This window comes from Chrysemys picta, chromosome 3 (genome assembly GCF_011386835.1).
Source record: "Chrysemys picta bellii isolate R12L10 chromosome 3, ASM1138683v2, whole genome shotgun sequence".
NCBI lineage: Eukaryota > Metazoa > Chordata > Testudines > Emydidae > Chrysemys > Chrysemys picta.
In genome coordinates this window covers 51977000-52970891 of record NC_088793.1, presented here as the reverse complement: position 1 = coordinate 52970891, position 993892 = coordinate 51977000, and the positions used below count along the sequence as shown (strand labels likewise).

General features: G+C 41.4%; 8 protein-coding genes across 17 annotated transcripts; 3 read left to right on the top strand and 5 right to left on the bottom strand.

The window, feature by feature from the left end:
- The first annotated feature begins 41793 nt into the window (after nucleotides 1-41793).
- On the top strand, nucleotides 41794-658517 carry LOC101938928 (protein eyes shut homolog). Its single transcript, XM_065587927.1, has 19 exons — nucleotides 41794-41928; nucleotides 142536-142726; nucleotides 144904-144995; nucleotides 178501-178651; nucleotides 179390-179479; nucleotides 197277-197389; nucleotides 244565-244794; nucleotides 340782-340946; nucleotides 371646-371799; nucleotides 438440-438548; nucleotides 443421-443641; nucleotides 539453-539625; nucleotides 558768-558950; nucleotides 569330-569496; nucleotides 569763-569907; nucleotides 590457-590631; nucleotides 608803-608975; nucleotides 631676-631837; nucleotides 650848-658517. Exons 2-19 carry the CDS (start codon nucleotides 142679-142681, stop codon nucleotides 652038-652040), a joined length of 3744 nt encoding a protein of 1247 aa, XP_065443999.1. The 5' UTR covers nucleotides 41794-41928; nucleotides 142536-142678; the 3' UTR covers nucleotides 652041-658517.
- On the bottom strand, nucleotides 381608-384150 carry LOC135982233 (uncharacterized). Its single transcript, XM_065587923.1, has 2 exons — nucleotides 383172-384150; nucleotides 381608-382177 (listed from the first exon to the last, which is right to left on the bottom strand). Exons 1-2 carry the CDS (start codon nucleotides 383746-383748, stop codon nucleotides 381702-381704), a joined length of 1053 nt encoding a protein of 350 aa, XP_065443995.1. The 5' UTR covers nucleotides 383749-384150; the 3' UTR covers nucleotides 381608-381701.
- Nucleotides 586193-589777, top strand: LOC135982083 (uncharacterized). Its single transcript, XM_065587269.1, has 2 exons — nucleotides 586193-586635; nucleotides 588274-589777. Exon 2 carries the CDS (start codon nucleotides 588449-588451, stop codon nucleotides 589775-589777), a length of 1329 nt encoding a protein of 442 aa, XP_065443341.1. The 5' UTR covers nucleotides 586193-586635; nucleotides 588274-588448.
- PHF3 (PHD finger protein 3) lies at nucleotides 655472-727259 on the bottom strand. Of its 6 annotated transcripts, none has more exons than XM_005300171.5 (16): nucleotides 726995-727259; nucleotides 707789-707944; nucleotides 707038-707199; nucleotides 703906-705733; nucleotides 689172-689499; nucleotides 686527-686710; nucleotides 682540-682693; nucleotides 682303-682459; nucleotides 680889-681005; nucleotides 672298-672429; nucleotides 671620-671755; nucleotides 670510-670705; nucleotides 666775-666922; nucleotides 664146-664235; nucleotides 663077-663272; nucleotides 655472-658519 (listed from the first exon to the last, which is right to left on the bottom strand). In XM_005300171.5, the coding sequence occupies exons 3-16, from the start codon at nucleotides 707177-707179 to the stop codon at nucleotides 656319-656321; spliced, it is 6009 nt and encodes a 2002-aa protein (XP_005300228.1). In that variant the 5' UTR covers nucleotides 707180-707199; nucleotides 707789-707944; nucleotides 726995-727259; the 3' UTR covers nucleotides 655472-656318. The 6 variants fall into 6 exon arrangements, with proteins under 6 accessions (XP_005300228.1, XP_005300226.1, XP_005300229.1 ...); XM_005300169.5 differs by lacking the exon at nucleotides 707789-707944 and adding an exon at nucleotides 715899-716167 and having other exon boundaries at nucleotides 726995-727246; XM_005300172.4 differs by lacking the exon at nucleotides 707789-707944.
- Nucleotides 727260-747643: 20384 nt separating this feature from the next.
- Nucleotides 747644-750185, bottom strand: LOC135982235 (uncharacterized). The gene is made up of 2 exons (XM_065587928.1): nucleotides 749208-750185; nucleotides 747644-748213 (listed from the first exon to the last, which is right to left on the bottom strand). Exons 1-2 carry the CDS (start codon nucleotides 749782-749784, stop codon nucleotides 747738-747740), a joined length of 1053 nt encoding a protein of 350 aa, XP_065444000.1. The 5' UTR covers nucleotides 749785-750185; the 3' UTR covers nucleotides 747644-747737.
- Nucleotides 750186-752901: 2716 nt separating this feature from the next.
- Nucleotides 752902-763106, bottom strand: PTP4A1 (protein tyrosine phosphatase 4A1). Of its 4 annotated transcripts, XR_010599481.1 has the most exons (6): nucleotides 762966-763105; nucleotides 760356-760448; nucleotides 758156-758286; nucleotides 757326-757459; nucleotides 755867-755941; nucleotides 752902-754312 (listed from the first exon to the last, which is right to left on the bottom strand). XR_010599481.1 is itself a non-coding variant. In XM_024101549.3 (5 exons), the coding sequence occupies exons 1-5, from the start codon at nucleotides 763068-763070 to the stop codon at nucleotides 754195-754197; spliced, it is 522 nt and encodes a 173-aa protein (XP_023957317.1). In that variant the 5' UTR covers nucleotides 763071-763105; the 3' UTR covers nucleotides 752902-754194. The 4 variants fall into 4 exon arrangements, 3 of the variants coding, with proteins under 3 accessions (XP_023957317.1, XP_042704778.1, XP_005300232.1); XM_024101549.3 differs by lacking the exon at nucleotides 757326-757459; XM_042848844.2 differs by lacking the exon at nucleotides 757326-757459 and having other exon boundaries at nucleotides 752902-754308.
- A 266-nt stretch (nucleotides 763107-763372) lies between these two features.
- LOC135982232 (uncharacterized) lies at nucleotides 763373-775832 on the bottom strand. Of its 2 annotated transcripts, none has more exons than XM_065587922.1 (2): nucleotides 775554-775764; nucleotides 763373-763512 (listed from the first exon to the last, which is right to left on the bottom strand). In XM_065587922.1, exons 1-2 carry the CDS (start codon nucleotides 775590-775592, stop codon nucleotides 763420-763422), a joined length of 132 nt encoding a protein of 43 aa, XP_065443994.1. In that variant the 5' UTR covers nucleotides 775593-775764; the 3' UTR covers nucleotides 763373-763419. The 2 variants fall into 2 exon arrangements, with proteins under 2 accessions (XP_065443994.1, XP_065443993.1); XM_065587921.1 differs by having other exon boundaries at nucleotides 763375-763515; nucleotides 775554-775832.
- Nucleotides 775833-914527: 138695 nt separating this feature from the next.
- LGSN (lengsin, lens protein with glutamine synthetase domain) lies at nucleotides 914528-931365 on the top strand. Its single transcript, XM_065589960.1, has 3 exons — nucleotides 914528-915570; nucleotides 926220-926464; nucleotides 929189-931365. The coding sequence occupies exons 1-3, from the start codon at nucleotides 914679-914681 to the stop codon at nucleotides 930386-930388; spliced, it is 2337 nt and encodes a 778-aa protein (XP_065446032.1). The 5' UTR covers nucleotides 914528-914678; the 3' UTR covers nucleotides 930389-931365.
- The last annotated feature ends 62527 nt before the right edge of the window (nucleotides 931366-993892 follow it).

Here is a 993892-nt window from a genome sequence, read left to right as displayed (position 1 = left end):
TCATTCTTCTTGGAGTGATTATCCATATGTACTTTACTCTTGATACACATGGGCTTCATGTATGTACAATTGGACTCTACTGGCCAGCAGCTTCTGTTGGGGCTGCACCTGTGCCCTAGATATTCACCCACCCCTCCCAAATGAAGACATAAAAGGGTGTGTGTTGTGGAGGGGAGGGAAAGGGAGAGGGGTAGGTTCAGCTATCCCTCAGTTCCTTCTTACTGCCCGCCGCAGTCAGATGGAATCTTTCAGTGCTCACCTGCTTTTTTGTCAATGTTGCAGTTAGTGCTAGTTAGTACTGTCATAGGTAGTTATTTAAGTTTTAGTTTGCCTCTTGGCTTAAAAAAATACTTGTTTTTAATATTCTTTACTAATTTTTCATAGATATTCAGTAGGCTCAGTGCCCCTTTCCATGTCCCTCCTGACCTATTTGCTCCAGATAACAATAAGAAATACCAAGTGTTCTGCTCCAGAATGGGCTCCACACTGGGCACCCTGTCAGATGCCTTTCTCATCCCCTTGACATTGGGACTACATATGCCTCCCCCCGATCTGCATGATAGCAAAAGTCTTGAAGAAGTACGATGCTGGATGGATTATGATGATAGCCCCATCATAGGTCAGGCAATTCTGGTGTTCAGATCTGGTGAATCTTTCAATGCAGCCCTACTCACTTTGCTTGATCTGCCCAACATAGTCTCACAGAAGAATAGTCTGATCCTATACTCACCAGAAAAAAAGCTATTCGGCTGAAATTCATAACATTCTACTCAAAGCAGGAAAGTTTCAACTATACTGACATATAAAGCTAAGTGGGAAAGATTTTCTATTTGGCCATTCTCCTTTGAGAATATCCGTTTCAGTGATACTGGATTATTTACTAACCCTTGAATTATTTGGACTTTCTATTAGTTTCATAAGGGTCCAGCAAGCAGCAATATCTGCACATCATCCTCCAATCCAGGGCCATACTGTATTTTCTCACCCTTCAGTGGCTAGATTCTTTAAGGGTTGTTCACATGTTTTTCCCCCATTTTTGGGAACACCTTTCCTCTGGGACTTCGGTATAGGATGGGTTCTCCCATTTCAGCCGTTAGCAACCAGTTCCCTATCCCACTTATCAATTAAGTCTAACTTTTTAGTAGCCATTACATCAACTTGATGGGTAGGGGAGTTACAGGCCCTTATGGAGGGCCTCCCTTATATAGGGTTTCATAAAGGACAGGGTTAGTCTCAGGCCTCATCCCAGGCTTCTACCCAAAACTGTTTAAGTGCCATGTGAGCCATTTTATTCATCTACCAGTTTTCTTCCCCAAGCCTCCTTCAGCCCTGGGGAAAGCTAAACATCATATACTTGATGATGTAAGGATATTGTCATATTACTTGAATAAGAAAAAGTCATTCAGGAACGTTCCTAGACCTTTGCTGTGGCCTTTGGTGACAAGGATACATACAGGTCTGGCAATAGCCTCACAGAGGTTATCAAAATGAGTCTCCAGCTGCTAAGAACATGTTACAAGCTAGCCAAGTAGGATCCACCTAACCACATTAGAGCTTATTTCACTAGATCTCAGGCAACCTGTTTCCTCTATGAAGACTGTCCCTATTTCTGAATTCTGTAGGGCAGCTTCATGAAGTTCAGTCCACATGTTTACAAGACATACTGTTCTTTGGTAAAAGTGTCGAGATTGTCTGCCTATTTTGGTAGTTCTGTTGTGCAGTCACTGTTCGAGCCATTGTTAGGCTGCTAGTGTGTAGAGCCCACTGCTTTCTGTGCTGACCAATATTGTCTTATTGTTTACTTGTACATCTACCTCTACCTATCTGCCCTTGTCTTATATTCAGATTGTAAGCCTCTTGGGTCAGGGACCGTCTTTTGGTTCTGTGTATGTACAGCACCTAGCTTAATGGGGTCCTGGTCTATGGCCCCTACGCTCTATGGGAATACAAATAAATAATGAAATAATAATAACAATGGGACTCCTAATACCCATCTCTAATCACACCAACAATTCCTTGTTAGTCACAAATAGTGGAATCCATGTGGACAATAACTCCAAGAAGAAAAAAAGGTTATTTACCCTATTGTGGTTCTTCAAGATATGTTGTACAAATGGATTCCATAACCCCAACCTACTTCCTCACTACTACAAAGTCCTACTCCTCTGGGATTCTGTATAGGCAAGGAACTGAGGAATGGTTGGGCCTGTTATATTTTTTGTGACCTCAGGTTTGGGGCATAAGGACATCTAAGGCCCAGAGTTGTCCCAACGGACATTGCTGGCCAAAAGAATCTGATCCCAGGTGCATGGGGCCCATTCACATCAAGAGTGGAATCCATGTACAAAACACATCTCAAAGACCTACAGTTTCTATAAGGCAAGTAACTGGTCTTAATTCATAGTGTTTGTGGTGAATAAAGGTCATAAAGTTACTGTATTTATTAATATGGCCTCTCATCCAATATATCAAAGGACTCCAATCATGGGGAATGCCCCATGGGGGGCGCCAAGGAATGTTTGGAGGTGTGTGGCTGGGGCCCGGGACAGCCCCTATGGAGGGGGGCAGGGAGGGAGTACCAACCTGCTTCGCTCCCAGCCCAGCTTTGGCCCCAGCCTCAGGTCCCTTACCCCTGTCCAAGTCCCCCCCTCCCGGAGCTGCAGCCCTTCTCGGGAGGAGGTGCGGACAGGGATAAGGGGGCACGAGATAAAAAGTTTGGGGACCACTGCCCTATATTAAACCACCTTTCCTTTCTGCTTAGGTTGTAAGCCCTTTAGGACAAGGAGTATGTATTCTTGCCTGTCTGTTAAGTGCCTTAGACATTGGGTAATCATATTGACATGTACAAGTATCTTATGTTTTGCACCATTTTGTTTAATACTCAATTACATTACTCAGCCAACGTTTTACTTTCTGTTCTCCCTTTGTTGCTAATATTTAACACCCCGTTAAATAGAGCAGTTAGTAGAAAGGAAAATCTTGAACCTTGCTTTGTTTTTACAAGTTGTGCCTAATAACAGTGGAATCGCTTCCAACCTCTCCTTTTTCAGATCATATAAATTTACATTAAATATTCTATTTGGTGGTTTATGAGAGATTTTGAGCTTATGATGCCTTTGCCTTCTAATGCTGTTTTATCACATGGACTTGTGTCAGCTATGTTCACTAGATCTTCTATCACACTCATTATTACTTTAAGCTTTGTCTTTATCAATGATTCCAGATATGTCATTATTCATCTCCTGGTATTTAGTCTCACTGCTCCCGGGAGCTGCAGTCATGTACTGATTTAAAATGAACCTTGCTATCTATGCAACATTAAGAGAGTGAACATTTTCAGCATTTAAAAATGTTAGCAGTATAGGTCAGCACACTGTTAAGCATCAGAACCCTGGCCAGGAGTTTGAATGTCAGCTCTGTAAGTTAGGTAAATGACCTGAACTCGATAAGTTTACAGTCCTCACTTTTAGCAGACATCCTCCCCAGTGATATGGTGAATGACTGCCACACAGAAGTGTAAAGTGTAAGCCTCGTCTGCTTATACTTTGATTTAGGTGCAAGCTGCTGCTTCTGAAAAGGCTTTTTGATAGGATGTATCTTTGAAGCGCCTACTAGAAAGATCCTCTGTCTTTCTAGGCAAGAGACAAACATGGGAAAACGTCTGTGAGTTATTATCCATGGTCATAATGAGAAAAGGGAAACTAATAGATATTTTTTAAAACTTCGTTTGTTACATTCATGCCTAATTTGTCAATGTCCTAATTTGCTAAATCAGAATATATTTAACTGTATATATGTATGTATACTCTTTCAGGTTATGTATGTATACATACACAAACATTTATGTGAACTGTACATATGCACATACAGTTACATATTTTCCAAATTAGGAAGTATAGATATTTTTCATTTCAGTGAACATGAGGTCTATTCTGTCCCTCTGTCCTTTTAGATAAATAATGATTTTAGCTTTATTCATTGAGTATTTACCTCCTAAGTCAATAAATCTTAGTATTCATCTCACTAGAACTCAGTAGCAGTATCTGCATATTAAGCAACTTTTTTCAGTTCTGTTTAAATGATGTGGGGATATATAAAGAATGTCACCCATCAGCATTTCTTAACATCAGACTTTCAAATCTTTAATCTATTATACCATGATTTCATGCACAGTGATCAGGAAATTTGGGCAGATACATGTTTATATAAGGTTGACTGTTTCAATTGCAAAATCAATTTTTAGTACAAGTCCCCATATAGTCTAAGGAAACTGCTGAGAGTGAGGGACAACAGATAATTCTAATATGTTATGTTAAGAAAACATTGAAAGAAAATTGTCAACAAGCTCAGAACTAAAATCTCCAAATCATTTCTAAAAAGCCTGCAACTTGTAATGTGAACAGGCCATGAGAATTAGAATAGTGAGGCTGCTTTAGAAGAACATGAAATAGCAGGATAAGAAATTAACAAAAGGGTCTTTGGGGTTTATTCTCCTTTTACTGTGCAGGAGTAACTTCTAATAAGCACTTTCTTTATATTGTAGAAATAGTGAAATATTTTAAAATGTTGACTGAGGAATTGAAGGGTATAATAAATGTGATAATTAGCTAATATGACATCGTAAGCTTGTATACAAAATGAGGGTAGGGAAGAAGCATAACAATTAAATAGTTTAATGTTCTTTATTTGGTAGAAATTCTTCATTTTTATTAATTTTATTATTTACTCTTAATCACATGAAACTAAGATAAGTTAGATCATTCTTTAAAATTAGGTCTCCTGATTTCACTTCAGAAATATTATACTTAATCTTTTCTCTTTCTATTTTATACTTCATAATACAGGTACAACATGCAAAGTTCATCTAAATATCTAATGATCATACAAGAATTCACCTACCATTTTTCCAAGTATCTATTTGAAAATATCTTCAAGTACTAATTTGTATTGCTTTATTGCATCCGGCATTAATGTATACTGAATACCTCTTTAAAGTTAACAAGCAGAATATTCAAGGTTGTTGCATACATACAACACATCTGATGATGCAACTATAAAGGATAGTAATTTTATTGATGAGGATCTCAGTGAGAAAATAAATGATATTAAGGATAAATGAAGCTCTTTAGCAACAATAGTCTATATCGGGGTCGGCAACGTTTGGCACGCAGCTCGCCAGGGTAAGCACCCTAGCAGGCCGGGACAGTTTATTTATCTGCTGACGCGGCAGGTTTGGCCGATCGCGGCCCCCACTCACCACAGTTCACCGTCCTGGGCCAATGGGGGCTGCAGGAAGCGGCGCGGGCCGAGGGTTGTGCTGGCCGCGGCTTCCCACCGCCCCCATTGGCCCGGGACGGCGAACCGCGGTCAGTGGGGGCCGCTATCGGCCGAACCTGCCACGTCAGCAGGTAAATAAAGTGGCCCGGCCTGCTAGGGTGCTTACCCTGGCGAGCCGTGTGCTGAATGTTGCCGACCCCTGGTCTATATCTTTTTGGAATTCTAATTAAGTTTAGCCTTTAAGAAAAAAAAATACTGGTACTGTATATAGTAAATTGCTGTGCTGGCAGAGAAAGATGATAGGGGGAGATTTAAATACCAGACTGTTAGAGGTGATGGGGGGAAATTTCCCCATGTACAAGGCATAAGAAATATGCACTGCTGAAATCCCCCTTAAGTCATCAAAATAGGCTTAACCTGGTACTTGAGCAGTGCCTGGATCTTCTGCTGTCCCTCTGCACAGAGGTTAATTTTACCTGATATTCTTGTGACGGTGTGTGAGCTCGCAACGAAGAGAGGTGAGGGACTTGGAAATATATTCAGTTGTTTACCCATTAACAAGAAAGCATTTTCTCCTTTTATGAAAAAGTGGATACATTCTATAGTAATGTTCCCACATGTTGCATTATCTTTGTGATGTAAAATACAGAGGTGTGGACCATTAGAACTGTGTGGCATTTTTAATAAAGTTCAGAACCACAGCCAAGGAGGGAGGCAAGCCTACTGTTCTGGAGTCTTCCAATGTCACCTGTCCTGCAGGATGTGTGTCTTTTTAAAAAGGATTTAACATATCATTTAAAATATCAATCAGTAGAATTCCCTTTGCAGGTTAGTGGGCTATAGTCCACGAAAGCTTATGCTCTAATAAATTTGTTAGTCTCTAAGGTGCCACAAGTCCTCCTGTTCTTCTTGTAGTGGGATTTAAGGAAGTCTAAGGCCTTGGGACTGCTTTTACTCATACTTTGCTCTTGAAAATATTTACTGAGGCAGAGTGTGACTCTGTAGCCTGGTGGTTAGGGCACTCATCTGGGAGAGAGAGACACCCAGCAGAACAGCTTCAACAGAACCAACTGAAAGACACACATTGCACTAGGCTCTTTGACTGAAATCGTTCACTAGAATTGACACAAATTCACAAAATGTTTTGGTCAACCAAAATCAGCATTTTTTTTGGTAAAAAAAAAAAAAAAAAAAAAATTCAGACAAAAATTTCCCCCCCTCCTCCCCCGCTCTACTCAGCAGTAGCTTCTTCTAGGATAGGGATCAGCAACCTTTGGCATGCGGCTCGCTAGGGTAAAGCACTCTGGTGGGCTGGGCCGGTTTGTTTACCTGCCGCATCCGCAGGTTCAGCCGATCACGGCTCCCACTGGCCGCGGTTCGTCACTCCAGGCCAATGGGGGCTGCAGGAAGAGGCAGCAGCATATCTCTTGGCCCGCACCACTGCCCGCAGCCCCCATTGGCCTGGAGCGGCGAACCACGGCCAGTGGGAGCCGCGATTGGCCAAACCTGCGGACGCGGCAGGTAAAGAAACCGGCCTATCCCACCAGGGTGCTTACCCTGGTGAGCCACGTGCCAAAGGTTGCCAATCCCTCTTCTAGGACATATTTGTTTAAAATATCTGACACTTCATATAATATGTTGTGTATCCTGAAACACCCAAAATATTGTTTTTTTCAGAGAGATTTTATGAGCCCTAAGGGTAACTGATCTTTAGCAGGGGTGATTTAACATTATCCAGCACAGGATAAACTCTATCGCCCCAAATGTCCCTTCAGTTTGATGACAGACAAGAGGTTCCCGCAGGATTTTCTCCAAAACTATAACCTCTCACAAGCAGCAATAGGGAGTTCTAATGACAGGCATTAAAGATGCGTATGTACGGGAAGAGTGCAAAAGGAGATTGTTGCACTGTTGGTTCCTAGTAGTAGCCAGACTAGACTGCTGGCTTATAAATTTAAAGTTCAAGCAGATATGGTTCCTTTTTAATCCTATATAATGCAATGTACATAAAGAAAAGAAAAGATTAACAGTTTCCTCCAGTCGTAGAAGGTTGGAATAAAAGTACTATAACATAGGTTGTGATTCTCCTTGGAAATAATAATAATTACTAATAATATTTTTGCAACTTTTATCAGTTGAGTGTCAAGTCTAAATAGTTTAAATTCTCATATTGGGTCTTTCTAATGATGAGTAACTGATACTTAGGAGGTAATAATCCTTTTTGGAATTCATGCATCTTGGAAATCTTGTTTCCTTGAATTGTTTCAGTGTAAAAAAGTCATTAAATAGCAATTACAACATGACAAATGTACTTTAGTTTAAAAGAAATGGACCTGCTAGCTGAATGTTCTCCGTGGGTCCCATCACTGTTCTCTAATTCCCCAAATCTGTTGAGCTTTTAAGATGTTCGTGTCTTACAATTAAAATTCAATATTAAGATTAAAATCAATAGTGTTTGTTTGGCAGGACTAGAGAAGTGGAAGAATAAATGAGGGGAGGAGAGTTGGGGATAATGGAGGAGGGAAGACTGTGATGTTTGTGGGAAGGGAGAAAAGGGGGCATATGAGGACAGTGGCAGCAAAGGTGAGGTGTATGGTGAGGAGGTGTGTCATGGGGGGGGCACCCACATGGGGCACCCTTCAATACTAGACCAGGATATGACTGGTGCACCTGCCTCAGTTTCCCCTTCGGTGTTTCCCAGAAATAGTCCAAATTGTCTTTGGCTACAAGGAGCCTATGTAGGATTAATTTATTATGAATGAATGTCACATAGTTACATAACATAGCAGACCCCAACACTCTATCAGTGTACAGCCCTGACATCTCTCACCATGTACAGGCTCTCTGCATCTCCAACATTTCTCACCATGCTCACTTCTGAGGTATCTCCCTGGCATCTCTCACTATGCCTCATCCCAGCCTTCAGTCCTATCTGGCTTAAGCTTCAGAGAGCAAGTAGGCATTTCCCTATACTCCTATCAGCCTTCATCCCTGTCCAGTCTCTCTGGCTCAGAAAGGTCAACAGGTATTTCCCTCTGCTAGTTTCCAAGAAAGGCCTGTGGAGATTTCTGCAGGTTTTCCCTTAGGCAACTCTCTGCTGCTCCTTCTGTCTCTCCCCTGTACTCAGACAGCCCGCACCTGCCTCTTCCTTCAGGGATCTCTCAGGAAGCTCTCACCCGCCCTTTTCCTGACTGACTCCAGGCCAAAACACCCCCTGAATGACATACGTTTTGCCGGCATAAGTGTTCATGTGCACAGCACTATGTCGGTAGGACACGTTCTCCCACTGACATAAAACCAGCTCAATGAGCGGTGGTAGCTATTATGTCAATGGGACAGCTCTCTCCCGTCGGCATAATGTGGCTACATGAGCGCTCTTACAGTGGCACAGCTGTGCTGTTGTAAGCTTGCAAGTGTAGATATGGTATAAGGCAGCTCTGACTCAAAAGGCCCTTTAAAGCCCAATTGAGAGTCAGCTTACCAGTCACAGGTATACTAGCCTGTTCCCTCTGAAAGGGAAATGAGTGGTGGCAGTCACGTGAAAAGTTCAATGATGAAGGACCAAATCATATCCCAGTAATGGGCTCTGAACAATGTGCATGGGAGATAGGACTAGAGTGCCGGGTGTTTTCCCATGTTCCCACTTAAACTGCTACTGTGGTATAAATCCTAAGTAATTTTCAGTGAAGTCCAATTTACAGCAGTGTAACCAAAAGCACAATTGGGATTTAAATGACATATTAAATTTTATCATTTTAATTTGATGAGGCATAAATATTACCATATAAAAAAGAAAGCATAACAAGACTCATGCCGTACCATAGATTTTAATGTAAACATTATTTTTAGTGAGCATTGCATTTCTACACATAGAAAATAACTTGGATCAAGAATGTACCTTGTGTCTTTGTGTACTAAGTCCTCAATATGTTTTCTGCCCCATCCTTTTCCTTTTGAGTGCTTTTCTCAAAATTACCTGCAGTCCTTTTTTAGTTCTTGTCTCAGTACCATAAGATGAAGTCCATCTATACCAAAAGAAAGTTGTTCTGAAAGACTGAATTGAAAGTTCAGCCAGCAATACAGTGCCAAGTACTTAACTGAAATCTTTTTCAAAAATACAATATTTCTTTCTTAATATAATTTATTTTTACAGCAGCATCTATCTCTTATCATCTAGCTCTTATTTAGCACTGGTACAAACCAAATTGGTACAGACACTAGCCAACTATTTTGGCAAATGAATAAATATAAGGTAAATGTGGCAGTTTAGGGAATGAGAATTAAATCATTTTATTAGTGAGAGGGTTAGAAGTTACAGACAATGGAGAAGAGATGGAGTTTGGGATGACATTTTAAAAATGAGTCAGTTAAGTGCAGTCAGATAGGCTATTCTAGATTGTATGGTCAGTATAAGAGAAAAATCCTGTAGAGAGGCAGAGAGAGTAGACTGATTAAGTTTTATTTGAGGAGAAAAGGAAACAAGTTAAAGAACAGGATGAAAGTTAGGGTTTATTTGATCATTAGAAAAAGGAATTAAAGTAGCAAGTTGAGAGGAGATGAAGTCATTCACACACATTTAGGAAGAGGAATCATTGAGATACTGTCTTATGTGTATTTGCACTACATTTTAAAAGGGATCATAAACAGGTATGTAGAGATATGTGAAGCAAGAGATTTTGTGGTTAAAGAGAACACAGAACCACAATTTCAGAAATAATCTCTAATTTTTCATCTGCAAAATTTGTGGAAAATGAAAACCATGAGAGCAACTCTGGCCTGTTAAATGTGCCTGTATATAGCTATCTAACTACTGCCATACAATTTTCATGTCCATATACTATTCCTTTACATTTCTAGGAGTCTTATTTGCAGGCAGAACTGATGTTTTCTGAAGCATCAATGATGCATAGTGTTACAGAGGAGCCATAGACAGTATTTTTTTTTTTGAGATCTTCCTTTTTTGAATTCTTGTTTTCTTGTTTTTTCTTGAATTAATAGAAAACATATAAATGGTCAAGGGAATAGAATGGCTTCCATTTGAGGGGACATTAAAAACATTAGGATTGTTCATCTTAGAAAAGAGATGACTAAGAGGACATGGAAAAAGTGAATAGAGAAGAGCTATGTACCCTTCCCATAATTCACAACCAAATGAAATCTTGCAATTAATAGGAGTTAGGCTCCTACGTGCTTTGGAAAATCCCACTAGGTGCCTATCTGCATTTATATTCTGGCCCCTAGTTAATTTATACCTCACAATATTGTATCCAAGCTATTCATCCTTGTATGCTTAAACTGATATTATCTAGACCAAATATAGACCTATGTTAAACCTGAATAAGCTATAAACAGTTGTGCAATACCATACAGTTAAGTTATCTGAAGTGGAGAGAGCTGTTAATGTAATTACCTGCTTTGTTTCATATACCACATTTGAGCCTACAGTAACTTAGGTTTGTATATATTCATCAGCTTAATTTGGAACATAATGATCCTATATCATTATTTTGATCCTCTAGGTATTTTCCCCCATATAGGAAAAGAACTAAATACTATTCAGTGAAAGCTATTACTAGTGTCCCACAGGCATTTTTCAGACTGGACTTTTGAGTTCCAAGTAATGTTTTTCTTAACAATACAACACTTCAATTATGTGTAAATAAATGGAAACAGATGTGCATCTTTTTTGCTCATGTAAGAATATAATCATTGTACTAAGGGAAATTGTCAAAGAAAAAGGTAGCAATGGACCATCCCTAATCTTTAATATTTCAAGAATACATGATCATTTACAATAAAGTCCCAAATAAAATAAATTATGAAAAGAACAACTTGACTTTATGCCATTAATATTAATACATACTTATACAGAAGTAAGCAAACAAGATTTCAAAGCAAATGTTTTTTATTTTTTTCCATTCTGAGAACAGACCCAATTGTGAGATAGGGAAGGCTGACTATATTAAACCGTTTTTTTACCTTGTTTTTGTTAATGCCAAATTGTAATTCAGAAGTAGAAATTGCTTCCTTAGCTGATTTTTTGAATAAAGTGTGACGTTAATATTCTAAGTGATAGAGATGCAAGAAGTTATGTTACTTCCTAGATCCTATGGGGCTGAAATAAATAAAATCTGCTTTGATTTGTTTTCAAAAGCAAATGATGTCCATTTCATTATGCAGAGTGCCAAAGTATGGCAGAAAGTTTCATGCTATGTGTGGAATATTATATGATATTACATTTAAGGTATTGACTACTAGTTTATGAATAATCATACTGAGCCCAGCTGGAAATATGTGCAGTTGTCTGGAGCTGAAGTAACTGCTGCCCACCCCCAACCACCATCACCCAGAAGATAGGAGATAGGTCCCACCTGAGAAAAGTGATATTCTTAAATGTAATAAAATACCTCTCTCACAGCTTCCCTTGAGTGAAGTAGTCAGGAGGGGCTCTTTTCCTTGTCAGTAATGGGATACTCTTCATTTGCACGATTGTTGTGGAAGGGGAGGCAAGAGGAATATTTTGGACAGCATGAGGCTTCCTTAACATTTCTTCCCCGGCTGACTGGCATTAGTGGGTTACTGAATGATTTGCATTTCCCACCTTAGGTTGTCAAGGGGAGCACAGGCATATTTCCATGAGATCATTCCTATGAACCAGGCTGTCACAGCTCAATTGGTCTAGGTGAACTAGTGGCTCAGGGAATAGAGTTTTAGCTAGCAGTCATAAGGCTGTGTGATAGGTGTATGTCCCATGTCCCCAGGAAAGGGATGAAAACCATTACAAGCTCCTTGGAAATGGGGAGAAGAGGAATCTTGTCACCCCTCAAAGGCTGTGTGCAGGCTGTCTATATTGGAAGGCAGGATCAAGAGCGCCTCTGCATTAAGAGTTAGGCTGTAGAAGGAGGATGGAGGGTGGAAGAGGCCTTTCATCACAAAGAAACATGCAAGCTAGACACTCAGCTGAGAAGGTCTTGCTTGGAGGGCTATGTGGGCTGCAGCAAGGGATGATGAGAGATTACCACTTGTGTTTGTTTGGTCTTATAAAATGGAGGTCATAGTGTTCCTTAAAGAACCAGGGGACAATTGCTGGAGATAACCCTTCTAAAGAGATTGATTATTCACCACTGGTGGTATGCACCTCACATGCAAACTTGGAAGTAAATTCAGCCCTAGCGATCCTATAAGGTGTTTACAGGCTGATGTCAGTGTAATGCCATTGCAGCAGAGGGTTCCGTAAGCACTCTCATAGGGAACTGAACCTTTAGATTAAAGAGCAGTCTTCCTTGCTGCACAGCATAATACTTGCAGATCCCTGGCAGTTCAGCAGGCATAGGTTGGGGCTGACTAGAACTTGTTTACTTATTGTTAGTATGTCAGATATTTAGGTAAAAAAGTAGCCACTCACTATGTAAGTGTTTTGTTTGTTTGGTTGGTTTTTTTTACATACAACAATTAAATTTGACTGCTGGCTGCATCAAGACATATAAAATATTTCTACATAATATTTATGGTCAATTAGGAGATCAAACTGTTCCTTAGCTTTTGGCAGCTATCAATAGAATAAAATCCACGTGTTAATGTTTCATGTTGCTCTCAGGAATAGAAAGAAATATGAGCAGGCTGATGAAAAGCAGGATTCCATAATTAAATGCAGTAGAAAATTAGTATTGGGGAAAAATACTTCTAGAGTAACACAACAGGGAGATTGTCCATTGTTTTTACTAGGGAAAGAAATGTTATAATTAATAGTTTGTGGGCTCCTAAGAGATTCCTGGAGTAGAAGATAAGATTATTTTCCTTAATCATACAAAACTATGAAAAAAGAAGAGGGAAGACAAAGATCTAAAAAGCACCAAGATTTCAATTACAGAAATAGACCCCTTGGATTGATTAACTCCCTGGTTTCAGCACAAACTGGCAGAATCCAGGCTGCAGTCTTCCATCAGTCAATTCAAGTTGCTTGCCAGTAGTCCCACAGGTGACTTAGGAAAGGGTGTGATCATGGCTAAGGGGGCATGCTGAATTGCCACCTCTTCCAGGCAGTGATTTCCCCAGGAATTTAAATTAGAGGAGGTGTTTGAATTTACAGGGATTGGGGGACAAGCACTCAGAACTAAGCACCCAGAATTGTTATCACTGTAACTAGTTTATGACTGCAGAAGGGATGGGGGAGGGGGAGGTTTCAGAAAGGAGGTAGGGAAATCACTGCTTCCAGGCAACCTTTGATGGCACTCATGTGGACCCAATGTCAGACTTGAATCTTCCCTCTGTTGCATGTTCCCCTGTGATTAGAGTGAATCTAGTCTCTCAGGTTTAAAGCTAGAGACAAATACTGACCTTTGTTACACATATTCAACTCCATTGACTTCAGTAGGGTTACAGTGCTGTGACTGAGGACAGAATCTGGCCCAAAAGTCCAAAGTGGCTAGTGACCAGCTTGGTAAAGTTCATCAAGTTGCAAATCACTAATAAATCATTCTATCCATCTTTGAGTAATACAAAATGATTTCATAAACAAACACTATTTTCCTAATCTCACCAGGGTCACTTTCTGATGAGGGCTGTTTTGATTACTCAGAAATCTCAAAAGCTTGTCTCTTTTACCAACAGAAATTGGTCCACCTTATCTTTGTCTTGATTACTCAGTACTTTTGAGATTATTATATCTGATTAACTGTAGTCTGCCTCATGGCTTAGCCAAAGCAGCAATAAATTTTCGATGATTTTAGAAAGATAAATTGATACATTTTGTCCTTGTTCTTAGTAAAACATTAATAATATGCTGTAAGTATTTCCTTCTTAATTAAGCAATTACTCTAATGTATAGTAAACAACAACCAGAACTGACACATTTTATGCAAAACAGTTTGAAAAGTCTGAATTTCTTATTTACATAGCTGTTTGATTTGTGTGTCTGAGCACTTTTTGGTTTCAGCTTGTATGGAGAAATGAAATTCTCATGGTATTTCTGTCCCAGCTGGAACAAAGAAGTGCCAAAAATGTTTTGGAAAAAAAATTACCCAGCTCTTTCAAGATTTCCAGCCTAATTTCATGGTCATGGAATTTTCTTCACCAGTGCTACTATTCCTCTAAAGCCTATTTTACAGTACTTTGGCTTGCCTTCTTCTGCTGCGATACTACTTATGGCTCTATCTTTGAGGATAAGAGAAGACACTTAGGGACACTTGAAAAAAGGTAATTAATTTCTATGAATTGTTTCAAACTAATGGAGTCTCCTCTGAGTCTCCGTTTTATACTGAAAGATAGTCAATATAGGGGATATCTTTATGACCCTGATTCAGCAAGATACTTAAATCAGATGAATAAAGCTATGTGAGTGCTTAAGTACCTTGATGAATCACAGCTTATATTTGTCTTGTACAGTATCATTCAAAATACTGCACTTTTTTATTATCATAGAAAATAAGCAAAACAAAACATTTAAATTCAATACAAAAGAATTCATTTTCAACACAAAACAACACTTTTCCACTGGGAAATAGTGGGGGGAGGGAGAGAGAGAGGAGGGAACCAAGAATACCAGAACTTGAAAAATTTTCAGTTTGGATTACATCTAAATAAATAAACAAAATTTGTTTCATTTCAATGAAAAACGGAAACATTTCAAATAACTCAATTTTCCCGTGAAAATGTCTTGAGTTGTTCAAAAAGCCATTATTTTTTGCAAGCAAACTTTAGAGAAAGAAAATTGACCAACTCTACTAAAAACCCCTGTGATCTGTCTACTGTCCCATCTTACTGGCAATAGTAATGAGAAATTTGTAGCAGCGCAATGGCTGGAGAATCCCTGAAAAAGACTGACATAGATACTGCGTATGGCTGTAAAACTTGGAAGTTTCATATAGGTTCTTGAACTATTCAGTTTTAGACTAGACTTGTCTTGCTTGTTTATGGTTGTTTGTTATGTTTGTTTATGATGCTCTTTGGTTCTTCAGTATATCCAGATGACTGTCTCATATCTATGAACATATCCCATGATTCTTCTTGGCCTCTAACGTCAAATTATATAATTGCTAAACTCAAAAAATCTGTGTTTAAAAAACCCTCAAAGGCTGCACAGCTGAGCACTCAAAAAGATAGAAAATACCAGAAATAAGGTTGTCTATGCAACTTTATTTTGACCACCTTGTTGGGTATGCACTATGACAATGTCTTTAATTACATGATCACATACTATTTTTTAACTTGGGAACCCGGCTTGTTTAGTACACAGGATACATAGTGCTCAGTTATGAACAGCTATTTGATATTTTGTTTTATTCTCATTGTTTAATGTATGTTTTTTGGCCCTACTTACCATACACTATTGAAACCCTGCTCTGAAGACAGAGTTATCAATTTGCTCATGGGCTTTTCTGTAACGCTTATCACTATAGTATGTGAATTAATCAATTTATCTTCACAACACCCCCTGCGAGATTTTACAGATGGCGAGGTGGGGCACAGCAAGATTAAGATCAACTTTCCACTAATTTTGGGTGACCAGTTTGAGACATCCATGACCTGATTTTACAGAGTATTAGAATTTATTTAGCACTTTTTATGTTCAAAGCAAAGCTCCCATTGATTTAGCTGCAGCTGTGAGTGCTCAGCCCTTCTGCAAATCAGGCCCCATGGTCTCAAGTTGGGCATCCAGAAAAAGAACAGAATTAGTGACCACTGGTGAAAAGTTTGGTTTAAATGACTGCCCAGCAGCATATAGGAATACTATGGCAGAGGCAGGAAAAGAATTCAGTTCTCCAGGACAACATTCAACTGTTTTAACCATGAGACCATCCTTCCTTTTCCTGCAATCCTTGGCCTCATTCGTTGCACACCTTCCAACATCTGCAACAAATGTGGCAGGTGTCCTACATACAACACCCTTCTTCTTACACAATCTTGATTCATCCCCAGGACAGTTCCAGCCTCTGCACTAAATGAGGCACGGTTCCTGTAGTCATAATATATATGAACAATGGGGTTGACTTAAGGTTGCAAACAGCACCTTAATTCTGGTGTTGTCTAACTTTTGAGTGCTTGATGTTTAAACTGTAATGTTCATTTTATGATTAAAAACAAAGCAAAAACGAACAAACAAACAACCTCGCACACACTGAAAAAAACAGAAATTCCATCATGTGGCATCATATTTACACCCACACAAGTCATCAGCAAGTTGGGACCTTTACATCCAACATATAGACCTATGTGACTTGAACTAATGGAATAACTGATAGCAATAGTAGGTTGCCAACCTCTTTGGTTGAAACTAGAAAGGAGGAAATATTTTGCCAGCAGTTTGACAGATATTTGCTGACAGCAGAGGAATGGTGAGGTTCAACTATCTTAAGTTGCATTCCAGACTTTGGAAGCAAGTGTGTTCTACTGCTCACAGACTCTTCCACGTGTTTCCTTCAAGCATCATCCCTTCTACCCCTTTCCTCTCCAACTTGTACCTATCCAAGTCCTGTCTTTTCTCACCCCTGTCTTGTCATCTCATTTCCATTTTCTTCATCTAATCATTTCCAGTTTTCACTCCTCAGACCTGTCCTCTCAGTCCCAGTCCACTTGCCTAATCAGTGCAAAGCTCTGCATTGGGGGCTCCCCATTTGAGTCCAGTCTCCCAGATACCAGTCTCTCCTCCCCACCAATCCCAGTCTCCTAGTCCAGCCAGTCCCAGTTCTCCCTTCCCACACTGGCTCCTCGTCTAATCTGTGTCTCCTATCCTCCCAACACTTCTACCCCCAACTTGTTCCCTGCCTCCCTCCCCAAACTTGTCTTTACCCAACACCCCTTTATCCAGTTCCTTGTCCTAATCTTCCACCTCACCTTGTCCCAGTTCCTTTGCCCAGGCAGTCCCAGTTCTCCCCAAACACCTTGGTTCATTGTTAGATCTACCTCCATGTGTCCCATTCCCCCTACTAGGTCCCAGCACCAATCTTGTTGTCCAGCCAGTCCCTCTCTGCCTCCAGCTCCTCAACCAATCCAGCCCAGTGCTGGAACATGCTTAATTGCTTTGTGGGGATGCCTTATGGACTAGGAGCTATGAAGGGATAGTTCAGTCACAGTTGCTCTGTGTGCATGGCAACATGTATAGTCTGATCAACACTAGGAGCTCTGAGGGGCTGAAGCATGCTCAATGAGGATAGACTCCTCAGAGATTTTAGCTATTAAGCACTAGAAACCTCTGTTTAGCGTGTTCAAACTGAGATTTTTCAAAGATTTATAATTTGGTCAAATTTGGATTCATTTTTACAGAAACAGCAAAAAACACATCCTTGACATAAAGTCCCCACTCACACACACAAGTTTTCAAGTCCTTGTTCTAATGGAAGAGTGTGTTAGAGCGTCTCAAAGAAGAGGTTGTCAGAATAAATTTTTAGATGGCAAAACAATGCATTTTTCACTAGCCTCATTGTCAGAAATGGCTTAACTGTTCTGGCTTAAACTTAAAGATCAGCCTGAGGCAGACACCCAGCATGGAAAATATCAATCCAAACAATGAAAGTTTGGCAAAGTTATAAGCAACTGAAAACAGCATCTTATAATGGGAAGTTTCAGGTGACCTGTATAATAGTGGTGCTACCAGCCCCATGTATAATAGTAAAACAATACTTTGAGGTAATTCATAGACCATTGGAGTCTTGCTAATTTAACTTTGCAAAGCTTTACAGTCTAAGTCAATCACTATCTAGTTAAAAGTCATAATATGGAATGAACATGAAATATATCACTATAAATCAGGTTTTCTAATCCCTTAATCCTTCTCAAGTCTCTTCTCTGACCTCCTCCAAGTTACAAGTTATCAATATCCTTCTTTTATTGTGGACACCAGAAATGGACACAGTATTCCAGCAGTGATTGCCCCAGAGCCAATTAGAGAGGTAAAATAACTTTTCTATTGCTACTCAAGATTCTCCTGTTTATGCATCCAAGGATCACATTAACCCTTTTGGACACAGTGCTGCACTGGGATCTATGTTCAGCTGAGAAGCCTCTACATCCCCAGGATACAGTCCCCATCCTGTAAATATGGCCTACATTCATTGTTTCCAGATGTATACATGTATGAGTACAAATTAAAAAGTAAAACCAATAAACTTATGGCCACCACCATACAGATGCAGTGGTCTTGCTATGCTGCCGCTCCATCTACAAATTTCTCCCACTGGCCATAATCTATCCTTCCACTGGACTAGCACCCCTCCTTTTGCTTCCGGTGGCCCGAGTCTCGCCTTTCCTCTTGCAATGTCTTCCTCCTGTCACCTTTCCTGCACCTGAAGAGAATCTCCCATCCTCTCCCTTTCATCTCCTGGCTCTCACTTCATAGTGATTAACAATAGCCAGACTCAGACTTAGAATTTTCCAGATAATAATAGAAGGGTTTTTGTGTGTGTCTGTTTGTGTGTTTTAGGGAACTTTGTGTGAAGTTCCCTAAAATGTATGGGCAGAATGAGTGATTACAACTGCACGCCAATTACCTGCTGCATATGCCTAAAAACTTGTGGTAAACTGCTACCAAGAAATGGTGCTCATATTCATTTGACATATAAGAAGAGCCATAAACAGTTCTCTCTACCAATAGCCAATCTGGTAAAGTCTGCTAGGAGGAATTTAATGGAAGGCAAAATAGCTGCTGTTTGCAGTGTGCGTAAGTATAGTACATTGTGAAAAAGACATGCAGTTTCATGGTTAATGCTGTTTATTCCAGCAAAACAAATGAAGTAGAAGAATAAAATTATGTTAAAGGACAATATAATGTACTGGCCATATAAAATTTGGATAAAATACATTTCCTTATTTTTATGCTCTCAATGTGTAATTTATAAACAATTGTATACCGTACATTGTATTATTAGTTGTTTCCCATTGTTTTCCTTCATATATACAGATTCCACTATTAACTCCCATACTTTCTTCTCCTGTCTCCTTAGAAATTGTTTCTATGGCAACCTTAGTATCTTCTTCAGACAGTCTCTATCTAAATATTACCACATGTGAGGATGTGGGAATATTGAAAAAGTGTTCAAATGTCACTGTATATCCTAATTTGAAAAATAGGGATGTGAAATATGCACTATTCGGGGCTTGCCTCAGAAATCCTCTCAACAAAGGGCTATAATGAAGATGAAGCAGGATTTGTATTTCTCTTGTTAATCATAATTTTTCTCAATAACTTGAATGCCATGAGCAAAAGAATCAACACCTACAAGAAAGGATAACTGGATGATATGTGAAAAATATTCTATGTGCTCCATTTTAAGCTTAAATGTGTGTTGTCTGTCATCTATTTATGGTGCTTAAATAGTGCCAGTCATCTAATTTCTAGCTGTCAGAGAATCATAGAATTGTAGGACTCTAAGGAACCTCGAGAAGTCATCTAGTCCAGTCCCCTTCACTCATGGCAGGAATAAGTATTATCTAGACCATGCCTGACAGGTGTTTGTCTAACCTGCTCTTAAAAAATCTCCAGTGATGGAGATTCCATATCTAGAATAAAGTCACCACACACTTTTTATTAGAGAACTGGATAATTTCCTTCTCAAACCCACATGTGAAAGAGTGTGCCTCCCTCACACCATGCTCTTTGCATCAGATCCTGAAAAGGGCTCTCTACATGTCCACAGCGTAAACAGGAAAAGGGGCGGAGACTTTGAAGCCTGGAAGGTATAATCCACCTCCAATTCCATTGAAATTCCCTGGAAAAGATAATGTAGCTTGGGCTGTATTTATCTTTACCATGGAGACCTTCCAGAGACACATTGCAGCTGGGAGGCTGCCTTCCAGCATGGCTCTAATAGAGTGGAATGCAGTGGATTATTTTGCAAAGGGATACCTTCCTCCTAAAATACCAGAATTTTAGGGGAGGAACTCAGGAGGGGATTTTCTCACACTAGGGGCCATTCCATGGGGTTTACCATGAGGAAAAGTTTGAAAAATTATCTTGGCCAGCAAAAATAATATAGAATTTTCCAATAGATTTTAGTTTTTCTCCATGAGCTTAAAATACGGGGTGTCATTGAAGTTCATTTAGTAGTAAACTGAAAACAGTGTGCTCAAAAGCCTTTGGAGGTAAGAAACCAAGAGTGTCCTGATTCTTAAATCTGTTAAATCTTCTTTGTGCCAGTCCTATCTCCTCAACCCATCTCTTTCCCACCACTGGATCCTCATTACATTACAGTTTCATTCTACTCACTGAGCCAGTCCCAGTCTCCACTTCTCAGGCTTTTCATCCCAGTCTCCTTATCAAGTCAGTCTCCATTCCCTCCAAGCATCTCATCTGGTCTCTCCTTGTCACCTCCCAGCCTCCAGTCACCTCCATGCCCATGTTCCCCATATCCACTGGGTCAAAGTCCCATCTCCTTCTCTGGGTTCCTTGTTTAATCTTGGTGTTCTCCTCCACCTGGCTCCTTGTCCCATTCTCTTTGTCTTTTAAGTTCCAGCCATCCCCCTGCTCCTCATCCGATGTGTCTCTCCTCCCCTGACCACCTCCTTTCCCCCTTCCACTAGCTCCCAGTCTCAGTCTCCCCTGACTCCTTGTCCAGTCTCAGTATCCTCCCACACTGGCTCCCAGTACCCCCATTTCCATCCCTGACATCCAATCCTAGTGTCTTTGCCCCCCAACAGTCCCACTCGCCTCTGCCCCCCTGCTTGTCTCCCAGTGTCCTTGCCCAGACAATCCCAATCTCCCACTTGAAATCCTCATCTCAATTTCCCACTCCCTCTATCCCTGTCATTTCAGTCCTAGTCTTCCGCAGCCCCAGAGTTCTTGTCTCAATCTACTCCCTCCCCCTCCTGCTCCACCGCCAGGCCTGGCTTTTGTCTCTCTGCATTTGAATCAGGCAGCTTCCTCCTCCACACTGCCTGGATATCATAAAGGGGACAGTGAGAGCACAGGAGAGACTGACCCTCCTTCCGTTCTGTTGCCTCTGAATAGCCAGGAACTGTAATTGCTGGGTAAGCCCTATCCAGCCCTGGCTGGAGCATGCTCATTGTGGATGAAATATTTGGGGAATTAAGCTGCAAAATGCTAGTCTGTACTCAGCATATAAAAACTGCAACTTTCAACAACTTTTAACGTGGTCAAATTTGGACACATTTCCACAGAGATGGCACATCCCTGGCAGAAAGGCCACCATTTCAAGGCCTGCCAAATTTCAAGTCCCTGTACCAAAGGCTTGAACTCTAGAGCATTTCAAAGAGGAGGTCTCAATAAATTAACATGGACAAGATAATATTTCCCCCCTAGCCTTGTTCTCAGAAACAACCAACTATTTTGGCTAAAATTTTCCCAGAAAAATTCAGTTGAAGATAAATAACCAGTTTGGAAAAAAAAAATTACAGTTCAAATAGTTATTTTGTTAGAGTTATAAGCAATGGAAAATAGTGTCTCATAACGGGAAATGTCAAACAACCATAATAATACAATGTGTAATGGGGTGGCCTGTCCCTTCGAAGCCTGGAGGCCTGGAGCAGGCCAGCCCCATACAATTATCCTGCCTGCCACACCTGTGATGGGGTATGGAGTTTAATCAGCTGGGTACGGAAAAGCTGGTTTTCCTATAAAGAGCAACAGGAACCTGCAGAGAGAGAGAGAGAGGACATTTAGAGAGAGAAACAGCATCAGTAAAGCTGGAGTGAGAGATGTCAGTTGGCAAAGGCTGCTGTGAGTGAGTAGGGTCCAGCAAGGAATCCTGAAATATCATGTGGGAATTGAGAGAATACAGAGCCTTCTGGGAAGAACTTCAGAGATTGCTGTAAGTGAGCAGGCTCCAGTAGGTGACCATGAGTCTTTAGGAAAAGATTCCACGCAGAGAAGGCCTGTGAGACCCCAATGGGGAAAATGGGGAGTGTGGACTTGTGGAAGGTTTGAGAATTTTCTTTGGGGATTGATTTTGTTATTTTAATAAATCCAGCCCAATGGAAGGGTGTGGCTAAGCCAGTGAAGTGTTGTTTGATCATTTGATTTAAGGGACCCTGAGCTGAAGAACAGAGAAACTGAGGTAGGATGCCTGTAGAAGGGGTACTTGGGAGGTGGCTGGCTCCGTTACAGTGCTAAGAGCCCCTTCTATAATATAATATTACCATCCTAATATATCAATAATATTCCAAAGAACACTTTTGTTGTCTTATCTTCATTGAGAATCATCTGTGGAAAGGGACCTGGGGGTCATAGTGGATCACAAGCTAAATATGAGTCAACAGTGTAACACTGTTGCAAAAAAAGTGAACATCATTTTGGGATGTATTAGCAGGAGTGTTGTAATCACGACTTGAGAAGTAATTCTTCTGCTCTACTTCGCACTGATTAGGCCTCAACTGGAGTATTGTGTCCAGTTCTGGGCACTACATTTCAGGAAGATGTGGACAAATTGGAGAAAGTCCAGAAAGTCCAACAAAAATGATTAATGGTCTAGAAAACATGACCTATGAGGGAAGATTGAAAAAACTGGGTTTGTTTAGTCTGAAGAAGAGAAGACTGAGAGGGGACATAACAGTTTTCAAGTACATAAAGGTTGTTACAAGGAGAAGGGAGAAAAAAAATTCTCCTTAACCTCTGAGGATGGGACAAGAAGCAATGGGTTTAAATTGCAGCAAGGGCAGTTTAGGTTAGACATTAGGAAAAACCACTGTCAGAGTGATTAAGCACTGGAATAAATTGCCTATGGGCCTAGGGAGGTGGTAGAATCTCCATCATTGGTGATTTTTAAGAGCAGGTTGGATAAATACCGATCAGGGATGGTCTAGATCAGTGGTCCCCAACCTTTTCGGTGTGGAGGGCGCCGGACGACAAGTCACCGAGGACCGTGGCCGGCGGAGAAGCATCTGCTGAAATGCCGCCGAGAAGCAGCGTCATTAAGAGGTGTCACCACCGAAAAGCCGCCGAAGCTCAGCGGCATTTTGGCAGCGACGCCTCTTGATGATGATGCTTCTTGGCGGTATTTCGACGGCGATGCCTCTTGACTTTGTCAGTTCTTGGTGGCATTTCGGCGGATGCTTCTCCGCCAGCCAGTATGTGGGCGCACATAGATGCCCCGGTGGGTGCCATGGCGTTCGCGAGCACCACGTTGGGGACCACTGGTCTAGATAATACTTTGTCCTGCCTTGAGTGCAGGGGACTGTATTAGATGACCTCTCGAGGTCCCTTCCAGTTTTATGATTCTATGATCTTGGCACCATATTATTTTGATATTAGCTTTATTTGAAGTGCTTCACCCTGAGTGTGGTGCTGCCAAAAATGAAGAAATGTCAGTCAAATAGTACTTTCTGAAGCTCTACAGATTTTTTTTTTAAATTATAGGCTCTTGTATGGCGATTTTCACAGTAATATCTGAGCACCTCCTATATCCCAGAATTAATCTTCAGAACAGTAATGGAAAAGTGTTTTCTGAGGAAGAACCGATATCAAACTAGCTGACCAAACTCTTACCTCTATCCCTCCTGTCCATTAGGTATTATACAGCAACTGCACTCTACTAAATAAGTTCGGCTCATTTCTATACAATATCATTAGTTCTGTGAACTTGACTGGATCAGAGGTGCTTAATTTAATTTAAAAAAAAAATGAGAAGAGAAATACATCTTTTGTAGCCAAACTTGGCTGGGAATTTAAAATGATGAAGAAATGAGGGACTTCATCAACAGCAGGATTAAGACAGGGCTCAATATTAATGCTGGTCTGCCAGGCCAAAGACTGCAAATTTTGCCTTAGTTTATTAAAAACTGAAATCCCCTGATCCAGTTATCTGGCACAAAGTATTAGCAGTGAGAAACATTTCTTGTGTTGCACCTGAAAGCATTAACTTAGATTTTCATCCAAACTATGTTCATAAGCCCTTTAATTTAAAAAAGAAAGAACCCCCATGATTCATGTCTGACTGTATAAATCTCAGTTGCATGAGGGAAGTATAGTGCATCCCTGAGATGATGGGGTTCTAAATTTTAATCCTAATCTTACCTAAAGGGGCATACCAGTAATTCAGATAACTGTCTCCCTTTCCCTCAGCACTCTTATCCAGCTAGGCTAGTGGAAGGCAGTGGTGCTGAAAGGCTAATCCTTTGCTCTCTGGAAGAATATGAAATAGGGCCAAATCCTGTGATCCTTACTCAGACAAAACTCTCCATTACTTTCAAAGAGAGGTTTGCTTGAATAATTGGACCTTACCCCACACAGCTGATTTTTACTAATAGTTTAATTTAAGAATCTGTAAAGCAGTTTGGACTGAAGGAAAGAAAAAAACTGTATTAGTGTTTTAGTCTCTATAAAAGAAAATGGTCTCTGATGCATATTTGAAGATGAAACATAAGCTATGATGCCATTTGTCAGTCAGGTCTTGCCAGCAAACACAGGCTGATAAGAATCAACTGGTTAGAACTTAGTGCTCACCTGAGTAAGCTAAGTAAAGATTTGGCCATGGTTTGGGAATAAAAATGATCCTTAAAACATAAATGAAAATGAATTTGGTAGCACCATCCTTGTTGTTAGCACATTAAAGAAATACAATGTGTTTTATCACCATTGGCAATCTTTGTTCAGGGCTAAAATGTCTGAAGTGTTGCAGGTCAGAACTAAGATGAATTGGCAGACCTGTGTAGTCAAGTGCCTGTTTTGTGAATAAAATACAGGACTTTGGTATCAAAGGCTGTCATTTTGTCACCTCTCACAGATACTAAATTCGCCTATAAAAATATATCCTCAAGGAACAGAACAGAAGATTAGAAGTCATGTTTTGGCCACTGGTCTTCCTCAGGCAACGGAAAATATAGACAAACAGTACATTCAGATGAAGCAGCTTGTTTACTATAAGAACTGTTCAGAGCTTAGCGTTTTGATGGAATATGATTCTATGTACAGCTATTATGCTCATCTATGTTATTTCATTATGTAAATCTGTTTGTCAGTGTTCTCTAATTTAAATAGCTTCAGTATGTTCAGTTATTTAACTTCGTTTCAAGGTAATGTACAAAGTTTTCAGAACAAAACAGAGCATTCTTATTCTCCAAACAAATTCTTAAAAAAAAAAAAAGTCCCCCACACCATAATATTATACATAAGACTAAAAGTGTGCTATGGAATTATTAAAACTGGAGAATTTAATTTAGATCACAAAAATGGTTTAAATGCTCCTTTGGTTTGTTAGCGTTTTAATAGCTCCTGTGCACATTGTTAACATGTGTAAGTAAACCATGGCTAAGTAACAATGTATGGTAAATCTAAATTTCATTAATAAAGAATCTTTAATTATTTTTAAAGCAGTTTTCAAAGTCCTTTTCTCCCTCTTCTGAAAGTGTCATAGGAATGCACGGTCTCCAAGGTTGTTTTTTGTTGTTGGTTTTTTTGCATTTTGTTTGTTTGTGTTTTTGCTAATAGAGATGGGAAAATAATTGACCTGAACCACATACATCGGCACAGGCTGGGGACCAACTGGCTAAGCAGCAGTTCTGCAGAAAAGGACTTGGGGATTACAGTGGACGAGAAGCTGGATATGGGTCAGCAGTGTGCCTTTGTTGCCAAGAAGGCAAACGGCAGATTGGGCTGTATTAGTAGGAGCATTGCCAGCAGATTGAGGGAAGTGATTATTCCCCTCTATTCAGCGCTGGTGAGGCCACATGTAGAGTATTGTGTCCAGTTTTGGTTCCCCCGCAACAGAAGGGATGTGGACAAATTGGAGAGAGTCCAGCAGAGGGCAACAAAAATGATTAGGGGGCTGGGGCACATGACTTACGAGGAGAGGCTGCAGGAACTGGGGTTATTTAGTCTGCAGAAGAGAAGAGTTAGGGGGATTTGATAGCAGCCTTCAACTACCTGAAGGGGGGTTCCAAAGAGGATGGAGGTAGGCTGTTCTCAGTGGTGGCAGATGACAGAACAAGAAGCAATGGTCTCAAGTTGCAGTGGGGGAGGTGTAGGTTGGATATTAGGAAACACTATTTCACTAGGAGGGTGGTGAAGCACTGGAATGGGTTAACTACGGAGGTGGTGGAATCTCCATCCTTAGATGTTTTTAAGGCCCGGCTTGACAAAGCCCTGGCTGGGATGATTTAGTTGGTGTTGGTCCTACTTCGAGCAGGGGATTGGACTAGATGACCTCCTGAGGTCACTTCCAAACCTAATCTTCTATGATTCTATGATCACCTAAAACCCAGCTGCATCTGAATAGACCCTTTTTTCAAGTCCAAAAATATTTGAATACATTGTATTTATTTACTTTTAATTTTTGAACATATCTTGCTTTCTTTGTTCTGGCAGACTCCATATGAGAAGCACTCGAATATCACATAAAGGGACATGAACACTCTATTTCCAGCTCTCTTGGAAGGAAAGAAGGAAATATTAAAAACGTAATGTTTTGTTTTGTTTTAAAAGCAGTCTCCATGAGAATTCTGCCCAGTTTTGTAGATTGATGAAGTTGGAATAGTTTGGATTAACACTTGAGGTGTTTATTCAAATCAAATGAACACTGTGACCATTTTCAGGTGCCTCCAAGACGAGGTTCTGTACAGCGAATCACATATGTCAGCACATGCCTCCTACTAGCCAGTAACATGTGAGAATAAAATTAGTTTTTTAGGTCTTTGGGGCAGGGACTGTTAATTTTTTTTCTATTCTGCAGTGCTTATCGCAAGTGGTCTAAGGCTTTTAGGTTCTACCATAATGCAAAATATAATAATAATAAAAATTATTATTATTATAATTAATAATAAATATTTAAAATTGGTGTGGAAAAAGTATTTTTGACTGTTTGATTAATTATATGTGCAATCGTAAACCCAAAACACACCCTGAGTAACTTCTGTGCTCTCGGGAAATGTCCTTGGGCCGAGAGAGAAGGAATGGTTGATGTTCTAGTCTCTTTCCTAATCTTCCTTCAGCCCCCTCTTCTCCACAGCATGCTGCAGCATCTGGACACCTTAGTATAGTACAGGTCTACAGTCCACAGGTTGTGTAGACTCCTTGAGAGGATTCTGACATACTAAGTCAACCTATCCCATCAACTTAGCATAATGTCACTACTTCCACTGCTTTCAGGGACCTCTGTAGTTGGTGGTATATCTCCATATCGGCAGCTTCATAAAATTACCTCCTTGAAGTGAAACTATATCATTTTCCCCTAAGTGAAGCAGGAATTACAAACCTAATGTTTTATCAGATATTAGAGTAAGGCCATCCTTACTGTCTTCTTTTTTTTCCAGTTCCCAGTATTCATTTTCCAATTAATGAAAAAATAGTAGTTTTTTCCCAAAATTCTGATAGTCCTATGTGCTGCTATTAACAATATCGTCCTTAAATTCTAGATATTTATTTCCCATTTTTGAATTAAAATGCCAGTTGGTACTGCATATGATAATGAACTTTCGGTAGTTGAAGTTTACTAAATGACAGCTGATCAGTTTATATGGATACCCTAGCTATTTCAAAGTGTTAGTAAAGTTCATCTTTTGTAGCCTACTGTTCTTTTAGCTTTGCAGAAAAAGATGCAAGTTTTTTGTTTTTGCTAAAGGATATTTTAATCTGTGTTTTCAAAAAGCAAAGTTAACAACTATTGAAGTTAAGAGAGCTTGTGTGCTAATTATATTGTTAAAAGCACCATGCAATTTCTGTGTCCTTACAGGATTTGTATGACCTACATAGAGTGCTCCCCACTGCAAATAATTAAACGGCTAAGTTACTAAAACTGATTTTTTTTTCATTCGCATTACTTTTTGTTTTTATTTGATTTATTAACATATCCTTTCTTTTATAACAAAAATCTTAGAAAACTTATTCTACAGCTTAAAGATATACTTTGTATAGATACAAAGATACAATTATAAATTGACCTATGGAAGTTCCTAAATCTTTATTGACGAGACCTGGTATGAGTCACTTTCTTCAGCTTTGTAGTCTTGATCACATATTGTGTTTGATGCTTCTCTACTCTTCATCTTCCTCTTGTGTCTTGCCAGTTGATCATATCAGTTAAAGTCTTTCATTATCTCATGTGTAGAGCCACACTTCTGTTTTTCTTACATTTAGATGTGTAACCAGTTTATTGAGTGCCCTATCAAAACTACACAATATTAAGCTTTTCTCCTTTTTCCTCCAATCTGTTTTTCTTATTTTAATATTGAGTTTAATTTTGATTATTGCATCAGGAGTTTCTCCTTTTTTAAACTATTCAAGAAAAGTTCTCAAACTATCAGGTTTGGTGGTGGGAAATGCCCCAGGATTTAAAAGAAACAAAGTTAAGTTAGAACTATCAGATGTAGGTATGGACTCTGATCTACAGAAAGATACAAAAGATAAATATATTACTTTTTAATGATAACTATAGTTAGGCATATACAAATCAAATTTATTTATATAATTGTATCATTCAGCTTTGTTTTCAGGAAAATATATGAATGATCAGAATGGATTACATCCACTAGATGACTGAATTATTATTAATTTTTCACTTATTTACAGCACTCTCTCAATCTTGCCATTTGCTTGATTACTAAATAATAGCATCATACTATTTGCAGTACTCTAGAGCTATTCCCTACTTTAGACTACAATAAGGATAGTAATTTTAAAATATTGGTGTAACTTTAATATTTATCACTTTAAATATTTTAAATCAATTGTACATGACTTAAATCTAAGTATATGGGCTCATCTTCACTACCGTGCTAAATCAGCCGCCTCTATATAAATGCAGCGGCATTGATTTAGCATGTCTGATGAAGATGCGCTAAGTGAATGGGCGAGTGCTCTCCCATCAATGTAATTACTCCATCTCAATGAGAGGCAGAAGCTACGTCAATGGGAGAGCATCTCCCATCGACGTAGCATGGTGTAGACATCGCTTTCAGTCAATGTAAGTTATGTTGCTCAGAGGGGTGGTTTTTTCATACCCCTGAGCAATGTAACTTACATCGACTTAAGTGGTAATGTAGACAAGGCCCAGCACCCATACCTAAAACATTTCCTTTGATCACTTGACTGTATAAATCATTCTTGTGGAAAAGCCTTAGTGTTTAGGTTCATTTTGAGCCTGTCCTGTTCCTGAAAATATCTGTATCATTAGTCATGAGGAAACTTCATATGTCCAAAAAGGGCTAGCACTGGGCCTCTTGCAGCACTGAATGTTCCATTTTGGGGTGGCAGGGCTCTGTTTGGCTAAGTGACTGCTTGGCATTATGTGTGTGTTGACTCTGCATAGAACAGCATAGAGGGCCACTTTGAGGGCAGACTAAGGGAAGCAATCCATGGTTACACACATCCAGTGTTCCCAGAATCTCATGTAACATATGTTTAGCTGCACAGAATCCCTGCACCATGGATGTGGGTTTGGAGAATGGATACCTGCAATATTTCATGCCCTACCAGCATCAGCTTTAAATGTCTGTCTTACAAGCCTATGTGTGAGTACACGTGTGTGTGTGTGTGTGTGTATTTCACGGAAGGAGGAGGGGATGAAGTGCCCAATCCTACAAATGAATACTCATGGTAGTAAGTGTTTGCAAAATGAAGCCCTTAGTTAATTGTGTGTGTATAGAATGCCAATGTATTAAGATTATAAAATGCATAGCAGAGTTTCAGTTCCCTTTGCATGGAGAACTGAATGCTCTCCAGCATATATCATTTCAGTCCCAGCTATTTTTTTCTGAAACACAATGAGTAATTGCAGAGCTGTCGTTTTCCTTACAAGAATTTCATATTAGAGAACCAAAAAGCTATTGACGCTTCAATTGAGATACAGTTAACCGAGAATACTTGAAATGATTTCAGCAAAGGCACCTTTTTGCTATTTAAAAGTAATTACTAGGTTGTTGCTATAGTGATTGCTAAAAGTATTATGCACCATTTGCAGTGTAACTGACTGTGGACCATACAAATGGTACAGATGTTCTTCAGCTTAATTTTAAAAAGCTATTAAGCCACCCATTTCACTGAATTTCAGGATATAAACAATGTACTGTATATTAGGGAGGTATTAAAGCTTAATCCATTATTTTTGTAATGGATGGTTAATCATTGTTCTCTCTCTCTTGCCTAAATTCAAATGGAAACATTTAAATAAAAGTAATAAGATGCAGTAAGATCATAAGATAGTATTAGATATATCAATAAAGTAATAACATAATCAGAGAGCAAAAGTATGTACTTCACCCATAATCAACAGGATCATTAGCTCTTTCTTTGACTATTTTTTATTTGTAATTATAAAACATTAATAAATACCCTGTAATAATTTAATCCAGTACACAACAGCAATAGTCCCTGGTGCTCTAATGCTTCCACTTATAAGGCTGTTTCACAGGGTGACTGATCCCTTTTAAGGAACAGGGTCTCCATCCTCTTGTGACTCAACAGCTATACCCTGGCTAGGCCTGATTAAGAGCCGGGTAACACGTGGTGTCAGGAGATATACCTACTTCCATCTATCTCAATCGATGGAAGCCAAGGACTTGCAGAGTGGATGTTTCCTGTCAATTTCTGTGAGTGCTGGGATAAATGAAGGTTCAGTGTAGTAGCCTTGTGGCAACTGTTCTGTAAAAGAGTCAGGGAGCTGAGACAGATCCCGGGAGGGATGTGAGGTTTATAGTAAATCCAGCATGGGTGAACTTTTTAAAATCATTGCTTTGTTTGAGCCTTTGAGCTCTATTAGGAGTGATGGGGATAATTCAAGAAGCCCTCCAACTGAAAGAAGATTTGGGAATTAAGCAGAATCAATGGTGACAGACACAGCAGAGCCAGAGGTGTTTTGAGTTATGATTTGGGAATTTAGTTGGTGTCTTTGAGACGTGTGTGATAATAAATTACCCTGAGACACAGGTGTTTTCAGCCCAAGTGTTGGAGGAGTATTTGTAGGGACTTTTTGGGGGGAGGGAAACTGAAGATGGATACCTGTCGAGTACCTTCCTGCCATGAGGGGGCTGTCTGAGACAGTGAGTTCTAGTACAGACTACTATTAAAATAGGTTTTTTCCCCTTTTCATTTTTAAATGAAGTTGTTAAGAATTGGTGATTATGATATTTCTTTTTCCTTCTCATTCAAGTCTATTTTAGTGCAGAGTACATAACATTGGTGGAGACAGTCCACAACAGTTATGTTTTAGTCTCAAAGAGTTTGTTGACTAATACCAAACCTGGTCTCCTTAAACACAATGAAAGCTCTACATGCTGCAGCTGCAAGGTGGCCTGAGAAACAAGTTACACAAGTAATGACTGCTTTCATGGGCCCTGTACTTCCATGGAAACACATCAAAATTTTATATCCCAGAAGCTTGGAGTGCTGCAAAACATAAGCTAGAAGTATAGAGAGATCAGATGGGTAAGACACAACTTCTGTTGGTGAAAGAGACAAGCTTTCTATAAAAGATACTACCTCACCCACCTTGTCTCTCTAGTACAGTATGTGTTGCACTTCACAGTGAATCAGTCAACTGCAACTGGGAGAAGTGATTCCGCCATGTTCATTTGCACTTAAAGATGCAGTCTGAACACCTCAGAAGTATGAGTGTGCATGCAGTTTTGAGTTAAAACTGCAGCTTCTTATCCAATCTTCAAATGGTGACTCTTAATGTCCAAACAGAACACAAAGATTAAATTGTTAGGGTCCAATGCTGATTTCTGCCTACTCCATCATCACATTCACAATTTTCAGTCTTTTTGGAGATGTTCAATCTGAGCAAGCATTTGTTTTGTGGGATTTTATTTTTGTGTTTATATTTTGTGTTGAGTCCACATTCATAGTTTCTGGCTTACTTTCTGGTAACTTCGGCCATCAATTTTGCTCCCAGCCCCACAGAAATTCATAATAAATTCTAGAGGCTAAATTCATCCATTAAAATCAGTAAAACTACATCAGGTTTTACTTTGGACCTCAGTGCATAATAATCTGCTCAATGCAAAATACTTTCCTTAAAAGAAATACCATATTGAGAGAGGAAGACTGAAATACAATTTGAGTTGCTACATAAAAGTGGCACCCTGCCAATCAACAGATCTGCACCCTTTATAATTTCAGAGGCAACAATATTTTTGACTAGCCTTTACTTCTTGTACTCCTGTAAAAGTAAGAAAGCTTGGGAAAGGGAAATAGGTTACATTGCTACTCATGCATCATCTGTTAAGTAAAGGTCACTTTCAAGGTCAGATTCTGCCCTGAATTACACATAGGAATTGTAGTATTGCAAATAGAGAATTCATCAAGTTCTGTTCTCATCTTTAAATAGTGGGATGAACTCTACCCATATATACATCAGTACAACCACAGTGTCTCCAAAGGGATAGGGGAAGTGTAACTAAAGGCAGAATTTGGCCAGTGGAATATTTATTGAGAGACAATTTTGCATGAGAAAGAAAGCATCAGCATGATTTTCAGATCCCAGGTTGTGTTTGAAGGGCTAGTAAATAAACAAAGCAAAAAAAAAAACCCCCAACAACATAATTTTAATTTATAAATTCAACAAATTTAATCTGGAAACTAATGGGAAGGAACTAGTGTTTACAGTGATTTTTATTTTTCTTACGTGAGTAGCACTTTTAAACTCTGATCAAAAACTCAATGAAACCTTTCTGGTTGTCCCTAGACTTATACCCTATTCTTCCAGACTACAATTCCTATTCTTGTGATTTCAATGTCTACATAGCTTATGCAGGTGGGCTGTTGACAGTTACATATGCCATAGTATACTACCATTAGTAAACTTTCTCCTACACACAATTTTCTAGCTGTTCTTCTGCCTATCTGCTCCCCTCTATACTGAAGAACGAGGGTAATAATCTAGCCTGTTTTATTTTATTTCATTTTACATTCGTTTTTATGGCAACATTGTTGATGTTATAAACCTTAACAGCCATAATGATCTGTTGCTTTAAATAATATACCACATTGTCTATAGGTACTCATGAATGAAGCTGGGGAGGAAGTTAGCACAGGGAACAGTGCAAAAACTTGAGAGCTGCAGGATGACCTGGCATTTTTGCCATGATTCATTGGTCACTGTAAGATTTCTAGGCCACATCCTTTCCCACTTTAGAAAGCTCTGGTCCCCATCCTTTTGAGGGAGAATGTGCTAAAAATCAAACTTTAAATTCTCAATGTTTTTCAAGGACCATATCTGCTACCATGGGAAAGAGACTATACTCCAAATATGACATTACATGGTAGCAGTTGTTACGGTATTTCTGTTCATATTGCACATTTTGAACCTCTTCTGTGCTTTCATTAAATAAAACTATAGGTTCCAATGTTTAATCACAGTGGAGTGGCATAAGTATAGAGTAGAGTATCTGTTTCATCACTGCATCTTCTGTCATATCAATTTCATATTATTCTTAACCTAGCTATTTGTGCCTTATTGTAAACTACACATAAGATTATATGTTGGCTATTTTTAGTGGTATAGGGCTGTGGGTATGAAAGATAAAAGTGTTGAGCACCAAGGAAGAGATTCACAAGGGGGACTTTGACATCTAAAGTAGCAGTTAGGCACCTAAGTCCAATATTTAGGCACCAGTGGCATTTATAAAACCCCAGTTCCACTGCTGCCCAAACCTGCAGGTGCCTAAGTTTCTGCCATTAAAGTCCCCAAAGCACCAAGTTGCAGTGGCTGGGCATGATCACAGCCACCTAAATCCTGACACTGCCCAGCAGCTTGGTGCCTAACAGGCATTCTCCTCTCTATCTTGCCTTCTGGAACTGATCCAGTAGAAATGCCCAGGGCACGTCTGAATCCACACAAAATGGCTGGAGAAATAGGCAGTGGTCCTGCCTCCCTTAACAATTAGCCTTGTGGGTAAAGCATTCACCCAAGAAGTCAGAGAACAAGGTTGAATTTCCCTCTCTGCCTATTGTGAGTGCCCTAAGTGGGCTCTAGAGTCATTCTAACTCTGTCTCTCTTTGGCCCAATGACTACTTAATTATTTATACACAATGGAACAGCTTCAACAGGGAGACTGTGAGTCCTGCCCCAGATTACCCCATAGCCCAGTGGACAGGACACTGTCCTGGGAGGATGGAGACTCAAATTCAGTGTTTTTTCCATCAGGCAGAGGAAATGAACCCAGGTCTCTCACATCCTGGGCAACTGCTGTAACTACTGGTCTAAAATTTATAAGGTGGCTACCTCCTCCTGTACCACGTCAGTTTTTTCTTGACAGAGGACTGACCTCGCTTTAGGCGACTGCTTCCGACCCAGACTTACAAACACCTAACTCCCTTTGAGGGGAGGGGCATGATTTAGGTTACACACTCTCCTTGACATTTCCTATTGGCTCGCTAGGTTGGTTCTTCATTCATCATGCTGGCTTTTGTGAATCCCATTCTTAGCTATCTACTTCTTCTTAAGGACTCTACAGGGAGACTGGGTACCTAACTCAGGAGTGTGAATTCCACTAGGTGGCAGGTTGCCTAATAGTTAGGTATTATGCGGAGATGAAATCCCCTTGTGAATCCCACCCCAAGTAACTTGGATCCAAAATTGTTTCTCATTTAAAAAAATAAAGCTGCCCTTATCTATCTCCAACTTATGGTTTTATAGCACCCTTCACGGCAAATCTAAGCACTTGGACAGAAAACCTTGCATAAACACTGCCAAACTAAAGCTTAATGGCAGCATTCTCTTTCAGAGCGTGCTGGGAGTCAAGGATTTTTCCTCATTATTCTTAGGTGTGATGTGTGTTTCTTTGAATCTAATGAGAGGAAGAAAGAAGATAAAAAACTTTGTTCTAAATTCTTTCTCATAGAGTTCATTGAAAATGAGGAACACACCTCTTACAGTTGTCAGCATGAAACATTTCCTCCAAGAATTATCCCAGTAAGCCTTCACCAATGGGAGCAATGATGGGAAATTTTATGAATATAATAATGTAGAAAGGTCTAAGAGGAATGATTGTATTCAGATATCAATGCTTATAACTTCTCCAGTATTTTCAAACATAATCTTTTTAAAGTCAGTATTCTACTATTGTAGTTTCCATTAAACAACCTTTCAAGATTCTTCTTGTGTCTTTCTAAATTTGATGAGCTAGTTGCAAAAGCACACCACTTGATAAATATAGTGTGTGTGTGTGTGTATATATATAAGCAGCTTTTTAGTTAATATGGATCATTAGCAACATAGAATATCAGACAATGCTATTTGCCAATTATGTGTATCATTTCCATATTTCATTAATATCAGAGAATTACAATAAGGAATGCACACATTTGGTACTTCTCTGCATTTGGTTAACAAATGTGTGCATTCCTTATTGTAATTTTCTGAAGCACAAGTTCCTATATATGTTCTATATCTAAAATTGTGTATAGTTCTAAGGATGCAGGGACAAGACGAACAAGTTAGCCTTTAAATAAAGACGAGTTGACAAATTTTCTAACAAACTTTTTACAAATGTGTCTTAATATTCTGCTCAAGAAGATTGCTATTTACAAAGCTTGGTATACATGTAAAAATAAATATATAATGAATATTTCTAGAATTTGTTCTAAATGAGAAACTTCAGTGTGAGTTTAAAAATATGAATTTTCACTAGAAGTGAGATGGATAAGAACCCATTTTAAAGACTTTTCAAGATGAGAACTGTGGCCAGCAATGGCACTCTTTGTGTTAATCATAGAATCATAGAATCATAGAATATCAGAGTTGGAAGGGACCTCAAGAGGTCATCTAGTCCAACCCCCTGCTCAAAGCAGGACCAATTCCCAGCTAAATCATCCCAGCCAGGGCTTTGTCAAGCCGGGCCTTAAAAACCTCCAAGGAAGGAGACTCCACCACCTCCCTAGGTAACGCATTCCAGTGTTTCACCACCCTCCTAGTGAAATAGTTTTTCCTGATATCCAACCTGGACCTCCCCCACTGCAACTTGAGACCATTGCTCCTTGTTCTGTCATCTGCCACCACTGAGAACAGCCGAGCTCCATCCTCTTTGGAACCCCCCTTCAGGTAGTTGAAGGCTGCTATCAAATCCCCCCTCATTCTTCTCTTCTGGAGACTAAACAATCCCAGTTCTCTCAGCCTCTCCTCATAAGTCATGTGCTCCAGACCCCTAATCATTTTTGTTGCCCTCCGCTGGACTCTTTCCAATTTTTCCACATCCTTCTTGTAGTGTGGGGCCCAAAACTGGACACAGTATTCCAGATGAGGCCTCACCAATGTCGAATAAAGGGGAACGATCACGTTCCTCGATCTGCTGGCAATGCCCCTACTTATACAGCCCAAAATGCCGTTAGCCTTCTTGGCAACAAGAGCACACTGTTGACTCATATCCAGCTTCTCGTCCACTGTGACCCCTAGGTCCTTTTCAGCAGAACTGCTACCTAGCCATTCGGTCCCTAGTCTGTAGCAGTGCATGGGATTCTTCCGTCCTAAGTGCAGGACTCTGCACTTGTCCTTGTTGAACCTCATCAGGTTTTTTTCTGCCCAATCCTCTAATTTGTCTAGGTCCCTCTGTATCCGATCCCTACCCTCTAGTGTATCTACCACGCCTCCTAGTTTAGTGTCATCTGCAAACTTGCTGAGAGTGCAGTCCACACCATCCTCCAGATCATTAATAAAGATATTAAACAAAACCGGCCCCAGGACCGACCCTTGGGGCACTCCACTTGAAACCGGCTGCCAACTAGACATGGAGCCATTGATCACTACCCGTTGAGCCCGACGATCTAGCCAGCTTTCTATCCACCTTACAGTCCATTCATCCAGCCCATACTTCTTTAACTTGGTGGCAAGAATACTGTGGGAGACAGTATCAAAAGCTTTGCTAAAGTCAAGAAATAACACATCCACTGCTTTCCCCTCATCCACAGAGCCAGTTATCTCATCATAGAAGGCAATTAGGTTAGTCAGGCACGACTTCCCCTTCGTGAATCCATGCTGACTGTTCCTGATCACTTTCCTTTCCTCTAAATGTTTCATAATTGATTCCTTGAGGACCTGCTCCATAATTTTTCCAGGGACTGAGGTGAGGCTGACTGGCCTGTAGTTCCCCGGATCCTCCTTCTTCCCTTTTTTAAAGATGGGCACTACATTAACGCACCCTTCTTTCTCAAGAAGAGATAGGCTTTACTTTATGTTGCCATTAGCAACTACTGGGTATCACCAGTGATCAAATCTGAATTTGATCTCCTAAAGAACACAGAGAAAACACTAAATATATTCCTTTATAATAAAACATAAGATATTAAAAATATAAAACATTTATAAAGGAAGATATGATCTTTACTTATCGGCTGTGGCTCTGTGTAAAAACATGAAGACATACAACTTCATAACTAGTGTTAAGGGAGCATTCCAAAAGGATTTTCTTTCTGCCTTATTATTTTATTTTATGAAGTAAAATAAACAACAATAAGAGACTATGAACTAACATAACTCATAAGCATAACATGTAAGGACATATGACTGTGTCCATTTACTAAAACTCAGTAATGATATTTAACAATATGTAACAGTAGCCTGAGTAATACAAATTGTGATTGATTGATTGATGATAATCTTTTATTTCTGAATAAATTTTGAGGACTTCAACTTCACAGGGTCTAATCTTGGGAAAGACTTAACATGTGAGTCTCTTGACTCATGAATAAACCCACTGAAGTCAATGGAACTACTCATGTACTGAAGCATTTGAGGCTCTAGTCCTATAGCCGTACTTCGTAATACTTACAATGATCTAAAAATCTTCTTCTGTTTTGAAAGTTGGAACACTAGCAGAACCATTAATGCTCCTCATGCTTTGTCCTCACTGCCAAGAACAGTGTGGTTTTTACTGTAGTATAACTAAATGTGTATTAGCTGCCCTGCAGTGAAAACCTACTGGAGACAAGGCACTGTATTTTTTACTGCAATGTAGCTAGGTGAGTTCAACACTATACCCCAGCATTCCCCATCAGTACCCGGCCTGGTCATGCGCTACTTGAAGCACGTTGTGCATACACTAAGAAGACTCCTATGGTTGACCTCACCTAACTACCCTGTGGTAAAACTACCACTGGGATTTTACAGCAGGATAGCTAACATGTTATTTGTGTTAAAAACACAGCTTTTTGGTACTGAAGACATACTCTCGGATAGGCAAAGGCTATTTTTAAAGTATACCCACTAGAGACGCGGTACTCAGGCAATACTGCCATCCCCAAGAGTTCAGAAATCTTGAGTTCATTCTGAAAATATAAAGCTTAAAAAATGGTCGTGTCTTATTTTTGAAATTCTTAGGAGAAAGGCTCCTGACATTTATTTGTGCTGGGGCATATTTCAGGGTGAAAATTCAACCTGAAATGAACACAAAAAGCCAGATCATCAGTCTTGCTATGACTCTTTTATGCCGTTGCAACAACGCAAAGGGGCAATAAAATCAGCTTACCTGGCCTCCTGAAGATTCCCCAGCCTAGGTCTGTGCTATTTCCTTTCTGGATGTTCCCAGGGGAAGGTTATATGACTGGTTGTCTCTACACCCAGTGCTTCCTGTTTGATTAACAGCCCTTTCGAACTATAGCTGCCATCAGGCTGCAATAATCTACCAATTTTGACTACCTATCCTGGTCCCGTGGTGAGTACAATTTGGCAGGACTAGAATGCCTGGGCTGCTTGCAAGATTGATCAATCTACAATAATGGCCCCAAATCAAGACACATGCCATAGTATTCATGGTGGCAATCTTACTTTTGTGTCCGTCTGACTGCAGTATATTCCTCTCTGCAGGAAGTGCTGTAATGGGGTGTTTTCAGTAGGATGAAAGAAGTTAATTACTAAATTAAGCAAACTTCTGGTGTATGGCTAACAAAGCAATTTTACCATGTGGATTTTTTTTTTAAATGTCATTTCTTTTGCCAATGAAATAAAGCCACTAAATCAAATATGGTAATTAGGATCAGCATTGAGCATTTTTATAAGGAATGACTTTAATTGTCAGTACCAGATTGGAAAATTACAGCAACTGTACTGGTTTAGTGATTTGTTCTGAAATTGTAGTTGACAGTTGAGGTGGTTTAACTCTGTTATACAGATCATTATGAAGTTTTTCAGTCTCCCTTAGGTGGTTAAGAGAATTGTAGATGAAAATAGCTTATTCACTCACAAACATACATCCTCTCCCTGAGATTTTGGGATTTCTCCTCAACTATTTTGAAAAGATGAGGCACTATATGTGTTAAAAATACATTTCTATGAGTTTCTTCATTCTAGCATTCTATTTTTCTTCCTTTCACTTAACCTTAAAATCAGACCGAAATTGTGCATAACCAAAATGCTCCCTCTTAGAAGTGCCTGAATTTAGATGCCTAAATACATATTTAGGGACCTGTACACATTGAATGGGTCAGCGGAATGGCTGGAGAGTGTGCTGAAGCAGAGCTGCGGGGTGGGTGGAGTTGAGGGGAATGGTGGCTGTCTCAATATGTTAATTGCTTGACATGATATGTACAACTGCCTAAATGCTTACTAACTCCCGCCAACAACATATATGCTCCCTGTCAAAACATCAAAGTAATCCACACATGTCCTCATATTGCAAACACCTTTACCAAGCAGATCCAATTGCAGCCTCCACCATTCTATCCCAGCACATTGACTGTACCTGAAATATATGCAGGTAATTCTCACAGGTTACTACGAGCTCCAGGAGAACCAAGGGAAGGTGGCATGGGCATCCTATACTTTTTTTCCTTCTTGATCTTTTATAGTGTTAGATGAAATCATGTGGATGAGAGTGAATGGGCTGTAAAATGAGGTGAAGCTCTTGCATATTTTAGCAATTGTGGGACTGGTAGAGTAAAGGTATGTGTATTAGGGCATATTGGGGCATTGCTAAAAGAGGGCAGAGTTAAGGTTATATTGGCAACCTTAACTGTGCATTTCCTGGTTTTTAGAAGTTTGAGTTTCTCAACTCAACATTCTACAAGGAGATGACATCTCACCAGACTACCTTAAATCTGTGTTAATATATTTTTTGCCATTGAATATATATTTCAATTCCATCTACATAGACGCTCAAGTTGGAAGTGTTAATCTCCATGGCATAACCAAATCCCCCCTCATTCTTCTCTTCTGCAGACTAAATAAGCCCAGTTTCCTCAGTCTCTCCTCATAAAGCATGTGCTCCAGCGCCCTAATCATTTTTTTTGCCCTCCACTGGACTCTTTCCAATATTTCCACATCCTTCTTGTAGTGTGGGGCCCAAAACTGGACACAGTACTCCAGATGAGGCTTCACCAATGCTGAATAGAGGGGAATGATCACATCCCTCAATCTGCTGGTAATGCTCCTACTTATACAGCCCAAAATGCCATTAGCCTTCTTGGCAACAAGGGCACACTGTTGACTCATATCGAGCTTCTCATCCACTGTAACCCCTAGGTCCTTTTCTGAAGAACTGCTGCCTAGCCATTCGGTCCCTAGTCTGTAGCAGTGCATGGGATTCTTCCGTCCTAAGTGCAGGTTTGGTTTGTTCCTGCAACCTCAATAAGGATTCTTTAAAATACAGCCAGTTCTCCTGGACTCCTTTCCCCCTCATGTTATTCTCCCAGGGGATCTGCCCATCAGTTCCCTTATGGAGTCAAAGTCTGCTTTTCTGAAGTCCAGGGTCCATATTCTGCTGCTCTCCTTTCTTCCTTGTGTCAGGATCCTGCACTCAACATCTCATGGTCACTGCCTCCCAGGCTCCCATCCACTTTTGCTTCCCCTACTAATTCTTCCCTATTTGTGAACATCAGGTCAAGAAGAACTCTGCCCCTAGTCGGTTCCTCCAGCACTTGCACCAGGAAATTGTTCCCTACAGTTTCCAAAAACTTCCTGGATTGTCTATGCACTGCTGAATTGCTCTCCCAGCAGATATCGGGGTGATTGAAGTCTCCCATGAGAACCAGGGCCTGTGATCTAGTAATTTCTGTTAGTTGCCCAAGGAAAGCCTTATCCATCTCATCCCCCTGCTCTGGTGGTCTATTGCAAACTCCCACCATGACAGCACCCTTGTTGCTCACACTTCTAAACTTAATCCAGAGGCTCTCAGGTTTTTCTGCAGTTTCATATTGGAGCTCTGAGCAGTCATACTGCTCTCTTATAGACAATGCAACTCCCCCACTTTTTCTGCCCTGCCTGTCCTTCCTGAACAGTTTATATCCATCCATGACAGTACTCCAGTCATGTGAGTTATCCCACCAAGTCTCTGTTATTCCAATTACATCATAATTCCTTGACTGTGCCAGGACTTCCAGTTCTCCCTGCTTGTTTCCCAGGGTTCTTGTATTTGTGCAGTCTGAATTCAGGACAAAAATGGAAGGTGTCAGGATGTAAGGACATTTTTAATGTGTAAAGGGATACTATTATTCAGCATAGAACAAATATTTTAAAAGTGTGTGGGTGTAGTGGGGTGAGCACCCACTCCAGCCCTGAAGGGGTTGGAAAAGCCCTGCAGAAGGCTGTGGCTGGGGAAGGGAGCAAAACCCCGGGTGATTGGGGGAAGTGGCTGCAGCTGGGGCCACGCCCCAACCAGACAGACCGGGCCTTATAAGAAGGCCAAGGCAGCTAGAGATACTACTCTCTCTCTGCCTTTAGAGGGAGAAGGGCCTGGCTGAGAGGGTACCTAACGTAGAGCAGGGCTTGGGGAAGGCTAGAGGAGCTGGGGAGCTCTGGCCTGGAAACCCCCGAGGCAGCAGGCCTTGTTAAAGGCCAGAAAAAGGTACTGTGGAGCAGGGCTGGGGAAAGACCAAAGGAGCTGGGGAGTTCCGGCCTAGGAAAGCCCCAGGCTGCAGGCCTGGTAAGGCCTATTAAGCATGAGGTTGCAGGGGTCAGCCCACTTGTAGGCAGAGGCAGCAGGTCCGAAGCCCTTTGTATGTGATGAGTGGCTGATACTGCAATCTGCCCCAGTGAATGGTCTAGATGGAGACTGGGCATTAGCCAGGACTGAGGCAAAGTGGGAGTAGTGGGTGGGGGTTCCCCTGGGAGGGGGAGACCCAGAACGGTGGGGGTACTACCAGGGGGCAGCAGGGGTGACTGTGCTGTGTTACAGTGGGGCTTTCCTTTAAGCATTTGAAAACCTAGCCATGTATATTATGTCTGAGAAAGAGAGACTTTCTGGGGAGAGCTGGCTGACATTTTTTATTTAACAAATATTGATAAAAAATGGCTTTTTTTTTTGACAAAATGATAATTAGCAGCAAATTACCAGTTTTGACAAAAACCCAAAAAACTTTAAAGAGATACTTAGAAGAAAAGGAATGCTTATATTTTTTGCAATGAATTTTCACAGGAACAAAAAGACTCTTCCAGACTTGCTCTATGTTTTGATATGGGTAAATCACCTATAGCTTTACAATAAAAAACTGGGACACTCTTGTGGCATCATTTTTAGGGTTGCCAAAAAAAAAAAAACCCACACACAATATAAAAGACAAAATTACACCATTTTGGCTGAGCAAAGTAAGTTTTAATCAGACCATTGGAAAAGCCTGAGGCAGAGGGAAATCAAGACCCCACATTGCTGGAGCTGCAGGAAATGCAATCTCTCTTTTGTCCCATACTTCTACCTATGATTATCACAAGCCACAGCTTAGCTTGCTGCATTGTGGAAATTCTCTGTAGCCTAGACTTTAACAGAAAGGATAGGAAAGGTTTGTAGGGGTGGCGAGCAGAGTATGGGGGATGGGGACATAGGACAAGAGTAGGGGGGAAGAGAAAAGTTGCAGGGACCAGAAGGATGGGGCACCCAGAGCAGGGGAAGGGGAGATGGAATGGAGAGGAAGAAGAGCCCCGAAGAGGACAGGGGCTGGTGAGGGTGGTAGGAGGGGGGAAAGCAGGAACCCAGACATGGTGAGCAGAGGACTTGGTGATCGGAGGAGGGGTGGAAGCAGAGACCCAAAGAATGGGAAGTGTATGTGTGTGAGGAGTCAGAATAGGGGCCCAAAAGGGAATGAGGGGACAGGGAATGGTGATGATGTGGTAAACAGTGACCCAGAGTGTGAAGAGGGTAAACTGGTGACAGGTGGGTGGGGGGGAGAAGGGAGGAGGGAACACAGAGATCCTACCATGTAGGTATGGAAGGCAGAAATGGGATAGGACCATAGAGACCCTGGGATGAGGGGGAAATGAAATGGTGTACAATGGGGGGGAAGGGAGGAATGGGGGCCTACACAGAGCCCTTGATGGGGGAACAGGGGTTACATAGAGCCTCTGCCATGGTGTGGCAAATGGGGGATAATGGTATGGGAGTGGGAGAGGAGCAGGGGGGACACATAGAGCCCGTAGCATGAGACGGGTGGGGGGATTTTCAGAGAGTCCCTTAAATGGAGTGGGTGGCAGGGTGCTTGTGGGGAAGATGGAGGGATGAATGTAGTCTTGGGTGCATGCAATGCATTCTGCCTACTATAACTACAAGGGACTCAACCCCCAATTAATATGTACTGATACTGCCAGCTTTTGATTCAACAAGTGATATCTGCATATTATGTAGTGAAGTATTTTTTCCTTTAACATTTTGCTTTGTGTGTGTTTATCATGAACACTGAACAGGTGCTGTAGCATTCATTTTGAGCAAAGGAACAGCTTTGATTGTGCCTACAGTCACATTTCTCAGCTTCTGATTCCACAATCCTCAGGCTGGCCCGAGGCAAGTTCAAGCCCTGGACTAATTTTACAGCTTTTTCTCTTCACTCCAATACTGTTCATGACAATGAACACTCAAACCACAGGAATGTTTGTTCCTGATTGACTCAGAGCAAATTCTATTCAGGAGAGCAGTTTGTCTTTGACAAACATTTAACAACCACCCTCAAATGTCTTGACTTCGAAATTAAAAACAAAAAATTTCAGGTGTCTCTACTCCCACCCGCAAAAAGAGTTCCCACAGTGCTGAAACAACACATTGGGTACCTGGTTTCCATATACTCACTAATTAGTATTTTAAACATGGAGCCTATTTTATGGTCAGACGCATAATTGCATGTAGGCAGGCCCCTTCCAATCATTCAGCGGCAGTGGGGGTGAGAGTCTCTAACTGGTCCTTTTAAAAAATATGTAATAGAGAACCAATGATACAAAGGAAAATATTTGCTACAGAGTGACCAGGGTAAGGTTAAATCATCACTTGCTGTTCATATTCAAAGATTGACTCAAGGGACATTAAGTAGAGACTACAGACAAAACATAGAGTACGCAAGAGCACTGAAGATACCTCTAAAAAGGTTACATGGAGGTTACAAGTCTGTCTTGTTCTGTGAAGTGCCAAACATGTTTATGATGCTGTATAAATAATAACTTAGAAGCAATCAAAATGGTGCTAAAAATCCTAACTCATGATTAGAAAGCAACTGCAGGCCATCTGGACTGTCTTAGCTTTAACTGCAAATCTTCTTTACTTTGCTACATAGAACATGGTGTGGTGCTGTGCAAACACTCCAACAATCAGAAGAGCAACAGAAGGGAAGGATGATATTGAATGATTGCATGGACAGAACTGTGCTGTTAATAACTGATTTGTGTAATTACATCTGCCTATCCGCCATAGTGACTGGGACACCAGAAATATGTAGAGAGCCTCATTCACTGCTCTCATCCATGGTTCAGCCAGACTTCCTCAGACTTTCAGAAAGTACATCTATAAATACAGATCCTTGCTTTATTAAAGATTTCAGGAGATGGCTACATACACAATTCTTTTTCCTCCCAGCCTTACTAGATTTAACTTAATTTTGGTAGCATAAAAGAACAAATATTGTTACATCCAGAAAAAAAGGAAACAAATCTGGAAAGTAAAGCTTAGTTAGATAATGGTTGATTTTGAAATAGACAGTCTGCCTGGAACTGAGAGTCAAACCCCAGCAACGTTGGGAGGTGGGGTTAGGAAGGAAGGGATGGGTCCGAGAGCTCAGGCTCCAGCACCAGCCTGAACATCTAGGCTGCAGCTGAACATCCCTTTAGCCTGAGCCCCACGAGCCCAAGTCAGCTGGCATGAATCATAGAAGATCAGGGTTGGAAGAGACCTCAGGAGGTCATGTAGTCCAACCACCTTCTCCAAGCAGGACCAACCCTAACTAAATCATTCCAGCCAGGGCTTTGTCAAGCTGCACCTTTAAAACCTCTAAGGATGGAGATTCCACCACCTCCCTAGGTAACCTATTCCAGTGCTTCACCACCCTCTTAGTGAAATAGTTTTTCCTAATATCCAACCTAGACCTGCCCCACTGCAACTTGAGACCGTTGATCCTTGTTCTGTCATCTGCCACCAATGAGAACAGCCTACCTCCATCCTCTTTGGAATCCAACTTCAGATAGTTGAAGGCTGCTATCACTCCCCCTCACTCTTCTCTTCTGCATACTAAATAAGCCCACTTCCCTCAGCCTCTCCTCATAAGTTTTGTGCCCCAGCCCCCTAATAATTTCTGTTGCCCTCCACTGGACTATCTCCAATTTGTCCACATCCTTTCTGTAGTGGGGGGAACAAAACTGGATGCAATACTCCAGATGTGGTCTCACCAGTGCCAAATAGAGGAGAATAATCACTTCCCTCGATCTGCTGGCAATGCTCCTACTAATGCAGCCCAATATTCCGTTAGCCTTCTTGGCAACAAGGGCACACTGCTGACTCATATCAAGCGTCTCATCCACTGTAATCCCCAGGTCAATTTCTGCAGCAGTTCCCCAGCTGTGGATTTTAATCGCAATGTAGACCTACCCTATGTGTATTGGACTGAACCCTACATTCTTTTTGTCAGTCTTCAGTCAGACACTACTCAAGGAAAATGATCACTTACTTCAGTGCAGGTTTTTCCTGAGTAAGTGATCACAGAGAAAATACTTCAGGATATAACCTGTAGTTTGTAAAGAACTCGGGAACCTTTTAGGATGAAAATTGCTATAGAAATGAAAACTTGTGTATTGTTATAAATCATAATTCTATCCAACTTTAACCAGCTTGCTTTCTCCCAGGAGAATATCTTCCATCACATTTATTCCTTAAATCAGGTGGGAAGTGACAACACCTTTGTCAATCCATGGACTCACTAACGAGCTGAAGAATAGGGGGGAGGGGAAGGCTTTTTAAATTTAACCTTCTCATTGATCCACCACAAGCAATGTTTCTTCAATTTTCTTTTCTTAGTTGGGAAAGATAGATTTAATCATTTAGGTTTCAGTTACAATTCTACTTGATCAAAAGTTAATCAATTTTTCACAGTATGCGATGCCGTTAACTCCCATCATTGTTGATGTTTGCCAAAACAATGCTCCTGTTGCAGAAGAACAAATGCTTCTCCTTCAGAGAGCCTGACAGTCGAATTGGCTTTTGCTTTGAAATGCATTTTAGCATCAGAACCTGAGTGAATGCCATGCTTATTCTCTGTGCAATAGTTCTTTGAAATGTAACTAGGTTTGTAAAATGCCAAAACAACTAAACTATTCCCCCTTCCACCCTCTGCAACACTTGCACACACAGAATGACAAATGCTTGTCTACAACTATTACAGGAACCCATCCACATACTCGGATTGTTGTGAAATGGACTACAGTTTGAATAACAACCTCAAAAAATGTGAAATATTGATAACTATAGTTTTTAACCTTTAGATGTAGGAGAAAATGTGTGTTCCTACACAACTACACAGTGGTTTATATAAAGTGCTTCATAGTAGTAGCATGGGGAGACAACGCCCATATTCATAGCTGAACACTCGTGCTTTGCTTGCAGGGTAGCTGGATGCAGAATGGCCATTCTCAAAACATCCCTGCAAACAAAAACCTGTTCACATACATTTTAGGGGAAAAGCAAATCAAAGGAACTTTAATATAGTTGTAGCAAACAGGTGATCAGATGCAAACAAATGTACAAGTACTATTTTTTTTCAGTATATTCCCAGTTGTGTTCCTTGAGGAAAAACAGCCACTGAGTTGCGTTGATGTTGGCTGTTATATATGTATTTTAAATTGTTCTTGATCTAAAAGGCACTAACTGTGTTCCCACTAATAAGATGAAGTTTATACAAAACTGTGTTTATAGGCAGTAAAAAATCCTGTGAAAGAAAATTTAGAGTTGTTAAAAAAAGCACAAATTTTCTGAACTCAATATAATTTGCAGGCAGCATCTGCACTTTAATAGAAACATAAGAACATAAAAAGGACTAGAAGACCCCCCCCCCCAAAGCCTGTGATATGTACTATCTTGTTTTCCACTCTCGTTTTTCATTGTTTTTCTCCTCTGTGTAAAATTTAAAATAGTGATAGACTCAATTCCCCCTATATTTTGCATCTCACATTTCCTGTTCTGAAAGCTATATTATGTACTGATAGTTTAAAACAGAAACAGCATTGTCTAGTGTTTCTCTTACAATTGCTTAATCTCTGATTTATTCTGGTAATCCTTTTTTTAATTTAGTCCCAATTAACAATTTTCATCTATTTGAAGCTATATCAGAAAAGCAGTTAGAGACTTTAGCATGGATTCTCCGCTCATTTACGCTGTTATAAGTTAGGAATATCTTCATTAAAGTAAATGGTGTTTCACTTGTGTGAGAGGAGAATCAGATGCACCCACTACTGAATATTCTTGCAGACTTTGGGTATGTTCATCTATCCAAAAATTGTATTAAACTCGGCACTACCTGTAACATTTTACAATAGTGATTTAGGTATGAAAATGCTTTTTAGGTTCAAAGCTCTAGAAATATGTTGAGATGATTTAGATGTTACAATTCCAAATCAATTCAGAACCCTTGCTGTATTTCACGTATACTGGTCCCTAACAGGGATAAATCTACCACACTTTGTGTTCATATCCAACAGAAACAATATTTAATACGAGTTCCTAAACTCAGTTTAAAGGCCACCATAGGGACAGCCCTAATGTAGTAGAGAAAGGATAACAAGAACCAGTGTCTAGAAGCTGAAGACAGACCAATTCAAAATAGAAATCAGGCACAATTTTTTTTTAAAATGGTTTGGGTGATTTTGACCATTGGCGCAAAATACCAAGAGAAGTGGTGGCTTCTCCATCTGTTGGTATAATCAGATCAAGACTGGATGGCTTTCTGGAAGCTATGCTTTAGCTGTAGGCAAATTATGCTGTAGTCAAACGCACAAGTTATTGAGCTCAGTACAGAGGTAACTGGGTGAAATTTAATGGCCTGTTCATGTATCAAAAGTCAAACTAGATGATATGGTCCTTTCTGACATTAAACTCTATGAAACTACAGTAGAACTTCAGAATTATGAACACCAGGCTTATGAACTGACCAGTCAACTACACACCTCATTTGGAACCGGAAGTACACAATCAGGCAGCAACAGAGAAACACACACACACAAAACCACAAATACAGTACAGTTCTGTTTTAAACAAAGTACTAAAAAGCTAAAGGGAAGGCAGCATTTTTCTGCTGCATAATACAGTTTTGAAACTTTACTAAGTCAATGTTCAATTGTAAACTTTTGAAGGTGACCGGTGATGTGCTCGATGTAGATGTCCCTGGACCATCCGATGGTGTCTGAGACCAAATGTTTCTACGCTCCCCCTATGATCTCCATGTTTTGTCTGTCATGGGCTCCCGGGTATGTGTGTTCTTCCTCGGGAAATGTGCGCGGTGCTAACTGTCGTCCTCCACTGCTTCCTACGAGAAAGGGACCAAGAGACTTTCTCTGTTGGATCATATGAACTGGAACCATAAACTCCTTGAACATTAAATCTCACCAAATGAGGATCAATCCATCCTCATCATCATAGCCACTCATACTCCACACCCGAACATAGCCACTTTATGAACTTCATACCCTCATATCTCATCAACCTTTTACCCCCAATCGGGGATATTGCAGATTATGTATTCCTTATGCCACCCGATCTTAAACCAAACTTTGCACCCTTGATAATCTGTATGTTATTTCCTGATAAACAGAAACTTCTATCCTTGAACTCTGTACAGTTCACTTTTAACATCTTAATAAACTTTAAAAAGATACATTTTAGAGAACAAAGGGAAGACTATTTCCCACTGAATCAAGTGATTCACATTACATAGCACATGTCCTTTTGCTACAAGGTTGCATTTTGCCTCTTATATTGAGTGCCTGCCGGTTTGGTGTGAGACATCACACACACTTGACTGGGCAACAGAATTTGGCTTGCAGGCAGCCATGGTAAGGCAAAGGGTTTTGGCTTCTTCAACCTTCATAACATGTGGGAACAGTTTCAAACAGCAGCACCCTCCTTTCCCATACCAAGCAAAGCCCGTTGGGTTGGCCATTAAAAGGAGGGGCTGCGGTTTTAGGGTGAATGTGCAGCACAATCCAACCCTCCCCACCCAATTCTCTGAGATGATCGCTTTGCCACCCCCCGCCGCATGGCTAGTATCAGGGAAGATCGCGGTCAGCCATGAATGGGCCTCCCCCCACTGCGTGGCTAACAGGGGATGATTTATTTTCAGCCAAAGGCAAACAGCCAATGCCCGGGCCCATTCGCTGCAAGGTTTTGTTCTGCAATGATTCCAGACTACTTGCTACTGGCTTGGCATGGTAAATAAATCATTAAACACGCGTGCTTTTAAACCCTGTATTATATTTACAAAGGTACACTCACCAGACGTTCGTTCTCCAGCTTCATGGTCCGGGAGCCCACCTTGGGAGGGTATTGGCTCCAGGGTGATGAACAGTTCCTGGCTGCCAGGGAGAAGGGATTCTCCGCTTGCCGGCTGTGCGCTATCATCTTCCTCATCTTCAAACTCCTCATCCCTGTTGCGTGAGACTCCCCCCTTGCAGGTGTCCATGGACAGTGGTGGGGTAGTGGTAGGGACCACCCCCAAAATTGCATGCAGCTCATCGTAAAACCTGCATGTATGGGGCTCTGACCCAGAAGCGACCGTTTGCATCCTTTGTTTTTTGGTATGCTTGCCTCAGTTCCTTAACTTTCACATGGCACTGCTGTGTGTCCTTGTGGTAGGCTCTGTCCATCATGCCCTTGGAGATTTTGACATACATATTGGCATTTCATCTTTTGAACTGAGTTCTGCCTGCACGGATTCTTCTCCTCATATAGCGATCAGATCCAGTACCTTGGTCCATACTGGAGCTCTTTTGCGATTCTGGGACTCCATGGTCACCTGTGCTGAAGAGCTCTGCATGGTCACTTGTGATGATCAGCTCGCTATGCTGGCCAAACAGGAAATGAAATTCAAAAGTTCCCGGGGCTCTTCTTGTCTACCTGGCCTGTGCATCTGAGTTGAGAGTGCTGTCCAGAGTGGTCACAATGGAGCACTCTGGGATAGCTCCCGGAGAGCAATACCGTCGAATTGCATCCACACTACCCCACATTCAACCTAGCGAGGTCAATTTTAACGCTAAACCCCTCACCGGGGAGGAGTACAGAAATCGATTTTAAGAGCCCTTTACGTCAACAAAACAGGCTTGATCGTGTGGATGGGTGCAGGGTTAAATAGACCTAATGCTGCTAAATTCAACCTAAACTCGTAGTATAGACCAGGGCTTAGAATGTGATCCACAATACCCAGCATACTGGGCAGGGAGTTACCTAGGCCAGCCAATTGGAAATGCCAATAAAAGCAGATTGTGCTAGGTCCCACCTTTCTCTCCCAGTTAGGACTAAGTCTTGGCAGCAGTGCAGGAGGCACATATCTTTGCTTAACAATCCATGAGCAAGTATCTGCCATTTGGAGTCAGGAAGCTTAGGGATCTAAAGCATTTCTTGAAGGAATGAATTGGGCACCTGCCTTGCACAATACAAAACAGATGAAGAAGTAGGTGGTGCTTGTGCTGCCTAGCTCATAACTTTTAGCCCAGTGGTTAGGGCACTTGCCTGGGATGTTGAAGACTCAAGTTCAATTCTTCTACTCCAGCAGAGTGTTCCATTGTTGATAAATAGTTAGATCTAAACGAGATCTCTGTGTAGCTGAAAATCATATCCCTTCCGCTAACAGAAGTTGGTCCAATAAAATATTATTTTACCTACCTTGTCTCTCTCAAAAACTTAAATAGGCAGACAGAGGGAGAGAGTGAATGACTCTATAATCTGGTTGTTAGGGTATCCACTTCTGAAGCCAGAGACCCAGGGTCCAGTCCCCCTGTTCCAATTGGCTTTTATTATTTAGCCACAGTGGAACCGCTGCAGCAGGAGACTGAGGGAGGCCCACATCAAACTACCCCAATAACTCAGTTCAAATCCTTCCCCCCTCCCCTCTGGCTGAGGAGAGAATTTTACTTGGTCTCCCACATCACAGGGGTGGGCTAATCACTGGCCTAAAATTATAAAGTGTCACCATCACCTCCTTTTCCAATGGCACCATCAGCTAGGTTTTGAATGGTACCCATTCTGGTAGGTGTACTGTGACAAAGTTCTGTGCTTGACTCCATGGGTCCTGCATTTCCTGATGGATTTTGCTAGCCTCAGAGGCTCACATCGCTCTTCTCTCTCTAGAGGCAAGGATCACAGTCTACGGAGCCATTTTCATTATAAGCCAGCAAGGCAGGTGAGGAGAAGCAACCCTTCCTCACACAGTCTCTGTTGTCTCCCAGTATCAGTGATTAATCAAGGAGGGGCTGGGGGAGCCCAGGTCCACTCTCTACTCTGGGCTCCTGCCAAGGGACCCTAAAATTAGCAGCTATGGAAGCTGACTTTTTGGAAATAGGATGTGTACAATTCCCTGGGCCACTTCCCCACAGCAGCCCCCACTCAATATCTTCTTCACAATTACCTTGGGCTTCCTTCCTTGCACCTGATATAGATTTGTACTACTTCATTCCTCCAACAACACAGCTCCCTCCTATAGCTGCTGACACCCACACCTCACTGACTAACTGGGAGGCTTTTAACTAGTTCCAGCCAGTCCTTGATTGGCTTCAGGTGTCCCAATCAATCTAGCTATCTCCACTGCCTTCTAGAAGGATCTTAATTGGCCCCAGGTGTCTTGATTAACCTGGAGCAACTGCCATTTGGTTACCATGGTACCAAGGATTTGTTTAGCCTCACTACTTTACTGTAGCCATCTGGCCTTGCCCCATCACAGTACTCAGAGGCTATCTACTAGATTGGGACATGCATGCCACTTAAACAACCAAATATTTTTCCTCCCCCATTTTCTGAATTGATCTGGGACTTCAGCAGGGAACAGGTGTCTGGATCCCTAGAGTGAGGCAGGGGTGCCCAGGTTTAGAGACAGAAACATAGGAACCAAGGGAACTTTTCTCTTGAAAATTAGGTGAGTCACCTATAGGGTTCAGCAGGATTTAAGAACATAAGAATGGCCATACTGGGTCAGACCAAAGGGCCATCCAGCCTACTATCCTGTCTTTAACAGTGGCAATGCCAGGTGCTTCAGAGGAAATGAACAGAACAGATAATCATCAGTTGATCCAGTTTTGTGACTTGCAGTGGAACCAAAACTAGGATTTAGGAGTTTAAACCTGAGATTTAGGTGCCTAAGTACTTTTGTGGATCTGCCAATTTCTCCAGGTGAAATTACATGATGAATTTTAAATGGAGATGTGTTGAAAATCAAGAGTTTCAGTTTGCAGAGGTTTAACTAACTTTTTTTTCCCCACAGTTTTGTTTTTTTGAGTTTACATCCCACTTGAATTTCTCTTTGAATGTAAGGTTTAAATAACACACAAATTCAGTATGAAACTCAACCAAACCTGTCAAGTTATGTCTGGTTTTCTGTTAATTCCCCTGCAAGCCCCCTCTCCCCCCATCCAATCAAATTCCTAACTTTGATAGAATTTCCACTTGGAATTATAAATTTGCTCCAGCTTCCTCAAAATTCATCCCTGGTTTGCTCAAAACTTGGACTAGGTTTACTAAATAGTTTGGCATATCTTTAAACAAAGCTGGTCTGTTTCAAGACTGAAAGGAAATCCCAAACCTGGTGACTTCCACCTACTTTGGGGTTTCATTATGAAAGCTTTGGACAGATCTAATTTTACACATCCAGAAAACCATGTCCCCATTGGAATTTGGTCAGGACACTGGACTTAACAACCTTAATCTTACAAAAACTGTGATATAGGATTTTTAGTGACAGTTGGGAATCACTAGAACCACTTCTTGCAGCATCTATTCATTGGTGGTCTTGCCTCCAAGAATTGATATGGGCTGACCCTACTTAGTTTGAAATCTAATGAGATAATGCCCAGAGGATTGTATGGTTGCAGATTACCATGGTTTATATATAAGTATTATGTTAGGATTTTAGAGGATTCAGCAAAACATGCTTTCAGTGTTTTTGCCTCTTTTGTTTCTTATTTTCAATAGTGCCAATATCATACATGAAGAATTAGGAATGTCCAGTATTTTGCACAGTTTTATTTATCTGTCAACAGGATGGAAAAAAACCTAGCAAACTGTCTGTAGGCACCTCAAATAAGGTACTATAAAAGGTTTAGATTTTTATTTTAAGTAGTAGAGCACCTTGCCTGTGATTTAGTATACTTTGGAAAAGCAGAAAACCACATATTAGACAATACCACTCAGAACTGAGCACAGTCCCAGGAGATACTGTCGATTGCAGCCTCTATTGATGTGTTTTGTGCCAGATTTCACTTGTGCCAGAGCCACAAAGGTGACCTAGGCCAGGTCTACACTACAAACTTATATCAGTATAACTACATTGCTCAGGGGTGTGAAAAATTCACTCCCTGAGTTTTAGAGTAGCAGCCGTGTTAGTCTGTATCCACAAAAAAGAACAGGAGTACTTGTGGCATCTTAGAGACTAACACATTTATTAGAGCATAAGCTTTCGTGGACTACAGCCCACTTCTTCTAAACTCTAAACTCTATCACCATCTGAAATATAACACTGCAACTCATTTGTGTCTGTTTGAACATTGTAAATAATTCTCTTACTTCTTTTTCTTAGTTAATAAATCCTTAGTTAGTTTATCATAGGTCTGGCTACAAGGGTTGTCTTTGGCATGGGATCTAAGTTACAAATTGACCTGGGGTAAGTGACTGGTTCTTTGGGACTGGGAGTAACCTGAATATTTTGTGATCTTTGGTGTAAAATGACCCTCTCTCAGAGAATCAAGCTTGCCTGGGTGGCAAGATAGATCAGAATGCTCAAGGGAACTATCTGTGACTCCATATTAAGGCTGTTTTAGTGTCTGAGGAGTTTATACTTGTTACTGGGTTGATGAAATCTATGTATAGAATAGGTATCGGCAACCTTTGGCACGCTGCTCGCCAGGGTAAGCACCCTGGCGGGCTGGGCCGGTTTGTTTACCTGCCGCGTCCGCAGGTTTGGCCGATCTGGCCGCGGTTTGTCGTCCCAGGCCAATGGGGGCTGCAGGAAGCGGCACGGACCAAGGGATGTCCTGGCCGCTGCTTCCTGCCACCCCCATTGGCCTGGAGCTTCGAACCGTGCCCAGTGGGAGCTGCAATCGGCCGAACCTGCAGACGCGGCAGGTAAACAAACCGGCCCGGCCCGCAAGGGTGCTTACCTGGCGAGCCGCGTGCCAAAGGTTGCCGATCCCTGGTACAGAATGAACAACCAGTTTGGGGTTTTGTGCCCTGCTTCTTAACAGTTTGTCCTGAAGTTGGTATGAGGTTGTGAGCCACACAAGACAGCATGACATCCTTGTGACCCAACCCTTGTCCTCACCCCATATTAGGGTCACATTTGGCCTCATGCATATGGGGGCAGGGTTAAAAATCAGTGTGTGAACAAAAGGTCAGGTGGCAGGGGTTAGAGAGACACATGGGGGTAGAGAGTGAGGTTAGAGAGCAGCATGGGGTCAGGGGAGGAGGTTAGAGCACCAAGGATAAGGAAAAGTTATTTACTTATTTCCATAATACAAGAACTAGGGGTCATCAAATGAAATTAATAGGCAGCAGGTTTAAAACAAATAAAAGGAAGTTCTTCTTCACGCAGCGCACAGTCAACTTGTGGAACTCCTTACCTGAGGAGATAGTGAAGGCTAGGACTATAACAGAGTTTAAAAGAGAACTGGATAAATTCATGGTGGTTAAGTCCATTAATGGCTATTAGCCAGGATGGGTAAGGAATGGTGTCCCTAGCCTCTGTCTGTCAGAGTGTGGAGATGGATGGCAGGAGAGAGATCACTTGATTATTGCCTGTTAGGTTCACTCCCTCTGGGGCATCTGGCATTGGCCACTGTTGGTAGACAGGATACTGGGCTAGATGGACCTTTGGTCTGACCCGGTATGGCCATTCTTATGTTCTTATGTTAAGCCAGTGGGGATTTCTGCTGTTCCAGCACCTTCTAGCTTTAGGACTGCACCACAGTGCCTAAGTCTGGGAAACCTCTGCTGGAGTTAGGCCCTAAGCTCTTTCTTCCAAAAAACTGAGAGAGAGAGGAACACCTCTTACAACTTTTAGCTGGGTAGTTAGAGCACTCACCCAGGATGTGGGCAACCCAGGTTCAACTCCCTCCACCCCACCCCACCTGATGTGGAGAAGGCACTTGAACTTTGTCTTATCTTCCCTGGAGAGTGCCCTAACAACTGGCTATGTGATATTCTGGGGCAGAGCTCATTCAGTGTCTCCTGTTGAAACTATTCCATTGCCTATGAATAATCAAATATGCTTTTGAGTGGGAGGACTTGTACTTGGATCTCCCACATCCCAGATGAATGCACTAACCATTGGGCTACAGAGTCATTCTCTCTCTTTGGTCCCCTTCCCAGAGTGTTTTGTGGGGTCCCAGTCTGGTAGGCAGTTTCTGGACATACCTAGTGGATGAGGCCCTGAAGGCAAGATGGGTGAGGGAATGCCTTGTTTGAAGATCTGTCTCAAGCTTAGTAAGTATGAGTTAGGCACCCAGGTGCTTAGACCGATGCAGCTGTGTGCATGACCATTGGCACATTCTTAGGTGCCATGGGACTTTACCCATAGTAATGTAGGTGTCCCTATCTACAGAGTTAGCTAGTAGCTGAGTGAGGGTTTTGAGGATCTAAATTAGGCACCTAAGGAGGCAGTTAAACACCTAACACAGTGTAAAGGAAGAAGCACAGCATGTGATTGGAGAGTAGAGCACAAATACGAGCAAGTATCTGTTGTTTGTCTCCTTGAAATGAGGGTTTACCCAAAAAATCCACAGAGGTAAAAGGACAAAATGTGATCAAACAGACTGCACAAGCTGAGGAAGAACTCAATGCCTTAGGGAGGCCAAGGAAAACCATCTGTTGGCAAACGAGCAATAAAACAAAGAGTTTTACCTATGTGAGATGTGCAAGTAGCATAGCTGAGGATAGCAATAAATTTAAGACACTGCAAAAGGGGAATTGGGGAGGAAATTTGCACTGGGGACTTATGCATTTGCACTGGCAGAACCTAGTCTGAATCTTAGAAAGAAAGCTCTGGACAGAGAAATTACATGGAGATTGGGGAGAACAGAATCTTCTCCCAAAGTAATGGGCAGGACAAGAACTATCTTCAGCCCAGCTAAGGTCATTACTCTAGTGCCTGAGCTGCAAACTCTATATGAGGTTAAGTGGATTCACTTAATTGCAGCCCCACTGTCTATTCCTTCTCCTCTTCCATTATCTGCTGCACTACGCTGGCTGGTGCAGAGCCTAGATTTTGCCTTATAGGTGCTTAACAACTTAGTCTTGCCCTACTTATCAACTAATAGATTATTGAGTTGTTGAGCCTCATCTCCACTCTGTCCCCCATGCCAGTGTTCATTGCATATCAGTCCAATTTTCCATACTGCCCTTTATGCATAGGAGAAGTTCTTCATAAAAACCTGTAAAGTTACGATATTATCCTCTTCCAAATCCCTTTTTAAGATTCAGCTCTTTCATGATTTTCTCAAAACACTTTACAATGACTAAAAAGTTGGTGTACCAAGACTGCTCCTTAAACTAAACATGATGCTATTACTTTGTCTTCCTTCCATTTGTTTGCATTTCTCATCATGTTAAGATTGTAAATTCTTTGGAGAAAGGACTGTCATTTTTATTGTGTGTGAATAGCAATTAGCACAGTGGAGCCTTGATCTCAGAATCGAGAAGCTAACACAATTTTAATACTCTTCTCACCCATACTATGGTTGCTCTGTTGTAGTAAGGACCTTCAGATAGCATCTGTTCTGATTGCACAGGACGCAAAATGGTCATTCAAGAAAATTCCTGGAAAATGTGTCTAATACCATTTATATTACAAGGAATGACAAATGACTACAATTTTTAATCATATAAATGAACCTAAATTTGTAGTCTTTTTATAAAATGCCTTCTGAACAACACAGAACTCAAAGTTCATTGTGTAACATTCTTCAAGATTATATTTTGTACTTTACATATACACGAGTAACTTTGGTTTGTTTTGAGCCCCAAGCAATTAATTAAGCATTTAAAATAGCATTTAAGTCATTTTAACTTTATATTTGATGTTCCTCAGCTCAAAGGCACTTATAAGTACTTACAATAACAAACTCCAAGAGAACGGAGCAGTAGGTTGGCTTACAAAATTGGTTATTCTGGAAATTATCAAGACTTTGTTCTGTTAACAAGTTGAAACCATAATAGTGAATACTTTAAACATACTAGTATTGCAGATGGCATGCCTAGATTTTTATTTTAACTATTTGGATTGTCATAATCAATTGATTATGGATAAAGACAACATGATTTGCTCTATAATTCATAGAAATATAAAGAATTATAATTTTGGAACAGACTAATGACTTTAAATAGTGCAGATAGAATACCAACAAATCTTTTAAAGAAAGGCAAGCAGTCAGGAGAAAACTTAAAATGGAGTGACGGGAGACCCATAAACAAGAGGAACACAGTAAGTCACTTATGTATTGTTTGCTTTATGCCACCATGTTACACATAAATGTTTGTTGAGGAAAGGAGGATGCTTTGGAAACTTGATTGTGATTAATAGATGAGTAGTACTCTTTGACCTTAGGAATGCATCATATGGCTTATATTTAAAAATAAAACACACACACACCCCCCTTGTGGAACAAACCCTGTACAAAGTTTTTTTATCCTTAACAACAAATTACTTAATACATTGTGGGTTACTTAAAATATATTGTCTAGCTAACTGTACCTGCCAGTTCAAACCATCAGCTCTAAATTCTTATAGTAAAATTTTGACTTGTACTGACTCGATAATAGGCACACAGTCCAGATTGTGGAATGAGAACTTCTCCAGCTCTCACAGATTAAGGCCTTAGCATCCATGCCTCTGCATTCTACAGTAGCTGTAACATCATTCCAACGGTAACCATAAATAGAGTGTTGCTGCAGTAATCCAGCCTTTACATTTGCTTACCTTAAAATTCATCAGCCATTTCATAGACCATTCCTGATTAGCAGTTACATTGGCCATACTCCTTGGAAAAAAAATGACAGTAAGCTAGATTCTCCATACCAATCACATATAAAGTTGCAACATAAACTCAAACTGATGTTTTAAATCTGTATTGAGTGTATTCTCAGTAGTTCTATAACATTAAAGAAAATGCTTCTATTATACCAAGTATTTGATGGCATGAATAAAATTGCTATAGAACGCTGGTTTAGTGCTGGTGTGTGTTTGGGGCTATGGCCAGCAAACTGGGATTTCTTCCCATATCCTGTACTAATAAGGGCCCCTTCAACAAACCACATGCAGTGTCTTTTGAAGTTTCTAGCCACTTTCATGTGCTGACAAGGCCCTGTAAATTCACTGTTATTTTCCCTATATGGTCCAAAGCAGTAGTAAGTAGGGAGCAAGCAAATCATTTCTCACAACCTACTGAGGTCAGTTACAGTTCAGAGGATTCAGAACTCGTTCTAGAAAGGTTTATTATGAATTGATATACAGAATCCTGCTACCAAGGAATATTTGCCTTTAAGGATTAAAATACTGATGTTTTGGTTCATTTAACTAATAAAAAATAAATCTAAGTTAAGACTAATAACATTTATTTTAAAGGAAGAATTTACAGGGGTCAACCTCTGACCATTTGTTTCTGTAGAGGCTAATAATATAAAATCTCTTTCCAGTATGAAGTAGAACATTACACCAGTCAATAAAGCAGCAGGTGTTCCCCTAGTCCCTGGTTGGTAAATTAGTTCTAAATCAAACCCAAGGATATTGCTTCATGACTTAAAGAAAACATAAGACATGAAATGATTCTGTACTGATGTTCCTCTATGGAGAATTTTATTCAGCTGGTTGATGTGGGACATTCATAAATTGTTAAACTCCATCACACCCACAATGAGGCTTGTTATTAACATTTTAAAAGTCAACAAACATTGCAGTAAAGACAGTGAGAATGTGGGTTCTGCAATTACACTATACTGACATATAAAAAGGCAGAAATTGTGATTTTACCTGTAGGAATACAGATGATTTCAAAGCCAAGGTCCCAGATGAAATTAATTTTTTTTAAGCTTTTGTTACTAGAAAGCAGTATTAGTAAATTCTGCATAGGAATAAGGCATGGAAGATGGTTCATATTTGTATATACTAATGTTTAAATAAAGAGAGGAAGTCAAGAGAACACTGCCAAGAACAATACACATGGAGGCCCTGGGATATGTGAGATTTGCCCAGTTTCTTGAGCTCCAGATTCAAGGGGACTTCTTGCCTTGTGTAACCCATGCAAGCTCGGTGTGGCACTCTGTCCCCCTGATGTGGTGGGTAGGCCAGCCAGAGAGTGATGAGCCTGCTACAGCCTTGCCTGAGCAAGCTTTGTATTTTAGCTCAGGCAGTAGAGGCTTATGCATTAAGCTCAAGAGGTCCTAGGTTTGATTCCAGCTGCCAATAGCTAACAAAACTTGCATGTTCTGTGTATTCTAAAACCCTTTCCTAAATAGGAACCAATGGGATCTATATTCTCTGATGTTGCCTCAGTGTTTTCAGCAGATTCTCACCTCCCATGGGATGGGAAGATTTTATTTTCCCCCCAAGTGATCAGTGTAAAGAACATAAGTTTTCTGATTTTAACTGAGGGATCGGCAACCTTTGGCATGTGGCTCACCAGGGTAAGCTCCCTGGCGGGCTGGGATGGTTTGTTTACCTGCCACGTCCGCAGGTTCAGCTGATCTCGGCTCCCACTGGCTTCAGGCCAATGGGGGTGGTGGAAAGCAGTGGCCAGAATATCCCTCAGCCTGCGCCACTTCTCACAGCCCCCATTGGCCTGGGACGGCAATTGCCTGAACCAGTGGATGCGGCAGGTAAACAAACCGGCCCGGCCCGCCAGGGTGCTTACCCTGGTGAGCCGCGTGACAAAGGTTGTTGATCCCTGTTTTAACCCATAGTTAGGACTTGGAGTGATGTTAAGAAAGTGTTATTTTAGGTTCCCTTTAATAAACAAACGGTATAAGTGCATGGAGGTGTTTCTCATTTGCAAAAAAATATATAGCCACAATTCCAAGGATAACTAATTAGATAATAAAAAAAACTAATTGTAGGCACACACTATTGAATATAGTGAATGAATGACAGAAATTCTGAGGGTTTTTTTTCTTTCTTTCTTCATCTTCCCTCCCTCCTTTTCCCCCTCCCCAGTATGTGTCTAGCCTTCTGTTAGGAACCAAGTCAGATGCCAGTTTATTGGGTTTTTACAGATCATGTAAGTCTTTACATAGTTGAAGTCATCTAATGGTTAACAGTACAAGGAAATAGTATGTAGAGAGCACACACTGTATACCATATTATCATTTTAAGACCACTTGTAAATACTTCTGGGGCAAAAAAGGTTAAAGGGTGACTTGATTACAGCCTGTAAGTATCTACCTGTGGGACAATATTTAATAATGAGTCCTTCAATCTAGCAGAGAAGGGTTACAATCCAATGTCTGGAAGTTGAAGCTAGACAAATGCAGGCTGGAAAGAAGGTGCAAATCTGTAACAATGAGAGCAATTAACTATTGGAACACTTACTCAGGGTTGTGGTGGATTCTCCATTAAGATTTTTTTTTTTTTAAAGATAGGCTCTGGGAATTATTTGGGGAAAATTCTATAAAGGAGATCAGATTAGATGATCACCGTGGTCCCTTCTGATCTTGGAATTTAGGAAATAATGTGTCACAAGATGGGCTCTTCCAGGACCAAATGCTGGTCTTCCTAGCTTCTCTTTGGAAAAAAAACACAGCTCCAAAATAAGCAGAGACATTCTCATTCTGAGCCTCTGTCCCAGAGTTGCCACTGTGATGAGGACAGCTTGCTCCCCACTACTCTGGCTCTAAGATGTTGTGTTGTTGTTGTTGTTGCCTGCTAAAGAAAGAAGTTAGGCTTGGTTGCACAATGACCTCCAGCTGTCTTGATCTTCTTGGCCATTAACTAGGGTTACCATTCGTCCGGATTCCCCCGGACATGTCCGGCTTTTTGAGCTAAAAATAGCATCTGGGGGGAATTTGTAAATGTCCGGATTTCCCCCCCCCCCACACACACACACACATGCAGAGCGTGCATGGCTAACAGGGCAGCCGGCCGGATGGTGCCACTTACATGGGGCTCCGACAGCCAGAGAGAGCCCCTCCTCCGCTTCCTCCCGCAGCAGAGATCACTCCCTCCCTCCCTCCCTGCATTCGCAGATTGCCTCCGGCAGTCTGGAGTTCCTCCCTCGCTCCTCCACCACTGCTTCCCAGCATGCCGGGATGAACGGCTCAGGCCGTTCCTGAGCAAGTTCACAGAGACGTTAGGCGAAGGCCAACAACAAGGAGGTCAGGGGGTCGGAGAAGGGGCAGGGAGGGGGCAGTCAAGAGACGGGGGTCGGGAGTTTGGAGGAGGGCTTTCTGGGGGGGTGGATAAGGTTTTGGGCAGTCAGGGTACAGGTAGGGGATAGGGTCCTGGGGGGCAGTTAGGGTGGGGGGGGTCTTAGGAGGGGGCAGTTAGGGGACAAGGAGCGGGGGGGGGTTGGGAGTTCTGGGGTGGGGCTGTCAGGGGGCAGGAGTGGGGTAAGGAATCGGAGCAGTCAGGGGCCAGGGAGCAGAGGGGTTTAGATGGGTCGGGAGTTCTGGGGGGGCTGTCAGGGGGTGGGGAGTGGTTGGATGGGGCGTGGGATTCCCAGGGGTCTGTCTGGGGTTGGGGGTGTGGATAAGGGTTGGGGCAGTCAGGGTACAGGTAGGGGGTAGGGTCCTAGGGGGCCAGTTAGGATGGGGGGAGGGTCTTAGGAGGGGGCAGTCAGGGGACAAGAGGCAGGAAGGCTTAGGTAGGGGGTGGTGTTCTGGGGGGCAGTTAGGGGCAGGGGTCCCAGGAGGGGGCAGTCAGGGGACAAGGAGCAGGGGGAGGGTTGGGGGTTCTGAGGGGGGCGGGAAATGGGAGGGGCAGGGGCTGGGCAGGACGGGGGCGGGGCTAGGACGGGGCTCCTCCCGTCCTCTTTTTTGCTTGCTGAAATATGGTAACCCTACATTAACTCTTTCCTACCTGGTCCATGAATAATACAAGCATGCATAGCAGAGGGAAGGTTAATCAGAGTGGACTCTTCTTGGTTGCTTACTAATTCCTCCTATTTGTATGTGTCAAGCTATTTCAACCAGAAGGAAAAAAGCACATTCCCAGGGAAACAGAACAACTAATTGTGATTGTGAGCAGTATTATGACCTATACAAATAGTGTGCCATTGCTGGCCATCATTAATTCCACATGTGGAAGAGCCCCATCTGATCTTCAGCCATCATATATGTTGGAGATAGCATTGGGAGCCCATCTGCCTGCCACTAATATCACCCACCCATGTTTATATGAAGAAACTCATTGCTACCTGCCTCCCCAAAAATTCTGTTCCTTCAGGACCCTGAACTCAGTGAAGCTGACCTTGATACAGCTTTACCAGAAGCCGTGTCCTCAGTGCTTCCGTTAGGAAAAAACAAAACAAAAACACCCTGATGGAAGCATTGAGGACACTGTGTATAATCTGAGCTCATTGCACCTTTAGTAATTAATGAAGAACTGATGGGCAGTTGAGGCCACCCTCACTTTTGTAACCGCAAAATCCTCCATAGGGAATGGACCCCACTGAACACTTCAGTCTAGAAGACTCCACAGCTTTGCAGGAGGCAGTTTCAGCCCAACATTTTAGTGTGTGCTGAAGTTCACACACCTCTAGTCCACACTTTGGGGGCACGAAAACAAGCCCCGAGTCTCATGCTGGGAACATGGTATTTTTAATCCCATGTCACACATTAAGTCTCAGGTAAGCACTACCCAGAGATGATGTCTGCTGATGGTTTACTCTGAGGGCCTTTTGGGATAGTTGACTAAGGCTCAGCTATTCCTTTTGTGAGAGTCTCAGTCTGACATAATCTGCTATGCTAGGGGAGTAAATCATCACTAGGTCTCTTTATTACCAAAGAGAACACCCATTGGCTCCATCAGGGTCAAGCAAGAACCAATTTGTATCATTTACAGATTCCCGTTTCTTGGACTGGAACCATAATTTACTCTACACATTCCCTTCAATTATGTTGGTTCAGGAAATCTATTTGTAGGTCATGTGAGGAGGATGAGGAAATAATTATTGCAATTGTGCAGTATCTATTGGCAATTGTTGATTTTTTTTATGGTAATCGTAGCACAAAGTAAAGATCAAATACTGCACGTACATTTAAACTATATAAAACATAATTGCATGGATAATATCAAAGAACATCCTTTCAAAATTGATGTTTAAAACATTAATTAATTCTTTGACTTTTTAATGGCAATTTATTTTGGAATTACGTGTCTCCAGTGTGTTGGATAGTCTAAAAGCTACTTGTAAGTTTCTCTTTCTCTCTCTCTTTTTTTTTTTTTTTTTTTTTTAAGACCCATAATTTAATTTGAACTGTTATCTTCTGATTTCTTTAGAAGAGTTTGAAGGGAAAGTGCTGACTATTGCAGAATTCATCATCTTTATATCTTAAGAGACTTTATATTCTTTATGACACTATTCCATGAATAAGAGAGAAATCAAATAATGACCAATGGAATATGAGAATAAAGTATGTACATTTTATATCCGAAAAATCTAATGCTCTGGCTCATAAAAATACAACTTTTAAAGTGTCTTATTATTAATGTATCAAGTAGTAATTGTGCCAGTATGCTGATTAGTTAATTTTCTATACTCTAGGCACACTTGTATTTCCATTTGAATTACCTCTATTCCAGCCCATCCAGGATTTCTCAGTGCTGTTTTCTGAAGCTCTGCTAGATTGCTGAAAGCTTTACCTCCAGTGGTTCTCATAGAAATCCTGATTGGCTGGAGAGGAGTTGAGTTTTCTTTATTATTGGGGGGGATAGCAAAGATATATTACAAGTACATATTTCATGTTAGAAAGAACAACCTTGCTGGCACTCCAAGTAGGCTGCCAAATTCTGAAATAGGCACAACTTTGACCTTCCCAGCACTGGAATCATTGACTATGCTCAATTGCTGACAATCAGACTCATAGGAATGATATAGTGTCCGCCAGCATTTTAATGGCAGGTTTGAGAAAGAGCAGTTTCAAGCTTCATTGACAATATCAGTCAGCTAAGGAAGTATTTTAAAAATATTTAAATGTTAGTCTATGGCCATTTTTTTTGTATGTGGCAAACAGTACTCATGCAGCTTGTATTATAAAAGGTGATTACACACTGCAAGTCAGAGTAAATCAGACAAAAACTGCAATAAAGTAAATATTCTGTTATAGGTATGAACCCTATATGGAAAGACCCATAAATAGCTTGAGTCTGTCTTGGTCTTTCAAGCTCTTTTCTCTTCCAGAGAATTACATCACACTGATTTCTGTTAAAGCAGCTTTGTTTGAGGTCTAAGCCTCTAGAAGAATCTTGTTTTAGAAATAGCCTATCCTCCATTTTTAATTGTTCTTCCAATTAGACACAGCCTCTGTTGTGGAGGATTCCACTGATTACTAAGTGAAACCCATATTTATTGATGTTTAACAATCTCTGGCATATCTATTTCCTCTATTTCTTAAGCCTTAAAAGCATATTTTAATAATAAATTCTATTTAATTAACATTGGTCTCAAACTTATTCTGAATCACTGTATAAAGTGGGATTTAAAAATCTTTGATAATCAGAATTTGATTAACGCAGGAACAGAGCTATTCATGGAATCGTAGAAATGTAGGACTGGAAGGGATCTCAGTAGATCATGTAGTGATCTGCACTGCACTGAGGCAGGACTAAGTATTATCTAGACCAGGGATCAGCAACCTTTGGCACATGGCCTGCCAGGGTAAGCACACTGGTGGGCTGGGCTGGTTTGTTTACCTGCCACGTCCGCAGGTTTGGCCAATCGCGGCTCCCACTGGCTGCGGTTCGCCGCTCCAGGCCAATGGGGGCTGTGGGAAGCGGCGCAGGCCGAGGGATGTTGTCAAGGTTCCTTCCTCACTCTGAACTTTAGGGTACAGATGTGGGGGACCTGCATGAGAAACTCTAAGCTCAATTAACAGCTTAGATCTGGTCTGGCTGCCACCACTCCCAAGCACTAATTCCCTTTCCTGGGTAGCCTTGAGAGACTCTTCACCAATTCCCTGGTGAACACAGATCCAAACCCCTTGGATCTTAAAACAAGGAGAAATTAACCATCCCCCCTCCTTTCTCCCACCAACTCCTGGTTGATCCAGATCCAACCCCCTTGGATCTAAAAACAAGGAAAAATCAACCAGGTTATTAAAAAAGGCTTTTAATTAAAGAAAAGAAAGGTAAAAAAACCCTCTGGGAGAGATTAGCATACCAGCTACTCTCACAGACAACAGATTCCAAACACAGAGGATGTTCCCCTGGGCAAAACTTAGCTACACAAAAAATACCCAAATACCCAATTTGATGATTCCTTTAATTGCACAAGACAGGTTACAAAGAAATAAACATAAACCTATTTATTTCCTTCACTAATACTCACTACTTGATAAGAGGCTGAATTCTGGAGCTTTTCCCTCCGGTCAAAAGTGAAACTGACCCAGACAAAGGGAACTTCCCTCCTTCCCTTTGAACCAGCTTGTCCTCCCATTGGTTCCTCTGGTCAGGTGTCAGCTAGGCTAGGTGAACTTCTTAACCCTTTACAGGTAAAAGAGGCATTAACCCTTAACTATCTGTTTATGACAGATGTGCTGGCCACCATTTCCCGCAGCCCCCATTGGCCTGGAGCGGTGAACCATGGCCAGTGGGAGCCGCGATCAGCCGAACCTGTGGACACGGCAGGTAAACAAACTGGCCCGGCCTGGCAGGGGACTTACCTTGGCAGGCTGCGGGCCAAAGGTTGCCGATCCATGATCTAGACCATCCCTGACATGTATTTATCTAACCTGCTCTTAAAACCTCCAGTGATGGAGATTCCACAACCTGCCTAGGTAACTTGTTCCAGTGGTTAAATGCCTTTATAGTTAGGAAGCTTTTTCTTATGTTTAACCTAAATCTCCCTTGCTGCAATTTAAACCCATTACTTCTTGTCCTGTCCTCAGTGGTAATAACCATTTGCATACTTGAAGATTACCACCATGACCCCATCAGTCTTTTCTTCTCCAGGCTAAACAAATCCAATTTTTTCGGTCTTTCCTCATAGGCCATATTTTCTAGACCTTTCATCTTTCTGAACTTTTTCTAATTTGTCCACATCTTTCCCAAAGAGTGGCACCCAGAACTGGACACAGTACTCCAGCTAAGTAGAGTGGAAGAATTAGTTCTTGTGTCTTGCTTACAAAATTCCTGCTAATATACCCCAGAATGATTGTTTAAGTTTATGTGTGGGTTTTGTGTTATTTTTTGGGGGGGGGGGGTGGTAGAGGGGATTCTTTGTTTTGTTTTTTGTTTGGTTGGTTTTTATTTTTTTGCAACAGTATTACATTGTAGACTCATATTTCATTTGTGATCCATTATATCCCCCCAGTTCCTTTTCTGCAATACTCCTTGCTAGGTAGCATTTCCCTATTTTGTATTTCCTAATCGTTGTATTTTGCATTTGTCCTTACTGAATTTCATCCTATTTAATTCAGACTGTTTCTCCAGTTTATCAAGATCGTTGTGAATTCTAGTACTGTCCTCCAAAGCACTTGCATCTCCTCCCAGCTTGGTTTCATCTGCAAACTAGTGTACTCTCCATGCTGTTATCCAAATAATTTATGAAGATGTTGAATAGAATCAGACCCAGGACAGATCCCGGTGGGACCCACTCAATATCCCTTCCAGTTTGAACGTTAGCCATTGATTACCAGTTGTGCACCCACCTTATATTATGTTTGTCTAGGTTATAATTCTCCAGGTTGTTTATAAGAACATCATGTTAGACAGTATTAAAAGCTTTACTAAGGTCAAAATATATCGCATCTGCTGGGTCCCTCATATCAGCAAGGCTTGTCATCCTTCAAAGAAGGATATTAGGTTAATTTGACATGATTTGTTCTTGACAAATCCATGTTGACTTTTACATATCACCTTATTTTTTTCTAGGTGCTTACAAATTGATTGTTTGGTTATTTGCACCATTATCTTTCTGGATACCAAAGTTAAGCTGATTGGTCTATAATTCTCTGAGTTGTCCTTATTCCCCTTTTTATAGATAGGTACTATATTTACCCTTTTTCTAGACCGCTGGGATCTCTCCTGTGCTCCTTTTCCCCCTAATGAGTTCTCAGAGATCTCTTCAGAAAGTTCTTTCAGTATTCCAGGATGTATTTCATCAGGCCCCACCAATTTGAAGACATTTAACTTGTCTACATAATTCTTAATGTGTTCTTTCCCTATTTTAGCCTCAGATCCTATCCCATTTACACTGATGTTCACTAGGTTGGTTGTCCAATCACTGGTAACCTTTTTGGTGAAAACTGAAACAAAAAAGGCATTTAACATGTTGTCCACTGCTGTATTTTCTGTTATTGTCTTTCTCTCCTCATTAAGTAATGGGTCTACCCTGTCCTGGCTTTTTCTCTTGCTTCTAATGTATTTGTATAATGTTTTCCTTTACCCTTATGTCCTTTTTCATCTTGTTTTTTGTCCTGGTCTTTCTAATCTTGTTCCTACATGCTTGTGTTGTTTTTTATATATTCATCCTTTATTATTTGACCTACTTTCCACTTTTAATTTATGAAAATTCACAAGCACAAATATTTGTTCACCTAAAATTTTCTATATTATGGACATTTTGTTTTACCTTCACATGATGTAAAATTGTCCTGTTTCTTGGAACTGATATTATCGTGTTATATTTACAGTAATTTAGCACATTCATATACTGTTCCAGTGTGTGTGTGTCTGTATAGTGGGATATTGAGTAGTACGATCTCTCAATCTACAGTTAAACATAAAAAAAATGAAATTTAATTTTGTCTACTTTAATTCTATTATTATATAACGCATAAGGTATTGATAGCAGCCTGAAGTCATTTAGTTTTATTAAGTTCATTGGACTTGTCATTGAACTGTGAAGAGTTTAAAAATGGCTGCTTGGCAATAATATAATCTAAAAACAGACATAGCTAATTTTTTTCCAGTTTGCATATTTACTAACACATTTATGTTAGCATTATGTTGTTATACCTGCTATAAATTTTATGTTTTCTTAATTAGTTTTAGGGCTCATTGAAGAAACTTGTGAACAGAGACCACCAAAACATATGTAATAAGTTAAACATATATAGTTTTTTTTTTTATCTTTAAACTATATCCTCTGGCACTGTTTATGTATAACAGTAACACTTTTCTAAGCACTTTTAGCACCTTACATCAGATGATCCCTAAATGCTTAACAAACACTAATGAATTATGCCTTTTCCCAGTGACATATACATTGCAGCATTATTAGTCCTGTTTCACACAAGGGGAATCTGAATCATACAGAGGTTAGTGACTTCTCCAACATCACATCACACAGTGAATCAGTGGCACAGGATTAAATTTCAGGTCTCAAAGACTCCAGTGCTGTATTTTTGCTGCTAAACCATGTTTCCTTCTACTTTATATCTGAAAGAATATTCTGTCTTACAAGACCCCAAATAAATAGAAATGAAATGTGATCACTCTCCCCCGTGTGATTAGCAAGTGGGTAGAGCTGACCTAGGAGAGAACGCCTTAAAAGCTAGAGGCTAGCGAACAGGGGAGTTTGAGAGGGGATTTGTAAGAGGGAATCATAATATAATCGCTATGGTTAAGAAGGGCCAAATCGCCAGTGCCAACACTGCTCCTGTCTCCTCCTCCTGCACCTGTATCCAGACAGAGAACCTAACCATGGATGTCTCTATCCAGATCCTGGTGTGGACTTACAGAGACTGTGACCTGCATTTCCCACTCACAGAAATCCAGGCTGTGGGGACCATCCAGTGTGATGAAAAACTGGATGAGCACAAGTCCATGGGGCCGGATGCGTTGCATCCGAGGGTGCTAAAGGAGTTGGTGGATGTGATTGCGGAGCCATTGGCCATTATCTTTGAAAACTCATGGCAATTGAGGGAGGTCCCGGATGACTGGAAAAAATCTAATGTAGAGCCCATCTTTAAAAAAGGGAAGAAGGAGGATCCGAGGAACTACAGGCCAGTCAGCCTCACCTCAGTCCCTGGAAAAATCATGGAGCAGGTCCTCAAGGAATCGATTCTGAAGGACTTAGAGGAGAGGAAAGTGATCAGGAACAGTCAGCATGGATTCACCAAGGGCAAGTCATGCCTGACTAACCTAATTGCCTTCTATGAGGAGATAACTGGGTCTCTGGATGAGGGGAAAGCAGTGGACGTGTTATTCCTTGACTTTAGCAAAGCTTTTGATACGGTCTCCCACAGTATTCTTGCCAGCAAGTTAAAGAAGTATGGGATGGATGAATGGACTATAAGGTGGATAGAAAGCTGGCTAGATCATCAGGCTCAACAGGTAGTAATCAATGGCTCCATGTCTAGTTGGCAGCCGGTATCAAGTGGAGTGCCCCAAGGGTCGGTCCTGGGGTCAGTTTTGTTCAATATCTTCATTAATGATCTGGAGGATGGCGTGGACTGCACTCTCAGCAAGTTTTCAGATGACACTAAACTGGGAGGAGTGGTAGATACACTGGAGGGTAGGCATAAGTTACAGAGGGACCTAGACAAATTAGAGGACTGGGCCAAAAGAAATGTGATGAAGTTCAACAAGGACAAGTGCAGAGTCCTGCACGTAGGACGGAAGAATCCCATACACTGTTACAGACTAGAGACTGAATGCTAGGCAGCAATTCTGCAGAAAAGGACCTAGGGGTTACAGTGGACGAGAAGTTGAATATGAGTCAACTGTGTGCCCTTGTTGCCAAGAAGGCTAATGACATTTTGGGCTGTATAAGTAGGGGCATTGCCAGCAGATCGAGGGATGTGATCATTCCCCTCTATTTGACATTGGTGAGGCCTCATCTGGAGTACTGTGTCCAGTTTTGGGCCCCACACTACAAGAAGGATGTGGAAAAATTGGAAAGAGTCCAACGGAGGGCAACAAAAATGATTAGGGGGCTGGAGCACATGACATACAAGAAGAGGCTGAGGGAACTGGGATTGTTTAGTCTGCAGAAGAGAAGAATGAGGGGGGATTTGTTAGCTGCTTTCAACTACCTGAAAGGGGGTTCCAAAGAGGATGGATCTGGACTGTTCTCAGTGGTAGCAGATGACAGAACAAGGAATAATGGTCTCAAGTTGCAGTGGGGGAAGTTTAGGCTGGATATTAGGAAAAACATTTTCACTAGGAGGGTGTGAAGCACTGGAATGGGTTACCTAGGGAGGTGGTGGAGTCTCCTTTCTTAGAGGTCATTAATGTCAGGCTTGACAAAGCCCTGGCTGGGATGATTTAGTTTTTATTGGTCCTGCTTTGAGAAGTGGGTTGGACTAGATGACCTCCTGAGGTCCTTTCCAACCCTGATATTCTCTGATTCTGTGAAACATAGGGTAGTGTTGTTTGTTGCCCCTCTTCTGAGGGGGATGGAGGCACCCATCTGTCACCCTGATATGGCGTCCTGGGAGGGATTATCAAGGATCATCCGGCCCTTTGATTACTATCCCATGCTACTCATCCATATGGGCACTAATGATACTGCGACGTATGACCCTCAGCAGATCAGAAGTTATTACAGGGCTCTGGGAGTAAGGGAGAAGGAGCTGGGTGCCCAGGTGGTGTTCTTTTCAATCCTTCCAGTCAAGGAAAGGGGCCCAGGCAGAGACAGTTGCATACTAGAGGTGAATGCCTGGCTGTGAAGATGGTGTCACCAAGAAGGCTTTGGCTTCCTTGACCACGGGATGCTGTTCCAGGAAGAAGGACTGCTAAGCAGAGATGGGATCCACCTACCAAGGAAGGGGACTAGCATATTTAGCTACAGACTGGCTAACCTAGTGAGGAGGACTTAAAACTAGGTTCAAAGGGGGCAGCTGACCAAAGCCCACAGGCATGGCAAAAACATGGAGACCTGGGAGAAGGGTCGGAATTTGCGGGGAGCCCCAGGGGGTGTTATAGCAGGGATAAAGGAGAGACAAGACAGAAATTGGGGGAGGATCAAATCAGTATAATAGATTTCTGTATACTAATATGAGAAGTATAGGGAGGCATAAAGGGTAACAAGAAAACATTCTACAAATATAGTAGAAGCAAGAGGAAGACCAAGGACAGGATAGGCCTGTTACTCAATGGGTGTGGGGAGGAACAACAACAGAAAATGTGGAAATGGCAGAGGTACTTAATGACTTCATTGTTTTGGTTTTCACCAAGAAGGTTGGTGGTGATTGGACATCCAACATAGTGAATACCAGTGAAAATGAGGTAGGATCAGAGGCTAAAAGAGGAAAAGAACAAGTTAAAAATTACTTAGACAAGATGTCTTCAAGTCACCAGGACCTGATGAAATGCATCCTGGAATACTCAAGGAGCTGACTGAGGAGATATCTGAGCCATTAGCGATTATCTTTGAAAAGTCATGAAAGACGGGAGAGATTCCAGATGACTGGAAAAGGGCAAAGTGCCTTTCTATACCCTTGGTAAGTTGTTCCAATGGCTCCATAGTTAACTACCCTCACTGTTCCATAGATTCATTGATTTCAAGGCCTGGAGGGACCACCGTGATCCCTGAGATCTTCCTGTCCCCATTCTTTCCATTCCACTGAGGGGTCGGGTCTGTATGATGGTGGCCATTGCAGTCTATTGGGAAAGGATTCCTTCTGTCCCAGCCTTCCCATCCTACTTGTGCTGGGTCGTGGGCTGAGGAGTTGGGCCTTCATCCAGGAGAAAAGCTTAAGTGCACAGCAACTTAACCTTTTGCATCTGCTCGGTCACTGGAAGATTCTCAATTAAATGCATCTTTTGCATCTTAATGAGCAGTGATTACCTTGTCTCTTAACCTTTACCTTTTTCTTCAAGTTCTCTTTCTTTTTGATAAGACACACTCTTTTATTCCTAATGATAGTTTATGGGCTTCTAAGGAATTTCACTTGAATATTACTTGCCGTTTGGTTTAAAGGTTTGCACTTTAATATCCCCTTCTTATGACTGCTGCAATTTTTTTTATGTGTTTGCTGCTGACCTTTAGTTACAGATTTACTTCTACAGAAATAAAATATTTGGGCTGGATTGTCTCTGGCCCAAGTGTAGAAGTACATGGTGTGAGAGAAAGGCAAAAGTGCCACCCTGGCCCACACAAAGACCAGAGACAATCACAAAAGTGTTTCAGAAGAAGCAGAGAGGGGGAGGGAAGGAGTGGGTATTGGTCCTCATCTGTTGTACAATCTGTGATGCTCCCTGGATCTAGTGAAGCCTATGTGGCAACCTTGCATGCCTACTTCAAACCTCTTCTAAGGTGGGGGCAACTCTTCACTTCCACCAAGAGGCATCAGCGTGCCTCAGAGCAGCAGCATAGTCTTGTGTGTATAGGGAACTGGACTGGATTCAGATCTGTGTCCTATTCCCAGCTCTTCTCTCACCTGGTGTGTGATCTTGGTCAAGACGTGTCTCTTCTCTGCGCTTGTTTCCCTTCCCATCTTTTGTCTGTCTGACATGTAAATTTAGCTTCTAAGATTTTCAGAGCAGAGACTTACTCTTACTGTATGTGTGTACAGCAGAAGCTAGTGTAATGAGGCCCTAGGTCTGTTACTAATACAAATAATAAATAGCAAGAGTAAGTAGACATTTGAAAGTAAAGTAAAGAGAAACTAAATTAAAAAACCCCATGGAAATATTAAGAATTAACTTAACTGTAAATGTCTTGAATGTTGTAGGGTTAAACCTTCTCTTTCTTGTGCTGTCATATCTAGGCATTTCTTGAAGAAATCATGCATATCACATGTGCTTTGTATCAGAGGGGTAGCCGTGTTAGTGTGAATCTGTAAAAAGTCACAGAGGGTCCTGTGGCACCTTTCAGACTAACAGAAGTATTGGGAGCATAAGCTTTCGTGGGTAAGAACCTCACATCTTCAGATGCAAGTAATGGAAATCTCCAGAGGCAGGTATAAATCAGTATAGAGATAACGAGGTTAGTTCAATCAGGGAGGGTGAGGTGCTCTGCTAGCAGTTGAGGTGTGAACATCAAGGGAGGAGAAACTGCTTCTGTAGTTGGATAGCCATTCACAGTCTTTGTTTAATCCTGATCTGATGGTCTCAAATTTGCAAATGAATTGGAGCTCAGCAGTTTCTCTTTGGAGTCTGGTCCTGAAGTTTTTTTTGCTGTAAGATGGCTACCTTTACATCTGCTATTGTGTGGCCAGGGAGGTTGAAGTGTTCTCCTACAGGTTTTTGTATATTGCCATTCCTGATATCTGACTTGTGTCCATTTATCCTCTTGCGTAGTGACTGTCCAGTTTGGCCAATGTACATAGCAGAGGGGCATTGCTGGCATATGATGGCATATATAACATTGGTGGACGTGCAGGTGAATGAACCGGTGATGTTGTAGCTGATATGGTTAGGTCCTGTGATGGTGTTGCTGGTGTAGATATGTGGGCAGAGTTGGCATCGAGGTTTGTTGCATGGGTTGGTTCCTGAGTTAGAGTTGTTATGGTGCGGTGCGTGGTTGCTGGTGAGAATATGCTTAAGGTTGGCAGGTTGTCTGTGGGCGAGGACTGGCCTGCCTCCCAAGGTCTGTGAAAGTGAGGGATCATTGCCCAGGATGGGTTGTAGATCACTGATGATGCGTTGGAGAGGTTTAAGCTGAGGACTGTAGGTGATGGCCAGTGGAGTTCTGTTGGTTTCTTTTTTGGGCCCGTCTTGTAGCAGGAGGCTTCTGGGTACACGTCTGGCTCTGTTGATTTGTTTCTTTATTTTCTTGTGTGGGTATTGTAGTTTTGAGAATGCTTGGTGAAGATCTTGTAGGTGTTGGTCTCTGTCTGAGGAGTTGGAGCAGATGCAATTGTACCTCAGTGCTTGGCTGTAGACAATGGATCGTGTGGTGTGACCGGGGTGGAAGCTGGAGGCATGAAGATAGGCGTAGCGGTCGGTGGGTTTTCGGTATAGGGTGGTGTTAATGTGGCCATCGCTTATTTGTACGGTGGTGTCTAGGAAGTGGACCTCCCGTGTAGATTGGTCCAGGCTGAGGTTGATGGTGGGGTGGAAGCTGTTGAAATCATGGTGGAATTCTTCCAGGGTCTCCTTCCCATGGGTCCATATGATGAAGATGTCATCAATATAGCGTAGGTAGAGAAGGGGCATGAGTGGACGAGAGCTGAGGAAGTGTTGTTCCAGGTCAGCCATAAAAATGTTGGCATATTGTGGGGCCATGCGGGTGCCCATAGCAGTGCCACTGGTCTGGAGGTATATATTGTCACCAAATTTGAAATAATTGTGCATGAGGATAAAGTCACAGAGCTCAGCAATAAGTTGTGCTGTGTCATCATCAGGGATACTGTTCCTGACAGCTTGTATTCCATCTGTGTGTGGGATGTTTGTGTAGAGAGCCTCTACATCCATGGTGGCTAGGATGGTGTTTTCTGGGAGGTCACCAATGCATTGTAGTTTTCTCAGGAAATCTGTGGTGTCACGGAAATAGCTGGGAGTGCTGGTGGCGTAGGGTCTGAGTAGGGAGTCCACATATCCAGACAGTCCTTCAGTGAGAGTGCCAATGCCCGAGATGATGGGGCGTCCAGGATTTCCAGGTTTGTGGATCTCAGGTAGTAGATAGAATAACCCTGGTCGGGGCTCTAAGGGTATGTTGATTTGTTCCTGTGTTAGTGTAGGGAGTGTCCTGAGTAGATGGTGCAGTTTCTTAGTGTATTCCTCAGTGGGATCTGAGGAAAGTGGCCTGTAGAATTTGGTGTTGGAGAGTTGTCTGGCAGCCTCCTTCTGGTACTCAGACCTGTTCATGATGACAACAGCACCTCCTTTATCAGCCTCTTTGATGATAATGTCAGGGTGGTTTCTGAGGCTGTGGATGGCATTGCGTTCTGCACGACTTAGGTTATGAGGCAAGCGATGTTGTTTTTCCACAATTTCTGCCTGTGCACATCGGCGGAAGCATTCTATGTATAGGTCCAGACTGTCATTTCGACCCTCAGGAGGAGTCCATGTGGAGTTCTTCTTCCTGTGTTGTTGGTGGGAGGGTATCTGTGTATCAGTGTGCTGTTCAGTGTTATCTTGAAAGTATTCTTTGAGTCGGAGGCGGCGAAAGTAGGCTTCCAGATCACCGCAGAACTGTATCATGTTCGTGGGGGTGCTGGGGCAAAAAGAGAGTCCCCAAGATAGGACAGACTCTTCTGCTGGGTTGAGTGTGTAGCTGGATAAATTGACGATATTGCTGGGTGAGTTAGGGGTACAGCTGTTGTGGCCCCAAGTGGCAGGTAGGATTTTAGACAGCTTATGGACCAGACTCCAAAGAGAAACTGCTGAGCTCCAGTTCATTTGCAAATTTGACACCATCAGATCAGGATTAAACAAAGACTGTGAATGGCTATCCAACTACAGAAGCAGTTTCTCCTCCCTTGGTGTTCACACCTCAACTGCTAGCAGAGCACCTCACCCTCCCTGATTGAACTAACCTCATTATCTCCATACTGATTTATACCTGCCTCTGGAGATTTCCATTACTTGCATCTGAAGAAGTGAGGTTCTTACCCATGAAAGCTTATGCTCCCAATACTTCTGTTAGTCTTAAAGGTGCCACAGGACCCTCTGTGAATTTTTACATGTGCTTTGGTGTCTGGTATAATAATGTAGGATCAGATCAAGAAAAGCCTTAACTGTACATTTTTGGGCCTGTTTCTAATCTCACTTACACCAGTGAAAAACAAATGCAAATGAGATCAAAATCAGATGGTTGGCTTTACTCGATTTAATTCACCCTTTAGAGTTGTTTTAATTTAACTTAAAATGTCCCCCTAATTTGTAGCAGTTGTCTCAAGGGATTTATACATGTTCACATCAGAAATCAATGGTATTTTATCATTCATGTGCATGGAATGAGTATCAACATACATTTGCTGTACACAGCTGTGTCCAGGCAGTTCTTTAAATTCCCACTGTGATGAGAAATAGCCATCTACTTGGAATCTCATGATATGACCACATAACTACAAGTAATTATAATCTCAGTTTGGAAGAGTGTTCCATCTACAATAGTTATGGAATTATAGTACTGTAACATTCTTTATTTGTAATACAGATGTGTCCTGTGACATCAGGTCTGGAACAATTTAAATACAACATCTTTCATTACATTGTGTCTAATGTAGTATGTTCCTGTCTATAATATTCCAGCAGTCTGGTAGCTGCACAGAGTTTAATTCTTTAACTTTCACTGATCTGGGGCAAGACTCAAATTCCTAGCAAGTGGTTGTATATCATTTAGTCATCTCTCTATGAAAAGTAGTCGTTTGGGTTAGATTTAAAATTAAAGAAGTCATGGATTCCAGCACTTAGAGAGTGTCCTCTTTGTCCATAATGGAGAAGAATAATGACTTTCAGTTCAAATTGTAAGCACTAAAAATATTGCTTTGTGCAATGAAAATTGTGCAGTTATATATCACCCCCTTCTTCCCTTGACACTTTCAATCAGCTTGTCAGTTTTCACTAGCAGATAATTCACTGATGAGAGCTTTACACTCACTCAGGCTTTTTGCTCAGATGCGTACTGCAAAAATTACTATTAGTGTCAGGACCAATTAATACATCTGAGTGCATTTTCATATGTGTGGACATGTATTATTGAAAGTCTCCTTCAATAGATTACTACAGTTTTACTGACTTTTTCCTTAATTGCTCTGGTAATCAAATACTTGTAACTTGGTGGCTAGTTTAGGGATGCATTGATTGCTAGAATGTAAACTTCACAGTTGGCAGATTCCTTTGTGATAAAGGGAGCAATAGAAGTTAGACAATCTTTAATCAGAATTGTTTACAATACTCAAATGCTGCTAAACTTATATATTAGGCTCAATCCATTTTCCTTTTGCTATTTGACAATCTCTGTCTCTCTCCCATCTTAAAGGGGAAAAACACATTCTGAACTATGATATTTAAGGGCTTTATCAAAGTTCCTTCCTTCCAAGCTCTTAGGGGCCATGATTGACATTCCATGGAGCGTGCACTACCAAAAAGGAACAGAAAATCTCACATGCTCAGGGGAAGTGACTACACGGTGTAATGTCCTCACAATGACAGGCTACTAATGACAGTGATGCACCCCAGCAGCAAAACATGCACAGATGATTTCTGGTTTAGGTATGAGCAGGTAGCAGGATTTAACTGAAAAGTAAATTATGCCCGTCAGATCTCTCACACTGTAATCAAAATCAAGTCACAGGTTAAGTCTTCATTTAGCTTTGTGATGTTCACAACTGTAGATCCAGATTGTGGGTAGCCATGTTATAACAATAATATATATAACAAATAGGAGAAAGGGGATGTTGATAGTAATGAATATAAATCAGAAGTTAGGAATTGTAGAATATTAATAAGGGAAGCTAAGAGAAACAAGGAAAAAGCTATGGCCAGCAGAGTTAAGGATAATAAGAATTAGTATTTTAAATGTATTAGGAACTAAAACAATCCTGGAAATGGTGCATTACTAGATGGAAATGGTAGAATTATCAATAATGCAGAAGAGGTAGAAGTGTTCAATAAATATTTCTGTTCAGGATTTTGGGGGGTGGGGAGGGAAACAGATCACATAATCTTGTCAGATGGTGATAATGCACTTTCCGTTCCACTAATATCTCTGGAGGATGTTAAACAGAAGTTAATAAAGTTAGACATTTTTTAAATTATCAGGTCCAGATAACTTGCATCCAAGAGTTTTTAAAAAGCTGGCTGAGGAGGTCACTGAACCATTAATGTAGATTTTCAATAAATCTTGGAGCACTGAAGTCAAGAACACTGGAAGAAAGCTAATGTTGTGCCTATTGTTTTAAAATGGGTAAACGGATGAGCCAGGCAACTATAAGCCTCTCAGCCTAACATCGATCCCAGCCAAGATAATGGAGCAGCTGATATGGGACTAAAGGAGGGTAATATAATTAATGAAAATCAATATGGATTTATGAATAAGAGATTTTAAACCAATTTGATTTTTTTTATGAGATAAGTTTAGTTGATAAAAGTAATAGTACTGATGTAATAGACTTCCATAAGGTATTTGACTGGTACCACACAACATTTTGATTAAAAAACTAGAACGATATAAAATTAACATGGCACACATTAAATGCATTAAATATTGGCTAACTGATAGATCTCAAAATGTAAGTGTAAACAGGAAATTGTCATTAAGCTGGTCAGTTTCCAGTGGAGTCCCACAGGGATCAGTTCTTGGCATTAAGCTATTTCATATTTTTATCAATGACTTGGAACAAAATGTAAAATCATCACTGATAAAGTTTGCAGATGACAACAATTGGGGGGAGTGGTAAATAATGTGAAGAGTTCAGTGGTTCAGAGTGATCTGGATCTCTTGGTAAAGTGGGCACAAGCAAACAATATGTGTTTTAAGCAACAGAGAGTCCTGTGGCACCTTTAAGACTAACAGATGTATTGGAGTATAAGCTTTCGTGGGTGAATGCCCACTTCGTCGGATTCATGACATATGGCTAAATGTATATATGGGGGAACAAAGAATGTAGGCCATACTTAAAGGATGGGGGACTATACCACTAAGAGTAAGGAATCATTTGACAATTTACCAACGGTCGTGGTGCATTTTCCATCACTGACAATTTTTAAATTCAGATTATATGCTTTTCTAAAGATCTGCTCTAGGAATTATTCTGGGGATGTTCTATATCCTATGCTACACAGGCGGTCAGACTTCTTTCCAGAAAGGGCCATTGTGATCCTTAGAATTTATGAATTATCTATCGTAACACGTATGGTCCCCCCACAATAGTATCTCAGTTTCCCACAATCATTTTAAAAATTGCTTCAGTCCCCCACCCTCCTATTTCACAGGGGTGCTGTGAGGATAAGAGAGGCTGAAAGTTACCTAATACCATCCAGGAGGTCCTGGCAGAGCTGGACATTAATTTGAAGTGCTCTTGAGTTCCAGTCCAGAGCTTTAGCCACATCTTTCCTCCACATGATTACTGCTAGTACTGTCTGGGGGCTGACAACCCACCAGATTCTGAGGATGTCTGCTCAATAACTCTTGTCTGCTTGAGGTGATGTGGGGAGGAGGAAAAGAAATGAGGATTCTGCAGCTACTGTACCATATATAGAGAGGGAGCTGAGTGCCATTGTCCAGCTGAAGCTGAATTGCTCTACTGATGTCTTGTATATTTGTATGCATAATTAAACACCTTGGGTTTCTTTTTCCACAAGAATATATCATGCAGTCCTTAGGCCTTGGCTACACTTGCGAGTTACAGCGCAATAAAGCAGCCCCGGCCACCCTAGCTTACTCCCCGTCCACACTGGCAAGGCATGTAGAGCGCTCTGACTCTGCAGCTACAGCGCTGCTGGTACTCCAGCTCGGTGAGTGGAATAACATTTGCTGCGCCCCCACTGGAGCACCGCAGCGCCAGTGTGTATGAGGTATTGCGTTACTGCGCTGTGATCAGCCTCCAGAAATGTCCCATAATCCCTTTAAGTCAAGTGGCCATTCTTGTAATTGTTGTGAAATCAGCTGCAGGAATGCGGAAATAATAAATTTCAAAGCTCCGTTTCGGAGAAGCCGGCTGCTTATCAGCTCTGAGAAAAGCAAACATTTACTGTTTGCTTTGAGTGAATGAGAGAGAGGTAGGGGAAGAGGAGGGTCTGAATTTACAAGACAGCATGCTGACACACTCTCAGCACCCCAAAAACCCACTCTCTCCACCCACATACACACAACACACTCCCTGTCACACTCCACCCCACCCTCCCTCTCCATTTGAAAAGCACGTTGCAGTCACTTGCATGCTGGGATAGCTGCCCATAACGCACTGCTCTCAATGCCGCTGCAAATGCCGCAAATGTGGCCACACCAGTGCACTTTAAGCTGTCAGTGTGGACAGACTGCAGCACTTTCCCTACTGCACTGTACGATGGCGGATTTAACTCAAAGCGCTCTACATCTGCAAGTGTAGCCATGCCCTTAGTCTCAACCTCACAGAAGAATGAGATCACAATACAGTCAGCACATTTTTTTATTATTTTAAGATTTCAGCAACTCTCTTTTCATTTCCTGGTGGCTTTGCATCTCAGTGGTGCAATTTTTCTTCTCTCCTCACCACCACCTTAACAGGAAAATGATGATGAAAAGGCTTCTTTATGAAAGTTCATATATCGGTCAACAACTGTTTTCAGGTGTACTCCCCCTGGTGCTCAGATACGATGATGATAGAACTCATTTCTCTTGCTCCTAGATTTGAATCAACAGCTTCAATAATAAAAATTACTGATACAATCTCATCCCATTCTTACTTCCCTTTACTAATTTCTGATAAGTATTTATTCCTTTTAATACAATCTCTATTGATAGGATTGCTTTTTTCTGTCCTGTTTAGGATGTTGCTATTATATCTTTGTGCTTGGAAAGTAATATGACCTATTTCATCAGTTTTGAAAAATTTGCAAAATTCATTCCTAATACCTATATTTCTGCTTCTGATTTTCATGAATATTGAATGCTGAAGTCATATGGAAAATGACACTAGTGTTATTATGCAATAAAAAATTCATCTCATACTACAGAACTAAAAAGGTGAAAAGCTTTTAAGATAGAGACCATAAGATTGAACAATGCGTAATTTTCCCTCCTACAGAAGTCTTTGACAAATTGAATAACTAGCAGATAAATTAGCTGCATCTCCATAAAGATGTTGAAATTAAATTCCAAAGTAAAACTGTAGACTCCAGTCTATCCCACAAGTTCCAAACAAGTAGTTAGCTTTAAAAAGGAAATTGTGCAAATTCAGGTTGGTTGACAATGCATTTTAATTTGATTTTATACTGTTCATTTCCTAGTGAACATAAGAATGGCCATACTGGGTCAGACCAAAGGTTCATCTAACCCAGTTTCCTGTCTTCTGGCAATGGCCAATGCCCAGGTGCCCAGAGGAAATGAACAGAACAAGCAATCATCGAGTGATCCATCCTCTGTCACCCATTCCCAACTTCTGGCAAACAAAGTCTAGCCATCCTGGCTAATAAACTCATGGAGGATTGGTCCATCAATGCTATCTCATTCTGTTTTGAACCCTGTTATAGTCTTGGCATTCACAACATCCTCTGGAAAGGAGTTTTCCATAGGTTAACTGTGCATTGTGTGAAAAAATACTTCCTTTTGTTTGTTTTAAACCTGCTGCCTATTAATTTCATTTGGTGACCCCTAGTTCTTGTGTTATGAGAAGAAGTAAATAACACTTCCTTATTTACTTTCTCCACACCAGTCATCTCTTTTCTAAGCTGAAAAGTCCCAGTCTTATCAATCTGTCCTCATAAGGCAGCCGTACCATATCCCTAATATTTTTTGTTGCCCTTTTCTGAACATTTCTAATTCCAATATATCTTTTTTGAGATGTGACTTATATTTGTGTTTTGTCAGTGGCATCATGATTTTGTTTTAATTTGGTGGGGTTGTTTTGAAAAACGTTTAAAAAACAACAACAAATTAATGGGTGACTGAATGTGATATGCCAGTTGAACCATTTTCACGAAGAATCTTGTTTACCATCAAGTTAAAGCCTGAACTGTATGGCAGTAGAAAGTAGTGCTTAGCTACAGTATTGAAGTCTCAGAAAAAAAAATCAATGAACTTTCAATGACAGCTTCAATTCCTGTCTTGGTGGTTAAGTTCCCCCTGCTTCCTCCTGCAAGTACAAAAGACATTCACTTACTGTGTTACGTTGTGATACAAAATGTGGTGATTTGAGGAATCTATGTAGAGCTTATGGATTATTTTTGATATTGTGGTATTGTGACAACCTTCTCTGTTGTCCTTTTTATCTCCATGTTGGACTGAAATTGAAAGGGGTAGTGACACACAGCTAACAACAGAAGGTTATTAAACTTTGATGGTACTCTATTCAAAGAAAAGCTCCTTTGGATAGAGCTGGCTACCACCCAGAAGGACCAGTCTTGCTAGGTGGGCTGGTTTAAAAAAATGTAATTACTTACCTGATGAGGCTGATCAGTGAGTCATCTTACAAAGGGAATGGGCGGTTATAAAATAAATGTCCTACTAGCCATTTTGGGAGAAAGCTTGGGCAGGAGAATGGAAGGGCAGAGTGTCTCTGTGATCCTGAAGAGAAGCCATGTGCAGGAGCGGGATCTTTGACTCCTCAAAAGACTCTACCCTAAGTCCAAAGAGCTCACCAGAGGGTTGAGCAAACCAAGCCAGGGAAATGTGAACATACACCTCTACCCCGATATAAGGCTGTCCTCAGGAGCCAAAAAATCTTACCATGTTATAGGTGAAACCGTGTTATATCGAACTTGCCTTGATCCACTGAAGTGCGCAGCCCCACCCCCCTGGAGCGCTGCTTTACCGCGTTATATCCGAATTCATGTTATATCGGGTCGTGTTATATCGGGGTAGAGGTATATTTTGTCTAGTCTTTACATTTCTCGTGCTACATGAGTAAAGAGTAATTTGTTTTAGAATTCTATGCAGATTCTGTGTATCATCTGTTTGCTGTCACATGCCTATGAAGAGTTAAACTGTGAACCCAGAGCACCCACATGGCTGGACTTCTAGGAGAGGTGAATTACTGATGAATTTGGGAGAGCCGAGGCTACTCACAGGCCTAGGCAATTGGACCATGGGGTCCGAGCATTCAGAAGGGGGTGCTAGACAGAGTATCTAACCCTGAGAGTGTGCCTATAGACCCCAGCCAAGGGCAGTCGCTGGACTTTGTTCAGACTCAGGAAACTTAAAGAGCATATAGGGCGAAGTGAGGTAGATCCCTAACACAACAGCCTGGTGAGTATCCAGCCAGGGCAGGCTCTACCAGGGTTATATGTATGACACAATTAGGCTCTGGTAAAATAATTACTGCAATCAAATGCATTTATGACTTCACACCACAATGACAGTTCTAGAGCCAGATTTACAAAGGTATTTTTGGCCCATATTTATAAAGATATGTAGGCATTGCTACATTTAGTGTTGCAACTCCTAAGTGATTTAGAAGACTAAATCTCACTTTCAAAAGTGATCTAGGCACTCAGGAGCATAAAGCCAATTGTACATCATGGGGATTTTGACTCCTCAGTGCCTAAATCCCTTTTGAAAATGAGATCTAGGCTTTGAAATCAGTTAGGCATTGCAACCTCTGAGTGCAGTAAGTACTACATAGATTTTTATCTACCTAAAGATTTAGGTAGGTGGCTAGTGTGATTTACAAAAGTATGTAAAGAGATTAGGTGCCTAACTCCTGAGTGAGTAGGATGCAGTGTGGTGTAGTGGATAGATCACTGAAATGGGACTCAGGAGACTGGGATTCTATTCCTGGCTTTTCCACTGGCCTGCTGAGTGACTTTGGGCAAGTTACTTCACCTCTCTACTCCTCAATTTCCCTATCTGTGAAATATATTGATCCTAATCTCCTTTGTAACTCATTTTCAAATCTACTGAGGAAAAGTGCTATATAAGTATTTATTTATTTAATCCTTTTTCAATCTGGCCCCTAATCATTTGTACAGAGGAAGAAAAAGACTACTGAGAACAAAAATGCCCATGACAAATGACATTTACCTTCTTCATCACAATGATCAACCAGTGATCATTCTCAAAAATACTGAAGAAATAGTATTAGGTCATCATTTTCTCCCCTGCTATGCACTCTTCAGTCTGCTGTGGAAATGTAAAGGGTCTTTAAAGATCCCTTGTGGAATAGCCCTTGCTTAAAAGGGATACTGTAGTGGCACAGGGTTGACAGAGCAGTTCTACTCAGGGAGAGCTGGAGCAAGCTGTCTTCCTGGTATTCTAGATTGCAGAGTCATCCATAGGTAGCCATATCAGGCACCATAATGCATCGTAGCCCCTGGGAGAAGACAGTAACTTGGACAGGCTCAAAACTTGGAGGGAACAAAGGTTGTGTAAAGCCTGTCAAGTGCAGCGCAGAAGTTGGCCCATAATTATGATATGGAAACAATTGTGGTTTTTAAATGATCACCCTTGTTATGAAAAATCCTCATGAATAATCAGAATGGTTGCTTTCCAAAGAGGATAATATTAAGGCGTTTACTGGTAAATGTACAAGGCACAGGTTGTACAGGATTGCAGGAAGTCTCTTTATAGTGTTACATTCATGGGAATGTGAAAATACTTTATTACAATCCTTTCCTCTCACCCAAATGTCCCAAATACATCTGGATGGCTCTGGTTATAATCAGTTTTGTTAAGAGGTGACAGCATACATCTGTTACAGGTCTTAGTCCTTCAAGATACTTGTAATAAAAATATAATTCTTCTTCAAGGGTCCTGTGCATATTCCCACTCTTGGGATATGTGTTGACTAGTGCTGATGAACAGTGCAGTCTCCTACTAATAATGCCTGTTAGAGTGCTCATTCATAGCCCCTCTTGCCCCACCCCTCAGCACTCGAGCACATTCTGAGGGTGGGGCTATAAAAGGGGGCACTACAGTGATTGCTTCCTCAATTCCATCCAACCACTGACCAGGATGAAGAAGTGAGGTTTTTACCCACGAAAGCTTATGCCCAAATAAATCTGCTAGTCTTTAAGGTGCCACCAGACTCCATGTTGATTTGGAGATACAGACTAACACTGCTACCCCCTGATACTTGACCAGGATGGATATGAGCCTCTTCAGATTAAGATCCTTAGCAATTTAGATAAGTGCTTTGTTGTTAGTTTTCAGAGTAGCAGCCGTGTTAGTCTGTATCCGCAAAAAGAACAGGAGTACTTGTTAGTCTCTAAGGTGCCACAAGTATTCCTGTTCTTGTTGTTAGTTTGTAAGTTAACTAGTTTAGTCTATTGGTGTTAAGTGTTTGTAATTATATATAGTTAGTGACATCAAAGTTGGTGGCAGATCTGAAGATGAAGCGTGGATTCAAGAAATGTGCTTTGTAGTCTTCCTGACACTGGACAATCTCCCCCAATGTTTGAAGTGCTTAGGAGAAGGCCATTTCTCTTGTCACTGCACTATCTACAGAACGTTCACACCATGAGCTAGGAAGGAGAGACAAAAAAAGAATTCAGGCCCACTTATTACAGGAATCCCTATCAATTAAATTTTCTGGATCAGAGATTTCTAAGTTTTGTGAGAAGAAAGAAAAGGAGGTGTGAATTGGATCCAGGACTCTCTGTTCCAGGAAGCCTTCTACTTCTAAACTATCAGCCTTGACACTGAGCTTTGGCTCTAAAAAGACCAAGCACTCAGTAGTTAAGATCTTCAGATCTGATTCCAACAAAGATTCAGTCCATGGTTGAAATAAGTTTGGACAATTGGCAAAGTAAGCTGACACTTTGGAACTGGGACCTTCAATTCCCTCAAAAAGGCCCAAACTGGTTGATGCCTGGGACAACTCTCCATTCTGGAGATTCAGCAGATCACTTGAACCATGAGCATACACATCCAAAGCACTCCAGGTGCCAAATTCATAAAAATATGAGGTGGTCTGACTGTCCTCTTAAGTCAGTTCCTAAAAAGTTGTCAGAGCCAAACATTACATCTTCACTGATATTGCAGGTTTACTGATCCTACTGAATCTTCACCAAGACCAGAGTGGAGATGCATGGATAACAAAGCCTCCAGAGTCTGCTGGCAAGAAACAAAATGGATAGTTCACCACTGGGTCATCACTTATGCTGCCCCCACCATCCAGAGCTCCTACTGGCTTTCCTATCACTTCCTTTGCTTTTGTGGATCCCCACACCAGTGGTATCTCCAGTTATCCCCTTGTCAGATCCAGGATTGCAACCACACTTGGAAGAGCTGGATTTAAATACTTTATCCAGAGTGTCTATCCTTCAAGAGACATTTTTCTGATATAGACTATCAAATTCCTATGTGACCCTGACTATGATATAGTACTGGATTGGATGAATTGTCTTGAATGTCATATGCCCCCATGGATGTCTTAGCCATGCTGGTCAGCTGCAGGATTCCATTTCAACCTTCAAAAACCTCAACTTCAGTTCCACACCAAAGTGGGGATGCTTCTGCAGATGTGAGACACTTGGATCCTATTGCACTAGATCTGATACAAGATAAATCCCCCACATTGGTTCCTAACACCTTATATGCAGAGGATTCACCTCCCTGAGGGGATATACAGCCTCATGATCAAGTACCTACAGGTGAATCCTCTCCAGATGAAAATTTGGGGGCATCCTCAGCTTTTTCATCTCCTAAGGATGCTATTCAATTACAAGAACTAGTTAGTAAAATGGTTTCCACTTTAAATTTACCACTTGTTTCAGCTGAGAAAGTTTGCCACCCTGACTTTGACTTAGTTGGCAATATTTCTGCAAATAAATTTTCTCTACCCATTTTGGAGGAGCTCTGGCAACTGGCAATATAAAGTTAGCAAAATCTTCCAGCCAAATATTTGCTAAAAAGCAGATAAATCCCTAATGACTGATTTTCTTGCTTTGACATACATCTTCTTATTTCATTGGTGATGGTTGCAATGATGTAGAGACCTTGATCTGTTTATCTTCATTCTGTTCCTGGGGACATGGAAGAGAAGAAGTTGGATTCTTTCAGAAGAGAGCTTTTTTTCCTCATCAAATCCTTGACTATGAGGATTGCTAACTATCAGGCAATTATGGTGAGATACCAACTTCACATGTGACAAGATTTATCTTTTTACTAAAAATATTCTGAGGGACATCATAGATTTACTAATGCTCTTATCAAAGAGGGCCAAAATGTGGCTAAGCATCTTTCTATATCTCTAGTGTGTCTTCACAATCAGAAGCATCAGCTATAATGCGTCAAAAAAAGACCTCCCGTTTGAGGGGGTTGGACTTTTCAGTTCCAAAACTGATGAAATGATGGGAAAAAATGAAAGATAAAGTTCACAGTCAAATCCTTACATCTCTTGCAACCAATTTAAGAAGAGAGCTTCCACACCTGCTTTCAGGTACCAAAGAAAATATTATCCACCCTATTAATTGCTTTTGTATTGTAACAGAGGAAAACAGTATCATCAGCAACATCACATCTACTGTTCCACATGAGAATTAAAAACCCAAGATGAGACAACAAATTCATCGTCCACTTCTATGCCTAATCTCAGATCGTGGGTTTGACATCAACCTCCAGCACCAAACCAACCTCGAATTCTTTCCCTATACAGTTTGGAGACTTTGTCCAATTTCTACAGCAAATGGCAAAACATTACTACAGACAGTTGGCTTTTGAATACTATAAAGAAGAGTTATATCACCCAGTCTGAAACCCTCCCTCCAAACTCTTCTCCCACTGCCTCCCTCCCAAATCAGGAACTTCTCACATAGGAGGGTGTTATAGTCAGAAATCAATTCTCTTCTTCTGAAGGGAGCAATAGAAATCAATTCTCTTCTTCTGGAGGGAGCAACACCGGTAAATCTCAGAAATCAACTAATCCCATTATTTTCTAATTCAAACAAAGACAGATTTTGCCCAATCCTAGATTTCAGGAACCTAAACAAATCCATTTTACAGTTTCCCCTCAGAATATTAATTCTAATATCCATAATCTCCTATCTAGACTGGTATGATGCACTTGATCTAAAAGATGCATACTTCCATATTTTGGTAAGACCTTCGCCTTAGTGCAGGGCCATTTCCAATACAAGTTCCTCCCCTTTGGCCTTTCCACTGCACCCCAGTCTTTACAAAAATGCCTGTTAGTTTTGACAGCTTTTCTGAGAGGGCAAGACATTTTCATTTTCCCATATTTAGACAATTGGTTTCTGAAAGCCCACTCCAAAGACAAACTAAAGTCAGTCATTCACGGGACATGCTATCTGTTCCAGAGACTGGGATTGTTGATTAAACACAAAGATATTTAGTGTTGGGAACACCAAAGATATCTCTTTCATAAGAGCACTTCTCAACTCCAAAATAGCTACCTCCCAGAGGAGAAATTTCTGAAATTTATATCCACTATCCAGTGTCTTCTCAGAGAGTAATGTTATTTCTCTTCCTACTGGGTTTTATGGCATTCACAACATACTTCACACTTTATGCAAGACTCAGGTTGAGACCCCTTCAATATTGGCTATCAAGAAACTTTAGACCTGCACTATATGACATGAGTATTACACTTACCGTACCAAAAAGATCCCAAATTCTCTTACAAGGTGGTTAGACAGAGAAAATGTAATTTGAGGCATAATTTTCAACCCTCGCTCTCCGTCTGCAAAAACTAGAACAGATGCCTCAGAGTATAGCTGGGTGCACACCTCCACAAATGTATAACAGGAGATCTTTGGGAAAAGTAAGTGTCCCCTTCTTATCAGTGTCCTCAAAAAGCAGTTCATCTGGCACTTAAGTTCAAGGATCTGTGGTTCAAGTGGCTACAGACAACGTGACAGCAATGTACTATGAGAACAAGCAGGGGGGAGCTCATTCCTCACAGCTCAGCAAGGAAGCAATGAGATTTTGGGATTGGTGTATACGTGATGAGATTTATTCAATAGCTTTGCATGTGGCAGGATCACTCAACAAGGTAACAGACCAACTAAGTAGAGAATCCTCACAGATACACAAATGGTTCCCCAGAAGGAATCTATGGTGCAATACATCTTTTCTCTTCAGGGTACTCCAGCTATAGACATATTTGCCACAAGATTCAACTCCAAATGCCTGCAATGCTGTTTGGGAACAGGAGCAGACACTCACTCATTCATGGATGCATTCCTCCTCAGTTAGGGGATAGGTATGATGTATGCTTTTTCCACCATTCCCTCTAATGCTGAAGGTTATAATAAAAAACTCAGAGGATTCAGCCAGAATGATTCTGGTTGCCCCAGCACAGCTGAAGCATCAGTGATATATGGAGATACTCCTTCTGTCTCAAGGAAATTACAGACACTTCCCTGTATCACTGAACTTTCTGTCACAGCAACAGGGAAAAGTGTACCATCCAGATACACTTTGGTTGCATTTGACAGCATGGGCAATAGGACTTTGACAGATTTAGAAAAATCTCTTTCTTCAGATGTTCCACATGTTTTTATTAACTGTAGAAGAAAATCCACTAGAAAATGATCTAAAATGGAAAATATTTTTATTAGGTCTCTAATAAAGGTGTTGATCTTCTGCCAACTCCTATTCAGTGTATATTAGAGTATTTGTTATTTCTAAAAAAAATAAGAGGTTGTCAATTGCATCTCTTAAGGTTCATTTAGCTGCAATTGCAGCTTTTCATGCACCGATAAATGGTAAATCAATTTTACCCGGACACTGTAAGGAGGCTTTTGAAGGGTTTGCAAAACCTTTAGCTCCTGGTGAGAGAGCCTATTCCTACACGGGATTTAAATCTGGTGTTATCGCAGCTCATGTTTCCACCTTTTAAACCTTTATTGTCTTGCTCACTATTTCATCTTTCAATTAAAGCAGCTTTTATTGTAGCAATAACTTTTGCCAGAAGGATTAGTGAACTACATGCCCTAACAGCTGACCTTCCATTTTACTGTTTTTTATAAGGACAAAGTAGTTCTTTGTCCTCATTCTAAACTGATACCAAAAGTAATTTCTGATTTTCAAGTCAACCAAGCTATTAATCTTCCAGTGTTCCTTCACAAACCACATATCCAAAAGGTACGCTAAGAATGTCTTATCTATCTCATTTTCTATCTAGATAGGACTTAGGTCTTTAGAACTTCATGTAAACTGTTTGTTTTACATGAGGGTAACTGTAAGGGCAAACACATTTCTGCCCAAACATTATCAGACTATACATAGTAGATATTTTATAAAATGGCCTTGCAGTAACCTCCTTCTCATCAGGCGTGTTTATTAGGGCAGTGGCAACTTCTGTCATGTTTAAAGCATGTCCCACTAATTGAATTTTGTAAAGCTGCCACATGAGATTCAGTACATATTTTTACTAATCATTATGCAATAGATACACAAACCAGATCCAATGCCCAGTCTGACAGATCAGTCTTTTAGTCCTTACTACCCTTACCCTACTCTGAATATGTCTCACTTAACCCTAGAGTGGGATTATGCAGAGGCCACTCAAAGAAGAAATGAAAGTTACTTACTTGTAACCGAGATTCTTCAACATAAATTCTGCATATTCACACTCCCCACTCTCTTTCCTCTCTTCTGCAGAGTCTTAATAAGTCATGACTCTGCATTAGCAGTGAAAGAAACTGAGGTGGCAACTGTTTGAGGGGAGGGGCAAGAGGGGGATGCACAAGTGCTCTAACAGGCATTTCTAGCAGAAGTTTGCACCATTCACTGGCACTGGTCAGCACATATCCCAAGAGAATAAAAATGCAGAGTCCATGTTGAAGAACCTCAGTTTTTAATTAAGTAAGTAATTTTAATTTCTCTTTTCAAAGAAAGGAAGGTTGAAGTGAAAAGACTTGGAATCACTTGAAAACATACACGTCTGTCAGGATGGATACCTTCTGTAGAGATTTTGAGCCTTGAATTTAATATGCAGATTCAGGAAAGGTTTGAGACTGCATAGAAGATGGGGGTGGGGGGAGTAGAGAAGCCTTCTGCTCCTTTCCATACTAAATTAACGGCATTCACTTTCCCAAGTTCCTAACATTGCATACCTAGTTGCTTTTTTAATAGTTTTTTTCCTTTTGCTTTAAAATACTTCTAAAGGTGTGTAAGGGGTTTTTTTGTTCATTTCTTTCTGCATTTTTTTGTTCAGATCATATTTAAATAGTAACTATAATAAACACTAACAATTAATGAAACTTATTCTGAATTAAATTACTGTTGACACTTATGGCATCATTGGAAGATTGCCTCCCTGAAATCTCCCAATGTGTGCCAGACTACTTGTCGTCATGTTATTCATTAGCTAGGTTTTTTTTCATGATCCATGTGTACTCCACAGATTAATCCTGCATATGCTGCTCATCTCAACAGGCTATTAAATATATGTAATCACTATGTTTTAAAATTCCAAATTTAAAATGAATGCCATTAGTATGCAAACCAGCTAAGCAACATATTTTGAAGATGCAAACTGTTTTAGGTAGGAATGTGAAATAGGAATAATGTACTGGAATATTTAATTTGCATATATCAACATACCTACAGATAAAATGAATTTGGTAAAAGATTCATAGATTCATAGATTCTAGGACTGGAAGAGACCTTGAGAGGTCATCGAGTCCAGTCCCCTGCCCGCATGGCAGGACCAAATACTGTCTAGACCATCCCTGATAGACATTTATCTAACCTACTCTTAAATATCTCCAGAGATGGAGATTCCACAACCTCCCTAGGCAATTTATTCCAGTGTTTAACCACCCTGACAGTTAGGAACTATTTCCTAATGTCCAACCTAGACCTCCCTTGCTGCAGTTTAAACCCATTGCTTCTTGTTCTATCCTTAGAGGCTAAGGTGAACAAGTTTTCTGCCTCCTCCTTATGACACCCTTTTAAATACCAGAAAACTGCTATCATGTCCCCTCTCAGTCTTCTCTTTTCCAAACTAAACAAACCCAATTCTTTCAGCCTTCCTTCATAGGTCATGTTCTCAAGACCTTTAATCATTCTTGTTGCTCTTCTCTGGACCCTTTTCAATTTCTCCACATCTTTTTTAAAATGCGGTGCCCAGAACTGAACACAATACTCCAGCTGAGGCCTAACCAGAGCAGAGTAGAGCGGAAGAATGACTTCTCGTGTCCTGCTCACAACACACCTGTTAATACATCCCAGAATCATGTTTGCTTTTTTTGCAACAGCATCACACTGTTGACTCATATTTAGCTTGTGGTCCACTATAACCCCTAGATCCCTTTCTGCCGTACTCCTTCCTAGACAGTCTCTTCCCATTCTGTATGTGTGAAACTGATTTTTTCTTCCTAAGTGGAGAACTTTGCATTTGTCTTTGTTAAACTTCATCCTGTTTAACTCAGACCATTTCTCCAATTTGTCCAGATCATTTTGAATTATGACCCTGTCCTCCAAAGCAGTTGCAATCCCTCCCAGTTGGGTATCATCCGCAAACTTGATAAGCGTACTTTCTATGCCAATATCTAAGTCGTTGATGAAGATATTGAACAGAGCTGGTCCCAAAACAGACCCCTGCGGTACCCCACTCGTTATGCCTTTCCAGCAGGATTGGGAACCATTAATGACAACTCTCTGAGTACGGTTATCCAGCCAGTTATGCACCCACCTTATAGTAGCCCCATCTAAATGGTATTTGCCTAGTTTAATCTAAAATAACAGCTTATAGGAAACATCCATATTAAGAATTAATATATATGCTCATAGCAAACATGACAATTCCTCAATGATCTTTTACTTGTGTTTATATGTGTAGCAAAGCAAAAACTCACCGGTATGGTGCGTCCTGCTGGTCCTCCTGGGAATTAGCTCTTTTGCAGCCTTAGAGCGCCCTCTGTTGGCCGGTGGCTCACTTGTCTCAGGCCCCCCATGTCCCTCCCGGACCCCGGTGCCCTTTATCTCAGGGTTCTGCCCCAGCAGTACTCCCACACTCTGGGTTTCCCTTCCCAGGGGAACCCCCAACCCTCTACACCCACCTTGCCTCAGTGGCTACTGCTAGTCATCATCTAGCCCCCAGTCACTGGGGCAAACTGCAATCTGTCATGGCCACTCATCATTGGCAAGGAGGTTGGACCAGCTGACTCTGCCTAACCCCTGGGCTGCACCTCCCAGTCCCAGTACCCACATAGGCCTTTATCAAAGTCTCAGCCTGGGTAGTTGCTAGGCTGGAGCTCCCCAGCTCCTCTTGCCCTTTCCCGGCACTGTTCTACATTCAGTACCCTGAGCTCCCAAGCAGCTAGGTCCTTCTCTCTCCAATGCTAGAGGGAGAGACTTCTTGCCTTCTGGCCCTGCAGCCATTTTATAGGGCCCAGCCTGGCCCTGATTGGCTGCCTCTCAGCCTTTTCTAATTGGCTTTCAGCCCAGCCCTCTCCAAGGGCTGGCATTTAACCCTTGCTGAGCTGGAGCGGGGTGACTGCCCCACTACACACACACACACCTTCAAGATTCCCACCCCTGTGGTTAAGAGGGGTCTCCTCACCTGGTCCAGTTGCACATGCGCCTCCAGAGCCGCTTGTTTCTTTTCCGATTCTTCCAGCTGCTTACACAGACAGGTCTCCTCGTCTACGATGGCCGCATACTCTTTAGCAAGGTCCATGGCATTTGCTTTGGCCTCGCAGCGGGCCTGCTCTGCAGCCTCCAGCCAGGCCAGAGTCCCGCGGGCCCGCTTCCTTCAGGATCTGAGTTCCTACTGCGACCTGCTCCACAACAGCCTGGGTCCCGGCCTCTTGCTGGACACACTCTGTCCCAGTCTCTTTTTCTGCCATCCCCCATGGGTGGCTCTCAGGCAGGTTTACTGCCATTATTACAGCACCCAACCAGACAGTCCTTGACCCGTTTGGGTCCTCAGGCCCCTCCACCTGAGTTCATCCTCCTCCAAGGGGGCAGTTCCTCTTTGTGTGGCCCCATTCGTGGTAGGCAAAGCAGGCTCCCCATCCCTTTGCTGCTCTGGGCCCCGGCTTCTTCTGTTGGTCCTTCTCAGAGACAGCCCTCCCTGGGCTGCCTTGGTTCGGGCTCCTTGAGGCAGGGCATTCCCTCCAAAGATGCCCCCGCTGCCCACAGGCCCAACACCTTTGTTGCCTCCTGACTTCCCTCTCCAGGTGGCCTCTCTTATGGGCATGTCCCTTCCCAAGTTCTGGGTGAGGCTCCCTAACCCCATCGCAGTAGGAACAAATCCATCCTTATATGTCCACGCCATGCATAGGCGTAACAAGTCCTACACTTCCCCAAAGGCCTCCTGACCCAGGTGCTGGGCTTCTCCCACCAGTCTCTCTGGAACTCCCGCCGCAGGAGTTTCACCAGGGCCTGTTGCTCCTCTGCCAGCTGCCCCAACTGTGCCTGCAAGGCCCACTGTACCTTCCACTGTCTCTCCTGGTTTTCCCGGACCACACAGTGCAAGCTCTCATGCCTCCCCTGTGTTCCGTCAATCCCATTCTGTTGGGGCCCTGGCATCGGAGACCAGCCAGGGACAGCACAAGACCCTTCAGTAAAGAAAACCTCAGTATGTGCTGGGTCCATTGTCCCCTCCTCTTCCAGGCAATAGTCCAAGTCCTGTCCCTGCCCCTTGTATCAGGGGTGACTGTCTATGCCTACATTTTCCACCATGTATAGCAAAGCAAAGACTCACTGGCGTGGCACCTCCTGCTGATCGTCCTGGGAATTAGCTCTTTTCCAGCCTTGGAGCGCCCTCCGTTGTCCAGTGGCTCACCTGCCTACGGCCCCCATGTCCCTCCCGGACCCCAGTGCACTTTACCTCAGGGTTCTGCACCAGCAGTACTCCCACACTCTGGATTTCCCCTTCCAGGGGAATCCCCAACCCTCTACACTCACCTTGCCTCAGTGGCTACTGCCAGTCATCATCTAGCCCCCACTCACTGGGGCAAACTGCAGTGTGTCTTGGCCACTCATCACTGGCAAGGAGGTTGGATCGGCTGCCTCTGCCTAACCCCTGGGCTGCACATCCCAGCCCCGGTACCTGCATAGGCCTTTATCAAGGCCTCAGCCTTGTTTTGTTCTGTAATTTCTGAGGTAGTTCAGTTGTAGAACTAAATAAGGACTTTAAAATTGATTTTAACAGTATGATGACTTAGAGGTTTTTAAGGTCAGGCTTGACAAAGCCCTGGCTGGGATGATTTAGTTGGGGATTGGTCCTGCTTTGAGCAGGGGGTTGGACTAGATGACCTCCTGAGGTCCCTTCCAACCCTGATAATCTACGATTCTATGATGACTGGTATTTTTGTCATGTATCCCATATCCTTACTGTCACTGAGATCAGAGACTGAAACCTTCCCACTTTAAATCTCAGATTGAATTTAGATGCCCTAGAAATTAAATGTCTCTGCTTTATTTTCTATACTACCTAGCCCTGAGTAGTCTTGTGGCGTTACTGCAGGATTCACAATTTCGTCTGACAAGTCCTAAGCAACCAGAGATGATTCACTACCCTGTGCAACTATATAGCATCAATGACTTGTATCAGAATTGGAAATAGTGAACTAGCTACCATAGTCATAATGATACAGTTTGCAGCACTTTTTAAAGAGTCTAATTCATTTGTGCAATTGTAGAGCTTTCCTATTGGATTCTAGTTTTCAATGTTATTTTCATTTTAGTGTAAAAAGAAAAGATATATTACCCCTGATTGGTCAGGGAGGACCTGTAGACGTCAATATCTCTCTAAACTGATTTTTTTGCATTTTCTACCTCCACTGGGCAGGAATACATGTTACTTTCATTTCTAAATTATAACACATCCCTTTATAGGGTCCCCTTTGCACTTTTAAACATCATATAGCTGACAATTTTCACTGCTAACATTTAAATGATAAACATTCCAAATGTAGCATACATCTTCTGTGTTGATGGTTTTCAAATCTGTGTATAATTGACTTAAGAGGGTTAAATTAAAGCAAGCATGTTAGCCTATTGCATACTTATGCAAGGTAGAAAGTAATAGGATTCCCTCCCATCTCCCAGTGTTCCTGGGTGAGAGGTCATAACAATACTGAGCTCTGGGAATGCCGAGGACAAGGGAGAATGAGGATGGTCAACATGACCTAGAGTGCCATGTGTCTGGATAGACAAGAGCATGTCAATAGTCACACTTTCACCACTTAGCTCTGTTAGCTCTTGGTAGAATACTATCCCAGGGGATCACTGCCTATACCTTTTCCAGTGATGCTGTGTAGTCTGTAGTTGTGCATGCGCCCTGTGCCTCCTTTGCTCCCATGCCTGTAGCAACAAGATGGAACATAGCAAGTGTCTGACCCACTACTCTTCTTAGAGACTTTTACAATGGTTTGTTCACCAAATATGTGAAGAAATATTCATCTTTACACTGCCTTAATTTGGATGTTCTCCTTCCCCTTTCCCTCTTCCCCTGCGCATGTGCACACATGCAAAAAAAAGAGGTGGAAAAAATTTACTGGAGACCTCCCTGTACAGCAGGACAAGGCATTTGCACCACACTTCATGGCAGACTCCAAACCTTCAGGTTCAAACTTTGATGGACTGATCCCAATTAAGGATGGACACAGTCACTCAACCCAACATATAGCCCTAAGTGTAAGGGAAGTCCCAGAAGGAGGACAGGAAACATCACTCCTCAAAGGACAGTGTCCCTGAAATCTTCTATCAGTGTGGGAATGACATAGGGAATGAGAAACTGGACACCAACCTCAGTACCAGTATCCATGACAGAGCCCAGCCAGGGCTCAAGATATAGTTTAGAGCAATTTGGATCACCTCCAGAGACATTTTCCTGTACTGCACAGGTGACCAGTGTGGGTCTGGCACCACATTGCCCTATGACACCACTGTTCAAAGAGAAACTATGATCCTTCACTATTAGTGGTGTACTCCTACACTGTAGATTCAACCAGAGATCTCTTTCCTCTGCAATCCTGAGATGGATACAAAGGATTATCATTCTTAGGTTCTTCCAGATGAGGTACAAGTAGCACTGGGCTGACCAGTCCCAGCAGGCCAGTACCATTTGGCATGCCTCCTTAGCTATATTGGCCTTATTGAGGACCATCATCTCTGAGCCGATGCACCTCTCACATTTCCAGGAAAAAGAGGAAATCCCATTCCCCAGTGACAGGCTACCCACCCTGGAACTGGATGTGGGCCCCCAGGTGCAAGAAGCAATGGAGGGATTAAAATATGGCCCCATCTCCACCCAAGATGTTATCCTCATCACTAAAGGAGGCAGTAACAACCGGCGCCAACATGTGTTATCAACAATTTCAAAGTTTTTCAGGATGTCCTGTCCTTCATGGTGAACACCCTGATTTTTGAGACCGTGTTCATATAAGAGACATCTTACGAACTCATTGACATTTTAAGCATCACAATACTGACCAGAATTACATACCCAATTAACCAAAGAATCATGAAACAGGCCAAAGTCTTGTGACAAACCCTATCCCCTCTTCCTCCCACTTTTAAATGCATAGAAAAGAGATTTCAGGCGCCCCCCACCCCCAAGGGCTTTGAACACTTTTACACTCATCCAAACCCAAGGTCCGTGGTTGTTTTGACAGTACAGGAAAAACTGAAATCCACCAAAGGCACCACCTAAGAACAAAGATCCAAAAAAGTTAGATCTTTTTTGGGCACTAGTCATATTCATCAGTCTCACTTATATTCTGGGTGGCAAATTATCATGCCATCTCTGCCAAGTACAGTTTCATCACTTAGAGAGGGTCACTCCCTTCCCATCAAAAATCCCACAAAAGAATAGGTATAAGTTAAAGAAAATAATCAAGGAGGGCTAGATGGTCATGAGAACATCACTACTGGCAGCCATTTGATACAGTCACCAGGCAGATGGCTACAGCTGTGACTGAGGCCTGGTCCACACTAACCCCCCACTTCGGACTAAGGTACGCAAATTCAGCTACGTTAATAACGTTAATAATCAAAGTACCTTAGTCCGAACTTACCGCGGGTCCAGACGTGGCAGGCAGGCTCCCCCGTCAATGCCGCGTACGCCTCTCGCTGAGCTGAAGTACCGGCGTCGACGGCAAGCACTTCCGGGATCGATCCGGGATTGATTTATCGCGTCTAGCCAAGACACAATAAATCGATCCCAGAAGATCGATCGCTTACATCCGGACCAGGAAGTAAGTATAGACGTACCCTGAGAGAGGCCTCAAGTCTCCAGACATCTAGCAAACCACATGAGGGACAGCCTACTATATAGCACCTCCATACAAGGGACTGATGCTCTTCAGACAGAAAAAAAAGATGAAGCCCTACCACTCCCTCAAAGATTCAATGACGATGCTACAGATTTGCATCCCACCGTCCTATAGGAAACCATGTAAGTAGGAACTCTGGAAGAGGACACTGTCCTAGTCCTGAGATTGACAACCAGAGTACCCACAAAGAAAGAAGCCCAAGTACTGTAGGGAGCACCCATCTTCTGTCTCCTCAGCTCCCTCTGAGGTAGCAGATTTGACTCCAGTGAGACTTGATGCTTCTGTCAATCTGAAGCCTGCATCCACCTTTGGGAACTATCTTACCCCTTTCCACTGGGCCCTGGTGGTGATTACAGTCGACAAATGGAAAATAGACACCGGTCACCCACAGCAATACTATCCTTTTGTATACATGACCCCATATCCCTCCCTCTTCATGGATGCTTGTGTTAAGAGCCTGTTACAAACAGAAGTGGCCTTGTTCATTTTGACTAGGAGCTGTAGAAGAGGTATTTTACAGAGAACAGGGGAAGAGGGTCTGCTTCTGATATTTCCTTAACTTGAAGTGGGGGAAGAGTATCTTCATTCTAACCTAGACCTGGGGCGAGTGAACATATGCTGCCTCAGATTCAGGCTGGTAACACTTGCCTCCACCATCCCATCTTTCCATGCATATGACTGGTTCTTAACTTACAGGACTCAAATTTCCAGATAGTCATCTATCTAGCCTTCAGGAAATACCTAAGATTCATAGTGGGGCCCAATCATTATTAGTACAAGGTACTGTCATTCAGACTTTCCACAACCCCAAGGATCCTCAGCAGTGGTAGTAGAGCATCTCAGCAGGAAAGTCATTCACATCTACCCTTTTCTGGATGATTGACTGGCTGCTCAACATCAGATTCCAGCAGGATATGGCTGAAAGGCTAGAATACAGCCTCTTCCTATTCTCTCAGCTAACTCTCCTGGTGAGCTATGAAAAATTATCTCTTATCCATTGATTGACTCTAGGTTGGCAAGACCTTCCTGCAGATGGGTTCTGGGGCTGCAGTCACAATTGCTCTGGTTAGAAACAAACTTGATTATGATAATTTGGATTTGTTTGAGACAGGGGCTGTGTCTTATGTCTGCATTCACATATGTGACACTGCTTTTCAGACTTCACCTGTGACTGCTTCGACTCTGTTTCTGATTAATCTATTTCCCAGCAAAATACCAAATGAACAAGAACTTCATGTTTCTGTCTCATGTCATCACAGAACTGATATAGTAGAAAGAACCCCAAAACATATGTGGAACGGTGCAGTTCTCTGCCTCCTCCTCAATAAGAACTATATTCACAGATGCATCGAGGACGGTTTGGAGAACCCACCTGGACCATCTACAGATGCAGGGGATCTGGTCTTCAGTAGACGTGGAATTCCACATCAACGTCCTGGAGTTTAGAGCCATCATCCTATATTGTCTTCCTACCTGTTCATCAAAACTCCAGATTGCAGAGCAATACTCCCACAATGCACTACATAAACAATAATCAAGTTGATACACACTCATATTCCCTCTGTCAGGAAGCTGTCCTACTCTGGACATGGTGCCACCAACACAGGATAACCACATTGGCTCTTCGTCTCCTGGGAGTCAATAACAATTTGACAGACTTCTTGAACAGGCAATCTGTTATCACTCACAAATGGTCCCTATTGATATCCATAATCAAACCAACATTCCATAGCTGGAGGGTTCCTGTAATAGGCCTATTTGCTAACAAAGATCATGCCAAGTAGCAGATTTTTTTGCTCCGGGGGGTGTATGATCCTGAGATCATTGCTGGAGCCCTTCCTTCTGCAGTGGAATCTAGGCCTCCTCTGTGCCTTCCCACTGATTCCCCTGATCCCTGGATGATTTTAAAAATCAAAAGAGGAAAAGCCACAATCATTCTCCATACTGACTGAAGCAATTTTGGCTGACAGACCTGCTTCAGTTGTCTGTTCAGCCATGATCCAGGTCCCAGACCTGATCTGACCGTAGTGACATCCTTCATCCAGACCTGGAGTCCTGGCACAAAACTTCCTAGATGTTGGCTGTTTAAGTACCACAGACAGGGGCTGCTCTAGACAAGGCCAGGAGCTCCTGATACAGATCAGGAAGACAGACAAATGAATAAATACTGGTGAATAAGTGGAAAAAGGTTCTCTATTTGGTTGACCCAACAGGGCCTGTATCTTAAATAAATAAATGGAGATATCCCATCTCCTAGAACTGGAAGAGACCTTGAAAGGCCATTGAGTCCAGCCCCCTGCCTTCACTAGCAGGACCAAGTACTGATTTTGCCCCAGATCCCTAAGTGGCCCCCTTAAGGATTGAACTCACAACTCTGGGCTTAGCAGGCCAATGCTCAAACCACTGAGCTATCCCTCCCCCTCTTAGACAGGCTTCAGTACCTTGGATCATCAACTACTTGCTGCATCCAAAACATTCTAGCCTTTTGTCCACACTGGACAAAGTCCACACTGAAGCAATCTTGTCTTGCTGTTCTCTTCTCTCCATCTTCTCTCATCCAGTGATGTTGTGAGTGTTCAAAAGTCTATTGCATACTTATGCACTGCCTAGAGAACCTGCTCCTGCCTGGGACCTCAACATTATCCTGTCAAGACTCCATGGGACCTACTTTTCATAGATTAAAATAAATGTAGGGCTGTAAGGGACCTTGTGAGGTCATCTAGTCCATTCCCCCATAGTGAGGCAGGACCAAGTGTTCCTCGACTATCTCTGTACAACCTGTTCTTAAAAAACCTGCAATAACAGGGATTGCACAACCTTCCTTGATAACCTATTCCAGGATCAGAGGGGTAGCCGTGTTAGTCTGAATCTGTAAAAAGCAACAGAGGGTCCTGTGGCACCTTTGAGACTAACAGAAGTATTGGGAGCATAAGCTTTCGTGGGTAAGAACCTCACTTCTTCAGATGCAAGGGAAGAAGTGAGGTTCTTACCCACGAAAGCTTATGCTCCCAATACTTCTGTTAGTCTCAAAGGTGCCACAGGACCCTCTGTTGCTATTCCAGGATGTAGCTATCCTTATAACTAGAAACATTTTCCTAATATCTCACCTAAATCTCCCTCGCTGACGATTAAACCCATTTCTTCTTGTCCTACCTTCATTGCACATGGAGAAAAATCAATCATCCTCCTCTTTATAGCAGCCTTTAACACATTTGAAGACTATCAGGTTCCCCCCCACCTTAGTCTTCTTTTTTCTAGACTAAATATGTCCAGTTTTTTAAAACTTTCTTTATAGGCGAGGTTTTCTAAACCTATTATCAATTTTATTACTCTCCTCTGGACTCTCTCCAATTTGTCCACATCTTTCCTAAGGTGTGGCACCCATAACTGAATACTATATTCCAGCTGAGCCCTAGCAAATGCTGAGTTGAAAAAGAACAATTACCTCCTGTTTGTTGCATGCAACTCCTGTTAATACACCCTAGAATGATATTTGCCTTTTGCACAATGGCATCACATGGTTGACTCATTTAGATTGTGATCCACTGTAACCTCCAGATCCTTTTCGGAAGTACTACTGGCTAGTCAACTATTCCACATGTTGTATTTGTGCCTTTGATTTTTCTTTTCAAAGTGTAGTATTTTGTACTTAATTCAATTTCATCTTGTTGATTTAAGACCAATTCTCTATCTAAATCATATTGTATTCTAATCCTGTCCTTCAGAATACTTGTAACTCCTTCCAGCTTCGTATTCTCTGAAGATTTTACTCTCTAATCCATCATCCAAGTAATTAATGAAAATATGGAATAGTACTGGACCTAGGACAAACCCCTGTGGGGCACAAGTAGATGTTCCTCATGGTTTGACAATGAACCATTGTTAACTATTTTTGGGTAGGGTCTTTCAACCAGTTGTATGCCCTCCTAATAGTAATTTAAACTGTACTAGATTTCCCTAGTTTGTTTATGAGAATGTGATATTGGACTGAGTCAAAAGCCCTACTAAAATCAAGATACATCAAGTCTGCTGTGTCTCTACTATTTACTAGGCTAGTAACCTTGTCAAAGGAGGAAATTAGATTGGGTTGATTGGCTTGGTTTGTTCTTGACAAATCCATGTTAGCTATTCCTTATCATCTAGTGATCCTAGGTGCTTCCTAGTTGATTGATTAACAATTTGTCCCAGTATCTTTCCAGATATCAGAGTTAATTCCCTAGGTCCTCTGTTCCCCTTTTAAAAGTTAGGTACTATATTTGCCCCTCTCCAGTCCTCTAACCTCATCCATCCTTCGTTAGTTCTTGAAGATAATTGCTAATGATTCAGAGATTGCTTCAGCTAAGCACCATAGGATGAATTTCATCAAACACTGATGACCTGAACACATTTAACTTATCTAAATATCCTTTAACCTGTTCTTGCCCTATTTTGGCTTGTGTTCCTTCCCCCTTGTTGTTAATATTAATTGTAGAAAGCGTCTAGTCACAACTAATTTTTTTAGTGAAGACTGAAGCTAAATAGATATTAAATACCTCAGCCTTCTTGTTGTCTTTTATTAGCTATTTTATTAATGGACCTATACTTTCCTTAGTCTTTCTCTTGCACCTAATGTGTTTATAGAACATCTTTTTATTGCCTTGTATATCCGTTGCTAGATGTAACTCATGTTCTGACTTAGCCTTTCTGATTTCATCTCTACATGCTTGTGGTATTCTTTAGTATTCATTCTTAGCAATATTTCCATGTTTCTACTTTTTGCAGGATTCCTTTTTGATTTTCAAATCATTGAAGTGCTCCTGATGGAGCCATATTGGAGCCTTCCTATTCTTCCTATCATTCCTTCACATTGGGATATTTTGCTGTTGTGCTTTTAATATTGTCTCTTTGAGAATCTACCAGCACGCCAGAATTCCTTTCTCTCTTTTCTTCCAATGGGATCTGACCTACCAGTTCTCTGAGTTTTTTAAAACCTGTTTTATTAAAGTCCATTGTTCTTACCCTGCTTCTCTTATTTCTTCTGTCTGCCTGCCCATTTCCCAGAACCCAATAGGTTCTCTTATTTCTTCCTTAGGATGATAGGGTGGGATCCATGAAGGGAATTAGGCATTGCAATGCTGAGCATCACAGCACCTAACTTTCAGGTGCCTGGAAAATCACAGAAACAACACAGTGATCCACAAAGCTGAATTAAGCACCTAGGCTTCTTGTACAATGAATGGGAAGAGAAAGGCACCTTTGAATGCAATCCAGAAAAGAACAGCAAGCAAGGCATAGAGTCACCTAAGCAAGCCAATGCCAACAAGAGGGGGTTGCTAAGCCTTACCTCTCACAGATATAGGAACTTAAGACCAGGTTGAAGGGAGGCACCTATCTCTGCTTGCGATCCATGAATGGATACCTGTCACCTGGAGTCAGGCAGCTTGGGCACCCTAAGCTGCTTCTTGCAAACATGAGTTAGTCACTTGCCTCACTCCACACAAAATGGCAGTTGCAGCAGGAGGAGGTGGGGGGCACCCACCTTGTAACTTTTACCCCAGTTGTTAGAGCACTTGCCTGGGATGTGGGAGACACTGGTTCATTTCCCCCCTCTCTGTCAAAGGGGAGAAAGGATTTGAACTGAGTTTCTCCCATCTCTCAGGAGAGTGCCCAACCACTGAGCTATGGGATATTCTCATGTGGGGCTCCCTCAGTCCCTCCTGCTAAAGCTGTTCTACTATGGATCAATAATCAAAAAGTGATTGGAGCAGGGGGGCTGATCCTGGGGTCTCCCACTTCCCAGGTGGGTGCCCTAACCAACTCTTTCTTCCTCTCCCACAAAGCCTGTTTAAGTATTTATCCACCAGCACTATCACCTCCTGATGCACCAATATTTTGAATGGAACTGGGACCCAACTGGTAGGCATGCTTACATGTTACCATGGCCCTGCATGAGATGTAGGTGGCCAAACACTGATCTTTCCCAGCTGAAGAATTGCCATGGGGTTTAGGTGGGAGATACCTAGAGCAGGGCACCACTGTGCATGGTCCAGGTTCTACAACTTTGGTGCCTGGGGAACTTTTACAGAGGAAAGATAGGCACATACAGTGATAGGTGGAAACCAAGCATGAGTTTCATGGATCACAGTGGTGCTATTTCTGGTGACTAAAGCAACTAAATCTGAAGTGAAAGTACTTAAATTGCTTTGTGGATCACATCCATAAGCTCTATCATTTCATTATCACTTTCACCCTAGTTGCCTTCCACATTCAGATTCACAATTCTTTCCTATAAATTGGAATCAAATCTAAAATACCTGCCCTCCATAGTTTCTTCTTTCACCTGAAACAATCATTTGTCCCTAAAACGTTCCAAGAAGTTATTGGATATTATATGTTTTGTCGCAATACATTTTCAACAGATATCTGCGTAAAGTCCCACATTAGTACCAGGTTTTCTGTTTTGGAAATTTCTGTTGCCTTTTCCACCTCCTCGTCTTGATTTGGTGGCCTATAGTAGACCACTAGATGTTTTGTTCCCTCATTTTTCCCTCCCTTTATCTTTGCCAGGAGACTTTCAACTGGTCTGTGTCCCACTTCCTCCTGGACATCAAAACAACTATATATATTCTTGATGTACAATGCAACACCTCCTTCTTTTTTCTTTCCTGAAAGAAAAACCTATATCCCTCTATACCAATATTTTAGTCAGGACATTCATCCCACCAAGTATCTGTGATGCCAATTAAGTCATAATTTTGTTTGTGTACTTAGACTTCCTCTTCTTCCCGTTTATTCCCCATACTCCTTGCATTTGTGTATTGACATATACAACTTTGAATTATGAGGGAACTGAGGGAAGGTCACAGCCTCTCTACCCTTTATGCCCTCAAAGAGGAGCACAAGGAGATACAGGGTGCATGTGTGTCCCTGACAGACACTGCTGTACAAAAGAATCCTGGATTATGCACATGACCATCTACATTAAATCCACATTGACAGTATGATTTCTAAAAGTTTGTATAGGATGAGTTTGCTGTTTTTAATAAGAACAGATCTAAAAATTTTATTAAAGCTAATGTTAAAAAATTATATCATACATAGGTTGGGAAAAGAGTGTCTGTACATCTGGATATCGTGCTTAGATTATCCCCAAATACAAAGTTAGTTTTAAAAGTCATATGATACATAGAGTACATAAAGTTGTAAGGAGAGTTGGTTGTGGAAAACAAAATATATCAATGAGAGGAGATTGTCCCTCAGTAATTGAGAATTAGGTTGGTTGTCCATTTAGAAAATACAATCCATAAGGAAACTATTTATACTACAGTAAGTAACTATTCTTTACAGAAGCATAATGCCTCCCTCCACAGCACTCACCACGGAAGGCATCCTCTCCCACATTCCTATGAAACTTAGCCTATAATGTGTATAGAATATTTTATTTACAGTCTGAATATTTGCACTATTTAGATTGTAAGTTCCTGGAGCAGGGATCATGACTTCCTCTATGTTTGTACAATATCAAGTAATCTGATGGCAGTCAATAATAAATCTATCTATTCTATGTATATGGGCTTTCTCAAGTATTTCTATGGCACCAGATGCATGGTAGCTAAGAGATTAATAAATAGCATTCCACTGTTTAAAATATATACAAGAAAAAATCAAACTATACATGAATAAGTCCTTATTCTAGTTCTTGGGAATTCACATGAAATATTCACAGTATATTTTTTTAGTATTCAACATATAAATGCGGCAACAGTTCACACTCAGTGTTTGGTGCCTGATGTGAATGAATACTTCCATTCATGTCTGTGGATCAAAAGAATTCCACTGAATTCTGTGTTACCAATAACAAAAGATTAAGGGGGAAGGAGGGAATGGTTACCCAGATACCATTTATAACATTTACGTTGTTATAAATGTAAGAGCCACCACCACATACATGGTGTTAAGAATTTTGGTATATAATTGTTACTCTCATCTTTAAAACTTGAAGGTGAACTAAGGGTACGTCTATACTTACCCGCTGGTTCGGCGGCCAGCAATCGATCTTCTGGGATCAATTTATCGCATCTTGTCTAGATGCGATAAATCGATCTCGGAAGTGCTCGCTGTCGACGCCGGTAATTCTGCTCTGCGAGAGGAGTAGGCGGAGTCGACGGGGGAGCTTGCCTGCCGCGTGTGGACCCGCGGTAAGTACCTTTAAGTTCGAACTAAGATACTTTGACTTCAGCTATGTTATTCACATAGCTGAAGTTGCATATCTTAGTTCGAACTGGGGGCTTAGTGTGGACCAGGCCTCAAATGCTTTCAAAAACAGTATTAAAAAAACCTGTTTCAGATACAAATTACTGAAAATACTTGTGTAGCCTTAACTATTACAAATATATTTATTTTAAAGGTAAAGCAAGAGGTTTTTGTTGTGTTTTTGTGGGATTTCTTTCTTTCTTTCTTTGATAGTTGATGACATTACTAACACCTATAGAGGCCAGGAAACTGACCCTTTTGTCAGTAGTGTTACCAAAGCCCAAATCCTGCAGCCTTTACTCAAATGATTAAGGGCTGCAGGATTGGGCTCTTGATCTTGTATGGGAAATATTAAATTCTGGATCCAGTTCTTCATAGGTAAGTAAAGATAATTACTTTTTAACTATTTTGCTTTAAAATGTATATATTTGTCATGTTGTAAGTCTGTGTTTTTAAGACTTTGGACTTCTAATTCTTATTATTACCATTAGATGCTTTATAAATACATATGAAGACACAGCACTTCCGAATCCAATTCCTGATCCTGAAAAGACTTAAACACATGCTTAGCTTGTACATATTACAGTTCCTCTTTAATAATTACCTAGTTCTAGCTTATAAATTTCAAATTATGAACAATTTCTTCATGTACAAACTTGACAAACTTCACTATAAAGATGGGAAGCCTCAGATCAGCATATGCAGTTTGCCTTTATAGCTCATTCACTAAAAGAGAAATAACAGATTAAACATAAATGAGCTCTCTTACTTCTCAAGTTTTTTTAATTTCCCTCATACATTTTATTTCGCATCCATCTCCATTCAGACCTGACTTATGTCTTTGTTTCTTTCTTACTGCTTATCTATTTCTCATTTCTTTTTAACCTTTTTTCATCTTCTTAAGCCTCTCAACTGTTTCTCCATACTTCCTATGCACATCTTTATGATAGTACGAGGGGCCAAATAAATCCTTAGGTCATTTGGGTGTTGCATCTATATAACACCTTCTGTAAAATGCACTCTCTGGCAGTGGAAAGTTTTGATACATCCTTAACTATACTATAGGAGTTCTATATCCATTATATTTATTGCTTTATTTCCTAAAAAAAGTATCACATTTTTCAATCTCATTTTGCTAATTTTACTGACTAAAGAAACCAGTGAGAAATATAGGAATCATTAAATTAGATACCCACAAAGCAATAAACAAGATATCTTGTATTTTTCCCTTACAAATAGTTAAGACAGATAAAGAGAAAAATTACTTTTTGAGTAACTTTAGCTCCTTTCTTGTTAAGGTTTGAAATCATGCCATCTCTGTATTGGACAATAGAGAATTAAAATGCAGTATTTTCAATGTATAAAATACACTGTAAAACTAGAATAGAATATGTACTTCTGTAAAGAAAAAAAGGATTGGTATTTTATATATTAAGTGTGGGATTTTCAAAGGAGACTCTGGAGGTCAGGTGCTCAAGTCCTACTGCTTATGCCTATCTTCCTTATGCTCTTTAAAAAATCCCATCCTAAATCCAGTTTAAATCTAATTCTTCAAACTTTATCTTGAATTACTATCCTGGTTTTATTCTAATTGCCCTGTTTGTAAATATGGCTAAATGATGCTCAATTAGTTCTTCTGGTTCATAGATTCATAGATTCTAGGACTGGAAGGAACCTCGAGAGGTCATCGAGTCCAGTCCCCTGCCCGCATGGCAGGACCAAATACCGTCTAGACCATCCCTGATAGACATTTATCTAACCTACTCTTAAATATCTCCAGAGATGGAGATTCCACAACCTCCCTAGGCAATTTATTCCAGTGTTTAACCACCCTGACAGTTAGGAACTTTTTCCTAATGTCCAACCTAGACCTCCCTTGCTGCAGTTTAAACCCATTGCTTCTTGTTCTATCCTTAGAGGCTAAGGTGAACAAGTTTTCTCCCTCCTCCTTATGACACCCTTTTAGATACCTGAAAACTGCTATCCTGTCCTCTCTCAGTCTTCTCTTTTCCAAACTAAACAAACCCAATTCTTTCAGCCTTCCTTCATAGGTCATGTTCTCAAGACCTTTAATCATTCTTGTTGCTCTTCTCTGGACCCTTTCCAATTTCTCCACATCTTTTTTAAAACGCGGTGCCCAGAACTGGACACAATACTCCAACTGAGGCCTAACCAGAGCAGAGTAGAGCGGAAGAATGACTTCTCGTGTCTTGCTCACAACACACCTGTTAATACACCCCAGAATCATGTTTGCTTTTTTTGCAACAGCATCACACTGTTGACTCATATTTAGCTTGTGGTCCACTATAACCCATAGATCCCTTTCTGCCGTACTCCTTCCTAGACAGTCTCTTCCCATTCTGTATGTGTGAAACTGATTTTTTTTCCTAAGTGGAGCACTTTGCATTTGTCTTTGTTAAACTTCATCCCGTTTAACTCAGACTATTTCTCCAATTTGTCCAGATCATTTTGAATTATGACCCTGTCCTCCAAAGCAGTTGCAATCCCTCCCAGTTTGGTATCATCCGCAAACTTAATAAGCGTACTTTCTATGACAATATCTAAGTTGTTAATGAAGATATTGAACACAGCCAGTCCCAAAACAGACCCCTGCGGAACCCCACTCGTTACGCCTTTCCAGCAGGATTGGGAACCATTAATAACAACTCTCTGAGTACGGTTATCCAGCCAGTTATGCACCCACTTTATAGTAGCCCCATCTAAATTGTATTTGCCTAGTTTATCGATGAGAATATCATGCGATACCATATCAAATGCCTTACTAAAGTCTAGGTATACCACATCCACAGCTTCTCCCTTATCCACAAGACTCGTTATCCTATCGAAGAAAGCTATCAGATTGGTTTGACATGATTTGTTCTTTACAAATCCATGCTGGCTGTTCCCTATCACCTTACCACCTTCCAAGTGTTTGCAGATGATTTCCTTAATTACTTGCTCCATTATCTTCCCTGGCACAGAAGTTAAACTAACTGGTCTGTAGTTTCCTGGGCTGTTTTTATTTCCCTTTTTATAGATGGGCACTATATTTGCCCTTTTCCAGTTTTCTGGAATCTCTCCAGTCTCCCATGATTTTCCAAAGATAATAGCTAGAGGCTCAGATACCTCCTCTATTAGCTCCTTGAGTATTCTAGGATGCATTTCATCAGGCCCTGGTGACTTGCAGGCATCTAACTTTTCTAAGTGATTTTTAACTTGTTCTTTTTTTATTTTATCTGCTAAACCTACCCCTTTCCCATTAGCATTCACTATGTTAGGCATTCCTTCAGACTTCTTGGTGAAGACCGAAACAAAGAAGTCATTAAGTATCAGTGCCATTTCCAAGTTTCCTGTTACTGTTTCTCCCTCTTCACTAAGCAGTGGGCCTACCCTGTCTTTGGTCTTCCTCTTGCTTCTAAGGTATTGATAAAAAGTCTTCTTGTTTCCCTTTATTCCCGTAGCTAGTTTGAGCTCATTTTGTGCCTTTGCCTTTCTAATCTTGCCCCTGCATTCCTGTGTTGTTTGCCTAGATTCATCCTTTGTAATCTGTCCTAGTTTCCATTTTTTATATGACTCCTTTTTATTTTTTAGATCATGCAAGATCTCGTAGTTAAGCCAAGGTGGTCTTTTGCCACATTTTCTATCTTTCCTAACCAGCAGAATAGCTTGCTTTTGGGCCCTTAATAGTGTCCCTTTGAAAAACTGCCAACTCTCCTCAGTTGTTTTTCCCCTCAGTCTTGATTCCCATGGGACCTTACCTATCAGCTCTCTGAGCTTACCAAACTCTGCCTTCCTGAAATCTATTGTCTCTATTTTGCTGTTCTCCCTTCTACCCTTCCTTAGAATTGCAACTCTATGATTTCATGATCACTTTCACCCAAGCTGCCTTCTACTTTCAAATTCTCAACGAGTTCCTTCCTATTTGTTAATATCAGGTCTAGAACAACTTCCCCCCAGTAGCTTTTTCAACCTTCTGAAATAAAAAGTTGTCTGCAATGCAGTCCAAGAATTTGTTGGATAGTCTGTGCCCTGCTGTGTTATTTTCCCAACATATATCCGGATAGTTGAAGTCCCCCATCACCACCAAATCTTGGGCTTTGGATGATTTTATTATTTGTTTAAAAAAAGCCTCATCCACCTCTTCCACCTGGTTAGGTGGCCTGTAGTAGACTCTTAGCATGACATCACGCTTGTTTTTTACCCCTTTTTAGCCTGGTGTTCTTTTCAAGATTATTTCCCCTCAACTCTCCATCAGCATAAAAACCCCACCTCCACCAATGACATAGGCTAAGTCGGCAGGAGAAGCTCTCCCACCAACATTTCACCGTGCACACAAATGCTTATGTTGGGGTAACTTATGTTGCTCAAGGGGGTGGAAGAGTCACACCCCTGAGAAACATAAGTTTTGCCAACATACGCTAAGTCAATAAAGAGATATATGTTTGTTTCTGGTTACACTAGTACAAGATTTTTGAATGTTAAAAAAGCTAATTCCTTTATTATATTTGGTGAAATATGGGAAAAGACAAGGCTGATTGACAATTGGGTAGTTTTAGCTAGTGAGGCACACCAGGAGAAATTTAAATCACATAAAAACTTACAAGAATATTTTAACTTGGTAAATCAAACTGGATTTTTAACACTGTTAGTGACTGTGTGCCTTGTTGCTTTAATCGAAACAAAGCTCTTAACAAAATCAATCTTGTGAAAAGCTTTATAGCCATAAGCAACATAAACAATCAGAACATCCCTGATTGGATGTATGTCCTTTACTAAACCTGATTGCTAGCAACTTAAAATATACGTCCAAGGTTGTAGATTGAGAATTATGGCATAGTAGTGGAATAAGTGCCAATTGAATTAACAGACTGACAGCGTAAGCACAAGGCAACATTTTAGCATTCTGGGCAATGGAGGTTTACTGCCTTCAGTAGTCAAAGTAGAAAACCTCAATATCTAAACTATTTTGACTTGTATATTACAATGTTTTCTTATAAAAAGAGCATAATTTGGGAAATATATATAACACTTTAAAAATGAAAATACATATTTATTTCAATTTACCAAGTATAATACCATCTTTATCAACATTTATTGAAAACTACATTGTAACAAAACTATTGACTAAATCTAGTTACCTTTTTAAGCACTTGTATTACTATGGACTTAATATTTAAAAAAAAATTCTGAACAGTGATTCACATCATTAAACTCCCCTCAAATTGCCATAAAAGGTTTGCCTGCTCATGTTCTTTTGAAGCAGAAAGTGTCCATTGGCTTAATAGATTTTCTATGATCAGTAATGACAGGTTTATAGGTAGTAAGCATGAAAAGGCACTTACTAGTGCACTCTGCATTGCTGGCATGATCACTTTAAGTTCACTGAAAACAGTTACATTCCTGAAGCTTTCAAGTATGAAGCATCTGAAGTAATAAGTCTCAATAGTGTGTTAAATGAGTGACTGGTGGAATCAAATGAACGTTGAGGAGGATGAATAAAAAATATTATATGGAGTTATGCAGGCAAACTGAATTTGAACTTCTCTTAACAATCCCATCAAAGTTGGACTCTTGAATGCTAAAGTAAAGAATTTCCATGATGTACAGTATGTATGTGAATATAAATGCAAATGTTTCATTTAAAATATTGTGAGGGTGGAGGCTGGCATATTTAAGACCTAATGAATGTGCTGTGTTCATGTCACATCAGCTGAAATGGTGCTCAGACTCTACAGAGAGGTGGGACGGCCATATATGTGTCAAGATAAATAGTAGTGGTTGCTATGTGTACTCAACTTGTTTAGATCTTTATTTTATTTAACACTGTATGTGCCAGTCACAATTGAATCAAATGAGACTGCCTTGATTTGCTCATCCCTTAAAGTCAGGTAATGATGGTTCCTAAGCAGCAATAATTTCTCACTTGCTGCATGCCTGTGTCATTCATGGGAGTCCTGCAAGCTGTCCCAGGATCCTTGCAAACCACCATAATTTTTGTCTTGTCCACATTCAACTGTAGACCATATTCTTTGCCATAGTCGTATATGATCTCCACCAACTTCATCAGATCATCTTCTGAATGAGATAACAGAACTATCATCTTCATTGTGAAATTTTTCATATATTTTTCATTCATCTTAATATCTGCTTTTTCTTTGATTAATTTAATCAAACACTATAAATGTTGCCTAAAGTCCAGTGAAATTATGCAACCTTATGTCACGCTTCTCTTGATCTCTATTAGATTTTCATTTTCATCTCCCATTATAATTGCCTTCTGATTCTAGTATAATTGTTTTATTACTTTTTTTTTTTTTTAGTTTGGGAATTTGTGGATTTAGGATATTGGTGGGCATAATGTTGATTTAGATGAAGGCAATGCACATGAAAGTTGTTGAGCCTCTTTGTGATGAGAGTCTCACTCTCATACAAAAGTGGGCTCATAACACATGCATGATACAAACAGATCTTTGTGTGTTCTGTCAGTTTGTTGTTTTGCCATATCCTCTTGCTCAGTCTAGATATTGTTGTGGTGGCTTTCCAATGCAGATATTGAGTTCCGTTTCAAGTGAGAGGTTGACTGTGATAGTAGACCTCGGGTATGTGAACTCGTTCACCACTTCAAGTTCATAGTGGTTGATCTTGATGGAGGGTGCTTCTTCAACTCCGTGGCACATTCTATTAATCTTTTTTAGGTTTCTGGTAAGCCTAAAGTGTTGGCAGGCTTTGGAAAAACTGTCCATAAGATTTTGGAGATGGGCTTCTGTGTGGGTTGTCACTGCTGCATCATCAGGATGTTGGAAAAGGGCCTCCTGAGTCTCGGTTTTAGATCTGAGTCTTGCAAGATTGAACACCTTTCCATCAGATCTTGTTTGTAAGTAGATTCCCTCAGCTGAGGAATCAAAAGCTTGTTTCAGTAGCAAGGAGAAGAAGATCCCAAACAGAGTTGCGGCAAATACTCAGCCTTGTTTAACTCTGCTATGAATCTGGAAAGACTTAGAGACTGAGCCGTTGGATCATGCTTAAGAGGTTGTGTGGACATCCAATCTTTTTTAGAAGCACAAATAGTCCGCTTCTACTGACAAGGTCAAAAGCCTTTGTGACATCAATGAAGGTTATGTAAAGGGGCTTTTTTTGTTCTCTGCATTTCTCTTGCCATTGTCTCAGTGAGAAGATCATGTTGATAGTTTCAGCTGCATTTATTTAAGTGGTTACACAATCAACTAAAGTCCCAGTGCCCAGGTACAGAGTTCAAAAATTGATGAAACTAACTAAGTCTAACTAGTCAAGGTTGCATCTGAGACACATGAGATGTTCATACCAAAGTTCATGAAAAAATAATACCCTCAAATATCTTTTTTTACTATGGAGAATAAAATAAGGATTATAAACCTGAAGATTTTATATTTGTATAAAAACTTAAAGCCAGAGACATTTACGAATATTTCATGAGTTGATTTTGTGAAGTTTTGAATCTTAGTTTGCTTTACATTCCACATTAATGTAGCTATTTATTTATTTAATAATTTCATATATTATTTTTTTCTATTCAGAGATTTTTGGATTGATCCTCCAGATGCTCTGAAACCTCTGTTTTCACTGAATTATGGATGGTCCTTTTTCTCATTCATCCTGTGTTTTCCTAGATTTCCTGGAATATCACAGCCAGGCAGAGCTTCATTTGGAAACATTTAGAAGAACTGTGTTCAGCTAGCTCACAATTTATATATCTTAACTTATTCATACTGACTACAACTCTCTGATCCTCAGAGAATGATGGAAGTATAATCCCTTTACAAGTCAAATAAAGAAGACTGCACAGAAAATCAATATGCTGAATGGAATCAACAACAATTATAATCAGTAGTTACAATACTTCACTAATGCTGGAAAGATCACTGTAAGTAATACAGACATTGCACATTGCCATGATGTATATCATACTCCAAATCTATATATAAATTGAGCCAAACCAATTACCTGCAGAAAACCTTCAATACGCTCTGGCGCTATGATTATAGTTCCTCTCCATAAAGATGGTACAGCACACTTGTGCCTGTAACTATTAACTATGTAGTCACTATTTTGAGATATTCTACAACATAACCACAAAGTAATTTAAGAAAAATCCTAATTCCTATAATATTCATGCATAATCAAAGATTTTTTTAAAATATGTTTCCAGACAGTTGCAGGCATATCACAGTAAATATCCACAAGACATGACTATGACTTATTCTACCCACTGTTAAATAAAATGTGCAGATATTTCACACCTTATAAAAACTTCTAATCTACCAGACTTAGGTGAGGGAAGTATTATTCAACATGGGGTAATTAAACATTCATGAAGATTTTATCTGGTATGATTGACTAGCCTTATGATTTTTGTTGTTATATCTAGGACAATCCCTCTATATTGTGCTAAGGCAACATGACAAAGATATTGTAATCTTTCCCCCAAAATAGTAATTTGTTACTGCAGGTTTTCTCTCTTTGACTGCTGCTCTGTCGGTAACTGACTGTCAAGAAATCTCGGTGATCCCTTCTACACAGTATTTCAGAGCAAGTCGGGATTTACATGGAGACCAGGCCAGTCATTTGCAACTTGTTCAGTGCAGAGGGTAATGGGTTAGTTGTCCAGAAGCCTGTGGACTGCATTTAATAGGCACATATAGTTACAATGTTAAATTACTGGTAAATGGACAGATTATTTTACCTTTAACAGACCTCTGTACAAAACCAAAAGAAAGGTAATTGGGCTAAAAATGTCATGTATACAACTTTTAGCAGTTATATCTCATAATCCCATGGCCACATTTATATAATGCTAATAGCCTGATTATTCAGAGGTGCTTAGCAACCCCATTGTAGTGAAAGGTCTTCAACAACTTTGCAAATCAGGCCATTAGTGTTTGTGCTAGAATCTCTGGGTCTGATTTTGATCTCTGTGATGTTGGCTCTTGCACCAGGGTAAATCCATTAATGTCAACAGAGCTATTCTTGCTTTACATCCATGCATTTGTGAGATCAAAATCAGTCCATATATCTTTATATCTGAGTATGAGCCATGAAGATTCTACTTTTTTTGATGTAGGAGAATAGCTGTTCCTTACATGGATGAGTTCAAGCTATGAAAATGTCTGCAATAACAACAACAACAAAAAAGTAGTAGTATTTGGTGAAACATTTAAAAAAAAAAAGTTTATTGGTTTGGTCTATTCCATCTGTATACGTGCTAATACTGCCCTGTCACAGCGATGGGCTGTTTGACAACTGTCCCCTTTAAGTCTCTGCAAGTGCGCCCCCTGAGGTGTTAAGGCTTGTGCTGTTACCTGTCTTTGAGTGGAATTTTGCAATTCTCCCACACTTAAACTGGGATTTGGGTATACCCCATCAATGCCATCTTCTTATTACTGTGCAGGTCCAATGGACACCTGCATTTTTTCTCTCTGGGAATCTGTAGCCAACAGCCTTCTTAAAACAAGTAGTTAGGAAATGGAATAAAACAGAAAAAAATATTTGCAAAATAATAAACAGTTTGCACCTATACCTAAATATCTAATCTTATACTTTGCTACAAGCTAAGTTAGATGGGTAAGGAAAAGAAACAGGAAAAGTACAGACCCAACTTACATTATTTTAGGAAGCCAAGGAGCTCTTGTGACCAGGCAGGTCTCGGTTTCCTTCCAGAGAGTGTCTCCCAGACTGCTCCTGCCTCTGAGACACTGACTCTTTTCAAAGCTCCATCCCTCCCTGTGTGTGCCTGAGTACAATTTACGTATTGCTCAATGGTCTTTGCTACAGGGCCTAGGTCTAAAGTCTTCCTTTTACCTCAGGACTTCTCTGTATGGGGAAATTGACCACCATAGCTGTAGCAAAACAGGCTATGCCGGAATAACTGCCCTTGTGGACACACCTATGCCAGAATGAAAGTGACTTTAAAAAGAAAAAGTGAATTATTCAGGAATAACTGCACCATGCAAGCAAATGGTTGAGTATGGGCTTGATTGTCCCATGTCTCACACCTTGAATTGTCACTTGCAAAACAAATGTAAAACACTACCAAATTATAATTCTCCACTAGTGATAACATTTCACAACCACTTTGAACAGCTACAAGTGACTGCACAAGGAGCCAAGCAGTAAGGAAGAAAACCCAAAGTCTCTTCAACTGAAGATTTTGGTTTACAGAATCATGTCTGTGTTATGTGCCATAAGTACTATGCATCATATTTCTTGAGAGTTTTATGGTTCATTGTGTGACTTCAAAAAACTCAGTGGGGTGTTATTGTCCCACACCATTTAAAAGAAAAAAATATGATGCAGAATAATGAATGAATCAGTAATGAATCTTCATATTTAGTATTTGTTATTATAGTGCTTTTAGCTTATCAGATATCAAGCCAGCATCTACAGACTGGCTATTAAAATATAGCCCTTATCTCCTCATTTATACCTGTTTCAATCAGGAGTAATTCATTTGAAGTTAATGCCATTAAGCCAGTGTAATACTAGTTTGAAATCAGACTCAAATCCACAGTCACATGAAATAGCCTAGTATGAATGTTACAAGAGCTTGTTGTAACATTTGACTGAGCAGCACTTGTTAACGTTTTGTAACCTTCCATGCTCTTTCTTGAACTCATGATCATAAGTGGGGATAGAATTCATGTTCATCTGCAGCATGCATTCAACTATTCTGCAGGCCCCTATTGCTTGCACCTAAGGGGACTTATGAAATATTATTAAGGCTTATTACCCACACACAAGTAATTCTAACATTCTATCCATTAAAAGGCAGTAGCACATTCACACTAAATAGTATATTACATATTACGCTACCAGTAAGGGTGGGGAAATGTGCAACCCCCACCCCGCCTCCAAAAAATCCCACCTGCATCGTTAGAACTACATAAAAGCCCTTACAAAAGATGATTGCTCCCTCCATTCACCTGTTCCCTACAGTGCTTCTTGATACCTTCTGACACCATATGAGAACACCAACTTCCTTGAGGGTAGCTCAGCTCTACTTCCATTGGGAGCAAAGGGAGACAGGGCTTTCTTTATTAAGGCAGCTTCTGATGTCCATCACAGCCAGGACAAATGCTGAACTTAGTTTAGTAACAGATGTGTGATTGATATAGCTGGAAAATAAACTCTTCTGAAAAAAAAATTCTGACCAAATACACCAGTAGTGCAAACTTTCCAGCACCATCCAGGCAGTATTTCAACCATAACCTTCAGAGACAGTCTGGGAGTCAGAGGGTAGTTCAGTCTCTTCCAGAATCCTCCAACAAGAGCATCCAAGGGCAGCTGGGCATTGTGGGCTAATGGGGCTAAGTCCCACCGGTAATAAAGCAATCACATATTTTCCCTAACACCATTCCTGTGCCAAACAAAGCTCAGGCTGACTTGATAATTGGCGCCAGCCCCTGGATTTGGGCATTTCCAGTGTCAGGGTCATTAAGCACTGGAACAAATTGCCTAGGGTGGTTGTGTAATCTCAGTCTCTGGAGGTTTTTAAGAACAGGCCAAACAAACACCTGTGAGGAATGAACCAGTTATTACTTACTCCTGCCGTGATTGCAGGAGACTGGACTGAATGACCTACTGAGGTCCCTCCCAGTCCTACACATCTATGATTCTATGAAATTTACAAGCAGAGGTGAAAGTAAGCCGGTATGCCCCAGTACGGCATACCGGCAAGAGCCATGGCGCTGTACCGGGACGGATCGGCTTCCCCTGGAGGCGATTTAAAGGGCCTGGGGTTCTAGCAGCGGCTGGAGCCCCGGGCCCTTTAAATTGCCGCCAGAGCCCTGCTGCTGGAGCTCTGGGGAAGCGGCAGCAGGGCTCAGGTGGCGATTTAAAGGGCCAGGGGCTCCTGGCTGCCGCAACTGCAGCGGAGCCCCGGGCCCTTTAAAGCTCTGCCATAGGCCGGGGCCCCTGGGTTGCGGTGGCAGCTGGGAGCCCCCTCCAATCATGATTTAAAGTGCCTGGGCCCTTTAAATCACCTCCGGGGCTCCCAGCCGCCTCTGCAGCTAGTAGCTCCAGGGGTGATTTAAAGGGCCCAGGGCTCCCAGCTGCTGCTACCACAGCTCCAGCCCCAGCCCCAGGCCCTTTAAAGCCTGGGGATTTAAAGGCCTCGCCTCTTCTGGTAGAGGCCCTGCCGATTCCGGTTGAGGCCCCACCCCCTCCTAAGGACTCCGGAGTACCTGTAAGTCCTTTAAGTTACTTTCACCCCTGTTTACAAGAGAAAGTCTGCTGTATCGCATTGACAATCCCATGTTCTTTCCTATTCCATGAAGTCTGATACTATACATGCATTCTCACTACAATAAATATATAGAATATTAGCTCAACAACAAAATTCTACTCTTAAGAGACACTGATAGTCCTGCAGTCCATATTTTTTCTGTTAGCATATAAATAAATAACAGTTTGCACCTACAGCAATGGCTGCTTTGGCATACTTTCAGATTTTTTATTTGCTCAGGATTTTTCAACAAACCTCATCATTTGAGTCAGAAGTGTTTTTGCTTGAGGTGATTTGTCTGATACTGTAAGAGGAAGAAGAGCAGGAGAAGAATTGACCTAATCAGTTTTGTACATAGAAACTGTTCATAGTGAGCAAGCCTCAGAACTCAGTGTAAGATTTTGATCATTGTACCCATTTATATCTTTAAATAGTTTCCAGTTCCTTTTGATGGATATGTAGGTGATTGCTTTTGGAGGGTATCTAGAATACTGTGTCTGACTTCAAAAAATTCTTACTACAAACATTTTATGTTGGGATAATGACATCTGGAGTAGCGAAAAAATAATAGTTTTCAAGGTGTGAATGTTAGTCTAGATCTGCTGTGCCCAGCTGGTTCAAAGTCTGTAGTTGTAAGAGACTCATGATCATTAAGATAGTTTCAGTAAACTAGGGTTGGTTTTTTTGCATGCCAATTATATTTTTTCTAGCACTGGCAGAGTGAAGTTGCTACTTTGAAATAGATACTTGATAATAATTTTTGTATGCGTAATTAGCAACTAATTTATTGACTTTTTATTGTACTGATAGCACAAACGTAGTAAATTTCAGAAGAAGAGCTGGATTCTCCCCTTCAATATTCAGACACATAACATAACATCTGCTGCACTTGGTTCATGCATGAATTGAGCCATAATAATAAACAACTGTGCCAGAAATAATTGGGGTGCTGGGCTAGGGAGTGCTGTTTTTGTTTTTAGCGACAAAGGGGAAAATAAAATTGAAGCGAGTAGGTGTGGCCTCCCTCAGAGGTGGAAGCGGAGGGAACGCCGCAAGCCGACAAGTGGGCGGAGCCAGGAGGACCACACTCCACACGCCGGAAACAGAAGGGTGGGACAGGAAGTGAAAGTATAAAAGACCGGCCCAGGAGCGCAGTTGGGAGGGAGCTGCCGAAGTAGACAGACACTTCTTCCCCATTCCTGGAGTGGGATGCATCCCCCTATGCCACTCCACCCTTGGCATGGCAGTATTCCCCCTCCTTAGGCCAGGAAGCCTGTGCTCCTCGGGTTCCCCTACCTGAGCTCCATAGACTGTGCTTGGTGCTCACCTCTACCTGAGTCCTGCTTAAATGTAGGGTGAATAAACTGCTGCAGCTCTGCCTGACTGCATGTCAGAGTCTTGACTGTTTGCTGTCCCGCCCTGCTTGAAGGCCAGGGCCCCTTGAGAACCATTAATTCCCCCCTTTTTTTCTTTTCTTGGAAAAGACTCTAGCAAGCCAAACTGCCAGGAGGTGGAAGCAGAGGGACGGCCACGCCAGCTTACAAGAATGTTTGAAGTAAAATGTTTCAGGTATTCCGTATGTGGATTCATTATTCACTAACCTCCTAGAATGTTCTGGATCATTGTAGAATATGTGCTTCAGTTCGTGAGGGCAAAGGCAAGAAAAGCCACCTTTTGAACTAAAGTATTAGGGTTAACATTCTAAGTCTGTCACCTACTTGTTCAGATAAAGGAATTCTATTTAAGAATAAGAGGCCTTTGGTTTTGGTGCTGAAAGCTTTCTAATCTTTTTGAGAACCATAGTACATGTATGTGGCCATGGAATCATTTGTGAACTTGTGATAGAGGGTATGGACCCCAAACATCATGATGGCAGAGAGATCTATAAATATAGAACCGAGAAGAAGAATGAAGTAGAATAAGTGGGTTCAATTTTAGATACTGCTTAAAGGCCTTGGTTTTCAGGGGTTGGGAAGAGGCTGATTATCATTGATATTGAGCATCCACAGATCACATTGACTCCAGTGGGAAATGCAGTTTTTCAGCATCTCTGAAAACAGCCATTATCTCAGTAACTAGCGGTTTAGGTGCATCACTTTAGGCTTCTAAGTTTGAAACATTAAATCAAATAATGGGTATCTCCCCACTCCCTTTGCAGCTGAACTTTGAAGGAGTCCATGCTCCCAGTGTGCTCTACTTGTAACATGACCTTTTCCTGCTACTGTAACTTGGTTCTGAGCAATACTTTGTCAATTTTGCCTATACTTTTAGATGTCATATAACTTCTCTGCCTCCTTAGCCCCTGTACATCCATCAGGGTCCACTTTACTATCTTCTCCTAGACTTTGTAAATTCTTGCTGAGGCCCTGTGCCAAAGCTTCTTCTGGTGTCTTGTGCTGATCAGGGCCAGCTCCAGGCACCAGCCAAGCAAGCTGGTGCTTGGGGCGGCAGCTTGTAGGAGGCGGCATTCCGCCTAATCCTAGGGGGGCACGGCCGCTTTTTTGTTGTTGTTGTTGTTCCGCACCGCTGCCCCCTACAGGGCAGCCCACGTCCTTCCCTCCCAGCTGACTGGAGTGGTGCGGAGCCCTCCCGGCAGGGGGCATGGCGGGAGGGGCCGCGTGGCAGCGCCCCGCTGAAGGCCTGGCCGCCCCTCTTCTCTCTGGCTACCGCAGTTTTTTCTTTTTTTTTTTTTTGCTTGGGCGGCCAGAAAGCCACAGCCGGCTCTGGTGCTGATGGTTAAATTAGAGTGACAGAAATGTCTTCCCTAAAAGCAATGAAAGACTACTGGAGATTGCTACATAAAAGCAGGTCAACTGACCTGATACATTTAAAAACCTTTATGATTTTCTTGTCTCTACATTACCACTGAGAAGAGCATATTAAATGCTTCTCTCACTAGCATCACTATAATAAATGAATTCCACCAATCAGATCAACTAGAAAATGCAACTGCACCATGTAGTAGAAAAGTTGCTGACATTAAGAAAGTTTACTGGGGCATCCTTAAAGACAATACAGGGCTGGCCATAGACCAAATGACACCCCAGGCAAGCGGTGTCTTCACTCTTCCACCCCCTCATTTGTTAAACTTTTGAATACCTTATTTTTTATTGCATTTGTAGCACATTTCATGACTTTGATGCACAATTTGCATGCATGATTTATCCCTGTCATATAAGACGATATATTAGCATGCTAGGGTCTGTAAATCTGTTTTTATTCATGCCATATATAAACAAATAAAATCGTTTCCTCTAAGCTTATAGAAACTTTTTAATTTTAAGAATAACTGAAATGTACTAACATCAAGAAATTGAACTGTGCATCAACACTGGGTGGACCAGTATTAAATAGTGTTACATAAGTAGCAAGTTCTTATAACTACTGGAGGCAGCCATTAGATGGAGACATGAGTACATGCTCTAAGTCGTATTCCCACATTCTTCCTTTGTTAGACAAGCTTGTCATGAGTATTTGGAGTCCTCGTGAGTTTTAGTTCCATCTAGTATATAATAATGTAATGAGTTGAAGTTTCTGAATAAAACTTTTTTTTTCATTTCAAAATGTTGATTTAAAATAAAAACTAGCAAATAATTTCATTTAAATAAAAAATGTAGATACTTTTCATTTTTGAGGTTTCCAAATTCAAAAATTTCAATTTTTATTCCAATTCAGCATGGAAACTAATTTCTAAATGTTTACATTTAATCTTGAAAAAACCACACCCCAACTGACGTAGCTTATGATGACAAAACATCCCGGGTAGATGCAGCTATGCTGGCAAGAATCCTTTTGCCAGTGTAGCTTATGTCATCCAGGGAGATGATTTTAAAGTGCATCCCCATCAGGGATTTTCTGGTACAGCTATACCAGTCTAGCTGTTTTGGCAAAGCCTTTGTAATGTAGACTAGCGCTCAGTTTTCCAAACAACTCTGATTTTGACAAGTGAGGAGCAGACTTTTCAATGCTGGCAACAGTCAGGGACTTAGCAAGCTCCTCAGACTGTTTTCTCTTCCTACTAGCATCCCTTCTGTCTTGCCTTGCTTGAGTTTAAGCCAGCTGTTTTTCATCCAGATGTTTCTCTCATACTGGTATGTGACATCTGTGTAACAATGTTGAACACATTATTTGAGAATGAGATGTAACCATGGTTGTCGTCAGTGTACAGGTGGCATTGAAGCCCCAGGTGTCTAATGATTTATCCCAAGATTCTCATCTATTTGTTACAACTATAGTCATTTGTTAGATGAAAACTGTGGGAGAAATCATTAGACACCAAAGGCTCCAGTGCCACCTGTACACTGACAACACCCAGGGTAACAATTCATTCTCACATAATGTGATCTGCATTGTTACACAGATGTCATAAACCAGCATGAGAAAGGCATCTGGATGAAAAGGAAGGGGAACAAGATTGATACCTGTACAACTTCATGTGGACTGTGAGGGCTTGTCTACAGTGCAGCTGGGAGTGAGCTTCCCAGCCTATGATGACAGAGTAATGCTAGCAGGAATCACGCTAATGCACTAAAAAAATCTGTAGATACTGAAGCTTGGCCTGAAATTTCAGAGGCACTGTAGACATACCATGAGATCCCTTACAGCTGTTAAGTTGCTCTCTCTATAGGTGTCATGATTACAGGGCGAGCTGAAATTTAGAATCATTTAGTTCTTCTTGAGTGCACCCTTTGGTTGACAGGTTTTGCTACCTTCACCCCCTGTCTGGAAGGAACCATGTGGTCCTACCAATCTTAGACTGGGTTTCTGGGCAGCAGCCCTCCTGTTACCAACTGTGATAACCAGTTCTTAAAGTGAAGCAGGTCACAAATGTGGCAAATAAAATGCGTCCAACTCGAGCTGGGTTCCAAAGAGTTCATATATCAGCCTTGCCTGGGAGGAAACCCCTCTGATTTGCTGCTTTCTCCCACTTCCCTTCCTGATGGGTATAAGCATTTATTCAGGAATGCTGCAGGAAGCAGGCAGAGCTCTCTGCCCCTCTCCCAGGAACCAAAGCCATTCTTATAGAAAGGAAGGGAACAAAAAGAGTCTAGCAACTCAGGGTAGCTCCACTCCTACCATTCCCCTTTCCTCCCTTCTTCTCCTGTGAGGAACAGGACAGCTCTTTCCTGCTCCTTCCCACTCCCCTCTCAGTCCCTGCACCATGTGGCCTGGGAACAGGGAGAGGGGACCCACTGCAGACCTGCTCCCAGACCTGGGAGAGTGGGGGAAGAGTTGCAGGAGGTGCAGAAAGAGCAGAGATGATGCTGAATAGGCAGAAGTGATGGGAGGCTGAACTGATGGGAGACTGGGAGACAGAACAGATGTGGGGCAGAACTGATAGGAAACAAAGAGTAGGAATAAATAGTCAGTTTTCACAATGGAGAGAGGTATATAACAGGGACCCACAAGGCTCTGTATTGGGACCTGTGCTGGTCAACATATTCATAAATGGTCTGGAAATGGGGGTGAACAATGAGGTGGCAAAATCTGAAGGCAGTATAACATTATTTAAGATAGTTAAGTCCAAAGCTAATTGCAAAAAGTTATAAAGGGAACTCACTACAAAATGGCAGATGACATTCAATGTTAATAAGCACAAAGTAATGCACACTGGAAAAAATAATACCAACTATGCATACAAAATGATGGGATCTAAATTAGCTATTACCATTCAAGAAAGAGATTTTGGAGTTATTGGAGTATTGTGTGATTTTGGAGTTATCTCTCTGAAAACATCTGCAGCAATGATCAATGTTAGGAAACACTAGAAAAGGGATAGATAATAAAACAGAAAATATCATAATGCCACTATATAAATCCATGGTATGCCTACACCTTGAGTACTGGATGCAGTTCTGGTTGCCCTATCTCAAAAAAGATATTAGAATTGGAAAAGGTGCAGAGAAGGGCAACTAAAATGATTAGGGGTATACCATTTTCCATATAAAGAGAGATTAAAAAGACTGGAACTGTTCAACTTAGAAAAATGATGACTAATTGGGAATATGTTAGAGGTCTATAAATTCATGAATGGCATGGAAAAACTTCAACATAAAAGACCGAGAAAAATCTACACCAGATTATCCTACATCCCAGTGACCAGGCCACTCTCATACAATGTGGGAGATACAAGTTAAAATCCCTTCTGAACCTCAAACAGAGGGGGCAATTGATTCTGGGTCTCCCAGGTCAGGGCCCTAGTCAATAGGCTAAAGTTGTAAGGAGAACCCCTGCTATTCCTCTTCCAGCTGTTTGTGAATCCAGCCTGATACATTGTAATGATTTGGTAACGTCAAAATGAAACAGTTAGTTTCAACATTCCCAAGCAATTTAGATTTTTCAGTTCTATCAAAATAATTCAGCAAACTAAATTGCAAGTTGTTTTGGGTCAACTCATGCTGCAATTTTCATCCAAATAAAGTCTTTGCTTTAAAAAAAATCATCCAACTCTACCTGTGACCATTAGTTGATTAACGTGCCTCAAAGACAGCTTTTTCAAAAGGAAGTATTTATTCACCCAAAGGTACTTATATGCATGGGTCTTACTTAAGTGTGTTCTTTCATTGCACATTTTGGTAAGCTCTACTTAGCCCAGGCACATCCATTTCTGGGATGAAGAAGCAGACTGCACTGCTACCTACTCTTAGTCTCACCTCTAGAAGCTGCTGCTTGCTCACCCTTACTTTTCCCCTTGAGGGAGACATTCCTAACTATTTATGGTCCTTTTTAATATCTAGGCACTGGCCTTGACACAACAGGTTAATGCAAGCCTAGGATGCATCAGGCAAGGTATTTCTAGTAGAGACAGGGAAGTGTTAATACCATTATACAAGGCACTGGTAAGACCTCATCTGCAACATTGTGTACAATTGTGGTCTCCCATGTTTAAGAAAGATGAATTCAAACTGGAGCAGGTGTTGCCCTGGATTTGAGGGGTGTGTATACCCCAGAATATGATTAAGCTAATTGCAACCATATTATGTGCATTTCACCACCCTGAATTAATGAATAGAACACCACATAGTTAAGGGTTAATTTGGAGACAGTCCTTTAGGAGCAAGGTCAAAAAACAGCTACAGTTTCTGCCAATTAGAATGGGAAGAGGGAACAGAAAAATAAACTGAGACTGAAAACCTTGGTGGTTTAATAAACCTTGAGTCTAGACACTTTAATATTAAAAGTTTTAAAAGTATTAATATAGATGGGGTCTTTATAACCTATGTGTTTTATAAAAGTTAGTTATAAAAAAATTAGCTAATAAGGTGTACTTTGGAGTAGTCCTCTGAAGCCATCTTAAGAGACGTTTTTCCTGACACCCTTTTCTCCTTGGTGGGTGAGCAACTGGCCACTGTGAACCTTCTATTACTTACTCAGTACAGTTCCAGATGTTAGGTAAATATCTGGAATGTTCTGAACCTATTGCTTATGTTTGTATGTGCTTAAATCTAATAAATTGCAGTTTTAGATACAGCACGGTTAGTTGCATGAATCTTAGACAGAATTGCTGTGTTCCTGTTGATTTATTCCTTACACCGCCTGAAGTGAAATAGTTAAGTTGCTCCTGTTGGGGGTTATGAAAATCCCAGGTAACACAGGTGCAGAGACTGATCTGAGGAATGGAAAACCTACATTACGAGAGGAGACTCAAATCGCTTGGCTTGTTTAGCCTAACCAAAAGAAGGCTGAGGGGAGCTATGATTGCTTTCTATAAATACATCAGAGGGATAAATACTGGGGGTGGGGAGAAGTTATTTAAGTTACGTGCCAATGTGAACATAGGAACAAATGGTTATAAACTGGCCATCAATAGGTTTAGACTTGAAATTAGACAGAGGTTTCTAACTATCAGAGGAGTGAAGTTCTAGAACAGCCTTCCAAGGGAAGCAGTGAGGACAAAAAACCTAACTGGCTTCAAGACTGAACTTGATAAGTTTATGGAGGGGATGGTATGATGGGACTGCCTACATGGCATGTGGCCCATTGGCAACTACCAGTAGCAAAAATCCTCAACTGCTGGAGATGAGACATTAGATGAAGAGGGCTCTGAGTTACTACAGAGAATTCTTTGCCAGGTATCTGCCTGTGGGTCTTTCCCACATGCTCAGTGTCTAACTGATCACCATATTTGGGGTCAGGAAGGAATTTTCCCCCATGTCAGATTGACTGAGACCCTGGGGGTTTTTTGTCTTCCTCTACAGCATGGGGCATGAGTCACTTGCAGATTTAAATTCATGTAAATGGTGAATTCTCTGTAACTTGAAGCCTTTATTTAAACCATGATTTGAGGACTTGAATAACTCAGTCAGAGGGGTTAATTTCAGGAGATTGTAAGATTCTGTGGCCTGCAATGTGCAGGAGAGGTTAGACTAGATGATCAGGATGGTCCCGTCTGACCTTAAAGTCTATGACTTTATGAGTTGGTAGCAGCATTTTTCCAAATAATAGTCTTGCAACTGTTCTAGGTATCTCTACTTTTGTTTTGTTTCCTATTTGTTTTCCCCTAATAGCCTCCTTTCATTTAGCTCCATGCAGGCAGATACGATAATACCAAGCTGGTACACTGAGGTGCATATGATATTCCTAAAAAATAATATAGAAACTCCCTCATTTTCCACATAAGTATACTCAAGTATACCATAATTTTAATGAAGAATATTTAAATGTGAATTTGATTGCATATATGAGCATGAACTAATTTATGTAGTGTTAAATTGTGAAGTATAGCAAATTGAACTAGCTACATTCTTACTTAACCTGGAAGAATTATGCAGTCTATCAAAGTCCATGGCCCCCTGTAGTGGTGACAAAGGGAACACTAAAGAGAGTTTATTCATAACTGTTGTTTTTCTTTGCTTCAGAGCTCCTTATGGGCTACACTGGAAACAGTTCTGGATGTTAACCACACTTTATTGTTGTATAGTATGCCATATTAGAGGACATTTCAACTTTGGGAGAAAAACATGACTATAATTCTCAGCTAGTCATGCAGCACAAACCTCACTGACAGAATAAAACATAGATTCTCTTTAACTGTGGATTCATTGTGTGGAACCAAAGGTGAGGATTATTACAGCATAATAGCACTGCATCTGGAAATAGAAATAATGGCTAAAAATCAGTGCTGTGTTCTCTTTAAGGCAATTTAGTTGGAAAGGCTATAGGTAAAACTCAAGGAAGAACATGAAATTAGTTTGAAAACAACCTAAGCCTTAAAATAGCAATTACTAATAGAAGAAAAATAACTGGAATTAAATGAGGGGTTTATTAAGAATAGAACATTAAAAGCCTTTTGCCATGATGGTCTTCTGTGGCTCTGTGAAATGTCCTCTTTCCCCTCGGAGGTGTTAGTATGTCCAAATGAGGCAGAGAGGTATGCCCATGCTCCTATCCCCCCCCCCCGCCATATTTCTAGACCACCAACAAAGCTCGCCAGCCACAGAGAGCAATGAATGCTGCATACCCGTTACGGATGGCACCACAGGAATTTGTCCCCTGCAGTAGACTGTCTTTAGATTAGTTCTGTTATTCCACTTCACAGAAGCACTGAAAAGAAAAAAAAAAGTCTTCACACACAATCACTACTTTTGTGTGATTAGGGATGCTGACAAGGAATGGAGTGACTGAGCTAAGCAGAGAGTGGTTATCATTCTGCTTCTGACATTTCAGTAACACTAATCCTATCTCTGAGTGCAAAGTATTTATTATTAATTATCTAAGTCGTATCTGGATATTAAATACAATTCCAGCAGTACTAATTCCATCTCTAAGTATCATAAGAACATAAGAACATAAGAAAGGCCGTACCAGGTCAGACCAAAGGTCCATCTAGCCCAGTATCCTGTCTACCAACAGTGGCCAATGCCAGGTTCCCCAGAGGGAGTGAACCTAACAGGTGATCTCTCTCCTGCCATCCATCTCCACCCTCTGATAGACAGAGGCTAGGGACACCATTCCTTACCCGTCCTGGCTAATAGCCATTAATGGACTTAACCACCATGAATTTATCCAGTTCTCTTTTAAACTCTGTTATCGTCCTAGCCTTCACAACCTCCTCAGGTAAGGAGTTCCACAAGTTGACTGTGCGCTGCATGAAGAAGAACTCCCTTTTATTTGTTTTAAACCTGCTGCCTATTAATTTAATTTGATGAGCCCTAGTTCTTGTATTATGGGAATAAGTAAATAACTTTTCCTTATCCACTTTCTCCACATCACTCATGATTTTATATACCTCTATCATATCCCCCCTTAGTCTCCTCTTTTCCAAGCTGAAGAGTCCTAGCCTCTTTAATCTCTCCTCATATGGGACCCGTTCCAAACCCTTAATCATTTTAGTTGCCCTTTTCTGAACCTTTTCTAGTGCCAGTATATCTTTTTTGAGATGAGGAGACCACATCTGTATGCAGTATTCGAGATGAGGGCATACCATTGATTTATATAAGGGCAATAATATATTCTCAGTCTTATTCTCGATCCCCTTTTTAATGATTTCTACCATCCTGTTTGCTTTTTTGACCGCCTCCACACTGCGTGGACATTTTCAGAGAACTATCCACGATGACTCCAAAATCTTTTTCCTGACTTGTTGTAGCTAAATTAGCCCCCATCATATTGTATGTATAGTTGGGGTTATTTTTTCCAATGTGCATTACTTTACATTTATCCACATTAAATTTCATTTGCCATTTTGTTGCCCAATCACTTAGTTTTGTGAGATCTTTTTGAAGTACTTCACAGTCTGCTTTGGATTTAACTATCTTTAGCAGTTTAGTATCATCTGCAATCTTTGCCACCTCACTGTTTACCCCTTTCTCCAGATCATTTATGAATAAGTTGAATAGGATCGGTCTGAGGACTGACCCTTGGGGAACACCACTAGTTACCCATCTCCATTCTGAGAATTTTCCATTAATTCCTACCCTTTGTTCCCCGTCTTTTAACCAATGCTCAATCCATGAAAGGACCTTCCCTTTTATCCCATGGCAGCTTAATTTACATAAGAGCCTTTGGTGAGGGACCTTGCCCCAAAGGCTTTTCTGGAAATCTAAGTACTCTATGTCCACTGGATCCTCCTTGTCCACATGTTTGTTGTCCCCTTCAAAGAATTCTAATAGATTAGTAAGACACGATTTCCCTTTACAGAAACCATGTTGACTATTGCTCAACAGTTTTTCTATGTGTCTGACAATTTTATTCTTAACTATTGTTTCGACTAATTTGCCCGGTACAGACGTTAGACTTACCGGTCTGTAATTGCCGGGATCCCCTCTAGAGCCCTTTTTAAATATTGGCATTACATTAGCTAACTTCCAGTCATTGGGTACAGAAGCTGATTTAAAGGACAGGTTACAAACCTTAGTTAACAGTTCCGCAACTTCACATTTGAGTTCTTTCAGAACTCTTGGGTGAATGCCATCTGGTCCCGGTGACTTGTTAATGTTAAGTTTATCAATTAATTCCAAAACCTCCTCTCGTGACACTTCAATCCATGACAGTTCCTCAGATTTGTCACCTACAAAAGCCAGCTCAGGTTTGGGAATCTCCCTAACATCCTCAGCCGTGAAGACTGAATTAAAGATCCATTTAGTTTCTCCGCAATGACTTTATCGTCTTTAAGTGCTCCTTTTGTATCTTGATCATCAAGGGGCCCCACTGGTTGTTTAGCAGGCTTCCTGCTTCTGATGTACTTAAAAAACATTTTGTTATTTCCTTTGGAGTTTTTGGCTAGCCGTTCTTCAAGCTCCTCTTTGGCTTTTCTTATTACATTCTTGCACTTAATTTGGCAGCGTTTATGCTCCTTTCTATTTGCCTCACTAGGATTTGACTTCCACTTTTTAAAGGAAGTCTTTTTATCTCTCACTGCTTCTTTTACATGGTAGTTAAGCCACGGTGGCTCTTTTTTAGTTCTTCTACTGTGTTTCTTAATTTGGGGTATACATTGAAGTTGGGCCTCTATTATGGTGTCTTTAAAAAGCGCCCATGCAGCTTGCAGGGATTTCACTTTAATCACTGTACCTTTTAACTTCTGTTTAACTAACCCCCTCATTTTTGCATAGTTCCCCCTTTTGAAATTAAATGCCACAGTGTTGGGCTGTTGAGATGGTCTTCCCACCACAGGGATGTTGAATGCTATTGTATTATGGTCACTATTTCCAAGCGGTCCTGCTATAGTTCCTCTTGGACCAGCTCCTGCGCTCCACTCAGGACTAAATCTAGAGTTGCCTCTCCCCTTGTGGGTTCCCGTACCAGCTGCTCCATGAAGCAGTCATTTAAAGTATCGAGAAATTTTATCTCTGCATTTTGTCCTGAAGTGAAATGTTCCCAGTCAATATGGGGATAATTGAAATCCCCCACTATTATTGAGTTCTTAATTTTGATAGCCTCTCTAATTTCCCTTAGCATTTCATCATCACTATCACCGTCCTGGTCCGGTGGTCGATAATAGATCCCTAATGTTATATTCTTATTAGAGCATGAAATTTCTATCCATAGAGATTCTATGGAACATGCGGATTTGCTTAAGATTTTTACTTCATATGATTGTACATTTTCTTTCACATATAGTGCCACTCCTTCGCCCCCACCCCGCCCGCACGACCTGTTCTGTCCTTCCGATATATTTTGTACCCTGGAATGATTGTGTCTCATTGGTTGCTCTCAGTCCACCAGGTTTCTGTGATGGCTATTATATCAATATCCTCCTTTATCACAAGGCACTCTAGTTCACCCATCTTATTATTTAGACTTCTAGCATTTGTGTACAAGCACTTTAAAAACTTGTCACTGTTTATTTGTCTGCCCTTTTCTGAAGCATCAGATTCTTTTTTATGTGAATGTTTATCATCTGATCTGGCCCCTACTTTATCCTCTTCCATCCTCTGCTCCTGACTATAACCTGGAGATTCTCTATCATTAGACTCTCCCCTAAGAGAAGTCTCTGTCCGATCCACATGCTCCTCTGCAGCATTCGGCTTTCCCCCATCTCCTAGTTTAAAAACTGCTCTACAACCTTTTTAATGTTTAGTGCCAGCAGACTGGTTCCACTTTGGTTTAGGTGGAGCCCATCCTTCCTGTATAGGCTCCCCCCATTCCAGAAGTTTCCCCAGTTCCTAATGAATGTAAACCCCTCCTCTCTACACCATCGTCTCATCCACGCATTGAGACTCTGAAGCTCTGCCTGCCTACCTGGCCCTGCACGTGGAACTGGGAGCATTTCTGAGAATGCCACCACAGAGGTCCTGGATTTCAGTCTCTTCCCTAGCAGCCTAAATTTGGCCTCCAGGACATCTCTCCTACCCTTCCTTATGTCATTGGTACCTACATGTACCACGACCACCGGCTCCTCCCCAGCACTACACAAAAGTCTGTCTAGATGCCTCGAGAGATCTGCAACCTTCACACCAGGCAGGCAAGTCACCATATGGGAGGGATAGCTCAGTGGTTTGAGCATTGGCCTGCTAAACCCAGGGTTATGAGTTCAATCTTTGAAGGGGCCACTTAGAGATGTGGGGCAAAATCAGTACTTGGTCCTGCTAGTGAAGGCAGGGGGCTGGACTTGATGACCTTTCAAGGTCCCTTCCAGTTCTAGGGGATAGGATATCTCCATTAATTTTTTTTTTTTACGGTTCTCCCGGTCATCACAAACCCAGCTATCTATGTTTCTAATGATTGAATCTCCCAATACTAATACCTGCCTTTTCCTAGCAACAGGAGTTCCCTCCCCCGGAGAGGTAACCTCAGTGTGAGAGGCAACCCCAGCACCATGTGGAAGGAGGGTCCCAACTATGGGAAGGTTTCCCTCTGCTCCTGTTGACTGCTCTGCTTCCCTGGGCTTTTCATTCTCCTCAACAGCGCAGGGGCTGTCTGACCGGAGGTGGGACAATTCTACAGTGTCCCGGGAAGCCTCATCAACATACCTCTCTGCCTCCCTTAGCTCCTCCAGTTCCGCCACCCTTGCCTCCAGAGTCCGTACGTGGTCTCTGAGGGCCAGGAGCTCCTTGCACCGAATGCACACATATGCCACCCGCCCACGGGGCAGGTAATCATACATGCAATAAACTGGATAGCCCCCATTCTGCAGCTGGGTTTCTGCCTGCATTGTCTCCTAGTTAATGAAGGGGTTGTTTAAAGCAAGAAGTTTTGAATGTAGTTTGGACTATAGGTTTTAAGGGGAATAAAGGGTATAAGATAGAACCGGCAAGGGACACGCGCTCCCATCCCGCTCCCCTTCCCAACTCCCTTGCGAAACTCCCTGTTAGCAGCCCCTGTTCGCAAAAGCCAAAGTATTTGATTGTTATGAAGAATCTAAATCTTACCTAGATATTCAAAATATTGTTCATAACAAATTTGTCATTAAAATACAGGAACAGCAGCAGTAGCAGAGAAGCCACTAAAATCACAAAATCTCCACCTGATTCCATTGCTTTCCATCATGTGCTGTCATTTATACCTGTGTTTTCCACACTTTTCAGATATAAATGACTACACAAACTTCAAGGCATCTGAGAATCCAGCCTGTGATGTAATCTTCAGAACAAGGCAGTGTTTTATTTCCAAGGGGATGTACTCAGGAAAGGCAGCATAACTTCCACAGCATTGTCTACATCTCAAGTAGACAATTCTACTAGCAAATATCAGCGAGCTGCTGCATTTAAAAAATTAATCTGGACCCAAATCTCTGACAGGGAAATAGTGGATGTATGATGATAACTTGATCAAAAGAGATGATCCTTATGCCTGCTTCTGGTGATGGTGTTGTGTCACCTAATGGCAGGGCCGGCGCTAGGCACAAACAAAACAAGCTGGTGCTTGGGGCGGAAAATTTTTAGGGGCAGCATGGCCGGCGCCAGAATGCCGCCCCTAAAAATGTGCCCTGGCCGCCCTAGCTCACCTCTGCTGCTGCCACTCATGCTCCACGGCGTGTGAAACAGCTGATTCACACACCGCTGCTCCCCCTCCCTCCCAGGCTCTCAAACCTGGGAGGGAGGGGGAGACTCCGAGTGGCCGCGGTGCGCGTGCCGCTTCTCCCCCTCCCTCCTAGGCTTGAGAGCCTGGGGGGAGGAGGCAGGGCTGGATATATGGGGAAGGGGCGGAGCTGAGGCGGGGCCTGGGGTGGGGTAAGAAAAAAATGGGGGGGAGCCAAATTGTTTCTGCTTGGAGCAGCAAAAATCCCTGCCTAATGGTGACTCTTGAAATTAGTGAATGGCCAAACATGTAGAATGTGTGATAGGGATAATGAGAGAGAGCAGGAGGACATATTAGAAGCCAACAAGGAGCGGTTTCAAAATAGTATTGCTCAAGAAGAACAGTTGGACCTTGTCTTGTGTTGGCAGTCAACCTTATTTGTTTAGAACCCTTCTGCCACCAAGTGGGGAAAGAGCCTCTTTGGCAGGAGTTGAGGTGCATTCAGGTCAAATAGCAAAAAACTCTAAGTAGATATTGGCAGCATGAGGGGTTGGCATTTGCTAGGAAGTACTGAATTTCCAGTGGCAAAGAAGACCAAGGTGAAAGCATGTGTCTAAACAAAAGAAGAGTTACAACTGAATGAGGCTTGTACTAATGTCAGCATTTAAGAGTCTGACTGAACTTATTTTAAGAGATGTACATAAAGTCTGATATGCTGGAGGACATTTACTGCAGTTAGCAATAGATAGATTGTTTAATAAAACATTAATGTTCGACACTCTAGAGGAGATTTTCAAAGGCACAAATTACAACAAGGCACCTAACTCCCATTAAAATTCTCTGGAGTTGGGACCTTAACTGCCTCTGGTGCTTCTGATAAATCTCTGCGTTCCTTTCTTAGATATTTAAGCAGATGGGTGTTAGGAATTTTCTGCTTATCCTATCACACTCTACTTTATAATTAAATTGAGAATGTTCATTCAACATTTTTTTTCCTGCAGGGTCTGGGACATTAACTTCATCCAAAAAGTAGGAAACTAGGTTTGATTTGGGAATTGATAGGGAGGCATTATGGTTGAGGTTTTCAGTGCCAGCTGGAAGATCTAGACATAAAAATAATGACTATTGCTGCACCAGGGGAATTCTCTCCTGACTTGATCTGGGGCTTCTAGAGTCCTTTTACACTACTCTCACCCCTTTACGTGGAATAGGGACTGGATCAGGGCTGTGAATCTCACTATATGAATTCAGTCCTTTTTTTGTTTGCCAATATGTTAAAAGATTGGGATTTTTACAAATGTGTTACTGTGGTTGTGAACCTATTTCAGCTAAGGATTGCTCATTGGCATTTATTTGTTATATGTGCTATTCATTATTTGTGCCATGTGGTATTTTCTCCTGGTTAAATGACTGAAACATTTATAAATAGGAACAAAATCAAAGAAATTTAACGATGGCTACATACATAAGAGCATAAGAATGGCCACACAGAGTCAGACCAATGGTCCATCTAACCAAATATCCTGTCTTCTGACAGAGGCTAATGCCAGATGCTTCAAAAGGAATGAACAGAACAGATAAATCAAGTATAGGAACGTTCATAGAAAATAAGTGCTGTGAATCCTATTAAAGCATATTAGAGGTTTATTTGATTGACTGACTGCTGGTTGTTACTGTTTTGTAGCACTTGTACATCTCTGTCACTGTTGAAATGCCTTTTCTCCATAGAGAGATTTAGTGGTCAAACGATGAGCATCTTTTCCCAAACCAACGTATGCCATTAGGGGTAAAATCAACATTAATTTACAATTTGTGCAATCCCTTTGTTTTCAGTGGGATTGCATGAGGTACAAGTCATCACACTTCTGGGCCTGATTGTGCACCCAGGTATGTAGCTGTAACTCCCATTGAAATAAACAGTAATTACACCATATAATTGAGAGCAGATTTGCCTCAGTTACTCTAAATCAGGACCCCAATCATTATTTTATTTAGTTATTTATTTATTCATTTATTTATTTATTTATTTATTTATTATTGTAGCACCTAGGAGCCCTAGTCATGACCTGGACGCCATTGTGCTAGGCATTGTACAATTGTGGAATAAAAAAAAATTCCCTGTTCTAAAGAGCTCTACAACTTTTTGCATGCAAAATTTGTTTAGGGGCTTCTTTTCCTTCTAATTTATACCAGTCTAACTCCATTCACTTCAGTACAGTTACTATACATTGATTTACAGTGGGATAAGTGGAGAGAATCCAGTCCAATAAGTGATCTCAGTGGCAATTAAGCACATAAAAGATCAAATGCTGAACTCCATTCATTTAAAAACAAATAGTATGTTTCAATTTAAAGCCAGGAAGATAAAACAATTAAAATCAAAAGTGATTTATTAAATATTTTATCTCATCCTTCTTGTGAGATTATTCAGTTTTTAACCAATAACAATATGGGTAGATGTTTAAAAATTCATAGATTATAAAACCAGAATAAAACATTGTGATCATCTAGTCTAACGTCTTTTATAACACAGACCACAGTCCTTCCTTGAATTAATTCCTGTTCGAACTAGAGCATGTCATTTAGAAAAAAAAATCCAATCTTTATTTTAAAATGTCCAGTAATGAAGAATTCTCCACAACCCGTAGTAGGTTGTTCCAGTGGTTAATTACCCTCATTGTTGTTTTTTTTTTAAGTGTCTCATTTTGCATCTTAATTTGTCTAGCTTCATCTACCAACCATTGGATCTTGTTATACCTTTTTTGGCTTGATAAAAGATTCCTCTATCAAATTATGTTCCACATCTAAGTAATTTTATTCTATAAGCAAGTCATCCCTTAACCCTCTCTTTGATAAGATAAATTGATAAAACTCCATGAATCTTTCACTATAAGGCATGTTTTCCATTTCTTTTATCCTTCTTGTGGCTCTTTTCTGAACCCGCTCCAATTTTCCAATATCCTTCTTAAAGTATGACTGGAACTAGACACTGTGTGCCAGAAGCCTTGTATCAGTGCCAGAGACAAAGGTATTACACCCTCTCAGCTACTTGATGGTCCCCTGTTTATATATTCAAGGATCACATTAGCCTTTGGGGCACAGTGTTGCACTGGTAGCTCATGTTCAGCTGATTATTTTCCCAACCTCCAAATCTATTCTGGACTTGGTGCTTTCCAGAATAGTCTCCAAAATAGCCTGAATTTTTTGTTCCTAGATGTATGACCTTACATTTTGTCATACCAAAACGCATAAGCTTGTGCCCAGCTTATCAAGCGGTCCAGATCACTCTGTATCAGTCACCTGCCCTCTTCATTATTTTCCACTCCCCCAGTCTTTGTGTCATCTGCAAATTTTATCAATCACAATATCCACTTCATTTCTCTTTTTCTTTGTTTAAACAACAGCAACAAAAGGAAGGTTTCCATGGTACTGAGTATCAGGGGGTAGCCGTGTTAGTCTGTATCTACAAAAACAACAAGGAGTCTGGTGGCACCTTAAAGACTAACAGATTTATTTGGGCATAAACTTTCGTGGGTAAAAACCTCACTTCTTCGGATGCATAGAGTGAAAGTTACAGATGCAGGCATTATATACTGACACATGGAGAGCACGGAATTACTTCGCAAGTGGAGAACCAGTGTTGACAGGGCCAATTCAATCAGGGTGGATGTAATCCACTCCCAATAATAGATGAGGAGGTGTCAATTCCAGGAGAGGAAAAGCTGCTTCTGTAATGAGCCAGCCACTCCCACTTGAGAGTAATTTTATTTAAACCACATCTTCCTAATTCATATATAAGAATGGCCTATATTACTCTGTCACTAAAATAAAAAGATATCATGTCTACTGCTTTGCCCTTCTTCACTAGTCCAGTAATCCTATCAAAGAAGAAAATCAGGTTGGCTTGGCTTGGTTTGTTCTTGACAGCTCTATACTGGCTATTACTTATCACTCTGATATCCTTTAGATGCTTACAAATTGATTAATCAATTTGTTCCAGTATCTTTCCAGGTACCAAAGTTAGGCTGAATGGTTCACAATTTCCGTGGATCCTTTTTGTTCATCCTTTTAAGTTAGGCATCCATCCTTCATTTGTTCTTGAAGATAATCACTAATGGTTCAGAGATTGCTTCATCTAGTTCCTTAAATATCGTAGGGTGGATTTCATTAGGCCTTGATGACTTGAATACCTCTAATTTATCTAAATATTCTTTTAACTGTTCTTTCCCTATCCTGGCTTGTGTCCCTTCCCCCCTAGTTGTTAATATTAATTGTGTTAAAGCATATGGTCACAATTAACCATTTTAGTGAAGATTTAAGCAAAATAGATATTAAACTGCTCGGCTTTCCTGGATTCATCTATTATTAACTCTCCTTCCCCACTAAGTAGTGGATCTGCATTTTCCTTAATCCTTTTCTTGCTCCCAATGTATTTATAGAACCTCTTCTTCTTGCCTTTTATGTCCCTTGTTAATGTAACTCATGTTGTGGCTTAGCCTGCCTGATTTTGTCTCCACATGCTTTTGCAATTCATTTGTACTCATCCATAGCAATTTGTCCATGTTTCCACTTTTATGTCTGATTTTTTTTAATTAAGGTAATTAAAGAGCTCGTGATGGAGCTACATTGGTCTCTTAATACTGCCAGTTCCCTACGTTTGTTAAATCTGCTTTTTTGAAGTCCTTATTCCGCTGCTCTCATGTCTTCCTTTCCTTAAAATCATGAACTCTATCATGTCATGATCACTTTCACCCATTGTAACTTTACATTTGCAACCAATTCCTCCCCGTTAAAATCAAATCTATAAATGGCTCCCCACCACCACCCAGTTACTTACACCTTCTGAAACAAGAGGCTATCCCCAACACGTTTGACAAATCTATTGGACATTTTGTGTTTTGCCATATTTCCTTTCAACTGCTATCTGAGAAGTTAAAGTTCCCTATTACTAGCAGGTCTTGTGCTTTGGGTATTTCTGTTATTTGTTGTAGAATGAATCATTCAGATTCTCTTCCTTATTTGTCAGTCTATAGTAGACCTCTACCATGACATCACCCCTTCTTTTTCCCCTTTTTTCATCATCCAGAGACTTTCTACTAGCCAGTCTCTCACCTCCTTCTGGACTTCAGAACAAGTATGTAAATTCTTGATGTACAATGCACACCTCCTCATACATATGAAAGCTGTGTCCATTGTACACAGTCAAGTATCTAACTTAGTCTGCAATTCCATATTTCAAAAAGGGGAAAAAAAGATAGCTCTGAAAAGGAATGCTTTTCTGCATTCCTGCAGAAATACTGTGTATACTGCTGTATACTGCAGCAGAGGATTTTTAGTAATAAAAGGAGTGCAGAAGTAGGGTAGACAAAGTGATGTATTGGAAGCTTGTGTGTGGCCACAGAGCAGGGGTTAGAACTACGAGTGCCCAAAGAAGGACTCTCCCCTCACTCAGAATATAGCATGGCAGTAGGTAATGAGCATATTTGGTTATGTTTTGGAAGGCAGTGTGGGAATCATCACTACAGGCCAATCTACATGTTTCAGTGTACCCTCAGTCCAGAACATCAGCCAGTCAAAGCTCAAATTGGGATTCAGAAACCTGTGCCCACCAACACTCATCTCTAGCCTGCTGGGAGTGAGCTCCAGCCTATTTGCACTGTCCTCCAACAACCCCCACTGCTGCTGTGTTCCTATATAGGGAGAAGAAAAGGTGTTGGTCAAAATGAAGTATCTAGAGAGTGTGGGTGGCATAGCTGAGCAGGGGAGGCAGTGTTCTGAGAGGAGGAGCTAAGCACTAGACAGTGTGCTCGGGAAGAAGCTGAGCAGGGCAAATATCTGGGGAAGGGTAGGGGATCAGTCAGGAGGTAGTGCCCTTTGGAGAAAGGACATCCAGGGAATTGAACAAGGGATAAGTATTGGGAGAGGGATAAGGGGATATTCCAGGGGAAGGATGAGATTATGTTGTTGGGGAAGTGGCCTATCTACCAATCTGAAGTAAAAAGGAGGAGGTTCCCCAATTTGTGTGTGAATTTTTTGTAAATTTTAGGTTCAGTTTCCTGAAATTCACACACATGAAAAGACTTGCATCTGAAGAAGTGAGGTTCTTACCCACGAAAGCTTATGCTCCCAGTACTTCTGTTAGTCTCAAAGGTGCCAAGGACCCTCTGTTGCTTTTTACACATGAAAAGAGTGATTCCTCTGAAGATCAAAGTTCAGAAAATGAAACCAAAAAGAAATGTGAATTTAAAACCATAAATGCTTCATGATTTTCAAGCCACTCATGATTTATTTTTCTTTTTATGGTCTGATAATTTTTTGAATTCATGGGATTGGTGAAGTTTACACTTTAAGGCTGCTTAAAAATGTTTAGTTTCTTGTATTAAAAGTAAATATGTGTATACACTAATTTACTATGTGGTGTTTTCTTTTTGAATGTTCTTGGGGTATATTAATAAGATCTACATTCAGAATTTGAACACAGTGACTGAATCTGACAATGTGAAGTGCTTTCTGAAAAGTCCTGAAAAGGCAGAATTGTGGTCTGTACTTAAATAAAGGAGTTACGCTGCAGGAAGGTCAATAGTAACTGTACATAACTTGCCCCAATATACTTTTTACATTAGCTCCCAGAAATCAAACATCTATGGGTAAAACTCTGCCATGGAATTTGATATTAGAAACAAAGTGGGCTGAATCTTTTGGCTTAAAAAAAAATGAAATAGGACCTGTGACCTTCAAAAGCCATTCAAATGTCAGCATCATACCCTCAATGACTAAGTTAAAATCAGCCAAACAAAATATGATCTTTTATGTATTCTTTTTTATATGTACCAAACTGAGAGGTGAAATTTAGGTTTGAGCTACTGCATTGATTTTTTTTTTAACAACAAAACAGGCGAGTTGTCATTATCCTTTCTTTAAATGACCTCTCAACTTTTTATTTGATAAGGCATAAATTTTTGTCACTCTATGTTGTTTTTCAAGTAAGGGGAGAATGTATTTCTGCTTGAGCAAACCATAAAATACTGTAATTGTGCTAAGGGGAAAAAAATCACTGTGCAAGAAAAGGAGCAGAGAAAGCAAAATTGGACTTGTTTATAAGCAATTCTATGTACTGGTCACAGGCTGTCCTATTTTTAGTCCTGTAGAATTTTAAATTAACATTATCATGGAATAAACATTGGGAAATCAAGGACCATATTTTCAAAAAGTATGCTTGTGTTTTTGTGTGCCCTGCTCTGACTTTCATGCAGATAAACTCCTTGGTATATGTGCATGAAAAATAACTAGAGGCATGTTAAAACCAGTGTTTGCAAATATATAAATCAGAGGGAGAGGAATCAAAGTCCCTCACTCAGTTTAGTGCACATATTTTAAACAATTCACACACACACCTTTTGTTTTTTATAGTGTAAACACTGTAAAGGTCCAGGCTGTAGTGACACTATTGAAGATAATAGGTGTTTGTCCCCATTAATCAGTTAATTAGACATGTGAAATCTAATCATGAAACAGAAAGTTCATGGTCAGCCCCTCCTCCTTTTGCTCTTCTCCCATTGAGTTCCCAAGTTATTTCCTTCGCCTTGGACACGAATTTGCTGATACCTTAGGTTGGTGCACCATGTCCCATACTAAGGAGTTGATAGTCTCACTCACTCTTTGTTCTTTATGAAGGTCCCTATAAATACTTCTAGATGTGTTCTTTTCTGATGTATTCTGTTCTGTGTCCAAACTTTTTGTTTATCAAATAGTCTTTCATGCTTTGTCTAACTTTAGGATCACCAGGGGCGGCTCTATGGTTTTTGCTGCCCCAAGCACGGCAGTCAGGCGGTTTTCAGCGGCATGCCTGTGGGAGGTCTGCTGGTGCCGCGCCTTCAGCATCCCCGCTGCCGAATTGCCGCCGACGCCGTGGAACTGGCGGACTTCCCGCAGGCATGCTGCCAAAGGTAGCCTGACTGCCACCCTCACAGCGACCGGCAGGCTGCCCCGCATGGCTTGCCGCCCCAGGCACATGCTTGCTGCGTTGGTGCCTGTACCCGCCCCTGAGGATCACACCACTAGAACAGTAACGGCTTCTTTATAGAACAGCAATCTGGCAATCCATCCATACTGTCACCAAACACTACTGCCTGAATCTAACCAGCTCAGCTGATGTGGCATTTGGATGACAAGTTTTGAGGACGGTCCTCAGGGCTGCCCTTAGGGAAAGATTCCTCAACCCAGGGTATGCTTCATATTTTTTCTTCACAGTCCTACCTTCCTTCATTTCTGCCTTTTCATCATCTAGAGTTAATGGTACATGTTTTCATTCCTGGCAGCCATACCATAAGGAAACAATAAGTGAAATCTTGGCCCCATTTAAGTCAATGGCAAAATTGCCATTAACTTAATTGGAGCCAGGATTTCACAAAATATATTTTTCTTTCTTCATAGTTGTTTTCCAAGGTCTGGTAACACTATGGAAGTCACCTTCCCATATCACTCTTCTCCTGGTGTAGGACTTAGTTGCGGCAATTTAATACAAAAAAGCTTAAATATTTATTTACAGCTTTAGAAGTTCTATGCTAGGAAGTCTTTTGGGAGTAGAGAAAAGGACAAATATTTCGGTATTAAATCTGTCTCCCAAATAGAAGCTGTCTGGTAATAGATGAAGAGGAATGTCCCTCATCTGTAGTGGTGTTAGCACAGAAAACAATGAGCAGGTGAGGGAAAAAATCTTTTTACATTTGATTTTCTGTGTGTCTGCATTTATAGATTTCAACTATGCTCAATACCATGGAGATTCTTATCTGGAATTTCAAGGTTTGCAGTTGAAACCACAAAACAACATCCATCTAGAATTTCAGACCTATAGCTGCCAAGGACTCCTTCTGTACATTGAACAGAGCCCAGCAACAATGGGACATTTCTTTATTCAACTCTTCATCAAACATGGTACCTTACAGGTAGAGTATCATTTTTTTTATTTAGAAAAAATAAAACATTTTGGGATTTTGTAATAACTAATGGTTTATTCAGCTTCCAGCTGTATGTTTAGCATCTTGGGGTTTCCCAGTATTTCAAGTGAAATAGTTGCTTTCATTGTGATTTTTCAGAATTCTGCTGCCTGTGATCATCATGACCGATGAGACTAATATTAATGTTGATAGAAAACGAAAATGATATGGAAATCATAGTAAAATTCTCCCTCACAAAATGCACACATTAATAGGTAAAATAGGCAGAATAATTTGAATCTACTTCAGAACTGGTGGAGTTCAAGGTGTTTGTCTTTCACCTAAAAAGCCGTGGAATTATTTTTATATAGAGACAAGGAGAAAAAATAGATGTATCCTCTTGGACCTATTGAAATGAAGGCACTAACCTTACCTTTTGTATATGGGACCACATTTTGCACCTTGTGCAACCTCATTCAAGTGATTAGTATTGCATGGGGAATGAATAATTAAAGTTCTTTTATTGACTTTAGAGAAGAACTTGCAAATAGAGAATACAACTCATTCACTTGTAGTCCTGATCAGGACCTGTTCACTTAAGCTTGAGATACTCATGCAAAATTCCACTGTATCATATCAAACTAGTTAATGTTTGGCATATCAGGACAAAATAAATATGATTACATTTATGTATAAATTTGAAATACTGAAGTACAATTTACAAGTCCTGTGTACTTACAGGCACCATGTTGGGGGGAGTGGGTGGGTGGGTCGGGGCATGGGGGAGGTAGGAAAGAAACTGTCCTAGCAGTGCAATCTCTGCCTTGAGGTGTGGATGGAATTGTCTCCCAAGGGAAGCCTGGAACAATCTGCTGTTGTAGTATGTGTTTAGTCCATGTGCTCTGGGTGGGCCATGTGCTGAAGGTTACCGATTCCTGGGATAGGGAAAATGGGGGCCCAGCAGCAGCTGGGGCTCCTCTGTTAAGCAGGCCCATCAAACCCTCACCCTGACAAGCCAGTACACTGCAGTACAATTTATTCTTTTCAAAATATTCAGTAATGTTTAGTCAAGATTGTTTTAGAAAAGAGTCTGGTAAGCACAATTATAAGTTATTTTGGAATATTTAGTGCCCTAGAATATTTTAGAATTCTAGTGTCCTTTAACCTCCTGGACATCTCTCATTACTATAAAAAATGTCTATGCAGAAGTTACCCTAATTGTACTGCTCTGAGGGGACTCTTGAATATTAGGAATAGATGTAAAAACAAAGCTGTCCTTGAATATGGAGGCTAGTTTGAATTAAATACACAGCCACATACAAGAGAAGATTTTAACATTATGGTTTTGTATTGGAAGGTGGAAAGCTTAGGTGTAAAATAGTGACGTTTCAATGACTGACTACTTATCCAATAGGTTGACATGGGGCAAGAAGTTACACAAGGTTTAGCAAACATTGATAACATTAAGACAAGATTAGTTTTTCTTACTGTAAATTACCGATGCAGAAAAAAAATAGACATTTGTGTATTTTTAGACCAATATTAGTTTCAAAAAAACTTAATTGACAAAAATGTATTCAAAAGCTTTGATATTAATAACTTTCACAGTGTGGTTATCAAATGTCCCAATGTGCCATGTTAAAACTAATTCAATTCACTTTTAGTCATTGACAAACCTTTTCAATTAAATGTAGATTTAAAACCCAATGTACAATGGTTCCATGTATACAATACAGCAATGATTACAAGTACACAAACCATGAAATCAAGTGCTGGTTCACATTAGCTTAGGAAAGTGCATGGTGCTCCTAAATGTTCCAGCTCACATGCTACTGTGCAAGTCTGAAAGTAAGAAGGGGCTACAGACTTTCAAGAAAAGATCATCTGCAGCCAATATTAACTTCAGCTGGAATTGTGGGCGGTTAGTTCCTCTGAAAATCAGGACCATAAACTATGTGTGAAAATACAATATACAGAGATGAAAACATGCACATAGACTTGGAAGAACTATATAATAGTTTTTAATGCAGCAGTTAGATTTCTTGATCTAGGCCTCTAAATATAATGTGAATTTTTCTGGATGCACAGAGTCTTCTTTTAGTTTTTATTTAAACATTTACCACTTTCAATTCCAAGTTTCCAAATATGTAATTATGATAAATTGTGTAACATGTTTTCCTTTGTAGTACCAATTTGTATGTGATGGGGAAGCAGAAGTTAGAAGCATCAATACTACTATTAGAGTGGATGATGGACACAAGTATAGAGTTCACATTAGGTAAGTTTTATTTTCAAACCTCAGTGTTCATAACTGACTGACTGAAAGGTCAACTGAATTGTCCAGCATATCAGTTTCAATGTATTGTGCATCTTGTTACTTATTAATTATATCTACGTATGTACTGGTAAATCAACATGTTATTGTATTTAGATGGTAAGGTTTTTGGGACAGAGACTGTCTTTTTTTGTTCTGTGTTTGTAAAGTGCCTAGCACAATCAGGTCCTGATCCATGACCTGGGGTACCAGGTGCTATGATTTAATAATAATAAATAAATTATTAATTATTTGCAAAAAAGAATTAAAATATAGTATCATTAAGCAGCCCCTCTCTGAAATTCCAAGGATGTACTCACAGGAAATAATTTTCTTTTTTCTCTAAGTCCTTTTATCAACAACTTATTTGGTCAAACATAAACATTCTAAAAAGAAAATACTACTACTCCAGGCTCAATGTCCAGCAAAAACAGGTTGCATCATACTCCAGACACACAGGTGTGAGATTTCCATATGTGTCAGGGTATTAGCAGGCAGAAGAAATAACATGACTCCTGTCCTTTTTCCTGTGCTTTACTAACTTGATAATCACAGCAGCATACTATAGGTGTGGAGGAGATGCATAATTGCATCTGAAGGAGGATAGGAGTAGAAAGAGAATGAGATGGAATGGTTGTTTTTCCATGCCCTCTGACCCCAAATGATGCTTAATTTCCTTGTATAGTATTGTAATGGCAATAGCAGTAATGAAATGCATATTTAATTATTGATGTAAATAATCAGTATAAAACTGACCTTGGAAAAGGTTAAGCCCAGGAACCCCAGGATGGCTGCCTAAAGCAATCTTACGTGAACATTCATTTGGGAAACTGTGCAAGTAAAACAGTCTTTGGGAACCACCACCAAGTTTGATTATATTTAATGTCCACAAGTTGGCAGAGAGCAAGGGTAAGAGAGGAACTGTTTCTTGTCACCAGGGGGACTTACCTAAGGTGGCTGCAAACAGAATTGTCTGTGTATAGCTTTGGCCACTTTTGTTCAAGATAAACAGGACTTGCACTTTTTGAATATAAATAAATTATATTAGAAGGCCCCCAGAATCTGTGTCATCAGTGGAGAACTGACCCTCTGCAAATCCTCCAATCTGCTACCACTCAGCAAAGGGGCAACAATAACATTTACTTGGTTTTACTATAGAGCGCTACAAAAATACATAATGCTAAATAAAGCATCAGTTCTATTACAGTCACTAACAAAAATTCCCAGCAACTCAATATACACAAGATAAAAACATTAACCCCAGTATTTTAAATTTCAGAGCAGGCTTTAGCTATGTCAGTGGGGCAGTGTAAACATCAGGAAGTCCCATTAAAGAATATTCTCTCTGCTGCTGAATTTTGTTACTGCTGTGGAAATGCAGCAAAAGAGCCATTTATGCTTAATTTTCAAGTACATTCCAGCTGTGAATATATTTGTTTCTCTTTCACACAAGGCACATGCCTACATTTTCCACGCTTCAGGATGCATCCACCCTATTTTATGTGCATTGTAGTCATGGAGGTTTTTATTTATAAGAATGGCAATATATATATTGATTGATACGCCCCAAATTTAATTTATAATTAAAGATTAGGAGATTAGGCTGAAAACAAGTAATTGGAGATTCCAGGATTGAAGCAATCTGAAGCAGTCACTGCATGGAGTTTAAGGGTTCACCCCCATCCCCAGTCTGTGGGCAGTCACGGAAGCTGGAACGTGGAATAGTCAGGATGTAGGAAGCCTTTCCCATGACTCCTCTATGTCTGTTGACAACTACCTCTACACTGGGGACAGTCACTGGAGAAGACATAATTTCTTCTGTCACAACAAGGTGACACTGCATCCACACCCTCATTTTTACCTAAAGTTTCTTCAGAATTCTACATTAATCAAGATATTCATCTACAGGTGTTTTACCCCAGCCTCACTCTTCAAGAGAAGAAATGAGTTTCCAAGAAGAGCTCTTGTCTTTTACCTTGACAGGACTAAGTCCTTTAGCACTTCTCCTAGGATTTTTATCTCAATCGTAGAACAAATGAAAGGCCATTTGATCTCCACCTGAAGACTGTCTAATTGTTTCAGGATACATTTTAACCTGTTATCAAGCTTCAGATACTCATCCCCCTCCTAAGGTGATTGCCTACTTCACCAGGGCTCAGCCTACCTCTGTGGCCCTGCTGAAAAACATACCTATCTCAGACATCTGTAGAGTAGCCACCTGGTGTTTACGCATTTTCCCAGCACTACACTATTGTGCCAGCCAGGGCCGGTGCAAGGATATTTTGCGCCCTAAGCGAAACTTCCACCTCGCCCCCTTCTCCCCCCCGCAAAAAATAAATCACATGCATTATACACCATACACGGTCACAGAGTAACATGTTATAATTTAGAATTTATGTTTCTGTGCTTTAAGTTTAGCAAATTTAGAAACAAGTTCCTCCAAGTCAATGCTGTGAGTAATGTCATGTTCTATTGACAAGATAGATAGCCCAACAAGTCTTTGTTGCAACATTGATGTTCACATGTATGTTTTTATCAATTTGAGCTTCGAGAAGCTTCGCTCACCACTGGCCACAGAAACTGGGAGAGTCAAGAGGATGCGAAGAGCAATAACTGTGTTAGGGACACTATCTGTCAGCTTATTTTCCCATATGAAGTTCAATACATCTTGCGGTGATGAACTCCTTTGGACTCGTCTTGCAATAGCTTGCAATTCACTGAACAAGTCAAAGGCATCAATATCTTTGGATTCACCATGTTGCAAAGCTTTCTCCAGATTCAAGCAATGTTTCATAATTCGTTTTGATGTTTTATTTTGCAAACTGTAAACATCATATATGAAGCCAAATACTGAACTAATTTGCTGCATCAATGTGAATCTTTCTTCAACCGAATGTATTGCTGTGTCAATGACTGCAAAGTAAAAGTTCACTTTGAATTTTTCTTTCAGATTATAACTGCTTCCTCTTCTTTCTAATAACGATTGGATCTGGTTCAAAAAGTGCCAGTACATCCAACTCCTCCGCAAGTTCACCTGCATCTACCAAGGTTTTCTCAAAGGCCGCGTCACTTCTGTGGCCCACAAGAAACTTCTTGGTTTCTCCAAGTTGATTAATGGCATCACATATGTCGAATTCTTTTGCCTGAAGTTGTTTGCTAGTCATGTTGATCTCAAACAATATGGCTTACCACAAAACAAGAGAAACAAGAAACTTGAAACTAGAAATGGCTTTTGTAAGAGCCTTTGCATCAACTTGTGACTATTGCCAGATGATCCTGTTAGAGTAGTGTCTTCATAGATGTCTACCAGAGCATCATAGATGTCACCAAGCTGATAGCGAAGAGGTTTCAAGGCATCGATTCGACTTTCCCATCTTGTTTCTCTCAATGGTTTAACTGTGAGATTAGATATGTAGCGTGTTAGAACTTCCCAGCAATGTGTAGAAGCTGAGAAATACACATACACACGTTGAACTAAATCAAAGAAGGTAGTTGCCTCCAAGCAACACTTTGCAGCATCATTAACAACCAAATTCAATGAATGTGCACTGCAAGGAACGAAAAAGGCTCGTGGATTAATATCCAAAATTCTTCGCTGGACACCATTTTCTTCCCCTTTCATATTGCTCCCATTGTCGTAGCCTCGACCGCGCAAGTTTTCTGTAGGCAGTGACATCTCTTCTAACTGGTGAAGAATAGTTTCTGTCATACCAGCTCCAGTTGTCTCCGTAAGTGACACAAATCCCAATTAGTGTTCCTTTATACATACTGATTGTCTCATTCTCGGTCTCTGAAGAAGGCCTATCCACAAACCAAATGATCATGGTCATTTGTTCAATGTGGCCTGCATCTGGTGTACAATCTAGAATGATCGAAAAGTATTTTGCAGCACGAGCAGATGCTAGGATTTTTTGTTTGATGGCATTGGATAGAAGCTGAATAAGCTCATTCTGTATGTCTTTCCCTAGGTAATGTACATGCATCTCCTGGTCCTTAATCCTGCGAAGATGCTCATCCATAAGCGGGTCAAACAAAGCTAGATATTCGACAAATTTGAGGAAGTTCCCATTACCAGAAGTGTGCAGTTTTTCATGTGTTCCCCGAAAGGCCAGGTTTTGCACACCAAGAACTCTGACCAAAGCAATCAGACGTTTTAGTATTTGCTGCCAATACTTTTCTTCTTGCTTAATCAAGCGCAAATGTTCTTCATCAATTGTTCTCTTGTATTTCAATCGCAATTCAAGTTACTTCCATGTTTGAACATTTGTCAAATGTTCACTGCTTTTCTTGTGCTGTGAAAGAATTGCAGACATGTTTTTCCAATTCCTTGAGTCTTTTTCAGAAAGAGATGATATGCCAATAGTACTACTGCCAAACAACTTTCAGCAGAAGCAAAAGACAGAATCACTTGATGTGGAATACTGCAGCCACTGACGGTGCATTTCTTCTCCATTAACAAGTCTACGTTTGTAATGAATTGTCGAGAATTTTCTTTGCTTACTATCTTTGGGAAAATCGAACTGCTGAACTTGTTCCGGCCCATGTTCCACCAGAATTTGTTGGACTTGATCATCGCATTTGGCCCAAGTAGCAGGATCACTAAAGCTCAAATTCAAACGAGCGACATTTTCGCTTTCACGGTCTTCCAAGTTTTGATCCTCGCGTGTCTCATTTGATTCGTCTTCAATATTCAGATTATGTTCTTCAAACTCTTCTTCAACTTGTGAAACTCCCATCCCCACCTCCATCTCTGCTTGATCCTTTGGCATTGAACTACCTTCATCTCTGGCCAGTGGATGGAGATATTTCAGAAACGAACCTTCTTGCTTTCTTTCTTCTTTTTGCTTATCAGGCTTCCGCTTACGAAATTGTGCCCCAGACCCTTTTTTTTATCTGCCATGAGGCTGCATCAACTGAAAACGAAAAAAAAAAATGAAATTTTATTCCTATCAGTTCTTTTTCTTGTTCACTATTAAAAGTAAAGGATAGAGAATACATGTCACTTACTATAATTCACTATTTGAATTTCATCAACTGTTTGACATAAATATTGATTAAGAGATCAAGATGACTTTCCCTTAAAATTAAGCGATGTTGATTGTAATCAGAAATACACCCTTTTTAGTCATGTATACTTCCTTCCTTCATATCAAAATCTGACTGGAAGTGCTGCAGAACCCATTCTGTCCAACAAGCCATACACCTCCAAATGATTAAAAACATCAAATGGTACAAACTCAATTTGAATGAAAAGTTCCATTTTCTAACTAAATAGGTCACACACTCAAATGGTTGCCAAGGGCTCTCTGTGGTGGTATGCGCATGTGCTCTAAATGCCTACTAACTTCCCTGTGAGAATAATCTTTGACTTTGATCCAATGAAAGCAGGATGGAAAAGCCACCCTACCCTCCCCCCCCCCAGAAGACCTAAGACATGATGGCTGGATGACATAAACAGACACCTGTCCCTCACAGGCACTACCTCATAACATGCCAATTTTGCTCAGGACAGAACATCATAGAGGAATATTATGCATTCAGTGGTCTCTACACTGGCCAAGCAACAGCATGATAACTAACCTAACCAGTCCATCCAACTTTTTTGACTGCTTCTTGGGCACTGGTGAGGGGTAGCGGTGCCAGACGGAATCCGGTGACAGGGGTGCACTACAAGTCTACAAACCGAGGCAAGGTGCTGGGCCTAGAGTCCTGCTGAGACTGCTGTCCTGCGCCAAGTGGAGCGCAGCCTCCATGAGGAGAGAACTCAAACAAATATCACGCTCCTTCTGCGTGATTCCCCCAAGAACTTCTTCAGGCAGCTGCTATGGGGGTCACTCACAGGCTTAGCCCTGCCTGTTGCAGGCATAACACAGCAGCAGGGCTTAAAACTCAGACAAGGCCACCCAGAGGATTCAGGGGACCTGGGGCAAAGCAATTTCGGGGGCCCCTTCCATTAAAAAAAAGTTGCAATACTATAGTAACATGTATTTGGAAATGTAAAAAATAACTAGTGAAATACATTCCAAAATTAATTTGTAATAATTTGAAAATACACTAAATACATTATTTAAAAACATTAAAAGCTGTAATGGTATGTATACATTTGCAATTACATAATGGGCTGTTGCTGGGTGATGGTGATGGTTGGTACCAATGGGCTGTCGCTGCCTGGGGGTGGTGCTGCTGTTGCCCAGGGCTGGGTGTGGAGCTGGGCTCTGGGTTTGGGGGTGCCCGGCTCACAGGGGCTGGGCTCAGGGATGTGGGGAGATGGGGTCAGGGGGGTATCCGGCTCAGAGGGGTTGGGCTCGGAGCTGGGGGTCAGGGCTGTGGGGAGGATGGGGTCGGGGGGTTTCTGTCTCAGAGGGGCTGGGCTGGGAGCTGGGGGTCAGGTCTGTGGGTGGGATGGAGTCGGGGGGGTTCCAGCTCAGAGGGACTGGGCTCGGAGCTGGGGGTCAGGGCTGTGTGGGGGATGGGGCTGGGGGGGTGCCCAGCCCCGGCCCCTTACCATGCCCCTTACCCCCTCTCCCAGGAGCCTCCAACATACTCATGGGGGCCCCTGCGGGGCATGGGGCAAATTGCCCCACTTGCCCCCCCCCCCCCCCCCCCTCCGGGCAGCCCTGAACTCAGATACCGGGCATGACAGAGGCTGGAGCAGGAAGAGGGGGGCACTGGGGCAGCTCAGCTCTGCAGGCTGCCATCCTTTCCAGCCACCCACGCACAAGGGGAGTAGGAGCAGGGACCAGTCAAGGACCAAAGGGGCAGGAGCACAGGCGCCTGAGGCCGAGCTGTGTGGGGAAGCGCTTACCTTGCCCAACGCAGGGGTGTCGGGGTCCTCTTTCTTCCACTCCACCAGACTGCTGCCTGAGGATCTTTTCTTCTCCGGGCCCCCCGCTGGGGCTGACCGTGGAGGCTGAGCCAGGAGGCAGCCAGCTGCCCCTTTCCTCCAGAAGCTCTGCTGAGTCGTGCCCGTCGCCATTTCCGGGCTCGTGCCACGTGCCCTACGCGGAGCTGCGGAGTTCTGCCCAGCTGCCGGCGCCCCCGCCGGCCATGAGAAGAATGGCATGGGATGGAGCAGCTGCTGCGCTGGGAGGGAGAGGGAGTCTGAGCCGCTGGCGAGCAGCCCAGGGGTTCCCCTGGGTCAGCATGCCGCCCGCAGCCCAGGAGTTCCCCTGGGTCAGCGCGCCGCCAGCAGCCAAGGGGTTCCCCTTTTGTTTGGGGGGCGGGGGTAAGTGTTTTTTAATATATACTTGCTGCTATGTGTCAGAAGTCAAGGTTGTGTACCTTAGACTTGCAGCAGAAGTAGCGACATTTGTGATGGTCCTTAATTCCTGCGGGAATTTGTTCCACAATATGGGACCAGCCCCTGAGAAAGCTCTGTCTTCTGCATGGATGAGATTTAGAATTGTGGTATAATGTGCCATTGTGCTGGAGCAGTGCAGCTGTACTGTAGCCCTCGGGCTGGAGCTGCAGGCAATCTTTTAAGGATGCTGAACCCAGGTCATAGAATGCCTTAAAGGAATGGAATGAGACCTTGAACTTGATTTAATATTCTATGGGAAGCTAATGTAGAGGTCAGGTTTGATGCGGTCACAGTAGCACATGTTACTGAGGAAGCTAGTTGGAGTTACGTAAAGGCTGATGGCTTCCTGTCCAGGTATATTGCATTGCTATAGTCCGATTCATAAAAGGATTTTCCCTCTTATCCCATGACTGTCTACTTTGCTTAAGAGCCTTTGATGAGGGATCTTGTCAAAGGCTTTCTGAAAATCCAGGTACACTATATCCACTGGATCACTCTTGTCCACGTGCTTCTTGACTCCCTCAAAGAATTCTAATGGATTGGCAAGGCATTATTTCTCTTTACAAAAGCCATGTTGACTGTTCCCCAACATATTGTGTTTATCCGTGAGTCTGATAACTTTGTTCTTTACTATAGTTTTGACCAGTTTGCCTGGTATTGAAATTAGGCTTCATATCTGAAGACTTTTTGAAAAAATCAGTGTTAAACATTAGCTATCCGCCAGTCATTTAAGCGCTAGGTTACATACCACAATGAGTAGTTCTTCAATTTCATATTTGAGTTCTTTCAGAACATTTGGATGACAACTATCTCATCCTGGTGACTTATTACTGTTTAATTTATTTTTTTGTCCTAAAACCTTTATAGACACCTCAACTTGGGACGGTTCTTCAGATTTGTCACATAAAAGAATGGCTCAGGTGTGGTAATCTCCCTCATGTCCTCTGCAGTGAAAACTGATGTAAAGAATTTATTTAGATTTTCCACAAGCAAGGCAGGCACAGCCGCACAAAGGCTCTGCATCCTCCACTCATTCCCTGTCAGCATGGTTCCAGTACACCACATTGACAGGGCTCCCGCAGGGCCTTCCTTTATAATCAAGGATTGATGTTTTATCTTTCTATGGAGAATTCCAGGGGACTATTCATGGGTATCATACACATCTTCCTCAGCCTACCTACTCTCCATCCTCTCCCTTTTGAGATCCCTGGACCAACAGATTACCCCCCCCCCCCAGAGAAGTCCAAAGGACTGGAAGGAGGAAATGATACTTCAAAGATAGTTGAATCCCCTTTCCACATTAGAGAGGGAGATCAATATTTGGAAGGTCTTTCTTCCGCACACAGAACGGCAAACCATGGCCACTGGGAGGGGCTGTCCTGTGGACAGTCATCATCAGCAAAATGTCTCATGGGCCACAATCAGATTACCCTGATGGGGGGGCCATAGGTTTCCCACCACTGGTCTACTAACTTATAGCCCTTTTCCCTGAGGGGGCTAAGACACTGGAATGTGCACCTCCACAGTTTAAAATAGCCTGTATATGTTAGTTTTCAGGGCATGCTACTGAGATGTCTTTTCCCCCTGGCTTTCTGGGAGGGAAGGGAAGTTGATTGCTGGAGTGGGAGTCTTTCTCCCTTTTGGTTTGGGGAAACTGCTGTGCTTGCTTTCATTGTTTATGTTCATTTGCATTTTTTATGTAAGTCAAAGGAGTTCTGAGCCTTTGAATGGGTGATTTCTAATACAACAGGCTGGCAGGGAAAATACTCAACTATCGCTTGTTTCAAGCTTGATGTGGACACAGTACCCTCCACCTACTGGATGTGCTTAATGGGTCCATCTCCTAGAGAACCAATTAAAGCCTTATGATACTTAATGGCAGTGGCTGCTGCTGCTGAATTAGAACAGTAATTCCAATTAGTTGGAAAACTTCAGGAAATTAAGTAATGCATAACATTTATATAATGGTGTACATATTAAAAGCGCCATCCTCTTGCTGTTTGCTCTTCTAACATTTTCAGCTCCTCTTTAGATGGTATGCTCACAGTGAGAAGTATGTAGAGTACTTGTCTAGCTATGCCAAAAGAATGACAGGAGACATTAGGTATGGGTTTAAGCAAGCCACAACTTTATTATTAGACAGATGTCTGCGACTAACCCGATGGATAAAATATGGGCAGTACAGGTGCAAAATTTATGTCCCTCCAGCAGATTCACTGCCGGGACCTTACCAATTCCAGCCAATTATTGGGGGGGCTTCCACAGCTCCCCCCCTATTTATCCAGGTCCCTCCAGCAATTCCCTTGCTGGGACTTTACCGCCCATGCTCAGTTAAGATGGAGACTCCTATAATTGGTACAGCAGGGACCCAACCCCCCCAACTCTCCCCGGCTTGCTCAATTACCAAGCACCTCTCCTTAATTCCTTTTTCAAGCCATTTTTTCATTCTTTTGTGGCTTAATTTATGGAGTACCTGCACTGAACATCCGCCAAAAGGTGGTGCCAGCCATTAGCTTGGCTGCCTCCTCCCCACACCCAGCCGGGTTCCCAGACATCTCCAAAAGGTCTTTTGCCTAGCCGCCCTACTGGGGATAAAGGACCCATTGCCCATGTGTAGTCGTTGAGGGGCACCAGCAGCTGCATTGTCCTTGACCCGGTACTGCAACAACCGCTCTCCAAGGAGGGCCACCTAGGGAACCCCTTCCCTGGATCCTTGAGTTGAAAAGACTCCTTAAAAGAAAACTAAATAAACAACTTGTAAGATGGACCAAAAATCTCCATTCCGCCAACCACATCACATTCCGAGGTTTCAGATAGCTCGCGGCGTGTGCTGCAGCTCCTCTCTGGGTAGGCCTGTACTATAACCCTGCATAGATGAGGAAGGCAGCCTCCCAATTTTCTCATGTTCTAGGCACCCTCTGTCTCTTGAGGAGTTTGCTATTTTGCTTGCCTTGCCCATGTTTACTGTGTGTCACACCTCCCTGTGCACTAGGGACAATATATCCACGTATTCGCCCCTCAGGATTTTATCTTTAGTTGTACTGAGTGGGTGAACTCCCATCGGCGCAGCCACCCCGGCATAACCGTACTCAGGACTGCATGGAGGGAGTTCCACAGAGCTCTGCTCCCCCAGACACCTCCCAGGAATCTCTATCTGTCCCATGAGGTTACACGCCCTGGTGGCCGATGAGTCCCCATGTGCCCAGGGGCTTCGTTTCCAACACGGGTTCACTACCTTTGCCAGGAGCCTGCCCCTGTCCTGCTGCCCAAACTTAAGCCAAGGCTGGGCCTGCCCTGTGACCCCATGCAGACCCCGCACACCTAGCTGCCTGAAGCTGCTGTAGTAAATACAAATTAGCTTGCAGCAGCTGTGTAATACCATCAGTGCCCACACTGAAGGTGCGGCTTCTGACCTCCCACTCCTGGGCCCAGAGTATTTCAGAGTGTTTACTACCCCAATAGGCTGACTCCTGTCCCCCTTAGGTGAAGTCACTAAGTGCCTGGTTGAGCATGATCCTTGCACCTGGCAGTGGCCCCTGCAACTGCCACCCTTTGCCAGGCTGGAAGGCCAGGTGCCACCCATGCCCCCCCACCTCTGTGGTTCAGGTAACACTCACCCCCAGGGATCAGCATTACCGCCGTCCCTTGGGTTCAGTGGAAGAGAACAGCCTGGTTACGGGTGACCTTGTGCCCTTTGGAAGCGCTGTAATGCTGTGGAGAAAACCTCAGAAACAACTTCACTGACCATTTGCTGCACAGCTCTGCTGACTACCCCATTAATGCACACAGCCTGCCCACCTGCATGCATGGACACTTCCTTTCATTCATTTCCCTTCCTCATTCCATGAGGCTGCCCTGGGTTATGCCTTGGGTTATTAAACACACCACCCTGGGCATTAGCAGCCCCCGTACTTGTGAGCTCCTCTTGCCCCTGCTGCAATAGTGTCTGCCTTGGGTCCCTTCCAGCCCTTGGTTTCCATTGGGACTGCCCTGTGCTGCAGCTGCTGCCTCTGCTTATCCCCTTTTAAGCAAAGGTACAGGCACCTGAGCAGCAACCTGAGCCCTAAAGAATTGCAGTCTGATACATCTACTTGCCGCACAGCTGGTACATGAAACAGTTAAATTTCCTTGCCCCCCTCCCGAACCAAAACAGGTTAATTGTTTCAGACACTGACTAGCTTCCCTTGCAAATTCACCCTCCCCAATTGCAGCTTCCAGCCTGCCTGTGAGTGGAAGTACCTGTGGCAGGGGGATACTAGTTCCCCTTCTTTCCATTGTCCCCTTTCTATGTAATTTGCCTCTGCCTGCCCTTCCCTGTCTCTGGGGACATGGGCGTAACAGCCCCCCTGTTTTCCCAAGCTCACCCTTCTCTGTGCCCCTAGAGCCATGCTGCTTCCCAGTGCTGTTTGTTGCTTTTCTGGAGCCATGCTGCTTCCACTTGGTCCTGCAGCAAGCCATGCATGGGTGCCTCCCTGCCTGCTGCCCGGCCTATTCTGAGTAAAGAAAGGAGGGGCCAGGCCCAACTGACCATTCCTAGGTGGTGAGTCATCCACTACACTGACTGCTCTTCCAGGAGCTTTATGTCTTCCCTCCTCCCCCAAGCCAGAAAGCATTGCCTTCTTCTCCCGGCCAGCCAGCCAAACTCCTCCCTGCTTAAGTGCAGGGTGGTGATTCATCTCTCTGTGCTTCTAACTGTGAGCTTCTGCTTTCCATGTCAAGTACCATGTTAGGCACCTTACAGCTTCCCCTACTGCTGACTCTGGGCATGCATCAAGTTCATTTCCTCTTTCAGTGTAGCTTGAAACCCCTCCCAGCTCAGTGGTCTTGTTTGGGAAGTTTTCAAGATCACTACAGCTCAGCGCCTGGAACAGCAGCATTGGTAATTTAATGGAATCTTCTTCATAGGAAAATCTGCTTAAAAAAAGAAAATACCCATCCCTTAGTGCATCCCGATTCTCAAATAAATTGGCTTCGCTGTATTTTGTATTATCTACTTTGGAAATACTGAGGAAGTCAGCACAAAAGTCTGACTAAGTTCAATTACTGTCTTTCGTTGTGTAGCTTAGCTTTGGAAGGCAACATAAGGATTGAAGCTTTTGAAAAGTGATGCTGTTGTCAAATGCTTCTTAAGTCATGGAAATACAGAAAAGAGCAATAAGTAGATCACAAAGCATTCAAAAGATTAGTATTTGTTGTTGTGGAAGATAAAGAAATGAAAGCTGAGATATTTTTGATGTGTATCAAAATCAAGCAAAGGTGAGACAGTACTAGCAGTAGGACAGAGAAGGCTGCAGGTTTAATCAGAGCCAGTTAACCTGTTTCTAGTCAGGTTTCAGAGTAGCAGCCATGTTAGTCTGGATCCGGAAAAAGAACAGGATTACTTGTGGCATCTTAGAGACTAACAAATTAATTTGAGCATAAGTTTTCTTGGGCTACAGCCCACTTCATTGGATGCATAGAATGCAGCATATAGTAAGGAGATATATATATACACATACAGAGAACATGAAAAGGTGGGAGTTGCCCTACCAACTCTAAAAGGCTAATTCATTAAGATGAGCAATTATCAGCAGGAGAAAAAAAACTTTTGTAGTGATAATCAAGATGACCCATTTCAGACAGTTTGACAAGAAGGTGTGAGGATACTTAACATGGGGAAATAGATTCAATGGCTCAGCCATTCCCAGTTTCTATTCAAGCCTAAATTGATGGTATCTAGTTTGCATATTAATTCAAGTTGAGCAGTTTCTCATTGGAGTCTGTTTTTGAAGCTTTTCTATTGCAAAATTGCCACCTTTAAGTCTGTTACTGAGTGACAAGAGAGGTTGAAGTGTTCTCCTACTGGTTTTTGAATGTTATGATTCCTGATGTCAGATTTGTGTCCATTTATTCTTTTGCGTAGAGACTGTCCAGTTTGGCCAAGGTACATGGCAGAGGGGTATTGCTGGCACATGATGGCATATATCACATTGGTAGATGTGCAGGTGAATGAGCCCCTGATGGCATGGCTGATGTGATTAGGTCCTATGATGATGTCACTTGAATAGATATGTGGACAGAGTTGGCATTGGGCTTTGTTGCAAGGATAGGCTCCTGGGTTAGTGTTTTTGTTCTGTGGTGTGTGGTTGCTAGTGAGTATTTGTCTCAGGTTGGGGGGCTGTCTATAAGCGAGGACAGGTCTATCTCCCAAGATCTGTGAGAATGAGGGATCATCTTTCAGCATAGGTTGTAGATCTTTGATGTGCTGGAGAGGTTTTAGTTGGGGGCTGAAGGTGACAGCTAGTGGCGTTCTGTTATTTTCTTTGTTGGGCCTGTCCTGTAGTAGGTGACTTCTGGGTACTCTTCTGGCTCTGTCAATCTGTTTTTTTCCCTTCAGCAGGTGGGTATTGTAGTTTTAAGAATGCTTGATAGAGATCTTGTAGGTGCTTGTCTCTGTTTGAGGGATTGGAGCAAATGTGGTTGTATCTTAGAGCTTGGCTGTAGACAATGGATCGTGTGGTGTGTCCTGGGTGGAAGCTGGAGGTATGTAGGTAAGTATAGCAGTCAGTAGGTTTCCAATATAGGGTGGTATTTAGGTGACCATCGCTTATTAGCACAGTAGTGTCCAGGAAATGGACCGCTTGTGTGGATTGGTCTAGGCTGAGGTTGATAGTAGGATGGAAATTGTTGAAATCATGGTGGAATTCCTCAAGGGCTTCTTTTCCATGGGTCCAGATGATGAAGATGTCATCAATGTAGCACAAGTAGAGTAGGGGAGTTAGGGGACGAGAGCTAAGGAAGCGTTGTTCTAAGTCAACCATAAAAATGTTGGCATACTGTGGGGCCATGTGGGTACCCATAGCAGTGCCGCTGACTAGAAGGTATATATTGTCCCCAAATGTGAAATAGTTGTCGGTGAGGACAAAGTCACAAAATTCAGCCACCAGGCTTGCCGTGACATTATCAGGGATACTGTTCCTGATAGCTTGTAGTCTATCTTTGTGTGGAATGTTGGTGTAGAGGGCTTCTACATCCATAGTAGCCAAGATGGTGTTTTCTGGAAGATCACCAATGGATTGTAGTTTCCTCAGGAAGTCAGTGGTGTCTCGAAGATAGCTGGGAGTGCTGGTAGTGTAGGGCCTGAGGAGAGAGTCCACATAGCCAGACAATCCTGCTGTCAGGGTGCCAATGCCTGAGATGATGCGGGGTCCAGGATTTCCAGGTTTATGGATCTTGGGTAGCAGATAGAATACCCCTGGTTGGGGTTCTAGGGATGTGTCTGTACAGATCTGTTCCTGTGCTCTTTCAGGGAGTTTCTTGAGCAGATGGTCTAGTTTCTTTTGGTAATCCTCAGTGGGATCAGAGGATAATGGCCTGTAGAATGTAGGGTTAGAGAGCTGCCTAGCAGCCTCTCGTTCATATTGCAACTTATTCATCATGATGACAGTACTTCCTTTGTCAGCTTTTCTGATTATGATGTCAGAGTTGTTCCTGAGGCTGTTGATGGCATTGTTTTCCGCACGGCTGAGGTTATGGGGCAAGTGATGCTGCTTTTCCACAATTTCAGCCCAGGCACGTCGACGGAAGCAATCTATGTAGAAGTCCAGTCTGTTGTTTCGACCGTCAGGAGTCCACACAGAATCCTGCTGGTAGGGAGGATTCTGTGGGTTAGTATGTTGTTCAGAGGTGTGTTGGAAATATTCTTTTAGTCGGAGATGTCAAAAGTAGGATTCTAGGTCACCGCAGAACTGTATCATGTTCGTGGGCCTGGATATATATATACTGGTACATGGGAGAAGCAGGAAAAAACCCGCTGGTCTAGAGGAGGATTGGGATTAGGATTATTATGATTTTCATTTTCTGACCCCAAATGAAGTGACTCTGGAAACTGGAGAAGAGTCTATTAGAGAGGGATAATGGATACAAAGGGGGTGGGGGAGTAGAAACAGATGATGATGATATCAGCAAAAAAGCAAAGAGAGGAATAACCAAAATGTTATAGTTGCAAGATCCCTAGCCAACAAAAAAATAAAATCAGGTGGTGATAACCCTGTGAAAGTAGCTGACTGGATTAAAAAAAATAGAGGATATAGTAAGAGCAGGTGGCTGCAGATGGAGGTCTTCTATATTCATGCAGTTTTGAATTAGATTAATGGTGAAATATGATTAGTATGGTGATCACAATCTTTTATTGACAGGTTTCAGAGTAGCAGCCGTGTTAGTCTGTATCCGCAAAAAGAAGAACAGGAGTACTTGTGGCACCTTAGAGACTAACAAATTTATTAGAGCATAAGCTTTCGTGGACTACAGCCCACTTCTTCGGATGCATATAGAATGGAACATATACTGAGGAGATATATATACACACATACAGAGAGCATAAACAGGTGGGAGTTGTCTTACCAACTCTGAGAGGCCAATTTTTTTTTCTCTTAATTAATTGGCCTCTCAGAGTTGGTAAGACAACTCCCACCTGTTTATGCTCTCTGTATGTGTGTATATATATCTCCTCAGTATATGTTCCATTCTATATGCATCCGAAGAAGTGGGCTGTAGTCCACGAAAGCTTATGCTCTAATAAATTTGTTAGTCTCTAAGGTGCCACAAGTACTCCTGTTAATCTTTTATTGGAATGTGCACAGTCTGATAGCACATAGTCAAGAACTAAAAAAATATATCCTGGAAATGAAAACTAAACAAGACATCATATGTATCCAGGAAATAATCTCAGTTAAAAACCTTGCTTTTAAAACTCCAGGGTATATTGCCTTTAGGCAAAACTGAAAACTAGGAAGAGGAGAAAGCTTTTGTACTTTCATAAGGGCAAGATTAAACTACATAGCAGTAGAGAATGAAGAAGTAAGCCTTTAAAATAATGCTGTTGAGATCCCAATGCAGAAGAGAAATATTTCTTTAAGGATTTATAATTATCTGTAACCAATGTGTGAAATTAGAAAAGCTCAGAGATACAAGAAACAGTGAAGAATGCTAAAACACTGCTGATGGTATACACAGCTTTAATCAGACCTGTTATTGACTTTGACTGCCACACTTTTGGGGCAGTATAACAATCAGAACTTAAAAATTAGATTTTAATACAAGCCCAGGCACTACAAATTGTGTATGGTGCATTTATTACAACACATGCATGCGTACTAATGGTACCTTTTAGTGAAATACCTATTATACTACTGGACCTAACTTTCTGGGCCACAGTAAATGGGAACTGCAATGATGAAAGTACCAAACAAAGAGATGAGGGTTGTTGAGAAATTCAGTAGGTGACCTATACCACACAATTTTAGAACTCAACATGCTGTTTGAGTTAAAGTGTGAATGCAGGAGTTGAAAGACAAGGAAAAGCTGAACAAAGTCAAAACTTTTTGTCATGGAACAATTAATTAGGGATGGAGAGTCACATGTCCAAACGTGAATTTAGATTTATTTTATAAACTTAAGGGTAAAAAACAGACAGTAGGTATAAAAAATGAAGTATACCAATATATTGATGAAAAGTGGAGTTGTTTGTCTAATATATATAGATGGAAAAAGAAAGAAACAAAAAAGAAAAAAAAACAAAAGCAGGAAGAGTAGGGGATGCATATTGTATATCAAAATTGGGAATAAGGACTTCTAAAAGAATAGCCAGTTATGTAGCTGTCATGACAACCAAGCTAGTAGCAATAATGATAGTATTAAATTGGATCTGGGATGTATGCCCAGCAGCCATGGTCATTTTTTTTTATTCAATCTCAAGCCTGATGGCGATAAATAAGGGTATCTCAGTAGGTAGAAGTGATTTAATCAGTGAAATTATATTTCTAATAACAGGGTTAGTACAGATGGGGATTCATGTAGCATTAACTTGGATCCCAGCATATTGGAGTAACAGGGAATGAAATGACACAAAGCAGCCAACAAATCTGTTAGGGGAAAAAATGGAGGAAGGATTGACATACAAATACCCTTGAGTAAAGAGGAATTCAAAAGCTTAGTACAGAAAATTTTGAAAGAAAAATGGCAAGAAATTTTGATTAATGAAAAAAGAGGAAGAAGATTTTTTCGAATTGTACCCAGAGTTGAGAATAATGGCAAACTTCAGGGCCTGGATAGGACTAATGAAGTGCTTTTGTTGAGAATACTATCTGGCCATTGTGGCATAAACAAAAATCTTTTTCAAATCAATAGACACAAAGATGGACTGTGTGCACGCTGTAAGGTAGAAGAAACAATTCATCATCTTTTAGGGGTACATAAGGGCTTTCATAAAGAAAGGGGAAAGTTTTCTGAGAAATTCAAATTTCTTAACAAAAATATCAGGGAAATGGGATATTATTAAAAAAGCATTGTTACATTCCCTGATTGACATAGGACAGAGATCTTGCTCTTTAGATGGCAGGTGTGCAGTGATCTTGATCATTTTGTTGGTTTCTTGCCTTAAGTAATCACCTAGACAGCTCCCTCCTATTTGCTACCCATGTAGGGTAGCCAGGTTACATCACTAGAAGATTTTATGGGAAATTGGGCTTGTTACATGGTCAAGTTCCTGCTCCTACTTAAGGTACCATAGGGTTGGCCCTACCAATGTTTCATTCTCCAGCAGAATCTCCTAGCAGGAAATCCACTCACACTTTGCAATCCGAAAATGTGATCCATTAAATTACAGCAAAGATGAATACTTCTGCTGTACAGTGACACTATTATGGCACAGCAGCAAAGCATGACATTTAATCCAACTGAGATGTCTGTATTGGGTGGGATCAAGCAAATCAAGTAAAAACTGGGTTTGTAAACTATGGAGTAAGAAAAAAATTGAAATATAAGATTTTTAAAATAGAAAACATTTGCGGTATATTATTCAAAATATCTGTTTATATGTTATCAGTTCACTCTACTAACCTGCACACTATATTTAGAGAGTGTAATTTTGATCTTAATCTTTCCACAGATAAATAGAGAAGCAGTTAGACTATGGTAATAAGGTTCCCTCCTGGGGGTAATGTCCCATATTAGTACATGTCAAAATTTGATACTCTAAATGTAATCTTTTTATTTGGGGGGGGTCAAGTGTTCAAAATAAAGGAATGGGGCTTCAAAGCAATACAATTTCAAGCAAAACAATGTTTTCAGATGACACTAATTTTCTACAAGTACCTAATCCTCCCTTTTCAAGGCTTGGCAGCACTGCAGCACTAATGAGTTTACTGATGCTAGAAGTGAATCACTATATGGATAAATTTCTGAACATCTGAATCTAAGTGCTCAACCCTGACCACTATAATTGTCACAGGGTACATACATTGGAGGTATATGGGCCAGATGCTAAAAATTAATTTTACTTTAACAGTATTTGCTACCAATAGGATCACAGACTCAAGCTAGTAAGCGCCGTGATTTTACACCTTCCGAGTTTCTTATTTAAGGAAAACTAATTTCTACCACCCAAACAAAGTTATCTGTGTGCACAAAATACCAGAAATGTGTCTCTTATGCTCTCTTGCATTTATCTTAGGTATGTACAATGAACCTATCAGTTTAGTACTAAGATGCTTTCTATAAGGAGAACAACAACTTCTAGCTTGTTCTTTTCCTCTATAAAATATTAGCTTATAGTCCCTAAAAAGACAACCTTATTACTCTGCCCACTTTATTTTGTATTGAAAAAACTAACATTGATCCGGACTATCCTAACCACAGTTTTAGAAAATTAATTATTTGGAAAACTGATTTAATAATTCCTTGTAGATCACTTGGATATGGCACTACTTCTTTACACTAAAGAACCACTTAACGATGTATCCTGAGGAAAAGCCTCAGCGAAATACATATGTTGTTGACAATATCTTTAGAAGATATGGAGTTTATGGATATGTAGTAGTCAGAGGGTTTTTTTTATTTCACCAGATGGGTGGGGGGTGGAGGTTAAAAAAAGGAAACCAAAATAATCTAATTTGCTTGGGAAGTAAAAAAAACTTGTATTTTGTTTAGTTTTATTCCTGTAATGATGGAAGTTTAAACTATAATGGAGAGGCTACTCTTGGCAAAGCAGTTCTACCACTAGAAAATAATAGTATCCTGTTTCTGAAACTCTTTGTTACATAAAACATGGGGAACTTACATAATACACATAATTTAATAACCTCTCTTAATCCTCCATTAAACTGGAAATAAATTTCAGTGTGCTGAGCCTTTCAACTACTAATTTACTGGAGAGATTTCTTATTTCTCACAAAGCATTCTTTTGACCCTAATATTTTTTGCACAATAATATATATTATGACAGAGCAAGAGGAGCAGGCACCATAAAAGAAGCTTCGGGGAAGCAAGTTTTTCATTTATTTAATAATAGCATTTCTCTCCCCCAGTGGGTGTTGTGGGGATAAATACATTAAATTAGAGTGTTCAGATGTTACAACAATGGGGGTCATATAAGTATATAAGGTAGATGGAATTAAATTTGTGGACCAACATACAATGGTTCAGTTCATGTATCGTAAAGTATAGGTGTTTATTTCAACCTATGGAGCATTCCTAGATTATCTTTCTGCATATGGCCCCCTCTTCCAATAGGACCCATGACCTTCCCTCTCCTCCTTTTTCAGCTTGACTGGGCTCCGTTCCATCTCATATTTCCTTTTTGTGTGGGAGGCTCAGAGGCTCCTCTCTAGGCACCAGATCATGAGTTTATGATCCATCCTGAATGCTGGGTATTGCATTGTTGTGCACCTTTGTTGTGCATATGTTCCTGTTTGGGAGTTCCCCAACATATGTACACCATGGGTGCAGGACAGGGATGCAAAACCAAGGATCAGACCACTTCCTGAACACTTCCACCCACCTGCATGGGGCATGGACATCACAGCACTGTGGAGCCTGTTTCCACACCTCTGCTGCTACTCATGATGTGGGTAGCTGGCACAGGGGGAGAAGGGCATGGCTTGCATGACTGTCTGATTAACTGGACACAGTTTTTACCTCTATCTTCTGGCTGTGGCCAAGAGCCCTTTTGAAAAATCTTCTGAGGGCTTCCAGTAGGATTTCCTCCATCCCTTCCCTGTCTTTTTTTTTTTTTTTTTTTTTTTTTTTTTTTTAATAAAAGCAGTCTGAGTCACCAGTCCCAATATTGCAGGGGATAGTGGGGGAGCAAAGATCCTGGTATAACAGCTTCTTCCCACTGGGTTCCATTGTTTATATGGTCTGTTTAAAACAAAGACCACTCCATATCTAGAAAATCCCAAAATACCTCTGCTGTTTGTAAACCCTGAAGATGCTACATTCAGGGCTAAATCTAAATTAGAGTGGATAGGGAGTGAGGGAATGGGAGGACAAAATAATGTTGGTGCACCTTCTTGTTTTCCTCTACAAGAGAAAGAGATCTGAAGATTAAACATTTCATTTAATTTAATTTGTTTCTAGAAATGGAGAAAGGTTGTGGGAGTGCTCTCATATTTTTCAGGATCAGTTTGTCCATCTCTATGTATGGCTTTTATGGAAAAATCCTAATGAAAGCAATTGAAAATATCATCCTTACTATAGGTTTATTAAACCATCCTGTAAAAATTCATAGACCATTGTAGCCCTGTTACTCAATTCTATAGGATGGTTCAAAAAACCTATAGATAGGATATCAGGATATCACTCTGTCAAATATTTAGCTATTTGTTAAGTAATTTCTATAGAATCCTGTTGGTTTCATCCTTATTCAACTGTGTAGAATTTTTTTCTTAAGGGTGAACAGCAGAAATTAAAATACTGAGATTTTTTTTTTTTAAATCTTAAGGTGTGTGAACAAAGAGAACCAAACACCATGTTCATTTGCACACATTAAACTAGGTCCCCATGCAGCAGAGCATTTAAGCATGTGCTTAAATACATTCCTAATCAGCAAAAATCTTAAGAACATGCTTAAGGTACATTAAAGTCAATGTCAATTGAGCATGTGTCAAAAGTTAAGCATGTGCTAAAGTACTTTAATGAAGAGGGATGAACTGCTGAACTGGAGTCCTAGCGAGCAGGATATCCTGTATTTTTTAGCTTTTGAAATGAAAGAGAAAAATGAAATTTAAATGGACTGGATGCCAGCCAGAATTAATACATTATGCTGTGTATATTGTGCCAACCTTTGCTGCTGTTTCTTCTGTATTTGTTCTGTAAATAAATGGAGAAGTACATTCTCCAAGGCTGCCAATCTGGTACCTTTCATAAGTACTAAATTCATCTAATGCATTTTCTATTAAATGAAATAAAAATGCTTGTTACTATTTTGCAAGGACCTGAACTAACAAACCCTGAAAACTCCTATTAATTCCAATAAAAGCTCTTGCAAGGTCGAGCCTTAAGTTTGAAAAACAAGGTTTAGGGGTTTTTAATGTTAAATGTTGTTTTGCATCTGTGACACATGGCTAGAAAGGGTTAAACATCTTGCAAAATAAATAACCCTCAAAAGACATGTGGAGAGAGAATGTTTGTATTTTGTGTATTTGCATATGTATGAGTAGGGTCCCTGTCTATGCTGTATTCTGAAGTTCAGAGATCAAAAGAACATTCTAGCATTTAAATGAATTGTAAACACAGGATAGCTAGGCATTCATCTCTCTTTGAAATGTACTGTGAATGGTGGAGGAACAAGCAAATGGCCTTATGTTAATTCCTATAGCTAAGTACCCATGATGGACCTCCTTCAAAGTCATGCTAATTACCTTTTGAACTCCCAACTTGTCAAAAGACATTAAATTGTATAAAAGATCCTGGGGTCCTGATTTTGTCATCTCAGATTTGCTTAGGGAAGTTTGAGTCGCAAGACTGAGGTTCCAGTTATGCTGGTATGCCCTGAATATGATATTTGGACATCGAACTATAACCTATGAACTATTTGTAACTACAGAGCTCACCATCTCTGCTATGAATCTGCACCTCAATGAATTGAACTCATGTCTATATGTATATTGATCTTTTAACCATACTCTCTCTCTTTTGTTTTTTAATAAATTTTAGTTTAGTTAATAAGAATTGGCTGTAGCATGTATTTGGGTAAGATCTGAAACATTCATTAACCTGGGAGATAATGTGTCCGATCCTTTGGGATTGGTAGAACCTTTTCTTTTATATAATGAAATTTACAGAATTTTTCATTGTATTTGACGTGGGTACCTGAATGGAGGCCTGAGGCTGGATTACTTTAAGGGAACTGTGTTGTTTGGACTTCTGAGTAATCAGTAAATAATAAAGAAGCGGTTTTATGCTGGCTTGGTGAATCTAAGTATTGGAATATCCACCAGCTTTATGGGGATTGTCTGCCCCATTCTTTGCAGTTCACCCTAATTAACTGACCACAGGTGGCTCCCCAGTAGGGAGCATCTAATTGTTTTTTCACAGCATCTAACAGTTTTTTCTTTATTTTACATCAGTATAATTTTTTTAAATATCTTTATTAGAATTATAACCAGTCATTAAATCAAAGCTCAATAAGTGGCATATGTTTTTATTTCCCATGAATAATGATTGTGTTTTTTTTTTTTCAAAAACTTCATATTAGTTGAGGGAGAATAAGCTAGTGTTTTTTTCTAAAATTTTAATTGAGCAAGATGGATTTAATTATACTTAATTGATCATAATAGCAGTTATTAACAACTTAATAATACCAATTAGTTTGATACTAATTGTTGTTTTATAGCCTCTTTAAGATAATAGCTTAATTAGATTATTATGCCAGATTTTCGACACAAATCACATAATAAATCTTTTCAAATTTGGAGCATCAAAGGAGAAGTTTAGAATGGAAAATGTAGGAGCACACAAGAACAAATCCTCAGTGTATAATTCTGATCCTGTTCAGAATCTTCAACTATAAGAACTGAATCATTCTGAATAATTTTCCATCATTGTTACAAAACTTTACCTTGAGTCTGTGAAAGGATTCTTTCTTCCATTCCGTCGTTTGAGAATGACTGAACATTCTATATTTTTGTTCTTATAAAAGTCTGTCACAAGAAGAAGAGCATAAAGTAAAAAGTCACACATTAATAAAATGGGATTGCTCACGCATGCCTAACCTCAGGCTTTTGTTCAAAAATGTCACCTTTTGGAGGAGATGTCAGGATATTTGATTGTACTACGGACAGTGGACTCAAGGTTTATAGCTGGTGTGGCTACAGAAGTCACAAGCATGAAAGTAAAAAGAAGGAGGAGTACTTGTGGCACCTTAGAGACTAACAAATTTATTTAAGCATGCTCAAGTAACATTGACTTTAATGTACCTTAAGCATGTTCTTAAGATTTTTGCTGATTAGGAATGTATTTAAGGTGCCACAAGTACTCCTTCTTTTTGCTGATACAGACTAACATGGCTACCACTCTGAAACCTGTAAGCATGAAAGTGATATTGAAGAGAACATGGAAGGGATAGAGAATACAGAAAAGAGTTAGGCTTGAGCTGCAGTGTTGTTACAGATTGCAACATCCCCAAAGTTTTAGTAGCTTCAGGTCAATCTTCCTTCTTCAAGTAGTGTCCCTATGGGTGCTCCACTTCAGATGCACCTGTTCCCTGCACTTTTGATCAGAGATTTTTGGTAATAGTGCCAATTCATCCCATGCATACACCCCACACATCCTCATGCAGTGCGGCGAGGCTAGATGGAGCTGCACAGGTGAACTGCCATCAGTCCTTCTCAACTGGCTTTGGCCTGAGACGGAGTCTGCAACGTGTGCCAGTTCTCTATTTAGCATTAAGTTAGAGAGTTAGTTTATAGTTACTTACCTTTTAGTTTTGTTTTTTTCTTTCTTTCTTTCTTTTCTGTCCCCTCAATGCCTCCCCCCCCCCCGAAAAAAAATTAAAAAATATCCATTGATTCTTAGATATAATTAATTAGTTTAGAACTTCCCCTTCTTGGGGTTGTCTCTTTTGTTATTTTTCCTTGGGAATGCCAGATACCCCAAGATTGAAGAGGTGCCTCTTCTGCCATGAGGGTATTCTGATCAGTGACAGGCATTCCTAGAGCCTCTGCTGTTTGTGTGATACCCATATTTCTAGTAAGTGCAAGATCTGCACATTCTTCAAGGGCAGATCCTGAAAAAAAAAAAAAGGGAGATCAACATTAAACTTCTAATGATGGAGCAAGCTTCGGATCCAGGGGCAGAGGACCTCCCCCCCGCCATAGATAGACCTACCAGTACTATTAATGCCCCATCCACATCAAGATCTCAGTCACTGGAGACCTCTACGGAGATAAGCAGTACCATGGCACCAAGTGCTTCTGAGTCACCGAAGTTTGTATCTCAGTGGTGGGCTAATTGGAGTTGCGGGGACGAGCTGGCCGCTGCTTCCCGCAGCTCCCATTAGCTAGGAACAGTGAACCGTGGCCAGTGTGAGCAGCAGGCAGCCATGTCTGGGGACGGTCAATGTAAACAAACTGTCTCACGGCCCGCCAGCAGATTACTGCAGTCCACAGGCTGCAGGTTGCTTACCACTGTTTTATCTGCATGTGCCTCTAAACAGAAGGAGGTAGGGAGGAGTAAATCTCCAAAAGGATCTTGGTCATTGACTCACAAGTGGGCTACGGAGACCTCAGGTTGCAAGGGGAGCTCCATGCAGGCTCCAAGTGATGCCAGTATTGCAAAAGCAAAGCAGAAAGTCAGTCTAAGACACACTTGGTATTGAGTTTGGGTACCCGACCCTGACTGGCTGAGATATGGGTGAAAAGAGTTATAAACCCATCCAGGAACAATGCTCAGTACCAATATCTAAGAAGTAAACTGTACCAAAGACCAATAGACTTATGTGATACCGAGGGAGTCAGAGCCGATGCACTCACAGGCCAAGCGTCAGTAACAAAGCCAGCTTCCACAGGCTCTATCCAAGGCCAGTTTTGTTGCTGTACGTACCACAAGAGTTCAGGTAACCTAAGGTCTTGATAGTCTTTTAGAGCCAGAGTGTCCCATATTGAGTGCTGAGAAGGGGAACAGAGAAGGCCCCATTCTCTTCAACCTTCTTTACTACCACCCATGCCAGAGGAAGAGATCTTTGAGGGGCAAGAAACAAGGACAGAAAAGGAGGTAAGACCTCTTAAGAATATTTCCTCCTCTTCATCTGATGAAACTGTCATGCCTCCACCATCTTCTATGGCAGATGACTTCAGACAGTTTCAGGAACTGATTCAATGAATTGCTGACATGCTTCAGGATCCCTTAGAGAAGATTCAGGAGTTCCACCACAAACTCCTAGATGTCTTACAGACCTCATCATTGATGACAGTTGCCATTCCAGTGAATGAAGTTCTTATGGAGCCTACTAAGACTGTTTGGCAAACCCCAGTTATGACACTGCCTACCTGTAAGAGAGTGGTTAAAAAGTATTATGTTCCTGGTGGGGAATTAGAATAGAAACTCCATTACCCATCTCCAAACTCCCTAGTAATAGAGGCTATTAAAGAAAGAGGCAGACAACTTAGCTCTAAGTCCACCTCATACAGCAAGGACTACAAAAGGTTTGATCTTTTAGACCACGAATCCTATGACACCTCTTCAAGTAGTGTCCCTATAGGTGTTCTGCTCTAGGTGCACTTGTGCCTCCTGCATCTTTGATCAGAGATTTCTCTTAGCAGTGTCCATTTGACCTGTGCATGCATGTTACTCAGTCTTGTGCTCCATGCTGTTATATAGCACTGCATGGACGAATGTTTAGCATATTTGGCACGTAAATACCTTGCAACACTGGCTACAAAAGGGCCATGCAAATTCCTGTTCTCACTTTCAGGTGACATTGTAAATAAGAAGCGGGCAGCAGTATCTCCCATAAATGTAAACAAGTTTGTTTGTTTTAGTGATTGGCTGAATAAGAAGTAGGATTGAGTGAACTTGTAGGCTCTAAAGTTTTACACTGATTTGTTTTTGAGAGAAGTTATGTAACAAAAAAAATCTACTTTTGTAAGTTGCAGTTTCATGATAAAGAAATTGCACTACAGTACTTGTATGAAGTGAATTGAAAAATACCGTTTCTCTTATAAATTTTTTTTACAGTGCAAATATTTGTAATAAAAAATAATAATAGAAAGTGATCATTCAACATTTTGTATTCTGTGTTGTGATTGAAATCAATACATTTGAAAATGTAGAAAAACATCCAACAATATTTATAATAAATTTCAGTTGGTATTCTATTATTGTTTACCCGTGCAACTAAAACTGCGATTAATCACGATTAATTTTGTTGAGTTTATCGTGTGAGTTAACTGCAATTAATTGACAGCCCCAAATTTTATATATACTTTTTTTATATATAGCTTTTAGATATATAGTTTCTCCCCTCCTGGGAGTTTTGATTTTTGATTTTAGATATATAGTTTCTCCCCTCCTGGGAGGGCATGCAAGGTTTTCCCTGGTTTCAAGTGTTGCCTGTCATGGCGGGAGGAAATCCTTGTGAGTGACAGACACCAGTGCATCCATTGCCTCGAGGAACCGCATATTTCCCCAAAATACAGCTTTTGTCTGGTATTAATGTCTAAAGCCAGAAAAAACAGGAAGCTCAAAACTTCGACTCCTCATGATGGAGAGCTTACTGCACCCTGTTGGAATTCCAGATGTGGAAACGAGGCCATTTTTTTCCAAATCACTCTCCTCTTTCTAGCATATTGGATTACCTGTTGGAATTCAAGACATTGGGTCTTTCTATGAATTCTGTTAGAGTTCACTTAGCAGCAGTAACAGACTTTCCCACACCCATAGGTCAGAGGCCAGGTACAGCGAGTTCTCCATCTCGAGGAGTTGAAGTTTTGAGCTCCCTGTTTTCTTTTCTTTTTTTTTCAGGCAGTCAAATACACCCATTTTTTTCCCTCTTTGCTCACCCAACTAAGGCAAGATTCCTGCAAGCTTTGTCAAATATTTTCCCACAAATCAGATACCCTACTCCTAGGTGAATCTTGTCCTTAATTGCTTTATGAAACATCCATTTGAGCCACTAGCTCCATGTTCATTATTAGATTTATCTATGACATTACACCCTGGTGTCTTTGGCAAGATCAGATGCATCTGTGGGCAACACAATTCTCTCTGCTGTATTGAACTCTGCTACAAACCTCCCACTTTAGGGGAATACTGCTTGGAAGTCACCTGAAATGGAGCACCCACAGGGACTCTACTTGAAGAAGAAAGAGAGGTTATTTGCCTTGTGCAGTCACTGAAGTTCTTCAAGATGTGTGACACTGTGGGTGCTCCACCGCCTGCACTCCTTTTTCTCTGCTTTGGAGTCACCTTTATGGGGCTTTGTGGTCGAGAAGGAACAGAGCACAGTTCACCCACACAACCCCATATAGCCCAGGTGTGAGGCATGAGGATGTGTGGAGCCTATGCCGGGGCTGAATGGGCACCCCTATGAAAAATCTCTGATCACAGGTGCAGGGCACAGGCACACTCAGAATGGAGCACCCACAGGGACACACATCTTGAAGAACTCCAGTTACTGTACAAGGTGAGTAATCTATCCTTACTTCCACCTTTTACAGAAAAGGTGCCAGCTTTGAAGTTCAAATCTGGATCTGAACTTTGCCAATGCTCAGGCGTGTTTGAATCCAGGGTCCAACTCTACTGCAAATAAGACTATTTTCTTAAATTTCTGAGGCCAGACATTGTCTGAATTCATTGAAATTTAGGATCTTTTCCTTGGTTTTATTTATTTATTTTTCAAATGCCATAAATATTCAGTGTAGTAGGACATCAACCATTAGAAAATTCATAACTTTTAGATTACTGTTTAAGGTAGGTATGCAATAATTTCAAGACACAAAATGGTCTTTCTTGGGACAAACACAAGAATATTAACATATGTATTCATTCTTGGGAATAAATAAACAAAAGCAATCTCCTTCCTGTCCCCTTCTGTAATGATTTTTGTGTGTGACAACTTATGGTTAACCCTCCATGGGATAGTTTACAGTGCCTCAAAAAAAAAAAAAAAAAAAAAAAAGCTAGGGAAAAAATCAGCCCCCAACCCTGCACGTACAAGACTACTGCATGAAGCAGTAAGAAACAGTATGTTTTTGACTCATTAGTTCCTCAGCAACATTAGCGTGTGTGCTTTCTGTTAGACCCAATGGGGGGAATCAGGACCAGCAGCTATAATAAGTCTAAGATGATGAAGCTTCATAGCAAATACGTCATGACTAGGAGACAGAGGTAGATGTTTCTCACCTACATAAACTTACTGATAAATTATGTGAGATTTTGCCTTATTCTCTAATTTTTACTGTCTTGTTTCTTGATTCTGCAACTCTGTGTGGAGCCAGAATCAAGGGGGTAATTAAAGGGTCGAAGTCCTATCAGAAACCCAAAGCTTTGTACAAGCATACTGTTGGATCACATTTGTGTTTCCATTATGTAAATATTTTCATGGGATTTTTTAAAATGAAAAATATTGCCCCGCAATGGTTGCAACAAGATGCTACTGTATGAAAACAGATAGTGAAAGTGACTTGATATTGACTATGACTGAGGCTATGTCTACACTATCGTGGTAAGTCAACCTAGTTATGCTACTTCAGCTACGTGAAGTTCGAACTTACCGCCGTCCAGACCCGGCAGGCAGGCTCCCCCGTCGACTCCGCGTACTCCTCGCGGCGAGCAGGATTACCGGAGTCGACGGGGAGCACTTCTGAGTTCGATTTATCGCGTCCAGACTAGACGCGATAAATCGAACCCAGAAGTTCGATTGCCTGCCGCCGAACCAGCGCGGTAAGTATAGACAAGCCCATAGTTAAGGTAAAACAAAGTACCTCCCCCACAGTCAACTTCAATAATCTAAGGTGCTGCTTTTAACATAGTTAAGGAAGTTGTTGTTTAAAAATATGGATGGATTTTAACATGACTGTCCCTTTATTGTTGTAATTTACACTCTGATATATAATCGTAGTTGGATATAGCGTTGCAACTCTTATTGTTATTCTTTCTCTATAGAAGGATTCTTAACTTTCCAACATAAAATGTCATGCTTACAGTAAATATTCAACAAGGAGATTGTTTATAATGATCAAATCAAAAGTGAAATTGTTGGAGACAAGTTAAGTTTCAGTCTTCTTTTTGGATCAGTGGTTTCCTTTCATTCAGGAAGACCAGATACTTGAGAGAATCCTGATTCCCAGCCTTACTGACATTTGATAAATCTAGAAAAATGAAATATGTTTACTGTATTACTTTTTACCATATTGCCACAATTTAATGGACATTATTTAATCATCGCTAATAAATGTCAAGAAGTATGGGGACACAACATGCAAGGATTTGGAATTCATGCAAATGTTATTGTAATGTTAAGGAACCCTTATCCCTGTAGTATATCAAATAGTTGTCTGACCTTTTCATCCTTCCAACCTGAATGGCTTTGGGCAATGGATTTAATTCTACTTAGACATAACTCATCTTCAAGGTTGTAATTAATAGGTCAGTATTTAATGATTACATTTATGCAAGCACAAATTATGAATCTGAACAATTACTGCTAGGTTGGGCTGAGGCACAATTACCAGTAGTTTAACCACCAGAAGTTCTTTTCTGTATGCATTTCTACATTTATAATTATGCAAAAATCCTCATCTTCTCCCTTGACCTTTAAAGCACCCAATGTGCTGATTGTAGAAAAAGTATTTTAAATGCTTGCTGGAAAATTTGTACAGTGCATATATATTCAGGCAATTGTATCATCTGCAAATGCTAAACAATAATGTTTTAAGGTTGTTATTTTAATTTGGTCAGTCCATATTAGATTCAATCAAGCACAATCAAAAGATACATGGCTGACACACTAAGAAGCATAAGGTGAAACAAGCGCACAATGTTGAATTGCAAGAGCTTGGTCTCTTAATATAAAGTACTAGGCAAGTTTTAAAATATGATATTTGCATATGCAAAAACAATATCCCTCCTTATATAAAGGTGATTTACATTGGTGATTGGCACACAAGTGCATGTATAGACTATTATGAAAATTATCAGCTGTGCATGTCATTTACAATTTTAATACAAGTACACATATGCACGTTATTAATTCTAGAGTTTGCTGCTCAAGAATATGTGAAGAAATGAATATAATTTAGTAACTTTCATAAACAAGTTATGTGGGCAGCTTCCATTCCTTCAGCGCAGCTGTAGATGAATAAAAAACCCAAATAAATTAGCTTTCATATATTACAGGAAAAGTGCTTCCCATTTTCAAAGAAAAGCGGGGTGAAAGTAAGCCAGTACAGGCTGATATGGCGTGCCAGTAAAAAGTGGCCGCCGCAGTGCTTTAACATTGTTGCCCCTTTTGCCCCCCCCGGCTGCCGATGGGGAGGGGCAAAAGGAGCAGCTGCCCCGTGGCCGCGATTTAAAAGGTCCCGGGGCTCTGGCCGCTGCTACCGCGGCTGCGGCCAGAGCCCCGGGCCCTTTAAATCGCCGCTGGAGCCCAAGCTGGCGCAGGCCAGGCAGTGCAGATGGGCTGGCTGGGGTCACTGACCCCTAGCCCCTCCCCTTATGCCCGAGGACCCGGCTCTTATGTCCAAGGCCATGCCCCTTCTGGGGGCCGGAGCCGGCCCCCATACCGGTAAGTGCTTAATGTTACTTTCACCCCTGAAGAAAGGGAAAAACTTTAGACATCTAAGTATCAGATTCTCTTAAAAAAGTATTTCTACAGATCCCTGCTCTGGGACACACACATCCAAAATGCCACACTGGGATCAAACCTAATAGAAATACTTGAATGTTGACAAGAGAGACAAGGTGGGTAGGTAATACCTTTTATTGGACCAACTTCTGTTGGTGAGAGAGACAACTTTCAAGCTACACAGAGCAACACGGTCACTTGGAACCGTTAGCAAAACTATCATGGTGCATAAGCAAGAAACGCTGCCAGCAGACTTTCTAGTATGCAAGTGACTAGTATGGTGTGCACGTGTATCCTTGTGCAGGTGTGTGTGCAAAATCCCTACAGAATCTCTGCAAAAATCTTCTTTCACTTAATAGCTTTGACTACAATTTTCTCCTGCCTCTTCTCTCTAACTTTGGCTATTAGAATGCTTCTAATATTTGATTAGAAAAGTCTGAAGGCAAAGACCTATAAGGTCAAATTGAAACAAAAAACTATTGCAGCATTGTTTTCCTTTGAACCTCTAAAGAAGTGAGTTCAGATTAGACTAAAACACCATCCTGGGTTCTATTTGAATATTTTAATGGGGATAATTACATAATGTGTAATCTTGTTAGCACTAGGCTTGTCCAACACAATTAATACAGATATGATCTTCTACAAAGAATGTGCTGCAGTATTCATTTCCCCATTGATATACAGAAGCAAGTACAAGCCACATGATTCATATAATTTATTGTTTCTAAATGCAAAATAATTATTGTATAATGAAAATAAAATTTTCATAATGAATAGGTGTATGCCTTCTGCACCTTTACAATGCTAAAGAAGACATTCAGAGATTCAATCTAATAAGTGTTCTACCAGTTTTTTCAGGGAACTATAGTTTGAACCCATATATTCAGGTAAATGGCACAAATCCTGCTGGAATAATTAAACCATTTCATTCTTTAAAAATGAAAATATGAGAGGATTTAAAATGTCAGACTTTGACTATGCAGTACAAGCTTCAATTGTATTTCACCAGAATAACAGAAAAAAGCTAAATTTCATGGAAATGTCTTAAATAATAATTTAATGAGGGTGGCATCATTTCCACCATTTTTAAATACTATTTCAGAGAACGTAACAGAGAATGATATCTCTCCTATCTAATTCTAGTCAACAAGTTGCCTTTATGGACAGAACAAACAAACTAGGAAGGATATCATTCTCTGTTAAACCTGAGACCTTATTGTTTTCTTCCTGCTACATTCTAAAGGATGTTTATATAGTGTGGAAAAAGTATTTGCTTGTGAAAGTGTTTAGAATGTAGTCCCTTCTGTTTAAATGCAATAAGTGTGTTGGCATGATTAAAGATTTCATGAAAGGGGTACAAACAAAATTATGCAGAACATAAACATACACCACGGACTACAAATGTTGCTAATGTGGGTCTGCTTTTGCTCCCACTGAAATAACTGGCAAAGTAAGACCCTTCTTGGAGAATTCAATTGTGTGTGTCTGTGGTTGGGAGAAGGAAGAAAATAAAAAAGACTGGCTTTCATGATCTATGTGTCACCAACCAAGGCTTCTGCAGCTAGCTCTGTGTTACCTAAAATTAACTGAATTCACGTATTTATCCATAGTATCCTAGTTAAATTACATAGGTAGCCTCTGCTTTTGATTTTGTTCATTTGCTGCATACCTTACTGTCACAGCTGCAGCATGAAGATCCTTGAATCATATTAATCAGCCAGCTGGCCAAAGTTTAGTGCTTTGGTCTGGCTCTTAAACAGAACTCTACGTTCCTGCTGTGCAGAGAAAAGGATGGGCAGAATGAAATTCCAGACTGAGAAGACTGTTGCCTGAATTTAATATTTCTGCATTGTGCTTCCTTTCATGAAGGCAGAATGTTTGCTGCTGGTTGGTTAAAGGAACATAAATTAAGGTTCAATTATTAAAAGAAAGAAGAAAAACTAAGTATTGTAAGTATTTATAGTTAACAATTTGTTCCTGACTCTGCCTCTTATCTAAATTGAAGTCAGCACCAAATGCTGCACTGATATACATCTTGTGCAATCACATTAAACCTATATATAGCAATTACAGGGCCCAATCTTTCAGCTTTAATACATGAGAAAGGTGTTCTTATAAGTAAATATGACAGGATTGGGCACAAAGTCTTTAAAAGAAACCTATTCCTCCCTCCTGCCCCTCACATATCCCAGGAAATTTATTGTTTAAAACATAGTAGGTCAAGAGAATCACTTTTTCCCCCCACACTGAAATCTTACTTGTTACTGTTGTTAAAAAAATCTGATTTGTTATTCATTAATTTCAATTGGTTTCTTCTGCCCCTTCTCTCCACCCTGACCAATTATACAATTGAGTTTTACAATACAATTTCATTTTTATGAAGCTCAGACCCTAAAGACATGCCAGTTGTATAGCTTGTTGATCAAAAGTCTTCTATTATGTTTATTGGCTTTAATATAAGATGTGCTATCTCTTTGATTTAGTAAGAGCCTGAGTAATTTGTCAGACAGGCAGTAATGTGAAGTATGGTATGGTTGTAAAATGTTGCTATTTCTAAATTTATGCAGGCAAGACATGATACCATGTGATGCTGAAGTGACTGTCTTGGGTGTTTCTGCGAAGATAAGCATGCCTACCAATCTCTGGTCCAGTTCAGTTTGGCTTGAGACAGGTCCTATATTTATAGGTGGTTTGCCTCATCGCTATGCAAAAAAACAGGTATTCTCTCTCTCATTTCCCTTTTCTTTTTTAAGGGAGACTGTAATGTACTGTCTTGTGAGGAGTAATTCTAAGCACATACATAGTATGGGTTCAACACTATTTTTGGAGTGGAACTCCAGGAGACTGAATTGTTCCCTGGAACAGCTTGTTTGCTACTGACTCATTCCTCATTCCTGTCAAAAAGGTGACTATATTTTTAAAATCTAAAAACAAATACTGTTGTGTAAACACACTTTTAGGGTTTTAAATTATTAATAAAAGTACACTTTAAAAATGTTGGTGTCACTATTGCCAGGTTCTGACTCAAGAGAAATGTGCACTTATTTCTTGAAGTGGAGGGTTTTTTCACTAGTCATTTTGTTTTCTGAGTGAATTTCTCAGGAAATACTGGACAAGTTCATTAATTTTAATTATGAGCAAATGAACAGTTTTGGTAGTGTTTACACTAATTTTACTTTTTTGTTCAACGTAAACACCATTCATCACACCCAGCGTTCATTCTACTGGAGTGTTTCATCTGATAACTACAGATCAAATTGCATTTGATATAGAAATATGTCTTTAACCAATACTTTTTAGTAATAAGAATAATATTTTGACTGTTGTAATAAAAACAAGGATATTTCAGATGTCCCAAAATAAATAAAAGAGAGACTAAAGAAGCTCAGTCTATTTGGGTTTATCCCCCCCCCAAAAAAGGTTAAGAAATGACTTATTCATGGTCTATAACTTAAGTACCCACAGGAGGAGAAGATTTCTGATAACAGAGGACTAGCAGACATAGGCATAACAAGATCCAGTGACTGGAAGCTGAAGCCTGATAAAGTAAGACTAGAAATAAGGCACACATTTCTAACTGTGAGAGTAATTAAACATTGAATAAATTTACCTATGGATGTGATGGATTCTCCATCACTTGAAGTCTTAAATCAAGACTTGATATCTTTCTAAAAGAAATGCTCTAGTTCAATAAATTATTATGGACTAGATGAAGGAATTACAGGGTAAAATTGTATAACCTGTGTTATGAAGGAGATCAGACTAGATGGATCACAGTGGACCCTTCTGACCATAAATTCTATTAAGTTATTAACTTCGCAGAATACTGAGATATCATATGAAAAACCATTACTTTACTGGTAAAGCCAGGACTTGCACTCTCTATCTACCAGTAAAATAGATTCTCAGATTATAGGGGTTGTAAAGATATTATTTTCTAAAGTAAGATATTTGATTCTACTACCCAGAATGTAAATGGAACTGTTTGCAAAAAGTCATCAGTGATGCTTTAATCTTTTATTTGAATAATGCTCTCTAAAAATCTTATACCATGTGGACACTTCTGTGTGTCTTTTTTATGAGACAAGATCTAACAAAACCCTTTGTTTATTGGGATTTTAATACAAATTAACTACTGCATCATTAGTATTTGAAAGGTTAGAAATAAATGGTTTCATACTAATTTAAAAATACAGGCAGGACTCTATCCTACTCAAGGGCACAACACAAATTGGTTTACAGTACTTTAAATTGGGTGCTGGTATTAAAATATCCACTTTTCAAGAATTAAAATGTGTTACTCTTAATCTTGAAAGTTCATTACAACTTTTGTTTACCCTCCTAGTAAAGGTATTAATCTAACCAATTACTCAGACATAACAAGTATCACTTGTTGACGATTATCCAGAAAAAAAGTTGTGTCAATGTTAGTACATGGCTCCTCCTTGAAACACAGCTGCAATTTGTCATCAATGTAGAGTGAATCAGACTCGCATTTCTTTAATTGACTCTTCTTTTTTGGTTATGCCAAATGAGGGTTAAGATAACGTGAGGTGTGGAAGGGAGACAGTTCATGTGCAAAGGGGAACTGATGGCAGGGTTTGAATGATTTAAATGCTTAGCTCCTTGCTTTTTATAGGTAGCTCTGGTGGGATATGTGACTAACAATCTTAAACTAACAAATTGGAAGATGAGCAGCTGAGAGAGAGAGAGACAGAAAGAAAGAAATAATTGTAGTGAATACCCTTTGGTGATATGGAGAGGTGGATGGAAAGCTTGACAGCAGAAGTAGGTGTTGGAACCCTGTGCTTTAGTAAGACTGTAGTCCTACATTTGGGGATTATTTCTCACAAATTGGCAAATTTTATATTGTTATGGCTCCCTCTCATGCTGCCCCTACTAACCTTGTACTGGTGATTGAGGTGCCAGAGAAAAGACAAAGCAGAAAGCTTATATATAGCTGTCTCTAAGGGCCTCATCCTGCTGTCCTTACTCAGACAAAACTCCCATTCATTTCAGTGGATTTTTTTTTTCCCCTGAGCTAGGATTATAGGACCTGGTCCTTGGTTTAGATTTGTCATGCCTTCAAAAAGATAAGCAATATATGGTTTAAATACCTTTATCTCTATGTTAGATTTTTCAGATGGTCATGAAGGCTGTTTTATGACAGTTACAAAAATCAGTTTGGGAATACAAACAAAACTGCACAGAGAAAAATGATATTTTAAATCATGAATTGAAATTAATAACATATTATTTCTGAAATCTGAAGACATGTGTTGGTGTAATTACTTCCATGCTATCTTAAGTATCTTTAATAGTTTACTGTACTGTGTTCAATTGCAGAGAATGCAAGATCAGTACATTTGAAGGAGATTAAATGTTGTTGTCAAATACTCACACTAAGAGTTGATTGCATTAATCGTGTTATTTGTGCTGCTATAATTGCTGCAGTGATTTATGTTTCTGGGCTTACTATTATAGCACTGAAGATCTTAACTGTCATTACTTCAGATTCCTTCTCTGCATAAAAGCTCAGTGTTGTTACTTCATGAGCACCAAATACATAAAGCTTTCATAAGAAAGGAATATTTAGGTGCCAGAGGAGCAACTTTCCAAACAAAATGAGGAGAAAATATAAAATATGGGGAAACTGAGACAGAATATAAATGGCTTTTCCAAGACTAGAGAGAGTGTTGGTGTCACAGCTAAGATTAGAACTCAGACATTTTTGGTTCTTAATCCATTGGTCAGACCACTAGATCAGACTGTGGGGTATAGGTGTCTGTATCTGCATATGGCTTACAATATATTGATGGATATATTTTTAACAGTGAAGAAAATATACTGTAATATCACAAATATATGTTGCTGTAAAACTACCCATGTAGTTTCAGAGAATTCTAATAAATTTCTCTATGGCCATTTAAAAATATGCTTTAAGCATACTCCCTTATGCCAAATTGTTAAAATATATAGGGCCGCCGCCTTCTTCCTTCTACACTGGTTTTACTCTGCTTTAACTCTACTGAATTCAATGGTGTTAAGACAAAATAAAACTAGGGGAATGGAGTGTGAAATCCAGCCCTTAATTCAGAAACATCTTGGGCCACATTTGTTGTACATTGTGTCTGTTTGTGATGCTTCAGTGACACACAGCCGTTGTAATCCCACTTTAATTGACTGGTTAAATTTAGCGTACATCCTAGCCCCTTTTCCTTGCTGGAGTGGCACAAGCAACTGGACAGTGCTGCTGAATCTAGCACATTTTGTGCATACCATTCACATTTCGTCATATGGCATTCCCCTTCACTGATGGACTTCCATGGTGGAGCTATGACAGTTTATGCGTGCTGAGGGTTTTCCCCATAGTTCTTTGTAACATTAATTTGTCTTTACATAGTGCCTTTCATTTGAGGCTCTCACACCACTTTACCAACATAGCTTTTATCATCGTTGTGAGATCATTGTGAATTATACAGAGGAAGAAAATGAGAGGCAGGGAGGTAAAGTGATTTTTCCAAGATCATGTGCTTTATTAGTGGCAGAGCTGGAATATAATACAAAATTTCTAATGCTCTGACACCTGTGCTACATGCACTCAATCTATTCTAAGAAGCAATTTTACTGAAATGTTAGTTACATATATGTGTTCTCTTTATTTCTTTACTAAAATACCAACTTCTAAAGGTTTCTTTGTAAATAAATGTCTATAATCCCATATAAATGGGATTAGTGTTTCTTTCACAAATGACATTAAGATTAATTTGTTTATTAATAAAGACTAGTGTATATAAATCAAGATAACTACATCTTATACACTTTTTCCTCTGGCCTTTTAAGTGGTAAAACTTCAGCTGTTTATCTCATTATAACCATATGGGAGAAGGATAAATTTGTTATACTTTCAATTTCAAAATATCATCTCCTAATTCTCCACTGAGTTTGTGCTACATCAAGCAACATGAAAGGGCAGAGGAGGAAATAGAAAGAAATATGAAGGATTTGATCTGTTTCTGAAAGTTTGCATTTGTTTAAAAAAAAATTGAGAAAGTGAATCTTATTTGCATAGTTACATTTAAAATATATTACCATATATAAATGGTATATTTCCTAAAAATAAGATGAAGTACAGCATCCAAACATAATGAAAGATAAAGTTTTTTGTGCACTTTTCTAAAAAGGTGTCCAAGCTTGCAAGCCAAGAGCAGAGGCGGATTAAGATTTATTGGTGCTTTGGATACAAACATGATGTTATCGGACACTGCATTGTTTGACATATCATCTTTTGGATGAGCCTTAAAAGTGAGGTCCAGACTACCTGTGGTCATTAAAGACCCCAAGGCATTTTTTGCAGAGTAGGGGTATTAAATCTCTGTTTTAGCTGTATTCTCAATTGACTAATTATATTCCAAATACCTAAAATTACTTCTGCAGTTTTATTGAAGAATTTGTTATTCATTTCTTTACTTGAAACAGATGTGAATTATTGCCAGAACAGAATAGCAATCATGTTCCATCTCAGAAGCCAGGAGAATAAACCACATCTATACAGTCTGCAAAGGGCTTTGAGATGCTACTGATTATTATTATTATTAAATATAAATATGGAACCTTTTAATCAATATGTGCACAAAAAATCTTTCTAGCATGTCTAGTAAATTCTTTTGTTTCCACTGAGAAAACAAATATGTCAAATGCAAAATGGCAGACATTTAAAAAAAAAATCAGACCCAACATTTCTTAAGATCCAATTCTTTGAACTATTTTCCTTGTAGCTCACTTCATATACAGGGATGGTTAATTTTTTCCCCCTCAGAAATGTAGTTGGAAGAAGTGTTCTTGACATTTACAATACCAGGCTTTTTATATTTTTTTTTTCTGAATTTGAAGAGACTTTTTATATTTTTTTCCTTTTTTTAAGCCTTTCTAGCTATGTAATGTCTAGTAATTTTAGCCAACCAACTAATCTGTGAGAATCAATAGAGTGCAGCCAAAGAAACCAAATGCCATAGGCCTTGAAAAAAACAATTTCACACTTAAAATCTGTTTCTTCTATCTTTTTGCAGTATTTTCACAAAAGATTAAACTAATCCACTGATAATAACAAATGCCTACACTAATACATCTTTACTGGTTAAATAAATACAAGTAAAATCCAGAGAGTTCTGGGCTGTGTCCAGTGCTGTGTAACTTTATTTCTTGCAGCCAATTTTGTTTTATTTAATTATTTAATCTGATGTGATTTTCTGAAATTAAATAGACAAGTTATAGAATAATTTTCAACTGGATATACCCTCTTAATTTCCAAAAGCTGTGTGAAGTCTAGGACTATAATAGTGTTTAAAAGAGAACTGGATAAATTCTTGGTGGTGAAGTCCATTAATAGCTATTAGCCAGGACGGGTAAGGAATGGTGTCCCTAGCCTCTGTTTGTCAGAGGATGGAGATGGATGGCAGGAGAGAGATCACTTGATCATTGCCTGTTGGTCCACTCCCTCTGGGGCACCTGGCATTGGCCACTGTCGGTAGACAGGATACTGGGCTAGATGGACCTTTGGTCTGACCCGGAACAGCCATTCTTATGTTATGTTCTTATGAGGCACAATGGATTACTGATAACCCCCATTGAACAGGATCCTTGAGAGTCCTCTCCATTTCTCAATATTGGCCATGATCCTGCTCCCATCAGTCTTTGTTATGCACTGACTTGCACCCCAGATAATCACCTATACCTGTGCAAAATGTCTGCAAAATGCTACCATTCTGACTTGGTTATCTTTTGCACCCACTTTGCATGTAGAGTAAATGACTAAACAAAGTTCAAGGCACTGGAGAATCAGACCTCTGAAGCTATTGGTAAAACTCAAATTGATTTTAGTGGTGCAGGATCAGCCTCATAAGAGAACTCTGGGGCAGATCATGGGGTTAGATTCCCTCCTGTGTCTTTGAAGTGCAGCACAGAACTTGCAGCCCAGTGGAAAGGAGGGCTAAGATGGCTTTTGTCCTTCAGTGTCAACCCTGGGAGCCTAAGTTATAGCATCTTTTCAATGCTGCCCTGAGGGCTGCAGCATTCCACAGTGCTGCATGCTGCAGACTCCCTTCTGACATACCTCTGTCATCCCAGCACACCTCATTTGCCAGGGCTTGTCAGCGGGTCCTCAGAGGGCAGATTTGCAGCTTTCTTCCACAATACCTGCACATGGGGAACCCTCCCCTTCCAGAACCAGAGCTTTTAGACCACGCTGGCCCTCTTGTCCCTCATAAAGGGATTGGTGTGTTGATGAGAATCTCACATAGCCTCTGCTTTTATATATACACCTCTACCCCGATATAACGCGACCAGATATAACGCGGTAAAGCAGCGCTCCGGGGGGGCCGGGCTTGCGCTTCGGCAGATCAAAGCAAGTTCAATATAATGCGGTTTCACCTATAATGCGGTAAGATTTTTTTTGGCTCCCAAGGACAGCGTTATATCGGGGTAGAGGTGTATATAAAAGGCTATCTTTTGCATGTGGATCTTCTTCTCCCCCTACAGAAAAGATGGGGCAGTGGCACATCACTGTTTCCTTAAACCCCTCGTTTCAGAGGCCTGTGAATCCATACTTGGTGGTATTGTAAGTAGAGGGTAGGCCAGTGGGCTCAGATCATCCACCCTCACCCCCACGGGCCCAAATGACATTCTTTGGTTCATGCCAGAATCTGTGTCACATTGCTATTGCACACCCTCCACAGTGAAGGAATCTCCCTTTAAGATGACACTGAGGACCGCTGTAGAGAAACAGGGTCTCCACATGGATCATCTTGTGCTCCTACCTTTATAGATTTCAGGGTATTGGAAGGGAGGGGGGTTGTTTGCAAGACTGTTGCTTTTTCCTGCATAAAGGGAAATCCCCATCCCAATGGAAAAATGCAAAGGCTATTCTGCAAGGGAAAACTGTGGAATTTGTTTCCTTCTGTATGGTTTGGTATTACCCATATGGATGGAGTTTAGCTCTGTATTCAAATTGAACATCATTTGAAAGGATTTTTCTCAGGTATAGGTAGCACATGTATAAAAAATATGTCTGCTTTTTTTTTCTGCCTCTCTCTCCTTCTTTGGTCTATGATATTCTCATCTTTTTTCCACTCTTAGTAAAGTTATTAATAAACTGGGAATCTTAGCTATGATCTTATTGAGTTTACTGACTGTGAACCAAAACAGGAGTGGTACTAAAGACCATATCTTTTTTCTAAGGTCTGGTTTTGTAATTACACTTATGTTACTGGCCAAATTAGGATGCCTTGCTTCAGTAGAAATGCATGTTTGATTTTTATTTTACAGCCATAGCAATTTAATAGGAATTTCAACTTATTTTTCTTGATCCAATTTGCAGTGATGCCTTGGTGTAGGCACTCACCATTATACACATATCACCTCTCTACCTTGCTGTGAAGACTGCTGGGTTTAGTGCTGCTGTGGCACAAATATATGGGGCACAAAAAGCTGCTATCACTGCAGAATCAAAATCCTTCCTGGGTCCATCTTTCTTTAAGGCAAAATTGACTGAAGCACTCAGGAAAACTGATACATACTTGCAAGCTAATGGTACATTTTCGTAATGGCTGTGATGCACAGAGAAAACGACACAAATTCCATTAATATTATTGTGTCAAAATATGGCAGCGTTCCACAGAGTTAATTAATTACTGTGAGTGAGATTAAAAATGTAAATAATATAATCCGATTAGACAGTGCTGGATGCCAACCTCATGGTATTTATTCTAAAGCTACAGGCAGCATGGTACACTGTGAGATGGTATGCTGTCATGCTCAGCTCTTGGAGAAAGGAACCCTATAGGAGCTTCAAGGAGAACAAAGCCTCCAGCAAACTATACAGCAAGACTTGGCTAGAAGCAGCCATATTCAATCAGAAAGTTAAAAACAGTGACTTGGATTTCAAAACCCTGGGAAGGCAGCAAAATGGAGGGATTGGCCAGTCAATCACTTTTTTCCTATTTGTGTAATGGGATTGGAGTCTTGTGCCATCCTATTACACAAATATTTGTTGTGAGAGGTCTAGCTGATATCCCTAGAAGACTTTTAACTGGTTTTAAAAAATCCCAACCCTTCTGTTTGTGAGGGGGAAATCAAGCTATTGAAACTTTGAAACCCTGAGCTCAAGGCAAAAAAAAAAAAGAAAAGCTGCAGAATCCCCTGCTGTGCACAAATGATGATGATTTCCCCTGTCCAAATGTAATCTCTTCAGCCCTGGTTTTATTGCCGTATTTTCCTCAACAGGATTTTAATTGCTTCATACTTTACAGTGCATGAACTCATGGCTGTATGATATAGATGCTTAAAGCCAACTGAACCTTGCCCTCAGTAAATGTGTAGTATAAGACAAAGACAGCACTGAAACTTACTCTTTGTCTTATTCACTCGGGATGAAACTTAAAAAAAGGAAAGGAAAAGTCATGGGGGGGGGCGGTAAATAAATAGTCCACTCAGTGAATTTAACAAGAAAATTAAATTCAGATTTCATTTTGTTACTATGGAAGGAATGGGTTTTTCTTAAGACTCTGGTGCCTACAGGAGGTAAGGGAAGGCTGCATAGTAAAAAAGAAAGACATACTAGATTGATATAAAGTCCTAATGGCACCTAAGGAGCAGACTCAGGAATAATTTCTATATATCTGTAAGAAATGTTCATTCAAGAAAAAAAAATTACTCACCCATCTAACTTAATACAAACTCATATGTTCCACCTATGTGAAAATATACAAAAGGGAAGAATACTGCCAAATCCACACAGTATCAGAGAGGAGGCTAGCTCTTTTGCATAATTTCCATGGGAATATTTAACCAGTGCTAGTGCAATTAGGCAGGAGGCACAATTTGAAATCTATGTTTGGATATGAGAGAAGCATGAAAGTATACCAGAAATCCAATGGATCTGTGACTATATGTGGCCATCCATTCTACCTCTGTGGCTTCCCACATAAGGTTATGTCTACACTGGCAAAATTGGGATCTGTGATTTATTTACCCTGTTATAAAATATCAGGGTTGGAAGGGACCTCAGGAGGTCATCTAGTCCAACCCCCTGCTCAAAGCAGGACCAATCCGTTCAAGGATTGAGCTCACAACCCTCTGTTTAGCAGACCAATGCTTAAACCACTGAGCTATCCCTCCCCCCTTCACTGGTGGTGCAGATTATAGTATAGACAGGACTGAGACATTTTTATTGTTGTGTCAGCTCTTGTTGCAGAAAGCTCCAGAGAACAACCATGGTTTCTTTCTGGATATGTCGTCAGTGTATATTACACCAGGAACCTCAGAATAACTAATATGGATGATTGAATGAGCAAAAAATATATAACATGTTAATAAGTCAGTTGCTCAAGTTAAAAGCTGCCTCCTGTAAGCAAAGAAACTCAGAAATAATATTTTTCACAAGGATAACAAGCTTTCAACAATGCTTTCAGTGCACCAAGCACAAATCTGTTCTTCAGCGTCAAACGTTCATGTCTTTCTGTTCCTCCCTTTTTTCCCTAGAACAAATATATTTAATAGGGTAATACAGTACAATCAACTGTTGCATTTTTATGTTTCTCTTTAAATGTGTCAGTGCATTTTGATGCAGCAATAATACTTAGCTTGTATAAAGCACTCTCAAACCCTTTATGACCTCTGCTACTGGCTAGTTTAGGCAGCTGCTCCCTGTTTAACATGCTGCTTTTGTTGATCCTATTTTCAGGTGCTTATCTCTCCCCATGCACTGTATAGTTAGTCTAGGTGCCTAACTCATGTTTTGTGACTTCCACCGGGTGGCCAGGCACTTAAAAATTAGGCATTGCAATGCTGAGCATTACAATGACTACGTCAGTTGTGGCTCCAGGCCCATATGATTATTTAGATATCTTTGTAAGTGTATGAAAGATAATGTATTGCATTATTTCCAGTATAGTAACTCATCATCCAGATTATACTTATAACTCAATTTTAATATAGTTAATGCCATTGGGTACTTCTACACTGCAGCTTGGAGAGTGCTTTCCAGTGCAGGTAAACAGACACACACTTTAGTGTGCTAAAAATAGCAGTGTATCTGGGGTAGCATGGGCAGCTGCCTCCTTCCAGGCATACAGATGCCTATCTCCAGTCTCAAGTCCCAGAGCAATTCACAAACCAGGGAAGATAGGAGTTTGGCTGCCTAAGTCGCATGCAGGCCCTGAAGAAAGCACACACAGTAAAACTTTGAGGTCTAACGATTGCGGCTTCTCCTCTCATTTCCTGCCTCTATGATGCACACTAAGGCATACACAATATGACCATGATGCCTCACTCTTAATACTATTTATTTTTTATTTCAGCATCTTAGTTGGCTCTTACCCTTGGAGCATTGTGAATTTCCTGCTGGCTTGGCAGTGTGTTCTTTGGCTATTTTTCAGGCTGATTCTTCACTGTACACATAATAGGTAAATTCAGGCTCTCAGTTTGGAATGAGGCTGATGAGCAAACAGTACTGAAGGGCTTGTTTGCCACAGATCACGAATGGCCTAAATTCAGCTTTAGCTTTGCACAAAAGCTTCTTCTCCCGCATCATCTGCTGTAGGGCTATGAGACAAAAAACACAATGGAGAATCCTCAACTGCCAAGACGCATAAAGTCAATTCACTGTTACTAAAAAGATGGAAACACTGGTGCTGAAGATCACTAAGAAGGGCTAATTGATCTTTGGTACTGGAATGCCAAATAGGAATTAAAGAATTTGAATCGAAGAATTTGGGAGATATTGAAATAGGTTTAAGCCACACCCCTCTCATCGAATTAGGCATCAAAATCCAGGCTGGAGGGTGGGGCCTATCTCTGCCTGGGCTCCACAGCTGGGAACCCTTCTCCTGGAGTCAGACACCTTAGGCTCCTAAGTTGTTTCCTGCAAGAACAGCAGTGGCACATGCCTAACTCCACACACAACAACTGGGGGAGAGAGGAGGACGATGAGTGCCCTAATGACTGGACTATCAAGTGACTGTCACACTGGGTATGTCTACACAGAAAAAAACAAAAATCTGCGACAGTGAGCCTCAGAGCTTGGGTCAACTGACTTGGGCTCACACTATGGGGCTAAAAATAGCAGAACAGATGTTCCCACTCAGGCTGGAGCCTGTACTGTGAAACCAGGTGAGGCAGGAGGGTTTTAGAGCCTAGGCGGGAATGTCTTTGAGGCTATTTTTAGCCCTGTAGTGCTCAGGTTCTGGTGAGGTTTTTTTATATTATGTATTTATTTTTCCAGTGTAGATATACCCTGTCTCTAATCCAGGGTACATTTAATGATTTGTAAAAGGTGGAACTGCTTCAACAGAAGAAACTAAGAAAGCCCCACTTCAGAATATCCCATATCCTAATGGTTTTGGGCATTCACCTGAGAGGTGGGAAGCCCTTGTTCAAATCCCTTTGCCACATCAAGCAGAGGGGAGAATTGAACTGGAGGCGTCTCACATCCTGCATGAGTACCTTACCCAGGCTAAACATTATAAAGGGAATGGCTGCCTTGAGCATGCCTCTTGGATTGGGACCTATCAATCTTAACTAGGTTTGAGAATTGCTCTGGTGCTTAGGTATGACATAGGTGTCTGGATGCCTGCTTCCAGCAGCAGTGCACACGCCCACAGGCAGGAAGCTAGGCACTTTGGCATCCATTACAGCAAATATTTAAGAGCTATGTAAACTAAGGTGCCTACAGTGTTAGATGGCAGCTGATCAGGAGTTTTTGTGGACCACCATGTTGCCTCAATCTGGGCTTTAGGCTCCAAAAACCCTCTGGATCTAAGCCATAATGCCCTTCAAAGATCTAAAAGAAGTTTTTAAAAATTGTTAGGCCTGATCCTGAGTTCCCTACTCAGGCAAATTCCCATTTGACCTCAATGGGAAATTTCACAGCGCAAATGTCTCAGGATCTCCTCAGGGTTAGCTCTTAACTGAGTCTCACACCAACCCATGAGATAGGTAACTAATGTCATACTTAGCACATTTAGTAAGAGCTTATCAACGACTTTATCAAAGCTGCCCATTTAAACCATGCATAACCATAGTGTGTTGATGTGTTGAAATGTTCCCACAATATTTGCTGCTGTTTATGGAGTCCTTGGTTTGGAACCCTGAGAAGTGGGTGGGCCTGGGTTCCCTTATCGGCCACAACTAAAGTGGTATAAACCCCAAGAAGGGGACAGAGACTATTTGGGAGCCTGAAAAAAGGGCTGCATTTAAAGTCCGTGATGAGGGCAAATAAACTCTTGCATACCTCAGAATGGGTTCATTTGGATTTTCTGACTTGGCGGGAGGGGGCAGGTATGAGAGGAGGATTGTGATATTGCACCCTGTGCCTCAGAGGCACTCAAGTACACATAATCTGTTGGCTTTTGCCTTCCATATAATTATCCATATTTACAGTTTTGGGTTTTTTTGTCACGGTAAGTGGTTGCTTATACTTCATTTCTGCATTGTAAATGTCCAGTTGCTGTCCAGTTAATTATGTTGAATTATTAACACCCTGGGATCTATCACAGTTCTGCCATTTGCAGGTAGTAAATTCTACAGTGTTGGTATATATGTATTCCAAAACTCAAATGAAATACAAATAGTTATGAAGTGTGAAGTCTAATAATCCCTTCTGCTAACTGATACAGAAAACCAGTATCTTCTCTCTAATATAAGAGAGAGTCAGAGCCATCCATTTTTTTACTCCTGATTAACTGCTCTTATTCATGAACATCTCTGGAAATACACCAGCAGTTCATTCGGCTTAGCACTAAACACGTGGGTGTTATTTGACAGAAATGTTTGTGATGTAGTTGTGCTTAGGGCAAAGAAGAAGAGGTTCATAACTATTTTATTTGTAACAAGAAGAAAGCATTACATTAAAATGGATGATCAGAAATCTAAGGGAAGTAACGAAGAACCCTCTCAGTAGATTTCTGTTTTCTGGCAATCATGATATAAAACATAAAATATTCACAAAAAATACAGTTTTGGAAAAAATGCAGATTTTTTTTATTCCCAAACTGAGTTGTTAATTTGCTCTTCAGTGTGCACTATAGATTGTAGGTTGCTATGGTGATGATTTTGCCTGCACTAACTTGACATTATCCATGCTGAAAGAGCTTAACTAGAGACAGTAGCTGATGTAAATGTTATAACTATATTGTATTTGACCTTTGACTGTTTTATCAGTGTCTCTTGTTTTCTCTTTTACAGTCCGAATAATGAGAATATCATTTGAAATACCACCACTGAGTTTGTTAGAACAATGGTAGTCAAAAGAGTCAATGAAACAATATAGAAGGTTAAGAAAGGGGAAAAAATACATATAAAAATTATGCAGCCAGTCCTACCAGCATTGATAAAGCTTTCAAATTCATTAACAACCTCACCAGTCACAGAAATAATTTTATGAGGGTCCATGTCACTACCAGACTTCAAGTTATATTAGCATATAACTCTCTATTTCAGTCCATCTTAAACTTACACTATAATATATGCTTTATCCTATTAAATTTAAAATGCTATGTTTGTTAAATATCTAGAAAAAAATACATATACAAAAACAAGCATCTGTGAGCCAAGGTAAAGGGTGAAACCTGAAAAGCCAATCAGCTCAGGATCTACATCAGCATTAGCCTGCGCAGACACTGGCAACAGAAGCAGATTTTCCAGATGTCACACATCCGGCAGCCCTGTCATGCCTTTCTGCATATCCAGGAGGTTGGTGGAAGAGGGAGAGAGAAATTCCATTGGGCCGGGAAACAGGAGATAACGGGAATTTTGGCTTCATTTCTTCAACCTACTGGTGTTAATATTTCTACACACTACACAACCCTTATAAGCGACCAATGCCTCATACCTCTACCCTAACAGGTAGTCAACTATCATTCCTTCTATTTTACATAACTGAGAGGTTGCCCTCAGGCAGTGATGGGAGTACAGCCAAGCTCTCTCATATGACAGAACTAAGCCTCATCCACTTTACTAGAGTATCTTTCAGAATGAACGTTCCAAATCTGTGCATTGACTATGCTGTCTGTAACCACTAACGTAAGTGCTTGACCATACTGTGCTCCCAGAACTAGGAACAGAACTCAGAAATCCTTATAGCCAATATTCCACTGCTGTCTCTGAGTTCCAATTGAAGTCAATAGGACACGCAGATGATCTGCACTTCTGTATATAAGGCACAAACCCAAAGGGGAGCAGTGACAGTACCATTGTCTGTGCTAATGTGGGGTGAATACCACCAGCAATACCTCAGTTGATGAGCTCCAGATAACACTGCTCTACAGCCAAAATGCTTCTGAAATATATGTAGTCAAACTTTACTAATTCTGGGTCACTGAGAATGAAAATGATGCTTAAAATTGTTGAATGGCTCTAGTTTTCAAGATATGCTATTGGGTCAGTATATACGACCCTTGACTTGGGAATGGTGGAGGATAAGTGAGTTACAAAGGGAAGGGATCTCAATTTAAACCAGAAATGACTAAAATACATCTTTGACTGGAGCTATGAATAAATCTATGACTGGGTTTGGACAGTACTTGCTTTTTAGGCAAAACAATGAATGATGCAATCTGAAGCTGGTATTGTGTCATACATGATATGAATTGCATCATGTTATTCCTAGAAGTCATGGATGATGCAATCATAACGAAGCTTACATCACTCTGCTGAACAAATTGCCCTATATCAGCCCTAGAAATCATACAGTGTCGTGCTCTCTTATTTGTCAGTGTTTGATTTTGCAAAAGGACACATTTCTGTTTAGCCAAAGTGAGCAGAGATGCCTCATACTTGTGTGAACAGTGCAGATAACTTCTGCTATGTTTGTGGTGAAGTGACTTTTACATCACAAAAGTGCAGTATAACCACTATGGTTAAGAAAGCCTATCCCCTTTATTTTGGCTGCAAAATTGGAGATCAGGACAAGAGGTGGGCCCCACACATATGCTGCAACACTTGTGCAACAAATCTTCGGCAGTGGTTGAACAGGAAAAGGAAATCTATGCCTTTTGCAGTGCCAATGATTTGGAGAGAGCCAACAGATCATACCAGCAATGGTTACTTCTGCCTGGTGCCTCCAGTTGGGAAAGGTGTGTCAAAGAAGAAAAAGTGGACTGTGCATTATCCAAACATTCCATCAGCTATATGCCCAGTACCCCACGGAGAAGGACTGCCGGTTCCTGATGCACCAGAATCATTCTCACTTGAGTCAGACGAGGAAGAGGATGAAACTTCTGGTCCTGAACCATCAATGTCACAGGACCCACATTTTCTCCCATCCTCCTCCTCTGAACCACACCTCATAACACAAGGTGAACTGAATGACCTTGCCAGGGATTTGGAACTACCCAAGAGTAAGGCAGAGCTGTTGGGCTCCAGACTATAGCAGTGGAATCTCCTGGCAGGTCATGTTAGGGTTTCCATGTTCCATGACCGTCAAAAGGATCTTGTCCCATTCTTCTTCATGGAAGGTGATCTTGTAGCCTGCAACAACGTTGATGGTGTGATGGCAGCCCTCAACATCATTCACGATCCAGATGAGTGGAGACTGTTCATTGATTCATCGAAGACGAGTCTTAAAGCTGTTTTACTGCATAATGGCAATGTTTTGCCATCAATTCCAGTTGGTCATGCAGTCCATATGAAGGAAACCTATGACAACATGAAACAACTGTTGAGGTGCATAAACTATGACCAACATCAGTGGCAGCTTTGTGGCGATTTGAAGGTTGTTGCTCTCCTGCTTGGTCTGCAGACTGGATATACAAAGTACTGCTGTTTTCTCTGCGAATGGGATAGTCGTGCAAGAGACTCCCACTACATCAAGAAAGATTGGCCACTCCGACAGTCATTGGAGCATGGGAGGAAAAGTGTTCAGCATCCACCACTTGTTGAATCAAGGAAGATTTTGTTACCACCCTTACACATCAAGCTGGGTCTGATGAAGGACTTTGTCAAGGCCATTGACAAAACACAAGCAGCTTTCAAGTACCTCCATGGAAAATTTCCAAGGTTAAGTGAAGCTAAGATAAAGGAAGGTGTCTTTGTTGGTCCTCAGATTCGTGAACTTCTTCGAGATGATGCATTTGACCATGCACTGCGTGGCAAGGAAAAGACGGCATGGAAAGCCTTCCAGTTAGTGGCAATCAATTTTCTCGGAAACAACAAGACAGACAACTACAGGTTGTTGGTGGAAAACCTCCTCAAGGCATACAAAAGCCTTGGTTGCAACATGTCACTTTTTGCACTCTCATCTAGATTCTTTTCCACCGAACTGCGGAGCAGTGAGCAACGAGCACGGCGAGAGATTTCACCAGGACATTGCAACAATGGAGAAACGCTATCAGGACAAATGGAGCCCATCAATGCTTGCAGACTATTGCTGGACAGTGACAAGAGATGCTCCATTTAATGAATACAAGAGACAAGCCAAGAAGCGTCGAGTAGACACTGAATAGGACTAAACTATGTACATAATAGTTTTTTGCCTTTTGTTTCATAATAAATTTTATTTATATAACCCTTTTGCTGATTTTTAAAGTGTTACATAAACAGGACAGGTGAAATATTATCATGTAAAGCAACCATAAACACATGAAAAGACCTAGGTTTACAATTTATGATTAAAACTCTACTATCTACACAATATACATAGATATAAAATGTAAAAACTTAAATATCTTAGAAACAGTAGCCAATCAGTTGTTTTAATTGTCATATTTGAATTCAGCACATCAAAATACATAATAAATAGCATATTTTATCTCTGAAGCAGGCGACTTCTCAAAAATTGTAGACCAGTGTAATCTGTTCCTCTATAGTTAGTAAATGATGATGCAAACCACAGAAATAAATAAGGGGAAAAAATGCCCTGGTAGTTATTTACCATCTCTTCCCCACAGCACACACCTCTCGCCTTCCCCCCCCCCCCCCCCACACACACCTAGAATTGAGCAGGGAGATCTGCACACAGGCACTCTGGGGGCACAAGGATCCAAGTGGTGCCTCTTCCCCTTCGCTCCCCACCATGTGGCCTTGGGGAAAAAAACTGCAGAGCGGAACCAGAGAGAGACTCCTATCAGTAGGATCAGCTGCATAGGTAGCCAAAGCAGAGCGCGTAGCACAGGGAAGAGGGTAAAATGAAACCCTGCAAGGGTCACCACTCAGCACACAGTACTGTTTAGGGGAGACCCCCGACTCTGGGGGCACCAGCACCTAGGGTGTTGCCTCCCCTCATCCCCATCATGTGGCTTTGGGGAAAAACTGCAGAGAAGCCAGCCAGGGGGTGCAGAGGCAGCCAAGGCAGGGACCTTTAGGCATTCAGAGACATTTCTATAATTTTGACTGGACTTTTCTGCCTTGTGCTGATTGGCTGTTTGCTCCAACCCTACTCCTACCCCTCCTTTTCCTACTTCCTCCCTTTCCCCACCCTCTCCCCTAGCACTCTCCCACCCCAGCTTCACTGCACACCTGCCTCTCTTACCCTCTTCTGCCAGGCCCTGTCCCCCTCCCCTTCCAGTCTCTTCTCCCTTCACTTTTCTTTCTTTAGCTTACTCCTACTGACTAAACCCACCCCAAAAAACCCCTCACGTGATGTTTGCCACCGTCATATTGGTTACTCTGCTTGTATTATATCCCTTTTCCCACCCTGCATCTGTCTTGCCCATTAGATTGATTGTGAATGCCATGGGTAGGGAACATCTACTACTCTGTGTGTGTGTGTGTGTGGTGCCTATCACACCATGGCCCCATTCTCAGTTTGTCCCTAGGTCCTTCTGTACTAAACATGATTAATGGTATTGGACATCTTAAAACTGGGGAGCAGATCATTTAAAAGGTGGCATTTCCATACCTCTGCAGCCACCATCCTCCTACTCCCACCACCACTTACCACCAATAAATATCTGATCAAAGTTGGAGAAACTCACTTAACCTATGTGAGGATCACCGTATTTGTGAGCCTGCCTGTATCTGTAAACGACACTATAAGAAACTGACTACAGCTAAAGTACCTCTTTTGGGGGGTTTTTATGTGATTTTTAAAAAACTAATTATTTCTGCCATATTAATTATGGACTGAATTAGAATACTATCCCCTTAGGCTACAGTATGAGTCCTATCTTGAAATCCTCACATGGGCCAAATACCCATTGACTGCACTGGGAGCTTGGTGTGAGTAAGGCTTTCAGGACTGGGCCCAACATGGATAACAAATCCTAAGCAGAAACATGATTCTTTTTTAAATTGAACTACAAAGACCGCAAATGTGAAAAATGTGTGTTTTGTTTTCTTTTTTCCCCTCTAGGTGCCTGAACCTTTCTACAATTTCACTGGCTGTATACAAGTCCTAGAAATCAATAATCTGGGACCTTTCACCTTCTCTAATGCTGTGGGCAGAAACAATATTGACAGCTGCAGGTAAACTACCCTCCGTGCCTTTTCAAATCAAAAGAAACTGATCCTGTTGATTTCCCCCCCCCTGAAATAATATGTTTCCATTTTAGATTATTTCCACACTGCTTGCATGAAAAAAAAATTAAATATATTCTGTTTTCTGTCATACTCCACAAACCTTTTGTTTTTAAATTTATGGAAGCTATTTTTTGCAGAATAGTCCAATTAAGTTTGACAGCTTATTTACATTGTGTTCTGCCTAGTGGCAGCTCGGACATATTATATTAAACTAGACAACATAAGATAGAATACAGGTGCAGTCAGAGTAAAATGTTGGTATGTATTTCTTCTCACTATGTTAGCATTTTCATTAATCTTGTAACTGAAACACTGGAGTGGTGGTGATATATACAAAGCACATGAGATTGTGAAAAATAATGGAGGCACCTCTGGACACTAAAATTACTTTGACTTCACTTTTACATATTCATATTGCTTACTGATGGCTATACATTGATTCGGATAGTGGGCCAAATTCAGAGGTGCTACTGTAAATTTGGTTCCTTTATTCTAATTATGACTTCCTTTGCACTCAGACTTTGTCAGAACTATTTATATCTACATTTCTGATGCATAAGGGAGTCTGAGCTTTTCAGTGGAGGAGAAGAAAGTGTAAGGTGGTGAACAGTTTTTAGGTGGTCAGGGAGTCTGAGTTAATGTAAGGAGATCTTATTTATACAATTTTATGCCTGACCTCTAAACTTGGAGAATTTGCAATGAGTGGTTAGAAACTCAGTCCTAGATTTACAAGATAGCTTTGTTAGGACTTCAGCGTGCTTCTGTGTTGAACTAAACAGTGTATTCAGAAGACAGTGTTGTTTATTGAATGGAGAACCGGGCTGGGATTCCGGAGACTGTTCTATTCCAAATTCTGCCACTAGCCTAATGGGTGACCTTGTGCACTTACCTCTCTATGCCACCTCCGTTTCCCCATCTGGGAATGATGCTTTGAGATCTGTGGATGAAACATAATATATAACAGCTTTTATTATTTATGATTTTGAGCAGTAGATTACTATCACCAGAGATCTAATACATGTCTTCAGACCATATAATATCATTGTATCCTGTTGCCTAATTTAATGTAAAAATTCCAGGTTGATGCTATGGTAAGCAAACCTCTGTTCTCATATAGAATCCCATTTACTTCACTGACATAGTTTCTAATATGTGAAAATGTTTAATAAGAAAAGTTTATATAATCATTCATTTAGGAACCACCAGGCCATAAGGCCAATGAGGTTCATAAAGTCTACTTTGTGTAGCTCTTGTACAGTTTTATGAATGGGAAGGAGAAGGCTTCTATGTAAAACTGCTCTGTTTTACTTTTAAACTTCATTATTTTCATTACAGGTATCTCATAGAAATTCCCAAAGCAACAAAATTATAGGTCGAAGTTTGCAAAAAATAGCTGTCTTTGCCCTCTGGAACTGATACTTTGATGGCTATTTATTCCTTTAAAACAGCAATAATCTTTATGCTCTACAGCTTCCAAAACAGAGATGGTTCCTGCCTCAACGTGATTACAATTTAAGGGACTGATTCTTGCAAACACTTGCTGTAAATATCACTAGTTATGTGAGTAAAGTTGCCCACATGCATAAGTGTTTGCAGGATTAGGTCCTAAAGATAGTCACACATGTAACAGGACATTGGGAAACAGGGAGATGGAAAGAAATAGAGTTTAAAAAAAAAAAAAAAAACAGAGCTAATATACAAAGTTTTTCAATGTTCTTTGAGTTTAAAAAAAAAAAACTTAGTAACATTGTACAGTAATGTTATGTATCCATGTATTATAAAATCACTAAATTATATATATATTTTCAATTACTTAAAAGCATGTAATCTGTAAATCTCTGTTAAGAAGGCGTCGTGCCATATTTAAAAAAATGTTTTGCATTCAGAAGATAAAAATATTTTTCTTTTCTTTTTATCTTCTGAATTTGGTAAATCCCTTTTTCTCATCAGAAAGCGGGGAAATTGAACTGGGACCTCCTACATCTCACATGATGTTCCCTAACCACTCAGCTAAAGTTTATAATGGAGGTTTCTTACTTTTCTTCCTCTCAAGATGTGTTTGTACAGCAACACAATGGCACTCCAAACCTGCTTTGATCATGTGGTACTACAATATACACTTGGCATAACAGATTTCATTTAAAATATCTAACATTGCATATAAAAATGAGTTAGGTTACATCTAAATAATAGGGCTATCAAGCGATTAAAAAACATTACTCACGATTAATCGCGCAATTAAAACAATTAATCTAGATTAACCACATAATTAATCGCACTGTTAAACAATAATAGAACACCATTTATTTAAATATTTGAGGATATTTTCTACATTTTAAAATATATTGATTTCAATTACAACGCAGAATACAAAGTGTACAGTGCTCACTTTATATTTATTTTTTGATTACAAGTATTTGCACTGTGAAAAAAACAAAAGAAATAGTATTTTTCAATTCAGCTATTACAAGTACTGTAGTGCAATCTGTTTATCATGAAAGTTGATCTTGCAAATGAAGAATTATGTACAAAAAAACTGCATTCAAACATAAAACAAGGTAAACTTTTAGAGCCTGGAAGTCCACTCAGTCCTACTTCTTGTTCAGCCAATTGCTCAGACAAACAAGTTTGTATACATTTGCAGGAGATAATGCTGCCCACATCTCGTTTACAGTGAAAATGAGAACTGGCATCCTTATGGCACTGTTGTAGTCAGCATTGCAAGATATTTATGTGCAAGATGCGTTAAAGATTCATATGTCCCTTTATGCTTCAACCACCATTCCAGGGGACATGATGATGAGTTCTCCTTGATAACAGTCCAAAGCAGTGTGGACCAAAGCATGTTCATGTTCATTATCTGAGTCAGATGCCACCAGCAGAAGGTTGATTTTCTTTTTTGGTGGTTCGGATTCTGTAGTTTCTGCATCGGAGTGTTACTCTTTTAAGAGTTCTGAAAGCATGCTCCACATCTTGGAAGGAACTTCAGATTCTTAAACCTTGGGTTGAGTGCTGTAGCTATCTTTAGAAGTCTCACACTGGTACCTTCTTTGCGTTTTGTGAAATCTGCAGTTACAGTGTTCTTAATATGAACAACATGTGTTGAGTCTATATCTGAGACTGATATCACATGACACATGGCAGAATGTGGGCAAAACAGAGGAGGAGGCATATAATTTGTGGTGTCAAATCACTGAAGTAACATTATTGTTTGCTGTTCTTGCCAGTGTTATAGAATATTTTTTTTCAAAGAAAAGCCCTTTTTCTCCTCCAGACTATCACCATATCTATTCCAGTCACATTCAGTATATTTCTTCTCTACGCCATCATTTTCCTCCCAGACCTTGTACCTATTTCCTATTTCCAGATCTTTTCCCTTTTCTACCCACCCCTGCTTTCAGACTTATCCATATTTAAATTCCTGTGCTGGCATCTCTTGCATAATGAGCTGGTGCTTCCTGGTTTTTAACAGCCCCAGTAGTATGAATTTACTTCCTAATCATGGTGCATGAGTGCAGCCAAAAAGAGCCATGATCAAAAGCCTTTTTAAAAGGAACAGGTTTGTGTATGAATTTTAAACTCATGAATATTTAATAGCTTTGGAATTTACTCAAATGTGTTCTGCCATGTCTATAACTAGGATCTATTTGAATTTTAAAAAACCAAAAGGACGAACTAATATGTGCAAAGAATTTAGTGAGCCTTCAAAAACAAACTTCAAATACAGTTCATTAACCTTTCCAAGACTATTGGCATCACCTCTTCAAGACATTCAGTACCTTTTAAAGGACATCATCTACTTTTGCACTGTTTATATCAGAGAGCAATACAATTTAATTCATGGTTTAAAAGATTTGAGAATTTAATATGATTAAATCTGGGTTCAGATACTGTGAAGGTCAGAAGTTCTGTAATACCGTATATGTGAAAGGAAATAAGAGTGGTTTTTTTTTAAATAGTACATAAATTGGATCTATAGCTATTATTTTTCTGTCTGCTATCTAAAGTCCCTGAAAGTTATTGAGCAAAATTATGAGGATTGTTTTAGTGGGGTAGAATGAGGAGTGAGTGATTGGATTTAACTGAGAAACATAAAAAGTAGAGGAACTAATTTCCTCATATTATTATATATTAGACTGCAATAGTCTTCCAAGGGAGAAAACTCAACTATTTGAGGGGTTTAAAAACAAACAGACAAATAATTAGAAACCATAGGGAACAATCCTGCACACTGACTGAGCTAATTAAATGATATAAGAGAGTGATCAGCATCAAGGGGTCTGCATTTATCAAGTTACCACATTGTGCAATCTGATATACCACAGTATTTCTGTGTAATTATAAGTGTTTATCGTCAAGGCACTCAGTGGCCTGAGCCTATGATATCTAAAAGATTCCTTGATATTCCAAGGAAAGACTGTGGTTGGCATCTCTGTTCCTCTGGCACAATGAAACTTTCTACCACAAGGGTAAAAAGAGTCTGTGCAGTGGACTCAGGTTTCTTGAGGACTGGTCCCAGAGTGTGGAACAACCCTCCCCTAGGAACTAAGAACTACCACAAAGCTGACCACCTTCTCAAGTACAAGAAGCACTGTTTTAGCCTTGTCTTCTCTAACATAAACACATAGCAGTTATGTACTTATTTATATTAAACAAAATAAAAACCACTACATTGTGCATACTTTTTTCCTCTTACTGTATTTGATACAAGTATGTAAAAGGATGTTTGTTGCATATGACGTTTTTACTCTGGATAAGCAAAGTTGCATGTTTTGAACATGTTAAAAACTTGTATCCATCTTTATTACAATTATAATGGTAGAGTCATAATACTTATTTTGTGGCTAGGCGGTGGCTGTATATTTTCCTCACATTGCCGCACCAATGTATCACAGCCCTTGGAGAAGAACTATTCTGCAAGATGATAGGAGAGTTCATGATGATTCAGATCCTTAGCTTTTCTGCTGATAATGCCAACAAGGGTTACCTGTTAGTGCTGAATGTGATGGGCATGCTTGACCACTCGAAATTGGCACTCCTCCCTTTAGTTGATACATACCAGGGTAAGATTTCAGCTAGAAGCCTAGAAGGGAGAAGGTCTCTATCCCGTTAGAAGTCCACTTGAATATCCAGTGCAGATTCCAGTTAGGATTTGATAGCTATATATCAATTTGTAATTTTCAACCTGCCAATGAATAGTTTCCAACAATTATTTTAGAACATATAAATATTTGTTTAACTCAAATCAAATGCCTATTTTGGGGTCCAGTTTAAACCATTATCAACTCAGAGTTGAGAATATAATAGGCAGAAATGTAATAAGGACAAATGCAGAGTACTTCATTTGAGTTCCAGAGTTCCTTAGGAAGGAACAATCAGTTGCACACATACAAAATGGGAAATGACTGCCTAGGAAGGAGTACTGCAGAAAGTGGATCACAAGCTAACTATGGGTCAACAGTGTAACAGTGTTGCAAAAAAAGCAAACTTCATTCTGGGATTTATTAGAAGGAGTGTTGTAAGCAAGACATGAGAACTATTTCTTCCGCTCTACTCCACACTAATTAGTCCTCAACTGGAGTATTGTGTCCACATTTCAGGAAAGATGCGGACAAACTGGAGAAAATCCAAAGAGCAACAAAAATGATTAAAGGTCTAGAAAACATAACCTCTGAGAGACGATTGAAAAAATTGGGTTTGTTTAGCCTGAAGAAGAGAAGAATGGGGGCAGGGGATGGGGGGCATGATAACAGTTTTCAAGTACATAAAAGGTTGTTACAAGGAGGAAGGAGAAAAATTACTCTCCTTAACCTCTGAGGTTAGGACAAGAAACAGTGGGCTTAAATTGCAGCAAGGGCAGTTTAGGTTGGATATTAGGAAAAACGTCCTGTGAGGGCGGTTAAATACTGGAATAAATTGCCTAGGGAGGTTGTGGAATCTCTATCGTGGGACATTTTTAAGAGCAGGTTAGATGAACAGCTGTCAGGGATGGTCTAGATCAGGGGTCGGCAACGTTTGGCACGTGGCTCGCCAGGGTAAGCACCCTGGCGGGCCGAGCCAGTTTTATTTACCTGCTGACGCAGCAGGTTCGGCCGATCGCGGCCCCCACTGGCCGTGGTTCGCCGTCCCAGGCCTGTGGGGGCCGCGATCGGCCGAACCTGCCATGTCAGCGGGTAAATAAAACTGGCCCGGCCCGCCAGGGTGCTTACCCTGGTGAGCCACGGGCCAAATGTTGCCGACCCCTGGTCTAGATAATACTTAGTCCGGCCATGACTGCATGGCACTAAACTAGATGACCTCTTATGATTCTGTGAATGTTATATGGATAATTTGAATAGATATTCTTCAGTGGTCCACTGGTACTATAAATACATTCAGAAATGAGTTGAGGATAAAAAAGTAAAAATAATTTTTAGTTCCTCTATTCTGCCACAAGTCAGATACTTGTGCTACATTAATATGATGTAAAGATGCTGTAGTGTTTCAGAAAGTGTTACTGTAATAGATTTGCTGGAAAAATGATTACCATTTACAGGTGGAGTTTAGATGACAGATGTGAGATGAAGCTTTAAACCCTAGTATTAAAGGCTGGTATTTTCTATAGCACACTTTCAGTCAGTGTTCTGAAGCAAGGACAGTTTTATTCTCTAGGCTGGATTTATCACATATAGTTGGCATTCTCTGGTTATATATAACCACACACACACACACACACACACAGTATATGAAACTTATAAAGCGGCTTTTTCTTTAACAAAAATACTGAACTGCTTTTCAAGTTGATTGGGAGCCAACAAAAATTATTGGTAGTGAAGTTACTTCCATTAGAAATGGACTTATGTGTGTAATGATGGATGCCAATGTGAACGGCTGATTTCATGGAAACAAAGAACTAGTAAGCTGCATCTTTAGCTTCTGCTTACAGAAAAGAATAATTTCTTTTAAAGATTTTATTCAGGGTCAAATGTAACATAAACTTTCTCATGCCTAACTTGAACTTTATCTCAGCAAAGTCTGTGGTTTCCATTTGCATTCTGAATGCATGCCATGAGTTTCTTTGCTGGTAAAGGACTGATTGTTTTTTTAAATACTTAGCAATTTACTCAGGAATTTCTGTCATCTAAAAGACAACCTTATTGGAGTTATCTATACAGCTGGTGAATCTCTACAAGTCCTCAATAAGCTCTAAGTTTCTCTTCTTTCCCCACAACTATCTAGTAGACCTCAAGTTCCCAGTCCCTCCCCATGTCCACCACTAGCCCCTTCCCTTCCCATGGTCTTCCAATACATGTAACATCAGTTCCTCCTCAAGACACTTCAGTAGCTCTCTAGCAAAGCTAGTAAGTCCTAGGTCCCTCACAACCCCTTCTCTGAAATCCTTCCTACCACTGAACAACACAAAACACAGAACTCCAAACTCTCATCTAATGCTGTCTTTGACTATATGCCCCAGAATACATTGGGCCAGTTTGGAAGAGAAAAGCTTGGGGCAGCTGGGTAAATAGGTACAGTTTGTTCAACATCTGGATGATGCAAAGTTCTGTAACACATTTAAGTATTATTATTTATTATTTTGGCCATATTAGGAGTCAATGAGAGGCATAAGTTGGATGAGAAACCATCCTTATGAGAATCAGTCCAAGCCTGGGGGGGCGGGGGGGGGGGGGAAAGGTTAAAGAATCTAAAGGATCAGTCTAATCCTTTGTCTGATCCTGAAGTGGACATGCCTGACCTGACCCCAAATCTAAGACTAGTTTTCCACGTAAATCTGTAGTTGGAGGTATAAAGTTATAACTACATTAAATTCAAGAGTCCATGAGAAAAGAAATCCAGAATATGTAAAAGGGATAATAATCACATTTTGGGATGTATTCTCATTTCTGTGCCTGGGGATTTACACATGTATTTACCATTGTAGATAAATGTTTAAATCCTCAAACAGCAGAAAAAAAATATAGGACTCTCTGCAGTAGAAAATGCTTAAATGAATAACACTGTTTCCACTTAGTTTTATTCATTTAACCATTGTTCAGCATTTTCTGTGATTTACAAACAGATTGGATTAGAATGTTCCTGAAGTCCAACATTGTAACGTAAGTTGTGGAGATACAGTTCATGTATACCTTTCACAGATGGCCATAATGCCTGATGACATGTTAACTGCAGTTCTGTGTAATTACAGTATAAATCCTAGTAACAAGTATTTGTTCATTCTTATGCAATTTTGCTTCAGGTTTTACCTCTTTTATCTTAAGCCTTTTGTTTTTGCTCCCTTGTTAAGCTTTTCTGTGTATTCTTAGTTGCCCTCTGTTCCTTTTCCACAGCCTGTTATTCCTTTTATACTTTTATCCTCTATGTTTGATTTGTCCTCTTTTGATTTCTCTCACCTTTTATTATACTTGTTTTCAATGTATTCCTTTCTATTGTGGCTCCAGTTTCGTGTGTGTACGTACACATGCACACTATTGGCTGTCTTATTACCCTTTTTCCCTTTGACATTCCTGTTCAAGTGATGGATTTACAGTCATATAGACTTCAGTGTTAAAAACGGTGGCAGGGTTAATCATCCCTACTGTTTTAAATCTGCAGAATCATTCTACATTGTTGTTTAAATCCTTTAATACAATCTTCATAAAATGTTTTGAGGAAATTGTTTGTGATTAATCAAATCCCCAGGCTAAAAATGTATAGGTAAGATAATATGTGTTTGTAAATAATACAAATGTCTGCTTATTTACAAACAGCTTTCGTGGGTTAAAAAAAAACCACTTCAGATGCATGGAGTGAAAATTACAGATGCAGGCATTATTATACTGACACATACAGAGAAGGGAGTTACCTCACAAGTGGAGAACCAGTGTTGACAGGGCCAATATAATCAGGGTGAATGTAGTTCACTCCCAATAATTGATGAGGAGCTGTCAATTCCAGGAGAGGCAAAGTTGCTTTTGTAGTGAGCCCCCAGCCACTGTTCAAGCCCAAATTAATGGTGTTAAATTTGCAAATGAATTTTAGTTCTGCAGTTTCTCTTTGAAGTCTGTTTCTGAAGTTTTTTTTGTTCAAGGATGGCTACTTTTAAATCTGTTTATAGAATGTCCAGGAATTTTGAAGTGTTCTCCTACTGGCTTTTGTATGTTACCATTCCTGATGTCCAATTTGTGTCCATTTCTTCTTTTACTATAATACAGTTATACTCAAAGAGAAGGGGAGAGAAAAAAATGACCTCCAATCAGGAATAAAAGACCAGAAGAGAGAATGCATTTATTAAGCTAACCTTTGGTCATTTACGTAGCTTTATTGGTATTTTATAGTTATTTGCTTCAGATGCTGCAGAAAAGATTCAACAGGTTGGAAATGTGGGGCTAGAATCACAAGAAATGTATGCATGGTGATACTGAGCGTTGCTACACCTAACTTTTAGGAGCCTAGAAAATCACTGGGATTCATGAAGCTTGAGTAAGGTGACCAGGCTCTCTCTACAGTGAATGGGGAGATAGAGATACCTCAGAATGGGATTCACAAAAGTCAACATGCTACATGGCTCCTCCCTTAAGCTAGCCCATTGGAGATGCCAAGCTAAGGGTTGTATGCCAAGCCCCACCTCTTTCTTTGAGATAGGTGCCTAAAACTGGGCTGCAGGGAGGCACCTCCCTCTGCTTGGGATTTTCAGCTGTAACCCCTCTCTTGGTATTACACACTTATACTGTTTTGTGGGGAGGAGGAAGAAGAAGGAGCTCTCTTAAAACTTTTAGCCCAGTGGTTAGTGTACTCAACTGAGACACGGGAGACTTCTGATTCAAGTCCCCACTCTGCTTAATGGGGAGAAACAAATGTGAAGTGGGATTTGCCACCTCTCAGGTGAGTGTCCTAGCTGTGGGATAGTCCCTCAATCTCTCCTGTTGAAGCTCGTCCACTATGGATAAATAATTTTTAAAAGTCATTTAGCCAGAGAACAAGAGAGAGAGAGTAAGCAAACATGAGAAGGACTCAGCAAAGAAGTGGGAAACCCAGGATCTAGTCACCCTGCTCCAGTGACTTTCTTTCCTAGGAGTTCTCCCATCCAAGCAATGATCATGCTTAATCCTGTTTAGTATTTGAGATCTGACCCTGTTATGTCATATCCCAATGTTCTGGCAATGACAAAATAAGATATATATATTTTTTTCAAATGAGCATTTTATATTAAATAGTCTTTTTTGGTGGCAGAAGGACTATGCAAAACAGCAAAAAAATCATATTCCAATGCAAAAACTTATCTTTGCCAAAGAAAATAAGAATTTAAAATTGAAGGGTTTTGCTTCAACAGCAAAAAGTCAGTGTCTTAACTTTTACACAAAATTGGATCAATTTCACAAAATCAAAAGGAAATATAAAACCTCATTGTTGAGGCTTTCAAATGTCAATTTGTAAATACTTCTCACAGCCCTAGTAATGCAGTAGGTGGATGCCATTGCAATACTCTGGAAACGTTAACTGTAATGCTTAAGAAAAATTGTCTTGATAGCCCAAGAAATCAAGTGATATGATTTGGTGCAGTAATTTCCTGATATAATCACTTGGCTTCTAACCAGGGATATAGGAAAAAGAATAAAACCTTTCACCGATTTTTTTTTTTCTTTTTCTGCTCTTCTAAAACTTCCTGATCATTCCACGGTTTGTTTTTGCATCATTCCGTTGTAAGGAAAAGTACACATAAGCTTGAGCCTTGAAATTCCCAATGAAATATATTATGAGCAATGAGTCCAAGAAGCCAAAGATAAGAAAAGAGGGACTGACTTAAAACAATTGAATAGTAAGAAAAATTATTTTGTATACGTTCCTTATTGAACTAGTGTTACACCGTTGAGAATTGATACTAGCAGTTGACGCTCTTCCAATTACAAAAGTATGGAAACAGAGGGAAAAAATTGTTATGTACTCATAAATAATTAAAAACTTCACAGCAGGCTTTCAAGATTTCCAAGTTATCTGCTGGGATTGTCTCATAATGGAGATGTAGTTGCTATTGTTATTGTACCAGACTGTTATTGTTAAAAGCACAGCACATTAGAGAAAATGGGTAAGAGTGGCAAACATACTGAAAGGAGAAATTTGCCCACTGAGAGTTTGGTTTACAGTAAGATTTTCACTTCATCTGTGATCTTCACTATTATTTACACACAAAGCTGACACAGAAATAATGGCAAGAGTTGTCTTAAACTGATAAAAGCCACAATGTTCAGAGAAAAGACTGAAAGTTCACCTTTATGCTCAGCTTGTTACTTGTATATATTAGCATTCATCCCATGTCCATCATTGGCAGTGGATGGCAAGAAGACCTAAAGAGATATATTTTTATCTCTGCATAGTTTACCATTTAAAAAACAAACTTTCCAATATCTATGGGAAATAAGGTGGGCTACAAACAGTATTTTAGCCTTAAATATGAACATATTATATTTCAGTTTAAGATAGTCATTTAGGCCAGTTTTCCAAAGTAGGAGCTCTCATTTCAGGGTGCTCAGAACTTTTGAAACAGGCCACTTGTAAAGGAGCCTAAAAATGGGTACAGTAATGTAATTTTAGGGTCCTATTTTTGAAAATCTTATCCTTAAGGTTATTTTTAACAAAAAGATCTCTGCTATAGTGATATTAATGGTGCCCCTGTATATCAAAGGTCATGTTAATTCAGGTTTTGCTGAGTAAAAACTATAAATTGTTTGGGATAAAATAACAGATCTGAACCACTGACCAAAACAAAATGTGAGGTTTATTTGTTTATCTTTTAGAGAGTGTGGTATTTAGGAGATTATATAGTCCAGTTTTGCAAAAATCAAGAGGTTTATGTAAGCATCAAAGTATTTGGTGCACTTCTCCAAACTTATTTGAATCATTCAAACTTCGGAAGCAAGGCATTTTTGGCAATTTGTAATGTATTTTGTGGGGAAGAAAGGGATATCCTTCTATCACTATAGAAGTTCTGAGATTTCTTCTGTTTCCCTCAACTCTTCCCTTTGTTTTCACACATTTGACCTCAATGCACTGAGCCTGATTCTCCACTGACTTCAACTACAATCATTGTAAAGTGCGTGTAAAAGTCTACTAGATGAGAACTGTAGAATTTTGGGAGCACTTCGCACAGATGTAAATGTGTACACAAGGCTCGCTTCCACTGTGTTGTGGCTACCAAGAGGGACTTGATGATACTAGCTGATACTGCTAAGTGATCTCAAGGACTCCCTTTTACCTTTATGCTAAGCACTCAGTCTTCCTCACACTCTTTGCACACATTCAACTGGAGCAAAATACTCAGGAAGCAGTAATGATGAATCAAGACCTAAGTATGATGAAAGACAGTAGCTTAGAGAGGAGTTTGCAATATGAATATTTATGCAGAAGAGGCCAATGTGAGTTGGGGTTGTATATATAAAAGTCCTCAGATCATAGAGCAGAGAGGTAATAATCCCTCTCTGTTTAGTTCTGGTGCTCCTGCAGTTGGATTATTGTGTTAGTGTTTGGGCATAACATCACCAAGTAGATGTTTACAGATTGGAGGGAGTTCAGAAGAAGAGAAACCAAAATAGTCAGGTGTGGGGTGGGGATTGATTTTTCAGGAAAGATTAAAATAATTAAATATGTATATGGTGTTTCAGCCTCAACTAAAGGTGAAACACAAGTTTGCAATTATTTGAAGGGTATGAACATCAAGGAGGGAAAGGAATTATTAAGCAAGATGCATGGGGTATACTTAAGATAAATGAGATGAAACAAAGGGGGAATTTAGACTGAATGAGGAAAACTTCCTGTTTTCCTTTACATATTAAGTCTGCAAATTACTCTCCTTGGGTAAACCATGGGAAAAAAAACACCTGCTCTGAACTTTTAAAACTATACTGAACAAAAATGGTAGAAAATGTACTTATAGGAAACAATCATGCATTGAAAGGCGAGTGGTCTAGTTGATCCAGTAAGTGTTTTCCATCCATCCCTAGCTTCTCTGATTCTAGGAGCAGTGGAAAGCACCTTAATTGCCTGCCACACTGAAAACAGATTTTTAACCTCTCAGTGCAGCGGCTCTGGTTCGTGGTAATATCTATGGTAGTGTTACGCTTTGTAAATACAGGCTTTTCAGAGCTCACTTCATAATGCATCTTAGAATAAGTGAATCAGAATTGTCACATGTACTTAGGTTGTACTCGAAATACTTCCAAAATTAATGATTGGCAAATAGGCATGTGGCTATCTGACTGACTAGCAGAAGTGTGAAATGCTAGTCTAATGTCTATTAATTAAAAAATTCCATCAGAATCAAATGTAATAATGTAGGTATTATGCTGTTTCTTTAATACTTTAACTGGAAATTAATGTGGTGCATATTTTTCAATTAGAAATGGAATTTAACAATGACACACACAACAGGCATGCATTAGTGCAGGGGTGGGCAAACTATGGCCTGCAGGCCACTTTCGGTCCATCAGCCATTTGTATCCAACGGGGAGCGGGGTCGGGGGCTTGCCACACTCCGGCGCTCTCCAACCCCCGACTGACAATTCCCTTGATGAGCACCATCTTCCAGCACACAGAGCCACACTGTGCAGGCGCAACTTCACTGCGCTGTTTCTGGGACGGGCATACATGGCAGCCCTTCCCCCCCATGCAGCAGCATGCCCAATCCCCTCGCAGTCTCCTACAGCCCCACCCTTGAGAGCTTTGAAACCACCCAGGTGCTGCACCCGTCCCTGCTAGGGTGCCTCCTCCCATGGCGGTGCCTGGTACGGCCGCCTTGGTGTCACTGCTGCCTGGGCCCCTAAGAGTCCCTGGTACCGCCCCTGCAGAGTCCTCCCTCATGCCCCCTCGGTAACAACCCTTATAGAGCCCCCCATGCTACACCCCAAAGACTCCCCCTCCCGTACCGGGCATTCATGGCCCGCCATACAATGTCCATACCCAGATGTGGCCCTCAGGCCAAAAAGTTTGCCCAGCCCTGCATTAGTGGGCAATTGATGTATAACTTGGGTAAAGGCTGAGTGCCACTTTCGAAGTCCATTGGAGCATTGTGAGCCTGATCATCTTTTTTTTTTTAAACAGTTGGTTTAAATTAAAGCTCTGCATTTTAAAGAACTATGTACCTCTACTTTAATAAAGGAAGTCCATAAAGCAGTAAATAGGATAGAGAGAAACTGACTATTGTTGGTATTTCTTATTTTAGTACAGGAATTCTTGAAAAAAACAATTCACCCAAGGCATGCTTTGCATACTAGAAATCACAGATTTGGCTTGAAATGGGATTTTCTAACACAATATTTCAGGGCAAAATTCTCCCTTGAGCCACTCTGCATTTCTCGTGACTTTAGTGAGAATTATATGTGCAGATTATGCTGTAGAGAGCTGAATTGCAGATAAGAGGTTGAATGTGATTTTTTTTTTGTCCCAAGGCAGTGATATGTACTGTTATGTTTTGGAATACTTGAGGGAAATAAAAGGAAAATTACAACACTCTTCGTGAGTAAGGGCCATGCTTTGCCATGGGACATGTATATATTTATGCAATTCTTACAGAAGTCACTGGAACTCATGTGCACATATGAAAAACTTGTATATGGTCTTAACTCTACTATTATTTATGCAAACCACAGATAGAAGGAAATGCAGCATTATATGAACACAATCCAAGAGCACAGCAGTAAAGATATCGTATGTAACAGCTGTAATGAGCATAGACTAACTCTTATTATTTACTATTTTGAGATAAACTGATATAGATTTCCTTTATCAGATATTGTCTTTAGCTCAAGTATCATTACTTTCTGTGTGGTCAGTTGTCTCACTTTAGTGCTTAAAATGGTGTGTGCAAAGTAATGTAGTGGAATTTTTTTTTAAATATATATTTTAATTTTTCTATTCTTTGTGTAGGATATCAGATATGTTTAAAAAAAATAAGGCTCTTAAGCAGTTAATACCTGCGTTGTCTGAGAATTGAAGTAATACTACGCATCACCAATAGCCAATAAATGGATTCATGGGAATTCACTACCAAAGTAATATTTTCTGCCAGGAAAGGGGGTGAGGGAGGAGATGGTTTGTTTGATTTAAGACTTGTAGTATTAAGGAATGCAATTCTAGAAAGATATGTTGTCCTTCAAGAGACCTTGGTTGCAAAAGTTAAGAAAACAATCCCACCCTAAAAGTAGTCAGTTGCAGCAGAAAGATATATTTACCAACAAAAGAAACATCATTTCCAAAAACTCCATATAAATATTTTACACAGTTACCTAATTTCTCAAAGTTTAAATTGATTATAAATAGTTTATGTGCTTTTTCTGTATCTGTAACCTGCAGAACTATTTAATCAAATCATGTCTGACTCTTGCTCTACAATCATCCAGATACACAGTGCCGCAGTGCCCCCTGCAGCCTTAAAACACTAGCTTAATATTTTAGAAAATTAATGTTCTTGATATTTATTTCAGTAGCTCTCCAAAGAAACATCTGTAGCATCTTTAAACCTTAAGTGTTTGTTTTTAACTAAAATTATAGTTTTAATGATAATCTTGATCATGGTTAAATTAATGCCCTATTTCTAGAAGAAAAAATTATGTTGATAATATGTAGTTTTGTATGGATTTTATTTTTTTAATGTAAAAGTCAGGTTTTCCTTCTGAATCTTATTTTTTTAAAATCTATGTCAGTGTTTATCAACACATGAGTTGGCTTCAGAAAACAATATATTTCCCTTTAGTAATGAAAGATAAGTATGAAGAAACATGAGTCATTCTCTCACAGGTCTGAGCTAGAGCAAATCAGAAACACAGAAACCAGGGCAATTCAGAAAATGCAAATACAAATTTCACAATATCTGTTAATAAAAAAACTCTAACCCTCACAAAATCAAATGCCTTAATACATGCATGTATAGAAAATCATATTTTACATATGCAAAACTGGCCCACATACTAATGAAACAGTTTGCTTCATTCACATAGAAAAAAACAGACTGATGCAGAAAATAACTGCTGTCTGTGACCTCTCTCACCACATACTCACTTCTTTCTCAAATATAAATCCTTTGACATGTTTCCATAAAAAGGTATAAACTGTTTTTTTTCCCTTTAAAGTGAAAAAGGAATAATTTTTCACAGTAGCACCAGAAAACGGAAACTCTTTACCATGTCTGAGAGTATAAAAATATTTTAGTCTATGGAACCCAGAGCTGCTAGAAGTGTTAAAAGCAATATCAAAATCAGGACATGTTCTTAAATGACTCAGATACCCCCCTCCCTACCCCCACAAAAAAAGCTTGTCTTTCATGCTGTGCAAGACCTCACCAGAGCATAAATGCCCCCCCTCCAAACAATGTGGCACAGAAACCAGATGGTATTTTATTTCATAAAGGTAGGAGAAGGGCGGTATGTAATAGCGCCCATGAAAAGGCAGACTTGAGGACATAATAACTTAGTTGATTTAAAAGGTGCACATTTCCAGATCTCCAAAATTGTGCCTTTCTTAAGACATGACAGGCTGCATATTTTGAGGCAAGTATAGCTTACCTTGGTCAGTGTTATAAGAAACTAGCTTGAAGGCCAACTGACATTAACCAGTTGAGAAGTGCAATAATTTCCCCCCAAAAATTGGCTGTTTCATTTCTATTATGAAATTGAATTGAAACAATTAGACCTGTTCAGATTCTGGTCATTATAAATACAGGTCTGACATCATTAACTGCCTTTCAGGATTCAATATTTAAATCCATTGTTCTAAATCCATTTCATAATCCAGAAAGTATGAAATGTTCCCAGTTGAATTAAATCTATTGCAAGAAACTCACCAGAGCTCAAGTCTCTGAGTGAGGGACATGTTGCTAAGAGAGACTCATTTGATTTACAGCTAAACATTTTCTTTTTATTTGAATTGTTCCATTCAGAATTAGGGTGGGGTTTTTTTTGTTTGTTTTTTGTTTTTGTTTTTAAGTATGAACAGGTTGGGTAATTTCTGCCATTTAATTTGGTCATGTGACCATTTAATTAAACAGTTACAGATTTCTCTGTACATCAGATTGGCTATTTTTCAGCATTTTCTGAAGGCACATAAATATTAATACTAAAAATAATATAATTGCCTAGTCTCTTAAACACTGCCAGGCTCTCAGGAAACTCTATCCTTGTCAATATGATGATTTAAAAACCATCAAGGAAATCAAAAGAATAAAGGTGTTCAGCCCTGAATTCCAAATGAATTGGTTAACTGATTTTTTCCCCCCTGGGAAGCATTTTGCAACTAAGAAGGGAAACACAAGAGAGACCCTGAGGTCTTTTCTACCCTGTGGTTTAGGACCAGAGACTCAGCTGATATAAATAGACTGACTTCAGTGGAGTTATGCTGATCTATACCAGCTGAGGATCTGGCCCTTTATGTTTTGTAACTATTCAGTGACTCATGATAAAGAGAATATACATTTTAACACTTCAGATTTTATCATGCAAGTTGCCTTAAATGACAGGTGCCCTTCTTTACAAAGAGGTGGCACTAGAGAAAACATAATAGAGCAAATCAAATACTATTTAGTATTATTACTCTGTAGAACGTTCACCCACTCCTGCCACCTCGAAACTTCCTCCCAACACGGCTTGGGATCCTTTGTGCCACATGTTTTGAACCATCTTCCATAAGCAAATGAAGATGTGGCCTGGTAGTTCAGTTATTTGGTCACAAAAGCAGAATGAATACTTGAAAAAGAACAGGCTAGTATTCAGGGTCGGATGATATTTTCATCAGGGATTCATAACATTTAGATACTATTTGTTTCAGTGGATCAGAATATCATCTAGTATGAATGTCACCCTGGGACCTGCTCCCTCCATCACTTACTCTGAGCCATCCTTTAGAGATGGCAGGCTGACCTCCCTGTTAATATGTAGTCTTCAGGAGTTAGCAAGGTGACTTGCTGCCTGCAATCTAGAAAAATTTCAGTTAAATATGCTCCCTGCTATCCTTTTTCACCAGGGGGTGGAACGTGATGGTGGGGAAGATGGGAGGGGAGCAGTCCATCTGCAGCATTGTTCCTTACAGCTATCTATGTGGGGGGAAAGTTGTTGGGGACCACTATTACTTCTTGATGTTGTATCAGTTGGATTATGGACCAAAAGCAGCCCTCTTCCCTGGAGTTCTGAGCTGCAGCAGAGCCCAGTGGCAGATGGCTCCTCAGTTGTATCTTGATTCTGATTCCTTTGCACTGAGTTTTGATTTTTGTTCTACCAATTTCAATTTTAATAGAAACTTTTAGCTAATGAAAGGCTAAAACCCAGTGGCAAGCCATCTGTAGTTTTCTCTCCCTAGCCTCTTATTCGTGTACTACACGCTCTCCTTCTGGTACTTCCCATTAGTAATGAAACTTTTAAACTGTAATCTTGACATTGCAGTCCATTATAGTGTCTCCAGGTACCAAGGTTTTGTTAAAAGAATGATTGAAGCCAGGCTGAATCTCTCATGTTAATGTTACGGTGGTGTCAGTGTTTCTAATTTAAGCTCCATTTTTCAAAGGTTTAGAAAAGTTCACTTTGGGCTGAAACATGGTAATGTAAGTTTAATTCTTTGGTAACACCTACAAAATGTACATGGCTCTTAGAAAACACATAATTAAAAAAAAAATAAAAAACCCCAAACAGTTTGACCATTTTTAGTTATGCAACCAAAATATGAATGTGTTTAAATGCAGGATGTACCTATCAGATATACTGGCAAATAGTGAAAATTAATCCAAATGCTTAAGAGGGAGAAGTCTAATTGGAGAGAGGTGGGACCTGGGACCATGCAGCCTTTATAAATTATTTTAAGTACCTTCCTGTTTTCGATTTTTGTTTTGTGTTTTTTAATCTGAACAAGTATGAATACCAACATGCAAGTAGCCACCACAAATTGGAGATTTGTCACACCCCAAATTGTTACATAAATACAGGAATATTGTATGGGCCTGCATTTTCTTCCCCAGTATTTTAACAGTTCCTTTCAGGAGAATCCCACCACTGGGAGAATGCATTTATTTAGGCTGTCCTTACAGATAGCTCTTTTATATTAGTACTTGCAAGGAGGAAGGGAAACATACTTATTGCTCTTTCTGAGACACCACGAAAGTGCTATAAGGAATGGTGTCCCTAGCCTCTCTTTGCCAGAAGCTGGGATTGGGTGACAGGGCATGGATCACTTGATGATAACCTGTCTGTTCATTCCCTTTGGGGCACCTGCCATTGGCCACTGTCAGAGGACAGGATACTGGGCTTGATGGACCTTTGGTCTGACCCAGTGTGGCCGTTCTTATGTTCTTATTATTGAATGCAAAATTAATTCTTCTAACTGAAAAGTTCCACAATAAGGAGTATAATTTTGGTTTCATATCTGCTCATTTGTGAAACATAATCTAAAGTTTCCAGTAGCTTAGCATTCTTTTTTGTTTCTCTTTGCATCATGGGCATTTTACTGGTCTGTCACCCAAATTTAAATCCCTCGTGCTTACATGCTACATATGGGCAAGCAGTGAAAAATAATGCACTAATATTTTAATTAAAATGCCAGATCACTGATGAATTAACAGTGTTTATTATGTTTATGCATGCCAGGCATTCACAAGTATTAAGATATAATTAGAAATTAAGTCTTGAAAGAAAGAAAAGATAATATAGTTATACACAGCATTTCATTAACTCTTTGTATCTTAGCAATTCCACATGATTCAGACTTTTCTTGAACACTTAAGGAATTTTAATGCAATGTGGCATATTCAAATTGACATACAGTATCTTATTTTATTCATAACTCTAGCAATCCACACTCCACTTTGAATGGCCTGTAATAATAAACAGCTTCCTTCTAATCTGAGTTATCTACCCATACATCGTGTCTGAAAAAAATTCTACTATATTTTCCAATACTAATAACAAATTTGCACTTACATAGCATCTTCCATCCTATCATCTTAGATTGCTTTGTTAGTTAAATTTCACATACTCCCGTTACAAAGCTAAGTACTGTTATCAGATGGGAAAACTGATGCATAGATAGATCAAAAAGAACAGGAGTACTTGTGCACCTTAGAGACTAAAAAATTTATTAGAGCATAAGCTTTCGTGGACTACAGCCCACTTCTTCGGATGCATACAGAATGGAACATATATTGAGGAGATATATATACACATACAGAGAGCATGAACAGGTGGGAGTTGTCTTACCAACTCTGAGAGGCCAATTAAGTAAGAGAAAAAAAACTTTTGAAGTGATAATCAAGCTAGCCCAGTACAGACAGGTTGATAAGAAGTGTGAGAATACTTACAAGGGGAGATAGATTCAATGTTTGTAATGGCTCAGCCATTCCCAGTCCTTATTCAATCCTTTGTTGATTGTGTCTAGTTTGTATATCAATTCCAGCTCAGCAGTCTCTCGTTGGAGTCTGTTTTTGAAGTTTTTCTGTTGTAATATAGCCACCCGCAGGTCTGTCACTGAATGACCAGACAGGTTAGAGTGTTCCCCCACTGGTTTTTGAGTATTATGATTCCTGATGTCAGATTTCTGTCCATTAATTCTTTTGCGTAGAGACTGTCCGGTTTGGCCAATGTACATGGCAGAGGGGCATTGCTGGCACATGATGGCATATATCACATTGGTAGATGTGCAGGTGAACGAGCCCCTGATGGTATGGCTGACGTGATTAGGTCCTATGATGATGTCACTTGAATAGATATGTGGACAGAGTTGGCATCGGGGTTTGTTACAAGGATAGGTTCCTGGGTTAGTGGTTTTGTTCAGTGATGTGTGGTTGCTGGTGAGTATTTGCTTTAGGTTGGGGGGTTGTCTGTAAGCAAGGACAGGTCTGTCTCCCAAGATCTGTGAGAGTAAAGGATCATCTTTCAGGATAGGTTGTAGATCTCTGATGATGCGCTGGAGAGGTTTTAGTTGGGGGCTGAAGGTGACAGCTAGTGGTGTTCTGTTATTTTCTTTGTTGGGCCTGTCTTGTAGGAGGTGACTTCTGGGTACTCGTCTGGCTCTGTCAATCTGTTTTTTCACTTCAGCAGGTGGGTATTGTAGTTTTAAGAATGCTTGATAGAGATCTTGTAGGTGCTTGTCTCTATCTGAGGGATTGGAGCAAATGTGGTTATATCTTAGAGCTTGGCTGTAGACAATGGATCGTGTGGTGTGTCCTGGATGGAAGCTGGAGGCATGTAGGTAAGTGTAGCGGTCAGTAGGTTTCCGGTATAGGGTGGTATTTATGTGACCATCACTTATTAGCACAGTAGTGTCCAGGAAATGGACCGCTTGTGTGGATTGATCTAGGCTGAGGTTGATGGTGGGATGGAAATTATTGAAATCATGGTGAAATTCCTCAAGGGCTTCTTTTCCATGGGTCCAGATGATGAACATGTCATCAATGTAGCGCAAGTAGAGTAGGGGCGTTAGGGGACGAGAGCTAAGGAAGCGTTGTTCTAAGTCAGCCATAAAAATGTTGGCATATTGTGGGGCCATGCGGGTACCCATAGCAGTGCCGCTGACTTGAAGGTATATATTGTCCCCAAATGTGAAATAGTTGTGGGTGAGGACAAAATCACAAAGTTCAGCCACCAGGTTAGCTGTGACATTATCAGGGATACTGTTCCTGATAGCTTGTAGTCCATCTTTGTGTGGAATATTGATGTAGAGGGCTTCTACGTCCATAGTGGCCAGGATGGTGTTTTCTGGAAGATCACCGATGGATTGTAGTTTCCTCAGGAAGTCAGTGGTGTCTCGAAGATAGCTGGGAGTGCTGGTAGCGTAGGGTCTGAGGAGAGAGTCTACATAACCAGACAAGCCTGATGTTAGAGTGCCAATGCCTGAGATGATGGGGCATCCAGGATATCCAGGTTTATGGATCTTGGGTAGCAAATAGAATACCCCTGGTCGGGGTTCTAGGCATGTGTCTATACAGATTTGTTCCTGTGCTTTGTCAGGGAGTTTTTTTAGCAGATGGTGTAGTTTCTTTAGGTAATCCTCAGTGGGATCAGAGGGTAATGGCCTGTAGAATGTGGTGTTAGAGAGCTGTCTAGCAGCTTCTTGGTCATATTCCAATTTATTCATGATGACGACAGCACCTCCTTTGTCAGCCTTTTTGATTATGATGTCAGGGTTGTTTCTGAGGCTGTAGATGGCGTTGTGTTCAGCATTGCTGAGGTTATGTGGCAAGTGATGTTGCTTTTCCACAATTTCAGCCTTTGCACGTTGACGGAAGCAAGTGATTTACCCAAGGTTGCAAAGGAAATTTGTGGCAGAGCCAGAAACTAGAACCCAGATGTCCAGGTTCCAACATCCTGTTCTTTAATCATGACTGTCCTTTCTCCTCACACACACATCCTGCAAATGCTAATGTGAAAGTTGCAGTCCTTCTATTTCAGAGACTAGAGTTTATGAGACTTTAGTGGTGATGGGACAGCGGGAGATTAGGTATTGCTCGTATAATACCTCCCTCACAGGAGCTGCACCTACTTGGTAAAGGTAGTATGTTCTGGAAAACAGCACTCAGGGTTAAAGTAAAAGATGTGAACCTATTGGAACCTTGCAGGGAATCTTTAGAAGGATAAATACAGTACCATGTTAAAGAACGTATCATTTCTTGACCTAGGGAAACAATCTCCATGAATACAGGCTTTAGTCCTTTCAAGAAGCTTTGAAGGGGAAACTAGAGGAACTCACTTGAACTAATGGGAGCAATGCTTGTAATCTAAAGCAGGGGTTCTCAACCAGAGGTACATGTACTCCTGGGGTACATAGAGGTCTTCCGGGGGTACATCAGCTCATCTCGGTATTTGTCTAATTTTACAACCGGCTACATAGAAAATACTAGCAATGTCAGTACAAATTAAAATTTCATACAGATAATGACTTGTTTATGCTGTTCTATACTCTATACACTGAAATGTAAGTACAGTATTTATATTCCAATTGATTTATTTTATAATTATATGGTAAAAATGGAAAGTAATCAACTTTCCAGTAATAATGTGCAGTGACACTTTTGTCTGATTTTTCTAAGCAAGTAGTTTTTAATTGAGGTGAAACTTGGGGGTACACAAGACAAATCAGACTCCTGAAAGGGTATAGTAGTCTGGAAAGGTTGAGAGAAACTGATCTAAAGAATTAAAAGAACATGTATAGTAGGACAGTAAAAACAGTGAAGGCAGGCAGCTACCCTGAAGGGATTTATTTTAACTAATATGGGGTAAGAGACTGAAGGCTGGGGGTGAGGGAGAAGGGAGCTGACAGCAGACTAATTGTGCCAAACTCCATAATCCAGTCTTTCATCAATGCTAGTGAATACATAACCTCTGTCTTCCTGGCTAGCAGCAGTGACCCAGTGACTTCTGAATAGGTAAGCATCAGACCATCCCTCTGTCCTCACTCAAAGTGTAATCCAGACCCTTCTTTGAAGTCCTTACATGCAGGGTACTGGTCTTCTGTTTCAGCAGCAGGGTTGACACTTCCAGAGGATAACCTGAGAGCTATGATGTGGACACAACGGCAAAATGGGGACAGACACGTGCATGGAATTAAGTGACAGGTTGCAACTTTTATTAAACTTTAACACAAGGGAGGGGTGCTATCTGGCCATCACCCATAGTCTCGTATATCAGGCATTTAATTTGTTCCAGTGTGAGGGTTACAGGGCTCCTTACCATATAACCCATAACACGGGGTGGCTCTCCCCTGCCTGTCTCCGAGGACTCAGCTCTCTCTGAGTCCTAGGACCCTTCTCCCCCCGCCCCCCGGAGGATGACAGAGGATGCAGCAGGGTGGGGACTTCAGCCCACGTGGGCTACAAGGTCTGACCTCGCCCCAGTAAGGTCACAAAGTCTCACCCTATCACATGAGCCAAAGGCCCATCACCAAAATTCCTGGTCTTTTACCTGTGGGTACAGTCATTTTATTCTCTTAACTGCACGGGAAACTGGCCCCAAGTTGTAATGAATAAACAACTCGATCCAAGTACCTCATTTAGGTACTAAGTGTATTCCTACATAATACATTGTGGCTTGCAGGTGCTGCAAGGAAGGCAGAAAACTCCCTGGTCCTCTGCCAATTAGTCCATGGGAGAAAAAAATCCTTCCTGCCCCACCTAAACAGGCGATTGACTAGACCCACAGCATCTGTCAGGTTGGGTTCCCATTTTTAGTTCGGGTGGGTAAGGTGGGCAGCTGGAATGAAGCAGAAAGAGGCTTCATTTAGCCCCTGTACTGGACTAAATCCTGGGAGCTGGGGAATGTAGCCAATCAGCACCTCTCTCATGCAGCTGTCAAATAGGTGCCAGAGGATCCCAGGGGAGGAGCTGCCTATTGTCCATTGTCAAATTTCTCTTTCCTTGCTGCAGGGACTGTTCCCCTTTCACCTCTGGCCCCATCAATTCCCTTCACCTGTTGATGTGAGTGGCTAGCATTTGGCTAGGTCTCATTAACTAGGATACCTGGAGACCTCTTAGTTAATATGGATAATCAAAAATGACTAAACTAGGGGATTTCTCTCCACAACCACCCCCTATTCCCTCTCATTAGGTTTAATTAGACCTGTGCAGAAACTTCCACTATGAAACAAGAAACCATATAAAACCTGCCTTACAAAGATGAAATTCAGCCAGGTTAGTCTAAAGGTTTAAGATTTGCAAACTTAGTTCCACTTTCTAGTGAACCTGGGCCAATTTGAAAACCAAAGAGAGCTCAGCAATTTTGACTGATCTTTAATTTGAATATAAAACTCAAAATGTAATCAGAGTGGGCAGCCTCTGAAACCTTACAAATCCATACCAAAGAAAAGGTATAGGTGAACAACCCAGAACTGAAACCAGTGCTTCACATGTAAACTCTTGGTTTAATGTTCCCAGTACAAGGGGAACTGATTCTCATATAAAAATTGAACCAGCAAAAATTGTCTCTGTCAGGTACAAAACTTTATGAAATATGTCAATTGGTTTTCAAAAATTCATACAAAGCAAAAACTCCCTGTCTAAAGGTGCTGAGAAATCTCACTGAATCCATCTTGTTCAACAAAGCATTTGGTGTTACAACCCTAAGGTAGAAGAAGTGTGACTTATGATGCTGTAAATTCTGAACGAAGTATGTTAAGTTATATGTTTACCTGCTTCAGTGTACATGGAATCTACATACTTTGGATAAATTGAATAGGAATGAGTCTTATGCTGTAAGTATTTGTATTTATTTATTTATTTTGCTATAACTGAAATTGCTGCACATACTGTAACTCCTAGACTTCATGAATGTTTCTCTGGTTCCGAAAGCTAAGCTTTCATGTATTACATTATATCCGCTAATGGAATTTTCACCTTTTCAGACGCACTGTAACTGCATAGTAGAAATATGATTGTATTAATGGAAGCTAAGATTCCCTAAAGGTTAGCACATTTAAAATCAGGCATTGCTTGTGCAGTAGCAGTTCAAATGGTGTTTATGCTCACTGAGAATTTTCAAATGAAGGGTGCACAAGTGCATCATTGAGCTGTGTCTCCCAAATGTTGTGCCTCGTAGGAGGGATATGTTGGGTTGCCTGACATGTTGGGATATGTTGGAAAATGCACTGATAATTACGTTTTAAAAGGATGTACCATAGCATGATTCATACTTTCATATCTCTTCATTTGAAAAAAAACAGGAAGTTGATTTTCTGTATCACATCAGAGGAGTGAGATGGGTAGGAAGACAAAATTCTGATGTTAGGGCACTGATTCAGTTAATCAAAACAAACCAACAAAAAATTGTAAGCATTTTCCCCTTTGTATTTCCCTCCCAAAAAAATCTTGTCTCATTTTAATCTCTGTAGTGATTTAGAACATACAGCTCTTTTGATTGGAAGGGACACAGGTCAGGACATGAACGTGTTGTCACTCTGTTATAGTTACATTGAAATCAATAAATGTTCATTTAAAACACACAGAGATGAGACATTGGTTGCAAAGAGTTAAATAAATAGTTTGTCTGGAAACCAGAGTGTTTGCTCAGTTAATACATTATTCTTGCAATATTTTTGTTGGATCTATTTTCTCCCAAAACTGACATTTCTCTGAAATATGATTCTTAATATAATAGGGTTATGAAAATATGTTCTACTCTGTTGTCTAAGACACTTGTAAAATCTTCATTTGCCACCAAGAGCTGGAACATTTATATACATGAAAAGAATCCTGTCATTCTACAACAAAAATATTGCAAGTAAAACCAATTGCTTTTCCTGCACATGCTACTTGTGGGCAAGTTAAAAATACAAACTTCCTCATAATGCTAATATCAGATAAGGCTAAATCCATTACTTCAGTAATAAAATGTTGAGTGCTTCAGTTACAGTAGATTTAAGCAGTGAGTATGCTATCATACTCTAGAGGGTCCCATGCCATTTTGTGTTCTAATCAACCTACTTCATGGAAAAATGTCACATTATCTCTGTGGGCATGGCTTGTAACCTAAAGTATTCAGGCTGATGGAAGTTGCTTTGGGGGGACATGTCTGTCTTCGCTTGCAGGTTTTCATTTTATACAATTAGCTTTTGTGTCTTGAGACATCTACCTTCTACAGCTGCATATATTAGCCTTTTGACAGGTTTCAGAGTAGCAGCCGTGTTAGTCTGTATCCGCAAAAAGAACAGGAGTACTTGTGGCACCTTAGAGACTAACAAATTTATTAGAGCATAAGCTTTCGTGGGCTACAGCCCACTTCTTCGGATGCATATAGAATGGAACATATATTGAGAATATATATTTACACACATACAGAGAGCATGAACAGGTGGGAGTTGTCTTACCAACTCTGAGAGGCCAATTAAGTAAGAGAAAAAAAAATTTTTTGAAGTGATAATCAAGATAGCCCAGTACAGACAGTTTGATAAGAAGTGTGAGAATACTTACAAGGGGAGCTAGTTTCAATGTTTGTAATGGCTCAGCCATTCCCAGTCCATATTCATCCTATGTTGATTGTATCTAGTTTGCATATCAATTCCAGCTCAGCAGTCTCTCTTTGGAGTCTGTTTTTGAAGCTTTTCTGTTGTAAGATAGCCACCCGCAGGTCTGTCATTGAATGACCAGACAGGTTAAAGTGTTCTCCCACTGGTTTTTGAGTATTATGATTCCTGATGTCAGATTTGTGTCCATTAATTCTTTTGCGTAGAGACTGTCCGGTTTGGCCAATGTACATGGCAGAGGGGCATTGCTGGCACATGATGGCATATATCACATTGGTAGATGTGCAGGTGAACAAGCCCTTGATGGTATGGCTGATGTGATTAGGTCCTATGATGATGTCATTTGAATAGATATGTGGACAGAGTTGACATCGGGGTTTGTTACAAGGATAGGTTCCTGGGTCAGTGTTTTTGTTCAGTGATGTGTGGTTGCTGGTGAGTATTTGCTTTAGGTTGGGGGGTTGTCTGTAAGCGAGGACAGGTCTGTCTCCCAAGATCTGTGAGAGTGAAGGATCATCTTTCAGGATTGGTTGTAGATCTTTGATGATGCGCTGGAGAAGTTTTAGTTGGGGGCTGAATGTGACAGCTAATGGTGTTCTGTTATTTTCTTTGTTGGGCCTGTCTTGTAGGAGGTGACTTCTGGGTACTCGTCTGGCACTGTCAATGTGTTTATTAGCCTTGTCACTGTCGAGTTTACAAAACTATTAAAATGCTTGTAACGTGTACTTTATAATTGTTACATAACATGTTGCTGAAGGAGAACCCTTTGGATATCAAATGATTTGAAGAGAATATAGACATATTCATTTTATGTAAAAACTTAGCAGTTTGGTATTGATTTTAACATATTTGTGCTGATTTGATTTTTGTGTTTCTTTCCAAAAGGCCAGAACCAAAGCTAGCAATTAACTGCCTGAGGTGGTTGCAGGCAGGGCCGGCTCCAGGTACCAGCCCAGCAAGCAGGTGCTTGGGGCGGCCAAGGGGAAGGGGCGGCATGTCGGGCTCTTCGGGGGCAGGTCCCTCACTCTTTCTCGGAGGGAAGGACCTGCCGCCGAAGAAGAAAGTGGCGCAGTGGAGCTGCCGCCGATCGCGATTGCGGCTTTTTTTTTTTTTTTTTCGCCGCTTGGGGCGGCAAAAACCCTGGAGCCGGCCCTGGTTGTAGGAGTAGAATGTAACTTCACTTTACTTCCCACCTTGAAAACATTTTGGCTTTCTGTAGTTGAGACCTCTTTCAGCATAGTTTTTGTTCACTGAAGAAATTGCACCAGCTTAAAGCTGAAAGTGTAAGTTCCTCTTTTTTTGTACCCTCACCTTCTCCTATAGGAACTGCCTCAAAACTCAGATCTAACATGCGACTCACCACCCATTCCTCTTAACAAACTAAAGCACAAATATGGCACCACCATTCTGATGCTGAACATAATTTTTGTGCAGTATGAAAATAGTGGTATAGAAATCATGTGTGTAGATCCTATCGGCCCCCCCACTTTTTACTCTGTTGCCACTTGAGGCCCCTCTTAGTTCCCTCTGATTTATACACTTAAAAATAACTTTCCTCTGTGATCCCTATCCTCCCAACCCTAGGTCATCCCTGTGGTCTAGAGAGGATGTTATTCCAAGTTTTTCAGGTCATTGTGTCAGGATTTATTATCTCTATCTGGGATAACTGTTCTGATGCCCAAAGCATTTCCTGCTTGTCTGGTCAGTCCCGTCTCATCAAAGTGTAATAGCATTGGTGATGGCTGGGCCATTCTGTTTAAAAGGCTCTTTTCAGAATTCTGGGATTGTAGCTGTACTGGGAAGATGGGGTTATGGGTGGGTGGGTGGCTAGTAGGGATGTAGGTGCTGGGGCTAAGGGGTACTGGGAGACAGGAAGCTCCTGGGGACAGAGGGTGCTGAAGTTTCTGGAGGGTGGAGGCCTAGGGGGAAGGGAGTAGACTCCCAAGGGGGAAGAGGGCTGATGGGGTGACTGGGGGAGTCTAGTTGAGCTGGCTATGGGGGCTAGGATGTCTGGGGCTGGTATGGGACACCTTGCCTTGTTCTGCCCTCAGCATCTTTCCAGCAGCCTCTGCCACCTCCCGACTGCTCCTTCTGATCCAGTAGGGGGAGGAGGGAGAGGCTGCACTAAGGTGTATACTCAGTAGGTTACACTAGTGTCCAGAAGGAGGAACTGTAGACGAATGCCTACAATATTTCCACAGCTCAGCCACATGTGCAAGAATCCAGCAGAGGTTCAGGAATGCATGAAAGAGCTGCCAAATATGTAACTGTCATGTTAGATGCTTAACATCTGGCATCCCTCTTCTGTGGAAGTCAATGGGAGACGTGAGTATTCAGCAACCTGAAATCAGATGCTAGAGCCCTGTGCAGAGTTTTTGTTTTTTCTTCTGTTGACCTGACCATGATTTACTTTAAAATGTTAGTAATACCAGAAGTTGACCGGATTTGATTGTTGGGTTTGTTGTGGTCTAGCTACCTGAGCAAAATTTCCTTAATGTGCAATAATTTTCTTGCTGTAGTCCTAAATATTAACTTTCTGACATAGATTTTTACACTAGTTACAATACCCAAGTTTCCATCAACTACAAACTAAGGCCAGGTTCTGACATAGGTACCTAACTAATAGGTCTCAAAGTGTAATTGGAGAATCGTCATTGAACAGGTGTGTTTCTAGTGGGGCCCCACAGGGATTGGTTCTCAACACTATTCTATTTCACTTTTTTGTTAATGACTTGGAAGAAAACTTAAAATCATCAATGAAAAAATTTGCAGATAGAACAAAAGATGTGGAAGAGATAAATAATGGAGAGGACAGGTCACTAATACAGAGCAATCTGGATCAGCTGTTAAACTGGGTGCACACAAACAATATGTATTTTAATATAGCTAAATGTAGATGTATACATCTAGGAACAAAGAATGTAGGCCATAATTACCTGATGAGGGACTCTGTCATGGAAAGCAGAGACTCTGAAAAAGATTTGGTGATCATGGTGGATAATCAGATGAACATGAGCTCCCAGTGTGATGCTGTGACCCAAAGGGGTAATATAGACTCATAGACTCATAGACTTTAAGGTCAGAAGGGACCATTATGATCATCTGGTCTGACCCCCTGCATGCTGCAGGCCACAAAACCCTTCCCTGGACTCTGCCGCTGAAGTCCCCAATCCTGTGTTTCAGTGACTTCATCGGCAGAGACCCTCCTGCTAGTGATCCCTGCCCCATGCTGCGGAGGAAGGCGAAAAACCTCCAGAGGCTCAGCCAATCTACCCTGGAGGAAATTTCCTTCCCGACCCCAAATATGGCGATCAGTAAGACCCCGAGCATGTAGGCAAGAGTCTCTTGGATGAATAAGAAGTGGAATCTGAAATAGAAAAAGAGAAGTTATTTTATCTCTATATTTGGCACTGGGGAAACTGCTGCTGGAATATTGTGTCCAGTTCCGATATCCACAATTTAAGAAGGGTGTTGATAAATTGGAGAGGGTTCAAGAAGAGCCATGAGAATGATTAAAGTATTAGAACATCTGCCAGATAATGATAGACTCCAGGAGCTCAATCTATTTAGCTTAACAAAGAGAAGGTTAAGGGGTGACTTGATTAGAGTCTGTAAGTAGCTTTCATGTGGAACAAATATTTGATGATGGGCTCTTCAGTCTAGCAGAGAATGGTGTAACATGATCCAGTGGCTGAAAGTTGAAGCTAGGCAAATTCAGACTGGAAATAAGGAGTTAATTTTGGCAGCGAAAGGAACAGCTGACCATGGTTTATGGTGGATGCTCAACCACAGAGCTGTAAACAGGGGAGTTTGAGTGGGAGTTTGCAAGGGGAGTTTGGAGGAAGACTAAGAGAGGCAGGCAGAGGATCAGACAGGCTAGTGAAGGGAGTGTGTGGTGTTTTGGCAGTGTTTTGGTGCTCGTTGGGAGTTTGTTTTGCTGTGGGTGGTGGTGTTTTGGTTTGGTTTGTGTTTCCCGGGCTTACAGGATTTAGGTGGGAAGGCTATGACAGATGCAGAGGTGGTAGTGACCCAAGCGGTGGAAGACACAATGAAGATGACTGGATGTGGAAGCTGTGGCATGTACATGATCCTGGAGGGGGTACCTGATAAGAGTTTCGTTTGCATGAAGTGCCGCCTGATAGAGCTGATGGAAGAAAAGATCCGAGGATTGAAGATGCAGGTGGAAACTCTGGTTGAGTTTAGAAGGGGGTTTGAGAGGATGATGGAGCAAAGACATGAGGAGTCTGAATGGAAAAGCTCAGTCTTGCAGATGGAAGCAGGACCAAAGAACTCTGAGGGGAGACTGCTAGGTGAGGAAAATGGACAGTGGAAGCATGTCACTAAGAGAACCGGGCAGAGGAAAAGACGGGCTAGTGAAGGAGAAATAGAGCTCAGGAACAGGTTTGTGGAGTTGGAAAATGAAGAAGGGGCACAGCAGGTGGTCGCTGAAGGTGAGAGGACGAGGAAGAAGAGAAGAGCAGCTAGTCCTATAAGAAGAGGGGAAGAGTCAATGGAGATAACAACACCAAACATGAGTCTTAGGAGGATACGGGATGGATTGTGAAGGATTGCAAGGGTGAATAGGAATCGAGAGGACTTGCAGTCAGAGGGAACAGGGGATAGACCGGAGAATCGCACCGTCACCAGGAAAAGGCAGGTCTACCTGATTGGAGACTCCTTACTGAGAAGAATAGACAGGCCTGTAACCAGAGCTGATCCAGAGAACAGAAGGGTGTGCTGTCTGCCAGGTGCTAAGATACGAGATGTGGACCTGAGGCTGAAGAGGATCCTAACGGGAGCGGGAAAGAATCCGCTGATTGTCCTTCACTTGGGAACGAATGATATGGCTAGATTCTCGCTGGAAAGTATCAAGGGAGACTATGCCAGGCTGGGGAAGACGCTTAAGGAAATCGAGGCTCAGGTGATCTTCAGTGGGATTCTGCCTGTTCCTAGAGAAGGGCAACAAAGATGTGACAAGATTATGATGATCAACAGATGGCTCAGGCAGTGGTGCTATAAGGAGGGCTTTGGGATGTATGTCCACTGGGAGGCATTCATGGACAGAGGACTGTTCTCTCGGGATGGACTTCACCTGAGTAAGGAGGGAAATAAACTTCTAGGATGGAGGCTGGCACAACTGATTAAGAGAGCTTTAAACTAGGAATTGGGGGGAGATGGTTGGGAGATGTCCAGGTAATCTCCAGGCCGGATTTTAACATTGAGAGGGAAGAAAACGAAGTAAGAAAGGATACAGCCGTGGGTAGGAGAATGGACATACGGAGGAAGGGTAGTGTAGATACCATTGTAATAGGTGATACTGGTGGTAGAATGTCTGAGCCTAATCGGGTAAAGAATGTGAGCGAAGCCAAACAGCAAGAATTAAGATGTTTGTACACCAATGCGAGAAGCCTAGGTAACAAAATGGAGGAACTAAAGTTACTGGTGCAGGAAGTGAAACCAGCTATTATAGGGATAACAGAAACATGGTGGAATAGTAGTCATGACTGGAGTACAGGTATTGAAGGGTATGTGCTGTTTAGAAAAGACAGAAATAAAGGCAAAGGTGGTGGAGTAGCATTGTATATCAATGATGAGGTAGACTGTAAAGAAATAAGGAAGGGATGGAATGGATAAGACAGAGTCTGTCTGGGCAAAAATCACATTGGGGAAGAAAGCTACTAGAGCCTCCCCTGAGATAGTGCTTGGGATGTGCTATAGACCACCGGGATCTGATTTGGATATGGATAGAGACCTTTTTAATGTTTTTAATGAAGTAAATACTAATAGAAATTGTGTGATCATGGGAGACTTTAACTTGCCAGATATAGACTGGAGGACAAGTGCTAGTAATAATAATAGGGCTCAGATTTTCCTAGATGCGATAGCTGATGGATTTCTTCACCAAGTAGTTGAAGAACCAACAAGAGGGGATGCCATTTTAGATTTGGCTTTGAGTAGTGAGGTCCTCATAGAAGAAATGGTTGTAGGGGACAACCTTGGTTTGAGCGATCATGAGCTAATTCCATTCAAACTAAATGGAAGGATAAACAAAAATGGATCTGTGACTAGGGTTTTTTATTTCAAAAGGGCTAATTTTAAAAAATTAAGGAAATTAGTTAGGGAAGTGGATTGGAATGAAGAACTTGGGGATCTAAAGGCGGAGGAGGCCTGGAATTATGTCAAGTTGCAGAAACTATCAGAAGCCTGCATCCCAAGAAAGGGGAAAAAAATTCATAGGCAGGAGTTGTAGACCAAGCTGGATGAGCAAGCATCTCAGAGAGGTGATTAAGAAAAAGCAGAAAGCCTTCAAGGAATGGAAGATGGGAGTGATCAGCAAGGAAAGCTACCTTATTGAGGTCAGAACATGTAGGGATAAAGTGAGAAAGGCCAAAAGCCATGTAGAGTTGGACCTTGCAAAGGGAATTAAAATCAATAGTAAAAGGTTCTATAGCCATATAAATAAGAAGAAAACAAAGAAAGAAGAAGTGGGACCGCTAAACACTGAGGATGGAGTGGAGGTTAAGGATAATCTAGACATGGCCCAATATCTAAACAAATACTTTGCCTCAGTCTTTAATGAGGCTAATGAGGAGCTTAGGGATAATGGTAGGATGACAAATGGGTATGAGGATATGGAGCTAGATATTACCACATCAAGGTAGAAGCCAAACTCAAACAGCTTAATGGGACTAAATCGAGGGGCCCAGATAATCTTCAAGAATATTAAAGGAACTGGCACATGAAATTGCAAGCCCATTAGCAAGAATGTTTAATGAATCTGTAAACTCAGGGGTTTTACTGTATGACTGGAGAATTGCTAACATAGTTCCTATCTTTAAGAAAGAGGGAAAAAGTGATCCGGGCTACAGGCCTGTTAGTTTGACATCTGTAGTATGCAAGGTCTTGGAAAAATTTTTGAAGGAGAAAGTAGTTAAGGACATTGGGGTCAACAGTAATTGGGGCAAATTACAACATGGTTTTACAAAAGATAGATAGAATCATAGAATATCAGGGTTGGAAGGGACCTCAGGAGGTCATCTAGTCCAACCCTCTGTTCAAAGCAGGACCAATCCCCAGACAGATTTTTCCCCCAGATCTGTAAATGGCCCCCCCAAGGATTGAACTCATAACCCTGGGTTTAGCAGGCCAATGCTCAAACCACTGAGCTATCCCTCCCCCACAAACCAACCTGATCTCCTTCTTTGAGAAGGTAACAGATTATTTAGACAAAGGAAACGCAGTGGATCTAATTTACCTCGATTTCAGTAAGGCATTTGATACGGTTCCACATGGGGAATTATTAGTTAAATTGGAAAAGGCGGGGATCAATATGAAAATTGAAAGGTGGATAAGGAACTGGTTAAAGGGGAGACTACAATGAGTCGTACTGAAAGATGAACTGTCAGGGGGGAGGTTACTAGTGGAGTTCCTCAGGGATCGGTTTTGGGACCAATCTTATTTAATCTTTTTATTACTGACCTTAGCACAAAAAGTGTGAATGTGCTAATAAAGTTTGTGGATGACACAAAGCTGGGAGGTATTGCCAATACAGAGAAGGACCGGGATATCATACAGGAAGATCTGGATGACCTCGTAAACTGGAGTAATAGTAATAGGATGAAATTTACTAGTGAAAAGTGCACAGTCATGCATTTAGGGATTAATAACAAGAATTATTGTTATAAACTGGGGACGCATGAGTTGGAACTAACAGAGGAGGAGAAGGACCTCAGAGTATTGGTTGATCACAGTATGACTATGAGCCGTCAATGTGATATGGCCGTGAAGAAAGCTAATGCGGTCCTGGGATGCATCAGGCGAGGTATTTCCAGTAGAGATAAGGAAGTGTTAGTACCATTATACAAGGCACTGGTGAGACCTCATCTGGAACACTGTGTACAGTTCTGGTCTCCCATGTTTAAGAAGGATGAATTCAAACTGGAACAGATACAGAGAAGGGCTACTAGGATGATTCAAGGAATGGAAAACCTGTCTTATGAAAGGAGACTCAAAGAGCTTGGCTTGTTTAGCCTAACCAAAAGAAGGCTGAGGGGAGATATGATTTCTCTCGACAAATATATCAGACGAATAAATACCAGGGAGGGAGAGGAATTATTTAAGCTCAGTATCAATGTGGACACAAGAACAAATGGATATAAACTGGCCATCAGGAAGTTTAGACTTGAAATTAGATGAAGGTTTCTAACCATCAGAGGAGTGAAATTCTGGAACAGCCTTCCAAGGAGAGTAGTGGGGGCAAAAGACATATCTGGCTTCAAGACTAAGCTTGATAAGTTTATGGAGGGGATGGTATAATGAGATTGGTCTTTGACTATTAGCGGTAAATATGCCCAATGGCTTGTGATGGGATGTTAGATGGGGTAGGATCTGAGTTACTACAGAGAATTCTTTCTTGGGTGTCTGGCTGGTGAGTCTTGCCCACATGCTCAGAGTTTAGCTGATCGCCATATTTGGGGTCAGGAAGGAATTTTCCTCCAGGGCAGATTGGCAGAGGCCCTGGGGGTTTTTCACCTTCCTCTGCAGCGTGGGGCACGGGTCACTTGCTGGAAGATTCTCTGCACCTTGAAGTCTTTAAACCATGATTTGAGGATTTCAATGGCTCAGACACAGGTTTGATACAGGAGTGGGTGGGTGAGATTCTGTAGCCTGTGTTGTGCAGGAGGTCAGACTAGATGATCATAATGGTCCCTTCTGACCTTAAAGTCTATGATTCTATGATTTTTAAATCAAGATTGGATGTTTTTTTTCCCTAAAAGATATGCTCTAGGAGTTATTTTGAGGTAGTTTGGTGGCTTGTGTTATACAGGAGGTCAGACTAGGTGAACACAATGGTCCCATCTGGCCTTGAAATATATGAATATAGGTGATTAACTCCCATTGAAATCAGGAGTTATGTGTCTAAATGCCCTTAAAAATCTGGCCCTAAATCTATAAGCATCTGGTTTTATGGCAAATTTCAAAGACTCATGTGCTTTACTTTTTCTAGGAATAATTGGCAGAAATAGAAGTTTTCAAAATATACAGATCCCTGAGGCCTGGTTTTCTGCATCTCACAAAGTCCAAACACTCTCAGAATGAATCTCTGGGTTGCAGTCCCTGTGATTCCCAGCAGTGTTAATGGCACAGGCCCAACGTAGTTTTAGCAAATGTGAAAGTTTCTTTAGGGAATCTGTGACGCCATGCATTTGCAGCATCTTTGAAGCAAAGCATTATTTATTCATTCATTTCTTCAAATCATTGAAGAAAATAGGCTAACACACTGGAAGGCCTAGACACAGACTTCTTTATGTAAGTTGAACCTTTCTATCAATGACTTAGGGAGGTTCAGCTTATTACTGTCTCTGAGTTGAGAGGGAGAACCTGTCCTGCTTGTGGCATGCTCCCTCTGTTTCTGTGTCTCTGTTAGTCTCGGGTCAGCAAGCACCCATCTTCCCTTTCCTCATTCCCAAGGCCAGTATTTTTTAAGTTTAGGATTCCCTTTGATCCTAGGCTCAGCCATGGCTCATTCTAGCCTGGATGGAGCCAGACAGAAATTATTCCCCAATAAACTGATATTCCATATTCTGTTTTGTGTCGTTTTTTTTTCCTGTTGGTTTCTTCTTTAATAGCTTCCTTTGATTTAATTACTGGTCATCATGCAGGTTAATATCAAACAGATAATCTGAAGGGTATATGATATCTATAAACAAATATTGCACATAAAACCCTCATTCTCCACGTCTCGTTTTTGAGGCAAATATTACTAATTTTCCTATTGTTAGCTATTAACAAAAATCACTTTTTTATTGTTAAGAACAGATCAATCTATCGATATTTGCAATAAGACACAAGATCCTCTTTTGCATCACTGATTCAGTGATAAGGTGGGAGAGAAATAAATAAATAAAAAAGGGATAGCCAGCATCGTGCATTAGATCAGGAATCGGCAACCTTTGTCACATAGCCTGGGCCGGTTTGTTTACCTGCTGCGTCCACAGGTTCGGCTGATCGCAGCTCCCACTGGCCACGGTTTGCTCACTGGCCCCTATTGGCCTGGAGCAACAAACCACGGCCAGTGGGAGCCGCGATCAGCTGAACCTGCAGACGCGGCAGACATGGCAAGTAAACAAACCGGCCTAGCCTGCCAGGGTGCTTACCTTGGTGAGCCGCGTGCCAAAGGTTGCTGATCCCTGCATTAGATTTTCTAATGTCACTGAAACTCAAGTCAGGCTTTGCCTGATTATCACACATTGTCAAAACTCCTAACACCTCAATTACTAAGTGACTTTTAAACATTTCCTGGTATTTTATTCAAATAAATGTTTTAGTTAAACTGTTTTGAGTCAGGGTTATTACTTATTCATGGCAGCTTGAATGGCTTGTAAGTGCAGCTGCAGATGTTTGCCCCATTAATGAACCCAGACAAACTCTTCTCTCCCTTTGCAATAAGAGTGATCTATAGGAAGCCTGGAAGCAAAGTTGGCACATCAGCAATCAGGCACAATCTAGAAGCAAAACATCCAGAACAATATTGCCTGGGCTGACAACCTAAAGTAGCAAATGAATCAGTATGAACTCAAACTACCAAGAACCTCTTTATTTCTTCTCCTCAATTGCATAGACTAGACTGTTGATAGGTTGCATTGCATGTGTTCATGCAGTTTCAGCCACAGCATTCTCCTCCATCTGTGTCCACAGTAGAGAAATATAATTCTCTGTAAGGAATGGAAGTGAAAGTATTATCATGGGCTGAAAATCATTAGTTCCAGTGGACATAAAAACATAGGACTTGCCATATTGGATCAGAGAGATGATGCATCTAGTCTCTGATAGTGGCCAATACCAGATGGTTCAGAGGACTAAACCTTGCAGAAGGAAATTATAAAATAACTTGTTCCTATGGAAAGCTTCATCATAACCCCCAATAGCTAGAGGTTGGCTTATGCCCCAAAACATCAGGGTTTTTTCCCTGCCAAAGTTATTTTTCTATCTTTTATAAAATATTTCCTATTACAACTCTAAATATTCTTGTTATCCGGTAAATGTGTAGTCCTTTCTAATGCCTGCTGTGTGCTGCAGCTGTCAGTCATCCAGTTCCCAAAATTCTGGCTCGATATTGAGAGAGGATGAGGACAACGATTTTCTGTTGGTTTTTAATCACTTCTGGTAATCTCAAGCAGTAGGTGATTTAGTATGTTGTTAATTTATAATTCTTAAATTCTGCTGGTAGGAGGTAGATCCTATAATGTAGCAATTCCATGTTGCCTCGATACACTTGCTACAATATGACTGCCACCTGCTCACTTTTGGCCTGAGTGATTGGCTAATATTTAGGGTCTTGTAGGTTGATTCTTTAGGAGGAGAAACTGATGATGGAGTCAGGTATTTCTTTTATGCAACCCTGTGTATTTACAAAGAATTTATTCAAAGTCCTGTTTCTGAGAATACAGTATGAATCAAACTACAGGAGGTATTTTTTTTTGTTCACAGTTCCCAGTCTCTTTCTAGCCAACACTCTGCCTACAAACCTCTCATCTCTTCACTTTCTCTCAGGGCCTTGTTTCTAGGGCTTCTCTAGATTTCTGATTGGCTTGTTGGGTGCTTCTATCTGCATGTTCTCTGGATGCTTATGCTGATAGATATAAACACCTCCATCAAACTATAACCATCAAAAGCCCTCTGCACATATCTCAGTTTCTGAAGAGCATTGTATGTGGCCTGTATTTCGGGTGGTAGCTCCTATTGTTTCAGCTCTCTTTCTCCAAAAAAAGGAGCTTAATTCCTTCTTACACTTATCCTAAATGAAGGATGGCTCTCAAGCCCATCAGCTTCAATGAGGTTTCACCCAGCCTCCATCATAACTTTACTGTCATTATTTATTTGTATTGTTGTAGCACTCAGAGGCTCCAGTCAGGGATTAGGATCCCATTGTGCTAGATGCTTTACAAACATATAAAGTGAAGATGGTCCCTGCTCCAAAGAACTTAGTACCAGAGTGCAACAGGTGGATACAATATTGATGGAGGAAGCGCAAGGTAACAGGCAGTTGATTCTGATTGGTATAATAGGTAACAGTCCCAGCACAACTGCAGCCAAACCATCATCAAATGCCATCAACCAAGCCATTATTATCATCATCATCCCAGCATATAAGAGTTCTAAGGAGTGCTTTTGGCATAACCCATCCCTCAGTTGATCAAGCATTGACTATGTTGAGGCACCTCCCATTTCTCCACCAATGATTGAAACTGATCTGGCATTGTGATCTTAATACTTTCTCCTTCCTTACAACCGCCTCCGTTGTTTTCAGTTAAGTTCCAGCAAGGCGCTTGAGCAATCCTGTAAGATAGTGTCTTGACTCCCACTGACTTCAGTCGGAGTAGAAGGGTTTGAACACCCCACAAGAGTGATCAGCACATTACAAGACAGGGCCTTCACAAGACGTTTTTAATAAAAGGAGAGCCATCTCACTAGGTAGATATTCCAAAACAGCTTCAGCTCTGATGGATCATAAAGTCAGAACAAATTCCATGGATCAAAATGAGGCATCAGTTGTTGGTTTCTCAGTTTTACATCCCTCCAGAATGTGATGAAGTGGGAACAGTTCTCAAGGACAGATAGTAATGAAACCACAAAAATAGAGCACAAACATATAAAATCGGTACAGAGAGAATAAAGTGTGTACATGTATATGTCTGTGTATATGTGTATATATACTCACAGATTTTTTTACACTGAATATATTCTCTCTCTGAAAATAAGGTTCATATTGAGATACATTTTAGTTCTGAATATTTATGTGCTTTCTCTTTATTTATGTATTGAACAGAAAATTCTTTGAGTGCCATGTTTTCTTAGTATTTCCTATGCAATATATATTATTTTTATAGGTAAAAGATCTCTGAAGTACACAGATTAGAACTAGAGGGTTGCACACTTCATTGCTTCTGTAGGTTGAACTATACTTCCAGTGCGAGAGATCAGTTTATTGAGCTGCTACCTGTGATATGCGTAGGCAGCAGCAAGGGGCACCAGAGAGACTGCATTGCCTATAAGCACCAGGCAGTCTGTGGGCCTGATTTTCCTCTAAATCAGGCTTATCCAGTTGTCTATTTTCACCACAATTAGTAGGCTTTTGCTCAATGATACCGAGAACATTCCCTAAAAAGTTGGAATTAATCAGATGTGGTGTTCAAAAGTTACAACATTATATCCAGACAAAAAGATGGACAGAGAAATGCCATCAAAGCTGGGTAGAGAGAAATGGCAGCAAGTTAAAGGTAACACCCTCACTTTGCTTGGCCTAAAATAGTGCTGACAATTTTGATCAATCTAATTTACCTCTTTCCATTGTGAGCCACTGCAGTTTATGAAGTTTGAGGCAACAGTGAAATATTTTAAAAAGTTCAAAACTCGTCAGAAAATCAGAACAACAGGCTATTGAGTGATAAGATCAATATACATTAGATTCTCAGTACCATTTTTAGTAAAGTATCAGAGGGGTAGCCGTGTTAGTCTGAATCTGTAAAAAGCAACAGAGGGTCCTGTGGCACCTTTAAGACTAACAGAAGTATTGGGAGCATAAGCTTTCGTGGGTAAGAACCTCACTTTATTGGGAGCATAAGCTTTCGTGGGTAAGAACCTCACTTCTTCAGATGCAAGTCTTGCATCTGATGAAGTGAGGTTCTTACCCACGAAAGCTTATGCTCCCAATACTTCTGTTAGTCTTAAAGGTGCCACAGGACCCTCTGTTTCGTTTTTAGTAAGCAGATGTTGCCTGCAAGGGACAAAATGAAACCACACAAAATGGAAAAATATTCCATTTTATAAAATAAAATTTTCGGGAACTCCCGTTTAAGTTGTATAAGTTTATGAAAGTACCATAATGTCTGGCTTTATGTACGCATTCCATGTGCTTTGCCTTGATAAAGATAATTGTTTGCTTATTAGCTATACTGTCTGGTCCCTCTTTTTCCATAAAGTCCTTATGATCTTAGTGAGCCAGAAGCTTGGTGATCTGTACAAAAAGCAGTTATGAGTGTCACCTGGCAATTAGAACAAAGTTAAATTTGATAGTATTTGTTTTTCATAAAACCATGTTGATTTACATTAATTATATTATTCTCCTTTAATTCTTTATTAACTGAGTCCTGTATTAGCTGCTTCATTATCTGGCCTGGGATGAATGTAAGACTGAAAGTCCTCTAATTACTTGGGTCATCTCCATTTATCCTTTTAAAATATTGGCACAACATAAGCTTTCTTCCAATCTTCTGGAACTTTTCCAGTGTTCCAAGATTTATAGACAAACAACATCTATGGTCCAGCGAGCTCCGTAGACAGCTCTTTTATAACTCTTGGATGCAAGTTATATGGAACTGTTGATTTAAAAATATCTAGCTTTAATAGCTATTGTTAACATCCTCCTGAGAAGCTAGGGGAATAGGAAGAGTGTAACCATGTGATGTAATTACATTATCTGTTTTTTTTTTGCCAAATATAGAATAGAAATATTTATCAAATACCTCTACATTTTCTTCATTATTATTGTTAATTTCACCATTTCCATATAGTAATGGACCAATATTGTTGTTAAGATTTTTGTTCCCAGTATACTTATTATCCTTAACTCTACTAGTCATAGATGTCTCTTTGTATCCATTGACTTCCCTTATCAATTTTCTACAATTCTTAGTTTCTGAGTTATATTCATTATTATCAACTTCCCCTTAGTTACCGTAACTTCCCTTCTAAACCAGGTTGTTTTTTTTAACCAGTACAGTCGTCTTCTTTGATTGTGGGATTGTGGTTTCTTGGGGGATGTGAAGTAAAGTGTTCTTAAACAATTCCCAATTATAATTCACATTTTTCTGATTAAATGCTTCTTCTCAGCTGATCTGGCTCGTAATTGTTTTCAGCTTTGTGAAACTGACCCTTTTGAAGCACCAAGTATGCATTTTAATGATCTAGACTTTATTCTGTTTGCACATTATAAATGTGATTGAATCATAATCGCTTGTACCTAAGCTCCCATTACCTTTCAGTTCTGTAATCTGTTCCTTTTTAACAGTGAAGATGAGATTTAATAAAGAATTCCCCTGTGCTGAATGCAACACTTTTTGAATTAGAAAATTGTCATTATAATATTTAGAAAATCCAAATGTTTTAGTACTGGCAGCATGAGACCGCCAGCATATGTCAGTCAGATTGAAGTCCCCCATGATCATGCACCTTTTTATCTTACACATTATAGATTGGTGTGTAAGGAGATGGTCATTCTGTTCCCTATGATTTGGTGTACTGTATCACACACGAGTGCCCCATCTTGTGATTTACTTGTTAGGACATTGATCCATAAGCAATCAAGATAATTTTCTTCTGATCTATCAGTAACTCAGAAACAGATAATGTCATTGTGGACATAGAATGCTACTCCTCCCTTTGCACACTTGATTCTTCCTACTTAAGTTATAACTATTGATTTTAACATTCCAATCATGCAAATCACCCTAGTACATTACCGTAATACCAAATTGATTGAATTTGTGTCTTGGCTTCTGAAGTCAATGGGCAAGAATACCTTGGTGATTGTTCACATCGACACTAATGGCATTGTGTCACAGGATATCTCCCAGATAATAGATGATTTCAGGGAAATTAAAAGTGTGCTGAGTAAGAACGATGTCCAAGCAATCGTCTCTGAGATCCTTCCTGTCCCACTAATGAGGGAAGACAGAAGATTCTGAAAGTGAACTACTGGATAAGTCAGAGCTGTATGGTTTTGTTTTTCTGGAACATTGGTTCATTTTCTATGGGGAGAAGAGGATGTATAGATTGGATATCCTTCACTGAAATAGAACGGGAACCAAATTCCTCAGAAACAGGCTGGCTAGAGTAGTCAGGAGGGTATTAAACATATAACAAAAGGGAAAGGTAAAAAGAGGGGAAGATATGAGCATTCATTTAGCACAGAATCGAGATGTTGAAAACAATTAATCAAGGAACCAAAGGAAAAGAAGAAATTCTTTAATTGTCTGGACACCCGTCAGAAGAGCCTGGGTAACAAACAAGAGGAATTGGGCTAAGCTACCATCCACAGGTGTTTCCTGTACATCACTACTTTCCGTTGGACCAGCTGGATCTTGAGAGGTGTCTTTCACATTTTTCACATTTATGATATGCTATTATTTGGAAACTTCTAGCTGTATGGAATTTCTTTTGGTCCTTTTCTGTCTGTTGCCCACAGACTGTCCATCCCACATGTCTCAAGACATGTAGAATGCTGTTGTGACCTCTTGCCTCTGCTGATTATGAATTGCCAGCTCTCCTTTCTGATTTGTCTCTCACCAATTCCTTGGTGGCCAGCTCCTTCTTTTCTTGAACCTGGGGTATTTATGTTAACCGGACCTGGATGTCTAGGAACTCTTCACCTTCTCTGATTCTCAGTAGTGTCTTTGCTTGCCCCTGGAATCCAAAAAATCTTCCTCCAGCATAGCCACCAAATTCCACTTCATGTACTGGAAGGCCTTCTGGCCTCAGGCAGGAAAGAAAATATGGCACATCCACTGCAAGACACCCTCATTGCTCAGTTAATGGCCATCTAGAAGTTGCATATAGAAAAGTTCCAGGTTTTGCTTCAAAATGACTTTTCTTTTTGAAATGTAAGTTAATTTATCATTTAAAATGGGGGGGGGAGGGAAATGTCAACACTTGAAAAGAAACATTTCAGAATTATTGAAAAAAAAATGTTTCAATTGACCTGAATTCTTTTTTTATGCAAATTTTTGAGATTTCCCTCTTTTGTCCCAATGCAGAACAGGATTTTGTTTTCAAAATCTCAAAAATTTTCAAAGAAAGAAAAATATTTCCTTCCCATCTCTAGTATTTACCAGTGTACAGATATATGCTGCACTAGGGGAGGATTGATCATGGGATAATTTTAGAGTGTTAGTATCAAAACTTTAGTACAAGTAAAGTGACCATATCTGACATACTGCTGGTAGAACATTTCCACCTCTTTTAGACAGGCACTGTATTCCTGTGATATGATTATAACTTATTAGTCAGATTTATACTGTTTGGGGGGGGATATAGTTATTATGTGCTGTCCTTATAGGGTAGGGAATTTCATGCAATAAATAAATATATTTTATATAATTAGCACAACCCACCCTAAAATGTAGAAATTTGATATATACCGTATTTTCCGGCGTATAAGACGACTGGGCGTATAAGACGACCCCCAACTTTTCCAGTTAAAATATAGAGTTTGGGATATACTCGCCGTATAAGACTACCCCTCTTCCAACGCACACCAAAAAAAATTAAAAAAACATCAGATTTGATTTCAATATGGTAATTTTAATTCAAATGCTTATGACATGCAGGTACTTAGCAGGAAAACTGTCACTTATAAACATAAGGCTGTTTGTCATCAAACATGTAAACATAAAACAGTGCAAGTGGATTAAACTTTTCCTAATTCACTCTAAAGCTGAAAGGAAGGATAAGACAATAAACCCATAGGAGCTGCCATGCTGTTTGTTTTCTAAGCTGTCAACCAAACTGGAACTGATGATGATAGGAGGAAGATAACAAACAAGAGAGAGAGAGCAAGTGCCGGGCAAGTCCCTGGCGAGTTAGCAACGCCCATCATAACTGCAAGCTACGGTATTTTTACAGGTTTTGCTGGCGTGACAGTTTCCCTTTAAAAGCCTTCAAAATCCTCCTGTTCGTCATCTGATATCATAAGTACATCAATGACATCTTGTGATACATTTGTAAGGCAGTCATCGTATGGATCGAATTCCGTATCAGATGGTGTGGTCTCAGCTTCGGCTTCCTCTTCATCTTGCCACAAGTAGTCGTCCTCCATACCATCTAATGAATTTGATATGCCACACTTCTTGAAAGACTTGATTACTGTTTCTGCATCAATATCATTCCAGGCTTTTATGACAAACTTGCACAAAACATCCAACTGTGGAGCATGCATGTTTCCTCCTTTTGTGAATGACTTTTCGCCGCTAACCATCCATTCATTCCACTGTTCTTGAATGCGATCTTTAAATGGCTTGTTTAGGCACACATCCAGTGGCTGTACCAACGATGTCAATCCTGCAGGAATAACTGCCGCATCTGTGTTTAGTCTTGCAAGCATTTGCTTGGTGCTGGGAGTTAAATGAGCCCTGAACATATCCCACACCAGTAGACTACATTTTTGAATAAGTCCACCTGGTCGCCTGCTCCATACATTATCAAGCCATAGCTTTACCCCTTCTTCATCCATCCAGCCCTTTTCATTCACATGTACAAAACAACCAACAGGGAACTTGAATTTCGGCATTGTTTTTCTTTTAAAAATAATCATTGGTCTCAGTTTGGCGCCATCAGCTGTGCATCCTAGTACCACTGTAAAACTGGACTTCTCATGTCCTGTTGTTTTAATTAAAATTGTTTTTTCACCTTTTTGATGGACAGTTTTATTTCCAACCATATCAAAATTCATTGGAGTTTCATCCATATTTCCAATACTACTTAACGCATAGCCATGTTTAGTGCGCTGTTGTATTACGTATCGATGGAAACTATTTACTTTGCTATCAAGATCTGCAGGTAATTTTGGGGCAATTTTCATCTTTTGCCTCAGTACCATATTATGCCTTCCCATGAATCTAGTACACCAGGATACAGTGGCCTTAAATCTGTTGCTGTGATCTGGGTTAGATTTGGCCCACTGAAGTGCAATCAAATGTATTTTATTTCGTGTCACTACATAACCGTTTTGGCGATGCTCATTCACCATGTCTGCTACATGTTTTTCGAGTTCTGGCCAATGTGGAGTGCCTCTTCTTAATGCACACTTACCCCTTGGCATACTCTTTAATGCTTTTTCATTTGCTTTCCAGTCCCGACCCATCTTTTCTGTTACTCCATATTGTCTTGCAGCAGCGCAGTTATTATGTTCCATGGCAAAGTTTACAACTTTAAGTTTGAAACTGGCTTCATATTTCTTTCTTCTTGCTGGTGGAGCCATGATGGGGTTTTGACTGTTGGACATTTGTATACTGTACTGTATGTACTGGTGCTATACTGTATGAACAGGTACAGATACTGGTGCTGTACTGTATGTGGTACCCAGTATACAACAACCAGCCAATCACGGCAAGCGATGTACCTTACCGGCGATTGGCTGGTTGTTGTATACAAAGCCTGCTTGGATTGGTCAGCTCTCCCTGCCTGCCCAGCCTTCCCTGTCTCCAAGACTATCAGAGCGGTAGTGCAAACACGCCTCTTTCACCCGTCTGGCCCGCCCTTGTATCCTATTACCTCCTTCTCTGCCTCTCAGATCTCGCACATGCGCGCCTGCGCCGCTTCACTGCAGTCCTCAGGAGCGAGATCTGAGAGGCAGAGAAGGAGGTACGGTAATAGGATACAAGGGCGGGCCAGACGGGTGAAAGAGGCGTGTTTTTCTGGGCACAGCGCCGCTCTATCTCTTTTTTCCATACCCCGGGCGTCCCGGACGCCTGCAGCTTGCTCCGCCCTTCACTTACACCTTCCCGGTGAGGCGCCCCCTCACCTCATCATCGGGCGGGGATGCGGCCGCGGCCGTTTTTGAGCTCCCCCCACCATATGCGGCGACCGCAGATTCTCCAGTCCGGCTCGGAAGTTTCAGCACCCGCCCTATAAGACGACACCCGGCGTATAAGACGACCCCCGACTTTTGAGAAGATTTTCCTGGGTTAAAAAGTAGTCTTATACGCCAGAAAATATAGTAGTTCTCTGTTCATTCATCACTCCCTTGCTATAACCTCAGATTTAGAGTTAATGACTGGTGTAAATTGTACTGCATGCAAGGAGAGCGAGAATCTCCCCCTGCCTGGTAAGAACTCATGAATTCTTCCGCTAGGAGCCCCCAGTGAACGCATAGGCAGTTGCCTTTTTCTTTTTTTTCTTTTTTTTTTAATTTCAATGCTTGCAGGATGGGAAGTTGGCTTGGGAATTACTAATGCACATACGATTTTTATTTAAATAAAATACTCAGCCACAAGATTTAAAAAAAAATCATTTTTTTTTTTAACTTCATGCATGGACTTTTAGTATTGCTTGAAATTAGATTTCATTGTGATTTCTTAATTCTTTGCTTTTAATCATTTGTTTGTATCCTTCCAGGCTTCCTCTTTCTACACAGATGTCAACAGATGTCCTTGCTGCTACTTCTGATATATCTGAACTTCTCAAGCCTGTTGTGCCTTCCTTGAGTTCTCCTGCGTTGCCATCAGTGTGTCAGGAGAGTTTGTGCCATAATGGAGGGACTTGTCATCACATCCATCTTTCTAGTGGGGCCACATCATTTCAATGTGACTGCCCTTTACATTTCACTGGGCGTTTCTGTGAAAAAGGTAATTTTGCTTCATTCTTTCTATATTCATTCAGTGTTCTGTTTCTTCAGAGCAGAAAAAAAAGGCAAAGAGAGAGATTTGCAAACATTTTTTTTTCCCCGCTTCTGATTTCATTCACTCTCAGTAAATCAGGAGTAAGATCACTGGAATAAATTGAATTACATTCATGTGAAGCTCAGAAGCAGGCACATTAACAACAATTGCAGAATAGAATAAATAAAGACCACTGTGGAATGCCAACAGTCAGTGAACATTACACCACCATTGGAAGAGAAAAAGTATTAGTCATGCAAAGTAAGAGAAATGTTTATATCTCCTTAAAGACAGCAAGCTTTTCATTTCAACAGAATGCATTTGTTGCTCCCATTTTTTCTTAGGCTGGACAGTTTGACTAATCCTAAATTTCTGCCTGACTTCCATTTAGCTGTATGGAACTGCTGTTGATTTTTAAAAGACTTTTTCCCCTGCATTTTGTTTATACCCTTATTGAATTACTGCTGTACGTGGATGCTGATATTTCACAGACAGCTCAAAGAAGCACATTTTAGTTAGCTTTGATGTTAGATAAAATGACTTCTGTGGATAACTTTGGTTTTCTTGTAAAAATTCTGAATGATATAAGACAAACTGGTCAGTAGCTGTTACCTTTTATGTTTGCAATCATAATACGTTTATGCTATTACTTTTCAGAAACTTACCTTTCCTAATAAGTAGTATAGCAAGTTTAAAATATTGTTTTAACGTGTAAGGTATAATCACCTCTCAGTGGTGGTAGATAGTTCCCATTAGCACTAATGGGAATTACTTGTGCGTAGCTAAAGGAGAATATGCCCCCATTACAATTAAAGCTCTAATATCCTTCTAATAGACTTTCCATTGTATGAAATAGTACAATGCAACTAGAGCCAAAAATGCACTTTCCAGATTGTCAATATATCTGAAGATAATGGAACTAACCTGCATCACCTTGTATAACTGGCTGAAAGTAGGTCATTGTACTGTATGGGAAACCAATCAATGACTCGAAGTTAGAAAAAATGACTGCAGTGTGTGATGCCTTGGATTTCATAGAATATTTTGTTACTTCTCATCTCTTTCCCAAGTTTGTAGTAAACTAAATCATACTCATATTTTTTTTTCAAATGGTTAGTGTTAAAACTTAATTGTGGGAATATATCCCACACATCTATTATATAGAATTATCTTGTATAATTGTTTCTGAATTCATTAGCGTTATACAAGCTGTGCCGTAAACTACCTGACTAAAAAACGTTTGTTTCTCTAAGGAAGTTCTTCTGACAGAACATGTTTGATGGCAATACAGAATCTTTTTGGGTGTTATTTCTTATGGTTATTTGAATTTTAGGGAGAGATTTATCCTCAATATTGCAGGGATTGCAAATAGAAACCCTTGTACCAGCAGGCGCTCCTAAACCTCAGTGGGGCTCAGATAGTGTTTGGCCTTTCTGGGGATCCTGATAGGAGCAGGCATCTTTAAATTACAGCTGAAGTGCCATCAGCATTCTTTTAGCAGGGCATACACATGGCATATGCTGAATGAATGCATCCACCTTGGCTAATGCCGCCTGCTTCTGGGGCTGCATTGTCCAGTGCAGAGTGGAGTGGAAGTTGCTAATGCCTTGTCCTGAGGCCATTTCACCCATTAACTGGTCTTTCTGCCTCCAGGAGCCCTTTACTCTGGGTTACTTGGTGTAATCCCAGGGTTGAATCAAACTCTCCAGGCCCAGTGTTGCTCTCATCAAAGTCAATGAGAGCTTTGCCCAAGGACTTCACTGGAAATAAGGCTGTAATCAGGTGTGGACTTACCCCTGCGGTGCCTCCTGCTGGTCTTCTCGGGAATTAGCTCACCCAGCATCCGGAGCGCCCTCTACAGGCCAGGTGTCCCGCCTGTCGTTGGCCCCCCCTGTGTCCCTCCCGGACCCCAGAACCCTTCGCTTGGGTGCTGCCCCCATGGCAGTACCCCACTCTCTCTCTGTGTCTCCCCACCCAGGGGAATCCCCACCCCCTATCCCAATGTCACCTCAGTTGTGGCTACTGCCAGTCACCATCTAGCCCCGCGCCCTGGGGCAGACTGCAGTCTATCAGCCAATCATCACAGGCAACAAGGAGTTTGGACTGGCTGCCTTTACCCACCCTCAGGCTGCCCCTCTGCAACCCCAATACCTATATGGGCCTAGGACCAGGCCCTGCAGCCTGCGGAGTTGCTGGCCTATGGCTTCCCAGCCCCCAAGGCCTTTCCCCAGCCCTGCCTCACTCTAGGTCCCCGGTGAGCTCCCTGCAGCCAGGCCTGTCTCTCTCTCCAGTCAGAGGGAGACTCCTCTGCTCTGGCTATCCTGGCCTTCTTATCAGGGCTGGCTCCAGGGTTTTGGCCACCCCAAGCAGCCAAACAAACAAACAAACAAAAAAAGCCGTGATCACGATCTGCGGCGGCAATTCGGCGGGAGGTCCTTCGTTCCGAGCAGGAGTGAGGGACCGTCTGCCGAATTGCCGCCAAACAGCTGGACGTGCCGCCCCTCTCCGAAGTGGCCGCCCCAAGCACCTGCTTGGTAAGCTGGTGCCTAGAGCCGGCCCTGCTTCTTATAAGGCTGAGTGGCTCAGTTTGGGGCGTGGCCCCAGCTGCAGCCACTTCCCCAATCAGCCGGAGTTTTGCCCCTTTACACAGCCCCAGCCCTCTGCAGGGCTTTTCCAACCCCTTCATGGCTGAAGCGGGCGTTCACCCTGCTACAAAGGCCAATTGACTGTAGAAACTCTTTTTAAAAAATCATTCACAATTAAGATTTTGAAGTAAACCCTCAGAACAAATTCTGCCCTCATTTGCATCCTTGCACCTCCATTGGTGCAACACCATTGACTTCAGTGTATGTACAGAATGAATCAGTCTTTTTTATGTATAGATGTCTCAAGGGAATCTCACATTTTTTGTGTGTGTTAAAGTACATGACTCAGTTCTCCTCTATTCCATGTTTTGAAACTCAGTGCACAAGCATTCACATTGTTGTGAATAACAAATTAAAAGTATACGAACTGTTACAATGAGTGATAGGATTTTACCATTTCTTTGGCAAAGTTACAGGACATTCAATGCTTTGCACAAACTGTGTATTCTTCCTCCCAGAAGTGGCTGAACTATTAGATGTCATGTTTCATTATGGTTTTGAATGAGGGGTAGGGAGATGGAGAGATGAGTTCTGTTTCTTCACAAATAATCATACATTTACACCATTGTCACGTCTTCAGCATATCGAACAGAACATATTCGTCAGTCCTCATCTTACTGTACCTGTTGCTTATAGACTGGTCAGGTTTTCAGAAAAGTTAACTCTAAGAGGCATTTTTTGCTAAAAGTTGGTAACAAAACTTTTGAATATAATTAGGGTGTGCTGAATCCAAATATAGTTTTTCCCAAAATGTAGGTTGTGTATAAAGGGCTCTACAAAGAAAACGATATGACACATGGAAATTGCTGAAGTGTCACTCTTAATTTCCTTTTTGTTTAGGATTAACATACTTCATTGGAAGCTTAATGAGCTGTAGGATATAATACAAGTGATTAAATAATATGCACAGCCTTTTATAAAGCTTTTGAATTTCAGTTTCTTATTTGCAAGGGGTACTAGAAATATTTTAATATGTTACACAACCATGAAAGTGCATGTTTACCTAGCTCTTATAACTTGAGCATTAGCACTTTGAAACAAAAGTATACAAGCTGACTTAACAATCAGAAATAACACATAACCTGAAAACACCTATTCTTAAAAACAGGTGAAAATATATTTTGACTAAACATTAAGTAAACCAGGGATCGTCAACCTTTGGCACGCGGCTCGCCAGGGTAAGCACCCTGGCGGGCTGGGCTGGTTTGTTTACTTGCCGCGTCTGCAGGTTCGGCCGATCGCGGCTCCCACTGACCGCGGTTCCCGCTCCAGGCCAATGGGGGCTGCAGGAAGGGCAGCCAGCACATCCCTCAGCCCATGCCACTTTCCGCAGCCCCCATTGTCCTGGAGCGGCGAACTGTGGCCAGTGGGAGCCGCGATCAGCCGAACCTGTGGACACGGCAGGGAAACAAACCAGCCTGGCCCGCCAGGGTAAGCACCCTGCGGGCCAAAGGTTGCAGATCCCTGAAGTAACCTTTTAATTCACACAAGTTAAGCATACATGTTAATGTTGTTCTGTTTCAAGTAACTTTGGTATTCAGTGGCAGATTGAAAAAAAATCTTTATTAGGTTACTTATGACACATCTACTGATAGTACTATCCTTAAGAACTAAATATCAGGTACATTGATACAACCTTGTTCCAATTCTCTACATGTCTATGCTTTTGTACAAACAAGTTGCGATGTCCTGCAACTGCATCGCTGACTTTTACACCCTGTTGTGCAGCCACAGAATATTGTGTCCATATATGCTGCTGGTATTGGTGACAATGACATGAGCTGTGCACCAGGCCTGTTTCCAATGCATTGTATTTGAAGGAGGAAGGATTGGATTTGGGCAGTTGCCCTGCCTCCCAACTAGTACCTGCTAATTTGCTCTTTGCATGTGGATGAAAAGAACATCACTTGTTGAGGGAAGAGCTTTTAATGACCACAAGCATGTGAACAAAATGGCACATGTTTTGTCAGTGCTGTGGACCTCTGGCAAATGGTACATCTTACAAATAAACTCTTCGGCACTTTTCATGTTCTCTGAGTCAAGGTCCCCCTGTCCAAGGTGTGTTAGAAGCTGATAGTGTCATTGAAAAACTATCCATATGGTATTCTTGCTGTGTACAACAATAAAAGAGAGAGCCTCACAAGTTAGGGTACGAAATCATAGCAGATTTTCCAGTGCAGTGGGTCTATATCAGGGATCATCAACCTTTGGCACGCGGCTCGCCAGGGGAAGCAGCGCGGGCCGAGGGATGTGCTGGCCTCGGCTTCCCACAGCCCCATTGGCCTGGAGCGGCAAACCGTGGCCAGTAGGAGCCACGATCGGCCAAACCTGCGGACGTGGCAGGTAAACAAACCAGCCCAACCCGCCAGGGTGCTTAGCCTGGCAAGCCGCATACCACAAGTTGACGATCCCTGGTCTACAATACAGTTTCTCACAAATGTAATGAATTAGAAAGAACTTCCATTCTTTTGATGTGCCAGCTTTCATCCAAAGCTGCAAGCAGAAAGAATAAGACTATCAGGGTCCCTGGCAACAACCACACTGTCTGCATCACAGTGTAAAATCATCTCGCGTCTGCTTCTTCCTGATGAGTGCACAGCTTATTGGTGCTTTGTCACTCAACTACAAGCCAGCCAGCACTACTGTGTGAGTGACAAGGCCCATTCAGATGACTGGCACCCATCCACATGCCAGTTTCATTGTATGTTGGCACAATTCAGGTTCAGATTTGATTACACTGATATTAGTCTGTATACAGTGGCTGCAGTTGTGTTGATGGTATGTGGTGATGATGGTAGTAGTAATATTGTTTAATGCTAGTCTTGAGAGGGATTTATACTTTGCTATGATATCACCAAAAATTGAAGTGATCAATTACTACATTGCTTTGGACAGTCAGGGTCTGATTCTCTAGTAGGCACAGCACAGAGGGATGGGTGCAGTCCAGAATCCCCATGTCACTATGCACTGCAGCCCCACTTCTAGTTCATCCAATACTAGGGTTTGCAAGGGAGGCAATGTAAGGTCACTTACAGCAGCCCCGCACTGAACATGCATAAGGGAAATTCTCCTCTGGCTACTTGTGTGTCCCCCTGCAATCAGCCTCTATATAATGTTGGAGGTTGAGAGTCATGTTCCTATAAAATTACTAAATAGTTTCAAGAATAGATTCTCTTCCTATCCATCCTAACATCCATCAACTTTCCATCACTAGCCAAGTCACTGTATTAGCAAGAAAATATCTAGTGTACTTAACTGGTATACTGCAGACTGAACATGCTAAAGAGCCTTATTATTTATCTGCTGGTCTTTTGATTCTGTTAGTATGAGAATTTCTTACATCTAGCTCAGCTTACATATACATCAATTGGTTTTCCAGTGACGGTCACATATTTCTGACATCATATCGGCCCTTCCTCCTCTAGAGTGGAAGCCTGAGAATGTCATTATCTCAGTTACATGATTTAGCTCAGCAGTATTAAATTATCTGCAATTGCTTCTTTTTATTAGTATGTCCCTCTTTCTGTGACAAACTAGAACAGCTTGTTCATCCCCTAAGAGAAAAAAAATCAAGTCTAAAATGTTAATACTGAGATATTAAGGACAACCGGATGGGTATAGCAGATGTTCTGGTTTGAACTGAGCATGAACAGTAGTGGGTAGATCCCATACATATTTCTACCAAACAATTGGACAGAAATAGGAAAAGTGTCTGTAAAATTCTGACTCTATCTCTCTGTATAGCTAAAGAAACACTACATAATGTGTCAAATCCTCAGCTGGTGTAAATCAATGTAGCTATACTGAAGTCTAGGTCAATCTGAATTCAACTTCACATTAATCTCAATAGAGTTATCCCAGTTTACACCATCTGAGGATGTGGCCCAACGTATATAAATGAAACCATTTTGGGCGTTATTTTCCTTTAAAACACTACCTCCGATTTTTTACTTGTATTGTGAAAGTACACTACACTTATAGCGTACTTATCTGTTAGTGACTGGCTGCTAGAGGCTTTGTTTTAACAACTTTGACTTGAAATGTAGCACAGGTTTCACAGAAGACTTGCTGCCAGTGTAAATTAAATATTTAGTGTTGAACAAACTAATGCTAGGTCATGTAATATAAAGAAAAGATCTTTAGGTATAGGGAATATAGTGAAGCATAACTCATAAAGCTAATGACTGACCAGTGTACACTGTGCCTTACTTTCTAATGTTTCTGTTCACCTTTATCCAGTCCCTCAATGTTCTTTGCATGTAAAATAAATTTTGATTGCAATGTGAAATTCATTTATATTTATCTTCATGAAGTTATGCCTTAATTTATATTAGCTAAACTGTTCTATCTGCTTCATCATGATGGCCCTATGCTTCAGTGGAGAAAACATTAGGATACACATACTTGCTTTGTTTTAGATGACTGCATGTAAGCAGATGGCTGTCTACTACTCTAAAGTTCATAGTGACAGATTTAGAATATCAGTGCCTTGTGCCGGGGAAAAGTGTATGTCTACGACTATTAATTATAGAATTAACATTTTTAAACAGTCTCCAATATTTTTTAGTATTCTATAAAAGGTTTTACAAATAGTGCAATAAAAGACTATATAAATGCCATACATTAAAACTAGGAAATCTTTTGTTTAATTTGATATCTTGCCTGTGTATATTCTGTACATATTTAAATGTCAACTCCATTCACAAAACTAGGAATAAAATGGGAGGCAGTTGAATCCGATATGTATCTTGATACAGACATGTCTGGAGATTTTGTTATATTTACACCATAGCTGAGATGTATTTAACTTGGACATTGTTAAAATCCTGATTTATTAATTAATAGTTGATAGTATCAGACTGAACATTAAATCACTCTTTGACTAGCAGCTTTTGTAGAAACTAATTCCAGCTTATGATTTTCTATTTGAATCTTTGACTAACATCATTATCTTGACATTTCTTCCTTGCCTTTATTCATCTTTCCAAGATTAAAACATGGAGATAAATATACTAGGGTCTGATCCTGTGAAGTACTGATTTCAATCAGAATTGTAAGCACACAGCATTAGGTCCATAATAAGGCATATAAGGTCTGAACTAAGCAACATCTCTCTATTAGTTTTGTGTTACAAAATACATGTTCTTTAAAGAATACTGTAATTATACTCAATATTTTCCCTAAGCTAAAGATAGTGTCAAGAGAAGCAAAGGAAGAGAGAGAAACTTGGGAGCATGGTACTTTCCTGCAGATTTATTCATTCATTGATTTTATAAAATGAATGAATAAATGAAGTCCCTTGATTTGAGTCTGGTCTTTGGAAAAGCAATAAGACCGGTTGATAGAATGGCACCCTGCCTCCCCTACTTCCCTCTTCCCCCCCCTCCCCCCACCCCATACTCTTGAACCACTGTTTGCTCTTTAGAGGCTGTTTAAGGCTGTTCCCCTTGTAAAGGACAAATGAGGATATATTTATAAATTATGTATCTGGTTGTTCATATACTGGCTATTATGATGCCAGTTGCTATCCTAACAGTTTTAGGAATGTTACATAGAGAGCACTTAGTCCAGTACAGTTTATTTGATGCAATAATATTCAACAGAAATGCTATTATGAGTAAAGGGTGTGTGTGTGTGTATGTATGCGTGTGTATGTATAAAGGTATGCAAATAGCTTTAACTTTCTCCATTGCCCTTTCATTCATCGATGTAATCTTGCATTTTGATGTAAGTCTAGACAAACATTGCAAAGCCTAATGTGTTAACACTTCTTAAAATCTTATCACACTGTGGCAGAAAGTAATGACATGGTGATATACAGAGATAGTAGAGGACAAATATTTTTGTCACCTTCTTGATATGGACTTTGTGGTTACAGATTTTCATCAGCATTTGAAGTGCAGTGAAATAACACCACTAGATGTACTAAATAAAATCTGTCTGTTGATTATACCTTCACTGTTTACACACAATTGGCCAAATTCTGCCTATGGCTATGCAACTGCAGCTACTATTGATGTCAATGGTAATAGTGTCTGTATAACAAAGAGTAAAAGTAGACTCAGTCTGATTAGCCAGGACACCACTGGTTTAATATTATTATCCATTTAATTGTTCAATGGTTCTCATGCTTAGAGCAGCCCCCAGAGGTTCATTTGTCTTAACATTTTAACATGACTCTGTAGCAACCATTTAGATTGTTTCTGACCTTTTTCAGTCTGTCCCTCCTTGCCCACTTATTGAACCTTCCCTTTCCTTTCCTGCATATCAATTTAGCTCCTTCCCCTCCGGTTTTATAAAATTATCTTGACTGGTGCTTCTCATCTGCTGCCTCCCTACCTTACTTATCAGTTTCCTTCTTAGAAGTGAGAATTCAGGAAATTATGGCAGGGAATATATATTTAAATGCAGGAGTAACTAGGAAGAGACTGATGCCAGAGCAAGTAAATTGATATTCAGTGGATATCAGGCATGTACACAGATTAGATTTAAAAAATAGTACCCAGATTGAAGTGCTACATTTTTTTTTAGGCCTGGACCAGGTGTCAAGCCTGCTTAAGGGGTTCAAATAGTTGTATGTGGTGTTCTTGTAGTTGTGTTGGTCCCAGACAAGGTGGGTGAGGTAATATCTCTTATTGAACCAACTTCTATTGGTGAGAGGGACAAGCTTTTTAGCCACACAGAGCTCTTCTTCAGGTCTGCGAAAGGTATTCAGAGTGTGAAAGCTAAATACAAGGTGGAACAGATTGTTTAGCAAAAGTAATTTTGAACAATAACTTATGCTCAGGGCCGGCTCCAGGCACTAGCTAAGGAAGCAGGTGCTTGGGGCGGCCAATGCAAAGGAATGGCACTCCGTCCGCTATTGGGGCGGCACGTCCAGGTCTTCGGTGGCAATTTGGCGGCAGGTTCCTCATTCCCTCTCTTCCTCTTTGAGCTGCCGCCGAAGAGGAGAGAGGGAGAACACTCATCTTTTTTTTGTTTTTTGTTTTTTCTGTTTGCCACTTGGGGTGGCAGAAAAGCTGGAGCCAGCCCTGCTTATGCTAAACAATCTATTCTACCTTGTATTTAGCTGTCACACTCTGAGTACATCTGAGACACTCTGTGACACTCTGAATACATTCTGAGGGTCTTAGATTCTGGGCAGCCTGAGCCCAAACATCTACACCACAGTTAAACAGCCCCATAGACTGAGCTCTGCAAGCCTGAGTCAGCTGACATGGCCAGCTGTAGGTGTTTAATTGCAGTGTAGACATATCCTAAGGGTTTCAAAGTGAATTACAGTAATTGTTGGAATCTTTGCCACAGGCCAAAAAGAAAGCAGCAAAGGAGCTCTGCTTTTATCCTGCCACTTTCTGCCTACATCTCTCCCTACACAAAGCAAAAACCTGCAAAAACCTACAGAACTCTCCTTAGTATTTGTGATTTGGGAAATTGCAGAGCTAAACTTATTTCAGCTTGTTCCTATGGCAACCTGACTGCAAATCACATGGCTCTCTTGTTCAAAGCAATTAGGTTCAGCCAATCAGAAATCCAGAAGGTAATTCATGTGACTTCCTCCAGATGCTTCTGGCACAAAGCTTCATAACAAATCCAAGAAATTCAAGGTCTCAGCTGCTTTCATTTTTAACAAAAGGCTTGTGGGCCCAATAGATATTTTGCATAAAACCCAGCGACTTTCATTTCCATGTGTGAATCTCCAAATGAGATAAATTTCACTGTAGAATTTCTATCTTAGGAACGTATATGGCCCTATTACTGTAGTAGCCAAGCACCTCACAATATGTAACGCATTTATCCTCACAATACCCCTATGAAATAGGGAAATACTTATTACCCATTTCACAGATGGAAAATTGAGATACAGATACAGTAAGTCACACAAGAAATCTGTGGTAGAGCAGGACATTGAATCTCAGATCTCTGAGGTCCCAGACTGGCACCTTTACTACTGAACTAGCCCTACACTTTATATGACGTTCACACAGATGTCTTGTTACCATTGAAAATGCAGCTGGTTACAGTGTTGAACATTCCAAGATTTGTGGGGACAGATTCAACCCTAGTCTGTAAACCATAGAAGTTAATGGAGATAAGTTGTGTATGATTCTGAAAGGGTTAACATGGGCCTGAGAGGCCAATTAACCTACCTGGCTGAATATTGAGTCTGTGCCAGCCCTAATTAAAGATGATTCTCAGTTGGAGGTGAAGCTGGGTGGTCAGTGTAAAGAGACGAAATCTGGAGCAGAAGGAGGCTGCACAGAGAGAGTGAAGAATTCTGTAGTCCCTCTCTGGGACTAGAGGAGAGAGATTGGGTTGATCAAGGAAGAAGCCCAGGGGAAAGATTGGTCCTGGGATCCTCTCCTAAATACAGAAGTCTGGCAAAAGTTAGCAGAGACAAGGAGCAGCCACTAGCTCCTGTGGTGAAGAACAATGACAAAAGAGCAGGATCTGGACTTCCAGGGAGAGAGCTCCAGGAGGCCTTCCAGGAGGAACCGATTCCAGGGGCACCCTGCAAGTCCTGGTCCTGAAAGTAGGGTGAATGTAAAGAGGCTGTGGGAGAGGCCTGCTTGGTAGGAAGAAGTCTAGAGAGGTGGCAGCAAGGAGTCTGACAGAATGAATCTTGACTGTCTGTCCTAGGATCCTTGGTTCCCCTCCCACCCCTGGTAAGGTGGCTTGAAGTCCTTGAGAAGGGGATATGGACTACTGGAAAGCCTAAGAAAAGGGTGTATGGACCACTGGGCCCAGCATCAAAGGTGGCAGATTGGACAGTGAGATTGGCATTTGTTTTTGACTTTCTATTACCTCAGAAGGGGTGGGACTAAACACCACCTCACTGGAGGGCTGAGTCTCAAGAGGAGGCAGTGCCAGAGCATCCATTGGAAAGGGAGTGCTAGAGGAGGAGAGTGTGTACACCATACACAGCTGTAAGAGGGCACTTCAGCAGAGAGTGAACTATTCTACACATGAGATTATTGTGACTCAGTCTGTATATATCTTTCTTGCACTATGTACAATTTGCTATGGTTTTTGTTAGGTAAATATACTGTATTGGTATTTTCCTCACTAATAAATGCAGAAATGCCGGAGGGAAGATAGTAGGGCATAATGTCTATGAAGTGACAGAGGAAAAAGTAAAATTACACAGAGCAGGTCATCACCTTTCAGGAGCACAATCAACATGATGTACACATTGTGTCTGTGCACACAGTGAAAATAATATTTTCATGCTTATTTAAAATGTACTTCTTAGGCTTGGTCTACACTACCCCCCCTAATTCGAACTAAGGTACGCAACTTCAGCTACGTGAATAACGTAGCTGAAGTTCGAAGTACCTTATTTCGAATTAGTTCAAACTTACCTTGGTCCACACTCGGCAGGCAGGCTCCCCCGTCGACTCCGCGGTACTCCTCTCGGCGAGCTGGAGTACCGCAGTCGACGGCGAGCACTTCCGGGTTCGACTTATCGCGTCCAGACTAGACGCGATAAGTCGAACCCAGAAGTTCGATTTCCAGCCGTCGAACTTGCCGGTAAGTGTAGCCAAGGCCTTAGAAATAAGCATGGAAATATTATTTTCAGTGTGTGTGTGTGTGTGTGTGTGTGTGTGTGTGTGTGTATACATTTCAAATGATATAGATATCTAAACACCTTGAGCAGTAACTGAAGAAGGCCTTTAACACATTTCTTTATGTGCTGCATCTGAAGAAGTGAGGTTCTTACCCACGAAAGCTTATGCTCCCAGTACTTCTGTTAGTCTCAAAGGTGCCACAGGACCCTCTGTTGCTTCTTTATTTAAATAATTTGCGTACTCTGCTGTCCAGAGCGGCTATCTGTCCTGCCCAATTTTCCAATTCCTGCCATTCAAGTTTCTTTTTTCCTCAAAAAAACTATAAAAGGGCTTTTGAAGGAGAACTGTCAGAATGGTACGATACACATTATATGAGCCCCAGGACTTGTGTCGGTAAAATCATAGTCATAGTACTTTTTACATAATAACATTTGATGGTTTTTGTTTGTTTTGTTTTGTTTTTAATTGGTCTAATCTGTTTTTAATTATTTTAGACTGGAGTTCAGAGACTAACCTAAATATCATTCAGAAAATTAGGCTGCACACATCTTCAGCTTCCAACATATTATAATTCATAGCACTGTGAGAAATAGTTTACACTTCTAGACAAGCATGTGGGAGGTGGCTGCAGAGGTTAGAGCTTGTTTTCCAGTTTGATGCACAGACTCACCCACCCTTTTCCATAGTGATAAGAGGCTGCAACTCACCAGAAAGTTCTGGCTTCTCTTTATATAATGTATTTGGGGGAAAAAAGGGTTGTTAAATATTATGAGCATGAATTTGATCTAGTTGGTATTACTGAAACCTTCTGAGATTATTATCATAATTGGAATGTTAAAAGCAATGGTTATAATCCATTTAGGAAGAATCAAGTCGTCAAAGGGAGAAGAAATTGCATTCTATATCAAAAATGACATTGCCTGTTTCTGAGTTACTGATAACTCAGAAGAAAATGATCTTGAATGATTATGGATCAATGTCCTAACAGGTAAAGTACAAGATGGGGTATTAGTTGGTGTCTGCTATAGAGCATGAAATTACTGGGGAACAGGATGACCACCTCTTTACACACCTATCTATAATGTGTAAGATAAAAAGCTGCGTGATCATGTCAATTTGAATGCCATTTGCTGGAGGTCTCATGCTCCCAGTACAAACACATCACTGGAATTTCTAAACATTCTAGATGATGATTTCCTGACTCAAAAAGTGTTTCAGCCAACAGTAGGGAATTCTTTGTTAGACCTTCTTCTAACAGATTAAGAGAAACTGATCAAAGTAATAAAAATTAATTATAGCGTAGGTACAAATGATCGTAAGTTGATCACATTTATAATGTGCAACCAGAGTAAAATTCAGATCAGTAGTATATATACTTGGTGCTTTCAGAGAGTCAATTTCAAAAAGCTGAAAACAATTATGAGCCAAATCAGCAGGGAGGAAGTGTTCATCAGAAAAATGTGAATGATAATTGGGAATAATTTAAGAATAACTTATTAGATGCCCAAGAAGCCACAATCGAGGAAGAAGCCATAGTGATTTAAAAAATGACTGGTTTAGAGGGGAAGTGAGAGCAGCTGTAAAAAAGAAAAATATATTTTATAACAAATGGTAGAAAGAGGAAATTGATAATTTTGGATTTATATTCATTACTAAGAATTATAGAAAATTGATAAGGGAAGCCCAGGGGGAAATCTATGGCCAGCAGAGTCAAGAAAAACAAGAAGGAATTTTAAAAATATATTAGGAACCAAAATAATCTTAACAGTGTATTGGTCCATTACTGGATGGAAATGGTAGAATTATCAATAATAATGAAGAAAATGCAGAAGTGTTCAATAAATATTTCTGATCTGTATTTGGGGAAAAACAGATGATATAGTCTCATCATGTGATGATGATAATACTCTTTGTATTCCATCAAGTATCAGAGGGGTAGCCGTGTTAGTCTGAATCTGTAAAAAGCAACAGAGGGTCCTGTGGCACCTTTGAGACTAACAGAAGTATTGGGAGCATAAGCTTCAGATGCATCTGAAGAAGTGAGGTTCTTACCCATGAAAGCTTATGCTCCCAATACTTCTGTTAGTCTCAAAGGTGCCACAGGACCCTCTGTTGCTGTATTCCATCATTATCTCTGGAGGAGGTAAAACAGAAGCTACTAAAGCTAGACATTAAGTCATCAGGTCCGGATCTTGCATCCAAGAGTTTTAAAAGAAAAAAGCTGCCTGAAAAACTCAGTGGACCATTGATGTTTATTTTCAATAAGTCTGGGAGCACTGCTGAAGAAGAAGGCTAATTTTGTCCCAATATTTTAAACTGGTAAACAGTATTACCCTAGTAATTATAGGCCTCTCAGCCTGACATTGATCCCAGGCCAGATATTGGAGAATCTGATACGGTGCTCAGTTAATAAGGAATTAAAGAAGGTTAATGCAAATCAACATGGGCTTAATGAAAATAGAACCCGTCAGACAAACTTTATATCTTTTTTTATGAGATTACATGTTTAGCTGATAAAGGCAGTAGCATTGATGTAATATTCCTAGACTTCTGTGAGGCATTCGTCTTGGTACCAGATCCATTTTGATTAAAAAACTAGAACAATACAAAATTAACATGACACACGTTAAATGGATTAAGAATTGGCTAACTGATTGGTCTCAAAATGTAATTGTAAACTGGAAATCAATCAGCAGATGTGTTTCTAGTGGTGTCTTGCAGGGATCAGTTCTTGGTCCTGTGCTTTTTCAAATTTTTATTAATGACCTGGAAGAAAACATAAAATTATCTCTGATAAAGTTTTCAAATATAACAAAAATTGGGGGAAATGGTAAATAATGAAGAGGGCAGGCCACTGATTCAGAGCAATCTTGATTGCTTAATAAACCTGATGAAAGCAATCAATATGTGTTTAAATATGGCTAAATGTAAATGTATACAAGAAACAAAAAAGGTAGGCCATATTTAGAGAATTGGAGACTTTATCCTGGGAAGCAGTGACTGAAAATATATGGGAGTTGTGGTGGCTAACCTGAATCTCCGTTCCCACAGGCATAAACAGGGGAATCCAGAGTAGAAGTAAAAAGATGTATTTTACCTCTATATTTGGCACTCATGTGACCATTGTTGTAATACTGTGTCCAGTTCTGGTGCCCACAATTCAAGAAGAATGTTGAAAAATTGGAGAGGGCTCAGAGAAGAGCCTTGAGAGTGATTAAAAGATTAGAAAACCAACTTTAGCATGGTAGACTCAAGGACTCAATCCATTTAGTTTAACAAAGAGAAGGTTAAGGGGTGACTTGATTACCATCTATAAATACCTACTGGGGGAACACATATTTAATAGTGGGCTCTTCTGTCTAGTAGAGAAAAGGTATAGCATGATCCAGTGTCTTGTAGTTGAAGATATCCAAATTGAGACTGGAAATAAGATATACATTTTTAACCAGTGAGTGTAATTAATCATTGGAACAGCTTACCATGGGTTGTGGTTGATTCCCCATCACTGATAATATTTAAATCAAGAGTGGATGCTTTTCTAAATGATATGCTCTAAGAATTATTTTGGAGAATTTCTATGGCCTGTGTATATAAGAAGTCAGACTAGATGATCACAATGGTCCCTTCTGGCCTCGGAATCCATGAAACGAAATTATGGATGTATATGGTAAAAGGAAGCTCTTTCACTGTTATGGGTGATTCTGGGTAATTTCAGGCTCTGGATATCTGTGCAGCCAGACTACCCATTTTATGTGACTACTGATAAGAAGGTGTTGAGTGGGGTGAGCCTTTTGGGGGAGGTCAGATTTTAGCTGATGGGGGATTTCTATGAGAGTTGGTATCAAAAATACATCCTTGGCCCTGTTATGGGAAAGCCATGGATAGGTTTGTTAGAACCTCTAACATTGAATCTCTCTTCAGACCTTTTGTAATCTTGGACTATTATTTCGATTGAATCTTTGAGAAGTCCCCTTTGGCCATTAACCTGAAACCAGGTACTTTTCAGAACTTTTTGGTGTGTACTTTTTCCACTTGTCTAATAACAGAAGACACTGACACGGTCTTTCACTTAGTTTCTATTAGTGTGGCCACAAATATTACAGATGATACTATGTATATGCAAAATTCTTAATTATATCAGTTACTTATTGAGCAGTTAAATAATTATTTAATTTGCACATGCAGATGTAAGAGTTTGTTCACATAAACAAACACCTACAAACACACTGAAATATTAGTGCTGTCATCTGTCTGTGTGCATCTTCCTTCACAACAAGTTCATGATCTGTTTATTCAGTGGCAGTTCCATTCAAAAGAATAAAAACAATGTATGTAATCGTATTACTATTCAAAGTTAGAAGTCCCCGAAAAAGTAAGGATGGTGTGGAGAAATGGTTGAACTGGAATAATTTAGGCATAGAGGTCTGCATGTGGTACCATAAGAAACATTGTGCTGTAATGAAGACACAACACGGTTCTTATCAGTGTGTTAAAATCTCGAAACCCACCAAAAGAGGGTTTCTGAAACTTGGGCAAAAAGCAAAATTTTAAAGATTTCATTAATGATAAACATCTAGAGTTGGGGATTTAAACACACCTGCTGCTGAATGGAATTTGCAGGTAAACAGCTATTTTGAAAATTAAAGATTAGTCCTTTTTCTTTTGCTTTCTATCAATATTTTAAAGTTATTAGTAACATCTAATTTTTAAAAAAATCTCTTTATTGAACAAGTCTAGAAATCTTGAAAGCCTATCTTTTTAGTAATACTTATCTTTCCTCCAAGAGACACTAAAGTTCTCCATCCAAATCTCTTTTGATTACATTCAGTATAGGATTTAAACTGACTTACATCAAATACTGTACTGTAACTGGGAAAGTATGTCTCACATATTTCAACCCCCGAGGGACCCATATGCAGTTCCAGCCAGACAAATGTGATCTCAATCAATGTTTGAAGACAGGAGGATTTTACATTTCACTCAGTTCATTCTGTATCATGATTTTATGCCAAACAAGTCAATAATATTTATGATATTGGGCATCGTAATTAAAGTATACATTTGTGTCTTTGATTGTATGCAAATTAAGTGATAATTGCACAAAAGATATATTCTTTATTCTGCATTTGACATTCATTGATACTAGTTAGCAGTTGCCCCTAGCTGATAGATAACTGAAGGCAAATTGTAAAGAGAATATTGGTTACTCCCTTACCAAGTGCCTTTCCCAGAGGAAACTTAGGAAATTTTAATACATGTCAGATCAATTTGTGACTATGGGGGACAATGCTGCTCAAAGCAACGCTGATGGCAATAGGTATGCTATAAATTTACTTCTCAGTGATCTAGCCCATGGTTGAGCCAGTTCCTTGCTGTGCCTCCATTGTGGCTTATGATGATAATGGAGGGTTAGCCTGTTGATACAAGAGGAAATGGTTTCTAAGGAGGAGTGATAATAATAGTTCTCATGGAGATAGTCTTATTTGCACAATTATTCCATGTAATCTTTTTCAAAAATGTTTGCAACTATACACAGACCCTATTACAAGCAGCCAAGAGCCAGTTCTGCAGTAGGAGGCTTGTAAAAATAAGTCAGTTAATATACCCACAACTTAATTGACTTACTTTACATATAAAAATATCTGAGGGGAATCTTTAGGCATTTCAAAGAATCATCTCACTAACTCTCCCCAAAATCCTCAGACCAGCCCTGTCTATAGTAATACCAATATGGTGGACCAGAGTCAATTATGTTAAGAGGAAGGAGGTAAATGTTTTTTTCACTGTTAAAACCAGGTCTGGCAGCCCCTTTGAAAGGTTTTCTACTTCATACTGTAGACCTTTGGTGACTGATTTTTAATGTGTTTTTACTAGCAGCTTTCATCCATTATTACTACAGTTATTTCACTTTCTATTTTTCTTAATGTTCTCACTTAATTTAGTGCTCCAGAATGTAAGTGACCAAGAGAAGTAATGTGGCCAGGCACCGTGGAGTTTCTCCAGTACAGCTCTGGCAACGAACCTCAGTTCTGATCTCTAATTCCCTTTATTGGTTGGTCTTGGAACTCTTGAGAAGGGAGTGCACATTGTATCGCACTGTACGCTGTTAGTCTTGTGATAGGAAGAACTGACGGACCAAGGGAAGAACAAATCTAGTTTCACATTATGTGAGCACTTATTGTACTCAGGACTCCCAGAGAGGCTAGTTCATTGACCCATTTTAATACATAGGCCCCTCCGCTCTTTTGACATCACATGATTATGGAGAGTTTTACATAGTCTTTGAATCATTACTATTTTATTAGATATTTCAATTTTTGAAGATTTTGGTTTGGTCTTTGAATCATAGCCTTTTACTAAATGTCTTCTATAAAGAAGCTATGCTAAAAATGTCTCGCATTGGTCCCTGTGTTGCCAATATTATTGTGTCAGTTAAAATATATACCAAATTCTACTTTTCTTCTGTGCCATTTATTAATATAGAGTTTAGGACAGTGCTTGAAGGAAAGGCTATATTGGTTTTTAATCCACCTACTTAAATTTCTTTTTGATCAGTAATAAATGATGTGACATCTTATATAAACCTGCAGGTCCTCATACACTTCTACACTTCAGATTACCTTTAAATAATCTTTCTAACATGTTGTGGTTGAACTTACTATAGTGCTCTTGAAACTGAAGGACAAGCAGGTACTGGTGTCTCTTTGCCAGTGTATCCCCTGGAGGTGGGGGGGGGGAAACATGTAGCATGTCTTGCATATTTTTTATATATGTTCTCTATACTCTATATGTTCTCTAAAGTGTGCACTTTAATATACACCTCTACCCCAATATAACACGACCCGATATAACACAAATTCGGATACAACGCGGTAAAGCAGTTCTCCGGGGAGGGGGGGGGCTGCGCACTCCGGCGTATCAAAGCAAGTTCGATATAACGCGGTTTCACCTATAACACGGTAAGATTTTTTGGCTCCCGAGGACAGCGTTATATCGAGGTAGAAGTGTATCATTATTATTTTGTTAGGTTGCTTCAATATATTCTCATACACTCAGTAACACCATGACTGTAAGTACAGGCCTAAAAAGATAAACACATCTACCTCAACTTTCAGCCAAGGAGGACAAATGTGAGGGTTTAGGGGAAGTTGGGCAATCCAAAATTGCTTCATCTTCTGCTGTCTGTTTGCCCGTCTCCCTCTGAGCTTTTTCCCCCCCCCAAAACTCCCCCTCTTCAAAATCTGGGCTTCTCTAAAGTATTAATATAATTTAAAAACTGAATCCCAGTGAACGGTTTCAGAGTAACAGCCGTGTTAGTCTGTATCCGCAAAAAGAAGAACAGGAGTACTTGTGGCACCTTAGAGACTAACAAATTTATTAGAGCATAAGCTTTCATGGACTACAGCCCACTTCTTCGGATGCATATAGAATGGAACATATATTGAGGAGATATATATACACACATACAGAGAGCATAAACAGGTGGGAGTTGTCTTACCAACTCTGAGAGGCCAATTAATTAAGAGAAAAAAAACTTTTGAAGTGATAATCAAGCTAGCCGAGTACAGACAGTTTGATAATAAGTGTGAGAGTACTTACAAGGGGAGATAGTCAATGTCTGTAATGGCTCAGCCATTCCCAGTCCTTATTCAAACCGGAGTTGATTGTGTCTAGTTTGCATATCAATTCTAGCTCACCAGTCTCTCTTTGGAGTCTGTTTTTGAAGTTTTTCTGTTGTAATATAGCCACCCGCAGGTCTGTCACTGAATGACCAGACAGGTTAAAGTGTTCTCCCACTGGTTTTTGAGTATTTTGATTCCTGATGTCAGATTTGTGTCCATTAATTCTTTTGCGTAGAGACTGTCCGGTTTGGCCAATGTACATGGCAGAGGGGCATTGCTGGCACATGATGGCATATATCACATTGGTAGATGTGCAGGTGAACGAGCCCCTGATGGTATGGCTGATGTGATTAGGTCCTATGATGATGTCACTTGAATAGATATGTGGACAGAGTTGGCATCGGGGTTTGTTACAAGGATAGGTTCCTGGGTTAGTGGTTTTGTTCAGTGATGTGTGGTTGCTGGTGAGTATTTGCTTTAGGTTGGGGGGTTGTCTGTAAGCGAGGACAGGTCTGTCTCCCAAGATCTGTGAGAGTAAAGGATCATCTTTCAGGATAGGTTGTAGATCTCTGATGATGCGCTGGAGAGGTTTTAGTTGGGGGCTGAAGGTGACAGCTAGTGGTGTTCTGTTATTTTCTTTGTTGGGCCTGTCTTGTAGGAGGTGACTTCTGGGTACTCGTCTGGCTCTGTCAATCTGTTTTTTCACTTCAGCAGGTGGGTATTGTAGTTTTAAGAATGCTTGATAGAGATCTTGTATGTGCTTGTCTCTATCCGAGGGATTGGAGCAAATGCGGTTATATCTTAGAGCTTGGCTGTAGACAATGGATCGTGTGGTGTGTCCTGGATGGAAGCTGGAGGCATGTAGGTAAGTGTAGCGGTCAGTAGGTTTCCGGTATAGGGTGGTATTGATGTGACCATCGCTTATTAGCACAGTAGTGTCCAGGAAATGGACGTGTGGATTGATCTAGGCTGAGGTTGATGGTGGGATGGAAATTATTGAAATCATGGTGAAATTCCTCAAGGGCTTCTTTTCCATGGGTCCAGATGATGAAGATGTCATCAATGTAGCGCAAGTAGAGTAGGGGCGTTAGGGGACGAGAGCTAAGGAAGCATTGTTCTAAGTCAGCCATAAAAATGTTGGCATATTGTGGGGCCATGCGGGTACCCATAGCAGTGCCGCTGACTTGAAGGTATATATTGTCCCCAAATGTGAAATAGTTGTGGGTGAGGACAAAATCACAAAGTTCAGCCACCAGGTTAGCTGTGACATTATCAGGGATACTGTTCCTGATAGCTTGTAGTCCATCTTTGTGTGGAATATTGGTGTAGAGGGCTTCTACGTCCATAGTGGCCAGGATGGTGTTTTCTGGAAGATCACCGATGGATTGTAGTTTCCTCAGGAAGTCAGTGGTATCTCGAAGATAGCTGGGAGTGCTGGTAGCGTAGGGTCTGAGGACAGAGTCTACATAACCAGACAAGCCTGATGTTAGGGTGCCAATGCCTGAGATGATGGGGCGTCCAGGATATCCAGGTTTATGGATCTTGGGTAGCAAATAGAATACCCCTGGTCGGGGTTCTAGGCATGTATCTGTACGGATTTGTTCCTGTGCTTTGTCAGGGAGTTTTTTTAGCAGATGGTGTAGTTTCTTTAGGTAATCCTCAGTGGGATCAGAGGATAATGGCCTGTAGAATGTGGTGTTAGAGAGCTGTCTAGCAGCCTCCTGGTCATATTCCAATTTATTCATGATGACGACAGCACCTCCTTTGTCAGCCTTTTTGATTATGATGTCAGGGTTGTTTCTGAGGCTGTAGATGGCGTTGTGTTCAGCATGGCTGAGGTTATGTGGCAAGTGATGTTGCTTTTCCACAATTTCAGCCTTTGCACGTCGACGGAAGCAAGTGGGCTGTAGTCCATGAAAGCTTATGCTCTAATAAATTTGTTAGTCTCTAAGGTGCCACAAGTACTCCTGTTCTTCTTAATCCCAGTGAAGTTACTTATGTGCTTAAAATTACGCATGCTTTAAATGCTCTGCTAAATCAGATGCTAAACTGGGAACTGTAAAAGTTGTTACAAGGAGGAGGGAGAAGAATGTTCTCCTTAATCTCTGAGGATAGGACAAGAAGCAATAGGTTTAAATTGCAACAAGGGTGGTTCAGGTTGGACATTAGGAAAAACTTCCTAACTGTCAAGGTGGTTAAGCACTGGAATGAATTACCTATGGAAGTCATGGAATCTCCATCATTGGAGATTTTTAAGAACACGTTAGACAAACACCTGTTAGGGATGGTCTAGATAATACTTAGTGTTGCCATCAGTGCTGGGTGTGACATTGCACCCAATAATGCTTTATGGAAATATTCTTATGAATGTAAATATGACATAACTGGAATATGTTTTATGCTACATATGCCATGTAACATATCTCTCTAAAGGTATGATCTACTGAATTTATTCATCCTATTTGTATGCATGTGTCATTTTTGTATTCAAAGTTATGAATATTGTCTGTGTACTTGTTTAATTTTAAGTAGCCTCAGTGAAGCTGGTCAGCTTCCTGAGAAAAGACTTCTCAGTAAGTGCCCAATCAAGAAACACTTAAGCTAACAAGGAACGTGGAGATGCCAATCCACATCTGAGCTTTCCCAGGAATGTGGCTTGGCCTGTAAAGTTCTGAGTCATGCATGGACATGTGACCTGCCCATGTGACTCCAATACTCCATTTTGTAGCTGTAATTCTGCACAGGTGAAGGGAGTGGTTTAGACCCACAAGGAGAAACTATATAAAGCCTTGGGGGACCCTGTTACCCGGGGTTCTTTCAACCCAAAGCTCTTGGTAACTTTACTCTGTGCGAGGAGGTGTCAGAAAATAAATCAGGGGAGACACGGCCGTCCGACCGATAGATGGCTGGCACAAACAGGACAACACAAGAGTGCTTTCACTTAAAGCTAAACTTTACTAGTCTCAAACACTTACACACGTCCGCAACAAGATTAGTAAAACACCTCCAACCCTTGATAATTACCAAAGCTGAGTGTGGCTTTTGAGTGACATAGTGGCAGGCTTCCGGTGGCCAAATCTTCCGTCTGCCAGTGGGGACCTCAAGTTGTGTCCAGAGAGAGAGTCCAAAAGAGTCCCCAAAGGAGTCCAACTATCTCAAGCTTTTTCCCCTTATTTATACACTAGTAATAGAATGACATGTCCCTTAAAGAAACCCTTGTTAAGTAAGCAGTTTCAAGCAAGAGGTTCTTTCTGATTATTGATTAACCAGGTGTGGGTATTTCCAGAGTCTGCAGCCCTGAGACCCCAGTAGACATTCCTGCTCTTTTAAAATGCATGCATCAGCAACTTCAACACAATTCTTATCAGGAAGGACGTGGGGTCAAGCTGCCCCTTCCATGGCACCCCCAAAACCCCTTCCCCTCCTGCCTTGGTCAAGCTGAGTTTGCTGAATGGCCAATTTACAGCTTGCTGACTAGGTTGCTTTTTAACAATAAGCCCATCGTGGTTTTAGGCAATATACTGGTTTGCCAAAGTCTCCCCATATAACCCCTCCATTTTGGTCTTCAGCTGGCTCAAAAGAGAGCCTCTCTGCCCCCAAAGGATACCTGAAAGCAACTGGAACAAAGGACAGTAACCACAGGGGTGTGAGTGATTGCTGAAACCCAGACTAGAAGGAGGCTAGTCTGTAAAAGAAGCTTACTGGAACATCTCTGAGGGTGAGGTTTCATCTGTAATCACTTTCTTACTGTATTAGGCATAGGCTTGCATGTTTTATTTTATTTTGCTTGGTAATTCACTTTGTTCTGTCTGTTATTACTTGGAACCACTTAGACTCTACTTTTTGTATGTAATAAAATCACTTTTAACTTATCAATTAACCCAGAGTATGTATTAATACCTCGGGAGGGGGAGGCAAACAGCTGTTCATCTCTATCAATGTTATAGAGGGCGAACAATTTTATAGATTCATAGATTCTAAGACTGGAAGGAACCTCGAGAGGTCATCGAATCCAGTCCCCTGCCCGGATGGCAGGACCAAATACTGTCTAGACCATCCCTGATAGACATTTATCTAACCTACTCTTAAATATCTCCAGAGATGGAGATTCCACTACCTCCCTAGGCAATTTATTCCAGTGTTTAACCACCCTGACAGTTAAGTTAGGAACATTTTCCTAATGTCCAACCTAGACCTCCCTTGCTGCAGTTTAAGCCCATTGCTTCTTGTTCTATCCTTAGAGGCTAAGGTGAACAAGTTTTCTCCCTCCTCCTTCTGACACACTTTTAGATACCTGAAAACTGCTATCCTGTCCTCTCTGTCTTCTCTTTTCCAAACTAAACAAACCCAATTCTTTCAGCCTTCCTTCATAGGTCATGTTCTCAAGACCTTTAATCATTCTTGTTGCTCTTCTCTGGACCCTCTCCAATTTCTCCACATCATTCTTGAAATGCGGTGCCCAGAACTGGACACAATACTCCAGCTAAGGCCTAACCAGAGCAGAGTAGAGCGGAAGAATGACTTCTCGTGTCTTGCTCACAACACACCTGTTAATACATCCCAGAATCATGTTTGCTTTTTTTGCAACAGCATCACACTCTTGACTCATATTTAGCTTGTGGTCCACTATAACCCCTAGATCCCTTTCTGCCGTACTCCTTCCTAGACAGTCTCTTCCCATTCTGTATGTGTGAAACTGATTGTTCCTTCCTAAGTGGAGCACTTTGCATTTGTCTTTGTTAAACTTCATCCTGTTTAACTCAGACCATTTCTCCAATTTGTCCAGATCATTTTGAATTATGACCCTGTCCTCCAAACCAGTTGCAATCCCTCCCAGTTTGGTATCATCCGCAAACTTAATAAGCCTACTTTCTATGCCAATATCTAAGTCGTTAATGAAGATATTGAACAGAGATGGTCCCAAAACAGACCCCTGCGGAACCCCACTTGTTATGCCTTTCCAGCAGGATTGGAAACCATTAATAACAACTCTCTGAGTATGGTTATCCAGCCAGTTATGCACCCACCTTATAGTAGCCCCATCTAAATTGTATTTGCCTAGTTTATCGATAAGAATATCATGCGAGACCGTATCAAATGCCTTTCTAAAGTCTAGGTATACCACATCCACAGCTTCTCCCTTATCCACAAGACTCGTTATCCTATTGAAGAAAGCTATCAGATTTGGTTTGACACGATTTGTTCTTTACAAATCCATGCAGGCTATTCCCTATCACCTTACCACCTTCCAAGTGTCTGTAGATGATTTCCTTAAGTACTCGCTCCATTATCTTCCCTGGCACAGAAGTTAAACTAACTGGTCTGTAGTTTCCTGGGTCATTTTTATTTCCCTTTTTATAGATGGGCACTATATTTGCCCTTTTTCAGTCTTCTGGAATCTCTCCAGTCTCCCATGATTTTCCAAAGATAATAGCTAGAGGCTCAGATACCTTCTCTATTAGCTCCTTGGGTATTCTAGGATGCATTTCATCAGGCCCTGGTGACTTGCAGGCATCTAACTTAACTTTTCTAAGTGATTTTTAACTTGTTCTTTTTTTTTATTTTATCTGCTAAACCTACCCCCTTCCCATTTGCATTCACTATGTTAGACATTCCTTCAGACTTCTCGTTGAAGACCGAAACAAAGAAGTCATTAAGCATCTCTGCCATTTCCAAGTTTCCTGTTACTGTTTCTCCCTCTTCACTGAGCAGTGGGCCTACCCTGTCTTTGGTCTTCCTCTTGCTTCTAATGTATTGATAAAAAGTCTTCTTGTTTCCCTTTATTCCTGTAGCTAGTTTGAGCTCATTTTGTGTCTTTGCCTTTCTAATCTTGCCCCTGCATTCCTGTGTTGTTTGCCTATATTCATCCTTTGTAATCTGTCCTAGTTTCCATTTTTTATATGACTCCTTTTTATTTTTGAGATCATGCAAGATCTCGTGGTTAAGCCAACGTGGTCTTTTGCCACATTTTATATCTTTCCTAACCAGCGGAATAGCTTGCTTTTGGGCCCTTAATAGTGTCCCTTTGAAAAAACTGCCAGCTCTCCTCAGTTGTTTTTCCCCTCAGTCTTGATTCCCATGGGACCTTACCTATCAGCTCTCTGAGCTTACCAAAATCCGCCTTCCTGAAATCCATTGTCTCTATTTTGCTGTTCTCCCTTCTACCCTTTCTTATAATTGCAAACTCTATGATTTCATGATCACTTTCACCCAAGCTGCCTTCTACTTTCAAATTCTCCACGAGTTCCTCCCTATTTGTTAAAATCAAGTCTAGAACAGCTTCCCCCCAGTAGCTTTTTCAACCTTCTGAAATAAAAAGTTGTCTGCAATGCAGTCCAAGAATTTGTTGGATAGTCTGTGCCCTGCTGTGTTATTTTCCCAACATATATTTGGATAGTTGAAGTTCCCCATCACCACCAAATCTTGGGCTTTGGATGATTTTGTTAGTTGTTTAAAAAAAGCCTCATCCACCTCTTCCACCTGGTTAGGTGGCCTGTAATAGACTCCTAGCATGACATCACCCTTGTTTTTTACCCCTTTTAGCCTAACCCAGAGACTCTCAACACTTCTGTCTCCTATTTCCATCTCCACCTCAGTCCAAGTGTGTACATTTTTAATATATAAGGCAACACCTCCTCCCTTTTTCCCCTGTCTATCCTTCCTGAGCAAGCTGTTCCCATCCACACCAACATTCCAGTCATGTGTATTATCCCACCAAGTTTGAGTGATGCCAACAATGTCATAGTTGTATTTATTTATTAGCACTTCTAGTTCTTCCTGCTTATTACCCATACTTCTCGCATTTGTATATAGGCATCTAAGATACTGGTTTGATCTTGCCCCCCAGTTTTGTCCTGACCCTCCTTTCTCTCTGCCAATATAGCCCACACTCCCTCTCGTTTCCGACCCATCTCCCAGGTCTCCATGTTCCCCACTTACCTGTGGGCTTTGCTCACCTGTCCCCGTCGAACCTAGTTTAAAGCCCTCCGCACTAGGTTAGCCAGTCTGTGTCCAAATAGGGTCTTTCCCCTCCTTGAAAGGTGAACGCCATCTCTGCTTAGCAGTCCTTCCTGGAATAGCACCCCGTGGTCGAGGAAGCCAAAGCCGTCCCGGTGACACCATCTTCGCAGCCAGGCATTCACCTCCATGATGCATCTGTCTCTGCCCGGGCCCCTACCTTTGACAGGAAGAATCGAAGAGAATACCACCTGTGCTCCAAACTCCTTCACCCATACTCCCAGAGGCCTGTAGTCACTCTTGATCCGCTCAGTGTCACACCGCGCAGTATCATTTGTGCCCACATGGATGAGTAGCATAGGGTAGTAGTCAGAAGCCTGGATAATCCTCGACAACGTCTCCGTTACATTTTGGATACGGGCTCCCGGCAAGCAGCATACCTCCCGAGATGAAATGTCAGGGCGACAGATGGGCACCTCCATCCCCCTCAGCAGAGAGTCTCCGACCACCACTACCCTCCGTTTCCTCTTCGCAGTGGTGGCAGCAGACCTCCCAGCCTTAGGGGTATGAGGCTTCTCCTTCTTTACTGTAGGGGGTGATTCCTTCTTTCCTGTATCAAGAAGAGCATAACGGTTACCTATTACCATGGCGGGAGGGTTTGGAGCAGGGGTGGAGCACTGCCTGCTGCTAGAAGTAACTAGCTGCCAGTGTCCACCCTGAGCCATCTCCTCCTCCACCAGTGGTGTATCAGCAGTCCTGTGTACTGGGACAGCTACCTCAGCTGTCTCCACATGGACACTATCCAGGAATTGCTCATGGATTCAGATGCTACTTAACCTAGCCACCTCCTCCTGTAGCTCTCCCACCTGCTGCCTGAGAGATTCCACCAGCAGGCACCTTTCACATTGGATGGTCCCCCCAGCCTGGATATCAGTAAGTGGAAATTGCAAGTTACAGTCTCTGCAAAACCACACCAGGATCTGGGTAGAAGCATCCATGCTCAGGTGCTCTGTCTGGCTACAGGCGCAGGTGGAGGAGACAGAAGCAGTGCTGGCACAGGTGTTGCGGGTCTTCCTAACCATCGTAAACCTCCCTCTGTCAAACTCCCTCTCAAACTCCCGTCTGCAGCCCCCTGTCCGCTGAAAGGGCTGTTTAAGCAAGAAGTTTTGAATGTAGTTGGTTTATAGGTTTTAAGGGGAATAAAGGGAAAACAGATAGAACCGGCAAGGGACCCTCACCCCCTTCCCAACTCCCTTGCAAAACTCCCTGTTAGCAGCCCCTGGTCGCAGAAGCTCCCTGGTCGCTTGTGCGCTGTTTTATAAAGCCCTGGCCTGTATGAATGCCCTGCCCACTGATTAAGGCTCAGACACTTACCAGCTTTATACAGGTTTATTTGGGGTTTGGATCCCATTGGGAGCTGGACATCTGAGTGTTAGAGACAGGAACACTTGTTAAGCCACTTTCAGTTAAGCCTGCAGCTGTTAGGGGACGTGGTTCAGACCTGGGTCTGGGTTTGCAGCTGGTAAGTGTGTCTGGCTCAAACCAGGCAGAGCACTGAAGTCCTAAGCTTCCAGGGGAAACAGTCTCAGGGTTAGTCTCAGCACACCAGTTGGCAGTTCCCAAGGGGTTTTCTGTGATACAACCCATCACACAGGACTGTACTAGATTAGGGTTACCATATCTCATAAATAAAAAAAGAGGACCCTCCACGGGCCATGGCCCCGCCCATTTCCCCACCCCTAGCCCCGCCCCAACTCCGCCCCTTCCCCCACCCTAACTCCGCCCCCTCCTCCCTCCCACTCCCAGCCAGGGGGAAAGGGCTGCCCCAGTGCTACCAGCTTCACAGTTTGCCGGGCAGCCCCCAGACTCTGCGCCCCCAGCCAGCGCTTCCCCAGCGCAGCTGGAGCCTGGGAGGGGAAGCGCCCAGCCGGGGGCGCAGGGTCTGGAGGCTGCCCAGCAAACCGTGAAGCCAGTAGCGCTCGGGCTTTGGGCAGCCCCTATGCCTCCGGACCCTGTGCCCCCAGCCGGGCACTTCCCCTCCGGGGCTCCGGCGGCTCTGCGTAACTTACACTGTATAAATTACACAGAGCCGAAGAGGAGCAGAGCCCCCGCAGCTGGAGGCTCTGCTCCTCTTAGGCTCTAAGAGCTGGGCTGCCCCAGCGCTACCGGCTTTGGGCAGCCCCCGTGCCTCCGGACCCTGCGCCGCCGGAGCCCGGGAGGGGAAGTGCCCCGCTGGGGGCGCAGGGTCCGGAGGCAAGGGGGCTGCCCGAAGCCGGTAGCTCTCGGGCTGCCCGGTTCTTAAACAGAGCCTCCAGCGGCTGCGGCTCTGTGTAACTGACACTGTGTCAGTTACACACAGCCCAGGGGGCTGGAGGCTTTGCTCCTCTTTGGCTCTGTGTAACTGACACTGGGTCAGTTACACAGAGCCCCGGGGGCTGGAGACTCCAGCCGCCCCCGCTCTGTTTAAGAGCCGGGCTGCCCAAGCGCTACCGGCTTCGGGCAGCCCCCATGCCTCCAGATCCTGCGCCCCCAGCCGGGCACTTCCCGTCCCGGGCTCCGGCGGCGCAGGGTCTCCAGGCACGGGGCTGCCCGAAGCCGGTAGCTCTGGGGCAGCCCGGCTCTTAAACAGAGCCTCCAGCGGCTGGGGCTCTGTGTAACTGACACTGTGTTTAAGAGCCGGGCTGCCCGAGCGCTACCGGCTTCGGGCAGCCCCGTGCCTCCAGACCCTGCGCCGCCGGAGCCCGGGAGGGGAAGTGCCCGGCTGGGGGCGCAGGGTCTGGAGGCAGGGGGCTGCCCGAAGCCGGTAGCGCTCGGGCAGCCCGGCTCTTAAATAGAGCGGGGGCGGCTGGAGCCTCCAGCCGCCGGGGCTGTGTGTAACTGACACAGTGTCAGTTACACAGAGCCGCAGCCGCTGGAGGCTCTGTTTAAGAACTGGGCTGCCCGAGCGCTACCGGCTTCGGGCAGCCCCCTGCCTCCAGACCCTGCGCCCCCAGCCGGGCACTTCCCCTCCCGGGCTCCGGCGGCGCAGGGTCTGGAGGCACGGGGCTGCCCGAAGCCGGTAGCATTCAGGCAGCCGGGCTCTTAAACAGAGCCGCCATTTTCCCGGACATGTTCGGCTTTTTGGCAATTCCCCCCGGATGGGGGTTTGACTGCCGAAAAGCCGGACATGTCCGGGAAAAAGAGGACGTATGGTAACCCTATACTAGATGACCTCTCGAGGTCCCATGATTCTGTGATTGATTGTTCATGGAGCAATGTCTCAACAGATGAAACACAGAATGAGTTATTGCTTGGTATCTACCAAGGGGACAGGCTGAGCATCTCCCTACACACCTATCTATAATGTGTAGAATAAAAACTCACATAGTCAAGGGGGGTTTCAGTTTTAATGACACTTGAGGTCTCATGCTGCCAGTACTAAAACATTCTTGAAATTTCTAAATATTATAGGTGACAACTTCCTAATTTAAAAAGTGTTGCATCCACCATGGGGGAATTCTTTATTAGACATTATCTTGACTGATAAAAAGGAGCTGAAAAGAAACCTAAATTACTATTAATTTTTAGATGAGTGATCATGACTTGATCAGATTTATAAATGTGTAAATAGAATAAATTCCAGACCAGCAATACATGCCAGTAATATATATACTTAAAGCTGAAAACAATTAAGAGCCAAATCAGCTGGGAGGAAGAATTTAATCAGAAAAATTTAAATATTTGGAAAAAAATTTAAGAATGCTTTACCAGATGCCCCAAAAGCCATAATTGAGTAAAAAGCCCATATTGGTTAAAAAACAACCACCTGGTTTAGAGGGCATGTGAAGGTGAGTGTGTATATCTAGTGTGTGTGTGTGTGTGTGTGTGTGTGTGTGTGTGTGTGTGTGTGTAACAAATGGAAGAAAGGGGAAGTTGATAGTACTGAGCATAAATTAGAAGCTAAGAATCTTGGTAAATTGATAAGGGAAGCAAAGGGACATAAAGAGAAATCTGTAGCCACCAGAAACTAACAATGAGGGTAATTAACCACTGGATGCATAAACAGGGGAATCTCAAGTAGGAATAAAAATATTATTTTACCTCTATATTTGACATTGTGCATCCACTGTTGGAATTTTGTGTACAGTTCTAGTGTCTACAATTTAGGATGTGGATAAATTTGACAAGGTTCAGAGAAGAGCCACAAGAATGATTGAAAAATTAGAAACCTGCCTAATAGTGATAGACTCAAAGAGCTATATCTATTTAGCCCATGGATCCGCAACCTTTGGCACTCGGCCTGCCAGGGTAAGCACCCTGGTGGGCCGGGCCGGTTTGTTTACCTGCCGCATCCGCAGGTTCGGCCGATCGCAGCTCCCATTGGCCGTGGTTCACCGCTCCAGGCCAATGAGGGAGGCTGGAAGCAGCAGCCAGCACATCCCTCGGCCCGCGCCACTTCCCACAGCCCCCATTAGCCAGGAGCGGTGAACCGCGGCCAGTGGGAGCAGTGATCGGCCGAACTTGTGGATGCGGCAGATAAACAAACCGGCCTGGCCCGCCAGGGTGCTGACCCTGGCGGGCCGCGGGCCAAAGGTTGCTGATCCCTGATTTAGCTTAACAAAGAGAAGGTTAAAGGGTGACTTGATAACAACTTATAAATACCTACATAGGGGACAAATATTTAATAATGTGCTCTTCCCTCTAGAGAGAAAGTATAACATGATCCAATGGCTGGAAGGTGAAACTAGACAAATTCAGATTGGAAATAAGACAAATTATTTACAGTGAGGGTAATTAACCATTGGAATAATTTACCAAGGTTTCTGATTGATTTCCTATGACTAACCATTTTTAAATCAAGATTAGATGCTTTTCTAAAAGATATGCTCTAGGAATTATTTTGGAGACATTCTGTGGCCTTTGTTATGAAAGAGGTAAGAATGGATGATGGTGGATGAGGAATTGAAGATCAATCATCTTAACTTCAGTACCCAGAAAGATAATGGATCAAATAATCAAGCAGTCAATTTGCAACACCTAGAAAATAATTAAGTTATAAGTAACAGAGGGTTCTGTGGCACTTAAAGACTAACAGAAGTATTGGAGCATAAGCTTTCGAGGGTGAATGCCCACTTCATCAGACGCAAGACTTGTGTTGCTTTTTAAAGATTCAGACTAACACGGCTATCCATCTGATACTTAAGTTATAAGTGACAGCCTACATGTATTTCTCAAGAACAAATCATGTCAAACCAACCTTATAGATTTCTTTGACAGGATAACAAGCTTTGTGGATAAGGGGAAGCAGTAGATGTGGTATTTCTTGACTTTAGTAAGGCTTTGATAATGTCCCTCATAACCACCTCATAAACAAACTAGGGAAATATAGCCTAGATGGAGTTACTATAAGGTGAATGCATAACTGGTTGAAACACCATTCCAAGAGAGTACTTATCAGTAGTTCACAGTCAAGCTGGAAGGGTATATTGAGTTGGGTCCCTCAGGGATTGATCCTAGGTTCAATTCTATTTAATATCTTCATCAATGATTTAGATAATGGCATAGAGAGTACACTTATAAAGTTTGCAGATGATTCCAAGCTGGGGACGGTGCTTTTGAGGATAGGTTTAAAATTCAAAATGATCTGGACAAATTATAGAAATGGTCTGTAGAAAATAGGATGAAATTCAATAAGAACAAATGCAAAGTACTCCACTTAGGAAAGAACAATCAATTGCACACATACAAAAAGGGAAATGACTGCCTAGGAAGGAGTAATGCGGAAAGGGATCTGGGGGGACGAAGTGGATCACAAGCTAAATATGAGGTCAACAGTGTAACTCTGCTGGGAAAAAAAGCAAACATCTTTATGGGCTGTATCAGCAGGAGTGTTGTAAGCAAGACACGAGATGTAATTCTTCTCCCTGCGATGATAATGTCTCAGCTGGAAAATTATGTCCAGTTCTGGGTGCCATGTTTTAGGAAAGAGGTGCACAAATTGGAGAAAGTCCAGAGAAGAGAGCAAAAATAATTAACATTCTAGAAAATACCAGAGGGGTAGCCGTGTTAGTCTGGATCTTTAAAAAGCAACAGAGAGTCCTATGGCACCTTTAAGACTCACATGCATCCGACGAAGTGGGCATTCACCCACGAAAGCTTATTTTCCAATACATCTGTTAGTCTTAAAGGTGCCACAGGACTCTCTGTTGCTTAGTCTAGAAAATGTGATCTATGAGGAAATATTGAAATAATTGCATTTGTTTAGTTTGAAAAAAAGAAGACTGAGGGAGGACATAACAGTTTTCAAGTACATAAATGGTTGTTAAAAAGAGGAGGAGGAAAATTTGTTCTCCTTAACCTCTGAGGATAGGACAAGAAGCAATGGGCTTAAATTGCACCAAGGAGGTTGAGGTTGTAGATTAGGAAAAACTTCCTAACTGAGAGGGTAGTTAAGCACTGGAATAAATTGCCTAGGGAGGTTGAGGAATATCCATCATTGGAGGTTTAAAAACAGGTTAGACAAACAATTGTCAGGAAGTTAGTTAGTTCAGGAGTTATTACTTAGTCCTGGTTTGAGGATGGGGACTGGACTGGATAACCTATTGAGGTCCCTTCCAGTCCTACACTTCTGTGATCACAATGGTTCCTTCTGGCCTTGGAATCTGTGAATCAGACTACACTTTTGAACAAGAGTGTTCAAAGCCGCTGTGTTATTTTGATATTTCTGGCAATACTGGGACTAGTAAACCAGGATTACAGATTTAGGGTGACTGTATGCTACCTGTTGACCTATAGCACAAATCATGAGCATATTATATATTTATATTACTTGTGGTATAAAACAGGAGCCACTTCCATATGGGATTATATATGAATGATCAAATACACAGAACATATCACTTGTATGACATTTACATGTGTGACTGGTTTTGCACACAAACAGTTCCAATTAGTATTTCCTGCTGCTCAATAGTAATATTTACAAATGTTCTGGACATGCAAATTATTGATAAAAGGAATAGTCACTTTCCTAGAGTGAGACATGCATGAATTATAAATTGCTGGCATGTTTGCTCTGTCTTTGGTTTAGCTGTTTTAATATTTGTTTTATCTCCTTTCTACTAAATGTCTGATTTTTACTTTCTTCAGCTTGATGGATTGTTTTTATCCACTTAATGGGCTATTTAAGATTATCACATTCCAGGTCATTAATTGTAATGGTTTAAATATTGTTATGACACTCCCAATAGGGTGAAACTCAAGTTGTTAGCCCACTTCTGTGCATGGGAAAATCTCTATTCTGGCATAAACCAACATTTATTTGTTTCATTTACTTTCTAAGTTTCTGCCACCAATATATTTAAAGTCCCATTATCTTCAGAAATAGTTAATAGTGAATAACATCATTTGTCTTGAATTATGACCTAAGAAATATGTAAATACACCGTTTTAAAAATGTAACTCCTCTTGTTTTTCAAATGATTGCACATATCTATTCCACTGTAGGTGGGGGGAGGGAAGGGGAGGGTCTGTGCACAGTTGAGAGAGATTTTTTTTCCCTTAGGAGTACCCATCAGGGAAGCATGAGAGCCCTATGGTGCCTCATGCCACTGCATGCAGAAAAAAAGGGCAGCACTGCCCGTGACATCCCCCCCATCCGTTCCTTCCTACTGCCAATGACGGTTGTTTTTGGAACCACAATCTTTGATTCTTCATATCTTCCCTCCCTTAGTGCAGATAGCATTCTAAACTTATTCCTAAAACTACCTATTTACAGATATGCTATACAAATCTAATAACTAATGCTACTATCATTTTCATATATGTTTACCAGTGCTGGGTTGGTTACTGAGCTCATGTCACAGGTCTATGCCAGTGAGCAACCCATACCCCAGCTGCCTTAAGTGTCTGGGAGAGGTGCATGTAAGTGACAAATGTTACATTTGTAGAGGGTTCAAACCCTGTTGGAAAAAGGACAGGGCTTCCAGACTTGCTCTGGGAGTCTACACTTCATCCACTGGCAGAACCCTCCTGCTCTGAACTGGTACTGAGCACATCTCAGTCTGCAAGGAGTCCTCTTTTGACAGACTCCTCAGGCAGGTCTGTATCATTGGTGCCTAAAAAGAGACTGTGTAGGTGTCCTAATGACTCAGTACTGGAACTCTCCAAGGGGAAGGCACCATGTGTTCACAAGGATTCAGAGGGGTGCTCAGAAAGTCACACCCCAGGGAGCAATCTGTGACCCAGGAGCGACTGCTGACTCCAGAACTCAGGAAGGATCTGTTGAGATCAATCCCTGAAGGATCAACGCACTTTGCAATACCACAGTCTTAGGATCCCTTTCCAGTGCTGTCAATACGTGAGGCTTTCAAGTCAGCCAGAGCGTTGTTTAATTTGTCAGTACTTCCACGATTCAAGAGCCTTGATTTGGGAACCTTGTGCTCCTGTGGTCCTGGCTCCAGCCCCAGAGAATCATTCGGTACTGGCCACTTCTCCTCTTGCAGCACCTATACATAAGATTGCATCTAGAGGCATCGGGAAAATAACACTTCTTTAGTCACACCATTTATGATTTTATAGACCTCTATCATATCCCCATAGCAACTTAAATTTGGCCTCCAAGACCTGTATCCTACCTTTCCCTATGTCCTTGATAATTACATGTACCATGACCACCAGCTCCTCCCCAACACTGCACATGTGACTGTCTAGATGCCTCGACAGATCTGCAACTGTCACACCTGTCAGACAATTTACCATGCAGTTCTCCCAGCCATCACAAACCCAAGTATCTGTATTTCTAATAATCTAAGTCCCTCTTATTATTGCCTGTTTCTTCCTAATAACTGGGGTCCCCTCCACCAGAGGGATATTCTCAGGGAGAGAGGATACCATGAAGTCATCTGGAAGGAGGGTCCCAACTATGGGATCATTTCCCTCCGATCCAGTTTGATGATCTCCTCCCCTGAGACTTTCATCTTTCTCAACAGCACAGAGCTGTTAGACTGGAGGGTGCAACCACTCTACTCTGTCCTGGAAAGTTTTGTCTGCGTACCTATCTGTCTCCCTTAGCTCCTCCAATTCAGCCACTCTGGCCACAAGTGCCCGTATGCAGTCTCTGAGGGCCATGAGCTGCTTGCACCGAATGCACACATATGCCACCTGCTTACGAGGCATATAATTATCCATGTTGTATTCAGTACAATAAACTAGATAGCCCTCACACTGCTGTTGGACTTCTGCCTGAATTATTTTCATTCCTGCAGTTTTGTTTTATTTTCTTTTTGTTTGGTGGGGGCTGTTTATTGACCTAAGTTTAGAGAATGTTAAATGAGCCTGGCTCTCAGGCTCCCTCTCTAAACTCCCCCAGAAAACTCTCCTGTTTGCTACTAAAACTCCCTTGCAAAATTCCTTTGCTCCTGTTTGCAAGCTCTAGAGCTCTTTTCAGCAGCTTTCTGCCTTTTGAACCTTTGGGGTTCACTTTTCAAAATTATATCTGCAACCATGAGGGCTAGAAACATATTAAAATATATATATTTTAAAGTGAAAGCTGAGATTTTGAGGTATTCACATGACTTCCGAAGCTGCGGCTTTAAGGAAAACTTCTAATATCACAAGACTTTTGAGCACATTGCAAAGTTTGGCAACCCTGTGATAATCTTGACTAGTATTGATAAAAATTTCCAGACATTTCTTAATTGCCCTCCAACAAATGGAGTGGGGAGAGAGTGTAAGTATTACAAGCAGCTACCTCATTTTTGGGTACAGGTCTGTCTCAACTTACGCTGGGGTTACGTTCTGCAGTCAGCGCCTAAAGCGAAAATCACGTATAGTCAAAATTATATTGAGTGTAATGGCGGGCGGAATCGCCCGCACTACAGAAACAGTATTTAAATTGTTATTTTTTTTCTTTTTTTTTTTTGGTTTTTGTTTGTTTTTGCCGACTGCGTAAAGCTGAAATCGCACATGTTAAATGCGCCTAAGATGCGACAGACCTGTAGTTGTTGAACAACTGCTGGTGGTAGACAACACTTCTACCACCAGCAGCAGCCAGAAAATCCTTCCTCTCCTCAGGTCTGGAACTCCTCCCTCTCTCCATCCTTTAGCCACTAGCACCACCTGCCATTAACTACTAGCTCTACCACCAGCATTACCTACAGCAGGTCCTATCACTTTCCCACACACCAACTGCAGAGCAAGTATCAGGTAGTGCCGCTTCCCCTGTTGAGACACCCAGACTCCCCTTCTTACTTGCTCCTCCTCTTCCCATAGTTGCCCATCTCACCCAGTACTCCTTTCCAATCAACTACTGTTTCCCTCCAGTAACCATTACCACAATGTCCCCTCCTGCATTCCTCTTCCCCTCACTGCTCATTCTCCTCATGCTGGTGCCTCATCACCTTAGTCACTCTCCTCCCCTACGGAGAGAAGGCAGGAGCCTGGTGCCACAGCAATATCCTCTATCCTGGCTAGTAGGGGGCTCTTAGCAAAAGCTCAACCCAAACCAAAACTAAGTTTTTGAAGTTTATTCCAGACTAGAATTTCACTTTTTTGGCTCATTAAAAAAAAAAAAACCTTCTGGGCAAAACTTCACACTTGCCCCAACTGATGAGCTCTTCCAAACAAGGAAAAATTTCAGGATAACAGTTTATAATTTTGTGTTGCTTCAGTGGTGCTGTCTAACACCCCTGTGTCTAGAGCTGAATCATCTGATGCATAAGATTTCTGCTCATTGCACAGTGAGGAGAGAAGTGACTTCCTACTACCTTTGTGATCCCTGGATCCTGGTGCTGAGCATGTGCCAGTTTAGCTCCTGGAACAACTTAGGGTACGTCTATACTTACCTCCGGGTTCAGCGGTAAGCAATCGATCTTCTGAGATCGATTTATCGTGTCTTGTCTAGACGCGATAAATCGATCCCGGAAGTGCTCGCCATCGACACCGGTACTCCTGCTCCGCGAGAGGAGTATGCGGAGTCGACGGGGGAGCCTGCTTGCCGCTTGTGGACCCGCGGTAAGTACCTTGTAGTTCGAACTAAGATACTTCAACTTCAGCTACGTTATTCACATAGCTGAAGTTGCGTATCTTAGTTCGAACTGGGGGGTTAGTGTGGACCAGCCCTTAGAAAAGCTTTAGTGTGCTCTGGCCAGGCCCTCTCCTACTTCAGGCATGCCCCATATAGTGGCCAGCTCTACATCAACCAAGGATTCTACTAGACTAGGGGATTCCCTATATGCCACCAGAGAATTTCAAAGAGGACTTAACATTGGGAAGAATCTGGCCCATACGATTTAATTATGCCTATGCTCACAGAACTGTCACCAATATCCGTGACAATTGTGGGAGCATCAGGATGGATTAGGCCCTTCGGGTTGATTAAGAGGCATGTGCTTACAAGAGCCAAATTTTGATCTTGGTTACTCCAGTGAAAATCTGAAATGAATTGATTTACCCCAGTATAAATTAGATCAGAATTTGGCCTCCTGTGTCTTCAGCTACCCAACTGTGATTATTATTATTCTTGCGGTGCACCAAAGAGCCCCAGTTATGGATACTTCAGGCCTAGCCAACTACTGCCCAGTTTCAGATCTCTCATTCCTGAGCAAGCTCATAGAGAAGCTAGCAAAAGACCAACTACAAACTTTCAGCACGTGGAAAACTCCAACTAATACAAAACACTGCAGCAAGTTTCCTCTGCAACATAGGCTGCTGTGAGCACATCAAACTTGTTCTCCACTCGCCCCGGGGAATTTTGAATCAAGTTCAAGGTCTGGGTCTTTATCTTCATCACGGCCCATGGTCTGGATCCCAAGATACCTAGAAGATCATGTAAAGCTGCAGGGCCAAGACCTGGTTGACAGCTATGCTACTGTGGCACAGTGGAACTCTCAGCAATAAGAGTAAAGCTCATCAGTGTGGGAAAGAACTTCTCCAGGGGCAGTCTGAAATTGTGGAGTGAACTCTCCCAAGGACTAAGACTCATCACAACTTCAGCACTTTCCACTCCAAATGCAAGGTACATTTATTTTACCTTTCCTTCTCTTACATAAACCCATAGCAACAGGCATAATTATTAAAAAAAAATGTTACCAACACAAGACACTCCATTGCTCATGCTTCTCCCTCTGGGGAGAGGAAGAGAGAGAACAAACAACAGATATGCCATCACATTACTTAATGCATTACTGGACGTAGCTCAGATATTAAAATAAACATAGTATAAAAACCTGTGTAGAATAGAATAGACCAGGATCCCATTGTGCTAAGTGCGCTACAAATAGAGCAAAAAGACTGTCCCCCTCCCAAAAAGCACGTTTCCCAATGTCATTTTCACAAGATTTAATCTCAGCATCCTGGTCAAATTCCTGAATATACATTCTCCTTAAATTCTCCAGGCAGATTTATAAGGTTTGATATTTGTCACTTCTTATCCTAGCTGTGCAATGCTGCTATGTTTTCACCCTAGAGGTGGCTGGATTTTAGTTTTGGGTGGCATTTCGGTATTTGTTTTAATTTTGTAAAACACAGATTCTTCAGGAAGAAAGCTGCTACATAGAGTGAACACAAGTTGTTATTAGAAACACAACAGAAAAATCATAGGAATTAATTAAGTAGGTAGCTTAGAGGAAACAAGTATGAGAAGTTTTAATAATACATCAAAATGGCACTCACTGTAGTTGCTTTGGTGATTGTGTCTAGAAAGAGAAGTCAGAATAAGAATATTTAACTTCTTTTACTTCTTTGTAATATAAAATACATACATACACTTGAATACTTCATAAAGCATGCTCAGAAGGGAAGGAAAATTGTTCAATGTCCTTGTCAGGAACACAGTATGGCAGTAGCCCACAAAATAGCTATCACTGAGTTTAATACAAAGAAGTGTACTAATATATAAAAATAAACAGCTGTAAAATCTGGAGTTCTGCATGAGTGTAAATTGTGATTTAAAGTGGATTTTTACCTCTTTAAAAGCAGGATGGATCCGATGATGATGATGATGATATCTTCTCTCTCATCTAGTGTTTTTCACTGAATAAGTAATAACCAGATTCAGCATGTGGCTGGCTTTATGGGTTAGAAGTAAAAAAATGTTCAGCAAATTAAACAATTTTTAATGTGCTTGTGAACAATGATATCTAAATAAATGTTAGAGTCACAAGACATTTACAGATTATCCTGAGTATGAATATAAATTCATTGGGAATTTTTTTAAAAATATATAAACTAATTATAGAACAAAGAGAAATTAGAATTTTTATTCAGTGGAATAGGATGTGATTTTCTTAATATGGACATTGCTGGACTAGAAACATAGGGCATATTATTATATTGAGATGTGTTAAATGTACAATACCATGCCTAAGGACTTGGGTATAAGTTTTTTTAGTGCTTTCAAGGGTCAGGCTTCGAGTAGATAAAAAGGATAACATGTGAAAGTAGGTAGAAAGCTGTTTTACATAATGGTCCTTTAAACTCTGCATTTCAGTACATGGATTTGTGGCTGTGTTCTTCAGATTTTCATCCGTGTTGATTCTGTAAGAAGTTGTAATAAGAGGAGTAATCTGCATTGTCGTGTTCTTGCCTAGCATAATGTGGGTTATAATTCTACTCACATTGTCATGCACCTGCCTATAGTAAATAAAGGCCATCTTTTTCATTGGGGAAAAAAGATACATCCAGAATTTTAATTCCTGAAATGTCTGTAGAATGTTAATTTTCTATCTTCCAGGAAGATAACATGTCATCACAGTGAGGGACTGAGATTACCTACCATGGTCCAAATATTGTTTTTATAAAATAAGAGTTTCATTATTACAAGGCATCATTATGCCTAATTCCTTAAATATGTAATCTACAAATCCTTGGGGATCTGGGTTTGTAAATATTTATGTTCTGTAGTTATTTCCAAATCAACAATATGAATACACCTGGAACCACTGAATTTAATTTTATCCTTACCAGAAAGGACCCTCTGTCATGCTGGAATTTTAGGTAAAAGTATAAACCAAGGTGTTAGAATTCATAAGGCAGTGTTTCCCAAACTTGGGACGCCGCTTGTGTAGGGAAAGCCCCTGGCGGGCCGGGCCGGTTTGTTTACCTGCCCCGTCCGCAGGTCCAGCCGATCACGGCTCCCACTGGCTGCGGTTCGCCGCTCCAGGCCAATGGGAGCTGCTGGAAGCGGCGGCCAGTCCCATTGGCCTGGAGCGGCGAACCGCGGCCAGTGGGAGCCGTGATCGGCTGGACCTGCGGACGGGGCAGGTAAACAAACCGGCCCGGCCCGCCAGGGGCTTTCCCTACACAAGCGGCGTCCCAAGTTTGGGAAACACTGGCATAAGGAATGGGAAGAAGAATAAAATGGAAAATGTTATAATGCCATTATATAAAACAATGGTGCAGCCTCATCTAGAATACTTAGTATTGTATTGGTCACCCCAATCAAAATGATATTGCAGAAGAGGTTCAGAGAAGGGTCACAAGATTGATTAAGGGCCTGGAAAAAAACTCAGATGAAAAGAGATTGAAAAGGTTAGCATTGTTTGCCTTAAAAAGAAGATGAACAAGAGGAGATAGAAATAAAAGTATATAAAATGAATGGTCTAGAGAAGGTACCAGGAGCTTATGTTCACTCAGTCTTATAACACAAAAAGAAGGAAACAGTCAATAAAATTAAAAGGTGGCAAATTGAAAACGGATAAAAGAAAATACTTTTTCACACAACACACAGACAGTGGAACTCACTGCCACAGGAAATCACTGATGGAAACAATTTAGCAAGATACAAAATGGGATGGGACATCTATATGGCTAACAAGAATATGCTATTATAAAAATTAATGCTAACAAAAATTTTGTAAGAGATTTTAAACATCATACTTTAGCCAATCTAACTACACCTCTACCCCGATATAACACGACCCAATAACATGAATTCGGATATAACGCGGTAAAGCAGTGCTCCGGGGGGGAGGGGCTGTGCACTCCAGCGGATCAGAGCAAGTTCGATATAACGCGGTTTCATCTATAACACGGTAAGATTTTTTGGCTCCCGAGGACAGCGTTATATTGGTGTAGAGGTGTATTAGACATCAGGATGTGACCTATGGTTGATGGACCACATTTTTCCAGGAGTTGGAATACTAGTTTAATCCAGAATGGTAATTACTATGTGTGATGCTCCTAAAACAAAACAAAAAGCAATTTAAGAGTGCATCCAAATATTAGTATGTACTATAAGCTGCTACCTAAAAAGGATTTACCAAGAAGCGTGTTAGGAGGTCAGTTGGAAAGGGTGGAATGAAACTTGCATGAGCTGGAAGGTGTCTTGTTAACTATACAACATCCCTAAAATGTCCTTAAATATCCTTAAAAATTATTGGATTCAATTTTGAGAACGAAATGGAAATTTGAGTTCGTCTTCATGTTTAACCCTCTAACTTTTGGGTTAACCCCCCCATCCCTCAAATTACTCATGGGAACATGAAAAATGCTATTGAAATTTTCTCACTGAAATAAGTATCTGACTGAATTTTAGCCATACCAAAATGGCACTTTGATATTTACATGCAGAGGCATAAAACTGAGTTTTATGAAAAAAGGAAATAAAAATGTAGGAACGCATCTGAGTCATAAGATAACACATAAAGTTATTAAAAAATTCTTTGAAGACAAGCAATATACTGTTGAAGCGGGCATCAAAATGTATAGATTTTTTTCTCCTCTGGGATTCACTTTAGGGATCAGTTGGAATTAGAACTGCAGCAGAGAGTATAATGCCAAAGTTCCCTGATAAATACAATGTTTAGCAGGACTGGGTAAATTATAACAAATACTACCTTAAGTAGGAATGAATAGCTAAAAATGAAATGTTGACAGTTTAGAATTAATTCTATACAAGCCTTTCTTGCTTTCATTCTATACTTGAGTGTGTTGGTTATAAAAATGGATTGTTTGCAAAAACTGTGACCTATTCAGCTGCTAATTTCCTAACCCTTTGAGCAATCTGTCTTTTAAACTAAGTCGACTACTGCAACCTTTGCAGCACAAGTGACAAATAATAGCCTTTTTATTATTTTTTTAATCCATCTATGGTATTTTCTGGAAAAAGTCTCTTTCAGAAAGGCCTGAAATGCTGCAGTTTGTTCTATTGGTGCTTATTTGCTGATAATTAAGTTATTTACAGAAATGTTATGTGTCTCCCCAGGCACGGTCTTATTTTCTAAGCTTGACTCATTTGCATTCTTCTACAGAAAATATCACATAATAAAGCACATGTGGTATTAAATAATCCTGATGAGCTTTATTACATAGCCTGAAAGAAAATGACATGGAAGGCTCAGTTCTCTTTTACTGCATAGAATAAATTGTAGTTGGTTGTGTTTTTCGCACGTGAAATCACCTTTGTTGTTGACTCAGAATGCCTGTATATTGTACCTTTGCATCTTGATTTTCAAAATGCTGTTGACAAAAAAGCCAAAGGGCCATGTTCATTCCTATTGGTACAGGGGAGTGAAAATGGCACCACCCTACTAAGCCACCCTCAGAAGTTCCACTGTTGGAGGAGCAACTTTAAGTGAAGGTCGGGGCTCTTCAGAGCTGCACTGGAGCAGGCTGCTTATGTACTAATCAGTGCATCCACTTGGGGCCATAGCCCATGAGCAGTGCTCTCTTTTAGAGTACAGTGGCTACCCGTGTGCCCCCAGTGGAATGGAATTTGTTGGAGGCTGGGTCATGCTACAATAGCTGCCTTCTGATGGACTTTTTGCCCTAGGTATCAGTGGCTGAAATAAGCTCAAGGTACTCATATAAAATCACCTATTTGTAATTATGGAGAACTAGGATATTCTTTTTTGTTCAGGTTTCCAAAATGAGACATAAGTGTTACAGACAGTGTTTACATAAAATCTTAAGCTACTTTGTTTTGAGGATGTATTTCAAAAAAAAAAGACAACATAGAAACAATTTTTCTGTATTTGAAGCCAGTGATTCTGCTGTTGAGATGAATGAATAGGTTTTGCTCTTGAACATAAGTATAAGACAATACTAGTTTCCCACACCTCACAATTTAATACTGTTTATTTCAGTAATTTGTGATGATGACATGTATGAAGCATTGTCTAACAAAATGATTTTAGCTATTCATAAGTCAGGAAACATCAAAAATGCTATTCTCAAATGTCACTGAAATCACTATGACACTAAGAAGCATATTCCATATGTATGTATAATGACTCAGTGTAGAATTTGTTTGGGTGGGAGGTTCAGGAACTCAAGGGGTATAATTTATAGTTCACAGTGTAGAAGAGGTGTCAGGGGAAAGGTCAAATGCACCATCAAACACAGCAACTCATTAGGGTGAGCCATCACCCACATAGAAATCAGAACTCTTGACAGTATTTTAGTATCTTTGTTAGATCCACATTTAATAGGGGAATTCTATAAAGAAAAACATCTTTACAGAGTGAGACAGTTCCCTAAACCAAAGGATCACTTTAATAGTATAAACCTATAACAGGAGAGAGAAAAGCCTTGGAAGGGAAAACAAATAAGGAGAGTGAACTTGCACTTTGAGTGCAATAGTAAGAAAACATTCAGCTGTGGGAAATAGAAAACTAATTAGAGGCAAGAAAGAAATGACCATGCAGGGTAGGGCAGGAGGAACTGCCCCAGAAAGTGAAAACTATTGCTCTCCCATATAGACAAAAACAACATAGGAAGAGCCCTTTGGGGGTGGGGGGCATGAAGGAAGAGAAGAGAGGAGTGAAGAAGGAATCCAGCCTGGAGGAAAGAAGTAGGAAAATGGGAGAGAGGGAGGGGAAAACCAAAGAAATTGAGGAACCCATTGTTCTCATGGGGTGGGGAGAACAAAAGAGGTCCTGTATCTCTTGTAGCTCATATGGTGCCCTGTAGCAGGACTCCCTTTGTTCCTGCCCCTGCTCTGTTCCAAAAATCACTCAAAGATCTTCTGGCTCAACAATCACTGGTGTAGTTTATTTACAGGGTGCAATCCCACCACCTTCTCACCATTTGAAGCTTGGGGATTTCAGCCTTGAGGACTCCTTATTCTCTGCACCCAGGAGGGAAGAATTACCACACTCCTTCCACTCTCTACCTTCCCCCTTTTTGCCTGCCTCCATGGTTTCCCACCCCTGAGGCTTTTATGCAGCCTCGGGCTAATTAGGCTGGCAGCTGTTTCCCCTTTGCCAATCAAGCGCAGGTTTTTCTAGGCAGCTACAATCTACTTCCCTTAATTGGAGCTGGTATGACAGAGGGCTGGCTCAGGTGTCCCTGCCCAGCACTCTGTCACATGCCCCCACCACTAGCCTCTCCAAATGCTCGGAGCATCACACTGTGCCTTAATACGGGGACTCCTCTTTCCCAGTTCATGTGTACACTGAACCTTTTTTTCTTTTTTTTCCTTTCTTAAATTCATTATCACTTAGTATCTGATGACATTCATGAGATCCTGAGCATGATTAACCAAACTCAACAGTCCAAGTGCTTTCAGTGAACACTCCAACAAACCAAGTGTAGAATTTCAAAGGCGAGAAGTAGTCACATTTCATGACATGAAAGTTTATGAAAAGAAGTTGGAAATCCTCCAGGAAGAGTTGGACATTGGAATGCTAAAGAATTTCCCTTTAGTGAGGAAGGATCTGGAAAATGTAACTACTTTTGTGGACAAGTATGTCTTGGTCAGAATAGGTTATAATTGGAGAGTTGTCAGAAATCTTTTAGGACAGTTAAATTCCAACAGCTGAAAAATATTATAATTCTCAGACAGTAATTTACACAATTATGTGTAAATACTGAGTGTGGTCAGAGTGAAGGAAAATATTCAGTATTCTCCTGAAAACAAAATCTTGTGAACTTGGAATCCTTGGCCCAATTCTTAGAGTTTTCTTATAGAAACAATAGTCATAGTTATGGTGACAATCTCTTTTTCATTGTGCTCATGTAAAAACTGTTTTCAGCAATGAATTTCATCAAGCCAGATATCACGTATCAACTAAAGGATTGGATGAGTGTAGCATTTGTGATGATCAAATCTACAAAATGTGAGCATAGAAACAAAAAGCTGTCTTCTGGAATTCAACAGCAGAAGCCCCACTGACTAGTGAACCGCTGCCTCTGCACCTCCAGCTTGCCATAGGATGGTGAGTACTTTTGTGTTCTCTTGGAACATGGCACAAAAAAGGTTTATCATTACTGGCTTGGATGAGATTTATGTTGTGTAGCTATTTTTTCAAGTACCAATAAAGCCAGACCCCACAATGCAGGGGAATGGGGACATTTGGACTCCATACAGTACTTGATCGTGTGTATTTTGTAGGGAGCACAGTGGAAACACCACCTCTTAGTGGACTCCTGTTATGTTTATTCTGGTCAACATAACTTACAGTAGTCATAATAAAAATATAGGTTGCCTCCATAGGAAAATAAACAATCATCAATTATGTCCATATAAATCCAAAGAAAAAGCATCTTCACTCCTCACTCTTTGACCCAGCAGAATGCATAGGATGATTCAAAGACCACAACCTCTACAGAGACTAATCAAGAGGTAGTCCAGTCAGGATCTGAATACAACAATCTAGAATTTTTGACATCAGCAGAGGCCAGGCTGGATGCAATTGAGAATAAACTGGAGAATGTGAGGCCAAATTTAAAATCTGAACATCCCAGTGAGTAGGCCCGAGATCAGAGTTAATGGAACTGACATTTAAATGCACGCCCGAAAGAAGATAAAGTTTAATGTGTCTAAAAAAATAAAAGAAAATTGTAACAAGAAAGTTTACCATGGTGTAAAAATTCCTAGATCAATTAGATAACCAGATGAGATCATGCAATATCCATGTGACTGCACTGATTGTAAATAAAGGAGTGTGTGATCTGATTGCTTTTATCAGAAAACAATGAAATATTAAGATTAGATCTGGGTTAGAGTTCCTGTACATGTTGAAAAATGACACAAATTAAACAAAGTTTTATGAAGAAAGCTATTCAAGTGAAAATGCTATACCTGATCAAGATGGAATTGTTATATGGGAAGGTAAAGAAAATCTCTTCTAGGACCACAAATGTGTCAGTAACTAATTTACCTGTGTTCTGGATGAGTTTCTTTGCTCTTTGATTAGCACTGAGAATGTGCCATAATGTTTTACTATCATTACTGGAGTGGTTCTATCTTGCCTCCTCCTCCATTAGTACTAAATTTAAGCCTTACAGTTTTATTATTATAGTTTCAAGTGTAGCAGAATTATACAATACTACTTTATTTCTGCCTCATTCTGATTTCCTCCTTAAACAATTAAGGACCTGATCATGCAAACATTTATGGATGTGCTTAACTTTACACACTATGAGTAATCCCATTTGATGCCTACTCACACTACATGTGTGTAAATCTTTTGCAGGATTTTTGCTTAATTGTGACATCGTTTTTGCTTCTCATATTTTGTCCAAGTTATCAGGGTACAGGTTATTTTCCCTCTGTCATTCCCAAATTCTTCTTACCAGCTAATTGCTGCATAAATACGAAGATAATAAATGTGTGGGAAAAGATTTCAAAATCTGTGTAGATTTTATACCTAGCATTAAGAATAGTTTCTTCATTGATTATGGAACCACTTCTTCCTGATCCTTACCAACTTACAACCTCATTTCCTCCTTCAAATTCAGCTTTAAAACCTTCCAACTTTGACTCCAAGTCTTGACTTCTTCCCTAGTTTTGTGCCCTCAAATACTAATAAAAATGAATATAGCATACAGATTATTTGAAAAAATTGTTTTAAAAGCAAAAATGCATATGTAACAAAAACATATTTCAGTCTCTTACAGTTGAAGTCTTGGTCTTTCCCTTAGCTTTCCCCATCTGTTTATCAACTCTTCCTTTATTATATCCCAGTTTATTTATGCACTACCTTCCATACACTTAACAGATTTTTTTGGTAGATTATTAAAAGAATACAATTAATTTTTGAAAGGAGAGGATGAATTAGTTGCTAAAATCTGAAATAAGGTGGACTTCATACAACTACTATGGGTTTGATTCTGCAGATAGCCATAGTTATTCTGACCCAGCTTCTGGAGATGACTGCACAGGACCAGGCTTTATGTTTGCCACCTTCTGACAGCCTTGTGTGTGGAGGTGTGAAGCCCCACTGTGGTGTGGTGTTGTGCGTCTTCACTCCAGAAAATGCCAGCAGAGCTGTGAAAGCTGGCCCTACCCCTGAAGCCCTGATTGAACGGGGGATGAGCAAACGATCTGGGAAGCAAAATGGTACGAAGTTCTGAATCAAATTCCTGGAACCTGGTTTAAAGGGAAAAAGGTGTGACTAGGTGGCTGTGTCACAGGAATAGCAGCTTCTGCTGCAAGGACCCAACAGGCTGAGAGCAGCCCGAACCTTTGGCTGAGGGAGCCTGCACCCTGCTGCGCATGAGACTCTATCATCGTACCAAAGCGAAGGAAAGGTCCCTGATCAGTGACTGAGGGACTGAGTAGGGCAGATGCACAGCACCTTTTATGTCCAGTGAGGGTGGGTAGCATGGGACTCTGTATTGCTGTGGTTGTTAGAGAGAGAGAAGTACTGGGGGGACACATGGCTGCACGATCACATGAGGGGGCAGCCAAGATCCAGCAGAGAACTCCCTGTCCGCACTGGAAACATGGTGGTGGATGCCAAATGCAACAGAGACCCTAACTCGACACTGTGAGCCTGCCCTGTAGAGAGGCAGGGGTTAGGGCAGTTTGGATCGGTGATCAAGGTGACTGTTACTCATGTAATTGAGTGTTTGTACAGATAATGGCATTAGGGTGAGTCCTACGTAAATTCCTGCTGCCTCACCAAAGGCAGTTGGAGGGGTCTTCTCAACACAAGGGATGGGAGTCTGAAGCTCAGTACTAGCAAGGGAAGCCTCCATGTCACACATAAGAAGTTTTGTATGCTGAATGAACACAGTGAATTGTAGATTTTTCTCTCTCTTGCAAATATGATCAGACAGGTCCCTGTTGGCTGCTTTTGCTTATTTATTTAGTTTGCTACAATGCAACTGAATGTATTTTCCTTGCCAGCAGAAAATGGAAAGCTTTGTGATATGTCAAAATGACAGCAAAATAACAACTGTATAAAACTTCCCACAGAAGGTGACATATGCAAACTATGACAAACCATTTAATTACAAATACCAAGCTCATAATATTTACAAATTAACAATTTCTTTTACGGCAAATATTTTTGACAACAAAACCAAATATGCAAAATGAAAATCACAATATGTTCAGCTTTGTGCTCTGCTACATCCTGGGTAGGTGAGGCCCTCTCAGATCTTCCCTTGTATTTGAGGTTTCTCCAGATTGAGCACACTCCAAATGAGCAACAAACCCTTTTAATCAGGGAGGTCATGCTTCTTTTGAATGGCAAACTCAAGCCTACAGGGGGCATGTGCCTCAATTGAAGTTGTTATCCCTGATGATCTTGAACAGTAGTAAAATGCTGTGAAGGGTGGAAGGCAAATTGAGGTATTTTGGGGCTCAGTCTAGCTGACAGACTGGCCAATTCTAGAGATAGTGACATAAAATGATTGAAGAACCCCAATAATACAAGAGCAGTAGCAAAGCTAATATAATCACCGCTAGCAGTAAAAGGTTATTTGGGGAAGAGAACCTTGATAGTCCTACAACAGCATACAGTTAATAATTGCCATGCTTTACTTGTCCTGCCATTATTGATCACACAGCCTATAGCCTACACTTTTTGTTCTTTTCATGGTTCTATGTGAGCTCCTTTTAGGCAAAAACCTGCTGCATCTCGCAGCTTCCTGCCATCACTTCCATGACCATCACGTACACGATGCACCAGAGAGTAGAATCTATCACCCAGGCCTGACTTATCCCTCTGCACATGTCACATCAGAGCTACAACAGGAACAAAGGAGGAAGTAAAGAAAATGATTTGGGGAGGAAGAATAATAAATATAGAAGAAAGAAAGCATGAGCTAGTCAAGGACTGTAGAAGAGGGACAATAATAGAAGGCTCTCATAACTGAGAATGGTTGACTGTGGAATACAGTAGGTTTTAAAAATGAACCTGAGTGGAATTTAGAGAGGTAAATAGCATGCATCATTCACATATAAATAACATGAAATCATTATGATTAATGGAGTGTATTTTTAATGATGGTTAGACTATGATAGAAAGTAGCCCTTTCACTTCACTGGTAAAGTTGACAAACTTTATAGCGGTTGTAGGAATAGGAAGAGAAAGCAAGTTAAAAGGAAAAGGGATTAGTGTCTAGAATGTCTGACATTTGAAATAGATCAGATTCAGAGAAAGATCCTGTCAAGTAGTTTTGTGGAATCAGTTTTGCGGTGGGAGTTCACTGTTGAGCTGCTTTGGGATAACGGTATAAGATGTACTCCACACATAACATTCAATTTTAAGGGGGGAAAATAGCAAAGCCAAAAAGCATTGGGAGAAGGTAAGACCTACAGACAAATCGAAGAATGTCACTCATTCTTACTGAGCTAAAGGTGTATTTGAGAGGACAAAAGAGCAGTCAGATTTCAAAGAGATGAGATGACTCTTTTGTTAAGAAAAAGTACAATAATTAGTGGAGAAAAAGCAATACAGTAGATTAGGAAGAGTGCCTGAGGGCATAGCAGGCACTCTACCTGCACACCACTAATTTTCCATGATGTTTCTTTGACGTATTTTTCTTTTCCCCCTTGTCTATTTAGGAATGCTCTCTGACAAGTTCAGTGTGTGATACAGAAAATGTGACTTTGCCTAGTGGTTAGTACAGGGGACTAGTATTCAAGCATTCTGATATTCCTGAGTTAGCCACAGATTTGTTGTATCCACAGATTTGTTGTATAACTTTAGAAAAGTCACTTAACCTCCTCCACACCTTGCTTTGGTCAACTTTGAAATGGGTATAAGAATACTTCCTTGCCTCACAGGGATATTGAAGAACTAGTGTTCACAAAAGGCCTCATCAGGGCCGACGAGAGGGGGGAGGAAGCTGGTACAAATTACCGGGGCCTGGCGGTCCAGAAGGGGGCACGGGGCCCAGCTTTCTCCCCCCACCCCCGGCCCTGTTTAGCCAGTCTGCCTTTCCTGGGGGGGCCTGAAAAAATTCCGGGCCCAGCTTCCCCGGCTTCCCCCGCTTCTCGTCGGGCCTCTTTAGCTGGTCCGCCATTGCTGGGGGGCCGAAAAAATTTTTTTCACTGGGGCCTGAACCCATTCTCAGCAGCCCTGGGTCTCATCCAAAGCCTAACGAAATCATTGGACTAACGTCTAGCTCGCAGCTGCAAGGTGTCATTCCCAGCACAGGTAGACAGACTCATGCTAGCTCTGATCGAACTAGCTTACTAAAAATAGCAGTGTGGCCAGGATGGCAGCTCAGATTAGTCATCAAAGTTCAAGCCCGCCTACTTCCCTGGGACCAAGCTTGGGCAGCTAGCTTGAGCCACCTTCAGTTCCGCAGTGTCCACACTGCTATCTTTAGCATGCTAACTCAGCTGAGCTAGTATGAGTCTATCTGAACTGGGAATCAGACCTCCCAGCTGTCATGTAGACTTGCCCTTTCTATTAACCTCACTCAGCTTTGGATCATGGCATTGCGCTTTGGCATTCTTTGATGGAAGGTGCTATAGAAATACAAAGTATGATTATTGCACGGTTATGTCTCTTGACATTTTTCAAAGGGTTCATACCACTATAGCTATAGCTTTATGCATTCTTGCAAAGTTTAGAAGATTAACATTAGAAGGGTTATATAAGATTTGAACAAGTTATTGCCTTGCTTCATATATAACAATCCCACAGCTTTGTATCATGGTGTCAGCGTTACAAGAAATAAAAGGTTAGACTTCTTGTGTTAGTAGCAAATTCCAGTTTGAGTCATTACCTAAATTTCACTTGCATTAAATATGTTTTACTTCCTTGCCTGAGCTTGTTGTATCATGCTGCATTTCATGCCCAGATTCAATGGTGCATTTACAATTCCTATAGGTATATATATATTTCTCCTTCTGCAGATTTATGAGTAACTCCATAAGAACAAGACCCAAATATATTTATATATTTTGGGAATCCTTGGAATTAAAGATCCTAGATAAATGCACTATACAGTAGCACTTTGTATACTTTATTATTATAATATATTTTATCATTATTGTTATTATTATGATTTAAACTTGATGTTCCAAACATAATTCAGATGTGTGTTTTAAAGAATTATTCAAAAAGTCAATGTAACAAGTTTAATTTTTTTTTTTTGGTCAATTTCTAGCATCAGCAGTACTGTACTGCATATCTTCATGGAGTCTGTAGTTAATTGGATTTAAAGTACTCATTTTATAAAGATATCTAAAAAGGACACACACAACATGGCAAAGAAGAGACAAAGACAAATACCCATTGTAATGATGTATCTGTTCTACTGAGCATTCTTTCCTGTCACATATATAAAAAAGAGAATTGTTATATACACATTATAGCATCCAAATGCTTTGGTCAAAAGGAATATAACTGCATTTAATTAGATGATGGTTAGGGCAGTAGTTTAGGACTCAGGAGACTTGGGTTCAATTCCCTGATCTGCCACAGACTTTGGGCAAGTCACTTAGCATCCCTGTGCCTCAATTCTTCATCTGTAAAATGGGGATAATAGTACTTACCTATCTCATAGAGGTGCTGTGAAGATAACTACGTTAAAGGTTGTAAGGTGCTCAAATGCTGTGATAATGGAGGCTGGTAACAGGGCAGCATGCCACACCATGACTTCTTCCATGAACACAGACTGCTCTGAGTCCTCCTTGCTTGTAAACACTCCGGTGTAGTTTATTTACAGTGTTTTAATCCCTCCACCAATACATAACAGAGTCTCAACACCTTGACACACTATCTCCACTTTCTAACCCATCAACAAAAAAAGGTGGTGGGGGGAAGGGAGGTGAACGGTGTCTCTACTCAGAGTTCCTTCTTGGTCGGGTCAGGTCAAGTCAGTTCCCCCTCCAGCTATCATTCAGCCTTCCTGTTAATGGGCTAATTGGCTCATTGACTCACTAGCCCCAATTTGTCCTGGTAATCAGGTACATCTCTGGCCAATTAGCCTTCTCCGGGGAATCTAATTTGTACTAACAGTGACCAGTGTGCTGGTTCAGGAACTAGCCCTCAGCATTCTGTTGCAAGGATATATAAATACCTAGATCAAAGTTAAATTCTCATCTTAATTATCTCTACTACTATTGCATTCCCTCCCTGCCTCCCCAGCTCAGGATTTTTCCTAAGGAAAAGTTCACTTAATCATTAGCTAAAAGATGTATGAGATTTTACAGTATTGCATTAACATCAATGGAATCATAGAATCATAGAATATCAGGGTTGGAAGGGACCTCAGGAGGTCATCTAGTCCAACCCCCTACTCAAAGCAGGACCAATTCCCAACTAAATCATCCCAGCCAGGGCTTTGTCAAGCTGGGCCTTAAAAACCTCTAAGGAAGGAGATTCCACCACCTTCCTAGGTAACACATTCCAGTGCTTCACCGCCCTCCTAGTGAAATAGTTTTTCCTAATATCCTAGACCTCCCCCACTACAACTTGAGACCATTGCTCCTTGGTCTGTCATCTGCCACCACTGAGAACAGCCGAGCTCCATACTCTTTGGAACCCCCCCACCCTCAGGTAGTTGAAAGCAGCTATCAAATCCCCCCTCATTCTTCTCTTCTGGAGATTAAACAATCCCAGTTCCCTCAGCCTCTCCTCATAAGTCATGTGCTCCAGCCCCCTAATCATTTTTGTTGCCCTCTGCTGGACTCTTTCCAATTTTTCCACATCCTTCTTGTAGTGTGGGGCCCAAAACTAGACACAGTACTCCAGATGAGGCCTCACCAATGTCCAATAAAGGGGAATGATCACGTTCCTCGATCTGCTGGCAATGCCCCTACTTATACAGCCTAAAATGCCGTTAGCCTTCTTGGCAACAAGAGCACACTGTTGACTCATATCCAGCTTTTCGTCCACTGTGACCCCTAGGTCCTTTTCTGCAGAACTGCTACCTAGCCATTCGGTCCCTACTCTGTAGCTGTGCATGGGATTCTTCTGTCCTAAGTGCAGGACTCTGCACTTGTCCTTGTTGAACCTCATCAGGTTTTTTTTGGTCCAATCCTCTAATTTGTCTACGTCCCTCTGTATCCGATCCCTACCCTCTAGTGTATCTACCACACCTCCCAGTTTAGTGTCATCTGCAAACTTGCTGAGAGTGCAGTCCACACCATCCTCCAGATCATTAATAAAGACATTAAACAAAACCGGCCCCAGGACCGACCCCTGGGGCACTCCGCTCGAAACTGGCTGCCAACTAAACATGGAGCCATTGGTCACTACCCGTTGAGCCCGACGATCTAGCCAGCTTTCTATCCACCTTGCAGTCCATTCATCCAGTCCATACTTCTTTAACTTGGTGGCAAGAATACTGTGGGAGACCGTATCAAAAGCTTTGGTAAGTTTCATAGTTCCGCTAACTACTAAGGCAATCTGAAGAAATTGCATTGTATCTTTTGTTTTCCGTAATATATTTCATAAATTGTGAAGCAAGCTATTCATTTGTACATAATACATCATCTAAATTGATCATTAAAATGATGCAAGTATTTTAGCTTTTTAGAATTTTTATATAAACTTTTTCCCTAACTTTTGCCATAAACTTTCAGATTAAGTTTGTACCAATGATAGTTTCTCCGTTACATGAGGCAGTAATTGTTTGCCTACACTACGTAGTAAAATAACATACTATGCATACAAATCAAAGTAGATGAAGAATTTGCTACATTAAATAGGCAAATTGAAGTTAAGGGAGACATGTAACTGAATTAGTTCTGAGAAGGCCTTGAAATTCCCTGATTTACTTTTGAGAGAGCATCAGACAAATTTAAAGCAAAGGCATGGAAACTTTTGTCTATGAGAACAAGACTGTAACCAAACTTCAGTGAAAAAGGTATTAGTTATTGTCCCTAAACGAGGGTAAAATGGAATAGGAAATTTGCTCTGCTTTGGTATTATCGATCATGACCTCCAAAAATGCTTCATTAGCAGCCAACGATGCATTGGTCATAAACGCATTAGAGTTCTGGGGTAGATCACTCATTGTTAAAATTGGCAGGTTAATCCCTATAGGCAGACAGGTTGCAGAGCCTATATCTGTGTGGTCCCCCTGCTACATCCGTCCTGTACTTCTACTGCTTTCCAGATAATTTTGTTGCAGACTGTAAAATATCCTATTGATTGAGCTCTGAAAGTCCTAAATGTGATTTATGAGCTGTATTTGATTAAAAGTGTGGCTGCTCCAGGGGACACAGCCATTTCTTCCCGTTAGTGTAAAACAGTGTAAATCACTTAAACCTGCTGCCTGGGAGAATACATCCTTACAAAAGGTTAGTGAAAATGGAAGGTCAGGTGGGGGCGGGTGGGGGAATGCACACAGAGCTCTGTTTTAACAGGATCACTAGGACAAAAAAAAAAAGATTCATGGCCATTTGAGAACTGGGGACCTTGCACCCATTATTTGCTGCTAGATACAATAACGTAATGTAGTTTCGCCAATGACTTTGTTACTATCACAATTTGAGAATAGTAGAGTGTAACTTTGTGGATGGAACAAGTACCTAAACTGTCACTGCTGGCATTCTATTTTTTTTAATTAAGTCTCTAGTTGATATACAGTGCTTTGTCTCCAGTCTGGCTCGATGGGAGGTTGCCTTTTTAAAAGAAGCATCATTCCAACATTCTATACTATAGCCTTTGTTTCTAGGCAGACACATGACGTTTTCTGTTCTTTCCAGAAACAAGAGTTGTCTATCAATGTACTGAAACATCCTAATAAGTAAGCATATAAAATAAGAGGTGTTTAATGATTTAGCACTTAAGTCACTTTTGCTGTTAAGTTAGAACAAACAGAAAATTATTGAGTGAAGGCTTATGATGTTTGTTTGGAGTCTTTTTTTTAATTATTTGAGCAGTGCCATTTTGTGAGTAGCAGCCCCACTTCCACTGAGGGTCTGTTGTGTAAGTTAATTTTAAAAGAAAAATGTCTGTCTTATTATTGCTACCCAATATAATTATCAGGGAGACTGTGCTGGCTATGCTAGTTGATCAAACTGACTTTGTAATGTGATTCAGCTTTTTTCTATATTAATCATATTCCAAATGAGGCTCATTTAGGGAGAAAAATATTCTCAAGCCTTTGTATTGCACTGTGCAAAAGAAGTAGGAAATGAAAATTTAATAAACAATTTAAAATCCTGTGTTTAAAATTGATCAGTTCTTTACTGGAGTATGACTCTAACCTTTCATTTTTTAATTTTCAGAAGTAACAATGACGCTTCATTGCATTTTTCATGGACACCTGAATATAAGCAATCAAATTACTGAATTTTGTACCAACCATGCAGTATTGATAGCCATGTGATGAAGTGCAGAAGCATGTGATCAATGATATTTATTATGCACCTTTAACTCTCATCTGTATTCTGCCCAGTAATCCTGTTTCACCAGACTGCTGCTAACATTCCATCCCTCTGACTTCAGATAGGCTGACAGAAAAACTTTTCCTTCTTTCCCATTAAATGTGCAATTTATCACCAAAAAGAAGGTCTGCAGTGCGGGATGGGTTTACAGTTGACCCCTTTGGATTACAGTAGAACCTCAGAGTTAAGAACTGACCAGTTAACCACACGCCTTATTTGGACCCGGAAGTACATTGTGTAGTCAATTGCTTGATCACACTTTGGTTCATTTTGAAATATACTCAAGAGACCAAATAACCAATATCCATCAGCTTAATTGCTAAGAGTCAATAATAGTATAGTACAGGGGAAAAGGTTCAGTATAATACCAATTTCTGGGAAGTTGTCTCATACAGTGTTGTTGAATTCACCTTACAAAGAAGGCTTCCATCCAAAGTGACACATTTCAGAGGGTAGTATTTATAGGATGATTTTATAGTTTTATAGTTTATAGACTACAAATTTCTTTATAGTCACTGAAATCCAACCCACCAGTTCCTTAACTTTTTGTTCTGTACCTTCCTTATCTTTCTTTTGGATACTAGCATTCAAGGTACTGGTCTGTGAAGATACCTCTGCAGCTTGTACTAGGGCAGAACATTAATTTATTTTGCCTTTGACAAGTTTCTTATTTTTTAACGCCAAAGCTGACTTCAGCTTTGCAAAGTGTTAACAGACATGAATAGGATTATAGAAAGACAATGGTCCATTCAGGCCATAACACTGCCAGAAATGTATATTCAATATAGTGTAATATTGATATTCTGTGCTTAATGCATATTCATGTATGTGGTGTGACTCCTACATAGTGATAATGTGATAGATGTATTAGCCCTGCATATATTGGTCAACACTTCTTACATTTACAGGTGCAGAAGAAAAAATATGGAAATTTCCAACATGAAAGTGAGTGATTGTCCATTTAATACGACTGTTCTATGTGTCAAGAAAGTGAGTTGTAGACCTAGTGGTTGGAGTCTGAGTGCCAAATCCAGGGGTCAAGACAGGGCCAGAAACAGGAAGCAGTACCAAACGGCCCCCGTGCCCCACCCAGAGGGGCCACATCCCAACCCTGAGAAAGCAGGACCAAAGGTTATAACCAGAGTCAGAGTCCAAATGCCAGACCCAGGGGTTGAGACAGGACCAGAACCAGGAAGCAGGACGAAAGGTCAGAACCAGAGTCAAAATGCTAGAGCCAAGGGTCAAGACAGAGTTGGGAATGAGAGATGAGGGTTGGAACCAGATTACTAGGAGTCAGGAAAGGCAGGAGCAAGACTAGGACAGGATGGGAACAAGACTGGGTGCAGGACAGGATCTGGGCTGGAGCTGTGGAGGAGCACAGCAGTAGCAGGACCAGGGGAGACAAGAACAGGGAGGGAGAGAGTCCATGGACATGTTCATTGAGCAGCCATTGAGCTACTGCTGCCACTGTAGGACCAATTGTGCAGGATGGTCCATCAGGCAGCTTAGCTGGCTTGATAGGGTGTCAGAAGTACGGAGCAGGCGCAGCTGCAGGGCCTAGTCTTGACACTGTGTTTGATGGTGGCCTGTGTTGTAGTGCCTCAGAGGAAGTTGAAAAGAAACTCCAATGCATCTGGCCTATTGTGTAATATTGTAACTGAACAAAGTTCTTCCTGGTACAAGGTTAGAGGCTGGACTGAGCGGTCATAAGTATATGGTAAGCCAGCATCTTTTGGTCTGCTGCTAGTTTCATTTCATTACTATTGGCCAATTGCAGAACAACCAAGCTTAAATAAAAAAGAAAACAGATGAGGATAAGAGCTCTACAAACTACAGCCAGCTACCTACCTAACCTTGGGAACAGGAAAAAGCCAGTAGAAAGCCATGAATACAATCACTGACTGAGGTCGCTCTGCCAACAGCTTCATTCTGGGGTACGTGAAGTTTGCCACCCTCCTAGGTGTCCTAGCTCCTGCTCCAACCTGAATCCAGTAGAGGAGGTGGGTTGCTGGAAATCTACGTAGGCCCACCAAAAAAAACCCCATCTCCTCTGCTATGTCTGCCTAAGAGGAAGCAAGTATCAGAACAGTTCCTCCAAGTGACCATAGGAATCAACACAGAAGCCAGATCAGCACAGGGAGAGCTCAGGGTGGAGCCAGCCTACACTAATGCAGCAAGATTCGAGACTCCTGAGAGAGCTGACCTAGCCAGTCCAACCTATGGTGGAGCTTGGGGAAGCAGGTCTTATACATTTTCCAATCTGGTTCTTACTCTAAGGTGATCATTTTATTCTCTAAAGCATGAGAATTTAGAAAGCTATGGTGAGAGGGATGTATATAAACCTAGATAAATATGTTTCTGTTTCATCTTAGTGGCTGGTGCTCAGGGACTTTACGTAGACCAGTGTGCAACTGGCTTCTTTTAATTCAGATGAGTTTCATAAACATAAAACTGGGAGCTGTTCACAGCCCGTCCCTCTACCCTGCAGTTTTGCTTGAAATCTCATACCTGAAACCCCAAGCCACCTATGAACCTCTGACCTCTTGCCTCCTCAGCTATTCCTCCCATTTCTTCAGCAGGCCCATGAAACTTCACCTTTTACTGTTCTGGGCTGCTAACCAATGTGCTGTGAACCCCTTCCTGCTCATTCTGATCTCTTTGAGGCCACCGTGACTCTTCGGGGGTTCCCCCTATATACAGTTTTTTGGATTTCTTCCTGATTTCACCTCTGGACCCTATTCTCTGCAAAGGTTTCTGGTAGCAGAAAGCCTGTGACACCATCTCCCCTACACCCCTCTAGGATGGTGCTGCTTCTGTCTGTCACTAACGCAGCCCTGTGCCAGACTGGTACTATCTAATCCTGTGTAACTTCTCACCATATTTTAAGAAAATAGATGGTTCCATGTCCCTGTTTTTCAGGAGTATTCCTCAGACCTGACATTGGGAGCACCCAGAGCTCCCTTTGAATCCCTTGCAGGATCTGGTCCATGGCACCAAGATGAAAAGAAAGTTTACAAAAAGATAAATTTGTGTAGATTTATAAATCTTATCAGAGCCTGCCACCCTTGGGAAAGATAATGACATCACTTGCTGCTGTAGCTTAGCTTTCAACTCATCGTTTTGCTTGACAGCTAATGGGCTTGATTCTGATCTCATGCTGGTTAGAAGCCAGGAGTAAATCCATTGAAATCAAAAGAATTATAACAGTGTAAAACTCGTAATAAGAATCTGAGCTAGGAATCAGAACCACTATTTTTACTTTTCAGTCCTAGACAACATTGGCTGTTTCTGAAACTTCCTGGTTAATTACTAATGCATGTTGTGTTAGCTTTTAGTTTCAGAATCTGGATCCTGGGCTAAAGAGAAAAGTAAAGATGAATTGTGGATTTGTGTTCTTTTCTGCCTTACATGTGTGAAAAGAAAGATTTTGTCCTTTTGTTGACAGCATCCAGTTTGTTAGAATGTAGAACCTGAGAATCAACATTTCACTATCCATTGTGCTATTAAGTATGGCTTTTCAGCAGTGACATATAAAACACAAAATGCAACCTGAAAAATAGCAGGGCATTGCATTTATGAATTATACACACCTCCTTATCAGTTGAAAATGAAAGACACAGAAACATACAAGGTGGAAAAGGGAAATTTAATTTGGGCACTTTGCTTTTAAATTAATGGGATCTCACCTAATGTGATGGGCACACTTGCAATGTGAGATTGGATTCAGCTTGAGTCAGCAATCTAGAAGTTCAGGGGAGGGTTACAATAACTTGATCTTTGTTTTCATGACATTGAAAGCTCTCTGGTAAATGCTTATGCACATATTGTACCAGTATTGTTACACAGTGTTGGGAATGCGTTGGTACATTCTCTATTCCCATGCAGATCTACAGCCTGTAAGAAATGATCCACAGCCAAACATCTGCTTATTGTACCTGATGGCCATAACAATTAAGAATAAACTGTCTAACATAAATAATTATTGCTAATACCTATCTTAACCATTGGTGGAAAATATAGGCTTAACTTGGGGAGGGGGGAGAGGGGAATTCCTAAATGAGGTGTATTAATCACATGAAGAGTGTCCCAGCAGTGGACTCCCCATCAGTTTAGTCAGAACTGGGTAGCATAAAACACAGGTGAACATTCAGCAGAGAAGATCTGGCATGGGTTGATAGGATGAGCTAAATAAACTAATACAACTTTCCGCTCTCCCATTTCTGTGGGACAAAGTTTGCCCTTTGATATTCCTGCACAACTTCAGTTGGGAGTTGTGCGCATGTAAATTTGATTTTTTTCCTATAATTTTATGATTGTCTGACTCTTTTCTGCCTGAGCAACCCTCTACCCAATCTTGTCATTGAAGTAAATTGTTTGTGGGGAGGGGCACATCTGATTCTTTCACCGTTGTGGTAAATTAATTTGACATTGCTCAGATTTAACAGCAAGGGTGCTCCCTAGATACTACAGAATCATTGCTAAAACCTGGCTCCAAAGGGTCTTAACTTTCTTAAGTGGACAAAATATAGAAACTATTATCACTTCTCCAGGAATTTAGGGGGTTTTGGTACACAGTTTCTACAACAGCACACGATCTTTTGTCTTCCTAGACCTTCTTCACCCTGCTATCTCAAGTTACAGGGCTGAGAGGAAGAAATTAGGGTGTATCTTTTAAATTTGGAAATTCCTTACCATGGTAAGCACTTAAGAACTTGTATTTTTTTTCTCCAAAGTAATTTGGTGAGATGATACCAGTGAAAATGAATAGCACAAAAGAATATCAGAAGTGCCATGATCTTCAATCTCTGTAGCAGGAGTCTTTCTGATAATAAGCTCAATATCTGTATAACTAGAGATTCTGTTAAGTTGGGATTTTTTTGTAGGATCAAGTGATTGATTTTTCTCATGCAACCACATAGAGACTAACATGCTGTGATCGTGTGGCCACTTCCTATGCGCCCTCTCATGGCCTCAGGGCAGCTCTGCAAGTGTTCCCCGCCTCTGTTTACCCTTTCAATGAGCTTCTTGAGTAAATCACGGACTCTTTTATCCCTTCACTGCCCTTCTCAGGTTCTGGTTTATTAAATTGAGAAAACATTCAAAATAAAGTTCTCAGGTCCCTCATCAAGTCCGTATCAGATGACTCCCAAGCCTTTCCTGCCTATGTGTCACTTCCCAAGTTCACAGATTCATAAATTCCAAGGCCAGAAAGGATCATTGTGATTACCTGGTAGACTTCCTATATAACATAGGCCATAGAACATCCCCAAAACAATGTCTAGACCATATTGTTTAGATTTAGAAGAAACATCCCATTTGATTTAAAAATTGTGAGTGATGGACAATCCACCACAACCGTCAATAAATTGTTACAACCCCAATTACTCTCACCATTAAAAATTAATGCTTTATTTCCAGTCTGAAATTTTCTAGCTTCAATTTAGTGCCATTGGATTGTGTTACACCTTTCTCTGCTGATCCCTGCTCAGGTGTGCCTCCTTAGTAACTAGGGTTGGCTGACCCTAGGACTCCAGCTCTTAACTGGAAAGCCACCCTGTAACACTTGCTAATTGCAGAGGATCTGTCTTTCAGGAATGCAATAATTCAGATATAAATTTAAATTAAATTTAAATTTAAAAAAAATCTTATTCTAGAGTCAGAAGAGAATACATTGCTTTGTCCCAAGTGCATTTTGTTATCTGACCAGTACTGATAGATTCTCAAGTAGTATTTTTGTACCCTCTCCAGTGTGATGCCATGCTTGAAAGTATTACTTTAAGTAAATAGATAATGGCATTCTAGCACTAATTGCAAATGTTAATCCTCACAGTAGGATTTGTGATCATTTATTGCTATCCTCATGTACAGTTCCAGCATTTTCAGACTTGTGTGTCCAAAGCTAGACACCTAATACCAAGTTTGAAAAGATTGGCCTAAGTCACCTTGCAAGGACACACAGGAAGTTTGTCAGTGTCAGAAATAGAACCCTCATCCCCTGACTCCCACTCCATTGGATATCCATGACATTTCAAATAGAAATACTTTAAAGCCAACAAAGAATATTGGATAACATTTATTATATTTTTTGCTTTTCTCTCTCTCCTCCTTTGCTGAACCCTGTGAGCACACTTCTCTCTTTGTCAGTCAGTCTCTCAGACCTATAGCATTGGAATTGGCATATATTTTAATTAACTAAGAATTACAGCATCTGTTTTAATTACTTAAGTATTACCACAGCTATATTATTTTTTGCTTGAGATTAACTTGGTTTCTTACCTCCATGTTAGCAGCAACTTGCTAGTCAGTGACAAGTATTTATTCACTCCTGTTCTGTTTTATAAATTCCTTTTTTGCCACAATCAAGGGGGAGATTCTTGATTAGATATAGTTATCACATTTACAGGGATAGTATTTATATATTCTCGCAGGTGGCCTGTTGTACTGCACTGAACTATGCAAATGTCCCATGTAATAACATGCAGCCTCCACATATCTTTTTAATGAAAATTATTTTTAATGGGTATGCTGTGTGTGTGTTCATCAACATTTTGGTTTAGTTTTAATAGGATATTTGAATATATGCATTTTGGGCTTAGTTATGGCAAATTGTTTTACAGCATCGAAGCAGTTTTTAATGAAGTTTAAGTCAATCTAATTAAAGGTATTCTACTGTTTATGGGCAATAGTGCATTATTCTTTCATTACCCGCATTATACCTGCTCTTTGGGATATAAATCAGCACTTGTTCATCCCAGATCTAGCATAATGATAATGGTATCATTATTGGCGTATTTGTTCTATTACCAGGGCATTCTATTAACAAAACATCATAATGTATCACAGGGGAGAAATGTATGACCAAGATTCTCGTCATTCACCATTATTCAGTCTGAACATTTGGCAAATACACACACTCCGCATCCTTTCTAAGGCTCTATATTGCAAGCCTGTACAGAGCCTTACATGCACATCCCTAAGCACTTTTGAAAAAAAAAAAACCACATAGAGCAAGAAGTGTTCAATCAATACGAATATCTGAATTAAAAGATAAGATTTGAGGTTAGATTTGAAAGAGTTCATTGGGCTTGGATTTGCCAACCCCAGTTATCTCCCGGCTGAGTTTAAAGTTGCTCAGTGGTTTAAAAGCATACTATATACTACCTGGTATATTTGTATCTATTTGGAATAGACAAAAAGGACCAGCTTCAGATTATCCTTAATAATGATGAGGCTCATACATGGGAAAATAATTGTTAAAATCTGCAGTTCCGAAGTTAAGCCAGCTATATAACTTGTGAAATACATTTTTAAGTCCTTTCTTTCACTCAGATTTCAATACAGTTCCCATGTATTCAGTTAAGATGCCGAACCAAGTGACTTTGCTTTGTGGAAATTCATAGTCTAAACAGTCATACTTCATCTATGCTGTGGCTTATGGAAGAATTTTTCAGGAAGACCATCCTGCATGTCACGTGATGGAGACTTAGCTGGTCTCTTTTTTTTACCATGATAACATTCAACACATTTTGGCAATATTCCAAATATGATAGAGGGAAATATTAACTACAGATATGAAATGTTCAAAAAAACACAGAAGAGAATCCAAGGCTATCCCAGAATCAAGGCCAAAGCTCTGACAAAGTTGAAGCTGGTATATAAAGTAAAAGGCTCTCCTGTTCATAAGATCCTCCACTATGCTCAAAGAGCCATGTCTTCAAAATATGTCCACTCACACATGAGGCTAGCCAAAAGATTGATCATATTCAGACCTAATTACAGTCATACACGCATTTGTGAACACCAGCTGCAACCACTGCAACTCATCTAGGAGTGAAATCACACGCTCTCCTGCTGGTAAAGAATTCACCTGTCTGTGAAACAACACAGCACTCTGTAAAACCATCACCATGTTATCCCATCAGCATTGGCTTCCTATTGAATATGGTGTCCAATTCAGTCTCTCCTTCTGTGACCATATCATATCGCAACATCTGTGTTCATGGGAACCTCAAAATTCTCAACAACTAGTAGGGAGTTAATGAGCACCAAGAGACAAACCTAGATTGTTGAACACACTCCTGCAAGAGGCAAGAATGAGTGCTAATCTAGCATATCGTACATAAATGAAAAATTAATCTCTTTAGTTTAGCTTCCCATAATAAGTCCTTTAGAGACACAAAAATAACCAATCTGAGAACAATTTGAAAATTCTGCTATTTAATTTCCTGATACTGCTAGAGAAGGAAGAGTGAGATTATTTGGTTACTCTTGAATGTTTGAAGGATGATCAGATACTAGAATTGGAGGTGATGGAAGTAAACCACACTTACTAGCTTTCATCACAGTGTTATCAAGTTCTCCACACCATTAAAGAACTTGCAGGCTTTTTTTAAACCAACATTCTCCTCCCAGTGCAGAAAATAGCTCTCCTCGTGCCATCAGTACATCCGGCACCAACTCTTTTTGGTCAACATTTGTTACCTCATCGCTCTTCAACTTACAAATCAGCGTACCACCGATACCATCAGGAAGAAGCCAGCAATGAGGGCATCTCTGCAGCAGTCAGGATATTGGCACTGGTCTTGAGCACTGACAGGGTTGGCCCCTCCGTAGTTGACAGGAGAACCCCTTCTTCGCACTCTGAAGTGGGATCATATATCGCCCAGCCTCAGAGCAAGATTTGCTGTCCCTCCCCTAGACCCTACTACCCAGGGCATCCTCAGGATCCTGCCTCAGGGCTTGCTGCAGGAATGTGAACAGGAGGCCCTTGGAGTCCAGGCCCTTATCAGTAGCCTTCTTGGAACCACTAGGGTTTTCCCCTAGCCTACAAGTCATCCCTATACTCTGCCTACTTGGTGTCCTCAGCCACATGAGGTGAATCATCACACCAAATTGAACCTGCTCCTGTATCTGGTACCTGGTGTGAGGCAAACCTGCATCCAAACCGGGATGCTCACACAGATGCCCCTCCAACAGAGCTGAGATGAGTCATGATTCAGGCATGCAGCCATAGCCCAGCCACACTGACTTACCCTTCCAACAGAGACTGCAGTGACTTGGCCCTCAGACATGTGGCAGCAAACTATCCCTGAGCTAAACCTTGGTCAGATGAGCCCCAGCCTCAGGTATTTCCCCAACTCCATCAGAGCTACAGCTCAGAAACAACACTACCTGGCTAGGAACTATCTTATCTTGCAGTGTATCAGACTCTCAAGATTCCCAGTCTGCTCTTGATCCTGTTCCTATTCCTGCCCCAGGCCTGCCCAATTCCTGTTCCAGTCTTGTCTTTGCCCTACTCTGACCTTGATCCAGCCTTGCCTCCACTTCCTGCCCCACTCTGAACCCTCGGACTCTCACAACCTGGCAGAGTCCAAGATGTTGGCACTTGTTTTGATGTGGTGTGGCAGTTGTGGTGTTGGCAGTTGTGGCTGCCTTCTCAGAAGATCAGGAATGCAAATTTATTTCTACTGGTGAAAAGCCGATCCAGGGTTCAGGTGTTGCCCAGTGTCTATCTAATGCAGTCAACATTCAGTGCACTGGCTCTGCTAGTCAAAACAGAGAAATATCTCCTGTCTTTGGTCCAGAGAAGAGAGTTTCTACTCTCAAGCCAGAGCTTTCCTTCCAGACTCTATATTTCAGACAATTTGGGCCATTGTTATAGATCTCAAGTCTCACCGAGTCACGACAGCACAAAACTTTTTGAGGCTCCTGGGGCTTATGGCCTCATGCATATATGTGGTCCAATAAGTCAGACTATGCCTCAGAATTCTTCAGAGTTGGCTGGCCTCAGTTTACTCACCAAGTTATCATCTAAACTCGGTAGTGAGGGTGACCTCTCAGGTCTTTGCCTTCCTAGATTGGTGGACAAGTCCAGGCACCATATGCAGGGGTGCCACCTTTGCCTACCTTGAACTGACACGCTGTGACAGATGCATCTGCTCTCAGCTGGGGGAACCCATTTTAATGCTCTTCATATTCAGGTGCTATAGTCTTCAGAAGAACTATCTTTACATATAAATGTCAGAGAACTGAAATTTGTCAGGCTGGTGTGTCAGGTTTTTCTTCTACATATCAAGGGGAAGAGCCTATTAGTTCTCACAGACAACACAGTGGCAATGTTTTACCTCAGCAGGCAGGAAGGAGCCCAATCTTCCCAACTCTGCCAAGAGGCAACTAGATTTTGGGAGTTATGCATTGCCACCTTGTCTTACCATCTGAGGATAATGCTAGAGTTGGACAGGTTTTCCTCCGTTTCTTATTAAGATAAACTCTGATTCCACTTCTTCTTTCGTGTCTTGTGAGTCACCATAAATGGAATGCACAGAGAAGAAAAACAGTTGTGAAACTGTTCTGTAACTGTTGTTCTTCAAGATATGTTGCACATGTTCATTCCAGAACCCACCTTTCTGCCCCTCTGCATTAGAGTTCCAGCAAGAAGAAACTGAGTGAGCAAGGGGGCAGCTCTGCCCTTTATACTTGCATGCAGCACTGTGAGACAATAGAGAGTATTTGCGCAGTCTGGACAGGTACTGCTGAGGGAAAAGGTTTCTGACGGCCATTCGTTGACGTGCACAGACACCAAGAGTGGAATGAACACATGCAATACATCTCGAAGAACAACACTTATGCAATAGATTAGTAACTGTTTTGGGTTTATTTGGTTTTTGCAACACCACAAACAAATTCTCCTAAACTCAGTGTGGTCTATGGGGTTTGAGTTCAAAAGTTGTAGCCAAGATCTGAGTTCTAATTCAAGACCTGAGTTCTGTCATAATTTTCTGGGCATGAGCCTGCTATGCCATTATAGACAATGGCAAGACTTGCACTGACTTCAGTAGAAGAATGATTAATTTCTCTATGTGGTCATAAGCAAGTCACTTAAATTCCCACTTGTTTTCCTCTCTGTATAGTGGGATAATTCTGACTTTAGAGAGTTGTTGTGAAGATAATTAATTAGTTAATCTTTCTATGGCACTTTGACAAAGTGAAGTGCTACTGCTAGCTGTATATAAGTGCTAATTGTTTTCTATCATCTGAATCATCTGTAGCTAGCTAGAATCGCCAGAGAATTCATTACTCACATACATTATTTGTAATTTTTATTTTTAAGCAATGTAACAATAAATAATAAAAAAGGGAATTTAATAATGAGGCCTCATTTAACTGAGGCTGCAGCATCCCCCGAAGGCAACAACAACAGTAATCTTTATCACTATTACTTTCATCTGACACTCTGAATTATGAACAGAAGCTGAGATACAAAACGAAAGGTTTTATTTCCCCCTCAGATTCTCTCTAAAGACACCAGATGTACGGAAACATTAGAGCGGAAGAAAGTTTCTGAACATGTCTGAGAGTCATCTAAGGTTATCTCTGTTAAAATTCTACTTGTTTGCTTAAACATTGAAGTTATCCACTTTGGGCAAATATTACAGAAGCACCACTAATACCATCTCTAAAACCAGACCCTTCTGCCTTTTAAGATGCGCTTAATCAACAAAATCTCTTCTCAGCTGCTCTGTCCTTCCTTTCTGTTGGCTCTTCAATCCAGACTACAAAGTGTAGCTATCACATATTTCTTACTTCATCTCATAGTGCTGCTGCTGCCTCAGTTTCCTTTCTGGGTAAAGATAGATAAGCCCTCTGGTTAACCTGAGCTCCACTCTTCCCAAGTTTTAAAAATTAAAGTTAATGTTTAATAAAATCATATAATACATAGGTTGGGAAAAGAGTGTCTGTACATCTGGGTATAGTGCTTAGATTATCCACAAATATAAAGTTAGTTTTAAAAGTCATATCATACACAGAGTACATAATCAGCAATAACCCAAATTTAGATGAATAGATTTAACAAAACAGTTTAGATATTAGAAGCTGAATACTCAGGTAAATCACTCATGAAAAGTTGTAAATAAAGCCCAAACTAAGCAGAGATGCGGTTCTCTTCCCAGGGTTTCTTCCACTTTCCCTCTTGGTTGTAGCAGCCCACCCATCTTGATGCATGGATATCAGCATACCACGTCACAGTTGCACTGCTGAGGTATTGTGCAACCCATGTCCTCTCTCTACCATGGGCTCCAGTTCGAAGGCCCTAAACAAGGACCCAAACCTAGTCTAGTATCAAATTTTCCCACTTTATACTTCTCTCAGGACTGCTTTGTGTGCTTGTTTCTATGCCGCTCAGGGTGTATCTACACAGCTACTGGGAAAGTGCTGAAAGTGCTTCCCAGTTTGTGTGGATGGATATGCACTCACTCTGCTAAAGCTATCATGCTAAAAATATCAGTCAGGCAATGTGGCCTGGGTGAAGGCTTGGCTAGCCACCCAAATACATACCCAAGGGCTTGGGTGAGATTGCACTTGTGCTGCCTATTTTTTTTTTCAGTTGTTGCATGTCTGTTATTAAGCACTAATATAATACATTTTGGACAAAAGTAGGACTTTTCTAGTGATAGAAATCTGAATTGTCTCATGTTACTCATTGGCTGCTATACACTCACTGTAGTATATGGAGACCCAAAATAGATCTGAACTGAAAAAGGAGATCTTTTATTCTGGTATAGGTTCACACAGAACACTAATGGACCTCCATCTTGGAAACACTTCCTCAGACACACCCCTGACACCCTGGAGCATGCTCAGTACAGCCTTAGGGTTTCTAAGAGTAAATCATTATTCTCACGTTGGCCATCAGGTGGCAATAAGCATAACAAAATATCTACATCACACTCACCCTATAGAATTATAAAATGATGTGTCACTGACACCAACACGTAGAGTAATCCTTCCTGGCATATGTAATAAACAAAAGAAACAGAAATATCGTAGCACTGACTTTCCTCTATACTCAGAATGTTTAGTGGTCTCTTTACATTATTAATTAATGACTGTACAGTGAGCTGTATTGTATTTTATTATTACCTGTGCACCCTGCTATGTGGTGTTGACCTAGGCAGATCTATATGATGACTGAGGTGGAAGGTGTGGACCAGTGTAAGATCAAATTCTGAGAGCTGCTGAGCTACTCTAATAAGTGCTGAATTCTGTGCCCAGTACTTCTCAGTGCTTGTCTCACACATGTGAAAGGGTTACAAAAATGAGAAATAACCATGGATATGACAAAACATCATTTTTCCCTATAGAAGGATCAATCATACCAGGTGACCATGTTGCTGCAATTCCCCTATGAAAAATAAAAGGTTAGAAAAAAATACAATTGCCTTATCTTGCTGCTTTTATGTTATACATCCACAGGTATCATACTAGAGCTTCAAAAAGTAACTCCTCTGGGGCTGGTGTTTTTTAAAGTTATGTATTTGTTTAAAGTAGTGAGGCAGAGTGAGGGAGTACTACACTCCCCTTGCCAGAAGTACCAGAAGTATCAGGGTACTGGGGTGGGGCAGGAAGTATAAAAGGAAGGCTCTGCAGGAGCGGAACATGCACTCTGCCACACCCTGCCCCCAGAGGAGACGAACGCAGACAATGAGTTGACAGGACTACCGTCGGCTATATACTCCGAGGAGCCTGAGGGCCAGTGGAGGCCAGAGGTACCAAACCTCGGTGAGGTAGGAAGTAGCCCAGGAGCAGCCTACAACTGGCCGGCTACAGGGCTGACCATGTCTCAGTTGGCGTGTTGCGGCTGGATCCCTGCCGACCCAGTGGCAGACCACTCTGCCTAGGTAGGGCCTTGGGCTGGGATGTGGTGGAGTAGGGCGGGCCCATGTCCCTCTGCCACCAAGTGTATTCTGTGGCACCTGTGAAGTAGTGGAGAAGGAGGTCCAGACCATGCTGGAGCTAGGTGTAATCAAAAAGTCACAAAGTGACTGGCGGAGTCCCATTGTCCTGGTCCCAAAGCCGGATGGGACCGTTAGGTTCTGCACTGATTTTTGGAGAGTCAACAATATCTTGAAATTCAGTGCATACCCAATGCCCCAGACCGATGAGCTACTAGATCATCTCAGTGATGCCCAGTACATCAGTACTCTGGATCTCACAAAGGGGTACTGGCAAATTCCCCTGGAACTGAGTTCCCGGGAGAAGACCGCCTTTGCCACCCTGACTGAATTGTACCAATTTACCTGGATGTCTTTTTGTCTCCACGGAGCCCCAGCCACCTTTCAGTGGCTGATGGACCAGGTCCTACAGCCCCATGGTGCTACGCCGCAGACTACCTCAATTGTGTGGTGATTTACAGCAGCCACTGGGAGGACCACCTTAACTAGGTGGCTGCTATCTTCAGAGCCTTACATGATGCCGGCCTCATGGCCAACCCCAAGAAATGTAAAATTGGCTGGTAGGAAACCACCTGTTTGGGGTACACCCTAGGGCGAGGACAAGTACACCCTTTGGTGGGGAAGGTCCAGGAGTTACGGGCCTACTCAGCCCCTACTAGAAAGAGACAGGTGCAGCAATTTCTTGGGCTAGTGGGCAACTGCCGCTGCTTTGTCCCCAGTTTTTCCTCGATTGCAGCACCCCTGACAGAGCTCCAGAAGGACAGCCCCCAGCACGTGTGTTGGACCAACCGGTGCTGACGGGCCTTCCAAACCCTCAAAGACCAACTGTGCCGAGAGCTGTGCTCTTCAGCCCGGACTTTACCCGGGAGTTTCTGTTACAGGTGGACGCATCGGAGGTGGTCCTGGGAGTTGTCCTCTCCCAGGAGGTGAACAGGAGATAAACACCAATATTGTACATCAGCCATAAGTTGTTTCCCCGAGAACGGAAATTACTTGGTGGTCGAGAAGGAAGCCCTGGAGGTCAAGTGCGCCATGGACACCATGAGATATTACCTCCTAGGGGCTCCATTTGTGCTGGTGACCAACCATGCCCCCCTTAAGTGGCTAAAGACTGTTAGGGAAACAAATCCCCGGCTGATGCGCTAGCATCTGGCCCTGCAGCCCTATGCCTTCACCATACGGCATCGAGCAGGTAAAGACCATATCAGTACGGACTTCTTCTCTCAGTTGGGGGAAGGGGACTTTGCCATCTCTGGTTCCCTGGAGACGGACTTGGGGGGGGGGGGGGTAGTGAGGCAGAGTGGCCTCCCTCCAGACTGGAGAGGAGGGAACACTATGCTCCCTTTGGTGGGCGGAGCCAAACCCACTCCACTCCCCTTGCCAGAAATACGAAGGTGGGGCAAGAAGTGTAAAAGGAAGGCTCTGCAGCTCAGTTGGGCTGGAGCCAGCTGAGGAGATGGACGCCTCTGCCTTTCTATGGCACCCAGAAGCAGAATCTGCATTCTGCCATGCCCTGCCGCCAGAGGAAACTAACGCAGATGAGGAGTTGCCAGCACTACCATCGGCTGTGTACCCCAAGGAGCCCGAGGACCTGTGGAGGCCAGAGGTACCAAACCCCAGGGAGGTAGGAAGTAGCCCGGGGCAGCCAACAATTGGCCGGCTACAGAGCTGATCGCGTCTCAGTCGGTGTGTTGTCGCTGGATCTCCACCGACCCAGTGGCAGACCACTCTGCCACTGTTAGGGCCAGGGCTGGCTTCAGGGTTTTTGCTGCCCCAAGCAGCGGGGAAAAAAAAAGAAGCCGCGATCGGCGGCAGCTCCACCTTGCCGCTTTTTTCTTTGGTGGCAATTCGGCGGCAGGTCCTTCCCTCCGAGAGGGACCCGCCCCCAAAGAGCCCGACGTACTGCCCCTTCCCCTTGGCCGCCCCAAGCACCTGCTTTCTGGGCTGGTGCCTGGAGCTGGCCCTGGTTAGGGCCCTGGTCTGGGACCTGGTGGAGTACGGTGGACCCGCCTCCCCCAACCCAGGGGTGGCTGACTCCCCACCTTAGGCCAGGAGGCCTGTGCTCCGTGAACCCCCCTGCTAGCACCCTAGACTGCCTGTCGGGTGTGTAAACCCCTTTGAGAGCCCCTAGACCATGTGGGCACTCCCCCTTACCTGAACCCCAAAACTGTGTGTGTTTGTTGGTTGCCTGAGCCCACAAACCCAGGCTAAAGCCTGCCCCCTGCTCTGCCTTGCCCAAAGGGCTACAGCTTATTGACTCAGTGTATTTGCTGGCTGCCTGGGCCGGGAGGCTTAGGCTCCAGCCTGCTACCAGCCCAGCTGCACCCGAGGGCTAGGGCCCTAGACGGTTAAGTGGTGTCAGTCCCATTGAGGGGCTATGAGCTAGAGAGTGCGCCAAGTGCTGCCCCACCCAGTAGCAAGAGCCCCAGACTATTGTTGTCTGCTTGCCTCTGTCAGACGGGCCCAGAGCTCTAGACTGCTTAAGGCTCGGCCCCACTGATGCGGCCTGAGGACTGAACCCGAACACAACAAGGCAGAGTGACCTCCCTCCTCACTGGAGAACTAGGGAGCACTACATTTAAAAAACCACTTAAATAAAAAATAAATAAACCTGCAGTAAACAGAAGTTTATTACAGACAACAGTATCATACCAAAATACCATAAATATGATCAATGTATAATACCCTAAAATTGAAGAAAATGCTGACAATCCCTTAACTATACCATTAAAAACTATAATCTAATCTTGATGCATGTAAACCTGTAAAACTTGAGCGCCCTTATATTTCTGCTGCCTGAGGATTGCCTAAGGACCATAGAATCGGCATGCCCTTGTTTCTGTTGAATATGAATGTTTTGTGATTTAGAACTAAACAAACTATGTATGGTATGATGGTCCCTTTATAGAGTTGTGCCCTCCACATGCATGCACATGAGGGACATGCATTTCAAGGCTCGGGTGAGAACTAACAAATCAAACAAGCTTTGTTTGTTAAGTGTTTTATACACACAAGACTAGATTTGGAAAGTATGCATTTTAAATGTTCATGTAGTACACTGACGCACAAAGCAGTAAGATTATTTTTAGAAATATGATCAATGGACTTGCAGTTGAATGCATTGTCCCATTGCACACCTAATTTAGGGCACAGTCCTGCTCCTACTGAAACCAGTGGGAATAAGATTTATCCCTTAATGTTCCCAGTTGCATTTACAGTATCATCAGCTTTTCAGCTAATTCAGAGAGTGTTTTTCATGCCTTCACTTTCACACTGATCAGCACCCCTTGATCATTAGCATACTCCCTCCTGTGTGTCCTCTGTCCTGTACAATATTGAAGTAGCTTTGGACAGCTCCTTTCTCCTTATTTCAAGTTAACAGCGTCTTTTGTAACTAAGAAGAGAATTTAGGAGTGGGTGATGCTGAGATACTGTTTAACTTTAAATAATCCCCTTTACTCCTCCACAGATATTAATAACGATAGTTTGCCATAGGTTTTCTTTACCTCTGAAATGCTGCTTCTTCCAAAACCTCATGTTCTGCTTATATGACCAATTAGTAGGATAAAAATGCCCCCTTGTTATTATTGTTCAATGTGTATGCTGAAAACAGGCGATTTATTGTCTTGTATTCTTGGGCTCTGAAACAAAAAATTAAATTTGCAACTCTTCAAAAATAAATTGCCTTGGGCTTAGTTAGTTTTTAGTGTTTTAAGCATTGCATTTTGTGGGGGCAGGGCAAAGCTATACTACCCCAGTGGAAGTTCCAAGCAATTGTGCTTCAAGAGGCACACAATGATTCCCGTTGCTTCCAAGAGGGTAGAAGGATAGTGCTGGTAGTGATTTCTCTAAGTTGCTGTAGTGTGCATTCCCCTTCACAGCCAGCCAGCTAGCTCAGTAGGGAAGTCACCTACTTACTTCTATGGCTTTCTTTTAAAGCACTGTATGTTCTGTATTCTTAAGTGTCACCGGTTGAAAACGATCAGTGTGCTTGAGTTCCAGGACATGAAATCGTCACCCCATTTAAATCAATAAGAGTTTTCCCACTGACTTCACTAGGACCAGAATTTCACCCCAGGCATTTAATAGCCCAATTTGTGAGCCTGATGCATTCAGGTGTACCCCTTTTTTAATTTTAGCTTAGCCCTCAGGAGTGTGTTCTCCCCAACATTTAAGCCCTCATGAAAATCCTAGTAAAGTGTAAATCTCACTACATTCACTGTTGGTGTAAAGGGTGCAAATCCCTCTCTATCTACATCAATGCCACTTCCTCTTTACCACAATTCCACTTATGCCAACAGATGATTTTTTTAATTCAGTAAGATTTTATTGGCATGACAGTATATACATGTGTCGCTAATCGGGGGAGGAAAGAATGAGAACCCATTAATTATATAAGTGTAAAAGAATGCAAAAGTTGTCCCATAGGTTAATGGTGCAAATATTTCCAGTTGAAAAGGTTACAAGAAAGAGGTGGGTGTACATTTTATATTTCTCCCTTGAATATTCCCCTTGGTTTTTACATTTCAAAAATATTTTCTACAAATGGATCTATGGATGATCCTGAAGACCTTGGTATCATACTACCATTGTTACTGGCATTTACATCTATGGATGTAATATGGAAAATGTGCTGCCACTGAAATAATGGCTATCTGTTCCAGTTTTCCCGTAAATTAATATGAAGCATCTTTGAAAACTGTTGCTGCTCATGAACTAAATAATACACTCTATATAATGAGGATTTTAGCACCAGTTGTTTATCTATATGATAGTTTTAAAAGAGAAATCATTAAAGTTTTGATACAGTAAGTCCAAGATGAAAAATATATTAAGTATGTATTTTAAACTAATATTTGCATTGCTAATACCAGCTGTCCACGCTTGTGTTCTAGCATTTATTATCATATTTATCTTTATGTTTTGCTAAACAAATGCATGGCTCTGGCACTATAGTACTGTATCTGACATCAATAAGCAATGTAGAAAACCAAATGGCTGACTTCCGTTTTTATAAACATGCATTAAAATAAATGTGAATTTAAATCAACTTAAACAACACTGCTAAGTTGCTTCTGGCTCTGTTAGACATTAGATATGTAGAGGTAAAAAGCACTTTTCAAGAAGACAGATGTTTGTTAGTTTGTGTCTTGTCTTCCAAATTATAGGGGATGGATCACTTGATGATTACCTGTTCTGTTCATTCCCTCTGGGGCACCTGGCATTGGCCACTGTTGGAAGACAGGATACTTGGCTAGATGGACCTTTAGTCTGACCCAGTATGGCCATTCTTATGTTCTTATTATAACGGAAAGTGCTGTAGTAACAATGTCCTTTACTGTATTGTAAGATTTCTTCTTATGTTACAGTATCAGTTAATATTTAAAAGTTGGGGGGGTTGTTTTTGTTGTTGTTTTTAGTGGGGGGGTTTAATTTGTTTTGTTTTGTTGTCGTTGTTGCTGTTTTTTAAATATGGAAGCAACAGATGACAGTCCAATAACTAATTAAAGTGATTTAGTAGATAAACTAGCTTACATATAACTGTATTGGTTCATTTACCTGAATTTCATCCGTTATGATCTTTTATTGGTAGGTATGTTGGCAAAGGAATGTAATAAAAATGCAGAAATGCAATTATACTTCCTAATCTGAAATCCTATCAGTACTGAGTCTGTTATAGAAAAAATGTTTGAGGTATGATTCAGAGTAAAATATGATGCACAGAAGAGAAACAGACGGTACTGAAATGTAAAAGGAACCTTTGTTAATAAGTAGATCTCAGAAACCAAAAGGGGCAGATGTTCCTTATCCTGGGGCATATTTTACTGAACATATTTTGATGTTATCTCCCTTACAGCATTTTTTGAATCTGTGCTCCCTTCAAAAAGAATATTCAGAATTGCTACTGTCCTAAAACCTTTTGGAGTTGTAGTGAGTGCTAGTTCATTATAGGGTGGTTGGCTTTTTTTATTTTTTTTTTCTCTTTCTTTCTCCTCTGAATATTCTGTGCTCTTTGTATCTGTTTTAAAAATAAATAATTTGGGGGATTATTCTGACTATAGTGCAATAATTTTTAAACAGATTAATGGGGGGAAATGTATTTAAATATACTAGTAAATGTTGTCCCTGTATTGCTTTGTACGCTTTCTTTTTCCTCTCTTTATCAAGTAGAGGATAATAGCATCATGTGTTGGTATTAGCAGAGCTGTGACATTGCTGCAAGGTTACTCTGCAGTGCAATTGCTAGTTTTACTGGGGAAAATGAGTAGCAATTTAGAACTTCAACAGCACAAGTCACTCTCTAGATGAAAATTACCACAATGCTCCTAAGCACTCTTAATCAGACAATTCCACGCCCCTCTTCCCCAAACAACATATTTTGTTGAGGAGTTTCAGTTGCTAACTATGTTGCTGTAGGACAAAATCCTGAGAGAAATTCAGAACCTCATAAAATCAAGTCCATAGTCTCCAAATGAGCACTATGTACAAGGTTATTGCTAGAGCTGAGTCTGTGAACTTAAAAGTGAATATAGTTGGCTCATACAATTAGTTCTTTTTTGAGTAGCCTCTATATGTTCCCTCTCATGGGTTGTGCCAATAGTGCATCTCTGACAGTGGAATCCTTTGATAGTAGTGCCTGTTGGAGTACTCATATGCCCACTTCTGTCCCTCCCCTTGTTCTTGAAGGTTCTGAAGGCGAGACTATAAAAGGGGGCTTGGCACTTTGGCCACATCCGTTTGTTGCAATGTTAAAAATATTCTTGATTTGTCTAATAAATGGACAGTTCAGGGTTCAGCCACCATTTAAAATTTGAATATTTTGTGAACCATCCAGGGGTAGAAATTAAAGATGAACCAATTGGAAAGCTGGAAATTCCTCCTTTAGCTTTCCAATGGTAGAAATAAGCAGTATGTCTAGCCCTGATAGTTTGTGAGATCTCAGACCTTTGAAATCACATAATCCTGATTACTATCTTGCCTCATCTCCTCCCCTCTAGCTCAGAGAAGTTCAGATTTTAGCAATTGCTATCTCAAAAATTGTTAAAGTTACTGGTAGAATCAATATGATATACAGCCTGAAAGCTCTCAAGTGGGGAAAAGTATTAATCTCTAACTCTTGGAGTTGATCAGAATAGTAGCTGCTAAAATCATGAGGAAGTTAAGTGCGGAAAAAGGTGATCAGATTTTAAGAAAGGAAGGGGTTATTTAATTTATTTTTCCATTAGATTTGTTATTATTGAATAGTATCCAAGTAAGTTTTAATAGTTTCACAATGTTTAATGAAAAGTTATTTGTCTATGGAGTGTGATTCCCCCTCACACTGAAGTCCTAGAAGCTGCCTAAGTCCCATGACACCATCAGCACTTCTTGATTCCATATTCAAGAGGCACTATGATGCCCCAATGAAGTAATGAAGAAAATATCAAACTTAGTATAATTTATGTCTGCTGGTTTGTGTCTTACCAGGGAAGAGAAACACTTTGGCAGACAAGTGCACATTTCAGACCCAATACGCTTAAAGAAGTTATTGGTCTGTGAATTTGTGCCCTTGTCTGCCATAGCGTTTATACTTTGTTTTCACAAAATACTGATCATAGAGCAGAAGGAAAAAAGTCCAGTCTCTGAGTCCTAGCATTATCACTTACAACACCTGCAAATACACACCTGCTCCTTTCATCTGCAACCAGCAGTGACCACCCAAGGACCAGGCCTTAAGGTTGATTTTTCATCTAATAGGAAATATTAGAAGGGTCTAATCTCCCAAACTAAGGTGCGGGGACAGGGGGATGTCTGAACTAAAGACAATGCAGGTCCCATCTGGCTTTTACCTGTAACATAGATTCTTAGGCTGTGACCTAACAAGTCCGTCCCACTCAAATATGTTATTAATGTTCTTATTCTAAAGATAAGAAAAAGAGTTTATAGTCTCCTAGTTTCAGACTTCAGAGGCTGATTCCATGTATGTTTTAAGCCAGTGAACAAAAAATATCTCTGACTTTGACAGGAATGGGTTTTTCTCTGTTTCCCATTGCCTACATTAAAAAAAAAAGTCTCTAGACACAAACTCCTTTGCACTGATTATAATGTCATTTTCCTTATTTAAGATTACTGTCTGATTTGATTGCATTCATATATTTTAAATTGAAGATGTCCTCTAAGATTTGAATGCATTGGCTTAATATGGCCCTCTAGAATACCCTCAAGAATTTTTTACTCATAAAGATTTTCCTACTGAAAGAATTAATAAAGTGTGAGCACCTGATGCATTACTAAATTTAGGCATAGTAACTGTATATGTGTAAAACTCTTATGTTTCCTTTCCATCTTTAACTCCAGAATTTGCAAGATGGGTTATGTAGGAAATTACAGGCCAGGAGACCAGAAAGGAAGGCACCATCTTAAAATAAGAGTGAAATAATGCAGAACATCACCAGGTATATAGTGCCTGGTTCTGGAAGGTGTTTATTGGTGCTTTTCTATGTAAAGCATGCCAGAGTGATAAATGTATAATAATAACCATAAAATTTAGCACTCACACAGTGCTTTTCATCTGTAACTCCTAAGACCTTTACAAAGGCAAGTAAACACCATGATTTCAGGTTTATTGGTGGAATGAAGGTGGAGAAGAGTTAAAAAACCTATTTCAAGGTCATAGAGCAAATCTGTGTCACGGCTTTTTGATACAACTCCTGTCACTGTGGTATCCCAGAGCAACGTATGACTAAAGAGCACAGAATTGCAGTGGGGAGAAACCAAAATGTTTTTCTCTGTGTTCTTTAAGGGCAGAGACAAAGTATGGGACTTGGTGTAGGCAGAATGTCTTCAGGGCATCAGTTCTGGGAGGCTTTATCAAAAAAGTGATCTGATCATCACCAGATTTGATTTGATCTCTTATGGTAAGGAGTTCCACAACCAAGTTCCACAACCAGGACAAAGCCTGGGTCTGTCCACCTACAGCATCCAAGTGGAATGTAGTTGTCTTGGGGAGTAGGAGCTTAGTAGAGGATAAAACAATCTCTCTGGTAATTAAATCCCCATCCATTCAGTGTGGATTAGAACCATGACTTTGATTTCTGTTCTAAAGTGAATGGGAGTCAGTGGAGTCCACAAAGCATAAATACAATGTTTGCACTTTATTCTTTGTCAATATCAGAGCACAGGATCTACTGGATGGCTTGTTGTGAAATGAGTCCATTGTTTCTACTTAAATTCCTATGTATAATATGCCTTTAAGAGGGTGGTTTGCCTATGGGCTGGAAAGCCTGGGGCTAAACCAGCCCTGATTCCAAGATAAGCCCCACCTTAGAAGAATCAGATGATCCCAATATAAAAGGTAGTAGAAAGCTGTAGGGAGGGTTTGTCTGGGAGAAGGCTAAGATTGCCAGAGGCAGAAACCTTGGCAGTAAACTGGAGGAAGTCTAGAAACCTGCAGCTAGCTCTGTAGATACACTGCAGAGAGTGAGAAGGGTCCTGCAGGGCCCTGAGTTAGCGAGAGAAAAGTGAAAGAAGCAGGAGAGAGTGAGGAAAGCTCTCTAGGTAGGGTGGCCTGGGAAAGACTGGAAAGGCCTGGGGAAAAGGACAAATTCCAGGTAGGGGCTATAGGGAAGCAGACAGACTCTCAGGGAGGAAGGGGCTCTGCCCAGCTGAAACTGGGGTGAAGACTGTGAGAGTTAGTGAACTATTTTCAGAGGCTTTGTGGTATTTTTGGCTACTGGAAAAGAGACTGAACTAGGTTTGGAGCTGGGTGGCCCAGTATGTACCCAGTGGACTAAATAAAAGGGACTCCTTGTAGGGATTGTCTGAACTATATTTGAAGTGGGAGTTCTTACAGGGGTGCTGTTCTGAAGGGGGTGGACACAGAGAAAGATATCTATAGTGACCTCTAGGAGCAAAGGGGTGCTCAGTAAGTGGCTACTGTGCTACAATGCCCATAAACATATGTAGACATGTCATCACAAAACCCATCATCATAATTAGAAGCTCTGTTGGCAGTCCTAACTTGGCAGTAATTTGAATGGTTATGAACAATAGGCTTGTCATGAGGTGCTGGCCCTTTTTAAGGGGGATTTGGGCTTAGGTGACATGTGACAAGCTAACTTAAGGGTAATGAGCCATCTAGGCTATTAACTGAATGATCAGCAGCTGAGACTACTAAGAGACCACCAGGGCTCGGTGACCGGGAGCAGCTGCCAGTGCAGCACTAGCATTATTACTGCCTCCTGTTAGCCTCTCCAAGTCCACAGGTTTCCTAAGCTCCAAGAAGGAGAGCTGGAGCACCCCTTGAACTTGGGCAATCTTTTTCGGGGGAAGCTGATTGAACTAAATAAACTGGACCTCAGGAGAAGGGGAATATCGTTGAAAGACTCGGGCTGTGAGTGGCTTATTCCTGAACCCTGAAGGTGCTGAGGGCTGCATAAGGCTACAAAGAGCCATGCTTTGGGGCAGCCCTCCTCTGACAGGAAAACTGAGTCAAGGAGTGCCTGCAACAGCACACTTGACCAGCAGGGAGCAGTAGAGGGTAGCATGCCCTATGACTCTCACCTGTAGAAGTAGAGTAGTGTGTGAGAGGTTCTATTGCTCATTCCATACAACTTTTTTGCATAAAGAGAAGACTTCAGTCTCCACAACTCTCAATACAATTGTCAAAACAATCTCTCTTTAAGTAGCTTGAATTTTTGCAGTATTTTTTATTAATTTTGACAAGAAATAAATACAGCAGATGATATGATCAATATAATGTCTACATAGGATTTAATTTATGATTCTACTTATTGAATTCTAAAACAATACTCTATTTTCTATTCTCTGCCTACCAAACTGAAATTGTATTAATGCACCCCTGGATTTTTTTCTCCTGTAATCATAATTAAAGTTGTCTGTGCCATTACTGATGCAGTGGAAGATAATACTGGAAGTTCTGTGGCTGCTATTAGGAAGAAGATCCTGGATTCAGATATTATTATGAATTAGCTGCATTTATTTGAAAGGAGGAAGGACTTGGTGGGATGAGGGAGGCAGTAATAGTTCTAAGGTTTGAGGGAGACGTTATATTGATTTGGAAGGCAGAAACCGTTACCAAGGCTGGGGAGAGGATAGAGGAATTTAAGGTCAATCACTGTAGGTACTGGCTCTCTCATATTAGTTATGTAATTATTAATGACTAAGAAGTTAAAATGCTCCACAAGATTTACTGAGCCATTCAGACTCACTGGTCACTCAAAGTAGGGTTGAAAATAAGCTGAGAACAAACTCTCTCTCTCTCTCTCTCTCTCAAGTGACTGTGGTTTCTTGTACTTATACCTTCAGTGTGGTCAGGAAAACTGTTTTTGTTTTTGTTTTTAAAAAAAGATCTGGAACGAAAAGCTATTAGAGGTACAAACTCTTTTTTTAAGTTGAACTTCAGTAAAAGTTTGGTCTGAGTTAAACGTGACATACGTTCACAAAACAAGTAAAGTATATTTGTGTCCTCAGGTGTGGTTCTTTCCTCTAGCAATGGCTATGGTGTGGGGTTCTTACTTTTTTCCCCACGATGCTTTGCCTTCCCAAATCTCAGAGGGGTGGCCACACTGCCATTCAAAACTCTGAGATTCCTTTCTCAGCATTTCCTAGAGAGCAATAGATAAGGGACTCCAGCTGGAGGTTTCTCACCCCCAAATCTGTGATGGAAGGAATTATCTGCACTAGTGGATATTGCCTCTTCTCTGCTAGGCTACAGAGGGGTAGCTGTGTTAGTCTGTATCAGCAAAAACAGCGAGGAGTCCATTTGGCACCTTACAGACTAGCAAATTTATTTGGGCATAAGCTTTCGTGGGCTATAACCCACTTCATCAGATGCATGAAGTGGAAAATACGGTAGGCAGGTATAAATACGCAGCACATGAAAAGATGGGAGTTGCCTTACCGAGTGTATGGAGGGGGGTGTCAGTATTAACGAGGCCAATTCAATTAGAGTATGCCCTAGAGAATCTATTTTTATCTGCATTAATTTGCATTCCAAATGCCCACTCCTTTTATTTAGACTTTATCTCCAAAATACATTCTTTTCTAAATTATGCAAGTCTGGAAACTTCTCCAAATCATTTACTTAAAGGATGCCATGTCCCATATATATTAACTTAAGGTTTAAAATAGAGCAGGTTAGAATTGCAATCTATGCTATAGTTAAAGGGCTCTCTCATAGCTACCCCATGTGGATTTCCCCCCCTGAAATTGCACTTCTGCTGTTGATCTGATCTTCTAATTGAAAAATGTAGACCACAGGCTCTACTTTCATTTTGTTTCTAAAAACCATGGCAAAAAGCTTTCCCTACCTCTTCTGGACAGGACAAATTTAGAGTTGGTTAAATTAATGTTTTAAGTGCCTCAGTGGGAAAAAAAACAAAACTGTTTGAAAAACTGCCAAGCAGAGGACCTCCACTGTTTCAAGGCAGATTATTAGATTAAAAATAAGATACCATCATCTGTATTCCCTGACTCCATTACTATCATTATATATGTGATACTGCCTTTTTTTAGCATAGTTCCATACCATTAATAGAGGGCATCATCCTTTTACATGTCCTTTATTTTTGAGGTAACATTGAAGGGGAAATCCTAAATTAGGATTATGTCCACAGAAAAAGAACGGTAACGATGACAAATATGGGGAAGGGCTTGTAAATGGTAATAATATTAAAAATGTAACATGTTTTTATAAAGGTATTACTTTCCCATCAGGTCTTGGGGTTCAAATATTTTATGATGAACTCTTTTGCATAAATATGGGCCTGGGACCTTTTGATTAATGCTCTACAGGGCATTACCATGCAAAAGAGCTAGACTCAATTTATGTGACTGATCCTTTCCTCCTTTTCAGCAGAGCCTCATAGGGACCAAACTGCCTTAATATGCTTTGCTTTGCAGTGAGCAATCTGGCCAATCAAAGGTTGGTGTTAATGAGCTCTAAAAAGAGTCCTATTTGGTTCTCTAGCAGTGTTGAATATTAAGGTTAAGCATATAAAAGAGGAGTTATTTATATAGAGATTTCTAAGAGGGGAAATTACCTAGTTTTGTACAGCCTTACTTGAAATGACTTTGTCCGAAATATATTAATTTGTACTTCTGTGTTTTTCTCCAAAAGAGAAGGTTTTATTGTGGCATTTCTTTGTGTTGTACAATCCATTTCTAAGAAGATCCATCTCAGTGGATTGTCACACTTGAGTTGGTGCTCCTAGCATGTGACCATGCTAAAACTGAGCCATTAGACACTTAGAGAGGGTCTCTCATGCATTTCTTCATTCTGTGACTTAGGTGGACCTTAGGCAGTCCAAGTTCAGTTCTTTGTTTGAATCAAATGGATGGGGGAGCTTTCTATAGTGCTTCAGAGGGCAATCATCCCAGTTCATAGAGATGCTCTCTAGCATTTCAGCATCTTCACCCATATCCTCTCTGTCTTTCCACTACTTATGCTATGGCCCTTCCTTCTTCCTTCCTTCAGCCAAGCAAGTCTTCATTAGGCCAGCCTAATGAGGCCTTCATCACCAATGCCTTTAGAACTGTATCCCCTATACTCTTGCTCTCTTTGGAGCATTCAAGATGTGAGTTATCTGAATTGTCAGTGCACTATCCTTATACACATTATTTCTTGAAGCAGTGGGTCTTGAAAACCATTGAGGTGCTAGCACTTTTTTCTTGATTTTTCAATTTGTTTATAATTTGGCTGTACCCTGATCCTATTATAGGGTTGAAAGGAACTAAGATCGGAACACTGCGGGGTTGGGGGAAGCAGGGTTAATAGTATCCACTCCTGTAAGGATACTCTGGCCCTTCCACACATTGTGCATGTGTTTGGATGCAAAGGATTATTCTAGCCCATGACGAATGCCTCTGCATTTGCTATGTGGTATGGGAGAAAAGATTTGTTGCTCCTGGGATTTCCGTGAAGCTAAACAATATTGTGTTGCTTAAAGTTGTCAATAAATACTCTACTGTCATCTTCCAGCATCAGTTTATCATTTCTTTTATCATGATTCAAATATGTATTCAGGTAGCATAGCCTGGCCTCAAGTCAAAACTGGGCATGTTTTAGGCTAATGTGTATGGTTTCTGCAGCAGGACTAATAAGGAGTGGAAAGGCTTGTGAAAACACAGGGTTGTATCGATTTAACTAATCAGTTGATAAACCCAATATAGTTAAATTGGTGCAACCCCCTATGTGGACCTAACTGTACTGGCAAAAAGGTGCTAGTATCAGTATAGTTATTTTGTAAATTTGTAGAAATAGTGAAGGTCCTCAGCTGGTGTGTATTGTCATAGCTCAGTTGAGTTCAGTGGAGCTAAGACAATACACAACAATTTACACGAGCCGAGGATCTGCCCCATAAACTATACTGATATAAGCACCTGTATGCTGGGATGCCCGTGTCCACTACCTGCATCCGCACTACTGGTTTCTAAACCGATATAGTTGAATCTGTGTAGAGGAGCCCAAAGCTGTTCTATTCTAGATCCACATCACCTCACCCTTGAAAACAGTAAGGTGACCAATGTGGGGTGGGGGCGGGGCGATGACTTTATCCTGTAGTATGAAGATAAAATGAAACCGTTTTAAAAGAACAACTGATTGAGTTATTCATTTTCTGCATACGTGATAATGTAAACTATAACAGTGATTTGATCTGTCAGCTGAATAAAACTGAAAGCAAAATCTTGTGTGCAAGAGGTTACATGTTCCACAATTTTCCATTGCATACCAAATAACCCTCCCTAGATTAGACTATGTTTACATGATTATAACTTTTCTTGCAATATGCTGTGACTAAACTGGTTGTGCACTTACAAAGTTGAGCTTACTTAAGCCACTTTGTAGTTATTACTGTTGGGACTGAAAACAACGCACATATATGCAAATACTTTTTTTTCTAATTGTTGCACTCTTTATTGTTTCAAAATAGGAAGGAAGAAATTCAAATCAATCCAGAACCAATATTTCTTCAAAAAATAATTTCGGGGTTTTTTTCACATGTATTTTACATTGAATATAAACTAATATATCAGTGTAAACTGAAACGTATATGTAAGGGAGAAGTATTTCTGGGTTATGTGTCTCCCAAAAAACAGCTAATAATTTGATTGTCTAAAAGGACTAATTATGATTAACCGGTAGCATATATGCAGTACAAACAGGCAAAATTCCCAAAGAGATGTTGCTAACGTATTACTTCATAATCAAAATGAAAAGTTTTTAAAACTTAAACTAAGAGAATGGGGGGGGGGGTTGGCGGGGGAAAGAAAGAAAGCAAATGGATGAGATAGCCATATACATTGCTAATTTGTTGATCTCTCCATTTTAATTATTTTTTTAATTCTACTAGCTCAGAAAATACTGACTAAAATATACATTGTTAAGAAGACAGGAGGAGGAGAAATAATTCTCTTGTCTATCCTGTTCTACAAGTAAAATAGTAAATAAGTTGAACTGCATATAGTTTAAATCTAAAACAGTATTTTTTTCTGTGGTATAATTCATATATAGCATTTTGTGTTATTCCAAAATATTAAGGGAAACAGTGTGCCTACTTGCTAAAGCACAGGTCTGGAAATCAGAAGATATGGGTTCTAATCCCTCCTCAGACACTGACTTGTGTGATGTGGGACAAGTCACTTAACTTTGTTTCCTAGATCCTCTAGTATAAATTGGCAGAGTACTGCAGACTTCAGTATAGATAAGCTAATTTACAGCAACTGAAGATCTGGCCCTTTCTAACTAAGTTCCACTCATCTAAAAAGGTAAAGATAATATAATACCTATCTCATAGAAGTGATGTCAGTCTTAGCAAGATATCTTTTGTGAGCATTCTGAGATTCCTATTTGGAAGGTGCTGTGTAATTGCTGTGTTATTTCTGAATAATGCAAACGGGAAATATATACTATGACAAAGGTCTATGTAAAATGAGGGATCCCGTTGTCAGTCCAAGTCCACAAACTCAATCAGCATCTCATTTTGCTCATAACCACTCCAGCAATTTTTGAAACAATCTAATCATCTAGTCCTGACAGCTTGATTGATTGCATCCATTGTGATGCTTCCTGTGGGGTACCAGTGTTGAGACACCTTGCTACCATCTGCCCTCAGCATAAGGAAGCCATGTCTGTGCCTTCTGAGAGTCAGCACCCCAACTCCACCAGCCACGGGCTACACAAGCACTCTCCTCTTTTCCTCCCAGGCCCCATGGTTACTCTACAGGCTAGCGATTAGCACACACCAGTCCTCGAGCCCTTCCAGTGTCTCTCCGGAGTGTCTAGTCCCTGGTCCACAGAACGCTCACAGTATTTGTAGGTTTGCGATTTCCAAAGAAACAGGAAACCCAGCTTACCGATTCCACCTCATATCACTGCTCCACTTAACACAAAACAGTTAAATAAGCTTATACTTAGTCTCACTATAAATGTATATAACAAAGCACAGAGATTCAAAGTAGTAGCAAGTAGATATACTGGGGGGAAATGGTTGCTTATAAAATTAAAATCATCACACATTCCAGACCTAGAATTAATTAACAAGATAGTCTCACATCTCATTGTAGAATATTGCTCACCCAAAATCCTTACAGTGGTTTACCACCTCACTGGCTGTGATCTTCCTTTCATGCACTGCATTTATTAACCTGTAGAGTAACAGTGGGGCCTGCAAGGTCTAGAGGAGAATGATTGTGTTGCCTGTCGCTCGTGGAGTTGGGGAGCTGACCAAACTTGTCTGTGACGGGCACAAACAAGGCTTCCTCACACTAAGGGCACGTGATAGCAAGGTGCCTCACAACCCTGGGCACCGCAGAAAGTGTCACATCCATACAATTTAGCATCTTGTTCCATCTTCTGTGCCTTGGCTAGTAAGGTGAATGGATTGATGATAGTTGATGTCAGTGCCTAGCTAGAGTTGTCTATACTTTTTGTTCAATTTATTATTAATGTTTAGGTCTGTAACAATGGGTCAAAGGCTGTACAAGAAACAAAATGAAGGACATCCCTCCCCCAAAGAGTGTATAATCTAATGCCCTATTCATGACAGTATTCTTGTTCAGGAAAGCAATTAAGCTTATGCTTAAAGTTAGGCGTGGGCTTCTATGCTCTCCTGAATTAGGACCTAATAAAATTCCAGAAAGATATTGTCTACTACTGTCAATAAACCACATGCAGCTGAAGAACCTTGACTAGAACATTGGTTTTATACCACCAGAATCCCAGGTCTCTTTGTCCCTTCAGCTAAAGGAATCATCTCCCTTTGCTGGGAGCTAGAGAAGGACTCTTGTGTTATCATCTGCAATGCTCAACCTTTTTCCAATTAAAGAAAAAAAATCCTAATGATGTGGACACAGTGGTGAAATGAGGACAGACTCATGTATGAATTTTAAGTGGCAAGCCACAATTTTTATTAAGCTTAAACATGGGGATGGGTGCTACCCATCCATCACCCATACTCTCCAACCCCAGGCATTTAATTGGATCAAGGGCGGAGGTGCCAGGTTCCTACCATATAACCTGTAACTCAGGGTAGGTTTTCCTCAGCCTATGCTCACTCTGAATCCTTCCACCTCTCCTTTCCCTGCCCTGTGAGAGGGGCAGAGGGGTGGGGACCTAAGCTCCTAAGGGCTGCAAGGTCCATCACCAACATCCCAGGTTTTTTACCTCTGGGCACCTTTCATGTTATCCTTTTAACCACATTGGAAACCAGTTGCAAATTGCAATGAAGTAACAAGTCAGCCAAGTACCTCAGTTAGGTGCCAAGTGGATTGCTACTTAACCTACTGTGGCTTGAAGGTGCTGTGAGGAAGGGGAAAACTCCCTGTTCTCTGCCAATTTGCCCAGGATAAAAGAATTTCCTTCCTGATGCCCAAAGAGGTGATTGGCTAGACCTGCAGCCACTGTGAGTTTGGATTCCCATTCCTAGTTCAGGATGGAGCTGCAGGAATAGAGCTGAAACAGGCTCCATGTGGTCTCCCACCCTTGGTTAAATCCTGGGAACTGGGGAATGCTGGCCATTGGGTGCCAGAGCCTTCCTGGGTGCAGGGAGGAGGGGGAGCTACTCGGTGTCCCTCACTTAGTCTCAACAGCAAGGATGGGAGACACTATCTCCTTTCACTGCAGGCCCACTCAAGTTCCCCCACCCACTGAGGTGGATGGGAGGCATTTCTCATCGAAGTTAAGACTTTGGATATCAATCTAACATTCTCTGGCTTTCTCATAATACCCTAGCATATATGATCTAGACCTAATGGCTATGTTTAAGGTCACTGAAACATGGATTATGGTGAATTTGAAAGGAGTTCTGACTTCTAAAATCTCTTGAAGTTCCCTTACTAAAAGATGTTTGTTCAGTAAAGTACTGTGAATGCCAACGTAAATGTTACCTTTCACACTTCTGATCCAAGTCTACCGAACTGTTAATAGGAGGCAAGTACAGTGAGTAAAATAGAGTTCAACATTTTTCTGTCAGCTGTCAAAATGTTCTCAGAGGCTTTGACTTTTCGTAAAATGGGGACCTATTGAAGATAATGTAATACTGACAGTGATGAATCCTGAATGGTTACATAAATGAATTTGACCTCATTTTTTTCATGTTGTACAGTACTTGGCAGCTAGACTTGCACATATTTTATTCATATGCTCGTGATTCTTATATTTATCAAAATGATAAGGCCAGCTTGTTGCTTTAGGACTTACTGGTGTTGGTCACTTTTTTATTTCTACCAACCAATTTCAGAGTTTTCATACTTGCCTACTGTGAAAATTTCATAAACAAGTATTCTCCAGTAAAGAACAAGAGAGCTATACTTGAACAGTAATTAGCTATAAAAGTTTAATTTGACAAGTATATCTTTATTGTCAAAATGCATTGTATTTAGAGGGGTTGAGAGAAGACTTGGATTGGTCAGGGTATTGCTGCAGACTGAACAATATGAATTCTACTAACACATTTAATGTAGAAAATATTGATTTTGCTTTTCTAAATTGGTTCTTGAAATAAAAGTTAATTTGAGTGTGTTTACTAATACTTTGCAAGCACTGTGAAATGCATTTAGAAGAATATATCCTCATTCTGTGTAATATGCTTTCAGTTGTTCCAATATGTAAAAATGTTAGGATTCCTGCACCTTAACAAGAATGACAGGTTTCAGAGTAGCAGCCGTGTTAGTCTGTATCCGCAAAAAGAACAGGAGTACTTGTGGCACCTTAGAGACTAACAAATTTATTAGAAAAATGTTTTTAAACAGGAATAGTAGCTAAAAGTACACACACACTCACACCCTTCCTAAAACCTCACAAGTTTAAGAATGCACACATAATGTTGTTTCCCTGTAGGCTCCCTCTGCATAATAAGCCTGAATGGTCCCATTACACTTATGGTGAAAAGTATGATTAATTAGAGTACACCCATTGCACTGGCTAGGATCTTATTGGCAAGGCAGCCAAAAGAAGATAACATATAGACTGAAACTGCAGATTTATGATCTCACTGTGAATATGACTGTTTGTACTGTACATGGAGAGAGCTTGGTGATTGTCAGGTTAGAGAAGACAAAGTTCGGGAGCATGAAAGGTCTGTAGACTAGCTCTTTTATAGTCCATTGAGGGTTTTCCAGCCTAAAATCTGATTGCCTAAAAGGAATGAGGGCCCCAAAACAAGCACTACAGTAGTAATACCTTTGACATGCTGATCCCACAAAATTGCATTGTCACAAAATTGTCTTGCCACAGTTTTCTGGTAGCAAACATGCTGCTGACTCTATCAATAACATTCTGTCATTTGTAACTTCATTATCATCTGCAATGGAAATTTCTGTAGAATGAATACAGCTACCACTGCCTAAGAAAGAGAAGAAATTGTTCAGCAGGTAAATGCAATCAGTAGGCTGCTTCAAGTGACTAGTGCATCATTGATTTCCCTTTCTAGTAAGTACCTGCTGCACATTCATTTTCTAGAAAGTCTTAATAGCATTGGGGAATTTGGAAACTAACCATAATATTGATGAAATTGGATGACTGATTATTTTATTGTAATGAACTAATATTTTGTTATTACAGTTTGCTTGTTTGGTGCATAGCTCACTCAAAGCCTTCCCTCAACCCCCATCACTGAATATATTGTTTTACCAGCACTCCAACTCCCTAGTAATCTGAAAAGAAAGAGATTAAGCCAGAAATCTGAATTTAGATTCCTTCATGGCAGCACAAAGCATTATCAACAGGGCATCAAGTTGGCCTGGTAAAGCGAAACTTTTGTTCCTTAAGGATTTTTTTTTCTTTATAATGTAGGAGTTCAGTTATAGTGATCAGAAGGCTTTTGTGAGCAAACCCAAATGAATAAAAGCAGCATGAGTGAGATTTATGTTCTATATTCTATTGCCAGGAAGTGCCCCTCATCAGTTGATTGTTGGATTCCAAATAAGAATCCCATAAATTGTTGTTGCTTACAAAACACTATACAGATATGCAGCACTTTACAAAACACATAGGCTTAGATTCTTTGCTGCATCCAGTTTATGCAGGGTACAGATGAAAGCAGGGACCATCAGGGAGGCAGGTACTGCTCTCTGATTCTCTGCCTGTTCTTGGGCAAAAGGACACTTCAATCTATGCCAGCTGTTTTTGATTCCCAAGAGATATTCCATGAGCTGGGAATTGGTGGAGTACTTTGTTTTCTGATCAGTGCCTGGGCCTGCGCTGCCCCAAATCTACATCTACTGGTGTCTCTTTGTTGCTGGGATATAGCCAGCTACAGGTTCAGGACCTGACCCTGCTTCCTTTGCATCAATTGAGTGGTGCAATAGGAGCAGAACAGGGCAGAGAATCGACCCAATAATTTGGACAGGTCTATCTGTCCAAATGTAATTGGACAGATACAGTTCAAATGAAGGATGAGAGAAAAGGGTGGCAGCAAACAGACCATATTGATTAGCAATGGAAAATTAACTGATTTTTCCCATTTTTTTTTTAATTCAGACAAATGCAAATGGTCATGTGAAAATAGCTAGTATACATAAACAGATTTATTACAGTATATTCTTTGGTATTATGATGAAAATACAAGCCAAATTCTCTGCTGGAGTAAATGAGTTCAGCTCAAATGAAAATCCCATTTTCCTCAAAATTGAGACCAATCAAAGAAAGAACAGAAATGAAAGATTGTTGATTGTGGCTGGTAGTTGTCAAGTTTTTGTGTAGTAGTAGTCATTTATTTAACATTTGTTTATATCATAAGTCTATATAATGTTATACAGAGAGGCCAGAATTGTATATATATTTATGTGCCTAAAGATAGAGATAGGTACCTAATGGGGTTTTCAAAAGCCTAAGGTGCTTAAGAAATGCTGAAAATCCCACTATGTGCCTATCTGCATCTCTAGGCACCTAAAAATCTTTATTAATCGGGGCCCAGGGTCTCCGCTCCAAGAATTTTACTATCAATAGCTAAAAGAGCTAGAAACCTTGGAAAAAGTAGTAATGTAATAGATGTGTGTGGTTTGTCACTGTCCTCTGCTGGATGGAATGTCATATTTTTCAAGTCTGAGTGATTTACTATTACTATTTATTATTGGTTCTGCTACAGAGCTCAAACCCAACTTAAATGGTCATCGGGCAATTCCTGTGCTGTGGGGAACATTGCAGAGCTGCTGTACAAGCAGTTTCTATCTACCTCCTTCCCAGATCCTGGGGGGCAAAGCATGTCTGGGGTGTTCCTATGCCCCACTGATTTCCACCTTATGGAACAACCCCTTGTCATTGTGAGCAGCTGATGTAACGTATAGCAACTGCCCCAAATGATTATGTCAGGGGACCAGAATGGTGCACAGTAGCCGCAAGATTAGGGAGGTGTAAAGAGGGCAGAAAATCACAATTTTCTCTGTCAAATCTCCCACTAAGCTGCACTGAGTGGAAAATGACTGGAGCCAAGGATCTGGCATAAAATCTGTAGTGCTGAGGATGAAACACTTATATTCCTATAGTTAACAAATGTTCTATTCTGCCTAATGTGGTAAAGGCTTGTTTTGTAGCGAAAGACACAGGTTCTATCTTCCAATGTCTTTTGTGTGCAGTATTGCTGGCAACTGTAATATCAGTAAGTTCAGCTTATGATCCATGTACAGTATCTGTTATAATACCACATGTGCTTACACATACATCTTACTGAATTGTGGCTTTAATTCCAAGTAGCCCAGACTTTGGAGTTTGATAGGATCAAGGAAATGAAAAATTGGATGCCGTCCATCCTTAGACCATGGTATTTTGTCTATATATCTCAGTACAGACCTTTGAATTTCAGATCCTTGAAATACTTAGCCTAAGTCAAGGAAGAAATTGCAGATTTTTTTTTCCTTTCATTCGTTTTCAGAATCTCCCTGCTATTTTAGTATAGTACTTTCTTTCAAATGTATGTGTTTTACGCGTTATTTCTGCCACAAAGATTGCTTTTTATTCCAAGTTTGCAACAGTGCATGGATAACCATTGTCCTGCTATTCTTTTTTTTTTTTTTTTTAAGAAAAAGCTTATAATTGGTTACATTCTGTGTGTAAATCTAATCATGCACAAACTCAACTAGCCAGATTTTAAATATAGCCTTTCAGACTTTCTTGAGTTTATCCACAGCAACTATCACTATTAACTGATGTAGTTACAATATCAGATACAGTCAGTCATTTTTGGTGGGCAACATACTGCAATTAAGATTGGCTTTTTCCAGACAACATGTAAGAGATTTTACTATTATTGAACATATCCCTAAGGGTTGGATCTATAGACATCAGATTAATAATAGACAGCAGTTCCACAAGATGGTGTTTTCTCTGCTTATAGATGATTTACAATTTTGCTTACAATACCCTACCATCAAAATGTATGCTGATAACATTCTCATTTATCGTTATGACAGATCTCAAGGGTCATTACCAAGTTTGCTTGAAATACATTGTCCCTGCATTAAAACTGATTTGTAGAAGCCTTAAGAAGAATAAATGATGCTTGTGAGGCTGCAGATAGTTTAGTAAAAATCTAGTATTTGTATTTTCTGGACTTTCATTTTGATAACTTTCCTCCATGTTGTTGTTGGGCTGACTTCAAACTCCAGGTACAGAAAGCTGTTTGTGTGTATAAAACCTGTTGCAGATAAAATATGATGTGAATGAGTTTCTGTGCCAGTTACTAATTAAAGATTTAATCACTAAAGTGCTTTTAGTTTGCCTTTGCTACTACTGCCAAACCCAACCCTATCGAAATTGAACTGCTAGCCACTGGAAAGTACAGAAGATAATTCAAACATAATTGTATCACATGCAGTCTAAGGCAAGAATACTTGCACTTGTTTATTAAAGATTATAAATATATAAAATGTATATGAATGAAATGTTAAGATGCACAGTTAAAATCCCAAAGTTAGGAAATGCAAAAGTTAAGGTTCCAACAACATTTCACACCTCCTCCTCCATTTCACACATCCTGAAATATGCAACATTTCACACTTTTGTCATTTCTGCTCTCGTCCTGTTTAAAATACAGGGTTAGAATTTTTTAACAATTTAAAAAATATACTTCTTTCATATTTCAGTATATCCAAAAAGGGCTGACAGGGTTTTACTTAAACTTACCAAAATATTCCTTTTAAAAGAAAGACCAAGTATGGAAAATGTCAACCTGAAAGGTAAATATTTTGGAAAGGTTTTTTTTTTTTAATTATAACTGTTTAATAACATAATAACTACACTTGTATTTCCCCCTCCAACAAGGACACCCACTTTTAGACTTCCGGCTCCCCGACCATCACCTCTCTTTGGCAGAGACCTGCCTCTCTCTCTCTCTGTCCTGAACCAGGGTATTTCCAGGCTGCACAGATCCCTGTCTACATTGAGTTTTCCAGCAAGTGAGATTGCCTAAGTAGGCCTGTTCAGGTTTCTCCTCAGAGGTTATAAACAGCATAATTGCCCACAGTTTTAAGGTACCGCACAACTCCTTCTAAGCAAGCACATTTATTCTTAAGGTAAAAGCTTAACAGAAACAAAATCTTAAAATAATAAAAGAACATGCATGCATGCTAATAAGCTAACCAAAGATCACCACAACTCCAAAAAGGGTTATGGTAGGAGTCAGTCCTTCAAACCCTTTTTATCCTTCATGATATAGTCTACACAGAGCTCCACTATAGAAGACCACCTAGCAGTGTCTTCCTGGAAAAGGTGAGCTCAGCTAGCTAAACATTTTGACTTCTTGACTGTATAGATAGGCGTCCTTTTGTTTTTGTAAAGATCCTTCAGCCCTTTCCCAAAGGGATTTCCTTCTCTCTCATTTTTATGTCTCATACCCAATAGTTCTAATTGGTTTTGGCCCTCATCTTTTAGGAATGTCTCCCTTCCTATCTTCCTTCAGTTACTGTGTGACTCATTCATTTTCATGGTTTTCCATTGAAAAAGATTTATACGGCCATCACTGGCTTTTGTTCTCCTGAGAAGCCTAGTACAAAGTGGCAGAGGATAATGTCTAGGCAGGTTTCATGAGTCCTCCATATGAGCAGTTTACCTAACGACACAAGTGAAATGTATTCATACAAAAAGAACATAAAAGTTCTGAAGAATAACCACACTATTATTAGTCACATGGCTAGATATAGCCATCTGTCACACATACTTTTCTATGGTGTTAGTTAACTACAGTAAATATTTGCTTACAAAAATCCTACCTAACCCAGATGGCTTCTTTGTTCCTCATTTGTAAGGCTGGAGATGAATTTGGACTGTGTTCCAGCAGCATCGCTGGAATGGGCTTTCTAAAGCAGCAAGAAGAAACTCTACCTAACCCAAATTAGTTTTGCTTTGTATAGTCTGGGTGATACTCTTATCCCACTATATATACATACACACACAATAAAGACAATTAATGTCATAAGAAAAAATAGCAAATGATAAGCGCTCATAATCAAAGTTTACTTTTGTGATTTTTTTTATTTAAAAAAGGCTAAGAGAGCATTTCACGTTAGTGTTTTAAGTGGATTTTGTATGTACAAACTTTATTTTTCATCAACATGAAACGGATCTGAGATTTACACAAATTTAAATGTATTCTCTTACAGCAGCAAGACTGAATATCTATTTTTTCTTTCCAAAATGCATCCATTAGTTCAGTCAATCTGTCCCCCATTTCTGGATAATTAAAAGAAAAATTGACAATATGATTAAGAGATGGTTAACCCTTGTGAAGATTGATATTTTGTGAGCTCCATATACTGTTCTTTGGATTTACAAAACCCATGTAAAGGGTGATTAATTTAAAAAAAATTCTTCTAGCTAATGGTAAGTTGTGCTATATTTTAGAGATAGAGGAACACCACCGAAAAGCTGGATGCAACTAGTTGGCCATGTACATACTGCCCAACAATTATCGAGTTTGAGTCATGATTTCAAACCCATGATTTTAAAGTGGCTTTAAAATTAGGAAAATCTAGTTCTCTCATCCCTAGATATAATAAAGCATATATGTAGTCTCTACAGGAACTTTGTTGTAGAGGAGGTCTGAAGTGCAGCTATGTTAAAATTTCTATAAAAATAACATATCTACAAGTAATGAAATTGGCATTATAATTCTATAGAAATTGTGCCTTTTAAGCACTGTCTATAGGTCCCGCTCATAACTCTCTCATATCTGCTTTTTATCGGGGGTCAATGGCAGAGCGTAGTGTTTTCTCCAGGACCTTCAGCTCGAATACTGCAAGTTAAATAACTTGCACAGGATGTATGTCCCATAAATAGTATAGTATTTCATTTTCAAAACACAAGCATGAATCACAAATATTTACCATGTAAATAGTAAATGCTCATATACTATGCTTAGCTGAATGAGTTGCATTTCATTTTTTGTATATTATATCATATTAATATATTTTTCTGTTATTCATTCCAGACACAGCACTGTTTTTTCCATCCTTCAATGGGAACTCTTATTTAGAACTGCCTTCTGTAACATCTGTATCCAAGATCCAGATTGCATTGGGGCAGGAACCAAACAGAATTACAACTATATACTTGACAGTGAAAACAACTGCTTTAAATGGCACTATCCTTTACAGTGAGTACCAGTTATACTTGAACCTGCAGTAGCAGTTTAATCTCCTTCAGCTCTTATTAACTTCAGTGTAGATCCAGCTGGTGTATCCTATTCAATGATAGAATTACTCATTAAAATGCAGTAGAATCCTTTTGGTTTTTTAATACATGATGCATTACCAAATTGGGGCCATAGTTCTTCCTGTTATTCTGAAAAGTTCTTTAATTTATGACTCATTCAGCGGAACATAACTTACAAGTGAAAACACCGCTCATGACAAGGAAGAACACAGCAAACCTATGACTCCCATAATATAGTGTTATAGCTATAAAATACAAATGCTGTGGACATTTCAAATAATTTATTATGGGGTGGCAGCTTCTTCACAGTTGGGTTGAGACTTACTTCCCATAATAAGTCTCATCTTGGTCCCAGTGTCATTAACTCTTGCAAAGTTATAATAAATTCTACAATGTTGTGGTATTTCAGAAGGTTGCTTGTGATTTCATATTATTGCATATCTGCCAGCAGCCCCCCAAAGGCTACTGTTCCAGTCTGTATGGATGGACTTGCTGTCATAGAAGGGCATTGTTCACTACTTCCTTTGGTGTCTTATTTTTTCCTTTGCAGTTTTGTGTGTGTAGTAAGGTGGAGTGAGCTGCTGAGGCAATATTCCTTCCACCAGACAAGAGGAGAGAGGGGCTGCCTCCTCAATTCTTTTTGTGCATTTTGTGTATTTAGGGTGGACCTGTACATACACCCAAAGGTGAGTAGGGATAAAAAAAAATCAGAAGGTCTAAAAACAGCTATGATATTTGTCATCTTACACTCCTTGAATTCTATTCATATCCATGGTTGTTAGGAATTTTCACTTAAAAAAAAAACTTGTTGGGAAAGGATTCCTTAGTCCTTGCTCTTTTGACCAAGAATTTGGAGCAGGGTACCCTGTGGATACTCTCCCTTTGCTACAATTTCTTAGGGGCTGGCCTACATACAGAACTTGTACTGGTTTCACTTAAATCATTTTGGTTAAACTGGTACAACTTTTGTGTAGACTCTTTTATCTGCCTAAAACTAGTTATACTAGTTTAGCTGAATATGTAAATTTACAGGTACAAGCTAAACCAATATAAGTCAGGTTTAAACTTATAAAAGAACCTCCAAATGGCCACAGACAAAAGAGGCTCTGGTTTCATTAAATTGGCATAAAATAACATCTTTATGTTGGTACAACTCTGTGTTTAGACTAAGCCTTAGAACTTGGAGGCTGTTTTTTCCCTCTCTGGGACATTCTATGTGGAAATTTTGAAACAGTGTAAGACTCAAGCGATCTAATTTAAAACAAGATTTATTAAGAATGGAAAGAATCAGATTGAAACAAAAGAAATATTTTGCATAATATACCTATTCATATACTTTCATTAAAGTTACAGACCTGAGGCCTGGCCTATGCACCAACTTAACTAAAGCTGTGATTTTAAAACAATTGTTAATTTTGGTGCAACTTTGGGTGTGGACACTCTTATATCAATTTAAACCTGGCTTAAAGGGCTTTTGTATACAGAGTATTATTTTTGATTAACTATTCTTGACTAACTCCATGTGTGAACATGCTTATTCTGGAATAAAGATGCCTTATTTGTGTTTACCTTAACGTACTTTCCAAGATTTAGCTTGCCCCAGTAAATTTACTGTGGCAATCTCATAGAAATAACCAGTTTTAAACAGATAAGTTTAAACAAGGATTTGTATCACTTTTACTAAATCAATTTAACTAAGCCAGTGCAAATTTAAGCATAGATAATGTCTTATGTTTCTAGTTAGCAATTTGTCCCATTCTGTCCTCTGTCCCAGCCTATCAGAGACCTATCTGTCTGTCTTTTTGTGATGAGACAGTATGTCTGACGCACTGCCTCTGGCTTCAGGACATTTTCGCCTCAACCTTTTCAACTATATAATTCTGTGATCATTCAGATTTTAAAGGTATTAGGTGTTATAAAATCAGGTAATCCCTCCCATGAAGGTATTTACAACGATGTTCTCTCTGAGGATGTTATCACCATTTCATATTACATGTCCATTGTATGTTTTTAAAGGCATTCACTATTACAATCTGTCCCATCAGGTAAACAGGTTTGGGGGGTGCTGTTTTCCCTCTTGTAAACTTTACTTTTCCATTTGTTCCTTTTAAAGATAGATCTACCAAAGTGGGGGCTTCTAGGGTTGTCTATACTGTTCCACCATTTGAAGTATGAAGGTATGAACAAAATGCGCACCAAAGCCATATGTTGTAATTCCCCCATGTGGACACTGCAGGTGCAAATTAAAAGGTTCCTAGTTTTTATTAAAAAGTCCACTTTAAACAAGGCTCAATTAATGTGAACTAGGAACCCTTTAGTTTGCACCTGCATCATCCACATAGGGGAGTTACAGCGGAGCACTTTTATTTGTGCCCCTGTAGTCTGAACAATGGGCAATGTAGACAAACCTTAGCACTCCTTTGCAGTCTCCACACTCTATGTCTGTCAGTTGCTTGAAGAAATCCTTTTTGGATCATAGAAGATTAGGGTTGGAAGAGGCCTCAGGAGATCATCTAGTCCAACCCCCTGCTCAAGACAGGACCAACATCAACTAAATCATCCCAGCCAGGGCTTTGTCAAGCCAGGCCTTAAAAACCTCTAAGGATGGAGATTCCACCACCTCCCTAGGTAACCCATTCCAGTGTTTCACCACCCACCAAGTGAAATAGTGTTTCCTAATATCCTGCCTAGACCTCCTCCACTGCAACTTGAGACCCTTGCTCCTTGTTCTGTCATCTCCCACCACTGAGAACAGCTGAGTTCCATTCTCTTTGGAACCCCCCTTCAGGTAGTTGAAGGCTGTTATCAAATCCCCCCTCACTTTTATCTTCTGCAGACTAAACAAGCCCAGTTCCCTCAGCCTCTTCTTGTAAGTCATGTGTCCCAGCCTCCTAATCATTTTCGTTGTCCTCCATTGGACTCTTTCCAATTTGTCCACATCCTTTCTGTAGTGGGGGGCCCAAAACGCGACTCAATACTCCAGATGTGGCCTCACCGGTGCCAAATACAGGAGAATAATCACTTCCCTTAGTCTGCTGGCAATGCTCCTACTAATGCGGCCCAAGTATTCTGTTAGCCTTCTTGGCAACAAGGGCACACTGCTGATTCATATCCAGCTTCTCATCCACTGTAATCCCCAGGTCCTTTTCTGCAGAACTACTGCTTAGCCAGTCGGTCCCCAGCCTGTAGCAGTGCATGGGATTCTTCCTTCCTGAGTGCAAGACTCTGCACTTGTCCTTGTTGAACCTTGTCAGATTTCTTTTGGCCCAATCCTCCAATTTGTCTAGGTCACTCTGGCCCCTATCCCTCCAGTGTATCTACCTCTCTCCCCAGCTTAGTGTCATCTGTGAACTACAATATGTTAATATTTAAAGGAGGGTTATTAATATTCCTGTGTGAACCTGACAGACAGCTCATTATCTGATTTGTGTCTCAGTTTAAATAGGCGGGGCACAAATAATTCTCAGACTTCAACATAAATTATTTTGTATTTCCAATATGCATTATTGACAGATTTAAACTAATCTGACAGTGTTTAGAAATCTCATGATTCTTCTTCAAGTGCCATAGGATATGAACACTGATCACCTGGATACCTCTCTCACTACATCTAGCTGCGCGTGCTATAGGACTTTAACAAACCTGGCAGAACTACAGTCCAAGCACAGACAGTAAGTCCAGAACTCTGTCTATCCTCTGTCATCTCTATGATTCTGAACACACCAACAGAATGTTTTGAAAAGCGTAGCATTCAAAACCTCAGCTCCAGCACTGACAATCACTTTGCATGCTTTCGAGAGAAAATGGAGACTGCACCTCGACCGTCAGTTAATTTGGGCCCACTGGTGTTATCAAGAAAAGACATTACATACAAATGTACTAAAGTTGAGAGCTATCTGTCTAGTTCTCAAATTGTTTCCACCTCACATCCAGAGCCAAATAGAGCAAGTCATCACAGACAATGTGACAGAAATGTATTATCTGAACAAACAGAGAAGAGCTCACTCATTGTAATTCTGTAAGGAGGCTATCAGCTATGGGACTGGTGAATCCACTGTAACTTCTACCCAATTATCTTTCACTAAGAGGCAAGGATAAGGTCACAGCACATCAGGTCAGTAGAGATCTGGCACAGTGCACAAATCATCTCTAAAGGACTCAGTAATACAGGGCACATTTAACTTTTGGAAACTTCTGGACCTAGATCTGTTTGCCACCAGGCAGAATACAAAATGCCCTCATTTCCACAGAACAGTGGTCAAAGACAAACTGTCCGTATCAACACATTCCTTCTGAACTGGGGGATGGGCCTGTTATATGCTTCCTTGCCTCCTCCCCACCCTTTTGCTCTTGTACAGAGGGTGATACAAAGACATGATGGAACCAGGGTAATTCTAATCCCTCCCTTATTGCCAAAACAACAGTGGACCTTATTAACCTCGCCAACAGAATTTACAAACATTTACCAGTGATGCTGGACATAGGATATGAACACTGATCACCTGGATACCTCTCTCACTACATCTAGCTGCGTGTGCTATAGGACTTTAACAAACCTGGAAAAATCTTGAACTTTAGAGGTGCAGTAAGTTTTGGTTAATTCGAGGAAGCAATCAGCCAGAAAGTGTAACGAGCATAGTGGTATAGGGTTGTGAATTGGATCTCTGCTACATGTGTCATTCTGGAAAATTATGTCAATTTGAAAATTGGTCAATTTATGAATTTTCCAGGGTGCCAATTAGATTTTAAAGCTGAAATCTAACAAATTAGATTTGCCAATGTATAATAGAATTCAATGGGATGACTCCTATGCATTTTGTCCAGGGAGCATTAGCTTACTAATTTAACGCTGGGTTCTTTTCAGGTCAACTTTTAACCTGAATAGTTTTTTCTCAAAACAGGACACTTGCTTATTCTTAAACCAACCAACAATTTATTAATTCACCTAGAACCACATTAATATATAATGACCAGTTAACATTAATATATAAACAATCTTTCAAATCTAGACACAACCAGTTGAGGCACAGCCATTATGTCAAAGAACAATGTAAATTACCAAGATTGCTTATTAACTTGCTGATATACCTTGCGGAAGTCCAGTTATGTCTACCACATTCCCTCTATCCACCACACCAGTTACCCTATCAAAGAAGGAAATCAAGCTGGTTTGCATGATTTGTTCTTAGTAAATCTATGTCGGCTGCTATTAATTACCCCTTCATCCTCCACGTATTTACAAATTGAATGTTTTATATATAGCTCTAGTAGCTTCCCAGGTATCAAAGTCAGGATTATTGGTCTATAGTTCCCCAGCTCCTCCTTTCCCCCCCTTTTTAAAGATGGGCACTACGCTAGCTCTTCTCCAGTCTTCTGGGACGTCTCTTGACATCCATGAGTTTGCAAATATTATTGCCAGTGGCTCCAATATTTCTTCAGCTAATTCCTGCATCCAACCCCGCCGATTTGAATTCATTCAAAAATTGGTCAGAAGATCTCTGACCTGGTCTTTACTTATCCCGATCTGCTTCCCTTTCCCCTTTATTGTCTATGGCAGAGGTTCTCAAACTGGGGTCCACAGACCACCAGTGGAACGCGAACTCCATTCAGGTGCTCCATGGATAGTTCCCTCTAAGGTGCGCACCTGGGCAGCCACACAAGAGAGAATGAAAGGCCACCCACCTAATTAGTGGAGCCACACAGGTGTGGCTCCACCAATTAGGTGCCTGGACCCTGGAGAAGATGCACATGTAAGGTGAGGTGGTGGCCTGGGGGAGAATAGGGGGTAGGTGGAAGGGGGAAATGGGATGAGGAGAGGGGTTGGGGGGAATTTGGAACGTGCAGGGCTGTGGCAGCCAGAGAAAGAGGCAACTTTTCCTAGCTCCAGGGCTGCGGCTGCCAGGGAGAGAGAGCCCTCTTTCCCAGCCTCAGCTCTGTGGCTGCTGTGCCAGGGGAGAGACCCCCTTCCTCCTTCCTAGTCCCAGCTCGGGGGCTGCCATGGCAGGGGAGAGAGGGAGAGACCCCCCTCCTTCCCAGCCCCAGCTCAGGGACTGCTGCGTCGGGGGCGGGGGAGGAGAGGGCACAGCCATTGCATTAGAAAGGTAAGACTACTGATATTAAAATATGAGTTGTATGCTTCTATTTGTAGAACAAAAAAGTTTATTATTATTAAGTTATTTGTATATAGTGCTTTTATCCAAAGCGCTTTACAATAGTTAGCTAATGGTACAAACAACATTTGGAAAGATCATTAAGTGGTCCGCTAAGACCCTCAACAATTTTCAAGTGATCTGCGAAAAAAAGTTTGAGAACCACTGGTCTATGGTAATTTCACTAGTCATCTGGTCATACGTTGTTTTTTGTGAGAAGACTGAAGCAAAGTAGACATTGAGCAGCTCTGCTTTTGTATCATCTTCCCTCCACTCTTTACATTTGGCTTCAGTGGCCTGGCTAGGAGTGCCACCCGAAAAAATTGTCAATACTCTTCTCCTAGTACCTGAGCAAACTCGGCTTCCCACCACTATTCTCTGGAAACATTCTTAATCTAAAAATGACACATGTACAAACCTAGCAAGAAAGGAAGACGGGTGGCTGGTGTAACTATAGGAGAGAGTTTAGAATTTTGAGTTGACATTAATGAATTCCTTGCACTCAAATGTTTGGGAGTTCTGGAATATTAAACTTAATTCATAATTTTGTGTTGTTTTAATGTTTGCGGGGCTTGGGGAGTTGTAGTGTTTATTTTTAAAACAAGTCATATTCATGTAAGATTTATAACATTCTGAGTCAGTGATAGGTGCTGTCAGCAGGATTTCCATTTCTGTTTTAACAACATTCGTTATATGAAATTAAGCAGTTATACAAGAAAAACCCTGGCATTATCAAATATGCTGGCTCGTGAAGAAATTCTCAGTCTGCTTTTCCTTTACATGTTTTTGTTCACTACAATATTATATGTCAGGCAAGAGCCAAGCTGGCTTCAGAATTAATGAGCTCCTTTACAGTATTGTTGTGTATCAGTGATGGGCATTAGCATGAGTTTTCCAACTATGACAGAGGTTCATTTGGACTGTTGGTGGTTTTGCTTCTTTCGTTTATAAGAGGAATGTGTCAGATCATAAATACTTTTGACAAGCCTAGAAAGTGGCATAAGTTTTTATGGTTCTGAGTGGCATGCAAAAGCAGGTTTCAGAGTAGCAGCCGTGTTAGTCTGTATCCGCAAAAAGAAGAACAGGAGTACTTGTGGCACCTTAGAGACTAACAAATTTATTAGAGCATAAGCTTTCGTGGACTACAGCCCACTTCTTCGGATGCATATAGAATGGAACATATATTGAGGAGATATATATACACACATACAGAGAGCATAAACAGGTGGGAGTTGTCTTACCAACTCTGAGAGGCCAATTAAGTAAGAGAAAAAAAACTTTTGAAGTGCTAATCAAGCTAGCCCAGTACAGACAGTTAAGAAGTGTGAGAATACTTACAAGGGGAGATAGATTGAATGTTTGTAATGGCTCAGCCATTCCCAGTCCTTATTCAAACCGGAGTTGATTGTGTCTAGTTTGCATATCAATTCTAGCTCAGCAGTCTCTCTTTGGAGTCTGTTTTTGAAGTTTTTCTGTTGTAATATAGCCACCCGCAGGTCTGTCACTGAATGACCAGACAGGTTAAAGTGTTCTCCCACTGGTTTTTGAGTATTATGATTCCTGATGTCAGATTTGTGTCCATTAATTCTTTTGCGTAGAGACTGTCCGGTTTGGCCAATGTACATGGCAGAGGGGCATTGCTGGCACATGATGGCATATATCACATTGGTAGATGTGCAGGTGAACGAGCCCCTGATGGTATGGCTGATGTGATTAGGTCCTATGATGATGTCACTTGAATAGATATGTGGACAGAGTTGGCATCGGGGTTTGTTACAAGGATAGGTTCCTGGGTTAGTGGTTTTGTTCAGTGATGTGTGGTTGCTGGTGAGTATTTGCTTTAGGTTGGGGGGTTGTCTGTAAGCGAGGACAGGTCTGTCTCCCAAGATCTGTGAGAGTAAAGGATCATCTTTCAGGATAGGTTGTAGATCTCTGATGATGCACTGGAGAGGTTTTAGTTGGGGGCTGAAGGTGACAGCTAGTGGTGTTCTGTTATTTTCTTTGTTGGGCCTGTCTTGTAGGAGGTGACTTCTGGGTACTCGTCTGGCTCTGTCAATCTGTTTTTTCACTTCAGCAGGTGGGTATTGTAGTTTTAAGAATGCTTGATAGAGATCTTGTAGGTGCTTGTCTCTATCCGAGGGATTGGAGCAAATGCGGTTATATCTTAGAGCTTGGCTGTAGACAATGGATCGTGTGGTGCAAAAGCAGGTAATCAAATCAAGAATACTGATCTCACAATTGTCTTGGAGTTTTTTTAGTAGCTAGTTCACATAGATCTACAATTTTCAGACAATAGGTAAAAATGTATGCACACTGTCTTGTGATATTTATATATATGATGGGCCTGGGTCTGATCTCACAGATACTGATTTTACACTAGTGTAGCGCCAATAGGCCTAACTGTGCATTCAGTTACACTGTTTTAAATGCAGAATTACTCCAGAGTCAGTGGAGAGTTAGTCTAGATTTACACCAGTGGAGCTGTGTGAGCAAAATATGACTTATTGAATTTAATGGAGTTATTCTTGATTTACATAGTTCAAAACCAGGTGCAATGTGTTATGTGCAGTGCTGCTTTAAAATAAAATCCATAGTCTTCCTTAGATGATAATGTACTTTTAACAGAAACAAAATGATGTTGAGAAAACTAAAATAGTTTTCAGTTTTAGATATCAGAAGGAAATATTAATGTTCCCAAATTTACATTTCACCCAGCAGTGGGTATTTGTATGGAACACAAGTACCTATGTATAAATGATGACAGCGTCTTTCTGAACCATCTGTAGAAACTAATGTTTTTGTCTGTTACCCAACCATGAAATTTAAAAGCTGGTAGCCCACCGTGAAATTTAGAGGCAACAGTTCAGTACATACAAACTCTAAAGAACACTGACAGAAAGCAAAAACATAATATTTTTAAGCAGCTCACAAAAGTGATTTTATGGTTCTCCAGTTTTCCAGCTACACAGAACTGACAGGTATACATTTGGGACAAAGGTCTTTCTATTTTTCAAATAAATGCAGATAATAAAAATAAAAGTAGTAGGTCTTAGGGAATCCTTTTATCTAATGCCCTAAATTCTTAAATCCAGGCTAGTCCTATAGCTTAATCAGTTTACTATTTCAGGTCAAAACACTCATTATTTTTGATCACATAAGCAATTAGGAGACTGTAAAACTCACACTTTCCGTATATCACATAATTTACAATTTCTTTCCCTGTCTTTCTGGTACTTGGATGGAAAACTCCAAGGAAAACTTAAGTGCTACACTTTTCCATCTGTGCCATTATTGAACCAATACTGCCCTGTGCTGTAAGGGGCCACTGAGCTGTGCCATTTTTCAATTGAGATGTAAAGGCCAGGTTCCGACGTATTGTGTTTTTTAAAGATTCAAGGTACTTTTACTAAAAGTCTTAGGCCAGGTCTACACTGGAAATCTTTGCTGCTATAGTAAGATCAGTTAGAAACGTGATTTTTTTTTTTGAGACATTTCTATACTGGCAAAATCCCTAGTATTGGTGCAGTTATGCCTGTATAGCTTATTTTCCTCTGGCAACCCGTATAAACTACACCAGCGAAAGCACTTTTCTGTGGGTGGATAAGCGGTGTCTACACTAGGAGGGTTTGCAGTATAGCTGTACCAGTATAGATAAAGCAACAAACATTTTCTAATGTAGACCTGACCTAAGTCTTGGTATCCTCACAAAATTTCAAGTAGTGTTAGTTGCACTCCACTTAGAAAGTTATTCTTTTCTGTAGTTTTATTTGAATAAAATATTCTCCACTTCCATCCTGGACTGTTCCATGCTGTTGGTGTTACTAAACAGCCATTGTACTTCAACGTGCAAGTAGTTGCATTTCAGTTGTAGATAGAATGATCTCTCTATATAAGATGTATGTGAAGTAGTAAAATGTGTTGGCATGCTTCCTTATGAAAAGTATTATAACTGTTAAATATGCAGAGGAAGGATGAACCCAGGAAGGTAGCATCAGTTTTAGCATTAGCCTTCTGTAGTTCTTGAGCTCAGGTGGATGAAAGGACTAGATCATGATTTGTCCTTTCTCAAGAGCACAAGGTATGGGAAAAGTTTCTTGTGCCATTTTCTTGTCCCTTGTGCACCAGTGCAGAGTAGGTGTAAACCAGACAAGTGTTGATTTGTATATCTTATACTCTTGTATATGTTTGTATCTAAAGTCATTCCCAATTGGTAACCAAAAATCTACTAGGATTTTGAAATCTTGGGCTATCATTTTCTTATATGGACAATTAAGTCTATTTTTCTTTTTAAAATCCTACATACCTGATGCATGCATAACAATGCATAATTTGATAGATGTGTATATCACTTTGTTAGCCTGCCTGTATTCTGAAGGGTATTGTAGCTCAAGTTGCAAACATAAATGGTTGATAAAGTGTTTTACTGAGTCATTTTATTAAACTTTTATTAGTAAGGAGGTGCTGAAATGTGTCAGTATGTCCTAGATCCAGTTGTTGGGTCAAAGGTTGCAATAAATATATATCGCAGAATATTATATCCACCAAAAAGTCCAAGGGCCACATTTCCAAAACAGGCATGCAATTGTAAAATTTACACTGACAAACCTGACAATTGCATGTGCAAACACATCGAGTTTGTACTTCATTTCCTGATCTGCTAGTGCAAATATTAGCTTTACAGGCACAATTTGGATGACCAGTTTTGTAAATATGATCATATGGGCAATTTGGTAGGACAATTTTCTGTAAAATTCAAATTCTAATAATTACAAAGAATGAGATGAAATTAAAGTATAAGTCTTAATGTTTTTTCTATTGGCCACCACACTATTCACCCTGGTATTTTCTATCGGCCACCAATATTCACCCTGGTATTCACCAAACCCCTTAAACTGCTTAGGGATTAATATCAGGCTGCTAGACTAAATGCTGGTTTCAAATCAGATTCTTATTAAAAAACTACAGTTCCATATTTTCCACTCTGCCTGAACACCTAATTGATCTGGGGAAAGTATAGAAGGCAGATAAGGCTTGGAACCTTGTGCCAGGCACAGCTGATAAAAGAATAATACATCTCCTTAGAAATAATAGCATGAAATAGACCCTTAGTGGGAGCAGAACAGAAGTATGAGCAGCAGCGGAGATGAAAAATAAAGCTTTTCATACCTGTCACTGAACCAGCCTTCTGAATTCTGGAACCCATACAAAGAAGCCTCTAATAAGGCAGAGGGGAACAGGGTGAGATAAAGAACATGTCATGAGGTGCACTTGTTGAAAAAGTGAATGGTATTTCTTGAAGCAAGACCAATCTGGGGGTTTTGTCCTGGGATACAGAAGTGCAGACCAGAATTTTACTTTGTGCTTCCTTTTTGAAAAGAACTAAGACTGTGCCAGAGAAGTACATGATCCTCAAGGATTTAGAGCAGACATATGACCAAATCCCAGGTGGCAAATTATACCAGTTCTTTTAGGAGGATGTAATTCAGAGCCATCTTTTTCAGTGTAGTAAATGCTAGTATTTAAAGTGAGATATGTGTGTCTGGAGGTCATTGGCAAAAAATCAGATACGTTTATTCTCAATAGTAGTTACCTGTTACTGTCACTACTGTCCTCCTGTTTAAGAGAGATTTACGGGAACAACTCAGCTGGAGAAGGGATTTAAATAGAAAGAGTCATGTTTCCTGTTCAATTCTCTTCTGATTTATTCCCATCTAAGTACACAAAGAACTACAACTTTTGGCAGTAGCTTTATCTTTAACAAAAGGTGGAGGAACTCGTTGAGAATTTGAAAGGAGAAGGCAGCTTGGGTGAGAGTGATCATGAAATCATAGAGTTCACAATTCTAAGTCTAAGCAGAGTCAGAATAAGCTCTACCCTGACATCTGGTGGTGAATTATGGTGAGGGTTGAAAAGAACTTCAAGGGCTGATCTTGTTTGCATAGGCACACCCACCCTTCGAGCCTGGGACAACAACAATTGAAAGTGGTTACTTTGGCTGGTGTGGGATCCCCAGTTTCTCTGTTATTGGGGCAGGAAGAATAAAGCGTTGTTACCCTGATTCGGTGAATCAAGGCCAGTGGAACTGTTGTATGACAGAGAGACTCACCAGTAACTAAGTAGCACTTGCTAGACAAGGGGCATGGGCTACAAAACCTGGTGAATTGAGAGAGGATTGGGACAGGAATTTGTGCCTGATGGTATGGGTCCCCTTTGAGGGCTCAAAACTCCAATTGCACCACCTCCTCTCTCCACTGTTGAATATCAGAGCTAACTTTGATTCCATTAGGAGTCTAGTTACAGGCTGCTGAGCTAAATTCACTTTGGGCCAATGGTGCACGAGCACTGGGGCTCCCCTACTACGAGCTGAAATCACTAAGAGCTGAAATTACAAAAGAGCTAAAGTTATTAAGAGCTGAGATCAATGAGTGCTGTGTTAAATAGTGGGGGAGCCTGAAGCTATATGGCTAAGTGGCTGGCGGAGCAATTTGCAGGGACAGCTGGAGGAGCAGCGAGCGGTGTGGAGCCTTGCAGCGACAGTTGGAGTGGCCCCCTTTTGCTGGGGTGGGTCTTTTGCTCCTGGTTTGTGTTATGAATCCTGTTTCTGGTGTTTTTCCAATTTAATGCTGATGTCGTTTACCTCATATTATTAAACATTTTCTGCTACACTCAGACTCCGTGCTTGCGAGAGGGGAAGTATTGCCTCTTAGAGGCACCCAGGGGGTGGTATATAATTGTCCCAGGTCACTGGGTGGGGGCTCGAGCTCGTTTTGCATTGCGTTATTGAAATGGAACCCCTAGATACAGAACACGGCCCTTGTTGCTGCCAACTTAGATGGGCAGAAGGGTTACATAAGGAAGGGTGGAAGGGAGTACAGCAAAATACAGACAATGGATTTCAGGAAGGCGGCTTTTGGTAAGCTCAGAGAGCTGATAGGTAAGGTCCCATGGGAATCAAAACTGAGGGGAAAAACAACTGAGGAGAGTTGGCAGTTTTTCAAAGGGACACTATTAAGGGCCCAAAAGCAAGCTATTCTGCTGAGTAGGAAAGATAGGAACTGTGGCAAAAGACCTCCTTGGCTTAACCATGAGATCTTGCATGATCTAAAAAATAAAAAGGAGTCAAATAAAAAATGGAAACTAGGACAGATTACAAAGGATGAATATAGGCAAACAACACAGGAATGCAGGGGCAAGATTAGAAAGGCAAAGGCACAAAATGAGCTCAAATTGGCTACGGGAATAAAGGGAAACAAGAAGACTTGTAATCAATACATTAGAAGCAAGAGGAAGACCAAGGACAGGGTAGGCCCACTGCTCAGTGAGGAGGGAGATACAGTAACAGGAAACTTGGAAATGGCAGAGATGCTTAATGACTTCTTTGTTTCGGTCTTCACCGAGAAGTCTGAAAGAATGCCTAACATAGTGAATGCTCATGGGAAGGGGGTAGGTTTAGAAGATAAAATAAAAAAAGAACAAGTTAAAAATCACTTAGAAAAATTAGATGCCTGCAAGTCACCAGGGCCTGATGAAATGCATCCTAGAACACTCAAGGAACTAATAGAGGAGGTATCTGAGCCTTTAGCTATTATCTTTGGAAAATCATGGGAGACTGGAGAGATTCCAGAAGACTGGAAAAGGGCAAATATAGTGCCCATCTATAAAAAGGGAAATAAAAACGACCCAGGAAACTACAGACTAGTTAGTTTAACTTCAGTGCCAGGGAAGATAATGGAGCAAGTAATTAAAGAAATCATCTGCAAACACTTGGAAGGTGGTAAAGTGATAGGGAATAGCCAGCATGGATTTGTAAAGAACAAATCATGTCAAACCAATCTGATAGCTTTCTTTGATAGGATAAAGAGCCTTGTGGATAAGGGAGAAGCGGTGGATGTGGTATACCTAGACTTTAGTAAGGCATTTGATACGGTCTCGCATGATATTCTTATCGATAAACTAGGGAAATACAACTTAGATGAGGCTACTATAAGGTGGGTGCATAACTGGCTGGATAACCATACTCAGAGAGTAGTTATTAATGATTCCAAATCCTGCTGGAAAGATATAACAAGTGCGGTTCCGCAGGGGTCTGTTTTGGGACCGGCTCTGTTCAATATCTTCATCGACGACTTAGATATTGGCATAGAAAGTACGCTTATTAAGTTTGCAGATGATACCAAACTGGGAGGGATCGCAACTGCTTTGGAGGATAGGGTCATAATTCAAAATGATCTGGACAAATTGGAGAAATGGTCTGAGGTAAACAGGATGAAGTTTAACAAAGACAAATGCAAAGTGCTCCACTTAGGAAGGAACAATCAGTTTCACACATACAGAATTGGAAGAGACTGTCTAGGAAGGAGTATGGCAGAAAGGGATCTAGGGGTTATAGTGGACCACAAGCTAAATATGAGTCAACAGTGTGATGCTGTTGCAAAAAAAGCAAACATGATTCTGGGATGCATTAACAGGTGTGTTGTGAGCAAAACACGAGAAGTCATTCTTCCGCTCTACTCTGCGCTGGTTAGGCCTCAACTGGAGTATTGTGTCCAGTTCTGGGCACCGCATTTCAAGAAAGATGTGGAGAAATTGGAGAGGGTCCAGAGAAGATCAACAAGAATGATTAAACTGATTAACAATAGGAAGAGCCAACATTTGTAATATTTTTGTTGAGTTCATGTTCAACATATTAGCCTAATGGGAGGAGAATTGTTTCAGTGGGTTGAGAAATAAACTTGTCAATGTGAAATGTGTGTTCAATTCTTCAGTTTTTTAAACTGTACAAAATGATGTTTCAAAGCTTTAAGGTTAACTCACAAAAAAACAACACAAAGTAATTTCTAGTCATAATGGTTTTGAATACACAATTTTAAAATAATACCTATTTAAACTATATTAAACTCTAATCCTCTTTTTTTCCCCTTTATCCTCAGATAATTGGTATTGAAGTGGAAAAATTATCCTCAAACATACAGAATGATTACATTTATTGATTCCCATTGTTACTGGAATTTATCCTAGTCTTTATTATGAATTCTCATAGTCTTTTTCTGTGAAATTCCTCTTCATTCTATGACGAAATGTCTGGCAGATTTTGAGGCTCTCTTTCTCTCATTCCAGAGCATTGCCTCTTGTCCCTGCCAGCAGGTATATGGGATCTTGGGGAGCAATTACCACACAGATGGGGTGCCAATTAATTTCTTTATTAAAGGAAAAAGGAAGTGGTGGGAATTTAACAACGAAATACGATGGGATGGGGTGTATAGGTGTTTACAATAGACAATGATGGGGGGGGGTTCTTATTGAACAGTGTAGGGAGTTCTAACAGTGGGATACAGTAAGTGGGGTTTAGCACAATGGGGTATAGTACAGTCAATAAGCAACTCAACTTTATATAGGATGCAGCGTGGAATGCAAAATGTACCAAACAGAAATGCAAAGTAAAATGGTAGCTTCTATATAAAATAGTTAACAATCTCAGATAGAATGTATTAAGTGGTTAATAGCTCTATACACAATGGAACACAATGGCATCAATGCAAATACAAAATATATCAGAAAAGTGGAGGCAACCAATGGGGTGTTATAACCACAAGTAAAATGTGAATTACAATGCAATGATACAGTATGGGTGATAAGTGAAATTATGCAATGTAACAGTATAAAAGAAAATTAATGACTTGATTTGTGAGGCTGTGATAGCAGATAATCTGCAAGAGTGTACCTAAAGGCTGGGTCAAGAAACAGGAGTGGGGAGGGGAGTGAATGATCAGTGCAACTGATGAGAGGAGAGTGCAGCTGCAAGCAGCGAGAGACTCTGAAGCCCTGTGGGGTGAAGCCCAGAGCAGTCCTCAGGGGCCTGCGGGCTTGACGTACGGGAGACAAGAGCAGCTGGAGCACACTTAAGGGGAGTCTGGGGGCAGCAAGAGGGGAGGGCGCTGAACGTGCAAGCGATGAGAAGGCACGTGGAGAATGGGGGGAGATGGCTGAGGGAAGAAGCAGGTTGCAGCAGCAAAGAGCACTTTAGGGAAGCTGCGGAGCAGCGGGGTAAAGACAAACGGAGCAGTGTGGTGGTGATTTTCAGTACGGGAGGGGCAGCGGAGAAGCAGGAGCACGAACACAGGGGATACAGGGAGCAGGGCGGGCTCCAGGGTTTTGGCCGCCCCAAGCAGCCAAACAAATAAAAAAAAAAGCCGTAATCGCGATCTGTGGTGGCAATTCGGGGGAGGTCCTTCGCTCTGAGCAGGAGTGAGGGACCGTCCGCCGAATTGCCGCTGAACAGCTGGACTTGCCGCCCCTCTCCGGAGTGGCCGCCCCAAGCACCTGCTTGGTAAGCTGGTGCCTGGAGCTGGCCCTGACAGGGAGAGACAGCATAGAAGTGTAAAGAAGGGCTAGAGGGAGGTTTAAGCAACAAGCGGACACCCCCCCCCCAAAAAAAGGAAAGAAGCGATAAAGGGTTTGGGAAGGTACACAGGGGGAGAAGCAGCAAGGGGTTTGGGAAGTTCAGAGGGTGATGCAGACGTGGGGGGAAAAAAGGGGAAGAGTTGGGAAGTTCGGGGAGAGTGCAGATACGGGGGGAAAAAGCAGCAAGGGGTTTGGGAGACATGGAGAAGTACACAGAGGGGGAGATTGGAGCGGGGAGCAACAGGGAGACACGGAGAAGTACACGGGGGGGATTGAAGGGGGGGAAAAAACAGCAAGAGTTGGGAAGTTCAGGGAGAGATTGGGACAGCGGGAAGATGAATTCAAACAGTAAAACCCTTATCTATCGTCTAACTTAATCAAACTTACATAAAATTACAAACAGCTTATACAAAGTAACAAAACAGGTACAGAATACAACCAGGCAATGGCTTTTTTAAATCTATCTTAACCAACGGCTAGGCAAAACAACAAATATCACAATTCTAAGCAGAACTATAACAAGCAACTATACAGAGAGACAAAACAGCAAACTATAGCAAGGCAGGTGAAACATAGCAATCTTAGCAAACTATGACTTATTAAACTAAAAACCAAAACCTATGGTGCACCTTATGCTATGGGGAAGTTACAGAGGGCAGAGTGGTAGGTGCCCAGGATACAGCTCCCAAGGCAGCCCCCAGGGAAGCCAAGGGATGGTGGCTGCAGCAGTGGATACGGCTGAAAGCAATGAGCCCCGGAGCAAAGCCCACAGGAGCAGACCTTAGCGGCGGCACAAACTTTTTTTTTTTTTTTTTTTAGCGGCAAAGCTCCGCGGAGTTTAAGAGAGGTTTTAAGACACAGACCAAGGTTTAGCTTGAGTCTGTGTGCTGGGGAAACAGAGCCAGCAGCTAAAGTAATAAAATAAAAGTATAGAAAGTTTCACAGAGGGATTCTTACCAGTCCCCAAGGCAGCAGCAAAGGCAGAAGCAGCAACAACATCAAAAGAAGCAAGGAGGGCTCGGTACGGTCTTGATAATCAGGAGGTCTCTCAGGCAGCAATTCGTTCCTCGTGGGGAGGGGGAGGTTTAAAAATGGGGGTATGCTCAAAAATAAAACGAGAGCAGAGAAAGGACCCCCCAGAACCCCTGGCTGATCAGACCAGGTAGCAATGCAGGAACCTTTCTGATGTTTGTTTCAAAAATGCCTGTTCTTAAAGGCAAACTCAGGCAGTTTCCCGCCAGTAATCCTGATAGGCTCCTTCTGTCACAGGGGAGGAGATACAGGGAAAAACTGCAAGTGAGCATAGAGACGTGCCTGGGCAGAGTCCTGGACCATAGGCGTGAGTTCACACCTCAGGACTCAAAAGCACATGAGGCCTATGACTCATGCCCAGGATCTCAAAAACACATTAGGTCTTGCAGCTCTGGACATTGCCTACCCTACACCAAGCCCAGGTTTAACTAGGTGATAACAGGACCAACCCTTTGAACAGAGCAGTGGTCCCACTTAGCACGCAGCACAAGTGGCCATCCCTTTGAGAAGGGCAAGGGCTCTTGGTAAACAACTTAAGGGGCCCTCCCTTTGAGAAGGGCAGTGGCCCTGGTAAACAACTTAACAGCCAGGGAGGGGCGGCCACAGGAGGAGAACAAAAACAAAATGGAGTAAGGGGACAGCTGTAAGAAACAAAATGGAATAGGGGGAAAGCTGTAACAGACACCTCTGTTTATCATATGTTCATACATCCTAATTTTTCTTCCTGGGGCATGATCCCTCTTTACGCTGTAATTTTAAAACCTTGTGTAGATGCTTCCCTCTCCTCAGATTCCTGTAGTGGCTGGGCTGAAGTAAAGGCACCTCACCAGTACCCCTGACCAATACCTTACTTCCCAAGCACCAGAGAACTATCCATGAACCATCTGGTTTCAGCTTGCCTCCCTCCTTCATATTAAAGAAAAATTTACTGAGAAAAATGTTTTCTTGCTATTTAAGTCATTTAGTCTCCAGAAAAGAGAAAAAATTAGTTTCTCTGAATGTTTGCTTCTCATAACGGAGGGTATGCTGTGGTCTGGATCGAATACTAGCAGGGCTGGCTCCAGCTTTTTGGCCGCTCCAAACGGCGAAGCGGGAAAAAAAAAAAGATAAAGACGATCAGCAGCACTTCAGCGGCAGCTCAATCACGCCGCTACATTCGGCGGCAATTCGGCGGTGGGTCCTTCGCTCCCTCTCTTCCTCTTTGGCGGCACTTCGGCAGCAGCTCAAAGATGAAGACTGAGGGACCCGCTGCCGAATTGCTGCCGAAGACCCGGACGTGCCACCCCTTTCCATTGGCCGCTCCAAGCACCTGCTTCCTTCGCTGGTGCCTGGAGCCAGCCCTATATACTAGTCAGGTATTAGACCCACTCATTCCATCACTATGGGATGAGCACCTTCATTTGAGTTTACACTCCCTCTGCTGGACTACTCTAGCACTGCAAGCATGACTTCCCATTTATCTGAAGTGGCTGGCTCATTACAGAAGCAGCTTTTCCTCTCCTGGAATTGACACCTCCTCATCCATTATTGGGAGTGGACTACATCCACCCTGATTGAATTGGCCCTGTCAACACTGGTGCTCCACTTGCGAAGTAACTCCCTGCTCTCCATGTGTCAGTATATAATGCCTGCATCTGTAACTTTCACTCTATGCATCCGAAGAAGTGAGGTTTTTACCCACGAAAGTTTATGCCCAGATAAATCTGTTAGTCTTTAAGGTGCCACCAGACTCCTTGTTGTTTTTGTAGATACAGACTAACACGGCTACCCCCTGATACTTGACACCATGCAAGGCACTAAATTTAGCCATATGGAGTGGAAATCCATCAACCTCAATAAAAAACTTGCACAGACATCATCTTCCTCTCCAAATGCAAACAGATGGACATCATACCAAATGGACTGAAGGTAAAAAATCCATTGCAATCAACATACTACACTGACTATGGTGAGAGACTGTGCCACACACTCTCAAAGAAACTGAGGAACCAGCTGATCAGCATCCTGTACAGCAGATAGGAGAAGATCAAGAATGATCTCTCAGAACTGGAGACTTTCATACAATACCAACCTTCCACACAAACTTCCACATGGCTGGACTTTACAAAAATGAGACAAGCCATTTACAATGCACACTTCACTTCTCTACAGAGGAAAAAAGACAGTAAGCTATCTAAACTCCTACCTGCCACAGGGGGCTACAACAGTGGTACCCTCAACTCATCTAACAACATTGTCAATCTTTCCAACCACACACTTAGCCCAGCAGAAGAGTCTGTCCTATCTTGGGGACTCTCTTTCTGTCCCACCATCCCCACGAACACAATACAGTTCTGCGGTGATCTGGAAGCCTAGTTTCGTCGTCTCCGACTCAAGGAATATTTTCAACGCACCACTGAACAGTGCACTGACCCACAGGAACCCTCCAACAACACTACAAGAAGAAGAACTCTGCGTGGATTCCTCCTGATGGTCGAAATGACAGACTGGACCTCTACATAGAGTGCTTCCGCAGACATGCACAGGCTGAAATTGTGGGCAAACAACATCACTTGTCCCATAACCTCAGCCGTACAGAACGCAATACCATCCACAGCCTCAGAAACAACTCTGACATTATCATCAAAGGGGCTGACAAAGGAGGTGCTGTAGTCATAATGAAGAGGTCGGATTCTGAACAGGAGGCTGCCAGGCAACTCTCCAAGACCACATTCTACAGGCCACTATCCTCTGATCCCACTGAGGAATACCAAAAGAAACTACACCATCTGCTCAAGAAATTCCCAGCTACAGTACGGGAACAAATCTACATGGACACACCCCCAGAACCCCGACCAGGGGTATTCTATCTGCTACCATAAGATCCATAAACCCAGAAACCCTGGACGCCCCATCATCTCAGGCATTGGCACTCTTATAGCCAGATAATCCTGCTGTTTGGACTCTCTCCTCAGACCCTACGCTACCAGCACTCCCAGCTATCTTCGAGACACCACCGACTTCCTGAGGAAACTACAATGCATTGGTGTTCTTCCTGAAAACACCATCCTGGCCACCATGGATGTAGAAGCACTTTACACCAATATTCCACATGATGATGGATTACAAGCGGTCAGGAACAGTATCCCTGATGAGGCCACAGCACACCTGGTGGCTGAGCTTTGTGACTTTGTCCTCACCCACAACCACTTCAGATTTGGGGACAACTTATACCTTCAAATCAGTGGCACTGCTATGGGTACCCGCATGGCCCCACAGTATGCCAACATTTTTATGGCTGACTTAGAACAACGCTTCTTCAGCTGTCATCCCCTAGTGCCCCTCCTCTACTTGTGCTACATTGATGACATCTTCATCATATGGACCCACGGAAAGGAGGCCCTTGAAGAATTCCACCTGGACTTCAACAATTTCCACCCCACCATCAACCTCAGTCTGGACCAGTCCACACAAGAGATCCACTTCCTGGACACTACAGTGTTAATAAGCAATGGTCACATAAACATCACCCTATACCGGAAACCTACTGACTGCTATACTTACCTACACGTCTCCAGCTTTCATCCAGACCCCATCACACGATCCATTGTCTACAGCCAAGCCCTAAGATACAACCGAATTTGCTCCAACCCCTCAGACAGAGACAAACACCTACAAGATCTTTATCAAGCATTCGTAAAACTACAATACCCACCTGGGGAAGTGAGGAAACAGATTGACAGAGCAAGATGGGTACCCAGAAATCACCTACTACAGGACAGGCCCAACAAGGACAATAACAGAACACCACTGGCCATCACATACAGCCCCCAGCTAAAACCTCTCCAGCGCATTATCCACGATCTACAGCCTATCCTGGAAAATGATCCTTCACTCTCACAGACCTTGGGAGGTAGGCCAGTCCTCGTTTACAGACAACCCCCCAACCTGAAGCAAATACTCACCAGCAACTACACACCACACCACAGAAACACCAACCCAGGAACCAATCCCTGTAGCAAACCTCGTTGCCTACTCTGTCCCCATATTTACTCTGGTGACACCATCAGAGGACCCAACCACATCAGCCACACCATCAAGGGCTCATTCACCTGCACATCCACTAATGTTATATATGCTATCATGTGCCAGCAATGCCCCTCTGCCATGTACATTGGCCAAACCAGACAGTCCCTCCTCCGCAAAAGAATAAATGGACACAAATCGGACATCAGGAATGGTAACATACATAAGCCAGTAAGTGAACACTTCAATCTCCCTGGTCATTCTATTACAGATTTAAAAGTCACTATCATTGAACAAAAAAACTTCAGAAACAGACTTCAAAGAGAAACAGCAGAACTAAAATTCATTTGCAAATTTAACACCATTAATCTGGGCTTGAATAGGGACTGGGAGTGGCTGGCTCATTACAGAAGCAGCTTTTCCTCTCCTGGAATTGACACCTCCTCATCCATTATTGGGAGTGGACTACATCCACCCTGATTGAATTGGCCCTGTCAACACTGGTTCTCCACTTGCGAAGTAACTCCCTGCTCTCCATGTGTCAGTATATAATGCCTGCATCTGTAACTTTCACTCTATGCATCCGAAGAAGTGAGGTTTTTACCCACGAAAGCTTATGCCCAAATAAATCTGTTAGTCTTTAAGGTGCCACCAGACTCCTTGTTGTCCATTTATCTGAGTTACTTCTGTAGGGACATTACCATAGTATGTGAACATCTCACACTCTTTAATGTATTTATCCTCACACTGCCTTTGTAAAGTAGAGAAGTCATATTATCTACATTTTACAGATGGGGAAATGAGGCACAGAAATACTAAATGACTTGGTTGAGGTGGAGTAAGAAATTGGACTCAGGTTTCCTAAATCTCAAGCTAGCACTCCAACCACTGGTCTATCTTCCTCCCAGAGCTTAAACCATGTTCACTAGCTAGAAAATATTAATAACACCACATAAGATTAATAAAATAAAACATCTAAAAACTTAATTTAAAATTTTAACATGAAAGGACAAACTGTGCAGACCAGAGGACCTCCGCCATTGTGAGAAATAAAAATTACAGGTAAGGAATTGAGAAGTTACCAGAAACTCTCATTCTTTGCAAGTGTCACCTCTGAATATTCACACATGTGGGATCAAGATGCAGAACCTATCCATTCTCACTTACCACTCCCTCCCTCCCGGTGACAAAGGTATATTCAGTTCCTTGGGACTACTGAAGGTGCAGTGAGCTTGGGACTCAGAGTGTTCACTGCTTCCTTGGCATTTTTTGTTTGTTTTGGCTTAATCTGCCCCTTTGGGTCCTATTTTCCCCCTATCTGTCTTACATACTTATATGGCCCCTGTTAGTGTAGTACCTGAATTTTGTGTTTAGTTACATTCTCAGTCAGCTTTCTTAAAATAAAAAAATAGAGAGGAAACAGTGCCCATATACTATGAGCATCATCTACACCTACAAAGAGTTAGGGCTGCCTCAAATCCTCTTTCCCTCTTGATAGGGAGGCTCTTCTGGCCCAGATGAATAAATGAACTTCCAGTATCGACTTCATTTTACAAGTAGTAATGTGCAAAGGTCATTTTTAAAAAGAAATAACTTCCTTTTTTTCTTATACATATGTATCCACTGATCTGGACATTATTCAATGGAAGGAGCAAACAGTAATAGCTAATTCCTAAAGAGGGAAGAAACTTCAAGGCACCATAAATCCCTCTAATAGAAACAAAATGAAAAAATACATTATTTGTGTCCTTTTCTCATTTTAATATTATTTGCTTCCTTAGCATAAATCACAAGCAGCTTCTCAGGACCAAAGGCTGCATTAGCAGTACATAAATTTCTCGTTGATACATTGCAAATTTCATTGTACAAATTTTATACATCTCACTCCATGGCTCTGAGAAGACCTTTATAGAATGTATTGCGATGCGCTTAGGAGGGGTCTCACTCACTGCTTTGTATGTTGGTATAGGTTTGATATGATCCATTAAGAGACTCAGGCACTCAAGCATTTTTGAGACCTCCAGGAAGGAAGCATAAGGTTATCTGACCTTCTGCATTGTGCTGTGGTACAGATAGTTTTAAAATCCCAATAAAGTCTGAATATATATGTTTAATGATGTTTGATTTTGGACAAAAATAGTCCTTCTGGAACTCTGTTGATTTTTGGCTGCATACAACGTGAGGCCCCAATGGTGCATTTAGGGCCTGATTCCCAAAGCCTATTGAAGCCAGTGGGAAGACTGCTACTGACTTCAGTGGATTTTGGATCTGGCCTTTGAAGTCTTAGATCTTCCCACTTTATGAACCTTCTTTAACAAATTGGGTTCATTGTGAAGACTTACCTCTGCTATCTACTCTTCATTATTAATTCTTTTATGAATGTCAAGAAGGTCAACAATGAGCTTTTAAACCCTGTCAGGCACAGAACTTCATCTTGTAATCTCAAATGGACTAGAATTAGCCTCAACAGTAGAAGAATCCCCTTACCTCTGTCTTAGACATATAGAACATAAAATACTGTTCAACCTCCATGGATCTCCAAGCAGAATTTATAAGACTGAGGTATAAGCCACTGATACCACCTGGCACTGTCAGGCCTGAAAGGGACACTGCTATGTATGTTGTGGGAAAGGATGTGTTTCCGGATTTCCCTTGCTCTCCAAGTGATCATCCCATCACACTAAAGCTGTTCATGCTCTGGGAATTTCAAGGTCTGTGGATGTGACCAACTACCACAAACATTAGCTTCTCTGTGCCACTGTCTTAAAAATAGTATTGTAGACAAGGAAAGCATCAGCATCACAATACATAGATGGATTAATGGATTTATGAATTTTGCAATTTGACTGCTGTTGGAAAAGGCATACAAAAGACTTAACAGTCTTGAACAGTAAGAAAACCTACAGGGTGCAAAACTCCCATTTAACTTCAAAGAGCCAGGTAGTCACCCACTTTTTATTCCATGCCAAATGTTCAATGAGATGGTATTATGTACCATAAATTTTTGTCACATTTCCACTTTACATGCTTATCATTCAGCAAACATCCTCTGAGCCTCTCCCTCCTTTTTCATTTCTTCTTTTCTTCTCTCCTCTTTTCCTCCTGTCAGTTTTTTCCTTCCTTCCAGAGAGCTGCAGCCCCTCTTGGGACTTATCTAAAATTCAATAAAAGCTTTTAATCAAAAAAGAAAATGTTTCAATTCCTACATATTTATAAACTGTAAATTGGTAAACAGGTTTTGGTTTTATATATAGCATCCAGAATTTTGTAACTTATAAATCCTGTGTGCAGACATCCAGCTCTATGTAGTTGTATCAGATAAACACACTAGTGTGTGTGTGTGTGTGTGTGTGTGTGTGTGTGTGTGTGTGTGTGTGATGTGTGAGTTCTTATGTTCCCTATGTGCCCACTTCATTCCCCCGCCCTTTCTTTGCCCCTTGCTCCCTGTTTCTTCTCTTTTCCCTTTAAGGGCTTCGGAAGAGAAGCTGCTGTTGCCAGCTGTGTTCTATTTAGTGGTAGTGCAGCTCCTGCTTCCATTTCTTGTTCTTTGAAGTTGTGCTACCATAAAACAGCTGAACAGAAGGGGACTGACAGCAGCAGGTTCTCTTGAGGACCCATTCCGATCAGTTAACTAAGAGAAGAAGTAAAGCAAGGGACAGGGAGGGAAGAGGCAAGAGGAAGGGAGACTGGGGGAAGAAAAAATGAAAGGAGCAAGTTGGTGGGGAGGACGAAGGCAGCCGCAGACTTAATTGGATTTTAAAGTTCAAACCCAATATAAGCACATAGTAGTGGGTTCCTGGATATACTAACTGTAGAGGTATGAATAGGATTTAAATTTGTTTTATTATAATTGCATCAATAGTAACCACATAGTTAAGGTTTCATTGAGTTTTGCACTTAAGACCAAAATCCCTCTTCCTTATACAGTCCGTGTTATTTTAAGAGTATATTAAAAAAAGATTTTGTCAGTTCATATGTCTTTTATTGAAAGATCATTCAGAATTCTCTTTGGCCACTCTGCTCACAACTAAGTAATTTTACAAACATGCCCGATTTTACCAGATTGATACCATAGCTCTTCTTCTCTGCCATAATTAGCAAAACATTTAACTATGCTGGGAAATCTCAGATGAGAGGTTTTTTTAATATACACATGGAGTGGAATCAGAATGCCTAAAAAGGATTTTTAGGTGAAAATCATAAGGGAAAACAATAAAGGACTAACCCTTGTGCACATCATCACCAGTCAGCTGTGATTAACCAGGTAGTCTAGGCCATTTGCACATTCACATCTATCCTTCCCCAACAATAACCTCAATAGAAATAAAAAACATTGGAAAGGGGTAGGTGGTTGTTTTAATACTTTATCATTTCAACTGTTAGTGTGAGAATTAACAGTCATATATACAAGAAAATTAGTTTAACGTCATTTTTATGGACATAAAAAAACATTTTCAACCAAACTTTTGTTACTTAAAGGCTAACACTATTGACTGGTTGGCAGATTATGAGGACTGTTAACTAAATTATGTCACTTTACTCATTAGCACCAAATTGTTGTTCAAAAGCATATTTAAAGAGTTTATTAACAAGGATTTTGTCAATTAGTTAGTTGTGAGTAACAAGTCCTAAGAACTAATTGATTGTTGTTTATAGAGGCTGCCAAAAGAATAGATTGGCCATTATAAATATGGGGAGAGAGATAGGATATACATAATTCATAGAAAATTACTACATAGCCTCAAGGAACAAGAATCTTATTCAGGAAAGATTGGTTTGCCCATCATTTCTAATAGATTAGTGACCCTCTCCTGTTTTAATGCAAGCACAGAAGTACTTGCACGCAGCTACATAATAATGAGATCTTTTCTCTGATGTTTTAAATATATGTTTAAAAGGAATACAACTGATACCAACTAAGGGACTAAGAACATTATAGTAGTTTTCACATCCACCATGAATAAGAGCCTGCGGCGTATATTGCTGGTGGTTCATGAGCAATTTCATATTTAAATATGCCCTGTGAATAAGTTGGTCCACCAAGTGTAAAGATCCAGGGAGTTCTCATTGTGGTAATAATAATTAATCATCATTTATTTTAAGAAGCATTAAGAATGAAATAAGCATTTTGAAAACTTTTATTTCACTCCTATTGATTTCATAGTGTTTGCATAATGAGTACATTGTGTCAAACTGTCAAAACAAATTGGGATGTTTTAACCATAATGCAGCATAAAAATACTATTACAAATGATCCTTTAAAAAAAAATACCTCCTTTGTGCTCCCCATTAAAACAGATACTTTGGAGGTCTTAGCTGTCATTTATGCTAAGACTCATTATTATATTTTAACATGTGCCAAGACATTACATTTAAAGTTGGTCAAATAATGATTCACTGACTATTTTATTTGGCAAATGACACAATATTTTCTAATACATTGACAAATATTTCCTTGAATTATTCTCCCTGCTCTGCAGGCTGAGTGAACAAAGAAAAGAAAATGTGTCTAATTTATTTTAAACATATGTCAAATGTTGAAAAGATTATTCCATAAATATTATTCAATCAGCCCTAATTACAAGTTTAATGTTAACTTTAGTTTTACATAGAAGATGCTTCATAAAACTGAGTAACTTGTGCTAAACAGAAAGATAAAGCATGTAACTATAGCCTTAACATTTTCAAATATTTAGCATCTTGAGATTCAACCATCAAAAGATTTTTAGCAAAAGAGAACATAAAAGGCAAAGGCATAAGATATAAACAATTTGTCAGCTTTCTGAGTTAACTAGATATCACAGAAACATAATATTGAGCTAAGCATATAAGCATCTCAATAAGGATCTGTGATGGACTGTAGAAACGCCACTCTAGGAAAGCACCTACTGCCCTGGAGGCAGAGATTTCATTTGGCTTGACCTGCAACACATGCCAAATAGAGGCCCTCCAGCTGTAAGCTGAGAATCAGAAGGTGGAGGAGACTCCCTGTAAGAGGTGGGCTGATTCTGAATGAAGAATTTTTGTCTTCTAGGTATAAGGGGAGTTGTATTCATGAAGGCTGAGAGGTGGGGAGACCATTTTTCCTTTGGTGAGAGGAAAAGGCTGATCATATTTCCCAGAAGTAGTAATGTGCTGTCACAAATTATACAAGGGGTTACCTCAGCACTCAGCAATTGGACAAAATTCTCTCTCCTCCCCACCACCCCCACAAAGGAAGCTAATGGTTACATGCTCTTTCCACCTCCCTTAAAATGCATTATTAACATATTCCTCCCACTCCAAAATCCATAATGAAGTATTTTCACCCCTATTCAAATCCACCTTTAACCCTTTTGATTTATCATACTTCTCACGCCTTATTTGTCCCATATAGGCTCATGGTGGTGGACCTACAGAGGGTAAAAAGGGCTTCAGGCTCCCTCCAAGTATGGGCTTTTTGAATTCTGGGCTAAGCAGTTACTAAAGGGAGAGAGACTGGCTCCTGCAGGACTCAGCACAGCAGCAGATTGGGCCTACTTCCTTGTACATTGTTAGAGTCCTCTTAGCCGCTGGGAGGGATAGATGCCAGGGCTTGTGTAGTGCATTTGTAAGACTGACAGACCCTGGTGGGCAGAATCAAACCTGGGGCCTCTAGAGCTTAGTGCATGAGCCGCTACTGCATGAGCTGAAAGCCATATGGCTGTTAGCTAAGGCTGTAGAGCTGACTCATTAATCTCTCTCTCTAAGTGGTCTCAGTGCCACTAGAGGGGACAGAGCACCACACCCAGGAGGTGTGTGGGTTACGCATCACTCCAAGTGGTAAAATAAGAAGAATTCCTCCTTCCAACAGTAACTTTGGACCCTGTAATGGCAGTTGCACTGTGGTATTACAGTTGTCAGAGTGTGCAGTAGCTGGCTCCATTCTATCTTTAGGAAGAACTTGACAATTTAAATAGTAAAGCTGGTGTAAGGGTTTTTGATTGGGCCTGCAAATCAATGTTTTGCTTTCCCCTCTCCAACCTAAGTATTACCAATTTCTGTCCACCATTATATTACCACTGTGTGCAAGGCTGACCTATCTATTTTGGAGAGTGTCCGAAAAATAGTTACACCCCTATCTTTTGGGATACTTCACCAACTTGAATGAATCATTTTACATAGAAGCTCTGTGTATGAGAAGTGTGGGATCTTTAGATATTGCTTTCTCTTCCAGAAGTGGAATCCAGGCTGCTTCCCACTTTCGTCCCTAGTGATTGGTTTACATTCTTTTACAAGCAAAAATTTAGATATTTAAAACAACGTTCTTGGGGCTAAGTCCACTTTGCATTTATCTCCTTGGCAGGCCTAATCCTCAGTTAAGGTTGGTGAAAAGATGCCCCTGGGCCTGGGAGAAATCCCTAGGTGGTCTGGTGCTGCACAGTTCCTATGCCACTCTTTGTACAGGAGCATTGTCAGGTGAAAGGGAGCATAGCTAGTGTTTCCTTCTGCCATGACCTGTGGCTACTCTAAACTATGATGGGGAGTCAGGACCAGAGAGTCAAGAGCAGTTCATTTTCTCTCACCTTCCTTCTATGTGCTTATTGGGTACAGATGAGAAATCTCATCCTTATTTTTTTTTTTAATAAAAGTTGAGATTCCTCTTTACAAAAGGACTTCCTTCTGTGAGCCTAGGGCTAGCTTCAGTGCCTTCCAGACCTTTAGTATAGGAAAGCCTGGGAATGAACAATATGTAGATTTTTTCCCCTCACTGAGCCCATAGATTGCTCTGTGAGTGGGCGATACTCCACAGACCTCCCTGAGGGAAGGGAAGGCCTAGTTGTGGACCAGATTGGGAGTAAGGGATGGTTTTCCCACTGGAAATGACCCCAATCCAAATCTCAGCCTGTGGCAATTAAACTACTTTTGATTTGTTTTTAAGTAAAGGGTGTTTTTCCCAAAATTCCCATAGGTTTCTCTTTTGGGGGGGGGGGGGGACAGATATATACTCCTTTTTATTCATGTTCATTGCATATTTTGGTGTGTAAATGTGGACTGAGATAGTATTCATGACTTGCAGACTACTTCCATTTTTAAAAAAAGATATGTATGTTAATCCAAGAGCAAAGTGTAGCCCTAACTGCCATGAATATGTCTGCTGGACATACAAATCATGGCCTCCTGTTTAAAGCTCAGTCATACAGTAATTTCTAAATTCCAAAAAGCTATTTTTGAGAAAGGTTGAAAGATGACCTAAAACTACTATGATTTCTAGCTGCCAGATGGAAAAGAATCAATTTATGATCATATGTTGCTGAATGAAGATGTACGATAAACCTCAGGGACTTGGTTGGCTACTTTATTGAGTTCAGTTAAAGTGTGAAATAATGTAACCATCTTATTAACATTTTACAAGATTACCATTGAGGAAAAAAAAAAACCTCTCATACATGCTCCTGAGGCAAACATGGTTAAATATAAAAACTGCAAATGTGAGGAAATATTTGAAACTCAAAATTGCTCACTCTTGTGTGGGGCAATCTTTGCTTTAACGGACAACAGAAAAGTCTCAACGGTGGCAGCATAATACTTAGAAAAAGCAAATAAAGTTAGAAAACTGTCTTCATCTTCTAGAGCATTTATTTTAAGCCTGGATCACTTCAGTGATACCAGCTTCTCTGCCTTCCTCGTACATCAGTCAAATGGTCTACCAGAGAAGGCTGGGAAGATGATGTGAGGTCATGGTAAAAGTGTTATCTGGGGTTTTATGAACTCAACGTTCATGGTAACTTTTACTCTTGGCAAGGCAGTGACAGGAAATAAATTAATAGGGACCTGGCCGACCGACACAAGCAGTATATCAAAAGAGTGCTTATACTTAAAGCTACACTTTACTTAGTCTGAATCTCTTACACAAATCTGCAACAGGTTAGTAAGAACATCGCAACCCTCAATAATTACCCAAAGAATCAATTTTACATTTTACATTCCAAAGTCTGGAACGGTTTTCGAGTGGTTCCTACAGTATGGATTGTTTTCTAAAGATCTTTTTCTAGCATGATAGTAAGTAATATTTGTAATTTGTGTCTTCAAAGCCAGTGAAAAGAATTTTGGAGAACAGTTTCTTCATCTGTATCTTGAAGGAGGAAGACCAACAGTTCGATTTGGGTGTGGCAACTCGCAAAACATTCTGGCTGCATCCGTCAATCAATCTGTTAGCAAAGATGTACTCTTATCTATCACAATAAGGTAAGAACTTGCCATAACATATTGCACTAAAGAGAGACTCAACACAATTCATCCATTTGTAGTTAAAAGTAGCAACAGATACAGATGCAAGAGAAAGATGCTAAAAATGTATTGAACATAAAGAAAGGTTTCAGAGTAGCAGCCGTGTTAGTCTGTATCCGCAAAAAGAAGAACAGGAGGACTTGTGGTTAGTCTCTAAGGTGCCACAAGTCCTCCTGTTCTTCTTTTTGAACATAAAGGTGAAACATGATTCTCAGCGGAGCACAGTAATGTGTTCTTTTGACACAGTTCTTAAACAGCCTTCAAAGTATATATTTTTTTCAGAATCAGATGCTGGACAAGCAATAAGACATGAAAGGGTTGTGTGTGTTTAACATTTGATAATGATAATCCTATCCCAAGAGCATCATTGGACATAACATATGAGCCATGACTAAATATCTTAAATCCACAGCTGAGCTATTATCTAATGATAACGTTTTCCTCAGGTTACCTTAATGTCAGTAAAAGAGTCATATTTTGGAAAGAAAAAATCTGTATGTGTGTTGGAAGATTGTTTGACAATTTAGTATGATCGGTATCAGCTAAACTGTAGTTCACGCAGATTAATCTACTCCATTGGAATATGTATGCACCAAGCTGAATGCACTGAGAACCAGGCCACAGGGAGCCATGTTCAGCCAAACCTGCAGACACGGCAGGTACGCAAACCAGCCCAGCCCACCAGGGGCTTTCCCTGCACAAGTAGCAGAACAAATTTGGGAACCACTGGTCTAACCTGTACTTAAAATCTCTAGTGACAGGGATTCCACAGGTTCCCCTTGGAAGCCTATTCCAGTGCTTAACTATCCTTATAGTCAGAATTTTTTTTCCTATATCAAACTTAAATCTCCTTTTGTTGAATATTAAGCTGTTTATTTCTTGTCCTTCAATGGACATGGAGAGCAATCGATCACCATCTTTATAATAGCCCTTAACATATATGAAGACTATTATTGGGTGTCCCCTCAATCTTCTTTTCTCAAGACTAAACATTTCAAATTTTTTAACCTTTCCTCATAGGTTCTGCTTTCTAAACCTTTTATCATTCTTGTTGCTCTCCCCATTGGCTGTTCCCAGCCAATGGGAGCTGTGGGAAGTGGTGGGCTTCAGGGATGTGCTGGCCGCCACTTCCTGCAGCTCCAATTGTCTGGGAACAGAGAACCATGGGCCACTGGGAGCTGTGGGGGGCCATGCCTGTGGATAGTCAACTCCAGCAAAATGTTTCATGGCCTGCAATCAGATTATCCTGATGGGCCGCGTGCAGCCTGCGGGCCGCAGGTTGCCCGTCACTGATATAAAGGCATCTCTTAAAGCTTAGGTTGGCCTCATATAGTCTGAGAAAATCAGTCCCAATTAGGACTTTCTGGGAGGCTGCTTCTGCTACCAGGAGTTCACAGGTGAAATGGGGAGTGGTCAGAGTAATAGTTATTTGCCATATTCCTATCATCTTCAGATGAGTTTGGTTTGCAACCTGAACCACCCCATTGAAAGGCCTCAGTGTCCTGTGGTCTCCCTGGGTGGCTCTTTCCCACACTCAAGACTGTGCAATGGAAACTCGTACATGTACCCCAGCATCTACAAGAATTGTATGTAGGTGTCTATTGAGCTCAGCCATGATGTAGTATAGGGGTCAGCAACCTTTCAGAAGTGGTGTGCCGAGTATTCATTTATTCACTCTAATTTAAGGTTTTGCGTGCCAGTAATACATTTTAACATTATTAAAAAGTCTCTTTCTATAAGAGCCTCCCGTGCCGCCTGAGTAGTATTTTGGCACAATCTCACAGGCCACTATAACCTTTTTTGGGGGGCTTGCTAGTCTGTAGACAGGCCATTGGCCCCTGCTCTTGATAGTTTCCCTCCCTCTAAGAGCTACCCTGCTGTGGGCATTCCATTAGCAATGGCCCGTGCCACCACATCTCCAATCTAGTAAAACTTTCCAGACCTTCCTATTGGATGGCTGTTGACTGGGGTTCAGTTCCTTCCCATGTCCCTGTTTTTCTTCATTTGATTAGGCTCCCTTTCTGCTGTGAGCTTGTTCATATCACTCTGCATTGCTTTCATGCTCTCAATCAATTTTTGGAGGTCTGAACTCCGTGTCTTTCCTGTAGAAGCACTGACTGCTAGATAAGCCTGCTGCATTAATGCCCTGGAAGCTGAATTCCCTTCTTCTGCAGCCTCTATGGCTAGTTCCAGTTCTTTAGCAATCCTGATTACCTTTTCCAGACCTTCAAGTTTCTTCTTCTGAAGAGCTATCAGAATCTCTCTTCCAGCTCCTGGGTCACAGATTCTTCACTGGTCAGTAAATCCTGCATTCAGTCTGGGAATAACTTGATGGCCATGTGCTGGAGAATCGCTGACAGATTCTCCTTTTTATTGTCTCCAATTCTTAAAGGCTGCTCATTTCAACTCAGCGTCTGTGATTCAGTCCAGGGACAATTGTAGGACATCTTTGGCAGAGGCATACTCCTCCTGGGTATCACGTGTCAATCCTTCAAACATCTTCTGGGCTGAGGAGCAGCAAGTCAAAGAAAATCCACCTTGGTGGCCTCATCCAGTCATTTATTTGGGCAACTTGTTCAAAATGGTTCATTCAGGTGGCCTAGCCCTAGCCATCCTCAGGATAAGTCCCGGGCACGAAGATGCACTGCATCTCACTGCCTGTGCTGTCTTGTCTATTTCTACTCTCAGGGCTCAAGGTTTTACTTTTGTCATTTGGTTGTTCACTTCTGCCCATATAACCCTCATACCTATGGCGCCCACCCACTAAATGCTGCCATCCAAATTTGCTAATTGAATCCCACAGCTACCTCACCAGTGTAATTATTATAGTTGCTCAGTGCTGAAGAATCCCAAATCTCTATGGTACGAGTTATGCAGAAGGTGTACTGTGACTTGGAGGCAAGTGCTGAAGTTGCTTCAGCTGCAAGGTCCTGTAGGCACCAGCCCTGGTGAGACCCTGTAACCACTCAAACACGTGGCTAAAGTGAAAGAATAATCTACTAGGTCTGGCAAGAAAGGGAAATGTTGCAAACACCCTAGGTCCAGAGGCTTACATAGTTTTAACTCAAAGTGAAACAACAGCAGTTCTTATTTGGACCCAGGGGGGGAAGTCCATTTGAAGATTAGGGCCCTTTAGGCCTAGTACTGGGGTTCCCTCTCCTGTCCATTCTTCTATTAACAGCAAATAAGAGCTTGCGGTTTCCAGGCCAGGCTTAGTTAGTGGTGTGTCTCATTGGGGCCCCTCTGCACTGGGTCCCTGCCCAGTCTCTGCTGCTTCCTCACAAGTTCTGCACAGACCTGAATGTGGGCGCAGTTCCACACATGGTTCCCTGGCTTCTGCTGCAGGCTGCTCCATATACATTTTCCTGGGGGGTTCTCCCTCCATCTGGCTTCCTTGATGCTCCTGGCTTGCCATGCCTCAACCTCTTTCCCAAGTGCCAGGTCACTTCCTGGGTCAGGGTCTTTCCCTGGCAGTAAGTTTTTGCCCTCTCCCCCTCTTGGCCAGGAGATGTACCCGTATGACATTGGAGGGCCATATATCAGTGGCGGACGGGTTGATGGGAGGGATTCCTTGCTTAGCAAATTCATCATGTAACACAGCCCCTCCATGCTCCCTGTCACACATGACATTTAACTTGTCCCAAAGATATAGGGCCAGATTCTCTGATCCGGGTGAGCTGTACTCAGTATGAATTCCAAAGAGAGAGGGTAACTGAAGCTACCTTCTTGTTGCTCTTGTCTCGGAGCCAACTGGCCTCTGGTGTATGTTGCAGAGTGAAGCATGCACTTCATCCTGTGCCAGTTCAGCTCTAACTAAAGCTGCTGATGGCCAGCTGATAACAGTCCCAAGGGGGTATTCCAGCAGACCTGGATCAACAGACCATAGGGATGCCCCAGCCACTTCCTTTTCTTTTTTAATCTGATCTCACTGTGCTCCATAACTGAGTGTGCAACACTAGCAGAAGTTACTAGTTTTCATAAAAGAGCTGTTTCCACTTGATTGTATTTGTTTGTATTTTAATTATCTTCCTCATCCTAACGTTGCAGAAGCCCAGCTAAAGGGCAAATCCTGCTCTGAGCAGGCTCTTCTTCCATCCTTAGCTACTGGAACTTAATGGCCAGAGCATGGCCTTTCCCTGCTGGTAGCAGTAGCACTATGAAGCTGTTCTTTGGTGCTCCTCTTAACAGAAGTACTCTGCCTCTATTTGCTGATATCTAGGACATGCTGCTGGCTGCAGCCTGTGAGCCAGTCACCTGGGGATCTAGACCCCTTCCACAATTTGCAGACCACAACTCCTGAAGACATGGTTTGTCAGCCCACTATCATTCTCTGGAGCTCTGTAGATTTATCCTGATCTGATGCTTTCACAAGTGAAGAAGAATTCCCTTAACTCTTTTTGGTGTACTGCAGAATAGGATTTTTCCCTAATATTTGGGATCCAGTTACTGTCTCCTTTGGAAATATGTGAAGGAGGGAGCTCTGGGATTAGGAAAACTCATTTCATTGGGGGAAAAGGACAAAAAATGTCCATTGTGAAACGGGCATCCTAGAAGCGTGTGGATCTTGAGGGACTTTCCAGAGGAGATGAGGGGCCATCTTCACAGAAGCTCTGCACCTCCACACCATCTCCCACTCAGTATGATTCCATTGATGTTTTCTCAGTTAGTTTCACATCTGGGGTCCCTCTCCATTGGGTTACACTGGCACAGAGTGGGGAGCCATTATCGGAATTAATTTTCCACCTGCTCTTTTACTGGTGGGAGTTAGTAGCAGAGAGGGAAAACTACAGATAGGTCTCCAAATCCTCATAATCTACTGGGCAACTAAATAAATACAGAGGGATGGAAGGATCTGCTATGTTAGAAATTGCATGAGGCTCATCTTCTCTTTGAGGGTACAAGTTAGGTGATTTTTTGGTTGTTACTTTTATTGTAAAACGCTGTCCTGCTGTTAAGTTTACAACATCACACAAACTAAATCTAATTACTCATTGGCTGGGAATGTGTGAATGTCTTTTGTGTTTTAATATAAATTATAAATGCATATGAGATTAAAAAGGGAAAATGCTTCCCTTCTTCTCTCCTTGATCCAGCAGTCCAAGGACCTTTTGTGTGAAAAATATTTGAGAAGACTACAATTCAATAACAAGAAAAACATTCTAAAATTCTATTTTTAAGCTACTCCTCTTGTCTGATATATTGGGCACCTAATTGTCTGCAACATCTTACCTGAGACAGCAATATCTCTGATCCATAAGCCTGAGACATGAAAATGGTATACTGATTTCAAATGCTAATAATAACTTGGCAATAAATGTGGCTACATTGAACTAGGAAGATTTATTCGAGTTATAGAATTCAAATCCCATACTGAAAAATAAATTTATTTCCCAGATTCCTGCCTTAAAATTAACATACATATATATTCATGACTTCACTCTACATATTGTTACATTACTTTTTAGTGTAAGTTCAATTTACACATTACTTTGTTTTACCGGAATTTATATCGCCATCTCTTAAAAAACCGGCATACTAAATAACTTCAAATGTGTGATTGTGGGCTCTGATTTGCAGGGGTTGACATGCATCTGAGTTTATGGGCCTGGCCTCCAAAACAACTGGTGATTATTCCTGTGAGTCCCTCTAAAATGTAAAGGGGAAGTAATATATCTTTCACCAAGCAACAATAAAAGAGCTATCCTTCAGCAATCATCCTTAACCTCTGGACAAGGAAAAAGCAAACCCGATAGTGCAATTGTGGGTTCCCTCAGCATTTTGTACTATGCATACATCAGATGAGTGTTGATTTTTTTTTCTCTTAGAAGATGGGGACAGATAATTCTATTTTTACATTTTTCGCTTTGGAATCTGTGTTTCCTCCTGTAGCCCAAATAGCTAAGGGGAAAACAGAAACTGGAATAAACTACTGTATTTGTTTCAAATTCAGGCCAGTCTAGTCAGGAGAAAATAATTCCTCTTAAACTAATTCCAGGCAAGATACAGAAGCAAATTTAACAGATAGGCAGTTGCTGAGTGCAATCCTGACTACACTGGACTCAGTAGCAAAAACCCCATTGGCTTCAGTGGAATTAGGATTTCTTCCTCTATATCTCTCTCCTCTTACCCATTCCCTTGTCTCTGCCCCTGCTTACACCCTGTTTATTAAAGTGCAGTTTAGGAAACCTGCTACTAATTTCTCCTTAACTTCTGAAATATATCAGAAATAGCCAAATTTCTGCTTTGCTCTCATTAGGCAATGAACTCATCCAAACTTGAGGCATGACTATTCCTAATACTCTCACATCTGAAGGACCTTACTGGCCTTCTCCTTCCAACACTTGATGAAGATGAAATGAGTTTTAAATGTTCACTAACCAGATCAGACATCCATTTCTTTCCCCTTGCTGTCCTTGAGAAATGAGAACTCTACAGAAAGAAGCATCAGAGCTTTTACAAGTGGCTCGAGTTGCTCATTTTGTTTTTAATTTTCCAATTAGTGAATAGTTACAGTAGTTGAAGTTGCACTGAATTTTTCAATTAAAGCAGTGAATAAAATTATTGATTTTTATGTGTAAAAACAAGATAGTAAGGTATTGTTTACAACAGGAGTCGATTAGAGTACTGACTGAATTTACTCAATATGTATATGGCACCATAAACTTGCACAAAACTAGGTTTTGCCTATCCTCAAAGGTAGCCTGTTAAAATAGTTTGGAGCATACTGGCACTCAAACTATGTTCAGAACCAGCTGAGAAGTGGAGTCTGTGTTTAAGCTGTATGCTGAAACTGTTTTCCAATTGTCAACATGGTTTTCTCACTAGTGTAAGCAGAATCTGCCCTAAGTGAGCTCTTGTTCCCCCAGTCCTCCTGAAGAGCCATACACCAAGCAGAAAAGCTAACGTTTGTGCTTACAATAACTTAAGTAAAGGGAAGAGCCTCTTGTTTCAGTCTTATAAGACCTATCTATAAACTGTGTGTATATTTATGTATAGTGTGAAAATACTTGATATTGTGGCATAGAGCAGTGAATGGTGGATAATTTATTTAAGGGGTTTTGACTGTTTTTGTTCATGAATTATACATGATCAGATTTCTTTATGAATTCATTAATTCAAAATTATTCAACAAATGTTTAATGTAAATACATCTTAGCCTACGTGATGTTAGTGAACTGTTTGCCTGTATTTGCTATTTATTATTCATTGTTACCTTAGTTTCAAACCACACTGGGAAACTTTTAGGGCACATCCATAGGGTTCATTCAGACAGTTAGTGTGCAGCATCCTGGAGAGCTGTAGTATTAGACCCCAGTTTGCCACATGGTAAGTGCTTGTGCAGGCATGTCCAGTGTAGTTACAAAGTAATGTTTCAATTTCCTGATTGGGTGAATGTAACTGTAACAAAGAGGAAGGCATGATCAAGTTACTGTGATTTTCATTGTCTCAGGCCTTGTCTACACTACGAGAGTAGTTCGATTTTACTTGCATCGAATTTTTGTAATCGATATTGCAAAGTCGAACGTGTGTGTCCACACTAAGGACAGTAATTCGACTTTGTGCGTCCACACTAACGGTGATAGCGTCGACATTCGAAGCGGTGCACTGTGGTCAGCTATCCCACAGTTCCCGCAGTCCCCTCTGCCCATTGGAATTCTGGGTGTAGCCGGCAATGCCTTCTGGGTAACAAAATGAGTCGAGGGTGCTTTTGGGAAACTGTCGTCATCCGTCCATCACTCCCGCCCTCCCTCCCTGAAAGCGCCGGCGGGAAAACAGTTCGCGCGCTTTTCCAGTCATTGACAGCGCGGACGCCACTGTACTCCGAGCATGGAGCCCGCTGCGACCATCGCTGCAGTTGTGGCCGCTCTCAACGTCTCGCAGCTTATCATAAAGGTTTCCCTGAGGCAGATGCAGAAAAGTCAGGCAAGGAGGCTACGGCACCGCGGTGATGTCCTGAAGTCTGAGAGTAGCACAGACCTGTCAGAAAGCAGGCGACCCAGCGCCGAGGACATCACAGTGGCAATGGGTCATGTTGATGCCGTGGAACGGCGATTCTGGGCACGGGAGACAAGCACTGAGTGGTGGGACCGCATAGTGCTGCAGGTCTGGGATGAATCCCAGTGGCTGCGAAACTTTCGCATGCGGAAGGGAACTTTCCTGGAACTTTGTGAGTTGCTGTCCCCTGCCCTGAAGCGCAGTGACACCCGGTTGCGAGCTGCACTGAGTGTACAGAAGCGAGTGGCCATAGCCCTGTGGAAGCTTGCAACGCCAGACAGCTACCGGTCAGTCGCGAACCAGTTTGGGGTGGGCAAATCTACCGTGGGGGTTGTTGTGATGCAAGTAGCGAAGGCAATCGTTGATGTACTGCTGCCAAAGGTAGTGACCCTGGGAAACGTGGAGGCGATCATAGATGGCTTCGCAGCGATGGGATTCCCAAACTGCGGTGGGGCCATAGATGGAACTCACATCCCTATCCTGGCACCGGACCACCAGGCCACCCAGTACATTAACCGAAAGGGATACTTTTCCATGGTGCTGCAAGCACTGGTGGACCACAGGGGACGTTTTACCAACATCTACGTGGGATGGCCGGGCAAGGTTCATGACGCTCGTGTTTTCAGGAACTCTGGTCTGTTTAGACGGCTGCAACAAGGTATTTACTTCCCGGACCACAAAATAACTGTTGGGGATGTGGAGATGCCTATAGTCATCCTCGGGGACCCAGCCTACCCGCTAATGCCCTGGCTCATGAAGCCCTATACTGGCGCCCTGGACACTGAAAAAGAACTCTTCAACTACCGGCTGAGCAAGTGCAGAATGGTGGTGGAGTGTGCTTTTGGCCGTCTCAAGGGGAGATGGAGAAGCTTACTGACTCGCTGTGATCTCAGCGAAACCAATATCCCCATTGTTATAGCAGCTTGCTGTGTGCTCCACAATCTCTGTGAGAGCAAGGGGGAGACCTTTATGGCGGGGTGGGAGGTTGAGGAAAATAGCCTGGCTGGTGATTACTCACAGCCAGACAGCCGGGCGATTAGAAGAGACCAGCGGGAAGCGCTGTGCATCCGGGAGGCTTTGAAAGCAAAGTTCCTGAGTGAGCAGGGTAACCTGTGATTTTATAGTTTGTGTACTGAGAAGCTAAACCTGCCCCCGTTTCTTTACCCAGGTAATGTTGACTATCCTATCCAGTTACATACCCCCTTCACCCCCCCTCCAACACACGTGTCGAAATAAAAATAGTTCTACTTTGTTAAAGCACACCGTTTTCTTTAATACTGTTTTAGCGGGAATTTTTTAAAACTGGGACGCAGACTGTGGTGCGGGGCGGGTCTAGTGTTGTGATGCGAATGCAGCTTCTAAACTCAAGGATTGACAGGCTCCGCTGCGGTGGGATGCTTGTTTCAACGGAGCCTGTCACCCCTCCTGATCGGGACTGTGTGTATGGGAGGTCTATTTGACTTTGTGGCAGGGGGAGGACGGTTACAGATCCCATGCTGTGTGGCTCTGTGATCCTGTCTAAGGACCGGCGCTTAAGATCTGTAACTGCCCTCCCCCGCCACAAAGTCACAGAGCAACCCACCCCCCCCAACATTACATCAAAACAACCTCCCAGACTAACCGGGGCAACTAGTCACTGCATCACTGCACTGTGTATGTGCCCTGCTGCTGTGCCTGCCCCCGACTATGTACCCTGCCAAAGGAGACTGTCCTGTCCAATTTCCAACCCCCTTTCCCCTCCTCCTCCAAAAGAACATGATTGAAACAGTAGTTAACAGAAACGAATTTTTTATTATCAACTACACATGGCATTGGGAGGTGAAACTTGGACGTGGGCTTGTGTCAGGCGGGAAGGAAAGAACTTTTCAAATTTTGGGAAATGAGAGCCTTCTGCTACTAGAGCTCTCTGCAGGGGTGGAGTGAGAGTTAGCAGGGACTCTGCCGCCTCTCCTTCTTTGCACTTTGGGTGAGGTGGGTATGGGACTTGGTGGCGGGGGAGGGCGGTTAGAGATGGACTGCAGCGGGGCTCTGTCCTCCTGCCTCCGTTCCTGCAGAACATCCACAAGGCGCCGGAGCGTGTCCGTTTGCTCCCTCAGTAGTCCAAGCAGCGTTTGAGTCGCCTGCTGGTCTTCCTGCCGCCACCTCTCCTCCCGATCCATGTTGGCTTGGTGCATTCGGGTCAAGTTCTCCCGCCACTGGGTCTGCTGTGCTGCCTGGGCTTGGGAAGAGGCCATAAGCTCAGAGAACATGTCCTCCCGTGTCCTCTTCTTCCTACGCCTAATCCGCGCTAGCCTCTGGGAGTGTGATTCCAGGCTAGGTTGTGAGACAGTCGCAGACGGGGCTGTGGAAATGGGAAAAAGGGAGTGAATTCCTCTGAAAGATAAATGTAGTTGTGAACAAAGAACATAGTCTTTCTCTGTGAACAAGACCATGCACAGCACCTTTCACATGCGCACTCAGCACAAGGTCGAATTCTCGGCCTTCGCATTCTGTGCCTGGGGTCTTGAACAGCACATTTGAGAAGCGAGGCAGCACAACGGAATTTCTGTTGCAGGCAGACATGGTAAGCCGTACACTTGTGGCAGTTTAAAACTTTTATATTACCACTGGCCTCATTTCACATTTAAATCAATGTCAGTCCCTGCTGCCAGCAATCCGGCAAGCGGGAACTCTGCCCCTGTCCCACCCCCTCGCGGCTGTCCCCGGGAATGATCCCTTTCGGCTGCCCCTCTCCCGCCTCCACCGCGTGGCTGCAAACCAGCGGTGACAGTTCTGTAAAGGAACGGGAAAGCAGTCCCAACACTAACATTCCCCTACCTAATTAAAAGCAGGTCACCATGGCCGACATCACCCTGATGAGGATCTCCGAGAGCGACAAAGAGAGAATGCTCCGGGAAAGCCTCCAAAGACCAGGGCCGTATGCCGCCCTGCTGTGCAGAGCAATGATCCCTGAGTACCTGATAATCTCGTGGCGCGGCAACGTGTCGTACTTCGGAGGACCCAATAAGGCCGCTCTCCCCAAGAACCTCATGCAACGGCTTTCAAGTTACCTCCAGGAGAGCTTCATCGAGATGTCCCAGGAGGATTACTGCTCTATCCCCGCACATATAGACCGCATTTTACTGTAGCTGCAGTAGCAGGGAATACACAGTAGAGCGGCTTGTGCAGGACAATCACTGAAAACCGGACATTGCTAGATTTCTTTTCAAAACTTGCACTGCCCCTTACTAAACCGTTAAGCGCCTAGGGCACACTAATCATGAACAACCCATTCTTTTAATTGTTAATATTCCTGTTTTGTTAAAAATAAATGTTTAGATGTTTACAACACTTACTGGCTGATCCTTCACCAGATTCTGTGTCCGGGGTAATGGCTGGGGACGCTTCGTAGGGGATCTCTGTAAGGGTGATGAAGAGATCCTGGCTGTCGGGGAAATCAGCGTTGTGAGAGCTGCCAACTGCCTCGCCCTCCTCATCTCCTTCCTCATCTTCCCCGTCCCCTAACATGTCTGAGGAACCGGCCGTGGACAGTATCCCATCCTCAGAGTCCACGGTCACTGGTGGGGTAGTGGTGGCGGCAGCACCGAGGATGGAATGCAGTGCCTCGTAGAAACGGGATGTCTGTGGCTGGGATCCGGAGCGTCCGTTTGCCTCTTTGGTCTTCTGGTAGCCTTGTCTCAGCTCCTTGATTTTCACGCGGCACTGCGTTGCATCCCGGCTGTATCCTCTCTCTGCCATGTCTTTAGAGATCTTCTCGTAGATCTTTGCATTCCTTCTTTTGGATCGCAGCTCGGAAAGCACGGACTCATCGCCCCACACAGCGATGAGATCCAAGACTTCACGATCAGTCCATGCTGGGGCTCTCTTTCTATTCCCAGACTGCACGGCCATCACTGCTGGAGAGCTCTGCATCGTTGCCAGTGCTGCTGTGCTCGCCACGATGTCCAGACAGGAAATGAGATTCAAACTGGCCAGACAGGAAAAGGAATTCAAATTCAAATTTTCCCGGGGCTTTTCCTGTGTGGCTGGTCAGAGCATCCGAGCTCGCACTGCTGTCCAGAGCGTCAACAGAGTGGTGCACTGTGGGATAGCTCCCGGAGCTATTAGCGTCGATTTCCATCCACACCTAGCCTAATTCGACATGGCCATGTCGAATTTAGCGCTACTCCCCTCGTCGGGGAGGAGTACAGAAGTCGAATTAAAGAGACCTCTATGTCGAACTAAATAGCATCGCAGTGTGGACGGGTGCAGGGTTAATTCGATTTAACGGCGCTAACTTCGACATAAACGCCTAGTGTAGACCAGGCCTCAGATAAAAAGTTGGAGCAATTTGTGAAGCTGGGGAGGTAAGCCAGTAGAGAGAGGTAATTTCTAGGACATTTTGAAGTTTGTTTTTCTTTTCTGGGCAGGCTGGGCTGATTTTTTAAATTTAATTTCCATTCACAAAGTTGATGGCACATCTATACCGCATCCCAACAGAAAAGGGTGATACCAGATTCTTGTCTGAACTATTGAAAATAAAAGCATCAGGGCTCTACCCAGGCATTTAATGAAAGAATGTAGTATCATATTGATTTCCACTTTATGTAACTGCAGTAATGCCAGGAGACTGGCCTGGGGTTTAATTGACACAACACCTCTCCCCATATTGATTTATTGTTGAGGTCTGTACAGCACTATTTCATATATGAATCAAGTGAAAATACTGAATGTACTTGTTTCTAATTTTTTGCAACCACATCCCACAATTGTCCCCATTAAATTAGTATTTGGGTATGGAAGTAAACAGTCATTCCTGGCTGGGAAGGGGACTGTTTTCATAAAAGAAAAATGTGGTGCATAAATTTTTCAATTAATGTTGTTTGGCCAGCTTTTGCGTGTATCATACAGTTATACAGAAGCTGCAAATGATTATTTTGTCTGTGTTCCTGTTTCTCAAAGGAGGTGGCACCTTTTGAACTATGCAAGATCTAAACACAGTTTGATACCTCTATAAAGAAAGTTTGGCAAGTCTCAGATCATGTTGAGGCCAAACTTCATGATTACATTGTCAGTTTCTATGGTTTCTAGCTACTCATTTACACTTCCTGCTTTTCCACAGAAGACACAATGTTTGGAACTAGACTTCAGTTGTTGATGGTATGCACTTTCAAAGGACTAAACTGATTATAAAGAACACATACAAAACATCAGTTAGATTAAATCCTAATCTTCATCTGCCTCTTTCTGATATTCCAAAAACACATAATTTCTCATTAAATTAAGGTATGTTTTATGTCATCATTTTATTAGAACATAGAGGATGACTACCACTGTGATATTTTGGCACAGTTTATAACAAGCCTTAAATGAAATCATTAATATGTCAAATAAATTGAAAAAAATTGTGCTGTTTCTGCTGTGCTTTCATTCTCACCAGTTAGCTAGGAATCCAGGATTTCATAGTTTAACAAGCTGGAAAGGCCTATGTCTTGCAGTTCTTACTAAAGGTGGCCAGGCTTGTAACTAAGTGTATTTATAAGGCAAGAAATTCCATGAGGTAGCCCTTCAGGTAACCTTTTCTTAATCCATACATCTTTTCTCCTTCCCATTTTTCACAGGTCATCCGTAGACCAACAGGACCTATGACAGCAATTTAAAAGGAAGGATTGTTCAGGAGCCATCGCATGCTTGGTCATGTAGTGGTGCATGATAATATTGAGAATATTTGCCAATGAAATATGTTAGTCATCTAAGGCACTGACTAGTCTAATCAAGCTCCTTCTCACATGACATGAAAAGGAAAACAAATTAGAGTGATTTTATTTTGTATTATGGTGTGGCTGAATTTTGTGGAGTATTGTTTAAGAATGGCCATACTGGGTCAGACCAATTGTCAATGTAGCCCAGTATCCTGTCTTCTGATGGTAGACAATGGCAGGTGCTTCAGAGCAGGGGTTCTCAACCTTTTTCTTTCTGAACCCCTTCCCTCCCTCCCTCCCTCCCTCCCCCCACATAATATAAAAACTCCACGGCCCACCTGTGTCACAACAACTGGTTTTCTGCATATAAAAACCAGGGTCGGCATTTGTGGGTAGAAAGCAGGGCAATTGCCTGGAACCCCATGCCACAGGACCTCCGCAAAGCTAAGTTGCTCAGGCTTCAGCTTCAGCCCCAGGTAGCAGGGCTCAGGGCCCTGGGCTTCAGCCCCATGCAGGGGGGCTTTGGCTTTCTGCCCTGGGCCCCAGTGAGTCTAAAGCTAGTCCTGCTTGGAGGACCCTCAGAAACCTGCTCATGGCCCCCCAGGGGGCCCCAGACCCCTGGCTGAGAATCACTGCTTCAGAGGGAATGAACAGAACAGACAATCATTGAGTGATCCATTCCCTGTTATCCACTCCCAGCTTCTGGCAATCAGAGGCTAGAAACACCCAGAGCATGGTTGCATCCCTGACCATATTGGCTAATAGCCATTGATGGACCTATCCTCCAGGAACATATATAGCTCTTGTTGAACCCCACTATAGTTTTGGCTTTCAAAGAGAATGATCCACAATGACTCCAAGATCTCTTTCTTGACTAGTAACAGCTAATTTAGATCCCATCATTTTGTATATATAATTGGGATTATGTTTTCCAATTTGCATTATGTTGCATTTATAAACATTGATTGTCATCTGCCATTTTGTTGCCCAGTCACCTAGTTTTGTGAGATCCCTTTGTAACTCTTTGCAGTCTGCTTTGGACTTAAATATACCTGAAACGGTGTCAGCACCCACCTCTCATGAGTGCCCCCTCTCTGATACATGCCTGCAATCACTCAATTTTGAAATGGGGCAGCACCTGCCTCTCAGGAGTGCCTCCTTTCTGTTTGAGTGTGAGCCTGCTTTTCTTTCAGTTCTTACAATGGGGTGGCACCCACCTCTTGCAAGCACCTTCCTCCCCCCGGCCAATGGTTCTTTTGTCTGGCCTTCAGCGACTCAGCCCTGTGACTGAGTCACACACACTGTCCCCCTACCCCGGGGTATACAGGGGTATCGCAGCCCTGGTATGGGGCCGTAGCACCAAGGCTTCCTTCCTGGAGACACTGCCTTCTTTAAGAGCCCAACAGGGGCCCAGCTCAGTATCTTAGTGTCCTTTTGGCAGCCCTCTCTGGGCTTAGTCTTCAACCAGACCAGCAGGGCTCATCATGGTACCCACACCTGGTCTGGCTAGGTTCTGGGCTCAGTCCCCTGGGCTCAGCCTGACCACATAGACCTGTCCATGGTCCTGCTGCTCTTCCAGCCAGCCAGTCACCAGGTTTTCCGCAGCCTTCCCTGGGCTCAGTCCTGCCTGCGGTGAACTGTTTATGGTCCTACTGCTCTTCCAGCTAGCCAGGCACCCGGTTCCCCTTCTTCAAGCTCCAGGTAGCAATTGACTGCTCTGCCTCTGCTGCTCCTTTTTATAGGGTCCTTCTGACAACTGACTGGTCACTGCAGCAGCCCCTCTGATTGGCTGTTCCCCTGCAGCCACTCTACGTTGCCTGGAGGACTTCTCCTGTTCTTTTCTGGGGCATGGTGAGGCAGGGATGACAAGCCTCCAGCAGGGGCCCTCCAGGCCTAGTCCACCTTGTCACAATACCCCATTACCATAGTATCTCAGTGTTTTACAATATTTAATGTATTTAATCTCACATCGCTTGAGATAGGGAATTACTATTATCTGCATTTTGTGGATAAGGAACTGAATGACTCATGCAAGGTCACATGGGAGGTCTATGGTAGAGCAGGCAACTGAACCCAAGTCTTCGGCTAGCTCTCTAGTGACTGGACCATCCTTTCTCTCTTCAGCAATCCAGATTGTTACATATAGTGACAGATGAATGTTTCTCACTCTTAGAAATTTTCAAAATGTCTTGTAAATAAGAGAGCTGATTCCCAATCCAACAACTTTTCCTCTGTCATAATAACTATGTCTGATGGAGACAAATACAGACCCTTTACTGTTTGAGTTTGAGTCACTTGCTGAGGTTCTGGAGATGTTGGCGGATGTATGGAATGTTTGCTAAATGAGATCCATTTCCTTTGAATTGGTGAAGGCCAATGGGAAGCTGATAGGGCCATTATCAGAGTTGATAATTGATGTCTCATTGCAGGAGGGAAAAGGTTGAGTTTCTGTTAAAGAAGCAACTGTTGAATGCTTGCTCAAGAAACCACTTCTTGGCACTAGGAGTTTCCCTAATTGTCTCAAATCTTTCTTTTTTAGAGAAGAGTTTTGGGGACGTTGTAATGAGGCAACTCCAGCAATATTGGGAGCCCTTAGGGTTTTTTGATGGGTCAGCTTGTTTTCGCATTCCATTTTAGAGAGGAAGGATAGTATTGTGGTTAAGGCACAGATTCTGTATTTATCTTGAGTGGGTTGCTTACAGTCTGTAATAACGGACAATAGAAATGAATGAATAAAATAAATAAATACATAAATACAAGACATACTGTCTTATCTATTTAGACAGGGACTGTTTATACATAAACTAATATGTTTAGGGCCTCTAGACATTGCTGTAATACAAATAATATATTATAATAATGCACATAGAAAAGAAATTGCACTGCTTGTCTTGTTGGCTGATCTCTTCCTGTTGATGGGTGAAAATTTTGTGTCATCATGATTCTTTTCCTCGGTCAGCTGCCTTGGATGCCATTTATCATAGAATCTTAGAACTGGAAGGGACCTCTAGAGGTCATCTAGTCCAGTCCCCTGCACTCAAGGCAGGACTAAGTATTATTTAGACTATTCCTGACAGGTGTTTGTCCAACCTGTTTTTAAAAATACTCAATGAAGGAGATTCCACCACCTCCGTAGGCAATTTATTCCAGTGTGTAACCACTCTGACAATTAGGAAGTTTTTCCTAATGTCCAACCTAAACCGCCCTTGCTGCAATTTAATCCCATTGCTTCTTGTCCTGTCCTCAGAGGTTAAGAAGAACATTTTTTCTCCCTCCTCCTTGTAACAACCTTTTATGTACTTGAAAACTGTTATCATGTCCCCTCTCAGCCTTTTCTTCTCCAGATTAAACAAACCCAATTTTTTCAATCTTCCCTCATAGGTCATGTTTTCTAGACCTTTCATCATTTTTGTTGCTCTTCTCTGGACTTTCTCCAATTTGTCCACATCTTTCCTGAAATGTGGCGCCCAAAACTGGACACAGTACTCCAGTTGAGGCCTAATAAGCGCGGAGTAGAGCGGAAGAATTACTTCTCGTGTCTTGCTTACAATACTCCTGCTAATACAGCCCAGAATTATGTTTGCTTTTTTTTGCAACAGCGTTACACTGTTAACTCATATTTAACTTGTGATCCACTGTGACCCCCAAATCCTTTCTGCAGTACTCCTTCCTAGGCAATCATTTCCCACTTTGTATGTGTGCAAATGATTGTTCCTTCCTACGTGGAATACTTTGCATTTGTCCTTATTGAATTTCATCCTATTTACTTCAGACCATTTCCCCAGTTTGTCCAGATCATTTTCAATTTTAATCCTATCCTTCAAAGCACTTGCAACCCCTCCCAGCTTGGTATCATCCGCGAACTTTATAAGTGTACTCTCTATTCCATTATCTAAATCATTGATGAAGATATTGGACAGAACTGGACACAGCACCGATCCCTGTGGGACCCCACTCATTATGTCCTTCCAGCATGACTGTGAACCACTGACAACTAATCTCTGGGAATGATTTTCCAACCAGTTATACACCCACCTTATAGTAGCTCCATCTAGATTGTAGTTCCCTAGTTTGTTTATGAGAAGGTCATGCAAAACAGTATCAAAGCCTTACTAAAGTCAAGATATATCACATCTACTGCTTCCCCCCATCCACAAGGTTTGTTACCCTGTCAAAGAAAGCTATCAGGTTGATCTGACATGATTTGTTTTTGACAAATCCATGCTGACAGTTATTTATCACCTTATTATCTTCTAGGTGTTTGCATATTGATTCCTTAATTATTTGCTCCATTATCTTTCTGGATACAGAAGTTAAGCTGACTGGTCTGTAATTCCCCGGGCTGTCCTTATTTCCCTTTTTATAGATGGGCACTATATTTGCCCTTTTCCAGTCTTCTGGAATGTCTCCCATATTCCATGACTTTTCAAAGATAATTGCTAATGGCTCAGATATCTCCTCAGTCAGCTTCTTGGTATTCTAGTATGCATTTCATCAGGCCCTGGTGATTTGAAGACATCTAACTTGTCTAAGTAATTTTTGACTTGTTCTTTCTCTAATTTAGACTCTCATCCTACCTCATTTTAACTGGCATTCAGTATGTTAGATGTCCAATCGCCACCAATCTTCTTGGTGAAAACTGAAACAAAGAAGTCCTTAAGCACCTCTGCCATTTCCACATTTTCTGTTATTGTCTCCCCCCCGACCCCCTGCCATTGAGTAAGGGGCCTACTCTGTCCTTGGTCTTCCTCTTGCTTCTAATGTATTTGTAGAATGTTTTCTTGTTTCCTTTTATGTCCCTAGCTAGTTTGATCTCATTTTGTGCCTTGGCTTTTCTAATTTTGTCCCTACATACTTGTGTTATTTGTTTATATTCCTCCTTTGCAATTTGACTGAGTTTCCACTTTTTGTAGGACTCTTTTTTGAGTTTTAGATCATTGAAGATTTCCAAGGTGGTCTCTTGCCATACTTCCTATCTTTCCTACGCAGTGGGATAGTTTGCTCTTGTGCCCTTAATAATGTCTCTTTGAAAAACTGCCAACTGTCTTCAATTGTTTTTTCCCTTAGACTTGCTTCCCCTACCAATTCCCTGAATTTGCTAAAGTCTGCCTTCTTGAAATCCATTGTCTTTATTGTACTGTTCTCCTTCCTACCATTCCTTAGATTTGTGAACTCTACCATTTCATGTTCACTTTCACCCAAGTTGCCTTCCACTTTCAAATTCTCAACCAGTTCCTCCCTATTTGTCAAAATCAAATCTAGAACAGCCTCCCCCTAGTAGCTTTCTCCACCTTCTGAAATAAAAAATGATCTCCAATACATTCCAAGAACTTGTTGGAAAATCTGTGCCCTGCTGTGTTATTTTCCCAACAGATGTCTGGGTAGTTGAAGTCCCCCATCACCATCAAGTCCTGTGCTTTGGATGATTTTGTTAGTTGTTTAAATAAAGTCTCATCCACCTGTTCTTCCTGGTTTGGTGGTCTGTAGTAGACCCCTACCATGACATCACCCTTGTTTCTTACCCCTGAGATGTTCTTGATATGTCTCTGATCCCTAGCAAGGGTAATAACCTTAGTATTGTTCCACCCCTTTTCTTTTTGGAGAGAGATTCCAAAGGGTATTATTGGGTTGCTACTCCTCTGCCCCAAGGTTTATCTTAAAGAGCATTCCCCCTTTTGTTTAACAAATACATACGTCATTTAAGAAGATTAATGAAGAAATATGGGCTATGCCATCTTCAGTATTCTGCTGACTCCCTGTTTTATATCTCCTTATTATCTGGTGTGGTAGGCATCTTACCCAGTGTTTGATATAGATTTGAGCATTGCAGAAAGATAACTGGTTGAGATACCGCGCAGATAAGTTTGAGATCATGCTTTTTTTGTGAGAGAATACAAGATGAAGAAACAGCAGAGTTATTTTCTATATGGAGTTTATTAAAACTCTGTTCTGTTACCTGCACAGGCTACCGGTTGATTTCTAGGTGAAGTTTAAGTTGTGAGTTTTGTCCTATAAAAGCCCTAAATGCTTTGGATGCTATCTGCTTCAGATATTGTCTCTGACTCTGTGTAGTAATGCAGCAATTTTGATCAGCTGAGGCACTTAAGCTAACAAACTGGTTGAAATGAAAGGATGCTGATGGCAGGGCATTCTCACTTAAGTGGTCCTTGACTTTTACATATACTCCCATCACTTGGTCTGCCAGAATCTGGATTTGGAGACCTTCAGATTGTGCTGCAAGGATTATCCATTTTCAAAGATAAAGAACAGGCTTTTGAACTTCCAGGAGAAGATCTGATAGAGTTTTAAATAATGTTCAATAAACCCCAGGTTTAGGGGCTTCTTGTCATCCACAGCTCAGAAGAGAAGGAAGCCAGAACGTACATAGAAAAGGATTCCCTCTGCCTCCTCCTCTGATTATTTGTGTTATAAGGCAGCCCTACATATATTTAACATAGCTAACACACAGTATATCCCTGTTCCCATTCCCAGAAAGAGGTGTCCATTGAAACAAAATTACTCAACTGTTATAGAGAAAGTGGGAAAATACAAATCCCTGGTGCCTGAGTCAACTACCATTGTAACTATGGGAAAGAGTCCCACTAACTGGAATTGGAGTTACACTTGGCCACATATTTCTGCATGATCTGAGTTCTGGTTGGCCTTGTTCATGGAATCCCTTCACTCAGTTTGTCCAAGTCTTAGTATGCTGATTTAAAACATAAGAACATAAGGATGGCCATACTGAGTCAGACCAAAATTCTATCTAGCCCAGTATCCTGTCTTCTGACAGTGGCTAATGCAAGGTGCTTCAGAGGGAATGGACAGAACAGGTAATCATCAAGTGATCCATCCTCTAGCTCTCATTTCCAGTTTCTGGCCAACAGAGGCTAGGGACACCATCCCTGCCCATCCTCCGTGAATGTATCTAGTTCTTTTTTGAACTCTGTTATAGTCTTGGCCTTCACAACATCCTTTGGCAAAGAGTTCCACAGGTTGACTGTGCGTTGTGTGAAGAAATACTTCCTTTTGTTTGTTTTAAACCTGCTGCCTATTAATTTCATTTGGTGATCCCTAGTTCTTGTGATAGGAGAAGGAGTAAATAACATTTCCTTATTTACTTTCTCCACACCAGTCATGATTTTATAGACCTGTATTATATCCCCCCTTTGTCTAATTTCCAAGCTGAAAAGTCCCAGTCTTATTAATCTTTCCTCATATGGAAGCTGTTCCATACCCTTAATCATTTTTGTTGACCTTCTCTGTACCTTTTCCAATTCCAATACATCTTTTTTTTTGAGATGGGGCGACCACATCTAAACACAGTATTCAAGATGTGGGCGTACCATGGATTTATATAGAGGCAATATGATATTTTCTGTCTTATTATCTATCCCTTTCCTAATGTTTCTGAACATTCTGTTTGCTTTTTTGACTACCACTGCACATTGAGTGGATGTTTTCAGAGAACTATTCACAGTGACTCTAAGATCTCTTTCTTGAGTGGTAACAGCTAATTTAGACCCCATCATTTTATATGTATAGTGAGGATTATGTTTTCCAATGTGCATTAGTTTGCATTTATCAACATTGAATTTCATCTGCCATTTTGTTGCCCAGTCACCCAGTTTTGGCAGATCCCTTTATAACTCTTCACAGTCTGTGCTGGACTTAACTGCCTTGAGTAGTTTTGTATCATCTGCAAAATTTGCCACCTCAATGTTTACCTCTTTTTCCAGATCATTTAGTTTCTCCACAATGGCCTTATTGTCTTTCAGTGCTCCTTTGTGTTCCAGAAGTGAATTTTACTTTCCTGAGTGCCTAACTCAGAAGTTGGTTTGAAAAGGTCAGGCTTCTTAAACATTTTCTTCCTCAAAGGCTTTCCTAATTGAGATGTGCTTTAGTCAAATACAGGTTATTGGGTTCAGTATAGGGGTAACCAGGTGAAATTCTTTGGCCTGTGTTATACAGGAGGTCAGACTAGATGTTCTAATAGTCCCTTCTGACCTTAAAATGCATAAATGAAAGACCTTTTCAGGTGATGGTGAGAGGATTGATTAGTGTTCAGGAGTGGTGGATTGGGAAGCAGTTATTTTAGTGAATGTGAAGTTTTTTAACGTTTATTAAATTATATTTCTTGTAGCATTTGTACAAGGGACAAGTGCTTATGGATTTTTTACCTAAATCCCAATTTAATTCATTTTTACAGTAGTCAATCCAATTAAATTAAAACAGTCCATGTAAGGGTTTGCAGTGTGCTATATGAGTTTTTTAAAAATAGATTGTGCAGATTCAACCCCTAGCTTAATAGATGGGGTTATTTTAAATGTAACTAACCAAAGGTTTAAGTATATTTTTATATTTTATCAAATTTACTGATGTGACTAATCTGTTAATTTTGAAGGTCAGCATAAACAATGAATTCATAAACTGAGGAATAAAACTTATTTAGGCTCTGAAATCGAAGCTGCTAAGTACTGTACATTTTAATTTGAGGCTGGAAAAACTTAACATAGATGTAGTGATATAGCACATCCATGGGTATGTACTATTAAATATGTATAAATCTGTACAGTGCAAAGACCCTGCACATGTGTGTGTCATAAGCTAATATTCAATTTCACTAAATGGAAATTCCATTGAGGAACAAATTAAAGAATAATTATAGAAAAATATTTTGTTTTAGAAATTAATATCTAGATTTTTATTCCATATGATCATTGTTAGGTGTCTTTTTAGAATGGTATGTTAAATTCCCCCTCCTCCTTATTTCATTATAGTTTTCCTACAGTTGATTGCATATTGGTGAAACCTTTGCTGATTTAACAGATTTTAGATAATTGTTTAAATAATCATGGAAGTATATGGATTGTGTTATGGCCCTAAGTTTACTACAGAAGACTAAAGTCTCAGTTCTCAGTTTAAGTTACAGTGAAACAAGATACTGGCTGGCTCAGGATAATGGTGTGGCTGGAACTGTTCCAATCTTGGTCCAGCAGGTTGTAAATTTGCAGTAAGTTTCCAGCAGCTTTTTAGCAGCATTTGTGAAAGCAGTGATGGTTTCAGCCGAGTTTCTAGCAGCAGGTATCTACAACATAAAATCATCTCCATATTTGAATATATGAATGCACTGTAGCTGCCCCAGGATATGTCTGTGTAAGCAGAGTCAGGATGAGCTCTACCCTGACATCTGGTGGTGAATTATGGCGAGTGTGGAAAAGAACTCCAGGGGCCGATCTGGTTTGCATAGGCACACCCACTCGCCTGGCATGAAACAACAGCAACTCAAAGTGGTTACTTTGGCTGGTGTGGGATCCCCAGTTTCTCTGTTATTGGGGCAGGAAGAATAAAGTTTTGTTACCCTGATTCTGTGAATCAAGGCCAGTGGAACTGTTGTATGACAGAAGGACTGAGTGAGTCCTTCACCATTACCTAAGTAGCACTTGCTTGACAAGGGGCATGGGTTACAAAACCCAGTGAATGGAGAGAGGATGTGAACAGGTATTTATATCTGATGGTATGGGCCCTCTTTGAGGGTTTGAAACACCAATTGCACTACTTCCTCTCTCCACTGTTGAATGTCAGAGCTAACTTTGATTCCATTAGGAGTCTATTTACAGGCTGCTGAGCTGAATTCACTTTGGGCCAATGGTGCACTAGCACTGGGGCTCCCCTACTAAGAGCTGAAATCACAAAAGAGCTAAAGTTATTAAGAGCTGAGATCACTGAGACTGTGTTAACTAGTGGGGGAGCCTGAAGCTATATTGCTAAGCGGCTGGCGGAGCTGCTAGCAGAGTGGAGCCTCACGGGACGGTTGGAGCTGAGCGACTCACAGGTCGGTGAGCAGGGTGGAGTGGCTGGAGAAGCAGCGAGCAGAGCGGAGCCTTGTGGGAGCGGCCCAAGGAATGGCTGAAGTGGAGCAGAGCTGAGCGGCTCACAGGTTGGTGAGCAGAGCAGAGCAGCTGCCAGAGCAGTTCGTGGATGGCGGGAGCGGCTCACGGGACAGCTGGTGGAGTGGAGTGGCTCGTGGAGAAGGCTGCGGCGGAACCCCACGGAGAGGCAGCCGGTCGGCCTCAGATCACGTAAGGTGCCCCTTAATACCCTGCGTGCTCCCCCCTCCCCCCGGTTTGAACTCTGGGGCTGCACTGACCAGGGACAGAGACTTTGGGGGGTTGTTGGACTTTTGGGACTTTGGCGATCCTTGTGTTGCTGGACCCAAGAGACTTTGGGGTTGTTGGACTTTTGGGACTTTGGTGATTCTTGGGTTGCTGGTTTCAAGAACCAAAGGGAAAGGACACAGCCCAATTTACTGGGGTGGGTTTCTTGCTCATGAAGCCTGTTTGTGGTGTTTTTCTAATTTAATGCTGATGTTGTTTACCTCATGTTATTAAACATTTTCTGTTACACTCAGACTCCGTGCTTGCGAGAGGGGAAGTATTGCCTCTTAGAGGCACCCAGGGGGTGGCATGTAATTGTCCCAGGTCACTGGGTGGGGGCTCGAGCCGGTTTTGCATTGTGTTATTGAAACGGAACCCCTAGATACAGAACCCGGCCCTTGTTGCTGCCAACTTAGATGGGCAGAAGGGTTACATCTGTTCTGTGGACTGAGTACTTCAGTCTCAATTCTGTCAATCCAGCACTTTTTCCAAGCCTTAAAAAATTAAACTGTATGATATCCAGACTGATACATATAACTTCCAATAGAATCAATTAAAACTGATCCTTATTGATGGAACATTAACTCGAGGCATCTAAAATATCCTCCTGGGTTTGCTAGTGGAGCATAACTCAAGTAGCACTGAGGGATGAATTCCTATTAAAGCACATACAAAGGCTTTGTGCTTTCCGTTCTTTCTCAATTCCATCTGTATTTTCCAGCTTGGAGATAACATGCAATGTACTTGAAAATGTACCCCAAGCCTGTCACCTTTCCAAACAAACTTGCCGCTTTCACACAGCTACAGTCTTCAGCTTCTCAGAGATGATCTATCAAAACCAAGCAAACAACTACTCAAGCTCATTAACCGGCTCCTCGAAGAGCAGATGTTTGAATTATCATACGCTTTCTGCCTGGCATAGGCCTGGTTCGCTCAATCTAGATGACCTTACAGTGCCACCATGAGAATGCCTAATCAGCTCTTTCAATAAATCTGCTTATACCCTTCTCTGACTGTGCCATTACTGTGGTCATGCCCAGCATGAATGCCTGGTACCTTTACGGAATAACTGAAGATCTGATTGATTTTGATGATTTTTCTCTGTGGGATATGTGAACACTAGTAGACTAGTTGTATTAGATTTTCATTATTTTTTTGTTTTATTGCTGACAGACTATTACACTATTTGCTTTGGCTAATAAAATTGAAGATCTGTTCCCCCTAAGGAAAACAGATTCCTAAAGCTTTGAGCATAACGAAGTGAAATAGAGGATCAAAATGTATCTGGAATGTCCTGTAATAGACTTGATTCTTCCGGTCTTAACCTCACTAGTTTTCATTGTATTATCTATTGAGCAGAACTGTTTCATTTCAGATACTTTTTTATAATTTTATTTTGATATTCTGTGTTTTTGTAGCTGGATGCAGAGTCATTCTCATATAAAATAATTAACTATTATTGACTGATCTTAAATGCTTATGGCAAGTTGTATCATCTACCCACTGTGTCTCACTAATATCCTGGGACCAACACAGCTACAACAACAGGACAAACAATTATCTACCTAAGGCAGACATCCAGAATATAAGGCTACCCATTGTAGGGTCATGAAGCTTTCGTCTTCCCTTCATTCCGGAATGTCATTCTGCGTTTTTCTCATCACAAAGGCCTTTCCCTTGAAATGATTTCTGCCATGTTTCCTTTCTTCCAAGCTAGGAGACAGTCGTCAATGCCATTTGACTAACTGACTGAAAGGAAAATCTAGAGTCTAGAGTAATTGACAGAAGCCAGGAGGGTTCATACATTGAAATCACCATTATTACTATTTGTTTCTCAATGTCTTAATTTACTAACAGATACATTCTATCCTTGGATGTACACATGGTTCCACCGAAACGGAAAGGAAATTGGCCTAAATGAATAGGATCTAATTAAGCCTGACACTGAAGTGTTTAACGTAATGAAAGTTACTGTGAGATAACAGGAAACTTTTCAATGATCTACACTGTAAAAATTGCTACCTCTGTGCCTGATCTTGCTCCCATCAAAACTTCCATTGACTTCAGCTGGCAACAGCCTCAGGCCTTCTGTGTGTAGGCAACATATGAGCTATCTAGACCACCAAGTCTTCTCAGATTTTATTGGCTGCAGTGTCTTTTTGTCTTAGGTTAATTACTACTCATAAAGAACTCTCAAATCCACTTTGTTCTTATTGTCCTTTTCAGATTAGATCTATTTGCACCCATATGACTATATAATTCACCATACTGTAATAATTATTCTTGCTTTTATATAACTAAAAATCCTTCTACTTTGACCTTTTAATTATGTTTTGTTGTTTTCCCCAACAGCTCATAGTATTTGAAAATAGGAATAAAATTTATGCTGAACTTTGCAGAATAAAATAGCTCATAAAAATATGTTGTGTTCTTAGGCACTATTTTGGCCCTATTTTACACTTCAGATACTCCAACCACAGATCTGATCTTTCAAATGTAAGGTACTACATTACCTTTAAAACTGGTTTTATTTTTCTTGTGGAAGAAAAAAATCCTTCAATTGCATCTTTTTTTTCTGCTCTTTATTTCCCAGGGGTTTACTCCATTTTTATGGTTATGCAACATGACTGATTTTTCTGGCTATTACTTACTGTATATTTTTAATTTGATTAAGCACAAATTTGTTCTTCACCTGCTCTCAGTTTTGGCCTTCTTTTCTCTTTCTTTCTATCAGGTTTCTTAACAAACACTATAAATCAGCATACTTTTTGATGACTTACATTTATATTGCACCTTTCTTCTAGAGGGATTTTAAAGGTGAAAAGCATCAACAGTTCAATCGTGCAAAACAGCATAACACAGCACTTTTGAGCACCTGCTGAGAGTAGCAGGCATCCTGAACTCCTATTAAAGACAGAAGGATTGAGAGCAGCCTGCATGTCACAGGATTGGGCTATAACAGATCCTATGAAGAATACCTTTCTGTACTTGAAACTCCATAGGCAATGTAAGGCAGACTGGACAAAGATCCTGGGGTTAATATTTCTACTACTGATAAAAGCCCTGTGTGAATATTAATGATTTTTATTAATTAATAACACATCTTTGCACATATAGGAACATCACCTCAAAGCTCTTCACAGATACTAGTGAATTAATCATCAACCATGTCTGTAATATAGGTAAGCTTTTACAGGTCCTCCTCCTCATTTTACAGAAGAAGAAAAAAACTGAGACAGAGTTTGGTTAAGTCCGCGGGAAGTCTGTGGAAAAGGCAAGGATAGAACTCTCTTTTCCTGACTTTCAGTCCTTTGCTGGTGGTCAGGACCTCAGTTCTACTTCTTACCTGATGGTGCCTCCCACAGGAAATGCAACCTAACGCCTTGCTTGGGAGCATTCACTAAGTGCTGACTCAAGGAATAGTGTTACGTCACTTCCTGACACACTTGCCTTGCGGTCTTCCATCCAAAAATTTATCAGGCTTTATATTTACTCTGAGATGTTTTGTTCTCACCTCCCAAGATGATATGGCTGCTGGCAGTTTTCTTCTTTTTCTAAAAGAGAGCTGCCCACAGCTTTTTCCTGTTTTATCCATCACATATAAGAATATTTTCATTGGCATATGTCCAGTCTTCATAAACATACACTGTATCCATCTCAACCTCTGGGCTTTGTTATATAACTTAGTACCTACTGATGCCTGACTGCCTATTGCCTTTCACCAGGTTCCCTATCACCCAGGGAATACTTGACAGCTCACCTCTAGATCACCAGTTTGAACCAAACTCCAGAGAGTTTGGTATTTCAATATATAATGTTCTGAAAAGATAAAGACAAAGGGAGGAACAGAGTTGTGAAACAAGACTTATTCTTCTTCAAGAGATGTCCCTGTGGGTGCTCCACTCCAGGTGTTTGTGCGTCCCTGCGCCTTCGCTCTGGAATTTTACAGCTGTGCCCATATGGGTGGCACATGCGTGATGCCTGCCTCGTGCACCGTTGGTGGTTGAAGTATCGCGTGCGTGACCTGTACTCCTAAGTTCCTTCTCAACCGTCCCTGACCTGAGACAAAGCTCCGCAGTCCCATTGAAAACCTGTAGTTTAATTCAGATAAGTTACCTAGTTAGTGAGTTTTTAATAGTTGTCTAGTAGTTAGATTTCATTTATTAGCTTACTTCCTCATTTTGAAAAAAAAATCCTTATTTTACTCTGCAGTTTAGTTCTATGATAATGCCAGGTTTACTGGGCTTTAAGCGATGCACTATGTGCAGAGAAGTTATGCCAGTGTCAGATGGACACACTCAGTGTGTTAACTGTGTGGGTGAATCCCACGTTCCTCAAAAATGTGCCCATTGCAGCAAACTGAAGACTTGGGCATGAAGGGACAGGGACCTGAGGCTTAAACTCATATTAATGGAGAAATCCTTGAGGCCAGCCTCTGACCGAGGACAAGAACCCCCTTCCTAGCATGGGTCACTGGTTCCCTCAAGGTCCCCAAAATCCAAAGGACCAGCAAAAAACAGCCATTTTCCTCATCCCAAAGAGAGCTGACCAGAAAAAAATGGTAGCCAATGAACTTGCTCTTATTGGTGCCGACAGTACTGCAGCTCAGCACCTATGATGCCTCGGGCACCTCTGGCACCGTCCACAGGGCAGCCGCTGCTGGCACCCACCACTCTGGTGCCAAGGCTAAAGGCTGTAAGTTGCCTGCCTCCACTATGGCACTGTCGGTACTTGCTAAGGAGACATCACCAACAACCACTCCTAGACCTCTTTGACCGCAAAGTATATACATCTTTCACACTTCAATTCAGAATGTCAAACTATGCGGCATGACTAGCCAAATATGATCACAAGAATTACGGAAAATGTATGGACTTTATTAATGTCATTCCTGAGGACAAGAGACAACAATTTAAACCCCTGGTCTCTGAAGGACAAACTATTGCACGTATGGCTCTACAAGCCTCTTTGAACACAGCTGACACTGCATCCAGATCCACTGCCATGGCTGTGGTCATGCAACAGTCCTCATGGTTCAATTAATCAGCAATTCAACATGAGATCTAGAATACAGTTGAGGATCTCCCTTTCAATGGAGAAATCAATGATGTGCTGTACACGATGAAGGATTCCGGAGCCACGCTCTGGTCCTTTGGCATCCATACACCTGCCACAAGAAGGAGACAGTACAGGTATCAACCATATCAATGTCCTAGATACCCCACATATACACAGCAACACCAGAGACCATATGAACAACAAAGGCAGTAACGACAGAGACAAAGACCACAATGACGACAGCCTCCACCACCAGTGGTGTCTCAACCTCCTCCCTCCAATAAGCAAATTTGAAGTCTTGGTCAAGGGTCTGGAAGACCTCTCACCTGTTCCAGCGCGTACACTAACCATCCAGCTTTTTTGAGGCTATTTGCTCCCTTTCTACACCGATTGGGCAGCTATTACCATGGACATATGGGCCCTAGAAGTCATCCAATTGGGCTATACCATCCCTTTCCTGGCTATACTCCCCACCCAGCCCCCCTCCCCATCGCTTTTCAGGGACCCCTCCCACAAACACTTGTTACACCAAGAGGTAGATCATCTCCTCCAGTTGGGGTCAGTGGAGCCTGTGCCTGTACAACACAGAGGGAAGGGGTTTTATTCCCACTATTTTTTAACACAAAAGAAAAGTGGGGGGGGTGACCCATCCTCGACCTCAGGAGACTAAACAAGTTCGTGAGGAAGCAAAGATTCAGGATGGTCACTTTAACAACAATAATACCGTCGCTGTAGCAGGGAGACTTGTTTTCATCCCTCGACCTGCAGGATACTTATTTTCATGTTACAATACATCCCGTCCACAGGTGGTTTCTGAGATTTACTTTGGGCACAGACCACCATCAGTACAAAGTACTATCTTTCGGCCTGTCAACAGCACCCCATGTTTTCTCCAAGATTCTCGCTATTGTAACGGCGCACCTAAGAAAACAAGGCATAATAATTTTTCCTTACCTGGACGACTCTCTCCAGAAGGTGCACTCCCAGTCAGAAGCCATTTGCTCCATGCAAACAGCGATACACTGCTTCCAAAGCCTCAGCTTTAAACATAAACACATCAACATCTTTAAACATAAAGAAATCAACACTAGAACCGAGGCATGTACCTCGACTCCAAGACAGCAAGGGCGTCGCTCCTATGAGACAGGTTCGACACAGTACAGACAATCATATCCACAGTGCAGAACAGTCCACAAATCACAGCCAACAAATGTCTACAACTCTTGGGCCACATGGCAGCATGCACATTTGTGGTCAAATATGCACATCTGCACATGCGCTGCCTAAGGATGGTTAGCAATGGTGTACAGACCAAACAAACCACAAAATGAGCATACGCTTAACAATGTCCCACAAGGTCAAGGACTCGTTATCTTGGTGGACTCACCCATGCAACCTGTGGTCCAGGATCCTATTTACACAAGACTCTCCATCACAGATTATCACGACAGATGCCTCCCTCATTGGGTTGGGAGCACACATGCAATGTCACACAGTACAGGGACTACGGTCCACAACTGAGACAAGCCTACATATAAACCTTCTAGAACTCCATGCCGTCCGCAGTGCCTGCCTCCACTTCCTGTCATTCATTAAAATAACAACGCATCAGGGTAATAACCAGCAACATCACCTGCATGTTCTATATAAACAGGCAAGGGAGAGCCAGATCACACTCGCTTTCAATTGAGGCTATCAAACTCTGGAATCTCTGTATCCAACACAACATCCATATCTCAGCTTCATACCTACCAGAACACCTCTGCAGATGAACTCAGCAGATGGTCTCCCCATGATCACGAATGGGAATTGAGCAATCCGATACTGCAATCTGTATTCCGACAGTGGGGTCAACCACGCATTGACTTATTTGCCATTGCCCGCAACACCAAGTGTCTAAAATTCTGCTCCAGAGCGGGTCTGGGGAAGCAATCCACAAGAGATGTGTTTCTAATCAGCTGGAACACAGACCTTCTATACGCATTTCCATCAATACCATTGCTACCCAGTGAAACAGAAAATAAGGATCGACAAAGCCAGAGTCATCCTAATACCCCCACATGGCCAAGACAACCATGGTATCCCTATATGACACGCATGTAGCACGTGCTCCAATCACACCCCCTCTCCACTCAGATCTACTGACACAACATGAGGGGTAGTTACAGCACCCCAACATACAGATGCTACATCTCAAGACATGGCTTCTCTATGGCTCATGATGAGCTAAACTGTTCAAACCAGGTCCAAAAGGTGCTACTCCACAGTAGGAAACATTCTACCCAAAGCACCTACCTATATAAGTGGAAGAGATTTACAACATGATGCACTACCAGACAAACTGATGAAACATCTACACCTCTCCAATTAGTCCTAGACTACCTCTTAGAACTAAAACAATCGGGCCTTTCCATCAGCTCTAGCAATCGGCTCTTTATAGCACCTGTCCATGAAGGTGTCATTTCTAGTAGCTGTCATGTCAATGAGACGTGTGGGAGAAATAGGGGTGCTTATGGCAGACCCACCATATATGATTTTTTTTTAAGGATAAAGTTACATTACGTACCCATCCTAAATTCCTACCCAAGATACATTCATCTTTCCACATTAATGAACCTATACAGCTTCCAACTTTCTTCCCTAAGCCGCATGCGAACTCGTTCAAAACTACAATGCACACCCTGGACGTTAAAAGAGCACTGGCTTTTTACCGGGACAGAACCAAGCCATTTCGGGCTACTCCAAAACTCTTTGTAGCCATAGCAGAACAATCTGGGGGTATATCCATATCCACACAGAGACTCTCTAAGTGGATATCTGGATACATTTGCCTATGCTACCAATTAAAAGGTACTCAACCCCCGTTAACAACTGGGGTGCACTCGACCAGATCTATATCCACTATATCTATATCTATATATCCACAGTGTTCCTAAACAACTTTCCCTTGATAGACATATGTAAGGCCGCCACCTGGGCCTCCGAACACACCTTAGCCAAACATTATGCAATCACGCAAGGCCCTAAAGCAGATACCTGACTTGGTCAAGTGGTACTCTCCACGATTATCGTACCCACTCTGAAGCCCCAACCATCCTAAAGGGCACTGCTTTACAGTCACCTGGAGTGGAGCACCCACAGGGACATCTCTCTCAAAGAAGGGAAGGTTACTCACCTTGTGCAATAGCTAAGGTTCTTTGAGATGAGTCTCCCTGTGGGTGCTCCACTCCAGGTGTTGGTGCATCCCTATGCCTTTGCTCAGAGAATGTTACAGCAGTGCCTGCCTCACGTGCCATTAGCAGTTGAAGTATCGCATGCGTGACCCAGACTCCTCAGTTTCTTCTCCACCACAGAGCCTGAACCAGCTCCAAAGGAGAGGGGAGGAAGGGAGGTAGTGGAGTACCCATAGGGACACTCGTCAAGGTGAGTAACCTTCTCTTCTCTTTCCCAGTTGTTTTCTCCATATTCGAACCCTTGCCCATTTTACAACTACAGTTGTAAGTTCTAAACTAGTTGAAAGTTCAAGCTTTGGGTTTTGTAAATCTTAATGACAACTAAACAGTTTTATAAACTCACTTAATATCATGAAAAATAACAGTTCAAACATTTATGAAGTTTTCTGAAATGTGACCATTTTTTTTCTTTCACTCCCAATTAGTAGTGCACAGCTTCCAATCTCTTGCTTAACATGAAATTTTCAAAAATTAGATTTTGCTGGTGATTGAATAGCCTCAAATTGTATGTCAACTTTGCCTATAATACTCAAGCTTGACATTCTGTTAGATAAGATCCACACTGGGAATAAATGCAGACTACTAACCCAAAAGCACTCTCTGACTTTGAAACTAAATGAGACATTCTTGTTCTGTTTTTTCAGATATACTGCAACAAGCAGAGATCATTTAACCTCTCTCCCTTAAGGGATAGTCAAATATCTTCTACCTGAAATTAAATTTTCTTTAAGATAATATAAAGAATGCTACAGATGACTTGATTCTCTGTAAAAAGCGTAGAGATGTCTGTTTTTTTTAATCTACATTACCTGTTTTTTTCAGCTAAAAACACTTCAGTTATTACCAGGGTTTGCTGGAGGGGATTTATTTATAAGTATGTTTAACTTAACACGATCAAGAAACAACCTAAAAGGCACAGTAGTAGTTGCAGTAATTCAATTTGTACTACATTTAACTTGTGGGAATAAAGTAGCTCTTTTTTCTCTCTTAAAGTATGTCTGCACTTCGAGAGGGGAGTGTGATTCCCAGCCCGAGAGGCATATTTGCCCTACTTCTCATCAAGCTAGCACACTAAAAATAGATGTCCTGAGTATGTACCCATTTGAGACCCTGTGCGTGTTCTCAGGGTGACACACTTGCTCTGCTGCTGCCATTGCTGCTACATTTTATTTTTAGCGTGCTATCTCTGATCGAGCTAGCACAGGTATGGCTCCTGCAGCTGGGAATCACACACCCCAGCTCAAAGTGTAAAAACACTCTAAGCAGTTTGAAAATCAGCACAAGAAAGAAATTATTCCATTCTGGGGTTTTATTGGCCCAAAAATAACGTTCTGGATACTGATTTGCTTATAACTTACATAGGAATAGCATAGGTGATTAAAAGATTTTGAGTCAGCTCCTTTTTTCTTTCACTGTCTGTCCTCTGACACATGATCTGTGGCTTCAAGGTGGAAGTGAAGTCCCACTTGCTAAACAATCTTACTACCACACATAATAGTGACACCATTTTTTTGCATGCTTATACTTTCTATGAGGATGCTTTGTGTGTTCACTTTCAGGGCAATGTATGTAATGTCCATTTAAAACCATTAGCAAAAATCAAATGTGAGGATTTTGTGACAACTTGGTGATACAGCCAGCTGTGCAGAGTAAGTCATTTCCTCAAGTTAGTGAAAAGAAATGTTGCCTCTAAACCTATCCCAGTGTATTTGGTGTTTATTGAGACATACGTACTTTTATGTATCAGGGAGTAGCCGTGTTAGTCTGTATCTACAAAAACAACAAGGAGTCTGGTGGCACCTTAAAGACTAACAGATTTATTTGGGCATAAGCTTTCTTAGAAGTGAGGTTTTTACTCACGAAAGCTTATGCCCAAATAAATCTGTTAGTCTTTAAGGTGCCACCAGACTCCTTGACGTACTTTTATGATTCTCATTAGAATTATCTCAAGTACATGCTGGCCAGGTTGCCAGGTAGTATTCCCCAATGAAACATTTCCTAATCTTTCACGACTGGTGACACTTTCCAGACTAAGGACTATTTGGTAGCCCCCTTACTATAAGCAGGTGACAATGAGTAATCATGTGAATAGTAGAAATAACTACACTGCTGAGCACATTTAAACTGTTCCACTGGTACCAGAGACACACCCTATCTGTAAAATGGAGAATTTCACCAGAAGATAACAGTGAAGCTGGTCTCTGTGGTTTGCTCATGTTTGCACAATCTTCCACTTTTCATATAATACACTCCCTCCCTGAGACAAAGTAAAGACATACGTAATACCTGACACTCTGTAAAATATATTGAAGCAAATAGCTGATGATGGAGGAAGTGTTGCAAGCTGTTTCAACGGTCATTTTTGTGTGTGTACTTAAACTGTTAAAGTAAAGGGATTAATTAGGGACATGTATAATCCTTGTCATATAAATACACACACATATTAAAACAATAAAGGCAGATGATAAATGCCCCTGATAAATTCTTATATGCCGTGTATACTCGTTCATAAGCCAAATATTTTTGGTCAAAAAGTGACACATCAAAGAGCAGGGGTCGGCTTATAAACGTGTCTACACCAAAATTTGATGATTTTAAACTCTGTGGAATCATTGAATTGAATATCTAATACATTTGTCATTTTGTTTACCTGGAGCGTCTGCAGGCACGGAGACCCTCAGCTCCCTGTAGCCACGGTTTGCCGTTCCCAGCCAATGGGAGCTGCAAACTGCGGACACTGGGTGCTGAGGGGCTCCATGCTTGCAGACACTCCAAGTAAACAAAACATCCCAACGCACCAGCAGCTTACCCTGATGAGCCAGGAGCCAAAGTTTGGCAACCCCTGAAATATAGGGTCGGCTTATGAAAGAGTCATACAGTTTTTGCTATTTTTACCTAACCACTGTGGGGGGTTGGCTTTTAAACGAACGGGCTAATGAACGAGTATATACGGTACTTACAATGTTTTATCATTAAGACTATTATAAGTGTGTTAAGAATTATGCATATGAAGATATTACCAATCTGTCATATGTTCTACACTTCCCAAAGAATTACTAAAGGAGTATCAAACTCAGCCTGCAATTCAGTAAATACATATTTTAGGGCCTTCACCTCTTATCATAAGTAATGTAAATTATACCTCAGAATAATTTGTATAGTAAATAGTAAGCAAAAAAAAAAGTTCATTTTCAGAAGATATTCCTAAGGTTACTAAGCACAATAAACCTTCCATCAGCTGAGAAAGAATGCCGGATTCACAGCTGAGAACTGCTATTGTTATCTGTGACTGTCTAAATGATAGATACAGATAATATCAGTTATCGTGTTATGTCATTTTACTGATGCTGTCAGTATTATGCATTGTTGGATCAGCTAGTGAAGGGTCATGAAGGAGAACTCACTCATCAAAACTAGTATCAAAGGGAGAATGGCATAAATTATCAATAATTAATACATATTTCAAATACTTTTTTCCCTGGATTGGGTGTGTGTAATAATTTTATAATTCCAAGATTGGGAGAATGTATTATATTTGTGTGGCGAAAGATAATCAAGTGAAAGTTAAAATCAGTCCACAGAGCCAATTTAATGGCTTTGGACACCCTTTTTTTTTAAATTGAAAGAAGACCTCCATATATCTCCCATACCTTGTCTGTTCCTCTTCAGCATCTCCATTGAATCTTCTTGTCTCCCACCCTCACTCCCATTCTTGTTCTACCACCAACTCTACTTCCCTGATACACTATGAAGCACATCAGGGAGCTGAGATATGGGGGAGACTGGGCTACTGATGAACAGGAATGTTCAGGGGCAGGAAATAGCAGGGTTTAGGTGAAAATAAGTGGGCCATGAGCTGCAGAGCCTGGGTTGGCAGAAGTAGAGCAGAGACGCTATCCTTCTGTTTGCTGATGATCAATTAGTGTAGGCTCATCAGAGCTCAGCTCCTCTCTGATGTTTCCTGAGTAGTTCATTGGAGCAGTCAGCTCTTTATTCTGTTCCTACCACGCCAAGTGACTACACTGGTACAATTAACACTTGAGCAGCCTTAGCTCTAATAATTGAAGAGGGGATAGGAGAAATATATTGAATAAGCAAAATATTTTACTAAATTAAGAAATAAAAAAAAAATCTCAGTCCTACATTTTCAAAATATTTGTAAAGATATTTAGAACTATTTTTCCCCAAGTCTTCTGGGAGTGGTTCTCTTAAGTGTACATAATAGTCTGAATGTGTGTAGTGGAACAAACAGTATGTACTAAGGTGCTGCTGACATGATTGCTTTCTCATGACAATTACCCTGTGTATTTTTTGTATTTTTGTGGTAGCTTGCAAGTCTCCTTTTTGTCTCCCTACCTGTGGATATTAAATGTTTGAAACTCAAATAAAAAGTTCAAAATACTATCTCCCCTCCCCCACGCACTCCACTACAGGCTGAAGATGCAAGATGCAGGGAAATTAATACTATCCAGCTGATAGTCTTTGCAAGTATTCCTCTTTAGAGAGACCAGATGGTTAAGATGTGACAGAACAGAGTGAGAGCTATATTGAACAGAGACTGGATGTTCTTCATGGAAACTGGGGAACAGGCTACTGGATTGGAGAGAAAACTAGCCAGTGGAAACTAGTATTGAAGAGCAGGAACTGATTATAAACCAGAAGATAAACTTGTTAAAATATAAGCTAGTATGTAGAGTATGTTGCATCAAAGAAATATTTTTTCATTAGTCCTTGGTTGTATGGAACTCTGGGAAATTAGTTAGTTCTTTCTGTTATGAATCATAAAGGTGTTTGATCCAGAACTTTTTTAGAGCTAATGAGCCAGATTTTGTGCTGCATTACTCTAGTAAAGTAAATGGAATTATTCCTGCAGAGAATTTAGCCAGGTAAGGATAGAGTTGTCATATGGCATCGCCTGTTAAATAAGTAAGGTAGTAGTAAATTTGTTTAAACTATTTAGCTCTTCTGTGTTTTGAGAATACGAACAAAAAAATCCATAAAGGCAAAGTAATTTTTAGTCAGTTCTCTACCTCCAGTCTAATTTTGCTTATGTGGAAGAATGAGTATATAAGGACATAAGAACGGCCATACAGGGTCAGACCAGTGGTCCACATAGCTCAGTATCCTGTCTTCCAACAATGGCCAAAGCCAGATGCTTCAGAGGAAATGAACGGATGAAGGCAATTTTCAAATGATCCATCCCCTGTCATCCACTCCCAATTTCTGGCAGTCAGAGGCTTAGGGACCCCCAGAGCACGGGATTGTGTCCCTGATCATAACTTAACCTGTCCTCCATGAACTTATCTAATTATTTTGGGAACCTGGTTATAGTTTTGACCTTCACAATATGCCCTGGCAACAAGTTCCACAGATTGATTGTGTTGTGTGAAGTACTTCCTTATGTTAGTTTTGAACCTGATGCCTGTTAATTTCACTGGGTGACTCCTGGTACTTGTGTTATGTGAAGGGATAAATAATACTTCCCTATTTACTTTCTTCACACCAGTCATTAATTTATAAATCTCTTTCATATCCCCCCTTAGGCATCTATTTTCTAAACTGAACAGTCCCAGTCTTTTTAATCTCTCCTCATATGGAAGCTGTTCCATACTCCTAATCATTTTTGTTGGCCTTCTCTATAACTTTCTCAATTCTAATATATCTTTTCTGAGATGGGGTGACCAGAACTGCACACAGTATTCAAAGTGTGGAGCTACCATGGATGTGTATAGTGGCATTATCATATTTTCTGATATATATGATATATACATTGATTCCACATGGCCCTAGCAGTTCACTTGTCTTCTGCCAGTGTACTTTAGACAAACAAACTTTACTACAAAGTGTCATTTACTCTGTAGATACAAAAACTGTAGAAAGTATAGGACAAGTTGTGGCTGGTCCTTGTGTGGGTCTCCAAGGAAAAGGGAGGATGCAAGAAAAGTAAGTCACCTGTGAGCCAAAGTCTACTCCTTAGAGCACTAGCCACCCATAAAGGGGCAGGAAGCATATAGGGCCATGGAATTGCACCTCAGCTCTTCACATACCAAACAATGGAGCTGGCTGGCCATGCAAGGGAGAAAACTAAAGTAAAATGGCAGTGAGTACACTCCATCTATGTGCCATGGGGCCCTGGACAGTTATACAGTGAGTAGGAGTTCAATTCCTGATTAAGCCACAGACTTCCTGTGTGACCTTGAACAAGTCAATTAATCTACCCTGTTCCTCAGTTCTCCCTACTGTAAAATGAGGATAGTACTTCCCTACTTCACAGGGATATTGAGAGGATAAAATCCATTAGTGATTGTGAGACACTCAGATGCCATGGTGATGAGGATCCTATAAGTACTTAGATAAATGTACCCTCCACCATGTCCTTGCTCGAGGGCTGTGGTACTCTACCACCCTCAATACAGGGCTGTTCCCAAAAGCCAGGTAAGAGCCCTAAGCACCCTTTGCAGATGCTGTTATACACTATAAAACCAAACTTAGAGCTAAAATACATTTTACTGTGCTAATATCCTCTGGTCATGTTGCCAGCTACAATGAGAAGAGGGGGAAGTTGAAGTAAATTAGAGTGAGTTTCCCAAGGCGGTTGTGTCTCTTTTCTTCAATCACCTTCCCACCTCTAGCATCTACAGTACATTGCAATCTGCCCTCACTAGAGTAGTCAGTTATTCATCCAGCTGTAGTACAATCAATCCCACACTCCTTTCACAGTCAAAACTTCCACTGAATCACAGGTGAAGGGAGGGTATGCAGAAGGAGCTGGCTGTGAATCAGGAAATTAGAGGCAAACATTTTTTTGAATAGTATTCAAATTTTATATATTTTTTCATCATTTTTATGACTTAGCTAGGGTGTGTTAATGTTTTCAGATAGAAATTAAGTGTAGGACACAATAAAGAAATATTCTAAAAAAGTGTGTTTTTTTCTCTTTTTTAATCAGTTTCCCTCATTTCACAGTACACAGTATATGCCAATTTGCTCTTTTCATGCAAATTGTTCAAATGATAGTTTATTTTTTAAAAATTGAAAACTGAGAAAAATATAAGAGTACCTCTACACTAAAAACTTAAGTCGAGCTATATGAGATCGACTTACAGCCACCACAATAATTACTGTGATGGTGCATGTTCACACTACGCTCCTTGGGTTGATTGGTGCGCATCCTCACCAGGAGAACTTCCACCAACCTAAGAGGGACAGTTTGGGAGCTGAGAGCCCAATCTCTCAGCTCTGCTGGCAGCTCCCTGCTGGCAAGCTCCTCCCTCGGCTCTCTGTTCCCCCCTGGGCACTATGTCATCCTAACTACACTGACATAGACGCTATGCCTCTTGTAGAAGAGGAGTTATGATGTTGGTGTAGTAGGACACTTACATCGGTGGGACAAGGCCGTAGTGTAAACACTAACATAATTAGGTTGACGTAAGCTGCCTTACGTTGACCAAATTGTGTAATGTAGAGCAGGCCATAGTTTTAACCTTCTCGCCTAGCCTATGACACCCCTCCCACTACACTTCTTAGAATCACATTTGACGTTTTCATAAAGTGAGGGTGCTGATAAATTCATGGAAGCCTGTAAACCCCAGGAACAAGTGGGAACAGCAAATGACTCCACAGAGGACAGAATAAAGGGCATTCAGTGTGTTTATGCAAAGAGTCATCTGCCTACGTCTTTTATTATAAATTGATACACTGAGATTATTTCAGTTATTTGCTATATAACCTTATTTTTGCTAACACCTTGCATTCCCAATCAGCTTGAAGCAGGATATGTAATTGATAACTTGGACACAGGCTCTGTCAGACTAGAAACAAGCCAGGTCATCCGGTGGCTGATTATTTTCACACAGACCAGTTAGACCTGCTCTGATTCTCTTCATCATCAAATATTTCTGTCTGTGCTAACAACAAGTTATTTTATTTAAAACTTGCTAAATCAGCTTTCTTGCAAGGTTAACACAGGCCATTGTAGTGAATGAGCACAGGAAAAGGGAGCAACGGACTGTGTGGGAGTTAGCTTAGATGTAGGACAAGAAAATGCAAAACAAATAAATGGGTAATTACTTGCAGTCTTCTAATGCACACTGGTACTATCCAAAACTGGTATGAAAATTAAATTTCACAACTGGAAAGAACATACTGTGAAACTTAGAATGGAGAGTGGTAATTTTCTTAAATAATCCTATATAGTCAGGATAAAGAGAATCAAATGCAGAATGCAGTCTTCTCAGAATCCAAATGAAAGGTGGTTAAGGAATGCTGCCCAGGAACCATCAAGACTGTTCTCCCTTTGATTAAAATGTGTCACAATTTGTGTGCTGAATGTACCATTTGGAATGCAGTTAACTCATATGGCCAGGTCTGTCTGTGTTCATCCTGTCCCCAACATTGATTTTTTCTCATTATGCTTTGCTTTTCCTCCAAGTCACATACAGACATGGCTTTTTGCCAGACTGAACTGCCGGTGGAACTTCCTTCTCAATTTGGTCACCTTTTCCTGATACTTATTATTTGTCTTCTTCACAGTCATTTCCTTGGCCTTTTCTTTCTGTGATTACTGGTGCTACCATTACCCCATACTGTCATCTGCATCCACAGATATCCAGTCATGATCTTACCACCATCTATAGCTCATCTTTAGTAGGACTAAAAATATAGAATGGAATTAAAAACCCTCCCACAAAGAGATGGAAATATAAGGCATGTGTCACTGTAGCAGAGAAACAAATTCAGAGAAGCAGGAAAAAGACCTCAGCAGAAGCACCTTGGCTCCTACAGAGAGAGGCAATAATCTAATGTCCATGCTTGTCATGTTATAACATCACATAATTTAATACAGTAATTCTTTAAGGTATAATTTGTGCATTATAACTCTGTGGGGCAAATAGCTTTAATTCTTATTCTTGTGTTTAATACAAAGCAAAAATTATCTCAGTCTTGGAATACCTGTTTATTATAACCATAAGCATCTGCATGATGTATGTTAAGTACAGAAAAAATAACAACCATCGTGTGCTGCCCAATGCCAACGTCCCTTAGTACAGATAAAGAAAAACACTGTGGAGTTTCAGAATATGTAAGGATATAATAAGCTTGCTAATACAGGTATTTCCTAAACAGGGTAGACCTAAATTCCATCCTCTGGGGTGTGTTGGGGAAAGGAAACTGTGTATGGGGCCTAATCCATGTCCATGCCCACAGTCCAAGTAAACCATATTAGACAGATTTATTACAGTTGACGAATGGAGCATGTTTGGACAGAATCCTTCCTCAGATCAAGGAGGAAGAGGAAAAGTACTTACTCAAGCCAGGAGAAGAAGCAGGCTCTCTCCTTTTACTTTTAATGGAGGAAGGGGGAGCAGTGTTTTCTTCCATGCTCTTTCTTACTTAATCTCTGTTTTCCCTAGGCCAAAGGCACAATGGCATCCCCTGCCTGCCCAGAGTTCTAACAGTGTACCTTGGAGGTGCATGCTTAGTGCACTTGGTATTTAGAGAACTCTAGGGGGTTAGAGCATCCTCTGTGCAGATGGAATGTTCAGAGATTTTAGCAGCAAACCTCTAACCGGCTGAACTGAGTATGTATAAATGGTGATTTTTCAGAGATTTATAACTGAGCCAAATCTGAGCTAGTTCCATAGGGAACAGCACAAGGCATGTCACTGACTCCAGGACCATCATCCTACCAAATATGAAGTTCCTGTTCTAAACCCTGGAGGTGTTAAAGCTCTTCAAAGAAACAGTTGGAAAAATGTTTTAACAGTAGCAACACTACCTATTTTACCCTAGCCCCCTTCCAAGAAATGACAGAACTATTTTTGCTGAAATAAATTAAATTAAATCAATCCAACCTAGAGCAAGTGCAGAAAATTTCAGCCTCCAAGTTTCAAATTTGCCATAGTTTTATGCAACTAAAAACATAAAGACTTGTAATGGAAAGTGTTAGGAAACCTTAACTACAGATATCACCATCAGCTCTGCCTGTAATAATAAGAAATAGAAAAATCTTTGAATTAAAGAAATGTTACCCCTGTGCCCTCCAAACGCCCACACATACACACCTTCTCTCACAGTCACACAAACCAAGCTCTTTCCTTTCATACCGAAGAAGAAAAGGCTATATTTTATTAGCACATATAATTATAATCTGAAAGGCTTCAAGACAGTTTATGGTTCCAAGTTGTACAGTGTTCTATTGGTAAAGGCACACATGTATGATCCTGTGAATTATTACCCTGAAGGGTGCCTTTGTAGAAGTGGTGGGAGCAAGGCCAAAGTGCCCCCTCCCTCTCTGTGCCTGGCTAGTCTGGTAGTGAGCCAGCTGCCCTCTCCTCTGGTGTCACAACAGCCCCTGATGGGTGAAAGATGTAATTGCAGTACTTCTCTGTAGGATCTATTATTCTGCTGGGGAGGGCGGGTAATCTGCAAGGAACATGAATTCTTCACTTATATTTCTTTTGTTAAAAAGGGGGTATGGCCCTCCCACTTTTAAAAGTGTGGGGGGGCATAGCCCTCTGCCCCATGCCAATTCTGGTGCCAGTGCCCTAATCAGCATCTAACAGCAGTTGAAATTAAGACATATGCTTTTAAAAGGCCTGATTTAATTAATATGGACCTGATCCTCCCCCCTTACTCCATAAGCCTTCTCATTAATGCCAATATGTTTATTTGTGGAGTAACGTACTAAATATGAGTAAGGATGGAAAAATTAGGTCCTAAGAGAGACCTGTCTTGTGAAGTTTCCCTTTTTCATTGGACTGACTCTTACTCTACTATTGATATTATTGCAATGTCCTAAGGACTAAATTTAACCAAATGCTATGTCATCTCATACGGTCAAGATTTAGTTCAGTTCACAACATATTTTACTTTTTTTCTATAGATTTTTCCCTAGTATTGCCATTTTTGAATCTAATGTCCCCTGTTGGGTCTTCAGCAGTTCATTTCTGGCTTTTATCTTCTTGTTCCTTTGGAACTAAATCAACAAAACAGTCTGGCATACTAAATCACTTACTCTTACAGTTGAGGGTTGTTTTTTTTAATATGAAAAAAAAAATACTCAGAAAATCCAGTTAAGGCAGCCAGAGAAAGGACAAGTTGCCTTTTTCTTGTAAAGGAACAGTATGAATGTTAAATATGCTGAAGGTTATGCAGTGAATACAGAAGACCAAAGGGCCAAAACACTTTTACAGCTACATTAAGTAGCAAATGGAGCCGCACAGAAATGTTCAGTTTAAATTCAAGCTGAGCTGCAAAAAGCCAGTATACCTCATCTCACCTTTCACAAGTTCTTGAGCTAAAATGTGAGCTAACATTTTGCCACCTGCAAGTTTCACAGTACAGTGCCATTGCATTCAATATCTTATTATTTTGTCTTATGGCAGAAATGGGCCAAAGTTGTAAAAAATTCATTTAAAAAATAAACTGCCTGTTAACTGGAAAAAGTATAGGTGTATGTCTGGTACTATCCAAATATGGCTGCAAGGGTTTGAACTTGGAGAAGGGCAAAAGTTGAAATCTGGAGATTGGATTCAGGGAACTCCTGAAAAGGGCAGATACTTGCCAGAACTTATCAGCTCATGTCTGACCATTTTGAGGCCTCCTTTTCTGCTTCCCATCTTTCTCCATTAGTCATTGTCTTCTTTAAATAAGGAACCTGCCAATCAGTCCAGCAAAGACTGTTAGACTCTAGAAGACTCTAAGGTGCATTTCAATACAGATATGAGATCTTTTGGGGTCAGGAACTGAGAGAGACAGAACAAGCTAATTCCCTATCATTTAAACCTGCAAAAATCAGAAATAACTTCAATGGAATCAAATGAGTTGCACCCATTTTACATAGAGATATGAGATCAGCATCAGGAATGGAGAGGTAGTAGAATCCAAAACCTTAAAAATGGAGGTGGGTTCTGTTCATGTTTGTCTGAAATGTGGATTGTGGCTCGGGCCATTTAATTCCACCACCTTCCTGTTCAGCCCTCATGATCTTATAATCCAGGGGTTCTCAAACTGGGGGTTGGGACCCCTCAGTGGGTCATGAGCTGTCAACCTCCACCCCAAATCCCGCTTTGCCTCCAGCATTTATAATGGTGTTAAATATATAAAAAAGTGTTTTTAATTTATAAGGGGGGGATCACACTCAGAGGCTTGATATGTGAAAGGGGTCACCAGTAAAAAAGTTTGAGAGCCACTGTTCTATTCAGCGTACAGCAGCTGTTGTGTGGCATGATGTAGAAACTGCACTTCTCCTCCTCCCCTCATGAAATGAGAGAGAGAGATACAATGAAAGCGGTGAGAAGAAAATAGAGTTAATGAATCATGCTGTAGATTTTTCTTTCTTTAAAAGTTTCCCACACAAACCCACTTGCCTTATAATATTTGGCCTGGAGCATATATTACATCAGCAGCATGCGTACAGCTGTTTATATGTTGGACACAGGTGTTTGATATTTTTTTTCTGCCTGACCAGACAGCAGCATTTAAAAAAAAGATAAAATAGAAAAACCCACCTGATAGTTGTTTACTGGAAGACATAGTAACATTTATTGAGCTAATCCTCCTCATGCTCCTTCCCTGCTCACCCTCATCTTCTGAGTTGCAAACGAAAGAGGCAGATATGTAATGGAGAAAATTTCCTGATTCATCTTGAATGCACAACACATATATATAATTAACTAGTTACAGCTTCACCAGCAACACTGAAGATGCACATGGAAAGAATATTGAATTGTGAGTAATTCAGACAAAGAAGATCACCTTTTCCCATAGCTGTCCACACCTGACATCTTAGTTTTGAAGACATCAAAACTGGAAGAATGATGTTGTAATGGTTTGGGACTCAAAAGACCTTGGTTTAATTCCTGACCAGGCTAAAATTTCTGTGTGTGACATTGAGAAGTCAGTTAATCTATCCTCTCTCGGTTTCCCATCTACAAAATAGGGATAGTACTCAGGGTGGGTCTTGTAATGATAAAATTCATTACTGATTGCAAGATGCTGAGATACTACCATAGCTAAAGTAAAAAAGCTAAAAGCCTATTCCCAAACCCACTGATATTTTAACAGAGAAGCATATTTGGAGGCAGATTAGCTTTGCTTGAACCATCCACTTTTCTCTTTGGGGCCACTGAGGAAGCAGTCCAGCTGTGTTGTGTTTAATTGTACTCAGCCATAAGTTTACTGCTTTGTTATACTAATTTTACTCCAGTTTGACTCCATTCAAATCAATAGAATTATACCATTTTAAAACCTGCAGTAATGAAATGGCTAATAGAAAGGCCTCCAAAACATCTGTTTATGAGAACAGCCTCCTAGTGGCCTCTGTTTGTACATGTTGGAAGTATGGTGTTGTGAATGCCCTTGAGATGGTATCTTGCAATACTACCAATAGACAGTCTTTCCTTTCAAATATTTCACTTCTTCCTCCCAGTGTAGTTCTGAAGGGCAATTTGTTGGTCCAAGCCTTACAAGCATACAATTTGTAATGCAGCTGGATCAGAACTTCACTCGCATAGCTAGCCTAGCCTAAATGGTCTCAGGTTGACTGTGATAATCCTACTATATTCCCAGTACTCTAGGAATCATGCAGGAAGTTATTCACAACTACACTTGAACAATGTGACTAGTACAATGGATGTGTATAGTCACCGTCGCTACTGTATTGCCCCGTTTGTCTGTACAATAAAGCTAAAACTTGAAGGCTCTGGGAGAAATTGTGAGAAATGAAGTCCATAGGCGTTTTGTCATTAACATCAGTAGAGCCAGAATTTCACCCTCTGCAATGCAGTAACACTCCACAAAGTCTTGTTGAAATTTTTACTGTACACAGTAGACTGAAATGAGTTAACATTTTTTTAATGAGAGATTTTACTGTTGCTCATTTGGTGTCTGGCTCCCGTGAGAGTGACTTAGAGATAAGGAAAGCCTGGCACAGCTTACACTGTTATTTGCTTTCTTTTTATTCACCTGCTAGAGCAACTACTAGTGATAACGAAGCTCCCAGTGAGTCTTGGCTACAGTGATGTGCAGGTCACTGTCACTGGGTGAAGGTTTCCACCACTGAGCTAAGCTGTGTGTGGTTGGCAAACACAAGTATCTTTCATAGATTTGTATGACTATTCTAATTTTTGCAGAGGCTAATCAGTCTTTTGCAAAATCGTGAATCATATTCACTAATAACACTTGATATGGAGCTGGGAAAGGGGCCAGAAAGACTGGGCTGACTCAAACATGCTGCTATTTAACCCACTATTTGAGCACTAAAATGGCTGCAGTAATGTAAGCATGTTAACATCCATTTTGCTTTAGATCACACAATATTCCTCCACAAATAGTTTCACACAGCTGTAAAATAACCTTTGGAGAAAGAATGTGATAATGGGTCAACTAGAGCCATGAAGAGAGAGAGAGAGAGAGAGAGAGAGAGAGAGAGGCTGAAAATACTATTGAATGGTAACATTACCCTATAGTTCAGATATACAATGGACTTATTTAAAGTTTGTTCAGCAAGAGAATAGGCTATATATTTGCTTTTCATTTTGCCAAGTTTTTCTTCTTCTTTTCTTATCACTAGAGTAAGTCTCTGGGTCATCCAGCTTTTGTTTCATGGCCTTTGCATATTGGGTTATGAGTTGTCTGCAGACAGCCATCAGATCTGATCCTAAATCTGCCACTGACTCACTGCCTGGCCTTGGGCAAGTCATTTAAGTTCTTTGTAAAATGGGGGTACTAATGCTGTACTAATTGTAAGAATTAGTTACTTAATGTTTCTATGATATTTAGAAGATTAAAAATACTAAACATTCCTATACCGACAGCCCACGCTTCCCAACAATGGACCAGTTTTGGAGGGACAGTGTGTCCTCACTGCATTTCCCAAGACTCAGTAGTGACCCTCACTTACAAAGTAAAAATGTTGATTTGCAATGTATTATTTGCTGTCTCTATTCATACACACAATATATTATTAACAAATTCTGCTCATCTCACTCATATAAATAAGACCATGCAGTTGGAATTAATAGAACTATTTGTATATGGAGAGTAGGATTTTTTCCTATATACATCATAGTGTGTGCATGTACTGACTCATGTATGCATGGTGGTAGCCAAAAGACACAATGACTACTAGCTTGGTTACGATTTTATATTTCACAGTGATTAAATATTAACTAGTTCCAACTGGTAAAGTGACAGTATCTGAATCAGCAGTGGTCACAATAACTAGTGCTTGAGTACAGAAAACTCATCTCTCCTTTCTGTCCATTTATGGTATTTATATAATGTCAGTTATTCTAGTATCTAGGCACTGCAACACCCGGCTTCCAAAATACTCTTTGTGTATCAATAAGTTAAAACAGATGTGAAGTTTACAATCTGGTTTGTTATGAAAAAGCACTGTATTCTCTGTATAAACACAAGCCTTTGTTCCTGGGTTTCCCAAAGCTTCATAATAAGAATTTGGATTGTCAAAACTGGACAGCATGGTCTTCTATATCTATTTTTAATTTTACACCAAAAGTGGGATTTATTATATAAATTGATCACATTAGAGATAAATAAGATCAAACCAAATGGGATTCACTTGTGCTGTGACAACAAACCCAAACTAATTCACTCTTGCAAGTGAGGCATCTGTGATTTCACATTATTAAATAGATGTAGAAAAGTTAATTTGACACTTATTTAACTTGGGCATATAGTCTAAACAATTGCAAATCAGAAATAGGCAGCTTAATCTGAAATTAATTTTTGTCAGTTAGAAATGTTTATTCAGATAAATTGAAACTTTATTTGGTGACTGAATTGTACTTAAAATATCTACATGATTAATAGCCCCAAGCGTCCCTTGGAAATGAAATATAACATCTCATCTTTTTTTCTGGTGTGAAATATTGTCCAACATATCCAACTCTAACATGTATGATCACACATTCATAATATTTAAATGAAAATAAAAATAAATTATATGAAAAGGCTATCAAAAAGAAAAAAAAGTAACATCTTGTCAGCAAGGGTGAAATACATGACTTGATGATAAACACAACAACAATTGTCTTGATCTTTGTTTTCATAATGTCATTAATTAATAATATTCATAGAATAATATCTTGTTAAGATTATAACAAAGGGAACGCCCTATACAACATTAAGAAATCTGTCACATTTCTTATAATCTGTGGCTGGCTTTTTCTATATATGATTTATATTTGCAATTTAAAAAAACTGAGAAAAGTAATCTACCTTGTCTAGAAATAGAAAACTCCACAAAAAATGCATTTTATGAATGTACATTTAGTGATCCAATCTAAATGCCTTACATTTGTCTTTTTTCTGTTCAGATTAATGAATCTTGTGTGCTATTTGTTTTCAAGATATTTCCTTCAACTCAGATATACAGTACTAGGGAAAGTGGCTGAATAAAAAAATCAGAAATGCTACATTTGTAACACTGGTCTACAATTTTTGAGAAGTCATCTGCTTCAGAGATAAAATGTGCTATTTATGATGTATTTTGATGTGCTGAATTCAAATATGACAATTAAAAGAACTGATTGGCTACTGTTTCTAAGATATTTAAATTTTTACATTTTATGTCTATGTATATTGTGTAGATAGTAGAGTTTTAATCAGAAATTGTAAATCTAGGTCTTTTCATGTGTTTATGGTTGCTTTACATGATAATATTTCACCTGTCCTGTTTATGTAACAGTTTAAAAATCAGCAAAAGGGTTATATAAATAAAATTTATTATGAAACAAAAGGCAAAAAACTATTCTGTACATAGTTTAGTCCTATTCAGTGTCTATTCGGCGCTTCTTGGCTTGTCTCTTGTATTCATTAAATGGAGAATCTCTTGTCACTGTCCAGCAATAGTCTGCAAGTATTGATGGGCTCCATTTGCCCTGATAGCATTTCTCCCTTGTTGCAATGTCCTGGTGAAATCGCTCGCCGTGCTCGTCGCTCACTGCTCCGCAGTTCGGTGGAAAAAAATCTAGATGAGAGTGCAAAAAATGTATCTTTAGTGACATGTTGCAACCAAGGCTTTTGTATGCCTTGAGGAGGGTTTCCACCAACAACCTGTAGTTGTCTGCCTTGTTGTTTCCGAAAAAATTTATTGCCACTAACTGGAAGGCTTTCCATGCCATCTTTTCCTTGCCACGCAGTGCATGGTCAAATGCATCATCTCGAAGAAGTTCACAAATCTGAGGACCAAAAAAGACACCTTCCTTTATCTTAGCTTCACTTAACCTTGGAAATTTTCCACGGAGGTACTTGAAAGCTGCTTGTGTTTTGTCAATGGCCTTGACAAAGTTCTTCATCAGACCCAGCTTGCTGTGTAAGGGTGGTAACAAAATCTTCCTTGATTCAACAAGTGGTGGATGCTGAACACTTTTCCTCCCAGGCTCCAATGACTGTCAGAGTGGCCAATCTTTCTTGATGTAGTGGGAATCTCTTGCACGACTATCCCATTCACAGAGAAAACAACAGTACTTTGTGTATCCAGTCTGCAGACCAAGCAAGAGAGCAACAACCTTCAAATCGCCACAAAGCTGCCACTGATGTTGGTCATAGTTTATGCACCTCAAAAGTTGTTTCATGTTGTCATAGGTTTCCTTTATATGGACTGCATGACCAACTGGAATTGATGGCAAAACATTGCCATTATGCAGTAAAACAGCTGTAAGACTCGTCTTTGATGAATCAATGAACAATCTCCACTCATCTGGATCGTGAACGACGTTGAGGGCTGCCATCACACCATCAATGTTGTTGCAGGCTACAAGATCACCTTCCATGAAGAAGAATGGGACAAGATCCTTTTGACGGTCACGGAACATGGAAACCCTAACATCTGGTACTGGGTACTGGGCGTATAGCTGATGGAATGTTTGGATAACGCACAGTCCACTTTTTCTTCTTTGACACACCTTTCCCAACTGGAGGCACCATGCAGAAGTAACAATTGCTGGTATGATCTGTTGGCTCTCTCCACATCATTGGCACTGCAAAAGGCATAGATTTCCTTTTCCTGTTCAACCACTGGCAAAGATTTGTTGCACAAGTGTTGCAGCATATGTGTGGGGCCCACCTCTTGTCCTGATCTCCAGTTTTGCAGCCAAAATAAAGGTGATAGGCTTTCTTAACCATAGTGGTTATACTGTGCTTTTGTAATGCAAAAGTCACTTCACCACAAACATAGCAGAAGTTATCTGCACTGTTCACACAAGTACGAGGCATCTCTGCTCACTTTGGCTAAACAGAAATGTGTCCCTTTGCAAAATCAATCACTGACAAATAAGAGAGCACAACACTGTATAATTTCTAGAGCTGATATAGGGCAATTTGTTCAGCAGAGTGATGTAAGCTTCGTTATGATTGCATCATCCATGACTTCTAGGAATAACATAATGCAATTCATATCATGTATGATGCAATACTAGCTTCAGATTGCATCATTCATTGTTTTGCTTAAAAAGCAAGTACTGTCCAAACCCAGTCATAGATTTATTCATAGATCCAGTCAAAGATGTATTTTAGTCATTTCTGGTTTAAATTGAGATCCCTTCCCTTTATAACTCACTTATCCTCCGCCATTCCCAAGTCAAGGGTCGTATATACTGACCCAATAGCATATCTTGAAAACTAGAGCCAATCAACAATTTTAAGCATCATTTTCATTCTCAGTGACCCAGAATTAGTAAAGTTTGACTACATTTATTTCAGAAGCATTTTGGCTGTAGAGCAGTGTAATGTGCTATAAAATGTTGCTGCTTAACTACTGTCTGCCCAAAACCACATCTGAATCACATCATGACATAATAAATTAATTCTGTATTTTAGTGATTTCTTTCTATAGTCTGGTAGGTCTGAAACACAATAGCCCTTCCTCATTATATGTCTAAGAACAGTCTATGTTAAAGAGTCTTCCAATGGGAATTTATATTGACCTATGGTCAGATAACAGCCATTCCATGTTTGAATCAATTGCTTGTTGAGCTATAATTGAGCACCAGGGTTTCAGCTATTTATTAGGATGATGTATTTTTAGAGTGGGTCTTGTTGTATACTGTACATATACACATACTCTGATGATCATGAGATGCCTTTTTTCAGAAGGAATATGTATGAAATTCCAAACAGCCAGATAAATAAGAAGCTAATGGGTTCATGTAAGGCCTGGTAGCCTTTAAATGAGTGTAAGTTGTGACAGAAAGTTTTAGTGTTCTGTGTTTATCTTGTGAATATATATTTGTTCTAATCACACAGAATCTAGGTTTTTCTGTTTCTATACATCTTAAGTTAAAAATATAGCTAAATATGATTTTGGAAATTAATTCCTTTGCCTATGAATTATTCACTCATTGCATGGTCCCAACTGTGGTAAACTTGTGTATGACATTTAGTATTTCTGTCTCGTAATATTGACTTGACCTCTGCAGACCATTTCTGAATGGACATGTGTAATGCACCTACCACTTGTACTAACACTTCTAACTCTCATCTGTCTTATGAAATCATATTAATTCTTCACTTGTGTTGAAGAAGGGGCAGGAGGGTATCAGAAAAGCATCAGGTGGAGCATTTATGAGGACAATGATGACAAGGACTCACCATCTTTCTTACTGATGATATTGACAAGAGAGTCAGTGAGAATACCAGTGAGGGCTGAGAGGACAGAGATGATTCTCTATCTTAGACACCTTGCTAAGAAAGATAAATTGTCCATTCCTAGACTCATCTGGCTTAGCAAGGGTGTATTACACTTTCATAATCTTCTCTGCCAGGCCGCTTGGTTCTTTGTCTATAACAGTATAAGAAGGAATACTTATTACAAATACAAATGCAAGTGCTAATTCCATTTATATATGCAAAATTTCTCTTTAACGCCAATACAAACTAATACCCTCAATGAGATTACAAGCATATTTTGCCAAGTTGAAAGCTTCAATGCAGAATTCAGTGTTTCGTTTTAATAGGATATTCCAGGCTGCATTCCTGAGAATTGTAATCAGTTTTCCTAATAATCAGCTTTTCATACAATGTTGAATTGAATAGAATCTAAACAGTAAAAATTGATAATAGGTAAGCTCTTACAGTACTGTATGTGAAATAAAAAGAGATAAGGAATATCCATTGTATGTGACACCAGGAGACATGTGGGAACCAAATTTTACCTTCATTTATGAGAGTATCAGTTTGGATAGCTCACTTAAAGTTATTGCAGTTACTCTAGATTTTCACATTAGTGTAACTGAGCAAAATATGGCTCATGGTAATCAGTGAGTTGATAAAAGGTAGGAAAACAAATGTTAAAAGGCTTCTAAATATGAAATCTGACTTTTCACAAGTAAGATAACATATTGGATGTTATGATGGCACAGATTCATCTCATGTTTTAGGCTGATATAGAGCCCACTGGAAACTATGGTGATGGGAAGTCTGTCAGGGGAGTTGTGATGGCATAAAGCATCTACAGCTCTTCTCTCCCTGTGGTGGAGCTATAAATGTCCAACACTGACCACAAAGTTTGTGATGCTAGCTGGGGAAGGGTCATGTGTTGGGCATGCTCTGATTCAGCACATCCTGTCAGCAGGCTCTACTTGTGGGATTCCTGCGGAGATTTTAAAGTAGTCCTCCTAGGGTGACCAGATCACCAAAGAAAAATATCGGGACGCGGGGGGGGGGGGGGGGGGGGTGACGTGGGGGGGGGCGCGTCGCGGGGGGGGTGACGTGGGGGGGGGCGTGGCGGGGGGCGGGGCCAAAAAAAAAAAAAAAAAAAAAAAACCTTCCTCGCAAGTGCTGGAGGGAGGCCCGGGAGACTCAGGGGAAGCGCGGGGCCGGGGTGAGTAAGAGTCCGGCCTGGCCCCGAGCAGGCAGGACTCAGTTGGGTGGTTGGGAGAGGAGGGGGGGCGGCCCGCGGGGCCAGGCGGCGGCTGTTCTCCCCCCGGGGCAGCGGGACTCGGGAGCAGCCGCTGCTGCAGCTCCCACTGCCGCGGGGGAGGAAGCGGCCATGGGGCTCCGCGGCTGCAGCTCTGGCGCCTGCGAACCCCCCGAGCCGGGGCCTGCTGCGGGGACCCAGCAGCGCGCACGCTGCGCCCAGCCCCTGGCCAGTGTCTGGGCTGCTGCCCAGCTGGTGCTATCGCGCGGCGGCCCCGGAGTGGGGGCAGCAGGCCCCAGCCCCCCCGTCCCGCAGGGGAACGAACGGGGCTGGGCGGCCGATGCCTCCACCCCGGGGCCACCGCGCGATAGCACCAGCTGGGCAGCCCAGACGCGCCTGGCCAGGGGCTGGGCCCAGCGTACGCGCTGCTGCAGGCCCCGGCTCGGGGGGTTCGGGGGCGCCAGAGCCGCCGAGCGCCATGGCCGCTTCCTCCCCCGTCGCCTGGCCCCGCGGGTCGCCCCCCTCCTCCTCTCCCACCACCCAACTGAGTCCTGCCTGCACTGGGCCAGGCCGGACTGTTACTCACCCCGGCCCCGCGCTGCCTCTGAGTCTCCCGGGCCTCCCTCCAGCGCTTGTGGAGGGAGGGGGAATGGTGAGCCCGGGGAAGAGGCGGGGATTCGGGGAGGGAGCCAATCGGGGGAGGAGGGGGCGGAGTCGGGGCAGGGGGGGGGGGGCGCGAGCACTTCCGGGCTCGAGGCTCGGGGCATTTCCTTGTTTGTCCGGTTGTCCCGACCGCACGTCGGTCGGGACGCGGGACAAACAAGGAAATATCGGGACGGTCCCGATAAAATCGGGACGTCTGGTCACCCTAAGTCCTCCCCACCCTCCAGCAGAAATCCAGTGTGTCTGAGTTTCATGGGAACAGGCTTCATATGTTGTGCAGATTTTTAACATTGGTTTTTTCCTGTGTGTGAAAAAATCTCCACAAGGTCCAATCCTGTTCCTCCTGAAATCAGTGACAAAACTCATTTTGAAGGCAATAGAAAAGGGTCAACTTTAGACTTATTGTTTGAGTCAAATCTTGTGTCATGTATTGACATGAGGTGGTTTTGATTTTTGGTGGTATTTTTTGTTTGGTTGTGATGTTTTACATCAATTTTATACCAATATCATGTTAACAACCATAATGATTTTATCACAATTCTTGTAATATTTGGTGTTTTTCTTAAAGCCCCAGCTCTTGAAGTCATACGATTATGTGAGAATTTCAGATTTCATTTTAAAAAAATGGTTTCTTGCCCTTGTGGTTGCTGAAAATATCTAGAAATCCCGATTCTTACAAGCTCTAAAACCTGAAAGCAAATAAAAAGAATCCCCCTCTTTTTTTTAATATCAAGATTTTTAGGGCTGTCTCATGAGTTTTCAATGCTTAGGATTGGCAATACCGGCTGTCTGTCTGTCTGTCATCTGTATCTCCAAAGATATCAGCCTCAAAGTTTAACAGTAAGGCATGCATTCATTTGCAATAGGTGTCCTCTATGATCCTTCTGCAATTTCAATTATATTTATAATATTTATCCAAAAACTTTTATTCTGAAAATGTTTCCACCTCAAATATTTAAATTTTGTTGTTGTTTTTTAGAATCAGGGCCAAAAACTCAGCTATGGATTAAGTGTCTGAGTTCTAATCCTGATGCTACCACTGACTCACCATAACATTTAGTTTGACACTGACCAAATAACTTAAGCAAGCTATTTCTTAGGCTACGTCTGCACTGCAACTAGGGGTTTAATTTGCAGGTCATGTGCATGTGCCCATGCTAGCTTTAATCTAGCTAGCTCACTAAAAATAGCAGTGAGAATGTGGTGGCATTGATGGGATGGTACAGAAGCCTGAACTGCTACTTCCTCACTGCTATTTTTAATGATCTAGTTAGATTAAAGCTAGTGTGGGTAAGTCTTCACAAGCTGCATATTACACCCCAAGTTGCAGTGTAGAGGTATCCTCAGTTTTCCCGGGATAAAATGAGGATAATAATTCCCATGTGCACATGGTGTACTGTGAAGGCTAATTAGTCAATGATCCCCTATTTAAATGCTAAGAATTATTTATTCAATTGATTATTACTTGGGCATTTTCTTCTATTATGTATAATAAAATTGTAGATTCCTACATCAGAAACACACACAATATTACACTAATATAGTTTTACTTATGTGGCAAATTGTTTCCCAGTCCAGAGTTAGACTGGTCCGTGAATGGATCTTCAACATTGGGGAGAGCTCCTACCCCCACTTTATAGTGCACCATACAATGCCCCCATAACACCGGATGCAATCACTGCACTGCTGGAGGTGATAGATACAAAGGGCTGGCCTTTAGCTAGCTCCCAGTCTAGGGTAGCACAGTGATCACATTTCTCTTCCTTCTAGGAGTCATTGTGTTGATTGTGGCAGCATTGTGTAGTGGGACAATTCAGCTCTTAATATTCACTTTAATTCATTCCCCCCCCCCCTCCAGATTACCTAGCTTGGAATTCCCCCCCCCGTGGATTCTGAGGTTACAATACTTTGGTATATATTTCTTATTCTTGTTTTTTGGCCAATTTTAGTCTTGCATTCTATCTAGTGAGTCACAATTTAATTAATTTGTCTTCCTCTGATTTAGAAGGATGCTGTGAGCCTGTTCAGTACATAAAGGATTGCTTATCATCTAAGGCAAAATTTTATTTTACCTAGATGAAAGATAAACTTTGATTGTTCTCAGACATATCCCCTTCCTCACATATTCCCTTTACATTCCATATCTCAGAGTCATTTCTCAATGAACAACCCTGTAGGCCAGGGTTTTTCCACAGGGTCTATCTAAATTGAAAAGTTTTTAATCTTCATTTATGTGAAGACATTATGCCATATAGTTAGGCGTCATATAACATTAAGTAAGTTCTTTATATGGCCTTCGCCGTATATACTATTTGTGATATTATGCAACGGGTTCAATGCATGTAATATTTTCACAATAGAGTAAATGTCTGCTGCATTATATCATACTAGTGTGCATTGTAGGTCTAGCAGAGTAGCAGTTTTACAGCATTTTGGGCACTTCCTACTCTATTCCTTTGCAGTGAGACCATACAGATTAATTCTGGTAACTTAATTACTCTATAAAAGATTATTAAACAAGACAATCATTTATTTGTAGAAATTCTTAGCCGAAGGTCTGGGAGAGTTTACGCTATACAAAGTTTGGAGAAATACAATTATTTGTACAATTCCCACTTTACCCAGTAATGTTGTTGTTAGACTAATAATCCATTCTTTCTCACCGGTGTGTGAAAATGTATTTTATAAATTGTGTACATTGATACAAAGCCATACATAGTATACTATTTTTCTATTACACACTGATCCTTAAATATTTTATTGTATATCGGGTTCATTTAAAGGGTTGGTATATATTTGTGGGGGATAAAAATCTTAGACTTGCAACAATTTATAAGTAATCCAGATAGTTTTCATAATTTCTAATTTTATCCTGCACTACATTCAGTGTTTTGCCAGGTCTGCAGCACATAACTCTGTGCCATTTGCCTGAAGTAAGATAATACTGATTGAGTGTTTCTTATATTGAGCCAGATGCTGCTTCCACTGAAATTAATGGGAATTTTGCCATTGACTTCAATAGGACCGGGATCCAGCCTGTAGTAATTCCCTGATGAACGTGATCAGAACTATTGTGGCTGCAAGTGGTTCTGTGGCCAAAGTCAATGTTATACTTAATAACAGGCACCTCGGAGATCACACTTTCCAACACTGATTCATTTTTACTCTGAGTTTAGCTGATTCACAACATCAGATGTGGGCCTCAGTTCATCCTCTACAGAATGTTTAGTATAAATCTTGCACTGATGCTCTGAATTCCTATTCTGACTTTTCCCAAATTGACAATGATCTCTGAATCTGTCCCCTGGAAAAAACTAGATTGCTTTTGGCATGCTAGTAAACACATAGTATTAAGTAGCCCATTTGCTATTAACTTGGCTAGAAATTTTACATACAAATTTTTAAGTGACAACCTGTAACATGAGGGCTTTTGTGTTGCACCTTTTTCAGTTTAAGGGATGCAATGATTATAGCTTTGTGGAGCAAATATAGTAGGTTTTCCCCCCTTGCAGCACTTTCACAAACCGGTAATGTCTCGATACGGTATTGGGGAGTAATGGTGCTCTAGTCTGGTCAGAGGGTGAAATACTCCTTCAGTGGAAGTTGCCCAAGATATTTTCTATACTCATCAGCAGCACTTGCTTCCTTGTGTCTATTCAGGCATGTGTGTAAGGGGTTCCCCTTTCTGTATTCCACTATCAATCCATTTACTTCAACGGAATTACACCAGAGTAAAAATAGAATAAAAGAGTAGAGAATGAGAGGATCCAGATGAGATGGACCTGGAGTGAGGTGTGCAAAAGAGAAGGTGCACCAGCCTTGCAGCACGTTCGCCTGCTCTTGGGAACACCACAATAGTTCTGCATCTGTTGTGGAGTCAATGACGAGGTCTTTGGAGATGGGCTGGAGACAAGCATGATAGGAACTGGGGCAGCTGCCTTCACAGGTGGCAAATATTCTCACTGATACAGATACCTAAGATAATGATACTAGAAGTGACAGAAAGTAATAATATTCAGTCATGAAGTTGGACCATTGACTAACAAAACATAGGTCTGAACTCACTACTAAAAGTGAGCAACTCCACTCATTCAGCTAACAGAAAAAATATTACGTGACACATGAAAAGGTCTGTCATATTCCAGCAGAGCAGTGGGAACAAACCCACAAAAGTAACACGTATTCCCTATACTTCTAATTAAGAGATAGTTTATCCTCAAACTCAAAAGCAGAACATCTGGTGTTCACAGGAGTTCAAGCCAACTGTCAGGCTCAAGTTTGTAACAATCCATGCTGTCAGTGGTGTCATGAGCATAAATGCAAAATAATTATAATAATAATGAGCACTATTATAGCACTTCACAGCTTCAAAGCTCTGCACAAACATTAACTAACTAATCCTCACAACATCCCAGAGTTATCCCCATTTTACAGATGGACAGCTGAAACCATTAGCCACATTCTGTTCACAGTTACACCATGCACTCCTTTTGAAGTTAGTGAAATTGTAGAGGTATAACTAAGAGGAGAATTTTGCCTACTATCATTAGGAACCAATGAGCTTCTTTTGGTTCCATGAACTGAAGCCTCTAGACTTTAAGGCCCTGATTCAGAAAAGCATCTCTATTCAGGAAGCACCTAAGTGCATGGATAAGGATATACTTAAAGGTGAGTATACGCTTAAGGGCCTTTGCTGAATCACGGTCTAAGAAAGTAAGTCATAGGAGCATTTCCATTAACTCATTTAGAAGAGGACTATATTTAATACTCCTTTGGGATTTGCAGTTTGTCTGAGTAGGGAGTAAGGAAAGCTGAGTAGAGCCTAGCAGGAACTGTTACACAGTAAATAGAACAGATTAATTGAATATTAATTAACACTTTCAGCCTTTGATGTACTGTGTAAGTGTGAATTCTTTTACTGCATTCTGATAATTTGCATAATATGGGATAGATTGGGCCTATAGCACCTTATATGAGAGTGCAGGAAACCTACTCCTGGGGCAAGAACAAAAGGTAATGGTAGTCCCTGTGCTCTCCTGAGTCTGATAGCACTGCCAAAGTGAGTGGGGAGAGAATGAGGATGAGACAGGGCAAAGGACTCATTTCTTCCCTCCACATTGGTCAGCAGAGGAGTTCAGCCATAAATGACTGCATGCATCACCTTCCTAAAAGACACAAAAAGGTACAATGTCTCTAGAAGCTCCCACTACGTGTAATAGAGAATCTGGTCATATATATAAAAAAGAGACATTGATTACTACATCTCTGTTATTTGGCCATCACAAGAGTTATACAGCTGTTTCTTTACTTTCAGGATTGACTGAATTATGTTAGGAAGTGAAAATGTCATCTCAATTGTAAATCCAGTTTTCCATAAATCTAATGTAGGTTTTGAGTGTGAACATCTTTTCAGTGAACTCATTTTTGATGCTGTTAATACCAATAATAATCCTAGCAGTTTTCAATGTATGTTGTAGAATACATTCTGCTTCTAATTACTTTGGCATATGAAGTACTGCATTCATTGTGTTATTAATAGATTCATTATTATTAGATTATGTGAAAGGATGCAACAACAAACCTAGCAAAGAGTCCTAGAAAAGCTAACTAGAAGAAAGCTAATGATTTACACCTCAGGCCAGTTTTCGGTGATTGTTACCCAATTAATTATCTCAGTTTGTAGCAGACTAAAGAGAAAAAATGTCACGGGAAAGGAAAAGTAGAATAAATGAACTGAGGGAAGTGAAGTAAGGTTTAGAAGAAATAACCTTGAATAAAGCAGGGAGACAGCAGGAGGTGCTGTTCACTGAAATTCCATCACAGGAGTCATCTGTCAAATTGGTACTGATCTCTTCACAATAAAGAAAGCTCAGTATGTCAGCAAACCTACAGTACATAGATTTGGAATGTAAGGAATTTATTTCGACTGGTATTTAAAATATGTTATCACTAGGGCCATACCAAATTCACGGTCCATTTTGGCAATTTCACGGTCATAGGATTTAAAAAATCATAAATTTAATGATTTCAGATATTTAAATATGAAATTTCAGTGTGTTGTAGCTGTAGGGGTCCTGACCCAAAAGGGGGCAGTGGAAGTGTTGCAAAGTTATTGTAGAGGGATCGTGGTATTGACACCCTTACTTCTGCATGGCTGCTCACTGTGGTCCTGCCTTCAGAGCTGGGCAACCAGAGAGTGGCAGCCACTGGCCGGGACCCCAGCTCTGAAGGCAACGCCACCGCCAGCATCAGCACAGAAGGATGGCATGGTATGGTATTGCCACCCTTACCTCTGTGCTGCTGCCTGCAGACCTTGGCCCTCAGTCAGCAGCCACTACTCTCCGGCTGCTCATTGTCACCCTTACTTCTATGCTGCTGCTGGCAGTGCTGCCTGCAGAGCTGGGTGCCTGGCCAGCAGATGCCGCTTTCTGGCCACCCAGCTCTGAAGGCAGTGCAGAAGTGTGGCAATACCATGGTCCCACTACAATAACCTTGCAACCCCCCCGCTACCCCCTTTTGAGTTGGGACCCCCAGTTTGAGAAATGCTGGTTTCCCCTAGTCTCCTCTGAGCTCTGATCTACTGTCCACAGCCACATCTATCTCCTGCTGGCATTATCCAGAGGTAGGCACAGATCATTTACAAATCTCAGGAAATCTGAGATTTGCTTTTGAATGATGGGAGTCGAAGCAGATTTTACACTGGCTGGTCAAGTAAAATGCCAGCCATTTCATTTTTTTTAAACCTTTGTTTTAATGTAATGCTTGAAACTGCCAAGAAATGCTAAAAAGATTTCCCTATTGAAATAGAAAAGGTTAAAGCCAAATGTGAAAATTTCCTGGGCAGCAGCATTTGTAAAGTTACATTCACCTGGAGGAGGGGACGGGGGGTGAGGGGGAGAAGGAATCTTGTCTAATTGCAACATCCATAAAGTTGGCATATTTTCTAGGGCAAAAATATGAAATTACTGTTTTAATAATAATGGCTATAAGGGTTTTGAGAGGAAATACCAAGAGATAGTTAAATCTGTAAACATGCTATAGATTCTCACACTTGTGAATTCACTGTGTGCAGTCAAAAATAAAATCACATTGTTGAAAAATCTCCTGTATTGCTTGACAGCTAGTCAGATGTTCCCTTGACAACTGCTCTGGTTAATCAAGAGTGTAAATGAAGCTACTGTTTCAGTGTTCCACAAAAGTCATTTCAAATCCTCTCTTTAATATCAACACTTTACAGGTAAAGCACCTTGTTGTTTTCAGTGCTGTGTCATTAGGCACGTTTAGAGACTTTGTACGCTATGAGGGGGAAATTAGCAGAAAGATCTAAATGTAATATCCCAATCATCTGATTCAAATTGTAGAGATGCTATAAGGATTGTGTGATCCTTTTCAGAAAGGCCAGACAACATCTTTTCTACATGTTCTAGCTAACTGGCAGTGTGAAATCCCTATTGATAGACTCAGAAGAGGATCAATTTAGTTTGTACGAGGTCAGAGGCTGTTGTTTATATGCATGACCTTTAATATATTCTAATTTGACATTTTAATTTTGCTGGATTTCAGTGAGAAACCTAAAGAAATATGGCTGTGGTGATAACACTGTAAAAAAAAACAACATAATTGATGTAAACAACATTTTCCTAAGTATGTTTGCACAACCACAAATGTACCATTTTTATATGATTACATTAGGTAATTATAATGCATGAATGCAGTTAGGAAAGTCATATGTCTCTGGACCAATCCTCATCCATATTGGCAAATATGTAATCACTTTAAAATACTTTGCTATGTTTCCCTTGATATAAACTGGAAGCTGAAGCAATCATGCTATCAATTAGGGTTTAAGTTAGACTTCCCAATGACTAGAGGAGATGGGAATATGAATTTTGCATTCACATTTTCTGCCATGTACCTTTACTGCCATCTGGTGACTTCTGCCAACAGAAAGGCACCATCAGCTCATCACATTCCTCGGCATGCAGAGCTAACTGTCAAAGTTTAAGCTAAAACATTTGGTTGAACAAGATTATATTAGCTAACATTTGAATTAAAAATGCCTCAATCTTAGCTGGCTTAAAAAGATTCCTTTTAATAACAGTTCCAAGCCCAATTTAATCCAATCCAGTACTTAATATTAACACCTATAGTTAGTACCAGAGGCATACAAGTTTGCTAGATAAATATTGCACTAGTTTATTAGGCATTCAATATTCAGTGCTAAGGTGATTAATCAGGATCTAACCAGTAATGTAATTAGTGTGTATAATTTTTAATTTTGCATCTGTTGAAGAAATCCATAAGTCTTTGGAAAAGAAATAAACCCTTTAGGAAACCCTCTGTTTATTCTTCTTAACAATAACTTACACAAAATCCACAGCAAATAGAACAGCATCATTAGTTGAATAATAGTCAAATTCAGAGATGAGGACTGAACACTTTCCTGTTCTGAATCTGTGAAAGCATATATTGTATATCAGGCATGTAATGAACTGCCTACAGAAGTGGTACCTGCACATGGGTTCAGACCTACTCTAATTATTTAGAAAAATGTATTGTACAGCATGCACCCTTACACTATAATTTTCCACTATTATGTAAAGCTTTTCATTTCATTATAAATGTGGTGGTCATGTGACACACAGAGTATTTTATGTGTTTGACAATTAAATCCTATATATTTTAGCAATCAAATTGCATACTTTTCTGTCACTCTGTCTGGAGGGGAAAATATGCTGGACTTAAATGGAATTGAAATATTCCACAGAAGTATATGAGGCAGATGCACTGAAATGCCTTCAGCAGCAAAACAAGCCATGAAGATTCAAAACTAAACTTGGTTTTATCTTCAGAATTTGAAGATGTAGATGATTAGCCACTTTCATCTTCAAAGTTCTTAACATGAGGCCAGTGAGGTTAATTAGATAAAATAAAGCTAAAACATGTCATGAGAATGCATCGTTATTATAAGATCAATTCTCACCTTTTCTGTTGTCACTTTTTAGGCCACAATCCTCCAATGAAATACACATAAGAATCCACTTGCATGCATGCAGTTGCAGGATTGGGGCCCTAATTTATTCTCTGAGTTGTAAGGAAAATGTTTCAACATCATTTCATGTAGTCTGATGCAAAGGTGTTTGGATGCACATATGTTATGCTGTAATACCTCAGAACAGTTCTGATGTATTTTTCTCTTACATTATAAAAACAATTTCATTATAAATATATGGTTTGTACACTCATATTACAGTGTTTTCCATTGCAATAGTGAAGATTGAGATGCCATTTCAATACTAGTCCCCATTTTTCAGTTATTCATAATTTTCGCATACAGCTTTCTTTTGGGCTGAAGTTTTCCATGCTCTCTATCTTTCCAATGCATAATTGAACAATTTATTGTATCATTGTGTGGTAATGTAAACATGAAAAGCATTCACTCACTCTTCCCATATGTTCTAACTGGAACTCTTGTATTAATATAACTTTAACTAGCTAAAGAAAGAGACATTTTTTATTGTCATTGAGAAAGGAACAAACAAAGTTTGAAGAAAATGGGTTTAGTATTTTTCAAGTAATGTGTGGCCACGTGGATAGGGTACTAGAGTGGCATGCAGGTGGCAGGGGTTCCATTTCCAGCTTCGTCACTGATGTGCTAACTGACCTTGTTTGTGCTGTAGTGACCTTGTTTGTTTGTGTCCTTTCCCTTCTTTAAAAAGCAACAGAGGGTCCTGTGGCACCTTTAAGACTAACAGAAGTATTGGAGCATAAGCTTTCATGGGTGAATGCCCACTTCATCAGATGCGTCTGGTGAAGTGGGCATTTACCCACGAAAGCTTATGCTCCAATACTTCTGTTAGTCTTAAAGGTGCCACAGGACCCTCTGTTGCTTTTTAAAGATTCAGACTAACACGGCTACCCCTCTGATACTTTCCCTTCTTTGTGTCCTAGCTTCCCATCTGTAAAACCATGATAATTATACTTTCCAAATATAAGTTGCTTGAAATTATTTACAGTTAGCATTTTTGCCATTGTGCATTGGAATTGTCTATTCCTTTTTTTCTGGCACCCTTGCTGTAGGGTAGAGTAGAGTAGAACACTAGACAAGCACAGATAAAGATGCCTCTGTGAATAGCTGCCTGAGTTTAGGATATCTTTCATTGTTTACATTTAAGTGCCTCAGTTAATGCTAAGGAAGTTAGGAATTTATTTAGCAATGCAAAGAAATCCATAAAGCATTTTTAATTACATTTCCTTTTTATTCTCCCACCTCTTTTTGAATTAAATAAAGACTCAAAACCAAGGAAATTAAATGCCAAAAATAAGCACCAAGACGAACGCCCAACATTTGTAACTAAAGTTTGCAAGACAGAGTTTTGGTTAGATTCTCAGCTGCTTTTGGGTGATCAAACAGTGTTTTTTTTCATTGTCATCAGCACTGATGGACCTTGTCACTGTAATTCAAGCCTTTGCTGCATCTAGATCTGGACTACTGTAATTTGGACTACACCTTAAATCCATTTAGAAACTACAGCAGGTGTAGAATGTAGCACCCCAACTGATGAGCAAGGTTTCTTTACATGAGCACATCAGGCCAAGATCTGCACTGGCTATTGGCTATCAGGTGAAGTTTATGGCATTAGCTTTTACCTATAAAGCCACAATGAGCTGAGACTCTCCTTCCTGGAAGACTACATCTTTCCCTGTGTAACTATGTAACAAAGGAATTCAGGCAGACAGAGAACATATCAAAGTCTGACATTACCCTGACCCGTAATCAAGAAGCAAGCACTCAAGAGGTTTCACCTGAGGAAAGCACCGGAAAGAAAGAGGTGGCACAGAATCCTGACTGGTGACTCCATAGTGAGGAATATCAAGATACCTGTGATCCAGATAAAGAAAATGAGAGTATACTGCTTCCAGAGTACCAGAACAAAAGAGTTCACAATAAGGAGGCTAGATATTGTAAAGAATGCTGGAGAATTCACAGTGATTGTACTCCAAAGGGGAACGGATAATATCAGTTGAGAAAGATTTAATAATCAGGAACCACTTCAAGGTCCTGGGAAGAACTCCAGGGCAATACAGCTGATTCTTTCGAGATCCTTCTTCAGCCAAACATGAAGGAAGAAGACTGCTGATACCATAAACTAAACAATCGGTTTCCTAGTTGTGTAGTGAGGAGGAGTATTCATGGAAAGACAGAAATGCCTTCTGTGATGAGGCTATTTGAATTAATCTCCATTGCAGCAAAAAGTGGCACCAACCCCTAGATTCAAAACTCAGAGGGAAAGGAGAGTGTTCACTTTTACTTTTAATACACAAAGAGAGAAGGTGTGATTTTTTTTTCCTAACAGAAAGATGGGGGAATTAAATTTTCAAAAGTGCCTACGTGACTTAGGAGCCTTAGTCCCACTTTCAAAAGTGACTTAGGCACTGAGGAGTCTAAGTCAAATTGAAAATCAGTGATAAGTAGAAGATTATACAGCAGTTTTCATTCAAGTATATCAAAGCATTTTACAAAAGTAGTAAAGTATTGTCATTTCTATTTTACAGACAGGAAAACTGATGCACAAATAGAAAAGTAAAGTGACTCATTGATTAGGGGCCTGATCATGTGCTCATTTAAGTCAATACTAAAGCTACTATTAACTTCAGTAGTGAAAGTTCAGACCCTAATGGAAAGTACATGCTAATCTACATGGGAATAGGTGTACTAGTTTGTTTTAAATAACTAACCTAAAACTTCATCCATCCCTTGAACCACACTTGAGGAAAATAGTTATGAAGTTCCAAACAGTTCAGTCAGCTGCAAATGCCTATTGATGTCCTCCACATTTATTTAGCCACCATGGTAGAAGATCTGTCAGTGTAAGTGTTAAAACTGCACAAGAGATGTAGTTTTCATGATTTTCAGAAGTTCTGTTGTGAAATATGTACAGCTATCTCATTTAAGGGTCTGAATCTGCAAACTTTATCGTGTTAAATTGTACTGACACTTGTCCTGTTGACCTCATAGTTGGTAAGTCTTTAATATGCTCTCCAAACTTCATCATTTGAAAGGGATGCATTACACACTCTTTCCATTTAAACTGCATGCAAATTCAAAATGAAACAGGATGCAAGCAGTGGTGATGGGATGGTACTTCTGCTCAATTAACAGAACTCGCTTTTAAACAAGCTATCAGCTAATTTTCTCACATTCTGTCATTATATGTGTTGGAATGAAAATTAATATATTTGAATGTCATCTTACAGGAATGAATCTGTATTATTGATAATGTACACAGAATTTCATCATGTAAAATATACTTGAAAAATTCTCAATAGTTTATTGAATGTTCCTTTGCAAATTCCCTTAGCCTTATATTCTTCTTTATCTCTGAAGCTCAGTACTGGAGTTACATTAACAGCATGCTTCCTGAGTAGCGATAACTATATCACAGTGTAATTTAGCTGCTCAGAGGTATGCATCCTTTCATTTCTTATTCCATTTCTATTTCCCCTGTAGGCCAGGAAAGGGAAATGTACACCTAGGGAGTTCAGCATCATTCAGCATTGATGTTACTTGTCCAACAATCCCCTACACTAGGGAGACCATATGTCAACCACAGTTAGCACTTACAATTTATCAGTACCCACTTAAACATGTAAAGATCTCTTTTTCCTCTGTCTTTTGTATAAGCATTTCAATCACTGGAGTCAAAAACACTCAGAACACAAACGAAAGAAGGACATTAAAAAAGAAACGTACGTCTTTTGTCCCTCTAAGTCTATACAGTCAGAAAACTTCTGGTGGTATTATTGCCCAGAGAGGGTCATCTTTGATGGAGGCAAAGCATCTTTTCCACTCTGCCTTTGCTGAGTGAGGTTCAAACACTGCTGTCAACAGCATAAACAATAACAATATCTTCTGTTTCCTTCCAGCTATATGTTGCCTGTTGGCAGTCCTGGAGGTTATTGTATGATTAAAATGGCTGCAGATGGAAATCCTCCTGTACAACACAGAGTCTCTCTGACAAATCCTGGGTCTCAGGTGAGCCTGCAAAACATAATATACAAAATGTAACAAATTGCTTTAATTATTTCACCAACATATACACTTTAATTATTCTCATAGAAGATTGTCAGTATTAACTATTATTTATTAATCTTGTCTTTTCAGTTACTCAGGCAAAATTGATTGACTTGAAATATCCATTTATGTATTAATTTTAGCCTTTCTTATGGGACAGCATGTAATTCTTCTGCAGAGCCAGCTCTACGTATTGTGTCTATACACCTTTTTACTATAAGCATCCACAATTCTAATTTTCACTGATTTCTTCAAATTCCTTGCACTCTGTTGGAAATACCCATTCCAGCTCTCTATTCCACCTGGTGGAGAGCTCCCAGCAGCCCCCAGCCTATTAACCTGTTCCCACCACTGTTGTGGGAGAACTCCACTGCCTTTCCTTCATAGAAGGGTTGAATGTATGGAAAAAAGTGGTTGTCTCCTCACTGTACAAGACATTAGGAGCCCAGCCCCATTCCCACCTTCTTTAGGAGATGCCTCCTAATCCACTTCCAATTCAGGTTTACCAAGGGGCCATACCCCTCTTGAATGATTACCTGCACTGGGCACCTGCCACCAAGGGACAGCAGTAATTTGCTTGGCTTGCTCCCCCAATCTCTGCCAAATTCCCAGATTGTTAACGGTTCCTTCTCTAATAACAGCCAGAATTATATTCCCTGAATAACTCAGGTTATGCAATATACAATTTGAGGATGGGCAATCACCAAATTTCCCCTCATTTAACCACCTTTCCCCCTGCCACACACACACACAGGTCAGTGATTTCAGCCTCTGGGAAAGTTATGAACTCCCCCCATCTTCTTACTGTCCAGCTCCTAGCTCTCAGGGCAGGAGCCAGAGAATGCAACCACTCTGCCACTCCAAGGCCTATTTGTACAATGCTTGCCCTAGGAGAACCCCATAGGCAGTCCAGTTTCAGGGACTCCCCCACAAGCTAACTGCATAGGGACCCTCTGGCCACCCACAGGTCAGTGACTCCAGCCCCATGGAAAGTTACTGCCTCTCCTCTACTTTTCCTTCCTGCACTTTGGAGGGGATGGGAATGAGCACAGCCAGGGTATCAACCACCCTCCCCACCCAAGGCCCCCTCACCCTCCAGCTAAGGAGAAACCTCTGATGGGAGAAAAACACGTGAACTCACTGTTTTCCTCCGCTGCTTCTGCCTAGGGCAAGCGGGGTTCATGTCACTTCTGTAGGGTGACCACATACCAAGTGTGAAAAATCAGGACAGGGTGGGGGGTAATAGGCATTTATATAAGGCAAAGCCCTGAATATTGGGACTGTCCCTATAAAATTGAGACATCTGGTCACCCCTGCAAGGCAAAAGCTCTAAGTCTTGTTGTGGGTTAAAGGCCCAGTCTCGAGGGGATGATTTTCAGCTTGTCCTTTCTAGGACCCTGTTGTCACCCAAATAGTCATGGGGTCCCCTATACTGTGGGGGGCACATGGCTACATATAACTGGCAGGTTCCTCTGCTGCCTTTCTCCCTCTGTCCCAGAATGTCATCCCCAGGCAGGAGAAAGAGCTTATAAGCCCTCCTCTTGGGTGTGCAGGAAACAGTAGGCTTATGCTGCACCCATCTCTTTAACCAATCAACCACAGAGCCCCCCTCTTCCCCACCTCAAGACCACAAGGAGGCTGAGTGCTCACAAGAAGGAGTACTATCTTTAAAGTGGCCAAGAGTTTTCTTTCGCAGACAGTGTCTCCCCATCACTCAGACTGCAAAGGGATAGGGGCATTTTCAAATTAGTGTTTGGAAAGTCCTTACATTAAGCTTGTTATGTTATTAATGAGACTTATGTGAATTCCTAGCGCACACTGCTTTAAAAATTTACCTCATCTGGGTCAATTTTGCCTCAGAGCTGGACCTTTCTACAGCAGACACAGATATTATGAAACTGGACTAAATTTGAGTGACTACAATATTGTGATTAAATGATTGACCCTAGACACTGAACAGAATGTACTGAGCTCATTTTATTGTGCACTGTGTCTGACCATATGGACTAGTCCTGCAAAATGACCACAATAAAAACATGATCATATAGCCAGCAGGTTACCATTTCTTTTATATATTGTACTTGCCTACTTCCAGGGTCAAATGCCTTACAACAGACTTGCTAGAAGGAAACAATATCTGTCTGCAAATACTATTTTAAAAGGCTTGTCCAAAACTATGCTGAATTATGTCTTTCTTTGTTGAGAGGAGAGCGGCATGTGATATGGAATGAAGCTGACAAGTGGTGGGCTAATGTCTCTGAATTGTTTTCACATGAGAAATCCGATTTAATTTTAACTGTGCTCCAGGAGACTTATCTTTTCCCTTCTCTGAACAAAAGTCACTATAGGCAGAGGAATACCAGCAGGTATTCATGTTTATTGAATATCCAAATTTCACTTGAGATAATCAGTCAGCATAGCCCAAATTGTGATAAAAATCATACAGGAAGAAGTAAAACAAAATTAGATGACTCATGAATAAAGCTAAGATTTAGTCATGGGTATTTTTAGTAAAAGTTGAGTACAGGTCACGGGCAATAAACAAAAATTCACAGCCCGTGTCCTGTCCATGACTTTTACTATATAAATACCCCAGTCTAAAAAACTTAGCGGCTCCTGTGGCCCCGGGCACTGCTGCTCTGGGTGGCCCCGGGACACCACTGCTGTGGAGGTCTGGGGGCCTACTGCTAGCCCCTGCACTGGTCACGGGGTCAACTGCCCCCAACCCCCCTGCTCCAAGGCCTTGGGCCTGCTGCTAGGGTGCCACCTAGGCACTCCCTACAGCCCACCGTCCAGGGATTTGGGCGCTCCCCGGGGCCAGTCGCCCTGGCACTGCCACTTGCGTGCTTCCCCCGTACCAGTTGCCCAAGCAGTGGCCGGTGCAGCTGACCCTGGGGCAGCCCCCAGGACCGCTGATCAGGGGCTCCCTGGGGCTGCCCCAGGACCATTTCTCGGGTGATCCCTGGGACCAGTTGCTCCAGCAGCACACGGGGTGTCTGGCCATGGGGCACCCAAGCTGCTCTGCTCTGCTCTGCTCTGGCGGTCCTGGGATTCGTGACTTTGCGACCTCCGTGACAGAATCGCAGCCTTACTCATGAATTGTGGATCCATCAGTGTGATGCTGCCCTTCTTGTATTCCTAGCTTCTTACAGTTATTAGTACCTAGATGCTATAGTGCTGGGCATCTTAAAAAGCATATAATGATAAATTAATTTTCCCTTTGAAACACATTGTGGTGTATTTATTTTTGTCTTGATTTATGCAAGCACTTTCCATTTGTATTAGTGAGTATTGTACATGCATGTGCTACATAAAATGACAAATAAACTGCACTGATGTAGTTTTATAAATTATTATTTTCTTGCATGAATAAATATGGAAACAGAGTAATCCTATGAATTTTCCATAGAGTGCAAGGTTGTGTAACAGGTACGGTGTCCACTGTATAGTCAGCTAAGGGCAACATGTGTTTGGTATACATCTGAGTAGGGGGCAGGGCCGGCTCCAGGCACCAGCTTGCCAAGCAGGTGCTTGGGGCGGCCACTCTGGAGAGGGGCGGCACGTCCAGCTATTCGGTGGCAATTCGGCAGACGGTCCCTCACTCCCGCTCGGAGCAAAGGACCTCCAGCCGAGTTGCCGCCGCAGATTGCTGCTTTTTTTTTTCTTTTGTGCTGCTTGGGGCGGCAAAAACCCTGGAGCCTGCCCTGGTAGGGGGTCAGAGGGAATAAGAATCAACTGAAAAAATTGATTCAGCCCAATAAGCTTTAAGGGGGTTGTTCTATTTTTAAATTTAAATTGGTTACAAACTGATCTCAAAAGATTGAGAGTCCTCCAAAGCCTCCCAACTTTTGAAAGGCCTCTTCCCAGGAACTCTTCATCAACCCTATTTCTGACTGCGACCCTCACTGTGTGCAGATGCTCTCTGTCTTTTCAGTTTGAGGGATCAGTGAATGTTCACCTCAATTCTTACTTTATCTTAACTAATTTGGTCACACCTAAATAAAATCAATATTCAAACAGGTGCCTGCATTTGTACAAGTGACTAATAATTTGGGGTGCATCCATTTTTGGCTACCCCACTTGAGACTCCATTAAGGAGCCTGATTTTCAGAAAGTGCAGAGCACCTTCCTTCTAAACATCAGGACACTTTTAAAGTGCCTCTACTTGTGCACTGAAAACTCGAGGCAAACAAAATCATTAGTCACAGCTTGTGAAAATGTAGGCCAGGGACCAGAGGCTTTTTTTGAACTAATTTTTTTACTGAAGTTCCCTATTTTGAAAGCTTTTGCCCCTCCTTTTCACTTAATTCCTTTTTTCCCTCCTGCCCAAATCCTGTTCAGAGCACTTGAAGAGACTATTAAAAATTAACATTTTTTTAAAAAGCAACTCTTTTTGAAAAAGGGATTCTTATAGTGACATAAGAATGGCTTGTAGGGATCTCCTTACTGCACCTGAAAACAATCTACCTAGACAATTGCCAGTGCTCAGTAGTAAAGTCGTAAAATCACCACAGTGCATTTAATTGTGCAATATTATTCTATGGGCAGGTGCATTTTTCCTTATTTCAAAAGAGATTTCCAAGAGCCTTCTGGCATTCATCTCAATTCACTATTTCTTTAAGGATCCAGCTCATTGTCTTTGTGCCTTACAGACTTGGGGTTAATGATAATCCAATAGTAATTTATTAATTTGTATCATTAGCTTATAGTGTCATGAGCTACTTGCTATGAGTATCTTATTGTTATTCCTTAATGAGACATAGACACATCACACAGAGTCAGAAAACAGTTGTAATAAGCCTTTTGTTGATGGTTTTTCTTGGGACTCTGCAGAGCACCTTTGGATCAATGTTCCTTGGAAATGTCCCTGCTCAAGCTCAGGTCCACCAGAGTGCAGGGCGGATTCAGGGCTACAGAGGCTGCATTAGGGAGTTTCAAGTGAACAACAAAGAACTATTTATCATTGACGAGGCCCTAGGTGGGAGGAACATTGAGAACTGCAATGTCCCTGTCTGTGATTATCATCCATGTCGCAATGGCGGTACCTGCACCAGGTAGGCATCAATTTTTGTGATCCCTCATTTACACTGTATGGCTGATAATATCATCTCTGACATTAAACCATCAGAATAGTCTGTGTAATAAACAAGCAATGCCTGGATCTGTTATCTGTATGACACTGAATTAAAAATGTGGGTGCTTCTTGTTTACCCAGAGAGATTTATATCTTATTTTCTCAGATGAGATATTCACAGCCAATCTATTAAAAATAAATGTGTGAAATAGCTCTGACCTCAGTCATTTCAAATAGAACTTAATGTTTAGTTAACTAGAAGACCTCTACTTCTAAGAAACAAGGATTTTTTTCTGCATTTTATATACAAAGTGATCAGATTAGAGCTGTGAGATTGGTACTGGACAAAAACCACTCTTTATTAAGTCAATTGCAGCATTTCCATTGACTTTAGTGATGGCAGGACTAGGGCTTCTGTGCATGTGTGTGGCCTCCACACATATCCCACCTACCCTGTCCCCCCCCCCGGAATGAAAAGACAATGGTGATGAAGCTCGTGCATCTAAGCAAAATGTGTTTAAAATGATTTTCAGCTATTTTAAAATATTCTCATTCCATTTTTGCTCTTGGAACCTGACTTTGATTCCTTTTTATGAAATTCCCAGCCTATTTCCATTTCTAAGAAGGTGGCTTTAAGTGGTTCCTGTTCTATTTCTGATGCATAGAAACATCAAAACAGGAGTTGGCAAAAGGGATGTGGTTAGGTATCTTAGGCTCCAAATGTAACCTAAACTGTTCTAAATGGGAATTATGTTGTTGCTGGGGTGTTTTTTTGTTTTTTGTTTTTTTGGTTAAGCACAGATAATGTGCTTAGCCCCATAAAAGCTAGAAACTAGTCTGTCCTGAAGAGCTTACAGTCTAAACCAGAGGTTCTCAAAATGTGGTCTGCAAACCACCAGTGGTCTGCGACCATTCAAGTGGTCCACGGACAGTTCCCTCTAAGGTGAGCGCCCGGGTGGCGGCACACAAGAGAATGAAGGGCCACCCACCACACAGGCGTGGCTCCACTAATTAGGTTCCTGGACCCTGGAGAAGATGCATATGTAAGGTGAGGTGTTGGCCTTGGGGGGGAAGAGGAGGTAGGTGGGAAGGGGCAGTGGGGTGAGAAGAGGGGGTGGGGGGGATTTGGGATGTGCAGGGCTGTGGCAGCCAGAGAAAGAGGCAACTTTTCCTAGCTCCAGGGCTGCGGCTGCCAGGGAGAGATAGCCCTCCTTCCCAGCCTCAGCTCTGTGGCTGCTGTGCCAGGGGAGAGACCCCCTGCTTCGCAGCCCTAGCTCGGGGGCTGCTGTGGTGGGGGAGAGAGGGAAAGACCCCTACTCCTTCCCAGCCCCAGCTCGGGGGCTGCCGTGGCAGGGGAGAGAGGGCACATCCACTGCATTAGAAAGGTAAGACTACGGATATTAAAATATGAGTTGTGTGCTTTTATTTGTAGAACAGAAAAAGTTTATTATTATTAAGGTTTTTTTTTTAATACAGCACTTTTCTCCAAACCACTTTACAATAGTTAGCTAATGGTACAAACAACATTTGGAAAGATCATTAAGTGGTCTTCTGAGACCCTCATCAATTTTCAAGTGGTCTGCGGAAAAAAAAGTTTGAGAACCACTGGTCTAAACAATAGAAACTGAGAAGGCAGTATGAACCAGAAGAATAAATAACTTAGAAGAGGATTTGATTTGGTTTGGTTTGGTTTGGCTCCGTGGGTGGTATCATAGAAGTGACTCCACAGGATTTTAGACCACTGTATTCCAATACTTTTTTATACTAGCCACTATTAATGAGGAATCCAAACAAACAAGATTTACATTCTTTGTTCCTTGTGCTTCCTGTGCATAAGTTAACTAACAAATCTTATTCTGAGAGTTCCGAAATTCAGTGCTTCTGGCGTACAAACAAAATAAACTGTTCTAACTTAAACTGCATTAAAGGCATGATTAGAATAATGAGAGGAAGAGAGACTGTGGGAAAGGAAAAGAGAAGGGAAAGAACTTAGGAGGGAACAAGTAGAGGGAGGCAGAGTAAGACAAGTGGATGAGAAAAAGAGAGGAGGAGGGCAGAAGGAAACAGATGTAGGGAATAAGAAAACAGATATTGCAGGAGAAAGAGGGAGATTAAGAATGGTCCAATGGTAAGGGTGCTAGTTTTGGACTTTGGAAACTTTTATACATTTCCCTACTTCACCACTCTGAGGGTTAGTCACCAGAGCACTCTTGAAAATCACACTGTGCACCTATCTGCGTTTTTAGGCACCTAAATATCTTCAACAATCTGGCCCTTCTCTCTGAGCCTTAGTCCCCCATCTGTAAAATGGAGCTAATGATACTTCTGTACCTCAGAGGGGTATTGTTGAATACATTAAAGATTGTGAGGCACTCACATACTATAGTAATGAGAACCATCTACGTATTATAGAGAATAGATACACTATTTTTCAGTGTATTCCAATTTCTGATATTGGTTACATGGGTCTGAGCAACTTGTAGCTGCAGAAATAAAACAAACATACAAAAAAATGCCAGGCAAGGCATTTGAATTTCCATGGGGCCTGCAGGTTTGACAATGACTTGGACCACAATGATTTTCTAAAACCTTTCAGATCCATGGCAGTAGTCCCGGTGCATTAATCTTAAAGGACTGCCTAAGCTCTGGTGAGAACCAGATATTTGTGATTAATGATGACCAAACTTCTGAAACTTTTGGAGGTTCAGTTCAAAGGAGCATATCTTGAATCTGAAAAAAATAGACTGACAGAAGTACAGGCTTTCCCCCAAGATTTTTAGGACTTCTGGTTTTCTTTTTCTCGGCTACATCCCAGAAGTGCACAGGCATGTAATGAAAATGGACCATAATTGGAACAGTTATCCAAACTTTGAACTTCAACTAAGATTCGGTTCAGGTTCACTTGAGTTTTATGTGATAGCTTATGAGAGGCCATGCTTCTGATGTTATCCAAGCATGTTTATCCATGTCCGTTAGGGTGACTGTCAGGGTTGGCAATATCTTCAGCTCTAGATGAGATTTTAGATTGTCTACAAAGTGGGTAAGTATGACAAATTCACTGACACAGACCATCCAACATGAATGTGAATAGAAAAGCATTACAGTATGATTGTCATGGATACAGAGTGAGCTGTGCTTTAGATCCCTTTTTTGTCCCTCTTGCATGCATCTCTCAGGTGACAGGTTTCACTACTTTCACTCCTCTCTGGGTGGAACCATGTTGTCCAGCCTCTCTGGGATGGGCTGTCTGCATGCTAGGCCCTTTATTTCCCAACCAATGTTACCTCAACAGCCCCAACTGTGTTTGACACCTTTAATTCCCTTTACTCCAGGAGCTGTGACAGCAGCTGATTAAAATGATTCAAAAATAGCTGCTTCAAGGCAAAGCATTATTTATTCACCCAAAGGTACATAGCATGCAACGCAAAGGGTTAAAATAAAAACCATCTATATGTATGGGTCTTGCCACATCATAACCTTTCCTTTCAAGTTTGTGTAAGTTCCTTTCAGCCCAGTTACCTCCATTTCTGGACTGGGAGAAGAAGACTGTGTGGCTGCAGCATTTGTGTCTCTTTCCCTGACGGTGTCTGTCGGAGGCTCCCTCTCTAGGCTACTATTGTCAATTCACACCCACCCCTTTCTGCCTAGCCCCTCATCTTTAAGGTTTTAGTGTTTTCTGTGATCCTGGATTTAAGCCTGGGAAAAGTAAACCTTGTTAACCAGGTTGGAGCCAGGCAGGGCATTCCCTAATCCATAGGTCAAGCCATTGTTCCCTTAAAGACCCTTTGTGTTCTTTGGACCATACCTTATCTTTGCCACTGTTTCATTTTCTGATTGTTTCCCATTAACATCCTCCTTTGAATGACTCTATGCAGTCGGACAGGATAACATGAAACAGATAGAGCTGCATATGGTATTTATAAAAATAATTCACATAATTCCCTTATTCTCCGCAATGATTTTAATCCAAAAAGTGACTGGACTGAATTCGGCAGTCCTTCTTCAGGCAGAAATACTTAGGCAGAATTTATGTTGGCTGCATTGGAAATTCTGCCCATGTAAGGAATACAGGATCAGAATCATGGTAGGAAAACATCATGTTTTTTTCTGTGTATGCTTCCATATCAGATGTACTCAGTTTTCAGTTACAATGTTTACTTTCTAACTGCCAGCCCTGCAACATCATCCTAAAAGCTGAAATTAAGTTGGATTATTTTTTGGATCATACATCACCACCTGTAATAAAGATATTGGGCCAGAGCTTCTGCTGTTGTAAAACAGCATAACTCCATTATACTCTTTAGATCTCTACTTATTTACCCCAGCTGAGGATTTGCCCCTCTACAACTGGAGTTTAGTTAAGAATTCTGGTGACGATGCATAAGCCAGGATAGAAGGTAGCTCATTCCCCTGTATTTACTGTTTCACTAACCACCTAAGGTCTGAATTCAGAGTTCTCTATTTCCCTTGCAACAGTTGGTGACAACTGTTGATTTAGGGTGGTAAGATTCTCATCAACTCTTGAAACAGAAACACAGGATCCTAGCAGGATCCACAGAACTTAACAGATTAAAAACTTTTTAGTTTGAGATCATTGCTCATTCTAAAAAACTGAAATCTATTGAACTTTAAATGGGGATAAATATGGTTTCATTCCTAGAGAAGGAAAACCATGTAAAATACAGGTCTGGTGGAGAGTATGTAAATCAGTAGTGTGAGCATCCCTGAGGTTAAAATTTAGGATGAAACCCTTTATTAAAAGATATATGTTCAGTATACTTTTTTACTGGTTAATTAGAAGGTTAAAGTAACTATCAGGTTAAAGACTGACAGACATGGAGAGCTGACTACCTACTGGGAAAATGTTTTCCCTTCCCTCCTGGGCACACCCAAGTGGCCAAATTTATTCTCAGTGACTTCAGTGAGTTACATCAGTGATGAATTTAGCCCCCAGCTACCTAGAGACCTATTGCTTCTATAGCCTGATTGTGCTCATGAGCCAATCCAAAAAAGTCATGCATGACAGAACTGTTATAAAACTGCTGCCAGAAACCACCTGTTTAGAACGCGGAAGGGAGAGCTAGTCTGGAGGCCAGACTAATCATCCTCAACCCCAGGACTGTAGGAGATCTTTACAGAGGACCTCTATTTTCATATGAAAATTTGAGTATATTTACAAAACTGAAATAGTTCAGTGTTAGCTACAGTTTTGCCAATTATGTAACTTATGTTAGCTAACAGCATAAAAAGAGATTTTTCATTACTTTGTATTGTTTGAATGTCAGAGAACCACACTGGAGCATTCATCTCTGGAAAGCCATAAGGATCAAGCAGTATCAGCTAAGCTTTACTAAGCCATTAAACATTAAACTGCAAACTCAGATCTCTACTCCTTGCTTTATAATGGGACTAGTGAAAGGTTAAATTTATTTTTTAAGTTTCTACTACTTTGCTCCAGTGGGAGCTGAGAGTACCAGGATAAGTGACTAGACACCGGCAGCATTATTTATTTATATTATGGTAGGACCTAAGAACTACAATCAAGGATTAAAGGCCCATTGGAATTTGTCTATACAGCTCTCAACACAAATAATACAATCCCTGCCCCAAAGAGCTGACAATCTAGGTGTCACAAAATAGACAGTGTGTGCAAAGGTGAGAAAAATTAGGTAATAAATTAACAGAGTTGAGTAGAAAAATAGAAGTATCAGACCATCTTATTCTCCCACATAATATAGAATAATAGAAATTTAGGACTGGAAAGGACCTGAGAAAGTCATCTAGTCCAGCCCCAAATTTTGAAGTAGGAATAAGTATACTTAGAGCATCTCTCACAGATGTTTCTCTAACCTGTTCATGAAAACCTCCAATGATGGGTATGTCACAACCTGTTCCAGTGCTTTTAACTATCCTTATAGTTACAAAGAGATTCCTAATATCTAACCTAAATCTCCCTTTCTACAAATGAACCCCATTACTTCTTGTCCTATCCTTGGAGGACAATTGATCACCATCCTCTTTATAACATCCTTTTACGTATTTGGAAAGTGTTATTATGTGCCCTTCAGTCTTCTCTTTTCTAGGCTAAGTTTGCTCAGTTCTTTCAACCTTTCCTTATAGGTCATGTTTCTAAAATTCTTATCATTTTTGTTTCTCACTTCTGGACTCCACAATTTGTCCACATCTTTGTTAAAGTGTAGTGCCCAAAACTGGACACGGTATGTCAGCTGAGGCCTCTCCAGTGCCGAGTGAAACAATTACCTCCCATGTCTTACTGTAATGGGGTCCCATTCACTGCTAGTTTAACACTGACAGATCCCTGTCATCAGCAGGTGGATCGAACCTGGGTCCTCTGGAGCTTAGTGCCTGTGTCTGTACCACATGAACTAAAAGTCAACTGGCTATTAGCTAAGGCTGTAAGCAGACTCAATCTCTTTCTCTCACTCTAAGTGGTCTCAGTGCAACTAGATGGGACAGAACACCACACCCAGGAGCTATGTGGGTCACGCTAGCATGCCTCCTTGCATCATTGTCAAGGAATGCAGCTCTCACTGCATCAGGTCCGTTTAGGGTGACCAGACAGCAAATGTGAAAAATCGGGACAGGGGGTGGGGGGTAATAGGAGCCTATATAAGAAAAAGACCCCAAAATCGGGACTGTCCCTATAAAATCGGGACATCTGGTAACCCTAGGTCCGTTTTCCCACTCCCTCGCCACTGCTTACTCTGCAATAGCCTCTCTTCTAATAACAGGGCCCTTCAGCCACATCAGCATTTAGTCCACCCCTTCCAGAGTTACAGAGTTCAACAGGACAACTAATTGGCCTCTCAGGCTCTCATTAACCCTATCAGGGATGGTGTAGGTGCACACCCCATCAGACTTACATACCACACTCCTGTTAATACACCCAGAATGACATTTTCCTTTTTTGCAACTGCATTACGCTGTTTACTTCTATTCAATTTATGATCCTTGATACCCCTCAGATCTTTTTCTTCGGTATTGCTGCCTAGTCAGTTATTTCCCATTTTGTATTTGTGCATTCAATTTTTCTGTCCTAACTGGAGTACTGTGCACTTGGCTTTATTTAATTTCATCTTAATGATTTCAGACCAATTCTCTAATTTATCAAGCTCATTTTGAATTCTAATCCTGTCTTCCAAAGTGCTTGCAACCCCTTTCAGATTGGTGTCATCCACAAACCTTATAAGTATGCTGCCTACTCCACATTCCAGGTCATTCATTAAAATATTGAGTACTATCAGATCCAGGACAGACTCAAACTAAAATCAGGATGTTACAAGACAAACTTATATTTATTTATTTTATTTTATTTTATTTTAAATCTTTATTTAAAATAAATGTATTTGAATCCCACTGTGTAGGAAAGATAGGAAGTATGGCAAGACCACCCTGACTTAACCAGGAGATCTTCAATGATCTGAAACTCAAGAAAGAGTCCTACAAAAAGTGGAAACTAGGTCAAATTGAAAAGGATGAATACAAACAAATAAAACACTTATATAAGGATAAAATTAGAAAAGCCAAAGCACAAAATGAGATTAAACTAGCTAGAGACACAAAGAGTAACAAGAAAACGTTCTACAAATACATTAGAAGCAAGAGGAAGACGAAGGGTAAGGTGAACCCGTTATTCAATGGGGGGAGGGACAATAACAGAAAGTGTGGAAATGGCAAAGGTGCTAAATTACTTTTTTTGTTTTAGTTTTTACCAAAAAGGTTAGTAGAAATTGGACATCTATCATAGTGAATGCCAGTGAAAATGAGGTAAAATCAGAGGCTAAAGTAGGGGAAAAAACAAACTAAAAATTACTTAGACAAGTTAGATGTCTTCAAGTCACCAGGGCCTGATGAAATACATCCTAGAATACTCAAGGAGCTGACGGAGGTGATATCTGAGCCATTAACAATTATCTTCAAAAAGTCATGGAAGATGGGAGAGATTCCAGAGGACTGGAAAAGGGCAAATGTAATGCCAATCTATAAAAAAGGGAAATAAGGACAACCCGGAGAATTATGGACCCGTCAGCTTAACTTCAGTATCTGGAAAGCTGATGGAGCATATAATTAAGCAATCATTTTGCAAACACCTAGAACAGTGGTTCTCAACCAGGGTGTGATGGGGCAGACTGGCCCCACACTGGGACTGAGAGTTTTAACCCTTCCCTGCTGGCAGAGGAAGCCACGCCCCTGAGGCTTTGCTGGGCATGCTCCAACTGGGAGTCAAGCATAAAAGCCTGCAGAACCACTCAGTCAGGGCTGGCGGCTGGGGAAGGAGGACGCCCAGCAGAAGCTCCAGCCCAGGAGCAGTTGCAACCCTTACAGGAGGGAGCTGAGGAGCCAGGAAGCAGGCCCAGAGACTGGCAGCTGTGGGAACCCTAGGGAGAATCAGGTGCTGAGGAACCTGGAGACTCTGATGCCACAAGGACTGCTACGGTTGGAGGACTGGTAGGAAGTGAGTCAGGGAAGGGAAGGGAGTGGTATCTCCCACCCCTCTGAGGTAGGATTCCCCGCTGACCCGTGGCGGATCATGCCATCACTGACAGGGCCTGGGTCGGAGCCCAGTGAAGGCGGGTGGGCCCGGGCTCCCCTACCCTAACTCCCCCCACACACACTTTTCGGGGACAACATAGTTCACCGACCTCTCTCTCGCTCCAAAGGCGGTAGACGAACTCCGGCTGCTGGGCCACGCTATCCCGCTGGGTGAAGAGAGTGTAGAGGGACTCTGGCCATTGGGTACCACTGCTTTAGGAGCACTATAGGGACTCCGGCCATTGGGCCCTACAGCCGTGCTACCCCACCCAGGGAGGCGGATTTGAGGGACTCTGGCCATTGGGCCCTACAGCCCTGACTACCGGGGAGATAGTAAGACTGATGTAGACGCAGGGAGGCGGGGTTAACCTCACCCCCACCCCTTGAATCAAAGGGATGATGAGGTACAAAACCCTCCACACAGGGGTATGTGTACCCCTGGGGGTACTTAGAGGTCTTCCAGGGGATACATCAACTCATCCAGATATTTGCCTAGTTTTACAACAGGCTACATAAAAAGCACTAATGAAGTCAGTACAAATAAATTTCATACAGACAATAACTTGTTTCTACTGCTCTATATACTATATACTGAATGTAAGTACAATATTTATATTCCAATTGATTTATTTTATAATTATATGACAAAAATAAGAAAGTAAGCAATTTTTCAGTAATAATATGGTTTGACACTTTTGTATTTTTATGTCTGATTTTGTAAGCAAGTAGTTTTTAAGTGAGGTGAAACTTGGGGGTACACAAGACAAATCAGACTCCTGAAAGGGGTACCATAGTCTGGAAAGATTGAGAGCCACTGACCTAGAAGATAAAAAGGTGATAAGTAACAGTCAGCATGGATTTGTCAAGAACAAATCATGTCAAACAAACCTAATTGTTTTTTGTTTTGTTTTTTGACAAGGTAATAAACCTTGTGGATGGGGGGAAGTGGTAGATCTGGTACATCTTGACTTTAGTAAGGCTCTTGATATTGTCTCACAAAAAAAGCCGAATCATCCTGGGATGTATTAGCAGGAGTGTTCTAAGCAAGACTCAAGAAGAAATTCTTCCATTCTGTTCCCTGCTGATTAGGCCTCAGCTGGAGTATTGTGTCCAGTTCTGGGTGCCTCGTTTCAGGAAAGATGTGGACAAATTGGAGAAAGTCTAGAGAAGAGCAACAAAAATGATTAAAGGTCTAGAAAACATGACCTATGTGGGAAGATTGAAAAAACTGGGCTTGTTTAGTGTGGAGAAGGAAGACTGAGAGAGGACATGATAACAGTTTTCAAGTACATAAAAGGTTATTACCAGGAGGATGGAGAAAAATTGTTCTCCTTAACTTCTACAGATATGATAAGAAGCAATGAGCTTAAATTGCAGCTAGGGCAGTTTAGGTTGGACAGTAGGAAAAACATCCTAACTCTCAGGGTAATCAAGCACTGAAACAAATTGCCTAGCGAAGTTGTGGAATCTCCATCATTGGAGATTTTTAAGAGCAGGTTAGACAAACACTGGTCAGAGATGGTCTAGATAATACTTAGTCCTGACATGGACTAGCTGACCTCCTACAGTTCTATAATTCTAAATATAATTCTCATGCAGCATGATAATCTACAAGCCTCACAATGAAATACTCAGAAGATTACTCTGATAGTTGTTTTTAATGATAGAGAAGTATTATGGCAACATAAGACAAAACACAAATACAGGAGTGTAAATATCACTAGGGACTAGATAACATGTAGGGACACTGACTTCAGTGCAGGTATAGTACATTGGTGTAAGTGAGAGCAAAATTATCAAATTCTAAGTGTTTCACAATTTTTAATGTAAGTCTCAGAACAGTTTTAATTTAAGAAGAGGAACCGAAGAATTAATAGGATTTAAGACTTAAATTAGCAAATAAGGTATAAATATGTAACTCCTGGAAAATCTCTGCTTTTCAACTATCTGCCCTTCTAGGCCTATGATGACTTTATTCCCCATGAGTAAGAAAGAAACAAAATAACTGTATGTGGTCCAATGGGTCCTTCCCTTTGTAATGCTGTTTCACAGTATTGTATATGCTGCAAAAATTCTGCATCCAAATCAATTAATATTTTATAATGTATCAAACTGCTTTTGGGTATTTTAACAGATTCTGGGACAGATTCTGTATTTGTTGTGTAAATTCAGAGTAACCTCAACAACTTTATCCCGGCTTCAGATTTACCCCAAGTAAATTTGGTTCTCAGTACAAAGCTAAATACTGCATCACACTACAGTAAATTTCTTGATGCTTTTGTCACTTTCAAATTACACTTGGATAAATATATATATCCTAATGCAAAATAATGGTGTTATGCAAATTCAACACTTTTTTGAGCAAAGGACATGGTTATAAACAGGATAAAACATATCCAGCATTGGATATTTATAAACAAATCTTGTGCTATGACAGCTCAAATCACTCTGATGCAACCCAAAATTCTTGCTTCTTTTCCCTCACATGATGGTTATTCCAGTGGAGACCCCATTCTTTGTAGTGAAAGATATTGAGGTAAAAGAGTGGTTCAGGGTTATTGTTAAATAAACATGCTACTGTTCTTAGTAGCATCACATGATTTTGCATTTTTGGAGAATCACCAGCACTCATTTTGTGCACTGTAAATGTGTATTGTTAGAAAAAAGTAAATTCAATTTAGGCTTGGAAACAGTGTATGTAAACAACCATTCTCAGGATGAAACCTCCTTGAATTTTAAATAGAGAGGTTCATAAAGGGCTTGAAAAGGTTAACAAATCAAGCCTTTACATTGTCTCCCATTCACATGATCCAAAGGCTACAAACTGGATTTGGCAGTAATTAAAAAGTCACATCAGTGCTGGGAAAATATCTCATAAAATTATTATATTAGTAATTTAGGTGATTGTGTCAGCAGCAACAGTAGTAGTGATTGATTAACAAATTTATTTTAGACTGTATAAGATCTCACAAAAATGTAAACATACATGAGCTTAGTTTTCATAGTGCTGAATAATGTTGCAAGTTAATTACTCCCACAACCAAGCAGGTTTCCAATGTCTCAAGCTATTCTCACAGTAATTATTCTTACCGTTGTTGTTCTCCATGTATTGGAGCAGCAGATGGGTCCATTAATATTAATCAATTAATTAAGACTGAAAAATCAAACTCAATTAACAATAAATTTCAAGAGAGAGAAGCTTATCTGAGATTTCAGGCCCCAAGAACACCATAATTATCAAAATCCTCAAGAAACCCAATTTTTCAAAGATGATCTGAAATTTTAAGCAATATGACCTGGATGCACAAAAAGAGTTAGGAGTACTTGTGGTACCTTAGAGACTAACCAATTTATTTTAGCATAAGCTTTTGTGGGCTACAGCCCACTTCATCAGATGCATAGAATGGAACATATAGTAAGAAATATATATACACCTCTACCTCAATATAACGCTGTCCTCGGGAGCCAAAAAATCTGCGTTATAACTGAAACCGTGTTATATTGAACTTGCTTTGATCCACCGGAGTGCGCAGCCCTGTCCCCCCGGAGCACTGCTTTACCGCATTATATCCGAATTCGTGTTATATCGGGTCGGGTTATATTGAGGTAGCAGTGTACAAACAGAGAACATGAAAGAGGTGGAAGTAGCCATACCAACTGTAAGAGGCTAATTAATTAAGATGAGGTATTATCAGCAGGAGAAAAAAAACTTTTGTAGTGATAATCAAGATGGCCCATTTTAGACAGTTGACAAGAAGGCGTGAGGATACTTAACATGGGGAAATAGATTCAATATGTGTAATGACCCAGTCACTCCCAGTCTATATTCAAACCCAAGTTAATGGTATCTAGTTTGCATATTAATTCAAGCTCAGCAGTTTCTTGGTGGAATCTGTTTTTGAAGCTTTTCTGTTGCAAAATTGCCACCTTTAAGTCTGTTACTGAGTGACCAGAGAGGCTGAAGTGTTCTCCTACTGGTTTTTGAATGTTATGATTTCTGATGTCAGATTTGTGTCCATTTATTCTTTTGCGTAGAGACTGTCCGGTTTGGCCAATGTACATGGCAGAGGGGCATTGCTGGCACATGATGGCATATATCACATTGGTAGATATGCAGGTGAACGAGCCCCTGATGGCGTGGCTAATGTGATTAGGACCTATGATGGTGTCATTTGAATAAATATGTGGAAAGAGTTGGCATCGGGCTTTGTTCCAAGGATAGGTTCCTGGGTTAGTGTTTTTGTTGTGTGGTGTTTGGTTGCTGGTGAGTATTTGCTTCAGGTTGGGGGGGCTGTCTGTAAGCAAGGACTGGTCTGTCTCCCAAGATCTGTGAGAGTGAGGGATCATGTTTCAGGATAGGTTATAGATCTTTGATGATGCGCTGGAGAGGTTTTAGTTGGGGGCTGAAGGTGACAGCTAGTGGAGATCTGTTATTTTCTTTATTGGGCCTGACCTGTAGTAGGTGACTTCTGGGTACTCTTCTGGCTCTGTCAATCTGTTTTTTCACTTCAGCAGGTGGGTATTGTAGTTTTAAGAACACTTTGGAATTTTGATTTTCATGCTCTACTCATGGCGTGGTACTATCTACCTCTTTTATACTAATCCAATATTAAATCTGTGGCTCCAAGAACATGTTAATTTTCTGAGGTATTTCTAATACACCCGTCACCATAGTTTCTAAATGTAAAAAAATATTGTTTGTTCCTAAATGACCTTGCCTCTTCATCTCTCTCACATTCAGCTGCTATTACTTGGTTTTGATTTTAAATTCTATTATTTATACATGAGAATTCATTTTTCCGTGAAAACTTCCATGGGAAGGTGAGTTTGAAACTAAATTTGAAAGGAAGGGCTCAGAAAATGGTAAACATACATTCTACTCTCTGTTAAGGAGTTTCACAGTTGCAGTGGCCTAAAATCTGTGTGCTTAATTTTAAAAAAGGACTGGATAATTTAATGAGTAATAATATGTGTAGGTATGTAAGTTAAGAGTAATCAGATCTTATGTTCTAGGGTTTGCATCACACATCAGCATTGCAAAACTGGCTAGAGACATTATGGGCTTTTTTGTCTTATTCTGAAGCATCAGTTATTGGCATTGTCAGACACCGGTTAACAAATTTTATAGAACAAAGGTCTGATTGGGTTTGACAAATCCTTTATCCATGTAACCATCATTTGAGGAACAGAATGATAAAATGTTAAAGAAAATTAAAATGGGAACAAATACCTTTTAGTTGCAAACTGAAACATCTGGTTATGCCACATGAGTCTTGAAATATAAACTTGAGGAAACTTATGCATTAGAGCAATTTGCTATATAAGCTTCTTGGGGAAAAATGGATGTTAAAATTTCACCTCGTTGTCCCCTCATCTGAAGACTGGGCTAGTGGAAATGGAGGTTTTTGTATAAGGAAGGTGTAGAAGGATAGTTTTCAGATGGGATATTAGCCAGAGAGGTCTCCTATTCCCAGAAAGATCAATCAGAGTAAATGAGTTCTCTATGTATTATTACCTAAGGGCAAAGCAAATTGGAGATGAATTTCTTCCCCCTACTTGTTTGACCTTGTCACATAAATATGATGTAATGAATATATGAAGAATATGATCTTGATCTTTTTGATTAGTCCAAACATTTTAACTCATTCACATGCCACAGATTGTTGTATGAAAGATTTTTTTGTGTAATAGTGAGGCATTGTCTTCTATCTAAGAGCCACACCAGTCACTCACTGAAGTAGAAACTTCATCTGTATAAAGTGTCTCCCAGTGGATTCAACATATTTTCATACTGCAAAATAATCTCCCACGTGCATCAATATGTAAGGGTGGCAGCAATAAAACCAGAAAATCAATTTAAATGGTATTTTGTCTTCACCTAAGTGAAAGAAGGAGAGGTTACTTACCTTGTCCAGTAACTGGAGTTCTTCAGAACGTGAGTCTCTATGGTGCACCACTTCAGATGAGCATGCACACGCATGTACCTTAGATCAGAGATTTTTCAGTAACAGTGCCTGTTTGGCCCAGGCATGAACCCCATACATCCACACATCCTGTCCTCAGGATATAGAGCTGTGTGGGTGAACCACCCTTAGGTTCCTTCTCTACTGCAAAGTCCTGCACAGTTATCTTCCTAATTGTTTAGAGAATGTGCAAGCTGAACACAAAATTCATTAAGTGTTTATACATCATCTCATTACTGTCATTTAAACCAGAGTAGCTGCTATGGGCCAATGTAGTTGTGTGTGGCTATTGAAATACCTGCAGGTACCATTTTAATACGAATCAACCTAGAATGATTTGAATCCATTCCCAGAAACGCTATGTAGTATCATTTTCTGAGAATTACAGCACAAGCAAATCAGCATTTCAATGACACTATTAGTTCCCAGAAGGGAGAATCTTCTCACCTGGAATGACATCTAACCACAAGGCAGCATCCAGGGGAATCAAATACTAACCTCAGGTGTGTTTAGTGAGATACCCCTCTAATTTGTTTTCATACAGCTGGAAAGGTAAAGTGTAAATTCCCACACTTCAGGGTTAAAGAAAACCCTTTGCTTTACTTTAGACACAAATCCTGTAAAGCATTGTAGAAACTATTGGCTTTCTTTTCATTTTAGTAAGACTTTTACTGGTATTTATAACGTATGAGTAGTATGTATTATATATTTTATATAAAATGCTAAACATATGTTATTCTTTTTAAGATTGAATAATTATCTGCATAATCTTTTAGAGATATAATTTCTCCCAGTGAAATTTATAAAATTTCTTCAAAGAATTACCATACACTCTAGCTTTCTATCATACATTATCACTACAAAATTCACTGCTTTGTGACAGATAAAATAAATAAAATTTACTATTAGATAAATTCAAGTGAGAATGTTTATTCCAATGCATCTTACCTAGTGCAAATTATATACTGGTCTACTAGTGAGAGATTTACAGACTCCAAACATCCAAAACCACAGAGTGGGAGAAAAACTGATGAAATTTCAGAGCTGACTAACGTGGTTGACCAGATATTTAACAGTGGTGATCATCCTTTCTGAGCTCCTGTCTTCCAGAGCTTTTCACTGAAGGGAAGAGTGAAGTTTATCAGAGGTCAACTCAGAGGACACATTTTTATTAGAGTTTAGAGAGGCCTCTGAAAATATCTCTCTTCACCTTTGGCACCTTGTCGAATAGAGGACTGCAGATCACTTGGGTAACAGTCAAAGTGAATTAGTAAGGCCTGGATGTGAGAAATCAGCTTGACACAAAACGTTAGCCTTTCCCAAAAGTTGTTTTTCCTGCTTTATTCTCATCTCAATAAGAGCTTTTGTTTTTAAGTTCACTTTCCAGAAAGAAAGAAAATTGGACTTGTATTTTTATCCATTAAGCTTCTCCAGAAATCCAGCTGGAGCTGCTTGGATTTTGTACAAATGGGCACTGGAAGTAAAATAGCTGGCTTTAGGATGGATTCAGCATAAACAATTATGTCAGCTGGGCTACTGAGACTCTCCATCATCAAATGTGCAAGGAATTAACAGTTCTTCTTCAAGTGTTTTGTCCATATATATTCCACTGTTGGTGCACATGCAACCCATGCATTTGAATTTGGATTCTTTTGGCCAGCTGTGTCTGTTGGGAGCTGCGCTAGCACCCTGAGTGTCCTCATGCCTCCAACCAAGGGCATAAAGGGTAGGGCAAGTGGGCAACCATAAGTGCCCCTCAGTTCCTTCTCATCATCTGTGGCTATAAGTCAGAAGTTGCAAATGTCTGAGCTAATTCACTCATTGTGTGATATACCCATTTTTTTTCTAAATAGTTGTAAATAGATAGGTACTTAGCAGTTAGTTATTAGTGTTAGCTCTACCATTTTTTTATTTTTTTTAGAACATTTTCTTTCTTGTATGTGTTTCTTTTTTTGTTTTAGCCTGACAGTCTGCCCCAGTATCAGGAACAGTCACTATGACACAAATCTGCAGGATCTAAAAATGGCCTTTCATGTGAGACAGTGATGGACACACCAAGTGCTTATAGTGTCTGGTTGAGAGGCACATAACAGATGTTCTGTTTGTAAATCTTTTTCTAAAAGAACCCAAAGAGTTAGGAAGTGTCGACTGAAGATGTTCCTTCCAGAGTGGTCAGTGCATCCCTCTTCAGAGTCTGAAGTGGCTAGGGCAGAAATTCCTGAGTACTCATCCTCAAAAAGTGCTTCTACTGGCTCCTTTGCTCATGAATCTGAGACAAACACTTCTAAAGATTCAGCCACCTTAAACTAGTAAAATTTCAGGGGACAGAGGAAGAAAAAAACAGGGTTAAGTCACCAAAGGGATCTAAGTCTTCTTCACTGGGTCTTTTCTTGAGAGGCCACAAAACATCTCTAATCACAGCAGAAAATGGTAGCTCAAGGCCCAAGAAGAGTCTCTTACTCATCCATTCAGGCACTGGATGCCGATCTCCGTGGTACCACGGAAAGTGCTGACCCCTTGGCACACAAGACCAGAGTACTAACATCTTTGGTACCAAATGCCCCTAATGCATTTCATATGGTGCTGGCTTACTCAGTACTAACATCCTATATGGGGTCTGTTTGGTACCAGACCTCAGGCTTCCTCTGGTACCAACTGCTGCTTCTACATCAATACTGTGCATATCAGCGATACTGAACAGAGCACAGTATGAGGGAGCTGCCAGCACACCAACTGGAACTTCTCTTCCTCTCCAAGAGGTCTTTCTCATCCTTAGGCTCTGATGACTGTGGGGAGGTGTCACCAATTTCTTCCCTTGGGTCTAAATATTCAAGCCATGTGGATAATGTTAGGTAATGTGTTGAGTAAATGTTGTTTTCTATATGTGGTTGTAGGAAGTAAAACCTGCGGTTGGTCGTGAGACATTGATTTAACATCTGAGGATTCTGTTAAAGCCCAGCTGGGTGCAAGAAGGCACTATGGAATGTTTATTCAAATTCCAGGATTTGTGTGATGATTGTAGGAAGAGAGAATTGAGGTTTGCTGCCTTGAAGTGGGTTTTCCCGGGATCTCAATGAAGGGGAAAGGAAAGGACTGTCAAGACATGAGAGACCTGTGTTGGTCCAGGTTACTGGGAAGGTGGCATTAAGACCAAGTTCAGGACCCAGCAGCTTCTGAAAAGGAAGTCTGAACTGTGATCTGTAATAAGCCATTCCTGTGCTTGAGAGGGCACCTCAAGATGAAAAGTAACTGAGTTCATTCATGAGATCACTTGTGATTTAAATAGTTAGGGTTTGTTAACTAAGTCTGCAGTAGAGCTGTGGTGACTGGGTTTTCTTCCAGTGGCCTTTAAAAAGCACCTACTATACTTATCAGTGAGCACCCCTAGCCAGTGACAGGGCCCTGGAATAAGGGAGCAGAGTGAGGGGTGACACAAGGTAGCATTTCCAATAGTGAAGCTTGGTGACGGCACAGCAGTTACCCAAGCCCAGGATGTAGGAAATGTGGGGTGTTAACAGACCAGTACAAAACCAGAGAAGGAGTCATGATTTTTATTACCCCAGACATAAGAGCTCAAAGAAGAATACTAATCCCTGGTATCCAACACAGTAGCTACCTGCTCCATTTGCCTACCAACACCCTTGGCCTTATTGGGCACTGTGGGCAACATCCTCAGACTAGGAGGCCACTGTCAGCATCCCAATCAAGGGCTAGATCCCCTTCCTCACCACTTACAAAGGGGCATTGCGGCCAACCCAATCTTCACCATTGCCAAGTGAACAGACTAGTCAGGGTTCTAATGACGAGTTGCAGGCAGAGAACCATCTAAAACCAGCAGCCGTTTTCTAATGAGTACCCACATCATCTACATCAACCCCAGACCACTACAAGACTCACAGTCTTTAAGGCCAGAGGGACCATCATGATCATTTAGTCTGACCACCTGCACATCACTGACCACACAACCTCACCCACCCACTCCTGTAATACACCCATAACCTCTGGCTGAGTTACTGAAGTCTTCAAATCATAAATTAAAGACTTCAAGTTACAGAGAATCCAAATTTTACTCTAACTTAAACCAGCAAGTGACCCATGAAGAAGGGGAAAAAAACTCCAAGATCTCTGCCAATCTCACCTGGGGGGAAATTCCTTCCTTACCCCAAATATGGTGATCAGTTAGACTCTGAGCATGTCAGCAAGAGCCATCACTTACCTAGACCACTGGCAAAGAATTCCCCATAATAACTCTAAAGCCCTCCCTGTCTAATGTCCCATCTCCTGCCATTGGGGATATTTGCTACCAGCAGTTGCAGATAGACCACCTTCCATTGTAGGCAATTTCATTATACACTCCCCTCTATAAACTTATCAAGTTCAGTCTTAAAACCAGTTAGGGTTTTTAACCCTGCTATTTCCATTGGAAGGTCATTCTAGAGCCTCACTCTTCTATATAATGTCCCAGGTCTTGAACCCAAACCTGGAAGTTCCTAAACAGCTACCACATCCTGGCCTCCATCTAATGTCTGCCCAAACCTGATGGGCTGAAAAACTAGTAGGAATATAACCTCCGCCAAGGCATCACCCACAGGATCCCTGATTGGAGGATCACCCAGATCCACTGATTGGTCCACTATTTAAGCCAGAAGGAGGCACAGGAAGTTTGTCTGAGTGACCTGGTGATTTCCTGTTGTGGCTGCATTAGAAACTGCTTGTGCTTGCTTCTGACACCCAACCATGTTCTTGACTCCTGCTCTGCTCCAGGCATTTGATCTTGTTCCCCCTGTGCTCCTGCTCTGTGCTTGATCCTTGTCTCTCCTCCAGTTCCTGCCCTTATGCCACATCTCCTGGCTTTGATCCTGGCCTCTAACTTTTGACTCTGGCTCTGGCATTTGATATCTGACATCAGCATCAACCCTCAGCTTCAATTCCTGGTTCTGACTCTGGCTCTGGTAATTGGCAGTTGACTCTGGTGCTGACTGTTGGCTTTGTTCCCTGGATGCTTGCTCCACCCACTAGATCTGACTCCTTTTCTGACTGATAAACCAGACTACCTACATCTCAGTCAATAACACTCTGGTGGTAGAACCCTTTGTCTAATTTCAAGCCTAAACTTGTTGATGGCCAGTTTATATTCATTTATTCTTGTGTCCACATTGGTGCTTAATTTAAGTAATTCCTCTCCCTGGTATTTTTCCCTTTGATGTATTTATAAAGAGCAATCATATCTCCCCTGAGCCGTCATTTCATTAGGCTAAATAAGCCAAGCTCCTTGAGTTTCTTCTCATAAGGTAGGTTTTCCATTCCTCAGATCATCCTAGTAGCCCTTTTCATTTTGAATTCATCTTTCTTAAACATGGGAGACCAGAATTGCACACAGTATTCCAGAGGAGGTCTCACCACAAGCCTGTATTATGGTTATAACACTTCCCTATCTCTACTGGAAATACCTCTCCTGATGGCTCATAGCCTTGTGTTAGCCTTTTTCACAGTCACATCACATCGGTGGCTCATAGTCATCCTGTGACTGACCAGTACATCCAGGTCTTTCTCCTCCTCTGTCGCTTCCAACTGATATATCTCCAGCTTATAGCAAAAAATTCTTGTTGTTAGTCCCTACGTGCATGACATTGCACTTTGTACTATTACATTTCATATCAATTCTATTATTCCAGTTTTCGAAGTCATCCAGATCTTCTTGTATGATATTCCTCCTCCATTGGCAATACCTCCCAACTTTTTATCATCCACAAATGTTATTAGCACACACTCATATTTTGTGCCAATATTAGTAATAAAAATGTTAAGTAAGATTGGACCCAAGACCGATCCCTGAGCACCTCCACTTGTAACCACCCTCCAGCCTGACAGTTCAATTTTCAGAATGACTCATTGTAATCTCCTGTTTAACCAGTTCCTTATCCACCTTTCAATTTCTGTATTAATCCCCATCTTTTCCAATTTAGTTTCCCATGTGGAACTGTATCAAATGCCTTACCAGAATCCAGGTAGATTAGCTCTATCACATTTCCTTTGAAAAGATCATTGATTTTTTTAGACAAAGAGATCAGGTAGGTCTAGCATGATCTAATTTTTTTAAAAAACATATTGTATTTTAGCCCAATTATAGTTTAGCTCTCTGGCCTTAATTACTTTCTCTTTCAAAATTTGTTCCAAGACCTTGCATACAATTGAGGTCAAACTGGGGCCAGTAGTTTCCTGGATCAATTTTCCCCCTTTCTTAAAAATAGGTGTAACACTTCTGCCACCTGGAGCCAGCAGCAACCAGGGCCAGGTTCAATATCTAGGGGTTCCTTTCCATCAATACAACACAGAACTGGCTCAATCCCCCACCAGTAACCTGGGAAAAATTACATATCATCCCTGGGCATCTCTGAGAGTCGATACTTCCCCACTCACAAGCTCAGAGTCTGAGTATAGAGAAGAAGCATTTAATGAAAGGTTAGAAGTTACCCAACATTAATTAGGGAAAATGCCATAAACATAAAACGGTGAGCAGAAAACTCACTCCAGAGTGCATGGGGCAGTACCTTCTGCCTCACCATACCCCATTCACAGTGGTTGTCCTTGATCAGTGAGGACCCAGGGTTCAGAGATGCATCTGTGTGAGTTCACCGCCCACCTGGGGAAGAAGGCACCTTGCTTGCCTCACCCTCTTAGCACTTGCCCTGGCTGGCTGCTTCACCAGCTGCTCGTTCCACTGGCCACCTCGCCAGCTGCTCCTGCCACCCACCTGCTAGCCACTCTTGCCGGCCATCAGACACCTCCTTCTACTACCTACCTCTCTGCCGGTTAGTCTCTTGGTGGTTTTTAGCTCTTAGCAGGCTGGGCAGAAACACAGTCCCACCACAAGTGATTTCAGCTCTGATTGAACATTTAAAATAACAAAGAAATTCCTAATGAAGCCTATTTAGCTCTTTCTTTGAACAGTGGGGAGGAACAGGTTAAACCTAAGGAAAGTGCACACCTCCTGGTTGGGACATCTGTCCACACCCCTCTTGCTTACACAGGGCTCTGGCATTAGAGCCCCTGCCTTACCGAGGTCCCTTCAGCTGAGGGTGACCCCCTCATTTGGGACAGGTTAAGCACAGTTCTGCTCCCCTTCATTCATACAATAATGACAACACACTGATAACAGCATTTCAATACCCCTGCATTCAACACTAAAGTGATTTGTAACCCAAAACCAGCCAAAGTTGATTACTTTGAGCAACACCACTCTATCTGCTGGATATCTAATCAGCATAGGTTGTTCATGTATACATATACAGTTTGCCGCTGATGTCTCTCCCCCATCCAGCTAGCTGTTGAAAGAATTCATTCAGTTCATTTAGACCCTGCTTACATAGGTACTATGTTAGCAATTCTCCAGTCATAGTGTACAATCCCAAGTTTACAGATTCATTATAAATCCTTGCTATTGAACTTGTAATTAAATCCACCAATTATTTTAATATTCTTGGATGTAGATTATCCAGGCCCCCTGATTTGGTCCCATACACTGTTTGAGTATGACTTCTACCTCAAATGTGGTAATTTCTACTTCCATATCCTCATTTCCATTAGCCATCCTACCACTACCCCAAAACTCCTCATTACCCTTATTAAAAATTGAGGCAAAATATTCATTTAGGTGTTGAGTGATGCCTAGATTATCTTTAATTTCCACCCCATCCTCAGTTCTTAGCAATCCCACTTTCTCTTTCCTTGTTTTCTTCTTTTAGAGCCTTTTAATAAGCATTTTAATTTCCTTTGCAAGGTCCAACTCTGCTTGGGTTCTCAGTTTTTCTCTACACCTTCTGACCTCCAAGAGGTAGCTTTGCTTGCTGCTCCATTCCATCTTCCATTCCTTGTAGACTTCCTGCTTTCTCTTAATAACCTTTTTGAGATGTTTGCTGTGCAGGGTGGCTGATATCCTGGAGATTCCAGTGAACGTTGTCCAGGAGACATGATACAAGATCCTGGTCCTCTTTCACTCTTCTGTTCCTAAATGTCTTACAACACTCATCAAGGAGGGGCTCTTAGTGCCAGATAAGTTGCTTTGGCAAGTACCCTCCTTCTTGGGCACCAAATCCAAAAGATCAGATCACTGGTATCCAAGTGCCCCCTCAGGGCGCTGAGCAATTTTATGCGCAAACACACACACACACACTAATATCGCATAGGCTAATGAAAGATCCAAAGTCAGCAAAAAGCAACATCTCAGGACAAGAAGCCCAAAGTCTCCAAATGAGAATCACCAGTCCCCAGCACTTACTGGTACAGTTCAAATATTTAAATGGGGACCACATCTCTACATTTGCTGACAGGCTTCCTTAAGATAGCAAAAAGGAGTTTAGGCTCTGGGTTTCCAAAGCTCAACTTTTGGCATGTACATCTCTCCAAGCAGCACTTGATGATGCAGACATATCATCTGGATCTGTGGCTACCTCAATTGCCATGAGGAGATCCTTTTGGCTCTAATAATCAGCAATGGAATTTTTCTGATAGTCATACATTTACCAGAGTTGCAGAATGTCCTGGCAGATCACCTTAGCAGACAGTTGACAAGCAACCCCAATTGGTCAGTAAAGGATACTATTATCCAAGCCACATTCCTCAGATGGGGTCAGTCACAGTTTCAGGGTAACTGCACCTTTGACCTCCCCTGCCTCTGTGGTATGCTCAAGAATGTCCTCTCAGATACCAAGGATCTGTATTTGTCTCCCACCTGACCAGGGGTTTAGGCTTGCAACTCCACTACAATTCATTGTGTTGATCCTGGCAGGTTAGAGTGATGGTCCAGCTCCTGTGCTTTGCTTTCCCTCCAAGGGTTATGATTGGTGTATATCAGTAGTTGCAAGTAATGACCCACCTCTTTCAAAGCAGTACATTTAATTAAGGACAAAACCATACCAAGGAAACATAAAAAAAAACAATAAAAAAGCTCAAATGTACACTAAACATATCATCCATGTGAAGGAGTTTAGCAGGTCAAAGTTTTTCAAACCCTTGAGAAGAGTTGATTCCCCACTTGGACAAAAGGTCATGTCCATTTGTTGAATCTAAAGGGAGGTCCCTGAGTCCATTTAAACTCAGCATTTATACCCCAAAAATCTTTGTCTTCCACTCTCCTGAAAACAGGTAAAACCAGTCATTGTCCTCTTTCCCCAGGGAGTGAAGCTTCCCAGGGCTGGGTATCTGCATAATGAGTTTTGGATTTTGTATTAATCAGCCCTTAGTGATTCCAGATTCCACAGGAAACTGTTCAGTAAGCCAGGAACACACACATAACAGTTATTGTTACCCAGGTCTGTGACTATTCTATGGGTCTATATTGTTGAACTTTCAAGTTTTCATGTTTTCAAGGTCTGGCTCAAACATACGGATAAATTTCATAATGTTAAAATACAATAGTCTCAAGATAGACCTGGGTTCATCATATCCGTCACAGGGTCATACAACCATAGACCTCTTTGCCACCAAAGAAAACAGGAAATGTCAGAAGTCCTGCTTTAGAAGAGGATAGAGTCAGGAATCTCTGTCTGATGCATTCCTGGGTCAAAAGTATGTTTTCCCTCCAATGTCATTGATCTCAAGAGTTCTCAGAAAATTCAGACAAGATTCAGTAAGGATGATCAAGGCTAAGGCAGTTCTGATTCTCAGACCTGAAGAAACACTCCATTCAACTCTAATACAATGACATATCCAGCCAGATGTGATATATGAAAGACAGAGATCCTCCATCTGGGTTCATATTCCCTGCACCTCATATCATGGATGCTGGCTAGTTAACATTAGTAGAGAGGATGTATTTAGCTGAAGTACAGAAAATTTTGATCCACAGTAAAAAGGATTATAAGAGGATTGCTCTGTCAAATGGAAGAGATTCATTATCTGAGCACAAAAAGACTGATTATCCCCATTTCAAACTCAGATACCAGATATACTGAATTACCTTCCATCATTAAAGAACTCTGGACTATGTATGAGCTCCCCAAAAGGCTCCCTGGAAACTGTCTGAGCTTTCCATATTCCCATTCAGGGATATTGTACGTTTTCACACTCTATGGTAGCTAGGTTCTTGAAAGACCCTGTGAGGATGTATTTTCTCCTATTCAAAGAGCCTCCCCTTCGTTGAGATCTCAACATTGTGCTGAGGGTTTAATGGGTCCACCCTTTGAGCCACTAGCTACATGTTGCCTATACAACTTTTCCATCAAGTCAGCCTTTATAGTAGCAATAAGATACATGGTTTTTCCAAAGTTCCTGCTAAAGGTAGTCTCTGACTTCCATCTCAACCAAGTAACATACCTACCTCTTTTTCCCCCCTCAAAGCAGAATTTCCACAAAGGGGAGGCTAAAATTCACATTCTAGATGTTCTTTAAGGTGTGCTTCTTCTACCTGAATAGAACCAAGACATTTAGAGTATCTACCAGATTAACTGTAGTTTATAGGGATAGAGCTCTCTCCTGGCAACAAAGAGTGGCTACGCTGCACACCTTACAATGGGGCAGCTGCAGCGGCACAACCATGCCATTGTAAGGTGTGCAGTGTAAATATAGCCTTAGAGTACCTGTCGTAGACCTGAAGAAGACCTCTGTGTGGCTTGAATGCTTGTCACTCTCACCAACAGAAGGTGGTCCAGTAAAAGATATTATCTGTCCAACCTTGTCTCTCTCTGTCTAATATCCAGGGACCGACAAGGCTACAACTACACAACATACAACTTTGTCCTTAATGACAGTTTGTTTTAGGTTAGCACATATTTATGGTTTTACTTCCACCTAATTCCTTCCCTTCAAATCCTTCATATCCAGAATTTTTACATTAACCTGACAGATTTGCAGATACATTGTATTAATGTTGCTGGTGATGTGGAAAAAAGAAAAACTCAAAGTAGTAGAAATATAATGTTAGACACAAATAGTATCAACAGCACAGATGTCCAGGTTTTAAAAAAATCTTTCATTAAAATCAAGGAGATGTGAAGTGTGAACCATTATTATTTTTAAATACATATCTCCAAATAAAGCACATACAGAACAATTATATTTATGTAAATCCGTAGAAGAATCTGCAGAAAATATGTTTTGCACAATATGTGTATTGGGATTGTAATCTCCCTAAAGGGCAGTTATCCATCCACTGTACCTCTTACAATTACAAAAACAATGCAATATAGTTTAAAGTTTCCCTGTGGTAGAAACCAGGAATGTGAAAATGGTTCAGTGACTCAGATTTAAGCAGCCAGTCTCCTTGCTACCCACAGGGATTAATTATGAACTTCACACTTTACCAAAATGTTCAACGATTGATTTAAATAGTGAGAGTTCACATCAAGATTGCTGTAGGGGTTTTTTCATCATATCATTTCGTGTGAACCAGACTTGCTTGCATTCATAGGTATCTATATCATTGTTACATGCAACAGAAACGCTCACATCCTAGATAAAAAAGTAATGAAATAGATGATCATCTGTATAATGAAAAATATGCTTAGTAGGCCTAAATAACCATTCAGTTAGAAAAAAATAGATAGAAAATAGACAATTTTCAGGTAGTTAACTATAATCATTAGGAAAGCAAAAGAACATTGTTAAGGTTGGCTAGGGACTATTCCGGCTTTTCATTAATGACTTGGACAATGGAGTGGAGAGTATGCTTATAACATTTGAGGATGACACTAAACTGGGAGGGTGTAGTGTGGCAGACTGCCCCACTCCCTGAGAGTATGGGCTGCGGCAGGCCAGTGTGCCTGCGCAGAAAGGGAGCCAATTGGAGATGGGCTTATTGTGAGCCAATCAGGGCCCAGATTGGAGGCAACCAATCAGGGCCAGTCTCAGCCCTATAAAAGGCTGCTCAGGGAGAGAGCAGTTAGTCTGTCCCAGGCCTTCAACAGGGGAAGGTCTGTCTCCAGAGCAGGGAGACTAGCACCGTAGACAGCGTAGTGCTGGCCAGGCTCGGGGAGCAAAAGGGCGCTCTAGTCCGTACCCTGCCAGGCTGCAGGCCCTGAAGGGAAGGGCCTAGCGGGTGCCAGGGGCTATAGGGGAAGTGGACAGATGGAGGGGAGAGAAAGAGGACAGCAAGTCTGCCGCCAGAGGGTCCCTGGGTTGGGACCCAGAGTAGAGGGCGGGCCTGACATAGAGACTGCTGATTCACACACACACCCCGGAAGGGGGTGTGGATGGACTGAAGGGCACTGCCGGAGGGCAGTGGTCCTGAGGAGGGCGCCGCGAGCTGGTGAGCAATGTGGGCTCAGACGCCAACCGAGGGCAAGACAATGGACAGGACACCACTGAGAGAGGGCGCTCCACTGGACTGAGCTAATTCCCGAGACCTCCAGTAGGAGGTGCTGCGGTGGTGAGTCTCAACCTGTTACAGAGGGGTTGTAAGCACTTTGAAAGACAGTTAAAATTGAAAATAAGCATGACAAATTGGAAATTAAGTAAAGACAAGTGCAAAGGACATTATGTGGGAAGAAAGTCAAATGCACAACTGCAAAATGAGCAATAACTGGATAGGTAGTAGTACTGCTAAAAGGATCTGGGGGTTATAGAGAATCCCAAATTGAATATGAGTCAAAAATGTGATGCAATTGCAAAAAAGGCTAATATTCTGAGGTGAATTTTCCCCTCAGAGAGGAGACAACTATTTGATCTGTCAACATTCAGAAACAGATCTTTGCACCTTCTCTTCACTTTCCTTGCAATGTATTCACATGCATATGCAATCACAGAAAGCTTAGCCTAGCTGCTGAGATTTTAAAGACTGATGCAGCTTTCCTTTTGGAGGTCTTAGAAATTTCTTCACTATTTTTAAGAATGGTGGGTTTGTCAAATTTTAATCATGTCAGCCTTGACAAGTATCCCCTCAATTGTCAAATCCACTAAGTAGACAAACATAAGAAATAACATTGAAATGTAATTTTAGAATATATGCTTAACATGAGGTGAAAAATACAAAGCAATCAGGAATATGTTTTATTTGTTTCACACATTTTGGAAGTCGGTATCCAGGCTTACCATGTGATAGTTATGGCAGCTAAAGACTCAAAGTTAAAGACTGCTTTCAGCTTCAGCAAATGCTCTTTGGGTCCTGCTGTGTTTCACTTAATGCAAGGACAAGTGGATTCCATCTGTAACAGACAATGTTTTGCATATTAACTACTACAAGGCAAGAGACAAAGTTGAGATGGAATGGGATTCAACATACTCTATTTTTACTTAAGGACTGTTGCTTGTTTCTTTTCAAACAAGCCTTTCAGAACTGGGTGACTGTGATTTAGGGCAAGTATTGCTTTATAATATTTAGTACTGAAGTGAGGGAAGGTTTGTCCTTGAACATTCTTTGATCTGTTTTCTATTCATGCACTTGAAAGTAAAACACTGATTTAATATAAACAAGACAGCATCCCCGAAGCATGAACTAATCTTGCTAAGTACAACAGTAACCTTAAAATACAAGATCTGTATCTGAAAGGTTAATTTGAAAGTAACCTTACCACACCATTACTCTAGCAACGTATAACCTAGTACTAACCTAATCTTAACCTTGCCCTCAAGACTATTTCCCCTCTATATGTGTATTTATGTAGGTATTTAGGTATTATTAATAATTATTACATGTGCATAAATGTGTACAAATGACTATAGAAATACATATACATAAATGCATATTTATTTTGGTCGTATGTGTATAGTGTTTGTATATATTATACATAAGTGCTTGGGCAACCTTAATTTTGTCATTCCCTAACTAGAGTGATGGACTTTGCAATCTTCATGTTATTTCAACATTGGTTTTTTTTTCTATGTAATTTTACTAACTTTGTCAGAGCCAATGTATTTTGAGCCCTTGCCACAGCCCTTTTGCACCTCTAGTATTCTTTTAACCACACATGCAAGCAGCACAACTTTCCTTAAACAAGTGCTATACAAGCTTAGCCAAAAACAAATACACAAAAACCATGGAAAATGTTCTGTGTATACAATTTTCAAATGACCTCAACTCAGTCAAATCAAAATCACCAGAATGCCCTGGGGGAAATGATGAGAGCTATTCTGCCAAATTTCATCTTCCAACTCTTCAGATGTTTGGCTATTGAGATGTAGTTAGGAAAAAACCACTGCTTTTAAGGTTCTGATTTATATATAAGATAACTTTTCACCACATAGAATACTAGATGAAGAAAAGGCATTTGGTTTGTACAGTTCATCAAAATTATGCAAAGATCATAGATAGCTTCAGTAAATGAACACTTGGAAAATCAAACTCCATCTTTTTGCCTGAGGCTTAGTTGCTTATTGCTGCCTGTTATTGGTCCAAAGGTGAAACAACACTCAGTGCTTCTAAATTGGGTTTAATCTTCCCTTTGCTGGGTTGTGTAACGAAAACCGCTACTGATAACTGCCGCCTATAGCTGGAAGATCATCCTTTGAAAATATTCATAGTTAGAGAAATGGAGATGGAGCCTGCACTAAAGCCCCAATGGTCAAAGAACAGTAAATCCTGTAGGTGAGCTCAAGAAGCACTTTTTACACTTGTCAGGAATGGGATTTTCCCAGTATTTTGTGAGATTTAAATAAAAATAGGGCTACAAATAAAGTAAATCCTCCAGTAGCATAGTTAAGCAATTTTTTTTTCTCATAAAAACATCTTTCCCCCGGCAGAAGGTTGTCAGAAGTGCTGCAGAGTTTAAATTTCATAGAGGAAAAGAACAGCTTCTGACAATCTTTATGTCAGCTAACATATGAAATATGATGAAGTTTACCGGAAAAGCTCCTGCTGTCTTATGGCCTATTCGGTCACCCTACTCTTATGTATTGTACCGATTTAACAGGGCACAATGTTCTTTGTGTTTCCTCCAGCTTCCTACCCAAAAAAATCTTTACCTCTGCAATTTAAAAATGCTTATTCTAAATTAAAATCTTGTGGGAATCAAAATAATAATGACTAGCACTGAACTACTTACTGTGATTCTGTTCCCCACCCACACTTTTTTGTTCTATGCTTGCTATTGTTATATACTTCATTTACTTGAAAGTTCTTTCTCAGAAAGTAAAATATAGGGTTGTTGATAGGTGATGTTAAAAATTTTTTGGTAAGGCTTTGCCCAGTATTGGCACAAACTGATATTTTTCTTGTATTTAAACATATTTTTATGTTGTCTCCCACCAGTACTTTATCTGAGTTTTTCTATGCTCTTCTCCTATTTCTCTCTACCCCATACTCCTCTATGTGGGCCAATTCAGCCATCTTGTTCCAAAAATGAATCCTTACGTAGGTGGTTCCATTGAGACTTAGTGAAAGTTGTATTTCAGTGGGACTAACGAATCTTTGCATAATAAGGGATGCAGGAACAGACCCTATATAGCAGTACCACTCTAATTTTTATTTTCATCCACCATAGAGGCATTGTGTGTTCTATGCCTGCATTTACTCCTAATACAGGAGTTATACTTGGGTGAAATATTGTACACTTGTGTAAGAAAAAGCACAGGAATATATGATGCTATAGAAGAGATTTAAGCATTATATTCAGACCATCCACCAAAATTTTCCTTTGGGGGGGGAGGGGAGGTCAAGATCATATCCGTAAGCAACATTTCTTTACAATATTTACCTTTCTTATACTGAATTTATGGATTGAGGTCTTAGGTGTAGATGTAGGTGGGTAATCTTAAAAGTAGCTTCTCCAATTATACTTTTTCGCCAACAGAATTCCCCCGCACAATCATTGTAATCACTAATAATCAGTAATTACATAAATGAGTACATGCATGGGAGAGAACTGTCTTCTGAAACATGGTTTTGAGAAAACACTGTCAGCAGAGTACAGGAAGGAACACAGAGCTTGATTCTAATCTCATATCTGAGATTACACTATTTTGTGGGCATGACTTCATTGTCTAATATAGAGTTACTCCTGATTTACACCAGTGTAAGTGAAAATCTAATTGGGCTCATAGCTAGATAGATTCAGCATCTTTTTTGTTTATTCAGGATAGGTCTAGAGTATATTGATCTGCATTATATAACGGAACAGAAAACAACAGGAAGGAAATTTTAGGCAAGCCACACGACCTTGAGTGTTTCATTTAAGACCTAATAAAGGTTCTTAAGGTGCTTGTTTCATAGCTGTACACAGCTGGATCATCTTTAGAAATTAATAGACAACCAGCAGTCAGAAGCATGCAGGAAAATGCCTTGAACTCAGAAAATAGGTTCCATAGACAGAATAAGAAGAAAAAATCATTGGCATGCTGTTGATTGGAAATCTGATCAAATGTAGCTCAATTATTGTTCTTCAGAGATCTGCAACCAGATGGGTGGAGGAGCCTGACTAGAAAGTGAAAGGCAGAAACAGAGCAAGAAAGAATTGTTTGAGTCATCTCAAACTGCTGGCTCTGCAGGAAAGAAACGGCAGTGGTGTCACCATCTTGCTGCTACCAACAGGTGTGTCTGTGGATGTCCGTGTAAAGTAAATTTCCTGGGGAAAAAATCCACTTGTCTCACATTTCTGAGACAAGAAAGGGAGAAAACCTGTTCTTCTGTAGCACAGAGCAGTCAAAGATAAGTGTATGTGTGGAGGAAAGGTTGAGATATCATCTTGGGGGGGGGGGGGAAATGTTGTTTCATCTTGAGATGACTGTGCAACACTTTTAAGCAAGTTGTGACCAGTGAGCCACGCAGTCAAGTCTGATTAATCAGAAAAGGGATAGATTGTAAGCTCTAAACTAATATAAAGGCAATGCTGTCACATTTGTCTTTCAATATATGAGATGATGATAATATGTATTTTATATTAACTTAATAAACTGGCTTGATGCATTCCTTAGAGCTCATTGCTAGTTCAGTGTGTTGGTTAAGAAATATAGTATGTAGTGCTTCAGCTCAATAATGGCTTCTGAACAAATGTACAGCAAACAAAGAGGGTAATTTCAAATAAACACTCTCAGATCTCACTACCTTGGCACAAACAGGCAAAGGAGGCACCTCAGTATAAAACTAGCCTGTTTTCTCAGCACTGATTTAATAGAAAAGGATGATTGAATCAATATTGTGTCCCAGAATCACATCAGTAGGAAGCAGAATCCAACATCTCAAGGATAGGTTACAGCCTGGAGACTTTTACTTGATTAAATTCTTTATACTGATATTCCTGATTATTGCATAAACTATTAATGTCTCCACTGCTGACCTTGCTATTCTTCTGTTTTCTGGAAGGAGATAATTATTACAAAACTATCAGCTAATACAGAGACCTTCAACACTGAAAGAGATGTCATCTGATATCAAATAACACTCTCTGTAGTGTTAGGACTCTGTTCACAGAGCAGTTACACAGCCTTGACACATGTAGGTTTAGCGTGTTCTTCACCACCCCCTTTGCCTTTTTGGGAAAAGGAACAGAGACTAAGAAGCTGACTTTTTATTTTAAGGAGCAGAATTTTTTTCCCCCATATAAACATCAGTTACTGTATCTGTTTTTAAGGCAGTGTAATATTTGCTATGCTGTCTTCAGTGTTTGTGTTAACCTTAGCTGCTTCTTAAGAGTAATGGGCTGATTGTTGTTATCATCATCAATAGCCTGAGAACAGGACGGGAATCCAAGGTAATATCAAATTAACCTTGTTTGAAAAGGCTGAGGTTAATTTAAGTCTCTGCTCGGGCTACATAGCATAATTGTGTACCTATGCAGTTGAGATAGTTTTAGCTGGGTAGGGGCTTACTATAAAGGGAAAGAGGGGATTTCAGTTCCATTCAGCACTCCCATCCCGATATTATATGATGTTGTTGGGATGTCTTTGTTTGAATTTTTGTATCTACATCTGGTGGAGTTAACATGGTTTCTTGGCTGCTTACACTTAGGGCTGGTTTACACTCGGGGGGAGGGGAGGGGAATCGATCCAAGATACGCAACTTCAGCTACGCAAATAGCGTAGCTGAAGTCGAAGTATCTTGGATCAAATTACCTGGGGTCCACACGGCGCGGGATCGATGGCCGTGGATCCCCGGTCGACTGCGCTACCGCCACTCGGTCTGGTGGAGTTCCGGAGTCAACAGTGAGCGCGTTCGGGGATTGATATATCGCGTCTTGTTAAGACGCGATATATCGATCCCGGATAAATTGATTGCTACCCGCCAATATGGCGGGTAGTGAAGACGTACCCTTAGTCTCTTTTGTCTGAATAGTTACTCACATTAGTCACTTTCAGTAGAACAGATATGTCAAGCAATAATTGTTTTAACTAACCTGTGAAACAGTACAATTGCAATCTTATTTCAAGGTGTTCTTCCTCTATAACCTAAATGACATGCTTTTTCAAATGTCTCTTGGCTCTTGATCACACCTTTCGACACTTATGCAACCAAAAGGCATACCTGGAAAGTGAAGGAAAGAAAAAGATAGAGTTCAAAGCTAATTCTTGCTGCTAACAAGAGGTTTGTAATTGCTTATGCCTTGAAGAACCATGAATCTTGGTTACATTCATAAAATGTAAGAGCACAGAAAATAGACCACTTACTAGCCCTTCTGTAGAATTAGATGTAGACATTGTATTGTGACCAGCATGATTTAGAGACCAAATTCATCATAGCCATAAGCAAACATAATACCAGTGAATTCAGTGGAGTCATACTTGCTTTGACTTTGGCTCTGAACTTCTAAATATCTTTGAAAGCAGGCAGTATCAGTTAGTGTGGGAGGCGTTGTAAATTCGGAGGAGGATAGGGATATCCTGCAGGGAGACTTGAATGAGCTTGTGAATTGGAGTATCAGAAATAGGATGAAATTTAATAGTGAAAAGTGTAAAGTGATGCATTTGGGGATGACTAATAACAATTTTAGTTACAAGATGGGGACGCATTGGTTAGAAGTAACGGAAGAGGAGAAGGACCTAGGGGTTCTTGTAGACCGCAGGATGACTATGAGTCGACAATGTGACGTGGCGGTGAAAAAAGCCAATGCTGTCTTGGGATGCATTAGGCGAGGTATATCTAGTAGGGATAAGGAGGTCCTGCTTCCGTTGTACAAGGCGCTGGTGAGACCTCATTTGGAGTACTGTGTGCAGTTCTGGTCTCCCATGTTTAAAAAAGATGAACTCAAACTGGAACGGGTGCAGAGAAGGGCCACTAGAATGATCAGAGGAATGGAAAAGCTGTCTTACGAAAGGAGACTAGAGGAGCTTGGGTTGTTTAGTCTGACAAAGCGAAGGCTGAGAGGGGATATGATTGCTATCTTTAAATATATTAGAGGGATTAATACAAGGGAGGGAGAAGAATTATTCCAGCTTAGTACTAACGTGGATACCAGAACGAATGGATATAAACTGGCCGTGGGGAAGTTCAGACTTGAAATTAGACGAAGGTTTCTGACCGTCAGAGGGGTGAAATATTGGAACGGCCTACCGAGGGAAACGGTGGGGGCGACGGACCTGTCTGGTTTTAAGATTAAGTTAGATAAGTTTATGGAGGGAATGGTTTAATGGTAAAACATAGCAGTCAAGGAAAGCCAAGCAATGGTAGGTAAATAGTATAATGGCTAACGGGGACGGGCTGGAGACTCTTGCCTATATGCTCGGGGTCTTACTGATCGCCACATTTGGGGTCGGGAAGGAATTTTCCTCCAGGGCAGATTGGCTGAGCCTCTGGAGGTTTTTCGCCTTCCTCCGCAGCATGGGGCAGGGATCCCTAGCAGGAGGGTCTCTGCTGATTGAAGTCACTAAAAACAGGATTGGGGACTTCAACAGCAGAGTCCAGGGAAGGGGTAGGGACGGTTTTATGGCCTGCGGCATGCAGGGGGTCAGACCAGATGATCATAATGGTCCCTTCTGACCTTAAAGTCTATGAGTCTATGAGTATTTTTGTTTTCCTTTAAGACTCAAATTGCCTCTTAAAGTTCCCTCATATGTCAACTGAGTCAGTCACTTCATTAATATAAACCATTATCCATGTGATATCTTGGGGCAATGACTAAATTTTGCCTCAGACTGGTCTGGCATTTTGCAAAAATGCTCTACATCTGTTTTTAAGCTGCCACACTATACAGAAAGTTTGGGCTCCTGAATAGAACTCCTTTTCCTGGTATTTAATCAAGCTATGTAGTCTGAACCCAAACAACAACAATCATGTTTGTGTTGACTACGATATTATACGAAAAGTTGGTTTAACCCTACTGTTCTGACAAAGATATAAAGCAATGTCTAGAAATCCATGTATTTGGATTATAATTATGTGTTAAGTAATTGGTATAAAATAGAATTTTGGGATACTATTATCGTATTTATAAGTGTCATTGTGTATCATAATAAAAACCCAATTAATGCTATAGAAAAGCAAGATGTTTTTAGTAGGGCTGTTTAATCGCAGTTCACTCACGCAATTAACTCACGCAATTAACTCAAAAAAATTAATCATGATTTTAAAAATTAATCGGGATTAATCAGTTTTAATTTCACTGTTAAACAACAGAATACCAATTGACATGTATTAAATATTTTGGATGTTTTTTCTACATTCTAATATATATTGTATTCTGTGTTGTAATTGAAATCAAAGTGTATATTTTTATTACAAATATTTGCACTATAAAAATGATAAACAAAATAGTATTTTTCAATTCACCTCATATAAGTACTGTAGGGCAATCTCTTTGTTGTGACTTACAAATGTAGAATTTTTTTTGTTAAATAACTGCACTCAAACAAAACAATGTAAAACTTCAGAGCCTAGAAGTCCACTCAGTCCTACTTCTTGTTCAGCAAATCGCTAAGACAAACAAGTTTGTTTACATTTACAGGAAATAATGCTACCCTCTTTTTATTTACAATGTCTCCAGAAAGTGAGAACAGGCATTTGCATGGCACTTTTGTAGCCAGCATTGCAAGGTATTTATGTGCCTGATATGCTAAACATTCGTATGCCCCTTCATACTTCGGCCACCATTCCAGAGGACATGCTTGTTAAAAAAATAATGTGTTAATTAAATTTGTGACTGAATTCCTTGGAGGAGAATTGTATGTCCCCTGCTCTGTTTTACCCTCATTTTGCCATATATTTCATGTTATAGCAGTCTCAGATGATGTCCCAGCACCTGTGGTTCACTTTAAGAACACTTTCACAGCAGATTTGACAAAACACAAAGAAGGTACCAATGTGAGATTTCTAAAGATAGCTACAGCACTTGACCAAAGGTTTAAGAAACTGAAGTGCCATCCAAAATCTGAGAGGGATGAGGTATGGTGCATGCTTTTAGAAGTCTTAAAAGAGCAACACTCCGATGTGGACACTGCAGAATCTGAACCACCAAAAAAGAAAATCAACCCTCTGCTTTTCTGGCATCTGATTTAGATAATGAAAATGAACATGCATCAGTCTGCACTGCTTTGGATTGTTATCGAGCAGAACCCATCATCAACATGGACATATGTCCAGTGGATGATTGAAGCATGAAGGGACATATCAATCTTTAGCACATCTGACGTGTAAATATCTTGACGCCAGCCACAACAGTTCCATAAGAACGCCTGTTCTCATTTTCAGGTGCCATTGTAAATTAAGAAGCAGGCAGCATTAGCTCCAGCAAATGTAAACAAACTTGATTGGCTGAACAAGAAGTAGGAGTGAGTGGACTTGCAGGCGCTAAAATTGTACATTGTTTTATTTTTGAATGCAGTTTTTTTGTACACAAGTCTACATTTGTAAGTTCAACTTTCATGATAAAGAGATTGCACTACAGTACTTGTATTTGGTGAATGGAAATACTACTTTTTTTACAGTGCAAATACTTGTAATCAAAAATAAATATCAAGTGAGCACTGTACACTTTGTGTTCTGTGTTGTAATTGAAATCAGTATCTTTGAAAATGTAGAAAACATCCAGAAATATTTAAATAAATGGATTTCTATTATTGTTCAACAGTGCGATTAATGATTTTTTTAATTGTGCAATTAATCGTGATTAATTTTTTTAATTGCTTGACAGCCCTAGTTTTTAGCCTTGTCTATATTGTATTTATATAATCTAGATTTAGCCAGAAAGATGTATTCTTAAGAGGTTTCATTTGGTAAAATGTCATGCAGTAGCTAAAATAATAAAACAAAAAAAAGCAACACTTTCCTTAGTGTGTTGATATACATTTTTTATCATGTCAATTTATATTTTAATCACTTTGCCTCTTAAAATCAGTTCTTTGGTACTGATTTTTAAGATGTTATTAATCAGCCCTTGTCTTGTATCATAGGCTTCAGATAACTATTGTCCTCTCAGACTTTCATTCTATTGGCAGATTCAAGCTCATTAGATGCTAGAGTGATGGGCACTGTACAAAACATAAAGGTAGATAGCACCATAAAGTGTGGTTCTACTCTGAAAATTAACTTGATGAAAGTCATTTTCTCATTCAACAGATCTGCTCCTTGTCGTTATTAAGACTGATATTTGTTCTTTACTAAAGAAATAATTTTGCACTATGTTAGCAGTGCAGAGCCAGTGCAGCTCTGGATGAGTGAGACAGATTCTGTAGTTTTCATATAATCAACGGAAGTCTTAAATTAAGGGTATGTCTACACTACGGGATTAATCCGAATTTAGATAATTCGGATTTGAGAAACAGGTTGTATAAAGTCGAAATGAGTGCGGCCACACTAGCACAGTAATTCGGTGGTGTGCATCCAAGTACCGGGGCTAGCGTCGATTTCTGCACCGTTGCACTGTGGGTAGCAATTCCATAGCTATCCCATAGTTCCCGCAGTCTCCCGCGCCCATTGGGATTGTGGGTTAAGATCCCAGTGCCTGATGGGACAAAAAACATCATCGCAGGTGGTTCTGGGTACAGCCTCACTTCCTCCCTCCCTCCCTCCCTGCATGAAAGCAACGGACGGCAGACAACCATTTTCGCGCCTTTTTTCCTGGGTGGGTGAACACTGCAGACTCCATACCACGGCAAGCATGGAGCCCGCTGAGGTCAAGACAGCACTCATGAATATTGTAAACACCTCGCGCGTTCTCGTGGAGTTTATGCTCAGCCAGGACCAGAAAAACGAGGAGAGGAGGCAGCGGCGGCGGCAGCGCAGCGACAAGCATGATGAGGACATGGACACGGACACAGAATTCAGTGAAACCACAGGCCACGGTGCTTTGGAGATCATGTTGTTAATGGGGCAGATTCTATCCATGGAACGCCAATTCTGGGCAAGGGAAACAAGCACAGACTGGTGGGACCGCATAGTGTTGCAGGTCTGGGATGATTCCCAGTGGCTGCGGAACTTTCGCATGCGTAAGGGCACTTTCATGGAACTTTGTGACTTGCTGTCCCCTGCCCTGAAACGCCAGAATACCAAGATGAGAGCAGCCCTCACAGTTGAGAAGCGCGTGGCGATAGCCCTGTGGAAGCTTGCAACGCCAGACAGCTACCGGTCAGTCAGGAATCAATTTGGAGTGGGCAAATCTACTGTGGGGGCTGCTGTGATGCAAGTAGCCAAAGCAATCACTCAGGTGCTGCTACGAAAGTTAGTGACTCTGGGAAATGTGCAGGCTATAGTGGATGGTTTTGCTGCAATGGGATTCCCTAACTGTGGTGGGGCAATAGACGGAACCCATATCCCTATCTTGGCACCGGAGCACCAAGCCACCGAGTACATAAACCGCAAGGGGTACTTTTCAATGGTGCTGCAAGCACTTGTGGATCACAAGGGACGTTTCACCAACATCAACGCGGGCTGGGCGGGAAGGGTTCATGACGCTCGCGTCTTCAGGAACACTACTCTGTTTAAAGGGCTGCAGCAAGGGACTTACTTTCAGGACCAGAAAATAACCGTTGGGGATGTTGAAATGCCCATAGTTATTCTTGGGGACCCAGCCTACCCCTTAATGCCATGGCTTATGAAGCCATACACAGGCAGCCTGGACAGGAGTCAGGAGCTGTTTAACTACAGGCTAAGCAAGTGCAGAATGGTGGTAGAATGTGCATTTGGCCGTTTAAATGGTCGCTGGCGTTCATTATTGACTCGCTCTGACCTCAGCCAAAGAAATCTCCCCATTGTTATTTCTGCTTGCTGTGTGCTCCACAATCTCTGTGAAAGTAAGGGGGAGACCTTTATGGCGGGGTGGGAGGCTGAGGCAAATCGCCTGGCTGCTGATTACGCGCAGCCGGACACCAGGGCGATTAGAAGATCACACCATGAAGCGCTGTGCATCAGAGAAGCTTTGAAAACCAGTTTCATGGCTGGCCAGGCTACCGTGTGAAATATCTGTTTGTTTCTCCTTCATGAAAACCCTCCCCCTTTACTGACTGATTTTCTGTAAGGAACCCACCCTGCCCCTTCCCCCAGCTTTCTTTCAAACCAAATAAAGTCACTATCATTTAAAAATCATTTATTCTTTATTAATAGATTAGAAAAAGAGGGAGGGAACCCGGGTGGTATTTGGGAGGAGGATTGCTGGGAAGGAAAAAGCCACAAAGAAAAGGTTAAAAAAATGACAGCCTTTTGCTTGGGCTGTCTACTGGGGTGGAATGGGAAGGTGTACGGAGCCTCCCCCCCCCCCCCGCGTTCTTACACGTCTGGGTGAGGAGGATACGGAACATGGGGAGGGGGGAGGGGGGAACAGGGGCTGAAGCGGCAGTCTGTTTTCCAGCAGCCGTTCCTGAACCTCCACCAGACGCCGGAGCAGCCCCAGCGTTGCATCCTTCATCCTCTGGTCTTCCTGCCGCCATCTCTCATCTCGATCGTCTCTCCTCTCCTCACATTGGTCCCTCCTCTCCTCACGTTGGTCCCTCCTGTCCTCACGTTCACTGACTTCTTTCCTATACTTTGAAACTGTTTCCTTCCACTCATTCAGATGAGCTCTGTCACTCCTGCTGGATTGCATAATTTCCGAAAACATCTAGTCTCGCGTCTTCTTCTTACGACGCCTTATCTGTGATAACCTTCGGGATGGAGGAGGGAGGCTTGAGGAATTTGCAGCTGCTGTAGGGAGGGGAAAAAAGAGAGAATTGTTTTAAAAGCTACATTTTGCAGAACAATGCTTATACTCTTTCACGGTGACCAACACTGTTCACATTACATAGCACATGTGATTTCTGTGCAAGGTCGCATTTTGCCTCTTAATGCTGAGTGCCTGTGGCTTTGCTGCTAGAGATCACAGGTCTGGGCAACAGAATTCGGCTTGCATGCGGCCATGGTAAGCTTCTGCGCCGTGCTTTCCCACATACCAAGCATAGCTTGTAGAGTGCTGCAGAAGCCTGGCCAATCTCAGCCAGTTGGGGGGGGGGGCAGTGTGGTGGGGCTTGTCTGGGCCCCTTCAGGCAAGTAGAGTGCTGCGGTTTTTCTGTTAACATTCAGCAGCACCAGAAAACAAACTAACCCCCCCCCCCCCGCCATGAATTCTCTGGGATGATCACGGTACCCCTCCCCGCACCGCGTGGCTGGTATCAGGGAAGATCCCTGCAGGCACCAAACTACCCCCCCCCCGCCGCCGCCCCCCCCCGCCCCTCGCCATGAATTCTCTGGGATGATCACGGTACCCTCCCCCCACCGCGTGGCTGGTAACAGGGAAGATCCCTGCTAGCCAAACGCGAAAAACTCAGGGCCAATTTCCCATCTGCGCTTGGCTAACTGCAGGGAAGGATTTATTTTCCGCCACAGGCAAACAGCCCAGTAGGAACGGCCACCTCTGTCCCCTTAATTAAGTTCCCGTATTTCAACCAGGTTACCAGGAGTGATATCACTCTCCTGAGGATTACACAACAAGATAAAGAACGGATGTTGCTTGAATGCCAGCAAACACCGGGACCATACGCTGCCAGGCTTTGTCAGGCAATGATACCAGATTACTTGCTGCAAGCATGGCGTGGTCAAGTGTCCTACCATGGAGGAGGGAATAAAGATGCACTGCCCAGAAACCTTCTGGCAAGGCTTTCGGAGTACCTCCAGGAGAGCTTCATTGAGATGTCCCTGGAGGATTTCCGCTCCATCCCCAGACACGTTAACAGACTTTTCCAGTAGCTACAGACTTTTCCAGTAGCTGAACTGACCGCGAATGCAAAGTCAGGCAAAGTAATCATTAAAAACCGTTTGCTTTTAAAACAAGTTTTATATTTTAAAAGGTAAACTCACCTGAGGTCCCTTCCATGGGGTCAGAGTCTTGGGTACTGGCTTGGGAGGCTTGGGAGGGTACTTCAGTCGGGGTGATAAAAAGATCCTGGCTGTTGGGGAGAAGGGAGTGCTGTGTGCTCTCTGCAAGCTCATCCTCCTCCTCCTCCTCCTCCTCTCCCCCATCGGCAGAATCCTCAGGCGTCGCTGATGAGACTATCCCCGACCCAGAATCCACGAACAAAGGTGGGGTAGTGGTGGCAGCCCCCCCTAGAATTGCATGCAGCTCGGCGTAGTAGCGGCATGTCCGCGGCTCTGACCCGGAGCGACCGTTTGCCTCCTTTGTTTTTTGATAGGCTTGTCTGAGCTCCTTGACCTTCACGCGGCACTGCTCAGAGTCCCTATTGTGGCCTCTCTCCATCATGCCCTTGGAAATTTTTTCAAAAGTTTTTGCATTTCGTCTTTTAGAACGAAGTTCTGCAAGCACTGAATCCTCTCCCCATATAGCGATCAGATCCAGTACCTCCCTCACGGTCCATGCTGGTGCTCTTTTTCGATTATCAGCCTGCATGGTTACCTGTGCTGATGAGGTATCTGTGGTCACCTGTGCTCTCCACGCTGGGCAAACAGGAAATGAAGTTCAAATGTTCGCGGGGCTTTTCCTGTCTACCTGGCCAGTGCATCCGAGTTCAGATTGCTGTCCAGAGCGGTCACAATGATGCACTGTGGGATAGCTCCCGGAGGCCAATACCATCGAATTGCGGCCACACTAACCCTAATTCGAATTGCTAAAATCGATTTTGGCGCTACTCCGCTCGTTGGGGTGGAGTACAGAAATCGATTTAAAGGGCCCTTTACATCGAATTAAATACCGTCGTTGTGTGGACGGTTACAGGGTTAATTCGAATTAAAGCTGATAAATCCGAATTAAAGTCGTAGTGTAGACCAGGCCTAAGTTTCAGCATAATTTTCTTGCTGGTGATGCACTATTCAGAGAAAACCAAGCTTACCTTTCAGATTCTAGGCAGAGATTCAAACTGGTAGCTAACAAAAAAAAACATATATTGTACATATAAGTGTACAGTGCAGGTAACCCCATGTTTATTCCATAGTTACCTGCGGGTTTTTAGCATCTCCCCCTCAGCCTGCTCCATGCAAAAGGGAGGGTTAAGGCACAGGGCTTCCCCCTTTAAACCCCTCATTTCCAGAGGATGAGTCAGTGACCACACAGACCCTTTTTGCAGCAGTTTTCATCTCTTTTTTTTTTTCCCCCGCCCCAGCCATAAAGCACAGTTCCCTTCATTTGGCCAGCCAGACAAATATCACCACCGCCCCTTAAAGGTGCAGGGTGGTCATTGTTTCATTGTTCTAGGAAAGAGTGCAGCATTCTATAGTTTGCCTGTTGGATATCAAACTTTTCTAGATCCTTTGAAAGCATATGATGTGAGGAGACAACGGTGTAAACAATGAGGAATGTTCTTTCACTGCATTCTTGTCTGAAGAGGATTTCTCATTTTCTGCTAAAGACCAAACTTTCTGTCTGATCCACGTTGGGGATCAGCGCTAATATTCAGTGGTACTTATATATACAAATCGACCACTGACATAACTGAAAGTTCCACCTGGATAGGGACAGCAGAATGTTAGAGCTAGGGTTACCAGATGTCCCAATTTTATAGGGACAGTCCCGATTTTTGGGTCTTTTTCTTATATAGGCTCCTATTACCTCCCCCCCTCCTGATTTTTCACATTTGCTGTCTGGTCATCCTAGTTGGAGCTGAGAGATCATTATGTGGATCTGAGAAGAGAATTTTGTCCTAATAACAGAAAAGTTCTTTTTTCTACATCCTTAATTCTATTTTACAACATTTTTAAAAATTGAAGTATGATCTTTCTTCTTTCAAAATGCCAAAAGGCATGAATTTTGGTAACAGATACGAGGTTCAAAATTCCCATATCTTTCTCCTACAACTCTTTAAACATAGCCTTGAAGGAGTAATTTTGGAGGTGGTAAGCTTCAAAGGGCCTTTAAAACCTCTTAGTTCAGAGCTCTGTCCAAAAAAAAGCAGTGTCTGTTCAAATCTCCTCATAGAATGACTTGTCTGGGAAAATATATTCTTTAAAACCTTAAACACTTATTTCTGAAAACCTCTGTTCCAATTCAGAGAATTTATTGTTCTGGGCTTCGAGCTCAATCCCAACAGCTTGAAACTTTTCAAAGCTAGTTTAATTTTTAACAATCTTTTTTTTTCTCCAAAGCTTGAGGGTTTATAGCATAATTTAGGTTTTTTTTTTTTTTTTAAGTGCAGATTCAGATTTTTCTAGTGCAGATTAAGGGTTAAATCCCTTGAGGAAAACTGAGCAATTTAAATGCATTTATGTTCTGGAGAATGACCACATTCTTGTATAAATTCATGTTTCCATTTTCTGTTCAAATGAACAAAAGCCTTGTATCTATTCCAATTTGAGCACTTCTGTTACATGATCCCAACAGTCATCTGTACCTATATTTACATCACATATGTGGTCCCAATACCATCATTCACACTTTTGTATTTCACAAATCCTACAGAAAAGAACTTTTATCTTCTTTGAATGACATTAGAATTCCCCAGTCCAAATTACATTGCTTTCACGGGGCCTGATCCAAAGGCACCAAGTGACTTTCCATTCACTTCAATGGGCTTTGAACAAAGACCAGAGTGCCTGAACCTGCTGTTACTGTAATCAGAGTTTTGTCATTGTCTTCAGCTGGAACACAATAAGCACTGTATAAATTAAAGAGCGAAAAGCAAAGAGTGAATTCAAAGAAGTCCAAAAAGCAAACCCAGTAAGATGTATGTATTGTATACAAAATATATGATGGCATGATGGTGCTACATTGTTTTGATTGCCATGTTCTTGGGAAAATCTGCATTCACTCACTCACTCTGAAGGGGGGGGTGCAAACCCAGGAGGTAAGAAAGAACATGATAAAACAGACTTTTCCATGCTCTTCCTCTCTCTTCCACCTACATTTATAGACTAGAGAGCCTGGCTGAAGAGTTTTGCTTTTATTTCATTTCATCAAATCTGACTTGTTATGCTTTGACCTATAATCACTTAAAATCTATCTTTATAGTTAATAAATCTGTTTGTTTATTCTATCTGAAGCAGTGTGTTTGGTTTGAAGAGTGTCAGACTCGCCTTGGGGTAACAAGCCTGATACAAATCAATTTCTTTGTTAAATTAACGAACTCATATAAGCTTGCAGCATCCAGTGGGCCTAACTGGACACTGCAAGATGGAGGTTCCTAGGGTTGCATCTGGGACTGGAGATATTGGCTAGGGTCATTCGGTTGCACAATCCAAGGAGCAGCTTACATGCCAGAGGCTGTGTGTGAACAGCCCAAGAGTGGGAGTTCTCACAGCGGAACAGGGTCAGGCTGGCTCCCAGAGTCAAGGATTGGAGTGACCTAGCAGATCACCGGTCCAGATAACACCAGAGGGAGACGTCACACTAACAACTTTTAATCCCTGTAGGAGCTAAGTAGGATTCAGACTGGTCACATAGAGAGGGAAGGATATGTAGTTCTTTGTTTGCCGCCAAGACATCGGAGCCCCATATGTATTAATTGTCAAGCTTATAGAAGAAGGGTTTCCCACTTGCTGGTCACAAATCTCCCCCACTTTGCTCCCATTAACTATGCAGAAACAGTAAATTTACAGGTGCGAGCAAAAATGATATAATCGGTGTTTAAACTGATGCAGGAGTGTCCACACACACACACGTACACAGATTTAACTAAATCTATATAAAAGTTAAACTGGTGAAATGTCTGTTTGTAGACAAGCCCTAAATACAATGTTTTGGAATATAAAATAATCCCAACAATTACTCCAAGGTCTCTACACTAACTGTAACAGATATTTGTACATGTTTTTCACCATCACATGGGTCATCAGCAGGGTATGAGTCAACAGTCAGACCCCCAACAAGACCTCTTCCATTTCAACAGTAGAAGTGACTGGTGTGAAGGAAAGCATGATGTTCTCTGTGTGAACTCTCCCATGCAGGGAGACACAACACATTCATGGCCAATGGATTACATAAGTATTTGTGAGGCAGCGGTGGAATGCTGGAAATCAGGATAATTGGTGTCAATTCCTGGCCCTGGAAGCACATTTTGTTCTTGTGGTTATGTATGGTGTGGCAAATGGTACAACTCTCCTGTTTAGGTCATGGGTGGGTGGGAGGGGGAAGGAATGTGTGGATGTAAGAAAAGCATATTTCTATATCACTTGAGCTGAAGAACCTGACCTTCTGAAATAGCAGCAGAGCCTTCACTCTCTATACGTGATCTAGCTGCTAAAGTGGGGCACAGAGACTGTTAGAGTGGATTACAGAAGCATTTAATCTGAGCTGTTCCTCTAAAAGTTAATGTGGCAATATGGAAAAGATTTGGTGTGGCTCTAGTAGAGACTTGAGTTCAATTCTTATCTCTGCTTGAAATGCCTTTGTACATGCTGTCAGCTGTATTATCTGTGAAATGGGTGAATGTTAGTTAGGCTTCAAAGTTTGAAACCTAGACCACGATGCTACAGTTCAATGTACTGAGTTGGTTCCTCTCTCCTGCAGATTATTTTGAGACTGCCTATAGCAGGGGCCAAATTGCATTACTTACGATAAATTCATGAGAACTGGCACCACTGGATAATTTTAATAACTGGTGTTTAGTCTCTATTTAAATTGATGTTATTTTAAATTATCGTTGATATCACTCTTCAGCTCAATTTCCATAGTGCAATCTCTCTCTCTCTCTCTCTCTCTCTCTCTCTCTCTCTCTCTCTCTCTGTGTTTGTGTGTGTATTGGGGAAAGAGGAAACGGTTGTTAGAATATGCAAAGGATAATACCTTCAATGGAGGGTAGTGAGTTGTGTTGTATAACAATGTGTATGGTGACAAATCTTTGTACACCTTCTACTAGCAGGGCTGGGGAACATTCTTTTTGTCTCACCTCATAAAGCTTTTAGAGATTTGCTTTATTTCACAAAGTTCATAGGCAATACCGTGTTATATACACGTCAGTCTGCAGGCAGTGGAGCACATTCATCATCTTCAGTTACCCTTGTGTAATCCCGTTAATTTCAATGAACGATTTGCCTGAATAAGCAAACTTCAGTATTAGATCCACTGAGAAAAGTGCAATTTCTCTTCTGCAATATTGCTACTGAGTTTTGTTTTTAAATTCCAAAAGTTACTGTAAAAAATTCCAAGTGTTGCTCAGATTTCCTCATTTTATATAAAGATAAAAAGGGGTTGTTCACCCCTATTCTTGCACTCCCAATCCTTTTGTTTAATATCCCCAGTTGATCTGTACTTTCCTTACCTCTGTCAATATTCTGCAGTAGTGAGTGCAATGGGAGGTTAGTCTGAGTAAGACACTTGGGTCTATTGTTTTCATTACCTAACCAAACAGCATAACACAATGAAGAAGATAATTGTGCCTAAACTGCACGCACAAAGTATGCACGTTTGCTCATAAAGTAAGGTGTGCAAAGTAGAGGTGAATCTTCAAATAGGTAATTATGAATGCAAATTGATGATTGCCTGTTTGTGTTCTATTCTCCATGATGCATGCACAATAGCCACATTTGTACATGCAGTTATGGCATGACTATGTTTCCCTAACTGGCCGAGCTTTCTCCCAACACCCCTATTGGTTTTATAAATCTGAAATAAAATTCACCCCTTGGCAGGATATTAATACAAAGCATAACTGAAGTCATACATAAGACCTACGCTGAAGACATAAATGCAGCATTGGGATGATTTCCCCCCATGGTGGCTTTTATTCAGCCCTTCATGCTGGCTAGCAGATATTTCATCCAGGGTAACTGATCACAGATGCATCTCAGGAAACACCCTCCACCTGCCTTATCACATTTTGCCACCATGCCCCTGGCCTCCCACACCCAATGACTAGGACCCTACCAAAGTCACAGTCCATTCAGGTCAATTTCACAGCCAGAGGGTTTTAAAATTGGTCAATTTCACAATTTCAGATATTTACATCTGAAATTTCAGTGTTGTAATCGTGGGGGTCCTGACCCAAAATGGGATTGGGGCAGGGTTGCAAAGTTGTGGTGTGTGTGTTGGGGGGGGCGTGTCTCAAGATTGCCACTCTCACTTCTGTGCTGCTTTCAGGGCTGGGCTAGAGGAGGTTTCCAGAGGTGGAGGTGGGTAGGTGCCCAGGACGCCTAGCTGCTAGACCAGGCCAGTGGCAGATTAAAGCAGAGGCCCCTGGCCAATTTGTGGGCTGCAAGAAAAATGGTGCCCCAGCCCAGGAAGAAGCCCAGGGATGGAAGCCTCGACCAGGTCATCCTGAGCCCTGGCAGGAACCGCAGGCAAAGAAGATCCGTGCCTTGGTGCGCTGGGCCTTGCTGCAGCTGTAGGGGCTGAAGCCCCAAGCCCCAGCTGGAGCCCAGGGGGCAGAAACCCTGAACCTGGGCACCCCAAGCTCCTGCTGCAGCCATGGGGCTGAAGCTTTGAGCCTGGGCAGCCCTTAGACCAGGCTCCCCCGAGCCCCAGCTGCAACCTTAGGACAAGTATCAGAGGGGTAGCCGTGTTAGTCTGAATCTGTAAAAAGCAACAGAGGGTCCTGTGGCACCTTTGAGACTAACAGAAGTATTGGGAGCATAAGCTTTCGTGGGTAAGAACCTCACTTCTTCAGATGCAAGTAATGGAAATCTCCAGAAGCAGGTAAGATTTCCATTACTTGCATCTGAAGAAGTGAGGTTCTTACCCACGAAAGCTTATGCTCCCAATACTTCTGTTAACCTTAGGACAAAGGCTCGGAGTCCAGGCTGCCCCAACACCCTGCTGGAGCTGCAGGAGAGGTGGAAGCCTCCAGCCTGGGCTGCCTTAGCACCTAGCTGAAGTGGTGCAGGGGCAGAAGTCCTGAGCCCTGACAGGAGCCCCTAGGGGAGGAAGCCCTAAGCTTCGCACTGGGAACTGCGGCAAGAAGTCCAGAAGCCCAGCTCCTGGGCTGCTGCAGCGCAGAAGTGCAGTGATATTGCCTCTGCAGGTGGGTCTGATCTCCCCACCAAGAGTGGTTGTGCAAGGGAAGGACAACTCCTGTCCCTCCCCAGGCCGGCCAGACTAGCATCTAGAAGCTTCAGGCTCCTAGTAGCATGGAGAGATCAGATTTCATGGGGAAGGGCTGATTTCACGGTCCATGACACATTTTTCATGGCCCTGAAATTGGTAGGGCCTTACCAATGACTAGTACTCGGAGCTGAGAGTTAAAAAAAACGGATGGGCCTACATATTCCAGGTAAAAAATACAATTAATAGATTGAGAATGGGGGAAATAGCAAAGAGGATGTAGAGGGTAAATACTGTTTTTTCCTCCTCTCACACTTTATTGTGATATATCTTTTTTCATTCTGAAAATTACAAGAGTGCCAGATGTCATGTGACAATAACAGAATAACAAGAAGAGTTATTCTTCTATCAGTGAACACTTTATTAATTATCATTATTATCAATAAAGTATTGTCCATAAAGAACCTCTCTGGCTTACTGAGCAGTGTTGCCAGTACTGTTGGTAATCAGAAGACCTCGCCATTGGGACCCTGCCCCACGAGCCTTCACCTCTGCACCACCTGAGATGGCTGCGTTACCTGCAGCCAGTCCGTTTCCTATCCGCGAATAGGGAACAGCTGTACGTGCTCGGGCTCCATACCCTTCACTTCCTCACCTTCGTGTCCCACCCCAAGACCAAGTGGCAGGGTGATGAGTCCTGGTGGGCCAGTCTGTATTCCACCTTGGTCTCATGGCCCACCATGGATATTAGTTGGCAGCTCCTTAATGGAGCCATGAGCACAGGCATGTATCTGGTGTGGTGCACCACCTCCCCTGACACCTGCCCCTTTTGCAGCGAGAGGGACACCCTGGAGCACATTTATATTAGGTGCGCCATGCAGCCCCTTTTCTGGCTCCACCAGAACCTTCTTCTCAAGTTCTGGCTGCACTTTTCCCCGCACCACCAGGTAGATGCACACCCCATACTTGGCCACATGAAGTCGCGAGACCTCCTCGTCAACCTCCTCCTGGCACTGGCCAAAAGGACCATCCACCATACCAGGGGGAGGAAGCTGGTTGGGAAGGTGCTCTGTGACTCAGAGGTCTATTTCCGCTTCTCTCTGAAGTCACGTCTCTGGGAAGACTTCCTCTGGGCTGCGTCCACTGGCTCCCTGGATACCTTCAAGGAGCAGTGGGCACTGTCGAGGGTTCTCTGCTCTGTGTCCCACTCTGAATCTCTGTGTTTGGCTCTGTGATCCTCACTCCCATCCCATTTTTTTCATTTTTTGCCCCCACCCCCCTTATTTACTTGAGACCTGAATCCAGTATCTCCTCCCCTAAGCCTTGGAGGACGGGCCTTAAATGTAGACCGGCTTGCACCTGCCCATCCCCAGACTCTTAAGTGCACTGACTTACACCTCCAACAGAGTCTGCAGTGACTCAGCCCTCCGGCATGCAGCAGCAGCCTATCCCTGAGCAGAGTCTTGGTCAGATGACTCCCAGGCTCAGGTATTTCTCTAACCTTGCCAGAATTGCAAGTTAGTCTGTGCAGTAGAACTACCAGGCCAGGAACCCTCCTGCTGCACCACAGTGTAACAGATGCTAGACTCCCAGCCTGTCATTGACCCAGTTCCTGCCCTAGCCTGAGCCCTATTCCAATCTGCTCCAGCCTTGCTTTTGCCCTTGCCCTTGCCCTGCTGTGACTTTTCTCCAGCCTTGTTACTGCCCTGCTCCAGACCCCTTGGACTCTGACCACCTGGTCTGACCTTGACCTGTACCTGGACTCCAGCTCTGGCACTGAATTGGCTTGTCTAGGGACTCTGATCTTGGTTCTGACCCTGGCCTGTCCCCAGCACTGCTCTCGGTTTCAGCACTGCCCTTGGCCTACTCCTGACCCCATGTCCAAGTTAGATCTGTACTCAAACCATTAGACCTGACTACAAGGAGCTAGCACCTGACATGAAGTACTGTCAACCCCAAGCATTCAAAAACCATGAGTCAAACCCCAAAATATCCTCACATTCCCCTGGCCCATCCTCACAAACCCCCAACTATCCCACATCACTACCTGTCCCACACATTCCCCTGAACTCCTGTCGTCTCCCCGCTTGCAGCTCAAATCCTGCTCAATCTCAACACCCCACAATATCCTGAGCCCTTAGCTACCCTCCTAAACTCCTGTCTCCCCTCCATCTCTTGCCTGCACCCACATATGCCCCTCAGTCTTCCTCCTGCATCCCCCATAGACGTCTTCCTTAGTCTTTTCCTACCCCATACGTTCTCAACTCCCTTATGTCATCCCACATACCCTGTGCCCCTTCGGTCATTTCCTGTTCTCCTGAACCACCCTCAGTCTCCTCCTGCCCCTCTTCTTCTCCTCACTTTCCTTTGTGTCCTTGTAGGTAGTGTCCTGTCCATACCAGAGATGAACAGCCATTGTCCCTGAAATTAGCCTGTTTACATCTCCTAGAAAACAATGGGAGTAAGCAGCCATCTTACCAGAGGCAGCCTCACTTCCACATGTAGCTATTGTAGGGAAATAATGGCCATCTTCTAGGCTTCAGACCCATGTAAAGTAGTGGGAGAGGGAGGCTATTTTGAATAAGGGAAATTTTGCAAGATGGAAGGCTGGAAGAGGGAGATTGTGTAAACGTTTTTTTTTTTTTAATGGGACTTGTGATAAATTAGTGAGAGTTGGAAATGATAAAACTCTCCTGAGCACAGTTCCTCCATGCAGGGTAGATCCATCCCCTGCATGCCTCCATCACCTACACAGTGTTTAAATTTCAAAATCTGATCATGCAGTGGTTTTGCCTATTTGCTCCTGCATACAAATATTTTGTGTTTTAAAAATCCATCTCTAAAACATTATATGTGACTTCCCTGGAAAATAAGCAAACTTTATATAATTTGGAGGAGTCTTATCTATCTATTCATTGTATTTCTAGGATGCCCCTCACTATAGTATATAAGCATAAATTTCATTCTCTTGGATAAATTGGGGGAGGGTTGGATACTCAAGGTAATTTTCATTTCAGTTATTGCTGGTGGATCTTATTAGCTTTTTGTAAAATCAAAGTTTGACTATAATAATTGAATAAATGTTAATAAAGGGGGATGCGTACACATGCATAGTAAAGCATAATTTTTCTTTTGTTTGATTTAGTGTCCAGGAGACATGCACACAAATGCATTGCATCATTATAGTTAATCAGTCTCTGAATCTGAAATTTTAACTGTTTGGTACATAAGTACATGGAAACAGTGATGTTAAATGTCATTAAATATTATTAGAAGTTATAAGTGCATCAGGAATGAGGCTAAAGAGTTGCCACATTTATTATGGAAATGTATCTACAGATATTTTAGCTTCTATATGTGTATAAATCATCAAACATAGCAAATGTGTGTAAATATCTAAGCAAAGGTAAAAGTTAAGCTTATTACACAAACAACAAAAAGAAGTAGTAAATTGGAATGCCAGACTTAACTTCTAGTTTTGACTCACATTGTTGAGTTAGAGTTACCAGGTGTCCACTTTTTGATCAGGAAGCCCAGTTGAAAAGGGACCCTGGCGGCTCCGGTCAGCACTGCTGATCGGACCATTAAAAGTCCAGTTGGTGGCATGGCAGGGCTAAGACAGGCTCCCTGCCTGCCCTGGCTCTGCATGGCTCCTGGAAGCAGCTGGTATGTCCCTGCAGCCCTAGGTGCAGGGGCAGCCAGGGAGGCTCTGTGCACTGCTCCCACCCCCAGCACAGGCTCTGCATCTCCCATTGGCCAGGAACTGTGGCCAATGGGAGCAGCAGGGACGGTGCCTGAATGCAAGGGCAGTGCATGGAGTCCCCTGGCCGTCCTTCAACCTAGGGCTGCAGAGACACACCGGCCGCTTCCTAGGAGCCACCTGAGGTAAGCATCACCTGGAGCTTGGCTGATTCATTGATGGAATAAATAATTTCCTGATTTTCCGTATAAAGTAGGTTTCAATTGTGGGGCTAGAGAGAGAGCCATAGGATACTACACTTTAAGAACATGTGAAGAGGAAGATATTTGGGAAGCAACTGGAAGGACTGTGGAGCACTGTGAATCTTTTGGGGGTACAGGATTGGAGGAAGACCAATAGGCCACAGGCATCATGTTTTTCAAGTGTGGATGAAGGGTAGTAAGACTGAAGGTGCCTTGAAGCCTTTTAGGGGGGTTTTGAAGGGGGATAAGATGGAGGCAGAGAAGACCACAGACTTCCAGGAGCCTGAAGAAGGGGGCTATTAAGGAGAGACAGGAAAGGAATCTTAGATGGTTTGGTTCAGATAAATGTCCAAACATTTTTATGCTTTTTAAACCAAACCTCATAATATACAGCATCCTATTCATTAGTAGTAGGAACTGGAAACAATAAAACAGCCTTAACTACAACACTGTGACTGGTAGCTCTTTAACCTGTGATCTATTTGTTTATTCGTGATGAGTAACACTAGTTGTGTGGCACTATCTGGGGAGGAATTACAGTTGAAGAAAAAAGAACTGAAAATGTATACACTGTATGACAGTTCTAACTAAAGGTGTGATTCCTGCTATTCTACGGGGGAAAGAGATGTCAATTTTTATCAATGGCTGATTTCTCCTGAGGACATAATAGCTCTCTAAGAGTATTGTGGCATGTTGGCAATCATCAAATGTTACAGAAAGTTAGTGCTTGACTTTAGGCCCTGCAGACTGCAGTTCTTTACAGCCTGCTGATCACTGCTTATTTATTTTTCTTTTGATTTCATGGGCTTTATTATCACAGAGTCAGGCTTAGCCTGATGCAGTAAAAATCAGATTGGAAACAGTTCACTTCATCTGCTTCAGTTTTCATTAAAATCCTTTAAATCATATATTAGTACACATTATTTCTGATGTATCCAACAGTATGACACTGGTCCTCTGACCTATCTATACACGTGGTAAGACCAAGCCATGCATCCACTTTAGCTCATCATGAATTGGTCTCTCTCTGTTACAATCATAAATGTTCTTTCATGGGTTTGTATGAAACATACCTACTACTAATGCCTTTCTGAACAGTTTCAGCTATACCATAAGGACCTTTATGAGATTATTATGCAACTGTTCCTAATTGCTGCCTCTCCATTCATTTTATATATTTGCCAAATAAATTTGGCATGCAAATTTATATAATCTGAATTCTGAGGAAGCATCAAAACCCTAGAATAGGGGTCAGCAACCTTTCAGAAGTGGTGTAACGAGTCTTCATTTATTCACTCTAATTTAAGGTTTCGCGTGCCAGTAATACATTTTAACATTTTTAGAAGGTCTCTTTCTATAAGTCTATAATATACAAACAAAAATAGTTTAGTAATAAAGTAAATAAGGTTTTTAAAATGTTTAAGAAGCTTCATTTAAAATTAAATTAAATTAAAATGCAGAACTCCCCCAGACTGGTGGCCAGGACCCAGGCAGTGTGAGTGCCACTGAAAATCAGCTTGCGTGCCGCAGGTTGCCTACCCCTGCCCTAGAAGATGACTTGGCCTACTACCTGAAAACAGCATGGATAAATGGGTTAATCCAAGTATACCCTAAGGTTTGAAATTACTGTGTCAGGAAAGATTTCCAGAATGTACACCTGACCCAAATGGGGAAGCAGGGGAAGAAATAAATAATTGCTTTTCACAGGAAAAGGTCAAGGAACAAAATGAGGAAAGATACTCTTTGTAGCCCTATTATATTGTGTAGTAAAACTGTCAGAACTTGCAACCTAAGCTGAGTCAAGCCAGGTCAATGCTTGGATGGGAAATCTCCAAGGAAAACCCAGGTGCTGAAGGAAGCATTGTTGGTGATTCTCCTCTCCCTGAGTCAGTTCTGATCCAATACCCCAGTATGTGTTAGGGCGCACTGAGATTCTCTCTTTCAGATGAGACATTAAACCAAGGTCTTGATCAACTTTTGGATCATTTACAATTTGTGGTGTTTTTTACAAGAAGAATTATCTGCATAGCAGCTTTTAAGTAGGACCAGCCTCCTGACCTAATTCCAATACTGGCCATTACAAATCTGCTTGTCTGTAATATACCTTTGTCATTTCACAGGGAGGGACAAATTATTTGTCATTTCCTGCCCTCAGTTGTTCAATCTCTATTAAGCAGCTGTTGACTTTCTCTTCAGAGGTGGCTGCATTTCAGTGGTAGTGAGAGCGATCACTTGGGTATAGTTTTCATGTTGGTCTATTAATTTATGAAAGTGCCTTTTGTAGTTGGGATTCAACCACATTGTTACATATGAAGAATACATCATATCCTCCTCAAATTACAGCATTTACTCTGAGTACAGAATGAATTTTCTGAGAACTTACAAATAAATTTATTAAATTGTTTTTAAATTGGTCCCTTAAGAAATTTAGCACCCTCTATCAGGACATATTTTGTCTTAAATTATCTTAATGGTAAAATAACACAATCTTCAACTTTCCAATATAATTACAATTTACTGAAATCTTGAGCCCTGACTGTCTACATTTGAATCTTTTTTTAGAATTAATCCTAATTTTTTTGCTGGTCTTCATAATCACAAGTTTATTTTTCAGCAGAGGCTCAGAATAATATTCTTCTTTAAAATATTCCACAAAGAACTTTCTTTTTTCAAAGCAGCTGCCATCTCCTATTGCTCTCAATGGAACTGAGGCCAACCTGCCCTCAGGGAAGACAGTGGTCCCTGACAGCACAGGAAACCACCATCTTTCCTGAGGGCAGCATAGCTTCACTCCCATTATAGCATTCCCAAAAAGAGATGACAGGCATTTTGAAAGATAATTGTTTATGGAATTCTCCATAGAAATATATTATTTGTCAGCCTCTGTTGAAGAAGAAACTTTCGGGTATGAATTTAAAAAAAAGAATAAATAATATTTTGGTTTCAAAAAGTGAAAAAAGACTATTAATATTAAAAACTTTTTTTCCCAAAACTACCAGATCTACTCTATGTAAAGGGCAGGAGAGTGCTGTAAAGAGGAATTTGGGGGACAGAGAGTTACACTGGGGTATGCATATGCAAGGAAATGTAAGGTGATGGAGTAAGGGGAAAATGTTGTGTGTGTGTGCACGCATGTGTGAACACGCGTGCAGAGGAATGTGGATGTCATAAACTTGTGGAAACTGCCAAATCCACTTCTGGCTGCTTTGTGCTGCTATAGTGTGGGGTACAGCAGTCAGAGCACATTGGTAAATCTGGGCCTAAAAATTAAGCTTGATATTACATATTTTGAGATGATTGGAAGTACCATATAATAGCCAGCTCTTTGGGATTCTTGATTAGTTATCAATGGGTGACATTTGTATTTTTAACAAAATAAGGAAGTTCCTGGGGAACAACTTTTAAAATGGAATTAAAATTGACAGCTTATTGGCAATTTAATAGATGATGTAATTATCTCAAAAGCAAGCATCACAAACCCTGAAAATTCCGAGTTGAACTTAAAAGAAATCCAAACATGTTACATTATGAAAATATATAGTTAAGATGCCCGAATCAATAGTTCACTGTCAAACTGAGGGAATGTTTCTAGTGGAATCCTGCAGGGGTCTGTCCTGTGTTGGATACTATTCAATGTTTTCATTAGTGACTTGGATTACAGAGTGAAGAGTATGCTTATAAAATTTGTGGATGACACCAAACTGGGAGAGATTGCAAGCACTTTGGAGGACAGGCTTAGAATTCAAAATCACCTTGACAAATTAGAGAATTGGTCTGAAATCAACAAGATGAAATTAAATAAAGACAAGTGAAAAGTACTTCATGTAGGAAGGAAAAATCAAATAACTACAAAATGGGGAATAACTGACATGGCAATATTATTACAGAAAAGGATCAGGGGGTTAGAGTGGATCACAAATTGAGTATGTTTCAACAATATGGTGCAGTTGCAAAAAAGGCTAATATTCTGTGGTGTATTAGCAGGAGTGTTGCTTTCCTCCCTCTCCTGCCACAGTACTGGGGTCAGAGGAGTTCTGTGCCCCTGATGATTATTTGGGGGGGCGTGCCCTTGCTTGTCCCCCACCTTGTGCATGCCCCTGGCTGGAGTCCAGTTTCAGGCATCATACTCTAAGAAAGATGTGGACAAATTTGAAAGAGTCCAGAGGAGAGCAACAAAAAAGATAAAAACTGACCTGTGAGGAAAGATTAAAAACTGGGAACATTTAGTCTTGAGAGAGGAAGACTAAGGGGGAACCTGATAACAGTCTTGAAATACATTAAGGACTGTTATAGGGAAGATGATAATCACCTGTTCTCTATGTCCACTGAAGTAGGAAAAGATGTAATTGGTTTAATCTGTAGCAAGGGAGATTTAGGTTAGATATTAGGAAAAAATTTCTATCTATTGCAAGGGAGCTTGTAGAATCCCTGTCATTGGAGATTTTTAAGAACAGGTTAGGCATACGCATGTCAGAGTTAATCTAGCTGTGCTTGGACTTACATCAGCACAGCGGGCTGGACTAGATAATCTCTCCAGGTCCCTGCAAGGCCCACATTACCATGATTCTGTGGTTCTAGATTGTGACAAAATAAATATTAATCCTTAAAAAGAAGGGAGGCAGGTTTTATGAGGAATGTGTGGTAAAGAAACCAGATTGAATTTCAGAAGAAACTTTAAAATGCATTGTAATTTATTTTATTAGTCTGAGTTTAAATAGCTGGATTCCATCTGAGGAGTTTTACTGGAGTTTAAGAGGTAATAAGAAATCTCTGTCCCCTTGAGTAATTTTACAACATTTGGGAAATTTGGGTAAAATGAAACTCTTGTTCTTATGGTTCATTACTGCATTGACACAATTCCTTCAGCTGTCTAACATTCTGATTTTCTATTCAGCACAAATTGTTCATTTGGATATATGTGACATCAACTGACACTTGCAAAACTAGTATACTTCAGACACATATCAGAGTCTAGTAGAAAGCTATAGAAATGTCTTACCGCTTTCTCTCTGCAGGCCTTTCCTCTCTTACTCTAGTTAATAAGGTCAGTTCAACTGTCTTTAATCCATTAGTTCCATTTATGCTTAAAATTAGGACAAGAAAAATCAAGGCATTATTCAGTTCTGTGCCAAATTTTATATTGTATAAGTGCTCTGGCAGCTATTTTGGAGAACTTTTTTTTTTTAACCAACTACAATACCAACCGCAGAATTATTTTGACAACAAAATGCATCTAACTACAATCAAATAATAAAACATTATTAGCCAAACTCTGCCTTTGGATGTGGAAACATAGCTTCCATTCATTTAACTGGAAATTTCAGATACTTGTCCAATGGCAGAGTTTGGCCCTTAATAAGTAACACTTTTTAAAATCAAATTACTGACAAACTTGGGATGAAACACTTCTTTCTCTGATGTTGCTGTCTTTTGATATAATAATCACCAAGATGTACAATCTAATGCAGATTCCTAGCTGATGCTAACTAAGAGAGAAAATTGAGATCTAATCCTGATATTCTTACTTGCACAAAACCCCCATACAACTCAATGAGAATTTTAAGAATGTAAGATCTGTGGGACTAGCCTTGAATTGGTCATTAGCCTTTAATATCTGGGGTTTTGAGCCTGTTTCTGATCTCACCAAAACCCATTCTATACTTGTGCATGTCCATTGATTTCATGGAAGATACTCCTGATTTATGATGGCATGATGGAGATTACAATTACCTGACCAGGCTGGTTAATGCATGTTGAAGTAGTTGAGACTAAATCAGAGACCCTTGTGATCCTTAAGGAATATCCTTTTTAGGCTTTTCCTCATCCCTCCTCTCCTAGTCTGAAAATGAATCTATTCCTTTGGGGCAGGGTGTGTAGAAAAGCAGCACTTAGGATGAGCAATCTAAACAATGAACAATGGTAAGCACTGCAAACTGGCTATGGCATTGGCTAAGGGATAAGAAAGTGAGGAGTAACTAAAGTTTACTTTTTAGAACTGGCAGAAACGTTTTGTTACTTTAGAGCTGATAAGGAATTCTTTGACAATTTTTTAAATCAGAAAATGCTGTTTTATTCAAACTAAAACTTTTTGCAGAAACCTATGGCTGTTGAAAGGCTTTTCCAGAACTTTACTCCTTTGATTGGTTAGAAATCGCCTTCTAATGTTCTTATCCCAACATTGTCCTTTAGCTTAAATAGATCTTCTTCCTCCCTGATGTTTACACCCAGTGTTTTATTTATATACAAGTCCCCTCTCAGCCTTCATTTTGCTAGGCTAAACAAGTCAAGATCTTTTAGTCTCCTCTCAAAAGATAGGGTCTCCATTCCTCTTATCATCCTAGTAGCTCTTCTCTGCACTGTTCCAGTTTGAATTTATTTTATTGAACATGAATGACCAGAATTTTATACAATATTCCTAATGAGGTTTACCGGTGCCTTGCACAATGGCATTAACACTTCCATGTATCTATTGGAAATACCTCGCCTGATAGATCTTCTGATCATATTTGCCCTTTTCATTGCTGCAACATATCAGTGACTCATAGTCATCCTGTGATTGACTGCTGCACAAAGGTAATTCTCTTCCTCTGTCATTTCAACTGACAAACCCTAGTTTATAGCAGAAATTCTTTTTTTTTAAATCCCTTGTACCTTGTACTATTAAATTTCATCTCATTTCTCTTACTCCAGTCCTCAAAGTCATCCAGTTCTTCCTGTATAATATTCCAGTCATCCTCTGTACTGACAACTTTGTCATCGGCAAATTTCATTAGCACTCTCTGACTTTTTGTGCCAACGTCAATAGTGAAAATATTAAAGTAGATTGGTTCTAGGACCAATGGTTGAGGAACTCCATTAGTAACGTCCCACTAGCCCCATAGTTCTCCTCTCAGAACAACACACTGTCCTCTCCCCTTTAACTAATGTTTTACTCACCTTCCAATTCCTGTACGAATCCAATCTTCTCCAGTTTAACTAATAATTTCCCATGTGAAACCACATCAAAAGCTTTACTGAAGTCCAGATTAGATATACCACATTTCCCTTGTCTAAAAAATCTGTTATTTTTATCAAAAAAAGATATCAGGTTAGTATGGCATCATCTACCTTTAGTAAACCATGTTGCATCTTATCCCATTTTCCATTTACCTCCATTCCTTTAATTATTCTTGCCTTCAAAATATGTTCTAAAGCCTTGCATACTACTGAGGTCAGGCTAATGGATTTGTGGTTGCCTAGATCACTTTTTCCCCCCCTTTCTTAAATACAGGTGCTACATTTGGTATTCTCCAGAAATACGGTATTACCCCCATTTGACAGTTATTAAAAATCCTTTCTACTGGACTTGCAATTAATGTTCCCATTCTTTCATTATTCTAAAATGGAAATTATCCAGTTCCCCCCTTCAGTTGAGGTAGAAGATGGTCTGGTGTTAGAGCATTAGCTCAGCATTTGGGAAAGCTCTCTTCAAGCCCCTGCTACGCCACAGGCTTCTCATGTGACCTTGCGCAAGTTATATAGGCTTTCTGAGCCTCAGTTCCCCATCTAAAAGTGGGGATAATCGTACATTCCTACTTCACAGGCTGTTGTGATAGGCTCAGATATTACTGTGATGGGGCCAGCTCTTTAAATTTTGCTTCAATCTCAGATGATGTGATAATTTCCATTTCTAAACACTGAATCACATTAGTCAGCCTGCCTTTGTCCCCATGTTCTATACACCATCCTTACAGAAAACCAAGGCAAAGTTTTGGGACTATACCTAGATTCTCCTTAATCTCTACCCCATCCTTGCTGCATAGCAGCCCTGTTTTTCTTATTCTCTTTTTATTTATCTGACTAAAGAACCTTTTACTACTTGTTTTAATTTCCTGTGTAAGGTCTAACTCAGCTTGACTTTTGGCAATTCTCAGTGTATCCCTTCACTTCTAACATACAAGATGTAGCTTTTTTTGTTGACTAAACCCTTTTTTCCATTTCTTGTAGGCTTTCAGTTTACTCTAAATATACTTTTTGAGGAGGTTATATATCCAGGTAGGCCTGAAGCCCTTCCATACAAGTTTTTTCCCCTTGTTTGGGATGCAAATTCCAGATAGTTTTTATACTTTTGACTTAAAGAAATTCCAAGCCCCTTCCTTTATGTCTCTGAACTCTTCATTCCACTTGGCTTCACTAATTTCTCAGTCTGCCTTCTTGAAATCTAAAGCCCTAACTATTGATCTGTTTTTGATTATCCTTCTATTTAATTTAAACTGAAGCAGCTATGCAAGGTCACTTTCTATGACCAGATCTTCTGTAATGTCCTCACTTCTTACAAAAAATAATCAGAAATAGTGTCACTTCTTGTTGTTTTAGTGACTGTCTGGTGAAGAAATCTGTCATCTATCACATCCAGAAATATGTGAGCCCCATTATCAGCAACACTTGTTCTTCAATCTATATCTGGGAAGTTAAAGTCTCCAATAAGGATATAATTTCTGGTAGAAATCTACTTTCTAATTAATATTAAAGAGCTCTCTATCCATATCCAAATCTCTGACCCTCAGGAGAGAGGAGGAGGTATATAACAGATCTTTAACACTACCACAATAGAACCTCCGTCTTTTACAATCCCTTTCCTTAATGTGATTTTTGACCTAAACAGATTTTGTTTTATTCATGCCATCAGTTCTTATTTCTTATTACTTACTAGCTACTTTAAGAGTTTCTAAATGTTTTTATAGATTTGACTTACCGCTCTCATCTTTACTATACACAGTAGATTCTGGCAGCCATTTTAGAAAACATTAAGTGATACACATAGTATTACATGGCTTCCATTTTATGGAAAGGGCCTACAATTAGTCAAATGATTCTAGGCAAACCATAAACTTCCACATCATTGATGTTTTAACATCCTAATTATGGGAACTAAAATATGTTGAGGAGATCGGTAGCAGCAATACAGTAGTTTGGGAAACAATCATATTGTGTATTGTCTGAATAAATTTAACAGATTTTTCTTTATTCGAGTTTTGTATTTCTTTAGCTCACAAAACTCAACAAAGGAGCTTACAGCTGCAGTAATTTTATTGACGTGCATGTTAGCACCATGAGGCATTACTGCACTTATCCCCACTGATCCAGTTAGTGTGCAGTAATTAAGATAACTGATACTGCAGATGATTCAGTTCTAACCAAAGACTATTGTGGAAATTTCAGCTTGGCAAAGGGCTGCCAGAAATGTACTACATTGAACTACTAGCTTTGGCAATTTATTTTTTAAAAGAAAATACCCAAGTAAAGGAGAAGTAAGATTTAATTCCACAAAACTTCCCTTTCCTGCTGAAGTCCTGGAGATCTGCCTGAGTAAGTCTCCATCTATATAACCTGATGTCATGGTTTTGTTAGCTTACTTTTTGCTGCCACCTAGTGTATTTTATTATATATAGCAAGCACTATGAAAAGCTAATTTGGCAGTTTTAAAAAATGGGCTGGATTCATGAAAGCGGTGAGCTTTGCATTTGTATTATTTATCATATGAGAAACAGAGAAAAATCAAATGCATTTGCCCTGACAGCGCAGGACTGTTCCCTGTGTAGCACACGTCCCCTGTAGCTATGGTATATTCTCCTGGGCTTTGTCCAATTTAGTTTGACCCTACTACTTCCAACCCTAAATAAATTATCTTCCTTCCCTGGAGCCAGTTAACTCCCCTGAAAACTTAGTAGTCATTTAACCAGTGTATAGAGAATTGCTTGCACTCTTTTAATCTTTCCTTCTAAGACATTTCCTCTAAAATGTCAAATATTTTCATTTCTTTAAAATGAAATAATAGAAAAGCAGAATGTGTGTAAATTAAAGCTGCAGTGAGGTGGATGCCACTATTTCAGACTCTGGCAAATATAGGCAAATATACCTCATTTGTCTTTTGGCTTGTAAGGAAGAGTAAGTCTGTAAATTCTGCCAAAATTGTACTAACCAACTGCCAGGAAACTAAGTGTTCTCTAGAATTGGAGTTGCTGTAAATATAACATCCTTCACTGTCCAGTTGGGCTGCTCTAATGTTCATCTCTTTTGTCTATACAGGAAACATTTTTTATAAATGAACAGTGTTATAATTAGCTATACTCAAATGCAGTATCTCAAATCCATCTGCACTTTAATGAGATTGTCAGACTGCCAGTGTCTACTCATTGGATTTCTTGTACTTTCTTAATAGATGCATGCTACACTGAGATGAACAAAATCATGTGTTCCGAAATTACTGTGCTTGGACCATACCACCAGCTAAACCTATGCTGTCCTTGGTTCTGATTTTATCTGGGGGACTGAGAGGGTAGCACCTGAGTTAGAGATGCTGCATTTAAAACTGGCAAGATATTCTTTGCACCTTAATTTTTAGAGACTGTGATAATGACAGTGATGGAGAGGGGTGTGTATTCTATCACAATAGTTGCTGTAAATTGGATTGTTCTGTTTCAGTAACAGTCTAATAAATTCCATTAATAACATTCACTAATGTTTGACACCTCAAAGAATGTTTCTGTATCAGTTTAATACTTTTTCTAGTATTCTATAAGTTACTGGATATAACCACAGTCACAAAATGTTTGTGGATAATTTAGACAAGGAACAAATCTTTTATAGAGAGTAAAAGATAATATGTAGAGAATTGTTTTGAATATTGTTGCCAATGTGAGGGATAGGCAACAGGATTGTTTTAGGATGCCCTGGTGACAGAAATGCAGAGTACACTTTTAGGCATGACTATCTATCCTAAGGAATTGGAAGGACAAGGATATATGGTAAGCCACTAGTTTCTGCAGTATCTTCAAGCTGTCAGAAAAACAGAATATCCAGACTAAGGGTATGCATATACTACAAAATTAAGTTGACTTAAATTGAGTTGACATACAGTCACCACAGTAATTAAGTCAGTTGTGCATGTCCACATTATCTTCCTCCTCCTGTCAGCAGAGCACATCCTCACTAGCAGTGCTTGCATCAATGCAGAGATAGTGAACCATGGGTAGCTATCCCACTGTGCAACTCATCACCATCTAGTGCAGGGTGTTTTTGGCAAGGATTCACAATGCCTCCTAGGAGCAAAACATTCTTGCAGGGGTGACTGGAAATGTGGCATGAATGTCCCATGATGCAATTTTCCCCCTCCCCTAATTTTATCTACATCCCATAGTATTTCATGCCTATTTTCAAAAGCCTATCAAAGCCACGTGTCCTCCATCTCTAGAGAAGCATGGAACCCGCATAACTCTGGACTGTTGTGGTGAGCATTGTGAATGCAATGCACCTGATCCTGCAGTTTTTCTAGAGCTGCACAGAATATGACAATTCCTTTCAAGTAGCTTTGCTGGAAGTCATGGAAAGAAACAATTCCTGACTGCTGTTGGCAGTCGCGGAGCAGCTGAACACAGTGGAGCACTGGTTCTGATCCTGAGAAAGAAGCATTGACTGGTGGGATTGCATTGGTATGTGGGTTGGAATGATAAGCAGTGGTTGCAGAACTTTTGGCTGTGCAACACCAGTTTCCTGTAACTATGTGTGGAACTTGCCCCAGCCCTCCAGCGCAACAATACCAAAATGAAAGCTGCCCGGACAGTGGAGAACCAAGAGGCAATCAATCTGTGGAAGCTTGCAACGCCAGACTGCTACCGATCAATTGGGATTCAATTTGGAGTTGGGAAATCCACTGTGGTGATAGCTGTGACCCAAATATGTAGGGCCATTAATTGCCTTCTGCTAAGAAGGGCTGTGACTCTGGGCAATGTGCAGAAGATACTGGATGGTTTTGCCACAATGGGGTTCCCAAACTGCGATGGGGCACTAGATGGAAAGCATATCCCTATCTTAGTACCAGACCACCTTGCCACAGAGTACATAAACAAAAAGGGCTACTTTTCTATGGTGTTGCAAGCACTGGTAGATCACCGGATATGTTTTATAGACATCAACGCAGGATGGTCAGGGAAGGTGCATGACAGAAGCATCTTTAAGGATACAGGTCTGTTCAGAAAGCTGCAATCAGAGACTTTCTTTCCAGACCACAAAATCAGCATTGGAAATGTTGAAATGCCAATAATGATCCTGGGAGACCAACCTATCCCTTATTCCCGTGGCTCATGAAGCCATACACTGGACACCTGAACAACAGCAAGGAGCACTTTAACAACAGGCTCAGCAGGTGTAGAATGACTGTGGAATGTTCCTTTGGCCATTTGAAAGGGCACTGTCTACTCACTCGGTTAGACCTCAGTGAAAAAAAATCCCCATGGCTATAGCTGCCTGCTGTGCACTTCATAATATCTGTGATGCAAAGGGGGAGAGGTGTATTAGCTGGCTGCTGATTTTGAGCAGTCATATACCAAGGCTATAAGAAGAGCTCAACAGGGAGTTAAATGGCTCATGGAGGCTTTGAAAGCCCATTTTAATAATGAGCCACGGTAATGTGTGTTGCTTTATTATGTTGTGCCTGCCAATGTGTTTTTAGCAACCTGGTCTGAACCATGCTGTGAGTGCTGTGTGTGTAGTTATATAACCTTGCAAATGTACCTATTGCTAGAATGATATCACCCCTTCTTTCCCCCTGTGCTCTGAACTACTAAAGATGATTAAGTTTCCATGAATGGACTTTTATTGCAAACATATATAAATAAATTTAGGTACAACAGAAATAAACTTTACACATTCAGGGGACTGAACATGGGAAGGGGAAAGCACCGACCTTGTCTGTCACAGATCAGTGTATGTGCAGCTGTGATTGTCTGTATTCTCCCCCAGGTGGAGTGGTAGGGATAGGGCACCGGCTCCTGATGCCACATGGAATGTGTGTGGGGGCGGGGAGTAGGGTGGTGCTGGATTGCAGTTTTTGAGGGGAGCTCAAATGTGTTGTACCTGAAGGTCAATCAGACTCCTCAGAATGTCTGTTTGCTCCTTCATACACGCTATCATCTCCTGCTGTGCATCACGCTCCATCTCCTGGGCTTCTCTCCTGTACTCAATTCCCTCTCCATTTTGTCCAAGACAGTGATCCTCCACACCCTGTGCTCAGTGTCCGCTACTCCAGAGGCTTGCATGATCTCTACAAACAGGTCATTCCGCATTCTCTTCCTTCTCCTCCTTATCTTGCTCAGTCTCTCCACAGGTGTGGAGGGAGAGGTGAAGCCCACATTTGCAGCTGAAAAAGATACAATGCACAGAGGTACTATTGTGAGTGCATAGTCAAGGTGTATGGAAAATTTGCTACATTGAAATCACTCCCCTTAATCCACACAAGTTTAAAGCGGTACATTTTCACTTCGTCCAGGTATTCATTGACCTCATTGGCTGTCCCAGCCATGGTGAGTATCGCCTATATGTGTGTGGGGGGGGGGGGAGTGAGCTGACACAAGCGGGGAGGGGGGCACACAAGCACCAGTGTTTGCGGTTTGGGCAATTGAACTGAATACTAGCACCGTTTCCCACAGGCAGCAGTGATTTTAGCTGATAATTCCTGAGGGTAACGGAGGCAGAAAGGGATCAGCTGTTGCAAGCGTCCGGCTGCAGACCAAGTCTGTATGCTGCTAGCCTGTATGCTGCTATGATGCCTACCGATTTAATTGCTGAGTGGCATGGGAAAGTGATCTACCACAGTGCAAGAAATAAGGCAGCCCTCCCCAGATATCTTCAGCAACTGATTGCAGAGTACCTTCAGGAAAGTATCCTTGAGATCTCTATCGAGGATTAGCGGGATATCCTGGTGTGCATAAACAACCTGTTTTGCAGGGCCCTCTCTGCCTGGCTGTCTGGGCAATGAGAAGCAGATAGCCACTCTACCTCCACTGGGGTTATTTCACTACTTCTTGGAACACAAATAAAAAGTAGTAAATGAGAAGATGTGTCCCCGTAATATCAGTACCAGAGGTTCCTTCCCCGGCATTACACTCGCATGTGCTGGAGTGTTGTGACTGGCTGGACTGCTCCGGGGTTACAAAGAGTTCCTCAACAATGGATCCTCGGGTCACCTGTTCCCCATTCTCAGCTGCCTCTTCCTCATCCAACACCTCATCCTCAGGGTTGACTGCAGTGGCCCGTGGCTGTGACTTGTCTGATGTATCCACAGGGACCTGGGGGGTGGGGTCCCCACAGAGGATAGCATGCAGCTCCTTGTAAAAACTGCATGTCTGCGACGCCACACCAGAGCACCTGCTTGCCTCCCTTGCCTTCTGGGAAGCCTGTTGGAGCTCCTTGGCTTTCACACAACACTGCTGCAGGTCCCTCTTGTAGCCCTTCTCCCCCATACCCCAAGCGATTTGCTCATAGATGTCCACATTTCATCTGCTGTATCAGAGCAGTGCCAGCACAGCCTCTTCTCCCCACAGACCCAAGAGAGCAACCACCTTCTGTGCAGTCCATGCAGGGGAGCATTTGTAGCATGTAGCCATGCTCAGCTGGCCAGTTGCTAGATAAGCTCTCCATACTGAGAAAACAGGACACTGAATTTCAAAAATTCCTAGTCCTTTAAAAGAGCAGGGATTTGTTCCTGTGAACCTAGCCACACAGGACCTTTCTTCCTTAACTGCACCTTATTATGAATTAGGTAGGAAGAAAATACATCAGAAATATGCAGAAAAATGATACTTCACTGTGTTTGGTGTGAGGGAGGAGAAAATATTACAATATTAAAAAGATATTGTAAGATAATACAATAAAAAGAAAAACAGATTGGGCAATTTACAGTATAGTAGTGTTATAATTTTAAGACCCTGTGGATTATTAAATAGCCCATGTTTTCTAGGTTACATTACGTCAATGCTATTTTAAAAACCACAAAGAAATATTGTACAGTATGATTTCAGTAAAGCTTTTATGCAACTGTATAAAATTGCAATATATTACTGTAAATGCACAGTTCCTTATTGCAGTGGAGTACATTAAGATAACTCTAAATGAACTGCACTGCAATATGTATGGTAAACTCTACATGGTAGCTTTGAGTTATAGCATTAGTGTAAGAGCATTATTTTATCCTTATGGCTACAGCGTTTACATTACAGACAGTTGCCAGAATCATAAACATTACAAATTGTCATAAAGCAATTCTGAGACCTGATTGATGAAGCCATTTGACTGTGCTGCCTGGAACCTAAGCATGCTACTACTGATAGCAAAGCTTTAAGTAGCCGGCTGCACTTTGATAAAAACTGCACACACACAACATTTGTTACATGCTGTACAAGCGTTAGCCTCCTAAGATGGCTCATGTGTGGACTGTACTTACAGTGAATATAGAAATTTTTGAAATGTTTAACTCTGGAAGCCTGTCGGCCTAATTAAATAACTTGGTAAATCATATAGAATGGTTATACATATCTTGCCCTGGGACTCTGGTGGCCATGGAGGATGCTGAACACAAAACAAGTGATGTTTCATTGTTCAACGGGGACAGGATTTGGGGGGAACATGTAGATGGGGTTTGTACCCCTGGTAAACTGGCATGTTTTAGCAGTGGGGCAGCAGAGTAGTGGTAGATCCACCAACCATTCTGTCTTACAGAAGAGGGAATACAGCAACTGTCAGAACTACTGCAGCCCTGAGGCTGTCTGTTAATACCGGGATCTTTTCCTGCACCTGCAGGAACAGATCAGACACCATTGGACTCAGCTATTTGATTGTAAGTATTGTGCAGGGCTTGTCTCTGTTTGTATAGCATCCAGCACAATGGGCCCAGAATCCTCATGGGAGACTTTGTGTACTACCATCATATAAATGTTTTATTAATAATAATTAAAATCATGAACATTGATGTGATGGGCACCAGTGAAGAACCCAGATGGATGAATGATAGATTTGTTCTGCAGTCACTTCTCAGTCTTGTTGGGAGAAGATTTCACCAATTCCCCAATGCTTTGCCCATTTATTAGGGTCAAGTCCCAGAAGAATAGAAGCTGGCCAGATTTTATTCAAATACGTGACTTACTACTGGTTGGCTTTCTTTTTAAGTAGCTGTTTAGCACTCAGAAAGGGTACCAACAATGGAACCTTCCCCATTCCTTCCACATCAAATATACCTGCTCATTCATTCTTGGGCTTCTCTAAGAAGACTGCCAACAAAGATGTCCAATGCTAATTGTGCTAGTGATTTTTGTGATGTGAATACCCCACTTCTAAATACTGAACTAATTTCACAAAAACCACTGGATAGATACCTAATAACATTTTCTGATCTAGGTTGGACTTCAGCAGTGACCTAGAGTTAAAAGTCTCAGAGTATTATCTTTAAAAAAAAAATTAGATACAAGTAAAAAAAAATTATAGCTTTTTAAAATTCTATAAGGACTTAATCAGTTTCCCCTTCCTCCTTTCCTAACAGACACTAATATGGGTTCCTATTTCAGACACATCATCCTTTAGGACAACTAAATATGAAAATGCACAATGCTTCATGTTGTGATGTTGTCATTTTTCCTTTCTCAAGGCTAAGGTGGTGGTGTTGACTTCAGATTCAGGTAACTTAAAAATTCCAAATATTTCCTTAATGGAGGACAAAATGGGGCATATTGCATACTACAGTTTTCAACTTTTTTCTCTCCAGCTGAAAACCAGTGCAAAGAAGAAAAAGAATGTTTGCCTTTAGCGAAAAGATCAACACCTATGAAACTGAGAACAAGGAGTAATATTGCTAAACACGAAATGGGAATATTAGGGATTGGTTCTCCCTCCCACAGGCGCCGACTTTTCAAAGTACCGGGGGGTGCTCGACCACCAGCTCTGCCCCAGGCACCGCCCACACTCCACCCCTTTTCCCCAAGACCCTACCCACACCCTGCCTCTTCTCTCCCCCGCTCCACCCCCATCCTGCCTCTTCCCATCCATTCTGCCCCCTCCCCCAAGCTCACCGCGTCCTCGTTCCTGCATGCCATGAAACAGCTGTTCGTGTCAGTCAGGAGGCACAGGGAGGGAGGGGGAGACACTAGTCTGTGGGGCCTGCCAGCAGGTGGGAAGTGCTGAGAGGTTGGAGGGGAGCTGATAGGGGAGCTGCCGGTGGGTTCTCAGCACCCACCATTTTTTTTTCTGTGGGTGCTCAAGCCACAGAGCACCCACAGAATCGGTGCCTATGCTCCCTCCTTTACTCATGTTGGAGGGTATCCATCAGCAGACTCAACATGAGTAATGGCAACAGAATCTGACTCTACATGAGTCTATCTGTCTGAGGAAGTTATATGACCCCTATCACTATAGTATTTGAGCACCTCACTGTATTTAATATATTTATATTCACCACATACCTTTGAGGTAGAGAAGTACTATATTCCCCATTTTGGAGATGGGTAACTGAGTTACAAGGACACTGTGCACAGATGGGACTTGAGTTAACACTGCAGTGAACACAGGACAAGCACACAAAGACCTTAACTCAAGTGTGATAGTGCTTTTAACTTGAGTATAGGAAACAGGCTCAAGTTATCACAACTCATCAACTGACAGCACAATCACCCTGTGTAGCTGTTATTTTGTAGTGTGGCTACTCTCATTAAAGCTATGTTAGTTCTGCAGTGAAGAGACATAGCTTAAGTGACTTGCCCAAGGTCATACAGGAAGGAGTTTGAACCTGGGTCACCCAACTCCCAGGCTAGAATCTTAGCCATCTTTCCTTTCCTTATTTGTGAATGAACCAAGGCCCTTCACAAACTGAACAACAATGAGTCTTATATAAATGGAAGTTTGTATTCAGAACAAGGGTTGAATGTAGCCCTGTGTTTGGCAATTATCCTATTTTTTGGTGGCTTGTTTGTTTGTTTTTACCAGCTTTCCTATTTTATAATGTAATTTTAATGAGTATAATAGCAGATGTTTTTCCTGAGGAATAAGAGATACCAGTCTTGAAAGCAGAGACATCTGTACCTCCAGGACATTTATAACACTGAATATGTTGCTACTGACACTTAGAGACTAGACAGCAGGAAGTCTAGTTTAGATTTTTATCCACTTCATCTGCTTTATCGGCTTCATTAGCTGATTTCTGGAAGGACTGACATGATAGACTGGTACATAAATTCATGCAGATGCTGTTTTACTATGGGTTTTCTTATGCCATTTCCAACCTTAATTTTTCATTATAGTATCTTCCTGTATAATGCTAATAATGGGCAGTTGTCCCCATGCAATCAGAATGTTTTTGTGTCCCTCTTATGGTGACTGTGCATGATTTGTTTGATATGAATTCAGGTAATCTGCCTTGAATGGAAACACACCGAGAAATATCCTTACTATTATTTGACTTTAGAGAGTTTCAGTAAATATATAGGTTTCAGAGTGGTAGCGGTGTTAGTCTGTATCAGCAAAAACAATGAGGAGTCCTGTTAGTAAATATATAGTAACTGTTTTGTAAACCAATTATTTAATGGAAACAGGATGCAGCATAACAAGGAAAACACCAATTTTAAGAAAGTGCTACAAGATTTAGGTAAGTGGAATGAATCTTTTTTCCTTTTTTGCTCGGCTTCCTTTTAAATGAATAAATATATTAAGGAATATGGAGTCTCTTTTGAACTTTGCCTGAATGTGCAAGATTTAATTTTTTAATATCCTTAATTTTGATATATGCATCTCTGTGTTATATGCCACCTTAAAACCATTCTCCAGCACAGATGTCCCTCAATACAAAGTTGGGATAAAAGGCAACAGGTGATTTTTAGTGAGAGATGGGGGCTTCCACCTGAGAGCAAACAATCAAATAGGCCTCCTGAATATCTTAAAAATGAAATGGTTAAAGTTCTTTTATTAGTCCTACTATAGAGAAAGGTGGATGAGGTAATATTTTTTTATTAGACCAGCTTTTGTTGGTGAAAGAGACAAGCTTTTTCAAGCTACACAGAGCTCTTCTTTAGGTTTGTTAATTCTGACTGGCATGCTCAAATCAGTTTTGTGCAGTAACAGATCTATAAGCTAAGTAGGCTATGATCTTTTACAGTTCCTTTTTTACTTTGTTAGAAGGGCCACTTTGAATAAACATAGTGGGCCTAATTCTCATGTCCACTCCAGCAACAGTGCGCTATGAAGAACCCAGTAGATCCCACACTCTAATACTCTGATGATAGGAAACTGTATAAAAACCTAGATAGCTCCAGTCCTCTCAGATCTCCTCTTGTATATGGGGAATCCCTGGGTACCATAGAGCTGCCATAGTAACTCTGTGCTCACCTGCCTAGTCCCTGATGCAGGAGGTGTATCTGGGCTAGCCTTATTGATTGAGCCCTCCGGATCTGTAATGGAGTCTGCTAGCAGCCGTGACTAAATTAAGAACAAATTTTAGTTTCTTCTCATTTACACAAGCTGTCTAGCTGGCCTTCGGCCAGCACCAGATCAGGGCAAAAACTTCCCATCATTCTCAAGGCTTTCAAAAAGTGCAACTCACAAGGAATAGAGAATTTAAATCAGTTCCTCTACTCATGTCTGTCACACCCAGTGGACCATCTTTGTCAGACTGAAATGTTTGTAGAGTGTGAGCAGTGTCGTAATATGAATAGTAGTTATTTTTAGAGCTGGTCAACATTTTTTGTTCAAAACATTTTTGAACAAAAATGGCTTTTGTTAAAAAATGAAAAATTAGTTGTTTTTAAAATATTTTTCTAAGTGACAATTTTTGAAATTTTCCCTTTTCTCTCAATTTTTTCCTTTTCCTTTATTTGTTTTTGTCCCTTAATGCAGTGCAATGAATTATGGCTAGGTGTTTTCATTTTTTCTTTTGTCCTTTTGCCACTCTGTAATTTTTCAAAACTTCCTTAATGTTAGAAAAATTACAGAATAGCCAAAGGAAAAATGAAACTAATGGCTACTCTGTAACTTTCACTTTTGGAGAAGTTGGGAAAAGTTACAATGTCAAAAGAAACATGAAAAAGAATACAGATATCATTCATTTTATTGTACTCAGTGACAGAAAGGGAAAAGGGAGGGGGGGGAATTGAAAATTTTTGCAAAAAAAAAATATTGTCCTCCCACCATTAGAAGGGGGAAAAAACCTCCTATTTCTAGCTTACGGAACTTTTTCCGTAAGCTCGGATTTGCCTATGTCGGGTTTACGTAACTCGGGGAGCGTCTGTATTTCAAACCCCTGTGCAATAGAAACAACTTTGTTTTTTGTTTCTTTTTTTGTGATTTTTTTTCCATTTTATACATACGCAGCAAAGTCAAGTCAAGAAATTCAGAGTTTTCAAAATCATTTATGAATTTAGTTATATAACACCCCTGCCATACAAGTATTATTCTTTTTCAGTCATCTGTCCACACAGTTCCCACTGTGGTGTGTGCACCCCATGTGCATGAGTTTTTAGTCAGCAGTGTCCATTGGAGGCTGCTTATTCACACTGTGTGCCCTGGGTTGGGTCGGGGCCCTCCAGAAGGCATAAAGGGTAGTGCAGCCCCAACCGCCACTGATTTCCTTCTCACCCTCCATGGCAGTGAGACTGAGCTACACAATGTCTACTTGCTTTCCCATGGTATCTGAGATAGAGTTTTGATAGTTTTTTCTAGTTAGTTAGTGTTGCTGTTTTTCTAGTAGTTATTATAACTTTTATTTGTGTACACCAGCAAAAAAAAAACCCAAAGCAATCAAACAAAAGGAAAACATTTTTTTGACTGTCCCCCTGGCATAGAGGTGTAAGTCATGGCTGAGTTTCAGTGTCTGGGCTTTAAATCTGCCCACTTGCAGAGAGACCTCATGATTCTCAGAAACATGCTGAGCTTCCCTTCTGTCTTCCTTGGGTCAATCAGAGACAGTTGTTGCCCAGGTAGGAAGTAGGAGAGATCTTCTGATGCAGTCTAGCACCAATCACCATCTTCAGTACCTCCCAAGAATAGAACTAAGTTTCACCATCCTGATGTTTCTCAATCATCTCTTCTAAGTCAGTTGGCACTGGGTCTCATCAGAGGCTGTGAAAGACCACTCTTCAGTACCATGTAAAAAGACCCATGCTTCTGAGTCGACCACTTCAGTACCATTTACATTGTATACCATCTGTGTCAGTACTGATTCTTTTTGCTATGCAGACAGCTTTTACAATTCCTGATGATATAGTGAATACTCTGGAACTGGAGTCCTTGCTCTTAGAAATCAAAAAATGCCTGTTTCTCAGATGATAGAATCTGGATTTCTTAGCTCTGTTGTAATACCTATGAGATATGCACCACCCAGGAAGAAGTTTTTGCTCTTCTGTGTTCTCATCATCTTGTGATGATAGCAGCCCTTCTTGTGGATTTTCTTCTCATTCTCAGAGTCTGATTCCTGAAAAGGACATGAGAAGGAGTCCCTTTTGTCATAGATACCATACTTCTGAGAGGTCTCAGCACCTCGCTTTTCACCCTTGTGATATTACATGCCTTACTGGTTAGAATGGAACCTCTGCAGTTTCCAGGTCCATCTTCATCCAGATCAAGGACCTGGTAAGGAACCATTGAAACCAGTACAACCATCTGACCAGGTAGTTGCTCATAAACTTTAACATCATAAGGGACTATCATGATCATCTAATGTGACCCCCTGCACATTTCAGGCCACAGAACCTCACCCACACACTCCTGAAATAGACCTCTAACCTCTGGCTGAGTTACTGAAGTCCTCAAATCATGGTTTAAAGACCTCAAGTTACAAAGAATTCACCATTTACACTAGTTTAAACCTGCAAGTGACCATGCACCATGATGTAGAGGTAGGTGAAAATCCCTCAGAGTCTCTGCCAATGTATCCCGGGAAAAATTTCTTCCCAACCTCAAATATGGTGATGTTAAACCCTTAGCATGTAGGCAAGACCAACTGTAACACTGACAGATCCCGGTCGTCGGGATCAAACCTGGGATCTCTGCAGTTAAATGCATGAGCTGCTATTGCATGAACTAATAGCCATATGACTGTTAGCTAAGGCTATTGAGCAGACTCCATAATCTCTCTCTAAGTGGTCTCGGTGCCACTAGATGGGACAGAGGACCACACCCAGGAGGTGTATGAGTTACAGAACCAGTCAGATTCCTGCAAAAGAATTCTCTTTAGTAAATCAGAGCACTCCCTATCTAGTGTCCTGTCTCCAGCCATTGGGTATTTTTGCTACTGGCAGTTGCCGATGGCCCACATGCCATCATAGGCAGTCCCATCATACTATCCCTTCCATAAACTTATCAGGCACAGTTTTGAAGCCACTTAGGTTTTTTCCCATCATTGCTTCCCTTGGAAGGCTGTTCCAGAACTTCACTCCTGTGATGGCCTTTGCCTAATTTCAATTCCAAACTTGTTGATGGCCAGTTTATATCCATTTGTTCTTGTGTCCACATTGGTGTTTAACTTAAATAACTCCCCTCTCTCCCTGGTATTTTTCCCTCCGATGTATTTATAGAGCGCAATCATATCTCCCCTCAGCCTTCTTTTGGCTTCTCTTATAAGATAAGTTTTCCATTCCTCTTATAAGGTAGATTTTCCATTCCTCTGATCATCTTAGTAGCCCTTCTCTGCACCTATTCCAGTTTGAAATAATCTTTCTTAAACATGGGAGACCAAAATTGCACACAGTATTCCAGATGCAGTCTCACCAGTGCCTTGTATAATGGTAATAACACTCCCCTGTCTTTACTGGAAATACCTCACCTGATGCACCCTAGGACTGCACTAGTCTTTTTCACTGCCACATCACATTTATAGCTCATAATCATCCTGTGCTCAACCAATACACCCAGCTCTTTCTCCTCCTCTATCATTTCACCAGCTTATAGCAAAAATTATTATTAGTTCCTAAATGCATGACCTTGCACTTTGAACTATTACATTTCATCCCATTTCTATTACTCCAATTTACAAGGTCATCCAGATCTTCTTGTATGATATTCCAGTCCTCCTCCTTATTGGCTTTACCTCATAACTTTGTGTCATCTACAAATTTTATTAGCACACTCTCACTTTTTGTGCCAAGATCAGTAATAAAAACGTTAAGTAAGATTGGACCCAAGATTGATCCCTGAGGAACTCCACTAATAACCTTCCTCCAGCATGACAGTTCACCTTTCAGTATGAGCCATTATAGTCTCCCCTTTAACCAAAAAAACAACAAGGAGTCTGGTGGCACCTTAAAGACTAACAGATTTATTTGGGCATAAGCTTTCGTGAGTAAAAACCTCACTTCTTCGGATGCATAGAGTGAAAGTTACAGATGCAGGCATTATATACTGACACATGGAGAAGAAGTGAGGTTTTTACTCACGAAAGCTTATGCCCAAATAAATCTGTTAGTCTTTAAGGTGCCACCAGACTCCTTGTTGTTTTTGTAGATACAGACTAACATGGCTACCCCCTGATACTTGTCCCCTTTAACCAGTTTCTTATCCATCTTTCAATTCTCATATTTATCCCCATCTTCTCCAGGTTAACTAATAATTTCCCATGTGGAACTGTATCAAATGCCTTACTCGAATCCAGGTAAATTAGATCTACTGCATTTTCTTTGTCTAAAAAAATCAGTTATCTTCCCAAAAAAGGAGATCAGGCTGGTTTGGCACAATCTACCTTTTGTAAAACCATATTGTATTTTATCCCAATTACCATTCACCTCTATGTCCTTAACTACTTCCTCTTTCAAAATTTGTTCAAAGACTTTGCATGCAACTGAGGTCAAACTACAGGTCTGTAGTTTCCTGGATCATGTTTTTTCCCTTTCTTAAAAATAGGAACTATATTAGCAATTCTCTACTCAGATGGTATCACCACCGAGTTTTCAGATTCATGAAAAAACTCCTTACTATTGGGCTTGCAATTTCATGTGCCAGTTCCTTTAATATTCTTTGATGGACATTATCTGACCCCCCAATTTAGTCCCATTAAGCTGTTTGAGTTTGACTTCCACCTGAATGTGATTATTTAATAATTTCACTGTCATTAGCCACCATCAACCTCAGCCTAGATCAATCCACACAAGCGGTCCATTTCCTGGACACTACTGTGCTAATAAGCGATGGTCACATAAATACCACCCTATACCGGAAACCTACTGACCGCTACACTTACCTACATGCCTCCAGCTTCCATCCAGGATACACCACACGATCCATTGTCTACAGCCAAGCTCTAAGATATAACCGCATTTGCTCCAATCCCTCGGATAGAGACAAGCACCTACAAGATCTCTATCAAGCATTCTTAAAACTACAATACCCACCTGCTGAAGTGAAAAAACAGATTGACAGAGCCAGACGAGTACCCAGAAGTCACCTCCTACAAGACAGGCCCAACAAAGAAAATAACAGAACACCACTAGCTGTCACCTTCAGCCCCCAACTAAAACCTCTCCAGCGCATCATCAGAGATCTACAACCTATCCTGAAAGATGATCCTTTACTCTCACAGATCTTGGGAGTCAGACCTGTCCTCGCTTACAGACAACCCCCCAACCTAAAGCAAATACTCACCAGCAACCACACATCACTGAACAAAACCACTAACCCAGGAACCTATCCTTGTAACAAACCCCGATGTCAACTCTGTCCACATATCTATTCCAGTGACATCATCATAGGACCTAATCACATCAGCCATACCATCAGGGGCTCGTTCACCTGCACATCTACCAATGTGATATATGCCATCATGTGCCAGCAATGCCCCTCTGCCATGTACATTGGCCAAACCGGACAGTCTCTACGCAAAAGAATTAATGGACACAAATCTGACATCAGGAATCAAAATACTCAAAAACCAGTGGGAGAACACTTTAACCTGTCTGGTCATTCAGTGACAGACCTGCGGGTGGCTATATTACAACAGAAAAACTTCAAAAACAGACTCCAACGAGAAACTGCTGAGCTAGAATTGATATGCAAACTAGACACAATCAACTCCGGTTTGAATAAGGACTGGGAATGGCTGAGCCATTACAAACATTGAATCTATCTCCCCTTGTAAGTATTCTCACACTTGTTATCTAACTGTCTGTACTGGGCTAGCTTGATTATCACTTCAAAAGTTTTTTTTCTCTTAATTAATTGGCCTCTCAGAGGTGGTAAGACAACTCCCACCTGTTTATGCTCTCTGTATGTGTGTATATATATCTCCTCAATATATGTTCCATTCTATATGCATCCGAAGAAGTGGGCTGTAGTCCACGAAAGCTTATGCTCTAATAAATTTGTTAGTCTCTAAGGTGCCACAAGTCCTCCTGTTCTTCTTTTTGCGGATACAGACTAACACGGCTGCTACTCTGAAACCTTTCATTAGCCACCGTGCCATTACCCCTAAGCTCTTCATTAGTCTTATTAAAAATTGAGGTAAAGTATTTGTTTAGGTGTTGGACCATGCCTAGATAATTTTTAATCTCCTCCCTATCCTCAGCACTTAGAGGTCCCACTTCTTTTTTCCTTGTTTTCGTCTTATTTATATGGCTGTAGAATCTTTTACTACTGGTTTTAATTGCCTTTCCAAGGTCCAACTCTGCTTGGCTTTTGGCAGTTCTCACTCTATCCTTATACTTTCTGATCTCCAAGAGGTAGCTTTCCTTGCTGATCCCTTTCATCTTCCATTCCTTCTAGGCTTTCTGCTTTCTCTTAAGCCCCTTTCTTAGAATATTGTCCAAGGGCTCCTGATGCTTATAGGAAGAGGCTTTGTTTCCAAACTAAGAGAAATGTTTCTTCCTCTGCACGTAGCACGTAGTCAGAAGCTGAAAGTTTGATGCTGCGGTCAGACAACATGATAGTGATGTAGTATACAGATAAGTCAATGCAAGATCTTCTCCCCTATATCAGGAAGGAGTTTGTTGTGGGAATGGTGCAATTTTCATTGACTTAAAATAGTAACCTTTTATCTATCTGGGACACAAAACAGTTCAGCGCATCATCAGAACAGGAAGGGCACCATCAACCACAGTAAGGAGATAAAGGACTTAGATTTAGATGAAATATTCCACGGTTGACGAGTTTCCTTAGTAGATCTTTTAGCCACTAATGTGAACAAGAAGTGTCTCATATTCTGATCCCCAGGAGTCTGGGCTCTCTTGCAGATACATTTCTAATTTTGTGGAATTGAAGGCTGCTAAATGCTTTTCCCTCCATCCTGTTAATTCCCAATGTCCTCAAGAAGATACATCGAGGCAAGGCCCAAGTAATATTGATAGCTCCTTCAGGAGCTCATCAGTTTTGGTTCTCCAGCCTGATACACCTGTTGATCTAGCCACCTTACCCTTTCCCAATTCTTCTGGACATCATCTCATAGAACAAAGGCCTAGTGCTACACCCAGACCTGCAATCTCTTTATCTGAAAGCATGGAAACCAGCTGGTTGAGTTCAGTCAGAAAAATTGTTTGACAGAGGTTCATGAGGGTTTGATCCACAGCAGGCAAATTTATACAAAATGACATATACTTGGAGTTGAAAAGTAAAGTAATTCTGCACAACTTGTTTTATACAGAAATCTTTACATTCTAGACATACCAAAGTGGTTTAGGCAGAAACAAATAGGATAATAGTAGTATATAGATTGTATGGACAAAATTTTTCAGTAGCAGCTACATATATTATAGACCTTTCTTTAAAACACTGATTGATAAATAATAAATTTATCAGACCAAACATTCTCTTTGAAAAGTGTCTTAGAATCTTTAACTTCTATCTAGACAGCCACAAGTGACATTTGTTTAAACAATCCTGCAAAAACTGGCATCTGCAAGGACTTGTCTGCATTAGGCAATTTTGCAAAAATATTTCCACTATGGCTATCACCGTTGGTTCAGCTCCACCAGTGCTAGCAATGTAATTAAGCACTGGTGTCTGCCAGTATTTTAAGTGGATTGTGGAGGGCTACTCTGAGCAGTGCAAGATGCAATCTTGCTTAAAACATCAGCAGCTGCCTCATGACCTTTCTACATAGGTAATCCCATCATTGCTATCACCAGTGGAGTTTAACCATTGTGGCAATGCTATGAAATCCTTTTGCAGAAAAGCTTAGTGTAGATACACTATTAAAATGTATCATCCCTTCTCCCCATACTGCAGTGTCAACTCAAGACTAAATATAAACCCAGTTGTTGGTATGTTGTTGGTTATATTGGTATGTAAATTGCTTATTGAGTAGTCTTATTCACTTCCTCAAGGAGGAACACCCATGAGGAGGAGTTCAGGGAAGCAAGCAGCAGGGGAACCCCAGGCAGCATGACTTCTGCAGGAGTTTTATGATGGAAGGAATGAATGGAGATATCCCATCTCCTAGAACTGGAAGGGACCTTGAAAGGTCATCAAGTCCAGCCCCCTGCCTTCACTAGCAGGACTAGAAGGTGCATGGGAGGAGAACTGGGAGCCCAAACAGAGACATGGGGCCCTCCAGAAGCCCTCTGAAGACTCCCAGGAATCTGCTGGGACCTATCCCTCAGTGAAGTAATAGCAAGGAAACTCTGTGTATTCAAAATTGTAGACCTAGCTTTCCTGTAAGTGTAGGGGATGATAGTTCCCTGTACATTAATTGCCCAGAGGAAAAGGAATGAAGAGCAGCAGTAGATGACAAAAGCTCTGATCCCTTCAGTCTAGCTGCCATTATTTCAAAAATTAACACAGTCAGTGTGGTGGCCTGTGTATAGCTCAGGGAAGAATTTGGCTCATTATGTGTACTGTTGTTAAAGGTAGCCTACCTAGTTGCAGGACCTTTTACCACAGAAGATTTTAATAATTTCAAAATCCAGGAAGATAGAGTCAGCCTCCTTTCAACAGCAACAGAAAATATTAAAATGGACTCCCTATTTTTTCTTTACCATCATACTGCAGGTAAAATCCAGGCCAAGATTTTTTTTTATGGTTCATTGAATCAACAAAGAAACAAGCAAAAGCCAGTGCCAAGCATCCACTTCCCTCAAAAAGATCTTCATGACTTGAATTTCATTACTGTGTGACAAATGAAAAGATTATGTGTAATGCTACATTTAAACATTTAAAACAATTCAACGACTGACCTTTTGGCCGATTAAAAAGAAAAGGCATTGTAAGCAGACAGAGCAAATTGCAAGAGCAGAAAAGGATGAAGGAGCCTGTAATCAGTGAAACTAATTAATTATAATGATGAATTTATCAAAGCATATTCTCCATACTTGTGTGAGCAAATTTGGTAATAAACACTAGTCAACAACCACATTTTCTTTATCTTTGTTGTTTTGAAAGCTTTATGGACGGCATGGTTGCTTATACAGGTTATAGTAATATATAAAACACTGTGTTGTGTGTCACACTTAAGGTTGCACTGTATGTAATTAGTGAAATACAAACCTCATTGAAGTCAACGGGAGTTTTGCCACTGATCTCAACAGAGCCAGGATGTCACTCAAACTTTAAGTTATGACTACCAACAATACATACCCTCTACTCATCCCAGAAACATACCTCATTCCTAGCACTATCACAATACACTACAGAGAACACATAACTCTGTCTCAGTATGGATGCCAACCTTCCAATCTCCCCTTGCCTAAATTCCATCTTCTCACCTCCACCACAAATAGACCAGATTGCCCCCTCTACTGTCTCTTCTGCACAGTTCTGTGACAACTACACACACACACACACACAGGATTGGGGGTGGTTTTTTTATGTGCAGAGCAACCCTACCTGTCACAAAACACAGTATTTATGTATTATTTTCCCAGGTTTTTCAGATAGAACCTTCAGCAAAGCATTGACCCTTTTTTCAAAAAACCAGAATCTAGATGGTTCAGGAACTTCTGACATGGCTGAATGGTTTCATGGAGGTCCTGTTCTTCATCAAAACAACTCTATTGTGTTAAAGATTGTGATCTTCATGAAGCCAGCTGGTTGAGGAGCAGACTGGACAGTTCCACCAAAATTCTAATCTTCAGCAAGTCAACAGCTACTATGCTGGAGATGCTGAACCAGCTAACAGTTTTATAATAACCAGGATATTTAACACAGCTGCTGTTTATTTGTATCAGACCAGGACCTCTGTGAAACTGTTGAACTTTGCTTTTGAACTGGCTGAACAGTTCACAAACAGAATTCAAATTCTCCTTCATTAACCTAATCCAGTCCCCATGCGCCACATTAACTCCCAGGACACAGCTGAGGATGTTTGGAAACGTTATTGAGAGTGTGTCAAAAGTTAGTCCTCTCCTAAACCATTTAAAAAGACTTTGCATGCCAAAACAGAGAATGGAAGTAGGAAATGTAGCAAATGTTCTCCATTGGTTAGCAATGGCATATAAAATTCAGTTATGACATATGACACTTTCATTCTGGTTAATTTAAAACACATAATTACATAATCCTAGAGAGCCAAGCAACCCTCACTATGTACACATTGCTTATTTTGTACAGTTATAGAGACCCCCAAAATCATGAGACTCAGAGTGAAAACTTTATCTGGGTCCAATTTTTTGTGGATTAGAACTCAAACTAATTAATCAATTTTCTTGAAGCTCCTCAGAAAATTTGGAGCAGTTACAGTGTTTTTTATATAAAACTGAGAATGAACTCCCCATACTTTAGTCACAGACAGAATTCAACTTTAACTTTGGTGTCACAACAGTTCCACCATAATGTATTTGCCTTTCAACAAAAGTCATTTTTACCATCCTCATAGCTGACCTTTTCAAACCTGCCTATGCGTACTGTTTGTCTGAGCAATAATTACTCACAACTTTGTCTCTCAACAGTTAAAATGTAAGCTGCTTATTCAGTAGTCTTACTGCCTTTTGAGGATAGTTGCAGCGCATATTTTTTTCAATTCATAATTACATCTGATTACTCATATTGGTCTAGATCTGTAGCTGGTGCATATTGGCATAGCTCCATTAATTTTGATACAGATATACTAACTGAGGATCTGGCCCATCATCCTAATTAGTGTTGGACCAGTGAGTTTGGGAGAAGTTCAAGAACGTCCATATATTATCAAACCATTGCCTGTCTACAAATAGTTTGGATATTTAACTATCCTTTCTAACCTACCTCCACAATGGTACTTGAAGCCACTTTGAATGGAGTCACTACAAGAAGTTCCTTCTCGGGAGCACTACTTATTGCGAGCAATATTTGGCACTTGCTGTGCTGCACATTTTGTGACTACTTAGAACTTTATGGTGAAAGCATGGCTAGAACCTAGATTTTCTTTCTCTGAAAACACAGGCCCCTACAAGCACATTAGGATAACCTCTGTTCTGTTAGCAGTATAGGGCCCATGAGACACAGATGAGCAGCTGTAATTCCATCCAGAAGTGAAGAGCGGTATGCATACACACTACCAGCTAGTTCTTTACAATATGCCAACACTAGAATTAATTCAATGAAGTAGTATCAGATCACCCCAGACACACCACACGATCCATCATCTACAGCCAAGCGCTGAGGTACAACCGCATTTGCTCCAACCCCTCAGACAGAGACCAACACCTACATCTTCACCAAGCATTCTCAAAACTACGATACCCGCACGAGGAAATAAGGAAAGAAATCAACAGAGCCAAACATGTACCCAGAAGCCTCCTGCTACAAGACAAGCCCAAGAAAGAAACCAACAGAACTCCACTGGCCATCACCTACAGTCCTCAGCTTAAACCTCTCCAATGCATCATCAGTGATCTACAACCCATCCTGGACAATGATCCCTCGCTTTCACAGACCTTGGGAGACAGGCCAGTCCTCGCCGACAGACAACCCGCCAACCTTAAGCATATTCTCACCAGCAACCACACATCGCACCATAACAACTCTTACTCAGGGAACCAATCCACGCAACAAACCTCGATGCCAACTCTGCCCACATATCTACACCAGTGACACCATCTCAGGACCTAACCAGATCAGCTACAAAATCACCAGTTCATTCACCTGCATGTCCACCAATGTTATATACGCCATCATGTGCCAGCAATGCCCCTCTGCTACGTACATCGGCCAAACTGAACAGTCCCTACGTAAAAGGATAAATGGACATAAGTCAGATATTAGGAATGGCAATATACAAAAACCTGTAGGAGAACACTTAAACCTCCCTGGCCACACAGTAGCAGATGTAAAGGTAGCTGTCTTACAGCAAAAAAACTTCAGGACCAGACTTCAAAGAGAAACTGCTGAGCTTCAGTTCATTTGCAAATTTGACACCATCAGATCAGGATTAAACAAAAACTGTGAATGGCTAGCCAACTACAAAAGCAGTTTCTCCTCCCTTGGTGTTCAGACCTCTTCTGCTAGAAGAGGGCCTCACCCTCCCTGATTGAACTAACCTCGTTATCTCCAGAATGATTCTTGCCTGCATATTTATACCTGCCTCTGGAAATTTCCATTACATGCATCTGACGAAGTGGGTATTCACCCACGAAAGATTATGCTCCAATACATCTATTAGTCTTTAAGATGCCACAGGACTCTTTGTTGCTTTTTATCAGATCACTGTCACTCATTACCCATCCACCTGTTTTACATGGTTAAACTTCAAATTGGTACATAACAAAATACTGAAAGGCAGAAATGGAAAAAAAAAATCTTCAGAAAACAAAAAAGTTTAGCTATAACCAGCAGGTTTACATCACAGCAGACACATTCTTGCTACAAATTAAAAGCCTAAAGTATGCTAGAAATTTTTTTCCTACTCCTAACATATCTATCTACTTTGTGTCTCTACAGAACTACTCTGCATACCTGTGTCACTGAAAGCAAACCATTGTATTAAAAAAGATAATATCCCAAGCATTTATTCAAGACCTTTTCATTTTAATCACACAGCTACCAGGCCTGTTTCTTCATTTTCAATCCCCTTGCAGTTGATATGATGTTATTATGTATAGAGCCAGTCTAATTTTCTTGATATTGCACCATTATATATTGTACCATACTTAAAGAAATTAATCAGCATTTTTATCTCATTGGGAAGAAAAATTACTTCTTTCTCTTAAAAAACCCTGGAAACTTGGGTCAGCTGCTTGCTACTTTTAGTCATCCAATCACTTGTCTCCCCCTAAAATAAGATTATTCTTCGGTACACCTGCTTTTCTAGGGCAGCCATTTATACTTTGCTACAAGTAAATGAGTCAGACCATTTTACCCGATTTAACTGATCTCCCTAATGTCTGATTTAATGGAGTGTAATCACATCAGATATTTTGAGTCTATTCTGTTTGGGAAAATGGAAACCAAACAATCTTTTGTACCAATTATAAAGGTGAGAACATAAAGCAGCATTTTTTCCCTGTTACATTCTCAGTCAGTTCAGCTTAGTGTGTCTTTCAACTATGCTAATTCTCTACAACGCTCACGGATGCACTTCTCGCCTATTTGAAAAATGTCAACATTCACTTTTATAGCATTTGATTTCACACTTTTTAGGTCACTAAACCTTTCATAATATACAGCCATCATTCGGGAATGTGTGAAATGCAGAACTGAGGCAGCAATCAAAGTAGAAGATCAATCTACCAGACTGACAAACCCATATTATCAATAAAGATTAAGAACTTAAAAAAAAACACAATAGTTGCTTACTTCTGATTTCGTGTAGTATCATTAAAAATGCTAGTACGTAGCATTCCCATAGCATCTTTTGTGTTCAAATGGCTATATGTTGTGTTAGACACTTTACAAACAGAGCAGTAGACAGTACCTGCCCCCAAAGAATTTGCAATCTAAATAGACAAGACAGACACAGGGTAAAAGAAAGGGATATCACACACACATATTTTGTTTTTGTAATGGAGTGGCAGAGCTGACTATCTCATTCATATGAGTGTGTCTACTGTGGCAGTATGGACTCCAGCTGCCCACCTCCCATAGAAGAGCAGTAGAACCTGAGCTGCTATTCCCTGCTAGCCCTTCCCTTAACGGTGATAGTTATCGAAAGGAGAAGTATGGTGCCAGTGTTTGCAGTGTGATTAGCTTTATCATCAATTGCATTAAAAAGTAATCCAGAGGGATGGAAATTGCAATTTTGAAATCACAAACGTGAATACGTATTGCCAGGGAGCTGAAGGATTGAAATTCTGGGAAGTAATTTTCTTTGGCAAAATTCTTTCAGATTTTGCTGTTTCAAGTTGTGTTTTGTAGGGTCTGTAAAGCCAATCAGCACTTCTGTATTGCTGTGGAAAATTGACCACACGGTTGATTTTGGATCAGACAGCCTAAGGCTCCTTTATTGATCAGTCATACATGTATGCATGGGGGAGTCAGCCAAGGCAGCCGAACCCCCCCGATGGATAAAATACGGGAGCTTATATAGGATAAAACCACAATTAGTAATACATACTTTCTTATCAACATTATTGAATGTGCTTAGCTTGACTTTTTGACTTCTGCTGTGTCAATAGGATGGATTTAGGCATGTGCTTAAGTGTGTTCCTGAATTAGGCCCTAAATTAGTTTTTGTTTCAAGATAAGAACATAAGAATGGCCATACTGGATCAGACCAGTAGTCCATGTAGCCTGTCTTCTGTCAGTGACCAGCGCCAGATGCTTCAGAGGGAATGATCAGAACAGGACACTTTGTTGATTGATCTACCTCCTGTCATCTAGTCCCCCCTTCGAGCAATAAAATATTTAGGGACATCAACTGTATGGGGTTGCATCCCTAACCATCTTGACTAATAGCCACTGATGGACCTATCCTCAATGAACTTATTTAATTTTCTTTTGATTTTGGTCTTCACATTATCACCTAGCAATGAGTTCCACGGATTAACTGTGCATTGTGTGCAGAAGTACTTCCTATGTTTGTTTTAAACCTGCTTCCTATTTTTTTCCTTGGGTGATCCCTGGTTCATGTGTTATGTGAAAAGGTAAATAACACTTCCCTATTCATTTTTTCCAAACTATTCATGATTTTATAGACCTCTATCATATCTCCCTTCAGTTGTCTCTTCTACTAGCTGAACAGTCCCAGTCTTTTTATTCTCTCCTCAAATGGAAGCTGTTACATGCCCTTAATCATTTTTGTTGCTCTTCTCTGTATTTTTTCCAAGTCTAATATTTTTTTTGAGATGGAGTGACCAGAACTGCATGCAGTATTCAAGGTATGGGTGTACAATGGATTTATGTACTGGCACTGTGATATATTCTGTCTTATTATCTATCCATTTGCTAATGCTGCCTAGTGGTCTGTTAGTTTTTTTGACTGCTGCTGTACACTGAGCAGCTGTTTTCAGAGAACTATCTACAATGACTCCATGATCTCTTTCTTGAGTGGTAACACCTAATTTAGACCCTGTCATTTTGCATGTATAGATTGAATTTTCCAATGCGCATTACTTTGCATTTATCAACATTGAATTTCATCTGCTATTTTCTTGCCCGGTCACCCAGTTTTGTGAGATCCCTTTGTAATTCTTCACTATCTGCTTTGGACCTAACTATCTTGAGTAATTTAATATCATCTGCAAACATTGCTACCTCACTGTTTACCCCTTCTCCCTTGAACAGCACAGGTCCCTGTACAGACCCTTGGGGGACTGCACTATTTACCTCTCTCCACTGTGAAAACTGACCATTTATTCTTATCATTTGTTTCCTACCTTTTAATCAGTTACTGATCCATGAGAGGACTTTCCCTCTTATTCCATGACTGCCTACTCTGCTTAAGAGCCTTTGGTGAGGGACCTTGTCAAAAGCTTTAAAAAAGTAAGCATTTCTCTTGCAAGGTGCTCTGGTTCTTTCTTGTAAATTGGAAGAGAGACTTGGATCACTCCCCCCACCCCTTGTAATTCAAGCCTTTCCACACTAGCATGTCTAAACTGAGTTAAAGAACCTAGCTAATGTGGTTTAAAAGTGGGTTGCACAGTTGGCAGATTGCAGCTTTTAATCTATCCTAGGAACAAATAACAGAACTATGGACATGTGCCTGATCCAAACAGAGATTAGAGTAGAGACCATGTTCATGGTGTACTAGTGTGAATGGATTAAACCAGTTTTGAAAGTGTTTTCAGGAGTACAGTTTTCAAAAACAGTTTAGCTTATAGCTGTCATGGCGATGGCTTAAGAGAGCCAGTCAGCTGTGCGTATCTGGAGAGAAGCAATTTAGAAACTGCTTCAGTGAAAGGAAATGAAATTTAAACTAAATCATCGGAGCTCTCAAAATAATAAATCCTGAAAGGAAAAAAAGGCTCAAACCAGTAAATCCAACCAAAGCATTCAGATCTAGAACTGATATAGTTGTTGAGGAAAAGATGGTTGAAAGCATTAAAGCAGCAGGAAGCCTGACTTGATTTTTTTGGAATTGTATAGTACAAGGTAAGATTGGCAGGTACATTATATACTGGAAAAACCCCTGCTGTGAACTCGGGAGACATGTCTTTTTTATAAACTATCCGTTGACATCTCTAAAGACATTGATAAGATAAGGTTGCTTCCAGCTACAATGAATTTCAATGACGGCTAGCTATTGAGTGAGGTTTTCAAAGGAAGAACCCAATCCATCTTTACATCAAGTCAGCCCTTTCCAGGAAGAGATTTAACCTTTCCAAGTGTAAAAAAAGTAATTACAAATTAAAAGTTTAAATAGCTAAAGACTGAAGCTACTTTAAATCCTTTATATTTAGAAGAAGGAGGAGAACAACTTTTGGCAGTCTGTGAGTGATGTAAATCTACAATTTAGTCACATTTTTGCAGGAAATTTCTTCCCACAAACTTCCACATTCTTCCTGCCTCAGCTAACACAGTTTGACATGCACAATGGGCTGCAATGTGGGGATGGTACTAGAAGCACTTGGGTTCTGCAATTTTGAACCCACTAGCACATTGCAGGCTCTAAATTTTTCATGTACCTTAATTTTATCATAGCTAAGGTGTGTTTAATGCTCCACCTTTTAATCATGCTCACATACTAGCCAGTTTACTAATGTACCTTTTCACATACATGAAGAGGAAAGCCAGGACTGATTATCAGGTATCAGGACTGCCTGATTTGCAAATAATACAATTTTATACAGTGCCTTTCATCAAGGTTCAAAAAGCAATTTGAAAGTTTGGTCGGTAGTAATATCCACATAGATGGAGAAACCAAGACACTGAGAGGTTTACAATGGACAATGGGAAACCAGAAAGAGATTCAAAAGTGATGTGGGATAGGAGGGATGTTGCCTGAACAGTAGTAAGGGATGAAGAAACAAATCACTTCACCCACCAAGGATAAGTCGCTAGGTAGTGTGGAAATAGTATCTGTGTAACACTGAACAACAGCACCACAACAATTGTGACAGGAAGGAAAGAGGCATAACTGTTACCTGTCAGCTCTGTGTTCTTGGGGAACCAAGGTCCAGTACCCAGCCTGTCTGACTCACGAAAGACCTTCCACCCACCCCCAGCTTCTGCTTGAACCAAAGCCGATCAGAAGAAAGACTTACAAAAAGCAATGAAAAGGCAGTGGGAGGCACACCTAAACCCCTCCAGACAAAGGTAACAGGATTAAGGAAACTCCCCTAGCCTTATTTGCATCGAAGATGGGACAGGGAGGCATCTCCATTAGCATACAGAATGGAGAACAGAGATTCCAAGGCAAGAACTGCACTGAACTATGGAACCAGAAAAGGAGAGCACTGCATGATGGGGGATCTCTGCTCCAGATGTTAATGAACCCACGCCTGCATACACCCAGCTCAGTAGTTATCAGACCTATTCTAGTGATAAATCCTTTATTGATATCCAAAATACAGAAGCTGCCTAATTGCATTGTGAGCTCCCTAATGGGAGACAGGCTAAACGGCATACATTAAGATGTTTATACACCAATGCAAGAAGCCTAGGTAACAAAATGGAGGAATTGGAGCTCCTGGTCCGAGAAATGAAACCAGATATCGTAGGAATAACCGAAACATGGTGGAACGGTAGTCATGACTAGAGTACAGGTATGGAAGGGTATGTGCTGTTTAGGAACGACCGGAACAAAGGTAAAGGTGAGGGAGTAGCATTGTATGTCAATAATGAGGTAAACTGTAAAGAAATAATAACTGATGGAATGGGTAAGACGGAGTCTGTCTGGGCAATACTCACACTGGGTAAAAGAACTACTAGAGCCTCCCCTGGGATAGTGCTTGGGGTGTGCTATAGACCTCCGGGATCTAGCCTGGATACGGACAGAGAACTATTTAATGTTTTTAGGGAAGTAAATACTAATAGGAACTGTGTAATCATGGGAGACTTTAACTTCACGGATATAGATTGGGGAACAAATGCTAGTAACAATAATAGGGCTCAGATGTTCCTAGACGTGCTGATGAATTCCTTCATCAAGTAGTAGCTGAACCGACGAGGGGGGAGGCCATTTTAGATTTGGTTTTGGTGAGTAGTGAGGACCTCGTTGAGGAAATGGTTGTAGGGGACAACCTTGGCTCGAGTGATCATGAGCTAATTCGATTTAAACTAAATGGAAGGATTAACAGAATTAAATCGGAGACTAGGGTTTACAATTTCAAAAAGGCTAATTTTAATAAATTAAGGGGACTGGTTAGGGAAGTGGATTGGGCTAACATATTTATGGATCTAAAGGCGGATGGCGCCTGGGATTGTTTTAAGTTAAAGTTTTAGGAGCTGTCGGAGGCCTGTATCCCGAGAAAGGGAAAACGGTTGGTAGGCAAGAGATTTAGACCGAGCTGGATGAGTGAGCGTCTCAAAGGGGTGATTAAGAAAAAAAAAAGCAGAAAGCGTACAAAGAGTGGAAGAGGGGAGGGATCAGTAAGGAAACCTACCTTATTGAGGTCAGAGCATGTAGAGATGGAGTGAGAAAGGCCAAAAGCCGTGTAGAGTTGGACCTTGCAAGGGGAATTAAAACCAATAGTAAGAGGTTTTATAGCAATATAAATAGGAAGAAAACAAAGAAAGAAGAAGTGGGACCGCTGAAGACTGTAGATGGAGTGGAGATTAAGGATAATCTAGGCATGGCACAATATCTAAATGAATATTTTGCATCGGTCTTTAATGAGGCCAATGAAGGGTTTAGGAATAGTGGCAGCATGACAGAGGGGAATAATGGAGGGGGGATTAAGATTACTGTATCCGAGGTAGAAGCCAAACTTGAACAGCTTAACGGGACTAAATTGGGCGGACCGGATGATCTTCATCCGAGAATATTGAAGGAACTGGCGCGAAAAATTGCAAGCCCATTAGCAATAATTTTTAATGAATCTATAAACTCGGGGGTGGTACCGTTGGACTGGAGAATAGCTAATGTGGTTCCTATTTTCAGGAAAGGGAAAAAAAGTGACCCGGGTAGCTACAGGCCTGTTAGTTTAACATCTGTAGTATGCAAGGTCTTGGAAAAAATTTTGAAGGAGAAAGTAGTTAAGGACCTTGAGGTCAATGGCAATTGCGACAAATTACAACATGGGTTTACGAAAGGCAGATCGTGCCAAACCAACCTGATCTCCTTCTTTGAGAAAGTAACAGACTTTTTAGATAAGGGAAATGCGGTGGACCTAATATACCTCGATTTCAGTAAAGCGTTTGATACAGTACCACACGAGGAATTATTGGTTAAATTGGAAAAGATGGGGATCAATATGAAAATCCAGAGGTGGATAAAGAGCTGGTTAAAGGGGAGACTGCAGCGGGTCATACTGAAAGGTGAACTGTCAGGTTGGAGGGAGGTCACCAGTGGAGTTCCTCAAGGTTCGGTTTTGGGTCCGATTTTATTTAATGTATTTATTAATGACCTCAGAACCAAATGTCGGAGTGGGCTGATAAAGTTTGCGGATGACACAAAGTTGGGAGGTATTGCCAATTCGGAGAAGGATCGGGATATCCTGCAGGGAGACTTGGATGACCTTGTAAATTGGAGTAATAGAAATAGGATGAAATTTAATAGTGAAAAGTGTAAGGTGATGCATTTAGGGATGACTAACAAGAATTTTAGTTATAAGCTGGGGACGCATCGGTTGGAAGTAACAGAGGAGGAGAAGGACCTCGGAGTCCTGGTTGACCGCAGGATGACTATGAGTCGGCAATGTGACGTGGCCATGAAAAAAGCTAATGCGGTCTTGGGATGCATTAGGCCAGGTATATCTAGTAGGGATAAGGAGGTGCTGCTTCCGTTATACAAGGCACTGGTGAGACCTCATTTGAAGTACTGTGTGCAGTTCTGGTCTCCCATGTTTAAAAAGGATGAACTCAAACTGGAACGGGTACAGAGAAGGGCCACTAGGATGATCAGAGGAATGGAAAACCTGTCGTATGAAAGGAGACTCGAGGAGCTCGGTTTGTTTACCCTAACCAAAAGAAGGCTGAGGGGGGATATGATTGCTCTCTTTAAATATATCAGAGGGATAAATACCAAGGAGGGAGAGGAATTATTTCAGCTCAGTACTAATGTGGCCACGAGAACGAATTGATATAAACTGGCCATGGGGAAATTTAGGCTTGAAATTAGACGAAGGTTTCTGACCATCAGAGGGGTGAAATTTTGGAACAGCCTTCCGAGGGAAACAGTGGGGGCGAAAGACCTCTCTGGCTTTAAGATTAAACTAGATAAGTTTATGGAGGGAATGGTTTGATGGGATAATGTGATTTTAATCAATTAGTCAACAACGTGCCATCGCTGGTAAATAGTATCAATGGTCAATGAGGGTCTGGCTGGAGAATCTTGCCTGCATGCTCGGGGTTCTACTGTTCGCCATATTTGGGGTCGGGAAGGAATTTTCCTCCAGGGTAGATTGGCAGAGGCCCTGGAGGTTTTTCGTCTTCCTCCGCAGCATGGGGCAGGGGTCGCTAGCTGGAGGATTCTCTGCGACTTGAAGTCTTTAAATCACAGGATTTCAACAGCTGAGTTAAGGGAAAGGGAGTGGGTCAGCTTTTGTGGCCTGCATCATGCGGGAGGTCAGACTAGATGATCATAATGGTCCCTTCTGACCTTAAAGTCTATGAGTCTATGGAAGGAACACCGCCCACAGCTAGGAATGATCCACTCCTATTGTCTAGCCTGAATAAAACAACTTTGGTACACTCCCTTGAGCCATCAGTTTACCCATAACCAAATCTAGTGTTCTCCCTTGAACCACTGTTGTTTCCCTACAAAAACTCCTACCCATGTTCAAGTAAGTGTTCTGATGCCTGTATCCAACATCTACATGAGTTCCATTGGGACTTCATCTTCTCCTGACTGATCGTGCTGGGGGCTCTGCCTGTCTCCAGCACTCCGGACCCTCAGCTACCACCACCATCTGGGAACCCCGATTGATTCAAGTTTCATGGAGTGGTGAGAACCCAGGTTTCTCTCTCTCTCTCTCTCAGTATAGCCTTCTGACCATGACTTGTGTGATCAGTTAGTTTTCTAAACCTGACTTTTATAATCAAATTTAAGTTAGATTTAATATTATAACTGTTTTGTTTGTTTGGGTCCCCTTGTATGGTTATTACCTGGCAATAAATAACTTTCATGGTTAAGCTCGTTGCTTCTCCTTATCTCTCCCTCCCCCTTGTGGGTGTTTTTTGGCTTCCCCATTCTCTCTGCAGCAATGCTCTTGGTACCTAAGCTAAAGATCCCTGCAGCACCCAAAAATCCTGTGGAGTTTGCTCATCAAGTGGGTTACTACCAGAACAACTGTAACATGACAGTGGGGATAGGGATGTGCTGAATCTGTGACATATGAGGGTGGCTGATTGAAAGTGCTGCTCAACCCAGCCTGCTTTATTCCGGTGCGGTGCCCCTGGCATATGAGGGTGACAGCTTGGAGGTGCTGATCTACCCAGCCTGCTGAATCCAACGGCCTATGAGGCTGACAGTTTGGAAATGCTGCTCGACCCAGCCTACTGACTCCAGGGACATATAAGGGGTCAGCTTGGGAGTGCTGATTAACCCGGTCCTCTCAGACGTGCTCTATTTAGTGTGTGTGTGTGTGTGTGTTTGATTCTGGGGCTGGAAGAACCCAGCCCTGGGGAACCTAGGTCCTGTAGGATAGCTCCATTGTGAGGGAACTTGCAGAAAGGAGAAGTAGAGCTCCGTATTAGAACACAAGTGACACAAGCGGTACGTTGATAGAATTACAGAATATCACCCCCCCAGAAGAGTAATCCTAATAAATGAGTGTACCCCAAAGTAATGGGCAAATCTGGTAACATAACTTATTCAATGGAATCTGCAGTGGATAACAACTGTACCTGTGTTATGAATTGGTCATAATCCATCCTTCCTACTTTAAGAAAAAGGGCAATGGGATATTTAATGACTACAAGTGGTCACACCCTGAGCTTTACCTCATCTTAAAGGTGTCACCTCAATACCACACTGCTCCTCTAGCATTGCACTGGGAAATTGGTTTGCTACTTATTCAGGGGGAAGAGTTCCATCAATACCACTTCCTGCACCATCTATGTATTCTGGATTTTTTTCCTATCCAAATACTGATAGATTCCAGTGTTAGAGGCATTCCAGAGGAAAGTGAGGAAATGGTCAGCAAAAATTTACCAGTTAATACTCTGTGAGGCTGGGAAGTATAAGCACATGAAGGGCAGTCCCTCTCACCAAGCCCTGTTTCCTCAGATACTACAATACTGGAGGCAGAATATTATGATGCCTCCCTCTTCCACCCCAGTCGACAAGGTTTTCATCCCCTCCCCCCCATGACTCCTCTTGACTCGTGGTGGTGGTGGAGTCTATTATTTGTATTTCTGTAGCTCTTAGAATCCTCAATCGGAGATCAGGGCCCTCTTTGTGTTAGGTGCTATACACAGTTTGAATTTCTATTGAGGCGTCATCAATTGGGCAAAGATATTTCAGCAAGACACTTTAAATTTGTCTTTAAGTTTACGTCCTCATAAAGATGCTGAGGCATTTTCTTGCCCTCTACATCGGACTTCTGGTTGTCCACTCCCTTCAGTTCCTGGGCATGAATATCCAATGATTTGTACTCTGTAGTCATTTGCACTTGTACAGTGTGGGTGGAAAATGTTACTATTCTGATTTGATAGTACTTTGAACCCATTTTGCACAGGTCTGAATTACAGCAGCTTGCAAAGCAGTACAGAACCCTACCTGGAAGAAAAGAGAGAGGCCCCATGTCTTTGGAGTATTTATATATTTCTTCCATTAAATTCATCTCTGTTGTCACTGGAACATGGAAGTCCTTGACCCTTTTTTACCAGACACAGGCACAGATTGCTGTAGGAAAGGACAAAAAGAAGTCATCTGTGACTTTGCATTTCAGTATTCTGACTGAGTAATGCTTATTAATTAGTTGTGACTTTTTGCCTCTGTGGTTAGCTATTATATGTTCCTGCTCTATACCTTCCATTCATTATATTTCTGGGGATTTTAAAAAAAATCATTTTCTTTGCTTCATTTTTGGGGATGGTGCTCTGGCAGGTTAATATGTACAAATTTGTGTTCTGTATTTGCTCCTCTTGATATATGTGCTGGATACTAGTAATTGTTTTTCTCAAAATTGTAATTTTCAAACTTTCACAGAATGCAACAAATAACTGTACACAGAAATGTACAGTGTTAATGTACGATTAGAACATGACCCGTATCACCAATGTAAAGCCTTTGTTTTTTTAAAGAGAAAAAGATTAAGCTAATTGTATATTGTCCAGCACCAGTGATGCTCCTTACTCTCCCACTCAAATATACCAGTATATCTGATAATTAATTAGAGAGAAGAAGATCTTCAAGCTCAATTGAAAGTTTCCAGGAAGATTTCACAGTAGGATTATTGCTTTTTTAATTAGCTGAACTCCATAATAACATATTAAAACTGTTGAAAGCAGGCTCCTCAGTGCTGCACAAACCAAAGCAATTCAGTATCTCATTTACATTCCTCTCCCAGTCTCTGCAGCAGCTCTATAAATAGAATAGACTATACACAGAAATTTATTACTGCAGCTGATAGCAATTTTCTTTTTTAAAGGTGTCTGGAGGCATTATTCAGGAGGATTCATTCTGGTAGACTTTCCAGCTGAGATTCTCCCTCTCCTGGAACTGTGGGTGGTCAGTTTTGAAATACACTAATGAACTGTTAGAAACAAAGACTGTCAGCAGAGTTATTTATTGTCTTCAGTTAATAATTGCTGGAGTTCTCTCAGCTCTAGATTATTTCCTCTAATCGGACTGTCTGCATTTTGTAAGCAGTGAACATATTTTGTAAAGTCACATTCCTTTGACTTTTTATCACTAAACTTTCTAAGGATTATGTTATTATCAGGAAAAACATAATGGCTGTGGTTTGACATGGCTCACGTCACGTCTTCTGCAATCAGACCCGTAGGCATGTATGACCTTATCAAGTGCAGAACAGATGTGTTTGCAAGTTCAGTATATTGAGAATCTGTAGCAACCATACAAACCAATCTGTCGTGTTGTCAACCTAATTTCTATCATAAATCAAGAACAAAAATCAGGAGCTTTTAATGACAGTGATCCTAATAATACACAATACCTGAGATGCATGGCATGCATTTCAGTCATTAATATAGCATCTTATTCACATGCAAATCTCTATCCATTTAGGCATTTATACCACACACCTCACCATGGTATGTATGTACGCTAAAAATAATGTATATGAATGGCCTAACTCAACTGCCTAATATTTGTTTCCTCACCCCATTCAAAAGAAAATAAGATTGGTTAGAACTTAATTTTTCTCTTATCCTTCTGAATTCATTTAATGTCTCCATAAATGACAGCATAGGAAGTATGCAGGAAGACATGTTACTTTTCAATATTCTGGTTCAATTTAAATGTATATCTTCTTTCAGGTCCTACTGTATTGTCAAGTGCGATTTCAAATACTTAAATATATATGCAGATGCTCTGTGTGCATTTACATTTCTCTCTCTCTCTCTTTCTCTCTCCTTTTAAGACATTAGGGAACAGCAGTTTTTTTCTTTAACAGTTATTTTAAGCTTTATTTCCAAAGGCAGGACCACAAATACTTAATGAGAAGCTCTGAAAAAAGTCACACACTGTGAAATTAAAGGAGAAATAAATTAAAAATATAGCATGGATTGTTGAAAGTAGAGCTTTTTAAGTCAAGTAACCTATAAAGCAGTTATCCATTTCCAGTGTAAGTTACATAAGCTGAAAAAATGCTTATATTTGAAGCATGAGCTAAGAGCAAAGAGGAAAAAGCGTTTCAATAATAAAGCTGAAATTACTTGGGTTTTTATGAAAGTGAAGAAAATGCTTTTTCTTTTAAGAATATTTTGATATTTATAGGTTTTTTTATTTAAATCTATCAGTGATACAGAAAACTGGTTCTGTGAGTGCCCTGGACTCTACTCTGGAAAACTTTGTCAGTTCACAACTTGTGATGAGAATCCATGTGGGAACGGTGCTACTTGTTTTCCAAAATCCAGCCAAGATGCGGTTTGCCTCTGTCCTTATGGAAAAACTGGAATCCTCTGCAATGATGGTAAGGATGATATAAAATTTAGCAAGTGTTTTGACATGAGTCAATGGACAGGAGCAGGAGGATAAATGGGAATTAGTAATGTTACTCAAGTAGGTTGATTTGATTCATATAAAGATGACAATATTTCTACTCTTTATCTTTGCCTTTTTAAATATCTGTTCCTGCGATTCACTGACCATATAGATGCTATTTGTACTTAGGAATTAGGCATTAAATAAGCATTATCTGTTGTCTACAAAGAAAAGCTGTTTAGCATATTGCAGTGGATCTCAAACATTATTGTAAGGGAATATACTGCCCCTTTAAGGCCAGAGAGGGAACTTTGGGAGGCCAGGCTACCCCTATTCCAGGAATTCTGGAGGAGCAGACAAGGGCATAGAAACTGGCAGCAGCAGGTGCTGGGGGAAAGGAAAACCCAGCCTACAGTTTCTTTAAAGGACCAGTACAAGGAGCCCAGTAGTACAGGGTGGGATAAGGCTCCTCTCTTTCTCAGCAAAACCAGCCATGATAAATTCTAGAAATGAGGGCGGCATATAACGTGCCTCTTCCCTCATAGGGAGAGACATTAGCAGTGAAAGGACTGCTTGCCTGCTGATCTCTCCCATCCCAGGGGAGAAATGACTGGTGGTGTGATCTGGTCTCCAAGTAGGGGAGGAAGGCGGAAAGACTGCACCCCAGCAGAGATGCCTGGGAGGAGAAGACGTTTGTTAAGAAGGCTTTGTTTTGCATTCTGTTTGTTTTTGAAAGGCATTGGTGCTAGCATGACGGGAATTGAGGGCAATTTAAAAGGGCCAGCTGGGAGAAGTCACCTTAAGGACCTTAGCCTGCTACAATCATATTTAAGGAATACACAAGCCTTCAATTGACCATTTAAATTGTAGGTTTTATGACTGCTATTATCAATCCAAGTGATTAAATAAATAATATTTCAGGGATAGAAGTGAACTGAGACTGGACTGAGTCACAGAGGGCCCAATACTGTAACTCTTAGCCGTGTCAAAACTCTATGATATCAATCAGAGTTGCAGGTTACAGTGACAGCAAGATAAGATGCATTATCTAATCCAGTAAAAATGATCATTAAACAGTAAATGCATCTCACAAGATAAATAAATACATAGTTTGATTACATCATGGGTGCAGAGTTCTAAACCTGAGGAAACTATAGAGCTATTGCAGGGAATTCAAATTATAATATTAAATATGTCAAGAAATAATTTGCATAAAATGTCACACACTGAGTGTCACAAAATTTAGCAGCTGTGATATTGTGTACTTGTGGGAATGCGGTGGTGGTAAGAGAAGACAGAAATCCTGAGGTCTGTTGTAGCAATTCACCCTGCTTTATTTTCTAGTCTCTTAAAAGTCACAAACCCAACAGCTGCCTGCTAAGGATTCTAGGTAGTATAGCCCAACACGTGTTCTCCCTGTACTAGGTAATGTTATAATTAGAACGACCAGCTTGGTCTATTTTACCTTCCACTAGATTAGTTCAACTTCTAAGAATTTAGTGGCAGTTTCACCCTTCTAATTAACAGCAGAATTGTAACCTACATCAACAATTTTGTGAATTACAAGTAGTCGCTGTCTTAAACAAAAGTGCAGCTGCCTCTAGGATAGAAAACAACAACCATTTAACAGTTCACATCAACACTACACCGTAGTTTGGAACAGAAAGTAAAGAATACTTTATTCAGTTTAAAAATAGAGAGAATCTTACATAAACAGAATACAATTACTCAAATATGTATTTGGCCAGATACCTAGGGATTACATGAAAGCAAGGCCATGGATTTTTAATGGTCTTAAATTGTCAAAGGCCTCAGCATAGAGTAATAGAGGTTAAGGTCAGAAGGGATCACCAGATCATTTAGTCTGACCGCCTATATTTCACAAGCCACCAACATTAGCCAGCGCCCTCTCACTGAAACTAGACCAAAGTGTTACAGCCCATAGAAGACTAAACTATTATGTATCATAAACAGAGAAGGGACTGAGCCCTCCCTTTGCCCGTTGGCATGCTCGGACCCTGTCCCTGGCAGCCGAGCCCGGGAAGGGAGCAGGCGGCTGCCGCCTCCCTGCCAGGCTCTCTCAGGCAGAAGCGGTTCCATCATGCTCCCTGCCTGGCTGCCAGGGAAAGGCAAGAGGGAAATGTAAAGTTCTAATTCTATTACAAGGTTCTGGTGAACTCACAAACCCTGAAAGTGAGACAAAAGTGATCTATTTAGTTATTGAAGCCCCAGAATGGAAGTATACATGTATTTTTCAAAATTGCATATTAGGCAAGAATATGACACTGGATCCAAAGGGTTAGTCACAACATCATTGTAAGGAGCAGGGTGGGGAGGAATACCAGGAAGCACTGAGTCAGAGCTAACAGAAAGGACAGAGCTCTCATGTAATCAAAAGCAAGAATAAATCCTGCACAGGTGAGCAAATGTATGTATTACAGTGTTTTAGACCAAGCCTCAGTGTTTGATATTTCTTCTTTGCAATATAAAGATATGCAAGTGAGGCTATATTATGGGATCCCTAATTATGTTGTTATATGTGTTACAACACAGGAATAAAGAAGCCATCCCTCCCAGTGGATTATCACCTATGCATATATTACTCACAATTATACATATTTTAAACTACATTTTCTGGTAATATTGGCCATTCTGAAGGCTCAAGTACATTTTTCATGTGAAATATATCCCCCCACCCCCATGTATTCAACCAACTTTAAAATGCTGAAATGGGAATACAAGCTCCAAGTTATAAAGCTTTATGGAATGAAAATCTGTCTGCAAGTGAGTTGCTCATATTTAGCTATGTTTGTTACACAATGTCACCTTCAGAGTAGTGCAGGTCTACAGTCTAAATGTAGCACCTTGTTGACAGTAGATGCCCAAGGGGAATTTCCTTAGGTAGAAAGCTGCATGATTGTAAGGGTTCAGGCCAGTGTTGAGAGAGTTGCTTGGATGATGATCAGATTTGCTGTTCCTTCTCTTTAGAGACATTTTTCCAGGTCACTTGCTGTCAGCCCAGTTCTAATGCCCTATCCACTCCATAAAATGTAAACAGAACACAATGCAAGCAGGTATATCTTAACAGGTATATCATTAAGGAAGTGGTTAGCATAAAGGCCCAGATGTTTTTCAGGTAGGGAGAGGGTCTCCAAAGGAAGATACAGAGAGGCAGTTTCCTCCTTTCCTATTTCTCCTTTTCATTACTTATAAAATCCTTTTATTAATGCCTCCATTTTGCTTCCAAGTGTGAGATGAGAATCTGGCCTAAGCAATGTATTGAGCTATGGTTAAAGACAGAGGGCCAGATTCTGAGCTCTCTTATACTAGTGTAAATAAGGAATATGCCATTAAAGTATAAATGAATTTGTCCATGGTAGTTTGGGAGTGATGAATATTCTGTAACAGGCATATGAAAGAGACAAATGATAACAACAATCAGTCTAATTCAGCCTCAAGTAGGTAAGTATAACTCCACTGAAATCTCATCTAAATCTTGTGGTGATGGAAAGAACATAAGCATGGATGGGTGGAATTATTTTAGAGGATTATTCCATTGATTGTGGTCCAAGCCTATTCTTTTAAAAATTCAAAAAGTACATTGTTAAATTTTGTTTCGTATTTGCCTTGCCATACATAACTGTTGGCTTACTATTACAATGCATAGATAGTCTCATAAATGAGTCTTAGGCTCTTAAATTGCTTAGGTGCTTTTGAAAGTTTTAACTGTAATCTTCATTTGCTGAACCCCGACCACTATATAAGTGGTATCATTACCAAGCAGATCTTTGGAAACAACACAGAGAAAAGAGAACACACAACTAATGCTATATTGAGGAAACTCAAATAAAAGTTAGGAATGACATCAATAGAATTACTTAGACCTCTCAACCTAGAAAATTGGCAGTGTGAGACACAACTCATTGTAATATGTGAAATTACCTAAAAGTGGAACACCTGTATGTTGTTGTGCATCATGCTATAAATGACAGGTTATAATGGTTTATAAGAATCAAATCTGTTTTGTAATCTGTAATAGATTAATGTGAAGGAGTGATACCAATTACAAAACAGATTTATATAAATTACATAGTGAAAAAAACTTAATTCTATATGCATCTTATAATATGTACTAAAAGCCAATAAATCTATTGTTTATGGTGTGATGTACGAAAAACACAGGTGCTGCACACTTTGGTCATTTGGGGCCCTGGTGCAGGGGTTGCAGGGGTCCTTGTCCTGGTTTGGAGAGATAATCATCCTATCAGTTAAACCAGGGTGCTTATTTTTCACTGTCCCAATTGCCCTCTCCCAATTAACATCAGATACCATCTTCCTTCCCTCCATTAGTTAGTTAGTTCTTGCCTATCTCTCTTTGCCTGCTGGATGGGGACAGAAGGTGGTGGCTGCTGGGTGCTGTAAGACTGTAAGGCTTTTCTGGAGCCCAGCTACTCCCAGCCTTCTTGCAGCTTTGGGCACCCTGCTTTTCTCTTGCCTTCCCCTCCAAAAAGCCTGCAACGGGAGACAGAGAGCTGTCCAGGAGCCAACAGTAGATAGAGGAAGGGTGAATAGGAAGAAGCTGTGCTGGCTGACATTATTCACAGGAGCTAGGCAGAGAAGATAGCAAAGCCCAGCAGCTCAAAATCAGCTCAGCTCCCTTCCCCCTTCTCCTTCGTCCCATTGTGTGAATAAGGTGTAGGTCCTGCTTCCTCCTCACCCCTTCTCTATATACAATCTGTGGTTGGTCCCTGCCCCTCTCCAGCTTTACAGACCCCTCTCTCTCTCTCCTCCTGGGACACAAGGAGCAGGAAACCTAAGAGTAGAAGCAGACGTATCTCCTGCCTCCACTTGCCAGCTAGCAGCTCCCCGTCTTGACTGAGTAAGCTTTATAGTGGGATAGGGAGCCTACAGTGTATACAGTGTGGAATGTACCACACAATGCAGTACGCTTGAGAGTGTCTGGAGTCACACTGGTATAAAGGCCCTGATTCAGTAGACTAGCCCTGTTCATGTGCTTAAAATTATGTATTAGATCTGGTCAATATTATTTCCCCTAAAAAATGATGTTTTATCAAAAGTGAAAATTGTCATGGGAAATGATGAGAAATTTTCAAATGAAACAAAATGAAAATTTTCATACTTTTCACATTTAAATTTTCGTTTCAGTTTTCAAAAATTTTCTAAACTTGAGGAAGTTTTGAAAAGTTACAGAGTAGAAAAAAAGTGGGGATAAAACCTATACATCCTCCATTCTATTGCATTTGGGGGGGATCTGAAATGTTTCAGATTTTACAAACTGAACTGAAATGAAACAGTTTACTTCATTTTGAATTAAAACAACAAAAATATTGTTTTGTTTCATTTCAAAAGTTTTCCACAAAAAATAAAAAAATCAAAGGAAAATTTGTCTGAGGAAAAATGTTTGAATAAAGTGAAACAAAGTGTGTTTGTGGGCAATGTCCAAAACATATGTGACAAGGTACTTGATTTAATTCTATGCTGTTGACACAGATGATGATGGATAGAATCATAGAATCATAGAAGATTAGGGTTGGAAGAGACCTCAGGAGGTCATCTAGTATAACCCCAACTAAATCATCGAAGCCAGGGCTTTGTCAAGCCCAGTAGTGGATTTACCATGGAGTCACTGGCACAGCCACACTCCAGGGGGGCCCCGACCAGGGCCACTCTTCTCCGCCCCCCCGCTCTCTCCTGCGGGGGGCAGAAGCTTGGTGCTCCTGGCACTGAGTCTCCTGCTGCAGTAGGGCAGCCAAGCTCCCCTCCCCTGCCTCTTCTCACAGCTTGCTCCCTTCCCACCCTCCCCCTCCCTGCCGCCGATCAGCTGTTTCGATCAGCTGTTTGCCAGCAGGAGGGTGGCGGAGGAGCACAGCCACAGCATGCTCACCTGGGGAGAGGAGGCAGAGAAGAAGCAGGGGTGAGGTCTTGGGGAGGGGGGTGGAAGGAGCAAACCTACTCTGACTGCAGAGCTGCACAGCCAGGCTGAAAAAAGAAGGTGCTGCTCAGCTCCCGGGACTTCACAGCTGGGCACCACCTTTTGGGTCCTAGTGCTGGTTGAGCTCCCTTCTGTGTGCTGGGAGCCATCCTTCATCCTGTACAACAGTGAGTGCCCGTGGTGGGGCAGGCAGGGCAGGGGGACAGAGGCAGTGGGGAAGGAATGGGCATGGGATGGGGAAAAGAAGAGGGTAGGGGAAGCGGGGGCAGGGAGAAAGAGGTAGTGGGGAAGGAAGGGGGTGGGATGGGGCAGAGATGGAGTGGTGGGGAAGGGGCATGGGATGGGGAAGAGAAGGGGATAGGGCAGGGATCGGCAACCTTTGGCCTGCGGCCCGCCAGGGTAAGCCCCCTAGTGGGCCGGGCCAGTTTGTTTACCTGCCGTGTCTGCAGGTTCGGCCGAACACGGCTCCAGGCCAATGGGGGGCTGCAGGCCAAGGGATGTGTTGGCCGCGGCTTCTCGCAGCCCTCCATTGGCCTGGAGCGGCAAACCACAGCCCGTGGGAGCCGCAATCGGCCGTACCTGTGGACGGGGCAAGTAAACATACCAGCCCGGCCCACCAGGGGGCTTATCCTGGTGGGCCGCATGCCAAAGGTTGCCAATCCCTGGGATAGGGGAAACGGGGGCCCAGCATGCAGATCCCTTTGGCAGCAGCTGGGGCTCCCGTGTTAAGCAGGCCCATCAAACCCTCACCCTGACAAGCCCCACCTCTCCTGCATCTGTACCACCTCGATGAGCCCCCCCACACACCCTCCCCACTGAGCCCCAACCACCTACACCTAGACCCCCACCCAAATGAACCCTGTAGATAAATCTCTGTATTAAGCATCTTCACATAACTTTCATATGACTTTGTATTATGCCTCTTCATATAACCCTGTATTAAGCTATTTTCATACAACTTTGTATCAAGTCCTTTGATATAGGAACTTTGTATCAGATCCCTATGTAGAAAAACTTATAGAAAACTTTTTGTTAAGCCTTGGTATAATGTTATAGTCCCTAAGGATAGTTAAAGTAGAAGAAAAATGTCTTTTTGCTAGGAGTAGAATAAGATTCCCCCTCCCCACACTCCCTTAATCAATTGGCATGTTGAATGAGGCATAATGAGCAAGGCGTGGAAGGCAAGCACCTCCAGACAGCTAGTTGGAGAGGGGATGGAAGCCAGACCCAAGGACAATCAAACTTGTCAAGTGGACTCACTAAAGAAGAGCAGACATATTGATGGCCTCGGGGGGGGAGGGGGTTAGAATCAAGCACCTTCTTTTGGAAACAACCTCTTTGAACAGTATTGGGACAAGACCCAGAAGGAAGCAGCATAAAGGACCAGTGGACACAGATTTTGAATTTGGTATGTATTTGCATGAGAGGGAAGCTGCTATAAATGTGAGGTGTCTTGCAGAGGACCCTGGGTCTTGTCAACATCGGAGCATTGATCCAGATCAGCAGAAACCCGGCTCCACCCCGTCCCCCATCTAACTCACCTGGCCAGTGAAGTTAAGGGGAGCAACTAGTTGGTAACAACAACAATACGGAGTGTATTTGTGTATGTGTATGTGAGTGCATGAGTGTAATGTAGATCATATGCATATGATGCAGTGTTGATTGATGCATGTATTACCAATGAATGTGCGTCTAGCAGTTTGGGGTTTGTAAACAGTGCCCTTGTGCTGGGCTGAGTGGGGCCACTCCTGCTGCTCTGTGTCTCATTGCCCCCAACCGGCCTCTCGCTCTGCGGACCGCCCCCCATCACATGCCCTATTTCCCCAGTGGGGGCCCACAAATATGTTTGGCGCCACAGAAAGTTAATCCGGCCCTGGGTCAAGCCAGGCCTTAGAAACCTCTAAGGATAGAGATTCCCCCATCTCCCTAGGTCACCCATTCCAGTGCTTCACCACCCTCCTAGTGAAATAGTTTTTCCTAATATCCAACCTAGACCTCCCCCACTGCAACTTGAGACCATTGCTCCTTGTTCTGTCATCTGTCACCACTGAGAACAGCCTAGCTGCATCCTCTTTGGAATCTCTAAAGGCTGCTATCAAATCCCCTCTCACTCTTCTTTTCTGCAGACTAAATAAGCCCAGTTCCCTCAGCCTCTCCTCATAAATCATGTGCCCCTGCCCCACTGGATTCTTTCCAATTTGTCCACATCCTTTCTGTAGTGGGGGGCCCAAACTGGACACAATACTCCAGATGTCGAAGAGAGGGGAAGAATCACTTCACTCAATCTGTTGGCAATGCTCCTACTAATGCAGCCCAATATGCCGTTAGCCTTCTTGACAACAAGGACGCACTATTGACTCATATCCAGCTTCTCGTCCACTGTAATCCCCGGGTCCTTTTCTGCAGAATGGCCGCTTATAGCCAGTCAGTCCCCAGCCTGTAGCAGCGCATGGGATTCTTCCTTCCTAAGTGCAGGACTCTGCACTTGTCCTGGGAGAACCTCATCAGATTTCTTTTGGCCCAATCCTCCAATTTGTCTAGGTCACTCTGGACCCTATCCTTGCCCTCCAGCATTTCTACCTCTCCCCCCAGCTTAGTGTCTTCTGCAAACTTGTTGAGGGTGCAATCCATCCCATCATCCATATCCTTAATGAAGATGTTGAACAAAACCGGCCCCAGTACCGAAACTTGGGGCACTCCGCTTTATACCGGCTTCCAACTAGACATCGAGCTATTGATCACTACCCACTGAGCCTGATGATCTAGCCAGCTTTCTATCCACCTTATAGTCCATTCATCCAATCCATCTGTGGGAGACCATATCAAAAGCTTTGCTAAAGTCAAGGTATATCATGTCCACCGCTTTCTCCATATCCACAGAGCCAGTTATCTCATCATAGAAGACAATCAGGTTGGTCAGGCATGACTTGCCCTTGGTGAATCCATGTTGACTGTTCCTGATCACCTTCCTCTCCAAGTGCTTCAAAATGGATTCCTTGAGGACTTGCTCCATTATTTTTCCAGGTACTGAGGTGAGGTTGACCGGTCTGTAGTTCCCCAGATTCTCCTTCTTTCCTTTTTTAAAGATGGGCACTATATTTGCCTTTTTCCAATCATCCAGTACCTCCCACGATCACCACGAGTTTTCAAAGACTATGACCAATGGCTCTGCAATCATATTAGCCAACTCCCTCAGCACCCTCAGATGCATTGCATCCGGCCCCATGGACTTGTGCATGTCCAGATTTTCTAAATAGTCCTTAACCTGTTATTTCACCACTGAGGGCTGCTCACCTCCTCCCCATATTGTGCTGTCCAATGCAGCAGTCTGGGAGCTGACCTTGTCTGTGAAGACTGAGGCAAAAAAAGCATTGAGTACTTCAGCTTTTTCCACATCATCTGTCACTAGGTTGCCTCTCCCATTAAGTAAGGGTCCCACACTTTCCTTGACCTTCTTCTTGTTACTAATATACCTGTAGAACCCCTTCTTGTTACCCTTCACATCCCTTGCTAGCTGCAACTCCAATTGTGCTTTGGTCTTTCTGAGTACACCCTCCACTTATAAAACAAACAAACAAACAATCAAAAAATCTGGCAGATGGTTCTCTAGCCAGGAAATGGAAAGCTACCATGGAGCCAGATATGGTCAGTTGTGCTCTGTGCTGTTCTGTCAGCTTTTTAACTAATTTATAAATACCATTTTTAAGGACTGAATTTTCAAAGAAAAGAGAGCTAAGTTCCTACTCATAATATTTTGTCCCATATAATAACTCCATTCTTCTACAGTGAGAAGGGAGAGAATAAAAGGGTAAAGGGAGAAAAGAGGAAGCTATTTCTCTTGTCACAATGTCAGTGCAATGTTCCAAATATATAAAAGTAAACCAAAGTATTCTCTGTTTAAATCAAAAGAAGACAAAAAATTGTTGGCAATCAGAGTTGAGAGGGGCATGGAAAATGCTTCCAAAATGGGTGACATAACTTTTACCAGCATAAGTGCTCATGTGCACAGTGGTCTGTCAGCAGAAGATGCTCTCCTGCCAACATAGCTACCACCACTTGTTGAGCTGGTTTTATTATGTCGATGGGAGAGCTTTCTCCCATTAGCATAATGTGGCTATGCGAGTGCTCTCACAGTGCAGTCTGTAAGTTTATAAGTGTAGACATGCCTTAATGAGAACCTCTGATTTTGAGGTGAGTGTGAATAAGGACCTGCTGTCTGTTCACAGCAATGTTGACTATGGAATAGAATTGTGTTAAAATGGGATTATGAAAGTATACAAGCTACAGTCCAAATGCAAACAAAGATGTGGAATGGATGTCACCTAGCAGGTCAGAATCTATCTGTCCAGAAATGTAAGCCTTTGAAAGTAAGTTAATTACCATCCCTAAAAGATCTTTTTGCCCTCCCTAGACAATTAGCCTAATACAAATTGTTTAGAAGCAAACACCTCTTGTGGATGTCTATCTGGTTGGGGTAAAAGTAGAGTAGATAACTACTGTGACAGACCCAGGCCAGTTGGGTACAGCAGAGTAGCGGAAGGCAGATATACTGGCCACTGGATTAACAGTTTTCTGTTCCCTGACTGACCAGAGCAGAGGCTGCTCCAGGCTAATGAGAACATCTGACTCCAATTAACCTGCAAAGAGTCAGGTGAGTCCATTAAGCTAATGTGACCACCTGACTCTAATTAAGGCCCCTCTCATACTATAAAAGGGCTCTGCCAGTCAAGCAGAGAAGAGCCAGGGAGCCAGAGGAGAGGAAGTGCGGTTGAAGGGCTGGTTAATGAAGACACCCTCAAGTCATTGTTAAGGGAGCCCTAAGGTAAGGGTGTAGAAGAGAGAAGCAGGAGAGCTGTGGGGAAGTTGCCCAGAGAAATGTAGCAACTCTGGCAGTGAAAGGTTGGCTGCCAACAGCTGCTACCATTAGGGTCCCTGGGCCGGAACCAGGAGTAGAGGGCGGGCCTGGGTTCCCCCCAACCCACCACTACAGGAATACCTCCTGGGAGGGGAAGACAGGCCCTTGTCAGGACAGGAAGTTAAAATGTTCTGAAACAAGCCCCTAGGGACAACAGAGACTGTGGGAGTTCTCTCACCAACCTCCTTGCTGGCTTATGATGAAAAGGGCTCAGTAGACTGCAACCCTGGCCCTAGAGAGAAAGGGCTACGTGGAGGGTTGCAGTGAGCCACTGAGGATAGTATATCCGCCTGGAAGCGCGGGACCCACGGGGACAAGGTCAGAGCTCTGCCACACTACGTATTGTGTTTTATTGTGAATGGATTTGGGAAACAACACTTTGTTTGGGGGAACAGGGGAGGCTTTCTGGTAAGACAAACCAAAGTAATGAATAAAGCCTGTGTTAAGACATGGGGTATGATACTGAACTCTGAAAAAACCCATGGCCATCAAAGAACTGAACCCGGGACTTGAAAAACAGGCTCTAAAGGGCAGAGGTGAGAAATTTGGGGCAACAAGGAATGGAGATTAATTGCTAACAGGAGGTCTTGGTCAAAAGTGACCTCTCCTGTTTTGAAAGGGGCTGTGGTCAGACAAACCAAACAAAGGGAGAAGCCAAAGGTTTAAAGAGGAAGGAAGGCTGGTCCAATGGTTATTGCATTAGTCTGGCACTTCAAAGAGCTGGGTTCAATTCCCTGATCTGTCCCAGACTTCCTATGTGACATCGCGCAAGTTACTTAGTTTGTGCCTCAGTTTCTCTTCTGTAAAATCAGGATAAAAATACTCCCTTACCTAAAGGTTCATGTGAGAATAATGATAGAAATACAATAGATAGTGTAGATGCAAGTTGGGGAGACAGATGCAGGAGACAGTGGGTGTACATCAGATTGGTGGCTACCTCGTGGGGGCTTCACCTTCCTATGGGGCATGGGTTGCTTGCTGGGATCAGCTGCATATATTTCACTTAATTCATTCCTTGCTATTACCGAGGGTCAGGCATGGGTGCACATTGGTTCTGCGTGTGACATGTAATAGTTTAGTTTAGTCTCCTAGACACTGTAATATTTTGGTTTAATGCTGGTTGTTGGGTTGATTGGTGGTGGTAGTGTCTGTTATGCAGCAGGTTAGACTAGATGAGTTGGTGGTCCCTTCTGGCCTTAAATGCTGTGACTCTAAATCAATGCTAACAAGTGCAGGTCTCATTGATCCTCCAAATATGAGATGTGCTTTACTAAATAGAACTATAATAAAAATAAATTAAGTAATAAATAAATAAAACAGTGTGATAATTATTTAAATATTAATGTGAAAGAAAATCTGTTTGTATTGCCATATAGTAATTGTCAAGTATCAGAGATTCACGTAACGGCGTGTGCATAAGACAGCTGTAGAGAGACTCATGTATTGTACTTGCTCTCCCCACCTCTAAAGGCTCCTCAACCCCAATAACACTGGAGATTTTCAAAGTAAAGCATACTTGTTGGGCCTGATTCTGAGCTCACACCAGCACAAGTCAAAATAGAATCTAACCCAGTACTTCTAGAGGAATATCTGGGTTGGGACTATCATCAACATCATCACTCCCATAACTGCATTGGTCGTTGGGGCACCATCATTGATGAGCAATCAACCAATTGTCTCCACCCCTGACAATTGTGTATCAGTGTTTGAGTCTCCATGAAGTCCATTCCTATCCACTTTTATGTTGTCAGTCTCTTCTTCGGTCTACCTCTTCTTCTCTTCCCCTGTACTGTCCCTTGAAAGATGATCTTGGATAGGCCAGAAGATCTTGTTACATGGCCGTACCATATTGCGCTTCTTTACAGTAATCAGGAGATATTTGTATGACCCAGTGTGTTGGGTGATGATGTTGCAGGACCTCTTCATTAGTGATGTGGTCAAAGTAGGAGATGCCCAGGATTTTACGAAAATATCTCATCTCTACTACCTGTATTTTCTGTTCAAGTTCTTCTGTAAGGGTCCATGTCTCACATGCATACAGAAAAATGGAGATGACCAGTACATGCAACGGTTTCAATTTGAATTCCAGGGAGATTTTCTTTGCCACTGTTGCTGTTGTTTGCGCGGTTCTTGCCAGAATTTCTGTCTTTGATCCTTCATCGGTGATGATTGCCCCCCAAGTACTTGAACTGTTTCACTGTCTCCAGTTCTTGTCCACTGACAGTGATATGTAAGCTGATCCTGTCATGTTTCTTTGTCATCAGCTTGGTTTTCTCTGCACTGATTTCCATGCCATATTTGCAGAGGTTTCATCCAATCGTTTCACAAAGTTGGCGAGTTCATCTTCACTACCTGCCAGGACATCAATGTCATCAGCAAAAGATTTGAGATTATTTGCCCCCCAGTGATGAATGTGCATATGTGATCTTCTAGGACATCCGTCATGATGCACTCCAAGTAAATGTTGACCAGTGTGGGTGAAAGAAGGCAGTCTTGCTGGACTCCAACAGCGGTACAAAACCACTCTCCTATTGTTCCATTGATGAGAACTGCACTGCTGGCCTTGGCATATAGTTGTTTAATAGTAAGAATAAGCTTACGACCAACATTGTACTTCTTCATGATTGAACTTCTTGAAGTCAACAAAGACATAGTAGATGTCCTGCTAATGTTGTAAGTACTTCTCACATAGAACACGAAGGTTGAAAATCTATTCTGTGGTACTTTTTCCAGCACAAAAGCCAGCCTGTTCTTCAGCAATGATATTCTCCACTTGTGACTTCAATCTGTTCAATATTACTTTCAACATCACTTTTCTGGGATAGCAAATTAAGCTTATGGTCTGGTAATTTTTGACACAATTGCAGGTTGCCTTACTTTGGCAGAGTGATGATTAGTGACTGTGTCCACATGGAGGGCCACTCACCAGTCTGCCAGATCTTGTTGCAGATATTGGTGAGTACATCTATTACTATTTCTCCTCCAAATTTCATCAGTTTGGCTGGGATGTTGTCAATACCTGTAGCCTTTCCATTCTTGAGTGATTTCACAGCTGTCTCCAGTTCTTCACGTAGTATTGGAAAGTCATCCTCCTCTGCTGAATCTGGGCTGTCTAGGACACTAGAATCTCCATTTGTCTCCTCATTGTATAGATCAGAGCAGTAGTTGGTCCATCTATTGATGATGTCCCTTTCTTCTGTAAGACTGTTCCCTTCTTTGTCTTGAATTGCGTTAGCTTTGATCCATCTTTCCTTTGTCAGATCTTTTACAATCTGGAAGGCCCATTTGCTATTTTTATTATTGATACACTCTTCAATTTTAAAGCATTGCTTTTTGATCCATATCTCCTTGGCCACCTTCATTCTTTTCTTGATCTTTCTGCCAATCGCTCTGTATTCATCAGCTTCCTCAGTGCTGTTCTTGTCTCTCTTGTCTTCTTGTCTTCTCTTCTAAGGTCACACATTTGTGACCCAAGGTTTTTTCTTCTTATGGTGTTTCCCAAAGATGTCCATTGCTGCCTCATTCATTACAGTGTTGAAATTGTTGGTCATTGTTTCTACATCTTCCTCTAGAGCAAGCACCGGGGCAAATTTTTTGCCTATCATTGCTTGGAATGACTGTAATGCTTCGGTCTCTAAATCTTTCTCAGTCAAACTTGATTCTGGTGAACTTTGGCTTGATTATTTTCTTTAGCCACAGCCAAAAGTTTAGCATCACAAGGTTGTGATCACTTCCAATATCAGCACCGGGGAAGCTCCTTGTTTTAGCTCTGTTGATCCCAGAACAAAATCAGTTTTGTACCATGATGTAGTCAATCTTTAGCATTCCAATCTCCCTCCAATCAGGATATCTTTCTTGTGTAGCTTATTGATGATGTCTTGGAGCTCATTGTAAAAATCTTCAGTTTGCTCATTGTCATAGTCTGTTGTAGGGGCGTAGACTTATACCACTGTGATATTGAATGGTACCACTTTTAGATGGATGGAAATAAGCCCGCTGGATATTGGGCAGCATCCTAATACTGAATTCTTGATATCTTTTTATGCACAAGAAATCCTACGCTGTTGACATGTTTGTCCTTTCCACTGTAATAGAGTACATGGCCTTCTTCCGTTAGTGACTCTCCAAAGTTCTTCCATACGACCTCAGATATTCCTAGGAGGTGCCAGGTGTATTGTTCCATTTCATACATGAGTTATTTCAATCTCCCTATTTTTCTCAATGTCCTTACATTCCATGTGGCTATGGTGATGTTATCTCCTCCACTGATCCTCTTCGTCGGGGTTACACCAATAGTATACTTGTTGTGTCCACCCTGGTGAGAGATGGATGGCACGGTCATTATTAACCCAGGCTGCGACCAATCCAGTATGGACATGGTTGACTTGCTCATCATATGGTGTGTCTTGGGCAAATTTCTAACCTGGCATAGCCCATCCCTCTCCAGACAGCCTCCTTTTAGTCGCCTCTTATGATATGCAGGAGGACCAGTGGGCCTATTCTGTTGCCAGGCCCACAGGGTTGCGACTATAGTCTCTTCCTATCTCCCTCACACAAAGGCTATTGCTACACTATGAGGCTTTTAGCAACACAGCTGTGCCACTACAGCCGTGCTGCTAAAAGGCATGCAGCGCAGCTGCTGTTTGTCAGCAGGCAAGAGCTTGCCTGACAACAAAAAACTTCCACCTCCCCACGGGCAGCAGCAGCTTTGTCGACAAGAGAGCGCTCCTGCCAACGAAGTGCTGTTCACACCGGCGCTTTTCTTCGATAAAACTTTTGTCATTTGAGGGGGTGTTTTTTAACACCCCTGAATGACAAAAGTTTTGCCAACAAAGTGCCAGTGTAAACAAACCCAAATACAAAGTAAAGATCATGGGAACAATCAGTTCCTTCAGGTGTCCTCAAAACAGCTGTCCTGCCTACAGCAACTCTCAAGTTATGTGTAATATGTTGACAGTCTCAGAAGTACATTCTTCAGTATGGTTTTCTTTCCTTGCACAATTCTGTTCCAAAACATGTCACTTCTGCCTAAGATATTTCTGAGGTGTTTCTCAAACTAGTGTCACTAAGATTCCAGAGTGATGCCTCTATGAATGATTTTAAACCTACTTGACAGTGTTCATGAAGTTCAGATGTGCTGCAGATATCTAAATATGTGATTTACCTGCAGTCTCAGAATGTCCCCATCTATATTTAGAGGTGCTTTGTACTTTTGCTGAAGCTGTTTAACCCATCTGTGACCTTTATTTGTTTAAGCATTGTTACAAAGTTCCACCCTCAGTTTGGTCTTCTAAATCTCGTCTCAAACCTCTTTCCCCAGAGCACCTCCCAAATATAAAATTGGAAAGCAACACTAGAAAAGGCTGAGTGATGACTGTAACACCCTGGTGCCCCAATGTTCATGACTGTCATGTAATTAGGATATGTTTTGTACAAAGTATGCCTTGTGAGGTATCATTCTAAAAGTCTTGATCTGCTAGACATTAATATCTCATTGGATTCTATGTGCTATCGTCATATGTGAAGTTATGAAGTTTGGCTATGTATGTGTTACTGAAACATGTTGTGAGGTTGAAAACACCCACAAGCAACCTTCCAGGTACAACAGTAAAAAGGCCAAACCATGTTAATGGCTCATTGAGAAAATGTACACAAGCACACAGATTACCCCAGGAACTGGGTACAATAGAAACCTCTCAGAGATAGCACTATACAATGGGAACTGTTTGACCCAGGTCTCAGCAAAAGAGCTTTCCAGCAAGTGGGAAGAAAATATAAAAGGGGGAATATTACATCATGATGGTACCTCACTACCCCCTACAACAACACACCTGGAAACAACTGAGGAAAAAAGACTGAACTGTGGGAAGTGATGGTCCCAGACTAGAGAGATTTCCAGCCTGGGTATGAAAACTTGGGAAAGCCAAGGAAGATTGTACCTCAAGAATCTGCCAGCCTGTTTATTGCTCAAAATATGAATTAGCAAATTCTCATCCTATCTATCTAATGTATTGAGCTCAGTTTTCAGTTTTGTTTGTTTATTAAGGTAGTCTGCTTTGATCTGTTTCCTATCACTTATAATCAGTTAAAATCTATCTTTTGTAGTTAAACTTGTTTTTGTTTTGTCTAAAACCAGTGTGTGGAAATCATACTTGGGGCAGAAAGCTATTGCATATCTTCCTCCACATTGAGGGAAGGGGCAAATTTCATGAGCTTAAGCTGTACAGTTCTCTATGCAGTGCAAGATGGTATAATTTTGGCTTTGCCCTTCAAAGGGGAGTGTGCACTTGAGTAATTGGGCAGTTCCTTAGCTGAGCCTTCCCATGCAGAGCTGATCTCAGCATCTGTGTGAAGCTGCAGTTGGGTGTGTCCCTACCTGTGTGAATGCTGGTGAAAGAGCAAGCTTGGAGGGCTTTGCAACTTGTCACAGCAGCACAGTGTGAGAGGGAGCCCAGACTGTTGGGTCAGGCAGGCTCAGTGGCACCCCAAGGGAACCTGTCATTAATGTCATTATGGCATTTAATATCACGATGACATTAAATCCTAGAAAATAAACAGTTAACTCTATGTATTATCATTATATGATACAGAGCTGATTTTAATTATTTTTCATTTACCAAAAACAATTTAGAATATTTCACAATTGTGTCAAAAGACTTTGGCCAGCTCTGTATAATACACATATCAAAAATGTCCCTCAGTATAGTATCTGGACACTCATATATATTTGCCTCGTGCAGTGTGGGCAGTCTATTCAACATGCAGACCTATGTTGCCTGTCATACACAAATAAATGAATAATGTCCAGACTTTATTTCTCATGTTTGGCCCTAAATAACAAAGGATGGGGGGAACTGTTATTAATACATGTCCCCTGAGCAATGCAATGTAAATAAATTCTGAAACTCCCTTTTATATATAGGAAATCACAATCTTGTCCCAATTCTTACCTGCTGAAAGTCACATGCATGATCCAGTGTTGATTTTTTTTTTAAAAAAATCATGTTTCCCTTGCCATACTCTTGGGAAGAAATCAGTAAATAATTGATTTGTGGGTGGGGGAAGGAAGGGTTGTCAAATCAAGTCTGTTTTTTTTTTTTTTTTTTCAGTTTTTCTCACCAAAGTGAAAAACCAAAATAATTTCAGTGTCAATTCAAAACATAAAAAATCAATACCCAAAGACAAATGATTTACTCACTGTTGTAAATTATAGAATTTTTGGTATATTTATTGCCTCTGTATCTATGTTCCCTGTAAGGTGTGCACCTGCACGGCCGTGCAGGAGGTCACAAAGGGCCGCACACTTAATTAGCAAAGCCGCGCAGGCAAGCACACTGCACTCAGGGGCATGGCCATAGGTGGTCCTGAAAGCTGGTAGTGGGATGAGGTGGGGAATAGTGGATAGATGGGGGCAGTGGGATGAGGTGGGGGGTGGAGATAGGGGAGCTTGGGACGTGCGGGGCTATGGCGATTTCCCCAGCCCTGGGGCTAAGTAGGGCAAGACGCCTCTCTCCCAGCTCCGGGGCTGTGGCGGGGAAAGAGGACTACCCCAGCCCCAGGGCTGTGGAGGGGAGAGATGCCTCTCCAACCCAATTCCAGAGCTACACAGGGCCAGACCCATCTCTCCCAACTCTGGAGCTGCGGCGGAAAGCGAGGACTCCCCTAGCCCTGGGAATGCAGTGGGGCGAGACCTCTCTTCCCCCCCCTCCCCCAGTCCCAGAGCTGCGGTGGGACCAGACGCCTCTTCCCCCTAGCCCCGGGGCTGCAGCAGGGGAGAGAGGACTGTTTACTTTTGGATTCAGTTCAACTTACTGCAAACTTATCCTCATGTTACTACTTTTTTATTAACTCATAGCCCTCTAATACATTTCTGTGTCTCATATTCATATATGTGTAGGAGAGAGTGTTGCTTAATGGAAGAATTTCCTTTGTGGCCTTTCTTTTGTGTCTCTCAGCGTTAAGTAGTAAATGGTGCAGCTTGGTCCTAGATACAAGTAATACCTTCCCAGGACCAGCAGATGGCATCAATTGCTAATAATTCAGTTGTAAAATAGCCCCATTTATAAAGGCTTAATGGTAATGTTGTTAGAAGAATTCAGGTGAAAGGGGTGTGTGTGTGTAAATCTGATGTACAGCACAACAGAGTAAATGATTATTAGTATTTATTAGTTTTCAAGTACAAAAATGGATTTCTACAACATTCTTTTTAAAAAAATATTTTGCCAGATTTGCTGTAACACTTAATTTCTTTGTTTTTATGCAGCTATTCATATTAGCCACCCCAGTTTCAATGGCACAGATGTCTTTGGCTACACCTCATTCCTTGCCTTTTCTGCAATCCCAAATATCAGCTTCTACTATGAATTCCGCCTGAAATTTCAACTGGCAAACCGCAACTCAGCAGTACAAGATAATCTGATATTTTTCACTGGACAGAAAGGCCAGGGTAAGTTACTTATCTCTTACAGAATATTCCTAGATAAATCTACAAAGGGAAAAAAGTTACTTTCATATTATTATTTTTGTTAAGGAGAATTCCAAATCTTATGGAACAAATAGGAGGGAAGTATGAATAGATTTTTCATAGTGTTTTCTTGGTTTTGATATATTTGTATTAGAAGGAAAATCTCTTTAATGAGTTATTCTTTTGTAAACAAACATCAATCTGCTAAAAACAAATGATACAGTTATTTCATAAAGAAAACCTAATGTCATTAGTGGTGATTAACATTAGCAAAGCAATTCCTGCTTCAACTAGTAAATTTCACGACAGTTTATTATTTATTTTGGGTGAACCAGTCCTGAAAAGCTACTTCAATTCCTGTTTTCTTCATTGGGAAATCGATTCATGCGTGATAGACATGTTTGGGATTGAATTAAACACATGAACTGCTACAGTTTGAGTGAAAGAACCTTGGCTGGAAAGGGAGTGGCTGCAACAAGTCATATCCTCTGTGGAGTGGTGCAGCAGGAGCCTTGAAATATGCACCCACCAGAGGATTATAGATTGAAGTAGTGTCATTTTAAAACCTACTCTACATAAAACGTTAAGCCCTATCCACACTGCAATTAGAACTGTACTAGTGTGATTTGGTAACTCCATTATAAGAAACAAAAATGTACATCAGTGCTATTCAGAGAAACCGTGCTGGAATTCTGTTCGCAACAGCCATTCTTTCACAGCTTTGTGGCTTTGTCTACACTAGCCTTATTTGGGAATTCTCCCACAGTTCTACTACCACTAATGCATCTCTTCCAATAGGAGCAAAGTGATGAAAATGTTAGAGTAGCAAGGCTTCCGTTTGTACCACTGTGACATCTAGGTTCTGAACAGGGTTAGACAACAAAATGGATGGTGCTTTGGTCCATTTCACTACCAGCTGTGGACCTGCCACAGTGGTGGTAAAAAGGTAAGAAAATCCCCAGAGAACGTTAATGTAGACATAGCCAGAGTAGACATGAGTTTAGAGTTAATAGGTTAAAGGAAAGACATTATTTATTCCTCCTGTATGCTGAGGCACTCATTTCTGAAATTTGAGCTGGGCCTAACTTTTGTGCTTTGGGTTTTTGTGTCTTTTCTTGGGAATATGTCTTCAAATTTAAATCCACTTATTTCAGTCCAGGTCTACACTATAAGCTCTTGCTGGCATAGAGCTGTACCAGCAAAAGCCCATAGTGTAGACACAATTATACTGGAAAAAGCTCAGTTTTGCCCCAATATAAACTGCATCCACACTAGATGTGCTTTTCCAATATACTATACCAGTATAGTATACCAACAAAGTGCTCGTAGTGTAGACCTGGTTTAAGAGTGACTTGTTCCGTTTCATTGTTCAGGATGGGGGAAATGAAAACAATAAACAAATGGCATAAATGATTAAAAGAAAATGAGATTTCAGAAATATTCTGTATTTAATCATCTAAGATACTATTAATAAAATGAGGATTTTATATTAATTTAATCTTGACAACATTCCTTTAAATCCCTCTGTATAGGTATAGTTTTACTCAGTCCCTTCATGTTGAATAGTAAGTCCTGTTTCAGTCACATAGTTTTTAAAATGCCCATGTACACTATATGATGTGAGCCATATGCACAAATATAGGTAACAGTCATTATTGTCACAGACATATTTGGCTGCCTTGATCTAAAAAGAGACTTCTAAAGTGAAGTTCCATGGTTTTATTTGTTTATTAACCAGAATATTAACATTCTAAGTTAACTATACAACTGAGAAAAAAGGCAAAACTGGGACCTTATTATTTCGCAAACTTTTTTATAATCAATACAGTTGGAGGGGAAAAACTTAAAACAGATAGGTGCACTTTCATGTTTCAGCACCAGAGGGCACCAGAGCAAATGCAAAACTGGAAAATAAAGGAAGCCCATCTAGATCTCTGCATAGTGGTCTAGTAAGGTTTTAAGTATCTTCTGTTGAAATTGACTGGGTGGAGGGACTGGGCAAACTGCCCCCACTCATCCTCAAAAACCAGTACCTCTTCCTGAGAGGAATTCACTTATTTCTTAGAGGAGCCATACTATGGTTTTGACAAATAAGGTTTTAAATATCCCAAGCAATAGAACTTCCACCTTTCTTAGGGAGACAATTCCACAGACTAAAAGATCTTCCTGTTAGGATATTTCCTAAATATTCAGTTCATCTGATTCCTGGTTAACATTCCCTTGTACATGGCCAGTTAATTTTAGCCTTCCTTCTTCATTAAAAATAAATTAAATAAAGGGTGAATCTAACTATGATCTCTGCATTTCCTGATCAGACGCCTGCTTCTCAATACTTTGATTATTATCCTTGGAGTACAGTCTTTGAGCCAGCTTTCAATTCACATGAATTTTCATACTCAGGCCAATTTGAATCAATCTTGATGCTGACATTTTTTTTCAGACACCATCTATGTTTTTCTAAAATTCCCATTCCCTTCCCTTTCTTTAAATGGTACGTCTATACTTACCTCCGGGTCCGGCAGTAAGCAATCGATCTTCTGGGATCAATTTATCGCGTCTTGTCTAGACACAATAAATCAATCCCGGATCGATCCCGGAAGTGCTCGCCGTCGACGCCGGTACGCCTGCTTGGTGAGAGGAGTACGTGGAGTCGACAGGGGAGCCTTCCTGCCGCGTGTGGACCCGCGGTAAGTTCGAACTAAGATAGTTCGACTTCAGCTATGTGAATAACGTAGCTGAAGTTGCGTATCTTAGTTCGAAGTGGGGGGTTAGTGTGGACCAGCCCTATCAGTAATTTTGCAATTCTATCAGAAAAGTCATCCATAGTGTCCTAATGCCTCATTTAATTTAATATCATATTGAGCCGAATAACCCTTCATATTCCTTCACAGACCTTTTGTGGGGGGTTTTCCTTTAATGGCCTTTCATTACCATTATAAAATGTAATTTAACATTGGATGCCAGTGTTGAAACCCTCTTGCTAACAACAAGCCACTAGTTTTATCATTTCTTCAGGACATTATTCTGAATGGAGGTGAGGTGGGGTTCTTGAAACAAGCAAAAAAACAGATGTCTTCTGTGTTTATCCAGTCTATAGTACAGTGTCCTAGATAATTGTTTGTGTTCAGGTTTCCCAGAAGTGAAGTACAATATGTCCTGGAACAAAAAAGTGTCATTTGTGGATAATTACAGTATTTGTATCAGTTCTTTGCTTTTACAGAATGTACAGAGCTTGGAACTTTCCCATTTGAGAGATCACCTTTCTCCCAGTCCCAGTGTGATTCTGCTGCAGTTGTAATCAGTGGAGGCGCTTGTGCAGGAGTCCTGGATGCGGGGAGTGGAGGGCGGACTATGGGCAGGGTGTGCTCCCTGAGGAGCCTTTGCCTTTGGAATTCACTCCACCCTTGGTCCAGAATAGACCAAATGTGCTGACCTTCAAAGCAGACCACAAAGCCCATTTATCATCCCAGGTTTTTGGAGAGGGGGTGAGGAGAGGAGCTTTTGGTGAGCACAGAGAATGTTAAGCTTTAATCATTTTGTTGGTAATCCCATGTGTATATGGTTTAGGATAGGCTGATGTATTTGTTACTTTTTGTATGGATTGTTTTAAAACATGCTTCAGAAGCAGCTGCAGCTTGGGTTATGTGCTTTTTATTTTGTATAGAAATAAAACCAAATGAAATACATAGAGATGCCATTTTCATTATAAAGTCATCAGCTGCAAAAAGGCATTACTATCCATGAAATTCCCATGAATCTTGGGGGGGGGGGCAGGGGTTATGTTACTGAACTTAATTAGATCCATCAGGTCATAGATGACAGGTTTGGAAGGGACCTGTACCAAACAGAACAGGCCCTCTCCAGCTTTTTTCATAAAGTAGCTATGGGCTAAATAGCAGATTCTGGATAGCATACATATTGATTACAGTATCATAGATATATTTATCTTATGTTGCCAGTAATCCTTACATATTTGTAAATAATTACTTGATTCTTATTTAACATATAGTAATTGTCTTATTAAATCAAAATTAAAATAGTGTGTGCCTTTTGCCATATACATTTTTAGATGGCTGTGTGGGGTAAATGGGCACAACTTTCTTTTAAGATCATCTTTAAATCAAAATGATGAATTTTCCTTACTACTTTTCAGTGCTTCTTGCTGGCTGAACCCACAAGAAAATCTTTAATATTTAGGTTGAATTCATGTTCCCTCCCTTACCTACAATCTAGAAATGTAGCTGTAGGGGAATAAAAAAATTATCCTCAAACTATCTGCAACACAGTTCAGTGTAAGGGCCCAATTCTGCCAGCACTTACATACTATGATTAATTCTACTACCTTGAGTTACACCTGTGTTTGTAGGACTGAGCCAATGGAAGTAAACAGTATTAGCTAGGTTCAGTGACTAAAGTCTGGAAGGAGAAAACTACATTATTCATTTGACTGGGAAAGAAATTAGTCTCAGAAAATGGCAAAGCTCTTGGTATAAAGGCATGTACAGCTAATGAAGTTAGAATTTTGTCAAAATGTGATATTTGCAACTCAAGCATGAGATTATTTGCATATACTCAGGCCAAACATTTGCTCTCAAAGTAATTTTCAAATGAGGTAATGACAGTCTTAACATACAGAAAATCTAAAGCATAATGTGTGTTTAAAAGTGAAAGCCTAAGAAATGTTCAGAGAATGAAAGAATATGACTGTTCCAGGCAGAAGTTGTATTAACAAGTATACTAAAGGGCCAATATGTGGCCAGTGCTCATGTAACCCACACACCACCTGGGTGTGGTGCTCTATCCCATCTAGTAGCACTGAGACCACTTAAAGAGACAGATAAAATGAGTCTGAGCTACAGCCTTAGCTAACAGCCAGTTAGCTTTTGGCTCAAGCAGTAAGCTCCAGAGATCCCAGGTTCGATCCTGCCTGCCGTCGACTGGAGTCTGTCGGCATTCCTCAGCTAGGGGAAGTATGTAACCCACACACCTCCTGGTGTGGTGTTCAGTCCTATCTAGTGGCATCAAGACCACTGAGAGAGAGAGAGATAAAACGAGTCTGCCCTAGAGCCTTGGCTAACAGCCAGTTAGCTTTTAGCTCATGCAGTAGAGGCTCATGCACTAAGCTTCAGAGACCCCAGGTTCAATCCCTTCCACCGACGACCGGGGTCTGGCAGTGTTACACTTAGATGGAGCAACAGAAAATTCAACTTCCTGGTAATCCATCTTGCGTTCATATGCCAGTATGTACTCTACTGAATAACAGTCTGGCAGCCAGCCATGTTCTGATCTGCTGTACTAGTCATTACATTTACAACCTCTAAAAACATTAAATGTGAAAACATTTGAGCCTGATTTCCTTTTTCTTATATCAGTGTAAATGAGAATTAACTGCAAAGCAGTTAGTGACATTATACCAGTGTAAAACTGGATTAAGAGTAAAATAAGACCCTTATTGTTAGTTTAAACATTTGTTCAGTAACTAACAGACCTAAAAGTGAATTAAAATGGCTTGGTTTCCTGGAATCTTATCTGGAAATATATGTTGCGTTAGTTTCATTTGAGGTGGGGAAAGAAAGCTAAAAAGGCAGTGCGACAAGAGCCAGTAAAATCAGATTGGCCTATGCAGACATATGATGAACATTATCTTTGCCATCAGCCATTCCATAGCATAGTGTCATTTCACAAACAGCAATTGTGTCCCATGCTTCATTTTCTTATAACAAAGAAAAACATCTATCATTTCCTTTGTCAGGATGACTAAAACTAGAGCTAGACATAACTCTACCATAAAAATACAAGTCAGTAAAGCTTGAAGGATCACTAGAGTAGATATGGGGACAGAGTAGGCAACAGGATTTGTTATACAGGGATTGGTTCCCTGCAAATACTCATCAGCAACTACACACCACACCACAGAAACACTAACCCAGGAACCAATCCCTGAAACAAACCCCGTTGCCTACAGTGTCCCCATATCTACTCTAGCGACACCATCAGAGGACCTAACCACATCAGCCACCCTATGAGGGACTCATTCACCTGCACATCTACTAATGTGATATATGCCATCATGTGCCAGCAATGCCCCTCTGCCATGTACATTCTCTATGAAAAAGAATAAATGGACACAAATCAGACATCAGGAATAATAATAATATATGGAGATATCCTATCTCCTAGAACTGGAAGGGACCTTGAAAGGTCATTGAGTCCAGCCCCCTGCCTTCACTAGCAGGACCAAGTACTGATTTTGCCCAGATCCCTAAGTGGCCTCCCCTCAAGGATTGAACTCACAACCCTGGGTTTAGCAGGCCAATGCTCAAACCACTGAGATATCCCTCCCCCCTATGGGGGGGGGGGTAACACACAAAAGCCAGTAGGAGAATACTTCAATCTCCCTGGACATTCAATAACAGATTTAAAAGTAGCCAGCCTTCAACAACAAAAATTCAAAAACAGACTTCAAAGAGAAACTGCAGAACTACAATTCATTTGCAAAAGTAACACCATTAATTTGGGCTTGAATAGGGACTGGGAGTGCTGGCTCACTACAAAAGCAATTTTCCTTCTCTTGGTATTGACACCTCCTCATCAGTTATTGGGAGTGGACCACATCCACCCTGACTGAATTGACCTTGTCAGCATTGGTTCTCCACTTGTAAGGTAACTCCCTTCTCTTCATGTGTCAGTATATTTATGCCTGCACCTGTAATTTTCACTCCATGCATCTAAAGGAGTGGGGGGAGGGGGGTGCTACCCATGAAAGCTTTTGCCCAAATAAATCTGTTAGTCTTTAAGGTGCCACCAGACTCCTCGTTATTTTTGTGGATACAGACTAACACAGCTACCCCTTCTGATACTTAACTCCCTTTAATATCAATGGGAGTTAGGTGTCTAAATACATTTGAGGATTTGGGCCCAAATGCATTATGGTTGCTTGTTGGGATTCCCTCTGAGACTGCTTTCAACTCAGTTTTCCAAGAACTCAGTTTGACTCTGGCCTTCATTACTCAGGTATCTTTATTTCATGTACAGCAGTGCTATGCTCAGTTGATCAATTCAAATGCAGGAGGGATGGATGCAGGGTACATCACAGCTTCAGAGTTTCCCAGAAACCCTCTCCTTTTATATCCATTACATACCTTATTGCATTTACTATATAACATCACACACTTTTTGATTGGCTTCGTTACTTTGCAGGAACCAATCCCCGTGCAGCATGCGTGGTCCACGCACTGTCCATGTCCTCTTTACCTCATCTCTACGTTCTTAACTTATTTTGTCTCTTGTTATCCAGTTCATAGTAAATAGTTCCCTGGGTGTTCTCCCTCTTATCTTAGTTGTCTCAGACATTCTGTCTTCTTAGCCTACTGACATATTTACTTGTCTTATTTAGCACAAACATTCTGTTTTCAACCTGATGATTAATTTACTTCCCTAATTCTGTCTTCCAAAAGATGAGGCCTCCCTCCATGTGTAAATTACTCATGTCAGGCCAGGCCTCAGCTACAGTGCTAAGTAAGTAATGATGATAAAGGTTTCCCTCAGTGACAGTTTTGGAACCCTATTGCTTTCAGTGGGGATGCCCAGATATAAATGAGGGCAATGAGGTTAAAAAGATGATCATTAACAAGTCTGTCAAAGATAGTGAATCTTAAAATAAACCATTTTGCCCTCCACGTAATGAGTTGGTTCTCAGGGCTAAGGTTAATGACACTATTATATCTTTTCCTTTTAATACATTAAACAAGCAGTTATGGCTGGAAACACAGGAGGAACAAATCTGCTGAATGTCAACCTGCCATTTTTTACAGCATCAGTTTTCAGTTTTATGAGCACAGTGCTCTTCCATTGACGTTCATGTGACTTTTCCCATGCACTTCAGCTGAAGAAAGAGAAGGCTCTAAATGCCACTTGTCAGTTACTCACCCTGATTTCTGTAATTACACCATGTGGCTCAAAAGACCAGGAGCCTTAAAAGCGCATTTATTATTAATTATTGCAAAAAAAATTAGTGTTTGACTAGAGCAATGTGGTGTGAGTGAATATCTGACCTCAATGTTAATTTGTCCTTTAAGTACTGTGCTACTAGATGTCGTAAGAACATGTCACTTGTGTCTGTATAAAGTAACTCATGTGATCTTTTGTAGTTTTACTCTGACATTTATACATTGCAGTTTCATTCTGGTTTTTATTTGTAAAGAACTTTTAAAAGCTTTAAAGAATAAAAAATTTGGGCCACATCTTTGTTGACATCAATGGGGCTTCACTGTCCTACACCAGCTTAGGATCTTATTTCACAGTTGTACCAGTGATATCAATTCTGAGACAGTGTCTGATTCTTCATAAGAAGTTCAATTAAGCAGTAATCATGTGTATCACATAATCAGTGATTGTGACAAATGCTATTATTAAGCCACATTCTGAGTTATTTGTGAGATGTACACAGTCCCCGGGCAATCTGGTTAAATTGGTTTGAAGTTACTGCCAACATTAAACTTTTTTACTACCAGTTTGAATAAGTATTGAATAAAAAAGTATGAAAATAAATGATAATCTGCTATCCCAATGAAATAACATTCTCTCATGAGCAATATAATTTTCCACAGTTCTCCTTTCCTTCTGTTCCCCCATTCTGATCATCTCTGACCTCCTGTATAACACAGGCCATAGACCTTCCCCAAAATAATTCCTAGAGCATATCATTTAGAAAAAATATCCAATCTTGATTTTTAAAATGGTCAGTGATGGAGAATCATCTACACCCTTGGCAAATTGTTCCAAGGATTAATAACTCTGATCATTAAAAATGTATGCCTTATTTGCAGTCTGAATTTGTCTAGCTTCAACTTCCAGCCATTGGATAATGTTACACTTTCCTGTGCTAGACTGAGGAGCCCATTATTAAATATTTGTTCCCCATGTGGGTACTGTAATCGTCACCCCTTAATCTTCTCTTTGTTAAACTACATTTTTATGTTCCTTGAGTCTATCACTAAAGGCATGTTTTCCAATCCTTTAATTATTCTCGTGGCTCTTTTTGAATTGTGGGCACCAGAACTGGACGTGGTATTTCAGCAGCAGTAGCACCCATGCCAAATACAGAGGTACTCTGTACTCTCTACTCCTACTCGAGATTCCCCTGTTTATGCATCCCGGGATTGCATTAGCTCTTCTAGCAATGGCATCTCACTAGGAGCTCATATTCAGCTGATTATCCAGCATAGCCCCCAAATCTTTTTCAGAGTCACTGCTTCGCAGGTTAAAGTGCTCCATTCTATAAGTATGTCCTACATTCTTTGTTCCCACATGTATGCCTTTATATTTAGCCATATTAAAACACATGTTTGCGCTCAGTTTACCAAGCAATGTAGATCACTCTGAATCAGTGACCTGTCCTCTTCATTATTTTTCACTTCCCTAATTTTTTTGTCATCTGAAAACTATCAGTGATGATTTTATGTTTTCTTCCAGGTCATTGATAAAGATGTTAAACAGCACAGGGCCAAGAACCGATTGCTATGGGAACCCACTGCAAACAGACCTGCTCGATGACAATGTCCCATTTACAATTACATTTTGAGACCAGTTAGCCAGTTTTTAATCCATTTAATGTGTGCCATATTACTTTTATGGCATTCTAGTTTTTTAATCAAAATGTCACCAAGTCAAACTCCTTACTGAAGTCTTGGTACATTATGTCAATACTGTTACCTTTATCGACCAAACTTCTAATCTCATAAAAAGAAGATATCAAGTTAGACTGACAGGATCTATTTTCCATAAACCCGTACTAATTGGCATTAATTATTTTACCCTTCTTTCATTCATTATTAATTACGGTAAGTCCTTTATCAGCCACTCCATCTTGCCGTGGATTGATGTCAGACTTTCAGGCGTATACTTACCTGGGTCATTCCATTTACCCTTTTTAAAAAATTGGCACAATATTAGCTTTCTTCCAGTCTTTTGGAACATCTCCAGTGATCCAAGACTTATTGAAAATCAGCATTAATGGTCCAGCAAGCTCCTCGGCCAGCTCTTTTAAAACTCTTGGATTCAAAGTTATGACGACCTGCTGATTTTAAAATGCCTAACTTTATTAGCTTTGTTTAACATCCTCCAAAGCTACAAGTGGGATGGAAAGAGTGTTATCATAACCATATGATGAGATTGCATCATCTGTTTTTCCACAAGTATAGAACAAAAATATTTATTGAACCCATCTGCCTTTCTGTATTATTATTGATAATTCTACCATTTCCATGTAGCAATGGACTGAAATCACAGGGATTCCAAATTCCCCCTTCAGGATTCAGAAAATCCTTGTGTAAATAGCCGTGCTGTTCTTGTTTTTGCAGGTCTCAATGGAGATGATTTCCTGGTGCTAGGCCTGCGTAATGGCAGTGTGGTATACAGCTACAATCTGGGCTCTGGCACGGCCACTCTCATTAGTCAGCCACTCGATCTGACACTCAGTATTCATGTGATCCATCTTGGCAGATCTCTCCGAGCAGGCTGGCTGAAGGTAAGGGATCATACCTTTTTTTGAGAGACAGCTATCAAACTGAAAGTGGTTTTCCCTAAAGGACAGTGTGATCTTTACCATACCCCTGTAAATGTGCCATCAAAAGAAACTGTTAAATAGCTACAGGAAATGAAAAGTTTTTAAAATTATTTTATTCATGTTTCTTTATTAAGACAATTGGGAAGCAAAGGGGAATCTCTTGCTGAAACATGCCTATTAGGAATCATTTCCTTTGTTGTAAGTAGTGTAAATGTCTTTATTGACAGGTGGATGATCATAAGAATAAATCCATCACATCTCCAGGAAGGTTGGTTGGGCTCAATGTCTTCAGTCAATTTTATGTAGGCGGCTACATTGAATACACTCCTGAACTCTTACCAAATGGATCCAAATTTGAGAATGGCTTTCAAGGTAAGAACCATTTTAAAGAAAACCTCCTAATACTATTCTCATCATAATATTTGTAATGCCTATAAAACAATTATGTAAAAATAGGTTGTCTTTTTTTGAAAAAAAAAATAGTTTCTTCATTTGAATAGCTTAGGCTAGGGTTTATATTTCTTTTTTTTTTTCATATTTCATTTTGATAAGAAGCAGGATGCTTGTAAAATGTCCCCATTGTTGCTAGTATACATTACTATGTTTGTCATGATTAGCTGTTACATTTGTTTTAGCGAATGGGAACACATATAGGAAGGATATCTTCATGGTTTTAAAGAATAAGATTAAGACACAGGAGAGTTAAATTCTATTTCCAGATATCAGTGATTTGGGAAAATCATTTAACTTCTCTTAGTTTTTCCTCTCCTAAAAATTGAGAGCATAACTCTTCCCTGCCTCTTGGGGGGGTTTAGCGAGACAAGGTGGGTGAAGTAATATCTTTTATTGGACTTCTGTGTGTGAAACAAGCTTTCGAGCTTAAATCAATCTCTTCTTTAAGGGAGAATGTAAATTGTTAAAGTTGTCTCTTTAATGTTTGTAAAGTATTCTGAGACCCTTAGATGAAAAATGCTGTAGAAGTGGAAAGCATTATGTGTCATTTATTATTTTGTTTTGATTTTGATTAGTGTAAGCAAAGTTCCAAAAAAATTGTGAAGGTTCAATTGCCAGGTAGATACGAGCCCAAGATGCTTCTCTAAAGCTATTCTAATTCTTTTTTTTTTTTTTTTAAATGCTGACAAGTCTCGCAAGAAGAGGCTTTATTATGAGATTTTCAGTACATGATGTTTCAGGTCAGGCTGGAAACACTATGAAAACAGCCCTTCCTAGAGTCCATGCCATTCCTTCTTCCTCACATTATCATCTGCCCTCATACTTCAGCAGTGATCAGGAATGGACTACCTTTCATTATGAGAGGTAGTTCAGACTCTTCTCCCATCCAGATTTTAGTTTCTCTGGATACTCTCATTAGCAGGAGTGGTGCTAGCTGGGTAATGGTGATGTGGACAGTTGCCTGCTAGAAACTATAATCAGGTTGCCAAATCTATGGTATTTTTTCCTATAAAGCAGGAATCTTTTGAAGTTCACCAATTATTAATTGTGCTTTGCAAATGTCTTTATGTATGTATTTGTATTTCTTACTATTTTTTTAAAGGTTCTGACCCATGCTCTGAGTGTTAATATACTACATTTACACATATGGTGTCAAAATATAAATTCATAATATAAATGATCAAATAAACTGCTCATAATTACTGATAAACTTAAATATGAGCTCCCCCACCTGTTTTCCTATCTAACCAATTTACTGTTTTCTTCCAGTTTGGGCCACTTTACTGTATTTTCTACTCTATTTTCCCAGGCCCAGCTACGCAAACAAACACTCCTTTAAACAGAGGTCCAACCTTATGTCTTGCTGTTCCTTTTCTCTATACTGTGTCCTTTACTTTTCCTGGATTTTCTGGTCCTCTCAATTTTCTGTGCTTTCTTTTCCTTTCATGCTCATCTTTGCCTCACTGTGCCAAATTTTGCTGGTATAATAGTTCCAATCCAGAGTGATTCTGTTGGAATCAACAGCTTTACACTGATGGTGTAAATGAGTGCAAAATTTGGCATTGCCAAATTTGGCTCAGATCCACACATTTTCTCTCCCTCCCTTGCCTTCACCAACACCATCAATTCACCTATTTTCTACAGTTCATTCCATGACGCCACTCACATCAGATCATCCCATTTCTACCCTCCAGATCACGTTCCTAATCACCCAGTCACACAAATCCATCCAAAGTCAGGCTCGGAAACACTCCTCCTCAGAGTTCCTACAATCCCCTCCCTGCTTGTTCTTCCAGTTTAGAAATTACCCTAAATTCAAGATCATATGTACATTCCAGGGTCAGAAATCCAACCATCCCTCAGGCTCAGAAACAACATCCTTCCCCTCCCCTATACGCTTCTCTGTTGCTGGGATTGAAATAGTAGGAGCAAAGATAGCAGGGAAACTTGGAATGAGGTACATCAGCGCTTCAATGTCCCTCCTGTTCCCAGTGGTGCAAGGAAGCAGGTATGGTCAGGTACAACATACCATTCAGATATTTATTAGACCAGAAAGACACATTTTCAGAACCGCAGGGCTCTCCTGGGAACCGCAGCAGCGAAAGGAGCATAACGTGAGGCCAGCAGGGGGCCCCCAGCCCCGCTCCCAGCCTGGTCCTCCAGTGGGTCTGTACAGACCCCAGACAGGAAAGAGGAGACGCAACTGCATTGAAGGGCTGGGGATCAGATATCGGATAGATTTCATTTGACTCTGAGTCTAAACCAAGATAAAGCAAATCTGATGTTTGAAGCCATCTCTTTGCTTTGAAAAGAGATGGCTCACAAGGGAAGAGATACTCACTGCTCCTTAAAATTTATCACCACACTTCCGAGTCTACCATGTGATCTAGTCAGCACTGACAATGTGTTTTAAAGTATGCCTAAAAATAAATCTCTAACCTAAATCTTCCTTGTTGCAAATTAAGCCCATTACTACTTGTCCTACCTTCAGTGGACATGGAGAACAATTGATCATAGTCCAATTTCTAACAGCCCTTAACATATCAGATGTTCCACCCCAAATCTTCTTTTTGCAAGACTAAACATGGCCAGTTTTTTTAACATTTACTCAAAGATCAGGTTTTCTAAACCTTTTATCTTTTTTGTTGCTCTCTTCTGGAGTCTCTCCAAATTTGTCCACATCTTTCCTGAAGTGTGGTGATCAAAACTGGACATAATCCTCCTGCTGAGGCCTCACCACTGCCAAAAGGAGTCAGGCAATTACCTTCCATTATTTTACAGACAAGACTCCTCTTAATACAGCCCAGAATGATATTAGTTTTTTTTTGCAACTGCATTATATTTTTAACTCAGATTCAATTTATGATCCGCTAGAACCTCTCAGATCTTTTTCAGCAGTTCTACTGCCTAGCCAGTTATTCACCATTTTATAGTTGTGTATTTGATTTTTCCTTCCTAAGTGATGCTCTTTGCACTTGTCTTAAGTGCATTTCATCTTGTTGATTTCAGACCAGTTCTCCGATTTGTCAAGGTCGTTTTGAATTCTAATCCTGGTCTCCATAGTGCTTGCAATCCCTTCCAGCTTGGTATCATCTACAAATTTTATAGTTTCCACTCCATTATTCAAGTCATTAATGAAAATATTGAATAGTACCAGACCCAGGACTGATCCCTGCAGGACCACACTAGATACATCCTCACAGTCTGACAGCAAACCATTGATAACTACTCTTTGAGTATACTCAGCCAGTTCTGCACCCATTTGATAGTAATTTCATCTAGACTACATTTCCCTAGTTTGCTTATGAGAATGTCATGTGGGATGGTGTCAAAAGCCTTACTAAAGTCAAGATATATCACATCTACTGCTTCCTCCCTATTCACTAGGCCAGTAACCCTGTCAAAGAAGAAATAAGTTTGGTTTGACATTATTTGTTCTTGACAAATCCATGGTGGCTATTCCTTATAATCCTATTATCCTTTAGGTGCTTACAAATTCATTGTTTAATAACTTGTTCCAGTATCTTTCCAGATATTGAAGTTAAGGTGACTGGGCTACATATCCCTGGGTCCTCTTTGTTCCCCCTTTTAAAGAAAGGTACTATGTTTGCCCTCCCACATTCCTCTGGGACCTCACCCATCCTCCAGGATTCCTCAAGGATAATTGCTAACAGTTCCAAGATTGCTTCAACTAGTTCCTTCAGTACCCTAGGATGAATTTCATCAGGCCCTGCCAATTTGAATACATCTAACTTATGTATGCATTCTTTTAAATGTTCTTTCTCTATTTTGGCTTGTGTTGTTTCCATCTTGTTAATTTTAATTGTGTCGAGTGGTCCTTTTTAGTGAAGACTGAAGCAAAATAGACATTGAACACCTCAGCCTTCTTGATGTCGTCGTTATTAGCTCTCCTTCTCCACTAAGTAGATGACCTACACTTTCCTTCATCTTTCTCTTGCTCCTCATGTATTTAAAGAACCTCATCTTATTCCCTTTTTGTAGCTCTTGCTAGTGCAGCACATTTTGTGCCTTAGCCTTCCTGATTTTGTCCCTACATGCTTTTGCTATTCTTTTGTGTTTCTCCTTAGCTCCTCTCACTCCTTCCTTTCCTTAGAATCCTGAAATCTGTCATTTCATGATCACTTTCACCCACATGTTATCTTCCACACACATGTGGGAGTTACTTACTTAAACTCTAAGACTAAGTTTATGGGCTTTGTGGCTGCAATGCCAGGGAGACAGCGAACAAAAATAAGACCTTGAGGGAAGATCCTTACTACAACTATTCTGCAACTCTCTGGCATAGTGTTGGATGTTTTTTCTTTTTTGGCTTTGTTTATCAAAATAGTTTAATTGTGTGCAGCAGGCATAAGGGTATGTGGCCTTCTGGAGCCTACGTGCCTTATATACCACAGGTATTTTGGTCTTGAAAGGACCCTTATATAACACCTTTCATCATTCATCCCACCAAGGAAATTTAACCAACAATGTCAAAAAGGACACAGTCTGTGGAAGTGAAAGGTGATCTAGAGCAAATAAAACAAATAGATACATCGCAGGGGTGCCAAGCAAAGGGCTAAATTATGCTTGCCCCTTCATAGATGCAATAAAGTGGAAGCCCTTCCTTTTCCCTTCTCTCAATGCACTGAGGCAGATATAATTTGGGCCTTGGGGGGAGCCAGTAGAGTAGCACCCAAAGAGTATTTCAAGGCTTAGATGGGGCCATTACTCTGACTTCCCTTCGTGCCAGATGGGCATCACATCTCCCCCAAGTGACCTCTTGCTCTGGCAGCACTTCTTCTTCCTAGTACGTGTCCACATCATAAAAGGCGTAATTTGGCCCTAAGCAATGGGGCAATTAGATATGTATAGTTACAGCGCGGGGGGAGTTGCCTGCTTGCGATGCCTTGAAGCGATCTGGAAATTGATTGATCTAACAAGGCGATGGTCTGTCCAACAATCATCGATTCCATGCATGGCCCTTGTGATGTGGACATCCTTCTGATCTCGAGCTCTAACAATAACATAGTCAAGAAGGTGCCAATGCCTGGAGCGAGAGTGTCTCCAAGTGGTCTTATGCTTCTCATTTTGTCTAAAGAGGGTGTTCATGATGACTAGGCCATGTTCTACGCATTTGCTCAGGAAGAGGATGCCATTGGAGTTAGCCTTTCCTACTCCTTCTTTTCCAATAGTGTCATTCCAGAGATCTGACTCCCACCCGACTCTAGCGTTAAAATCTCTGAAGAGAATGATTTTGTCCTCCTGGGGAATGTTGGTCAAGACTCTGTCAAGATCTGTATATAATTCTTCCTTGATATCCTCGATAGAATCAAGCATTGGGGCATATGCACTGATGACAGTAGCAGACTGATTTTTGCTGAGTTCAAGATGAAGAGACATAAGACGTTCATTGATTCCTAAAGGAAATTCTGTAAACTGACTGACAAACTTATTCCTAATTACAAAACTGACACCATGAATATGCCTGTTCTCTGCAGATTTTCCTTTCCAGAAAAAGGTGTAGCCTCCACCTTCTTCTCTCAGTTGACCTTCAACTGGGCACCTTGTCTCACTCAGGGCAGTGACATCGATGTTATATCTCACAAGTTCCCTGGCAATGATAGCAGTTCTTCTGGGGGAATAATCACTTCCTTCGATCTGCTGGCAATGCTCCCACTAATACAGCTCAATATGCTGTTGGCTTTCTTGGCAATGAAGGCATGCTGCTGACTCATATCCAGCTTCTCAGCAACTGTAATCCCCAGGTCCTTTTCTGCAGAACTGCTGCTTAGCCAGTCGGTCCCCAGCCTGTAGCAGTGCATGCGATTCTTCCTTCCTAAGTGCAGGACTCTGCACTTGTCCTTGTTGAACCTCATCAGATTTCTTTTGGCCCAATCCTCCAATTTGTCTAGGTCACTCTGGACCCTATCCCCCCACCCTCTAGCATATCTACCTCTCCCCCCAGCTTAATGTTATCTGTGAACTTGCTGAGGGTGCAATTAATCCCATCATCCAGATCATTAATAAAGATGTTGAACAAAACCGGCCCCGGGACCAACCCCTGGGACACTCCGCTTGATACTGGCTGCCAACTAGACATTGAGCCGTTGATCACTACCCGTTGAGCCTGACAATCTAGTCAGCTTTCTAGTCACCTTATAATCCATTCATCCAATCCATACTTCTTTAACTTGTTGGCAAGAATACTGTGGGAGACTGTATCAAAAGCTTTGCTAAAGTCAAGATATATCACATCCGCTGCTTTCCCCATATCCACAGAGCCAGTTATCTCATCATAGAATGCAATCAGGTTGCTTAGGCATGACTTTCCCTTGGTGAATTCCATGTTGACTGTTCCTGATCCCGTGGGACAACTGATATGATCTTCATTGCCCACTAAATCCACGAAAAGTCTTGGGAGCAAAATCAGGACCAGTACATGGCCTTCTTCGATTTGACAAAGGCCTTTGACTCTGTCAGTCACAAAGCCCTGTGGAAGGTGTTGGCCAGATTTGGCTGCCCTCTAAAATTTATTAAGGTCCTAAGGTTTTTCCATGATCAGATGACTACCACGGTTCTCTGTAATGGCCTTGAGACAGAACCTTTTGTCATCGAAATTGGGGTTAATCAAGGATGCGTTATTGCCCCAACCTTGTTCTCCATCTATATAGCAGTCATTTTGGTCCTCGTCAAAGATCACCTCCCCAATGGAGTTGACATTCAATACAGAATGGATGGGCAGCTTTTTAATCTTCGACATCTCCGCTCGAAGTCTAAAGTCTTCAGGGCATCCATTATTGATCTTCAGTATACTGATGACTCTGTCATCTTCATGCACACTGAGAATGATTTTCAGTTCATATTGGATTTTCTTGCACAAGCTTACCGAAGCCTAGGACTCTCACCCAATATTGAGAAGACTAAAGTGCTTTATCAACCTGCTTCAGGCCTTGCACATGACCCACCACAAATCACCATCGAGGGGGTCAGATTTTGGAGACAGTCGAGCACGTTTGCTACTTCGGCAGCCAACTTTCTCAAAACACAAAAATAGACAGTGAGACCAGTACAGGATCCAGTGCGCAAGTGCTTCCTTTGGGAAATTGCTCCGATACGTTTTCATGAACCGTGACCTACGACAGGACACCAAGATCTAGGTCTATAAGACAGTTGTTGTTGTTCCTACGCTCCTCTATGAATGTGAAACCTGGGTGACCTATTGATAGCACCTCAAGAGTCTGGAGAGCCAATGATGGCTCCAGAAGATCCTTCGTGTCAAGTAGCAAGATTGCCGCACTAACGCCAGCATCCTTGCTGAATCCAATTTCATCAAAATTGTACCAGCTTCACTGGGCTGGACATTGTGTGCAGATGCCAGACTCTTGCCTCCCAAAACAAGTCCTCTACTCTCAGTTCATCCATGGTCAGAGATCCTGTGGTGGTCAGAGGAAATGCTACAAAGACACACTGAAAGCATATCTTAAAAAAAAAATGATGTGGACATCACAAGCTGGGAGGAGCAAGCCACCAACCGACCCCAATGGTGCCATATCCTCCATCAGGCAGTGTCTCACTTTGAGGAGAAGCACCTTGCCCTCGATGCTGAAAAGAGAGAGAGAAGGAAGGAAAAAAGAGAGAACTTTGTCCCAGCAGGCAGTTGGCCTGCCACGAAATGTCTGTACTTACTGTAGGCAGATTTGCCATTCCAGGATCAGACTCCTGAGTCATCCCATATGTGAATCCATGGTAGAGATCCTCGTCTAATCAAGGGATCACCAATCAATCACAACAGAGTGACTGAAGCTTACACTTCAGGTAGGTTGGTGTAAACTGTAAGCTCCTCGGGGAAGGGGATTATATTTTTCCCTATGTTTGTATAGCACTGAACGTTCCAAGGGTGTTCAGTAATAACAACAAACTGGCACTTGAGTGAGTTTTTTTACCAATGGCTGCTCCCAGTGAGACATTTGCTTCCTGTGTACTGGTGTGCCTGGGGAGTCTGGCTGTTTGGATTGCTGAGATGAACAGGCCGGGGTAGAGGCCATCCAACTGATATTGCTAGAACACATTACATTACCAACAAAAAACTAAGGAGCACTGCATAGTACAAAACACTGTGGGACATGTGGTCCTATCTTCATGCAGGCCATAGCTGCATATCTCAATGCAGGCTACATTTCCCAGCTTTGCTGATTGCAGTTTTGGGTACCCTTGCCTGAAAATACATGTATTTTTTGGTCAGTTTAGTTCCAATTAGGATAAAGGCTGTTTGAGCTCATCAGTTGCTCAAACAAAAGTGACAAGTTTTCTGACGGAACATTTGTATAAGAAGCGTATTGGGAGAAGATTAAAAAAAATCTACTTTAAGAATATCACAAAAACATGTTCTGAAGACTTTTTCTTTGCTATTTGCTCATTAAAAGCAACCAACCCCAGAAGTAATAAAGGGAAAGGACTAAAGAGAGATAAAAGAGGCCAAAAAATGAGACTAAGAAGAAAATAACACAGCAAACAAAAGCTGCATCTTTTTTAAAAAAGATAGAAAGTGACAAACCAAATTAAGAGATGAGCAAGGATTAAGGGGAGCAGGTTGCACAATTAAGGCCCAGACCTACGTTTGGGATGTTTTGCAGCCAAACTAATCTGAAAAGAGATTGGGGAGTACCCTTTCGGGGTATAACATGTCTCCTTTGGAGCACAGTCATTGCTATTTTCCTGATCCCTTGTGTGAGGCAAAAGGGAGCAGGAAGGCTCCTTGTGCTCTCTGAGTTTTCTACCCTGTGCAAAGGCTGGGCTTACATATTAAACTCAAAGGTCAGAGGTAGGGAGTGAAAATTCAGAGACTAAGAAGAAACTGGAGAAAAAATAAAATAAGTGAATAGAAAAGGGAATATGTGGCCAGTAGGCTATACACTACCTTTTCCGTGTGAAAAAACAGGGCCAGCTTCTGATGTCAGATTATTTCAATTGATTTACTTCAGCATCTGACCTCTGGGATCAAACTGAGCTGAGCTCACAAGTGGAAGTGGATTAGGTGATTTCATTTTAGTCCTTATCTTGTCCTGTCCAAACTTATCAGCTAACCTCCCACAATTCGTCTCAGTTCTCTGCTCAAAAGAGGCCCAAAACTGGGAAAGTAAGGGGAATGCATGTCAGAACTGAGGGGGCATTTATTAGCAAAGCTCCCTCGGGGAGTTTGCATGACACCTGCCTCCACTGTTCCAGGCTCAAATTATTAATGTTAGTCCCTCATCAGCACTCACAGATTTAAAAAAAAAAAAAAAAGGGAAAATGTAAACGAGAACTCAGTTGAACTCATGAGGCCAAGCAAGAGACTCCCTGGCACACTTAGTAACTGCTTTATTTACATTTGTTCGGGAAGCTGTTTCTAAACTGGATGCTTTGCAGGTAAGTATACAGTTAAACCATCTGTCACTACCAATGCCACCTTATTTTCCATGATGACCTTATCAAATCTTTAGAACTTGCTGTGCTTTCCTTCAGTGTTTACTGTTTACACACGTCTCCGGGAGAGGTTTAATTGGTATTCTAGCAGGATCTGAGGGAACAGAACATGCTTTATCCATTGCTGACAAACAGCAGAAACATTAGTTAGGTTTGACTGAATGTGTGTTGAACAAAAAGTAACAGGATTAAAAGTATTGCAAATAGTCATCAAACTAGGTTATGGTTACTTAACGTACATTCTAAAATTATGTTAGGTGGAAGTATAAACAAAACTGAAAAAAAAATCTTGTCTAAGAACAGGGGAAAGGCACTTTTTTCAAAAATACATATTTTTAAACAAATCATTAGTTCATCTTTCCACAAAAAGCTAAGCAAGGATTATACTCAATTGTATTCAATACCAATACTTTCTACTAGACACATTTTTGGTTATAATCTCTAAAGAGGTAGCAATATCCCAAAATTAAAGGAAAAGGTTTTACTTTGGGGTGTAAAATTAGGTACCTAAATGAAGGAAGTCTGATTTTCAGAAATACTAAACATCTGCAATTCCAGTGATTTCAATGGGGGTTGAGAATGCGCAGCATGTTTTCAAACCAGGTCATTTATTATGTGTCTGGCTGTAGGCACCCAAGTTTGAACATTCTGGCCACCGTTTTTTGATTAGTCATCAGAATGGCCAGCTTTGCTGGAGGTGGGGTGTGTGTGTGTGTGTGTGTGTGTGTGTGTGTGTGTGTGTGTGTGTGTGTGTGTGTGTGTGCGCGCAGTCTGGCTGTTTGGATCACTGGGACCTGCGTGGGTAGGTGGATAATCCAGCTGGATCACCTCAGCAGCAATCACCCAGCCTCAGTCAGTTTCCTCACCCTATCCTCAGGGCCCAACTGTGAATTTCTAGGCTCATTGGAATGATAGTGGCAAAAGCAAGATCAGAGTGGCTGATGATTTTCACCAAAACTCCACTGTCGCACCAGTCTTTTCTGGTACCATCCCCAAGAATCCAATCAGGTGGTGTATCAAATAGTAGCTGATAATGATACTATGCACTGGAGTGTGAGCTCTAAGAGGAGTTTGGAGATGTCTACCTGGAGACAGGACTATCAGGTCCTAACAGGAGGCCTTACCCAGCTCAATCCATGGTGAAAGGAATGTTAAGAAAGGAACTGAATCATCAGGGCTTCTCTGTAGGTTAGTTTAAAGCATATTGTCTAGCAGAAGAAGATAAACTGACAATTAAACCTAAACCCAAGTCCTAAAGGGAGGTGATGAAGGGTGTGTTCATCAGATTATCACATGAAGCTGTATACAGTGTTTTAGGCAGTGTTGTTGTAGCTGTGTTGGTTCCAGGCTATTAGAGAGATAAGGTGGGTGAGGTAATACCTTTTATTGGACCATCTTCTGCTGGTGAGAGAGACAAGCCTTTGAGCCACACAGAGCTCTTCTTCAAGTCTGGGAAAGATACTCAGAGTGTGACAGCTAAATACAAGGTGGAACAGATTGTTTAGCATTAATAGTTAACGCATATTTCAAGGAACCTGAGAGGTGGTAGGGTCTCAGAGCTTGGGCTTCAGCCAGAGCCTGAACATCTACACTGCAATTAAACAGCCCCTTAACTGGAACCACGCAAGGCTGAGTCACTTGAAATGGGCCAACTCCAGGAGTTTAACTGCAGTGTAGACATACCGTGAGCTTCACTCACCAGTCACCTTCAGAGAGTGAGCAAGATCCAGACCCCAGAGCTCATTTTGAGAATGTGGAAAAAGGGGCTGAGTGGAAGAGCACTGGTGTCTGCCTCAAAAAAAAAAAAAGTGCCTTTTCCTTTAGGGGCTGGTGATCAGGGCAGCCATTTTAGATGCCAACATTCATTTTCTGTTTTTTGCAACAGTTTTGCTTGATGCCTTCTCTCTCTCTCTCTCTCTCTCTCTTGCATCTTTTGGGGGGAAGTATGGGAAAGTGTGGGCATCGAAACATTTTTTTGCCCTGGGCAGAAAAACACCAAGGGTGGTCCTGCTGACACTACTTCCTCCATAAGCGAGTACCAGCCCTGCCTACTGAAGGGGAGAAGGGAAATGCTGGATTAAACTTAAATTTTGCTGCATTTCCTCCATCTCTGCTGCAGCAGTGTGCAGGGAAGATGGGTTAGTGCTGCTCTGAGCTCCTGCCCACTGGTTTCCCTCTTCCTCAGACTAGTGGCCTGCAGAATAAGGAGGGGACTATAGCATGTGGGAAAGGACAGAAGACGTAGCGTTGGAGGGGAAAGAGATATGAGATGGGACCAATAGAGCCGGAAGAAGTCTGGATGTGGGTGGGAATTGGAGAAGAGAGCAGACTGGCGTAGTGTGTGAATGGAAGAGAGACAATGGTGTAAAAAAGAGGAGGACACAAAAGAGAGTAGGGAAAAACACTGAAGATAAATATACGTAAGGGGAGAAAATATATGAGGAAAATGCAAGTATTCTATGACCCAAAAGGTTTGCTGAATATGAGAGGGTAGCCATGTTAGTCTGTATCCACAAAAATAATGAGGAGTCCGGTGGCACTTAGACTAACAGATTTATTTGGGCATAAGCTTGGTTTTTTATCCACGAAAGCTTATGCCCAAGTAAATCTGTTAGTCTTTAAGGTGCCATTGAACTCCTTGTTGTTTTTTAAAAGGTTTGCTGTCTGTGCTAAGTAAATATTTAGAATCTGAGATGGGGTGCTGGAACAATTTATACAATGGGGGTGCTGAGAGTCCTTGAACCAAACTGTAAACTCTGTATATAATGGAATCCACTTCAAGCCAGGGGGTGCTGCAGAACCCCCAATATCTCTAGTTCCAGCATTTATGACCTGAGAAATGACCACACTCCACACAGTTTTTGCAGTCTGGCACAAGGTTCTTAAGAATGTCTAAGGTGACAGATGCGCCCTATTCTGCACCCCTCGTCGCCCAACTACTCAAGAATGTGAAGAGCTAGGTGTTAAAATTCTACACAGTTTGTAATTCATTAGTTTTTAACATAATATGCTTATGTCATGCTATAATATGCTTATGTCACTCATCTGTAGATATCTGGGAATCTGGCAACTCTATAAGGGACAAAACTACCTGCAGAACTTATAGTAGCCTGTCTTTAACCTACTAAATGCCAGCAATTGCCTGTGTCACTGGAGCATGAAAAGGTCCCTGTGCTCTACCAATTCTTAATTCATAAATAGTCTGGCCCAAGGGAGAAATCCAAGACTACAAATAGTAAAAAGGATTTGAAAGTCAAATCTCCTAGTGATGAATGTGTACATACATGCAACTAGATCAGGATTATATCCATACATTTTAAGCATAGAGAAATTACATTCAACTTTATTCCCAGCAAGGATATGAGGCTGCATGGGTGCATACAATAAATAGAATGTTGATGATAAATACCCGGACTGAGACAGACAGTGGGAATATTTAGTATGTTCTCTGTAACTGTTGAAAGTGCATGAATACTGGCATTGGGTAAACCCCTTGACATCCATCATGTCTATCAGTTGCAAATTTGCTTCCTCTATGATTTCAACAAATCATGCAAAATTTAAGGTAGGGCCTAATCCCTGCAGTGCTGAACACCTACCATTCCCATTTCAATGGGTGCTGTGGGTATTCAGTATCTCTCAAACTTAACTGCCACAAACCAGGTTGAAAAAGGTGTGTGTCCCTGCCCAAAGTTACACTGATTAACTAGAGCAATTTAAAATTGGACCTGTAGTTTAAACCAGTAAATGTTTGTGAGTAGCTCAGGGGTAAAATTTGCCCAGATTTCTAAACATACGTAAGAGTTGCTCTGATCATCACCACAAGGCCTAAATGGCTAATTCCAATTTTTGAAAATGCCTTGGTCCCAGATCACAAATATAGTTAGGTGCCCAAGTCCCACTGAAATCAATGGTAGTTAGGTGCCTAAATACCTTTGAGGATTTGGGCCTTAGATGCGTGGAGCTAGAGCCACAAAGGTACTTAGGCACTTAACTGTCTCCTTAGGTGCCTGCATCCAACATCAAGTGAAAGGTCCTCTCACGGATCAGTAACTGGTTAAAAAGCAGAAAACAAAGCGTAGGAATAAATGGTCAGTTTTCAGAATGGAGAGAAGTAAATAATCATGTCCCCCTGGGATCTATACTGGAACCTGTGCTGTTCAACAGATTCATAACTGATCTAAGGGTAAACAGTGAGGTGGCAAAATTTGCAGACAATACAAAATTACTCAAGATAGTTAAATTCAAAGCAGACAGAAGAGTTAGGAAGGGATCTGCCAAAACTGGATGACTGGGCAACAAAATGGCAGATATAATTCAGTGTTGATAAATGCAAAGTAATGCACATTGGAAAAAATATTCCCAACTATACATACAAAATTATGAGGTCTAAATTAGCTGTTACCACTCAAAAAAGAGAGCTTGGGGTTATTGTGCATAGTACTCTAAAACAGTCACTCAATGTGCAGTGGCAGTCAAAAAAGCTAACAGAATGTTAGTAACCATTAGGAAAGGGATCGATAAAACAGAAAAGCTCATCATGCCACTATATAAGTCCACAGTAGGCCCTCACTTTGAATACTGCATGCAGTTCTGGTCACCCCATCTCTAAAAAGATATATTAGAATGGAAAAAGTAAAGAGAAGGGCAACAAAAATTATTAGGGGTATGGAACAGCTTCGGTAGGAGGAGAGATTAAAAAGACTGGGATTTTTCCTATTGGAAAAGAGATGACTAAGGGGTGATATGATAGAGGCCTATAAAGTTGTGAATGGTGTGGAGAAACTGAATAGGGAAGTGTTCTTTATTCCCTCACATAACAAGAACCAGTGGTCACCCAATGAAATTAATAGGCAGCAGGTTGAAAACAAATAAAAGGAAGTACTTCTTCCTACAATGCACAGTCAACCTTTGGAATTCACTGCCAGGGGATGTTGTGAAGGCCAAATTTATAAAGAACTAGATAAGTTCATGGAGGATAGGTCCATCAGTGGCTATTAGCCAAGTTAGTCAGGGATGCAACCCCATGCTCTGAATTCCCCTAGGTTCTGATTGCCTGAAGCTGGGATTGGATGACTTGGGATGGATCAGTAAATGATTGCCTGTTCTGTTCATTCCCTCTGAAGCATCTGGCACTGGCCACTGTTGGAAGACAGGATACTGGGCTAGATAGACCTTTGGCCTAACCCAGTAGGGACATTCTTGTATTCTTATTAAAGTACCATTGACTTTCTCAAGATCACTTCTCTGCTGCTGCCCAACCCTATAGATTCCTACATTTCTGCTGGTGGGCATGCACAAAGCTGCTCAAGTCCTGACACCACTCCATCATTAACAAGCTTCTCAGGGACCTTCCTCATACCTAAACCCCGGGAGGTTTCTCAGATTAGGCATTCTCCCACCCGTGAGGCCAAGCAGGTAGCCATGCTCAGAGCACACCTAACTCACACAAAAGCCAGCTGGCAAGGGCGGGAGTATGTCTCAGAATATCCAGTAGCCAGTACACTCACCTGGGGGACACAAGACCCCATTTCAAATCTCTTGATTTGGAGCAGGAACTTGAACGTGACTTTCCCACATCTCAGGTGAGTGCACTAGGGTGACCAGACGTCCCGATTTTGACGGGACAGTCCCGATTTTAGGGGACTTGTCCCGCGTCCCGACCTTACCTTGGTCGGGACGGCAGTTTGTCCCGATATCCGGGGCCCGCAGCAAGCCGGCGCCACCCACGTGTTCTTCCCCGGCCCCGGGGCAGCGCTGCACAGCTGAGCTCTCAGCTGGTGTCCTCCTGCCGGCCGGCAGGAACCTAAACAATCCAGCAGCAGCCCCAGGCATACAGAGTGAGGCAGCAGGGAGGAATTTTCCACAGCACGGCTGGGGCTGCATGCTGGGGGGGCGTGGCTTGAAGACACAGAGAGACTGAGTTCCCGCGCTTGCCTTGCCTCGACTTGACCCGACCCCCAGCCACGCGACCCTCCAGGCTAGGAGCCAGAGCGGGACCTGCCTCTGCCTGCTGGATGTTTGCTTGCTGCATGCTGCTGCTCCAGCCTCGTGGTAAGCAATCAACTTACTCCGGCTGCTTTTGCTGTGGCTAGTTGGCTGTATGTGTGCGGGGGGGGGGGATCTGCCGGGAGGCAGCAAGAGTGTGGGGTGCTGTGGGGGCTTTTGTAGAGTCGCTGTTCTGCTCTGCTGATGCAGGGGGCCGCTGGCCTGGTGAGCATGGGGGCAGGGAGCCACGTTCTTTCAGAGGGGGCTAAGCATAGTAGTACCTACACCCCCCAGCCCACTGGGAAGCAGCTCCTCCCTTGTGGAGGAAGGTGCCAGTGGGGGGTGGGGACATTGAGTGATTGGGAGGGGGGGTGAAAATAAAATAAAAAATAGGGGAGGAAAGAAATAAGCTAACGAGGGCGACTGTCCAGCAGGGTTGGGGGGAGGGAGGCTCAAGTTGTGACAAATGTTCTCAAGTTTTCAATGAATCATGTGTGCCTCAGTTTCCCCTAAATTTTGCATGGCTACCCAGTGGGGGAATGGCCAAGCAGGTGTGAAACCTGGAGGCCAAAGGGGGGACTCCCAGGGAGGGTGTGGGCGAAGTGACTCCGATTCTGAACAGCTGCGGAGAAGGGAGCGGGGTGGGCTAGGGGACACCCCCGCTACCTCCCAGCTAGGGGCTGCAAGGCTTTAGGAAATGGGGTGAGCCCAGCCCTTACCTCTCTTGCTCTTGCCAATCTGCCCCGCTTGGGGGCAGGGGTGGCAGGTTATATGGGCTCGTGGTGCCCGAGCACCAGGAATATTCAAGGCTGGGGGCTGTGCTCCACCAATATTTGGAGCTGGGTTTCTCCCTTGGCCCTGCCTGGAGCGGGCCCTGGCCCCTGTAGGCCACCCCCCAAGTCCCTTCCCCCACCCCAGAGCTTCCCTGCCTGAAAGAAAAGAGCCCAGTGCCTCTCCCTTGCTTGCTTCTGCTTTGCTGTTGGCTGCGGCTGCTTCTGCCTAAGGGCTATCGCACAAGAGCAGCAGGAGGGGGAGAGGGAAGGGGGGATGGGGGAGGAGGCACACATGTGTTTGGCAGCCCCCCTCCCCTCCCCTCCCCTGGCAACCACCTGGAGGAGACGCCAAGGGGACTTCTTGCCAGGAGACGGACATCTGGAGTGGATCTCACTCACCTGAGCAGCTGCTGGGGCTTTGGTGAGTGTTTGACCCTGTGATCCACCCACCCCCCCTCAGCCCCCACTCCTGCTCAACGTTGGGCAAGGGGCATCCCCACCCCCCACCCCCAGTGAGGGGCAACAGGCTGCAGCAGGGGAGGAAGGAAGCCACATGTGATGGCAGCCCCCTCCACCCCAGCACCCACCCACCCACCAGAGGGGAGATGGGGGAGGGGGGCTTCCTAGTCCTGAGCAGCTGGGGCTTGGGTGAATTTTGTGACACCCCCCCTGCACCACAGCCACCACCCTGCAGTCCCCACTCCTGCCCCACACTGGGCAAGGGGCAGCCCCATCCCCAGTGAGGCTATGGTGAGGGGCAGGAGCAGGGGAGGCCACACATGCAGGGCCGGCGCTTCCACTAGGCGGTCGCCTAGGGCGGCAGGATTTGGGGGGTGGCCACACCCCAGCCCACCCCAGAGCCCTTATCTGAGGGGAAAAACATGCAACTTAAAGTTGGTGGACCGTTTGGAGTATCATTGTGTTTAGCACAATACTTGATTATTTTACACCCTTTAAAGTATATAACTAGTTATATACAGGTGTTACGAAGTGGGAATGTTCTTAATGTTTTCTCTGAATACTGTGTGGGTGCCTCAGTTTCCCCTATGCAGTTCTTAAGGATCCAGATGTTGGGATAAGGGGGTATGATTGTTGTAAAGCCCTAGAGGGCCAGTGTGATGCCAGCTGCACAGAGAATGGCCAAAACCCTGCCTCCGGGCAACCGATGGCCTGGGCCGCTCTCCTGCAAGATGCCAACTGAAGTTGTTGGAGAACAAAGAGATCAGGTGGCCTCCTAATGCCTGGAAAAGAGACAAAGGCCAGAGCAGGGAGTGTCAATGCCTGTGCGGACTTCCAGGAAGCGCATGGTGTGGAAGGGGATGCTGGGATGCTTTGGAACCACTCCTTCAAAGCCAATCAGGACTCTGGGGGAGCCTCCTCTCTCTGAGCATACTGTCTCCAGGGCAAGAAGCTTACACCTTCCTGGGTCTGACCTCGGAGCATTCAGCATCCCCTTCCACACCATGCGCTTCCCGCAGCGGGTCCGCCCAGGCAGGTCCTGGGGCAGCCAGAGGTCCCTGCACTCCAACTCTGCAGTCAGACGTGACTCTCAGCCAGCCAGTAAAACAGAAGGTTTATTAGACGACAGGAACACGGTCTAAAACAGAGCTTGTAGGTACAGAAAACAGGACCCCTCAGTCAGGTCCATCTTTGTGGGGGGGTGGAAAGCCCAGACCCAAGTTCTGGGCCTCTCCCCATTTCCCCAGCCAGCTCCAAACTGACACTCCCTCCTCTGGCCTTTGTGTCTCTTCCGGACAAGGAGGCCATCTGATCTCTTTGTCCCCAACACCTTCCATTGGCACCTTGCATGGGAAACTGAGGCACCCACACAGTATTCAGAGAAAACATTAAGAACATTCCCACTTTGTCACAACAGGTGCAACAAAATATAATACTGTATATTGAAGCAGGCATCTGCTTGATGTACATTCGGGATGCCATTGTCCCGATATTCAGGTAAAATTTTACATTTGGTAGTGAAATAGAAAATTAATTGATTGGGAATGTCCCATTAAACCTGATTGTGATTGGTTATCTACTAGCATTTTTGGTTTTTCAGGTTGTTTTCCGGTGTAACGCAAATTTACGGTAGTGTACAGTTCTGAACCACAGTGCATACCGTAGGACAAACTACAGTGGGCACGTAAGAACACGTAAGAAGCACAGAGACTGCGCAGTTCTTTTCAGTGGCTAGCTATCTAGCTAACGGTCTTCAGCCGAAAACCCCACCTGAAATGGCAACGGCAAGAGAGGAGCCAACTACCAAAAAACAAAAGAGACAGTGCAGATACAGGACAGAATGGGAAGCCACTTACACCTGGATTCGGAAATCCTATGTGTGTGATTCAAAAGCCTTTTGTAAAACATGCAGGAAGGAATTTACCATTTGCCATGGCGGTGAGTCTGATGTTAAGCATCATGCTGAATCAAAAAATCATGGACAAAACACCCAGACTCACAAGAGCAATACCATGGTCTCACATTTTTTCAGCAAGCCAAATGAATCCTTCAATAACAAGGTTATCACTGTTGAGCTAACTCAAGTTTACCACACAGTAGTCCATCAACACTCCTATCGCTCGTGTGACTGTGAACTTAAACTGGCACCTATCTTCTATCCAGATTCAACGATTGCAAAGCATATCATCTGTGGCCGGACTAAAGCGGAGGCATTGCTCAAAAATGTGCTGTCACCGCTCTCAACCGAATTTTTAAAAGACCTCCGCAAGCCAGATGGTCCCTATTTCTCAGTTGCCACAGACGCATCTAACAAGGGCAATGTGAAAACTTTCCCCTTATCACTGAGATACTGGACACCTGAACATGGGGTCCAAGATAAACTGTTAGACTTCTATGAGCAAAGCGAAGAGACCGCAGAGGCAATAAGCAACACGTTACTTGAAAAACTTGCAACACACAAACTAGACCTAAACAAAGTGTCTTCCTACTGTGCTGATAATGCAAATGTGAATTATGGAAAGCGACAATCAGTGTACCAGAATTTAAAAAAACAAAATGAAAATATCTTGCCAGCAAACTGCCCTGCCCATATTGTGCACAATGCCGTGAAACATGGTAGCAATACCCTACACGTTGACATTGAGACTCTGGTGATTAAGATGTTCAATCATTTCAGCAGTTCTGCTAAGAGAGTAGCAGCCCTGAAGGATATGTTTGACTTTGTGGATATGGAGTATGCCACTTTACTGCGCCATGTTCCGACACGCTGGTTGAGTCTTTTCCCAGCTGTAAACAGGCTTGTAAATACGTGGCAGGCTGTGAAGTGCTACTTTGTTTCTCTGGGCAGTGAGAAGTGCCCAAAATTTCTATGGATGCTGTTCTCGGACAGGGAAAATGGTGAACAAGGTGAGGGGCCTAGCAAAGTTGAGGTTCATCTGTTTTTCCTCCAGAATGTCCTGAAAATCTTCAATGATACTGTGCTCTGTTTGGAAAATGAGAGTATGACAGCATGTGAACTGTATGCCATAATGAATTCTCTGAGAATTAAACTTCAGCAACGGGAAAATGACAAATTCTGTATTATGATTAAGTCTATAATTTAGACTCTCTGATTCCAGACCTTTGTGATGTAGTTTGCTTCAGCTGTCAGTGGCTGAAGCTGGGGCTGAAGGCAGAACTGGGGGCCTCCCCTCTGTGACTGCGGCTAGAACCGGGACCCGTCACTCCCCTGCCCTGCAACTGGATCTGACTTTGCAACCAGGATCCTGCGCCCCTGTCCTGCAGCTTCAGGCGGGGGCTGGAGCCGGAGCCCTGTGCCCCTGGCCCCATGGCTTCTACTGGGGGCTGGAGCTGGGGCCATGAGTCCTTGCCCTGTGTCTTGTGGTGCGGGCTGCAGCAGGGCCGTACAACCCCTCTCGCAGCTTGCTAGGGCCCCACCTCATGGCTGTGTGCACCTTTGTCTGTCATCATAGTCTCCTCCCCCCCCCCCCCCCCGCTCGCCCAATGTGTCCTGAAATTTCACTCTTGCGATCTGGTCACCCTAGAGTGCACCAGCCACTGGGCTATAAAGTCAATCTCTGGCCTACTGACTATTAAATTGTTACACGTAGTGGAACAGCTTCAACAGGGGAGACCGAGAGAAACCCAATCCAGAATACCCTATAGCTGGGGCCACCCAACCTCCTGCATAGCAAACACAACCATACTCCTCCTTCTTTTGCTTTGACTTTCTGTTTGTATTTTGAGGCTTATTCCCTTCGCTTTTCTTTTATTTTTTTCCAGGATGCATTTTTGACATAGAAGTTCGCACTGGAAAGGATCACCGATTTAAATCACCAGGGACTCCGGAAGGCCATCCCAACTCAGGTCGCAGTGTAGGACAATGTGAAGATTCCCCATGCAGTTTAATAAAATGCAGAAATGGTGGAATGTGCATGGAAAGTGGCTCTACTGTTTAGTGAGTATTATTTCAGTATACTAAAACATGAACATGCTATATTTGAATGTTCATAGAGTGAACATCTTTATTTAGTGCCTTGAAAATAAAAATGGAAATCCATGTTACTTGTGAAGAAAAAAATATATGTTGGAGGACTGGTTGGCTTAGGACCTGGTTAAGGTACATAGAGCATGTCAACATTTTTAATACTAGAGTACTAAAATAATAATATTGTTTTTGTTGCATGGGACTCTCAGAAGTGCTCAGCATTGTCTAACTCTGCTCTGGTTAATGTTAATGGGAGTTTTATCATTCACTTTAAATGAAACAGAGTTAGGCTAACCCTCGGTGATTTTGAAAATTCCAGCTACAGTTAGTTAATAGTTGACATAGCCAAACATGTAAAAACAAGTAAAGATGTATTGCTATCCCAAAGAGGAGGCACTCTAAATGTAATATGCATGGTACAGCCCTGGCTGAGTTCCCCTTCCAGAAGGTCACCAGGCTGTTATAACTAGACCCAACCATTGGACCCTCCACCATGCTTTCACACCACCTGGATCCAAGCAGTGTCCAAAAGTTCTTGGCCTCTAGGGCACACTCCCAGGATACAGACTCCCTGTCTGGCACCCCTGCTTGGGATATGAGACCCCCCCACAGTCCACCTGCCCTTGACCCTGAGACCAGTGTATGTTCTCCCAGAGTCCACCTTTGTGGGCACTCTGGATTATAGTTTAACTCTTTGGGGACTCATGGCAGTTAAAGTAAGGAACGTGGGTTTCACAAAGGAACAACATCTTAAACACACACTTTACTCATAGATATTACAAGAGTTACAGATCCAGGCAAAACAGCAAACTCCTGAACACAATCCCCCTTAATATGGTCTCACCCCTTTTTGTGAGTCTCTATGTTTGGTCCAAGTTCTTAAGGGAGGCCACTCCTTCAGCCTCACTCCTCCTGCTAAGTCTTCTGGTTCTGGTGACTAAATGGCTCCTCTTGCTCAGCAAGCATGTCACTTTTAAAATAGTCTGTGACTTTCCTTCTGCTGGAATTTTCAAGGCTGCAACCCCATACGGGATTGCCAACAGAAAGTCATTAAAAGTCAATGGCTATGGCTGTATAGGGTATAGTTATTCAGTGTTGATGATTCTTTGATGGCCCTGTTTCAGTTCCCCAAATATAGCCTGTTTCTATTACAAAATAGACATTCTAATCCACATGGAAGGTTACAATCATAATTGCTATATAATAAAGAGGAATTCATATTTGAACACAGATATAGTCCCCAAACTGTTACAAAGATACAAGAGGTGAAGGTAATAAACAGCCCAAAAACATGGAATGGAGAATGTGGGCAACGGTCGTGCCATCAATAATACACATGCATGCCATGATGGTTTTGTCAACTAATTATGGGATTGGGGTTTATTTTTTCCTTTTCTTTCACCTCAGGTCTCATAGGCAAGATGGTAGAAGTGGGATTTTAGGAAAATTTGAAAGAGGTAAGGGAGGATGGCATCTTAGATATGGAGGTTCTATTTCCTGATGCACCATAGACTTCCTACATGATCTTAGGCAAGACACTTGTTTCTCTGAGCCTGTAAAATGGGGATAATAGTGCTTCCCCACTTCACAGGGATATTATGAGGATAAAAATATTAACGATTGTGAGGAACTCAGATACTATATTGATGGGAGCCATATAAGTACCTACGATAGATTAACAGAGTCTATCTGTACAATGTTTTATGGTTTCCTATCTACTCTGGGAAGAAACTCCTGTAGAGTGGAAGCTAGAGACCTCTTGTTCCAGATGTTGCAACCAACTAATATGATTAAATGTTATAAAATGCCTGTGGTGAGCTGTTTTGTGTGGACACAAGCCACTTTTTAGAATTCAGTATTGCAGCTGTGGGTCAGCACTTCCATTGAAATGAACCTTGGTTTTGCAATAGTTTATAACTCAACTATAAAAATTTTGCTCTGTGCGGAAACTTGGCTTTAAAAGTATTTACTGGGAGAAGATTATTAATTTTTACTTTGTTCATTTATTAGATACTTAATATAATTTTCTACAAAGATGTACTGATTTAAATCACTTAAGAAAACATGACACAGGAAAAGGGATACATACATTTTACATAATAAACTCTGTGTATGCACAATGTGTATGGAAAATATAGCCATACAGCTCCAGAAAATCAAATAACAATGTGGTGTGAGGGAAAAGGATTGCACACCTGACAAAGCCTGTGCTAATTTTGTGCTGCTGTTTTATCCCTTAAACTCCTGCAGAGCAGCAGTCTATTTGTGATTTGGTTCTAATCACTCAGCCATAGTGCATTCCTATATTAAGTGTCACATCCCTACTGGCACAAGTGCAGGACCTTTCCTGATCCCTCCAGAGCCACAAAATCCTTATCACCATCTACACTTTGCTCTTTCTGAAGAGCAAAGCCTCAGAAAGTCATATTAAAGCTTTATTTTCATTTACAGAAGTATATGTGAAAAGAGGTCAGTTGCCAGCCAGAAAGACACGAGTGGCCAAAACAGTAGGCTGAATCCCGGAACTCTGGCAGCCTCCTCCAAGCGGCCCACCTGCAGCCTCTCTGCTCAGCAGCTCTTGTGGCTCTGTTCTGAGTCACATGCCCCTCCAACATTCCTGAGGAACACAGAGCCTCTGTCAAGTGTGTGCATGTGTGTGGAGGGAGGCAGCAGTTGGGGAATATTTGGAGAGAGGACAGGAAGCCAAGGTGCTGGTGGGAGGGTTTGATACTATGGGGATTTTTATCTACCTTTTAATATTTTTAAAACATGATTTTTTTAAACTCTAGCTTAGATTATGGCTTGTGCTAGTGTTACATTGATTTTCACTTAGCATGGTCCTTACTAAACAGTACCAGTCTGCTGTACTAATTCAGATGGAATAAATGTGCCCAAAGATTCAAAGGTGTTAACATCACTCAGTCACTATCTGACATAAAACAGTTTTAAACAAGGTTGGGGGTTTGGTAGACAGAGACCTCTATCTACTTAATACCATGGCAAACACATTATTAAAAATCCTTCTATTTAAGATACAGAAAAAGCAGGAAAACCAGTTAAAGTATTTGAAATTTAAATACCATCCACCCGCATCAATGGGTGGGGAAACTTGATAGGGCTGGAGGTCCCAGCAGTAGGGGACGGAGACACTTGCCAAGGGATAATAAAGAGCTCCTACCTCTGGGAGGCTCTGGCAACCATTGGCTGGCTGAGGCAGAGGGGTATTGATTGGTCAGCAGTCCCCAGCTCCCAGGATTTAACCCAGTGCAAGAATGATATGGAACCTCTTTGGGTTCCATTCCAGCAGCCCACCTGAACCAGGAATTGGAAAGCAGCCTGAGAGATGCTGCAGGTCTAGCCAATCACCTGTTATAGGAATCAGGAAGGATTTTGTTCTGGGCCAGTTGGCAAAGGACTATGGAGTTTTTTTGCCTTCCTCACAGCACTTTCAAGCCACAAGTGGGTTGAGTAGGAACATGCTTAGTACCAACTGAGGTACTGGGGTGGAGTTGTTTATTCTAGTGTGGTTAAGAGAATAAAATTCAGAGGTAGAAGACATGCAATTTTGGCATTGGGCTTTGGGCGCATGTGATAGGATGAGACCTTGTGGCCTTCATGGGCTGAGGTCAGACCTTGTGGCTCTTGCGGGCTGAGGTCCCCACTTTGCTGCACCCTCTGTCCTGTGGGGGGAGGGTGCTATGGCTCAAAAAATGCTGAGTCCTGAGGCATAGGCTGAGGATATCCTACCCCACATTATGGGTTATATCTTAAGGAGCCCTGTAATCCTGCCACGAGTTATGGGTTATACAGGAAGAATCCCTGACACCTGTATGGGTTATATGGCAAGGAGCCCTGTAGCCCCTGCACTGGAACCAGTTAAATGCCTGGTATAGGCGAGTATGGTGATGGGTGGGTAGCACCCCTCTCTTGTGTTAAAATTTAATAAAAGTTGCGGCCTGCTGCTTAATTCCATGCATGTGTCTGTCCTCATGTTGCTCCTGTGTCCAAATCAAAGTATTAAGTAAGGTTTTAATCTTAACAACTTCCCTTTCTCTTTAGCAGGAGAGAGTCTTTAAAGGGGGGGAAAACAAACATCCCTTGTTTGACATCGCTTACGTGGTATTAAGGGTGGTAACTACTCTCCTTTTGGGGAAAAGAGAAGTTAGTTGAGATGGGCTTGAGATGTAGTTGCTGCTGGTTTTGTTACAGTCCGATCCCATTTCTTGGAAGGCAAAACAAGACCGAAAAAAGAAAGAAAAGAAAAGATGTAGCTTCTGATTCTGGTGTTGACAGATTCTGGTGCAGATTCTGATTCATTTGCAGTCTCACTGCTTGAAAAACACAGGCACAGCCACTCAGAGACCTGGCAAACTCATACCAGCCTCAGGCTGTTTAGGGCATTGCTTTTAGCTGCTTCTTTCTGGTCACTGGCTTACATCAGTGTAGAAAAATATACAGTCTTGGCCAGCCACGCCAGACGCTTATTAAATAGAAGGTGAGAGAGCAGGAGGTCAGACTAGATGATCATGATGGTCTCTTCTGGCCTTTGAGTCTATGAGAGGGATAGGAGAGAGGAAAAAAGAGAAGTGGGTGGGGATGTGAGACAGGTGGTGTTCAGGATCCAACCAACACTGGTGGACGTGGTGATGTCATCTGGCGTCTTCTCTCTGGCCCAGTCTGCTCAAGACATCTTTCAGGATTGGGATGAAGAAGGTCTAGGGGCCCAAAAGATGGTGTGGGGGGGATAGCAGCCATGATAGTGAAGCTCACTCCCGTAGCCAATTTTTCTCCCCAAAGTCATGTTCTTTAAAGATCAAAAAAAGGAGTAATGAGTGGAATAGTTCACCCCTCACCCCCATTATTTTTGCCACCAATTAGGCTCGTTTCCAGCACACCAATTCTGGTTCAATGATTTCAGACTCCACCCTTTTCTTGTTTACCAAGTGTGATCTTAACACAAACCTTGGGTTTTATCAAGAGGCCTTTTTGTTTGTTTGGACGTTCTGAGTCTTTCTTTTGTACCTTTGCCCATAAACAGTGGTTGTTATAGTTAATTGTGACATTTAATGAACTTTCACTTCTCACAGTTGAGCTCACAATTAGGGCAAATTTGTAAGCCCAGTTATCACAGCAGGCCCATCATATCTGTCTCTCATGTGTATTGTGTGTACACGTATGTATGTCTTTTTAATGTTATTTCAGTCATTTCCTAAACAATTACACTCCCTGAATTCCCCTTGGCCACAGAAAGTGCAGCACCTTGACAACGTGGCAGCTCTATAGCTCGTGTGATTTTTGTCGGTGTACAATATCCGACAGTACCAGCTTACACAGGCTCTGTGGGTGCTGCTTTCTCTTTTAAAATCATCTGTGGCCCTCTGAAGAGGGGGTCCTTTGGGAAATTTGGTTTGTGTTCAAATATTTTGAGTCTCCTGAAAATGATTTCCCTCTGGAGATTTTGTTGTTGCTGGTTTGAGCTATTTCTGCACTTTGCCCACACCTCCACATAGGAAGAATGTACAGTGTAGTTAAACTGGAGATTCAGTTGCTATGGGGATGGTGCTTCAGATTTAAGTAGCAGCAGAAATGTACAGCATTTTCTGTGATCTTTCAATTAAACTTTACATTCCAGTCAGCAATAGGGCAGCCACCAGTGTTTTAAGTAAATGAAGACCCACTATTTGAAAAATACAACAGGCTTTTTTTATTATTTTTAAAGGGCACTAATACCTGTCAGTATTCTATTTGCGGGCCAAAGTTGTATATGCTAGAAAATCATATATTTGCATCATATTCTATGATGCCTTGCATGATTCTTGCTGAAATAGGGAACAAAGTGTGTCTTTGCCCAGGACAAGGGACTTTATGCCCCATTAGGGATACTCTTAAAATAAGGGATTTGTATTTTGATCATTAGAAAGAGCCCTTTTTGATCTGATTCCAGGAGTGGGGCCTATATGTTTATAGGTGGAAAAGTGAAATAGAATCCCTCAGTGTAATTATTATGATTAGATTAGTAGAAAGTCTCACTTTTATTCAGTATATTTAATAGGTCTCCAGATTAAGGACCATTGGTTGCCTTCACTCCTTATGCAATGCCTATTCGTTTGAATAACCATTGTGCATGCAGACAGAGCAATACAAGGTTGCTATTCCCCTACACTGGTTTAGGTGAGTCTGTTTCACCACTTAGCATTTCTTCTAATCAGTGAAGATCAGTGACCTAGATGGCAATGGGGCATCTGTTTCAGGCATTACAACTGCTTGACTTTTTTGTATCATATCTTATGCCAAGTGTGTCATTAGAGTAAAATCAGTCTGCTTTTTTACTTACACAATGCAAAGAAAAAGAAGTCACATGCTTTGCTGAGGTAGAGATTTCAGAAGCCTTTATTTTCTCTAGTGTCAGTTCTGCAGCCCTTCAGAAGGTTCTTTGTTTACAAATAGTGATGTTTTCTATCAGAATGCATTTCTCTCTCCATGCTCCATCTTTGACTATTTTCCCTCAATGTTCTAGTTCAGTATTCCCACAACAGGTTCCAGCTCCTCCTGTGGGATTCCCAGGCCAGCCAGGAGATATAATCCCTCCAGCATGTCCTGGGTCAGCCTCCGGGCCTCCTCCCAGTGGGATATACCTGGTAGAGTTCCAAAGGAAACCTCCCAAGGGGCATCCATCCTTATCAGGTGGCTGAACCACCTCAGCTGGCTCCTTTCAATCCGGAGGAGTAGCAGCTCTACTTTGAGGCTCACCCTGTCTCGAAGAGTAAGCCCAGCCATGCTGTGGAGAAACCTCATTTCCACTGCTGGTACTCGTCATCTCATCCTTTTGGTCATTACCCAAAGTTCATGACCATAGGTGAAGATGGGGACATAGATCAACCTGTAAATCAAGAGCTTCGTTCGAGAACTCAGCTCCCGCTTCTCTTGCACGGATTGGTACAGTGCCTGCATCACTGCCGCCGCCACACCAATCCGCCGGTTGATCTCCCGCTTACCATCATTTGGGAACAAGACCCCTAGATACTTGAACTCTTCCACTAAGGGCAGCTGCTCCCATCTCACCTGGAGAGAACAGTCCACTTTCTTCTGGGAGAAGACCATGACCTCTGATTTGGAGGTGCAGATTCTCATCCCAGCTGCTTCACACTGGGCAGGAAAACATTCAAGTGCACAACAGAGATCACAGGTTGAAGAAATTAAACCTTAAATTTGTAAATCCAGAGTTTGGATTTTTAAAATCTCTTTGGTTCCTGCACACTGTTGTTGATATATTTACAATATATATATAAACATATAAATGTATTTTGTAAATATATCAACAATAACTGTTGATATATTTAGAAAACGTGTGTGTGTGTATTAATAAGGTGAACCTACATCATGAAGATGCACAGTGAATAGGAATAAATGTGGAAAGATCTGGTAGAGAAAAAGTTGAGAGATTTTCTTCAGTCTTTCTCGGAAAATACGGGAAGTGCTGACTATGTCAGTTCAGTTTTGGCTTTTTTCAGATTATAACTTTTTATTTCCCAGAATACCTTTCTCTGGATCAGATTGTAATATGCTTACTCAGTTTAGGTTGTTCCTTACCTCAGAATTGCCCCATTGATTTCAGTGTGATTACTCATGATATAAAATACTATTCAACATAAAATTATCACAATATGGCCAAACGTTTTGCTGCTGTGATGCTGTGTAGTCTGTCTGATCTGTAGACGGTTTCCAAGTTCCAAAAAGCATACAGAAGGTTCATAGAGGAGATTCTCGGGGTTTTATAAAATCCTCCCATTCCTAATTACTGCAAATTGCATAGTTGTGTCCTGGCCTAACACAGATGATGTATGCCTACTATTCAAGAAGTAATGTACAGCGCTGCTTTCTAATAAATTATACATATTTCTTGACATCTTTCTAAATTCCTTTCACAAATGTATGATTAATATTTAAGAGCCTCTTATCCTAAAGAGAAGAAATTTGCAATCAAATTGAATTAATGTACAATAATATATGAATCATTCTTACTGAGTAAAGCCCTGATCTCATGACTTTTAGGGTTTAAACAGTGACTCATTTCACTTGTTAGAGTTTGAGTAAATATGAGAGGATCCCTGGGGTATTTGTTTTTCTGTGATTAACTATGTCTTGTTTTCTTTGATTCACATTCCTATCTAACAAGACACACTTTCAAGGATGCTTTGTGTTTAATGCAGAAAAATGTGTTTAATGGAAGCAGCTGTTCTAAGAACTTCAGAAAAAGCCATAAGGCACAGGAGACAATATTACACCTTGTAGCTTACTGTCATGTAGGTGCCAGGAAATGCAACACAATTGCACAAGCTTCAATGATGTAAGATACAGACTTAAAATTAATAAAGAGACATTTTGGAAGATACTGAATAGCGTAGATACATTATACTTTAGTTATGGGTCCCAATTTGGCAGTGACATACAGAGGCCCAGCTCTCCTTAACTCAAACAGGACTTGTGCTGCTTACTTCAGGGCTGAATTTGGTCCCTGGTACGGTCCCTTAAGCCTATGAAATCACTGTATGAGGGTATTTATACTGAGTGTTGTCAGGTATGTAAGTGGCAGGGCTGGGTGAACTGTTTCAGAAAAATATGACACCCTGAAATACGAACCAAAGTGCAAATGTTACAAAACTTTAACCTGTATCTGAGACTTACAGATGGATCCATCAGTCCAAAGTGATCTTTTTGTTTCATTCCTTTGGGGGTTGTGTGTTTGAGCTCCTTTCTCCTTCTGCTGGGCCTGCTCCCCCACATCTGCCTTGTGCAGCACCTCTCTTAGGGTACGTCTACAGTACAAAATTAATTTGAACTTATTCTATTCGAATTTTCGGAAGCGATTTTATACATTCGGTGTTGTGTCCCCACTAACGCGCATGAATTCGGCGGAGTGCGTCCACAGTACCGAGGCTAGCATTGAATGTCGGAGCGGTGCTGTCAAGGTTCCTTCCCCACTCTGAACTTTAGGATACAGATGTAGGGACCTCTAAGCTTCTCTACCAGCTTAGATCTGCTTTTGCTGCCACCACTCCCAGTGTGCTAATTCCCTTCCCTGGGTAGCCTTGAGAGACTTCTTCACCAATTTCCTGGTGAACACCGATCCAAACCCTTAGATCTTAACACAAGTAGAATTTAACTATCCCCCCTCCTTTCCCTGACCAGTTTCTGGTGAGTCCAAATCCAACCCCTTGGATCTTAAAACAAGGAAAAATCAATCAGGTTCTTAAAAAGAAGACTTTTAATTAAAGAAAAGGTAAAAATCATCTCTGTAAAATCAGGATGGAAAATAAATTTGCAGGGTAATCAAATTCAAAGAGCCCAGAGGCACCCCCTCTAGCCTTAGGTTCAAAGTTACAGCAAACAGAGATAAACACTCTAGCAAAAGGAACATTTACAAGTTGAGAAAACAAAGATAAAACTAACATGCCTTGCCTGGCTGTTACTTACAGGTTTGAAATATGAGAGACTTGTTCAGAAAGATTTGGAGAGCATGGATTGATGTCTGGTCCCTCTTAGTCCCAAGAGCGAACAACCCCCAAAACAAAGAGCACAAACAAAAGCCTCCCCGCCCCCGCAAGAAAGTATCTTGTCCCCTTATTGGTCCTTTGGGTCAGGTGTCAGCCAGGTTACCTGAGCTTCTTAACCCTTTACAGGTAAAAGGATTTTGGTGTCTCTGGCCAGGAGGGATTATAGTATTGTACACAGGAGGGCTGTTACCCTTCCCTTTTAGTTATGACAGGTCCATTGTGGAAAGCTATCCCACAGTTCCCGCAGTCCCCGCCGCCCATTGGAATTGTGGGTTAAGCTCCCAGTGCATGATGGGGCAAAAACATTCTCGCGGGTGTTTCTGGGTGTGTGCCATCACTCGCTCCTCCTTCCATGAAAGCTACGGCAGGCGCCATACTGCCAGCAGACGGTGCAGTACGGTGCACCGCCTGTCTCCTGGTACTATGAATCCAACTTGCATGTCCTCTAGTCTTTCGATCTACTCTTTTATCTAATTATTTCCTGCCTTTTTCAGCTACCGTGAACCGAGCAGCACAGCTTCCGCTGCAAACTCTGCTCTCCCGCTCTTGCATCGCTAACTAATTTTTCCATGTTGTCTGTCCTGGGCTCACATGGAAGCTACAGACGGCAACAATTCCCCGCCGTTTTTCGGCCATCGTGAATTAAGCCGCACAGCTTCCACCGCTTTTTCCATGTTGTCAGTCCTGGGCTCCCGTGGAAGCTAGAGAAGGCAACATTTCCCCGCCGTTTTTTGGCCATGGTGAACAGCTTCCGCCGCAAACTCTGCTCTCGCAGCTCTAGCGAGCTTCCCGTCTCCGTGAAAGCTACAGAAGACAACCATTTACCACCTTTTATCGGCCATCTTGAACCGAACAGCTCTCCTACGTTTCACGCTCTTTTTCCAGGATTACCCATGCAGGCGTCATAGCGCGGCAAACATGGAGCCCACTCAGATCTCCGCTGCAGTTTTGACCATTGTAAATATCTCACGCATTATCCAGCAGTATGTGCAGTACCTGCAAAACCGGGTGAGGAAGCGACGACAGTGCGATTACTATACTGATGAGGACATGGACACAGACGTTCCTAGAAGCATGGCATGCAGCAATTGGGAGATCATGGTGGCATTGGGCCAGGTTCATGCCATGGAAGGCCGATTCTGGGCCCGGGAAACAAGCACAGACTGGTGGGACCGCATAGTGTTGCAGGTCTGGGATGATTCCCAGTGGCTGCGAAACTTTCGTATGCATAGGGCCATTTTCATGGAACTTTGTGACTTGCTATCCCCTGCCCTGAAGCGCAAAGACACCAAAATGAGAGCAGCCCTCACAGTTGAGAAGCGAGTGGCCATAGCACTGTGGAAGCTTGCAACGCCCGACAGCTACCGGTCAATCGGGAATCAATTTGGAGTGGGCAAATCTACTGTAGGGGCTGCTGTGCTGCAAGTAGCCAACGCAATCATTGACCAGCTGCTATCAAGGGTAGTGACTTTGGGAAATGTGCAAACCATTGTGGATGGCTTTAATGTGCTGGGGTTCCCTAACTGCGGCGGGGCGATAGATGGAACGCGTATCCCTATCTTGGCCCCGGCACACCGGGGTGGCCAGTACATAAACCGCCAGGGGTACTTTTCCATGGTGCTGCAAGCACTGGTGGATCACAAGGGATGTTTCACCAACATCAGCGTGGGATGGCCGGGAAAGGTGCATGACGCTCGCATCTTCAGGAACTCTGGTCTGTTTGAACAGTTGCAGGAAGGGCCCAGAAAATTACTGTTGGGGGTGTTGAAATGCCTATAGTTATCCTCAGGGACCCAGCCTACCCCTTAATGCCATGGCTTATGAAGCCGTATACAGGCACCCTGGACAGTAGTAAGGAGCAGTTCAACTATAGGCTGAGCAAGTGCAGAATGGTAGTAGAATGTGCTTTTGGACATTTGAAAGCGCGCTGGCACAGTTTACTGACTCGGTTAGATCTCAGCACAACCAATATTCCAATTGTAATTGCTGCTTGTTGTGTGCTCCACAATATCTGTGAGAGTAAGGGGGAGATGTTTATGGTGGAGTGGGAGGTTGAGGCGACTTGCCCGGTGGGCAATTTCGCACAGCCAGACAACAGGGCGGTTAGAAGAGCACAGCAGGGCACACTGCGCATCAGAGAAGCTTTGAAAGCCAGTTTCATGACTGGCCAGGGTACGGTGTGACAGTTGTGTTTGTTTTTCTTGAAGTTATCCGCCCCATATATATATATGAAAGGAAATAAAGTCAAAATTGTTTAAAAACTGTTCTTTATTATTTGTTGCACAACACATTGAGAGAAATCAGAAGGTAGACCAGGGGAGGAGGGGAGTGTATTGGGTTAGGGGGCTGGAGGAAGAGGGAAGGACAAGTCCAGAAACCAAATCAAAAGTTTGCATATGCCAGCTTTCTGTTGCTTGGGCGATCCTCTGGGATTGAGTGTGTGGGTCCCCGTAGCCAGGGGTGGCTCTAACTTTTTTGCCGCCCCAAGCAGCAAAAAAAAAAAAAAAAAAAAAAAAGCACTGTCCCGTCGTAACACCAGCCCTCCCCCCCCCAGCACCGCCCCGCCCCACCGAAACATCCCCCGACCGAGTGCCGTGCCGCCGAACCCCTCCACCCCCGCCACGCTGCTGAACACCCTGCGCGGAGCACCGCCAAACACCCCCCGCCGAGCACCGCACTGCCGAAACCCCTGCCCCCCGTGGAGCGCCGCGCTGCCGAACCCCCCGCCGAGCACTGCGCCGCCAAACATCCCCGAGTGCCGCGCTGCCGAACACCCCCCCACCCCCCGCAGAGTGCCGCACTGCCGAAACCCTCCCCCCTGCGCGGAGCACTGCCAAACACCCCCTGCCGAGCGCTGTGCCGCCAGACCCCCCCCCCCCCGCCGAGCGCCCTGCTGCCCCCTGCCACCCCAAGATTGGCCGCCCCTTACCAGGTTCCACCCCAAGCACGTGCTTGGTTGGCTGGTGCCTGGAGCCAGCCCTGGCCGTAGCCTCCCCCCTCGTGTTCTTGGGCGTCTGGTTGAGGAGGCTATGGAACTTGGGGAGGAGGGAGGGCGGTTATACAGGGGCTGCAGCAGCAGTCTGTGGTCTTGCTGCCTTTCCCGCATTAGATCCACCATACAGCGGAGTATGTCAGTTTGATCCTCCGTGAGCTTGACCATAGCATCCTGCCTGCTCTCATCGCGCGCGTCCCTCCTCTCTTCGTGTACCTGTAATGCTTTATGGGACTCCGCAATTGTTTGCCTCCACACATTCAGCTGGGCCCTATCAGTGCGGGAGGACTGCATGAGCTCGGTGAACATGTCGTCCTGAGTTCGTTTTTTCTGTCTTCTAATCTGGACCGGCCTCTGGGACGGAGTAGATAGGGGCCTCATAGAAACATTTGCACCCGCGGGAGGAGAAAAAGGGAGGGTAGTATTTTAAAAGCTACATTTCAGAGACCAAAGGGGACACTTTGGTGTGAGTAAGCCATAACACACGGCCAGGCAACAGAATTCAGCTTGCAGGCAGCAAGGGGCACACGGGGTTCTGCTTCTTCTACATTAATTTCAATGCTTTCAAACTGCTGAGCCCCCTTTCCCATAGCAAGCAATGCCTGGTGGGTTTGCCATATAAAAGGAGGGCCTGCGGGCTCTCTGGGATGATCGCTTCACACAACACACACACACACCCCACACACAGTTCTGATGAGGCTCTGAGCAGGGATGAGCCCTTTAAAGTAAACACGAACAGCCCAGCATGGCTGGGTTTCTCCCCTCCCCTCCCCACCGCGTGGCTCCGATCAGGCTCTCGCTCACCAGAAGTACCTTCTCCAGGGTCATGGTGCAGGAGCCCGTCTTGGGAGTGGGGGGAGGCTATTGGCTCCAGTGTTAAAAATAGTTCCTGGCTAGGGGGGAAAACAGATTCCCCACTTGCCGCCTGTGCACTGTCCTCCTCCTCTTCATCCTTGCTCCGTGCAACTCCCCCCTTGCAGGTGTCTGTGGACAGTGGTGGGGTAGTGGAGGCGTCACTTCCCATAATTGCATGCAGCTCATGGTAGAAGCGGAATGTATGGGACTGTGACCCAGAGCACTTGTTCACCTCCCTGACTTTTTGGTACGCTTGCCTGAGCTCCTTGATTTTTGTACGACACTGCTCCGTGTCCCTGGAGTAGCCTCTTTCTGTCATGGTCCTGGAGATTTTAGCGCGTGTATTTGCGTTCCTTTTTTTGGAATGTAGTTCTGCCATAACAGACTCATCTCCCCAACATGCGATGAGATCCAGTACCTCCCGTGCGGACCACGTCTCCGAATCTGGGACTGCATGATCTCTTGTGATGGTGGACTCTGCATGGTCACCTGTGATGGTGGACTGTGCTGATGGTCACCTGTGCTGATGATGACCAAACAGGAAATTAAATTCAAAAGTTCCCAGGGCTTTTCCTGCCCACCTGTCTAGTGCATCGGAGTTGAGAGTGTTGTCCAGAGCAGTCACAAGGGAGCATTCTGGGATAGCTCCCGGAGGCCAATAACGTCAAATTGCAACAACAATACCTTTAACCTGGGATTGCAATCTCGATTTAAGCACTACCCCACTTGCCGAGGTGGAGTACAGAAATCGGATTAAAGAGCCCTTTAAATCGAAAAAAACGGTTTGGTCGTGTGGACGGAATATTTTTTCTTTTATTAACTCGACTAATTCCGAAAATAACAGACTAGTGTAGACCAGGCTTAGAATGAAGGCCCCCTGCAAAACAGGATATTTCAAAATTACCCTATGTGCCCTGAAGCATATTTGCAAAGTTTCAATTGTATGGAGAAGAATCTACAAATAGGGAGACATCCTGCACTCCAGAATATGCCACCACAAATTGATAGAGTTGTGGGAAATGGGCACATGAAGTTGCCCTCCCCCCACAAAACTTAAAGAAGCAGGATTGTGGAGGAGTCCTCTAGCCCGCAACCATCTGCCTAACTCTTAAAGAAACAGAAATGAGAAAGGAATGGCCTGAGAAATCCAGGCAGTAATGAAGTAGCAAGCCACTGCATTTCTCCCTCTCCACCCTAGAAAACAAAACAAACAAGAACAGGATGTAGATGAAACCCCAGTTCTGCTGGATGGAGAGGAGCTAGATGGTGAGAGAAGTTGGTGGCAGGGCCGGCTTTAGGCCAATTCCACCAATTCCCCCGAATCGGGCCCCGCGCCTAAGAGGGCCCCGCGCCCAGTGGCAGGGCCGCCGGGAGGGAGGGGAGAAAGAAGTGGCCAAGAATCCCTTCCCTGGCTAGAGGCTCCTTTTTAATTTTTACTCACCTGGTGGCGCTCTGGGTCTTCGACGGCACTTCGGCAGCGGGTCCTTCACTTGCTCCGGGTCTTCGGCAGCACTTCGGCAGCAGTGCCGCCGAAGACCCGGAGCGAGTGAAGGACCCACCGCCGAAGACTAGGAGCGCCGCCCGGTGACTACAAGCCCCACGTGGTTTTTTACGTGGTTTTTTTTTTTAGTCATCCCTGCCGGGGCCCCGTCGAAACTGTTCGAATCGGGCCCCGCACTTCCTAAAGCCGGCCCTGGTTGGTGGTACCTGTTGGGTGGGGAGACAGGACACCAGCAATGATTCAGATAATGTAGTTAAGCATCCGAAATTGTATCTGTTTCTTTGCACTGAAGCTGAATTCTGACTCTTGGAAGGTCTGCTCATTACTAATCAGGTGAGACAGACTGATCCCAAACACCTCTCCACTTGTCTCCCTAAAGTGTGGCCAACTTTGAATCTGGTTCCAGACCCAAACTTTGTGAGTTAGTGCTCTCTCTAGTATGAGCCTGAACCAGAACCCAAAATCCACACAACTCTGAACTTTGGGAAAGTCTGGGTGCAAATCTATAATCAAATTGCTAAGCTGAGGCACATCTGTCATACCATTGATACGGGGTGATGTGTGTTCATGGCACTTGACATGTATGGAAGAAGGAAGCTGATCAAATTCAACCCTCATGCAGGTAGGTTTAATCCCATTTAAATCAGTAGAACTAGTATTTCACTTTTAGGTTGCAAGAAAATGTTCTGATATACGAGTGTCAAAAAGAAATATGGTGTGAAGGGAGGGGGGACAGAAAAAAAACACTCCTATGAGTCCCAGCAAGTGCAGCCACAGCTTCCAGCTCCTTAGTCCATCAGAGCACAGGAAACCAACATATCTATCTGCCACTTAGGAAGCTAAATTACTTTCCCACCTCAATGGTTTCTATGCATCAAAGCATAATGTTTAAGGGTGAGAGAGAAAATACCCTAATGCTCAACTCTGATGGATTGAGGTGCTTTTGTTACTGTGAGGTCTTGTCCTCTTTTCCCCTTAATTTTAAGTAGCTGTTTATCATTGTGAAGAGGTTGCAGGCAGTGGTTTGCTTACCTGTTGTCCTTTGCCCTGAAGGTTTAAAGAAACAATAATAGCAGTACTGTGCCATGTTCACAAAATGTCTAGGAAATGAAAAATAGTTACAGATCATACCTGAGATCAGGATATAGCTCTCGCCATCATTTCAAAGATTCATGGATGTCCTTTGCCTAGAAACTGTGAGTTGATCGATGGAAACAATGTAGCTCAGCAAGTTTGAACTAATGTCCAAGAGGGACAAAAACAAAAGCCTGAGAAAAGGACCAGTCAAAATCTATGTTCTATTCTTGGCCTTGAATTTTACAGGCAATCAATAAAAGACATCCATTTAGAGCAGGGGTGGGCAAACTACTGCCCGGGGGATGCATCCAGCCCTTCAGGTGTTTTAATCTTGCTCTAAAGTTCCTGCCAGGGAGCAGCTCCCGGAAGCAGTAGCATGTCCCCCCTCTGGCTCCTATGCATAGGGGCAGACAGGGAGTTCCACACACTGCCCCTGCCCCAAGCGCCATCCCCGCAGCTCCCATTGGCCACCCTCTGAACCCCTCCCACCTTCCGAACCCCTCGATCCCACCCTCCTGCACCCCAGAGCCCACACCTCCAGCCGGAGCCCTCACCCCCCACCCACCCACACCCCAACCCCCTGCCCGAGCCCCCTCCCACACCCTGAACTCCTCATTTCTGGCCCCCCCCAAGCCCTACCCCAGCTGGATCCCTCACCCCCTCCCGCACCCCAACTCCCAATTTCATGAGCATTCATGGCCCGCCATACAATTTCCATACCCAGATGTGGCTCTTGGACCAAAAAGTTTGCCTGCCCTTGATTTAGAGAAACACTGACAAGGCATAAATCTGAGACCAAGTGGGATGAAGAAGAAGAGCTCTGGGTACAATGTTTAATTTGAAATGAAAGAGGTGCCGGGGCTCAAGCTGGGTGGCTGCTGGGCGGAGACTCAGTTCTGAAGGCAGCGCAGCTACTGGCAGCAGTGCAGAAATAAGGGTGGCATGGTATGGTATTGCTACCCTTACTTCTGTGCTGCTGCTGGCAGAGGTGATGCCTTCAGAGAGTGGAGGCTGCTGGCCGGGAGCCCAGAAGTGGTGGGGCTATGAACTGCCCAGGCTAGAGGTGCCAGGGCTCAGCTCCGGCAAGCCCCGGCACAAATTAAGCACTGTCTGCGTAACTCACAAGTTTGTCTCTTTCACCAACAGAATTTTGGACCTGTAAAAGATATTACCTCACCCATCTTGTCTCTCTAATATCCTGGGAGCACTATGGCTATAACAGGTCATAAAACTGCCAGTGGATGATAAAATGCAAATTTATTTAATACATGTAAACTATTAAAAAGAATTCTGCTTTCAAGGAGAAGGTCCATTTTTAAATCTCTGTATCAAGTATGTTTTCGGATTTTACAAGCTCTACAACACTCAGACTGACTTTAATATGGACAACCAGCAGGATGGTTTGTTTTTCTTGTTTGATCTGAGTGATTCCCCTGGCTCTAATTAAACACAGAGGTGGGAAAGGCCAGCAGACACTTCCCTTTTCTCGGGTTCCCTCAGTATGATGATGGCATTAATGTCTGCAACTAGCACCTATATGCAACTTCTGACACAGGCCTCACTCCCCTGCAAACCTCCTACCCTCTCCTCCTTCAAACCCTTCCCCAGATCCCACTTCTGCTCTGCCTCTGAGAAGAAATCAGCCAACTAACTGGCTAGCTGAGAGGCAGCCACAGAGCCTGATCTTACTACTTTTCCCTTGGGCCCACTTCATTATTTTCCCTTTCCCCTTATTCTTTATTACACTTACTTATTGTGCCATTTCTTAATTTAGTTTGTAAGTTTTTTGGGGTAGGGACCTTGCCTTCTTCTGTGTTTTGTATAACACCCAGCAAAAAGGAGATGCAAGTCTGGCTGGCGTTTCTGGATGCTAATACCACAATACAAATAATAAAAAATTCAAATGTCTCATTAAATACAAACAGTGATCCCAGGCTGTTAAACTAAAACAAATGTGATGTAAATTTATGCTAATGGTTTAAAACTAAGCTGCCTAAAAATACAATCCAATGATAGACTTTGCTACTTAGCACCACTGAAAACCTCTGATTTAGCTGCCTTTTAGACATCAGAGTCTGAAAATGTTGACTCCAAATGCTACTGAGACATTGATTTGTTCGGGTAATAATGTTGCATTGTTTCCCCTCTTTTACGTACTGTAGCTGTGACTGCCCCACTGGATGGAAAGGAGCATTTTGCACAGAGACAGTTTCAGTTTGCGATCCTGAGCACAACCCACCACATCTGTGTAGAAAAGGTGCTACCTGTGTGCCACTGCCTGATGGATACACATGCCACTGCCCTCTAGGAACTACTGGCATCTTCTGTGAACAAGGTATGACAAAGCTAGTAGGTCTTTTCCATGTTATCCATTTGTGTTTTTTTTTCTCCAAAGATTGATTTTTATTTGCATGGATCATGTAGAGAGCAAATAAAATGATTGAAGGAGAGCAATACAAATAGAAATTGGATGTTTTGGTTTCACTACCCCTCTGGCTGATCTGCACCCATGCTAGTCAATAGCAGAGCTCCAATTGACTCCTGTGCATGCGGGGTTATTCCCTTCCTGACTGTGAAGTACTCAAACGTGGCATTCCAGTCTTCCCAAGCAGCTGAATGTATGAAACAGTAGGTGAAATGACATGATCACAAAGCACTCTCATGAGCCTAATAAACCTTTGTAGAAAATTCATCTTGGGACGAAACTGTCCTTTATTTGCTTTTGGTTCTTTGTAAAAAAATAAAAATCAGTAAGTGTAAATGGCCAAACAAAGAAGCACAAATGCAGGGCCACACTTCCTGAAGGCCTCAGACTCCAGCCTACTTTTAAACAACCTTTAAAAGTTCCAGTGGATAGGGCACTGGACACAGAGTCAGGAGTCTCTGGGACCTTGGACAAGTAACAGCATCTCTCTGTGACTCGGTTTCTCCACCTGTCAAGTGGAGATAACACTTAGCCACTTAGATGAAAAGTGTGATGTACGAAGTCAGTACAATGTGTATTTATTTCATAAATGAAACCAAGTGGTATCCCAACTTTTTTTTTTAAACACAAAGTCTCTTAAAACCATTGGTCCTAACCCAGTGATTGCTGACTCTGTGCTTACACTTATTTTCAACTACCTCATTTTTCCAGGTCCTTAAAATTATTGGAGCTGCAAATTCACACACCCTTTGTAAGTTTGTCAGAAAATGAGTGCATATTAGGCACTGTGAAAGCAGCATTATGGTCTACCTGGCTTTATTCCCATTCAGAGCCCCAGGAGTGCTGTACACCTGAGGTCTGATTCTATGTTTCCCATTGACATTGATGGAAACATTCCAGTTGACTTTAATGGGCATTGGATTAGGCCTCAGGATTAGGGTAATGATAAAACAGGCAAACCTTTTTAAGCACATTCATACATCACAACACTAATAGTTATTAGTTGCCAATCTCAGAGGAGATGTCTATGCTCCCTTGCCTCTCTTTCACTGAAAGGCTTTGAATCTGTCTGCTGCCTCTCCCCCTTAAAAAAAAAAAAAAGTCTTCAGCCTTGTCTGCCTCGTTTTTCTCAGGCCCCTCTTTAGACCTCCTTTGAAGGGTTTTTGTTTGTCCTTTACAGTACTTGCTGAGGCCTGGCCTCCCTCGCTGAATCCACAAAGCAAACTGTGGGCACAGAACTGACTACACCACTCGCTATGTGAATTGCACTCCCCATCTGGAAGTCTGATTTGGGTCCAAAACTGAATTGCACAACTCAGGTGCAAATTTGCCAGCTCAAACTCTGCTCACAAACCACTTTCTGAAAAGTCACCGCTAAATCCTTCATTCCCTGTAAGAATACTGCTTGCAGCACTGACTCTGCTGAAGCAGCCTTTCAGGGGTCTTAGTATTAACGCTTAAGCTTCGAATTTGCTTCTCATTGGGGGTTTATAATTGTGATACCATCTGGATTCAGGACAGCAGACAATATAGGAAATATGCTTCACACAAAGCAGATAATTTAGCTTGTAATAAGTCCTATGTACCAGGACTTCAAACAGGTTTTGCTCTTTTTGCAATGTACAGTACTGCAGGTACTCACGTTGGAGCCTATGGCCTGGTCCACACTAACCCCCCACTTCGGACTAAGTTAATAACGTAGCTGAATTCGAAGTACCTTAGTCCGAACTTACCGCGGGTCCAGACGCGGCAGGCAGGCTCCCCCGTCGATGCCGCGTACTCCTCTCGCCGAGCTGGAGTACGGGCTTCGATGGCGAGCACTTCCGGGATCGATCCGGGATCGACAAGACGCGATAAATCGATCCCAGAAGTTCGATTGCCTGCCGCCGAACCAGGAAGTAAGCGTAGACCCACCCAAGAGAAACTGTGCTGCTCATAGTTTGTTATTCTTTTAATAAATTCTAATCCTGTAACTGGAAAGCACACCGGAAGGCATCCGTTGTACTTTGGCTTTAGTATGAACTGGAATTACTATACTTGGCCAAAACCCTTTGACCGGCATTTCACCTTACTATGGCAGAGTAGTGAATTATCATATTTTTTAAAGTACGGTTTTCACTTTTAATGGATGGCAAACTGCTAAAAAACAGCTGTTTACCGAGACTGAATATCTCTTCCCTGGAATGATGGTGTGTGTTGGATGAGGGAAAAAGAGAGAACAAAGGGAGATAAAGTGATGAAGACTAATGAACACCAAGGAAAGAAAGAGGGAGTGAGGGAAAAGAGCAGTGGAAATATATGAGGCACAACAGAAAAAACAGCATAGAAGAACAACAATAAAAACAAGCAGGCCAATGGACAAGGACCAGTAAACACAGGGCAGTGATGTGGGTCATATACTGATGAGACCAAGGCAGGCAAAGTCAGCAAGAATAGCGTACAGAACAAGCATGGGCTCATAAAGAATGATGCTTATGGTGACACAGTTTTGTTAATTTGGGCAATCTATCTGAGTACAATTTATGAATTTTGAGTTTATGAACTCTGTTTCTTCATCAAGCTGCAAGCGCCATTATGAATGTGGGGTTTGTTGGCCTTCTCTGTTAGCCTCCTATCTCCACGATGGACTGAAACTCCAGGGGGTAGTGGCCCATAGCTACGAATAAAGAGTCATTAAATGTTGATGGTCCTCCATTCAAAAAGAAACACCTTAAGACAGAAGAAAGACCCTTAACCAGGAGAACTGGTTTACCAAAGGAGAGGCCACCTGTCAATGAAGTCATCAGGCAGGGGTCTTTGGTCACCTGCTGAGGCAGATCAGTGTGTCTCAAGACAAAGGAGGCTAGTGGTTATAAGACAAAAGGTAACAGAGGAAGAAAAGACCTGAGACTGGATGTTATGGAGAGAGGTCATGTGCCGGAGGGTAGAGGGGAGAGGAAATATCCGGGACTCCTTAAAAGACTTTAGCCTGTGCCCAAAAAATTCTCCAAGGCAGTGAGGGGACTGAGCAAAATGTATACTGTTGTGTTTATTATTTTGTATGGATCAGTGTATTTGTCATGATACCAAGTAAAGAGTAATGGTGTTTTAGAATCCTATGTAAAGTCATTCTGTATATCTGTTGACTCTCTTTATCATGTACCCCAGGAGAGGTAAACAGTGAACCTTTGGTGGGATTCTGGGGAACATGGAAGAGTTGCTGGAGAGGCTAGGGGGAGACAGCACTGGTTTCAAGGCCTAAGCAATTGGACTTTGGGAGTCTCCATTGCCAAGAGGGGTATCAGACACGAGGTCTGTACCTAGAGTGCATGTCGATAGGGCCAAAGCCAGTGCTAAGCTCTATATAGCCCCAGTAAGATGAGGTGGGATTCAGGGTTTGGATCCTTCACAGCAGGCTAGCGCATATCCAACAGGGGGCGCTTTACCCGATCTGTGGGAACAGTTCACACTGCAAATGTGAAAGATAGTTTAACTGAGCCTGACTGAAGTCATTAGACACATTAAATACCATATCTAACAAGCACTAATACGTGTTTTGATCTGGAAAGTATGAATCGGATGTCTATAGTTACCCATTTCTTGTGTGCATAAGGAAGTTGAGCAAAATGTGTTAAAAATCAACACATAACTGTCCTCAAAATGCTTTACAGAACATTTGCATGTACAACAGAGGAGTCAACAATACTACCAAGAGTGAAACAATTTCCCAAATGGAACTGGGACTTGATACAGCACAGTTGAATGATAAAACTTGAGGTTGTAAGTACATAACTGTACAATAGTAAATCAGCTAAATCTGAAGTTGTATAAACCCAGGAAAAGCAGGATCACCTATGGAAAATGCTCTTATTATTCAGATAAGTCAAATCCTGTCAAATCTTACTCAGGGAAACTCTCACTGACTTCATTGCCTGAATAAGTACTGTGCGTAAATACTGAGCAAAGCCCTTAGAAGAATGCGTAAAGAAGCAAATTAAAGCATATTTTTAAAAGAGGGAAAAATAAGTCAAGCCTCCTTTTCACAAGCTTGAACAAACTAAGATTGTCCTCAGTGATGTTGAGCACCCTCCGTTTTTAATAATGTTAATAGGAGCTGGATCAGGCCCTACGTATCCAATGGTAAAGTGATTTAAAGGGGTATGATTTATTTGTTGCTTAGAAACAAGAGCTGCTGTAATGAAATAGGAAGGACCAAATCAGGCAACATTAGAATCTTTTCTTAATGTTAACATCACCATTAGGACTTACTTAGAATTCCTCTAAGATATTGTGACTCAAGTATCAACAGATCATTCTGATCCAATGGCTTTAAAGCTCACAACTATAATAGTAATACAAGAAATTGAGCCCAGCTGCTGGAGTGCAAAAGCATTCAACCTAATATTGTCAGGAGCTGACACTGTACCAGTTCTCAGTTACCAAAACCCTCAAGGACTAAGAACATGAAAAAAGAAATTGAGGAAACTTCATCAAAGTAATGATGTTTTACAGAACACCAAAACGGAATTTTATGTTAATAAAGTCTAGTTTTTATCATTTAACTACAACTTGGCAAATAAAGAAATGGCTGGCACTAAACTATATAGAATTTGAGAAAATTAACTTTAAACTGTAACCCAGAATAATAAGAAACTAAGGCTGGTCACTTCAATACCATTGCATTCAAAACAAACAAAATAGTCCAATTCCCAGCACCACTGCTAAAAGGTAGAGGAGCCTGCTGCATAACTGTGTGAAGGATGTGCTCTACCTAAACCAAAATGGAACCAGATTGCTGGTACGTAAATTTTAAAAGGTCATAGAGGAGTTTTTTAAACTAAGGGCGGAGGGGCGCACAGTTTGGACAGACACATTGCTTAGGGGAGAATTGATTAAAGAGGATATTCTATATCCTAGTAAAGAGGAGAGGATAGAAGTTGATAAAATACAGTTAGGAACTGAAAAGAAACAGTAAAACAAAAGAGAGTGCCATTCAGTTACATCACATGAAGGCAGAAATCTAAATAGTGACAAATTTTATAGGTGCATATATACAAATGCAGTAAGTCTAAATACTAGGATGGGTGGACTTAAGTGCCTGGTATTTAAATGAGGATATTGATATAGTAGGCTTCACAGAAATTTGGTGGAATGATGATAATCAATCATATCAGGGTACAAAATATATAGGAATGACAGAGTAGGTCGTGGGTACGGGAGTGACCGTATACAGACTCTCCCTAACTTACGCAAGTGTTCCATTCCAGAACGCCTTGTGTAAGTCGAATTTTGCATAAGTCGGGAATGCATATCCAATAATTACGGGGGGGCGGAGGGGGGGAAGAGCTTATAGAAGTTGCGGAGCTTTTTCCGTAAGTGCAGATTTGCATAAGTCGGGTCTTGTGTAACCCGGAGAGCATCTATATGTGGAAGCAAGCATAGAGTCAAACAGTAAAAATCTTTAAATGAACCAAACTATGCTATAGAATCTCTATGGCTAGAAATTCCATGTTTGAATAATAAGAGTATAGCAGTTGGAATATACCAGTGACCACCTGACCAGGATGGTGATTGGGAGATGCTCAAGGAGAGGCTACAAAAACTGAAATGGGGCATTTCAACTATTCTCATATTGACTGGGGACACGTCACCTCAGGACAGAATGTAGAGATAAAACTTCTAGACACCATTAATGACTGCTTCTTGGAGCAGCTAGTCCTGGAATCTGCAAAGGGAGAGGCAATTCTTAATTTAGTCCTAAATTGCACACAGGATGTGGTCGAAGAGGTGAATATAGCTGAACTTCTTGGTAATTATGACCATAATGTAATTAAATTTAACATCCTTGTGGGGGGGGGGGAATACCAAAGAAACCCACCATATTAGCATTTACCTTCCAAAAGGGGAATTATACAAAAATGAGGAAGCTAGTTAAATGGAAATTAAAAGGAAAAGTCACAAAAGTGAAATGCCTGCAAGCTGCATGGAAACTTTTTAAAAACATCATAATAGAGGCTCAAGCTATATGTATACCCCAAATAATAATAAAAAACCTGTAAGAGGACCAATAAACCTCCATTGTAACTAAACAACTGAGTAAAAGAGGTGGTTAGGGACAAAAAGGCATCCTTTAAAAAATAAAAGTCAAACCCTATTGAGGAAAATTAGACTTGACTTGCCAGAGTTTAAGTGTAATTAGGCAGGGCAAAAAAGAATTTGAAGAGCAACTAGCAAAAGACAAAAAAAATGCTGTTAGAGTTTGTAAGTACATCAAAAGCAGGAAGCTTGCTGGTGGACAATTGAAGTGTTAAAGGAGCACTCAAAGACAAGGCTATTGTGGAGAAGCTAAATGAATTCTTTTGATCAGTTTTCACTGCAAAGGATGAGGGAGATTCCCACACCTAAGCAATTTGTTTTAAGGGTCACATATGAGGTTTCAGTAAAGGTGGTTTTGGAACATATTGATAAATGAAATAGTAATAAGACACCAGAATCAGATGGTATTCACCCAAGAGTTCTGCAGGAATGAAAATATGAAATTGCAGAACTACTAACTGTGATATGTAACCTATCACTTAAATCAGCCTCTGTACCAGATTGCAAATGTGATGATGATTTTTTTTTAAAAGGCTCCAGAATCAATCCTGTGAATTACAGGCCAGTATGCCTAACTTCTGTAGCAGGAAAACTGGTTGAAACTATAGTGAAGAACAGAATTATCAGACACACATATGAACACAATGTGCTGGGGAAGAGTCAACACGGCTTCTGTAAAGGGAAATCATGACTCACCAATATATCAAGATTCATGGAGGAGGGGTCAAACAAACACATAGACTAGAGTGAACCAGTAGATATAATGTACCTGGACTTTTCTGGAAGTCCCTCACCAATGGCTCTTAAGCAGCCATGGGATAAGAGGAAAGGTCCTCTCATGGGTCAGTAACTGGTTAAAAGAAAGAAAACAAAGGGTAGGAATAAATGCTCAGTTTTCACAGTGGAGAGAGGTAATAGTGGGGTCCCCCCACTATATCTATTGGTACCAGTGCTGTTCAATATATTCATAATGATCTGGTAAAAGGGGTAAACAGTGAGGTGGGAAAGTTTGCTGATGATGCATAGTTACTTAAGATAGTTAAATTCAAATCAGACTGCAAAGAGATCTCACAAAACTTGAAGACTGGGCAAGAAAATGGCACATGAAATTCAATGCTGATAAATGTAAAGAAATACACATTGGAAAACAATCCTAACTATCCATACAAAATAATGGGGTCTAAATTGCTGTTACCACTCAAGAAAGAACTCTTGGAATTATTGTGAGTAGTTCTATGAAAACATCTTCTCAATGTGCTGCACAGTCAAAAAAGCTAACAATGTTAGGAACCATTAGGCAAGGGATAGAGGATAAGACAAAAAGGCTCAGAATGCCACTATATAAATCCATGGCATGCCCACAATTTGAATACTGTGTGCAGTTCAGGTCGTCCCTTCTCAAATAAATAAATAAAGAAATAAATAAAATATTAGAATTGGAAAAAGTACAGAGAAGGGCAACAACAATGATTAGGAGTATGGAACAGCTTCTGTGGGAGGAGAGATTAAAAAGAGTGGGATTGTTCATCTGAGCAAAGAGACAAATTGGTGGGGGGTGGGAGGGATATGATAGAGGTCTAAACAATCATGACTGGTATGGAGAAAGTGAATAAGGTAGTGTTATTTACCCCTTCATATAACACAAAAACCAGTGTTCATCCAATGAAATTAATAGTCAGCAGGCTTAAAAAAACATAAGGAAGTACTTCTTCACACAACACACTGCCAACCTTTGGAACTTGTTGCCAGGGGATGTTGTGAAGTCCAAAATTACAACTGGATTCATAAAAGAATTACGGTAGATAAATTAATGGAGGATAGATTCATCAATGGCTATGAGCCAAGATGGTCTGGAACACAACCCCTATGCCTGTGTGTCCCTAAACCTCTAACTGCTAGACGCTGGGACTGGACAACAGGGAAGGGATCACCTGATAAATTGCCCTGTTCTGTTCATTCCCTCTGAAGCATCTGGGCACTGGCCACAGTGAGAAGACAGGATACTGAGCTAGATGGACCATTGGTCTGACCCAGAATGGCCGTTCTTAAGACTTTTGAAACACCCACTTCCAGTTTATTCTCTGCCAAATAATTCACTTTGCAATTAGACTGACAAACTCTAAGAATCCTGTCTTGTCAGCTCTTCCTTATGTGAGTAGCAGTCTCACATATGACTCCTCAGGTGAGGAACAGTGGGCAGAATCAGGCCCAAAGATGCCTCTTTCTTTGCAAAAAGAAATAATCTAAAAATGTTTTTCTGTATCAAGAATGTGTGGCTCTATCATGCATCATTATTTATAAATGGCATAACATTACCTTCTTTCATTGTCACTGAAAGACTCTCTGAAGTTCAACTATATAGACACAGAAAACTTCCATAACCAATGTGCACATTTTATAACAGTGAGCCTAAACAATACTAAGCCATATAAACACAGCCTTTCCTTCTTTGCTTTTTATTCCTCTTCTCTTTCCTGTCCTCAGTTAGCATGGAGTACATTTGGTTCATCTTCCTCATATGAGTAGTGCTGTTTAAACAACTAAAGCTACTTGGCCCAAAGTAATTTGGAGTGGAAACAGCAGGAAGACGCAATGATGCTTCCTTGACAAAGCTATAGGAGTGCTGAACTATAGTATTTGAATTGATCCGTTGGAATTCCTCTGGGTACCCAGCCAAACAGTCTATAATCTAGACACAGTTTAGGAGATTCTTAAAAGAGTGGGGGGAGCTGTACTCTCAGACCATATTAGCAGGTTACCTGGTTGTAGTGCCTGATACTTTGTTTTGGTGCCAATGGCGTAATATGTCAAAAGACGCTGTAGATGGCAGTATTGGAGAACCGTTGTATACAGCTTTTTAAAAAAAAAAAATCACAAAACATGTATAAACTTTAATCCAGATTTGTTCAGCAATTTGCTACGCTTCCAGGGAAATTACTGGACTGTATGTTGTAGTCAGTACGCTCAGATGCAATGGTGATCAGATCCACATATAGACATACACATACTATTTTTTCCCCACATGTACTGTACAATATAACTGGGCTCATGGGAAGATTACTATTTACCATAATAGGTGTTTAAAGGGCTTGATCAGGTGCTTTTGCAAAAATCAATTAAAATCATTTTCTTTGGTTTCAAGGAAGCATAATGGAAGGATAATGCTATTTTGGGAATCAAAGCAGTTCAGCTAACAAGTAGACTGTTTATCTATGTAACAGTCCCTTAACTCTCCACAGCTACAAACACGGATTGTCTGCGTTGCTCATGAGGAAAAGACAGCGAACCTGTATCTTGCATTGCTGCACACCTGACTTAACATGCTCAAATACTCCCCCAACTAGTAAAAGGATTCCCTGATAAACACATGAAATAGACACCAATCACAAGATGGACTGGCCATGTTTGTCAGCTCACATGCAGTTCTAAGCTAGCTCATCATTCTCCTAGTGTTTGCAACCAAAACATTACAAAATTGTGCTAATGCATGAGAACCTGAAGATAAAAATGGCTAGGAACCAAAGGTCAACTAGCTAGTCCGTTTTCATTATTCAAGTTGAATAACTCGAAAGAGAGCACACACTAACTGGTGAAATTAATATTTGACTTTTAAAATCCTTAGATTTATTAAAATAAAGGCATTATTTTAAAAAACACACGTCAAATCTTCTTACTTGTATTATTATATTAGGCCAAATTAATCCTTAGTGTGATTGCTTTGAAGATGGCCCATGATTTTTAGTCTAACAAATGCTTTTTTTAAGACATATTCTGTACTATATATATACTGTATATAAATGTGGGAGGGGGAGAGGGTGCTTATCTGTTGGCACAGTTGTTCCTAAGTGCTGAATCTACAGAGTATTTTGGACTTGGAGGAATGCAGTACTGTATTGCTGTTCCAATGCATTTCAATCATTTAAAAAATGTAACTGCAGGCACTTATTTACTTGTTATTTTGAGACATAGTAAGTATTGTTTCTCCTAGTAATTCATGCAACACCGGTCCAATCAAGCTCTATGATTCACTGGAGATTTTTGAAACCTGGTGGTAACATGCCAAAAAATACCTCTGCATGGTTGCTATGGCAATCATGCTCTCTAAGGATAAAACACACTTTTAAGTTTTGTCTACAAAGAAAAAGCATCTGAACTTTCAGATTTATCATCACCAGCCCAGTACATTTAGTATTCACAGAGGGGACACGTGGAAAAAACATGCATTTACAAAAAAGAAAAAAATCTCTGTATAATTTATAGTGCCAAGTAGAATAAAGTGCTGTCGTCGGGCTAAATTCATGTTGTGGTTTAATACCATACATAAACTCCTTGGTGGTGGAAAGGAGGCTGGTGAAAGGCAAAACAGTTGTAACCTCCTTCATACTGAGGTGACCATGGGTGTTACACTGGCAGAAATGTAGTTATGTTGATCTAGCACCTCTCTCAATGATCTCATCAAGAAGAATTAAAGCTGTGACCAGCTAACATGCACTCAGAAGGATGGTGGTAGTAATATCCCACCACCTGATCCCCATCAGGATCAATGACGCTGAGTCATAAGGGGCCTCACAGGACCAGGGAGCAGGGCCAGGCTCCAGGCACCAGCTTGCCAAGCAGGTACTTGGGGCAGCCACTCCGGAGAGGGGTGGCACGTCCAGCTATTCAGCGGCAATTCGGCAGACGGTCCCTCACTCCCACTCGGAGCGAAGGACCTCCCGCCGAATTGCCGCCGCAGATCGCAATCGCGGCTTTTTTGTTTGTTTGTTTGCACCGCTTGGGGCGGCAAAATCCCTGGAGCCGGCCCTGCCAGGGAGGTGTAATTTACATATCCCTGCACCATATTTATCCCAGCTGACCCATATACCTTAAGTTATGATTGAAATCATATTAATGATTTATCTTGTGGAGGTGTTTAAATTTGGAAACTAGACAAGATTTACCACGTTGCTGGCCTGGCTATGAAATAGCTCATGTCTTATTAGCATAGGGCCAAATCCTGAGTTCCTTACTTACTTCTTCCTCACAGCACAGTCACTGTGAAATCAAAGTCAGTTGGCCCAAGGAATGACTTAGGGCATGTCTACAGACTTAAGTCAACCTATGTTAGGTCGCCTTACAGGCACTGCTGAATTATTACGGTGGCTCATGTCCACTCTATCCTCTTTCTCTCGGTGGTGCACTTCCTGGGCTCTCAGCTCCCTGCTCCCATCTCTTCTCACCTCCCCGTTCCCCACCAGAAGCAGGGGGCAGCTGTCCAGGCTTCTCGGCTCTCTAAGCCAGTGGTCTCCAAATTTTTTTGATCGCGCACCCCTATCAGTAAAAAAATTTTGAGCACTCACCCTGCTGCACTGGCTCTACCATTTTTGCCAAAGCAAAAAAAAAAAAAAAAAAAAGCCACTCGGATGAAGAAACTAACAAACCAAAAAAACGCTTCTCCTGCTGCGTACCCCCAAGGATCCTCTTGCGCACCCCACTTTGGAGACCACTGCTCTAATCAGGGAGCAGGGAGCAGCGCAGGCCTCAGCCCAGCTAAGAGTGGGGAGCCAGGGGCAGCCGGGCTCTAGCTGCCCAGCTTCCTTGTCAATTTCACGGCTCCAGCATGGAGCCAACAGCTAATGTAAGTAAGGCAATGTCTACATAGACACTCTGTTGCCCTAACTACACCGACATAAGCCCTACACCTCTTGTGGAAGTGCAGTTATGATGTTGGTGTAATAGGGCACTTACATCAGTGTGGCAAGGTAGGGTTGCCAACTTTCTTATCACACAAAACCAAACACCCTAGGCCCACCCCCTCCCTGTAGTACCACCCCTTCTGGAGGGCCCGCCCTCCACTCATTCCAGTCCCCCTCCCTTGGGGGCTTGCTCTCCCCCACCCTCACTCACTTTCACTGGGCTGGGGCAGGGGGTTAGGGTGCCGGAGGGGGTGAGGGCTTCAGGGTGGGGCCAGAAATGAGGGGTTCAGAGTGCAGAAGGGGGCTCCGGGCTGGGGTGAGGGCTCCAGCTGGGGGTGCATGCTCTGGGGTGGGGCTGGAGATGAGGGGCTTAGGGTGCAGAAGGGGGCTCCAGGCTGGGGGGTGAGGTTGAGGGATTTAGTATGCAGGAGGGGGCTGTGGGTTGGGGCCAGGGATAAGGGGTTAAGGATGTGGGAGGAGGCTCTGGGCTGGGGCAAGGGGTCCTGGTCGCCTGGGAGCGACCGCTCAGGATCCAGCCCTGGTTCAGGGCAAGATTCCCTGATGGTGGGACAAGTTCATAGAATATCAGGCTAGGTCTACACTACCCGCCTGAATCGGCGGGTAGAAATCGATCTCTCGGGGATGGAATTATCGCGTCTCGTTGAGACGCGACAATCGATCCCCGAATCGACGCACTTACTCCACCAGCGGAGGTAGGAGTAAGCACCGTCGACAGGGAGCCGCAGAGGTCGATTTTGCCGCCGTCCTCACAGTGGGGTAAGTCGGCTCCGATACGTCGAATTCAGCTACGCTATTCGCGTAGCTGAATTTGCGTATCTTAAATCGACCCCCCCCCCCCCCGTAGTGAAGACCTGCCCTCAGGGTTGGAAGGGACCTCAGGAGGTCATCTAGTCCAACTCCCTGCTCAAAGCAGGACCAATCCCCAGACAGATTTTTGCCCCAGATCCCTAAATGGCCTCCTCAAGTATTGAGATCACAACCCTGGGTTTAGCAGGCCAATGCTCAAATCACTGAGCTATCCCTCACCCCTAGTTCCGGTATCAGATACATTGTCAACACCAAAACCGGCCCCATGGCCTTAGGCACAGTGGCCAGTGTTGTGGTATGCATGGAACCTGTGGGCGTTCACCCAGGCCTACCGCTCGATGTCCGGAGCCTCAGAGACCAGCTGCATCTCTCTCCCACCCTCCTCTGGTGCATGAAGCCTTGGGCGCAAGGACCCCGCAAGTCCAAGAGGGAGTAGGGGAGCAAGCCACTGGGTCACCAATGGTGCTGTAGGATCCTCCACAACTGGCATCCTCCTTGTCATCACCAGACGAGGCTATAACAGAGCCCCCTCCCCTAGTTCCTCTGTATGACGCTAAGGCACACCAGCAACTACTGAGGAGGGTCGCTGCCAACCTCAGTCCTCAGGTGGAGGAGTTAGAAGAGCCCTCAGACTCTCTCTTCAATGTCCTCTGCTCCACTGCACTGGCCAGGGTGGCTTTGCCCCTTCATGAAAGGGTCTCAAAGATCACCAATGCCCTGTGCAAACTCCTTCCTCCCTTCCCTCCACCTCCAAGAGGGCTGAGCGCAAGTACTCTGTGCCATCCAAGGGCCACGAGTACCTGTACACCCACCCTGCTCCCAACTCCCTAGTGGTAGAGGCGGTTAACCACAGGGAACGACAGGGTCAGCCCGGGGCTACCCCTAGGAATAAAGGACTCCAAGAGACTAGACTTGTTTGGGTGTAAGGTTTATTCATCTTCTAGTCTCCAGTTGAGGGTGCCAACCATCAGGCCCTCCTGGGACGCTATGACTTTAACATGTGGCAACCTATGACCAATTTCTGGGAAGGAGTTCAGGGCAACATAGAGGAGGGCACGAAAGTGGACTGGGTGACACTCCAGGCAGCGTCAGATGTGGCGGACGCCACCACCTGAACCCGGGCCTCCGCCATCACTATGCGCTGGGCATCCTGGCTGCTCCTCTCCAGTGTGTCCAGGGAGGCTCAGCAGTTGATGCAAGAGCTTCCCTTCAATGGGCAAGCCCTGTTTGTGTAACAGATGGACAATAAGCTCCATGGCCTCAAGGATCCCGCACGACTCTTAAAACATTGGGACTGTATGTTCCCAGCCCTCCCCACAAGTGGTTCAAGCCTCAGCAGCCTCAGGGCCAGGGGAGCCACCCTCGCCAGGAGCCTCCCCATAAGAAATCCAGAGGCTACAAGCAGTGTCCTAGCCACCAGCCTTCGCAGGCTTCTCAGTCGAGCTTGGCCTGTAATAAGCTGGCGGGCAAGTGCTCATTTTGAGGGTACGCCCAAGGGTGACCTACCGGACTGTTCCCAGGATCCTTCCTCCCCTATTTTTGCCAACCACCGTTCTCCTTTCCTCCCTGCATGGGCATCCATAACATCAGGCTGATGGGTCCTCAGTACTGTGGCACGGGGTACACCCTTCAGTTACTTTCTACCCTCCTTCCCACCTCCTCTCCCTGTCCCTCTTCAGGGACCCTTCTCACAAGAGTCTCCTCGCACAGGAGGTAGAGGGGTTACTGCAGCTAGGTGCAGTGGAGGTCGTTCCTCCAGAGTACAGGAACAAGGGGTTCCATTCCTGTTACTTTTTAATCCCAAAGGTGGTGTGCGACCTATCTTGGACCTGCGAGAACTGAACTGCTTCTTAGTGAAGCTGAAGTTCCCCAGGGTGTCCCTGGCCTCCAGGAGACTGGTACGCTGCCCTCAATATGAAGGATACGTGCTTTCACATCGCCATCTTCGAGAGACACAGACGCTTCCTTTGGTTTACGGGAGGTCCCAACCACTGTCAGTTTGTGGTCCTCCTATTTGGCCTAGCGACAGCACCACGGGTATTTACGAAGTGCATGCCAGTGGTGGCTGCTTATCTCAGACATCAGGGTGTCCAGATCTACTCGTACCTCAACAACTGGCTCACCAGAGGCAGCTCCAGGTCCAAAGGGATGTTGCAATGTTGTTAACCACTTGCCGTTGCCTCAGCCTGTTGGTAAACAAAAAATCCACATTAGTTCTGGTACTGAGGATAGCGTTCATTGGAGCGATGCTCGACTTGACCTGCTCCTGGTTGTTCATGTCGCTGGAGAGATTCATGGCATTGACAGATCTCATCACGGAAGTCTCCACGTTTCCCCTGACCATGGCTTGCCTGTGCCTCCTAGGTCACATGGCAGTGTGCACATATGTGGTGCACCATGCCAGGCTCCAGATGCAACCCCTGAAGCAATGGCTGGCGACAGTCTACTCCCAGTCAAGGGACCACCTGAAAAAGGTTGTTACCATCCCTGTGATGGTACTTACCTCACTGCGATGGTAGACTGACCCCGGGAAAGTTCTGGAAGGAGTTCCCTTCATTAGCACTCCTCACTCAGTCAAGTTGGTTTCGGACGCCTCGGACCTAGGCTGGGGGGGGGGCACACCTTGGCACTCTCCAGACCAAGGGTATGTGCTCCCCAGAGGAAATGACACTACACATAAATGTCAAAGAGCTCAGGGCAGTGCACAGGGCATGCCTGGTCTTCCTTCCTCACCTGTCGGGCAGAGTGTCCAGAGTCTTGACAGACAACATAGCTTCAATGTTCTACATCAACAGACAAGGGGGAGTGCGATCCTTGGCCCTCTGCCAAGAGGCACTCCATCTCTGCAATTTCTGGATTGACCACAGAATCCATCTAGAAGAGTGTCACCTTCCAAGAACACGCTAGCAGATCACCTAAGCAGGGACTTCTCCTCTCACCATGAGTGGGTGCTCCACCCGGAGGTAGCCGGCACGATCTTCCAGAAGTGGGGAACTCCCCAAGTGGATTTGTTCACCACCAGGCAGAACAGGAGGTGCCACAGGTTTTGCTCCAGATGGGGTCCGGTCTAGGGCCCCCTTTCCGATGCCTTCCTCCTGCCATGCACAGAAAGCCTAATGTACGTGTTCCCTCCGATTCCGCTCATCAGCAAGGTCCTAGCAAAAATCAAGAGCAAGAAGGTGCAGTTATCATGATCGCCCCGGTGTGGCCTCGCCAGCACTGATTCGGGACACTGTCGAGCCTGGCAGCAATCCCTCCGTGGCCCCTGCCGAACTGACCGAACCTATCACAGGATCATGGTCGACTCTTGCACCCAAATCTCACATCCCTCCACCTCATGGTGTGGATGTTGCGTGGCTGAACCCTGAGGAACAGGCCTGTTTGGAAGGGGTCCAGAAGGTCCTCCTCGAGAGTAGAAAGCTCTAGACCAAACAGACTTACTTGGCAAAGTGGATGAGGTTCTCCCTCTGGACAGCCGAACGGGGCATCTCCCCTTCGCATTCTTTGGTGCAGTCAATCAGACTACCTGCTTCATTTGAGGAACCAGGGCCTGGCACACTCCTCTATCAGGGTACATGTAGGGGCCATTTCTGCTTTCATCCGCCAATCCAGGGGCAGACAGTGTTCTCCCATGACATGACATTCAGGTTCCTCAGAGGTATTGAGAGACTTTTTCCACAAGTTCAGTCCCTCAGTGGGATCTCAACTTGGTTCTGTCCTGGCTCACAGGCCTGCCCTTTGAGCCTTTGGCCTCATGCTCCATCTCACCTATCATGGAAGATAGCTTTCCTGGTGGTGGTGACGTCAGTGAGGCGAGTCTCTGAGCTGCGAGCCCTGACCTCAGAACCGCCATACACGGTCTTCTATAAGGACAAGGTCCAGCTCCGGCCCCATGCAGCCTTCCTTCCCAAGGTGGTGTCTACTTTCCACATGAGCCAGGACATCTTCCTTCTGGTCTTCTGGCCCCAAGAACCATGAGACTGGTGAAGAGAGGCACCTTCATGCTTTGGATGTAAGAAGGGCCCTGGCTGTCTACCTAGATCGGACAAAACCTTTCTGTAAGTTAACTCAGCTTTTCATCTCTACAGCTGATAGAATGAAGGGCCTCCTGGCATCCACACAGAGGATTTCTAACTGGATCACCTCTTGCATTCGCACCTGCTATGAGTTGGCAGGAGTCCCTCCGCCACTGATCGTCAGAGCCCAGTTGACCAGAGCGTAGGCATCTTCGGTGGCCTTCCTGGCACACTTCCCGATCCAGTACAGCTGTTGAGCTGTGATGTGGTCCTCAGTGCACATGTTCATGGCCCGCTATGCCATCACTCAGCAGGCCAAAGGCGATGCTGGGTTCAGCAGAGCTGTGTTGTAATCTACGCATCCATGAACTCCTACCCACCTCCACGGGGTACTGCTTGGGAGTCACCTAATTTGAATGAACATGAGCAAGCACTCTAAGAAGAAAAGACAGTTACCTTTTTCCATAACTGGTGTTCTTCGAGATGTGTTGCTCATGTCCATTCCACAACCCACCCTCCTTCCCCACTGTCAGAATTTCTGGCAACAAGGAACTGAGGGTGGGGGGAGCCGGCAGCACCCTATATACCGCAGCATACGTGCACACTCCAGGGGGTGCCGGAGCCAGTCCTCTACGGATACTGATTAGCGGGCAAACTTCCGGAACCGGTGCATGTGGCAAGCACACACACCTAAGCTGCATGGACATAAGCAATGCATCTTGAAGGACACGTTATGGAAAAAGGTAACTGTCTTTTTCCAATTCACTTCTTTTGACCATGGGGCCTAACTCATTACCAATTCTTTGTCTTATTTCACAAAACATTCCACCGTGTGACCATCTTTTATTATTATATCACTTCCAACCCTTCTCGCTTAAAAGGTTGCAAGAGTCAGGAGAAGATTCCAGTGAAAGAGGCCTTGCTAATAGATCTGAGGCAAAGAGCTGTCAGAGGAAGCTATTGCAACTGCACAGGCAGTGTGCTGGGAATGTGCTTAAGCACCCCGTTTACACCTGTTGGGAATTGGGCTGCAAGAATCGCCTAGAGAACTCAATGACGATAGCAATGGACAGGACAGGACATCTGAGCACGGCAGGATTGGCCAACAGGGCATAGTACAGGGAACCTAACAGATAATAATGAGTACTAAAGGGAAAGAAGAATGTGCTTCAGCGATAGTAGTTGCAGCAACAACATGCTCCTGGAACTCTAATTGGTCTAGAGGGATTTAGAGTTTAATTCTCTTTATAACATTTAGAGATGTGCTGGCTTCATTAGATACCTACTTTTTGAGCTATCTACTGGTAACTACAGACAGTCTGGTATGGAACAGGAGTGTTTGTTTAAATATCGATTGTGCTTATTTTAAATGCAATTAAACTGCATAATGAGATATTTGGTGGCCTAATTAGAACAATATTGTGATACAGCACTATTCCTGCAAATTTGGCTTCTGAAAGGACTGACACAGAAGTCCATTTTTCTTAGCTGTTTTGGTTTAAAATATCTCTCAAATGTGTATGCTGAGTACGAAAATCATCCTGTTGCCAGTAAGTCCCACCAGTCAAACATCTTATTTTCAAAGCTCAGCAAAAAAATAGGTGAAGTGCATTGCTAAGCACACAGCAGTCAGGCAGTACTGCATTTGACATGATGATACTTTTGTATATACCTGTCCTAAGATAAATTTAAGAACCTACATGGTCTTATTTTTTGACTTAAGAGTTTTATAATATACTGTTATTATAAAGCTGAAATGTTATTCTAAACTAGAGCTGTGCAAATAACTGATTTGTGTGTGTGTGTGTGTGTGTGTGTGTGTGTGTGTGTGTGTGTGTGTGTGTGTGTGTGTGCTGGCAGTTTGCAAATGAGTTGTCTGAAAAACTTCATCAAGCTCTAACCTGAGCATCTCTGTTCTCAAATATACTTAAAGCCATGTGATCTCAGCAATATGGGTTCATATTTCTATGTATATGTCAAAGCACATAATTTTCATGCATGCAGTAGCTCATTTTACAAGATAATGTACAAGCATTTAGGTTGGTCTGAAGCACTCCAGTACTTCAGCTAGTCAGTCCTATTGCATTGTGATGACATGAATGGCTTATTTTCTGAGACTGGATATTAGCTGTATTAGAAAGAATTTATTTTACACTAATAGAAATAAATGCTTATCTCAGAAGTGTCAGCATAAGGTATGTAAAATGAGATATCTACTCCTTTTTTGCAAAATAAAAAATCATGGATCTTCTGTGTTCTTTGTGTGGTCCTTTGAAATCACTACTTTTCCATCCTTATACGCTCTCTCCTCAAAGGCCCTGTATCATAGCCATTTTTGTTCAATATAGTCTGTCTGTTTTCAGCTTCCAGAGCTCCTCAATGCAGTTCCATTGTCCAAAAGAGGATACTAAATAGCAGTGAAACACTCCACCCTCTGGAGTTGAGCCGTTTGTATCCACAGTCTCCACAGTCCTTGCTGACGCCCTAGGGAGGATGGACTGAACTAAACTCAAAGCGAAACTGGATCCCTCATGCTGACAGCCAGACACAGTTGATCTGTGTACTCTTTACCCAATGTCTCCGTTTGAAAAGCAACATATTTAAACATAGGGTTGACTCTTACAACATAGATCTTCTCCATATAATTCAGGCTGTGAGTATTTTTTTTAACAGAAGAATAGTTCTGAAACCCTGGGGAAAGCAAAGAACATACATTTAAAAACAAGTGACTTTTAAACAAAAACCAGCATGATGATTGTTTAGTAAACTGATAATGGAAACTACTATTTATTACATATTGTAAAACCAAGGACTGGAAACTCCAGAAGAGGGAGATTTTTTTAATAGCCTTTCATGCTACCTTTTGTACTCTGTTTTCATGTATCGGGGGTAGCCGTGTTAGTCTGTATCCACAAAAACAAGGAGTCCGGTGGCACCTTAAAGCCTAACAGATTTATTTGGGCATAAGTTTTCGTGGGTAAAAAACCTCACTTCTTCAGATGCATGGAGTGAAAGTTACAGATGCAGGCATTATATAACGACACATGAAGAGAAGGGAGTATCTCACAAGTGGAGAACCAGTGTTGACAGGGCCAATTCAATCAAGGTGGATGTAGTCCACTCCCAATAATAGATGAGGAGGTGTCAATTCCAGGAGAGGCAAAGCTGCTTCTGTAATGAGCCAGCCACTCCCAGTCCCTATTCAAGCCCAGATTAATGGTGTTAAATTTGTAAATGAATTTTAGTTCCTCACCCACAACCATTTCAGATTTGGGGACAACTTATACCTTCAAATCAGTGGCACTGCTATGGGTACCTGCATGGTCCCACCATATGCCAACATTTTTAAGGCTGCCTTAGAACAACACTTCCTCAGCTCTCGCCTCCTAGTGCCCTTCCTCTACTTGCACTACGTTGATGACATCTTCATCATATGGACCCACAGAAAGGAGGCCCTTGAAGAATTCCATCTGGATTTCAACAATTTCCACCCCACCATCAACCTCAGCCTGGACCAGTCCACACAAGAGATCCACTTCCTGGACACTACAGTGCAAATAAGTGACGGTCACATAACCACCACCCTATATCGGAAACCTATTAACCGCTACACTTACCTACATGCCTCCAACTTCCATCCAGGACACATCACACGATCCATTGTCTACAGCCAAGCCCTAAGATACAACTGAATTTGCTCCAATCCCTCAGACAGAGATAAACACCTACAAGATCTTTATCAAGCATTCTTAAAACTACAATATCCACCTGGGGAAGTGAGGAAACAGATTAACAGAGCGAGACGGGTACCCAGAAATCACCTACTACAGGACAGGCCCAACAAAGAAAATAACAGAACAGAATAACTGGCCATCACATACAGCCCCCAGCTAAAACCTCTCCAGTGCATTATCAAAGATCTACAACCTATCCTGGAAAACGATCCCTCACTCTCACAGACCTTGAGAGGCAGGCCAGACCTTGCTTACAGACAACCCCACAACCTGAAGCAAATACTCACCAGCAACTACATACCACACCACAGAAACACCAACCCAGGAACCAATCCCTGTAGCAAACCTCATTGCCTACTCTGTCCCCATATCTACTGTGGCGACACCATCAGAGGACCCAACCACATCAGCGACACCATCAAGGGTTCGTTCACCTGCAAGTCTACTAATGTTATATATGCCATCATGTGCCAGCAATGCCCCTCTGCCATGTACATTGGCCAAACCGGACAGTCCCTACGTAAAAGAATAAATGGACACAAATCGGACATCAGGAATGGTAATATACAAAAACCAGTAGGAGAACACTTCAGTCTCCCTGGACATTCTATAACAGATTTAAAAGTCACTATTCTTGAACAAAAAAACTTCAGAAATAGACTTCAAAGAGAAACAGCTAAACTAAAATTCATTTGCAAATTTAACACCATTAATTTGGGCTTGAATAGGGACTGGGAGTGGCTGGCTCATTACAGAAGCAGCTTTGCCTCTCCTGGAATTGACACCTCCTCATCTATTATTGGGAGTGGACCACATCCACCCTGATTGAATTGGCCCTGTCAACACTGGTTCTCCACTTGTAAGGTAACTCCCTTCTCTTCATGGGTCATTATATAATGCCTGCATCTGTAACTTTCACTCCACGCATCTGAAGAAGTGAGGTTTTTTACCCACGAAAGCTTATGCCCAAATAAATCTGTTAGTCTTTAAGGTGCCACCGGACTCCTTGTTGTTTCCATTTTCATGGTGTGTTTTAGTGGCATATATTACATTAAATGTGGTTGGCAGCTTTTATTACTGCTAATTATTAACTAATAATTGCTACTATTGGGAGCATGTCTTCATCATTGATGTGTCATCTTTCTAGTATAGTGGCCAGAAACTTTATATTTGTGACATAAAAATATTCCTAACTATATACTCTATCTAGATTTTTATACTAGGTCTACCACCATGGTATCTGTGCATTGGGGCATGTTCATTTGTTTAATATGTTTGTATGTATTAAACCGAGCTGGTCAGATTTTGATCACAGTTATACCAATGTAAATCCAAAGTAACTCTGGTATAATTGGGATCAGAACCTGACATTTATTCTGTATCATTACAAAGATGTGAATTATTTGGTTGATAAATTGAGGGCATTTTCTCAAAGGTAATAACTAAAACCTATAAAAAAAACTAAGTATGAAGCTAAATGCCAAGACAAGGTATCATTATTACTATCTGTACAGCAGGGATCCTCAAGTTATTATACTGCTTTGTCCAATGATTAACCTAATTATGTCTCAAATTTTTAATAATGGCTATCTTTTCACAGGAAGAAAAGCTGAAACAGTTTAGAGCAGTATAAACAAAACAGGGTGAAAGCGGTTGATCCAGCCATGTTTATTGTGGGCATAGGGAAGATGACTACTAAGGACAATAACAAATCAGAGTAACAGACCTGTGCACAGTCCATCAGTCTACATCAGATCTTCTGTCATATTGACTGAGACTCCTCCATGCCAGTATAATGTAGAATAATTTGAGCGACAGAGTGGTTCAGTGTAATTATCCAAAAGTACTTTTTAATTGTCAGAAAAATTCCTATATTAAAGTTTGCTTCTGCATATGGAAGAAAACATTGCTTATTTGTACTCCTGGAAAAAATAGCTTAATACTTAACTTTTAAAAGATTTTTAAATTATACCTAAATTTCACTGAAGCTGAAGTCTATAGAGTTTCCATTATGTATTAATTTCACCATGAGGACCATGGACTGGACATCTTATTGAAAATAATGTACCAAAAAATAAAATGGCATGGCATCCTCTCGCTATTGATTTCAAATCTGTGCTCAGGTTATGTTTAGTCTTGTGGAAGGAGACCAACTGAAAATATTGCACTTATGAACAATGTAAAAAGGCTACAGAGAATCAGTTCTACCATGACAGATTCCCCTCCACTAAAAAAACCCCAACCTTTTTATAAAATATATTTTTCCTTCCTGTATTTTCCAGCCTTATCCATAAGCGATGCATCTTTCAGAAGTAATGAATCATCGTGGATGTCATTTGCTTCCTTTCATATCCGACACAAGACTCACATCCAACTACAATTTCAGCCTCTTTCTGCAGATGGTATCCTTTTTTATACTGCCCAGCACCTTAGTCCTCGATCAGGTAAGGACATTCAGGGCTCTGTCCACAAGTACTGGGTCTGTATCATATAGGAGGGTCCTTTCTTTAAAAAGAAAAAAAAACAAATGTAAACAGTACAAATGTTCAGTCTTTATATTAGTGTTCAACGTCCATTTGAGTGCCAGTGGCTTTTGAACTTTTCAACCAAGCTCTTAAAAAGTGGCATAATGTACCAAGTTTTGGGTGGATCCAAAGCAAGCATGTACTTTTTTTTGTCTTAATGGAAATGGACCAACAAATATACATTGAAGGATTTAAATATAGACATTGGAGCCAGCCCCCCAGCTGCTGTACTCTTGCATAGCTCCGTAGGCTACAATGAAGTTATGCCAATTTACATCAACTGAAGATTTAGCCCATATTTTTAAGACACCAAAAATAAGGAAATGCAGAAGTTAGCTGAACTGAAGCTCAGAGAACGTAAATGGAATACAGAGAGCTCATGACGTTCATGGAGAGTTTAAGTATTTATTATACCTAAAGATGGATCAATGCTGACAAGTTTGCTGTTGCTAGAAAAATATTTACCTCAGTAAAACATCTGAGTCCTGTACTTGCTAGACAGGCAGAATGATACAATTAGAAGTAGTCAAGTACAACTGTTTTACTATGTATAAAATATTTTAAAGCCTTGGTAAGTTACAATCACATTTTTAAAACAAAAAGAACAGGAGTACTTGTGGCACCTTAGAGACTAACAAATTTATTAGAGCATAAGCTTTCGTGGACTACAGCCCACTTCTTCGGATGCCTATAGAGTGGAATAAATATTGAGGAGATATATATACACACACATACAGAGAACATGAACAGGTGGGAGTTGTCTTACCAACTCTGAGAGGCCAATTAAGTAAGAGAAAAAAAACTTTTGAAGTGATAATCAAAAGTTTTTTTTCTCTTACTTAATTGGCCTCTCAGAGTTGGTAAGACAACTCCCACCTGTTCATGTTCTCTGTATGTGTGTGTATATATATCTCCTCAATATTTATTCCACTCTATAGGCATCCGAAGAAGTGGGCTGTAGTCCACGAAAGCTTATGCTCTAATAAATTTGTTAGTCTCTAAGGTGCCACAAGTACTCCTGTTCTTTTTGCGGATACAGACTAACACAGCTGCTACTCTGAAACCTATTTTTAAAACAGTATGGCATAAAATCTTGTTTGCCAAGCCATGTATATAAATTTTCAAATCTAGTCTTTTAATTGTATATGGAAAATGACTTTATTTATATATCTTAACTTTATAGTACATTCCTCTAGTGATTTTAGACAGAAACATTTCATATCACTGCATAAACTATTATTAACATTAAGGCACTGGTGAAACTTCCCAACTGGATGTCAAACAGTAAGTTATGCAGAAATAGGGATTTATGTACTGGAAAATAAATAAATAGTTTGTCATATTTTTAGATTCCTTTGTTCAAAGCCTAAAGGATTTTAGAATTTTCAATAACATGCTCAGCCATATGCACAAATATTACCACCTTCTCATTCCCTACACAGCTGTCTTAATGGGCTACTGCCAGGTGAGATTGATATGGGCATCAGACAATAACAGTACCACCTGTTCAAATTATGACCCCAATATAGAAATGCAGTTTCAAAGAAAATAGATGGCACAATGTGTAACACAAATATATTTTTTGCTAAGAATCCTATTTTCTACTAGGCACCTTTTGTAGGTTTATAATTAAAAAAACAGTCTGGGATTCTACATGAATAATTTCCTCCCATTCAAACTAAACAATTTCATGTGTCAAAAGATCTCAGAAAAATAGAGAAAAAGAAAAAAAACCCTACAATTTATCTAGCTCAAAAGAAATAAAAAAAGTCAAAGGCCATGATAGCAGCTAATACAGACAGAAAGTAACCACCCCTTTGGAGAGATAAAAGGGAGTGCACTAAGAGATCCTACAGCCTTTTTAAGTTAGGCTGCAACTGGTTAGCATGAATATGCTCTATTTCTATTGCTATTAGTGAGAATGTTTAGTCTGTTCAGGAGAGAACATTTCTTAAAACCATCATCCTGAGCCATACAAATTTCATTTCAAATGTTTTTCCCAAAAAATACTTCCCCTTCCCCTTAACAAAAGTTGCTGTCTATGGAGTAATTTAATTGCTTTACAACTTTCATACCCCTCATTCTCATTACACTGAAGTTTTGAAGGGTTTCGAAAAAGCTAATCTTGCAAGCTCTTTACATATGCCTTCATATAATCCCGTCAAATCCAGACAGAATTAGACTAATGAAAGACTCAAAAGTATTCTTAGCAGCCAACAGATGTGAAAAGGCTTTCTTTTGCAGATTAGTTTACAAAGCACTTTATATAATGCCTTTTCTTTTTACCTAGTTATGTAAGATTTAATAAATGAATTGGTTGCACAAAGCACAAGGACTTTTAGAAAATTCCTTGTCTAATGGGGAATAATTGAAAAGCTTCTCTTTTCTATTCTCCTCTCTCACTACAATGGACTGTTCTTGAAAATCACCTCTGACTTCACAACTAATTTAGAGGTGCTAGTGACACACAGGCTATCTTCACTGGCACAGCTGTACAGGAGTTGTTACTAGTTTGCTTCTGAGCTTCAGACTGGGCTGGAGACAGGCTTTTGTTGTCATACTGAGCTCCTAGAGGCATTGCTGCCACCTGTGATTTTGCTGCCTGAGCCAGTTTTAGGGTTTTCCTATGACATATATGCTGTCCTTCCTTTGGGACTTCTGCAACAAGGATGGATGAAAGAAATGTTGCTATCTGCTGTTGTCCCCGTAGTCCTTTCTCAAGGCACTGGGTGGAGATGGAAGGGAATACTTCAGTTTGGATGTGTTGTCTATATTTTTTTCTGTAAAGAGAAAACCCATGAATTTAGAAGTGCTCAGGATTTGTTTGGTGTGGGTATCTGTAGTCCAGGGGTATGTGGCCAAATTAGGGTGACCAGACAGAAAGTGTGAAAAATCGGGACCGGGGGTGGGGGGGGTAATAGGAGCCCATATTAAAAATAGCCCCAAATATCGGGATTGTCCCTATAACATCGGGACATCTGGTCACCCTAGGCCAAATGTGGAACCTGGCTGTTCAGATGGATGCCATGGCCCTATCTGAGAAGCTCATCTTGTCCATTGAGGTCTCTGCAACAACCACCTTTGCCAGGGATATTTTCTTAAGGATGGACCTGTAATCAAGATGGTCTCAGTTGTCTAGATCCTTTATGTTAGCCAGCCAGGACATCATGGTTCTGGCCCAGACAACTAAGAATTGCTAAAGACGACTTAAAATCCCTCCTGAGTCTTCCACCTTCCTGTCTGTTGTGTTCTTGTGAAGGGGGAAAAAATCCCTTCCTGGAGCAATTATCATATCCTTCGCTAGTGATGCCACCACAGCATCTACCTTTGGTATCTCTGTAATTTTAGGGGGGACGGGGGTTGGTGCTTGCATCTTTTAAAATTTGATTGCATGTCTACTTATAAGGCATTTACTTTAATCTCTGATTACATCGTCAAAGGAAGAGTGAAGGAGTATTGCTAGTTTGGGCTGAGATTTAGCTGACGAGACTTTGCACTTTGCCTTTTCACCGCAAACCTCATTGTCAGGCTGGATCTAAACAGTGGATGCTAATTTCCTGCACCAAGAAACAAATTTTGAGGGGAGTTGGGTGGAAATGGGGTGAGGTAGGGAGAATTCTTTCCTGTTTTTTCCCCCCGTTTGCCATATTCTGAGCCCAAATCAGAAAGCTGTCCTGCCTCACTAAAGAAAGTGGAATCTGAGTACGTGGACAAGTATTGCTCAGCCTTTTAATATTTTCTTTCCCTTTGTGTGTTTCCAAGATTTGTGGGCTCTTTTTCCCTTTTTCACAAAGTTGCTATATGGCTGTGGCTAGAGTAGGGTCTCTTTTGGCCTTTATACCACGAGCCTTAATCTCTTGACTAGATCTCCCTCTGCATCCTCCTCCTCTGGATCTAAAGCCTACATTTTGTGTGGGTGTCTTTTCATAAGAATCCCTAATACATCTTGGGAAGAAGGGGAGGTTAGCACGAACCCTGTTTCTTTCCCGAGGGTGCTAAAAAACTATGTAAGTGTGATGGGAAGCAAAGGGGACTTTACGAGGCTTTTTCTTGCAGATTTGGGTTGCTGCAGAACTTACCCCAAGGGATTTGGTTGAATAGCATTCCCCAGACCCTCTCCATGAGGCTATCAGCTCACACCTTTCCGCAGTGGAGGTGTGGTGGCTACATGGGAGAAGGGATGCCCTCAGATGCTGGTCTGACCTTGAGCCCCATGCCTCAAGCCAGCGGATAAATCACCCTTTTCTGAGCCTGCAAAAGCTGCCTCATAGGTAGAGCACTACTGTGATTTAGTCTAGCAATTGCAGGTCTGCTGTGCATACCTGAGAGGGAACAGAAGAGTCCCCCAGGGGAAGCATTGCAGCAGCAGATCCAGGTCATTGACACCAACATGCTGCCAACTGGGAAAAGGAGGGTAGAGCTTAAAGTACTTGCTGCTGCCTGAAAGGCTTTAAAAAAAAATCAAAGTTGGCAAGAAAGCAGTTGGAAGCAAAGCAAACTGCCACTGACTGGAGCTGCAAAGCCAGATGTTCTGGCAGGCTCCATGAGAGGGCATGGTCAAGTACTGACTCCAGACTGCAATGGTGAATTGTTTCCAGAAATAGCAGAGAGAAGGGGACAGCTCACATGCAGAACTGCAGGAGATGGTGGGCTACAGCCATAGATGGTGGAAGCTCAGTTTTAATGGGGAGGAACTAAGGAATAGCAGGATGGGTGCTCTGCAGAGGCTGTTACTGAGACCAAGTTGGAGGAGAGTAGGAAGTGCCAGCTCCAAACTGGAAGGTAGGGGCGTGGCGGTTTGTTTCTCTCTCACCAGCTGCAGGGGTAGCTGGTCCCAGTCCTACCCCAATCACCCTGGTTCCTACTTGCTCTGTAGACCAATGGCCAGCCCTGTGACAGCCACTTCAGCCCCTCTGGATAATGCTCTTGCTTCTGTCTCCCCATATGGCTTATAGGTAACATTGGGTCCCAGTATATATAGTGGAACAATTAAGGGAGCAAAAATATAGATCAGCCCACACAATACTTCCAATGAAGGGATGCTAGCCCCCACTGTCCCTCCCCATTCCACCACGCCTGGCAGTAGATATTTAACACAGCGTGAGGAGCTGAACTGTCATGGTAGGGGAAGATGGCAAAGCTGATAGGAAGATATCATCCTTCCTTACTGCACCATTGATCCAGCCTTCCTGCCCCCGCACAGATCGCTCTGGGGGAAGAGCTCCATGTGGCAGGGGGCTATTCACAATCAGGCCGTGGGATATTCTTACTTTACTTTAAGGATTTTTAGAAACTGAGCATTAACTCTGTGTGCTTTTGTATATACACACACACACACAACACACTATTATGCTTGTCTAGGGTGCACTGAAACCATAAATAAAGTCCTTCCATAAGTGCCCACTGCCCACCCTGATGGATTTATATTTTCACAACAGCCTGCTCTAAAACTTAACATTGCTCTAGGTCAGCTCTTCATTCAATAGTTAAAAATACCAGTTTACAGTCTGTCTCTTGTAGTCCACTGGTTTGAATCCAGTCTAAGGCAGGAGGGATAAATGTCATTGCCCCATGATAGCATGAAATAAAGTTTTGTTTTCCTAATCTGATTTTCTTTGAATGTACATTACAATAACCAGATTAGTAGTCAGTAGAGGGCAAAGATTGAGTGGGCATGTGGAGACAGTCCTACCTTTGCTGCCTTAGAGTATGTACGCTTTGAGTTGGGCAATGGGATTCCCACCTTGCATAGTCATACTTGTGCTAGCTCTCAAGTTAACAAGCTAAAAACAGAATGCAGCTGTGGAAGTGCAAAATGAGGAACAAGCTAGACATCTCAAGTACATGGCCATTGAAACCTAGTCACATACTGGGGACAGCTAGCCTGGCCCCCTGCTCATGCAAGTATGTCTCCTTGCGCTGGGAATCACACCCCAGCTTGCAATGCAGACACCCTTAGAAGTAGTCCTTGCAGGCTTAAGACCCATGAACTAGGGTAGCTCTCGGAATGCTCTTTTTGCTTCACTTTTTTTCAGTCCCCACACCATCCCCCAAATACTTGAACCCCAAGAAAGGAACAAATGGCCAAATAAAAATGGTGGCAGATCAAATATAAATTTTATATTCACCTAAATATGCGACCTGCAAACTTTCTGAATATGCTTGCCTCTAGTTCAGTGTAGTTCAATTTGACAATCCCAGCTACCACCCACACCATTATTTATGCTATTGTTTAAAGTAAAAAAAAAATTAATTTAAGTCAGTCACAGCTGAATTTTCGCTAGATCTTATGCAGTTTTAAAAGATTTAGGAAAGCTAATTTTAAAGAGTGTGTTATTGTAGCAGCAGTTAGGTGCTCACATTGAATAACAATAGATAAACTTCTACCTGTACTTTTTATAATACAATTAAAAATTTTGAAGGCCAGTAAATACAGGCCAGAAAATCTCCAGTACTTAAGCACTTTTCCCACATATCAATAGATATGGTAACATGTGTATTCTTTAGTTACTACAGGGTACCGTGAGTATTAGAAATAGTTATCTAACAGTACACACTAAATTATCTAAATTTAAGTATCACTACTGTACTTGCCAGCCTGAAATATGATGTACCCAAGTCCTGCCCAAATTGTAATCAAAATAGATTTATCGTGTTCAAACCCTTATGGGTGTGGTGACATTTACAAATCCCACATAAAGCCAAAGCAATCAGGCTTTATACAGCTGTACTGCAGGCAGCTGAAGGCACAACTTGCTCATCAATCTGGGATCCTAAGGCTTCAGGGCAAGCTCTTCATGACCCTTTACAGCTGCTGCACTGGTCACAGCTCTACTATTCTCCCCATTTTAATTCCCAGGATACTGGATCCATCCACACAAGTGCTGACCCAGTAGCCTTTCTCCATTTTCCCCTTAATATTTCCCTCTCTGCTATCATGTTCTGAGCTGGTGGAAAGCCCACCTGTCTCCCATGTGTGGGGTGCTGAGATCAGTCTTGTGGGCAATCACTATGATGGCCACAGCAAAGAGTGTATTAAAGAAACTGTTTTAATTTATAACCAGTATTTATTTTTAGAAATGTGATATTCACATTCCCACTCCCTTAAGTTGCTTCCTGAGACATCAACCCTCTCCTCCATAAATTAACAAAAAATAATAATTTTGTGAGTGTGAGTTATACATATTCACCGGGAGAACATTATCTTAAGCCGTTCCATGCCCCGTCACTTATACTACAGCAATGATAACTGTGTTACATGCTAATCAATAATAACTTTGCAGTGCAACAAATTATTTTAAGCCTAAATACCAGTCCTCACCACCTTCACTCCTTGGGTATACAAGGCCCCAAAGTCAATGGAATCAGTGCAGTCAGACAGTGTGGGGAAAGAGATGGCTCCCCCATCTTCCTCACCCTTGAACTGTGCTCCATAAGGATCTATCCACAGTATTATGAATGGTGGCTCTTGGGTGAGGTTGTGGCCAGTTGCTGCATAACACCATAGATCTAGCTATTGCACACAGTGTGAAAGGGGGTGTAGTTACCATAGTTGCAGAGGTGCTGCAGTAGTCGCAGAGGAGAGGCTGCACTGCCATTTGGAGACGGGCTTCTGTCTCTTCTCCCTGACAAGCCTGCAAAGCCTGAAAACAGGTTCAGGTTAGGATTTGACCCTAAATGATAAGTCCCTTGAGCAGCCACTTGAATAAAGCAGAATCAAAAAGTCTGCTGCAAGATACAAGCATATGTATTTATTTTATAAAATTATTACTGTTTTTTGTGACAAGCAACTAAAATTAAATGTCATCAAATTTTTTGTTTAACTCTTTTGAGAGGAAGGGACTCTTCTCAAATAGAAGTATTAAAAGGAATAAATTATTGGCAGAAATTTGACAGAGAACATGAAAAAATGGGTGTTGCCAAACCAACTCTAATGAGATTAATCAATCAATCAAAGTTCCTGAATAGATAAGGCTGTCACAGCTCTGACATTCACATGGCAGATGTGACAGTTAAGAAACAAGTCAATGGATAAATAAAAGGCTGACACTGAAGTCAGAGGCTCAAAATGATGGCTTGTCAGAGCCCTAAAAACTAGCAGTAGGTTCCATTTTGGAAAGTTTCCTGACTGCCAGTCTGGCTAATCAGACGGCCTCAAGGAATGCTACCTGTGGATTGTCTTCCAAGGAGACTTAGGATCCTACGAATAGCACACTACTAAGAGCAGACAACTGATGCGCAATGGTACTGGGATGAAGGCCTCGGTCTATGCCTTTTTGGAGAAAGTGCAGAATGGTTGGCATTCCTGAATTTGCATTGTGCTCTTGGTACCACTTGTTGAATCTGGATCACACGGAGGATTACCCTTTTAGTGTTGATACTCTCCTAGATGAAAATAATGTCTTAATGACTATGAAGGACAGGTTGAGACCTTTTAGTGCCTCCCTTTCAATAGTCAGGCTGTTAGTTAAAATTGTTTGGGGTCTGGATGAAGAAGACGACTTTGTGAGAGGATGTCTGGTCTCCATGGATGGTGGAGTGGGGGCTCCAATGTCAGCTCTATCAGGTTTGAGAATCAAGGTCTCCTTGGCCAATGGGAAGTTATCAGTATTACCGTTGCCTGTTCTTTTATTTTCTGGACCACTTTCCCAAGTAACAGAGAGTGGAATCATGTAAAGTAGGCCCCGAGGCCAACTGGGTGATAAGGCATCTGTCCCCATGGATCTGTGGTCTGCTTCCCTTGTGAAGTATTTTGGCCTCTTCGCATTTGTATGATTTGCGAACAGATTGGTTGAAAGGAGACTGAAAGATGAAACTGAAAATCTCCAGAGTCGGGCACCACTTGAAGTTGTTGATCCTGCACCAGCTGAGCCTGTCTTTTTCGTTCAGATTCCATGTGATGTGGATTATATATCCATTGCGTCCACACACAGTGCTAGACTACTTATTGTCCCTTGGTTGTTTAAATTTAATTTGTGACCACTGTCATATTGGCATATTGAACCAGGACATGGTTTCCCCTTAGATGGACTGGCACTTTTGTAGAGCTGGCTTGACTGCTCTCAGCAGCTTAGGATGAGAGCCTTTTCATCCTCACTCCAGAGGTCCTGAGCTGTTTGGGTCTCCAAGCAAGCTTCCCAGCCCTCCAAGCTGGCATCAGTTGCAAGGACTAAAGGATCTGGAAGGCAGATAAGCATGACTTTGTAGTTATATTCATGGGCTGACCGTGCTTGTAAGGAGTTGAGCATCTGTGTTGGAATCAGTACTTGATCTTTCATGTGTTCCAAGGAGTGGTCCCACACCTTTAGTGTGAATGCTTGAAGATTTCTGATGTGTGATTGTGTCCATGGAGTAATCTCTAGTCATGACACCAGGAGTACTAGAAGTTGGAGGCAGCTCTGGAGCAAGAAGATAAATTCCTGGATGGAACCAGAGAACTTTTCTTGTCGCTAATGATGAAGCCATGAATCTGAAGGAGATTCAGTGTTCAAGACATGGCCCTATGCAATGCTGACTGTGATGCAGCTCTAATCGGGATGTTGTCCAGGAAGGACTACAGGTGAGCTCCCTGCTACTCGAGTCTGGCTATTATCACCACCAGCATTTTAGTAAATACCTGGGGGGCCAAAGGCAGGCCAAATGGGAATGTTAGGTACTAATAAGGTTTCCTGCTGAACGTGAACCTCAGAAGTCTGTGGTGGCACAGTCTGATAGGGATAAGGAGATATGCATCTGCTAAATCTACTGAAGTAATGAAGTACCCCCATGACAGAGAAGACATCTTAGATGCCAGGGTCTCCTTCCAAAACTTCATTTTCTTCATCCACTTATTGAGCCTTCTGAGATTGCAAATGGCTCTAATATCCCCCCATGAACTTCTGTAAAATGAAAAAGATGGCATGGAACCTAGAGAACCTTTCATCTGAAGGAACACTATCATTCCCATATCCAGATCGCAGCCAGAGATGCTTGGAAGGTGACTGAGGAGGCTTCGAAGCCCTTTTTTGAGCGTGGCCTCCATCTTTCTACCCACGGGGTATCCTTCTGAGGGAATAACCATAACCCTGGTGAGATATGCCACAGCAGCATCCATCTTCGGTAGCTCAACAATAGAGCCCTTTGGTTCTTGAATGTCACAGAGCCCGAGGACACGCTTGTTAATGTGCTTGCCCTTGTCAGACTTGTTCCATTCATCTCTAATCACTTCATCAAATGAGGAATAAAGGGGTACCTGCAGCCTCATGAGAGGATTTTGAGAGGAGAAATTTACACTGAGACTCACTCTCAGGAACCTGCTCAGGTTTCAGAGCCAGACAACTCACCCTCCTCAGTGGATGAGAGGGAAGAGGACTTAGCTCCTGGAGTTTTTCTGCTTTTTCTTTCAATATTTAGGCTTTTTTTATTTAACCTTTTTTGCGGGCTTTGGGAGCATAGCTTTCATGAAGTCTTATGAGACTTATCTTTTTTAGGGCCTGTAGCCCTCTTGAGAGGTCTGTCTCTGAATCCTCACACACTGAGTCCCATTCCCCCTGGGAGGAGAGAACTCAACATCAGAGCCCTCCTGGTCAGCTTGGGAAGGAGGGAGGTTGATTAGAAGCCCTGTTTCTTTCCCCAGAGTGCTCAGGACCCACTTTAAAACTTAGATTATAGATTATTTTTATAGATTATAGATTATAGGACTGGAAGGGACCTCGAGAGGTCATCGAGTCCAGTCCCCTGCCCGCATGGCAGGACCAAATACTGTCTAGACCATCCCTGATAGACATTTATCTAACCTACTCTTAAATATCTCCAGAGACGGAGATTCCACAACCTCCCTAGGCAATTTGTTCCAGTGTTTAACCACCTTGACAGTTAGGAACTTTTTCCTAATGTCCAACCTAGACCTCCCTTGCTGCAGTTTAAACCCATTGTTTCTGGTTCTATCCTTAGAGGCTAAGATGAACAAGTTCTCTCCCTCCTCCTTATGACACCCTTTTAGATACCTGTAAACTGCTATCATGTCCCCTCTCAGTCTTCTCTTTTCCAAACTAAACAAACCCAATTCTTTCAGCCTTCCTTCATAGGTCATGTTCTCAAGACCTTTAATCATTCTTGTTGCTCTTCTTTGGACCCTTTCCAATTTCTCCACATCTTTTTTAAAATGCGGCGCCCAGAACTGGACACAATACTCCAGCTGAGGCCTAACCAGAGCAGAGTAGAGCGGAAGAATGACTTCTTGTGTCTTGCTCACAACACACCTGTTAATACATCCCAGAATCATGTTTGCTTTTTTTGCAACAGCATCACACTGTTGACTCATATTTAGCTTGTGGTCCACTTATAACCCCTAGATCCCTTTCTGCCGTACTCCTTCCTAGACAGTCTTTTCCCATTCTGTATGTGTGAAATTGATTTTTCCTTCCTAAGTGGAGCACTTTGCATTTGTCTTTGTTAAACTTCATCCTGTTTAACTCAGACCATTTCTCCAATTTGTCCAGATCATTTTGAATTATGACCCTGTCCTCCAAAGTAGTTGCAATCCCTCCCAGTTTGGTATCATCTGCAAACTTAATAAGCGTACTTTCTATGCCAATATCTAAGTCGTTGATGAAGATATTGAACAGAGCCGGTCCCAAAACAGACCCCTGCGGTACCCCACTCGTTACGCCTTTCCAGCAGGATTGGGAACCATTAATAACAACTCTCTGAGTACGGTTATCCAGCCAGTTATGCACCCACCTTATAGTAGCCCCATCTAAATTGTATTTGCCTAGTTTATCGATAAGAATATCATGCGAGACCGTATCAAACGCCTTACTAAAGTCTAGGTATACCACATCCACCACTTCACCCTTATCCACAAGGCTCGTTATCCTATCAAAGAAAGCTATCAGATTGGTTTGACATGATTTGTTCTTCACAAATCCATGCTGGCTGTTCCCTATCACCTTACCACCTTCCAAGTGTTTGCAGATGATTTCCTTAATTACTTGCTCCATTATCTTCCCTGGCACAGAAGTTAAACTAACTGGTCTGTAGTTTCCTGGGTTGTTTTTATTTCCCTTTTTATAGATGGGCACTATATTTGCCCTTTTCCAGTCTTCTGGAATCTCTCCCGTCTCCCATGACTTTCCAAAGATAATAGCTAGAGGCTCAGATACCTCCTCTATTAGCTCCTTGAGTATTCTAGGATGCATTTCATCAGGCCCAGGTGACTTGCAGGCATCTAACTTTTCTAAGTGATTTTTAACTTGTTCTTTTTTTATTTTATCCGCTAAACCTACCCCCTTCCCATTAGTATTCACTACGTTAGGCATTCCTTCAGACTTCTCGGTGAAGACCGAAACAAAGAAGTCATTAAGCATCTCTGCCATTTCCAACTAAGCAGTGGGCCTACCCTGTCTTTGGTCTTCCTCTTGCTTCTAATGTATTGATAAAAAGTCTTCTTGTTTCCTTTTATTCCCGTAGCTAGTTTGAGCTCATTTTGTGCCTTTGCCTTTCTAATCTTGCCCCTGCATTCCTGTGTTGTTTGCCTATATTCATCCTTTGTAATCTGTCCTAGTTTCCATTTTTTATATGACTCCTTTTTATTTTTTAGATCGTGCAAGATCTCGTGGTTAAGCCAAGGTGGTCTTTTGCCACATTTTCTATCTTTCCTAACCAGCGGAATAGCTTGCTTTTGGGCCCTTAATAGTGTCCCTTTGAAAAACTGCCAACTCTCCTCAGTTGTTTTTCCCCTCAGTCTTGATTCCCATGGGACCTTACCTATCAGCTCTCGGAGCTTCCCAAAATCTGCCTTCCTGAAATCCATTGTCTCTATTTTGCGGTTCTCCCTTCTACCCTTCGTTAGAATTGCAAACTCTATGATTTCATGATCACTTTCACCCAGGCTGCCTTCTACTTTCACATTCTCAACGAGTTCCTCCCTATTTGTTAAAATCAAGTCTAGAACAGCTTCCCCCCTAGTAGCTTTTTCAACCTTCTGAAATAAAAAGTTGTCTCCAATGCAGTCCAAGAATTTGTTGGATAGTCTGTGCCCCGCTGTGTTATTTTCCCAACATATATCCGGATAGTTGAAGTCCCCCATCACCACCAAATCTTGGGCTTTGGATGATTTTGTTAGTTGCTTGAAAAAAGCCTCATCCACCTCTTCCACCTGGTTAGGTGGCCTGTAGTAGACTCCTAGAATGACATCTCCCTTGTTTTTTGCCCCTTTAAGCCTAACCCAGAGACTCTCAACACTTACGTCTCCTATGTCCATCTCTACCTCCGTCCAAGTGTGTACATTTTTAATATATAAGGCAACACCTCCTCCCTTTTTCCCCTGTCTATCCTTCCTGAGCAAGCTGTACCCATCCACACCAACATTCCAATCATGTGTATTATCCCACCAAGTTTCAGTGATGCCAACAATGTCATAGTTGTATTTATTTATTAGCACTTCCAGTTCTTCCTGCTTATTCCCCATACTTCTCGCATTTGTATATAGGCATCTAAGATACTGGTTTGATCTTTCCTCCCAGTTTTGTCCTGACTCTCCTTTCTCTCTGCCAATATAGCCCACACTCCCTCTTGTTTCCGACCCATCTCCCCGGTCTCCATGTTCCCCACTTACCTGTGGGCTTTGCTCACCTGTCCCCGTCGAACCTGTCTGTGTCTTACAGGTCAAGCAGGCCTGCTGGGGATTCTGTCTTGTGTGCCATGTTAATTCTCTGTCTTTTGAGTTCAGGATCAGGATATCACTCACTGGTTTAGCTTGATGGTTTTGTTTACTTCTAATATGCAAATTGAGATAAACCCACATTCCTTTGTCTAGGACAGACCTGTTTATTACCTTTACCTAGGCTAGGCTATCTGGTCTTACACAGCATACCGAGAGTATTCATAACTTCACATATCATGTTAGCAAATGCATTTTACAATGATATTAATAACCACTGTTATTATATTTCATATACCTCACACAGGATATTTAGTACAAATATTATTGCAGCAGTGTGTAGGGTGTGAATACGTGGGTGCCTAGGGTCACAGCTTGATATTTGTGTCCTTAGCTAGAGATTTCCATGAAAGAGAAAAAACAGGCATGCAATACTGATTCATAGATTCCAAGAACACAGGCGATAGAATTTCCCCAAAATAATTCCTAGAGCAGACCTTTTAGAAAAATAGTCTATTTTATTTAAAATTGCCAGTGATGGAGAATCCACCATGGCTCTTGGTAAATTGTTCCAATGGTTAATTACTCTCACTATTAAAAATGTATACCTGGGTGCTGCAGGTGGCATGGAAATGTAAACAAACTGTCTGGCGGCCTGCCAGCGGATTACCCTGATGGGCCACAGGTTGCCCACTATTGACTTATAGACTGTAATCAAGTTCCTTCTCAACCTTCTGCTTGTTAAGCGACATAGACTCAAGGAGCTCAATCTATCACTGTAAGGCATGTTTTGTAATCCTTTAATCATTCTCATGGCTCTTCTCTGAACCTTCTCCAATTCATCTGTACCCATCCACACCAACATTCCAATCATGTGTATTATCCCACCAAGTTTCAGTGATGCCAACAATGTCATAGTTGTATTTATTTATTAGCACTTCCAGTTCTTCCTGCTTATTCCCCATACTTCTCGCATTTGTATATAGGCATCTAAGATATTGGTTTGATCTTTCCTCCCAGTTTTGTCCTGACTCTCCTTTCTCTCTGCCAATATAGCCCACACTCCCTCTCGTTTCCGACCCATCTCCCCGGTCTCCATGTTCCCCACTTACCTGTGGGCTTTGCTCACCTGTCCCCGTCGAACCTTGTTTAAAGCCCTCCTCACTAGGTTAGCCAGTCTGTGTCCGAATAGGGTCTTTCCTCTCCTCGAAAGGTGAACGCCATCTCTGCCTAGCAGTCCTTCCTCGAATAGCATCCCGTGGTCTAGGAAGCCAAAGCCCTCCTGGCGACACCATCTTCGCAGCCAGGCATTCACCTCCATGATGCATCTGTCTCTGCCCGGGCCCCTACCTTTGACAGGAAGAATTGAAGAGAATACCACCTGCGCTCCAAACTCCTTCACCCGTACTCCCAGAGCCCTGTAGTCACTCTTGATCCGCTCAGTGTCACACCGCGCAGTATCATTTGTGCCCACATGGATGAGTAGCATGGGGTAGTAGTCAGAGGGCTGGATAATCCTCGACAATGCCTCCGTAACGTCTCGGATACGGGCCCCCGGCAGGCAGCATACCTCCCGAGATGAAATGTCAGGGCGACAGATAGGCGCCTCCGTCCCCCTCAGCAGAGAGTCTCCGACCACCACTACCCTACATTTCCTATTCTCAGTGGTGGCAGCAGACTTTCCAGCCTTAGGGGTATGAGGCTTCTCCTCCTTTACTGTAGGGAGTGATTCCTTCTTTCCTGTATCAAGGAGAGCATAACGGTTACCTATAACCACGGCAGGAGGGTTCGGAGCAAGGGTGGAGCACTGCCTGCTGCCAGAAGTAACCACCTGCCAGTGTCCACCCTGAGCCATCTCCTCCTCCACCAGTGGTGTATCAGCAGTCCTGTGTACTGGGACAGCTAGCTACCTCAGCTGTCTCCACATGGACACTGTCGAGGAATTGCTCGTGGATTCGGATGCTCCTCAACCTAGCCACCTCCTCCTGTAACTCTCCCACCTGCTGCCTGAGAGATTCCACCAGCAGGCACCTCTCACATTGGATGGTCCCCGCAGCCTGGATATCAGTAAGTGGAAATTGCAAGTTACAGTCTTTGCAAAACCACACCAGGATCTGGGTAGAGGCATCCATGCTCAGGCTCTCTGTCTGGCTACAGGCACAGGTGGAGGAGACAGTAGCAGTGCTGGCACAGGTGTTGCGGGTCTTCCTAACCATCGTAAGCCTCCCTCTGTCAAACTCCCGTCTGCAGCCCCCTGTCAGCTGAAAGGGTTGTTTAAGCAAAAAGTTATGAATGTAGTTGCTTTATAGGTATTAAGGGGAATCAAGAGAAATACAGATGGAACTGGCAAGGGACCCTCGCCCCTTTCCTGCTCCCCTTCCCAACTCCCTTGCGAAACTCCCTGTTAGCAGCCCCTGTTCGCAAAGCTCCCTGGTCGCTTGTGCGCTGCTTTATAAAGCCCTGGCCTGTATGAATGCCCCGCCCACTGATGAAGGCTCAGCCACTTACCAGAGGCTTCTAGCTTTCAAACCTTCCTTTGAAGCTCACAGCTTCCAACTGCCAGCCACAGCACACGGTCCTTCAAACAACCAAAACAAACAAACAGACTGACAAACACAAGCTCAGCACACAGCAAGTAACCCTCAAACACAAACAAAACTTGGGGGAGGGAGGGCTCAGTTTTGAAGGGGTCCCCTGGGACTTATCCATCAACTCAAATGCTCAGTCCTCCTTGCTTCTGGAGCCTTATCCAGCTCTGCATTGGCATGCCTGGTCCATTTTTCCCCTGCTGGTATGGCAGCTGCTTCAGTAGGTCAGGTACCACACCCTCCTGTCCGACTTGTAGTTCTGGGATTTAACAGAGTTATGGACAGATGGCTGGGTACATCTGCTGAGCCTGGGAAAGCTGCCTTATATATAGAAAACCACTTGGTGCTTTCTTGATCACTCTGCTAGGCCTTTAAGGGGCAGAGGAGCTGGCAGGGAGATGCTGCAGTGGAGGCTCAGGGACAGTTAAACCCCTGAGTTAACTGATCAGTAGAGGAGGAAGAATACTAGTCCCCACTGCCCAAAACACTAGACAGAAAAGTTAAAACAGAAAGGAGTAAAGATGGTAGCAAAATAAACCACCGTCTGCTGCAGTGGAGGCAGATAATCTGGCAGCAAGCCAGAGCAGAAGGGGCATGGCCAAACTATACGGCACCAAAACATGGATCCACCTCCCTTAACTGCAGAGAGGAGAGCAGCCCAGACAGCCAGAATTGTCATGGATGCTGAGCTGCAGAAGCAGAGTTATCTTCATTGAAACTAACATGCAAAAGCATCAAAAACTGATGTTTTGTCATATCAATATATTATGCCAGGCTTACTGTGGAAACAGCAGATGTAAAATGGATGCACATCCTAGTTTTGTACTTTTGTTTCCTTTATTATTGTGCAATTTTCATGCAAGGCTTTGCAAAATGTGTATACCACTTACTTCAACCCCAAGATGAGAGGGTATTTGCATAGTACAAGTTGTGCAGGGTAACAGGTCCAGTAAATAAAAATATCAAACTATAAAGCCATATTCTCACATTTGATTTAAAATGACGTGTGTTCATGGGAAAGATTTAGTGAGACCGGTATCAATCAACATACAATGAACCATTAGATTTAAACAGATCATTCTATTTTTTGCACATGGTAGGTAAAGTAATTCACCTTTCTCTCAAACTGAACTTGTATGACATGTCCTGCACATTCCCAGCTATATGAACTGTTCCATGACTGAGATGGTGAAACTCTGCCTCATTTGCTGCAGACTTATAAAACCAATGTTAAAAACATTCATTCCCCACTGTAACTCCATTAAAGTCAATGCAGTTCTCCTGGGATGCATGTGATCTACTCAAAATAAAGTAACAAAGAATCAGACTGAGTTTCTCTAACAGAGAAATTAGTCATTCATGAATTTAATCCTAACGAACTCATCACTGGTAGGTGATTTCATTTTTAAGCATGATGAATCACAATAAAAAAATACCATATTTAATTTTCTTACATTTTAATGTCAATTTTACTGATAAAAGGCTACAGAGGGGGAAAGCGCCTGTTTGATAGAACTGTCATTTATATCTATTACAAACAAGAAAAACTACATTAAAAGAAAATTAAGTTGCAAAGTCAAGCACTCAAATGTTAGGAAATGCAAGTGTTAAGGTTACCGTTCCAACCTCAATTTGGCACCCATTGTGCGCATGCATAATGATAGTCCTTAATTTCATGACCACATACTATTTTCCTGCCTCATCCCATGGACAGAATAAGCAGTGCAGTTATTTCTTCTCTTGTCCCCCACCTCAATTCCTGCCCATGTTCTCCCCTCCCTACTTCTATTCCCCCTGCCCCCATCTCCAGCCCTCCCATAATCCCCAGCTCCTTTCCTTAGCAACTATGCCCCACTCCTGTCTTCTGCCCCTGTCCTCCCAGTCTTGGCTCCTGCTGCTAACACAACTGCTGTTCTCCATTTCTTCACCCTCCTCCACACTGTTCTTCACCCCTCTGCTTTCAATTCAGGCTGTTCCTTTTCCTCCTCCTCCATGCTGCCTGGATGTAGAAGAAACATGGAGAGCACATCTTCCTCCTCAGGCCCTGTGCCTGGTGCCACAGCAGTCCCAGGGAGAAGCAACTGTAAGGGACTTGAACCCCTTGGATGAGGCATGCTCAGATGTGCTGGGGATAGCACATGCACAATCTGGTTGCAGACAGGAAGGGATAAGGCACGTTCAGTCAGTGAAGACAGAATCTTCAGGGAATTTAGCTTCTAAATTCTAGCAAGCCTCTGCTGAGCACTTTTAAATTGAAATTTTTCTGGGACTTATAACTTGGCCACATTTGGACAGTTTTTCAGGGACTGCACAACACATATTGTGGATATGAGGGCAATCTTTCCAATCTCCCCTTCCACCTTGCCAAATTTCAAATCCCTGCTCCAAAGTGTGGCAACAGAGCTTCTCAAGCAGTTGTAAGACTTTAACACAGGCCAAAAATAAAATAATAATAATAATACATTTTCCCTAATCTCATTCTCAGAAATAGCTGAAGTACATTATTAAAAAAAAATGCTGACAGAGGCACACACCCAACATGGAAAATTTCAGCTTGAATGGTTTGAGTCTGGTAAAGTTACAAGAAATTGAAAAGAGGGTATTAAAATGAAGTGTCAGGACACCTTAACTATATGAGTTGCTACCTAAACCATCTCAAAGTAAAATCTATTTGACATCAAGTTAATTTATCTCCACAGGTGACTTTCTATGTATATCCTTAGTAAATGGATTTGTACAACTACGCTACAGCCTTGGCGACAAGATAGTCATCTTACAGTCTCTTCAAAACGTATGTACAAATGGAAGTACATGGCATTTCCTTGAAGCAGGAAGAGTAGGTAATGAAGGTTACCTGGATCTGGATGGCATCAACATTACCCAGAAAGCCAGTGCTGGAATGACTGCCCTCGACATAAACACAGATTTCTATGTCGGAGGAGTGTCATCCTTAAATCTTGTCAATTCAATGGCAATAGAGAATGAACCCATAGGTTTCAGTGGGTGTATACGAGAAATTATTATAAACCACAGAGAACTAAAACTCACTGAGGCAGACCCTAAAGATGGTTCCAATGTAGGTGACTGTGATGGAACTGTTTGCGGGTACACAGTGTGCAAAAATAATGGTAAATGTCAAGTTCAAAACTCAGGCTTTTCTTGCTTATGTCCTCAACCCTGGACAGGGAACACATGTGAACAATCTGTTTACTGTTCACAGAATGTGTGTCTGCACCAGGCTCTTTGTATTCCTGATCCCATTTTATTTTCATACAGTTGTGCATGTACACTAGGATGGTCAGGTAGATACTGTGACAATGAAATCTCATTTTCTACAGCAAAATTTGCAGGTAATTCATACATCAAATACATGGATCCTCATTATGGAAAGAGAGACCTCAGATTTACCAGTGTATCTCTAAATTTTACTACTAGTCAGAGTGAAGGCTTAATTTTATGGATGGGAAAAGCTGAAAATGAAGACAATGATTTCCTTGCATTTGGTCTTACTAATGGGACCTTGAAAGTTGTGGTTAATCTTGGAGAAAAAATCTCTGTCCCTTTAATTCACAGTAAACATTCCCTTTGTTGCAAGAGATGGCATTTTGTCACCATAGCTCAAAACCAGACTTCTATTAAAGTGTACCTTGATGAATATCTGGTTCTCTTTGAAGATATTGATCCACAAAGAAAATACATTGCTCTAAACTATGGAGGCATTTGCTATTTTGGGGGGTTTGAACTTGGCAGAAAAGTAAACATAGTCACTTCAGGGCTTTTTAGTCAGGAGCTAGTTGGTAAAATTAAAGATGTTGTACTCTTTCAAGATTCTAAAACAATCCAATTAATTAAGGCAGAAGGCTACAATGTTTATGATGGAGATAGGGATTAACTGAAAAAAATTAGGGATAAAAACCCCCACATGAACAGATGAGTAGGTTTATGCTCCACTCTGTCTACTGGCTAGTAATATTAGAAAGACTCCTTTTTAGTAATATGCTTAGTAGTATTACGCACATGCTGTAACTACTTGCTTGCTACTATAAACTACCTAACTTTTTATATGGTTGGGTGAATAGCACAGATGAAAAATGGTCAAATTTACTTATGCTACTAATCTCATTTCTAGATACTGTTTTGAAAACAGGAAACTTTGATTTTATAGATTTATTTTGCGTGAGACAGTTTTGTACTCTGAAAGTGAGTTTACAAGAAGAACTGCCCTGAGAAATGTTTAAATTACTCCCTCCTTTCCAGTTTCTTTAGCCCAGCATTCTCAAGTACACTGTATTAGTAAAGAAATAGAAAGGCAGACATCAGAAACCAGTTCTCAGGGAGGGTGATGGAGTACAGGTTGCCTAGTTTTACCTGGAATTCCTGGAAACCAACTGGCAATAGTATACAAAAAATTAACTACATTTGCCTGAGTTTTATTTACACACACACAAATCTGTCTACTACTGTCATCCAGAATTCAGTACTTTTCCCATTTATTTTAATACCAAAAAGTTTATTCAAGTCTTAGTTTCTCTTACAAATTGCCTGTAAAGCATGAAAAAGTCAGCATTTGTGGAATAACTTCATGCATGCACAGCATTTCATAGGAAAACACTAGAGTTTTCCTTCAGTGTAGGTTGAGATTTTCCAAGATGTCTAGGGGATATAGCCACACATCTCCCATTGAAGTTCAATCCTCGTGTCAACTTAAAACCTCAACCATAGATAAAACCCCAAAGTAAACAAGTTTAATTCATTTTGCAAATGCCTAGTTATCATTACTTTAATGATCAGTACTTTAATCAACAAGAAATAAAACAGATACTTGTGTTATATTTAATGTGCTCAGTTATGATATGGCCTCCAATGCCATTTAAATTTTTAATTTCAATCAACTGCTATTAATTTACTGTATAAATAAAATGTTTACATCAAAACAAAAGTGGTGGATTTCTACCTTCTTCCCTTTTATTACAGCTCAGGATCAAGCTCTCTTCTCATATTAGAAATTAACTATATATATATACACACACACACACACACATATATACACACACTGTACTCAACTGCAGAGAAGAGAAATTACATGGATTTATTTCAAGATACAAATCCAGCTACTCAACAAGAATCATATAAGTAAAAGGCTGGATGCCTTCTAAGGAGACAATATAAATAATTTAAATCTATCTGAAGTACCCAGTGACAGGCCAAATTTCCAGGCCCATTTCAGGATACATATAAAGCAGCAATGTCTCCCCTATTCATCAAACTATTTCTTAAATATTAAGGGACAACAGTCAATACTCTGGGACAGACACTTGCTTGGTCCACTTCTTTATGCTGCTCAGGCAATGCAAAGGGAGCGGAAACTGCTCACAAGTCCTTTGCTGGGGATTTCTCCAGTGTAAGGTTGTCCTCAATGAGCACAGAGGTTCCTATGCCTCACACTTCCCAGTAGAGATATCAGAAATAGAGAGAAGAGTAGCTGAAGAATATTGCTTTCCAGCTACCCCCCAATGGACTGTTGCCATTTAGCAAGTTAAAGAAGCCTACTAGGATAACTGGAGCCAAGAAACAGGGAGGAGTAACAGGTATATTAGGGAGGTTATTGGTTCTCAGCTATTCCTCTTTCCCAGGCTCTCTCTTGGTGGGAGGGGAAGGGAGCCATCTATCCTGCTCTCTGCCCCAAGTCTCCCACAGCCTAGCAGCTAGCCAGACAATGGAGTAACCAGTTACTCTCTCCCCTTCTCCCACCATGTGATGCAGCAGGGGAACAGTTAACAGCTGCTCACAGCACTCCCAGCTCACACCTGAGGAACTCCCATGGCTACATGGAGAATATGGGAGGCAAACTGGGGAGGCAGCACCCTATACTACCACTCTATAGTGATGAGACGTATTCAAACACTTCAGTTTAGAACTGAAGGGCAGGACTCTGGGAACAGATTTCCCAGTCATCATCAACTAAAAATGTTCTTAATACAGGTGTCTTTGAAAGCCACAATTGAGAGCTACACGGTGGATACCACTGTTACCCTATATCCACTCACCAAGTTTTTGAAAATGTGATGCAGCATGGGCCAAGCTATCATGTTCACAAATTACCTTTTCAAGCAAACCATCTTAACATAATTAGGCATGCTAATTTTTTAAAGGGTAGCAGTTCAGTTTTACTGGTACTGAATTATTTTTATGATACAAACAGAATATGAGGTGGCTTGTGAGTACCAGCAGATTGGGAAGAAGACTACTAATAGGCAGATTAAAAGAAAGCCTATACAACAGACATCTAGTACAGATATTGAAATTATTTAAATCTTAATCCCATAAACAAAGTCACCACTTTAAATCAGAATATAAATCTAATAAACACAAAACATTACCTACTTCAAAATGAATATAAAGGAATGGTACTATGCATATAGACCCCCAAAGGAAAAGGATATTTAAACTTAGATTTCTTGGCCGAGAGAACCCAATTTGTTGAAATGCAAAGCAACACCACAATGCTTGCAATTTATTACCACCCATGGAATTAATAGCCCAACCACCACTTCAATTATTGAACCAATTTTGAACAGAATGATTTGAGTCCTGTAGTCCATAGGCCATGTAGGATTTTTAAATTAAGGTTTTAAATATGGCTTTCAGTTCCTAATTTAGTTGAGAAATTATTTTGTGAAACTTGAGAGCTATTGGCCTAGGAATAATTATACAATAAAAGCTACCACCACCTTTATTTGGTATAAAACATTTTTAATTTTAACCTTATTTAATTTGGCTGTAAAGCTATGTGCAATGTCTGCAAATAAGAAGCTACTTTTAAATATATGACCAATTTAAAAAGTTAACAATTATTGTCTTTTAATCACAAATCTGTTATTGGAAAGAAGAGGTTTATTCTACACCAAAGTGCAAAAAGCTGTGTTCATAGGTAAGGCAATGTATTCAAACTTCTTTATACACAATATTCTTAAGTAAAAATAATTAGACCAAATACTGCAAAATAGTATGATGGACAGAATAATGTAATGGTAGAATATTTGTTTTTCAAAAGCAGATTCAACAAAATGAGCAATATATTGTTTTTGTTTTTTTTTTTTGAAAGTATAAGAGTAATATTTTGGTTTAAAAAAAAGTATCAGTGGATGCCAGTCACCATAAAATCTGAACTGCTCTGTTTATTAAAAGCCCTGACATGGTCAAAAAAAAAAAAAAAAATCACTCGTCATTAAGTGTAAAGCAAAGCTACAAGAGTCATTCTACATCTTGTTTGTTGTATTGTTTAGTCTACTGCTTCATACCTATGAAATCAAACACACAAAGTATGTGAGAAAGTTTTATCATTTTTAGAATCAAAATATCCCTTAAAATATTTACATTTTACAGTAAAAAGGATAGCAAAACACAAGATAATGTACAAGCTTAGGTATTCAAGTTTTTGAAGCATGAAAAATTATGGGAAAATTAACTGACTAGTAACAAATCAAAGTTTAAAGAATATAGTTTAAAAATGTTATTAAAACAAGTGCAGTTTAAAGCAATAACATTTGGACAGCTCAGCCTTCTAATTTCTGGTCACAAACTGCTTCAGATGCTTGGGAAATACTTGATTACTACTGGAAATAATGCTGAATTCTTTTATTGTATTACTGAATCATTAAAAAAACTTCACACTACTCAACGTATGTTGTATTTTGTGTTGTAATGTATGAGGGATACTAAGACTCTGCTACAGTCCTCAAAAACAGTGCAATTTAAAAACAAGGCTATTATGTGAAATTCATTTTTAAATTTACTGGAGCATCTTAAAACAGAAGAGAGCACAAATTACCAAAGGCAGCAACTATAATGCATACTTGACTAAAGCCAACTTCATCAACTAAGAAATTTCTAAGCCTTTATTGCATATTAATAAAAGAAATCTTTAAAATTTTGAATATACAGCAATGTAAAATTCTGAAAAATATTAAACTATTTCTAGGGATAGTCGGTATAATGTAAAAGAAGATGAGTATTGGTACACAGCTTTGTACCAAAACACAGACTTGTTTTTGCAAAACACCAACAATGAATAAAAAAAGATGGCACAATCCTAGCAGGCATTTTTACAAAACTTTAGGACACAACTAACAATTATTTAAATAGGATTTTGAAAGACTGCCTGCTCTTTTTACCTTTTGCTTTTAGCTCTGTCATTGTGGTCCCTGTCTTTGTGATGTCTGTCTCTGTTCTTTTCACTTTCTCGTTCTCTATGTCTCTCCCTACTTTTCTCCCTCTCTTTATCCTTTTCATGAGAATGTTCTTCACTTTTAGGTTTATCTATCTTTTTTTCTGGATTTCTACTCTCCCTAGAGGATTTTCCATCAGATCCCCTATCACTATGTGAAAGTCGTAACCTCTCTTTGTCTCTATGTCCTTCCTCTCTGCTTTTTTTCTCCCTCTCTTTTTCCTGGTTTCTGTCTTTCCGTCTATTCCTTTCAGAATCCTGTTCCCAGTATTTTTCACTGTTGCACTCTTTTTCATGTCTGTCTTTCTTTTGGTGGTGGGATTCACTATAAAACCTTTGTCTATGCTGATCACTTTTTCCCCTACTGAACCCTCTCTCTAAATGTTGTTCTTGTCTGCCCCAAGGGTCACTATGGCGTCTTTCTGGTCTCTTATTGTCTTTACTCTGATAAAAGTTTTCTGGCCCTGGAAATCTTGATTGTTTATGAGCCAGCGATGGCCCTTGCGCAATGGGTCCAACATAATGTGGTGGCTGACCTGATAAATGAACAACAGGTGGCCATGGCATCATAGGATTTTGAGCGAAACCAAAACCTGGAGGAGGAAGAAGTGGAGGTGGTAGATGAGGAGGAAATCCAAACATGGGGCTGTTCTGGGGGGGGAAGTTAGGAGGTGAAAGTGTTTGAAACTGAAATCCAGGTAGATTAGATTTAAGATGCTGAAAATTGTGCTGCTGAGGTCTAACTGGTGAGAAGTTTCCACTCATAACTGGGCTGGGGACTTTGGAAGTGAATTCAGAATGAGAAGAATTTTCTTTTTCAAAATGAGATGAGGTTATTGCTGGTCCTCTTCTAAATGAGTGCACTGTTTCAATATTTTTCATCGGTGTATCTTCCTGTAACTGTTTTGTCTCTTCCATTTGTGAAGCACATACATTATCTGTTTTAGTTGGAGCCGAGGTACACTGCATCTCAGATGTCTGACTACCACTTTGATACACGTTTAAGCCCTTTTCTCCCGACTGTTTATTTTCCATCTCCATTTGCTCACTTCCAGAGATGTCTGATTGTATATTTTGTCTTTCTTCATTTCTGTTAGTGTCCCCTTCCTTATTTTCTGAAGCATTAATCTGTTGGCTTCGTCCAGCTGCTTGTCTTGGGTCCCTTTTAAGATTAATAAACTGTGGAGATTTGGAAGTATTAGCAATTATACTTTCAGCAGAACCTATGTTAACATTGTTATCACCACTTGCTTTACCTGCATTTGATGAGGAAGAAGAGAAGCTAGAATTTGTGGTCCTTTTGCTTTCTTGCAAAACATTCTCTGTGTCATACAGCTGCCACTTTGGATCATTTTCTTTACACTCCTCAGTTTCCTTGCTCTGTGATTGAACAGATAAGTTTGTTAAAAATGCTTCTGTAGAAACATCTGGTGGTTTTCCCTTAAGACTTAAACTTATCAGAGTTCCTACAGTTCCTGCAGAACATGAGGTCCCTGCAACTGGTGTGTCCATTGTTACTGTAACATCAGTGGATTCTTGTGAATCATCTAGTCTAGTCTTAGTTTCTATAGCTTCATCAGCAGTTTCTTCAGCAATATTCATTTTTTCTTCTTTTAAGCTTGTTTGTTCAGCAAATAAAGGCATTTCTTGACTAGCACACTGGTCCACCACTGACTGATGGTGTTCATATATCTGTCCTGTAGTACCCAAAAGACTTTGAAGAATATCATCTACAGGCAGTGGTTTATTTGCTAGTTCAAGAGTAGAAGACTGATTTTCCCATCCAACAAGAACTCCAGGAAGAAATCTCAGTGGCTTTGGTGGCTCATGTTTGATGCTTTCTACTACAGGTTCAATAACTGCTGGCATTTCTTCTGTATTAGATTGTTGAGGCTTATTTCTCTGCTTATGTAACACAGCTGTGAAGGAATTAAAAAAATCATTTTCTTCCTCCTCTTCTTCTACTACTACTTCAGTACTAGAGACATCAGGCTTGCTCGATTTGCTTTTTTTTTCCGGAGGCAAGTTACTCGGGGCATTTTCAGGGATTTCATCCACAACGCTAGTGCTAGCACTAATCTGTCTCTTCATTTTTTGACGAATTATCAAACCCAACAACAGATTCGGTCGATGTATTTCAATCCCTGCATAAAATCATAAAAGCAATTAATAAATGAAATACATTTATCTGGAGACAATCATTTTAATAAAAGGATAACTTATCATATGTCTATAGTATTCTTTGGGTCCCATCAGCCCCCCTCACCCAAAAGAGCTGTTCTATGTGAAAAATCAGTTACACTTCTTCACGCTTCTTAAACGATGTAGCAAGGACTGCTTCCCAGTATGCTCTCTCCTGTATCTAAAGGTACTGTGTGTTTCAAAGGCATAAGGCAACCAGACAGCTGGCTCAAGCAGTGCACCTCATTTTCATGCCATTGCCTCATAGGAGGCAAATTCTGCCCATCAGGTAGTTTGTTTGGGATAACTTAGGTTCCCTTAAAAATGTGGGTCTCCTTTTAGCAATCTGAGTCAAACATATGGGCAATGATAATGCAAGCTTACCATCAACTCTGCACAACAATGCACCATATTAAAACATAGCAAAAGGTTTAATTTCGGATATTTTTAAATATACCTAAAATGAGCATAAGTAAACTTGATATCCAGAAGGACTGGCTTAAATATAGGTAATGGCTATCCTACAATCAAAACACAAACACTGTCAATCTCTTGCCCTCATATTTAAATGAATTTAGCCCAGGGAAATCCTTCAAAAATAAAAATGAACAACACTCAAATATCTTGGCCTAGATCCCCAGCCCTACTACAGCAGAAAGGGGACATAAAATCCACCTTAACTAGTTACTTGGGTTCCCCCCAATTCAAAGTAGAGGTAATCTTTTGGTGGCACAAACTCCCCTTTCCAGGGCTCCAGCATAATCAGAATGGCCAAGCAAAAGCAGGTATGGTTGGAGCATCAGTGTTTTCATTAAGAAGAAAACTGAATATAAAAATAGCATAACAAATACATAATTTTTCAAAGGATCAATGTCAAGGTTGTTCAGCCTAAAATAAAAAACAGCTCTACACAAAAATGTCTTACCATAAAGAATATATGTATATATTTTTAGGTTGGCTAAGCCTTGCTACTATGTAAATAAGTAAAAATTTCAAATGCCTGACTTGGAATGCAAAATCTAAGTATACAGCTTGTCATTCTGTAACTTATGTTCATGTATACAAGTGCTAACTGTGATTTTTTAGCATAGAATTTCTCACAAGTTTCACTTAAATAATAATGATTCAATTGAGGTTTATTCAGATTTTTGCATGTGTAGGGATTCACAATTTTAACTTCCAGAAGAAGTGAAACAAATAGACCTTAAAGGGAAGAGTGCCAGCTGTTCTACTGAACATTCTATGCCCAACAATCATTTCCCCAAATGGGAACAGAGAATCATAGAATCGTAGGACTAGAATGGACCTCGAGAGGTCTTTTAGTTCAGTGCCCTGAACTCACGGCAGGACTAAGTATTATCTAGACCATCCCTGACAGGTGTTTGTCTAACCTGCTCTTAAAAAGCTCCAATGACAGTGATTCCATATCTTCCCTAGGCAATTTATTCCAGTGCTTAACTACCTTGATAGTTAGGAAGTTTTTCCTAATGTCCAATCTAAACCTCCCTTGCTGTAATTTAAGCCCATTGCTTCTTGTCCTATCCTCAAAGGTTAAAGAGAAAAAAAAATTCTCCCTCCTCCTTGTAAAAACCTTTTATGTACTTGAAAACTTATGTCCCCACTCAGTCTTCTCTTCTCCAGACTAAACAAACCCATCTTTTTAATCTTTCCTCACAGGTCATGTTTTCTCGACCTTTAATCATTTTTGCTGCTTTCCTCTGGACTTTTCCAATGTGTCCACATCTTTCCTAAAATGTGGTGCCCAGAACTGGCCATAATACTCCCAGTGAGGCCTTATCAGCACAGAGTAAAGCAGAAGAATTACTTATCACATCATGCTTACAACACTCCTGCTAATACTTCCCAGAATTATGTTTGCCTTTTTTTTTTTTTTGGCAACTCCTCACTCTCAATTAGCTTGTGATCCACTGGGACCCCTAGATCACTTTCTGCAGTACTCCTTCCTAGGCAGTCATTTCCCATTTTGTGTGTGCACAAGTGATTGTTCCCTTCTAAGTGGAGTACTTTGCATTTGTCCTTACTAAATTTCATCCTATTTACTTCAGACTATTTCTCCAGTTTGTCCAGATCAGTTTGAATTTGAATCCTATCCTCCAAAGCACTTGCAACCTCTCCTAGCTCGGTATCATCCACAAACTTTATAAGCGTACTCTCTCTGCCGTTATCTAAGTAATTGATGAAGATATTAAACAGAACCAAACCCAGCACTGATTCCTGCAGGACCCCATTCAATATGCCCTTCCAGCTGGACTGTGAATCACTGATGAATATTCTCTAGGAACAGTTTTCCAACCAGTTATGCACGCACCTTGTAGTAGTTCCATCTAGGTTGTATTTCCCTAGTTTGTTTATGAGAAGGGCACGTGAGACAGTAACTAAAGTCAAGATAGACCACATCTATCACTTTCCCCCCTATCCACAAGGTTTGTTACCCTGTCAAAGAAAGCTACTAGGTTGGTATGACACGATTTGTTCTTGACAAATCCATGCTGATTGTTACCTATCACCTTATTATGTTCTAGATGTTTGCAAAATGCTTAATTATTTGCTCCATTACCTTTCCAGGTATTGAAGTTAAACTGACTAGTCTGTAATTTCCCGGGTTGTCCTTATTTCTCTTTTTATAGATTGGCACTAAAGTTGCCCTTTTACAGTCCTCTGGAATCTATCCCATCTTCCATTAGTTTTCAAAAATAATCACTAATGGCTCAGATATCGCCTCAGTCAGCTCCTTGAGTATTCTAAGATGTATTTCATCAGGCCCTGCCAACTTGAAGACACTTATCTAAGTAATTTTTAACTTGTTCTTTCCCTATTTTAGCCTCAGATCCTACCTTATTTTCACTGGCGTTCACTATATTAGATGTCCAATCGCTACTAACCTTTTTGGTGAAAACAAACAAAAAAGTCATTTAGCACTTCTGCCATTTCCACATTTTGTGTTATTGTTTCCCCCCCCACACATTGAGTAATGGGCCTACCCTGTCCTTGGTCTTCCTCTTGCTTCTAATGTTTTCTTGTTACCTTTTATGTCTCTAGCTAGTTTAATGTTATTCTGTGCCTGGGCCTCTCTAATTCTGTCCCTACATGCTTGTGTTGTTTGTTTATATTCATCCATTATAATTTAGCCTAGTTTCCACTTTTTGTAGGTCTCTTATTGAGCTTCAGATCACTGAAGATAACCTGGTTAAGCCACAATGGTCTCTTGCCATACATCCTATCTTTCGTACACAATGGGATAGTTTGCTCTTGTGCCCTTAATAATGTCTCTTTGAACAACTGTCAATTCTCTTGAACTGTTTTTCCCCTTAGACCTCCTTCCCATGGGATCCTACCTACCAACTCCCTGAGTTTGCTGAAGGCTGCCTTCTTGAAATCCATTGTCTTTATTGCACTGTTTTCCCTGCTACCATTCCTTAGAATCATGAATTCTATCATTTCAAATGATCACTTTCACTCAAGATGACTTCCACTTTCAAATTGTCAACCAGTTCCTCCCTATTTGTCAAAATCAAATTTAGAACAGCCTCTCCCCTAGGAGCTTTCTCCACCTTCTGAAATAAAAAATGGTCTCCAATATATTCCAAGAACTTATTGGATAATCTGTGCCCTGCTGTGTTATTTTCCCAACATATGTAGCTGAAGTCCCACATTACCACCAAGTCCTGTGCTTTGGATGATTTTGTTACGATTTTTTTTTTTAAAGCCTCATCCACCTCTTGTTCTACCATGACATCACCCTTATTTTTTACCCATTTTATCCTTATCCAGAGACTTTCAACAAGACTTTCAACAGACCACCACTGCAGTGGACCTGGGCACCAAAGGTGCACATATAGGTGAGTTTTCTTCCCCACAATCCAGAACTCTCAGTATCTATAAAAGCTGCCCCAGACTCACACTACTGCTGGCCCCAAGCAGGACCAAGGAACCAGAGACATGACTTCACAATGCCTACACATTATGGGTTCACTTCTTCAAGCTGCACTTCCCTCACCTAAAGCCTTTGTCTAAACAAGAAACTAGCCCTGGTTTAACTAAAAAGGGTTTTTGACTCAATTTAAGGTTTATCTACATGAGAACATCCACGAAAATAAATCAGTGAATGTGAATAAACCTCTTCCAGAAGTCACTTGCATCACTCTATTCACTGAGCTGTACTAAATATCAGACTCTCTCTCACCTTTCCCTCTATCCCCTGCCACCTGGCAATGTATGTTAAACATGAATCACAAGACATTTTTTGGATTAAATATTTAAACACATTAATCCAAATAATTTTATGGGTTGGAAACTGGTTTCCAGTCTGTTACAAAAGATTCTCATAATACCAGGACGATCAGTAATGTTTTATTCAAATAAGATGTGCAATACTCAGTTTGCTCAAAAACACTGTTGTAACTTAAAACGTTAAACTTTAATTTTCAGGTACATTTCGTATTCCATTCACGGGGGAGGTGCTACTATATGTAAATTTCCAAGATCTCTATTGTACTTACCAGGTCCATCAAAAGGTACAAGATGATGTGGAATTTTGTCTGAGGCACCTAAAGGGATAAGATACAAATCCTTCACTTGCTTCATGTTATTGGCAGCTACACCATAACGCTTCCTGCTGCTGAAGTATGCAAACAGCAAAGCATAGGAAATTTGATCCTCTTCAGTTACCGGGGTGAAGCGAACTACACAAATTTCCTGTTTAAAAAGGGAAAAAAGAAGTGTTTACAATTTTTTTTTTAAGTAAATTTTAATAGTGCTTGGTCTTCAAGTAAATATACAATCCACAGAAAAGGGGAAACAACTGACTAGAAAAAGGAGGAGATGACAAAATACAGTAGAGAGACAGAAGAGTAGGAGACAGCAGAAGAAAGTCTCTCTGAAGCATTAAGAGAAAACAGAATGAGAAGCTTCCAGAAAAAAAAATTACTGATTGTACATGACAAAAAATTAAAATATTTTCTCTGTCTGCTGATTCTTGTATACCAGCTTTTTCAGAAGGCATGCCAAATTTTGAATATTTCAAATTTTATTCTACCAACCCTCCTTAGGAATATGTATTCTGCACTATTTTTAGTGTTTAAGATATATCATTAATTGCTACAGTGGAAAGGCAAGAACCCTAACACCAGGTATGGGAAAGGGGAAGGAGAGGGAGGAACTCCTTGTGTTTTCTCGCACACAAGGGCAAATCAGAACCACCTGACTAATGTCTGTATTGACTTCAGCTGGGTGAAAACTGGAGAGAGGGGAACGGAGGAGTGACAAGCCAGAAATTAACAGTAGGAAGAAGGGATAAGATACACTATCAACTCCAAACCCCAGGTCCCAACAAAAATATCAACTACCCTCAAATTGGATTATTTATATTTAAACATCACAGTAGAAATGGCTCTTCAAGAGGGATTTGAGCAGTGAGAGGATAGCAGCCTCATGTATCAGTTTTTGCTGTGTACATAAAGTCATACTATTTTCAACAGAGAACTGTTTGAAAACATTATATATACACAATATTGACACTGCAGCAGACAGTTAAAGTCTTCTAATTTAAAGTATAAGTTTCTTCCTTACCTTGGTTCCTGAAGCTTTTATTTTTTCTACATACTCCCAAACAGTGTGAGGTGATATCCTGCCACCTACTTGGATACTATCTGGCAAGTCCTGTCAGAAAATCAGATATATAATTTGAACCCACTGTATCTACTGAAATAGATTTCAAAATAATAGAGGAACTTGACTCCTAAACACTTATATTACATAGGATTTAGTTTATCAGCAGACGTTATGCCACTTCAGGAAAACAAACTAGTTTGCATTAAACCATGGAGTTGGGTTTTTCAATATAAAATCAATAATGTGTAATGGAATCCACAGTACCTCTTGCACACTTCTACACCTGTAATTATACATCACTAACAAAAGGTATAAATAAAAGATTTTCAGTAGGGCTGTCGATTAATCGCAGTTAACTCACACGATTAACTCAAAAAAATTAATCGCAGTTTTAATCACACTGTTAAACAACAGAATACCAATTTAAATTTATTAAATATTTTCATATATATTGTATTCTGTGTTCTAATTCAAATAAAAGTGTATATTTTTATTATAAATATTTGTACTGTAAAAATGATAAACAAAAGAAACAGTATTTTTTAATTCACCTCATACAAGTACTATAGTGCAACCTCTTTGTCGTGAAAGTGCAACTTACAATTGTAGAATTTTTTTGTTACGTAACTGCACTTAAAAACAAAACAATGTAAAACTTCAGAGCCTACAAGTCCACTCAGTACTACTTCTTGTTCAGCCAATCGCTAAGACAAACAGGCTTGTTTACATTTACAGGAGATAATGCTGCCCTCTTCTTATTTACGTCACCAGAAAAGCGAGAACAGGCATTTGCATGGCACTTTTGTAGCCAGCACTGCAAAGTATTTACATGCTAGATATGCTAAATATCCGTATGCCCCTTCATGCTTCAGCCACCATTCCAAAGGACATGCTTCCATGCTGATGACGCTCATTAAAAAAATAATGCATTAATTAAATTTGTGACTGAACTCCTTGGGGAAGAATTCTGTCCTCTGCTGTTTTACCCACATTCTGCCATATGTTGCATATTATAAGCCGTCTCAGATGATGACCCAGAATGTGGTATTCATTCTAAGAACAATTTCACTGCAGATTTGACAAAATGCAAAGAAGGTACCAATGTGCGATTTCTAAAGATAGCTACAGCACTCAACTCAAGGCTTAAGAATCTGAAGTGCCTTTCAAAATATGAGAGGGACGAAATGAGGAGTATGCTTTCAGAAGTCTCAACCTTCTCCTGGTGGCATCTGACTTAGATAATGAAAACAAACATGAAAAAATAATTGTTTGAAACTGAGACACAGGAGTCTCCATAAACCGTGTAGGGGTTTTATAACATATCTTCCTATAATGCTAAAGTGTATTGCATGCTTTGCACTGCACTAAGTAAATGTAATCATGGTAACAGAGAATCTAACTCTGATTATAAAGCTGAAAAGGGTACTGTGTCTGATTCACCTTGCACAAATATAGAGCATTGTGATACCTTTGATCATATTTTTATTCCCAAAGATTACTGTTATAAACATTTTATAACCCCATCATCATCTTCCCTGTCTCAGACTGTGAAGAGAATATAACAATGAAAAATGACAAAACTTAATCTATAAAAAGGTACAAAAAAATCAATTTATATTATGATATAAGAATTCAGACCATAATTGCAGAAGGACTTATAATAAAGGATGCAGTTTATGTTATACAAATTGTGATTGCCCGCATGCTCAGCAGGAACCACAGTGGGCACTCTTCCTCCATATAACAAGGTTTTTGCTTGCTTAAAGAAAAATTTGTTTCATGTAAAACTGACCTAGCACTTCCTCACCAGAACATGAACACCACTGAGGCTGTTCTTTCAAAGGCCAGTTTTGTCTTGCCTCTTTCCTGCACTCTGCAGAGAGAGTGATGTACGTTATGGAGAAGAAGAAAGGGCACCAAAGCAAGGTAAGGATAGTTTAATCTTCACAAGAGCAGCCTTGGAAGTGTTATTGCTCAGATTGGTATGGCAATCATTTTAATAGACAGTTCACATAAGTTTAAAATTTAAGGAAAAACAAATGTATGCTTAGCAAACATATCTTAACATGTCTAGTTGATTCTTCAATCCTCTGATTATTCGGGTTCACTTGCTTTGGTTGGCTTTACAACTACCCCTATATTTGGAAAGGTATTTCAAGAAACACAAAATAGGAGAGGAATGTCCTTAAACACTCCAAAAAAGCTTACATCTTGGTTAGAGAGACCAGACAGCAAGTGTGAAAAATCGGAACAGGGGGTGGGGGGTAATAGGAGCCTATATAAGAGAAAGACCCAAAAATCAGGACTGTCCCTATAAAATCGGGACATCTGGTCACCCTAATCTTGGTAAACCATGGGATCCTTTGAGGCAAGCTTAAGTATACTTACTGTTAAATAAATAAATACTTATCTAAGTCAATCTGCCAGTACAGTATTTAACATAATGATCAGACTTCACTTTTCATCTCAGTACAACTATGATCCCTTTATTTGATCCCAAATAAGTGACAAAGCAAATGAATAAATAGTTTAAATTAAATTTTCATTCTTCATGGTAAATATAAATGTTTGAACAAACATACAGTACCTCAGTTAAATACTCAAAAGAGCCAGAGACTGGGTAGGCCTTGATAACAAACTTTGCTACAGAAGGCATATTGATAAAACCTTTCCAGATGAAGTTCAGTCGAGCCAGGAACAGAGTTTCACTTTCAACAGTACCAGGCGTCTCTGATCTAAAGAAAACGGGTTTAAAAAAAAAATAATGACTAGACTGTGCCCCTTATAAATATATGTGATCAGGAAAATTAGTACAATGCTTGAAATCCACCTCACTAAAAGTAGCTATATGAAAGTAAGATCTGTAGCATCCTTAGAATCATAGGGCTAGAAGGGACCAAAAGGGTCATTAAGTCTGTCATGGGGTATTGAATTTTCAGTTATTTTGTTGAGGAACTTGTGTAGTTGATCATAAGGGAAAGGGGTAGACAGCCAGATTTTTGAGCTTCTAGTGCAGTTTCTAAAAATGACACGAAGGGTTGTCAGGTAATATATAATACCTTATTTTGCCAGTCTCTCTTCTAAGGCTACTCAATTTCTCCAGATTGAGAAGATATTTAGCGGAGAGCTACAAGTGTACCTTCACAGGTTTTTTTCAAACTTATTTTTTAAACTTTGTCCATTTGCCACTCCCCATCCTTATCATCACACCCCTTTTCTGCATCACACCATCTGTCCTTCCCCGTCCTTTCTCTCCACTGACATTTCCCCATCCCGGTATCCTCTCCCTTCTACAGTTTTTATCAGCTCTACCTGATCCTCTCCTTCTCCATCCCAATCTCCACCCCAGCACACACAAAGATCCCAAATCCACACCCTCCTCTTTATCTCTGGTGACATTTGCTCAACCCCCACCCTCTCTTTATTCCCACCGCCTCTACCTCCCACAACCAGCCCCACCCCTCTCAATTCACCATTCCTAACCTCACACACATCCCCTTCGTTCCCCACTCTCCTTCTTTCACTTTCTCTGGGGCGTCCGCTCCATCTTTAAAAAGATCAGAGCCATCCACAATCAGAACCATCTATTAATATATTGCTCCTGCCCACTTCTGGCTCAAAGAGACCTGGTTCCCTTCATCTGACTCTACTTTGCAGCTGCCCTCTCTCACAGAAGCCTCTCCTCTCACGTTCTCCTCCCTGAATCTGACAGTGGTGGGGGCGTTCAGCTTCTCCTCTCCAAGTCCCGCCAATTCTAACCCCTCCCCCTCCTGTCACTTCTCATGGCCTAATCTTTTGAAGAGCACTGACTCCTCTCCTCCTCCATGTTGCTGTCACCTACTATCAGCCCAAATCCTCCCCATCGGCCTTTCACTCTGATTTCAACTCCTGGCTCGCTCTCTACTATCTTAAAAAAAAAAGCCCACCCTTGACCTCATTTGCCTCTCTAACTACTGCACCCTCTCCCTTCTATCTCTAAGCTCACTAAATGTTCTGTTACAATCACTGTCTGGAGTTCTCCTCCTCCAATTTAATTCCCAGATCCTCTATAATTTGGCTTCCACTCTCACTAAAGTCTATTAATGACCTCTTCATACCCAAATCTCAGAACCAGTACTCCGTCCGCATTCTCCTTGACCTGGTCAGCTGCTTTTGATGCAGCTGATCATATTCTTTTCCTTGAAATCTTGTCCTTTCTTGGCTTCCATGACTCTGTCCTCTCATAATTCTCCTACCTACACATCACATTCACCACTTTTGCTGACCAACTCCACCTCCATTAAATTATATAAATGCCCAACATGTACAGTAACACTATTCACACCACATTCCTCACCACTGCACTAGAACACAAACTCTTAATTCCAACCTTAGCAGCATCAACATACATGTCTTCTAAGCATCCCTGCACTGGTGAACTGTACAATGCATTATTTTCCAATGAGAAAATGTAAGGATGGAGTTAAGGTTTGTAATCACTGCAACCTATGCAATGTTATTATTTATACAAGAGTATATCATGTTTTACAGAGAGACAGCGCATGCCTAACAAAAAAATTACAACCTCATCTATGCACAAATGCATGAATTATAAATAGCCACATAAAGTTAAAGTAAACTAATCAGAGATAATGCTAGCGATGAAGAAATCTGTAAACAATAGAATCTCAAACCCGACAAACTAATCTCAATCAAACAAAATCCTGAGGGCCTGATTTTCAAAGGTGCAGAGCATCCTCAAAACCCCTTACATTAACTAAAGCTTCAGGTAATCAGCATTTCTGAAAATTATGCCCTGAATGAATGCACTCAAAAATATTAACACACTTAGGCTTTATTTGATTAGGAGAGGTTAGGGTCAATGGGCACCCCCAGATCCTCTAAATTAGGGACTTTCAACAAGAGAATCCCCATCTGATCATTACTGTCAGGAGAGAGAGACAGACATGGGGGGGAGGAGGGAGAGAGGAGGAGGAACTATCTCCAGGACAGCTAGAATCCCCATATTTAGCTTTATACATCAAAAGTAGAAACCAAGCCATATTTAGTTTTATATATCAAAACCAATGCAATCTTTAACAAAGAACTTTACCTTTACACTTTGCCATGTCATTTATAGGCATGTTCTGTATCCATCATCAGAAAATGTATGGTGGATCAATTTAATGAATAAAGATAAAGAATATGGGAAATTGAAGTTCAGATTCTTTGAAGGTTGGAAAGGGAGATTTCATTGAAAATTCTCAAAGAAACGGACACCACTTTTGGAAAATTGCATTTTTCCTATTATTTTGAAATATTTTAGAACTGCAACTGGTCTGTCAAAGTAATGCCACTTTACACTAGAAGAAGTACAAAAAGCCAGTTACTTAAAGAAGCATTTAGACAGTTTGATCACTGTTATGGGGTGTACCAGACCCTCTTAGGCCACCTGCTGGAGGCCTCCTGGCCCTGTCACACCCCACTCCAGAAAAGGGCAGTGGACAGGGTCCTCCAAGCTGCCTAGAGTGGCTATGTGGGACACAGACAATCAGAAAGGGGCTGCAGGGAGCAGCCAATCAGGATCCAACCATCTAGTATAAGAGCTGCAGGGCCAGAGTGAGTTCAGTTCCCTGCTGGAGCTGGATGGGCATGAATGGAGTGTGGCTGGCTGAGGGAGCTGCAAGATCTCCGACAGGACAGTGCTGGCAGAAGCCAGGGAGAGCGAGAAAGAGCTCCAGGTTGGTTGCGGGGACTCCATCGGGACAAAGCCCTGAAGTAATGGTGAAGAAGGTGCAGGGCCGCAGGGAAGTGGCCCGGGTGAATTAGAGCAGTGGTGCAGCTTAAAGGGACATGGCAGACAGCTGCTATATACAGGGTCCCTGGGCTGGGACCCAAAGTAGTGTGCAGGACTGGGTCCCTCCCACCCCCATTAGCCACTGGGGGAAGTGGCCTGGATTTTGAGGCACCTCAGAAGGGGAACTGAACTCTTTAGTGGCCCAGCAAAAGACCCTGGGGCCTGAACCGCCCAGGCAGGGTGAGGACATTGCTTCCCAGGAGAAGTCCTGCAATACGGCTCAATACCAAGGCTGAGATCACTGACTACAGGACTAATTAAAGACCTAAGCCCAAGGAGGGCCACAAGGAGAGAAAATGAAGACCAACACACACTTGACTAGGGGGTGCTCGCGAGAGGTGAGTGTGCCCCACTAGTCACATAGCCTTCTCTATTTATAACTCATCATATTTCAAGTTTTTACTTACATTACTTAAATTAATCTTAGCTTGACCGAACAATCATAAGGTTTTTTTTATACAGATATCACAAGAAGTTTATTGTTACCTTGGGATAGATGAGAATGCTGGCTTTGACAATTCTTGTTTATCGTCTTCTAATAATTCAGAGGCTAAAATATTTGACGTTGCAGAAAGTGCATCTGCTATGTTTTCTGCTTCATTGTCTGACTGTTTACGTGCAACTCCTACAGACACTTTCACATTTTTTGCAGAAAGGTCATCAGTAGGTGGTGCCATTCGACCTTGAGAAAGGGAATTAAAAAAATTATTTTCTACTAATAAAGAATTGGTCTTTATCTGAAAATAGGGAAAAGATACCAAACACCATCAAAGCTGGAAGAACTAAAGAAAAGCTAGAGCAGCAACGAGAGAGGCACAGTTCCTATGGGAGCTCCTTCATTGACCATGCCGCCCTATCAACTTTCATACTGTCTGTAGGCCTTGCTGGACCATGACTAACCAAAGTCCGGAGGTGAACCAGTTCAGGACTTGACAGAATACCAGCTAACCGAGTAAGCGCATTCCTGACCTGCAAGGATGGTACAGGAGCACACAGACCCCTCATAAAATAAGGAGGGAATGACAGGATAATAGATGAGGATATTTTGTTCAAACTATAGGGTACAAATACAAGGATGGTCACTAATAACATATGGAATGTAAAACATAACTTGTTTGTATCAATGTATAAAAGGAGGAGCAGCTTTGCATCAGTGTAGCAGACAACACTATATTCACTGTGACGTTACCTTGTCACCGGCACATATGCGTTAAGTGTCCCTGTGACCCACTGGACAGGGTGCTAATATTGTGCTTTGCTGACAATAAACCTAGCCAAGCCTTCATCATGAAGCCAAGCCTGTGGTCTTTATTTATGAGTAACATCGAGGTATGCTGAATAAGTAAGCTATGCTGGTGCAGCTAACGCCAGTGCTCCATGAACAGCATAAGAGCAGCACAGACACAAAGCAGAATTAACAGCTCTGTCTCTTTAAAGTTTACTAGAAAAGTAAGATGATGCTCCTTCCTTATCTGCAAATTGGGGGGATAATGAGGTTTATCCATTTTTGTGTGTGTTACTTTTAAGATATATGTTTGGAAAGCATTACCTATGTGGTAAGTGTTATTAATTTTAATACACTTTTACTATAATTACCTATGCAGATTTTACAGTTAAGATCAAAGAGATGATTTTTGTGTTGACTTGTTGTATCCGAAAATGAAGATTCATCTACTTCTTTATCTTTTTCAATCTCTTCTGTCTTCTCTACCAGCTTTATCATAGTAGGTTCCTGTGAAAGGTCAAGCAATCAATTTCAGTTAATAGAAGACAATAACATTTATGTTCTATCAGAAATTCTTAATTGTAATGTTATTTCAATTACCTCAGAGTCAACCACTTGGAAACTTTCAACACTTTCTTCTTCTCCTCAAGTGAGAGACTTTTACTTTGATTACAGTTTATTATTATTTTAAAAAACACCACACGTGCACACACACCACAAGCATTTCAAAAGATTTAAGAAAAGTTAGGCTATCAAATGTCATGATTTGATTTCGCCACAGTAATAAATTAAGGTACGATTTAAAACCTGACTGTTGCCAGAGAATCACAAGAACACAACAAAAAGCCCTTAAAATTTAGGAGTTAAAAAACCACTACTAAAACCCTTTGTATAAAGAACAAAATAAAATTGTTATTTTAATATACTTTTAAAACAAAATTATATATAAACCATCTGTATTATTTATGCACGATAATTATATTGCCCTTTTTATTTTATTTTATTTTTTTAAACAAAATCAACCTTCTCTTAGAATTAAAATAAAGTACCTGAATTTCCATAGCTACTTCTTGTTCTTTTATTGGAGCATCACTCTCAATTTCTATTTCTCCTTTGTGAGTAATTTTTGTTATTGGTCGCCTTTCGACTTCCCTCTGCTCTTTCTCAATCATTTCAATTGTCTATAAAACAGTAATATTACATATATTTACACTACATTAGACGTGATATGGCATTAGACGTGAATGCTTGGACTCTGAAATACTGAAATAGGACAAAAAAATTCCAGTTCACAGGTAATTTTAAGGAAGGCAAGTAGTTTTATGAAATACATACCCACTATAGTGTGTCAAATCTTCACCTGCCATGCCAATGATTGCATATATCCATGTATCAAAATAAATTACAAGCAAGTCCCTCTCCACGCATTTTAGGACATGCTACTTTAAGTTTTCAATAGCTAAAGAACATTTTGCTAGCCCTTGCCCCACAGTTTGTGTGTGTGTTTATCTATATAAATACAACTTCGAGGACAAACTAAGAGATGTAGCATCTTTCTGTTTCATTTTTAATCACATAGTCCCAATCTGGTTAACAGATTTCAGGTGTTATCTACAAAACAAATATCTATCTGCCAAACAATTCTGTTAGGGATCACTTCATGAATTTTGCAACAGGTTCCATCACAGAGTCAAAAAGCAGACAATTATGTTCTGAAACACATTCCATCTGATAGACAACAACTCTCTCTCTACCCGGAACATATTTCAAGAATAGGATAACTTGCCTTGCCCTTCCTACTGATTCAAAGAACTCAAAAAACTCTATTTTTAAGGAGAATGAATCGTTATATTTGCTCTAAAATAATTCTGTTGCCCAGTGCATGAGACAGAATATTTAACAATTATAATGGCAAGACTGAAAAACTTTACACATGAGGGCTTTACAACTAAGGTGTTTCCAGTTACATCTGTACAGTACCTAGCACAATGGGGGCCTCTAGAAGCTGCCACAATAAATAATAAAATTTTCCATTTTCTCACTATATCTACTTATTTCCTCACCAACTCTTATCGAGGCAGCATCACTCAAAATTAAAAAAACCCACCCGTCAGCTTGTTTGCACAGGTAATTTGCTACTATAACAAAAAGGCCCCAAGTTTCTCTAGTGTATGGCAGAACACGCTAGGTCTAAATTCTCCAGCAAGGCCTCTGGCGTAGCAGATCAGAAATTCTGTGGCAGCCTCATAAAATTAAATCAGTACAGTATCCACGGTTATTGGAAAGGCACAGGAAGAAGTTTTAGATAAGTATATTAATTCTTTGGGGCGGGGAACTTTTTTTGTTGTTTGTATGGTGCCTTGCACAATTGGCAACATGACTGGGACTGCAAGGCACTACTGCAATACAAACAACAAAAAGTTAAATATTTAATCTTGAAATGTAAATCATCATCGAGTTTCAGAGTAAGCATCCCATTGTGCAGAACAAGGGCTGCTCACACTTCTCCAAGGTTTCATTGTGACTGCAAACTCAGCCAAACAGCACTTAATTGGCTTACACCAATTCTGAGCTGGAACATTTTTTTCACAAGCTTAGATTCTGGTGAACAACTCTGCAGCAAAGGATGTGCTTACAGTCGCAATCAAACACAGGAACCAGAGTATGATTTCAGTTTACTGTGAAGATATATTTTAAAAATTGAGATGTCAAGTGATCAAGGTCTGATTATATCTGAAACAGCTACTAGCCTAAGGGTACAGAATACAAGTCAATTTACACTGTTTAACTTATGTACCTGTCAACCTTACTAAAAGGTACACTCAAGTGGCATACATCAGTTACAAAAATCCTGTGCTCACAAAACTGTCTCTTCAACACATTTGCCCTCTGTATTAAGATTATATTCTCAGCATTCTCCACAGACTATTCATGGTAAATCCACTGCCAGCTGTGGACCCTGTCCTTAAAAAGTCTGACTACAGGCATCAAAGTTTCATGACCAACCAGCCAGAGAATCAGGAGGAGTTACCACAATTACAGGAAGATGCATTCAATATCACAAGTGCCTAGAATGCAAGCAACAGTACAAATTATCCATCTGGTGATTCAACTCATGAGGACTAAGTTTATCTGAATTCACACACATGCAAAACTGTCTTACAACTTTACAACAAGTATCAGGGGGTAGCCGTGTTAGTCTGTATCTACAAAAACAACAAGGAGTCTGGTGGCACCTTAAAGACTAACAGATTTATTTATATATATATAAATAAATAAATCTGTTAGTCTTTAAGGTGCCACCAGACTCCTTGTTGTTAACTTTACAACAAACACTATGGGGAGCTACATCTTCAGCTGGTGTAAAATAATGTAGCAGTACTGAAGTCAGCAGTCTAAGCCCTGGTCCACACAACAAGGTTAGGTCGAATTTAGCCACGTTAGGTCAATTTTAAAATGAATGCGTCCACACAACCAACCCCGTTGCGTCAACTTAAAGGGCTCTTAAAATCGACTTCTGTACTCCTCCCCGGCGAGGGGAGTAGCACTAAAATCGACCTTGCTGGGTCGAATTTGGGGTAGTACAGACGCAAATTGACAGTACTGTCCTCCAGGAGCTATTCCAGAGTGCTACATTGTGACTGCTCTGGACAGCACTTTGGTACACTCAGGTGGCATACATCAGTTACAAAAATCCTGTGCACTAGCCAGGTACAAAGGAAAAGCCCCGGGAACTTTTGAATTTCATTTCCTGTTTGGCCAGAGTGGCAAACTCAGCAGCACAGATGACCATGCAGTCCCCCCAGAATCACAGAACTTAGGATGTTTCTACACTCCCTCTATCATCTCCGTCCCTGAGGTTATCGCAGATTAGAAGGTGAAAAACACGCACTTGCAATGACATGTTTTCTGAGCTCATGCAGTCCTCCCCCACTGATAGGGCACAGCTTAATGCATGGAGGCATTCAGTGGCAGAGGCCCGGAAAGAATTAAGTGAGAACGAAGAGCGGAGGCAGGATGCGATGCTGAAGCTAATGGGGGAGCAAACGGACATGATGAAGCGTCTGTTGGAGCTGCAGGAAAGCCAACAAGAGCACAGACCCCCGCTGCATCCACTGTATAACCGCCTATCCTCCCCTCCATGTTCCATAGCCTCCTCACCCAGACGCCCAAGAATGCGGGGCGGGGGGGAGTGGGGGGGCGCTCTGGGCACCCAGCCACTCCACTCCAGAGGATGGCCCAAGCAACAGAAGGCTGTCAAACAGTTTGATTTTTAGTGTGGATACAATAAGCAATGTGGCCTTTTCCTTCCCTCCTCCCCCACCCCACCCAGGCTACCTTGTCCGTTATCTAATTTTTTTTTTAATTAATAAAGAAAGAATGCATGGTTTCAAAACAATAGTTACTTTATTTTGAAGGGGGAAGGGTGGTTGGCTTACAGGGAATTAAAATCAACAAAGGGGGCAGGTTTGCATCAAGGAGAAACACACACAACTGTCACACTGAAGCCTGGCCAGTCATGAAACTGGTTTTCAAAGCCTCTCTGATGTGCAGCACACCTTGCTGTGCTCTTCTAATCGCCCTGGTGTCTGGTTGCTCAAAATTGGACACCAGGCGATTTGCCTCAACCTCCCATCCCGCCATAAATGTTTCCCCCTTACTCTCACAGATATTATGGAGCACATAGCAAGCAGCAATAACAATGGGAATGTTGGTTGTGCTGAGGTCTGACCTAGTCAGCAAACAGCACCAGTGAGCTTTTAAATTCCAAAGGCACAGTCTACCACCATTTTGCACTTGCTCCACCTATAGTTGAACTGCTCCTTACTACTGTCCAGGCTTCATCAGCCACGGGAGCAAGGGGTAGGCTGGGGTAGGTGTGACCGTGTGCTGCTGCGGCTGGAAGAGCAGCCCGAGGCAGAAGCCTCCAGCTCGTATGATATTCCAGGCAGGACTGAATCTCCATGAGACGAAACTTAAAGAAAAGAATGACCTGTAGTCTCTGGCTCCCATTTGGTGCTCTAAGAAGAGGATAGCCATGTCTGTCCATCGACCTCACCGAGGTCTGCCAGGAGCACCCAGGAGATGTACGACTGCTATCAGTCCTACTTCACCATCTGCCGCGAAGGCAAGGAGCTGCTACTGTGTAGCAATGCAGTACTGTGTCGCCAGCAGCACCCAGGAGACATACGGTGACAGTGAGCTGAGCGGGCTCCATGCTTGCCGTGGTATGGTGTCTACACGGGTAACCCAAGAAAAAAAGGCGCGAAACGATTGTCTACTGTTACTTTCACGGAGGAAGGGAGAGCGGGGGGCCTGACGACATGTACCCAAAACCACTTGTGAAAATGTTTTTGCCCCATCAGGCATTGGAAGCTTAATCTAGAATTCCAATGGGCTGCAGAGATTGCGGGAACTGTGGGATAGCTTCCCACAGTGCATCGCTCTGTAAGTCGACGCTAGCCACGGTAGTGAAGACGCATTCCGACAACTTAATGCACTTCGTGTGGACATACGCAATCGACTGTATAAAATCGGTTTCTAAAAATCGACTTCTATAAAATCAACTTAATTTCGTAGTGTAGACATACCCTAAATTACTCCAACTGCTTCAGATTTGTCAGGAACTGTAGGTACGGCTAAGATTTTGTCATGCATATTTTTAGTAAAAGTTAGGGACAGGTCACGGGCAAAAAAGAAATATTAACCGAAGTCGTGACCGGTCCTTGACTTTTACTAAAAATATCCTGGACAAAATGGGGATCTGCAGATCCCTATATCGTCCGAAGGGGGGCAACCATGCAGGGGCTAGGAGCCCTCTGCAGCAGCTGGGGGCTGCAAGGTAAACCTGCCGCCTGCAGCTCCAGGGGTCCCTGTCCCTGCTGCCCGTGGGGGCCGGGTGTTGCAGGGTACCCCCATCACCTGCAGCTCCCGGGGCCTGCTGCGGCGGGGAGCTCGGGGTGCCACTGTCATCCACGAGCTTGGGGGTGCCACCACTGCTGCCTGGGAGTTCCCTTGCCGCCCGGGATCCCTGCAACCTCTATGACTAAATCGTAGCCTTAGCTGTATGATATAAAGGGTTACATTAAATTTAAAAAAAAAAAAAATACATAGTTCTGTAGGTTATAAGAGCTAAAGAATATAAGAACAGCCATTTTGGGTCAGACCAATCGTCCATCTAGCCCAGTATCCTGTCTTCCGACAGCGGCCAATGCCAGATGCTTGAGAGAGAATGAACAGAACAGGTAATCATCAAGTGATCTGTCTCCTGCTGCCGATTCCCAGCTTCTGGCAAACAGAGGCTAGGGACACCATCCCCATCCATCCTGGCTAACAGCGATTGATGGACCTATCCTCCGTGAACTTAGCTAGTTCTTTTTTGAACACTGTTATAGTCTTGGCCTTCACAACATCCTCTGGCAAAGAGTTCCACAGGTTGACTGTACGTTGTATGAAGAAATACTTCATTTTGTTTTAAACCTTCTGCCTATTAATTTCATTTTGTGACCCCCATTTCTTTTGTTATGAGGAATAAATAACACTTCCTTATTTACTTTCTCAATACCAGTCATGATTTTGTAGGCCTTTAACAGATCCCCCCTTAGTCATCTCTTTTCCAAGCTGAAAAGTGACAGTCTTATTAATCTCTCCTCATATGGAAGCTGTTTCATAACCCTAATCATTTTTGTTGCCCTTTTCTGAACCTTTTCCAATTCCAATACATCTTTTCTGAGATGGGGTGAACACATCTGCATGCAGTATTCAAGATATGGGCACACCATGGATATAAGGACATACAAGGACAATATGATATTTTCTGTCTTCTTATCTATCCCTTTCTTAATGATTCCCAAAATTCTGTTAGCATTTTTTTTCTTTTTTTTTTTTTTTTTTTTGGACAGCCACTGCACAGTGAGTGGATATTTTCAGAGAACTATCCACAATGAGTCCAAGATCTCTTTGAGTGATCACCGTTAATTTAGACCCAATCATTTATAGTTCAAGTTTGTTAGAACTCGTAGGAAGGCCTTGGGGAAAAAAGTGACTTATTTGGAAAAACTGGACCTGAAAGATAACTGATAAGATAGAAGTAGAGGCCCCAATTATTAAAGATAGTTAATAAGAAAAGATTGTGCATGTTGAACCAATACTGACCACAAATTGGCCAAAATCTGATTTTACCTAAGTTAGCAATAGAATATGACATCATTTGTTTGTTAAAGGACATAAAAGGATGAACTCTTAGAAGGTTTATTGCTAATACCTGCCTGATTAAGTTGGAGCTGACCAATATGAGTCTAAACATTCCTGGGTTTAGTCTGTTGGTTAGTAGGGAGGGGCATCTCTCCCCTCATCAGCCCTGAGCGCCTGCGTGGCATTTAATAGGTGTCTTCCCAATAAAACAGGACCATCTGTAATCTCTCCCCCTTTCAACCTATGGCCAGAGTAACAGCTGCAGGAGACTTAAATGTGGATGTCTATTTTGAGATCACCAATGCTTTTCAAACTAAACTATTAAACTCCCTATAGTTTGAAGAAATTATTTCACTGTAGATCATTCTCTTAAAACTGACCAGTCAGATTTTTAGCCTCTACTTAGTTTTTTTGTTGGTGTAGGGGACTGCTCTGATGACGTGTCAGATATCAATAACAGATGCCTAAGCTAGGATTGTCAGATATGAAAAGTGTCTCCCCTCTTGAGGAAATCTGTATAAGTGTTAGTGTGACCCCAGAATCTTGCTACTAAATGAGGGTGAGGAGGAAGACATCAATCTTAAGACAGAACAGAAGGAGAGCAGTAGAAGCATCTGTACTGGGAAGGGGAAAATATCCGACTCCTGGTTTGGATGCAGAAGCTACCCCCTTATTTCACTGACACTACAGTTCAGTGAACCCTGCTCACCAACTCCTGTCCCCTTTCAAAGCAGCAACTGTCTGCATCTCTCACTAGGTGGGACTGTGGGATTCTTGGACCACCAATCAGTAACATCAAATAGTTGGTTCACCTACTTTAAACCCTTCTCACCACAAAATGACTGAAATGATCCCATAATCCAGCTCTTCACTCTTCTTTTCAAATCATAGAATCATAGAATATCAGGGTTGGAAGGGACCTCAGGAGATCATCTAGGCCAACCCCCTGCTCAAAGCAGAACCAATTCCCAACTAAATCATACCAGCCAGGGCTTTGTCAAGCCTGACCTTAAAAACTTCTAAGGAAGGAAATTCCACCACCTCCCTCGGTAACCCATTTCAGTGCTTCACTACCCTCCTAGTGAAAAAGTTTTTCCTAATATCCAACTTAAAACTCCCCCACTACAACTTGAGACCATTACTCCTTGTTCTGTCATTTGGTACCATTGAGAACAGTCTAGATCCATCCTCTTTGGAACCCCCTTTCAGGTAGCTGAAAGCAGCTATCAAATCCCCCCTCATTCTTCTCTTCTGCAGACTAAACAATCCCAGTTCCCCCAGCCTCTCCGCATAAATCATGTGTTCCAGCCCCCTAATCATTTTTGTTGCCCTCCGCTGGACTCTTTCCATTTTTTCCACATCCTTCTTGTAGTGTGGGGCCCAAAACTGGACACAGTACTCCAGATGATGCCTCACCAATGTTGAATAGAGGGGAATGATCACGTCCCTCGATCTGCTGGCAATGCCCCATCTTATACAGGCCAAAATGCCATTAGCCTTCTTGGCAACAAGGGCACACTGTCGACTCATATCCAGCTTCTCGTCCACTGTAACCTCTAGATCCTTTTCTGCAGAACTGCTGCCTAGCCATTCGGTCCCTAGTCTAGCAGTGCATGGGATTCTTTCGTCCTAAGTGCAGGACTCTGCACTTGTCTTTGTTGAACCTCATCAGGTTTCTTTTGGCCCAATCCTCTAATTTGTCTAGGTCCCTCTGTATCCTATCCCTACCCTCCAGCGTATCTACCACTCCTCCCAGTTTAGTGTTATCTGCAAACTTCCAGATCATTAATGAAGATATTGAACAAAACCGGCCCCAAGACCGACCCTTGGAGCACTTCGTTTGATGCCGGCTGCCAACTAGACGTGGAGCCATTGATCACTACCTGTTGAGCCCGAAGATCTAGCCAGCTTTCTATCCACCTTACAGTCCATTCATCCAGCCCATACTTCTTTAACGTGCTGGCAAGAATACCGTGGGAGACCGTATCAAAAGCTTTATACACCTTTGAATGTAATAGTTATAGGGGAGTCGTTTCTTACGCAGGGGTTAGGTTCTGAAGTCAGCGTGTAAGGCGAAAATCGCGTATAGTCAAAAGCTCATTGAGTGGAATGGCAGGCGGAATCGCCCGCACTACAGGTACAGTATTTAAATTGCTATTTTTCTCTTTTTTGTTTTTGTTTTGCCGAGCGCGTATAGTTAAAACAGCATAAGTTAAATGCGCCTATGATGCGATTCCACTGTACTACATTCACCTCTCTGGGCTTAGCAGATGGGAGTACGGTCTCTGCTCTTCCTTCCTCTCCTTAGCCAAGTCAAGTCCTATCCAATCGGATTTTTTTCAATAAGTATTTTGAATTTCTGAAAGTGTACAGGTAACTTGAAAACCAAATAAAACTGAAAGATCATTACACATCTCACTCTACAGCTGTAGTTGACAAATCTTACGTGTCTGTTTTCTCTTTGTCTCCAAGCAGCTAGCTCTTTAGAAGCCAGCTCTTCTGGGCTCATTCTTATGAGATGATCAGGGGTAACCTCTCCTTTCAGTACTCTCTTAAATAATATCTGGAAGAAGGACAAACATTAACTAGTGATGTAAAAAAAAAAGTTGATTTCTAACAACAAATCAATAAGCAGCAAATTAAAACAACTAGAGTAGCAGAATAACCTTTGGGAATATATTCTATACTTGATGCCAGCACTATACATTCTTATCTATAACCCATTATTCCTGGGAATACAAATTACTTTACAGCAATTCCAGACCTTAAGAGGTATTATTGTGGAAAGTATTAATGGGTTTTGTGGAGAGAAACAAATCTGTAGGCCATTAATTTTTTTCTTCACATCAAAGCCAAAAATTGGTTAAACTTTTTTTCTTTAAACATTTCATATTTACAATTACGGAAACACATAATAAGATGATGTTCAAAGGAAAAATTAGCATAGACCAACTGCAGCAGTGATTTCATGAAAGATATTTTTCAGATCTTTAAAAAGAATGTAGCAAATTCCATACAGTACTCAGCAGAAAAAGGGTTGGAGGAAGAACTATAGAGGCTAGAGTCTGTACATAGTTTTTATACCAATTTAAATCACTTTAATTAAATGGGTGCAATCCACTTGGGCAGCTGTGTAAAGCAGATAAGAAAAACTAGTTCTTTGTACTACCGAAGGAGAATCTGTAGAACTTTGTGTATTACCCACTGAACAGTGAGCTCAAGGTTGCATCTTTCAAGTCACCAGCATTGGACTTTATATAGTGATCTATGTACCAAGACAGGGACACGTAGTTATGATCAAGAACAGAGCAATGGATAGAGTTCCATGAACCAGGACAATTTTCTTGTTAAAAATCCGGATCTTGAAGACAAGAAGCATGATGGCTGGTAGTGGGTGGGTGGGAGGGAAGGGAGGTGATGCAGCCTAATGGAATGTCTTCACAGGAAAATGTTATTATAGTAGTGGTGTGGATTAGGGGATTGATAATTCTGAAATGAATGGAATAAAGGTGAAATGGAAGGATAGGCTGCTGGACAGAACTGAAAGTGGATATGGGTAAAATGGGATTATGTGGAAAGCAGTGGCTGAAAGAGACAGTGAAAGGAGAGAAACAGACCAAAAGGGTTGGACAATGGAAGGAATATGGCAGCATGGGCAAGAAGTCATGGGGAAATGTGGACACTGGAGACTCAAAGGTCTTAACTGAACAGGGAAAGGAGAAAAGAATATGGAGAAAGATGAAAGGAGAGGACTTCTGTAGAATAAGAGAAAGGAAAAGAAGGAGGAGACCAGAATGTGGAACAGTTAATCAGCTAAAGGATTTCTTTCTGTGAAAGAATTATAGATGAAGAACACATACATTATTTTTGGGATCCTTTAGATTGAACATCAAACTTCTGTATTTGTTCTTATATTTAGAATCTGTGTCCCGAAAAAAAGAAAACAGTTCTTTTTCAATCCTTGTGGCAACTTTTGCTGCTCTTTCCTCAGGAATCTTCAAACTGGAGTCTGTAAGTCTGAAAAAAAGAGTATAGAATTTTTTAAAATAAATAACTATATATGAAAACAGACAATTCATCTGGCAATGTACCTATACCTTTTCATCAGAATTTCTTTAAGAGACTGTCTGACACTTTGTCTTATCTGATCAGCAGAAGGTTTGGAAGCTGGCACAGCTGGTGGAGGTATATTACCAGTTGATCCCCCTTTCTCAGTTTTCTTTTTCTTGAATTCTTGTTTCTCGTGAACACCTAAATCAAAATATGCTAAAAATTAAAATCTTAAAGATAATTTTACAGTAGCTTGAATGTGGGTTTTTTTTAAACACGGGCCTGAACAGATTAAAACAACAACAACAAAAACCTACATAAAGGTGACCTAAAGAGAGTGGACAATAGATTTGTGGTCCGTATTTTAAACTGTATGGATAAAGCTTGAAAGGTTTCTTTACAAAAAAAAATATATATATATATTGGGGGATAAGGGGTGTTTCAGCTTGTTTTTAAAATACAGGAAATTCAGATCTTATCTATCTTAGAACATTAGGGATAACCAGCAAATTAATGGAAAGATCTTTATTCAGTCAGTCTTAAAACTCTGGGGGAAGCTGTTGGTTTCTATTCAACACCAACACCCAACAAACGTTTGGAGAAAGAATGTCTTTGTTAAGAGTTTTAAACAATCTCACCCCTTCAAAGACTTACGCCGTGGCTACACTCGAAACTTCAAGGCGCTGCTGCAGGAGCGCTCCCGCGGCAGCGCTCTGAAGTGAGAGTGTGGTTGCATGCTGCAGGTACTCCACCTCCATGAGGGGATTAGCTTACAGTGCTGGGAGCGTGGCGCTTTACAGTGCTGTAACTTGCTGCGCTAACACCCCTGAGCGAGAAAGTTGCAGTGCTGTAAAGCGCCAGTGTAGCCATAGCCTTAATGACATCAGTAAACAAGAGCAGAAAATACAGTTAGTTGCCTGTTGTGTTTTGGGTATTTGTTATATCAACAACTGCATCTCTGTTCTAATAATGCAATTTCTGTATTGTTACCGTTGAAATGCCTATCACTATTTCTGAAAGATGATCCAAAAATAACTGATGTTATTAAATATATTAATTTACAGCAGTGAATCCACATCAGACATGCCTTTGCCTTATGTCCAAAGGAGAATAGTGTACAATAATGAGAAAATATTTATTTTAAAGTATCAACTTTACTATCTAGAAAAATAAGCTGTATTAATTTTTATACAGAATAAACATGTTCATCCCTTTCATATATAAAGAGTACTGAAGAAAAATGTCCTTAAAATGTAATTATTTTAAGAAACCATGTAAATTATCAGAATCCCAAGAAAATTTTCCAAGACGTCTAGAACAGCTCTCAGTTACTGCCACTTTTGAGAAACAAAAATATTCCCAGGCTTCTGTAGCCCGTTGGTTTACGGATTTTTTCTTCCACATATAGCCAACCAGAAAGAAAATAGGCCAGCTTTTATTAGTTTGACTTTATTTAGTTTATTTTATTAGTCTGACTTTTTAATTCAGATGTTCATGAATCTCTCTAATAATGCACACTGAATTGTTCAGTGAAATAAACTGAAAATTAACATAGTGGAAAGCACTTATCTGTGCATAAAATTTCATTTTAATCTAAAGTAAACTTTCCCATTGAAATTGGCATTTCTAAGCCTATTAGCCCTAAATTTCTTCCAGCTGTTAAACCTGTATGACAGAAGCATGGAAGATTATGAACACTCTCTTATACTAAGTGTTTTTAAACCTACTGTCACCACTTACGTCATTTTTCAATTAAACTGCCACCTCCAGCATGGTGGAAAAAATAATTTCAGTTGTAATCCTTTTAATAATACAACTTGTAGGTTATTTATGTTTCTAAGCATATGAAATTTCAAACAGCAGTAGTAAATTAAATTGGCATTCTTTTCCCTGTAAGAATTTATGAGGAGAAAAAGAATAAAACCATTTATTTTCGGTTTCATTTTTCAGATAAGGGATCAACAATTCAGAATTGAAGAAATAGTTGGATGTGTTTTTGTAACAGTTACAATACTTTTCTTTTTAGCAGCACTTTCATATGATTTCAAAACATTTTACATACATTAATTAATGAGTCACATTCATAAGAGATTTAGTATGTCCTTTTTAGGTCATTATGGAGACAATCCCTGACTTAATCATTAGGAGTACTCCGTGGTTGTGTCCTCAGCTCCCCCGACTTGCTACCTGACCCCTGGGCAAATCACAGACACCCTCCCCGCCTCAAAACTGACACATCCATGACACAGTAGCAACTTGCCTGCCAAATTTCAAAAGTCCCTGCTCCAAAGCATGAAGGGACTAGAGCTTCTCAGCAAAACAGTCAAAAGATTTAACACACACATTTTTTTTTAACCTCTAATCTCCTTTATCGAAATATGACTGAACTATTTTTGCTGAAACTTAAAAATAATTCAGACTCAGGCAGGCACCATGGAAAATTTCTGCATAACGTTTGGGAGAAATATGGAACTGAAAACCAGATCCTATAAAGTGTCAAGCAATCTTAAGAACAAACAATGCTACGAGCTCCTATAATCTAGGAGAAAAAATAAAGCCTTAATTAATACCCAGTTAAAGATTAAGGATCCATTTAATAAAGGTATTTAGGCGTTGTTGTGCTCAGCATTGCAAAACCAACTGATTTAGGAGCCTCTCGTTTTTCAAAAGGGCTCTTAAGTGCCTAAATCACTGCCCATGGGATTTAAGCTTCTAAACCCCTCCTGAAAATGAGGCTTAGGCATTGCAATGCTGAGCACAGCAACACCAAAATACCTTTTAAAAATCTGGGCCTAACTGCCAAACTAATAAGGTCTATGTTTAACCATTTATGTGCTAAAGGACCTCACCAATAATTCCTATGTTAGAGGAATATAGCATAGAAATGTAATTTAACCACTTTTTAATATTTTTTCCTTTCTTTACTTTAAAATCCTCTTGCTACTTCCTGATTCACTGGAAGTATTCCAGAATGTATCAGTGAGATCACATCTACCAGAAGTCTCATTCTTATCCCTGCAATTCATGGTATCAAGGATGTCCAAGAATCCTGCAAACTGACATTTTAGCAAACCAAGAATTATAAGGATTTCTCAGGGATTAGGAAGGAAGAATTTTTTAACTTTACTGGTGCTATTTAGCACATACGTTTTCATTTAAAATATGCATTTATTTGTAAGGTTTCAAATATATTCTTCCAACCAAAAACATAATTACTAGAATGCCAGTGTTAGAGATGGTCCAAGAAACAATTCTTGCAATTAGCTCAACATTATATGTAGGCTAGGTTCAGAGTTTGTGTTCAAGGATTAACCAGACAGCTGTAGTTATATGGCACCAAAATTTCATGAGTTGCTCTCAGAAGATTTCTGCCCCAAATTTTGTAAATTTCACAAGATAAAAATCTTGTAAGATTATTCTTTGTATAATATTTCTGACACAGTAGTTTGTACCTTAATTGGAGTTGGAAAATATACCCCTTACAACTTTTGATGCAATTTAGAAACAAAATTTTATGGGTCATTTGGATAAGAACACTCTTCTCCACCCCCCTTTTCCAATGAAATTTGGGGCAAGGGACCCAGGTGATATTTTCGATACAGAAGAATAAAGAAATTCAAATATCCTACAACAACCATAACATGTAAACTCATACACATAGTATTTCGTATTTTTCTAGAGCAGCGATTCTTGATGTTTTTCAATGTAGACCAAACTTCGTAGACTGTGAGCATTTCCTCTCCCATTCTTGATAGCACAGACCACCTCTCCTTCCATTCACAATCATATAATACTTGTGCAGCAATTATAGAAGCTGCTTAAATGGGAAAGTAACATTAGGAAAGTTTTTCATGCATTTTCAACTGGTAAAGAACATTAAAAGAAGCAAAAAAACAAAAGATTCAGCACCACGTAAGCAGCCTGCTCTCTGCAGACCACAAGCAAGTGTTCCATGCCCCAAAATGTAAACAGAGCTGCTATACATAGAACTTTCATGTCTTGCTGACTATAGTTGCTGTTTGGAGTCTTATTACCTGATTTTACGGTCTTTTCACTTGAGCAAGAAACACTAAGAGAATCTTTATTTATTTTTTCACTCTTCTCTTCAGAGCATCGACGAGGAAGTGTAACTGTTTGTCCCATCTTCCGAATAGGAACTTGCCCTTTTTTATTATCAGAATCTCTGCATTCTGACAAATTCCTCACATCACCTGATTCCTGAAACAAATACTTTAACATATTAGTATGGTAACAAATGTGAAGATGAACTAAACTGCTACAAATCTTCCCCAAAGTATATTTTAAAAATAAAAATGTTGTATAATAAAAATCTCAAACTGAGAGGATATAAAGACATGCTCCTTAAAAAGCTATTGAAAAAGATGTCACAATTTACCACGAAGCAGTGTTTAACCGTTACTTCAAAAATTGGGTTCTTTGGTCTTGTGTTGTATTACCAAGGTAGCATTCCAGAGAACATGCAGTAAGTTCCTTGTTGAAAGCAGCTGTATTTTCTCAGTTAACAGTTTAAAATTTTTAAAAGTATATCATATGTAGAGATAGATTACACCTGTCTGCGAAGCAATTCATATGCAATAAACCTGGCAAATGTGCACAGCAAACAAGATCTAGTTAGAAAGGAAATAAATATTACTCAAAAGGAAAATCAAAAGTATTCTCTAAATCTCAATTTAAAGACTCCCACTGACTTCAATTCAGTTAGTATGAGTGCAGGGGGATGTTAAAAGACCTAATTCCCATTTAAGATCCCAGAGAAGGGCTCAAAAGGGTTTATTATTATTATTTTGTTGAATAAAGTTTATTGTTTTTTAAATCCACCAAGTGAACTGTAAATGATAAGATGAAGATGGACATATAAAGAACATACAAAACTTTCTCAATAGTTACATTATAAAAAGAAAAGGTGAATAAAAATCAAATATACTTGGAAAAAGTATTTTGAAAACATTTTAATTCAGACTAGTTAAAAACTTGAATTTGTAATCTTCTGTTGAAAGAACTAAGGATTCTAATCTTTAAAACTGACCAAACCAAATCAGTTGCTATTTGTAGTGTTGCAGCCATTTTGGTCCCAGAATATGAGAGACAAGATGGATGAGGAAATATAAAAGATATCACCTCACTCCCCTTGTCAAACCAAATCAGTGTAATTTGTGGAATATATAATGTATATTTTCAGAATGGGCATCACAAAAGGATTCATGAAACATGCATTAGAAGTTGAGGCAGTTTTATTTCCCCTTAGTTAATCTTACATGCTGGTTTTGGTTATCTTCTTCAGCTGAATTCTAAATAATATAATTTATATACAGATTACAATGAATATAAATGAGGGTTGGGTTTTTTAACTAAATGTTAACTATTGCATTCATAATTTTAATCATATACTAAAAATAAAGAATCTGAATAACTGTAATGAAACTAAGCCATTTCATTGCTTTAAACATTAGGTACTGATTGGTCAAAATGAGATCCAGAAAATAAATAATTTGAAACGGGGAGGGGGCAAGGATTACAATTAGTCGTTTAAATCTTTTTTCCCCTTCTGCTATTAAATTCATGATATAAACCACAATGCTGAAAAAAGCTTAAATTGCTTAAACAAACAAAACTAAAAAGTGTTGCTTTCATTTGATGTCTCAGTCACACTGACATGATCCTCCTAAGTAGTATGGGACTAGCTCTGGGGTGATCAGTTAAACAATGTCACCTGGTATTAGACAAATTCCAGATAAGGAATCTGACCTAATTTAACAAACAGGACAGGGAATGAGAAGGTAATAGTATCTTTGGGTAAAAAAAAAAAAAAAAAAAAACACATCCGTTTTGAGTATTATATCGAAGGGCAGTGAAATCCATGAGCTCTAGATAGCTATGTAAGAATGACTGCATTGAGAGGTGACTAAACCTAATTACCTCCAGAAAAAAGTTAATTGGAAAGTTGGTTTACAAGACATTTCCATGAACAGACACAAAAAAACAAAAAGTAATAAGGAAAGATCATGAAGTATTCTGATCAAGTGTTTAAAGCCCTGTTGCACAAGTACTTAAATGTACTGAGATAGATGGAGTTGGCAATTGAACAGAAGGGAAATTTAAATAAGATCTTTATTATTATGAACTGAAAAAGTTTTTAGAAATACCATCCTTCACCACCAAACCTTGGACATGTATTCACTGGGAGAGCTCTGAACCTCTTTGGGAGCGAGAACATCTCCAGGAATTTTCCCTCCTGCAGAACTATACTGCCTCTTCATCTCTGTTAAGGAGCCAGCTTGCTCTAGGGAAGCAAGCTGGCTCTTCCTCATCTCCAGAAGCTGCCATGCAAGATAATGGTTATTACAGGATAATGGTTAAGATGGGGAAGGGTTTGCAACATCATATTTTTCAATGCGTGTGCGCACACACACAAAAAACAAGGTAACGGCAGTTTAGCAATAGTACTCACTTCAAAATAGCCAAACCAGTTTAAAGGAACTAATTGGAACAGTATGCCTATAGCAAAATATTAGATAACAAGTTTTAGCCTAGACTGAAGTTTTATGAAGAGTTATAAACCTGGGGGGAATTATTTTAATTGAAAGGAATAAGTACTATAATATTTCAAATAGTAAAGAATATTTTTAAAGGAACTTTAACCATCTTAAATAAGCCTTACCCGTCTAAAAATTTTGACTTTGTGCTTCATTGTATCATCTGTCTGCTTAGCTCTCTCATTTGTTACACTGGGATTACCAGTATGAGTTTGCTTTGACATCCCAGGTTTTTCACATTCCATTGTTCTATCTTCTCTATATGCTTCAAGTTTCAGTTGAGTGTCCAGTATATTTTGATCACAAGATTCTGTTTTTTTGTCTTCTTCAGCACAACATTTCACACACACATATTCTTTATCTTCTTCTCCCATTCGTTGTGCTTGAGAAAGACTCAACCCAACACAGTCACCATGAAACCAATCATCACACCTACCACAGCCTACCATAAACCTGAAAATAAAACAAAACAGTATCAATCAATGCACAGAGGGAGGTAGAATTTCATATCAACTATAGCCTACTTGTTAAATAATTTATCAAAACAGAGCAATTTGTTCTTACCTGTTAAATTTTCTTTAAGCTTTACATCCATTACTCCAGCCTTATGACATGGTTAGATCTTCCCATGTGAAACTGAGAAAATGTGGCATAATAGTCCAGGAGATCACAACTTCAACATGAATTCCCACCCATAACCCCACACAGACAAAGAAATCCTCCTTAGGAATACAGTTTAGAGAAAAAGTCATAGGAAAATAAAAGAAGGCTCAAGACTGATGAACATAAGACTTAAAAAGATAATATGCTCAGACAAGAAAAAGTTAACTCTCTGCACTGGCATCAAGGAATCCAACCTGTCAATAGGCAACATCCCAAATATTGAACTAGCATAAGCTGCCAAAGCATAAGGAAAATGTTCAAAAATGTTGACAATGAACAAAACTCAGCTAAATCCACTGCTTAAACCTCAAGCCATTAAAAAGCTGATAGAATAAACCAACAGACAGTATATGACAGATTTCAGCAAATTGTTACATTTTGTTTTATTCCTCTGTAGTTTTGTGGGGCACAGGCTCATTTTCAAACCATGGCTGGTTTGGCCATCATTTTCATGGACATGCTATGTTTTTCTACTACATTGCAAAACTTTGTACATTTATTCACCCAAGTCAGTGGACATTTGAGAAAACTTTTCAACCCCTGAAATGTAGACCTCTAAAAATGTACATCATCTCATTTGGTCTTCTCATAGATCTGCTTTTGTATTTTGTATGCAGAGATAACTTTAGTTAAAGTTAATAACATCCATTTTCTAATGTCTACAAAGACCCTGGGTATCTAACAAGGTTATGATTTTGCAAGTATTTTGGTATATTGTGAAGTCCTCCATTCTCTGCTCATCTGGTGCAATGCTCTAGTCAAATTACTTTTGAAGAATTCAGAAAACACTCTCTCCCTAAGTTAGAGACTTAATACATGAATGTATCTGTCTTGAAATACTATTCCTGTTAGCAGTTTCGTTTTTTTTTTTTTTTTTTTTTTTTTTTTTTAAATAACCCCTCACCTTAAAATTGAGACAGGCTAACTCTAAGGACTATTATTCAACTGATGTGAAATTTCAGAGTTCTCATGTCTGAACCCATCTTTCCCTTCTGAGCTTTTTTCTATTTTGTTTTTAAGAGTCTAGAAAACAAAAACGAAGTTAAATTTTGAATGAATTAAATCTACACTGGTCACAAGAATATCCTTATAAGTGTAGATAGGTTCTTTAATGCTGAGCACCTTGATCAGGGAATTTGTACTAATTAAATAGAAGACAACATTAATTTTAAAGTAATACAGTGCAAAGCTGACAATCAGCTCAAATGGTTTTATGACAAGTGCTTTAGAAGCAAGATAAATATAATGATTTACAAACCCTAATCTGCTCTAACCAGAAAGTCCCAAGAGTTCTAACAACTCCCTTTTGTCAAAAGACCCCAAGGAACCAGAAAGAAAGAAGAAAGAAATATGGAGATATACCTATCTCATAGAACTGGCAGGGACCCTGAAAGGTCATTGAGTCCAGCCACCTGCCTTCACTAGCAGGACCAAGTACTGATTTTGCCCCAGATCCCCAAGTGGCCCCCTCAACCAGATTCCTATTCACCTACCTGCCTTCCTCTCACAGTTGCGATGCTGAAGCTATTTGATGACTCACCTACTTTGCAAGAATATATTTCTATCATAAATTATGTTGAAAGGTTTGGAAATTCTTTGATTCTCATTCACTAGGAAACTGAAGGTAAACATTCCAGATGGCTCTGAGACACTGGCAGTTGGTCTAAGAAACTACAGGAACCTCAAAAGACCAAAAAACCTGAAAGCCTATGTGTCTAATACTAGAAACTTGAGACCCTAGAGTAGGAAGTTAGTCAATATGGTTGTCTTGGTTCTGATCACTCTTATAACTAGTATAAATCAGCAGTAAAGTCAATGGAGGTGTGAAATTGGTTTAAGAGGAGAATTAGGTCCAGAAGTTTTAGGGGAAAAAATCACTTCCAACTAGCTGATTTCTCTGAGATTCCAACTTTACTTGACATAATGACTGTTTTCCTGTTGCAAACAATCCAGTTATCTGGTTTATGAATCAGAAAAGCAATCTTTTCACTACTGTTTGTGTATACTTAGTTCATGAGCACTTATTTTGCCTAAAACATGCTGGCAAGCACTCATAGATGTGTTCAGTTCCAATCATAAAGCTACAAGTTCCTGAAAGCTTTCTATGAGTATGATATTAGTATTTTCAGATCTACATTCTGGCAAAATGAAGAATTCAGGAGAAAGTTGGTTACATTTGGAGGTAATCACTTTTCACAGCCTCATTACAACCACAACCAAAATATTCATGAACATACTCCGAGTCAGAGAGAGATTGAAGGGAAGTTAAACTCCTGAAAATTATTGTTCTTTACTGTCAATCCTAGAGCACACACCTGATGGGAGTATACATAATATGAATTTCTGTTTTACAATTCAATGATCCACAGGAATATGTTCCACTTAGACAACAGACATCTGCCTCATCGTAAGAAAATATTGGTCAAGATCTGGGACACCAAAAATGGATACAAAAACAACCCCCGAAACATATAAGAAAACAATGTAATGTTTCAACTGTAGTTGAAAAAAAGACTTTTAAAAGCAAACAGTCAATTTTTTAAATTTTCCTCATGTTTAAATAAAGATGTTTATATCCATTTTTGGTGTACCAAAGCACTATTAATTCATTTTGGTTAAAATTTGAAGGAAACAAGGAATGTAATGTCCAGCAGCAGTGACTGGCCCTTAAAGTAGAATTAAATTTAGATACAGTTTAACTCTCATCTTCTAATTTGATATGGAAATGCAAGCATGTTAAATGCAAGACCAGACAACTTCAGATTTTTTTTAAAGGAACAAGGAAACTATAGGCTTTATCTTTGAGAATTTTTCTGCAACTAATGGCCATTAAGTTTTTTGAGATACTAAGAAAACATTTTAATTACTTTCTAGATGAAGAAAATAGATTAAGATGATCAAGCATGGAGAAAGGATCTCCATAGACTGATATTTGAATAGTATTTGGACTGATATGTGGTCAGCACTGTTCCTTTCCCAGGAGGAATACCAACCTCCCAAACATAAGAAGGTACTGATCACCCTCAACTCTGGAGTTAAGGCACTCAGGACCTGGTCCTCTGAGGCTACCTATTTTTAAAAGTAGAGTGGTGGACAGGTCTAAGAGGTAGGTGATTAAGTATGATGTCTTTTATTTTTCAGAGCCTTGAATACTGGCAGCTTTGTTAACCTGAAAGAGTTTATTCTGTAAAATGAGGGCTGTAACTTTGATTTGGCCTGTCTGAAACCTACACTAGAAAAATCTAGACCATTCTTTAACAATAATGAAAATAAGGCAAGTTTGACGTTTCAAGTGCATTTCTCTAACTATATCTAAACTGCTACCAGGGGTAGCCGTGTTAGTCTGTATCCACAAAAACGAGGAGTCCGGTGGCACCTTAAAGACTAACATTTATTCGGGCACAAGCTTTCGTGGGCAAAACCCCCACTTCTTCAGATGCATTGTGCACCTGAAGAAGTGGGTTTTTTAACCACGAAAGCTTATGCCCGAATAAATGTTAGTCTTTAAGGTGCCACCGGACTCCTCGTTGTTCTTATATCTAATTAGGATAATTTCAAGCCATGAAGTACATCTAATGGCCTAGGTAGTTTTCAAAGGAGAAACTGACTGTTGCTCAAAGCCCCAGATATTTGTGGTTTATTGGAGAAACATATGCTGTCAATGGTATATTTTCTATTGGTTAAAGATCAATGCAGACAAAATAAGACACTCTCTCTCTTCAGACAGGGCCTATAGCATTCTCAAATCAGGATGAATGTTGCATACTTCTGTTATGACATCACTCTGAACTGTCTGGAGTGAAGTGAACTATCAAAAGAAATGACTGTCTGGTGACAGAGGTATCCTTAATTAGCTTTTTTGGGAACTTGATGAGAAGACCCAACTTTTAGTGCATTTAAGATTGCACAAAAAAAGCATCCTATATACTAATTAAGGCTATAAGGTTGTGCCCAAAATAGGAAATCTGGTACCTCATAACTCTCCACTCTTAGTAGCAATTACGGAGGCTGTAACTCAGGAATTTACATTTACACTGTTTTGTCTAATCCTACTCAGAGAAGATGGAATTGTAATAAATATATTTGTGTTCTACCTACACTATAACTTCCACTCTTTCTACCAGTGAATCTGCACCACTGGTAAACTGCAGGTCCTTATTTTCCTAGTGTAGACAAGTCTTAAATTTTCTACTCATTTTAAATTATTTTTTCAATGTATTTATTTGCAAATCAAGAAAAAAATTCACTAGAAATTTCAGCTCTAGCACATAGATGATCTAGCTATTTCCCACACAGTTACAAGGGTTGAAAGAAAGGGAATAAAGGTTCCTATTTGAGCACTAGAATGGGAATAATTTGATTTTCCATGGGACCTTTTCTAATCTTTATCCACATTCTGGGTGTTTTTCTGCACCAACAAAATTAGTTTAAGTAATAGGAGTTATGGTTGGATAATGGAGAAGCTAGATAATGCGCAAAGATTAATAAAGGAGTCAAGGAGGGCTGAGGCCTGGCTTGAAGGATCAAGGATTTCTTCTTGCACAGCTGTCACACACTTGTGATTGAAGATGTTCTGATATCCTGGACTATTAACACCAAAAATTCTGACTGTAGACTGCTTCATAGTTTGAAGTGTGAGGAGCTTTACCCATGTTGTAAGGCTGGATTGGAAGATGTAAAGCTGAAAGAGAAAGAAATATGTTTTGAAATATTAATTCACACCAACATATTGAGTAAATCATAGAAGAATCAGAAGATTAGGGTCGGAAGAGACCTCAGGTCATCTAGCCCAACCCTCTGCTCAAAGCAGGACCAACACCAACTAAATCATCCCACCTCAAATGGTCAGGACGGCTTTCTTGTATTTTAATTTAAAAGTTCAGTAATATATAAGAATCACCACAAAATAGTTGATGGTACACCTCTATCCCGATATAACACGAATTCGGATATAACGTGGTAAAGCAGTGCTCTGGGGGGGGGGGGCAGATTAAAGCAAGTTCGATATAACGCAGTTTCACCTATAACGCGGTAAGATTTTTTGGCTCCCGAGGACAGCGTTATATCAGGGTAAAGGTGTATATAGAAATAGTAATGTCCCCAGAAGGCACCTCCTTTAATTCAATAGAACTTTTGAGTGAAAAAAAAAAAAGTTCTCTCTTATTCCCCTTAGAGAGGGACGCCTGCCTGTCTCCATATAACAAAATGAAGAGATACAGTCAGTTGAAGTATCTAATATTAAAAAGGAATTGGATTATACAAAGAAAAGATTGAGAGTAATGAAAATCTATTATTTCCTTTAGGATTAGCACATCTTTTCAAATCTCTTGGCATACACATTCATTTAGAGGACGATTCATTTCAAAGATAAAAATGTCCAGGCTGTATTTTTTCTAACACTAGTTATAACAAATGGAATGTGTTCAAGCCAAAGCAGATTGCTGAATGGCTGACAATTATTGAGGAATAAGAGCTTAAAAATACATCAGCCAGAAGTCAGTTTATTCATAAATCATTTGCTTTAGAAACGGTACTCATTAATAAAACCACACACACACAAAACAGAAAGGGTTCTATAAATCAGTCAAAATGAAGATCAATAATGGTCAGTGTTCAGCATCATTTGATACAGTTAATAAATGTAAATAAGTACATCATCACGAAGTCATTTGCTTAGCATTTTGTATTTGCAGTATATAGCAACAGGAGATCACGGACAACAGATCACTACTGCCATCTTGTAACAGTGTTTCATTCCAGCATTCTCTCTATTAATGGGAGCAAGGTCCCATCTCAAAAATTTACACAAGTCAAGGTACTACTCAGGTGTGTAAAATTAAGCACATGCATGTTTGCAGAATTGGGGGCTTACTCGGAAAGAAAAAAAGGAAAATAAAATCAGCAGTAAAGTGTAATTAATCTAAAAAAAATTTAAATCACTCCAAATTTTAATAACCATTATTTTCCATGTGTACATAATGCAAGAAATATTTTAACAGTCCTATTTTAAAAATAGTCTCAGTATAAAGATTCATTCACCTTCTGGAAATTTATTTTATGAAACAATTTGTCTACCACTGGCTCAGTTGTGTTATACCTGTATCACATTGCACAGCTCAGCAGGAGACACAGGATGGAAAGCAATTTTTATATTATCTTTTCCTGAATTAATAGAGATCTAGCTAGGTGAAGAATTAACTAATGGTGAATGACTGCACTCTTAGTCAACCATCACCTTGATACACACACACATTCAGAGATCTTCACAGGAGCTTTAGAGGAGTCTGCATGTTCCACCCTAACAAGCAACTATAGCCAATGGAAAGACTACTGACTTCAGTGGGCTCTGATTCAGACTAACTGTGAAAGATAGTTCACTTTCGAGGAGACCCCCAGTAAATAAATTAGTACGTGTTCTCTTGTCATCAAAGCATCTATGTGCCTGCATTGGTTTGTTTATTGCAAGTCTAGCTATGGAGTTTTTGATTTTGTAGCAGCAGGAACAACCTGGCTTTTAAAAATGTATCATCCGATCTTCTGGATGGCACTCATAGCAAGGCAAAAGAGCAATGTCAATTTATTATTTTTTTACACCAAGTTTCAATAGAACAACATTTAAGTAGTTTGACTTTTTTTTTTTTTTTTTTTTTTTTTAAAGGAAGAAAAATCAGAAGAAAATCTTCCTTCTGAATGTCTAATGTTACAAGGAGCTTTTCAGCAAGGAAGAAAGGGCGGGTCAAGAGCAAAAATCAAAAAAGCATAGTGAGAGAGACAGGACCATTAACAAAATGATGAACTTAACTAAACAAAGTGAAGTCAAATGCAAAAAGTAATGAAACTGAAAACAAAAACATTCTCTAATTTTTCAGTAATTTTAGACACCAATTCTGCAAGAGAACTACGATGGCAAGATCAGGGCCTTAGGTGTTACATGTAACTAAAAAAGCAAAAAAAATATTGCAGACAAATTTGATTTTCAAATTGATGTTCCTTTATTTTGTAGGCCTACCGATACCAACTTTAATAGTGTCCCTTTAATTTTATTTCCTACTGATGTGAACTAGCACAAATAATGTATGTGCCCATACAAAAAACTATAGTGTCAGAATCTTCAATGTGTACAGTATAGAACTCTGCCACCTGGTGATTATGCATTACAGTGCTGTTTTTAAATTATACTATCATATTAAACAAATTTTCCAGTCACAGCTATACGAGAGTAATATTTGTATACTTGTGGTCAATTAACAAATATAAATCATATCTTGTGTGTCATGCTTGTTTTAAGTTCTGGTCATCACACTCATTCATTCAACTATTTAGGCACCAATTCTGAAAACTTATACCTATGCTTAACTTTAAAAAGCGTTTGCAGGGTCTTCATCTCTTTCCTTGCCTACAGGGACATAGAACTTAATTTCTGATCCACTGCCATAATGATCTCTCAGAAAAAAGCCCTTATGGTGCTGCATTATGTGTATAAATATTCTATTTCAGGGGTGGCCAAACTTACCGACCCTCCAATCTTCAGAAGTTCGAGAGAAGGAGTGCACCTAATGGGGCTCAAGACTTCAGCCCTGGCAGGTATGCCCCATGGGGCTGAAGCCCTGAGAGAGAGAGACACGCTGCCAGAGGCAACACGTGGGGGGAGGCACATGGGGTCCCATGCTCCCCCCCCAATTTTTGCAAGGGTTTGCTGGCCCCACTTGGTCACATGATGCTGCCGGGCTCAGCAAGCTTGGAGCTGTGGCCATGGGGAGAGGCAGCAGCAAACAGTTGGGAGCTACAGGGAGAGCTGCTGCTTTTGCTGCTGCCTCTCCCCATGGAGCTAAAGCATTTGCCCCTTCCTGGAATTCCCAGCTGTTTGCTGCTGCCTCTTCACAGGAAGCTAACACCTGGGAGCTGCAGGGAGAGAACACAGAGTAAGGCATGACTCAAGATGCTGGGGGTGAGAAAGGGGGCTGATCCTTTAAATTGTGCCACCTCCCCACTCTCAGCAGGCACCAGTTGTCTCTCACAGAAACCCCTATCCCCAACACCCTGACATAGGGCAGAAGCCCTGAGCTCCCCCCTCCTCCCCCCCAAGTCTCGTAGACAGAGAATGGGGGGATGAGAGGGGCTCTGCAAGCCACAGTAACTGTAAAAGAGCAGCATTAAGCTCAGAAGCCGCAGTTTGGCCACCCCTGTTCTCTTTCTTTACTATGTATGTATTATATGTCTCATATCCCCTAACCTCAAAGTATCAATATAGTTTAAATATTATTTCCACACAGTAATGGATGCAATTGTTTTAAGTGAAAACTGTATAATTTCACAAGGAAAATTTTTAGCCTAAATATTTTTCCAACTTCACAAGTAAACTAGACAGAAAACTAGTTTTCTGTACTGTTTTAAAAAAAAAAATCTATTAGCGGAATATTATGAGACCACTTATATAGACTATTTACACATAAGTAGTCAGAGATCAGGTTACAGGTTTCAGAGTGGTAGTCGTAGTAGTCTGTATCAGCAAAAAGAACGAGGAGTACTTGTGGCACCTTAGAGACTAACAAATTTATTTGAGCATAAGCTTTCGTGGGCTAAAACCCACTTCATCGGATGTTTGCTACACCTTAATGTCTGCATTTTCAAATTGCCTTCCTGTGCAACCTTAAGATTTGTACTTATTTTAAAATCCAACTAAAGCCTTGATCCTGCAATTTGTTACACACAGGTAGACTGTTGCACATAACCCCAATTACTTCCATTGGGCTCTGCATGGGTACAGCAATCTGCCCAAAAACAAACTACAAGATCAGATACCAAGTGCATTAATAGAGATTTAAAAAAGTAAATAAATAAATAACATTCAAACCAAAGGAATTGAAAGTCATTTGAAAAAAGTTAAAGAATTGAAAGATATATTATTTTTAAAATCTAGCAAGGATGTTGCAATTTTATTACAACGATAACAGTTCCTCCAATGGAGGTTTTCCTTATGTAAAAACAACATACAGTAGGTAATTTAATTTATTAACTAGGCATTTGGTGAGCCCTGATCCATTAAGGAAAAATTCAAGGGGGCCAGAAGAGAGGAAAGTTTGCAATGTTTCCCTTGTGAAGCTTCCCACAGATTTGTAATATATGGTTAGGATTTGCCAGCCTGTAAAAAAGGCAGGGAGTTCAAGCCTCAAAGCCTGTAGATCTTAGGCACTGATGTAAAAGCCAGGGACACTGGAAACAATATAATAGAAGAGAATGCTGTGTAGGGTCTTATGTTTTCTACAAGCACAGGGATGAATATAGGATTCCTTCTGTATGCAGATTCCAGGATTTATCTGGCTCTACATAAAGAAAAACAAAACTTTTTGTTCTTATATAAGTTGCAAGACATACGAGCTACCTTCAGAAAAAAGTAAACTTGGAACTACTGTCCCTTTATTATTCTTCCTATTCTGCTAGTGCCATGAAAATATATTCACTTGGTCAAAATCCAGAAACCTAGTCCATTTCAACAACAGCATTTACAGAAAGTGCAAGGAAGAATTCCTCACATATAAATGCTGCAATCATACATAAAGATATGTTATTGGCTGAGGTGGGAGGGAGAAGGAACACCTCAGCATTAATATAGGATTAAAGTTGCAAAATCAAACAAGTTAGGAAATCCAAAAAGTTATGGTTTCTCATTAAAACTAACTCCGACACCTGGTATACCCCATATACATATTATGGTATGTATTATTAAAAAAATCAAACCTCAGTTTACACTGAGCAAGGAAAACAAATAGGAAATATGTGGTGGAAATGGGCAACTACATGGCAGTACACCATAACCAGCACTTCTGTTCCTGAAGAACTTCATCTTTTATTTATAAAAAAATTTCTAGCTGTTACACTACAAAGATATCACTTTGAATAGAATCAATAAAATACAGTCAGCAGACAAAATGAAACAATAGTACTAATGCCAAAAGCTGCCCCCCTCCACACTTCATAGATAAAGTAGATCCAAAGAATGCTGCTACTACCTTGGTTCCACTGAGGGTGGTGAGGTAAGAGGAAGAGACACCATGTACAGAAACTATGCAGAGAGGTTATAAAAAAATAAAATCAACAGGCACAATCCCCAGCAGAAGATACATTTGGGCTCCAATTGCTATTACTGATCGCGCTACAGTTTTCATGTCTATAAAGCCTATCCACACTGAGGGAACGGACTCCTGCTCTATATTCCAATCAACCTCTTTTAGGTCCCCTGTGCAAAGTACATATATTTTACCTTTGCACTTGGTAGCAGAATGACAGCATCTGTTCCTAAAAGATGAACTGTCCAATAATCTCAATATGGTACTGACCCTGAAGATGAACAATGTTAACTAATTTATTACTGTTACAGTAGAACCTCAGAGTTACAAACTGACCAGTCAACCACATATCATTTGAAATCGGGAGTATGCAATCAGGCAGCAGCAGAGACAAAAAAAGCAAATACAGTACAGTACTGTGTTAAATGAAAACTACTAAAAAATAAAGGGAAAGTTTAAAAAAAGATTTGACAAGGTAAGGAAACTGTTTGTGCTTGTTTCTTTTAAGTTGGTTAAAAGCAGCATTTTTCTTCTGCATAGTAAATTTTCAAAGCTGTATTAAGCCAATGTTCAGTTATAAACTTTTGAAAGAACCATAACGTTTTGTTCAAAGTTACGAACATTTCGGAGTTCCAAACAGCCTCCATTCCTGAGATATCCGTAACTGAGGATCTACTGTATTTTAACAGACATATCCATCTTAGCATATGATTGTGAGAGACCTTATTACAGTACCTCAAAATGTGATCCTTGTACATGCAAGAGAATCCCAAATTAACACTGAAGGAGAAACCTCAACATTTGGTATTTTTTGACTTAACTGATTAATTTTTGCAACCTTGGTTTTGCATTTTGGTAAGGGGGGGCAATTTGCGTTTGCATAGTATGTTAAAATGAAAATTTTTTCCAACCTTAATTCAAGTTGTATTTCATTAACATGAAACCAAACTTGCTAGTCATAAATTAGAAAGCTCTTGGCACACATTTTCCTAATTTGGGACTCCACTTCAGTTCCATTTCTTGTTTTTCATACCATCTACAACATAGCATTGACAAGCAACATCTAACAATGTTTAGAGAATTGTAAAAAGCAACACCGTGAACTTAAAATCTAGGTAATTTTTAAAAAATGAGTTAAGTTCCCAACTCAAAGTGTTTTTTCATTTCTCCCTTTTCCTATGCAATGAGTCACACAAAAAAAGAGGGAAAACTGGCTAAACTAGCTGCTTATACAGGGGAAATGGAGAAACTGAATAAACAAATGTCGTTAAATGCAAAGTAAACAATTTTTGGAGCTCTCTCAGTTTTAGTACTTGTGTGTTGTACTTTTAACAATATTCAGTAAAAACATTTCAGATAGGTACAGTTTTTAAGCTTCTGTCCCTTTTAAAAGCAGGTTTAATTACTGCTGCAGTAACAAGCACAAATAATGTAAAAACACACTGTCCCTGCAAAGGAAGATATTATAGAGAAGTTTTGCTTCCTCTTCTATTCTAAACTCAACCTAGTTTTTGAGATGAACACTTTGAGGATGTATGTTCAAATTAAACATACAAGTCCAAAATGAAGTAAAAAGTAATTCAAAAAACAAAAACGCTCCAACGGTTTTGTTTTGTTTTTCTGTTTGTAAAAACAACTGAAAAAGTGTGTGTGTGTGTGTGTGTGTGTGTGTGTGTGTGTGTGTGGAAACCACCAAGCCTGGGCAACAATGGAAGCTTCCTCAATCACCAATCTGTTCTGTATATACCATCCTTGGGAATGAGAGTGTGGTTCAATTCAAAGCCTATTTGATCCTGGACCTTTCTGCTAATACTGTTGAATGTTTCAATTTGTGCCAACTGTAGTAACAGTTCAGTGATACAGGAACCAGTCCAAAAGAAATGGACTGACACCACAAAACTCATGACACTTAACAGCTATCAGATGGTGGCAACTCCTGTGTCCTGCCAACCTGCATGGTGATTGAACCAGAGAATATATTATTTGTACAATGTAACACCTAGAGGCCTCCAAATAAAAATGGCTCCCCATTGCACTACACAATGTACCAACACACAGTATACAAACATACTGTCTAAATTAAATGTTTCCTATCCCATTACAATTCCCCGCGACATCCTGTTCCTAGTTAAGTTTTAAACATTTGTAACTTTGATTTTAAACTGAAAGTTCTGAGTCAAAGTAGAAATGGACCAAATTCATTCCACCTTAACTGCCAGCCCCCACACTGCCTATTAGTGATCAGATTCTCTAGCCACAACTGAACTTCACAGCTTAATTTTAAAACAAAGTGTTTTGAAGGTCTCTTACTAACTAGACATTCAGAATAGGAAGAAAAAAATTAAACATCCATGAAAAAGACAAGAAACACAGACACGTTTCAATTCAGTATCAATTGAAGGGACACTGTCAAAATAATTTAGGCCAAAAATTTACATTTTGCATTAAAAATGTTTTACAGAACATTTCAATTTATGTATTTAAAGCAATTTGATTAAGTTTAAACATTCCACTGAATTTTTTGCAATCCAAACACTTGCACCATGCGCTAGTGAATAAGAATCCGATAATAAAGCAAAAGTGAAACTAAATAAAATCTATATTCATTGTCCAATCTGAGTGAAATAATAGTAAACACAAAAAGCATAAATGGCAAAAAGGAGTCCAGTTTATCCCAACAAAAATGTTAAGTCTACAATATAAATAGTAAAAAGATGTTTAAAAATATATGTTAAAGAGTGACAGTGTCCCTCCAATCAAGTATTCCACAATAATCTTAAAATCCTTACAGTATTATTTAGTTTTCTATTATTTTATTCTTATAAATTCATCTTCTTCACATGAATTACTAATTTGCAGATTACTCTAGCTGCACTGTAAATATTAAAATACACATTTACTTCATGAATGTTCTGACAAGTAATCATGAAATTCTGGAACATGAAGGACATTTCTTGGTTGCAGATGCTGAATTTATATATAGTATGGTCCCTCAAATGCCTAAATATGATATAAACTTTAATCAACGAAATTATATATTCCTTGTTTCAGTCAGAAAAATGGAGTTCTACAGTATTCGTAGAATAATAGGAATTTCTATAAAGTGAACAGGTAAGGACTGATTCGACACTCATCTGATTGGTAGTGAAAGCACTTCATGCTCCATCTAGTTCAAAAGGTAGATAGGCAAAACTACTTTTAAAGTCAGAAATAAGAACAATTCTTCATAAATATAATCGTGGCAATAATGTAAAAAGTGAGACAAGAGGACTCATGTTATTGAACTAATACTTCTGTCTCATTAGAACATAATGCCTTGTTTCACTCCATCCACAACATGCTGAAAATGAACATTTTATTCAGTGAAAGGAGGACACCGTTAGCATCAGATGTGATCCATCTTTTTAAGTGAGCTAAATACAATTTCAAATACCACACACCTGCATGCAAGTCCCATAAAAAAAACTGTGGCTTTGTCATTTTTTAAAATGTTTTCTTCTCTCACTGTTGTATGAAAGACTCACAGAAACAATTATATTGACTAATCCACAAAGTAAACTAAAAGGAGAAAAAATATTCTCCCTAATCTTTTAGGCATAGTACACAGAGTTAGTTATAACAATAAAACACTTTCAAACTATTGTTTGACTTTTAAGTTGATCATGACCCTTTTAGCTTGGAGTGTAACATTCACTTTTACCAGTTTTCAGGCAAAATAACTATTACAAATCACTCTGAAACACTTAAACCTTACTTTGATGTTTTCCAAGACGTGAGTTTTAAGATGTCTCTATCCTACCTAACATAGTTTAGCAGAATTACATATCCCGCTAAAGCAGAGCATTCATATAATAAAAAAAGATAGACTTTAGTAATATTTCCTTTTGACCAAGCCTTTACTGTGCTATTTAGCTTGTTTTAAAAGTTGGAGCAAAAGGGTGCGGCGGTACACAGGTAGGCAATTCATAGTATGACTGATACAGATTTCCATTAGAAAGGTTGTGCCTGTTTTTTTGTTTGATGTGACAAAGATGAACTAAGACACGAACAGCAACAGAAACCTGAATGTAAAAAAAAAACACTTATCTTTTGAAACCAACAAAAACACTGTATATCCCAAACCACACACCTGTTGCCATGCGGCTTTCTGCAAAAACCGCACTGCTTGGTGGGAACCCATACATATTTGCTTTCGCTTGGAGAGGTATGTTCTGAGCCTTCACGTTTTACAGTAGAAATGTTATCTGGAATGAACAAGGGAGGTTCATCAAGTGAAAGGCTTTTACTGCTTCTTCTCTGGCGAGGTTGAAGATTCTTCTCAATCTTTTTCAATTTCAGTTTTTCTCTTTCATCCTCCTTCAAATGTTCTAAACCTGTGGGATTTGTCTCTCTTTCTTCTTTTACATAACTATTTGTTTTAAGTGCAATTGCAAGTTGATGTTTCTGTGTTTGTTTCTGATTTTGATGTAGCAAATGACCTGACAGTGGATGCACAGACGCTGAGACAGGATGGTGGATTTCTTTTGAACAACCCTGGTGATTAAGAGACTTGTCACTCACATTCTGAACTGATGTCTTTTGCACAGGTGTTTGGACGTGTGATACTTTTTTCACCAAGGTATGGGTCTGCTTCTTCACTGTGACCCCCATATCAAAGCTCTGTGCTTTCACATCTTTATCAGTTTGTTTTTTCCTAATTTTAACTGTTTTGTGAAAATGCTGCCACCTCTCTTGCTCATCTGCACTCCTTTTCAGACTTATTGGAGATGCACTGTGAAAACTTGAAACACTAACACCAACTCGTGGTTTTGAATGGCTTATTTGTTGTTTAGTTGCGAGTAATTTTCGTCCTGCACCTGCAGTCACATTTTGTTTCATCTGTACCATAGATTTAATGTGTTTGGACTTCACAGTTTTGGGACTTTTTGTTGAAATTCTATTATCATCCTGAAGCTTTGTTGCCTCATATCCTTCCATTTTAATATAGCTGTCCTGCTGCTGTACATTTTGGCTTGGATAATCATGAACAATACTGCTTTCTAAAATATTACTTCCTGCTTCAGCAGAAATAGTACTTTTCAAGGCTGTTTTATCCAATTCTGTACTGTCCAAGTGTTTGCTAGATGGATTAATATTTTTATCGGCCTCTTTAGGGTCATCTAAAGGCTCAGTTTTACAGTCTTTTAATGACATAACATTTTTACCAGAAGCTTCCACAGTAGTCAGTGGATCTAACCTACATTTTGTCTTCTCCTCTACAGATCTGGATAGAACTGAAGGGATCTCATGGATGTCACTTGAATTCATGCAAACTGTTGTAACAGATGAAATGGTAGTCATTCCACTTATCTTGCTTTGGTCATTTTCTTTAGGTTTCTCCTCTGTTTCCTTGATTTTGTATTCAGTCTTTTCTTCTGAAGAGGTATCAGAACCTATTTCACCAACCATAGTTTCATCCACTTTATTTTTAAATATATCGATATTTTTTACTTTATTAGCTTCATTATTTGCAGAGGTTACAAAATCCAGCCTTGTTTTTGTAACAGTCTCTGTTTTGCTTTCTGCTTCTTCAGTAGAAGAACAAGTGTCTGTTGAAAGAGAACCACCTCTTAATTCATGGAACGTTTCATCCAATTTTCCTTGCTTGAAAGTTTCAGATTTTACTTCATCCATCTTTTCATGACAAGCAGACTGTTTTGAACTACTTGGAGAAGGTGATGACACTTCTTCTGTTTCCTCTGTCTGACCAGATAGTCTACTACTACGCCTAACCTCTTTAAGATGTTCTAGTTTCATTGGTATATTAACTTCTTCCTGTTTAGTTTGACCCTTGTCTTGCTGTTTCGGTCCTCCCTTTTGGGCACATCCAGATTTTACAGCTGCTTTCTTGATATTAGCAAGAGGTGCAATGTTTGAACGCTTTGCTATAGTACTTTGCCGCAAACTTCGTACTGGTTCTATTAAAGAAAAAAAGAGAATCTCTTAGGTATATTTCACTCTTTTCCTGGCAAACACAAGATTAGACTACAGTGAAAATAATTTATGACTCAACAAAATTTAACTTACAAAATGTTTAATTTACAAGATTAACGGACAAAATGTTAGATCATTGTTTCTTGATTTCAAGAAACATTATTAAAATTTAAAACAAATACAAAAGATTTGTATTTCAATTTGACATTGTCACTGTTTAGACAAATGTAAATGGCCATGCAAGTTCTGGATAGCAAGCAAGAAACCAGAATTTCTTACATCTAAAAGGTCATACTATCACTGAAATAGGAAGAGTATTTAATTGTCCTTCTATATGAAGAAAGTATCATACAAATAAAGTTTCTTGTCACTAAAACAAAAACACAGTAGTTAAGCTTACATATAATTTTGGGATTCTTAAAGTAATCTGACATCCATTAAAGTTCATATTTGATGTGAACTCTTATACTTTAAAAGTTAATCATTTGTAAAGCATGTTGAGATCTTTGGATGAATGACTTTTATACAAGATCAAACTATTATTAAGATAACAACCTTACTTAAAATCCACAAAAGGAAACAGCAAAAACATTGAAAATAAGGACCTACAGAACATATTGAATTTCAAATCAAATTTTTACATTTAAAGAAAATTGTGAAAATTATTTTGTATATATTATAAATCAGGCATTTCCAAATCTCATACGTAGTTTTAAAATGCAGTTCAATCTATACTGCTTCAACTCTGATGTATTTTCTTTTCTCCATCACCCTCCCACACGTAATACTTACATGAAATAATGTATTTCCAAAAATTCTACGTTTTAATAGAATACTGCGCTATACAGAGAGACAGTCCGATATTGGTCAGATTGACTTCAAAATTGGAGTTTTTAGGCAATGGTTTACTTCAATGCTGTTTGAATATATAAAATGGCTCCACTAATTAGTATCTTATCTCTTTACCGGGGTTAGAGTTCACATCTTTCTGACCTCTTTACATGAGTCAGGTTAATGGCACCATCACCTCCTTCACTAAAATTATACCCCAAAACTGAGTTATTTGGAACCTTTAGCAATAGGTCCATTTTTCCAAAATCATTAAATGTTTACAACATTAATGCTGTTAAATAGTTCTGATGAAAAATAATTTCAAAATATTTATATTATCCTTCACATAACCAAGTGATTAACAACATTGACTTAAAGTTTAAAATAGAGAAAAAAAAGTTGTAAAACCCCCAAATGTCCCCAGACATGCAAATCTTTGCATTATTTGAATGATCACCTTGTGCCATTAAACGTGGTGATTTTCTTGGTGACTTGACTGAAGTGTCATCCAATTGGTCCCTTAAATTCCTGTTAGGTAAAATTACGTCATCTTCATCAATGGTATCGTTACCACTTTCTTTAACTCCTTCTTCATCCATAATATCATCAAGACCAATAACTGAAAAAAATAAAAACAAAAAAGAGCCTAAAACTTAAAAGTATCTAGTTATAAGAGGCTGGGAAGGGTGGGGGGCCAGAAAAGGGGGAAGGCCAGATTAAAAAAAAAATAAAAATAAGAGGGGGCATTTGAGAACAAACAAAATGAAAAATGAGGACGTGAGATAGAAAATTCTCATATGAGGCAGTTTCAGTGTAGAAAAAGCTATCACCCAAACTTATCATTTCTGAGGAGGTCCTTGTCAAAGAGTCATGCCACTTGCAGTGGACTCACTTTTATTTTATTTTATTTTATTAAAAAACAACAACAGGGGAAGGTACCCAAGCCTTATAGGATTCAGCTGTCCCTTGCTGTCCATTCCCACCTAAGTGAAGAAAAGGAGAACAGTAGAAAGAGCTGATCCAAAAATGCAGAAAGTTTAAGCCACATTGTTGTTCTAGGACACAGTTTTTAAATTTTAAATTCCAATTACATATATCTGCATCTGTGAGTCACTAATGCCACTAGGAAGAGCACTGAGCACAGCATGCACTAGTCTTCCAGCCAGAGACTGAGAACATAGTCTGTCACATTCCTAGCCTCCACTAACCTGAGAAGGATCCCAGAGGTTGCTCCTGAACATAGGTTTCCTAAGAGGCAGTCAAGCCACTGTACCAGCCACTCTCCTCACTTTCTCTAAGTATGGTTCTGCAATGGTAGCCTCTCCTATCCCAAGATCCTATGTGTGATTAATGAATCCTGGTCCCTGTGGGATGCGAAATCTGTGAGATCAATCCAAGTACCCAAGTGATTTTGCAGAACAAGTAGCAGGGTTTAACAAATACAGCACAGACTCCAGACAACTGATACAACTGCCTGAACAGTAGAAAGCTATCTAGAAGCATTTCAAGGCAAACTAATTTATATGACAAATAGGATCTTTAAAAATTTCTGATAAATGGTTAAAAATGGTTATTTAAAACTGTGACATGACATACAATATATTTGTCTTGAAAATCAGAGAAAGCAGCTGTTAAAGGGACTTAAATAACCATTAAAATTTGTAGACTGTCCCATCAGAAAATATCAACTGTCTTTTTTCAACTCTATGTGTTTGCAATATTCGCAAGAAAAAAAAAAAAGACAATGAAATCTGTGAAAGTTGTTCAATGTTGACTATTCTCTTAAGATACTCCAAATGTGAAAGGGATAAACTGCAAGACATTGATACAGCTAACCGAACAATGGTCAATAAACAAGCTTTAACAGCAGAAGGTCCCCCACCCTCGATTTTTCTACCATGAAGGGAGAAAAATTAATATTTTAGCGAAATATTTGACAGTTTTTATACAGCCGGATTACACAGATTAACCCTGGTACAGTGCAAACAATAAATGTGACTCTTCAGAAGATTTACACTTGAATTTGCTATTTGAACTTAATTCTGGACAATGGACAATCAATCAGGAAGCTAGAGTTAAGAGTTTCCAGAACCAACAGTAATTTACTTCTATTGGCTTTTATTCAATTTGTATTTTGACAATCTTTTGGCATTGCACTGTATGCCTAAGATTGCTGGAAGACATGTCTTTGTGCAAATCAGTGTCAGTTTTCAAATATAAATTCACATACCCAACAATATTTTGACTCTATTCAGTCAAGCTTTTTTATATACTTATGTATGCGACAAGATTGATAATAGTTACATCCTGCTCACTTGAATGAATGTTATTCAAATAATTCTGCACTCGGTTTATAATAATGTACCCAATCACTTTCGGATTAGTATTACATGTAAAGTATTCTCTCTCTTCCATTTCCTTCCCCAAGATGAGATGATGCATGAAAACTGCTTAGTCAAATAACTTCTGAAACATACTTTTGGAGTGCTTCTCAGAGCTTGCATTAATGTCCCAGGTTTTCTGATATTTGTGCTCAGAATGTATCATGTGCACAGAGTTAATGCCCTTCTTATTATTACAGGCAAGGGGAAATATGCAGCTGCTGCTGCGAGATATTAGAGACCCTCAATTGGAGCATAAGAACTAAAACATGCTAACAGACTATGTGCTGCAATTTCCATCTTATAGGGGAATCAGCACCATAGAAACTTGTTAATTTCAAGCCACTTGAGCTGCAATGCAACTACACCTCTACCCCGATATAATGCTGTCCTTTGGAGCCAAAAAAATCTTGCCACGCCATAGATGAAACCACGTTATATCGAACTTGCTTTGATCCGCCGGAGTGCGCAGCCCCGCCCCCCCCAGAGCACTGCTTTACCGCATTATAGCCAAATTCGTGTTATATCGGGTCGCGTTATATCGGGGTAGAGGTGTATTTCAACTGTTAGACTGAATGAGGAGCATTCAACACAGAATCTTGCTGGGAAAATGATGGGAAAAAGTGACAGTAGAAATGTATATTGAGAAAGACAGACAGAAAGACAGAGACCTGAGAAAAGGGCAAAGGTAGCAACAAGTAACAGAAATAAATGAAGAAACAGAGGGCTACAGTACAGACACAAACTGATACTAAGGAAGGCAAGAGAAGAACTAAAGATGGAAAGATCAACAACAGAAAATAAGCAAGAGTAAGAAAGTGAAAATCACTGAGGAGAATATAACAAACAAAAAAACAAGGGTTTTTTCCATGTCTGAAAGACAAGTGGGTTATACATGGATGGGCAATTTGAACAAAATGGAAAGACAAGGGGAAAAAATCTGAGTAAGATGTAAAATAGAACATACAGAAAGATGTAATACCGGCAATCAATTTAATGTTTTAAAATACTTTGGATTACCGAGATTTAAGAATTTTTAAAACTACAACAGTAGTGTATTAATGTCTCATATTAGTGGTTATTTGCACCATACAGATGTAACTATTTATTTTTACTTACAACTTTTAAAAAAAATCCATTTCTACAAAAGTTAAAAATTACAGCTATTTGCTGTTATTTCGTTAATGGAATATTTAAAAAACCAAGACTTCCACAGTATCCAGAGAGGGAAAAAAACAAATTACATTCAAAACTCTGACCTGAACTATAAAATGTACAATATCTTCACTGGTTTATATGTTCAGTAAAATAATTCTTTCCTCCATTATCCATTATATTAAAAAAATTACTTAGACTAAATGGAGATGGTTATACCTTTTGACATGAGACAAGGTAATTCCAAACTGTGGTTCCAAGCCAGTTTTCCTAGGGCTGCAGATTTCCATAGCAGGTTTGATTTTTTTCTTATCTCAGTTTAATTTTTTTTTTGGGGGGGGGGGGGGGAGCTGATTATTAGGAACACAACACCATTATTGCTGCTTTATACTGTTCTTGTCTGCTGCCTCCATCTCTGTTAACTAATGGTAACAATAGGAGCAACTATACCTAAGTTGCTCCAAGTTTGACTTCAACATATGCTATAAATGCTGCACAATTTAATATTTCTACCATGTTGTATATTGTGATTTGATGCAATAGGCCATCAGCATAGAAGGTGAGGGGATCTAATAGGGAAAGCAGCAACTATTGTACCATACGCCTGTGCAAGCCTTAGAGTTGGATGAAAGATTTGTAAAACAGGGAATAATTAATATTCAAGTGAATAAAGCTTTCATTAACTTGAAGTTATGCAAATGAAAGTGGATCTTCCTATACTAGTGTGCCATTTCTTAGAATGATCTGCGATACCAAGATGCAAGAATCTGAATTAAGATTATTCTTTAACTGATAGAGAAAAAAATCAGTTTTCCACAGATCTTCAAATTAAGTCACTACTTATATAATTTACACCAACAATCCAAATTCCATATATTTTATTAATTTATCCTCCACTCTGTTTTAAAGTATATTCGTTTAGATCAAAGAGGGTCTGCTTGTCAATACCCTGTAGAGACACTCAGTGAACAGTGCTAACAATGTCCCCCAGTCAATACTGCCAAAACTAAGGAAGAAAAAAAAACTACAAAAGAAAAACCATTTAGATCTCAGAACATCGGGTTGGACACTTGTTCCTCTCCTTCACCCCAAAAAAGTATTAAATGAAAGATTTGCCATCTCCTTGCTCTCTCAGAGCAGAAAATCTGAAGAGAAGGATCAAATTACCATCCCTGTGCTGCAGCCAGCCATTCAGAAGTAGCCAAAGTAATAATCCAGTATGGGGCTTGATGAAGCACTGAATTCCCATTTAGAAAAGGCAGTTCTATAATATGGAAACTGACTTCACAATTGTCAGTCATGGTAATCTGCTGTTCTGTCAAGTTTGGAAGTAGCAAACAATAAAGAACATCCTCCAACAATTTCAAGTAAAAAAGTTAAAAATGTCTGAAGTAGAAATATTAAGCCAAATGATACAAAGAAACTGAATTTATTCTATATATTTTATTCTTAAAACAGAAGGGCTCTCATTTGAAGGAACACAGGAAGAACAAAAGACTATATGCAAAGGCAAAATCAAATGAGGAATGTCAATTTTGTAGTGCTTCATGAATGTATGATACACACATCAATGGAACTGCCCTGAAATCTCGATGTTTCATGATTCTCCACCCACCAAGTTGTACTCCAAAAGAGTAAGCATTTAAACCTTCAAAAGGAGGTTCAATTAAAGTTGAAAAATAGGTCAATGGTCAACTAGAAATAGAAATGGGTACAGCAAAGCATCAAAATCCCTTATGTCCCAGATGTAATACCAATCAAAATCAATACAGCAGACATTTCCTCCATCATTTACTTTTGGCAAACCCACATTTTATTACCTTGAAAACATGTAAAGCATTTTTGTTTTGCCAAGACATGAGAAAATTTAGGGAAAGAAAATTGATTGGTTAACTGACCAACCCAATTTCTCTAAAGAGCCAAACTAGCCTTAGAAACAGCGTATCGGGGAGGAAATGAAGGTAAGGTTGCTTTTAATGGAAACAGCCAAATAGTGCTAAAATATCTAGCCAATGTGTTGCTCAAAAGAAGGCAAACTTTAGTCAGAAACCATAAATACATTTCATCCAGTGGTTCAAAACAAGATTTAGTAAATACTAGCCTATGCTTCCATTATACTCAATAGTCCTTGAAGTGATCCTCCTTTTAGAATGGAGGATGAATCAGCTGGATAGAATGGGAAGGGGTCGGATGTACCGCATGCAGTACAGACACTCTCACTTTCCACGTAGTGACCCTTATGAAAAAATCATCTAAGAAGAAGTCAGGAATATCTTTTTGTAGACTCACTCTCTCGCCTTCCTCCTCATGTACCATGAATATCAGGTCCTCCATATGCTCCTAAAAACTTGCTTGGGAGGAGGTTTTTCTGAATTTAAGGAGTGAATCAACCAGCTCAAGAGTAACTATGTTTAAGGAAGTATGACCATTCAGGTTCCACAAAGTAAGCATTAGACACTTAAGGTGTGGGTGAGGCACTGGTTTAGGAAAGTTGGATCAGGATTACTGAAGTTTGCACTGACGTTTCTGGCTACACTGGATGTGAAGAGAAGCTGGTAATATTAATGGAGACAAAAGAATAATAGGGTGTCCTCTTCACGCCTATAGTTGTCAATGCGAGAAGGAGAATGTAATTATCTTTGTTGGACTGAGTTGTGAAGAGGCAAACACAGAAATCTCAATGAAATCTGCTCAAAAACTTGCTTGGTTAGCTCTCATTTCCCCTCATCCAGATTACAGTATCTGAGCCAATCAGCAAGACTGTTGGTTTTACAGCAGGTGTGTGTGGCAATATGGTGCAGACCCAAATGTAGAAATCTTTCTAGCCTCTGTTTTGGCTTTCACTTTTTTTGTGTCTTGATGGTTGAGATAAGCCATTGTGGCACTAGTCAGTCTTCACATGAATGACTATAAAGGAGACTGAGTTACGGGGTGGGAGTTCAGATTGGAATCGCTCAATAAATTTATAGATTGCTGGAATATCTATTATAAGTTTTCCCTTGAAGAGATGATGAGGTGATCATTTCTAATGGACCTCTGAAAGTTCAGAGTAATTCTCAACAGATGATCCAATATCCCGTATGTGGGAGTTTCAATGCCTGATCAGGAAGTTATGAAGGAGGCAGAGGTGGAGTATAGAGATTGTGCTACACAAACCACCACCACCACAATGAGCAGCAGATGACACTGGTGTGCCGATACCTAAAGGGGTGTGAGGAATTGTTCAATAAAAGGCCTAAATTTTGTTTTTATTTCTCCTCAGACAATACTACGAGACCATGTTAATTTTGAATACAACTCCCAGATGCAAGCATTTCTGAGATGTGATAAGGGAACTCTTCTGATGGTTCACTAGGCACTCAAAGTGTTCCCCAGGAGCTTGATGGTGCAGAGCACATTGAAACCTGTCAACTTGCATTACTTTACTTTCTCCAGTAGCTAGTCCAGGTTACAGTGAGCTGCATAGTCTCTCACACAGACTACCAAATCTGCCATCAGCTACATGAACACTCAGTGAGTGGGGACTGGCAGAAAAACATTGCTTGGAAATGATAATGGTTGTTCCAACTGCAAAGCATAGCCACTGCTGGTGCAAGATCACCTTTAGAATACGATACGCCTTCCTTGAGAAAAAGTAAGACCAGATGCATACCATTATCCCATTGAATCCTCATTGCATGACAGAACTGCACCCCAAAATATAAGTTTTCATTTATTTATTTATTTAAAAGCATGTTTCTAGCCTTTAGGGTTTGAAAGAAAACCATGACAATGTGAACAGAGTATAAACCAACACAATTCAAGTCTGCAGACAGCCTGAAACAATAGCTGTCAAAAGGATGAATTGAGTCATTATTTTCAATGGCATGGTAAGCTTGAAATTTAAATATCCGTATTGTTAATTACCACTTCTGATCATTTTAGCAAAAACATCCAGCTACTGTGCCAAAAGCCCCAACTCCTCTCCATGCAGCTGCCAAATCCTCCAGCTTTGTCCTGACAATTTCTACAATGCAAGTTGTTAAAACAAAAATATTTGGAATACTGAGAGGTACAAGTGTAGGAACAGCACAAAATAAATGGACTTTAATATAAAAAGATCTTCTGTCCTTATTGTATTATTCATTTTCATATTTCATTCGTTAAAAATTCCACTTATAAATTTAAAAAACAGCTGTCGCAGAATTTCCACTACAGTGCCACAGAATCCAAGAATGTTACTGCAGAATTTAGGTTCAACTTGCTATGGAGTACATGGAAATGTGAGCATAAGAAATCTTTGTGCGGGGGGGACGGGGACGACTACTACTTAGATTAGAAGAATTGAAGCCTCCGTCCTGAAATATATTTTGTATACTGACGTTTTGATGAAGTCTGGCCATATTTCTAATCTTTCTACGACTAGGTTTCATTTCTGTTTCCTCACATCTTTACAAGATAGGTATACACGGTGTATACCTATCTTGTAAAGACAGGTATACACCGTGTATACACTTATATACACATGACTATGCAGAACATGTGTACCCAAGAGGATGTGCAATATTGACATATCTTAGGATAAGATTCAGCATCCCCAGCAATATCTGGAGGAAATGGAGCAGTGACTCCATAACAGATAACAGACTTGTGCATCATTACTATTCATATAATCCAAATTTTGTCCAAGTCCATGAGATAGTGAGGATTCCGTACGTCTAATGTGAAAAACAGGATTTTTTGGGGGGGGGGGGGAGCATTGTAGGTTGAGGGACTACGGGGGAGTGAAGAAGGAAGAAGAGTGTGGGGGAAGAGGCTGTCTTTAGTCATCATGAAGATGCAGTAAAGGTCAAAATATTTAGTTTTTGCTTTACAGTTCATTTCTAGAAATACCCTTGTTGTTACTTTCCTTGATCTATTAGCTGGAGCTATAAAACAGAAAATTGAGTTAAGATGAGAATCTATTCTAGGTTCTGCAGTAACATAACTCGCTTCCTCACTGTGATGAGGAAATGGTTTTTGTTTTTTTGAGGAGGGAGGAGGTTTGGAAAAAAACTGATTAAAGTACTTGACGATATGATATCAGCATTTTCAGATCTATAGCTCAAACACTGCAAAGCACTACTGAAATTTCAGCAATGTTATCCATATCAAGATTCTGTTTGTACTACCAATCAACCATGAAATCTTTGAACTTTTAACCATAAGGATACATGAATAGTGGGCCAGATTTACAATGAATTCAATGTAAATATTCTGTCAATGTAAATGAAATTAAAAACTGGCCCAGTGGCTTTTAATAACTTTCAAAAATGTTGCAATACACTTTTCAATAACCATTAAACAATGGTATTCCTCTTTTAAACATTGCTACGAACTGGTTCTAATTCAAATATATCCCAACTATTACAAAGAACACTGTTAGCGATGGCAATGGTTTGGTTTGAAACCAACCAAAGCAAAAAACCTTGGGATTCGGTATCACCTGAGTACTAAAAAGCCTAGAATTATCAGAGTGTCTCAGAGCTCTCAGGAATAGTTTGCATCATCCAAGCACTCCTACTGCTAACTCTGCATTGTTGCAATTCTGAAGGCAGCTGGCTACTTTTGCTGGTTAGGTGTAGTACTTATGCAAAGCTTATCACTGCTTCGGTGGGAAATAAAGAACAGCCTGTGTTTTAATGCCTGGGGCCTAAGTCATAAAATAGAAGGGGAAAAACCCCAACTCATCATTTTCTACATTAGCAAAAAGGGATGGCACTAAGTATTTTAAATTGTAATCTTAAAAAATTGTAAGATTTACCTGTTGAACAAGGCATCTGGAAATTGGGATCATTGCTATCCAAAACAGGCAAACAGAACTGGGCACTTGCAGATCCTAGCATAGGATCCTTATCGCTGAGCATGTTCTTCAGCGAATCCTCTAAGAGATTCTGACTTGTACTAAAATCCTCACAGACTTCATTCTCCAGGTTGGATCCTAGAAATAGGGCATCATCTAAGTGTTCAGTAGGAATTAAATGGTTAAATGTATCAACTATATCCATGAAGACTCCTGTGTGTCTTTCAGCCCTATAGAAAGATAAGAAAAATACCATAAGAAAATAAGCTACAAATTGTAAATAACCTAAGAAACCAACAAGCTGTTTTGGTGGTTGTGTCACTGATTTCACTATTTGTTATTAACTTTAAGTTGCTATGTTGTATAAGCAAGCCCCAGTGTACTCTACTAGCAAGCTGCACCTATATCATGTGACAAGACCTGTCCTGGTTTCTGTAATACTTCTGTATGACAAATTGGAAATTCTGCTGCAGATTCAGTAATTAATAAAAAAGTCGAGTAAATATTTAACTAAATATTAAAAATGAACAGTTAATATAATTTTAATTTTATATTGTCCTCATGTTGTCAGTATGCTCCATGTTTTTGGAGCAAAAACAGATAACTGCATTGTACAAGGAGACAGGGATACAGAGAAGGCTGCTATGTTCAATAGCTGGGTAGCGGAAAGTTGGCATGTTGGCACACAATAAGGTTTTGATAGACTATAGGTTTTGGCAGCCAGAAAGTAGTTGAGGCTTTTGGAGAAAGGAAGAAGATGCATATCCTCTCTTGTTCTCTCCTCACCTCATAACCTCATAAGATACCAAGCAACAGATACAGGACAATGGTTGTGAAATCTGCCCTGAATATGTAACTGCAACGGAAATGCTCATGCATTATTACAAACAGTTGTGTGTGTGCGGACACAAGGTGCTCAAAAGTGTTAAGGGTTTAGAATTCACTTACAACACTGAAATCCTCTATGCCTTTTCCATACTAGGGAAGTTTTCTAAGTTTCCCCATGGCTGTTGGCACCAGTCAAGTGACATGGTTGTTCACAACATGTAACTGCTAATACAGTTGAACCATTGTTAACATACTGTACACGGAGTAGTTTTAAATGGCACATTGTTAAAAAAGATGGCAAGCTGGACACCCTACCCTAGACAATGTTGCCAACACTAATGTAGTTGAACAGACTACAAATTCAACCATGGGATTAAAAAAAAAAAAACTTGGTGTAGATAATGCTGAAGAACCATGCACCAGTCCAGGCCTCTTAAAAGGATTTAAACATGATTAGCTGCCACAATAGCTAATTGTGTTTGTGGACACAAGCCATGTTTACAGCCAACGACTAACTGATCACAAATACCAGGCTATTCTTAATTTTTATAAACAAAAGCTTCTATTTTGGAGCACAATTCTACATCAAGTTCTTCAGCCACAGACCCTGTTTATAACAAAAACATACAAACAGAATACTCTTAATATTCAAAAACCTATGTCCTCAAAAGCAAGATCAACAATTAAGATTATAGGTCATAGACCCATGGAGGGGGGGGGGGGGGGGAGAGAACAGGCATGAAAGTATGATTCAACTCTGACCCACTGTCATTTGTTCCAGTAACAGAAGTTTTGAACTTTTCTGCAATAATTTATACAGCATTGTATGAAATTCAGAAAAATGTTTCTGCTGCTATGGATTCAAATGTCATATCTGTATATCTCATTGTCAGTGTCCTTCAGAATCTATATTCCATACTGTACAAATATTATATAGAAACATCTACTGCAGATAAGTTACCTTTCACACAGTACCTAATGAATTTTGAGGAAGTTTTTTGTTTTACTTTTAACATCCTTCCAATGAGAGTATATTCCATGCATTAGCAAAATTAGGAGTTAAACTTCTGTTCTAAACGAGGCACTTTTCTGCCCCTAGGGGTTAATGGCTGTTTTTAACATCACTGTTTTTTTTAAATTTTCAACCTTAATTTCTAGGTTCTCTTTAGGAACAAAATGTAGGTCCACATCACAAATATTTATTGTAGGAACTTGTCAGTCTTCCACAGTTTCAGCTAACTTAAAATCTGTCTAGGTTCTCTCTCTCTCATTGCTTTAACCTGTCCTTTCCCATTTTCCCTATTTCCAGTTCGTAAAATTCATTTTTTTGTGCCACAAAATAAGCATAATTGAGGTCTCTGTATCCCAAAGAATGCTTGACTAAAATATTGTTATGGTATTATTAAGTGTGGCAGAGATTCATATTGCACAGTATCCAGCCAGAATTACATTAAAAGTAGTCCACAATGATTATGATTTCCAAGAGAAAGGAATTCACATATCAAATTTCTCCTCCTTCAAACCAGCTTTGCAGGAGGGAAAAAAAGCATATCGGAGGAAGGTGGTGTCCACACAAACTCTTCTTAAGTGTACTTGTCTGCAAGGAACATTACAGATTAGAACAGTCCACAAATTACACTATTCCTCTTTAATTATACTTTCCATTTACATATTCTGGATTTTCTTTGGATACATTTAACTTTAATGTATTCTTTAGCTGCCTTTTTCTTTAAGTATAAGCTTTTATTTTTTTCAAGAGTCTACCTCCACTTACTGTTAGCTTATTATGTACATCAGGTTTCATATTTTTCTTAGTTGATGTTAACTATAATTTACCTTTCTCAAAACCTTTTTTTAACCTGCTACTGCTCTGCATATATTCATTTTATATTCCTAAATTTATATTAGCCAAATTTCATACAGTCAAACTTTTAAGTCAAGCGGTCTCAGATGAAGACAGAGAATCAAGTTCACTTTTTTAAACGTAAAGTATAACATAAATTTAACTTAGGCTATGAATAATGGAATCTGGCAGAACCTAAACTGAAGGAAAAAGCAAAATTTACAGAGGTTTAAAATGTTCCTTATGTAACTGCTAATTAGAATGCTAAATGTTGACAATGGTATTAGCTGAGCTAATCAACTAAGTCTTCTGCTGCTGTGGACTCCTAATGTATTAAGGATCAGATATAATTAGTTCCATTATTTTTATATATTTTTCTGAATAGTGTTAATGAGGTCCCCTGGAACAAGTGTGCATATTTTGTGTAGAGTATATGATTGTACTAAGGCACTTGATGGGGTAGACCCATGCGCACATATGTAGTCATTTGTGGGACCAGGGCCTAAGTCTCATACACTAAACAATGCAGCCTTTTCAACAAGGACTTTGTTGGCTTTGAGACTGGTCAATGACCAAAGTTTTAAAAAAAAACATCTAGACACACTCATGGGAAATGAGTTGGACCCTATATGCAGACTCCACAATAAAGGCCAGAAAATGTTATCAAATGGCATATAGCCCTACTATGATAAAATGTCAGACTGGGAGGCAAAAGAAGAAAGCTCCATCGTAGCTGGTATGAAATTAACTACATTCAAACAGAAAAATCCTTTTTAACCTTATGCTGCATACTGTACCTTAAATAACCCAAGTGAAAGGAGCATTCATCATATTAAATTTAGTTTACCCCCCCCCCCCCCGGCTCCCCCAGGATTATAAATATCCAGAGCCACCACAGATTGATGACAGACTGGGAGACCTTGGTTACATCACATCCACCAATGAATTTCATTTCAGAGAGGAGACACTCAGTAGAAATAAGTAAGTTTTAAAACCACCTGTCCTTTTATAATCAAAGCAAACAAAAAGATAATATGGGTTTGATACTCCTCTAATTCAAGTTATTGTGGGTTTGTATTTTAATGCCAGAAGCTATTATTTGTATTACAGTAGTGCTTAGAGGCCCAAACTGAGAGAAAGCCTAATTGTACCAGGCACTGTACTGACACACAGCAAGTGTCTATGCCCCACAGTGTTTACAATCTAAACAGATGAGAAACAAAATGTTCGAAGGGGAACAGAGGTATAAGATGTGAAGTGACTTGCTCGAGGTCACACAGCATGTTAGTGGCAGAATGGATAATAGCACTCAGATCTCATGACTCCAAGGCCAATGTGGCTTATCCACTGGACCACTCTGCCTCAAGTACAATAATCAAGAGCAACTAATACACATCACAGAGAAAAAAATATTTGGTATGACCACCAATTTATGTTAAGCATCTGAATTCCTACATAACTACAGGAAAATAGTTTTAAAGATATAAAATTTATCTTGGCAGTGTCCTTTAAAAAAAAAAATACAAAGCTAGGTGGAAACATGGCTGAATGTGGTCTCTTTCCAGCTGTTCTTCAATTTTATTCCAATCACAAAGCCATCAAAAAAAATGTGCCTAATAGTCTCTACTCAAAAGATTACCATCAGTACTAGTATAGTTGTAGGTCAGGTCTAAGGCACATTGGCCATACTGTATGGGAGAAGTTTGCCCAGCTCTCAGTCCCTTACTTTCATTCATAGATCCCAAGACCAGAATGGACAACTGTGATCATCTAGTCTGAAGTCCTGTACAATAAAGACCACAGACCTTTCCCAAAATAATTCCTAGAGTATATCATGACCCTTGGTAAACTGTTCCAACAGTTAACTGTTCTCACCAATAAGAACGTATGCCAGTCTGAATTTGTCTAGCTTCTACTTCCAGCCACTGGATTGCGTTAATTCCTCTCTCTGGTAGAGTGAAGAGCCCATTATTAAATATCTGTTCCCTGTGTACGTACTTATGGACTATAATCATGTCACCCCTTAACCTTCTCTTTGGTAAGTTAAATATATTGAGCTCCTTGCATCAGTGTAAGGCATGTTTTTTAACCCTTTAATCGGTGTTATGGCTCTTCACTGAACCCTCTCCAATTTATCAACATCCTTCTTGAATTATGGGCACCAGAACTGGACACAGTATTCCAGCAGTAGTTACACCAGTGCCAAATACAGAGGTAAAATGACCTCTCTTCTCTTACACAAGATTCCCGTGTATTCATCCCAGGATCACATTAGCTCTTCTGGCCATAGCGTCACACTAGGAGCTCATGTTCAGCTGACTGTCCAACACACCACCAAAATCCTTTCCACAGTCACTGCTTCCCAGGATAGATGCTTCCCCGTCCTGTAAGTATTGTCTATATATGTATACATTTACATTTAGCCATATTAAAACACATATTGTTTGCTTGTGCCCATATTACCAAGCAATCCAGATCACTCTGAATTAGTGACCCGCCCTCTTCATTATTTACCACACCCCATTTTGAGTGTCATCTGCAAACTTTATCAGTAACTATTTTATGTTTTCTTCCAGGTTATTGATAAAGATATTAAACAGTACAGGGCCAAAAACCACTCCTTGCAGGACCCCACTGGAAACACACCCGCTTCATGACAATTCCCCATTTTCAGTTAGATACCTATCAGTTAGTCAGCCAGTTTTAACTCCTTTAACACATGCCACGTTAATTTCATATTGTTCCATGTTTTTTAATCAAAATATCATGCAGTATCAAGTAAAACACCTTACTGAAGTCTAAGTAAATTACATCAAGATTATTACTTTTATCCAGGGCTTTGGAGCTGTGCTCTGGCCCCGCTCCAGCTCCAGGCAAAAACCTGCAACTCCGCTGCTCCAGAGCTGCTCCGCGCTCCAGCCCTGCTTTTATCAACCAAACTTGCAATCTCAACATCAAAAGATATCAAGTAGTTTGACAGGATCTATTTCAAATAAACCCATGATGATTTCCATTAATTACATTATCTTCCTTTAATTCTCTCTTACATGAGTCCTCTATCAGCCACTCCATTATCTTGCCTGAGATTGGTGTCAGGCTGACGGACCTATAAGTACCTGGGTCATCCCATTAAAAATTGGCACATTAGCTTTCTTCCAGTCTCCTGAACTTCCTCAATGCTCCAAGACTTATTGAAAATCAACATTAATGATCCAACATGCGCCTCAGCAAGCTCTTTTAAAACTATTGGATGCAAATTATCTTGACCAGCTGATTTTAAATGGCTAACTTCAGTAATTTCCGTTTAGCAACCTCCAGAGATACCAGTGATAAGACTACAGCTTCTGTTCCCTCCATCCCCCAATACAAAACTGAAATATTTATTGAACACTTCTGCCTTTTCTGCATCATTATAATTTTACCATTTCCATCTAGTACTGGACCAATATCATTGTTAGAATTCTTTGTGTTCCTAATATATTTTGGAAACTCCTTATTGTCCTTAATTCTGCTGACCATAGATTTCTCCATGTCCCTTTGCTTCACTTATCAGTTTCTACAACTCCTAACACCTAATTTATAGTCATTACCATCAACTTCTCCTTTCTTCCATTTGTTGTTTTATTATTATTATTATTTTATAGCTGCCTTCACTTTCCCTCTAAACCAGATCAGTTTTGTAACCTGTACACCTTCTTCCTCAATTGTGGCTTTTGGGGCATCTAGTGAGGTGTTCTTAAATGATTCCCAATGACCATTTTTTCTAATTAAATTCTTCCATGCTGATTTGACTCAGTTGTTTTTAGCTTTGGAAATTAGCCTTATTTTAGCTACAAGTATTACTGGACTTGACTCTTCATCACATTGTTTTCTGACTCTCCTAACCTGCTCTTCTCTTTTTCACCCTACCTTAAAGTTCTTTATAAATGAGTCTACCAGAAGCATATGCTAATGATAGAGCTGTTGAAATGTCAACAGCCTGACAAGTCAGAGGTTCTGGAACAGCTTCCCAACAGACATTTTTGGGGCAAACAATTTAACTAGTTTTAAGAAAGAACTGGACAAATTTATGAGTGCTATTGTATGACACAGTTGCTTGTAATGGCAGGGGGCAGTGCTCAGCAGCTCCAGGGGCTAACGTCCAGTCTATGTCCCAGTTTTATGTTCCTAAAATGCTCACGCTTCAGCCATCCAACTGCAGGGGTCATGAAGGGATTCCTTCCCCCACTCTCTCTCTCTCCCCCAGTTTTATTCTGATTTTGTTTGTTTGTTTTGTCTTCTTCCTCTGAAGCATCAGAGGTGGAGCTAGGGCACTGGATGGAGTGGACCAGTGCTCTAAGTTGGGCACCAAGCATTCTTTATCAAGTATTTGCTGGGTGGTTCTTGCTCACCTGCTCAGGGTCTAACTGTTCACCACATGTTGGGTCAGGAAGGAATTTTCCCCCATGAAAACCCCCCAGTTACATCGGATGTGATCTTGGAGGGGTTTTGGCTTCTTGTGCAGGTCACTTGCTGGGATTACCTGGTATCTCACTTACTCATTGCCATGCCATTGCAGGGGCCTTAGGCATTGGTGCACCTTAATCTTGCCTGTTCTCCCTGTGGCACGTAGTAGTCTAGTCTTCTGTGGGCTGCTAGACTTTGGTTTAATTTTGGTTGTTGGGTGCTGGGTTTAGTATGTGGGGCTGGATGGTGTTGGTGGCCTGTGATATACAGGAGATCAGACTAGGTGATGTATGTCCCTTCTGACCTTAAATTCTATAACTCTATATTAAGTCAATTAAAACTAACTAAAGTAGGTAGAATTCTTTATATGACTATCTTGAACATTCAGCCTTTCATCACTGATGGACAGCAGACCCCTCAGAACTAGCTTCCTCAGTATTTCAAAGGAAGCACCTAAGCAGTCAAAAAGGTATTTTAGGGTATTTCTCTAACAAAGAGATCCAGTAAGCATGATCCAAGATAATTATGTTAATAAACCAGAACTTGGTAAAGGTCTCAGTCAGAAGGAAGATATGTTTTTTAAAATGGCAAGGAGTTGGAAAGGAAGACAGAAAGGAGAAAGACTGTACTCACAAAAGTGAAACCTTTCACAACCACTTACAAGATCCCACCAGCAATGTTCTACCTTGAACAGATTAGCCCCTGCTACCACCCATTCCCTACTCAACAAAATATGCCTCTTTCCCTTTTTTTGCAGCAAGAAGAGGTACAACTACATCCATTTTAAAGTTTTCTATATTAATTTTTATCATATTACTCATTATACGCCTTGACCACACAAAATAGCTATTCTCCTTGGTTTTTACACCCAAATTGTCAAAAACTTGTTATAAAGCATTTAAAAACTGTACATGCTGTAAATGCTAAGTATTAGTCATAACATGTCAAACTGTACATATTTCTTTTAGTGCTAATAGGTCAATCCATCCAGCCCCATAATAATTTTGTTCAGAAATTACTTTAAACTTATCAACAGCATTCTGATAAAGAGCTGCTCTGAACTACACTTAGAGACAATTTTAAAAAATATTTAGGCACCTGAAAATGCAGCCTACTGGAATTTTCAAAAGCTCCTAAGTAAGTCCCCCTGTATGACGATGTTTCTCTAGTGCAATACAAACAGGGGTATTTATCCCATGCCTCTTTTACATGCCATTCAATTTTTTTTTTATTAGTTTTGTGATCAGATCACAATGTAAGCTCATAACCAAACTGCTTTGCATTGCAACAAAATGTTTTATGACCTTATTGCTTTCCAAAACTTTCCCATATGCATAAGATCAATTTTCCCAAATGCACAAATGCAAGTTAATACATGTTTTGTATCTCCTGCACATATTCCTTTCCTTACTGGTGTGTGCCACACCTTGATTAAGTATAGTTTGTAAATTGAATATTTTTATAGGTTTCCATTTCATCACATATTTAAACTAAAAACAGGGCTAAAATAATTCCATATGGCACCAAACTGGACTGTTCCACAGTTTACCCTTTATTTACAGTCTAAGTCAGTTTTAGTCTATGTGCTGAAGCAAATGCCAATTTAAATTAATTATTAGGAAATGAAGGGAATGTAATGGATATAGTAGATCTAGGCTACAACTAAAGATCTTGAAACAGAAGTTTTCAATTAAGATTATTTTGAGACAGTAATTCAACAAGTTACAGTCCAGCAAGTGACTGTGCTGTGTTAAATCTATCCAATATCCTACACATACTGATATGTTACTGTTAACTTCTAGAGGTAACAAGCAGTTGCAAGGTTAATTGACTGGGCAACATACTGCAGTTCATATAGGTGAAGTCATCCAGTTTTTTTCCCAGTCTAAATGGTAATGATTGCTAAGAAATAGAGCGAGTTTTGAATCCAGATTTAGAATGTATCTAAAGTAATTTGTACAGAAAATAGAGTTACAGCTTTTCAAGAAAAGGATGGCTGAGAGATGACATACATGGCTGTGGGAATACTATTATGGGTAAATGTAAAACCTAACATCCTCACCCATTTATTGGACAGTTTAATAATTATTCCAAGTAATATAAAACCCAACATTTTAAAATGTTCCTATATATAAAATGCTTAACTACATAATATAATTGTATTAGTATGTTTAATACATTTATTAAACCAATTCAAGTGCAAATCTACTATTTTAATTGGGAGGAGTTACACATTTACTTACCCTCCTTAAAGTCTATTATAATACTTACACTTGCACCAAAAATATTTTTATTAGTTTCAGTGAATTTGTATTAATTTTTAAAAGCCACCAAAAGACGGAGCAAATCTGTAGTGTCCAGAAATCAAATCTATTTATAAAATATATGAAAGCAGGTACAAAAATTAAACTTTGAATACTCTATTCTGTATAAATATTGCATTATGTGCTGACCCTCTGCAGCTTTCATTCTGCAGAACACTTCATGAGAGTTACCCATAAACAGAGCACCTCCATTTCCAAATACCCCACTCCATTGTCCACAGCATCTTTCAGACTACAGACAGTGAGGAAGGGACACACGGTATATATGCTAATTTGGGAATAGCTACCATAATACATAATGTGTATGACACTTTGACAAACTCTGTTCATCTGGGCAAGAAAGGTGGGTTATTTTCACTCATCTCTTTTACTTGTAACCCCCATGCAAGAAGTACTGTAGAAAGATGCAGTTCTGTTTATCTGTTCTGATGCCAGGTTTAGGAGTATGGTGGGGAGAAATAAATCAATGGAGGTCAGGGGGGAAATAGCAGGGTCTGAGTCACTGGAGATTGTCTGTCGTTTTTAGGGGGGGGAAGGGGGAGATGGAATAGCAAGGGATGGTTGAGCAGGCACTGAAGGGAGTGAGAGGAGCTGCAGAAGGTCCAATCATCATTCATCTGGGATTGATGGGAGTAAGAATGTGTGTGGCAAGAGTTAACTGCAGCAGGATTTGGTTCAGCAGTGGCGTAGAGGCAGGTGCTAGAGAAGGGCCTCAGATCAGTATGGGTGGTCTGTATATGGAGGAGGTGGAGGTACAGCAATTGGTCCTGCGGAAGGGTATAGCAGGGTCCAGATTGGCAGCATGATGTGTCCTGGGGAAGTACAGTAATGGGTGCTGGTGCAGTGTGTGTGTGTGTATTGGGAGGGGGAGATACAGCAATGGATGTAGGACTGGGTCTAGCAGGCCCAAGTCAGTAGCACGCCCTCAGGGAGGGGGGGGATGGAAGAGTGTATAGTAGGCCCAGGTCAGTAGTAGGGGGAGGGGGATAGGGAGAAGAGTGTAGGACATGGGGGCAAGAAGGAGTGAGGGAAGGATAGGAGGCCCAGGTCAGTAACAGACCCCAGGGGAAGTGTGTGTAGTAGGCCCCAGGGGACAGATGGGAGGGCAGAGTAGCAGACACAGGTCAGTGGTGGGGGAGGGGGAAAGGCAGCAGGCCCGGGACAGGGGGGAGGACCACCGGGCAGAAGGCCCGAGGGAGCTGGGGAGAAGGGCAGTAGGCCCTAGACAGGAGAAGGCCCGGAGGAGGGGAGGGGGAAGGTAGGAGAACCACAGGGCAGAAGGCCGAGGCCTGAGGGTAGCCAGGGCCGAGCGGCGCCGGCTCCAGCTTGCTTCAGGGCGGCCAGCATATCCCGGGGCCGCCCCCTTGAAAGGGGCGGAGACGACTCTAGCTCGGTGCCCAGCGGCCCCGGGCTCCCCCCGGCCAGTGCCAGCGTGGTGGCGGGGCGGAGGCCTCACGCCGGAGCGGATGGAGGCCCATGGCAGCCAACGCAGAGGCCCCTGCTCCAGGCCGCGCCACCTTCCCGCCGCTGCTTCGGGCCCAGGAGGCCCGGAAGGTGAACGCGGAGGTGCCCGATGCGGCCGCACAGCCGCCCTGTGCCCCGGGGCGGTAACTCACCCTTGCTCCGCCGCCCAGCGCTGCCCCGCGGCCAAGGTCCGGGAGGAGGACGGCGGCGGCCGCACAGGAGGACGCGGTGGGGGCGCGCGCGCGGCTCGCTCCTTGTTGGGGGGTGCGCTCAGGTGCCCACCCCCCGTCGACCCTTGCCTCAGGTGGTCCCGCCCGCTCGGCCTGGCGCTCACTGCCGACAGCCGCGTGCCCGTGTACGCGCCCCCCGTCCCGCCGCGTGCGTGAGGAGAGCGGAGCCGCGCAGGCCAGCTCACGTGACCGCTGTGTTTACTAGAGGCAGGTTACGGGGCGCATGCGTAACAGCCTCAAGGGCAGAGCGCCGAAGGCAACGTCTCGGGCAGCGCGGGTGTGCTTCCAACGGCGCGCGAGGGTAGAGGTGCTGAACTGACCAGTCTCGGCGCCTGCTTCGCTGCAGCCCCGGCTGTAGCTTCACACGTTATCCTCCGGCTCCCCGTGGGCGGGTCAGCGGCGCCCAGCTCCCGCCGCACAATCCAGCGGGATCCTGGTGCGAGCCCCGCCTCAGCTCCCGGCGCCGCCTGAGCAGTGTGGCCGTGCCGCCATGCCGGACAGCTGTCCTGGCCGGGCAAGGGGCTCGGCCGCTTCCGACTGTCACCGAGGGCACTGGTGGGCCGTTGGCGCTGAAGGACTGAGCTCCGGGCCCTCCCCGTGGAGCTGCGGGCTTTCCGCGCAGAGGCCCACAGGGCAGAGAGGCAGATACTACTGGGGAGGCCCTGAGCCCACAACACTGAGACCCTACTTAAGAACTGGGGGAGAGGGTCGCTCTGCCCAGGTCGGTGATCGCGCATGCAAGGGGCCCTGTGGCGACCCTTTCCGTCTTGGATACACTGATCAGTCACAACAGATGCAAACTCCGTCTCGGGGCGGGTCTAGCTTCAGCCTTTTGGTTGCAAAGAACTTTGAACGTTTGAGTGTTTTAACAGTAAAGTAACCGTGGTTAAGAAACTCCTTCGCTAAGCCTGTGTCTTCTGTTTTCCTGCCATGTTAGCCCCAAAGGGGTTGACCACCCAGACCAGCCTAGGTGGAGCTCTGCACCGTGCATGCAAGCAGCTGGAAGGCACAGGAGGTCTCAGTGACACATTTCTTCCTACTGCAGTAGCATCCCACAGAAGGGCTAAAACAAGAGGGCTGAGCCAGTCGGTGTGCCCTATAGACCTAGAGCAAGAAACTGACTGGCCTCTACCCGAGCCAGATGGCTTGGAAGGGAAGCATGTAGGACTTAGTGATTGAATCTCCTCACGGCAGACTGGTGTATGTATGGAGTGGTACTGGGTCAGGTTATACAGTGCCACATGACTAGCAGGGACTGACACAGATATTTACACTTGTGCAATTTTCTCTTATGTAGACAGGGCTGCATGTTTTACTAGAGCCCAGACAGCATTATGCAGTCAAACTACGGGCCTCTTTAAAGCATGAAGGTATTATTCAGCTGCCAGACTGTCAAAAAGAGATGCACTACACAATGACTTGGTAAACAGATTCATATTTAATACAAGAGATTTTAAACTGTTTAAGATTCATCTGAAAAGCTCTTTTATAAATAACTAATTGGCATTCAGATTACCTGCCAAAGAATAATCCTGCCAATACAGATTTTTACACTCTGTGTATTCACTGAACAATGCTATCAAACCCAAGTGATCAAAATTATGACTTTTTTTGAAGTAATTTTGGGGTTCTCGCTCTTCTGGTGATGGAGTCCTGAAGATTCATGTTCCCCAAGCTTTTCTCTGCCACCATATGAGCTAGACGTGTGCTTTACTTTTATAAGTAAATTAAAGCTAAAGTTCTCAGATGATCTCATTGCACTAGGACCAGGATATTTAAACAGAAAAAACACCAAGTATCGTAAGACTTGTGATATAAGTCATAAGAGTTGGCAATACAACATCTGCATTGCAGGTGTAGTTTCAGCAGGATATTTACACTTTTGTTGTAGCACCCATTCTTCTTCCCACGTTAATCTTCTCCAGAGACAAGTTATTCACCAGGTTATAGCATGTGATAAGTAAAACTGCAGTTTTAGCTAGTAGCCCATAAAATTCTGCCTTTTAAACTACAGAAGAGCTGGTTTGTGAATCATTTAAGCCACCAGCAAACTCATCTGCACAGGCATCAAGTATCAGAGGAGTAGCCATGTTAGTCTGTATCCACAAAAACGAGGAGGCCGGTGGCACCTTAAAGACTAATAGATTTATTTGACCATAAGCTTTCGTGGGTAAAAAAACCCACTTCTTCAGATGCATGGAGTGAAAATTATAGATGCAGACATAAATATACTGACTCATGAAGAGAAGGGAGTTACCTTACAAGTGGAGAACCCGTGTTGACAGGGCCAGTTCAATCAGGGTGGATGTGGTCCACTCCCAATAATTGATGAGGAGGTGTCATTACCAAGAGAGGGAAAATTGCTCTTGTACTGAGCCAGAGGAGGATTTGCTCTTACTTTGTCTGGTCTGATACGAGTCTTGTCTCTTGCTGCATTGTTACAATTTTTGAGATGCGAATTCTAGAGAATAATCCATTCTCCGAATTTCTACAGGGCTTCCACTCTATGGAAGTATCTTTCCCCCATAAACGTAGCTGAATCAGAGAAATGACTCGGGGGGGCGGGGGAGTCTCCTTGGCTCACTGCCTTCTCTGTTTCTTGGCTGCTTCTGCTCACACACATAAACCCCTTCATCATAACTGCTACACCTACATAGCTCTGTTGTTGACCAGCCTTGCATGTGGCCTGTGTTTTGGGTGGTGGCTTCTATTGTTTAAGCTATCTTACTCCAAGAAGGAGCTCAACTGCTTCTGACATTTATCCTGAATGAAGGGCAGGTGTCATGCCCACCAACTTCAGTGAAGTTTCATCCAAATTCCATCATAACAGTATTCTTTCCAATTATTGATAAAAATGTTTAATAGCATTGGGTCAAAAAAAACACACCCTGGCAGAACCTCACTAGAAACATCACATTTGGTGGATCATTCCATTTAGAATGACTAAAATCTGTCAGTTTTGATCCACTTAATATGTGCAGTATTGATTTTCTGTTAAGCTAAATTTTTTAGTAATAATGTCATGCAGTGCTAACTCCAACACCTTAGCAAAGGTTGTCAGTTACCATCATCAGATAGACTTAAAATCTCATACAAAAAAAATCAAATTCAGAGATTCCAAGGCCAGAAGGGATGATTGTGATCGTTTAGCCTGACCTCCTGCATAACACAGACCATAGAACTTCCCCAAAATAATGCCTTATCTTTTAGAACAACATCCAATCTTGATTTAAAAATTGTCACTGTTGGAGAATCCACCATGACCTTTGGTAAATTGTTCTAACAGTTAATTACTCTCACCATTAAACATTTCTTATTTCCAGTCTGAATTTGTCTAGCTCCAACCTTCCAGTCATTGTATCATGTTATACCTTTTTCTAATAGATTGAGGAGTCCATTATTAAATATTTGTTCCCTGGGTACGTACTTATAGACTGTAATCAAGTGACCCATTACCCTTCTCTTTTGTAAGCTAAATAGATTGCCTTCTTAGAGTCTATCATTTACTATAAAACATTTTAACCTTTTAATCATTTTTGTGGCCCTTCTCTGAGACCTCTCCAATTTATCAACATCCTTGAATTATGGGCACCAGAACTGAACACAGTATTGCAGCAGTGGTCACACTAGTGCCAAATACAGAGGTAAAATAACCTCTCTACTCCTTCTTGAGACTCCTCTGTTTATACCTCCCAGGATCTTTTGGCCATAGTGTCACATTGGGAATTCATATTCAGCTGATTATCTACTGTGACCCCCAAATCCCTTTCAGAGTCACTGTTTCCAAGGATAGAGTTCACCATTCTGTAAGTATGGTGTGACATTATCTGATTAAAATATGACCCTATAGAGCATTATTGCAACCACTGTTATATATTTGCAACAAATCCTGTACAAAGGTTGTCAAATAAGGTGTCTATGGAAAGGTTATGGTTTGCTGAATATGATTATGCTATTTGTATGTATGTTTCATTTTTGTATTTGAAGTTATGAGTATTGGCTCTATACCTGGATTTTAAATGTTTGCTACTGGGGTAAAACCCACAATGTATTTAGCCTGCACATCTTGGAGAGACTATTAAAATTAAATGGCTCATCAAGGAACACACTCAACTGACAATGGACCATGGGAAACACCCATCTACACTGAATGGACTGTCCTGTTAAAGTTCTGTCTGAGGTATAGGTAATGATTTCCTGCAGTGACAGCAAAATTATGCAAGAACATGTGACGCCCATGTGATTCCAAACCCCATCTTGTCACCTGTGATTTTCCACTAGCTATGCTGAGGGCTTTGTTTGAAACAATGAGTTTCCCTTCACATGGCAGAAGCTATAAAAGGCCCTGGAAAAACCTACATTTTGCCTCTACCCTGCTCAGGCTCTTTCTTTCTCAAACCTCTTGACTATGAACTTATACTAATGGGAGCATTCTAACCAATGGACTGAGGACCTTCCAATGATTTGGAAGCAGCCAGAGACTTGACTTAAGCCAGCAGTTTATTCCATCACTGCTACAAGCCTGAACCAAGAACTTTGCATTTATTGTATGTATTTCTTTAACCAATTTTAGCTCTCACCTTTCTTTCTTTTTATAAATAAATCTTTAGATTTTAGATACTAAAGGATTGGCATCAGTGTGATTTTTGGGTAAGATCTGAATTGTATATTGACATGGATGTGTGGCTGGTCCTTTGAGATCAGAAGAACCCTTTATTTGATGAGACTGGTTTTAAAGAACCATTCATCATTAAATCCTGTGTCCTTGATGGTGATGCAAGGACTGGAATGCCTCAGAAAACTGCTTTTCTGACTTCTTGTTAGCCAGTATGACAGTGAAACAGAAGTTTACTTTTGTTGCCGGTTAGGTATATCTTATGGGAGAAATAACCACCAGTTTTGCGTATCAGAGGGGTAACCGAGTTAGTCTGAATCTGTAAAAAGCAACAGAGGGTTGCAATCCACTCCATCCGCCATATCATTAATGAAAATATTGAACAAAACCAGCCCCAGGACCGACCCTTGGGGCACTCCGCTTGATACCGACTGCCAACTAGACATGGAGCCACTGATCACTACCCATTGAGCCCGATGATCTAGCCAGCTTTCTATCCACCTTATAGTCCATTCATCCAGCATATATTTCTTTTACTTGCTGGCAAGAATACTGTGGGAGACCATATCAAAAGCTTTGCTAAAGTCTGCACTGCTTTCCCCTCATCCACAGAGCCAGTTATCTCATCCTAATATGATTGCAGAAAAAGGCCTCAGACCTTACAATACTGGGAAGTATTGGGCATCTTTAATAATAGGTGGTCCTACCAGTCCCATCTACATGATTATTTGTATTCTCTCACACTCTATCACCCCTCCCCCTTTAATTTCTCACTCTTACTTTCTCCCACATTACACACACTCAACATCAATCTCTACAGCAAGGACCTGGCTGATTTCTGCATACAAATGAAACAGGTATTGTTGTATTAAAATCTCATAAGACTACAAACTTCTGACAGCAAAAGTTTCAAATGAAAATGAAGGTTAAAAATAAAGACAATAGCAAGCTTACTCTGATTGCATGTTATGTTGCTACCAGTGCTGTCGATTAATCGCAGTTAGCTCAAGCGGTTAACTCAAAAAAATTAATTGTGATTTATCACAGTTTTAGCGTACTGTTAAACAATACCAATTGAAATTTATTAAATATTTTGGATGCTTTTCTATATTTTCAAACATATTGATTTATATTACAACACAGAATACAAAGTGCACACTGCTCATTTTATATTGTTATTTTTATTACAAATATTTGCACTGTAAAAATGATAAACAAAAGAAATAGTATTTTTCAATTTACCTCATACAAGTACCGTAATGCAATCTCTTTATCGTAAATGTGCAAATGTAGATTTTTTCTGTTACATAACTGCACTCAAAAACAAAACAATGTAAAACTTTAGAGCCTACAAAGTCCACTCAGTCTTACTTCTTATTCAGCCAATCGCTAAGACAAACAAGTTTGTTTACATTTATGGGAGATAATGCTGTCCTCGTCTTATTTACAATGGCACCTGAAATTGAGAACAGGCATTCACATGACACTTTTCTAGCCAGCATTGCAAAGTATTTACGTACCGGATATACTAAACATTCTTATGCTCCTTCATGCTTCAGCCATCATTCCAAAGGACATGCTTCCATGCTGATGATGCTCATTAGAAAAATAATGTGTTAATTAAATTTTGACTGAACTCCTTTGGGGAGAATAGTATGTCTCCTGTTCTGTTTTACCTGCATTCTGCCATGTATTTCATGTTATAGCAGTCTCGGATGATGACCCAGCACATGTTGTTTGTTTTAAAAATACTTTCACTGCAGATTTGACAAAATGCAAAGAAGGTACCAATGTGAGATTTCTATAGATAGCTATAGCACTTGATTTAAGTGCTAGGTTTAAGAATCTGATGTGCCTTCCAAAATCTGAGCAAGACAAGGTGTGGAGCATGCTTTCAGAAGTCTTAAAAGAGCAACAGTCTGATGCGGAAACTACAGAACCCAAACCACCAAAAAAGAAAATCAACCTTCTGCTGATGGCATCTGACTCAGATGATGAAAGTGCACATGCATTGGTCTGCACTGCTTTGGATTGTTATTGAGCAGAACCCGTCATCAGCCTGGACGCATGTCCTCTGGAATGGTGGTTGAAGCATGAAGGGACATATGAATCTTTAGCACATCTGGTACCATAGCTCCGGGGCTGGAGCACCCATTGGGAAAAATTGCTGGGTGCTCTGCAACCACCGGCAGCTCCCCGCCCCAGCTCACCTCTGCCTCCACTCCGCCTCCTCCCCTGAGCGCACCACGTGCCCGCTTTTCCCCCCTGGCTCCCAGCACTTGCGCCACAAAACAGCTGTTTTGCGCAGCAAGCGTGGGAGGGATGGGGAGGAGAGGGAATGTGACACGCTTGGGGAAGAGGCGGGGCCAGGGTGGGGATTTGGGGAAGGATTCCAATAGGGGCAGGGAGTTGGGGCGGGGACTTTGGGGAAGGGGTTGGAATGGGGGCAGGGCAGGGGCAGGGAAAGGGTGTAGTTGGGCGGGGCCAGGGGGTGCGAGCACCCTCCGGCACCAGGGAAAGTTGGTGCCTATGTCTGGTATGTAAATATCTTGGGATGCCGGCTACAACAGTCACATGCGAACGCCTGTTCTCACTTTCAGGTGACACTGTAAACAAGAAGCGGGCAGCATTATCTCCTGCAAATGTAAACAAACTCGTTTGTCTGAGTGAGTGACTGGCTGAACAAGAAGTAGGACTGAGTAGACCTGTAGATTCAGTTTTACATTGTTTTATTTTTAAATGCACTTATTTTTGTACATAATTCTACATTTGTAAGTTCAACATTCATGATAGAGATCGCATTATAGTACTTTTATGAGGTGAATTGAAAAATAGTATTTCCTTGTTTTTACAGCACAAATAAAAAATACACTTTGTATTCTGTGTTATAATTGAAATCAATATATTTGAAAATACAGAAAACATCCAAAATATTTAAGTAAATGGTATTTATTATTGTTTAACAGTGCAACTAATCGCGATTAATTTTTTTAATTGATTGACCGCCCTAGTTTCTACATAAAACCAGGAAGTCAATCCTTATCTAGTCTGACTCCCTCTGGCTAGTGTCTATTTCATCCCCATTATCACCTTTTTATCTAAAAGTTGAATAAAATTATGAAGGATAAAGGCAACAAAAGAAAAGAGAAATTTACTCTTTCTATTCCCCAGGAATGTGCTTAACAGTTCAGAGACTTGTTTAAATGGTTGTTCTGGTTGGGGAAAGGCTTTTTTGAAAAGGTGTGTCTTACATTTCAGTTCAAATACAATCTAGCTCAGTCTAGTCTTTTCTAGCATAGAGTTCCAAAGCTGGGGTCAAGCTGCTGAGAATGCTGTGCCCCCAGCATCTAATAACCTAAAGCCACGTCTATACATGCACTGATGCAGCTGCATCACTGTAAACTCTCCTGTCAACTTAATTACTCCAGCCCCTGCAAGCAACAATAGGTATGTCGGCGATAATACTGTCCACACCTGCGCTTAAATCGGCATATTACGTCACTCATGGCTGGCTAATTCACATCCCTGAACAACATAACTTATGTCGACTTAAGTTGTAGTGTAGCCATAGCCTTAAAGTGGTTGCATTCAGCCCCAGATACAGATACTTTAATCTGTAGGAGATGGAAGCATGGATCACGGTGGCTTAGATCCTCATCCAAGAGGAAAGGGTGAAGTTTCTGGTTAGTTGAAGATGGAGGAAAGCATTCCTTAATACTGTGGTAATTTGTATGTCCAGGAATAGTGCTGCACCTTGCATAACCCAGGGGCATTGCATGACTGCCAACCAACCCATCATGAGTACTGTGAGAAATGGGGCACAACACTAACCAAGGCAGTGTCATTTCAGGGACTATATGGGTCTCGAAGTTCAAACAAACAAACAAACAAACAAACTATATAAAGTCCTTTTCTTTACTGGCAAGCCAAATGGAAGTTTTTCTAGAAGGGTATTTTTAGAAATCTCAGTATAATGACAAATTTCAAGCTCAGTTAAATAACTTTTTTGTGAAATGATGCAGAGCACAATTAGTACAGAGACATGAATAGTGAGAGATCCAAGCTGGTTTGCCTGATATTGTGTAAAAATGTGTGTAACTTTGATATAGAAGGCCTTGCCAAACTAATTATCGAAGCATATGCAACCATCATCGTTGGCACAGGTACTTAGCATTTGATTAGATGCTCAGAGCTGAAATCAGTATGAGGGAGCTGATATGAAAAAAGTATTTGATATTTAAATTTTCACTGTTGCAACAAACCATGTTCATGTGTCTTTTTTTACACGTACAACTGATCTCATGCAACACAGTATAAAAGCTGAGATTTAAAAGGAGCCACACATTTTTGGACTGGAATCCTCCCATCCCACACACTTATAATTGAGGATTCTGAGAAGAATATCTAAAACTTAAATATTTTCACATGAATAATGTAAATTCATTTAGCCACTATTGAAATAAATAATATTTTTCGTTTCTGCAGCACCTTTCACATGAGGAAATTAAAATAACTTACAACCATTAAGGGCCAGATTTTGAACCAATTACTCCCATAAGTACCTGCTCACCAGTGTGAATAAGGGGTTCACAACTATGCCTTACTACACTCTTGTGATGCATGTATTGTTATCTCCGTCTGCAGATGGAGAAACTGAGTAAACTTGCCTGTGTGTGGGATGAGGTCTGAGGAAAGGATGTAACTGAGAAGTACCTAAAACTTAAATTTGGTTTCTTTATAGCAAGATTATAAATATTACAAATTAAAACAAATTATTCCACCTAAAATGTTAAAGAAATAGGGCCAGATCTTTGGCTGGTGTAAATTGGCATAAGTCCATTTACTTCAATAGATCTATGTCATGATGCAAAATTTCTCTAATTCAGTGGTTCTCAACCAGGGGTATGCAAAGGTCTTCCGGGGGTACATCAACTCATTTAGATAGTTGCCTAGTTTTACAACATACTACAAAAAATGCACCAGTGAAATCAATACAAACTAAAATTTCATACAGACAGTGACTTGTTTATACTGCTCTATATACTATAACAGTGTTTCTCAATCTGGGAGTCGTGATTTATTTGTAAAAAGCAACAGAGGGTCCTGTGGCACCTTTGAGACTAACAGAAGTACTGGGAGCATAAGCTTTCGTGGGTAAGAACCTCACTTCTTCAGATGCAAGTAATGGAAATCACCCACCTCTCGTGGCCACTCCATGCTGCTCCCGGTACCGCTTTCCGCTGGCGCGGCTGCCCTGTCAGCCGCTTTTGGGTCTTTAAATAGCCGTCCGGGGGGAAATCCCGGACATTTTAGCTTTTTACAAATTCCCCCCGGACGGCTATTTAAAGACCGAAAAGCTGGACATGTCCGGAGAAACCCAGACGTATGGTAACCCTATCTAAAAGCCTTGTCTACCCTGGGAATATTTCCACCAAAATTTAAAAAAACAATTGAAGCACTAGTGTAGACTCAGCTCTGGCAGTCAGAACTGTTTTTATAACTGGTTACATTACATCTGCTCTCAGTAGATTTAACTAAATTGGCTATAAAAATGGTACTGCCTGCCAGGCCTATCTACAGTAGTGCTCCAAGCAGGTTTTAAAACCAATTTGAATTTTTGAGAAAATCTCTATAGTGCAGACTAGAGTTTAGGAAAAGTATCAATTGCTGACAAGTTATGTCTGAGCAGGTTTTAACCAGTTTCTGAAATAGTGCTGCACATAGTTTGTAGTTAAATTGTGTTAATCAGCTGTTCAATTGCACCCATCGCTGATGCCCATGTCAGCAATGGGTAATATTTGAGGTACACATAAGATTAGAGATCCCTTCAGCTTGCCATCTTGCTGCTGGTGCTGCTGAGATAGCAAGTATCTGAAGACCTTCCCCACAAATCAGCAGTTCTTCTTCGAGTGCTTACTCATGTCCATTCCAATTAGGTGTGTGTGCACTGCGTGCACAGTTGCCGGAAGGTTTTCCCTTAGCAGTACCCATCAGGTCAGCTGTGGAGCCCCTTGGAGTCGCACCTTCATGCGCCGCATATAGGGCCCTGCCTACCCGCTGCCTGTCCAGTTCCTTCTTATATCTCCTGTAAATAGTTAAGAATAGTTTTTTAGTATTAGAGTAGTTTGAACCCTTGTTACCAGAGGTTTTCTCCTGTTTCTCTTCTCTCTCCTGGGGCCGGGGCATGCCTCGGTCCCGGGGTTTAAACCATGTGGGGAGTGCCAGAAGCTGATGAAGTGCCTGGGGGAGTCCCATCAAGCGGACAGGTGCAAAATTTGTAGAGGATTCCGCCACCGCACCAAAAGAGAAAGGGACCACAGGCTGAGGCTGCTGCTGATGGAAGCAGCTCTTCGGCCACAGTCGGAATTGAGCCCCATGGATGCGGCATCGGGCTCCTTGGCATTGGTGCACAGTGCACTGGCTTCAATCTGGGATGCAGCGCCAAGGAAGGACTCTCGGGTCAGAGACTCTCGGCACCGGTACTCCTCGGCACCAAAGACTGCTTTGCGGGCGGAATCGCAGCACTGTTCTCAGTTGCCTGTGCCACGCTGTAGCGGTCTCAGCCGAGGTTCGGCCCTCAGAGGGGCTGTGGGGTATCCCACCACCTCGCTCTGGTCCGCCATTAGTCCTGGTCCGGCGGTAGTGTGGGACAGCAAACACATGGTTAGGGGCTCAGATCCTTAAGCAGGGGCTGAGCCAATAGTTCAGGAAAAGCCCCAGGCCCTCAATCAGGGCAGGCAGCAACCATGCTGTCTGGGGCTCAGGCCCTTAAGCAGGGGCTGAGCCAATAGGTCAGGAACCCAGGCTCTTAAGCAGAGCTGAGTCAATGGGTTTGTAGTGGCCCAGGCCCTAGGTCAGGGCGGGGCAGCAATCAAATAGTCAGGAACCCAGGCCCTTAAGCAGGGGCTGAGTCAATGAGCAAGAGGTCCCAGCCTCTCTAGGCCAGGGAAAGGGAGAGTCTGCCACCCAAGGAGTGGGTGGCAAGGGGGGCACAGGCCCTCCCACTCCACTGCGTCCCAGACCGGGGCCCTAGCAGCGGCGGAAACTCGCTGCTGTCAGTGGGGATCCTGGCCTCAACACACTGACATAGGCTCTGGCAGTGCTGCAGCCAGATTGGGGTTGGCTGCCCCCGGGCTACTTCCACACTCCCCCTTGTAGGGTACCTGGGCCGTACTAGTGTCCTCGGTGGTCTCCACAAGCATCAGTTCCTCCGGGTAGGTAGTGAAGGGTAGGTTCCGCTCCTCCTCGGGATAGCTGGAAAGGGGCAGGCTCGGCCAGTCCTCCTCAGGGTAACGGGTGAGGGGTAGGCTCGGCTGGCCTGGTGAGTCCTCAGGCCGGTCACGGCCTGCTGCTGTCTCCCAAGCGGGAGCTCGGCCACACATGTCTGCTCTCTCCGGCGGCTTGTTCTCCACTGAGCTCTGCAGGCGGGCTTTTATACTTCCGGGTCGGCGTCGTGACCTCTGAGGGGCAGACGCCGGACCCAGTGGCTCCACCCACATTGGTGTTAGGGGAGGTTCGGCCCTCAGCAGGGCTGTGGGGTATCCCACCACCTCGCTACACATGCAAAAAGCACAGGAAGATGGACAGGGAGCGCTCCCCTTCTCAAGCACCAGAGCGTCAGACACCTAAGGGAGTGCAACCTATGCTGGGCCACTCTTCCCCACCTGTACAGCAGTTGGCCCTGGGCTCACAGCGGGACCTGTCTGACGCCACTGGTGGAGGGCCAAGTGGAGGACTTAGACCTTTCCTCCACACCAGAGACCTTTGAGGCAGTCAGGGATCTCATAGCCCTGATGGGTCTGTACTCTCCCGACCAGCATGAGAGGGCACTGGCCCCAAATTCTCCGGCGCCGCAGAGACCACCGGTGCAGTCCAAGGGGAAACCAGCAATGACACGGCACCACTCTCCATCTCTCCGGCACCGATCCCCAGCACCAACGGGCATGGCGCCACCTTGGTCACCATATATGGACCCTTGGAGTCCGATTCTGATGCAGACTCCTATGTGTTGCAAAGGAGCTGGAACCGGGGTCGGTGGCACGCTCAGACTGTGAGTATGGTGCAGACCTGTCCTCTGGTGCCATGGCCAATGCAATGGCAGGTGCCAGCACAAATACCAACACAGTGGCCCTTCTGGACCCTTTGGGTGTACCATCAGTCCCAGGGGTTCGTCTCCGGGTGCTCCTTCTCGGTCACATCCAAGGGAAGGGCTGTGTCCAGGACTAGGGACCCTTCATGGGCATCTGCCATGGCTAATGCATCCAGTACCTCCACCAGCACCACTTCTGGCACTGACACCGTGTCTGGCATCAGCACTGGCATTGCTACCACGGCCAGTGCCACAGAGGGTGGCTGACATCCAGTTGGGTGCAGCTACAGGGAACCAGGGCTGCTTTGATGAGTCGGACTGTCAAGAAGAATCCTCTCTGGCATGTGCCTCGTCATCACCTTCACCCAATGAGGCAGTGGCAGGAACCTCCTTGGGGCCTCCCTCACTGGACAGCAGAGCCTACCTGGAAGTCCTGACATGGATGACACAGAATCTGGGCATCCAGATGGAGGAGATCAATGAGGTGGTGGACCCGATGGTGGACATTTTATCCCCAGTGAGCCTCACCAGGGTGACACGTCCCCTGATTAAGACTATTCAGGACAACACTAAGTCCCTGTGACAAACTCTGGCCTCTCTTACCCCCACAGCGAAGGGAGTCAAGAGAAAATATTTCATGCCCTCCAAAGGTTATGAGTATCTTTATACATACACCCCACCAGACTCGGTGGTGGTGGTAGCGGACAACGAGCTGGAAAGGCATGGACAGCAAGGGCCTCCTCCTCAAGCTAAGGACACTTAGGAGCTGGATCTCTTCGGAAGGAAGATATACTCCACCAGAGGGCTCCAGCTTCGTATTGCAAATCAGCAGGCGATCCTTAGCCGCTACAATTTTAAATCATGGGACACGATATCCAAATTTTTGGACGTTGTCCCGACAGACTCCAAGTCCAAATTCTCAGCTCTTGTGGATGAGGGCTAGCTAAGCTATGACAAGGACATTGCTGCATGTCACGCTGGACTCATCAGACTCGGCAACTCGCGCCATGTCCTCAGCCATCGCGATGTGACGTTGCTCCTGGCTGCAGGCCTCAAACCTCCCTGGGGAGGTCCAACAAATGATAAAAGATCTCCCTTTTGAAGGAACCACTCTGTTCTCAGAGAAAACGGACTCAAAGCTGCATAGCTTAAAAAACTCTGGAGCCACTCTGAGATCGCTGGGGCTGCACATGCCCACCACCCAACCTAGACACTGTAGGCCTCAGCCTATGCCCTGCCTGTATCAAGGTCAGCCTCAGCAGGATCACAACCGCAAATGGGGCAGAAACCAGAACCGGTGTCACCAGCCTCAACCCCTGAACAACTGGGGTCTGGGTCGTTGAGGCAACCGCCAGGCCCCAGGCAGGCCTTTTGAAGATGCGCCCAGGGGCAACATACCAACCCGAGGACTGGATCCCTGTGCAGGAGGTAGGAACCTACCTATTGGCAGGAGCTGTGGAGGAGGTTCTGCTGGAGCTTAGGGGCAAGGGGTTCTACTCCCAGTATTTCCTAATACCGAAAGCAAAGGGGGGCCTCAGACCCATCTTGGACCTGCGCAACCTCAACAGGTTCATGAAGAAGCTAAAGTTTCAGATAGTCTCTTTGGCCACCATTATCTCATCCCTGGATCCAGGAGATTGTATGCCGCCCTCGACTAGAAGGACACATTCTTCCACATTTCCATAATCCCGCCTCACAGGCACTTCCTAAAATTTGTAGGGGGGGGGGGGGGCACTCACTACCAATTCATAGTACTTCCATTTGGCCCATCATCGGCATCTTGGGTATTCACCAAATGCATGTCACTCATGGCCGTCTTCCTCCAGAAAAGGCAAGTTCAGGTATTCCCATACCTCGACGACTGGTTAGTAAAGGGCCATTCCAGGACACAAGTGGATCAACAGGTCAGCTTGATAAGATCCACATTCGACAGACTGGGTCTCCTGTTAAACACACAAAAGTCAACGCTCCCCCACATTCAGAGAATAGAGTTCATAGGGGCAGTGTTAGACTCAAGGCAAACCACAGCATTCCTACCTCATTCCCGTTTCCAGGCTATGCACTACATCATACAAGACCTCAGACCGTACCCCATAACCACGGCAAGGAATTGCTTAAAACTCCTTTGGCATATGGCGTCTTGCATGTTCGTGGTGCAACATGCGAGGCTCAGACTCAGACTTCTCCAGGTCTGGCTAGCGTCCGTGTATTGACTGAGCAGAGACAGCCTAGACAAGGTAATCATACTTGCACCACAGGTTCTTGAGTCGCTTCAGTGGTGGCTTGATCCACAATTGGTGGTGGGGTATATAGGGTTCACATTCTCCAAGCCATGCCCCTCATTGTGTCTGGTCACCGATGCATCGGCAATGAGGTGGGGAGCGCACCTCGGAGAGCTCAGAACTCAGAGCCTCTGGTCTCCAGCAGAGCTGTTGCTTCACATCAACATCAGGGAGCTGAAAGCATTTCATCTGGCGTGTCAGACCTTCCGCCCTCATCTGGAGGGCAGATGCGTATCAGTCCTGACGAGCAACATAACAGTGATTTTTTTTATTAACAGACATGGTGGAGCACACTGTTCTCCCCTATGTCAGTAAGCCCTCCAGCTCTGGGATTTCTGCATAGCACACTCGATATTCCTGGAGGCCTCCTACCTCCCTGGATCTCAGAACGAGCTAGCGGACCATCTCAGCAGGTCTTTTCACAATCATGAGTTGTCCACTCACCCAGACATGATAAACAACATCTTCCAACGGTGGTGAGTTCCCCAGATCTACTTGTTTGCCATAAAGGGCAACAGGAAGTGCCTTCAATTCTGCTCTTTCCTGAATCACAGCCCAGGTTTGCTGACAGACACATTTCTTCTTCCATGGAAGGACCACCTCTTCTACACATTTCCTCCTGTTCCGCTCATTCACAAGGTCCTCCTCAAGATCTGGAGGGACGGGGCCTCGGTGATCCTGGTGGCACCAGCCTGGCCACACAGCATTGTTACACCATGCTGCTGGAGTTATCAGTGGAAACTCCTGTGACGATGCGGTTCTGGCGGGACCCAACTGAGAGTGCCAATTCAGGACAAATTGCTAAAACAGGGCAGTCACAGCCCAAGGCTGGGGTTTTTCCACCTCTAAGGCAAACCAAACCAGCCAAAATAAGAGGACTTCGGTCTCACCCCACTGGCTAACCACAAGTCTCACAAGCAATTCCCTTAGACTCTCCAGTTTCCCAGTATCACCACCAGTGCCACTCGTTATGGGGATGAATGATTATGAAAACCAATACCCCAGAAAAAGAAAAAAGGTTCTCCTGATCCCATAGGACCAAGCCCCAGACCCAGGTCAATATACAAATCAGATCTTACCCACAAATCACGCTGTTGCCAATCCTTTAGAATCTAAAATCTAAAGGTTTATTTATAAAAGAAAAAAGATAGAGATGAGAGCTAGAATTGGTTACATGGAATCAATTACATACAATAACGGCAAAGTTCTTGGTTCAGGCTTGCAGCAGTGATAGAATAAACTGCAAGTTCAAATCAAGTCTCTGGAACATCCCCAGCTGGGATGGGTCATCAGTCCTTTGTTCAGAGATTCAGTTGTAGCAAAGTCCCTCCAGAGATAAGAAGCAGGATTGAAGACAAAATGGAGATGAGGCATCAGCCTTATATAGTCTTTTCCAGGTGTAAGAACACCTCTTTGTTCTTACTGTGGAAAATTACAGCAAAATGGAGTCTGGAGTCACATGGGCCAGTCCCTGCATACTTTGCTGAGTCTCAAGGCATATTTGCCTTTTCTCAATGAGTCCATTGTATAGCTGATGGTTCTTAATGGGCCATCAAGCAGGCTAGGCAGAGCTAACACCAGCTTGTCTGGGATGTCACCCAGAAGCATAGCATAAGTTTGCAATACAGACAGTATAGAGCCAATATTCATAACTTCAACTATAAAACTGATACACACATATAGACAGCATAATCATAACCAGTAAACCATAACCTTGTCTTAGACACCCTTTATACAAGATTTGGGTGCCACTACAGAACCTTGGTTGCAACAATGATCTATATGGTCCCAGATTATATCAATAACGTCACAACCCCACTCACCCTACCGTTAGTTCCAGACCTGATTGCTCGTCATCACGGCCAGCTCCAGTACCCCAATCTTGAGTATCTCTACCTCACAGTTTCGAATCTGCGTGGTTGAATCTGCTAGAGCTCACATGCTCAGACCCCATTAGAGAGGTTCTTCTTGGTAGTAGAAAACCATCGACCAGGGCTACCTACTTAGCCAAGAGGAAGAGATTCTTGATCTGGTGTTCACAGAGCCATATCACTCTGATGTAGTCTTCAATTCCCTTTATCTTGGACTACCTGCTAGAGTCAAAACAGCAGGATTTGTCACTCTTGTTGATAAAGGTTCACCTGGCCGCCATCTTGGCTTTTCACCCAGGCGAGGCTAGCCACTCTGTCTTTGCATACGATGGTATGGTGCTTTCTTAAAGGACTAGATAGACTATACCCTCAAATCCGGTGGTCAACCCTGGCTTGGGACCTTAACCTGGTACTCTCAAGGCTGATGGAGACTCCGTTCGAGCCCATAGCAACATGCTCACTGCTCTATCTATCATATAAAGTCACGATAACTTCAGCCAGAAGGGTGTCTAAGCTCAAGGCCCTCACACTGGATCCTCCTTATACCATCCTTTAAAACAACAAAGTGCAGCTTCGACTGCACCCGGTGTTCCTCCTGAAGGTGATCTCAAATTTCCACACCAATGAAGACATATTTCTTCCAGTTTTTTTCCCGAAGCCTCATGCTAACAGCTGTGAGCAGAGGCTCCACTCCCTGGATGTTCGGCGGGCATTGGCTTTTTATATTGAATGAACCAAGCCGTTCTGCAAGTCGAACAAGCTCTTTGTTGCGGTGGCGGACAGGATGAAGGGCCTCCCAATGTCCTCCCAAAGGATATCATCGTGGATCACATCCTGTATCCGGGCTTGCTATGACCTGGCGAAGATCCTTGCCCCTGCACTGACAACACAGTCCATCAGAGCCCAGGCGTCCTTGGCATCTTTCCTGGCCCAGGTCCCAGTACAGGAGGTCTGTAGAGCGGAAATGTGGTCTCGCTCCACACTTTCCATTATGCTATTACCCAGCATGCCAGGGATGATGCAGCATTCGGCAAAGCTGTGCTTCAATCAGCGATTCCATGAACTCCGACCCCACCTCCTAGGTGAGGCTTGGGAGTCACCTAATTGGAATAGAGCAAGCACTCAAAGAATAAAAAAAAGTTACTTACCTCTTGTAACTGTTGTTCTTCGAGATGTGTTGCTCCTGTCCATTCCAAACCCACCTGCCTTTCCCTCTGTCGGAGTAATCCAGCAAGAAGGAATTGGAGAGGTGGCGGGTCAGCAGGGCCCTATACGGGGCGCCATGAAGGCGCGACTCCAGGCGGCTCCACAGCCAACCCGATGGGTACTGATAGGGGAAAAAGCTTCCGGCGACTGTGCATGCGGCACACATGTAATCATGTCTATGTCTATACTTGGGCCTTGTCTACACTACGAGAGTAGTTCGATTTTACTTGCATCGAATTTTTGTAATCGATATTGCAAAGTCGAGCGTGTGTGTCCACACTAAGGACAGTAATTCGACTTTGTGCGTCCACACTAACGGTGATAGCGTCGACATTCGAAGCGGTGCACTGTGGTCAGCTATCCCACAGTTCCCGCAGTCCCCTCTGCCCATTGGAATTCTGGGTGTAGCCGGCAATGCCTTCTGGGTAACAAAATGAGTCGAGGGTGCTTTTGGGAAACTGTCGTCATCCGTCCATCACTCCCGCCCTCCCTCCCTGAAAGCGCCGGCGGGAAAACAGTTCGCGCGCTTTTCCAGTCATTGACAGCGCGGACGCCACTGTACTCCGAGCATGGAGCCCGCTGCGACCATCGCTGCAGTTGTGGCCGCTCTCAACGTCTCGCAGCTTATCATAAAGGTTTCCCTGAGGCAGATGCAGAAAAGTCAGGCAAGGAGGCTACGGCACCGCGGTGATGTCCTGAAGTCTGAGAGTAGCACAGACCTGTCAGAAAGCAGGCGACCCAGCGCCGAGGACATCACAGTGGCAATGGGTCATGTTGATGCCGTGGAACGGCGATTCTGGGCACGGGAGACAAGCACTGAGTGGTGGGACCGCATAGTGCTGCAGGTCTGGGATGAATCCCAGTGGCTGCGAAACTTTCGCATGCGGAAGGGAACTTTCCTGGAACTTTGTGAGTTGCTGTCCCCTGCCCTGAAGCGCAGTGACACCCGGTTGCGAGCTGCACTGAGTGTACAGAAGCGAGTGGCCATAGCCCTGTGGAAGCTTGCAACGCCAGACAGCTACCGGTCAGTCGCGAACCAGTTTGGGGTGGGCAAATCTACCGTGGGGGTTGTTGTGATGCAAGTAGCCAAGGCAATCGTTGATGTACTGCTGCCAAAGGTAGTGACCCTGGGAAACGTGGAGGCGATCATAGATGGTTTCGCAGCGATGGGATTCCCAAACTGCGGTGGGGCCATAGATGGAACTCACATCCCTATCCTGGCACCGGACCACCAGGCCACCCAGTACATTAACCGAAAGGGCTACTTTTCCATGGTGCTGCAAGCACTGGTGGACCACAGGGGACGTTTTACCAACATCTACGTGGGATGGCCGGGCAAGGTTCATGACGCTCGTGTTTTCAGGAACTCTGGTCTGTTTAGACGGCTGCAACAAGGTATTTACTTCCCGGACCACAAAATAACTGTTGGGGATGTGGAGATGCCTATAGTCATCCTCGGGGACCCAGCCTACCCGCTAATGCCCTGGCTCATGAAGCCCTATACTGGCGCCCTGGACACTGAAAAAGAACTCTTCAACTACCGGCTGAGCAAGTGCAGAATGGTGGTGGAGTGTGCTTTTGGCCGTCTCAAGGGGAGATGGAGAAGCTTACTGACTCGCTGTGATCTCAGCGAAACCAATATCCCCATTGTTATAGCAGCTTGCTGTGTGCTCCACAATCTCTGTGAGAGCAAGGGGGAGACCTTTCTGGCGGGGTGGGAGGTTGAGGAAAATAGCCTGGCTGGTGATTACTCACAGCCAGACAGCCGGGCGATTAGAAGAGACCAGCGGGAAGCGCTGTGCATCCGGGAGGCTTTGAAAGCAAAGTTCCTGAGTGAGCAGGGTAACCTGTGATTTTATAGTTTGTGTACTGAGAAGCTAAACCTGCCCCCGTTTCTTTACCCAGGTAATGTTGACTATCCTATCCAGTTACATACCCCCTTCACCCCCCCTCCAACACACGTGTCGAAATAAAAATAGTTCTACTTTGTTAAAGCACACCGTTTTCTTTAATACTGTTTTAGCGGGAATTTTTTAAAACTGGGACGCAGACTGTGGTGCGGGGCGGGTCTAGTGTTGTGATGCGAATGCAGCTTCTAAACTCAAGGATTGACAGGCTCCGCTGCGGTGGGATGCTTGTTTCAACGGAGCCTGTCACCCCTCCTGATCGGGACTGTGTGTATGGGAGGTCTATTTGACTTTGTGGCAGGGGGAGGACGGTTACAGATCCCATGCTGTGTGGCTCTGTGATCCTGTCTAAGGACCGGCGCTTAAGATCTGTAACTGCCCTCCCCCGCCACAAAGTCACAGAGCAACCCACCCCCCCCAACATTACATCAAAACAACCTCCCAGACTAACCGGGGCAACTAGTCACTGCATCACTGCACTGTGTATGTGCCCTGCTGCTGTGCCTGCCCCCGACTATGTACCCTGCCAAAGGAGACTGTCCTGTCCAATTTCCAACCCCCTTTCCCCTCCTCCTCCAAAAGAACATGATTGAAACAGTAGTTAACAGAAACGAATTTTTTATTATCAACTACACATGGCATTGGGAGGTGAAACTTGGACGTGGGCTTGTGTCAGGCGGGAAGGAAAGAACTTTTCAAATTTTGGGAAATGAGAGCCTTCTGCTACTAGAGCTCTCTGCAGGGGTGGAGTGAGAGTTAGCAGGGACTCTGCCGCCTCTCCTTCTTTGCACTTTGGGTGAGGTGGGTATGGGACTTGGTGGCGGGGGAGGGCGGTTAGAGATGGACTGCAGCGGGGCTCTGTCCTCCTGCCTCCGTTCCTGCAGAACATCCACAAGGCGCCGGAGCGTGTCCGTTTGCTCCCTCAGTAGTCCAAGCAGCGTTTGAGTCGCCTGCTGGTCTTCCTGCCGCCACCTCTCCTCCCGATCCATGTTGGCTTGGTGCATTCGGGTCAAGTTCTCCCGCCACTGGGTCTGCTGTGCTGCCTGGGCTTGGGAAGAGGCCATAAGCTCAGAGAACATGTCCTCCCGTGTCCTCTTCTTCCTACGCCTAATCCGCGCTAGCCTCTGGGAGTGTGATTCCAGGCTAGGTTGTGAGACAGTCGCAGACGGGGCTGTGGAAATGGGAAAAAGGGAGTGAATTCCTCTGAAAGATAAATGTAGTTGTGAACAAAGAACATAGTCTTTCTCTGTGAACAAGACCATGCACAGCACCTTTCACATGCGCACTCAGCACAAGGTCGAATTCTCGGCCTTCGCATTCTGTGCCTGGGGTCTTGAACAGCACATTTGAGAAGCGAGGCAGCACAACGGAATTTCTGTTGCAGGCAGACATGGTAAGCCGTACACTTGTGGCAGTTTAAAACTTTTATATTACCACTGGCCTCATTTCACATTTAAATCAATGTCAGTCCCTGCTGCCAGCAATCCGGCAAGCGGGAACTCTGCCCCTGTCCCACCCCCTCGCGGCTGTCCCCGGGAATGATCCCTTTCGGCTGCCCCTCTCCCGCCTCCACCGCGTGGCTGCAAACCAGCGGTGACAGTTCTGTAAAGGAACGGGAAAGCAGTCCCAACACTAACATTCCCCTACCTAATTAAAAGCAGGTCACCATGGCCGACATCACCCTGATGAGGATCTCCGAGAGCGACAAAGAGAGAATGCTCCGGGAAAGCCTCCAAAGACCAGGGCCGTATGCCGCCCTGCTGTGCAGAGCAATGATCCCCGAGTACCTGATAATCTCGTGGCGCGGCAACGTGTCGTACTTCGGAGGACCCAATAAGGCCGCTCTCCCCAAGAACCTCATGCAACGGCTTTCAAGTTACCTCCAGGAGAGCTTCATCGAGATGTCCCAGGAGGATTACTGCTCTATCCCCGCACATATAGACCGCATTTTACTGTAGCTGCAGTAGCAGGGAATACACAGTAGAGCGGCTTGTGCAGGACAATCACTGAAAACCGGACATTGCTAGATTTCTTTTCAAAACTTGCACTGCCCCTTACTAAACCGTTAAGCGCCTAGGGCACACTAATCATGAACAACCCATTCTTTTAATTGTTAATATTCCTGTTTTGTTAAAAATAAATGTTTAGATGTTTACAACACTTACTGGCTGATCCTTCACCAGATTCTGTGTCCGGGGTAATGGCTGGGGACGCTTCGTAGGGGATCTCTGTAAGGGTGATGAAGAGATCCTGGCTGTCGGGGAAATCAGCGTTGTGAGAGCTGCCAACTGCCTCGCCCTCCTCATCTCCTTCCTCATCTTCCCCGTCCCCTAACATGTCTGAGGAACCGGCCGTGGACAGTATCCCATCCTCAGAGTCCACGGTCACTGGTGGGGTAGTGGTGGCGGCAGCACCGAGGATGGAATGCAGTGCCTCGTAGAAACGGGATGTCTGGGGATGGGATCCGGAGCGTCCGTTTGCCTCTTTGGTCTTCTGGTAGCCTTGTCTCAGCTCCTTGATTTTCACGCGGCACTGCGTTGCATCCCGGCTGTATCCTCTCTCTGCCATGTCTTTAGAGATCTTCTCGTAGATCTTTGCATTCCTTCTTTTGGATCGCAGCTCGGAAAGCACGGACTCATCGCCCCACACAGCGATGAGATCCAAGACTTCACGATCAGTCCATGCTGGGGCTCTCTTTCTATTCCCAGACTGCACGGCCATCACTGCTGGAGAGCTCTGCATCGTTGCCAGTGCTGCTGTGCTCGCCACGATGTCCAGACAGGAAATGAGATTCAAACTGGCCAGACAGGAAAAGGAATTCAAATTCAAATTTTCCCGGGGCTTTTCCTGTGTGGCTGGTCAGAGCATCCGAGCTCGCACTGCTGTCCAGAGCGTCAACAGAGTGGTGCACTGTGGGATAGCTCCCGGAGCTATTAGCGTCGATTTCCATCCACACCTAGCCTAATTCGACATGGCCATGTCGAATTTAGCGCTACTCCCCTCGTCGGGGAGGAGTACAGAAGTCGAATTAAAGAGACCTCTATGTCGAACTAAATAGCATCGCAGTGTGGACGGGTGCAGGGTTAATTCGATTTAACGGCGCTAACTTCGACATAAACGCCTAGTGTAGACCAGGCCTTGGTATCACTTAAGCCTATGACCTTTCATTTAATAAACTTGTTACCTCTACTATAAACCAATTGAGTGCTTTGATTGAAATAAAAGTATTTATCAAACCCCAGTTAAATTAATGTGCTGCTGTTTACTGACTCTTTAAAGGAACAAACAACTTCTGTGAGTGTTCCCTGAGAGAGCTCGAAATCACAGGGCAGAATTTTGGTGAAATTTGGGATTGGGCGGGGCAGGGTGTTAGGTAGGGTTACCATATTTCAGCAAGCAAAAAAGAGGACGGGAGGAGCCCCGCCCCCGTCCTGCCCTAGCCCCGCCCCTGCCCCTCCCACCCCCCCTCAGAACTCCCAACCCTCCCCCCGCCCCTTGTCCCCTGACTGCCCCCTCCTGGGACCCCTGCCCCTAACTGCCCCCCAGGATTCCACCCCGTACCTAAGCCTCCCTGCCTCTTGTCCCCTGACTGCCCCCTCCTGAGAACCTCCCCTCATCCTTACTGGCCCCCTAGGATCCTACTCCCTACCTGTACCCTGACTGCCCCAAACCTTATCCCCACCCCCAGACAGACCCCTGGGACTCCCACGCCCCATCTAACCTGACAGCCCCCCAGAACTCCCAACCCATCTAAACCCCTCTGCTCCCTGTCCCGACTGCTCTGATCCCTCTCCCCACTCCCCCACACGCAAAACTCCCAACCCCCCCCCCCCCGCTCCTTGTCCCCTGACTGCCCCCTCCTGGGACCCCTGCTCCTAACTGCCCTCCAGAACCCCACCCCCTACCTGTTCCTTGTCCCCTAACTGCCCCCTCCTAAGACCCCCCCACCCTAACTGCCCCCCAGGACCCTACCCCCTACCTGTATCCTGACTGCCCAAAATCTTATCCACACCACCCCCCAGAAAGCCCCCCCAAACTCCCGACCCCCCCATCTCTTGACTGCCCCCTCCAAAACCTCCCTGCCCCTTCTCCGACCCCCTGGCCCCCTTGTTGTTGGCCTTCGCCTAACGTCTCTGTGAACTTGCTCAGGAACGGCCTGAGCCTTCGTCCCGGCATGCTGGACAGCAGCGGGGGAGGAGCTCCAGACTGCTGGAGGTGATCTGCGAATGCAGGGAGGGAGTGATCTCTGCTGCAGGGGAAGCGGAGGAGGGGCTCTCTCTGGCTGTCGGAGCCCCACGTAAATGGCACCAGCCGGCCGGCTGCCCTGTTAGCCACGCGCGCTCTGCTTGGGGGGTGGGGGCGGAGGGGAAGTCCGGACATTTACAAATTCCCCCAGACGCTATTTTTAGCTTAAAAAGCCGGACATGTCCGGGGGAAACTGGACGAATGGTAATCCTAGTGTTCGTATTCGGCTTATGAACGAGAATATATGGTATTCTTTAGAACTCAGTTAATTTTCTATTTTCTTAAAGTTATTCTGTGTTAACTACTCTGGTTATATAGGGACTAACCTCTTCCTCAAAGAAATCTTTCAGAGGTCGCTGTAGCATGGCAAGAATAGGTAAGAAATTGCTGAGACACCCATTTTATGTACATCTAAATGTTCTGATTTTCTTCCTTTATTAAAATGCAGAATACATACCAAATTTGATCAGTGCTTTAATTGTGCAGCAGAAGTAATGCATGCAAAAATAAATAACGCACTTTTTTTTTTTTAAGCCAACAGGGAGAAATGGGGACATACATCCAAGGCTACTGTCAGAGACTAACTCAGGTGCCCAAAATTTATTACTGGTAAGAGCTTCCAGCTTCTCATCAGTATGCTATCTACATCACCACACTCATTTTGGAAACCTACGTTTAAGCTGGTTTCAGTTCCTAAATATTTTTGGGGTACATTATTTGGGGCACAGTGCCAACCGTGTCAATGTAGAATTGTTTCAGATTATTCTTTTACAATTCTTTGATACACATTTTTCCAGTCTCAAGGGAACCAAGTGTCGTTATACAGAGCCATGTAGTGTTCCTTTACATTTGCAGTCATCTTTGCGACATGAGCTCTAATTTAACATTAAAGAAGCTACTTCAAACTTGATTGCTTCCTAAGGGCAAGTATTTTAATTGACAAAGAGTCCTGTGGCACCTTATAGACCAGGGGTCGGCAACGTTTGGCACGCGGCTTGCCAGGGTAAGCACCCTGGCAGGCCAGGCCAGTTTATTTACCTGCTGAGGCGGCAGGTTCGGCCAATCGCGGCCCCCACTGGCTGCGGTTCGCCGTCCCGGGCCAATGGGGGTGGTGAAAAGCGGCGTGGGCGAGTGATGTGCTGGCTGCAGCTTCCCGCCGCCCCTATTGGCCCGGGACGGCGAACAGGTGCTTACCCTGGCGAGCCGCGTGCCAAACGTTGCCGACCCTTGTTATAGGCTTACAGACGTATTGGAGCATAAGCTTTCGCGGGTGAGTACCCACAGACGAAGTGGGTATTCACCCACAAAAGCTTATGCTCCAATACGTCTGTTAGTCTATAAGGTGCCACAGGACTCTATCGCTTTTTTACAGATCCAGACTAACATGGCTACCCCTCTGATATTTTAATTGAGTGTCAGTGGCAGCTATTTTGTATGAATGTGTGGTATACATTTATTAATTTTTTTTATCTTCTTACAGAAGTGAGAACACTTGGGTCAAGATAAACAAATGGATGCCTAAAGTTAAGCTCCTAAATCCATATTTAGGATTTCTGATTGAGTAAACACGTAAGTCTTAAAAGCCTCTATAAATATTTCAGCAGACTCACTAAGTGCATTTCAGTATTTATTTAGATGTTTAAGCTCTCGCACTAGATTTTACAAGCTGGTGAACACTGGCAAAATTATTTCTCCCACAGAACTATAACCACACATTCCCAAGACAGTATAAATATATGGTTGAACTAACATTAGTACACACCACCATTTTATCAATTACATAATAAAACAAATTATCAAGTATCCAAATATTAAGTTACGCAGCTCAAAAGGCATACAAAATATTACAGGTCTGCCCAGTTGATAGCAGAAACTCAAGGGGAAAACAAAACAAAAATAATCACACTTTCAACAAAGCAATAGTTGGTAAACAACTTTCAAGAGGTACAGTAAAAGAAATTACAAGATCTTCAGAAATTTTATGATTAAGAATTGTTTTAGCTACAATAACTAAGCATTTCTACATTTTAAAAAAATATTTACTAAAGTAAAGGGCATATTCTATACTTCCTGCACAAGACAAAGGCAACATTTTACTAGAAATATTAAATAGCCCCTCCCATCCTTTTCAGGCCCTCTGTTAAGTTGCACATGAAGTGCCAAGATTGATTTAAAATGTAAGGCTTTTTGTCAGGAGACATTAAAGACTGTGTGCTTCTGTACAATGTAAAGAATTATTTTCTACACGAGTAACCAGAGAATTGATTTATTTGTAAAATGCAGAGGTTTAGATAATGGAAGGAAAGGGTTACTGAAAGACACCAAAAAAGTCATTGTAAGTCTTAGTAAAAATCAAAGATTGTGCAAATCCTGATATTCTAGTGTGATTGTGGGAGACAAACATACAGTGAGAGCAAGCAGATTACCATATAGGCCCTATCCTCAATATTGAAATGATTGTAGGAAAAAGGACAATGTAAGGTCCAGATAGTTGTAGTTCATGCATCACAAGAACCACACTGTAATGTAGAGAAAAAAATATAGATATTGTGCTGGGTTTTTTGGCACCTAAACTCTCTACACTTCACACCAAGACAGATTTTATTATTGGGAAATAGATTAATAAGACTCAGCTACATGATTCAAAGATAATTCAGTTGATACAAATTATGACCAAGGAGACATTTCAAAGACAGCATACAGCAAAACATTTACTAGTTCTCCAAACAGGTGGATATTAACCTACACAGACAAGTTGCATTTCTGCCATATTTTTAACCTATAAAGACTCCTAAAGAAGCTTCATTTAGACTATTTATCAGCCCTACATGTCTTTCTGCATGTAGTTTGCCTAATTCTAGTTTCCATCCTCTAGCTCCAAAGCAGCAGCTCCAAGGCAGCCTGGCTTTACTGGATACAACAGTTGTTTCGGTGACCATTGGAGTCTTTAAAACGCAGGCGCATTTTAGGACGATATTTCTCCAAATACAGAAGTTGCTTGCTATTAAAGGCTCCACGTCGCTTCCTAAATGACAGAGATAGTTGTTAGAAGATCATCTTTAGAAATAAAACAAGGTCACTTTCTGAAATAAAATATACTTCCTGAAATAGGCTGACCAGATAACAAGTGTGAAAAATTGGGACAGAGGGTGGGGGGTAATAGGTGCCTATATAAGAGAAAGCCTCAAATATTGGGACTGTTCCTATAAAATCGGGACATCTGGTCACCCTATACTGAAATAACAATCTTCATGGGGAAAAAAAAATCATTAAAAATCCCCATTCTTTAAGACAGTTGAGGGCAAACAATAGTTAATGGCATGGTAACCAGAGCAAGGGTTTTTTTGTTTCTTTTGAAGTACCAAGTTGCAGTCACTGTAGTTTTTTGAGCTTATGTAAACCATATTGTAATCTCCTTTTCAGATGGCATTCAGAATTTGGTGCTTCAGCGGATGTACTCTAAGGCAAGGCTTAGGCACACTGAGCATTCTCCTGCATCTTGGGAAACCCTCAGGAGAAAAGTTTCATGTAGTTGTAGGCACTGTCAAAGCTGTTCTTTTGTACTAAAAGAATGTTAACTACACTTGCTTAATACCTCATTGATAAATTCATTCAAAACACTAAGTCGTTGGAAAAATTCCTCTACTTTGGAAAAAGTGTATTGCATTTGAACCAGAAGCTGGTGGTAGTGATAAGAGCACATTCCATTTATGCAACCCTACAAAAAAGTTGCCACACATGTGGCCTTTTTAAGAATTTTGAACATATGGTTATTTGGAACCCAACTTTGTCAACCTTCATAGCATGGTTTAAGGCTGACCTATACAGCTTTTTGCTGGAGGTGGTGGTATACCAGTAGTATTCTGTTTTGTTTTAGGTGAGTACAAACCGGGAAGTTTGTGAAAATGGACACAAGACAGACTCAAATTAAGCTTACAAACATTAAGCTGTCAGAGTGTTAAACAAAACCAATTCAAAACTAGACTGAACTGTGGCAGCATCTCTCAAGTGTAGTTAAGATCAGAAAATTGGTAAGTGAAATCATGTATCCATATTTACTCTTGAACACGGTTATGAAAATGAGATTTACAATTCAAGAGGAATTGTTTCCAGCTATCAGTACTACAGATTCAACCTGAGTTCCAAGTGTATTATTTCTCTTGCATACCTGCCACTCTGCAGATATGACTAAGGAAAAGGATGTATTAAAGGTGTTCTGTTTGGAAGCTTATCTTTGCAATTATGAAGGCTAAAAAGTTTAAAAACTGAGAGCCTGAAGCCAAAGTTAACATTTCATATGGCTCATGTAAATACATCAAGTGGGTGGGATCTGGCCTATGGGCCACGGGTTTAATGTCACTGATTCAAAACCTTTAATTGGTTTTTCCAATATTACTTAGGAAATAAAATGTACTGTATGTTTAAATCTCAAAAACAAGTTTAATAGCACCATATTCTCTTTATTGTCCAGATTCCTACTCAAGGGCATTGTGTATATGGGTTATGTTTGATAGATCAGTCTCTCCTCACTATCTACTTTAGCCTTAAAAAAATAAGCAGACACTAGTTTAATACTTACTGCCTTATAAACTGCACTGCATCTTCATACTTCATTCCACATTCAATCAGTGCAAGGGCAACTAACACTGGAGCTCTGGAAGAACAAGAGAAATCTTTAAAATGTACATGGCAAAAGAGTTAAATTTTAAACCTCAGCAGTTCCTTTTCAAAGCATATAAAATGGCTCTTCTATATGGATTTAAGTCATTTGTGTCTTCTTGATTATGACACAGTATACCAATTGTTTTTGAAACTACTCTAAGAAATTAGGAGAAGCAATATGTTAACGAGATTGACCAAAAATGATATTTCAGGAGATGAAGGACTATGGCAGGAATAAAGTAGCTACATTTTTATGTGTTCATTTTCAGACTCTGCAATTTTTGCAAGAAATCTCTTTGGAGACCATGTTTTCCTCATGTGAGTCTTCACTGACTAACTGACACTTTCAACCCATTTCCCAACTCAGTTTTGTCTAACAGTTGTAATGATCACAACTATTTAGAAACAAAACTTAAAATTTAGTTGGAGGTAATTCTTCTCAATGAAATCTATGCTCTAAAGCAAATTTTTAAAAGCAGCTGCAAGGTGGAATATAGAGAATACCTGAGAAGTCTTAACCGGTGAAAGTCAAATTATTTATTCCCGAATATCTTTAAACAAGAGACAATTTTTCCCAACTTGCCAAAGTGTTCTTCAGGTTGAGAAGTACGAGATATTTCAGTCCAAAGTGAAATGTTTTCACAGTTAAACACTCAAAAATACAAATTTATAATGGAATATGTAATTATGGCCAAGAAGTCACTTTTGTATCCAAGAAGTTGAATCTTAAGTAGTGAAGTCAAACAACTAATATTTGGTATTGCTGTCAAGGTTTGAAAGTCAACTTACATGTCAAAGATTTATGAGCAATTGCTGTTAACTTCTGCAGAATATGAGCTCAATTAAAAAATAATGTCTAACTTACAACTGAAATAAGCCTTCAAAGAGAAATAGAATTCTCCACACTGCAGACAGCTCCAATGCTTGCTGATGCTGGATACTATCTTGGGCAGCAGAAAGAAAAACTGACTAGTCTTATCCGTTTTCACTGTTATTCAAAATACTAGGCAGTAACTGAAGCTGACAAGAATTAGGTCCATTTCACTCTACTATTGTTTCGGAAAGCTAAAAGCAGCAAACACACATGGGAGCTAGTCACCCAGGAAGACTTAAAACTCAAAGGCCTACACAGGAGGAGTAGAGCACCAGAGACACTCCCTCACAGCAGTCAGAAAACTTGAGTAGTAGACACACACAACCAGGAAGCTCTGGAGTGGGAAAGGAAAGGGGAAAAGGTATCCCTTCCAGTAGGCCAGAGAAGAAAGTCTTGAAATTTAATCATTTATATGATAGCCCATGACTAGTAGGAATAAGATAGAGTCCCCAAAAAGGATCTAGGGACTGAGCTCTGAGACAAAAAAAATCTCAACACTTACACTCTTTCCCAGCTACCGGTAGGCAGGTGCTTGATTCTCACCAAATGTTATCTCTGGACAGTGCCATCACCCTCCTTCTCACTATCCCACATCCATCTGTGGCTATAGTTATAAGTCCTCTAGCTACTAGGATTCTGGCAATATTTCCAAACAGGAGGAATGGAAAAAGATAACAAAAAAGGTGTGACACTGGGAACAACTCAGATACCTTAAGGTCATTAAAGAGCCAGAAAGGAAATGACAAGAGCAAGAGATGTAGCTAGTTGAACTAGTCAAATAATACTATTAATATATTCAATAATTTTCACTGGTATTTTCTGAATAAATTATTCAACAAGCTTTTTTGTACTATTTGACCAGTTCTATATGCTGGTCAAGTACTATTCAGCAAATAGACTAAATACATTAAAAAAATTTCTGCTATTTGACCAGCTCTAGTAGCAAGTTTATATATTAAAGAAAAAAAAAAGTTGATAAACAAGGTTAAATTTAGAGCATACTGCTGTTCTATTCCTTTAAGTATCAAGAAACAGTTGAAAAAGCATGAAAGCACAGGTATTTTCACACTATCTACTAGGTTTAGGGCTTGCCTACCATGGTGTTATTCTAGAATAGCTATTCTGCTTTAAAATTCACATCCTACCGTAATCCAGAATAAGGGTTTGTATAAACATGAGAACTAATCTCCATCTCCCAGCCTATAAATTCCAAGTAAATTCTGAGGCTTGACTGCTTAGGACTTCTTATATTTCTACAAAGAAACATGCATGCCAAAGAACTGAAAAAGCCTTAGCTATGTCTGTTCCAAATTGTTTTAAAGTTTCACTTACCTCCCAAGACCAGCAACACAGTGTACAGCAATACAACAACCAGGTTCTTCACGGAATTTAACTTTCAGGAGGTTTAGCCAATCATCAACAATCTGGTTGGATGGGGGAGCACCATCATCAAAGGGCCAATCCTAGAATGAAAGGCAAATTTCTTCCATATAAAGAATCAGATTCTACTATAGCTGGGAACATTAACCACTATGAGAAAGTAAAGTGGTTTCCTCAATTGTCAATCCATCCCTCAATATAACCCCTTAGACTAAAGTTCCTGTCATTAGACTTAATGAAATATAGCTGAAAGGTATGATTTGTATTAGGAGGTAGTTCATTCAATTAAAGACTGACATCTCTGTCAAATACAAGTCTCTTTATTCTATGTTTACTTATGTTGGTTCCTGGAATACAATAAAAAAGTTTCATGCATGTTAAATATCTTGTAACATACACCATATCTCCCCCTTTTTGGGAAATCTCATTTTAGTGGATAATACCCCAGGGTCAGTTCTTGACAAGTTGGCAATACAATACCAACAGTAAACTAGCTTCAGTGGATATGTATTTAAAGTTTTCTGAACTATCTGCTTTTAATAACTAAAGTGTATATTCACTTTTCAAAATTAAGGTAGCTGACTAGCTACTCCGCTCTCCAACTTTGAGATTTGTACATAGTTTCAAGAGTGTACAAAATCAGATGCAAAGAGGGATAAAACAGTGCTGCTAGCTTAGCATAAGCAATAAAGAAAAATAGGCTTTTCAATATGCATACATATGTAATAAGATACATCCCATTTTGAAGTCTACAGTATTATTGTTTGCACAGCAATGCTTCATATGGCCCATCACTGTACTGAGCCATTCTCTGCTGTGCCCCAAACTCACACTGAAGCAATTTAGAGCGATATGTGGGGTTGCTCTGAACTACACCAGCTGGTAACAACCACCCCACTCACCAGCTGAGAACAGGCAGAGCATTGTAGCAATCTGAACAGAGGGTAAGAGGGATGTGTGGCCAAATATTCAGTGTTTCCACTGCGTAGAAATCCAAGGCTGCTCCACAGTAGGGGAATTCTCAACATGAAGATAAGGTTGCCTTCTGGCACCTTTGCACTCCTGGAGCAGACATCTGTGCTAGCCTTTTTGGTCTCAAATTTTCATCATTGCTACAGTCAGTTCAGTGCCTGCAGTAGCAACAATGGTTTTTAACTTTTTACAGAGACATACCCCTGCCACCTTTGTAATGAATATCCAACCAGAACTCATCTCCCATTTAGCCATATGCAAGGTCTTGACCATCTTGTCCCCAGCATCTGTTCATGTCACCACGTTAAGAACCCACGGAACAGTGGAAGGGCTGGTGTAGAAAAGACTTCAGGAAGTCTCCAGAGTTCGACACTATCATCTAACCATGCTCAGACAGGTCTTAACAGTTCTATACTTGGCACTGAGGCAGGTGCCAGTGCCTTGTCTACATTAGCACTCTCCACCACTGAACTGCTAGGGAGCTGAACCCGTGTGAGCAATTGCGGGAAATTTTGGCTGGGTGTGGCTCCCCAAATTCTGCCCTCTCCTGTTTTCGTGGCAGAACCATATCAGTTCCAATGTTAGGGGACCCTCTACTTCCACTTACCTTTGCCCCAAAGACATTAGACCAAATTCAGCCCCTAGATAAGTATGATATTCCTATTAATAAGCTTTAAATGCAAAAAAAAAGCTAAACAAGCCTTGAATTTCCTGTGTTTATAAGCCAACTTTTGGGAAGGGACAGAGCACTATACTACAGTTCACACTGGTTATCTGTCCACCCTAAGCACTTAACGTTGCTCACACCAACTTAGCTGAAATAGTGTTACCAAGTGGATAATTATTCCAGAGTTTCTCTAGCATAGCCTGCAGATTGTAAATTCCTTAGCATAGGCACATTATATTGTTCTATGTTTATTAAGTGCCATCTCCACCTACCAAGTACAGCTACTCAGGATGATTTGGGCTTTTAAGTGATAAGTCTCACCTTTCAACTCTTAATTTAAGTGCTAGGTTTTTCTTCTCCCCCCGTCAAAAAAAGTTAAAGTAAGGAAGCTCCATGAGAAATCTTAAAATTAAAGAGAGTTTAGGTCATTCATGAACTTGCAGTAGACATTAAGAGCTTGTGAATGTTACATGTCTGATAAAGCCTTAAAGTGGGTCTTTTTAAGCCACTCACCAAAACCTGAATGCCTTCTTTTTCCACTGGTGCGGTGTCATACGTGGCTTCACATACTCTTACTACTGTGGTAACGCCATACTTCTTAAGTTCCTAACAAGGAAAAAATTACCTTGTTTTACAATCAGCTGACGTGACTCTCTCAGTAAGGCAAAGCCAAAGTATTTTTTGTACTTTAACAGTATTAACATCTTTTGGAAGTTTCAATAAGATTCCCCTCTACCCACCCCCCAACTGTCTTCCATTTGGTAAATAATGTTTAAAGTGTAGCTCTTGTTATTTTGTTTACCTCATTGTAAATCAGCATCAGATGCTGATCCTTAAAAAAAATTCTCAAAACATAAAGTTTGCGAGTTCCTTAAATTGGTTCTACCTTTGGTAGCACAGAGTTCTAAACAATGAATTGTGTATTACAGTAATAAGAAGAGGCTCCAATCAGTATCCCATTATGCTAGACACTGGACAGATTAAGAGATGGTCCCACCTGTGAAGAGTTTACAGTCTAAACCAGATTAGTTTAAATTTTAAGCAACATATACTTAAAATCTCAACTGGCATTTCCGTAGTTAGTTTTAAGACAATATGGGAAACACTGATATGCTTCTTCCTGTGACGCTTTGGGCAAATCACTTAATTTTTTGACTCAGTATCCAATCTGTAAAGCGAGCATATTACTGCAGAACCAATTATTTTAGCACAAAAGAATGAGCACTGACATTAATGTTACTCCCAGCTGGTCACTGCAGGAGTGCTGCTTGCTTACTGCCAGAAGCATTCAGTGTAAAGTTAGTTCTCACTGATTATCAAGTCAGTAATAATCTACAGTGAATGCTTCCAGACTGTCAAAAGGTAAAGAGTTAAATTACTCTAGTCATATTTATTCTTTATGGTATGTTAGGAGCTATGCTAAAAACAGATGCAAAAATAAATCTATATGATGCCATTGAATGAGAATTGCTGTTATTATTTTTAAAGTAGTTTTAGGGTTCCCCGCCCTAATGTTTTAATCAAATGCAAGTACCTCCATCTCTGGGTTTTTATTACTCAGGAAGCTGTAGTTAGCCTTTCAGCATTTTAGTTGTCTTTAGCTAAAGTAAGCTTCTGTTTGTAACTGGTCATTATGGAAGCTTTATCTTGTATTGCTTTATGATAGCTTTTTCTTTGTTAAGTTTCACTAATACATCTTCAGCTGACTCTGTTCTATAAATCACTCCCTGGGTAGCAAAAACTACAACTGCAGATAGGAAAATAGTCTTCATCTAACTAGCTTCAACATCCCCTGGTTACTATGTTCAGTACAAAGGAAACTAATGTGAAGAAAACACTAGGAGAGATGGTTTTCTATGGAATGCTTAAGTGATAGCTAAACATTAAGTGATTTGGAATAACTGAGGTGCACACATTGTCAGCCTGTGTAACTCCATATTATGTTACCTCTTCTTCCATCCCACCTACTGTTTCTTACATTCATCTGTCTTTAAACAGTAAGCTCTTTGGTGGAAGGAACTTGTCTATTCCTTTGTTTGTATAGTGCCTAGTATGACTGAGACTTTTGAACACTGCTGTACTACAAAATTAAGGGACTCATGAATAATCCTGAACTAGTATTCCATGATGAAAGCTAAGATAATGAGCAAATTAGTAAAAGAGCCTTAGCTTCATAGTAGATATGAATGAAGCACTGATGTTGCTTGCCTGTTAAGATTGTTTCTCTTATATACTCAGGATCTTATTCAGTGATTAAAGCACAGGAATGGGAATCCGATCTCGGTTACATACGTCTGCCAAAAATTTCTTGCATGATCAGCAAGACAAACTGTGTCCTCTTTCCCACAAATGTAAAGCGAAGACAAATACCTACCACACTTTGAACTGAATTGAAACCATGTGACTTTGACCCTTTGGAAGGAAGACACCATTAATTGTATAGAAAGTGCATATACAGTACAGCTTGCAACCACATTGTCCTGGGCTGTGCTGTTACTTATGCAGGGCCAGACTTCCATGGGAAAACCCAAGTACTTCAGAAGCTATGGTATGTGGCACTTCTCCCTCAATATCATTATTGAATCAGTGGCAGTGAAGAACTGTGCTGCTTAAAATGAGACAAAGCTAGTGCCCTTACTGACCACTCATTAACAACTTTTTCAAACAAGGAGGAGATAACCAAGACACAGTCTGGGTTCTGCATTGCTTCAGTTAGATCACATTCTCTGCTTCCTGTCTGTTCTGCAAGTGTTTGTTGATGACAGCATCACTATGTTTCACTTCAAAAATGGATGAGGAATGATCTCCATATTTATAATTTGGAACTCTGTAAAGCATGCCTCATTGCTTGAAAAGTTTCTATGTCAGTGGTTTTCAACCTTTTTTCCATTTGAGGACCCCCAAAAATTTTGAATAGAGATGCAGACCCCTTTGGAAATCTTAGACATAGTCTGCAGACATACCCCCCCAAACCAAGGTTGAAAACTGCTCTATTAAGTCTTAAAGCAATATGAAGAGTAATTAAGAGTTAAGTTTGATTGGTTAAAACAGATTACTATTAAATATGAACTAGTGTAAGCATTACATGTATTGTAAATAAGCATTCCGTCCAACAGATCTTACCTCTATAAATTTGTTTAAGGTTGCATTGGTTGGATTGTGTGTGATAAGAAATCTCATGTTCTTGTAGGTGATTTCCACAGGAGCTGGGCGGTTCATTCGTGCCATATTAATTTAGTTAAAAAACGTGCAAGAAGATTGTGAAAGGATTAAAAAAATTCTAATACAGAAATGATGTAGTGAAACTGAAGTCTACTTCAATATACTCCACTTGAAAATTTTCAGTGCTGGCAAGTATGAAATTGGGAGCAATGGGAAATGAAATGAACCTCCTAACAAGAAGCAGCAATTCTTCAATCCAGTAATACTGAGGCAAAAAGGCAGTGCGCTGAGGTTTACCCCATCCAGGCTTGAACTCCTTTGTCAAATGCTCTGCCAATTTCAATTCAACACTTCTTATCCTGGTTAATCGCTCTTAGGGGGGCTTCTTGGTGGAGTAGTAATGAATTTCTACAGTTCACTTGTCTGCATAGAGGTCGTGCTGTGCCTGGCAGTAGTCTCCACTGCCCTTCAGAAACTCCATAAATGTGTGACCAAGAACACCACAGAACTGCTGTAAAGAGGGGAAGGAAATAAACAAAAACAAGAAGTTACTTCTGTCACTGTCTTAAAGTACAAGTTACTTGAAGACACTAATATCTATACAAAAAGGTAGTCTCACTTGGAATATCTTACAATCTTGTACAACTAAAGCGGTCCTCAAAGAAATTACCTTTTTTTTTTAACCCTAGGTATCACAGTAATACAAATGAGTAATATTTGGACTTCAGAATTATATTTGCAAAGATCAGGGTACAGAATAATATAACTGGAAGGAAAGATCATTTACTCCAGTCCCCTGAACTCATGGCAGGACAAAAAACAGTATTTCTAAGTTAGATAATCCACCAACATTTTAAAAGTGCCATAAATGAGAGTTCTAACCAAATTTTTATTCAACAGTTGTATTTTTAGAAAAAGGTTACTTTTAAGAGCACCCAGAACAATCTGAAGATATTCTTGTCTTGATTTAAAAGCATATCAGAAAGCAGACACTGAAATTATATTCATTGGAGATTAGTGGATCTTTAAAGTCATTAACTTTATATACTGCAGATATTGGAAGCACTGTGCATGAAATACTTTCCAGTTTACACAGAATGCCCAACCCCCTACATGGAATTCACACCCTTTAAAGGATAAGGCAAAAACAGAAGACTTGTTACCAGAACATATGTGCTTTGAGTGCAAGCATCACTAATTCCCATTCAGTAGAGCCGTTGTGAAACAGTGCCTATTACATAAATTCAAAACTTCCACGTGTGCTTCCATGTGTAAGTATGTAAGAAAACACATGACCAATTAATGTTTCCAGAAATAATATAGCATTTTAAAAGATAGGAAGATTAAAGTTGTCTAATGAAGAGTAATGTTGCAAGACAAACATATGCATTTCAACATTAAAGATGGAAGTCAGCCAGATTGGGAGTACACTGAAGAGAGGTCTAAAACTGAAGCAAGGCCTTCTTGTTAGAATGGATGTACACTGTCAGTTTTGTGGGTACCTGCTGGATTTATGCCTGCGTTAGCCAGTTTTATTAGTCTAACCACCACCACTTTCTTCACTGCCAAATCATTAAACAAAACCCACTAGTTTTACTAGTTATAACAATGCACAACAGGTCTACTAAAGTAGTATTATTCCTGGCCGCTACACTTGCTTTATGCTTCAAAGTGAAGATACCATATGGTATATATTGCATTGTTGGGCAGCAAAAAGGGATGTAAGGATACCATGAATGCTGCTTTGAAGCAAATGAGCATTCATACGCAAGCAGGGATACTTGAAAGATGTAGTAATGTCATTTAAAAAACGTCAGTTATTTCGTACTTAGTTTACTGTGGAGTCTCATTGCAAGGATCCGCTTTGTGCCCAAACTACAACATTAACAATGCATGTAATCCTTTGCAGTTCTCTGTTCAACCGATATATAAAAGAGAAAAGGGGAAAGGAAGAACTCAGGGGGGAGGTAAGAAAGTTGTAGAGCCACCACTAGATAACTATATTATCTAGAGGTGGATACAAAAGTGCAGTTTCCACCAGAGACAATGCCTCAGGAAGAACTCTAGCCATCTCCAAATTACTGGGCATAGGGAGGATCCAGGGATTTCAATCAAAGTCTAACCCTGGATCCTTCAAGCTACACATCAGCCAGACTATTAAGTATAAACAATGTGAATAAAGTTCCACCCTATTCACTAGAGCATAGGAGTGGTGTTTCTTCACCCTATCAAAAGTCTCTTTGATGATGTGATGGTCTTTGTGTTCTTCATTGCCAAAAAGATGGCATCTTAAAAACAACAAAAAACAAAAACACCCACCCACAGAGCAAGGTAACTAATGCATTAGCTATCTTGCTGCAAGACCACTCTCTCTCATGGCCTTCCCAACATAAGCAGCATGAAAACTGACATGATTAGGAGTTTTACTGTTGTAAACTGGATACTGAATATCAAAAGTGACACAGACTAGTGTCTCAAAATAGAATTTCTGACTAGCAAAACTTATAGCAACAGAGGTACTAACGCCATCTGCAGATTCAACAGGACTACAAAGCATTAGTTAACCTTCTGAGATATAGCTGAATATAATCTCAACAGCTAGGAATTCAGGATTTAATGAAAGCTTGTGTATTGCAGAAATTGATGGTGTAAATCATATTGTCTACTGTCAACAGATTTGAAGACTTGACAGAATAGACATACTCTATTGTTTAAACTGAGCCTTGTCTTCAGTGATTATACACACCAATGCCATGCATGAGCTTTCATATAAACACGGAGTGATATCAGGCTAGTTAGTGATGGGTCAAATCTATACCATATGTTACTAGTGGGCCAACAGAAAGCACCCAGTACTCCCACCCCCAACAATGCAAAGGCCTTAAACATAGCTACTAAATACTAGCGTGGCTTCTACTGCTGCTCTTCTTGAGAACAGGAGTGTCCGCTGGGGCTGCAACAGTGGCCTGCATAACTAAGTTTGTACCTCTCTTCCCCAAAGGTATAGGAGGGCAGAACCCCTCAATTCCCTTATTAAAACCAGTATCTCAGATAAAGAGGACTGACAGCATCCGTCTGAAAGGTGGAACTGAGTAGCCTTGATAGTTAATAATTAAAACTGTGATTGTAGCACTACCCTTCTGAACTAAACATCAAGTATTGTTGCTAACTCAAGGGCACAATACTTGACAAAAGTCAAGGGTAACTACATATCACCGCATTTTAGATACGGCAATGCTCTTAAAAGAGGATGTAGCTTGTGCTGTGAATCTGTAAGGAAAGGTTCAACAGGCATTTGGAAGCCGATAGATATGCACTGCCTCATCCATTCTGAGATCCCCTGGGAGACGATAGCTTGATCTTTTAAAGAAAAAAAAGATGGTGATGAAGAGACAAAACCACCCACCACAAGCCCCTGAAATATCTGAAGTGTTAAGTTTCTCCTCTCCTGGAGCAGAATGATGTTTAGGGAAGAAAACAGGTAAACTAATGGACTGGTGCAAATGAATTTCCAAAACCACTTTATCCTAAATTTAACATGACTTTGTCTCTGTGACACTGTGTGCTTGGTGAGGGATGGAGGAAGCCAAAAGAACATGGGAGTTGTCAAGCCCTCGTAGCTGATGTGATGGTTACTAAGTCCTGAGGAAGGTGGTGTATGAATTGCACTGAGTTATCCAAAAGAGGGATTCATGAAGTTCGTAAGGACAATATTAAGATCTCATTCAGGTAACCAAATAATAATCACATCAGAAATCTGGATGCAGTAGATGGTGAAAAATAATGAGTGAACAGATGAATGATATGCAGAGATTACTGCAAGGTATACTTTGATGGAACTGATTGAAATGCAGGATATAGTCATGGATCTTTAGTATAGGAACCTCCAATGTGTCAAAATGATGCTTGGCTGCCCAAACTGACCATCTTCCATTTCAAGGAATAAGTTTTCCTGGTGGAAGGCTTTATAGTTTGTAGAAGAATCTCTTGCACTCGTAGAAAGCAGTCTCTATCAGCAGTACTCAACCAGCCAACATCCAAGGTGACAGATGCATTGACTTCAGGTATGGATGCAGCATCTGACCTTGATACTTTGAAATTATGTCTAAATAATTCTGAAGTCAGACCAGAGGCTTAATTGACTCCTCTGGAGAACTGTTGAACAGCTATCATGATTAATGTGACTTTGTCCCTTCTGATGCCGCATAACGCTCTGGGAATTAGCGGAATCAGAGCGAAAGCATACGAGACCATGATATAAGGAAGGCAACTTACAACAAATCCAGTCTCATGCTTCCCCTGGAACAAAAGATTAAGCATTTAGTATTACCCTTGGTGGCCAACAGGCCTATCACAGGATGCCCCCCCACCCACAATGGTGCAATGTCAGCTCTATGATGGACTTCATGATTGACTGCCTGCTTAAGGAAGCTGGAGACTGTTGCTGACCCAAGGGAGGCAGAGAACTATGGAGATTATCCCACATTGCTGACACCATGTCCATAGCTTGTTGATGAACGAGTTCCTCTCTACTTGTTCATGTAATACATTGTAAATGTGTTTTCTAAGCTCTGGCCTACTAAATTTTGTAGCATGGGTTGGAATGTTTGTAGTTCCAGGGCATATATGTTGAGAGGCAAAAGTCCTTTTGAGAGAAGGACTAGATTCAGAAGAGGGAATTATGCATTGTAATGCTAAACTTTTAGGTGCCCTACCGCTTAATGGAACTCACATCCCTAAGCTAGGCCCCCAGGCTCCCAACAGAATACCTGGGGAAAGTAAGGCACCTTAAAAAGGTTCACAGAAGCCTGCATGTTGAAAAAGGAGCCATCAAAACTAGCCAGCAGGAAATGCAAAGTAGAAGGGTGTGACCCAATCTCCACCTCCTTACCACTCAGGATTCACAGCCATGAATCTTCTCCTGGAGCTAGATGCCTGAATCAAGTCAGCCCTTATCCCAGTGGTTAGTGCACAAACCCAGGATATAGGAGACTCAGGATCAAATCCCCCTCTGCCTGATGTAGAACAGGGACTTGAACACAGTGCTCCCACCTCCCAGGCAAGTGCCCTAAATGTAGGGTAATCTGGGTGAGAGTCTCAGTCACTTTTGTTGAAGCTGGTCCACTTGGTAAGAAATACTTAAATAATGGCTGGACCAGAAAAAATGACTATAGCCCAGTGGTTAACAGTAGGGCTGCCAATTAATAGCAGTTAATTTTTTTTAAGTTAATCATGTGAGTTAATTACAATTAAAAAATTAATCACGATTAATCACATTGTTAAACAATAGAATACCAATGGAAACTTATTAAATATTTTTGGATTTTTCCTACATTTTCAATTATATCAATTGCCATTACAACACAGAATACAAAGTGTACAGTGCTCGCTTTATATTATTTTTTATTACAAATATTTGCACTGTAAAATTGAAACAAAAGAAATAGTAATTTTCAGTTCATCTCATACAATAGTGCAGGGGTAGGCCACCTATGGCACACATACCGAAGGTGGCACACAAGCTGATTTTCAGTGGCACTCACTGCCCAGGTCCTGGCCACTGGTCCGGGGGGCTCTACATTTTAATCTAATTTTAAATGAAGCTTCTTAAGTATTTTAAAAACCTTATTTACTTTACATATAACAATAGTTTAGTTATATATTATAGACTTATAGAAAGAGACCTTCTAAAAACATTAAAATATATTGCTGGCACGTGAAACCTTAAATTAGAGTGAATAAATGAAGACTCGGCACACCACTTCTGAAAGATTGCTGACGCCTGCTGTAGTGCAATCTCTATCACGAAAGTGTAACTTACAAATATAGGTTTTTTGTTACATAACTGCATTCAAAAACAAAACAATGTAAAACTTCAGAGCCTACAAGTACACTCAGTCCTACTTCTTGCTCAGACAATCACTAAGACAAACAAGTGTGTTTACATTTACAAGAGATAATGCTGCCCTCTTCTTATTTACAATGTCACCAGAAAGTGAGACTAGGCGTTCGCATGGCACTGTTATAGCTGGCATTGCAAGATATTTACGTGCCTGATGCGCTAAATATTCATATGCCTCTTCATGCTTTGGCCATCATTCCAGAGGACATGCTTCCATGCGGATGACACTCGTTAAAAAAAACGGTGAGTTAATTAAATTTGTGACTGAACTTCTTGGAGGGAATTGTATGTCTCCTGCTGTGTTTTACCCGCATACTGCCATATATTTCATGTTATAGCAGTCTTGGATGATGACCCAGCACATGTTGTTCATTTTAAGAACACTTTCACTGCAAATTTGACATAATGCAAAGAAGATACCAAAGTGAAATTTTTAAAGATAGCACTCGATCCAAGATTTAAGAATATGAAGTGTCTTTCAAAATCTGAGTGGCACGAGGTGTGAAGCATGCTTTCAGAAGTGTTAAAAGAACAACATTGATATGGAAACTACAAAACCCAAACCACCAAAAAAGAAAATCAACCGTCTTCTGGTGGCGTCTGACTCAAATGATGAAAATAAACATGCGTCGGTCCGCACTGCTTTAGATCGTTATTGAGAAGAGCCCATCATCAGCATGGACGCATGTCCCTTGGAATGGTGGTTGAAGCATCAAGGGACATATGAAACTTTAGCGCATCTGGCATGTAAATACCTTACGCGCCAGTGTCATAAACAGACAGTTAAGGGTTAATTCCTCTTTTACCTATAAAGGATTAAGAAGTTCACATAGCCTAGCTGACACCTGACCAGAGGAACCAATGGGGGGACAAGATGTTTCAAGAGGAAGGAGGGAAGGTTCTTCTTTTGTTCTATTCATTAAGTTCTGTGCCGGAGTGAAAAGATCCAGGAATCAATCAGGGTAGTGAGTATTAGAGAAGGAATGAATTAGCTTATGTTTATTTCCTTTTGTGACTGTGTCTTTTTGCATTAGAGGGATAATCAAATTGGGTTTTCTTTTGTGTAACTAAGGTTTTTGCCCAGGGGAACATCCTCAGTGTTTTGAATCTGTTGTCTGTGAGAGTAGCTTACATGCTAATCTCACAGAGGTATTCCTTTCACCCTTTTTCTTTAATTAAAAGTCTTCTTTTTATGAACCTGATTGATTTTTCCTTGTTTTAAGATCCAAGGGGTTTGGATCAGTGTTCACCAGGAAATTGGTGGAAAAGTCTCTCAAGGTTACCCAGGGAACGGTTATAGTACTTGGGAGGGAGATTGGGGGGGTGGGGGGAGGGAAGGAAGACAAAGTTCCCAAATAACTCAAATGGTTGTTTAAATGATTTGGTGGTGGCAGCATACGGATCTAGGCGGGTAATTAAGCTTAGGGGTTCTCATGCAGGTCCCCACATCTGTACCCTAAAGTTCTGAGTGGGCGTGAAACCTATGACAGCTGGCTACAACAGTGCCATGCAAATACCTGTTCTCACTTTCAGGTGACATTGTAAACAAGAAGCGGGCAGCATTACTTTCTGCAAATGTAAACAAACTTGTCTGTCTGAGCTATTGGCTGAATAAGAAGTAGGACTGATTGGACTTGAAGGCTCTGAAGTTTGACATAGTTTTGTTTTTTAATACAGATTTTTTGTACATAACTACATTTGTAAGTTCAACTTTCATGATAAAAAGATTGTACTACAGTTTTTGTATTAGGTGAATTGAAAAATACTCTCGTTTTTTACAGAACAAATATTTGTAATAAAAAATAAATATGTAGTGACCACTGTACACTTTGTATTCTGTGTCGTAATTGAAATCAATATACAGTACAGACCCATACCTCCCAGTGCTACCGATTTAACACGCGAGACTTGTCAACACATGGGACAGGAACTTGCTGTGTAGCGCTACAGAAGAGGGCAGCAACGTTCAAGCGCTGCCACGACATAGGACCCTGCAGCGCTTTAAGGTCCTGCCCCCTTTGACCCCCCACAGCCGCCGACAGGGGGGTGAGTGTGGGGCAAAGGGAGCAGCTGTCCCGGGGCCGGCGATTTAAAAGGACCCAGGGCTTTGGACGCTGCTACTGCAGCAGCGGCATCCAGACCCCTGGGCCCTTTAAACCAGCATGGGAACCCCGGGTGGTGCAGACCAGGTGGCCTGGAAGGGCTGGCTGGGGGATGCGGACCCGTAGACCCACCCCTTATGCCCGAGGACCTGCCCCTTCCGGGGGCCAGAGTCGCCCCCGCACCGGTAAGTGTCCTGAGTTACTTTCACCCCTGTGTAGTAATTAGTGTTTTTATTAGATTACACATTTGAATTTATATTCTTGCAAAGCGCTGTTAACAAATAGGCCTGCAATATTTGGGATGCTGTGAATAAGTATGTAATCCTAGATAATTATATATGTATATATAGATATCTTAAGATATTTCAGCATAGCCCTCTTAACCCACCGTCGTGACGGCTTGACTCCTGACATCCACGCGTAAATGGGTCTGTACTGTATTTGAAAATGTAGAAAACATCCACAAATATTTAAATAAATGGTGTTCTCTTATTGTTTAATCACGCAATTCATTAATTTTTTTAACCGCTTGACAGCGCTAGTTAGCAGTCACCTGGGAGACTCAGTTTCCAGCCCCCACTCCAGTAAATGCTTAAGTATTTTATACAATATACAAAGTGGAACAGCTTCCACAGGAGGGGCTCAAAAACGCACTCCAGAATACCACATATCCCAGCAGTTAGGGCATTCACCTGGGAGATGGGAGACCTGGGTTCAAATCCCTGCTTCAGATCAGGCCGGGGGAAACTGAACTCAGGTCTCCCAGGTGATGGGTGAATGCTCTAACCACTGAGCTACTACGTAAAAGGGCAAAGCACCACTTCCACTGGCTCAATTCCGGGGGGACTCAATCCAGTAGACATGCTTTTATGCAGACTCTGGATCATGCCCCACAGACAAGATAAGCAGGTGAATGCCTAGTTTGTAAATCCTGCCGGAGTTCAGCCATGAGTTAAGTGGCAGTGCACCCGCCCACCAGCAGAAATTTAGACACCTAGGGAACTTTAGCAGTGGAAATGTATGCACCTACAGGGTTAGGCAGTATCTGAACAGCGATTTTATGAATACCAGTAGAACCTAAATGTTGGATTTGCATGCAAGTATCCCCTACCCCGAAGTACCTTTAAACTAGAGAAGTCATGTCTAATCAAGGTCATCCTGAAGAAAGGGTAGACAAGAGTACCTCTTAGTGAATGTTTTCTGGAACTGTAACAATGAACAGGAAACTAATTTAGTTCTAATTTGCTAGCAAGACAAATCACTATTAGGTGAACACGGCTAGTTATGGGTTCATGATGACATAGACAGTAAGAGGGAACTGAAGAATGGTTATCGCCACCATGCCTTTAGGAAGAGAGACATGGGGGAATAGGCCTACACCCTGCATGACTGGTCCCAAACACTGCTGTTCCAAAGATTTCAATCTTCATGTAACCAAAGAGTGTTAACCATACTGATGTACATGAAGAGAAACCATCCATGCTTTTCAGTCATAAAATCGACCTATTCCTTGGAAGAAAACTTGTCCATATATCACTTCAAGCAGATGGTTCCTTGTGTCTGGAACACAACATACTATATGCTGGAAATGCTCAAGGAGGAATGATGTTCTTGTGGTTAAAACATAGGACTGAGTTGGAAGATTGCCAGACTTTCCTGAATTCTCCCATGTAGCCCTAATTCCTCCAAGTCCTAATTCTCTCCAAGCCCTAATTCGAAATTACTCCTTTCCTCTCAGTTGTCCAGTGCTTCCTGTCCACTTCTCCAATTGTAAAATTATTCAGGGCAAGGACTGTTTTTTGTCTTGTACAGTATCATCTAAGCATATTATTGATAGTTAAACAGCAAACCACTAGAATCCTGTTAGCTTAATTAAGCATCTTCCATCCTTTTGAAATGAAAACATGTTACACAGACATGGTGATATATATATTTGCAGATTCATGAACCATAAATCTTTGTAATAACAAAATTCTGTTTCTCAAGATTTAAAAAGATAGAATTTTTGCCTAATACCGTATTATTTCACTTCTGTTAAATTAATAGTTAAACTGCACATTTGAATACACACACACATCTGAGGACAGTTATAAGCATAGCCCCTTAGCAACATGGGTTGCATATGTAATGTGTAATTAATTAAATCTTAACTAAAATTTGTATTGCTGATATAACAGGATAATTTGCTGCATTAATTTAGAATTAAGTAATAACCAAAAAAAAATTTTTCCCCCCAGATGTTCAAAGCAGTGCACTATTTAGTGAGGAGTCTGTAGCTGGGGCTCATTTTGAAGAGAGGAATGGATTTTGTTTAGTTGTGGTCTGTGGGTCAGAATATAAATTCAGTACTCCCTACATACCTCAATCCACAGCAGATCTCCTTTTGACGTCAGAGTGAGATAGCACAGAGACCAAAGAGAAAGAGCTTTTCTTTTACAACTAAACTTATCTATTTAGTATTTTATTGACACATTCAGTATCACTCACTGAGAAAATATGCTCTCCTCTGGTCTGCTGCTATTTCTGCTCTTGGTTTCTCCATCTTTTAGGTCCTTCTTTCTAAATTTCCTTCCCTCCCAACCCTTTTCCCGTTCCATCTGCTAACGGAATCAGCAATGGAATAATTAATGTTGCACACTTAAGTGTCATCATTGGGCTTCCGAGTTGACAGCCCAATGAGATTAGTAGATGAAACAGGTGGAATTATGACTGCTGAGTCATTGTTTCTGTCAGTGTGCAGATTCAAGTAGACATAACACTGGAAGGCTCCCTCTGGAGCCATGAGAGCTAAAAACACTTGAAAACAAATTAGAATCCTAATATGTCACACAAGTTAGATATTTGACTACCTCTATTTTTTGTAAAAATAATATAGCTGGTTCGCTATCAACTGACACGTGTGCATAAAATGTCACTGCTTTGACTTTCAAAGATTACCATCTGCTAGTTGCTTAGTTTAGCTTTTGCCCTCCTTCAAGCACTCCCTCTCCCCCCTTTCACACGCTTTCCCTCTTTACTAGTGATGATACTTAGTCTCTCATCAGAAGTCTTAATTAATACATACCCTGGTGAAGTAGCAAATATTAAAATATTGTCCATTTTACTGATAAGGAAATGGAAGCAGAAAAGTTAACTGACTCAGTCACAGTAAAGACATCCTGACACTAATCTTTTCATTTACTCACAAGACAACCCACCGTGACATCTCTTGATACCAGATACAACTACAACAGTCTCAGTCAAGTTACCAGGTACATTCACAGTAGATGTCTAACCAACATGCTCTGTAATTTTCACTACATGCATCTGAAGAAGTGGATTTTTTACCCACGAAAGCTTATGCCCAAATAAATTTGTTAGCCTTTAAGGTGTCACCGACCCCCTCTTTGTTTTAACAAACATTGAGCAAGTCAGGTATTTTTGAGTCTGCAAAGAAGCTACTGGAAGTTGACAATGCACTTATGAAAGTACCTATATTAATACATGTTTAAAACAAGGCTATCTCGACTGACATCCCCTCTCAAAGCAAAAGAATACAAATAAAGGGGTTCCAAAAATCTAGTCGGAAGTAGACTAGCTAGACACTTCAACAGAGAAACAGGCCTCATATTTCTTGGACAAAGGAGTGCTACACGAGGTGTCAGTGGCTCTGGTTTCCCAGCCTGACGCAGGTACGTCTCTAACAAAGGCAGTAACTCGTCGGGTCTGAGCGGGGTTATCCATGGACCTGGCAGTAAATTGCACATAGCCACGAGTGACCCACGTCACGGCTCAATCGTGACTTTCTAGCGCCCCCCCCTCCCGCGTGCAGTGAGTCACTTTCCAGCCCTAGGCTCCCTGCGACACCGCCCGGCCGACGGACGCCCACGCCTCGTCCTCGGACAAGCTACGGCTTGTCTCGGCGCTTTCCCAGCCCGGGTCAGTGTGAAACCCCGGCCATTCACCCCGCCCTGGTACCTTCCACACCGGGAAGGGCACCGGGGGGGCTCTCGCCCCCGGCAGATGAAGCGCGCCAGGCGGGCCGCACGAGGCGTCCAGGGGACGAGCTGGGTCGATCTCGGGCTTGAATCACGCTTCAATCAGGCTCCTGACACGAAGCCATTTTGCCACCCGGCCCCGGCGGGGAGCGGCTGCTTCCCGGGGCTGCGGGGCGTTGGGCTCGGCTGTTAGGGATACGGAGAGAAAGCAGCGGCTGGACACGCACCGAGGGGAGGCGAGTGGGGCCGGCGGCAGCCGCGCTCACAAAGCGGCTTTGTGTCGAGCCGCCGCCTTGCCCAGGAAGAGAGCCGGGGGTGGGGGGACCCAGAGCTCCGCCATCCCCCTCCTCTGCTGCCGGCCCGGCCCCGTCCGCTGCTCCCCGCCGGGGAGGAGCCACCGCCCGGCGGGTAAAGGACTCAAGGAGCCGCCGGAGCCAGCAGAACAAAGAGCCAACATGGAGGAGCCGGGAGGGGGGGGAAGCGCGGGCGGCCCCGGAGGCGAGAGCCGGGCACACGGGCGGGGGCGGCAAGGCCGCCGGGGGCAAGGGGTGGCGGGGCCGGTACTCACAGGAAGATGGTTACTCATTGAAGACTGTAGCCTGATCATACAGCCGGGGTGCGGGCGCCACCGCCGGGGGCAGAAAGAGCAGAACCAGGAGGCGCTGGAGGCCGGGGAGCTGGCGGAGGGGGTGCGGCGGCGGAGCGGCGCTGGACCATACAGCTGCGACGGCGGCAGCAAGCGGGCAGCTCTGCAGAGCGCGGTGCCAACGCGGACGAAGCTGCACAAGAGGGGAGGGGACCCGCCAGCGCCGCCTTCCTCCCGCACAGGCGTTTCGTGACACACACACACACTGTTCCGTAACGGGCGTCGCGCACCACCAATCAGAGCTGTCGCTTGGACACCAGAGGCGGGGCCTAAAGTGGAGAGGCGGGGGCGGGAGGGTGTCGAGTGACGGAGGCAGCCGGTGAGAACCGGTTAGTGAATGAACCAGCGGTGGCCGGGTTGGGAGCCCGAGGGAGTGGGGGCCCTGGAGGGGTGGGAGCGGGGAGCCCAGGAATTGCCTCATAGCAGGGTCAGAGGAGAAGTGGTCACTGCAATGCCTCGTGTCTCCCTCTGACTGGCCAGACCCAGCTGTTCCAGGGGAAAGTGCTAGGAAGCCTCTGCTGGCCTGACCCGCCCATGGGGGGGGGGGGAGTGGGGCTGCGCTTCACCCACACTCGTTGGTGGTGGTATTTTAGCGCCCGTCTAAAAATATCCCCAGACCTGCGCCAGCTTGTCTCATGTACCTGAGGCGGAGGGTGAATTGGAGCTGACTGGGAGCGGAGGCAGCTCAGGCAGGGGTCAATGGAAGGGCTTGGAGGGAAACACTGCGCAGGGAGGTGGCCGGGGGCTGGGTGGCAGAAAGGTTATTTTACTTTGGTGCCTTTTAGCTAACAAAGGGGTAGTTACAGTCCCTGCGCAGCTCACTGGGTGCCAGAGTCCTGATTTTTTTAATAAGCCTGGGCTGATCACGTATGTGAAGAACCATAGATCTGCAGGTACGAGGAGAACATCCTGCATTTTTATAGCTTCTTTACTCCTGAAGGAACCCCCAAACTGCTAATGAACTAATAAACTATACAGAGAGATGGCTTCATGCAGCACTGAAAAGCAGCCATCTCTCCAGTGATATTGTGGGAAATATCTTTAGAGAGACAAGATGGGTAAGGTAATATCTTTTAATTGACCAACTGTGACATTACTAAATCATGTTGCACAATCCGTAGCTAAATACCACAAAGCACGGAAAATACCTTAACCTACCTTTATGTGTGCCAACTCCACCTTTATACATAATTGACTATTTTAGCTTCATGGTTGCTTCTCATACTGTTCCAGATTAAACTAGTTCAGCCCCCCCTCATCTGTAATATAAAGGTGTGACCTGCATAATTTAGTTCCCAGCATATATGAGGCTTAATTTTGGACTAAGAAACCAGACTGCTCAGATTTGTGTTTAAAACTCAGTATTTTCCACTGCATTATCCAATAATTCAGTTGTTTTGCCAGTTTCCCTATGTTGTACTATCACCTGTGATGCTCTATCAGTGAGAGGATTAGTACAGAGAAGGCTTTGGTGGCCCCTGCCACTTTAATAACTGTGTCATATAGACCTGATCAGACCAGGTTTAGACAATGTGATGATTAAAAGGCCAGCGTTCACCTGAAGCACTCTCCCACTATTGCCACTCCATTGGTGGTAGTTACAGTCGGAAATTTTAGGGGGGAAAAGATTGGAGTAGACACAGACACTCTATATCTTGGGTAAAAGTCTGAGGAATTCAGGGTAGAGTCCTGGGAAGGATTAAACAGGCTGTTTTTCCTCTAACAATACAAGCTTTTGTTTACTGTTTTCACTGCACATTAGACTGATCAGGGCTTTAGGGATCAAGTTACTTTCTTCCTTAGAATGTTCCAGCACCGTTAAAGTATTATGGTAGCTTATACTGTAGGTAAGGGTCACTGGCTATTCCTTTGAAAATCCCTAATTCCCAAAGTAGGAAAGGGTTAACCCCCACAAACATCTACTGTTGGAACTATTATTATGTATTATTTTTGTTATAGTGCTGGGGAGCCCTAGTCGTGGACCAGGACCCCATTGTGCTAGATGCTGTACAAACACAGAACAAAAAGACAGCCCCTAGATTTTAGCATTTTGTCAAAAGATAGGTGTGCTATTTTAAAAATGAATTATTATTTATGTATTATTTGTGTAGAGTAGCACCTGGAGGCCTCTGTCAGGATGGGGTTTCTGTTGTATTATGCACTACATAAATAGACAGCTACAATCTATGTTCCAAGTACAATCTGAGGTCTGGTCTACATTTAAAAGGTTGGCATAGATACAGTGCTCAGGTGTGTGAAAAATTAACATTCATGAGAGCTGTAGCTAAGCTGACCTAACCCCCAGTACAGTCATGGCCTAGGAATGCTTCTGTCAAGTAGCTACTTCCAGGCCTGGAGGTAGATTATCTACAGTGAGGGGAAACCCCTTCCTCTCACGGTAGGAAGCATCTAATGGCTTTTTAAAAAATAATGAAATAAAACCATCTCAGCTATCCCTGGCTTTTCCTGAGCCTGTACTTTCTTGTTGATGTTGCAGAAGAGGTGGATCTTGGAGGGATTTGAATTAGAAGACAGTTTAGGAAGTGCATTTCATGCATATTCATAGCATAGAGGAAGGTGCAAAAATACTTTTTGGAGGATGCAAGTGACCACAGCTAATATAATTTATGGAACAGAGTAGGTGTAGAAGGGGTGACACAAAAAGAAATAGAGCAGATAAGTACAGAGGGGCAGAGCTCTGAGGGTCTTGAAGGTGAAAAGAGGGATTCAGAAGAGGGTGACGTGGTTGGAATGACAGGCAAGGATCTTTGCAGCTGCGTTTGAGTGAACTGAAGTGTAGAGAATGTGGATATCAGAATGGGTGGTGAGAAAGAGGTTATAGTTATGTTATTCAAAGACAGTAGATGACGAAGGCCAAGACAAAAGTTTGATTAGATCTTAGAGACATTATAGATAGGGCCCTACCAAATTCATGGTCCATTTTGGTCAATTTCACGGCCATAAGGTTTTAAAAATAGTACATTTCATGATTTCAGCTAATCTGAAATTTCACAGTATTATAATAGTATTTGATGCATAAACTACATGAAAACTACTGAAAAATTTGTTTGCTATTACATTACCTTTTACATTGTGTATATCCCTATAATTAAGTTACCTATCAAACATGATTGGAGCCTTGGAAATGTAAAAGAAGAAGAGTGCTAAACTCAAAGCAAGGGCCATTCTGTTTGACAATGGAAATTCACTGCCCCACATGGATGAAGATATCATTCAGATTTTCTTCCATGAGCAGAAACTACAAATACTGATTCAAAGGAATAATCCTTATCTCTGACTGTTTGAACTTTTATAGGGAAGATACCAAATTAAAGTGGAGATCCCCAGAAACATCTGGATTCCCTAAAAAGACTTTAGGGAAACTGAGAGATTACTACATCTCTGCTATCATTTCGGATTTATGAAGTTTGACTCACCTGTTAATGAATTTTACCTGCTTTAATCTCTCAATAACTCTCATTTCTTTTCTTAGCTAATAAATCTTTAGTTAATTTATTAGAGAATTGGCTGCTAGTGTTGTTTTTTATGTGAAATCCAGAGAACCATATATCTATATATCTATACACACACACACACATTATACCAGTATATTTCGGCATGCAGACAAGACCTTATTTACTGTAGGATTCCCATTCAAGATAGATTTCTTTTCAAGACTCAAACATTTTACAATTATAATATTATATTTTGAGGACAGATTGATTTTTTTTCTCACTCTGGGAGGTGGAAGTCCAAAGCATGCTTCTTGCTTCATCATCATAAGTATATTATAGTCCCTGCAGAATGGAATGATGAAGTAGAAAACTGTAGGATATCAAGATTACTAACATGATCAAACAATGCTGAGGAAGTTATTTCTGTGCACTATGTGGCTGCTGCTCGTTTCAGTAATAACGTGTAGTGAAATGTAAACTGGACCTTTATAATAGGAGTAATTGACAGCAGTTGATGGGGAAATTTAGGATTTTCTTGCATAATGAAAACTGTTTCAGTTGCCGGTGACAGTGACTTAATAGTATGATGATATATATCTTAATAGATTATTTCCTCTCCCCCATCAGAGGCACTGGGCCTCTTTTGGGTTAAGCATTGTATAAAAGCATCTAAACATAGAGCTGAGGGGCCTTTATGATACCCTCAAATGAAGAAACAAAGAGGTTGAGCACATATTAAATACACAGAGGATAAGTAGATTTGGTTGTTATTTATTCAAGATCAAAGTACAAGCACCCCAAAAAATGACAGCACTCCTGTCTAGTTTTTCTTTTACTATTAACATTTGATAGACATGTCTGGTTTGATAAATTTAAGTAGTTTTGTTCAATTTAATAAAATCATTAGAAACAACACATTCTGGATGGTGGAAAGAGGTTCATTCAGTAATATGGTAACACCCTGTTAAATAGAGGATTTTATTATTATTATTATATTACTCCATAAGATTTCGTAAAACAAAAAGTAAGCTCATTGTTTCAATTATTATAATTTTGTTTCTGGTATTTACATAACAATGATTTGTAAACTTGTCATAATATCCTAAATAAATAGTTTTGTGGCTTTTTGAAAAAAAGAATAGATAGTGTATAGATCAACTTCTTTATCCATTTTAACCATACAGGGCCTGATCCTACAAGCCCTCTATATGTAGAATTCCAATTGAAATCAATGGGAGTTCCTCAGCAGCATATGAACTTTACACCAGCGTAGTCAATGTAGCTGTCATAAACTACAGCATCTCCTTCCATTGCTCTTCACAGTGAGAAAAGGAAACGAAGAATTGTATAGTCTATGATAACTGGTTTTGAGCTCCATTAAACGTACTTTAAATATAGTACATATTTATGTTTGTTTCAGGACACTTTTGAAAATTTGGCCTTAAAATGATATGCCCAAATTCACACAGCAAGTCAGTGGTAGACCCTATCCTCTAAAAGAACACAGCTGAAATTTTCTCCGGTGCGAAAATTTCAAGGCGGATGATACATATTGTTAAGAACACTTTGGAATGTCTTGGTGAGAAACTTGACAATGAAAGTTGTGATACAGGGGTGTCAGTGATAGAGGGGAAATATATAAACCCAAGGCTAATTAAGGCGTGGTTCCTTGGAGACTAGGGAGGGTGGCTTCAGGTTAATTGGAGCACCTACAGTCAATTAAGGCCCTTTCTGGAACCTAATAAAACTCCCTGTTTCAGGCAGTCAGAGAGAAGGAGGAAGGAGAGAGGACTGGAGCTTGGAGGTGTGATGTGAGACTTGAAAGATTAGAGAACTGAAGTAAGGGAGACCCTGCCCTAGCAGGGGAGGGAGACTCCCTTCCCCAGCATCTAAGTACCGAAGGTACCCCACCCAAGGAGGAAGAGAGTAAGAACCCGCAGGGGTTGAGAGGGGCTGGGGCTCAGAGTGAGGAGCAAACTCAGACCCCTCCCCCTGCTTTCCTCCTTTACCACTTTCCTGGGCCACTAGCGGGGCCCTTGGTGCTCCAAGAGCAGAGGCAAGGAGTGGCATCTTAGCCCCCGCCAAGAAAAGCGCAGGACCCACCATACTAACATCAGCCATCTTGTCACAGAGTTTATTGCAGGCCTACAAAAACATGTTTCAGTTGAAGAGTGTCTGTATATTAACTCTTGGAACCCTTGTTTTCAGTAAACTAAGCAAAGCTGAAGATTCATATATTTCTCTTTGCAGTGATTTCCACATAGGTACCCAGTCTAATCCCTTTCTTGCTGTTTAACCCTTTCAGTGCTCCTCATGTATCTCAGTGCTCTCCAACCTGCTGGATGTAGCCACGTTTTCCCCTTCTAGACAAATGGCCTAACCCAAAACACTATACAGTTGGATAATTCTCTCAATATAGCAAATGCCCTGGCATGATCTTCCTCTTGAAGCCTTCAGAGCCCCTTGCTATCTCCTCATGATGAATTCTAGAGCTTAATGCTCTCCTCTCAACTGTCAAACTCTGATATAGTTCAGAATAAGGAATTCAGAAAATCCAAGATTATGTTCACAACAAAGGCAAGAAGGGTGAAACAGCTCTCATTGACTTCAATAGGGACAGGATTTCATCTAGTCTCTCATAGCCTGTTGTAGATAATTGATACACCAAAAGAAATTGTACAAAGCTAGGAAACCTATGTTAAAGAAAGAAACTGACAGAATACAGAGAAGATTAATTTCAACTTCTTAGATGCAAATAGATAGAAAAGTCGTTCTACAGTCTTTCAGAGTAACAAAAAAAACAGTGACACAGGGAAGTAGGCACATGTTTTAATTCCAGAACACATCTAAGAAACATGCCACAAATTAAGATTCAATTTTGTGAGCAGGAGACATACTGAAAATTTCAGAAATCTACACAAACTACAGTCTGAGAACAACTTGCATTACAAACTGTGACAGGAAAGGATTTGAAAGCAGACACATCATATCGTTCAGTGGGCACAAAATCAGAACAAAGCCTAGAACGCTTTGCCATCCATGTTTATGCTACCATAAAGAAATCCATGAGCCATACAATTTAGGAAGCTGCTTTTCAAAACTCTATAGCAATTCAGCAAGTCCAGCCTTCAATAGAAACTTCCAGAACCAGTAACCTTTTGAACAGGACAAAAAGGTACAACAAAACACCTCTAGTAAATGGAAACTCAGAAGTCACTATGTTCATAGTTATCAATACTGTTGTTTACAAAACTTGCCACAAATACTGTTTTACTGTTTTGTGTTTTCACATGTTTGGAGAACCACCTCACTTTCTACTTTTGATGTGCTGTTGCTAGCCTTTATTAATAAAACAGCATCTTTCCTATTTTAACATTATTAATTTCAGACCACATCCTGAGGTCCTTATCTAGTTTTTACTCAGTCCTGATGGGAATTTGACTGAGTAAAAACTGAGTAAGAACTTCAGGAGCTGGCTTTTAGACAATTTAAAAGATTATGGGTAAAGTTTTCAAAAAGTGCCTAAGTGACTTAAGAGCCTAAATCCTATTTTCAAAAGAGAGTTAGAGTTAGGGGTAGACACTTAGGAGTGGGATTTTTTGAACATTTTATCCCATAGATATTTATAACATTTCTGAGCAAATCCTGCATCTCCTGATGTTGATGGCCCATTAGGCAGTGGGAATGATGCAGTTCTGCTGTGTCTGGAAGGAGCCAGGATGTGGAGAGCCTCTACAGGTCATCTCCTAGATGTTTTTTCTTGTAGACTATGGTGAAAGGATTAAAAGACAACCTGTTACAGCTCAGTATATATCACAATGGATTTCTGACTGTAACAAGCTCTGCTATGATCTAGCTACAGTCTCCTCCTCCTCTAAGGACAACAGCCCATTCTACTGAGATTCATTCCACTTTGACAGCCTTATTCAGCAACATACCTATAGTGGACATTTGTAAAGCAACAATGTGGTTGTCGGTATGTTTAGGCTCTTAAGTCACTTAAAAAATCTCTAATGCTACTGCTGCTGTGTCAGACATGATCTTTTGATGTTCCTTGGACTAACCAATCATTCAGGTAAGGAACATTTGAATGCTGGAACAACAGAGATGGGCCACTACCCACTGACATATACTCGGTGAACAGCCTTGGGGCTGAGGATAGACCAAAAGGCAATACTATAGTGCATGTTCCCAACAGCGAATCAAAGGTATTTTCTGTGGCCGGGATGTACCACCACATGAAAGTATGCATTCCTGTAAATCAAGGTTAGCATATCAGTGTCCAGGTGAGGTAAAATAGACATAAGGGTGATCATCCTAAATTTGATTTTCTTGATGAACATGTTCCATTTTCTCAAATCCAAAGTGGGCGTGAGACCATCTTTTTGGGGTAATTAGTAAATAACCCTTCCAGGGGCTGGAGTCTGCAGAATGTCTAAGAATTTGTGCAGATTGTCCTGCACAACTTCTTCCATCACACCTGGCAAAGTGGCAACCCTTCTTATAATATCTTGAAAGATATTAAATTCTTCTGGAGGAGGTGAAGATGGCTCTGGTGTTACAACCACATCAGGGGAAGATGAAGGAATGTGGGGAGGTAGATCTGTAGATTCCTCCCTGGGCTACTCTTTGTCAGTTGGTCCCAATGTAGGGGATGGCTGATGGACTGGGAGGGCGTCTTCCCTGACAGGAGCAGAGGCTGGAGATGCTGACTTTTTTCTTGGCCATGCTGAAGATGAAGATCTAGAAGTTCTGGGAGCAGTCCACAGTGCCCAGTATGGACAGGATGGGTAGCCCAATCTCTATACTCCTTATAATGGTGGATACCAAACTGGAACATCACTATAAGGGTAGTGCTTCTGTTCTATACCACAGGTCTGAGCAGTGTCCCTAGAATATGAAGATTAAGGTGACCTGAAAGACTCTGCAAGAGAAATTGGATTCAGAGCATGTCCGACGTAAGACGAAGAGATATAGTTCTCTTCTGGAAAAAGAGGAGCTCCTCCAGTGGGTGTCAGTAAAGGCCTCATCATTGATGATGCATGCTATTCCACTATTGGTACTGACAACATTGAAGCTGGCTCTATCAGCCAGATGGAGGCTGGTGCAGAGGACAAAATGTTGACTGGTATCCAGACTATGCTGACAAAGCAGGCAAGGTGTTGATGAGCTCACTGCTATCAGTCAGACAGTGAAGTAATGGTGACTCAGGCACAGAAAGGCACAATAAGTCTTTGTTTGCAAAGAATACCAGCATTGTCAATGATACCAAAATAGAGAGTAAGTGCTTCGTAGACAGTACAAGTAGTACTGGACCTGACGGTGTCAGAGTTGAAGTAGGTTTCAGAGTGGTAGCCGTGTTAGTCTGTATCAGCAAAAACAATGAGGAGTCCTTGTGGCACCTTAGACTCTAAGGTGCCACAAGGACTCCTCGTTGTTTTTTTTAGAGTTGAAGTAGTTGACCAATAGAAAAGATGAAGGCAACGGTCTTGACAGCACTACCGAAGCTGGGATCAGTGGTGCCACTTTAGTACCAATGAACACAGATGTTTATGAACAAACTTTGACTCTGTACCGGAGGACTTTTTAGATGATTTGTCCCAGGTGTGGGAAGAAGTATAAAACCTATGCAGTCTATCAGCCTCAGAGGATGAAGAAATGTTTTCTGCATCAAGAAGGCAAGAGGAGAAGAACAACGTCTCTTTTCTCCAGATACAGGTTTTGGGGCCAGAGCAGCTCTGAGTGCACTTCTCATAGAAGATCTCTCCATCCTCATGTAGTCATGGTCAGATTCTGAAGAGAGACACATTGCCTTCTCTAACAAACAGACTCTGCCGTGGAATTCCCTTGACTTCTTTGGCTTGCTGGGAAAGAAGTATGTATGGGGCATTTGTATCTAATTTGTTTCTTCCCCCAAATAAATCAGATACTTTGAGTGTCTATCATGCACAGGTATCACAACCCTGCAAGTGGTACACTGTTTAAATTTTGGGGATCTGTGCAAGGAAAGAGAGACATGCAGAGCACAAAGCATAAAACTATCTAATCAAACTACAACAATACAAACTCTGAAAAACTATGTACCATTTTTATTTTTAAAGCTGATTACTCAAGAAAACCAAAGCTCTAGAGCAACGAGGAGCTCCTACTCTTGCTAGGGGTGGTAAGAAGGAACTGAAAGGGAGGCAATGGCCACATCCCTTTTATACTCAGCTCCGTGCACAAGGATAGCTGGGGCACATGTGCTGCCCACTGGTACTACTGGACAAGATTCTGTTGCATTGGCACACATACAACTATAGTGGAATGTAAATGGTGCACAATCACTCGAAGGAGAAGTAAGATTTCTACACGAATTTGTAATACTTCTTGCTATCTGTTTTGTGTTGGTGTTTCAGATAGCTGACTATTAGTGCTAATGATTCCACATCCACACATTTTGAGATCAATATGATGATATCATAGGCAACAAATGTGAAAAACTGACATTTTTTTTCATGGTAACAACTGACCAATGATAATGCAAACATAGCACTGAAAATAAAGCAAAAATTCTAAAATAGGCACAATAATGCCTTTCATCACAAATTATACCCACTCTGAAATGAAGCTCCTGGTAGAAAATGAGGAACATTGTAATCTGTTGAAACTAGAATGTTAGGTAAACAAAATGTCATTATCCAATTTGCCAGCACACCAGGGATTACACTCCTACTTTTGTCATAAACTAAAGTGCCATTGTCCCATTCATCATTACCAGTGGTTAGCACATCACTTTTATATCTTATCTGAAAGACAGCATCCCAGTACCATCTAACATCATACTGGGAGACTGAGTCAGAACTGAACATCTGAGTACTAACCAGACCTACCTCCATTTAGCTTGTGAGTTTCTGATGGGGTCACAGCACATTGATATGGCTGTAGATGCATATATTCTCTCTTCAGATAGAAGATAGGGTTACCATATTTCCACAATCAAAAAAGAGGACACGGGGGGGGGGGGGATGCCCTGCCCTAGCCCTGTCCCCGCCCCCATCCACTCCCTTCCACTTCCCACCCCCTGACTGCCCCCCTCAGAACCCCAACCCCCCCTGCTTCTTGTCCCCTGACTGCCCCCTGCTGAGAACCCCCCACCCTAACTGTCCCCCTAGGACCCTACCTGTCCCCTGACTGCCCCGACCCTTATCCATTCGCATGGGTGGCAGGGTTGTAGAAATTTTGGTGGTGCCCAGAACCCACCCCCCCACCTGCCTAAGGCTTTGGGGGTTGGGTGGGGGGAGGAGGTCTTAGGTGCAGGTCCTGGGCTGGGGATTAGGGTGCAGGAGGGGTGCAGGCTCTGGGATAGAGTTCAGGTGCTGGTGCAGGCTCCGGGCTGGGGCAGTGGGTGGGTGTGCAGGAGGGGGTGAGGGATGCAGGGCACTGGGATGGAGTTTGGGGGTGGGAGGCGGTGCAAAGGGAGGGTGCAGGCTTTGGGAGGGAGTTTGAGGGCAGTAGGGGGTGTGTGGGAAGGGGGAGGGGATTTAGGAGGGAGTTTGGGGATAGGAGGGGATGCAGGGGTGAGGGCTGTGGCTCTGAGGATGAGGGATTCATGATGCAAGAGGGGGCTCAGGGATGGAGCAGAGGATTAGGGTGTGGGGGGATGAGGGCTCTGGCTGGGCCTGGCGATGAGGGGTTCATAATGCAGGAGGAGGCTCAGGGCTGGGGCAGAGGATTAGGGTGCGGGGGGATGAGGGCTGGAGCTGAGGGGTTTGGGGCGTTGGAGAGGCTCAGGGCTAGGGTGGAAGGGCAGCCTGTCTTCCCATTAGTGGATGGGAGATGCTAGGACCCGGGGGCAGCAGACAGCAGTTGCTGCTGGCTCTGGCAGTACAAGCAGGCAAGGGAGAGGCAGGCAGGGAGGAGGGCGTCCACGGGCGGGGGACACGCAGAGGGGAGATGGCAGGTGGAGGCTGGGGACCCATCCAACGCTCCCCCGCTCCCTGACTGCCCCCCCCTGGACTCCCCTTACCATTCTGCCTCCACGTGTAGGCAAAACACGCTGCCTGGTGGGTCGGTTTGTGTGTTACACAGGGCTGCAGACAGAGGGAGGGGGGAGCAGGGGAGGGCTCTGGCTGCTGGAGGCCAATGGGAGCGGCTCAATCGGCCCAGCCGTCCAATCAGCAGCCACACTCTGCATGGAAGGGACGGAGGGAGGCAAGGGAGAAAAAAAACCCTGACATTTCAACCTTGTTACCAATTCCTCCCGCACGGCTATTTAGAGACACAAAAGCTGGACATGTCCGGGGAAATACGGACGGATGGGAACCCTATAGAAGGTGGATGCAATGTATGTGAATTTCCAGAGAGCACAGTAATTCTCCCCCCCCCCCCTTGTAGGACTTCAACACTTTTTAGTTGGTGGCTCTGATGCTGAAGAATAGCATAACATTTATGACCTTAATAACTAACGTCACATGTACATTAATTTGAGGGCCTAAGAAAATATAGGCCCAAATTTTCAAACATATGTGCCCGAAGTTAGACATGTATCTGTATTTCTTTTCATTAATGGGACTTGTACTTTAGGGATTAAGGAGCACATTTGAAAGTCCCTGCTTCTATCCAGATCTCCTGAGACCCAGTCTGGTACCTTAATCATGAGACCACCTTATTCAACTAAATGGAAAGCATTAATGTTCAGCATCTCTGAAAACCAGGCCACTTATTTAGGTGTCTAAGTATGGACTGACATCAGGCATTCAAGTTTGAAAATTTGGCCCATGGCAGCCATTACCTTTGAACATATGTATCTGACTAGTTCATTTGTCACATAAAAAGGAATAGGATTCTGAATTATTTAAAAATGGCTTACATCTTACACATCTTACTTGTTGCCTATACCTTATATGGTTGTAGTATTGTTGGTTTGACTCACTTATCTTACTTAAGAATAAATAACAACAATATTTAAAAAATAAAATGCAGGGGCAGAGTTGTAGGTCTCGGCTACCATTTGCTTGTATATCAGTGACAATAATAAAATCTCTGACTAGCAATGTGACAGAGAGGACATGCTTCCTCTATCATCTTTTCTGTGTAGACAAGTGAAATCCTAAAACTTTCATTTTGTTAGTGAAAAATCATTGTATAATCAATCTCTGCTACCTCTAAGCCCAGAACACTCAAGGTTCATTTCAAGCCTAATTTTGATTTTGTCAAAAATCACAGTGACAATATTTAGTGGACACATCTGTTTGCATGTGAATATCCAAGAGTATTGTCCATTTTCTTTATTATTTTCACCATAACCTCAGTAGATCAGTTAACTCAAGTTGTACAACTTCCAGGTCTGAACCAGAACCCTCAATGCTGGAAGTGGAAAAGATCTGATACTTTAAAAATTAAACATCAAATTAGTCAAGTGCAAATTCAGCAAAAGAGAGTTAAAAAAGGTTCTAACTTACCTCTTGATTTCCACCCCTATGCAGACACCAATCTTTGTTTGCTCTCTGTCCCAAAACTACTTTTGGGCTTGATTTTCCACTTCTTTTCACCCTGTGTAGTCATTTACACCTGTTCATTGTGAATGCAAAATGGGTGAAACTGTGACCTAATTAGAATGGTATCACTTTATACCTATTTTGCACAAGTGTAAATATATACAAAAGATGCAAGGAAGTGGAAAATCAGGCCTTTGGAGTCCAATTCAGCTGCCAGTGAAGTAAATGAGATAACTCCTTTAACTGAGCATTTACAAATCCAGGCTTCAAAGGCCTGGATGTAATTTTTTTTATCAACCCATTCTGTTTGGCTAAAATTTCTGGTTGCTGAATTAGTAAGAATGAGGAACAGTAACAATCCAGTATTACAAGAAGTTATGTAGCATAATGAAAGACCAAAGAGCCAAAGGGTTAGAAATTGTATTAATTTCAGAGGAAAGAGGGACTAGTCCTGGAGCTGAAGTTCTGGAGCCACAGTTTTTTTTACTGTAGCTGTGAGGAGGACTCTGTGTTCTGGCTATTGGCAGACTGCACCCAGCAGAAGGCAATCTGAACATTTGTGCTTCCTGGCTTCTGCTCTTAAAGGGCAAAACCCAAGTTTTAAAATGCTCATTTAAAAAAAAGTGTTTCCAACCCTACATGATTTTCAAAGAAGGGATATTACATGTGGGTTTAAAGTAATTTGGTTTATGCTTTTTAGTGCTCTTTGAAGTGTATTTTAAAACTGAAATACAGGTTTAGAGACCACCATTTTCTTTCCCAAGATTTCCAGTTCTTTGATGATATAGGGAGATAATAGAATACTGCTTATTGATTAGTATCTTTTGAAATCTCCCTCTCTTTTAATGTAAACTTTTTTTGCCGCCTTTTGCTATAAGTAGACAAAATATAACATTTTCTGATTTCTATTTAAGGTCTTTTTAAATCAGCTGTCCATATTAAATATAACATTTAAAAAACAAGTTTAAAGTAAGTATTGACAGATAAATTAGGCTGATTAAATAGCTTCTTGTCAACATCCATGTCTGTTGGACTCAGATGCATCTGGACTCTGCTTACTTCTTGCATCCTATTGTTGGCAGTACTCAACCACTTGTTTGGTTAAAGATCTAGGCTTGCTGCCTTGGAGACTTAGTTTTCAAGGTACGGTGCTCCATTTTTTTCCAGGATAAAATATTAGGTTATTTCTGAAAGTTCTTTTAGTTTAAAATAAATTTTAAATTACTACATTATCTTTACTTTGTTTCAGATATGTTTTAATTTACTTACATTTTGTACAGACTTTTCATTGAAGTCAATGGGATTACTCATGGTCGTAAGCTACTGTGATCCAGGACCTCTTGGTGCCAACAGACAGAGGGGACAGGGGTGTTACAGGGATCTCCTGCGTCTGGTATCTACATACAAGTTTGCCAAAGATTGTCATGTAAGGTCTCTGCTGAAAGTGTGTGTCACACTTGTCCCTACTGTGAAATGTATGTATGGATATTATATAAGTAGTGATGTACATACACTGCAAATTATGTTCTTAATGTTTGTGACTTGGGGATTGTCACCAAAACAGGAGATGCAAGTTTCTTTCAGGCAAGAAATGTTTATCTGTCTGGTTACATGTAAATTGAGTATTGTATGGTTCACAATGGATGCCCATTTACAATCTGAGCGAAATGCTAATGAAGGGACTGTGAAATCTTCCAGAAAGGGAATTTACAGGAAGAAATAAACCCAGAGGAGATAGTCCTGTTTACAAGTGAAGACAATGGATTTTTGGACTGTCACTAGAGGTACAAAGCTGCATCCTTTACTGAGGGGACAAGCTGAGAGTGTGGCTTATGAAATGGAAAAGAGATTGCAGCGTACAGGGTTGAAAAAATGCTGATGAGAAAAACTAGGTTCTAGAATGTGTGTGAATGTTTTATTTTGTATGTAACCATTTGGTCCCATTTATTCTACTCGCTTCTTCTAAAGTCTCTGTTCTTTGGGCTGGTCTACACTGGGGGGGGGCGGGGATCGATCCAAGATACGCAACTTCAGCTACGCGAATGGATCGAATTACCTGGGGTCCAGATGGCGCAAGATCGATGGCTGCGGCTCCCCTGTCGACTGCACTACCACCGCTCGCTCTGGTGGAGTTCCGGAGTCGACGGTGAGCACTTTCGGGGACCGATATATCGCGTCTTAATGAGACGCTATATATCGATCCCGGATAAATCGATTGCTACCCGCCGATATGACGGGTAGTGAAGACGTACCCTTTGTTAAATAAATTTCTTGTTTTTACTATAAACACATCTGGGAGTTGAGCAGAGTGGTGGTCCTGACATGAAACTGGTAAACTGGAGTGTACTATTCCTTTGGGAGTAAAGGATATGTGAATTCTATGAATGCCCAGTGGAACGGGGGCTTGGCATTCCAAGGGCACGCTTGGAGGACTTGGCAGTTGGAATGTTCCTGTCATTAACCTGGAAAGAGAGAGTCCTAGAAGGCAGTGGTTGTATTGCCAGAGGCTGGTAGAGTTGGGATACTGACCCACAACAGGCACAGGCAAGGCAACCTCATGCTAAGGGCAGGTGGTAGCAAGGTACCTCACAACCCTAGGTACCCCCAGGGAGCATCACAGCTAGAACATGGGGGAAAGAAGAGGCCTGGTAGTCATTCCTCTCTAGTCTTAGATGATGCCATATCCCAGGAACAAAAACATTTGAGTGCCTCCATTTGAGGCAAAGGACAAAAGAAACCTACGACTCCTAGTGTCTACAGATATCCAGCTCAAGACATTGTTTTCTAGAGCAACTAATAGACCTCTGCTCATCATGGTGTTGAAATTCCCTAGGTTTGTCATCCACAGCAGGATTTCACATAGACAATGCCCAGGATATATTAGCAATCAATCAATCAATCAATCAATCAATCAACTATCACCCCACATGGAAACCATAGGTTTCACATATGCCACCTCTGTACTAACATACCATTAGGACTAGAAATTTTGATTTAAAAAGTAAGCTGAGATTCTTACAAAATGAAATGACTTCAGGAGCTAATGCTTTAAGAAAAACACTGAATAGCAAACAATTTGCTTTGAAATTGCAACAGCTGGCAAAACTGATCTTCATGCATGACCAGTCAAGAAAGTCCTCTGAGACAATGCAGCTTACAAAGTGTGAGACAGAATGCATGAGGGGTGGCTATAAAACATTTTTAGTCCGGAAAGTTCAGCCCCTAGAATGGTGCAGCAGCAGCTACATGCCCATTCTTCTGAGAGATCTCGCTGTGCTGGTGTGATAGCCCAGATAGCCTCTGGAGGCAATATGGTGGCATAAGTGTTCAGGAAAAAAACCTGGCTCCTAGTCCTGTGCACCATTCTTAAACCTGCATAGCACAGAGGTAGGAATAATGCCTCTAGATCTGATCTGAGAGAATGAGCTCACAGGTGGTCCATGCTACACCTTTGGAAAACATATGCCCTGTGCTCCCCCACTAATACCAAGAAGGGGAAGATCCACAATTATTCCTTCATTCTGCTCAAATGTGCCCCCTCTATAGCACCCAACAATGCCAGCACTGTGAGCACCCCTAGGGGAGTGCATGCAGTCATATGTCTTCTTCATGAGTGAGGGTGCTTGGGCGGGGAAAGGTTTCCACCTTCCTCCTCTAGCATACCTGCACTGGGAAGCAATAATTTCTCTCAGATGATGAGCAATCTGATGAATATCAACGTCACCCTTGTAGTTTATTGTTTAGCAAATGAACTACTCCACTATTTTGAATGAGAGAAAAAAATAAACAAGGGAAAACTTGCCACCTGTACTGCACTGTCTGTCTGTGGCAGATTGACAATTATGTCCTGAATGCTCCTATTGGCTCAGTTTGGAGTCTGAGTGATTCACATCACAGTTAGAGTTCATCTTACTCAATGTCGTACTAAACTCTGCTTATTTCTGTACAGTCAACATTGATGCAAAAAAGATAGCCATTACATTCTCCCACCCTCTCTCTGCTCTTGCCACTGGTTCATTCAGACTTCACCAGACACACAGGAATTGCACTTGTAAACACAAAACTCTTCCTTTGGCTAAAGTGGTAGTGAAATGTGTGTGATGAATTATTGACACAAATACTTGTTATCAAACACTTGATGGACAGGCTTAAATGAAGAGAGCCTTTGCTCACAGGAACTGGCTACAGTAACTGCATCCTGATGGAGGATTGTGTAGGTTAAGCAGTCATTTTTCTAAATGGGGATATGCAGGAAAGCCAAACAGGACTTTGAGGAGTTTCTTCATGTTATAGAACTACTGGACAGCAGTGGGAGTTAATAGCTATGTCCACTTGAGTTAGTCCATTCTTAGCATGGAGGACATTGGACTCCATGCCTTCACGCTGTATGGTCTTAGGCTAAGGGTTTCCCAAGCAAGAATACAGGGGCACGCAGGAACAAACAGTATGCTGAGAAACCCTGGGCCAATGAGACAATGTTGTCTGGGCACAGGACTGGACCTACTGGAGTCTTCACTAGGCTTTTTGCAGGTGGAATTGTCTGGAGTGGCTTTGCTTTCTATTTTTGCCATCTCTATGTAAGATAAACAGGACTTGTATTGTTAATTAAAAGTAGAATAGGAGAAAAACAGATACACAGCTTCTTGCAACAGGAAATTGACACTGCAAAGTTCTAAAATCTGCTGCTGCTTGGCCAAGGGACACCACCATGTTTAGGCTTTTAAGATCAGTACTACATACACAACTCTCTCTATCCCACATATGTTGGCCAAATAGTATCTAATTTGGTAGCACTTCTCCTCAAGGATGTCAGATCACATGCAATATTTACACTCTATGAGCCAGATTCTGGATCCAAGAATGTGTCTTTGTGTTTCTCCCCTGGCATAGGATCAGCACCTCCCATCGCCCCCAACCTTAGGGACACTGTGTCCCCGGGGAAGCAGGAATTGCATAATACCTGTTCCTTTGCTCCCCAGAGTACAAGGGCTGTAATTCTGTTTGGCTTTTACTTGAGCCATAGGTGTGGGGAAAGTCCCACATCCTCCATCACCCACTAGGTACCAATGTACATATCAGAAAGAATCTTCCCTGTAAAAACCTAAATGCCACTTTAAGGGAAAGCTAAACAAGATTCTTTTGAAATCCCAAACGTTCTGGGCTGAATATACCTTAATCTGATTCTAATTTTACATTAACAGTTAACAAATCATGGCCACAAAATCCTGGACAAGTGGAAAAAGACAAAGTTTACATGTAAAGCATATACTTTGAATGCTACTGCCACATAAATAATAATTACAGCCCACAAATCAAGCAGGATAGTTCTTATCACTAGTGCCATCCTGTTAGCTTTATGGTCTTTTACCTGCTTTGGACAGAACACCACAAGTGTTTATAAACTGGAAGTTGAGCACAAGGAGAGCTTTGTGTTCTCTACGTATAATTATAGTGTCAAGGACAGCAATCCTGCACTTAAAGTGGAGGTGGAATTTATAAAGCCCTATTTTCATTTGTTCTTAATGGTTTCAGTTATTTTGGTGATTGAAATATCTCATACTTATACATGCCCATGTGATTTCTTCCAATCTGTCCCCCCCAAAATAAAAGGTTTTAGAAAGTCTGATTATTTTTGAGAGAAGCAAACTTGGGACTGGTCAAAAGTTGGATGGGAGATCCACAGTGAGAAAAAGAAGTCTTTAGGAGCACAAATATGTTTTAATATATCATGTTATAGGCCAAGGTCTGCTCTGAGTGAGACCAGTCTAAATCTGGGTATTTCTGTTCACTTCAGTAGAATTGCTCCAGATTTAGACTGATGCCCCTGAGAACAGAATCTGGTCTAGCCATAATTCTGTCACCTGTGGAAACTTCCATTGTAGTTCTAGCTACATTTCTTCCTTGTCTCTCAGTCTTTTGTTGTTGCAGTTTTTATGGGTCTGATCTTTCAGTTGCTACTCAGGCAAATAGGCTCATGCTTATTTCCTTTAAAATATTATATGCAAGAGTTCTTTTAAGACAATATTAAGTTTGAGATTTTAACTTCACAAGTCAGTACCTACAGAGCTAATAGTTTCCAATGCACTCTGAAAGTTGAACTGCAAATAGGATCTGACTGTCCCATGGTGCTTCAGATGCTGAAAGCTCCTGAGCCAGTCTGGTAAGTGGCCTGTCGATTTGCTTAGCTGAGCACTTTTTAAATTTTACCCATGTACAGCTAGTCAAAAGCACAGGCCATTTACCAGATGGGTGAAGAGGCCAAAGGGAGAATCTTGCACTGTTGAGACAGTTGAGTTGGGCTGGTGGGTTTGAGTTCATGTGTAAATCTGCACTAGAGGAGAAAACACATCTGCTGGGCCTGTGCTTGTAGCATAGCATCCTGGACTGTTATCCAGTCAGTCCTCCTCTGACTACACATATAATTCCCAAACTTCTGTTTGTTTCCTTTAGGGAAGAAGACATTCAAGCAGGGGAATGAACTAACTGCAAATATCAAATCTGACTCACTGTTTGCCCTGTCAGGAGGGCATGATTCCAAGACTTTGTGGACGAAAGCTCTTCTCTAGAACATTTGCCACCGGTGCCTGCTGTTTCAAGTGGAATAATGGGTTTGCAGCAGTGCTGGGTTCTTGGAATCATTATCAGGTGTATGCTGACTTCTCAGAAGCAAAGTAACATAAGAATATGGGTATGTCTACACTACGGGATTAATCCAAATTTATATAATTCGAATTTTGGAAACAGATTGTATAAAGTCGAATGTATGCGGCCACACTAAGCACATTAATTCAGCAATGTGCGTCCATGTACCGGGGCTAGCGTCGATTTCCGGAGCATTGCACTGTGGGTAACTATCCCATAGCTATCCCATAGTTCCCGCAGTCTCCTCCGCCCATTGGAATTCTGGGTTGAGATCCCAATGCCTGATGGGGCCAAAAACATTGTCGCGGGTGGTTCTGGGTACATCCTCCCGCCTCTCCAGGGAAGCAACGGCAGACAACCATTTCGCACCTTTTTCCTGGGTGAACAGTGCAGACGCTATACCACGGCAAGCATGGAGCCTGCTCAGTTCAAGACAGCAGTCATGAATATTGTAAACACCTCGTGCGTTATCGTGCAGTTTGTGCTGAACCAGGCGGCGAGGAGTAGGCTACGGCAGCGCGGCGGCGAGAGTGATGAGGACATGGACATGGAATTCAAACCACGGGCCCCGGTGCTTTGGAGATCATGCTGTTAATGGGGCAGGTTATAGCCGTGGAACGCCGATTCTGGGCCTGGGAAACAAGCACAGACTGGTGGGACCGCATAGTGTTGCAGGTATGGGATGATTCCCAGTGGCTGCGAAACTTTCGCATGCGTAAGGGCACTTTCTTGGAACTTTGTGACTTGCTTTCCCCTGCCCTGAAGTGCCAGAATATCAAGATGAGAGCAGCCCTCACAGTTGAGAAGCGAGTGGCGATAGCCCTGTGGAAGCTTGCAATGCCAGACAGCTACCGGTCAGTCGGGAATCAATTTGGAGTGGGCAAATCTACTGTGGGGGCTGCTGTGATGCAAGTAGCCAAAGCAATCACTGAGCTGCTGCTACGAAAGGTAGTGACTCTGGGAAATGTGCAGGTCATAGTGGATGGCTTTGCTGCAATGGGATTCCCTAACTGTGGTGGGGTGATAGATGGAACCCATATCCCTATCTTGGCACCGGAGCACCAGGGTACCCAGTACATAATCCGCAAGGGGTACTTTTCAATGGTGCTGCAAGCACTGGTGGATCACAATGGACGTTTCACCAACATCAACATGGGCTGGCCGGGAAGGGTTCATGACGCTCGCGTCTTCAGGAACACTACTCTGTTTAAACGGCTGCAGCAAGGGACTTACTTCCCAGACCAGAAAATAACCGTTGGGGATGTTGAAATGCCTATAGTTATCCTTGGGGACCCAGCCTACCCCTTAATGCCATGGCTCATGAAGCCATACACAAGCAGCTGGACAGGAGTCAGGAGCTGTTCAACTACAGGCTGAGCAAGTGCAGAATGGTGGTAGAATGTGCATTTGGCCATTTAAAAGGTCGCTGGCGCTCGTTACTGACTCGGTCAGACCTCAGCCAAATCAATATCCCCATTGTTATTGCTGTTTGCTGTGTGCTCCACAATCTCTGTGAGAGTAAGGAGGAGACCTTTATGGCGGGGTGGGAGGCTGAGGCAAATTGCCTGGCTGCTGATTATGCACAGCCAGACACCAGGGCGATTAGAAGATCACACCAGGAAGCGCTGCACATCAGAGAAGCTTTGAAAACCAGTTTCATGACTGGCCAGGCTACGGTGTGAAAGTTCTGTTTGTTGAAAACCCGCCCCCTTGATTGACTCATTCCCTGTAAGCAAACCATCCTCCCCCACTTAAATCACAGCTTGCTTTTAAAGGAAATAAAGTCACTATCATTTAAAAATCATGTATTCTTTATTAATTGATTATAAACATAGGGAGAGAACCGACAAGGTAACATGGGTGAGGTTTGGGAGGAGGATAGGAGGGAAGTAAAAGGCCACTGAAAAAATTCAATATAATGACAGGTTTTTGGTTGGGCTGTCCACTGGGGTGGAGTGGGAGGGTGCATGGAGCCTCCCCCCACCCGCGTTCTTACACATCTGGGTGAGGAGGATATGGAACATGGTGAGGGGGAGGGAGGTTATACAGCGGCTGCAGCGGCAGTCTGTTATCCTATTGCCGTTCCTGAAGCTCCACCAGATGCTGGAGCATGTCCGTTTGTCCCCGCGCTTGGCTAACTGCAGGGAAGGATTTCTTTTCAGCCACAGGCAAACAGCTCAGTAGGAACGGTCACCTCTGTCCCCTTAATTAAATTCCCATATTTCAACCAGGTTACAGGGAGCGATATCACTCTCCTGAGAATTACACAGCGAGATAAAGAACGGATGTTGCTTGAATGCCAGCAAACACCGGGACCATACGCTGCCAGGCTTTGTCATGCAATGATACCAGATTACTTGCTACTAGCATGGCGTGGTCAAGTGCCCTACCATGGAGGATGGAATAAGGCTGCACTGCCCAGAAACCTTCTGCAAAGGCTTTTGGAGTACCTCCAGGAGAGCTTCGTGGAGATGTCCCGGGAGGATTTCCGCTCCATCCCCAGACACGTTAACAGACTTTTCCAGTAGCTGTACTGGCCGCGAATGCATCCCAAGTCCTCAGGGCAAATTAATCATTAAAAAACGCTTGCTTTTAAATCATGTTTTATATTTTAAAAGGTAAACTCACCTGAGGTCCCTTCCATGGGGTCATTGTCTTGGATACTGGCTTGGGAGGGTTGGGAGGGTACTTCAGTCAGGCTGAGAAAAAGATCCTGGCTGTTGGGGAGAACAGAGTGCTGGGTGCTCTCTGAAAGCTTGTCCTCCTTCTCCTCCTCCTCTTCCCCATCAGCAGAATCCTCAGGTGTGGCTGATGAGATTACCCCCGCCTCGGAATCCACGGTCAGAGGTGGGGTAGTGGTGACGGCCCCCCCTAGAATTGCATGCAGCTCAGCGTAGAAGCGGCACGTTTGCCTCCTTTGTTTTCTGATAGGCTTGTCTGAGCTCCTTGACTTTCATGCGGCACTGCTCTGAGTCCCTATTGTGGCCTCTCTCCATCATGCCCTTGGAGATTTTTTCAAAAGTTTTGGCATTTCGTCTTTTCGAACGAAGTTCTGCTAGCACTGAATCCTCTCCCCATATAGCGATCAGATCCAGTACCTCTTGTACGGTCCATGCTGGTTCTCTTTTTCGATTATCGGCCTGCATGGTTACCTGTGCTGATGAGCTGTCTGTGGTCACCTGTGCTCTCCTGTGCTGGGCAAACAGGAAATGAAATTCAAATGTTCGCGGGGCTTTTCCTGTCTACCTGGCCAATGCATCTGAGTTCAGATTGCTGTCCAGAGCAGTCACAATGTTGCACTGTGGGATAGCTCCTGGAGGCCAATACCATCGAATTGCGGCCACACTAACCCTAATTTGAAATGACAATATCGATTTTGGCACTACTCCGCTCGTCGGGGAGGAGTACAGAAATCGATTTTAAGAGCCCTTTATTTAGAAATAAATGGCTTCGTTGTGTGGACGGGGTGCGGGGTTAATTCGATTTAACGCTGCTAAATTTGAATTAAACTCATAGTGTAGACCAGGTCTTAGTTGTTTAGTAATTGCTGAAATTTTGCCGTACCGTTAAAGCTCTTTTGGATATATTAGGGAAAAATGCTACAGAAAACTAGAAGTGAAAACTGTCGAATTGACCTGTGACTGAACAGTCAGATTCTACCACTCAGGCAAAAAATTGCAGCCTGATGTGCCATATGCATTTGCCAAGCTGGCATTAAGGAAAAGAACATTACAGGACTTCTTGGATTTTCTGAGAAAACAGTGTTTAAAATCAGCCAGAAAAATCCTTCAGAGTTGGCAGGGTATTTGCCTCTCTCATTTTGAAAGGACTGACAATGTAGGACAAGGACATGCTTTATTCCCTTCTCAAAAAAGTCACAAGGAAAGTTTGCCGCCTCTATATACAGTCACTTGGAGGTGGCATTTAATGCAGTGTGTTGCTTACCACTCCATAGGAAAAATGTCTTTAAAGCCCAATGTCTTTAAAGCCCAGTATTTGTTTTCACTATACACAGATGTCTTAAAAGAGACAGTGAGAGATTAGTCATCGTGGCTCAAAATCCAGGAATGTGCTATAAATGACCAAAAAAGGGTTGGAGTAATTACAGTATAAAAACACTTTTAAAATTCAAAGCAATTATATTCAGTTCCTAATTAACTATTCATTATCACTATCTTAGTGATAGGGAAACGGAAACAGAAGGGTAAGGTGTCTTGACTGTATTCTCTGGTTCACTACGTCCACTTTGTGCTGATTGTGCCAGCTGCCCCCTACACTTGGGAGAAAGAAAAGCAGGTGCATGTTGGCAGTGTGGCAGAGTGGATCTCCCCTATACCCAGTTCTCCAGTGTTGTAAGGTCACCTTGTGTCAGTGGCATGAGTTACAGCTGCTTTTCAGCAGTTCTAGCTTATGCCAAGGCACAGGATCAAGGGGTTGCAACCAGCTCTCTGATGGCTTCCCACATCACCATATCCAAGTTCTAGAGGCAGATGAGAATTTGGTCCTTTGTATCTTGTACTGGCATTCTGATATTTTCCTGCTATGACTTTTCCTTTTGTTCTGACTCTAACATATTTTCAGTTACTTCAGAACAGTCTTTAGTTCTTAGTCTTTGCACTGTTTTCAATATGGATTTAGATGTTGTCTAAAGTGAATCAGAACTGGCAAGGGTATGGTACACACTAACCAAATCCACTGACTGTTAGTCTCCTCCATTCTCAGGGTTACCTATATGGAAATGTAGTGTATGACAGGGATAGTCTATTTTTTATCAAGGTCCAAATTTCTTGGTCAAGGTATAGTCAAGGTCCAGACTCCAGAGAAACATTTTTCACACTGCAATAACAATAACAATAATAATAAAGGCAAGTATACACTACAAAATTAAGTCAACCTAAGTTAGGTCAATGTACAGCCACTGCAGTCATTTCTGCAGTTTTTCATGTCTACATTATGATCCCTCTGTCGGCAATGCACGTCCTCACCACAAATTCTTCCACTGATTTAACTGACAGTGTGGAGCATTGTGGGGCACATTGTGGTCAGCCCCGGGCTTACATCCTTATTGCTGCCTTTGACAGTCAAAGGCAGCAACAGGCAATGTAAGCATAGGTAAATAAAAGGATTTTGCAATCCCTTCAAAGGCATCTGGCAGTCTGGATTTAGCCAGCAGTCTGTCTATTGACTACCCCTGTTCTATGATTTTCCCTTTTCCACAGTCATTGTGTTTTCTCATTTTGTTTGGCTTAAAGTATAGATTGCTAACTCAGCTGTATTTACCAACCTCTCTTTAGAAGTATATTTTAATTTCAAGTATCAGAGGGATAGCCATGTTAGTCTGTATCCACAAAAACAATGAGGAGTCCAAATAAATATGCCAAATAAATCTGTTAATCTTTAAGGTGCCACTGGACTCCTCGTTATTTTAATTTCATTTCCTTTGACTGTAATGTTGTTGTTAGGAACAGATCTTTATTTCTCCACTTTTTTGTGTTGCTTCTTGAGTTTTATGGTTTTGTAAAAATATGAATAAAATTAAGGGAAAGCTAGAGAAATAAAGGGTAACAAGAAAACATTCTATGAATACATTAGAAGCAAGGGGAATACCAAGGACAGAGCAGTCCCATTACTCAGTGTGTGTGTGGGAATAATAATAATAGAAAATGTGGAAATGGCAGAAGTGCTAAATTACGTTTTTGTTTCAGTTTTCACCAAAAAGTTTAGTAGCAATTGGACATCTAACTTAATGAATGCCAGTGAAAATGATATAGGATCAGAGGCTAAAATAGGGAAAGAACAAGTTAAAAATTACTTAGACAAATTAGATGTCTTCAAGTCACTAGAGCTTGACTGAGGAGATATCTGAGCCATTAGCGATTATCTTCAAAAAGTCATGGAAGACAGAAGAAATTCCAGAGGACTGGAAAAGCGCAAATATAGTGCCAATCTATAAAAAGGGGAATAAGGACAACGTGGGGAATAAGAGATCAGTAAGATTAATTTGAATACCAAGAAAGATAATGGAGCAAACAATTAAGCAATCAACTTGGAGACACCTAGAACAGTGTTTTTCAGACTTCGGGTTGTGACCCAGTACTGGGTCATGGAATGCAAGGCACTGGGTTATCTTGCTCAGCACCCAGGGATACTGGCAACTGGCCAGTAAAAACTAGTAGTCCCTACCTGTTCTGACACTGTGCTGCGCCCCAGAAGCAGCCAGCAGCAGGTCCAGCTCCTAGGCAGGAGGGCTACAGGGCTCTGTGCACTGCCCCCACCCCAAGCACTGGCTCCACACTCCCATTGTCCAGGAACCAGCCAATGGGACTTGGGGAGGAGGGACAGTGCCTGCAGGCGAGAGCCACCTGGAGCCACTTGCATGTCTCTGCCTAGGACCTGGACCTGCTGCTGGCCGCTTCCAGGGCGTAGTGCTGTCCATGGTTCCAGGACAGGTGAGAAGCCTGCCTCTGCACCATGGCTGCGCCGCTGACTGGGAGCCACCAGAGGTAAGCCTGCGCCCCAATATCCTGCCCCAGCCCTGAGCCCCCCAAACCCAGAGCTCCTTCCTGCACCCCAAACCCCTCATCCCTGTCCCCACCCCAGAGCCTGCATCCCCAGCCCAGAGACCTGACCCTCTTCCCACACCCCAACCGCCTGCCCCAGCCCAGAGCCCCCAACCACGCCCTGAACCCCTCATTCCTGGCCCAACCCCACAGCCCTCACCCCCACACCCCAACCCTCTTCCCTAGCCCTGAGCCCCTTCCTACATCCCAAGCCCCTCATTCCCAGCTCTGTTGGGTCGCAGGCATCAACAATTTTCTTCAACTGGGTCGCCAGAAAAAAAGTTTGAAAACCACTGACCTAGAAGGTAATAAGGTGATGAGTAACAGTCAGGACAGATTTGTCAAGAACAAATCATGCCAAAGCAACCTAACAGCTTTCTTTGACAGGGTAACAACCCTTGTGGATGTGGGGGAAGCAGTAGATGTGGTATATCTTGACTTTAGTAAGGGTTTTGATACTGTCTCGCATGGCCTTCTCATAAACAAATTAGGGCAATACAACCAGATGGTGGGTGCATAACTAATTTGAAAATCATTCTCAGAGAGTTGTTATCAGTGGTTCATAATCAAGAAGGAAGGGGCATATCAAATGGGGTCTTGCAGGGATAAATCTCGGTCTGTTTATTATCTTCATCAATGATGTAGTTAATGGCATATAGAGTACACTTATAAAGTCTGCAGATATCAAGCTGGAAGGGATTGCAAGTGCTTTGGAGGATAGGATTAAAATTCAAAATGATCCGGACAAACTGGAGAAATGGTCTGAAGTAAATAGGATGCAATTCAACAAGGACAAATGCAAAGTACTTCACTTAGGAAGGAACAATCAGTTTCATGCATACAAAATGGGAAATGACTGACTAGGAAAAAGTACTGCAGAAGAGGATTTGGGGGTTCTAGTGGATCACAAGCTAAATATGAGTCAACAATGTAGTACTGTTGTAAAAATAAAAGCGACATTCTGCGATGTATTAGCAGAAGTGTTGTAAGCAAGACACTAGAAGTAATTCTTCCACTCTATTCCATGCTGATTAGGTCTCAACTGGACTGTGGTGTCCTGTTCTGGGCACCACATTTCAGGAAAAATGTAGACAAATTGGAGAAAGTCCAGAGAAGAGCAACAAAAATGATTAAAGATCTAGAAAACATTACCTATGAGGGAAGATTGAAAAAAAAATGGGTTTGTTTAGTTTGGAGAAGAGAAGACTGAGCAGGGACATGATAACAGTTTTCAAGTACATAAAAGGTTGTTACATGGAGCAGGGAGAAAATTTGTTTTCTTTAACCTCTGAGGATAGGACAAGAAGCAATGGGTTTATATAGCAGCAAAGCCGGTTTAGGTTGGACATTAGGAAAAAAATCCTAACTGTCAGGGTGGTTAAGCAGTGGAATAAATTGCCTAGGGAGGTTGTAGATTCTCCATCATTGGGGATTTTTTAGAGCAGGTGAGACAAACACCTGTCAGGGATGGTCTAGATCAGGGATCGGCAACCTTTGGCACACGGCTCGCCAGGGTAAGCACCCTGGCGGGCCAGGCCGGTTTGTTTACCTGCCGCGTCTGCAGGTTTGGCCGATCGCAGCTCCCACTGGCTGTGGTTCGCCGCTCCAGGCCAATGGGGGCGGTGGGAAGCAGCGGCCAGCACATCCCTCGGCCTGCGCCACTTCCCGCCGCCCCCATTGGCCTGGAACGGCGAACCGCAGCCAGGGGGAGCCGCGATCGGCCGAACCTGCGGACACAACAGGTAAACAAACCGGCCCGGCCCGCCAGGGTGCTTACCCTGGCGACCTGCGTGCCAAAGGTTGCCAATCCCTGGTCTAGATAATACTTAGTCTTGCCTTGAGTGCAGGGAACTGTACTAGAAGACCTCTTGAGGTCCCTTCCAGTCCTACCATTCTATGATTCTAAGAGAAATCACTGAAAACAATATCAATTGCTAGCAGTGGGTAAGTACTGGAAAAAAAGTTACCATAAATATTCCTGCAAACATTAATGCAAGTGAATTTTATTGGCACAAATGATCAAGGAAAGTGAACTTCAAAATCACATGCTGAGTATATGCTGACTCTAAATTTTGAATTCACTTGCTAAAGTATTTGGCCTGGAAGTATTTGGGCCTTCAGCTAACTATGGGAAAGAAAATCATGTGATTTATGTGACTAATCACAAACGATCAACACATATTAACTAAGAAATACGGATATTTACAGAGAACCTTTTTCATTCAACCCTTAGAGTAAAAAAAAAAAAATCTTCAAAATACTGACAATTTTGAATTATGAACACATTTAAAGAAATTACAGTTTGATTGCAAATATTCAGTGAACAGAGGAAGAAGCTACAGTCAGCAGCTAACCTATTTGTTGTTAATTATTTAATGAACTGTAGATATATTGAGAGAGAAGAGAAATGTGTGCATATACTTCTGCTGTACTATACTGCACTGTTGAGGCTGATATCAGTTTTTCCCACTTGCTAAAGGGAAATCCATTAAAGATATTGATGTGAGTTGTTATATGCAAAATATTCTAATAGTTTAGCAATCATTTATCCCTGTAATTTTGTTGGTACACATACAAATGGCGATGTAGCTCAGGGATCTGTCTAGCTGTAGCAAAGACCTCATAAAATCTTGTGATAACTGATGAGACCAGTGGACAGTATAATTGGATTTAGGGCCTAATCAATTGAAGTCGATTGGGAATTTTCCTGTTGACCTCAATGGGCATTGGATTATGCTGTATGTCACAGAGTTTTCTGAAGTACTGGAGGCACATATGCTCTGTTTTTCAAGAAGCCAGTAGTTATTAACTTAAATCTTTAAAATCACTTCTAAAGTAGTGTAATATTCACCCGGCAGCATAGCATCAACATTTTGCTATATCTGTGGGCAAGGTGTTCCTGCCTGCTCCAACACGTCGTCTGTTTGTATTATAGAGTGTCTCATGAGTAGTTCCATTTTGTGGTTCGTGTTGAAGCTAAGTGGCTTTCCTAAACCTTAATGACCCAACTGTGAAGAAACTCTCTAAATATAAAACTTCTGAGTGCCACATAAATTGACTATAAAAGCAAGAAGGTTGAAATTAAAAAAACCCAACCAAAACAAAACATATATTGCAAATAAAATATTCCTGCCCCATGCAGTCAACAACAGAAAAATCAGGGCACGATTCAGGCAGGATCCCTGTATCCTTTGGATCCAGGTCTTGCAAGTACAGTGGACCTGAGCAGTAGAAAGTTGGTGAGCAAGAGATGTCGGTCTATGCAGTTGACTGTGCGCCAAACCACCTCCTGCTAGCTTAGGACCCAGAATAAGTATGCACCCCTACATCCTTGTTCTCTGCTCAATACCTCAGAGTAGGTTACCAGGGGAGAGGGAAAAGGCAGGCAGAAGCTTGGTGTCATGTAGCCTACATCTGTACTCACTACATAACTACTTTCTCTTTGAGTGATGGCAAAGAGTCATTTAAATGTATGACAGGAGCAAATACTGGTGGATTTAAAACCAATATAGTCTTAATCCACTGCTGAGAATTGTAATTATAAGAATGGATTCTTGACCACTATTTTGAATAATCAAAGGTGAGACTTCCTCCAGAGAATCCATTTCTATTGAACTCACTGCTTACCAGAACAGGATTTTGGAAGTTAATCTGTACTATGTAAATACAGTGACCAGTAAAGCTCAGAGTATATGTACCTCACCATCAGTGCTCAGTGCTGTGATTTAAGGAACTCCCCAGTAACCAGGGACATAAAAAAACCTGTCCTTATTAGCACCCATTCCTCTTCATGAGGCATTTGAATTCAATCTCCTAGTCCCCTAATCTGATTGACTGAATGTGAGTTAATGATTTATAGTTAAAAAAGAAACGTTGCTTTGTTCTACATCAGGGATCGGCAACCTCTGGCATGCGGCTCGCCAGGGTAAGCCCCCTGGAGGGCCGGGCCGGTTTGTTTACCTGCCGTGTCTGCAGGTTCAGCCGATCGTGGCTCCAGGACAAGGGGGCGGTGGGAAGCGGTGGCCAGCACATCCCTCAGCCCGCGCCACTTCCCGCAGCCCCCATTGGCCTGGAGCGGCGAACCGCGGCCAGTGGGAGCCGCGATTGACTGAACCTGCGGACGCAGCAGATAAACAAACTGGCCTGGCCCGCCAGAGGGCTTACCCTAGCGAACCGTGTGCCAAAGGTTGCTGACCCCTGTTCTACATAATAATCTAAGGAGAAGGATAATGCTCATGACTGGGATTTTCAAAAGTGTTTAAGGGAACTCCCTTCAGTTCAATGGGAGTTGGTCTTCTAGCTCTCTATGGCTGGGTATGTCTACGCTGCAGTTAAAAACCTGGGGCTGACCTGTGCCATCTGGCTTGGGCTTGAGCTCAGGCTCAGGGGCTATTTAATTGCAGTGTAGACATTTGGGCTTGGGCTGGAGCCCGGGCTCTAGCCTGAGCCCAAATGTCTACACTGCAGTTAAACAGCCCCTTAGCCCAAGCCCAAGTCAGCCAGTGCGGGCCAGCCACAGGTGTCTAATTGCCATGTAGGCCTACCCTCAGGCTCCTTTGAAAAATCCCAGTCCTTGTAATTAAATTACTGGCTCGGACTAAGGAAATCTAGGGGGCAGATCTTTAGCTGGTGTAAACCAACAGTTTACACCATTAGAGGATCCAGTCCCTACAATCAATTCTTGCTTGGTCACAGACTTCCTGTGAGACCCTGGGCAAATCAATTAATCTCTGTGCATTACCTCAAAGTGATGGTTGTGAGAATAAAAATGATGTGGAGCCATGTATGTACATATATAGAAATATGATACATTCTAACTTTTGAAATTAGAGCATATTCTTGCTCATAATAAAAGATGTAATATTCCTGTTGATAAACAATTAGTGCTTTGGAGCAAGTTTCTTTTTATATAAGAGTGTCATTTCAATCACAATCCTTGCAAGAGAAATGCAATCTCTGCTTCAAGGTCCTTTGGCACATACAGATAGAGTGTGAAAACGTATAGTACATACATAGCAAGATAGCTGGTACTTGTCCTATGATTCTAAGACATGAAGGTGGTCTCATGAATACTAGTAATCTGCTCTAAAACATAATTACAACACTGGCTAAAGTATTTTCAGTGTGTTTCTTTTTTCTTTGTTTAAAAAGCAAACAAACAAAAAAGGAGAAATTGGGGAAACACCTGATCAAGTTTCTTCAAATTCCATTCTGACCCTTGTTAGCCCTCTTAGGGTATGTCTACACTATGAAATTAGGTCGATTTTATAGAAGTCGATTTTTTAGAATTCGATTTTATGCAGTCTATTGCGTATGTCCATACTAAGCGCATTAAGTTGGTGGAGTGCATCCTCACTATCGCAGCTAGCATCGACTTACAGAGCAGTGCACTGTGGGTAGCTATCCCACAGTTCCTGCAGTCTCCGCTGGCCATTGGAATTCTGGGTTAAGCTCCCAATACCTGATGGGGCAAAAACTTTGTCGCAAGTGGTTTTGGATACATGTGGTCAGCCCCTCCCCCTCTTCTGTGAAAGCAACGGCAGACAATCATTTTGCACCTTTTTCCCGGGGTCCCATCTGCCGGATCCGCTCAACCCGCTGCCTGCCTGGATGATTGGAACTCCAGGCAGGCAGCGGGCTGAGCGGGGCCGATGGACGGAGCCCCAGACCGGTAGCAGGTTGAGCGGCTCAGCCCGCTGCTGGTCTGCGGTTCTGTTCGCCGGCTCCTGCCAGCCGGGGTCCTGCTCAGCCCTGCTCAGCTGGCAGACCTCAGTGAGGTCGATCAGGGGTGCCTGGACAGACATGGCTATCCTCCTCTTAGAGCACCGAATGGGAGTGACTCCAGGTCATTCTCTTCTTTAAGTTTTGTCTCATGGAGATTCAGTCCTGCCTGGAATATCATGCGAGCTGGAGGTTTCTACCTCAGGCTGCTCTTCCAGCTGCTAGCACTGCGCGGTCGCACCTACCCCAGCCTGCCCCTTGCTCCCATGGCTCATGAAGCCTGGACAGTAATAAGGAGCAGTTCAATTTGTGGAATGACAAATCCAGAACAAAGGATTGCACTCTATGGGCCACGTTAAGATTATTTCAGAGTCCTAGATAGCATTTAGTCCCTATAAAAGGCTTTATGAAAATTTCCCCCCGCCCCTAACAAAAATGTTAATTTATCAGAGCAGCTGACAGGGTAAGGAACCTGGGACTATAACTTAGAGAGAGCTTCCATATTATTTAACTCATAATTGATATAATTCAAAGTAAAATTTCACAGCGCAGTCTATTCTAAGACTAAAAATGCAGGAGGGGATTCAGAAAAAGGAACAGTGACCTGTTTCTGCCCAGTTTCAAACTGGGAATGTTTCGTGTGCTAGGTGAACGTGATAACAACTACACTACGGGGCTTCTCTTTTTTTGCCACAGACTTTGCCGAATTCACAGGAATGTTTTCTCTAGCTACAGAAGCTACCTAATGTAATGTCTATATCTGTGGCCTTCCTGCACACAAAGCGGACATGCCCCCACCCAAGGCTGACACAGCGTGGAGTGCATGTGACACGGCGACCTGGCTCGGGCAGGATTGCTAGTGAGGCATGATACTTTTGCCGTTAAGCAAACACAGCAATTCTTTCCTGGCCTCTGCCACTGAATGCCTCCATGCATTACGCTGTGCCCTATCAGTGCGGGAGGACTGCATGAGCTCGGGAAACATGTCATTTCGAGTGCGTTTTTTCGCCTTCTAATCTGCGATAACCTCAGGGACAGAGATGATAGGAGGAGCGTAGAAACATTCTGGGGGGACTGCATGGTCACCTGTGCTGCTGAGTGCTGCTGAGTTCGCCATGCTGGCCAAACAGGAAATGAAATTCAAAAGTTCCCTGGGCTTTTCCTGTGTACCTGGCTAGTGCAGCTGAGTTCAAAGTGCTGTCCAGAACGGTCACAATGGAGCACTCTGGGATAGCTCCTGGAGGCCAATACCGTTGAATTGTGTTCACACTACCCCAAATTCGACCCGGTGATGTCGATTTCAGTGCTAATGCCCTTGTCGGGGAGGAGTACAGAAATTGATGTTAAGAGCCCTTTAAGTCGACAAAAATGGCTTCGTCATGTGGATGGGTGCAGGGTTAAATCGATCTAATGCTGCTAAATTCGACCTAAATTCGTAGTGTAGACCAGGGCTTTGAAAGGTATGTTGTGCAGACTTGTTGCTTTAGCTAGTCTGTTTTTAGAAACTCATCTTTCATAATTATTTGTGGGTCTACTGTCCACATAACCTGTTTTGCATCTCATAAAAATTGGTGGAGATTGGGTGAAGTTACAAATAAATGTCACAGAAGGGGGACTAATCATTTGCAATATCCTAACCAAGCAATTTACATATGGAAATATAGTAATTACGCCATTTTGGATATTGCAAATGAGGAATACGTTTTAGATAAAGTTATGACAAAAAGATTATTTGAAAAGTCAAATACAAATTAGAGATTTATCTGGGAGTCAGGAGTCTGGGGTTCTATTCCCAGGTCTGTCACCGACCTGCTATGCGACATTGGGCAAGTCCCTTCACTTCTTGACTTTAGTAAAGATTTTGATACTGGCTCACACGAGCTTCTCATAAACAAAACGAATAGAAATATAGCCTAGATCAGAGATCGGCAACCTTTGGCTCGCAGCCCACCAGGGTAAGCACCCTGGCGGGCCGGGCCAGTTTATTTACCTGCCGCGTCTGCAGGTTCGGCCAATCGCGGCTCCCACTGGCCATGGTTCGCTGCTCCAGACCAATGGGGGCGGCGGGAAGCGGTGCAGGCTGAGGTTGCCGATCCCTGGCCTAGATGAGCCTACTATCAGGTGGATGCACAACTGGCTGGAAAACCTTAATCAGAGAATAGTTAACAATGGATCACAAATGAGCTGGAAGCATATATTGAGTGGGGACCTGCAAAGATCTTTCCTGGGTCCGGTTTTATTCAATACCTTCATAAATGATTTAGATAATGGCATAGAGAGTACACTTATAAAGGTTGCAGACAATACAAAGACGGGAGGGGTTACAAGTTCTTTGGAGAACAGGATTACAGTTCAAAATAATTTTGACAAACTGGAGAAATGGTCTTAATTAAATAGGATGAAATTCAATAAGAGCAAAATGCAAAGTACTACACTTAGGAAAGCATAATCAATTGCACAAATACAAAATGGGAAATGACTGCCTAAGAAGGAGTACTGCAGAAGAGGATTTGGATGTTCTAGTGGATCACAAATTAAATATGAGTCAACAATGTAGCACTGTTGTAAAAAAAAAAAAAAAAAAAAAAAGCAACATTCTGGCATATATTACCAGGAGTGTTGTAAGCAAGACACAAGAAGTAATTCTTCCACCCCATTCCGCACTGATAAGTCCTCAACTGGAGTATTCTGTCCAGTTCTGGGCACCACACTTTGGGAAAGATGTGGAAAAATTGGAGAGTCCAGAGGAGAGCAACAAAAATGATTAAAGGCCTAGAAAACATGATTCGTGAGGAAAGATTGAAAAAGTTGAGTTTGCTTAGTCTGGAGAAGAGAAGACTAAGGTCTTCAAGTATACAAAAAAGTTATTACAAAAGAGGAGGTTGATAAACTGTTCTCCTTAACTACTGAGGACAGGACAAGAAGTAATGGGCTGAAATTGCAGCAAGGGAGATTTAGGTTAGACATCAGGAAAAACTTCTTCACTTGTAAGGGTAGATAAGCAGTGGAACAAATTACTTAGGGAGGTTGTGACATCTCCTTCATTGGAGGTTTTTAAGAAATGGACAGACAAACACCTGCCAGGGACAGACAGTCTATATAAAAATACTTAGTCCTGCTTCAGTGCAGGGGACTGTACTAGATGGTCTATCAAGGCCCTTCCAGTCCTCCATTTCTATGATTCTCTGTGCCTGCTTCCTGTCCAGCCTTTGTATTGTTTATTTAGATTATAAGTTCCTCCAAGAAGAGACTGTCTTTTATTATATATCTGTACAGTACTTAGCACAATAAGTCCCTGCTCTTAGTAGGGACTTCTATGTGCTATTATACTACAAATAAAGCAATAAATAACAAAATTGATCTAAACTAAGGGTACGTCTATACCCAGCCGCTAGTTCGGCGGCTGGCAATCGAACTTCTGGGTTCGACTTATCGCGTCTTGTCTGGACGCGATAAGTCGAACCCGGAAGTGCTCGCCGTTGACTGCGGTACTCCAGCTAGACGAGAGGAGTACGGCGGAGTCGACGGGGGAGCCTGCCTGCCGCGTGTGGACTGAGGTAAGATCGAACTAAGGTACTTCGAACTTCAGCTACGTTATTCACGTAGCTGAAGTTGCGTACCTTAGTTCGATTTGGGGGGTTAGTGTAGACCAAGCCTAAGAAGCTTGTAACACTTGGTGAAACTCTCAAGAAGATTATGTCTCATCGGCATCCGGTGAAATCTGCAGTGAGCACAGAGAGGACTTTGATAAATATACACATGTTTGCACAATAACAGAGGGACTGTCCAGAGGTGTTGGACAGATTTGACAGATTACAGACTGATGAGACATTTGTCACACTCAGTGGAAATCTGATTTGATCTAATTCAGAACAGAGAAATGGAATCATACATGAGTAAAATCAGAATATGATCAGAGTAAAATCAGAATAACCTCTATCCACCAGGTTACCTCCCTTAGTACCAATCTCCTTATGGGTTCTTCTGGATCTGCCTCCTGCTCAGCAGGGTGTAAGTTTTTTTTCTTCTTCCCATATGAATATATTTAGTGGTGCTTCCAACCACCCTCTCTCCTTCCTGGCAGCGTCGCCAGGGCAGGTTGGGAGGAAAATTCTAACCACAGGGTAGCCCCCACTTACTTGCCAGATAGTTGGAGACTTCCAAGAAATAACACAAACATGTATCATGTATTCAACACAGTAATTATATTAAATAGGAGATAAATATGACATAACATGATAAACCACTATTCTCAGGATCACCATTGCCCATGCTGATAAATGAAATTCCTTAGTCACGTGATCTGATATAGCAAACATAAAAATTAGTCTTGGTGGTATGTGTACTTTGTAGGGGCCCTTGAAGACCTGTGACCTCAATATCTTCCGTGCAGCAGTTAGCAAGTTGGGTGACTAGATTCAGTATAGCCCCAAAAAACTCACAAATGGGATAAGGTGGTAAGTCCCTCCACAGGTTTAATAGGCAGCAGGTAATTAAATCTGCAAACCCTTAACCCCTGGCTTGAGGTCACAGTTCAGGGAGTAAGGGGGTCTCCCAAACAATTTCCCTATCTAACTAAAAGATGGTGCACTCGTAACTCCACAGTGTTTTAATGCTGTGCTAGCATCTTAAATTGCTATTAATCTTAATAGCACCGTAATTTTATTAAGGATAAAACTGCAGTGGCAACATGGATACAGCAGAGAGAAATCACCAATTTTTTTTCTGGAAAACAAATCTAATAGAAACTTTCACTCGTGAAACAAACTCAGAATGAATAGTGGCTAGATTGCAAGCTCTCTGGAACAATGACCATGCCTCCATATGTGTTTTGTACAATTTTAGTACAATGGAGCCTTAAGTCTAACTGAAGCCTCTGGGTGCTACCATAATGTAAATATTAAATAAAAATGATATCTGGTTATCCCTGATATTTTGGTTCAGCTAAAGGTTTGTGATTTATAGTTTAATTTTTAACATTTAAATTTAAAGCAAGGACTGTATTTAAAATTTAACTTACATAAGTTGCAGCGCTAGTTGGAGTTGTTTTTGTTCCCCAATACTATGCATTATTTTCTCCCTCCTGTTTTTAATTTTGTTGCTAGCTTATCATTGGAGATAGTAATCTGATGGTGTAAAATTGATATACTGTAATGAATTTCTCCTGATGCAATTTTAATCTTCGTTGATCTGGATTTATCTTGACCTCTTTGAAAAACTGTTTCAGCTAACCAGTCTTTTTCAGATGGGTTTAAAGGATTGCTTCAGCTAATCTGAGTTTTGCTTCCCCTTCTGGTTCAGTTTTCATCTTCAGGATTATTTAGCTCTCTCTGTGTTGTGCTGCTTGAGGTGCTGTTTTCTTGGTGACCTTACTAGCCTTCGCCATGTCTATACCTTGACAGTTTGTTTGCCCTTCTTTTGGATGGACACACCGTCTTCCCTGTTTGATCAGTGATCTACTCTTCAGAATAGAAACTATCTTTTATTTTCAGATTGTCAAATTATTATTTTTTGCAACAGACTAACTCTCTCAATACTTTTATACCTTGGTTATCACCGTGGTATTAGAGTGTATAGAACAATCATTTCATCTTTGCCAAGAAGTTTACTGACAACTACAATTTCAATTTTATTCATTATTTAAAAAAAATATTTCAAAGTGTGGCTTTCCTCTGAAAAGTGATTATATACAAAAATGGCACCTTCTTACTTAACAGATCTGCTCCTTGTGTGAATTCAGAGACATGTCTGCTAGAGTTAGCCAACGCAGAACATAGTGAAATATATATCCACCCAACCTCACCCTGCTCCTCTTCACACCCAGTGCAACACCAGAGGAAAGTTTATGCAGCTGATTCACAACTTGTGTAAGTGAGATGAGAATCAGGCTCAGCAACCTATAGCACAGAAAATTACTAGAACTGTCTAACCCACTTCAAAGTTGGATGATCTTGAACTAGTACAGAAGCTAGCAATAATGTAATTACTTGTATAGCAGAATCAGAACAAGAAGTGGTAAAATGTCATCTGCTTTGTAGTTCATTCATATGATTTCATAACCTTTTGGCAAAAGTTTGGGAGTAAACATTTTGTCCTATACTGTATCAGTAAGTTTATTTCACATTATGCTCTATAATTACAGATCTAAAACAGTTAGAAACAAAGCTCTCTACATCAGCCCTGATTTCAGTGAGCATGCTGCAGGCTGACAAGGGACAGTGTCTCCACAGTAACTCATTAAGTCTCATAGGATTTAATTTATAAACATACAAAGCATGCAATGAAAAAAAAACAAGATCAACCAAAACCACAACAGTCAATAATAGGATAATAATAAGGACTAACAAATGTGCATATCATAAACAAGTTCCCTTGCTTACTGAGGTTCTAGAATTTGCCATCAGCCATGTAATTAAGATGCTGCTGATACAGAATTCCCCGTTTTTTAAGATTACACACAAAAAGGTACTTTAAAAGAACATTAAGTTTGCAAAGTCAAGCACTCAAGAGTTAGAAATTGTCTGTGCAACTTAATTCAACCCCCTTATGTCGGTACGTTGTGACACAATTTTTAATTACATGATTGCGTACTATTTTTTCCACAGGCCCCCTGCCTCATTCAGTACAGGATGGACAAGGGTCATTTAATGAGTGGCTATTTGATATTGCTTTATCTTTATTGAACAGTGTGTGGTACTAGGCATAGGCGCCGATTCCGTGGGTGCTCTGGGGCTGGAACACCCACGGGGAAAAATTAGTGGGTGCTCTGCACCCACCGTCAGCCAAGCTCCCCTCTTCCTATTCCTCCTCCTCCTCCCCTGAGTGCGCCGCGTCCCCGCTCCTCCGCCTACCTCCCAGCGCCTCTCGCCCAGCTGCCGCCAAACAGCTGTTTGGCAGTGTTAGCACACTCTGGGAGGAGGGGAGGAGCGGGAACATGGCATGCTCAGGGGAGGAGGTGGGGCTGGGGCAGGGATTTGGGGAAGGAGTTGGAATAGGGGCAGGGAGAGGGCGGAATTGGGGCAGGGACTTTGGGGAAGGGGTTGGAATGGGGGCGGGGCAGGGATGTAAAGGGGCAGGGTAGGAGCAGGGCTTCATGGAAGGAGTGGAGTGGGGGCGGGACTGGGGGCAGAGTGGGGGTCGAGCGCCCAGAGGAAAGGGGGGAGTTGGCGCCTATGGTACTAAGGCATATTTAATGTATTTTATTCAAACCCTGCTCTGAAGACAGAATTATGTTTTCTGCTGGGCTCATCACTCAGATCCCACCCCCTCTAACATCCCATCACAGGCCATTGGTCATAACAGATACCAGGAGATCAGAGTCTGAGACAGGCTGGAGAGCAAACCAAAAGTTGAGTGTCAGGAGGCAGGTAGGGTCACATTACCAAGAGATCAGAAGCTGGAGACAAACTTGAAGCAGAACCACAAATCAGTAACCAGAGTCAGGCCAGGTCAGGAGGACAGGAAGTCAAGCCAGGGAGCAGGAGCAAGAAGTACAAGACGCGGTCCAGAGCCAAGTGAATCCCAGTTGCATGCAGTGGTGCTGGACCTAGGGGTGCTGCCATACCCCTTGGTTTGAAATAGTAATAACAAACACCAAATACACGGTTTCCATCATCAGCACTCACACTATAAAAATTGCTCCAGCACCACTGGTTGCATGGACAATTTCCTGTTTCTGTGCTGGGTTTATACAGAAGTTGTGAACCAATCTGGACCCCCGGCATTCTGCCAGTCTGATTCCTGGACTGGAGTCCCCTGCGGGGGGTTACACCAGAGTAGGAATGGCATAAGTGAGAGAAGAACCATGCTCACTACTATGAAATTACTCTGGATTTACACTGATAAAAGAGAAATTGACCCATTACACTGCTCTACAGCCAAAATGCTTCTGAAATAAATGTAGTCAAACTTTACTAATTCTGGATCACTGAGAACGAAAATGATGCTTAAAATTGTTGATTGGCTCTAGTTTTCAAGATATGCTATTCGGTCAGTATATACGACCCTTGACTTGGGAATGGCGGAGGATAAGTGAGTTATAAAGGGAAGGGATCTCAATTTAAACCAGAAATGACTAAAATACATCTTTGACTGGAGCTATGAATAAATCTATGACTGGGTTTGGACAGTACTTGCTTTTTAGGCAAAACAATGAATGATGCAATCTGAAGCTGGTATTGCGTCATACATGATATGAATTGCCTCATGTTATTCCTAGAAGTCATGGATGATGCAATCATAACGAAGCTTACATCACTCTGCTGAACAAATTGCCCTATATCAGCTCTAGAAATCATACAGTGTCGTGCTCTCTTATTTGTCAGTGTTTGATTTTGCAAAGGGACACATTTCTGTTTAGCCAAAGTGAGCAGAGATGCCTCGTACTTGTGTGAACAGTGCAGATAACTTCTGCTATGTTTGTGGTGAAGTGACTTTTGCATCACAAAAGCGCAGTATAACCACTATGGTTAAGAAAGCCTATCACCTTTATTTTGGCTGCAAAATTGGAGATCAGGACAAGAGGTGGGCCCCACACATATGCTGCAACACTTGTGCAACAAATCTTCGCCAGTGGTTGAACAGGAAAAGGAAATCTATGCCTTTTGCAGTGCCAATGATTTGGAGAGAGCCAACAGATCATACCAGCAATTGTTACTTCTGCATGGTGCCTCCAGTTGGGAAAGGTGTGTCAAAGAAGAAAAAGTGGACTGTGCATTATCCAAACATTCCATCAGCTATACGCCCAGTACCCCACGGAGAAGGACTGCCGGTTCCTGATGCACCAGAATCATTCTCACAAGAGGAAGAGGATGAAACTTCTGGTCCTGAACCATCAATGTCACAGGACCCACATTTTCTCCCATCCTCCTCCTCTGAACCACACCTCATAACACAAGGTGAACTGAATGACCTTGTCAGGGATTTGGAACTACCCAAGAGTAAGGCAGAGCTGTTGGGCTCCAGACTACAGCAGTGGAATCTCCTGGCAGGTGATGTTAGGGTTTCCATGTTCCGTGACCGTCAAAAGGATCTTGTCCCATTCTTCTTCATGGAAGGTTATCTTGTAGCCTGAAACAACATCGATGCTGTGATGGCAGCCCTCAACATCGTTCACGATCCAGATGAGTGGAGACTGTTCATTGATTCATCGAAGACGAGTCTTAAAGCTGTTTTACTGCATAATGGCAATGTTTTGCCATCAATTCCAGTTGGTCATGCAGTCCATATGAAGGAAACCTATGACAACATGAAACAACTTTTGAGGTGCATAAACTATGACCAACATCAGTGGCAGCTTTGTGGCGATTTGAAGGTTGTTGCTCTCTTGCTTGGTCTGCAGACTGGATACACAAAATACTGCTGTTTTCTCTGTGAATGGAATAGTCGTGCAAGAGATTCCCACTACATCAAGAAAGATTGGTCACGCCGACAGTCATTGGAGCCTGGGAGGAAAAGTGTTCAGCATCCACCACTTGTTGAATCAAGGAAGATTTTGTTACCACCCTTACACATCAAGCTGGGTCTGATGAAGAACTTTGTCAAGGCCATTGACAAAACACAAGCAACTTTCAAGTACCTCTGTGGAAAATTTCCAAGGTTAAGTGAAGCTAAGATAGAGGAAGGTGTTTTTGTTGGTCCTCAGATTCATGAACTTCTTCGAGATGATGCATTTGACCATGCACTGCGTGGCAAGGAAAAGACGGCATGGAAAGCCTTCCAGTTAGTGGCAATAAATTTTCTCGGAAACAACAAGGCAGACAACTACAGGTTGTTGGTGGAAAACCTCCTCAAGGCATACAAAAGCCTTGGTTGCAACATGTCACTAAAGATACATTTTTTGCACTCTCATCTAGATTTTCTTCCACCCAACTGCGGAGCAGTGAGTGACGAGCACGGCGAGCGATTTCACCAGGACATTGCAACAATGGAGAAACGCTATCAGGGCAAATGGAGCCCATCAGTGCTTGCAGACTATTGCTGGACAGTGACAAGAGATGCTCCATTTAATGAATACAAGAGACAAGACAAGAAGCGCCGAGTAGACACTGAATAGGACTAAACTATGTACATAATAGTTTTTTACCTTTTGTTTCCTAATAAATTTTATTTATATAACCCTTTTGCTGATTTTTAAAGTGTTACATAAACAGGACAGGTGAAATATTATCATGTAAAGCAACCATAAAATCATGAAAAGACCTAGGTTTACAATTTATGATTAAAACTCTACTATCTACACAATATACATAGACATAAAATGTAAAAACTTAAATATCTTAGAAACAGTAGCCAATCAGTTGTTTTAATTGTCATATTTGAATTCAGCACATCAAAATACATAATAAATAACACATTTTATCTCTGAAGCAGATGACTTCTCAAAAACTGTAGACCAGTGTTATCAGTAAAACAAGTGTCCCTTTCACCAGAGGGGAAAGGTGGGAAAACTTTAATATATACCAATATTTAGTGGATGCTAATGAAAAGGAGGGGAATAGTGGAATATGAAGAAATGTTTGTGACTGTTACAGTCTATCTATACCAGCGATACTTAGTCGTCAATGTTTCAGGAGCCAGATTAGTGATTAACACTACCCAAAAGAGCCACAGCAGTGTGAATTCATTATATATTATTCTCACAACAAAATGACTGACCACGTATTCTACAATTGGTTAATAATATAATAAAAGCATTCTGATTGGTTAATAATTAAATCAAGCAGTATTTTAATATCATGTGATGCAAAGAGCTGCGGGAGACCCATTGAAGAGCCACTTGCAGCTCCCGAGCCTCAATCTGAGTTACACTGATCTGTACATTTACTGATGGTTGGTCAAACTGAACATAAGAATGGTCATACTGGTCAGACCAAAGGTCCATCTAGCCCAGTATCCTGTCTTTCAACAGTGGCCAATGCCAGGTGCCCCAGAAGGAATGAACAGAAGAGGTAATCATCAAGTGATCCATCCCCTGTCGCCCATTCCCAGCTTCTGGCAAACAGAGGCTAGGGACACCATCCCTGCCCATCCTGGCTAATAGCCATTGATGGACCTATCCTCCATGAACTTATCTAGTTCTTTATTGAACCCTGTTATAGTCTTGACCTTCACAACATCCTCCGGCAAGGAGTTCCACAGGTTGACTGCTTGATCCAAATGGGGGTATTCTAACTTACAAGTCTTACACTGATGTTTATATACCCTGAAACTTTCTTTTACTCTGACACAATGGCATGGGTGGTTAAATGTACATGAATGTGTTGAATCCCTAACATAATGGTACTTACCAACTAAGCCACTATTATAAACATCCTTAGACAAGACCATGACATTTGCCTTACAATTGATGTAACTGGTAACTAAGCACGATGATGACTAGTATCCTATTTATGTTGCCTTTTAGTTTCTTGCTTATTAGGCTGTCAGGAGTATCAGATGACAGGCTGTGACTTTGAACAGATCTGGAGCTGAGCCAGAGGTCTCACACACATACACTAATGACTTTACATCATGCCACCACTTGACATTCTTTCCCAACACCCTTTCCTTCAGTCGTGATTTTTCATTTATTGTTCTCTCAAGCAAAATCCTGATTTATGTTTTCCTCTCTTTTGCACATAAGTCAAGGATATGCTGATTTTGAATTTTAATAATCATCATACTGATCCACTGCAGACATCACATAAGTTAAACAAAAGTTTATTTTTAAGTGCATCATTACTTCTAAAATAACAAATGGACACAGTATATAAACTTTCCTATTTCTGCAGTGTTTGTTGTAACACAGCATGTTATGCACATATGTAGTCACCGTTATCAATACTTTTAAGGAGCCCATCATCACATTATCTAGGCGCCATTATATAATTGTAGAAAAGTAGCAATTCCTTCTCAGAAAAGAACCAAAGGTCTCTTCCCTCCCACTGATTTAAAGACTCTTGATTGGGTCAGATCAAAGGCTCACCACCCGTTTTTAATTTTTTAAACATAATGAACATCTGTAGAAAGATGTCTTATAATTTTCCCTTGGTTACAAGTAAAGGTGGTAAAAACAAAAAAATCTTTAAAAAGTGGCCCCTCTCTAAACAAGAAAAAACAGTGAAAAATGTTAATTTAAAAAGTGTTATTTTCCCCCCGAAATACCAAATTAAATACAAATTTGTTTTGATTTTCCCCTTTTCCCTGAAGTTGAAGAAAAGTTGGGGGTTGGGGGTTGGAGAAGGAGGGAATAAAAGGAAAAAAAAACTAAAAATAAATAAAAGAAACTGAAATTTTGATTTAAAAAATCACAAAAAAGTTTCAAATAAAACTTAAAATTATTCCTTTTCAAAACCTCCAGAATGAAAATTATTTCAAAAATTGATGAAGAGTCTTGCACATTTTGACAAACTCTAGTTACAAGACTTAGGCTCGGCGTGATCTCTGCTAATAACGAGTTCCATATCTGGGGGTTGCCTATTGATAGGAATGACCTACCCCTAGTCCCCACAAATGAGATCCTCAGCCCCACTCCAGCCCCTATACACAGGATAAAAGGCTAGAGAAGTATAAAGGGGCCCTAAAAGCCCCATGTCTGCCTTGGGAGGCATTGCAGAAGACAGCTATAAGACTGCTTTCCAAGAACTCTTCCACAATCCCTGGCATAGGGGTGAGAGGAGTATATTGGGATGGGTGGGGCCACAGCACTATCAAGATTTTGGGTAGCCAATGAAGGCTACTAAATTTAAGCCCTTAAACTATCTAAATTATGCTGCGGATGCTGGAACAGTCCAGGATTGGAGGGCACAAATGTGGCTTAAAGCTCACAGGGTTTGTCCACACAGCAGCTGGGAGGTGTAATTCCCATTTTGGGTAGATGTACACATACTAGCTTGAGCTAAAATAATAATGCAGGGGCAGTGGCATAGGTGGCAGCTCAGGCTAACTGCCCAAGTACACACCCAGGGGTCAGGCAGGATTGTATTCAGATGGCTAGTCTGAACTGTCACCCATGCCATTATGGCCACATTGCTATTTTGTAACATACTAGCTCAAGCAGAGCTAACAGTGTTATATCGACTCAAACTGGGAATTAAACCTCCCAGCTGCTGTGTAGACATACCCTTAGAGGTGCACCATGGAATCTCTGTGAGTTCAATCCTCAGCGCTGTCAGATATAGCAGAGCTGCTGCAGTGGAACAGAGAGGGAGAGGAAGTAGCCACAACCTAACATACAGATTAGGAGCAAGACCTTGAAGTAGGCTCAGGACTGGTAACTCATGCAGAATGTCACTTTCTCGCCTAGTAGTCTTCCATATATGTTGATTAGGAGAGGCAATAGGATTGAGGCTGCAGGATTTAGAGCAGTTTTAGCTCAATCTTTTGTTTTCTTTTCTTAGGAGGGTGAGACATCAGAAGGTTCTTGCATCTATTATTAATGTCATGGATGTTCCATTACACTAAATTGCTCATGAGGCCTGTGTCTTCACTGACTGATGGGATTTTCATTGGGAAAAAAAAGTCATATGTAAAAACTGTTTTACACCTAGCTTTGACGGCTTCTCTGTTAAAAAAAAAATCAGGCCAATTGTCCATCCAAAACTACTGTCGGGTTTGTTCACCCCTTTCTGCCAAGTAACTATACCCACCTTCATAAGAACAAAAATGAAAAACGAATGAGAACTTCCCTTCCCCAGTCCCATTTTTATTGTCAACCCAATGGCAAGAGTGGCAAGTCCAAACTTTCACATAACAGTGTCACCGAGTTTAAGGCCAGAAGGGACCATTAGATCACATGGTCTGACCTCTTGTATGTCACCGGCCACCAAACACCACACAGACATCCCCCAACCAACCCCAATAACCAGAACTAGACCAAAGTACTACACCCCTTAGTAGACTAAACTATCATGGACAGGCAGAGAACATGAGGGACCAGAGTGCACCAATCAATACCCAAGGACTCTGCAATGGCAGGGAATTCATTAAGTGAGATATACCTAGGTGATCCTAGCAAGTGACCTATGCCCCATACTGTAGAGCAGTGGTTCTCAACATTTTGGGGCTCAGGACCCATTGTAAATGTCTATGGCCTGTTGCAACCCAGTAAATAGTTTGAGGATGGAGGCACTTGGGTGGTTTTGATTATGTCCAGCCCCCCAGGGGGGGTTGGGTCCTGCCCGGCACTCATCCACAGTGGTGGCTCCTACAGCTTCTGTGCTGTGGGGCTGGCTGGGCTTGGCTCTCAGCTCTGAGTGTTGCATCCTCCGGGATTGCAGTGCCAGTCAGGTTAGGCCCCAACCCCTGCCTGGGCCACATGTGTGAAAGTGGAGTTGTGACCTGGCTTATGGGGTTGCAGTGCCACTCACCCACATTTGGCCTACCTGGACTCCTGTCATCATGATGGCTGGGCCAAACCTGAGTGGCACTGTGACCCCAGGTGTAGCAGTGCTTGGAGCAGAGAGGCAAGCCCAGCCTGCCCTGTGGAACAGGAGCCAAAGGAGCTGCCATGCGACTCTTTGAAACATTCCCCTGATTCTCTCTCCCCCCTTAATAGCGGCCACAGTACCTTCCAGATCCATGGAATCTGGTGTATATATCACCCTTCATATCTGTCACTGTAGCCAGAGTCTGTCAATTTTTATTTCTGCCCCCTTAATTTCATCTCTCAAATTCTCCTGGGCCCATGAACTCCTGATCTGCCCTGCTTTTTGTTTTTCTTTTTGCTTAGAGGATTTGAGAGCTCTCACGTTGCGATTTGTGCTATCTGAAATTCAATTTGGGGCATTTTTTTTTGTTACTCTGTAGCTTCCTTTCTTTATAAAATGCAGGATTATTGTTCCATGGACAGAGCTCAGCCACAGCATATTCACCTACTCAGTTTGACTCACCAAAAGCCCCTACAACTCCTCTTGTAAAATTATTATATTTGAAAAGGTGCATTTTTAAAATATGAAAAACATGAAGACACTTCAAAACTCCAATTTTACAGGTGTAGTCAAGTAGGTAGCATTTCGTGATAACGTTTATGCTTGCAAAACTGGAAGCTTTTATAAAAAATAAATGTCTACAGCAAACTGATTTGTTGTGAAAATATTCCTAGCTTTTATTCCCCCTTCTTGGCATCCTGCTGCACACATAGAAGTACAGCAGTTTAACAGTTACATCTTTAGTTGAAACAGTACAAGTTAGGGGTCAGTAAGTATGGCCTACATTCTTTGTTCCTAGGTGTATACAGTTACATTGAGCTGTATTAAAATACATCTTGTTTGCTTGCGCCCAGTTTACCAAGTGATCTAGATCACTCTATTATTTACCACTCCTTCAATTTTTCTGCTATCTGCATATCCTTGATGGTTTTATCTTTCTTCAAGGTCATCAATGAAAATGTTAAATAGCATGGGGCCAAGAACCAATCCTAGCAGGACCTCACTGGAAACACACCCATTCAATAATTATTCCCCATTTACAATAACATTTTGAGACCTATCAGCCAGTCTTTAATCCATTTAATGTATGCCCTGGTAATTATATATTATTTTAGTTTTTTAATCAAAATATTATGGCTGCCTCAGCCAGAATTCCTTTAGGAGGGAAGTGCCACTATCTTTGCGTTAGATATCTCATGTCCTTTCCTGGTGCTGGCTCTGCTTGGTTGGGTGATGAAGAGGAGGTGGGACTAAGACTCTGCCCTTAATCCATCACTAGCATTATGTTAGTGCACTCCTCAATGGGAATGTAGCTGTCTCCTTGGGCCATCTCCTATCCCTCCCTCGTTATACAAAGCCAGCCACAGTCTTGCCTTTAGTGAACAGATATTGTACTCAAATCATATTGAAAATATGTATTTATTGCATCCTGTAGGCAGTCTCAAATGTCAAGGCTTCCACTTCAGTGCGGCAGCTTTAAGGCTCTACCTATTATTTGCAGAACACAAAAGCAGAAGCCTTGACATTCAAGACTAACCTTTCATTGGATTAAGCACAAATTTTGAATACAGTAGCTCTAAATCAACTTGTATAGAAAAATTAACCCAAAGTGCCTTGTTTATCCCCAGTAACTATATTTCAGTGCTGCTCTATTTACTTTCAGCCTAGTTTTCTTACAAAGTGGCAAAATAGAATATTTTATACAATGGCAACAAATCTATTGCACAGTTGTCAGGAGGCGCTCTCATAAGGGAATGTCAGGATTAGATGTACCTGTGTCCTGTCCCTTTAAGGAATGAAGGGATGCTTTAAGGGGGATAGCTTTGGTTGCAGCAGCAGAGCTATGTGTGCTGTTAAATGATTGAACAATAATGGAGTGGGTACAAGCTGTGGTTGGTTGTTTGTCTGTTGATTTTTATACTAGGTTTAATAAAATTACTGTTTGAAAACTGTCCTTGGTCTGGGAGTGTAACATTTGGCAAGCACAGGCAGGAGAGGCTGAATTGCCATGATCTCATCTCTCTGAGAGATGGACCTATCTAGAAACTGCTGTTGACTGTTCCAGGAAAAGCTGCCAGGGAAGATTTAATAGTTTGTGAACAATATGGCTGGGAGAGAGTTAGAAGACCTTCATGCTGAGGTACAAGGCCTTTTATGCCAGCAAAGGGATGAGCATTTAAGAGAAGTCTGTGACTCTCTAGGCGTTTCTGACATAAGTTGCAGTGAAACTGCAGCAAAAAGCCATTTTCCTTTAATCATATGTATAAGAAACCACTTAAATGATGAAGAGTGGGAAGAGTTGGAAGATCAGGGATTATTTGTGTTGCTGGCATTAAAAGATAAGATTTTACCCCTCACTGTTATAGCAAAAGAGGAACAAACTGAAATCACAGAAGTAGAGAGACAATTCAGAAACAGTATGCTGAAAAATTAAAGTTGTTTGAAATTCAGTTTCAAGACAGCATGAAAGAAACTAAAAGCCAGTCCCCTGTGAAAAATCTGTCATTTGTACCCCTAAAAACAGAGTCAATTTTAAAGAAAAACTTTAAAATAACAGGACAGATTGGGAACTCCAACTAGAAGGACAGTTAAACCTAAGCAATCTGGCTCGTTAAATTGAAAGTGGGATTTGAAAGGGGTACAGTGAGGCAAAGATAACAGGAACTGTAATCAGGGCAATTTGCCCAGGACTGAGCCTCAGGAGCTATTTGGAGGGAAAAACTAATATGAGCCTGCCAAAACTGAGGTAACAGGAGGGATCACAAAATCAAAGCGATCCTAGTCTTCACCAGTCATATGTGTCTGAAAAAGGGATGGTAGTCTAGGTTTCTGTGTATACTATCAGGAATTGAATTAAAAAACCCACAGCAGACAGACAACCCATCCTTTGAATACAAGATGTTCTGAATGGATTAAGAGGTACATTCTGTTTTAGATCAAGGGAAGGCGTGCTGTTAAAGTTTCATGGCTAAACAAAGCCATCACCTCACTGCCTTCATTTCTCCATCGCACCCGTATGAATGGGTTAGAATACTACGTGGGTTTACAAATGCACCTGCTGCTTTCCAGCAGTGTATGGAAGAATGCCTTATAGAATTTAGGGATGAGGTGTGTATTCCATGCCGGGATGATATCCTCGTGCAATGTGATACTTTTGAAGAACACATGAGAATATAAGGAGAGTTTTGCAACAGTTACAGAATTAAGCTGAAAGCTCCTAAATGTGACCTCTTTAAGAGAGAAGTACATTTCTTGGGGAATGGTGATTGTCATACTGTCTGGAATGGTTCACAACTATGAGTGCCAGCCTCAGGGCAGACTTTCAAAAAGCAGGGCAGAGACCCCAAACTGGCTGTATATTCTATAATTAGATTTTAGCAACCCAGTAACAAGTGTGAACTCCTAAAGCACTATACCAGTCCTACCATGGAGTCACAGACAATCCCCTTGGGCATTCCAATCTATCTTGCTACTCAGGTAAGCTGGACTTAGTGATAGTTGTTTACTTACACCAAAAAATCACACCAAAATTCAGGTTACTCCTAGTTCCAAGGGACCAGTCACCTATCCTAAGTCAGTTGCTATCTTATATCCCACACCAAAGGCAACACTTGAAGTCAATCCTGTAGCAAACTAATTAAGGATTTATTAACTAGGAAAAATAAATAAGAGAGTTATTTACAGGTTAAAGCAGGCACACATATATACATAAATAAGTTACAGTCTATGGTTCCGAAAGGTGACAGAGTTGTAGTACTCTGTCAGTACTGAATGTCTTTTAGGGGTAACCCACAGGATCTCTGCTTCTGTTTCATAGAAACAGTCCTGTGAGAGTCTAAACAGCAAAAGAGATGGAAAATTTTCTTGTCAGATATTTTTTTTCTTCCTTCAAGAATTTAAGATGATGGGATGAGCCCTTTTACATGTAACCTCTTCATGGGTGTGAAAGGGCAATTAAAGTCTTTGTGTTGTGATGTCCCACAATGGCCCATTTGGTTTTGTTAGATCTTCTTCATGAGCAGGGGATGATCCCTCCTGACAGGTTTACAGTTCCAGAGAAAACATTTTTTAAAGTTATAAAGCAAAAACTTAAAGATTACCTTATAGCATGTGATGAAGATATTATAAATGAGATTACTGCATGCTGCAATTTAGAAGTATTTCATAAAGTCTAAACATTAAACACATTGTTATAAGTCCAATACCCATCTTAACCATACTAACAGAGGTGACCTGGACTGGTTGCCAACAATGAATTTGTCAATGTTTGGCTGGGACCTAAAGACTTGGCAGAAGATGGCAACTGGTTTGCCAGCATCACAGTAATATTTGCTGATGTTTATAAGATGGATCCAGCTGACACAATGGCTGTTTGTGGTCTTGCAGAGAAATTACCAATCAGCACAGAGGAACTTCACAAGATCCTAGACTTCCTCACCTACTATCAAAGGAACATTCAAGACTTTTCCTAAACTCCAGAGCCCTTGTATGACCTGTTGACTGTTCCAATGGAACCTAACACATAACACAATCAAGTGGACTCAGATATAGAAGAAAACCACAGGCAAGGAAAGGGATCTGGACAGTTACCCTCTAAACAGCCAGTTACATGGAATGGCTACAAAGCGTTTTAATGTTTGTAGATGATACAAAAATTGGGAGAATGGTAATTAAAGAAGAGGATAGGTCACTGATTGAGAGTGGTCTAGATTGTTTGATAACCTGGACACAAACAAACAATATGCATTTTAATATGGCTAAATGTAGACACATAAATCTAGAAACAAAGAATGTAGGCCATATTAATAGGTTGGGGGATTCTATCCTGGGAAGCAGTCATTAAAAACAAATTGGGGGTCATGGTAGGTAATCAGCTGAACATGAGCTCCCAGTGTGATGCTGTGGCCAAATGAACTAATACAATCCTGGAAAGCATAAACAGGGGAATCTCGAGTAGAAATAGAGGTTATTTTACCTCTATATTTGGCACTGGTGCAACTCCTGCTGGAATACTTTGTCCAGTTCTGGTGTCCACAGTTCAAGGGGGATGCTGATGAATTGGAGAGGGTTCAGAGAAGTGAACATAAGAACATAAGAATGGCCATACTGGGTCAGACCAAAGGTCCATCCAGCCCAGTATCCTGTCTAACGACAGTGGCCAGTGCCAGGTGCCCCAGAGGGAGTGAACCTAACAGGTAATGATCAAGTGATCTCTCTCCTGCCATCCATCTCCACCCTTTGACAAACAGAGACTAGGGACACCATTCCTTACCCATCCTGGCTAGTAGCCATTAATGGCATGAGAATCAAGAGGGATGAGAATGATTAACAGATCAGAAAACATGCCTTATAATGATAGACTCAAAGAGCTCAGTCTATTTAGTTTAACAGAGAGAAGATTAAGGGGTGACTTGATTATAGTCTAGAAGTACCTACAAAGGGCACAAATATTTAATAATGGGCTTTTCGGTCTACTGGAGAAAGTTATAACATGATCCAATTGCTGGAAGTAGAAGCTAGACAAATTCAGATTGGAAATAATGTGTACATTTTTAAGGGTGAGAGTAATTAACCATTGGAAAATTTACCAAGGGTTGTAGTGGACTCTCCATCACTGACAATTTTAAAATCATGATTGGATGTTTTTCTAAATGATATGCCCTAGGAATTATTTTGGGGAAGTTCTATGGCCTGTGTTATAAGGGAAGTCAGACTAGATGACCACAATGGTTCCTTCAAGTCTTGGAATCTATTAAACGAGCTGATTGCCCAGTACATCCACCATAGCTTATCTTGATTTTGCCTTACTCTTTATCCTTCTTGTAGATGCTTCCAATAAGGGATATCTTGTATCAATGTGAGGACAATAATTTAAGAGTAATTGGTTAAGGGTCAAGAACACTAACTGTAACTGATAAGAATTATCACCTTTGATTCAGGAAAGCTGGAGTTTCTAGCTTTAAAATGGGCCATAACTAACAATTTTTTTGACTACCTCTACTACACACATGCCTTCATGGTTTATGATGATAACAAGCTGCTAACCTATGTCTTCACCTCTGCCATACTGAATGCCACAGCACACTACTGGGTTGCAGAATTAGATGACTTGAACTTCAAAGTTAAATATCATCCTGGGAAATCTAAAGTGCTTGATATGGAAAAATAAAGTAGCATTCATGTGAGTTACTCTAATTACTAGAGCTGGTCAGAACATTTTCAACTAAATTAAATTTCTTTGAAATATACTGGTTCATCAAAGCTGAAATGTTTTGTGGAGATATTTCTGCTTGATGTGATTTTCATCGAGCTGGTTTTTGAGGTCCAGTACTGCTTGATTAAATGTGAGCTTTTCAGTCAGAAAACAACCATATCAATAATTCTGTTTCACAAAAGATATTTGAAATATTTTGTTTTCATTCTGCATTGGAACAAAAACAAATTATGAAAGTTCAACAGTTGTCATGAAAGTATCTCTGGACAGCTCTAATAAATATGTTTGCTTTCAATGAAGTTACCATGTATTGTAGCTACTACAAGCAATTTAGATTAATTTGTGCAGTGCAGAAGGGAACAAAGACAGAGAAAGCTGAAGTGAGTGTTTGTGGAGAAGAAGAGCAGAGATATGGCTGCTCTGGGCCCTCATGTAGTTCCATTTCCCACCACTGCAAAACAATCTGCCTAGCTGTTGGGGTTCAGGAAGAAAGTGGGCTGGGCCAGATGGGACAGGGAAGAGCTACTATAAGTGGTATTCTCCTTCAACTCTACAGAGATATAGAAAGTCTGCAGTTAAAACCCTGGAAATTTGCATAACACATTAATGACCTCTAATCCGGCCTACTACTATGCTTAGGGCCCTACCAAATTCACGGTCCATTTTGGTCAATTTCACAGTCATAGGATTTTAAAAATCACAAATTTCATGATTTCAGCTATTTAAATCTGAAATGTCATGGTGTTGTAATTGTAGGGGTCCTGCCCCAAAAAGGAGTTGTGGGGGGTCACAAGGTTATTGTGGGGAGGTGGGGGTTGTTGTATTGCTATCCTTCTGTTCTGTTGCTGGTAGCAGCACTGCCTTCAGAGCTGGACAGCTGGTGAGTGGTGGCTGCTGGCCAGGAGCCCAACTCTGAAGGCAGAGCCACCACTAGCAGCAGCACAGGAATAAGGATGGCATGGTATGGTATTGCCACCCTTATCCGCTGCTGCCTGCAGAGATGGGCCCTCAGTCAGCAGCTGCCACTTTCTGTCCACCCAGCTCTGAAGGCAGCAGTGCAGAAGTAAGGATGACGTTGTATGGTACTGCCACCCTTACTTCTGTGCTGCTGCTTGGAGGCACTGCCTTCAGAGCTGGGCGCCTAGACAACAGCTGCTGCTATCAAGGCATGCAGCTCTGAAGGCAGAGCAGAAGTAAGGGTGGCAATACTGCAACCCCCATAAAATAACCTTGTGACCACCCTTACAACTCCCTTTTGGGTTAGGCCCCCCAGTTTGAGAAATGCTGGTCTCCCCTGTGAAATCGGTATAGTATACAGTTAAAGCACACAAAACACCAGATTTCACAGGGGTAGATCAGATTTCATGGTCCGTGACACGTTTTTCATGGCGGTAAATTTGGTAGGGCCCTACCTATGCTATTATTCACATTGGTCTCAATGGTGTTAAAATAAAGACTCCTTCAGACACATAACAGGGTTGCAGAGGCTCCTTTTTATGACTTCTCTGCTCACACTCCCCTCCATCCCAACAAACAGCTCCCCTCACAGACTGAAGACCTCTATTTATCCGTAGAAGAGATATAACACAAGAAGTGGCAGTGCAAGCTTCACCACACCTCCCAGTCAAAAAGCAACAACCCTGACCTGGAAGGATCATTACTTCTAGAGCATGAAGATGGGTTAGTTTATAAACCAATTCAATCCTTGGAATTTCTGCGGAGATGGTCAATGAGTCCGAATTCTGTGATGTGGACATTTGCCCACTTAGGACTGGACTGTGACCACCATAAAAAAGCAAGGCACAGTAGCATTGCTCTGTCATAAGCTGTTTACTTTGTATTTGCAGATATATATTTAAAAATATGTATTTGCACATTTACCTGTGCTGGTTCGTACTTATATCAAAGACGAATATTGTGCCAGATCCTCAACTGTTGTAAATGACATATTCATAACCTCACTGATTTCAGTGGACCTATGCCAATTTAATGTTTAGAAAATGTAGTTATTACCACACAATTATGTAATCCTCTGTTTCATGACAGGCTCTGGAATTTTATGAACCTTTTGCATTACAAAACAAAAGCTCTTTAAATATTCTGTGGCTAAAGGTGTGTTAAGGATTTAAATTGCAAGTTTGTAATTATGACTGGAGTATAGCCTGCATAACTCAGTGTGACATAGGGATTGCTTCTGCAGTCCCCATTCAGTCATAATTCCCATTCCTGTTAACAGGAGCTTTGCCTGAGTAAGATGGCCAGGTCTGGGTCCAAATTCAGTAAAACAGTTCATAGTCTCAAATACTATTTTTTAAAATTCACTTTTTCTACCTCCTGTTTAAAAAAATGAAGCGACTGGAACTCTGAGTTATGGGCTGCACAGCAGTAAATAGCTTTAAACAATCTCTTGTAGAGAGTACATACAGGTAAATCAAGCTGTTTATTTCTTTTTCAAATGCAGGCATTGATAATGATCAACTGCTTTTCCAAAGAGTAAACGATTAGGGCTAATTTGGGCTAATTAAGATGCCCAGTGGATTGATTTTTACTCCGAATTTCACTGCTTGTTCCTGAAATGGTAATTAAAAACAAACATTTATATGTGTATTCGAGTGTATGAGAGTGCTTTGTGAACTGTCTCAGGAATTCCTAAGATTATGAAGTATTGTGTCATGCCATGCTACTAGCTTTGAATTGTGCACAACTTTGTATTCAACTAAATAAAAACAAGGCTTCCACTATAACTGTTTAATTCCTTATAAATAATAAAAAAGTGAAGACATAATAAAAGTTAAATAGATAGTTTGTTTTTTTGCTAATTTAGAATAAGGAGCAGCGAGTCTGTAGCTAAGAGACAACGGAGTCAACATGGGAAGGAAATGGGACGGGAGTACGGATATGCCACAGGGCATAGGAAAAAAGATGGGAAATGTATCACATTGGGAGGGGAGAAAAAGAAACATTAGTTAAATGGAAGAGAAACAGTATGGGTAAGAAGAAAAGGAGAGGATACAGAGAAAGAGAGACTGAAATCAATCTTCCTCAAATCAGCACATCCTGTTGGTACAGATTGGAAATGCCCCTTCCAGAAAGTCAAGGGAGTTACACCAGCTATATTTTTAGCCCAATGACTCTTGTCAATCAGTGGGAGAAATCACTCCACTGACTCCAGATGCAGTATATGACTTCCTCCACTGTAGGAATTACTGCGTAATAGTACGAATGAGATAGCGGAGTGTCAATCAGAGTAAAATGAGCCATGCATAGAGGAGGGCTCTCTGGATAGTCACTTTTGTAAAATTAAATTAATATGAATACTTATAAGTACTTACGATGAAGGTGGAATAAGTAATAATCATGAATAGCAACAATATTAGGAGTGTGGGGCAAATGAGTGAGTGAAAAGAAATGTGATAGGGAAGAGAAAGATAAAATTAAATAGAAGGAAACTTAAGAACATAAGAATGACCATACTGGGCCAGACCAAAGGTCCATCTAGCCCAATATCCTGTCTTCTGACAGCAGCCAATGCCAGGTGCTTCAGAGGGAACGAACCAAACAGGTAATCATTACTTGATCCATCCCCTGTCGCTCATTCCCAGCTTCTGGCAAACAGAGGCTAGAGACACCATCCCTGCTCATCCTGGCTAATAGCCATTGATGGACCTATCCTCCACGAACTTAGCTAGTTCTTTTTTGAACCCTGTTATAGTCTTGGCCTTCACAACCTCCTCTGGAAGAGTTCCACAGGTTGACTGTGCATGGTGTGAAGAAATACTTCCTTTTGTTTGTTTTAAACCTGCTGCCAATTAATTTCATTTGGTGGCCCCCTAGTTCTTGTGTTATGAGAAGGAGTAACTAACACTTCCTTATTTACTTTCTCCACACCAGTCATGATTTTATAGACCTATATCATATCCCCTCTTACTTGTCTCTTTTCCAAGCTGAAAACTCCCAGTTTTATTAATCTCTCCTCATATGGAAGCTGTTTCCTACCCCTAATCATTTTTGTTGCCCTTTTCTGTACTTTTTCCAATTCCAATATATCTTTTTTGAGATGGGGTGACCAGATCTACATACAGTATTCAAGATGTGGGCATACCATGGATTTATATAGAGGCAATATGATATTTATGTCCTGTTATCTATCCCTTTCCTAATGATTCCCAACAAAATAATTAGGAAAGATAAATTTTAAGAAAAAATTAACACATAACCTTCCTTTTTTTAATGTAGATACTTATACTCACCTTTTCTTGGGATGAATATGTGCACAAAGTACTGATTCTTTAAGCCATTAATCTACAAAGTGCTTAGTCATGACTCATAGTAGCTCTGTTACAAACAGTTGATGATGTAATGCCCTGTTAGATAATAAAAATTGAAGAATTATTTGTGATAGCTAAAAGTCTGGCTGTATGTGCAGCAGCTGCCTGTGAATGTTTCATGACCTGACTTACTCACTCTACCTCCTTACCATTGTGAATCATTTGAATTAACTAAGGTCAATATTTTCAAACTTGCGTGCTCAAAGTTGAGTGCCTAAGTCCATAGCTAGGCCCTGAAATAAATGGCCTGAGTATCAGGGATGCTGATAACTCATGGAGGTCAGTAGGAGCTGCAGGTGCTTAGTGTGATGGATCTCAAGATACCTAGGACTATGAGTCACTTTGTTACTCCCCTGCCTCCAGCATGAGGGACACTTGCTTGTGCTTAACTGGGTGTTAGTTCTTTGACACCACCAGCCTCCTAGCCATCTTAACCAGTCCTTACTTTGCCTTGCAGATTAACAATAGGTGCACCCAGTCCCCAAGTCCCTTTGAAGCATTCCCCTGTAGTGTCCAGCTCCTTAACCACTGAACAGTCACAGAAATACCAGGAATGCTGTCCCAAAAGTAACAGTGTATACACCAGCTTGTATGCATCAACTCAGGATCAGCTTCTTGCATAATACCACAGCACTGAGATATATTTATAGTTAAAACAACAAGAAGTTTATTTCAATGATTCAAGACTCAAGGGATATTGAGTAAGGATCATGAAAAAAAAGGTTACATATAAAACAAAATCATAATACACTTTCTAGAAACTCAGCTTAACAGGCTTACCTCTTGTCTAATGAAGTTTATCTCACCCAAAGCCTTTTGCATCATCCTCAACCAAGGCTGGTTGTAATCTTGTTTTCATTAATGTAAATATATTGCCTATTTACTTCCTAGGTACAAGATGGCAGGAGGTCATCTTTGTTCCCCAAATATAATCCAGCAAACCTCTGAAGTGTAACTCAAGATAAGGTTATCTTTCCCTCCACTGTGTTTTTATACCTATTAGGGCTAGTCTACACTGGCAATGCTAAAGTGCTGCTGCAGCAGTGCTTTAACGTGCCTTGTGCAGTTGCGGCAGAGTGCTGGGAGAGAGCTCTCCCAGCACTCTAAAAAACCACCTCCACGAGGGGAATAGCTCCCAGCGCTGGGGCACTGTCTACACTGGCGCTTTACAGTGCTGAAACTTGCTGTGCTCAGGGGGGTGTTTTTTCACCCCCCTCCCCGAGCGAGAAAGTTGCAGTGCTGTAAATTGCCAGTAAAGACAAGCCCTTATTTCCTTTCTGAATTTCTTATAATCACTTGATTTCTTTCCAGACAAATGCTATCAAATAATTTTTTCTTTAAATATCTTAAGATCTGTTTCTTTCTCTGGATCCTAGCTAAGGTCTTTGGAAGGAGGGGAAGCTGCCTTCATCCCATACTTGCTCCTCTTTTCCCAACCATATAAAATCCCTTCTGTGGGAGTGCCATAGGTTCCAGCTCCATGTTGCAGTGGAAGAGAGCAGGAGTTGAAGGGAGAGTGATAGGGGGCACAGCTCCCCGTCCTATCCTGGTTTGGCTGAGATACACTCCTCCCCCTCCTACTAGGCTGGTGTAGTGAAAGGTTTCTCTTCCGTTTCAGTTTACTTTAATCACTGGAAGGGAGAAGTATGTGCATATGGGAAGGAGGATGTGGAGGCAGCCAGACTTCAAGGGACACATGGAGCTTGGCAGGGACATGTAGCAACACAGAGACAAGGGGCCTCTTACAGACTCTCCTAGCCTCCAGCTGATCTACAGTCCATGGGTTTTAGGGGATGGAATCCTTGGCTCTTTCCTTGGTGGTGGAATTCTGCTCTCAGTGGAAGAATGCCTATACAGGAGTAACCCACACAGGGGAAATTGGTACAAACACACAAAATGTTTATATTCCATCAAATGTTGATATGACCCTAAATACTACCCTTGACTTAATCAAGGATTACTTAACTCTAGAACAAATTACCTCGAAAGGAAAAGTGACTTGAACAGTCATGTATCTTGAAACTTTTTGAGAAACAGAATGTGGATTACTGCTCTATTGTAGTATTATTATTGTAGTGCCTGTGATCTACTAGGTGCTTACCAATCATTTAAGAAGGAATGGTCTATGCCCTGAGAAGTTCACAGTCTAAAGACTGACAAGTAGTTAGGGAGAGGGAAACAACTAACAGGTTTATATATGTTTATTTAACATCTTTCCCTGTAAATGATACATCTTGACTTACCTACGAAGACACGGGTTCCTAATGAACTTGTGAACAGAGATGTCATTTCTTGCAATGACCATGTTTTTTTTATTTTGCTCTAAGAAACCGACTGTCACAACCAGGTCGTGGGCAGCCAGACCTAGTGATCAGAGCCAGAGTCCACAGTCATGAGACAGGAGTCAAGAGTCAGCTGGGTCAGGACATCGGAAGCAGGAGACAAACTTGAGATTAGAACTACGAGTCGGGAACCAGAGTCAGGAGACAAAGTGGAAATCAGAACAACAAGTCAGATGCCAGGAGCCAAGCCGGGTTGGGATTCCAGGAAATTAAGCCAGGGGAGCAGGAGTAGGAGCCACAGGCACCAAGTCCAGAGCAGGATGGATCCCAGTTGTTCTGAGAGCTTCCTGTTCCTGTTACTGGTTTAAGTAGGGCCAGTGAGCCAATTGGCTGCTCTGGGACTCTGCCAATAGGACTTGGGGGAAGAGCTTCAAACTGGGGCTGGGCTTCATGAGTCCTGGATAAGCAGTTGTGAGCAGGCTGCCAAGTGGAGATTTGGAGCATGGCTGCTCCTGTAGAAGCCTGTGGGTCATGTCACAGTGGCTCCTAAAATGTGTAGCTTTTACCACTATTTATCCATTGATTAAAAGAGCTAGATGAAGATGACTGGAAATTCAGCTAACAATTTGAATCAAGTTCTGCACTGGGCAGGGCTAGAATCACAGCAGAGAGAGTACATTGAGGCCCCGATTTAGCAAATCCCTTCAACATATGCCTAAGTCCCACTGAAGTCAGTAGAACTCAGGTTTAAGAGCTCACTGAATCAGGGCCTTAGCCCCCAGTAAAGGTGAACTGTTTTGTGTTGCCCCCAAGCAGGGGAATCATGGAGTTGTGCTGGCGAACTCTGGAGGCAGCTACACCTACAGGGAGAATAAATACAGTGTAGGGTACCGGTAATGGTGGGAAAAATAATCAAGAATTTAGAGTCAACAATCAATTTTAATAAGGTTTATGATGATTGAAACAGCAGAATCATGGATTATAAAACCAATGGTTAAGAATTATTTAGGTACTGAATTAAATGAGATTCTGGGCCAAATTCTGCACTGACTTGAATAAATGGAAACACATAGATTAAGTGACTCGCCCAGTTATATAGAGCAAGTGTACAATGGGATTGGGCATGGAACCCAGGAGTCCAGATTCTTACCTCCCTACTCTAACAGCTAAACATTCCTTTTAGCTTATCAATGAGAAAAAAGTGAGCACAAGGGCAGATTTACTCACAGCTTCTGAAGAATGTGGTTTTTCTGTTCAGAGTTGAGGCTACTGGCAGCCTAGTCTGGGGAAAATTTACTTATATCTTCCAATATGAATGGTTCAGTGTGAATAAACAGGAGATTTCAGATATCATTGTTGTCAGGACTTTCAAGAACAAACGTATGTCCCCATCTAAAAATAAATATGCAATCTAATCTCTTGCAATATAAGTATCTGAAAATTTTTCCATTAGTTATTATCTATAAATAATGGAAAGTTTATGTGAGCTAGGATGAGTAAATATTTGCTTTAAATGTATTGAATTCTATGTCACATAGCGATGTATTTTTAACACTTCAGAAAATATATACTCAGAGTACAGTATCACGTTTTGCTCGGCATATAGGCCACTATTCAGCAAAGTATTTAAACACAAGCTGTCACATACCCAGGGTACAATCTGGACTGATGAACAGCTTTGTCCCCTCAGCTCTCTAATGTGGGATGCCTTTTATACTACTTCGCTGTGAGAGCTACCACTCCTGGTCTCCCCACACACAGCCTCCCAGTTATATTGTATGAGTGCTGCAGCAGCCAGCCACTCTTGAATTACATTGCAGAGCAACACCAGGAAACTCCAGGTCCCAGACTTTCCCCAGAAATGTATGTCTTATATTCCAGTTCTCTCCTGTACAATACAAGCTCATATAAAGTCCATCACTTTATTAATTGGAAAAGATATGTACAAATCTTGTTATTCCAAATGAAGTTCCAAACTAGAGTGAATTCAAAGCAAGACCTCTCTCACCACATGTTTCAGCAGTCTTACAGGCTGAACTTCTATCAATCAGGATCCTTCTCCCCGTCCAATGTTGCTTCCTTTGTTCTTCAGGTGTCATGGATGCTGTGGGAAGAGAGACGGGGAGGCATTATCTGTGGCATCTGCTCTCCTTTCTTATAGTTCTTTCACTTCTTCGAGAAGCATCCGCAACTGAGATTCAGGAGACAAAAAGTCCTGAAGATGGGAACCCCAAGCTGTTTCTTTTTAAGGTGTAGATTTTTTTTGCCCATGGTCCTTTTCCTGCCAACGAATAGCCACGTAAGTGGGTGATGGCCCATTTGTCCTGTTTACAGCTGGCTGAGGCATCATCTTGTCTTTTGTCTCTGAGGAACTGGTTTGGCTGCTCCCCAGACTTGGAATACTATTTAGTAACACCATACAGTGGAATCTTATAATTTTACAGCGTTGACACACATTTTATCAGGACAATATTGACATAAGAACATAAGAAAGGCCGTACTGGGTCAGACCAAAGGTCCATCTAGCCCAGTATCCTGTCTATCGACAGTGGCCAATGCCAGGTGCCCAGAGGGAGTGAACCTAACAGGCAATGATCAAGTGATCTCTCTCCTGCCATCCATCTCCACCCTCTGACAGACAGAGGCTAGGGACACCATTCCTTACCCGTCCTGGCTAATAGCCATTAATGGACTTAACCACCATGAATTTATCCAGTTCTCTTTTAAACTCTGTTATAGTCCTAGCCTTCACAACCTTCTCAGGTAAGGAGTTCCACAAGTTGACTGCGCTGCGCGAAGAACTTCCTTTTATTTGTTTTAAACCTGCTGCCTATTAATTTCATTTGATGACCCCTAGTTCTTGTATTATCGGAATAAGTAAATAACTTTTCCTTATCCACTTTCTCCACATCACTCATGATTTTATATACCTCTATCATATCCCCCCTTAGTCTCCTCCTTTCCAAGCTGAAGAGTCCTAGCCTCTTTAATCTCTCCTCATATGGAACCCATTCCAAAACCTTAATCATTTTAGTTGCCCTTTTCTGAACCTTTTCTAGTGCCAGTATATCTTTTTTGAGATAAGGAGACCACATTTGTACGCAGTATTCGAGATGAGGGCATACTATCGATTTATATAAGGTCAATAATATATTCTCAGTCTTATTCTCTATCCCTTTTAATGATTCCTAACATCCTGTTTGCTTTTTTGACCGCCTCTGCACACTGCGTGGACATTTTCAGAGAACTATCCATGATGACGCCAAGATCTTTTTTCTGACTTGTTGTAGCTAAATTAGTCCCCATCATATTGTATGTATAGTTGGGGTTATTTTTTCCAATGTGCATTACTTTACATTTATCCACATTAAATTTCATTTGCCATTTTGTTGCCCAATCACTTAGTTTTGTGAGATCTTTTTGAAGTTATTCACAGTCTGCTTTGGTCTTAACTATCTTTAGCAGTTTAGTATCATCTGCAAACTTTGCCACCTCTCTGTTTACTCCTTTCTCCAGATCATTTATGAATAAGTGGAATAGGATCGGTCCGAGGACTGACCCTTGGGGAACACCACTAGTTACCCCTCTCCATTCTGAGAATTTACCATTAATTCCTACCCTTTGTTCCCTGTCTTTTAACCAGTTCTCAATCCATGAAAGGACCTTCCCTTTTATACCATGGCAGCTTAATTTACATAAGAGCCTTTGGTGAGGGACCTTGTCAAAGGCTTTCTGGAAATCTAAGTACACTATGTCCACTGGATCCCCCTTGTCCACATGTTTGTTGACCCCTTCAAAGAATTCTAATAGATTAGTAAGACACGATTTCCCTTTACAGAAACCACGTTGACTATTGCTCAACAGTTTGTTTTTCTATGTGTCGGACAATTTTATTCTTAACTATTGTTTTGACTAATTTGCCTGGTACAGACGTTAGACTTACCGGTCTGTAATTGCCAGGATCACATCTAGAACCCTTTTTAAATATTGGTGTTTCATTAGCTAACTTCCAGTCATTGGGTACAGAAGCCGATTTAAAGGACAGGTTACAAAACCTTAGTTAGCAGTTCCGCAACTTCACATTTGACTTCTTTCAGAACTCTTAGGTGAATGCCATCTGGTCCCGGTGACTTGTTAATGTTAAGTTTATCTATTAATTCCAAAACCTCCTCTCGTGACTCTTCAATCCATGACAGTTCCACAGATTTGTCACCTACAAAAGCCATCTCAGGTTTGGGAATCTCCCTAACATCCTCAGCCGTGAAGACTGAAGCAAAGAATCCATTTAGTTTCTCCGCAATGACTTTATCGTCTTTAAGCACTCCTTTTGTATCTCGATCATCAAGGGGCCCCACTGGTTGTTTAGCAGGCTTCCTGCTTCTGATGTACTTAAAAAACATTTTGTTATTACCTTTGGAGTTTTTGGCTAGCCAATCTTCAAACTCCTCTTTGGCTTTTCTTATTACATTCTTGCACTTAATTTGGCAGCATTTATGCTCCTTTCTATTTGCCTCACTAGGATTTGACTTCCACTTTTTAAAGGAAGTCTTTTTATCTCTCACTGCTTCTTTTACGTGGTTGTTAAGCCACGGTGGCTCTTTTTTAGTTCTTTTACTGTGTTTCTTAATTGGGGATATACATTGAAGTTGGCACTCTATTATGGTGTCTTTAAAAAGCAACCAGGCAGCTTGCAGGGATTTCACTTTAGTCACTGTACCTTTTAACTTCTGTTTAACTAACCCCCTCATTTTTGCATAGTTCCCCCTTTTGAAATTAAATGCCACAGTGTTGGGCTGTTGAGATGTTCTTCCCACCACAGGGATGTTGAATGCTATTATATTATGGTCACTATTTCCAAGCGGTCCTGCTATAGTTACCTCTTGGACCAGCTCCTGCGCTCCACTCAGGACTAAATCTAGAGTTGCCTCTCCCCTTGTGGGTTCCCGTACCAGCTGCTCCATGAAGCAGTCATTTAAAGTATCGAGAAATTTTATCTCTGCATTTCGTCCTGAAGTGAAATGTTCCCAATCAATATGGGGATGATTGAAATCCCCCACTATTATTGAGTTCTTAATTTTGATAGCCTCTCTAATTTCCCTTAGCATTTCATCATCACTATCACTGTCCTGGTCAGGTGGTTGATAATAGATCCCTAATGTGCAAAGCGTTATTGACCAGAGAGTTATGAGTTTTCAAATGATACCTCACAAGGCATACTTGTACAAAGATTATCATAATAATGTGCAAGGGTGAATACTGGGAAACAGACTGTCACACATGCCTAATTTAGGTGTGTGAGTAGTTTCACTGCAATCATAAAGTTTTTGTCATGGTTAATTTGAGGTGGAGTGAGGGAAATTACAGATATGTCAGGGCTAAAATGTCCCAGGTCATGACAATCAGAGTTTTAGTAAACATATTACCATGCACAGGTGTGTGATTTGACCTTTTTCATTTACCACTTGTATGTGTGCACTAGAAATATCTATAGAGAAATATAGATAATGGAAAGCGCAGTATGCTCATTAAAATATTTAGAAGCTTTTGTTGCTTTACAATTTTCTTAGCACATCATATGAGTGAGACTGAGAAAGAATTTGCCATATTATGTCAAGCAAATGCACCCACTTACAACAAAAATGTTCCCTTTTTCTGGAACTTAGTAATTGCCACACCAGATCAAACTAGTGGTCTAACTAGTCCAATATCTTGTCACTGTCAGTGGTCAGTCCCATAAGCTTCAGATGAAGCCCCATAATTGACAAATTCTTTCTTTAAAACAACAGAAATAAATTTTGCTAATCTAAAAGCAGAAACAAAAGAGGCATATATTTAAATTGATTATTTCTTTGATTAATACTTTCTACAAGGCTAAAATCCATGAAATATGATAGATGTTGAAGTCTGTCCTCTGGACTATAGCAGTCCCACTTACAACAAATTCAAAACTAATACTTGTTTTTCCCCAGGCAGAACAACCAGTCAGAGTGGAAGGAATCTTGACAGTGTCTCAGTTCATGAGTACAACCAAGCCCTCTTAATGAACAAAGTAAAGTGAATTTGCTAAGTCTCCATATAAAGAGAGAATATCTAAAGGTTAAAGAGCTGTTTAAACATATTGTTTAAACAATGTTACATGCCCTTTTCTGAGTTCTTTTAGCCTGTTCACACCCAGTAAATAGAACTCTGGATCCAAAGTAAAGTAAATAAAATAATAACTACATAATTCAACACTTAGCATTTATATATATATAAATATATATAGTGTCTTTCATTCCATTTCATTACAAGTACTGTTTATAGAGACTGGGAATTACTGTGCGAGGTTGGCAGGGCTGCTGTAGAAGTCACGGAGGTCACAGAAAGTCACAGAATCCATGACTTCTGTGACCTCCGTGACAAACCCGCAGCCTTAGACATAACTAAGATGTGTTTTATGCAAGATGGGTCTTGTGACATATCTTTGGAAAGGTTAGGATTTGCTGAATATGATTATCCTATTTGTATGCATGTATCATTTCTGTATCTGAAATTAGGAATATTGACCATGTAACAATTACAAGTGGGTTTACACCTGGGGAACACCCACCAGACAGAATGCAATCAGTCTGGATGGGCCATTAGGGAGAACAATAGGACTTCGAAGATGCTAGTCTCCCACCTTCCTCAGAAGCTTTCTGGGATGCTACAAACAACCTTTGACTCATGGCTGTTTTGACACTGCAGGGTCATGAGATTAAGTCACCTGGTACTGGATTCCATGATCGAATACCAGTATTTTTCCACTGGGGGATAGGGTGGGGAATCACACTGGAAAACAAAGGGTTCCCACCATATGTAAAACCTATTTAAGACAGGGGAGGGACTTAATCAGGGGTCATTCTTCACTGAATCCCCACCCGGATGACTTCTGGAAACATCTAAGAAACAAAGACCAAAAGCAGGTGGGGGAAGAGAAGAGCGGAGCCCAGGCTGGTGTGCTGATGCTCCAACGTGAGGAGTTAGATCTGGTTTTGGGGAGAAGGAGTTCATTACCTTTTTTTTTTGCGGGGGATCTAACAGCAGTAGACTCGAAAGGACAGGTTGCATATTGGAGAGGCGCTTGGTCTCTCTTGCTACAGTGTGGGGCTGGATCTCAGCCAGGTTTACACTTGGAAGACTTTGCTGGTATACTATATCAGCAAAATGCTCCTAGTGCATATTCAGCTATACCGGCAAAACTGTGCTTTTGAGTGTATAGCTTAGTCCAGACCTCCCCCTCCCCCTTGCAAAGTAAACTATACCAGCAAAAGCACAGTTTTGCCAGTATAACTGCTTCTATATTAGGGGCTTTTGTCAGCAAGCTAAGTCACAGATCACACCTCTTCACACTCCTGACTGATATAGCTATGCTGGCAACATTTTGCTGTGTAGATCTGGCCTCAGACAGAGGAGGTCAGAGCCATGGCTTGCTCTTTGGGCATGTAAAACTTGAGTTTATTTTCGGTGACTAAGGTGAGAATGCCGTATCTAGTTTAGGAGATATGTAATTTAGATGAGTTGTGCAAGCGCTTTCTTTTGTTTCATATCAATTTTTTCCTGTTAATAAGTCTTCTTTTAAGGAATTGTATGGTGTGTGTTTTAAGCAGTCTGGCTCCAAGGAGAAAAGAACCCTGAGACTTTAAAGGAGAAGTACTAAATGATAAAGAACTTATGGGACTAAAGCCACCTACTCAGCCTCAGGCCAGGTGTACACTACAAACTTTTCCCAGCACAGTTATGTGAGTCAAGGGTGTGAAGAGGTGTTATTCCAGCCCCCAGTTATAGAATCATAAGACTGGAAGGGACCTTGAGAGATCATTTAGTACAGTCCCCAGCACTCATGGCAGGACTAAGTATTATCTAGCACAGTTTTGCTGGTGTAGCTGCATCCACATGAGGAATGCTTGTTTGGTATAGTATATTGGTATAGCTATACCAGCAATGCCTTCCAAGCGTACACCTGGCCTCAGTCAAAGGACACATGTCAAATTATTCTCTCCCTGTGAGGTGTTTTGCCCTCAGTCTGTGGCAGGCAAACACCTGAACATGAACAAGACCAAAGAAGAGATGTGATTTGAAGGGTGGTTGGATCACACCTTTGCTTAGAGTTCAGGCACCAAACAGCCATTGCTGAGAAGGAGGATGAACAAATTCATGTAGGGAAAAACTTAAACTTAAGAGAGAAATAAGGGGAGACATGTATTGTGTTAACATTGATATGTTATTTAAAAGCATTAAATAGTAAGCATGGCATGTAAAGATGTGTGTATGTCTCTGAAACTGTAGAAGACAAAATAGAAATACTGAAGCTGCAAAGTGTGACAAAACGGACTCCTTTGCAGAGCAAAGGAAATGTGCAGTGTGTCAATACGCTGGTACTCATGGACCAGGAAATAGAAACAGGATGCAAACAAATGACACCCAATTTAACAGCTGTTAACAAACAAACAAGTAGCACAGAGGGAGAGAGATCACCTCAGTTTACAAATAGATTTCAATTGAGTTTCTAAGTTGCTGTTAGTAAATAGAAAAATAAAAAGTATATTTGAATTAAACAAATATGATTGGAAACTTCAGAGCCAGATTAATTCTCAGATCACCAAGAGCATCTGATGGTGTAGTGCCAGGCACAGAGCTCCAACAGCAGACAGTCTACCCAGACGGGAGGCTGCTTATGGTGGAAAAAGGCCGCAACTTTCCCTCCATTAGGAGGCCAGCAAGGCCTGAAGAGTCAGTGGTTCTGGCCACAGGGTGTTGTGGCCAGGACATCCAGGACATAACCGATTCAGCACTTTCCCACTGCAGACTCCATAGGCGGGGCTTATATGGAGCCTAGCACTGGCTGAAATTGCAAGGACGGTGGCAGTGGAAATAGCCTCTCTCCTGCCCCAGGGGGTATTCTTCTCCTGGTGTACAGTGTCCTTAGTTGGCACAAGTAAATCGAGCTCTGGATGTCTCTTTAAAGGTTGGAATGCTTGAATTAACATGACCCAGTGCAGTAGCAGCCAATTAAAATATCAGAGGAACGCTATTGTTTCTCATTTATTTATTAGTTTGCTGTTGTAATGGGAAAGCTATAATTTAACAGATTTAATTTCCATTCTGTCTGATTGTTTAACTGGCATATTGAATTTAAATACCGTTAGGTTAGAATTTGTCCTTCTAAACTGGTAAATACAGTAATTTACCGATAATAAGCGGTATGCTGATAACGTGTATATGCTGCTCACAGTAAAATGTGTCCCCAGCATCACAGCTGCAGGCAAGCAGTTTTCCCCCTCTCATTGAAGTCTACTTTTTCTGAACCCTAGACTTAATATATAAGACCCTTCTCACTAGTAAATGAACATTTAGTAGTGTTGGTATATTTATAACCATGTGGTACCTGAATCATACTGAAATTTTTATGTAATCTGGCTACAGAATGTCTGTGTCAGTAAATGCATGTGATCATGTTTCAACCAGATTTAGATTTTACCTGCAGTCACCAGGAGGTAATTATCTATTCCTAATAAATTAGAAACTCAACTATGCTGAACTACTAGAAAACGGGTTTGGTTTTCATTGTTTTAGGATTGGGTGGTAACTGATTGGTGACAGGTATAATCATTTAAATTTGATCTGCTTCTTTCCTTGGCTGACATTTAAAACCTGATACAGAACTGGTGAAAAACATGGATAAAATAATGCTTCTGGTATTTAAATTACCATAAGACGACAAAGGGGACAGACGCACAGACAACAACAACAAAAAAAACAAAAAAAACAAAACATAGCTGCATAGTTTTAAAAAATGGTAATACTTCATTGTTAATAAAATGCCCAAACAATTTAGAAATAATATTGCATCTTTCCCCTTTAGTTATTATTATAATTATTACACACATTTCTAAGTTCCCCACCACATCTAGCTGTCATTATATGAATTTAGTGCATCATAGCCCTTATTAAAGAGAAGGGATCTCTAGCCCTCTTCCCCTTCCCCATTACTTAATAGTAAAAATGTTTACTTAATGTTATGAGAATGCTTTTCAAAATAAATTAATATCTCATATTGCTCCCCAAAGGCAAGGCCCCAGTAAATTCCATTGCAGCTGGCTCCTAAAGTTCAAACCTGAACTCTGTCAGTTGATGCATCCCCGTTGAATGGAGTTGCTGTGGTAGAGGGTGGTGGGAGACATGGCCTCTGAGATTTTCATGGCCTAATTCATGTAGAGTTTAAAAGCTGAGGACCAAGATCCCAATCCCAGGCCCCAAACTCTCTCTCCTAGGAGTAGTTCTTATTCAAATGAGTAGCCCCATTGACTTCAATGGAATTACTCCATCAAGAAGGATTTGCAGAATTGGATCCCAAGATCTTGAAGTGGTCCTAGGATTTAATGGGCAGTCAGTGCAGAGCACTGTTATGATATGTCCCACTTGACCTGTCCTGTCTCTGAGGCAGGCTGCTGTATGCTGAACCAGGATCCTTTTTACCAGGCATGCAACACTTTTGAGGATGGTTTTATGATGTGGTTACCACAGCTCCGGGGTGGAATGAGCCCACCAATTCCTATGATGTAATAGCTGTCAAATGGTAATGACTTTTGGTCATTGCCTGACTTGGACTGGAGCCTATCACCTCTAAGTCACTAACCAGTGACCTAGACGTGATAGGCTCCATATCTCATTGCTTGGGAGGGTTGCTCCATAAAGGATGGTATATTATAGAAATCAACATATTACTTTTGAGCATCTGTTACTGGTATGTTCTTAACACTATTCACAATTAAAATAAAAAAAAATGAAGAGTTATAGACAGGTAGGAACACATTGTTACATATAGCACAAAGTACATACCAATGTAAACATGCTGTAAAACTATAGTCCATTTTAATCATCAATCTAGCATAAAACAAGCATAAACAAGTCTTGGTATTTTAGTCTTCAATTTCAGTAACTCTGTTGAACCCCTGGAGCCTCATTATAGTAATATTTTTAAATATATTTGCTTCTTGGACTTTATGAGCTGAATTAGTTATGCATCTAATCTTATGTGTACTTGAACATATGATTTAAAGTGTTGTTAAGTAAAATAGAAACTCACTTATATGAATAGTGAATAATCTATTCACTAAGAATAGTTAAAACCAAATACTGAGATCTAATAAAGTTTAAATTGACAAGCAATTCTCATGAGGCATATTCATTTGATTTATCCAGTAAATTAAGAATTTTAAATAGCAGGATCCTAACTAGTGAAGTTATCTGACAAAATTAGTATTTTTTCTTTTACCAAATTGATCCTAATGTCTACCAATGTATTTAGTTTTCACAAATATTTCCCAAATAGTGTAAGCAAACAGTTTGCCAGCAACCCAAAGGCTAAAATACTTTCTTTGACTATGCCTCTGGCATTTTTCTATTTGCTGTGTTTGATTGGTTACCTAAGTTATATGATATTGTTTCTGCTCCCTGTCTGGAAGTCAAACTTTTTAAATAGGCGTATAATGAATGAGGAATAGCCTAGCTTTGCCAGGTCCTCCCAGGGACATCTAATCTAAACCTCTAGTGGCACTGGAGATTCATCTGTAGCCCTGAACTTCCATAGTTCAAGGTTCTAGTTCTGCACTTTCTTACAACAAACCCTTGTCCCAAGATAGTAGCTACAAATCTGGCCCACTCCAGATCATGCCAGGAAGGAGGTGAATGCTGCTGAGTCCTCCCAGAGAGGAATGACCTTTAAAGGGACAGGCCTTTAGGAAGTTTCTGCTAAACATTTCCTTCACACTCAGGGTGAGGGAGAGGACAAACAACCCTAGCACATCAAATCCTTTCACTGGGAAAACAGTACAAAAAGTGTCCAGGCCAGTTAAAAACCTAGCAGGTGGCAAGTCATCTGTTATTTTTAACTTAGAATTTAAAACAAGTCACAGTCAAATAGAGCTGGACAAAATGACTTGCAGATGAGTGTTTGTATACAAAACCACATATTTTGGTGTAGTCTTTGGGCCCAAAACCATTACGACAGGGATTACTTTCATGAGTAAGGCCCATTCATGTGAGTAAGGGCTGCTGTACCCTTTGTCTATTTGATCCAGGGTGAAATGTTTCCATTTATGCTATGATATGAGATTTTCTAAGTGAAAAGGGTAAATTTTGTCCAAGAGGGAAAACTGCCATTTTTGCAATGGAAAGTGCACATTGCCAGTGAAATGACAGCCTTCTGTCTGCAGAAACTGCTTTTTGTTTCCATGAAAATTCAAAGAGAATGAAAAATGCACTGATTTGTGCATGCCTGTGAGTCCAGGAGCTTTTGTTGGCTTTTCTGGCAGTGTACATTGTGGGGTGGGTTTTTTTGCCCAGCTTTAACTCTCATGTCTAAAAAGTCATGTCTCCACTGCAGGGAGTTGTAATTTTTGCAGGATGAGCAGGAGGAGAGTAGAATTTGACCTAAACATTTCAATATATTTCCAGTAAGTTAGTGACTGAGAATGTGGTCAAAAGGAAGACCAGGAGCCTTCCAATCCTTAGTTCTGGCTGAACTGCGCTGGGTGCCTAACCCAGTATGTGTGTGATGGGAGGAGGGCAGGTGAAAGTAGCTTTAAGTCACCTTTCTGCTTCTCTGATCATTGGCTGGACTGGGGTGGGGCAGAGCAAACCAGTCCCGGTTGTAAATTCTGCTGGTTATAGTATTCCTTTAGGAACCACTTTGTTAGCCTGGGCTCACTAGAGTGCGCTCTGCTGTAGCGCCACCCAGTCTGCCATCATCTCCCCCCTCTGCCTCCTACACCTCGGTTGGAGGCAGGGTGGGGTTGTTGAGCAGAGGGCCTAGAAAAGGCTATGGTGGCTTTATACTACCCATGGATTCTTCTGTGTCAGGTGAATTCCTGGTTGCCCTGTTAGAGTAGCTCTTTCCCCTTTGTCCAAAGCAGTGCAAAGGGACAGAGCTTAGGCCCAGGATCTGGTCCAAGGATGTGAAGACTTTATTCCCTCTGATTTCTGAGTCCTCTACAAGTGTTTTCTGGCTCTCCACTCAAAAGAGCTAATAAAACTACACCAAAGTTAACTGAAAAGGGAGGTGATCATACTAATAGATTGTGTTTTTAAAATATCTTCTTCATTAGCCCTTGAAAGCAATTCTAAATCCATTCTATTTCAAGGCCCCTACTATATACAGAAAGCTCAGACTCATTTTAAATTTGGGCAAAGTATACCTTGAATGGCACCACTTGGATAACTATATTGGCCTATAATGCAACATTTTCATGCCTCGTGCACATCTAAAAATGATCTGGGTGAAAGTAAGGTCAGCCTTGGTAAAAATGTAGAGAAACAAATATGTACACAGTTGTGGACATTAGAAAAAAATGGTGCATGTGAGAAAGGCATGTCTCTGGAATTCTCACTGAGAACACAGTTATAAAAATATGCATTTTTCTAGGTGAATTAAACACAAAAATAAGCAACTGTGTCAAAGACTTCTAAACTGTGCAAATTGAGGACTGTTTAATATTGCAATCTGTTGAGAATAAATTCCAATTACCAGTAGCTGCTCCTTCAAATTTCTCATCAAGATCCATCTCTGAAATGACATCTATAGGATATCAACGAATTTATGATAAGTAAAATGAGTGTCCGATGATAGAGTAATAAAATGCTTTCTCCTTATGTGTGTGCACATTCATACATACCCACACTATACATATATACACACACAATTTGCATGTACAGGTGTACATTTGTTTTGCACCTGTATATGCAAATTGTATACATTTGATTGTATCCCACTCCTATTTGTGTGTTGCTCCTCTGTTTAGATAATAAACTCCTAGGCCCTGAGAGCATGGCGTCATACATGTTCGCACAGTGCCTCACACAATGGAATCCCAATCAGCACAAAAATATGAGTTAAGCAACCTTTAAAAAAAATCTTCTCCCCTTATTATATTCTTTTATATTTTCTGTTTCTTGAAGATATCACTCAGTGATGCATTATGGGATACCACAGATGACAAGGATTGAATGGGTTGTAATGAGATGTCTGGTATTTGTGATGCTTCATTCTGTATTATTGTCATTGAATCTAGAAGCACCAAGAAGATTTAACAAAGAAAAAAGCCCAATTAATGAAAGCATTAAGCACAAAAATCTGTACTGAACCCATTTTTTTTTTGCTTTGCACTTCACTTAGAAAGGAAAGATCAGTTCAGACTTGAAAAATCTTCAAATTCCAAAAAAATTCCTGCAAATGACAACAACCTAGAAAAATTAAACCCAGGACACAGTCTACCAATTCAAATCAAAGCCAAACATACAGAACAGAGTAGACAAGTCTTTCGCAAGATGTTTTTCAGTGATCTATTTCAGAGCTGACTTGTGTCATGGAATATTTTTCCTCTGAATAGGAAAAACACTAAAATCTGTTACCACATCATTCTGCCTTGAAATACCTTATGCAACTGACTGTCATTCTGTACAGTATCTGACACTGGGAAGTCAGCTGGTTTGGATTTTGCATTGTGTTTATGTGAAGCAAAGTTGTTTTTGAGCCATGCAGACAGGTTATGGGTTTCCAAAGATTCAGAAAGGTGTTCTTAGGAAAAGAGATATTTTTCTTAATATTTTAGACTATAGCAAATATTTTCTCATCATCAAATCTTTACTCAAACAAATTGATGGCAACACCAAAACTCAGGTTTGATCACTCCTAGATTTAATATGCCTTTTCCTGTACAACTGTTCATGTAAGGTAAAATTTTCAAAAAAGCGCCTACCTGATTTAAAAGCCTCAATCTCATTTCAAAAGTGGCTTTGGGCATTTAGGAGAGATTTAGGCTCCTAAATGCCCAATCTTTTTTGATAATGGGACTTAGGCAGTTTTGAAAACATTACCCTTATTGTAAAAAACATGATGTGAAATTAGTCTTTTTAATATTTCCAGCATCTGGATTAGAGGACTGCGTCCTGCCTGACACTTAACCTTTACAATTTACCTAAAACTGATCAGCATAACCATTTGCTTGCTCAGAAACAACTGTAAAGGTTTGAAACACCACCATCACATAAAATTTATAAGAGTCCATTCACTCCACATGATAGCTGTTGACATCACTGGGAGTAGGACTGGGCTCAAAGTTTTGATTTGAAAAATGAAAATTCAAATATACTCTTTGGGGCATGATCATTTCACCCCAGAGTCTTCTTTGAAGACCATGTTATAAATTCCATTACTTCTGTAGTAATGAATACGCAATGTTCCTATAAGGTCCAAAACCAGATCATTCAGAGAACTGAGCAAATGGTAATATTATAAATTACAACAAAAATTGACAAGTATAGTAAGAGTAACCAAATGTTTCAAGTATCAGGGGGTAGCCGTGTTAGTCTGTATCTACAAAAACAACAAGGAGTCTGGTGGCACCTTAAAGACTAACAGATTTATTTGGGCATAAGCTTTTGTGAGTAAAAACCTCACTTCTTCGGATGCATCCGAAGAAGTGAGGTTTTTACTCACGAAAGCTTATGCCCAAATAAATCTGTTAGTCTTTAAGGTGCCACCAGACTCCTTGTTGCAAATGTTTCAGAGAGCAAACATGTGCTCCTCTTAGTTTCTAGCTCAGAAAAGACTTATTCAGGTTGCAAAAAAAACTACGCAAACCTATTTGTAATGTATAATTATTTAAATAATTTATTAAAACTCAGTTGACAAGCCATCCTTATTATTCAGTGACTGAGTTTCAAGAGCACTTTGGGGTATTAATGTCAAAATGCCTTTGGCTCTGTACTTTTATCAGTTGCTTTTGTATATTTATCAGTTTGGCATTGAATTAGTGGACTGAATGACTCAAGGGATTGGTAAAATGGGTTCAGAAATGTTCACCTCCAAATCTTCCTTGGTTCCTTATTGACTGAAAGATATTCCCATATGATGAACATTCAGAAGCTGGTGTGAAGTGAGTTGGTGGGCTCAGTCCAGTTGCTCCTTAACAGACACCACCACCCCAATTAGCAGTCTCAGCAGAGGCAACAAGGACTGAATAGGTACAGAGATAGTTACTTCTCTTTCCCTCCAAAGGGAGTTAGATTAGGGTTGAGCTATATTTGTGGGGTGGCCTAGGAAAGCTTGCACCACACTTCCAGCATCTGTTTTGTGAATTATTACAGCACTTCCGTTTTACCTGCTGGCAACATGGAACCTTCACGAGAATTAAGTTTGCTTAATCTTCCTACCCCACATCTCCACCCAAAGTAGTGCACATATTCTGTATCTGGGAAATTCCTAAAGCACCTGTTAAGATAGAGGAAAATCTTTTTGTCCATAGCTGGATGTGTACAACTGTAAACATACATGTAATATCTGTGTGTACTTGGTTGAGTGGAACATAGTTAAAGTAAAGTTGTGAATATGGGCATGTGAGAGATAAGGGAATACTTCCTTGTGCTGCAGAGAATCAGTGCAAGGCCCTCCACATCATGTAGCACCGCACACCAGTGGCTGTAGACCCCCTATGTGCATATGCACTATGGATGGGGGCTCAGTTATAATCCAGTCTGGACAAGGTTTGGCACCACAATTGGACATTTATACAGAGCTGGTAGCCCACGCTACCAGTGTGGAGGGAGTGTCATTTATATTCCAGCCTCAGAGCTGGAACAGCAGCTGCAGGATGCAGGGTTTCAGGACCCTGACTGCTCTACAGTCCAACCACATAGATCCCAAATACTCAGGGTATAAGAAGGTGGAGTGGATTTTGCCCTTTTTCTGTGTGAACTGGCTTATGTCACAAATGGTTCATAGTGTCTGTAGACTTAAGTTTGCAAGTAAAGTATTTTTAAAACGGATGAAAAAATGCATGCATGCTTGTTAATGGAAGTACAGTTAAGTAATATTTTAAAATAACAAGGTAACCATTGATCCTTACCTGACTGAGCACCTGTCCTGTCTGCTTAGCCAGAGACTCAGTAATGCCAAGACATGCTCCATTTAACACAGGTTTAAATGTAAAAGCACTCAGGACTGCTATATACATCTACAAACCATATACCTTGAACCTTACACTTCAATGCATTTGAAAATGAATGCAACTTCTACATGAGTTACAGACACAGTCTTCTCTCACCTTAGAAAAAGTTCAGTGCCCAGTTTATATATAAAATTAATTTGATGACTACTGAAAATCCTCCCAAACTCATTCCTAATTGTTAGAATTGGGCAAGTAAGTTTGTTATATTCACTTTCAGCAGTAAGTTAGCAGGGCTTCTTCCTGAACATTCAGAATTAGCTGCAACATTTAGCATGCAGGCTGAATCCTACTGATAAAAAAAGAAAAACAACATGAGGCAGCTTCCCACTTCTCGAGGGACTGTCTCAAATATTCAGATGGGCCTGAGCCAAAAATCCAGCTCCAAAAATCTCTAGGTGAGGGATGAGGATGAGAATTCAAATCCAGGTCCAAATCTGAATTTCACAGATCATTCCTATATTTATCACAGGCTGTACTGGATGACAAGATCCAAATATTCTGAAGTGTGGGACATTTGAAATCCAGATCTGAATTTTACAGCATAGATCTGTCCTAAATGCCAGTATTCAGTCTGGTACAAGTAACTTGTAATTAGAGAATGTCTAAGCTCTTCAAGGCTTTTTATGAATTGCTACGCGTTTGATGCAAAACAATATTTTGAAAATTTTGTTTAAAAAAATTGGATTTTGTGTTTTTGTTCCAATTGGAATTAAACAAAATTTCTGTTGGAATTACCTATGAAATGGAAATTCTGAGTTTTGATCAGTACAAGTTATGATTCACAGCCCAGCTTCTAGATCAAATAGGTTTTGATAATCTTGATAAGCATTCAAAAGTTCCAGTGCTCATCACACCCATCTAATTAATCTGTAGTATTTCTAAAGTACCTATCCCCTTCATATTGAACCTAACCTAACTAGGAACATTTGTCTTTGCTTCATAGATCACTTCTAGCCTCTACACTTTTTCTCTCTTGGTGTTATTCATGTTTCGCAGCGAGGAATGCAGCTTTCTGCCATAGACTATGGCAATATCTCTTTCTTTCTATGGCTCTGTTTTTAAGGGAGGAACTGAGAGGGAAAAGCATGAAGAGTCAGCCCACCTAGGTGAACTCATTGAAAATGTAGAACCTCAATTGCTTTTCCAGTGTCTGAACAGGCAACATCATAGCAGAACAAGTTAACTCATTTTGTAGTTGCATCAAGAGTACTTCTGCATAAAATGTAAACAGTTTCTTTACTTTTTGTGAGGCACTGTAAACAGAAATGCACATTTAGCACATAAATGATAGACACAGTAGCATTAAGAATATTCATAAGGGGATTTCTTAGTAGTGGTCACAGAAAGAAAGGCTCATTGTTTAAAGCCCAGTTCATCTTTTGGTTAAGACTAATCAAAATAGTTTATGCAGCTTTCCAAAAGGTTTTTGCATATTTGGTTTAGTGATCACAGCTGAAAAGCATGATTTTAATAATAAGGCCCAATAAGTAGATTAAAGTAAGATTCAGGGGCTGCCTCATCTCACTAGTTTCATTTAAATAAGGCTGATACATGTAATATATATAACTTATCATCATTAATTTGTCTGGCCTTTGTTTGCACCCATATATTTAAGTAAACCAGCCAAAATTCCACTGATGCTAAGGCCAGGTCCACACTACAGACTTATATTGGTATAATGTTGCTCAGGGGCATGAAAAATCCACACCGCTGAGCAACATACTTATATTGACCTAACCCCTCCCTCCCCCCAATCCTCCCCGTGTTGTTTGCAGTGGTCTTATAGCCATATTGGTCCCAAGAGAGTAGAAAGACAAAATGGGTTAGGTAATATCTTTTATTGGACCAACATCTGTTGGTGAGAGAGACAAGCTTTCTAGCTACACAGAGCTCTTCTTCAGGTCAGGGAAAGGTACTTAGTGTCACAAGGTGAAACAGATTGTTTAGAATAAGTAGTTAATACATATTCTAAGACCGGATCTACACTACAGACCCACATTCCTGAGCTACATAGTTACACTGACCTAACCCTGTGTAGATAGTACTGGGTTGAAGGGAGAACTTCTGCCTCTAAGGGAGGTGGATTAACTACGTCAATGGGAGAAGCTCTCCTGTGGACATAGGAGCATCTTCATTTAAGCGATATAGTGGCTCAGCTGCACCAGTGCAGTGTTTTAAGTGTACACCTGCCCTAAGACACCACTCAAGGTGAAGTGCCCCTTATCTTCTCTCCGGTTTTAGGACAAAAAAAAGGGGGGGTTAGTTGGTTACAGATTATTCCTACACATGCCTATCACAACATGTGGTGTACCTCATACAGTTCACTAAATGTCCCAATAACAACTATGTGGGTAAAATCAGGCTATCACTATGTTCTTAAATGAACTCACACAGAAAAATGATAAAAGATAAAAACACTCTGTCGCAGGGCCAGCTCCAGGGTTTCTGCCGCCCCAAATGGCAAAAAAAAAAAAAAAAAAAAAAAAAGCCGATCGGCGGCACTTCAGCGGCAGCTCGATCACGCCGCTCCACTCTTCGGCGGAAGTTCGGTGGCGGGTCCTTCGCTCCCTCTCTTCCTCTTCAGCGGCACTTCGGTGGCAGCTCAAAGAGGAAGAGAGGGACAGAGGGACCTGCCGCCGAAGACCCAGATGTGCCGTCCCAAAAGCGGATGGAGTGCCGCCCCTTTGTATTGGCTGCCCCAATCACCTGCTTCCCTAGCTGGTGCCTGGAGCCGGCCCGCCCTGTCACCAATGGTGAAACATTTTTCACAAAATGATCACTCCATATCTGTCCTCTTAGTCCTCATCCTTAAAGGAAACCTGCACAACACCTTCAGAAGACAAGCCTTGGAATGCATATTCATAACTTTGCTAGACACTAAAAATCATGGTCTTAATAAAGACACTGGATTTATGGCTTATTACAACAATTTGTAATTACTAACTCCCCCTTTTTTCCTAGGACTACAGGGGGTGTTAATGGGCCACTTTATCTTGAATGATCCCTTAGAATATGCGCTAACTATTTATGCTAAACTATCTGTTTGATCTTGTATTTAGCTATGACACTCTAAGGCTATGTCTACACTACCCCTTATGTTGGCAAAACTTAGTGGGGTGTAATATTCATACATGAAATGAGTTCAATCCTTGAGGGAGCCATTTAGGGAACTGGGGTAAAAATGTATCTGGGGATTGGTCCTGCTTTGAGTAGGGGGTTGGACTAGATGACCTCCTGAGGTCCCTTCCAACCCTGAAATTCTATGATTCTATATGAGCTGTGGCCAAAAGAGCTAATGCGATCCTTGAATGAGTAAATACGGAAATCTCAAGTAGGAGCTGAGAGGTTATTTTACCTCTATATTTGGCACTGGTGCAACTGCAGCTGTAATACTGTGTCCTGTTCTGGTGCCTGCAATTCAAAAGGGATGTAGATGAATTGGAGAAGGTTCAGAGAAGAGCCATGAGAATGATTAAAGGATTACAAAACATGCCTTACAGTGATAGATTGAGCTCCTTGAGTCTATGTCGCTTAACAAACAGAAGGTTGAGAAGGGACTTGATTACAGTCTATAAGTCAATAGTGGGCAACCTGTGGCCCATCAGGGTAATCCGCTGGCAGGCCGCCAGACAGTTTGTTTACATTTCCATGCCACCTGCAGCACCCAGGTATACATTTTTAATAGTGAGAGTAATTAACCATTGGAACAATTTACCAAGAGCCATGGTGGATTCTCCATCACTGGCAATTTTAAATCAAAATAGACTATTTTTCTAAAAGGTCTGCTCTAGGAATTATTTTGGGGAAATTCTATCGCCAGTGTTCTTGGAATCTATGAATCAGTATTGCATGCCTGTTTTTTCTCTTTCATGGAAATCTCTAGCTAAGGACACAAATATCAAGCTGTGACCCTAGGCACCCACGTATTCACACCCTACACACTGCTGCAATAATATTTGTACTAAATATCCTGTGTGAGGTATATGAAATATAATAACAGTGGTTATTAATATCATTGTAAAATGCATTTGCTAACATGATATGTGAAGTTATGAATACTCTCGGTATGCTGTGTAAGACCAGATAGCCTAGCCTAGGTAAAGGTAATAAACAGGTCTGTCCTAGACAAAGGAATGTGGGTTTATCTCAATTTGCATATTAGAAGTAAACAAAACCATCAAGCTAAACCAGTGAGTGATATCCTGATCCTGAACTCAAAAGACAGAGAATTAACATGGCACACAAGACAGAATCCCCAGCAGGCCTGCTTGACCTGTAAGACACAGACATCCCTTTGGGGATAGAAGGAACACAGAGAGACTCCATCTTTATCCTTCATCTTAGGAGACAAAGGAACAAAAATTTGATTTCCGTGATGGGCCCTGGCCAGGGTGGCCAGTAAAAGCTGGACACAAAACTGTGGGTGAGAGAAACCATCTTAAACAAAGATTGTATCTTGCTAGATTAAGTTTTAAACCTTTGGACGAGTGTTTTCACTTTTATTTGCTTGTAACTATTTCTTCCTTTAGTTCTTTTACTTAGCATCACTTAATCCATGTTCTTTTGTTAATAAAATTTATTTTACCTTCATTATAAATTATCAGTGCTGTATAAGTTCAGTAAAGCGAGTGCTTCTAGACAGCTAACAGAATATAGTTTTACTGCCCATGTAGGGGCAGCAAACCTAACACTTTCTCTGTGAGGGTCAGTGAGAGGGACAGATTCCTGCAGTAGGACTATTTTGGGTTGATTTCAGGGCTGGAAGCATACTAAGGTCAGCCTGCCAGGAGGAACCAGGTTGGGTATAGCCAGGGTGAGGCTTGTGGGCTGCTGGCAGGCTGTTGTGGGTCAGAGCTCTGGACCAAAGCTGCACAGCCACAAAACACCCAGGGTCACACGGCAGATGGTGATTGAACCCCTCAGTGGCCTGTGTGAACCCCAAAATACCACACAAGTATTAGAGCATTGTTGTGGGCCTAATGATTGGTGGAACATTTAGGTATTATTCAGCAAATAATCTAATGCAATAGGTAGCAAGTGAGATTGATGCAGTACTTTGTTACCTGTCTTTTTGAGAATGAAATAGTCTTGCAGGGATATTTCATGTTTGTCTTTGAAGGAACAATGCTGTCTTGGTGTAGCTTTCAAAGCTTCCTGCGAATATTTTTCTAATGAAAGCTTTATAAATGCGTGTCCCCTGAACTGTAGGGCTGTTTTTACTAACCATGCTGGTGCACAAAATGGTTGAAAGTGAATGAGCTACAGCTTGCTGGGTCTGAGGCTAAGCAAACAGAACCTAGTGAGGTGAAATCCATTTAATTATAATGTGTTAATATCACAACAATTTTGTGAAGTGACAGTTTTGTACTGTGATACATTCATTTTAAATGTGTTTTCCAAATGAATGAATAACCACACAAGGCTGTAGTTCAGTTCTAAGATACAGGTAACCATAGTTACTTTTGTTGCTTAGCAACACCTTTTATAAAACTGTGAGTGTTTGTACTAGTGTCACTGTCTACCTAAGGGGCCAAATTCAGCTTTAAGTTACACCACTGTAAAGCCAGAATAACTCCATTGTCTTCAACAGAGGTCTTTTGGATTTATAGTACTGTGAATGCGATTAGAGTTGGGCTCAATGGTTTTAGTTGAAAGACACCGAGAATGCTGTCCAGCAAAAGATGTTAGTTCATATTCTGATTTCCATTCCATCGGTGTAAATCTGCGGTAGCTTCACTGTATTGAGAACCTGAGCTCAGCTCTGTTACTAGCTAAGTGTGGAACAAGTGCTGAAAAAGCATTCACACAGCTTGTTTTCCACGAACAGGCACAAAAATACATGTATGGGGCAGAATTTCTGAGGTATGCCTAGTTTCTCAGCAGAGATGTAGAAGAGCTATTAACAAACTCTGGGCCAGATCCTCCTCAGCTTCATTGAATTCAATGGAGTGATGCTAATTTATACTATTCTAGGCTATAGCCATATATATTTTAAGCACATACTTACATAAAGGCTGAGATTGAGATTCATATCAATGTAAGTCTGGCATAAGTCTATTGCACTAGGGTAATTGAGAATAGAACTTGGCCCTTAAGGTACTTTTTGAAGCACAAATATTATTTAAGTCAATACAAAGGGAAAAAAGAGGCAGAAAAAGAAGGCCTGAGTCTGGGTTCACTTACAATTTTATTCTACAACTCCATTGACTTCAAAAGATCTATTCCTGATTTATTCTGCTGTACAATGAGATATGGTATAGTATCTGTTGTTTAAAATTGGCAGGGGTGCGGAGAGGTCAGTTTTCAGGTTGGCATAATGAATATGTTGACTACAAAAGGACCATTCATATGAATATGGGCTGTAAGATCAGGCCCATCCTTTAATATCTACTGAGGGGTAGAGAATTGTGGAGTCCCATTAAATCAGAAGTTAAAGCGGATTAGGGTGTAAGTCAGTAACTGGTTCTTGACAGAAGTCACAGAAAGAAGCCCAAAATGTAAAGGGAGAAAGCAGATCAATTTACAGGGGTGGGACAAGCGGGAGGAGACAGGGAAAAGAGCATGCTTGAATTTTGCTATTTTATCTTTGCTTTGAATATTTACTAAAACATTTTACTTCAGTTTTCTTGATATATTGTATTTAGAGATGTCTTAAGAAACCCAGTATCTTAACTTGGGTGCAAACTAATTAAAATTATTATTTATTGGACCAATCCTGAAAGGGCTTCTGCTTCACACCCAAATACAGCAGCTTCACACATAGCACAAATTCACCAAGACCAAGTCTTGCTTTGTAGGGAGTAGCAGACACATGTTAGGCCAAATAACAGGAGGCAGTAGGAACAAACAACAGGAGTCAGTTTCAAGCCTTCCACTCCAGGTTTCCGCTCAGGGCCACACCATCACTGCTTTTCTGGCTTTCTCCTGGCTATTTCAACTGCTTTCTGCTTCTGACACGTAGAGACATACACAGGTGCAATCCAATCAGTGCCTGGCCCTGTGGTTGTAATCTGTTTTCCCTTATTTCTCCCTCAGTTAGAGCTTGGGCTTTCCATAAGGCTAGTGCTTTAGGTCGTGGCTTCTATTATTTCAGCTAACTTAGTCCATAAAGGACCTTAATTGCTTCTTCCATGTAGCCAGAAGAATGGCAGCTAGCAGTCCCCTCAGCTTCAATAAGGTCTGTGATTACCCATAGATCAAGACTTGGCTACCAAGCATAACCTCCATCATAACAGTCCTTTTACAAGGGCTTTCTTCCTTTTTCTGGAGTTTGGCTGTTATTGTTCAGTATTAACAATACAGGCCAAGATTCTGCCGTGGGCATGTTCAGTCACACATGGGAGAGAAGGTGTGGGCCGGGGTCATGTTGTGGGCAGAAATTCCAGAAGGAATTCTGGCACCACCCAGAACTCCTTCTGGTGGCTTCTACGGAGCATAGGGGGGTCGTTGTTTCTTCACTGTTTGAAAGGTGCAGTATACATGCAGGTGATGGTGATATTGGTGAGGATATGGCCCCCATTCTGCTACCTTTCCCCAACTCCTTTTGGACAGGTATTAACTACAGAAGAATTAAACAAGTGCAGGACCATTCTCCCCAATGAGATTCTGATGCTTCTATGCAGTGGAAGGCAGAAGCATCAACTTGTGCCCTTCTACTTTGTGCTCCCATAGAGGGTCTACCTAGAAGTTGCCCCAATAGTAAATGATCTTCACTCATTTCTAGACACTATTTAGAAATCACTTTCTTTCCATACCTTCTCACTTTCAGCCCTCTTTCCTCTCCTTTTTTTTATTTTCCATATTCAATAATTGCACCTTACAACTACTTCCTAATATCCACCCCTGTGCTGCTTGTCTAACCTGTGTTTGTCTATCTGTCCTCATCACTGACCAGCTGTACTTTTTGCCTCCCACATTGTTCCTGGTAAAAGGCTTCATGGTTGAATATCATTTAATTTTTGTGTGTATATTTAAGATAAGACTTCCCCTTGCTCCATTTGCTGCCCATATAATGATGCAACTCCTCTCTTTTGTTCCCAGATAGGTATTGCCATATACCTTAATAAAATGATATTGGACTCTGCTTACAAAAGCGTGTTTCTACAGTTCCTCCGCAGCATGGGGCAGGGATCTCTAGCAGGAGGGTCTCTGCCGATTGCAGTCACTAAAAACAGGATTGGGGACTTCAACAGCAGAGTCCAGGGAAGGGGTAGGGACGGTTTTATGGCCTGCAGCATGCAGGGGGTCAGACCAGATGATCATAATGGTCCCTTCTGACCTTAAAGTCTATGAGTCTATGAGTATCTTAATGCTTTCACGGGAAGCTTAACAGCTTGCAGAGCAATAAGTGGCAAATGTTTAGTACAACATTATGCCAGCTTGAGGACAAACTGTTCCTCTTCGGAATGTTTTCAGCATTAAATTAGAGGAAAATCGCTTTGCAGAATGTGAATTCTTGGAGGGGGTGGGAGTGATTGCCACTTAGTTGCATTGCCAGCATCTCTAATTCTGAAGCATCTCCCAAGGTTTTTTAGATCAAATGTTACATACATTCAGTGTCAGAAAATGATAAACTTGTAATTAACTGGCTCAGGGGAGTGAGGATTCCATTTGTGTATATGAGGCAATAAATCTCCTTCCATATCTGAGACTGCAGACATTATTCCACCTGCTCATCTAGATGCCAAGACGATATTGGGGAGAGAGACAGAGGGGGAAAGGCAGTTGACATGCATGAGCAAAGGCTAACAGCAAAGCTGAAAACACCATAAAGCAGTGAGAGAGGGAGGATAACTTAAAACAGTGACTGTTCAGCTGTGAAATAGATGCTATGACATACCATATATAGTGCATATCACCTGAGGACTGTGGATATTAGTGAATTAACAATGAATTTAACAAAACAAGAACAAAGAAATTGGATTTAGTGCACTTCTGTTCATTCTCTCAGGTGGCAAAAATGTGATTATTAGCAACTGAAAATGTCTTGATCTGTGGTTTTCTAGATCATCGTTTCTTAATCCAAGAATCAAAAATTGGGCTGGTTTCTTGTCATGGCAAGAGACCCTGGTTAGTTTTAGGCTCTGGGATAGTGGCTGCTGGATGAAAGCTGGTGGGGTTTACTTGGTAGAAGATCCTGGAACACTTGGTGAATGGTGCTGAATGATTATTTGAGCTAAAAAGTTTGCTGTGGTCAGGGGATTTTAGGAGATTTTCATCATCAAATAGGTGTTATCAGTGGGGTCCTACAAGGATTAGTTCTTGGCACTATACTATTTAACATTTTTATCAATGACCTGTGTGACAGGGTCGTGACTCACCGCTGTGGAGCCTCCTACTGGTCATCTCGGGGAATTAGTTCAAACCAGTAGAGCGCCCCCTTCGGGTGGCATCCCACCTGTCATCTCGCCTTCGATAGTTGCACAGACTCGTGTTGCTCCCAACGCACAGCATCCTCTTCTGCGACACTGTCCTCCGACAGTGTCCCTTTGTCCATTCACACCCCCTTCTGGGGGGGGGGGGGGTAAACAACAGCCCCACACCTTCAAGCCCGATCCTCACAGTCCAGGACCTGGCGTGGTTCTGGCCGGCCGCTCCCTGCGGCCTATGGCTGTGTGTATGGCCCAATAGCACAACAAAGGGGGAAGGGGGGGGGAACTCAGGCCCGCCCACTACTCTGAGTCCCGGTCCAGAGGCCCTCTGGCAACAGTCTCGCTGTCCTCTTTCTCCTTTCTCCTCTGACTACTCCTCTGGACCGCTTCCCCAACGGCCCTCCTCTGTGCTGGGCCTCCTCCTTCCAGACCTGCCGCCTGGCAGGCTATGGAGTAGGGCCTTCTCCCACTCTCTAAGGCTGGCCTGCACTGCCCTGTCCATGGTGCTGGCCTCCCAGCTCTGGAGACAGACCTTCCTCTCTGAAGGCCTGGGACAGACTGACTACTCTCACTATGAGCGGCCTTTTATATGGCTAAGCCGGGCCCTGATTGGCTGGCCCCAATCTGTCCTCTGATTGGCTCCCAGTAAGCCCTTCTCTGATTGGCTGTGCGTCTACGCAGGCGCCTAGGCCTGCTGCAGCCCACCCTCTCTGGGCGTGGGGCAGCCGCCCCACCACAACCTGGAACAAAACATAAAATCATCACTGACGAAGTTTGCAGATGGTACAACAGTTGGGGGAATGGCAAATAATGAAGAGGACAGATTACCAATACAGAGTGATATTGATTGCTTGGTAAGCTGAGCACAAGCAAACAATACAAGTTTTACTACGACTAAATGTAAATGTATACATCTAGGAAAAAAGAATATAAGCCATCCTTACTGGGAAGTAGTGACTCTTGGGAAAAAAATTGGGGCTCATGATGGATAATCAGAAGATCCTGAGATCCCAGTACAATGCTGTGGCCAAAAGGACTAATGTGGTTCTTGGATTTATAAGCAGAGGAATCTCAAGCAGTAGTAGCCAGGTCATTTCATCTCTGTATTTGGCACTGGTGCAACCACTGCTGGAATACTGTGTCCTTTTCTGGTGTGTGATGTTCAAGAGGATGTTAATAAATTGGGCCTGGTCTACACTTCATGGTTAGATCAATGCAAGGCAGCTTACAGCGACCTAGTTATGCATGTGTCTACACTTAAATTGGTCTCCTGCTGCTGTAAGCACTGAGTTATGCTGACATAGTAACACCACCTCTCTGAGCGTCCTAGAGCCATGGTCAATGTAGTTTGGTTGAAACAGTGCAAGGGTAGATACTGAGTTAGTTATGTTGAGCTTAACTGACCTCCTGCAGCTGTCCCACAATGCCCTACACTGACCACTCTAGTCACCATTGTGAATTCCACTGCCCGGGGTCACAGAGACCCTCCTCCCATTTAAAGTCCCACAAATTTTTGAAGTATCTTTTTCTGTTTTCCTGACTTGGTGAGCACACCTAGCATCTCTCCACTGTTGAATGCAACTGACCAGCTGACAATGCCGGTTACACTCTCCAGATGTGCTCCTGCCTGGAATAGACAGGAGATATTGGATCTCCTGAGCTTGTGGGGAGAAGAGGCTGTACAGACACAGCTCTGAACCAGCTGTAGAAACATTGAACTCTCTGAGCAGATTGCTCAGGGTTGCAGGAGAAGGGCTACAAGAGGGATGAGCCGCAGTGCCACATGAAAATGAAGGAACTGCAGCAGGCATACCAGAAGGCCAGGAAGGCTAACAATCTATCTGGTGCAGAGCCGCAGACTTGTTGCTTTTACAAGAAGTGGCATGCTATACTTGGTGGAGATGCCCATGTTTGTGACCATGAGATAGTTGAGTTTGGGATCCTGACACAAGGAAGAAAGGAGAACAGCAGAATACAGACCCTGGACTTCAGAAAAGCAGACTTTGACTCCTTCAGGGAATGGGCAGGATTCCCTGGGAGAATAACATGAAGGGGAAAGGAGTCCAGGAGAGCTGGCTGTATTTTAAAGAATCCTTATTGAGGTTGCAGGAACAAACCATCCCGATGTGTAGAAAGAATAGTAAATATGGCAGGTGACCACCTTGGCTTAACAGTGAAATCCTTGCTGATCTTAAACACAAAAACAAAGCTTAGAAGAAGTGGAAGATTGGACAAATGACCAGGGAGGAGTATAAAAATATTGCTCAGGCAAGCAGGAGCGAAATCAGGAAGGCCAAATCACACTTGGAGTTGCAGCTAGCAAGGGATGTTAAGAGTAACAAGAAGGGTTTCTTCAGGTATGTTAGCAACAAGAAGAAGGTCAAGGAAAGTGTGGGCCCCTTACTGAATGAGGGAGGCAACCTAGTGACAGAGGATGTGGAAAAAGCTAATGTACTTGATGCTTTTTTTGCCTCTGTCTTCATGAACAAGGTCAGCTCCCAGACTGCTGCACTGGGCAGCACAGTATGGGGAGGAGGTGACCAGCCCTCTGTGGAGAGAGAAGTGGTTCAGGACCATTTAGAAAAGCTGGATGAGCACAAGTCCATGGGGCCGGATGCACTGCATCCTAGGGTGCTAAAGGAATTGGCGGATGTGATTGCAGAGCCATTGGCCATTATGTTTGAAAACTCATGATGATCGGGGGGAGGTCCTAGATGACTGGAAAAAGGCTAATGTAGTCCCCATCTTTAAAAAAAGGAAGAAGGAGGATCTGGGGAACTACAGGCCAGTCAGCCTCACCTCAGTCTCTGGAAAAATCATGGAGCAGGTCCTCAAGGAATCAATTCTGAAGCACTTTGAGGAGAGGAAAGTGATCAGGAACAGTCAGCATGGGTAAGTGATTCCCGACTAACCTAATTGCCTACTATGACGAGATAACTGGCTCTGTGGATGAGGGGAAAGCAGTGGACTTTACTTTGACTTTAGCAAAACTTTTGATATGGTCTCCCACAGTATTCTTGCCAGCAAGTTAAAGAAGTATGGGCTGGTTGAATGGACTATAAGGTGGATAGAAAGCTGGCTAGATCATCGGGGTCAACGGGTAGTGATCAATGGCTTCATGTCTAGTTGGCAGCTGGTATCAAGCGGAGTGCCCCAAGGGTCGGTCCTGGGGCTGGTTTTGTTCAATATCTTCATTAATGATCTGGAAATGGCGTGGATTGCACCCTCAGCAAGTTTGCAGATGACACTAAACTGGGAGGAGTGGTAGATACATTGGAGGGTAGAGATAGGATACAGAGGGACCTAAACAAATTAGAGGACTGGGACAAAAGAAATCTGATGAGGTTCAACAAGGACTAGTGCAGAGTCCTGCACTTAGGACAGAAGAATCCCATGCACTGCTACAGACTAGGGACTGAGTGGCTAGGCAGCAGTTCTGCAGAAAAGGACCTAGGGGTTACAGAGTACATAAAGCTGGATATGAGTCGACAGTGTGCCCTTGTTGCCAAGAAGGCTAATGACATTTTGGGCTGTATAAATAGTGGCATTGCCAGCAGTTCGAGGGACGTGATCATTCCCCTCTATTCAACATTGGTGAGGCCTCATCTGGAGTACTGTGTCCAGTTTTGGGCCCCACACTACAAGAAGGATGTGGAAAAATTGGAAATAGTCCAACGGAGGGCAACAATAATGATTAGGGGGCTGGAGCACATGACTTAGGAGGAGATGCTGAGGGAACTGGAATTGTTTAGTCTGCAGAAGAGAAGAGTGAGGGGGGATTTGATAGCTGCTTTCAACTACCTGAAAGGGGGTTCCACAGAGGATGGCTCTAGACTGTTCTCAGTGGGACCAGATGACAGAACAAGGAGTAATGGTCTCATGTTGCAGTGGGGGAGGTTTAGGTTGGATATTAGGAAAAACTTTTTCACTAGGAGGGTGGTGAAGCACTAGAATGGGTTACCTAGGGAGGTGGTGGAATCTCCTTCCTTAGAGGTTTTTAAGGTCAGGATGATTTAGTTGGGGATCAATCCTGCTTTGAGCAGGGGGTTGGACTAGATTACCTCCTGAGGTCCCTTCCTACCCTGATATTCTATGATTCTATGGTAGGACACTTTCCCAAGCCACTCAATGATAACTTCAGCAGGCACCATTGCAGTACACAGGTTAGCAGCATACAAGCCTGGCTGGCTTCAGGATGCCAGCAGCGGCTGTGTGCTCTCTCTCTCTGCCTTCGTTACCCTCAGGAATGAGATATCAGCTAAAATCACCACTGCCTGTAAAAGATGCTGCCAGTATTCAGTGACATTGCCCTATACTATCAAGGCCATATTTACACTAGAACTTATGTTGGCAAACCTTTGTTGCTCAGGGGTGTGAAACAAACCCTCACCCCCAAGCAACATAAGTTTTGCCAGCATAAGCGCTCGTGTGCACAGCACTATGTCAGAGGGAGACACTCTCCTGAAGACATAGCTACTGCCTCATTGAGCTGGTTTTATTATGTCGACAGGCGAGCTCTCTATGTTGGCATAACATGGCTACATGAATGCTCTTACAGTGGCACAGTCTTATCGGTACAGCTGTGCCACTGCAAGCTTGTAAGGGTAGACATGGCCTAATACTTTAGGCGACCAAGGGGAGTGAGTTCTTAAGTTTCACTTTCTGTAGTGAATACGCTCACAATGGTGCCTTTGTGTGTTTTATCCTCAGCTGCTGTCATTACGGCCTTCAGGATCTCTCCCTGCACACCTGCGGAATGCATGAGCCCATTAAGGAGTATAAAGAAGAGGATGACAGATCAATGAAATCCTGCAAGTCAGTGCTGCATCAGACCATAAACACTGGGCCTGGAGGATGAACATGGCAGACACTCTGGAGAAGGAAAGAGTACAGAGGAGAAAGACTCAGGAGTCCCAGCAGGAAAAGGAGAGTGAGATGCAGCAGGACATAATGGGGCTTCTCAGGGTGTGTCTATACAGCAATGTAAGCCTAAGGTTAGTGGGACTTGAGTCAGCTGACCTGGTCTTGAGCATCTACACATTGCATTTTAACCCTAGGTTAAATGTTTTTTAACTCATGCTTGAACCTAGGGCTCTGGCATCCACACTGCAATGCACAAACCTGAGTCAAGACCTCCCCGTCACAATGTCAACACTCTAACCCTATGAACATGGTGCATTGTGGTAAAACTCTACTGCCCCTCTGGTTCCTAACTGTGGTGGCTCTATTGATGGGACTTAGGTGCCCATAAGGACCATACGAGTACACAAACTGCATAATTTGCTCCATTGGTGGCTGTTTCAATAAAATGACTGTAGTTTGAGAAGGCTTTATACTGAACTACCATCTAATCTGAGAACTGGGCTCTCTACCTCTAGACTGAGTCACGTTTACATTGTTACCTGGGGTTCTTTCAACCCAAAGCTCTTTGTAACTTCACTCTGTGTGAGGTGGTGTCAGGAAATAAATCAATGGAGACACAGCTGTCTGACCGATAGATGGCTGGCACAAATAGTACAGTACAAGAGTGCTCTCACTTAAAGCTATATTTTATTTAGTCTCAAGCACTTATACGCGTTCACAGCAGGTTAGTAAAACATCCCCAACCCCTAATAATTACCAAAGTTTGGTGTGACTTTCGAGTGGTACAGAGAGATTGGCCCATCTTTCAGCTGCTGTTGGGGGCCCTAAACTGAGTCCATGATCCTGAAGACTCCAAACCTGTCCCACCTTATTTACATTAGTAGACAATGAGACATCAATCAAAAAACTTGTTAGACAAGCAGTTTCAAAAGCTAAGCAAGAGGTTTCCTCAGATTACTAATTAGCCAGATGTGTTCCTGCAGGGTCTGCATGTCTTGAGGCTCTTACAGATTCCAGAAGGCAAATATAGATAAGCTTCTTGCTTTCCTCTTAACATACAGACCAGCACGTCCAACAGAGATTTTATCAGGGAGGGATACAGGGTCAGGCAAAGGCTGAGCAAAAGGCTTAGTCCTCCTGGGTTAGTCATACTAAGGCTGCACAGGTCTGAAAAAAGGCCTATTAGTTTTGGCTTGCTGTTAGCAACAAGTATGACCGTCAGTATTACCTATCGGTAATGGTCCCTGGCCTTTTACTGGTCCATTAAAATTGTCCTGTACAACATCAGCCGGAAAATCCCCATGTGCACCTGTTATGAGGATAATCAGAACATCAGTCTCCAGGGCTGTCAAACTATTAAAATAAAACTTTGCAATTCTTCATTTTTAAAATGGGACGTTCAATTAAAGCATTTTTGTTTGGTTGGTTTTGTATTTGTTTTTGTCTGTTTGTTTTGAAGTTTGACATAAAATGTAGATTTCAGAGGAAAAACACACACACTGCCCAGCCTGTCTGCTGCTGGCTGCACAGCGGTGAAATGCACCCCCCTTGGGGTGCGGTGTGCTCCAGCACTCCCATGGGGACCCCCTATTGCTGCCCCCACTGCTCCCCAGGAGGCTGTGGGGAAGTTTTGGGGCTGGCTTCCGCTCGCCACCTTGACAGTACAGGGCCAGGTTAACCTTTTGTGGGCCCAGTACCAAACATATTTGTGGGCCCCCATGGGGGCAATGGAGCATGGTGCGCGGAGGTCAGTCCCCGGAACAAGGGGCCGGCCAGGGGCATTGGTGCATGGCATGGCGGAGGTGGCCTGCTCTGCCCAATCCAGTGCAAGTGCACAGTATACAAGCCGGCAGTTGCCAGACGCACACTGGCCCACCCAGCCCTGTGCTGCTAGCATGCCTCTTCCCTTCGGTGGTGGGCCAATGCTGTGCCACACAGCCCCCGACTCCCTATGCCCAGTATCCCCCGGAACTGCTATGCCCCCCACACAGACCCTCCACCAGAAATGCACAGTGCCCTGCACCCCCTTTCCCAGCATCTCCCCTCATAGTCAGACCACTACTGCCCAATGCACTTCCCCACAGCCCCACCACCACAACTACACAGCACCCCACTCAGACCCCCCCACTGCCCAGCATCCCAACACACAGCCTTCCCCCATCCTCCCCCAACAGACCCCCCACTGTTTAGCACCCAAAACACACAAACCTCCCCCACTGCCCAGCAGCCCCACCGCCTCCCAGCCTAGCACTCCACAAACGCCCCAGAGACCCACTCCCTCACACCCTGCCCCTCAGCCACACTCACCGGCCCTGCTGGGAGGTGACTGCATTTGCCAGGCTGAGTGGGCAGCGCGGCCGGGGCCGGTCCAGTGCCAGGGTGGGGAATCGCTCTGGCTTCTCGGGAGTGGTGATCAGCCAGGCCAGGGTCTGCCCCTGCCCTGGCTGGGCTCCCTCAGGACTCACTTGCCTGGAGATAGGGTGACCATACGTCCCATTTTGGCTGGGACAGTTCCCTTTTTAAGCTCTGTCCTGGCTGTCACGACTTTTTTGACAAAAACGGGCATTTGTCCCGTTTGCTCTTGCCAACTGATCAGTTAGCAAGAGCAAATGAACAAATGCCCAGTTTACCAAAAAGCCTGGGTGCGCCCCCCCTAATGGGGCATGGAGGAATGTGTGTTTGGGGTGGTGATGCGAGGAGTCAGGCAGCGGGCTTGGGGAGTCAGCCCCAGTCCCGGGCAGAATGGAGCTCGGTGTCGGGGAGGTTGTGGCTAGGGTGACCAGACAGCAAATGTGAAAAATTGGGACAGGGGGTGGGGGGCAATAGGAGCCTATATCAGAAAAAGACCCCAAAATCAGACTGTCCCTATAAAATCGGGATGTCTGGTCACCCTAGTTGTGGCCAGCCCCTCCCCCCGGCAGCAGTGCAGGGAGCTCAAGGGGGTCTCAGCCCCAGCTCCTGGCAGCAGCGTGGGGAGCTTGGGGGAGGGGAGGGGTCAGCCCCAGCCCCCGGCCGCGGCGTGTGGAGCTCAGGGAGGGGAGGGGGGACCAGTCCCCAGCGGCGTGGAGCTGGGGGTGGGTCAGCAGCCCTAGCCACACAGCACGGGGCGCCAGCTCTCTCAGCCCAGTTATGGCCAGTGCGGGAGAGGAGCTGGCGGGCTGGGGTAGGGAACAGAGAGGAGCCCTTGGCCGGCCTGAGACCCAACAGGAGCAAGCAGTGGGTGGCCGGGGGACAGGGGGAAGAGAAGAGTTGGCGGGACCTCAGAGTTCAGCACAAGCAGAGTGGGCCGGGGCCCCTTCGGAGCCTGGGCCTGGTGCCATGGCGCCACAGACGCCATTGTAAACCCAGTACTGTGACAGTGCATGCTGCCTGGGAATCTCTGCACACGCAGCCCCAGGGAAGGCAGAGCAAGGGACAGAGATCAGAGTGGGGACCAAGTGGCTTTCCTGCAGGGAGGGAAGAGCATTAGAGCTCCCAGCTCAGCATGGCTGGGTGAGGGATGACTCCCAACATCGCAGTGGCTAGGAGCCACCTCCTGCCTGTCAGCTTTGCTCCCTGCTGTGGGCAAGCTCTGTACAGTAACGAAGAGGAGCCAGAACCAGAGCGTCCATAAGAGGAGCAGGAACAGGGAGTGTGCTCGGCCAGGCTGTAATAGCTCTTCTGGTTGCTGTGGTGTGTAGCCAATGATTTTAGTTTATTATCCATTTATTGTGTGCTGTTATGATTAATCAATATGTTATATTACATATATTCATTGTATGTTAATTAGAGTTAATTTGTAGGATTATAAAAGTATAAGATTGATCAGTATTTAGAGGAACCAAGTGTTAGATATGAGCAAGTCAAGTTGAAATGCAAGAACCTGTAGATTGAAGCCTGAAAGGGGTAGGCTGGTACCAGCATTTCAACATTCCAAATGGTTATCTGCAGGTCAGGAAAGAAAGTTCCTGCTTGTAGTTTTCTGAACAGTCCTGTATTTTTAAAGATTCAAGTGTCATGAACCTTCCCTGACCAGCCCACATTGATGTCAGTGAACCACAGTGATCACCAGTGCTTGCATAACTATAGAAAAGTAGCCCTTTCTGTTGACGTACTCTGTGGCAAGATGTTCTGGGGCCAAAATAGGGATATGCATGCAGTCTATCATTCCACTACAGTTTGGGAACATCATTGCTGCAAACCCATCCACTAATTTTTTTCTGCACATTGCTCAGCGTCACAGTTCTGTGTGGCAGGCGATGATTACTGGTCCAGCTCAGTGGCCTCCAAGGTGGATTTCCCAACTCCAGATTGATTTCTGACTGACTGGTAGCAATCTGGTGTTGCAAGTTTCCACATTGCCACTTGCTTTTCCATTGTCAGTGTAGCTATCATTTTGGTGTCCCCACATTTGAGGACTGGGGCAAGCTCAGTGCACAGATCCAGGAATGTGGCCTTGTGCATCTGAAAGTTTTTCAGCTACTGCTACAGCCAGTGCTTGTTTCTCAGGCCCAGAACTGGTGCTCCACTGTCTGCAGCTGCTCTGTGAATGCCACCAACAACCTTGAATTGGTTCTCGCTATGTCCCACAGCTATCTGTCCTCCAATCATGTTCCTTACTCGTTCGGTTCTTCTTGAAGCTCTGCAAGTACTCCAGGATCATGCATCCTGTGCTTGCAATGCTCATGAGAATAATAAATTGCTGTGCAGGCTCCATGATTCTGTTAGAGATGGCAGACAATGAGGCGGGCTGCGTGGGTTTGTGGGATTTTGCAAAAAGGGTGCAAAAATTAGGGGATACAGATAACATTATGGGATGGAGATAGTTGCAAACTGGGAAGTTGACCCCCATGCTTCCAGTCACCCTTGCATGACTCATTTTTGCCCCATCACATGAGCCAAGGTGCATATGTATACACTTAATAAGAACAGTTTATGGACTGCAAAGTCCATGTACAGCATCTTGAGACCTAAATTGGAAGAGCAGAGAAACATGGAATTATCGATAGGATTGCATATGAGATCATTGTAGAGTGAGACCACCTGAGAATCAGCTCATTTTGTGATGAGAGGGTATTAAGAAGGAATGGAGTGAAATATTCCCTTGAATGAGACCCACCATTTAATAGAGATAAAGATGGTGATCATCACTCTTGTAACAAGAAGGTACAGATGGGAGGCTGTGTTGCATCCTGTGGAAAATTTTGATTTTGCAGAAACTGCATTTTTCATCAAAAAGTAATTTTGATGGAAAATTCACAACCAGCTTTTCTGACTATGTTGTGACTGACAGAACCATTCAGTGGCCTACCTAAAGTGGTGGATGAGTCATCTGGACAGATTTCTAGAAAGCAATAGGGGAGAGGTCTGGAAATTTACTTTAGATTACTATGAAAAAGACGCTATGATCATTTTCTGGTGCCATGGGCAGGCCTGCTAGTCGGGGGAACTTCAGATTCTCAATACATGGAGGAGGATAGAGAAGGGTTTTTAATTTATTAATCGCTGAAGAACATTTTAGGAAAAGGAGAGCCCATACAGAAGAGCCACTTTCATGAAAATGGAATTAGACTACTGGCACAGAAATGAACATGGTTTTGAGGGATTATTTCAAACAAGGTCCAACAGGTTATTTGAGCCAAATAGGAATCCTTCATAAAATAAAATCCAGCCCTGGTGAAAGAATAGAAAGGAGCATAAACAAGGGTAGTAAAATGTACACATTGTATGTAAAATGATATATTTTATAAGACACTGTGAAACACTTTATGGAAAAGGCAATAAGAGTAAAATTATGATGCTGAATTCATTGTGCCTGTCAGCACTAATAGCTATCTGAAGTTAATTTCAGGTGAGGTCCAAATGATAGTAAAAAGTATAACTGGATTCTGTGATATGAAACATCATGACTGTATCGTGTGATATTGCCCAGGACCCTTCCTTACATCTTACAAGGTCTGCATTCAGAAAGAGAAAAGATTTGAATTTGAAATTAAAAGGTAGTGTTCTATACCTTTAATATGAAGAAAAGCTCAAAATAAAATAACAATAGCTATTGATTAGTGAACTTGTATCATATCTGTGTAAATGAATATTAAGTCTCTGAAACTTCGTTTGGCACAAAATGTCAAAGACAGAGGCATTTTTATAATGCTATTTTGCCAGTTGGGACACCAACCCACTCAGTAAAATAAGAAAAAAGTCAAATCAAAATAAAATCTATTTTCATCTCAATCTCTACCACAAGAAATACCTAGGTGGGGCTCCCGCACCCCAGGCTGCACTGTGCACATGGGGCCTGCAGTAGGGGGATCCAAAGGAAGACTTCAGGAAGGACACCTGCAATTCAATCAATAGTCTGTCAGAGACAGCAGAGGACTGAGAGCAGCTGGATGAGTTACAGTGTCCCAGATGAACCTAATGGCACTAGTGCCAATCTGCTATTGAACAATAGTAGAATCGGTTAGCTTCAGGTGGAAAGACAAAAGCGAACTGCAGCATCAACTGTATGGAAATAAAGATGTACTTTTCTGGAGATGCAACCATAATCCAACTTTGTAAAACATTTTGGCTTGAATTCTGTGCTGATCTACACCCATTGAAGTCAGTGGAATTGCACGGGTTGCACAAATTGTGAATTAGTATTAAATCATAGAACAAGGTTAAAAATACTTTGCCTAGTTTGTAGCGGTGTTGTGAGGATTGGCAAAGTTCTTCATTTTATAGTGTTATTGGAGGATTAATTAACTGATGTTTTCACAGCTCTTTTGAAGATGAAAAACACTAGAAGAGTATTATTTTTACTAATTTTTACTAATACTTAAGGACTAAAGATACTAGTTTTATGCAAATAGCCATTGTAATAAAGAAAAACCTCACAAAAAATCCCTCAGAATTATATCACACAAGGAGAATGGTTTCTACATGGAATGTTTTTCAAAGTTTTCCATGAGACAGCAGTAGTTCTCTAAAAGGAAAGGAGTCATTTCTAACAGCAGTTCCAATGAAGTCTAGTAATAGATAATGCATTCAGAATTATTAATCTGAATACATGAAACCAACTATTTTTATTTATTTTCAACTATAAAACAAAGTACTTATAGGTGTCCATGCTATGCACTGGGCAGTCTAGCCCACAAATTAACACACACATACAAAGCGACTGCCCATGAATATAACCACCTCAACTTAAAATCACTCACAGTTTGGGGAGTAATTCAGTTTGTTTTATGTTCCCACTTTAGACTTAGTTATTAAACTAAAGAGGGCTGCCTCTGCCAAAAGACTAACACACCCCCTTGGAAATGCAAAATGGGGGAAAATAGATTGAATCACATAAAGGGAATACAGAATGAGCATTGCTGACAAATGAGTCACTATCCACCCAGTCCAGTGAAGAAACAAACCCATGCTTCAACTATATTAGGAATCTAAGCTCTGTTCATAGATGTACGGAAACCTCATTAATGTCTCTAGGGTCTTGCATACATATATAAAAAGAATAGACCCTCATGAGGATAATAAAACAAGCTTTAATATTTGGCTAGCTGCATGCTTTTAAACAAAGATGTTTTTCAAAGTTAACTAAATAAATAAGAAAGAAAAGATAGCATTACAAATTATGAATCCTAGGAGCAATTTGACTGATAGGGGAAAATACTCAGTAGACTTGCAGGGGTATGTTGTGTCACCACAACGGCATGAAATATAAAGCCAGAGCCTTAACCCAGGCAAGGAAAGCAAAAATGGAAACAGTCTCTTCCCTCAAAATCCATGTTTCAAGTTCAAGCACATTGAGGAAAGTATCTTCTTGATCCCATTTTCTACTGTCCTGCTGGTGTCCAGTAACATTCCAAAACCAATGGAATATCAGAAAGCAGCTACTACGTTCAATTGCAGTGCTAGCTACTATTAGGAAGTAATCTACTGGAAATTAGAGCTGGTAGGAAAGTGGGCTTTTTTCCTCTTACAAACACATATGGTGAAAAATTTAAAGCTGAAACTGTTCAACCAGAAACTTCATGCCTCCATTCTCTAATTTTTGTTCTTGGATGCTTGGTTTTTCAATGAAAAGTTGAAGCCTTCAGCAGAAAGCTAAAACTTTTTACAAGAAAATTGTTTGGTCAAACCCCCAATTTTCAGTGAAAAACCAGTTCTGATGGGACATTTCCATCCAGTGGTACTTGCAACATTCATCAGTATCCAAGCTGTGATGCACAGAAAGTAGAAGCCATAGCTATGTTTTCCATTTGCAAAACTGTGCTAAGAGCACATTCTAAATTCAGCTTATTATGGTATTACCATTCTATGCAGAAATTATATACAGAAAACTAGGTGAAAAGAACATTGTTTAAATTGCAAGGTCAAACTCTTGAATGTAAGGAAATGCCAGATTTATGGTTGTCTGTGTAACCCTATTTCTGTCTCCTGATGCATCCATCCTCTGCACTGAGTGAGGCAGGAGTCCTGAGGGGAAAATAGTTTGTAATCATGTAGTTAAAGACTGTATCAGAATGCAAACACGCAAGGGAGCAGAATTAAGGTTGCATGGAGAATCATAAATCTGGCGTTTCCTAACTTCCACATACTTTATTTTGAAAACCTAAATAATATTTTTAAGACAGGTTTTTTTTAAAAGGGAAAAAGGTCAAAATAAATTCTCTTATGTGCATCTGTAACAACCCCCAAATGATGCACCATCATCATCAGTGTTTGAATCCTCAACCTCCAGCACCACCATATAGCTTGCTACCACTTGAGGACTAACTACTTTCTTCAGCTGTTGGGGAAGGCTGTTATTCAAGAGTCGGGGGAAGGCCTACTGGGTCCACATTCTGCATCTTGGGTTAGTTCATGGAGGAAGAAGCCCACCCTTGCCCACCTGTTTCTCTCTCTTTCCCCATCCCCTACAATCTCCCCACCTCAGGAGCTGCGGAATTTCTGCCCCATGTGGTGCCCCCAGATGGTGCATGGACTGTGAGGGTCACATCCTGTATCAAAGGGGTGTCGGGGAAGTCCTTGCCCTGACCCTTTCTCTCTCTCTCTCTCTCTCTCACACATGGGAGTTGGGGGAGCACCCACCCTATGTGGTGGCCCCAAGGAGGGTAGGGTCTTGGGGGTGGCTATTTATTGGGATGGGAGAGCCTTGCCTGGTTCCAGCCCCATGTGTTGTCCCCAGGTAGCATTGGTCATGTGCCAAACCTAAGGGAAGGGAGAGGACCAGCTCAGCTCTTTACTCTCATAATGCTGCAGCACAACCCTGGTCTCAGAATATTTGTGCATTTAGTTATTTTAACAGGCTGCTAAAATTTTCCAGTGAGGGGCGACGAATTGGTCAACCTCAAGCAACCAAACCTTTAGCCCCATCATGGGCCTGCATACCAGGCACAAGGGCCCCAAAGTCCCAGATTTTCAAGGGACCACCACTGCCTTCCTGTGAAGGGCCAGTGGTATGTTATCACTGTGGGCAACCCAGGCACATCCAACAGGAATGCCCTATGATGGAATACAACTATTTAGGATGCCTCTTTGGCCAAGTGGGGGAGAATACAAACCGACCAAGAGAATTGACTCAGAGGCCCTTTGTGTTCCTGAGATAAATAGGTCTAAATTCAGGGGAGGGACTGATAGATTCGAGTTATGGGCAAACTCTCTTCAATGGGATTTAGTCTCTCCCAAAGCCCTGGGTCCGTAGTGATCCATTCAGATTTCCTGCCTCCTTTGAGAAATCTGTATGTACCAATGACCTCTGCTGTTTTTCAGGTAGCAGATCAGATAGGGTAGCTCTCTAGGCTGGCTGAAATTGCGATAGAGTAGGTGCCACTTGGGGAGGTGCTGTCTAATGGGCAAAGAAGACAAATAAACAACATCCTGAGAGCCTATAAAATGTTCTCTCCACTACTGGGATGAACCTCCTTGGTGACTCTCCACATCTGTATTGGGCTGGAGACCAAGCCCATTCAGTAAACATATCAAATCCCAGAAGGTGTAAATCCTCTGTTAGTTCAAGAAGTACAGGAAATGTTAAGATTTGGAATAATCAAGGAGTCCCATAGCCCCTGGTGTAGTCCGGTGGTTTTGGAACCAAAGCTGGATGGGACCATCCAATTTTATGTAGATTCCAGATAAATGCCATTTCTGAATTTGATGTATATCCGATGTCCTGAGTCAATGATCTGCTGGATCACCTTGGTAAAGCCCACTTTATCACATTTGATCTAACTAAAGGCTATTGGCAAATTCCCCTTACTCCTGACTGCTGAGGAAAAAAATGCCTGACCATGCAGCACTAAGCTGGCTCCAAACCATGGAGGACTCGAATGCGCATATGACACATTGTAATTTAACCTTACAGCCTTTTTGATTTTGAATAGAGCAACAGCCCAGAAAGGACCACTGGAATGCAGATTTCCTTTCAAGAACCATAGAAGACTGGGGACTCTGTGGTGAGTGTCCTGGCAGGCCCACTCAAGGATGGGGAAGTGGGGGTAGGTGAAGGTGAAAAAGGATACCATTCCTCTGGGGATGCAGCTGGCTCACTGGATAGTTAGCTGGCTGATTAGTCCCGCCCATTGCACCTGGGAGAGAGAACTGGAACTTAATTGGCTGATCCTCACAAAAGAAGGCAGCAGGAAATGGAGATGGGGTCAGCAATATCCTCCAGAAAGTTGAGGGGCCAGTGTCTGTGCAACCAATGGACTGCTGCTGGAGCAACTGTATTACTAAAGCTCTGAGGTGAGAGCCAGGAAATTTGGGCTGATGAACTTACTGGTGAGGGGAAGACTTGGGAGCAGGACTATTCAGCCTGCACAGACTTGAGAGAAGAGTCTGAGGTTTTGATTGGTTTGTTAAAAAGGCTTGAAATAAAAATAATAATAATAAAAACACCCCTAACCCTGCTGGAAACTGCTTCCTTGGATTCTGTCAGCAGAGCTTCAGGCAGATTTACCCTAGCGAATGAGGGGGGTGCTATAGGATAGGCCCCAATCCTTAACACTCAATACCATTATTGTTGTTGTTATTATTTGCATTACCATAGTGCCTGTGAATCCTAGTCATAGCCCAGAATTTCATGGTGCTAACTGATGTACAAACACAGAACAAAAAGATGGTCTCCGAAACACACTTCTACCCTTAGAACCAGTGAGCACAAAGTGCAAGGCTCTGTATTCTACTCTTCTGTGCTGTACTTGGGCCTTGATCCAGCAAGGACTTGCATGGTGTGCAGCAGGGTGTGCTAAGTTGTTGCACTCCACTGCAAATGGGAGTGGAGACTTTTAGTAGGGACAATTATGGTACACATTGGGTGGTGTCCTCTGCACTGAGCAGAATCACTGCATGCTTCTTTTCCCTTTCCCATGTCTGCAAGGTAAAGAGTGGACAGTATGCTAATATTCATCATGCTAATGAGGTGTTTATAGACCTGTTGCTCTCTTAGGCTTTAATTCTGTTACTAGGCAGCTGTGCATCAGCTTTCTTGTTATTACAGGGAAAGGTTCCTTTGCACTCACTGTCCTTCTATTTCTAATCATGTTTTACCTTGTACTAATACAGGTAACACTCTGTACTTGAGCTATACAGGATCAATGTACTATACAGGGCATAGAAAATGGTAAATGCCAGGCATTGTTACTGAAATAAATATATTTTAATGAGACCGATGTACTTGAAGTGGTCTGAAAAAACCTAGGGATCTATCATCACCCCACATCTGCCCATCCCCTTGCCAAGAAGTTAATTCTGTCCCCAACTCTCCAATTAGTTGTCTCCCCAACTTGCATCAATTCCGCCTCCTGCCCCCATCAGTTCTGCCACCTCCAGTCCCTCCACTAATTCTGCTCTCCCAGCTTCACCTCTGCTTCTCCTGCAGCTCCCAGGGTTCTTTCTTCACCCCCACTCTCAGGACTAGGGGAGGTGAAGCAGGGTTCTTCTCCCCTTCCCAGGCTGGGGGCTACATGGAGGGAGAGGGGTGGAGGAAGGAGAAGAGGATATACTTTGTTGCTCACAGGAGGGGAAAGAGTAGGGAGTCCAACCTACAACAATAGGCATAGGACCTACTTACTAAACATGGTGCTTATCTGCAATACTAAACTCATATGGATGAATGTTGTGGCCAAGTTCACAGGATCGTGCCTACATCTACATCTGATGTCTTGGGTCTCCAGGTGCTTCGTCAGTGGGCAGTTCCTAGTGGGCGGGCTGCTAGGTAAGAAATCCTTTAGCTCTCTCTCAGTATAAATCTGCATCAATGCCACCACCCCATTTTACTACCATTTTACTGTTCAGACCATTCCACTACACTTTCCCTCCAAGTGGCTGTAATAAACCTAATAAATAATGACGTGTGTTCTGACTGGACACTTCCCAATCACAGGAGACAGGGGATACCTGTCTCCAAATAGTTATTGATGCCAATTTTCTGTCCTCACAATGTGTCATGCTCATAAGCCCACTGGAATGGTGAGAGGGATCACCTTTGTCATCCTAAAGATGTGGTGGAGGTGTCTCCATCTGTTAGGTGGCACACTTCAATATAGCCCTAAAAATGTTAATAGGATATTCCTGGCATACAGTATACCTCCTAATATAGCAGTGCCACATGGAATACTTCCCTCCGAAGGGATAGACATTAAAAAGGTGGTAGCTGATGAACCACCAAAGTGTCCACCATGAGGATGTAGTCCAAGGAAAACTTGGAGCTTCCAAGGTCCACGTAGGTCTAAGAGCCTCACTTGGAGCTGCCTAGGATTCAGGCTCCTGCAGGAAACACTCTACATGAGGGTACCTCTTGGGGGGAAATGTAAATGAAACATGTAAGTTAGAATTGCCTAAAGAAGTGAGATTTATGGATGATAGTGCAGGGTTTAAAAAAAAGTGCCCTTGCGTTTTAGTGAGGAAGTGCATTTTGGAGGTGGAGGGAAAAACACAGCTTGTATAAGTGGGTAGGTCTGAGCCTACCTGTAGTATAGGCACATGACTTGGATGTAATGAGAGGGGCACTATTCAGGCTGGGGTACCAGGTTGTTCATCTTCTAATTTGTATGCACGAGATGAAGGAAGTTCAGGCTGTGGGGCTAGGTTATTACGAGGACATGAGGAGGGAGAGGATGCATAGGAAGAAGGAAAGGATTAGGGTAATGGAAACTGTACTGGCATCTCTATGTCTCTGAAACTCTATCTCTTCATAATGCTATGGACATTGCTATGGCAAGGAGTGTACTGTCTGGATTCTTCATAACAAAAGCTCCAGGAAGAATAGCAGAGGTAACTGCCCCGAGCATGATCATGCCCTTGTTACAGAGACCGTGCATATATATGTGCATATCTGGGGAAAATTGCACATTGACTGGTGCAAGATAATCAGTAGTGTCAATGCATCTGCTACTTTATTCAGAGCTACAGGCTGACTGTCCTGTTTCTCATGCAAAATAGAAGTGGCCTCTTTCACTCACACAGCTTGGCGCAGCTCACATTTATGAATTATCATTGTGCCCCAGCAAATTTGTGAGCTCTCGTGCACATTGCCTTCTCAGTTGTGCTATCTCCTGCACCAAGGACTTTTTTGGTTGACCAGAGCCTTACCAATTTGTCTGGGTCATGGTGATATGAGGTTCTGATCATCCTCCATGGTCCAAGTGTAGGAGGCAAAAGCTCATGTGGTTGTCTCGCTAGATGAGGTGGGACAGTGGGGCAGGCTGGATTGTGTGGAGGCCTGTAGGGGTTGTGTGAAATAAATGGGAATTAGACATCTAGGCACTTTTGAAAATCACACTAGGCATCTCTCTGCCTCTTTAGGCACATAAATAGCTTAAAAAAATATGGCCCCGAGTCTCTGGTTCATCAAAGGGATGCTACATGCTCTGGTCTTGTGAATTGGCAGGACATTAAATTAGGGATGAGCAAACCACATAAGCCCCTATCTGCTGTAAGAACCTTCACCTTTTAGTTAGATATAAATTCTCACCACATCTTTTTTGAGATTCTGAAGTATTTAGAGAACCTTCCCCCCATATTTTACTTGCATTTGTACTTTTGAATTCTGGCCAAAACTGAATATGAAGTTTCAAAATGCTGTTCTTCTGGCATTTCCAGCTGAGACCAAAAGCAGTGGTATCAGAAATCTGGCAAGAAAGTCTTTCTAGGGATATTTTCCTCCTAGTTTTGCAGGCTGAAGAAATAAGAATAGTCAGGACTAGGGTGGATCAGACCATTTTCATTAAAATATGCTGTTTCAAAGCTGAAACGTTGCTTGGAGACATGCTGGTTTCAACAAAGTTTTTGTTGGGAAGGTTAAGAAAAAGAGGGGATAGGGCACTGACTTGGGAGGTGGGAGTGATCTGTTCCACTGTGGAACAAAACTAAATTTCAAAAACTCGAAAGTTGCCGCACTACAGCATTGTCATCCTTTGGTCAGTTCTAATCTGGGACAGTACAAGTCTGAAGTGCTCTCATTGTTAACTTCAATCTGCAAGAAGCTTGATAGGTTGTTATCAGGGTGTACAACAAAATAATTTGAATTTTAACTGAGTTTTGGCCTTTAGTTTCAAGGAACAGAAAGATGTTCCGGGACCAGGAGTACAGTGTAGGTTTAACTAGTCTGTAGGCCTCTGTTAGTTATTCCCAGCAGTATTCCTATACTAATGTAGATTTCAGTTAAACTGAAAGCAAATCCTTTTGTTTGTCTACAAAGTTTTTACTTGTGACTGTTCATTACAAAATAAGTAGGTTTTGGAGTGCTTGTATTTCACACTGCATTACAGGATGATCCCCTATATACCTCTTCTTGATCTGAAGCATTAGTCTGTGCGGATGGTGCCACCTACTGTAAGTAAGGAACATGACAACATCTTCCATACAGTTGCTGTCATTTAGTTGCCAAGTTTTGAAGTGGAAACCGTCTGTGTTTGGGAGTCCTTTCAGACCTCCCATCTGCCTGATTATCTGAAAGGCCATCTTCCAAGGGAACACAGCAGGCTGATTGAAAGGGCCCCTTCCTTTCCGAGTGCACCTATTCTATAGAAGTCTCTTTTCATATTCAAATTCTGTGCTACTCCAGTAGAAAAAGGGATTTAAAATATAGTGAACCCTTTGAGCCAAAATTTCTGCTGGATTAATTATATGCAATCCCATTGGCGTCAATGGGATTCACCTGTGAACTTCAGTTAATATAGCTGTAGGAGAGGCAGAAGAATTTCGTAGGCACAGTGTCAACTCAGGCTTACAATGAACAAACATGGGAGAAAACAACTCAGACAAAGAAGTAAACAAGAGAGGCTCTCTGACATGCTACCCACCTATTGTCTCAGGCTTTATCTACTTTGGGGATTTGCCCCAATCTCAGCCATCATCCGTGACTTCTGTGACCTCCGTGACATACTCGTAGCCTTAGTAATAAGTAAGAATCAGCGTGAATTTGTCAAGAACAAATTGTGTCAAACCAACGGAATAGCTTTCTTTGACAGGCTAACAAACCTTGTGGATGGCGGGAAGCAGTAGACGTGGTCTATCTTGACTTTAGTAAAGCTTTTGACACTGTCGTGCATGACCTTCTCATTAACAAACTAGGGAAATAGAACCTAGATGGAGCTACTAGAAGGTGGGTGCATAACTGGTTGTGAAACCATTCCCAGAGAGTAGTTATCAGTGATTCACGGTCAAGCTGGAAGGGCATATGGAGTGGGGTCCCACAGGTATCAGTCCTGGATCTGGTTCTTTTCAGTATCTTCATCAGTGATTTAGATAATGGCATAGAGAATACACTTATAAAGTTTGTGAACAATACCAAGCTGGGAATGGTTGCAAGTGCTTGGGAGGATAGGATTAAAATTCAAAATGATCTGGACAAACTGGAGAAATGGTCTGAAGTAAATAGGATGAAATTCATTAAGGACAAATATAAAGTACTCCACTTAGGAAGGAACCATCAGTTGCACACATACAAAATGGGAAATGACTGCCTAGGAAGGAGTACTGTGGAAAGTGATCTGAGGGTCATAGTTGATCACAAGCTAAATATGAGTCAACTGTGTAACACTATTGCAAAAAACAAACAAACAAAAACCAATCCCATCATTCTGGGATTTATTATCAGGAGTATTGTAAGCAAGATACAAGAAATAATTCTTCCCCTCTATTCTGAGCTGAGTAGGGCTCAAATGGAGTATTGTGTTCAGTTCTGGGTGCCACGTTTCAGGAAAGATGTGGACACATTGGAGAAAGTCCAGAGAAGAGCAACAAAAATGATTAAAGGTCTAGAAAACATGACCTATGAAGAAAGATTGAAAAAATTGTGCTTGTTTAGTCTGGAGAGGAGAAGACTGAAGGGGGACAGGATAACAGTTTTCAAGTACACAGAAGGTTGTTACAAGGAGGAAGGAGAAAAATTGTTCTCATTAACTTCTGATCCCAGATCCCATCTCAGAACCCAGGTGAGTGAAGGGGGAAAATATGAAGGAAGAAGGGATAAAACTAATGACCACAGTTTAATATTTAAAGTGGCCAGTAAACTGCATCATTTTTTCACAGAATCTCTCTCACTCTTGCTTCCCCATAGAGTTTCATAGAGTTGCATGTGATTTTAATCACACAACTTCCAATAAAGCCACTGGAAAGACTGAAGGGTAATTCCTTGAACTCAGCCTTGAAAACTTAAAGGCTACTGTTTATCCCCATATCTAAGAACAAGAGCACTTTTAACAGTCCCAGGAACAAACATTGTCTCACATGATCAAAAGTACATTATATGAATGTAATTATATTAATTAATGTGCTGCATTAGTATAAGCCTAAAAGATTTATATTCCTTGGGTCAAGAACCCCTTTATAGACATGTGAAGAGGGATATATAGGAATATTATTCAGTCCACTGGGGACAGGATTTACAGAAGCCAAAAAATCCAATCATTATGCAGCTGGCAGATAAAAGGGGTGCAGTAGCAGCTATAGCTATAAGATCTTAGATAAAAGAGGTTTTGAGACAGCCATGACCCTTATATTTTATTATTCGCTGACCCTGCTAATATGCATGGCAAGTAGAAGCTATACTTTTAGATCACATAAAGGTTAGCATTTTTATTGAAAAAAAAAAACCAGCCAGCTTGACTAGAGGCTTATATATTGCTTAAAATACACAAATCACGCCTTAATTCAGCAGTCTTTGGTGGAAAAGAGACAGTTATGGGATCAGCCTATAGAACTGTGGAGAAGAATTTCACCACACACTTTGTTATGGGATATGCCCTATTACTGTTGACCTTCTGAGCAGGGGGTTGGACTAGATGACCTCTTGAGGTCCCTTCCAACTCTGATATTCTATGATTCTATGATTCTAACAGATTCCTCAATTAGGGGGAGGTTGGGACAGAGCACTCAACTGGCTGAGACCTTTCTATTCATACAGCCTAATACCCAAGAGGTCCCCAATCCAGCAAGGTGCTGAGTGCCCTCATCTCTGTCTTATTAAAGCCAACAATTTGATGTCATAGAGAGTGAAGGTGCTGAACATACTCTTAAGAATGGCTACTCCACCTTCCATTTTAACCCACCACAAAGCCAATCCTGGTCTTATCAGAGTCAAGAACATAGCACCATTAATAACAATAGGAGCAAAGCTCACTTTAAACAGTAAAAATAAATGGCAAAATAATTTCACATACAGTTTATCTGTGTTGTAGTTGTATACAATTTTTACTCACTAATGAACAGTGTGGAATACTAGCGTCTCTCGTGACAGCTTTAAGAAACTACTTTAGATAGAAGAATCTGCAGTGCAAGCAGATTCTATGTTGCACACTTAAGTAGTGCCAACCACATGCATTTAAAAATCATGTGTCAGGTCCATGAGGCTGAATAAAAAATCACATTTTTAAAAAAATAATAATCAATTTTGGGTTCTTTATATTTAACTTTTGGGTTATGAAGCCTTTAGGGTGTACTTGCTTCATGTTTTCAAGCTTTTCTCACAACTATGTGGGCTAAAAACACACTTTATAATTATTTTTACAATGGAAGCGGAGACTCTCACTAGGCTGTCAGGAGATTAAAAATATTAATTGCGATTAATCATAAGATTAAAAAAATCTCTGTTAAAACAAAGCACTGCTAAACAATATTATAATATCATTTATTTAAATATTTGTGGAGGTTTTCTATGTTTTCAAATATAAGGTCACGGCTGGCGGCTCTGGGCTTCAGCCCTGCTTGGGGCGTCAGCCCCTCTTGGAACGCAGCTCTTGGGGCTTCAAGCCCCCTTGGGGCACATAGCTTGTGGTTCCAGCTGCTCTCAGGGCTTCAGTCACTCTTGGGGATCGGGGAATGGGGCTCCAGCCCTCCCCCCCGCCACCCAGGAAGCTGTGGGCTGAGGCTGCTCCAGCCCCACCACCACTTGAGAAGCTGTGGGCTGGGGCTGCTTCAGTCCCTCCACCACTTCTGGAGCTGCGGGCTGGGGTTTCAGCTTCTTTCCCCCCCCCCCCCCACTGATATCTCAAGCCCCGCCCACAGGTATGCAATTAATGCATTAAAAAAATTAATGCGTTAATTTTGCTTTCAGTTAAGCGTAGGCATTAACTGTGATTAACTGACAGCCCTAATTCTCACATAATCACTTGCTTTGAGGAGGCAGGCCTTTAAGAAAAACAAAAATATCTGGAGACTCATAACAACTTTGTGAGAATTGTCTACAATGGGTTACACTATATTGTTCTCCACAGGCAACTATGGCAAACCGCTCATTTACTTATTACTGATTTTTTTGTAATATTCAAGATTTGGAGCATTTTACATTTCCAAATATGGAAAATACATTTCCACTATGTTAAGTGCCATATTCTGGTCTCAGTTACCTCAGTGAAAAGCTGAGACCAGAATTTAGCCATTGTAGTGGGGCAGACTGCCCCACTCCCTGAGAGTGTGGGCTGCGGCAGGCCAGTGTGCTAGCGCACACAGGGAGCCAATTAGAGAAGGGCTTATTGTGAGCCAATCAGGGCCCAGCCTTTAAAAGGCTGCTCAGGAAGAGAGCAGTCAGTCTGTCCCAGACCTTCAAGAGGGGAAGGTCTGTCTCCAGAGGTGGGAGACTAGCACTGTGGACAGCACAGTGCTGGCCAAGCTCGGGGAGCAAAAGGGAGCTCTAGCCCGTAGCCTGCCAGGCCCTGAAGGGAAGGGTCTAGTGGGTGCAAGGGGCTGTAGGGGAAGTGGCCCAGGGAAGTGGACAGACGGAGGGGAGAGAAGGAGGACAGTGAGGCTGCTGCCAGAGGGTCCCTGGGCTGGGATCCAGAGTAGAGGGCAGGCCTGGGTCCCCCCCTCCCCCCCTTGCAGTACACCCAGCCATCAGCCGTAGGGAGCAGCCATTATAGACTACGCCAGATCCCTGACAAGAGGGATTAGACTTTGCGGTGTGTGGTTGTACATGGTGGCTGGGACACAGAGAGACTGCTGATCAACCCCCCTGGAAGGGGGTGTGGATGGACTGAGGGGCACTGCTGGAGGGTAGTGGTCCTGAAGAGGACGCCGCGAGCTGGTGAGCGACGCGGGCTCAGACGCCAACCATGGGTTAGACAACGGATGGGACTCCACCAGCAGAGGGCGTTCCACTGGACTGAGCTAATTCCCGAGACGACCACCAGGAGGCACTGCAGTGGTGAGTCCCAACACTGTCACATAAGTCTTTATGGCCAAGTTGCCTCTCTCGCCTCAAATTAGGAAAGCATTCCCAGTTCAAATGGCCAAGTTAAACAAAACACAGTTAGGATGACGTTCTTCCTCCCCTTACTCTTTTCAGATGTAGTATTATAGACACTAGAAGAGACGTCAGGAAGACCCTATTTTTGTCATTTCACTTGACTATTAAAATGTCCAGCTTGTCAGATCTGGGATATGGTTATGTACATGCTCCCAGTTACACAGGTGCAAGCCTATTGGTTTCATTGAGTTCCATGAGCATGACTGAGATCAGCATATGTCCCATAGGCACTTAAATAATAGTGTTAGTAGAGGATTGCTCTTCACCCACTTATGCTAGTGGAATTCGAAACCTACTTGTGACTATTTGCAACGTAGTGCAATTCAGTAAGAAGTGGAAATACCAACTCCTCCCCCCCCCCAAACCACATTAAAATTACTCATGAATGATAGATAGTGTTAGAATATAGATATGCAGGCCTGCCTTAAAGGCCTATACTTTAAGAACTTAGGTGTATTTTTATCACTTAGCTAGTTACAGGGGTATAAAACAAAGAATCAAAATCACAGTCTGCCTGTGTATGGGCCTTCTCTCACTAGGATAGTCTTGAGGCCTTGTTCTTAGGCTAAGGCCTTTGGCTAAGCAGCAGAGGCAGCCATAAACTGGGAAGCGTATGGTCACATCCTTACATTCCAAACCAGTCAAATTGAAATAAGGTGCTATTGGGCTGTTAGGAATACAATCCTGTCCTGATAGTGCCTAGCACCACCAGATAAAGATGATTAAAGAAAACTTAGTTTGATAGCATCCTGTCTGGCAAGAAATCACTTCTTAATAGTTGTGGCTGCAAAACCCTCATTTCTGTGTGTTTTATCTTTATGGCCCCCACTTTTGTATTGTTAATCTGTCTGGTTCTCTAATTGTTTGTCTGCTGTATAATGAATTTTGCTAGGTGTAAGTTAATGAGGGTAGTGGGATGTAATTGGTTAGAGAATTATGTTACAGTATGTTAGGATTGGTTAGTTAAATTTCAGTAAAATGATTGGTTAAGGTATAGCTGAGCATATTACTATATAAACTGGGGTCAAAGAGGAAGTGGGGGGAAGAGGACATTGGAAGCATGCTTGCTAAGGGGGGGAATGGGAACAGGGAATGGGGAACAGGGACACAATCAAGGCTCTGCGGTATCAGAGCTGGGAATGGAACGCTGGGGAATAGACTCTATGGGCGTATAGAGATAAACCTGACTGGTGTGAAGGTAGGGTGACCAGACAGCAAATGTGAAAAATTGGGATGGGGGTGGGGGTAATAGGAGCCTATATAAGAAAAAGACCCAAAAATCGGGACTGTCCCTATAAAATCAGGACATCTGGATATGCTGGGCTTCTGAATATGCTTGCTTGGAAAGTAAACCCAATAAACATTGCATTGTCTGCACTTCAGACTTCTGGTCTTTTGCTGCTTGCTGTCTGCGTGACAAGAACCAGGGAAGTGGGAGTGTTGAGGAAAGCCTCTAACAGATAGCTCATACACACATACAAACCACCCCCTTGGACTCAACAATAATATCCTGCAACAGTTCTAGAATCATTTCGGTTGGAACTTGGGACTTAGGCTGCTCTAATCATTTGGTCATTACAAACACCCTCTTAATCTAGCATCCTAGGGTTTTATATACATAGAGATCACCTGATGGTGTGACAAAGAACCAAATCAATGATATGCTGGAGATTCTTTGTCCACTGGATGTTCACTTTCCAAAGCACAGGCTTTGGATCAGACCTGCTAGCCTCTAACATAAAATTAAAACTTAAATAGATAAGACATTCTACAGGTCCACTGCAGCTGGACTTGTCCAGAATCAATGAGAATTACATGACTTCTGTCTAGACTAGGTTTGTGGCACTAACAGAGGTGAAAGAAGAGAACAACCTGAACTAACTTTGGAATAAGATGAAAACTATCATACTTGAAGTCACCAAAGCACACACTGTGAAAAGTCAGTAACAGACCACACCATGATTAATGGAAAAGATGCTTGAGCTGGCCAAAAATAAAATAAATAATAAAATAAAAAGGCAGAGTGAAAGAATGTGGCTTGGAGACTGAAGAACATAGGAGAAAATACAGAGAATTGAGCAGACATTTTCAAAGAAAGACTATATAAGACAAGAGTGAATACATCAGGGCAAAATGCAAGGAGTCTGAGAATTTTAAAGAGTAATACTACAAAAGGTATATTCACAGTGGTCAGACTTCTTACTAAAGAGTTTTCCCTGTGACCACACATAATAAAAGATCATGACGGCAGAATCCTCACCGAAGGCGATATCAAACTCAGGTGGCAAAACTACTGGGCCAGTATGCAGTCTTCATCTGAGCCACTTACAATACTGAAAGACAAGTACAGAGTCAGAGCCATCGATTCTGTAAGAGGATGTGGTGTGTGCTATTAGGAAAATGAAGCCTGGGAAAGCATCAGGAATAGCAGATTTGCTAAAAGCAAGTGGTGGCCATGGTATTGATCTCCATAGTATCACATGAAAGTAAAGTGCTGCATTATATAATTCAGAATTACATGAAGTGAATGCTGGAAGCAGAACTATTGCCACAACAAGCTGGCTTCAGAGAGGAATGAGGCACACATGATCAAATAGCAAATATCTGCCCTATCATTGAAAAATGCAGGGACTATAATCACCCATTGATTATGTGTTTCATTGCTTGCTCCAAAGCATTTGATACCATCCAACACTACCATCTTTTGAGGATACTGTATTGGCAGACATGAGGATTCCAGAGCCTCTCATTGGACTCACCACACATCTTTACTGTCAACAACAGACCACGGTGTAAAGAGCAGTGGGTGATGGAGAGATAGGGTGTGAGACAAGCGTGCATTCTGTCCCCAAATCTTTCAACATGTTTGCAGAATTTGTGATGGGACAAGACATAGAAGGTTTTGAGAAAAGTGGAAGGAGCTGGGATTTTCATTTTCATCTTATAACTGTCCTCAGATATGCTCATGATTTGATGCTCTTTGCTGTAACCATCAGATGCAATACAATGAATATTGGAGTCCATAAAAGTGGTTAAGAATATGGACTATTTTTGAATGTGGCAAAAACAAAATGCATGTACATGGACATGTTCAATAACAACAGGACGCAAGTGTACATCCCAATCAATGGTTAAACTGTAGAGGCAGTAGATGAATTTAATTATCTGGGATCATATATATCCAACCAAGGAGGCTGCTCAAAAGAAATTGGAAGACTAGGGATGGCTTGCCCAGACATGAACTTCCTTATGAAAGTGTGGAAGAAACATGGTTCGACTGGTGAAAAACTTAATTTTTTCCATAACAACTTCTGTATGTGAATCCTGAAAAACGAATGCTGTTGACAAGATTAAAATTGAAGCCTTTGAGATGTGTAGAGACTCTTCTGTATCTCTGGGATGGAAAAGAAGACAAGTGTTTATGTTAAAAATATTATTGGAAAGAAGCAGACTCTGATGTCAGAAATCAACAAGAGCAAACTTATATACTTGAATCACATTAGCCGTAGAGATCGAAATAACCTCAAGAAAATAATAATGGAAGGAACAGTGGTGGGTCATTGAAGTAGGGGATGATTACCAAGGAGATGGAGAGACGGTATGCAGCAGATCACTTGGAAGTCGGCTACTGAATGTGCAAAGTTAGTGATGGACTTAGAAGGTTTCTGAAAATTTTGCTATGATGTCACCAGTATTAAGACATGAATAATTGTACTTTACATTACATTCTGAGTCTTTTGACTCAATCTAGATCCAACTGTAGGGGGAATAAAAAAACCTTTGTACTCTTTACCAATAATTTTTAACTAGATGTGAATGAATAATTCTTAGCAATTAATTTATCTGATGAATCTAGCCTCTTCCTTTATCTATCAGTCATTGGGGAGGAATGGAGGTTAGGCATGGCACAGCCATAGGATAGATTTTTCAGTCTTCATTTTTTCTGCTTACAGATCATAATTTACTCAAATTTACTGGACAACTATGAGTTTTAAAATTTTATTTGTTTATTTATTTATTCATTGTAAAGTAAGGTACGTTTTATAGGCTGCAGCTAGCACATCTGCACAATATTAAAGCACCGGCAGCTACTGGTGCCTGATCTACACTAGGACCGCTCTCAGCAGAGCTGCTGCACTGGTGTTAGTGGAACACTGACAGATCCCGATTGTCAGCAGGCAGGATTGAACCTGGGACCTCTGGAGCTAAATGCATGAGCCTCCACTGCATGAGCTAAAAGCCACGTGGCCATTAGCTAAGGCTATAGAGCAAGCTTATTAATCTCTCTCTCTAAGTGGTCTCAGTGCCACTAGATGGGACAGAACACTACACCCAGGAGGTGTGTGGGTTACATTAGCAATCTAGCCCTGAATCTCAAATGTTAATGTAATATGAATGAAGTGGTATAAAGTGGCCTCCTTATTTAATTTAGGAAATCTTGGTTTTCATGTTGAGTGAACTGGGTAAGATGGGAAGCTGGCTTTTAACAGGACTCTCAGATGGATAGGGGCTCTGCAAATAGGGTTCAGAGAAGAGCCATGAGAATGATTAAAGGATTAGAAAACATGCCTAAAGAGCTCAATCTATTTAATTTACAAAAAGGTTAAGGGTGGTCTTGATTATAGTGTGTAAGTACCTACACAGGGAACAAATATGTAATAATGGGCTCTTCAGTCTAGCAGAGAAAGGTATAACAAGATTTAGTGGCTGGAAATTGAAGCTAGAAGAGTTCAGACTAGGAATAAGGTGTAAAGTTTTAACTGTGAAAATAATTAACTTTCTGTACAATTTACCAAGGGTCATGGTAGATTTTCCATCACTGAGAATTTTAAAATCAAAGATCTGCTCTAGGAATTATTTTGGGAAAGTACTATGGCCTGTGTTATGGAGGTCAGACTAGAATCTATGAAATGTACAGAAAATGGTGAAATTTTTAAGAAAATGCCACATTATCCACTGTTCCTTATGCACACCTGAGTGAGGATTTATTTGTTTGTTTGTTTTCCTTTATTTACTGTCCTGTCTCTTGGTCTTTTGTTTGTGGAAATTGTTTTGCTTTACAGACTAGACAAGAAGCATTATATGGTGTATTGCTTGCTACTGTAACTTGGCTCCCTGAGTAATTCTGTGCTGTGTAATCTCAATGGTTGTCTTTCTGTAACTTACATAGACTCTGATAATATATGAAATGTAATAATAGTGTGACTAATAAGCAATTTTCTTCCTTGAAGAACTAAAAAAAAGATAAAAATTAAGGTTCCAAATATGTATTTACAAGCAAATCCTGTCCCCCACACCAAGGCTGAGTACATGGCCTTAGCACAGGGGTACTCTGCAGAGACTGGATGGAAAGAATCTTCACTCCAGTCCATGGAGTAACAGTGGGGCTATTCATTTGCCTTCTCCTATAGGTACGTGGTGGTGGATTTGCAAAGTCAATATTCCATTGCCATTGCCCTTCTTAGAGCCCCAGCAGAGCACAAGCATGCAAGGGATGTGAATCTTTGTGGCCTAAAAGCATCCTAATTTTCTTCCCAACTCTATACTTGTGCAATGGAACCATGCTGAGGGCCCTTTCTCTCCAGAAAGGGGATAGATTTTGCTCCTTAATCTAAATTAACAGGTATCATATGTGCCAGTCAAATAAAAAATACAGTATGAACCTAGTTTTCCAAAGGTCTTGGAGGACATGTGAAACCTTTGACTAAACCAATTTCAGATTAACTTGAGAACTCAGCCTTTTCAAAGTCTATTGATTGGCTCCATCACCTTTCAACGGTGGGTTTCAAGAACATTGTCCCAGAGTGCAAAGAAGGTTCCTGATATTCTCTCTACACAATCAAACTTGTCCTTTTTGGGGTGTACAACATGGCTGGCAGGGCTAATGGCTCTCCTCCCACTTGGATTCATGGAGCACAAGCAGCTGCATTATGACTGCCTGCTGTGAGGCTGAACTGAGTGGAGATGGGACTGTCTGTGCTCTGACCACCAACACACCTACCTACTCAAGAGCGGCCCTAGTTTGTTTCTTAGATTTAGAAGGATACTTGTCATAGGTTTGTCCATTATCAGAGGACTAGAAAAGACACGCTTATTAATGTTTATCAGCTATCTAGAATCTCTTCAGAAACACCCAATGTAAATAATCACATTAGAAAAGGGACTGGTCTTCCATAAAAAAGGCCTATCCAGAAAAGTTAGAATGAATAAACTGAAAGGAAAGTATACCTGATTGAACAACATGAAAGATTTACTAGAGAAAGGGGAATAATGTGAGTATATGATATGGGACAGAACATATTTTAAGAGTGAATAGCTTTGGATAGGAGACAAAAATAAGGAAGAGGGGGATTAGGTTGGAACAGAGTAAACACATCAAAAGGACCTAACTAGTTTAATAAAGCTGGGGCTTAATTTCATTTAGAGAGACTATACAGGTTTAAAGAAAGCATAATCACCTAGTACACATAATGTGAGCATTCTGAATGTTCAGCTTGGAATTCCTCCTCATCTATTAATAGTTAAAATTGTTTTAGAGGTTATCTGAAAGGTATGCCACTTTTTAATTTATCCTTGTAAATTTATAACAACTAAGAACTCTACCAAAAAAGAACATATTTGCCTGTATTGTGCATTGCCCATATATAAATCATTAATTCTGGTAACATTAGGGTGCTTCCTAGGTCAAATCTGGAAACTTAATACAAGCCTAAGAGGAAATTACCTTTCAGATAACCTCTAAAACAATTTATATATATATATATATATATATATATATATATATATATATATTCTTTGGATAGGCAATTACAAAATACAGACCAGGAAAGTGACATGTTACTGTGATCAATACACTAAAATTACCTTCAGAATGTGTGCTATGGTTCCCAAATTTTCCATGGTGAATATCAGAGATTGGTAACCTTTGGCACGTGGCCTGTCAGGGAAATCTGCTGGCAGGCCGGGCTGGTTTGTTTATGTGCAGCGTCCACAGGTTCGGCCGATCGCAGCTCCCACTGGGCGTTCATTGTTCCAGGCCAATGGGGGCTGTGGGAAGTGGCAGCCAGCACATCCCTCGGCCCATGCCACTTCCCACAGGAAGTAGCCCCTGGGAGGCTGTTCGGTGGGGGGAGGTGATCAACAGGGAACAATGCAGAGCACTAGGGAACAATCACTAATGTAAAGCACCAGTGAGGATCCACACTGACTTTAAGAATTCGATCTACAGCCACTAGAGTTGTTCTGGATCAGTGTCTCTGGATCCAAACACCTTCAAAATCTGGAGTATTGATTCAGGCCCATCTCTAATTACTGTGATTTTGAAATTTAATACCAGAGCAGAAAAGATACTTTATATACAGAATAATGTGTTGTTTGCTCTAAAAATGTAGCAAGAACACCTCAACCTGTGATCATGCAAGTGCATGCAAATTAAGCAAGGTCAAGACAAGTCAGTATTTGGATGAAAGACCTACGAAGAATATGCAAGGTGCTACAGGAAATGATGCTGGTGATTCAGTAGTGTGTCTTGTAAATAAAAGCTTGGAACTACATCATATATGCTTAATACCTATGCTAACTTCAAAACTTTGTAAAAAAACAAAAAACCCTTCAATTTTTGGCAAAGGGGAAAAAAGCAAAAGATTACAAAAAATAAAAAATTCACCTAATAGAATATTGGAAATAATGGAAAGTATAAAACAAAACAAAAAATTACTTGACTTTCTCCTATAAAGAATGATAAAACCCCACAAAGTTTTGAATATTTATATATGATATAACTTTAACACAAGAATGGCAGAATATTCCCTATCTCCTAATCAGTAGTTCTTTATAATTTGAAAAGTATTTAGTAGGTTGAAGAACAGAAAATAAATCACATACGATTCAATAAGTAACATTAATAAAGAGTTTATAAATTGTTTACACACTGTACATGATGAATGACTAAGGGGTGTGAAATGTATCACAGTATCTGGCATTTTGTTTTAATGTTTAAATTATAGGGAACTCACATTGAGCAATCATTTCAAAGATAAATTATGTTAGAGATTTCAATAACATGCATGTGACAGCTTTAGTTCTTATGAACGTAAAATAATTGCTTATACTTATTATTTGATGAGTATTGGAACATAAGGCGTCAATTTAAAAACAATAGCTTTACATCATCAACTTTCTTTGCAGTCAGTTTGTCATTGGCTCAGCCTTCTTGTTTGTGGGTGCCATTTGTGCCTGCAGTTCGTTCACTTGCAAAAAATGGAGTGCACTGATATACCTAACTACCTGATTGTGGTGCAAATCAAGGTATGGACACTGAGCAGCGGAAGCATGGAGACTGGATAGAAGCACCAGTGAATGAATGGAGTCTTGTGTAAACAGCAACAGCAAGAGTGGGGGAAGTGTGTGGAGGAAGCACCGCAACTGCTGTTGAAAAGGTTTAGTAGGGGTAGAGTGGCAACAGCAGTAGAGGGAAGATAAGCAGAAGGCTGTCTGCTGTAGTTGGATGTAGAAACCTGCAACTACCAGGCCCTGCTCATGTTTCTGATTTTATAGTTTGTTAGGCAGCAATATACCCATGGAAGTCTTGAGACTTGCCTGGTTGGAGTCCTTTGAAATCTCTGGTGGAGAACAAATGTCAGTTATAAAATATATGGTGAAGAAAAAGGCACTTCCTGCAAGAAAAAAAGAGGCATGGTATATAAAACAACAAGGCAGGGAGTTGTGAAAAAAGATGAAAATATATGCACTTAATAATTAATCTTTTGAGTGGGATTTTCCTATGGGAATAGGATGACCAAATCTCTTAGGTGGCTTTGAAATCTCAGCCTTGAAGGATTAGCATATGTTTTTGTAGATTCAAGATGGTAAAGTGGAGACTTAGGTTTCCTGAAGTAAGTCTTCATCTGACATTAACCTAAAAATAATGGGGAAAAAAGGAATAAACATTTTCACTTAGATTCCCAAGCAGAATGCAGGAGCTAGATCTTGTTCATTCCCTAAATTGGGAAACAAAGGCATCACAGGAAGCCTGCCTCAAATATGATGTCAGCACTCTCACTTTTCTTCTTAGCAGAGCTTAGGTGTCTCTGGCGATCCATTTAAGTTAAGAAAAAACTGGCAGTAACCTGCCCAGTGGTGTCCTTCTCTGAAAAAATTTCTCAGATGGAGGTGTGGACCTGATTCTCCTCTCATTTATACAGGTCTAAATTAAGAGTAACTCCACTGATGTTTATGCAGCGTCCCCCATGTAAAACCAGTACAAGTAATAATAATAAATAATAATAAAACTTCTATCTTGTACAGTATTTTGCGTCCATATATCTCAAAGAACTTAAGAGGAGATGGAGTGTTTTCACTGTAGCAACTAGATGTGTAGGACCAGAAAATACCACCTCTGAAACTGAAATCAGCAGTCAGGGCCTGACTACTAATACTGTTTGTAGGTCAACTTGATGGTGCAATTTATAGGAAAAAAAGATACAGGCACCCACTAGGGAAATTTCCTAGCTGGGGCATTTTTTGTGCAGCAGCTGCCACTGGAGAGGTTGTATCATTGCTGGAGTTGCTGAAGAGGCACTAATGGGATAATGAACAGTCTCAACACTACCACCACCACAATCTTTACCTATTTGTGATAGAAAATACATATAAATATAATAATTATAATTAAAAATAAAATTAAAATTATAATAAAAGTAATATTTGATCATTTTCATGCCATCTGATCATTTCTTTATCTATTCTGTGAAGTGTCTAGGGATTTAGATTAGTGCTTGATGAACTGGAATAAATTGAAAAAAATTAAATATATTCATTAAATAATTATATAAAATCCACAATATAAACAGTACCTCCAAAAAAGAAAACAGTTATTTTATATCAGCTCTCTTTTCCTATCACAGAGAATCCCCTTTATGGCACATAGCATAGGTTTGTTGTGGCTATCCTTCTAGAGACATCACAAAAGGCTTCACTCAAATATTAGGTCATGTTAGAACACAATCTTGGGAAGTTGTGTTAACCAATGCAATGTCAAATGTGACTTTGTAGTCAGTGCAGACCAGGGCAAGTCAATTTTAAAATCATGTCAGCCGGTCGTGGTTATCCAGATCCAGATCCATTAAGGTTCTTTTATGGCAAGAACTCCAAGTAGTCCCATGCAAACAGTGAGGTAACAAAGCCGTTACATGGATGATGAAAGGCCTGGCATGAAGCCTGCTAATCACTGAAGCTAAGAAGGGGGTAGGGCTACCCAGATGTCAGAAATAGGAACCATCCAGCAGAGGAACCACTCAGTTAAACTAGTGAACAGGGCTGCATGTGGGGCTATAAATAGATTTTCACTAAGGATTCTGGGAATATAATTATCTACTGTATTAACATGGAGCTTCCTTGCCCTAATAAAAGTTTGTTAGAGAACTGACATCTTGTTTCCTGACTTCATGCCCCTCTGTCACTGGGTACTGAATTGGGGGTAACCTCAGGAGATTAAAAAGTAGGTAACTTTTGGAGTTAGACCAGTTGGTAACTTTGATCCTGTGATTCTTAGTGATTAGTTAGTGCAGGGGCTAGTAGGGATATTGCAGTAACTTTTGGCTTCTGAATTGAGCTCTGCAAATGCGGAGATGAAGAAAACGTTGGAAAGACTCCACAGCAAATTCCATGGGAAGGATCATTTTTCTTACACAGAAATCACTCAACTAGCAATTGAACAGTTAAACGAGCACAGTGTACGACAGAATAAAGGATTATGGTTTTACTGGCGAACTATTAAGTTTCTATGAATATCAATTCCACCTTATAAATTGCTAATGCATAAAGACTAGATCATGAATCTTAGCATTTTAAAATTTTAATGAATTTTGTAGAGCAGAAAATTGTAGAGGTAAAGTTTTTTTTTATTTTAATACGTAGTTCTTGCAATACAAATATTTAAATACAATTTTAAACTTTAATAATAAAAGCACATTCATTTCCCCCAAACTTAACAGGGATCCTATTAAAAACACAGTAATAGTTCATGCTTACTTCTGCATGAGGAGAACTCTCTGAAGCTCAGTAGGAGTCCAGAGGGCTCGCACTTAGGTCCCAGACCGTGGCTACTGTTCTTCCAGCTCAGGCAGACTGGATAAAATTTCATTCAGAACCTGCCCAAGCTACTTTTTGGCCATCTGGGGACTCCGTATGAAACATTTACCTCCCACTTATAAAAAAGTGTCTGAAATCTACCCCTGTGCAGATAGCCCTGTATTAAGCCTACATTCACCACTTAGAGCCCATGTAAGCCCACAAGCCACAGAGTCTGTCAAAAAGGCTTAAATGGTGCACAGGCTTGTGAGGGGTCTCAAGTTCAGCGCAACTGCACCTGTATTCTCCCTCTGTGGCTCCTCAAAGGCATCAGCTCTCTTGGGCAGAGACCCTTATCTCTCTTTGCTTCTTGACCAAGATTTTTCCAGGTTGCACAGTTCCCTGACTACACTTTGCTATGCCCAGGAATACTCCTGGGAGAATTCTGCACCAAATCATTAAATTCTGTACACAATATTTTAAAATTCTGCAAATTTTATTTGACAAAATAATACTACATAATCATACCAGTTTCAATTATTTTGGCAATTTATTTCAAAACACCTGTCAGCAATTATGTCTGTAACAATACAGACACACACAAAAATCCCCCCAGGAGTAAAGAGTTAAAGAGAGTTATGACAACCTCTCTGTCCCCTCCCCACCCAGAGCGCAGCCAGGGGGTGGGGCAGACACCCACAACTCCTCCTCCCCAGAGCCCAGCTGCAGCCCCCCCCCAGCCAATACACCTGAACCCCCTACCCCCAGAGCCCAGCCATGCCCCCCCCCCCCGCCCAGATACCCACACCTCCCAAAGAATCGAGCTGTGGGACCCCTCTGCCCAGATACCTGCACCCCCTCCCCTCAGAGCCCAGCTGCAGGCCCCCCCCAGTCAATACACCCGAACCCCCGGCCCCCCAGAGCCCAGCCATGCTCCCCAGCCCAGATACCTGCACCCCCCCAATCCCAGCCGCAGGGGACCCCCAACCCAGACACACCTCCTTCCCCCCCCTCAGAGTCCAGCCATGCCACGCTCAGACTAGACATCTGCTCCCCTACCCCTCAGAGTCCAGGGATCCAGAGGAGAAACAGCCTGATGCTTAGTCCCAGGCTTGAGTGGGTATGATGGGAACTACAGCTGCTGGGAACCCTCTAGCTCTCTTCCCCTCCTCCCAGCAGTGTCTTCTATATGTGAGCTGGGCTCTGCTGGGTCCAGAAGTCCCTAGTGCTGGCCAGCAGCACTGCAGCCCATTTCTGTGGGGGAAAGGAAATTCTTCATGCACAACATTAATATCTGAAAAATTCTGCATTGCGCAATGGTGCAGAAGTCCCCAGGAGTACTGTAAGTCAGACTGCTTAAACAGGTCTGCATCTACACTTTCCTCTCTCTTGAAAGGCTGTAAACAATGTAATTGCCAGCAGTTATGAGTTCTTTCTAAGCATGAAGCATTACACAGAAAACAATAATAGAATAATAACATTTTCTATAGGCATGCTAAAAGATTACCAGAGATCATCCATCAGTTTTATGGGGACCACTAGGCTAAAGTACTTCCAACCCTTCCCAGGAAGGATTATGGCCCCCCCCCCTTGGACAGAAGGTCCTGTCCATTTGCTGGATCAGAAAGAAGGTCCTGAGTCAGTTTAAGTTCAGGCTATTTACCCCAAAGTCCTTTCTTTGTTGGTTCAAACTGGATTCTCCAGAGTCCAATATATGCAAGCCTCTCCAGGTGGTGGTTTCTCTCTGGAGGTGTTATAACCTGAGTGAATTTGCCTAGTCATCCCCCACTGTTCTTAATTCCTGGAGGAACTGTGGTTAACCACCCCCACAGAATTACATACAATTCCTGGCCCACAATGATACATAAACTTAATACAGTAAGATTTCTCAAATACATTGTAGAAAAATGCCATATCTGACACAAGAGGTTCTCTTTTATATAATTGCACAGGCCTGAATTTCACCAGCAATTCCACTGCCTGACAACCCAAGGAGTAAGGTCAGTCCCTACCAACAAAGAAAGAAAGAAGGTGGGATGTACATAGGACATTGTTAAAAAAGTGAACACGTAAGTGGAAATCCAGCCCTCACCTTTGCAGCTGCAGAAGTTCCCCTGGCAGCAGAGCTGGGATGGTAACACTGCTCAAAAGGAGAGGGATTTGGGGGCAGGATGGGGCCAGTGCAGAACCTTGTTCCATGGGGCTCACTGCAGGACAGTGCACTCAGGGGAAAGCTGAGCATAGGGCTAAACAACCTGCCTCTGAATAGATTCTCTCATCCTCCCACCCATGGTGAAACTGCACTGGGATACTTCATTTGCTTCAGTGAAGCTGCTTTATGGCAAAAGGGAGTGAATTCCTTTTCCTTGGCACTTCCGCATATTTGCCTTGGGCCGGATTTGGCTGCCATTGCAGTACAATGTAACTATCTTGCTGATTTATACATTCTTAATATAGGAAATATTGAGAAAATAAGAACATAAGAACGGCCATACTGGGTCCATGTAGCCCAGTATCCTCCTGTCTTCCATCAGTGGCCAATGCTAGAGAGAATGGACAGAACAAGCAATCATCAAGTGATCCATCCCCTGTCATCCATGTCCAGCTTCTGGCAAACAGAAGCTAGGGACATTCAGAGCATGGTGTTGCATCTCTGTCCATTCTGGCTAATAGCCATTGATGTACCTATCCTCCAGGAACTTATCTAGTTCTTTTTTGAATGTGTCATTTATTTTTAATAGTGCCCAATGTAATATGTGAGAACAGAAAGATTAAGTGAGCTTGATTCTTCCCTATCTTTTCATTTCATTGATTTATATGGGTGCCCTTGTAAAAGTGCTTTGTTGCAAGGCACATGTATGACTTTAAAGATGGGAAAGTTAAATAGCAAAAGCAGCATCTCTTCAGAGTGCCCATTCCCCTAAAATGATTATACTTGAATAATAGCTATTTCACTGTATTTTATTTAAAGCTATTATTTTCTTGACAGCTGTCAGCTGGAGCACACAAACTAAAGCATTATACAATATTACAAAATGAAATTTAAGAACTCTGTTCAATGGAAAGTGTTATTGTAAAGGATTGGATAGTGTATTAGAAGGAAAGTCAGAACAGTATAAGTCAAAGTCCATTTCTTCATTAATTCTCTCAGTTCACCCTTTCTGTAGGGACTTCAACTTGTTTTGAAATGGAGTCCAGTTAAGGTCTTTTTCCCAGTACTGTTAGATATCAGCTTCAATTTTGTAATGATTACTTGGATTTAGTGTGTCCATTGCTCTAATACCCGAATTCCACAATTAATGCAGCTGACAGCTTTGCAGTATCCATCATTTGAGCTATTCAACTTCCATTTTGTTTAAATGAATTCTCTACAGGTCGCAAATGAACAGCTGAATCTTTTTACCTGTGATTCTCAGTGCATTCAATATCTTAATTTTGTTTCAAGAGAAGCAATCCAAGGATCTGCTTCCCAGAACCAGAAAGGAAATGGAAAAAGACCATTACAACAGAGCTAATTTGTTAATTTCATATAAGAACCACTGGCATTTCTATTGAAACAGTAACAGATTTTAATAATTCCAACAAATGTTTAAAAAAGTTGTAAAGGGACACAAACCCTAAAGTCATGTGAAAGCAGGTTTTGACAAAACCCTAAGATCAACAGAAGTATTTCCATGAGTCAGTATATAAATTCCAGTGTTTATTTATAAAGGTATTCCCCTGATTAGAAACTGTCAGACCTAGAAATGGACTACTTTCTTTTTTTTTGTCAGAGCTGGGGGAAAGGGAGTTTGAGGGGGGGAGAGAGGAGAAGAACAAATGGTGAACAAACATAAGGAGGGAACATATATTTGGAATTCTTTCAGTTGTCATTATCCATAATGATGTGAGTAACATAGGCGACGAAATTAATGAATACCATATGCTATATTTGTCATGGTCCACATCAGAGGCCTTTGCTTCAATCTCTGAGCCAGATTCTCAGCTAGTGTGATCAGCATAGTTCCACTGAAATCAATTTACATCAGCTAAGAATCTTACCCTTCTCTTCTTTCCCCATCCCCAGATACCTGAACACGAAAACAAATAATATTTGTGGGAGAGGCTGGAGGAGGCTGATGTACATATGAGAATGGCTGACCCCTCACATCCCACTGAAATCGTGGCACTACTTGCAATAGAAAGCAGTGATCATGTTTGCATGAATGGGCCTTTAGTAAACTCAATGGGGCAGACTCAATTCCATCTGTTCCTTTACGTTTTTTAGCACAGTGTAAACACCTAAATAACCAACCACCAATAATTTCCTTTTCCTGTTAGGCAAGTATCACAGCCATGTCATCCCTGTGTATCAAAAATATGGTAAAAATGCTCACTACCTACAAAAGTGCTGTCATGAACTAAGATAAATGTTTAAATGCGTGGATCTGGAATGGAAGGAATTCCTATGCTATTGTATGGCAAGGCTGCTTCTCTCCTGCCTGCAGTCAGAAGACTGTTGGAATGCTGTCGTGCAGTGAAATGTTACTTTACCAGTCAAGGTAAAGAATTCTGCAATTCTATAAACTAGAGATTTATATCAGCTGGTAATAAAATAGATGCACTGCAGGAGACAACCTCTAAGAATCAGAATGTCTTCTGCATTTCTTCCACTCCATTCTGGGCACTTTCCATAAATCCAATCTGGAAAGTAATACCTAGGGTACGTCTATACTTACCTCCGGGTTCAGCGGTAAGCAATCGATCTTCTGGGATCGATTTATCGCATCTTGTCTAGACGCGATAAATCGATCCCGGAAGTGCTTGCTGTCGACGCCGGTACTCCTGCTCTGCAAGAGGGGAGCCTGCCTGCCACGTGTGGATCCGCGGTAATTACCTTGTATTTCGAACTAAGATACTTCGACTTCAGCTACGTTATTCACGTAGCTGAAGTTGCGCATCTTAGTTGGAACTGGGGGGTTAGTGTGGACCAGCCCCTAGATAGCAACAACAATTCTATGAGAAAATGAATGCTTCTCCTAAGGGAAGCATGGAAAAAGAGACTTGAATAATTATTTGGCTATAGAATTCATGCAGCAATAGGGATATACAGAAAGAACAGATAAAGACTGTGGCTAAGCCTTCTGCCAAACCATTGTGGGGCAAATTTTGCTTTATGTTATCCAGAGCAGCTCTATCATTTGACTGCATATGGGTTTCACCAGTTTACCTGAGAAAAGAATTAGGCCCTGAGCTGTGGATCCCACCACATCTCAAAGCTAAGCAGGGCCAGGTAAACACTTTACTGTAGCACTTGAAATTAAGGTGTAAATGGATGCACACAGGGCAGAGCTCACAAGCCCCACAAACAGAGGCTTACAGACCCATTGCCTGTACCCCAGCAGTCATCTTCCCCTTACCCCAGTACACAGACTGGGGAAGTGACACAGTGGGGTGCACACTACACTGGGGACATATATAAGAGATGAGGGGAGGCAGCAAATCTTACTCTGCAGTGCTACTTAAATAAGTTGTTTAAATTACATTGGATAGACACAGATGTATCAAAACATATGCAACTTTAAGCAAATAAATAATCTGTTGGAGTCAATGAGCTCAAAGTTAGGTAGGTGCTTAAGCTTTTTGCTGGCACAGGACCTTAGTTACTATTTTTATGGGCTCAGTCAGAGGCGATGCATTCGGGGGGAGCATGCACCCCCCCAAGTTGCTGCTTGGCTTGTACTGAGCATGCTCCCATAGACTGAGCAAGCTCAGTAAAATCTGCTGAAGCTGCTGCCCCTACTCTCCCCACCCCCCATTTTCCACAGATCTGAGTCATCTTTGGGTTCAATTTCACAAATACAGTTTTAATTCCGCTTATAAAAACAATATCTCAAATCAATTATATTGAATTTTAACTGTGAATTAAGCATAATGGTTACACACTATGAAACCAGGTCACTGAGTGGCTGTCAGCAGGCATGTACTCAGCAAAGTTTTGTATTGTACTGTCCACTCACAATATTCTCCTCTTCAGCTAGAGGACCTTGCATAAGTTCCAATTAAACATTATCCTTTGAATTCCTTTTCAGTCTAATAAACAGTGAAGAAAAATCTATGTGCAAGTGTGACAAAGGTGGGTGAGGGAATATTTTAGCCCGGGTCTACACTGGGGGAGGGGGAGGCAATCGATCTAAGTTATGCAACTTCAGCCATGTGAATAATGTAGCTGAAGTCGACATACTTAGATCGACTTACCGTGGTGTCTTCACCATGGTGAGTTGACTGCTGCCGCTCCCCCATCGACTCTGCTTGTGCCTCTCACCGTGCTGGCATACAGGAGTTGACGGGAGAGGGCTCGGGGTCGATTTAGCACATCTAGACTAGACGCGATAAATCGATCCCCGCTGGATCGATTACTGTCCGCTGATCTGAAGTAGTAGGAGGGTAGTAGTAGTAGGAGGAGGAGGAGAAGGAGGAGGATAGTGTAGACGTTGGATCAACTTCAGTTGGTGAGAGAGACAAGCTCAGAGCACTGGTAGCACCTTGGTCACTTAGGGAATTTCATAAAAGAGAAGATTACAGGCTTCATTGGAATTAATTAACCTGTCATGGTGGGGATTGTTGACACTTGGGAGCAATGGCTGGACCTAATGAGTTAATTAGTTCAGTCAGAGAAAGATATATGATTGGTTGGAACAGGAAGTAAGGGGTGCACTTGAAGCATGAGCTGGGTGTAGTGGAGATAGTTAAGTGGAAGGCGCCTCCTGACAATGCCTGTGCTATGTTCTGCAATGTTGGAATCCAATGGTTAAAGATACAAATGGGGAAAAGAAAGAACTGTGTGTATGTTAGGAATAAGAGACCATGCAAACAGGTAGCTGAGCGAGCACTGAATTCTGACAGATTTTGGAAGTCTTTTTATGGGGGGAAAGCAGAAATAACCAAATGCTTCAACATTAATGAGTGACACAAGCACTCAGAATTACAATCTGGTGCTACACTCTGTTCTTGCAATGTGCTTTTCCTTTCAAATTTCTGTCTATGTGCCTCAACAACATATTGTTGTTAGAATGCCCAGTAAAGGTTTTACCTCTAAGGAGTCTAACAATAGATTCTATTCCAGAATAAAAATGGTTCATTGCATAACAAAAACCTTTTGTGGGGGAAAAAGTTGAGCAAAACAGTTTTATGCTCAGTTCTCTTTTGTTTTCAGGCAGTCAGCTAGAAATGTGCATTTGTCAGTTAACTACTTTAACACTATTCCAGCAAACTGCCGTGACACATGAGGGTTTGCTTTTTATTGTTCATCATCTGCCATGGATTTCTGGGAAAAGAACCTATAGAAACTCTGTTCAAACTAACCTTTATTGTAGCTGCACCTATAAATACTGGGTGCAATTTTATTACAAGGCAGTTACCATTTCTTATGGTGACTTGAACCAGAATGTGCTGGAGATGGACAAGGAGGAAGAGCTCACTCATCAGGTAAGACATTGATTGTGAATGATTTCCACACAGACCTGTTGATACAAAATATTTTCTTATTTCTGGCTTTCAAGAGCTGTGAGTGGAACAATCTCTCATCTTACTTATAGTGCAAAGCTTTTGATCTATACATGTTGTGTTCTGAATTAACAGAGGGTCAGAGAGACACAGGGAGAGGGAACAGAGTTTTTTGTACAATGCAATAAAAAACCCCAAACTTGCTATTTGAAATTAGTTCTGTTTATTCTAGCATCCTACATCTTCCATTCCTTATCAGAAGCCCTGAATCAGAGGGCCAAATTCTGATCCCATTTACATGTGTAAATCCAGAGTGACACCACTGATGTCAATGGAGTTACTACATATTCTGGGCCAAGAACTGACCTGAGTTACATCAGTGATAATCTGGAACAGTTCTGTTGACATCAGTGGAATTGCTCTGGACTTATACTGGTGTATTTGAAAGCAGAATCTGACCCAAGGGAGCAATATATATATATTACATGGTTTTTTTAAATAGATTATAGGAAATCTTGTTATGAAAATGTGAAAAAAGTTGTGTCTCAGTAAGATATTGAGAAACAGTTAAAGTGGCTTTGCTGTCATGGTGCATCCAGCCTTCCCATGGCTGCAGGCCTCTTATCAGATACTCGCTATGCCAGAGATGCACCTTGTCTAAGTCACTAACTGTCTCTGTGACCATATATTAAATGAGTCATAGAAGTTAGATAGAAAGAACTATTAGATCATTAAGTCCATCCCCCGTCTTCCAAACAGAGGATGAACCAAATATTGATGGTAGACTTGGAGCCTGGTTTGGTTCTAACTTGCACCAGTGTAAGTTGGAAGTAACTGTAGCTCAACAACATTATACCGGTGTAAAAACCACTGTTAAGGCAGGATCAAGTCCTTCATTTTGAAATCATACTACCACAGAGCACTTTCCTCAAGGTGTAGGTGGCAATATATAAATGGAAGTGCTTGCAAGAAATCTTGCACTGCTGCCAGCTTTACATGGACAAGCCTGTTGTAAGGGAGCAGTTTCAGAATCAAAGGACTTCAGAAGCTAATCTGATAATTGCATGTTTAATGCAAAGCTTTAGTATGGGAGTAAGACTATGGCAATGAGGTCTGTGAAAATAAACAGACTGAAGATGTGAATTACATTAATTGCCATGCCTTTTCACATGAAGTAAAGTAATAGTTCTGCTGTCCTAGGTGGTACCCCTACTGCATCCCCTTGGTATGAGGGTGGCCTCTCTCTCATCCCCAATGACCCTCTCTGGCTCTAGTGTCACTGTGGCACTGAATTGGAGTGCAGCCTCCATGTGTTTCCCCTCTCATGGGTATGACTGCAGTCTGAAATAAAAGAAAAGGAAAAGGAAATAATCCTGCAGCCCACAGTCTGGGCTCATCCCACTGTTCCTTGGAGAGCACAATAGTAAATCATCTCTCTGAAGGGGGCTGGGTTCCTAACCCCCCCGAGTGTCTGAGAGGCTCAGGCTGGGCATCTTGAAGACTGAAGATGAGGGTACTTGTTCCTGACCAGAAGGTGCTCTCCCCTGACTGGGCTTTACATACGGCCATGTGAGCTTCTTAGCATTCAATTGTCCCCTTCCCATCTCTGGGGATTCCTTAGTTGACATAACATTTTCCATCAACTGGAATGCATCAGTTAAAGTCCCCGAGTATTTCCTCTCATCCCACAGTGGGGAGTATTTGTTTGAATTCTCCATCATTATCAATTTGGTTCTATTTAAACTCCACTCTGCTCCATCAGCGTAACTACTACCAGCAAGGATCCTTGGATTTTGGGCCACTGCACGTTGTTGAGCTCCCTGGGGATACGTTTCTGTCTGGAAGTGACAGCAGTGCATCTCCTCACTGATATCAAGCAAGTCCAGGATGGCAGCCTTAATCAGTGTGTAATCCCGTGCAGCCACAGGATCAAGCCCTTGGTAGGGTGTGTGGGTTGGGCCAGTCAGGAAGGGGGCCATCACAAAGACCCAGTGCTTTCAAGGCCACTGGGAGGCACCTGCCACCTGCTCAAAAGTGGAAGAGAAACCTTCAGGGTCATCATCAGGCTCCATTTTAGTTGGCTTCAGGGGTGCTGGTGGAAGCACAGGCCCTGGGCTCATGAGCCCCAACTGCCAGACCTGTGGCTGCCCTGGCAGGCTGTAGCTCTATCAGTAACTGTGGTAACAGGTTTTGTTATAGGGCTTCCTGCTGGGCCATTGTCTGCAACTGTTATTGAGCAGCCCACTGCTGCAACAGTTGCTGCTAGTGTAAGGGGACTGTTGCCCCCTTACTAACATTCAGTGGGGGTGTTTGGGTTGCTAGCTCCCAGCACTAAAAGGGGAAGGGTCGATGGCAAATCAGGAGCCTGAGACTGACTGTCCCCGGGAACAATGGGGAGAGGCCAATGCTCCAGATCAGCCTGATTGACAGGGCGGGCAGGCTAATCAGAGAGTCAGGAGGCCGGGGGGGTCCCGTCCTCCGTGTGAACTGGAATGGCCTGAGACAGACAGAGTGGGGCCGAGCTAAGGAGAGAGCAGGGGCCCGAGCCGAGCTGCTGGGAGCAGAGCTGCAGCCCCAAAGCCAGAGCACAGCCCAGAGAGAGCAGAGCTGTAGCAACCAGAGCCAGAGGGGCCAGACAAGCAGCCAGGAAGCAGGTCAGAGCTGGGAGCAGAGTCACAGAAGCAGCCTGCAGAGCAGAGCTGTGCTGGGGGCAAAGTTGCAGCAACCAGAGCCAGAGAGGCCAGACAAGCAGCCCAGGGAGCTGAAGGCAGAGCAGCAGCAGCAGCCGTGCTGAGGCAGAGTGGAGCTGGAGCCGGGGCTGGAGCAGTCCGGAGCTGGGGCTGGGGCAGTCCGGAGCCGTGTGCAGTCCGAGTGTGGTGAGCAGCTGGGGAGAGTGAGGGGAACCCTGGGCAGTGGGCCCAGCACAGGGAGACGCCTCAGCCAAGAGGCCTTGCAGGCCAAACTTGCAGGGGGATCATAACCCCGACCGGGCGGGGGCGACGCTGGGAAGAAGGGTCCTGCCACCTAGAGCCTGAGAGCGTGTGGCCACCACCAGAGCAAGTGTCCAACCCGCAGCGTCCCTGCAGCACAGACAGGGCCTGAGAAGCAGGCCTGGGACCTACAAGGAACAGACTGAACTGCCCTGACGTTCCAGAGACACTGTTTGTAATGTTCCCTGCCACAGAGCAGGGTGATGTGTTTTCCTTTAACCTTTCCCATTTTTTCCTTATTCTTTTTTAAAATTAATTGTTAATTAAACAACTTGTATTTGCTTTAAATTGTATGGAATAATCAGTGGGTCAGGGAGGTGCCCAGTGCAAAGAGAGTACCCCGGAGTGGGGACACCCTAGCCCCTGTCCTAGGTGACCACAGCAGGGTTGGGGGTCGAGCCCCCCAGGAATCCTGGGCCCAGCCTTGTTGGGGTTACGAGGACTCAGCCAGACAAGAGAGTGGAAGGGGAGCCCTCAAGGGCAGGGAGGCCTCTGGGTAAAGGAAGTGGGAGCGGGGACTCAGATCCTTTCGCTAGTCCACTTCACCGGGGTAGTGCAGAAGCCAGGAAAGTTCCCCACAATAGCGGGACCATTCCCCCGCTTACACTAGAATTGCGGTTGCTAGATTGCCTGCTGTCATTGGCTCTCCATCAGCCACTCGCACCGCTGCTCTGGATTCATTCTGTTCGGGTTCTGTTTCTTGTGTATGGGCTTCCAAGCTCCCTCTAATTTTGGGTCAGGGTTGGAAAGCAAATGCCCACATTGTTCCACCTCTCATCATAGGTTGTACCTGTAGAGAACCCCCATGCAGTGCAGGGTGGGCATCTGTCTCATCCCAGATGTCCCTTCTGGCTGTAGGTGTCACTATAGTGCTGGTTTGGAGTGTGGGGCATGGTCTCCCAGCTATAAACCATAGGGAGGCACTCCTCCCTTCTGGGTATGCCCGCAATCTAAAACAAAGGAAAAGGCAACCTAAATAATCCGGCAGCCTGCAAAACAGTTCAGGATTTCCCCACTGTTCTGCACAAAGAAAATAGGTAAATAGTGTCTATGAAGGGGACTGGGTTCCTAACTCCTGAGTGTCTAAGGGGTCCAGGCTGAGCATCCTGGGGGCTAATGAAAAGCAAAGCTAAGGAGCTCTGTGCTTTAGCTCTACTTCCCTCTGAGTGCCACCTTCCACGGGGCTTGGGTTCTCCTCTCCCCTCCACCCCCCTTCCTGCGACTCTGCACAAACCTGATTGGCTGGGTGGGATGTGCCCTCCAAAGCTAGGACACAGAACTAACTACAGATCACTGGGAAGGTCTGAGTCAATGAGCAGATTCAGGGACATGCGTGGGGAGATATGCAGGGAGAACAAAGAAAAAGCAGCAGTTGAAACAGCGCTGCTGAGCTGGGGCAGGGAGACACCAAAGTGCAGAGGTGCAGAGGCTGAACAAGGAGCTGTTTGGAGGAGAGCCAACTGACACACTGCTGCTTGCAAAAGGGGATGGTTAGAGAGGCCCATCCTGGAGCTGATATAACAGCTGAGTCCACACAGCAAGAAGCTCCAATTTGAGCACACTATATATGCCAGTGTCAGAGTGCATGGACAGTGTGGACTGACCCAGTGAGAGTCTGCTTTGGCATGGGGAAGAATCTGTGTATGTGTAGCTCGGTGGAGCAGTGTGGGTGGGGGGAACTGTGTGCTGTATGCTGTGCTGGGAGCAAGGAGTTTTGTTCTATTGGAAAGTGTGGTACTTGTTACAGAGGTTAGCGCTAACCCCATAGAAAGGTGGGTTGCTGTTTGTGCAGACACACGTGGCTGGGACCCGTTCCCCACCCTGGGATTCCCCCCCACCCCATCTGACACTCCTTTTAAGGAGCTGCCCTTCTCCAGGTTTGCCAGCCCTCCCAGGTGTACCAGGGTGGGGCTGATTGTGCCCAGAGGAGCTCTTTAACCTCTTTTTCACTTGGGTGGGAATCTCTCCCACTGCACCTGGATATTTTAAAGAAGCAGGATGGTCTTGTGGTCAAGGCACATGGCTGGGAGCCAGGAGACATGGAGTCTGTTCCCAGCTCTGCCAAAGACTATTTGACCTAGGGCGAGTTTGTGCCTCAGTTGCTTTAGCTGAAAATGATAAGTCTTCAGGCTCAGTTATTATTTATGAAGCTTTGAGATCCTCTGTTGGAAGATGTATTATTATTATAACTCAGTGTGATATTCAACCTTGAAGAATTGAAGAATCACTTCAGAGAAACAAACTATTCAATGAGGTCTTGACAATGTACTGTCATCTGTGCCAGTAGTACATAGTAATCTATAATGTGCCAGAATTGCCAAATGCCTTTCCAGTCATGGGAACCCTTCATTCTGGGAAACGTTTTGTGGCTTTCTGCAACTTCATGTACTACAATGGGCCCAAATCTTTCTTGGTGTAAATTTGTTCATCTCTGTTGACTTTAGTGGAGGTCTCAATGTACATTAGCAGAGAATTTGTTTTAATATCCACCCCCAGGCCTCTCTTTCTTAGTCACTCGGAGGAAGTGCTGGAGGGTTTCTACTTATCTTGGCTGCTTCCAGGGACAGGGAATGATCTTGAAGACTTTGGTGCATTTGCTCAGCACTACTTGCACCACTTTGCATGGTCCTAAGTTCAAGAATTTACTTGAATTTTCATGTGCTTTACACATAATACAATTCTCAGCATTTGGTGTGTCCCCCCCCCAAGGCAATACTATTCACTTCCAAATGTTTTCAGACTGATCAATGCAGTTTGTGAATTGCCTTTTTTGCAGTGCTGTATATTATAGTTCAGTTAATCCCTATTTCAGAGCTTTTATAATGCTTAAAGAATAACCTATATTGATTAAGAAAATTTTCTTTCTATTTAAGGGCCTTACCTTACTGCATAGCATAAAGTGTGTATCAGTTGTTGGAGCTTGATGGCATGCTAGAATTGGCATGCAATTGGACTGCTGAGGGTAGAGATGGCAATTTCACATGCTCTAATGTCAAAAATTGTGTTTGATGACACTTTCTGCACTCAGAAACACTTCCTACATGTTCCTGCAACGAGAGCAATGCAAGGCAGCACTTCACAGGAGAATGCTAGATATTCAGATGCTACCCAGGGCCGGCTCTAGCATTTTTGCCGCCCCAAGCACACACACAAAAAGCCGCGATCGCCATCGGCAGCAGGTCCTTCGCTCCCAGAGGGAGTGATGGCCCTGCCACCCAATTGCCGCCGAACGGCCGGACGTGTCGCCCTCCTCTTCATTGGCTGCCCCAGACACCTGCTTGCTACACTGGTGCCTGGAGCCGGCCCTGATGCTACCCCACAAGCACGCCACAATATACCTATTTGAGGGTAGCAATTGCATTGAGGATTTAGCCTTGATTGCAGCCATTGGTGTCCAGCCAATAGAGTAACTGCACTGGAGGAAACCTATAGTATAGATGGGCAAAGGTCCTGTTTACACTGATGAAGCTTATCCCTTCTTGAAACTGGAGTAAGCTCCACCAGTGTCAATATCAACTATACCTACTAACACTAGGGGTTGTAGAGGTGCAGCTGTACGGAAAGCTGTAACCCAGGGTAGACATGACCAGGTCTGGAATTTGACTTCATGCAGAAGGAGTATAGCTTTTCCCTTGACAGCTAAACTGTCTCATAGCCCTAGAGTCATAAATACAGATGAACATTTTAATTTTTAATATGAAAGAATGCTGCATTAGGACATGGAAAGAAAAATAGGTCCATTTATTTCATTTCAGAAATCTAAAGTTTCAAAATCTTTCCAAATGAACTTCCATATTTTATATATAGATGGATGGATATACATATATCTTTGAGTTTATTCATAGGGGGTGACATTCATCCCCGTGCAAAGGGACAAGAGATGGTACCCCTGGAGCCTCATGTTAGGGACCTGAATAGTGCTAGGCCTTGTGTGTTCTCAGCATCATAGCAAATTTCACCCTTTGAATGGGGTATTTTTTTTTTTAAAAGGTGTGCCGCTTTGAGGGAAATGAGTACAGTTTCCCTTCAAAGACTGGTAAAATATCTGTCCCAAGGTCCCAGTTTCTTTTATGGAATAAAAATCCTTGACACAGTGCCCCAGATCTGTAAGATCTTAGCATGTTTGCATTGGGACCTTTCTGTTAGTAGATATATATGTAGCCAGTAATTTCCCTCATGTCTATTAATTGGAAGGGGCTATTTCTTGCAGTATGGATTATAACTTGTGTTTATGAAAATGTTTAGAATGGCATTACTGTGGGATGATGGTTTTCTCATATTGTATATTTGATCTGAAGTGATCCTATTTTGTCTAGCAATCACAAATGTGGTTGTCATACAGAACTGAAAGTATATGGTCAGATCTCCTGGTTGCTGTCAGTATCACTACCATAGTTACATTCAATTTATACACTTTTCAGAGATCAGCACTGTGGACATCATGCTAGACTTGAGTTCTGCTTCACCTGACATATCCAAGAGTAGATTAAAGTTTTTTGAAATGGACAGTATAGGACTGCATTAGAAAGCACAGAAAAGAAATACAGATGTTGTTATGAATAAGTTAACGGTATCAAATTATTCAGAAAGCAAAGGAATTTTTAAAGGCTAATTTAAAAAAAGAAACCACTTAGAAAAGATGATATTTTTATAATGTCAGGCTCTGCCAGGGAAAGAGAGTCTACCATTTCAGTAAATTCTTTAAAAATGCAGTCATGTCAAGAAAATTTCTTAGCTTGATCTCTTTTCTCTTTTTTGTTTCAAAGAAAACTTTTCTATTTGTAGAATCCCCTTAGAAAGTTTTTATTTCCTATTGATTTTGTGTCTTTTCCCATTTGGCAAACATTGTCCCCCATACTCCCCAGTCAATTTCCTCTATTGATAATGGGGAAGTTTAAATGTATGTGGCTTTTTAGTTTGCTTCCTTGTTTCCAGCAGTAGCAATGTTGGCACAGCTCTAAGAAATGGGCCTGTTTATTATTGGGGGTCAAACAAGCAAAAAATATAGCAGCTTTTTTTTTTTTTTTACAATAGTAGCAGAAGCTTCTGGGTGGCATTTATAGATAGTACTAAGTAGAGCACACTACAGTAGTCTAAAGTGAGGATGAGAGAGGTTTGAAAGACTATTGTGAGGTCTGTTTTAGGAGAGGACAAGTCACACCATCTTGGCCAGACAGTGCTGGACAATGGGCCATCACCACTAATCAAAGAGTAGTGAGGGAACCTAGATAAAAGGAAGCCATTAATCATGTTGGCAGAAGATGGGCAAATGTTACTGTCAATATGTGCTACAGACACCATCTATTGTTCTAAATGTTTTCATCTGCCAATGAACAACTTGTTTGTCTTATCTAGACTAGTATCCAATTTTCTTTCATCCAGACCCCTATTTCTTTCAGACACCACAGAAAACAATGAAAGTGCAGAATATAAGTTTGGAGAGTTTGACGGCATAGACCTGAATGTCTTCAGTATATTGATAAAACTCAAACTCAGAACATTTAATGATTTCCCAGTAGCTTTTTAGCTATACATTCAAAGCTGATTCAAGCAAACCAAGAGGACCTTGGCTAAGTCATTTAGTCCCCTATATACATTTAAAGTAAAAGTTGCTATTGTGTCGTATTTGTTGTTGTTTGTAATAATAGTGTAGTTTTATTTTGGGATATTCCTAATCTGGCTTGTTTTTTTCTTTTTCTTCCCACTGAATGCTATGTATTTCTGCAGACTTGAATGTCATGCATGGTGTTGCATGTGTAAAATCCTCTCTATATTATTAATGCTATTTAAAAAAAGCAAGCTAGCTGTTTGAACTGTTGGCATTAACTTTGTTATTGCTGCTTGTTGTGGCGTTACCCTCATTTTCTCCTAGGCCATCCCTAAAGCTTCTTGCTCTCCAGATGGCATCTTTAGAGAAGGGAAAATTACATACCTGGTAATTCTTTTCTTTGAAGATATCATCTTGCAGGGTTCTCACTCCTCCCATTGATAAGGTTACTTTTCATGAGGCTTTTCTCTCACACCCTTTTTTGTCTTTCCCTGAGGCACATTTTTGATCATTTCAAATTTGTGTTTCATTCTGGGTGCTTTGCCCCTGCTGAGTAGGAGAAACTGAACAGAACATAGATTTCATAGAATTTAAGGACAGAAGGGACTATTAGTTCATCTAGTCTGACCTCCTATACATCACAGGCCATTGAATTTCACCTAATTACCTCTCTATTGAGCCCAGTAACATAATTTGTATTTGGATAAGGCATATCCTCCAGAAAGGCATCCAGTCCTGATTTGAAGACATCAAGAGATGGATCACTTCCCTTGGTAGTTTGTTCCAGTGGTTAATCACCCTTAAAAATATATGCCTTATTTCCAATTTGAATTTGTCTGGCTTTAGCTTCAAGCCACTGGTTCTTGTTATGCCTTTCTCAGCTAGATTAAAGAGCCCTTTAATACCTGGTATTTTCTCCCTTTGCAGTTACTCACACACTAATCTAGTCCCCTTTCAATCTTCTTTTCAATAAACTAAACAGGTTGAGCTTTTTAAGTTTATCACTGCAAGGTATTTTCTCCAGCTCTCAAATAATTTTGGGGGCTCTTTTCTGAACCCGCTCCAGCTTTTCCACATCCTTTTAAAAATGAGGACACCAGAACTGTACACAGTATTCCAAAATTGATCTCACCAATGCCATATACAGAGGTAAAATCACCTCTCTACTCCCCTATATATACACATCCAAGGATCACATTTGCCCATTTTCCACAGCATCACACTGGGAGCTTCATGTTCAATTGCTTGTCCAGTTTGATTCCTAAATCCTTTTCAAAGTCACTTCTTTCCCAGATATAGTTCCCCATTCTGTGTTATGGTCTGCATTCATTGTTCCTAGATGTATTAATTTAGCATTTGGCTATATTAAAAACGCATTTTGTTCACATTTAAAGGACATTTATGCTTGGCAAGGGGTGGCACATACTAGGCAGCAGGGAATCCCGCTTGTGCTGTACCCTGTTAAACCTGCCCTCAATGGCCAAAATACCTGAAGAATAGGGACCTGAACGAGTCTCGCTCTAAAGGAGCTAAAACCCCACAGTAAGAATCCTTCAAGAGGATATCTTCAGAGAAGCTGAATTATACGAAAATTATATGGAAATTATACAGAAATTATAAGTAATTTCCCCCATAGAACTCTTTTTCAGCAAGAAATAACAGAAGTCCCAGGTGATAATAAAATACAGTTGTTGGTGCTACTCCCTGTCTTGTATTACTCTACCCTTGTTTCACTCATGCATATTATTTGGCTGTATATTTTGTTGATGATTACAGAAAACAGTTGGAAATGACTATGATGAAGCTGATGGCGGCAGTATATGTGGTTTAAGAAGGACAAGAGGAGTCAAAGTCACTGCAAAATACATTCTCCCATTAGAATGTGAGAAAATGGAGATCTCCCACCCTACAAACACCCCAGATCATTCTTATCTGCAAAGAGCAACTGGTCCTGTAGAACCACCTGCAAGTCCATCCCTTCAAAAAACATCTAGTTTCCCTCACACACAAGATCAAAAGGGGGGAGGAAATGGGAGCTTCCCTATAGAAATCAGTGTGAAAGAGAACATATTGAGGAAACCAGAAGTCTACAAAGATGATGAAGGTGGGAGAAGAATGGTAGAAAGAAAGACGGAGACACCTGAGGGAATAGAGACATCAAGCAAAAGAAATCAGCCTTTGGGAACGGAGCCTGAGAGCAAAGAAGAAAAATCTGGGGGTTCAGATGTAGCAAGCAGAGAAGATAAATTTGGGGTGTCAGAGACAGCAAGTAATGAGGACAAATGTGGGGGAACAGAAGAAGAAGAGGAGGATGCAACAGAGAAAGAGAATAAAGGTAATAATTTAGCAACCCAGGAAAAAAGCACTGAAGTATCTTTCATGCTGGGGTCTGGAGTTTCCAAACAAACATTGCAAGAGCTGAAAAACCTACTCAGAAACAATCCTCTGCTTGGTAACAGGGCCAAATACACTGGTAAGCCCAGCAGAACTTCTTCCCATATACGTCTGCCAAAACCCAATGAAAAAGCAGTTGACCAACAGGGCAGATCCTTTGAGTCTCTTTTTCTTCATTTTGGAGGGGAGAATCGAAAGCTCCACTTTATAGACAATTATGTAGCAGGGCTGCCAAACAAGCCCCTCTTGGTTCACAGCTCTGCTGGGTCTGATCAGCAACAATCAGAAGGCAGCAACATGGAGCATCCCAGTAGGAGACAACCACCAGCTTATAAAAACACAGGCAGCACTCCAGGAATTAAATTCGACCCTTCTCCTGACCAGACTGGTAAGAAGTTAAACTATCATCTACTGTACCACTCAAGAATGCAGTTAAATTGTTTAAAAAAAACCCCAAATCTCTTGTCAGCATTAATGTTAGACAATTGGCAATGGCAGTTACTGTACATGTGACTGGACTTGATCAAAAGTTTTACAGTACTTCCAGCCTACTTCTTCTATAGTAAGGTGCTTACAAAGCCTGACTGCCTGCCAGAAACTGCCATGCACAAGTAGTCATGTCTTATTCACTAAAAAATGAAATATTTTCTCATTTACACTGGACATAGGCAACATTTTCCATAGGTCTGCTAGTCACTGGAAAGACTTGAAATCTGAATTTCTTGAAATTTCCTTTTTGTTAACATTTCCAGCAGTGAAAATTGCTCCCATGTAGGGATGATGTTTTCAATTATTAGTTCTAAGAGGACTGGAATGCCAAAATATTTAATATAAAGACTAGGGTAAGAAAAGCAAATTAAACAGAGAGCTCACACATATCTTCATTCTGTTCAATAAGACTACTTGCAGCGGCGGCTCCAGGCACCAGCGCTCCAAGTGCGTGCCTGGGGCGGCAAGCCGCGGGGGGCAGCCTGCCAGTCCCTGCGAGGGCAGCAGTCAGGCAGCCTTCGGCGGCATGCCTGCGGGAGGTCCACCGGTCCCTCGGATTTGGCAGCAATTCGGCAGTGGGTACGCCGAATCCGCGGGACCAGGGACCTCCGGCAGGCATGCCGCCGAAGGCAGCCTGTCTGCCATGCTTGGGGCGGCAAAAAAGCTAGAGCCGCCCCTGACTATTTGGGAAGTGTTTGTAAAGCCAATTAATTGCTACTAATAGACTGTGGTTTCTTTGAAGTAATGAAAATTAAACTACTGGGCTATCAGGATCAGTAAATGGAAAGTTATTATTAGCTATAATGGTATAATGAGTTTGAGCAGGTTAGTTGTTATTCTGGGAAGTGGTCAACAGCCCAAACATTGTTGGGCATTGTTAGGTCACAGACTAATGAGAATGTAGGAGGATGGTACTCAGAACACTTTACTAGCTTATAAAACAGGGCAAATAATTTCCATCTATGCTTTTACCAATGACAGAAAACATTTTTACCCTTGCCAATAGTTGATATCACTGGATCCATGATTTAATATCATGTGACTCATTATAAAGCTATCTAACGTTTTAAAAAATCTGCTTTCTGCGGTGTAGAGGTTTTGCTAAAGATGCTCTGACAAACAGGCAATTTTGCAGATGGCAAACAATTCAAGCCACAGGAAGACATAATGTAATCACCCAAGTTAAGTTTTGAACAGGACACTTGGATGCATGAATAGTTGTGCACTGCTGCTCTTAACTGAGTGAATTAAATCCTAAAAGGGAATCTTTTAAAGAGAGGATGCTTCAGAAGTATAGAACAATGAAAATATATATTGTGGTCAGCTTTCACTGTGATCATGTTTAATGTATGAGATCAGTAGACAGCCAAGCGGATTTTTTCTGCATAGACTATATCCTCTTTCCCTTCTAGATTATTTTACGTATTTGCATTAATGAAAGGCCAGTGGAATTCATTACCAAGTCCTTGGGATTGCCACTAGTTTTCCCCTTAGTTCAGAAAGCCCAGTTCCTAAATTGCAAAATGAGAATAGGAATAATTTCTTCAGCATTCCATCAGTCCTTTTTGCCTCATAAATATGTGCTGTTTTAAACTCCAACTGACCAATTGCATCATTGTATGCAATGTTGTTGTAGCCACATTGGTCCCAGGATATTAGAAAGACAAGGTGTGGGAGGTAATATCTTATATTAGACCAACTTCTGTTGGTGAGAGAGACAAGCTTTTGAGTTTACACAGATTAGGTCTGAAGAACAACTCTGTGTAAGATTGAAAGCTTGTCCAATACAAAATATTACCTCACCCACCTTGTCTCAGCTGCGTCATTGACCACTATGCGAATTATAGTTCAAAACCTATAAGATAAGGAGATGACTCAGAACTTTACAGACTGAGCTACATTCCCAGGGAAGCTGAGATGTGGATTGGCATCTCTTAAAGTTCATTGTTAGCTTAAGTGTTTCTTGATTGTGCACTTACTGAGAATAGTCTTTTCTCAAGAAGCTGACCAACTGTTTCACTGAGGCTACTTAAAATCAAACAAATACATAGCCAATATTCATAACTTCGAATACAAAAATGATACATGAATGTAAATAGGATGAATATGATCTATCCAGTAGCTCATAACCTTTGCAGAGATATGTTGCATGTCATATCTAGCATAAAACATATTCCAGTTATGTCATATTTACACTCATAAGCATATTTCTATAAAGCATTATGGAGTGCAACGTCACACTATCCACCTCTAATTTTTTAATGTGGAGTCAAACATGTTAGATAATTTAAATACTATAACATATCCATCACTTTCTAGGAACTGATTTGTTACTATGCTGGACACAACACACTTCGGAACTTCATGACAAGAGCAAGGATAGAATTCAGATCTTACTGTTCTAAAAGCACAGTGTTCTATCACTTGAATAAAGGAGAACCTCCTTCAGCAGTCAGCAACAGAGGCCCCGTGACACAGCTGAGAAATTCTTATTCCATTCAGTAGAGAGGAATGAGACACATTCACACTAGTCACTTCACTAACAACCCTCTAAAAATAACTAGTCTACTCATCCTTCCCTTTAAAATTTTGCAAATTGCATAATACAGCCAGCCACTGTATTTCTCCCCCTCACAGTTAATGTCCTGTACACAGTCGTCATAGACCCCTTGCCCTTCATCCCACCCTACTCCCCCCAAAAAATCAGAACTGAGACAAAAGAAGAGTGCTCAAATTCACAGTCAATTATAGGGAAAAAATCCTTTGACCTAGAAAATGAAGCAAGATGTTTCAGCCAGCTAGAGAAATTATTCCTTGGGTATTGTCAGTTAGACCAGATCTGAAAGGACAGCTCCTTGAAAACAGTGCATCACCGTAGAAACATGGAAGGTGTCAAGTGCTGGTAATTATGCAAACATTTTCATTTACATAAGTTTATGCATTTGCATAAGCATCTATATATGATAATAGCATGCACTTATGCAAATAGAGTTCACTCCAAACTAGACATTAGTAATCAAAAGCCTCCTAGGCTTTTCAGAGACGCTAGGAGATAAGTAGAAAGAGAGGCCTCTGACACTGAAGAGATGCAGTTTATTTAGTGTATACAATATAATATATAACTAGTCCATAGGCAATAGCAGTCTGTAATGTAATATGACCACTTCCTTTCACTTGTCTCACTTTAAAATATTTATTAATAATGACAACTTACGGTTGGGCCAAATTTGGAAGTCCTTACTCAGTTTTTCAATCCTTGTTTGGGCAACACTCCCATTGATCTCAAATACAAACATACCAAAAATGCAGAAAGGGAAGAAACAGTGTGGTCTGCCATTCCTTTTCAGAGAAATTTCCTGTCCTTTTGTGTGAACACTTTATTAGAACTGGATGGGGGTTGATAGGCCACTTGGGTAAAGTGTGTTTTAAGGAGGAACAATTGGTGGAGGCATTAGAGTTGAAGTACCAAGACTCAAAAGTAAGAGTGGATAAGGACATAAAGCAGACAGATATGTGGCGTTAGGGCAGGATGAAGCATGTGAGGGTAGAATGGAAAGAAATGAGCATAGAGAGGTACTGTAGGCAGAAGCAAGGTTGGAAGCAAGGACATGATGGATAAATTTGATCTGGAAAGTGCAAGGGGAAGCCATTGTTTGGCATACTCGTAAATTTATATTTGTATAGAAACTTACATGCCTCACGATTTCAAAGTACTTAATAAATTGTAGATTTAGGCTGGAAGTGGAAATGCAGCCCTGTAGCAGATACAAATGGATATTTCACCAGTATTGCAAAGGCATATAATTCATAATGGATTCAAAACCCACTGGACTAAGTGGATATTGATGCTACTTAAGTGAGAGATCTTCATCACATCCAAATTTCCAGGTAGCTTAATCAGGGTGGTTCTGCTATATGCAGGACATAAGTGGAGGCACAACAAAGGAAGTCCATGCAAGGGATGTGAATTCCAAATGCCATGAAGGTCAGCTCTGTGGGGACTCCCTATGTCCCAGTAGTGAGAGGTCTTAATGATAGGGCATGACAGAGTCAGTGATTACTATCAGAGGGGTAGCCGTATTAGTCTGAATCTGTAAACAGCAACAGAGGGTCCTGTGGCACCTTTAAGACTAACAGAAGTATTGGGAGCATAAGCTTTCGTGGGTAAGAACCTCTTCTTTAGATGCAAGACTGAAGAAGTGAGGTTCTTACCCACGAAAGCTTATGCTCCCAATACTTCTGTTAGTCTTAAAGGTGCCACAGGACCCTCTGTTGCTTTTTAGTGATTACTATGTAGACCCAACATAAAAGAGTCAGAGGAACCAGTGCAATAGTCACCGAGGACATACTCTGTGCCACTTCACGGCTCATCCGTCTCAGCATTTCAAGTGGCTAAAGCAGGACACAACTGGTCACTGACCTGTTGCAGCTGATGGCCCCAGCACCTCACCCATCAAATCTATGTCACGCTCAGGCCCCACTTTGCAGCCCGGTCATCACAGAGGCTGTGTCACTCACTATCCCTGAGCTCCCCTGCAGCCAGTAAGCATGCCCAGGAGCTGCTGAAGCCTCTACCCCCTCTAGCTCTGCCCCTGCCAATGGTGTGCACAGTTTGTAATGTGTGTACAGCTGTAGGTGCCACTAAATGTGGGAAAAGTTCAACTTCAACTGGGACAGGTGGGCCAAAGCAGGCCAGTCCTCTGAAAATGGGGACTGTTGAGAGGTATGACAGCTTGAGGGAGAATCCCATCCTTCTGGTCACCATGGACCTCTCCACTGTGCAGCCTGTTTTAGGTGGGTAGTGTGCTAGGAACAGGCTTTAGCCCTATTACCAAACTTCCCACATAGTCCTCAATCAGGCCCAAAATCTCATTCAGGTCAGTGATATTTTGCATGAGTGCAGACTGTGGGACTGGGTCTGTAGCACATGGGCAGTTAGTGCACAGGTCCCAATTAACAGGACCAGGTTTCTTGACCATACTGTGCCTTTACAGACACCCCAATGAGAATGTGGTACGTGTGTGACCAATACCCAATTGTTAACAGTTTGGGACATTCTTAAAGGAACATTCTTCAGATCAATTCTATGCATGCTTAAAAACCCACTTACTTCAGTGAGAATTTGGGGTGCACAAGGAAAGGAGGATTGAGCCCTTCATACAATTATGTAAAAATGCCTAAAAATACTGGCCTAAGAAATTAAAAAATGCTTAAATTGACTAAAAGTTCCTCTGCTAAATTCCCATTTCAATAAAAATTATGTAAAACGGCTGACTGAATACATGAATTATTAAAGTATGGAGTTTGTCAGTTCTGCAAATGTTTTTTCTCCCTTAGTAAATGACCTTATATTAAGTCATTTATTACTATGTAAGAAACTAAGTAACAAATCACTCACAAAGACTTCTATCTCGTACTTAAATTAAGGATTGAGATACAAACAGTATTTAGCATCTAGGACTTACTCCCATTGATGTTAAGGAGTTTTGCCATTGACTTCAATTGAAGCCGGAGCTTGCTGTTGGTTACAAAAGTCCTGCCCAGCCCTGCATTCATATACAGCTTGAAAAGCACTGATAATAATGGTTCTGCCGTGCATGCTTGAGCAGCCACAGAGGTTGTTCTGGGGACTTCATATGACCTACCTCTCTTGCCATTACTTTAGCGTATCTTCTTATTGTGTGGGTTCCTCAGGACTATGTTCTTGGCCCACTCTTCATCTCTCTCCAACTTGAGTCATCTGATCTTTTCACATGGCTTCGCTGTGTTGATGATTTAGAAATCCTACCATTGGATTGCTGACATGTCTCCCTTCAACCAATGTATATCTTAGCCTGTTTCTCTGACATCTCTTCCTCAATGTCTTGTTGTCATCTTTAACTTACATGGTCAAAACTCAGCTCCTCTTTCTTGAGGAAACCATTATACTTCTTGTCACTTAGGCCCTTCTCCTTGTCCCTCCTGTTCAGGCTGCATACAAATTCTTCCTTCACGCTATCTCTAAGGTTTGAGCCTGTTTTTCAGTTTAGACAGCAAAAACTCTGATCAAGACCTTATCTTCCTTTTTGTTCACTATATGGTACTATGCTATACTGTAGTGCTTCTCGATCACTGAAAAAAAAAAAACTAATCCAACACCAACCATCCACTCCAGCCACATGTGCAACTGATATGTTCAAATCCTTTCATCCTACTTGATGTCCAATACTAATGATTTGGATAAGAAAGGCAAGTCTTTCTTGTTGTTAATAGATTAGGCAGTAGAATTTTCTTAGAAATATTTTTTAATGATTGCAAAGCCAATGGCACGGAGACTGGGGTTGCATATTTAATAGGCCAAATTACGAAGTCCCTACTCTGTTTTCTCTTCAGTGGGAGATGGAGTTTTGCCTGAGCAAGGACTAGGTAAAAACTAAGTAGTGAATGCTTTTCTATACACTACTGATTTGTTATAAACGTGAAAAAATGCTTCATAAAAATTGCCCAATATGGATGCATTTGCTTTTTTAAGGAATCAAATTTACAAGGGAAATCCAAAGTTCCTTTGATTTAATTATTATATTTCTTGATAATTTGCCAAGACCATGATAGGCATGACTAATTTGCATATAAATTTACATAAACAGATTTTACAAAATGGATTTTAATTGGAAACTGTTGGGATCACCTCTGAGACCCTTTCCACTTGGCTTATCCAGACCACCTTGTCCAGTTGTGAGAGAACACTTCATCCAGTTCTCTGGGATCCCAAAAACTCAGTTTGACACCAGATTTTATCAATCAGGTTCCTTTATTTGGCATACAACAAAGCTATACTGAGTTGATCAGGCTCAAGCGTCGTGAGTGAGTATAGGACATACCCACATCTAAAGTTACACAGAAAACCTCTTCCTTTATATACATTTACACATTATGTTGCATTTAATATATATTGCATCACAGGGAGGGATGGAGGGCGAGATAGGTCAGTGGTTTGAGCATTGGCCTGCTAAACCCAAGGCTGTGAGTTCAATCCTTGAGGGGCTATTTAGGGATCTGGGGCAAAAAAAAAAAAATAGTTAGGGATTGGTTCTGCTTTGAGCAAGCAGTTGGAATAGATAACCTCCTGAGGTCCCTTCCAACCCTGATATTCTATATTTTGGGATTGGCTCTTTATATACCAGGTTTATCTTGTCCATTGTCCCTAGCAGCAGTGTTCTCCCTAGCATCCAGATGTTCCTGTTTATCTTAGCTAGCACAGACATCCTGACTCCAGCATATTGCTTAGTAAACCCCTATTTACAACTTAACCTTCCATTCACCTTCCCAATCATGCCCACTAAGAAATAAGGCAAGTTATTGATGTCAAACCAGGCCTACCAAAATGATGCCCATTATTTCTTACATATAGCGAACAATGAAAATTGTACATGTTCCTTTACAAAATACACAGAAAGACAATATGCTTTGGGAGAAGGAGGATTATTGTTAATCATTATTTATTAATTATTCAAAAACAAAAAGTTCTTCAATATAAAATCCAATTAAGATTGCTAAACAATAACAATGTTCTTATGTATCATATCATTTATAATATCCAAGCAATTCAAAGCAAGAAAATGAATAGTTAAGGGACATAATAAAAGTTAAACTGATCATATGAGGTTTGATCCAAACCCACTTAAGTCAATGGGAAACTTCAGTTACATATAATTTCAGTAACCAATATATATTGGTGGTGAAGAACTTTTAGCTGTTGTTTTTGAGCTCTGTTATGTTATATTCAATTGGGAAAGTGTCTCAGTGTTAATTTATGGTAAAATTACACATGTACGAGGCTTTGCATTTGAAGCTGTTTTATATGTCAGTGTACGTACAGTATATTTGTTTCAGGCCGGTTTTGTGTTGTGTTTATATTTTGGGATTACAGAAGAAAAAATAATATTTATTTTGGATCAAAGTTAAGTTTATTGCGTTGTGATGAATTGTACACATAGTTATCCTTGACAAGTGTTTATTATGTGTGACATATAAGATTTCAGACAGGAGCCATTTTAAAATTTGAAACTCAAAAATATGGGAGAAAGAGGATTCTCCCCCCCCCCATTTTTATGACCTATAAAAAGAACAAGAACCAGCCTTGTAAGAGAATTATGATTTGAACCCTTACTAGTGAGAACCTATCATGTCTGAGGGATAAAACCACACCGATAGAGCTAGAGCTAGAGCCTTGTTCCTACAGCCACAAAAACAAAACAACCCCCCCCCACACCAAAATAATAATAATAGTGGATTTCTACCACTTGAGTTAAAGGATAATGTTTTAGCTGTCATGTATAGAAAGACCCTAATGTTTTTTTTAAGTTACAACCACCCAATATGGAGTAACATGATAATAAATACATGGTGCATGCTGATGCTCACACAGAAGTCAAACCTAGTAAATTTCAGTAAAAATCTATGTTCCAAGGCCAAATTATAGGATAATAAAATAGGGTTTATAATGGAAACTGGTTGTGACCTTAACTATGGAGAGAGTACTGCCTCTCCATCATTTTATTATTTATCAAGAATCCAAAAATGTTCTAGCTACCTGTTTGTGACTTTTGCTCTTTACACAACAAACATTATACAAAGGAACCAGAAATGTGTGGTCCGATTAACTCTTTACTGAATATACACAACATGCAAGCCTTCCTACATATACACACTTCTGTTCTAGTGAGGTTCTGACAGCTCCTAAATAATCGAACATGCTAACTGCCATTAGAGAATTCAGAAATTAATTAAAGAAATACTACCCTATTCCTATTCCCTACAATTCCTAAAAATCAGAGTAAAGATATGTCACCTATTTAAAGAGCTTACAATTGAAATACACAAAAAACACAAAGACAGCGTGAGGGGAAAAAGATGGAACATATTTATTTCTATTTTTCCTCCCCTTCATTCTTATTATTTTATTTGTTTCTACCATTTTTATTTTTTTTAACCACCTGTCTATGCATTTGGTGGTCTTTCTCCCACAATACCCCAATAAAACGTATCACCTCCCTCTTAATTTTACTCACCACATGCCCGCAGTACTTATGTCTGCTAATATAGCACCTAGCACATAGGGTCCTAGTCCCTGGTGAGGGCTCCTGGCCCTGTGGTAATACAAATAATAATGATACTTGCTGCTTTCCAATCAGAAACTGACTGAAGGTTGATCCACTGATATCTGAGGGCTTGGAGCAGTCGGTTGTTGTGATGGCTGCTGCCATCTATTTCCCTGTGGGAATTTTGGACTTTCAAAAAAAATCTCTCCTTTGGACAAGCAACACTATTTTCTAACACTACTGAAGCCTTAGCATCTAATTCTGTTCTCAGTTACACTTTAATTCCAGATGAAGGTCACCGTTTATAAAGTCTAACTTAAATACAGAATAATAATAATAGTTATAAATAATATTTAGAGAGTGGAATTGGAAGCTAGTTGGCAGGGATCAGGACATCTATCAGAGTAAGCTACTAGCCTTGATTCTCTGCTCCACCAGTTATTCATCAGTATAACACCATTAATTTCAATAGGATTACACAGGCACAGAGCAGGTGTAACAGAGTGGAGAATGAGGCCCAGTACTATCTCCAGGGAGAGGTGGCAAATCTAGAGAGCCTGCCTTCACAGTTCTTCTTGCTGTGGCGGGGGAGATTACAGGCCACCTCACAATCCTGCTGTATTTGGAAGGGGGTAGAAGACAACTGAGGTCTTCTCTCTACAATCCCAGATTTATGCATGATTGTTGGGGTGGGGAGGGCAACAGGTAGGTGATTTTCAAGGTCACAAGTGGAAGTAAAGCACCTAACTTCCATTGACTTTCAATGGGAGTTAGGTATCTGGCTGTCCTTTGTGCCATTGAAAATCTCCCCCACTAGATTAATAGGCTCCTCCCTCAGAAGTTCTCTACTGCAGCATATGCTCCCCCATGACTATCAGACTACGCACAGAGACTGTGTAAGTAGTTTTGTAAAACCCTTGCAGAAAATAACAGTCATTGTACTGGTTCTCCAGGACAAAAGTGGACATCATTATCTAGACTGTCCTCTTCCAAAATGTTTGCGAGTGGCAAACCTTCTTCCGATTTGTTTTCCCAGTAAGTAAGTCATAGTTGAAAGAAAAAAAGTCAAGTTTCTATCCAGGGTTGTCAATTTTGGTTGGACATATTCCTGGAGATTTAATCACATGACATAATCTTTAATTAAAGATTAATCTTTAATTCCTGGTTTCAGAGTAGCAGCCGTGTTAGTCTGTATCCGCAAAAAGAACAGGAGTACTTGTGGCACCTTAGAGACTAACAAATTTATTAGAGCATAAGCTTTCGTGGACTACAGCCCACTTCTTTGGATTCCACTCTGTATGCATCCGAAGAAGTGGGCTGTAGTCCACGAAAGCTTATGCTCTAATAAATTTGTTAGTCTCTAAGGTGCCACAAGTACTCCTGTTCTTTAATTCCTGGAGACTCCAGGCCCATCCTGGAGGATCGGCCACCCTATTATATGACATTTTGTCATGCTGGTGCTTTTTAGTGAAACAGCTTGTAATGACAGCATTATTAAGTTTGTCTAACATGAACACTGCTCTTTATTTTAAAGATCACAGCAGAGAGCCTGACATAAACAATCCTGGAAGTCAATCTTCCCTTCGTCTGGTCTCACTTATCGACCACATTAAACAACAGATGGCCAGAGAAAATATTCAGTTTGTCAGATTTGAAGCAACTGACCTGCATGGAGTGTCAAGATCCAAGAGCATTCCTTCTCGTTTTTTTCATGTAAGTTTTTCCGCCTCTCATACTCTTATGAGCTCTCATGGCCCTGCCTTTATTGCTGTGATACATTTCCTCATAATGTGTGCACCAATTTAAGCCAGCAACAAATCAAATATTATCCCCTCCCCCCATCCCGATTAGTACTCCCCAAGGATTTGGGCTTTTCTCATTACCCTGAAGCATCATTTCTCTGCCCTGCAGAAATACAAATCTAATTAAGATGGTAATTTCAGTACTTTCCACATCCAATAATCTCCCTCTGCAGAATTATCTTTTCACATTCACCACAATTATAAAGATTCTGTTTTATTTGACATGAGTAGATTGCAAGACGAGACCCAAGAGAAAATATCAAAACAAACAAAAATGATTAGCTGAAAATCATTTCAGTTATGAAGTATTCTCTTTTCAACAATCACATCATATAAGAAAATATTATAATTGCATGACTGCTTAGTAATATTTCCTATACTGTTACAGAAAATAAGAGTCAAATAAGAGTCAAATTATGAAGCTCTTGATAGCATGTATATATATCCTGACCTTTAAGCTTTTTCCCCTCTGATCCTTAACATGGGTGATTAATGCTGTATTTTCACTCTCATATTACTATGAATATTTCACATTCTACTGAGCAATCACAAAAAAGATATCAACATGACAGAAAATTGAATGCTTTCATTTCAAGCATCTTTTGAAGCTAATACCATTTTCTCATTATTTGGCTTTTAGATAGCTGCAACCTTTTAACTCTAGCACTTAGATACAATTTACTCTTGATGTCATTTGATGTTAGCAGAAATAAACTTTTTTCAGTTAGTTTAATGCTTTTGAGAGGTGGTGGGTAACAGCACCATCTTTTTCAATCATTAACTCACAGTACAGGTGCCCATCTCAGATTATTCAAAGTTATCTGTTGCACTCACATTATTCACTGACCTCCATGTAAATCCTCAAGCATTTTAAAAATAGAAAAAACTTTTAGATTTCAAGAGAAATCATGTAGCTTTTATGAATGGGGCTGTAAAGTGCTCACCCTCAACAATTTTTCAGTGTTGCCTTTGATAACTAGATAACCTTACCATGGTGATCACCATATTGCTTAGTACAGGTGATGGGATAACACCACACAGTATAGGGACTATCTAGGGAATTTTGTGACTACTGTAGTAACATTGTGTAGTTATCAAAAAGAAAGGAAAAATATTGTACTCAATGTAAATAATTTGAAATATAAGAACTCCGTGTAGTTTTAAGACTTGTACCTTCAAGCAACAGAATCCCCCGGTCCAATAAAAGATATTACCTTAACTATCTTGTCTCAGTAATTTTGGTAAAAATTATTTGCTTACAATCAAAGCTAATTTTAATATTTGGTAAAGGGAAAAGTTAAGAAACTTCTGTCCACTTCAGGGGAGAAAGTGTTGTATCATTCACTTTAGTCTTGAAATCTCAACAGTTCCATTCCAGCCAGTCAATCCACCTAGATAGTGATCCTTTCTCAAGGCAGTGGGAGAAGATTCACTAAAATGTAGGGTTAGTTTCAATCCAGAGTATCTGTGGCCTTCCCACAGGCAAACTGTATAAAAACTCTCTCTGCCTTCCATACTGCTAAAAAGGCTCACTTGCTGTAGTTCATTCTCTCTCTCTCTCTCTCTCTCTCTCTCTCCATATATAAATAAAAGGACAGGTAACAAAAATATATTTGTATTGGTCTTGCATGGGTTTCCACAACATAGAACCTTAGCACATTATTAAGCCAGATTTTCAGATGCTGTAACTTGGTATAATTCCAGTGGAACTATACCAGTTTGCACCAGCTGAAGATCTGGCTCTAAGATACCTTCTAAGGTTCTTCATCAAAGATACAGTTATTATAATTTCCATCCATATCAGTCTTGTCTGCACTTGACTTGTGCATTGCCCCCATTCATGTCAATAGGAGCCACCTGTGCAAATGAGGGGGCAACTTGAGCAATTTGTTGATTCACCTGTCTACATGATGTTTAAAGAAGGCACGGAGGTGTTAGCATTATTTATCATTTTGAAGCTGTTTCCTAGTTTTTACCTAAGCAAAGTCAGCCAAGTATAAATCTAAGCCTCAGGTGTGAAAAGTCTATATTCCCTGTAACAAGTTCACATCCTGGCAGAGCTGGTGCAGCTGTTTGTCATCTGAGGTAGACAAAGTGAGTGTAATGGAGTTTAAAGGGAACCCAGACCCAGATTCTCCACTGCCTTGTTCAGTCATTTACATCTGTGCAAAGTGGATGTAAAATGCCAACATTATGTTAGGAAAATTATCTTGTGCCAGCCTTTTACATACAGTTTTGCACTTGCTTTGCACAGATGTAAGTGACTAGATAAAGGGCAAAACAGTGGAGAACTGGAGCCCAAAATCCTGTCAGTTCTGCACAGACATTAATAATTATTATTATTATTATTTCTTAAACACAGCAGAGATTTGCATACAACCTTGCTCAACACTTTTCCTCCTTACACTTATGCACCAGCTGGTTGCCACCCTCCAGAGGAAGCTACCTGATAATGGTGGTCAACATACAATCTATAGTTTCTGGAGCACTTTTTGATTCTTTGAGGAGAAAGGTCCTATGGGCCAAATGCTAAAATCTTTACTTAAGATTTGGGCATATTATATTATATATCTAAAATATTATTAATGTTCAGCTGTCAAAGACTCAGTAATCCATTCCTCTCCCCCTTGTTTAGGAAAAAGCAATCTATGGTGTGTCCATGCCCAGAGGATACCTTGAACTGACCCTGAACCCTAAGGACAGTGAAGTGGACCACATAAGTGCAACCAATTTTAATTGTGACATACTCCTGAGCCCTGATTTATCAACATTTAGAGTCCTACCATGGACTGAACAAACTGCTAGAGTGATATGTGATTCCTTCACTATACTGGGAACCCCTCTATTGACCTCACCCAGGCACATTGCCAAACAACAGCTGAGCCAACTTCAGGACAATGGCTTGTCATTGCGCTCTGCCTACACCTATGAATTTTGTATTTATGGCATTGCTGAAATTGTAAATTCAAAGACGATATCTTTTCCTGCAGCAAGCATACTCAATAGTTATGACCAGCTTTTCATTCAGGAACTCATTGAAGGAATGTATCACGCTGGTGCCAACATTGAGAGCTTCTCTTCCTCCACTTGGCCTGGACAGATGGAGATCTCTTTTCATCCAGAGTTTGGCATAGGTGCTGCTGACACTGCCTTCACCTTCAGAACAGGCATTAAAGAAGTGGCAAAAAAGTACAACTACATTGCAAGTTTTTTCACAGAGAATGGGTTCTACAATTCGGGGATTCTGTCACATAGTCTGTGGGATTTCAATGGCCAAAAGAATTTGTTTTCTGTTGATTGGGGGGTTCAGGCGCTTACTGATGTTGGAAAGAATTGGCTAGCAGGGCTCTTGGTGCATTCCGAAGCTCTCAGCTGCCTGATGGCTCCTACGGTCAGCTGCCGTAAACGCTATTCCAAATGTGGTAAGGAATCAAAAGAATTTGTGACGGCAAAATGGGCATTTAATGATAATAGCTGTGCCTTTAACATTAAGTGTCATGGTGGAAAAGGCACTCAGATAGATAACAGGCTAGGTTCAGCTACAGCAAACCCCTACCTGGTGCTTGCTGCTACTATTGCTGCAGGCCTGGATGGAGTAAAGAGAAAACTTAGCTTCCAGGATGTGTCAGAAGAGAACCAGAACACTGCTCAGTTGAAACCTGCAGCAATCCCTTTGAAACTAGAAGATGCTCTTGCTGCACTTGAGGAAGATTTGTGCCTTAGGGAAGCACTGGGTGATACCTTTATTCGATACTTTGTTGCCATGAAACATTATGAGTTGGAAACGGAAGAAACGGATGCTGAACGGAATAAATTTTTAGAATATTTTATTTAGAATCAATTAAACAAAACCTGTCTTCTAATTAGTAGAAAAAATTAAATCTGAAGTAATGCTGTGTAAATGCTCAAAGATTAATAGAACAACATAATTGGAAATTAGAACTATTTATAAATGTTTACTAATTTTCCCCCCCACCATCTCATTTTTTAATATAGTAGGTGGTGACTGCATATTCCTGTATGAGTGGACTCAACAGCCCAGAGAACTAGTGTTCATGAAGTAGTGCTAAGAGGCTTTTAATTTTTTTCCTAATTTCTAAGAAAACCTTAAGCAAGAATGATTCTGCTGGAGAAAAGATGAGAAGAGGAGCTGAAAGGACAATAGTCAAAATAAGGAAAAGTAATAGGAAGATGGAAGAAAACAGGAATAGCAGGGAGGGAACATTTTGTTCCTATTTTTCCATTTTCCTCCCCTTCTGCATGGTTATGGGATTTTCTTCAGAGGTGCGCAGTGTAGCTTGAAAGCTGGAGCTGAAGAATCAGATGCTGAGCGTACGTCAAAGTGAAGGACTAGAATGCTGAACATTTTGGTGGAAAAGCAAAGCAAAGGAGTCATGGGTGGAGGACAGTGTGGAGTAGAAGGAACCAGCATCTGAATCAGAGAGGTGGAAGTTGAGAGCAAGGAGAAGGGGACTGAGAGTGATGTATAAATTAGGGGTATTGATTGGTTGGAGATTACAGAAGGGCCAGGTGGATTGATGGGGAATGGGACGGGGTAAGCAGGCTGAGTGAAAGGAGATGAAATGGTAGGTAGAAAGAACAAGAGAAAATAGTACTCAATAAGGATGAGGTTGGAGGAATGCATGGGCGGTGGGTATCACAGGCCAGGTGAGGCTGAGCCTCCGCAAACAGCCCAGGGTGGCCCCATCCATACTAGACTCCCAGGCCACCTGCTGCCTGCTTCACCGCTGTTCTGCTGGAGCTCTGGCTGGGGCAGGCCCAGTGCTGGGGGTGGCTGGGGGCACACTGCCCACCCGGTGCTCCGGTGGTGGGGGCAGCTGTGGCTGGGGGTGCTGGGGCAGCCTGGGGCTGGGGGGACCGACAGCTCCAGTGAGAGTGCTCTGGGCTCCAGTGGGGGGGGGGGGAGGAGGGGAGAAGTGTTGGGCAGAAGGGGAGGGGCTGGGGGCTAGCTCCCCCAACAGACAGTTCACACGCCACCCATGGAGGAATGGCAATTTTCCTGAGAGAAGGAGTTAATCCAGGATTGAAGATCAAATGAGGAGATGATGGTAAAGAGGCAAGAGGATAAAGAGTTGAACTGGACATCAGGGTGAAAGTTGAAGTCACTAAGGATGAAGAGAGGGAAATTGTGAGAAGAGAAAGAGGGAGAGTCATTGTCAAAACCAGAGAGGATGGTCGAAGGGGAGGAGACAGTGGATAGTAGATAGTGGTAACATGGAGGAATAGAGTCTGACTGAGGACAAGAAGTGGGAGATAATGTGAGGGAGAAGCAAAGTGCTGGAAATGGCAGGGGTTGGAGTTACTTTTGTTCTCTGTATTATCTCTCACGTCTTTCTTGATATCATGTCTGACCTCTATTTTAAACTCCAAATTGAATTTAGCAAGCTCTTACACAGCACTAATCACCACTTTCTGGTGTGCTCTAGTTCAACCACATTTTTCTGCCACAATTGTAGCAGAAATTCCTGAGTGAAATTTTATGTCCATCTCTGGGAAAGAACCAAGATTCTGTCAGTGTCTCTCCTGACAGTTTGATTTGAAAGTTGACACATGCATGCCTTTATTTACTACTGGTGGGTTATCCTCTCTCCCTTTCCTTCAAAAACATTGTATAGAAGGTTCCCACTGTGTAGTAGTAATGACTTTATTAATTATATTGATTCAAATTTTAAATTACATGTATAATGTAATACAAAATTTATATTAAAGTAAATGCATTAGGCCAATGGTACTACACTAGGAATGATTTTCCTTCATTTATTTAAGCCCTAAAATGAGAAGTGATCCTAAAAAGTTTAAATGGGAGATAGCTGTGAAGTGAAAACCACAAACTTCAAAATCTGAATTCAGATCTGGATTTACATCTTGCAAATGATGCTTATCTTTGTAACAGGATAAACTATTCAGATTCAAAAGCCCACAAATGAACTCAGCCTTCTGTTAGACCATCCAGTGAAACCCCTTATAAAATTTGGACTGAGTTGCTCTCTCCATTCCTGTGGTTCATAGGTAGCTGTCCAGCCACAACACTGGCCACATTTTTCACTTCAAAGCTGTGCAGAGATTTTTTTGGTTTCATTCTCTTTCTTGTCTCTAGCACCACAGTGCTACTCATCCCTGGGCCTGCTTCTTAATGTGAAAACTTGGGAAAGTTCAGTACAGAGGTATGGATTTTTCATTCTGGTGGTTCCACATTCAGTATGATATCACGCCACTACAGCACATTAACTTATTATTATCTTGTAATAACTACAAAAGAAAATTAGTTATGATGCACTTGGTGGGTTATAATGGATTTTGCAATAACATAACATTGCATTCAGTATGTGGGCCAAAAACAGAATTCCCGAGAGACAGGATCTAATAAATTTAACTTTATATTGCTTCCTTGCCACAATGTTAAAGAGAGAACAGACTCCTGTGACCACAGACACATTGCTTTTATACTTAATTCTCACCATGTAGTAGAATTCAGTTAATAGAAAATATTATTTACATACCCAAAGGAGTTATTACAGTGTATCTTAGCTAAAATCTGCATAGTAAGGAGTTTCCAAGTTGTCCTCAATGGTATAGTCTATAAAAGAAAAATCCCTATATATGAATTTACATCACCATGATTCATGCCTTTTAGCTGATGGTCCCTTTTTCCCTTTTGAAACAGAAAGTCCAGAAATGCAGGCTGAAGCAAAAGGGTGAGAGCAATATAAACCACTGAATACTTAATACGTTTTGTACACCATGTACACTGAATAAAAAATAATGTGATGGTTGCTTGTTCTAAACTATTTTAAAAATCTGATTTGTTTCTCCCAAATGGATTCTTATTTTGCATTTTAAATTCTTCACATCTCATGACCAAGTTTTCATGCACAGAAAGGCAACAAAAATGGCCACACCTGCTTCACCTGAAACGAGTTCTTTATGCAGTGTAGTTGTAGCCACGTTGGTCCCAGGATATTAGAGAGACAAGGTGGGTGAGGTAATATCTTTTATTGGACCAACTTCTGCTGATGAGAGAGACAAGCTTTTGAGCCACACAGAGCTCTTCTTCAGGTCTGGGAAAGATACTCAGAGTGTCACAGCTAAATACAAAATGGAACAGATTGTTTAACATAAGTAGTTAGCACACATTGTAAGGGACCATTCACTCTACCCATTCAAACTTCCCTTATATTTGAGTGTGTTCAAGTCTTGGATTTTAGTTTTGCCTGCTATACAGAGGGCTCAGTTCTCAGTTGCTGCTCTAATTTACACTCATTTGTGACAGATCCCTCAGGGTCACCACATTGGCAGGAATAGCTGGAGCACAAGATACCTTGGCCACATCTCCTTCCACCCCAGCAAGCAATCTACACCAGCTTCATGGCAACTGAGTGTTGCCTCATCTGTGGAAAAACCTCAACTGCTGCTCACTTACAGCAGCTTTAAGTCTTTGTGCTAGCAGGTTGCTCTTGAAAGATGGCAAGCTGACAACTGTAGAGACTTTAGGTTCCTTTTTATAAAAAAACTCAACACCCATCAACAGCACCAGCAGTGTGCAATCTTCCTTGTATCGCCCTGCCAACATAGTTCATCCTAATCAGAAAACCAGACCTAGGAATGATAGGTTAGAGTCTTTGGCCTTTCTTCTGGATCTGACAATATCTATTGTGACCTAGATGTCTCTGATAGTGGAATGAGACCACCAGCCCATTTCACAGAGGTCTCTGACTAGCCAGTAGATGGTAACAACTTTTATGCAGTACCAGCCTTGACTGGATTTGAACTGGTAACCTGCAGTAAAGGCGATAATGTACTAACAAAGTTTTTAATTGCTTAGGAAGATGCAGAGCTCTGACTCTGATTTCTTAGATTTTATAATTTCCTAGGTAATATTCCTTCATCTGTTTCTGAAAAGAAGAAAACTGGCATTCAGCCAGGGACAACAAGCTATCTGGGTTTCCCTCAGTACATTCCAGAGAATGGGTTTTTGTTTTGTTTACAAAATATTCCAGTAGGAAGCCAAAGTTTAACAGACAATTATAGGCTGATGTTCACCACATATAACCCTTCTGAAGTCAGTAGGATGAGAAGGGGTGAAGGTCAGGGAATATTTTGGCATTGTGTAGATTTTTTTTATCATCAGATTTTTTATTTGATATCTGGAATATTGTCTTAAAAGATAAAAAATAGTTTTTTTTATTTTTAAATAGTAAAAATATTAAAGAGAAGGGGAAGAAGACATGCTAATGGAAAAAAATACCAGTGAAACAGAACCACTGGCACACAGTTATGAATAGAGACATCCAGTAATGAAATACAAGGATGCATTGAAATCATATTGTGTGACTGTGTTATGACTGCACAAGTAAGTTTGCTGATGTGTAGTGAACAATAATGGTATCTTATACCTGCTTATTACATCTTCTTTTGATCTATTTTGTGATATAAAATGGCAGGAAAAAAAGAAAATTTACAGTGATCTGCACACAGTAACTCATTTTGAATTTGGCAATACTATACTTCTACCCACAGTTTTTGATTTATGAGTATGAAAATTGGATTTGATTTATAAATAATCTCTCTTAAATATGTCAGTTACTGATACCATCTGCACTAGTAAACATACAGTCTTCTTTTATACTCAAGCCAGGGGGCAGCAGTGTACTGTAAAACTGATCATTCCTATGGTAGCTCAACATTTATTGCAGGCTTTGATGATGTACTGGAAAATGCCACTTTTTATAAAATAAAATCATTTTTGAAAATGAGTAACAAGAAATCCCAAAGCTAACATATATATCTGTGTTTTATGACATTTGATTAATTCGGCTTAGTTTACTGCTGAGATTGCATAACCTTTTCACTGTATGATACAAAGTAGTACTTGAAGGATTCTCAAAGTATTACTGTAATTATTATATTAAAATTCATACTCCCCTGTGTATTGAGGTAAGATGATAACCCTACATCATATAAATGAAATATGTATATGTTTGTGTGTGTGTGTATATATATATATATATATAAAATTTATATTAATTGTGCCTTCATTTATTCTGTAGTGACTTGCAACAACACATGTCCTTGTGACTAAAAAGCTCAGTTTTTGTAATTTCCATATTATAGCACTCTTAGTAGATCTGCTCTATTGCTTGTGCCTGTTAAAGATAAAGTGGTAGGCTCTCTCACTTGTTTGAATTAGATCATATAAGGCAGGGGTTCTCAAACTGGGGTCTGTGGATTCCTGGGGATCTGCGAGAGTACTCCAGGGGGTCTGCGAGTCATTTCTGGGGCTGCTGGCCCCTCTGATCAACTCCACCCCCTCCCTCCCAGTGCCTTCTGCACGCTGTGGAACAGCTGTTCAGTGGCATGCAGGAGGCACTGGGAGAGAGGGGGAGGAGCAGGGATGGGTTGCACTTGGGGGAGGGGGTGGAAAGAGGCAGGGGAAGAGGAGGAGCAGGGGTGGAGCGGTCGTGGGAAGAGGTGGTGGCAGGGATGGTGTGTTGGGGGTCTGTGAAAAACTGTAAATCTAAATAAGGCTCCTTGGGTTGCTAAAGTTTGAGAACCGCTGAGATAAGGCCTGCCCTGCAAGCTGTACATTGGCTACCTCAAAGATGGCACACTGACTTCAGATTAGCACAAGCATTCAGTTGTGTTGGTCCTGGCTATGTTCCAAACCTGTTCCCTAACTTCTGTATACACACAGCCCTCTTGATCTTTAGGATTATTTCCATTATGTGCTTGTTGATGTCATAATCAGACTTTTACTGTGAAGGATCCTAAGGTTTGGAACTTCTCTTCCCTGAAATCCCTCCACATTTTTTATATACGCTTTAAACTCTTTCCCCCCTCGTAATGGGGTTTTGTTTTTGTTTTAAACATGAACTACTGTTAAGCCTATATTTATTACATTCTGTTCTGACCCATACCCATTCAGGCTAATGAAAAAATCATGAGCAACTGATGCCTCTCATGACCTGTGATTGAAGGTACATCCCCACTATTGGTCAATTCAGTCTGTAGTTTACTAAATTCTCATCACAGCGACATCCACTACTAAAGCTTTCTATCATCTCTAGTTGGCTAGTGAGACTTCATCCTATCCTGGTAAATGATGACTGACCTCAGTTATTCATGTCTTCGTCACCTCTCGGCTAGACTACAGCAATGCAGTATGCCTGGGCACAAAACCTTCACCACTTAGGAAACTCCAACTACTATAAAACACTACATCATGTCTCCCCAACAACTCTGGCTACCTCAAGCACATCAGAAAGGTCCTCTGCTCTCTTCACTCACTTCCCATAGAATAATGAGTCAAGCTCAAGGTCTTGGTCCTTATCTTCAAGGCACTCAATGGCCTGGGCCCAGCACATCTAAGAAATTGTATAAAGCTCTGGGATGAAGACCGGGGTCAACAAATCTGCTCCTTGGGCACAAAGCAACTTTTCACTATAAAGGTAAAACTTGTTTATGCAGGAGACAAAGATTCATTGGGAGTTGAACCAAGACTGTGGAACAAACTCTTACAGGACCATCAGAAACCTCACCACCTTCCACTCTAAGGGCAAGGTGCATTTTTTTGACCTTGCCTTCTCTAACACATAGCACCCTGGACATTTAAAACTACAAGCATCCCAAAAACCCTGCCAAGACAAAACACTTCACAGCACACACAATTCTCCCCCTGGGGAAATAGAAAGAAAACGAGTGACACAGGGCAGATGTTACTCAAACGGCTTAATGCACTACTGGAAGGTGCACTACGGTGATAAGGGCCATATAAGAACCTGTATAGAATATAATTCCAATCCATCTCTTTCCTTTTATTAAAAAAAATGACCTCTCTGTGAGCTTTTAAGTGTATTTTAAAAGGACAGAATGTTACATTTTTCATTATATTGTATTTTTAAAATTGTGTTGTACAGCACCACAAGCACTTCGTTGGGCAGGTTTTATATGCAAAAGGGGAGGTTACATAAATAGATAATTCCATCTACACTGGGTGATGTTAATTACCCATTCTAAGTGTTGGAAATATTGCAGTAAAGGTAAATGTCAAGATTGTAATGGCACCTGCTGAATAGTTTCACATCTGCACAAGCTATCAATATGTGTATATCCCCCTGTTTCCACATGCTTATAATTATCTGGAAGAATAATATTTTTTGCGGTGAAACTTTTCACGTGTGGTTTCAGTACAGAGGTACATTTTTTTTCTGGAAACAATGAGGAAAGTCTACTCAGCCAGTTTATAAACTTTTCCAGCATGTTAAGACTGCAGCTGAATATCCTCTAGTAGAATTTAGAGGCTCAATAAAGCCTCCTTATCACTTCACAATGGACCTTGCCCTAACCACACCTCACTGGTGCAAGGCCTACTACTGGGGCTATCTCCAAGAGGGATATAAAACTTTCATTGAAACATACAGCGACCACAATCCTTCAAACTCACCTGCAAGGTTAGAATTACCTCCTGCAGAAGTGAGGAGCTGATGGAAAAAGAGGAGAATTGTTTGCCATATAGCTATGCCTCCCGGTGTGACAGCAACTTTTTTACCTTTGTGCTTCCTGAACTTTTGATTTGATGAAGGATGGGGGCCAAATTGATGCTTACCAACTTATTTATACATCAGATAGCAAAATTTTGGATACGCACATCTTTTCTCAGCATGTCAACCATACCCTGAAGTAACAAGACATCCCCAAAACAAGAGTCCATTCAGTTGAAATGCTGTGGTATCTGTTTACGAGTCAGTTCAAACGATAACATGCTTTTAAAATATTGGATGTGTCTAAGGCCTTAGAAAGCTTAGCGATTTTACAGGTCATGCACAGTTGTGGGGCTATGATTTAGTAGTATGGATCCTTTGAAGGAAGTGATCCTTTTCCAATAGTATCTTATTATTGAGTGAATTAGCAACTAATGTGGTTTAAGCTAGATTAGTGGTCCCCACATTTTTTCCATCAGCCCCCCTTACCTGTAATGGAACTTGTCCATGCCCCTTGCCCCAGGAACTGCGGTCAGGAGTTGTGGCAGGAGTGGGGCTGGAGCCGCAGCTGGGAGCCGGGCCGGGGCTGGGGTCAGGAGCCAGGCCAGGGCTTGGAGCGGTACCGGGCTGCGACCAGAGCTGCAGCTGGGGCTGAGGGCAAGGCTGGAACAGCGCTGAAGGCAGGGCTGGCTCCAGGGTTTTGACCGTCCCAAGCAGCCAAAAAAAAAAAAAAAAGCCGCGATCACGATCTGCAGCGGCAATTCGGCAGAAGGTCCTTCGCTCCGAGTGGGAGTGAGGGACCGTCCGCCGAATTGCCGCTGAATAGCTGGACCTGCCGCCCCCCTCTGGAGTGGCCTCCCCAAGCACCTGCTTGCCAAGCTGGTGCCTGGAGCCGGCCCTGGCTGAAGGCAGAGTGGGACTGAATGGCACTCTCTCCATATCCCCTGTGGGGGCTGACCCAGGCCCTACTGCACACCCCTTGTGACGTTATTGACATAAACTGGGACCATATAGATCATTGTTGCAACCAAGGTCCTGTAGTGGCACCCAAATCTTGTATGAAGGGGGTCAAATGGGGTGTCTAAGACAAGGTTATGGTTTACTGGTTATGATTATGCTGTCTATATGTGTGTATCAGTTTTGTAGTTGAAGTTATGAATATTGGCTCTATACTGTCTGCATGTCAAACTTATGCTATGCTTCTGGGTGACATCCCAGACAAGCTGGGATTAGCTCTGCCTAGCCTGCTTGATGGTCCATTAAGGACCATCAGCTATACAATGGACCCATTGAGAGAAGGCAAATATGCCTTCAGACTCAGCAGAGTATGCAGGGACTGGCCCATGTGACTCCAGGCTCCATTTTGCTGTAATTTCCCACAGTAAACAAAGAGAAGAACAGGAGTACTTGTGGCACCTTAGAGACTAACAAATGTTCTTACACCTGGAAAAGACTATATAAGGCTGATGCCTCATCTCCATTTTGTCTTCAATCCTGCTTCTTACCTCTGGAAGGACTTTGCAACAAGCCGAAACTTTGAACAAAGGACTAAATGATCCATCCCAGCGGGGGATGTACTCCAGAGACTTGATTTGAACCTGCAGTTTATTCTATCACTGCTGCAAGCCTGAACCAAGAACTTTGCCATTACTATATGTAATTGATTCCATGTAACCAATTCTAACTCTCATCTCTTTCTTTTTTCTTTTATCAATAAACCTTTAGATTTTAGATTCTAAAGGATTGGCAACAGCGTGATTTGTGGGTAAGATCTGATTTGTATATTGACCTGGGTCTGGGGCTTGGTCCTTTGGGATTGAGAGAACCTTTTTTCTTTTATTGGGGTATTGGTTTTCATAACCATTTGTCCCCATAATGAGTGGCCCTGGTGGTGATACTGGGAAACTGGAGTGTGCTAAGGAAATTGCTTGTGAGACTTGTGGTTAGCCAGTCGGGTGAGACCGAAGTCCTCTTAGTCTGGCTGGTTTGGTTTGCCATGGAGGTGGAAAACCCCCAGCATTGGGCTGTAACTGCCCTGTTTAAGCAATTTGCCCTGAGTTGGCAGTCTCAGTTGGGTCCCGCCAGAACCGCATCGTCACACCCCTGTACGGGGGGCACACCACACAGTTTGGGGACCACCGAGTTAGATGATGTGCTCTGGATGCTTCTTTTTGTATTTAGATATTTCATTGTCTGCAGACATTTCTTACCACTCGGCAGCCCTGATAGTTTGTTAAAGTCCAACCTTAATCTACAGCAGGGCTCACTGAGCACACCACAGTAAATTAGAGTTTCACAACAGAGCCGCACAATGAAATCCTCTATGCTCCCTAGTAAATCAGTGTTTCACTGCAAACTTACACAGTCAGCTTCATGGTATTGCAAGCGAATGAGAGTCTCACAATAAAGCTACACCACAAGCTTCTGTATATTGTACAGTAAATCAATATAATTTTACAACAGAAAAACATGCTAAGCTTCTCTGTACTATATGTTAAATCAATGGAGATTCACACTAAGATTCACCTTTAAGCTTTCATGTATTGCATGATAAATCACTGAGTTTCAGCAAGCTCCATCAAACGCATTATAGAAACAATAATAATAGTTCTAAATAAAGTACAGTAGAACCTCAGAGTTATGAACACGGGAATGGAGGTTGTTCATAATTCTGAAATGTTCATAACCTCTGAACAAAACGTTATGGTTGTTCTTTCAAAAGTTTACAACTGTACATGGACTTAATACAGCTTTGAAACTTTACTGTCCAGAAGAAGAATGCTGCTTTCCCTTTATTTTTATTAGTTTAAGATTAACACAGTACTATACTATATTTTGCCCCCCCCCCCTGCCTTTTTTTTTGTCTCTGCTGCTGCCTGATTGTGTACTTCCAGTTCCAAATGGGATGTGTGGTCGACTGGTCAGTTCGTAACTGTGGTGTTCGTAACTCTGCGGTTCTACTGTAAGGATATGAGGGAATCTTTTAGCAGCAGATAAAGTTAAGGAAAATGGCACATTTTGGGCAAGTTCAAGAACATGTTCACCCAGTGTCTGTCTAGACCAGTGGTGGGCAACTTGCGGCCCATCAGGGTAATCCACTGGCAGGCCGCCAGACAGTTTATTTACATTTGCTGGTCGCCACATCCCACAGCTCCCATTGTCTGGGAACGGCGAACCATGGCCACTGGGAGCTGCATGCAGCTTTGCAAATGTAAACACACTCTCTGGCGGCCTGCCAGTGGATTACCCTGATGTGCTGCATGTGGCCCAGGGGCCACAGGTTGCCCACCACTGGTCTAGACAAAGTTGAACTTAAGTTTCATTGTCTAAAATGCTGATAACAATTAATTGTCCAGCTTAAAATACAATTTTAATTAAGAAAACTTTTGAAAGCCACGATATATGTGAAGCTAAAGAGGGTTATGTGGCCTATCTAAAATGTATATCTTGCCCTGCTCATGTAACCTTTGGGTGGGCTAGGGTTTACTGCATTACCCTTCTCCAGAGCCTAAAAATAACCCAACTCACTCAGAAAAGCACCTGGAGACCCAGAGTTCAGTCATTGAGGATTTTCAGCAAGGAATGCACATGGTCAACATCCCTGCAATCAAGTCCAAAAGAACAAAGAAACAAACTTAATTCTTAAGTATCAACTTTATAAAAGCTTATGATAAAGAAACATAATAAATAATAATTTAATTTTTACAACATAACATGGCTACTTTATAATCCACATACATTATCTTTACAAACAAATATAAATAAAGAAACACAAAATAAATCAAAATGGGTAAGTCCACACAGAAACACAGTGAAAAGAAATTCAGAGTTCCCAAAAGCTTAGGTTGAGTTCACCTGAGTCTCAGTTAGTTTTTGACTACCAAAGCTATACAGTCTGCTGAGTCGAAAGCAACATCTTCCCTGCACTTGCTTGTAGAAATCTTCAGCTGGAATCCATGAGCACTCTTCCTCCTTCTCTGCTAGTGATTAACCAACCACTCAGTTAAATGTATAGATTTAAAAAAAAAAAAAACAGTTACAAGAAAATACAAAACTGAGAATAGCAAAATATAAATGACTCTTTCCCCATTACCACATAAAATAAAAGTTGGTGAATCATATACTAGTTGAGACAAAACTAAAACAGTCTGACTAAAATCAAACATTCAAAATACAGAATTAAAATAAAAAATATTTTTTCCCTCCCAATTTCCCCTTTCTATAATTAACACTGCCAGGGCCTTGGAGGGTTAATAATATCACTACCTGCTGCAAAATGCTCAGAGTTAGGGAAAACAGCCTGTTTTTTGCTCCTGGGCTCAATTTCTCCCAACTCACACAGGGCACATAGTCTTTTGCAAAGCAGCTGCCCTTACTGCTTGACCTCATGGAGTCTGAGTCCAGCTACAGGGAACATATTGAGCATACCCAAAACTACCACACCCAATTCCAGAAACTTCTGGATGTAGAGTGCTAATTGTGCATCTGCCTAGCCACAATGACACAGACAAAACTCATTCCTACCCACCCCCCAACAAGATCTCTTGAAGAGACATCTCCCTATTAGGCATGTGGGTTACACTCAGCACGGCATTAGCACTGTTCCAGCACCATTGATCTTCAGTAAGTCTAGGTCAAAATGTTCTTTGGAGTATTGTAACTTGCCTTAACTACACATGCACTCAGTTAAAAAAAACCTGAAAGTACCCCTCAAACTCTGCTGTGGGTGCCATGCTGTTCACAAAGGTGCAGACACTAGTGTTTGACAAAACACTTCCCACCCAATGTACTTTGCAGTTACTCATGACATCCCTTTTATTTGTTTTTCTCTTTACATTCTAGGGCATGATTTTTAGCAGCAGGAATGTTCATGGAAAATGTGTCTTGAACACTCATGAGGATATAGACAGTTCTTGAAGAAGTGTTTGCACTGGAAAAGCTCCCATGACCATTTTGAAAGTTGTTTGTGGTCTGGGTATTGGAAGGGGAAGAAGAAGTTTATGCAGATGAACAATCTCCTTCCCCAGATATAAAAACAAAGGAAATGACCAACAGTAGCAAGGTACAAGAAGTTAGGGTGACCAGATGTCCTGATTTTATAGGGACAGTCCTGATTTTGGGGTCTTTTTCTTATATAGGCTCCTATTACCCCCCACCCCCTGTCCTGATTTTTCACATTTGCTGTCTGGTCACCCTACAAGAAGTAATGGAGTGACGTGGGACAAGAGAGATAGCAGCTAGATCTAGAGCTTGGTGATACATCAGGTATAGTGCCAGACCCATGCATACAGTTGGATACCTGGAGTATGACCAGGTAGTCAGGGGATATTGACTGACATAGGAATGGTTTCCTATGGAAACACCTTGCAAAGTGTCACCCAGAGATTTATATGGTGCTACCTCATTATTACCCAGAGGGCCTCTGGCCATGAAGCAAGGCATTGTGTGGGTAAGCAATTGTGTCAAGTGGTGCCATCACATTGGAGCATCAAACATCAGTAGCAATAATCACATGGAGACAGGTGATCATTCATTTTAATGAAGGCCAGCTTCTGCACATTGCTTATGGACTTACCTCTGTTGGTGACTATGTCACCTGCCATTCTAAAAAAGCCTCTGGGACTAAGCTCTGAAATGGAGACTGCATAAAACTGGGCCTGTGACACATCCCTACCAATACAATAGAGAGTCTATAAAGGCAGGCACAGCAATGGTATGCTGCAAATACCAGCCATCCATCTGCTCAGCCCTAGATCCAGCAGAATCCTCTTGAAGTTCGGGGCAATGCTAACAAATTCACAGTCCTCTACACTGTCTCACAGGGATTCCCTTGCCTCTGAAATGCTGCTTTCATCCTCTTGCCTCTGTACATCGCTCCAAGAGTTACAATGCTACCTGACATTTGGATCAGGGCCCAGCCAAATGCACTCAGTCACAATAACAATTAGCCTTTGCTTCCAGTAATTTATTTCTCTCTCTCATTCACAGGAGGAAAGATTTCATGGTATTTTGAAATCTAGAGTCACACAGATAACTACAATATAATGCTTTTGTACGCCCTTTCCCCCGAGGTGGTGGTTACACAGCAGCATGCCCAGCAAGTTTGGTGCCAGTGGCAGATCTCTATTGTCATTTTTTCTTGTACCACTCAACCATAATGCTCACTGTTGTTCTAATAGGTCACTCAATGAAATTCATCGAATATGAAGCCAGAAAGAACCACTTTGATAATCTGACCTCCTGTATAACACAGGCCAGAGGGCTAATGCCAGTGTGATCTTCACGGATGAGCCTTGTAGCATCACTAAAGAGCCTTGGGATGTGAAAATAAGTCAGTTAGTGCTGGGCCAGAGTAGAACCATGCAGGGGACCGTTTGTAGCGGTAGTCTAACATATGGAATGTGAAATGCTGCATCACCACCACCTCCTTCATACAGTGTCAAGGAAGTTGATCCTTCACCTGAATCTCTCAGAGAATATGGTGTGCAGCATAAGACTAGCTTAAGTGATCACAGAACTTTCAGGCTGTGCTAGGAACACAGTCCACATATATATTACCTAAAGGCACTGAGCAAAGCAAATTGTGTGGGGGAAAGGACCATTACACAGTGCCTGCCTCACACTTTGCCTGTTGCTGGAATCCACATATTCTGAAAGAAGAGAGGAAGTCTATTATTACTCTTCTATGACACAGAGTGTGTCCTATACATCACTGGAAGCGTGTTGCTTCTCTAACTTGACATGCTAACATATAAACTTATTATGTCTATTGCTACAGCTGACAAAGTATGCACTCATAGACCTGTAATCAATGGTTAGAGGACCAGTCCATGATGTCTGCTCCCAAATATACCTTCCTGCCCTCAAACCACTCAAAGAGATACTGTGCTACTGGTTTCACTGATCAGCAGAGCTCTGGAACAGTTGTTTTGGGGGAAAAAATGACCCACACTTTCAAATGGTGTAAGTCAATATACCTCTGTTGACTTCAGTGATCCATGTTGATTTATCCCAGTTGAGAATATGGCCCTAAATATCTTGGCACTTAGCACATGGCTCTTGGCACCTGCCAGAAGGGAGAAAGGGGGAGCGTCAAACACCAGCATTCAGTAATAGGCTCTTGGGTTACATACAAAGTATTTTTTTCTTCCCTCAGTAGTCTCAGGAAGGGCCTGCTGCATCATGACTACACACTGGGCTCCTGCAGATAATTCTGGGCATGTTTATATCATTGCTGACTAGGGCTGGTTGAAAAATTTCAAATGAAACATCTTCTGGTTGGAAAAGAGGAATTCATTGGGTGTTGGCAATGTCACTGGAATTTTGTGTGTGTCTTCCCAGTTGCAAAACCATTAATCAGAACCTGGTGCCTCTGCAGCCCCACAGATATGCTTTTCATGTGGGCAGCTGGGGCACTTCTGCCAAGATTGTCCCTATATAGAATGTAATTATGGCCAAATATGGACAGACAAGGTTAAAGCTCAGAAGAAGGGGCTTGTCAAGCGAATGGGACCCATATGAGCTAATGGGAAAAGGGTCAATGGCCTAATAGACTCCAGCTATTGGCAGACCCTGGTGCAGGAACAATCAATTAGACAATAAGGTGAGGCTGGGGAGATGGTCATGTTCCAGTGAATACATGGAGATGTGAAATATAACCTACCCAACATGAAATATACAACTAATGGTGGAGACCTTACAGCAAGTTGTCTCATCAGATTAGACCCTGTCTTGACATAACAGGTTATAATACGAAGAGATTGGCAATATTTTCAAGAAACTCTAACCGAGACTGCCCTGTGAGAACGTCAGTCCTTCTCGTTAGTTGGAGACAAAGATCAGCCATGGTGAATTGGTTGGGGTAGGTGAACAATCTGACCCAGGAGAAGGTTCCTCAGGTATGGGACCCCACTACCTACCTCCCCAGGTCTTGATGACCTTATAGGGACTAACGACCTGGGTGCTAACATTCTTACCTGGAACGCTGACTTTGTATGGGAACAGCAGACTGACCCCACACTTAGTTGTGCCTTTGATCAGCTTTCTGTGGATAATGGTGAAACTCTGGAACACCAACTAATGAATCAGTGGCCTCATTTCAAACTCCAGGGTGAGCAGATCTACATCGAGAGAGACAAACAGATGTGCAAAGTCAGGTCCCAACTGCTGGTCTCTGCCATATACAGGCATGAGATGATGAGACTAGCCCATGAAATACCATGCTCTGGATACCTAGGGATGGAGGAAACCCTTGACTGAATCGTGGCACATTTTTTGGGGGTTGGCATCCATGAAGATGAGAGCAACTACTGTGGATCCTGCTCAGACTGTCAGTTGACAGCCTCAGGGGCATCCCCAAAGCACCCTCAACCCTCTTCGCCTTGTGGATGTACCTTTGAAAGGACAGGAATAGATTTGGTGGGTCTTGAAAAGAGTGCTCCTGGCTTTCAGCACATCTTGGTCATCCTAGATTACGCCACTCGGGACCATGAGGCCATTTCGGTATGATGGACAAATGCAGTCACCACAGCAACTGAGCTCATGAAACTGTTTCTAGCATAGGACTCCCTAAAGAAATCCTGATGGATTAAGGCTCTATCATGTCCCAATTGCTGAAAGAACTATGCAACCTATTGAAAGTCAAGACATTGCAAACATCGGTCTACCATCTGCAAACAGACAGCCTGGTAGAACATTCTATGAACATTCTAATAAAACTTTAAAAGAAACGTTAAGAAAATTTGTGATCACAGATCCTGAACATTGGGACCAACTACTCCTGCTCCTATTATTTGCCATTTGGGAAGTCCCTCAGTCTTCCAGCGGGTATTTGCCTGAGAAAGCCTTCTGTAGGCCCAACACAAACAAACATTGCAGAACCATGTAGTTCACACACATGACTTTATGCCAGGTGACCAGACACTATTACTGCTACCCAGCTCTGAATCCAAACTGTTAGCCCACTGGCAAGGGCTCTTCAAAGTGGTTAGAAAGGCAAAGCTTGTCAATGATGAAGTCTGGATTCCAGAAAAAAGAAAAACCCACATGTATCATGTACGGCTTCTAAAGGCCTGGAAGGCCAGGGAGGGGTTTTCCATCAGTCCCTGCCCTGCCTCTGATCCCTGCCCTGAACCTGAATTAGGACCAGCAGCCAAGAAGGGAAAAACCCTCAAAGCCTGTAAATATGGGGGGAAACTTATGACTCGATCACAGCGCACAAATACAACAACATTCCCATCAGTGTTCTTGTCTGCTCCAGGGAAGACCCATTTGATCTCTCATAATATTAAATGGCTCCAAGACAGGGGGTGAGGGAGAAACCTCGTCCCCTTCCCCAGAAAATGTGGGACATTGTCCATCAATAACTTCAAGCAGTGTTAGACCTGGGAGTGGCAGAGATGTCCTACAATGAGTAGAAAGGCCCCATTGTATTGGTTCCTAAGCCAAATGGGACCATGCATTTCTTTATCAATCTGTGAAAATTCAATGATATATCTAAATTCAATGTCTACCCCATGCCAAGGGTGGATGAGTTCCTGGAATAGCTAAAGGTGGCCAAGTATATATGTAACCTTAACCATACAAAGGATACTGGCAAATCCCCCTGCCACCAAGCTACAGAGGGAAAAAAACGGCTTTTTTCACACACTTCAGATTGTACCAGTTCAGTACCAGAGTTGGGGAGACCACCTGATACAGGCAGTGGCAGTATTTCAATCCCTCACAGACACAGGGTTGTCAGACAATCCAGTGAAATGGGGAAGCTACATACCCAGGGTATACAGTCACCGGTGGCCAGCTGCGACCCTATGTGGACAAGGTCCATGCTTTAATGAGCTGCCCTACCCTACCCTGTTGACAAAAACACCAGTGCAACAATTCCTGGGATTAGCCAGGTAATACTAGCATTTTGTACTGGGTTTGCCAATATTGCTGTCCCCTTAACAGATCTCATAAAAGATGGATGCCACAGGAAGATATGGTGACAATATGGAAACTGGTGACAGAACCTTCATGACACTCAGAGTGTCTATATAGAGAGACAGTCCTTTTCAATGCTGATTTCTTAAAAGAGTTCCTCCTACATATCGATGCCTCGGACATGGGTCTGGGGGCCATGCTCTTGCAAAAGTTTGAGGGGGAAGGACATCCAATATTACATATTAGTAGCAAACTATTCCTCAGAAAGAAAGCACTGTCAGTCATAGAAAAAGAGGCACTAGCTGTGAGATGTGTGGTAGACTCCTTATGCTACTACCTATTGAGCAACCCCTTTTCATTAATTATGAACCCCACACCACTCCAATGGCTGAACACAATGAAGACCATCAACCCTCAAATAACACATTGGTATTTGTCACTACAACTATATGGGTTCTAAGTCCACCACCAAGATGGAAAAATTCACCAGAATGTTTTTTTAACCCCCTGTGATGAGGTAACTGCCACCCCCCAATGTTAACACCTTGCCCCAATCTTGACTCCTGGCTCTTACCTCACCCTGGCCTTGGCCTCTGTTTGCACCATACTCCTGCTCTGTGCCTGATCCTTGCCTCTCCTCCAGTTCCTGCCCTTACGTCTCACTTCCAACCATCAGTTACCAGTCCTGGCTCCGACCCTGACCTCCAATTTCTGACTCTGACTCTACTCTGGCTCCAACCCTTGGCTTTGATTCCTGGCTCTAACTCTGGCAAACAACAGTTGACTCTGTTGCTGACCCTTGACTTCATTCCCCAACCTGGACGCCTGCTCTGCCAACTAGACCTGACTCCTGCTCTGACTAGTAGGCAGGTTGCCTACATCCCAATCCATAATAGTAGGCCCTGCTGCCACACACAGCTGTACATGAAAGCACACCACAGAACTTTTATTGCTAGGTCCACCAGCGACTTAGTGCATGGCAGGCGTGTGGCAAGCCACACATTAAGTATCCATGTAGACAAGCCCTCAATCGCTCCTCTTGAAGCTGTTCCACTTTGTGCTAATATTAAATATTCATTGAAGCAGGGACTGGAATCACAATGTCCTCCCCACCCCACAGCTTGAGAGCCCTACCCTCCAGGCTATAGATTCATTTTCACATACTGTCTGTGGCTCAGTGACTAAAGTCAAAATGAGATATTTTGGAAGTGTCAAAATGGTTCATTTAGACATTTCTGAAATATTTTCTTTTTTTCCATCTTTATCAAAGCTATATTCCAAAATCAACATGAATCTGTGAGAAACCCCAATGACTGTGGAATCTGTCCCTATATATAGGAATCTCTGTCAACCACCAAGTAAATTAACTCACTTCTGGTGTAGATCATGACCATTATTTAACAGCGCAAAACAACATTACACACAGCTGTGGACAGGAAGTGAAAATACCAGGCCAGATCTTCAGCTCCTCTGCAGCCCCTTTGTGCTCCCCTATGGCACAATGGGTCCATAAAAGTGGATTAAATGAAAGAGAAGGAATCCCTGCATGGCATACAGATGTCTTTCCATATCTAATTAAAGGACAAGAAGAATACAGACAGACTCCGTTTAATTATCCAAAGTGAAATTTGGCAAGGAAACTGGGACTCTTAGCCCATCCCGCCCAAAATATATCATGGGGTAAATGATGGTCAAAAGTGTAACAATCTTAATTTTATTTCTCATTCAAAAGATGGCTTCTCCAACAGCACTGTGCTTCCTACCAATAGGCTAAGATACTGGTCCAGTATGACTCAGAGTGAAGAATGCTACCGACTGAATCATCAGTACCACTTTCTGCAGCAACAAAAGGCTCCTTAGAGCTCCCAAGCCATTATAAATTAGTTTGTGAGATCTGACAGGATCACAGTACAAGGCAATAGGGCTGCTGCTTTTATGAGCCTGATTTCCATGAACTAGTCTTCTGCTTCACATGCATTACTACATTCACATTTGCACCCTATTTTTGTGCATGCAGTTACTGCAACCCGGCATGCAAATCAGGCATTATGGTACATGCATTTGGGGCTAACTACCAAATTATGTGCACAAATAACTGCAATCATAGTGACTGTACACACAAAATAGTTGTGCAATTGAATGTGTACAACCATGCAGTCACCCCAGATTTCAACTTTCAGTCCATCCTATGGCCTTATGAGTTACTAATCCATCAAAGAATTGATAGAAAAGCAAAAAGCCTATTTTGTAAAGGTTGCTGAGTTATGGGAAAAAATAGTCCAAAGTTTAACTTGAAAAGCATCTTTTGCTGACTTGCAACGGTATCACTAACTGCTATAGGCATATGAGTAGAAATGCAAAATTATTCATGTTAGTATGTTTAGGAGATAACCATAAAATATATATATATTTTTGAACTACAGCAATGATAAGAGTGGAGATGAGAACATGAAGAAATGGATGATTAAGCAATGGAGTGCCAAGCCTAAAACAATCATAAAACCTAATTGCCACCTACTAAGGAAGAAAATAATTTTGAGTTTGTTTTTATAGTCACTTATTTCCCTTCGGTTGGATGGGTCCTTTTCTTGGAAAGAAGAACAACATTTTTCTACTGTAGTATTGGCTATAATTCATTGTGATTAAGAATAACCATGAGGCCAAAGTGCCACTGAAAGTGAGATTTTGTGGTCTGCCTTTTTCACATGACCACAACACACGGTACCTTGGAGTTACCCTCAATGGAACCATGAGCTATTGCCAACACCTTGACAACACCAAAAAGAAGATAAAAGACAAGGGTTAACATCATCCAGAAGCTTTCTGGCCAATCCTAGGGATGTGATGCATTTACACTTCAAACATCAGTACAAGTCCTGGTCTTCCTAAAAGCAGATTATCACATGCCAGTTTGGTGCAAAAGCTCCAAGACCAATCTTGTTGACAATGAAATTAATGCCACACTCACGATTGTTAGCAGCTCTCTCAAATACCAGGGGGTCATAGTGGACCACAAGCTAAATATGAGTTAACAGTATAACATTGTTGCAAAAAAAGCAAACATCATTCTGGGATGTATTAGTAGGAGTGTTGTAAGCAAGACACTAGAAGTAATTTTTCTGCTCTACTCTGTGCTGATTAGGCCTCAACTGGAGTACTGTGTCCAGTTCTGGGTGCCACATTTCAGGAAAGATGTGGACAAATTGGAGAAAGTCCAGAGAAGAGCAACAGATATGATTAAATGTCTAGAAAACATGACCTACGAGGGAAGTCTGTTTAGTCTGGAAAAGAGAAGTCTGAGAGGGGACATGATAACAGTTTTCAAGTACATAAAAGGTTGTTACAAGGAGGAAGGAGAAAAATTGTTCTTCTTAACCTCTGAGAATAGGACAAGAAGCAATGGCTTTAAATTGCAGCAAGGAAGGTTTAGGTTGGACATGATGAAAAACTTCCTAAGTGTCAGGGTGGTTAAGCATTGGAATAAATCGCCTAGGGAGATTGTGGAATCTCAATTATTGGAGTTTTTTAAGAGCAGGTTAGACAAACACCAGGCAGGGATGGTCTAGATAATACTTAGTCCTGCCATGAGTGCAGGGGACTGGACTAAATGACCTCTCGAGGTCCCTTCCAGTCCTATGATTCTATGATTCTATAAAATCAACACCAATAATGTTGGTGGCTTCCAGTTTTGGTGGGCCACGTCAGGTGAGATGCTGCTGTGGTCTAGGAGTACAACAAGATCCTAGCCACTCTGGACCTGCCAATACACCAAGACCTCAATTCACTGCCACTCTCCCAACTCCAATCTAGGATATACACATCAATGCTATATGCCAATGGAAAGGATGGCAGTGCTTGCTGGCTCGAATTGTGGGCAGCTGGAGATGTCCCCAATAAAAACCTGATTGAAGATCCAATGAAAGAAGTCCCGGGATTCTGCCTTCCCCGTAGGCAGTGGATTGCACTCAACTGTGTTCAGACAACGCATGGAAGGTGTGGCTATCTCCTCCACAAACAGAAAATCAAAAAATCACCAAATTGTGACTGTGGTGAAGTACAAACCATGCAACACGTCATGGACAACTGCCCCATTCACGCTTACAGTGGTACAAGGGGGATCATCTAGCCATCTAGAATGGCTTTCTAATCTCAAAATTCAATTATAATCCCAACCTGTTGCTTTTATAATGCCATACGAAAGAAGACCTTAAGAATGCAATATTTCTTTCAGGAATGTGACTTTTTGGTATTTTTTGTGTCTGCTATGATACTAATCAAAAACTGTAGCTCTTAATTAATATAATCATGATAATCAATTATCCTGTTGCAATTTAGTCATATAAAAATAACTTTAAAATCCTCTTTAGATATCATGTTTTCTTGTCCTTTCTTTTTTTTTTGAGTGCTGCTCTGCTAACTCTACACATAATGAGTGAGTACACTTTTATCATGATTCATGGTTTTAGATAAATTAATTTCTAGTCATTCCTCACTCTAGTGTACAGCAGTATATGTATTATAGATGGTGACTGAGGTGTATACTTCTTTATTTTTTAAAAATCCTTGCATTCACTTGTTATTATACAGATGCAGATCTTATGAATTTCTCTATATTCAATGTCAGAAAATCCCTGGTGAATTGACATTATGGTTGAGAATTTATTCATAGATTCCAAGGCAAGAAGGGACCATTGTGCTCATACAGTCTGAAATCTTCTATAAAACAGACCATAGAACTTCCCCATAATAATTCCTAGAATGGATGTTTTTCTAAAAGCTACAATCTTGATTGAAAAATTGTCAGTGATGGAAAATCCACTAAAATTCCTTGGTAAATTGTTCCAAAGGTTAATTACTCTCAGCATTTAGAGTACTCCTTATTTCCAGTCTGAATTTGTCTAGCTTCAACTTCCAGCTATTGGTCCTGTTATACCTATCTCTGTTAGGCTGAAGAGCCCATTATTAAATATTTGTTCCCTCTGTAGGTACTTATAGACTTTAATCAAATCACCCCTTAACCCTCTGGTTTGAAAAACTCTAATGTTACTTGCACAATTTAGGACATCCACCTCTATTTGGCTGTGGGCTCAAGGTGTAACTCTCTGAAAGTCACAGGACCTTTTCTCAGTGAAAGGGCTTTTACAGAGTCTTAATCTATATTTATTAGCAATTGATCAACGGAATACACACGCCAAGCATCCAAAGCTCACCATTCCCAGTAAAGCAGACAGACTTCTCCCAATGGTCAATCCGAATCGTATCATCTGGGGCTCCGGCTGCTGCATGGTATGGTGGTGTAGGGCATAAGAGTTCTGGTAGCGTTTATCTCGAGCTGTGTCTTGGAGATAGGTTCTCTTGTGACCTTCATGATATAGTTAAAATGAGAATTTCTCTCATCTATGCCTTAATCAATTATTTCATGTAAAGCGTAGCTATGCAAAAATAGTAACCAATCATTCTACTTAATATATCACTATACAGGGATTCACAAGCCTAGGGTCTGCCAACCAGGGCCGGCTCTACTGTTTTTGCCGCCTCAAGCAGCGCACCGAATTGCTGCTGTGGACGGCGGGGGCAGTCCGTGTGCCATTAGGGTGGCACACGCATTTCCGCGGCGTCAGCAATTCGGCGGCAGCTTCTGTCTTCAGCCAGAAGACAGAAGCCGCTGAATTGCCACTGCAGGCAGCTGAACATACAAGCTGCCGCCGAATTGCTGCCACGACGGAAACACGTGTGCCGCCCTAACAGCACACGGACTGCCCCCGCTGTCTGCGGCGGCAATTCGGCGTGTTGCTTGAGGGCAAAAACACACGGACTGCTGCCCCTTGCAGACTGCCGCCCCAAGCACCTGCTTGGAATGCTGGTGCCTGAAGCCAGCCCTGCTGCCTACTCATATCTTTTGTTTTTCAAAGTTTGTTAAAAACAACTCAAGGTCTGCTTATGTTTATGACTTGTTGGTGGAATATACTCTCTAACTAATTTCTTAAAGTAACCCTAAAGGGGTTAAACAATTTCTCTAGCAACAGCAAAACCTTATATTTTGTACTCAACGTTAGTTGTCCATACTCCCGTCCATTTCTATTAATCTAATTTTACTGTATCTATCCCTGTTAAAAATGCTACAGCTGGATTTTCAGGCCAAGGCCAAATTTTCCTGACTCTATAGTTTTTGTTTCCAACTTAAGGTGTCTGAGCATACAAGATGGTTGTGGGTTATGCTAAGTCCATACACAAGATGGCTGTGGATCATGTGTGGTGCAGGCTTTTTATTACACTAGTGACTTGAAGTTAGTTGGACCTGTTGATTTAAAAAATGTCTACCTTTAGTAGCTGCTGTTTAACATCCTCCGTAGACACTAGTAGAATGCAAAGAGTAGTTATCACTATATGATGAGATATCTTCTTTTTCCCCAAATACAGAACAGAAATATTTTATTGAATACTTCTGCCTTTTCTGCATTATTACTCTTATTTCTACATGTGATGGGTTTAGTCACAGAGACCCCCTTGGGACTGCCACCTGATTTGCTGAGACTACCTCTGAGCCCATTTTCCTTGGCAGCTTGGGACTTCAGTACCCTGTCTTGTTGAGCTAGACAAGCTAGCCTGCTGCAAACACAGACCCAGATCTGAACCATGTCCCCCCAGAACTGCAGACGAACTGAAAATGGCTTAGAAAGTGTTCCTGTCTCTAGCACCCAGACTCTCAGTTCCCAATGGGATCCAAACCCCAAATAAATCTGTTTTACTCGTATAAAGCGTATACAGGGTAAACTCAAATTGTCCGTCCTCTATAACACTGTTGGAGAGATATGCACAGCTGTTTGCTCCCCCAAGAATTAATTACTTGCTCCGGGTTAATTAATAAGCAAAAAGTGATTTTATTAAATATAAAAAGTAGGATTTAAGTGGTTGCAAGTAATAACAGACAGAACAAAGTAAATTACCAAGCAAAATAAAACAAAAACATGCAAGTCTAAGCCTAATACAGTAGGAAACTGAATACAGATATCTCACCCTCAAAGATGTTCCAATAAACTTCTTTCACAGACTATGCTCCTTTCTAGTCTGGGCTCAATCCTTCCCCCGGTACAGTCCTTGTTCCAGCTCAGGTTGTAGACAGGGGATTTCTCATGACTGGACCCCCTTTGTTCTGTTCCACTCCCTTATATATATTTTGCACAAGGTGGGAATCCTTTGTCCCTCTCTGGGTTTCTACCCCTCCTTCTAAATGGAAAACCACCAGGTTAAAGATGGATTCCAGTTCAGGTGACATGATCACATGTCACTGTAAGACTTCATTACTCACTTGCCAGCACGCATGTATATAAGACTGTTGGGGGGAGGGATAGCTCAGTGGTTTGAGCATTGGCCTGCTAAACCAAGGGCTGTGAGTTCAATTCTTGAGGGGGCCATCAGGGGCAAAATCAGTACTTGGTCCTGCTAGTGAAGGCAGGGAGCTGGACTCAACGACCTTTCAAGGTGGCTTCCAGCTCTAGGAGATAGGCTATCTCCATTAATTTATTTATTTTAAGAAGTCTTACAATTAAACAGAGCCAACCAATTGTCCTGGTTAATGGGAGCGATCAAGATTCCAAGCCACCATTGTCATGGAAAAAGTCACCCATGCATTGATTTTAGTTCACAGACTCAAGCCTGAGGCCAGTTTATTGCAATACATACCAACGCGTTGGGGTAGCAGTCCAGAAACTACCACACCTAGCACAGCACACAGGCTGCCTTTATTCTGTCAAACCGCAAGCATAGTACAAATAATACGTCATTTATGCGAAAATAAGAGTAGGGGTCTGTCCCTTTTTTCCTGGTACCTTCCTCATTATTTTACGAGAATTGGGTGCCTATTGGGTGAGGGGTTTCTTGGTGGTTTCCGCCATGGGTGGTACTTGGCACCAGTTGGAGTGTTTTTCTCGTCAGGGTACATATTGTTTTTCCGGGGTTTTATGGTTAAGGGCATAGGGGTTTATCACAGGACTCCCAAAGAAGATATATGATTGGCTAGTTTGGCAGTTAGCTGGAATCATGGGGGGGTCACAGAGGACCCAAATGAGAAGCTGCATTTAGTCAGTTTGCATTTAGCTAAAGTTACCTATTGCTTCACACAAGCGGTTATTCTATTTTATCAGCCATGAACATATTTCATTAGTGCTGCTGCTGTGGCTTTTTATTCTTTCCCTCCTTGTCCCCCCCCCCCTGGTCATGACCCTTGACTGAGTTTGGCAGGAGGCTGTGACACTTAGTCTTGTTCAGGCTTGTGGCCTGCAGGGCGGGCCTATATGACGAGTCTTCGCTGATGTTCTGATCGGTGCAAGGGAGGCCAGCCAGGCCTATTTCCCCACACCATTAATGGCTCACACTTTGCATAATTACAATGGAACCTCAGAGTTATGTTTCATATTTCTAGTTTCAGATACAAGAATGATACATTTATACAAATTGGATGACCACACTCAGTAGATTATAAGCTTTGCAATGATACCTTACAAGAGACCTTTTGCATGAAGTATATTCCAGTTACATTATATTCACACTCATTGACATATTTTCATAAAATCATATAGAGTGCAATGTAACACTACCCTTTCCACTTAGTAATGGACCAATACCATTGTCAGGATTCTTTTTGTTCCTACTATAGTTAAAAAACTCCTTCTTGTTCTTAACTCTGTTGGCCATAGAGTGCTTCTTATGTCCCTTTGCTTCCCTTATCAATTTTCTACAATACCTGGACTTCTAATTTATATTAATCACTACCAATTTGCCCTTTCTTCCAATTGTTATATATATTTTTATAGCTGCCTTTACTTCCCCTCTAAACCAGGTAGGTTTTGAGCCAGTATGGCTTTCCTTCTTGATTGTGGCTTTTTGACCATCTAGTAAGGTGTTCTTAAATGATTCCCAATTATCATTCACATTTTTTGAATAAATTCTTCCTCACAGATTATATAAATGTATAAGACTCAGGAAATGCAAAAGTAAGGTCCTCACAGCAACCATAACTCAGCCCCTTTGTGTATATAGTGTAATATGTGTGTGCAATGAGGCTGAGTTACCATAACTTTAATTTCCTTGATTTTGTGCATTAAAATTCTGCGCCATAGCATTGCACTGTTGGTTTTTTAATGATGTTTTTTAAAGATGTAAGTGAAAGAAAAAACAATGAATCCTGTTCCATTAGACTAAACACACTGCATTTAATTTGCTATGTGAATAATAAAATTATAGAAATTAGAATTGGAAAGACTTTAGATCATTTAATGAACTGATGACTAAAGAATAATTTCTAGTACAGTGCACTCTTCTCTCAGCTTTCTGCCCTCTTTCATGCCTGGAAAACCCTTTTTCATCTGTACAAAGAGCACCACCCATTTCAAACTCCCTCTACAATATCTTAAGTGTTTGCAACACTTCCCCTACACTGATTTCCTCAATAGCAGAACTTGACTATGGTCGCACTTGTGTCCATTTTATATCAGTGCAAATCCACTTTATTTTAGTGAAGCTACACCACTGTGAATTGGTTTGGGCCCAACATCACAGCACATAACTGTTATTCAGTGCATTAGATTTATCTAACTTAGGTGGTTAGCATTTAGTGTCAGATACTGTGGATCAAATACTGTTATTAATTACTCTCATGTAACCCCATTGCAGAACATGAGTGTAATTAGAGGGCAGATATTGGTACCCTTGTGTTTTATGGTATGGATTTTGGCTTTTAAGCCACTGCTGTGATGAGGGCCAGTGCAGAGCCACACCACCTCAGGAGTAGCAGTACAAAAACAAACAAAAAAAAGTGCATTAGGCCAGTTCAACACTAATTTTTCTGTCACAGCTATGTCAGGGGCGAGGCATGATTTGTGACTGACATAACTGTGCTAGGAAAAGCCTACAGTGTAGACACAGTTATACCAGCCAAACTGCAATTTTGTCGCTATAGTTTATTTCATTCAGGGGGAGAAGAGGGGTTTGGAATAAGGTATGCCGGCAAAGACGAAGCTTTGGCAGTATAAGCTGCATCTGTAATGAGGTGGGGGTGGGAGTGGGGGTGGGGAAGGGGAAGGGCAGGGGATTCCCAGGTACTATTCTGTACAACTATTACACTCCCCTTCCTGGCTGCACTTCAGCTTAACTTTTTGCTGAAGCGCACACCAGAGTTTTGTCTTTCCAGGACTTTTCAGAAAGCATTACACAGCATTAAAACCTTAGGGCTATTATATGTAAAACCCTAATAAATGGATGTTAATAGTTCTCAGTCAGCTTCAAAAGAGATAGTACCATACACTTTCTTAGTAAAACAAACATTTAACGCATACGCACATTTAAATAGCATAAAATTGTAAATACTATGTAGCATTCTATGAATGACTTTTAAACAAGAACTATTAGACAGTAAGTTTACGGGTGTTCCTTATACAGATTTCCTCCCTTTTGTTTCTGTTATAAACATTCAAATATAAGGTTTCAACATAACCTTTTCTATACTTTAGCACACTCATCAAAACACATTGTCCTCTGATCTTTTCTCAGAGATGATTTCTCAGACATTACAGTGTGAATGTAATATGCAGTGTGTGTCACCTGGACCATTCAGAGCTGGAGAAATAGCATCTCGGTCCTTTGAAACACTTTGGAACCCTATAAGCAAAAAAAAAAAAAAAAAGTCTGGGGATCTCCACAGCTAGCAGCTTTCCAGCCCTTGGGTTACTAGCTAACTAGTCCTCTTAGCTGCTGGTGAAAGAGAAATCTGCAGCCTATATCCAAAGTAGTACAGGGATTGGGATCAGCATATAAAATATCCATTTTCCGGATCTCCACAAGGCTCTCATTCAGTAGGGTGCCATCTTCTCCCCATAAGTCCAGCTAGGTCAGGAGAGAATTTACAAACCCTCTCCTCACTAAGGCCTGGTCCACACTAAGCCCCCAGTTCAAACTAAGGGTAGGTCTACACTTACCTGGTAGTTCGGCGGCGAGCGATCGAACTTCTAGGTTCGACTTATCGCGTCTTGTCTGGACGCGATAAGTCAAACCCGGAAGTGCTCGCCGTCGACTGCGGTACTCCAGCTAGACGAGAGGAGTACCGTGGAGTTGACGGGGGAGCCTGCCTGCCGCGTGTGGACCGAGGTAAATTCGAACTAAGGTACTTCGAACTTCAGCTACGTTAGTCACTTAGTTCGAATTAGGGGGTTAGTGTAGACCTGGCCTAAGATACGCAACTTCAGCTACGTGAATAACGTAGCTGAAGTCAAAGTATCTTAGTTTGAACTTAAAGGTACTTACCGTGGGTCCACACGCGGCAGGCAGACTCCCCCGTCGACTCCGCCTACTCCTCTTGCAGAGCAGGATTACTGGCGTCGACGGTGAGCACTTCCGGGATCGATTTATCGCGTCTAGACAAGACGCGATAAATCGATCCCAGAAGATCGATTGCTGGCCGCCGAACCAGCGGGTAAGTATAGACGTACCCTAAGTGCTGTTCCACTCTCTCTTTAACAGAGGCAGAATCCCAGTTTAGAGCAGTTAGCTGATCTCTGAATGTAAATTCCATAGGTCCTGCAGCCTCTAGGTGTCACCAGTGTTTCTCCCCCAGCTCTCCCTCTTGGTCCATAAACTACACCAAGGTGGACTAAACATGATCTTAATGGAGGGCCTCCCTAGTAAATAAAGCTGGCAGAACACTGACCTGTATTCAATGTCGTACAGGGATTGGGACCCAGCTGTCACAGCAGACATCTCCTGGTCCTCATAAATTCGCCACTGAGTTCAAACTTTGGACTCCAAAGGGCTGTTTTAACTCCCCTACACATCTGCCTTGCTCTCTGATTCACTCAGCTGTCAGAGTGTGACTAGGGATGACCTGCCAGATGGGCTGCCCACAAAGAAAATTTCCTATATAGCTTCAGAAACAGCTACTGAAGATGCCATGTAGCTACCACATCCTGTTCTGGAAGTTTCTGGGTCTTACTGAGTTACCCATGTGTGCAGAGAATCCAGTTAAGATCCAGGTCTCCTCTCCTGAAGAACAATGTCAAATGCTACAGTATAAAGCTTGTGGGTTACACATCCACACTAGGAGCTATTTGCTGGTATATCATACCAGTATAGCTACACAGACAAAGAACATATAGTATAGATTTTGCCTTAGAGATAGATATGCTCTTCTAATCCTTTTCCATGTTAATGGCGAAGTGTATTCTACTCCACCCATTCAGATTGCTTCCTACCATGAATTGACCCTGCTGCATTAGCCAGTTTAGACAGATGAAGGGCCATGGTCCTGCCTCCTCTCTGCCCCCCTTTTTGACATTTTACTCTCCAGTGACTTGTAGGCGTGAACAGTTGCTTTGTTCCCCAAATTGCAAGGACTGCTAGTGTGAGCTGCACATTCCTTAGCTATGGCCTGCTTAGTGTTTCCCTCCACTTTCCCTGGGGATGGTCCTCAGTGTGGAGCGCATCTCCTGCGCATTGCGAGGGCGCTACAGGAAAAAGCAATGCTCTTGAAAATTTTAGGAGCACCACACCTGCCAAAGGTGCTTTGCAGCTTCCTCAGCTGTTGAGCTCTTAAGATACGTTAGATGTGGATCTCCCTTTGGCACATTACAAGTACAGAGGAACACTCAACTCCATCGTACTTTTCAAGGTCTGCAGGAGCACAGCCCTCTCCTTGCACCCACCTCAGCAAAGTGCACAAGGACCCCCATTTGGCACTTGATACTACTTTTCATTATTATGCATTTTTTGTATTGCAGTAGCATCTAGGAGCCCTCATTATGGTTCAGAGCCCCATTGTGGTTGGCCATTTACAAACACTTAACCGTAAGATGCTCCCTGCCCTGAAGCACTTACGATCTCAGGGAAATTCTACCCTAGAAGCGCCGCTGCAGTGTGTCTGGTGAAGAGGCTCTATGCTGATGGGAGAGAACGCTCCAGTTGACATAATAAAACCAACTTTATGAGAGAAGATAGGTATGTTGGTGGGAGAAGCTCTTCCACTGACATAGTGCTGTCCACGCTGGCACCTAGGTTTGTGTAACTTATGTCGCTCAGCGGAGAGGGTGGCTTATTCACACCCCTTAGTCACATAAGTTATACTGACAAACCCTGTAGTGTAGACATGGCCTAAGTAAAATCTTTTTAGCCAAACTCATGAATATTGATAGGTCTTATCAAGGAGTAACTTGCCACTTTCCCGGAGAAATCTGTTTTGACAGCAATGTGCCTCTTCAGCAACACAGGTTAATGTGAATGCATCCTGTCCTCTGTTCACTACACTGGCGCCCCATAGAATATCAAAGCAAGTTCAAGGGTTTGGTTTTTGTCTAAGAGAAACCCTTCTGCCAGGTGGAGACAGCAGCAAGAAGGGCCAGGTTCAATAGGGTTCTTCTTAACAATACAACACAGATGTAGTTCAAGCCCCCACCCAGTAACCTGGGAAAACTTCACACCATCCCTGGGCTCTACTAAGAGGCAGTAAGCAAGCACTGATTCTGTGTATAACACAAGAGAACTTTTATTAAAAGGGAAAAGGAACCCAGCATTCATTTGGGAAAACATCACAATCACATTCAAAATGATGTGACCATAAGCAACCTCGACCTCTCAGAGCATTCAGCTGTGTCCTTTGTGTCAGTTTCCCAGCTGGCTGTGGGAAAGTCTGAGAAATGAATGTCCCTTTAACACAGTGGTCCCCAAATTTTTCAGGGTCACACCCCCCCTTTATCCCTGTCCACCCACCCCCAGGAGCCGGGGCCGGAGCAGAGCTGGGGGTGGGTGGACAGGGATAAAGGGGGGGGTCCCTAATGGGGTTGGTAGCAATCCCTCCCCTCCCCTTGTGTGGACTGGCCCAGGCCCTGCCACATCCCCAAATGTTCCTCCATGCCCCCCTAGTGGACCGTGCCCCACTGTTTGGGGACCACTGCTTTAACATATCACTCCCCTCTCCCTCTGTTGCATCCCACTCGTAGTTGGCTGCCCTTGGCTAGCGAAAAGCCAGAGTTCAGAGATGTGTTCATGGGATTTACCTCCCACACTGGTCGGGAAGCGGGGGGAAGCTTTGAGCAATGCTCCTGCAGCCACCTCTGCAACTGGCTCACACCTGCCACTCCCTCTGCCCCCGCTGCTGTGACATCGCATTCTGAGGCTCTACCACTTAACCTAGCTCTCAGTGATTTCACAGTTTCTGTGTTGTCTTTCACTGTTCCCTCACATGGTCTACGGCTTAGCCCCTAGACTTGCTCAGCGGTGAGGACAGTTCTTGGAAACAAGGACTCTGGAGGTCAAATAGTGTCTAGCACTCTTTAGGCACAGTCCACACCACCAGGTAGGAACACCTGTCCCCACACACTATCATCTTCACTGGGATTTGGCATCCTTACCCCCTGCTTAGCAAGAGAGGTTCAGTTTAGGGTGACCCCCCTCAATGACCTCCTGCTAAGCACAGTTCTGTGCCACCTACTCCATCATGTTGCACATCTCCAGGCAAACAGTCTGCTCCTGAAGTCTTTTTTCCCGCGAGCGTCACTAGATGTCAGGGGAGAGCTAATTCAGACCCATATCACATAAGCACTCCATGGTATGGGCCTAGGATATATAAAAGACCATCTAAAGCTCCTGGAGCAAGACTGTGATTGACAGCTCTGCTCCTCTGGCACAACGGAATTCTCAGCAATTAGGGTAAAACTCGCCTGTGCAGAAGATGAAACTTTCCCTGGGGGCGGTGCAAGCGGTAGAATGAACTCCCCACAAACCTCACCACTTTCTGTGCTAAGTGCCAGGCACAGATCTTTGACCTTGCCTGCTCTAACAAACAAACAAACATATAGCAACACAGTGTATATATATTAAAAAACAACCCCTGTCCAAACCCTACCAAAACAAGACTCTCCACTGCATGTCCTTCTCCCCTTTGGGAGAGGATGAGAGAACAAATGTGACAGATGTGTAGTCACACTGCTTAATGGAAGGTGTTCATACAGTAATGAGTGTGGTAGAAGAAGCTACATAGAACAGAACAGTGAAATTTATATTTCTTCTTCCTATGATTTATTTTGCAGTTTCATAAAAATATCTCAACTACAGACTGAAAGCATTTAACTTCTTTGTGAATTTGCAAACTTAATTTTTCACAATGAGGAAAATTTTTATTTTCCATTAGATGTACATTTTAGCCCCTGCACTCCATTCAGGTAGCTGACACATTGCAAGGTATTTAGCTGCAGTGTTTCAGCATATCTCATAAACTTCTAATCAGTGCCTATCCATTACACACAGATACTTGGTGCAGTCAGCAAAAGGATTCAGCATTTGAGAATTTCTAGAGAGCTCTCACCTTCTTTTTTTTCCTAATCAAGAAGAAACAATCTGAAGCATTCTTTTCTCATTTCCAAAGGGTCCTGAGGGTATAGTCGCAACAACTATGCTAGTTACAATTCAATTAAATGACAATCTATGCAGAATAAATTACTGACATGCACATGCATTTAAAGTTTTCAAATTATCCATAAAACCTCACCAAAGGACAAAAAACCCTTATGAATTTTGCAAGTGTTCATCAAAGAAAGTTTCTGGCTTGATAACCCTTCCTCATGTTGTACATTTCTTGAAAGAACTGTAAAATCATTGAATTGCAAAGCTCTGATATAACCTTGTTTTTTCATTCCAACATTAAATATTAATTAACTTTCTTATATAATCTCAAGTCTGCATGCACATATATTTATTTTTATTTTAGGGTTTGTCTACACAAAAATTTAGTTTACAACAAGCTGGAGTGTAAATCTACCCCACACTGACCGGCTGTGCACTAACTGTCCATGGGACCCTGTTGGCATGCATTCACAGTTCCTGAGTATGCTTTAATCTAGTCCTATGTCAAAAGGGGTAGATCAAAGCTTACTAAGGAACTGTTAGCATGCATCAGCAGCGTCCCCACGGTCAGTTAGTGTGCAGTGGACTAGCATGGGGTAGATTTACACTCCAACTTGCTGCAGACTAAATGTTTGTGTAGACAAACCCTTAGAAAATGAGTTGAGCCAATAATCTCTAAGTGCATTTGCAAAATTTAAATCACACAACTCGCTAACATTAACTAAATAGCCTCTCTCCCCAATATAGAGTAAGTATGGGGAGAAGGTAGAGCTAATACTCACTTCCTTTGTCTCCAAACAGAAGTATGAATGAATAGACGAGATTTATATGGTATGCTGCTAGGGCACTGGACTGGGGAATCTATTTCCCGCTCTGCCACTGTGACCTTCAACAAGTTCTGGGTTTGATGCAGGAACCACTGGGTGAAATTCTATGGTCTGCATTAAATAGGTCAGACTAGGTGATAAAGATCTTTTCTAGCCTTGAAACTGATGAATGTGTGGCCAATTCTATACTGGAATTTCTGCTTGCATGGAAATGTTGGTTAGGAGTGCAATTTCCCACAACATTTCTACACCAGAAAAAGGCTTAGTGTACATACAGTTACACCAGCAAAAAAGTGATTCTGTCAGTACAGCTTATTTTGTTTGGGGAACTGTATAAGCTATAGAGGCAAAAGCAGTCTTTTGCTGGTATAAGCTGCGTCACAGATCTTAGCAAGTGCTCCTTTCTAGCCAGTCACTAGGACTGCTATGACGGGGACCCAAGTTTTGGCTGCTCTGAATTCCTGAGGATTTTTAAGGTTACAGCCACTGCTCCAATAGACCTGCAATCTTGCAGCCATCCTGAGAGCTGGCACCTGCTGTCCAGCTGCCTAGTGCCTCTTGGTGACCCTTCAGACTCCCGTATACTTAAACACAGCCTCTCCATGAACTCCACCCCAAAGGTGTGAAGCTTCTGGTTACCATTTAACTCTTTCAGGGGCACACAGTAGTTGTGAAGCAGTTAACACATACTTTGCAGAGAATCTAAGGCCTGGCCTACACCAGAAAATTAGGTCAGCATAACTAAATCACTCAGGGGTGTGAAAAATCCACACTCCAGGCAATGTAGTGAAGCTGACCTAGGTCTTCATATTCTTCCATTGACCTAGCTACCGTTTCTCGGGGAGGTGGACTACCTATGCCGATGGGAGAACCCCTCCCATTAATATAGGTAGTGTCTACCCTGAAGCGCTACAGCTGCGCCACTGTAGTATTTTAAGTGTAGAGAAGCCCTAACACATCAATGCTGTTTTATACTTAGACACATAAAATACAACACTAAATGTGTACCCTTGCCTCAGTATCCTCACCACTCCAGAATGTTCTTGGGGCTGGGATCAAAGGCCCTTGGGTTACCCCAAGTTCTTCTGCTTCATCGAATGACTCGCGGGCTGAAACATGCTTTTCCCTCATGGACTGGAGGAAAATGGCCCCTGAGCAGATCAGCTTCTGTCCTTTTAAAACTTTCAGCCCCTGGCCAGTTTCTCCACATGAGCACAAATGCCTACCAGATGTCTTTGGTGCCAAGGCAACATTCTCACCTTCCTCCCTCAGCAAAACTAATTCTTCTGGGCTGGGAGCAGTGACTAGATTTCCAACTTATGGGTACTAACCTCTATTGTCAGCCCCATATCTCTGTGTGTTGAGACTTCAGCCCATCATAGAAGCAAACAGACAACAGAGAAGGCAAAAAACTACACATTCAACATGGAATTTGCAGCCTGACAGATATATAGAGTTTCAATTCAAAATTTGTACAGACAGATTCCAAATTGTCACAAACTGCATCTACACTCAGAGGATTTACTGATATAGCTATATCGGCAAATAATTTATACTGTAAATGAGGCCTATGAAAGTCACTTCACCTCTCTGCCCTACTCCTCTCTCTCCCACATTGTCTGTCTTTTTTATTTAGATTGTAATCTAAATAGACTGATCTCTTTGGGACAGGATGTGTCACTGTATTTGTACAGTGCCTAAAACACAAAGACACCCCAATCTCTAAGAGCAACCAGAGCAAACAACCATCAGCAACCACAAAAACAACAGGGAATTTGATGCACTGGCAGGGGAGTGAGTTTCAGATCTGCAGGCTCACCTTCTGAATGTTAGCTACAACAACTCAGCTGATCAGTTGCTGAGGCAGTGCACAAGAAGAGAGGTATGTCTCAAACCACATAGTGATTTTCACAAGGCACTCCCTCAGCTACCTGGTGTGCTGCATTGCCTGGCCCATTTGGGTGGTCTCTTACTCACAGTATATACAGTTCATTTCTTTTTCCTATGTGTATTTTTAATCTTTAGATTCCCATCATTGCTGAATATAGTACAGGCATGTGTTAGAAGAAGGCTTCCACCCAACTTTCTCTGTACTATCCCCAGCTTATTCTTTGAGCTCCCTGCTTATTTCCTGGTCTTGGCAGTTATATATCTTGCCTTACTGAGTTAGTTACCTCATTAGCCCAATCATTGCCCCCCAGTTCAACAATCTCCATCATAATAAGTTGATTGCCCCCAGTTAAATCTATAATCCTCTCTGTTACACAGTTACTTAAGTGACCAGGGTGCTTCAGCTAGCACTCTGTCACAGGGATTTACAGATCAAAACGAACACCCAAAATATGCAGGAGAGAACAGGAGCCCTGTGGAGAATGGGTTTTAAATTCCCAATGACTGACCTCACTAAGCAAGTTGCCTGATACATCTAGCACTAGCTGAAACTTCTGTATAGTCTTCAAATGTAGCCAATGTGGCAAGCATTGCATTAATTCATTTGAGAGGCCCCAAACCTGCAGATAACTGTAGCAAGATTAAAATAGGCAAAAGAAACAATGCAGTAAATCCAAAAATATTGAGAGCCTCCCATCCCCTATCCCTTTTTTTTTCAGTGTTGGGTTAGGTAAAAGGAAATGTATTTGGCTATGTGTGTGTAAAGTGATCTCAAATGTGCTCTTTAAACAGTTTTTTAAAATGTGACACAGCTATCATGTCTTCTTGCTAATTTTCTTGCCAGACAACTTAGAGATAGATGATATATGCGTTTCTTCTGCAAGTTTGATTATATTTCCTGACAAAATTTTGCACACCCCCAGCTAGTTGCAAGGCACATTAGTGGCCATTGACTGCTTTTCTTCTAGAAACAACAAGAAGCTAAACACTCAGATTAAAAACTCAGTTTATTCTGTTCACAATCCCCTCTCTTCTGGCAATGTCATCCAGTGCACAGAAAAAATCTCAGTGCCTTGTTGGCTTGCCAGAGAAATGAGCTCATCGTATTTAACATGTCTATGCTTAGGTAAGTCTGGTAAAAATATATTCCTATGTCAATTGAAGGCAGGGAATATGAATGCTGAAGTCACATGCAGAGAATGTTGTTGGGAGAGCTTTTACCTGATTTCCTGAGAGATAGTCCTGAACTGCAAAGGATTCAGATACAGATGTCAACACCCAATGTTCAGGGTGTTTGGGTTTGGGTTCAGCTTTATGCCCATCTCTAAGTGATTACCCCCCAAAAAAACAAGAATTCAGTGTTAGTCGTGCATGAGAAAGGAATATGTTCCTCTGTACTAACAGTATGTACAAAAGGGGGGATGGAAGAGGAAAGACAGAAAACATGTTTTCACTATATATTGTTATAACCAATAGCTGTGCCTCATCATATATATACACATTTGCTTCTTTATAATGTCACATTAAAAAGAAACTCGAAGGTTTTTTTGTGCAAGCTTGCTCCTCAAAAGGGGAATCAGGTTTGGATATATTATCACAAATTTGCATTGGAGGGGCATGTGGAAAGAAAGGCTTCACTGTATAAGAGACAATCTCTGCCAGGAAGACAGAGAGAAATATTTAGGCATCAACCCAACAAGCCCATCAGATGAAAAGGACAAATACAAGCTCAGATAGGCAGTAATGTTAACGCTCATTATTATATCAGAGTCTCATTATCCTGAGTGTTTTTCTTTAAAGCCTGAGCTCTTGGAGCCATGTGATTCATGTAATCTCAGCTTTCATTTAAAAAAATAGTTTTTGGCCCTCATGGTTACAGAGAAAAAGGTTAAGAACATGAACCCTAAAGGCAAAAAAATCAAAAGGCAAACAATAAGAAACACAAATGTATTATTTTTAATAATATCATGATTTTTTTAAAGCTGGTCTCATTATTCTGGGAACCTTGACTCACGACTTGAATGTTTGGGGTTGGACAATACTGTATTAGTAACAACATATAAGAATAGCAATCTCTGACCTTTGCAACTTAAGTTATCTTGACCCATGATTGTGCAGTGCTGACCAATAGGTGTGTCTACACAAGAATACCTTGTTTGTTTTACCTCTGTTTCTCAAACTATTGTTTAAACAGAACTGTAACTGGAATTTGTCTGATTTGAGCTGTGTAGCTGCTGCCTGGGAATGAAGACTCTTCTACCTTCCCAGCAGGAAGAGGAACCAATGGGATTAACTGACATATAAGGTCAGTGGAAAAGGAAATTGGAGGGTCTGTTGTACCTACCGATAAAGGTGCCACAGACAGTGGATGGCGGTCTGGGCTGATATTTACAGACAAATTTTCAGTGACCACTGATTTTGAGTGCCTGAAGTTTGGTTGTCCAAGTTAAGACATCTTGAGCCTGATTTTCACGGTTCACCTGCAATTCTCATTGGCTTTAGCCAGAATTGTGAGTGCTCAGCACTTCTGGAAATCTCATCTACTGTGTGTTTCAAATTGCACATCCAAAACTGGGGGTACCTCAATATCAGTGGCCACCTTGAAAACTTTGGTCTTGGGGCACAGTAAATAAGGGACAGTATATCAAAATCTAAAAACCTTCAGCTACAAGTACTATTTGCTGAGATAGTTAGTTCACTGATTATACCTTTAAAGTATGTAGCATTGCTATCAGCTTTTGTATATTTTAAAATATTTTTCCTCTACTGGATTATTTTATTTTTATATATGCTAACTATATGTACCAATTAGGATTGCCGACATTCAACCGACACACCTGGTTAAAAAGAGACCCTGGCAGCTCCGGTCAGCATTGCTGACTGGGCTGTTAAAAGTCTGGTTGGCAGGGCACAGAGTGGCTGGAAGGCTCCCTGCTCAGCTCTGCGCAGCTCCTGGGAAGCGGACGGTATGTCTCTCTTGCTTGGGGGTGGCCATGCGCTGTCCTCTCCCTGAGCTTCAGCTCCACAGCTCCCATTGGTCAGTGCCACCTAGGAGCCGGAGGGACATGACGCCACTTCCTGAGATCAGCACCACCTAAAGCTTGCACCCCAAAACCCCTCCTGCACCCCAACCTCCTGCCCCAGCCCTGAGCCCCCTCCCACACCCAAACTCCCTCCTGAAGCCTGCATCCCCTCCCGCACCTCAAGTCCCTGCCCCAGCCCAGAGCCCTCTCCCAGACCCTGAACTCCTCATTTCTGGCCCCATCCTAGATCCTGTACCCCCAGCCTACAACCTGTATCCTCTCCCATCCCAACCCTCTGCCCCAGCCTGGAGTCCCCTCTGCACCCCAAATCCATCATACCCAGCCCCACCCCAGAGCCTGAAACCGCAGCCAGAGCCCTCACCCCCTCCCGCACCCCAGGCCCCGTGCCCCAACCCAGTGAAAATGAGTGAGTGAGTGATGGTGGGGGAGAGTGAGCGTCGGAGTGGGGGGGTGGAGTGAGTGGGGGCAGGGCCTTAGAGAAGGGGCTTTGGGGCAGGGGTGGGGCAGGGCAGGGCAGGGCCAAGGCACGGATGTTCGGTTTTCTGTGATTAGAAAGTTGGCAACCCTAGTACCAATATCTAATACAGAGGAATACATATTATGATGCAGTGCCTGAGAAGACTGCTAAAAAAATTAGCACAAATCCATGCTTATGATCATATGGTATAAATATAAGTTATGTATTGAGCACTATCGTTGCTGGCATTTTGCAACAGAATCAAAACGCAAGCATTACACTAAATGAAACTGTCAGTTGTGGGTTCATTTGATTCCTTTACACATAGTTATAACTACATATACAGTAGGAAGAAATAAGAATTTAGCTCTGAATCATAATTATATCATAAACCAGCTATTCAGTGGAATACAATGTATTCCTTTTCAGCCACTAGATAGAGCTAGGGGACTTTATGCATCATGGTGCAGCTTCTAGGTTTGCTTCTTTTATCGCAGTTAGAGCAAGAGACCTGATGCTCTTTTTGTGCTTACATGGGAGTTTGAACATACAAGCTTTTATGGGGTCATGTAGGTCCCTTGTGTTTAGAAATAACAGGTTGAAAATTCGTGTACGGTATGTGTTTGATCTTATGTTAAAATGGAATAAAAGATATTAATTTGCCTTAAGTATTATGTTTTTTTCCTGCCCTTGCCTTCTTCCTCCTCACTAGTTAGAATATAGTCATAGACCTTTTCATTACAAATATTTTCCTAAGCAACTTTCTTCAGTGTTAATATTTGCATTCAAAATGTTCTGTAGTCATAACATGTTTTTTTATACTTTACCTTGCAGAAAGACTAGATAGAGAGACAAGAACTTAACGTTAAAAAAAGTATCATTTTTTGTAAATTTTGTAGTTTGTAAGTTAGGCTCAATTACTTCCGCAGTCATCTATTACTTCACAAAAAATGTGAAATTGACCCATTTCCCACTAAAATTAAGATTTTCATAGTAAAATATGAAATTCAAACTCAAGTTTTGTTGTTTGTTTTTGTTTTAGAGCTGGTGATGGAGTTTTGTTTGTTTTTAGATTCCTTTATAGAAAAGACCTATACAAGTAAATTGAGATGAAACTAATAGCATCCCATAGAAATTACTCAAAAAAGTATAGCCTTTCCAATTGCTAGACAGGGCTAGGGAAACAGATTTTTTTAAGCCATTTCATTAAATCTTGTGAAGGGCTATAATTCTCGATTAAATTCAATAGAATGGTTCAAAAATCCATATATTAAAAAGTTATCTGTTACATTCTATAGGGCTGTCTCATAAAGTTATGCACATGCACAGAAAAAATCCTGAGAGATGTAGATGTGATTAAGCAATCAATCTCTCTGAGGCAGAGGGCAGATGGAGCTAGGACTTTGTCTGGAGCCAGCTGGCATCTTCTTTGACTCGCTCAGACTGAGCCTATAGAGCAAGTAGGGGCAGATGGCACAAAAAAAGAGCAGGCAGACGAAAAGGAGACACCTTTTCCAAAGCAAGAATGCTTGAGCAAATGGGAGGGCTCCATTTCTCCTACATTTCCATGTGTGCTTCTCTTTTTTACTCTGATGCGTTCAGTTGTCTAGTCTGCAAAGTCAGTTATTTATTTCACATGCTTGTGGGGCTAAACCATTCAGAAGTCTGGGGGGGGGGAGGGGAGAGGGAAGAGCCCCTTCATTCCCATCTCTCTTGACCCCAACCCCCCAAAAATAGTACTGTTAATAAGTACAAGTACTGTTCACTCTGTGGATCCCCATCTAACATTTGAGATTTTTCCTTGCCCTGACTTCTGCATTGGTTAGCTCTAGCTACCCTGCTTTCCCTAGGGGAGATGCTTCTTTAGACGAGACTGACTGATTATAAAGCAAGAGTTACAGTTAATGGAGTGTAAAGTGTTGAAGATGACAAAAGCAGATTCTAAATATTTCTAGCTTGTTGCAATTTTTCTGCATGGAGGGAGAACGTCTTGTGTTTCTGATGGTATATTCTGCACTGTGTTCAATATTCCAGATAATCATAAAAGAAAAGCTCTAGGTGGTTGCCGTCCAAAAGTCTAGTCACAGATTCACAAGAAGAGAAAGCAGATGACTGACTGAACACTTGGTTTTAGCATATACTGTATGATAATCTGCACTCCTTGAATCTGACCAGCTAAGAGGCTGTAGTATAAAGATAGGACAAAATGTCCATCTAGCCATAAATCATGATTAGTCAGGACAATGTCATTTTGACTTAAATAACTGCAAGAATCAAGCTAATGAAATCTGCAGTAAAGTTATGTTCCAGGATCCAATGCTGCCATTGAAATCAGTGCCAATCTTGTCATTGACATCAGAGGACCAGGATCAAGACACATGTTTGCATAATAAATAATAAACTGAATAGATAATTATTGCTATTTTAAAACTATGAATTGTTTACAAAGTATATTGTGTGCAGCCTATATATCAATTTTAGGGCCCAGTCCTGCAGACTTTTACTTACATGAGTAATCATTATTCACAGGAGACATACTGACAGTGACTTCAGTGGGACTACTTGCCTGTACAGATTCTAGGATTTGGTCCTTAGCTATTTAAAAACTGAAATTGACATTCAGATATCCCCACACTCCTTAAAGGTGGACTTTCTATCAATTAAATCTTTGTTAATTGATGAGGTCATCCTGGGCTCTGAAAATGAATTGCAGAATGCTGTTATGTAGCTCCAGGCACACTACTTGTAGCTGAAGAACTGTCATGGAACAGGGTAATTCATTTATCTCAAATGGGAAGAATACTGATTTTTTAAAAACTTGATTTACAGATGGAACATAACATCCTCCATGTTGCTAAAAAACAATTTATATTTATCCAAATCAGTTGGCTTTCAATAATATTTCATGAATGTCCACACACCAGACCAAGCTGTTGCTGTCAAGACTGCTTACAGATTCACTCTCCTGTTCATTGCTTGAGACAAAGACGTTCCGTTGAGTAAATGAGTCCCCTATTTATTCATATCATATCCAGCCAGCCTCATCATGGACTTAATCCAGGACCTGATGTTATCAATCCTGGCAAGCTGCAGTGGTCCTACTGACCATACAAATAAACTACCTGTGCTGATCCTTTTGTCTTTTTACCTAGTCAGATATCTTTCCAGACATTTAGTCACACACAAAGAAATACTCTGATCAATCCTTAAATATTAAATATAATTAAATATTATATTATTATTATTAAATAATAATATATTATTAAATATAATCAGAGTGGAGGAGATGACTTTGGTCCAGTGAAGCTGTACTGACTTAGACCATCTGTAAATCTGGCCCTCATTTCTTCAGTGCAGTAAAAGCTCAAATTTTGTAAGATTGCCCTTCATACAAGGTTCAGATAGCAGATTAAAATGAGCTTCAAACCTGATTTGTCCAGGCTGGTGTCAGGAGACACACTGTTTAGAAGCTAAATGATGCAGGAGGTATTCTCGTTATCGATCCAACTTTAAAAAATTAGTAAAATATTAATTCAAAGCTCAGCTTCAAAACTTGGCTTCAAAGGATTCACAAGGCTGTTTGGCAGAATTCAGAGTTGTTACTTTTAAGTCACCTGTTCCACCACCTACTTGCTTCTTTTCCCTAGTTTGCAACTTTCCATAGTGGTTCTTTCAGGCTTTGGAGGATAGGATTAAAATTCAAAATAATCTGGACAAACTGGAGAAATGATCTGAAGAAAATAGGATAAAATTCAATAAGGACAAATGCACAATACTCCACTTAGGAAGGAACAAACAATTGCACACACACAAAATGGGAAATGACTCCCTAGGAAGGAGTACTGCAGAAAGGGATTGGTGGATCCCAAGCTAAATATGGACATTAGGAAAAACTTCCATTGGAATAAATTGCCCAGAGGGGTTGTGGAGATTTTTAGAAGCAGGTTAGACAAACACTTGTGAGGGATGGTCTAGATCAGGGATCAGCAACCTTTGGCATGCGGCCCATCAGGGAAACCTGACAGAATTGGGCTCTGTCTCTAACCCTCTTCCCCCCATATATAAATCAGAGCTAAATAATATTTTCTTGAAACATATTAAGTGCTTCTTTGCAAAGTGCTGAGGGCCATCTCGGTATCATCTGCACACTTTATAAGTGAACTCTCTATGCCTCTTGAATTATCAAGGACATACATATTATGCTATAACTTTACTTAAAAAACCCAAAACATATTCAGACTGGACATCTGATATTTGGACCCAGAATAGTAATTCAAAGGAAAGGATTGTTTTTAAACTGTACTTGTCTCATTGAATTACTTTATTTAACCCAATGTCAACAAACTATGAGAGAAGGCATTAACCAGACATGAGAGCTAGAGGAAAATCTACTTATTTTCAAACTGAATACCCAAGTTTTAATTTGGGTAGGGAATATATCCAATGCACTCTTTTTTCGTAATAGTCAGAAAGGTCTTGACTAAGAAATTATCCTCACAGCACAGCTTACAACATCACACAGTTCATTGATCACCAATATCCACTAGTTTGGTTTGCTTGGCAAGCTGCATGTACATCTTTCTGACTCTACTTCGTCAGAGTTAAATGAGTTCAGAATGTTATGAAAAGTCATATTAACAAATGCTAACAAGTACTGTAGAATGTGCTAGGAAAAGAAGTGTTTTTAACCTCTACTATCTCTTCTTTCAATGTTTGAATACCCCACACACTAGAGAACCCCCCATATCTGTAGTTGGGTTCACTAGAACATGAAATAAATTGATAAAACCAAATGGAAAATCTAAACTCTTTTCTTTAAAGCAAAAGATGACAAAGAGATCTAAAAACCTCATGTAATATGCATATTTGCTGTTCCCTAATTAAAGTCAGGATGCTCAGAACATCACTGGAATGTAGTTATTGAATTCTCTTTTAAAACTATCACAGAATTCATGCTTGGCATGTTTCATCTCTGTTTTCTCATGCACTTGGAAAAAAAATCCCGTTACCTCTGCCATTCCAGAATACTTGAGTATGGCCCGTGTCATTATAAATATATGATATTTCACCCATGAAGGGTGACTATAATGTTTCTTTCACAAGTATGAAAGATACATTACAAGTTTTGAAGGTCTTTTCCTAAGGTGACTGTAATGTATGCTTCGCACAGGTGACCTGTTCTATTTGTTCTGTCAGGAAGCATTACAACTTGTTAATTCAAACAAGTAAACTTTCAGAGCTTGGCATTAGGTTATGCAAAGAGAAATGGAAAGGAGCTAGGTGGATTATGCAAAGAGTGTTCTGAGGACAGTCTTTATTATGATTTATGTTTTCCAAGCATTTAAACGTCATTATCATTAGGTGGACAGTGAAATTACTATTCAAATTTAGTAAGAGAGAATGGTGGTAGAGCTGTTCTAATAATAAATTTAAAGTTACTTTCTTGACATAGGAAAAACATACATCTCCACTTATTTCAGGGAATCCAAGACAAGGATTGATCTAAAGACTTTTGAAAATGAAATCTTACTGTACATATATAATATTTTGCTTTCAGATATTTCCATAAAGCTGGTGGCATCGGTCCTCACTGCTATGGATCGTTATCGAGCAGAACCCATCATCAACAACGATACATGTCCCCTGGAATGGTGGTTGAAGCATGAAGGGAAAAATGAATCTTTAGCACATCTGGCACATAAATATCTTGCGACGCTGGCTACTACAGTGCCATGCAAATGCCTGTTCTCAATTTAAACAAGAAGCGGGCAGCATTATCTCCTGTAAATGTAAACCAACTTCTTTGTCTGAGTGATTGGCTGAACAAGAAGTAGGACTTAGTGGACCGGTAGGCTCCGAAATTTTACATTGTTTTGTTTTTGAGTGCAGTTATGTAACAAAAAAAATCTACATTTGTAAGTTGCACTTTCACGACAAAGAGATTGCACTACAGTACTTGTATGAGGTGAACTGAAAAATATTTCTTTTGTTTATCATTTTTACAGTGCAAATATTTATAATAAAAATAATATACATGGATTTCAGTTAGAACACAGAATACAATATATATGAAAATGTAGAAAAACATCCAAAATATTTAATTTCAATTGGTATTCTATTGTTTAACAGTGTGATTAAAACTGCGATTAATCACGATTAATTTTTTTGAGTTAATTGCATGAGTTAACTGCAATTAATCAACAGCTCTAGTTGTTATTTGTGCTAGGATAATTTGATCTCTCTAAACATTTATGTAAATCAAATACAAAAGGTGCACAATCATGTCAAATAACAAATTCCTTACAAAATTCAAGCCGTTGTAAAAATCAAAGGCTCTAATGAAAACTATTTTGCAAACTTGAATTGTGCTTGCTTCCAACAAGCTTTCCAATGGCTTTTTTTTAAAGAATGAAGAGGGGTTTAGAAAAAAGTTCATTACATATGAGACTGTATCGTTCATTATTGATAATTCATTTACCATGTAATCAAATTATTTTAATATTTAACTTTTAAACATTTTTTTCTGGTCTATATTCATTTAATTTTTGGAACATGGGAAAGATTTGAGTATTTTGATAAAAGCCTAGATCATGCTTGCCTCATAAAATGAAATAGCTGATTAAATCCTGTAATATTTCTCATGTGTTAAACTTTGATAAAGCCGTACCAACTGGTGGCTTCCAGTGAAGGCTGCTTCACATCTTTATGATCTTTCAGAAACTATTAGTCAATAACTGCATTATTCAAACTAGCAAATGACTGCTTAGGAGAAAAAATAGTTTTCTGTGAAAGTGTTTCTGCAAACTCACATTTGCAAAATTATTAGTGCATGTCAAGGCAATATCACTGATCTCATATTTTCACATTGGCCGAGGAAGCTCTTCAGGCTTGGGAACTTGCTCCTCTATAAACCGCTATGCACACCACGAAAGTCCAATTCTGCTCCTATTGAAGTCAGTGTTAAAATTCCTATTGACTTAATGGTGCAGAATCATGCTCCAATAGTTCTTTAAAAATAATAAAAATACAAAAAATCTGGTGGGACTCTTTATAGTGAAGTCAATTCACTATAAAGGGATTCTTTAGGGTGAAGTCAGTTTTTTAAACAGAACAATTTCAATGTAAGCAGTGTTAGTGTAGCCTTCATTGTTTCTGAGAACAGCTAGTTATAAAGCACAGAAGATGACAGGAGGAAAGAGAAAGAACATAAGGAAATAAAAATAACACCCAACCACCACCAACAACAACAACCCCTTCTCCTCCCTCCCTCCCCCTGCTAAGCTGCACACACAATTCTTCCCAGGGGAGAAGATGAGAGAGAGAAAAGAAACATATGCAACAGATGTTAGTCACATCAACTAATGCATTTAATGGGCAGTGTTCAGGTACTATAGTGATGAGGGTGGTATAACAACCTATGTAGACTAGAACAGAAGACATTCTTAATTTAATCTTACATACAGCTAGGAGTTGGCTTAAGTAGTAACTGACTCAACCATGAATGTACAATGACCACAGAACAATTAAGCTCAACAATTTCAGGGACTGTTCAGATAACAGAAAATTTAGGGATGGTCTACACTTAAAAGTAAGGTTAACATAACTATGTCGGTCAAGGGTGTGAAAAATCCACACCTCTGGCTGACATAGTTGTGCTGATCTAATCCCCATTGTAGATGCAGCTATGTTGACAGAAGAATGCTCCCATTGACATAGCTACTATAATTTGGGGAGGTGGTGTTCCTACAGTGACAGAAAATAAAACTTTCATTGGGTAGGCTGCCTCTACACTACAGAGTTATCCCAGCATAGCTGTGGGGACATAGCTATATCAGTAAAGTCTCCATAGTGTAGACGTACCCTAGCAGTGTGACAAACTTCTTTAAAGGAAAATCATGCCTCTCTAATCTTTTAGAATTCTTTGAGCATGTCAGCAAAATAAAATAAAAAGGAGAAGCATCTCACATAATTTATTTTTTATTTGGATTTTCAAAATCCTATGACTGGAAGTGATCAACATTCAGAATTTCCATCCTAGAGGAAATTCTAACATTAAACACTTGTTTTCATCCCAAACTGGAATAAAAAATTAAAAATTTGAAATGTTTTGTGGAATGGAAATTAAAAAAAATATATTCAGAAATGTCTAAATGTATAATTTTGCTTTTATTTGTTGAACTGACCCAAAATGCTGTTTTTTCAGTCAGTTCACCATTAAACTTCATTTTCCCATTCTGACACATTGCCTTATAGAAACGATAGTTTGGGAATATGATGTGTCCTCACTGCCATATGAACCAGGCTCCGTGGATGGACTACATCTCTCATGATGCACCACCTAAAGCTTAGTCAAAGGTTAATTTGCATTGCCTTATGGGAGATGTAGTCCTCCAGCTAGCTAGGCCCACAGAAGAGAATGGTGTCCAAACTACAACTCCCGTAAGTCAATACTCACACAAAAAAAGATTCAAAACTAAACATTCTTACTCATACAAAAAAATTAACTATTCTGGGCTGAACCAACCCCAAACAAATTATTTTATTTAGATTTTTCCTGACAGAAACTTGAATTTTTCCAAGAAAATGGAGATTTTCCTGTGGAAAATTTCAATTTTTCAGAAACTGCATTTTCCATTGGAAAATCATTCAAATGGGAAATTCCTGACCACCTCTACATTTGACATAATCCATCAAATGAGCCTATAAAGGAAACTGAAACTAAGTAGTCTTAGGATGGGAGGTAAAATTCTGTCATGGATGAGAAACTGGCTAAGAGACAGAATATAGAGTAGAAAAAAATAGTCAGATTTCAGCATGGCAAAAATTAACAACTGGATACCCTAAAGAGCCTTACTAAAACTGGTCTTTAATCTATTTATTAATGACATGGAATAGGAGTTGAACACTGAGGTTTCAAAAGTTGCATTTGTGTCATTTGGTCAAGATTTTAGAAATCTGGAGAGAGATAAGAAAGCTAAGTGAATGCTCAGTATGATAGCAGATGAAATTCACTGCAGACCAATGTAAAGTAATGCACTTTGGAAGGAATAATTTAAATTGCTTACTCACAGTGCTGAGTTCTAAATTGATTGTAACCACCCAGGATAAAGATCTGGATGTCAATGTGAACAGCCTAATGCAAACATTTCCTCAATGCTCAGTGTTGATTAAGTAACCCAAAGAAAATACTATGATGTATAAACAATGGAATAGAAAATAAAAGAGACAATTTTTTACATTATAATAAATCAATGGTAGGTGCTCACCTTGAATAATGGCTTCAGTTTTGGGCACCTCATCTCAAATGTTATGGAATAGCAAAACTGAAAAGGGTCCAGAAAAAGGTTATGAAAGATTTCCATATGAAGAGAGATTGGAACATTTTAGTTAAGGCGGAAGATATATAAGAGGGGAAAAGATAGAAATGTATACAATAATGAATAGTATAGAGAGTGCCCATTTGCACTCTTATATAATACAAGAACAAGGGGACAACCAATTAAAGTGAAAGGCAATATATTAAAAACAGATAAAAACAGATAAAATTCCCCCCCCCCAAACTCACACCCACATAGCATGTGGAACTCACCGCCACAAAATATTGAGTCCAGAAATCTAGCAGGATTCAAAATAAATGTTAGACATTTATGGGGATAATGAGAATATCTACAGTTACATTAAATACAGATAAAAATAAGGGGTGCAGGGGTGAGACTTATGTCCTCATGACTCAGGACATAAGTCAAACACTGTTAGTTTTAGGAAGAAACCTTCCCTATGGTCCTTAGAAGGTGCTTTGCTTCTTTCTCCAAAGAATTGAATACTGAGGCAGCACACTAGACTAGATGTGGTCTGGCAAGTCTCAAATCCCTGTAACCACAATTGCAATTTATATACTACATTGTAATTAAGTGAAACAGTTTGGAAATTTCATTTTACTTTGCTATCAGAGGAGTTTCACTATACATAAGTTTCATTTGTTGGAAATTTGCACTTTTTATTTATGGTGCAGGATACAATTTGGTATTTAGCATTCCACTCTTCTCTCTGCAGATCTGTTTCATGGAAACAAACTCCAAGCTACACAAAGCTACATGGGAAAATCTTTTTTCTATATCTATGGGTTCTCAAAACTTAGACCAACCAGTGAGGAATTCATTCTTTTTGCAGATTTGTTTCTCTCATCCCAGTCTAGAATTTTATTTTCACCTTCCTCTTGTTGTCTAGGTTCTAATAAGTTCCCTATCACTTTAGTATCCAAACACACCAAAGTATCAATCTCTGCCTTCCTTTTATGCTCCCCAGGGGATGAAGGCCAACATGCTAATGAAGACATTAGTTATGCAGACCTTATTTAAAGGTATCTGTATACACACTTAAAACAATTTTCACAGGCTATACTAACAACATTGCAATGCAGCCTGGTAAAGAAAAGGTTGATTTCCTCATTTTACTTATTTTTCCTCCTAAAATTGATGCAAATACCCAAATTAGACTGGAGATGGAAACATTATTACTATCTTATGCTGACAAACCAACAGCCCAATTCAGCAACTCTTATTTTTGTTGCCTAGCACTTATTCTTGCAAGTAGTGCCATCAAAATGAGGTGCCAAAATACCTCTAAGAAAGCTGTTCTCATGGTATTTCTAGATTAACTAGAAGTTGGAAGTATTGGAAGTCTCATAAAGTGCCTGTTTACAGAAGATTTCAAATCCAACTGTGCAGATCCCAGAAGTCTGGATATTTAACTTAAAGTTCAACAACTAAACTCCCAACCTTTTCTGTGCTATCTGAACCTCACTGTTCTTTCAAACTATTTGATCTTCCTCCATCACTAATTAATTATAATATCCCCAAATTGTAAGGATGGATGGAATAAATAACTGTGATGGTCAGGCTAAGTTTTTGGAATACATTAAGCAATGAATAGATCCTTTATCTATGGATGAACAGTAGTGTGCCTAAAATGACAGAAAACAAAAATTTGAATTACAGAATATATTTCTTCTCTGTGATTGACTGTAGGAAATTGTATACAAAATAAAAGCAGACATTTTTGTTAATTACTTGGTAGAAAGGGTTGACATTAATGTTTTTTAAAACCCTCAGTTTTGAGCATTCTGTTTTATTTATTGAAGTCAAATTTTATGAAAGACACAAAGTGATTTCTAATATGAATTCTTTATGTCCCTGTCACGGGTCTCATAATATACTTTGTCACATGATTGGCAACAGATAGCTTCACTCTTTATGACTATAAGTCACATCTGATTCTGCTGCAGTTAGATTAAAAATGTTATTTTGGCTGCAGAGACAGTCTCGTTTCAAGGTACAACAACATGTGTGTGATAAGGTAATCACACAACACGTTTCTGTCTCATTATATGAACCTCTGAATATTTCCCACTTCCTCTAAGCATTCTCCTGATGAATGGTGGTTATATTATGGAAGAAAGTGTTTTGTTAAGGACCAATTTTGCAATCTTTACTCATATCGAGTATCTCCTTAATCACATGAATAGTCCTATGCTTCTCAATATAAGGGTTGCATGATCTGGGATATCATTGGCCCTGTGAAGTGATCTGGGATCAATTGGAGATGTCACCTGTTTCCCTGAAATTTTGTTCTGTTTTCATTTGGAATGGCCATGGACAGAACTTTTTCCCATAACAGCTTTGACTTTGAGCCTCACTCAGCCTATAAAAACCAGTGAGCTTTCTTGGTCCTTCTGCCTGATAACTCAGTAGTCCAGCCATTTATCTTGTAAATTCTCTTTCAGAGTGAGAAGAGTTTGGGTTTAACTTCACATTAATATTTGTGCTGGGCTAGTTCCGTGGACTGCCGTAGGAGTGGTTCTGCCTCAGAGCTAGCAGTAGATCTTCCTGGTGTAATAACTTTTTTTCAAGTTAAACTGCTTGGCAGCTATCTTGGACTGGGTAATGAGGGCTCACAGTTATATGCTTGAAATCATACTCTGTAGCAAAACACTGAAATTCAAAATTAATACACCTAAGTCCATTGTCTCGTCAGGGAAGCCTTTTAGCTTCTCAATAACCTGGCAGCAGATAGAAGATGGTATATGTATTTTCTCAGTAAAGCTAAAAAACAGTAATAAGTAGGTAGATTGGTCCTTACTGTTTGCAAAGCTCCACTGCAATTTTCTGATTGGCCTTCCTAGCAATAGACTATAAGGAGTGGTTCCATTTTCTGGGACCTTCATAAGCCTCTATCTTTAGTTTTTACACATGCCTGACCACTGCTGAATTGCTGATGGTGCTTTGCCATTCCTTCTTTATTGTTTGTATCCAAACACATATGCTCCTATATGCCTCTTCTGGGGTCTAGGCCTGTGAATCTGTGCAATAGTGGATCCATTGGACACGCCTATGCTATTCACCTCACTTTGTCCAACCCACTCCATCCCTCTCTGCACATAAAGAGGAGGAAATCTCAGCAAGTTTTTCACATGGAGATTTATCTCAATCATTCCATCAGAGGCAAGGGGTTTCTCTATGCATGTGAACAGGCCATGGGACACACCCACAACCCCCTGGAGCCTTCAGTGACCTTAGTATTATTGATGATCCATGCTGCAAAGGCTGCCTGGGACTGGATTAACTTTCCTGTGTTATCCCTGCAAGTCAAATCCCTGGCCTGTTCACTCCTCCCCCCTCCCTACCATTCTCTTCTATGGATCACTGACCCGCAACACACCCTTTCCAGAGTCCAGGGCAAGCAAAGGGAGGCTACAGATTCTGCAGTTTTAATCCCAGGATAACTCACACTGAAATCTCTGACTTTGTATAATCAGGACTGTGGGATCAGGTTAGCACTGAAGCTTTTAAAATCAGAAGAGTTGAGAAGTGAACAGGCATGGTGCTCTGGCACCATGTCTATGGTCACTGTCTACTCATAACACTCGCTTTGGGGCAAACTGAACAAGCTCCTGGAGCATATTGTAACAGTGGTTTTACAGCATTAAGAGCTGGTTTATACACGTGCAATAATTTCAGTTATCATTTTTTTCCAAGTTGTATCTGTTTCCTTAGCCACAAGTCCATGGAAGAGGCGGCACAGGAGTCTCTTTCCTATGTGCAGGGCCTGTGTGAGGGCCAGCAAGAATAATGCAAGGACTTCTTCCCTCCTACTGTACCAAGGTGCCTGGTGCCTGACATTGCACTGGACTGGACCATGAAGTGATGCGGGAGTAAATACTTAGCCTCTTTGTGCAGAAATGGTTCCTGGTGCTCCTTCTGAGGTAGCACTGTTGGCTCCGCCTAATAGGGATGATCTAACCCTCAGGGCTGAGAATGTGCTTTTTAGTTATGAGTCCAAACTAAAACTCTGGCCCTGAACACCCAAGAGCTTCTGGCAGATGTTCTAAATTTGAACCTGGGTCCAGGTATGATAATCCCAAATGACCTCTCTCTTTATAGTGGCCCAAGCCAAAAAGTCTAGGTCTGATCATCTCCAAATTGCATCTAGACATCATGGGCCCAGTTCTAGTATTTATCAAAATCATATAGAGAACCCAAACAGCTGGACTGTATATTAACAAGAGGATTTGAACTTACATCATAAAACATCATCTGTTTGATCCACGAGACTATCCAGAAAGTTTAGTAGGGAAGGGAATAAAAAAAATTCACTGGATGAGCTTATAAAGTCCCATGACTATAACAAACATGAAGATAGTAGTATTATAAGTTAAAAAAACAAAATATATTCCACACAGTATTTCTTCACATCAGGTTGTATATATCTGAAAAATTCATGAAAACCAAACAGGTCTAATCCTGCAGCCTCCAACATTCAAAACCCCCAATAAAGTTAATGGGAATTTGGCCTGTGTAAAGACTGCCAGCTCAGACTAAAAACTTACCCCTCTGTTTCTCTACTTCAACTAAAATAGGAAAAATATGAGATTATTCCCTTTGACTATATAGTTCTCCATAACTGTAATGTAATTAAAGCATAACAATTGAACCATAAAACATAAAAAGGATATATGTCGAGAGTCTGACTCATCCCTGGTGAAACTCCGCTGGTTTCAATGGAGGTGAATTTAGCCCTGTGTTTTCAGAATTGTCATCAGACAGGGTTTTAATATATTAAAGAGAGAGAGAGAGAAGCTCATGGGTCTGTTGGGATACACAAGTTCAATTTACTGTAGGAGCTGAGGAGAATTTTGATGAAAGTGGCTGTGAAATGGAGTGCTCAGATGAAAAGAGGAAACAGCTTTTTTTTTAAATGATAGCATTGGGTTTTGAAATTAAGCACAGCAGGTAGGAAGTTCTTGCACAGATTTAGAAAGAGTTAGAAAGAGTGCTTCTAAATCTTGTGTCATTAGCAAACCCCCTGCACTGAACAATAAGTTTGACTATATACAGACAGTACTAATACATAATAATACCTAGCAGTTGTATAGCACTTAACATGCTCACAGCATTATACAAACATCAGTAACGATATTTCTGACTAAGAAAGTATCAGTACTAAGGGCTCTATCCTGTTGGCATTGTAGTCAGTGGCAATATTCCAGATGACTTCAATAAGAGGAGGATCAGGGCCCAAGACTTTTAATGTAATAATCTCTTACCACTTACTTGAATTTAACAGAAAATGGAAAATAATCAATAACAAAAATTTGCATTAACGTAATATTATGTTTCTAAGTTCAAAGTATGAAAATTCAGACTTTCCAGAATTCATTTCACTGTGCCTTAGCATTACAGCACGTCTGGTGTCATACTTATCACACTGTTCTGAGCCCATTGCCACACCTAGTAAAATATGGTGATTGAAAGATGGCCATAACTTTGAATTTCCATATTACAGCCTTTTAAAATTGGCACAGAACCCATCTTTCTGCATTCTTAAATCCTTCCTTTTAATAATATGATCAATTGAATTCAATTTAGTTTTATATAGCACCTTTCGTAGAAGCCACCACAAAGCACTTTACAGGCGGTAATAAAATAATGAGATAAAGCTTTTCTAAACTGAAGACAATGGCTCTCAAACTGACAAGTAAGACAGAACAGTTAACTGAGATGGACAGGAATAAAAGAAAAGAAATCTGCAATAAATCACTCATATAAATCATCATTATTAGGAACCAAGCAGGACAGCTGGTGACCCTTGTAGAAAATCTACAATTTCATAGTAGGCTTTAGAAGCACTATTTGAGGCTACATTCAACCACTGTTTGATCCTTACAGACACTTACTGTTTTATAGTAAAGGAATGTTTATGAAATTTTAAAAGTATGTGTATTAAATAGAATTACATCTTAAACATTTATTTAATGGATATTTTGGTTTTAACTATTTGTCATATGGCCAGAGGATGCAGCAACCTGAGCTGAAAAAACTCCTAGACCTTTGGGTTTAATTTTAATAGTAATGAAGATAGCATGAGGATTCCAAGTGAAACCTGAATGGTGTTGTTCATAGTGCTTTTTGTAGTGAGAAAAACTGATATGGGGAGGAGAGAAATGATACTAGGAGTAGAGAAAGTCAGAAGAAAAGCAGAAAAGTGAGCAGCAGAAATAAATGGAAACATAATATTATAATTAATGAAAGCCACAAAGCTCTTAACACCATGACAGTGTCATAATTAGCCTTAATTAGTCTCTTGTTCTATACACACAGTCTCAGGTCAATTTGCGAGATTCCCCAGTAACCCTTTGAGGCTCCCATCCTGGTCTCCTCCCTTGAAGGCTGCCTCTCGCCAAAGATCCATCATACTGCAAAGGGAAACATTGAGGGAGGTGTCTTGTTATTTTTCTTTAAATAAACCAGACACTCCCTCTACCACCAAAATAAACATGCAATTACATTTTTACTCACCACTGATTCAAACAGGAATCCTAAGTTTTGCTGTTAAAGGGTGTTCCCAGAATCAGAGAGAGGCACATCTAATCGCATTCTCTAGTCTTCCACAGAAATTGCAGTCATTTGTGGCACAGTGGTAGACCAGAGCAAATAAAGCATGACCAATCAACTGGCATTTCCTGGTCATAGTCATGCCACATTGTAAAGTATCCCTTTTTGGAGATATCATCAATGCTATTAGCAACCGAAGTCAAGAACTGTGGAACTACACTGGTTTAACTGAAGGCAGAATTTGGCCATATGTTTATGGTTCAGCTTAGACTGCAGCAGTAGAGTTAGTCAGCTTCCAAAAGGCATCCTTGATTGCCAACATCATTGTTCTCATAGAGGCATTACATTAGTTATGGCCAACTTCTATGCCTAGGCAGTAGAACAGCGTGACTCTTTATTCTGCACTAGTCAAAGGACAGTTGCCAGTGTTCAAATTTGAAATTTCATTGAAATAGACTGAAAAAGAAGTTGGCTCCTGAAACAAGTTCTATTGTTGATAAACTTTGAGGAAAGGAAGCTGAATATTGTTCTATGCAGGACCACATTTTAGCAATGGGATAAAAGTTCAGCTGTTGGAATGAAGTCAATTAAAGATTTTAAAACTTATTTTAATCTCCCAGGCATGATGCCATTTGCTGGTAAGACTATACAACTGTTAGGTAGCTGCACTGTTAAATACTTTTCAAGAGAACAAAATCCTACTACTTTATGTAGGAACAAGTATATATATATAGGTTGGAACCAAACCCCTATTCCAAACACCCCTAAAGCATTAGGGGCATTTGAATCCTGATCTGAATTTTGCAAATGGATGTTGGCACTCAGTTTGTTCGCTATGGTGGAAACAAGTGAGCAAACAGACATCCTTAGAAAATGGATATTCTAATACACCTCTAACCCCATATAACGCGACCCAATATAACACGAATTCGTATATAACGTGGTAAAGCTGAGCTCCAAGGGGGAGGGGCTGCGTACTCCAGTGGATCAAAGCAAGTTCGATATAACGCAGTTTCACCTATAATGAGGTAAGATTTTTTGGCTCCCGATGACAGCGTTATATCGAGGTAGAGGTGTACTTTTTGTTATGTCAAGAAAATGTATCCCTACTCAGTGGATTTGAAAAGGCTTGTTTATAAAGGGTGATGCAAAGGAACTGGCACAAGGCCCTCTGGTAAGGGGAGCACATTTTCATAATCAAAAATAGGGACCCTTTTTTGGGAATATATTTAGGGGCCTTAAGCACTCATTCAAAATACTCTTAGAAATAAGTGTTCTGCTGTCACTACAGCCAGCTTCTGCCTCAACATTGACACATGCATATTTATTAGACTGTAGCATTTTTTCCTCTTAACTCAATGTTCTGAATGAAACATTGAGCAAGTGTAATCAACAATCACTTTGACCAACACAACAACTTTGATGGTGTCTACATGCATTTGATTTCTCTCTTAACTCCAAAGATTGTTCACCACATTGAACTCTTACTCTACTGACTGTCTGCACCTTATAAATACATAGCAAATCCTACTCAGTTTGTAGTTATAAAAGGAATGTTTTTAAGAATAAAAAAGTGGGACATTTCAGGCCCCTCAAAAGTTTCCTGGGACAACACATGAAAAATCAGGACTGTCCTAGTACAGTCAGGGGACATGGTCTCTTTACCTGTTTCACCACTTCAGCCTCACGTAAGGGCTTCTGGGGAATGGTGAACTTGAGTTGGCTGTTCAGCTCCTGTGTGCCATGAAACTGGTCACTACATCAGCTTGTGTTGATGTGAAAGGTGAATTAGATTAGGGGCAAGCTATGGGAGGGGCTGCAGATAAAACCCTCTCTTTTGTCTACAAACCAATTGACAGAGGTTAACAGCTGGTGTGCTGAGACTACTGCCTATCATGCTGACCAGTATTGTCCACTGTTGTGGTCCTCTCTCTGCCTGTGTCTCTCCACCAGTTGCCTCTTATCTTATACTTAGGCTTTAAGCTCCTTGAGGCAGGAACCATCTTTTTGTTATAAATTCACATGGCGCCTAGCACAATGGTGTCCTGGTTCATGACTGGGGCTCCTAGTGCTTCAGCTTTACAAATATTAATAAATTATAGTGCAACTTTGATGCACTAACCCCAGCATCTTGTGCAGCTAGCACAAAGGGATCACAGATGCTGCTACATAGACCAGATGCTGGGGGGAGGTGTACTAGCTCTGCACCCTGAACCTGAGTTGGGGGAGGGTTTAATTTCAATTTTCCATCCTCCTTGTACTCCCCATGAATAAATCTGAAATACCCAGACTGGCAAAGTGATTTTCAACCAAGGACAGTCTGGATCAACATTGTAAAATAAATGAGAAATAGCGACCATTATAGAAATATAAATACTAATCCCCTGCTCCAAGTAATGGTTAAATAATAGAAGACAATTCACCAATAAATCCTGGAGAGTAACATAACATGCCTGACTTCACTGGTCATCCACCTGCTATTGTTCATTCCCTTCCCCATATCTCATCCACATGTCAGCTCTTTAGAAAGTCAGATCTTTGGTTCAGAGGACTGTGTCTTCTTTCTTATTTATAAAAGCACCGAACACACATCTGATGCTATAAAAAAAGTAATGACTAATCTCATCACACACATCCAGGCCTTGAATTTGGAGGTGGGAAAGATTTGAACTCTGTTTAAGTACAATACCTGACTATAACTTAGATTAGCCAACTTTAGTGAAATTGGTTTTATTATTGCTATTCATTAGGGCTAGTTGATTTTTTTAACAAAAGATTTGTGTGGAAAAATGTGTTTCCAGTGAAAGTGAAATTATTTGCAAAAAAATTCCTGTTGGCAAAGTTTTTCCTTTTTCAAAAGATATTAAAAATGGACGTTTTCCTAATTTTTTAAAAAATATATTTTGTTTTGAAATCGTGGGAAAATTCTACCTCTCCTGATTTGTTCCAGCCTAATACAATGGGGCCCAATCTCAGTTGGTGCCTTTAGGTGCTACTGTAATACAAATAACAAAGCTATTACAATTTGTTTCATGAACCCTGCCCCCACCACATGCACACATTGACAAGCTTTGTTATTTATTATTTGTGTTACAGTAGCACCTGAAGATGCCAACTGAGATTGGGGCCCCATTGTGTTAAGCCCAGTACAACCACTTAGGCTACATCTATACTGGTGACGATACATGCCTTCACGCATGTAGTTGTGCCATGACCCCCCTATTTTCTGCATCTGAACCCTGAAGCACATGAATGAAGGAGAGCACACAGTGAGAAAGCTAGCACACATGAGGGGGTGTGGGCAGGTACATGATTCTGATGTGGCATGGCCTTGTACCCATGCTACAATTTGTGTGGATGCGGGCCAAGAGCGTGTACCAAGTCCTGAGTTTCAATAGTCCTCCAGTCCCATTCTCACACTGCTTTGAACCATTTTCTGCCTGACCCTAACTCAACATATAAATGTCTCTGCCCCTACCCCCCATTGTCAGTGGTAGTAACAAGTTGTGCTGACCATTTAAGAACAGTTTTCTTCTACACCCCTTGATCAGTATGGGATGCTTAACGTGGAACATGTTGTGAGAGTAACCATGTGGTCTGCGGAGTAATCATCTGGGTGTGGTTGTACTATACCGTCCAACATGAATTTGCCGGGAGCTGCAGGAACATTCACCAGGTACTAGAGAATTTCGCAAGAAATAGCAGGAGCAGAATCACATCATCCTGGACTAGTTCCATGTCTTCCATCCAATTGGGCAGAAGGGAGAGATGACCAGTAGCTGCCATCACCAAATGTATGAAGGTGATGGCAGCTAGGCAGTCCTAGAGTGTCTCCTGTCATGCACAGAACTCTGGGATACCACCCCTGATATGATAGTGATAATGTCGCATATCAACAAGGGGCAGTGGACGTGGGTATATGCATGTACATAGCACATACCTGTGCCCAACACAGCATATGTGGACAATTGGTGCAGTACAGGGTTCATGCACTAGCAATATACAGGCAACTACCAGAGAACTCATGCAAGTGTAAATGTTGCCATAGAAAGAAACAGTCCCTAACCCAAAGAACTTACAACCTAAACAGAGAAGAAGGAAAAATGGAAGGAAGGAAAACAGAGCAGAGGTTATCAGTTGTTAGGGCACTAACCTAGGAGTTGGGAAACCTAGGCTGAAGTCCCTGAGCCTTCACAGACTTTCAGTGTGACCATGGGCAAGTGACTTAGCCTCTCTGTGCGTCGATTTCTCATCTCTAAAATGGGGCTCGAAGCATTTCCATATCTCACAATGGTGTTGTGGGGATAAATATGTTACAGATTGTGAGGTACTCAAATACCATGCTAATGGCAGCCATATCAATAGCTAAGATGGAGAGTTCGATAGGTCAGGAATAACTAGATATATTGACTTCCTATCTGCTGCCTTCGCTTTTTTGTTTATTTATGGCTGAAATATCTTTATCAGAGTCACCTGCTCATCGGAGGTTTGGTTTAAAGGAGACCACATACTCTGTAGCGTTGTTCAGCGAAGATGATGAACCATTTACTCTTATTTTGCTCAGTTTGAGAGTTCTCTAAAAATACATATAAAAATAAAAGAGACCCTTCCATTTAAGGTTAACTTCTATTACCTTTTTATTCTTACAAAGGGATGAGAGTAACAAGTGTATCAACCATGTCCTGCAGCGTGTTCTGCACATCACCGTCCAGTTTTTCAAACAGTATTCAAATTAATTTCAACCCTTGCAATTACATTTTCTTCTGAAGTAAGGTAATGGAATTTTTATCTTAATTTTATTTCCTCGTCTATAAATGTAATATTACTTCATGATATATCCTTCACATTAGACCTTGGGATGTGGGATAATTATAAGTCCAGCTTTACCATTGAGGAAATATACTTTGCTGCATCACACAGTTCAATTTAGATCAGGAGAGTGAAAAGAGTATTTGGCAAGAAGGCAGACTCTCATACTAAAAGTTATTAATCTAAATGAAAATATTGTGGAGATACAGATGGACAGTTTTAAAATATTTTCAGGTAGACCACAGAACACAGGTTCCCATATGTTCTGCCTACCTGAGCACTTCTCCAATTTCAGCTCTGATTTGCAAAACTGCGTACCTAAAGTTAGGGTCGAAAGACCAGATTTGGATTTCTAAATAAGTGGCATCATTTTCAAAAAAGTGCTAAACACCCAGACACTCCCATTGATTTCAGTGGGAACTGATAAGTGCTCAGCACTTTTTGAAAATCTGGTCATTGTTTCCCCAGTCCTCCATCATGAGCCACGTGGGAAGACTGTGGGAAATCTGCTTAGGCACCCGTGTAGATCACAAAGCAAGACCGGACCTTTATTTAGGTTTCTATACATTTAGGAGCTGAACTTCAGTTACGCATTTTTAATAACATCAGCTTTTGATGAAATGAGGCAGATAAACAGCATTATACCATTTCATATTGAGTTACATTCCATCATCTGATGTGACATCGGGGGATGTAATTTTATGACATCAGTACATCCCTGGCTCCTCACCAGAGCTGGCCCTAGACCAAATGGTGCCCCCTGGCGAGGAGCATCTTCAGTGTCCCCACTTTCATTTGCTAAACTTTTGAATACCTGCCCAAGCCCCGCAAGCCTGGTACCCAGGCAGTCGCCTGTATTGCCTGCCCCTAAATCCACCTCTGCTCCTCACCCCCAAGATTTCTCATGGAAGTTATTTTTCAATGCTATTTCTCTTCTGCAGTGAGCTGTTTTCCCTTTGTATTCTGGGATGGCTTGTACAGTCTTCTTTCTGGAAAAAAAAAGTATTTTGACCTTTTAAAAATGTATCAGCCAGGAAAAGCTTCTCTTCTCAGAATAAAATCTGAGTATCATGTGCAAAATGTCAGCTATTATCCTATTCCTTTAAAACAACAACAACAGCAGCTCTAAAAGTACTGGTATCGGGATACCTGCAGCATATCTTTTGAATTTCTATTTTCACAGTGACACAAAAGCACCACTCTACCTAAGGTTTTGCCAGTATTTCTATGTCATGTTCTTATTTTCAACTTTTAGGCCTGACCTTATAAACCCACATTCACAAAAACAGTCCTATCACCTGATTCAGGACTAATTGCTAGAATAAAAAATTTGCAAGAGTAAAGCTAAGGGAAGGATTGGGCATTTATTTTATGTAACACCTTTCAGACAAATTGCCTTTGGAATCAATGGACACAACACTAAATAGTGCACTTCCAATTTTAAATTAAAGACAATAGCAAAGGTAGAATAAATTAATTGTAATAGATAAAGGAGAAGTGACAGGGCAGGTCTAGGATGTAAAAAGACAGGGAAACTGTTATAATTGGGCAGCTGAGGATTCCCCCAGCCAGGGTGAGTCCCCGGATGGTGTAGGATGGGCTTAGCTTAGAACAGGCTATTAAAGGGTGTTGCAGCTGCACCCCCGTGCATTCTTGCAGAACCATTCAGGATGCTTGGCCACAATATAGTCCATTGTATATTACAGCATCCATAGTAGCGGAAGCTACCAGCACCCTATTTCAATTTAGAAAACAAGTCAGTGCTGCCTTCTGACCTCACAGAGCCACCACCTGAAAACATAGGTGTCAATGAGCAAGTACAGCCAGAGCACTACATGAGCAGGAAGGCACCCATCAGAGCCAGAGGCTGGATTGCAGATTCTCCAGAGAGGATGCTGAATTTAGATTCTTCTGATGATCTGGAAGCAGACTAGCTTAGCGTGAGTGAGGAGAGTGAATAGCAGCAATAGTGCACTGATGAGGAGAAGAGGTCAGGGGAAGTACTGGTTGAAGAGCCCATTCCATCTTGATATATTTGACAGTGTTGTGGGGAGGAAAGTTGGAAGTGGAGAAGAGGGGCTGTACTACCAGAATGCAGCATGACACTGTGATGAATTGGAGCGATATCTATGCTGCTTATGATTTCTGATTGATGTCATGGAGTTTTGTTATGAAAAACTGTGTATTATGAATGCCTATATGTATGTGGCTCCACCATGGCTGACAGGCCCTGTAGCATGTATACCCCAGACAGATACAAAGGAAAATACTTAAAGTTAATGATGGTACTTAGACCTCACAAAGATTATGCTAAATAACCCAGCTGCATCCTTAGAAAACCAATGTAGCTGATTCCTCTGGAGGGAGAGGAGAAGGTCTGAGCAGTGGAAAGTTACCAGGATGATAACAAAAGAGGCCAGGTGACCAGGATGGGTTGAAAATAAACACACAGGAATAGGGGCCAGACAGTAAGAGGAAGGATGGAGCAGGAGAGAGCATGGCCACAGAAGCCGGTTAAGGGGCTCCACGAGGGAGAGGTCACCCAGCATGTAGCAGCCTCTAGAGCAGGGTGTCCTGCCTGCTTTTCTGAGTCAAAGGGCCCCAAAGAAATTGAAATGTACAAAAGAGCATAAAGTTGTTAGACTGTACAACATGTATGTGTGCTGATGGCTTCACAACTACTGCATATCCCTAAGAAAGTTAAACTGCAAACCAGAAGCTTCACACTTTTGAGGTGGAATTCTGAGAGATGGGTGTGTTTAAGCAACTGGGGTATCTTGAGTGTCAGTGCTGGTCCTTAGGCCTAGGGCAGATGGCTGGGGAGCTCCAGATCTGAGAAGGGGTTACAGGCTGAGAGTCACTGCCCAGGAAATGTGCTGGAAAGGCCCAGAGAGGAACCAGTAGTGCAGCCGGCTGAGTTCTGGTGGCTTGCATTCCCCTCAGACAGGGCCGGCTCCAGCTTTTTTGCCGCCCCAAGCGGCAAAGCGGAAAAAAAAGAAAAGAAGAAGATAAAGCCGATCGGTTCGGTGGGAACTCAATCTTGCTGCTTCATTTTTTGGCAGCAATTCGGCGGCGGGTCCTTCACTCCTCTTCGGCGGCACTTCAGCAGCAAGAGAGGGACTGAGGGACCCAACGCTGAATTGCTGCTGAAGACCCGGACGTGCCGCCCCTTTCCATTGGCCGCCCCAGGCACCTGCTTCCTTCACTGGTGTCTGGAGCGGGCCCTGCCCTTAGAGCAGTTGTATTGGGAGGCCAAGAGGGGGTGCTCACTAGGATCTCTGACAGTACAAATTTCACTTCCATAAACACACACTTCATGAAGTCATAGTTGCACAAGATGAAAGGAAAAATAGATGAGTGGGTGACCAGCTCCCCTCTACTCCCTGGTTCATGGCCTCAGCCAATGGGGCATATCCTGTCTGGCACCCAGTTTTACAAAGAGATGACAAATTAGGAGGGATTTCATAAAAAGAAGGAAAAAGAAAATGTATCGCTTCCACTTCAGCTTAAGATTCCACAACAGCATGTTTTTTGGGATGAAACTGAATTTTCACTTCCTTCAATGGCAAAAATAATCAATTTCCCCCAAATTCACAGTACAATAAAATTTCAGACAGGA

Coding starts and splice junctions, on each gene's coding strand:
- LOC135982233 (XM_065587923.1), bottom strand. CDS start 383,748: ATGCAGAGCTCTCCAGCAGTGATGGCCGTGCAGTCTGGGAATAGAAAG. Junction 382,178..383,171: donor ATCTGGTGAAGGATCAGCCA/GTAAGTGTTGTA, acceptor CCATTTCCACAG/CCCCGTCTGCGACTGTCTCA.
- LOC101938928 (XM_065587927.1), top strand. CDS start 142,679: ATGGGACATTTCTTTATTCAACTCTTCATCAAACATGGTACCTTACAG. Junction 144,996..178,500: donor AAGTATAGAGTTCACATTAG/GTAAGTTTTATT, acceptor AAATTTATGCAG/GCAAGACATGATACCATGTG. Junction 590,632..608,802: donor GAAAGTGGCTCTACTGTTTA/GTGAGTATTATT, acceptor TACGTACTGTAG/CTGTGACTGCCCCACTGGAT.
- LGSN (XM_065589960.1), top strand. CDS start 914,679: ATGGAGATCTCCCACCCTACAAACACCCCAGATCATTCTTATCTGCAA. Junction 915,571..926,219: donor CCCTTCTCCTGACCAGACTG/GTAAGAAGTTAA, acceptor GGTGCTTTTTAG/TGAAACAGCTTGTAATGACA. Junction 926,465..929,188: donor TTCCTTCTCGTTTTTTTCAT/GTAAGTTTTTCC, acceptor CCCCTTGTTTAG/GAAAAAGCAATCTATGGTGT.
- PTP4A1 (XM_042848844.2), bottom strand. CDS start 763,070: ATGGCACGAATGAACCGCCCAGCTCCTGTGGAAATCACCTACAAGAAC. Junction 760,449..762,965: donor CCTTAAACAAATTTATAGAG/GTAAGATCTGTT, acceptor TTTCCTTGTTAG/GAACTTAAGAAGTATGGCGT. Junction 754,309..755,866: donor GCAGTGCAGTTTATAAGGCA/GTAAGTATTAAA, acceptor TCATTTAGGAAG/CGACGTGGAGCCTTTAATAG.
- LOC135982083 (XM_065587269.1), top strand. CDS start 588,449: ATGGCAACGGCAAGAGAGGAGCCAACTACCAAAAAACAAAAGAGACAG.
- LOC135982235 (XM_065587928.1), bottom strand. CDS start 749,784: ATGCAGAGCTCTCCAGCAGTGATGGCCGTGCAGTCTGGGAATAGAAAG. Junction 748,214..749,207: donor ATCTGGTGAAGGATCAGCCA/GTAAGTGTTGTA, acceptor CCATTTCCACAG/CCCCGTCTGCGACTGTCTCA.
- LOC135982232 (XM_065587921.1), bottom strand. CDS start 775,592: ATGATCAGGCTACAGTCTTCAATGAGTAACCATCTTCCT. Junction 763,516..775,553: donor CAATGAGTAACCATCTTCCT/GTGAGTACCGGC, acceptor CCCTCTTTACAG/CAGTTCTGTGGTGTTCTTGG.
- PHF3 (XM_005300169.5), bottom strand. CDS start 716,142: ATGGATATAGTTGATACATTTAACCATTTAATTCCTACTGAACACTTA. Junction 666,923..670,509: donor GCATTCTCATCTATCCCAAG/GTAACAATAAAC, acceptor CGTTTTCTTTAG/ATCAGAGACGCCTGGTACTG. Junction 663,273..664,145: donor TAAAAGCTTCAGGAACCAAG/GTAAGGAAGAAA, acceptor CTTTTTAAACAG/GAAATTTGTGTAGTTCGCTT.